Below are 1,153,433 nucleotides of genomic sequence, written 5' to 3'. Positions count from 1 at the left end.
GGTAGGTGCTCAAAACTAGGTGTTCCTTTGAGAATGCTGAAACATAGCCCATAGTGGATCCATCAATAAATAACTCTGAAATATCCTATGCTTAATGGTCCTTGGTGCTCTTATTCATTCGGTCTCTGTGCTGTGCACTTTAACTCTCTTTTTGTTGCTCTGAAGTTAATTGAATATTAGAAACAATAAAATACGATATGATATGCTTTCCTACATTTATAGATATTTTTCTGTATTAATTATAGAGATCAGAATTGTGCTACTTTTGCAATTGCTATTGCTGTTTAGGATTTTTTTTTTCTTTTGCTTTTAAACATAGATTATGAGGGATTTCCATTCTACTAGCTACTGATGGTTTTAGAAGTAATTCTGTCAATATGAAGTCATTTCTGGAGGTTTGTAAGGGCTTTTCAGCAGGAGATCAAGTTGCTATATATAACCTCATAGAAACGATGAATCATTGTTATCCTGATGACAGTCCTGCTTTAGTGCTGAGATATCAACTTTATGTTGGGATAATAACAAAGGCTTGACAAGATTAACAGGAAGCTGGCAAGGATCCAATTATTTGGTTTTAGAGCTGGACTCAGAGACTTAAAGGCAACTGAACTCTGTTATTACTATGGTAAAGTAAAACTCAGTTTTGTGGTCTAAGCTATTCTATACTCCAGATCAGAGCAAAAAGCTTATACTAATTCAAGGTTAAATTGTTACACCACTATTCAAGAACTAGCTGGAGTTGCCACGTCAGAGTTTTCCAAAGTGTGTGTATGTGTGTGTGTGTGGGGGGGCTTGTTGGGGAGAGGGGAACATGTTTTCTGTCTTAAGGAGTTAAGAACATAAGAATAGCCTTATTGGGTCAGACCAATGGTCCATCAAGCCCAGTAGCCCGTTCTCACGGTGGCCAATCCAGGTCACTAGTACCTGGCCAAAACCCAAGGAATGGTAATAGCGAGATGACTTGATAATTGAAGCCCAGGATATCAGATTATGGATGGGATGGTTTACAGCAAATACTGAAAAATCTGTAGACATCCATAGACTTTGTAAGAAAGACCCGGAGATTGTGTTTTTTTTTAAATTTATTTATAAATTTCAAATTAACAAATCAAGATAAATCTTGTACAGAAAGTGATTACAACAAGAGAACAAGAAAAAAAAACCCTCATAATTTTACATAGAAACTGAATATTGTGTAATCTCTCAAGTCCACCTTATGATCCATGATGTAGAATAAATGGATTACTAACAAAGAAATATTTATTAAAGATAATTGGTACGTGGTTAACTGATATTCAGGCATCTAAAATCTTGAAGCTCTCATTCTTTCCCTTTCTCCAGGTGGGACAAGGAGAGAAGGGCCGTCAACTTGTTTGGCTCAAAGAAAACATATTTCTGAGAATTATATTGAACTATACATTTGCAAGGATGACGAAGATAAAAAGTTCCCCCAAGAGCCAAAACTACAGGTTTTAATAATAGAAACTCCTTTCTGCGTCTTTGTGTGTCTCTTGCCAAATCTGGGAACATTTGTATCTTTAAATCAAGAAACTTTTTCTCTTTATTTTTGAAGAATAGTCTCAAGAGCCAATTTTTATCCAATGTAATAGCCAAGGTCACAATCAATGTAGCAGGTCTTGCGACTTCTTTATCAGATAGTTCAAGTAAAGCAGATACATCAATTGGTCCCTGAGTTTTTTCTTGAAGATCCTGATTTTTATTAGGTAGATAATAGACCTGGGTGAAAGAAGGTAATGAGTCCCTGCGCTAATATCCGCTATTGTGGTTTAGTAAAAGGGTGGAGGGGATGTTTCTGATATTTTAACTCACTCCAGTTATTTCCAGCCATTTGAAAATCAACTGTGTTTCAATTAATTGAAGGACTTTTTGTAATCAATCCAAGCTACATTCAAGGTTTGTTTGGGGTTTTTTTTTTTTTTTTTTCATTGCTTGAAGTTTCCCAGGGATCATTTTATCAACAGAAGCTGGTCTTTCATGTCTCTTATTTTCAAGAGTTTCCTTTTTGTTCCACGTGAAACCAACTATTTCTTTCCAAGTGGTCCTGGACTCTTTCTTCTGTTATTCCTACCAGCAACTTGAACATTGTTAGCAAACATGTTATCGGCCTGTAGTTGTTTGGAATTTCCCCTTTTGCTGTGTCTTTTTTACAAGTGGTTGGTCTTCCCAGTTGTCAACCAGTCTTCAATATGCCTTTCCTGCAGTATGCTAGTATTATTTTATTATCATTACAGTGTTTTGTTGCCATTTAGCTGAATGCCCAGAAGGGTGCATGCTTTGCTTATTAACTAGAGTTAGAGAAATGTTTTTTGTTATTTTTTTTTTTAGAATATGTATTAAAATGGACAGCATGGAAGTGTTTAATTCCCTCAATAGATCCTCCCCTGTCGGTGCAATCAAATATCAAGGGAGTACTTAGTCCATTGATTTATACTGTACAGCTAAGAAAAGAAAATCTAATTTTAACTCATTTGTAGGAAGTTATCAAAACACTAACAGCAAGTGATTGAGTCATATACTAATTCCAGTGTACAAGACAAACTGAATGTCAAGAGGTGAAATGAAAAGCAAATTAAGGAATATTGCTACAAATAACACAGCAATTACAATGCAATCAAATGCAGAGGGTACAGATCTGATTTGAAGCTGGACTAACAGATGCAAGCTTGTAAAGAAATTAGTTTGAATTATTCCTAGCAAAAATCATATTTGCACAGAAGATGAAGATTAGCCCTCAAGAAGCAATTAATAGGTTTGTCAACACATCACTATTTTCTCTGAAAATGGAATTCCTAATGCATTTCCATTTCTTGGCACAAAGTGAAAACAAAACAAACACAAAGAAACCTATGAATATACATACACACAATCTGGCAAATTCTATGTAGACCACCTAAAGGGTGCAGCCTATATTGGTGTGCCTAGCCAATGTAGGCTCCTAACTTAAATGATTAATAAGCTTAATTAGTGCTGATAATTGGCACTTAATACTTTATAATTGCCTGTAATTAAGGGCCAGATTCTTTAAAGAACGACCAATCTCAGAAGCCGCCTAAGCGACTTTTGAGAATCGCACCCAGGCATCCTATATAACATAAGAACATAAGCAGTGCCTCTGCTGGGTCAGACCAGAGGTCCATCACACCCAGCAGCCCGCTCACATGGCAGCCCATCAGGTCCAGGACCTGTATAGTAATCCTCTATCTATACTCTTCTATCCCCTTTTCCTTCAGGAAATTATCTAATCCCTTCTTGAACCCCAAAATTGTACTCTGACCTATCACACCCTCTGGAAGCGCATTCCAGGTGTCCACCACCCTTTGGGTGAAGAAGAACTTCTTAGCATTGGTTCTGAATCCATCCCCTCTTAATTTTTCTGAATGCCCTCACGTTCTTGTAGTTTTTGAACGTTTGAAGAATCTGTCCCTCTCCACTTTCTCCATGCCCTTCATGATCTTGTAAGTCTCTATCATGTCCCCTCTAAGTCTCCGCTTCTTCAGGGAAAAGAGCCCCAGTTTCTGTAATCTTTCAGCATATGAAAGGTTTTCCATACCTTTTATCAATTGTGTCGCTCTTTTCTGAACCCTCTCGAGTATTGCCATATCCTTCTTAAGGTACGACGAACAATATTGGACACAGTATTACAGATGCGGGCGCTCCATCACCCGATACAACAGCAGGATAACTTTTTCGTTCTGGTTGTAATACCTTTCTTGATAATACCTAGCATCCTGTTTGCCTTCTTAGAGGCCGCTGCACACTGTGCCGACGGCTTCATTGTGATGTCCACTATTACCCTCAAGTCCTTTTCTTGGGTACTTTCACCCATTACCAGCCCTCCCATCATATAGCTGTACTTTGGGTTTTTGTTTCCTACGTGCAAGACTTTACATTTCTCTACATTAAACTTCATCTGCCATCTCGTCGCCCACTCTTCTAGTTTGTTCAGGTCCCTTTGTAAATCTTCACAGTCCTCTTTAGTCCCAACTGCACTAAATAGTTTGGTGTCATCTGCGAATTTTATTACTTCACACTTCGTTCCTGTTTCTAGATCATTTATAAATACATTGAAGAGCAGCGGTCTGAGTACCGACCCCTGCGGAACACCACTCGTGACCCTCCTCCAGTCCGAGTAGTGGCCCTTCACTCCCACCCTTTGCTTTCTACCCACCAACCAATTTCTGATCCATCTATGTACGTCTCCTTCCACCCCATGGTTCTTCAGTTTCTGTAGTAGGCGTTCATGGGGTACCTTGTCAAAGGCTTTTTGGAAATCTAAGTATACAATGTCTATGGGGTCCCCTTTGTCCATCCATTTGCTAATTCCTTCGAAGAAGTGCAATAATTTCGTTAGGCACGATCTTCCCTTGCAGAAGCCATTTTGGCTTGTTTTCATCAGTTATATAGAATCATGTCTGTCCTGATGGGCAGATGCCTAACCACCCCAATTCTCTAAATGGCGTTCATGTCACAGGTGCCAGCTAGAGAATCATGTTGCCACTGAGCTGATCGCAGCTAGGTAATCTCCGTGCCACGATCAGTTTAGCGGCCACAACAGGGAGCCCATCCGTTCCCCTCCCACAAAGATGACCGGCAGAAGGGATGCCCATTGTGGTTATCCTGAAAACTTGATCTGCTTGTGGACCTTGAGGACTAGAATTGAGTAGCCCTGCTCTACACTGATGTTTTCCATTTAACAGTCATTATTTCCTGCTATGAGTAGAACCCTCTTTTAATAAATATGACTCAATGCTTAATAAAACATATAATTTTATCCATACTTTTCCTTCTACTGAGGACTAATTTATAACTTGAATCTTGATAGTACCTGTCAATTCCTTTGTCACAGCAGCCCCACTTGTGTCTTGTATATCTGTTCACCTCTTCCCCTCCTATCATTATCCTAGTATTAAAATTTGTATTCTCTACTTTAATGTTAATCCTATCCTATATTTTATGTACAATACATGTTTTATATATGTTATGTCTTATATTTTGGAATTGTGCATTTGATGTAAACCGCTTAGATTTAGGCAGTCTATAAATTTTTAAAATAAATAAATAAACTTGCTTATAATGCTTGGATACAGCAGGATATAAATTGTTTAAATAAATGCAAACATATATTGTAGCATACATATGAAAAGAACTGTATAAAATTATCCCAATGCAGGGAAATTAAGTGTATACTAAGAGGGGACATTATCAGTATAGGTTACCATTAAGATGTGTTATTTTACTATTAACCTGCCCACGTTTGTGGTAAAATAACAAATTAACAGTAGTTTACTTAGATAACTACGCCCCTAACAGTTATGTACCTATAGGCTATGGGGCTCATAATCGAAAGAGAAAAACGTCCAAAAACCGGCCTAAGTCGGCACTTGGACGATCATAAACGAAAGACGTCCAAGTGCCGATATTCAAACCGGGTTTTAGACGTATTTCTAAATGACCTAGGTCTTTATAGTGCCACTGAACGACTATAGCTAAATGGGGTTTGTCAGGAGGAATGTCGAGGACGGGATTTGGGTGGGAGGTGGGCAGGCTTAGACTTAGTCATACTGCATGTATAACCGAAAGTTATACAGCACACGATCGACGGAACTTGGACGTTGTGATTTACACCATTTGAAACATGGTCTAAGTCACAAAAACCCACCAGATAAGCACTGCAAACACATAATACAGACCTCTACACACTACCCCAGTGATCACTGACCCCCCACCCCCATAAAAATATTAATCACAACTTGAAAATTGTGCCTCCAGAACATCATCACCTGGCAGCCTGGCATAGGAAAGCCTAGTCATGCTGTACAGAGGCTTCTTAAACCATCTTGGTGGTGGGTTATGGACCCATAGAGAGGTGGACCCATGCCCATAAGCCCCTGTAATCACTGCATTGATATTGAAACATGTGCACTCCCCTATACACCCCCAAAACTCTTTTTTACTAGCATATAAGTGACTCCTGCAGCCATAAGGGCTATTGGGGTGGTAGATAAGTAGGTTTAGGGGATTCTGGAGGTGGTTTGGGGGGCTCACCATGCCCTATAAGGGAGCTGTAGTGAGATAAAGACATGGCACCCTTTTTGTGAAGTTCACAGCAGTGCCCTGTAAGGTACCCCACTATTTAGGTGCCATTTCTGGGCGTTCAGTCTATCACTTTGCAGACCCCTCCCACATCCAACAGGGCTTGTTCGGTTTCACCTTCAGATTGGGCCCGCCATTCTTACCCTCCCTCCATCCCGGCTTCCTGGTCTCCTCTTCAAAGCAGCCTGCTGAAGATCGCTGGCCAGCTGTAGTGAACCTCGCAGGCCACCGTCGACCTCAGTAGCACGTTCCCTCTGCCGCGGTCCCGCCCCTCATCTGACGTACGGGATCGCATCAGAGGGAACATGCTACCAAGGTTGACAGTGGCCTGCGAGGTTCGCTACACCAGCCAGCGATCCTCAGCAGGCTGCTTTGAAGATGAAGAGGAGACCAGGCAAAGGCAGACACTCGTAAAGAGCAGCAGTAGCGGTTTGTGCCGGTGAGCCTGATTAAAGTAAAAATGGTAAATGTCTGGCGGGCCAACTTTTAATGTACTGCGGGCCAGAGTTTGACATGTATGCAGTAGGACAAGAAATGTTGATGCCTCCAAACTTTGCCCAAGTGTCCTGTATTTTGATTGTTTTCAAGATCTTTTAAACATATCTTTAATATACCTTTCTTTAATTAAATATAATGACATCGAAATGTATATGTTGTTATATTAATGCACATTCATTCTGTATTATGATTTAGTAAAGGATTTAATAGCAGAAAAGGATCTGGGCTTTGCTATCTTTACAGAGATGGTTTGAAAAGGAAGATATTGTGATCCAGAACTTGATCTATCTCCCTGGATTTGATATATTCTCCTTTGTTAGAGAAAGTAAATGTGGAGGGGGTATATCAATAGTTTATAAAACAGTCCTGTAGATAGAATTGGAACATCAATATCACTTACCCAATTTTGAATCATTTGAACAAATCCAGATCCTATTCCAAACCAATCCATTGCTTGGTACATAAAAATCCATTCTACTCGATCAAAGGCCTTTTCTGTATCCAAGGATTCCAAGAAGGCCAGATCCTTTAAGCATATGAAGTGCCAATCTAGTGTTATTTGCAGAATGTATTTGAGCAACAAACCCCATTTGGTGCATTCCAATTATATAAGGGAGAACCTTAGCTAATCTCAGAGCCAATAGTTTGGCCAGAATTTTTCCATCTACATTCATTAAAGAAATCGGCCTATAGTTTGAAACCAACATGGGATCTTTGTTTGGCTTTGGCAAAACAATAGTAAGCACTTCTGCCATAGTACCTGATATTTGACCCTTGATATAATTGAAAAAGATGAGGTAACAGTATATTTTGAAATTCCTCCAGTCTTTTTCTTCCTCATAAATAAATGGTAGATGCTAGATGTTAGAGGAAATATTTCAGCGCAGGCAGCATTTCTTCTGAAGATGGTTTGCACTGCTGAGATTTTGCATAACTGTTTGTGATGGTCTCTATGGAATCCAATTGAGCTGTGATCATTATATTTATACCAAACAGCATGATATAAGCAATGCTCAGACTGAGGAGTAGATATTCAGGTACCGCAAGGGTCCAGTACTTTTAAGGCCAGTATTTAAGTCCAAGGAGTGCAGTCAAGGCTCAGGGACATACACCCATGTCAGGTAAAGAATAAAACCAAACTGGGAACTTAGTCTTAATAATCTGAAATGTCACTTGCTGCCTGAATGTGACTTTACAAAAATATTTAATGTATTCCTGAAGTTTGATCCTCTGCAAACAGTTTATTCACCTCTTTATATAGACACATATCTTCAGACTTATGCTTGCATGCTGCTACACAAATAATGTACAAGCTTCTGAAATGTTGAGAATCTGCAGAGGTCACTGATTGCCTGGTTCAAGAGATTTACTCTTTCCCCACCAATAACACCGGAACATTTTGGCTCTATTCACTGCCACTGCAACAGCATTGTCTCTGATGCCCACACAACTCCAGCAGGATAGCACCCATTACAAATAAACTGAAAGTTCACCTGCTTCATGGAAACACCACTCAGAATATGTGAGTTGAAGCTGAAAGAACAGGCAATCCTAGGAGATTGACATATGCAGTTCGCTGTTGTTATAACAGCAAAAGCACCTTGAAATTTCACCCCTTCATTTACTATCTGTAATCCATTAGCTCTATGAAAACCTATTACAAGTTTACCAACAACTCTTTCATTAGAAAAAATAAAACTAAGTTCTAAGAAATTACAACTAATACCTTGTCCTGACCTTTATATGATCTTCCATTAAAAATCCAAATTAAAAAAAAAGATTTATCACTTTTAAAAAATAAATTGAGTCTTTCTTTGTGACTCTCTATGTCATAGGCTCCAAATGCAGCTTAGTCAGATCCTCATAGTGATCTTCATAACAGCTGGATACAAAAGCCCATACTTAGCCCCCAACTGTTGCAGCTGAGGTCTGAGGAACAGAAACTGCTTTCTCAAGCCAGCAGTAACTTTAGCAAAATCCAGCAGAAGATGGATTTTTGTTTCCTGCCATTTCATTGACATCATTTGTTTTGCGGTACATAAAATTTCTATAGCCTGTTGAAAATGCAGTACACTGAACATCAAAGGCATGGACCATTTTGACTGTTAGAAGCCCTTGATTGAATATGGTGTGCTCTTTCAATTTCTAATGGATATTTCAAATTGAGGGAGAGCAGTTTTGGTAAGAAATCTTCAAGAAAAGAAATGGCATTTGTGCCCTCTAGCCTTTCTGGGAGCCCTAATAGTCTGATATTGTTTCTTCTACTTCTGTTGTTAGTATCCTCCAATTCCTTAGTTAGATGTGCCACAGCTTTATAATCAGTTTGAATTTTAATCAAACTGCCTTCCACCTCAGAAAGCCGGTGTTCTAACTGTCCTGTCCTGGCATCACATACCTTTAACTGCTGTGAGAGATTGTGAATGTCTTCTTTTACTGTCTTTAGTTCAGTTGTATTATCTTGAAGCATATCTCTAATAGATTTCAGCTCCACTAACACTTGTTCAACCATTTCTGAAGTATCTTTAGGAAGTGGCACTTTAGATGGGGTTGGTGGGTCTTATTTATCCCACTTAGCTGAGGCCCCCACAGCAAATGCTGTCTGTAATCTGGACTGTCTTTCTGAAGCCATATCTGCTGTAGAAGATTTCACAAATCAAAATATTTACTTTTTGAGAGTAAATTTGACCTCTTGTGCTTACAAATTAGTTGAGTAGTGCTGCTGAGGGAAGAGCTGTAGAATCATCTTGTATTGCAGCTGAGCCATGTTTCCTTAACAAGATATATTACATTCCTAGTTCGGTTACCAAGGCTGCTGAGGAAGGAAATCTGGTAATTGAGAAAGATTTATCCGCTATGTTGTAAAGGAAGTAAAGGAAAGGGGGAGACTCCTTGTCTCCTTTGTATTTGAACAGAACTTGAATTTGGAAAGGAAACTTTACTTCTGAAATTCCCATTAAATGTTTTCTGGGCAAAGAATCTGGATCTAACCAGATATATCAAAGATTACACAAGACCAAAGAAAAGAATTCTTATCTATGCGTGATGAAACTAAAAAGTTGGGGGCTTCCTATTTATTAGCATATCCCTGTAAATGTTTGATTTGCTACTTGGGGGTTAAGTATATCTTTTTCTACTATTACAATTGAGAGCCTTTCTAGATCTTAAAAATATTTCTATAGATTTATAGATTTAACTGGATAATATGAACGATTGGGTTTGTTGATCGTAGTTAGCTTTCTTTATAAATAATTTCTTTGTTGTATTCCTCTCCATGGGTTTAATTGATCTCCCCTTTCTTTAAATGGTGGTCTAAGAAAGGAAAATATTTGAATTCTACTGTTAATAATTTTTTTATTTTGACAAGTATACTTTTCTGTATTTCTGTAACAAGTGTTTTACTTGTGTTGTATTGCAAATTAATAAAATAAAAAAAAGAGAAAGTTAGAGATAAAAAGGAAGTATGGTTTACTTCTGAATTAATCAGACTCAAACATAAAGTCAGACAGCTGGAAAGACGAAGTATTAAAATAAAGGAAAAAGAAGACCTTACCACTTGGAAAACTTGTCTATATCATTATAAACAAGAAAATAAAGTTGGCAAAAAAGCACTTTATTTCAGAGAATATTTGTCAGAGTTCAAATCCTGGTAAAGAGCTTTTTAGATTTGTGAGGTACTTCATACAGCCCCTGATTCAAAACTGTCCCATGCCATGTACTTCTTAAGATCTTGCAGAGTTCTATGAGCATCGGGAGCAGTGAAGAACATTCAGCGCGCCGGCCTGCATTAAAATCCACTTTTGTGGTTTTGTAAAAAAAAAAAAAAAAGGGGGGGGGGGTTAGTAAATTGGTGCTCTTTAGGATGAAATTTAGTTTAAATTATGGTTTCCCAGAGTCTAAGAAAGAGACACCAAAAGAGATTGTTGATGTTTGACAAGAAAGAAAATAAAGTTATATTAAAGTCAGGTGAGATAACATATCTCCATGTGAGCTCTTCCCTCATCTTCTCATGAGACCCCCCTCCCTATGTGTGTGAGTGGCTTCCTATTTCAGAATCATTTAAAAAAAAACGAGTTTGCCTATACTGTTCCTTTTTTTGTAGACAATATCTCTTATGTCCAAAAGAAAGGCAAATCATAAATATCAAAACAACCAATCTACCTTTTAGTCTTCTTTTTGAAAGAGATGATTATTATCAAAGGAAAAAAAGAGGAAGTTTTATATGATTTTAAAAAGTTATTTAATAGCAATGGACAGGGCATTAAAGTCCACTGCATCCCATAAAATACCATTCATATGATATGTCAAACCTAAGGTCAGCATACATTGATTTATGGAGGATAATTTCTGCAAATCTGTAACAATGTCTTTTTAGATAACTCTCCAAATGATGTAAAATCAATAGGCAAGACCAATTTCTCTGAAGGCCTAGATTTTTTTTAGCTTATACTCTGCCAGCATTGATCTACTCATATTCAACATCTTCAGACTTATGCCTCTTAATATGATCTCCACAGTGTTTCTTTCATTTCACTGTTTTTGTGTCTTTCAAGTAACCTCAGAGCTATATAGTCATACATAGACAATGTTGTATAACCAAAAAGAATTATACAAAATTTTTTATCCTAGGGTAAAAAACTTGGAAGTGGATCTATACCTTTTGTGTGGCCATATTTCTCTATCATATTAAACAAAAGTGTGATCATGCTCACTAACGGCTCCTTTTACAAAGCCGCGGTAGCAGTTTAACGCAGTGTAATAGTGTGCACTAAATTGCCGGCCGCGCTAGCTGCTACCGCCTCTTCTTGAGCAGGCGGTAGTTTTTCGGCCAGGGCGGGGGTTAGCACATGATGAAAAGTCGTGCGCATTAAACCCGCTAACGCGGCTTTGTAAAAGGAGCCGTATATATAATTGAGATTCACAAGTACTGTATATATCCAAATAATTTAAATCACCCATTTATAAGTTTGACATGCATGATTAAAGTTATATTGCTTCCACTACTCAATGTATGAAGTGAACATTGAACAATGATAAGTGTGTTGGATCACATTAGATAAATATTTCTTATAATAAACTAAGCCAAACCTATTCTGCTGTGTTCCTACTGGAGAATCAACAAGCTTGGAGCATTTTCTTTTTCTTTTTTTTGGGGGGGAGGTTGTCCATTCTATTCCACCTATGATTTTGAAAATGTCTTTCCATTCCTTCCTCAAGCTGAAGAAATCTAACCTGTTTATAATTTTTTTTAAAAAAATAGGACAGCCATTCCTTCTAGTTATATCAATTTGGTTGTCCATCTCTAGTTCCTCCTTGGATCTATACAGAGATAATTTATTCTTCATTTCATTTCTAATCATTTCTAATATTTTATTTTATTTTGGCTGACCCTCATACTGAGCTGAGGAATTCAATTAATTATACACATTGGGCCATATGATATATATGGTGACCAAAAAATTGGCACCAACTAAAATATTACTTAGCATGATTCTATAAATGGTATGAATACCTTACAGAATTACGCTAAGTGCCAGTGCCAGTAACAGAGTGGACACCCTGGAGGGAGTGGAAAACATGAAAAAGGACCTGCAAAAGTTAGAATGGTCTAACATCTGGCAATTAAAATTCAATGCGAAGAAGTACAGTGATGCATTTGGGGGGTAGAAATCTGAGGTGCTGGGAGGTGAGAGGCTGATAAGCACTGACGGAGAGAGGGACCTTGGGGTAATTGTGTATGAGGATCTAAAAGCATCTAAACAGTGTGATAAGGTGGTGGCTATAGGCACTGGAAGGACACCACTTAACATCGGGTCCTGAGCCCAGGAGATAAGACATAAACACTCCTGTGGCACGCGGCCATAGAGCGGGCAGGTCATGCTCCTTGAGAGCCCCTTTAGAGCCACGAAGAGACAAGAAGAGCATTGAGTATTGCCGCTTAATAAAAAATCTGTTAAAATATTTCCAAATATGGTGAAGCGAAAGGGTAAATTTAGGGTCTCAACCCTGGTAATTTCAGGTCCAATGGATAGACACTTGACTTTCTCAACAATGCCAATAGATATGTCCGATAGAAGTGGGTCAATATCTGGGGCCTCATCAAGCTCCCTAGACCATAACCCTCCCCCCTGATCTTTCGGGAGCCTTAGAGCTAGAGTGTGGCTCAAAGGCAACTTCTGTGGAAGCTTCTGAACCCCAACTGGCTTCGGAAATAGTTTTTCAAAAAATGCCACAAGTGTTTCCTGATCTGGTTAGTTCGGATGAAAACCCAAAAGAAATCACCTTATAATATATATGGAATTTAAATATGAGGATGGAGGGAATGTTGAAAAATATTACAAATCAGGTCTCAGTTTTTTTCTGGAGAAGTAGTTAATAAATTGATGAACGTGGACTTAAATATTGGGAAACTGGATAAACGTTTAATGGTGGTTGAGAAGCAGGCAGTGAATTTACAATATGTTTTAGTAACTACAGCTAAAGATTCACTAAATCTGTATTATAATTTGGAAATGATGGAAAATCAATTAAGGGCAAAAAAATTTAATTTTCCCTCACTCCACACACTCCACTCACTTAATATCTCCTGAGATACCTCTTAGGAAGCATCTCAAGGAGATACTAGGGGTGGTGAATGCTGATACTATGATATTCTCCAATCATTATTATATTTCTCAAAAAAAGAAGCTCCATGGGGAGAAAGGAATTGATCAATTAGTGAAAACGGATTTGGATTTAACAAAATTCCTTGAAGATTCTCAAGATATGATCTAAACACGAGTACTCTCTTAATTACCTGTTTAAATGAAGTAGATAAAGTTCTTATCATGAAACTATTTTAGGAATAGAGAGAGGAAATTTTGTGAAGATAATATTTTGATCTTCCCTGACGTATCGAAAGCTACGCAGCTTAGGAAAAAGGCCTTCTTGGCCTTAAAACCTAAAGCAGTGGAATTGGGAGCAACATATTTTTTTAAAATTTCCTTGTAAGTGTTTGCAACATATCTATGACCCATTGCAATTAGAATTATTTCTTCAGGGTAATAAAACTTAGTTGGTTTATATTATTATATTCAGATTAAGGGGTATTTAGTATAAATGATACCACTCTTAGAGTAAAGAAAATATTTATTTTTTGATTACCTTAGTTATATTTGCCTATTTTAATTGAAGGTTTCCTCCCATTTTGTGGGCTAGATGGACTTCTTTTATTTCTCAATTTGAGATACATATTAACTTTTTCTGTTTTTACATGTCCATATCTTTGTTTTGTATTTTGTAACATTGTAAGAAATATTTTCAATTAAAAAAAAAAAAGGTGGTGGCTGTAGCCAGAAGGATGCTAGGCTGTACAGTATAGAAAGAGGAATAACCAGCAGAAGAAATGAGGTGTTGATGCCCTATATAGGTCATTGGTGAGGCCGCACTTGGAGTATTGTGTTCAGTTTTGAAGGCCGTATCTGGTGAAGGATATAAAAAGACTTGAAGCAGTCCAGAGGAAGGTGCCAAAAATGATAAGGGGTTTGAACCAAAAGAAGTATGAGAAGGGGATTGGAAGACCTAAATAGATATACTCTGGAGGAGAAGAGAGACAGGGGGAGATATGATACACACATTTAAATAGTTGAAATGTATTAATATAGAACCAAATCTATTTCAGAGAAGAGAAAATGGTAAAACTAGAGGGTATAATTTGAGGTTGCAGGGAGGAAGATTCAGGAGGAACGTTAGGAAATTATTTTTGACGGAGAGGGTGGTAGATGTCTGGAATGCCATCCCAAGGGAAGTGGTGGAGAGGAAAACAGTGTTGGAATTCAAAAGAGCATGGGATAAACATAGAGGATCTCTAATTAGAAAACAAAGGATATAAATTAAAGAACTAAGGCTGGTACTAGAGAGACTTGCACAATCTGAGTCCCATGTGTGTTGATTTGGTGTAGGATGGGCTAGGGAGAGCATCAATGGGAACTCCAGTAACTTGGAACATGAGGATGTTACTGGCCAGAATTTATGGTAGATATCCTGCAAACATAATGGTTGGATAGGCTGGAGTGAGCTTGGACGGCAACTTCAGCATCTGGAACTTAAGATATTACCAGGTGGACTTTACAGTCTATGACCCAGAAATATCAAGAGAAGTCAAGTTAATTTAATCATGTATTCATAATGGGTATAACTAATGGGCAAATTGGATGGACCATTCAAGTCTTTATCTGCTGTCATTTATTATGTTACAATTTACTTAGCATTTGGCATGGATAATTTGCAATCTATAAAATCAGCCTGCTCTGTATTTAAGGAAGCCTGGTCTACTGTGGCCTGTATTGCAACCTCACTATCAGGATGCTCTGTTTTCCCTTTTATGATGATATCTTTTAAAGATACCTTGTCCTGAACCATGCTCTTTTGAGCAACTGTCAGCCTTACCCCAGTTTCTAGTTTAAAAGCTATACTATCTCATTTTTACAAGTTTACACCAACAGCCTGGTTCTACCCTGGTTAAGATGGAGCCCATATTTGCAGAATAGGCTCACCCTTCTCCAGTATGTCACTCAGTTCCTAATAAATCTAAAACCCTCCTCCCTGCACAATCGTCTCATCCACACATTGATACTCCGGAGCTCTGCCTGTCTTTTGGGACCTGCGCGTGGAACAAGGAGAACTTCCAAAAATGCTACCCTGGAGGTTCTGGATTTTAATTTCCTACCTAAAAGCCTACATTTGGCTTCCAAAACCTCTCTACTACATTTTCCTATGCCATTGGTACCCACATGTACCAAGACAGCAGGTTCCTCCCCAACTCCAGCCCAGCTGCTTCAGCGGGGGAAGGGGTGGAGGAAGGGTGTGGGCAACCCTCCTGCCTGGCTGCTTCAGGAGTGGTTTGGATGTTCAGCGGCAGGAAAAAGTGGGCATCCCCCCTGCTAGGGTACTTTGGGGGAGGGTGTTCCCTGCTGCAGCCGCACAGATGTTCATGGCAGGGGAATTCCCTTGCTGCGATTAGCTCAGCAGCTACATCTATTTGAAATGTAGCTATATTTTAAGTGTTTGTTGCAGCCCTAGGGAGACACCTAGGGCCACTTAAGCTCTCCCAAGGCCACTTACGGCATGCCCATCATCCACAACAGACACCTACAGTGTAGGTGGACTGCCTCTGTTTTGTTTTGGTTTTTTTTTTTTTAAATGTGCATCCCAATTGGCTGCTAGACAGCGGTAGGTCACCTATCGCTGCCTGCAATCAGAATGCCTATTTATAGAATTTGCGCTTAAAGGCTATGCTATAGACAAAACTAACTTTACTTTAAAAGCAGAGTACTAAACTAAACAAGAGAAGGACAATGAAATAACATACTGAAGCCCAAGTTTTACCTTTTTCCAATTTTAAATGCTAGCAGGTAAGATAGTCCAATGGAATTTTTCTTCCCCTTAGCAGATTCTCTCTCAGCACGTCTTCAGGACAAAAGCAGTAGAGGTTTTTTGCTATTTATATATTAGCTCTGCTTCAAAAGTGAAAATGATGTCAACAACATCTTCTGATTGAGTCACCCTTTAATCAGGCACTATTGTTAACTGAAAGGCAAACAAAAGAACAGTTTCTAACTGCCTAACTGAAAGACCTTTCTACAAGATATGTTCTGTAGGGCTACTTTTTTCTAGCTGTATTTTAAACTAATGTTAAACACTAAAGAATACTTTACTCAATAGCTATCTTTGCCCTTATCTGATCTTATGCTCTCAAATGCATCCTAAAATACTAGTTTAGACTATAACCCTTTTTATATAAAAACCCTAACTGAGACACTAAAGGAAACACTATTGCCTAAACTGACTTTGCTGTAAAAGCAGAGTACTGAATTAAAAAAGACAACAATGAAATAACCTACTGAGACCCAAGTTTTACCTTTTCCCAAGTTTGAATGCTAGCAGGTAAGATATCTTCGCTTTTGTGTATCATGAGAAAATTTGAAGCTTGAGCTCTAAAAACAGTTTGGGCCTAATTATGTAAAGGACATCTAAAAGTTAAGCATCGTTTAGGTGTCAAGGAGCACAATGCTGAGCATAAGAGCATAAGAATTGCTGCTGCTGAGTCAGACCAGTGGTCCATAGTGCCCAGAAGTCCGCTCACGCGGCGGCCCTTAGGTCAAAGACCAGTGCCCTAACTGAGATTAGCCTTACCTGTGTATGTTTTAGTTCAGCTAGAATTTGTCTAATTTTGTCTTGAATCCCTGGAGGGTGTATTCCCCTATAACAGCCTCCAGAAGAGTGTTCCAGTTTTCTACCATCTCTGGATGAAGAAGAACTTCCTTACGTTTGTACAGAATCTATCTCCTTTTTGCTTTAGAGAGTGCCCTCTCGTTTTCTCTACCTTGGAAAGGGTGAACAACCTGTCTTTGTCTATTCCCTTCATTATCTTGAATGTTTCGATCATGTCCCCTCGCATGAATCTATAATGCATAGACACACTATAGAGAATCAAGCAGTGCTGAGCGAATCTAAGTGTACCTACATTGTTATATGTCCTATACAGAATCACCTTTTAGGTGTTGCATAGATGTCCTAATTTCATGCTGTTTTTTTACATTAAAATTGTATCCAGTAAAATGCTGGCACCAGTATTATATTTTATTTATTTATCTTTTAATTATTTATATACCGTTTATATCCTAGGTAACATAGTAACATAGAAACGTGGATGGACATAATTTTTTTAAAAAAAGTCTAAGTCCACTTTTGGCCTAGGCCCTATACTTTGAAAGTAGAAGCAGGGAAAATGTCCGTTCTCAAAAAAAATCCAAAAGGAGTTTTTTTTTAAATAATGGCCTGCCTCTACGTTCAGCTGTTTAAATGTCCAGACCACCACAATGTCTACCATATATAATCAATGAAAAAAAAGCCTAAGTCCCAAATGCCCAACACAAGAGCTTTTAGGCGAAGGAGGAGCCGCCCACATGACCCACCCACAGGAGGGGCTTAAGGCAACAAGTCTATTTCAGTTGGCCCAGGTGCCTCAGGCCACACCTGTGGGTGGGGCTTGAGGTGCCTGGGCCAATCAGGCCCTAAGGCCCGCCATTCTGAGGATGGCAGGCCTGCCGGATAGATGGGCTTGGGACCTATCTGTTTGTCCAACCTTCTTAAGGTACTTGGCGCAAGGTGGGGAGATCCATGGGGTTCTAGGGGTCTGAGCGGGGGTTCAGGGGGATGATCATGGGGGGGGTGATGAGGGCAAGAAGGCCTGTGATCCCTCCTGCCCATATCTTAGAGAGGGTGGAGGTAGGGGGTTTTGCTGGGGCAGAAGGGCCTGGGCTCCCTCCTGCCTGATCCGATCAAGGGGATGTGGATCGCGGCAGGAGAGATTGGCTATCTCTCCTGCCGCGATAGCGATCCCAAGTGCCACGGTTGGTGGCACTTCGGGATCGTTATTGTGACAGGGGAGATGAGCCATCTCTCCTGCTACAATGGTTGCGGTGGAGGGTGGGCAGGTTTCTGGGGCCGCTGAGCTGATCGCGGTTGCCGCGATCAGCTCAGCAGCCCTTTTTTTTGGCACTTATATCTGTTTTGATGGTCTAAGTCAAAATATATAAGTGCCGACTAGGCAACCTGTCAAATGTTTTGGTTATACCTGATGTACGACTATGTCTAGGTTGTCCCACCTCCCGCCCTTTCCTCTTCTCTAAAAATGCCTCTTTTCGCTCTATGCGTTTAGAGACAGGGGGAAGGCCTAAACTGGTTTTAGATACATCTAAACCAGATTTGATTATGGGTACTTGGACGATCAGGCTTTTTGATCATCCAAGTACCCATTTAGGCCACTTTGTAGATGTTTTTTTTATTATTATTATGAGCCCTATAGTCTGCCCAACCTGATTCAATCTAAAAATTTGTTGGGTTTTTTTTTTTTTCTTCCTCTCTGCCAGTAAGAGAGAGATTCACCTTTGCTCCAGAACATAAGAATATAAGAACATAAGAACTGCCATCTCCGGATCAGACCTTCGGTCCATCAAGTCCGGCGATCCGCACACGCGGAGGCCCCGCCAGGTGTACACCTGGCGTAATTTATAGTCCACCATATCTTTATTTGCCTCTCTTAAGGAGATATGCATCTAGAAACCAGCAGTCAGATCTCCTGACTATGACATCACTGTTTTGGAACTTTTCAGAACAGTACAGTACATGATAAGAAGCCCTCCTATGAAGTACTAGTGAAGGATAGTTTAACTCGGGAAGATGGGGGGGCTTGCTTTCTGAAGTTATTAGCCTTAGTATTGGGAATGCATTTGTCAGGGAAATATAGAACGGTCAGTTTTGGCACAGGTGACGTCATACTTCAGTATGGCTCCATGATAAGTGTATACATCATATAGCAAATAAAAACGATGAATGTGATGTAATCTGTAACTAGGTGTTACCCTAGTATTATGCTGACGGGTATAACAGAGAGAGAAGAGACTGGAGTCAGACCCAAAAGAACATCAAATTGCTATTTCGTATATATGTTATCCTTATAGCCAATATGCTGTACTTTGCTATTTCATGTCAGTTGCCTTTTGCTAATAAACCTATCTTATTATAACTGTCACTGTCACAAGGTCTTTATTATGGGCTGATGATAAGATCTGCAGCCAGTCTTATCAGACTGCTTCAAGCCTTTTTGTGTCCTTTGCCAGATACAGTCTCCAAAACTGAACACAATACTCTAAGTAGGGTCTCACCAACGACCTGTACAGGGTCCTCAACACCTTCGTTCTTCTACTGGTTAAGCCTCTCTTTATACAGCCCAGAATCCTTTTGGCATCAGCCACCACCTTGTCGCACTGTTTTTTTGCCTTTAGATCGTCGGACACTATCATCCTAAGGTCCCTCTCCCCATCCATGCATATCAGCCTCTCATCTCCCAGGATATACGGCTCCTTCTGATTATTAATCCCCAAATGCATTACTCTCCATTTCTTTGCATTGAATTTTAGTTGGCAGATATTAGACCATTCCTCTAACTTTTATAGATCCTTTATCATGTTTTCCACTCCCTCCTCGGTGTCTACTCTGTTACAAATCTTGGTATCATCAGCAAATAGGCAAACCTTTCCTTCTAAACCTTCAGCAATATCACTCACAAACATATTGAACAGGATTGGCCCCAGCACCGAACCCTGAGGGACTCCACTACTCATATTTCCTTCCTCTGACCAAATTCCATTAACCACCACCCTCTAGCATCTGTTCATCAACCAGTTTCTAATCCAGTTCTCCACTTTGGGTCCTAACTTCAGCCCTTCAAGTTTGTTCAAGAGTCTCCTTTCCTGAAATCTAAGTAAATTACATCTAGCATATGTCCTTGATCCAGCTCTTTGGTCACCCAATCAAAAATTCAATCAAGCTAATGGTTTAGACGAACCAGCTACGGTAGTATGTGGCAGCTGGTTCATCTAAACAGTTAGCCTGATTTGCTGGTGTAAGGCCCTGAATCAGTGGTTTTGTACCACGAAACGATCGTCGGCCTTTTCCCTGCTTGTGATTTTTTCACAGCATGTACCTGTTTTGGCTATGCTTTTGCTCCCACCTGCCACCAGTAATTAATTATTGCAAAAGTTTTTTTTTCCTATGATGCTAGGGCGGTAGAGAGTGGGTTCACCTTTATGCATGTCTGAGGTTTATCTTTCACTTTAAAAATTATAATTTTTGGCTATTAGTGTGATGATTTTTGACACTGGAGTGTTGATTTATTCTTTTGTTATATGATATTCCCTTCAGTCCTCTTGATTTTCTATTGTTAATTCTATAAAGTTAGGCACACTTTGTAGAATCATACCTAGTGTCTTCTAAGAATCCTTAGGAATCACTAGGCAGCCTAACAGGCACCCATGATCCACCCCCTAACCACACCTACTTTGTGGTTACCTTAGAATAGGCGTTTAACACAAAGTAGTAAGCACCTACCAAATTTGGTACCTAACATCCAATTAAGTGCAATTTATATCAGTTATGAGGTGCTAATTATCAATTATTGGTGCCATTTAAGTCTATTAAACAAGTTAGGTGAATACATTGGCTAGGTGTGCTGATGTAGGTGCCTAACTTTGGGCGGACTTTATAGAATTTTCCAGTAATTTACCTTTATAGAACTGGTGTTTAGTATGGATCTTAGCAGTGTCTAATTTTGGGTGCCATTTGATGAATCTGCCCCCCCCCCGCAATATAATTGAGACACTACGGAATGATTAATATGCATACTGTATATTGATGATCACCAGTTTTACGGATAGCATTGCTAAACATATGGGACATATTTAAATGCTTTAGCTAGTAAAAAAAAACATAAATAAAAGAAACCACTTGCCCTGGGGTTTAAGTATTGACCCATTTGTTTCATGGAGAACTTTTATTCTACTTGGCTCTATGCCATCCTTAATATACTGTGCTACTCCTTAATCAGTTTGATGTGCCCTATTAATTTAGCTTAAGTAAAGGGCTCTCACAGAGAGATTTCAATTTGTAATACCAATTGGGACAATCAGTCCCCAGTGTAAAGTACATTGTTTAACTAATTAGCCATATGGAATGCACAGTTGATTAAAGAATCCCTTTGAACCTCTTGCCTATGGTGAGGTACTTTATATTGACAATCAACCCAACAACATCCAGGAAATATGCAACAGTTTTATCTTTCTGCCCAGTCCTCCAACTCTTAGTAGGTCACTCAGTTAGGTTTAGATTCTCAAACCTTTGTGTTAAAAACCGATGGGCCACTGTCACAGCTGTTATTGTAGTGATTTTAAAAAAGCGAGCCATTCTCCTCAAAAATGCTCATGGAAATGAGGCTAGAAAAGTAGCATAGATTCACGAAATTTGCATGTGCTCATCACTGGTGATAGTGATGGGCATGTGCGCAGAATACATGCAAAATCCCAACAACAATAAATCGAGCTGCCAAAGTCAAGCAACCCCCAACCTGACACCCTCTGGCAGCGGGATAGATGCCCACTCCCTCCCACTGCCAAGCAACACCCCTCACCCCAGCAGTGGGAGAGATGCTCATTCTCTCATGCTGCATCACACAATCACCTGACACTGATACCCCCTGTAGCGGGAGAGATTGCCACTCCCTCTTGTTGCCAAGCAACCCCTAACACCCACCCATGACGCCCTCCCCTTACCTTGCTTACAATGGCTGGGCAGAGGCCAGCAGGCCCGCCTCTTCAAAATGGCAGGCCTTCCCCTCCTCGGTGCATCCTGGAAGGGGCCTAAGTCTCTGATTGGCCCTGTTTAAAGCCTATCCATTCACAGCCCCACCCCAGAAGGACAGACCTCATTACTTTAGGGTTTATCCTGAATGGAGTGGTACTGGCTGCTGAACCAGTGAACGCTCTAGTGCTAACAGGCCTGTTGCCTCTTCTTTTTCCTGATTTTAAAATAAACATAAGATTCCCCCCAAATCTAAAGTGCTTACACACTATCATCTATCTTTTAATCTTTTAGAACAATTTATTAGCATTCCACACAGCTCTGTAAAATTGTCCACTAATAAATGTTTTACATTTGTTTTTATTTATTTAATTTGTTTTATATCTCATCCTCCCCAGAGAGCTCAGAATGGGTTACAAGGTAACATACATAATAATTAAACGAACGAGTTGCAGAAAGCCAAGGTAATTTTCTTGGATACTAAAAACTCTTTGACAGATTTTAATGGGCTAGTTGCATATGAGCTAGATAAATCAACAGCAACCAAATTTCTTATCTCCTGTCATTGTTTCTCTGCTAATTGGTGAATTGACACTGTTATGTTTCAAGCTCCAAACAATTAATAACTGATGAAACAGACCGTAGCATAACCACTGGGCAAGAAAAGCATTCTCAGTGTTTGAAGATCTAACTTCATTTTAACATATTACTATTTAGATTTTGTTCAGACCTATTCACTGGTTGGTCAAGGTAAGTTGAATTTCAGATACAGTAAGTCTCCAGAAAGTTCATACTCTGATGATGTCCAGTTCTTCTTTAAAATTCAGAGATGGAGAAGGGATGGACAGGGGCATGGCAAGATGGCGGCGGTGTGAGAACCGCTAGTGAGAGGCTGATTCAGAACCCGATGAAGCTGGTGCTTCCTTTGCAGATATCTTACCTCTTATACCTATTTTGTTATGCCGCATTCAAAAAGGAAGGGGGTGATAAGGGCCGTTCCCTCACCGGCTCTATCTTCAACACCCATCCAGCAGACCGTCGATCGCTTCTTTGCGGTTCAGTCCCCGGTTGCTCCACAAGCCGGAGGAAGCATCCTGGTATCGGGGGAAGACGAGGGAGAACCTCTTCCCCTTTCGGGGCTTGAAACATCCTTATCCCCTCCGGTTCCATCAAAACCTGCATGTCCAGCTTGTGTCGGGGCTCAGTTGCAGGAGGACTATGATCCCGGAAGGGATTCTACGGGGCTTACTGGCGAGGGCAACGAGCTGGTAACGGCAGGGCAGCTGAAGATTTTAACATCTATAGAGAGCGAGAGGATTCACTCCTCTCCCATGGAAGTTTCCTTGGGAGACATTTGGTCACTCCTTCAGCGGCTGGAGACTTCATTGAGCAAAACAACTGAGGAGGTAATTAACATCAATACCAAGATGGACAATCTTACTAAAACTGTTGACTCAATGAAATTGGAATTTTCAACCTAAACTGAATGGACAATGCAGGACAATATAAAACAATTGCAAACATTTAAGAACGCAGCTATTAAAGATAACTCCTTCATTCATAGGAAATTAGAACAAATTGAAAACTATAACTGGAGATTGAATCTTCGTATTTTGAATTTTCCATTCTCCCCTGGAACTTCTCCTATAGTCTTTTTGAATAGATATTTAATTGATAATTTGAATATTCCCTCTGACAAAATTCCTCCATTAAATAAGATATATTATCTTCCAAATAAAAAGAGTTGGATAGACAAAATGAAGGTGAAAACCAGTTTGATTTTGGGACTGTGACTGCATTTTTGGAACAAACTTTGAATGCAGAGACAGAGAGAGCTACTCTTCTAATTTCCTTCATTTTTGAGTAAGACTTAAACATGGTATTAAGATTATATTTTAAGAATTCTCATAAATTATATGGAGAACAACGGATTTGGATGTACCCAGATGTCTCTAAAGTCACACAAGAATGAAGAAAGGATTTCCTCTCTCTGCGTAAAGAAACTCTTAAATTGGGGGCTATGTTTCTATTAGCTTAGCCCTGCAAATGTTTGGTGAGGTATTTGGGAATTAAGTATACTTTTTTTTCTCCAGACCATTTGAGGGATTTCCTGAAAGTCAAAAAGATCAAGGACTGATTATATGATGGATTATTAGTAAGATAGAAACTGGTTTCACATTAAGCTTTTTCTTTAGAATTTAATACCACTTTAAATATCTCCAGTTTAAAAGATTTCTACAGCCCCTATAATTGAGATCTAAGAAAGGGATAATTAATATTTCTGTATTTGATTTTTGGTTTGATTGGTAAAAATTGTTTCTTTCCTGTGTTACATGGAACAAGATTATTCTTGTGAATTGATGTGAAAGTTTAATAAAAATATTAATAAAATTCAGAGATGGGGAGACGAGTTAGTTCATGTATTGAATGGTTACATGGATAGGATTAATGAATGGATGAATGGTAGTGGTCTCATGTTGGACTTAGCTAAAACTGAAATAATGGTGGTGGGGGATGTAAATGAACACCTATGGCTTAGAGAAGTTTATTTACATGATCATTTGATCATAATTTATGAAGAGATAAGGGTCTTAGGTTTGGTTGGTTTATTTATAATCTGCCTTATACAAGGTGAAGTACAACACATTCATAAATACTGTAGACATAAATAACATTTGAATTATTTTATAAAGATAAAAATGACAACATCAAATTACATAATCAGACTGACATATTCTTGATGCTAAATTATTTTTAAAAGCTCAAGTTTCAAAGGTGGTACAACTTGTATATTACGCTATGCAAAAATTATCTCTTCTGAAAAATGTTCTATCAAATTGGGATTTCCGACAAGTAGTGCAAACGATGATTTTGTCAAAGCTCAATTATTGTAATGGGGACTATCATCTGCCCGTATTAAAGCATTACAAACTGTTCAGAACTCAGCAATTCAGATATTGATGGGAGTAACCCATTATGAGCATACTTCTCTGATTTTGAAAAAATTACACTGGTTGCCCGTACATTTTCATATACAATTTAAAATCTTGAAACTTGTTCAGCAGGGAATTTTTGATACCTTGTCAGATTACCGTATTTGGCTAAGTCTTTGACTGTGTACAGACTGGCTAGAGCTCTGAGATCTGAGAACCGTTTGTTGCTTGACACATATAAAAGGAAACCAGTAAGTACAAGGAAATCTTGTTTCTCCATTGCTGGGCATGATTTATGGAATGCCCTTTCAGGAATTTTGAGATTATGTGGAAATTTATTGCAATTCAGAAAATTACTGAAAATGCATCTTTTTTGAATAAGCTTTTTTCTTGGTATGAAAATTTTAGAATAATTGCCGATGATGTATCTTTTTTTTATTAAAAAAAAAATCTTTATTAAGTTTTCAAAGCTAACAAAAACTGTAAAACAACACACATATATATATTAATAATCATAATAAGCACTTATAATTAATCAGTAACAATACAGAAAGAATAAAGCCCCCCTCTCCCTTCCAGCATTTTCAATCAGGGAATAAAACCAAACAAAAGAGATATCCCCCCTCCCACCCTACCCTGGTTGTGTGTGCTAAAACAGCAGAAAACAAAGATAAAAGACAACTATAACAAAGCCACAAAAGTCGTTAATGGACCCCAAATTAAATTGAATAACTTATTATGCCCCAGCATGTCAGCGTTCATCTTCTCATACTTATAACATTAGCATAAATTTGCCCACCAAAAAGTACAAAAAAGTACCAAAAAGTATCTTGACAACTTCCTCATACTTGTAAAGATGTCATGATTAATATTATTATTCACCTTCAATGTTTTTATTGGTTCAGTTTTTTTATTGTTTAAGATTATTGTGGAAATGTGATGTACTGTATTTTCACGCATATAACGTGCGCGTTATATATGATTTTACAAACCGAGCATAACCATGCGTGTTATATGCGTGAGCGCGTTTTACAAATTTTTTTTTACATTGCTGGTTCCCCCCCCCGACGTCCGATTCAGCCCTGAAAGCCTGATGCCCCACCCTGAAGGACAACTGGCCCCCCCCCACCCTGAAGGACCGCTCTCACACACCCCGACGTCCGATTCATCCCCCAGCCCCTCCCCCGCACCGTTTGCGGTGGAAAAGCAGCCTACTGTGGGTTTGCGATGCCAGTGAGCCCTGCTGCTTCCTCTGACAGCGGTCCCGCCCCTTCTCTGGGCCCTGCGCTGCTTCCTCTGCCGCGGTCCAGCCCCTTCTCTGATGTCAGAGAAAGGGCGGGACCACGGCAGAGGAAGCAGCGCAGGGCTCAGACAAGGGGCGAGACCGCCGGCAAAGGAAGCAGCAGGGCTCACTGGCATCGCGAACCCACGGTAGGCTGCTTCTCCACCGCAAACGGTGCGGGGGGGGGCTGGGGGATGAATCAGACGTCGGGGGAAGCGAGCGGTCCTTCAGGGTGGAGGTACGAGTGGTCCTTCAGGGTGGGGGGGCCAGCGGTAATTCGGGGTGGGGCATCAGGCTTTCAGGGTGGGGACAGGACTTCAAGGGGGGACAGGCAGACCTTTAAGGGAGGACAAGACTTCAAGGGGGGACAGGACTTCAAGGGGGGACAGGCAGACCTTTAAGGGGGGACAGGACTTCAAGGGGGGCAGAAAGAGGTTTTAATTCAATGAGCAGCATGCATGGTATACGCGTGTGCGCGCTATATATTAATTTATTTACATAAATTTCTTTTTCCCGCGCGCTATACCCGTGTGCGCGTTTTACATGGATGCGCGATATATACGTGAAAATACGGTATTTCCTATTGTGTATGTTTATTGTGAGACGCTTTGGTTTAAAGCGGATTATAAATGTTTTTTAAAAAAAATAATGGCTTAAACAAACCAAGCCTTTAAAGGAAGAAGCAACTACAGTAACTATTCACACAATCAAGGACTAACACCAGCTGCATATATGTACTGTAGCATGACTTGCTTATCCATCCTTCCCAAGATGAGATCATATCCATGCATCTTTCTGACTTCAAATGCAACTTTCTTTTAGTCCCTTTATCTATATATATGTTTAAAACGATTTTATTAGGTTTTGTACATAAACAGAACAATATCAGCCAGGTCATCAAGCAAGTTACCTAAACATCACTACAATACTCAATGTCCCCCCTCCAACCCCCATCCCCTCCCGCCCACCCATGGGAACAGCCTCTAGGAAAGTTAGGTCAATTCAACAATCTACTACGTACAACCGGTGTTAGCGTAGAACAGAAAGGCACCCAGCAGCGTAGGTACATTAAACCAGCCTTAGAGTTCATATCAGCAATGGCTAATCTTTCATAACCTGCCAACTGGATCATTTGTGTGCGCCACTGGGAAACCGTTGGCGTGTGGGGAGACAACCAGCATTGGAGAATAGTTTTAAGTCCGATGAAGATGGTCTTTCTAGCAAACGCCGCGGCACCTGGGCGAATGGGCTGCATGGTAAGTTTTAGCGTGAAGAGGTATGTATTAGTAGGTATCCAAACACATTTCCAGATAGATTGTACATGCAAGCAGATACGTTTCCAGTACGCTTGTATGCCCGGACAGTGCCAAAACACATGACCCAAGGAAGCTCTCGGGGCTGTACATTTCAAGCAACAATCGGTAGGACTGACATGAGCCCGAAACGCCCGGACAGGAGCAAAATAGGCCCGGACCAGGAACTTGTAGTAACGTTCCTTTTCTGCTACTGATAGTTGTAGTTTCATTCCCATAGAAAAGCTCCTTTTTAGCATGTCCTCCGAAATAGTAATCTGTAAGTCTTGTGTCCATTGAGAGGCCAAAAAAGCATAGTCCAAGTCCCCAGCCAATTCTTGCAGAAATCTGTGGTGGTAACGTAGTGGTATGGGTTCCTGAGCCGAGAGGCAAAAGGCTTCCGACAATCTATCTCGAATAGGTCCAGTCAAGGCCATGTCTGACAAGGTACTGACATAATGATGTAGCTGTTTATATTGGAACCAGTCTACAGGCTTCATTACAGAAGAATCACATAACATTTGGAAAGATTGTAATTGTCCGTTGGATTGCAATACATGAAACAAATAAAATAGACCCCTCCCATTCCACCAGGCCTGGGCTCCCAGATCCATACCCGGGGGAAAGTCCCCATTACCCGCTACCGGGAGATAAGGTGTCATATCAGGTCTAACAGTTAAACGCTTGCAAAGAGTCCTCCATAGCCTACGTAGGGGAAGTAGGAACACATCACCATAGGTATTGACTCGTTTAGGAAGGCACTTAACATGCAACATATAACTGAAATGATATGGTACATGTGCCAAACACTCCACTTCTGTAGCCGTAAAATGGGATGTTTCACAGAACCAATCATTTAAGTGCCGTAACAAACAAGCCTCATTAAACCGTCCTAAGTGTAAAAGACCTAGACCACCCTGAGAGATTGGTAGAGATAAATTGCGTAGGGTGATCCGGGATTTCCTGCCCCCCCATAAAAATCGAGATAGTGCACGATGATGAAGCCGGATGTGTTTGCTCAACAAAAAAAGTGGCAATGTTTGTAGGACATATAGCCATTGCGGAATCATCATCATGTTGTATAGAGCAATCCTGCCCATTAGTGTCAAGGGATAGGATCTCCAGGCCTGCAACCGTTTTTTAGTTTGGATAAGCAGGGGTGTAACATTAAGTGAATACAGCATGTTTAAGTCTCTCGGTATGTGGATACCTAAGTATCTAATAGACGACGGGGCCCAAACTAGAGGAAAGGGTCCGGGCCACGTGTCGCAAAGCGAGGATTGTAAAGAAAGTACTAGTGATTTTTGTTTGTTTAATGTCAGCCCAGAATATAAATGGAATTCATCCAAAATCTCCAATGCCCTTTTCAGGGAACTATGCGGTTGAGCTAGTGTAAGTAATATGTCATCTGCAAATGCCAGCACTCGTATTTGAGAGGAGCCCTCCGGCAGCCCTACCAAAACATCGTCTTTCAATATGGTTCTTATTAGTGGGTCCAGATAAAGAAGGAACAGTAGTGGGGATAACGGACAACCCTGACGGGTGCCCCTGCCAATGTTAAAGGGTTGTGTCAAAACACCATTAATCAGAAGGGAAGCTTGGGGGGAAGAGTATAACGCCCTTAAGGAAGACCCAAACCAACCCCCCACTCCCATGTAGTCTAATACTTCAAATAAGTATGTCCAATTCACCTGGTCGAAAGCCTTTGCAGCATCTAAACTTACCAGTATGCCCGGGTTTGCCGCGTGTTGAGCTCTGGACATTGCCAACAACACCCTTCTGACATTCACTACCGAATGACGGCCCTGGACAAATCCAGCCTGGGCCTGGGATATCACTTGCGGTAAGAGAGGGGTCAGTCGATTAGCCAGCAGACGAGCCAATATTTTTATATCGACATTCAGGAGGGATATCGGTCGGTAGGAGTCAACTTCGTCATTGGGTTTGCCCGGTTTAGGGATTAAAGTTATGGTTGCCGTGTTAGAATGGGATGGAAAGTATCCTTTCTCCAATGCCACTACATAATATCCCAGTAGGGACTCACACACCTGCACTGACATCAATTTGTAGAATTCCGTGGAAAACCCATCTGGCCCCGGGGCAGTGTGAGATCTTAACTGTTTAATTGCTTTTTGTATCTCTATGCCTTGAAACGGTCTATTCAATATTGATCTCTGCAGGTCCGTGAATCTAGGCATACCCGCATCTTCCAAATAATCTAGGGCATCAGGACCCAGAGATGCAGGAGGGCTAGCATAGAAGTTAGAGAAATGTTGATAAAACGTCTCAGCTATGTCAGTTGGTTTAGTATGGTAAGTGTGTGTCCCTGTTTTTACTCGGGAAATATAGCGATCTTCCTGCCAATTCTTTGTCAACGTGGCTAACAACCTGCCGGTTTTATTTCCATAACGGTAAAACCTATATTTTCTGTAAAACAACGAGCGTTTGACCCTTTCATGTAGCAATGCATTCAAAGCTACCTGTGCTGAGTGCAGGTCCTCACGTAACAGACGAGACGGATTTTGAATATATTGGGCTTTCAATTTAGTATATCGCTTCTCTAGCCGAAGAATACCTTGAGCGATTCTTTTGCGGCGGGCTGATACAAAAGAGATTATCCCCCCTCTAAGTACTGCCTTAGCCGTGTCCCAAAATAGATCTGGGGTGTGTATGTGTTGCCCATTGGTTTTCAAAAAATCTTCCCAGCAAGAGTGTAAATATGTTTGGAAAGAAGGATCTTCTGCCAGGTAAGAGGGAAATCTCCACCGGAAGCTCCCCAAGGGGGGAGCAGTCCAGGATAAATCTAACCAAATAGGACAATGATCGGATATAGCCAATGGTCCAATCGTCGCCTCTATTACTCGAGAGAACAAGGACTCAGTTATCAATATATAGTCTAAACGCGAAAAGGTTCCATGAGCACGGGATTGATGTGTGTAGTCTCGTTCAAACGGGTGAAGCAGACGCCAAGGGTCTACCACACCCAGTGATTTACACAGGAAGGGCAGTCCCCTGGTGTCGGTTGCAGCTGGAGATCCAGACACTCTAGTGCGATCAAGGGAGGCATCCAGGACTTGATTGAAGTCCCCAACCAGCAAAAGGGGAACTGAAGTATCTCTAAGTCCTAGTGTAATCAATGAATTAATATACGTAGTAGAGTAATCGTTCGGCCCATATGTGATCAGGAGTCGGAAGTCAGTACCTTGCACGGAAATGTGTAATAGTAGCGACCTACCCTCAGCGTCCTTGTGACAGGAGGTGACTACACATTTTAAACCTTTTCGAATCAGCAAGCAAACTCCTGCCCTTTTGCCTGTTGAGGAAGCATGAAAAACAGATCCTACCCATCCCCGCTTCAGCTTTTCATGTTCTCCAGCAGTTAATTTAGTCTCCTGCAAACAGGCCAAGTCCACCTTGAGGCGTTTTAAATGTTGTAAGATTTTGGACCTCTTTACAGGAGATGTTATACCGGCCACATTCCAAGAGATAATTCGGAGTGTATTATCTCCTATGTATACCCCCTACAAATTGTATGGTGACAGTAAGATTCCAAATCCACGCCCGGGAGCCCAGCCTCCCCCAAGCGTACATCACAAAGAACCAAGCAGCTTGCATCAAAAGCAATAGTAAACATATCATAGAAATATTGAAACTGACCCCTGAAAAACACAGAACTGAAACATGTTCTCCCCACCTAGGCTGTTCCCATCCCCTCCCCACTAATCCAACCCCTCCCCCCACATCCCCAATTTTCCCAAGTAGCATATCCCGAAGGTATATGCAAGAGGTCCGAGGAGACACCTACGGGACCCCAATCCATCAAACAAACTAGAATAATGTCACAGAAATGAAAGCCTCAACATAACATTTTTCAACCTAGAATCCTTAAAGTTCGTTCTAGCTTTAACCCAATACAGTTACGTGTCAGGTTCGTCAAGGTGGGTCGCCCGAAGTACCCAGCCGGGTGTTGATGAAGTCAGCCGCGTCTGGAGCCTCTGTAAAGGAATGCCAAGTACTTGCGTGCAGTATTTTCAGGGTAGCTGGATAGAGAAATAGAAAACGCTGTTTAAGTTCCTCCAGGCGTTTACAAAGTGGATAAAATCCTTTTCTCTTTTCAGTAAGGGTCGCCGAGTAATCTTGGCTTATGCGAATAGTTGATCCTCGCATCTTTAAGGCATCCTTTTTCACCCGGTATTGGTGTAAGATTGCTGTCTTGTGTCTGTAGTTCAGGAATTTTGCTATCACCACTCTCGGTCTGTCATCCTGAGCAGGCCTCCTCCCCAGACGGTGGGCCCTTTCCAGGCACAAAGTGCCGGATTCAGCAGCCTCCGGGAATTCCAGCTCAAGCCAGCCCTCCAGTTCCGCCGGCAAGTCTGCATCAGAAATCAGTTCAGGGATCCCCAAAAACCTCAAATTGCTTCTTCTGGACCTATTTTCCAGGTCATCAAGTTTTTCAGCCTGTTTATGCACCGTTTCTTGCAGAGTGGCTATATCCATTTCATGAGAGTTCAAGGTATCCTCCGATGCAGACACCCGGTGCTCCAGTTCAGCTGTGCGGGCTGTGGTGTCTGTTAAAAGTTGCTCCATTCGGGTCATTTTGGCCGTCAGCGCCTCCAGTTGCGGTCCCAGCGCTTGGGCCACCACCGCTTTGAGTTCAGACAGCGCCGTGTCCGTGAACTCCGATACGGCCGTCCCCGATGCGGCCGCCATTTTGAGCGCGCCTGGAGGTATTTTTTGTTTTCCGGTTTTTGTTGTTTTAGATCGCAAAATCGGATGTATGTATGTATGTGCCGCGATCACGCAAAAACGACTTGACCGATTTGAACGAAACTTGGTATGCAGATCCCTCACTACCCGGGATGATATGTTCTGGGGGTCTCGCGGCCCACCTGCACACGTGGGCGGAGCTACAAACAGATAATCGTATTTCACCCATTCATGTCAATGGAAAAAATGTAAAGAGCTGCCAACGCAAAAACGGCTTGCCCGATTTGAACGAAACTTGGTATGCCGATCCCTCACTACCTGGGGTGATATGTTCTGGGGGTCTCATGGCCCACCTGCACATGTGGGCGGAGCTACAAACATAAAATCAGATTTCACCCATTCATGTCAATGGAAAAAATGTAAAACAGCTGCCAACGCAAAAACGGCTTGCCCGATTTGAACGAAACTTGGTATGCAGATCCCTCACTACCTGGGGTGATATGTTCTGGGGGTATCGCAGCCAACCTGCACACCTGGGTGGAGCTACAAACAGAAAATCAGATTTCACCCATTCATGTAAATGGAAAAATGTAAAAACTGCCTCCGCAAAACCGGCTTGCCCGATTTGAACGAAACTTGGTATGCGGATCCCTCACTACCTGGGGTGATATGTTCCGGGGGTCTCACGGCCCACCTGCACATGTGGGCGGAGCTACAAACATAAAATCAGATTTCACCCATTCATGTCAATGGAAAAAATGTAAAACAGCTGCCAACGCAAAAACGGCTTGCCCAATTTGAACGAAACTTGGTATGCAGATCCCTCACTACCTGGGGTGATATGTTCTGGGGGTCTCGCGGCCCACCTGCACACCTGGGCGGAGCTACAAACAGAAAATCAGATTTCACCCATTCATGTCAATGGAAAAAATGTAAAAACTGCCTCTGCAAAACTGGCTTGCCCGATTTGAACGAAACTTGGTATGCGGATCCCTCACTACCCGGGATGATATGTTCTGGGGATCTCGCGGCCCAACTGCACACGTGGGAGGAGCTACAAACATAACTTCAGATTTCACCCATTCAAGTCAATGGGAAAAATGTAAAAAGCTGTGGGACCGATTTGAACTAAACTTGGTATGCTAATCCCTCACGACCTGGGGTGATATGTTCTTGGGGTCTCGTGACTCCCCTGCACACGTGGGCGGAGCTACAAACAGAAAATCTGATTTCACCCATTCATGTCAATGGAAAAAATGTAAAAAGCTGCCATTCTCACAGTAATTCACAAACGGCTTGACCGATTTGAACGAAACTTGGTATGCAGATCCCTCACTACCTGGGGTGATATGTTCTGGGGGTCTCGCGGCCCTCCTGCACATGTGGGCGGAGCTACAAACAGAAAATCAGATTTCACCCATTCATGTCAATGGAAAAAATGTAAAAAGCTGCCATTCTCACTGTGACCAATTTGGACGAAACTTGGTATGCAGATCCCTCACTACCTGGGGTGATATGTTCTGGGGGTCTCGCGGCCCACCTGCATACGTGGGCGGAGCTACAAACAGAAAATCAGATTTCACCCATTCAAGCCAATGGAAAAAATGTAAAAACCTGTGGGACCGATTTGAACGAAACTTGGTATGCAGATCCTCACTACCTGAGGTGATATGTTCTGGGGGTCTCGCGGCCCACCTGCACACGTGAGCGGAGCTACAAACAGAAAATCTGATTTCACCCATTCAAGTCAATGGGAAAAATGTAAAAAGCTGTGGGACCGATTTGAACGAAACTTGATATGCAGATCCCTCACTACCTGGGGTGATATGTTCTGGGGGTCTCGCTGCCCACCTGCACACATGGGTGGAGCTACAAACAGAAAATCTGATTTCACCCATTCATGTCAATGGAAAAAATGTAAAGAGCTGCCATTCTCACAGTAATTCAAAAACGGCTTGACCGATTTGACCGAAACTTGGTATGCAGATCCCTCACTACCTGGGGTGATATGTTCTGGGGGTCTTGCGGCCCACCTGCACATGTGGGCGGAGCTACAAACAGAAAATCAGATTTCACCCATTCATGTCAATGGAAAAAATGTAAAAAGCTGCCATTCTCACAGTAATTTCAACTACCTGGGGTGATATGTTCTGGGGGTCTCGCGGCCCACCTGCACACGTGGGCGGAGCTACAAACAGAACATCAGATTTCACCCATTCATGTCAATGGAAAAAATGTAAAACGCTGCCATTCTCACAGTAATTCAAAAATGGCTTGACCGATTTGAACGAAACTTGGTATGCAGATCCCTCACTACCTGGGGTGATATGTTCTGGGGGTCTCGCGGCCCACCTGCACATGTGGGCGGAGCTACAAACAGAAAATCAGATTTCACCCATTCATGTCAATGGAAAAAATGTAAAAAGCTGCCATTCTCACTGTGACCAATTTGGACGAAACTTGGTATGCAGATCCCTCACTACCTGGGGTGATATGTTCTGGGGGTCTCGCGGCCCACCTGCATACGTGGGCGGAGCTACAAACAGAAAATCAGATTTCACCCATTCAAGCCAATGTAAAAACCTGTGGGACCGATTTGAACGAAACTTGGTATGCAGATCCTCACTACCTGAGGTGATATGTTCTGGGGGTCTCGCGGCCCACCTGCACACGTGAGCGGAGCTACAAACAGAAAATCTGATTTCACCCATTCAAGTCAATGGGAAAAATGTAAAAAGCTGTGGGACCGATTTGAACGAAACTTGATATGCAGATCCATCACTACCTGGGGTGATATGTTCTGGGGGTCTCGCTGCCCACCTGCACACATGGGTGGAGCTACAAACAGAAAATCTGATTTCACCCATTCATGTCAATGGAAAAAATGTAAAGAGCTGCCATTCTCACAGTAATTCAAAAACGGCTTGACCGATTTGACCGAAACTTGGTATGCAGATCCCTCACTACCTGGGGTGATATGTTCTGGGGGTCTTGCGGCCCACCTGCACATGTGGGCGGAGCTACAAACAGAAAATCAGATTTCACCCATTCATGTCAATGGAAAAAATGTAAAAAGCTGCCATTCTCACAGTAATTTCAACTACCTGGGGTGATATGTTCTGGGGGTCTCGCGGCCCACCTGCACACGTGGGCGGAGCTACAAACAGAACATCAGATTTCACCCATTCATGTCAATGGAAAAAATGTAAAACGCTGCCATTCTCACAGTAATTCAAAAATGGCTTGACCGATTTGAACGAAACTTGGTATGCAGATCCCTCACTACCTGGGGTGATATGTTCTGGGGGTCTCGCGGCCCACCTGCACATGTGGGCGGAGCTACAAACAGAAAATCAGATTTCACCCATTCATGTCAATGGAAAAAATGTAAAAAGCTGCCATTCTCACAGTAATTCCAACTACCTGGGGTGATATGTCCTGGGGGTCTCGCGGCCCACCTGCACACGTGGCGGAGCTACAAACAGAACATCAGATTTCACCCATTCATGTCAATGGAAAAAATGTAAACAGCTGCCATTCTCACAGTAAATCTAAAACGGCTTGACCCCACCGATTTGACCGAAACTTGGTATGCAGATCCCTCACTAACTGGGGTGATATGTTCTTGGGGTCTCTTCACCCAAGAATTTATATGTTCTTGCTCCTGGAGGTGAAACTAAAAATGTTGTTTATAATCAAGTTTTGTGTTAGTTGTATTGTATTCATTTTGTCAAATATTTCACATTATAATTTGAATATTGTACTTTTTATAAAGCTGTATAATTTCATTCACCACTATAAAGTATCTTTATTTGAATCCATTTACAGTGTTATTGCTATAATTAAATACCCGTGCAACGCCGGGCCATCAGCTAGTTGTCTATGTAACTCCTGCTTCAGTGGCATACATTCAGGGCCTTCAGCAAATACCTAGCCTGTTTTTTTTGTTTGGTTTACTTTTTGCTGGATGCAATTTGATTATTTGAACAGGCTGCCAATCAAACTGCATCAGCAAAAATAACCCCCCTTCCCCAATAAAAAAGCATGGCTGGTCAGGGATTCACACAGCCCCCTGAAGGCTCTGATGGCACTACTCTGAATTTAATTGATTGAACATGCAGCCTCTCCTGCTGCCTCCTCAATCAAATTTCATCAAGCAAAATTTGCCTCAGGGGATTCATGGGGAAGCTCTGAATCCTCTGAAGGCTCTGACAGTTAGCTTTGATTGGAGCAGAGAGGACAGAGTTTAGTTTTCCTTAACCAGTCCAAGTCTGACTGTGGCAGGACAAGATGTTCCCTCTCCTTACAGTTCTGGAGTCCAAGCCCTCCTGCCCCGCGGCCCCCCCCCCCGATTACATTCGGGAAAGCAGGGTGCCCAAGCCCTCCTGCCCCACGATCTCTAACCCCCCCCCCCCCCGAGTCTGATGGGGCCAGGAGGGAGCCCAAGCCCTCCTGGCCACGCGACCCCCACCCTCTACAAGATCGGGCAGGAGTGAGCCCAACCCCTCCTTCCCAGGTGGACCCCCTACCCCTCACCCCCACTAAAATACGGGCAGGAAGCATCCCAGGCCCTCCTGCCCTCGAATCACCCCCCCTATGACCGCACCCCCCCGCCAACCCGTGACCCCCCCGCCAACCCCCCTACCCCCAATACTACCTTCCACACCTTGTCAACGTTGGCCGGATGGATGGATGCCAAGCCCGCCCGTCCGGCAGGCCAACCGGCTTCGGAATGGGGCCAGATTGGCCCAGGCGGCTTAAACCCCAAACACAGGTGGGGCCTTAGGCGCCTGGGCCAACCAGAATAGGCCCAGGAGCCTTAGGTTCCTCCTGTGAGTGGGGCCTTAGGCACATGGGTTTAAGCCGCCTGGGCCAATCCGGCCCCCTTCCGGAGCCGGCTGGCCTGCCGGACGGGCAGGTTTGGCACCCGGCCGGCCGGCCGATGTTGATAAGGTATGGAGGGTGGGGTCGTGGGATTGGTAGGGAGGTTGCGGGTTGGCGGGGGGGGGGTGATCGGGGGTTCTGGGTGGCAGTCGTGGGGGGGGGGCGATTCGAGGGCAGGAGGGCCTGGAATCCCTCCTGCCTGTATTTTAGTGGGGGTGGGGGGTAGGGGGTCCACCTGGGCAGGAGGGTTTGGGCTCCCTCCTGCCTGATCTTGTAGGGGGTGGGGGTTGCGTGGCCAGGAGGGCTTGGGCTCCTCCTGGCCCCATCGGACGGGGGGGATTAGAGATCGTGGGGCAGGAGGGCTTGGGCTCCCTCCTGCCCCGAATGTAATCAGGGGGGCCGCGGGGCAGGAGGGCTTGAACTCCCTCCTGCCCTGAACGTAATTGGGGGTTCGGGGATGGGCTGTGGGGCAGGAGGGCTTGGGCTCCCTCTTGGTCCCATCGGACTCAGCAGGGGGGGGAGTTGGGGATCATGGGGCAAGAGGGCTTGGGCTCCCTCTTGCCCCAATCTTCATTGGGGGTTCGGGTGTGCTGCGGGGCAAGAGGGCTTGGACTCCCTCTTGCCCCGATGTCGTGGTGGGGGGGTGGATTCTTTAACCGGTGTTGTTTTTGACAGACACCAGTTACAGAATCCAGCTTTTAGGCGAAGGACTGGCTGCTCCTTCGCCTAAAAGCTCTTGTTTTGGACATTTGGGCCCTGATTCTCCAAAGTGCATCCCGATTTTAGGCGTCCTACAGCTGTCTAATCAGCCAATCGGGATGCATGTTTTTTTTAAAAAAATGCTCCCCAGGCAAGCCTGAAGGCACCTCCGGGAGCCTAGGGAGACCCGCAAGATGCCTAAGCTCGTCTAAGGGCCTTAGGCGGGCCTTAGGCTGAACCTAGGCGGCCCTACGCGTCTCCCTAGTAGAGGAGAAGCTTAAAATGTAGGCTAGCAAAATGCTGGCCTACATTGTAAGTAGACGCGGCCGCTATACTTATTGCGGCAAGGGATCTCTCTGCCGCTATAAATATAGCGGGCCGCAGCCCCCTGACCAGGAGGGTGCCCAAACCCTCTGCCTGAAGACGCACCCCCCCCGACACTACCGACCGCCCCCCCGACACTACCGACCGCCCCCCTGACATTACCGATCCCCCCCCGATAATATCGATAGCTGGCAGGAGGGTGCCCAATCCCTCCTTCCTGAAGACGCATCCCCCCTGGCGCTAAACACCCCAAAACTCCACTCCACCAAACCTGTTCTTAGATGGGTCTTGCACGTCTTGAGCCGGCAGGCACGCCTCGTCGAAATGAAGCGGGCCCGCCCCTTCCCGGCCCATCCCGCCGAAGCCTAAGGCCTGATTGGCCCAGGCTCTAGAAGCCTGGACCAATCAGGCCTTAGGCATAGCGGGTCCGCCCATCCCCACTTAATCTAAGGCCTGATTGGCCAAACAGACCTTAGACTTAGTGGGGATGGGCGGACCCGCTATGCCTAAGGCCTGATTGGTCCAGGCTTCTAGAGCCTGGGCCAATCAGGCCTTAGGCTTCGGTGGGATGGGCCGGGAAGGGGCGGGCCCGCTTTATTTCGACGAGGCGTGCCTGCCGGCTCAAGACATGCAAGACCCATCTAAGAACAGGTTTGGTGGAGTGGAGGTTAGGGGGTTGTTAGCGCCGGGGAGGGGGGGTGTCTTCGGGCAGGAGGGATTGGGCACCCTCTTGCCAGCTATCGATATTGTCGGGGGGAGGGGGGAGATCGGTAATGTCGGGGGGGCGGTCGGTAGTGTGTGTGGGGGGTGCGTCTTCGGGCAGAGGGTTTGGGCACCCTCCTGGTCAGGGGGCCGCGGCCCGCTATACTTATAGCGGCAGAGAGATCCCTTGCTGCGATTAGTGTAGCGGGCCGTGTCTAATCTAACCCGTTTCTCTAACCCGCGTCTGTAACATGGACGCCGGTTACAGAATCGGGGTTTAGTTTAGGCCGATTCTGAATAGGACGCCTCTCCCGGGAGTCCTATTCAGAATCAGGGCCTAGGTGTCTTGCGGGCCTCGCCTTCAATATAAGCGGCCTGCCTGGGGAGCATTTTTTTAAAAAAACGTGCATCCCGATTGGCTGATTAGACAGCTGTAGGACGCCTTCAGCTGCCTAAAATCGGGACGCACTTTTAGAGAATCAGGCCCTTGGAGCTTAGGCTTTTTTTAGTTGATTATAGGGTATAAGTTTAGACGTAGTGGTGGTCTGGGCGTTTAAACAGCTGAACGTAGAGGCAGGTCATTATAAAAAAAACCCTCCTTTTGGAATTTTTTTTGATAATGGACATTTTCCCTGCTTCTACTCTCAACGTTTAAGGCCTTAGGCCAAAAGGGGACTTAGATGTTTTTTTTTATTATGCCCTTTTGAAGCTTTTGGCCACTGCTCTACCATACACAGAAGCAGTGACCAAAAGTCCTTTGCTAATGAGTTTACTAGATTTAAAATGAGCTCATCAGTGACTCCGTGTAATGCTCAGAACAATGATGTAATGCCCTATAGTCTAAAACCTACCGCCAACTCCAGAGCTGTCAGTAGGTTTTAGTTGTTAGGACAGGGTGACTTCTACAGCCACAAAAGCCTCCTAGCACAGGACAAAAGGGAGCATGGCCACAGGGCACACCTCCCTGCACAATTTCTGCTGCCTGAACATGCTCCAGTGGTTCCTTTTCCCCCTCCCCCTCCCCCATTCACTTGACATGCGCACCAGAGCTGTGCCTTCTGTACAGCTCTTGTGGGCATGATCTAGGAATGTTTTGAGCCCTTTATCAACCAATGTTCAACACTATCAGCATACATATAATTTGCCTTCTATTAGTGTTGAACATTACTAAAAAAAACAATTGTTCTTTCACCTGGTATATACGGGCAGCGCTAATGTTTTGTGCATGTGCTTCCTCATTGGCTCAAGTTCTTCATGAATTAGTTATCATAAATTTTGTTACTGACATCTTTCTGTGGTCTCCCACACATTTTGTCATTAAAATTAATAATGGCATATTAATAATACATAAAACAAACATTCCCTAAAATGTCCTCTAAGTTGCCAAAAAGTTTCTTTAAAATGATAAATAAAAAAGAAAAAAAAAAAAAAAATATTTCAAGTTGATGTTTATGTTTATGCGATGAAGAAAATAAGCTGCTTTAATTTTCATAATCTAATACATTTTTATTTCTCTGACTGCAAGTTGGACACTCTTACGTTAGACCACAAATAATTGCTCAAAACATTTCTCTACCTTTATTGCATTCTGCTAGGTGTTCATAAACCGTTTAGCACTAGCATACTTTTCTAGCGGAGGCATATTTTAATAATATATCAACTATGCTTAATCCATTTGCACACACATTAGAGTTAAACAAAAGTAATACATATTTAAATGGTTAGGTAGCACAGTGCACATTCTTATTACAGTAATCTTCATGAATATAAATCAAGGACGGTGTTCTAATGCTTCTGTCAAACCTCCATGGAATATCATGAACAAATCCATTTGTTCTGAGTAGCTTCGGGGATCAAGAAGCATGTTGTGTTCCTGCCCTACCACCCCCCCCCCACACACACACACACAACAGAGGCCATTAAACAATTCAATGAAGACACTGCTATTACTGTTATCGGGAGGGTTGTAGAATGAGCACACTGATTTTTTTAACAAGCAACTATTATATTTTTCTTTTCTTTCATTCCAATAATTTCTAGAAGTAAGTAACCCCTCAAAATGGTGCTCTTGAAAATGTTTTCCTTCAAAATACTCTGAAAACACAGAACCTGCCATTATGAATACAATAAATTGGATCGCTTCAGTACTGATCTTATCTGAACTCAACGCAGGTCTCAGTGAGAAATGATATCTATGCAAGCAGCATATAAAACTAAATTATTAGCTCTGAGAAAAGGCATTCAGGCATTCAGGTCTGGACTTAGACATAGGAAACATAGACAGCTCTGTTCAGTACCTTATTTTATTGGGGGGGTTTCTTTCACTAAAGGGTGCTAAGCCCTAACATACGCTTAACATGTGAGAAAACGCTTATCGCAAAATGTGTTAAAGTGTACTAGTAATTTCCTCTTTTCTGTGCCCTAACCACGTTTAAAAAAAAATAGTTTTGAAAGGTGTATGTCATAGGCAGGGAATAGGCGTGGAAGCATTGGTAAGTAACTTCATTTATGGGAGCTTCCCATGTGGTGCCTTGTCCTTGGCAGGTTAACGAATGAGGAGGAGAATGTGGCGCAGTGGTTAAAGCTACAGCCTCAGCACCCTGAAGTTGTGGGTTCAAACTCATGTTACTCTTTATGACCCTGGGCAAGTCACTTAATCCCCCCCATTGCCCCAGATACATTAGATAGATTGTGAGCTCACCAGAACAGACAGGGAAAAATGCTTGTGTACCTGAATAAACTCATGTAAACCGTTCTGAGCTCTCCTGGGAGAATGGCATAGAAAACTGAATAAATAAATAAATAGAAAGATAGCCAGTCATCTCTGCTGAATATTTGAAGTTAGCCTCTAGCCAGCTATGCTACATGACTTAGCCAGCTAGCCATGAAGTGTTGACTGGCTAAATGGAAATCAGACCACATAAATAGTAACCCTATCTTTGCTTGCTAATAACTTAACTGGCATGCACTGAATATTCAGTTACAAAGGCAATTTATCGCAGCAGGCCATGGTAATCATTGACGCCCATAGGGATTCAATGGGTATCAGAGTGTTTGCCACATGGCAGCCACTGTTGCACATTTATAAAAGAGGAGGTGGCATGCATGCAAATCTGCTTTTTTGCATATTCATTAGGGATATCTTGAAAACCCAACTGTCTGGGAGTCCCCCAGGACAGGTTTAAGAACCACTGATAGCACACAGTAATGCAGGTGCACTAATTGATTAGTACACAATAGCGCACAAGTAGCACACAGTTTTGGAACTTCCTGCAATCCTGTGTCCCATGGTAAATGCACACTAGTGCTTATGGCAGTTTAATAAAAATAACTCTACTACCATTACTACTACTATTTATCATTGCTATAGCTCTGAAAGATGGACACAGCACTGTACAGTTTGACATTTAATAGATGGGCCCTGATCAGAAGAGCTTACAGTCTAACTTGTACAGACAGACGTGACATATAGGGTTGGGGATACAGAGCCCAAGATGAGAGGAGTTAGTTGAAGGCAGTCTCGAAAAGGTGGCCTTTTAACTTGAACCTGAACACTGCCAAAGACGGAGCCTGCCATAGGGATTTGGGCAGTTTGTTCCAGGTATATGGCACAGAAAGACAGAAGGGATGGAATCTAGAGTTGACAGTGGAGGAGGACACAGAGAGGAGGGACCTACTGGCTGAGAGAAGCTCATGGGGGGGAGGGGGAGAGAGGAAAATAAGTGAAGAGAGATAATGATGGACTGCTGAGTGAATGCATTTGTAGGTCAATAAGAGGAATTTGGACTGTATTTAGAAATGGATAAGGAGCCAATGAAGTGACATTAGGAGAGGGGTAATGTGAGAATAACAGCTTTTGTGGAACTTGAGTCATGCAGCTGAATTTTTAAAGGATTGAAGAGGGAAAAGATGGTTGAGTGGAAGATCTGAGAATAGTGAGTTGCAGTAATCTAAGCACGAGATGATGAGGGCGTATTGGTAGTGTGCTCGGAGAGGAGGGGATGTATTTTGGTAATATTATAGAGGAAGAAGTAGCAGGCTTTAGTGGTATATTATTTATCCCAGGACAAGCAGGCAGCATATTCTTAACGTATGGGTGACGTCACCGACGGAGCCCCGGTACGGACCTTTTTAACTAGAAAGTTCTAGTTGGCCGCACCGCGCATGCGCGGGTGCCTTCCCGCCCGACGGAGGAGTGCGTGGTCTCCAGTTTCTTCGTTTCCGCGGAGCGAAGAAGACGCATGTGCTTTTCAACGGCCGTTGAAAACTCTCAATTTGCCTTCCCGCTCGCGATTTTTGATCCAATTTTGGTTCTATTTTTGTCTTTCGACTTCATTCTTCTAAAAAAAAAAAAAAAAAAATTCTTTTCGTGTCTTTTTCCTTATTTTTGCAGCCGGCCCCGGCGGGGCCTGTTGTAATCATCCAAGCCTCCGGGTTTGATTTCGCGGAGGCCGTGTTTCCCTTCATGCCCCCTCAACCGGGCTTCAAGAAGTGCCAGCGGTGTGCACGCCCGATCTCTTTAACTGACCCACACAACTGGTGCCTTCAGTGTTTGGGTCCAGAGCATCGGGCTGACACCTGCACCCGCTGTGCTACTCTCAAGAAACGCACTCTTAAGAACCGGCAAATACAACAAAATATTCTTTTCGGTACCGGTTCTACCATGGATCAGGCCCCGACGTCGACGGCACCACCTAAATCGGCACCGACCACATCGACACCGCCTGATCCTCCTTCGGGGTCGATAGCGCAAGGTAAGCCGGCTAAGAAGCCTTCCACTTCCCTTGAGAGACCTCCAGCTACAGCGGTGACCCCGGTTCTTCCGACGTCCCGCCGCTCCCGTAAACGCTCCGCTCCGATCACGGTGAGTGCCTCGTCATCGGCCTCCTCATCGCCGGAGCGTCGAGCAGCACCTATGGTACCGAAGAAATCTAAAGCGGTACCGGTGCCCCCATTGGAGGACCGAATCTCGGCCATCCTCCAGGACAAGCTTCAGGAGCAGCTACAGAAGCAACTCCAACAGCTCCTTCCAACCTTACTGGCACCGCTCCTTCCGGTACCGGTCCAGCCCGAGCTTCGCACCGCTCCACCGGTATCCACCCCCTCGGTACCGTTGAACACATCCATGCCGGTCTTATCTGCTCAGCCTGCACTTCAGACTTGCTCGGCAGAGGACCCTTCCCAGGCCCCAGATCAACGCCGGTCGTCTCGGGATCGGGATCGGCACCATTCCTCCAGGGACAGAGATCGACGCCGGTCTTCATCCCCCGGCACCGTATCCATGCGATCTGGCAAGTCCCTTTCTAAAACCCGCCATACTGAACCGGCTATCAGGGACCCAGACCTATGGGAACAATCCCCACTCGGTACCGAGGAGGATGCCTCTTCTACAGATGAGGAACCCTCCATGGCTGAAACCACTTCTAAGCCTGAGCAATCCTCCTTCACGAAGTTCCTTCGGGAGATGTCAGCGGCTCTCTCCATCCCCCTTGAGTCCGACTCTAAGAAGTCCCAGGCCTTTTTAGAAGCTTTGGACTTCGACCAACCTCCCAAGAAGTTTCTTAAACTTCCTGTACATGATATCCTCCGGGAAACATTTTATAAAAATTTGGAGACTCCATTGACTGTTCCAGGTGCCCCTAAAAAACTGGACAGCTTATACCGGGTCATCCCTATTCCGGGATTTGACAAACCCCAATTGCCCCATGAGAGCCTCCTTGTAGAGTCCACTCTCAAAAAATCTCAGGGCTCCAGCGTTTATGCCTCCACCCCTCCTGGCAGAGAGGGAAAGACAATGGACAAATTTGGAAAGCGCCTGTACCAGAATGCCATGCTGGCTAACAGAGCCAACAATTACACCTTTCATTTTTCATTTTATATGAAACACCTGGTCCAACAACTTTCTGCTCTAGAGAAATATATACCTGAGCGTAAGGTCCCACTCTTCCAACAGCAGATTTCCAACCTCCTTCAGCTCAGAAAGTTCATGGTGCGCTCGATTTACGACTCCTTCGAGCTTACTTCACGAGCCTCCGCACTGGCTGTGGCCATGCGACGCCTAGCCTGGCTGCGGGTGTCTGACCTCGATGTAAACCACCAGGACCGTCTCGCCAACGCGCCCTGTCTTGGTGACGAACTTTTTGGGGAGTCTCTTGATACCACAACACAAAAACTTTCGGCCCATGAGACCAGATGGGACACCCTCATTAAACCCAAAAAGAAAACTCCACCGGCACGACCATACAGGCCTCAGTCCTCTTATCAACGTCGATTCTCTGCCAGGCCGCTGAATCCTCCTCAGCAGCAATCTCGCCGTCCTCGCCAACAACAGCACACTCAGCCTCGCTCTCAGTCTCACCAGGCGACCAAGCCTCTCCCTCAGACTAAACCTCCTCAGCCCTTTTGACTCCTTTCTCCAGGGCATAGCCAGTCTCCACCCTTCGATGCCTCTTCCTCAACCTATCGGAGGCCGCCTCACCATCTTCCTCCAACGCTGGGAGGCCATCACATCAGACCTGTGGGTTCTCAACATCATCCGCCACGGATACTCACTAAGGTTCCAGACTCTTCCCATAGATCATCCTCCCGTAGAGTCTGCTTCTCACTCCTCCCAAACTCCTCTCCTCCTCAGGGAGGTCCAATCCCTCCTCCTCCTCAATGCCATCGAAGAAGTTCCTCCAGACCAAAGGGGTCAGGGATTTTACTCCCGATACTTCCTGGTACCCAAGAAAACGGGAGATCTTCGGCCCATCTTGGACCTCAGGAACCTCAACAAGTGTTTGGTCAAAGAAAAGTTCAGAATGCTCTCCCTGGCCACGCTTTATCCTCTTCTATCTCAACACGACTGGCTATGTTCCCTGGACCTCAAGGAGGCCTACACTCACATCCCAATCCATCAGGCTTCGCGTCGCTACCTCCGATTCCAGATACAAAATCACCACTATCAGTACAAGGTGCTGCCCTTTGGTCTCGCATCATCACCCAGGGTGTTCACCAAGTGCCTGATTGTGGTAGCGGCTTTTCTCAGGTCCCACAACCTACAAGTGTTCCCATACTTGGACGATTGGTTGGTGAAAGCACCTACATCTCCGCTTGTGCTGCAAGCCACTCATCAAACCATCTCTTTCCTCCATCTCTTGGGGTTCGAGATCAATTATCCCAAGTCACATCTGCTTCCTACGCAGCGCCTGCAGTTCATCGGAGCAGTTCTCGATACCAATCAGATGAGGGCGTTCCTTCCTGCCGACCGGCACCGGACGCTACTTCACCTTTGCCGGCAGGTGCTCCTTCATCCATCCATCCCTGCTCGCCAGATGATGGTCCTTCTAGGCCACATGGCCTCAACAGTCCATGTGACTCCTCTGGCACGACTCCACCTCAGGATACCTCAATGGACCCTTGCCAACCAATGGTCACAGACCACGAATCTTCTTTCTCATCCCATCTCTGTGACATCGTCTCTTCAGCAATCTCTTCAATGGTGGTTGAACTCCTCAAATCTCTCCAGGGGACTTCTCTTCCATCCGCCTCCTCATTCCATGGTCATAACCACGGATGCTTCCCCCTATGCCTGGGGGGCCCACTTGGGCGATCTCCGCACCCAGGGACTTTGGACCCCTCAGGAGCGTCAACATCACATCAACTTCCTGGAGCTCAGAGCCATGTTTTATGCTCTCAAGGCTTTCCAGCATCTCCTCTACCCTCAGGTTCTTCTCCTGTGCACGGACAACCAAGTCGCCATGTACTACATCAACAAGCAAGGCGGCACCGGATCTCGTCCCCTTTGTCAGGAGGCCCTCCGAATCTGGACCTGGGCCATAGCCCACAATCTGTCCCTCAGGGCTGTCTATATCCAGGGCGAACAGAACTCCCTGGCCGACCAGCTCAGCCGCATCCTGCAACCTCACGAGTGGACCCTGGACCCTCCTACTCTCCACTCCATTTTTGCTCGCTGGGGCACCCCGCAAGTGAACCTATTTGCAGCTCCTCACAACCATCAGCTGCCCCAGTTCTGCTCCAGACTCTTCTCTCCGCATCGTCTGACCCCAGATGCATTCCTACTCGACTGGACGGATCGGTTCCTCTATGCCTTTCCTCCACTCCCTCTGATGTCGCGGACCTTGTTCAAGCTCCGCAAGGACAGGGCCACCATGATTCTCATCGCCCCCCGGTGGCCCCGACAGCACTGGTTCTCCCTCCTGCTTCAGCTCAGCTCCAGGGAGCCCATTCCTCTTCCTGTGTTTCCTACTCTGCTTACACAGCAGCATCAGTCTCTACTGCACCCCAATCTGTCTTCCCTCCACCTGACTGCTTGGTTTCTCTCGGGCTGACCTCTCCAGATACCCTGTCTCAGCCTGTCCGTCGCATTCTGGATGCCTCCAGGAAACCCTCCACGCTCCAATGTTACCATCAGAAGTGGACCCGGTTTTCCTCTTGGTGCCTCCTGCATCATCACAATCCCACCTCATTGGCGGTAGAGACCATTCTGGACTATCTGCTCTCTCTGTCCGAGGCTGGTCTCAAGTCTACCTCAATCAGAGTCCACCTCAGTGCCATCACTGCGTTTCATGAGCCTATCCTCGGAAAACCTCTCACGGCTCACCCTCTGGTTTCCCGCTTCATGAGAGGCCTCTTCAACATCAAACCACCTCTACAGCCTCCTCCTGTCGTCTGGGACCTAAATGTGGTTTTGTCAGCCCTCATGAAACCTCCTTTTGAGCCTCTTGCTACTACTTCGCTCAAACTTCTCACATGGAAGGTGCTTTTCCTCATTGCCATCACCTCTGCCAGGAGGGTCAGTGAGCTGCATGCGCTGGTCGCCGATCCACCGTTCACTGTTTTTCACCATGACAAGGTGGTTCTGCGTACCCACCCTAAATTCCTTCCCAAGGTGGTTTCGGCTTTTCACCTCAACCAATCTATTGTTTTGCCTGTCTTCTTTCCAAAACCCCATTCTCATCCTGGGGAACAGGCGTTACACACGCTGGATTGTAAACGTGCCCTTGCATACTACCTTGACCGTACCAGGGCTCACCGATCCTCTCCTCAACTTTTTCTGACCTTCGATCCCAACCGTCTGGGTCGTCCTGTCTCTAAACGAACGCTGTCCAATTGGCTTGCTGCCTGTATTGCGTTCTGCTATGCTCGGGCCGGCCTGTCACTGGAAGGAGCTGTCACGGCCCACAGGGTCAGAGCTATGGCTGCTTCTGTGGCTTTCCTCCGTTCCACGCCTATTGAGGAAATCTGCAAGGCGGCCACTTGGTCTTCAGTTCACACGTTCACTACTCACTACTGTCTGGATACCTTCTCCAGACGGGATGGACACTTCGGCCAATCTGTGTTACAAAATTTATTTTCCTAATGGCCAACCATCCCCCCTCCCTCTCTGTTAGCTTGGAGGTCACCCATACGTTAAGAATATGCTGCCTGCTTGTCCTGGGATAAAGCACAGTTACTTACCGTAACAGGTGTTATCCAGGGACAGCAGGCAGATATTCTTACGACCCACCCACCTCCCCGGGTTGGCTTCTTAGCTGGCTTATCTTAACTGGAGACCACGCACTCCTCCGTCGGGCGGGAAGGCACCCGCGCATGCGCGGTGCGGCCAACTAGAACTTTCTAGTTAAAAAGGTCCGTACCGGGGCTCCGTCGGTGACGTCACCCATACGTTAAGAATATCTGCCTGCTGTCCCTGGATAACACCTGTTACGGTAAGTAACTGTGCTATCTGGTTGGAGAAGGAGAGAGAAGAGTCAAAGATGACCCCGAGATTATGAGCAGACAAGACAGGGAGGATGAGAATGTTGTCCACAGATACAGAGAATGGGGGAAGTGGGGAGGTGGGTTTAGATGGGAAGATGAGCACCTCCATTTTAGTCATATTCAGTTTTAGATGGTGATGAGACATCCAGGATGCAGTGTTAGACAGGCAAGCTGAGACTCAGGTCTGGGTTTTAGTAGAGATATCCGGTATGGAGAAGTAGATCTGGTAGTTATCAGCATACAGGTGATACTGTAAACCAGGGATCTCAAAGTCCCTCCTTGAGGGCCGCAATCCAGTCTGGTTTTCAGGATTTCCCCAATGAATGTGCATTGAAAGCACTGCATGCACATAGATCTCATGCATATTCATTGGGGAAATCCTGAAACCCCGACTGGATTGTGGTCCTCAAGGAGGGACTTTGAGACCCCTGCTGTAAACCATGTGAAAAGATCAGCACTCAAAGTGAGCAGGTTAAATAGAAAAAAGGAGTGGTCCCAGGATAGAGCCTTTAGGTACACCAACTGATAATGGGATGGCTATATAAGAGGAACCACCATTGCATACACTGAAGGTATGATGGGAGAGATAGGAAGAAAAACCAGGAGAGAGCACTGGAATCCCAGTGAGGACAGCGTATCAAGGAGTAGGTGGTGATCAACACTATCAAAGGCAGCAAATAGATCACAAAAGATGAGGATAGAGTAAAGGCCTTTGGATCTGGCCAGGAACAGGCCATTAGAAACTTTAGTTAGGGCAGTTTCCATGGAATGTAGTGGGTGAAAGCCTGATTGAAGCAGATCAAGAATAGCTTGGGATAAGAGGAAGTACAGGCAATGGTGGTCAACAGCACGTTCAAGTAACTTGGATAAGAAGGGGATGAGGGGGATGGGGTGATAGATGGAGGGGCACGTGGGATCTAGTGAGGGTTTTTTGAGGAGCGGTGACTACTGCATGTTTGAAGGCATCAGGGACAGTTGCAGTGGAGAGTGAAAGGTTGAGGATGTGACTGATAGGAAGGATGACAGCGAGAGAGATAGCACTGAGTAGGTGAGTGGGAACTGGATTAGGGGAGCAGGTAGTAGATTTCGATGATGAGAGAAGATGTGTTATATCTTTTTTACTAACTATTGGAGACTAAAACCTACCTCCTTGATCAGAATAATGGCAGCATAGTGTCCTAACCTGAAGAAGGAGGTTTTCGCCTCTGAAATATAATTTAAAAATGTATTTAGTCCAATAAAATGGTATGACCATATTTCCCATTTTTTTGCTAATTTCAAATGTTAGTTTTTGAAATTTACATTTGCTTTGCATAGTACAGGAGTTGTACTGTGACTTTTTGGTGGTTCAGTTTCATTATTGTCTACATTTTTCTGTTTTTAATTTGTAGTTATTTATTCTATATTAAGTGACAATCTATTTGTGTTCTGTGCATGACAAAGGTACATGGCTTTCTGTTAGCATTGATCATGCAGGATTGATCTGTACTAATAGATTTATTAATGATGGTATAAGCTAATACAAGATTATTCACCCAAAAAACCTAAAACAGGATTACAAGATATTTGGGGCCTAGCAATACATCACAGTATCTTTGCAGCACAATGGCCTCATCTTTGGATGGGGAGAGTAAATTGCACTGCTTCGAATTCTATGAAGCAAACCTTATATTTCTTAATGTATAGAGTCTTTAGGACTCCGGTGAGATTACATAAATTAGATAAGTCTAGATCCAGTAAATGTTGGCACTGTCATTTGGAGGTGGGAACATTAGATCATCTTATATTCCAATGCCCTTTAATTTTAGATTTTTGGAAGTCTATTTGGAGCAAGATAATTCTTATTTTTGAAGTTCCCATACCATTGTCTTATGGATTAATATTGTTTGGAACTTCAATAATGAATAAGAATCCACTTTAAAAAACAAATGGATAAACTCCTCCTGATTATGACTGGAGTCGTGTTACAAAATGATAATAAGGAATTGGAAGCAATGGGATAAATTAAATGTACTATTCTGGTGGGAAACCCTATGGGATTAATAATAATAATTAAAAAAAAACAACATCTAAAAAGTGTCCTAAATGGCTACTTTGACGATCAAAAAGCCTGACCGTCTAAGTACCCATAACCAAAGCGGCAGTTCGGGTAGAGGAATGATGGCATCGCGGTAGGGGAGATGAGGCATCTCGCCTGCCGCGATGCATCACCCCCCACACACACATACAACATCGGGGCAAGAGGGAGCCCAAGCCCTTTTGCCCCGGCGATCGTGCCTCCCCGACTCAATCTGGCCAGGAGGGAGCCCAAGCCCTCCTGGCCCCGGCGACCCCCTCCCTCCGATTTAACGGGCCAGGAGAGAGCCCAAGCTCTCCTGGCCCCGGCAACCCCCCCTCCGATTTAACAGGCCAGGAGAGAGCCCAAGCTCTCCTGGCCCGGCGACCCCCCCCTCTGGGTCAGCGGGGGGGTCCGATCGGGGGTTCTGGGGGGGGCAGTCGTTGTGGTGAGGGGGGTTGTGTCGAGGGCAGGAGGGCCTGGGATCCCTCCTGCCCGTATTGTAGTGGGGGGTAGGGGGTCGCCAGGGCCAGTGGGGGCTTGGGCTCCCTCCTGGACCAATCCAGTAGGGGGGTCGCCGAGGCTAGGAGAACTTGGGCTCCCTCCTGTCCAGATCGAGTCGGGGGGCACGATCGCCGGGCCAAGAGGGCTTGGGCTCCCTCTTGGCCCGATATCATCGGGGTGCCGCGGGGCAAGAGGGCTTGGGCTCCCTCTTGCCCCGATGTTGTCGGGGGGGGGGGGGGTTGCGGTTGGACGGGGCAAGAGGGCTTGAGCTCCCTCTTGCCTCGATGTTGTCGGGAGGGGGGTTGCGGTTCGATATGGCAGGAGGGCTTGGGAACCCTCCTGCCTGGATCGTTGTGGGGGGGGTTTCTGTAACCGGTGTTGTTTTTGAAAGACACCAGTTACAAAATCCAGCTTTTAGGCAAAGGACTGGCTCCTCCTTTGCCTAAAAGCCCTTCTGTTGGATGTTTGGGGCTTAGGCGTTTTTTTGGTTCATTATGTCCAAAAAGTGTAGACGTCGTGGGGGTATATTTTTAGATGTAGTGGTGATCTGGGTGTTTAGTAGAGGCAGGCCATAATCAAAACAAGGACGTTTGTTTTGGTTATGGACAGTTTCCCTGCTTCTGCTTTGAACGTTTAAGGACTTAGGCCAAAAGGGGACTTAGACTTTTTTTTTTATTATGCCCCTCCACATATATACTATAAATATGAGAAAATATTAGCAGAACAAAAGAGTAAAATCCGAAAATTCAAGGAAATTTGGGGTCCATTAGATGCTTTTGTAAAACATTTTTAAATTTGAAAGTATGATGTTTATTAATTCTTACCACACTTCATTTCTTATACACTTCCAGTTAGCTTTGTTTGTACTTATATAGTATAAAAGTGCTTAGGTGATAAAAAATGAAAAAGATTTATTGATGTTCTAGTGCCCAATGCGTTGTTTGTGGTGCTGTCTTTTCCTAGATAGGCCCTTGTTGTCTGACTCATGGATGTAACTGCTATTATGGTATGATAGAATTATTCTGTAGGTTTCAAGTGACATTTGTGTTGTTTTGTATTACTTCACATTTTGCCTGATATTGAATTTTGGATTTTGATTTAGATCATGTCTTTCTCAGTAATATCTCAAGGCAACATTTAGATATAGTAGGTATTTTCCTGACCCTGGGTGACTTACAATTTATATTTTTGTACCTGAAGAAATGGAGGGTTAAATGACTTGTCCAAGATCTCAAGAAGCAACAGTTAGATTTTATCCCTGGCTTCCCTGGTTCTTAGTCTGAGGGGGGAGGTAGGGAAGGAGAGAAGTACTACAGACTATGAGGGAGAAGAGGAGAAAAGAGAAATGCTAGGCACCACAGAGGGTGGGAGGGATTTAGAGATAGGAAAAGAAAGAAATGCTAGACACTACAAGGGAAGGGGTACAGTTTGCAGGGATCTCAAAGTCCCTCCTTGAGGGTCGCAATCCAGTTGGGTTTTCAGGATTTCCCCAATGAATATGCATTGAAAGCAGTGCATGCACATAGATCTCATGCATATTCATTGAGGAAATCTTGAAAACCTGACTGGATTGCAGCCCTCAAAGAGGGACTTTGAGACCCCTGAGTTAGAGGAAGAGAAGGAGAGAAATGTTGGTCGCTATGGTGAAGGGTTCAGAGGTAATGAAGGATGCTAGACATCATGGGGAAGAGGAGATGCTAGAGCTGGGCATGGCACTTAGTTGGGGTTGGGGATGTAGTGTGCCCCTCCCCCCCAACAAAAAGGTGTTCCATTGTCAATGGCTACTTTTTAGCGCAACTTAGTAAAAGAGCCCCTGAATGTGTACCAATGAATGTACATTCCTAACAGCAACTACTGTTAAGTCTGTGAATAGCTTGTGTGCTGCAGTTAAAAAAAAAAAAAAGATCTTTCTACAAAAATTACTGAAATCTTCAAGGTTTTCTAAGGTTCCCCAGTTTATGTTGTCTAAGGGAAAGCAAACGGCTGACAGAGTTGTATTATTTGAATTACTTTCAGTTGCTATTAATGACAGGGTTAAATCTAGCATCATTATTAGTCATTTCAAATGCCAGAACTGTTTAGTCTACATGAACATGTTGGAACTTAAGGAATTTATACAGTCAATTACCTTGAAGAAATTACATTTGGAACACCTCACAAATTGTTTGCCTACAATTGATGTGCATATTAATAATTGTTCATTAGACAAATTAGCTGTGGGCTGAAATAAGGCTGGATATTCAGTGTTGGTGCTTATCTGGGAACCAGATCTGAGTATCTGGGTATTTAATAGTGCCTGGAAGTTATCTGGGTATGGCTGATATTCAGTGCTGTACGCAATAGCTATTCAGGCATAGATAGGACAACTCGCATATAGTCCAGTATACCCAGTTAGATGTCTGAGCAGCAGCACTGAATATTTGATGTGCCACCACTGTGACTTAGGATGGAAAAAAAGAGTAGAACCCAAATCAGATAAAATCTAGCTTTATTACGTAAAAGATGCTCACTGTGGGTCACGTTTCACCCCAAACAAGGGCTGCATCAGGGGTTTATATAAACAAAATTAAAAACACAAATAAGTGATCCATTCATACAAAAAAATTGTACATTGATGCAAAATTTTTGGGTAAAGTGATATGAGGTCTGTTTAAAAAGTTCCAGGATTGATTTTATAAAAATGTATTAAACAATCTTACAACTTATTTCATTGGGTCCCCTTCAAAGTACTCCCCTTTCTTATGTATACACTTTTCACAACATCATTTCTACTTCTGGAAACAGTCCTTAAACACATCTTCAGGAATTTCCAAAAGTTGCTGTGTCAAATTATGCTTTTTGTTTTCATTGGTGTTGAATCACTTTCCTTTCAGCATGGATTTAAGTTTAGGAAACAAGAAGAAGTCAGCAGGAGATGTCAGGTGAGTAAAGTGGCTAGGGAACAACTGTCATCATGTTTTTTACAGTTGTTTTTATGATCGTCGGTCATCAACCATGGAACAAACTTTGCAGCAATGCGAGACATCCCCAACTTCTCTAGTAGAATGTTGTGGCATGAACCAATGGAGATGTTGCATTCCTCTGCCAAGTCTCTAACAGTTAATCACAAATTAGAGCACACAAGAACTCTCACTTGATCAACATGATCATAATCAGTTGATGTTGATGGTCTTCCAGTTCGTGAATCATCTTCCACTGATTCACAACCACTTTTGAAGCGTGAATACCATCCAAAACACCTTCCATGACTCATGGCATGTTTCCCATAAGCCACTTTCAACATTTTATAAGTTTCTGTAGCAGTCTTACCCAATTTAAAATATAACTTCCCGCTGTAGCACTTCTCATTGTGGTCATACATGATGAAAATAGCCGATCATGAAAACACACTTTCACAAAAACGGAGATGAAAACAGATATCAACAAACGGAGAAAATTAGGTTACTCATGAGGTTTCAAGCTACTCAATGCCACCTAGTGCATATCAAAAGAACTTCCCATTGGTGTGTAATTCAAACTGTCCTGGAACTTTTTGAACAAAAGGTGAGCAATCCAAAGTGTGATATGCCTTAGGTGGATAATCAAATAATCACATACCAATAGTGTTAAGAGCTTACATGCTAACATATACTTGGAATAAATCAGAAACACTTTAAAACCAATGGATAGAGTTTCAGAAGCACTTTAAAACAAATGTTTGAACATATATATTATAAAGGCTGATGGCCAAATAATACAGAATCACCCCCAACTTGCACTTTATCAACAAAAATGGCTCCAACCAAAACATGTCCGGACCACACTCCCCTGCCATAAGGACATATTGCAGTTTTAGATGCCCTTATATTGGGTTCAGTAAAATCAGGATGTGGATGTCCATTTTAAATGGCAGTTTTCTGATGTTTAAAACATGACTAGAACTTCTAAAATAAGGGCCATAATAATTCATGAAAATAATAGGTACAACAAATATCATGTATACATGTGTGCATATTCTCCCTAAGGTATTTTCTAAATGAAAATATGACCATAATGTAACTTTCACAATCCAGAAAAGTCTGCATAGTAAAAAGTATGTATGCACATTTTCCTAAAGTAGAAGTTATACAAATGCTGCCTGATATTAAGCAGATGGCGGGCAGCACTTTGACTGCCCACTACCAGTATGCAACCCAGATTTTCAATGCTGGGCTATTTCCATTGACTAGCATTGAATATCCAGGTTTTTCAACATTGGTTAGCCCATGGTTGGTATAAGGTGCTATTCAGACTCAACTGGCCATGGCTTAGTGGGCAAAGATACAGTAGGCCTTGCTTTTTATTCAGCCTTATTGGCCCTCAAGCCTGGCCACATATGTTCTGAATATTGTGACTTAAGCGATCATGCCCCTAGAACTCCCCCAACATCGCTAACCAGGGATTTTCAGCTGTGATAACCAGCTACATGCTGATCAAAATTATCTGCTGCTAAAAATGATTGGCTAGCCTCCAAGATGTGCGTTATCTGGCCTGCAGCACACAACAGAAACCTAATAATTCCACAGTAAAAAAGGAGAATACCAAAAGTATCAGGAGCAGTACAAAGATTTCAGCGCGCCAGCTTGCGCTAAAAACCACTATTACGGTTTGGTAAAAGTGTGGGTAAGTGTGGTAATAACACCTAACATTCAGTACCATACAAAGAAATCCCCTGTTAACTTCTAAATGTAGGCCTATCATGAAACAATTTTTCCTAAATCTATGTTTTGAATATTCCCATAATGGTTTAAGAGTGAAAAAATGGAGAGCCAGTTTTGGGAAAAGATTTTATCCAGGTATATAAACAGTTAACAAGCAGTTACCTGGGTAAAACAGACTGAAAATCGAGTTTTCCTCTGTAGATAACAGTAGTTGTTTTGCTTCACACAATGGTTATTTTTACTGGTGTCATGAAAGGAGTATAGTGAAAGGCACCTGAATACAGAACCATAAAGCACTATGTGGTAATTTTATTTTGAAATCGCTGTGTGTGACTTATTGTGCTGGTCAAAGAATTTACAGTACTGGTCATCCCCAAATTTCCAAAATGAAATTCCAGTGGCAGGCTCTCATTAAAATGCTTATCTGTATCTGAGACTAGAAATCGCAGGTTATGCTATCAAAATGATTCCAAAGTGAAAAATTTCAATGTGCTATTTGAAATTCACAAAGAGTTCACTAGCAAGAACAATGCAGTTGCTTTATGAATTATTGGATCCTTTATTAAGTATGAATAGCTTTGTCTTTATCAATTTGCCATCTTTGTATTTCCTGCCACTTTGTATTTTTCCTGAGATGCTACAGCTAATTAATCACCCTTTTCACTCCAAGCTAATGTGTGTGTCTCTCCACCCCTCCCCCCTCCACTTTCTGGGCAGCTGATTTCCCCGTGGTTTGATGAAATATCTCGGTAAGCAAATGCCATTACATGTCGAAGCTTCTGTTACACAACAAAATGATAGAGTTTAAATTGGAATATCTGTTTCAATTTTGTTCTATAAGGGTTATATTGTGTTCCCACCATGGAAAAATAAAACACCGGAGTCATGCCATCTATCCTTATTACTTAAACAACTTCTATTATTTTTCCCTTCATTGTAAGATTGAGAACCACATCAATATGCAGATTTTATGTTTTCAGCAGTGCTATTGGTGACTTTTCTTGGATTAAAAACAAAACAAAAATGAACCATGCCATGCCCATCCTAAATATAAATGGAAGCTCTCCAAGTTTCTTTTCAGTCCTTGGCCAGGTCACTGAATATCATCTGGAATCTGCTACAGCTTTTGACAGCTGTTCCTGGCAAAAATTACACTGTGTATATAGAGATTGCTCCTCTGCTTTGATTCCAAACTGCTGAGCAGCAGGGCATTCATGACAATTAACACACTGACAGCCAGCCAGATATGCACATGTCTTCCAGTCAAAAAAAGAAAAAAAATCCTTCTAGGTTAAGCTTTAGGTACTGTCATCTAAAGTTTACACTAAAAACCTAGCCAACTGCTTCTCATGTCCATCTGTGCTATATTAGACATCTGGACAAACTTGGCCCTTGTACTTATGTCAGTGTACTTGCATTGCAGGTTGGTTTTGTCAACTGTTCACAGTCCATTAGTTTAAGAAATAGGTTCCTGAGAGAGGTTATATTGTGCCCTCATTGGAAGCAAATAGCCCCATAATAAATAGCATGCTGATATTGTCCCCTTTCTCAAGAGGATTAGCCATCAGACTCAGGACAAACTTTCCTAAAATGATGTTTTAACCCCATAAAATCTTAGTTTGACCACAGCAAAATCAGTCAGTGTTTACAAAGTGAGGAAATGTGGAAGCAAGTGAAGCAGTAGAACTGATACCCCTGACGCAGCAAGACAAAGCGAAACGGAGGGTTCCCCGTCGGGTTTATCGGCTGCAGGGTCCAAGAGTTAAAGTTTGGACTGAGACGTTCCTGGATGCCATTAGCAGCTAAGTTGTTTCTATTTTTTTGACTGCCTCCTGTGCAATACTGAGGTCCGTAGTGTTGAAGAACTCATGTATCCACAATATCACGAATTGGGGGCTGGGTGCCCTGGCATGCTGTTTGACATCACTCTGCAGGCTACTTTAGTGCCTTTTTTCTATTTTTGTTCACATGTACGAGTGGTTATCTTTATGAAGTGGAGATTTTTTGCCAGATGAAATAGAACTGAGGCATTCTCTCCACTTCTTTTCTTTTTCTTGCTTTCTCATTTGGTGTGTGAACGATTGATGTGTTTGATTGAGGCCTAGTAGTGTTATAGAGTGTGTGTCTGTTTCCATATAGGGTTTTGACTTGAGTGATATATTGGTATTTACAGACCCTGATCCCGAGATAAATTGTTTAATGAAATGTGGAAGCCCCATTTTTGTAAAATAATCAGTATAGATTTGAGACTGATCATATGATGCCATTAGAATGTTTCCTGTCATTGACGTTCAAGACAGATTTTTCTTGATATCTTAAAGTCACATGATCATTTTAAAGTTTTTACCTCATGCATTGCCACAAATTGTCCTGTACAGCATTGGAGTCGCTGAAATCTCATGTCCTAATAATATCCAGCATACAGGCAGCTATGTAGAAAATGTCTCCTGTCCAAATAAAGTGGTTCATTGGAGATTACTTGACTAATGAACGGAATCTCAGAAACTGAATAAATGAGTTATGAAACATCATAAAAAATAATGCATCGCATAATCACTATTAATAGTGGTTATGCAGTGTATTATTTTAGAAGACATTTCATTGCCAGCATGGATCCAGTGCTACAACATTGTCCTTATTTGAGGTTTTTTCATAACTCGTTGATTTGATTTCTGAGGTTCCATTCATTGGTCAAGTATGTACTCTCCAAACAACCATGGTTTCCAATTAAAGCAGAGATTCCTGATGCAGGTCGAGAAGCCGAAATACGATCTTGTTGAGTCCTGTATTCACTTTCTGAATAAAAATGCATAGTATATGCTTGATACATTCTGTGGAGTTTGTTCCTCTGTTTGAATTTCCTGTCCAAATAAGAAATGGAAGTGTTGCTAATTGTTCCAGCATGTTCATGGCCAAGATATGAGTTGGTTTTCTAAAAATACAAAGTAAAATAAGCATCTGGTTTGAATTATTTTTATTTACTCTAGAATAGTTAGTAAACAGCTAGTATTTAAATGCCTTTCTTTGGCATGTAATGTAATGTATAGACATTCAGCCTTACAGCTAATGTGAAGGCTGCTATTGTGCATTAAAAGAGTAACGCTTTCTTTCCTTTTTGTAACTTTTAAAACACTTAATAAAATGTTTTGAACTGAAAAAAAAAGAGTAACGCTGTAATAGGACACACACATTTATACATTGCTTCAGTATTAAAATATACAAAATACTATTAATTTTAAGAGTAAGGATACACTTAGAAATACAGAAACATAGAAACATGTTGACAGATAAAGGTCAAATGGCCCATCCTGTCTGCCCATCCACAGCATCCACTATCTCCTCTTCTCCCTAAGAGATCCCATGTGCCTGTCCCATGTTTTCTTGAATTCAGACACAGTCTTTGTCTCCACCACCTCTACCGGGAGACTATTCTAAGCATCTACCACCCTCTCTGTAAAAAAACATATTTCCTTGCATTACTCCTGAGTCTATCACCTCTTAACTTCAACCTATGCCCTCTCATCCTGGATCTTCATTTCAAATGAGACTCCCCTCTCTCGTCTTTCCTCCAAATACATATTGAGTTCTTTACGTTTGTCCCCATAGGCCTTATGACAAAGACCACCGACCATTTAAGTAGCCTTCCGCTGGACCGACTTCATCCTGATTATATCTTTTTGAAGAAGTGGACTCTAGAATTGTACAAAATATTCTAAATGAGGTCTCACCAGAGTCTTATAGAGGGATATCAATACTTTCCTTTTCCTGCTGGCCATACCTCTCTCTATGCATCCTTCCAGCTTTCATCATCAACTTTTCAACCTCTCTGACCACTTTAAGATCATCACACACCCAAGTCCTGCTCCTCTTTTCATGCATAAAAGTTCTTCACCCCTTAAACTGTACCATTCCCTTGGGTTTTTGCAGTCCAAATGCATGACATAGACCTGACTCTTTCTCTATACATGGCAGCTCTCCCAAAATACTAGGAATGTCCCCAGCAGTTAATGCAGAAATTTGGCAGTTACTGTTCTTTAATTTTGGCAATTACTGTGTGGTAACTGCAATATTTTACAGTACTTTGGTAAATAGAAGTCATAATATTTGATCTAGCAGACAAACTTTGTCATAAAAGTCATCCTGTATCCAGAAGTGTAGTTGCCATGCTAGTCCACTTTATAATTTATTAAACTTTATATACTGGCTTGCTTGTGATATATAATAAGATGGTTCACTGTCAAATTAATCAAAAGTAAAGGAAAATAATGTAATTAATAGATAAAAAGAAGGAGAGAGATTAGGAATGCTTATGTCCCAGGGCTTTGACGGAGACTTCAGTAGTTGGAACCTAAGAACAGTACTTGGCAGAGCTTTGGATTCTTGCCCAGAAATAGCTAAGAAGAAGAAAAAACAACAACAACAACAACAAATTTTTAGATTGAATCAGATTGGGCAGACTGGATGGACCATTCAGGTCTTTATCTGCCATCATCTACTATGTTACTATAATCCACTTGCTAAGCACCACCATATGTCTTTTCAAAAAGGTAGTTTCTTAGTGCTGCTTTAAATTTTGGAAAGAATGACTCTTTTTGTAATAATGGAGGCACGGAATTCCACAAAAATGGAGCCATATAGAAAAACACATCATTGCAAGTGGAAAATGAGAGGTACATAATCAAAATGAAAATACATCTAAAAGCCCGCCAAAACAGTGCATGGATGACCTAAAAAGACAGGTTGTCTAAGTGCTGATAATCGAAACAGGTTTTAGATGTATCTAGAGGCAGCTTAGGCCTTTTGAGTACTGCTGTGTGCCCAGAGTGAAAAGGGGCATTTTTGAGGACTGGTTAGGGCAGGAGGTGGGTGGGATATGGTCTGACCAAATTTAGTCATCCTGCAGTGATAATCGAAAGTTTTGCTAGACAGCCTAGACGGAACTTATACATTGTGACTTAGGCGATCTAAAAACAGGTCTAAGTGCCCAGAAGGTATCCAAGGTGACCAGATAACCACTTCAGGGTCAAAGTACAGAACCCCCCCACACACACACACACACTCCCCAGTGATCACTGACCACCCCCCCCCCCCACACACACACACAACACACCACCATAAAAATTGGAATAAAAACGTACATACCTGCCTCCAGAACATCAGCACCTGGCAAGGGAAAGCCTAGTAGAGCTGCACAGAGGTGGCTTAAGTAGTCTGGGGGTGGGATAGTGAACCATAGAGAGGAAGACCCAAGCCCATAAGCCACTCTAACCACTAAATTTATGGTGGAACATGTGCACCCCCAAACCCCCCCAATCCTACTGTACTGCCATATAGGTGCTACCTGCAGCCATATTGGGGTGGTAGATAGGTGGGTATAGTAGGTTTTAGGGGTGTTGGGGGGGCTCACCATGACCTACAAGGGAGTTGTGGTGAGAAGTTTATGTGGCACTATTTTTTGTGAAGTTCACAGCAGTGCCCTGTAAGGTATGTCACTTCTCTGTTGTCATGTCTGGGTAGCCAGGCCATCACTTTGTTGGCCCTTCCCATGTCCAAAAGGCTCTTTTGATGTTTTAGGTATTGACAGATCTAAAAAGTCTTCTTCTGCCACACATAGCCAGTAAATACATGTGTATTCCTGTATATATTTTGGAAAAGGCTATACAAGAGTGGATCCTTTCCTAAAATCACAACTTGAACATCTAAAAACATGTCTTACCTCGCTGAAATGTGCATCAAATGCACTCTATTTGACACTTCCCAAAGTGTTCCTATTGCACTTCTGCCACATCCATTTCCATGATTTAAGCCAAAGAAGCCAATGGATGGAGTGCAGTTTTGGAACCCTGGCTTCTCATGTGCTTTGTACTGCTGCACATAGATAGCTATGGTCCTGACGTGCATTAATGGTTAATGTGGAGCCCAAAAAGCATTAATATGCTGTGTTAAGATAGTGCACATCTTCTGCTGTGTTGATGCACCTAATATAAAATGTCATGTTGGGGGTGGGGAAGGGGCAAGGAATGGTCCTTGCAGTTAATATGGCTGTCATTAGCAAACCTAGAAATAAACTTCATCACATATCCCTTACAACCCAACCTAAAACTGCTGGGAATAATGATAGACAAAGGCTGCACCATGCAACTTCAAATCAGCAAAATGGTTTGGAAGGCATTCGTAACCATGCACAACTTAAGACAAGTCTGAAAATACTTCAACAATGAACAATTCAAACTCATAGTACAAGCGCTAATCCTAGGAGTCCTGGACTACTGTAACATACTTTACCTGTCATGCCCAGCCAACATGCTAAAACAATTACAGTCCAAAATACAGCCCTAAGACTAATGACCACATTACCTCAGCTTTCCAGGACTCACACTGGCTCCCAGTACAAGCGCACATACAACACAAATTCTACTGCACCCTATTCAAAGCCCGAAAAGGACCAAGCTATCTGAACAACTGCCTAATCAGGAAAAACACATCCAGACCAAGGAGAACTCAAGCACACTTTACCTACTCCCCAATCAAAGGCATGCAAAGCAAAAAAATATATGATGGTCTACTAGCCACCAGAGCAGCAAAAATAGACCACCACCTCTCAGATCTGCTCACCACGACACCCAAATACAAAACATTCATGAAAGAACTGAAAACCATACTTTTCAATAAATTTGTCAAATGATCTAACCAAACCGTATCGACCATTCTCAGATCCCGACTTGCTATCACATTTGGTTCAAAGCTATAGTTACAGTACTTTTTCTCTCTAAAACTGACTATAGCCAAGCCATTGCTTTCTTTCTGTTGGTGGTAATAGCCTTTGACACAAAACCTTTCCGCTGTTTCTTAATGAAGGGTATGACAAAAAAAAAAAAAAAAGAAAACCACCAGATCTCAACAACATTTGAGTGGCAGGGGAAATGATTTGTAGACAAGACAGAATAACACATTAACTTATATAACTATGTTTTGATATTCCACAGCAGAAACTTTACACTGTTAAACTGACAGCTGGGAAATTGTCTGCCACATTCTTTAACTAAAGATAACAAGGGTCAAAACACATTTTTGGACTTTAAGACAAGCTTGTAAAGCACCATGGACTCAATTCACCTATACTTTATTGGGTCTATAGAGGCAGAATAGAGCTAAAACCTATCTATACTGCTGCTGTTAAAAGGAAATTCAGCATTTTATTTTTTAACACATACATTTATATATCATTTAGACAGTGTTGGGCAAGTAACATATTACAAAGTAATATCTTATGGTTTATTGTAATTTAATATACCGTCCTCCTTTCCTGAGGAGATAGCAAAGAAATGAATAATAGACAATACAGTCAAACCTTGGACAGCAAGTAACATGGTTTACGAGTGTTTTGCAAGACGAGCAAAACATTTTCTTACATTTTAACTCTTGCAGTACAAGAACATATACATGTGTCATGTCAAATACGCACAATAGATGCATGTCGCATTACTGATCACGTCTGAACGTAATTACGCATGCATCCGCAGTTCAAGCGCGCACAACATATGCACATCTCATGCTGAGCACGGCTGAACGTAATAAAAGCATCACGTAATAAAAGTCACAAGTAGTGACTGTTCGAAACGAGCAAGGTCTTGCAATACAATTGCGTACACTACTGTATTTTCTATTAAAGTTTTTGGGATGTGGAATGAATCGTCCGAGTTTCCATTATTTCCTATGGGAAAATTTGGTTTGATATATGAGCGCTTTGGATTACAGGCATGCTTCTGGAACGAATTATGCTTGTAAACCAAGGTACCACTAATACCGTATTTTCACGCATATAACGCGCACCCGTGTAAAATGCGCACACGGGTATAGCGCGCGGGGAACACAAATTTATGTTTAAAAAATTTAATATAGCGCGCACACGCGTATACCGCGCATGCTAAAACCTCCTCCCGCTTACTCCGAACCGGCATCCTCCCCCCCCCCGCTCGCTTACCCGCGTTTTACAACTTTTTTTTTCAATCCGATCCGGCATCCCCCCTGCGAACCGGCATCCTCCCCCCTCGCTCGCGTCACCCCCCCTCCCCCGCGATCCTACATCCCCCCAGCACCAAACATCTCTTACCCGATTGGGCACCGGCACCAGCACCAATGCACAGGACGTGCCAGTGCCCGAAGATCCTCCCTCGTTGGTTTGGGCTGGGCTGGGCTGGGCTGGGCGGTGCGATGCAGGAGAGATAATCCTTCTTCCTGCGCTGGGCTGGAATCTCGGAGAGAGCGAGACCAGAAGGCTTTGAGCATGCGCAAATGCTCAAAGCCTAGTCCAGCCCGGCGCAGGAAGAAGGATTATCTCTCCTGCATCGCACCGCCCAGCCCAGCCCAGCCCAGCCCAAACCAACGAGGGAGGATCTTCGGGCACTGGCACGTCCTGTGCATTGGTGCTGGTGCCGGTGCCCAATCGGGTAAGAGATGTTTGGTGCTGGGGGGATGTAGGATAGCGGGGGAGGGGGGTTGACGCGAGCGGGGGGGGGGAGGATGCCGATTCGCAGGGGGGATGCCGATCGGATTGGAAAAAAAAAGTTGTAAAACGCGCTCACGCGTATAACGCGCAAGGTTATGCACGGTTTGTAAAATCGTGTATAACGCGCGCATTATATGCGTGAAAATACGGTAATCTACATCCGAGATGAAAAACTACTAATGGTCAAAGACAAGGAAAGAAATTGAAAGGAAGGGTAAGAAAAGTGATAGTACCAGTAATATTACCTATGGCATATTACCGGCAACATATTACTGGTAATATACGGGAGCCCTCCATCCCCAAGTTTTGACTGCCATGAACTGAGGCGTGGCCTAATGTCACCATATTGATTGATGTTGTTAAAATATTTGGCAACCAACTGTGAGCTAGTTTCAACACTGAAAGCACTGTGAGTGGGATGAAAGAAACACTGGAGCTCATCCAATATATTCTGAGTGCAGTTGTAAGTTATAATTTCAGTAAATTAATGGATGATTGAACATAAAGCTGAAGCCAAATTTGTTTTTAATTTGAGATGCTCTATGTTGTTATTTAAGGTTATATAGGGCTTGCTGCATTGCATTCCGGAGACCCTTAAATAATATTGAATTGGATACGGTTGCGTGTATATTGAATTTTGAATGTGTTATTTAAGGCAACAAATCACAGAGTCACAGCAGTCTAAATCAACTACTCATGAAGTATGTCATTATTGAGGACCGTATGGGGTATCAGACAACCCAACAAACAACTTAGTTTGAAGGGAGAACTTCCTCATTTGCCCCATGGAACCTCCTCCTCCGTTTTTTTCTTTTTTTTACTTCTTTACTGCATTCATTATAAATTATTTTTCTTTCAATATTAATTATTTTATTGTTTTATCGGTTTATCATTTCATATCCACTGAACATGTAAAAAGTTACTTAGCTTTCAGCATTTTAGCTGTAAGTTCAATCCCCTGAACGCCAACGCGTTTCGGATGTCTTTGTCAAGGCGACATGGGTAAGCTGGAAAACCAAGAAACAAAACATTTGGGGTTAAGGCCTCCAACTAAACTATACACATTTTTTAAAAACATTTTATTAGGACGACCTAAACCCTCCCTCAATTCCGTATTACTTACATTTTTAATAAACATACACAGCGTACCGCCAACCGGCTTAGAAAGGCAAGCCGCGGCGTATTGACTCTGGGATTTAAATACCCCTCCCAAATGACGACATATCCAGGGAACAAGCTACATTACCTCTGCAAATTTAAAGGGAAACAACCCCTAATTTCAACAAAGAGATCTAGAAGCCCCACTTAAAGATCGTCTTGGGCTAGCCAGTCCGATGCTTCATTTAACCCTTTAGGGGACATCGAATCTAATATGAACATCCACCTGAGCTCACAACGGTTAAGCCTCCGGACAGTGTTCCCTCCCTCCCACCCTACATTAATGCGGTCCATAACACGCCATTTAAGATCTTTAAGAGTGTGACCGCAACTGATCCAATGACGGACCAGCGGAGAAGATTCTGTATGAGTGTGCACTCTAGATTTATGCTCGGTCAAACTGTCCGGAGGCTTTGTTCCAATTGCGTGTAATCATCCGCATTGCTATTCCCATCATTATTAAGAAAAGTCAGCTTTTATAACGATCCAAAGAAGGTTTAACATGTAATACAGTACAATAAATTATGGTTTCATAAGTCAATGGTATTGATGACCCAAGTACAACATTAATTTGGCCCCATATCGACTTCCAATGTTATAGCGGTTATTAGCGCAGGGAGCCGTGCTGGATGCTCCGCGCGGCTCCTGATGCTCATAGAGTTCCTATGAGTATCGGGAGCAGCATGGAACATTCAGCGCGGCTCCCTGCGCTAATAACCGCTATAACAGTTTAGTTAAAGGACGGTAGGGATAATTAGTTATCCAGGTTCCAATCTGAATATTGTCAATACCTGGATAAATATTGTTAGTCTAATCTAATCTAATCTTCTATTTGTGTGTCGCTCATAACTATTTAGGCTCTAGGCAACTTATAGAGAGGGTTAAAGGAGCTAGGAGGGGGGGGGACTTAGAAGGGAGGCCTTATTTGAGGGGAAGGAAAAGAAGGGAGCGGGAAGATTTTTACCCCCTATATTCAGCATCATTGTCCAGATGTAATTAGAACTGAGCATCCAGGAATAACAATCTGTGATAGTGGGTAAAAGAGAGTACCCAAAAATGAAGCATTTCTTGAAATACAACAAATAAATGGAAATGCTACAGAAAAAAAAAAAATCCCAGTGTAATTGTATAAAAGCATCTGGTTGAGCACATAAAATCTTGCAATACATGTACATTATTTACAAAAACCAGCCCCTTAGTTAATAGGAATGAAAGGATCCTGAAGGGTATAATTTTATAACTGCTTACATAGTGAAAGTGCTCATGTAGTTTTCAATATTCAGACTGTCAGATGTTCAAAGCATTTGTTCACTTTGAAAATTATACCATGGCATCTCAAAAAAAAAAAATAATATATATATATATATATATATATATATATATATATATATATATATATAGTAGAATTAGAAAAGGTATAGAGAAGGGTAACCAAAATGATAAAGGGGATGGGATGTCATCCCTATGAGGAAATACTAAACAGGACTAGGGCTTTTCAGCTTAGAGGAAAAACGGCTATGGGGAGATATGATAGAGATCTATAAAACCCTCAGTGGAGTGGAATGACCAGATGTAAATTGCTTGTTTACTCTTTCCTAAAAATACAAAGGCTCGGGAGCATGCAACGAAGCTACTAAGTAGTGCATTTGAACAAATCAGAGAATATATTTCTTCACTCAACATGTAATTAAGCTCTGCAATGAGTTGCCAGAGAATGTGATAAAAATAGTTAGAAAATAAAGATTTTAAAAAGGGTTTTATAAGTGTCTAAAAGAAAAGTAAAATAAATAAAAAATAGGCCGGGAAGCCGTGTTTGGCTTTTTTATCGCCGGCCGTGGGGGTATTAAATCCGACGCTCATAGAACATCTATGAGCGTTGGAGCTTTAACTGTGCATCTGGCAATAAAAAATCCTAAAGCGGCTTCATAAAAGGAGGGGGGGTGATAATGATATAAATTTTATATTAATATGGTGTTGGGAAAATTCATTTATTCTTGGAATAAGCAGCATAAAAGCTATTTTACTCTTTTGGGTTCTTGCTAGGTACCTGTGTCCTGGATTGACTACTGCTAGAAACAGAATGCTGAGCTTGATGAACCTTTGGTCAGTCCCATTATGGTGAGGCTTATGTACTTATGTTAATATTGTATCCATTTTTTAAAGAAATTAGCTCAGACAGATATACTGGGGCTGAATTAGTTTAGGTGATAGATACAGTAGATCAGTGTTTCTCAACTCAATCCTGGAGTACCCCCTTGCCCACTATGTACAAGCTTGATTTGTACACACTGATTCCATTAGATGCAAATTTCTTTCATGCATATTCATTGTGGCTATCCTAAAAACCTGACTGGCAAGGGGGTATGCCAGGACCATGTTGAGAAACACTGCAGCAGATCATTCCCCGCAGGAATGGCATTAATTCTACAATAATAATAATAAAATTGTATTTATAACCCGCTACACCTTGACAGTTTAGAATGGTTGACATCAAGAAGATCTGCCAGATGCAGAACATACAGAACTATATCCGTCATATAACTAAAAATTCTTAAACAAATTTATCATATAAATAAGCCTTCACAGATCTTCTAAACATTTGGTAAGAGATTGAATTAAAAAATAAACCACTTATAGTTTTACTCCAAACACCAGCCTGATATGATAAAGCTTTGCCCAAAAATCTTTTTGAAATGCATCCTTTTAATGTTGAAAATGAAAATAGACAGATTCCCTGCTTAGGAAACACAAAATGATTAGAGAGATAATTAGGAAACAATCTCTTAATCTATTTATTTTTAGTATTTATATACCACTTATAGCCTAAGGGGCTCATAATCGAAAGAGAAAAACGTCCAAAAACCAGCCTAAGTCGGCACTTGGACGAACATTGTTAAAATACGTCCAAGTACCGATGATAAAAATGGATTTTGGACGTATTTCTAAATGACCTAAGCATTCATAGTTTCAGGAGGAGTGTCAAGGGCAGGATTTGGGCGGGACGTGGGCAGGCTTAGACTGCATATATAACCAAAAAAACAAAAATATAAATACCAATACTCTGAAAACTTCTACTAAAAAATTGGTACAACTCTCCCTTTAAAACCAGTACAAGGATGACAGCTGCCCAGGGTTTATTTAGACCTTTTGGTCTGGTGCTAGTCACCTATAAATTCCTGCCCGGGGCTTTTGGTCATTCATAGGGATAACTGAACCCGTACTGAAACCCCTTTATTTAATCTTGAAATTTTAGTGCAGCTGTCATCCTTGTACTGGTTTTAAAGGGAGAGTTTAACCGAAAGCTATGCAGCACAGGATTGACGGAACTTGGACGTTGTGACTTAGACCAGTGTTCTTCAACCACCGGTCCATGGACCAGTGCCGGTCCACAGAAATTTCCTGCCGGTCCACAGGGCCAGCACGTGCATCGGGCCCAAAACAGTGTTCTTCAACCACCGGTCCACGGTGTGATCGATGCGGCATTATCTTCAAGCCAGCTCCCTCTTCCTAACTGATTCAGTGCACAAAGCCACAGGCAGTAGCTCCTACGGGCGTCCTGCGCCTGAACCAGAAGCCTTCTCTCTGATGTTGTAACGTCAGAGGGAAGGCTTCCAGATGAGGCACAGGACGTGCAAGGTGCAATTGGTACTATTATGGGGGCGGGGTCTGGGGTGGAGATTGGATAGAGATGGGCGGGGACTGGCCCACGACTTAGCCCCATGTTCTTCAACCGCCTGTCCACGGACCGATGTCAGTCCACAGAATAATTCTTTTATTTCTGCCGGTCCATAGGTGCAAAAAGTTTGAAAAACACTGACTTAGACCATTTAAAACAGGGTCTAAGTCACAAAAACCCACCCCCCTCGGTAGATCTTCAGTAGGAGGGATGCCCAGTCCCTCCCGCCCAGCACCCCCCCAAACGAATGTGCTAGGAGGGATGCCCAGTCCCTCCTGCCTGGCAACCCTTCCCTAGTCTTAGGTTGGCCCATGTGCCTCTGGGCAGAGCCAACCTAAGATTCTGGTTGGCCCAGGTGCCTAAGGCCCCTCCATTGCACCTAGCAGTTGATTTACAGCCATGACAAACAGCACCTAGGATTTAGATACCATTTATAGAATCAGAGACAATGTGTTCACAAACCTTACCCCCTATTTTACTATGGCGTGCTATGCGTTTTAGCACGCATTTAGCGTGCAGTAAATATACACACATGCGAACCGCTAACATGTCCATAGACTAGCATGCACGCATTAGCGTTTAGCACGTGGTTAGCGCATGCTAAAACTCTTAGCGCACCTTTGTAAAAGGATCCCTTAGTCTCTCATATCAAAAGATAAAAAGGACATTAAATAAATAATTAAGAGATAATGAAATTATAAGCACAAAAATTATTGATTAGAAAAGAAAATGTGTGCTTACAATCAGTCAATCCAACAGAATTCTTCTATACCATTCAAAACTGTATTAAGACAGAAAATGTTTACTAGAAGGAAGGAACGAAAATTAAATAAAGGTATCTAATACTGCAGACTGTATGATAAAGGTAACCAAATGTATGAAAGTAAGCAGGGTTAAAAACCTATCTAAAACTCTATAAGCAAAACCAAATGTTTCAACCAGAACTATCCAGATAGTGCCAGGCTAACGTTTGAGCAGAGGAGGAGTGGCCCAGTGAATTTTCTGGAAAGCAGCATTATTCCCTTCACTTTCTGGATAAAGCTATACGGATTTCCTAACTCTGGATAGACAACTGAATATCACCATTATACTATATGTCAACACTTGCAGACAGCACTCTGTCTAGATTTTCTGCCCTATTCAATAATCAGATAGTGGCGCTGAATATTCTGGATTTTATTATAACTGTCATGGCTATCATTTAAAAATAACTGGCTGTTGAGGCTGAATATTGACCCAATAGTACAGTGGTGCCTCGCATAACGGCCGCCTCGCACAGCGAACGCTGCGCACAACGAACTTCTTGTCTTGATTCGTACAACGGACTTCGTTTCACACAACGAAGTCGCCCGAGCTGCATCGCAAACCTCCCCCCGCCGCCACCGCATATTGTTAAACCTCCCCCCGCCGCCACCGCATATTGTTAAACCTCCCCCCGCCGCCACCGCATATTTTTAAACCTCCCCCCGCCGCCTGGGCCTGCGCTGATCTCTGAATGGCTGCAGTCAGCTCTCGCGGGACTCACAAGAACTAACTGCAGCCATTCGGAGATCGGCATGGGCCCACACAGGCGTGCAGAGGAATTGCTCCTGATCTCTGCGCTTCTGGCCTGTACGCCACTGGCTGGGAAAGATGGGAGGAATTAAAAAAGGTACTGGGGAGTATGTGGGGGGTGATTATAATACACAGCAAGGATCAACAAAACCCCTGTCTCCCCTCCCCTTCACATATATCCCCTCTATATCATGCTAACAGCTCTAACAAGATAAATTTATCTTTTTTTATGTCATCTTAGCATATTTTATGCTACAGAACGAATTATTTTTTTTTACATGTATTGTTATGGGAAAACGCGTTTCACATAACGAACTTTTCGCATAACAAACTTGCTCCTGGAACGAATTAAGTTCGTTGTGTGAGGCACCACTGTATATGGCACCCTATGAAAGACTGTCCCTGTGATAGCCACGGTATGGAAGACACATTTTCCAATGAGGACATTTGCCTTTCAGAACCTTCTCCATAGTTGCTGAATACTTGGAGATCTACCTGGAAACTAATTTACAGGTATTAAGGAAAGAACAAGCTCCGATCCCATATAGGGATGAGCGCGGCCAAATCGGCCGAAGCCAGAGCGGAGAATATGTGAGGGGGGAGGGGGAAAGGAGGAGAAGGAAAGGCCAATCAGCAAGGGGAGTGGGGTAGGGGAGGGGGGTATAGAAGAAGAGTGGGACACGGAAGGGAGGTCGCCCTTTCCAGACTGGGATCCGGGGAGAGAGACGCGGCTTCCCTCCCGCCCGCCCTTCACTACTGTCGCAGCCAGTCTGGCAGGTAAGCACAGCATAGGGGTAGAAGGCATACATCTTTACTGTGGTGAAGACATGGGGCACGTCGCCTTGCTTGGACGGCAGGGAGGCCAGGCCATGATCTTCACAGCAACGTACCGATAACGAGGGGACACCTCCTTGAATGGGAAGGGTCCGGTGAGCTGGGGAAGCTTGTACGGCGCCCCACATTGTGCGAGGACAGAGAGGCATATGCTGTGCGCCTGATCATCATTTGGTTATATGTTGCCTGGTGATGTACATTGCATGTTATGCCATCATCAGAAGTGCGATTACAGTGTACAGTTCATCACCGTTCATGCTTGATTATTATGTTCTGTTGACAACAGTTGTTGTAATTCTGCTGTTATGGCTGCAGCCAAATAAATTCCACATGAGTTGATAAACGCCTGAGTGTCATCTTTCTGACACGCTAGACAATGAGGGGTAAGAGCTACAGTGCTGAGTGCACGATTTGGAAGAATGCAAATATTCTCTCCCCCCCCCCCTTTCTTCTGCAACATTCCCCTCACACATTTGTAATTCGCTGAATGTCCAGCCTTCTTTCGATGTGAACCGCCTAGAAGTCGTCTGACTATGGCGGTATAGAAAAATAAAGTTATTATTATTATTATTATTAAAGGCACCTAGGTTGTTATTCTTATGTTAGGGATGGGAATGAGGGGGGGGGGGGGCGAGGGACAGTTTTCTTTCGCAAGAAGCACAATCCCAAGAAGCCAAAAGTCAGAGACAAAGGACCAAGGTTCCACAACACAACCACAACACAAAGAGTGTCCAAAAACGCACAAAGTGGAACCAGAACTTGGAGCCAGGAAGTTTTGTCATAATTTTCAATAAAGCATTGTAAATTTTATTTCCTGGCTCCAAGTTCTGGCTCCACTTTGTGTGTTTTGGGGACAATTTTCTTTTGCATTGGTTAAATTCAGTATGGTTTTCTGTAGTGTATTCTATTTTAATTGTTTGATATCATAAATTGACTTTGCTTGGGAAAGCATTTTATATGTTTTGATATAAATAAAAGCAAAGAATTTATTCAGGAAAAAAGATCTCTGACAAATGATTGCCTGGTGCTTCTATCCCTTCCCCGTCAAAATGCAGCAAATTTCAACTGGTCTGCGTGATGAAATGTGAGAGGAAAGTCAGGGGAAAAATAATAGTACGCATTGCAGCACTCTTTATATTCATAATTGAGCTGTGAAACAGACCAAGATGTTCACAAAGTACTGAACGCTTCTATAGAAATAGACCGAGTCAGCATTGTTCATGAAAAAGGAAAGCACAATGTTATAATGAGCTTTTTTTTAACCAGTGAAATAAAGTGTAAGGGAATGGACTTCAGGAAATTCACTGGAACAAAAAGCTTGATATGAAAGAGGGTTCCACTGTCTGGATAGAAGTCACACATGGTGAAATATCAAAGAAGTGTGATATTATAATAAATGTGCTTATGAAAATTCATATATATTAATGATGAATTAAAATGTGAGATTGCAAATTAGTATTGATAATAACAATCTCACACCTATGTCACCCTTGCTAGCAAAATACTAATAAGACGCTGGCAAAATAAACCCATTTCTGCATTAATAGTCACAATCATTTTCTGAACTTCATGTCTGTATGATGGAATATGCTCACCATGTCTATGGAAATTGTTTGGCATTTTCCATCTTTTTTCATATTACTGCTATTCTTGTGACTTTTGTTGCCTACTGCAAAGTCCTTTAGAAATATTTTCCCCAAATTACTCTGTTTAATATACTGTATAGTATATGTAAGGGAGTGTTGATAAGTTCTCAACTCAACTAACCAACTTCCTAAATTCTGAGCGCTATTTTGCCACTATAACTGAAAAGAGTGTTATCTTCTTTCATTAAGTGGCAATTTGCAGAAACAAAATTCTATGTTTTGACATTGTTTCAGATCATTGATTGAACCATATCTACGTCATTCTCTTCTTGGCTGGGCTGAGAACTTTTCAGCACCCCTTCATACGTAATAAAAGTGAGCCAAGTATAGGACAATCAAGCTATAGTGACATCACTGATGAGGTTGGCTCTGATTGGTGGAATGAGGCATTATGGCATCACAATCTCAGCTCTGGTTACCAGAGACTGAAAGTCTTCACACTATGAGGGGATGCTGAAAAGTTCTCAGCCCGACCAAGAGAATGACGTGGATATGATTCAATCAATGATTTGAAACCATGTCAAAACAGAATTTTTTTTCTGCAAATTAGTGCTTAACGAAATAAGATAACACTCTTTTCAGCTACAGTGGCAAAATATCGCTCAGAATTTTAGGAAGCTGGGCTGAGAACTTTTCAGCACTCCCTCATATTTTAATGTAATTCTAAAACGATCATCACTTACACTGCATATACACATTTTGGTGTGTATGAATCCTGTACTGTATATGCTGTCAAATAATAATTAGTTCTGTAGATATTATGCAAATTAACATGATTTGAACTTTACTATCAATTATTCTTTGTTTAAACCAAAATATTGATTTTAAGTACCTCTCTTGGATCATCAATGGATGTTAGATTAAGATAGTCAATACTAATGCAACCATCCTCCATACTCACTAAAATGAAAATTGCAATGTTTTCTGTTTTTGTTTTTTTTTGGGGGGGGGCCAAAGGCCAATATAGAAAAATTCTCTAAAATGTGCAAAAATGGCTAAAGCTCACATTCTGTAAATTTCACATGCATTGTCCCCATCCCCATTTTTTTGCAAATATAATTACAAGTTTTTGCTTTTTAACAGTTAAATTTCACACATAATACAGTGTGGAAAATGTTATTTCACTTCAAAATTAATGAGTTGCTGTGATGCAAATCATGCAAATAAGGTATAATTGTGCATTTTTCTCTGTCCCTAAGCAAATTTTCACATATACGTATGATTATATGCATAGACAGCAAATCTGCATGCCAATGAGATAGCTAATCTGCAGGAAATCCTATGAGTTAGTACAGTACATTGACCTCTAGCACTTTCACTATTTTCAAGAAAATAATTCCATCTTGACAGATTCAAACTCAGTAGATTAGATGGGACATTTTGCTCTATATTTCATAATATTTTGCTTTGTGGGCCTCCTAGAATTTGGTAGCATGTACCTGCATAAATGTTGGTATTCTAGTCATTTAAGCAAATATGTAAAAATATACATACATAAATGGCAATATTCTGGTTATACACTATTCTGTAAATATGCACCAAGCTTTGATGACTCACACTTTGCAGGTCCTAAAAAAAAAAAAAGTAGGTAAGTGGCTGCTAATTCCTGAAGGAGAGAAATTGTGGAAGCAGAAACAGCCAATAGGAGGTAAAAAGCAGATAAACTTTATTAGGAGGTTGAATTAAAATACATTTTATCTACATTTTTACCTATTATTAACCTTGGCTGCTTCCACAATTTCATACTTTGTAGGACAATGTTCACATAGGAAGAGGTTGGGCAGAATGTCAGTGGGGTGCTCAATTATACATATAAATTGTAGAATAATATGATTTGCATGTATTCTTCAACAATTTAGGGTACGATACTTTACATCTGCACTATGTCTGGTGTTAAGTGCTTACGCCTGAAAATAAATGAACACATCGGATCTGTATATCCTACAAGGAAAAGTAGGTGCCTACTTTTCTTTATACAGTAGAAGAGGCTCTCATTTGGTGTCTAAAACTAGATGCCTTTTTACAAAATTACCCTCTGCATTTCTATCGACTTTTGCCTTTTACTTTAGTCCAAGTCCAAGGGCTACAAAATGTTCAAGTTTTTGGAATAATAGGGTTTAACACAAACAGAGCTATTTTATAAAGTACACACAAATAGCTATGTGCCGATTATGCAAATAATTTGTTAGATTAATGGCGGATACACATGCAAATGCCAAATTATATGTTATGTATTTTCAGGTAGGTGTACTCATGAGTAGTGGCCTTCACATTCCTTAATGTTATCATGGTAGCAGCGTTATTCAGTTGCTTATATAAGAGCTGATATCAACATCCTCCCAATTTAAAAACAGGCAGAACCACACCCTTAAATCAACATCATTCAATCTAAATCATCATTAAACTTATGGGGAACAGATATTGTAATTGAAAAATCTAACAATGTTCTAAATAATGTAATCTTTGTTCTATATCACCACCCTCCTACCCTATTACAGTATATAACAATCACCAAACATCAACCAAGTCAAATAGAGTACACATATTGGAGAGACCCCTTGAGGGGTTCCAAATTTCCAAGTTTATTTCAAATTTGTTATTCCGCTTAGTCAAGCTTCTAAGCGGAGTACATAAAAGTTAAAAATGGGTTTTACATAAAAATTCATACACACATGTTACGACTAATAGCAAATACGATAGACATACTTGAACAATGGGAATTGGTGAGAAACTAAATCAGTTAGAGTATAGCAAGATAAAAAAAAGTAAACACATAGAGGAAGGGGGAACATAAGAACATAAGCAATGCCTCTGCTGGGTCAGACCTGAGGTCCATCATGCCCAGCAGTCCGCTCACGCGGCGGCCCAACAGGTCCAGGACCTGTGCAGTAATCCTCTATTTATACCCCTCTATCCCCTTTTCCAGCAGGAAATTGTCCAATCCTTTCTTATTCCCCTGTACTGTACTCTGCCCTATTACTCCCTCTGGAAGCGCATTCCAGGTGTCCACCACTCGTTGGGTAAAGAAGAACTTCCTAGCATTCGTTTTAAATCTGTCCCCTTTCAACTTTTCCAAGTGTCCTCTTGTTCTTTTATTTTTCGAAAGTTTGAAGAATCTGTCCTTCTCTACTCTCTCTATGCCCTTCATGATCTTATAAGTCTCTATCATATCCCCTCTAAGTCTCCTCTTCTCCAGGGAAAAGAGACCCAGTTTCTCCAATCTCTCAGCGTATGAGAGGTTTTCCATCCCTTTTATCAAGCGTGTCGCTCTCCTCTGAACCCTCTCGAGTAACGCCAATCTGAACCAATCTGAAATTTAAACAAAGCAATAAATACTGAGCGTCCTTAATAGGACTTTCTCCAATCTGAAGGTCAGGGATTGGTCCATAATTGGGTCTCGGGCCCTATTTAAATCCTATCCTATTATTAAGGAACTATACTGATAGTGCAGAAAGAGCTGAGTCACTGTTTTGTAAAACATTTTGTCTTACTGATTTGGAGCATATATAGTATGCAACACCACCCACTGCACTATCAATGCATGCTACAAGTACCTGTCACCTTAGTCTACTGTGAGAACTTTGAGCTCATCGGCCACTTCCATTTGAAAGAGAATATCCACTCCTCTCTTCTTCCCTTGTGCCTCTAAAGTGACACAGTCCTTGACCCACCACCTCTTTAATTTGGTGTGTTCAATATAATTAAGATAAGTGTCCTGATGCATCATCACATCTACTTTGTGTCGCTGCAGTTGCTATAAACTTTGTGAACATTTTATTGGTGAGTTAAGGCTCACCACATTCCGCGTAAACTCCTGCACCTTAAATGATATCTAAAATCTGTACAATTCATTGCGTAATATTGCTAAAATCCTTAGAGGAAGACTGTCTCAGTTCTCCACTTTATCCATTTTATCCATCCCTCCTCTGGACTACCACCAAAACCCCTAAACCAGACATAGTTGAAGAGAGATTTGACAAAAATCAAAAATTGCAATGTTATAGCATATCAGATAATGGCACAAAAATAACCCCTTCCTCACCTTACCCTTACCAACCTTACCCTTCCTTATTGACTCATCCCTCTCCTCTTATCCTCCCGAAGCCCTCTGAAACTCCACCTTACTAGTCCTTACTACCGGACTCATTATATTTACTGCCTACTCCTTTCATGTGCCCTTACTATATCCCTTCCCCCCACAATACAAGTACCCAATACTAACAATGACAAATTTCCCCAACAAATCGGTGAGCAATAGCACCCAATTCCAACACTAAGATTGTGCATCATATATAAAGGAAGCTAACAGACATACTTAGATTTAATGAATTAACAAGTTGACAGAGGAGACAAGACCAATACTAACAAAAAAATCAACACACACTGTGTCCATATCCATCTCTTGAAAGCAGAAAGTCACACTGCAATAAACTCAAGAGAGAACATCCTCTTCCAAACAGGAATCATTAAAAAAAATAAAATCTGTGTGTAGTAGTGCTATAAGAACCTATGAATAGCCTTATTGGGTCAGACCAATTATCCATCAAGCCCAGAAGCCCGTTCTCATGGTGGCCAATTCAGGTCACTAGTACCTGGCCAAAACCCAAGGAGTAACAATATTCCATGCTACCAATACAGGGCAAGCAGTGGCTTCCCCCATGTCTTTCTCAATAACAGACTATGGACTTGGAAAGATAGAAGACAAGTACCAAATGTCTCCAGTAGTAGTTATGTGTTAAAATGTTATCTAGCTGAAGTCGTGCTGGTTTTAATCATACAAGTTGCAACACCGAGGAAAACAATTTTTTCAAAACTTTTTAAACATTTGTTTTAACATTCCATGGTAGCTCTGTTGCAGCCATTTTGCTGCTTAGTTCTAATCTTGCAGATTAGTACTATGCTGTCCTGGGGCTGGCATACAAGATTAAAAATTGGGAAATTTCAGTTCCATTATTTTACAGATATAAGTTGCTTTTAATGTCTGCCATTGCCCCTATTGATGACAATCAATCTGCAAGAAACTATGAAAAAGTATTGATTGTTGTATACTTCAGTTGATTTATTTTCTTGCATTTGAAAAGTTGAATAATTGAACCTAAATTACCCCTACCTTTGTCAGAGAATCTTTGGTGTGAAGTGTTTTCCAGTAATTGGGGGAGAAAATCACAGGTTTAATTTTGCTCTTAAGTTGTTTAACAAATTAAGGATAGACTAAAGTGGAATGGTTTTTATTTTGAAGTTGTTGGGTTGAAGTATATTGTACATCGGTCTTGACCATCCTTAAAGGACTGTGTAAGGAATTTATATTGCGGGTTGCCTTTTTAATGTGGGCATGTAAACCTAGAACTAGGCTTTGTGCAAAGCTGGTAACATCTAAACCTTGCACTTTTGAGTTTGATACAGTAATATCTTAAACCAAATCTCCACCTCAAGACACAGAAGAACCTCGAACCCTTTCGCCTTCCCCCCACTCAAAGGCACACAACGCAAGAAAATGTTTGACAACCTTCTAGCAACACAAGCAGCAAAAATCAACCATTCCATCTCCAATCTTATGACAATATCAGACAACTTCAAAACATTCAGAAAAGAAATCAAAACCCTGCTTTTCAAAAAATTCATCCAAATATCTTAACCCCTCCTCTTTTACCTCCAGAAGATTCACCTACCTTCAGATAACCTTCCCCCAAATTACCCACCTTAACACCTTCCAATTAAACAAATACCATAAATAGATTGTAACCTACCCTCTCTAACTGAATTCCATATGTATTTTTCATACAGTTCTTCACTGTCAGTTTAATTTCCATCCTATAAATTCACATAGAATTTTTCTTTTTTCAACCATCTTTATTTTCTCTTCTTTATTAATTTCCAGGTACTTTAGTTAGATTGTGAGCCTTCGGGACAGTAAGGGAATTTTTTAAGTACCTTCTTACTTCTCATTTATAATCTTAATGTATATTTTCTTCAAACCGCTTAGAACCTAACGGATGTAGCGGTATATAAGAAATAAATTACATTACCTTACATTACTTTCCTCCAGGAAATTGTACAAACCTTTCTTAAAACAAGCTACACTATCCGCTTTTACCACAACCTCTTGCAATGCATTCCAGAACTTAACTATTCTCTGAGTGAAAAAATATTTCCTCCTATTGGTTTTAAAAGTATTTCCCTATAACTTCATTGAGTGTCCCCTAGACTTTGCGATTTTTGACGGAGTGAAAAATCGATCCACTTCTACCCATTCTACTCCACTCAGGATTTTGTAGACTTCAATCATATCTCCCCTCAGCTGTCTCTTTTCCAAGCTGAAGAGCCCTAACCTTTTTAGTCTTTTCTCAAATGAGAGGAGTTCAATACCCTTTATCATCTTGGTCGCTTTTCTTTGAACCTTTTCTAGCACCACTATATCTTTCTTGAGATAAGGAGACCAGAATTGAATGCAATACTCCAGATGAGGTCGCACCATGGAATGATACAGGAACATTATAACATTCTTAGTCTTGTTAACCATTCTTTTTAAAATAATTCCTAGCATCCTGTTTGCTTTTTTTGGCCACCGCTACACATTGGGTGGACGGTTTCATCATATTGTCTACGATGACACCCAGATCCTTTTCTTGGGCAATAACCCGCAAGGTGGACCCTAGTATCCGGTAACTGTGATTTGGGTTACTCTTCCCAATGTGCATCACTTTGCATTTGTACACATTAAATTTCATCTGCCACTTGGACACTCACGCCCTCTTTTACTAAAGTGCACTATGCTTTGTAGTGCACGGTAAATATTAGTGTGTGCTAAACATGCGCTAAATGCTAACACGTGCATGTTGTCCTATGGACGCATTAGCGGTTAGTGCACACGCATGTGCTAAATGCGTGTTAAAATGCGTTAGTGCACCTTAGTAAAAGTGGGCCTCAGTCTTCCAATTTCCTAAGGTCTGCCTGCAATTTTTCACAATCCACATGGGTTTTAACAATTTTGAACAGTTTAGTGTCATCTGCAAATTTAATCATTTCACTCATCATTCCAGTTTCAAGATCATTTATAAATATGTTAAATTCCAGCGGTCCCAATACAGACCCCTGCGGCACTCCACTGTTTACTCTCCTCCATTGAGAAAAATGACCATTTAACCCTACCCTCTGTTTTCTATTTGATAACCAATTCCTAATCCACCACTGAACTTTGCCACCTATCCCATGACTCTTTAATTTTCTCAGGAGCCTCTCATGAGGAACTTTATCAAAAGCTTTCTGAAAATCTAGATACACTACATCAACCAGCTCACCTTTAGCCACATGTTTATTCACACCTTCAAAGAAGTCAAGCAAATTGGTGAGGCAAGATCTTCCTCGGCTGAACCCATGCTGACTCCATCTCATAAAATCATGTTTGTCTTCGTCAGGGCTGCCCACATCCGGTCCTCGAGATGCACTGAAGTTAGGCTTACCGGTCTGTAATTTCCCGGATCTCCAGGACTGGGTTCTTACGAGAGCCTCCTATGTTTTTAGGAGACATACACCATTTTCAATAGTGTCCATCTGGGCAGTATAGGAATCTTAAAAAAAAAAAAAAAGAGAATTGCAGCCTCATGTCACTGTTTCATTGCTAATACTTAAATGCAAAGGGAGAAAAATCCCTTGTTGCCAAAAGCAACCATTCAGAAGTCACATTCAAAGTCTTGGGTAATGCCACTCAACATCCTGAGCTAGAAGAATGCCTTCCAATATCAGTGCCTGTATCCTCAGAACCTCCAACAAACCACAATAAATACTTATGGGCTTCCTCAAAAATTTCAAACAATTGGTTTTGATCTTGATGTGCTACACGAAGGCAAGCTGGATATAGCAGATCAGATTTAATATTTTTACTTGCAATTGGAAGAATTGGTATCACCTTAGTTTTCCTTTTTGGTGGGCGAGCTTATGTTTAATTTATAAATATGAGAAAATGAATGCTGACATGCTGGGGCATAATAGGATATTCAAATTAATTTGGGATCCATTGACGTCTTTTGTAGATTTGCTATAGTTGTCCTTTATCTTTATTTTCTGTTGTTTTTAACCCACACATCCATGGGGAGTGGGAGGGGGAGGGGTATATCTTTTGTTTTGATATTATTCCTGATGGTAATGATGGATGGGGGAGGGAATTTTTATGTTTTGTATAGATACTGATTGATTATAAGTGTTTGGTTGATTATCATTATTTGTATATAAATTGTATTGCACTTTTTGTTGGCACCGTTTTCCTGCTTGGAGAACCCTGTGGAAGTCCTGAGAGCATATAATTTTTCTGTTTTCATCGGTAAGTGATTTTCCACTTTGCAGCACCTGCAGAATCACAACTTTGTGAGCGAAGTTTAAGATTTTAAAATTCACCACTCATGGTCTCATAGTAGTAGATTACTCAGATCTCAGTCTATGCCCCCCCCCCCATTCTCTATCCAAAATGGACATAGGTTCTCTGGCAGGCTTAACTCTCAGTGGAACCAGGCCTCCAAGAACCCCAACAGTTTTTTTTCAAGAATGGTCTCAATTAACCCTACCAGCCTACAATGCCTTCTGGAACGATTCTCTGGATCCTCAAGATAGTCTTGACAAGCCTCTAGCTTTTTTTTTCAGTGTGGTCTGAATGTCTTCAACCACCATCACATGGTCTTTCATTTCACTAGTTTGTTGCTTAAAAAAAACAACAAAACTATTGACTCAACTCTTCCAGTGTACTCTGGACATTCCACAACTTCTGATCATGTAAATCACATCAGCTTCCACTTCCACTATCCATTTGGAGGGGCATTAGGCAACTGGCCCAATTTCAGTTGGCCCAGGTGCTAAGGTCCCTCCTATGAGCAGGGCCTTATGTACCTGGGCCAATCAGACCCTAGGCCCCTCCCCGGTACATCCCACAATGCACTGGGAAGGGGCAGGCCTGCCATTCAGAGGAAGGTGGGCCTACTAGCCGGCCGGAGGGAGAACCCGGCCATCTATTAAGGTTAGAGCGGGGTCTGAGGGGTTGGGGATCTTGGGGTGTGTGGAGGGAGAGCATGGTCGGGGGAAGGGGGCTGAGGGGCAGGGGGTTCATGGGGGTTGTCTGGCAGGAGAGATTGGGCATCTCTCCTGCTGATAATCACAGTGGTGGGGGGGGGTTGTGTCCGGCAGAAGAGATTGGGCATCACTCCTTCATTGCTGGGGGAGTGGGGAGAGCAGTTCCAGAATTCTGTAACCGGCATTGTTTATAACAGGCAGCGGTTAGAGACTCATGCTTCGCCTAAAAGTTCTTGTTTTGGGCGTTTTGGACTTGGGGGATTTTTTGGTCAGGAATGTGTTTTAAGGATAGATGTATTAGCAGTCTGGACGATTAAATTGCTAAACATAGAGGTAGACCATTAAAAAAAAACCCTCAGTTTGGATATTTTTTTTTAGACTGGACATTTCCCTGCTGCTCACTTTCTGTGCCTAGGGGCTTATGCCTAAAGGGGACTTAGATGTTTCTTTTGATTATGCCCCTCCACGTATCCAACATCTGGAATTCCATGTAGAACATTTTTCTGTCCTGGAACCAAATTCTTACAAACTGGCCAGTTCTTTTGGAATATAATGCAACAGTACAACAGCACAACAGTACTTGGTATATCCAAGCTGAATTCCAAGTAGCAGAGCTACTACTTTAAGATCACCACAGATGTTCCAGTTGTACTTTATGCATTGGATATGCTTTAACAGCAGTTTCATATTTTCATATGCTTTTATATAGCCTTTTCAGGCACATCCATCAAGCCCATATGCAAGCATGCTCAGGCATGCCCAGCCTAAATCATTTCCATGGACATTATGCAAACTGTCCTGAATGTACACCTGACAAGGCCCACACTATATCCAGCATTGTATAACATGAGCAATAGCCTATATTAAGAATTAGGCTACAAATTAATTGTATTAGCCTGAAAGTATAACAATAAATTGTAAAAATGTACTGTTTTGTTAAACGGTACATGATATGTAATTTTAAATGTGATTTTCATGATCAGCAGCCAAAAATCTGTAAGATATACCTTAAAGTGTTGAAGAAGCAAAAACTTAGTTGTCCAGTGTAGTCCAACATTTCTCTCCTTCCTTTTCTCCCTTCTTGTGGTCTGGTATCTCCTTTTGTCTCCTCCCCTTTTCTTCCTCCCTACCATGGTCTGGCATCTCTGTCCTCTCCTTCTCTTTCCCTACCCTCAGTCAAACCTATCTATTCCCCTCCATGCAGCATCTCTCCCTTCCACCTCTCCATTATCATATGCAACATTTATTTTTCTCCCCCATGCACCATCTCTCCATGCCCTCCATCCTTTCTCTTCTCCATGCATGTATACCTCCCATTCACCATATGCAGAATTTCTCCCTCTCACCCCTTACTACCTCTTTTTTGCATTTCTCCCTTCCTCTCCTCCACCACATTCAACAATTCTTATTCTCTTATCTCTCCCCCATGTGCAGAAGCTTTCCATCTTTCCAATCCCTCTCTGTAGCAGTTTTTCCATCTCTTCCTCCCATACCCCTGTGTAGCTGTTTTCCATCTCTCCTATCCCCTTGTGTGGCACTTCCCAACCAACCCAACCCTCACACCACTATGACATCTGACATATCTTCAGGACTCCCAAAGCAGCAGCAGTGGTAGCGGTAGCTGGCCAGCAGAAGCAGTGCTGTGAACAGGCTGCTTTTGGCCTGACCTGCCAGGACTTCCCTCTGCTGCATCATCAGTCACATGCTCACATTCGTCACATGCTCACAGACGTGAGCATGTGGCGGAATATTTTCTAAAGTTGTATTGATTGAAAGTTAGGGATAAGATATGTTACAAGCTATTGGTAAATGTTTTCAAGTGCTTACAGAAGTTGGGCTCCAAATACCTGGTCCAGAGCATAATGCCACGTGAGCCGGCTCGACTGCTTTGCTCAGTTGAGTATTGTGATCTGTCTGTTCCATCCGTGCAGGACTTAAGGCTTTCCTCTTCCAGAAACAGTGTTTTTCACTGTATCGGTCCTAGGGAGTGGAACAACCTTCCAGGATATATTCGCCAATAGCAAAATTTACAGAACATTAGGAAAATGGTGAAAAGATACTTGTTCTGTAAGATTAAATATATGGTCTGAGTTTGGCTGAGGGGGAAGGAGTGATGATTGTTGAGTGATGAGTGCTGGTCAAGGAAGTTTTCGATGGTCTGGTCTGCTTTATTTAGTATAATGATGTTAGTCATTGAGACATCCTGTATGCCTTATGCAATTTTACATTTTGATGTATCACAGGGTTGGCCGGTATTCTGGCCTTAAATGACATTCGTCGTGGATGCGGCGTATATGTCATATACAATTTGATTTTTGTATGTATTTATGTAGTTTGTTATATCGTTTTCTTGATGTGACTTGTATGATAAATGTTATGTTTTATTTCATATGTTAACATGTAACTCGTCCTGGATAAGGGCGGGCGATAAACAAGCAAACATCATCAGTGATGTCATCAATGATGCGGCAAAGGGAAGGCTCCAGCGAAGCAGGTGGCACCAGCCTGTTCAGAGCGTTGCCTCTGCTGGCCAGCTACAGCTCGTGCTAGTGCTGCTTTAGGAGACCCGGAGGTATGTCAGGTCTCACAGGGGAGGGGATGTTGGTCACTGAATCAGTGAGTCCGATTTTTTGGGAGAACAAATCAATTTGAATTGATTCACTGAAGTGAATCAGTGAGTTGATTTTAATCAGGCAGCACTACTGTGGTCACATGAGGTCCCAAAAATATTGGGAGGGTGCTTGGGCATACACAGCACCCACAGAGTTGGCACCTATTCTCACAGGAAAAACGGGTACTAGTGTCTGCGGGTATTTTTTCCTTAAGCAATTTTCAAAATGAAAGCACTTTCACTTTTAAAAATGCAAACTCTGTGGGTAAAAATCACCCCGAGATGTTGCAGCTGGACTGAAAATTGTCCCATAAAGCAGACTATTTCAGCAGCGCACAATGAACAGCAGTGGCCACTGTTTGAACAGGAAACCACCAAATACCCTCAGTTTAATTGCTGCCCTGGAAACAACCATAGGCATTTCTCTGTTAGCCTCCACAGAGCGATTTACAACTCTGGCAGGAAAAAAGTTATCAGGCATTGTCTCTATCTGAGAGCAGTACAAGCGATCAAAGGATGAAAGTTCTGCTAATAGGAAGTATCACTAGGAAATGACAGTCTAGTCAGACACCTTACAGTTTTTCATATGCCATAGCCCCAGGGAAACTGTCACAGATTCCAGCAAAGTCTCTAATTTAAAAATGTTTCTTACCAATCCCATAATGTTTGTCATATTGCTATAGCTGTCATTGCAGTTTTCTCCTGTATTACAATTCATTGGTCTTCCAGCTGCCTAAAAGAATACTGGGATCGCATTTCACTACCGATATCACTTTACAAATGTTTATGCATAATAGATAATGTATGTTATTGATCTGTAATGTATTCTGTGCTTACAGTAACAACATATTATAAAGACAATGTGTCCATGTCTCCACGGTAACTTTGTGATATCACATCACAAACATGATGCAAGACAGTAATTAAACGACAGCGGGCCTCATAAGTTCAGCGACCTCAATGATGCCATTTATCAGGGATGCATTACTGTCAGAATAGGAGGTCTGCATTGTTTCCGCCATGGAATAAATGCAGGGATACAAACTGAAAGCCAGTCAGCTACACTTAAGAGAAGACTCACTCGTCTTGAATACGAAACCAGCCGATAACCACACTGCATAGAAGTGTTGTGCATTTGTTAGTGCACATTCAGGGTCAATGCAGAAAGCTACAGCCAGTAGCAGTACAAGGTTAATGAGAGGTATATGCAAATATTGATAGGAGGGCAATGCAGAAATGGGCTCAGCATAGGACTTAGACTATGAAGTAAACAGCAAGGCACTTCATATTGAAATAGTTTACTATTGTGACAGACATGGGGGAAGTCACGACTTGCCCTGAGATAGGTAGCATGAAATGTTGCTACTATTTGGGTTTCTGCCAGGTACTTGTGACCTGGATTGGCCACTGTTGGAAAAAGGATACTGGGCTAAATGGACCATTGGTCTGACCCAGTTGAGTTGTTCTTATGTTTTTATTATTCTAAACAGACTATTAACTAATCCATTCCAATGCAATGAAGTTTTTAAGGGAACACAATGAAAAATAAAAATACTGCCAGGGGCACAGAAAGGTTAGATCACCTTCTGCATCAGGGCAGAAAATCTAATAAGCCTCAAAGATGACTCCCAATCATCTGACCACTCACTCCTTGATCACAACCCAGCTTTCTGAACCAGCCCTTGTAATCCCTGGTAGTCTAAAGATCTCCTCTCTCATTTCCGGACTGACCTCTACCTGAACATTAAAATAATAATCTCTGGAAGTCTAGTGGACCTCTCCCTCCCACTGCCCTAACCACTTCACCCCCTGATTTAAAAAAAAAAAAATCCCTGATATTTAGCATCACCCTTGTCTCTGATCCCTCCCAAATTCCTTCAACTAGAAAACCTTTAAGAGGCAGGATTAATGCCCAATTCTGAGGTGCATCAAGCAGGGTCAGTCTGCCAAATAAGTGAATTTTTCGTCCATTTAGTAGTCTTGCTCAGACTGTTTTATTTAATGAAACACGCACATTTAAAAAGCCCAGATCCAGAAATATTGGCATTCGAATGAGGTGGATCATCTAAACTAAACTAAAACTTAACCTTATATACCGGGTCTTCAACCAAAGGAAGCTCAACACAATTAACAAATAAAAAAAAAATAAAGTAAACTGAAATACAAGAGTTAGTTTTCAAAATGTTTAGTGAATAAAAAAGTTTTTAGAAGTTTACGGAAGAGTTGGAAGGAACTGGGACACCTCAAAATTAGGGGAAGTTCATTCCATAATTGGGGAAATTTAAACGCCAGACAGCTGCTAAAATTCTTAACTCCTTGAATTCCTTTTTTGGAAGGAAGAGAAAGTTTAAATCGAAGAATGCCTCTCGCATATGAAAATCTATAAACATTCCATAGCAGAGGAACAAGAGGAGCACAGATACCTGGATCCTGACCTGATCAACTTTTCTGCCACCTCATTTATTCCTTCTGCATAGTACCCAAAAACAACTTCTGCTGGCACTGAATGGATCTTTGCAAAATTGAATACCCGTGTCCTCATGCTTATCTTACAGACTCAGCCTCATGAGATTGGCACAACAATATGGTTCACACTCACAGTGATCCTTGCTAAGTTGAGAACAGCTGTTCTGAGAACTGAGCAAGAAAACATAAACGAGACATTAGAAAATTGGGTGGCATAATCCATTCCAGTGCCAATAATTAACATAGAGGTGGTGCATTCAGGTGTCCCAAGAGATAACTGTAACTCACTGAAAACTTAGAGCAGTGGTTCTTAACCCAATACGATTGTGATTAAACTACTTTGAATTGGTTTTGGATCATCTACAAATGTGATCACTGCACCTTTTGTTCCTATTTCTACATTACTTATAAATTTGTTAAAATTGAAAGTTCAAGCAAAAAATCCCTGGTCACTTCACTAATGGAAGTAAGATTTCAAGCAAATACTCAGCTAGGACTGGAGTACCACAGGGCTCGGCACTCTCTGACCTATTATTTAACATTTATATGGCTGCCATAGGCAAACCTTTTGAATCCCTAGGAGTTGAATATCGAATATAAGCAGATGATATCATTTTTTTCTTTCCAGTGGGTAGATTTGATAAAAATTTTGAAAAATCTTTGAGTCAATATATGTGCAAAATTGAGGAGTGGATGGGAGATCAAGGTTTGACATTAAACGTAGATATAACCGAAATAATGTTTGTAGGAAAACAGGATCAACAGTGGCCTAAAGAAGTGAAAGTCATTGACGATTTTCTTCCTGTACATGAGTTTATGACTGTCTTAAGTATTAGGCTTGATTCCGGCCTCACAATGAAGTTGCAAGTAATCAAGACTTTACAAGTTAGTTTTGCACAAATGCATTTGTTACATCAATTGAAACCAATGCTTGCACCATATGATTTTCGCACTGTAGTTCAGGCTATGGTTCTGTCAAGACTTGATTATTGTAATGCCCTGTACCTTGGAATAACAAAAGCAAGGAGTAGGGCACTGCAGGTTATACAAAACGCAGCAGCAAGACTGATTATGGGACTGTCTAAATATGATCACATTTCGCCATATCTACAGCAATTGCATTGGCTACCAGTCGCCTTCAGAATACAATATAAAACAGTAATGATCAATTCTTGTATAGAAACATTCTAGAATTGTTTAAAACTAACCTGTTAAGTTATACACCAAACAGAACATAAGAAGTTGCCTCCGCTGGGTCAGACCAGAGGTCCATCCCGCCCAGCGGTCCGCTCCCACGGCGGCCCATCAGGCCTATCACCTGTGCAGTGGTCCCTGACTATTCCTATAGCCTACCTCTACTCCTATCTGTACCCCTCAATTTCCTTATCTTCTAGGAACCTATCCAAACCTTCTGAAAATCTAGCTTTACTGAAGACGAATGTGAACCCAAGGCTTGTTGAGACTGGTAAAATGACTTTCTGTTGCGCAGGAGTTAAAATATGGAACTCTCTTGTGGGCCAAATATGAAATTGTCGTGAAAAGGGCACGTTTAGGAAACTACTCAAGAAGCAACTATCTGTAGATGCTTTTTTTCTAGTCAATAATGCCCTCCCTGGCAAAGCTGATGAACTGTTCACAACTTTTTTTAAACATGGTTTTAGTTTGTAGATATGATTTTTGAAGATTATTTGTATATCTATGTTATGATTAGTTTGTTTTTAAATTATGTATGTAATTCTGTAAACCATTTAATTTTAAACAGTATAGAAATTTTTTAAATAAATAAATATCTGAGAAATCTGCCCTTTTTTTCCTACTCTTTGGGCTCTTTTACTAAGGTGCGCTAGCGTTTATTTAGCACGAACTGAAGATTAGCGCGCGCAAACCACCCGCTAAATGAAAAAATACTAACGCAAGCTCTATGGAGGCGTTAACGTCTAGCACGTGCAGCATTGTTGCGCTCGCTAAGCGCGCGCTAAAACCTCTAGCGCACTTTAGTAAAAGGAGCCCTTTGTTTTCTAGCTTTGAATCAGTTCCCAAATACACAAGTCATGCAGAAGAGTAGCCTAATGGTGGGTGCAGTGGGCTAAAAAGAAAAAAAGACAAAAGGTAGGTTAAAAACTCGTATCTGGATGAATTATCACAAATTTATTGAGAACACTTGGTTGTAGCTGTCCAACTGTACTCAGTTGTTGAAGATATGAGTTAATGTTCAATTCTGTTGCTGACGTGCACATAAAATCTCCTGGTTTGGTTATAGATGTATCCCAGGACAACTTTGCTGTCAGTATAGAAGTTGATTGCATGTCTGCTATTTCTACTGCTAGTATTGCTCCACACAGTGCCAAGCATGGAATGGTATCATTAGGCTGAAGTGATAACTTGGCTTTGTCAAAGATGAATCTTACTTGGGATACTCCATCTGCATCTGTAGCTTTCAAATAGGCCACAGCTGCTATGGATTTTTTTAGAAGTGTCTTAGAAGATACAGATTTCCCTGTGACAGATGGTACTAAGTGCTACAGGAACATGGGATATACCGTGCATGGGATATACGTACAGTTGTTCAAGAGTCTTAAGAGGAACTTTTCATTTCTCCCATTCTTGTCGCATTTCTAATGGCAATGGAACATCCCACTCATCAGTACTTTGAGGAAACTTTTTTAGTAGGGATCTCGGTTGAATGATTACTGGAGCCACAAACCCAGTAGACTGTACAGACTATTAACTGTTGATAAGACACATGTGTGTATGGTTTTTCTTGTGTAGAGACTTGAAATGTGAAAATGTCCCTCCCTAGTTCCCAATGCAGACCAAGACTTTTCTGAAGTAGTAGGGTGTCTACTCAGAGATCTAGATATTTTAAATCCTTGGCATGATCCTCTGCAAGAAATGCTACCATTACTTCTTGGCTATTAGAAGCAATTTTGTGAAGTCTGAAATTGGTTTCTGTTAACATTGCCTATGCTTTTTTTTTTTTTTTTAGCAGATCAATTGCCTCTCCAACTGTAGGCAAAGATCTCAAGCCATCATCTACATAAAAGTCATATTCAATGAAATATCTGGCATCTGTGTCATTCTCTTTCTCGGGTTGTCCTCCTAAGCCCATATGTTGCTATTACAGGTGATGGACTATTGCCAAAGACATGAACTTTCATTCTGTATTCCACAATCTCGTTTTTATGTCATGACATCTCTATGCTTATACATGCGGTTTTTTTAAGTGGCTCGTTAGCGGCATTTTTTTGTCAGTTGTACCCAGGACACTATCATGCAAGGACTGATCAGTTTAAACTGGGTATGTATGAGTTTTTCTCCTGTATTTGCCTGCAAAGTATGCTATACTGGTGTTGCAGTGTGATTAGAAAGTAATCACAATGTGTACACTTTGCTTTACCTACAGATATGATTGCAGAATTAGAATAAGCCCTCTCAAGGCACGAGTCAACATTTTTTCACCCAACGAGTTGGAAGTTACATCTTTCATTGAATGAACTGAAAGTGACTAGTCGGGTCTCCTGATTCCGACACGTTGAAACCCCTGAATTTTGTATCAGCTAAGTGATGGCTTCTTCAGATCTGTGATTTCCTTATTTGAATTTTTCAGTCAGTTCAATAGTTATAAGTACAAGACAAAAAATGTAAAACATAAAAAGTAAAACACTATTATTATGTCTCAGAGATTAAAAATAATGAACACAATGACTGCATGGTGAACTCCGCGAGGCGGGTTAATACCCAAATTAGAGTTCCATTTCTCTGAGTGGACAAAAATATCTTTGTTCATTCCACTGAGACATGTGGTATATCTAAATGACACAGGAGTAAGTTATGTGCATATATTTATTCAGTATACATTCACAGTATACTTTACTTATTTTATTTCAACTCTGCGCTACAATACCCTGTGTTGCTATAGTCGATTGGCTATAGATCCATTTTTAACTTTATAACATTTTTCTGCTTTCTTCTCTAAATCTATCAACTTTTCCATGTCTTCACTTCCCAACTATTCATGTGTACCATCTCTTCCCTCTGTCTTCTCCCCTATTCCCATCTACCCATAAGAAGCATTTCTTCTTATCTCTTCCCTGCCATATCCATTGTTGTGCACCATCTCCTCGCTCTATCTCCCCTTCCCCTTCATCCCTGTGCACCATCTCATCCATCTCACATGGTCAAACAACTCTGTCTTCCCCTCATATGGCCTGGAATCTCTCTCCTCTCCCATGTTCTGGCATCTCTCTCTTCTCCCCTCCCTCTTCCCGAAGTCTAATATCTCTCTCCTTCTCTCCTCTCCTTTCTGCAGTATGGTATCTCTCCTCCCTGCAGTCTGGTATCTCTTTCTCCCTTCCTTCCCTTCCATTATGTGATCTGACATCTCTCTCACTTCCCCATGCATCTCTACCTCACCCCTTTCCCACCACCATGTCCAATAATTATCTCTCCCTCCCTCTATCTGCCCAACAATTCTCCTCTTTCTTCATCTCCCCATGTGCACCATCTCTCTTTCCCTCTCTGACACCCAATTTTTCCTTTCTATTCCCTCCTTCACCTCAGCATCTCTTTCCCTTACTCTTTCCATTTTTCCATCTTATGGCACATGCTCTTCCCTCCTTCCTTCCCTTCATTCAGTGTCCCAAGTTCATGCCCCTTCCTTCCATCATTTGTCCGAAGTTTGTGCTCCCTCCTTCTTGAGTCCCAACATGCCCCTCTCCCTCCCACCCTCCAATCAGTGCTTCAAGTACTTGCCTCCCTCTGGCGGGTGTTTACCTTCTGACTGGTTCCCTCTTCCTCACTGCCGCAGTTGTTTCTGTGCACAAAGCCACAAGCGGCGGCTCTTACATGCATCCTGTGCCTGAGCCAGAAGACTTCTCTCTGACGTCAGAGGGAAGGCTTCTGGGTGAGCTGTGGGACGAGCAAGGAGTCGCAACCCATGGCTTTGTGCACAGAAGTGGCTGTGACAGTGAGGAGAGAGCCAGCTAGAAGGTAAACACCCGGGGCCAACAATTAGCAAAATGCTGCTTTGCCCTCTGCAGCCCATGGGGTTGAACACCCCTGGTTTAGTGTAAGGCGCACAGTGACCGCGGGCCACATAAACTAGCCAGGTGGGCCGGATTCGGCCCGCAGGCCTTGTGTTTGACACATGTGGTCTAGATACACCAGAAAGCAGTAGAACATTTGCTGGACGTCTGTTGTTATGGTGATAGGTTTTTCCTGAAGTGAATCAGGACTTCTAGGAAGCTATTGATCATGTCAGACCCAGAAAGCAGCAAATTGTTACGGGAGACTACTTGGAATTGAGCACTAGAGTCAAACACAATCCTGATCTGGCCTGACCGTTGTGGATGATACACGCCAAAGATAGGTAAATACCAGCATTCTTTATTATCTTTCAGTGGTGGAGCTGATGCTGAATAATCATTATCCAGCTTGTTTTGTATAAATGTTATGAAGTGCTGTTTTGTCTCTGGTTTCTTTTGCAGGGTCTTCTACAGTGAAGTAAAATGAGATAGAGTTTGTTCCCTGTTGTTAGAAAGTCATGATCTGGGGGCCGGATTTTGTAAAGGACGCCCAGTCTCAGAAGCCGTCTAAGCAACTTTTAAGAATCCCACATGGGCATCCTATATACTGTAGAATTGTGTCTGTCCTCACAGATAGATGCCCAAGCCCACCTAACACCATGATTCTCTAACTGGCATCCATGTCACAGGTGCCGGTTAGAGAATCGGATTGATGTCTTGTATTTGATTGAATTCAGAGTTGGTAGCTCTGTCTTGATACTGCCATCTATTACTTCTATCATGTAACCACTCACTTTTCTCCCTGTCTTCCATGTCCTCCCTGAACATATTTTTATATATTTATTAATTTAAAATATGTATTAACTGCCAAATACCTAGTGGTTTGCAATATAGCATTAAAAAGCACAACAATAAGAATACACACATGCATCAAATAAAATAATCTGGGGTGGAAGGTGTGGCAGTTTCCCTGGATGTTAAATAAGTCAAAGAACTCTGGCCAGGATTCTCAAAAACCCACGTTAAAAAGTGAGACATTGTCAAAAAATCATACTTGCAAATGAGGTTAGTGGACAGCAGCGAAGATTCGCTAAATTTGCATATGCCCATCGCTTGTGATAGCGATGGGCACATGCACAGAAAAAATGCTGTAAAGAAAAAAAAAAATACAACAACAGTGGGAGAGATGCCCACACTCTCCCGCTGCCCTAAAACCCCCACTATGCTGTGACCCAACCTGACCCCCTCCACCTGCAGTGGGAGAGATGCCCATACAATCCCGCTTCCATAAAACCCCCACAGCAAAGTGATCCGACCCCCTCTTCCTGCAGTGGGAGAGATGCCCACTCTCCCCTGCTAGCAAGTCCGCTTCCCCATCTCTGCCACCCCTCCCCCTTACCTCAAATAGATGACCCAGAGAGACAGAGAATCCTCTTCCCAGTTGCCTGCATCATCTAAAATGGGCCTTCCCCTCCCGGGTGCATCTTGGGATGCACTGAGAAGGGGCCTGAGGCTCTGATTGGCTCAGGTTGTATAAGGCCCCCATGTGCCTAAGGCCCTGCCCACAGGAGGGTCCTAAGGCAACTGGGCAAATTTCAGTTGGACCAGATGCATAAGGCCCCTCCTATGGGCGGGGACTTAGGCACCTGGCCCAATCAGGCCCTAGGCCCTCCATTCAGAGGTAGGCGAGCCTGCCGGGTGGATGGGCTTGGGACCTGTCCATCCATCCAACTTAATGTAAGTTCAGGGGGGTGTTGGGGTGGGGTGGTGTAGGGGGGGTCACAGGGTTAGGGGGATTCAGGGGCAGTCACAGGGGGGGTGCCATGGGCAGGAGGACCTTGGATCCCTCCTGCCTGTATTTGAGGGGGTGGGGAGTTCACTTCGACAGGAGGGGTTGGGCTCCCTCCTGCCGGTATTGTCTGGGGTGGGGAAATCATAGGGTGGGGGTCACCTCGGCAGTTGGGGTTATGCTCCCTCCTGCCGATATTTGAGAGAGTTTGGGGGATCGCGCCTCAGCAGGAGGGGTTGGGCTCCCTCCTGCCAATATTGTTGGGGGTGGGGGTTAATCACATCTCTCCTGCCGCGATCACGACCCCCCCACACCGAACTGCCGTGAACCGCAGCAGGAGAGATTAGGCATCTCTGCTGCTGCGATTGTTGCAAGGGGGAAGGGGATTCTGTAACTAATGTTATTTTTGACAGACACTGGTTACAAAATCCAGCTTTTAGGTGAAGGACTAGCCCCTCCTTCGCCTAAAAGGTCTTGTTTTGGGCATTTGGGACTTGGGCAATTTTTTGGTTGATAATGTGTTCTAAGGTTAGACATTGTGGTGGTCGGGCGATTAAACTGCTGAACATAGAGATAGGCCATTCTCAAAAACACCCTCATTTTTGACGTTTTTTCCCTGCTGCTACTTTTAGCGTTTAGGGCCTTAGGACAAAAGGGGACTTAAACTTCTTTTTGATTATGCCCCTCTATGCCTCTTATGTATTTATAAGCAAGACTGCATTATTTTTCCACTCAGACAATATAGAGCATATAGAAATGGCCCTAAGTAAATCAAATAATAGCCTGTTTCTTAATAAACCCCCTTTTACAAAGCCACACTAGCGTTTTTAGCGCCAGTTGCAGTGGTAATAGCTCAGACGCTTATAGGAATTCTATGAGTGTCAGAGCTGTTACCGCGGTGGTCGGCACTAAAAACGTTAGTGCAGTTTTGTAATGGAGGGGGTAAATGAGATAAAGGTCAAATGGAAGAATAATTTTTGGTATTGGGTATAAATTATATATAATAAATAAATAAAAACTTTTGGAAAATATACAATGATCAATGATTGCATGCTTTGAAAATTCTTGTTTATCAGTAATGAATTTATATCATCTCTGTCTAGTGGTTATTCTGGATGTAACACTTTGTGCCACCTGTGCCATATTCATCATCTTTATAGTGAAATAAATGTGCCAAATATATCTGTTTCCCCCTAGAAATATGTTCCTGCTTCCCCTAGCAACACCCTTCTTGTTTCTGGAGTATGTGGACTCCCAGTTTCACTGACATTCTACTTCACAGTTGTGTTGCCAATTTCCTTGACAACAGAAAAGGCATGCAGTGTCTTGTTAACTTGTATCTTGTTAGAAGGAACTCACAACAATTGGATCATATTTGGAAGCCTGAGAATAAGGCACTAGGAAAGAAGAAGAAAACCTCCCCCCCCTCCCGCCCCGACAACAAACAACATACAGCAATTTGAAGCTACTGTGGCTTTATAAAAGGAGCTCTAGGGGGGCATGTAGCTCTTCCCCATGTAGACCACCAGACCACCAATGTACTCAGGATGCCCTGGAAGTTCCAAAGGTCCTCCGATGAAAACAAAAACAAAAAACTGTTGATACAGATGTTCTGGAGATGATTTATTATATACTGACTTATAAAAACATGAAAATATAATGAAAAAAGTACAATGATAACAAATACAGTGGTAAAAATCCAACCGGACCCTACACGGTCCATGTTTCAGCGAACACGCCTTCCTCAGGGGTCCAATTGTTCCACAGTGAAAACAATCCAAAGGCCCTGGCACTGACTGCATGCTCTGTGGGATTAGCAGGGCTGCAGGAGCTAGAGGTCTAGCCACTTCTGCTGCAGTACCTCTTCATCCTCTACCCTCTCTGGTACACCAACTTCCTCTTTCATCAACTCTTCCTATGTCTCCTTTTCCTCAACTTCTTTGAATCTGCCACATTCTTTTTCTTCCTGTCTCTGCCGGTTCCATAACTAAAGTGCACCGGACATTGGCACGCTGACAAAGATGCACGGACAATTGCACGCAGGATATATGTGTGCTGCCGGGCATGCAACTTTAAAGCATTACCATTAGCGCTGTGAGGGAGTAAGGGGGGAAGCCCCCCAGTACATGTAGAAGTCCTTGCGCTCCTGTTGGGGGGAACCCCCCCAAAAACACTGAAAACTTCCATTTTCCATTCAGTTTTCGGTGGTCGGGAGTTTTCCAGTGTAGTGGGTGGTTCCCCCCCCCCACACACACACATCCCCAATGGGAGAACAAGGACTTGTACATGTAGTGGGGGATTCCCCCCACAGCCCCTCACAGTGTTAACACTATGGGTTTAAAGCGGCAGGACCAGCAGCACGCATTCGTCCTGCGCACAATTGTCAGAGTGCAATTGTCGGAGTGCTTTTATCTTGCGCTCAATTGACGGGTCACCATCTCTGCCCCTGCCCTGGTCTTAGTATCAGCTGGTCAGCAGAGTCATGGCCAGGGCTTGCTACAAAAGAAGCCGTGGAAGTAGAAACACTTCTGTACCAACATAAAGCTCTTGCTCATAAGTTGAGTAGGCCATTCAGACAAGCCATTATAGATATGAGCCACTAAAACAGCCATATGTGGCTACCACACAGAGCTCAAAGGCCACTCTGGAGGGAATTCCATAAATGGTGTTGAGCTTTAGGTGCCAAAAATTCAGTGCTAAGCACTATTTTATAAAAGGCACATACCTTATATAGAATAACATTTAGTGCAGATCCAATATCTAACTTTTGGGATGCTGGGCTTACGCCTTCTAAAACCTGATGTAAATGCCAGTGCCCAAATTAGGCGTAGTTAGGCAGTGTTCGATAATTCCATGCACAACTTTTCATGGCTAAGCCCCCTTTTGAGATACATGCTAGAGAATGACACTGGGAAAAAAATTTGTCTCCATCACCGCCTCGTCCCCGTGACCACATCCTTGTCACATCCCCTTCCCCATGACCACCATCCCTGTCACCACCCCGTCCCCACAACTACCATCCCCATTCCTGCCCCATTCCTGCGACCACTGTTTCCATCCCCGTGACCATCATCCCCTGCAGCATACAATAAGTCCCAACAGCATACAAATGTCAAACAAAGTTACACTTGACTCAAGGAAAATACAACTGTATGCATATGCTCTAATGTGGGAATAAGAAAAGATATGGCATGGATGGGCGGACAATATAGTCCTGCCTTCGTTCTTCTTTTTCTATAAATTGAAATACACAGGTATACAACTCCACCCAAATGCAGACCTCAGAAATACCTACAAGCAGACCTCTTAAAAAATGACAAATGTTCTTTTTGGCACATGTACATACTGTATGTCCATCCACACAATTTTATAAAAGCCATTTCCACATGCAGACATGCCTCCCACACAGAAAATGCTTTATGAAATTATATGAAAAGTGGTTAAAAGGGAAAAATTTCTCTTCGAAATCACAACTGGAAAATAAAGCAAGAGGCATGAAAAGGTCATCTATTTAGATTCAAAAGTATTACGTGTGGGAAGTTAATGTACAGTGCATATGCAAGTCCCTACATGCGTACACAAACTTGAGTGTGATTGCAGGAGCCTAGAAGAGGCAGCCTCACACCATCAGTCACCAAGGGCAGTAAGAGGCAAACCAGAGGCAGCGGTAACCATCCTTACCCACCACCAGTCCTACCTTCAAATTTATCTTCGAGGTCAGCAGCGGCTGTCAGGCCGGAAAAAGGAAGTCAGATCAGGAGGGGTGCAGGATGTGGCAGAGGGAGCCTCATTCTTCGCTGGCGATTCACCAAGCTACCCAAGTCGCGTGCGGCTACCCAAAACCTCTCCTCTGACACAACTTCCAGTTTCCGGTTGCATCGGAGGAGAAGTTTTAAGCAGCCGCCAAGTGACATGTTTAAAGGCTTGGGCAGCTCAGAGAATTGACTGCTAAGGTGAGGGAGGGGGGGCTGCTGCTGCTGGACTGCACGGTCACCGCGCATGTTCCCTCGCTTATCTGCGGAGCCAAGGCCATTCACCGCTCCACAGGGCAGTGAATGGCTTTGTCCCCATAACCGCAGCAACCAATTTTTTTTCTCCATTTTGGCGGGTTACCCGCGGCTACCCATTCTCTAATACATGACATGGGAGTCAGGCACCGTGCCATATAAAATAGTATCCTGAAATTAGATCTTGACTTCCAGACGGAGAACAGGTTTCCATTGTCTTTGTCACACCAAGCTATTTTAGCAGCTGCACAAATGTAGCTCAGAGCTGACTAATTATAAAACTTGTTGAAGTATAATTTGGAAAATTAATAATACCATTTAAATATGCAAACTATTTACATTTGTCATTGCTAAAACTGGTTTGAACCTTAGTCAAACAAAACGTAACATGACAAGTTATTTTATTGGCTGTTGTGATACCTAGTGCATTACACTGAAATGAGCGCTATCTCTGCTAGCCACACACTATTGCCCCCTTTTCTCTCCACAACCTGCCTCTACCTCCTCTAAGCAACAAGTTTGTTTTTTGTACTAGCTAATAAATGCAGTCTAATAAAAGGCCCCCTTTTTCTTCATTTGGATTTGTTTTCCATGTTTTGAAAGATGTCTTTTACTTCAGCATTTAACCATTTGAGGGGGGAATTCATCAGCAGGTGCTAAGCAATTTAAGGGTCATTTTACTAAGGCGTACTAGCCGATTTAGGGCTGATTCTGTAAAGGACGTCTAACTTTTGGCATCCACAATGTGGATGTCTATCGACTTAGGCATCCAAATAAGGTGGATAATAAGCCCAATTAACGACTTTAATAAAATAGGCATCCAGACTTTCAAGGAAGCCCATCGTAAAAAGCTGCATCTAACAGGATAGGCATGGGCGTGGGTGCAGCTTCAGTATAGACGTCCATTTACAGAATTGCATGCCGCACAGCAACTTAGGCGTCACATAGATGTGCTGGAAGTATCCGCATATAGGTGAATGGGGCTTTATTTTGGAGGGTATAGAGGACTCCAGTTTAATATTAAGATCAAAAGATGTTTAATAATGCATTACATAATCAAAGCACATGCAAATATATATATATATATTGCTAAGCTTATATCCTCTTGATTTACAAGCAGTGTACCTTCAACACTTGTCCAGTTCCTCTTTTCCTCAATCAAAGCACATGAAAAAAAAATTATATATATATTGTATATTAAATCCTCTATTTTTTTGCTGGAAACAGGACTCCTTGAAAAATCAGGTCTACTTTTCAGTGTGAGTTGAGCGCTAAATAAGCTTGTGTTAAGTGGACGCAACTTAAGCGTCACTTAGGCGTGCTTGAGGTATCCACATATAGAGGAATGAGGCTTTATTTTTGGGGGATAAAGAGGACTTCAAATTGTTATTAAGGTCAAAAGATGTTTAATAATAAATTACTCATATAAAGCACATGAAATATATATAGCATACTAAACCTAATTTTTTATTTTTTTTGGGGGGGGTAAGAAGGACTCTGATAAAAGAAAAAAGATGTTTAATAATGCATTACTCAAGTAAAGTACATGAAAAATATATAGCATACTAAAACTCATTCCCAAATGGCTAAGAAAATAATAAGATAATCCCTACTCACAAAGGCTGTGGGTTCAGAGCAAGTGGACAGGTTTGATGCACAATCTTTGCACCAACAAACCTGAGAGAGAAAGATAAATAGATAAAGTATGTAGATGATGTCATAATGATGTCAAGATTGTGCATCAGACATGTCCACTTGCTCTGATCCACAGCCATTGTGAGTAGGGTTTCTCTTCTTATGCAATAAATAAATAAATATATATTTCATATGCTTTGCTTGAGTAATGTATTTAAACATCTTTTTCTATTATTATCAATTAGGAGCCATCTTTATCCCCAAATCTAGAAGGTTTAGTATGCAATTCTAGCCACAATTCTGTACATGGCACCTAAGTGTGATTGACACACTGCCGGTGCCATTTTTCTAGGTGCCTGCCAATTTAGATACCATTTATAGAATCAGCCCCTTAAAGCCCATTGATGAAGTCTCCTTTGGCTTTCCTTTAACCCTTTTAATTGCATAGAATAAATTTGATCTTGGTTTCCAAAATGGTATTTATTTTTTATACATTTCCTATTCCTTTAAGCAACCTTTTATCCTTTATTCACAGGTATAAATAGGGTCACTGTCATCTGTGGGCTCAAATACACTTTGACAGATGTTTTGAGAATATTATATTCTGCTATGAGTCATGGATGCTTAATATCTCCATTTATGAGGAGCTTATCAAACATACAGAAAGAGTGATTTAATGCATTCTGTTTCACAAGTATTGTATAGGAGCCTCTTACAGAATACTACTTTTTATTTAACCTCTGAGTTTTAAGCTTGTCTATTTTCACTGTTCTATAAAAATGTGTGACAACTGCTTCCACCCTAACTCATTTATCTCACACATGGGAGAAAAACATAAAACAAAAAACAAGTCTTAAAAAAAATAGAAGACTTCCAATTTTTCTTCAGAACTAAAAAATAATTCCAAATCAAATTAAAGGGTTAATCAGGCTGGGCACAATATTTAAAATAAACCCAAAATAGAGAAAATGAATGCCAAAGTATGGTGAATGAGTCACTGTTTCATTATATATTCATGCTGTAATGCCTAGAGACCTCATCATAAGTGAAAAAAAAAGATCTGAAGCGTATATACAGATTGAGACACTCAGTTTAAATTAGTCTCATGAGTCTATCTTGCTCCTCTTCTCACAGCAACACACTCTCACTATTGCTCTCTTTAAACAAGCATCTGTTAAAGAGGAAACATGATATTTGCCAGATTTTGCTGTATTTTTTTATGTTTGCGGAAAATTAATTTTATTTCCTTTAGAAAATATTCACATTTTGTGAGAAATTGACTTTTCACATATCCATAGATGCTTTGGATGCAAAATGACAGCTATTCTGATGCCATAGATACCACATCAAATGTTGATTGATTGATTGATATAATGCACTTAGAAAAAAACTACAAAATAATAAAATATATAAATACACTAGCTTTTACAAAGCTAACTTTATTTTAAAGTCTCCTTTTACTAAATCACAGTGAAGGTTGGAGAGGTAAATGCCCCAATGCTCATAGAATTCCTATGAGCATCAGAACATTTACTACACTGGCCCGGGGTAGAAACCTCTACTGTCGCTTTGTAAAATAAGCCCTTAGAATAAAAATCAGCTGAACCAAAACCACATAAACTTAATGAAGTTGTACACCAGGACAGGGCTCCAGTATCCAAGGCTGTTTTGACACACATTGAATGGAAATGATCACAATAGATGACACCATGACCTCTGACATTCCTGCTGTGGCACAGTCTGAAGCACAATGTAGACTGACCTAGAGAGAAATAACAGATAAATATCTGAAGAATCCTATTCTGTTAGGCCAATATAATAATACTAAGCCTTACACAAGTAATAGCACACATCTGTGTACACATTTTCCTGTGTACTGCCCAGCATCCCATACAGAAGACTTTTATGTGCAAATAAAGTGTAATGCCTTGGGACTGGCCGGCGATGTGCGCTTAAACGGAGTACCACTTTTTATTCATGAAAAATCACAGTACGCTGTAGTCAAATGCAACCACACTTTTATTTAGCATAAAACAACAAAATAATTTTTAGAAACAGCACTGTAAACCTTTTTTTAAAACTAACATTCTACTGAAATAATCAGTCATTGTTTTCTGAACGCAGATTGCACGATTCATGCTGTGTATCTGACTACTGATGCTGTAAAACTGGCCATAGTCGTGACATCCATTTATTTCCAGATAAGCAAGCAGCGTGTGCTGGGACTTCAGCGCATCTGAGAAGGAAACAATCTCTGCAGGTGTTTCATTAGTCGTGATGACCGCAGAAGTATCTCCATCCTCATCAGACTCTTGGTTGTCTGCTGTTTCCTTTATGACTGTACAGATATTGGAATTAGTGCTGTCAGATGATGTGGGCACATTGTTGTCAACGGCGACATACAGCTCAAACTCTTATGGCGAAAGTCCAACTGGGAGTTCTTCAGATAGCTGTGATGCTTTCTCCATCAGCAAAGGCCCACTGATAGGCAGTTGATGACTTCTAGCTTCAGCAAACCATCGCAGCAACGCCTGTTCAACGTCTCCAGCCTTCCCAATTCTTTTCCATTTCCTGGTCGGATTGATGCTGTTTTGCCAGTCTTTCAGTATGGCTTGCTTTTTTTTTGAGAATCTGAGAAATCTGGCTAGGATGGACGCTGTACAGTTTTGCAATGGTGACCTGACTTTCCTTTTGGTCAAGTCTCTTTAAAATATTAACACATTCAGCCAAAGACAATGACTTATTTCCAACCTGGTGAACATGTTCAGCCAAGGACAATAACTTTTGATCAACGTGTTGGACAAGTTCAGACAAGGGTTTATCTCCTCGAGACACCATGATTAGTTTTGGAAATTCGAACACCTGGCCAGGCCTAGACTGCTGATCTGAAACACGTGAATCATCAAGGTGAGAATGTGTTTGCTTTTAACCAAAGTGAACGTAACGTGAGTTAACAGACATAGGACCTATAACATCAGTGCTGATAAGCGGATTGTGTGCTTATCTGATTTGCGATTATCCGGAGTTTGCGTCCATTGACTTTAATGTAAAAAAAAGGGGCCATGGAGGTAGGCTTCTGATTAATTAGGAGCTATACACAGATCAGGCCTACACCTTATCAACGTGCAATTAGGTGAAGTCGATTGTATCTGCATTTCCACATCTAAATACCATTATTTGGGTGCAAGAATTTATACCAGCCTTTGGCAAGTGTAAATGGCGATGCCAAAGATAAGGCACAAAAGTCCTGATTCTATAAAAGATGCCTAAATTAAGAAGCCTAGATTGGCGCACCTAGCTGATCTAGGTGCCTAACTTATCCCCTTTTTACAAAAGCACGGAAGAGTTTTTTTAACACCAACCAGCACGCTGAATGCTCTAGCTGCTCCGACACTCATAGGAACTCTATAAATGTTGAGGCAGCTCAGAGCTTTCAGCATGTTGGCTGGCACTATAAACTCCTTCTGCAGTTTTGTAAAAGGGGAGTTAATTTGTTTAATTGACTTTTAATCAGTGCTGATAATTGAAAGCACCATTAACAAACAACTTTAAAACATTTTTTTTAAAATTAGTTAGCTGATACGTGTCTTTATCAAGGCACCTACCGGCAAGTAGGCATAGTTAGGGGCAGATTCAGGGTAGATTTGGGGACTGGTTTCACTTAGGCACTCTCATTGAGATCAAGAAAACCCTGGCCTACATGGCAGTCTGCCTAAGTTTATAATGCCTACTGGTGGCTAAAAATACCCAGGCGCCACTAGGTGTGATTCTATAAATGGTGCCTAGTGGATGATTGACAACCATGCTCAATGGCGCCTAGGAGCTTGGTACAATTTATAGAGTCAGGGCCAAAATGTGCAATAACCCCCAAATTCTATAAAATGCACTAAAACTGTGTATACAAATTTGGGCAGAAGCTCAATTTGCATGCAGAATTTAATTGAATAACGAGCCAATTAGCACTGATAAGAATATTAATGAGCAATTTTTTGTGCTGTTGGTTTTAATTCAAATATATGTGTGTAAATTTAGGCATAGACTCAATGCCTAAATTTTTTGCACTGGTCCAAAATGAGGAAGTCAAAATGGGCGGATTGGGGGCATTCCTTGAATTTATGTGCTTATTTATAGAAAAAAAGGGATCCATGTCTAATTTAGGTACAAGGACTTTGAGAGCTATTTATAGAATAGCGAAGGGTGCTATTTTTAGATGTCATTTGTAGAATTCAGTCCTAAGCTCGTATTTCATAAAGATGATCGCACTGAGTATCCTTTACAGAATGCTAGCTAAGTGTGGATCATCCTGGCACCTAACTTTGGATGACATTTATTGAAACTATCCTTAACTCATAATCTAAGGTAGAATAAAAAAAAAGTTAGCTCACATTTCTGGGGTTGATATTAGTGGAGTTTTTTTGTTCCAGCTTCTCTGTTGTACCTGCATATTTACCTGCGATTCATTTTCATTGCATCTCTCTCCTGGGTGAGAGGTAGAATTAAAAGGAAGAAAAAGAAAGAAGGGTTTTTAGGGTAATCCCAGACTCCTGGAATAATTCAGAGCTTACCTATTGCTGGTCAGTCTATAAACTTCACCCCTGTGAATCCCCCTGTGAATCCTGGACTCTGGTCCAAAAGATTAATGGAAGCAGGACAGAATAGTAGGAGAACTAGTGTTACCAGATTTTATATTTGTAAAATCTGGACCCCCTAGACCCGCCCATCCATGCCCCATTATGCCTCAGTCCTGCCCCTAATCCTGCCCTAGCCCCGCTCCCATTGCTTACTCTGATTGGGCAAGAGTTTCCCGCTTGCCTCACACAATTTTGGGGGAAGCTTTTCAAAACCCGAACAAAGTGCTGGGTTTTGAAAAGCCGTCTGGACCCTCGAACAGGTCATCAAAAGAAAGAGACCATTTCTCTTTGCATTGATGCTTAGAAATTTTCAGGCACACAAAACATACACACACATGCACAAGCGAGCACATACACACGTAGTCTCTGAAGAAAAATAAATAATAATAATAATAATAACAGTTTATATACCGCAGGACCGTGAAGTTCTATGCGGTTTACAATGAATTAGAAAGATTCTACAAATTGAATGGGACATTCATAGTTAGAGATTAGTGGTTAACAGTTTACGGGATCAGATTTGGGGGGGGTGCGATTGTGATGGGGTCGATTATACGGATTCGTTACCTAGGTACTTCAAGAACAGGTATGTTTTTAGATGTTTCCTAAATTCACGATAGTTATTTGCGTATATAATTAGTTTTTCGAGGTCTTTGCCACATAAGGCTGCTTGATAGAAGAGAGATGTTAGTTGCTTATTCCTGGAAAAAAAACAGAAAGCTTTTTATAAAGTTCCTCTTGAGAGGCTCCTGAGAAAATTAAAGAGTCAGGGGATAGTGGCAAAGTTTAGTTGAGGATTAGGAATTGGTTATCAGATAGAAAACAGAGTGTGGGGTTAAATGGTCGTTTTTTTCAATGGAAGTGAGTAAACAGTGGAGTGCCACAGGGATCTGAATTAGGACCGGTGCTATTTAACTTATTTATAAATGATCTGGAAATTGGAATGAGTGAGGAGATTAAATTTGCAGATGACACTAAACTGTTCAAAGTTCTTAAAACACATGCAGATTGTGAAAAATTGCGGGCAGGCCTTAGGAAATTGTGGCAGATGAAATTGAGGCCCTCTTTTATAAGGGCAAGCTAAGCGTTTTAGCACGTGCTAAAAAGCTTTTTAACACGTGCTAAAGAAAGAAGTTCCTTCTTTCTTTTTTTGCTACTTCAGCTTGTCTGCGGTGTTCTCTGCTCACATGTTTAAAGACAATAGACTGTTTTCAGTCCAATTCTTTATATGTGAGGTTGCAAACCATTGAACCCCTGAGGAAGGCGTGTTCGCCGAAACATGGACCCTGTAGGGTCCGGTTGGATTTTTATCACAGTATTTTTTATCATTGTACTTTTTAAATTGAATTTTCATGGTTTTATATGTCAGTGTTTAATAAATTATCTCCAGAACATCTGTATCCACAGTTTTTGTTTTTGTTTTCATCGGTGGATTGTTTTCACTGTGGATCATTGGGTCTCCCCATTTTTCTTTGTTGTGCTGCAAACGGGTGGTAAAAAGATAGATCCCAGTGCGGTAAGGGGACATGAACGTTGCCAATCCTGCCAATGGTGTGATCTCACGTTGGAGGGGTCTCAGTGGATGGACCCGCAGTCGGGATATATAGTCCAATCCAGGGTGAACACTAATTGTAAGACCATGCGGGTTATATATATCATTATATGCCCCTGTAACTTAGTGTATGTGGGACGCACTAAGAGGGCGATAAACATCCGCCTTAATGAGCACAAATCGCGGATCAATACGGCTGCCGTTCAGGCCCCCATTGTTCAACATTGTTTGGATAAAAGCCATAGTGTCCAACAATTACGGTGGAGGGTTATTGATAGTATGGATGTTACCCAACAGGAGGGGGATTGGGAAAGGAGATTGAATATGTTAGAGCAACGGTGGATTTATCGTCTAAACACCGTTGTTCCCACTGGGTTAAACATGGAGCTGGAATGGTCATCGCTGCTTTGAGGGTTGAATGTATACATGGGGGTGGTCTTCTTGCCACCTTTTAGGGTTACCTATATCCTTAAGTGTTGATAACTATAGCATCGTTCCCAGCGCCTGACGTCATCCACCCGTAATGACAGGGAGTTTACGTCGGGGGCGGGCACGTATAAAACACGTGACATTAAGCCGGGCCGCCATTCCACAATTGTGCAATGGTGGCTGCAGGTTTATCTAAAGGTGAGAGTGGGAGTTATAGAGGTTTTTTTATATGACTCAGATGTATTAAGGTGGCACTATTTATATGTCAGTATGGGTACTAAGGTTTCTTGTTTTCTATTTTTAGGGAGTATACATCTTGATGAAGCCCAATGAATTTAACGGGCGAAACATGTTGATTCTTAGACACAATCTCCCTGCACAACATTCTACTAGAAGCTAAGTACTTTTAGTATATTTATATATTACCACTATTAATGCAAGTTATAATTTAAAATCCATAATAAGGTCGGGCTGGTTCCTATGAGGAGTGGGAGCGTAAAGCCATTCACTATGAATGTATTTGAGTGTATGGTGGCCCGCTGAGGACCAGTGAATATACAGGAAAAAAGTTTATTTAAATGAAGTTGATTAAAGCTGCTAGATAACTTCTTCCAGCTGAATTCCTATATTAGTTCATATCTTCATTTTCCAGTGGATTAATCGAGTGCCAGAGTTCACGCAAATCCATCTCATACATATTCATTGTGGATATCCTGAAAACCTGACCTAGCTCTGGCTCTCAAGAACTGGAATTGCCTACCCCTGGCCTAGAGTACTGGTGGAAGTGTGGAGAGAACAGTGTGGCTTGCGGTCTGGAAAGTGCGAGGGGTGTGGCCAGATGCTGGTGTGAGTGTTAGTCCTGCTCCCTTACGGCTATGCTGCAAGAAGAAAACACACAGGATTTATAGCAAGATCCTTTGGAAGTGGAGTGAGAGTAGATTATTGGGTCTTGAATTGTGGAAACCACCATTGCAAGAGAGCTCATCGACAGTCTTTCCCAAAGGGCGCCCCAATTGTGAGCAGCTAAGTACTGGGCTTATTTTTGTATTTTTTTGTGGGTTTTTTGTTTTGTATTGTTTTTTTTTGTATGACCATGTTTTTACACACTCTTTTGTGCTAGTGCACTGTGATATTTATGCTCTACAGCTGGGAGCAGCATAGGTTTTTCTCAGATTTTGAGTTTTTCACTATGTCAGCTCCCGATTGTAAGAGGAGCCTATGATTGATGTGCTTCAGCATGTGTGGCTGAGAAAGGCTTGGTTAAGGCTGGATGTGCCTGGTCTATGCTTCTGAGGCTCATTTTCTGTAAATTGCTGTATGCTGTCAGTAGCTTTAGACAACACAGTGTATGGAATTTTGTCAGATATATAAAGTTACCACTAACCAGTGGTATTGTTTTTGACAAATTAACCTTGATAGAAATTTTTTGCAAGCTTTGGGAAATATACATTTCTAATATCCTGTATTTTAGTTTGTATTTCTCTAGTGTTGCCATTGGGATGTGTAGTATTGCTATATATGCAGATTCTCACTTCTATAGTTCTCCAGTTCAGTTTATTTGCTTTCATATATCTGTTAGTGATCTATAGTCCCTTGTTTCATATTTACTCCCACCCACCCCCACCCCATTTTATCAAGATGCACTAGTGGTTTTTAGAGCGGGCCAGCGAGATAAGTGTTACGACGCTCATAATAATTCTATGAGTATTGGAGCATTTACCGCACCAACCTGCACTTAAAACCTCTAGAGCAACTTGATAAAAAGGGGGTGGGGGAGTTTTTGAGGGTCAGTCTATGTTTTGTGCATGTGATCAAGGTGCTGTATTGTGCCAGAATTTACAGCAGTTTCAGTATAGAGATTTTTGCAGATCCTTTTGTTCTGTTTTCTAATTAGGTGGTGTGCTGGTGTTCTAGAGCCTGGTGTAATATTTACTGTGCTACCTTTTTCACATAAGGTTATTGCTCTTTGAGTCCTGGGAGATAGTGTTGTTATGGTATGGAAAGATTCCAAGTGTGGTTTGCAAAGTGTTTTATAGTGTGTTGGTCTTACTGAGGGGACATCAAAACTTTAATATAATTTTAGTTTGTCATAGTTTTGGACAGGTTTTTTTTTGTTTTTTTTTAGAACATTTTGCAGACTCAGATGTCTGTTGAAATGGTTGCATTGTGTCTGATCAAGTTTAAGGGTTCCGTTTACAAAGGTGTGCTAGCATCTTTAACGCACCGGATTAGCGCGTGCTATAGCGCGCAAGCTGAAAATCTACTGCCTGCTCAAAAGGAGGCGATAGCGGCTAGCGCGTACGGCACTTTAGCACGCGCTATTCTGCGCATTAAGGCCCTAGCACAGCTTTGTAAAAGGAGCCCTAAGTTATGAGGCACTGGAAATCAAAACGCTTCTTTTGAAGCGAGCCCTACCTAAATGTACTTCACTTTTCCACTTACCTCCTTTTAGTTTTATTTTCTATTTCAATATATTTAATAACTTCCCTCTCCCCATTTCCCTCTCATTTAATGTACGTCAGTGCGTAAATGCTTCCCTCTTTTTAGCCTAGTTAGGATTTTACTTTTTAATTATATTTTATTGTTAACCGTTTAGATACCTGTATGATAAATGGTATATCAAAAATAAAAAAACTTGGAAACTTGGATTTTTAAATACAGTTAAATTGTTAGTAAGTGATCTAGTGTTAGTAAGTACTTAAAATAAATGAGTTTAAAGTATGTAATCATATCACTCATAATGCAAAAATGTACTTTTGAGTGCACATGAAGGTATTACTGTCATTTAAATAAATAACTACCGTATTTTTTGCTCCATTAGACGCACTTTTTCCCCAAAAAAGTGGGTAGAAATAAGGGTGCGTCTTATGGAGCAAATACCCAAAGTGCCTCCCCCCAGTTACCTTATTTTAATGCTGCCACCCTCCCTCACTGAAAGTGGCGCACAAGGCTGGCTGGCTGCCATGGTCCCCGCCGCTTCCCCTTGAGAAATGACGGGTGATGGGGCTGCCTCCTCTTCTGTTCTCTTGTGGCATAGCGGCAGACCAGGCTGCTTGCCTGGTCCTGCGCTGCTTCCTGAGAGAACTCAGGACCAGGCAGCAGACTGGTGTGCCGCTATGCTGCATGAGAACAGAAGAGGAGGCAGCTGCATCAGCTGCCAGTTCTCAGGGGAAGCAGCAGGGACTAGGCAGACAGCCAGCTTTGTACACCGCTCTCAGCGAGGGTAGGTGCCGCATCCAGCGAGGGAAGGCTCTGTGTCCAGCGAAGGAGGGTGCCAGAAGTAAAAAAAAGGTACACATGCTGGAGGCAGGGAGATAGGACCAGGGCCTGCCCTGCCAAATTAAAAATAGGGAGGAAGTAGGGAGAGGCCGGGGCCTGCCTGATGCCTGCCTGGGGGGTAGGGAGGAAGGAGGGAGAGTCTGGGGCAGTCTGCCCTGCCGAATTAAAAATAGGGAGGGAGGAGGGAGAGAGGGGCCAAGGCCTGCCTGCTGCCTGCCTGGGGGGGGAGAGGCCTGCCTGTACCTATCTACCCGCCCGCTCTGTCCCTGCCTGCCTGCCTGCCCTACCACTAGACCACCAGAGGGGGTACAGGGTACAGAGCCTGGCAGGGAGGGGGAACAGGGTGCAGAGCTTGGCAAGGAGTATGGGGTTGGGTGCAGAGCCTGGCAGGGAGAATTTGGTTCAGAATTTTTTTTTTTTCTTTTCCTCCTCTAAATCTAGGGTATGTCTTATGGTCAGGTACGTCTAATGGAGCAAAAAATATGGAAGTCATACCAAAATTATACTTTGAATGCCAGTGAGAAGAATCTCAGACATTTGCCTTCAGTCTTACTCACTGGGGAGATACATCTCACTCTTGGGGATGGGCCACCATTGGCATCTCTAGTCTAGCAGCTTCCAGCCCAACTGCTTCCAGAAAAAACAAACAAACAAGTATTAACAGCACAAGGGTGCGGAGTTGTTTTCTAGGTTATGCTGCAAATGACTCTGCAAGTCCATCCCCTTTTTACACGGACCTCTTGTATCTGAGGCGCAGTCACTTACGACACTAGCTAGACAGCAGAAATGCATAGAGTTCTTTAGATAGAGGGACAGAAGTCATAAAAGAGACTGCGAAGTGAGGAAGAGGAAAGGGAGGGTTTGTTACTGAGAGGTAAAAAACACCACCAGAGGTTCTACAGTTGTCTTAGTACATCTATTGTAAGCAGCAATTATGGATTGATTACATATGTAAAAATTATGTATCACAATAAAAATACTAGTTATCTATTATTCATTGTTTTATTTCAAATATTTGTTTTCTCTAATGTGATGCATTATTTTGGTGCATAATTCCTTGGAGTGTACTTATATCATCATCGGTGACAGAGACAACCTGGGGAAGGCAGCTAGAGCAGATGCACTAGATTCACTCAGTAAAGGGGTTTCTGCTGTGTCCAAAAGCGACCCCACTGTCCCTTCAGTAATCACATAGATGTTGACCATTAAAAAAAAATGACTTGTAGTTCTCCCTAACTTCTTTCTCCTCTCTGTAATTCATCTCCAGCTAACAGAAGACTGGTACCACAAACTGCTACTTCTTTTACCCAAGCCTTATGCCCTCGTCTTCTGCCTCTCCCCTGCATGAATCAGATAATCAGGAAATTGATCTACGTGGGCAAGTGGTAGAGAGGGGCAGATAGTCTGAGGACAGCTGGGAGGTGAGAGAAATAGAGGCAGATGGACTGAGGGCTGTGGGGCAAAGAACCACTTCAATATCTAGTGCAGTTTGCACTGTTTAATTTTCTTGTCACTTTATTCGTTGGTATTTGATACATATATAATATCTAAATTTAATATAAGGTAATATCAGTAACTATTTTGCTGACCCTTTTTTTTCTAATGTTGTCAGACAATTATGGTTTCAGGCCCTGCCCGAGCCCTACTTTAGCCTCCCCAAACGTAGAGTCACCAAATATCTATGAACTCTATGTATGTGCCCACATCCTCTATAATAAAACCCTGAGCATGCATGCACACTTACAACTCCGTATTCCCTGACAGTGTGATGTGTGCCTCTATGCCGAATTAGATTTCAGACGCATGGGGCGGTTTGCAGAGCATGGGGCGGCTTGCGATGGCTTGCGGCATGTGCAGCGATTTGAGCGTTGGTGGCGGTTTGACTCCTGCGCTGCTGCTGCCAGGATGCCTCTTCTCACCCCTGGACCAGCAAATGCAGCCGCTGAGGGGCATTTGCTAGGCCGGCCCACTACAATAATACGAGGTGGGCCGGCCAAGCAAAAGCCCCAAGGCTGCCTGGGCTAGCGGATACTGTACAGGGGGAACAGGGAAAAGAGAAGGCCTACTGCTGGACAGGGGGATCAGGTAAGAGGTGCTGCTGAACAGGGAGGGAGGTAAATCAAAGGGAGAAGGGCTGCTGCTGGACAGGGGGAGCAGGAAAGAGGTGCTGCTGGACAGGGGGGGAGGTAAAAGGAAGGAAGAAGGCCTACCGCTGGACAGGGGGAGCAGGGAAGAGGTGCTGCTGGACAGGGGGAGGATAAACAAAGGGAGAAGGGCTGCTGCTGGACAGGGGGAGCAGGCAAGGGGTGGTAATAGACAGCCAAGGAAAGAGAGAGACAGAAAGAAAGAAAGAAAGACAGACACACACATCTGTTCTAGCACCTGTTAATGTAAAGGGCTTAAAGACTAGTGTTTCATAAACTACATATGTACATTAGAATTCTCTTCTCATATTTAACTGGTGAAAATCAAAAAATTTTTCTAAATGATTGCTGTCACCAGCTAAATTAACATTCAATATTTAGTCCAGGCACTGTAAGTAGACTGGACACCGAAGCTTATGAGGGCCTGGCCAGTATTCAACAGATTTAGTCAGAATAAAGTTAAATACTTGCAAAGCCTTTCAGGTGTGATCACTTTAAGAACAGATGATCCTTCTGCTCCTTCAATTTCAATCCCAGAAATGCTTTTGGTCAATGCTTGCCCCCCGCTATCAATGCTCACAGTATTGCTGATTCTGACACCTGGGTCCCAGCAATTTGCACTGCAGATGCCACCAGATGTGGTGGTGGTGTGAGCTTGAGGGGAGATAAGTGACATTGTGCCCTAAAGAGATAGACATTCTTTCATCTTGCCCCATAGCTGGGCCTTCATCTCTGGGCTTATCATTTGGGGGTCTTGATTACAAACTGATCATTCCTCTGGTGTATGGGAGAAGTTTGGTCTGATGAGAGAATGGCCTTCACAATTTCTTCCTCTTTGTATGGGACAAAGTGGTAAAGAGGTAATCCAGAGAGGAAAAGAGCAGACGAGGTGCTAAATAACCTCGCCGCGATCTTGGCTGCCCCCCAGCATTTTCCCATATTTGCATGTTTTCTCCTTTTTTCCAGCATTTATATATGCTCTGAGCATTTTCTTAGCCTAACCTTCAAGTTGGAATTTGTAGTTATTTGATATATGATGTGAAATTCATTTTTCTGTATCAACTGCTGTTATTTTCTTTGACACATCTTTGATCCACACTGAAGCCAAGATTGTCAGATGTTTGTCATCTTTATTACTGCCACTCATCTTGTTTCATGTTGCTGGCTTATTCAGAATATTTGTTATGGAGCTGACTTCTCTGGCTCGGTCTTTCATCTGTAGACTATGAGTACTTTATATGTTTTTAAAAATAGTAGATATGAATTGAGTTGTTTCCATTTGTTTTTTTCATTTATTCTACAGGAGACAATTTGCCTTTCTTATCTTTACTTGGTGTCCTATTTTTTACAGCCTTTTCTTTTCCCTGTCTGAAAATGTGTTCAACTACGATTGGAAGAAATTCCGATTTTGCGTTTTCCCACAAATTTTCTATATGGCGCTTTGAGTGGCATGCGCCCAATTTGTATGCACACCGTATTTGAGCAGCAAGCCAATCAATGCATATAATTGGCTTCTTATCAAGCAATTATCAGCTTAAATTGGATTTGATTTACATTTATTCATGGCTGTTGCTGTTTTCTGGGTCTCGTCACGTTAGGGTAGGTTCTACTTGCCCAGACGTGGCAACACCCAAAAAACAGCAACGATCATGATGCCAGCCACAGAAGCTTCAGAGAACATAAATGTATTCATGTAAATTATGGTGCCGGATCTATGCCTAAATTTTATGCATGGCATGGAAAAGGGAGGCAACAAAAAAAATATAAATAACCACATTGTTCAAAGTATCATATACTACATCATAACATAACCCGCTGGTGAAAGAAATAAAGATGTAAGATTTTTATTAATATTTTCTCTTTAGGGGATAGAGAGCCTCAGAATATGGAGCTTGTATACCCAGTTCGGGTTGTATCGTGAACAAATTCACTGGCTCCTGCTCACGTCACAGGGTGAAACCCCTTTAATTTCTAAATTTTTACTTTTATTTTATTAAATTGTTTTATTCATTCCATAAAATTTATATCTTCTTTTTAAAAAGGGCCTCTTATATGGTCTTATTTCTTTTACCAATGGGTTGTGTTTTGATGTAGTATGGAAAAGGGAGGGTCATGGGCGGATCAGGAGCGTTTTTCACTCTTGTGCATGTAATTATAGAATAGGGGTCGTCCATGCCTAACTTCAGGCATGAGGATCTGCACTACATTTCCATTATTGCAAGTGGCCATCTCTAAAGTTAGGTATGCTCCCAGGAGTAAACACTATTCGAAGTTGTTCAGAGTAGTGAAGACACCAGAGGATTGCGAACATCTGCAACATGACATAAACACGCTCGAGAAATGGGCCGTGACATGACAGATGAGGTTCAACGTGGATAAGTGTAAGGTGATGCATGTCGGTAACAAAAATCATATACACTAATACAGGATGTCCGGGGCGGAACTTGGAGAGACCCCCAGGAAAGAGACTTGGGAGTACTGGTCGACAAATCAATGAAGCCATCCGCGCAATGTGCGATGATGGCGAAAAGGGCGAAGAGAATGCTAGGAATGATTAAGAAGGGGATCACAAACAGATCGTAGAAGGTTATCATGCTGCTGTACCAGGCCATGGTAAGCCTTCACCTGGAATACTTTGTCCAGCACTGGTCACCGTACATGAAGAAAGACATGGTACTACTTGAAAGGGTCCAGAGAATAGCGACTGAAATGGTAAAGGGGCTAGAGGAGTTGCAGTACAGTGAAAGATTAGAGAAACTGGGCCTCTTCTCCCTTGAAAAAAGGAGACTGAGAGGAGATATGATAGAAAAATTCAAGATAATAAAGGGAATAGACTTAGTAGATAAAGATAAGTTGGTCATCCTCTCCAAGGTAGGGAGAACGAGAGGGCACTCTCTAAAGTTAAAAGGGGACAGATTCCGTACAAACGTAAGGAAGTTCTTCACCCAGAGAGTGGTGGAAAACTGGAATACTCTTCCAGAGACTGTTATAGGGGAAAACACCATCCAGGGATTCAAGACAAACTTAGTTCCTGCTGAACCTGAACGTATGCAGGTAGGGCTGGTCTCAGGGCATTGGTCTTTGACCTGGGTGCCGCCGCGGGAGCGGACTGCTGGGCACGATGGACCACTGGTCTGACTCAGCAGCGACAATTTAGGCATGATTTATAGAATAATTTAAGGGTTTATTTTCTACTGAGTTTTTAAGTGGCTATATATAGAATTCAGTCCTATATTCCTATTTATATATACACTGCATTCTTTTGTATCTTTTCTCATTGAATTTTGCAGTTTGCATAGCAAAGAAACGTATGCTTCATCAGAGCAACATGCGGTATGTGGATTTTTGTGAGCTCTCCTTGACCATTAGGAGTAGCCTAATGGGTAGCGTAGCTAACTGCAAACCTGGGGACCCGGGTTCAATTCCTAATGCAACCCTACGGTTAGTGCAATGGGCTGAGCACCTTGAGAACTGAGTTCAATTCCCACTGCAGCTCCCTGGGCAAGTCACTTAACCCTCCATTGCTCCAGGTACAGAACTAGATTGTGAGCCCAGCAGGGACAGAAAAAAAGTGCTTGCATATAGAATATAATGTAGACTGCTTGATTGTCACCACAGAACGCGGGCATATCAAATCCATTACCACTGGTTTTATTTTTAGGCACATCTTGGCTTAAGCAACAGTGCCTTTGGATTAAGGATCATCCACATATCCGTCTTTCCATCCATCCACCCACATTTTGTTTCTTTGTTCAAGCATCAGTAAATAGATACATAGAGCTTTGGAGGGTAGAGCTGAGGGAAACACTGATGAGCTGGCTGGAGTCTCCAGGTCTCATCAATATACAGGGTGGAGTGCTGGCACAGAAAATGTAAAGCCATGGTGAACAGCCAGCAGGAATCCCCAGATCCTACTGGCCTAGAGGAGGCAGAGCATTGGTGAAGAGTCAGTGGAAGTGCTGAGGTTCCATTAGCAAAGAAGAGGCAAAACTGTGGTAAAGAGCTTGTAGAAGTCCCCAATTTCAAGTGGTATAGATGGAAAGTAGTGGTGGCAGCCAATCGGACTCCCCATGTCCCCCTGTCTAGAGGAGACAGAACAGTAGCAATGAGTTGATGGAAATCTCCAGATCCTGCCAGTATAGAGGAAACAGAGCATCAACAAATAGCCAGCAGACAATCCCAGGTCCTGCCACAAAAGCCTCAACAAGCTTCAGAAAAGGGAAAGAGCAGGGTGAGGGACTAGGGCATAATGAAAGGAGTCAGGCTTAGATAAGAGAAGGTTAATGTGTTCAAAGCATAAAGGAAGGATGAAAGAAGGATGAAAGAAGAGAGGGATAGAGAAGGAGTGGAATACAAGGGAATAAACAGACAGGGAAGAAGAAAGGAGAAAAAGGGCAGTGAAAGGCAGAGCAAAATAGAAAGGACAAGGTTAGAGAAAAAAAAAAAGGAAAGGCAAAATGCAAGAAGAGAAGCATGGGGAGAAGAGTGGAACCAGGAGAGTGCAAGGGGGAATTAAAAATGAGAAGAGCACAATATAGAAGAGGGATGAGGTGGGGGGGGGAATAGAACAGATGGCCAGCAAAGAAAAAAGCATACATCTTGTGGCAGGCAAGGTGAGGGAGAGGCAAAGGATAGAAAGGAGGGAGTAGTGCAAGAAGGTGGGAGGAACAGGCAGTATTTGTAAAAGGACAGGGGACAGTACAAAAGAATCCAAATTGGCTTTAGTCCTTTTCCTTAACATACCCCCCTCCTCCAATCCACCTACACACCCTCACCTACACACAGATCCCCCCGAGACACACTGCTGACACTAACAGATCCCCAACACACATACAGTACATATACACACAGCTCCTGACACACACTGTCAACATGCACAAAATACCAACATATGCACACAGACACATATATCCCCATCCCTCTGATGTCATCTACTGTATATATTCCCACAGATAAAATCTGCTAAACTCTACTACTATTCGTCCGTGCGGCACTGTGGTTTATCACCTGTTGCTGATTTTTCTCTGCCGGCGTTTGTGATCTTTCCTGCAGGCCCTGAACGATGCTGTGGGACCAGGTGCGGAACGAGACCCGGATATGGGGAAGAGGAAGGGAGCAACCCAGCCGACTCCTCCGGTGGCGGGGACCTCAAAGATCTTAGTGCAGACGATGCTAGATGGAAGGATTACCTGCCAGTTGAGGGAGATGCCCCCAACTCTGGGAGGAATGCTGAGTCTAGTGAACCTCAGTGATCGGGTTTCCCTTAGCCTGATTCAAGGGCAAAGTCCTGTCGAACCCAGAAGAAGCCCTGCAGAGAGTGGCTAACCAGCTTACCCAGGAAAGTAGATTGCTGTGTAGCCCCAGAGGAGCAGTGGGAGAAGAAGTAATGGAGGAAGAACTCCCTACTGGAGCCCAGACATTGGCTTTCAAAGCAGAGGCGGAAAAAAACTCAACTTCTGTGAGTAGTAATATTCAATTTGGACAACTGACTAAGCCAGGAGTAGTAAATTTGAGGAACTGTGGAGGGCTATTGAAATCATGGACTCTAACCTCCAAAAGGCAATGAATAAAGTACTGGTGGATTGTGTCTCTGTCAGCTCTCAGGTAGGGCCCATGAGAAAATGTTAGAAGAACAGGGAGATAAAATAAAAAGACATGAAGAACAGATCACTCAAAGGAAAAAAGTAGAAGCGGAGATTATTAAAGAAAGATCTTTTATTCAAAAAAAGCTTGAATATATGAAAAATAAACAGAGAAGAAACAACCTAAGATTGCTAAATTTTCCTAAATCTCCAGTATTATCTCCACTTGAGATGGTGCGTAAATATCTGAAGGAAATTTTAATGATTCCACAAGAAAATTTACCACCTATTACCGGGGCTCAATATATTTCTCCAGGGAAGAAACAGGATAGTTTAACCCCTGTTGAAATTGGAGAAATGGAAAAGGGAGGAATGAACTTAACAGATTTTTGGGAGAAGTCCCTAGAAGTAGTCACGGAAAGATCTACTTTCTTTGCGATGTTTGCCTTAGAGCATGACAGAGATCTAGTTTTTAGACTTTACTTCAGGCATATGAATGATAAGTCCATTGGTTCAACAATTTGGGTTTTTCCAGACATCGCTCAAGTGACACAGAAGAGGAGGAAATAGTTTCTGCTTTATAAACCCAGGGCTTTGGCCCTGGGTGCATCCTTTATCTTGAAATTTCCGGCAAAGTGCTGTGTTTCACTATAAGGAAAAAAATATATTTTTTGAACCAAAGCAATTGTTGGAATTTATTTTGGCCAAGGAATGGGGGGAGTGATTGGTCCAATAGCTCTTCCTGCAGTTTAATGTACAGGCTGTTGGGGGTTTTCTATCATTGTCTCCCGGGCTGTTCTTAAAATTGATAAATATACCTTTATATTTCAATCCTAACTCTTGGATCCTTATTTTTGTGGACTAAATAATGAATTATTATTTCCTTTCCTTGCATTACTGGTGTAAGTGGTGTTAGGTTTATATTTTCTCTGCAATTGTTATTACAAATCTGTATTCAAGTATTGATTTGCTTGTTTAAAATTTGAAAATTTGAATAAATAAATAATAATAATAATTTAAAAAAACTCTACTACTACTACTGTCTGCTACTAGGGATAGATATACACATCATGCCACTGATTCACACACACGCACACAATTCATATACATCAGACATTGCTACACTGTGCCCACTTCACCTAGACACCTACTCACAGATCCCCTACTAATACATAGATGTACCACAGCTGTTTCAACCAAATTCCCCTTACAGATATGCTTAAGATTGCAATAAGATGAAAGGTGAAACTGTCTTTGTATCACACCACAAATATTTCTACTGCCTCATTATTTTTTACTGTCATTGGCTTCAGCTTCTCCTTCCTACCCCAGTGATGCTTAAGGATATTCATGTTCATTTGTGTTCTAAAAGATGTACATTAGTTTAGCCTAATAAATACCAAGTCAGAATCTGACAAAAATCAGCTGTGCCACTTTCCAGATTGATGGACCTTTTCCAGCAGGCCTAAATGTGTAGATAAAATGTCAATTCCCTGAAATAATTTGCAGAAGATTAGCTCCATGGTGATTCTATTTGATAAGAATGGGTATTAACACTACCTCAGTGGGCCTATTTGTACCCTGTCTGACTTATTGGTCATTTCCATAAAGATCATTGGAGTGTGAATGATAAACTAGCAGGAGGATGGGCTCTTTTTCTAATACCAGCTGTGCTTGAATTCTGGATTTGAATGTGTTCTGGTGGCTTAATTTATTTCCCCATTATATTTACGACCTAGGACCTGGCTTCGCAGCTATCATTGTAGACGCTTTGACCCTCAAATTATGCAAACTGTAGCACATGCATACTAATAACAATTGCCTTATTTCAAATCTGTGAGCAAGAAAAAATGCTGATGGAGCCCAGTTGCAGGGTTTGTAGATAAGGCAAAAGATATCTAGTGAAATAACAGTTTTAGTGTAGTGTAACATAAAATATGCCCGAGAAAACAAGAAGATGGAAACTATTTTCCTTCTTCGATACAGAAATTTACACTTGGGATTATGACAAAGTTGATTATGTGACATTCTGTTGTGCTAAGAGTTCTGTATACAAATAATGTTCCTCTCTGAGTGTCTGTGAATGTGCACTCATGAGTTACTGGTAAAAGAAGATAGAGGGGAGAGAAAGGGCAGTGAGAAAGAATGAAACAAAAGTGAAAGATCAAGAGTGGATACAGCAAGACAAGAATGTTCTAGAATGTTGCCCGAGTAAGACCTGGGCTTCAGTGTCTCTCTCTTATATTTTTAAGTTTATAGTTCTATTTAGTTGAATTTTGTTGGTTTTAATTTTATTGGTTTTGCTCATCTGCCTTATTCATAGTTTTACAGGGTTCTGTACTTTTTTCTTTTAATTTTTGCTCAGGATGAGACAAAAAGCATCTTGGGGAGGAGGAGTTTGACAGTTATAGAATCATAGCATAACGGTCCTTTAACCTAGAGGCCTGGAATGGTTGATTTTTAACAGAGGCCCTTCCTACCTGTGTCTGCTGACTGGAGATCGCTGCAGGGAGATCGTTGCTGGAGGCGGGACCAGTGGAGGCATGGTTGATCGCTGCCAGTTGTTGCCTAGGATTGGGCGGTGTCTGCTCTCTCATCGGGGAGGAGCTGGAGCTGTCTCTTGATCCGCGGAGTGGGGCTGTGCCGAGGACTCCTCCTCCCGATTGTCCACCAATGAAGTCGGGTGTGGTGAGCTCGGAGGCGGTAATCCCAGCGTTTTCCCCAGCTTTCAACTTGTGCCTCTCAGGTGTGCAGCAGTCGGTTGGGAACCCAGCTGAGAGCTGCCTATGGAGGAGAGAGCTGCCTGTGGGGAGTCTGTGGAGGGAGAACCTGCAAATGTTATCGTGCTATCTTCAGCTGTTGGCACTCGCCCATGTTTGGGATCCAGTGATCACCTTTGGCCAGATATTGGAAACTAATGGACTTCTATTCTGTATTGGGACTCTGAGATTTTTTTTATTTATCTATTTTAATTTTATTCTTTTAATTTTTCTTTTGTTTAATGTGAATTGCACCCTTCCCTCATCATTCTAGGACTTTTGTGATGTCTTGACTATTTCAATGGTTATTGCTCAGGTACTGGATTGTGAGTCTTTGGGACAGATAGTACCTAATTTTGTTTGTAACCGCTTAGAACTGTAATATGCTGGAGCGGGATATCAAATATTAATAAACTAAACAATAAGAAGGAGAAGCAGAGGAAGGAGAGAAGAGAGGGTAGAAAAAGCAAGCAAAAGATGTAGAGCAGGGGTGTCAAAGTCCCTCCTCGAGGGCTGCAATCCAGTTGGGTTTTCAGGATTTCCCCAATGAATATGCATAAGATCTATTTGCATGCACTGCTTTCATTGTATACTAATAGATCTCATGCATATTCATTGGGGAAATCCTGAAAACCCGACTGGATTGCGGTCCTTGAGGAGGGACTTTGACACCCCTGATGTAGAGGAAGGGGAGAGGCAGAGGGTGTAATGTCCACATTGAAAGAGGAAGTAAAGGAGAGAGGGTGCACGACTATGGTAAAACAAGAGCAAGGAGAATGGGAAGAATAAGGGATAACATGCGAGAGAGTGCTGAAAAGTTCTCAGCCCAACGAAGAAGAGAATGACCTGGATATAGTTCAATTAATGACCTGAAACACCGCATTTCATTTCTGCAAATTGGCACTTAACAAAATAAGATAACCCTCTTTTCAGCAACAGTGGCAACATAACGCTCAGAATTTAGGAGTTGGTTGGTTGGTTGGACTGAGAACTTTCAGCACCCCCTCGTAACAAGCAAGAGGGAGCAAAAAGAGGAGAGAAAGCCAAACAGTTACCTCCTTCTCCTGCCTGTCATTCTACATTAAACTTAAGATGAGCAGAATTAAAATATAACAGTTATGTGAGCCTGAGAAGTCCTGAAAATTTGAGGTTAGATAGAACATCAAAAGTTGTTAAGGAGACACACACAGGAGCATAATATCATAAGCCTTAATTTTCTTAAAAAATTAGGGAACCTTGGAAAATGCAGGATGACATGCCGGTATGCTCTGACCTCCCTGAAATTTCCAGTAAACTGAATTTACTCATGTCTCAATAGAAAATTAAAAAGAAAAACAAATTTAAAGTATTGACAAGGTACAGAAAAAGACGGATCGATTTTAGAAAAAATTAGCAGAGAACTGAATTTTTGAATCTCTATAGGAAAATGAGGAAAAGACCGGTGGGATTCTGGGTAGAGCTGGCAATTTATCATCTATACTTCCATTTCTGACTATTAAAATTAGAATAAGAACAGTAATTAGGTACAGCACATTTAAAATTCATATCAACAGAAATCCCTGCTGAATGGCAATGCATGCAGGGAGAGGCACTAAGAACCATTCTGATTCGGATGAAATATTGATCTCTATGGGGAAAACCAGGATTCAGACTGAAAGGTGGCAAAATAGATTATTTGTCAAATTGGGTAACATTATTAAAAAAAATCAAGATTTTGCTCCTTTAACGATCCATCCCCCCTTTTACTAAGTAGTCCTTTTACTAAGGTGCGGTAGCCGATTGAGCGTGCGCTAAAAATTAGCACATGCTAAACTCTAATGCACGCCAATGCATCCACAGGATATAATGGATGTGTTAACACATGTTAGCATCTAGAGCTATCATTAGCGTGCTAAATGCTAATGCACAGCAATGCATCCATAGGATATAATTGAGGCGTTAGCACGCATTAGCATTTAGTATGCGCTAAGACGCACTAGCGCGCCTTAGTAAAAGGACCCCAATATAACATAACATAAAACTTAATTTCTAGACCGCATAACCATAAAGTTCTATGCGGTTAACAAAAGATTAAGAACTAAGCTACAACTGAATATAGAAATAAAGAATAACGAATATGGAATGCTGATTACCAAAGAACCTACAGAACAGACAAGTTTTCAATTGTCTTCTAAAATGGAAGTCAATAGTAAATGCTTAAAATCCGTGTCCCAAGTTGCTGCCTGAAAGGAAAATACACGTTCATGATACTTTTTGAATTTACAGCCCCTGGCGGGCGGAAAGACAAAAAGAGCACGAGATCACCAAGAATGTTTTTGAGTTGAAACAAGGAAGGAATCAACTAAATAAGATGATGCTTGACCTGTAGAAACCTGATAATAAACACAACCCAACTTAAAAATAAAACGTGCCTCATTAAGCAACCAGTGCATTTCTCGATACAAAGGAATAATGTGGTCAAACTTCATTAGGCCAACTATGAGTCTAACGACAGCATTTTGAATAATCTGAAATCCAGAATTTATTTATTTTTTTAAACTCTCTTAGTGGTGCTGGAAAATGCTCTTTTCCTTTGTGTATGGGAATAATTTTCTTAGTAAAAAAAACCAATGTAAATTGTCTGTATTTTGGAAAATCAAATATTACATTTTAAAAAAGAAAGCAATACACAAAAGCATATCTCATCTATCTTCATTGTGTAAAGACTAAGGGGTTCTTTTACTAAGGCGCGCTAGTGTGTTTTAGTGCGCGCTAAATGCTAACACGTGCTAAAGCGTCCATTATAGCCTATGGGACGTGTTGGCATGTGTTACCATTTAACATGCGCTAAGACGCACTAGCGCGTCTTATAAAAGGACCGCTAAAACTTGACTGACTTTGGGGCCAAATGGACAGGTGTTTTTCTCTGTATTTTACAACTCTAATACTTTCTCTAGGTTTTAGAAATCTAACTAAAGACTCTCATCTTGTGCCTGTGAGGCAAGATATTTAGAGTATTTGCCCTTTAGAGCCCTTTGAAACAATACAACTGCTACCAGCTGAAGTGTCGCATTGTCAAATTCTTTAAAATGTGGCACTTCTGGCTAGGCTTCTAGGCACTAGGAAGCCAGCCACATTGTTCTGAAACTCCATTCCAGCAAGCATTCTCTCTCTCTCTCTCTGCATTCTTGTTTTGTCTGTTTTAAGAATCATGAGAAACAAGTGCCATTATTAAAAGTGACTGCACAGAAAGTTTATTTATAGTTACCAGCACAATCTATGGACCTATAAATTCTACCAGATCAAGACAAAACTCAAAGACAACAAACCATTACATGGGAATAGAGACATTTCTTCTTCTATCCCTCATCAGTAACAAATAAACACTTCAGCTTTATGCAGCCATTTCATTTATAAAGCACAGTTACTTTTTCTAGCAATTAATAGCTCTCATCTTACTGCAGCACTGCTATGATTTAAGTTTCATAGCATACCCAATGAGTTTGATAAGCAGCTAATGAGGGTACATAAGAACATAAGAAGTTGCCTCCACTGAGTCAGACCAGAGGTCCATCTCGCCTAGCGGTCCGCTCCCGCAGTGGCCCACCAGGTCCGTGACCTGAGAAGTGGTTTTTGTCCACTTTTATAACCTACCTCTAGTTCTATCTGTTCCCTTCAATCCCCCTATCCAAACCTTCCTTGGAACCTATCCAAACCTTCCTTGAACCCCTGTAAAGTGCTCTGGCCTATCACCTCCTCCGGAAGCGTGTTCCATGTGTCCACCATCCTTTGGGTAAAAAAGAACTTCCTAGCATTTGTTCTAAATGGTCGTGGGTCCCCACAGTTTGAAGAATCTGTCCTTATTCACTTTCTCTATGCCCTTTAGGATTTTGAAGGTTTCTATCATGTCCCCTCTAAGTCTCCTCTTTTCCAGGGAGAACAGCCCCAGCATTTTTAACCTGTCAGCGTATGCAAAATTTAGTAAAATTAGTCGCTCTTCTCTGGGCTCCCTCGAGTACCGCCATGTCCTTCTTGAGGTACGGCAACCAGTACTGGACACAGTACTCCAGGTGCGGGCGCACCATTGCGCGATACAGCGGCATGATGACTTCCTTCGTCTTGGTTGTGATACCCTTTTTGATGATGCCCAGCATTCTGTTTGCTTTCTTTGAGGCTGTCACACACTGCGCTGATGGTTTCAATGTTGTGTCCACCATCACCCCCAGGTCTCTTTCAAGGTTGCTCACCCCTAGCAATATTCCCCCCATTTTGTAGCTGAACATTGGGTTCTTTTTCCCTACATGCATAACCTTGCATTTCTCTACGTTAAAACTCATTTGCCACTTTTTTGCCCATTTTTCCAGTCTCGTTAGGTCCCTTTGCAGGTCTTCACAGTCTTCTGTGCTTCTAACCCTGCTGCAGAGTTTGGTGTCATCAGCAAATTTGATAACCTCACATTTCGTCCCCGTCTCCAGGTCGTCAATAAATATATTGAACAGGAGAGGTCCCAGCACCGACCCCTGTGGAACTCTGCTTGTGACCCATTGCCAGTCTGAGTATTGGCCCTTTACTCCAACCCTCTGTTTCCTGCCTGCCAACCAGTGTTTGATCCATCGGTAGATATCCCCTTGCACCCCGTGGTTCCACAGCTTTTTAAGTAGCCGTTCGTGAGGTACCTTGTCGAAGGCTTTTTGGAAGTCAAGGTAGATGATGTCTATGGATTCCCCCTTATCCATCTGGCTGTTTATTCCCTCAAAGAAGTACAGCAAGTTCGTGAGGCACGACCTTCCCTTGCAGAAGCCATGCTGGCTCGCCTTCAGTTGTCTATTGTTTTCTATGTGTTCGCAGATTGTGTCCTTAACCAGTGCTTCCATCATCTTTCCCGGAACCGAGGTCAAGCTCACAGGCCTGTAGTTTCCTGGGTCACCCCTTGATCCCTTCTTAAAGATGGGCGTGACATTTGCTATTTTCCAGTCCTCTGGGATCTCCCCAGTTTTTAAGGAGAGGTTACATATTTGGCAAAGTGTTTCTGCTATTTCGTTTCTCAGTTCTTTTAGTACCCTTGGGTGGATGCCGTCCGGGCCCGGTGATTTGTCGCTCTTCAGTCTGTCTATCTGTTTGAGGACATCCTCTTTGCTTACCTCTAGTTGTACCAGCCTTTCATCATGGTCTCCGGTTATAATTTCCTCGGGTTCTGGGATATTAGTTGTGTCCTCCCTGGTGAAGACTGACGAGAAGAATTTGTTTAATCTGTCAGCTCTTTTTCCTCCTTTATCACTCCTTTCCTGTCTCCGTCATCCAGTGGTCCCACTTCCTCTCTGGCTGGTTGTTTCCCTTTCACATACCTGAAGAAGGGTTTGAAGTTTCTTGCTTCTCCTGCCAGTCTTTCCTCATATTCTCTCTTCACTTTCTTGACCTCTCGATGGCATTCTTTCTGGTGTCTTTTGTGCTCTTTCTGGTTTTCCTTTGTTGGTTCCTTTTTCCATTTTCTGAAGGATGATTTCTTGTCACTTATCGCCTTTTTAACTGCATTTGTTATCCACGCTGGGTTTCTAGCTCGATTTTTTTTGCACCCTTTCCTAAACCTTGGGACGCACAGGTCTTGTGCCTCGAGCACTGTGCCTTTAAGCAGTGTCCAGGCTTCCTCTACGGTCTTCATCTTCCCTGAGCTTTTGCTGAGCTATTTTCCCACCATTTTCCTCATGTCCTCGTAGTTTCCTTTTCTGAAGTTGAGTGCTGTCGTTGTGGTTCTTTTCACCTTTGATGTTCCTATGTTCAATTTGTACTGGATCATGTTGTGGTCGCTGTTTCCTAGTGGTGCTAGTACCACCACTTCCTTTGCGGGTCCCTCAAGCCCGTTGAGGATTAGGTCCAGAGTGGCATCCCCTCGCATTGGTTCCGTGACCAGCTGTTCCATGAAACAGTCTCTCATCGCCTCTAGGAATTTAGTTTCTCTCGTGCAGTTTGAGTGTCCAATGTTCCAGTCTATTCCCGGGTAGTTGAAATCCCCCATAACCACCACCTTTCCACTTTTGCACACCTGCCTCAGTTCGGCCTCCAGGTCCAGGTCGTTTGCTTCTGGCTGTCCTGGTGGGCGATAGTACAGTCCCAATTTGATGTCAGCTCTTTCCCCTCCTATTAGCTTAACCCATAGTGACTCCAGACTGAAGTTTGAAAGGTTTGATAAAAAAGCAAATGAAACAATGTAGTCTCCATCAAGGCCCGGATTTTATAAACTGTGCCTAACTTAAATTAAAAATGCCATTTAAGGATCTGCCAGAGAGGGAACCAAGATGGCGGCGGACTAGCAGCCGGTGAAAGCGTTCTGTCCGTCCCTCGATTTTTACCTCTTCCAGAAATGCCTGGGTTCTATATTGACGAGATCATAATAATGCCGCATACCAAATGGTCGACCACGATATCATGCTACGCTGCCTTGACTCCATCGGCATTTCTGGTCAAGTACTAAACTGGTTCTCAAGCTTCCTAAACAACCATACTTATCAGGTCCACAGCAACGGAACCTTCTCCCATCAATGGCGTAATTCCTGCAGAGTCCCACAAGGCTCCCCACTATCCCCCTCCCTTTTCAACATCTACTTGGCCCTTCTGGCATGGACACTAGCTGACCTAAACCTTAAATCATTCATATACGCAGATAACATCACCATTATCATCCCCCTAACTTCATTCACTCAACAGATGGAACAACTTACCTCTTCTATCCTCACCAAGTTAGAACTATGGATCTCACAATTTAAATTAAAATTGAACACCGAAAAAACAAAATTCTTCCTGGCAAGCCCTACCCATAAAATAACAAACACTTCCCTGAAACTGAACGGCCTAGATTATCCTATCAATCCCACCATAAAAATACTTGGAGTCATCCTAGATAGATGCTTGACCTTCGAAGACCATACCAATGCCCAGGTCAAAAAATGCTTCTGCACCCTCTGGAAACTTCGCACCATCAAATGCCACTTCGACCACCTTGCCTTCCGTTTACTAGTCCAATCATTAATCTTAAGCATACTGGACTACTGTAATATCATATACCTAGGAGCCTACAAAAACACCATCAAACGTTTAAGAATAGTACAAAATGCAGCTGTCCGCCTCATTTTCGGCCTGAAAAAATATGACCACGTTAGTCCCTACTACACTAAACTCCACTGGCTGCCGGTGGAGGCAAGAATCATCTTTAAATTTGCTTGCCTCTGCTTCAAAACCTTAGCTGGCTCTTCACCAATTTATCTATCTGAGCACCTTGATATTGCTGGCCCCTCTCGTACTCGAAATACCTGCCTGTTTTCCTTTCCCTCCCTGAAGGGCTGCCTTTACAAAAAATTCCTTGACCGATCTCTAGCATTCCAAGCGGGCAAATGGAACAAATGCCTCTCTACTCTCATCTCCAATTCCCCCCCCCCCCTATCAAACATTCAGGAAACTAATCAAAACCTACCTTTTTGACAAATTCCTCTGATCTACCCTCCCTCCTCCTTCCTCCTCCTTTGACCTCGACTCACCCCAGACTTTTTACCCCCGTATGTAACACTGCCATTTGTAACACCGCTGTATGTAACTTATAGCGAATGTAACTACTCCGAATTTACAACCTAGCTGTAAAAATAACTTCACCGTAAAGTTATCGTTTAAAATGTAAATGTAACATGACTGAAAATGTATAGTCTATTATATAAATGTAACATTAACGAAATTGTAACTTCGCTGTAAATGTACAGTCTCTTCATCTGTTAACCGCATAGAACTTACATGGTAATGCGGTATACAAGAATAAAGTTATTATTATTATTATTATTATTAAATTACCCATGCAAATGTTTTGTTAAATATGCTGGGACTAAATATACCTTTTTTGCCCCAATCAGCTTAAAACCTAGACGCCAAAAAACTGCTCCAATAGATATAGGGATAATTAAGTTAATTTACAGATGTTGTTATAATCCGCTAAGCATTTACTTTGATTGTTTCATATGTGATTCTAGTTGATCTCCTTGTCTTTTTAGTTCCTCCCTCTCAGTTTTTAGTGGTCTGAGGAAGAGAAATTCTATGACCTGGAAATTGTTAATTTTCTTTTTATTTGTTAATTCCTTTTCTCTGTATTGCCAGAACAAGTGATTACTTGTAATTATATTGTTAAAAATAAATTTTCTTAAAAAAAGCCATTTAAAACCGATTTAAAGCGGTTAAAAAAATATAGGCACCTACCAGTGCCTAAAAAAAAGCACTACCAGAATTGCATCTACGAAGGCATTTTACAATGCTTAACCCCACTGTAGGTGTGGCTAACACATTGTAAAGTGCTTCTGTAGGCACAATTCACTTGAAAGGTAGGCGCTGGAAATGTAGGTCTTGAAAACCCTAACCTACATTTCCAGGGCCTACCTTTCCTGACAGTGCAATTCTATAAAGGGTGCCATCATGTGGTTGACACATGATCAGCGGCCATTTTTAAGGCCTTAGGGACAGCTGCAAATTATGGGGTCCTTTTATCAAGCTGCGGTAGGGATTAAACGTGCGTTAAACTGCTTGCCGCACTAGCTGCTAACACCTGCATTGAGCAGGCGTTAGTTTTTTAGCCAGACGCGCGGGTTAGCGCGTGATGAAATGTCCGACGTGCTAACCCTGCTAGCGCGGCTTGATAAAAGGACCCCTATGTTTCAATCATGCAATGGTTTTGTTAGTAAACTGTTTAGAGAATTTGCCCCTAAGTGGCAATAATTAATAAGCAATGATCAATGTTAATTGGAATTAATAAAATTTACAAATGTGAATTTAGGTACTAGATCCACATCTAAATTTTACTTGCAGTTTGAATTTACACCACATTTCAGTTAAAGTTAGGCACAGCTCCAACACTAAGGTCTAGATTCTGTAAGGGATGTCTAACTATTTAGATGCATCTAGACTCGCTGAGTGGAGCTGAGCACGATTCTCTATAGTGTGTCTATGCATTATAGAATTGCGCTCAGGTGGACATCTAAACCATGCCTAAAGTTAGATGTCCTTTTCAGAATCTAGGCCATAGTGTTCTTCTATAACCTATGCCTAACTTTGAGAATCATTTATAGAATAACACTCAGCCCTGGGGGGTTTTTTGGGTGCTGATTTTTTTTAGAATCCATTCATACAGTTAGGATTAGATCATATAATCTGTGTGGCAAATGCAGGAAAGAAGCAGAGTATGCACCCTAGATTTACCACACATTAATTTGTGCTATTAACATGGAGTAAGTGCAAATTCTACCACATTTTATGAAATGAGACCCTAAAGGCCTGATTCTATAAATGTCGCTATAACTTAGACAATAAGGTAGTAACATGTTTTTCATGTTTTACAGTCTAAAAAATTTGGGTTTCTAAAGTAAAGTATGTGATTTCTGGGCTTAATTACTTTTTTAGTTGATAAACATTTCTCATTTTTTAACGATGTAATTAGTCAATAAAGCTGAAATTTGGCAAGGTTATGCATGTGATATCCCTTTATCCTGTGGTATAAATAAGTCACATACCTCAATTTTTGGTACCTTTTCACTCAGCGAGTCATAAATATTTCAGAGTACATTTTGTTTCCTATAGAACTTCTATCCTGTTTGACTTAATGCCATTGTTCACATATTTGAAACCCTTCACTAATTTGATCCAATGTATCATTCTGATATAATTTGTATACTGATATCACAGTGTCACATTGGTTAACCTTTTTCTATCAAGTTTCTGAGATGCTATTTTTGGTGCTCTATATTCTACATCTCCCATGTTCATTTACAGCTATAGTTGTCATTAAGATATGTTATGATATTTTCCATTTAGTTTCAGTTATCTCAGACTTGCACCTGTGTACAAAATGACTCTGAAAAAATAGAGAGGCAGACTCAGACTTGCTTCTTAAAATTGAATACTCCCATACTAGCATTCTCTGATTCAATATCGCCAGTGAAACATTCCAACCTACTATTTCATTAAACTCTGGAGTGATGTCGCCAGTGTAAAGAAATACCTCAGGTTTTACAGATTCAACACTATTGAAGAACCTTAATTAAATAACGTACCCCCCCCTTTTTTTTTTTTTTTTAACTAAACCGCAATAGTGGTTATTAGCGCAGGGAGCTGTGCAGAATGCTCCGCTCTGCTCCCAACCCTCATAGGAACTCTTTCAGCGCTGGGAGCAGTGCAAAACATTCATCATGGTTCCCTGCACTAATAACCAATATTGCAGTTTAGTAAAATGGGGGGCGGGGATAATTTAGGGAAGTCTTTTTGGGCCTAATTCTATAAATGGTATCTAAATTGGTAGATGCCTATAAAAATAGTGCCTACCATATGTTAGTCAAATTTAGATACCTAACGTGACTTAGGCTTCAGTAGGCATCCTAATGTTAGGTGCTGGTACTGTATATTAGGCCAGGGCTTTCTTGGTTTAATTTATTGACTCCTAAGGCAATCCATGGCCAAACTCTGCCTCTCACCATGTACACTTTTTGGGTAGGCACTGGTAGGTGCCTCAGTGTAGATGCCTACATGGCGCCTACCAAGTTACGTGTCTAAATGAAATTTAATTGATTTTTATTGCCACTTTCAATTACTGCATCAATTGAACCTAGTAATAAAAATTAAGTTAGGTACCTAACTTGGTAGATGTACTGATCTAGCAGGTCTATTAAGAACTGTGGAAGTGGTTTAAATATGAATACATAAATAGAAATGCTCCACTTTTAAAACTCAATAGCACTGTTCCACCGGAAGAAAAGGCCTCAGGTATTATTACGGCAGATCTTTTAAGCTCAAACCTCCTCCACCCACATCATCGGCCAAAAAACACCCGGGAAGAATGTGCTACTGTCACTACTCTAGCAGGATTGAACTCAATAGCAGCTTTACATATTATGTAGGTAACAGTGATACAATGTAATGGCCAACGTTTCACGGTATACAACCTTTTCTTCAGGGCCTTGTCCACTCACTTCCCCATATATGTTGCGTTGCTTGCTTTACTGCTCATACCAATGTCCTGTCCATGATATGGATATGGATGGTATGAGCAATAAAGCAAGCAACGCAACATATATGGGGAAGTGAGAGTGGACAAGGCCCTAAAGAAACGGTTGTATACTGTGAAACGTTGGCCATCACATTGCATCACTATTACTTTGGGTGGCTGCGGGTGGCTTAAGACTTCTGGTAGCTATGGGCAGCTTTGGGCGGCGGCTGCAGGCTTCCCAGCACCAGACGCACCAGACCACCAGAGGCACCTATATGTAGAGGAGGAAAAACCAAGAAGAAAATTCTGAACCAAATTTTTTTTTCTTGTTTTTTTCTCCTCTACAGGTGGGTGAATCTTATGGTCTTATGGTCTGAAAAATACGGTAGCTTATGCTGGATTAGGGCACTCCTTTTACTAAGGTGTGCCATGCTTTTTAGTGTGTGCTAAATATTCGTGCACACTAATCACATGCAAAATGCTAATGCATTCATGTTAGCCTATGGACGCGTTAGCGTGCACTAAACGCGCACTAAAATGCATAGCGTACTTTAGTAAAACAGGGGGTAAGTGTGTAGCCCTTGATGGAGACTATGCTGTTTAACTTGCTTTTTTACTAAACTTTTCAAACCATCCTCAAATATAATAAAATGTCCACATAGACATGTAGTGTGGCGCAGTGGTTGGATCTACAGCCTCAGCACCCTGGGGTTGTGGGTTCAAACCCCGCGCTGCTCCTTGTGACCCTGGGCAAGTCACTCAGTCCTCCATAGCCCCAGGTACGTTAGATAGATTATGAGCCCACCGGGACAGAGAAGGAAAATGCTTGAGTACCTGATTGTAAAAACAGCTTAGATAACCTTGATAAGCGGTATATCAAATCCTAATAAACTTGTAAACTTGAAACTTGATGTAGAGGATTAGCCTAATGGATAGAGCACCAGGTAGACAACCAGAAGTTGCTAGTTCAAACCCCCATAGGAGTTTATAATTTACTTTTTTTTAATGAGACCTCTCCCCCAACCATGAACAGAAAAACACCTATTTGTAATCATGTGACCGGGCAGAGTGGTATACCCATCAGATACCCACACACCCAGGCACCTTAGTTCTCTATAAAAACAAAACATACAGGTTTAGACACAGTTATTAAAACATGTGACTAGGTCTTCCTGACCTCCTGAGGTGCTCCCTGGCCTTCTCATTTTTCTGGTTCCTCCCTGGACTCTCTTCCTCCAGGTCTCCCCCGAGTCCTTCCTCCAACTTTGTATTGGCCCTCCAGGTCTTTGGCAGCTTCTGGTGCCATTCACTGTTCACTCCACTGTTTGCCACTGTCCCAGCCGGTCATTCTGCTGGACCCTCCTTAGATATTGGCCAATGCTCCCAGGGTCTCTCGGGTTGCTTCATCTGGGGTCCTCTCTGACATCTTTTGGTACCATCACCCATCTCTTCGCCAGTCACCACTGATCAACTGCCTGATCCCCCCTCAGCCTTGGACTCTGCCAGCTCTTCCTGCTGCCTCTTAAAGGGCCACCATCACTCCCTCATTCCCTTATCTCTTGGGTCCCCACAACCTGGATCTTTCTTCACCAGTCCCTCTGCCAATCATCAAACCTGAGTCCCTTCCTCACCTACAGATTTTAGTGGGTCATCTGGCTACTTTTAGATCTTTCCTGCTGGTGTATTGGTCCCTGCAGACCTTCCCCCCACTGAACTTCACTCCAGGGCCAGATCTCTCCACTAGTATATAGGTCCCCACAGACTCTCCAACTACCGGGTTTTCTACTGCTGCACCAAACCAAAATCACTCCCCCAAACCAATGAAATATCACTCAGTGCTTCTCCAGCACACCCTCAAACCAAAGCAAGATCACTCCCTGACCCCAACAAAACACACCCCTCCCCCCAAAGCAAACCAAGATCACTCCCTGCCCCGAGCACACACCTCCCCCCAAAGCAAAGCAAGTTTACTCCCTGCCCCCCAGCACACACCCCTTCCTCCAAACCAAAATTGCTCCCAGCACATACCCCTTCCCCAAACCAAACAAAAATCGCTTCCTGCCCCCCAGCACACAGGTTTTGGCTTATCTGAAGTCTCCTGGTTTTTGTGGTGGTCTGCAATGGTTCCGGGCTCGCAGCTTTGCAGAAGGAAGCCAATATTTAAACCATCGCAGGCTCAAGAAACTGCCACACGCTCTACTGTGCATGCGGAAACCGCCAAACTCTCCTTCTTCTGCCTCCTTCTTCTGTGCATGCGGTGGCACAAAGCACAGATGCACGCAGGTTGAAGTGCGCATGCGCGCCAAGGATTTTATTATAGCAGATGAGGAGTGAAAGGTTTAAGATACAGATAAAAATCTTTTGCTTGACTCCTTATTCTCTTGCCTTTACATCCTTTCTTAGGGATATATTTTATTTGATTTTCTAGAAGTAGACAAAAAGATGGGGTTATTATATTATATTATATATAATATATTATATTATATTATATATTTTTTTTAAAAACTGTATTTGACAAACACTAATGAAATATTTCTACAGTATCAAAGGCAGCTGGGTCTTTCCTATTTTAATGCTGTAGGATCTTGTCTCTATTAACCAGTACTATTCATTTTCCTTGCCACTTTTGATTTCTATCATGTTTTTCCCCAGGGCTTCCATGAAACATAGCGTTGAATAGATTTGTTTATAATTCCTAAATATTATATTTATCATTTTCTGTCTGGCTGTCTAACAAATCTTGTTAGATTTATATTATCGGTATATGAAAATCAGCTTTTACTTATGAAAAACTGAATCTGAAATACTGAAATTAATGCAAATATTTCTTCACTTAGGGCCTGATTATATAGCGCTGAAAAATCAGCACCAACTAGAACAGTGCTTAGCACAATTCTACAAGATGTGCATACCTTTTATAGAATTGCTCTATGTGCTATTGCATTACATAAATTTTACTCCTTGAAACAGCACCTAGCGAAACGTGGATCTATATTGGAACTCCATTCAGCTATGCATTCATTAATATTAAAAGTTGAATTGAATCTAAAAATATTGACATTAATATAATGGTGGTTGGAGTGAGACCGATGAGGCTAGCTACACTGAAATCTATACCGTAATTGACTTCAGCTGGTATAGATGTAGCCGCTGAGATTAGATTTTTGGATGACATTTTCTTTTTGTGGAGAGGTACAAGGGAGGAGTTAGATTTGTTGATAGAATTGATGAATGGACTTGACCCTCATTTGCAGTTTACCATGAAATGCCATCAACAGCATGTTGAATTTTTGGATATTTGGATACAGAAAATGCCCGCTGGTTTTTCCACCACATTATTTAGGAAAGAAGTTACACAAAACACTTTGCTACATTATGGAAGTTTCCACCCTTACAAATTGAGATATAATCTCCCATTTGGACAATTTTAACATCTCCGTCACATTTGTTCAACGGAAGAGGAATTTAGGATACAATCAATTTCTCTGGAGAGAAGATTCTTAGTCCTAAAAGTGCGGTGAGAAAGGCATTTTTAAGGGCCCGTTTTTTACAATGGGAACTGATGTTGACACAAACACACAGTTCAGATCAATATTTTGGACAACTGACATGTATACTACTGTTCTCTAGAGCGACTGAACATTTGATTCAAATAATGCAAACCCATTGGCTAGTTTTACAACTTTACCAGACTCCGGGAAGTTTCCCTAGAATAGCTTATACTAGAGGGAGAACGTTAGGCCAAATGTTTGATTTTCAAAAATTGGGGGCAAGGAGACAAACCCATGGTAAAGGTTCTCATAAACAATGCTATAGGTGCCAAAGGTGCTCTCTCACTATAGAGCAGGGGTCTCAAAGTCCCTCCTTGAGGGCCGCAATCCAGTCGGGTTTTCAGGATTTCTCCAATGAATATGCATGAGATCTATGTGTATGCACTGCTTTCAATGCATATTCATTGGGGCAATCCTGAAAACCCGACTGGATTGCAGCCCTCAAGGAGGGACTTTGAGATCCCTGCTATAGAGGGTGAATCATGGAAAGTCCCAGGTAGAGATTTAACTCTCTTCTCAAACAAATGCATGGATTGTAATAGCAAGAATGTTATCAACGCTATTGTCTGCCCCTGTGCTTTAATATCTAATCTAATATTTGGTTTTGTATACCAAGACTTCAATCTAAGAGAGCTTGACTCGGTTTCCAATAGTTAGATTAACTGAAAGAAAACATATTGAATGGATCTAAAAAAAAATGAATTACCAAAGTGTTTAGTAAACAAAATAGGGGAAGGGGTAAAATGCGGACCTCACGGACCTGACGAACCTCGTGGATCTAAAACTGCACATCCTTAAAAATCTGAAGTCCGTGCCACTTGTAGTTTCTGGCTCTGACAGACCTCTATGACAATTTAGCTCTGACGGATCCGTCTCAGCATAGGGAGGGAAAAGTATTAGGATCCGTCAGCGCTAAAAAGTCATAGAGGTCTGTCAGAGCCAGAGACTAAAAGTGGTGCGGACCTCAGATTTTTAAATTTACTGAAAACAAACAATGTATATACTCTTTAAAAAGAGCACAGAAAATCTTATACATGCTAATCTGTGAATGCAAATTTTGTGCTACTTTGCTGGCAATAACTGAATGCTTATGGAGCCCGGATGGTTGGGCTGGGTCCCCACCACTGATATCTTTTGCAGGAGAGATTTTCAGCAAAAAGTTCATTAAGGGGAATAGTTTTAGTAGAGCCTCCTCTCCTGCAAATAACGAAGGAAACTGAGTGGAGTAGCCTTTAAGCAAAAATCACTGTATTGTTCAAAAAGTATTCAAAGGGGTATTATGAGTGTTGCCATGCTGATCCATGAGTAGTGCTTCCGGATGGTTTGCAGACCTTGAATTCATCAAATTACAAAAATATCATCAACACGAGGATTTGTTTTAGAGCGGCTTCAGCACTAGTCTCTGGCTCTGACAGACCTCTATGACATTTTAGTGCTGACGGATCCTAATAATTTTCCCTCCCTATGCTAAGATGGATCCGTCAGCGCTAAATTGTTATAGAGGTCTGTCAGAGCTAGAAACTACAAGTGGCACGGACCTCAGATTTTTAAAGACGTGCGGTTTTAGATCCGCGAGGTCCGTCAGGTCCTTGAGGTCCACGTTTTACCCCTTCCCACAAAATAGTTTTCAAAGTCTTACAAAAAGAAGAAAGGGAACCAGAACTTCTCAGGAAAAGTGGAAGATCATTCCAAAGTTGTGTGAACTTGAAGGACAGAGAGAGGCCAAAAATCTTGGTTCTTTTGATACCTTTACTAGATGGGCAGGAAAGCTTTAAGTTGTTGATCGCCTTTTGCAAATATATATTGGATAGACAAGTAGATCCATGAAACGTAGTTTTTGGTTTTATAAATCTTTATTCATTTTCTTATGTTACAACAAGTGTTTTAAATAAATTCATTATAAACTTGAATAATCACACTTGATTAACTTACAGATTAATATCAAATTTAAAATTTCTTTAGAAAATCAATATTTTATAAAGTTATAATATTATGTAAGAAATTTAAATTAATATAATTATTATTGAATATAATAATCTCCCCTCCCTCCCTCCCTCCCTATCAATACTGAATGAGAAATCTTTATTCATTTTCATATGTTACATCAAAAATATAAATTCATACTAATATTTCAGAACACTAAATTTATATAATTCTTAGTTAATATAATAATATCCCATTCCCTCCCCCCTCCCTTCTATTCAGTAATACATGAATAAAATTTTTATATATGTTATTCTTTACATATTTCATATTATAAATCAAGTATTAATATATTATATAATATTTAGAGATATGATCTCTTCCATTTTCTTCTAACCAAATTCTATACATGGGAAAATTAATCATTCTTTACAATATTCAGTTAATGGTCTCCATATTTTTTGAAATTTACCTATATGTCCTTTTTGTGTTGCTATAGTGAGCTCCATTTTGTATATATGACATACAGAATTCCACCAGAATGTATAATTTAATCTGTCATATTTTTTCCAATTGAATGTGATTTGTTGTATTGCTATTCCAGTTAAAATAAAAAGAAGTTTGTTATTATTTGATGATATTTGACTTCTTGCTCTCATAGTTGTTCCAAATAATATGGTATCATATGTCAAGGCTACCGGATTTTCTAACATCCTATTTATTTGGGGCCAGATTGATTTCCAGAATGTTAAGATGAATGGACAATAGAATAAAAGATGATCTAATGTCCCAATTTCAACATGACAGTGCCAGCATCTATTTGACCTAGAGCTATCTATTTTTTGTAATCGAACAGGGGTCCAGAAAGCTCTATGTAAAAGAAAAAACCAAGTTTGTCTCATAGATGCTGATACCGTACATTTTAGCCTCCAAGACCAAAGTCGTGGCCATTGAGATGCACTAATTTGGTGCTTTATCTCAATGCTCCAAATGTCTCTAAGACCATTTTTTGGTTTTTTATTTATATAATCGGATATTAATTTATACCACTGTGCAGCTTCATGACCTGTTGAATTAATCCATGAAACTTAGGCTGACAGAGCATAAGTCCCGGATTGCTACGGAGTCTTTACAAGTTCCATTGGTCCTGCATTGGATAAATAAGAATCATACATTTGGGAACTTAAGGTGGCATATTATAGATCAAATTGAAGGGAGAGAGGATGGTAATGATGAATGGTTTTTAAATTATCTTGAGTAAAAATGGATTTATAAAATTAATTCTGTAGTGCCCGGAGGGTTGAATTTAGCTTTAGAATGGGCTTCTTTATTTTGATCTGGATGTCTGATAATGATGACATCAAGGGTCAGCTGATTTGAAGGGAGTTTAAAGAGGCAGCAAAAAAAGACGCCGCCATCTTGACACATTGTAAATGAATGGTCGGGTGAGTGCTAGGATAATTTTTTATATATGACTTTTATATATGATTTTTTATTTATGACTTATCTTAGTTTTTATGATCGAGGAAACTCGGATCTGATATGTTTTGCATATTCAATGCTTTATCAAGGATCATTTCCCTAGAAAAGTAAAAAAACCTAGATTATATATATATACATATATATATATATATATATATATATACTAGCTGATGCCCCGGCGTTGCACGGGTATTTAATTATAGCAATAACACTGTAAATGGATTCAAATAAAGATACTTTATAGTGGTGAATGAAATTATTTTTTTACAGCTTAATAAAAAGTACAATATTCAAATTATAATGTGAAATATTTGACAAAATGAATACAATACAACTAACGCAAAACGTGATTATAAACAACATTTTTAGTTTCACCTCCTGGAGCAAGAACATATAAATTCTTGGGTGAACCCACCCTTGAGCAAGCAACATAGAGTTGTGGGCCGCGAGACCCCCAGAACATAATTATACAGATAGAATCTGGCTATTCAAATAGATATTTGGCCTGATACAAGGAACCTAATTAAACATTTACCAGCAACAATGGGGGAATTCTATATAAAGTAGAGAAGATGTTCCTGAACCAGTTCTTATTAAGTCAAACAATTGCAGTAATACATCCACAGGCAGATTCTACATATGTATAAGACAGTGAGGACCCAACATAGCTATTATGGCTGCCTGAGGCTCGTCTCCTGTGTTGCTTTCAATGCTGTTAATTTTATTAACCCAGGCAATATTCACAATAGCTCATATTCTCGGAGCTCCGAGGAAGGCTGGTCTAGCGTGCCTTAGTAAAAGGAACCCTATGTTAAGAACATTATTTTTTTTATTTATTCAATTTTCTACTGTATACCATTCTTCCAGGGGAGCTCAGAACTGTTTACTTGAATTTATTCAGCTACTAAAGCATTTTTCCCTGTCTCTCCTAGTGGGCTCACAATCTATCTAATGTACAATACCTGGGGCAATGGGGGGATTAAGTGACCTGATCAGGTTCACAAGGAACAGCGTGAATTTGAAACCACAACCTCAGGGTGCTGAGGCTGTAGCTTTAACCACTGCACCACACACTAGTATTCTGAAACAGATTTGGCATGCAAATGTGCCATGCAGAATATTAGCTAAGCACCCACATTTTAGGTCTAAGTGTTAGCACTCTTTATTGAATTCACCCCCAAATGTACCTACAACAAAAATTACAGGCAAATGTCACTCTTAAGAGATGCAGCTTCAAAGTTTGTCTTCTAGTTTGTCAAAGTTAGTCCACTAGCTTCTTGTACATATTTTTTTTGAAACAATATTAATATTTCCATTTATATTACATAGTATTAGTAACTGCATTCCATTTCTTCATTTCAGGCTGGTTATATTTATGATTTATTTTGCTAAATATTTTTGGCAATTTGAATGGACTTGATAAATTAAGCAACTGGTGGGATTATCGAAGTGCTGGACATACATGTCATTCTCTGGAAGTCAGGAAAAACAGACACTCTCTTCTCAAACAAATGCACGGATTGGAATAGCAACAGAAACAATGATTTATCCTGTATTATTGGATGCATTATAGGTCAGACTATGGCCCTCTTTCACAAAGGCGTGCTAGCGTTTTAGTGCGGATTTAGCACGCGCTAAATTGACGTGTGCGCTAACTGCTAACGCATCCATAGGATAACATGCACGCATTAACCTTTTTTGCACGTATTTAGCGCACCTTTGAAAAAGAGGGGCTATGTATCATTCTGCATTCAGACTGATTAAAAATATTTTATCTGAGAAATATATGATCCCGCCATGAGCATTTCAGTTATTACATATTTCAGAACCTTTTGTCATGCGCCTCTGTAATACAGTCTTTCTAATTTTCAAGCTTGAATTGTTCAGAAACACAGCTTGATTGAAATGCTACTTTAATAATTACTGTTGTCTGGTTTTTCAGTTAGTTAACAAGTGAAAAAGCTGAAGAAACTCAGGAGAAACTTCTAAAAATTATTCAAACATCTGCAGGAACAAAAAGAAACACCAAACACTATTATTTGCGATCTTGGAATTCAAGTCTTTGATTATATATTGCAGTTTCATGAAAGGGAAAAAAAACAAAACAATTTGGGTTTGTCAAGCTTCCTTTCTTCATTCTAGTGAGTGAGCATCTAGCAAATGAGTTGAATTTTACTAAAGTTTTATCCCCAGAGGTACTGTATAATTATTACTGTTACATGTCAACAAGCTTTGTTTCTTTTTTTTTTTTAATTCTCTATCACATCAGAAAAATCTTCATCCAAGAAAGTATAAACTTCATTGAATTTATTATACGATTTCCAGCACAAATTCAATTTAGTCAGTATAAGGCTAGGTTATGGTGCTCATTTTCTAATCAGGTGGACATCTCATAATAGCAAAAAAAAAAAAAAAAAGAGTCTATCTGCTGAAAACATCCTCTTTGTAATTTTCAAAAGACAGAATTTAGATGTTTTATACTGCAGTTCATCTAAACAGTAAGGGGTCATGTTGGAGGCATTTTCTGGTTGACACTAGAGTGGGTCCAAAATTAAGATGTATTTAATTGATAATGGAACAAGAAGAAATGTTACAAAACATAAGCTGTACTATATACTGTATATATTTTTTATATAGTATAGAATATATTTCATTAAACATTATTTTATTTAAATTTCAATGTGCAACCTAATGGGCTCCTTTTACAAAGATGCGCTAGCGGTTTTAGCGCACGCTAGCTGCTACCGCCTCCTTTTAAGCAGGCGGTAATTTTTCAGCTAGTGCACGCTATAGTGCACGCTAATCTTGTGCGTGCGCTAAAAACACTAGTGCACCTTAGTAAAAGGAGCCCTATGTTTCTAAACATATGGAGTGTTCAGTACCATTCCAGCTGCATACGGGTTTTAAGCAGGGGTTTAAGGCAGCATGTTTATTACACAAGCAACACAGGGTGATTCACAAGGATTTGTCCACCTGCAGAGCTGCTGAAAAATTATACAAGATCTAAAAGGTCCGGCTGGAGTGCTGTAGTGCCTGCAACTAAGTAGATAAGTGCATTGCTCTGGTCAAATGTTATGCTCACTGTTTATGAGGGGGTAAGGGGACTTGGAATTGGCTCCCGGTTTATTTTAGAGTTCAATTTAGATGTGCTTGTGTTGTTTTTAAAATCCTATGGTATCTTTCCTCCTCTCCTTCCTTTATTTTGGAATGCTTACGGACTTTTTTTTGCAAGAGGTAACAAACAATTTAAATTATCTCTTCCTTCCTAAAAAGGGATTAAAGGAGTCAAGATTTTTAGTCAATCTCTGATCTTTAAGTTTTCTCAACTTTGGAATGATCTTCCATTTCTTTTAAGGAGTTCCGGCTCACTTCAAATTTTTTTTGCAAATCTTTAAAAACTACTTTATTTGCTAAACACTTTGAAAAGTAATTTCCCAAAATTTAGTCTTATTTTTTATGGTTTTTATTTGTTAAGTTAATTATTGTAAACCGAATCGAGCTTTCTTAAACTATAAAGCCAAGCCTTAGATTAGATTAGATGATAGGCCCCAGTAACAACTAGCAGTGGCTCACATGCAGTTGGAATCTGAGTGAGAGTATAGGATTCATTGAAATTGGACTCCTATTGTTTGGAATAGAAATGAAAACATAAGAACAGCCTTACTGGGTCAGACCAATGGCCCATCTAGCCCAATAGCTCATCTTCATGGTGGCCAATCCAGTTTACAAGTACCTGGCAAACTCCCAGATAGTACCATCATTCCATGCTACCGATCTCAAGGCAAGCAGTTGCTTCCCCGTGTCTGTATCACTAACAGACTAAGAATGTTTCCTCCAGAAACTTGTCTAAACCTTTCTTAAAACCAAAAGGATGTTTTTTTCTCTAGACCTGATTCAATCACATCCAAGGTACAAAAAGTTGCCCTGATTGAGCAGCTGATCACTGGAGAGATGAAAGCATGATCTCTCCTTCATATCTCAGTGACTACAACTCTCCTTCCCACCCCCTAAGAAGTAAAAGTGAGAGTGGATACCAGATTCTTATGACAGCTTCAGTGGCCATTTCTAATAGAGCAGCAAGCAAGTGTAAGCAGTAGCCTAGTGATCAGTGCAGTGGACTCTGAACAAGATCCAGGTATAATTCCCACTTTAATAATAATAATAATTTATTTCTTATATACCGCTATACCGTGAAGTTCTTATTTTGTACAAGTATAGTGAGTCCTCATGGAATATAGAAATATCTACTGTACCTGAATTTATAAGACACTTGCAAGTGTGATAGCTATTGTAGTGGAGCTACTTTTAGGCACAGTAGGCTTTTATCTGTTCCTGGAAGGCTCACAATATCACTGGCATTCGCATGAACTTCATATCGCCCTCAACTCAAATGTCTAGTGCAGTGTTCGTCAACCGCCGGTCCGTGGACCGGTGCTCGTCCGCAAAAATTTCCTGCTGGTCCGTGAAGAATTTGTGCCCTCTGCAAGCACATGTCCGTCTTCCTTCTGGCTTGGCTGCTCCTTATCTTCAGTGCCAGCTGCACTTGTTTGCTGGGAGAGCACACAGCGGCTCTTGCACACTGCACATGGCTGACCTGGAACTGGAACCAGATCAGCAGCATGCAAGAGCCGCTATGCGCTGTCCCGGCAAACAAGTGTAGCTGGCACTGAAGATAAGGAGCAGCCAAGCTGGAAGGAAGACGGTGTCTGACGGTCGAGGCAACTGCCTAGGATCCCAGCCTGACCAGAAAGGCTTCCTTCTGACGTCAGCTCTGACATCGGAAGGAAGCCCTTCAGTTGGCTTCGGTGGAGGGGGACCTGGTGCGAGGGTGGGACTGCTGGACTTGCAGGCGATAGGGAAGGAGGGTGCCTGCTGGACTCATGGGCAGCTGCAAGCGTGAGGGGAGCTGCCAGTGCTGATCTGGCTTCAGCAGAGGGGGGCATGCCCAACTGGACGGCCCTGAACAAGTAAGGGAGAGAAGGGAAAATGTGGGACAAAGGGAGAAAAGGGGGGGGGAGGAGCGCATTGGGACATGGAAGGGGCATGAATTTGGGACAAAGGTTGGAAGGCAGGGAGGGGGACATGAACTCGGGACACAGAAGGAAGGAAGGAGGCATGAACTTGGGACACAAGGGAGGGGATAGAAAGGGAGAATTATTGGGGATGAGTGTCTGAGAGGGAAAGATGATGCACATGGGGAAAAGAAGAAAGAGGAAAATTGTTGGGCATACAGAAAGAGGAGTAAGGAGATACATGGGGAAGAGAAGGATGAAAGGGACATAGCGGTTGGACATAGTGATGAAGGGAAAGGTGTGGCATGGTGCTGGAAAGGGTTGATAGAAGGAGAAATGTTGGGCATGGGGCTGATGGGCAATGGTGAAAAATGCTGCACATGATCTGGGGGTTGAGAGAGGGAAAAATGTTGGATATGGCAGTAGAGGGAGTGGGAGAGATGCACCATGGATCTCTCTCTCTCTTTCCCCACTCCCTGTACACAGGATGGAGATGCGGACCGAGTTCATGGGGATGGGACGGGGACTGAGCTGCAGGTATGGGGCAGAGACAGGGTTTTTTTTATTACAGTCTTAGTAGTTTTCCGGTCCACAAAATAATTATTTTCTTTCTGCTGGTCCATAGGTGTAAAAAGGTTGAAGAACACTGGTCTAGTGGACATACATGGGCCACAGCTTTAACCACAACTTCAAACTGAACATCCATTCATTTCAATTTTTTTTTTACAATATCAACAATTCAGTGTAGCTCAATTAGTACAATATGGAGCTATATGATGTCAAACTAGCCCCATCCCAAACTTTCCAGATGCATAATCACTCCCACTCTCAGCAGGACCCGCGGTATCACAGGGGACCACCTCTACCCGTGGAGGTGCTGCACATGAGCATACATGTAGCATCCAAATGTCATCCACCCTGAGACAAAAGTTTCACATTGGAAGAGAATTTTCCGAACCATTGAATTAGACACTATCCTGAATGAGGAGAATCTACGCAACCCCCACCAACACGGTTTCACCAAGGGTAGGTCATGCCAATCCAATCTTATCAGCTTCTTTGACTGGGTAACTAGAAAGCTGGACCAGGGAGAGTCCCTGGACGTCGTGTATTTGGACTTCAGTAAAGCTTTCGACAGCGTCCCCCACCGTAGATTATTGAACAAAATGAAATCGATGGGATTAGGTGCAACACTAACTCAATGGGTCACTGACTGGCTAAGTGGTAGACTTCAGAGAGTGTTGGTTAACGGTGCCCTCTCCAAAACGTCGAGGGTGTCCAGTGGAGTGCCGCAGGGTTCGGTCCTGGGACCGATCCTTTTCAATATATTCATAGGAGACCTGACCCAGGGTCTTCAAGGCAAGATAGCATTGTTTGCAGACGACGCCAAACTATGTAACACTGTAAGTAAAAATGATTTGTCCGACAGCATGAAGCAAGACCTGCTTTTATTGGAACATTGGTTCAAGACCTGGCAGCTGGGCTTCAACGCGAAAAAATGCAAGATCATGCACCTTGGCAACAATAATCCGTGCAGAACATACACACTGAACGGTGAGACCTTGGCTAGGACGGCAGCAGAGCGGGACTTAGGGGTGGTCATTAGTAAAGGCAAGAAAACAGCCATCCAAGTGGAAAAGGCTACATCCAAGGCTAGACAAATGCTGGGTTGTATCCGTAGAAGCTTTGTTAGCCGGAAGCCGGAGGTCATAATGCAATTGTACAGAGCCATGGTGAGACCTCATCTGGAATACTGTGTGCAATTCTGGAGGCCTCACTACCGTAAGGACGTACTGAGAGTTGAGTCGGTTCAGCGCATGGCCACTAGGATGATCTTGGGGCTTAAGGATTTCTCATACGAGGACAGGCTGCACAGATTGTGGCTATACTCTCTCGAAGAGCGTAGGGAGAGGGGAGACATGATTGAGACATTTAAGTACATCACTGGCCGCATAGAGGTGGAAGACAACATTTTCTCTTTCAAGGGTCCGTCAGCCACAAAAGGACATCCGCTGAGAATCAAGGGCGGGAAATTTCATGGGTTACCAGGAAGTACTTCTTCACAGAACGAGTGGTAGACCATTGGAACAAACTCCCAGAGCAGGTGATCGCGGCCAGCAGCATACAAGATTTTAAGAATAAATGGGATACCCACGTCGGATCTTTACGAGGGCAGTATAGAGGTGATACCACCTGTGAGCGACCCCTTAGGAGTGGTTAGGGGAGGGTTAATGGAGTGGGCAGACTTGATGGGCTATGGCCCTTTTCTGCCGTCATCTTCTATGTTTCTATGTTTCATACCCCTCCTAAACTTGATCCCAACCATTCCCCGCAACCCCTACGAAAACCTAGCCATGGGTGAGAAGGGTGGGAAAGTTGTCACAAATTCTCATAACCAACCTTCCCTCCCACTCGCCCTATATCACACAAATGATTAATCTTACTAAAATCCCTTCACCAAGCATCCTACCCTGACTCCCTAAACCCACCAATCCCAGCTCTCAGACCTCACACTTGCCCTTATCCACTAAACACCTCCCATTACTACCCCAGCCCAATATCACACAAGCCAATCATATCACCTCCCTCCCTTTATGCCATAAGAACATAAGAATAGCCTTACTGGGTCAGACCAATGGTCCATCAAGCCTAGTAGCTCATTCTCACGTTGCCACTCCAGGTCCCTAGTACTTGGCCAAAACCCAAGGAGCACTATCATTCCATGCTACCAATCCAGGGCAAGCAGTGGCTTCCCCATGTCTTTCTCAATAACAGACTATGGACTTTTCCTCCAGGAATTTGTCCAGACTTTTTTTAAAACCAGCTATGCTATTCGCTCTTACCACGACCTTTGGAAATGTGTTCCAGAGCTTAACTATTCTCAGAGTGAAAAAATATTTTCTGCTATTGCTTTTAAAAGTATTTCCCTGTAACTTCATTGAGTGTCCCCCTAGCCTTTGTAATTTTTGACGGAGGGCCCGATTCATATATAGTCTGCCTATAAAATTATGAGAATCTACAAAAGGTGCACTGTAAAGAATCATGCTTAGCACCCCCTAAGCAGGCTTAGACATCACTAGGCATCCTAACTGTAAGTACACACAATTCACAAAGAGGCACTTAACTCAAAAACACATCCACAACCCATTCCTAACCATGCCCACTTTGGACTAGGGGCTCCTTTTATCAAGCCGGGTTAACGCACGCGACGTTTCATCACACGTTAACACCCACGCTGACCTAAAAACTACCACCTGCTCAAGGGAGGCGGTAGTGACTAGCGTGGCTAGCAGTTTAGCGCACGGTATTACACACGTTAAACCGCTAGCAGGGCTTGATAAATGGAGCCCTAGGTGCCTGCTTTTTACAGACTCCACCAATTAAATAATTTCCACAAAAGCGCTGAAAATACTTAAACGTTATAAATTACTATTTCTAAAGTACTCTGTGGGAGTTCAGACTTCCACCCGGCGTTTCGCATGACTTTATCAAGGTCGGGGGAATTTAAAATTAAACCAGCCACCAGCGATCCATAAGAGTCCTTAGTGTGAAAACAGTAAAGATATTATATCAGTGTGTTTCCTGCCACAGAAACACCACATAAATTAGAAAATATTATTCAAAACAGCCTCAAAGGCTCAACAAGCATAGAAAGCAGCCATAGTTGTCCAGAGAAACTATGCTACACTGGAGCTCAGAATCATATCATTTGCTGATATTACCAGGAAAAAGAACTCTTAAAAAACAAAAAATATATACCTCAAAGTGCTCCAAAAAATCTAGTAATATAGAAAATCAAACAAATTTTTTTTCCCTTAGCAGGAAATGGAACTAGAACATAAGAATTGCTGCTTCTGGGTCAGACCAGTGGTCCATCGTGCCAAGCAGTCCGCTCCTCATGCAGCAGCCCTTAGATCAAAGACCAGTGCCCTAAGTCTAGCCTTATCTACTTACACATTCTGGTTCAGCAGGAACTTGTCTAACTTTGTCTTGAATCCCCGGAGGGTGTTTTCTCCTATAACAGCCTCTGGAAGAGCGTTCCAGTTTTCCAGCACTCTCTGGGTGAAGAAGAACTTCCTTACGTTTGCACGGAATCGATCCCCTTTTAACTTTAGAGAGTGCCCTCTCATTCTCTCTACCTTGGAGAGAGTGAACAACCTGTCTTTCTGTATCGCAAAAGAGAAAAAGAAAGCATAACAAAAATGTATCTGAAATTTTCAGCTGCGGCCAGTCCATTCTGTGATTTATTGTAGAAAATCCTTGTCATAGAGTTCCTATGAGTGTCGAGCAGCGCAAAGTATTCAGCGCGCTGGCCTGCACTAAAAAATGCTTCCAAGGTTTTGTAAAAGGGGGTGTGTGTATAAATTTTTGATAATTGATTCAGGAATAATCAGTCATCATTACTGAAGAAAATATTTATTGATTTTTCAAGGTTAGGACTTGTAACAATTTGCCTCAAAATAATTAAGTGCTTGTGAGTACAAATCAAAACAATAAAGTTACTAAACATCTCTAGCAGTCATTTAGAGTGTAGTAATCAAAACCAAAATGTATGCTTCCGCTCCGCTGATTAGTCTTATGGTCCCACTGGAAAGAAAAAAAAGATCTTTATGTTTGTGATTAATATGGTTTATGTACATGATTAATTAAGCAAGCAGCATGTTATAATGTGATGTGAAGACCTTTCTTATTTTCATACAAATTGCTTTCATCCATTTTAATGATAAATTTCTAGCTGATGAATATCTTGGTATCCCACTGTTGAATAGATTCGTTTATAATTTTTCAAGCTGGTGATGTCAAATGCCATCCTGATCCTTGTTGGCACTGAAGCTTTTTCTTATATATATATATAGAGAGAGCTTAGGCATTTCTGTCATCAAGATGTGCTAGTGTTAAGCTGTAATTGTTTTATTTGTATACTAATGCATGTTAATTTACTGCACAGGACTACTTTCATCTTTCATTTCTTTTTTTGGAAATGTTTCTCTGTAATGCAAAGTATTTCAAATTTTTTTAAAACAAAAGACAGTGCAAATCAGTTTCAATTTCCACTTATGTGGAAGTTTCTGGTTCTCTGCCACAATACATCTATATTGTTAGATGTCCTTTGTAGAATCACCTAATAACATCTATAACATTATCGTGTATTAGCATGATGCTGTCATTAAAACGGCGATTTTATGCTATTTTTTACATTAAAATTGTATGCAGCAAAATGCTGGCACCACTATTATATTCTTTTAAATTTATCTTTAAATTATTTAAATACCACTTATATCCTATGTAGTATTTATATTTGGCTCCTTTATCATATTTCTCTTCTGTTCTGGTTGCCCAGGGTCACAAGGAGCAATGGTAAGACTGTAGCTCTAACCACTGTGCCATACACTCAGCCTTTAAGCCACATGTAAATTCCAAAGCCAAGCTTACAGTATATCCTCTTGATTCACAAACAGTCATTCCTTTAGGATAAATATCAAACATGTACCTTTAACATTTGTCCAGTTCCTCTTCTGTTTTCTTAAAGAACTCTTTTGGCCTATGTGTTCCTCAATCAAAGCACATGAACATACAGTATATATATCTTCTATTTTTTGGTGTAAAGAGGACTCCTTTGCAAAACCATGTCTACTTTTGGGTGTAAGCTGGACGTGAGTTAAGTAGGTTTCAATTGTGTTCTTGTCCATACCATATAATAACACTGTAAAGTACCTAAGAACAGAGTGTAACCATGTTCATGATTAATTTGACTTAACTTTAATCATCAATTGAAATGAGACTCAACTCAAAAAACTAACAAAATAAATTAATATAAATTAGCCTAAAAAGGTGAGTATACATAGTGTATCTGTTACTCAGATCATAGGATCTCTTATAACATACTGTTATTCCAGATCCTGGGATCTCAGCTAACATAGTAACATAGTAGATGATGGCAGATAAAGACCCGAATGGTCCATCCAGTCTGCCCAACCTGATTCAATTTTTATTTTTTTTATTTTTTTCTTCTTAGCTATTTTGGGGCAAGAATCCAAAGCTCTACCCGGTACTGTGCTTGGGTTCCAACTGCCAAAATCTTTGTTAAAACCTACTCTAGCCATTGAAGCCCTCTCCAGCCCATCCTCCCCCAAATGGTTATATACAGACACAGACCGTGCAAGTCTGCCCAGTACTGGCCTTAGTTCAATATTTAATATTATTTTCTGATTCTAGATCCTCTGTGTTCATCCCACGTTTCTTTGAGCTCAGTCACCGTTTTCCTCTCCACCACCTCTCTCGGGAGGGCATTCCAGGCATCCACCACCCTCTCTGTAAAGTAGAATTTCCTAACATTGAAGGGCGTGGCTTGGCAGTGCAACAGAATGACTGGCTGATTGAATAATTGAGCAATTAATTTTTAAAATATAAAAGGAAAAGAGGTGAAATGGCTTCTTTAAAGCAAACAAAGCTAGAAAATGCTGTCTCTACGGGAGTAAAAGCAAAGAGATTAAAGGCAGAATCGGTCACAGCTGCTAAAATTCCCTTACCGAAAGAAGGTGCAGAATCTGTGTCTGTGGATATTCTGGAGGAGCTTCAGGTTATCAGAATGATGTTAAAAGAAAATGCTGAAAATATAACAGCTATGAGAGAAGAGATCTCTAGCCTTACCAAGTAGTTAGAGATGTCTAATCGGTGTGTGGATCAGTTAGAGTCCCGCATTGAGGAAACAGAAGTGGATCAGAGGCAGTGCAAGAAAGATCATGCTGAGTTTAAGGATCTGCAAAAACGTATGGAGGCTTATGAAAATCATTCTCGTAGTTGTAATGTTAGGATCCTTGGGATGGCTGAAGGATCAGAAGGGAAAGATTGTGTCACCTTTCTAGAAAATTTGCTGCCAAAATTATTTCCTATTTCAATGAAGTATACATTTGAAATAGAACGAGCACACAGGATTCCTGTGAGGCAGTTTAAAGGACAGCCCAAACCAAGACCTATTATATTTAAAGTACTCAGATTTCAGCATGCATTAGAAATATTGTGGCTTGCTAAAGAAAAGAAGAAATTGGAGTATAAAGACTCTAATCTTATGTTTGTGCCTGATTTTGCCCCAAAAACGGCAGAGAAAAGAAAGCAGTTTTTATTGCTCTTGAATCTACCATCCCTCAACCTCAAATTATGTCCTCTGGTTTTACTATTTTCCTTTCTCTGGAAAAGATTTTGTTCTACGTTAATACCCTTCAAGTATTTGAACGTCTGAATCATATCTCCCCTGTCCCTCCTTTCCTCTAGGGTATACATATTCAGGGCTTCCAGTCTCTCCTCATACATCTTCTGGTGCAAGCCTCCTATTATTTTTGTTGCTCTCCTCTCGACCGCTTCAAGTCTTCTTACGTCCTTCGCCAGATACGGTCTCCAAAACTGAACACAATACTCCAAGTGGGGCCTCACCAATGACATGTACAGGGGCATCAACACCTTCTTCCTTCTACTGGCTACGCCTCTCTTTATACAGCCCAGCATCCTTCTGGCAGCAGCCACCGCCTTGTCAATCCAGCTTCAATCATACATTCCCCACCTTCTATCTTTAATCTCAAAAATCTAAACTACTATGAATTAATAAATACGTTTTGTGTCTCTTGTTTTCTGTGAATAATAATAATTTCAAAATTGTGATCTTCAAAGAACCACAAATGTGTCCACAGGTGACAACACTTATCTTGAATGAACTGAACCAATTCCAGCACTGGCAGAGCTTCAAAAACTCCCAACACTCACAATCATGCAAGCGTTTCAGTCCAAATGATCTTCTTCAAAGGGAACATCTGCCATCATTGCCACAAAAACATTTTAACTGGTATGCTGCAACAACAGCCTCTAGTGCAGTAAAGTCAAATTAATCATGAACATGGTTACACTCTGCTCTTAGGTACTTTACAGGAAGACAATGTTCTGCCAGTAATAGTGGGGTCACATGATCTTATTTGTGTGTGTGTCTGTGTGTGGTAGGGGTTTCTAAAGCAACTTATATACATTTTGAGAAAGTTGGAACTCTAATGAAGATGGATTCAAGACCATTGTAAAACAAGTGGCAATAGTCTATGGAATCCTTTTACTAAAATGTGTTAACAGATTTAGCACACAGTAACAAATTAGTGTGTGTTAAGTGCCACAAAGTTAATTTTATTTCTATGGGATTCTTAGCATTTAGGCACGGATTCTGTATAGGATGCATGGTCTTAGAAGCCGTCTAAGTGGCTTTTAAGAATTGCACATGGGCGTCCTATACAAAATTGTGCCTAAGCTCACCTAAGAGCCCAATTCTCTAACTGACGTTCATGTCACAGGTGCCGGTTAGAGAATCAGGTTGCCACTGAGCTTATTACAGCAAGAGATCTCCCTGCCGCGATAGGTTAGCAGCAACCCATCCCCCCCTCCCCCTCACGAAGACTACCAGCAGGAGGGATGCCCATTCCCTCCTCCTGGAACCTCTTGAATATTGCATGACAGGAGGAATGCCCAGTCCCTCCTGCCCGGCACCCAGGAACCCTCCTCTGAACAATGCGAAGCAAGAAGGATGACCAATCCCTCATGCCCAGCACCTGCAAAACCTCCCCTGAACATTGCATGGCAGGAGGGATGCCCAGCACCCGCAAACCCTCCCCCGTACATCTATGGCAGGAGGGATCCCAATCTCTCCTTCCAGAACCCTTCCCCACCCCCTGTACATCGCCGGCAGGAGGGATGCCCAATCCCTCCTGGCAGAACCTCTCAGTATATCGTTAGCAAGAGGAATGCCCAATCCCTTCTGCCAACACCCCCTTAAGCACCTGGGCCAACTGGAATATTAGGCCCATCTCCCAGTACATTCTGGGATGCACTGGGAGTGGCCTAAGATTCTGATTGGCCAGATCCCCTAGGCTACTTCCCATGGGGTTGGGGGTATCAGCAGAAAGGATTAGGCATCCCTCCTACCAGCAATGTACAGGGGCTTCCGGAAGGAGAGATAGGGCATCCCTCCTGTAAGCGATGAATGGGGATGTGAGGTAGGGGGCTCCGGCAGAACAGATTGAGCATCCCTCTTGCCGGTGATATATGGGGGTGGGCTTGGGGGGGTTCCCACAGGAGGGGTGTGGGTGGTTCCTGCAATAGGGATTGGGCATCCCTCTTGCTGGTGATAAACAGGGGGGATGTGTGGCCGCTAAACTTATCACAGCAGGGAGATCCCTTGCTGCGATAAGCTCAGCGGCTGCGGCTGCTTACAATGTAGGCCAGCATTTTGCTGATCTACATTGTACACAACTACTGTGGGCCTACAGAGATGCATACAGCCACCTTGGTCCGCCTAAGGTTACTTCTGGGCCAAGCCACACCCACTCCTAGCCTTAGGCAAGCTTAGATGGGGTTGTGTGCCTACCTAGGCTCCCTGAGGTGCCTCCAATGTAGGCGGCCTGCCTCGGGAGATTTTTTTTAGAAAACATGCATCCCGATTGCCTGGTTAGACAGCAGTTGGTTGCTTATAATCGGGATGCCATTTATAGAATCCGGGCCTTAGTGCACTCTTTATACCATAATACTAAAGCATGAATATGAGTCACAAATCCTTAAGACCTAGAAATGCCCACATGCTAGGTATCTGATGCAGACATAATAACTAACTTATATGACTGATGATACTTGTAAATCAAAATTAAATTCCAGAATAAATTGTCAGCCTAAACTAGCCAAACATATTTGTAATGACATTGAATGGCCTAACAATTTTGACATATCGTTTTTATGAGCATGCATTTTTGAAACTATATTACTTATATTTGTTAGCATACTATTATCTTTAGATAAAATTAGCTCTAATTTTTCTGATGTTTTATTTAAATGGGATCAGTCATATCCTGGTTTTGGCTATAATAACATGGTTTCACAAAACACAAAGAAATCAAAGACATTGCAGGATTCCAGTTGAGCATCTGTACTGATCTTAGAAAGTCAGCTTAAAAGTAGTAACATGAGAGGAATGTCTTGACCATAAAATTATTTGTTCACCATCAGTTAATCTGAAATTGTTCATGGCTGCAACTCTAACATAAAGTGAAAAGCTGTGCTAGATACAGATAACTGTACATCCATCAGCAGTATGACACATTATTGATCATAGATGCTAAAAATTGAATTTCAAAAGGGTTGTTCTTACCATTTGAGGATAAAAATGTTATGAAATGCCATGGGAAAGGTCATTGACTTTTTTCATGTTGTTTCAAACAAGAATACATCCCTACCTTGTAATCTAATCTAATCTAATCTAATCTAAACCTTAAGTTTTTATACCGCATCATCTCCATGAGTATGGAGCTCGACACGGTTTACAAGAACTTAAAAATAGTGGGTAGAGAAGAAGAAAAAGGATTACATGAACTTATGTGTAGAAGGGGGGAGAGAAAGGGGGGGAAGGATAGAGTTACAATTTGCTGAAAAGCCAGGTTTTCAGTTGTTTGCGGAGTAACTGAAGGGAGCTCAGGTTCCGCAACGGGGTGGTGAGGTTGTTCCAGAGACCTGTGATTTTGAAGATAAGGGATTTTCCCAGTTTGCCTGTATAGTGGATGCCGCGTGGAGAGGGGAAGTCTAGTTTATGCCTTTGGGCAGTTCTGGAGGAGTCGGGACTGGAGGAGTTGAAAGACAGTGGGATAAGAGGAGGGAGGATTCCGTGAATGATGTTGAAAGCCAGGCAGGAACATTTGAAATGGATTCTGAAGATTATTGGGAGCCAGTGAAGTTTGGCAAGGAGTGGGGAGACATGGTCAGATTTGCGTTTTGAGAAGATCAGTTTGGCTGCAGTATTCTGGATTAGCTGGAGTCTTAGAATACTTTTTTTGATAGATTTAAGTAGATGGCGTTGTACTCCATTTTCGATTTTTTGGCTTTTTCTATTTTGGGTGTTTCTTTCGAGATATGAAGCATTCCTTTCCATTTCTACTACTCCTATTAATTTAGAAAATTCTGAAAACACAATTATTTGTTGCTGCTGAAGCCTTACCGTCCCGGAAATGTTTTTATGGGATTTTGTCTTTCCATCTTGGATGGATTTCAAAAAAAGGTTTTAATAATGATACTGTTAGTTAATGTTTTATTGTGTTTGTTCTGTCAAAACATGTTTTAGTATTTTTAATATGTATGATGTAATTTTGTAAACCGCATAGTTTTTATGTGGTATATACATTTTAAATAAATTTAAATAAATAAATAAATAAATAATTTCTATAGTGCTACCAGACATTCACAGTGCTTTATAGAGTCATGAAGGAGACATTCCCTGCTCAAAGGAGCTTACAATCTAATCAAACAAGACAGACAAACAGGATGTCATGAATAGAGTTAGGAGGAATAATTAATCTGCTGTCTATGGTGGTGGGTAGTGGGGAGTAGGGTTATAGATTGAAGGCTACATTAATAAGGTTGGTTTTCAGTCTGCTTTAAACACAGTAAGGGAAGGGTCGTGGTGGACAAACTCAGGTAGTTTATTCCAGGCACAGAGGGCAATTAGATGAAAGGAACGAAGTCTAGAATTGGCAGTGGAGGAGAAGGGTACAGCTAAGAACAGATGATCTGAGGAATGGAGGTCTCAGGCAGTTATTTAAGGAGAGAGGGGAAGAGGAAAGATATTGCTCATACTTGCTCCAAACCTATTATCTCAGTATATCTTCTTAAGTGAAAAGCAATAAATTATACATGCATATTAGTAAATTAGATGTGTTTGCATTTGGAATGACTATTTTCTTTTCTGTCATAGAGTGTAGCTCTCTTCTTCTAAATCATTTTTTATAATTTTATTATTGTTAACCTCACAGACCTACATTGCAAATGAGGTGGTATATCAAATTCCGATAAACAATAAATGATTAATAAATTGGAATAATAAGCACTGCATAATGATATGCAAAGTTCACTATTCTATGGTTGGTTTAAAGTTTAAGCAATATAAAATCACAATGGAAAATAATTTTTTTATTATAAAATCAGGGGCCAATATTCAACCAGCGGCGATCAATGGTTTAAAAGCTACTAACCACTGTAGGCTAAATCTAACCTAGATTTTCAATGATTGGCCATGTCTGGGCACCAGCATTGAATATTGAGGTCAGCTGCCTACCTGGATGTTTTCTGGTTGTCAGCTGATATTCAGTGCCAGTACTCACATAGCTAAGCATGAAAATATAGGACTGGAGAAGTCCTATTGCACGTTATCTATGTGACTATTGGTACTGAATATGGCTTTTGCCTGGATAATTGCTGGCTCCCCCTGGCTCCGCCCACAGAATGCCCTGGTACTAAGGCCCTGATTTTATAAAAGATGCCTAAAATCGGGTGGTTAGATTGGCGTGCCTAGCTGATCTAGGAACCTTTTTTTTTAAATTGGCTTAATCAATGTTGATGATTGAAAGTGCCATTAAAAAACACTTAAAAATGATTATAAAAATAATTAGCCCATAGCCACCCAACTCGGTATGTGCCTAACACTTTGAAGTAGGCCTCTACACCAATGCATCTACTAGCAAGTAGGAGTGGTTAGGGGTGGACTCAGGAAGGAGTCTGGGTGTTGATTGACTTAGGTGTACTCATTTAGGTCAAGAAAACCCTGGCCTAAATGGTAGGATGTAATGCTTAGTGGCACTTAAGAAGGCTTAGCCACCGCTAGGTACTATTCTGTAAACAGCAACTAGTGAATAACTGACAATCATGCCTAATGGCACCTACAACTTAGGCACCGTTCTAGAGTCAGGGCTAACTGACCAGTGTTGCATCAATGAGAGGGGATATTCAGCAGCATTGTGCAATTAAATATTACTGAATATCCAGGGATGGCTCAAGCTGGGAGTGCCCACCTTGTGGAGATGACATCGTTCTCCAGATTTAGAAATAAACCTAAGCTGTGTTAGATCGTTAGAACTAGAGGGTAAAAAATACTAGACTCAGGTTCTCATCTAGCCATGTGCTCTGCAATAAGGCCACTGCACTCTCCCAGACTGGAGAAGAAGGCGAGTTTATGCTCTGTGGAAGCAGCCTAGCTCTGAGGGAAAGCAAAGCCCTCTGGGAATTTAAGTCTGCAGAGCACACATTACTTATACATCTATTACAAACACTTAACTAGTTCTTATACAAAAAACTGAGCAAATGACCACACAACATGGGGGCAGAACAAGGGGGCTACTGCACTGGCTCACGCAAAAAAGCTGATAAAAGGGGCCCTAAAATAAGTTTTAAGTAATAACTTTTTTGCCCATCCTCCTGCTAATGTTATTAATTCCATCACTGAAAAACTAGACTCTTGAGAGGAATCTAGCATCTGTCTTGTAAAACATGTTTCAAAAAATGCCTTAATACATCATCTAAAAAGAGCTCATTCTTTGTAGTGACACTTTTATGATAGAACAATCTACATTCTGGATTTTATAGTTGAGTTTCAAATCTATAAAGTTTTCTTGTGATCAATATTTTCTGTTCAATATAAATGGCAATGTGTATACTAATAGGGGATGTCCCAGAGGGCTCTAAAACTTATTGTGACATGAAATAAAGTGTCTTTTTCACAACTGCTCAGAATACATATTAGAAATTTCAATTATACGATTTGTTTTTCATTATGAACATAGCTAATGGTAATGAGAAAGCTTTAAAATATATACCTGCCTAAAAAGTACACATGGTGCTAGTGATCACAAGTTGTATAACATGGACGTAGCACTAGACAACTATCCAATCACCTTTCACTCTCTTCTCCTTTGTGACATAAGCACAGATGGCTACTTGACAGGGGAAATGAGAAAGGAAACACAATGGGTCCTAACCAATAAGATTCTTAGGAGGGCAAAGGGCAGTAAAGATACCACTAAAAATAAATAGTAAAGTAATTAATAAACCCCGTCTTTTACAAAACCGTGGAAGCAGTTTTTAGCACAGGCCAGTGCACTTAATGCTCTGCGCTGCTCCCGACACTCATAGAGTATTCTGGGTGCTGGCCTGCGCTAAAAAACGCTTTTGCAGTTTTGTAAAAGGGGGTAGAGTTCTATGAACGTCAGGAGCGGCACAGAGCATTCAGCATGCTGACCAACACTAAAAAACACTTTCTCAGTTTTTTTTTTTTTAAAAAGGGGGGGGGGGGGAGAATGCAGTTTAATAAGAACAGTATGATAACAACATAAAAACTAAGAGGAGGGGTTGGAGTCGGCCACAGATATCCCATGTTATTGTGCAGATAGCTAACCAGACAGGTTAGACTATATATAATGCTGACCTAACTATGGCTGGTGAGTTGACTGGCTATGACAATAATCACTGTTGTGCAAATATTGCCTTTTTTTTTTTTTTGAAAGTGCACTTCTCCCTCCGTATTCGTGGTGGTTAGGGGCAGAGCTGGCCCACGAATATTAAAAAACCGCAAATAATATTTGGGCTGGTTCTGCCCCTAACCCCTGCTTCCCCCCAGCTATTTTAAGCCCTATAAGCCTTACCTGGTAGTCTAGCAGGTTTTCAGGCAGGAGCGATCTGCCCACGCTCCTGCCCCGTGCAGATCGCTCACAAGAAATGGCTGGCTGGAGCTCCCGTTGTCTTTCGAAACTACGACGGGTTGGTTGAAGCACTGATTAAAGATAGCATAGTCCGGCACTTGGATACACATGACCTGATGAAAGCCAGTTAATATGGCTTCAGGAAAGGGAAATCATGTTTAACGAATTTACTTAAATTTTTTGAGACCTTGAATGAACAAATTGATAGTGGAGAACCGGTGGACATAATATACTTAGACTTCCAGAAAGCGTTCGACAAAGTTCCACAAGAAAGACTTCTCAGGAAACTACAAAGCCATGGAATAGAGGGGGATATACAAAGATGGATAGGCAAATAGCTGGAGAACAGAAAACAGAGAGTGGGCATAAATGGGAAGTTCTCCGACTGGGAGAAAGTGATTAGTGGTGTACCCTAGGGCTCGGTACTTGGGCCGATCTTATTTATATCAATGACCTAGAAGAAAGAACATCCAGTGAGATCATCAATTTTGCAGACGACACAATGCTGGGCAATCAGATTGCAGAAGGATAGCGAGGAACTCCAGTGCGACTTGTGTCAGTTAGAGAAATGGGCGGAGAAATGGCAGATGAAGTTTAATGTGGAGAAATGCAAAGTAATGCATTTAGGCAGTAAGAATAAGGAACACGAGTATAGAATGCCAGGTGCAACTCTGGGTAAGAGCGAACAAGAAAAGGACCTGGGTGTACTGATAGATAGGATCCTGAAACTGTCAGCACAATGTGTGGCGGAAGCAAAGAAAGCAAATAGAATGTTGGGCATGATAAAGAAGGGAATCACGAGTAGGTTGGAGAGGGTCATAATGCCGCTTTATAGAGCAATGGTCAGACCCCACTTGGAATACTGTGTCCAACATTGGTCTCCCAACCTAAAGAAGGATATAAAACTGCTGGAGAGGGTGCAGAGACGAGCAATGAAACTAGTAAAAGGTATGGAGAAACTGGAATACGAGATCGACTTAAGAGACTGGGATTGTTCTCCTTTCAGAAAAGGAGACTGCAAGGGGATATGATCGAGACCTTCAAAATACTGAAAGGAATCAACAAAATAGAGCAGAAAAAATTATTTACATTGTCCAACTTGACAAGGACAAGAGGACACGGAAAGAAGCTAAGGGGGGACAAGTTCAGGACAAATATCAGGAAGTTCTGCTTGACACCTGGAATGCTCTCCCAGAGGAGGTTATTGCGGAATCGACCATCCAAGGATTCAAAAGCAAACTAGATGCATATCTCCTTACGAGAGGCATAGAAGGATATGGGTGACTAAAAATTACAAAAAAATTACTCACCAGAGATGGGTTACACTCCCCCGATAACCATTTCACAAACCAGTGGAGAAAAAGCCTCAATGCAGCAGTAAACAACTTCAATACTGTTTTAAGTCCAAGCTGCTTATGTACTATCACTATCACTGGCAAAAAAAACTCCACCGCCACTCAAATGTAATTATCAAAAGGGTAATATACCCATCACTGTGCACAGGAAAAGCAAAAAAAGTTTTACTTAGCTTGGGACCATGGTCTGAAATGCCGTGCTGTACTGGTAGAAAATGTCTGGCCAGATTGTAGATGAAAACATCAAAGCACCATTCAGATATACAATTCAGAATCCATGCCCAATCCTCCAAGTGCCTTGTTTCACCTCTCAAAGGGTTCCTCAGGGAATGCATCAGTATTGAAGTTGTTTACTGCTGCATTGAAATTTTTGAGGCTTTTTCTCCACTGGTTTGTGAAATGGTTATCGGGGGAGTGTAACCCATCTCTGGTGAGTAATATTTTGTAGTTACATTTTGGGATTTTTTCTATTACTCTTTGATTTTTTCTTGTGACTAAAAATTACGCCAGGTGTACACCTGGCAGGTCCTCTGCGTATGTGGATCGCCGGACTTGATGGACCAAAGGTCTGATCCGGAGATGGCGCTTCTTATGTTCTTATGGTGGTGGGGGGAAGGCTCACAGGGCTTAAAATAGCCAGAAAAATGAAAATGATTTTTTAAAGCAGAAAATCATGAATAATCGAAACCGTAGATACAGAAACAAAGAATACGGAGGGGGAAGTGTAATTCCCAATGGGGCTGATATTCAGAACTCGGGAGTTAGCTGGACTGACTCCTGCGGTGAGTGCCAAACCTTGAAACTTAATGTCAAACTGTATCTGGTGGCTGGCATTGAATTTCCAGTGTATTTTAAGCCATTTTTAATATAGCAGATTAAGCTGATATTCATCAACTAACCTAGTAAGTTATAGCAGCCAAAGGTAGATCTGCTATTTATGCGGGTCTATCTGGTCACTCAGCCGGTCAGCCAATGAATATCGGTGCTAATTGACTATGTTGTGCAGCATAGCTAGTGACCAGTCAAGCCACTAATCACTAATATTCAGTGGCCATTTTGTATATTAATGCATAACTGGCTAAGTGCTATTTAACCATCCAAGAGACATCCCTGGCCTATTAAATAGCTCTGAATATCGGGTGGAATTTGGCTATATCTTTGGCTTAAGTCTGTATCAAGCGTAAACATAAAACAAAATGCAATCATTAATCTCTAAAACATAAACAAATAGATGAATCGGTTAATATTGTAACATTCTGACAAATAGTAATATGTCAAATACCATAAAATTAGTTAAAAAATTTTATAACTACAACAACAGAAAAAATGCTCCACTTAATAGCCAAGGGTAATGTCTTTTAAACAGAAGAAAAAGCCTCAGGTTTGTCTAGGCAGAGCTATACGTGCTCAAACCTCCTCCACCCACATCATCTATATATATAAAATCGGAGGTATGTATGTGTGTGTGTATGTGTGTATGTGCCGCAATCACACAAAAACGGCTTGACCGATTTGAACGAAACTTGGTATGCAGATTCCTCACTACCTGGGATGATATGTTCTGGGGGTCTCGCGGCCCACCTGCACACGTGGGCGGAGCTACAAACATAAAATCAGATTTCACCCATTCATGTCAATGGAAAAAATGTAAAAAGCTGCCATTCTCACAGTAATTCAAAAACGGCTTGACCGATTTGAACGAAACTTGGTATGCAGATCCCTCACTACCTGGGGTGATATGTTCTGGGGGTCTCGTGGCCCACTTGCACACGTGGGCGGAGCTACAAACAGAAAATCAGATTTCACCCATTCATGTCAATGGAAAAAATGTAAAAAGCTGCCATTCTCACAGTAATTCAAAAACGGCTTGACCGATTTGAACGAAACTTGGTATGCAGATCCCTCACTATGTTCTGGGGTTCTCGCGGCCCACCTACACACGTGGGCGGAGCTACAAACAGTAAATCAGATTTCACCCATTCATGTCAATGGAAAAAATGTAAGAAGCTGCCATTCTCACTGTAATTCAAAATCGGCTTGACCGATTTGGACGAAACTTGGTATGCAGATCCCTCACTACCTGGGGTGATATGTTCTGGGGGTCTCGCGGCCCTTCTGCACACGTGGCCGGAGCTACAAACAGAAAATCAGATTTCACCCATTCATGTCAATGGAAAAAATGTAAGAAGCTGCCATTCTCACAGTAATTCAAAAACGGCTTGACCGATTTGAACGAAACTTGGTATGCAGATCCCTCACTACCTGGGGTGATATGTTCTGGGGGTCTCGCGGCCCTCCTGCACACGTGGGCGGAGCTACAAACTGAAAATCAGATTTCACCCATTCATGTCAATGGAAAAAATGTAAAAAGCTGCCATTCTCACTGTAATTCAAAAACGGCTTGACCGATTTGGACGAAACTTGGTATGCAGATCCCTCACTACCTGGGGTGATATGTTCTGGGGGTCTCGCGGCCCACCTGCACACGTGGGCGGAGCTACAAACAGAAAATCATATTTCACCCATTCATGTCAATTTCATCCATTCATGTTTGGTGATTTCATGAGTCTCTGGTTGCACTTCCTTCTGACTGTACAGGAAGTTACATTAGATGGAAGGACTCTGGTAGAGGGAAAGCCCAAACGGGTTTGCAAAAATATATCGGCAGCAAGGGGTCCAACATGAATCAGTGTGAGTTTCTTGGGGTTTTTTTTTGTTTTTTTTTAATGAATCGATTCACCCTTAAGTGAATTGAATTGATTTTGAATCGGGCCGCACTACTGTCCACTTCTTCCTCCTAGCGTTGTGGTGTGAGCTTGCAGTCTGCTGCCTTTCTCTGGCACCCTGTTATTAGCATGCTGGTCTCAGAGCAGTATGACTCTTTGAAAGGTGCCACATTTTGGATTTGTGGTACTTGGAGGGCCGCAGAAAAGAAAAAATAGTTGATGTCATAAAATAAATGCAATTTTAACTGTTAAAGGAAAGATTTATAAACTATAAAGAGTTTTACCTCATGCAAAATTGTCATTTCTTTAATAAGATATTAACTATTTTTTCTGCGGCTCTCCAGTACCCTTTTTTTTCTGCAGCCCTCACAGTTAAAATTTAACATCTTTTCTTTCTCAAAACTGACGCATTTCAATCACTATATTGAAAATAAAATCATTTTCCCTACCTTTGTAGTTTGGTGACTTTATTTCTCTATGCTTTTAACTGTTTCCATGGCCTTTTTGTCTATTGATTGGTTTTCTCTCCGTCTTCAGTTTCTGCCTTGCAGCTATCTTTGGCATTAACTTAGCATTCAATTTTTCTACTTTCTTCTCAAATTTCCATGTCTTCCCTTCCCTGCCTATCTCTCTCTCCTTCCCTCCCTATTTCCATGGTCTGACATCTCTCTCCTCCCCCTCCCCAGTGTAACATTTCTCTTTCTCTTTCTCCTTTCTGGCCCCCCTCCCAGTCCAACATTTCTCCCTCCTTTCCACCAGTTCAACATTTTTTTCTCTCTTCCTCCTGCATGCTTCTCCTCTGGTCCTCCTTCCTTCCCCCAACCAACTATTCTCGCCCCCTTCCTCCATGAATTCAACTTTTCACTCTCTGCCCTCTCTCCCTTCCCCAGTGTAACATTTCTCCTTCCCTCCTTTCTGTCCTCCCCATCTATCTCGCCCTCTCCATGAGTTCAACATTTTCTGCCTCCTGCACGCTTTCTCTCTGTCCTTGCCTCTTCCCTCGAGTGGCATCCCTCTTTCACACCCCTCAACTCAACTTGCTCTCTCCCCATGCACCATCTCACCCTCCCTTCCAGTCCCTTTCTGCCAGGTCCAGCAGTACCCCTTCTCCCTTCCCTTTTCCCCTGTCCATCAGCACCTCTTCTCCCTTCCTTTTACCTCCCATGTCCAGCAGTACCCCTTCCCTGTTCCCCCTGTCCAGCAGTACCCCTTCTCCCTTCCCTTTTCCCCTGTCCAGCAGCACCTCTTCTCCCTTCTTTTTACCTCCCATGTCAAGCAGTACCCCTTCCCTGTTCCCCCTGTCCAGCAGTACCCCTTCTCCCTTCCTTCCTCCCCTATCCAGCAATACCTCTCCTTTCTGTAATCTAGCATAACTTAGTTACACAGCTGCCACTACCATTAGTTTAACTTTAGCCATGGTTTCATCAGGAAGCCTCGGGGCTTTTACTAGGCCAGCACGCCTTGTGTGATTAAGTTAAAATCACACAGAGCTGCCACTGCTGGTCTGGAAGTGAGAAGAAGAGGAGTCCCGGCAGCGTATCGCTGGCAGAAGGCAATTAGTCAGCTGACGCTGGCGCCGGCAGTCAGGACAGAAGGCAGGAATTCAGCTGACGCCGGCACTGGCGATCAGCAGCAGAAGGCAGGAAGAGAAAGCAAATGTTGCATATCCATGGAGAAGGCAGGAAGTCAGCTGATGCTGACACAGGTGATCTGTGGCAGAAGGCGCTTCTGAGATCGCATATAGACCGCGGGCCACAAAATAGTACCTGGAGGGCCGCATATGGCCCGTGGGCTGCGAGTTTGAGACCGTTGATGTTAAATGTAAAGCACGAACTATAAAGAAAAATGGGAAAACAACTACAAAAACATTTATTTTAGATCCACTGCATATGCCTATCAGCACTATAGGCATGATAAATAGTAGTAGTAGCAGTAGTGACCTCACTCAATGACCTCTAGTCCCCCACATGCTGCAACTACCCTCTCTCTCCCACCACTATCAACACCAACTACTATCACCACCTTGTACTATTTCTCTTCCCCCCTAGACACTAGCTTAAGGGCTCTTGCCTAAAGTTAGGCTCTTAATTTCAGACTTACACAAGCATTCTGTAATAGCAATTACATGTGTGATTGCTGATATAGAATTTATTTATTTATTTAATTCATTTTCTATCCCATTCTCCCCAATGAGCTCTTAATGGGTTACAGGTTAAAATGCATAATATATAGTTAACAGGTTAATATTTGACATTGTTACAATACAAGTTTATATCCTAACTTAACATATACTAGGGATCTAATACCAATATACATAATATACAGTTTACAGGTTACCATTCGCCATTTTTACAGTGTAAGATTTTTCAATACAAGTTTTTATCCCAACGTGACACGTACCGAGGATCTAATAGGAATATATATTTCTTCGTAATCCACCGGTCATGGGCAGGGGAGTTAGGTGAAGAGGTATGCTTTTTTTAAATTACTTTCCTAAAGTTCAGGAGTCTTTCAACGGATCTGGATCTGTGGGGACAGTTGATTCCAGTGGCTCAGTATCCAAAGAGTTCTGTTTTGGAGGCGTTTAGCTGTAATTTATTGAGGGAGTTTTAGATTTCCAAGAGGCAGTTTACGAGTTTCATGATCTGGGAGTCAAGAATTTCTCCTGGTGGTAAATACATATAGGGCTCCTTTTACAAAGATGTGCTAGCGTTTTTAGCGCACGCACCGGATTAGGGCACGCTATAGCACGTGCTAGCCAAAAAAACTACCGCCTGCTCAAGAGGAGGCGGTAGCGTCTAGCGCGCGCTATTCCGCACTTTTGTGAAAGCAGCCCATAGTTGGATGTCCTCTGCAAAGGAGTGAATCTGTATTTGGTATTTGTGGGCTATGTCAATGAAAGATCTAATTTGCACTTAACATGCATTTTCCTGGCACCTAGCTTTAGGTGACTTGTAGAGAATTACCCTTATTGATATCACTAGTACAATCCTTTCACTTTAAGTGACAGGTTTAAGCTACACATGTAGAATTTATTCCTATAGCAATTGAATGTCACCCTATACAGATAATATTTGGTTGCAACCCTCTTGGTGATCAGATATACCATATTTTCACGCATATAACGCGCGCGTAATACACGATTTTACAAACCATGCATAACCGTGCGCGTTATACGTGTGAGCGCGTTTTACAACTTTTTTTTTTCATTCCGATCCAGCATCCCCCCTGCGAACCGGTATCCTCCCCCCCAGGCTTTGAGCATGTGTAAATGCTCAAAGCCCAGTCCAGCCCAGCACAGGGAAGAATGAGGATCTCCCTGCACCGCACAGCCCAGCCCAGCCCAGCCCAACGAGGGAGGATCTTCGGGCACTGGCACTGGCACGTCCTGTGCATTGGTGCTGGTGCCGGTGCCCAATCGGGTAAGAGATGTTTTGCGGTGCTGGGGGGGTTGTAGGATCGCGGGGGAGGGGGATGATGCAAGCGGGGGGGAGGATGCCGGTTCGCAGGCCAGAAGAGTAAGCGGGAGTGGGAGGAGGTTATAGCAGCATGCGCGGTATACACGTGTGCGTGCTATATATAAAAATTTTTACAGACATGCTTTGGACCCGCGCGCTATACACGTATGTGTGTTATACACGCATGCACGTTATATGCGTGATAATACGGTACTTTAAGCACAATATTATCCATACTGTCACTGAAAATACACAGAAAGGAAAGTTATTTGTTTACCAGCTTCCTGTAAATGTATAGCTTCTTCTGAAAATGTACCACAATATGGCTCATTTACCCTTCTAATCAGGAAATATCCAATAATATCCAGTCTTAGCTGGAAAATGGAGTGGACAAACTGATTGAGGAGATTTAACTAGAAATATTCATTAGGCAGTGCAGTAAAGTGGGGGGCAAATAGTTCAGTTCCCAGTTGGAAAGGAGATGTGCCTATGTGAGGGCAATCTTAAAAACAAAATAGAGTAGCACTCCAAATCAGTTTTCCTGCTTCTTCCAATTAAATTCCAGTAAGTGCATCAGCACATTTTGTCTTTATAATAGCTGTAGCTTTGTTTTTCTGAAATAATAGATCTACAAAATAGATTTTATTTATGGAGTACATGCGAGAAGAAGACTAATTTGATTGGATTTTTCTTTTTTTATTGGTGTAAAAGGGCTCCATTAGTTTTCTGTAGCCACAAAAGTCGATATATATGAATTATTTTTTTTAAAAAACAAGGTAGTTTCATTAAAGCAGCATTTTTTGCTGTTTTGAGTGCATAACATTAAAGGTTGCTGAACTGATAAGTGACTTCATAACTAATCTATAATTCTGTGGTGCACTGGAAGTTTCTTTGCAAAGCTGAAAAGTATCATGAAACAACACCGATATCTACAAAACTTGTTTTCTGTATTAACTATTTCATACTTGTGCACCTCATATATATTTGTATCTTCGTTTTCATTTCTTATACTTCTCCTTCTTGTCTTATTTCATTTTGTTTAAAGACCCCTGAAGAAAGCAAAGTTTCACCAAAACACGGCCCGTGTAGGGTTTAGTTTTAACTACCATTCTTGGGAGCAATTAAGGGCAAATTCTATAAGAAGCGCGCAAAAGTTAGTCACCTACTTAGGTACTGTTCAGCGCGATTCAAGTAAAATTGGGTGCTGTTTAATGAATCACGCTGAGCGGAACCTATTTTGGAGGCACCCAAGAAATAGGCCAGCTCTAGGCACAACTAAAACTTAGGCGCCTAGCTGAGCGCTTAAGCACGCTTTAAGAGCAGCGAATCTGCAACAACGGGCCTAACATGTAGACACGCCCAACATGCATAGCGCCTATTTTTTGAAGGCCGCCTAAATTTTTAGAGGCGCCTTGTTGCAGAATCGCGCTTTCTTGATAGGCGCCTATGTTTCAATCAATGCTGATTAAAAAGCTAAACTGAGCTTATTGTTCAATTTAGATAGGCGCCTATCTAGTTGGGTGCCTCTGAAATAGGCGCCTAACTTTAGGTGCTAGTTACAGAATTTGGGCCTTAGTGTATTGTGATATTGTTTTGCATATGTTTTTTTTTCTGTATATACGGTCTTTTCATTCGGATGTTTTTATATGATATTTGATCTCCAATAAATGTTTAAATCTGATGACTCCTGCTACATCCAGGGATTATTGTTCTACTTTTGTTGTTTTGGATTCACCAGTGTTATTGTGGAGCATAGGTCTCCTCCTTCTTTGCTTTGTGTTTGTTCTCCAAGGATTTTAGTCATTCTGTATGATTTGAAGACTGCAGTGTTGTTTTTATTTTTCCCCCAAATATCAAAGGAACAATTTTTCTTTGAGTTTTGTCAGTCATTCTTTTCGGACTAGGGTTTGAAATGAGGGTCTGCAGTTTAGAGTGAAAGTGCATAGTTAGTGGTGACCTAGTAGACCATTGAAGTTATCCATTTGATGAAGGATAGTATGAACGTAAGAATAGCCTTACTGGATCAGACCAATGGTCCATCTAGCCCAGGATTCCATCTCCACAGAGGCCAATCCAAGTCACAAGTAGCAGGCAAAAACCCAAATAGTAACAGCATTCCATGCTACCGATCCAAGGCAATATGTTCTTTTGCTATGATCATGTCCAATGTGTGGCAATCTCATGGGTCGGACTTGCTGTTGTGTGTGAAAAGGAGAAATTATCAAGGAATTGCCTGAGGTTGCATGCGTTTTTGTGTACGTTGTTTTCCAGTGGTAGATTGAAGCCATCTAGTGTTAATCAGGGAGGAATATGATCGTATGACATTGGACATAAATTCATATAATTTTGGGGCAGAATTGGTCCAAGAGCCAAGGGGGCTGCAACAGAGCGTCGTGCTTATCAGTTGTTGTGAGAAGTCACGTTTTAGTCGGCAGAGGAAGATTTCTATGTCTGGATCCGATAGGGAGTTGATTGTCTTTATTTCCAGGAAGGTTTTTTTATATTAAAGCTAGGCCCCCTCCTCTTTTCTTTTGTCTATTCATTTGTATGATTTTATAGCCTGCATGGCATATTTCCAAGATAAGGGAGTTGGACTTTTTTTAAAAATCCATGTTTCAGCAAGAAAAATAATTGCAAGTTCCTTCAGACTTCACTGTCATGTCTCAGATCAGTGTGTTTTTATTATATATTGACCTCACGCTCACATAGCAGCATGGTATTGGTAATGGTGGGGAGTGTTATTGAGAACTTTCGTATTGGATGGGTTTCAAAATTTTGTGTGTGCTGTGGTTTCTTACAGAAATTCTCCAGAGGTAGGGCAACTCCAAAACCTCTGGTAGTGACTTCTCTCAATTGGATAGGCCGGCTCTGGCCCTACTCCAAGCACTGCTTGGGTCCAGGGTCTCAATTAACCTGGACTGGATTTCTGGGGGAATTTGGCAAGACTTCTCATACCTCGCCCTCCCTTATATCCATGTCTTCCCCGGGCTCACTCTCCTCAGGAAGACTGTGCATCTCCCAGTCATTGGACTCATAGCCTAGGCTGCCTCTCCACCCAGTATCCGTCAGTGGCTCTTCCCAACCCCTCCTTACCTGTGGGTATGCTCCTTGCTACCTGTCCCTTCCAAAGCCAATCTTTTGGTCCACCCTCCCAGGGTTTGTCTGGCAAGGCAAGCTAGTGTCCAGGGATTTCAATCTCCCGCCTGCTGGGCTGTCTCCTGGATAGCATACGGGGCTGGGGAACAGGAACTCCTTGGAAGTTGCACTCCCCGCTGGTGGCTGGCTGATTGTGATTAGCACCAGCTGAGCTCCCCTGCTGACTCTCCCTATTTCGTATTTGAAGCTGTCTGACCTGCACACCCCGAGTGCTAACTCCACCCACTCCTGGGTGGGTTCTAGGTTTCAGAGCTGGAGGAAAGGAGTAATAGGGGGAAGAATTAGGTTCTAGTGCCCTCCCCCTCTGGCTCTTGGGCTGGGCTATGACCTGCCTTTTCCTTTCCCTTCCTAGCTGGGCCAGCTGCCCGGGCTCCAGGCCAGGTTTTCCAGGGACCTGGGCTGGGTGCATGCTGGGTTTCGTAGTTCTCTTGGCTGGGACAGGGTCTTCGCTGTCACAGTATATGTCTGAGATGATTTTGGAAGGTGAATAAGTCTTCTACTGTATGTAGGTGAATGAATATGAATTAAAGAAGATTAATAGATGAAGAGAAACCCAATGATGGAAATATGTGGGCCAGCATTTAGTGGTGGCAGCAACCATAAAAATGTAAATGCCAGTGCGGGGTTAGCGCGTCGGACATTTCATCATGCGCTAACCCCCGCGGCTGGCTAAAAAACTAACGCCTGCTCAATGCAGGCGTTAGCGGCTAGCGCGGCAGGCATTTTAACGCGTGGTATTACGCGCGTTAAACCCCTACAGCGGCTTGATAAAAGGACCCCTAAATCAACGTGCATATTCAGTGTCTTAAAAATGATACTGATTGTACTTTTTACTAAGTGACCATACTGCTGTTTAGGCCCTTCAGACTCATTCTCAGCTTGATATGACCCATAAAATGGCCCAAATTCCATGGATAGAGAAATTGTACATTGGTGGGAAATTCTAGAAAAGGGCATCTATTTTTAGATGCCTGGATGGCTCCTATTTAGAGCGTACTCTACAAAAGAAAGTAGGTGCCAATATTTCTTTATACAATATTAGCGCAGCAGGTAAAACATGTGCCTATACTTTATGTGTGGCCAATTACATCAGCCCAGACTCCGCCCATGTATACACCTACTTTCAAACTACGCAAATTAGAATTAGGTGCCATGTTGTAGACTAGCACGCAGCTATAATATTTGCATCTATTTGCTAATCTGCTGATATTATGGTCGTTTCCATGCATTCTTGGTGCTTAAGGGGGGAGGGGGGATTCATGAAGCAGCATTAGGGCCTTAAGTCACATTGTTTGGGCCTTAACCTAAAATATCATGGTGATATTTAAGTCGCTGCGAGTTAGGTAACAATGAAATTTGAAAATATACAAATCAATGTTTTGCATCTCATTACTATGCAAATGCTCTAACATGACTTGTGGGCATATACCACAAATTGCAATAGAGCCCAAAAAACACGGTAAAATAGCCCCAGGTGGTAAAATAATGCTGGGTTTATTTTACCACTTGAAAGCAATGGGCTGTAAGGAGAGGGTCCCCCTGTCCTGTCTGTACTCTAACTTTCCCCATACAAGTCCTGCCCACCCCTCCAGGGACTACCTGGTAAAGAGCATTGGTGGTCCGGGGAAGGGGGGGGATCTAGGGGGCCAGAGGGGTCATCAGGGGGTATATCACTTCTCCCAGTCCAGCACCATCTTGAAAATGGTCCCCCTAGTGGTCATGCCTAAACTCCTTATAAATAAACATGACTTCTAGTAGTAGTTACATAAGACTACTGCTAAGAGAGTCATTTTCATGAAGGCAACAGGCTGGACAGGAGTGACTGGGTCTCATCCTGCCTGAAGAACTTCAGACCTCCTGAACCCTTGGACACCCCCCCCTGAAACCCTCTCCCTGAACCCCCAATGCTTTTTAACAGGTAGATTATGGAGGTATGCAGGATGTGCAGGGGATTTTAGTTGTAAGAGATGCAGGGGGACTAGAGGGACACTCCTGGAACATCAGGTCACAATTTTTCTGGGCCATGGCAATAATGTTGCTTGTGAGCTGTCCCTCAAGCAATGCTACTCTTATAAGGCAGGATTCAGTAACCTACAGTCCTAAGATCCAACCGTTTTTGAATGCCATAAGGGCATAGAGAGAGTGGAGAGGGACAGATTCTTTAAACTTTCGAAAAATAAAAGAACAAGAAGGCATTCGGAAAAGTTGAAAGAGGACAGATTCAAAACGAATGCTAGGAGGTTCTTCTTTACCCAACGTGTGATGGACACCTGGAATGCGCTTCCAGAAGGCATAATAGGGCAGAGTACAGTACAGGGGTTCAAGAAAGGATTGGCCAATTTCCTGATGGAAAAGGGGATAGAGGGATATAGATAGAGGATTGCTGCGCAGGTCCTGGACCTATTGGGCTGCTGCATGAGCGGACTGCTGGGCACGATGTACCTCAGGTCTGACCCAGCGGAGGCATTGCTTATGTTCTTATGTATTAAGTTGCAGTTAAAGATGATCTGTGATTATACCTTGATGAATTTCCCCCTCTCATCCCTCCCCCTCTCCCAAAATGCTGGCACTCTTCTTACAGAATTACCCCTAATGGCCACTGATGAATATGTAACTTCATTTTGAACATCGGCCTGGCAGTATATTTATAGGCTCCAACTTGTGGCTACTCTAAATATTTTCACTCATACCCTTTATAATACATTTTGGATTGCCTGCAAAAGAATAAAGGATAAACATTTAGGGCTCCTTTTATGAAGGTGTGCTAAGCGTTTTAGCGCACGTACCGGATTAGCGCGTGCTATAGCGTGCGCTAGCCAAAAATCTACTGCCTGCTCAAAAGGAGGCGGTAGTGGCTAGCGCGCGCTATTCTGCGCATTAAGGCCCTAACATGCCTTCGTAAAAGGAGCCCCTAGTTTTATAACAAGAAAACCCAATGTTTTGCTGCTATTTACCTAGATCCGAAAAGTGCCAGGGAGAAATCAAACCTCTTGGTCCTGATTCTATAAAAGATGTCTAAAGTTAGGTATCTAGATTGGTGCACGTAGCTGATCTAAATGGCTAACTTAGTTATTCATTTAGGCTTAATTGGCACTGTTAATTGGAAATCACAATTAAAGAGTGATTTAAAAAATTAATTAGATGGTAGGCGCCTACAACTTCCAGATAGACATCTAGACCAAGGTGCCTACCAGAAAGTAGGCATGGTTAGGGTCAGATCATGGGCGGATCGTGGGAGTGTTTTGCATGTATGTGTCTAAATAAGACTTAGGAGCCAGTATTTAGGCCAAGTAAATCCTGGCATAAATAAGGGGTGCCTAAGGTTTTGATGCTGACCGGCTCCTAAGTTCAATTTAGATGCCACTAGGCATGAGCCTATAAGCAGCACCTAACTCAAGATTGACAGTCGTTCTGCGCTGCATTGCTCGGCATCTTTTAGGCCCTTGTGCTTCAGAACACATGGAATACATGATATTAGCTCTCGCAGACATAGCAGCGACCATCAGGCTTTTGCTTTTTTTTTAGTTTACAACATAAAACCCCGAGTGCAAGAGTTATTCAAAGCTTTTTTGTTTTATTTTTTGAAAAAATATAAAATTTCATATCTTACACTACAAAAACATTGTACACAACCAAAATGCACATATAGCATGAAAATTAAAAAATAAAGGAATAAATACAACAATACGCAGGTTTCTAGAACTCTCTGATGCCGGGCAGGTGGACTGCCCCTGGAGGAGAATGCAAGGGTAGAAACCTCTCTGCCCCCCAGCATCAGAGGGCCAAGACTAACATATAATCAAGGACTGGAACTAAACATTACTTTTAGACTGCTATATAGATGCCTTTTCACTCTTGTACTTCCAAATTGCTATTTTATTTTCAAACTACAGCAGTCTAAAGCTTTACATAGTTTTGACCAAGGACTAGGACATCTACATTTTCTATTCAACACTGAATTGACACTACTTTGCACCTTTTTATGCTATGTTAATATGCAGAAGAAATAAATACAATGTTTAACTCCTGATTCTTGTCTACAGCATCGTTTCCAGACGGTGAATGGTGGCCCTCCTAAAATTCTTGCTTATTGTAGAAAAGTGTCCTCCTTCAGAGAGCAAAAAATAGGACATAGCAAAAAATTGTTTTTGACCCTTTGAAATGTTACATTATGATTAGCAGCAAGTTCATTGGAAAAAAAAAGCTATGTAACTATCTGGACTGTGCTATAGAGTTCAAAACAAAAGTGAAACATAGCTTGAATGATGGGAATACACTTAGAGAAATAAACATTTCCAGTATTATTTACCAGCATACGTTTTTCCTGTTTCTAATCTTTCAACATTATTTTTGTTCTATTTTAACACCTCTTAGTCCACCACAACGAATATAAGTTTTAACCTCTCCTTTACAAAGCTGCGCTAGCATTTTTAGCACTAAGCCACTGCGGTAACAGCTCCGATCCTCATAGAATCCCTACGAGCGTCTGAGATGTTACCGCGGCGGCCGGCGTTAAAAAAGCAAGCACAGCTTTGTAAAAGAGGGGGTTAATTTTCTCTGTTTTAATATGAAACCAGAAATCATATTGCTTCCTGCATAAAGAGATCTTCCTTTTTTTTTTTTTTTTTTTGCATTCATCGTGCCTGCAAACGTTCCAACCATTTAACTGATTTCTATATAGCAGCAACAAAAACTGATTGATAAAGACAAATCCTTATGCTTGTGCTTTGACAGAGAGGCAATAAGGAGAATTAGTGTTCCTTCCTCTCGGTTAATGTGTAGAAAGCAGTGCTGTGAATTATAGGGCTAAGAAAGCAGAAAGCAATCATTTCAATTATCATTTTTGTTTGCTTCATTCCATTTTTTAATTCCTTTCATTTTCTTTTAGTTCCTGTTACTCTTGCGCAGTGCACACAACGGGACCCGTTTACTAAGCTGTGTGAAGGAGCTAGCACAGCTAGCCAATTTGAGTGTCTAGGGTTGTCCCAGGACAGGTTCGGGAATTGCCGCCTTAGTCCGTTGAGCCATATTTTTGAAAGAAAGATCTAATGCAATGGCAGTAAGACAGTAGCTCATAATAAGTGAAAACATTTTTAACAATCATGAATGCTCACATAAATTTGAAAACATTAACAACCCTTCCCAGACTACCTTTTTTAGGATTCTAGAATAGGAAAGAGGTTGGGGTCCTTTTAGTAAGCTGTGGGGTCCTTTAAGTAAGGTGTGCTAACTGATTTAGCGCATGTTAAGGCATCTAGCACAGTTTTTACTGTGTGGTAGCTGTTAGCATAGCCCCATACTAATGGCTGCTGTGGTGTTAAAACTAGCCAGTGTGGCAAAAAAAAAAAAAAAATTATAAATAAATAAAACGGTGCTCAAAAAGAACAAACAACAAGGCCCAATCTAAGGACCAAAGTACTAGTACAAAGGAAGAGTAAATCGCTGGTAAATACAAAACCGTACAACAGGAGAGGTGCATACGAAACAATCGCTTGGGATGAATCCAAAATCCGCAATTACAAAAAAAAACAAACAAAACAAAAAAAAACGGTGCTATCTTCTTAATGCAGATAGGGTGAGTTGTGGGCATGGCGGGCAGCAGACATGGCTGACTATGCCAGTTAACATAACAACTAGCACTGTTTGTCACAACTGTTGAGCGCATGGCTGCACTTAATGGCAATCTGGAAGCACAGTCACTGCCCAAACTAACAGCACATTACCCTCAAAGATCTGATCTCCTCATGGGCTTTTTGCTTACTGCACCTTACCCCCTCTTTTACTAAGGTGCGCTAATCGAATTAGCGTGCGCTAAACGCTAAAGTGTCCACAGACTAACATGCACGCGTTAGCGTTTAGCATGCACTAATTCAATTAATTGGTTAGCACACCTTAATGTTTGCAGTCAAGGCGTGGTAAATGCAGAAACGTATGGCATTTGTACAATGGCCCTCTTAGAGGGTCTTTTACTAAATAGGTTGGCCTAGGAAAAGAGGGTGAGCAGTTACCTATTTCAAGCCTTTTCTACAAAGAAAAGTACGGGGCCTACTTTACAGAATTCTAGCACAAGTGACATAAAATGACTATATTTACTGTATTTACGATGTGATTCCCTATACCAGTCGTATAGTTAGAGTAAATGCTTATAGTTGGATGTTGTCCAGCATGTGTATCAATTATTGAAAACCATAATTTACGTGCCAATTTGAGTGTTCTGCCCATGCATACATCTGCTGGCAAAGTACATGCCATCAACGGATGGTATATACATTTCCACTAGCTAATATTCTACAAGGCGCCACTTTCACGCATACAGTATGGGGGTACTTCTATACAGTGCACCAAAAGTCAGGCATAAATTTGACATGGCAACAGGATTTAATGGTAGTTAGGTACCAAAATGGCAGTTAATCCCACAGCACTCTGTAGATGCTATTCTAAAACTCTGATGCCGAAGCGTTCTATTATGCAACTGCAAAGTAGATTTTGCCACGGGAGATGAATGGCTGGGACACGGGTGTTCCGACTATTTCAGCACACGCATTTATGCACCCAACTGCTGATTTTAGGCACCAGCATTTACACCAGCCATAGACTGGTGGTTGTGCCTAGTTTGGCACATAATTATGGACTTATGTTAGTATTCTGTAACAGATTTGGTACCCATCTCTGCTGTCATAGAATACTAGCTTGGCACCAAGGTTTTTAAATAGAATTCCCCCTCAAAATGACTAGAATAATGACATTTGCACACACTCCTGCTGCCTAAAAATAGGTGGCCCCTTGTAGAATTACCCCTAAGAGGGTAATTTTATAACCATGAACCTACATTAATAGGGCAGGACGACACCTATTTTATAAAATACTAGCACACATCCTGCAGAAATTGTGTCTAGATTAAAGAACCAGACATTAAGCCAGTTCAAAAGAAATATTACACACATGATTGTATATGAGTTATATATATGTATAGAAATCATGACTTCACCCACGACCTATCCAAATTCCACCTCTGAGAATGCTTATTGTACAAGTGTGTGCTGGCTTGTACCACCTAGGCATGACCTAATTATATCAGCCCATTTAAACAGGTAAATCAGCGTTTTACATGTGAAAATGATTTATATAATTACCCTCTAAAAAGAAATTAAATCAAATGAAAATGCACATCCTCAGAGAATTTGCATTTCAAGAGTGCAGAACAAGAGAAAATACTTAAACAAGGCTTTTAGATGTAAAATGCACAAGGATATCCTTAGTCCAGAGGTTCTCAAACCTGTCCTGGGGGAACCCCAGCCAGTCAGGAATTCAGGATATCCACAATGAATATGAATGAGATAGAAGTACACACTCAGGAGACAGTGTATGAAAATCAATCTAACAAATATTAATTGTGAATATCCTGAAAACTTGTCTGTCCAGGGTTGTCCCGGGACAGGTTCGGGAATTGCTGCCTTAGTCTGTTGAGCCATATTTGAAAGAAAGATCTAATGCAACGGCAGTAAGACAGTAGCTCATAATAAGTGAAAACATTTTTAACAATCATGAACGCTCACATAAATTTGAAAACATTAACGACCCTTCCCAGACTTCCTTTTTTAGGATTCTACAGTAACAGAGAGGCTGGGGTCCTTTTAGTAAGCTGTGGGGTCCTTTTCTTAAGGTGTGCTAACCGATTTAGCGCACGTTAAATGCTAAGGCATCCATTATATTCTATGGACTCCTTAGCATTTAGCACGTGCTAATCTTTAGTGTGCACTAAATCAGTTAGCACACCTTAATAAAAGGTTAAGTGCTATCGTGTGCCTACTGCAACTAAAAATCAAATACCATAGGACACACTCGGATGTCCTGCAGTATCTTCAAAATGTGGGTGTGCAAACTGAACGCTGTAAAGCTTTTTTCATTTTTTTTGAGGGAGCCATGTCAGTGGCAGAGATTCGGCATTGCTGGACTAACCACTTAGCGCTTCTACATCATCACATGCTAACTGGTTAGGGTAGGGATACTGAATTTCTAGCCTTTCCATGTACAAAATGGGTAGTGGTAAGTGCTCAGGTGATAATTTAAAAAAAAAATAATAAAAAAAGCTGCACATGACATTAGCGTATGTCATTAATTTAAAAAAAAAAAAAAAAATGGCCTTAGTGAGCAGGAAAGACCCACAAAAGGATGTGCTAAAGTAATTTTATACCACACCTTTGCAAAAGACACTCTAATTTCCAATGAAGTTATTCACAGAGAATTGGACTTCTATTATTGCTCATTCATTGTGTGGGAAAATATATTGACACATATTTTCGTATATGAATCAAGAGGCTATTCTTAGTGGTGCAGGGAATTTGGGGAAGTAAGCATACAGGCAGTTCCCTTTGAAAAATAAGGGCCCTTTTACTAAACTGCATTAAGCACCTAGGCCCAGATTCTGTATTGTGCAACCCAAATTTGTGCGAGCAAGTTAATTGTTTAACAAACTAAGGGCTAGATTCACTAAACCCCCGATTCCGTGTCCGATCCGTGCCCGATTGCACGCAGGCCGACAAATTCACAAAAGCTCTCCATGCACATGGGGATGATCGTTGACACACCCTAAGCAGCACCGATAATTCATTATTAACACCTAATAATTGATGCTAATTGGTACTAATTAGAAGTTAAACATTCAACTTTCTGAGCACAGCCTATAAAATAGTATTCATTTCTACTGTGTGAATATCATAAGGGAATGTGGTCAGGGGAGGAGCATGAGTGGATCATGGGCATACCAAAAAGTTAGATGCACTGTGCCCAAACTGCACACAACGTAGGCATGGGTATCTGGGCCTGGTTTTCATTGGCCTAAATGGCTGCTCGTGTGCGGGCACTAGGCATGATTCTATATATAGTGAGTGCCCTTTATAGAATTGCATTAACTGTTGTCCTGGTTGGCTCCAAATTTGTTAGGCATCATATATGAATGTTGGGGTTAATATACAATTTACTGTGTGGTACTTGTTAGTGTACAACTGTGTTAAGGGACTGAGTGGTAATTAATCATTGACACTTAATAAATTGCATGTTACATTATTTTTGTGAGGAGGCATGGCATGAATGACGAGCGGACGTGGAAAATGTTTGGCAGTCAGCATGTTACACTTCCTGCAAGCTACTAACCCAATGTGGCACCACTTAATGCTTAGAGCTTCTACAGTAACTGCACATTGATCGCTACATGCTGTTGGGGAGTTTTATGTGCAACCTGTATAGGGCATTCACCAAATTTAAAAAAAAAAATCAATGGAGAAACTGGAGTATAAATACCTTAACAAACAACAACTAACCTCTAGTGTTATATACCGAGTATATAACACTGGAAGTTACCTGTATAGAGCATGGCACATTCAATTTGTAGCTACTGCAGGGTAAGGTGTTTCATATTGAGCTGTGGTAATTGCAAATTTTATCATGACTTAGCAAAATGGTCCCTAAGCTTGCAAGCTGGAGCCTGCAAGCCAGGGGCCTGCAAGCTTGACATCCTGACTCCATTTTCTTTCACACACGTAATTATCCTCTCCGAATGTGTTTACCCTCTGTGTCTTCCTGTCCTATTCAATATTATATTTCTCCCCTTCTCCCTTCTGTAATTTAAGTCAGTTTATAATGTCTAAATATATACTTATACCGTCTTGTAATGACTATTTTTCGTTTATCTCTCCATTTTTATAAATTTTATTACTGTAAGCCGCTTAGAAATCTGATATGTTGAATAATAAATTTTAATAAAATTTGGAAACTAAAAACTACCACTATTAAAAGTACCTATAGTGTTATGTACACCTCACTCATTGCTAATTATTCTTATTAGCCTCTTCAGTAAATACAGTATATCACCTTGCTACTTTAGTGATTGAATAAATTATTCTCTCTGTAACACTCGTACAAGGGAATGGATTTATATTGTGCTAATATCATGCCTTGGGTCGTTTTTGCTGACAAAATCATCACAAAATCCTTCAACTGCTGGCCAAATCTAGATTACAGGACACAGCTCTGCCATTTCTTATAGCACATACAGTATTATATAAAACATTAAATTGCCAAAGCAAATACATATATATATATACTTTTAAAATGAAACTTGGTATTAGTTATGCTCATTATCTTCCTTAATGTTCATCTTAATGTAATACAATAATAGATGATGCATCTTAAGCTCTGCTGGCAGAAGAACTAATTGTGGCATTAGACAACTGTTGTTCATATTTCTCCAGCTACTTTGCAACATCTTGTGTTCATTCATTGTAAAAATGTGAATGCACCAAACTTTTGCAAATATCGAAATAAAATCTGCTACTGCTCAAGATCTTTCCTCTTTGATTTTAGAAACACTAAGGGCTCCTTTTACAAAGGTGCGCTACGGGTTTTACCGCACGCACCAGATTAGCGCGCACTAGCCAAAAATCTACCGCCTGCTCAAAAGGAGGCAGTAGTGGCTAGCGCGCGTGGCATTTTAGCGCACATTATTCCGCGCGTTAAGGCCCTAGCGTGCCTTTGCAAAAAGAGCCCTAAATTCAGCAATAAAATCATACGATTTATGATAATTCATCCATTATGTGGTTCATATTTGAGATGTAATCTAGAATGAGTTTATCCCGATGTCTAAGTAAATGTAATAAACCAATTCAGTCTTCTTCTTTTTTTCAAACAGCAAACTGAAATGTTTCATCGGGCACAGACTTCATGTATCTACAAGTACAATCAACCATCCAGATTGACCAATTAGATTTTTTTTTTCAAACCACCAAAGTCTCAGTAAGTGACACGTTGCATGGTATTGCCATAAGGCTTCAATCTAATTCTACAATTTTTAAAATCTGTAATAGATAAATATAAATTTATAAGCATATTGAGGGCAATTTTCAAAGCCATTTCTAGGGTGAAAAAAGAAGGAATTTTGCTTGTGAAAATGGGGACTTGGGAACTTTTCCCACCAGCATGGCAGGCAAAATCACTTGCATTGGTTGAATTCCTACATACAATATGCATTCTATTGTACAATCAAATCGAAATGCACAGTTTCAAAGAGAAAAACTTCCTGAAGAAAAAGTAGAATCAGATGTCCATGGGTAAATTTTTTTTCCTGGCCCCCCAAAATCAAGACACCACCAACCAATCGGATTTGCTTTCATGACTGGTGCAAACTGTATAAATAAAAATGTCAGGCAGCATTTGTACCAACACATGCAGTTTGGTTGTTCCTCCTAATATGGATAGGGGGGTGGGGGCAGAAAGTTTTGACCTCTTTTTTTATGCAGGCAAAATGGAGATCGTGCAGTTGCCCACTCCCCTCTTTATGCTCCTAGTTTCCACCCTTGACACTGCCTCTTAGACTTCCCCTCATTCCTAACTGCAGCTACCCATCCCCCTCTAATACCCTTAGCTACCTCCCATTTTCTTATTCCTGTTTTAACCTTTTAGACCTACCCAGCACCTTCTTTCCTACCTACCTCAAAACTGTAACCCCAGCTAAGTGCCTGGCTGATACCAGTTTGTGTTTCTGACTTTCCTATGCAACAAGGTCAGCTTCTTATTGCTCCTAATATGGATATTGGATGCAGAAAGTTTTGGCCTATTTTTTATTTCATCTGGGCTTTGTTTTTTTAAGATTGTTGGACTGTTTTAAAAATTTTTGGAGTATTATGCATTGTAGAACTTTGTAACATGACTTAACGTATTCTAAATTAATTTGTTCAATACGGAGTCCTTGCAAATTAAGCCTGTGCCATTACCATGGTGACACTTAACTGCTTGCTGTATTAAGGGGCAGGAATTGGGCAAAGAAAGGGTATGGACTGCATACCGCAGCCACCATTGCTTAGACAGTTATCATGGGTGCAGTTATCTCATCCTCAATAAAAGTGCGTCCACACTAATTGCAAACTCATAGCAAGGTAAAGAGCATTTCAGTGTAGAAAATGCACAGGATATGGTAACCACGCCACACAGAATTTCTTATTACAACATTTATCCCTCCCCCCCTTTTTTACAAAACCATAGCATGGCGTTTAGTGCTGGCTGCAGTGGTAATAGCTCTGCTGTTACTGCTGTGGCCCACACTAAAAACCATACTACGGTTTTGTAAAAGGTGGATATTTTTTTATTGTTAAAGTGCAGAAAATGCAAAAAAGAATTACTGCACTTTAGTAAAAAGGCTCCCAAATTTTTAAGGTATGCTAATGACCCAAATGCAAACTAATGAGTGTGCATTCCTAGCCCTCATTATGAACTTTAGATGCATCTTTACTTCTGTTTTCAGGCTTAGTTGATGTGTTTAGGGTGTACACACCAACCATAGATCAGATTTTATTACTCCAAGGGGAATGTTATCAACATGGGTTATTTTACCACAGGGTCTTGTTACATATAATAGGTCTAGGAGCTAAAATAATATGACTTGTGACAAACTAAACTATCTTAATGGCAGCTCACATTGATAAATTCCCTCTGATACTTATGGTTCAAAACAAGTTTTTTAAAAGAAATTAGCAATCTTCTAAAGACAACTGCATATAAACTAAGGGGGAATTCTATAAGAGGCACCTAAAGATAGGTACCTAAATTACTAAGCACCTAACGTTAGGTGCTTAACTTGCCTTCTCCCCACCACCACACTTTTTACAAAACCGCAGAAGCGTTTGTTTTTTTAGCAAAGACTGATGCGCTGAATGCTCTACGCTGCTCCCAACATTCATAGGAACTCTGAGTGTCGGGAGATGCGAAGAGAATGCAACGTGCCAGCCAGTGCTAAAAAACACTTTCACAATTTTGTAAAAAAGGGGGAGGGGGTTTAAGTAGTAAATTGGCTTCAATTAAGAGCTTTAACAAGCTCATAATTGGAAAAAAAAATAATTGGGTGATAGGCACCTGTCTTCTTAGGCATGATTCTACAAAAGATAGGACTTTAACACCTTGGCCTACATTACAGGCGCCTAAGGCCCTCTTTTACTAAAGTGCGCTAACTGATTAGCGTGGACTAATTGATTTAGCGCACGCTAAATGCTAACACGTGCATGTTAGTCTATGGACGCGTTAGTATTTAGTGCGCGCTAATCGGTTAGCGCACCTTAGTAAAAGCGGGGGTAAGTTTTAAGTTAGGTGTGGTTCTATAATAGGCGCCTAAGTGCGATTAACAAGAGATATGTGCCCATATTATAGGTGCCTATCTTTTTTTAGATGCCATTTACAGAATTTTCCCCTAAGTTCCTACAGTTAAAAGGTATCATTAACATGTTCTTTTACCAACCACATTTTCCATTAAAGTAAGCTTTGATAAATAGAAGGAACCAAATTTCCTGAGGCTGCACCCATCATTCCAGCGTTATGTTTGTGGTAATTATGCTGTAAATCTACTGGTTCCTGCGGGTCAGATCCATGGCTCCACAGCTATTACAAATCTCCTAGCAAATCAAAGAAGTATTAACCTTATACAAATATTCTGTTAGTAGGTAGATATTTGTGGTATAGTTAAATCATATGGAGCAGGGAGAGGGAATGTACTGTATATTAGGACACATGTTCTGTATTTTACTGCAATCTACAAGGCTTAGGATCCAATACGCAAAAAGCAAACAAAAAAATCAGTACCTGTGTGTAGCAAACTGTATAGTATGTACAAATAAAACAATTCTATATTCAGTGGCATAGTAAGGCTGAGCGATACCTGGGGCGGTGGCGCCCCTCCCCTGCCATCTTCCCCGACCCCTCCCTTGCTGCTTGCACGACCCCTTCCCTTTCCCCATACCTTTTTTTAACTTCTCCAGCGTAAGCAGCATGCCCACTCACCCTTTGACGTTACTTCCTAGGCGCGAGTCCCGGAAGTAACGTCAGAGAAAGCGCCGATGTTGACACGGGCAGCAACCTCACGCCGGGGAAGGCAAGGGGCGCGTGCAGCAAGGAGAGGATCAGAGGGGGCGGAGGGGAGGTGGGCCCTTAGGAAGACCGCGCCCGGGGTGGACTGCTCTTCCCCTCGCACCCTCCCTTACTAGGCCACTGTACGTATTAATCTCACAGAACAGCAAACCAATAACAATTTTAACACAAAAAATAGATATTTGCAGTTTGTCAAGCAACATGTTTATACACTAGTTTCTATAACTTAGCGCTGTGTAACAGCATTTTAAATTTATAAAACAAGGTATCTATTAAGAAATAATCTAATCATATTGCTCTTCAATACACTTCTGTAGACAATTAAGACTAGAAGTAAACTTCGGTAAACTTCAGATTTTGTTAGCTCACTCATGGCTACAAAATCTTCCTATTTAGTGAAGTCCTTGGAAGAATTAGCATTGTGTGCTGCCATAATTCAGTATGTCAAGGTGCTATTTACATTTCCTGTATAAAGTATCATGGGAAGGCCTTTGTTTCAGAAGCAGATGAAAATGGTTAACCTTGGTTAGCAGTAGATCCATTTTCCATGTTCCATGCACGTTACATCATGAAAATGAAGACAGAAATAGAAAGGAAGAAAGTCTAGAGGTTAAATGGCTGAAGCCAACGATGTCCCCTTCTGTGTTAAAAATTATAAAAGTCTCTTTTGTGTACAACAAATCTCCTCAGGATTAAGTAACAAAGTGCAGTGTTGATCACGTCAAGAAATGATGTTAAGGTGGCGTTACAATGGCACCATTCCATTGACCAGCTGGACCCTGATTTCTTGAATACTGTTCATTATCTTCTTCTGGTGACCAGCAAGTGTCACACCAAGTCGCCTCAAATCCCTGCAGAAAAAAAAAAAAAAATGAAAATCAGTCTCTGCTAGGAAAAGGTTTGGGAACAATTTGTATCTTGCTTGGGTAAGACTTGGGGCTCCTTTTACGAAGCTGCGTTAGCGGTTTAATGCGCGTAATAGCAAGCGCTAATTTGCTGGCCGTGCTAGCTGCTACCGCCTCCTCTTGTGCAGGCGGTAGTTTTTCGGCTAGCGCGGGGGGTTAGCGCTCGCTAAAAAGGTACCTGCGATAAAGCCGCTAACGCGGCTTCGTAAAAGGAGCCCTTGATATTCACCAGGATAGTATTATGACACAAAAGTTACAGAAAGAACCTTTTCTCTTGGGTAGTTACAGAGTTGGTAGAAACTTAAAAAAGACAATTTTGTTAACGTGGTGCGTAATGTTTGGAAATTATTAATACAGAATTTATGCTTTGTACTCATAATTATGATGCCTAACTTTAGGCAGCCTGTTAAGAATTATTCCCCTTAGGGCTAAATTCTATATATGGCACCCCAAAATAATTGCTATTCTCTATGCTGCGCTTAAAGTTAGGTGCAGTTTACAGAATAGCGCTTACACATGGGAAACCCAACTAAATTTAGGTGCCGCCATTTGCATTAAGCAAAATAGTGAAGTTGGATAACAAAGACGACTCGGGGAAGTATACTTGAGAAAGCTTATGACGAAAGATGTTGGATACCACTTTCCTGGGGAACTGGATGGCAAAAAGGTCTTAAGTGATTCATTTATTTAAATGCTGAAATTAAATGGAACATTGGGGGGTCACGTGATGAGGCTTAGCTGAGCGGAGGCTTCCAGCCCGAGCTCCGTTCCTTTCCAGTCCTTTGAGCTTTTCCCGCAGTGCTCACCTCGTGGCTGGGTCTGTTTTTGGTACTCCAAGGTACGCGGAGACCTCGTAGCACAGGGTGGTGGCGCGAATTCGCCTCGGGGGTAGTGTCGGGTCCCGGGTCATGCCCTCGAAGACTCCGTGGCCCGTCAAACTGAGACAGACCATGCTCCCCTCAAATATGGCGGCCGCCAGCGCTTCTCCTAAAACCACCGTCGCGCTGCAGGAAGAGACCATCAGGGAGCTGACTCGGCATCTGTCGGCCCTGATTGATGATAAATTTGCCAGATTTCAGGCGGCGGTCGACGAGATGAAGGACTGTGTCGAGTGCCAGGGGTCTCAAATTACCCAACTGGAACAGCGGGTTTCGGCCCGGGAGGACGCAGCCGGGCTAACTGAGACGCGAGTCCGGGAATTGGAAGCCACCTGCAAGTTACTCCACTCCCGCCTGGAAGATCAGGAGAACCGGGGGAGGCGAAATAATTTGAGGCTGATTGGTCTCCCTGAGCGGATCAAAGATCCTGAGTTGAAAGACCTAATGGAAAAATGGCTGCCAGAACATGTGGGCTTGCACCTTGAAGCAGGAGGCTGTGCGGTTGAGCGGGTGCATCGCATTGGGGCACAGAGAGGGGATGAGGCGCGCCCCAGACCGGTGATTGCCCGATATCTAAATGCAGCTGTTAAGGATCGCATTCTAGCGCTGTTTCGCAGATCTGGGACTTTGGCCTACGAAGGGGCGAAGCTCCTGCTTTTCAACGATTACTCGGCGGACGTTGCGGGGAGACAGAAGGCCTTGGCTCCCTACTGCACAGAGCTCCGGAACCGTGGCTTGAAATTTGCAGTTCTCTATCCAGCCAGAGTCCGGATTCATACCACAGCAGGGGCTCGTCTGTGTGAGAACAAGGAGGAGCTGCAGGCCTTTTTGGCGTAGCGCCGTGAGGAGGCTGCGTCCTAGGCTGCCTGGTCCTGCCCTACAAGGACTTTGTTTCATTGACTCCTCCAGGCTCGTGTGAGATCTTTATGTGGGCCGGGGGAGCGAAGTGGAGCCGTTGGTGACTTTTGTGCCGGGCGGTTGCCCTTAAGGGGGCTTCCCCTTCACATGGCTGCCCCTGTCCCTGTTGATTCTGGGCCTTCTGTTTCCTGGCGCCTGGACTGTGTTCCCCCTCGGGATGGCTGGCGGACTCTTCCTTGTTTGGGACGCTGGCTTCTACTGTTCCCCGGGGGGGGGGGGGGATTTGCCTATTTGCTTGTTTGCCTGTTTCCCCGTATAGGTTGGGGGTACTATTGGTTTCTATATGTCTGCTAGATTCCGAGGTGGCGGCACCTCTTTCAGGGGTTGCTCACCTTCCGGGGATTAATGGAGTCCTGATCTGATCTGGGCTGCTGATATTCTTTGTGGTTTCTGGTATTTGCATTGTATTTCCTAAGTTTTTGCACTGTTTTTTGATTCTTTGTTCTTTTGTGGCTGAGCTGGAGGGGGGCGGGGAGGGTTGTATGGGGATGTTTTTTACCTTTTGGTTTTGAGGGTTGGGAGTGCTGGGGGGGTATGTAGGCCTGCCTGGTGGCAGGGGATGGGACGTGCATACCTTTGCAGTGAGGGGGGAGGGGAGTAGGGTGCGGGGTGTGTGGCTGGGGGGGTTTGTGTGGGGGCTGTCTGTGTGTTGGATCTGGAGTATGTCTGTGGGGTGTGGTCGGCGGGGTGGGGGGAGGGGGGTGCGGGGTTGTGGGTATTCCTTTTTCCATGGGACCCTCCAGATTTGGCAGGGGAGGGATGCTGTGAAACGATGGGGGGGTCTGGGGTGGTTCCTTGCTGTTCTCCCCGGGTTTCTGTATGGTGGGGAGGAGGGGGGTGGGTAGAGGTGGCTGGGTGGGTGTTGTACCTTGGGGGGGTTGGGGGTTGGGTTGGCCTTGGAGGGTGGAGGGATGGGTTAGGGGGTGGGTACCCCTTGGCGACGGGGAGTTTTTCTCTTCTTTCCTTTTTCTCAGAGGGCTTTGCTGGGAGGCTCTTTGGGACTCTGACGCCCTGTGCTTCTCTTTCCTGTTTCTTTGCAGCTCACATGGTTATGGCTGATCTGACTTATATAACTCTTAATGTGGATGGTCTCCACTCTCCCATCAAACGAAAGAAGGTGTTATCTTTCCTGAAGAGGGAGAAGGTGTCAGTGGCTTTCCTCCAAGAGACCCACCTTACATCTAGTGAACACTCCAAATTGGTCAGGGATTGGGTGGGGAGGCTGTGTACTCTTCCTATAATTCCAGACAGCGCAGTGTCGCTATTCTTATTAATAAAGCGGTGGTGGCAGTTACGCATAAGACCATTGTGGATCCCCAGGGCCGTTTTGTCCTTTGGGCTGGCACCCTTCAAGATCGTTCGGTGCTCTTGTGCAATATTTATGGCCCTAATGTTTATGCTCACTCTTTCTTTTCCGCTGTGCTGGCTCATATTTTGGCCTTGCCTAACTATGAGCCCATTCTGGCAGGGGATTTCAACATCACTAGTGATCCCACCCTAGATTGCAAGCCTCCGAGGGCGGTGCGGGGAGATAATGAGCGTATTGGCGTGAATTTTTTGATGAGCGAACTGGGACTGGTTGATGTGTGGAGGGCTCACCATCCTGGGGAAGTGGATTTTACGTTCTACTCTGCAGTGCATCACACCCACTCCCGGTTGGATTACATCTTGATGCCGTCACAGGCCATCGGCAGGGTGGTGCGTACTCATATCCTTGATGTTCCCTTTAGCGACCACGCTGCAGTCTCCCTCACCTTGCATTGGCAGGGCCTTGTCCATGATCGTATCTGGCGTTTGAATCCTTCCCTCTATTAGGTAAAACCTTTCATGCATATCTTGAAACGGAATGGGACTTTTACTGTCAAACTAATGGGGGGGGGAGGTGTCTGATACCATTTTCTGGGAAGCTGCTAAGGCCTTTCTTCGGGGGCGAATTATCGCCTATACGGTGACGCAACGCCGGAAACGTGATGCGGCTTTGGTGTCTCTCACTCGTCAATTGCGTTTGTGTAGGAGTGCCTTGCATGCCGCACCCTCGGAGGCCTGTCGGGCGGAATATTTGAGCCTGCGTAAATAAATCGATGTTATTTGTACTGAGAGAGCTATGTCTCACATTGACATTTACAAGTTTTGGCTGTATCAATGGGGTAATAAGGCGGGTAAATTATTGGCTAATCTGGTGCGCCCATTTCGTAAGGCCACTCGTATTTCTCGCATCCGGGCGAGCGTTAATACTGTTTACACAGGGGAGGCTGAGATTCAAGATCAATTCGTTCGTTTTTACCAGGATCTTTATGGAGCGGGCCCTTATGATTTGGAGGCGCGTGACACTTTCTTTCGGGATCTTGTATTACCCCGAGTATCAGACCAGCAGTTAAGCCTGTTGAATGCCCCGATTTCGTGTGATGAGATTACCGCAGCGGTGGGGGCGTTGAAATTGGCGAAGGCTCCTGGACCGGATGGTATGGGGCCAGAATTCTATAAAATATTGAAATTTAAAGTGGGACCGGCGTTGGCGGCCATGTACGCCGACATGCAGAGTACGGGACGTGTTCTCCCTGCTCAGAGCCATGCCCATGTAGTGATCTTACCGAAGCCTGGAAAGGATCCGGAGCTGGTGGGCTCCTACCGGCCGATATCCCTTTTGAACCAGGACATGAAACTCCTTACAGCGTTTCTGGCGCGCCGATTGGCTCAAGTGATTCCTCACCTAGTTCATGCTGATCAGGTTGGCTTTGTCCCGGGCCTTTTTGCCTCTGCCAATATTTTGCGGGCGATGATGGCCCTTGGGGAGGGTAGAACTCGAACAGGGGATGATCTATTGGCTAGCTTGGATGCGGAGAAGGCTTTCGATAAGGTGACTTGGCCTTATCTTTTCTGGGTCGTGCAGCAATTCGGTATCTCTGGGCCTTTCCATCAGTGGATCACTCATCTCTACACATTTCCTACGGCCCAGCTACTTATTAATAAGTGTCGTACGCAATCCTTCTCGTTGTATAGGGGTACGCGGCAGGGTTGCCCATTGTCTCCGCTTTTGTTTATCTTATCTCTAGAGCCTCTTGCCCAAAAGATCAGGACTTGTTCGGATATCTCGGGAATCTGGGTGGGTGCTGAGAAGTGTAAGATCTCTCTTTTTGCGGACGATATGTTGCTATTTGTGAGTAGAGCGCGGGAATCGATTCCCTGTTTGACTGCCCTTATTGGGCAGTTTGGGGCATTTTCGGGACTTTGTATTAATTTCAGTAAGTCAGAAGCCCTACCTGTTTCTTCCCCGTGTGCCTCGCGATCTGATCTTAGTTTTCCATTCCGTTGGGCTGTTGGGGACCTCAAATATCTGGGTATTATCCTTAGTGCGGACTAGTCCACTGTGTATCGTCGGAACATCTCTGATCGCTTGAAAACTTTGCAGGACTCTTGTGTGCGATGGGGCGAGCTGCCTCTTTCCTTGTGTGGCAGAATTGCTCTGGTGAAGATGGTGCTGCTCCCCAAACTCCTATATCCTCTGCAGATGCTCCCTATTTGGATTAAGGCGGTGGATGAACGTTTTTATCGATCTACTATTGGCTCCTTTATTTGGCACAATCGGAGGGCAAGAATTTGTTGGCGGACGCTTACTCAGAGTCGGGAAGGGGGGGGGCTGGCTTTGCCTGATCTGCGCTTGTACAATGTCGCTGCCCTGCTGAGATGGGTTCATGAGCTTTATACTGCTGCTCCTCGTTTTGCCCCAGGGGGGCTGTTTGATTCTTGGACAGTGCCCCATAGAGCTTTTGCTTGTTTGACATGCCCCCGGTGGAGGCTCCCTCGATTGGGTCTTGCCTCGGTTTGGTTCCTTCCCCTCTGTAGGGCACTGCGGTGGTGGAGACATCGGATTGGTCGGGGACAGGGCAATTGGGCTCTTCAAATGATCAGTCACAGTCCTGACTTTCCCCCGGGGGTGGGATCCCCGGGGGGAGTGGGGACGCGTTTCGGCTCCTGTTTCTGCTTGGGTCATGTGTCTGTGCTGAGCTCTGATCCTTTTGTTTTTCCCTCCTATGACACCATCCGTGTTCAGTGGGCCCTGACGTGTATGCCCTTTTTTGCTTACCTCAAGTTGCGGCATTTTTACATGGCTAGCCTTCGTTGTACTCCAGGGGGCGGCTCCTTTCTACGGGTGGACCAGATATTCTTGTCCCTTCCTCCGGCTCTTAATTCCTTATCTTTCTGGTATCGGACGGCAAGGGCGGAGAGGGCAGATACTTTGTTGCCTGGACTGGCAGCTCGATGGTCTGGTGACTTGGGGGAGGAGGTCACTTCGGGGGAGCTTCAAGCATGTTTCTCCAGCGTCACCTCGGGGGCTCGCAGTGCACAGCTCTAGGAACTTCTCCGGGGTCTACAGGCGGGTCTGTGGGATTCGGCGGATTGCACGAAATGTGCGCGTGCGTCGGGGACTCTATTGCACATGATCATTGAATGTCCGTCCCTGAGTGCTTTCTGGAATGGGGTATTGGATTTTCTTGTCCGGATCTTGGGGGTGCCAGTCCAGTGGTCTTATCGGATTTTGGTTTTGAGCCATGAGGTGGAGTTTTTGGATCAGGGTTTCACTGCTGCTCAGTGGCGCTTTGTGTATGTTGCTCTCCTGGTCGCCAAGTGAGGGATCCTGCGAAAATGGATTGATGTGGAACCACCGGTATTAGTGGGGTGGCACCAGGCACTGAGAGAGATGGCCCATTGGGAGTTGAGGGGTGTGCGGGGACAGCCGGGGGGGGGGGCAGACCCTGCTGTATAAGTCTCTCTGGGAGCGGGCTCTTGCTGAGCTTGCTGCGCTTGCTGCTCCCCTTTGAGGCTGCTCTCCTCTTCCTTTTCTTTTCTCTTCTCGTTCCTTTCTTCTCCCTTTTCCTTCTCGCTTTCTCATTCTTCTTTCTGTCTTTTCTTTATACCTTTATTTCTTTTTCTTTTCTCCTGTCGCTGAGGGGGGGGGGTAGTAGGGAGGTTTTTGTCTGGTGTGGGTGGGGTGTGTGTGTGGGGGGGGGGGTTTCTTCTCTGAGAAAAAAGAAGGAGGTATGCGGCCAGACTGGTTCTTCTCCATGGTTGTTCTGTGGGTTCTGGGCCTTGTGGGTATTGGCTGATATTGAGGGGTTTGAGGGGGGGGGGACTTGTCGTTCATTCTGAGTGCCTGGATGTTTCAATTCCTCTCTCCTCTACACAACCCTTCCTTTCTGGCCTTTATGCCTTGCATTATGTACCGTTTTTGCTTTGTACTTGATTATTGTTCGGTTGTATTTCCATTGTCTGTCTGTGTGCTTCTTAATAAAAACATTTTAAACAAAAAAAAAAAAATGGAACATTGCCAGAAGCACCTACGAGAAGAATTTATATTTCAAACATAGCATTACATAAATTTAAAGGACCTATGATGAGAAGACACGTAAAGCGCATCACTATGAGAATGTTTTGAGCTCTAGAGCAAATTGGATGAACCTCTTATGCAGCATTGTCTCGCATTTGACCACACTTTGATAGCTTGAGATGTATATCTATTAATCACATTCAGTTGCACATGCGCCCTGGAGATGTCCTGAAGAAGCTTCAACAACAGTATTGGGTGTATAAATTGAACACAGTATCATGGAACCTGCAGTATCATGGGCGAGGCCTTAGGTTGGTCCATGTGCCTAAGTCCCCGCCTATAGGAGGGACTTTAGGCGCTTGGGCCATTCAGGCCCTAGCCTCCTACGGGATGGGCCAGAAAGGGGTGGGCCTGCCTCATTTCAACAGAGATGGGCCTGCCGGCCGGCCGGTTGAAAGACCCGTCCATCCAACTTTTCAAGGTTAGTGGGGGAGGAGTGTTAGCCGGGAAGGTGGGGGTCTGCTACGTGTGTGGGTCTTCAGGCAGGAGGGGTTCAATCGTTCAGGGGTGCGGACTGGCAGCCGCAGTCATGGCCATTATACTTATCGTGGCAGGTTCTGTAACCGGTTCTGTAACATGGATATCGGTTACAGAATTGGGTTTATTTTGGGTGGTCATAGGCCCGATTCTGTATAGTACTCCCGTCCGGGGCATCCTATACAGAATCCAGGCCTAAGTATCTGGCGGTCACGTCTGCAACTGCCTTCAGCTCTCTTCTAGCACCGGATACATGCACAAGCTGCACTGCCCCCAATGGTTATCTTACGTTCTGGAATGTTGCCCGCCTCACTGCTAAAACCTCACGCAAGAGCTTTCCTGCATCTGCATGCGATTGGACTCCACCTCACAATCGCATACAGACGCAGGAAAGCTTGCATGAGGTTACAGCGACTGCTGGATGCAACCGCTGGACACCTAAGGCACATGTTTTCCATAAAGAATCATTCTTTATAATACCAAGGGCCTCAAAATAGTACCTGGCTGGCCGCAAGTTTGAGACCACTGCTTTAAATGGAGGGAGTTACCATTTAAACATGTACGCTGTGGTGGAGTTTCAGGTGATGCTTGGATACATTTAGTCACGCTCCTGAAGCAGCTCTTGCAAAACCAGAGGGCTTTGTTGAGTGAAGTGCACACCAATTTAGGATTTTTGGCTCATATAAGCCAACTCATGTTTTGATATTGAAAATATGATTTTGGTGTACATAGACTTAAGTGACTACTGTTTTTTCTCATTCGTTCATCTAGTGCTGTCATTGTGTCTTGAACAATGGAGATTTTTTTTTATGGGTGAAGAACAAATGATTAGGCAGCTGATGCCCCAGTGAGATGATCTTGTATCTGTGCAGGGCATTTAGCACTGAGGTCTTCCCCACAGCACATTTTTTTTGTTTGTGTTAACATTTACATTATCTATCTAGAGTCCAGCATTGGATGTTCTATAGAAGAATATTTTTTTTCCTAGTATTTAATGGGGACCCAGAAAACCCAGACTAGGCTTAGAATTCTCAGTACTAGCCCCTTTCTGAAGGAAATTTCCAGAGAGAATCAGGCCACATACTGATACACCGGTGCTCCTGAGCAAGCGCTATGTTCTTGGGTATGAAAAATAATGCTAACTTTGAGCTGGCATTCTTCTTCCTGGAAGAATGCAGCTTGTGAAGGTCAACACAAAGTATGTTGATTTACATGATAATGAGGTGTTTTGCATGCTGCGTAGCTTAAGCTGACTTCAACTAGGAGGTGTGCTTTAGCTTCTTGGGCCCCTCACTGTGGAAAATGCTTCCGGACACCATAAGCAATATCAAAGTTACTTAGGTTTTTGCAAAGCCTTGAAGACATGGTTGTTTAGTATCTGTTTTTCTTCTTAGTTTCAATACTGGGAAGTTAGCTCATATTTGTATTACTGTTTGATTTGTGTGGGGGGTTTTTTCCCCCCCTTTGGGGTTATATCAGTTTATTATAATCTGTACTGAAACAGATAGTTTATTCTTATTGTTGGATTTGTGTAATTATTCTTTTTAATGTAAATCACTGTAATACATTGTGATAAGTGGTATATAAAATAACTAATCCAATTCAATTACTATTATAACATGACAAAATAATGCACAATTTTGCCACTTAACATGCATTAAAAAGATATATATTGGGCTAGATTCAGAAAATGGTGCTTAAAATACGGCACTGGCAAAAATTACCACTAAGCAGAATGCGTGCCACACTAGAGAATGACACGGGGACAAATTTGTCCCCATGGGATCTCAATAACCCTGTCCCATCCCTGTGAGTTCTGTCCCTGTTCCATCCCTGAAAGCTCTGCCTCAACCGTACAAGCCTCGAGCACTTATGATTATAAAGTGTTCGAGGCTTGTGCAGATGAGGACAGAGCTTTACAAGAATGGGGCAGGAACAGAGACAGATCTCGCGGGGATGGGTTCATGCACCCTTTATAGAATTGTGCTTAGTGCTGATTTCCACACCAGACTTATACCTGCTGAAACCTGGTGTAAATCCAAGTTAGGCACGCCAAAGCTGTATTCTATAATTACGCACACAACTTTTTAGAACGCCCCTGACATGCCCATTTCAACACCCGCTTCTGATTTGCACGCTAGTACAGGTAGGCGACATTCCTCATAGAATATCTCGCAGCCAGAGGCACCCATAAATTTTAATGTGTGGCAATTATCAATAATTGCTTGTTAGTGCCCGATTATTGATAGTTAAGGGCTCGCTACTCAATGAATCTGCACACATATCTAGGGCGCATGCACCAATATAGGCCCCATATATAGAATCCAGGGAACAGTGTGTTATTCCTTTAATGCATGTTAGTAACTATCTCCCTTAAAGTAGAAATCTTCAGAGTTTTTCTGCTTCGTATAATTAAAAGAACAAGGAATAAAATGAGCCAAGTAGGTCAAGCCATGGCAGAAAAGAATAAAACTCTTTTGAAGCAGAACCTGACGAATACAATATAATCTAGTTGCAAATACACATATAATGAGATAGAGAAGTGTGTGCAACATATAGGACTGCGTACCTCTGTCTGGTGTGGGCAAATTCTGTTCTCTGCCAGTAGGTGTCAACATATGAGCATGATAAACAGCTCTAAAGAAGAAAAATATGCCTCTGACCTACATTTCAACCTTAATTAAATGAAATCTATTTTGCAATTTAGCATAGGAGCATTTGCATTTTCATTTCAAGGAGCTATATAGTAAATATGTCTGTAGAGTGGGATTATTAGGATATGTTATACTGTAAGTTGGTACATCTAAGCATGCCCATTTCTGGATGCCATGGGCTTGACCTAAACAGGCACATTTTCTTTTTGGCATACCAGTGAGGAATCAGGGCGCCCTGATGCTATTATGGAATTGAGGCTCCTCACATTGCATAAAGGAGGTGTCAATGTATACTTTAGAGTTACTCTCTTAGGAATTAACTTACTGTTATAAACTGGGTGAAGTAACCCAGCAGCAGATATTACTGTAAAATAAATCTCCTTGGTTATTTATTCAATTTTCTAAACTCTTCTTCCAAGGGAGCTCAGAATGGTTTGCATGAATCTGTTCAGGTACTCAAGCATTTTTCCCTGTCTGTCCTGATGGGCTCACAATCTATCTAATGTAACTGGGGCAATGGGGGGATTAGGTGACTTGCCTAGGGTCACAAGGAGTAGTGTGGGTTTGAACCCACAACCTCAAGGTGCTGAGGCTGTAGCTTCAACCACTCTCTCATCCCCAATCGTCCTCCTCCTTTCTGTGGGAAAGATCGTGGAAGCCCTTCTGAAAGAAAGAATAGTAGACTACCTGGAATCAAATGGGTTACAAGATCTGAGACAACTTAGTTTCTCCAAGGGGAAACCGTGCTAAATGAATCAGATTGATTTCTTTGACTGGGTGGTCAGAAATTTGTATAGAAGATGTGTGCTAGATATCTGGATTTCAGTGAAGCCTTTGACACAATTCCTCATAGGAAGTTCATCAACAAATTCACTGGATTGAATTTAGGACCCAAGGTGGTAACCTGGAATAGAAATTGGCTGACTGACAGACAAGGATTGGTACTGGGGCCTGTTTAGTTCAATATATTTGTGAGTGACATTTCTGAAGGGTTATAAAAATTGTGTCTCTTTGCAGATGACATGAAGATTTTCAACAAAGTGGATACCCAGGAGGGAACAGAAAACATGAGAAGAGATTTGTAAAATCTAGAAGACTGGTCTAAGGTTTGGCAGGTAAATGTAATGTGAAGAAGTGCAAAGTGATGCACTCGAGGAGTAAAAATCCAAAAGAGGGGGTGAGAAGCTGACTTGCACTGACTGAGAGAGGGACCTTGGCAAGATAGTGTCTGAAGACCTCAAGGCAACAAAACAATGTGACAAAGTGGAGATTGCATAGAGAGGAATCACCAGCAGAAAAAGGTGCTAGTGCCCCTGTACAAGTCTCTGTTGAGTCCCCACTTGGAATATTGTGTTCAGTTCTGGAGGACGGATCTTGCTAAGGATGTGAGAAGATTTGAAGCGGTCCAGAGGAAGATGACAAAAATGATATTGGGGTTGTGCTGAGAGACATATGAGAAGAGGCTTGAATACCTGAATATGTGTACCCTAGAAGAAAGAAGGGATAGAGGAGATATGATATAGATGTTTAAATATTTGAATGGTATTAATCTACAAACAAATCTTTTCCGGAGACAGAGAATTGATAAAACGAAAGGACATAATATGAAGTTGCAGGGTGGTACACTTAGGAGTAATGCCAAGACATACTTTTTCACGGAGAGGGTGGTGGATGCTTGGAATGTCCTCCCTGCGGCGGTGATGAAGGCAAAACAGTGACCAGGTTCAAAACTGCATGGGATAGACACAAAGGATCCCTAAATAGAAAGAGGATAGTATTGATACAAACTCCAAAGATCACCAGATCAACAACTGTAATTTTGTTCATGATGTGCAGCAATGACACTAAAATGCAGCCCCAGTAGTGGGCTAGTGAAGCTGATGCCAGACAGACTTCTATAGTCTTGGCAAGACAGGATGGACTGGATTTAGCTTTGATGGTGACTCCAGCACTAGGGCAATGTAGCCGAGGCCAGACTGACTTCCAAGGTCTGTGTCCTGTATATGGCAAGATGGATCAGGAGCAAGTAGGCCTAGTTCGGGGGTCGGCAACCTGCGGCTCCAGAGCCGCATGCGGCTCTTTTCCACCTTTGCTGCGGCTCCGGTAGTGTGTCACGCAGGCACTTACAAGTCCGGCGTCGCGGCGGGAAATAGCCATGCTGAGCAGTGAGCTCAGCACACACAGATGAAAGCCTTGCTTGCTGATTGGTCCGGCGGCCCCGCCCCGCCGTGCCGCCGGACCAATCTGCAAGCAAGGCTTTCATCTGTGTAGTGCTGAGCTCACTGCTCAGCATGGCTATTTCCTCCGCGACGCTGGACTTGTAAGGTGCCTGAAAAAGAAATCATCCTGGCCGGGGTCGGTGTCATGCTCCGGAGATCTACAGCCTTCCTATCTCCCTCTCCCTTCTACCTGCTTCAGGCCACATCCCCTGCTCCGCGGCTCTCTTCGGCAACTCAGCAGCAGCGATCGACACAAGCTTCTGACGTCGGGGCCTACCCTCTGCGAGTCCCGCTTGTTTCAACTTCCTTTTTCCACAAAGGCGGGACTCGTAGAGGGAAGGCCTCGATGTCGGCAGCTTGTCTTGATCACCGCTGCTGACGAGTTGCTGAAGAGAGCCGCGGAGCAGGGGGGTGTTGCCAGGTGCAGGTAGAAGGGAGAGGGCCAGATGCAGGACTCGTGGGTGAGGGAGCAGAAGAGAGAGAGAAAGAGAGAGGGGAGGGAAACAAAAGGAAATATTTCATACTGGGCTGGGCCGGAGTGGAGGGAGGGTGGAAAGATTCTGGCTACTGGGTGCAGTAACAAAGGAAAAGGGGGGAAAGCTGAAAATGGAGATAGTGACACAAAGAAGAGAAAGGGTAAGCAGGACCTACTGAATAAGGATAGAGATACAGAGGGGACATGAAGAGGAGGTGAAATAGAGACATAGAAGTAATGCTGAAAAAGTGTTTGGGGGGAGATAAAGACATTGAAAGGGCAAATGGTGAACATGGCGTAAAGATAAGGACAGAGACAAATGAAGATTCTGAAAAAGTGGTGAGATAGGGATATAGGTGAGATGGACACAAAGAAGGGTGATGCTGGAAAATAGGTGGAATGGTAATTCTGACAGACACAGAAGGGAAATGCTGGATCAAGGAGAGACATGGAAAGACAAGGACAGAGACTGTGAAGATTCTGAAAAAGTGGTGAGATAGGGATATAGTGAGATGGACACAAAGAAGAGTGATGCTGGAAAATAGGTGGAATGGTAATTCTGACAGACACAGAAGGGAAATGCTGGATCAAGGAGAGATGGGGCTCAGGCTGGATGGAATGAGGAGAAATGCCTTGTTGGCCCGGAACTTCCTCTCCTACGTCAGAATTGACGTCAGGGAGCGGAATGCTGGTCAGCGCAACACTTCTGCAGGGAAAGCTTGGGACGGCGGTGGTTTGGGGGCTGTTCCCCGATTGCGGTGGCAACAAACCGAGTGGCTTGGGGGACGGCACGGAGACAGAAAGAAGGGGGAACAGGGAGACAGAAAGAAAAAGTTGGGGGAGAGAATGAGGTCTGGAGGAGAGGAAACATACAGGAGGCTGAAAGAAAGGAAGAAAGATTGGATGCACAGTCAGAAGAAGAAAGTGCAACCAGAGACTCATAGAAATCACCAAATAGCAAAGGTAGGAAAAATGATTTTATTTTCAATTTAGTGATCCTGTATATAGCATTAAGATAAGAAACAATATATGCAGTGTTAGATTTGTTTTATAATGGTTTTGCGGCTCCAAGTTTTTTTTTCTTTTCGAAAACGGGTCCAAGTGGCTCTTTATGTCTTAAAGGTTGCAGACCCCTGGCCTAGTTTATACCACATTCATATCATCAGAGTACAAGTCTTGCTTATTGTGGGGGGAGGGAAGGATATTTTATGGAAGAGCTTAGAAAATAAAATGAATAATTACTAGATGACGAGTGTGAGACTGCTGGGCAGACTGGATGCAGTGGCATAGTATTGGGGGGAAGACTGCCCTGGGCACCATCTTGGAGGGGGCTGCGGTACTTCTCCTCTCTAACCCCACAGTTTTTTTTTGTTAAATAGCCTATGCTGTGACAAATTGCTTTCTCACAAATGTTTCTTTCCCATTCTGATTCAATAATCTCAAATTCACATTATTATATACAAAGAAGCAATTGTGAGGAATTGCTTTCAGAACTGGGATGATAAAATAATAAAACATTTATGTATAAATGCATCTATACGAGGGGTCGTTGAAAAGTTCTCTGCCCAACCAGGAAGAGAATGATGTGGAGCCATGAAACTTACAAGCTATTTCACACTTTTGACACTTTTCGTTTCAATGAGATGAAATTAAATGAAACAAAAAGTGTCAAGAAAAGTGTGGAATAACTTGTAAATTTCATGACTCCATATCATTCTCTTCTTGGCTGGGCTGAGAACTTTTCAGTAGCCCATTGTATGCAGCCTCAGGATATCCTTACAGATTGCCTTCATGCTTTCATTTTACACTACAGTGGTCCTAAGGTAACATTCATACTGCATACTATGGGGGTAATAATAATAATTTAAAAAAAACGTCTAAAAAGTGTCCTAAGTGGCTACTTGGACGATCAAAAAGCCTGATCGTCAAAGTACCCATAACCAAAGCTGGTTTTTAGACGTATCTAAAAACAGCTTAGGCCTTTCCCCTGCCTCTAGATGCACAGAGAGAAAAGAGGTGTGTTTAGAGGAGGGGAAAGGGCGGGCAGTGGGCGGTAGATGGGCCAACCTACACCTAGGCGTACAACACCTATAACCAAAACAGTTTAGTCGGCACTTAGACCTGTTTGACTTAGACGAAAGAAAACCAGATCTAAGTGCCGAAAAAGGGGCCGCTAAGTTGATGGCCGCTGGCGCCATCAGTTCAGCGGCCCGGCAACCTAACCCGCGGCAGTTCCGGTAGAGGAACGATGGCATCGCGGTAGGGGAGAAAAGGCATCTCTCCTGCCGCGATGGATCACTCCCCCCCTCACAAACAACATCGGGGCAAGAGGGAGCCCAAGCTCTCATGCCCTGCTGAAGCCGCGACCCCCCCCGACTCGATCGGGGCAAGAGGGAGCCCAAGCCCTCTTGCCCTGCTGAAGCTGTGACCCCCCGACTCGATCAGAGCAAGAGGGAGCCCAAGCCCTCTTGCCCCGCGGCAGCCGCAAACCCCCCCCGACTCGATCGGGCCAGGAGGGAGCCCAAGCCCTCCTGGCCCAGGCGACCCCCCTACTCGATCGGGCCAGGAGGGAGCCCAAGCCCTCCTGGCCCAGGGGATCCCCTACCCCCACCCCCCACTACATTATGGGCAGGAGAAATCCCAGGCCCTCCTGCCCTCAACGAACCCCTCTCCCCCAACGTCTGCCCCCCCCAGGACACCTGATCGGACCCCCCAGCCAACCCGTGACCTCCCCGCCTGACCCCACGACCCCCTCACCCCCACCCCCCTTCCCCGTACCTTTTTTTCATTGGCTGGACAGATGGGTGCCAAACCCGTCCGTCTGTCCGGCAGCCCACAAAAGAATGGGGCTGGATGGCCCAGTCGTAACAAAGCCCCGCCTACTGGTGGGGCATAAGGCACCTGGGCCAATCAGAATAGGCCCAGGAGCCTTAGGCCCCTCCTGTGGGTGGGGCCTTAGGCACATGGGTCCAACCCAGGGGGTGGGGTTGAGGGGGTCGTGGGGTCGGCCGGGGGCTTGGGCTCCCTCTTGCCCCAATGTTGTCGGGGGGGGTTTGGTGGTTTGACATGGCAGGAGGGCTTGGGCACCCTCCTGCCTGGATGGTTGTGGGGGGGGGGGGATTCTGTAACCGGTGTTGTTTTTGACAGACACCGGTTACAGAATCCAGCTTTTAGGCGAAGGACTGGCTCCTCCTTCGCCTAAAAGCTCTTCTGTTGGATGTTTGGGGCTTAGGCGTTTTTTTCTTTCATTATGGCTAAAAAGTGTAGATGTGCTGTGGGTGTACTTTTAGACGCAGTGGAGATTGGGCGTTTAGGCAAAGGAAGGCCATAATCAAAACATGGACGTTTGTTTTGGTTATGGACACTTTCCCTGCTTCTGGGTTGAACGTTTAGGGACTTAGGCCAAAAGGGGACCTAGACGCTTTTTTTGATTATGCCCCTCCACGTGTGTAAATTTAGGCATGAGATCTGGACCTAAATTTTACATGCAAGTCAAAAAAAGGGTTGCGGAAATGGGCAGATTGGGGGCATTCCTTTAAACTATGTGCATGATTATAGAAATAGGGCCTCCACATCTAAATTTAAATGGGCATTTGTACCACATTTTCATTGATACAAATGGTTGCACTTAAATTTAGTTGTGTTTCCTGGGTATAAGCTCTATTTTGTAAACCGTGCTGAACTCTAAGCACAGCTTATTGAAAAGCACTTATTTTCAGTGTCAAATTTAGCTCTAAGAGGCCATTTGACTAAATCTTAACTTGCACTAATGGGTATTGGTGCATGCTAAATGCTGTGCATCCTGTTTTATACCAATGGGCCATAAGGCACTTAGCATACACTAATATCCATTAGAACACAGTAAGTTGTAGTAAAATGGTTAAGGTTATGTAATGGTTCACGGATTTGATATACAACCTTTCTGTGGGTACAACCAAAGTGGTTTATATGTATTACAAGGGTCATACTGAAATTAATGAGCAAGTTTTTAAAAATCAGAATTTATTTTGAAAAACAAGTATATCACCTTAATGTACATACTTTACACTATGCATGGAGGTATTGTGATGCCATTAGCGTCTATCACGTGACTGGAGGAGGTAGATGCAAAATGGCCGACATTGATGTTTCATTTCATCAACATACTGTCATTGAATTCCTTGTTAAAGAGGAAATTCCCACTGCAAAAATTCTTCACAGACTTCAGCGTGCATATGGAGATGTGTGCATGGGTGCTAGCAGTGTTAGAAGATGGGTGAAACATTTCAAAGATGGAAACACGAGCATCCAAGATCAGCCTCGTAGTGCTTGCCCTCACACTGTCTGCACTGAACGTAACAAGGAAAAGGTTAACAAGATCATTAATGAAGACAGACGTATCACTGTGAATGAAATTTCAGCAAAACTTGGAATAGGACACAGTGCAGTTCAGGAAATGATAGAAAGTTTGTGTCCACTGGGTCCCATGTTTGTTGACCGAAAACCACAAAGTTCAGAGAAAAACCATCACTCAAGACCTTCTTCAGAGATATCAAAATTAAGGAGATGATTATCTGCACCCTGCCTACAGTCCCAACCTGGCATCCTCTGACTACCATCTTTTCGGTTTTGTGAAGGGACAGATGTGAGGCCAACACTACGAGATAGTGGAGCATGTTCAGAAAGTGTGTCTCTGTGTTCAGGCAGCTGGAACAGAGTTCTACCGCAAGGGAATTTTCAAGCTTGCAGAACGATGGAGAAAAAGTGTGCAGAGGAATGGTGACTATGTTGAAAAGTGAAGAAAAGTCTGTACATTAACATGATGTATTTGTTTTTCCTACGTCAATAAATTCTGATTTTTTTTAAAAAAATTGTTGCTCATTAATTTCAGTATGAACTTCATATATGCAGGTACTTTTTCGATCCCTAGTAGGCTCACAATCTAAGTTCTGTACCTAGGTGGAAATTCTATAAGTGAATGCCTCAGTTTAAGGGACTCAGTGCAGCAGAGTAAGAGACCATTGTATAATGGATTCTGGGCACCCAGATTCTGTTCTAGAATACTTGTGCAAAGAGTAGCTGCCTGGTAAAAACACCAAAAGCACTGTTGGACTTCTCTCATTGAGTTGTATCTGGATAGTGTCGGTTGATATGCAGGAAGAGCGAAGGTGGAGCAGTGAGTTATCTAGAAAGTAGTGATATTCAGATCACCTCTTAAATAACCAGCCAGAAAAATCCAGGAAAGAAAAATGACTCCCAACGCTTTATCTTGAGAGCTATCCAGATAGGGGTTTGAATATCACAGCTTTCTAGATAGCAGTGTCATTATTCATTCTGCACAGATATTCTCTGCTGTTCATTATCTGGATAGTGGAGCTGATAGGATTTTAGATAGTGCTGGGGAGGAGCCAGCTGTCATGGTACATGTAGATACCAATGACATAGGAAAATGTGGGAGGGAGGTCCTGGAAGCCAAATTTAGGCTCTTAGGTAGAAAGCTGAAATCCAGATCCTCCAGGGTAGCATTTTCAGAAATGCTCCCAGTTCCATGCGCAGGACCTAAGAGTCAGACAGAGCTCCAAAGTATCAATGTGTGGTTGAGATGATGGGGCAGGGATGAGGGATTTAGATTTGTTAGGAACTGGGAAACCTTCTGGGAAAGGAAGAGCTTGTTCCAAAAGGATGAACTCCATCTTAAATGGGATGGAACCAGGCTGCTGGCACTATCATTCAGAAAGGAGATAGAGCAATTTTTAAACTTAGATGTGGGGGGAAAGCAAACAGTCGCCCAGGAGCGGATGGTTCGGTGTAAGGTATCCTTGGAAGATACTATTGAAACAGGATGTTTAGGTATCCTTGGAAGATACTATTGAAACAGGATGTTTAGGGAATCCCGGTAGAGAGGTTCCAATAATGGTGAAAGAAAGCCAGGAAGGTTTAAGACGAAGGCAGAGTAAAAGACTCAAATTTTCCCTGTCTTCTTAGCAGACTGTAGTTGTAAGGAAAAAACACAATTTGAATTATCTGCATACAAATGCTAGAAGCCTAAAAAATTAAATAGGAGAGTTAGAGTATATAGCACTGAATGTTGAGATAGCTTTAATAGGCATCTTGGAAACCTGGTGGAAGGAGGACAATCAATGGTACACTATGTTACCTGGGTACAAATTATATTGCAAGGATAGAGTAGATCAAATTGGAGGGGGGAGGGGGGGTTTCACTATATGTTAAAGAGAGAATTGAATCAAATCAAATAAACATTCTGCATGACATAGATAGCAGTGTGGAATCCATATGGATAGAAATTCTATGTGTAAAGGGAAGGAATATAAAGGTAGGGTTATACTACCATCCCCCGGGGCAAAATGAGAAGACATATGAAGAAATGTTTTCAGAGATTAGGAAAGCTGGAAAATTGGGTGACAGTATAATATTGGGTGATTTCAATTACCAAAAACTTCCAGTGAGTGATTTCAATTATCCCAATATTGACTGGTTAGATGTTACATTGGGGAGTGCTAAGGAGGTAAAATTCCTAGATGTCATAAATGACTGCTTCTTGGAGCAACTGGTCCGGGAACAGACAAGAAGGGGAGCTATTTTAGATTAGTCCTTAGTGGAATGCAAGGCATAGTACAGGAGTTAACTGTGTTGAGTCTGCTGGGAAACAGTGATCATAACGTGATCAAATTTGAGCTGATACTGGGAGTGACGTCACAAAAGAAATCTACTGTAGAGGCATTTAATTTTCGAAAGGGCGACTATGATAAAATGAGGAAAATTGTTAAAAAGAAGCTAAAAGGATCAGTTTCAAAGGTTAGGACTGTAAACAAGGCATGGATGTTATTTTAAAATACCAGAGTGGAAGTCCAGACTAGATGTATTCCACGTATCAGCAAAGAAGAGGAAACGAGAGCCAGCGTGGTTATAAGGTGAAGTGAAAGAAGCTATTAGAGCCTCAAAAAAGCTGTAAATAATGGAAAAAGGACCTGAATTTAAAAAATAAGAAGAAACACAAGCACTGGCAAGTTAGATGCAAAGCATTGATAAAGACAACTAAGAAAGAATATGAAGAGAAACTTGCAAAAGAGACAAAAACTCACAACAATTTTTTTAGGTACATCAGAAGCAGAAAACCTATGAGGGAATAGTGAAGAGACTGAATGAATTCTTTGCTTTGTTCTTTATGGAAGAAGATATAAGAGATCTACCTGATCCAGAAATGGTTTTCAAGGGTGATAATGCGGAAGAACTGAAAGAAATATTAGTGAATCTTGAAGATGTACTAAGCCAAATTGATAAGTTAAAAAGTGATAAATCACCTGGACTGGATGGTATATATCCCAGGGTATTAAAAGAAGTCAAACATGAAATTGCTGACCTGCTGTCAGTGATCTGTAACCTGTCACTAAAATCGTTTGTAGTACCTGAAGATTGGAGGGTGGCCAATGTTATGCTGATTTTTTAAAAGGAATCCAGGGGAGATCCAGAATATTATAGACTGATGAGCCTCAGTTCAGTGCCGGGGAAAAATAGTGGAAACAATTATAAAAAATAAAATTGTGGAACATGTAAACAAACATGATTTAATGAGACTGAGTCAGCATGGGTTCAGCTGAGTGAGATCTTGCCTCACCAATATGCTTGACTTCTTTGAAGGTGTGAATAAACATGTGGATAAAGGTGAGTCAGTTGATATAGTGTACCTAGATTTTTAGAAAGCTTTTGATAAAGTTCTTCATGAGAGGCTTCTGAGAAAATTAAAGAATCATGGAATAGGTGGCACAGTTCAGTTGTGGATTAGGAATTGGTTATCGGATAGAAAACAGAGGGTAGAGTTAAATGGTCATTTTTCTCAATGGAGGAGAGTAAACAGTGGAGTGCTCCAGAGGTCTGTACTAGGATCGGTGCTATTTAACTTATTTATAATTAATCTAGAAATTGGATCGACGAGTGAGGTTGTTAAAACGCATGTGGATTGTGAAAAATTGCAAGCAGACTTTAGGAGATTGGAAGACCAAGTCCAAGTGGCAGATTGGGAAGAATAACCTGAAGCATAGTTACCGGATGCTAGGGTCCACCTTGGGGGTTAGTGCCTAAAAAAAGGTTCTGGGTGTCATTGTAGACAATACTATGAAACCTTCCACCCAATGTGTGGCAATGGCCAAAAAAACAAACAGGTTGCTGGGAGTTATTAAAAAAGGGATGGTTAATAAGACCAAGAATGTTGTAATGCCCCTGTATCGCTCCATGGAGCAACCTCATCTGGAGTATTGCATTCAATTCTGGTCTCCTTATCTCAAGAAAGATATAGTGGTGCTAGAAAAGGTTCAAAGAAGAACAACCAAGATGATAAAGGGGATGGAACTCCTCTCGTATGAGGAAAGATTAAAAAAGTTAGGGCTCTGCAGCTTGGAAAAGAGACAGCTGAGGAGAGATATGATTGAAGTATATAAAATCCTGAATGGAGTAGAACGGGTACAAGTGGATCGATTTTTCACTCTGTCAAAAATTACAAAGACTAGGGGACACTCGATGAAGTTACAGGGAAATACTTTTAAAACCAATAGGAGGAATTTATTTTTTACTCAGAGAATAGTTAAGCTCTAGAAAGCATTGCCAGAGGTTGTGGTAAGAATGGATAGCATAGCTGGTTTTAAGAAAGGTTTGGACAATTTCCTGGAGGAAAAGTCCATGGTCTGTTATTGAGAAAGACATGGGGGAAGCCACTGCTTGCCCTGGATCGGTAGCATGGAATATTGTGACTCCTTGGGTTTTGGCCAGGTACTAGTGACCTGGATTGGCTACTTTGAGAACGGGCTACTGGGCTTGATGGACCATTGATCTGACCCAGTAAGGTTATTCTTATGTTCTTATGAATAATTTAAACACTGTGGCTTAAAACATATGCCAGCTGTGGAGTTTAAACACTGATATTATGAATTTTGAATGCATGTTGTGTATAATGTAGATAGGTGTCAAATAATTATTCTGTAAGCTCACAGTGGCATAGCATGTGTGAACTAGTGTGCATGTGGGAGGTACATGGGCAGAGTAACGGTAAGTCAAACATTAATGCATACAGCTTATATAATAATATAAGTTATTGCATCTAGGTATGCTCACTTGTGGTTGCCATTGACTTGGCCTAAACAGGTGCATGTTCTTTTTGGCATGCCAGTGGGGATTTGCACTACTATTCTATAATTGAATCAGTGTACCCTGACGCCGTTATAGAATTGAGGCTCCTCACGCTGCATAAAGGATGTGCCAATTTATAGAATTATCCTCTTAGGAATTCAGCTCTGTGCTAGACATCTAAATGCCACTCGAGTTTCATTTTCAACACAGATGTATGTGGAAAACTAAGTGCAGTTCTGCCAATGCCTGGTTTTATATATGATCATGGAGGAGGCAGTTCTAGGGGTTGGGATCAATAGATACTTATATAAGATGTTTAGGTACAGATACTTAATGCTACTACATATACACTTCCTCCCTCTGTATTCACGGGGGTTAGGGGCAGAGCCAGCCTGCAAATATGGAAAATTTGCAAATAACTTTTGGACCGATTCTGAACCACCCCCACCTCCTTCCTGCGTCCCGGACCTTACCTGGTGGTCAAGCAGTGACGCGGGACAGGAGCGATCTTCCTACACTCCTGCCCCGTGCAGAGCCGTCATCAAAAATGGCTGCCGTGAGTTCCCGTTTTACTCTCGTGAGACCAAAGGGAACTCACAGCAGCCATTTTTGATGACAGCTCTGCATGGGGCAGGAGTGTAGGAAGATCGCTCTTGCTCTGCCTCACTGCTAGACCACCAGGTAAGGTCCGTGCACGGTGAGGACGACTCAGGGGAGAATCAGGAATAAGACCTGCATGAAAATGTAGGCGGAAGAAGACGCAAGCATAAGACCTGCATATATTGTAGGCGAAGATCCCTGAGAACCCCAAATAGTTATATTTCTAAGAGAGACATTTTGCATATGAATTCAAACTTCTAAGCAATCATTTTCCTCTCTGCTAGTAAGAGAGAGATTCACCTTTGCTCCAGAAACTAACAGTCAGATCTCCTGATTGTGACATCACTGTTTTAGGACTTTTCAGAACAGTACAATAAGTACATGATAAGAAGTCTTCCTAAGAAGTACTAGTGAAGGACAGTGTAACTTAGGAAGGTGGGGGCTTGTCCTCTGAATTTATTAACCTTAGTATTGGGAATGCATTTATCAGGGACATATAGAAAGGTCATTTTTGGCACCAGGTGACGTCACGCTTCAGTATGGCTCCATGATAAGTGTATACACCATATAGCCAATAAAAATGATGAATGTGATGTAATCTGTAACTAGGTGGTATCCTAGGCTACTATAAATATTATGCTGACGGGAGTCAGACCGAAAAGAACATCAAATTGCTATTTCGTATGTATGTTATCCTTATAGCCAATATGCTGTACTTTGCTATTTCATGTGAGTTGCCTTTTGCTTATTGCTAATAAACCTATCTTATTGTAACTATCCCTGTCACGAGGTCTTTATTATGGGCCGATGATAAGATCTGCAGCCAATCTTATCAACGGCCAGGCAGTCGGCCTGCAGCATGATGTGGCGAGTGACATTGAAGACCTTCACCTGCACGTTCAGCTCACCCCAGACGCTGAAGTTGCCCAGGAAGGCGGTGACAAGCAGGTTGTAGTGCAGGGACTTGAGGTGCGGAGGAAAACCGGAGCTGCATCTGCCGGTCCGCAGGCTCTCTTAGGGCTGGCTCGCTTTGGGCTTAAGGTGCGGAGTCATGGCAGAAGAGTGCTGGCCAGGGCCGTGGGAAGATCGCTCCCGTCCCTGCTAGACCACCAGGTAAGGTTTGGGGTGGTCGGTGATGGAGCAATTCACTAGGGGGGATCCTGGGCCATAAAACCAAAAATAATCAAAATTTCGAGTGCTAAAACATGGATATGAAGGGAGAAGTGTAGCATATATGTTTGCCCTAGAAATGCCTAAACAAGGTATAATATGAAACATATCCTAGACCAGGGATCTCAAAGTCCCTCCTTGAGGGCCGCAATCCAATCGGGTTTTCAGGATTTCCCCAATGAATATGCATTGAAAGCAGTGCATGCACAGAGATCTCATGCATATTCATTGGGGAAATCCTGAAAACCCGATTGGATTGCGGCCCTCAAGGAGGGACTTTGAGACCCCTGTCCTAGACCTATGTGCCCAATATCTGCTCCTATAAGCCTAGAATAAGCAATTTTTAGTAGCACACATTATCTAGGAAATGCTATATATGGTGCCTAACATGCGCAATTAATGCATTAAAAAGCATTATAATTCAAGCAAGGTGCCACAATAGGTCAAAAATGGCAGATCCACACGGAACCTCACTTACATGTCCAGTTATAGAATAGCGCCAGAGTATTTCTCTGTAAATATGAAATAGGGGACTAAGAATAGGAGGGACATGGGCGGGTCAGGAGCATTCCCATAAAATGTGCAGAGTATTCTAGAATTAGGGGATCCACACCTAATTTGCATGCTGGGATTTACACCTAGGCCCTCTTTTACTAAGGTGCGCTAACCGATAAGCATGCTAATCAATTTAGCGCACGCTAAACGCTAACGCGTGTATGTTAGTTTACGGACATGTTAGCGTTTAGCGCGTGCTAATTCGATTAATGCATGCTAATCGGTTAGCGCACCTTAGTAAAAGAGGGGCTGGTTTCATGCCCAAATTTGGCCATGGATTCTGGCACTCTTCACTATTCTGTAACGGGCGCCTATCCTCATGTGTCCCTTATAAAATACCATTTGGTGCCAATATTTTTCCCACTAATTTTTTTTGTGTCATATACTGAATCTAGCCCTGTACTACAGGCAAATCTAATCTACAAGCAAATTAGCAGATGTCACTGAAACCATCAAACGACTGAGAATCATTCAGAATACTGCCGTCCGCCTCATCTATGGTATCAAAAAATCCTATCATGTAAGCCCGTATTACAGAAAACTACACTGGTTGCCGATGGAGGCAAGGGCCATCTTCAAGTTTGCCTGCCTCTGCTTCAAAACCATAACAGGTTCATCCCCAATCTACCTGTCGCACCATTTTGAATTTCCAGGCACCACTTGCACACGTAATGCCTATCTGTTTGCCTTCCTCCCCCTGAAGGGCTGTATGTACAAGAGATTAGAGGTCTGCATGGGAACAGGGATCGCGGGAATCCCGCAGGTCCCGCGGGGGTCCCGAGGGAATCCCCCCCTAACCCACGGGACTCCCACAGGGACCCCTCTCTGGCCCACGGGACTCCCACAGGGACCCCCCTCTAGCCAACAGGACTCCCACGGGAATGGAAGGCTTTGGAAGCAGGGTTCATCCATATAATATAATGGACACGTCAGCCTTAGTAAAAGATGGGGTTTATAAGTTAATTACCTGAACAGAAAACAAAGAAAAGGTTCCACCAAAGAGATTCCACAAGGAAAACAGCAGCGCAAACACAAAAGAAACTGTAGAATTGATGATCTGTCAGAAGTAATTGCTGCTTTTTATGGGGATGGGCGGGGTTGGAGGTAATTCCTTGCGGGGATGGGTGGGGACGGAGAGGATCCTGACGGGAACGGGTGGGGATGGAGAGGATCCTGGTGGGGACGGGCGGGGATGGGTGGGATTTCTGTCCCCGTGTAACTTTCTACAAGAGATTCCTTGATAGATCACTGTCATTCCAAGCAGGCAAAGGGAATAAATGTCTAACCACCCTCATTTCCAATTCTCCCTCCTACCAATCCTTCAGGAAATCAATTAAAACCTATTTCTTTGATAAATTTCTCTGACTCCTTCCTACCTCGTTGTATCTCTGAAATTCTTCCAGATATACCTAACTACTCTCGGCTTACTAATGTAATTTGAAACTTTCCTCTGTAACATCGTTGTCTGTGTACAGTCTCTTCCTCTGTAAACATAAGAACATAAGAACATAAGCAGTGCCTCTGCCGGGTCAGACCATAGGTCCATCCCGCCCAGCAGTCCGCTCCCGTGGCGGCCCGAACAGGTCACGGCCTGTCTGAGTCACCAGAAGGGGCCCCCTTGCCACCTTGGTTTCCCATTGAGTCCTATCTTCCCATCGAAGTCCTAACCTCTCTGAACTGCTTGTGGCATTGCGGTACACAAAAATAAAGTTATTATTATTTTGTTTGAAAATTGACCCGCAAAATATACATAAGTGCACTTTGTCTACATGTGTTCAACTTGCATAATTACTAGTCTCTGTAGGCTGTAATATTTTAAGGCTGAGTGAAACTAAAAGATGATTTGCTTACCTCTTCCTTCCTTGTCACATTAAATAAATAAATATTTATTCTTTAAAATATGAGCTTTATCAGAAAGCTATACTTACTCCAAGGTCACCTGAGTCACAGTATCCATTGAGCTGTATCCGTTCTCTACAAATGCCTCTGTATACCGTCCCATTTTGATGGCTTCCAGCCACTCACTCACTGATCTGTAGGCTCCAGTGCCAAGACAGTTGTGTTCTACTAATAAATTTGACACCCTGAAATGAAAATAATTCTAATTAAAAAAAATAAAGGAAAAAGGAGAGAAAGTGAAAGAGTACACAAAGGCAGAAAGTCTGTCAAAGCCTTTCTTGCCTTTGGGTTCCATTGTTCCATTTTTTTAAAAAAAAGAAGGCAAGCAAAGGAAAGAGGTAACATTTGAATTGACAAATCTACATTCTGCATACATGGAATGTGTCCCCCATGTATATTTATGTACTACATCCCAGCCTTTGTTTCTTTTCTTCCCACCATCATTCCTTTGAGGATGGAGAAAGAGCCGCTTCTCAAGATAAATACAGCAGCTCTGGTAACAGGAGAATATGCCCTGCAACAAAAACTCAGGAATTTTCAGGGCTGAGAAACAATGCACCCGTTCCAGATTCAAAGAAGCAGAAGGACACAAAGGATGGCATTATTTTCCCATTGTTCTAAGAATGTTAACTAGTATCATGATAAATGAAAAGATAAGTTATTGCTATCATCTAACTTTCAAGGGCATAACACTTGAGTGCAAATAGAATGAACAAGCAGTGATCTTCCTTAAGAGTCTGCAAACGATGAAACTGTATGAAACCTATAAAAAGCCTTGTCTGCAAAATGTTAATATGATTATTTCTTAACCTGTTTTAGCTTGCTTTCTGGAGGCCTGAAAACATTGTGCAGTCTTAAATGCTTCTCTGAGTCTGGGGCAGGCCGAGTCAACTCCATTTCAAAAAATGTTTATAAATGTATTAATTTATTGCACTCATTATTAAATTTGTCTACCAGGAAAGAATATTTTTGCAATATTCATTGGGCATTCAGAATTCTACTGGTGACGTATAACCCCATTTGTTCTTTGCTAGCATGAGATGAAAATCCTATTTGTTGCAGCTAAATTGCATTAGAAGGCAAAGTGCTATTCAGAAACAATATGAAAATGAGCTTTCTAACTGTGGAAGTATGCAACTTAGAACTTTGTTATTGTGCTGTGTTAGCATATCAAAGGAGCACAAAATCTGGTTGCAAGACGGGAGGCTCTCTGCCCCAGTTCTGTATTCCTTCCTACACTGGGCTGAATCAATGGGACCGTAAGGAAAATGCAATCTTATCCACTGGAAATCAGCTGTCTTGGGTGCAGAATATGATAGCAGATCAATTGAGCTGTTAACAGCCTGAAATACTCAGGATGGCATTTAAATGGCAGAAGTAATAGCAGCGGAACTCATTTACATATGTTAAAATGCATATAAAAATGCTAAACAAGAAATGTTGATTGTGGAAAATCATTTTCCTGATACAGATCAATGGAGACATTGTGACATGATGCTATCTCAAAACAGAAAATGCTATTTATAAATACATAATAAAAGCATTATGAAAGGATAAATGTTTCAAGATCCACTTAAATTCATGCACATTTTAAGTCTGGAATTCTGAGTCCTCTTTCCAGGGCTGTATTTCAAATACAATAAGTCCCTGCCTGAGAGAGCTTACAATTTAACAGCTGGAGATACTAATCTTCACTCTCCTTACATTATCTAGGTATATGCATGTGCACATTCCTTATGCATGTGCTATGCATAAATGCTATAGCGCTTAACTGTTAGACATATATACCTATTCAAAGCGTGGGGGAGCATGGGCGTGTCTCCAACTACTGGACAAGAAGGTGCATCTATACACAGTGCTCGGGGGGGAGGGGAATTACATAGGGAATGATAAGACAGATATTGGTGCTTAGCAGGTGGGTTGGTGTTTGGAATTGAAAGCAGATTCAAAGAAGTGGGCTTTGAGTCTGGATTGGAATACAGTCAGAGATGGAGCTTGACATACTAAATGAGGCAGTTTGTTCCAGGCATACAGTGAAGCAAAATAGAAGGGACGGAGTCTGGAGTTAGCAGTAGAAGAGAAGGGTACAGATAAGAGAGGCTTATCCAATGAGCGGAATGCCTGGGGGGGGGGGGAGTGGAGAGAGATGCAAGAGGAGAGATACTGAGGAGTTGCGGAGCAAATACATTTGTAGGTCAGTAAGAGGAATTTGAACTGTATGTGGAAATGGATAGGGAGCCAATGAAGTTATTCGAGGAGAGGGGTAATGTGGGCATACTGGGGGAACATGAGGCATCCAGCAGAGTTCTGAATAGATTGAAGAGGAGAAATGGTTTAGCAGAAGACCAGTGATAAACAGGTTGCAGTAGTCTAGGCGAGAGATGATGAGGGCATGAATGAGGGTCTTAGCAATGCACTCAGAAAATAAGGGTCTGATTTTAGCGATATTGCAGGAGATGCTGCTCGTTGCTGGCAAAGTTTTGAAGAACATGGGTAGGTGAGGAGGAGAGGTGATGTGCTCAGGGCAGTCTGCATCCCTTGAACCCCCCTTCCTATGCCGCTGTCTCTACCCTTTCCTTCCAACCCCAGCATCAGATCCATATGCAAGCCCCTTTTCTCACCTGCTTGAAGTTGTGACTGCCATTTTTTGTCCACTGCTGGCATAGGCAAGGACAAATGGGTTTCACTCCTGCCTGACCTACCCCTCTAAACCACAATGAATCCTAAGGTAGGTCCAGGAATACCTAAAGACGGGGGTGAAGGAGGGGGGATTAAGTAAAATTTTGTGGGCAGAGGTTTGGAAGGGGGCAAGATTTCAGGAAGTGGCCTGATCCTAGAGGAATGGTCTTGGGGGAGCTCGGATGGGAATAATGCTCTTGGGGGGTACAGGAGGCACATCGTCTGACGGAAAACCTGATATTCAGCCTCTTACCCACTTAGCTGGCTGAGTTGTGGGCTGATATCAGACTTACCTGGCTGCATTTCGGACATGGCCAGAAATTGGCTAGAACCTTTAAATTTAGTGCCAGTACCCAGATAGGTGCCAACACTAAATACTGGGACTTAATTCACTCTCTGGTAGTCAGAATTTAAAAATCTAGGGCTCGATATTCAAAGCGATTTAACCAGTTAAATTACACATAACCAGCTATCTGCAAATATTCAGTGGGAGATAACCAGTTAGCCCCACAGAATATTTGTGGTTAACAAATAATCTCCAGCGGCTATCTTTTGGGCATTCCTGGGGTGTTTGGGAGTGGGTCATACATAGGACATAATATTCAATACTAACCACCCCTCCTTCCCTCCTTTTATCAACCTGCACTAGAGGTTTTTAGCAAGGGCCACCTAGATAAGTGCTCTGATGAACAAGAATATTCTATGAGCATCAGAGCATTTACTGCATTAGCCCACACTAAAAACCTCGAGCACAGCTTGATAAAAAGGGGCCCCATATAAAGTTTCTGCATAAATAGGATTGCATAAATAGCTGTTCTATCTTTATGTGCAGGCTGATATCCAGTTTCAAGTAGCACTGAATATTGGCTTAACCAGTTATCGGCTAGTAGCCAAAAATAAAAACAGATATTTACCGCTGGTCACTGGAAACGGCCCAGCATTGAATATCCGAGTTCATCACTGGCAATGGGCAGTGGGGTTAAAGCCTGCCACTGGCCGAAAATCTGACTGTCACTGGCTGAATATTGACCCATATATTTTATTAGTTGGCTAAGTTTCATATTTTTATATCAAAAGTATCTATTTTGAATTAACTCAGTATCTTGTACAAGGGAATATCCGGTCATCGAGGAAAAAAAATATTAAGGTTACGAGCAGTGATATATCTTTCAATTTATTTTAAAGACAGAAATATTTTCATTTCATGCTTACTAGGTTCTTTCTTTCCTATTCTTACACTTATAATCCTCAAAATGGAGAACTAATGCATTTATATCAAAAATATAATATTTCTATATAGCATAGCACAAATATAATGACAGTCCCAAATGCAGAAATTATATTATGTGAACTGTGATTTGCTATCGATAGCCAAACCCAATATAAAATAAAAGCTCTTTTCCCCAGACCTCCATGAAAAGTTCCTTTATATTTCCTTATCTCTATGTGGCAAAAGCCACCTTCTATTATGCTCTTGAATATTGAATTTAGAGATTACTTGTGTATAAACTGCTTGCTATATGAGCAATAGGACACAATATCTGTGAGAGCCAAACTAGCTATGACTTGCTTCAAAATACAGTTCATTGTACAGTACAGATTAAACACAGAGACTCCAAGACATTTTCCGGTGCTTTTTCTATCCCTTGGCAATTTCTAGGAGATGCATTCAGCAAAACTGGCACAAATCCAAAGTGACATTCTGGTGCATCTTGCGATGAACGGATATCAGTTTTTCATATCTACATAGAACGCTGCAAAGAAAGCCATTTACATTTTTAAGACGGTGTTAATTAAATATCATCCTTATTTCTTGGAAGATCATAAGCGTTTCTCCCTTGGGGAGGCAATGTTCAAACAGCTTGTCTAAGTACAAAAGTCTGTGGTATTTTGCCAAAGAAAAACTATGCCTGAAGTCCCCCTTTGTACCTGCTTTTGTTGCAGGCAGATTTATTGTCTAGAAATCAGCACATACTGGTTTGAAAATTCAATCTGTGTTCACTGTTTTACATCCTTGCCCTAAAAATGCCTGTGGGAATGTCTCCCCTCCACCATTCAATCTGGCTTCAAGTATACAGTACATACCAGGGAAAGTGTGTCATCTGTCCCATTTAAGTGAGAGTAATCTTATCCATCTAACTAGCTTTGAAATGTGCTCTTCTAAACCAAATTTATTGTCCATATGCTCTGCCTGTGCCAGTCAGATTCACTGATGCCAGAAGAATTGTTATTTCTAAACAAGTGGTGGTATAATAGGAATAGTGTGATTTTGCCTTTTTATATAATTTTCAATGAAATATCCAGATTTGCAAACTCTTCACAGTTGCTAAAAACACTAAGGGCTTCTTTTACGTGTGCCAGCCGCTACCGCCTCCTCTTGAGCAGGTGGTAGTTTTTCGGCTAGCGTGCGCTATTCCGATGCGTACGCTAAAAAAAGCTAGCGCACCTTCGTAAAAGGAGCCCTAAGGGGGCTTTTAAGAAAGTGTGATAAAGCTCCACACTTACTACGCTTTAACGAGGCACTATCAATATACTAGGCACTATCATTGACACATATATAGGGGGATGTTCAAAACTGGTGGAACAAAAATGGCCATTTTCTAATGGCAAACTGCTGGACATGCAAATTCATCTTCTACTTAGATGTCTTGGCCACCAGGAAATCTAACTTTATACCCCATTTTTGATCAGAAAAATATCCAGGTTGAAAATGTCCAAATGCAGACCATTTGGACATGGAAAGGGCCAGGATAGTAATGGACACTGCTGTGAACTTCACATAAAGGGTGCAAGATGTATATTATATTAGTGTCTTCTATTCCGCCAATACCTTTTGGTTATAGGCGGATTACAAAAGAATTTGTCTGGGCATACCCAGTGACATTACAAGATAAATAATTAGAAGAAGCATTAGGGTCCGGGGATATATTGAGAAGGTTAGTTTGACTTGACAGAATTCCTGACAGATTTCCTGAATAACCCCCTTAAAATTTATGGTGAGCCTCTCAACCTCCTCTGCTGGGTACGATGGACCACTGGTCTGACCCAGCAGCGGCAATTCTTATGTTCCTTTGGAGGGAGCCTAAGGAAGTTCCTAATTGGACAAAATAAATGGCCAATCAGGGAATTTCTTAGGATCCTTCCTTGTCAACACTGGACCTTAAGCCTCTCCCTGATGCCTAAGGAAGTCCTTTATTGGCCAATCAGACCTCAATCAGGGACTTACCTAGGCTTCTTCTGAGCAAATCAGGGCTTTAGGCCCCTCCCCGTGTATCACATGCATATGCAGGAGCAGGAGGTGTTTTCAGTACCTCTTGCTCTGAACTTTAAGGTATGTACAAGGGGGCATGGAGGGGGAAGGGGCCTCCGGTGACAGGAGAGTGTGGACATTCCTCCTGCCTTTTTCTTCGGGGGAGGAGGGGGAGAGATCTTTCCAGGCAGGAGGGAGTTGGCATCCCTCCTGCCATCTTTTTGGGGTTCAGGGGGGGGGACGGTGGCTCAGGGGTGCTAGTGCCGGGGGGGGGGAGCTTTTTTAATGGGACAGATGATGCATGTTTAAGTTGCACAGAACATGTGTTCCATTAAAAAAAAAGCAGAAGCCCTGACAGCAGTGACAGGAGGCTTCTTCCCCTGTCACTACTGTTAGGGCGCTGCGCAGGTGTCAATCGCTCACTGAGTGTTTGAGTCGGTGGGTTTGCATGCAAACAGAATAGTGATTCAATCGCTGCTGGAAAGTTAGCTGGAGAATTGACCAACGATTGAGTCACTATCCTTAGTGAATCTAGCCCTAAAAGATTTGGACTAATCTGGTCACTTAAGGGGAATTTAACAAAGGGTGCTAAGTGCATTAGCACATACAATCGCTTTAGTGTGCGCTAACTGTTGAAGAGCCTATTATGTTCCTATGGGCATCTTTAGCAGTTAGCATGTGGCAATGCACTTAGCACCCTTTGTTGAATCCCTCCTTAGCAACTTTAACACTGACACATCTGATAGGAACTGATCTAGTGGATCAGCAATTATTAAGAACATAAGAATTGCCGCTGCTGGGTCAGACCAGTGGTCCATCATGCCCAGCAGTCCGCTCACACGGCGGCCCTCTGGTCAAAGACCAGCGCCCTAACTGAGACTAGCCCTATCAGCTTACTTCCTTGTTCAGCAGGTACTTGTCTAACTTTGTCTTGAATCCCTGGAGGGTGTTTTCCCCTATGACAGACTCCGGAAGAGCGTTCCAGTTTTCTACCACTCTCTGGGTGAAGAAGAACTTCCTTATGTTCATACAGAACCTATCCCCATCTATTGTTTTAAATGGTTAAAAGTTGTTTAACTAAAGATGCCACTAGAGTACATACTCTGCCTATACCAAAGACTGATGAATTAGCAGTTTATTTCAAAAGAAAGACTGATATCATGGTTCATAGACAAAATTGCGGAAGACAAAGGCGCGCACAGACAACTGAGTGCAAGACGGAGGCGCGCGCCGAAGAAAATGACAGTTTTTAGGGGCTCCGATGGGGGGTTTTGTTGGGGAGCCCCCCCACTTTACTTAATACAGATCGCGGTGGTGTTGTGGGTGGTTTGGGGGTTGTAACCCCCCCTCATTATACTGTAAACTTAACTTTTTCCCTGTTTTTAGGGAAAAAGTGAAGTTTTCAGTAAAATGTGGGGGGTTACAACCCCCCAAGCCCTCCACAACGCCCCCACAACGCGGCGCGATCTGTATAAAGTAAAGTGGGTCCCCCCCACACACCCCGTCGGAGCCCCTAAAAACAGTTATTTTCTTTGGCGTGCGCCTCCGCGCTGCACTCAGTTGTCGGCGTGCGCCTTTGTCTTCCGCGGTTTTGACCTGACACCGATATCATTGGACACCAAATTTGTTGAACTGGTAATAAGAACATAAGAATAGCCTTACTGGATCAGACCAATGGTACATCTAACCCAGTGTCCCATCTTCACGGAGGCCAATCCAGCTCACAAGTACCTGGTAAAAAATCAAAGAGTAGCAGCATTCCTTGCCACCAATCCAGGGCAAGCAGTGGCTTCTCCCACGTCTGTCTCAACAGCAGTTTATGGACTTTTCCTCCTGGAACTTGTCCAAATCTTTTTTTAAAACCAGCTACATTAACTGCTCTTATTACATCCTCTGGCAATGCATTCCAGAGTTTAACTATTCTCTGAGTGAAAAAATATTTCCTCCTATTGGTTTTAAAAGTATTATTCTGTAACTTTGAGTGTCCCCTAGTCTTTGTAAATCTTGATGCAGTAAAAAATCGATCCCTCTGTACCCCATTTTATACCACTAAGGATTTTGTAGATTTCGATCATATCAAAATTCTGAGTGGTGTAGAACGGGTTCAAGTGGGTCGATTTTCTACTCCATAATGGTAATGGTGAATGGTCTACTAGGGATGTGAATCCAGAAGATACATCTGAAATTGCAATTCCAGCTGGCAGAATAAAGGGATATTTTTTCCATTCCAAGAAAACAAGTTTCTGTCATTATTAAATAAATGTACTAAACCACATTGTGGTTTGGACACTTTTGCCCAGATTCTATAAACTGTGCTTAATTGATCTAGGCACCTAAATTACCGCCCACCCACCCCCATCCCTTTTATCAAGCTGCATAAACTAAATGCTGAGCCACTAATTGGAAAAGAATGGGCGGTTTGACATTTAGCTTACACTGCTCAGCTGTGCAGCTTGATAAAAGGGGGAGGTGGATAATTTTTAAATTGGCTTAATCAGTATTATTAAATGAGCAATAATGAGCTCATAATTGATAAAAATAAAACATGGATGACAGGCATCTAACTTGGTAGCGTGAAGCACCTACTGGAAAGTGGGCGTGGTTGGGGGCGGATCTTAGGTGTGTTTTGTGACAAGACGCATAAATTGGACTTAGGCAAGAGAACCCTGGCATAAATAAGGGGCACCTAAAATTCTTACGACTACCAGCGCCTGTCCAACTGAGGTACCACTAGGCATGATTCTATAAATGGCGCCTAACTGAAGATCGGCAGGCACTATGTCCCACATTCCTCAGTGCCTATTTTTTAGCTGCCATTTATAAAATCAGGGTCTTTCTTATAAATACTGCCCTTTCCTTTGTAATTTGCTTAATAACCACACTGTACGTATAATCTACTGTCATTAGAGCAATTTCCAGATATTCTCTTGCTAATATTATACCCCTTTACCCACAAAATCAAATCGACTACAATGTTCTACCCAACTACTGACTAAATGCAAATATTCCTTTTGTTACCAAATTACTGGAAGGCTATGTAGCAAAACAGCTTCCAGCCAATATTCAAAAAGATTGAACTGGCCGGAAACAACAGCTGACTGGTTAAATCGCTTGTTCGTGGCTATTTGTACATTTTCAGTGGCACTTAACCAGTTATCTCCAGTGAACATTACCAGTCAGCATTTAATTCAAAAGCAGCTCATCTGGGGTGTTTCAGCTTCGGAGCTGGGTTACATGTCGATGCAAGTAAACCACTTAAACCAAACCACATAAATAGCAGTCTTTTAAGTGGTTTGGCTCATGTGGTTATGAGCTGAATATTGACTTAACTGACTATGTGTTAGCCGGTTAAAAATAAAACCCCAGATATTCAATGCTGAAACCCGGACAAAGCCTGGCATTTAACATCTGGGAAAACATTAGTGGCAGACAGCAAAACGCTCACTGCTGCTGGCTGAATATTGGCCTGCTTATTTCTTACTAAGAGAAACAAGATATCCTGGACCCTACTCAATCAGGCTTTCAAAGCCACTTTCGTACTGAAGCACTGCTTGCAGCTCGTATTAGCTCAAAGCAGGACACTTTTAGCAATAGAATGTCATTCTATCATTCTACAGTTTGATCTAACATCAGCATTTGATCTTGCAGACCATTCTCTATTACTAAATGAGTTAAGGCCCGGATTCTTGAACCGGTAGAGATTTTCTAGGCACTGGTAGACGCCCATATCTCCATTAAAAAATGCCATCCAAACAGCATTTTTTTTTTACTTCAGAAAATTATTTTATTAACAAATATAGAAATGCAGCCAAGAAATGCATACAACAGTATCAAATTCACCGAACAGCAATCAAAAAAGATGTAATATTCACAATGCATCCCTCCCAAACACCTGAACTAATAATTGCGTAGAAGATCCCACCCATCCCACCTACCCCTCCAAATTAACAAACCAAATTATGTTTTCTCCCAGAAACAACACGAATCACAATCAGAGCAGAAAATAGCACAGAGACATACCCTTCTCCTCATCAAGACTGATCCCATAAGTCAAACCAAATGCAGTCAGATTTATGCATAGTTCCACACTTAAGGGCTATGAGTTTATACCAGTGCTCTTTTACTAAGCTGCGCTAGCAGTTTTAGCATGCGCCAGCACTGAGCTGGCGTTAGTTCTTGGCACGTAGCACGGGGTTAGCACGCGCGGTAAAAACATTAGCACACCTTAGTAAAAGGAGCCCATAGTGCACCAATGATGCATTTTGTCCACTACTAAATGCCAATTAGGTGTATCTGGCCTCTTCCAACCAGCGGCCAGAACAAGTCTTTCAGCTGTAAATAACAATTTGCAAAAACTAATTTCCCCATCAGTCATAGTGGGATCAAATCTACAGAGCAGGACCATGTTCCACTCCGCTGGAACTTATCCCCCCCCCCACCCTCCCAAATTCTACACAGTAACGCAAAACATAAAGTCCAGTAACCTTGAACTCAGGGAGAGTCCCACCACATATGGAGATAGGTCCTCAACAAGCCACAACCCCTCCTGCACACCCCACCCCTTCCCATCTTAGCAAACAGCACAGGCGTATAGTACCAACGCAAAAGTACCTCATAGCCATGTTCAGTAAGAGGAACTGCCATACCCATAGATACCACCTGAGACCATATCCCTTCCAAATCAGGATCAGTGAGCCCTCAACTCAAATCCTGCTCCCAGGCTTTTACATTTGACAGAAGGGCCCCACACCTAACATTAAGACATCGATACAGGGATTAAATATCCCCCTTCTGAAGTGCAGGGTCCACAAGCTGTTCAAACTGTGTCTTACCCCCTCTTGTCCCATAAGAGGACAGAGGAATGAATATAATGTTTAACCTGTAAATACAGAAATAAGTCCCGAGAGAGCAACTGATATTTATCCTGGAGTTCTGGAAATGGCCTAATCAACCCCCTACAAACAAACCAACAACAGTGGAGATACGCAATAAAGTTGGTGTGCAAATTTATTCCAAAACTACAGAGACTTGTGCGATGGCTTGACACGCACATGTTTTAGCTAGTATAGCCTCCCTCAGGAGCCTTATAATTAGTATACTATTTCTTGCGTAGATTTCTTATGGAACTTCTACACTCACGAGCACCTTAGATTCAGATATAAGGTGACTAGTATCTTTCTTTCAGTTTCACTTCTTGATCATCTCAATGGTATATAAGAGAACCTCATTCAAAAGTGGCTCTCAAATGGTTACTTTTGATATGCGACACTCTGTATGATAAAGAAAGCTCATTACAAGTGTATTGATTTTTTTTGCAAAATACTGCATGTGTGTTCTACATAGTATTGAAAGAGGCCGAAACACATGCGTGACAAGCCATCACACACTTAGGCAGATTTGGAAATAAAGTTGTACATCAGGAACTTTTCAACATCAACTGTTGCTTTGTTTAGCTTAGAGAACTCTTTTGCCATCTGCAATAGACCTAATTTATGGAATATAAGTTAATTTTACTATATTATATTGCATTCCATTTGCTTACTGGAGCACACAAAATACTATTATATGTGCTCACCCCCATATGAAATGATCTTCATGATACCCTCTATGCATCCTGCAATGATGCATCCTATCACATTCAAACAAAGTCCTGTCAATATTAAGAGAGGTGGGCCCAGAGAGACCTTAGGGTGATTGTGTTTGAGGATTTGAAGGCAACAAAACAGTATGGCAAGATGGCTGTAGCCAGAAGGATGCTGGGCTGTATATTGAGAGGCATAATCAGCATAAGAAAGGAAGTGTTGATATCTCTGCACAGGTCATTGGTGAGGCCTTACTTGGAGTACTGTGTTCAGTTTTGGAAGCCATATCTGGCTAAGGATATAAAAAGGCTTGAAGCGGTCCAGAGGAAAGCAACAAAAATTATATTGGGCTTGTGCCAAAAGACTTACAAGAAGAGATTGAAAGACATGAATATCTATATTAAAGAGGAGAAGAGGGACAGGGGTGATATGATACAGACATTTAAAAAGTTGAAAGGTAATAATATGGAAACAAATCTTTTCCAGAGAAGGGAAATTGATAAAACTAGAGGGCATAAATTCAGGTTGCAGGGTTGTAGACTTATGAATAATACAGTGGAACCTTGGTTTACGAGCATAATTCGTTCCAGAATGCTCGTAAACCAAAATACTCGTATATCAAAGCGAGTTTCTCCATAGGAAATAATGGAAACTCGCTTTGATACGTTCCCACCCACCCCCGAGGCCAGCGGCGCTGCTCCCCCCCACTCGCAAAGACCCTCCTTCGCGTGAACCGGCACACTCCCCCCGCGTGAACCGGCACCCCCCACCCGAACAACTTAAACTTACTTCCCCCCCCGGTCTGGCACCGGCACGCAACCCACAGGACGTGCCGGTGCCGCTAGAGAGGGAGAATTAGAAGTCCTTGAGCATGCGCAGATGCATGCTCAAGGCCGGCAGAAGCAGGAAGATCTTCTAGCGGCACCAGCCCATCCTATGGGCTGCGTGCCGGTGTCAGACGGGGGGGGTAAGTTTAAGTTGTTCGTGCGGGGGGTGCCAGTTCGAGCGGGGGGGCCTTTGCGAGCGGGGGGGGGAGCGATGCTGGTTATCGGGGGGGGGTACTCGCAAATCGAGTCGGTTTGCGAGACACATTTTGCGAGAATGTTTTGCTCGTCTTGCAAAACACTCGCAAACCGGGTTACTCGCAAACCGAGGTTTGACTGTAGTAAAAATTATTTTTCATGGAGAGGGTGGTGGATGCCTGGAATGCCCTCCCAAGGGAGGTGGTGGAGCTGAACGCTGCGATGGAATTAAATAAAAGTGTGGGATGAATACAGAGGATCTTTAATTAGAAAATGAATGACATAAAATAAACTAAGGCTGGTACTTATATGGTGATTTGGTTTAGGAAGGGCTTCAACGGAAGCTCCATTGATTTGGAATGTGAAGACAATACTGTGCAAAAACCCTTACCACCATCTATTTACTGGGCAGAAAGGGCTCCTGCACTAACCACACACTAATCGGTTAGTGTGCAGCGATGTGGCTGTGGTAGCAGATTAACACTGGGCACAGCTAGGTCTATGCCCTCAAACCCCCCCCCCAACACTAAGAAATATTTTCTATTTTTTAGCATGTTGGCAGTGTGCTCTGAACACAATACCACGGGTCTCCTGAGCACGCCCCATGGTAGTGGATTTTAACCTGCAGTAAGCACACATTAGTGCTCACCACACACACTCTCAGTCTCTCTCTCTCTCTCTCTCTCTCTGCATACTTTCCTTCTATGATATCTGTCAATTTTCCCCCTTAGGTACCCTCTCAAATCATTCTCCACTTCCCAACTTTAATACTTGCAGAAGTCCTATGTCTCTTGAAGGATCTACCCTCATACAAAACTTGGAGAATTTAAGTCTAGAGGCATTCTAAAGTTATTGAAAGTTAGTACAGTATTGTGCTTTCCAACCCAGTCTTCAGGCCAACCCTCAGCCTTTTTGGTTTTCAGGATATCGGCAATGGAGATGCATGAGAGAGATCTTCATACCACACTTGGTATAAGCAAATTTCTTTCATGATTATTCATTGTGGGTATGCTGAAAACCCAAACAGCTCAGAGTGCCTTAAGTTCGAGAAGCACTGGGTTTGGGGACACTCAAAAACAAAACTGCAGCAGACATGCACGTTCAGTATGATTTCATAACCTAGTTCTATTGAACTGAGGGTAATAAGAAAAACAGCTTCAAGATGACTGCATACATTCCATTATTTCAGCTAAAACCAACATTTGCAAATGCCACAGTGCTGTAATTTGCATGCTCCAGAAGGAACCACTTTTAAACTAATCAAGCTGTTCATTTATCTGCCAAAGTACATCATAAAAAGCACATTTTGGAAAAACTGCAAGGGTGTGTTAGACCAGAATACGTATAAGCTAAAAAACAGATTTTTTTTTTCATTTTTCTTTTGAGGGTCATGTGCATAATGCCATCTATGGAAAATGATTTCTGTAAGAAGTTGTACCTGTTCGATGCATTAACCAAAGTTTTCAAGCTGCTAGGATTACGGATAAGCTTGTCCAACATGCTGACAATTTCCTCAAACTTGGGCCTGCTGTTCCTGTCCTTTCGCCAGCAATCCAACATGAGCTGATACAGAGCAGCAGGGCAATCCATAGGACTTGGCAAACGATAACCTTCTTCGACGGCTTTAATCACCTACCAGAGATGGAGCAGATTTAAAATAGAAATGGTAATATTTAGCTATACCAGTTCAATGTTATCAAACCCTATTACAGAACTGATTTGGAATGAGCATTGGTCAGTGGTATTTGGATACTTAAATCATCTTAGAAAAGTATACTCAGAATTATTTCAAAGTGCATTATACGGTCAATCTGTGCACATTAAAAAGTTCTAATATGCATTTACAATGTGAACATAAATGAGTGAAATGAACCAAGAAAACATGTGTGAACAAATCTCCAAGTGAACTGAAAATAATAATAATAATAATAATAACTTTATTCTTGTATACCGCATTACCATGGAAGTTCTATGCGGTTAACAGATGAAGAGACTGTACATTTACAGCGAAGTTACATTTTCGGCGACGCTGCATTTACAGTGAGGTTAATTATTACAGCTAGGCTACATTTGCAATGAAATTACATTTGCTGTAAGTTACATACAGCGATATTACATACAGCGGAGAAGTTACATACAGCGATAAATATGAGAAAATCCTTCTACCATACACATCCCTGAGAGTTCTACAATTTCTTGGCATATGGAACAGAAGAACTGTAAGCATTCATATTCTATTCTGTTTCTATAAGCTTGCAATAATTTTGAATGTGCTTTTAGTAAAATTACATGCAAAAGAGAAAAGCAGAACCTCTCAAAAATACCTTTCAAAGCAACATTACTAAATACATTCATGTCAATACTCAGCCAGCACAGCGAATGGCTGGCCATGACTCTTCATAAAGCCATATATATTCAGTAATACTGTCTGGATACTCAGCAATGCTCAATATATATATGGACTGCTGGTCACTACCAGCTCTACATATTGCAAAGAACTCAGTAGCTGGCTGCAGAGCTATGTGGTCTAATTTAGTACAGTCTTTTTGCTGTCCTAGATTAGAATACATAGCAATATGTCTAGAGTTAGGTGAACTGACCTCATTCCACTGTGCTCTACCCTAGCACCCTAGTCCCAGGAGGTATGCTGTCTACCTGGTGCTAAAATCCAAGATGTTACAGAGAGATTGCAAAGACTCATCAAGCCTGATGACTATTATCCGATGCTGCTCATCCACATTGGCACAAATGATACTGCTAGGTATCCCTGCAAATGTATCAAAAAGTGATTTGTGGCTCTGGGAGAGAAGGTGAAGCAGTCAGTTGCGCAGGTGGTATTCTCGTCCATCCTCCCTGTCGAGAGTAAGGGCCAATTTAGAGAAGCAAGCAATCTGGAGATGAATTCATGGCTACGTGGATGGTGTCAAGCGCATTTTGGCTTCCTGGACCATGGGATGATTTTCAAGGGCTGCTGAGGAGGGATTGTATATATCTATCAAAGAAGGGAAGAAGTGTCTTCGGCAGTAGGCTGGCTAATCTACTGAAGAGGGCTTTAAACTAGAAGTGATGGGGAAGGGTGAGCAAAGCCACCGGGTAAGTATAAGCCCTCAGGTAAGTAAATCATGGAATACTTCTACATGGATGAGAAAAGGGGACAATGGCTGTAAAGCAGTATATGCTCGAAGTATGGGAAACAAAATTCTGGATCTAGAAGCAGTGATGGAAAAAGATGAGTTGGATATAGTGGTGATCACAGAGACTTAGTTCATGGAGAGCCAAGACTGGGATGTAGTTATACAGGGCTATAATCTATTCAGGAAAGACAGGGTGGGAAGAAAAAGAGGGGGAATAGCGTTATATGTTAAAGATCATATTAAAGCCACACAATTGCAGGATCTGCAGGACAAGGAAGAGACACTGTGAATCAATTTAGAAAGAGGGAATGGTAAATATATTTACATTGGTATGATATACAGGCCTCCTTCACAGGTGGCAGAAGTGGACAGAATTTTAATAGTAGACATTCAGAATATATCTAAAAAAAGGGGGGAAGTTTTCTAATAGGTTCTAATAGATTTTAACATGCCGGATGTTGATTGGGATATCCCTATTGCAGGGTCTTCTAGAAGTAGGGAGATCCTTGATTCTCTACAAGGAGACCTGTTCTAGCAGTTGGTAATGGAACCCACGCAGAATGGGGTCATACTAGACTTAGTGCTTACAAACAGAGAAAGTGTTTCTTATGTTACAGTGGGTGATCATCTGGCATCCAGTGATCACTTTTTGGTATTGTTTAATATTATGACAGGTATAGAGAGGGCTCATTCAAAAGTAAAGGTTCTAGACTTAAAAAAAACCCACTAACTTTGTTCAGATGGGAGATTACATCAAGGAATTGTCTGGATGGGAACGTCTGGAAGGAATAGAAATGCAGTGGGCAAAACTGAAAAGAGTTATTGTAAGGGCGACAAATCTTTTTGTGAGGCAAGTAAGTAAAAGTAAGAGGAAAAGAAGGCCACTTTGGTTCTCAAAAGTAGTAGCGGAGAAAATAATGAATAACAGGTTTTATTTATTTATTTTTCTCCCAGGAGAGCTCAAAACGGTTTACATGAGTTTATTTAGGTACACAAGCATTTTTCCCTGTCTGTTCTGGTGAACTCACAATCTATCTAATGTGCCTAGGGCAATGGGGGGATTAAGTGACTTGCCCGGGGTCATAAGGAGTAACATGAGTTTGAACCCACAACTCCAGGGTGCTGAGGCTGTAGCTTTAACCACTGCACCACACTTCTGCTGAATATTAATGGTTAGCCAGTCAAATTCTATGTAACCAGTCAGGAGCCATGACATTGAATTTTGAGGGGGTCTGTGTATTGCTTAAATCCCCAAACTTGATTTATTTATTTCAAAAATTTATATACCATTTTAAACCAAAATGGTTTACAAAAATGTTACATGTCTGATGCACCTTGAGCACTAATCAAATTGCCCAATCTCCACCATATGTACTGACTTCACCTGCTCCTCACACTTGTTCAGCTTATAACCAAGGAGTGCCCATTGACCAGTAGAATCCCCAAGGTTTATCTGTCAATTTTCTTGGCTACTAGAATCCTAAACCTGTCAACTTTTATAATAGATCTCCAGTTGTAATGCCTTCAGGGCTGGATTTGAATGAAAGATGCCCATAGGTAATTGCGGTAGGAATTAGTTCTCTTCCCCAATTCACCAGAATGGTGGATCTCTTTCCCCCTTCCTGATCACTGCTGCCCAAATCTATCCTTCTTCTATGTCCCCCCTCCCCCTGCACTGAAGATTGCCCAGCCATAACTCTTCTTTAGTATTTATTTATTTAATTTTCTATTCCATTCTCCCAGGGGAGCTCAGAACGGTTTACATGCATTTATTCAGGTACTCAAGCATTTTTCCTTGTCTATCCTGGTGGGCTCACAATCTATCTAATGTACCTGGGGCAATGGGGGGAATTAAGTGAATTGCCCAGGGTCAGAATGAGCAGCGTGGGTTTGAACCCACAACCTCAGGTTGCTGAGGCTGTAGCTTTAACCACTGCACCACACTCTACAAAAGATCACAGAAAGAGGAAGACAGACAAAAATATCAGGAAAAATTAAGAGAGGCTGGTCAAGAAGTCAGGAAAGCAAAGACACAAATGGAAGAAAAAAATAGCTGACACGGTAAAATGGGGAGACAAAACATTTTTTAGATATATCAGTGATAGGAAGAAGTATAAAAGTGGCATTGTGAGACTCAAATGTGAAGGGGAGGAATATATAGAAGGTGATAAAGAAAAGGCTGAATTGCTTAACAACTATTTCTGTTCTGTGTTCATTGGCTGAAGATCCGGGAGCAGGACCGCAGAAGACAAATGTGAAAAGCAATCTCAATATGTATACTTTAGAGGAAAGGCGAGAAAGGGGAGATAAAGACTTTTAAATATATATATATTACTCACCAGATATGGCTAAACACCCCCGATAAACATTTCAGCAGCCAAACATTTCAGCAGCCAACAATCAAAAATTATATACATTCAAATCTGCTTCATTTACTATCATAGGCAAAAAAACTCCACCACCACTGAAATGTATTTATCAAAAGGGTGAAAAATCCATCACTGTGCACATAGCCAAACCTAATAATAAAATTTTACTCATACTACAACATTTACTCTACTCCAAATAAATAAATAAATATGCAGTGTTCCCCCACGAATTCGCAGTTTGCAAATCGTGCACTCCAGTGGCGTATCTAGCATATGTGACACCCGGAGCCCATAATTTTTTGACACCCCCCCATCTGTATGAAAAACATGATTTTTAGTAACAATCCACAGGTCACACAAGAGATAAAAGCAGCATCTTACATACTGCAATGAGAAGTACATCAATATACCCATTGTAAAACTAAACAAGCCAGACTAGTACAGATCAATCCTACACAGTCAAACCTAACAGAAAACCATGTCTTTTCAAAAACACAGAACACAGAAAACACCTTCATCTAGTATGTAATCACAAACTAACCCCCCTCCCCTTTTTACAAAACTGTAGTGTGTTTTTAAGCCATGGTGGTAACAGCTCAGATGCCAACACTAAAAAACGCTCTACAGTTTTGTAAATGGGGAGACAGAATAAAAATACGTAGACAAAGGTTAAACTGAAGCACCATGCAACACCACAGAAACAGCAATGCATTTCCCCTAAAGCAAAAAAAATAAATATAATTGTTTTCTACCTTGTCTTCTCTGGTTTCTGCTTTCCTCATCTTATTGTCACTCTCTTCCTTTCATCCAATGTCTACCCTCTCTCTGCCCCTTCTATATGGCATCTTCTCTCCTTCTATTCCCCTTCCAGAAACTTTATGCCTCCCCTTTCCATCTCTTCCTTCACCTCCATTGGTCTGGCATCCATCTTCGTCCCTTCCCTCCTCCAATGGTCTGGCATCTCTCTCCTCTCTTTCTCTCTCCCACACCCCCATGGGCTGGCATTTCACTCTCTCCTCTCCCTTCCCCCCACTTCCATCAGCATCTGTCCCCTTTCTCTCCCTCCAACCCAATTCCATGCAGTATCCTTCCCCCTTATGTCTCTTTCCCCTTTCCCTGCAATTCCATCAGCATCTGCCCCCTTTCTCTCCCTCCATCACACTTCCATACCACCCTGACCCCCTTTCTCACCCTTCACGCTTCCATACCACCCTGACCCCCTTTTTCTCCTTCCACCACCTTGCTAAGGTCCTGTGATGACTGCGGCTGCTGGTCCTCCCCCTCCCCCCCCCCCCCCGACGTCACTTACCTCTTCTGGAGCAGAGGCAGCAGAAGTAGTCATCGCAGGACCTTCCTGCACTTCAGCATTGCACTGCCTGGAATAAGTACGGCAGCTGCGCTGAGGTGCCGTTTTGAGCAGCGCAGGAAGTTCCGGACCCGGCCGGTTGTGCACCCCCTTTGAAGCGTGCACCAGGGGCGGACCGTCCACCCCCCCTTGGTACGCCACTGGTGTACTCGCACATTCGCGGACTTCTCTGACCACCTCTTCCTGTAGTAAAGTAGGGCCTACACCAATCAGGAGCTGCATGTCAAAGCAGCTCCTGATTGGTTTAGCTCAACCTTACTACAGGAAGAGGTGGTCGGAACAGACTGCGAGTGATTTTCTTCACCCGCCGGTGCTCCTGCTGCCCTCTCCTGCCTCCCCTGCCTTTTGACAGGTGAAAAGCTGCATTTGCAGTTTTTTTTAAATTTGCGGGGGTTCTTGGAATGGAACGCCCGTGGATTTCGGGGGAGTACTGTATTTGACTGCTAACTGGATAATCTCTGCTTCTGCCCAAGGACCACTCCAATACTGTCCGGATAGTTCCAATTTGGTCAGAGGACATATTTAGCTGGCTGCCCCTGGAAGCACGAGTTTTGTTTAAATTTTTTTACCTCTGTTTTAAATCAATATTTGGCCTGGCCCCCACATACTTGGTGTCTCAATTTAATCTGGTTAGTTCTATTAGGCCCACACATAAAATTCATCTGTTCACCTATCCGACAATAAAGGACTGTCACTACAAAAGATTTCTGGATAGAACTCTCGCCTTCCAGGCAGGTAAATGGAACGATTGGCTGGGTAACATCATCCCACATTCCTCATCCTACTTTAATTTTAGAAAATCAGCAAAAACAAATTTGTTTAACCGATTTGCATCCTAAGAAATTTGTTAGTTTTCACTTCTTCCATTCTGTAAGCTTGTTGTCCGATGTCTTTGTATGGTGCTGATTTCCAGCTCCTCTTGTTGTTAACTGCCTCGAACTATCATGGCTTGTATTTGATGACTTTATACTGTGACCACTTCGCTGATTGTCCAGCACTTCTTGTTGTAAACCTCCTCATGCTTTCATGGCTTTGGTGGCATATAAGAATAAAATTATTATTATTATTATTACCATCTAGTTAGTGTTGATGATTACTTTATCTCTCTCATTGGCAATTATCCATTAATTAAGCGGATAATGGTCTTTGAACATTGGCCCCTAAAATTTTTATACATTTAAAAACCATAGACAGTAAAGCTCAAGAGCAGTATGATTTTTTTCCTTCCTTTAAAAAGATATGATTAATGTTTATCAAGTAAGGATTACAATTAGCAGCTGCAGCCTATAACGGTGCTTAGCTGATCACTTTTTTTTTTTTCGTTTGGGCTAATTGTAGGTGGGTGAAAGCTGAGAGAGAAATGAAGGAGAGGGAATAGATACCATCTTGAGACATTCACATATCACAGTAGGAAACACCATTAAGTTCAATTTCCTTGCTTTCCATAATTCATGCAGTCACCAAGTGTGGAAGATAGTCATTTAAGCAGTCAGGCATAATAAGTCAAAAAACCAAAAGACAAAAATAGTATACGTGGGAAAGTGATAAAATGACAAGCAGAAAATGAGCCAGAGCCAACATTTTAGTGATCATACAGACTAATTTCAATTATTTATGTTCTATTTTGTTCATTGTAGAACCAGTTCCATCTTTGTACACTTGATGGGGCTATTTTCACTGGTCCATCTTGTAGCAAAATACACAGACACCTTTTTTCCCCAAGGACCTGGTAAGCAGTTTTCAAAGGGAAACAACTAGGGTAGTTTACAAGATAGTCTGACATAAATGTGCCCATCTATTTTGCACTGAAGATACCCCGGGGCAGATTCTGTATGGACACAGGTCTCAGCAGTTGCCTAAGAAGTGGCTGAGAATCGCATACTGACATAATATACAGAATTGGGTAGCCCTAATGGACAGATGCCTAACCCCATCTAATCCCCCAATTTTCTATCTGGTGCCCATATCACCAGTGCCAATTAGAGAATCATGCCTACCTGATTGAGGGATCCCTTGCCATCAACTGATCACGGCAATGGAATCCCCAATCAGCTGAGCCAGCAGGCCTCCCCGAAGATGCAGCTTTGGGGAGGCCTGCCGGCTCAGCTGATAGGGTAAAAATACTTCTGCCACAATCAGCTGAGCAGCTACGGCAGTGGACCCCCATAAAATATGCCACAAAATTAGGAGGGATGCCCACTTCCTCCTTCCACCACCCCCCTGGAACCCCTGCCCCCCTGTTGAATACTGGCAGGACGAATGCCCATTCCCTTCTGCTGCAAACCCCCGAACACCCCCAGAAACCCTGACACCCTGTGAACCTTAACCCCCTGACACCTTCTCAAACCTGCAGATCCCCCACCTTGCACCCTTAAGTCAACCCCAACACCCCCTACCCCATACCTCTTAGAAGAATGTCTGGCCGCAGGGATGCTTCCTCCCTCCAGCTGGCATGCCCACCACTCCAAAATAGTGGGCCTTCCCCTTCCTGGTGAATTCTGGAATGCACTGTAGAGGAGCCTAAGACCCTGATTGGTTCATATGCCTAAAGCCCCACCATAGGAAGGGTCATTGGCACCTAGGCCAATCAGAGTCTAAGGCCACCTTCCGGGTGCATCCTAGGACTACATGATATATGAGGCAATTCTCATATACGGTCTGGTGCTGGTCACCTTTGAGATATCGCCTGAGCCAGAAGTTTACGTTGATTCATCAAGGGCTCATACTGATGTCCATTACTTAAAAGCCTTTTTCACTTTAACAGACTTCTTATCCAAAGGACCAGGTGTGTTAGCCAATTCCTTAGTGGTGTTACTCTTACTGCTAAACATGTTCCTGGTTTATTTAACGAGATTGCTCATGCTTTATCTCAATTTCAGTGGACTCGTTTTCGTGTATTGGCTCCCACGGCAGACAAGGAACCCACTGTTATGCCTGCAGAACTTTGGACCAGTCTACTGGATCCCTGGGTGTGTTCTTGAAGAATTCTATGGCAGAGAATACTTGGAATTCATACCGTTCAGGTTGGCGACATTTTTTGCAATTTTGGGATGCCAAGGATGTGCATTGTGATATGCCGTTTTCGGTGCCTCTTATTGTGCAATTTTTTCTTTTTGCTCGACAGCGCCAGTGGTCAGCGGGTGTGGTTCATGCATCATTGACTATTGTGGCTTTTCTGTCTCAGCTCTTTGGATATCAGAATCCTTGTTCATTGTTGTTTAATTAGAAAATTATTTGTGGGTTATCAGTGCTTTGCGGGTCTCCGATCTGTTAGGCCTAAGCGTTTGTCCAATACTTCAGAGCTATTGTGCAAGATTTGGAATGTGTTGCCTACAGTTTGTGTTGATGTGTTTGAACATCTAGCATTTCTGGAGTCGAGATGCTGCCCATTTTTTTGCTAGTTTCATTGTTGGGGAGTACAGCAACCACATACGGAGCATGTGTGTGTGTGTGTGTGTGGTGATGGTGGTGGTGCTGGGGAAGGGCGGGTTAACTCCCAAATCTTTTGAGTATAATGTTGCTCTATTCAAGCACCTTTCCATGATTTGAATGTTCAGGAAGCAAGTTTGAATACTACCATCTGTTTGTTGACATGAACATTCTTTCCCCTTCTGAAATGGGCAATAGCTGGGACATGGATGAAAGCCACTCTCCAATTTTCCCCAAATACGCCTAGAACATGCCCCCTTGCAATACAGATACTCCATGGGTTTGGATGGTCATAGCTCAGCATTGTAGAACAGGCCTTTCCATGTCTCTATATTGTCTAATGCCAATTTAGAAATACCTAAAATGCAAATATAACTTTTACAATGAGAACTATAGTATAATAGATTTTTGTATGGACCATATCAGCATTCTGAGTGCAGCAAAGTTCCTACTCTCATATTGTCTAATCCTTTTCTGTTTTCTATGTATTGCAGACCATAAGCTCAGACTCTACTGACATCAGAAGCCAATGAGCACAGACACTGAGACTGCTAATGCTCCTGCATTCAAAAGTAGTGCCTATAAACAATGGATTGTTTGTTGTCTTAGTCCTTTACTCATTGTCTCATGGTGACAGTAGAGTCAAAGCTCGGAGATACATAGGAACAACTAAGAAGCACAGCTCAGTGGTCTGGGTAGAGGTTGAGGTAGAATTTAAAGCAAAGGTCTATAGGAAGTAGGAAGAAAGGAAATTGGAGGTCTACTGAGTTGTGAAAAAGGTCCTGGGGATGTCTATAGGAGGCTAAATCTGAACTCCAGAATTTGAATATTGCTCTCTTTAGTGAGTCAATAAAAATGTAGGCTACATTAAATCAGAAAGTACATTACAGACAGCCTATTCTTGTTAGAGCTGAGCTTGCAAAATGTGGCTACCAACATAAGTACAGCAAAAGAGAAGGTTAAAATTAAATCCCCAACTATGTCTGGAATTTGAAAATGTAGGAACTAGGGAGGGAGATCCTACATTTCAATCCCTAGAGTTGTTCAGCAAGAGGACAGTCACATGCAAACTAGCACAGGGTAAATGCAAGAGCAGCAGCAATAATGGATGGTTGTAACCAGAAAAGCAGGAAACAATATGTACCCATTTTACTAAGGCGTGCTAGCCATTTTGGTGTGCACTAAATGCTAACATGTCCATTATAGTCTATGGACGCTTTAGCATTTAGTGTGTGCTCAAACGGCTAATGCACTTAGTAAAAGGACCCCTATGAAAGTTGTTGAAGGTGTGGGGGAGGGGTAGCATGAAATGGGAGACATGTGGCAGAAAAAGGACTTTAACCTGGTTGCTCAGGGTTCATTAGACAGGGGGAACCTGGTCTTGTTTGTCAATGCTACTGACTGCAGCAGGGGCTTTGGGAAATAAGGACCCTAGGGACAGGTGCATAGGCTATGGCATGTTCATGCTAGGCTAACAATACCTTAGCTCGCTGTGACCAATGTCTATGTTTAAAGTAGGCACTATTTTAAAAAAACTCAAAGACAGAATGTCCTCTTCCAATGTGGATCTGTGGACCAGGTAGGAGGGAAATCTATCAAATCTAAATAGAAATAGTTTTACCCTTCTGATTCTTAGATATTTTGTCATCCAGTATTTTTCTGGCAACCACTTACATCTTGATTGGTCATCTCCCAGTATGGTCTCTCCCCATAAGATATGACTTCCCACATCACTATCCCATAGCTCCAAACATCACTGGCTGAGGTGAATTTTCGGAATGCAATAGCCTCAGGCGCAGTCCACCGGATAGGAATCTTTCCACCCTAGAATGAGGAAATTAGAATTCTACTATTTTTGTGCTGGAATGTACTGTTTCCTGCCCTAAAAAAGATGCTAAGAAGAGATGTTGACTTTACATTCCTCTTTGACTTCAAATGACCCATTTCAATATATCTCAGTAAACAAGTACTTGTGGACTGACTGCTATACAGGCTCACTATTTCATTTATGTTTTTTTCTGGATAGTATAGGCAAATGTACGAACTATCAGAAATCAGATAGTCAATCTGGTATCTTCTTATAGATTCTGGCAGCCAGGAAAAGTAAATGGAATATCCATGCAAACTTCCTTTTAGGCACTAAACCGCATATGCACTAAGGAGAAAATTATATAAATGGTGCTTAGGTTACATGTCGCCAGGCGCTCTGATCGAGGATGCCTGGTGACACCTAACTAAAATCTGCATGGAACTTATTTTTTTTAAATTAGTTAATTGGTGTTGTACTTAACCACGCCATTAAAAAATGATTTAAAAAAATTTAAAAACCATTAACGTTACGCAAAGATATCCACGCAGCACCTATAGTGAGGTGCCCTCTGATGTCTAATGATACCTAACTGAAAAGTAGGCATAACTAGGGGTGGAGAATATGTGTGGTTGACTTAGACATTGCTATGCGTCTGAGTTAGCAGCTGGTAAATTAGGCTAGGTAAAATATATATTTAAAAAATATGCTGGCGTCTATTTCTAAGATGCATGGAGGACCATTTTTGATAGGACATCTAAGTCTGACTTTGGACATTTCCCACAAAACATCCAAAGTTGGAGGCGGAGAATCAACCATTTTCAAATGGGTATCCAAATATATATATATCCAAATATATATATATATATATATATTTTTTTTTTAAATTCCCTACTTATACGTCTTGGCCGTCAAAACGTCTAAGCCACCAGGGCATCTAACTTTATTCATCATTTTTGACCAAAAAAAGTCCAAATGTCCAAATAAGCACCATTTAGATGTGGAAGGAGTCATCATTGTAATGGACTGGCCACATAGACATCCCAATAAAGCAGTGGGGCACCTTAGAAGGCACTGCTGTGAACTTCATATAAAGGGTGCCAGATATACATCTCACTATAACCCCCTTATAATGTATGGTGATCCCTCTAAATCTCCCTCAAAACCTACCTGTCTACCACCCCAATAGCCCTTATGTGGCTGCAGGTGGTACTTATATGGCAGTATAGTAGAATTTTAGTGGGTTATGGACGACTTACTCCCCTTCCCCAAATATGAATAAAACACTGCATGCTGTACATACTGCTGTTGAACAGTAACATCTGGTGTAGGAAAGGTTAGACGATCAATACATTTTAATAATCAATTTTAATAAACTTGGAACTTGATCACACCAGTGTCTTAAGTAGCCTGGTGGATGGGATAATGAGCCACAGAGAGGAGGGCCCACACCCATAAGATACTCTAACCACTACATTTATGGTAGAAAGTGTGAGGCCACCAAAGTATAGTATAGTATAGTATAGTATAGTATACTGCCAAGTAAGTGCCCCCTGCAGCCATAAGGGCTATTGGGGAGGGAGATAGGTAGGTATAGTAGCTTTTGGGTGAGATATGGAGGGATCCCCATAAATAATATGGGGTTATGGTGAGAAGTGTATCTGGCACTCTTTATGTGCAGTTCACAGCAGTGCCCGCTAAGGTGCCCCACTGTTCTATTAGGATGTCAATGTGGCCAGTCCATTATAATGCAGGCTCCTCCCATGTCCAAATGGTCTAGATTTGGACATTTTCAACTTGGATGTTTCTGTGGTCGCAAACTTTCCACCATAAATGTAGCGGTTAGAGTGCCTTATGGGCCTTATGACTTATTTATTAGGACAAAACGTAGAAAAGAAGAAGGATTCAAAGTATGAACTGCAGCGGAACACAAGAAAAGCACAAAGGTGTTGATTCTGGAAGCAATGCCTCAGTGACAGGTGCCTTCATAATGGGTGCCTGCCGTGTGTCAATCACAGACAGGCGCTATTTCCAGGGACCCTAGGCCCTGGAAATAGCCGTAGATCAACAATATTCTCAGTTACTGCACCTACACTTTGGAATGCGTTACCTACTCATCTTCGGGCAGAGCAAAATTTAGTCAAATTTAAAGGAGCTTTAAAAAGCTTTTGACTAATAAACCCGTTATTCTTTTCTCATTGACCCCCTTAGTCCTTTTGTTTTTCTCCCATATACGTTCTCTTTCCTGTATTTATTGTAGTTCTCTCCCCTCTCCTGCTCATTCTTAGTACGTTTATTTTGTGTTTTGTGCTTGTCCGAGTAAAAATTTGTTTGTTTTATTGTTGATGTTTTTTAATTTGTTCTTACCCTTATTTTACTGTTGTAAAACGCTTGTATTTGATAAGCGTTCAATCAAATTTACAATAAACTTGGAAATGTAGGCCAAGGTATAACGGGGCTACATTTCCGGCGCCTAGCGACCTGTCAGAATCACAGCCAGTGGTGCATAGTGAAGCCGAAGTCTGTCATTGCCCCTACAGATGCCCACTTCTGGGATTTGTTGTCAGTATGTGCCGCTAGCCATCAGGTACCTAGGTGCTGGTCCTGGAGGACGCATAGTGGCAGCTTTTTTTTTTATGAGGGTATAATTGGGTTTTAATGGCACAACCAATTATCGTGCCACTTAAACCCAATTAAACTACTTATGTTAGATGCTGGCGCCCAACGCAAGGCGACTTGTTTGTGAATCCGGGCCAAAGGGTCTTCAAATTCTGGGCAATTCTGCTGTAATGATGGGCCCGACACGGGCCGTGTTTCAGTGTCTCCATCTGCGTCAGGGGTCAGAAAGTTTTGCAGTTCAGAATAGAAGATCAAAATATTGAAGTCTCGATGAAAAAAATATTGCCCAAACTGGTGGAAAAAGATACGCTCAGTCTAATAGTTAAACTACACCATATGCTCTGCTGTAGACCCTTTGCGCTTTTTTTATGTTCCTTTATTTATTTATTAGGACGAATATTTTTCGTGTGCATACCCTTGTTGTGTATGCCGCCTCAGGATCATCTTCCAGAATTCGGGAAAGTCCAAAGTCTGACACTTTGCAGACAAGGTTACTGTTGATAAGGATATTTCTAGCAGCAAGATCTCTGTGCACGTAGCCCATGTCAGAAAGATACTTCATTCCTGAAGCAATTCCCCTCAGCATGCCGACAAGCTGGATCACAGTGAACTGGCCATCATTTTTCTGGAAAGGAAATGGAAAAAAAAAAAATTAGCTCTGCCTGAAAATTCAGCCTTAACTAGAAAGAAGCTGGCAAAGATTGTACACATTGGGCAGTGATGAAAGCCGAAGACAGTGACAGAAGCTGAGCACTTGCAGAGTGGATCTGCACCCTCCTACTTAAACTACCACTTATTTCCATAGTGCTAGACGCACACAATGCTGTACACTATGAGACAGTCCCTGCTCGATGGAGTTTACCACTTATTCAAAAAAGGAAGACAGGACAAATAAGGGATTAGGGAATTACTTATGATGTGTATGATTAAACAGATATGGTCGAACAGGAATTATGTTTAAGTTAATTAAAATTTGATATACCGCCACATCTTAAACATAGTTACATCAGTAAAAAAAAATTTAAAAAAAAGGAGGTCAATATGGGGTAGGATTAATAACATATTGGAATCATCAATTCCGCTGACATATGAGGCGGTCATATGTGGAACGTTATTACATGTTAAAGCCGTCTTTTTCTTGTCATGACCGGGATAGCCATGCAGATGGTAACCCGAAATTGGGACAACTACGACCACCTAAATTTTCCTTTCTGGTGGGCAAATTTGTGCTCCAGCTATAGATATGAAAAAATGAATGCTGATAGTTTGGGGCACAGTAATTTATTTAAGCTGGTTTGGGGGCCGTTGACATCATATATTACTTCACTATAGTAGGTCTTTGATTATGAGTTAGTTTTTGTTTGTTTTCATACATATCCAGGAAAGGGTGGGTAGGGGGGAGGCTATTTCTGTCCTAATTTGACTTTTGAGTATGTCCACCAGGGGTGGGAGGAGGGTAGAAGGCTATTTTTAATCTGAATAGGGTAAGGTTATTGGGATAGTCTATGTTTCTGTGTTTTATTGAATAATCATTGGGCTAGGGGGGGGGGGGAGAAAATGGTTGGTTATGCATATTTGTAAGTTGAATCTGCTTTTATTAACTTATTATATGATATATATTTGTGTATTGCATTTTTGAAGTTTAGAAAATCAATAAAGAATAAAAAAAAAAGAACACTATTAAAAATAGGATAGCACAGAGAAAATATAGCAGTCTCAAAGAGGTGGGCTATTATTCTAGATTTAAATATGGCCAGAGATGGAGCTTGACATACTGACTTGAGAAGTCTATTCAAGACATATTGTACAGCAAGGATAAAAGGAACAGAGTCCTGCACTAAAGCTACGTTTGCAATCTCCCCACAGTGAAATGTATCTTATACTGCATTGCATACACTCATAGTGCTATGCACAAAATATATTTTGTTGCAATAATTTGTATTTGAAATAACTTTGTGAACAATAAAAATGGGCTGTGCCACGCAACAGGTAGGGAGCCTGGGTTTTGTATGATCAAGCAGGCATGGTGATGGAGTGCTCCAAAGAATAAAGGACACTTTAGGACCCAGAATCCTGCCTACTGAAGGAGAGGTTGCTCAGGGTAGTGTGCAGAGACCAGATCACACCCATTTTACTAAGGGATGCGGTAGCTTATGGATGTGGCACAAGGAGATGGAAAGAAAGATCAGAAAAAAGGAGCAATGAAATGATTGGAGGAAGATGCTGTGAAGTAGGGAAGGATGCCACAGCTAGGACTGGAGTTAGGACTGGAGTAGTGAATTTGAGAAAGAAAAGATCACATGCACTTCACCCAATTGTGCACAAACACCACTCAGTCATATACATATAAAGCAAAAATACACATACCCTTCATGTACTGCATCCATACAGTCACAGATTCAAACACATCATGCCCACTCAGTCTCCCATGTGCACAAACACTTCCATCCACCCCACTTACATAAGAACATAAGACTGCCGCTTCTGGGTCAGACCAGTGGTCCATTGTGCCCAGCAGACCGCTCCCGCGGCAGCAGCCATTATGTCAAAGACTAGTGCCCTAATTGAGTCTAGCCTTACCTGCATATGTTCTAGTTCAACAGGAATTAGTTTAACTTTGTCTTGAATCCCTGGAAGGTGTTTTCCCCTATAGCAGCCTCCGGAAGAGCGTTCCAAATTTCCACCACTCTCTTGGTGAAGAAGAACTTCCTTACATTTGTATGGAATCTATCCCCTTTTAACTTTAGAGAGTGCCCTCTCATTCTCTCTACCCTTTCTACTCAGCCACATATAAGCTTATACCCCATCCACTCGGAGTCTGTCTGTCTGTCTCTTATACACACATTTTGAAGACAGGTGGGATAGGAGAGATATTTAAAGTTGTTTAAATACCTCCATAGCATAAATGCAGAAGGCGAGTCTTTTTCAATTAAAAGGAAACTCTGGAATGAGGGGGCATAGGATGAAAGTGAGAGGGGATGGCCTTAGGAGAAACCTGAGAAATACTTCTACACAAAACGGTGGCAAATTTATGGAATGACCTCACTATGGAGGTGGTGGAGGTGAAAACTGTATCTGAATTAAAGAAAGCTTGGGACAAGTACCTTGGAAATTAAAGAGTAGATGGTATGAACAGTGGCGTAGTAAAAGGGAGGAGGGAGGCGGACCACCCCGGGCATGATCTTCATGGGGGGGGGGCACCATTGCCTCTCCTCCTCACCACACCCCCTGTGTACCTCTTTAAATGTTTCACCAGCATAAGCGGCATCTTCCGCTTGCTGCTCGTGCTGGCCTTGACTCCCTTCTGATGTCACTTCCTGGTCATGGGACCAGGACGTGACGTCAGCAGGGAGCTGAGGATAGCGTGACAAACTAAACTAAACTATAGCTCAGCTTTATATACCAGGTCATGAACCTAAAGAAACTTGACTCAGTTTACAACAATTAAATAAGAACTGAAAAAGATAAAAAATAGCAAATAGGAAAGTTTTTAGAAATTTACGAAAAGATTGGAAAGGACTAGGGCTCCTCAGAGTCAAGGGGAGTTCATTCCATAGTTTTGAAAGTTTAAAGACTAAAGATTGACTAAAGATCTTAACTCCTTTAATTCCTTTTCTGGAAGGAAGGGAGAGTTTACATTGTTGGATGCCTCTTGCATAGGAGAATCTGTAAACGTTCCATAATAAAGAAACGAGGGGATTAAAAATACCATATAAAATTTTAAAAGAGATGCAAGCACATTTGAATTGAATTCTAAGATAAACCAGGAGCCAATGAAGATTCAGGAGCAAAGGGGTCACATGTTCAAATTTACTTTTTCCAAAAATCAACTTTGCAGTGGTATTCTGGATTAATTGTAATCTTTGGAAACAGATCTTTGTAATGCCAAAATAAATAGCATTACAATAATCTAGTCGGGATAATATGATTGATTGGACCAAAACAGAGAAGTATTGATGATGATAAAAAGATGTCTAACCTTCCTCAACATTCGTAAACTAAAAAAGCACTTCTTGACCAAGGAATTTATTTGATCTTAGAAGGTAAGAGAGGAATCAAAAAGGACTCCCAATATCTTAGAAGAGAACTCGATCTGCAAAGAGGCCCCAGAGAAGCAGGTGGAAGATGCTGCTCTCTCTGGTGAACATTTCAAGAGGTACGCGGAGGACATTCAAGCTGTGGGGAAGAGTTGGCGCCACCACCACTGGCACCAACCTTCCTCCCTATGTCACTGGGCATGAATGTGCAGACTGGATAGGCCACATGGTCTTCATCTGCCTTCATTTTGCTACATTTCTACATTTGTGCACACACACACACCTCAAACACATCCCCTTATAAATATCCAACTACTCACATGCCCACCAAGAACATAAAATATCTACTTTGCCTGAATGTTCACCATTCAGATATTTTAAAGATTCAGATGTAGTAAGTAGTTTTCTGTTCCTGGAAGGCTTCCAATTAAAAATAAATGAATAAGTACATAAAAAATAGTTGTCTAACCATTAGGCTACTCCTCAGATCTGTATGCTGCTCTGTTAAGAATGTCCATAATATCTGAAGCTGTCAAAGATCACGACATCTTATGCTGGTTTCATATTCAGGGAAGAGAATGGGGAGGTGAGTCTTAATCTCTCTTATTGACAGAGCACCCTTCTGTAACCTGGATATGACAAGTACCAGGTGTAAATATAAATGCCCATCTTTCTGGACGTCCTTTCCTCTTCGGTGATGAAAGCTGGAAATCCATATCTTGTGCCCTCCCCCCAAAATGTGCCCAGACTACACCCCTTAATATATGGACATTTTACAGTAATAAATGTTCATATCCTGCCTTTGTAAAATTGGGATTTGGATATCCGTGCAGTATGGACATCCAAATGCCAGTTTTCAGACTTTCAAAACAAGAATAGAACGTCTAGAATAAGCACCATACTCCCACTATTTGCTCTTACACATAGAGACCACCCGACACCTCACTCATGCATAATCATTTCCATTCCTGACACAGATCTTCAATCTGGAACCTTGCTCACAAGGATACACTATTGAGACAAAGATCCCTTACAGTCATGCAGGGCCTGAATCTGCAAAGGTTGCTGAAAGGCACTGACAGGTGCCTAGATTGCACCTACTAGCACCTAACTTAAGTGTTTTAAATAAAGTGGTCACACCATTAAAACACATTTTTAAAAATTAAGTGCCGCTAGACACCCTCTAGGAGTAGTGCCTGAGTCCATGGTGTCTAGTGACACCAATGTTTGGAAGTGGGCTCATTTAGAGGCGACACCGGACTTTGGTGTTACTAGGCATTGCTGGCCGTGATTCTACAAGGACCCTAGGTGCCATAAATGTAAGCTTGTAAAACCCTGGTGGTACAGTGGTTAAAACTACAGCCTCAGCACCCTACAGTTGTGGGTTCAAACTTACACTGCTCCTTGTGACCCTGAGAAAGTCTTTTAATCCAACCCCCATTGCCCAAGGTACATTAGAAAGATTGTGAGCCAGGACAGATGGGGAAAATTGCTTGAGTGCCTGAATAAATTCATGTAAACTGTTCTGAGCTCCATTGGAAGAAAAATACTGAAAACTGAATAAATAAATTTCAGTCACCTAGGGTCTTTGCTAGCAGTGATTCTGTAAGCATTACCTGTCTATGATTGACAGGTGGCAGGCACTCATTTTCCAGGTACCTACCACATCAGGCACCTCTTATAGAATCAGGACCTCAGTGACTTGCATTCACAACTGCCCCCCCCCCCTGAAACTCACAGACATCCCTTCGGTGACTCACATACTTTTAGAATCCTTCAAGCTGCTAAATTATACACACCACTACCAGCTCACTAGGGTGGTCCAAAAATATTAATTAACCCATTTTGTTGTTCCTAATTTTATTCATTTATATATATATGAAAAACACACAAAATTTTACTTAAAACAAACAAGGTGTAGGGGTTGCCCCACCTCACTGATTTTTTTTTAAACTACTGCAAAGGGGGGGGGGTAGTTAGGTGTTGCTAGGCAGAATCAATGAAGGTACCTAGTGGCACCCAATTAAAGCACCATTTATAGAATCTAGCATGTACACATGCCTAAACTTTTTTTTTTTTTTTTTGCTGCACATTAAGCGTACATTACTGCTTAGTGCAGCTTTGTAAAAGGATGGCAAAGTGATTTAAGAGTTCAATTTATTTCAATTTTCATAGTAATTTCATAAAGGCTTCTTACTGCTGAATAACCGAGGAAATCTCACCACAGCCAGTGCAGCAAGGGCTGCTCTTTTTCCTACATACAAAAATAAGTCTATAAGAATAAAACATAGAAGGAAAACGTACCTTTAGAAAGGAATCAAGAGAACCATTCTCCATGTATTCTGTCACTATCATCACTGGCTTGCCTGAAGAAAAAAAGTACAGAACAGATTTTATAAAATTCAGGAACTTTAGCTGTCTGGAAAAATCAATTTCCTGCAGATTTTAAAACCGATTGCTTTAATGTATTCATGTATAACAGATGACATTTGATAGAAAAGTGCAGTCAGCACACTTATTAAAATCTGAAAGATCAGATTCAATTTGTGTTATTAAACTTGTCAGGATAGAAAATTTGCAAGTATTTTTAACTATATTTGAAGAAAAGTACTGAATCTAAGTATTAGTACTGAACAATCTAACGTGCACAATTGTGTTTCGCCTCTTTTAACTGTCCTGGCGAGATTCAATAACTATAACAATAATTATGATGTCATTAATATTGTGGCCTCCAAAAAACAAACAAACAAATTTGCCAAAAATACTTCAAGTGTCTACAAAAAATAATAATAATTGGCAGATCCCTTCCAATCTGCTCAAAGGACCAACGCTGGAAGCTGACAAATTTTAAATGAAAAGACATGTCAGTACAGGCCAAAAAAATTGAATTATAAAAATGAATTTATAATTATTTAATAATTTAAGCCCCAGGCAGGAAACTTATAGGGGACCAGCACCTATAAGTCCTGTCCCGTACATCATGTAGTCTTTCGATCAAATATCAAAGAGAAATCAATAAACACTCAGCAAAAGTACTAAGAGGGGAAAGATGGAACAAAAAAGCGTTTCAAAAACCCATCCCCTTGTAGTGAATTCAAAACTATTCAAAAGATTTTTTTGTCTTTTTCAAATTTTAGGACAATCAGAAAATCATTCAAAAAACTTACCTGAATCATAGCAGGTTTATTGTCAGACAATAAGCTATGAAAATACACCTGCTGTGATTCAGATAAGTTTTTTGAATGATTTTTTTATTATTCTAAAATTTGAAAAAGGCAAAAAATATTTTGAATAGTTTTGAATTCATTACAAGGGGATGGGGTTTCGAAACACTTTTTTGTTCCAGAAAATGCAAGAGGCGGAGTCCTTTCAGCCAAAACAATCTTTATTCAAGAATGTCCCAACAAGAATCCTAGTTTCAGCTTCAGATTCAAATACCGTGTCCCTTGAGGAAGGTATTGTTCTTGTTGGGACGTTCTTGAATAAAGATTGCTTTGGATGAAAGGAATCCACCCCTTGCCTTTTCTGTTGTTCTGCTGTTTCTCAAGGCAAGGTTTTTCTTGTTTGTAATTAATATTGTGGAAATATTTTAACTAATGTGCTAACCTAAATAACAAGCTTTTGGTCTGTGGAATTGTATAAGAAATATATTTTTAAAGGCAAGATTCAGGATCCATGATTGCAAGTTTCCGTGAGGGGCCCAGGCTTCCAGCTAAAGAACTCTTCAATGATTAAACTCGGTTTATAGGGTGAGAACACACGATAGGGGGGAGGGGAGCTCCCTCCATGCATGTAAATAAAGGAAAGTTCAAATGCACAAGAGTCTTTAACATGTTCATGGTATGCTGTCCTCTCACACTACCGTCAACTTGTTAATCTAAAAATGGAAATGTTGTCTTGATTTAGGTCAGGGGTCTGCAACCTTTAAGACATAAAGAGCCACTTGGACCCGTTTTCGAAAAGAAAAAAAAAACTTGGAGCCGCAAAACCATTATAAAACAAATCTAACACTGCATATATTGTTTCTTATCTTAATGCTATATACAGGATCACTAAATTGAAAATAAAATCATTTTTCCTACCTTTGCTATTTGGTGATTTCATGAGTCTCTGGTTGCACTTTCTTCTTCTGACTGTGCATCCAATCTTTCTTCCTTTCTTCCAGCCTCCTGTATGTTTCCTCTCCTCCAGACCTCATTCTCTCCCCCAACTTTTTCTTTGTCTCCCTGTTCCCCCTTCTTTCTGTCTCCGTGCCGTCCCCCAAGCCACTCGGTTTGCTGCCACCGCAATCGGGGAACAGCCCCCAAGCCACCACCGTCCCAAGCTTTCCCTGCAGAAGTGTTGCGCTGACCAGCATTCCGCTCCCTGACGTCAATTCTGACGTAGGAGAGGAAGTTCCGGGCCAACAAGGCATTTCTCCTCATTCCATCCAGCCTGAGCCCCATCTCTCCTTGATCCAGCATTTCCCTTCTGTGTCTGTCAGAATTACCATTCCACCTATTTTCCAGCATCACCCTTCTTTGTGTCCATCTCACCTATATCCCTATCTCATCATTTTTTCAGAATCTTCATTTGTCTCTGTCCTTGTCTTTACCCCATGTTCACCATTTGCCCTTTCAATGTCTTTATCTCCCCCCCCCCCATTTTTTCAGCATTACTTCTATGTCTCTATTTCACCTCCTCTTCATGTCCCCTCTGTATCTCTATCCTTATTCAGTAGGTCCTGCTTACTCTTTCTCTTCTTTGTGTCACTATCTCCATTTTCAGCTTTCCCCCCTTTTCCTTTGTTACTGCACCCTGTAGCCAGAATCTTTCCACCCTCCCTCCACTCCGGCCCAGCCCAGTATGAAATATTTCATTTTGTTTCCTCCCCTCTCTCTTTCTCTCTCTCTTCTCCTCCCTCACCCACGAGTCCTGCATCTGGCCCTCTCCCTTCTACCTGCACCTGGCAACACCCCCCTGCTCCGCGGCTCTCTTCAGCAACTCGTCAGCAGCGGTGATCAAGACAAGCTGCTGACATCGAGGCCTTCCCTCTACGAGTCCCGCCTTTGTGAAAAAAGGAAGTTGAAACAAGCGGGACTCGCAGAGGGTAGGCCCCGACGTCAGAAGCTGCTGCTGAGTTGCCGAAGAGAGCCGCGGAGCAGGGGATGTGGCCGGAAGCAGGTAGAAGGGAGAGGGAGATAGGAAGGCTGTAGATCTCCGGAGCATGACACCGACCCCGGCCAGGATGATTTCTTTTTCAGGCGTCGCGGCGGGAAATAGCCATGCTGAGCAGTGAGCTCAGCACTACACAGATGAAAGCCTTGCTTGCTGATTGGTACGGCGGGGCGGGGCCGCCGGACCAATCAGCAAGCAAGGCTTTCATCTGTGTATGTGCTGAGCTCACTGCTCAGCATGGCTATTTCCCGCCGCGACGCCGGACTTGTAACTGCATGCCTGCGTGACACACTACCGGAGCCGCAGCAAAGGTGGAAAAGAGCCGCATGCGGCTCTGGAGCCGCAGGTTGCCGACCCCCGATTTAGGTGTTACCATAAACACTGCCTCACACAATCACCCATGTTAACTAGCCTGAATTAAAACATAAGAACATAGGAAAAACCATTTTAAGGTCAATCAAGCCCAGCACCCTATTTCCAACAATAGCCAATCTGAGTCACGAGTTCTCAGCAATAAATCTATTTATCATAGCACATTTTTAAGAATCAGCAATGCCTCTCCCGTTTATGGATTTTTTTTTTCCAGGAACTTGTTCAAGCCAATTTTGAACCCTGCTATGGAGCCAATGCAGAAAACTACCATGGACAGTACCACATGGTTAACAAGTGGTCTGCATTCACATTGTTGTCTAAATTCAAGAAATCCTGGAATAGGCATGTGGGATCTTCCAGAGAGGAAGAACATAAGAATTTGCCGCTGCTGGGTCAGACCAGTGGTCCATCGTGCCCAGCTGTCCGCTCCCGCGGTGACCCCCAGGTCAAGACCAGTGCCCTGAGACCAGCCCTACCTGCTTACGTTTTGGTTCAACAGGAACCCGTCCAACTTTGTCTTAAATCCCTGTTGGGTGTTTTCCCCTATAACAGCCTCTAGAAGAGCGTTCCAGTTTTCCACCACTCTCTGGATGAAGAAGAACTTCCTTACGTTTGTACGGAATCTATCCTCTTTCAACTTTAGAGAGTGCCCTCTCGTTCTCCCTACCTTGGAGAGGGTGAGCAACTTGTTTTTATCTACTAAGTCTATTCCCTTCATAACATTAGCATTCGCATTCCCATCACCTGCAACTGAAAGCTAATCACCATCAATCAATAATCACACAACTCAGTTTTATTGGAATAAATATTTGGCCGCAGCTTTATTATCTATCTGAATATTATCTTCACTTACAATACAATCTGTGTCCAAAAACCAACAAACCCCCAATGCATATTTCACACATCCCCAGGGAGCTATTCGGTGTCGAAACTAGCTCCCGTTAAGTCTTTAAATTTATAACATTCCCCCAAATATGGCCCACGGTGATGCAAGGCCATGCTTCCCCTCCCCTCCCCTCAAACATGACCCACGGTGATGCCAGGTCATGCTTCCCCTCCCCCCAAACATGACCCACGGTGACGCCAGGTCATGCTTCCCCTCCCCCCAAACATGACCCACGGTGACGCAAGGTCATGCTTCCCCTCCCCCCAAACATGATCCACGGTGACGCAAGGCCATGCTTCCCCTCGCAGCGGTATCGCATACGAATGTTACATTTATTTATTTATTAACTGCTCATCTCCCAGATCCAACTGGGCCAAACCCCATTTTCCGCCCCACCCAAAGCTGCGACCACCTCCCCCCAACCCCATAAGCTCCACCAAATCCACCCAAGTCGACATATAACATGTACATCCCCCACCCCACCCCACAACACTAACACAAAACATAACACCAGCACAAATGGGAGGGAGGGAGGGATAATCTTTTCCTGAAGAGACTACTCTACTGTTCCCCTTTCCTCACAGAGTTCACTCCAGCCTACCACAACATCCAACCAATCACGTGACTGCTCCACCCCATCACCTTAGCAACCTCCCTAATCATTTTTCTTTCTTACAAGCTCTGTCTATTAACCCTTTCTTACTTCATCTTATAAAATTGTCAATCCTTATTCTACAGACCCTTGATAACACCTCATATATTCCCCTTACCCTCTGTTCCCCCTCCCCCCATCATTCAATAAATATTACCAGCCGGTGACATCAGCTCAGCTAATGTTATATCACACCAGATGAATCTGGTGTTCTTCTTTATCTTGAATGTTTTTTATCATGTCCCCTCTCAGTCTCCTCTTTTCAAGGGAGAAGAGGCCCAGTTTCTCTAATCTCTCACTGTACGGCAACTCCTTCAGCCCCTTTACCATTTTAGTCACTCTTCTCTGGACCCTTTCGAGTAGTAACGTGTCCTTCTTCATGTACGGTGACCAGTGCTGGACAAAGTACTCCAGGTGAGGGCGCACCATGGCCCAGTACAGCGGCATGATAACCCTCTCTGATCTGTTTGTGATCCCCTTCTTAATAATTCCCAGCATTCTGTTTGCCCTTTTCGCCACCACTGCACATTGCGCGGACGGCTTCATCGTCTTGTCGACCAGTACTCTCAAGTCTCTTTCCTGGGGGGTCTCTCCAAGTACCACCCCAGACATCCTGTATTCGTGCATAAGATTTTTGTTACCGACATGCATCACCTTACACTTATCCACGTTGAACCTAATTTGCCATGTCACGGCCCATTTCTCGAGCGTGTTTATGTCATGTTACAGATATTTGCAATCCTCCTGCATCTTCACTACTCTGAATAACTTCGTATCAACCGCAAATTTAATCACCTCACTTGTCGTACCAATTTCCAGATCATTTATAAATATATTGAAGAGCACGAGTCCAAGCATTGAACGCTGCGGCACTCCACTGGTGATGCTTTTCCAGTCCGAGTATTGTCCATTTACTCCCACTCTCTGTTTCCTATCCACCAGCCAATTTTTATTCCACGTGAGTATTTCACGCTCGATTCCATGACTCGCAATTTTTCAAAGTAGTTGTTCATGTGGAACCTTGTCGAAAGCCTTCTGAAAATCCAGATATACAATGTCGACTGGGTTACCCTTGTCTATCTGTCTGTTTACTCCCTCGAAGAAGTCAAACAAGCTCTTCCTCTGCTGAAGAGATAATGGTTATTGCGGATGGGCAGACTGGATGGGCCATTTGGCCTTTATCTGCCCTCATGTTTCTATGTTTTTATGTTGTAAGAAGGAGTTTACTGTAACAGTTAATCTCATGCAGGCCACATGGGCTCTCAGTATATTAAAATGAATGTTAATGGTGCCATCAGGTATTTCTCCACAACAGACAGAAGTAAACAGGGGACTTTAATGTGTGCACAGTGCATGAAATTAACCACCAGGTCCTTGGCAGTAATAGAAAGATTAGTCAAGAGGATTTAATGTCAAATTTTGGGGATTTACTGCCATTTTTTTTCTTTTTCTTCTGAGACAAAGTATTGAGTACTTGCAACTTCAAAAGACAGAATGGGAGTAACAGCTGTGTGTGGAGTTATCAGTCGCTGCTTCTCTATACGAATGAAAGTACCAACGCACATCTGCACAGGTTATCCTGTGCATAAATTTTAGACTCCTAAAACATTTATGTGCAGATATGCGCTGGCACTTTTGTTTTCTTTGGACATGAAAACAGTAAAGCTGTCCTTGTGTCCGACAGGCTTTCTTTGATTAGTGTACATGCTCTGCACATTTTGAATTAGCATCTCATTAAGAAAACCACATTGTTGTGGAATTTTTTTAAAAATTTTATTCAAGATTTTAAATATATAACATAGCACTGTCCACCTGCGACATAATAGAAATATTTCCAAAACATGAACAGGAAAAATAATACAATCCATAGAAATAAATCAATTCAAATACAGTCCTCAAAAAATATGAAATATATATTAAAGAATCAGGAAAAAAAAGGGGAAAACAACAATCTGAGGACACAATCCCATCCTTCCTTTCTAGCCAACCTTAAGCAGTGAACATAAGGGTTATACAATAATATTCACAGACAACACGTAGAGCTTTCCTGTCTCTTCAGACCAGGGTTATATCCATAAGTGCTAATTTCATTCTCAGATTTCCTTGTGTATGCTTTATAATCTTTGAGGGTAAACTATTTCAATTTTATGAGCTTAAGCAGTTGGAAGAATTTCTTAAAGCTAAGGAAGATGTGAATATTTTTCTTTCTAATCTCATGGTAGAAACTGTACCATCAGCTTTCAGTATGAGGTTGCACTGTGTGACTTTCTGCATCAATCCCTATGTTAGTCAATGGCCACATTTCTCTAGTAACAGAGACCACACCTTGATTATGCACTGAATGAATACGTTTCTAATAAAGTTTCATGCACTGCATGAAAAAATTTCAATCTGGTAGTCATCAACTTAATAGAGTGTCCACTTGTTTTTGTGCAGTTTGAAAGGGTAAAGAACTGTCCTTTATTTCACCATTCTACCCCATTCATGATTTCATAAATATCTATCACATCTCCCTCAGAGGTAAAGCTCTCAGTATGCTCTATAGTTAAAACATAAAGGGTGGGGGTAATTTATCAAGGTGGGGTAAACGTTCGCCCTTTACCACACCTTCATATCCCAAGGGTTTCGCAACCTGTGGCATCTCAGGACTGCAGGTTGTTGAATCTCATCTTATAGGAATTATTCTTGTGACCCAGGATCAATGGGTCACGCAAAACCATAGCTTACTGGCTCTGGTTTGTGGCACTGAGTTTTCCCCTCCCACCTCCCCCTTGTACAGACCCCCAACCACCTAGGTATTTTTAGACAGAGTATACATTTTTAAATAAATAAATAAAAATTAGTCCTACTCTGTTTTATATCTTGTAGCCACTTTACAATCCACAAAAGAACATTGTCTCCTTTCATATAAAACTTAATCTTCTCAAGGAGTCTCCCATTTTACCCATATAACTATCCATCAAGACTAGATTTTATACTCTCCCCATAACATCCTCCTCTAACCATCACATACCCTCCCCCTGCATTAATACTCCCAGAGGAGCCATCATTAACACACCTATCAAACTATCACCTCTTCCTTACCTCATGAAACCCTTTCCCTGAACCATCAACAACTCTGTTTCCACCACATGCCACATATCCCTCTTCAAATAACACCCCAAAGACTCCATAGTCTCCAACCTCCTCTTATGGTTCTCCAGAATTAATCTCACCAATCCAGTGAGCCCCCTGTCTTCAATTGCATGAAGTATGACAGCTTTTCTACCTTTGCAACCGCAACTGTTCAATGATGCTGCTAGGGGCAGCTCTCCATTAGCACATTTCATTAAGAAGGTGTTCACAGTGGACAACAGGAACCCTACAGGTTCATTATGGAAAAGTGGTTGGGGAACTACAACTATACAATAAACTGTGCCTTGAAAGAGAATCTTGATACTTTGGAAATCCAAGTAACTAATGATGCAGAGCGACTCAGTTGAGGAGGTTTAATGACCTACCAGGAAGGAGCTGAGATGGTTTAAGGTAAAGGGTTGATAATGGGAGGGAAGGGGATGGGTGATGATGTGGGATGAGGGACAATGCTGATCTTTATATAGGCTGAAAGGGATCAAATGGCCCTGCTAAATCAGACCTTTCACTTTTGGCTGGTTACCATAAGGTACTTCCCAGCAGTCAGCAACAATACTGAAGCCATGCTAATGAAAGTAAACTTTATCATGTCTTCTATAAAATTTATTTCATGCCATATTATGCTTCATTTTAATGTGCCCATAAAATTTTATTAAGCTTTACACTAAAACATGTTGACAAGGAGTTTTATTATACAGGTCCTTAATCCCCCTATTTACAAAACTGCAGTAGCGGCTACGGCGTGGCAAATGTTCCGACACCCATTTAATCTCTATGGGCGTTGGAGTGATTACTGCAGCAGTCTGTTTCCTACCGTTTACCAAGTTACCAGTCCACAAGAGGAGATTGACTTCCATCCTAAGACTTATTTTACTCAGAATTCTAATAAGAGGAGCGTTATCGAATGATTTCAGAATATCCACTTACATTGTGTCAAGCTGCTCATCCTTTTTCACCTGCTAGTTTAAGCCTTCCAAAAACTCTGGTAGATTAACAAGCATGACTTCTCGTGAACCCCCTCTTTTACAAAGGTGTGCTAAGCTTTTTAGCGCAAGCTAAACGCTAATGTGTGCATGTTATCCTATGAACGCGTTAGCACACGTGTTGATTTAGCACGCGCTAAACGGGTGCTAAAACGCTTAGCGCACCTTTGTAAAAGAGGGCCTAAGTTCTCTTTAGTCAAATCAAGTAATTCTATCCATTTGGTTCTTCCCATGTTCCAGCCTATTACAATTAAAAGCAGGACTGGGGAAAGGTTAAAAGAGGATGCTTAGAATATCTGACTTATGAAGAAACTATGATGTAGTTTGTCTCTAAATTGTTTTCTATTGAACATATTCCCAAATCGATCAAGGAAAAAAAATCCATGTTCAATCTGACTGACCTATCTCAGCACATTTTTCAAGAGCCATCAAAATTAATGTCTCTGCCACATAAATCCATGAGCATGTAAGCCTTCCTTTGTCGGAAAGAAAAAGACATTTGTTCAGCCCTCGTTTACCCCTTTTACAAAGCTGCGCTAGCAGCTGCTGCGTGACAATGGACCCCCAAACCCTTTAAATCCCTATGGGCTTCGGGGCAGTTGCCACAGCTAAACAGCTTTGTAAACGAGGTCCTTCATTACTTATTTTTATGCCCTTTTACAAATCCACGCAAGAGGTTTTTAGCACTGACCAGCGCGCTGAATGCTCTGCGCTGCTACGACGGTCATAGAGTTCCTATGAATGTCGGAGCAGCGCAGAGCACTCAGCGTGCTGACCAGTGCTAAAATCTCTTGCACAGTTTTGTAAAAAGGGGTAGCTTTTGCTTGTTTGTTTCTTTTTAAAATCTTGTTCCTCACTAGCTTGCACTGATGACACAACCATAATTAATTTGTTTTTCTCTGGCACTTGTAATTGTGCTGAAATCTTATAAAAACAGGTGATCTCCTTTTTTTTTTTTTTAAATCAATTTCCATTTGCTATAAAGCAGCATGAGCAAATGCAAACCTGTCAATCATTTGAAAAGAAATGCCTGTACATCTTAGGGAGAAAAAAGATCAATTATAAGTTATGTTTGAGCATTATGAAAATTACAGATGACATTCAACAAAGGTAAATTGGGTTTCACTATTTGAATGTAATTGTTCTTTCTCTTTTAAAATATACCTCATCTAATGCTGTGTTTTAATTGCTAACAAGGCTACCCCCTATTGATATTTATGTTATTAAATGAACATTTCTCTTTTCCTTTTTCAGTGTAAAGCAGAAACAATAAATAGTACAATTCTCAGAACTAATTATATGGCAGCTGAAAAATCTGCTTGCATTTCTGTTCTCCTATAATCACAATGGGAATGACTGGAAATATTTCAGAAAGCCAAATGTACTTTTGAAAAGGTCAAGAAGCATAGCAAATGAGCAACAGCCTTCTCTTAAGAGGTGGAACTTTCTGATGTCACAGATTGCAAAGCAAAGAAACCAAACAGAGTATTTCTCACCCATGCATATGTCTATACAAGACTTACGAGTGTCATTTGATAAACGTTTCCAGCCTGACCTAGAGTATGATTAGCAATACAATTCTAAAGCTGTCCAGCAGATAGCACTGACAAATGTCTACAGCTAGATATTCAAGTCATTCTAACGCAGTGCATGCAAATAGATCTCATGCATATTCATTGGGGAAATCCTGAAAACCCGGCTGGAATACGGCTCTCAAGGATCGGAGTTCCCTACCCCTGTTCTAACGTCTAGTTTCATTATGTTAGCCTTTTAAAGTGAATAATTGATTCACTTTATAATAATAATTTTTAAAAAGGACAAAATTGAGTATTGTGCCGTGATAACATTCCTGTCTACCAAAATTAAATCTGAGTTAGATGCAGTGTATGTTGATGTGTCCTCAATTTTCAACACTGAAAGTATGAGCTGCTGAGTTTAAACATGGATGGACAAGCATTGTTGATGAAAAATGCTCCAGATGTCCAAAATGGTGATTTTGAGCCAATCAAGACTTTCAGCCCCTCCCACTGCATCCCAAGATGCATTGGGAGTGGGAAACCCTGTCATTTGCAGCACGCAGCCCTGTAGGCAGGAGGGAGGAAGCTTCCCTCCTGCCGTTTTCTCATCCAAAGATACAGGGAGATCTGGGGATGTGGGAGAGGGCCCAGGAATATTGGGGGGATGTGGTGAGGGGGCAGAGATGTCAGGGGTGGTCCAGGATGAGAGCAGGATGTCGGGAATTTCAAGGGGATGTCGGGGAGGTCTGGGATGGCAGGGGGGGATGTCGGGGATTTCATGGGGATTTGGGGGATGTCAGGGGGATGTTGGGGGAGGTCCGAGGATGTCAGGGGGAGGAATGTAGGGCTCCGCGGCTCAGCTGATCCTGGCAGAGGGAATCCACATTAGCTGAGCCACTAGGAATCCTCGAAACCGGCTCAGCTGATTGGGATTCTTCTGCCGTGATCAGACAAGGTAGTTGGTGGGTACATCTACTAAACTTGCTTTTGTATGTTTTTCACGTGGGCGTTTTTATTTTTGAAAATGGGCAAAAAAGGTAGACGTCCAAAGGACAAAAACTTACACCTAGCTCATTTTCAAAAATAAAAGATAAACATTTGGCAGCTTTGAAAAAGGAAATATTTTCTACTGGGGTTGTGGACATCTTGCATAAAATGTCCAACCTCTAACTTACTACAGCAAAAATCCCAAGACAAAAATCCTTAAAAGACACCAAAATATAAGTTGGGCGTGCCCTAGGGCATTGCAGGAAGAAGAACTTAAAAGTGAATATAATCTTTCTGGAGAAGGGTTAGTAAGTGGGCTGAGGAAAATGAGTGGAGTGGCAAGATTCCAGAGATATTTTTTTTTTTCTTTTCCCCATTTTGAATTGTCCTGTATCATTATTATTGTGAACTGTTCAGAGATATTTTTTTCCTTTTCTTTATTAATTATTAATAATTTTGTCTGTTTGCTGAGATTTCTTAATCAAGGATGTATTCAAGTGATTGTAAAATTGCATTAATAGAAAAATTAAAGTTAAAAAAAAAGGTAATGGCAATATATACAAGTGTGAAATAATAAACATAGAAACATGATGGCAAATAAAGGCCAGATAGCCCATTTTGTCTGCCCATTCACAGTAACCATTATCTTTTCTTCTCTCATGAAAGGTAATGGTAGACATAGTCTCAGTCTCTACCACTTCTTCTGAGAGACTGTTCCACACATCTACCGCCGTTTCAGTACAAAAGTATTTCCATAGATTACTCCTGAGCCTATCACCTCTTAACTTCATCCTATGCTGTCTTATTCCTGAGCTTCCTTTCAAAAGAAAGACTCGACTCATTCGCATTTATGCCACATAGGCATTTAAACATCTCTATCAATCTCCCCTCTCCTGCCTTTCCTCTAAAATATACTTAATGAGATCTTTAAGTCTGTTCCCAAACACCTTATGACGAAGATCGTGTACAATTTTAGTAGCCTTCCTCTAGACCAAGGGTGTCAAAGTCCCTCTTCAAGGGCCGCAATACAGTCGGGTTTTCAGGATTTCCCCAATGAATATGCATGAGATCTATTTGCATGCACTGCTAATAGATCTCATGCATATCATTGGGGAAATCCTGAAAACCCAACTGGATTGCGGCCCTAGAGGAGGGACTTTGACACCCTTGCTCTAGACTGACTCGGACATCCTTTTTATATCTTTTCGATGGTGCGGTTTCCAGAATTGTACACAATATTCTAAATGAGGCCTCACCGGATTCTTATACAGGGGCATCAATACCTCCTTTCTCCTACTGGTCATACCTCTTCCTATGCACCCTAGCATCCTTATAGCTTTTGCCGTCACCTTTTCAACCTGCTTGGCCTCCTTAAGATCATCACTTACAATCACACCCAAGTCCTGCACATAAGTTTTTCACCCCCTAAACTGTACTGTTCCTTTGGGATTTTACAGCCCAAATGCACCTTGCATTTTAGGTTTAATTTGGGACACTGTATTCAAAGAAAAAGAGAAACTGGAATTGTGGGCATAAAGAATTTCTTAGCATTAAATTTTAGCTGCCAAATTTCAGACCATTCTTAAAGCTTAAGGATAAAATATACAGATTTCAATGCTAGACATGGGCAAGGAAAGAGGATGGACACAGATGGGGAATATATACATGAGGAGGACAGGAAACAGCTAAACACATGTCTGTTTTCCCACTGCGGTAACCTGTCAAGCACAAGCCAGCAGGTGTGCTTAGCCAGTGGAGAGACCAAACTTTACTCTATACTCATAGGACTAGAGTGAAGGGGAATAGAGTGGGGAGTATACAAGATGTGCCTCCAGCATGGGGAGAGAGTGGGTGGTCATCTGTGAGCATCTCAAACCAGTCCACCATAACAACCAGGACATCAAAGACTGCAAGAGCAAATGGAAGCTAAGAAAAGATGAAGAGGAAAAAACTCCCTCAGAGATGGCCAAGAGAAGAAAACAGGTTACCTAACCTAGGGCACTAAAGATCCCAAAGCATATGCTGGACCAGGAACTGTGGTACGGGTTAGCCATTCCCAGAGCACGGAGGTCCCTGAAACTGGTGTCTGGAAAAAACAACAACAGGAATTTGGCCAAGTGCAAGACTGAGAGAGAGAGAGATAGAGAGAGAGAGAGCGAGAGAGCCCTGATCTGGAATGGAGACACAATTCTTTGACTGAATTAAGGTGCTGTCTATGAGCTGTCAGGTTTAATTTGGGACACTATATTAAAAGAAAAAGAGAAACTGGAATTGTGGGCATAAAGAAGGTATGGGATGGTTCCTGAACATCAAAGGGAATAGGGTGAAGACTTTCGCTCTGCTTCTGTACTGTAAAGGCCCCTCAGGAGCAGAGGTGTGCAAAGACCCTTGGTGGCTATTCAGAGAAGGAAAACTTAGAGATGAGAACCTATTTGCTATGTTATGATGTCTACAAGGAAAAAGAATTGACCCGTGGTTTCGAAGAAGATTATACCATGCCTGATAGCATAAGAGTGTCAGGAAAAAGACTCACAAGGACTGAGTCATAAGGATACTGCAGGGTCAACTCAACTGCCCAAGGTAAGACTGTTTAATGTTTGCAGGAGCATAACAAAACTTATGTTGTTCACTGATTTGCAATTGCTCTATAGACAAATCAGCACCAAAGCTGACCTGCCCTTGACAATACATAAGTAGAACACTGGTATTTATGCACATTTTGCCCCCTAAATTCTTATAGAATTTCCTCTCAAATCTATTACTAGAAATTGTGCCTGCATAGTAGCTGAGCTATGACTATGGAATTCTCTATTGCTTGAGCTTAGATCAAAAGGGGACCTAATGAGTTTGTACAAGAAACTTAAAACCCTTTATTTTTCAAGAGGCATATATAATGTAGAGAGATAGCAGAACTGTATAAATACAGTGACAAGTATTATATAGCTAGTTTTAATATCCATATATATTGCCCACTTCTGAAAATTTATGCAAAATGTGTTCATTGCTGCCACTGATATATGAGAAAAAGTATATAATTGTAGCAGTCTGCCCTTGTGCTGCTCTCCTTCTGCCCTTTACTATATGGAGAGGATCATGTTGACTACCCACAAGTTAAACATTGACCAGCTTGTTGTGAATGCATATAACTTGTATGTAATGGTAATGATACTTATTTCCAACAATGGGTTCACTGCAGATAACAAAATTAATATAATAATGTGCAAAAAGTTAGAGGTTTGTTTTTTTTAACACAAATAAGTGAAAGGAAAAGGAATTGGGACTTCTATACTGCTTTTTTTGTAGTTTTATAACCACACTCAAAGCTGCTTACATACAGGTACTCCAAAGCATATGTTTTTTAAAACCTTTCAAAATGACAAGTAAGATGGTATGGTTCTTACTTCAATTGGTAATGAACGCAAAGCTGTAACTGCCTGATAAGGAAAAGGCATTATCATAGTCATAGAATATTTTATATTTTTTTACTTTATCAAAAGATGGAAAATAAAACAGGATTCACTGGCTTGAGAAAACAGAGGAGATAAAGGCAAAGAACAGAGAAATTAAATAATCAGGACATAATCCAGCAAAATATATACTGTACATCCAACATAACAGTTTAAATGTAAATTGGATCCACATTGGCAGCCAGTGAAGCTTCATCAAGACAGGTGTGATATGATTCAATCTTTATAGTTTAAAAACCATCCTAGCAGTGGTATTTTTAATAATTTGTAATCTAGCGATCAGAGTAGCAGAAAGAAGACATAAAGACCATTACAGTAATCTAACTTAGAAAGGACTAATTCTTGTAGCAATATCAAGAAGTGTTTTTCTTCAAACAATGAACGCACCCTCCTAAGACAACATAAGTTTAAAAAGATAGCCTTAACCAATGCATCTATATAAGGCTTCTTAGACAATGAAGTATCCAAATAGACACAAGACCATTAACTTATCCACCTTTAATATAAGGCCATCAGAAAGACAAATTTCATCAGGGATATTCAGCTCTATCAAACCATAGCAATTTGGATTTATCTTTACTCAGTTTAAAACCATGTGCTAAACTTAATAATTTGAATAATCTTATACAAGATGAGATACACTGAATTGGTAATAGATATATCTTGAAATGATACCAGTAAAAATATATCATCCACATTAAAAAAAAAAAATGTTCCCAAAGCTACAAAGTTGTTGAAGAAAGATGTCATATATATATATTAAACAAGATAGGAGATAATGGAGATCCTTTCAGGATGTCACATGGAAGGATCCAGCTAGATGAGATTTTGGTCCTCATTTTTAGTTTATAATGTCTGCAAGTAAGATACTCCGTAATCCAAGACAGGACATTATGTTTATATTTATGTTTATTAAAATTTGAGGGAGTTTGGGAGAAAATTCTACAGCCACAGGCTGGGCCTTTATCCATTCCTGACATCAGAGAGAGTTCCTAGGAGACTGAGATATTGGGTATGACTGCTCCGTGGTACGCAACCTCTTGCCTAAAGGGGTGCGTGCCTGAAGGGGCTTGACCAAAGGGGCACGCCCCCTTTGGAGCCCCTCAGAGCCACTTTGGAGTGTAGTGCATGAGATTCTGCTCCACTTGGTAAATGAGGAAAAGGAAAGGAGGTTCTAAAGGGAAAATGACTCAGATGTCAGTAAAGGGTCTTATGGACAAATATTTTTCCTTTATAGTTATTGCCACTATATCTGTGTCTCTCCTGTCTCCTCCTGAACTTTCTCTATCATCAGGGGGACCTACCCCACTCCTGCAACAGGAAAAACTGGATCAATCTAGTACAAGGTTTGAGAAGGATCTTCCTATTCAAGAATTAGTGAAGGATCAGAATTCTGTTGGTTTATCTCAGCATTTGGAATCTCCTAGAATTGAGGCAGTTAAGGCGTCAATGTCTTGTTTACTCTTCATTGAATGATTCCTCTTTAAGTGAACAAGAGATTTCTTTAAAAGATATCATGCTTGCTATAATTAAATTAAATTAGTCATTACAAGATAACTTGTCATCTTATAGCAAATTTACTGAAGAAGCCTCTAGCAAATTTGCTGAACAAGATTTGAAAATTAATAATTTGGAAAAGAATTATGATAAAATAGAGACTCAAATTAAGTCTTGTCAATCAGCACAGGTATCATCTATTAAAGATAACCTGATGATTCATCTTCAATTAGAAACATTTGAGAATACCTCAAGAGCAATTAACTTGAGACTACTAAATTTTCCTGTTACTCATTTTCTCTCTCCTAGGGAATTTAAAATTTATTTAAAGGATATTTTACATAATGGCTATGAATGACAGAGATGTGGTTAAGGCATATTATATTCCTTGTTGTGTTAAGGAATTTGCCCAAGAGGGTGAGATAGATAATATAAATACACCAGATAGTCTTGACCTTACAAAATTTTTAGAATCATCTCATGATCCTATACTAAAAAGATCAACCTTGGTGGTTTCTATGTCTTCAGTAGAGAAAAAGATGATGGTCACAAAGTCATATTTTAAAAAGAAGTCGGTGGTTTTCTATGGGCAAACAATTTTTATGTTCCCAGATGTATCGAGACTAACTCAGATTCGATGAAAGGCTTTCCTCATGCTTAGACTTAGGCCCTGTTTTACTAAGGTGCGCTAATCAAATTAGCGCACGCTAAACGCTAACACGTGCATGTTAGTCTATGGATGCGTTAGTGTTTAGCATGCTGTGATACGTATGGGACATACCTGTAGTCTGAGAGTTTGTTTTTTTTTTGTAACAATGGCTGTTTAAGAAACCATCTGCCATGCAAAAAAGGATCCTAATACCAAATAACAACTTTCTTTTTTTAAAAGGGGAACTAGAGTTCAGAAAGATAACTTGCACCTGGCAAGACAGGATATGGATGATTCAATCGAGAGAAGGGGGGGGAAAGACAGGATGTGCATAAATGGTTAGTGAACTTGTCTGTGATATGTTCATGTTTGAACACATAGATAAACCGGATCCTGACCATAATACTTTGAGTATATGTTCATGTTTGAACACATAGACAAACCGGACCCTGACCATAACTTGTCTGTGAACACGTAGACAAACCGGATCCTGACCATAATTTGGGCATAAAAGGACAGGCAGAACTCAGTGGAATCGGGACTTCTCCACTGCTGACAAGCCGTGTGATGCTGAGATGAAATGAATGCGCTGCCTCTGATGGTCGCTTGTCCTCCGATATCAGGGTGATGATGCAATATATGGTAACAAATTATTGATTCCTTACTGCATGATTTCATTATTATAAAATTGTATGAATAAACCTATATTATGCTTTCAGTCATCTGTGTATGCTATTAATTTTCCCAGTCAGGGAGCTGGTGAGGGGAAGGGAAAGTGGGATATAGCATTACCCTTAGAAAAATAGCAATACATTAATTGGCGTAGTCGGCAGGATCTCCCTAAATAAGACCGAACAATGTTCCGGCAAAAGGAGAAATCTAAAAAAGAACCTGCAGGGATACCTGGCTGGACCGGGGACCCGTATGAAATAATAGCAGCAGAAATGGCCAATCATGGATTGGCGGAATCATGGGATAAGGAATTAAGGGAATTTGAACCAAAGAATGTGGTACAAGTACTTGAAACAATCCCTGTAAAAACAGGTGAAGCAGTTACCCTGGCTCGAAGGAGTTGGGTGTTGGCCTCTGCATACCGTGGGGTGCACAAGCGGTTGCAGATGGCACTTAATGTGGTACAAGTACTTGAAACAATCCCTGTGAAAACAGGTGAAGCAGTTACCCTGGCTCGAAGGAGTTGGGTGTTGGCCTCTGCATACCGTGGGGTGCACAAGCGGTTGCAGACGGCACTTAATGAGAAAGGGAGAGTAGAACAGAGTAGGTTAGAATTAGAGGGACGGTGTCTGGTGCTGGAATGTAATAGTAAATTATTAAAGGATAAACTGGAACATTATCAGGATGTAGCAGAAAGAGCAGCTGTAAAAGTGGCACAATATAAGTATAAAAAAAAAAGGCTTCTGTACGCTAAGATCAGCGTAGTGAGAGATCAGAGTTTGCATAGCTAAGGGATTCTTGCTGTGTTGAGAACAATAGAGATAACTTTTTTTTTAGTGTTTAGACGACCATGTGGGTTTGCATCCCAGTAAGAATAAAGAGTGAATTTTTCAAACACAGGTATCGATTTATGCTGTTGTAAATATTAGCTAGCAGAGGGATTTCAAATGTAGTAACTTGCAATTACCTTGTTAGCAGCAGGAGGATTTTTAGATTTTTAGAATGAAAACTTTACGAGCACACATAGGGAAGAGTTTTTGCAGTGTAGATCTGTGCTGTTAAGAACAATTAAGGTATTTTAGTAGTTTAGGAGCTGTTTGTCTGAAAGTTCTGTACGAGAATGTAGCCTGAATTTTTCCCTTGTTTATTAGAATGTTGAAAGAAAGGTAATGCAGGGTCAGAAGGAATAAGGAATGTGATTTGAGACAAATAATTTTGTCAAGCCAGATAGTTACGTGTTCTGGCAGTCGTAAGAGTGCCTGCTGGTTTATACAGCACATTTGTTTGAAGATAAGGTATGTGAAAGCCGGATCTCAGGCATGTTACAGTAAAAGAATACTTTTCTGAAAAGAAGAAAGATTTATTCTAGCAATAGATGCCATGCTTAAAAGAAATATTGTGTTTGTGACGGTGTGCAAAAGAAAAAAAGTTTCTTTGCCTTTATCTCAGTGTTTCAAATTAGTTTTGAATATGAATTTTTGTGCCCCTGCATGGTTTATAAAGTATTTTTTGAAAGTATGCATTGCCCGAAATGTATGATTAGGGAGTAATTAAATTTAAATGCATTTTAAAATTAAATTGGGAAGTTTAAAATAAAAAGATTAAGAAAAATAGAGGTTAAGTACCTATATATATATTTTTTTTTTTTTTGAAAATCGAAATAAATGTGAAACAAAGGGCTTGCTAACTTGGTTAACGGAAAAGAACAATTATAATAAACTTTTATGTAAGTGGATGAATTCGGAATTGACATTTTGCTTACTTTTTACAAGTAAGCTCTTCAGGGTAGGAACCTAATAAAGAATATGGATTGAGAATAATTTTACCATGTAGAGAATGTGTCTGCCTGTTTAAATTTTCCTGTGGCCATATTTGGTGCCACAGGACCCTGAAATAAGTCTATTTAATCTGTGTGTTTTGTGTTTCAGGAAAAAAAAACCTTTTTTGAATCTTTTCAACAATTCAACACAGAGACGGTGACTCTGCGATACAAGAACTAGTCATGTTTAACAGAGGGGAAAATGTTTCATGTGTTTCTTTTCTTTGTTCTTTTTGTTAATGACCATGTGCTTTCCTTCCAGGATTTACACTGACCCGCAGTACCACATTCCACCACTAGAGCTGTGGAGAACACAGAGAAAAATTCCGAAAGAACATTATGGGCAATTGGTAACCAGATCCAGTTATGCCTCAAAAGGAATAACTGTCTTGGGAGGGGTGATTGATGCTGACTATCAAGGGGAGAGTAGGGTAATACTAATTAACTTAGGTGCGGAGGATGTAATAATAGCACAGGGAGAAAGAATTGCACAACTGTTGCTAATTCCTATATATATAGCTCCGGTAAGAGAAACCATAGCCCCTACAGAATTGACGGTTAGGGGGGCAAAAGGGTTTGGATCCACAAATACTGTAAATGTTGGGGCCAAAATATGGATTAGCAACCGAAATGGTCCCCCTCTCCTGCTGAAGTGATAGCAGTGGGACAAGACCGTACGCTCTTGATAATGAGGCCCGGTGTAGAAAAATGGGAATATGTCCCACAGGAGAAATGTTACTTACGGGAGTAATACTGTGTTTAATTTTACAGGAAACCCTAATCGTCCTATGCGTATTCACAGTCCTTGGTATCGTATCTTTGGGTCACGTAGAAGGATGGACTCCGGCTAGGCGTCTGGTTTTGGATGACAATGCTCGATTTCAATGGGGATGGAGAAGTGCTACCAGCAGACGACAACAGGAAAAGTTTAGTTGTGAAAAAAGGACAGAGATGTACAATAGCTAACATCACAACTAATGTGGATATATGGAAAGGCCCTCACAATGACAGAAGAGGCAGCAACAACAGAAAAATGTCTTTCAAACACAACTTTTGACAGCAAATGAACAAGTGTGGAGGACCGTCTTTTCTGATATAATCCGTGCAGGCCATTGGCTACAAATACCTAGTTCGGGGATAAGGTGTGAGGAAACCCTATGTCAGGGATATTTTACCATTTACAATGTAACCAAACAGAGTATAATGTGTAAATACATAGTGATGCCTTTACTAATTGGGTCAGCTCCTAATCAACACTTTTGGACCCCCACCTTTTATGGACAGGTGATAGATATGCATAATCGTACTCATGATTTAACTTTTTGTGATAACACTTTAAGTGGAAAAGTTTGTAAATTACAATCTGCTGTATATGAACCATGTTTATTGCAAAATACTGTAAACAAATGTGAATGGACTATTATGCCAATAACCTATAGGTATATGGTCGAAATAGCACCACAAGTAGTATGTGTAGTAACTGATCAACCAGTGATACCAGGAATGGCAGTGCCTTTTTCGGGATGTATTCATAACATTTCAGTATTACACTGGGAAAATGACACATTCATATTAACATCCGATGTAGATAAGGATGTAGCTATCATTTGGAATAGCACTAAATGGGATGTTCCAAATTGGGATGTAAATTTGACCAGATTTAAGAACATATTAACTCAATCAACCAAAATACAGAGTGCCATCCAATACCTAAATCAAAGTATTATGGCTCATCAGCTTACTACCACTATTGCAGCAGACTCGATAGTGACAATAGGGTCAGGAATAGCTGATGCTACTTCACATCATTGGTGGGATATATTTTTAGGATACTCACCTTCAGCCAAAACGACTCTGGATTGGATCATCCATCCTCTGTTAATAGTTGTTATTCTGGTAATAATTTTATCTATCTGGAATTGTTATGTGGCATATGGCATTTGTTGTAAACAACAAAAAGTGATGATGGTTACATACAACACTCATTGTTAAGGACCGAATGTGATACGTATGGGACATACCTGTAGTCTGAGAGTTTGTTTTTTTTTTGTAACAATGGCTGTTTAAGAAACCATCTGCCATGCAAAAAAGGATCCTAATACCAAATAACAACTTTCTTTTTTTAAAAGGGGAACTAGAGTTCAGAAAGATAACTTGCACCTGGCAAGACAGGATATGGATGATTCAATCGAGAGAAGGGGGGGGAAAGACAGGATGTGCATAAATGGTTAGTGAACTTGTCTGTGATATGTTCATGTTTGAACACATAGATAAACCGGATCCTGACCATAATACTTTGAGTATATGTTCATGTTTGAACACATAGACAAACCGGACCCTGACCATAACTTGTCTGTGATATGTTCATGTTACAAACCGGATCCTGACCATAATTTGGGCATAAAAGGACAGGCAGAACTCAGTGGAATCGGGACTTCTCCACTGCTGACAAGCCGTGTGATGCTGAGATGAAATGAATGCGCTGCCTCTGATGGTCGCTTGTCCTCCGATATCAGGGTGATGATGCAATATATGGTAACAAATTATTGATTCCTTACTGCATGATTTCATTATTATAAAATTGTATGAATAAACCTATATTATGCTTTCAGTCATCTGTGTATGCTATTAATTTTCCCAGTCAGGGAGCTGGTGAGGGGAAGGGAAAGTGGGATATAGCATTACCCTTAGAAAAATAGCAATACACATGCGCTAATCGGTTAGCGCACCTTAGTAAAATAGGGGAGCTAGGGTCTTGGCAGGGGGAGGCACTTTTTTCCTAAAATTTCCCTGTAAATGTCTGATTACATGGGGAACAGATTTTTTTGTTTTCTTGGATCCTGCTCATTTGGAAACATTTCTTTTAAATAAGGCTGAGCATGTTGATAATGCTGAGAGGGCTGTGAAATAATTTCTTAGAATTATATACAGATATTTGGGTATTGTAATGAATATAATTGCCTGTTTAAATAAATATCTATGCTCCTTTTTTTCCTTGATTCTCCTTAACTCATCTTGATGTGGGCTTGATAGGAAGAAATATACTAAATTTGGTATACTTTTTGTTGTTTCCTTTTTTACTTTATGTTGAGGGAGAGTGTAGCATAGTGGTTAAAGCTACAGCCTCAGCACCCTGAGGTTGTGGGTTCAAACCAACACTGCTCCTTGTGACCCTGGGCAAGTCACTTAATCCCACTATTGCCCCAGATACATTAGATAGAATGTGAGCCCGCCGAGACAGACAAGGAAAAGTACTTGAGTACCTGACTAAATTCATGTACACCGTTCTGAGCTATCTTGGGAGAACAGTATAGAAAATTGAATAAATAAATAAAAATAAACATGAGAAAAAATTATAATAAAAAAAAAAATTATGCATAACCAAAGCTTACAACAGATGAATAACTCCATAAAAATATGATGAAGAACTCCATAAAAATATAGGACAGACCTAACCACAACCAAAGAAACACATACAAACCAACCAAACAAGCAATATGTTGTGTCATGGAGAGCCTTTTGTCTCCACCTAACAAAGATCAATATATAAAGTATGAGCATTTTCCTTCTCCAAAAGCTAATTTTGAAAGAAAAAAGGGATTTCAGTAATGTTTTAGAAGGTTTGAGATGCAGACGACTAGAAAGAAAATGGAGAAAAAGTAATCAAGAACACACAAGAGCAGCATGGAAAAAAACTAAACCAACATTACAAACTAAAACTAAAAGAAAAAAGAAAGACATACTACACAAATCAAATAGACATAGAAGCCCAAGACACACACAAAAAAAAACTATTCCAATTACAAAAAGAACTTGCAGACACCAAACCCTACCTAGCCAAAATCGATAACCCTCCCTCTTCAGCCACCCTTTTAGCTGAGTACTTTAAAAGCAAAATTACAACTGCCAGGACAAACTTCGCAGGAACTCCAACCCACCTAGAAGAGATCACAATGCCCCTCACAGAAAAAGAATCATAATACAATGGTCCGACCTTAACAAACTCTATAAAAAAATACAGCCAAGCAGCTTGCAACCTCAACCAATGCCCTCCATACCTATTAAAAACCTCCAGCCTAAAATTAACATAAGAACATAAGAAGTGCCTCTGCTGGGTCAGACCAGATGTCCATCGTGCCCAGCAGTCCACTCACGCGGCAGCCCATCAGGTCGAGGACCAGTATAGTAACCCTTCTATCCCCTTTTCCTTCAGGAAATCATCCAACCCCTTCTTCAACCCCAATACCATACTCTGTCCTATCACACCCTCTGGAAGCGCATTCAGGTGTCCACCATCCTCTGGGTGAAGAAGAACTTCCTAGCATTGGTACTGAATCTGTCCCCACTTAATTTTTCCGAATGCCCTCTCATTCTTGTAGTTTTCGAAAGTTTGAAGAATCTGTCCCTTTCCACTTTATCTATGCCCTTCATGATCTTGTAAGTCTCTATCATTTCCCCTCTTCCAGTGAAAAGAGCCCCAGTTTCTCTAATCTTTCAGCATATGTAAGGTTTTCCATACCTTTTATCAATCGTGTCGCCCTTTTCTGAACCCTCTCGAGTAAAGCCATATCCTTCTTAAGGTACGGCAACCAATATTGGACTACTCCAGATATAGGTGCACCATCGCCTGATACAAGGGCAGGATAACCTCTTTCGTTCTGGCTGTAATACCTTTCTTGATAATACCTAGCATTCTATTTGCCTTCTTAGAGGCCGCTGCGCACTGTGCCGACAGCTTCATTGTCTTGTCCACTATTACCTCCAAGTCTTTTTCTAGGGTACTTTCACCTATTACCAGCCCTCCCATCGTATAGCTGTACTTCGGGTTTCTGTTTCCTACATGCAAGACTTTACATTTGTCTACATTAAACTTCATCTGCCATCTCGTCGCCCACTCTTCTAGTTTGTTCAGGTCCCTTTGTAAGTCTTCACAGTCCTCTTTTGTCCCTACTCCACTAAATAGTTTGGCGTCGTCTGCAAATTTTATTATTTTGCACTTCGTCCCTGTTTCTAGCTCATTTATAAATACATTGAACAGCAGCGGTCCAAGTACCAACCCCTGTGGAACACCACTAGTGACCCTCCTCCAGTCCGAGTAATGGCCCTTCACTCCCACCCTTTGCTTTCTACCCGCCCACAAATTTTTGATCCATCTATGTACGTCTCCTTCTACCCCATGGTTCTTCAATTTCCATAGTAGGCGTTCATGGGGTACCTTGTCAAAAGCTTTTTGGAAATCTAAGTATACAATGTCTATGGGGTCCCCTTTGTCCATTTGTTTGTTAATTCCTTCGAAGAAGTGCAATAAGTTCGTTAGGCACGATCTTCCTTTGCAGAATCCATGTTGGCTTGTTTTCATCAGTTTATTCCTTTCTAGATGCTCATCAATGCTGTCTTTTATCAGCGCTTCCGCCATCTTCCCTAGAACCGAAGTCAAACTTACCAGTCTGTAGTTTCCCAGGTCACTTCGCGATCCTTTTTTAAAGATGGGCGTAACATTAGCTATCTTCCAATCTTCCGGGATCACAACTGTTTTCAGGGTTAGATTACAAACCTGCTGTAGTAGTTCCACCATTTCCTCCTTTAGTTCTTTCAATACCCTAGGGTGGATTCCGTCTGGGCATGGAGATTTGTCAGTTTTTAATCTATCTATCTGTTTGTGTATGTCTTCAAGGCTTACCTCCATGGATGTTAATTTTACCGCTTGTTCTCCTTTGAAGATTTTTTCAGGTTCTGGCACATTGGATGTGTCCTCTTTTGTAAATACTGACGAAAAGAAGATGTTTAGTCTATCCACCACTTCTTTTTCCTCCTTCACCACTCCTTTCCTATCTCCGTCATCCAGCGGCCCCACCTCCTCCCTTCCTGGCTGCTTTCCTTTAACATATCTGAAGAACGGTTTAAAATTTCATGCTTCCCTGGCTAGCCTCTCTTAATACTCTCTTTTTGCTCTTCTAACCACGTGGTGACATTCTTTTTGATGCTTCCTATGCTCTTTCCAGTTCTCCCCGGTTTTGTCCTTTTTCCATTTCCGGAATGAATGTTTCTTGTCTCCTATTGTTTTCTTCACTTCTTTAGTTATCCAAGCCGGTTCTTTTGTTCGGTTCTTTTACATCCTTTTCTAAATCTGGGGATATACAGATTTTGCGCTTCGCTCACCGTGTCCTTAAATAAGGACCAGGCTTACTCTACAGTCTGCAATTTCTTTGAGCTGTTCCTAAGTTTCTTTCACTCTCCTCATGCAATGGATACAAACCATGCTCATAGATGGCCTTTTCCCACAAGACCTCTCCAAAATCATCGTCACACCGATCTTAAAAGACCCAAAAGGAGCAACAGATCAACCATCCAACTACAAACCCATAGCCTCAATTCTACTATATGTCAAGCTAATAGAAGGCCTCATAGCTAAACTCCTCACCAACTACCTAGAAAACCACAATTTGCTCCACCCTATACAGTCTGGATTCAGAACCAACTTAAGCACTGAGACACTACTAGGCTCCCTTCTGGACACAGCTAGACAATACCTCTGCACAGGCAAAAAAATGCTGATTATTCAACTAGCTCTCGCCACAGCATTTGACAGGAATCACAGGCAAAGTACACACATGGTTTCAAGGATTCCTACAATCCAGGACCTACAGAGTAAAGACAAAGAAAAATCTGAACCATGGTTCAAACCCCTGTGGCATACCCCAAAGATCGTCAATATACCCACTACTCTTCAATCTCTACATTGCATTCCTCGGCACCTGTATAGACAAAATAGGCTTAACCTCCTATAGCTATGCAGACGACATCACCATCCTCCTTCCTTTTGTTCAGCCAATGCCCACCATGACAGACACACTACAAAAGAAACAGTGGCAACATGGATAAAAGACCACAAACTAAAACTGAACCCAGACAAAACAAAATTCATACTTCTCGAAAAAATAAAACCCCCAACCATAACAAACCTAGTAATAAATTCAATCAAATACCCCATTCAACCCATTCTAAAACTTCTGGGAATGACGATAGACAGATGCTGTACCTTGCAACTACAAATCAACAAAACAATAAAGAAATCATTTTTGGTCATGAGAAACCTAAGGCAAGTTCGAAAATTCTTCGACAGAAAACAATTCCAGCTCACAGTCCAGTCCCTAGTCCTAGGTCTCCTCGACTACTGCAACATCCTATATCTCCCCGGCCTTGCAACAATTATAAAACAACTACAAACAGTACAAAACACAGCCTTGAGACTAATCTATTCACTAAGAAAACACGAGCACATCATCGAGGCATACCTCGACTCACACTGGCTCCCAATTCAAGCAAGAATACTATTTAAATTCTACTGTCTATTATTTAAATAAATGGTGGCAACCCAGCCTACTTGAACAACCGCCTAATCCAAACTACCACAACCAGACACAGGAGAACCCAGACACCATTCACATACCCTCCAATCAGAGACATCAAACAGAAAAAAAACCTGTACGATGGCCTTCCAGCCACACAGGCAGTAAAACTAGACCACCAACTCTCCAATCTACTAATCGTGACCCCAGACTACAAAACTTTCAGAAAAGAAATAAAAACCCTGCTATTCAAGAAATCCATGAAGACTAACTAACACCATATGAAACATTTCAATCCTCTGAAGCAACCCGCTTAAATCTGTAACACCTCTGGACATGTCCACAAATCCTCTTCTGTAATCAGCCTTGAACCGCAAGATAATGGTGGAATAAAAATCACTAATGTAATAAAATGTAATATAATTTGCAGGTGCTAAGTAGAAGAAGGCCTTTGTGTTATTTTCCATTTGGCCCTTTTTAATTGATGCTATGAGCTGCCTGTTATGTTGCAACAATCTGAGAGCATGTGAAGCTGTGTATGGAATAGTTAAGGAATTTAGATATCTGGGTCCAAAACAAATTGTCTCAGGTGCAAAACTCCCCTCTGTGGTACGCCGGAAATGCAAAAAAGAAGCTGTGCTTCTTTATGACGACACAATGAGGTCATTGGGGTTGGGGGCTCTGTCAAATATGCAGGATGGTCGGATTAGCATAGGTCGAATAATCATGACAGTACTGCGTTTCCTGTGTTAAACCATGAGATATACAAGACACAATTATATATTAATTTTATTGTTTGTTTGTTTTTTAAACAAGTTTTAGTTTCAAGTTTACTATAGCTTGATATACTGCTTTAAATACTAAAGCAGTTTGCATAGTGCAACTCTTCCGAAAACATTTGAAAACTTGGCTTTTCTCTAAAATGCAATGACCCCTCCCTCATCGATATACAAAGTCCCTCTAAACTTCTCTTTCTAAGTCCTTTTACTTTTCATTGTAGTTCCTTTCTATACCAACTCCTGTATACCGTGCCGAGCTCTACTTCTGTGGAGATGATGCAGTATAGAAACTTAAGGTTTAGTTTAGTTTAGTTAGTTTAGTTTAAAAACCAAAAAAGAAATAGTTAAACACAGAAGAAAGGATGTATAGATGCAATAATTCAGTTGACAAGACACGCTCAAAAGGGAAATGGGAGGGGTTACAATTTTCAAAATAAAATAAAGAGGTAATGGACAGAACGATATGGCAAAGGAAAGGCATAAGTGAACCCTTTTATCTACATCTCAAACACATCCCTAAAGAGAAAGGTTTTAAGGTGAGATTTGAAATGATTTGACTTACCCCCTCTTTTACTAAGGTGCGCTAACCGATTAGCGCACGCTAATCAAATTAGCATGCGCTAAACGCTAATGTGTCCATAGACTAACATGCACGCGTTAGTGTTTAGCATACGCTAAATCGATTAGCGTGCACTAATTGGTTAGCGCACTTAGTAAAAGAGGGTCTTAGACTTTTGTCTTGGAGTTATTGGGATAGAGCTCCAGAGGGTGCAACTACAGAATAAATGGTTTTATGTGTTGAGTCATAAAATAATTGATGAATGGGTGGAACTGCAAGAAGGTGTTGTTGAGATGATTTAAGCCAGTGATTCCCAAACCTGTCCTGGAGGACCCCCAGGCCAGTCGGGTTTTCAGGATAGCCCTAATGAATATGCATGGAGCAGATTTGCATGCCTGGCACCTCCATTATATGCAGATCGCTCTCATGCATATTCATTAGGGTTATCCTGAAAACCCGACTGGCCTGGGGGTCCTCCAGGATAGGTTTGGGAACCACTGATCTAAGCAAGCATGAAGTTTCGTATGGAATCAAAAATTTATCAATGAACATGGGTGAGTGATTGACCTGAACATTGAAAGCGAGAGAAATAATTTTGTAACCAATGGGCCTTTTTTTAGCAGAGGGGTTACATGGTCAAATTTCTCAGCCTCAAAGATCATTTTGACGGCAGTATTTTGGAATAATATTTTAAAGTTGATCTTTTAAAGTTAGGGAGCTAGTGAAGATTTTCAAAGCCAGCACTGCACCTTTTACTGATCTTTTGATTCGCATAAGGCAGTGTTATTCGCTTATAGTCCTCAATGACCGCAAACGTCAGATTTTCAGGATATTCCTAATGGATATTCATGAGATAGATTTGCATTTAATGAAGTTAGTGTGCATGCAAATCATTTCATGCATATTCATTGAAGATGTTCTGACAGCTCAAGTAACTTATAGCTATTAGAATCCCTTAGTAAATATTTCTGGCCTATAGCATGAGCAACTTAAATAGAAGGTAGTTGTTAGATTTTAGTCACGTGCAATGAAACCTATAGACTAGATTACTATTTACAGAATCACTGATTCAATGAAAGATTAAACAATGGCTGTAAAGTGAGTTCTTTGTTCATAACATTGGAAAGTAATGCTGCAGAGAGGGTAACTTCTTGTTGTAGCTCTAAAAGCCTCAAAGAATACCACAGGGCTCCTCTCCAGCTCAGCTTCAATCCCATCAAAAACTAGACGGGAAGATTTAGCTGCACTTAGGTTTCATTATCTCTGTGCTGCTGGTTGGAAGTAATTGTTGAATAAATTAGCATCAGATCAAAAAGCATGAAATTAAGGACACAAATAAAGTGAGTTTCAACATGGTAAATTAAAAGCAAGTAACCGCCTAAGTAAACTGAATGGTGACAGTTACCTTTCCCAACGCAAAATTACATTTTCAATTTGCACAGCTGTAACCACATACAATGATTCAAGACAACATTAGAGAACTATTTTTATCTTTTAAGTTCACAAAATCAAGCAAAGTGGCAATCAAAGACAATAAAGAAAATGTCTATAATATGCAATAAAAACACCTTTCTATGTGCAGTGGAATGTGCAGAGGTTGTTGCTATGACACTGAAAATAACATGACTTATCGGTAGCAGGTGTTTTCCCAGGACAAAATGCTTACAGCCTCACCTATGGGTGAAGACATCAAGGATGTTTGACGTATGAAAGCAGTGCCCTGACAACTCTTTCTCAAAGCTCTTGGCTAGGCTCATCACGCACACGTGTCTGATCCCACCTTACACTGTCACGTGGGACCTCCTCAGCCTGCTATTAGCTAGAGGAATACAGCTCTTTGGGGAGGTGAAGATTTAAGTCCTGCCATCCTCTAAGAACATTTGATATGGGTAAGTAACTTGTTTCCTTTAATGTCAAACTGGACAATAAGGCCCGGATTCTTTAAACAGTGCTGATTATATAGGCACCGGTAGGCATCAAAGCTCATTTAAAAAAACAAAACAAAACACTGTTTAAATGATGTTTTTAACTGAGTTTCAAGGCATATAGCAGTGACTAAAAAATTTACACTGGAATCACGTCTCTAGGCACTTTAGGCTGCCTAATGCCTCTGTGGGAGTGGCTAATGCCAGAAGTCTACTAACTATAATTGACTCTCTACTTTAAGTAAAGTATATAAGGATACCAGTCACAGCTTCCACTCAGTGCAAACAATTCTTATCCAATGGGAATTCTGATTCCACCTACTCAAACAGAGTCAGTGGTAATGGAATTCTTCATTATTCCCCACTATTGGATAGATACTATTTTTATATTATTATTTATTTTAAGCAATTATAACTTATTTTATGACTTATTTATAATTTATTAAATAGATTTAAAAGTGCATCACTTATCTTTAAATCCTTATCGGTTCCCCTTCCCGACGCGTTTCAAATCTCTTTTTCAAGGTCGGGGGAACAAAAGATAAAGGTAATCTTAATCCATTTTCTACTGCCGCTGGCTATCTTTTTTGATAATGAGACTTGCATAGTTTTTCCTCACATGCTAAGGCCATTTTTACTACTGCTATAAAATGACCCTTTTTAAATTTGTATTAATGGCCATGCACTAATATTGTAGTTAGTGTAAGGCCATTAAAAAAAAAAAAAGAGTGCTTACAGTCCGCATGCCATTCATATAATAGTCAATTAACACATGATAATCTAGCTGCACTAGTGCCCACACACTGCCCAGACAACACCTCCTCAAAAACAAAAATAAAATAATGTGGTTAGCATGCACACATTTGGAATTTACTGCAAAATGCCTGGGTGCATCCCATGATTTGGCATTTTAAGCCCTATTAAGGCCCTATAAATGGCACCTTACTCCTGGGCGCCCTTGAGCGCAATTTTCAATCATCCTCTAGACACCATTTATAGAATTGCACTTAGCAGCACCTAAGCTGTCTAAAGCACCGGTAGGCGCCTTGATGTAGATGCCTACCTTGAAGTGGTAAGCGCCTATCGAGTTAGGTACCTACCAGCTAACTAATTTTTAATGGTTTTTAAAGGCACTTTTAATTATCAGTGCAGATTAAGCCAGTTAAGACCCTCTTTTACAAAGGCACGCAGCCAAGTGCTGCGCAGCAAATGCTCTAACACCCATTCAATTTCTACGGAGCATTTACCGCGTTGGCCCACGCTGCGAGCTTTAGTAAAAGAGGGGGATAAGTTAGGTGCCTCGATCGGCTAGGCACACCAATCTAGGTGTCTAATTTTAAGTGTCATTTATAGAATCTGGGCCTAGGTACGCATTAGCAAATAGCATAGCTTTGTAAAAGGGTCCCTTAAACGTTTAAAGGTATGCTAGTGGCCCAAATGTGCACTAAAGAACGCCACTTCCCTGTAGATTCTACTTGTAATTCATGCCATATTGGCCTGAAACCAAGTAACAAAATTACACTTGCTTTCAATTTTAAAGAAAGTAGCCAGCCATGATATACAGATTTCTTGTTGATCTGGTAAAACCATACTGCCTGGTACCTACTTTTTGTGACAACACCTTCTAAGTGAATGATGTTGGGATGATCAAATTGTCCCATGATACTTGCTTCTCCCAGGAAATCTCTTCTCTGTTTTTCAGTGTAGCCCACTTTAAGAGTCTTGATCGCCACTGCAAATTCTCTCTTACCGGGCAATTTTAAACGCCCACTGCAAACTTCACCAAATTCTCCTTTGAAAGACAAGATAAGGAATAGTAACAATAAAAAAAAAACAACAAAGGAAATTAATATGGAACATATCCCATTGTTTTAAAGATTACAAATGGTTTTCCAATAATAAATTAATTTTTCAGACACATGCATTCATAAATACATTTCAATGTATCTGTATAGAGAGATTATTTCAGATCATAGGGATGGACAATCAAAGTTTCCATATTGTTGCATTGTCTTTGCCTTTATCAAGAATGTTTGCTTTATTCTTTTTTTGATTGGCTTTTCTTGTTGCAAAAGGAGCAAATTCATTGAGTGTGCATTCTTTCTGAAAGAGTGTGCTCGCTTTTCACAACAGGGTACACATAAGTAGTGGTTTACGCGTGTGCCATGGTTCGTGCATATGCAGTAGTTAGAATGGACACACTTTCAAAAATGAATGCACCCTTTTGGCAAATAGTGTACACTCTTTTGAATGAACGAACACTGATTGGTAAATGAAAAAAAAGAACCCTAATAAAATGCCATTTTTTGTTTTCATTTGTTAATAACATGCAACAACATGAAATGTATTGTGATAGTCTATCCCTAATAAATAGATAACTATAGGCTCCTTTCATTAAGCAGTGGTAGAGCTCTTTATCGTGGTCTGGTGAGGTAAATGCTCTGGCAATCATATGAATTGAATGAACATCAGAGTATTTACCTCACCAGCCCTCGATAAAGAGCTCTACCACTGCTTGATAAAAGGAGCCCTATATATCCGTCTGTATAACTGCATACCTACATATACATATGTAAATTAATATACGACGGTCATTTCATAAATAATGCACAGGTTGGCAAAATTGGGGAGTGGATGATACAATTGCAGTAAACCCAGTTTCACTTTCACTTCAGTGCTTGAAGTAGCAGGACATGTGCTTAGGAGCTCTGTAGTGTGGCTGTGACAAGTGTGGGAAATGGAGGCTGCAGGTGTCTCTGGTACTGTGTCAATTGACGATCAGAGGTCGTACATTAAGACTGAAACTCTACGTGGCAAATACTCAACAGAAATCCTTTACGTGAAGTTTGTGGTGAGTTAACAGTGGATCGTAGTACAGTTTCTCAGTGGGAAACTCATTTTCGGAGTGGTCGTGTGAGCATAGATGATGATGCAAGACCAGGAAGGCCGAAATCAACAACTGATGAACGATGTGTGAAACTCATGGCTGATGCTCTTGAACAGACAAAGTTCCACGTGAAAGTGTCACAGCAGTGTATTATCGTGATTTTTTGAAAAAAATGCACAGAAAAATGCACAAAACCCAACCTCAGTTGCTCTTGGCTAGGCCACTCATTCTTCACGACAAAGCTCGCCCGCACATAGGGAATGTCATCATTGAAAAACTATGTGAATACAGCTGGGAAGTGTTACCTCATGCTCCCTAGAGTCCAGACATGAGTCCACCAGACTTCAACCTCTTTCCAAAGTTGAAACAACCTATGCGTGGACATCGTTTTGCATCTCTGGAAGAGCTTTCTTTCGCCGTTACCTGAGCCATTCGGCAACTAAACATAAACTGTATCTTGAATGGAATAATGAAGCTTCCCGGATGTTGGGACTCGGTCATTGCAAAGCAGGGAGACTATATTGAAGGATTGTAAAGAAATACTTGAAAAAAAATAAAATATGTAAATTAAAAAAAATAGTGTGCATTATTTATAAAATAAATAGATATAGAGAGGGAGATCTCTTTCTATCTTTCTCCATATATTTATATTGATCAATATCTATTTATACATCTATCTATTTATAGATAGATTATACAGAGAGAGAAAGATCTCCACCTTTCCATACATATTTAGCTACCTATATGAATGTACAGGGTGAGGCTATAAAAGTAACCCCCTAGAGTTTTATGCTGGGTTTTTTTTTTCAGTAACCGCTTTGAAGTACAGATAGAAGTTTTACATATTTAGGGCTCCTTTTCTAAACGGTAATGGAGGTTTCTACCATGGTTGATGAGATAAATGCCTCAACGTTCATAAGAATTCCATGACCGTCGGAGCACTTGCCTCGTTGGCCCACAGTGGAAACCTCTACCGCCATTTAGTACAACCCAGTGTTAATTAGTCATCATACTTATTACATTTACCCCACTTTTGCTAAGCCTCAGTAGAGGTTTCTACCATGGCCTGGGGTGGTAAATGTTCCAAGCATTTGGTGCCCCGGGCCACAGTGGAAACCTCTACTGTGGCTTAGTAAAAGAGGGCCTTAAGTATCTTTAAATATCTTGATGTTACCGACACTGATTTTTCCATGTTAAAAATGTTCAAGTTAATATTATTTTTCTCTTTGTACATACATGTCCAGGGTGGGGGGGGGGAGGGGGAGATACTTTATGTTTTCTTATGCTTAAGAACAATTGTTGGGTACAAGGGGGGAGGGATATTTGATGTGAATTAGACTTTGATGGAAAATTAAGTGATGTTAAAGTATAAAGTGATTGTATATTATGTTGCACTTATTGAAAGTTTTAAAAATGAATAAAGAATTAAAAAAAAAAATGTTCAAAGCTAATAAAATAATGTAATTCAAATGATACAATCAACAATGTGTCAGAATTTCATAATTACTATGAACAGAGAATGACACAGGGACAAATTTGTCTCCGTCCATACGGGAATTAAATTTCTCCGTCCCATCCCCGTGGGTTTTATCGCTGTCCCTGTCCCATTCTTGTAAGCTCTGCCTTAATCATAGATGCCTGAACACTTATGACATTAAAGTGTTTGAGGCTTGTGCAGATGAAGATGGAGCTTGCAGGATTGGAGCAGGGACAGAAAAAGAACTCACGGGGACGGGACGGGAAAATGAGTCCACGCAGGGATGGGGGAAAAAATTTGTCGCCATGTCATTCTCTAACTATGAATGCTCAAAAAGTATCCACCCCCAGCTTTAATACAGACCTTCAATTACTTTGGGAAGTTCTTAGTGACCTGGTTGACCTGTCCCTGTGGTGGGCTGTCCTAGATCATCTGCAGAGCTTTTTTAAGTTCAGTAATTGTTTGCAGATTTGGGCGGAGCTTATGATAAGTCTCCAACATTGCTCCCCAGACAAAAGTTTACATTGCTGTGAAGTCATTAACAATAAGCTAGTACCCTTTTTTTTGTTTTTTTTTTCAAATACTGGTAGTTTTACAGTGCACCAAAAAAAACAAAAAAATGAAAGTGACACAATTTGTTTTAAAGCAAAGGTGATTCAAAACTGCAACTCATATACATATCTTTTTAAGTGCTCAGAGAATTGTACTTAAAGAGGTATGTATATGAGTTGCAGTTTTGAATCACCTTTGCTTTAAAACAAGTAGTTTTTTTTGTTTTTTGGTATTCGCTCCTTTTGTGAGTTTTGTTTTCCCGATTCTTTTGAGTTTTACAGTGCAAACATTTTTTGAGTGCATGAAAATCACTGGGTGGTCATGATAAAAAGTCTGTAACTTTGCCATGTGTAAATATAAAAGAGTCTCATTCTACTCAGCACATAAACATAGATAGCAATAGCAAATGAAGTATAAAATTTCACATTGAAATTTCAAGTGGTTGCTGAGAAAACATTACAAAAAAATTGTAGGGGGTTACTTTTTTTTTGCCTCACCCTATATGTGTAGACACAGATAAATAGGTATATATAGGTATAAATAGGTATATAGGAACAGATAAATAGTATATATATATATATGTGTATATGTAGACACAGATAATAAATAGGTATCTATATCTATATATTTAGATATACATCGAAAAAGAAAAATTGAAGAATATAGCAAGCAGAAAGAGGGTCTTTTTCCAAGTCAAGTATAACTGATCCACGTACCTGCTCCAATAACTCTCTCGATCGTTATACATGAGGCATCTATCTCTTTCGCAAACTCATGGACAGCTTGATTGGGGTCCTCATACGTATGTGGGTCAATATAAGTTTTTACTCCTGGCAGTTTAACTGTGAAGATATATCAAAGCTTCAGTGGTATGCAGTGACAGATTAATGCACTAGCAAGCATATCCTGAAACAAGGCTTTTGCCTTAACCTGAGTTTTCCATTTATAAATGCGACGATAAGATGCTGTTACCACAAGGACTGCATTTCAATTAAATTTTTAATTGCCTAATAAAAGCATTTTCATTGTGATTAATCACACCATTATAGGTATTTTTTTTATTTTTCACCGTAGCTCTCTGGGCAAGTCATTTAGGTCTCCATTTTCTAATATGTAAACTGCTTTGAATGGAACCACAGAAAGGCAGTATATCAAATCCCATCCCCTTTCCCTTTTTAATGCAGATCAGGACAGTTTATTATTTAGCTGTGAGTAGTTTTGATTTTCTGACCATGCTTTTTTTGCCCATTGCCTCTAAATTGCAGGGAAGAAATTGTTTGCTAAATTTTGTTTGCATGCCCTGTACTCTGAAACACCTTGTTTTCAATTATCAAAATGCATTTCTAGTGACAAATTGCCTTTTTGTACAGGGTCGTGATGTTAGTATTCAAATCATTATAAAGTGTTACCTGCATGGAATGGCAGGTGTGGTTCTGGAGACTGGATAGACCATTCAGGTCTTTATCTGTCATCATTTAGGCCTAGATTCTCAAACTGGCGCTGATATCGGCAGCCACCTTAAAAGCAGCCGCCGATTGCATGTCAATCATAAATCGGTACCAGTTTTAGAATAGAGCCGAAATATAGGCACCGGAAATGTAGGCCAGGGTTTTCTGGGCCTACATTTCGGGCACCTATCTTTGTGTGAATAGCATCTACACAAGCACTTTAGGTCACCTAACTCCACTTCCAGCTTTGGCCATGCCTACTTTGGCTTTAGGCGACCTGAAGCACCTACACAGGCATGATTCTGGTGCCGATTTTCTAGGCATGCGCCTCAAATCTCAGTTAAAAATGTCCTTTGGATAGCTTTTTTAACGGAGGTATGGGCTCCTACCAGCACCTAGAAAATTGGCACCGGTTCAAGAATTTGGGCCTGTTTTACTGTGGTACATTCTCTAATACATTATTGCTAAATTTAACACCTTTTATTGGTCAATTTATAAATCAGCCTTTTGTGACTCACTATTAAAAGCCGCCAATTATGTGTTCACTGGCAGCCAGTGAACACGGAAATTGGGTTATACATAGATATTTACAGATTTTGCAGACTATATTGGGTAGTTAAGGGTACGGTAGACAGACCAAAAACTATTCGCTCTTACCACATCCTCTGGCAACGTGTTTCAGAGCTTAACTATTCTCTGAGTGAAAAAAAAAATTCCTCTTGAAAACTTATCTTTTTCAAAATACTTGATTAAATAATTTCTTTCTGTCATTCTTATATTATCTTTAGTTTATAATCTTTTGTAAACCACATAGAACTTATGGTCACACGGTTAAGAAGCACGATGTTATGTTATGTTATATTATTGGGTTTAAAATTAATTTCCTGTAACTTCATTGAGTGTCTCCTAGTCTTTGTAATTTTTGACAAAGTGAAAAATAGATCCACTTGTACCCGTTCTACTCCACTCAAGATTTTGTAGACTTCAATCATATCTCCCCTTAGCCATCTCTTTTCCAAGCTGAAGAGCCCTAACCATTTTAGTCTTTCCTCATACGAGAGGAGTTCCATCCCCTTTACCTTTTAATGATGTTTTACAAACATTTTAAACCTGCATTACTGCAGGTTATTATGTTTTTCTTCCCTACTTCCTCCTTTCTCTATAAATATTGTAGTTCTTGCCCTTATCCTTTCATTTAAGTCTTGTCTTTGGATTACTATGTTCTATTACTATTTGTGTCTTGTCCAATTGATTATGTATACTTCTATGTTTCCCTTCTCTTTTTTAAATCTCTGTAAACCGCCTTGAAATCTGATTAGGCGGAATAAAAATTTTTAATAAACTTGAAACTTGCAGCAGACAGAAATTTATATAAAATTTGGAGCATATCATGAAAGGTTTAAGCTTTTTCTCATAGACAGTCAATGAAAAACTCTTTGCTGCGAAAATCTAAGTGAAAAAATTGATATCACTAGTACTGACCAGTGCCCAACAGGCCATTTGCACTTTTTAAGAGGAATATTTAGAATCTAGGACATATCTATTATGTCTATTATTTTTTTGGAACTTCAATTAAGAACATAAGAACATAAGAATTTGCCTCCGCTGGGTCAGACCAGAGGTCCATCCCGCCCAGCGGTCCGCTCCCGCGGCGGCCCTCCAGGCCCATCACCTGTGCAATGGTCCCTGACTATTCCTATAACCTACCTCAACTCCTATCTGTACCCCTCAATCCCCTTATCCTTTAGGTACCTAGTTTTTAATGCCAACAAAAAGTGCAATACAATTTATATACAAATAATGATAATCAACCAAGCACTTATAATCAATCAGTATCTATACAAAAGATAAAAATGTCCTCCCCATCCATCATTACCATAAGGAATAATACCAAAACAAAAGATATACTCCCCCACCTCACGCTCCCACTCCTCCTGGATGTGTGGGTGAAAAACAATGGAAAATAAAAATAAAGATAAAGGACAACTATAGCAAATCTACAAAAGACGTCAATGGATCCCAACCTAATTTGAATATCTTATTATACCCCAGCAAGTCAGCATTCATGTTCTCATATTTATATGTTAAACATAAGCTCGCCCACCAAAAAGGAAAACTAAGGTGATCCCATTTCTTCAAATTGCAAGTAATCATTTGTATGGCTATCCCGGTCATAATAAGGAAAAGCTGGCATTTACAATGGTCCGGTGGGAGGGGGCTTAATATGCAATAACATTCTGCATATAACTACCTCATACGTCAATGGAATTGATGCCTCCAGTATGATATTAATCTGTCCCCATATTGACTTCAAAAAGTTAAGTATTAAAAGACAATAGAACAGCAGCTGATCCAGTGTCCCTACATCAAGATGACAGTGCCAGCATCTATTAGATTTAGAACTGTCTAATTTTTGTAAACGAAAAATGTTATTATTTTAAAAACAGTAATTCATGTATTATGGTTAAGGTGACCATACGTCCCGTTTTGAACGGGACCGTCCCATTTTGTGATCCCCTGTCCTGTTGTCCCCACACACAGCTTTGGGACGCCAAAATGTCCCGTTTTTAGGGACAGCATCCTGAAGCTGTGCGCGGGGACAACGGGACAGGCAATCGCTTCCTGTCCCTCCCTGCCGTGCAAAAAAAAAAGCCTCCCAGCTTCCTTTCCCCCCAAGGTCCGCCGCCGCTGCTGCTCTCCTTACCTCCCTGCGGCTTATAGCCACCCAGAAGCCTTCTTCTCGACCTCAATTCTGATGTCAGAGAGGACGTTCCGGGCCAGCTAAGCAGCGATTTTCTGGCCCGGAACGTTCTCTCCGACATCAGAATTGATGTCGGGAAGAACGCTTCTGGGCGACGATTAGCAGCAGGGAGGTAAGGAGAGCAGCAGTGGCGGCAGACTGGGGGGGGAAGGAAGTAGGGAGGCTTTTTTTTGGTGCGACAGGGAGGGAAGGAGGTAGGGAGGCAGGAAAGGGGGTGCAGGGCTCCCCTATGTCTCAGAGGGAACACAGCCCTTACCGCGACCTCTCTATTCATCAGCCCTGTCTGTCTAGTGGATGGAAGAACCCACCCCCAGGGAAGGGCAATGAGCTAACGCAGACTAACCAGAGGGCTTCCTAATAGGGATCAGTGGAAAACTGGTGCCATGAAGAACTTACTAGCATCTAAACCCCATCTCTGGACCTGCAGAGGGCCTTGAGCCAGAGCACTGGGCAGACTTTACACTATAGCTGCTGCAGAAGCACCAAAGGCTGAACAGATCATGTTGGGATTTGAACTCGCAGGTAGGTAGGCTTCGGGGGTGGGGGTGGGACAAAGTATGGAAGGCAGTGAACAGGACATGGGAAGGAGGCACTGGGGGCACTAAGGACATAGGAAGGAGGCACTAGGGACACTAAGGACATGGGAAGGGGCACTAAGGACATGGGAAGAAGGCGCTGGGGGCAGTTAGGACATGGGAAGGAGGCACTAAGGGCACTAAGGACATGGGAAGGGGCACTAAGGACATAGGAAGGAAGGAGAGAGGAAATAGAAAAGGATAATTGTTGGGCCTGAGTTCAGAAAGAAAGAAATGAAAGAAAGGATTCACAGTCAGAAGGAAAAGCAAACAGAGACTCATGAAATCACCAGACAGCAAATGTAGGAAAAATGATTTTATTTTCAATTTAGTGATCAAAATGTGTCAGTTTTGAGAATTTATATCTGTTGTCTATATTTTGCACTCTATTTTTCTATTTTTCTATAGTTACTGATGTGACATTGCATGTTTTAAAGTCATCTGCCTTGACATATTTGAAACCCCCACAAATATAAATGATAATTAACATTTTCTCTGCGTATAGTGTGCTTTGTAGTTTTAAAAAATTTTATGGTTACCATTATGAATTAATAAGATATGTGTACATGAAAAATGAATGGAATACATTGGGGGCAGGGCTAGGGTGGGATAGGGGCGGGGGCGGGACTGACAATTAATAGATGTCCCCTTTTGATGAAAAAAAATAAATGGTCACGTTAATTATGGCCCTTTGTGTAAACTTCTCCCAAGACAATGGGCTCTGAGTTCTGCTTTGGGGATTCATAGTTTATACTGTATATACTGCAACGCTATTATGCTCTAGTTTCAGGAGGAGAAAAAAATCAAAGAGAAGCAGAATGATGTCTCAGAAACATAACTGCAACAGCAAAGATCTCTGTTCTGTACACCGTATCTCTATTGTGACCTGAAAGTAAAGATTTCCAAAACATTTTGCCTGGCACTTACTGTGACCATTGTGGAAGTGCATCTTCTCTTCCTCTGGATCTTGTTTAGCTTTGCTGTAGCCGCAGCGCCTGGAACAAAGTAAGATTCATCCATCAAATTATCTGAACCCTTTAATTAGTTCAGCCGTACAGCGGCGGGAGCCAGAGAAAAAAACAAGTCTGTTGGAACTTATAGGAAGAAAATAACACATCTGTGATCTGTGTTTTGTTAGATCTGCATTCCCTTAAAGCAAGAAATGTAAAAAAGCATAATTTTGCCAATATGTGGTTGGTTAGGTGAAAAGTGGAAAACTGGGCCCAATCTGCTGATTAACTGACAGGTGTGGTACATGTCCAACATTTAAATTCTTTCTTAGTTTTCAGTATTTCAACATTCAAAAATGCTTGCCATCTATACCCAGAGATTCCTGTGCCATGAGCTAATAATATCTGACCCCCAATTTCCCTTCTAGTGAGCCACTAATATAATTTCTAGTAATATGAATGAACTTTGCAGTACATGAGAAATGACATAACTGACTCTTCCAGTAAAGTTTGAATTCTACTCATTACAACAAATTTGGATAGTTGAGAGGAGCATAAATAACAATCACAGGTACTCATATTAACCAGAACAGCACCCAGAATGCTTAACATTGTAACAGTGCTTGCATGAGTGGACATGAAAGTCCTAAATTGGTGATGAATAGTATTTTACAACATCTTTACATTAAAACTAAACTAAACTAAACCTTGGGTTTGCATACCGCATCTTCTCCACAGTCGTAAAGCTCGGCACGGTTTACAGGAGTTGGGATAGAAAGGAACTCCAATGGGATTATAGGAATAAGTAAGAAGAGAGTTTAGAGGGGCTTAGTGTACCAGAGAGGGAAGGAAAAGTTACATTTTTGAGAATAGCCAAGTTTTCAGATGCTTACGGAATAGTTGGAATAGCTAGACTAATAAAAACTATTTAAGAACATAAGATTAGCCTTACTGGGTCAGACCAATGGTCCATCAAGCCTAGTAGCCCGTTCTCACAGTGGCCAATCCAGGTCACTAGTACCTGGCCAAAACCCAAGATGTACCAATATTCCATGCTACCAATACAGGGCAAGCAGAGGCTTCCCCCATGTGTTAATAACAGAATATGGACTTTTCCTCCAGGAATTTGTCCAAACCTTTCTTGAAACCAGCTATGCTATCCATTTTTACCATAACCTCTGGCAATGCGTTCCAGATATTAACTATTCTCTGAGTGAAAAAATATTTCCTCCTATTGGTGTTAAAAGTATTTCCCTGCAGTTTCATCGAGTGTCCACTAGTCTGTAATTTTTGATGGAGTGAAAATCGATCCACTTGTACCAGTTCTATTTCACTCAGGATTTTATAGACTTCAATCATATCTCCCCTCAGCCATCTCTTTTACAAGCTGAAGAGCCCTAACCTTTTTAGTTTTTCCTCATAAAGAGAGGAGTTCCATCCCCTTTATCATCTTGGTCGCTCTTTTTTGAGCCTTTTTTAGTGCCGCTATATCTTGAGATAAGGAGACCAGAATAGAACGCAATACACCAGGTGAGTTTGAACCATGGAGCGATACAGAGGCATTATAACATCTTTAGTCTTGTTAACCATCCCTTTTTAAATAATTCCTAGCATCTTGTTTGCATTTTTGGCCGCTGCCACACATTGGGCGGAAGGTTTCATCATATTGTCTACAATGATACCCAGATGCTTTTCTTGGGCACTAACTTCTAAGAGGGACCCTATCATCTGGTAACTGTGATTTGGGTTATTTTTCCCAATATGCATCACTTTTCATTTGAAATACCACACAAGCCAGGAAAGCTAGCTTATTACTTAAACGAAAGAAAAGCCTCAGACAAACGGAGAGGTGTACCCACACTCTTCCACCCAAGCATCATAGGCAAAAAACTTTCGCAAAAGTTTAAAGTTAGCAGGTGGGAGCAAAAAATAGCCGAGAATGATTAATGGTAAAAACCACTGAACATAAACACGCCAGGCCGACGATCGTTTCGTGGCCTGTAACCACTGCTTCAGGGCCTTAGCGCCAAATCCAGGCTATCCTATAACACAATGCAGCCCCATGGATTAAATACAAGCATCGATTGGTTCTATTTTTACTGAATCCCGACAGCATTTCTATAGTTAATCATGTCATCATATTAGTTTTAGCTTGTCTGCAGTATTTCTCTAGTATGCCTTCTTTGTGTATCAGCTGTTTTTAGCTCATGTGATTTCAATCATTCTGTTTTGTGAATGAGCAGACATGGTCTGCCCGGATTAGCTGGTTCGTGTTCAGTTGACCTGTCACGTGATCTTTCTCTTGACAGGGCTGGACATGGTTATAAGCCCCACAACAGTGCATTGAAAGTTGTGGTTGAAAGCAGCAGTTAGGATCTGCATACTGTAAGTAGTTGAATGAGCTTTTGCTCTTTTTCAACTTTCAGCAGGTGAGTAATTTCATTTCCCTTTTGGGTTTGTGTTTCCTTATAGGATAGCCTGGATTGGCGCTAAGGCCTTGAAGCAGTGGTTAACCGGCCACGAAACGATCGTCGGCCTGGCCTGTTTGTGTTCAGTGGTTTTTACCATTAATCATTCTCGGCTATTTTTTGCTCCCACCTGCTAACTTTAAACTTGTGCAAAAGTTTTTTTGCCTATGATGCTTGAGTGGAAGAGTGTGGGTACACCTCTCCGTTTGTCTGAGGCTTTTCTTTTGCTTAAGTAATAAGCTAGCTTTCTTAACTTGTGTGGTGCTTTTGTTTTGGAGTGATATTTTGAATCTTTGTACTATACTTCCCTCCATTCCACCCTGTTTTTGTGGTTGTATAGTCACTTTTCATTTGTCCACATTAAATTTCATCTGCCACTTAGACGCCCAGTCTTCCATAAGAACATAAGAACATAAGCAATGCCTCTGCTGGGTCAGACCTGAGGTCCATCATGCCCAGCAGTCCGCTCACGCGGCGGCCCAACAGGTCCAGGACCTGTGCAGTAATCCTCTATTTATACCCCTCTATCCCCTTTTCCAGCAGGAAATTGTCCAATCCTTTCTTAAACCCCTGTACTGTACTCTGCCCTATTACTCCCTCTGGAAGCGCATTCCAGGTGTCCACCACTCGTTGGGTAAAGAAGAACTTCCTAGCATTCGTTTTAAATCTGTCCCCTTTCACTTTTCCAAGTGTCCTCTTGTTCTTTTATTTTTCGAAAGTTTGAAGAATCTGTCCTTCTCTACTCTCTCTATGCCCTTCATGATCTTATAAGTCTCTATCATATCCCCTCTAAGTCTCCTCTTCTCCAGGGAAAAGAGACCCAGTTTCTCCAATCTCTCAGCGTATGAGAGGTTTTCCATCCCTTTTATCAAGCGTGTCGCTCTCCTCTGAACCCTCTCGAGTAACGCCATATCCTTCCTAAGGTACGGAGACCAATATTGGACGCAGTATTCCAGATGCGGGCGCACCATCGCCCGATACAATGGCAGGATAACTTCTTTTGTCCTTGTTGTAATACCCTTCTTGATTATGCCTAGCATTCTATTTGTTTTCTTAGCGGCTGTTGCGCACTGTGCCGTCGGCTTCATTGTCATGTCCACCATTACCCCCAAGTCCCTTTCTTGGTTGCTCTCATTCAATAATATCCCTCCCATCGTATAGTTGTACCTCGGGTTTCTGTTTCCAACATGCAATACTTTACATTTCTCAACGTTGAACTTCATCTGCCATCTCGCCGCCCATTCCCCCAATTTGTTCAAGTCCCTTTGCAATTCTTCGCATTCCTCTTTAGTCCCAGCTCCACTAAATAGTTTTGTATCGTCCACAAATTTTATTATCTCACACTTCGTGCCTGTTTCTAGATCATTTATGAATATATTAAATAGCAGCGGCCCGAGCACTGAGCCCTGCGGAACACCACTCGTGACCCCCATCCAGTCCGAGTAGTGGCCCTTCACCCCTACCCTCTGTTTCCTACCCGTCAACCAGTTTCTGATCCATCTATGTACGTCTCCGTCCACTCCAATTTCCTAAGGACTTTCCATACTACTACTACTACTTCTTATCATTTCTATAGCTAGATGTACATAGTGCTATATATTAGAACATTCAAGACACAGTTCCTACTCAGAAGAACTTACACAATCTACTCAACAGGCAAACATGACAAGTAGGGGGGTTGGAGAGTTCATCAGGCAGGAATGCCTGATTAATATGATTAAAATATCTACTGAATAGAGAAAATGCAAAATTCCTAACATTGACCTTCATATACCACCATCCACTCAGCAACCATAAATTATAGCGCAGACATAAGACTTGTGGCAATAAACAGACTGCAGCTTTATTAAGAGAACCATTAGCATATACTTGCAACTTTAAATAACAACCATCCTCAATTCTTAAATTGCCCTCATCATCACATATATTACTGTAGGTTAATCAGTCACAACCTAACCCATGTCCAATTCATAGGACTTTTGGTATCACCAAATCATGCTACTTCAACCCAGGCCCATGGTGGTAACAAACATGGACCTTCTATCCCTGGCACTGATTCCATATCCCAAAGGATCATTTTCAGTTGAGAATGGTAAAAATCCATTATGCTGTGACACCTCCTCACCACCCTCCACCCTCCAAACCACAAAATGCACCTACTATCCACATACCTAAATATTGCCTTAAACCCCCCTCCTCAGTTATGTGGAGCAATGTTGCAACAGTTTTTATCGCAAGCTAAGAGCGCATTTTCAATAGGACACTTATGTCCGAGTTTGGACATTTTGGGATGTGCGTCTAAAAATCAGATAGATAAAATGATCATTTTCAAAAACCATAATGTTTATCTTGTTTGTTTGTTTTCGAAAACGACCATTTCTAGATGTGTGCACCCTTAGGGTCAGATTCTATAAACGGCGCCTAAATCGGCAGCTGCCTATAAAAATGGTGCTGGCCATGTGTCGATCATGCCTAGGTGCCATTTAAAGAATCACATCTAATGGCACCTACCAGAAAACTTAGGTATAGACCAGGGTTTTACCGGCTTACATTGCAGACACCTAAGTTCTTTTGAGAATCACATCTAACGGCGTCTAAGGTCATCTCCACTCATAACCATGACTACTTTGACCTTAGGCGCCGTTAGATTTAATTATTTATTTAATTTATATACCATTTTATTCCCAAAATGGTTTCAAAATAGTTACATACATAAAATATTATAAAATTCAGAACAAGGTTAAAACAAGACAAACAGATTCAATCCTTACATAAAAACAATTTCTCAAAGAAATGCATCTACATATAATTGTGTTTTTAGCATTTTTCTAAATGAGCTCTTATCTCTACATTTTCGGATTTGATCAACCAGGCTATTCCACAACTTAACCCCTGCGCATGTAAAAGTCATGGCATCCGTTTCCACATATTTAGGGTTAGCCTTTGTTCTCAGCAATGCTGAACTTTCAGAGCGCAATGATCTTAATGGTTTATACTCTGACATCAAGCCTTTAAAAAATTCAGGGATCGTACCATATAAAAATAGGTAATATATCATAATTGCTTTGTACTGAATTCTGAATGCAACTGGCAACCAATGCAATTGTCGAAGATATGGAGTAATATGATGTTCCAGTTATCTCGATGTTTTGTACCACCTGCAAAGCCCTCTACCTCAGGGCTTCTTAGAAGCAATTATGACACCAACCTTCACAGGCTCTAGTGGTGCATATTTTCTTTTACTGTTTTTAATCAGTTTTTAACTGCGCGGTCAATTACCACACCAACTAAAATCAATTAAAGCAATTAAGTCATGCGGTGGCGGTATGGTGCCTACTGTTGTCTAACTTACGGTGCCGCTTATAGAATCTTGCCCTTAGTGTTTCTAGCTATTTGACCATTAAAAAAAAAACCATACAAATGAAAAACACACAAAACAAGCCATTTGGATGTAGCCAGACTACCATTTTTGGTAGACTGGCCACACAGACATGCCTGAAGAGCAATGAGGCACCCTAGGGGACACCGCAGTGAACTTCACATAAGGGGGTCTCAGATACACATATCACCATAACCCCTTATAGTATATGGTAAGCCCTCTAAACTTCCCCACCTGTCTACCACTGGACCCACCTGTCTACCACTCTAGTAGCCCTTATGGCTGCTGGTGTCGCCTATAAGTATAGTAGGGCTTTGGTGAGTTTTGATGGGCTCCCACTTTCCACAGCAAGTGTAATAGTTAGAGTAGGAAATGGGCCAGGGTCCCTTTCTTGGAGTCCACTGCACTGACCTACCAGGCTAAACCAGACGCCTGCTTGCTACTTTAATAGGATTGGCTATAACATCTGCAGCTGTCATGCAAGCATGTATGCACTGTTTCCTTCACATCTTTGGGAGGTGGGAGGGGATCAGTAACCACTGTGGGAGTGTAAGATGGGTCAAGCTTACATATCACAGTGGTCATCTGGTCAGCTTGGGAACCCTTTAGGAACATTCATTTTTAAGACAGGTCCAGCCTCAAATGTCCAAACAGTGGTCTGGATGTTTTATAAAATGTTTGATTGTCTCTACAAAATGTGCAGGCCCTAAGCCTACCCTAGCCCTACCCAAACCATGCTTCTAACACGCCCCCTCGGAGTTTAGGTGAATAGAAGATGACCAGCAAAGAAAACCATCTAGAAAACAAGTTTCATAAAAGATGATTTGAATGTTTTGGCAATATAGTCATCCAAGTGCCACTTTATGAGGTTTTCTGGATATTAATGGTTTTGAAAATAAGAACATAAGGATAGCCTTACTGGGTCAGACCAATGGTCCATCAAGCCCAGTAGCCCGTTCTCACGTTGGCCAATTCAGTTCACTAATACCTGGCCAAAACCCAAGGAGTAGCAATATTCCATGCTACTGATTCAGGGCAAGCAGTGGTTTTACTCATGTCTTTCTCAATAACAGACTATGGACTTTTCCTCCAGGAACTTGTCCAAACCTTTCTTAAAACCAGCTATGCTATCTGCTCTTACCACATCCTGTGGCAATGTGTTCCAGAACTTAACTATTCTCTGAAAATATTTTTCCTCCTATTGGTTTTAAAAGTGTAATTTAGGCAGACGTTTACAAAGCTGCTCTGCCAAACAGGGCATGCTGAATGCCAAGCTACCCATAGGAATAGAACAGGCAGCTTGGAATTTAGCATGTGCTGCTTGGCAGCACAGCCTTGTAAAAGGACCCATTAGTGTGAATTCCGTGCAAATACTTCTCATGTTTGGTGTTTGTAGCAAAATTTCCCAAAGTATTTTTCCCTTTTCATATATTTGGAATTTTGCTCCTATTATATATTGGCAAGAGAAGGTGATAGCCCAGGAAAAAATTCAGATTTCTGGAAGCAAAGAAGCTAAACTAATATGCAGATATCCTATGTCACGTGTATTTGGCATGTAACATTCACATTTGAGTATCTTCTCCAACTTACACACACAACACTCCTTTTCTCATACATTGGTAGCTGGTTGCTACCCACTGTGGCAGGCTAGGTATGCTTCTTTTAATTATGTCCTGTCTCAGCAAGGCATCTCCTGCCCGGCGGCACCCTCCCCCCCCACTGGCCAATTCCGATGGGGCCAGGAGGGAGCCCAAGTCCTCCTGGCCCGGTGACACCCCTTACCCCACACTCCCACTAAAATATGACACACACCCCCCGCCGACCCCATGACCCCCCACCCCCCTACCTTTAAATCGTTGGTCGGACGGACGGGTGCCAAGCCCATCCGTCCGACAGGCAATCCATCCGTTGAATGGCTGGCCTTAGGGCCTGATTGGCCCAGGCGGCTCAAATTCCGACCACAGGTGGGGCCTGAGATGCCTGGGTCAACTGGAATAGGCCCAGTAGTCTTAGGCCCCTCCTGTGGGCAGAGCCTTAGGCACATGGGCCCAACCTGCTTGGCACCCGTCCATCCGACCAATGATTTAAAGGTAGGGGGGTTGAGGGGGCTATGGGGTTGGCAGGGTTGTATTTTAGTGGGGGTGGGGGTAGGAGGTGTCACCGGGCCAGGAGGGCTTGGGCTCCCTTCTGGCCCTGATCGTGTTGGGCAGGTGGGGGGTAAGGGTGCCGCCGGGCCAGGAGGGTTTAGGCTCCCTCCTGCCCGGATCATTGGTGGGGGGGATTCTGTGTTGTTTTTGACAGACACCGGTTACAGAATCCAGCTTTTAGGCGAAGGACTGGCTCCTCCTTCACCTAAAAGCTCTTGTTTTGGGCGTTTGGGAGCTAGGCTTTTTTTAGGTTGATTATATGGTGTTAGTGTGGACGTAGTGGTGGTCTGGGCATTTAAACAGCTGAACGTAGAGGCAGGCCATTATAAAAAAAAAACCCTCCTTTTGGACGTTTTTTTGATAATGGACATTTTCCCTGCTTCTACTTTCAACGTTTAAGGCCTTAGGCCAAAAGGTGACTTAGATGTTTTTTTTTAATTATGCCCCTCCACATGTGTTGTGATTTGTTTTATTCTATTTTATTTAATAATAATAATAATAATAACTTTATTTTTGTATACCGCAGTACCAGAATAGTTCAGAGCGGTTTACATGACAAGAGACTGTACATCTACAGCAAAATTACAAATAAGTCAATCAATCAATATAATTTAGCAAGTCGGGAGCAGGCAAGAAGGAGATAGAGAGGTTATAAATAAGTCAATCGGTGTGGCTTAGGAAGTCGGGTGCAGGTTGGTAGGAGGTGCAGGTAGGTAGGAGGTAGGTAGGTGCAGGAAGATGGGAGGTACAAAGCATCAAGGCATAGTTAAAAGTAGAGTTACAAGGAGGGCGGGAGTCAGAGATATTTGTCAAAGAGATAAGTTTTGATTGACCCTGAAAGTTTGGTAGGAGGGAGAATTAGAGATGAGAGTGGATTTATCTCTCTCTCTCTATATATATATATATCTTTTTTTTTTTTTTTTTTTGGGGGGGGGTTATTACATGTGTTATTTTGTTCCTCGCCTAGTTAATAGGCAGATTATAAATGAAATAAATTAATAAGGATTTCCTCTACTAAATGCCTCACCAAAATTGAACACATTTTTAGCTTTTTTCCATTTGTTTTTCTATCTCAGATTGCAGTACAGATTTCATTCTTTTTTTTTTGGGGGGGGCAGTTATCAAGACAGGTTATTTTACACAACTTGTGCTGTATTACTACAGATTCCATTTTATGAAAACTAGTTACTAATAACCTGGGTTAACAGTAAAATTATATGTTTTAATGGTAGCACATTCCTAGCATTCAGTTTTACAGCATCTACCTATATCTTTCAATCTCTTTCCTTTACCCCAGCTATCCCATCCCCCTTTCTCATATTCCCTAATCTTTTACTTACCCTATCCTCCTCCTCCTTCCATTTCTCCTCTTCTTTGTTCCTCCCCCTTCCATTCAATATCCCCTCTCTCCATGAATCTGTCCTCTCCTGCTTTGCCTTCTACCTCTGCCAGTGCATACCTTTAATGTATGCACTAGTGGATCCTCCCCTGCTGCTATCCTACTAGAAGCTGGTGTACTTCAGGGTTCTGTTTTTGGACTGCTTCTCTTCTTCCTTTAAATCTCTCCCCTTGGTGCCCTGATTTCATCCCTATCCCTTGTATGCTGATGATTCCTAGATTTACTTCTCCACAACTCAAATTTCACAAAAAAATACAATAAAAACTTTCCGCCTGTTTGTCCAACATTGCTGCCTGGATGTCCAGCTGCCACCTGAAACTAAACATGTCCAAGAATGAACTGCTTCTGTTTCCTCCTAACCCTCTGCTCTGCCCCCTCCAATCTCCAACTCTGTAAATAATACTGTTATTGTTCCTGTCTCCTCTGCCCGCAACCTTGGTGTCATCTTTGACTCCAACTTCTCATTTTCTACACACATCCAATAGACTACTAAAGCCTGTCACTTCTATCTCTATGACATTACCAAAATTCATTCTTTCCTCTCTGAGCACACTACCCGGACCCTTGTCCATACCCTCATAACCTCAGACTTAGACTACTTCAATTTACTGTCATGAACTGTGTTTCCCTTCTGCAATCTGTGCCAAACTCTGCTACATGGTTCATCTTCTACCGACATAGCTACACTTATGCTACCCTTCTCCTTAAATCACTTCACTGTCTCTCTATCTGCCTTCGCATACGGTTCAAACTCCTATTAGTAACATGCAAGTATGTTCATTCTGCAGCCCCTCAGTATCTCTCTTCTCTTGTCTCTCATTATACACCTCCCCAAGAACTCTGTTCCTCAGATAAGTTAGATTTAATGATGACTGTTCTACACCTTACTCTTCTACCTATGGGATACCCCAAGGGTCTATTCTGTCACCTCTCTTATTTAACATTTTTCTCTCTCCACTTCTTACCATTTCGCAATCACTAGGTTTTACATCATTCTCCTATGCAGATGATATTCAACTTCTGCACCCTTTTGACCCGGAAAATGATGAAGAAATAACGGCTATCAATAAAAAATTAGACTTGATAAAAAACTGGCTAAGTTCTAATAAATTAGCATTAAACATTCAAAAATCTAAAACCATGTTCTTCACCTGGAAAAGAGACTTAATGCCAATATCTCCATTCATCCTAGATAATATTCAATTAGAGTCAGTACCTACGCTAAAAATTCTAGGAGTGGTGGTTGATGTCGACTTATCATTTCATAATCACATCAGTCAAATAGTTAAATCTTGTTTTCATAAATTACGTCTGATTCGTTCAATCTCTACATTTCTAGACCCTAAATCTGTTAATATATTAATTCATTCTATGATCATATCTAAAATAGATTATTGTAACCCCCTTCTAATCAACATAACACAAAAAGAAAAAAGACGGCTTCAGATAATCCAAAATACGGCAATAAACCTTATTCATAAAGCGAAAAAATATGATCATGTTACACCACTAATGATTAAATCACACTGGCTTCCTATTTCCCACCGTATTAACTTTAAGATACTATTTTTAGTATTCAAAGTTCTAACCTTCAACGAACCACAATTTATGACAAGAATGATTATTCCATACAATGCCCCTCGCTCTCTTCGATCATCTTCTTTAAATTTACTAACGGTTCCCTCTTTGAAAATCATTGGCACAAGAAGAAGTGATATGTTTTCTGTTATGGCTCCTAAATTGTGGAATTCACTGCCACATTATATCAGAAATGAAAAAGATCTTACCTCTTTTAAAAAATTTCTGAAAACTTTTTTGTTTCAAGACACTTTTGATATTTAATATGTCTTAATCTTTTCCAGAGAAAGGAAAATGGTAAAACCAGAGGACATAATTTGAGGTTGAGGGGTGGTAGATTCAGGGGCAATGTTAGGAAATTCTACTTTACGGAGAGGGTAGTGGATGCCTGGAATGCGCTCCCCAGAGAGGTGGTGGAGAGTTCAAACCTGTGACTGAGTTCAAAGAAGCGTGGGATGAACACAGAAGATTTAGAATCAGAAAATAATATTAAATATTGAACTAAGGCCAGTTACTGGGCAGACTTGCACGGTCTGTGTCTGTGTATGGCCGTTTGGTGGAGGATGGGCAGGGGAGGGCTTCAATGGCTGGGAGGGTGTAGATGGGCTGGAGTAAGTCTTAACAGAGATTTCGGCAGTTGGAACACAAGCACAGTACGGGTAAAGCTTTGGATTCTTGCCCAGAAATAGCTAAGAAGAAAAAAAAAAAAAAAAAAAATTTAAATTGAATCAGGTTGGGCAGACTGGATGGACCATTCGGGTTTTTATCTGCCGTCATCTACTATGTTACTATGTTACTATGTTATTTTAGACCCTTCATATTTTGTTATAGATATTAACCCCCTTCCCTTCCTCTCGTTTTTTCCTTTTTATGTAATTTCCAATATAAAATGAATTTGTAACTTTTCCCCCCTTTCCCCCTTTAATCATGTCTGTCTTTAACCTGACTGCAAAAATATTAGTCGGTTTAACTAATTTGTATGTTGTCTTTTATATCCAAGTATCTGTGAGACCACTAACTAGTGGCTTTTTAAATTTGTTCATCGCTTAGAAAATTTGTATAAGCGATTCACCAAACGGTAATAAAATTTGAAACTTTTATCTGAATCCTTCTTATCCATTGTCAGTTCCAGACTTTGTTCCTTTCATCTCACTGCCCCATATTCCTGGAATAGAATACTTGAGTCTGTATGTTAAAACAAACAAACAAAAAAAACACCTGAAAGCCCACCTTTTTGAGATTGTCTTCAATGCATAACCCACTCCCTCTACTCATCACCTTAGCCAGCAGTTTAACCATCCTCCTATTTGTCTGTCTTGATTTATTAGATTGTGAGCTCTTTTGAGTAGGGATTATCTCCTTCTTGACTATGTACATAGTATCTCCTTCTTGACCTATGTCTGGTAGTGCTCTAGAAATAATTAATAGTACTAGTAGTTTATCTCCCCTTTTTCCATCCAGCATCTCATCTCCCCTTTCCATCAGGCCATCTGTCCTCTCTTTCCTCTCTTCCTTCTGGCCATCTCTCTTTTCTTTCCAACATCTCCTCTCCCCCTTCCATCCATCCATCTCACTCCTTTTCCCCTCTTTCATCCAACATTTCCTTTCCCACTTTTATCTAGCCATCTCTTCTCCCTGTCCTCTTTTCCATCTAAAATCTCCACTCACTTCTGTCCTGCCAGCGCTCCTCATCCATCCAGTCTCTCTTCTTTCCCTTCCATCCTGTCCTCTCAGTAGCATAGCTGAGGAGGTTGGCACCCAGGATGGTAGTGCCCGGCATCACTGCACTCTATGACCCCTGCTCTTCCCCGCCGTTTGAGCACCCCATCCCTCACCACTTAAGTGCATCTCTCTGTCCCCCTCCCCCTCCCCCCGCATACCTCTTGTAACATTTGCTGTCATGAGCAGCAGCATCCACCTGCTGCTCATGTCAACCTTGTCTCCCTTCTGACATCATATCCTGGTTCTGTGACCAGGAAGTGACATCAAAAGGGAGCTGAGGATGTTCAAGAAGATGTTGCTCGTGCCAGTGAACATTCAAAGAGTTATGCGGTGGGACGGATGGAGAGGAGGATAGGAGCTGTTGCTAGTGCCCCTGCAAAGATAGCGCCTGGGAAGGTCCACCTTCACTATGCTACTGTGCTCTCTCGCTCTCTCTTTTCCCTCTTTCCCCCATAACCTTCTCTTCCATCTAACCATCTCTTCTCTCTATATATCCCCCTCTTCTATCCAGCATCTCCTCTCCCCCTTCCATATAGCCAATTCCCCTCCCATCAAAACAGGATGTGGTGAAGTCTTCAGTCTCTATGTGTGCAATTGTCGCTCTGCTCTAATCATCGCCTTCCAAACAGGAAGTCAACATCTGGAGTCAGCAGCCGCACACAGAGATGCTTCAGCCTCATAAATGTTTTCTATTGTTTTATTGCTAAGATTAGCAGCATCAGTGGGAAGGGGATGAGAAATGTCTTGACTGGGGCTACTAAGCACATCTAAAACTGTGCCACCCTAGTCACCTTTCTATTTTGTTTAAACTGAGGGACAGCTATCCACTTACTCAGGTAACTGTGGGCACATAAATGTTATAGGGCTCATAATCGAAAGAGAAAAACATCCAAAAACTGGCCTAAGTCGGCACTTGGATGAACATTGTCCAAATACGTCCAAGTGCCAATAATAAAAACAGGTTTTGGACGTATTTCGAAACGACCTAGGCCTTCATAGTGCCGCTGAATGACCAAAGCTAAATGGGAAGTTTCAGGGTGAGAGTTTGGTGGGACGTGGGCCGGCTTAGACTTAGTCGTACAGCATGTATAACTGAAAGTTATACAGCCCAGAATCGACAGAACTTGGACGTTTTGACTTAGACCATGTAAAACATGGTCTAAGTCACAAAAACCTACCTACAGTCACCAGATAAGCACTGCAAACACATAAAACAGACCCCCCACACACTACCCCAGTGATCACCGACCCCCCCACCTCCATAAAAATATTAATCACACCTTTAAATTTCAGCTTCCAGACCATCATTACCTGGCAGCCTGGCATAGGAAAGCCTAGTCGTCCAGCCCAGAGGCAGCTTAAGGCATCTTGGGGGTGGGTTAGTGACTTATGGAAAGGAGGACCCCTGCCCATAAGCCCCTGTAATCACTGCATTGATACTGAAACATGTGCACTTCCCTATACACCTCCAAAACCCTTTTGTACTGGCATATAAGTGGCTTCTGCAGCCATAAGGGCTATTGGAGTGGGAGATAGGTGGGTCCAGGGGATTTTGGAGGTGGTTTGGGGGGCTCACCATGACCTATAAGGGAGCTGTAGTGAGGAGAAGACATGGCACCCTTTTTGTGAAGTTCTCAGCAGTGACCTGTAAGGTACCCCACTATTTAGGTACCATGTCTGGGTGTTCAGTCCATCACTTTGCAGACCCCTCCCACGTCCAACAGGGCTTGTTCTAGGCATTTTTGACTTGGATGAAAAATTGGATGAAAATGTGGTATAAAGATGGACGATTTAGCTACTTGGACGATCAGATCGGCAGGACGTATACTTAGACGATTTTCGAAACAAAAACATTTTTGACATATTGTTCGAAAATTTGTCCTAGGCTATTTTTTTACTTTGAACGACTTGTGACTTAGATGAAAACGGACTTAGACGTCCCTTTCGATTATGCCCCTCCACGTGTATAGATACCAGGTTATGGCAAGTTTCAAGTTTTTATTAGTATTTGATGGATCGCTTATTCGGATTGCTAAGCGATTTACAATTACATAAAATAATGTTATTTACTTTAAACAAGATAGCTTCGGATTTATAAATCAAAGACAGACATGAAACAAGACGGATAGAGGGGCAAAATTACATGTTCGTGGTTTAAGAAAAGTAAGGTTAAAGCTAGGAAAACACAATAGGCTGGGTAAAAGACTGAACAAAAAAAATCTTCGTCTAAAATTAGATATTAAATGCGTCTTTAAAAAGATAACTTTTAAGTAGTTTTTTTAAATGGTTAAGGTCTTTTTGCTCTCTAATATACTGGGGAAGGGAGTTCCACAACTGGGGGGCCTTAACTGAGAACATATCCTGTCTTCTAATACCTATGATTTTCAATGAAGGGACCGTTAAGAAATTTTGTGATGATGAACGAAGGGACAGGGTGGTATTGTGGGGAATTAGCATTCTGTTGATGAATTGCGGTTCTTTGAAGACTAAAGTTTTAAATACCAAAAGTAATATTTTAAAAGTAATGCGGTGACTAATTGGGAGCCAATGGGAGTTGATTAATAAAGGGGTGACATGTCTATAAGTGAACCTTGGCACCTAGATTCCATTATAAGCGACTTAATATGTGGCCTTGGCATTGCCTCAAAGGAGGTGCCAACGGAAAGAATTGTTTCATATATGTTTAGCAAGTCTAAATATATAATCAATCTATCTATAATTCTGATATATCCTTCTGTCTGTTCATCAGTTTTCCATCAATTTGTCACATGAAATGTCCAGACCATCTGGCCAAAAAGCAGTGAAACATATTTTTAATAAATGCCTAGGAGGCTGATTAATGATGCCATGATACTATTTTAACGTCAAAAATATGTGCTGTTGAATATATTGCATTGGCGTAATGGGGCCTGTGGTAAACAGCATATGCTTTTTTTGTGTTAAAATACTGTGCTGTAGTACTCAGTGTTGAGAAGCAGTTTGTAAGTTCACTTAATGTTGTTTTTTATTTATATACAGCTATTAAGTATTCCCAGTATAAGCTATGCATGGTTGTATAAATAAAGTGACAGAATAAAAATTGACAAACCAAAAGGAATAATAGGTTTATGTCCTTGGTATACTTATTACCCTATACTGACAAAACAAGATCAGTCTATATCATTTATAGCCTCAAGTCTGCATTTTATTTAATCTCTGGAAACTCATCCCAGTCTTTAAAATGGCCAGTGAGTAGAATTGCCTCAGCTGCAGAGTTTGAGTCAGCATAAAAAAAAAATCATTTTCCTTTCAAGAAGATTGATCCCTATTTCTTTCTTATCTTAATGGATAACCTCTCTAAGTCTTATTGTTTTCTTCAAGGATAAGCACTCTATTAGCATATGATTCCTACAAAATGATCACAACATCTCTGCTGATTTTGGAAGACTATTTAGCAAATATTTACATATTTTTTCATGACTTTGAAAATATAGAAAATAGTTTTGGAACTGGTGATAGAAGTTTAGACCCCTAGATAATACTAAATTCAATAGGCACCAAAAAAGTAAGATTTAAAACATTGGAGAATTTTCCCTTCACTATAAAAATAATTGGTCTGAGATATTAAGGTTTTAAAAATACATAAAAATGCTAATGAGGGGCTGCTAAAAAGTTCTCAGCCCAACCAAGAGAAGAATGATGTGGAGCCATAAAACTTAGAAGTTATTTCACACTTTTCTTGGCATTTTCTTTGCACTCTGTAAATAATACTGTTATTGTTCCTGTCTCCTCTGCTCGCAACCTTGGAATCATCTTTGACTCTGACTTCTCATTTTCTATGCGCATCCATGCAGATGATAGAAAGATGTGGATGGAATCAGAATATCTTCAAAGTGTCACAGATTCCATGTATGGAAAGGGTGTTGAATTCATGGCACAGCCCCCTGGTGGAAGCGAGGTCATAACAAAGGGGGAGGGGTGGTATAGGTACGGACAGCAGCTCCCGAAAGGAATCATTTAAATTTGTGCAGGCAGAATGGAACAGAACACACTTTGCAGCCAGACTATGGAACAGAACACACAGGTTAAAACCACGGGCTCGCATTGCACTTTTTGCACAATACATAAAAAGGGGGGAGTATGCATATGTACAGCTTTACTTTTTTTATGTTGATAGTTGTTTTCAGGGCGGCAGAGAACATGGAGATTTCAGGGTTCATAGACAGTAACGCGGAAGACAAAGGCGCGCGCCGACAACTGAGCGCAAGACAGAGGCGCGCGCTGAAGAAAAAGACTGTTTTTAGGGGCTGCGACGGGGGTTTTTGTTGGGGAGCCCCCCACTTTACTTAATACAGATCGTGGCGGTGTTATGGGGGACTTGGGGGGGTTGTAACCCCCCACATTTTAATGAAAACGTAACTTTTTCCCTAAAACCAGGGAAAAAGTTGTTTTCAGTAAAATGTGGGGGGTTACAACCCCCCAAACTCCCCACAACGCCCCCACAATGCGGCGCGATCTGTATAAAGTAAAGTGGGGGGTTCCCCCCCACACCCCCTGTCGTAGCCCCTAAAAACAGTGTTTTTCTTTGGCGCGCGCCTCCGCGCTGCGCTCAGTTGTCTGCTCGCGCCTTTGTCCCAACGCACTTTTGACCTGATACCAGATTTCAGGGTGGCAGAGAGCAGGAGAGTCGGCAAGGACAGTAGCGACTGGTCCTCAGCAGTCACTTCATTTAAGATCGGCAAACCCAATTGGTATTCCTTCTTCTGTTTAGTGCGGGGGTCGGCAACCTGCGGCTCCAGAGCCGCATGCGGCTCTTTTCCACCTTTGCTGCGGCTCCGGTAGTGTGTCACGCAGGCATGCAGTTACAAGTCCGGCGTCGCGGCGGGAAATAGCCATGCTGAGCAGTGAGCTCAGCACATACACAGATGAAAGCCTTGCTTGCTGATTGGTCCGGCGGCCCCGCCCCGCCGGACCAATCATCAAGCAAGGCTTTCATCTGTGTAGTGCTGAGCTCACTCAGCATGGCTATTTCCCGCCGCGACGCCTGAAAAAGAAATCATCCTGGCCGGGGTCGGTGTCATGCTCCGGAGATCTACAGCCTTCCTATCTCCCTCTCCCTTCTACCTGCTTCCGGCCACATCCCCTGCTCCGCGGCTCTCTTCGGCAACTCAGCAGCAGCTTCTGACGTCGGGGCCTACCCTCTGCGAGTCCCGCTTGTTTCAACTTCCTTTTTTCACAAAGGCGGGACTCGTAGAGGGAAGGCCTCGATGTCAGCAGCTTGTCTTGATCACCGCTGCTGACGAGTTGCTGAAGAGAGCCGCGGAGCAGGGGGGGTGTTGCCAGGTGCAGGTAGAAGGGAGAGGGCCAGATGCAGGACTCGTGGGTGAGGGAGCAGAAGAGAGAGAGAGAAAGAGAGAGGGGAGGGAAACAAAAGGAAATATTTCATACTGGGCTGGGCCGGAGTGGAGGGAGGGTGGAAAGATTCTAGCTACAGGGTGCAGTAACAAAGGAAAAGGGGGGAAAGCTGAAAATGGAGATAGTAACACAAAGAAGAGAAAGGGTAAGCAGGACCTACTGAATAAGGATAGAGATACAGAGGGGACATGAAGAGGAGGTGAAATAGAGACATAGAAGTAATGCTGAAAAAATGGGGGGGGGGGGAGATAAAGACATTGAAAGGGCAAATGGTGAACATGGGGTAAAGACAAGGACAGAGACAAATGAAGATTCTGAAAAAATGATGAGATAGGGATATAGGTGAGATGGACACAAAGAAGGGTGATGCTGGAAAATAGGTGGAATGGTAATTCTGACAGACACAGAAGGGAAATGCTGGATCAAGGAGAGATGGGGCTCAGGCTGGATGGAATGAGGAGAAATGCCTTGTTGGCCCGGAACTTCCTCTCCTACGTCAGAATTGACGTCAGGGAGCGGAATGCTGGTCAGCGCAACACTTCTGCAGGGAAAGCTTGGGACGGTGGTGGCTTGGGGGCTGTTCCCCGATTGCGGTGGCAGCAAACCGAGTGGCTTGGGGGACGGCACGGAGACAGAAAGAAGGGGGAACAGGGAGACAAAGAAAAAGTTGGGGGAGAGAATGAGGTCTGGAGGAGAGGAAACATACAGGAGGCTGGAAGAAAGGAAGAAAGATTGGATGCACAGTCAGAAGAAGAAAGTGCAACCAGAGACTCATGAAATCACCAAATAGCAAAGGTAGGAAAAATGATTTTATTTTCAATTTAGTGATCCTGTATATAGCATTAAGATAAGAAACAATATATGCAGTGTTAGATTTGTTTTATAATGGTTTTGCGGCTCCAAGTTTTTTTTTTCTTTTCGAAAACGGGTCCAAGTGGCTCTTTATGTCTTAAAGGTTGCAGACCCCTGGTTTAGTGAATCGATGGCTTCCTACTTATGCGTGGCATTTCCTCTCATTTGCATGTGCGGATCAGATACTGATCACACAGCTGTTTAGTGAATCGGGTCGGGAAATGATCGCACAACCATTGGTACACGATCGGTAAGTTTTGTGAATCCAGCCCTATATCTGGATTCAAGAGAGCTTTTGAGCGAAGTGCATAGGATCAGCAAAGAAGGTACCACGAACACTGTGAACTCCTCTTTTTCTAATGGGCAACTACCAACAGTATTAAAAAAGGCTGCTTTCTCAATAAAAATTATTACCAAAAAAAAAAAAGGGCAGTGGTGCATGCTTTGAGAGAAAAGAACAACTTTGACCAGGAGAAACTTGAACATTACCGGCCAACATCTAACATCCCATTTGTAGGAAAAGGTATAGACCAGTTTGTTTTCAACTCAATTAGCTAGAAGAGGGAAACTGGCTAGATCCTTGCCAATCTAAGTTCAGACCCAGTGATGGAACAGAAATGTCCCTTGTATCCCTACTAGATGATCTTCATGGAAACCAAGACAGGGAATTTGTCTCAGTATTATTGTATTATTGCTGGATTTCTCAGCAGCTTTTGACACTGCGGATCATGATATCATGCTAACACAATTGGCAGAAACAGGTATTGCTTGGATTGGATCCTATCTATCAGATAAGCAATAATCCATACTGTTCAGCAGCACTTCATCACCATCATGGGCACTGACCTGCAGGGTACCACAGGTCTCCTACTGTATTCTGTTCAATATCTACCTCTTCAGTAGCAGAGCTGAATACAATGCATAACCACAGGTCTCCTACTGTATTCTGTTCAATATCTACCTCTTCAGTAGCTGAGCTGAATACTGAATACAATGCATAATTTTACAATGCATAATTGTACAATAACATAAGAAGCAATATCTCTGGATCAGATCGTTTATAAAGATATTGAAGAGCACGGGTCCAAGCACCGAGCCCTGCGGCACTCCACTGGTGACACTCCTCCAGTCCGAGTATTGTCCATTTACCCCCACTCTCTGTGTCCTATGCTTCAGCCAGTTTTTAATCCACGTGAGTATTTCACCCTCGATTCCTTGGCTCGCAATTTTCCGAAGTAGTCGATCATGTGAAACCTTGTCGAACGCCTTCTGAAAGTCCAGATATACATTGTCGACTGGACGCCCTTGTCTATCTGCCTGTTTACTCCCTCGAAGAAGTGCAGCAAGTTTGTCAGACAAGATCTGCCTTTGCTGAACGTGCTGGCTGGTCCTCATCAGACCGTGTCTGTCAAGGTGATCAATGATGCTGTCCTTTATCAGCACCTCTACCATCTTTCCCGGTACCGAGGTCATATTTTGGGTAATCTAACAGAAAGCTAGCAGCTGTAGAGTCTTCTATTCTGGCATTAATTAAGGGTAACATTTTGTTTCAGAGTAAGAAAATTTTGTTCCATAATAGTTTGTTTATGTTAATTTTTTTCTTTCTCTAAATTGATTGGCACTGGAGAAATGCATACAATATATTTCTGATTTTATTTTGATTATTTCTTGAGTTTGTCATATTCCTGTTAGAGAAGGACTATTTAACACACCTATTAGAGGCATTAGCAGAAGAGCTCAATACCAGACAGTCCTTGGTTGCAAGCTGAATATTGCTATCTGGGCATCAATTAAAATTCAATTAGCCACAATCAAAATTTTTGATTTAACAACAAATATACTGCCTAATGATGTTTGGATGAAGCAGTTGGATATATTTGCAGTCACTACAGTATAAAGGTTGGAAAGTATAGATAGACAAATGGCATATCTAGGTAGTTTCATGAGGGAAAATTTTATAACTGAGCCTTTCTGTAAGTTACACATTATATAACATGAACTGAAGTGAATTTTCAAAACAAATGTGTGCATATTTCTCTTCTACAAAAATATCCTAGGAATTGATTTACTTACAATTACCCCTGCTCTTTGGCTCATATGGATTTTCTGGGCTAATATACAGTGCTGGGTGGTTTGAAATATTACCCTGTACCTGTGCAAACATCATACAATTCCTTGTGGATGTGTTCTATACCCCAACTGGTGAGTTAGATTGAAGAAGATGTAATTTTTTCTCAGTTCCACCCCCTTGTCTCCCTGGGCAATGCCCTCTGTCTTCAGTCTTAACTTCTGCAATCTTTTTAGTGTTTTTTATTGCAATACTTGGACATTTGGATTGACACATCTTTGGTTTTATCATTCAACACCAAGACTCCTGTGGCAGGCCTTCTTGGGCCGAAACACGATTGTTTCGAGTCTGTTTTATAATAAAAAGGATTGAGCACCATCTGGTCTCCTTCGTTGTTGTTTTTGTGCTAATATACATGTTTACATACATACTTTCAAATTCATATCCATAAGACAAATCTCTCCTTAGCTTTACCCTTTGGGAACCCTTCCAAGTTTGGATAAAAGCACATATGCACAGGTTTAATGCTAGTTACGTTGTGTGCTATGGGCCTGATTCTCTATAGGAGGCAAATTTCTGCGGCCGCCTAAGAAGCGGCCACCAATCACATGTCAATCATGCATTGGCATCCTTTGGAGAATCATGGCTAGTTTTCCTGATAGACATCAGCATTTTACAAACCTACATTTAAGGTGTCTGCCTCGTGCCTACAGAGATGCTTAGGGATGCTTACAGATGCCCAAGACCACTTCCAGGGGAACCACACCCACACCATGCCTTGGGCATCTATAAGCATTTTCGTAGATGTATGACAGATACCTACAATATAGGCATCCTTCCTCGCCTGAGTATTATTTAGAAAACGTGCATCCTGATTGGCTGCAAGATGATAGTAGGATGCCTACCACTGCCTATAATTGGGATGCACGGTTATAGAATCAGGCCTTATATGTGCATAGATTATTTTTTAAATTGGCATCAATAGTGTTACTTGTGCTTATAAATGATGTGTTAGCTAGCAGAATATTTGTACTTCCTCTCTGGTGAAATGTTTAAAGATTTTATCTTTAGAGAGATCAATTTATAGTGCCTCCAGTCTAACCTTTTGGTTTCTTGGCATGCTTAATATGTTTATTGACTTCCATATCTTTAGACAGTGTAATCAAATCAAAAGGATTATAGAACATAGGAATCTTCTGTTCACATTTTGTTTCTACAAAATGCACCTCAGAAATACCTGTTGGAGCAAAGACTAATAAGATTTTTAAACATTGAACATGACTCAATCCAGCCAATCTGCCAGTTCATACACTGTTTACAATCCCTTCCTCTTCCTCAGAAAACTTCTGTGTTTGTCCCATGCTCTCTTGAATATTACTAATATTGAATTTTCTCTACTCCCTCCACTGGAAGAGTGTTCCACGTGTCAACCAATGTATATGGGGGAAAAACTTTTCCTTAGATTATTTCTGAGTTTTCCCACCTATACCTTCATTCCATCACCTCTGTCAAACAAAACTTCAGAAAACCAGAACACTGCATCAATGATTTTATGGTGAGAATTCTAAAAACAAAATTTAAGACAATCCAGAAATGTAAGACCTTTGAAGTCAAAATGATAAAATATTTTGACACCTACCAGACAGGACTTAACAAAAGGCTAGATTCACTAAGCAAACCGATTGTGTACCGATTGGTATGCGACCTGATTTTCCTCCGACCCGATTCACTAACCTCTATGCTGATCCGATTCTGATCCGTGTATGCAAATGAGGGGAAATGGCATGCAAAATAGGAAGGATGTGATTCACTAACAGAATGCAGGCACACCGACTGGGCTGGCCGATCCAAAACCAAGTGACTGCTGAGGACCAGTTTTGCTTGTGCAAAAACCCTGCTCTCAGCCCCGATTCTCCTGCCTTTTTGCTGCCCTGCTCAGCCCCAACTCTCCTGCTCTGCCTCCCTTCCTTGCAGCACGAGCCCATGGTTTCAACCCACGGGTTAAAACCACGGGCTTGCAAGTAAAAGTAAAATTAAAAAGTTAAAAAGCACGGACAGCAAATGCATGCACAGACAATCTACAGGCAAAGAAGATGGTCTGCGCATACGTCGGGATCGGTCAGTAGTAATCCCTGCAGTCGGTGGGGGGGCGTTACTCCAATCGCTCCCATTTGAATATTGTCCCATCGTGAATTGGTCGGCCGGACACGGATCGGTCACGATTGGGCAGGTTAGTGAATCGGGCCCTAAGACCTTGGTTTTCTGTTGCATTACAAACCATAAAATGATAATATTTTGTCACCTTCTTATCATCCATTCATATATCTATATCTCATCCACCCACCCCTTCCTGTTTCTCACCTTGCCCACCCCTTTCCGCTTCCTATAAGACTGCCATTGGAATACTTTTATGTTTCACTTATATAAACTGATATTTCTCATTTGGTATTTTTTTTTTTCTGATCTGAAGAAAAAGGGATACCTTCAAAAGCTAATTTTTAAAAAATCCATTGTTAGTCTAATAAAAGAGGTATTACTTTATTTCCTTTATGTTTTGTTTAATTTCTATATATTACCCTTAAATGACAAGTAAATCCTTGTCATTTAAGAAAGCATGGGTATTAAAATGGGTAGAACTGAATTAGATGGAGGCCTGTGTCAAATGTAATTTTTAAAACAATTTGAAAGAGAACTTGCAGTATTAATAATATGTATTCTAAACAGAATCTCTACTCAACATTATTGTAATAAGTTGGACTTCTCTTTCTTAAAGAGGCACAGATACTCTTTATTTTAGGAAAAGAAAAAAAGGTTTCAGTTTTGGACCTTAAAAAGAAGCATTTGTACCTAGAATGATGTTTATTCTCTATTCTCTAGTTTGATTGATTAAAACTGTGCGATTGGAAGAGTTGCAGTAGATAATGTGTAATGAACAGGGTTCCTGCCATGCTTTGCCAGTGAAGCTGAACCATTGATTGAGTGCCAGTCGATGCCAGCTGCAGTTTAACTTGGTGCATCTTGTAGAAGCATGTTTTTTTTTCTTTATAGAGCTTTGGGGGTTCCAGAGACTAGTTTTATATGCTAATATGACACGTTGCTGTATGTGTGATGGAACTCCAGAGATGTCCACAATCAGTTAACGTGTTTGTTTTGCACTATTGAATTTCACCCCAGATAATAAAACACCAATCAATTTGCAACAAGGATTCTCAAATCACCCCTTCACAAGGGTTTTAAGATGTTATATCTGTTTAACGGTAGAAACATCTGTGTATTCTCAGCCTATGTGGGTTTGTCAAATAATATATGCAGTATTAAAAAAGAGCTCATTGATAAAGATTTACAGAAAATATGTATGTTACGATACGAGGTAATTTGAGGGAATATTTGCAAGTATATTATTTGCATTTGAGAGTATATTTTATTTTAGGCCTTCTTCAGGTTCCAGTCCCTCTTTCTGTTTATCACATGTTGTTTGCTCACTTCTCTGCCTTTTCTGTTTTTTCTTCTGCTGAAAAATTGTTTTTGAGCAAATGTTATATTTTAGGGAAGAAGTGTATCTTGAATCATTGGCTGGCCGACGTTCCTCCCTCCTTTTGGTATTGGAGAAACAAACTACATGAGTTGCTGAGTTGGGAGGCCCGGCTGGCTTGTTCCTCTCGTCGTAGGAGCAGTGACTTTATTCACACTTGGTCTCCTTACTTGGACAGTTTGCCGCCGCGAAGTCGTAGTCAAATTGTGAATAGATTGCAATTGTATTCTGCACCACCTGTCTGACCTGGGATGCTTTTCTGTTGGGGTAGGGGGGAGGAGGGGTTTGGGGGGGAGCAGGGGTTATACGGGCCTGTTGGGGGGTATTTGGGTCTCTTCGTTCCCTGAGAGGACATCAGAGTCCAGTCCTCTTTGTGGGGGGAGGTGGCCTCCTTTGACTGTTTTGGGATGTGTTACAATCCTTTTCTGCATTCTGTAGCTGTGAGTTGTTATTCTATATACCAATAAAAAAAGTTTCATAATAATAATAAATTATAAGTAACTCACATGGAGCTATCTTAATTATAATTATTTCAGTTTGGTTGCATTCAGGATATCTGCATATTAGTTTAGCTTCTTTGCTTCCAGAAATCTGAATTTTTTCCTGGGCTATCACCTTCTCTTGCCAATATATAATTCCATTCTTTAGACTTTAAAACCAGATAAGTAACATTCTTTAAACTCTTTTATAAACTTCTGCTTCTGTTGTAAGCAAAAGGTGAGTGACTATATGAATTTATTTTCTTATAAAAAAATGATAGTCAAAGTTGGGCCAGTCTTCATTGAGGTTTATACACTTACCCCCTCTTCTATTAAACTACACTGGCAGTTTGTAGCGCAGAGAGCCGCGCTGAGTGGTCCACACTGTTCCCGAAGCAGTTTCCTAGAAGAGGGGGTTAATCCAGCGATTTTCCACTTTTTTTGCTCCATATTTTACTAAGGTGCACTAACCGATTTAGCGCGCACTAAACACTAATGTGTGCATGCTAGTCTATGGACGCGTTCGCGTTTAGCGCGCGCTAATCGGTTAGCGCACCTTGCTAAAAGAGGGGGTAAGTGTATGGCCCTCGATGGAGACTGCCCCAACTTTGTTGGTTGGGCTGAGAACTTTCCAGCAGCTCCACGTAAACAAAACAATGAGAGAATGTAACCATGGATAGCGGCAAGAAAAAGGTAGTGTAAAGCAATGGGGTGGAGAAGACCGGTTGTTGGTTTAGAAATGAAAGAACATATGATCCTCTACTTGGAAAACAAAAGATACATTAGGGATAAAGGCAGTTGATTTGTATAGATCAGTGGTATGGCCAAGGCCCTCTTTTACTAAGGTGCGCTAATCGATTTAGCGCGCTCTAAACGCTAACATGTGCATTTTAGTCTATGGACACATTCGCGTTTAGCTCGTGCTAAAACGGTGAGCGCACCTTAGTCAAAGAGGGGGTAAGTCACATTCTAAGAGCAGTGGCAAAGTCATTCAGCATGCGACGACGAAAGGGTTTCGATACACTTTCAGGAATAAATGTAAGTCTTTTCTTGTCGGGCGTCAAAGCATTTTATCATCTCAGTTTTTAAGTTTCCAGATTGTTTTTTAAATTTCCACATAGCATTTTGACCATAAGGCCATTGATACAGTGTTCTGGTCCTGAAAAATGCCCACCCACAACAGTGTTGTCTTGGTCTGCATTGCGATATCTGATATGGTGAATGTGTAAGTTGTTTTCAGCCTAAAACCCCTTTTCACTCGTACTCTGCACTGAATAATATTGCCACGTTTAAATAACATCATAAGTGGGATCCTTTGTGTTGAATGTTTTTCCTATGTGGCTAACTGCAGGGTACAGTGATAAGCGCTGGCAAAATCTGCAACTTGATATAACAGAGGGTTTTGTGCATTCACTTCTTCTGAAACTTCTTTTGAGCACTTGATTTTCACTAATTTTTACTTCAGATTTCTTGGCTGTTGGAAGGCACCGCCTCAGGAACCATAAAGCAAACCAAACTGACACCTCTGTGAGTGAGCACTGAATGAATGACCTTATGATCAGAATGCACAAAAGGAAATTTTAAAACAACTCTAGAAAATAAGAATTTCAAAGTTAAAATGATAAGATATTTGACACCATTAAGAAGAGGCTTAACAACAACAAAAAATAATCCAGGTTTCCTATCACATCATAAATCATAAAATTATACTGCTTTATCTCCTACTGATCATCCATCCACCTTTCCCTGTTTCTTACCCTTCAATCCCCCCCCCCCCACACACACACACACTCCATCCCTGGAGTCTGTACCTGGAATGTGTCTATCATTTATATTCTAATATCATTATCTTTTGCTCATACGTTCCAGACATGTTTTGTTTTATTTCTATTTATTAACCTTTAAAGTAGACTAGCATAAAGCAATCTCACTACTTTATCCATGAATTAAAAAAAATGTAGGCCTATCTCTTGAAACAGTTTTTCTCTTTTATTGTTCAGTAACACATTTATTTTAATACTTCTTTCTCCAAAGCCATTATTCACTGAATATATTGGCATTTACAGATCCTAGACTAATCTTACATGTATCCGTCTTAGAATCCTTCCCTTTAATCTGCTTTATCTGGTTTTTTTTTTTCCATTTCAAAAGAGAGAAAATGTAATAGCCCTAGAAAGGGGATTTACAATGAGTGCATACTTTTTTTTCTTTCTAGAATGTTTCTTTCTTTCAACATTCTCTTTGGACAGTGGTCAACACTGTCACTCATCCTGCTAAGAATGGGCTTCCAAACAGTCAGACCATTAACAGGTGACCCACAGACATGGGGATGAAAACAGCGTTATTCACAGTAGACTGAGCAATCAGTCCACGTGTCACTCATTTATTACAGGGTCACATTTCCCACAGCATGGGGAACATGGAAACTGTGTGAAGATGGCTTTTCAAGTTGGAAAGAAGCAGCCTGTGGTCAACCTATCACTGCACTGACAGCCTAGTCCAGGTCTTCTCAGCAATAACCCTGGAGAGGCTGCAGACAGGTCTGGAATTCTGAATATCCACAATGAATATGCATCAGAGACGACAATTGTTTCGTCTTTAGAACTTTTCACCCTGTCAGAAGACTCACTCAAAAACTTATTCAGAAAGTACAGGAAACAGAACTGAAATGGTGGCAAAGAGAAATATGTGATACATAGCATGCGAACACTCACCACAACTCATGACCTGAGAAGAAAGAGCAACGCAGCTTGCAGCAGATTTAGATTCATTAACTCGCTCCTTCTCTCTGTTATTTAATACTAGTGTTTAAGCCCGTTACATTAATGGGTGCTAGAAAGCAGCCCCCCCCTTCTGTCTTCCCTCCCTAAGCAAAACGATCTGCCTCCCAGCACACCCCTCCCCCCAAAGCAGCCCCCTTTCCCTATACCCCTCCAATTCCTCCCTGACAGTGTCTCCGTGGCCCCCCTTCTGTCTCCCATCCCAAGCAAAGCTGTCTGCCTCCCAGCACACCCCTCCCCCAAAGCAGACCCCTTTCCCTCTACCCCTCCAATTCCTCCCTGACTGTCTCTCCGTGGCCCCCCATTTTGTCTCCCCCCCAAGCAAAGCTGTCTGCCTCCCAGCACACGCCTCCCCCAAAGCAGACCCCTTTCCCTCTACCTCTCCAATTCCTCCCTGACTGTCTCTCCGTGGCCCCCCATTTTGTCTCCCACCCCAAGCAAAGCTATCTACCTCCCAGCACACCCCTCCCCCCGAAGCAGCCTCCTTTCCCCTCCTGTGAGAATGTTTACCTGCATGGGCCACCTGCAGCACCCTCCAACCATTCCTGAGCTGAAACTTCTTCAGTCGCCTCCCGCCTACACTTTTTTGAAGATGCGCGCCATCCCCGCGGTCTGGCCAGCTCCCCTAGTTCCTTGCCGCCGCCACCACCTTCCCTTCCCACGGTCAACAAACCTCTTGGCTCCAGCAGCGGCCGCAGCACTGTAAACACATTGTTTCGCGGCCTCTACTGCCCCGATTTGCTCTGCTGTGTCTCTGATGATGTCATCAGGGACACGGAAGAGCAAATCAAGGCAGTAGAGGCCGCCAAGCAGCGTGTTTACAGTGCTGTGGCCGCTGCTGGAGCCAAGAGGTTTGTCGACCATGGGAAGGGAAGGGAAGGGGGTGGCAGCGGCGGCAAGGGACTAAGGGAGCCGGCCAGACCGCGAGAAGAGAAAATCGGGTGGGAGGCTCAACGGGGATTGGGGGGAGGGGCGAAGACGACGACGAAGAAAGAACCCTAGGCGCGCATGCGCACTCCTGCAATGCCACGGACCTACATCTCACAGATCAGGGATTACAGATCACGCAGGTCTGAGTGCGCATGCGCGGCTAGTGTTTTATTATATAGGATTGTCATAAGGCAAAACAAATAACATAGGGCTGCTTTTACAAAGCTCCATTTTTTAATGGATTTTTATTATTGTAAACCGCATCAACCCATTTAATGGAATTTTGCGGTATATCAAGCACAAATAAACCACAATCCACTAATGCAACTGAAAAGGGCTTATTGTGGGATCCCACGGTAATTTAGCAATCTGCAGACACATAGGAGCTGATTCTATAGAAGGCACCTAACTTAATTGGCAAAATACCCTTAACAGCCTCAATAATTGGTTTAAAAAAATTGAGAGGTAGGCGCCAATAAGTGCATTGCGGTACGTGCCTAAGTGGACATTTCTATGGGTGGAGTGTGAGTTAAGCACCGCTAAGTGTGAATTCTACAAAAACTTAGGCACCTGAAATCTAGGCTTTTAAAACCCTCACTTATATTTACATAGGTGCAGCTAGCCGCAATTCTGTAAATAGCGCCTAAGTATGATTGACACGCGGCCAGCACCATTTTTTTAGGTGCCGGCCGATTTAGGAGCCGTTTATAGAATCAGCCCCAAACTGTGTGCTAAAAATAAATTTTATTTTCCCACTGAAGGGGGACTTGTCTGGGGCAAAGAGTAGGCGTTTTTGCCTTAATCAATTGGTGCAGTCAGATTGTCGCATGCTAGCTGATTAGCGCGTGAGCCTTCATTTTTGGTAATGACTATGGTAGAAATGGCCTTAGTACACGGGAAAGACTCTTGTAAGGGTGCACTAAGGCCACTTTATAATACAGCATTGGAAAAGGAGCACTTACTTGTTTCATAATTATTTGGCACATCATTTTACTCCCCACCCCTCCCCTCCCCTCCCCCGTTTTACAAAGCCACGGTAACAGCTGCCATGCGTCAAATGCTCCAATTCCCATTAAATCCCTAGGGGCGTCAGAACGATAAGTGAAGCAGCAGCCAGTACCACAGTTTTGTACAAGGAGCCCTTAGGGCTCCTTTTACAAAGGTGCATTAGGGCCTTAAAGCGCGGAATAGCACGCGCTAAAATGCCACGCGTGCTAAATGCTACAGCCTCCTTTTAAGCAGGCGGTAGATTTTCAGCTAGCGCGCGCTAATCCGGTGCGTGCGCTATAAACGCTAGCGCACCTTTGTAAAAGGAGCCCTTAGTTTGCTATTTGTAACTATTGTAACTTTATTTTTCAATACTCATTGTAAACCACTTCGGACCAACAATGGGATAAAGCGATCTATAAATATTTCGATTTGATCAAATTAGGACACAATTTGATGCACATGGAGCTTAAATAATACTTTTCTTATGTAAAAAGGACTAAGAAGATATATATTTCTCACAAATATCAGTTACTATAATTTCCTTGATGCACCTGGCTCATTATCAACTTCTCAAATTTTCCACAGTTCCATTTTCAAAAGCGATACTGATATTTACCAAAGTGGGCTAATCCAAGCTAGTTGGAGTATACTTAACTAGTTTTCACACAATTATTGTACCAACTAAGAAAAATATCAGTCACGGTTGAAACCCTACAAGAAATAAACTTACAAATGTAGTGGTTTGATAGCCTGATAGAAAACAACAGACTCCAAGATCTATAGAGAATCTCAGTCATTGATGATCTTTGCCTGAACAATGGATTGTACCAGCATGGTGACAATCTGTATATTCAATGCTGCTAGCTAACTCATTCTGCTCTCTGCACCGGCTGAAAATTGGGCCCACAGCATTTACACAGGGATGCATTAATGCTCTAGTTATCTGGTTTGCAGTAAAAATTATCATTTGAGTAAATGTTGTCTTCCATGAGAAACCCTCAGGGCAGTTTGAAATGTTGATACTTCAGAGATGGTTCAAAAAGTGTTATCCCGCCCTTTCAGTCTATGGACCGTAGAAGGCAGATCACAATCATTAATCATAACCAGAGCTTTCTTAATAAATCAGAGGTTTATTGGATAAATGCCAAAACTACCAAATCCCCTACCATTCTTTCACCTCTCCCCTGCCTTGTCTGGTATCCATCACTCAGTTTTTATGCCTGGTGATTTTGTCAATGGTCCATGGACATGGTACGGTAACCATATTTGTGAGGACAAAAAAGAAGACACATGACCCTGCCCCCTAGTCCCACCTATACCCAACCTCAGCCCCACCCATATCCTACCCCCTCACACACCCCTACACTGCCCTCTCCCACCGGCCCCAGTCCAAGTCCCACTCCGCCCCATTACCCTTTACCTTTCATCAATTTCCTTAGTCCCCTTTCCATCCTCTGTACCCTTTTAGCCCTCATCTAGATTCCACTGCATCTCATCGCCCACTCAGCTCCATTCTTAGCTCTTCTTCCTTCCCTTACCTCCAAGGCCATTCTTCTATCACTGTCCCTATATTCTGCCCCATCCAGCTTCTTTTCCTTTGGTACCCTTTTTCCTGTACCCACAGCCCAGGACCAGTATCTCTCTCTCTCTCTTCTCTTCTCTGCTGCCTCCCCATGGTACTGCATCTCTCTCTCCCCTCCCTGGATCCACCATCTTTCTCAATACCCCCCACCTCATCCCAGCATCTGGCTCTCTCTCCATCTTTACCATCTATTCCCCTGGATGTTGCCCAGTTCCTAAGAAATCTAAATTCCTCATCACTGAACCATTTAATTGAAAATTTGCATCCTCATTGATTTTGCTGACAATACCCCAGAGATTTCTTTCTTCTAAGTTGTGTCCATTTAGAAACATACTACTATTACTTATCTCTTCTATAGCCCTGAAGGGCATGCACAGTGCTGTACATTTTTACATTAGACAGTCCCTGCTCAGAAGAGCTTATAATCTAACTTGGAAAGACAGATATAACATAGAGGGATGGGGATGCAGAACAAAGGAGGAGAGTTAGGAGTTGAAAGTAGTCTGAAAGAGGTCAGCTTTTAACTTGGACTTGAACACTGCCAGAGAAGGAGCCTGCAATAGGGATTCAGGCAGTTTGTTCCAGGTATACTGCACAGCAAGACAGAAAGGAAGGGGTCTGGAGTTGGCAGAGGAAGAGAAGGGTGCAGATAGGAGGGGGGGGGGAACCTAGGAGGAGAGAAGTGAAGAGAGATAATTAGGGACAGCTGAGTAAATGCATTTGTAGTACAGTAAGAGAAGTTTGAGTTGTATTCGGGAAAAGTTGTTTTCTGTGTTATTATGCTGTTCTGTTGTATTTGGACTAGATCTCAAATTATGACAGGCAAAAAGATTCCTGCCATGACATCAGAAATGTTATTTCCATTTTCACAGTTACCGTAGAATTAGCTACAAACATATTAAAACATGTTGATTAATAAAGGAGGACTGAATTCTAAAAGACACTATTTTCAAATCGCTGCTTCTTAACAGAATAGTTTACAAGGTCGTTTCAAGTAATATTAACAAAAGAATACCCAGAACTTCTCTTTGAGGATTTCATTGGGAAGATCAAATAGCTGCTAGCTTCGTTTCAGCAAAAAGAACAGTGCAGAGAAGCAGTAGTAATACTTGTAGATTATCTGAAGCTAAGGAAGGAAGGAAGCAAAGTCCTATTAAAATGCAAAGCTTAGAAGTTCAAGGGATATGGGAGAGAATTACAGAAGGGAATAAGTACAAGATTTTGACCTCTTCTGCTAAGGCAGAGAGATGGAATATGTCAGTGATAGGCTCCCAGCAAGAAGTAAACTGGCAAAGGATCTAACACATTCTAGCAATCTTCTAATAAGAGATACAAAATTGTTGCATGGCTTTCATGACTTTTTGAATTTATTTATTATGATTCATCCACCCTAATTTTCAATAAAATAATCCAACTAAGGCAATATAAAGCAAGCAAAACCGGAATTGTAACAGTATGGCAGGTCTCATTGCAAAAATGACTAGAGATGAGGTTCAGTGTTATATAAATCTTTATTAAGTTTCCAAAGCTAACAAAAGTGCAAAACAATATACATATAGATATGAATAATCATAATAAGCCCTTATAGTCAATCAGTATCAATACAAAAAATAAAAACCTCTCTCCCATCCAACATTTTCCATCAGGGAATAATACCAAACAAAAGATAATCCCACCACCCTCCCCTGGATGTGTGAGTGCTAAAACAACAGAAAATAAAGATAAAAGACAACTATAACAAATCCACAAAAGACGTCAATGGACCCCAAACTAATTTGAATATATTAGTATGCCCTAGCATGTCAGCATTCATTTTCTCATACTTATAACTTAAGCATAAATTCGCCCACCAAAAAGTAAAACTAAGGCAATCCCAATTTTTCCAATTACAAGTAATCATTTGCATGGCTATCCTGGTCATAATAAGGAAAATCAAATAAGATTGAAGAAAATAGAAATTTGTTCAAAACAAAAAACTGATATGAACCAGAGAATAAATTCATATCAAGTTTATATTGAATTACCAGACCTCAAATACCCAAGGCACTACTTAAAGAATTTTTCATGGTGGTAAATTCATCACTGGTCTTGGTAAAGTGACTTGTGCTGTAAATATTTTTAAATATTTTTAATATCAGCTTCAATAAATATAAAGTGCATAAGGTGCTAGAGGAAGGAAAGCACTTATCTTTTGTGCCCGATGGCTGCCCAACTGTTTCACACTCGGTTTCATCAGGGGCTATGCCTCCTTCTATTATTGCACCAAACTTGCTTCGTAAACTTTAACGGAGCCACAATACCCAGCACCCACACAGACAACATTTATATCTATCCAATGAGGTTTTAAGATGCAATATCATCCCACATATGACAATATCATATGTCAATGGAATCGATGACTCCAGTATGGTATTAATCTGTCCCCATATTGATTTCCAAAAGTTGAGTATCAAAGGACAATAGAATAGCAGATGATCCAGTGTCCCCATATCAAGATGACAGTGCCAGCAAGATTTTGAACTATCTAATTTCTGCAAATGAACAGGGGTCCAGAAACTTCTATGTAATAAAAAAAAAAGAAAAAAAAGAAAACATGTTTATCTCATAGATGCTGACTCCGTACATCTCATCCTCCAAGTCCAAATTCGTGGCCATTGAGACACAGAAATCTCCTGCCTACTTTAAATGCCGTTTCCCTCATCTGCATGCACAGATTAGATTCAGATTGGCAGAAAAGATAAGTGAATCGGGCTGGAGAGAAATCTAGTCGCAAAGGGGTCGCAAATCGATCGGTACATGATCAGTTTGCTTTGTGAATCTAGCCCAATGTAGAAATTGTTCATATCCACATGAATTTGCCTTGTAAATGGGAGTACAGTACCCTGGTATGCAAGACCTGCCTAAACCACTCCCTTCCCTTGCCTTAACTACTCCCCCTTGCCATGCAGATTTTATATGGATAACCACATGTACTTATTGGCTTTAACTATGTAGGGCATATCGCGACTCATAAATTCTAGATTAGATTAGGAAGAGAACAATTTTGGACCAAGGGCCATATAAGGCATGTGTATACTCATATGTCTTTGTGTGTGTCAGAGCAATTTCTCCAAATGGATTAGTTCTGCATATACCATGACATGAATGAACATCACTCCTAAGCCAGGGTACAAGGAGTAAGATCTCAATCTCTCGTATTCACTGCTAATGCTCACCACAGTAATTGCTTTATGCCAAAGAGAATTTCTTTCCGAAATTCATATGATGTAACATGTATAAGCAACTTATCCAAATAGGATTGGAGATTCTTTTTGATCAAGCCTATGGAACATAAAACAATGGGAAATATTTATGTATCTTTCTGCCAATTTTCTTAGTCTTGGACTGCATTTCTTGGTACTTCGTCATCCCTCTCTCCATGTGATTCACCGAGTAATCGCTTGGGACCAGCTTATCTATATATATAAAATCGGATGTATGTATGTATGTGCCGCGATCACGCAAAAAAGGCTTGACCGATTTGAACGAAACTTGGTATGCAGATCGCTCACTACCCAGGATGATATGTTCTGGGGGTCTCGCGGCCCACCTGCACACGTGGGCGGAGCTACAAACAGATAATCGTATTTCACCCATTCATGTCAATGGAAAAAATGTAAAGAGCTGCCAACGCAAAAACGGCTTGCCCGATTTGAACGAAACTTGGTATGCCGATCCCTCACTACCTGGGGTGATATGTTCTGGGGGTCTCACGGCCCACCTGCACATGTGGGCGGAGCTACAAACATAAAATCAGATTTCACCCATTCATGTCAATGGAAAAAATGTAAAACAGCTGCCAACGCAAAAACGGCTTGCCCGATTTGAACGAAACTTGGTATGCAGATCCCTCACTATCTGGGGTGATATGTTCTGAGGGTATCGCGGCCAACCTGCACACCTGGGCGGAGCTACAAACAGAAAATCAGATTTCACCCATTCATGTCAATGGAAAAAATGTAAAAACTGCCTCCGCAAAACCGGCTTGCCCAATTTGAACGAAACTTGGTATGCGGATCCCTCACTACCTGGGGTGATATGTTCTGGGGGTCTCACGGCCCACCTGCACATGTGGGCGGAGCTAAAAATATAAAATCAGATTTCACCCATTCATGTCAATGGAAAAAATGTAAAACAGCTGCCAACGCAAAAACGGCTTGCCCGATTTGAACGAAACTTGGTATGCAGATCCCTCACTATCTGGGGTGATATGTTCTGGGGGTATCGCGGCCAACCTGCACACCTGGGCGGAGCTACAAACAGAAAATCAGATTTCACCCATTCATGTCAATGGGAAAAATGTAAAAACTGCCTCTGCAAAACCGGCTTGCCCGATTTGAACGAAACTTGGTATGCGGATCCCTCACTACCCGGGATGATATGTTTTGGGGGTCTCGCGGCCCAACTGCACACGTGGGCAGAGCTACAAACATAACTTCAGATTTCACCCATTCAAGTCAATGGGAAAAATGTAAAAAGCTGTGGGACCGATTTGAACTAAACTTGGTATGCTGATCCCTCACAACCTGGGGTGATATGTTCTGGGGGTCTCGCGGCCCACCTGCACACATGGGCGGAGCTACAAACAGAAAATCAGATTTCACCCATTCATGTCAATGGAAAAAATGTAAAAAGCTGCCATTCTCACAGTAATTCACAAACGGCTTGACCCATTTGAACGAAACTTGGTATACAGATCCCTCACTACCTGGGGTGATATGTTCTGGGGGTCTCGTGGCCCTCCTGTACACGTGGGCGGAGCTACAAACAGAAAATCACATTTCACCCATTCATGTCAATGGAAAAAATGTAAAAAGCTGCCATTCTCACAGTAATTCAAAAACGTCTTGACCAATTTGAACGAAACTTGGTATGCAGATCCCTCACTACCTGGGGTGATATGTTCTTGGGGTCTCGCGACCCCCCTGCACACATGGGCGGAGCTACAAACAGAAAATCTGATTTCACCCATTCATGTCAATTGAAAAAATGTAAAAAGCTGCCATTCTCACAGTAATTCACAAACGGCTTGACCGATTTGAACGAAACTTGGTATGCAGATCCCTCACTACCTGGGATGATATGTTTTGGGGGTCTCGCGGCCCACCTGCACATGTGGGCGGAGCTACAAACAGAAAATCAGATTTCACCCATTCATGTCAATGGAAAAAATGTAAAAAGCTGCCATTCTCACAGTAATTCACAAATGGCTTGACCGATTTGAACGAAACTTGGTATGCGGATCCCTCACTACCCGGGATGATATGTTTTGGGGGTCTCGCGGCCCAACTGCACACGTGGGCAGAGCTACAAACATAACTTCAGATTTCACCCATTCAAGTCAATGGGAAAAATGTAAAAAGCTGTGGGACCGATTTGAACTAAACTTGGTATGCTGATCCCTCACAACCTGGGGTGATATGTTCTGGGGGTCTCGCGGCCCACCTGCACACATGGGCGGAGCTACAAACAGAAAATCAGATTTCACCCATTCATGTCAATGGAAAAAATGTAAAAAGCTGCCATTCTCACAGTAATTCACAAACGGCTTGACCCATTTGAACGAAACTTGGTATACAGATCCCTCACTACCTGGGGTGATATGTTCTGGGGGTCTCGTGGCCCTCCTGTACACGTGGGCGGAGCTACAAACAGAAAATCACATTTCACCCATTCATGTCAATGGAAAAAATGTAAAAAGCTGCCATTCTCACAGTAATTCAAAAACGTCTTGACCAATTTGAACGAAACTTGGTATGCAGATCCCTCACTACCTGGGGTGATATGTTCTTGGGGTCTCGCGACCCCCCTGCACACATGGGCGGAGCTACAAACAGAAAATCTGATTTCACCCATTCATGTCAATTGAAAAAATGTAAAAAGCTGCCATTCTCACAGTAATTCACAAACGGCTTGACCGATTTGAACGAAACTTGGTATGCAGATCCCTCACTACCTGGGATGATATGTTTTGGGGGTCTCGCGGCCCACCTGCACATGTGGGCGGAGCTACAAACAGAAAATCAGATTTCACCCATTCATGTCAATGGAAAAAATGTAAAAAGCTGCCATTCTCACAGTAATTCACAAACGGCTTGACCGATTTGAACGAAACTTGGTATGCAGATCCTTCACTACCTGGGGTGATATGTTCTGGGGGTCTCGCGGCCCACCTGCACACGTGGGCGGAGCTACAAACAGAAAATCTGATTTCACCCATTCAAATCAATGGAAAAAATGTAAAAACCTGTGGGACCGATTTGAACGAAACTTGGTATGCAGATCCTCACTACCTGGGGTGATATGTTCTGGGGGTCTCGCGGCCCACCTGCACACGTGAGCGGAGCTACAAACAGAAAATCTGATTTCACCCATTCAAGTCAATGGGAAAAATGTAAAAAGCTGTGGGACCGATTTGAACGAAACTTGATATGCAGATCCATCACTACCTGGGGTGATATGTTCTGAGGGTCTCGCTGCCCACCTGCACACGTGGGTGGAGCTACAAACAGAAAATCTGATTTCACCCATTCATGAAAATGGAAAAAATGTAAAGAGCTGCCATTCTCACAGTAATTCAAAAACGGCTTGACCGATTTGACCGAAACTTGGTATGCAGATCCCTCACTACCTGGGGTGATATGTTCTGGGGGTCTCGCGGCCCACCTGCACACGTGGGCGGAGCTACAAACAGAAAATCAGATTTCACCCATTCATGTCAATGGAAAAAATGTAAAAAGCTGCCATTCTCACAGTAATTCCAACTACCTGGGGTGATATGTTCTGGGGGTCTCGCGGCCCACCTGCACACGTGGGCGGAGCTACAAACAGAACATCAGATTTCACCCATTCATGTCAATGGAAAAAATGTAAAACGCTGCCATTCTCACAGTAATTCAAAAATGGCTTGACCGATTTGAACGAAACTTGGTATGCAGATCCCTCACTACCTGGGGTGATATGTTCTGGGGGTCTCGCGGCCCACCTGCACATGTGGGCGGAGCTACAAACAGAAAATCAGATTTCACCCATTCATGTCAATGGAAAAAATGTAAAAAGCTGCCATTCTCACAGTAATTCCAACTACCTGGGGTGATATGTCCTGGGGGTCTCGCGGCCCACCTGCACACGTGGGCGGAGCTACAAACAGAACATCAGATTTCACCCATTCATGTCAATGGAAAAAATGTAAACAGCTGCCATTCTCACAGTAAATCTAAAACGGCTTGACCGATTTGAACGAAACTTGGTATGCAGATCCCTCACTAACTGGGGTGATATGTTCTGGGGGTCTTTTCACCCAAGAATTTATATGTTCTTGCTCCTTGAGGTGAAACTAAAAATGTTGTTTATAATCAAGTTTTGTGTTAGTTGTATTGTATTCATTTTGTCAAATATTTCACATTATAATTTGAATATTGTACTTTTTATAAAGCTGTATAATTTCATTCACCATTATAAAGTATCTTTATTTGAATCCATTTACAGTGTTATTGCTATAATTAAATACCCGTGCAACGCCGGGCCATCAGCTAGTAATATATAATAATAATAATTTTATTTTTTTATATACCGCCAAAGCCAAAGTAGTTCGAGGCGGTTTACAATAAGAAGAGCTGGACAGTCAACGAAGACATAACAATGAAGTCTTTGAATACAATGAATATTTAGAATAACAGTGATGTCTTTGAATACATGCATATTTGTGGGGAGGAAGAGAAACAGATTGAAAGTCACATTGTAGGGATGTCAAGTACAAGTAAGTAGGAATACGGGGAGGTGGGGGGGGAAGTCATTGAGAGTTTTTGGTTACAAATTGGTTAAATAGGTTGGTTTTGACTAGTTTTCTGAAGTTAAGGTAGGATGAAGAGTGATTGATAAGATTACCTAGCCAGCCGTTCTGTTGATATGCTTAGAACGCAAGAGTTCTGTCAAGGAATCTTTTGTATCGGCAATTTTTTATTATTGGGTGGCTGAATATTTGTAATCTGCATTTTGGTCTGGTGGAATAGTCCAATTTAAAATGGGCGACTACGTATGGGGGGGGGCCAAACCATTATGGTATTTTTCCCTTTTATCACTATATCTGGTTTTCTGGCATTCAGCTTTTTATCAGTCGGGATGGAGATGTCCCAAGTCATCATAACCACTTTGTTTTCTACAGTTCTCTTAAGGTTATGGTCCTAATGCTTTTCTGGTACACTGAAGTTGTAATGCTCCAGACACCACACATTAGAAGCACTGGTGGACCCTGCCCAAAGGGCAAACTTACCAGATTGGGTCCCAAACCTCAGGGACACTCGCATAGAGGTATTACACTTATGATGGAAAACCTAATAAATTTTCATATGACAGTTAAAGTCAATACTGAACAAGAAACATCTATACATCTAGCTCCCTTGTGTTAATTTCTTTTCACTTGAACACTTAGGTCATGATTCTAAAAATGGTGCTGAGGAATATGGTGCACAACGCCTATCAATCCTCATTTAGACGTCATTTGTAGATTCACTTAAAGTGGAATTAAGTGCACCCTATTTATGCCAGGGTTTTTTTGGACTTAATATTGGCACCTATGTCAATTTTAGGAACCTACGTGCAAAACATGCCCAAGATCCGCCCACGATCTGCTAGGCATGTACCCAAAAATGGTAGGCACCTACCAAGTAAGGGCTAGATCCACAAAGCAAACCAATCCTGTATCGATCGTTTGAGAGCCCTTTGTGATCAGATTTCCCTCCAACCCCATTCACTAACACCTGTAGCGATCCGATCCTGATCCTCCCATGCAAATTGTCAAAACCCCATGCAAAATAGCCATGCGATTGATTCACTAACAATTGCTTGGCTATTTTGAATCGGGTTTTACTATTGGCAAACCTGACTACTGCAGACCTGTAGGTAATTGAGTTACTGACAGGTCTGCTTAATTTTTCCTGCTCCAATGCCTCCCTACCCACCCAAAAACAAACGGCAGGAGGGATGTCAAATCCCTCCTGCCATCACCACCTTGAACGCCCCTTCCCCCATCCCATATCTTTAACGAAGCAGGAATAGTGCTCAATCCCTCCTGCTCCAATGCCTCCCGCGATGAGTCTGAGGCCATAGGCCCCGCTCCGATGCATCATGTGATGCATAAGGCGGGGCCTAAGGCCCTGATTGGCTCTTAGTGAGTACCTAAGAAAGTCCCAGATTGAGCATCCTTCATGCTCCATTAACGGTACGGGGGAGCAGGGAGGACCGGAGACGGGGGCGTCTATTGGGAGGTAGGAGGGAATTGGCATCCCTCCCACAGTTTGTTTTGGGGGGGCATCGGCACGGGAGGGCGGGTTAAAACTACACGCTGGCAGTGTTTTACAGAATATATAAAAAGGAAGAATTTATTTTTTATGTATTCTGCAAAAGCGCATTGCCAGCCCGTGGTTTTAAAGGGCAGGAGAGTCTGTAAGTAGTGAAGACACTGGTTCTCAGCAATTGCTTCACTTCAGATCGACAAGCCCAATTGGTCTTCCATCTTCTGTTTAGTGAATCGCATCCCTGCCTACTTTGCATGCCATTTTCTCTCATTTGCATGCACGGATCAGAAACGGATCGCAGGAGAGGTTAGTGAATCGGGTCGGGTCAAATCGGGTTGGAGGGAAATCGGGTCGCAAACCCATCAGTACACGATCGGTTTGCTTAGTGAATCTAGCCCATAGTAACGTAGTAAATGACAGCAGATAAAGACCTGAACGGTCAATTCAGTCTGCCCTATAATTACATGCTTTACAATTTCATGATTAAATTAAAATGCCTTTGTTTTCTTTGTTATTTCTGGGCCATAGACATTAGAAATCCACCTGATATTTTATTAATAAAATATTTGAATTAAAAAAACAAAAAAAGAAATATATATAATAATGCACATGGTCTTCAATTAAATAAGGAAAAGACTAAAGAAAATAAAATAAATCTACCTGATACTGTTCTTAGGTTCCAGCTACTAGAGTCGACGTTGCCCATCCAAACCATCTCATATGCCGGATTCAGACCGTGAAAGTCTGCCCATTCATATCCTTATTAGAGATACTTTGGACTCCTTTTACGAAGGCACGTTAGGGCCCTGACGTGCGGATTAGCGTGCGCTAAAATGCCCCGCGCGCTAGCCACTACCGCCTCCTATTGAGCAGGTGGTAAGTTTTTCTGCTAGCACGTGCTATAGCGTGCGCTAATCCGGTGTGTGCGCTAAAACCGCTAGTGCACCTTCGTAAAAGGAGCCCTTCGTGTTCATCCCATGCTTTTTCGAATGCCATCACCATTTTCCTCTCACTATTTTCCTCAGAAGGGCGTTCCAGACATTCATCAACCTTTCCATGAAAAATAATTTCCTAACATTACTCTTAAGTCCACCTCAACCTCAGTTTATGGCCTCTATTTTTTACCAAATTTCCAGATTTGGTTTTGTATTAATACTTTTCAAATATTTAAATGTCAGTAGCATCAAAGTTTATATTTTTAATATTCTACAAAATTCAAAAAAGCAATAAATGTAGAGATTTTTTTTTGATACTTCCTTTTACGAAGACACATTAGGCTTTTTTTTTTAATCGCTGGCCGCAGCGGTATTAGCCCCAATGCCTACATGAATTCTATGGGCTCCTTTTACGAAGCCGCGTTAGTGGTTTAACGCGCGTAATAGCGCGCTCTAATTTGCCGGCTACGCTAGCCGCTACCGCCTCCTCTTGAGCAGGTGGTAGTTTTTTTTGGCTAGCGCGGAGGTTAGCGCATGCTAAAAATGTGCGTGCGATAAAGCCGCTAACGCGGCTTCGTAAAAGGAGCCCTATGAGCGTCAGAGCTAATTTTGCCATGGCTGGCAATATAAAAGCTTAATATGGCTTTGTAAAAAGGAGGTGTATTCTTTGAGTAGGTAATTTTAACTAAAATGGGCAGAGCACCAGGACTGCAACTGGCTTAATAACATGAGATTAATTAACGTGACCACAAATTCTATGGCGAGTCAGAACACAGTATTCAAAAATCACAAAACATGATGAAACTGAATAATTTATAGTATACGACAGCAATCCTTGTTCTGTACTACCACTGTAACTTTGTGAGTATAAAATGAGGAAAGATATTCCTTAAGTTGCTTGGCGATTATATCAAGGCATGTTTTGTTTTGTATTTTGCTGAATTTGCAAACATTCAATAAATAGTGCTGGTCATTTGCTTACCTTCCACTAAGAAAGAAGCCAACGACAACGGCCAGCAGAATGACTCCCACTGTGACAGACACAGCAATTATAGGAATCTGGCTCTGATCACTGGATGCAGCTACTGCTGAAGGAAAAAAAAAAAAAAAAGAACCATGATATGGAAATTGAAATGAAATGACATTCAGTTCACACAGGAGTCTTTATTTTGCCAGTCTCAGGTTTGCATCTATGATAAAATGGTTCTAGCTGATGCATTCAGAAGAAGCCATCACAGATCTAGTTATCTGGTGTCCTTCTGCAATGAAAATAATTTCTTATTTCAGACTCCTCTTTGACATGTTTGTGACAAATTGCCCAAGCCCTACATTTTCAAGTCCATCCATACTTGTCGGAAAGCTACCATGAGAGAAACATGAGAGGAATATGCTTGAAAGAACTTCACTCCTTAAAATACATGTACAATCTTTCTTGGTGTGAAGGAAACTTTGTCAATAGCCACCAGGCCACAGAGCAGGTAATTCTATAACTATTTACCTATATTTTGGTAACTAGAGACCGCCTTTATTCTATCCTTTAAAAGCATATAAAGGGATGTAGGTGTTTTGAACTACATTTCTTTATACAGTAGAATACAGGCAGTCCCCGAGTTACAAACACCCAACTTCAGTACAACTCGTACTTAAGAATGCAGTCGCAGCTTCATTTGATTTCACTGAGCAGTATTTCCAGTGGCAAAGACGCCTACATTTCTTCTGCAGCAGATTAAGGAATGATGCATGGCCACATTAAGAACAGTATGTGGTTGTGCATGCTGTACCTTAGAGGGAACACTGGTAGGGATAGTTGGCCCTTTTGTCAACTGGGAGAATCTGAAAATCTGCAAGTTCTGAGTAACACACCAATCTGACTTAAGAACAGATTTAAAAGTGCAACTTGTTCTTAACCCGGGGACTGCCTGTACTAGCAGAACAAGTGAAATATATATCTATATTTTAGGTGAGAGAACTTACACCAGCCATGGAGCTATGCAAATCCTGCTCATGTTCTGCACACACTCTACCTATGAACAGACATATCTGTAGAATATGCACTAGGTGAAAATATGAGCATATTTATAGAAAAGCACTTAGGTGGAATTTGGACATTTACACACATACAGTATGCACACACATATATTTACATATATATGACATTATTCTAATGATTGGCACATAAATATAAGCACTAGCATTACAGAATAACCACCAAGATAAATTGCATTGGATTGCAACATAGAAGAGAGAACTACAGATTGAGATTTATACTTAGACAGCAGCTGAATATCTGTTAGGGAAAAATTAGAGGCTATACAGTATACCTAATCAATCCTACAGGATATCTTGAGTTATCGTTGGTACCAGATACATTCTGCCTGATAGTCAGCACTATTTAGTCAACTGGGAATGGCTCCTGGCCAGTTAATAGCACTAAAGGTTTATTATTATTAAGGTTCAAGGTTTATTAACATTTGATTTATCGCTAAATCTGATTACAAAGCGATGTACAAAATAAAACATAAAATATCGAGATACAAAATTAAAACTCAATGACATAAGTTTGAGACAGGACAGACTTGAGGTGGAGGGGGAGAAAGGGAAAAGATTACATCTGTCTTAGTTAAGAAAACAAATAGGGCAAAAAACATCATAAGGGAAGGGTTAGATTAAAATTTAAAATGCTAAGAAATACGAGACTTTTAATTTGCCTGAATTGTAATTTCATTGAAGCATTTTAACATTTAAAGGAAGAGTCCTGAAGAAAGACTTTTTACAAAGTAATTTTTTGAGCATTTTTTCTGTTGTCTTTCCTGTGGTTTTAACAAGACTGACTTTCCTGGGGATATAACAAGTCTTTGAGGTCGACTGGTTCTGTGGTTTTGCAACTTCTTATGAAACCTAATATTGATTTGACAAGCTTGTCCTGGAAATTTTGTTCTGGTCATCAATTTTTTGAAATCTAATTCTATTTTTTCTGATGTTATGGATTAACAGATGATAGATGTTTATTTGATTTATTAATTATAATTTATATATCTTTTTTAATATTATGGCAGATACTTCCATAATAACATAAATAATATAGAGATATGAGTTTTATTTTTATTTTATTTTTTTTATCCTCTAGCTGTAACATTAGTGTTTAGTAAAGATGATTTGAATCTTTTATAAGTTGAGAAATGGATTACTTTTATCTTTAGATATGATTTTCTTCTAGTGTGATAAGTATTTAGTATTTATATATATATATATATTCTTATATGTTCTTTATTTGCTGATTTTAGGTTTTTATTTTATTATAAAATTTATAATGAGGGAATGAATGGAGATGAATTTTAAAGGTTGGGAAGATTTGGAATTTTTATTATTTTAATGTTCATTAATATTCTGGATATCTAGTAATAATCATTTTATTTAATCATTTAGTCTTCATTTTTAATATTTATTAATTGTTCTAAATTTGTTACATGTTTTGTTTGAATAGGATGATAATTTTATATAATAATTTCTATTGTCTCTAATTTTAGATAATATAAATTATATAATTTAATATATTAATTTTAACATTTCATATTTCAATATTTATTATTTTAATATTTTATTGGGTATCTATTAATCATAAACATTAATTTATTTATTCATTTAGTTTTTTATATTTGGTATTTATTAATTTTTGTGATTTTTGTTTTGTTTGGATAAGTTGGAAATTTTATATAATAAGTTTTAATGTCTATAATGAAAAATGATATTAGTTATATAATATAATTTATTATTTTCAAGATTTCATTTTATGGTAATTTTAAGTAATGATTTTAATTTAATTCATTATTTTAAGATTTTATTATAGTATGAATTGATAGTTTGCTGGTTGGGGATTTCTTTCGATTTCCTGGTCTTTATGTGTGCTGTCATTCACTTATATTTGTTATGGGGGATGGGTGTGGGAGGGTATATAGGGGTTTTAAGGGAGGGTAATTGGATGTGTAATTGGGATAATTTATATATAAGAATTAAAATTTTTTCAGGTCATTTTCTTTGGTTCCTTAAAATAAATATAAATATAAATGTATTTTAAAATGTATTCGTTGAATGTTAATGGACTCAATCACCCTATAAAGAAAAAGAAAGCCTTATCTTTTCTTAAAAGACAGGGGGCAGATATTTATTTCCTGCAAGAAACTCATTTATCTGCATTAGAATCAAGTAAGCTGGAAGGGGGTTGGGTTAAACAGTGTTTTTTTTGCCCCTGCTGTAGGCAAAAAAGCTGGTGTGGCTATCTTGATACATAAAAAATGTATGGCTACTTTTACTATGCTATCTATGGATCCTTTCGGAAGATGGGTCCAAGTAAAAATGAGCTCAGGGAAAGATACCTTGATACTGTTCAATATCTATGCACCTAATTTGAATCAATCTGAGTTTTTTAAAAACCTTCAACAAATAATTTTACCATCATCTTCCTCCAATTTAATTTTGGCAGGGGACTTTAATGCAGTAATGGACCCTATTTTAGATAAAAAGCCTAGTAAAATTTTAAAATCTTTAGAATTAGATAATTTGATAAATTCTTGTGGTTTAAAAGATATTTGGAGGATTTTTCATTTCAATGATAAGGAATTTTCATTTTATTCCCATGTTCACAAATCATTTTCTAGAATTGATTATTTTTTCGTTTCAGATAATTTAGTACAGAAGGTTAAGAAGGCGAATATAGATTCAATTATACTTTCAGATCATGGGGGTATTTGGATTGATTTTGAGATAGATGAACAAGAAAATAATAGACCTGTTTGGAAGTTTAATAATACATTGCTAGCAGATTCCAATTTTATAGAAAAATTTAAGTTAAAAATAAGTGAATTTTTTCAGTTTAATGAATCAGAAGAAATGTCTCAGGAAATTTTATGGGATGCCTTTAAAGCTACCTTGAGAGGACACATAATTTCGTACTCAGCATATGTTAGAAAACAACTAAATAAAGATTTTTAAATTTTAGAACAAAATATTAGAGAATTGGAAATTAAATTAAAGGAAAAATGGGAACAAAGTATTTATCAGAATTTGCTAAAAGTAAAATTTAGATACAATGAGATATCATCACAATTGGCTAGAAAGGAGTTTGTGTCCTATAAGGCATTGTATTATGGAACCTCAAATAAGGCGGGAAGATTACTAGCTAACTATTTAAAAGCAAAAAAAAGGAAAGCTAATATAATGGCTATTTCAGATGATAATGGAATAATTCATTCTCAAATTAAAAATATTTTACAACAATTTTTGAAATTTTATGAAAGCTTGTATTCTTCTGAGCATTATTTTAATAAAGAGAAAGATGGTTTTGAATTTTTAAAGTTGATTAATGGGCCTAAAGTTCCTGATCATATGAAAGAAAATCTCGAAGCACCTATAACACAAAAAGAAATTCAGAGGACTTTAAAGTCCCTTAGAGTTGGATCCGCTCCAGGAAGTGATGGATATACGGTAGAATTTTTTAACTCTTTTCAAACTATTTTGTTACTCCATCTTTTCAAATTATATCAGTTTCAACTAAATAAAGGTTGTATTTCAGGTACTATGGCAGAAGCTTTAACAATAGTTTTGCCTAAGCCAAACAGAGATCCCATGTTGGTTTCAAACTATAGGCCTATTTCTTTGATTAATGTTGATGGGAAATTGTTAGCTAAAATATTGGCTTTGCGTTTGAATAAGGCTCTCCCTTATATTATTGGTATGCATCAAACAGGTTTTGTTGCTCAAAGACATTCTTCAAATAACACCAGATTAGCTTTTCATATTTTACAATTAACAAAGGATATGAAAGATCCGGCTTTCTCTGTTTCTTTAGATGCAGAGAAAGCATTTGATCGGGTAGAATGGACTTTTATGTATCAAGCAATGGATTGGTTTGGTATTGGTTCTCGATTTATACAAATGATTCAATCCCTGTATAGCTCCCCATCTGCTAGATTATATATAAATAATACTTTTTCAGAAAGGTTCTTTTTAGAAAGGGGAGTTAGACAGGGTTGTCCATTATCTCCTTTGTTATTTGATATTGTTTTGGAACCTCTACTTTTAGCTATTCAACAATCAAAGGAGATAGAAGGTATTCCTTATGCAGGTCGGGAATATAAAATTTCTGCTTATGCAGATGATATTTTGATTCATTTGAGAAATCCGGAGTCAACCATTCCACATTTATTGGATTTGATTGATAAATTTGGAAAATTTTCAGGTTATAAAATAAATTGGAATAAATCAGAAATTCTTCCACTAAATGTACATTGTATAAAAGGCTTATTTGATTTGTTTCAGTTTAGTTGGAAGAAAGATGGAATAAAATATTTAGGAATTTGGATAAAAAGTACATTGGAAGAAACAATGAAGGTAAATGAAAAATCCTTATTACTAAAAGTTACAGAATTGTGTGAGCAATGGAATCCTTTGCATAATTCTTGGTGGGGGAGAGTGCAAACAGTAAAGATGATGATTTTGCCTATAGTTTGTTTCCAAATGAGTATGTTACCAGTTTATTTTCAAGAGTCCTTTTACAAAAAATTAAATAATATTTTGACAAAATTTGTTTGGCTTGGGAAAAAACCAAGAATTGCTTTAGTATCGTTGCAAAAATCAATTGTGGAGGGTGGGGTAAATTTTCCAAACTTTTATAGGTACCATCAAGCCTATATATTGCATCAAGGTATGTATTGGATCCTCCCTGAGCTTATTGATCATCAACCAGATTGGTTATATTTGGAACGGAATTTGGTGTCCCCTATGAGACTTCCACATGTATTAAGTATCAGATTTCATAAATATGCTAAGGACAATATAATTTTATTGGATACTTGGAAAACTATTAAATTTATTGATAAACTAACAGAGGTACCAATAATGAAATCTACTTTACAGTCCTTATGGTTAAACTCCAAGATTCAAATAGGCGGTGCTGGAATCGCTTGGAAGAATTGGATGCAGGCAAATATTAGGACATTAGATGATCTTATTTCTAATGGTAATCTGCTTGAGTTTTCACAACTGCAGCATTCATTTGGTATTTCAAACACTCAACAATATAGGTGCTTGCAGTTGAAGCAGGCTATTCAGATGGGGTTCCCTGAATGGAAAAATTTGAAAACTTATTTTAGCTTGCAAATCCTTTGCTACCAAACAGATTTAATAGGACATCAGGCTGCCCAGTGGTATAAATTGATTTCTGGATTTTTAAATAAAAAAACAAAAAATAGTCTTAGAGATATTTGGAGTATCGAGTTACAACAGCATATTTCTGTTTCTCGTTGGCCACAAATCTGGACTTGGAGATTAAGATGTACAATGTCAGCATCTATGAGACAAACATGGTTGTTTTTATTACATAGAATTTTTTAGACTCCAGTTCGGTTGAATAAAGTAGATAGTTCTAAATCTAATAGATGTTGGCATTGTCATATTGATATTGGGACTTTGGATCATCTTTTATTTTTTTGTCCATTGATACTTGGCTTTTGGAAGTCGATTTGGGGGCAAATTAATAATATTCTTCAATCCTCTATTCCTTTGACATATGAAGCAATAATTTTTGGAACGATTCTGCATGATAAACCCACTTTGGATAGAAATAATAGTCGCCTTTTCATGATCTTATCAGGAATAGGGGTTCAAATGATCACATATAATTGGAAAAATCATGATAGGATTAATTTTAGTTTTTGGTGGGCAACTGTATGTGCAACATATAAATATGAAAAGATTATGGCAGAGCGTTTAGGGTTTGTTAAATCCTTTAAGGGGATTTGGGGTCCATTAACTAATTTTGTCACATTATAATTAAAGTGATTCCTTTTTCTTTATGTTAGATTCCTTTGCACATCCAGGGTGGGTGGGGGGGGTGGAGGGTGTATTATTTATTTAGATGTATAAATTTTATAATATTCTATAATATTGATGAGTATAATATAATATCATTACTGTTATAGGTTAAGAAGGGATTTAAAATTTTTATTGTAATATTTCTGATGTTAATAGTATATTTTCATATAGTTGGGTTTTTTCGATTTTTCAAATGTATACATTGTCAAGTTCAAAATATCAATAAAGAAATTAAAAAAATAAAATAAAATAAAATGCTAAGAAAAGATTAAATAATACTAGGAATTAAAAGCGTCTTTAAAAAGGTGTGTTTCCATGGAAGCCATCTTTTTGGACTCTTTTGAAGCGGTAGTTTTCGCTCTCTTAAGACTGATCGGTCGGGTCACACCCTGATGCAGCTTGTCGGTGAAACGCTGGCCTCTGTCGGTGTGCCGATCAGTTGAAGATAAGTGGTTTTTCCTCTATCTATAAATTTATACATGTGAAGCACAAGTTTTTTGCTTAAATAACTCATATCAATGAAGGTTTTGCCTGTGAGGTTACCGTCTAACCACCCTGATATCCACCTTTGTGGCGGTGGGAGGGCCTTTTTCTGAGGCTTTTTCCTTCTTTTTGAGTAAATTTAGAGTTGACACTTGTCTCACATATATTTTCTGCAAAACTTTACTACTACTTTGTCCTACAACTATAGTAGTCATCAATTGAAAGTGTTGGTTTACATACATTGGTTTTCAATATATCTGTGTTTTTATAGCTAGTTCCTAGCATATGTGACACCTGGGGCCCATCATTTTTTGGCACCCCCCCCCAATCTGTACAAAAAACATGATTTTTAGTAACAAGCCACACGTCACACAAGAGTACCTAGAAAAAGGCAGCATCTTACATATTGCAGTGATTAGTACATCAATACACCCATTGTAAAACTAAACAAGCCAGACTAGTACAGATCAATCCTACACCGTAAATCCTAACAGAAAACCATGTCTTTCGAACACACAGAACACAGAAAATACCTTCGCCTAGTATGGAATATGTCATCACAAACTAACCCCTCCCTCTTTTACAAAACTGTAGTGTGGATTTTAGCCACGGTGGTAACAGCTCTGATGCTCATAGAATTCTGAGTATCAGAGCTGCTACCACCACGGCTGTCGCTAAAAAACGCTCCACAGTTTTGTAAAAGGGGGGATAAAATAGAAATACATAGACAAAGGTTAAATTGAACCAGCAAGAAGCTGGACTCTGCATACAATGCAACACCACAGAAACAGTGACACATATCTCCTAAAGCAACAAATAAATAGAAAATTTTGGTTCTACCTTTGTCTTCTCTGGTTTCTGCTTTCCTCATCTTATTACTCTCTTCCTTCCATCCACTGTCTGCCATCCCTCTGCCCCTATATGGCATCTTCTCTCCTTCTATGCCCCTTCCAGAAACTGTATGCCTCCCCCTTCCATCTCTCCTTTCACCCCATTGGTCTGGCATCTCTCTCCTCTCCTTCCCTCTCCCACACCTCTCTTCTGCAATCCCTTTCTTCCCTTATTTTTCTTTTCAATTTATTTTCTGCATCCATCTAGATTACATTCTTACTACCCTCTCATCAATTTCCTTTTTTACTGTCTACCTACAGCTGTAGGTAGACAGTAAAAAAGGAAATTGATGAGAGGGTAGTAAGAGGCCACCTCTTTCCCTCACCCCCTCCAGTATTTCCCTAACTCAATCCTTTTCCCCCATCATTTGGCCTCCTTTTATTTATCCCCTCCTTCCATCCACTGCCCTCTTCTCTCTCTCCCTTCTCTCCACTTCCATCATCTGCCCCGTCTCTCTTTCCCCCACTTCTATCATCTGCCCATTTCTCTCTCCCCACTTCCATCAAATGCCCCTTCTCTCTCTTTCCCCCACTTCCATCATCTGCCCCTTCTCTCTCTTCCCCCACTTCCATCATCTGCCCTCTTCTCTCTCCCCCTTCTCTTCACTTTCATCATCTGCCCCTTCTCTCTCTTTTCCCCTTCCTTCCATCATCTGCCCTCTTCTCTCTCTCCATTTCCATCATCTGCCCCTTCTCTCTCTTTCCCCCACTTCCATCATCTGCCCTCTTCTCTATCCCCTTATCTCCACTTCCATCTTCTGCACCTTCTCTCTCTTTCCACCCTCTTTCCATCATCTGCCCCTTCTCTCTCTTTCCCCCACTTCCATCATTTGCCCTCTTCTCTCTCCCTCTTCTCTCCACTTCCATCATCTGCCCCTTCTCTCTCTTTACCCCCTCCTTCTATCATCTGCCCTCTTCTCTCTCCCCACTTCCATCATCTGCCCGTTCTCCCCACTTCCATCATCTGCTCCTTCTCTCTCTTTCCCCCACTTCCATCATCTGTCCCCTTCTCTCATTCTCTCCATCCACCACAGGCCCATCTTTCTCCCTCACCTTTCCGATTTTGGCAAGGAGATCGGCAAGGCCTCCCCCGCAACGGCACTGAGCGGCATCAGCACCCCTCCCCCCCCCGCGATGGCACTGAGATGCATCGGCGCCCCCCCTGCCCCGCGACAGCACTCAAGTTCGGTCTCCTTCTCCCGGCATCAGCAGAACTTCAGATCGGCAACAGGTGCTCAGTCAAAAGCTTCCCCTGACTCAGTTTCCTATTTCCGCCCAGGCAGTTCAATCAGGGGAAGCTTTTGACTGAGCACCCATTGCCGATCTGAAGTTCTGCTGATGCCGGGAGAAGGAGGCCGAACTTGAGTGCTGTCGCGGGGCAGGGGAGGCACCGATGCGGCTGAGTGCCGTCGCAGGCCAGGAATTTTCCGGACTTGTCCGGCTGTGCACCCTCCCTAAGGCTGCACCCGGGGCAGACCTCCCCCCCACGCCCCCCACACCCTCCTTGGTATGCCACTGATTTTACCTAAGAATCGAATATAAACACATCCCTTTACTGATGGAAAGTCAAAGACTCGTACTTTGCATAAATGTTTTCTGTTTACGAATTTGAAATGGTCAAAAAGAGAACTGGGTAAAAGTCTATTTAAAGCTTTAAAACATATACAATCAAACTTGAAAATTCCTCTAGCTTCCATTGTCAGCCAGCGTAATCTATGATAATACTGCAATATGTGATGGTTCATTTCAATCCGAAGATTATAGTATTTTGCAGCCACAATTTAGTGTTTTGTTTTGACTGAAACTAATGCTATGTTCTTTTCTGACAGAAACTGGATCCTCCTGGGCCATCCATATCCCTCTGACCACATGCTTTACCTTCCCACAACTTGCATGCCCTCCCTGGGCTGATATTCAGAAACCCTGATGGTCTAGTGGTCTTTTTGGGACAGGATCAATCCCTAGTCCTTGCCCATGCTGACTCCATGGTCAAAATGGCTACCATACTTCTCACAGAAACCTTGTGAGGCTGCCAGGAGGTTGCAGCAGCCATTTTGAGATTGAAACTAGCATATACTATATACTATAAGTAGGATTAATCCCCAGTTGCCGAGCCTGTGGGTAGTGGTATGGCAGGCAGAGAGTGTTGTGTTGTGGTCAAGGACAGGGATAATTTTAGTTTCAGACTATCCTTGCAGATCGTAGGCAAAGTATCCACAATATTTATGAGATAGTAGGACAGTCATACAGGATAGTTCAATGAATTTTGTCGGACAAATTGAACATGAGACACATTTCTGCAAAATTTGTGCCAAGACTGCTGACCGGTGAACAGAAAGCCGCTCACACATCACTCATTCGACAATTCCTGACTTCCAGAAACATTACAGTGATTAATAATAATAATGATAATAATAAAAATTTATTCTTATATACCGCCAAACCTTCAGTTCAAGGTGGTTCACAGCAAATAGAGATGAATGAACAATAAATTACCAGCATAAGCATCACAATGTTCCTTGGAAGATAGAATTACAATTAAGTCAAGTATTTCTCAAACAAATAAGTTTTAAATTTTTGTTTCAAAACAAATAGTAAGTCTGAGCTTGAGAAATTAGAGCATTCTACCCTCCCTATTTGCCTGACCTTGCCCCTTGTGATTTTTTTTTCCTATTCCCCAAAATGAAATTACGATTGAAAGGGTGCCATTTTAACAAAATTGAAGAGATATAAACAGAATCGCAGGAGGTCCTCAAGGCACTCACCCAAGATGACTTCCATAGATGCAGGGACTCATGGGAAAAATGCTAGGATCGCTGTATACATTCTCAAAGGGACTACTTCAAGGGAGACAGTGGAAACTAGGAGTTTCAGTAAGCAATTTTTTTTTTTTTTTACAATTGAATTCCCCAAACTTTTGGGTAACACCTTGTATAATATGTAAAACACTTTGGTAGTAACCACAGAAAAGCGGTATATCAAAAATATACTTTAAATGTTGGAAAAAAAATAGAAATACAATATAATATGAAGAATATAGTAAATTTAAAGCTAAAAAAATAAAGTTCCATTCATTTTAAAGCTTGAACAGGAACTTGGGCTATTTGGAAAGCATGAGCAGGTTGATTGGTGAGGATGATGGGGCCAAACATAGCGCCATAAATGCCATTTTGTTTCATTATATCTGTACTGAAATGTGATTACTGAACTAGAGCACTGTACATTAGGACTTTTAAGACTCCAGCAAGGACTTTTCTGTCATACTTTAGAGTTATTTACCACCCTAATAGAGCTTTTATTTTTGTACTAATAGACTATAATAAAAAGGTAATGTAATAATAAATGCACTTATACCATAGCAGTTCTCTTTTTTTTGTGCAATGTTTACATCATTATACAAGTAAAATAATATTAAGGAAATGACAAACAGTTTTCTGTTGACACATCTGCCTCTGCTGGAAGGATGATTTCAGAAAGTCCAAAGGAAAATCAGGGGAGAAACACAAATGTGTGGTGCAATGGTTAGAGCTACAGCCTTGACACCCTCAGGTTGTAGGTTCAAATCCTGCACTGCTCCTTGTGACCCTGGGCAAGTCACAATCCCCATTGCCCCAGGTACATTAGATAGAGTGGGAGCCCGCCGGGAAAGCTAGGGAAAAATACTTGAGTACCTGAAAAATTTGTAAGCTGCATAGAACTGTAGAATACATGGAATATAAATTATAAAAAAGAAAAATACATCACAAGTGGGAGGGTCAGAAAAAGACATCAAACATGGAAATGAATTTAAACAAATAAAGAACATAAGAACTGCCGCTGCTGGGTCAGACCAGTGGTCCATCGTGCTCAGCAGTCCGCTCCCGCGGTGGCCCCCAGGTCAAAGACCAGCACCCTAACCGAGACCAGCCCTACCTGCGTACGTTCTAGTTCCACAGGAACTTGTCTAACTTTGTCTTGAATCCCTGGATGATGTTTTCCCCTACGACAGCCTCCAGAAGAGCGTTCCAGTTTTCCACCACTCTCTGGGTGAAAAAGAACTTCCTTTCGTTTGTACGGAATCTATCCCCTTTTAACTTTAGAGAGTGCCCTCTTGTTCTTCCTACCTGTCTTTATCTACTAAGTCTATTCCCTTCATTATCTTGAAGGTTTCGGTCATGTCCCCTCTCAGTCTCCTCTTTTTAAGGGAGAATAGGCCCAGTTTCTCTAATCTCTCACCTTATGACAACTCCTCCAGCCCCTTAACCATTTTAGTCGCTCTTTTCTTCTAATGACTCCGTACTGATCAGCAAAATTGAGGGGGCCATTTTAGAAACACCTACATTGGCAATAACATTTGCACATATACCTTCTGATATTCAGATGTCAATGATCTCCAGTGGTTCAACCCAGAAATTCAATGCCAGAACCATATGCAGCGACCAGCATTGAATTTTCGGTCTAATTTTGGCCAGCTGAGACATAGCTGGCTATGCCAATATTTAGCGGCTTTTTGGCTAAGTCTCAATGGCCAAAGATAGACCATCCTTGTAGGCAGCTCTGTCTGGTTAGCAAACTTGCCACACCCCTTTTTCTAAGCTGCGGTAGAGGTTTCTATCATGGCCTGGAGCGCTAAATGCTCTGACACTGCTCCAATGCTCACAGAATTCCTCATAGTCATCTAATATAATAAAACGGTAAGCCGCGCATGCGCACTTCCTATGCGTGCGTTTGTTTTCCGTGAGCTGTAGCACACATAGGAAGTGCGCATGCGCGGCTTACGGTCTGGCCTCACGCGAGGCAAGACAAGTGGCATGCGTGCCTTTCCCTGCTCTCCACCGCTGCCGGCCGCTAGCACCCCCTGCCCTCTCCGTCGCCTCCCGGCTCCAGCGGTGTAGGCAGCACTATAAACACGCTGTTTCGCACCCTTCTCTGCCGATTTTCTCTGCCGTGTCTCTGATGACATCATCGGAGACAGACGCGGCAGAGGAAATCGCCAGTAGAAGGCCGCGAAGCAGCGTGTTTAAAGTGCTGCCTAAGCAGCTGGAGTCCCGAGGTTTGTCGGCGGTGGGAGGGTCAGGAGCAGGCCGGATCGACAACGGCAGTAAAAGAAGGGGGAGGGGCTGAACGGAGCAGGGAAGATAAGGTAAGAAAAGGGAAAGGGGGAGTGGGGGAAAATGCTGCTACTGCTTCTACACAGGAAAGGGGGGGATAGGAGGGAAATGCTGTTGCTGCTGCATTGGGAAGTGGGATGGAAATGCTGCTGCACAGGGAAATGGGGAAAAATGACAGACAGACAGCGGGAGGGAGGGAGACAGAAAGAAAGAAAGACACAGGGGCAGGGAGAGGGACAGAAAGACAAACAGAGAAAGGGGCGCCAGAGAGAGAGTCAGCGGAAGAGGGAAAGGGGGCTGCTTTGGGGGGAGGGGTGTGCTTGGGGCAAACAGCTTTGCTCTGGGGGGAAGACAGAAGAGGCCATGGAGAGACAGGGAGAGGGATAGGGGGCTGCTTTGGGGGGAGGGGTGTGCTGGGGGGAGACAGAAGGGGCCATGGAGAGATAGGGAAAGGGGACAGAAAGGTTTGCTCTGGGGGGGAAGACAGAAGAGGGCCATGGAGAGACATTTGGGGGGGAGGTGGGTGCTGGGGGCAGACAGCTTTGCTCGGGGGGGGGAGGGGGAGACAGAAGGATACAGACAGCGGCCAAGGAGAGAAAGATAAAGAAACACAGACAGACAGACACATCTATTCTAGCACCTGTTAATGTAACGGGCTTAAAGACTAGTAAAATATATTCTGACTCCATATGTTCTGCAGTGAGGTTCTACTGAGTATCATAGAGCTTCTCGTTTGACAAAATAAAATTACTTAGAGCTCCTTTTACTAAGGTATGTAAGGGCCTTAATGCGCGGAATAGCGCGCGCTAAATTGTCACGCGTGCTAGACCTTAACGCCAGCATTGAGATGGCATTATTCTAGAAGCATACCGCGCGGTTTAGCGCACGGTAATTTTGTGCATGAGCTAAAAACACTAGCGCACCTTAGTAAAAGGAGCCCTTAGTTGCAACAATTACATTACATTACAGATTTCTATTCCGCCATTACCTTTCGGTTCAAAGCGGATTACAAAAAGAGTTATGGAAGAAGGTTTACAACGTTCATTTCTTTTCTCGAGTTCAAGTCATGGAATGTACTTTAGCCATCAATAGGATGTAGCCTTGGGAAGTTTTTCTTTCAATATGGTTTCAAAAAAATTAAAATGGTTGATGAGATACCTAAACCTCAAAAAAACAAACTGAAATTGCAGTTCCATTATCATCAACTATAGCTAATTGGGAGACAAAGACCCCAGAAGCCTTTGCAGAGAAGAATATCTCAGCAGAATAGGCTCAGCAGATTAGGCTGAATGTTTCTTTCTTTGGTCATCCAGCTATATGTTTTTTTTGTTATTAAATCTTTATTGATTTTCAAATATTGACAGTTCAATACACATGTAACTGAACATATAACAATCAAGAAAAGCACTTTGAACTTACAAATATTCAAAAGCAATCAATTTCCCCCCTCCTTAATTAAACAAAAATACCAATGCATATAATCTTCCAATAACCTAGTTTTAATTAAAATAGTAATGCATGCCTACCCCCCTCCCTCCCTCCTACCCTGGATGTGTATGGAAATCAAACAAAAATTAAAAGCTATATATTGATTATAAAGCAACTGCAATGTTAGATGGTTTTTGGTTTGTTTTTTTGGTTTTAGTTTTCTTATTTTTCAAGCTGATTGCCTTCTGATTTTCAGTAGCTGATGAGATGCCTCCCAGTCAGCGGCAGTTGAAGTAGGATAAATGCCAAACCATTTATCACACTTCAAAAGGGAAACCTCTTTCTTGATCCAAGTTGTGAAAGTTTGAAAGTTAAAATGTGATAAGTAGTGATTAATAAGTAGTAACCATTCAAGGAGAAGAAGGTCAGAAGCAAAAGAAATTCTTGAAGATGAGGCTTGATTTACTAAAGGGCATGAATATTAGTTATTAATGTAATAGGTCTTAATGCACAAAATAATGCACATTACTGTGTTAACATATGGTAAAGTAGTAACACGTTTTAGGAAAACTAGCCCAAGCTTGGAAAACGTCTTAGCTTTCAGAATATCCTGATGGTTTATGTCCCACTGGACCGTAAGGTGAGAAAGTAAACACAGATTTGTTAACATACCCAGCTTAATTACAAGAGAAAAGCTTTCTTCACCACAGAAATATCTCCAGGAAGAAGAAGAAAACCAATATGACAGACAGAGTTTCCCCACCTAGCTGCTGATCTGCTGACTTCCTTCTGACAGTTACTAAAGGTCATGAGTGGAATGGTAATTAAAAGAACTTACAGACAGGGCTGGTTTCAAACTCAAATCTTCTACTGAAACTGCCATATCCTGCTGCCGTGCGTGCTCGGATCTGGAAGATATAGGGTGATGATGGTTTCAGTCCATCAGCTGTGATTTCGGTCTCTCTTGATTTGATGATTGTGTAGCTGGTTTCCTGGTCCTTGTCCATCAAAAAGTAACAAGCATGACATACATGACTTAACCAGTATACATGAAATAAGATATATGTATCTATTTTGTGTTCTAACAGAAATTTTTTAAAAATAAAACTAAGAACAGGATTACGGGTTCTCTAATATAAACACAAGCCCCCTCTTCTATTAAACTGCGCTAACAGTTTTCTAGAGCGGGGAGCCGCGCTGAACGGCCTGTGCTGGCTTCTGACGCTCATAGGAACTCTATGAGCTTCGGGAGCAGCGGGGGCCATTCAGCGCGGCTCCCCGCTCTAGAAAACTGCTAGCGCAGTTTAATAGAAGAGGCCCCAAATCTTAAAAATCAGGTTTGCACATCTTAGTAGGACCTCTGTGGGAAACAAAACTGATAAAATCTTTAAACAATTTACAAACTGAAACCGCAAAAGCTTTACAGGTGCACAACCCCCCCCCCCCAAAAAAAAAAATAAAAAACTATTACGCCCACTTTATCATAAGTTTCCAACATATAGAGAAAAAAGGTACACAAGCAAAAATTCCTCTGTCACAGGGAGAAAATCATCTGTAAAAAAAACTCCAAAAAAGCTATACACTGTACATCAGATAGTTTACCCACAAAAAGCTCCTTACAAGCATCAGTTCTAAAAAATGTATCTCATATTTTCACCAGCACATCAAAAAACAATCAATAATAAAACTGATTATAGAACATAAGAATAGCCTTACTGGGTCAGACCAATGGTCCATCAAGCCCAGTAGCCCATTCTCATGGTGGCCAATCCAGGTCACTAATACCTGGCCAAAACCTAATGAATAGCAATATTCCATACTGTCTTTGTCAACAACAGACTATGGACTTTTCCTCCAGGAACTTGTCCAAACCTTTCTTAAAACTAGCTACTCTATCCGCTCTTACCACAACCTCTGGCAATGCGTTCCAGAGTTTAACTAGGCCCTGTTACATGCCCTGGCAGATAGCTCGGTGTTGTCCACCAAGGCTTGTAATGCAGTCCTGGTGGAATGCACAGGACACACTCTTCTGTGATTGTCCTTGTTTATTTATTTATTTATTTTAAGATTTTCTTTTCTGCTTAATAACAGTAAAAGATACATATTTAAATACATACAAACATAGCAAAAACAGTATCATAAGAACCCTTTTCCTCGAAAGAATATGCTTACAAAGCTCTAAAATAGCTTTCACAATAGTAAGCTAATAAAAAGCCTTAACAAATAAAAACGTGTTTAATTACTTTTTTAAAAAGACATTGTGTCCCTACATAATCTCAGATATCCTGGCAGTGCGTTCCACAAATTCCCAGCAGTAGTACTGCAAGTCCCGCTAGGGATCACAGGTACAATTTTTAACCCAAAGCAGGGCTGGGGCTGGAATAAACGGTTTTTGCTTCTACTCCGAGTCATAAGACTACAAAGGAAACTTCTGAGTATGCCTTATGGGAAGGTGGGGCTGTGGAGAAAGGTTATTAGTATGGTGTTGGGGAATACCAGTTGGAGGAAAGTGAACTTGGAGGGGAATTTGGATTGGATGACAGCATCTGTCAAATTCCATAAATTGATTCCACTTTAGCACTGAAGTTATACTCTTATACTCTTAATACATCATACTCGGTTTTTATGGATCATTAGAACGTCACCCAAGTAATGTAACCCGGTGTGGAGAAACTCTTCATTGATCCCATACATCCGTGTGATGTTTAAACTTTCTTTAAATCTTATTTTATTAATTGATTTGTTGTTCCAATTTTCTAAGAGTCTTCAAAACTCGCCTCACACCAGGTTACATTACTTGGTTGGTGTTCTGAAGATCCATAATAAACGAGTGTGATGTATTAAGATGTATTAAGAGTGTAAGAGTGAGGTTATTAAATTTGTGAGGTTATTAAATTTGCAGATGACACCAAACTATATCGCAAGGTCAATAACATGGAGGACTGCGAAGATCTCCAAAAAGATCTGACAACACTAGAAAAATGGGCCAAAAAGTGGCAAATGAGTTTCAACATAGGGAAATGCAAGGTCATGCATATAGGGGGAAAAAACCCGATGTTCACTTACAAAATGGGGGTATCAGCGCTAGGGGTGAGCGACCTTGAAAGAGACCTGGGAGTGATGGTAGACACAACATTGAAGGCGTCGGCGCAGTGTGCCACGGCCTCAAGGAAAGCAAACAGAATGTTGGGTATCATTAAGAAGGGTATCACGACCAGGACAAAGGAAGTCATCCTGCCACTGTATCGTGCTATGGTGCGCCCGCACCTGGAGTACTGTGTTCAGTTCTGGTCGCCATACCTCAAGAAGGACATGGAGGTACTTGAGAGGGTCCAGAGAAGAGCAACTAAGCTAATAAAGGGCATGGAGGACCTCTCATATACTGACAGACTGAAAAAGCTAGGGCTTTTCTCCCTGGAAAAGCGGAGACTTAGAGGAGACATGATAGAAACCTTCAAGATCATGAAGGGCATAGAAAAAATAGACAGGGACAGATTTTTTCAAATTAAGGGGATCAATAAGTACAAGGGGGCACTCAGAGAAATTGAAAGGGGAGAGGTTTAGAACAAACGCCAGGAAGTTCTTTTTCACACAGAGGGTGGTGGATACATGGAATGTGCTACCAGAGGATGTGATAAACAGGAGCACGCTACAGGGGTTCAAAGAAGCTTTGGATAGGTACTCGGAAGACAAAGGGATTGAGGGGTACAGATAAGAGTAAAGGTAGATTATAGGGATGGGATTAGAGGTAAGTTACAAAATTAATCAGGGACCACTGTTCAGGCACTAGGCCTGATGGGCCACCGCGGGAGCGGACCGTTGAGCAAGATGGACCTCTGGTCTGACTCAGCGGGGGCAACTTCTTATGTTCTTATGTAAGAGCATAGCTTCAGTGCTAAAGTGGAATCAATTTGTGGAATGCTACAGTGAAGATTGGTGCCAGTGTGTATTTGCGACAGTATCTGTCAAGGACATCTGGAACAGGGGGTTACAGTCAGAAGGGTTCTTTTTGAGAAGAAGCTTCTGGGGGTTCTGTTCAGGGAGAATGCTCCTTGGGGCAAATGGATGGGGGGAGTAGGCATGCCTGTTATGGATCGGAGGACTGCTGTGTTTAGTGCAGTGGCTGCCCTGCCACACAGCCAATGGCGCAACTGAACTTAATGTCACATTGTCAGACGTCACAGAAGCCAATGTACAGGACCATCCTGCCTGCTAGCTGTTGGTTTCTTGCCCTTAGCCCGTCCCCTACCAACCACCCCCATAAACACCCCTACCAGTAAGCATCTGGTGTGAGATGTTTACCACGCTAGCTGCTTTTAGTGAATGGCAACCATTAGCATTGGTCCGTGATAAAGATTACCCCATGCAGGCTGTTTACTTCAGCCTAGCAAGTATCCCCCCTCCCCCCTTAATGAGTGGTACACAAAATATAGGATATGAAGCTTCTTGTATGAAAAATATAAGTTAAATTCTAGTTTGGAAATTCTCTTTTGCTTACAAATTAGTGAAATGGTGTGGTAGCCGTGTTAGTCCACTGTTTGAGATAATACATAGTAATAAATAGAAATAAAACAAAAAGGAATAAAGGTAATACCATTTTTATTGGACTAACAGTGCATTGTTTGATTAGCTTTCTAAGGTAACCCTTCAAATGTTGGCAACTGCCAGTATATTAAACTTGTTATTAGAAGTGTGTTAGTTTAATGGAATAATACTGCCAGTGACGTTCCTTATGCCGTTTTAATATAGCTACTGAATGGAAGTGGTTGTGCTACAAGCACAAAAAACACATTTCCAGTCTTCCAAATCATTTTGTGAAGAAACAATCAATTCATTTTGGTTTTATGCATGTAACTGTTGTATTCCCTTCTGAGAATTAGATAATTAAAGTTGGAAAGTAACAATCAAAACATATTCAAGATACGTTACACTCTGTCACACCTTTTCAAAGTATTTGATCTCATATTCCAAGATGATGCCATTGGGGCGATCTGGTTCCTGCCACGACAGAGAGATGCTGTTTTTGGCAATCTTGCCCTTCTTCACAATACTGATCGGGGAAGGTGCTGAAGGTGAAAGAGCAGATACACAATATGGTTGTTAATGCAACTTCTAGGACTTTGCTAATTTTTTTTTTAAGCATAGACACAGGATGGTAAAGAGGCCTTTCTAAATAATATTCATATTTGCTGTTCAGAAATGTGTCGCTTCAAGATGGTAACAATTCTTGCAGAAATCAGTAAGGCACATCAGAGTACTTAGCCTTAAGTAAGATCGATGAAAGTGACTTACCAGGACCTCAGCGATACCATGCAGGGCTCGAATACTCTCATAGCCCTAGAGCTTAACGTATCAAATCATCACTGGTCCAATACTTATTTTAAATACTTATTATAAATTATTTTTAAATTATATTAAAGGTAACTTCTCCCCATATTAGAAATTTCTAAATTGTAAACATTTCACATGTATTTAAGAATATATAAAGCACTTAGCTTTATCAGTTTAGAACACTTGGTCAGGGGCGGTCATCCGACATGTTTTGCCATGCGCTGTATCAAGGATGCCCCTGCGAAAGAATGCGAAGAATATATACTTTTATCTCCCTCACTTAACTCCTCTTTCTTCCACCCCTCCACCAATCAGGGAAAATGGATTTATTTATTAAAAACTGTAGCCCCTTCTGGTTTAAATTTAGAAATCGAATGGGCTAGCCTTTTCTAACTAGTGAGTTCCCTGATTGGTGAAGGGGAGGAAGAAGAAGGAGTTAAGTGAGGGATTTAAGTCCTATCCTGAGACGTGGCCGCCATCTTGGTCTTGGAAAGTGCTGGAATGAATGGTGGTAACGCTTAGGGTAGTTGATGAGTTAATAACTTGTATATTTAGATACATGGTTTTTAGTAAAGGCTGTGGAGATAAAAGTATATATTCTTTGCATTCTTTCGCAGGGGCATCCTTGATACAGTGCACGGCAAAAATATGTTGGATGACCACCCCTGACCAAGCGTTCTAAATTGATAAAGCTAAGAGCTTTATATATTCTTAAATACATGTGAAATGTGTACAATTTAGAAATTTTTTATATGGGGAGAAGTTACTTTTAATATAATTTTAAATAATTTATAATAAGTATTTAAAATAAGTATTGGACTAGAGAGTTGCACGGGGACAGAAATCCCACCCATCCCCACCCGTCCCCGCCAGGATCCTCTCCGTCCCCACCCATCCCCATCAGGATCCTCTCCGTCCCCACCCGTCCCCGTCAGGATCCTCTTCGTCCCCACCCATCCCTGCAAGAAATTATCTCCATCCCCGCCTGTCCCCATAAAAAGCAGCAATTAATTCTGACAGGATCATCAATTCCACAGTTTCTTTTCTGTTTGCGCTGCTGTTTTCCTTGTGGAATCTCTTTGGTGGAACCCTTTTTCTGTTTTCTGTTTAGGTAATTAACTTATAAACCCCCTCTTTTACTAAGGCTGACGTGTCCATTATATTATATGGACGAACCCTGCTTCCAAAGCCTTCCATCCCTGTGGGAGTCCCGTTGGCTAGAGGGGGGTCCCCGTGGGAGTCCCGTTGGCCAGAGGGGGTCCCCATGGGAGTCCCATGGGTTAGGGGGGATTTCCACGGGAACCCCGCGGGACCTGCGGGATTCCCGCGATCCCCGTTCCTGCACAGACCTTTATATTGGACCAGTGACAATTTGATATGTTAAGCTCTAGGGCTATGAGAGTAATCAAGCCCTGAGTGGTATCACTGAGGTCCTGGTAAGTCCTTGCTGTATGAGCTCTTCATTACATGATTTGAATAAGACTATTGAAGGACTCTTAAGATTGATTGCCTGACTGATAGTAAAGTATATATATAGTATGCAGCACAGAAACACAGCAGATGGTGGCAGATGAGGACTTCAATGTCCATGTATTCTACACACAGTTCAATAGTACACATTTTCAATAGTGAGAGACAGGCAAGCTCTGTAGAACCTGCCTGTCACTAGTTATGGAAGACACAGTACTGTAGCACTGCCCTCTATTGGCAGCAATGCAGTTGGAGGACTCCCACCCAGCTTAGAGGGAACAGTGAGTTTCTTTCCACTTTATCCATGCTACAAAAGCCTCTGGTTGATCTTTGCTGTTCCCCTCTCTTCCTTATTCCCAGAAATCCTCTGTGCTTATTCCATGCTTTCTTGAATGTTGTTATTGTTTTGTCTCTACTAGAGTTACCAGATTTTCCCAAAGGAAAATATGGACCCATGGTCACGCCCCCAGGCCCGCCAAGTTCCGCCCCGTTCTGCTTGTGTCACGCCCCGTTCCACCCCCATCCCCGCTCCCAGATGGCATCTGCGCATGCGCGGACGTGACACAATGATGTCACATGCACGTGTGCGTGATATCTCCGCATTGCATCCGTATACGCACAGATGCCCCTTCCTGACGCGATTTTGACAGGAAGCTTTTCAAAACCCAAAGTGTCGGGTTTTGAAAAGCCGTCCGGAACCCTGGATATGTCCTCGAAAAGGAGGAAAAGTCCGGGGAAATCTGGACGTCTGTTAACCCTAATCTCTACCATCTCATTAAACTGCTTTAATTTTATGGATATATTACTAAATACTATTGAAAAAGGTGAAAGCTAGTGGCTGTCTATACTTTCACTGCTGCTGGCACCTATACTGGTAGGCACCTAAGGATATGGCATCTTCTGCGTGCCATTAAAAGTTAGGTGCTATATGTAGAATCAAACCTAGTAACACCTAACTCGAGTTAAGCATCATATGCTTGCTTATGTGCTGGTATTTAAAACCTCAGTTTTCTTTGCCCAAAATGCTGGCACTTAACTCAATCCACAGCAAACTCTGCCCCTACTCATGCATACTAATTGTTAGGCACCTACCTAACAATTAACTTTTTTACCTAGTTTTTAATTGCGTTTTAACGGTGCTGTTCAATTAAAATGGTACATAGACTAAACCGCGTGAGACAATCACGCGTGGACCATTGCGGGCATACAATCGAGCACAGGACGTCGGCACGCTGGATTCAAACACTATTTTTAAGTGCTCCAAGGGTGTGTGTGTGTGGGGGGAAACACCCCACTTTACTTAGAACTGTTGGCACTCCCGTTGTGGGGGTGTTGGGGTGGAAAACCCCCATTATAGAGGAAACAGCCTTTTCCCCTCTTTTTTAGGGAAAAAATTGCAGTTTTCTCTGTAATGGGTTCCCCCCACCCCTCCCAACGGGAGCACCAACAGCTGTGTTAACTGATATGATCACCTTCTGGCATCAAATTCCATAGCATGTTTGAATGTTGAATGAAGAAATATATTCTTCAAATTTTTTTTATAACATACTGTTAATTTTATGGCTTGCCACCCCAACTTATTTCTGTTTGAAGGGGACCCTTTCTATCAAGATTTTTTAAAATGTGTTTGCTTTCATTTCAATCATCTCTTCTTCAAGTTGAAGAGACCTAACCTTCTTGGTAGATTGGGCATCGATTAAAAATGTTAAGTATGTGATTGATTGCAATTGAGTATCCCTGTAGGTAGTTTTATGCAAATTGTTTTCTTATTGAGAGGGTGCTTTAAATCACAGTTTTGTACACCATTCAACCTAACAACACATACTGTTAAACAAGGAAGAATCCTGCAAGCACAGGCTTAGATAAGACATACCATTGTATACCTAGCCATGACTGACTAGACTGAAACGAGACTTATGAACATTAGGTTCAGATTCATCAACTCGTATCTAGACAACTTATCTACGGTACAAGGTCAGAAACTTTAATACAGGTTATTCTCATTAAATGATCCATTTTACTCCTAAAAATGTTCAATGATGCTATTGTGTGTGTATATATATATACACACACAACATTAGTTGGAAGACAGTTCCACAACTGGATCACAATAACCATAATTGAGATTGTGTTTAATATCAAGCTGAATTATTGATTTTTATTGCTTCAAGGTATGTGAAGTCATGTTGCCACACTGTAAGAAAGTGAACCCGCTGAGGACAATTCAGAAATAAAAATGAGAGAGCTGAAAAGGTGTGCAGACATGCAGAAGGAACTATTTTGCTATTAAGTTAAAAAGCTTATGGGGAGCAAAAGAAAAATCGTGCTGAGCCTTTGTTTCTAAAAGCAATGAGGAGCCTGTAAGAACCCTGTGATTTAAAGGTCCATTGTTGCTAAGCAGCCCCATGATGGACAGTGTGGCTGGCATAAACCAGCACAGTACCATGAAAGAAAAAGCTGAAAAAAAAGTTTTAAAAAGAAAACATTTTCAGGAAATATCACACCAACTTTGATTTCTCTGCACTGGCTACCTCTAGAACACTGCATCCGATACAAAACTGTGATGCTAATTTCAAAGCATTAACAGACATGCTATCTCCAGTACTAACAGCACACCACAGATCCACCAACCTACTAGACTCCTAAGGTCCTCAAAACCAAACCTCCTGGACGTACCCTCCACCTGAGCAATCCGACTTGAAGAGCACAGGAACTCTATTTTCTACATTAAAGGACCCCAGTGGTGGAAACAAATCCCTGACCAAATCCGGTTGACAACTGACATTAAAATATTCAAATCCATACTAAAAACACATTAGTTCAAAGATACCTATCCCACCTGTTAATCCAATCTGGAAGCCCAATAGGCAGAATTGAACGGACAGACTAAAGAACCAGGTTTTTGAACCATATGCTTAAATACACCTTAGTTATGTCATGTTTTGGATTATGTCTATATGCAATTCTGTAATCTGCCTAAAATGATAGCGCAGAATATAAATCCTTCAAATAAATAAATAACAACAACATTTTTTTGATACAGTCTTCACAACTAAAAAGTGTTTGGCCTTTACTTTACATGGTTTCAAATAGTAGAACAACTTTTTTGTTAAGTTAAGATGTTATCCAAACACTTAAGGGGTCCTTTTAATAACCTTTGTTAAAAAGTGGCTTTAGTGTGCCCTTATGTGTATCTTTCCCACTCACTAAGGCCATTTTTACTGCAGCCATAAAATGGCCATTTCCCCCCCCCCCCCTTTTATGACCATATTAACAATAGCATGCAGCCATTAAAAAAAAAAAATTACCTTGGGAGCACTATTCCCTCTCATCCGGCACATGAAGCAAGACATTTTGTCCACCAGTTTTTATTTCCCTGCCACCTGTTTGGTTTGGTCTTATATCATTCCTCGGTTGGTGTGGAGGGTATCAAGCGTTTACGCAGACATGTGAATTCTGAAGTTTCTCGCTTTATAGGTATTTGGGGGGTTTGGTTTTGGGTCATGATTTAATTTCTGTTGACTACCCAGGACTGTATTGGGCAGATGGGGTTTATTTGTCAGATATTGGGCTTGATATATTTTTCAGGGGAGTTCCTGGAAACTACAGACCTGTGAGTCTGACCTCGGTACCGGGAAAGATGGTAGAGTCACTGATAAAGGACAGCAACATTGATCACCTTGACGGACATGGGCTGATGAGGACCAGTCAGCACGGTTTTAGCACAGGCAGATCGTATTTGATGAACTTGCTTCACTTCTTTGAGGGAGTAAACAGACAGATAGACAAGGGCGATCCGGTCGACATTGTATATCTGGATTTTCAGAAGGCATTTGACAAGGTTCTGCATGAACGACTACTTCGGAAAATTGCGAGCCATGGAATTGAGGGTGAAATACTCACGTGGATTAAAAACTTGCTGGAGCATAGGAAACAGAGAGTGAGGGTAAATGGACAATACTCGGACTGGAAGAGCGTCACCAGTGGGGTGCCCCAGGGCTCAGTGCTTGGACCCGTGCTCTTTAATATCTTTATAAATGATCTGGACATAGGTACGACGAGCAAGGTGATTAAATTTGCAGACGATACGAAGTTATTCAGAGTAGTGAAGACGCAGGGTGATTGCGAAGATCTGCAATGTGACATAATCAGGCTCAAGAAATGGGCATTGACATGGTAGATGAGGTTCAACGTGGATAAGTGTAAAGTGATGCATGTCAGTAACAAAAATCTCATGCACGAATACAGGATGTCTGGGGCGGTACTTGGAGCGACCTCCCAGGAAAGGGACTTGGGAGTTCTGATCAAAAAGTCTATAAAGCCGTCCATGCAATGTGCAGCGGCAGCAAAAAGGGCAAACAGAATGCTAGGATTTATAAAGAAGTGGATCACGAACAGATCAGAGAAGGTTATCATGCCGCTGTACTGTGCCATGATGCGCCCTTACCTGGAGTACTGCGTCCAGCACTGGTACATGAAGAAGGACACTGTACTATTCGAAAGAGTCCAGAGAAGAGCGACTAAGATGGTTAAGGGGTTGGAGGATTCTCTAGCCGACGTCCATGTCACAGGCGCTGGTTAAAGAATTGTGTTGCCGTTGAGCTGATCACAGCAAGGGAATCTCTCTGTGGAAATCAGTTTAACATCTGCAACAGGGAACCCATCTCCCCCTGCGAAGTTGGCCAGCAGGAGGGATGCCCACTCCCTCCTGCTGCCACCCCTCGAGCAGGAGTTAGCAAATGCATATTTAGCAATTGCCAAAGGATACCGGAGTGCGTCTCATGGTACACCATTTTAAGCTGCATTAGGTGTGTGCTTGCATCTAATGCAGCTTAGTAAAAAAAATTCCCTTAGATGGTTCAACTGAAAAAATGTTCAAAATCTGTCTTTTGCTTTACAGAAATATTCTGCTAAAGCTCAATATATCAATAAAATCAAGTGAATCATTCATTAAGCCACAGATGCTGACGTTCTATGATGCAATAAAATGGGTCATTATTGCACATTAGCAGCCCACTTTATTTAGTTTATTTATTTACATGAATTCATAGAAATGAGCATATTAATTAAAATGTGATAATGACCTATATAAATCAAATGAAAATGAGTTTGAAGATAAATAGTACACATTATATTTTGCATGATAATGCAAGCACGATCACTATAAACCTCACTGAGTTTCATTTTAATGGCTGTCTACTGACGCTTGCATGGTTTTAGCATGTGCAATCTAGCTATATGTAATTACAGTAGGTAATTAGCTTACTTACATAGCTTTTAACCTATTTTAGCATAGAATTTGCTGCAAGATTAAAAACAGCTAAATAAGATGTGCAAAATCAGCATGAAATTTTGCACAATTTCATAAACAGACTACTACTACTTATCACTTATATAGCGTTGAAAAGCGTATGCAGCGCTGTACATTTTGACATCTATAAACAGTCCCTTCTTGGAAGAGCTTACAATCTAACTAGCACAAATAAGTCAGTTTAGAAGGGTTAGATGACATTTATACAATACAATATAATATAAGACCTTATATTCCGCTACCTTGTGAAAAGACGTTAGTGCAGATTACGAGTACAATAAAACAGAAAAAGGGAGCAAACCTTCCTAACCTACATACATAGATCCCAAGGACATCGTAACAATAATCAGGCAGTAATAACTATTAGTACAATCCCTTAAAAATATGTAAAATTACATCTTTAAAAAGTTATGTGTTTTTAACAGTTTACAAAACCTTATGTAAGATGATTCCATTCTTAAGGCCAATGGAAGAGCATTCCAAAGCTTTACAGCTTAGTATGAGAAGGATGCCACCAAATACTGTAGAGCTTAAAGTGAAATTTATGAGTTGATGGAAACAAGAGTAGTAATTCTTTTAAAAGAAGATTACTCCTTAACAGTTATAAGACAGGTGATAAGGATGATGACATCCCATGAAGAACTCATAAAATAACTGTACACATCTTAAACGTAGGAATGAAACAGGGGAAATAAATCCACAAACTCAAATACATAAAGTAAGGAGTGGAATTGTCCTTAAAAGATTGGATGACCACAAATTATTGAAAAAAACGTCCTTTTACTCATCCAATGGTTCAAATGATGTTATTCATCCAATAGCTCAATTACTTGACATGTACAGTACATGTTTCGGCCAACAGGCCTGCTTCAGGAATCTTTTTTTTTTTTTATCTTTATTTAGTTTTCAAAGCCAACAAAAAGTGTAATACAATATACTTACAAATAATAATAATCAAATAAGCACTTACACTGCACAACAAAGTTTTTGCTTCCTGAACACTGCTGGGTGTTTCTTATAGAATTTTGGGTGCTGATCATGAATATTACATCAAAAATTACCCATCACGTACCATTTCAGAGAAATCTTCAATTTTGTCGTGATTTTTTCTTATATTTGGATGCAAACAATTTTTTCTCCCATAAGTGTCTTATCAACAACGGTTTGTGCCGCCTGGGTATGTCCATGCATAAAATCTAGCCAGGTTGGAAGCTGTTTTATGGAAGATGACATCCTGGGCATGTCTGGGCAGGTCTGAACGAGCTTGCGCTGTCTCACCATGCTATAATGGTGGCTTCCATACACCGATCCTGCTCATTTGGTTAATATAGATAGTCCGTGTGTGTATATAGTATCAGTATAGTAAAGTATAGTAGTATAGTAGCTGTAGCAATATAACAGTAAGTAAGCTTGATGCTATAGACGTTTTGGTGTCGGGCAATATGTCTCGTCGGTGTCGTAACAGCCGCGACACATTCTGCTATATCTGTGGGGAATATACACTTACGCCTCAGAGACGTTCGATGACTGCCCTTGTAAAGAAAGCCTATCATCTGTATTTTGGCTGCAAAATAGGTGATCAAGACAAGCAATGGGCGCCTCACATTTGCTGTGCGACATGTGCTGTTAGTCTGAGAGCCTGGCTCAGAGGTACTCGAAAGACGATGCCATTTGCTGTTCCGATGATATGGCGAGAACAGAAAGACCATGTGACGGACTGTTATTTCTGTTTGACTAATGTGTCTGGTTTCTCTGCCAAAAACAAGAAGTCAATTGAATATCCTAATCTGCCTTCAGCAATGAGACCCATGCCACATGATGACAGTCTTCCAGTTCCGAAACCACCAGAGGATTGGACCTTAGACGAACCAGATGAAGAAACTGCAGTGCAGGGTTCTAACAGTGACATTGACCCGGATTTTGAACCATCCTCATCAGGCGATCCACATCTGATAACACAGTCCGAATTGAACGATTTGGTCAGAGATTTGGGTCTGTCAAAAGCAAAAGCTGAGCTGCTAGGTTCGAGACTGCAGGAATGGTGTTTGCTATCACCAGGTACGAAAATTTCTGTGTTTCGAGACCGGCATCATGATATAACCAAATTTTTTGCACAAGTCGACAGTCTCTGTTTCTGTTGTGACATTGAAGGATTGTTCTCGGTCTTTGGTTGTGATCACAACCCGGAAGAGTGGCGTCTTTTCATTGATTCGTCAATGTTAAGCCTGAAAGCTGTTCTGTTGCACAATGGCAACGTTTATCCTTCAGTACCTGTTGGCTATGCAGCACATATGAAAGAAACATATGAGAATATGGAAATGTTACTAAAGTATGTCCAGTATACCAGGTATAACTGGAATATCTGTGGAGACCTCAAAGTCGTTGCTCTGTTACTAGGACTGCAGCTTGGCTATACAAAGTACTGCTGTTTCATCTGCGAATGGGACAGCCGAGACAGAGAGTCGCACTATTCTAGAAAGAACTGGCCACTCCGTAAAAAGTTAGTTCCAGGACAGAAAAATGTAGCACATGAATCGCTTGTTGACCCGACAAAGATATTTTTGCCTCCTCTTCACATTAAACTGGGACTCATGAAGAATTTTGTGAAAGCAATGAACAAGGAAGGGGAAGGTTTTCGTTATTTAAGACAGATGTTCCCAAGAATAACTGATGCCAAGATCAAAGAGGGTATTTTTGTTGGCCCCCAGATCAGACATGTTATGAGTGACAAGCGATTTGAAGATCTGTTAGTTGGGCCGGAAAAAATTGGCTGGAAAGCCTTGAAAGACGTTGTTGACAATTTTCTGGGCAATTACAGAGCCCCAAACTACATTCAGCTGGTAGACAAACTTCTCAAAGCATACAAGAGAATGAAGTGCAATATGTCACTCAAGATTCATTTCCTCCATTCACACTTGGACTTCTTCCCCGCAAATCTTGGTGCTGTGAGTGACGAGCACGGTGAAAGGTTTCATCAAGACATAGCTACGATGGAGAAACGATACCAGGGCAATTGGAATCCGTCAATGCTTGCCGACTATTGTTGGATGCTACAACGTGATGCACCAGACACTGAATATAAAAGAAACTCGGGAGCAAAACACTTTTAATTCTGTTTCATTTAGTCGCTTGTGCGAAACGTAAACTTGACTATATATTTTATTGTCAGTAAACATAAAAATGTCTATTTCTCATAGTTCTTACGTGATGCAGTAAAACCAAAACCATATTTGAGCATACCAAGTTGGTACCTGTCATAATCACCAAAAACTTTTCAGGAATCAAGACTTAACCAAAAAATTGTTGTGCAGTGTTATCAGTATCAATACAAAAATAAAACTCCCTCTCCCATCTAACATTTTCCAACAGGGAATAATACCAAACAGAAGATATAACCCCCCCTTCCCTGGGTGCTAAAACAATGGAAAATAAAGATAAAGGACAACTATAACAAATGCACAAAAGATGTCAATGGACCCCAAACTAATTTGAATATCTTAGTATGCCCTAGAACAGGGGTGCCCACACTTTTTGGGCTTGCGAGCTACTTTTTAAATGACCAAGTCACAATGATCTACCAACAATAAAATTTTAAAAAAACACAACGCACACTGTAACGCATAGAAAATGTTAATCATCATTCCTATTCCAGGGTTTTCAAAGAGGTCAAAGCAGATGACTCTATGCACTATCACTTCAGTAACAACCATACAAAAATAGACAAATATACTCCCTCCCTTTTTACTAAACCACGTTAGCAGTTTTTAATGCAGGGAGCTGCGCTGAATGCCCAGCGCTGCTCTCGACACTCCTAGGCTTCCTGCGCTAAAAACCTCTATTGCGGTTTAGTAAAAGGGGACCTTAGTGTAAAATATAGACAGCAGATATAAATTCAGACACATTTTGATCACTAAATTTAAAATAAAATCATTTTCCCTACCTTGTCTGGTGATTTCATGAGTCTCTGGTTGCACTTTCTTCTTCTGACTGTGCATACAATCTTTCTTCCCTTCTTTTAGCCTGTATGCTTCCTCTCCTCCAGACCTCATTCCTTCCCCCAACTTTTCCTTCCTCTTCCCTGCCCTTTCTTTCTCTCTGCCTCCCTTTCTTTTTTTTCTGTTTCTCTTCTTTCCTTCTGTCTCCCTGCCTGCCCTTTTTCTTTCTTTCTCCCTGCCCTCCCTCAAGCCACTGCCATCGGGGACCAGGACCCAAACGCCACCAATAACAGGCCCCAAGCTCTCCCTGCTTCGGCCAAACAGCATTCCTCTCCCTGACGTCAATTCTGCCATCGGGAAGAGGAAGGCTGATCAGCCCAAGATCGCGATCGACCTATTAGGGGAAATGCTGCCGGGTCCTGCCTTCGCGGAAACAGAAAGTAGGCAGGACCCGGCAGGAAGAAGAACAAATGCTTGTCTCCCGCATTAGCCCATAGCGAACGCTTGCTTCAGGGATCTCAACATGTGCGCGCTGGCTTCCCTTCTCCCCTCCCCCACGGACATAACTTCCGGTTTCGGAGGGAAGAGAAGAGAAGCCGGCACGCACACGTTAGAGCCCGGAGCATAAGTTCGCTACGGGCTGAAATCTCCAAGCCGGTTTTTTGTTCAGCAGCGGCAGATGACAGCTGGGCGGATCGCCCAGCTAAAAGGCCCTAGGGAGAAAGAACACTGGAGAGGAAGGCTGATCGGCCCGTAGATCAGGACGGCAACACGAGTCTATCACAGAGCCCGGGATAGGCTCCGCGATCGACTCGCGTTGCCTTCCTGAGCTACTGGTCGATCGCGATCGACGCGTTGGGCACCCCTGCCCTAGAATGTCAGCATTCATTTTCTCATATTTATAACTTAAGCATAAATTCACCCACCAAAAAGTAAAACTAAGGCAATCCCAATTTTTCCAATTGCGAGTAACCATTTGCATGGCTATTCCGGTCATAATAAGGAAAAGCCAACATTTAAACCTATCCAATCAGAGTTTAAGATGCTATATCATCCCACATATGACAACCTCATAAAGTCAATGGACTCGATGACTCCAGTTTGGTATTCAGGAGTCTTGAGAGTCTTCTACATTATATCAGGTGTTGTTTGAGAAACTGTATAGGTTCTCAAGTTGACACTACTGTGTGATCTTCCGTGATGGTAATCAGAGCCCAAAAAGTATCGGATTTTCTAAACGTATGCATAAAAATAGATTGATTTACACAAACAAATGGGCACACGTGTAAGCAGTGATTTTAGAGTAGCCCTAATGGGAACTGGGTTTGATTCCCACTGCAGCTCTGTGGGACTCTAGGCAAGTCAATTAACCCTCCATTGACCCAAGTACAAAATAAGTACCTATATATAATATGTAAATTGATTTGATTGTGACTACAGAAAAGTGGTAAATCAAATCCCACCTCTTTCCCTTTTATACCGCCTAGAACTGAGAGGTATTGGCGGGATAGAAGACACTAATGTAATGTAATAAATGCATGTGTATATATGTGACATAGAGAGATTTCAAGGAGGGGGAGGTGTTTTGGACAAGAAGGGTATTTACAAACGATTTTTGCATGAGGTTTTTTTTTCACATATAGGATCAGATTCAGGAAATGATACTCGATGTTAAGTGCTGTTATAATCCGTGCTCAGCATGAATTCTAAAACAGAAACACTGAGTGGTGTTGTCATTTTACCATATGCACTAAGTGTGGATTTCAGTGACCAAGGTTAGGCACAAACATCTATGCCAGCTACAAGCTGCTGTAAATGCTGGCAACTAAGTCACGGAAGTTGTGTGCAGAATAGCAAGTATTCTATAACCCCATGCCTTACTTCCAGACAGGCCCCTGACCCTCTCATGCGCCTCCAGTGACCACATTCATGTTGGAATTGTGAGCCCTGGGGTGTGCACTAGTAGGATCGGTTGCCCTGGGTTGGCTTCCTGTTTGGAAACACCTGTCCCTCCCCACCCGGCATTGGGATGCCGGGTGTGGGATGCCGCACTGAAAGCAAGCATGTCGGAATTTGCAGTTTTGCCAGGTGCACTGCGCATTATTAAACTGCCTACAAATTCTTTTGCTCTGTGTAGGGACTGTCCTTTGTGTAAAAATGGGTAACTGTGACTGGCCGATCGGGAAATTGACATTGCGTTCCGAGCTATAATTGTTAGCAAAGGTTGGCCCACCATCTGGATCATAAGGCCTACCCAGCGTCATCTCATCCAGCCACAAATCCACCGCCCGGTGCTCCCAAGTAATAGTTGGGTTCTCAGACATACATTTCCTGAATTTCATATCATAGTTCAACCACGCCCACCCAGGATACTTCTTGTGTGCTCTAGTGATTGTGTCTAGATATTTTATTAAGTATGTGCTCATCCCTGGCTCCTTTTCAATAACCACACTCATGAATATATGAAAAGCTGCCACCCAATTCGCAAGAGACCAGCTAATCTTGCGCTTTCTTTCCCGTTCTTGGCAACAATGTAATCTGTTGTCCCCATTAGCCCCCGTCTTAATTGTCTCTAATCAGCAAGGAAAATATGTCTATGAATTCCCTGTTCCATATTTTTTTGCTTAATTTTTTGAGGCACACCCCCAACGAGTGTATGCACCCCACAAACTACATCCACCTTCCTAACCACTCGTTGAGATGCAGTGTCTATAGGCTGCAATGAGGGGTTGGGCACCGGTTCCAGGAGCAGGGATGCCGCCTGTTCAACCTGCAGATGCACCCTCAGGTGCATACTCAGCACAACTACAGGATGCACTAAGCTCCCCCCTGGTGAATCCCAAACACGGTGTGGCCCCACCTCCCTGGCCAAGCGCCCTTGCCTAAATGATTCAATAGCATTTTGAATCACTGCTGCCAGGACCAGCTCCCTGTCCGCATCGTCTGATATCCTAACTGATGCGCCCGCCTGCTGCTGACTTGAACCTAGCACAGCAGGAGTGCTGGGACCAGCAGACCCCGGTACAGCAAAAGAGCTTGCCTCATCCGAACTTGGCACTGGCAGCGTGCTTGGCTCACCCAAACTGGGCACTGGCAAAGTTATTGATGCAATGGATTGCTGGCAGCAGCTTCTGCATCAAGAGGATGTCCTGGTATCCCAGTAATATGTGCCATTTATCTTAACCCCAGGATCGATTGAGACCATGACTGAAGGTTGGGTGGGCCCATAGTAGGCGTTTGGCATTAACTTCACACTTCAATGTTGTTGAAGGCATGTACAGGCAATCATTCTGTGTGTTAATTGGTGGAGTTATTATAAATATATTTACATCTGTAAACCAGATGAAGCTGACGCTGTGCTCCGGGTTCTTGGTCAAAAGCTGCTTGCATTGTTTCAGTCATGTGTCTGTTGTGTAAAGTTAACTCTTGGGCACAATGCTTTTTAAGACACTGTAATTTCAGACTGTCATGAATTATCCTAACCTCTTGCTATTTAGCGAGTTGTTCAGTGTGTTTGCAGTGCATCCTCCTAGATCAGTACAAGATTGCGTACAACATCAATATGCTCTTGAGTGTGAATCAAGCATGATCATCTGCTGCCTGGCTTACAATCCACAGTGCCCGTTGCTCGGATCATGCAGAGTAGCACATAAAGGCCATTTTTGTTCCAACCCTTCTATGGGAATTCTTTCAACAATCGTCAACTGCTGTAACCTTTTAGCAGTACCAAGTTCTTTATCAGAATTCGGTCTTCTGCAGCGAAAACCATTTTGATACAGAGACTCTTTACAAACTATTGCCTGCTTCTGCACGTATCCCACAGCGACAATTCATTTTCACAAGGTAATGTTGTGGTACGGTGGAAATATTTACAACATTTTACATCAACTTCATTCATGACATGACACACTAAATTTCATAAGAATTGGCCGAGTTCTGTGGAAGATATGGCAAAAAAAACATTTTGGTTGGATTTCTCGTTGTTGTTGTTGGGTTCGCAGTATAATTTGCAAGCAAATGTATGCTTGATCCTGAGCAAGTGTAAATGTCCCTGTTTTCAATAAGGCATATTTTCTGCTGGATTTTGTGCAGGTATTTTAAAAAGAAACGTTAAGTGCCCACATGTCTTTAGAAGTTAGCTTTTCTGCCCAGTTTATCTGGGTGCCCTGCTGTAAAACTACCATCTACTATTGAAGAATGTGTACTTTGCCTATTTACAATGGCAATACATAAACATGTCAAAAACCATTTCCCTGTCTGCATTCATCTCTTGTGAGTCATATAAGTGTCAACCATAAGTAGAAGGCAGCTGATTAGTTCACAAGTTCCCATTGTTGATGCTGCCATACATACATACTCCAATTTGAACACAACAGCAGATTCAATTGGTAAAATAGTGACGGGTATGAATATTTCATGTTCTGAATGGAAGACTCTAAAGATGATAAATTATTTCAGAAAATAGTCCTATTGGATGTTGATGCCACGAGCAGGCAAGCACTCAATTGACCGATCAAATAGATGCGGCTTGAAACGCCACATCCATACTGAATTGAATGAAGTAAAAGTAAAATGGTAAGAAGCCTTCATCCTATGTGAAAAATGAGTTGTGTAGCTCTGGTGATATATTTAACAATGTGTATTGAAACAAATAGTTCATATCAAGTTTCAAGTTTCAAGTTTTATTAACATTTGATGAATCGTTTATACAAATTTTCTAAGCGATGTACAGTTTAAAAAAGCCACTAGATAGTGGTCTCACATATAGTTGGACAAACCAATCAAAAACAAACTACATGGAACAATTGACATTTTAGCAATCTAATTAGAGACAAACATGATTGAAGAGGAAAGGAGGGAAAAGTTACAACTTTGTTCTCTATTGGAATTTACATAAAAGGAAAGATACAATGGGAAAGGAAGGGGATTAGTGAAGTTGATATTCGTAACAGAATGTAAGGGGTCCAAGATATGCAATATTACTCATCAAAAGCGTCTTGAAACAAAAAAGTTTTTAAAAGTTTTTTAAAAGATAAAAGATCTTTTTCATTTCTAATATAACTTGGCAGAGAATTCCACAATTTAGGGGCCACAACAGAAAATATATCATTTCTTCTTGTGCCAATGATTTTCAAGGAAGGAATTGTTAGTAAATTTGAAGAAGATGATCGTAGAGAGCGTGGAGCATTGTATGGGATAATCATTCTTAACATAAATTGTGGTTCGTTGAAGATTAGTACTTTAAATACTAAAAATAGAATTTTGAAGTTAATTCGGTGGGAGATGGGAAGCCAATGTGATTTAATCATTAGTGGTGTGACATGATCATATTTTTTCGCTTTGTGAATAAGTTTTATTGCCGTATTTTGAATTATCTGAAGCCGTCTTTTTTCTTTCTGTGTTATATTGATTAGAAGAGAGTTACAGTAATCGATTTTAGATATGATCAAGGAATGGATTAATATATTGACGGATTTAGGATCTAGGAATGTGGAAATTGAACGGATAAGATGTAAGAAGCAAGATTTAACTGTTTGACTGATGTGACTATGAAATGATAAGTCAACGTCAACCACAACTCCAAGAATTTTCAGCTTAGGTACAGACTCTAGAGGGTTACTATCTAGGATGAACGGTGATATTGGCGTTAAGTTTCCTTTCCAGGTAAAAAACAATATATAAATGAATATAATAAAGGTATAATAAATGAATTAAGAACACTAATTTGAGTTTTTATTGTTACAGTTGTGCTTAAGGCAACACAGCAACTCAACCCTGATGAAGTGGGTGAAACATGAATTTATGTCGAGCTGAGCTGAATTTGGGAGTAATTTACATAAGAATATAAGAAGTTGCCTCCGCTGAGTCAGACCAGAGGTCCATCTCTCCCAGCGGTCCGCTCTCGCGGAGGCCCATCAGGCCCACTGCCTGAACAGTGGTCTCTGACTAATTTTATAAATTACATCTAATCCTATCCCTATAACCTTATCTCTACTCTTATCTGTACCCCTCAATCCCTATGTCCTCCAGGTACCTGTCCAGACCTTCTTTGAAGCCCTGTAGCGTGCTTCTGCTTATCACATCCTCCGGTAGCGTGTTCCATGTATCCACCACCCTCTGGGTGAAAAAGAACTTCCTGGCATTTGTTCTAAACCTTTCCCCTCTCAATTTCTCCGAGTGCCCCCTTGTATTTGTGGTTCCCCATAGTTTGAAAAATCTGTCCCTGTCCACTTTTTCTATGCCCTTCATGATCTTGAAGGTTTCTATCATGTCTCCTCTAAGTCGTCGCTTTTCCAGCGAGAAAAGCCCTAGCTTTTTCAGTCTGTCAGTATATGAGAGGTCCCCCATACCCTTTATTAGCTTAGTTACTCTTCTCTGGACTCTCTCAAGTACTCCACAGCCATCTGAAGATCCCTCCCCCCCAAAAAAAATAAAAAATAAAATAAATAACGGTGATATTTTCTATGAGCTTTATAGTTTGGTTTATAAAATTTTATGATAGTCTATCAATGCCAGCCACCAAAGCACATGTTGACTTCTTGCTGCTCAGGCAGTGCAGACTAGGCTCCAGTAGAAAACTTTTCGGCTGGCAGGGATTGTGCACCCCTACCGGCCACGTAATGGATGTTATAATGTTGGAGGGAGCCTGAGCCCAACTTGAGAGGGTCCAGGCCCCCAAGGCCTCCCATGGCTATGCCATTAGTTCAATTATTGTGTCTTCCATCACTAGGGATAGACAGAATCCCTGGAGTCTTGCAGAGCTTGCCTGTCTCTCACCATCGAAAATGTGAGAGTGGACTATAGGTTGGACTATAGGTGAAGGATTCTCACACACCTTAGAGGTTACAGTGGCCCAGCTGCAACTAAATTTCACAGTCATGATTCCTCCATATCTTATCCAAGCAGGGCGTTGTTTTTTTGAATGTTCACCTGTTTACATGCTACAGGAGTGCAGCAAAAATTAAAATATAAAATCTTACAAATTAACTTGGCAAACAGGGCATGTACATTAGTGAAGAAAAATGGGGGAAAATAATATATTCCCTGATGAACAGCTAGAGAACAGTTATGTGACACTCATCATATTCATATAGAAGACAGAGCTAAAGTGGAAACTGTCCACCAGTAGAGTGACTTGGTTTCAAGAGCAGAACATGGAACATTGACAAAAAAAAAAATGGAATAGTTTCACAATGCAGCTGAACTGATTATTCATCTGATAAAATGCCATTTTCTTTACATTTTCTTAAATCCCCAAGCTTTTCTCTTGCTTGCACAACCAACTGCTACATAGTTCAGAAAGAAAATATATAATAAGATCCACAATGAAACCTAATTAATTTTTTCCATCCTGATTATCCACAAAATGAACTGCAGATAGAAAAGTATTAAAGTAAAATATTTCTCGAGATTGTCTAACAATTCTTTCGTAGGAGAAGATAACCTGGCTAATACACTGTGCAGATATAACTGATTTAATTTTCATTGGATGCTTATCTATCATTAAGCATTCCACTGCCAAAAACTGTATTAATCTCTTTTCATAATGAGTCATTCAGCTCAAAGCTAAAAAAAAAAATCCAGATTTCATTTCAAATAATACTGCCTACTACAATGTTTTAACTAGGCAGATATGAATCCTTCCCCCCACCCTCCTCCTTTCAGTGTAGCAACATATTACACTTAGAAATCGTTATAATAAAACGCAGCCAAAAACAAATTGGCAACATAGACTTGTTGATTAACAAAAGAACATAGGAATAGCCTTACTGGGTAAGACCAATGGTCCATCAAGCCCAGTAGCCCGTTTCCATGGTGGCCAAAACAGTTCCCTAATACTTGGCCAAAACCCAAGGAATAACAACATTCCATGCTACCAATCCAGAGCAAGCAGTGGCTTCCCCCATGTCTTTCTCAATAACAGACTATGAACTTTTCCTTCAGGAAATTGTCCAAAACTTTCACAAAACCAGCTTCGCTATCCGCTCTTACCATAACCCCTGGCAATGCGTTCCAGAGCTTAACTATTCTCTGAGTGAAAAAAAAAACAACATTTCCCCCTATTGGTTTTAAAAGTATTTCCCTGTAACTTCATCGAGTGTCCCCCAGTATTTGTAATTTTTGGCAGAGTGAAAAATCGATCCACTTGTACCCATTCTACTCCACTGAGGATTTTGTAGGTAATGACATTTAGGGGGTACTATTTTTGACACATGAGTTTCCTTCATAACGTGGCCACTTGCTAATGGCTATGTGCTAATCATCAGTGTACACCATTGCCCACACGTTAAGACCAAATATTCTATAAATGCCGCATTAACATAAGCACCGGTAGGTGTCTTACCAAAGCCTAAGTTAAGAAGAAAACATCATTTAAAAGTGTTTTTAAAAGAAATTTCAATGCATCTACCAGTGCCTAACAAAACGGCGCCAGAATCTCACCTACGGAGGCGCTATACGACATCTAACGCCACTGTAGGTGTGGCTAACACCAGAAATGGTGTTAGGCATCATAAAGCGCCTCCATAGGCATAATTCACATCAAAGGTAGGCGCCGGAAATATAGGCCTTGAAAACCTCGGTCTACACTTCTGATGCCTTCCTTTCCCGAAGGCGCAATTCTCTAAATGGTGTTGTGGCTTGACGGCCACCGGCAATGGTGCCGTTTAGAGAATCCGAGCTTAACTTATTAGAGCAGAGCACACCTACTCTTTGCCCCCAAACACACCCTAGTGCTAAAGAATTATTTTTTAGTATGCAGTTGGTACACACCGAACCTGAAATTAGCACATGGTGAATGAGCATACCCCGCAGCTGCTGGATGTTAGTGCTAATTTCAGGTTCGGTGTGTACCAACTGCATACTAAAAAATAATTCTTTAGCACTAGGGTGTGTTTGGGGGCAAAGAGTAGGTGTGCTCTGCTCTAATAAGTTAAGTTAAGCTCGGATTCTCTAAACGGCACCGTTGCCGGTGGCCGTCAAGCCACAACACCATTTAGAGAATTGCGCCTCGTTAGTGCTTACTGCCTCTTGGTAAAAGAGCCCCTAAATCTGGTTTGGTCTGACTCTACTAATTATTAATACAAATGTGGCCCGCTTGTTATTCTATATATGTTGCCTAATCTGTGTAAGTTAGGCGTGCTGTATAGAATCATGCTTAGTGCTGCCTAAGTAGTGTTATCGACTTTTATGTGCAGTCTGGATATTGTGTTTAAAGAAAAAGCTCTTATTCTTGTGTTTAAGACGCCTCAGCCCCACCACTCCACCGCAGAAAATAATTTTTATCACGCGGGAAGCATAGTGTGGTGCTTCATCATTGGCTGTCTACAATTGTTTGTTGTTTATATTATCTATCGTGTGCTATTTGCTTATAAATCTAATAATGTTAATCCGCAATGCTTCACTACAAGTGATAAAAATTATTTTCTGCGGTGGAGTGGTGGGGCTGAGGCGTCTTAAACACAAGAATAAGAGCTTTTTCTTTAAACACAATATCCAGACTGCACATAAAAGTCGATAACATTGGTTATTTTAGAGGCTGGATTACTATAAACAAATATTAGTGGCCATTATAACAGGTGCCTAAGTAGTGTTAGGCATTGCTAGGCATCACAACTTTTAGGCACATTGCATTTATGCCAGGGTTTTCTTGGCCTAAATGCCTGTGCCTAAGTTAAGTACATAATGGTGCCTAAGTTGATAACAGGCGCCTAAGTCAAAAACACACCTGCAATCTGACTCTAACCACACCTACTTTTTACTATGTGCTTTGGACAAGGCACATAACTTTTATATAATCATGCCTACCAAGTTAGGTGCCTAAGTTTCAATTACTGTATGTACTCAAATATAAACCTAGATTTTTGGGCCCAAAAGAATGGCCCCAAAATGGGTATCTCAGTATATATTTGAGTCCTCCCCTTTTTAGACCCATCACAGGCCTCTCTTGAGGCTACTTTAAGCCCTGCTGGTTCAGTGGTGAGTCAGGGCAAGAGCGACCCTCCTATGTTCCTGCCCCATGCAGTCACTCCCAAAATGGCTGAAATACAAGTTCTCACAGTAACCTTGCAAGACTATCACAAGTTCAGTTTATATTCAAGTCAACCTTTTATTCTTCCATTTTTCTGAGGAAAAAGTTTACCTTGGGTTATATTTGGATGGGTTTATATTTGAGTTTATACAATAACGCCACTTAATGACAATTATAAGGAGTTAATTGCCAATTATTGGTACAGATTTAGCCTATCAATCAATTAAGTTAGGTGAATTTATAGAATTTGGGGGGAAATGCACAATAAACCTGAGTTAACTGATTAGCATAGAAATGTCCACTCTCTGCTCCCAGACATGTTTCCTCCACTCAAAATAAAAATAAATAAATTAACTGGCCATGAGGAGGCTGCCTCCCAGGCTGCAATGAAACCACGTTGGACTCCTACATCCTCTCTTCCTTTCCTGTATTTAGGGCTATTTTTTTCCTTCATCTAAAAGTGATAAAGGAGATATCCCTTGACCAGTGCTGAGCAAGATAGCGAAACCTCCATTACTCTGCAGTACAGATAGATCGGATTAAGAACAGGGACTCTGAAGTATTCCTCTCTCTGAAAATAGAGGTCACATTGTGGTGGTCCTGCTACACAAACATAAATAGCAGAGTTATTAGCTACTTTAATTTCGACATAGTTGCTCGGTGCCCTTAATCCTGAAGAGAAATTGAAAAATAAATTAAACATTCCTAGCCCTCATGAAAAATTGCAGAGATGAAAATATTGAGTTCCATAAGATCGTTAAATTTGCACAAACAAGAGAATGTATGAAAGTGTTTACAGTAATTGTACTTTGAAATATATATTTTTTCAAGCATATTATGCTCTCCACATTTCAATGCATGAGAATCACAGTGTGCCAAATGAGGGACTGCTACAGAGAAACCTTTGACGTATAAAGAATTCAAAGACAGTATAAAAAAATAATAACTAGAATATGTTTGGGCAAGAATAGGCAAAAACAAGCAAAGAATGGAACAATGGGAGTAAAATCTATTCAAACTAGAAACAGACTCTTTACCAACAGCCACAGGATGCTGTGAAAAAAGATGTTTATTCATTAAACTTTAGCATGTACAGAGGCCTGGCCTCAGCATGTGCAGAGCCCTGTACGGGCAAGTTTGGTGGGCACCACACCCCAGGGTCCAGCTTCTGCCCCTCTCGCCAAGCCCCATCCTACTCATGTTCTGGCATAGCCCCCTCTCTCTGCCCCCCTCCCCCCACCGATGTTGTATTTTATTTATTTATTTATTTAAAACATTTGTATTCCAATTTTAGCCAAAGCGGTTCACAATTCAACATATGTGGAAGGGCATAATCGAAAGGGACGTCTAAGTCCGTTTACGTCCATCTCACAAGTCGTCCAAAGTAAAAAAAAAACAGCTTAATACACACTTTCGAAAGATATGTCCAACATTTTTTTCATTTCGAAAATCGTCTAATTATACGTCCTGCTGATCTGATCGTCCAAGCCACTAAATTGTCTATCTTTATACCACATTTTCGTCCAACTTTCCGTCCAAGTCAAAAACGCCTAGAACAATCCCTGTTGGACGTGGGAGGGGTCTGCAAAGTGATGGATTGCACACCCAGACATGCCACCTAAATAGTGGGGTACCTTACAGGGCACTGCTGTGAACTTCACAAAAAGGGTGCCATGTCTTCTCCTCCCTACAGTTCCCTTATAGGTTATGGTGAGCCCCCCCCCCCCCACCTCCAGAATCCCCTAGACCCACTTATCTACCACCCCAATAGCCCTTATGGCTGCAGGAGCCACTTATATGCCAGTACCAAATGGTTTTGGGGGTGTATAGGGGAGTGCAAATGTTTAAGAATCAATGCAGTGATTACAGGGGCTTATGGGCATGGGCCCTTCTCTCCATGGGTCCTTAACCCACCCTCAAGATGACTTACGCTGCCTCTGGACTGGACAACTAGGCTTTCCTATGCCAGGCGGCCATGTGATGATGATTTGGAGGTTGAATTTTAAAGTTATGATTAAAATTGTTATGGGGTAGTATGTGGGGGTCTGTTTTATGTGTTTGCAGTGCTTATCTGGTGACTTTAGGTGGGTTTTTATGACTTAGACCATGTTTTACATGATCTAAGTCACAACGTCCAAGTTTCGTCTAGGCTCTGTTGTAAAACCTTCAGTTATACATGCTATATGACTAAGTCTAAGCCAGCCCACGTCCTGCCCAACTCCCGCCCTCGACACGCCTCCTGAAACGCCCCGTTTAGCTTTGGTTGTTCAGCGGCACTATGAAGGCCTAGGTCGTTTAGAAATACATCCAAAACCCGGTTTTATTATCGGCACTTGGACGTTTTTGAGAAATGTTCGTCCAAGTGCCGACTTAGGCCGGTTTTTGGACGTTTTTCTCTTTCGATTATGAGCCCCATAATCTTTAAAACACACAAGTCTCATAGTTCTTCCAGAAAACAAGAATAAAACAATAAGAGAGGTAACTTACTAGCTATTTTATCATATACTGTCTCAACAAAATCATATATTTTGCTCAATGTAGGGAACAATTATTTCAATAATTTTCAAAAATGTAGCTGGTTGCCTCAGAATCTTAATGTGCCTGTTAAGGTATTCCAGAGAACGGGACCAGCAATAGAAAAACATGATTTCTTTTTTCTGCTCATAATGATTCATTCTGCCCATGTCAAATTTCTGACGGTTCTCTGACCTCAGTGCTCTGGACGGTTTATACAATGAGAAGCATTTTGTCAAATAGTCAGGCAAGGAACCGTGGATTCCCTGCTGGACAATTTTCAAGATTTTAAACTGAATCTGAAAATGGATTGGTAACCAGTGTAATCTTTTCAGAATTGGGGAAATATGTTCATAACCGGATGTTCCTATCAACATCAGTGCCACTGAATTTTGGACCGTTTGTAGAGCCTTGACATGGACAGATGGTATTCCTAAATATATCCCATTACAAAAGTCTAATTGGGATAATACCATTGTTTGTCAACCCATTCTGTGCCAGTTGTCTCATAGCAACGTATGCATGTTGCACTACTCTGGATATTTGTGATTAAATGTCAGTTTCACATCTAAGAGAATACCAAGTACCCTTATCTGTTCACTAATCATTATCACATGATCGTGCAAATTTATTTCCCTAGGCCAATGATCTTCTTCTACCTCTCCAACAATCATAATTTCAGTTTTATTCTAAATTAAATGTTTGTACCTTAAATGTATCCCTCCCTGAGTCTACAGCTTGTCAGAGGTGACAACGATTCATATGCACTGCCGGAATCCAGTTCTGGAACCTTCCTTCTCGCCTAAGGAAACAGGAAGTTGCATCATATGGGATGGCACATCACAGAGAGAAGGTTGCAGGACTTGCCCCTAGCAGTGCAAGTGAATTGCTGCTGCGATTGAGGATCTGAAAACTCAAACAGAGATATTATTTAAGGTATAACATTGGAGGGGGGGGGGGGGGCAGAGAGAACAGCAGACACTAGACCATGGGATATAGAGGTTGAGGCAAGGGTGAAATGGCAGATTCAGGTGCAAAGGGAAGGGGAACAGAAGAGCTAACTTGGTTAAGCATGGGGCCCCTAACAGTGTGGGGCCCTGTGTGGCTGCCCCAGTCAACCCTGCTTAAGGCCACCCCTGCATATATATATTAAAGGCCACTTATTCCTATGAAATACTTCATTATGCTCAGGCAGCAATAATAATTGCTTATATAGGTGTCAAACATGGTCATTTTTGAACCCCCCAAAATGTCTAATTGGTTCAATTGCCCTTTTTAGAAGGTTTTATACTCAGACCATCTTTTTTAAGGGCCATTTTCAAACAAAAAATGTCCAAGGAAAAAGTATACATAAACCACTGGAATGTCTGGGGCCAGCAGACTTACTAGAATAGCCACATAGACATTCCAGCAGAGGGGTGCCTAGAGGGCACTACAGTGAACTTCACATGAAAGTTTCCAGGTGTACATCATATCATAACTCTCCTGCATTGTATGGTGAGCTCTTCAGGAACAGCAAAAAAATATACTATATCCAGTTGTACACCACCCTTATGCCTCCAGGTATCACCTATATGTAGATATTTTGGGGCATTGAACCTGCAATTACTACGCCGGTGGGGGGGGGTGCTGGAGAAGGAGAGGTGCCAGTGAGGCGGAGAGGCGCTGGCACCGGCTGACTTCCTACAGGACATGCCTCTCGCTGCTAGAGGCACTCCTGTAAGCAACAAGCTGGTGCCAGTGCCTCTCCTTGCCAGCGTCTCATGAAACACATTGAATCTCACCACAGTACACCGGTGTGTCACAGCATACAGTTTGCAATATACTGGTCTAACCTCTCCTTTTTCTTTGGGCTGGTTAACGCAGGGAATTTGAGAAAGAGAGAGCTGTTATACTTTTATGTGGGGTTGTTCTGTATGCTACTGCCATCCACACGCTGCTAGGGCTTTATTGATTGATTGACTGATCACATATGCTAAAATTGTACTACATAACCCAGTAAAGTGGTACTTGAGTGTATGTATTAACATTTACCACAAGTATATGAAAACAAAACAAAACAAAACATGTTCAACCTTTTACTGCATTAGTCCTCCTAGAGGATAAATCAATGAAATGTAAATGAGATGATCATACTCCTGTCAAGTTATCTTAAGGCCATTATTTTATTTCTCTGTGCCTCAGTTTATATAATTGTTAGTAATCATAATACTAGTAAGAAATCAAAACTACAAAACAGACATTTTCCCATTCTGACAATTATATGTTGTTTTTCTAGTTCAGGCTGAATTTGGCTTTAAGAAAGTGGGTCAGAAGAGGGACGAGATCAGCATTGAAGACCAGAAAGATATAGGTGGATGTTTCTGAGGATAGGCAGTAGTAATCACACTGACTGCTGGCTTTATAAAAATAATGATTGGTCTAACAATATCACTATTAAGAGATGAGGGTTTTTATTCTCTTAAGTAAATGCTAGTTACCTGGAAGAAAATAATCAACCATCAAGAAAGAAAAAGGAGAAACACATGCAAATAGACTAGTGAGGAAAGTACAACCAGAAATAATGGTAAGAAAGGGAGGAAATTGCAGGCAATCATAGAGTTCTGCAGGTTGGCATGTGCTAGAACAGTGGTTCCCAATCCTGTCCTGGAGGACCACCAGGCCAGTTGGGTTTTCAGGATAGCCCTAATGAATATGCATGAGAGAGATTTGCATATTCATTATATTGCATATAATGGAGGTGTCAGGCATGCAAATCTGCTCCATACATATTCATTAGGGCTATCCTGAAAACCCGACTGGCGTAGTAGTCCTCCAGGACAGGGATGGGAACCACTGTGCTAGAAGAATACTGAATAGAACTGACAGGAGAATTATTCAATGAATGGGGGGAGAGGAATGGGGGGTTCCATCAGGATCAATGCTATTTTGAAGCATGGGGAGCTGTAGATGCAAATGGTGTCACATAAACTTCTTAGGAGAAACAAAAGCATACAAGAACTACAGAAGGAAGATTGCAGAGCAGGAAAACAAAATAAAAATGCAGACCTGTGATGGTCCCTCTTTCCCATGTTGGTTCCCTATTTAATTATCAAGATGAATTTATTTCTTAAAAAATTAAATAAATAAATACACCCAATTTTGGATCCAAGAGGTCAGTAATATACTTGTTAACTGCCATTTTTTTGATCTCTCAGGAAAAGAGAGAGAGCTAAGAACATTTATAACTAAGCACCGATAGCAAATTGTACAGGTAGTAACTATGGGCTCCTTTTACAAAGGTGCGTTAGGGCCTTAACGCACGGAATAGAACGCGCTAAAATGCCGCGCACGCTAGCCGCTACTGCCTCCTCTTGAGCAGGCGGTAGTTTTTCGGTTAGCGCACGCTATAGCACGCGCTAATCCAGTGCGTGCGCTAAAAAGGCTAACGCACCTTTGTAAATGGAGCCCTATATCTCTTCTGAATCTTTTTCAATAGAAGCGTTAAAGTGTAACCATGGGATAAATACCAATTATGGATATCCAACTGATTTCAGTGATGATAGCAGGATAGCAGCTTTGCATCCCAAACACCATGTGTTAACAATGCACTGCCTAAAAGAAGGAAGGTTTACACATTTTAAGAGTTTTGATAGGTCAGACCAAATGTAATTCAATCTCCGCAACCTGACAAAAGCCTGCAATCATTCCATCTTAAAAGCTTGCAACGGGATCCAGGGCTATACGATACCAGAAAATAAAAGCACTGGTACAGTGGATCCTGCTTTTTTAAAGGTCATTAGTTCCGGAAGGACAGTGATTACATAACAAAAGCTATCCCGTCCACCCCAAGCACAAGGAAGTAAAAACACCTTAGGAAGCAATAAACACCTAAGGAAGCAATAAAATCAATTCCCTTCCCCCAAGAATATCTGACTCCTGTTCTCAGACGAACTGCACCCTTCAACTCACCGATACATTCTAGATTTCATTTCAAAGGCTACTGCCTTATTTTCATGTTATATTAGAAGTCACCGTGCTCTTTTTCGGAGTAGCAACATATTGCACTTAGATATAGTTATAATAAAACACAATCGACAAGAAGTCAGCGAAATAGAATAAATCGCTGATTAAGTAATGACATTATAGCTTGGTTTAGAGTTAGACCAACTGTAATGATAACTTATGCAAATGTAGCCCACTCCTTGCTGCGGGCTAGGGCTAGGGGTAGGCAATTCCAGTCCTCGAGAGCCAGAGCCAGGTCAGGTTTTCAGGGATATATATGAGATGAATTTTCATGCACTGCCTCCTTGAGATGCAAACCTATCTCATGCATGTTTATTGTGGATATCCTGAAAACCTGACCTGGCTCTGGCTCTCGAGGACCGGAATTGCCTACCCCTGGGCTAGGGTAACTGGAGGAACTTCACAAAACAAACAGCAATAGACATACACACACACACATAAGAACATAAGAACTGCCATCTCCGGATCAGACCTTCGGTCCATCAAGTCCGGCGATCCGCACACGCGGAGGCCCTGCCAGGTGTACACCTGGCGTAATTTATAGTCCACCATATCCTTATATGCCTCTCTTAAGGAGATATGCATCTAGTTTGCTCTTGAAGCCTAGGACGGTCGATTCCGCAATAATCTCCTCTGGGAGGGCATTCCAGGTGTCAACCACTCTCTGAGTGAAGCAGAACTTCCTGACATTAGTCCTGAACCTGTCCCCCCTTAGCTTCATTACATGTCCTCTAGTCCGTGTCAAATTGGACAATGTAAATAATCTTCTCTGCTCTATTTTGTCGATTCCTTTCAATATTTTGAAGGTCTCACAAAAAAATAAAAAACACCACAAGGTGAAAAACTGTTGTAAAATGTTTAATGCATAGAAACAATAGGATCCTGGAGAGATGAGGGGAAAAAAACATCAGGACTTAAGCTGAACTTAAAAGCATAGAAGCACATGTTGACGACATAAATGTAATGAAAACTATTTCCTTAGCATAATCATGCGTTTCTGAAAACATAAACCTTATACGACCTCACTAGTGCTAATGCTTGTTACCCCAAGGCACAATTGTGCATGCTTTGGAAGCAAATTTGGAAATGTAACAAATAAAATTACTGTTTCCCGGAGACTGTTAATTAGTCATAAACCACTTAAAAAGCTCGGGAACTCCCTGATTCATTGTATAAGTTGCTCACAACTGAAAGGGTGCAGTTCGTCTGAGAACAGGAGTCAGATATTCTTGGAGTGCTGAAAGTAAGCACTGAGAATGTGGATGACTGAGCATCACACACTCATGCCTACTGTACACTGGCCTTACTAAACTCTGAAGCTCTCTGTGAAATGCTGAAAGATTACATCCGCCTTTAAATTTTGGCAATGCTAATTGCACAATATTAATCAGCTACACATGCAGCACACGTGCTTCATCATCCATGGATGCTGAACTCACAAGTTGGGGTTGGGGTGGGGGTGGGGGTGGGAGGATGATAGAGAGAGGAAGAGAGTGACCCAGATCAAGAAGGGTAGCAATGTCAAACAAGCAGCTTGAAACACAGGACTGAATGTCTGTCAAGATTTCAGGTGTAGACAGATAGATCTGTGAGTCATCGGCATAGAGGTGTTACAGAAAACCATGGGAAGAAATTAGAATACCAAAGGAAGAAGTGTAGACAGAAAAAAAAAGAAGTGGTACAGGACAGAGACCTGAGGTACACTGACCATGTGATGCTGGCGGGGGAGGATCCACCATAGCATATGCTAAAGGTGTGATGGGAAAGATAGGAAGAAAACCATGTGGTGAGACCCCCCAAATCCAAGTAAGGATGGCATATTGATGAGTAGGTGGTGATTTATTGTGTCAAAATCTGCAGATAAATCAAGAAGGTTGATGACAAAGTAGAGGCCTTTGGATTTGGCCAGGAGCAGGTCACTGGAGACTTTCGTAAGGGCAGTTTCTGTAGAATAAAGAGGGCAAAAGACCGATTGAAGTGGCTTGAGATAGCTGGAGATGAAAGAAAGTCAAGACAATGGCGGTAAATAGCACATTCAAGTAGCTTTGATAGGAAGGGGAGGAGGGAGACAGGAAAATAGTTGGAAGGGCAGGTAGGGTCCAGTGAGGGTTCTTTTTAGGAGTGGTGTAACAACAGCATGTTTGAAGGTGTCGTGCACAGTTGCACTGGCTAGTAATAGGTTGAGGATATAGCAGATAGAGGGGATGATAGGAGATACAGTGGTAAATAGATGGGTGGGGATGGGATCAGAGGAACAGGTGGTAAGTTTGGAGGAGGAAAGAAGATGTGCAGTTTTCTGCTTAGTAATTTCAAGAAAGGAAGATAAGATAGCAAGGGATTTGGGGTGGGGTGAGGGGAGGGTTGGTAGAGCAGGCTGGGAGAGGTATTTTGGTTTAAAACTCAAGGTTAATATTATGTGAACCTTGTTGTAGAAGCACTCAGTCATAGTCTGGGGGAAAACAGTATATTATATATAAAAATATATATATAAAAATAAAACACATTACAAGTATAGATGTTTTGTGATTTGTTTTGTTTTATATATTACATTATAAGCCATTTTTCATCCAATAAAATATTCTTTTTGTGCGCAGCATGAATAGACTTTTTAGGTACACTGTCTTTTAACAGATTTTCTATTTTAGTGCATGTGTATCATCAACATGCTATCAAAAGCAAATTTGCTCAAAATTGGCACTCGGCACTTGTTGCCTCCTACCCAACTCTTAATACCTTGCAAGTACTACCCAGACACGCTGTTCTTCGACAATATGTGGATTTATTAATGGCCGCAGCTGTAAATGCCCTACTACAACATCATCTACAAACAGCAAATATCAACATACCAAAACTTTCACCATGCACAATTTAGATATCAATGTATAATATCATCATATTGATTCGCCTGAACATTTTACATATATACCATAGGCATAACGTCATATTGCTGCATGTCAGTTCTTACACCCATAAACTGATCCATGTCCTGCCCAGCCTCTCATACGTCTAAGTCCGATTTGGGTGTATGACACCAGACACCCAAAGTCGGCAGTGAGAAAATGGCCATTTTTGAAAAATACATCTAGAATTATTTTTTTTTTCAAAAAATCATCTATCTGGATGTTATAGACCAGGGGTAGGCAATTCCGGTCCTCGAGAGCCGGAGCCAGGTCAGGTTTTCAGGATATCCATAATGAATATGTATGAGATGGATTTGCATGCTCTGCCTCCTTGAGATACAAATCTATCTCATGCATATTTATTGTGGATATCCTGAAAACCTGACCTGGCTCCAGCTCTCGAGGACCAGAATTGCCTACCCCTGGTCTAGACCAGTGTTCTTCAACCTTGTTACACCTGTGAACCGGCGGAAATAAAAGAATTATTTTGTGGATCAGCACCGGTCTGTGGACCGGCGGATGAAGAACACTAGGCTAAGTCGTGGGCCAGACCCCGCCCCAGACCTCACCCCCATAATAGTACTAATTGTAACACTATTTTTTTCCTTTCATTTTTCATATATACACACAATATAATGTTATTAACAACACATAATGGTTAACCACAAAATTAAACTACACAAAGCACACTGTATGCTTCAACATTCATTCCTACCAGATCACAGAAAACCCCTTTGCAAATACGGGACCAAAAACTAAAAGTACTAATATATACAAAGGAAACCCTAAGATTCAGTACAACCCCAGAGAAAAAGAAACAAATGCATTTCTTCCTGAACAGTGCAAAATATAGACAGCAGATATAAATTCTCAACATTGACACAATTCAATCACTAAATTCAAAAATAAAATCATTCCCCCTACCTTTGTTCTGTTTAAATTGTAGATATATTTATTTTGAATGTTTTACTCCGACTATGCTGTACTCTAAGGAAGGGAACTTTAGATGCAACTCTGTAAAAAGTATGTATTCATCTCATGCCATAAATTATTTACCAGCTTTGCAGGTAGTATCAGATATTAGTCTACTAATCTAAAGATATTGGCTTGCATTTATTTAATTTTTGTATATGCACTATATGATGGAACATCTACCTTAACTCACAGAGACCCAGTGTTGTAATATTACAACATCACATTTAAGGCTACAAAATAAACCCTCCCCCATTTTTTTTCTTTTTAAAACTTCATGTACATTACTAATAGAACCTATTGTTCAGTTCTGCAACACCATTGGATGGTTGAATGTGTAAATAGGTCTGTTTATCTGGCCATGAAGTCATACAACCCTGTTGCCTGCTTTGGAGTATATCATCTTGTTGTTTTGGACGGGATACATCAGGACTAAAGTAAGTAAAAAGCTTGAAATATTTTTTTATGTGATCATTAATATGTGTAGATCATGCAGATTTTATGACATCATTGAATATACTGATTTTAAGAGATTTAGAGCTGGTTATTTCTATGTTGTAATTTTACAACAGTGGGTCAAAGTGATAGCAAGGTTTTGTCTGCACTCCCCTGAGACCCAGTGTTGTAATATTACAACATCACATTTAAGGCTACAAAATAAACCCTCCCCCATTTTTTTTCTTTTTAAAACTTCATGTACATTACTAATAGAACCTATTGTTCAGTTCTGCAACACCATTGGATGGTTGAATGTGTAAATAGGTCTGTTTATCTGGCCATGAAGTCATACAACCCTGTTGCCTGCTTTGGAGTAATGATGTCCATTCCCTCTGCACACCACTGGAGTACTTTCAGAAGTTTGTGACAGAAGATATGATCAACGCTCTGGCAGATAACACAAATCAGTACAGTTTTCAGAAGAAAGGATCATCTATAAACACAAACACAAAGGAAATAGAGCAGATGATTGGCATGTATCTGAAGATGGGTCTTGTCCAAATGCCTGGAGACCGTATGTACTGGGAAGCAGACACAAGATACAGTCCTGTCGCTGATGTAATGTCACGAAACAGATTCCAGTCTCTGTTGACATCATTACATTTTGTGAACAATCTAACCGTGTCTGAGATGGAACAAAAAAGTGACAAACTCTGGAAACTCAGACCATGGCTTGATGCTTTCAGAGAGAAATGCCTAAAAGTGGTCCCTGAAGAACATAACTCTGTTGATGAAATGATGATCCCTTTCAGGGGGAAATTCAGCAGCATCAAACAGTACATGCGTGGCAAGCCAAACCCATGGGGGTTCAAGCTGTGGGCAAGGACTGGAATCTCTGGTATACTTTGTGATTTTGATGTGTACCAAGGCAGTGTGAATGGAATACGGGCAAGATCTGAACTTGGACTATCAGGGGATGTTGTGATGAAACTTGCTTCCACACTTCCACATAGTCACAACTACAAGATCTATGCAGACAACTTTTTCACCAGCATCCCATTGATAGTTAGGCTGCTGGATTGTGGAATTCATTACACAGGAACAGCCAGACAAGTGCGCCTTCCAAACTGTAATCTTGAGGATGAGAAAAGCTTGAAGAAAAAGGGAAGAGGAAGCTTTGATGTCAGAGTGGAGTCAAATCACAACATTTGTGCTGTGAAATGGTTTGACAACAGACAGGTTACACTTGTGTCTTCCTTTGCTGGCCCACAACCAGTGGAGAAGATTCAACGCTGGGACAAAACTGCCAAAAGATTTGTTGAAGTTGAGAGGCCTTATATCGTGGCTGCCTATAACAAATTCATGGGCGGAGTGGATTTGTTAGACTCATTTGCAGCAAAATACAAGTTTCCACTGAAGTCCTACCGCTGGTACCTTTACATCTTCTGGCACACCATTAACCTAGCTGTGATCAATGCTTGGCTCCTGTACAAAAGGGACTGCAAAGCTTTGGATATCCCAAAGAAACAGATGCTAAACAGGAGAATGTTTCAGGCCCAGTTGGCATCTTCTCTTATCCTGATCGGAACGGCTGGGTCAGTGTCAAAGCGAGGGCGACCATCTGCAAGCCCAGTTTCATCAAGAGGGGGCACCTTGACTTCCCAAAAGAGGCAGTTTACAGATGATGGAGGTTCTTCAGCTGCCATGACAGCCAAAAAGTCAAATGCACACCCTCCAAAGGAAGTTTGCAAGGACATGATTGGACATTTTCCCATCAAAGCCGATAGAGGACGGTGCCGACACTGTGCAAAAGGCTATACCAACACACTTTGCAGGAAGTGCAATGTTCGCCTGTGCTTTTCAGAGCAAAATAACTGTTTTTGGAACTACCATAACTGAATAAATGAACAAATAAAACATGCACATATAGGGCTCGATTCACAAAACCGTGCTATGAAGATAACACAAGTGCTATTTCATAGCGTGGCCATTTTTACCCGTATTTGCGCTAACATGAAATTTTTTGTGCAAAAACACGAAATTTCTTGATTACCGCTGATAGAAGTCAATGGGCGCTTCACAGGGAAAAATTTGCGTTTTTATATGATACTCATTTTTTGTATTAAATTGATAATAAAAATTACTTTTTTCTTTATTATACTATTGTTGTTGTGTATATACATAAACTTAGGTGGGTCTTTATAAGCTGTAAAGTACAAATAAACTTTTAATTATTCCTTACATGTGTTCAGAGAGAGAGTGACACTATTGAAATTCTGCTACCTTACAGGCCCAGCGTTGCAATTTTACAACATCCTCCCCAAAAGTTACTAAAATGTCAAAATAAAAAAAAAAAACACTGATTTAGGGATCACAAGCCTCCTATAACAACATGTGAACGTTCGAAAACATTTTTTTACGTTTTTTTCTATATTTGGGTCTCTGGGGGTATCTAAAATTTGACATAGCTATTAGATTATGCTTCCTTACCTTCTGGCTTCCTCCCGCCTGGCCGTTTTATGCTGCCCCGGTGTTATCTTCAGGCCAGCTCCCTCTTCCTCATTGCCGCAGTACAGAAATCCGCGGGCAGTGGCTCCTCGCGCATTCCGCACCTCATCTGGAAGCCTTCCCTCTGATGTTGCAACATCAGAGAGAAGGCTTTTGGTTCAGGCACAGGACGCACCAGGAGCCGCTGCCCATGACTTTCTGCACTGCAGCAGTGAGGAAGAGGGAGCCGACCAAAGATAATGCTGCATTGATCGCACCGCGGACTGGAGGTTGAAGAACACTGTCTTGGGCCCAATGCACGTGCCAGCCCTGTGGACCGGCAAGAAATTTCTGCAGACCGGCACCAGTCCACGGACCGGTGGTTGAAGAACACTGGTCTAGACCAACAGGATGTCTATCTTTATACCACATTTTTGACCAAAATTTGGTCCAAGTCCCAAAATCCCAGAATAAGACTATTTGGACATGAGAGGGGCCAATCTTGTAGTGGACTGGCCACCCAGACATGGCATCAGAGCAGTGCGGCACCTTAAAGGGCACTGCTGTGAACTTCACAAAAAGGGTGCCAGATAAACATTTCATCAGAACTCCCTTATAGGATATAGTGAACCCCCCCCCCAAAAAAAAACTAACACCCCCAAAACCCACCTCTCTATAGCCCCAATAGCCTTTATGACTGCAGATGGCACCTATATGGCAGTAGAGCAAGGTTTGGGGGGTTTTAGTGGGCGCACATGTTCCACCATAAATGAAGTGGTTAGAGTGGCTTATGGGCTTGGGCCCTACTCTCTATGGTTCACTAACCCACCCCCATCCCCAGACTATTTAAGACACCTCTATGCAGCTCTACTAGGCTTTCCTATACCAGGTGTTGATGTTCTGGAGACAGGTATGTACTTTTTTATTCTGATCTTTGAGGGGGTGTGAGGTCAGAGAACACTGGGGGAATGTGTGTAGGTCTTTACTTTGTCTCTGCAGTGGTTATCTGGTAACTTTGGATAGCTTTTTGGCATTTATACCTGTTTTTGCATTGTCTAACTCACAACTTTTAAGTTTCATCCAGGATGTCTAGTAGAAGATTTGATTATCTCTCCAGGATGACTAAGTCTAGGTCAGCCCCCATCCCACCCACATACTGCCCTAACCACTCCTCCAGATATGCCCCTTTTAGCTCTGGGCGCACAGCATCATTCAGAGGCCTAAAAAGTCCCACGAGACGTCCAGAAAGTTGGTTTGATTATCGGCACTTGAACGACCTGTCTTTTAGGTCATCCAAGTGCTGACTAATTAAATCTAAACTTCCAATATATTTACAGTAAAACCTTGGTTTGCGAGTAACTTGGTGTGCAAGTGTTTTGCAAGACAAGCAAAATGTTTTATTAAATTCTAACTTGATAAAGAAGCGAGGTCTTGCAATACGAGTACGTACAGTATACGCGCATGACAACTGAGCTGATGGTTCTTCTCTCTCTGATGCTGCGGGAGTGTACTGACTGTTCTAAATGAACGAGGTCTTACGATACACGTATCACGTCATAGTGAAAGTCATCCTACACAATAACCCTCATCCTGTCCTCTTTCTCGTCTTCCTCACACCAGCCACGATTCTTTTCAAAAGTAAAGTACAGGTTAATATATTTTTTATTTTATACAGTACAGTATTTTGTATTAAAGTTTTTGGGTTGTGGAACAAATCGTTTGAGTTTCCATTATTTCTTATGGGAAATTCGCTTTGGATTACAAGCATGTTTCCGGAACAAATTATGCTCACAAACCAAGGTTTTACTGTACTTACTTTTCAACATCTACTTAGTGATATTATTGTATAAGTGTGATATTATGCTTAATCAAGCATAATCTTATCAATAATAATAAAATACTAGAGGCGCATGCGCTCTTGAAAATTCGTGAGCGCTGGCGCCCTGAGGTGTGCTTCTGTGGCAACATTCTAAACCTCAGGGCGCATGCGGGGGCTGGAGGCGCGCGACTGTGGAGCATTTGGTGGTTTGCAGTCTGCCGCTGATTTGGAGGGGGAGGGGGGCACAGGCGCACCTGCCAGGATCTTCTCACCCTCCTCACCCACCCGCCGCGGCTCCTCTCTCGAACCGCACCAGGCGGGGATCGAGAGAGGAGCTGCGGCGCGGGCGGCCGGCCCGCAGACAGGAGGCTGCCAAAGCCGGAAATGAAGCTTCCCGGGGGGCGGGGGGGATGGACGGACGGCGAGGAAGGAGTGGGAGCAGGCTGCAGAGGCTGTCGGTGTCTTCAGGCCGCAGCGGCTTTAGGCAGATGTCGGTGGAGGTAAGGGTTGCTGCTGGACATGGGAAGAGGTGCTGATGGACGGGGGGAAAGGAAGGGAGGCTTACTGCTGGACATGGGGAACAGAAAAGAGGTACTGCTGGACAGGGGAAGATGTGCTGATGGACGGGGGGAAGGAAGGGAGGTCTACTGCTGGACAGGGGGAACATAAAAAGAAGTACTGCTGGACAGGGGAAGAGGTGCTGATGGACTGGGGAGGGACGGGGGGGGGGCAAAAAAAGGAAGGGAGGCCTACTGCTGGACAGAGGGAACAGAAAAGAGGTACTGCTGGACAGGGGAAGAGGTGCTGCTGGACAGGGGGGAGATAAAACAAAGGGAGAAGGGATGCTGCTGGATAAGGGGACCAGTGAAGGGGTGGTGGTGGACACAGGGGAAGAAAAAGGAAGGGAGAATGGACGGGGGAGCAGGCAAGGGGTGGTGGTGGACCGCCGAGGAAAAAGAAAGGCAGAAAGAAAGAATTAAAGAAACAGGCTAAGGAGAGAGAGAGAGAAAGAAAGAAATACACACACACATACATATTCTAGCACCCGTTAATGTAACGAGCTTAAAGACTAGTAATTAATACCCTACCATCAACCCCTTCCCTCACAATCAAGTTTGTCTAGTCTATGTTTTAATATACACTGTCTGTCCTCTAAATATTGAATATATTAACTCCTCTTCCTTTTTTATATTTTATTGTAATGTACACCGGCCAGATATTTATTTGATGGTCGGTATATTAAAACCTAATAAACTTGAAACTTGAAACTTGAATATTTTATCTGAAAACCTCTGAACTAGCTGCAGGGGATCATTCAATGGCATCCAGTCATTCAGTGTTATCATTGAATCTGATCACATTTTGCCTTTTAGTCTTGTACCAATTTCACCATGTCACATATACCTATTCACAGCAAAGCGTATTATGAATGTTACAAATCTACTGGCAGTTCTCTAAATTATATTAGACTTCTGTTTGTAAACACGCTGGGACCTCAGGTTTTCAGCATTAGTGCCTTGGCATGCTCTTGTAATGTCTGTGCCAATCATGCCACTCAGAGCTGTGCCAAAGGAAACAAAAGTCAGATACAAGTCTGGGAATGCAGTTTTGCCGATGCAGACAAGCTAGCGGGTGAAATTAAATTTATGAACCATGGTGATAGAACCGAGGAACCCTAGTGTTTTTGAAATGGATAAAATAAAAAAATGCATGCTAATTGTTGATATTTTACTGCAGACAGGGGAGGGACAGCTTCTTGCTAATTGTTGTTGAGTTTTGCTAAGTAGCATTGGAGTATTTACAAAAATCTAAAGCTACCCTTAAATCTTGTTCCTAATTAGTGATGTAGCAAAACAATGTTATAGCATTTTTTTTTTTAATTTAAATCCTTTGATTACAGCAATGCTGTTCAATGAAATCACAACAATGGTAGATTCATAGTCCTGCTTGTGGCATTGTTAATGAGATATCTCAAAATAATTCAATAAAGTGAAAAATGGAAAAGACGAGTACCATATTTTTAATGAATGAGCAATAAAGAAAAAAAAAAAAAATAAATGCAAATATAAACCTTGCGCTGTGGCATATTTTGAGTCACACAAAACTGATTTTTTTTAAAATGTTCAAATCTGTTTTATCGTGAACATGAAAAGAACAAAGAACAAGAAAGACAACAAGATCAAAGGAATCAACATCCAACAATACATCATTTTCAGAAACAAGCAAAGGAGCAAACCCAGCCCCCCCCCACCTCCCCCACCCCACTCAGCCACCATAAAAACCCCAGTGCAACCTCCCCCCCGGGACCCCCCTCCAGAAACATACAAAAGACGACCAAAAGGTCTCCCGAATGCCAAAGGCTATGTCAGGAAACAGATTTTTTTTAAAGAGGAACACAAGAAATAGGGTTTGTGTTTTTCAACGGTGATTGCGCGAACACATCTTTGGGGAGCAGTTTTAATAATTTGCCTTAAGTGCTTTACAGCTATCTGAAATTCCTGAATATAATATTAAAATGCTTTCATTCATATTGCACTCTGGAATTAGCAGTTGCTCGCTAATCTGACAGTATGACATATTTTTCATTATAGATAAGAAAGATTTTCCAACATAAGAACATAAGAATTGCCACTGCTGGGTCAGACCAGTGGTCCATCGTGCCCAGCAGTCCGCTCATGCGGCGGCCCCCAGGTCGAAGACCTGTGCCCTAACCGAGACCAGCCCTACCTGCATTCGTTCTGGTTCAGCAAGAACCTGTCCAACCTTGTTTTGAATCCCTGGAGCGTGTTTTCCCTTATAACAGACTCCGGGAGAGCATTCCAGTTCTCCACCACTCTCTGGGTGAAGAAGAACTTCCTTACGTTCGTACGGAATCTATCCCCTTTTAACTTCAGAGAGTGCCCTCTCGTTCACTCTACCTTGGAGAGGGTGAACAATCTGTCTTTATCCACTAAGTCTATTCCCTTCATTATCTTGAATGTTTCGATCATGTCTCCTCTCAGTCTCCTCTTTTCAAGGGAGAACAGGCCCAGCTTCTCTAATCTCTCGCTGTACGGCACCTCCCCCAACCCCTTAACCATTTTAGTCACTCTTCTCTGGACCCTTTCGAGTAGTAACATGTCCTTCCTCATGTACGGCGACCAGTGCTGGACACAGTATTCCAGGTGAGGGCGTACCATAGCCCGGTACAGTGGCATGATAACCCTCTCCGATCTGTTCGTGATCCCCTTCTTAATCATTCCTAGCATTCTGTTTGCCATTTTCGCTGCCGCTGCACATTGTGCAGACAGCTTCATTGACTTGTCGACCAGTACTCCCAGGTCTCTTTCCTGGGGGGTCTCTCCCAGTACCGTCCCGGACATCTTGTATTCGTTTGTGGGATTTTTGATACCAACATGCATTGCCTTACACTTATCCACGTTGAACCTCATTTGCCATGTCGCTGCCCATTTCTCAAGCGTGGTTATGTCACGTTGCAGATCACATCTAACAAATGTTAAATAAAAGTAGCAATGGTGACTTATTTTTTTATTTATTTATATTTTTTCTCATTAATCAAAATGAGGGCTCTGCTTTGCTATGTTTTGTATCGAAAAATTTGGTAGCACATCTGCACAGAGGAAAAAAAAAAAGCTGAGTGAAACAAGGGACTTAAATTCTTGGGACAAACAAAGCACAGTAGAAGGTACTTATCCAAAATCTGCCAGTGTACACACACAGATCAGCAAGAGGTACGTCCTCAAAAGCCACAAGCTTGGTGATCAAGTTATTTACCTGTAGTGAGAAACTAAGACAGCATGTACCGATGCCATTTTACCGTGGGAAAATTTACCTTGGGCTTCACTATCCCGTGTCATAAGAACATAAGAATTGCCGCTGCTGGGTCAGACCAGTGGTCCATCATGCCCAGCAGTCCACTCACGTGGCATCCCTCTGGTCAAAGACCAGCACCTTAACTGAGACTAGCCTTACCTGCGTACGTTCCGGTTAAGCAGGAACTTGTCTAACTTTGTCTTGAGTCCCTGGAGTGTGTTTTCCCCTATGACAGACTCCGGAAGAGCGTTCCAGTTTTCTACCTCTCTCTGGGTGAAGAAGAACTTCCTTACGTTCGTCCGGAATCTATCCCCTTTCAACTTTAAAGAGTGCCCTCTCGTTCTCCCTACCTTGGAGAGGATGAACAATCTGTCTTTATCTACTAAGTCTATTCCCTTCATTATCTTGAATGTTTCAATCATGTCCCTTCTCAATCTCCTCTGCTCGAGTGTCCCATGGGTTCATGAATCCTATAGTAAATTAATTTTGTATTGCCTGATCATTGGCCTTATCAAGTTTAACCCACTGTCTTTTAAAGTGCCAGATCACCAAAGAAAAATGACTCGTTCTCACCCACAATCAGTGGCGTACCTAGGGTATGTGGCACCCGGGGCCCATCATTTTTTGACACCCCCCCCCCCCATGTAAAAAATTTTTTTTTTTTTTTTTTTTGCAATAACCATGAAATGGAATAAATGGTCAGAATAGAAACAGGCAGTGAAAATTTTCTTTTATTGAACCTCATATATGTAACCATTATTCCAAACATAACATAACATAAATTATGTCTAAATTGTCATGACATTAGAAGTACATATGGAGTAGTTGCAGGTGATGCTTGGGACAGTTCTGATTGTGTTAGTTCGGTTTTATGTGTTTTTTGAATAGAAGGGTTTTTATTTCTTTTTGAAGGTTTTGCAGTCTGTGGTTGATATCAATTGGTTGTAGAGTTGGGGGTCGAGTGTTGCAGCTCGAATGGCTAGGAGGTTGTCGAACAGTTTTTTTCTTTTGACGTTTTTGGTTGGAGGGTGTGTGAATGGTGCACAAGTTCTCCTATGTCTGTTTGAAGTGGATTGAATTATTTAGCTGAAGAAATTAGTTACCCCCCATTCCACACACATTAATTCTCTTCCATTTTTGTTCCCATTATAAAAAACACTGATAAGTTCCCAGAAAAAAAATACATTAAAATAAGAAGTGAAAACAAAGGCCCCTACAGATGAGAACATAACATAAGAATAGCCTAACTGGGTCAGACCAATGGTCCATCATGCCCAGTAGCCCATTCTCATGGTAGCCAATCCAGGACACTAATACCTGGTCAAAACCCAAAGAGTAGCAACATTCCATGCTACCGATCCAGGGCAAGCAGACACTTCCCCCATGTCTTAATAACAGATTATGGACTTTTCCTCCAGGAATTTGTCCAAATCTTTCTTAAAACCAGCTACACTATCTGCTTTTACCATAACTTCTGGCCACTTCATTTTTAAGTTTAGATCTTTCCTTTCAAACAGAGACCTTGCTAGATGTCAAATACAGCACAAGGTAACTTCACATGGACTTAGCTGTGCAGGAAATGTGAATCTCCTCATACACCCACCATATAGTGCAAAAATGTGCAAAGGTCTGTTTTTTTCTTTCGATCACTACATAGCCTAATGCCACACAAACAGCGCTGTTACAAACATATTCTGTAGGTCAATGCTAAGGATAACAAAGTTTCCTTCCTTGGACCAGAAGGAGATAAACCACTGGAAGAGATCCCAAAACAACACCCAAAGACCCACTCAGTGTGTGAATCAGTTGAGTGGAGTGGACTAACTGGGGGGTGGAAATGGGCCCGGAGTTTGCTCAGCAGAATTTCCCAGACCACCTCTTCCTCTCAACACATTGACACGCTGCCACCATCACCACTAGGAACACCTCACTGGGTAGGCCAGCTATGCTATAAACTTTATAAAACACATTATTATATTTTCTTATAAAGCACATATTTTAACTGACCTCTCTGACATCCTCAGCCTTTCCATTCACAAAAATAGAAGGAAGAAAAGTTCCCATTTCCTGCTGTCTCATGTCCCCGGCCTATACAATATTTTTTTTCTGCAGACCCTTCAAAAGTCTGACCAAATCCTCATTTCACTTGCAATATAAAGTACTGAGGATGCCATCTCTCCCCAATCCCAGGTCCTAAAGTCTAAGACAGTAGCGCAAACTAATGCTGCCAGATACAGGAAAAAAAAATTTTGATTCGATTCAGCCCTATTGAATTGGTTTTTCAATTCGATTTTCCTGCCCAGTTGGGTGATTTTTTCCAAAACTCCTGGTGGGTTTTATAGCTTTTTCACCCCCTTTGGCTTCTCCTAACCACACTGGCGCTGTGGTGTAAATAAAATAAAGAAACAAAAAGGACTTTTCCTCTTTCTGTTAAATCCTAGCTCACGTTTGCAGTCCAACACCAGCTCTGGCAGGATACACATTTCAAATCTGACATGTTATAATCACAAAACAGAAAATAAAATTAATTTTTCTACCTTTTGTTGTCTGGTTATATTTCAAATCTTGTTGGTCCAAGGCTCTGGTTTTCTTCTGATAACTTGCTTGCCAGGGTCTCCTTCTTTCTGCATGCTAACCATCCATCTGCCAACTCTGTCCTCCCTTTCCATTTCCCTTCCCTTCCCAGGAAGTCTGGTATCTTTCCTTTTTTTCATCTCCCTCCACAGATCCACCTTTTCTTAAATACCCTTTCATCCGGCATCTCTCCCTCCTTCCCCACCATCCCAGAGTCCACCATCTCTCCGTTTCTTTTCCTAATTACCCTCCTATCCAGTATCTCTATCCCTCCTCCACACCATCCCTTGTGTCCAATTTCTCTCCCTTTCTGTTCCTTCCCTCCCTAAATCCCATGGTCCATCATCTCTCTCCCTCTCCTCTATTTTCAGACCCATTATTTCTTCCGCCCCCCAAAGTTTGGCATATGCATGTCTCTTTGAACACCCCCTTCCCTCCGTGTACTTCTAAATCATGGTCCCCCCCCAAAGGCCTGTCCCCCCTTAAAGGTCTGCCTGTCCCACCTTGAAGGCCTGCACCCCCCTTGAAGGCCTGTCCCTTCCCCTTGTAGGCCTGTCCCCCCCTTGAAGGCCTGCCTGCCTGTCCCCCCCTTGAAGGTCTGCACCCCCCGAAGGCCTGCACCCCCCGAAGGCCTGTCCCCCACTTGAAGGCCTGTCCCACCCCCTTGTAGCTTCTCCCCCCCCCTTGTAGGCCTGTCCCCCCTTGAAGGCCTGCCTGCCTGCCTTTCCCCCCTTGAAGGCCTGTCCCCCCTTGAAGGCCTGCACCCCCTTGAAGGCCTGCACCACCCCCCTCGAAGGCCTGCACTCCCTTGAAGGTCTGCACCCCCCCCCGAAGGCCTGTCCCCCACTTGAAGGCTTGTACCGCCCCCTTGTAGCTTCTCCCCCCCTTGTAGGCCTGTCCCCCCCTTGAAGGCCTGCCTGTCTGCCTTTCCCCCCCTTGAAGGCCTGCACCCTCTTGAAGGACTGCACCCCCCCCCGAAGGCCTGCACTCCCTTGAAGGTCTGCACCCCCCCGAAGGCCTGTCCCCCCCTTGAAGGCCTGTCCCACCCCCTTGTAGGCCTGTCCCCCCCTTGTAGGCCTGTCCCCCCTTTAAGGCCTGCCTGCCTGCCTTTCCCCCCCTTGAAGGCCTGTCTCCCCCTTGAAGGCCTGCACCCCCCTTGAAGGCCTGTCCCCCCCTTGTAGGCCTGTCCCCCCCTTGTAGGCCTGTCCCCCCCCCTTGTAGGCCTGTCCCCCCCTTGAAGGCCTGCCTGCCTTTCCCCCCTTGAAGGCCTGTTCCCCCCCTTGAAGGCCTGCACCCCCTTGAAGGTCTGCACCCCCCCAAAGGCCTACACCCCCCCCAAAGGCCTACACCCCCCCCGAAGGCCTGCACCCCCCCTGAAGGCCTGCCTGCCCCCCTTGAAGGCCTGCACCCCTTGAAGGTCTGCACCCCCCCCCCGAAGGCCTGTCCCCCCTTGAAGGCCTGCCTGCCTGCCTGTCACCCCCTCCCCCTTGAAAGCCTGCTTGCCTGCCCGCCCGCCCCCCCCCGAAGGCCTGATGCCCCGACCCACCCCGAAGGACCGCTCGCCCCCCTGGCCTCCCCGCACCACCTATGAAGCAGCCGCAGCAGGATCGCGAAGTCAGCGTCAGCGATCCCTGCGCTGCTTCCTGCGCCACGGTCACGCCCCTCCTCTGACGTCAGAGGAGGGGCGGGATCACAGCGCAGGGATGCTGACGCTGACTTCGCGATCCTGCTGCGGGCTGCTTCACAGGTGGTGCAGGAAGGTCAGTGGGGCGAGCGGTCCTTCGGGGGTGGCGGGGGACTGAACGGCAAGGCCGGGAACACCCCCTTAGGGCTGGTACCCGGGGCGGCCCGCCCCCCCCCCGCTCCCCCCTAGGTACGCCACTGCCCACAATCTATAATATTTGAAAACCTGTGTTCCAGCAGTGTCTCCCCAATGCTCCGCCTGCTCTGTATGCTTTAAAATGAGAAAAAAAGTGGTCTCTATAGCTGGCAAGTTAAGTTAAACCGGGATACCATCTTGAAAAAGCTCTGGCGAAACATATCGGTGGCCTGATTATCCCAATGGTTAAGACCATATGAATAAGCTAAATACTTGTAAAAAAAAAAATTAAGTACTAACAGCCTTTAAGATATAATGAAGATATTTAAGTTTACACTTTAAATTATAAAGTATTTATTAAGATTAAATTAAATCATTAAATTGGATAGTAAAATAATTGAACTTGTAACAAATCTGCACGTCAAGCTTAAGGCAATGACTGCATGGAGCCTGCAGTGGTGTTCTGAGGTTCTTAAATCAAATATAAGGGCTTGAGTGTACTACAAGTATCGCTAAGGTGTGTTACTTGAGGTATATATTAAAATGTAGTGAAACACTGGTGCTTTGTAATCCCTGTTTTTCCATAGTATAGAGCCATCATTCCCCCGCAATCCTTATTTTTCAAAAAGAAAGGGGGATTCCATGTCCTCCTTCTCCCAACCCCACACAACCATCCCCAACCAGAAGTTACTAGGTGATCCCAGGATCTAGTAAGGGGCAAAAAGGATCCCCAGTTCTTCTTTCCCTGGTAGTTCCCTTTCAAAATGTCACCTGGCAGACTCCTAGCAGTGGTCCCATGATGCTTCCTCCAGGGCCTTGAAGGATGTCATTTTAAATAAGGCAATCACTACAGTAGGCATGACCAGGGTTTATTTCTGCTCCCCCCCTAGACTTTAGATTTGCTAAGGGCTGGAGGGTGGGGAGGTTAGGGGACTGCATGTCACAAAAGGCATTCAACTTTTTGAAAAGTAGGTATTGCTGGTTCCTTGATCAGTTAGGGCTAAAAGTGCCCCCAGGGGCAAGTAGATACATTCATTTTTCAGTGTAGTTAAAAATTCTCAAAATCTCCACCATTCTCTCAACACACACACAGAATAAAGCAAAAAAGGTTCCAATAGGCTGTCTGCATATTCCCAGGTTATCTGAGCTGGTAAATACAACTCACCATAGAAAAATCTGGTAAAGGATTTGTGCAAAAATATCCATTTATTGGGCCCTTCCCTGGCACAAAAAGCAGAACAATTAAAAAATAAGGATGTAACCAGAGTTACCTGGTGGAAATTAACATTAACTGAGCCAGTCAACAAATTTCAGGAATTTATTTGGGATTATTGGGGGGTGGGGTTAAGGGGGAGGGGTTAAGTGTGTGTGAGAATAGTGTGAATGATGAGGTGAGAGGCTTGTAGGTGAAGTTTAAGGAGGGTTGTGATTCTTGCCTTCCCATGTCAAAATTACATCAATACATCTCTGACTATACTGTAGACCAGTGATTCCCAACCCTGTCCTGGAGGAACACCAGGCCAATCGGGTTTTCAGGCTAGCCCTAATGAATATGCATGAGAGAGATTTGCATATGATGGAAGTGATAGGGTTGCAAATTTGCTTCATGCATATTCATTAGGGCTAGCCTGAAAACCCAATTGGCCTGGTGTTCCTCCAGGACAGGGTTGGGGACCACTGCTGTAGACAATATGACATATCCATCTGACTCAACCATTAAGATCTTGGATGTAATCTTGGACCAGAATCTGACCATGAAGAATCAGGTGGATGCTTTGGTAAGGAAGGGTTTTCACACTCTATGGAAGCTCAGCTCAATCAGAGCATACTTTGATGTCACCTTATTCAGACTCTTGGTTCAGTCCCTGACACTGAGTCAATTGTACTACTGTAATATTGTTTACTTGGCAGGAACATTGAAAAACTTGCAGAGTTAGTGAGACTAATTTTCAAGCTAAAGAAGTCATGTCACTGCCTTCTTTCGCAAATTGCACTGGTTGCCAGTGGAGGCTCGAATTAAGTTCAAATTTGGGTGTTTTTGCTATAAAACTCTTTTTGGTCTTATCCCGAATTACCTCACAAGTTCATTTTCACTCACAACTAGTAAACATACCAGACGTTCACATGCCATTTTTATTTTTCTATAAGTAAAAGGATGTAAATTTTAAAAAAATTCCGTCTCTTATCCTATAAGGCAGCATCCTGGGACAAAGACTTAGAGTACTTCTCTTAATCATGACTTCCAACACATATTTAGATTTTAGGAGGCATTTGAAAACATATGAAAACATATTTGTTCACCAAGTATATAGGAAACTAAGTTATTCTATTCAATTATAACAATTTTTTCTTTTATAAACCACATAGAACTTCACAGTCCTGCGGTATATAAGCAGAATGTTATGTTATATCCTTTCTCCTATGGACAGTGTTTACACCTTTTCTGCTCCTTTGTAAATTCTTGTGGGGAGCCACAAGTACAAGGGGGCACTCGGAGAAATTGAAAAAGGACAGGCTTAGAACAAATGCTAGGAAGTTCTTTTTCACTCAGAGGGTGGTGGACACATGGAACGCGCTCCCGGAGGCTGTGATAGGTCAGAGCACGCTACAGGGGTTCAAGGAGGGTCTAGATAGGTTCCTAAAAGAAAAGGGGATTGAGGGGTACAGATAGAAGCAGAGGTAGGTTATAGGATTAGTCAGAAACCACTTCACAGGTCATGGACCTGATGGGCCGCCGCGGGAGCGGACCGCTGGGCGCGATGGACCTCTGGTCTGACCCAGTGGAGGCAACTTCTTATGTTCTTATGTTCTAACTCAAGGTACTTTGAGCAGCTCAAATCTTCTCCATCTCAGATACTTTCAGTGTGTTTTATCTTTCATACCACAGCCTATGCTCTCACTTCCTTTAACACTCTGTCTCTTGTCAGTCTGTGCAGTCACGCTCACCTGATTATATATGCAAGTATGGCTGAAATTTGGGCGTGTGTGTGTGCAACTTAGGGCTCCTTTTACGAAGGTGCGCTAGTGTTTTTAGCGCACGCACACGATGAGCGTGCGCTAGCCGAAAAACTACTGCCTGTTTAAAAGGAGGCGGTAGTGGCTAGCGCGTGTGGCATTTTAGCGCGAGCTAAGCGCGCGCTAAAACCGCTAGCGCACCTTTGTAAAAGGAGCCCTAATTGATTAATGAGCCTTTAACTAGCAATACTTGGGTACTAAAACCCAATTATTTATGTTAATTGACATCAATTGGGGTTAGCACGCACAACTAGCTGCACGCTATTCTATAAGGCTCGGCACCAAACTGTTATACTGTGTATCCGATTAGGAGGTGTGGCTAGGGGCATTCCAAACATCTGCCATTAAATTACAGAATACTGCTTTACCATACCTAATCTGGGCACAGCATTTATACCAGTTTTAACAGGTGTAAGTCTGGTGCCCAGAAGTTAGGTGAGGGATCTGTGCTAAACACTAGTCTATATAAGGCATACATACCCTTTATAGAACAGCATGTAGCACTGAATTTTTTCCTTCCTCTGTGTTTAGGCAAGTCCCTTCTCTTTTAGAGTTTAATTCTTCTATCTTCTGACCAGTGATATAGCCAGATCTGAATTTTTGGAAGGGCCCAAGTTTAATCGGGAGGGGGTGGGGGAGAAGATACAAGGCATATAAATCTGAACCTTGCTAGTTATAAACAGACTTTTAAATAATTGAAAGGTATTAAAGAACAAACAACCCTTTTTCAAATAGAACTAAAGAACATGAAATTAAATTGCATGGAGATAAACTTTTAAGCTTTCCTAGAGGAGGTGGCTGGGATAAAAAAACAAAAAAACAGTCACAAATTCAGAAAGGACTCTAATAAGTCGATGGTCTCAAAGCAAAACAAACGGCAGGGGAGTAACCTTTACATGGAGCAGCAGGTGTAATCTTAAAAGTATAAAGGAGGTAACGTGTATGTTCTGTGTAGAGTGGCAGATATAACTCTAGCCCCCCCTGATTGACAGACTAGATGGCACATGCTGGTCTTTATCTGCCATCTCTTATTATGTTACTATACTCTTATCGATTAAAAAAAATTGCATTTAAGTACATCTGACAAGCTAATTCTAAATAGTTATAACAGCTGTCATGCATTTTGGATATCAATTAAACTCAAATATTTCAAGAGTTTATCAATGCTTTTGCCAGATCTGGTGCTACTTTTTTTTTTTTTGCAGACTTGTATAGGGTTACCATATGGCTCCAGAAAAAAAAAAAAAGAGGACAAATTGAGACATCCGAGTTTTACTTCCATTGAAAGCAATGGAAGTAAACAGGACAGATTGTGATTGAAAGCAATGGAAGTAAAACCTGGATGTCTCAATCTGTCCTTTTTCTGGAGCCATATGGTAACTCTAGCCCTGTGTGAATGATTACTGTGCTGTCCTTCTCACTCAGATGGATTCCAATGGAGCATTCTTTTGTCTTTCTCTTTTGTTGCTTTACATGCAGCGGGGTTGGAGTACGGCTACCAGATTTTTACATGACTTCCCTTCAGTGCTACATGCCACATACAGTATGAAATACAACAAAACCCTTATAGCACACCCGCCGTACCAAAACAGCACTGCCAGAACTCACACACAGCATCAGCGCTACCTATGAAAAGACAGAACTAGAGATGGATCAATACACCTTCTATTAGGAAAACAAAACAAGCAGGACTGCTAGAGATCCCTATGCAGAAAGTTAACACTTGCAGAATATTGCATCTCAATCACACGGGCAAAATACAAGGCACATGGATACCTGATAAAGAACAAGGGGCCACAAATTAGAACTAGAAATATGCATACAAAATCTTAACGGCAACCCCCCAAAAGTCAGACTCTGCAAACAGTGCAGCACTGGAGAAATAGATACAACTTGTATTTCCTCTTGCACTGTGCAAAATACAAAGATCAGAAAGGCACATTTCTAAAAACTGACATATTCCAAATAAACTGATATATTCCAATAAATTTACTTGTACAGTCATGTTGGTCTCATTCACTCAGTTTTCTGCTTTCCTCTGTTTTCACCTAATTCTTTCCAGGGTTTGATGTTCATTTACCATTTCTCCTCTCTCCTCGTGCCTTTATAATTTTCTCCCCTACATTTCTCTTTGGCACTGATCTTTCCTTTCAGTTCTTTGTTGCCACTTCTTTCTTTACTGTCTAGCCACATCCTGTCAAATTATCCTTCCTATGGCCTCTCCTGCAGAGTTGCAACTGCCCAGCATCTCCTCTACCTTTTTTTCTCTTCCCCAATACCATCCCTGTAGTCAACATCTCCTTTCCAACAGTCTACTGTCTCCTCTATTCCCTTCCCCCACTAACAGAACATCATCTTCTCGCTCATCATTTCCAGTCCAGTTCTTCTCCACTTCCATCCCCACCTTGAGTCCAATCCACTTTCTACCTCCTTTCCATCCCCTCCCTGAGACCCATCCAGTTTTGACAGTGTTCCACATAGGCATCTAATACATAAACTGAGTGCCCTTAGGATGGGCCCCAAAATGACAAATTGGGTCAGGAACTGGTTGAGTGGAAGGCAACAGAAGGTAGTGGTCAATGGAGATCTCTCTGAGGAAAAGGATGAAACCAAGTGATGTGCCTCAAGGTTTGGTTCTTTAGCATGTTCTTTTTAACATTTTTGTAAGCGATATTGCTGAAAGGCTGTCAAGTAAGATTTGCCTATTTGCGGATAATACCAAAATCTGCAATAGAGTAGACACCCCTAATGATGTGAACAACTTGAAGAAGGACGTAGTATGGCTTGGAAGCTTGAAGAATGGTCTGAAATTTGGTAGCTAAGATTTAATGCTAAGAAATGCAAGGTCATGCATTTGGGCTGGAAAAATCTGAAGGAACGGTACAGTTTAGGGGGTGATGACCTTTTGTGCACAAAAGAGGAGTGGGACTTGGGTGTGATAGCATGTGATGATATTAAGTTAGTCAAACAAGTTGAAAAGGTGACGGCAAAATCGAGAGGTATAGCCAGTAGTACAGTATGGCCAGTTGATTTCCCTCTAAGACTGGTGAGACCTCATTTTGAATATTGTGTACAATTATGGAGACCACACCTTAAAAAAGATATAAAGAGGATGGAGTCAGTCCAGAAGAAGGCCATTAAAATGGTCGGTGGTCTTTGTCATAAGGTGTATGGGGACAGACTAAAAAATCTCAATATGTATAAGAGGACGAAAGGCAGGAGAAGGGAGAGATGATAGAGATGTTTAAATATCAACTTAGAATAAATTTACATGAGGCAAATCTTTTTCATTTGATAGGAAGCTCTGGAATGAGAGGGCATAGGATGAAGTTAAAAGGTGATAGGCTCAGAAGTGATCTAAATAAATACTATTTTATAAACAGGGTGATAGCTGTGTGGAATAGTCTCATAATATACTGTAGGTGGAGGAGACAAAAACTGTGTCTGAATGCAAGAAAGCTTGGGACAGACAGAATGGATGGGCCATTTGGCCTTTATCTGCCATCATGTTTCTTTGTTCCCCTTCTCCTCTTTGAGTCATATTTCTTTCCTCTTGCCCTCCCCTATACACCCCCCTTAAAAAAAATCAACACACCAAAAACAACATCCTCACAACTGGACAAATGTTAAAAAAAAGACTAGCAAAAAAATAAAAATAGTATCCTATATAATAAAAGGCTAGACGTGCATGCGCACTACTATTTGCATGCTTCCGTGATCAGTAGGTCTGTGGTCGCAGGAGTGCGCAAGTGCGCTTATACGTCACCAGCCCCGATCGCCTCCACAAGCCGGGACCGCAGCTATCTGCCGATCTCCGTTCCTCCAGCGGGGGGAGGGGGGATCTGGGAGGAGAGGGATCGCGGCCACTCAGCGCCCCCATCGAGGAGCCCAGCAACTTTCTGCTGCCCGGGACCTGAGTACTTTGCCGCCCCCCCCCCCCCTTCCCTTCCCGCAGGCCCGACTGGTGATTTAAGCAGTGTGTGCAGCAGTCTTCACATGCTGCTTCGGGCCCTTCTACTGCCCTGATTTGCTCTGCTGCGTCTCTGAAGATGTCATCAGGGACGTGCCAGAGTAAATCAGGGCAGTAGAAGGACCTGAAGCAGCGTGTGAAGATTGCTGCACACGCTGCTTGAATTGCCATGTGTAGTCGGGCCCGCGGGAAGGGAAGGGGGGGCGGCAAAGGACTCGGGACCGCGTTTGTAGTCGGGACCACGGGAAGGGAAAAGGGGGTAGAGGAAACGCTAATGCTGCTGCACAGGGAACTGGTGTGGGGGAGGGAAATGGAGGAGGAGGGAATGCTGCTTTGGACAGACAGACAGAGGGAGGAAGAGAGACAGAAAGAAAAGAAGAAAGACACAGGGGCAGGTGCACAGGGAACTGGTGTGGGGGAAGGGAAATGGAGGGGGAGGGAATGCTGCTTCGGACAGACAGGGGGGGGTGAAGAAAAAGGAACGGAGGCCTAATGTTGGACAGGGGGAGAAGGAAAGAGGTGCTGCTGGACAGGGGGGGAGGTAAAACAAAGGGAGAAGGGCTGCTGCTGCATAAGGAGAGCAGTGAAGGGGTTGTGGTGGACACAGGGGACGTAAAAGGAAGGGACAATGGACAGGGGGAGCAGGCAAGGGGTGGATAGCCAAGGAAAAAGAAAGACAGAAAGAAAGAAAGGGGCTAAGGAGAGAGAGAGAGAAAGAAATAAAGACAGACAGACACACACATATTCTAGCACCCGTTAATGTAACGGGTTATAAGACTAGTGTAATATATAAATAATGAATGGAGCCTTCAGATTAATTTTTCACCTAGGTCACATGTCTACTGAAAGGAGACATTTTTAAGGTTGTTTATTTAATGACTTATTTTTCTTTGGACTTCTTTCAAGTACCATAATAATAAAGTGCCTGCTGGGCTAACTTGTGTTCATCAAAAATTCCCAAAGTATCCACAAACTTAAATAATTGTCATTGTCATAACAAAGATACCTGATTCATAATAAAACAGCGGTGTTACATGGTAATAATTTTATAATGAATAGAAGGAAATATTTTTCACTCAACAAATAGTTAGCCTCCAGAAATTGTTGTCACTAGTTAGCATATCTGGGTTTAAAAAGGTTTGGACAAGTTCCTGGAATAAAAGTCCATAGTCTGCTATTGAGACAGAAATTAAGAAAGCCAATCCTGAAGAGGTTCTGAGTGAGGATCTGCAAAGGGGAAAAAAACTCCAGTCTGGAATATCTTACCTGCTGGTATTCAAACTTGGGAAAAGGTAAACTTGGGGCTCCTTTTACGAAGGTGCGCTAGGGTTTTTAGCGCACGCACAAAATTACCGCAAGCTATAGCGTGTGGTAGCTGAAAATCTACCGCCTCCTAAAAAGGAGGAGGTAGTGGCTAGCGCGCTCGGGAATTTAACGCATGCTATTGCGCACGTTAAGGCCCTAGCGCACCTTTGTAAAAAGAGCCCTTGGACTTCATTGTCGTCCTCGTTCACTCTGCTTTTTTTTCAGCAAAGTCAGTTTAGACAGTAGTGTACCCTTCAGAGTCTCTGTCAGGGTTTTGTATAAAAAGTGTTAGTTTAGATTAATATTTTAGGCTGCATTTCAGAGAATAAAATAAAATTAGATTAATTCCCTCTCACCCTCCCTAGCTCCCACCTATCCCAAGGCTGATCATTTCATTTATGGGCTCTTTGACCAATTAGGAACATGGCATTACTTAGGTAGGATTTTTTTCAGTTTTTCCTTCTCTCTCTCTTTTTTTTTTTTCATCAGATGCAAGTACTTCTGCAACCACAGTACTGCTGAGAAACATTATGTCACCATAGCTGTTGCTCAGGTCTGTGTTACCCAAGCAGAGGGAGTGGTTCCAAGTGAAAGTTATCTTCAGTTTGAAACCTTCAAGATGGAAGTAATGGAACTGAGAGAGATGGTAGCAAGACTGAGAAGTATCCGTGAGAATGAGGAATCAAACATTTCCACCAGTGGGGAAGAAAAGGCCGTGCTGAGGGAGGACAGCTGGACTCAGATCATGGGACCCTGTAGGATTGATACTGTGACTCCACCTGCCCTTGAAATGGAGAACCGATATGCAACCCTGGAAGTCAAGGAGATGAGAGCATCCCAGGGAGAGGAAAGATCAAAGCTCAAAATCCCCAATGTTGCTGGAACCATGAACACTAAGAGGCATAAAGTAGTGGTGGTTGGTGATACCCTTCTGAGGGGTACAAAGCATCTTTCTGTAAACCATACATGATGCCTTGGGAGGTATGCTGTCTGCCTGATGCCAAAATCCAAGATGTTATGCAGAGATTGCCAAGACTCATCAAGCCTAATTACTATGATCCAATGCTACTCATATATATATTGCACTAATGATACTGTTAGGTAATCCCTTCAAATGTATCAAAAGTGACTGTGGCTCTAGGAGAGAGGGTGAAGCAGTCAGGTACACAGGTGGTATTCTCATTGATCCTCTCTGTTGAGGGTAAAGACCAGGGTAGAGAAACTTGCATCCTGGAGATTAATATGTGACAGCATGTATGGTGTTGTCAAGGGCATTTTGGCTTCCTGAACCATGGGATGGTTTTCTAAGGGCTGCTGAGCAGGGCTGGGATGTATCTATCAAAGAAGTGAAGAAATGTCTTCAGCATCAGACTAGCCATGAGGGCTTCAAACTAGAATCATTGGTGCAGGGTGATCAAAGCCCCCAGGTGAGTATAAGCCCTCAGTCTCAGCATTGTACAGTCAACATGTTTTCAATGACTTACATTGTTTGGTCATTGGGGTAGTTCACAAAAATTTGCATGGAGGAGATTGGGGTTTGGCACTTAGACGCAGAATCTTTTGGGATTTTCACCTTGCAAACATAAAATTGATTGTGGTGCCTTCTATTGAGTCAACAATTTATGCATTTTTTACATTCTTTGAATTCTGCATTTTTTTCAATCTGGTTTTTGAATAAAGTTTTGTGCATTCTTATTGGATGATAAAACAATGACGTGGTGCGACAGGATTGGTTAAATTGTTTTTCAGTGTTCCAGCACATGGGCACCATTTTTAAAAATGAATTTCACAACTAAGTAGTCTTCCATTTGCTGCTTTCTCTAAAGAAGCATTTAAAGATTTCAAAATTTTGCTTTGACACTGAGTTTGTCATACTTATATTTTATCTTGAAGGTACCACAGCACTTTCCCTGATGAAGCCTCATTTGTGAAGGTGAAACGGAAGCCCTGTAACTGCTATTTAAATGTGGGCACTAACTATAATGTAAAATAATTTATTATATAAAAACATATAATAACTTATTATACTTAGTCACTCTGCACCAGGAAGTTTTTTGACCAGTGAACGAGAAATTACCTATCACATCTGCTAATCTGAAGCAGTGTTGTTGCTTTAAAAGTCTCTGAGGTCTTTTTTCTCCCTATGTTGCACATTCTTCTTAGCTTTGTTATTTAAATGAATGTTTGGTTTACGCATCCCAGAATGCACCAGGAAAGGCACACCATTGTGAAGAGGCAAGCCTGCCGGCTGGAGGCTGGAGGAATTCCTCTGGGTGGCCTTATAGCAAAAGATACCGGGGAGGGGTGTCAGGAGTGTTGGCATTTGGGGGGGGGTCATGGGTTCAGGGGATTGGGGTTTGGGAGATGTTGGGGTGGAGGTTCAGGGGTATCAGAGTTTGGAGTGGGTCATGGGTTTGGGGATCCTGCAAGCAGGAAAGTTGGAGTGGGCATCCATCCTGCCTATCGTGGTTGGGAAGGATGCTTCTGGAGTTCTGGCAGAAGGGAATGGGCATCCCTCCTGCTATGGGACTTCAAAGGTGGGTTTAAGGGTTCCAGCAGGAGGGAGTGGGAATTCTTCCTACTGATGCTGGGGTTCCCCTGCCACAGCCGCTAAGCTGATTGTGGCGGGGGTATTCCCCCAATAAGCTGAGCCGGTTGAAAAGGCAACAGTGAAAGCTAGGAGGATGCTTGAGTGCTTAGGAAGAGGAATGGCCAGTAGGAAAAAGTAGGTATCAATATCCCTTTATAAGACGCTGGTGACACTTCATTTAGAATATTGTGTACGATTCTGGAGGCTGCACTTTCAAAAAGATATAAACAGGATGGCGTCAGTCCAGATTAAGACTACTAAAATTGTTGGTGGTCTATATCATTGTTCTTCAACCGCTGGTCCGTGGATTGGTGCCGGTCCACAGAAATTTCCTGCCGGTCCACAGGGCCAGCACGTGCATCGAGCCCGAGACAGTGTTCTTCAACAACCAGTCTGCAGTGCGATCGATGCGGCGTTATCTTCGGGCCGACTCCCTCTTCCTCACTTCCGCACTGCACAAAGCTATGGGCAGCGGCTCCTTCACGTGTCCTGCGCCTGAACCTGAAGCTTTCTATCTGATGTCGCAACGACAGAGGGAAGGCTTCCAGATGAGGCACGGGACGCACAAGGAGCCACTGCCCACAGCTTTGTGCATTGTGTCAGTGAGGAAGAGGGAGCCTGCCCACAGATTGTAACACTGGGGACAGCATAAAACGGTCAGGTGGGAGCAGGCCAGAAGGTAAGGCACACCATGGAGGGAGGGAGACAACAAAGGTAGGGGAAATGATTTTATTTTTGAATTTAGTGATAGAATTGTGTTAATTTTGAGAATTTACATCAACTGTCTGTATTTTGCACTGTTCAGGAAAAAATGCATTTGCTTCTTTTTCTCAGGGGTTGTACTGCATGGAGAGCCTTGCATCTTAGGGTTTGTTTGTATATATTAGTACTTTCAGTTTGTGGTCCCATATTTGCATAGGGGTTATCTGTGTTCTGGTAAGAATGAATGTTGAGAAGCATACAGTGTGCTTTGTGTAGTTTAATTTTGTGGTTAATCATTATGTGTTGTTAATAAGATTATATTGTGTGTGTATATATGAAAATGAATGGAAAAAATAGTGTTACAATTAGTACTATTATGGGAGCGTGGTCTGGGGCGGAGATTGGACAGAGATGGGCAGGGTCTGGCCCAGTGTTCTTCAACTGCCGGTCCACAAAATAATTATTTTACTTCCGCTGGTCCATAGGTGTAAAAAGGTTGAAGAACACTGATCTATATTACAAGGTGTACGGAAATAGACTTTAAAGATGTCAATATGCATACTTTGGAGGAAAGGCAGGAGAGGGGAGATATGATAGAAATGTTTAAATAATAATTACAGAAAATGTCACTCACCAGCAGTAGGCTACCTTTCTAAGATCTAACATTGAAATCAAAACAGGTGGAAAAAAAGCCTCAAAAACTGAATATTAGCGGCTATCCCCGGCTAAGTGATATAACTGGTCAGTGGCTGGCTAAATCGCTTTAAATATCGGACCCATTATTACCAGTCTGTCAACTATTTTACTGGACACATGCATTTTACCAGTTTGGCACAACACCCTGACATCAAGCACGTGGTGGTGTGCACGCTTTCAGTCTAACAGAAGCCGTTTCTAGTTTTGCACGCTGCAGAGTACTTACTTTGAAGTTTAAATGCACAATAACCTCATTTATAAAAAGGCTCGTCCTTTCCAAAGCTGTTCCTGCACAATATCTCTTCTAGCAGTCAAATTCATCTATAACAAATTCACTGAGGCCTGTTTGTTATAAAGATGAATCACTGTAAATATTGATGTGGCATATCGACCCATAAGGCTTTGGGGCCAAATCTGTTTCAGACATGATGTCTATCAGCAGAAGGTGAAATGGATCAAATAGCTACAATGCATAATAAGTCTTGTGCCATTTAAATGGAATGCAAACCAAGTATTAGACTTTCCTGCACTATGTAGGAAACTTTTACATAAGAACATAAGAACATAAGAAGTTGCCTCCGCTGAGGCAGACCATAGGTCCATCCTGCTCAGCGGTCCGCTCCCGCGGCGGCCCATCAGGCCCATTGCCTGAGCAATGGTCTATACCTATCTATACCCCCCAATCCCTATCTATACCCCCCAATCCCTTTTTCTTCTAGGAATCTATCCAAACCTTCTTTGAAACCATTTAATGTTTTCTTGTCTACAACAGCCTCTGGAAGCGCGTTCCATGTATCCACCACCCTCTGAGTGAAAAAGAACTTCCTAGCGTTTGTTCTAAACCTGTCCCCTTTCAATTTCTCCCAATGCCCCCTTGTGCTTGTGGTGCCCCTTAATTTAAAAAATCTGTCCCTGTCTACTTTTTCTATGCCCTTCAGGATCTTGAAGGTTTCTATCATGTCTCCTCTAAGTCTTCGCTTTTCCAGGGAGAAAAGTCCCAACTGCTTCAATCTGTCGGTATATGGGAGATTTTCCTTTCCCTTTATCAGTTTAGTTGCTCTTCTTTGTACTCCCTCAAGTACCGCCATGTCTTTCTTGAGGTACGGCGACCAGTACTGGACACAGTACTCCAGATGCGGCCGTACCATTGCACGATACAGCGGCATGATGACTTCCTTTGTCCTGGTCGTAATACCCTTCTTAATGATACCCAGCATTCTGTTTGCTTTCCTGGAGGCTGTGGCGCATTGCGCCGATGCCTTCAGTGTTGCGTCTACCATCACTCCCAGGTCTCTCTCCAGGTTACTAACCCCTAGTGATAACCCCTTTTATCTGTCTTCTGATAAATTCTTTAATACCAAAACCAATACAGTAAAGTCCTGATTCTAGTAATGGCACCTACGGTCGGCCAGTGCTTTCAAAACCAGCACTGGCCACGTGTCAATCACGCATGGGGGCCATTAAGAAAATCACTACTTACGTCTAACATAGGCGCCAGTAATGTAGGCCAGGGTTTTACGGGTCTATATTACCGATGCCTATGTTTGATGAGAATCGCATCTACAGAGGCGCCTAGCACCACCTAGGGTCATTTCTGGCATAAATCATGCCTTCTTTTACCTTAGACGCCTCTGAAACACGATTGTGGCATCATTTTTTATATGCGTCTATGGGTGCCTACATTTTTTTATAATGACTTTTTAATTGGTTTTAAACAATGCAGTCAATTACTGCACCAATTAACACCAATTAAAACAATACTGACTAAAGGTTAGGCAACAGTAGGGAGCATGCTGCCACCTAACCACCATTACCACAATAAAGACCTAAGTAACTACTAGGCAAAAAAAAAGGTTCAGGATAAGTAATGAGTAAAAGTGTTTTTTATTAATTGATAAATCCATGGATTTATTTTAACTTACAACAGTTCTTTGCCCCTCCAAAATGTTTAAGACAAGTTACAATTATTATTATTATTTTTAAACACATCTAATTATGACTCCTTACCTCCCCCCTCTACCAATTTCTCCAAAAGCACAATATCCGTTCCCAATGGGTGGAGCCAGTGGGTTGAAGTGGGGTGCAATTGCACCCCCTAACTGACCAAAAATGAATTAAATGCTAAATGCTTGCAGCCAGCCCTGCCAAGGCCTTTCCTCTGCCACATTACTTCCGATGCAGCAGAGAAAAGGTCCTGGCAAGGCTGGCCACAAGTAGCCTGTTTGCAGCATTTCTTCTGCTGGAGAGCCATCACTGCTGCTTTGGAAGGGCTTGTGGGTAAAAAATACTGGCTCCATACAGGGAAGGGGGGTTGACTGGAGGCCATACCTACACAGGAAGGGATGAGGTTGTCGGGTCAGGAGCAGGATGGCAGGGAGATGCCACAGGGGATGGTCAGAGAGTGAGAGAGGGCAGACTTGCAGAAGGAAGAGGGGAGGGAAGAGATGGGGGAAGGAAAGTAAATCATGGTGGACTCACAATTTGGGGGGAGAGGAGGGAAAATGGATGATGGACTCATAGGGTAAATGGGAGGGGAGGGGAACGGAGATAGATGTTGAACCTATAAGTGAGGTGGAAGAAAATGATCCAGGCCAGAAAGGAGGGTGGGAAGGGAGGAACAGATGCAAGTGGGAGAATTGGTAGTATGGGGTGAGAGTTAGGAGGCGTAAGAGAATATACACCCTTCCAATCTGAAGTTTGGGTTATACTCTCACAGAAAATTTAACTTGAACTATTGTGCTGTTTGGTCATTTGGAAGGGTGCTACACATGATTTTATAAACTGCACTTAACTCTGGAGGTGGATTATAGAATTGGTCTAAATGCCAACCTTTTTAGTGATGATTTTTTAGGCGATAGATATATATAGAGATAATTTATCCCATACTGTGTATACCATGTTCTATAGTAAGTCTGGAAAAATGTTTCTAAGAAATTGAGATATTACTGCCTTTGCGTATATAATGAAGGAATATCATATGTAATTGAGGTTGTAATGTGTACCTGGGAAATGCAATGACATTGTCTGAAAAACATTGTTCCATTTTTGTGATGTACACACCACGGCCATAACTACTTCCAATCTTCTGATGGGCACAAACATTATTTACTTAAAATAAAATATATGGTACACAATTCATAGTTCTAGGGGGCTTACAAAATAAACATACATAATCCCAAACTACATCAAAGAATAAAACCTAGCAATAAAAGCCAGCTTCAAATAAATCCCCATATGTTTAATCACCTAAAACCAACTACTGGCAAATTAACCATAAATTACTCAGTACAGCACAATTCACCAATGCATTGCAGAATGAAAATGTTTTCAGATGTCTTCTAAAAGATAGCAATGTATTCATCTGATGTAATTGAACTTGTAAAGCTTTCCACAACTTAGGACCGGGTATTTGAAAGATAGACAAAGGGAGACCTAAGCAACTTACAGTCCAAAAAGTTGGCATATTCAATCTTTTTTTTTTCAGCATATCTCAAAGATAGAGTAGGCTTACACATTTTAAGAGTAGATGACAATATACTACAGATGGAGCTTTAAAAATCAGTGTTTAAACTTTGAATTCTATCCTTTCTGAAATTGAAAGCCAATGAAGCAATGCAAAAATTGGTATAATATGTTCAGTTTTTGGTATGCAAGTTAATAATAATTTATTTTCTTATATACCGCCCAACCGGAAGTTCTGGCCGGTTCATTCACAGCAAGAGAACTGAGACATATCAGCGAAGACACAAAATTCACTAGAATTCAGTGGAATACAATACAGTGAAATACAATATGATGCAGTACAATGTAATATAATGTGAAATCATTGCATAAATGTACCAAACAAATAGGTTTTTATCGATTTTTTGAACTCAAGGTAAGATTGGGATTGGGCAATTAGAGGACATAGCCAAGAGTTCATTTTCCCCACTTGCAAAGCCAGAGTTTTGAATAAGAAACTTTTAAAACAACAGGCTTTCAGAGCAGGATACATAAACATAACCGAGTTTCTTGTGTTTTTATTTGATGAGATTAATTTTAGTTGGGTGGATAAGTATGATGGTAGTAGTCCGAAGAGTGCTTTATAACAAATGCAGCCGAATTTAAAAATAACTCTAGTTTCAAAAGGGAGCCAATGAAATGCACGTAAAAAGGGCTTACACGGTCAAACTTTTTAAATCCAAAGATCAGACGAACAGTCGCATTTTGAACCAGGCGAAGTCTTAGCAATATTTTCTTGGTTGACCCTAGGTACGTGATATTACAATAGTCTAAGGTAGACAGGAAGGTGTATTGAACTAGTAACCTACTCAGGGAAGTTCTGAGCAATCTGAAGAGTTTGAAGACCCTATGCTGGCAGGCCAAGTGAAAAAGCTGTTTTGGGTCCAAAAGGGGTGAAGGAAAGACAACAAATATGTTCCTATTTTGGGCCATGACGACAACAACCTTTCTTGACATTCATTTCTATCAGAACACCCATGGCCTTGATCACACATGTAGAACACTGATAAACCCTATGCAAATACAGGACCACAAATTAAAAGTACTAATATATACAAATGAAACCCTAAGATGCCAGACTCTGCATGCAGTACAGCACCAGAGAAATAGAAACAAATGCATTTCTTCCCGAACAGTGCAAAATATAGCAGCAGATGTAAGTTCTTAAAACTGACATATTTCAATCACTAAGTTAAAAATAAAATCATTTTTCCTACCTTTGTTATCTGGTGATTTTATTGTTCTAATCATCTTTTCCTAGTTGCTTGTTGCACCTCCTTCTGTCTGTGCTCTTAACTCTATTTCCAGGGCCTTCTTATCCATTTGTTGTTTTTCTTCACTTTCTGTTCTACATCCAACTTTGGCATTAACTTTTAAAATTTAACTTTCTTCAATTTTCCTGCTTCCTTCTCAAATCTATTATTCCATGTCTTCCCTTCCCTACCTATCTATCCATGTGTACCATCTCCTCCCTCTTTCTTCTCCCCTTTTCCCATATTTACTTAAACAACATTTTCCATCTCTTTTCCCTTCCCTACTCCTCTCATCCATGTGCACCATCTCCTCCATCTCTTCCCTCTTCCTCTCTATTCCTGTGCAGCATCTCCTTCTTCTCTCTCTACTCCCCCCCCCTTGGTGGTCTGACATATTTCTCCCCTCCTTCCCTTCCCTCTTTCCTAGGGTTACCATCTTATTTCCTTTAGCAGAGGATAATTTGATTTCACATGGTTTCTCAGATCACAATGAAAAATTTGCATATATGTTATGGATTTGAATTTAATGTTTTGGTACCATATTCTAACCGAAACAAAAAAAAACCAATATCCTACCAATCTGCAGCACAAAATCGAAAGACCATAACAAAGGAAAAACTGCAGATGCGATGTACAAGATGCAAAAACTAATCTTTATTAAAGAAAATACAATGTAGCATTCAAAAATGAGTAAAAGTAAATTAAAAAATTAAAATTTTTGTTCTCTAGTGTGAGGCTTGAGGACCCGACACGGTCTGTGTTTTGGAAACACTCCTTCCTCAAGGGTCTGAAATTTGCATATTCAAAGATGAAGAGAACCTGACAAACCAAGTAAAGCCTTATAGGCTACGTGAATTCTCCTATCCGACAACAGCACAGTTTTTCCTTTGTTTTGGTACCATATTCTATACATTATGCCAAGAAAATCAGCACCAAAAAGGACAGCGCTTAGTGTGATTCTATAAAACACCTCTGTAGTTAGTTACATTAGAATCACGTGTAGTGCCCATACATATGACTAACATTTAGATGTACCCTGTTAGGCTAATGAAATTGGGACTGAATACCCATGCCTAAGTTGTGTGTGGACTGGGCATATTCCATAACAGTGTGCCTAATTTTTAGGAAAGCCCATAATCTTCCCATACTCCTTTCTTGACATAAAGAGAGAATCCCAAATAGATGTTTGAGGAGGGGTGGGACCGTGGCAGAGGAAAAGTGCAGTGGAGGCCGCGGGCAGCCTCTTAGAATTGCTGAGGCAACAGCGATCCTCTGCGGACTGAAATGCTTTTTAAAGTTAGACAAGAAAGTCCAGGGGGACACCAGCTGAAGGGGGAAACAAGGGGAAGCATGCTGGTCTTCGAGAGGCCCCCTAAAACCACAGAGCTGAGGGCAGCTAGTGCATCTGCGGTCTTATGAGGTCCCCAAAATATTGGGGTTGCTTGGTCACCCACAGCATTCACAAAGTGGCAGCTATGAGTATATATATCTTAGCCTTTCTATATTGGCAACATTGGATCACAATCTCTAACTTCATCAAAGTGAAGGAAAAGGAGTTATGAAAAGATGTACTTCTGGCACTGTTTATGTGAAGTTCATAGCAGTGCCGTCTAATATGTCCCAATGTTTTGTTGGCATGTCTGTGGGGCTAATCCATTAGTGAGCTGGCCCTTCCCATGTCCAAATGGACTTCATTTGGATGTTTCAAACTAGACGGTATTGTGGTCAAAAATAGGGAGTAAAGTTAGATGTACTGAGGTTGGACATCTAGCTGGACATCCTGATGACTAAGATGTCCAACTAGACGATTTTTTTTTTTTTAAAGGGTATCTACCATTTTCAAAAATTGACCCTTCTGGAAGTCTAATTTTGGACATTTTGTGGGAAAAGTCCAAAGTCAATCTTAGACATCCTATCAAAAATGCTCCTCCATGTTTGAACATTCTTTTCCATATTTAGGAGCTAAAATTTGGAATAATCTTCCAATTAAGATAAGAGCAGTTCAACATCATTTGAAGTTTAGAAAAGTATTAAAGACATATCTTTTTTTTTTTTTCTAAATGAGGTTGTTGCAATTCAGGATTAAGATCTCCCTAATATCTATATTGCTAGATTTTGTATTTCTGTATATGTACTTTCTAAAAATGAGTCACTATAGGATCCTTTTACTAAGGCATGCCAACTGGTTTAGTGCACGCTAAATATTAGTGCACACTAAATGCTAAGGCACCCGTAGAATATAATGGGTGCTTAGAGGATGAGATGTACAGCGTCAACATCTATGAGGCAAACATGTATTTTTTTTTTGTTACATAGAAGTTTATGGACCCCATTTCATTTGCAGAAATTAGATAGTTCTAAGTCTAATAGATGCTGGCACTGTAATCTAGACATAGGGACACTGGATCATTTGTTGTTCTATTGTCCTTTCATACTCAACTTTTGGAGGTCAATATGGGGACAGATTAATACCATACTGGAGTCATCGATTCCATTGACATATGATGTAGTCATATGTGGGATGATATTACATATTAAACCCCCTTTGGACCGATATAAATGTCGGCTTTTCCTTTCTATGACTGGGATAGCCATGGAAATGGTTACTCGCAATTAGAAAAATTACGATCGTCTTAGTTTTACTTTTTGGTGGGCAAATATATGCTTATGTTATAAGTATGAAAAGATGAACTGGGGCACAATAAGTTATTTAAATTAATTTGGGGCCCATTGACATCTTTTGTGGCTTCATTATAGTTGTTTTTATTTTTAATTGTTTAGTTCAAACACATACAGGGGAGGGGGAGGGAGGGTTTGATTTTATTCTCTAATGGAAGAATTGGATGTGAGTGGGGGTTCATTTTTCTGTATTGTTATTGATTGATTATAAGTGCTTATTATGATTATTATTATTATTATTATTATATGTATATATATTGTTTTGCACTTTTGTTGGCTTTGAAAAATTAATAAAGATTAATTTTTTAAAAAAATTTAATGGATGCCTTAGCATTTAGTGCACGTTAATCTTTAGCGCGTGCTATATCAGTTTGTGCCTTAGTAAAAGGACCCCTTTATGTACTTCTCCTAATTTGTAGGTTCTTATTATAAATTGCTTTAATTCATTATAGAAGACAAAGCATATAATAAATACCAGAACAGAACAGTATACTGGGTTGTGCTGATATTGGTTGCCTGGATGCCACTATAGAATAGATTCCCATTACACATCCAAATGGAAGCACACTACCAAAACCCTTATCCACCCACTTATCACCTCTCACCTAGATTACTGCAACTTGCTTCTCATAGGTCTTCCACTAAACCGTCCCTCTCCCCTTCAATCCATTCAAAATTCTGCTGCACAACTTATATTTCACCAGTGTTGCTATGCCCACATTACCCCTCTCCTCAAGCCACTTCATTGGCTCCCTATTCATTTCTGCATACAGTTCAAACTCCTCTTATTGAATTGCAAGTAGATTGGTTCTGCAGCTCCTCGGTATCTCTCCCCTCCAATCTCTCCCTTTACTCCTCCCCAGGAACTCCATTCACTGGGTAGAGAGTGTGGCACAGTGGTTAAAGCTAAAGCTTCAGACATTGGGGTTATGGGCTCAAACCCAAGCTGCTCCTTGTGACCCTGAGCAAGTCACTTAATCCCCCCCTCCAACTGGCCCAGGTGCATTAGATAGATTGTGAGCCCACTAGGACAAACAGGGAAAAATGCTTGAGTATCTAAATAAACTCTATAAAACCATTCTGAGCTCTCCTGAGAGGATGGTATGGAAAATTGAATAAGTAAATAAGTGTCTCTTATTTGTACCCTTCTCATCTACTGCAAACTCCAGACTCCATCCCTTCTATCTTGCTGCACTGTATACATGGAACAGACTGCCTGAAACAGTACATCAAGCTCCGTCTCTAGCAGTATTCAAATCTAAGTTAAAAACCCACTTTTTTTTAGCCTGCTTTTAAATCTTAACTCTTATCAATGTATGTTCCATCATTCCCTTAATTAGAAATTGCCTAACCCTATTTGTCCTGTTGTTTGTTTTAATTAGATTGTAAGCTCTATTAAGCAGAGGTTGTCTCTTACATGTTTAACGTACATCATTGCATACTTCTAGCAATGCTATAGAAATAAGTAGTACAGCAGTGGCAATTATATAATTACTCCCTTTCTGTGCACATTTGTATACATGATAAGAGGTAAAACTGGCATTACACTGAAAAGTTTAAGATTAAGGGCCTCTTCTATTAAACTGCGCTAGCAATTTTGTAGCGCAGGGAGCTGCGCTGAATGGCCCGCGCTGCTCCCGATGCTCATAGAGTTCCTATGAGCGTCGGGAGCAGCGAGGGCCATTCAGCGCGGCTCACTGCGCTAAAAACTGCTAGCGCAGTTTAATAGAAAAGGGGATAAGTTATTTTTCACATTCATGTTTTTTCTTGGGTTTTTTTTTTTTTTCAGAAATAAAATGTCCTAATGTGGGGCAGTGACTTAAGGAACGTTGACCCGGGACATCATTCACCATCCCATCATAATGACAGGGTGCACTGATTGTTGAAGAAAAGTCAGCCAGATATTTTATCAAGGGAGCAGCTATGTGATCTTTCCTGCAACTCGGTGCTGCAAATATTTCTGCTTTTTCAAATTCCATTTTGAGCAATATGGTTTCTGTAACTGTTCTGTGCATATACGTCCAGTGAGATGTTGCACAATTTTATATAATGGTGCTTAAGCATCCCTATATATATATGGTAAAAAAAGTAATATTTTATAAAGGCAATATTTGAGGCTTATGTGCATTCATAAAACAGACTCATTCAATGACCATCTGTAATGCATAAAGGTTCTTACATAAATTTACAACTGTTCCATAGAAGGTGTACATGAGTGTATTTTCTCTCTTCATGAACAGATAGTTCAACTATATTCAAAATATTGCTCCTGGAAACACCAAACCAGAGACATGCTTTACCCACAAGCAATTTTACAGCAGTATTTTCACATGTACAAAAAGAAATACTAGTTATTTTTGTAAACGTGGAGGGGCATAATCGAAAGGGACGTCTAAGTCCATTTACGTCCAAAGTCGTCCAAAGTAAAAAACAGCTTAAGTCAAATTTTCGAAAGAAACGTCCAACTTTTTTTTCATTTCGAAAATCGTCTAATTATACGTCCTGCCGATCTGATTGTCCAAGCCACTAAATTGTCTATCTTTATACCACATTTTTGTCCAACTTTCCATCCAAGTCCAAAATGCCTAGAACAAGCCTGTTGGATGTGGGAGGGGCCTGCAAAGTGATGAACTGCACACCCAGACATGCCACCTAAATATGCCATGCCATGTCTTCTCCTCCCTACAGCTCCCTTATAGGTTACGGTGAGCCCCCCAAACCACCTCCAGAATCCCCTAGACTCACTTATCTACCACCCCGATAGCCCTTATGGCTGTAGGAGCCACTTATATGCCAGTACAAAAGGGTTTTGGGGGTGTATAGGGTAGTGCATATGTTTAAGGATCAATGCAGTGATTACAGGGGCTTATGGGCAGGGGTCCTCCTTTCCATAAATCCCTAACCCACCCCCAAGACGACTTAAGCTGCCTCTGGGCTGGGCGACTAGGCTTTCCTATGCCAGGCAGCCAGGTGATGATGGTCTGGAGGCTGAATTTTAAAGTTATGATTAAAATTATTTGGGGGGGAGGATGGTGAACACTGGGGAAGTGTGTGTGGGTCTGTTTTATGTGTTTGCAGTGCTTATCTGGAGACTTTAGGTGTTTTTTTATGACTTAGACCATATTTTACATGGTCTAAGTCACAACGTCCAAGTTCCGTCTAGGCTCTGCTGTAAAACTTTTTGTTATACATGCTGTACGACTAAGTCTAAGCCGGCCCACATCAGGAACTTGTCTAACTTTGTCTTAAATCCTTGGAGGGTGTTTTCCTTTATAACAGCCTCCGGAAGAGCGTTCCAGCATTCCACCACTCTGGGTGAAGAAGAACTTCCTTATGTTTGTACAGAATCTATCCCCTTTTAACTTTAGAGAGTGCCCTCTCGTTCTCTCTACCTTGTAGAGGGTGAACAACCTGTCTTTATCTACTAAGTCTAGTCCCTTCATTATCTTGAATGTTTTGATCATGTCCCCTCTCAGTCTCCTCTTTTCAAGGGAGAAGAGTCCCGGTTTCTCTAATCTTTCACTGTACGACAACTCCTCCAGCCCCTTAACCAATTTAGTCGCTCTTCTCTTGACCTTCTTCTGTGTCCTTCTTCATGTACGGCGACCAGTGCTGGACGCAGTATTCCAGGTGAGGGCGTACCATGCCCAGTACAGTGGCATGATTACCTTCTTAAACATTCCTAGCATTCTGTTCGCCCTTTTCGTCGACGCCACGCATTGCATGGACGGCTTCATTGACTTGTCGATCAGTACTCCCAAATCTCTTTTGTTAGGGGGGTCTCTCCAAGTACTGCACCGGACATCCTGATAATCATGTTGTGCAGTATGCATAGTTCTAATATCATTCTCAGGAGAAGTGTCATCATTACAACAAAGAACATGTTTGCAAGCTTGTTCCTATCTAGGCCCTCTTTTACAAAGGTGCGCTAAGCATTTTAGCGTATGATTAGTGCGCTAAATCAACTGCACGCTAAACGCTAACACATCCATAGGATAACATGCACGTGTTAGCATTTAGTGCGCTAATATTTAACGCACGTTAAAAAGCATAGCGCACCTTTGTAAAAGAGGGGGATAGATACATAGAAACATAGAAAATGACGGCAAAAAAGGGCTTTAGCCCATCAAGTCTGCCCATTCCAAATACCCGCCCCCCTGACTTTACTTCCTTAGAGATCCCATGTGAATATCCCATTTTCTCTTAAAATCTGACACGCTGCTGGCCTCAATCATCTGCAGTGGGAGTTTGTTCCAAAGATCCACCACTCTTTCGGTGAAGAAGTACTTTCTGGAGTCGCTATGAAACTTCCCTCCCCTGATTTTCAGCGGATGCACTCTGGTGGTCGAGAGTCCCATGAGACAGAATATACCATCTTCCGACTCGATACGGCCCGTGATGTACTTAAACGTTTCAATCATGTCTCCCCTCTCTCTTCATTCCTCAAGTGAGTACAGCTGCAATTTATTCAGCCTTTCTTCATACGTGAGATCCTTGAGCCCCAAGACCATCCTAGTGGCCATTCGCTGAACCGACTCAATTCTCAGCACATCCTTCCGTTAGTGTGGTCTCCAGAATTGAACACAATACTCCAAATGAGGTCTTACCATGGACCTGTATAGCGGCTTCATGACTTCAGGTCTCCTGCTGACAAAACCTTTACGGATACAACCCATCATTTGCCTTGCCCTGGAGGTAGCCTTCTCCACTTGGTTGGCAGCCTTCATGTCATCACTAATGATCACCCCTAGATCACGTTCCGTCGTGGTCCTGGCCAAGGTCTCACCATTTAGTATGTAAGTTCTGCATGGGTTTCTCTTACCCAGGTGCATTACCTTACACTTTTTAGCATTGAAGCTTAGCTGCCAAATGTCTGAAGTTTAGTTTTCTTGTGACATATTAGGATGAATTTTCAGCTGAAAAGTTATGCTCTTAAGTCTGGCTGAAAATAGATCACACACTAACTTACGAGCATAAATTTAGGAGTTCAACATTGTGTGAATATTGGACCCTCTGGGCCTGATTCTGCAAATGTGCGTCCTGATGGTAGGCAATGTTAGGCATCCTACCACCATCTCTTAGCCAATTGGGAGGCACGTAAAAAAAATAAAATAAAAATGATGTGTAGGAATGTTTTAGCATGCCCAATGTGGGGCTTGGGTGTGGTTTTGCCAGAAAGTGACCTTGGGCGTGTTTAAGCATCCCTATACATCATAGGCATGAGACAGACACCTTAAATGTAGGTCTGCAAAATGCTGGCCTGCATTTAAGGCATCTGTTCAACAATGTACTGTAGACGTGATTCTCTTTAGGATGCAAATTTGTGATTGACATGCAATTGGTGACCGCCTCTTAGGCGTCCACTGAGAGTGGCATCCTAAAGAGAATCAGGCCCTCTGTCTTTTCAACAGATAACACAAAGACAACACTGCTAAGGAGACAGCCTATTACCGTATTTTCACGCATATAACGCGCGCGTTATATGTGTTTTTACAAACCGTGCATAACCTTGCGCGGTATACGCGTGAGCGCGGTATATAAAATTTTTTTAATATAGTTCCCACCCCGCCCGACGCCCGATTCATCATCCGGAAGGACCGCTCGCACCCCCACAGCTCGCACTCCCACCCCGATGGACCGCTCGCACTCCCACCCGAAGAACCGCTCGCATCCCCACAGTCTCCCCCCCTCCCCCATGGAGAAGCTGTTTACCTTGTTTCCGGATGCCAGTGAGCCCAGCTGTTTCCTCTGCCGGCGGTCCTGCCCCTTCTCTGAGCCCTGCTGTGCTGCTTCCTCTTCCGGCAGTCCCGCCCTTTCTCTGACATCAGAGAAAGGGCGGGACCGCCGGAAGAGGAAGCATCGTAGCACAGGGCTCAGAGAAGGGGCAGGACCGCCAGCAGAGGAAACAGCTGGGCTCACTGGCATCCGAAAACAAAGTAGACAGCTTCTCCATGGGGGAGGGGGGGAGGCTGTGGGGGTGCGAGCAGTCCATCGGGGTGGGAGTGCGAGCGGTGGGGGTGCGAGCGGTCCTTCCGGATGATGAATTGGGCGTCGGGGGGGGGGCATCAGGCTTTCAGGATGGGGACAAGACTTCAAGGGGGGACAGGCAGACCTTCAAGGGGGGACAGGACTTCAAGGGGGGACAGGCAGACCTTCAAGGGGGGACAGGATTTCAAGGGGGGACAGGACTTCAAGGGGGGACAGACAGGACTTCAAGGGGGGACAGGACTTCAAGGGGGGACAGGCAGACCTTCAAGGGGGACAGGCTAACCTTCAATGGGGGACAGGCAGACCTTCAAGGGGGGCAGGACTTCAAGGGGGGGACAGGCAGACCGAAGGGAGTGAAAAAGCTATAAAATAAACCCACCAGCGTGTCAATGTGTTGAGAGGATGAGATGTTCTGGGAAATTCTGCTGAGAAAACTCCGGGTCCATTTCCACCCCCCAGTTACCGTAGTCCACTCCACTGAACTGGTTCACACACTGAGTGGTGTTGTGCCTGCGTAGTTGTTTTGGGATCTCTTCTAGTGGTTTGTCAGTATCTCCTTGTGGTCCAAGGAAGGAAACTTTGTTAACCTTAGCATTGACCTTCAGAATATATTTGTGTGGCATTAGGCTATGTAGTGATCGAAAGAAAAAAACAAACCTTTGCACATTTTTGCACTATATGGTGGGTGTATGAGGAGATTCACATTTCCTGCACAGCTAAGTCCTTGTGAAGTTACCTTGTTCTTTCTGTATTTGACATCTAGCAAGGTCTCTGTTTGGAAGGAAAGATTTAAGCTATGGTAAAAGCAGATAGCGTTGTTGGTTTTAAAAAGGTTTGGACAAATTCCTGGAGGAAAAGTCCATAGTCTGTTATTAAGACATGGGGGAAGCGTCTTCTTGCCCTGGATCCGTAGCATGGAATGTTTGCTATTCTTTGGGTTTTGACCAGGTATTAGTGACCTGGATTGGCTACCATGAGAATGGGCTACTGGGCATGATGGACCATTGGACTGACCCAGTTAGGCTATTCTTATGTTATGTTCTCATCTGTAGGGGCCTTTGTTTTCACTTCTTATTTTAATGTATTTTTTTCTGGAAACTTATCAGTGTTTTTTTATAATGGGAACAAAAATGGAAGAGAATTACCGTAATGTGCGTGGAATGGGGGGGGGGTGTTTAACTACCATAATTTCTTCAGCTAAATACCGGTAATTCAATCCACCTCAACCAGACATAGGAGAACTCACGCACCATTCACACACCCTCCAACCAAACACGTGAAAAGAAAAAAACTGTTCATTTTTATAAACAACCGTATAACTTTTAATCTAGAGTTAGTGAGTATGAATTCAGCAACAAGAACAGAAATTACATGTTCATTCTTATAAACTATAACATTAACCGGTAGATCAAATGAAGTATCGAGGACAAAATAATCTAAATACAGTTACCGTAGTTACGGTAAAGTTGTAAATAAACAAAGTTTACAGGTTTATTCAGTCATCATCATCACAGTCATCTGAATCCTTGAATCCATCAAAATCTGAATTGTCATCATCGTCATTAAATAAAGTGAACACGGCCTGCAGACGATCCTCGTTTATTTCCGAAGTGATATCGTCATCATCGTCATCATCATCGCTGATATCCATGTTGTTGCCTCCTTCCGCTGCACTGGTAGTACCCGTAGTGTCATTGGTTTCATAAACAATGCCCGCTTTTCTAAATCCGTTTCGAAAGGTATCTGGTGTTATTTTGTCCCATGCTGAAGTCACCCACTTGCAGACTCCTGTGAAAGTTGCCCGCTTCAGCCGCCCCGCGGGTGTGTACTCGTGCATGCCGCTCTGCATCCACTCCTCCCACTCCTTTCTAATAAAAGTCTTGAATGGATGATTCACTGCGATGTCAAGTGGTTGCAGCTTACACGTCAGGCCTCCAGGTATCACAGCGATGTGGGCACGAGTAGAATTAATGTAGGCCTGAACATTTTTTTCTTTGTGGGCAGCCATGGCATCAAAAATTAACAAGGATTTTTTTGCAAAGAATCCACCCTGTCTTGCCCTAAAGCATTTATCTACCCACAATCTCATTACGTCGCAGTCCATCCATCCCTTTTTGTTGCAGTGCACAACCACACTGGTGGGCAGCTTTTCACGGGGCATAGTGACCCTTTTGAAAATGAGCATGGGCTTTAACTTAACCCCGCTAGCTGAGCAACCAAGAACGACTGTAAAACACGTTCTTTCATGCCCAGTTGTGGTGATGGCAACAGATTTAGTACCTGTGGGGGCTATGGTTCTTGTCGCTGGAATGTCGAATGACATTGGAATTTCATCCATGTTGATGACGTCCTTTGCAGTGATGCCAAGTTCAGATATTTCTTTGGCGACAAAAGTCACGGAAATCAATCAATTTTTGCTGCCAGTCATCTGGAAGTCGCTGGCCAACAGTTGTTCTCATTCTAACTGATAGTCCGTTCCTTTTCATAAATTTTGAGATCCATGTGAAGCCAGCTTTGAAGTCGGGTATTCCTCTTCCATTGGCAAGTAGTTTTGCCTTCATCTGAATCGCAACAGTAGAGACTGATTGATTTTGCTCCCTTCTCACCAGAATCCACTGCTTCAAGTCATCCTCCAGCTGAGGCCATTTTGGTTTGGCCCCACGATGTACCCGTTTTCGCGGATTGCATTTCTCCAGTTTCTTCTTATCTTTTCTCCATTCACGCACCGATGTTTCTCCAACGTCGAACTTTCTCGCTGCGGCCCGGTTGCCTATTTCCTCAGCTTTCGCAACGACTTGAAGCTTAAAGTCCGCTGTATATGACTTTCGTCTCATTCCTGCCATTATGGCGGTAAATTTAAATTTAATTGATAAACTCTACTACCGGGTAGATAAATGCAGAATACCAATCTGAAGAGATCAAATTAAAATGTGGGCTCTACATGCAGCATTAATCTTTTATAGGCTTACCCAAAGGCTGAGATGCTGTTGTATAGTCAAAATAGTATTCACTGGGCAAATTACAAGGCCAGATAGAGGGGGGCCACAGCCACGTGGTGAAAAGCACACCGCCAGAAAAACCGCCTTGGTGACAGGTCAAAAGCGCGCCCCCACAACCCGGCGCAGAAAACTAAGCGGCAAGCATGCTCAGACCATTGCGCATGCTTACAGAGCTGGGAACAGGGCAGGGCGGGCGAAAGGAGAGTCGGGGCAGCGCACGGAGTCGGGGCAGCGAACGGAAAGTCGGGGCAGCCAGAGGAGAGTCGGGGCAGCCAGAGGAGAGTCGGGGCAGCGAACGGAGAGTCGGGGCAGCCAGAGAGAAGTCGGGGCAGCGAACGGAGAGTCGGGGCAGCGAACGGAAAGTCAGGGCAGCCAGAAGAGAGTCGGGGCAGTGAACGGAAAGTCGGGGCGGGTGAACGGAGAGTCGGGGCAACCAGAGGAGAGTCGGGGCAGCGAACGGAAAGTCAGGGCAGGTGAACGGACAGTCGGGGCAGCCAGAGGAGAGTCGGGGCAGCGAACGGAAAGTCGGGACGGGTGAAAGGAGAGTCGGGGCAGCCAGAGGAGAGTCGGGGCAGCCAGAGGAGAATCAGGGCAGCCAAAGGAGAGTCGGGGCAGCGAACGGATAGTCGGGGCAGCCAGAGGAGAGTCGGGGCGGCATGCGCGGTATACCCGTGAACGCGGTATATAAAAATTTCTTTACATAAATTCGTGTTTTCCGCGCGCTATACCCGTGTGCGTGTTTTACACGGGTGCGCGTTATCTGCGTGAAAATACGGTATTTATAATCACTCAACATCTACAAAAGAATGGAGGAAAATACCTCAGACACCTCCCAAACAGTAACTCCAAGGTCCAAATATAAATAACACAGCATAAATTGTCTGCTTCCAAATGGGTTAAGTGTAATCACAGTTCAAAACCCTCCATAATAATAAAGTGTGTGGAAAAAGTTCAAATTAATATTATAGAGCAGGGTAAAAACACTATGGGTTTCTTTTACGAAGCCGTGTTAGCGGTTTTAGCACACCCAGCTTTTTAGCGCGTGCTAAACCCACGCTATGTGGCTAGAACTAACGCCAGCTCAATGCTGGTGTTAGCGTCTAGCGCGGCCAGCAGTTTAGCGCGCACTATTATGCGCATTAAACCGCTAACACAGCTTCATAAAAGGAGCCCTATTTCTCTTTGAAAGATCACAATGGGAACCTGTTTCACTGTAGGCTTGGTCAGAGGATCATAATATTGCAGTGCTTCATACAGACATCAAGAACTCATCATGCTCACATTGAAGGTTTTATGTCCTGGTATTCACACTTGGATATTGAAGTTACTGTTTGGGCTACTAAGATCTTTTCCTCCATATTTCTATTGTTTGGAGCATGCTCATTTGTTTTCCTATTTTTTTAATTTATTAAAAAAAATATTATACAACTAGTATTTTAGCCCGTTACATTAACAGGTGCTAGAATATATGTCTGTGTATCTTTATTTCTGTCTCTCTCCCTGGCCCCCTTTGTCTGTCTGTCTTTCTGTGTCTCTCCCTGCCCCTTTTCTATTGCCCTGTGTCTCTCCCTGCTCCTGTTCTGTCTTTCTTCTTTTCTTTCTATCTGTTTCTCTCCCTGCCTCCTATGCAGCAACATTTCTCTACCACCACTTCCCTGTGCAGCAGCTAAAGCAGCATTCCCTCCCCCACACCACTTCCCTGTGCAGCAGCAGCGTTTTCCCTACCTCCCCTTTCCCTTCCCGCAATCTGGCCAGCTCCCTTAGTCCCTTACGCCCCCCCTTCCCTTCCCACAGTCCCGACAAACCTTCCGATTCCAGCAGCGTCTGCAGCACTCTATACACTGCTGCTTCGGGGCCTTCTACTGCCCAGCAAATCAGGGCAGTACAAGGCCCCGAAGCAGCATGTGTAGAGTGCTGTAGACGCTGCTTGAATCGGAAGGTTTCAGGACCCGCAGCCCTTACAAGACCCGAAGCGAGCTCTGGGGTTTTTTGTTTTTTTTACGCGGGCCCAGCCGGAGCAGGAGGAGAAGCCTGGGAGGCAGGAATTAAAGTCTGTTCCGGCTCCCGTTGACGTAGCCCTGGCCAGTTCACATCCTTCAGACGGCAAGAGCCGCCGCGGCCGACAGGCTCTGTGCCGCCGCGCGCATGCGCACTCCTACCTGCAGGTCCCTACAGCACACGGAAAACGGGAGCACGCAGGTGGGAGTGCACATGCGCGCTTAGGGCTTTATTATATTAGATTACCCCCCTAGTAGAAATCTCATAAGACATGTATGCAGTCACACATAACAGCTATGATATGATTGTGGCTATACAGATACAAAATGTAAGCACATGGTATAACTGCACCTATCTATAGAATAATGAAGATCCATGCATAATTTAGGTATGAGAGTTTGAAGTAGTAAGTGGCTCTTATTGCTCAATGACTGCATCAACACGATTTTTCAATATTTTACATTTCTGCTATCCTTTCCCATGCCATTCCCCTATCCTTAATTTAAAAAAATACAATCCTGCTGGGTATAGCATATACAGTGCCAGTAGTAAACTGTGCAATCCCAGAAATCATGCAAGTACAATTGATATAGCTTTATTGATCAGGTAACATATTTCTAGTTCTGTAAGGCAGGAAGTTCCAGTAATCTCATCATACCATTTTAAAGGACTGCCAGATATATCAGTAACTTTTTTCCTCTCCATTAGCACCTTATTGATTAGTAATCCTTTCCACAGCTGAAGTGACAGTGGAGTTCACAATTTTCATTGCAGCAGTATACTCTTATGAGCAAGGAGGAATGTATTTTGCCCCCCCAAAAAAAAAAAAAAAAAAAAAAAAGCATGTTCACAAGCAAATTCCCTGCAAAATCATTAAACAGTGCCAGTGCAGGTGTTAGACTCATCCATTTATAATCAATTTAAAATAAAACTATTACCCCAAATCTGCCTGCCACACTCATAAGAACATACAGTAAGATGTGAATCACATGTTTCATCTTTCCAAAAATACTAGGACTAGGGGGCATGCGATGAAGCTACTATGTAGTAGATTTTTAAAAAACTGGAGAGAATATCTTTTCACACAATGTGTAATTAAACTCTGGAATTTGTTGCTGGAGAATGTGGTGAAATCAGTTAGCTTAGCAGGGTTAAAAAAAATGTTTGGATAATTACCTAAAAGAGAAGCTCATAGGCCATTATTGAAATGACTTGGGGAAATCCACTGCTTATTCCTAGGTAAGCAGGATAAAATTGGTTTTACTACTTGGGATTTAACTAGGTACTTGGGACCTGGGTTGGCCACTGTTAGAAACAGGATACTGGGCTTGATAGACCTTCGGTCTGTCCTGGCATGGCACTTCTTATGTTCTAATGTAAGAGCCATTTTGGGTAAGACCAATATTTCATCTAGCCCAGTATCCTGTTTCCACAGTGGCCCACCCAAGACACAGTACCTGGTAAAACCCCATATTTTATCAAAATCTTAATTTGACTTCTGTTAAGATTACCAATTATAATGATCTGACAGGTGGAGTCTTTTAGTAAGACCAGTATGCTTGCTCCCAGACATCTTTGTCAATTTCATCTACCTTTCCAAATGGGTTTTGAAGTTACAGCAGGCCTTTTCCATCAAATTTTTATCCCATTCCTGAACTCTACCAACACTAAACCTTAACATACCTCATTCAAAGTTTCCAAAACACTTTCAGTAATATTTTACTATTTCAGTCACTACCCTTGCCACCAAGAGTTTTAGAACGAAGCCATGTTAAAACAAATATTTTCTTCCAGGACCATTCACATCCACTTACACACTCCAAACATGTTCCAACAAACTATTTTACTCTCCTTAATAACTCCCCAACCCAGGACTCCAGTGTTCTTATAGATGTGTCCCTTTAAGGCTCCAAACTCTGTCACTTCTGAGGCTCCTTTTAGGCTCTACTGTATTAACTTTTACTCAAAATAGCTCTTTTAGAGGCCATTTACTAAAACTTAGCATGCACTAATGGACATTAGTCTGCACTAAGTGCAATATGTCCTATAGGTATAAAATAGGTGCCAGGTTTTGAAAAGCCATCTGCATGCCCGGGTAAATCCTGACGTCTGGTAAGCCTAGCCAGGACTGTCCACCATTTTATGGGCTTTGGAAAGGCAGCGGTCGCTGTGTTCATGGTCTCAGTCTGTCAAGAAGCTTATTTTGCTTCAGACCTTGGTTGCCATTCTTCCTCATTTCCCTCTATGACCATTCAATTTTGTTTGGATGTTGAGGGTATAAGCCACAAGCTGGCAGTGAAATAGCAACCAATTGCTTGGGGGAGCAGCAGTATGTCAGCAAATTTGCAGCATAAGTAGTATTGTGGTGTTTTGAAGGGGCTTAGTCATGCTGGCTACTCTGTGAGTTGACTTTTTTTTTTCCCAGAAGTCACTTTCAAACTTTCTGTTTCAAGCCTGCCATTGGCTCTATAAGGGAGAGGAGGGGATAATAGATGGAATGGTTAGGCAGACTAGATAGGCTTTATGGACTTTATCTGCCTTCATTTTTCTTTGTTTTCTTATGTTTCTAGCAGTTTTAATCTATAGTGGTGTGGTTTCTCGGTTTGGCTTAGGTTTCTCTGTTTTGCTTCACAGGATTTTGAAGGGGTGCTGAGTCAGGGGCAGCCTGTGTTCAGTGTAGGGTGGGCTGTCACCATCTCTATTTAGTGCAAGGGGGCTTGTGAGGTTGGGGAGCAGGTTGGCAGAAGTAGAAATTCTAGGGAAAGATATATTTTTCTCCTATCACTGGTTTCAAAATTTGGGTAAGCAGGGTACATATTAATGATATATTATGCAGTAACCTCTATTTGTTTATTCAATTTTCTATACCGCTTTCCCAGGGGAGCTCAGAAAGGTTTACATGAAATAAACATATTCATCAAATGAAAACGGATGACCTATTAATGTGCTGTTATTGGCCTTATGTGAGGATTTTATGAACTCTGGACCAGATTCTAAAAATGGTACCATTAGGAAGGTGCTGGTAGGCCCTCTGTCGGCCCCTAAGTTAATTGTTTTAATTGGCTGTTAACGGTGTGGTAATTGACCATACCATTAAAACAATTAAAAACAAATTAAAAATAAAAACAAATAAGTGCCATGAGGTGCCTACAAAACATGGTGCCAGAATCACATCTACACAGATGCCTAGCTGCGCCAACCATCAAAAGAGGTGTGGTTTGGGGCAGGATTGACGTTTGGAGCTGCTAAGTGTAATTCTAAACTAAACTAAGGGCTCCTTTTACTAAGGTGCGCTAGCATTTTTAGCGCATGCTGACCCCACGCCACATGAAAAATACTAATGCCAGCTTTATGGAGGCGTTAGCGTGTAGCGCATGCGCTAAAACTGCAAGCGCACCTTAGTAAAAGGAGCCCTAAACTAAAACTTAGGGCTCCTTTTACAAAGCCGCGTTAGAGGCTTCAGCACGCGCGAATTTTAATCGTGCACTAACCCCCGTGCTAGCCGAAAAACTACTGCCTGCTCATGAGGAGGCAGTAGCGGCTAGCGTGGCCAGCGATTTAGTGCACGCTATTACGCATGTTAAACTGCTAATGCACCTTCGTAAAAGGAGCCCTCAGTTTTATAGACCGAGTCATCAACCAAGAGGAGCTCAACTCTGTTAACAATAATGTAATACATAATATATAAATTTGATAAGGAAAAGTATACTGAAATAGTTAATTTCCAAACTGTTTAGCAAACAAAAAAGTTTTCAGAACTTTCTGGAATAAAGCAAAAGAACCTAAACTTCTTTAATGTAAGCAGTAAAGTATTCCAGAATTCGGTTAATTTAAAAGCAAAAGAATGACTATGTTGAAGGTAGGTGCCAGAAATGTAGGCCTTTAAAACCATGGCGGCCTGCATTTTTGGCACCTATCTTCATCACAGGCCACGATTCTAAAAATGGTGCCATAATTTGAGTGACTTGCGACGGACACTGTTTTTTCAGGTGCCTGACGATTATGGTGTTGCCTTTAGAATTGGGCCTCAGTGTCCAGAAGGGTATGGCATGACGCCAGGAATAATTTAAACATCTGACATCATTTGAAGCTGAGTTAATGGTGAAATTTTCAAATTTTTACTGTTATGTGGCGGGGTGGGGGTGGGTTTGTTACTAATGTTCTCTTAAGCATTCATGGCTGGTGTTTATTGCTGCTGTCTGTGTTGTGCTGTCTGTGTTGTGCTGCCTTCAGGTATACGAAAATGATGTTTCAGTCATCACCCTGTGCCTTTCTTCAAGCTGGTGTGCAGTCTGCAAGGTTGTCTTTATATAGTGGGTCCTCAAACCTGAGTGGCTGAACGTTTGAGGCGGGCAGTTTCATTGAAACAGTTATGGTTCTGGAGGCTGGAAAAATGCATTCCTATACAATTTAAACTCTGGAAGGTGGGACATTTTGGAAGGAATGTTGGTTGGACAAAAATTCATATTTTTAGGGTAAAAGGTTATTGGTCACAAGTTTAAATTTTGGCAGGAATATGAAGTTGAAAAATTTCTTGGAGCAATTGAAATCTCTGAACGGAGGGAAATTCTGTTGGTCACATTCTTAAAACTCTGAGGGGAGGAGAAATTTTTCTTTGGTGCCAGGCCTTTTTGTGTTAAACTTTTTATCACTAAGGGATTATTTAAGAATCTTTTGTCTCCTCTTTTGAGTTTGTGTGGGTATATTGCTATCTCTGCTACCTCTTTGATATTTCATGGCTACAAAAAAGTATTTCTATTTCAGTGATTTTTGTGTCATCAAATCTAATTTATGGCCTCTATGCTTGTCTCATCCTTTTCTGAATTCAGATACAGTCCCCATCTCCACTAGCTCTGCTGGAAAACCATTCCACCACTCCTTCCATACAAATATTTCTTTAGATTACACCTCAGTTTATCCTATTTCACCTCCATCTTTTTATTCAAGAGCTTCTTTTCAGCTGAAAGAGACCTCCATTTATGTGCATTTATGTCGTAGAACTATTTAAATGTTTCTATCATATCCCCCCCTCTCCCCTTTCTTCCAAAGTATGCCTATTAACAGAACCAAACTAAGGCATAGGCCAGGGGTGCCCACACTTTTTTGGCTTGCGAGCTACTTTTAAAATGACCAAGTCAAAATGATCTACCAACAATAAAAATACTAAACATATACCCCCTCTTTTACTATGGTGCTCTAGCCGATTTAGCGCGTGCTAAGTGCTAATGTGCCCATTATATTCTATGGACGCGTTAGCATTTAGTGCGTGCTAAATCAGCTAGCGCACCTTAGTAAAAGACCTCCATATTTATTTATATATACATACCGAGTGCACCTCTTCTGTCCTCCAGACCTCGTTCCATTCCCCAACCAACATCTCTCTCTGTCCTTCCAGGAGTCCAGCTTTTCTTCCTCTCTCCTCCACCCCTATTGGCAACATGTCTCCCTCCTCTGTTCTGATCTTGCATCTCTGTTTTGATCTTTCTCAGGGTCTCTCCCCCTCTGTCTCTTCTGTCTGCACCTCCCATAGTCCAACATCTGCCCCACTCTCTTCTGCCTCCCCTTTGTTTCAGGTTTCTCCCTCTCTCTATCTTCCTTCTGCTAACATTTTGAGTCCTCCCACCTTTATTCCAGGCCTTTGTCTCTCTCACTCTCTTTGTCTCCCCCCTCCCCAAAGCCTGGCATCTCTCTCTCCTCGGTTCAGAGTGTTTCAACCTCTCTATCCCCTCTACTAGTCTAGGATCTGCCTTATCTGCCTTGTCTTCCCACTCCCTTTTGGTTCAAGGCTGCTTTCCCACCCCTCCTCAAGGTCCTTTTGTTTCTTCTCTCCCCCCCCCCCCCACACACACTCTCCGATCCAGCATCTCTAAGGCAATCCACTTCCTGCCGGGGCTCTCGCGATGGGCACAATTTTACCCCGATGTGCAGGGCCTTATCTCCGCTGCTTCCCTCAGACTGGATCATCGAGCTGCTTCCCTTAGACTGGATCCCTCACCTCCGTTCTTCCCTCTGGGCCTACCACAGTTGAAAGTTCATTACAGCAGCCTGCAGAGCGAACGTAGCAGGCTGCCGTCTGTTTCTATAGCATGTTCCCTCTGCCGTGGTCCCGCACCTCCTCTGATGTCGGGGGCGGGACAGCGGCAGAGGGAACGTGCTACAGAGGCTGACGGCAGTCTGCTACGTTCGCTCTGCTGTAATTCCACTACTTTAGAGGTGAGACAGTGACCGGGGGAATGCTAGGGAGAACATTGGCTCTGCGATCTACCTGCGTTGCCTTTGCGATCGACCGGTAGATCGCGATCGACGTTTTGGCCACCCCTGGCATAGGCAAATTAGACATGTGCTTAGATCTCTATGGTTGGATTTATTTATTCATGATATATTTCTTTGTAAATACTATGGAAGGCCATACCTGTATGTTCTATTTTCAAAAATGTATTCCGTCTTCCATGCCTAACCAAGTGAAAAACAGGTCTTTGCACAGATCGGGTATAATCTTTCACCAGCACTGACCTTTCATGTTATGCTTGTGTTGCAGTACAAGCTCAGCAAAAATGTAGTCTCCGCTACTGTTATTTCGGACTCATGCCATGATTTTTTTATTGAAAACTATTTTCAATCTAGTACTTCAAAAAAGAAACACAGTGTCTGCTCCGCACTCTTATTAGGGCAATAACCTGCTCTTCACTCCTGAAGTCACAATTCAAGTCTTTAGGTTTTATTGACAGCATGTTGCTCTTAAGCTTTTTCTATACTGTATTGACAGTCAGCAGTGACTTAGGAGAGTTCATGCTGCTGTATTTATAATTTAGCCCCAGGATGGACAAGTTTAGCGCCCGAGGACTACAGAGAGTTCTGGCTTACATCCTATCTGTGATGAATATTCATTCATGCAGCTGTATAATGACTTCAGTTCAAATGTGAGCTGCTGTCAGTTATCAAAGCAATGAAACATGTTGGAAATCCACAAGGACCACTGAAATCATCCCTAGCCTTAACTGTATCCCAAGTTGCTGGTGACAGGCTGCGCTATAACACTCTTATTGCATATCAGTCATAGCAAAAGAAGAACCAAACTGAAGAAGGTTTCTTCATGCAACTACTTGCTTTTCAAATCAAATGCTACATCTGTATATTTTAATGCATTGTTTTTGAATGAAAAATTAATAAAGAGTTAAAAAAAAAAAACGGTCAGAGACAAATACAAGCAATTCCATAGCCATACCATAATATGGTAATTTTAAAAGCCTTATTTCCAATTTGTATTTATTTATTTGAAATATTTATAAATCACATATCACAAATATCTATGCGGGTTAAGATACACACACAGATACAATAGTAGACAAACAACCAGAAATAAAACCATTATAAAAAGGGCCAGTTTAAAACTGAGTGGCCAATAACAGTAGGTAAGTGAAGCCTGACTAAAGAGGAAAGCAGGGTATGGTGAAGGGGGGGAGGAGGAGTAAAGGGGAAGGGGTGAGAAAGTTAAGGGAAAAAGGGTAAGGAGTAGGTTGGCAACAAAGAAAGAGAATCTGAATTGGTTGGGAGAAAAGCATGGATTGGATAAAAGTATTGGATTGGATAAAATGATTGGATAAAAGTAAGGGAGGAGTGTGGGGCTTTAGAAGGATGTAGGTTTTGGCAGGCAAATGATTTTGTTGTGAGGCGATAGAAGAGGAGAGAAGTCAGGAGGGATCTGTGTCCCCACCCGCCCGTCCCTGTTGGATTTGAGGGAGTATTTGATGTTTGCCTTGAGAGATGGGGCTTGTTTGGTGGGGGGGGAGGGGGCGGTCGCAGCTGACTAGGGGGGAGGCTTAGAGGAGAGCAATTATCAGAGGCAGAATTGAAATTTAAAAACACATGATATATAAGTTTGAAATATGGCTCGTGGGTGGCACCGCCATGGGTTAGGTGGCTTGACAACACCGTAAGTAACCGGGGTCATAAGAAAAGTTCTATGTGAATAATGGAGCTAGTTTCGACATTGAATAGATCTGCCAAAAAGTTTGAAACTTGTAGGGATTGTTTGTGTTTATAAGAATGTTTTTGGAAAAGTAATATTAAAATAAAATTCAATAAAGCTGCGGTCAGTGATTTGCCAAAATAGATGTTGTAGAGTCATTATTTGAAACAGATGAGAAAAGCAAGAGAATGGCTGAAATATGAATCCCAATGTTATAAAAATCAATTTAGAAAACATCATCAATAAAATTCTGAATACAACAATCAGTATTTCTACCCTTCATAAATGACAGAGAGCTTCCTGAAAAAAAATATGCTTTCAAAGACTTACGGAAAGATAAAAGCAAGGAAATCTGTCAAATATTCTCAGGAAATGCTTTCCACAACTGTAAGCCCGCTACAGCTCAACCTTTTTACACCTATGAACCGGTGGAAACATAAGAATTATTTTGTGGACCGGTACCGGTCCGCCAATTGGCGGTTGAAGAACACGGGGCCAAGTCATGGGCCAGACCCCATCCATCTCCACCCCAGACCCTGCCCCATAATAATACTAATTATAACACAATTTTTTCCATTTATTTTTCATATATACACACAATGTAATGTAATGTAATGTAATTTATTTCTTATATACCGCTACATCCGTTAGGTTCTAAGCGGTTTACAGAAAATATACATTAAGATTAGAAATAAGAAAGGTACTTGAAAAATTCCCTTACTGTCCCGAAGGCTCACAATCTAACTAAAGTACCTGGAGGGTAATAGAGAAGTGAAAAGTAGAGTTAGAGGAAAAATAAAAATAAAATAAACATTTTAACAAGACAGCATTGATCTAAATACTTTGGAAGGTAGAAGAGAGGAGAGAAAGGAATAGAAGCAGAAGGGGGAGCCGTTGAACAGTAGAATTCTGGAGAAATTTAAATGATAGAAATAGAACAAAACAAAGACAAAAGGCAAAACAATAGATAAGATTAAAGATAAATCATAAGCTGGAAAGAAAAATAAAATAAAACTTTGTCTTCAATCCACGGTTTCAGCGTCAGTGATGAAGTGGAGCAAGTAAGTTTAGGAGGAGCGATTGACGTTTCCAGAAAGGGATATAATATATATAATATAATTATACAATATAATCTTATTAACACATAATGGTTAACCACAAAATTAAACTACACAAAGCTATATTCCTAAATTTGCCATTGGTGATTATATTTGTTTTGCGCATCAATAAAAAATGTGTTTGATCGTAAACTACACAAAGCACACTATATGCTTCTCAACATTCATTCCTACCAGAAAACAGATAAACCTCTTTGCAAATACGGGACCAAAAACTAAAAGTACTAATATATACAAACAAAACCCTAAGATGCAAGACTCTGCATGCAGTACAACCCCAGAGAAAAAGAAACAAATGAATTTCTTCCTGAACAGTGCAAAATAGAGACAGCAGATGCACGTGCCGGCCATGTGGACCGGCAGCAAATTTCTATGGACCGGTGGTTGAAGAACACTGTGCTAAACTACAAACCTTAGAACGAATTGTGGCTGCAGAAATATGTATTAATACCAGCATTTACAAGTGCATATCACATACTTGTGTAAAAACACATTTCAGAAAGCCAGTGGTGCCTCGCATAACGAACGCCTCGCACAGCGAACGCTGCGCACAACGAACTTCAGGTCTTGCTTCCTACAACGAACTTCGTTTCACACAATGAAGTCGCCCGAGCTGCATCCTTCCGCGCAGGCACTGCGCTTAACTGCCCTCTCTCCGCCTGGCTCCCTGTGCAGTGGCGGACCGTCGGCTCGCAGGGGCCCGGCGCCTACTGCTGATGTGTTGGGGGGGGCGGAGCTACTCTCGCCGCTTCCCCGATGCTAGAAAAATAACAGCTTTATTCTCTCTCACCATTGGCATTCTGTTTACATATTGAAAGAAACAGGAAAAAAAAAGCTTATCCATTAAGACCATTTTGTAATAAGTATAAACTAGTATTATAGACAGAATGATCTGCCCAAGGAAATGGACAACATTTTCAACCATGCAGGCATTTAAAAAATGAACAGTTAAGTCCCAGTTTTTGCCCTCTCTCACTGTAAAATTAGACTCTACTTAGTCTGTCTTTAAATTTAAAAAATGTGTGTTGTTTTAAAAAACAATTATGTTTTTAGATGTATCTAAATAAAAATAATAACAAAAAATTTATCTTTTTTTATGTCATCTTAGCATATTTTATGCTACAGAACGAATTATTTTTTTTAACATGTATTGTTATGGGAAAACGCGTTTCACATAACGAACTTTTCGCATAACAAACTTGCTCCTGGAACGAATTAAGTTCGTTGTGTGAGGCACCACTGTATTTAAATCTGTAGCATGAAGATATTTCAAGTGGTTGTGATTTTGGTGCAATTTGGGTGGAGCTCAGGCGGGACTAAAATCTGTACATGCAATTCCTATTTCTTAACAGGAATACACATATATAGGGAAAAATTGCATAACCTGCTCTAAACAAGGATAGGTTTTTAATTTTCCCTTTCAAATAGTTAAAAAAAAGCACTAACATTTTAAGGTGAGCAAACAAACCAAATACACACAGTTATGCATACACATAGGGTTACCATATAGCTCCAGAAACAGGAGGATGGATCGAGACATTTAGGTTTTACTTCCATTGTTTTCAATGAAAGTAAAACCCAGATGTCTCAGTCTTTCCTCTTTACTTCCATTGCTTTCAGTGGAAGTAAAACCCGGATGTCTGGAGCCATATGGTAACCCTACGATACACATCCATAATGTTTATTAACACACATGAATATGTTCACACACATTAGTAAATTTAGCCCATATACTGTATTTTCAAATCCACATCATTTTACATATACACTTTCCCTTTGACATCTGGTAGAAAGGCAGCAGGTTAAAAATACGCAAAGACTTTGTAGCAAAGCTGTCATTTTGGAAAATTGCCCCCAATTAAGGCTCATTCATTTGCACATAGGGCACTCGGCTGTATGAACCTCAATAGCTGCATCTGCCTAAGTGAAGCAGACTTCAAAGCAAAAAGAACTGTAGAGTAGGATAATCGTTTGTGCCCCTGACAATCTCATTGAAACATAGAAAAGAGAGCAAATAGAGACCATACAGCCTACCCAGTCTGGCCATTTGCGACTGCATTCTACAGCCCCTTCTTCTCAGGTCATCTGTGCTGGTCCTATGCTTCTTTGAATTCAGATACTGTTCCTATCCCCACCACCTCCCCACTGGGAGACTGTTCCATGCATTCACCACCCTAAAACCATCTGACAACTTGGGAAGCAATGGTGTATCCTGTAAAGCTATCAGTTCTATGAGAAAACAATGGGGGGTTTCATCTAGAACAGTGACAAATCGTGCACTCAGCACTTGTTGCTCTACCCCGTCAAAATCTGTCCTGAAAACAAAGATGATACACAAGCATTTTCAACTAGTGTGGAATTTTATTTGGCCGCGGCCATAACAGCACTATTACATCACAACTGCCATGTATAACACTTATTAGGTATAACCACCACATGGTCAGGTGCACAGCATATGCCTCTCCATCCTCTCCCAACGTGGGGGGGCCGTATTAGCTTCCCCTGCTCGCTGGATCTATCCCGTTCAAGGATCTGTCCTCTCATCAGCAGTCCGTTGCTGTGAAGATCATGGCCTGGCCTCCCTGCCGTCCAAGCAAGGTGACATGCCCCATTTCATAAGCAATGTAAAGGTGTATATCGTTGACTCATATGCTGTGCTTACCCTCCACTACCCGGGATAGCGCTTCTAGCTCCGCGGGAGCGCTCCAGTAAGGCGAGAGGCAAACAAATTGTTTCTGTAGTGGGGTGCGGAAGGGAAGCCGCGTCCGCCTCGTGTGATGCTGGATCGAGAGGGGCGACCTCCCTTCCGCTCACCCCTAATCTATCCTGCCCCCTCCCCTTCCCCCGACCCACACTCCTAGCCGATTTGTCTTCGCTCCTCCCTATGTGGCTCGGAGCTTGTTTTTTCTTAACCTTTTTTTTTTAAATCACGGACCCCTTTTAAGAATCTGATGAAAGCTATGGACTCCCCTTCCCCTTTTACTAAGGCATGCTAGCCGTTTTAGCGTACGCTAAACGCTAATGTGCACATTATAGTCTACGGTCGCGTTAGCTTTTAGCACGCGCTAATATTGAGTGTGTGCTAAAATGGCTGGTGTCCCTTAATGCATTATTAAACTTTAAAGTAAACAATCTAAAAAAAAAAACCCACTCCTTTTTTATGCAAAAAGAAATGGCCACTCATTATAATTATGAAATACAATCCTCTTGTGCAAATTAAAACACATCTACTACTACTATGTTTTCTAATACTACTACTGCATCTACTCTCTCGTTATCTGCAAGAAAAATCAACATTACTGGGCTGTATAATGTTTATAAATGTTCATTTTTATCTGACCCTCATGGACCCCGTGAAACCCATCCATGGACCCCAGGTTAAGAACCCCTGCTCTAGAGCATGGCGATTAAAACCCTAAAGAACTACACTAGTTTGAAAGGTCAGATTGGGATATGGTGGGGGAGGGGGGAAGGGGAGGAAAGTAGATTTTGGGTTCCCTGTAGGAATTTGTATGTGCCTCTATCAAAAGTGGACCTATCACTTGTAAGCAAATTTAATTTGTCACTTCAGTCTTTATCTGGCATTAATATGTTAGAATGTACTGTATAAAGACAACTACCAGAATTCTAGAAAATTATACTGAATACTTTCAGTTAACTATATAAGTACATACTTACCATTGAACTGTATATCAATCTACAGTAGGGATGGACACCAAGAAATTTTGCTTTATGTCATTTAGGGGAAAGATCATTTTGTTTATGGATTCCCCCTTTCTCTTTATCAAGGGAGATAACACAAAACAAACATTTCCTTTGATCCTTCCCGCGCTACTCCCCACCCATGTCAAGCCTCCTTTCTGTTTCCCCTTACCAGGAACAAACTCACTTCCACACCTTAGCCTCCCCCCCTAAGGTCTACCTGAATTCACGGGGGTCCACTGAGGCAGGAGTAATGCCATTCACTCCTGTCCATGGCCATGGCCATGTCCAATATGGCAACCATTACATTTCACCCTAGTTTCATGCTCACCATAGTGGATGTGGCTCAACGGTGGGCAAGAACAAAGGGGCATTTTCTCCTGTTTCAACAGACTCCCACTGGACAATCAGGGATTCACATCGGCCCAGGGACCTATGAGGCATCGGGGGGGGGGGTGGGGGGTGGGATTGTGGGCCTGAAGTAGGGACCTTGGATTACAGGGTGACAGGATTGCTAGGGGTGGGGGTGAGGGTAGGGAGAGGATGGACATGCCACTGCCAAAGAAAACCTGACTGATTTTGTTTGCCAATGACAGAGATAATGTCATTAGCATTTCCTTTGTCACTGTTAATTACTGCCCATCCATAATATTTAATTCTGCTGCTTCTGCACATAGTTGTTCCCAAATATAAGTAATCTAAATGCCATAACACTGACTGAAGCTTCTGAATCAATATTGGAATATGAATTTCATTGTATTTATTAGGGTGTATATCGATTAAATTTTTTAATCGCATGATTAAAAACGTGCCTCTCCCCACCACACACACACATACTTTAATTACTAAATTGAAAATGAAATAAATGTGTCTTACCTTTGTTGTCTGAAAGATTTTATTTTTCTAATCACTTGTTTCTTGCTTCCTATCTCCAAGTCATCCTATCCAGTCATTATTTATTTTCTTTCCTCCTTCATTTTCTACCCTATATCCATCTTTCAAATTCAGCTTCCATTTTTCTTTCCTCTTGAAATCTGCCTAGTTTCTATCTCATCTCATTGCATCTCTTCTCTTCCCCTTCCTTTCCATTGGGTATAATCTCCTTTCTTCTTTTCCTCACCATGGGCACTATTTCAACTCCTCTTCCTCCCCCTCCCCCCCCCTCCAAGGACAGATCTCATCCTTTTCATCTCATCTAATCTCATCTCTTCCCTTCCCATCCTCTTCCCTGCATGGACATCATCTCATCTCCTCTTTAATCTAAGGGCACCATCTCCTTTCTTCTTTTCCATTCCATGGGCACCATTTCATCAACTCTTCATACTCTTCTATCTCATCTCCTTTCCATCTCATCTCTTCTCCTCCCCTTCCTTACATGGACACCACCTCATCTCCTCTTTACTCTATGGGCTTCCTTTCCTTTCCAAGAGCACAATCTCCTTTCTTCTTTTCTCCTCCATGGATACCATTTCATATCCTCTCCCTTCCCCTCCATATACACAACTCTTTTATCTCCTCTCCTCCCCATCCCTTCCATTCATGGACACTCCCTCCTCTCCTGTTCCCTCTATAAATACCCCCTCCCCTCCAAGGGTACCAAATCCTCCCTTCCATTTACCAGCACTATGGCATCTCTCAGTTTACTCCCCACTCCCATAGTCTGGATCTCTCCTGCGGGTCCTGGATGTTTGTATGCCTCTCTTCTCCCTCTACTCTCAGGCATCTGACTCTGACTCACCCCAGCTTTACCTGCTTGCCATTATAGTCTACTGCTGCAGCCACATCCCCTTCCCCTTCCATGCATACACAAACACGCTCACTGCCCATCTCTGTCCCCTTGCCAGCCCTCCATGCTTGCTTTTACAGTCTGTGGTGCCAAATACACACTGCTTCTCTATAGCCACAAGCTCTCCCTCTGTAGATCCAACCTCCTCTGAACAGAGTTTCCAGTTTCCTGCAGGCAGAACACTACAAAGGGAAAATTCATGGCTTTAGAGAAGCAGGGATGCTGCAGATTATAAAAGTAAGATGGGAGGGCTGGCAAGGATAGGAGAGGTTAAGCATGTGCACATGCACGTATGTGTACACAGGGGGATGGAGGAAGGAGAGAGAAGTTGAAAAGAGGTACAAGTAGGGAGGCATGGAACGTGTTGTGATTAAAGCATTAAAATTATTTATTTATTTAATTTGATTTCTATCCCACTATCCCCAAGGAGCTTAGAACGGGTTAATGCAAGTTAAAATTTTAACATGTTAACCATATTAAAAAAATACGTTAAATGTTATATTATTGGTTAATGAGGACCAAGAGTCCAATAACTTCTCATAACAACAAATTACTTTTCATCATGACGGGAGTTGCTATACAACTTATTCTGAAAAAAACTGAAAAAATCGGGATAGATTAAACTATAATTTTTGGTGGGAATCCTTGTGCCAAACTTATAAATTTAACATATGAGAGCAATACAATTGGGACATTATAAAAAATTTAAGGATGTTTGGGACCCATTGACAAAATTTTGTAAAGATTGATTATTGGATTTAGCCCTTTCATTAATTTATCATTGGTTTGCAAGTTTGTTTATCTTGTTCATTTGCATTATATTAAATGTTTTTTACACTTTTAGGAAGGCTGGGTGGGGATGGGGAGGGGGTTATGTATTTATTGTATCATTAGAAGGAATTAAGTGCTGTCTATTGAGTTAATTGATTGATATGTTTCACTTTATGCTGGTTTTAAAATGAATAAAGGTTTAAAAAAAAAACCAAATGTTACATGTGAAGCCCTAGTATTTATATATTTATTACTTTCTTTAAAAAAAATTGTAATCATTAGAACAGAATGAGAATAACCCTTTGGAAAACATCTTCAAGAAATTACCATACCCAGAAATGAATGAAATGCATTAGACTATATGCAGCCTTCTATAATTTGAAAAATGCTATACAGTATATCACTAAATTTAAATAGCACACTGAAGCTAACATTAAATGAGATAATGAACACATTATTTAATGGATCAGCCCATATAAAATAATGGAGTCTATATCAAACAACATGCACGTGAGCCTACGTTATTGGTATCATGATTTACCTCGCTATAGTGAGTCGGTTAACATGAATAGTGTTTGTTCCTTGGTTTCTAGAATCCTTCAGAATCAGGATCAGTTAAAATAAATAATGGTCATACAGCTCTTTGGACAGTAGAGCATGTATTATCCTATCTAAGTTGAACAATTTGGTAATTCCTTTCAATGCTAGAAGCATAGACTGTTAAGGAAATAACAGTGAAAAGCAAATCAAATCACTGCTGCGGTGAGTGACAATATTTTAGCTGTTTTCAGTTTTATGGCCATCTGTAGCAAGAAATAAAAAGAGCATTTACCTTACTTAGCAATAACGTTGCGAGCAAAACCTGTGTCTGCACATTGACCTACTATTTTTTCAGACACAGTAAAATGTCATGTTTCCTTAGAAGAATGACCTGAAAATGACCTATAGAGGACTGAAATATTTCACAACTAGAAAAAAAAAAAAAAAAAAAAAAAAAATATATATATATATATATAACGTCACGGAAGAGTTTAAAGATGCTAAGTACCTCCTTACCTATTCTTCTTTCCTCCTCCAAGTTTGACTGGATTACATCCTTCTGTAAATCTGATCATTGTGGAAGGACTAATAACAAGCTGAGAGAGAGCAGCAATTACTAACTGGGGAGTTATAAATACAGCTATAAAATATTCAGCTGATCCATAATTCATCTATTAGCAGACATTCTGCCATCTGTGCTGGGAAAGGATAGTTTGTGAGGGAGATTTCTTAACCATGATTAGTTCCAGTTGCTATAGTCAATTTCATCCGATGTTTCTATTCAGCCATTCACAATGTTTTGTTTTGTTATAATTTACCAGTTCACATCTTCCCCAGTCTCTCTTTCTTTTCTGTACTTTATTATTTCAGGGTCTGACTATTGCCCTCCCGTTGCAATGTCTGCCCCATCTCCTTCCTCAGCCTTGGCTCTGAGAGAACTTGTGGCCATACTTGTTTATATATCAGTCAATGTCAGGGCTTGAAAATGGTATGATTTGGTATTTATTAGCTGTATGACCCATTGCAGAAATAAAGGAAACAAAACAATTACCAATAAAAATGTCAATAAAGATGATTGAACTAAAAAAAAAAAAAAAAAAAATAGGCCAAACCATACATTTCCCAAATGCCCACTTGTTTTCATTATTTTAGGCCCCCTGCTATCGAGCTGAGGTAGAACATTTTAGTGTGGGCCATTGAGGTAAATGCTCCGACATTCATTCAATTCCTATGAGCATCGGAGCATTTACCTCGCCGGTCCGCGCTACAACACTCTGCGGCAGCTTGATAAACGGGGGCCTTAGTTATCTGCAGCTCTAAAGCTCTAGAGATATTTGGGGGATGGATTTTACCATTTTGAGCCCATAGAGAAGCATTGTAGAATAAGGGTGCTAACCCCGAATTCTAGAAAAGGCGCTAAAAATTGTGCACATAAGTTTGGTCACGTACCCAATTTGTATGTACAATTTAATTGGCTGACAAGCTTCCTAACAAGCTTAGTGGTGCTAATTAAAATCAATTACAAGTTACATGTATAAATTTAGGCACAGGTTTTGTGCCTAAATTTTACGTACACGACAAAAAAAGGGGGGGGGGATGCAGAAATGGGTGGATTGGGGGTATTACAGTTGCATGTGTAATTATAGTATACAGGCACACATTCCTAATTAAGGTGCAACCTAAATTCATCTACCCTCTGATTTGAGAGACATATCACAACTGCTATGAAAATATAAACTAAACTAAACTAAACTAAACCTTAGGTTTGTATACCGCATCATCTCCGCAAGCGCAGAGCTCGGCACGGTTTACAGAGGTTGAGAGGAAAGGAACTACAAAGATGGATATAGGAGAGGGACTGAGAAGATAAGGAGGGAACAGGGTACTAGAGAACGGGGGGGTGATTAGATTTTTGAAAAGAGACAAGTTTTCAGGTGTTTACGGAAGGATTGGAAGGAGCTAACATTTCTGAGCGGGGATGAGAGGTTGTTCCAGAGTTCTGTGGCTCTAAAGGGTAGGGATGTTCCAAGTTTTCCTGCGCGGGATATACCTTTTGTAGATGGGAAAGATAGTTTCAGTTTTTGGGAGAATCTAGAGGAGAGTGGGTTAGAGGAATTCCAAAGGAGTGGGATAACGGGGGAAGGATGCCACACTGAGCTAACACTCATAATATTTATTATATAGATAATTAGTGAAAGTGAGCCCTCAGATATTAGTACTAAAGACCACCCTTCAGTGGTACAGCATCAATCAGCAGTATGCTTATAGCTATACCCAATAGTTATACAGGGTTTCAAAGCTTCAGCCTAATAACATCCCTGGACATCCCTTATTTATCCTATAAAGAGAGAAATAATTGTACGCTTGTATGTTTGTTGGAAATTTTATCTTGAAAACGGCTCTGATTTTGATGAAATGGAGAGAGGTTACTTTTTAGGGTACCAGAAAGCAATTTAGCTAGGTGCTAAGTTTGGGAAAATTCATTGGAGTGGAGGGTCTTTGGGGGGTTTGAAAAGATGTTTGGTGCAGCATCAGAATGAGGCGTGGAACGCACTGAGAACATTTCAATACAACCAATTTAGGGGCTTAACTCTAAAATTTAGGAGCATAAATCCTTTGAATAGCAGGCCCTATGAATTTAGCAAAAACTAACATGGGGGGAATTTTTATTTTACTGCCTTTAGGGCCCTTTTACAAAGCCACGGTAGCAAGTACTGGCACAGCAAATGCAATACATGCAGCCCATAGGAACTGAATAGGCTGCAGCATTTGCCATGTGGGAATTACTACTGTGGCACTGAAAAAAGGGGTCCTTGGTGAGATATAGTTATCTTTCGGCTGGATTTCTCTTTGCAAGATTTTTTGCAAAAATGTAATCCACAGCATATCTACAGCAAACTTTTACACAAAAATTAGTGAAGCATGCGGAAAATTGCACAGGTTAGTATATCGTCCCTGGTACTCAGATCACTGCAGCAATAGCTGGGGTCCAGGCACTAGAATCTCAAAATCAGCTCTTTCAGTGTATATAGCCTGGTTTATATGAAGAAAAGGGCTTTCAGAAATTGTGGGGCTTCTTGCATGTGTGAAAAGCAGACACATCTAAAGATTGTCAAAATAGCAGGAGATGGAGGGAAAATAATCCAAAATTAAGTCAAACACACTCCATAAATACTTAGTAGTGCATCAAAGCAACAATTAACCAGTGAAAGAAAAAGCCTCTAAGCGTTGGAGGTGTGAGCCCACACTCACCCATCCTTACATCATCGGCAAAAAAACTTTCGCATAAAGGTTAAATAAGCCTTGAGGTAAGCATAAAAAAGTATGAAGCAAACAGTTTAAACAAAGATAGCAGTGATAAGGATCGACAATTGTTTTGTGGCAAGATCACCACTGTCTGTGATAACAAGTAAGCAGATAAGCACATCTTTTGTATTTTAGATCAGTGGTTCCCAACCCTGTCCTGGAGGACCACCAGGCCAATCAGGTTTTCAGGCTAGCCCTAATGAATGAGAGAGATTTTCATATAATGGAAGTGATAGGCATGCAAATCTGCTCCATGCATATTCATTAGGGCTAGCCTGAAAACCCGATTGGCCTGGTGGTCCCCCAGGACAGGGTTGGGAACCACTGTTTTAGATAATATGTTGTATTGGATTTTATGTGTTGGAAAGGCACTCTCATCTACAGCTATTTATGAGAACACCTAACAACAAAAATATGTGTGCAGTCTGTTGAAAACAAGCCAATTTTAATTAATTTTAAAAAAAATCTATTCCACCAGGCTACAAAACATTAGAAATTATGATGGCGTCAAGACATAATAACACAGGGGCTTCTGGTTTGTCTTTGATCCAAGATGTCTGCCTAGAGACACCAACTCTCATGTTGATCAAGTTTCTTACCATCCATATTTAGTTGTTAATAACATTTTTACTGTAACAATGAAAATCAACGTGTGATGATGTCAGAAGCCAAGCAGAATAAAACTGATTTTTTTTCCTCCAGCAAGGGGTAAAAAGCAGCCTAAACAGGATTTGCCAACTCCCATCAAGATGACAACTCCATGAGAGGTTTCAGAGATATTAGAACCCATAATGTTAAGAGCTTAGTCAAATTAAAGCAATGATTTGTGAAAGTACCCAAAGCATAACAGATAGAAACATAGAAACATGATCCAAGTTTCCAAGTTAATTAAAATTTTGATATACCGCTTTATCAGAATTCAAACCGGTTTTTACAAAAGTTAAAATTATATTTAAAAAAATACAGGACAAGGCCATTAAACGAAGACAAATGAATATACCTGACATACTGGAATGAGAGGAGATGGGGAGGAACTACAATGTTGGCAGATAATGGCCCATCCAGTCTGCTCATCCGCAGTAACCATTATGTTTATGTTTATTATCATTTGTTATACTGCATTGCCATATTACAGACCTCAGCAGTTTACATTCTGAATTATATTATCTCTTCTTCCCTCTAAGATATCCCACAAGTCTATCCCACTCTTTCTTGAATTCAGACACAGTCTGTCTCCACCACTTCTTCTGGGAGACTGTCCCACATATCTAGAAACATAGAAACATAGAAAATGGTGGCAGAAAAGGGCTATAGCCCACCAAGTCTGCCCATTCCAAGTATCCGCCCCCCTGAATTCACTCTCTTAAAGATCCCACGTGAGTATCCCATTTTCTCTTAAAATCCGTCACGATGCTGGCCTCAATCACCTGCGGTGAGAGTCTGTTCCAGTGATCCACCACTCTTTCGGTGAAGAAGTACTTTCTGGAGTCGCTATGAAACTTCCCTCCCCTGATTTTCAGCGGGTGCCCTCTGGTGGTCGAGGGTCCCATGAGACAGAAGATATCATCTTCCGACGCGATACGATCCGTGATGTACTTATATATTTCAATCATGTCTCCCCTCTCTCTTCTTTCCTCAAGTGAGTACAGCCGCAATTTTTTTAGTCTTTCTTCATACGTGAGATCTTTGAGCCCTAAGATCATCCTGGTGGCCAATCGCTGAACCGACTCGATCCTCAGCATGTCCTTACGGTAGTGTGGTCTCCAGAACTGAACACAGTACTCCAAGTGAGGCCTCACCATAGATCTGTATAACGGCATCATGACTTCAGGTCTCCTGCTGACAAAACCTCTACGGATACAACCCATCATTTGTCTTGCCCTGGAGGAAGCCTTCTCCACTTGATTGGCAGCCTTCATGTCATCACTAATGATCACCCCTAGATCGCGTTCTGCCGTGGTCCTAACCAAGGTCTCACCATTTAGTACATAAGTTCTGCGCGGGTTTCTCTTACCCGGGTGCATTATCTTGCATTTTTTAGCATTGAAGCCTAGCTGCCAAGTAGTTGACCATCGTTCCAGCAGCAGTAGGTCCTGTGTCATATTATCAGGTAACAAGCTTTTGCCTACTATGTTGCAAAGTTTGGCGTCGTCGGCGAACAGTGATACCCTTCCTTTAAGTCCTTGCGTCATATCTCTTATGAATAAGTTGAATAGAATCGGGCCCAGGACTGAGCCCTGCGGCACTCCACTGATCACGTCCGACGCTTCAGATGGGGTACCATTCACCACCACCCTCTGAAGTCTACCGCTCAGCCAATCCACAACCCATGTGGTTAGAGTGTCTCCTAATCCTATAGATTTCAGCTTGTTCAATAACCTTCGGTGTGGGACACTATCAAATGCTTTACTGAAGTCCAAATATACCACGTCCAGTGACTCTCCGGAATCCAGGTGTCTAGTAACCCAGTCAAAAAAGCTAATTAAATTAGATTGGCAGGATCTACCCTGGGTGAACCCATGTTGGTGGGGATCACGTAGGTTTTCTTCATCTAGGATTGTGACAAGATTCCGTTTGATCAGTGTTTCCATGAGCTTACACACTATAGACGTGAGACTCACTGGTCTGTAGTTTGCTGTCTCTGTCCTGCAGCCCTTTTTGTGGAGTGGGATTACGTTGGCGGTTTTCCAGTCCAAGGGGACTCTTCCTGTGCGTAGGGAAAGACTGAAAAGCACAGATAATGGTTCTGCCAGGACTTCACTTAACTCCCTGAGCACCCTGGGGTGTAGGTTGTCCGGTCCCATGGCTTTGTTTACTTTGAGTCTTGATAGTTCATTGTAGACGCTACTGGGCGTAAATTCGAAATCTTTAAACGGGTCTTTCTTGTTATCTCCCGTCTGAAGCTGTGGACCAGCTCCCGGCGCTTCACGAGTGAAGACTGAGCAGAAGTATTTGTTTAGGAGTTCTGTCAAAAAAAGTATTTCATTAGATTATTCCTGAGCCTATCTTAACTTCATCCTATGCCCTCTCATTCTAGAACTTCCTTTCAAATGAAAAACTCGACTCATGCACATTTACACAACGTAGATATTTAAACATCTCTATCATATCTCCCTTCTCCCGACCTTCATCCAAAGTATTGAGATCTTGAAGTCTGTTCCCATACGCCTTATGATGAAGATGTAAGAGAGGACATCGACAATACTAAAGAACAATTAAATTCTTTAGGGGGAAAAAACATAAGTTACTTGAAGATTGTACTATGCAAGCTAAAACAGAGATCCAAGCGCTGAACCAACAAAGTAAGCATATTACATAAGAACATAAGAACATAAAATAGCCTTTCTGGGTCGGACCAATGGTCCATCAAGCCCAGTAGCCCATTCTAACGGTGGCCAATCCTGATCAGTACCTGGCCAAAACCCAAGGAGCAGCAATATTCCATGCTACTGATCCAGGGCAAGCAGTGGCTTCCCCCATGTCTTTCTCAATAACAGACTATGGACTTTTCCTCCAGGAACATGTACAAACCTTTCTTAAAATCAGCTACGTTAATTGCTCTTACCACCTCCTCTAGCAATGCGTTCCAGAGCGTAACTATTCTCTGAGTGAAAAAAAATTTCCTCCTATTGGTTTTAAAAGTATTTCCCTGTAACTTCATTGAGTGTGCTCTAGTCATTGTAAATTTTGATGGAGTGAAAAATTGATCCACTTGTACCCAGGGGCTTCTGAATGATTGTGTTACCCCGTATTCGGCAACAATACCTGTGGATACACATTTTTTCAGCTAAGTGTAGGGTCAATTGGGGGAGTTGGCTGGGGGGTTCTCAGAGTGGTTCTGTTGATTGACTTAACCTGTGTGATTATTAGTTCTCACTGAGCTTTCACTGAGGTATTTTCACTATTTTTGTTAGCACACGGGAGGTATCCTATGATGGTGTGCAGGCAGAGGTTTGTTTAACCTTGCCCAGCTGTGCAAAGCACTGGAGATTTTCTCCTTTCGCTGACCTCTCACGCTGAGGCTACCCCTTTCACTTATAAAATTAAGTAATCTTAATAATTCACATTTGTGTTAAACCTCACAGGTTGTCTATTTTCAGTGAACCACTCTCAGAACCCTTGACTTTTTTTCTGCCTTTTTGGTCTGTGTCTTTTAAGTTTCATTGGCAGTTTTTGTTGGAGATTGTGATCTTCAAGATCCCAAATGTCATACTTTTTTAAGAGATTCTGTGAAGGAATATCATTGAAACGAAAAGTGCCAAGAAAAGTGTAGAATAACTTGTAAGGTTCATGGTTCCACGTCATTCTCTTTTTGGTTAGACTGAGAACTTTTCGGCGGACCCTCATATACACTTTCCTCTTTGTTATTTATCATCTACTTGGCCCCATTCTGAGTGCTTAGGTTTTAAGACTGACTTATTTGTTGAAGGCCTACAATTTATTTTTCCAATTGCTAGGCCACCTACTGGTGCAATAGGTTTTCTGATGCTGGGTTTAAAATCCAACATCAAAGTGAAGTCTTTGTTAACTGAAAATAGGTTTTGTTTAAATGTCATCAAAACAAGTTCTTTTTCCATCTGGTTCTAAGTCATCTGATTTTTCTTTTTTTTTTGTTTGAAGATAATGTAATACCAGTGGCAAAATAGATGCAATATTTAGGTGTTACTTTACACTCCTTGTGTCTTTGAAACCATATCTCAAGAATGTTTTCCAAGGATTTCTTTTAACAGTTTAAAACCCTTCATCATCTGATTTTTTTTTAGTCTAGCCAATTTCTACAGTCACGCAGCCTCATGTTATACCTTTATTTAATTGTTATAATGCTCTTTTTCTTTGATGATTGAAACAATCACTTTGTGTGATGCAGGTTGTGTAGAACACTACAGCATCAATAATAATAAAACCCTTAGTGTGCATGCGTACTTCAAACTCCATGCCTCCATGCGTCGAGCTTCTGTGCCGCTGCATGCACAGTAGAATAATTCACCTGCTGCCCATCACCCGTGCCTGTGTCAGCTGATTTCCTGCCTTCTGCTACAATCGCAGACGCCGGCTGACTTCCTGCCTTCTGCCAGGTATATGCTGCTGGGACTCCTCTTCTTCTCACCCCTGGACCAGCAGCGGCAGCTCAGTGTGATTTTAACTTAGTCACAGAGCTGCTGCTAGCTTTAGTTGCGGTTTCAATCAGGCAGCCTCGGGGCCTTTGCTAGGTCGGCCCACTTCGATGATGCAAGGCGGGTCAGCCTAGCAAAAGCCCCGAGGCTGCCTGATGAAACTGCGGCTAAAGCTAAACTAAAGCTAGCAGATGCTGGACAGGGGGAGCAGGGAAGAGAGAAGGGGTACTACTGGACAGGGGGAGGTAAAAGAAAGGGTGCTGCTGGACAGGGGGAGCAGGGAAGGGGTACTGCTGGACAGGGGTGAGGTAAAAGGAAGGGAGAAGAGGTGCTGCTGGACAGGGGGAGGTAAAAGGAAGGGAGAAGATGGGGGGAGGGAAGGAGGACCAGAGGAGAAGCATGAAAGCATAGTTAAAAGCACAGAAAAATAAAGTCACCAGACAACAAAGGTAGGGAAAATGTTTTTATCAATAATAATAAAACCCTTAGCGTGCATGCACACTTGAAACTCCGTGCCTCCACATGCACAGTACACCACCGTACCTTCTGAGAGGGAAGGGAGAGGGTGAAGGAAGGGAGAGACGGCCATGGTCGGAAGGTGGGCGTGACTGTCTGGAAGGAGAACCGGACATGTTCTGAAGGAACAGACCACCTCCGTTTGGGAGTGACAGAGGGGGGTCGGAACGGTCCAGTAGCAGAAGCAAATGAGACCGGCCTGGTGAGGGCAAGGTTGACAGAAATTGTCACAGTTTGAGTGAGAGAGTGCGCAAGAGGGGGGGGGAAGAGAATCCCAGTGTGAAGGAGCGGAGAGACAGAGGGGGTCAGAACGGGCGTTGTGACTGTGTTCTCTTGCCTGGGAAGCCAAGGAGCCAGAGGTAAAAGGGAGGACAGCTGCGATAAGACATCTTGCCTGCATCTCAGGGACGCATCCTATCTACCTCCACAATTGCCCCAGCAGGAAAACGCAAAAAAAAGCCAAATCCTTCCTCCCAGCTGACTGAAAAGGAAATTAAATTGTTGCAGAGTAGGGGAGACAGAAAGAAAGAAAGACAGACAGGGGGCCAGGGAGAGTGACAGAAAAAAGACAGACAGACAGAAAGGGGGGCAGGGAGAGAGAAAAAAAGAAATGCCTCAGCACCCCATTTTGTTAAAAATCTACACATCTATTCTAGCACCCGTTAATGTAACGGACTTAAACACTAGTTAATTTATAATTCTAGATGAAGTTCTTCCTTGCAGAATAATTTTAGCACAGAAACATTCAGAAGTCTTCTAGCATGCACTGCATGTTTGAAAGTTTCCTTCTGATAATTCTACCATGCAGATCACTATTGTGTAAGAAACACTGTATCATGGACATGTGGACAACTATTCTAGTGTCAGCTAATCTTTCAAAAGGTCTTTGTAGTGATAAGTGGGTTCTGTTTTGCAGATCTGACTTTTTGTAGGAAAAAAGGTACTGGTACTCATATAGGGCCAACCTAATGGGCTGGGCTTCTTTCTGTGGCTCCACCCCCACAGCACCCACACCTATTTAACCAGCCATAGATCATATAAAAAGGCATCACTGAAAACAGTACATCAGTCCCTAGGTCCAACAAAACTTAAATAGAACCATTTGGTCTGAATCAAGAAACACTAACACTCACACTGGCAGATCATAGACAGATGCTTAAATTTAGCAGCTACATGAATGGTGCATCTAGGGATGCTATCTTTTTGAAAAATGGAAACCTGTCACTACCCTGCTCCTCCACAGTTCTGTTACTTATTGATGTAGAGCAGAGCTAGGACATTTTCCTACAAAACATATACAAAAACAAATTGTTTCTAATAAATTTTACCTCGGGACCAGCATTCAATCCCTCCACTGCCAGACATTTCTTTAAAGAGACAGATTTTTCTTTGCATCATGATTCTACATACGAGATGTGAAGACCACTGGTGTTGAGTCAGATAGTTTATGAAATAGCACAAAGCCTTGCAAAAAGACACTCAAAACCTGTAAACTTAACACACCATAACAATCCTGAAATCTATGGAAGATGCTACACTAGGCCCTAGAGCACACATATACCTGCTACCGGGAAACTAAAACAAGCTATAAATAAATATATACCCCCTCCCCTCCCTTTTACAAAATTGCACAAGAGGTTTTTTAGCGCTGGCTGGTGTGCTGAATGCTCTGTACTGCTCCGACAATCATAGAGTTCCTATGAACATCAGTGTAGCCTAGAGCATTCAGCGTGTCGGCTAGCACTAAAAACCTCTTGTGTGGTTTTGTAAAAAGGGGGGGGTTAAATAAATAAGCTAGACAGTTACACATTACTGCACAGACACTACATACCAGTAGAATCCTTTATCTCGGTCACCGCCCCTTTAATTTGGAACTCTCTCCCTCTATATCTTAGAGCTGAACAAAACTTTCAGAAATTTAAAAGCAGCCTAAAATGCTTGCTTTTTAAAGATGCTTACAACTGATTTTTACACATGTATTTACTTCCACACTTTTTAACTTTTTTCCCTCTCCTGTTGTATTTTCCTTTTATGTATTCTTTCTAAGAAATTGTAGTTCTTCCCTTTTTTCCCCCAATGTTTTCAGGTCAAAAGCATGTTTGTTTAGTTGGTGTATGTCTAATAATTTAAAAATGTTTGTCTCCCAGCTATTTTAAATAACTATGTACAACGCTTTCTACCTGTGGATAAACGTTTAATCAAAAATTTAAATAAATTATGAAACTATATATGCAGAACATGGACAGATCCCCATGTGAAACAAAGCAGAAAACTACAACAAACATGCAGATTAAAATGCAGAACCTCCAAGAAAGCCAGGCTTTATAAGCATTACAAATACCGGTAAAAGAGAAACGGAAATTTATTTTCTCCTGTATTCTCAAAATACAGAAAATAATTCACATTTCATAAAGCAGACACATCTCAGTCCTTTAAAAGTATAAATAAAAATTATTTTGTTCTTGTCTACCTTTGTTATCTGAGCATTTTATCTTTCTGATTGAGCTAGTCTAAGTCTATCTTCCACATTCCACATGTCAGGTTGGCTTTTCTATTTCATCTCTCACTTCTTGTCTTCTTCATTTCCTTCTTTATATCTGTCTGGCACTAATTTTTTTTAATTTTTTTTTTCTACTTTTCTCTTCTCTGCATTTATCTCTCTTCCTCTCACCCTCTAGTCCTTAGTCTCTGTTTCATTTCTCATCTACCTACTGGCTTTTACTATCTTCCTCTCATTTGCCCTGCAACATTCTCATTGTTCTCTCTGTCTCTCCCTTCCCCAATCTTTCATCCATTTCCTTAGTCCTCATTCCCATCCTCTATACTCACCCTTTTAGCCCTCATCTATCCTCCACTGCATTTCATCACCTCTATCAGTCCCAACTTCATCCCTGTCTCTCCTTCCTTTCCTTGCCTCCAAGACCATTCTTTTATCTCTTACTTTATACCCCTTGTTTGATTGTCTTTTTTACTCTCATTCAACCCATTCAAAAGCCCCCCCCCCCCCCAGTATTCCATCCTTTTTCAATGTCACTAATTCTCTCTCCTGTCTTCCAGGTCATTCACATTATATTTTGATCTTTCCCTACATCATAGCCTTTTTTTGCCCTTCTTCTCTTATTCCTCATTTCACACCCTCACTCACTCAACCCGACAATATACCCTCAATCATACATAAAACTGCCAATTATTTACTAGCCCTTCAAAGTTCCAATTACATCCTATCCATAATTCTGTATTCTGCTCCCCAACACTCTCCCATTCAGTCAAGTCCTAGTCATCTTCTGCTTTGTTCCCCTTTTCACTCACCCCAGCACACACCTTAGTGATATCCATCTTCTGATAGTTGACCCTCCCCTTAGTTATCTTCTGCTCTATTCACCTTCACTCCCTCAACCATAATTCCATCCAACTTCAGCTCCTTCCCCCTCCCCCCACACAATCCCCATACACACTCAACTTTACTCACACCCAATCCCCCTTCTTTGTCCTTGTCCCTATTCCTCCATATTCAGTATCTGTCCTATGTGTCCCCATCCCTCCCCTATCCCCATGTTCCTCCACCTTTCCCCCCCCCCTTTCTCCTGTACTCCCACCTTAGGAGTACAGCATCTCTTCCTTCCCCATCAGTACTGCTTCTTTCTCCTCCACTCCAGAATTTTTCCTCAATCTACCTTCCCCATGGCACCACTGTGGTCTTGCATTTTTTCCTATCTTCCCTAGTGTTCTTTCTTTCTTTCTTTCCATACACCCACAGGGGTAATTGGTATTGCCCTCCTTCCTCTCTCTCCACAATCTCCTGCACCACTGCAGCCCTCCAAACTTGCAGGTCACTGGCACTATCAACGATGTAAGGGCTGCCATCAGCCTGCCCTGGAAGCATCCCATCAATGCGGGAACAGGAAGTGGTTGTACAGAGAAGGCTTCTGGGGCAGGCCGAAAGCAACTCTTACAATGCTAATGCTGCCAACGGCCTCTGGTTTTGGAGGACTAGAGCACTTGGGAGAGGGTGTAGAGAGAGGAGGGGGAGCGACGAGTGAAGTGCTGCACCACTCAAGGGGGGGGGGGGGTGCCATCTGCCATCTGTCGCTCAGTGGGAGACAGCCAGGTCTGGGGAAAAAAGGTGACAGTACGCCATACTGGTGCGTACCAGCACAATAAAAGCCCAGGACTAATTCCCAGGCAATTCTATCAGAGGTTTTTTTTTGTCTTCAAGATCTTTCATTGACTTCAACATTTTCCTGTAACTTCCATTTCCTGGTAATTCTAAAAGTTAAAATTTCAAGCTGGAAGCACTTACAGATTTTTAAATAGCTTTCTTCTGCATTAAACAATAAATTATCTTGTTTTTCAAATGCACAAACAGCTGCTTAAAGAAAGCCACGATTGTTGAACATCGTTAGGACAACAATCACAAGCTAAGACGTTAGAAGGGTCAAAATATATGTTTAACTGGGAAGTTGTCATTACTTGACTAACCAAAGGTTTAATTAGACACAAAACATTCTATAAAGAGGTGCCTAATTTTAGGCATGAAGAATGTGCCTATTTGGAGCCTAAGCTTCTACTTTTCTCTATAGAATACTAGTGTGTCTATATTTTATATGCTTACTTAACATAGAAACATAGAAATAGACGGCAGATAAGGGCCACGGCCCATCCAGTCTGCCCACCGCAATGACCCTTCCCCACCTAACTCAGTGAATAGATCCCACGTATCTATCCCATTTGGCCTTAAAATCAGGCACGCTGCTGGCCTCAGTGACCTGAAGTGGAAGATTATTCCAGCGGTCAACCACTCTCTCAGTGAAAAAAGAATTTCCTGGTGTCACTGTGCAGTTTCCCTCCCCTGATTTTCCACGGGTGCCCCCTGGTTGCCGTGGGACCCATGAGAAGGAAGATATCTTCTTCCACTTCGATGCGACCCGTGAGATACTTGAACGTCTCTATCATGTCTCCCCTCTCTCTGCGTTCCTCGAGTGAGTAGAGCTGTAACTTATCCAGCCTTTCCTCGTAAGGGAGATCCTTGAGCCCAGCGATCATCCGGGTTGCCATTCTCTGCACCGACTCTAGTCTCAGCACATCTTTTCGGTAATGCGGCCTCCAAAATTGCACACAGTACTCCAGGTGTGGTCTCACCATGGATCTATACAATGGCATAATGACTTCAGGCTTACGGCTGACGAAACTCCTGCGTATGCAACCTATGATTTGCCTTGCTTTGGAGGAAGCTTGCTCCACTTGATTGGCAGCCTTCATGTCCTCACTGACGATCACCCCTAGGTCACGCTCTGCATTAGTTCTTGTTAGGATCTCGCCATTTAGGGTGTAAGTCTTGCATGGATTATGGCTGCCCAGGTGCATGACTTTGCATTTTTTGGCATTGAAGCTGAGTTGCCAGGACCTAGACCAGCGCTCCAGTAGTAGTAGGTCGTGCATCATGTTGTCGGGCATTGAGTTTTTGTCTGTTGTACTCTTGGCCACTACATTGCTTACATCAATCATAGAGCTAGAATCCAAAATATTAAAGAACACATGTACAACACATTATTTTATAATGCATGCACATAAACGTGTCTTGCCAAGATTCTACTTGTTGAATAACAGAGTGTTCTTCCATGGAAAATGGTCCTTTACTGTCATCCCAGCCAGAGTTAGGTGCCTGCAGTTACACCACCAGGTCTATAGCGCAGCGCAGTGATACTGGGTTATGCTAGTATGGAACCTGGGACTCAGGTACTGTTATAGAATGAGCTCCTAAATAGAGGTACCAACTTGTAGAACCAGCCTAAATCTTGTCAGCTCCTTAAATAATTTCCCTAACTACTATATATACAAAATAACAGTGCACCTAAGTTAATGGAGCGAGAAGGCACCTATTTTCCACCTATTTAATAAAGCTGGGTGCATATTTCTTTATAAAATACTTGCACGAATCCAAGTGAAATCATGCCTAGATTAAAGGTGAGAGTATTATTCTGTTCAAGAGCAGGTATAAATGTAGGCATGTAAAAAACATGCAATTGCACCTATTTCATAATATGTACAAATAAATCATAACTCTGCCCTCATGCTAACCAAACTTTGCCACCAGGCAAATCTACTGTACAAGTCTGTGCCAGTTTGTACTGTGCATTTTTTTAGGATATGAACTGAGTTTATATGAGTCTGTTGATGGTCATAAATAGTCTGTAAAATTATCCTCTTAGTGGAACAATGTCCATACATTTACATCTGTCTTTATCCCTTTTTATTATTTACAGCCTGTTAAAATCAGTATATACATAATAGCTATGGATTACAATGTACAGATGGATGGTATAATTAATGTTGCGAGGTATCATTGCAGATACCTCCAATGACAACACAAAGGCCCTATCTGCTGTATACTATTTTACATTCCTCCTGGATAGTGGCTAGAAGCATTAAAAAAAACGTTTTCATATATTAAATCATGAACTATGGTTCACTACGACACTACCTCTATCTAGAGAGACCTAAACATATACCTAGGTTTGACATCAAATACACAGACCATGAAACTATATAATAATAATAATACTAACTTTATTTTTCTATACCGCCATAGTCGAAAGACTTCTAGGCGGTTTACATTGAAGAAGGCTGGACAATCAGCGAATTACATAGTGCAAGAAGTGAAAGGTTGCCAACCTGCTGACTTCATCCACAGACTATAAAACTTTCAAAAAAGAAACTAAAACCTTACTCTTCAAAAAACACATAAAACCAATTATCACTCTACCAACAAATTTCCAAACTCCACCAACACCTACTTCACTCACCTCAGCAAATTAGAAAACCTTACCATATAAGCTTATGTATTAAGATCATAACAATTCTTATGTAATCCGCCTTGAACCGCAAGGTAAAGGCAGAATAGAAATCACTAATGTAATGTAATGTAATGTAAAGGACAGCAAATTACATCAAGTTTGGCAAGGGGAAAATATCATTGAGAGTGAGGGGCATCTGTTTAGGAGATGAATTTGTCAAAAAGAATGGTTTTTATTGATTTTCGGAATGTGCCATAGATCTGCCTGGCTCTATTAATGTAGTTTCCCAGCCAGGATTGCTGTCTGCTTGCTTGGAAACTGAGGGTCCTGTCCAAAAAGGATTTGTATTTGCAGTCTGTAATCTTTGGGTATGCAAAGATGTTTTGGTTTCTGGTTGTTCATGTGGGGTTGTATAATGTGAAGTGGGGTAGCAGGTAGGAAGGCGCTAGTCCCCAGACCTGTTTGAAACAGGTACATGCGAACTTGAATAGTATTTGCGCCTCCAATCTGTAATCAAGTGAAAACACCGTGAAATTTCCTGATTAATATCTTGTAATATTATATTATCCAGTTGGAACAAGATTGTAATATCGTGATCATAACCTGCTGATAAAAGTAATACAGCGAATAAAATAAGAAATAAAGGAGAGCCTTCTCTGACAAAACTTCTTGCATCTTGACTCTATAGGATCTGAATGACAGAAACCCTTAAAACCAAGTCAATACATTCCAACTATCCCTGTTATTTAATGACTTCTTATGCAAATTAGACCTCAGACCCTCATTTCATCAACCCACACCTGAAAAGGGTTATCAATTAGATCTGATCAACTCCTCTACTTCGTCAAGGGACACCAGCTATCTAGAATTCAATTCATCACCCAGGGTACCAACTTTAAATGGATTAACATATAACTTAGAAAAATGGGGAGACCCAATGATCCACAGTAAAAACAATCCACCAATGAAAACAAAAACAAAAAACTGAAATTAGGGTCTGGTTGGATTTTTACCACTCTATTTTTTATCATTGTACTTTTTTCATTGAATTTTCATTTAAAGTTGGTACCCTGGGTGATGAATTGAATTCTAGATAGCTGGTGTCCCTCGACAAAGTAGAGGAGGTGATCAGATCTAATTGATAACCCTTTTCAGGTGAGGGTTGATGAAATAAGGGTCTGAAGTCTAATTTGCATAAGAAGTCATAAATAAAATTTCATGGTTTTATATGTCAGTGTATAATAAATTATCTCCAGAACATCTTTTTTGTTTTTGTTTTCATCGGTGGATTATTAACATATAACTTACACATTAATTTTCAGTGGCACCACTTATACATATAACATTAGCTTTTTTTCCCCATATTTTTATAATTCTTTATTAATTTTCAGGCTTAATCGGACTATAGAATTCAAAGTAAGATAAAAGATAGAATGAAGATAATTCCGATAACAATTTATAGCAAGTGCAAGTGAATTTTAAAAGTATTCTAGATTCTGTTGGTAACCAGTGCAGTTGCCGGTAATAAGGGCTAACATGTTCCTTTTTTTTCATCCCAAAGATTAAACGGACAACTGTATTTTGAATTAACCTTAATCCTCAATGATTCTTTTATAGGACCCAGATAGATTATATTGCAGTAATCGAGAATGGACAAGATTAAAGCCTGTACTAGCAATTTCCATAGTGCGAAAAAACATTTCTTAACAAGTATATCAGTATATTTCACCAAGATTAAACGACGATCTAGCCCTGGTGGAACATACTGATATACTTTTTTTTTTTTTTTTACTTTATTTAGTTTTTAATGCCAACAAAAAGTGCAATACAATTTACATACAAATAATAATAATCAAATAAGCACTTATAAACAATCATAATCTATACAAAAGATAAAAATTTCCTCCCCCATCCATCATTACCATCAGGAATAATACCAAAACAAAATAAATACCCTCCTCCCTCTCCAACCCCCCTGGATGTGTGGGTGCAATACAATGGAAAATAAAGATAAAGGGTAACTATAACAAATCTACAAAAGACGTCAATGGACCCCAATCCAATTTGAATATCTTATTATGCCCCAGCAAGTCAGCATTCATTTTCTCATACTTATAAGTTAAGCATAAGCTCGCCCCTCCAGAAAGAAAAACTCAGGCGATCCCAATTCTTCCAATTGCGAGTAATCATTTGCATGGCTATCCCGGTCACAATTAGGAAAAGCCAGCATTTATAGCGGTCCATGGGGGGCTTAATATGCAATAACGTTCCACATATAACTACCTCATACGTCAATGGAATTGATGGCTCCAGTATGGTATTAATCTGTCTCCATATTGACTTCCAAAAGTTAAGTATCAAAGGACAAAAGAACAGCAGATGATCAAGTGTCCCTACATCAAGATGACTGATATACTTGTTAAGAAATGTTTTTTCGCACTATGGAAATTGTGAACCATTAAAAAATATTTTGACCCTATCTCTTTCAGATTACTAATACAGGCTTTAATCTTGTCCATTCTCTATAGCTTTAAGCAGATACATTTTCTTTTGCAATTTGTGCAGATGACCCATGGCTCAGTATTTATCTTTTGTTAAATACTGTTATTGTACACAAGGAGCTGACACAAGGGTTAAACTAAGGCACCAAAGAGTAACACTACTTGATCTGCTCTGCATCAAACCTGCTCAATTACTATGATATAGTTGACTTAACATCTTGATACAAATGAGCTTTAAACTCTATTAATGCTAAATGCGTGTGTATATTTGTTGTATTAATTTATATTCATGGAAGGGCATAATCAAAAGAAATGTCTAAGTCCGTTTTGGGCCTAAGTCGCAAGTCGCCCAAAGTCAGACATGGGAAAAGGTCACTTTTCGAAAAATATGTCCAACATATTTTTTCTCAAAAATCATCTAACTGTACGTCCAGCCGCTAAATCGTCCATCTTTATACTCCATTTTCGTCCAAAAATTTGTCCAAGTTACAAACGCCCTAGAAAAAGATCTTTTGGGCACAGGAGGGGCCAGAAAAGTGATGGATTGGACACCCAGATATGGCACCAGAGTAGTGGGGTACCTTAAAGGGCACTGCTGTGAACTTTACAAAAAGGGTCCCACATAAACATCTCACTACAGCTCCCTTATAGGTCATGGTGAGTCCCCCAGAACACCCCCAGAATCTACTAGACCCACCTATCTACCACCCCAAAAGCCCTTTTGGCTGCAGGAGCCACTTATATGGCAGTACAAGAGGGTTAGGGATTTTTTGGGGGGTGCACATTTTTTACCATGAATGAACATAAGAATATAAGAAATGCCGCTGCTGGATCAGACCATTAGTCCATTGTGCTCAGCAGTCCACTCACGTGGCAGACCTCTGGTCAAAGACCAGCGCTCTAACTGAGACCAGCCCTACCCGCGTACGTTCCGGTTTAGCAGGAACTTGTCTAACTTTGTCTTGAATCCCTGGAGGGTGTTTTCCCCTATGACAGACTCCAGAAGAGTGTTCCAGTTTTCTACCACTCTCTGGGTGAAGAACTTCCTTATGTTTGTACGGAATCTATCCCCTTTCAATTTTAGAGAGTATCCTCTCGGTCTCCCTACCTTGTAGAGGATGTACAACCTATGATTAGAGTGGTTTATGGGCCTGGGTCCTCCTTTCCATGGTTCACTAACCCACTCCCAAGACCACTTAAGCCACCTCTGTGCAGCTCTACTAGGCTTTCCTATGCCAGGCTGCCAGGTGCTGATGTTTTGGAGGCAGATATATAAAGTTGTTATTATGATTTTTATGGGTGGGAGGTCAGTGATGACTGGGGCAGTGTGTGGAGGTCTGTACTTTATGTTTACAGTGCTTATCTGGTCACTTTGGATATCTTCTTGTGACTTACGGCCTCTTTTATAAAGCCGCGCTAGTTGCTACCGTGTGGCAACAGCCCCAAAGCCCTTTAAATCTCTCTGGGCTTCAGGGCCATTAGCGCAGCGCAGCCGTTAGCGCGGCTTTGTAAAAGAGGTCGATAGACCTGGTATTAGATGGCCTAAGTCACAACTTTCGGTTATACATGCAATACGACTAAGTCTAGGACGGCCCACGTCCTGCCCAAATCCCACCCTCAGCACTCCTCCTGACACGCCCCTTTTAGCTCTGGTCATTCAGCAGCACTGTGAATGCCTTGGTAGTTTTTAAATACATCTAAAACCCGGTTCGATTATCGGCACTTGGACGACCTGTCTCACTGATCGTCTAAGTGCCGATGTAGGCCGGTTTTTAGACGTATTTTCATTTCTATTATGAGCCCTATGGTTAATGGAAACAGTGAATCATATGAGGACAGCATGGTTGCAACATGGATAAATATGCCTCTTTTTATAAATGAATCCTTATGTTATTCAACACTGGAAAACATTCTAAATTGTTAAATAGTAGTAAGCTAGCCAGGTATGGAAAACAGAATAGTTTTTTTTAAACTCCAGATTCAAGTATATTAGTTTTCATCATAAGCATGGAAGACATTTTTGTTGTTTCTATATTCTGGAGTCAAAGGCAGTTAGGTATAAACATAGAAACACGATGGCAGATAAAGGCCAAATGGCCTATCCAGTCTGTCGATCCACAGTAACCATTATCTCTTCCTCTCTCTAAGAGATCCCACATGCCTATCCCAGGCTTTCTTGAATTCAGATACACCTCGTCTGAGTTTCCATTAATTCCTATGGGGAAATTTGCTTTGATATACGAGTGCTTTGCATTACAAGCATGCTTCTGGAACGAATTATGCTCGCAAACCAAGGTTTTACTGTGGTGCCCACAAAAACACTCCTCGATTTTAAATAGTTACAAAATCAAAACTTATTGGAATATGTATAGAAATAAGATGACAGCAAATACAAGTCCCAAAAAGCATGGTTAGCAAGATCTTATACAATCACTTTCACTTTCACCCTTATAAGCTGCAATTGGTGCAGAAGTTACAACCTTCAGACAATGCAACGTGACAAAATGACCAGGTGTTCCTCAAGTGGCCCCCGAGATCATCGGACATTACTCTTTGTGACTTTTTCCTCTGGGGGTATGTGAAAGACAGAGGGCTCCTTTTATGAAGGTGCGCTAGCAGTTTTAGCACGCGCTACAATGCTGCACACGCTAGACGTCAATGCCTCCATAGAGCTAGCGTTAGTATTTTCCGTGTAGCGTGGGATTAGCGCGCGCTATAAACGCTAGCGCACCTTCGTAAAAGGAGCCCATAGTGTACGTACCTCCACTACCCTAAACGTATCTTTATTGTAAACCGTTTCTATCCCATGTACTGTCAAATGTATCTTTATTGTAAACCGCTTCGAACTTCACGGTATAGCGGTATATAAGAAATAAATGATTATTATTATTATTACCCGCAACTATGGATGATCTGCAGGAATGCATCACTGAAGCTATAAATGCAATCATGCCAGATATGCTTCGGAGAGTCTGGCCCGAGCTCGATTATCACATCGATGTTTGCCGAGTAACAGGTGGGGCGCACCTCGAGTGTATGTAATCAACAGATACCATATGAAACTTTATGAGTTGATGAAACTGTAGCCTCAAAGGTGAAATAATATTCCAATAAATTTTGGTTTTGTAACCATTTAAAATCAAGGAGTGTTTTTTGTGGGCATCCAGTAAATATATATATATATATATTTTTTTTTAATAATAAAGGAAATGTTCAGGAAACGTTGAAAAAGATGTGCTTTGCTGTGAACCTTCTTTTGGATATATGAATCATCCGTGCTGGCTGGATCTTGCTGGTTGTGCATTTTTGATAGGCCTAAAATTAGCCAGTCTTCTACAGAATGATACCCACTGTATAAAATGCATAAATATTCCCGGGCACATCAAATTCAAGTCAGGAGTTTATATTTAATCTCAACCAGCCGGATCATCTCTAGCAGACAAATCTTTTCCCACACCGCACTGCATTACCCCCAACTCCCTAACTAATGAGGCTGCTGAAATCATTTTGGGATAATAAGGCAAACAGAATGATGTTTCCCCAATTTAAAATGAATTAAAATAAAGGTCAAAATAATTACAATATTCACAAAAATCCCAAGATGCATAAGAACCTCTCGCAGCACTTGATGCTTTGCAGATCAGCCTAATACAGCATACGGGCTCCCTGGGCAGCTACTCATTTTTAGAGTTCAGAATTTATTAAAATGCTGTGCTCTGAGTTTATTAACACGCTATGCTCAAGTGGCTGGTGCTTATCATGTTCTTGTACTGCATGATATTGAAATATATACTTGACGTACAAATGAAAGAATTTAAAAGCAGCAACTACTAATGAAAGCAATTGATCTTGCCCTTACCTGCCTGATTAGTGGTTACATTTACAGCCACATATCGTCTGGCACTGGGGCTCAGGTCTGAGACTCCGTTCTCTGCTTCAATCTCAAAGGTGTAGTTGGTGTGGGCCAGCAAGTCCACCACCATCACAGAGGTGTTTCTTAAGCTGTTTTGCTGGGGAAGGTACCGCACGTGACTGCCGCATTCCTCACAGAGGCTGGAGTGGGAATTACACTTTTTGCACACAATGTCATATGACACGTCTTTCCTTCCACCACTGTCTGCTGGAGGGGTCCATTCCAGAAAGACACTTGTTTCATTGATGTTAGAGATAGCGTTTCGTGGGGCAGAGGGTGGCCCTAGTTCAAAGAGGAAATCGAGAAAAACACAGCTTAATTATTGTAGAGAGAAGTATAAATACAAAACACTAAGTACATTATTAGCACAGAAATAAGCATTTCAGGGTCAACATTCAAAAGGACTGAAGTGTTTAACATTGGGTGTAAAACAGATAAGTTCTTAGTGTATGATATTCAAACTCATTTAGTGTGATAAATAGCTTATGCCACCACTATCCCTGGATATTCAGCAGTCCTAACAAGGCAAATAAGAGGCAAGAACCTGCCACAAATCAAAGGCAAAAGCAGACCAGTTCAAATAAAAGAAGTAAATCTGTCCAAATAACAAAAAATCCAATTTATTAATATCAATGACCCAAATGGCTACTGCAGGCTGCGATAGGGGTAGTGACTGCCAGGGAAAGCAACGCGAAATAAACCCCTGCTGATCAGCACTTCTGTATCACAGAGCAAATCAAAACTTCTTTTTTTTTAAACATATTTTTATTGAAAGTGGAAAGGGTACAAAAATCTCAAGTTGCACAGAACATGACAGGGAGAAATACAAGATAGGGCTATACAACGAAGGCTAACAAGATCAAGTGCAATGGTGATAAACGAAATGAACAAGTTCCTTTGCAGGAAAGGAACCAGCAGTCCTTAACTAGGGACACCACAGAACTGTCCACTCAATGACAGCAGTTCTTCCTCAAAGGGGAAATAAATCGGACTTCTTGTTATTTTAGACAGATTTACTTCTTGTATTTGGACTGATATGATTTTTGGTTTCGTGTATTCAGCAGCCCTATCTAGACAGTGCTGTTGAATATATTTTTTTTCCAATTCTTTATTCATTTTTTAAAAAATTTTCAATAAGTGTAACAGCATTTATAACATTTTCAACTCAAATATAACACTTAATATTCTGTTCAAATCCATATCAGAATTTATCCCCCTTCCTCCTAATCAATAACATTCTTTAAAACCTACCATAAACCCCATTCCTATATACCTTATTTAATATTCAAATCAAAAAACACTTCCCCCCCTCCCCCCATCCTGGATGTGCATTTTTAAGGGGAAAAATAATATTCATCATTACAATATTTTGTTAATGGCTCCCAAATCTCCTGAAATTTTCTAAATTGCCCAATCCGGCCCATGTGCCTAAGGCCCCGCCCACAGGAGGGGCCTAAGGCTACTGGGCCGATTCCGGTTGGCCCAGGCGCCTCAAGCCCCACCTGTGGGCAGGATTTGAGCCGTTTGGGCCAATCAGGCCCTAAGGTCAGCCATTCAATGGATGGCTGGCCTGCCGGACGGACGGGCTTGGCACCCGTCCATCTGACCAATGATTTAAAGGTAGGAGGGGGGATTGGGGATGGGGGGATCGAGGGGTCAGTGGGGGGGTGCGTCGAGGGCAGGAGGCCTGGGATCCTTCCTGCCCGTATTTTAGGGGGTGTTTAGGGGGTGTCACCAGGCCAGGAGGGCTTGGGCTCCCTCCTGGCCCTATCGTAATGGGAGGGGAGGGGGTTGGGGAATCACCAGGGCAAGAGGGCTTGGACTCCCTCTTGCCCCGATCTTAGTTGGAGGTTCGGGGTGCCACGGAGCAGGAGGGCTTGGGCTCCCTCCTGCCCTGATCATTGTGTGTGGGGTGGATTCTGTAACCGGTGTTCTTTTTGACAGACACCGATTACAGAATCCAGCTTTTAGGCAAAGGACTGGCTCCTCCTTCGCCTAAAAGCCCTTGTTTTGGACGTTTGGGACTTAGGCTTTTTTTAGGTTGATTATATGGTATAAGTTTTGTCACAACCCCAGCCTTAGAGCTAAGCTTGTGCCAGATAGATCTCCTCAAGACCCAGGCCTTACCCTTAAAAGGGCTGACCAATGTAGCAGCTCCAGCTCAGACAGATAGGTAGGCTCTGAGTTCAGATTGAACAACCAAGATCCAGAACCCTGGGGGGGAGGAGGAATATTGGGAGAACAGCCAGGAGCAACGGGAGGTGCTTTGCAGAAAGGGACAGCCTAAGAGGCAGGCTCCTGGCTCAGGGAGCTCACAGCTGTTGAGTCTAATTAAGTTCCAAAGGAAAACTCAGCAGAAGCAGCAGGTTGCCCTTCCCCCTCACAGGTTAGGGCGTGGCCAGCTCAGTGCTTTAGAAGCTGAGCTGAGGAAGACCAAATCAGTCTACCCTGGGCCAGCCCAGGAAGGAGTCTCGAGGGACTGGGCTCCTGAATTTCAACAGAGCAATGAAATTGACATGGTGGATGCAACAACTGTCCCTGAGGCAGATCAGCAAGCCAGCACTGATCCCATAGAGGCTATGGACCAGGGCCGCCATAAGGGCAGTACTACCAGTCCTGCATTCAGCGGCCCGGAGCTGACAGGGGGCCCGAGCCAGTAGCGTACCTAGGGGGGAGGTGCGCCCCGGGTGCACACCCCAAGGAGGTGCGCCCCGGGTGCACACCCCAAGGGGGTGCACAGGAGAGAGAGCTGAACGGGGACAATGGGGGACCCGCGGGGTTAAATATAACTCGAGCCGCGAGGCTCGTCTTCTACTCCGACTGCCCTGCCACTCACACAGCCGATCAGAAGTCTTCCCCGACGTCAGCACTGACGTTAAGCAAAGCCCGCCCTCCGACTTCAGCGCTGAAGTCGGGGAAGACTTCTGGTCGGCTATGTGTGCGCGGCGGGACAGGCAGGAAATAGAAGACAAGCCTATGCGGCTCGAGCTACATTTTGCTGAGAAAGTTGCTAAGATGGGCTGGGAGGCAAACGGGGAACACAAAAGGGAGAGGGAGTGCGTTTTGGATACAAGGCATGAACTTGGGAGAGAGGAAGGGAGGGAAAGAGATGCTGAGGTGGGGGATGGAAAGGGTTTTTGGACACAGAAGGCATGGACTTGGGAGAGAGGAAGGGAGGGAAAGAGATGCTGAGGTGGGGGAGGGAATGGGTTTTTGGACACAGAAGGCATGGACTTGGGAGAGAGGAAGGGAGGGAAAGAAATGCTGAGGTGGGGGAGGGAATGTGTTTTTGGACACAGAAGGCAAGGACTTGGGAGAGAGGAAGAGAGGGAAAGACATGGTTGTGTACATGGGGAATAGAAGAAAGGAGAATTTTTGGTCATAGGGAGGGAGTGAGGTACAGACAGTGGCATACCAAGGTGGGGGTGGGGGCGGTCTGCCCCGGGTTTACGCCCCAAGGGGGTGCACAGCTGGCCACCCTCCAGTGTTCTCCCTAGGCTGGCAAACTGCGTCTCTTTAGCCACTTGAGTGCCACCGCCGCCATTGGGAACAGGCCAGTGCCAAGTTCTCCCTGTTTTTCCCTGTGGGGCCGACCAACTCTCGCCACCCGCGTCAATTCTGACGTCGAAGAGGACATTCTGGGCCAGCCAATCGCTGCCTGGCTGGCCCAGAACGTCCTCTCCGACGTTATAATTGACGTCGAGTGGCGAGACTTGGTCGGCTCCGCAGGGAAGAGAAGCAGAGCGAACTCGGCGCCGGCCTGTTCCGATAGTGGCAGTGGCAGCCTATTACCCATTACCCTATTACCCATTACCCCTATTACCCATTACCCTATTACCCTATTACCCACTGCCCGATAGTGGCGGTGGCAGCATTTTCCCAATGGTGGTGGCATAGGGGATGGCAAGGAGAAAGAAAGAAAGGGGGGGACAGGGAGCCAGAAAAAAAAAATAAAGAAAGGGGGCTGGGTGAAACAAAGAAAAATGGGGCACTGAGAGAGAGAGAAAGACAGACATACAGAATGAAAGGGGGTATGGAGAGAGAGAAAAAGAAAGAAGGGGGCAGGGTGAAACAAAGAAAAAGTTTCGGGAGGGAATGAGGTCTGGAGGAGAGGAAGCATACAGGAGACTGAAAGAAGGGAAGAAATATTGGATGCACAGTCAGAAGAATAAAGTGCAACCAGAGACTGATGAAATTACCAAAGGTAGGAAAATGATTTTATTTTCAATTTAGTGGTCAAAATGTGTCCGTTTTGAGAATTTATATATGCTGTCTATATTTTGCACTATGGCCCCCTTTTACTAAACCGCAATAGCGTTTTTTAGCGCAGGGAGCCTATGAGCTTCAAGAGCAGCATGGGGCATTCAGCGCAGGTCCCTGCGCTAAAAACCGCTATCGCGGTTTAGTAAAAAGGGAGGGGGAATATTTGTCTATTTTTGTATAGTTGTTACTGAGGTGGCATTGCATAAAGTCATCTGCCTTGACCTCTTTGAAAACCCGCGGAATATAAATGATAATTAACATTTTCTCTGCGTACAGCGTGCTTTGTGTTTTTAAAATTTTATTGTTGGTAGATCATTTTGACTTGGCCACAAAGGTAAGGGGGAGGGAGGGGAGCTGCTGAAAGAGTCTACCTTGACGTGGTTGCAGGCTTACAAATCTTTTGGTCAAAGAGTGCGGCGACAGAGAAAAGTATGTGTGTATTCGGCCCATGGAAGAAGGGGGGGTCAGGGTGGGGAAGGGGTGCGTAGGGGCCCCTATAGGATTGCTCAGTAAGGGGCCCAGAAATTTCTGATGGCGGCCCTGCTATGGACACTTCCATGGAATCAGAGGAAATCTACATGGATCAAAGCTAAGTTGGATTTCTTTGCTGTTTTGTTTGTTTTTGAATCTTGTTTTCTTTTGGGCTGTCTGGAAGCACAAGTCCAGTGCAGACAGTGTGAGCAGCGCTAGGCTCACTGCTGAACTTGGCGCCTTATTTGTGGGTCACTGAAGGAAGTGTGTTTTTGCATTCTCTTTTCTTTTGGACTGTTGGAATGAGACTCTGTTGCTGAAGTATGAAAGGGGTAGTATTGGGGAGAATCCACTGAAGATCCTCGGGTTGGGTTTGTGGGGCCAGTTTTGGCAAGTTTGTGATAGTGGATTCGACTACTCCCCTCCCCCACCAGCTTGTTAAGTTGGCTGGAGAAGGCCTGTTAAAAGCCAGGCCTAATCAACAAGTGCTAAGAGAACTGAAGAGATATAGTGAAGAACCAGTATAAAGGCTGGGCCGTTTTTGTAGCTCTTATTTTTCCCTTTTTGAATGGTGGGGACTGTAAGAAAGAGCTGCAACAGAACTGTGGACACTTACCTGCAAGAAAGGTGTGGGCTGTCTTTTCGTAGCCCAAATTGTGGCAGTTTGCTATTTGGGGAAATAAAGTTGGACTCAGTTTTGTTGAAAAGCTTTATTGTTCCTGACATCTTTATTGTTTTACTCATAAGAACCAACAGGACCTTCAACCTCTTTTGAAGGCACTTTATGGACGGTGTTTGCTGAGCCCTGGTCGGGAGCCAGTTTCAAAACCCGGCACCGGCAAGCTCACAGTTTATACATACTGGTGGTCTAGGCGTTTAAACAGCTGAAAGTAGAGGCAGGCCATTATTTTTTTTTAAAAAAAACTTCCTTTTTGATGTTTTTTTGATAATGGACATTTTCCCTGCTTCTACTTTCAACGTTTAAGGCCCAAGGCCAAAAGGGGACAGACTTTTTTTTGATTATGCCCCTCTAAGCATTCTTAGGAGCCAGTAGGCTTTGAATTCATAGATGCGCCACCATTTAGGCCAGGGTTTTATTGGTCTAAATGAAAGTGCCTAAGTTTGCCGTCCTCCTACAATTCGACCTTTTCACCGCTTTCGACGTTGTCAACCACGATATTCTCGTTTACCAACTCTCTGAGATAGGCATTAACTCCACAGTCCTAGACTGGTTCTCAAAATTCCTACGTTCTAGTTCTTACGCTGTCAACATGAATGGCACCTCATCCTCCCCATGGAAGCCGATATGTGGAGTCCCGCAAGGTTCACTTCTATCCCCCATCCTCTTTAACATTTATATGACCTCCCTAAAACTCCTCCACCTATCCCCCCTTGAAATAATTTACACTTACGCTGACGACATCCTCGTCCTCATCGAGATTGATTTGAACCTCACCAACCTTCCTGAGAACATAGCCTCCTGTATAATGAACTTCCAATCCTGGGCCCGCACCGTTCATATGAAACTAAACGAGTCCAAAACAAGACTCCTTTGGCTTGGTCCAAAACTTGACCAACTACCTTCCCCTCCATCTCTCTGCCCTCTGGCTCCTCTCTACAGCTTGAGTTCTCAAGCAATGTTCTGGGCATCATTATTGATTCTTCATTGTCCTTCAACGACCACCTCAATTCCTTGGTAAAAAAATGCTTCTTTAACCTTCATATGCTGAGGAAAGTCAGATCCTGTTTCCATCAAAATCATTTTACCATCCTTGTCCAATCCATCATACTCTCCAGATTAGACTATTGCAACTCTATTTACTTAAGCCTAACTAAGAAAAACCTTCACAGACTCCAGCGGATGCAAAATGCCGCGGTCAAGCTGATTTTCGCAAAAAGTAAATTTGACCATGTCTCCCCACTTCTTTCCAAGCTTCACTGGCTACCGATAATTGCCAGAGTCCACTTCAAATGCGCCTGTCTAGCTTTCAAAATCCTACATGGGATCCTGCCCCCACGTATCCCTCTTTCTTGGAACTCCTCAAACCCTAATTCCACCAGATCCACCAACAAATTAAAACTATCCTTCCCTTCACTAAGAGGCATTTCCCATAAAGGAAAACTAGGGACATCCCTTTCCTTCAGAATCACGGAGCTCTGGAACAACCTTTCCTCCTCTCTTGAGAACCTGAGCTCTCTCCAACTTTTCCGCAAATATCTGAAGACCTGGCTATTCTCAAAAATCTGATACTTACTCCATCCCCGACATTCTAAGCCCTCTAAAACTCTTCATACCTGGACCTCTAACCCTTCATTGTAGTTCCTTTCTATCCCATCCCCTGTAAACCTCTAGCTTTCATTGTAGTTTCTTTCTATCCCTTCTCCTGTAAACCGTGCCGAGCTCTACAAATGTGGAGATGATGCGGTATACAAACCTAAGATTTAGTTTAGTTTAGTGGTAGGTACCAACTGGCACCTATGTCAATCCACACTCAAACTTCACCTTGAATTTGATCCCAACCATGCCTACTTGCTGGATGGCGCCTCAGTCTATAAGCCTACCTCAAAGTGGTAGGCACCAATCAAGTTAGGCTCCTACTGGCAAATTAACTTTTAAAAATAATGTTTAAACTGGTTTTTAAAGGTGCTTTTAATTATTAGTGCTGATTAAGCCAATTAAAAAATTTAAGTTAAGCAGCTAGATCGACTAGTTGTGCTGATCTAGGTGCCTAAATGTAGGTGTCTTATATAGAATCAGGCCTTTCTGGCTAGCTTATATTAAGAGCATAAGAACATAAGAAATGCCTGCACCGGATCAGACCTGGGGTCCATCCAGTCCGGTGATCCACACACGCAGAGGCTCAGCCAGGCGTAGTGCATACATTAGTCACTCGTATCACTCAATGTGCATACATTAGTCACTCGTATCACTCAATGTGTCCTGCAAGAAGATGTGTGTCCACTTTTCCCTTAAATCCTAGAATGGTAGTTTCCTCCACCATCTCTTTCGGGAGAGAGTTCCAGGCGTTCACCACTCGCTGTGTGAAGCAGAACTTTCTGACATTTGTCCTGGCCGTGTCCCCTCTCAGCTTCAGGCCATGACCTCTGGTCCGAGTCTGGGTCACTTTCGCCAATGTGAATAACGCTGTTTCGTGCTCTCCATCCTTTCCCCCTGCTGGTGAGTGAGCTTGCTCCATTTTGTCGATTCCTTTTAGCAATTTAAAAGTCTCTATCAGATCCCTTCTCAGTCTTCTCTTCTCAAGGGTGAATAATCCCAGTTTTCTGACGAGATCTTTGTACTCAAGTTCTCCATACCTTTTACTAGCTTCGTCGCTCGCCTCTGCACCTTCTCCAACAGTGTTATATCCTTCTTCAGCTATGGAGACCAGTGTTGGACACAGTATTCTAAGTATGGTCTGATCATTGCTCTATAAAGCGGCATTATGACCTCCCTTGATCTACTCGTGATTTTTATCATGCCTAACATCCTGTTAGCTTTCTTTGTCGCCGCTGTGCATTGAGCTGACGGCTTCAGGGTCCTGTCTATCAGTACCCCTAGGTCTTTTTCTTGTTCGCTCTTCCCCAATGTTATACCTAACAGTTTATACTCATGCTCCTTGTTTTTTCTGCCCAGGTGCATCACTTTGCATTTTTCTACATTAAAACTCATCTGCCAATTTTCTGCCCATCTCTCAAGTTGCTTCAAATCAATAAAAACATGCCACCTACACTCCTTATAAATAGACCCTCTCAAGTGTTCTCTACGCTGCAGCACAAAGCCTGTTCACTGTTTCTTTCCCTGCTCACTCATACAAAGTGGTAGCAAACAGAGCTTCAGAAGACTAAAGATGTCCACAGGAGCAAAATATGAACCATCAGAATTCACAGCAAAATAATTTTCTTTTTTGGGGGGTTAAAAAAAAGATGAACTGCACACTTACTTGTACATGCCATGGTAGGCGGATCAGATTCCCTCCTATAAAAATGTTCTTCGCAAATGCAGGAAGCTGATGCCTTTTCATGGCTGTAGCTGTGAGGGGGACATTTACTGCAAGTCTGACTTTGTGGCGAGGCCTTGAAGAATCCTGGTCTACACCCTGCATAGAAAAAGAGTAAAACACAAATTAATTCCTTCCAGCGAAATTGGTTAACCTTTCTTAAGGGGAAAAAAAAAGGAGTATATTTATCTATACATTTTACTACCATGGAAACGAAACTAAGGAGGCCATTTGATATTCCATCTAGAATCATCAGAAAAATGCCAGAGGGGAAGGGAGAGAGGCAAGTCATGTTAATAAGATACAATATCCATTTCTGCAGAGGAGATTGAGGTTATAATGGCCATTGAGTCCCCTGGCAGCTGTCGTGGTTTGATTTTTTTTATTTTCTCACTGAAGGAGTTTCAGCTAAAGGTCTTCAGGGTTCCATGCTTTAAAGAACATAAAGGTTCAGTGCGGCCTTTTTAGCCAGTCAGAGACATATCTCAGAAATGCATTACGAACAGCTTAATGGTTCCTCTTTTATGAGGTCCCAAAGCCCTCCGAAATATTGTTTCGACAGCGCTGAAAATGCAAAAGATATGCTATATGTTAAGTCACAGTAAGGTTTAGCAGATTCAAATAATGACACTGCAAATCTGTAAAGAAATTTCTAAGGCATAATAGAACCAATCAAACCTTTCTCTTAGGATTACTGCAGAAAAGCTGTGATAAATTATAAACTATCTGACAGATAATTTCATGCAGATTTTGAACCGGCCATGCCATGTTTTCTGCAGCTACAATTTATATGTATGATGTTTCTGACAGAATTTAACAGAGATGGGTGCATATTTTTTTTCTTTGGGTTATGTCTTACAGCACTTTTTCTCAATTATTTCCTTAAAAGCACATCTTGCAGGATTATCACAATGAATACATAAGAGATAAATTTACGTATTTTGAAAACCCAGAATATGCAAATTCATCTCATACATATTGTGACAGGGATCTGGCTAGTCCTGCTGAATCCAAGGAGAAAGTCCCTGTAAGCCCCAGTAAAAACCCGGTGACCAGGTCTAGGAAACATCCTGAGCGAGGTGAAAATCCTGTGAACAGCTTTAGGAAGGTGCCTGCCCCTTTAAGAGTATCCAAAGCTCAAGCTGTTACTGAAAGGACAGGGCCCTTTAAGAATTTGGCTAACTCTGCTAGGAAGGGGCGTGACTTGTTGCCGAGACTCCCTTTTACAGAGCTTTCCTCGTCAGATAGAGAGGAGAGGCAGCTGGGACAGGAAGCTGAAGAGAAGCTGGGAAGGAAGCCAGACCTTCTATTGAACCATGGCCAGCACAAGAAAGTTTCCCTGCAGACTGGGAAATGGAGGAACCAGAAGTCCAGCCTGAGGAACAAGACATGGAATGCCAGGTGGACTATGACCTGCCTAACTGGGAGGAACACTTAATGGAGTGTGAGTAGGCTATTAAGCCCAGACGTTTTCCTTGGTTTTTTTTGAACTTTTGAATTTGTGTTTTGGAGCAGCTTGTGCGCTGCTCTGACTTGTGCTGGGAGTGCAAAAGTTACACCAGAGTTTGTCTATTGGGAGGGCGGCAACACCTGTGGTGAACAGGCTCCTCTTCTCCCAACCTGTTGGGGATTTGGCTCTACCCAACAGGGACACAGTCAGAGCCAGAGCCAGAGAGAACATTTTCAAAGAAAGTGGTGCTTAGTGCTTGGACTGTTTTGTTAAGCCATGAGTTTGGCCAGAAAACTAAATTAAGGATTTTTGTATTGATAGCCACGACTAACTCTGAAAGCACGGTTTGTGCTGGAGCGGGACTTATTTGATTCCTTAAGAAGAGTGAAGGAAATTTTTGAAAGTTTGTTTTTCCACTCGTGCCAAAATTCTGACATTTTTGTTGTTTGAAACTTTTGGATATTTCATTAAAGTGGTTTTGTTTGAACAACATGGACCTTTTTGTGTACAATTTCTGGGAGACAATAAGAAACCTGTGTTCCACTATCTTTATTTGTTCCACTATCTTTATTTTAAACTCAGGACTAGGATTCAGCAAAACCATTTTGCCTAGCCAGGATCCTTGTCCCACAATATTCATGGCGATCATCCTATAAACTCAACTGGCTGTGCCTCAAGGTGAGAGTTGAGCATGCATAAAGTATCTTAGATAAATGATTTTGCAATCTGAAAAAAAAAAAAAGGGATTGATTTTTGGTATGGTTTAATTGAGAAGCAGAGTCTCCTGCCCAGTTAACCTAGGCCAGGGGTAGGCAATTCCGGACCTCGAGAGCTGGAACCAGGTCAGGTTTTCAGTATATCCACAATGAATATGTATGAGATGGATTTGCATGCACTGCCTCCTTGAGATGCAAATCTATCTCATGCATATTTATTGTGGATATCCTGAAAACCTGACCTGGCTCCGGCTCTCGAGGACCGGAATTACCTACCCCTGATCTAGGCTGACCAGGACAGGGACAGATATTTGGCATTGCTTAACCAGACAGTGCCGCTGAATATCTGTTCTGATTGCCACAGCACTCTCTGGTTAGTGCCAAGGTTGTCCAGGAGTAGCCAGTAATGCTGGTAACCAGATAAAGAAACGCTCATGGGCTCGACAATGGGACGCATTAAGTTGGCTGAACATGCATGAGTGAGGGAGAATGGCTAGGAGGCAGTGGGAAGGGGTTAATTGTGCATGGTAGCCAGGGAATGGGAGGACTTGGGGAAGGTGTGATTGGAGGATAAAAGGGAAGGGAGGAGTTTGGTGTGGGTGTAGGGTGTGAGGATTTTGGTGGGGTTTTGTTGTGAGGGAAAGCTAGGGAGGAAGGGTGTTTGTGGGTAGGGTAACCGGAGAAAAGGTCCTGCCCATCCTTCTTTGCATTGGGGGTGACAGTAGAGTTGGGGTTTGGAGGCTGTACTTTCTGGAGTCACAGCTTTGGCAGAAATGGAAGGAGTGTGAGGTTGATGAGGGTCAGTAAATTGGCGAAAAGCTTATGGTTGCTTGAGTGCATCACCACCTTGAGCGATTTGGGTTTTGGGCTCTGTGGTACCGCATGCCTGTGGGGAAGAGAGGACCAGAACAGCTAGTACAACATCGTCTAGTTGGTGAATGGCAAAGGGAAATGACATTATTTGCAGTATGTTAATTGAAATGAATTTGATGTATTTTGACATGTTCCTTGTTATGTTAATTTATTAATAAAGCTGCGGATATGTTCTTGCTACCATATATATTTTGTATTAGGGCTTTAATGTGGAACAGTATGTAACAGGGATTACAGACAAGTGTGTGTGAGTGCCTAAGTTACCAGGCAATGAGACTGCATAAACAGCTGTCCTCAACTAGCCTAATTAAAAAAAAGATCCTATCAAGTCATCAGTGAACAAAACTACATGGATCAACCCCTGTGGCGTCCCTCAAGGCTCCCCCCTATCCCCCACCCTATTCACCCTATACATGTCCTCCCTAGACCAAGAACTATCCAAGCTGAACCTCCAATCTTACATCTATGCAGATGATGACATCACAATCATAGTCCCCATCTCCACCCTATCAACCGAAACGAGACATTTTGTCTCTTCAATCATCGACCAAGTAGAACAATGGTCCACAAACTCCAAACTAAAACAAAACCCAGAAGAAAACATAATATTTATGGCCTCCCCTCCGAACAATCCCGCAGAACCTTCCATCAACCTAAATGGAAGACGTTTCCCAATTGATACTACCATTAAAATCCTAGGAGTCACCTTAGATCAACAACTGACATTTGAAGCCCATACCAACATCCTAATCAAAAAATGCTTCCACTTACTATGGAAACTGTGTACACTAAAACCATTCTTTGATTTCGCATCATTTAGTCACTGATCCTGAGTTCACTGGATTACTGCAAATAATCTACCTAGGGTCGCACAAAAAAATCCATCAAGAAACCGAGACTAATCTAGAACACGGTCATTTGACTAATCTTTGGCCTGAAAAAATCCAAACCCATCACCCCATATTACACGAAACTTCACTGGCTACCCATCGAGGCCAGAATAATCTTAAAATCTGGCTGCCTCTGGTACAAGACACTCCTCGGCACCGCTCCCACCTACCTCCTGAAACACTTCATCTACAGGACATACTCCTCTTCCCACACAGAATACTCCTGTTTACATTCCCCTCCCCCAAAGGATGCCGATTCAAAAGATTCCTCAGCAGGATTCTCACTTTCCAAGCAGGGATATGGAACAACACCCTAAGCGACCTAATCCTGAATTCACTAATAATATAAATAATAATTTATTTTCTTATTACCACCTCACCTACATTTCTAGGTGGTTCACAACAAAGGAACTGAAACATTTCAGTTAAAAAATACAATTTCAAAAAACACAGCTACAATGAATACAACATCCATTAAAAATACATAGCCTAATAAAAACCACCATCTTGAAAATCAACATTCTTATTTATCAAATATGTAATTTTTCAGTAATTTCCTAAATGTAAATTAAGAATAGGCTTGGGCAATCAGTGGACTCATCCAGGAAGTCATCTTCCCCGCCTGATATTCCAATGTCCTGTCCAAAAAAACGTCTTGTAATGACAGGCTCTTGGGGCAGGGAAGAGGAACATACCTAAATTTCTGGTACACTTTATTGAATTAGACAATTTCAGGTAAGATACCAAATAAGATGGCAATAAACCGAAAAGAGCCTTATAACAAACATACCCAAACTTAAAAAATACTCTGGCCTCAAAGGGCAACCAATGCAGTCTGGCATAAAAAGGACTGACATGATCATATTTCTTAAGACCAAAGATCAAACGGACTACTGCATTCTGAACTAGTCAAAGTCTTAATAAAATCTTTTTTGGTAGCCCCAAATAAACATACCACATATTAAGAAAATCACTAAAAACACACTTATTCGACAAATTTGTCTGAACCTCCAAAATAGCTCAACACCTACCTCTTTGTACACATTCCCCCTCCCACCTCCTATACTAATCAACCACATAACCGCCCACTTATCCCTTCCCAATTCCAACCGATGTTAACTCACTGTTATCAGCACCTCTTATTGTACACTGTCTTGAACTGAAAGGTATGACAGAATATAAATAAAGCTATTATTATTATTAATAGTTACAGAACCTGAGTCCCAGCATTGAATATAAGCTAAGCCTAGATAGCTACTGTGGCTACAAATGTCACCGATAGAAATGTCCCAGAAAGAACTATGGATACAAATGTCCCAGAAAGAAACAGAGGCCATTACTGAATATCCAGGACTAATTCAGCCTGTGGTGGTCAGTGCTGAATAAAGATTACCATAGCCTATTGTCCCCAGTGAGTTTATTTTGAATCAGAACTAATCTCCAGTGGACTATTTTCAGTATTCAATGATTACTGGGTGTTCTACGATTCAAAGATTGTGCATGTACAATTAACTCAGATCACAAGGGTACTATTTGAATGAAATTGTGGTGCAACATTTTCTTACAGGAAGTTCTGTATCTTAGCATGCACAATTAACATAAGCATGACCATTTGGTAACCTCCTTTCAAAGCACTTTTCAGACACTTTATATTGCAGCTGGACCAAAACCCCCCACAAATAAATAGCTACTTCACTAGTATTGATCATGCTCTATAAATGTCTGTTGTTCTTGCCAAGTGTTTAATCATATTGAGTTTTACCACATATCAGGCAATTTGTTTCAATTTTATTCAGCATCTAGTCTCACCCATCAACCTCTCAAAATCGACAGGCCTCAACATTCAACCAGCTCACAAATACAGGGTATAAGTGTGGCCTATTCTCATATAGAATTTCCTGGATAATCCTTTAGACCCATCAGTGTCTGCAATTATTGGCCAATGTCTCACACCATTTGTTTCAAGAATATTTGAAAAAGTTGTACTCTTGCACTCAGGTCTATCCTTAACAAAATGAATCCTCTCTATCCACAATAGTTCCGCCATATGAAGTCATGTTTAGTTTCTCTTATTTACACCGCTTTTACTAAACTCCAGTAGAGCTTTATAGTGTGGGCCAGCAAGGTACAGTTCTCCCTCCATATTCATGGGGGTTAGGTGTAAAGCCGGCCCGCGAATAGGGAAAAATTGTGAATAATTATTTGGGCCGGCTCTGACCCACCCCTGCTTCCCTCCTGCATTCCTGGACCTTACCTGGTGGTCTAGTCGTGTCATGGGGCAGGAGCGATCTTCCTATGCTCCTGCCCCATGCAAAGCCGTCATCAAAATGGCTGCCATGAGTTCCCATTGTAGTCTCGAGACTAGTCACTGCTAGACCACCAGGTAAGGTCCTTGGAGGTTCAGGCAGCCTGCAAAAATAAGAAAAAAAATTGTGAATAATTGAATTTGCGAGTAGGGAAACCATGAACCCAGAGGGAGAGCTGTGCCTTGCTGGCCCACACTATAAAATTAAAAAAGGAAAGAAATGCCCTCGGTTGCCAAAATGACCAAAAGTTGAGAGTGAGGAGTCAACTAGAAGAAGAACTTACGAAGCTCGTACACAGTTTAAAGGAGAAACAAAGGCTTTCAAAAGAACTGGAAATTAAGATTACTGTATTATATTAGGATCTGGTTTAAAGGCAGCTGAGAAACTTCAGAGAAAGAGTGTTCAGGAGCAACTGATACAGACAGATGTTCAGCGAGTGGAAGATGAATCGTCCCAGGCTTCAGGGAAGTGGCTTCACAATGCCCTGGTAGGGTTAAGAGGCAAGCCGGAATAACCCACAGAAAGGGAGCTTGGCCACAGAAAGGGAGCTTGGTGACCTCCACAGGATATTGGAAGGAATTACTGCAAGCATGCATGCAGGGCGATGGAAAGATGGTAAAGAATACCACAGTGGAGTTTTCCAAAGGGGGCTATCCACTGGGGTTTACAGTCCAATTCTATCCTACACCTAGAAGCCTTGATGCCAGTAAAATAACCACAGATGAGAAAGAGTCTCAATCGGTGGCACCTGACAAAACTCCCTGGATGGAGTTCCGGGAAGCTCCCCTAAAAAGAATAAATTCCTTGGAGTAAAGTGGAGTAAATCCAAAGAGGAGACTGCAGCCCAAATCTGAGGAAAGAAGAACACTTGCTAGGTCTGCTTTGAGGAAAGCAAAACCTACAGAGTCGGAGGAAAAGAGCCGAGAGAAGGCTAAACCTAAAGCAGGAAAGGACTCTAATTTGGTTGTAGGAGATAACCATAGTCCTAAACCAAACCCCAAGTCTATGGGCACAAGTGATAAAATGGCCAGGGGTCGAATGTAGCGGAAGCCAAAGAAAGCGTTGGTTCGAGACTCTCCGGCAAGAGAAGAAAACCAGGAAGTGATGACCTGTAGCCCGATGACTACTTGGATCTACAGGAAGAAGAAAAGATGGGTTCAGCAGGAGCTGTGATGGTACAGGTGGGGATGCCTAAAGAAAAGACAGAAGATTTTGCAACTAGGATAGCCTGAAATTCAAGAAGGTGTGCCCATAGGTCCATGAAGAAGAGTTCCAGGAAGAGTGTGGACAGTCTGGTTTTCAAATTGCAAGGCCATTGGCGTGATGGGGCCCAATGGCTGCTGAGCTTAATGTGCCCTAATCATATGTGTGTTTGTGAAGAATGGAGTGTGATAGAAGGGGTTGTGGCCCTGGGGCGGTCCTGGACATTACTAATAATGATTAGAGTTCTAGATGCCTTGAGTGTATTCTACCCTTTTCCTATTTGGAAGGGATCCCTAATGGAAGCAGTTGCTCCCCCTATTAGAGATGAGCTAAGAAGGGGGGGGGGTATGTGAGGGAGTCAGGGATTCTCCCTCATGAGTGATGTTGTAATATTAGTGGGCAGTAGAGGGCGCTGGCCAATTAGTGGGTAAACTACAGGGTCCAGAATGCGTTGAGCTCTGTAGTTCAGAGTTCAATCCTCATTTAGCAGGTGACACTGAACTACAGGGTCCAAGAAGCATTGAGCTTTGTAGCTCAGAACTCAACCCTTATCCAGCAGGTGGAACTGAACTTCTTGAACAGGCTACCCTCATGAGTCATGGATGGAACCCAGGCAGGAAGAGTTTCATATGCCCAGTCTGGGATTCATTCTGAGAGGTCCCCATGAGAGGGTACCTGTAGGAAAGTGAGAGCCTCCACAAAGAGACTTCCCTTAGCAGAGAAGGCTCAGAAGCCTTGGGCTAAATCCTTGGGGAAGCTGAGAAGACTGATAAGGATTTCTTGGAAGAACTGGTATGGTGAGTGGTGTTGTGCTTGGCTGGATAAGAAGCCTGCTGAATATATTGGAAGCTTGGACAGTAAAAGTGTGGCTAAGGTAGGCCAGTGTTTATTTGGTTGAGGCTGTCTGGTGAGCCTAACACTGCTGTGAAAGGAACAGCTAATATCTGGTGTGGCAGAGGTAAGCCACGCAGGTTTTGAAATTGCTGAGAGTTGATTACCTGACTAAACACTGAATGGGAATTGATACTGTCTATAGAACAAACTGTTACACTGGACTAAGTGACTGAAAAGTATAGTTTTGGTTTCTCTGAGCTTGTGAAGGAACAGACTCAGGTCCTGTACACCAATAAAAGTGTTCATTATACCTTCAAGAGTGTCTAGAAGTGAATATGTGTGTGAATACAGAAAGGGTTGTTAGAAAACCTGGCCCGGAGCACTGCAGGTCCTAGCAATGTGATAGGGAAATGACCGCACGGCCCGTCACACTACCATAATTTTCATTTTTCTCCCCCTTTCCCCCATCCCATTCCTATGGCTGCTGCATGAGACATAAAAGAAGATATGGTCAACACAAATTTAATTCAACAATGGCGAATGCGTAGCCCAAATTCTCTCCCCAGTCCTTTGAAAAGCAATTCCCTTTGAGGAAGTCATGTCTGTAACATCCAGTTGCTCCAAAGAAAGTAAAGTTATTATTTGTATCCTCCAGGTCACCAATGATGGAACTGCAACCTCCAACCAATACCACAAAATTGACTTCTTTGCTAACAAAATCACTCTCTGTAAAAAACAAAACAAAACATTATGCCACAACGTACAAGAGATGACAGTGGCAAGATATCAAACAAAAGCATGGGAGTGTGTCCAAACTTCTGGGATCATCGAGCTGAAATATTTTCAAAGACTTATTGCTGTAATTTTCAAAGACAAAATTACTGTATCTTGGGACACCGCCAAAACAAATGTTCCAAAGTGGCTGGATGAAAGTTGCATTTAGTGAGTCATATTGCTAATTGTAGCCCTGTGCACTCCAGTTGGAGAAATAGGCGCAAAATAAATTTATATTACAAGCTCCCATGAAAGTGCTGAACCAGGAGGACCGATCCAAGATGGCGACGGTATAGGGACGCTGTGCGGAAGCTCCCGATAATTTTCTCAAATTGGACATTTTTCCGGTATACAATAACGATTTCCTACCTTCGACATGCCCAAACGGAGAGGGAAAAGCGCCGCTGGGGCCTCGCGGCGCTCAGAGACCTCCGTGTTCGGCAATATTGAAGAAATTATCAGGCGCATGCAGGGAACGTCGGCAGGATCAGGGCTACCCCCGCTGGAGACACTGCAGGAGAACGGCGTGCAGCAGTCCTCCTTGGGGCTTGAAACCACCTTTAGCCCTGACAACCGAGCACCTCCCCCGCATCCACGAACAGCTAGTTCCCCGAGGGAGGGGGAACTTCCGGGAATCGGAGTGTTTCCTCCTCTAGAGGCAGCGGAGATCAGTCCGGGGGACAGAGATTCGGTTTCCCAGATTTCTCTGGGAAACATGAATAAGAAATTCGAGGACAGGACATCTGCGGGGGAAGGATTAGCCCAGTCTCGACAGACATTGGAAGACTTGCCAGTGGGTGAGCATAAGACTTTACATTTTCAATTTCCTCAGATAACTAAACCCCAGGAGGTAACACTGGACGCTCTGTGGGATCTGGTAGTTACTATTCCTAAAACTATAGCGTCTCAATTAAATCAAGTGGAAGAACGGTTTAAATTGTATGATAAAGACATCCTAGAAATACGGAAAATTACCACTGAAAATAAATTACAGATAGAAAACCAACAACAGAATACTAATTCCCAAAAAGTAATACAGGAGGCTTTAATCAAAGATAACACAAATTTAAGAAGGAAACTTGAGTCACTTGAAAACTCTATGAGAAGTAATAATCTTAGATTAATTAATTTTCCTAAGATTATAACAGTGACTCCTAGAGAAATGATTACTCGCTATATGACGGAAATATTGGGAATTTCTGAATCTTCTATACCACCTCTAACTCAGGTGTACTACCTTCCTGTTAAGGATGTTAAAGAAGTAAATCAAGAGCCTTTGGATGTTACAGCTTTATTAGAATCCTCAGATAGGGAAGTAGCTACGCCGGCAACATTGCTTCTTTCAGTAGCTCTCACAATGGATAAGATATGGTTACTGAAACTATATTTCAAAAATAAATATAAAGAATTTTTGGGACTAAAAGTTCAAATGTTTCCTGATTTGACCAGAGACACACAGAAGCGGAGAAAAGAATTTCTTCTAATGAGACCAGCAGTAATAGCCCTGGGAGCTACTTTTTTTCTTCGATATCCTTGCAAATGTATAGTCCATTATAAATTGCATAAATTTGTTTTCTTTGAACCATCTCAACTGACAACATTCCTATCACTGTCAAGACTGGAGAAAGAGACAGCTCAAGATGGATAAAGATAGACGACTGTTAGCACAGTATTAACTACAACTGTCTTTCTTCTTTAATTGATTACTTAAATTCCGTTTATTTTTAATCTTGGATCCTAAATAGAGGACTTGAGTGAGATTAAAGATACAATTATTTCTTGTTTTATATTATGTTTGGGAAAATCTTTTTGCTTCTTCAATTTTGCTTTTCTGTACAAGTTTATACTTGATTGTTATATTGAAAATCTATAAATAAAAAAAAAAAAAAAAAAAAAAGAAAGTGCTGAACCAGACAGGTTTTTCATGTTCCGTAAGCACTCCTCCAGGTGAAATGCTGTGAGAACAAGAGAAAAGTCTCAATTCCAAGCAGTGCTAAATGTGCGTAATCCAGTTCAGCAATCATTTCTTGCAAGAACCTGTGATGATATGCCAATGGGACTCACTGCCGAGATACAAGTGTATATGCAGTACTGTGTGTCCTGGACATCGTCATATAAATGTTTCCACTCAAGACTGTTAACATATTGACGAAGTTGGAGATGAGTATAATCAGATGCAAGCAGGGAGTAAGTGTTCTGTAATTCCTGAAAAGATTTTAATCTACCATCAACAGTTATTACATGATATAAGAAACAAAGACTTTGGACTCCCCAGTGCCGAAGCACTAGTTACTCCATATCAGTGTCCAATCAGGATTGTGCTCTATAGTAAGGAAGGTTGTAGCCTCTACCAAGAAGTGCCTTCTACATAACCGGCGGTCCGGCTGATTTTTGGGTTGAAGAAGTTCAATCATGTAACGCCTTCCTACCGACTCCTGCATTGGTTGCCGATGAAGGCACGTATGAAGTTTAAGCTTGGATGTTTTTGCTTTAAGGAACTATTTGGTTTAGCCCCTAAATATATAACTGACCTCTTCTCTTTCTCAACCAATAGACATAAGAGAAGCTCATACTTGAATTTTGTTTCTCCACCGGTTAGAGGATGTAAATTTAAAAGACATCATCGATATCTTTTCTCACATCAGGCAGCATTATGGGGTAAAGATCTGGAACAATTACTTATGCTTACTAATACTTATGGGGAATTTAGGAGGCACCTAAAAACATATCTGTTCCTGAAGTACTTAGGTAGCTGATCTGTACAATCTTTCTAAAAATAACTGATCTCTCGAGCTATTAGTCACTAGTTTTCAACTTTGTTAGTTCTACTCAATTTGTCGCATATTTAAATAATTGTAAATCGCATAGAACTTCACAGTCCTGCGGTATTTAAACTGTTATTATTATTATTATAACCAGCACCACACAGCCCTAGCTGCTCACAGGAAAATGGGTAATCTTACAAGAGTATGTAGTGCCCAGCTATTATGAATTGTAGATCTCTTCAAGCCCTCCACTGATAGATACATTAAAGGAAAATTATTACAATCTTCTATTTTTGATAATGGTGGTAAATTCCAAGTGAGATAAAAGATATTTTGGGCAATTGCTAAGTAGAACTTTGTATAAGATGCAAAATAATTTAAATAAGATCTTCATCATAGGTAAGCAATGAAGCTCTGTATAGAATTGAGTGATTTTATCATATTTACCTAAAGAAAACATTAATCTAAGAAGCTTTATTTTGAATCGTTTGTAGTTTTAAAAGAGTTTGCTTCAAAGCTCCTAAGTAGATGATATTACAGTAATCGAGTTTGGATAAAAGAAGAACCTGTAATAACAATCAGAATTGGTAAATCTTAAAATATATTCTAATACACCTCAATTTCCTCATCAGAAAAAAAAAGAGCTTTTAACCAATACTTTAGTCTGATGTTCCAGTAATAAAAGAATATAAATTGAATTTTGTGCTTATATACAATCTTGCAGAGAGGTGTAAAACATCTGCATCTCTCCAAAAGAGCTGGTGAATAATCCTGAAATGTATGTATGCACTAGTTCCCCATCATGTTTTAAAGAGTCTCTTTTCTGCTTGTATAGATGCAACAATTCTCCTTAATTATGAATTCTCACAATGACCACTTGAGGACGAAGCTCCTCATCACGCTTGTGGTCTAAGTGGTGCAAGCACTCATGACACAAGGACCCCTTATTTAACAAGGAAGGACATTCCTTCGAGATCTAACTTTCCAGAATGTGATGCAGCTGCTTCTTGGGAATCATCTCAGGTAAGCCACAAAACACATATTATTGCTCCACAAGTGTTTTGTTTTTAAAGTTGGTTTTAATTCATGCACACACAAAATAATCATAGACCAAATTATATACAATGTTCCCCCGGTCATTCACGGTCAGCGGTTCGCAGTCCCGGTCATTCGCGGTATTTTCTGACCGTGAACCGCCGTCCAGGAGAGGACAGCTGGAGAGGCAGAAGAGAGCAGCCGGAGCGCCGGCAAGTGAAGGAAATCAGTCACTGTATGCTCCAACCGCCTCTTCCTGCACTAAAGTTGGGCCTTACCAATCAGGAGCTGCTTTGACACGCAGCTCCTGATTGGTAAGGCCCAACTTTGGTGCAAGAAGAGGCGGTCGGAGCATACAGCAAGTGATTTCCTTCACTCGCCGGCGCTCCGGCTGCTCTCTCCTGCCTCTCCCACTGCCCTCTCCAGTCTCCCCCATGAAAAACTGCATTTGCGGTTTTTCAAGATTTGCGGGGGGGGTTCCTGGAACAGAACCCCCACAATATCGAGGGAGTACTATATATAATATATCTAGTGCTCAGACCCACAACCTATAAAGTTCACGTGAAAGGGAACCAAACATAGGCTACCCAATCAGACTATCATGGCACATAGTCTAACCACCACTAAGAATATCATACACACAGATACTGAAAATACTTATCTACATGCTTGTGGCTGGATTGGTGCAGACCACAAGACATGGGCAGACACATGTTTGTAAGTGCTGGTGCATAACCTTTTATAAAAAGACTCCTGAAGCCATGAAACACAAGACTTCCCCTTGACTCGAGTTTCATGGCCTGCTTTTTCATTTGGGCCTGCAAGGTGCTCAGTTGCATGTACGTGGCTGCAGTCGAGTCTTCTATGGAAGAAATGTGCAGCTCCAACTCACCAGTTCAGCATGTGGTCTCTGAAAGCAAGGACTCCACGTTAGACATCTGCCCTGAAAGCTGCTTAAGATGCAACTCCATTGCCCATGTCACAGCCTCATTAAGCTGCTCTAATTGAAGTGCAGAGAACAGCACAGCAGTCAATGTGCTCATCTCCTCTATCTTGTCATCTCCACAGCGGGGGTTTATCTTTAACCTTTTTAGATGATTTATGGGGGAATTCATGAAAGGGGGTTAAGTGCATTAGCGTGTGCTAACCACAAAAGATGCTCATTATATTTTTATGGGTATATTTAGCAGTTACGGGGCCTTTTATTAAAGCGCACTAATCAATTTAGCACAGTGTTCTTCAACCTTTTTACACCGGTGAACTGGCAGAAATAAAAGAATTATTTTGTGGATCGGCAAACTATTAAGACTGAAATTTAAAAAAAACATTTCCGCCCTGTCTCCGCGAGCTCAGTTTCCACAAACCATCTGATCCCATCTGCACAAGCCGCAGTTATGATTTTATATTGAACGTATTTTGTTAAAGTATAAAAAGAAACAATATTCTGAACAATTGTGATTTTATAAATACAAATATACAGAGTACAGACCAACAAAACCCCTGTTTCCCCTGCCCTTCACATATATCCCCTCTACTATCAAGAAAACTGAACAAGCCAAGTTATTATAGAATGCTACACAGATATATCATGTTAACAGAATACTGCAGTCCCCAGTTATGTCTCTAGCAGGATATATATTTCAAATCTGATATATTCTAATGACAAAATAGAAATAAAATTATTTTTTTCTACCTTTTGTTGTCTTTGGTTTCTGCTTTCATCTTCTTTTCACTCTTTTCCTTCCAGTGTCTGCCCTGTCTCTTCAATCCAGCATCTGCCCGTTCCATCCACTGTCTGCCCTCTTCCCTTCCATATGTATCTGACTTCTTTCTATGCCCTTCTCCCATGTCCATCGAGCCTGTGCCTTCTCTCTCCTTTTTACATCATTCATTCCAGCTTCACTGCTTTCTTCATTTTTATCTCTCCTACACCAGATCTAGCATCTTTATCCCTCTCTCATTTCTCTGCTAACCCCCTTTCCAGCATCAATCTCTCTCTACTTTCTCATTCCTCTCTCTCCCCTTTCCCTCATCTGATCTCTCCATTCCACCCTGACCCCCTTCCCCTCCAGTAATCTCCCTGCCAGCTGTTTCCTTCCTTTTTTCCTTCTCCCTTCCCTCCTTCCTTTTTCCTTCTCCCTTCCCTCCTCCCCCTATCCAACATTAACTCTCTTCCCATCCCTTTCCCTTCTCCCCTCCCAGCAGCATCTTTCCTTCTACCTCCCTCCAGGTCCAGTAGCAGCTCTCCCTTTATCCAGCAGCTTCCCAGCCTCCTACAGTGGCTTCCTCCCCTTCCAATAGTTCTCAGTACTTGCCTGCAGCAGTGATTTGGGTCCATTGCCGCCTCTGAGAAAAGAGAAGGTTGCTAGTGAATCACTGCCCTGACAAGTAGGAGAGATGCTGGGAGGGGAGACAGCCACTGTCGAAGGCTCCCCAGGATATTGCTCGCACACACTGACCATCTCCCTGGTACCTGCAGCTCTCTCCCTTCTACTTGCACCTTCCCCGCGGCCCTCTTCAGCAACTCGGCAGGGGCGTCGATCAAGACAGGCACGTCGGGACCTTCACTCTCTGAGTCCCGCCTATTTTGTTTCAACTTCCTGTTTCTGAACAGGCGAGACTCACAGAGGGAAGGCCCCGACGTCGGCAGCCTGTCTTGATCGCCTGAGGCTGGGAGGAACAGCAGTCGGCAGGAACCGCAGTTGGCAGGAAATTTAACTGCCGACTCGATCTTGACGGCCCTGTGTGGACTGGCAGAAATTTTCTGTGGACCGGCACCAGTCCACGGACCGGCAGTTGAAGAACAGTGACTTAGCACACGCTAAACATTAGCATGCACTAAATGCTAAGGCATCAATTATAATCTATGGGCACCTTAGCATTTAGCGTGCACTAAATTGGTTAGTGTACCTTAATAAAAGGACCCCTTAGTGCACAATAATGCACCCATAGAAATATAAAGGGCATCCTTAGCGGTTATGTGCGCTAACACAAATAGTGCACTAACACTCTTAACGCCCTTCATGAATTCCCCCCTAAGTTTTCATTCCATCTCCAGACTTCTTAACAAACTTGTCCATATACTAAGCAGAAGTTCTGAGCAGGTTATACATGGCCAGCTCAGAAATTAAAAACAAAAATAAAGTACAAAAACAGGGGGCCCCAGACCACCTCAGCCACATGTCTGAATTGCTCAAAACATCACATGATCTCTAAAACTGAGGTTTTGAAAAAATATATCCTTGAAGTACCCAGTCTTACCAACAGATCAAGATGATTTACAAAATTAGTAATGTACGTAAGCTTGAAATATTTTGGTGGCTCACAGAGCTCTCTTATATTCACACTACATCTCTCTACATGAAAATGGTTGGAGACCACTAAAGTATTTGAATTTGAAGTAACATTCTGCAATGAAGCTACTAAGTAGTAGCTTTAAAACAAAACAAATACAATATTTCTTCATACACCATGTAACTAAAATTTGTTGCCGGAGAATATGGTGAAATCAGTTAGCTTAGCGGGATTTAAAAAAGAGAAGTCCATAGGCCATTATTGAGATGGCTTGGGGAAATCCACTGCTTATTCCTAGAATCTGTTTTTCTACTTGGGTTCTAGCTAGGTGCTTGGGAACTGGGTTAGCCACTGTTGGAAACAGGATACTGGACTTGATGGACCTTCGGTCTGTCCCAGTATGGCAATTCTTATGTTTGCTTAAGATCACACTTTTAGAATCCATGTCAACTCCTTACTGTTTTCTCTCCATTACATTTCAAAATGCACTACTCAAGGTTCAGTGTTAGCACTGTTCTTTTTCAATGTTTCTTAGCCCATTTTCTACCTTAGTTCAAAACATTACGGGCAAGATCACTGTCGACAACAAGCAGCTCCTCTGCTGTGTTGGCGCTGTTTCCCTTGCCCTGACTTCACTCATTGGTTATCTCGCATTCCACAGTGGCTGACTTCCAGTCATCTTATACTCAACCATAAGAAAGATCAAGCAATGTGGATCATGGGTTGCAATGTTGTTCTAGCTATGAAGACTTCTCTGAAATGGAAAGAAAATATTGCATAGATTACGTACTGGAATTATATCATTGAAAATTTAACTTATTTTTGAGTGGCATATTGCTTCAATTATTATCAAATCTTATTTCTTCTCTAAGTTTTGTACTGGATAAAAATGCCGTTCATACTCTGATCCAAGTCCTAATCACCAGCCACCTAGATTACTGTAATTACCTTTATAATTGGATGCGCCAGCTTCCACTCAAAAAATTGCAAGTTGTTCAAAACATTGCTATTAAACTTTTTCTTTTTACTGTGCTCAAACAATAGCCATGCCTCTCCCTGTTTAACGATCATGGTCTTAGCATACAAAGCAATGAATTTTGGCCAACCAGCCTATCTCTAACGTCCTGTTTCCAAAAGCCCCTATTAATGATAAACTCTTGGTTAATTTACCTCCCTCTCCTGCAAATCTTGAATCGACTCACGATTCATCATTTTATATTCTTGCGCTGCTACTATGGAACTCAATTCCAAAATACCTTCATCTTTAAACAGCCTTGTTGAGATTCAAAGCAGGCCTGAAGGCCTGCTTTTCTCTTGAGCCAGAGGTTGCTAGTCTTGGCTGCAGCACATCTCACCCTCTTTCTGATTTCTTTACTCTGGCTCTGCTACTTTTGCTCCCCTACCTTATTCAGTACCTTTATTTATTTATAGTACTTACTAGTATTTTAGCCCGTTACATTAATGGGTGCTAGAATATATGTCTGTCTGTCTTTATTTATGTCTCTCTCCCTGCTCCTGTCTCTTTCTTCCTGTCTCTCTCCCTCCTGCAATTTCTCTCTCTCTCTCTCTCTCCTGTCTCTGTCTGTCTTTCTTTCTGACTCTCTCTGGTCCCCTGTCTGTCTTTATTTATGTCTGTCTCTCTCCCTAGCCTCCTTTGTCTGTCTGTATTTATTTCTGTCTCCCCCCCCCCACACACACACTTTCCTTTGCAGAAGCAGCAGTGATATTTCTCTTCCCCCCCCCACCACTTTCCTTTGCAGAAGCAGCAGTGATATTTCCCTTCCCCTCCAGGTCCCTGCTGAAGCAGTAGAAGCATTTTCCCCCACCCCCCATTCCCTTCTCTTACCGTGAGCTGCCCTGCTCTGTTCGGCCCCTCCCCTTCCCTTCTCGCGTGCTGAAGGTTCTCTCCTGGGGCTGAAGGTTTTTTTTTTCGGCGGCTCTTCTCACAATCCCCGTGGTGGCTGATCCTCCTGTTCAAAGCGGCCTGCTGAGGTTCGCGGCCGGCTGTAACGAACCTCGCAGGCCGCTCTCCAACTCGGTAGCATGTTCCCTCTGACGCAATCACGTCAGAGGGAACGTGCTACCATGTGGAGAGCGGCCTGCGAGGTTCGTTACAGCCGGCCGCGAACCTCAGCAGGCCGCTTTGAACAAGAGCGGTAGCGGTTGTAGCGGGAAGGGGGGGGAGTCGGCAATGTGCAGGCCGCTGGACACAGCACACAGGAGATCCCCACAGGAGATGAGGCGCCGCTGCTGACAGCCAAGGTAGGTGCTGGGAAGAAGGCTGGGGACTCACGCATGCGCACTCCTGCGACCACAGACCTACAGCGCACGGAACACGCAAATATGAGTGCGCATGCGCGAGTTAGCCTTTTATTATATAGGATATACCACTTATAGCCTAAGTAGTTTACATTCAAGCATTTTTCCCTATCTGTCCTGGTGGACTCACACTCTACCTAACATACCTGGGGCAATGGGGGATTAAGTGACTTACCCGGGGTTACAAGGAGCAGCATGGGATTTAAACACACAACCTCATGGTGCTGAGGCTGTAGCTCTAACCACTGTGCCACACGTGCCCCCTTTAGTTATTATGATTGTAAACCACTATGATATTGTTGTGAATGGTTGTACAGTATATTATGACTGTTAATGATAAGAATATTATCACAGCAAAAAGGGGGTTTCTTTGGATCATAAGAAAATACTGTATATTTAAACATTTTTTAAAATACACACCAATGTGGCATCTTAAGTGTATATTAATGCAATGTAAATAACATCCTGCTCAAGCCATTAATACAGCACCCTACCTTTAGAAAAACTCTCCCAAGTGATAGGTTCACTAGGAGGTTGAAGTATCATATAGAGGCGAAAAGAACAGTGCTTAGAACCTCCGTCCCACCCTTAAATATGAACTTTATTTATATCTGACTGGAATTCTAATTTTATTTGCGTTTATAAAAAAAAAACAGAAAACAACTTCAAACTTCAAAAAAGAAAACAAGAAAATATATATAAGACACAGCAACACTTATCTAGATGGCTGTTATTTCATTGTGGGTTGGATACTGTTTGAAGTGATCCGTGTTCTTCTAATGATAAGAATATTGTCAGCATTTCAGTTACAATCATGGCCTAAAAGAAAACTGAAAAAAATCTTCCTTAATGCAAGTATATCAGTGACATAATGGGCAGACTCTGTTGTCCAAAGCACTTTTATGTTGGCACAGAACAGTTGAAAACTGCTGTAAATGGGGTCAAGCATGTGCATTAAATTATTGCAGCTGGAACTTGCCCTTACGACATACATGCTGTGCTAAAGAACATGTTTTCTTTGATTGATGGTTTCCTTCTCAGCTGCAAACTATTTGTTAGAAACCTGCATGAGATGTTACTAGTAGAGAATTTGAAAACATCTCGTAGCTTTTCTCATTCTGCTTCATGGGCAAATGATTAAGGGGCTTTTTGTTAATTGCATAGATATTTTTGTATGCACATCTACAATGCTATTTCTGTTTGTTTTATCTCTTGTCTTATCATGTCTTCCTAATAGTTGCTAAAAAAAATAAAATAAAAATTACTGGGTGAGGAAACGTGTCTTTAACAATAGCAAAACAAAACTTAAGCCAGTGTCATTGTTTTGAGGTAAGTCAGTTAATCTTCCATAAGAAGTAGGTCAAGTATTATAATATGCAACTCATTCAAGAATAAACTCAACAGAAAGGAAACATGTCAGTATTAACTACTGAGGATTTCAACATTTAGATATAGATTGCCATAAGCCAATAGAATATGTGTTGTTTAGTTTACAGATGTTCACGTGTTTGTTATCGTAATTTAACTAGAGTTACTGTTTTCTGCGTATGTTCTATTTTTAAAGTTCAAATCTCAATTTTTTTTCTAAGAACGAACCAGAATCAACAACAAACAATGAGACAAGAAAACAATTCCAAGAGAATTCACATATGAAGAACAAAATCATCCAACTCGGTCCAATAATTTTCAAAGACACATTCACCTCCCTGTGTTTCAAGCGTCTACAAAATTATGGAATCTTCTACCCACAGAGATTTAGGGGTCCTTTTATCAAGCTGCGGTAGGGGTGTAACGCGCGTTAAACCGCCTGCAACGCTAGCCGCTAACACCTGCATTGAGCAGGCATTAGTTTTTTAGCTGGCCGCGGGGGTTTAGCACGTGATGAAATGTCCGACGTGCTAACCCCGCTAGCGCGGCTTGATAAAAGGACCCCTTAAACTCCCACTGTGTATGCTCTATTTATAAAACTGTGTTAGATTATTCTATTATAATAATAATCTAAATTTGTGATTGAAATGAGACAATAAAACTATCAAAGTGGAGGAGGTGTATACCATTCCATACTTTTCATCATTTTTGTAAGGGATGATTAGTCAGTGACAGTATTTTTTTGGAAGTAACAAGTTATTTATAAAACAACTAGCTGATGCCCCGGCGTTGCACGGGTATTTAATTATAGCAATAACACTGTAAATGGATTCAAATAAAGATACTTTATAGTGGTGAATGAAATTATTTTTTTACAGCTTAATAAAAAGTACAATATTCAAATTATATTGTGAAATATTTGATAAAATGAATACAATACAACTAACGCAAAACGTGATTATAAACAACAATTTTAGTTTCACCTCCTGGAGCAAGAACATATAAAATCTTGGGTGAACCCACCCTTGAGCAAGCAACATAGAGTTGTGGGCCGCGAGACCCCCAGAACATATCACCCCAGGTAGTGAGGGATCTGCATACCAAGTTTCGTTCAAATCGGTCAAGCCGTTTTTGAATTACTGTGAGAATGGCAGCTTTTCACATATTTTCCATTGACATGAATGGGTGAAATCTGAAGTTCTGTTTGTAGCTCCGCCCACGTGTGCAGTTGGGCCGCGAGATCCCCAGAACATATCATCCCGGGTAGTGAGGGATCCGCATACCAAGTTTCGTTCAAATCGGGCAAGCCGGTTTTGCGGAGGCAGGTTTTACATTTTTTCCATTGACATGAATGGGTGAAATCTGATTTTCTGTTTGTAGCTCCGCCCATGTGTGCAGGTGGGCCGCGAGACCCCCAGAACATATCACCCCAGGTAGTGAGGGATCAGCATACCAAGTTTAGTTCAAATCGGTCCCACAGCTTTTTACATTTTTCCCATTGACTTGAATGGGTGAAATCTGAAGTTCTGTTTGTAGCTCCGCCCACGTGTGCAGTTGGGCCGCGAGACCCCCAGAACATATTATCCCGGGTAGTGAGGGATCTGCATACCAAGTTTCTTTCAAATCGGTCAAGCCGTTTTTGCGTGATCGCGGCACATACATACATACATCCGATTTTATATATATAGATAAACAAACCCAAGAACATGACTGTTTTATAAATTCTGGTTAAGGTACTAATGTGACGCTGACTTTGCACTGTATGACTGCCTCTGTGATATGAAAAATGCTATATATAACAACTATGTTAGAAGTTTAACCAATTTTTTTAAACCTTACACCTCATATGTTTAATCTTATCTAACAAATGTTGATGTAACCCACCTCATACTCTGGAGGATTTGGGGGAATATAAAATCCCATATAACAACTATTCTGATGGATTATGTGGCTTAATTATCCCCTCCCCCTCCCTTTATGAAGCCACATTAGGCTTTTTATCACCGGTTACAGCGGTAAAAACTCTGACACTCATAGAATTCCTATGAGCGTCGGAGTTAATACCGCCGTTGCTGGTGATAAAAAAGCCTAATGCAGTTTTATAAAAGGGGACCTATGTGCAGAATGAAAACATACTTGCCACAATTTGTTTTCAGTTGGCCGATTGTTAAGTTTCCTTTTTATGGAACTTTTCACATTTGTACAACAGACAAAATTTAAAGAAAAAAAAGACACACTTTAAACATAAGCAAGAAACCCTTTAAAGCAGTGCTGCCCAAGTCCGGTCCTCGAGATCTACTGGCAGGCCAGGTTTTCTGGATATCCACAATGAACATGCATGAGAGAGATTTGCATACCAAGAAGGCAGTGCAGGCAAATCTCTCTCATGCATATTCATTGTGGATATCCAGAAAACCAGGCATGCTAGTAGATCTCGAGGACCGGACTTGGGCAGACCTGCTTTTTTTCATTTTTTTTTTAGTTCAAGAAAATTTTATTGGTTTTAGAAAGCATAAACAAAAAAGAAGAGCTTCCAAGGAAGCATAGTTCTTGTAGCCCACAAAAGAACATGGGGTTGGAGTCCATTTAAATAAAACATAAGACAAATAACAGAAAAAAACTATAGGAAAAATAAAAAACATCATAATACAGCATTTGCTGCTACCTCAATCATACTATACACCCCATACCTGATTGCTATTTTTTATGACATGTCCGCTTGTTATAGTGTTTTAAATGCTTAAAACCTGTCCCTTTTTTAAATAATTTCACCTCATTAATGATTTTGTAATCTCCATATCATATCTCCTCTCAGTTGTCTCTTTTCAAAGCTGAGGACCTAACCTGTTTAATCTCTTTACTAAAAGATGTGTTGCATCCCTGTTATGATTTTCATTCCTCTTTGAACATTTTGTAGATTGCTATAAACTTTTAGGGATAGAGTAGCCAATGTTATATATTTAGGGCCTGCTATTCAGCCTCTTGCAATCAGTATTTTCCTGACTGCCACAAGCATTATCCCTAGAAATTTAGGTCCTTGTTCTATATACGGTGCCTTAAGTTAGGCCCCCAACTTAAGTGGAAAGTGCCATTTAAAAAGTCCTATTGAAAATGCCCCTCCACACTGAAATATTTTGCCCAGTGTGCAGCGGCACCCAAGAAAGCAAACAGGATGCTAGAAATGATTAGGAAAGGGATGCTAAATCATTTTATGATGCCTATGTATTGCTCCATGGTGCAACCTTACCTTGAGCATTGCGTTTAGTTCTGATCGCTGTATCTCAAAAATGATGGGTGAAATAAGAAAAGGTTTAAAGAAAAGCTCCTCTTGCTTGAGGAAATGCTAAAAAAGTTAGGGCTCATCAGCTTGGAAAAGAAATGGCCGAGAGGTGATATGACCGAGGTCTACAAAATCCTGAGTACTGTAGAATGGGTAAAAGTTAATTGATTTTTCAAAACGTACAAAGACCAAGGGACACTCAATGAAATTGCATGGAAATGCTTTTAAAACAAATAGAAAGTAATATTTTTTTCACTCAAAGAATAGTTAAGATCTGAGAATCATTGCCAGGGAATTTGATAGCAGTGGTTAGTGTAGCTGGTTTAAAAAAAAGGTTTGGACAAGTTCCTGAATGAAAAGTCTGTTATCGAGAGAGACATGGGGGAAACCGCTGCTTGCCCTGGGATCGGTAGCATGGAATGTTGCGACTATTTGGGTGTCTGCCAGATACTTGTGACCTGGATTGACTAGTGCTGGAAATAGGAGACTGGGCTAGAGGGACCATCGGTCTCACCCAGTATGACTATTCTTATGCTCTTATACTTTTATCCCAACAACTTTATTTCACTACAATTCAATATACTTTGCTTTTCTGAATAAAGCTCAGAAGAATATAAAGCTTTATAAAAGTTCAAAAATTGTTTTAAAACAGATCCAATTTGAGAATGAGTATCATCTATAGTAGCCACAATTTTTACTTTTCTTTTTTTTGCTTTGAGGTAATTAGCTAATAATCTTCCCGCTTGGTTCAAAGACTAAAGCGCGCGACAACAAAGGCGCAGCGACAACCCAGCGCAGACAACTGAGCGCAAGGCGGAAGCGCACCGAAGAAAAACAGTATTTTAAGGGGCTCCGACAGGGGGTGTTGGTGGGGAACCCCCCACTTTACTTAATAGAGATTGCGCCGGCATTGTGGGGGGTTTGGGGGGTTGTAACCCCCCTCATTTACTGGAAACTTAACTTTTTCCCTCTTTTTTAGGAAAAAAGTGAAGTTTTCAGTATAATGTGGGGGGTTACAACCCCACAAACCCCCCACAACGCCAGCATGATCTCTGTTAAGTAAAGTGTGGGGGGGGTTCCCCCCACACCCCCCGTCAGAGCCCTTTAAAATACTGTTTTTCTTCGGCACGCTTCCATCTTGCGCTCAGTTGTCTGCGCTGGGTTGTCGGCGCGCTTTTGTCTTTGCGCACTTTTGACCTGGCACCTCCCGCTTTATTCGAGTTTCCATAAGACAGAGCCTGTTGAGAAAACAAATCTTTCCTAGCCAGTTGAGAGGAAATCTCATTGTATTTATGTTTAGCTTTTAAGAGGGCCTGTAAAGTAATTTGTTCCCATTTCGAGGTCAATTGTGACTCCAAGGGCTACTTTTACTAAGCTACGTTAGCGTTTTTAGCGCACGCAGCATTTTAGCATGCGCTGAACCCGTGCTATGCGGCTAGAACTAATGCCAGCTCAATGCTGGCGTTAAGGTCTAGTGCGCACAGCAATTTAGCGGGCGCTATTCCGCGCATTAAAGCCCTAACGCAAAAGGAGCCCCAAAATCTTTAATATTTTGTTCCAAATTAGAAAATTCCATTTTAAGTTGTTTCCTAACGTAGGCTTTGCTTTTAATAAAACTTTATTTTGAAAATGACTGTCACTCATGTGAGTGTGCTTCAGAGTCATTATTAAAACCAGCACCGCTTAAAAGGGTTTTCAACAAGTGTACTAGCAGGATGTGGATTGTTCAGGCTGATAAAAAAGTTTCTTTGCATCAGGCCAGGCTGCAGTATTACTGATGTCTTTTGGCTGGGTCTGCAAGTTTGTGTCACACTTGATTTCCATATAACAAAGAGTACTTTATCATCAGCGAAGACTTAGAGGAGACATGATAGAAACCTTCAAGATCCTGAAGGGCATAGAGAAAGTAGACAGGGACAGATTTTTCAAATTAAGGGGCACCACAAGCACAAGGGGGCATTGGGAGAAATTGAAGGGGGACAGGTTCAGAACAAACGCTAGGAAGTTCTTTTTCACTCAGAGGGTGGTGGATACATGGAACGCGCTTCCAGAGGCTGTTGTAGACAAGAAAACATTAAATGGTTTCAAAGAAGGTTTGGATAGATTCCTAGAAGAAAAAGGGATTGGGGGGTATAGATAGGTATAGACCATTGCTCAGGCAATGGGCCTGATGGGCCGCCGCGGGAGCGGACCGCTGAGCAGGATGGACCTATGGTCTGCCTCAGCGGAGGCAACTTCTTATGTTCTTATGTTCTTATCACTGTTGTCATTGAAAGCAGTGCTGTATAATTTATCACTTGCGTCTTCATCTTCATTATCATTGTCAAGTTGTCCAATTACAGAGAGGGTTTCTCATAAAGTTGAAATCATTGTCTGTTGTTTTAACCATTTTTCATTTATGGTAAACTATGTTTGGATATCTTCAAGAACAGATGCAAGAATGTCAAAAGTGTGAGAACCCTTCAGTCTTAAGGCCAGATAAGCAGACTTCCTTTCCAAAGACTGCCAATACAATGGATAGTCACCCCCGAGGTAAAATTCTCCATGGGATGACCAACAGTCTATTGCGGTAGAGACGTGCAATCAGCTTCAGCTTCATTTCCACTTCAAAGTGACCTAACTCATCACTTTCCTGTTTTGGCTGGAGACCTGTAACCACTTCACCAAACGTAAGGGTTCTTTTACTAAGACACGCTAACCAATTTAGCTCGCACTAATCAATTTAGCGTGTGCTAAAGATAAGCACGTGCTAAATGCTAAGGCTTACATTATATTCTGTGGGTGCCTTAGCATTTAGCACGCACTACATCAATTAGTGTGCACTAAATTGGTTACCACGCCTTAGTTAAAAGGACCCCCATAGGCAACTTTATTGCTCTTATAGGCTATATTAACTGAACAGTAAAATTTAAGATGAGACGATCCATTGTTTGCGTGACGAGGTTTGCAATAACAAAATCCTGTTCCCGGTTACATCTCACTTCTACTTTTACTTTTAATTGAAAGCATCAGCTGTGACAAAGGCTCTCTTTTACAAAGGTGTGCTAAGCATTTTAGCGCATGCGCTAACTGCTAACACGTCCAAAGGATAACATGCACGTGTTAACATTCAGCGTGTGATTAGCTTGTGCTAATATTTACCGCGTGCTTAAAAGCATAGCGCATCTTTGTAAAATACTAGTTCGAAAGGAATCAATACAAAACAACTATTCAACTTGGTTACAAATTTATTTGACACCACACGCCACACTCAACTCATGCATAATATTATGCTACCTTCGGCAAATGATCTAGCACAGTATTTTGATTCAAAAATTAAAAACTTAAGAATTAACTGTTCGATGAATGACATATATAAACATCAAACAGTTAATATACAAGTAAATGAAACACCAGCGGATATGATCTGGAACTCCTTCCAAAATTTAGAATGGAACAATTTCAGCAAATTATACAACAAATACACTAAATCATACTGCATTTTGGACTCCTGTCCCCCAGAAATTATGAAAGCAGCTCCATTAGAATTTAAACTAACTTTGTTGAATTATTTGGTCGACATGTTAAAAACTGGGAAATTCCTTACTAATAATGGTCACATTATAATAACCCCAATTCCAAAAAATCGTAAAGAATCATTAACATCAGTAACCAACTATAGACCAGTAGTATCCATTCTATTTTCTGTAAAAATCATGGAAGGATTGGTACATACCCAATTAATGGAATATCTTTGACCAGTTCTCTCTTCTACACAAAACTCAATCCGGATTCAGACCTATGTTTAGCACTGAGACAGTAATTGCAGCCACCTTAGATAATTTATGTTTCTTGTTCAGTAGGGGCCTTAATGCCTTGATTATGCAATTTGATATGAGCTCTGCCTTTGACTTAGTGGACCATGGAAAATTGTTACAATGCCTAGATCAGTGGTTCCCAACCCTGTCCTGGAGGAACACCAGGCCAATTGGGTTTTCAGGCTAGCCCTAATGAATATGCATGAAGCAAATTTGCATGCCTATCACTTCCATCATATGCAAATCTCTCTCATGCATATTCATTAGGGCTAGCCTGAAAACCCGATTGGCCTGGTATTCCTCCAGGACAGGGTTGGGAATCACTGGCCTAGATAGATAGAATTGGTATCAGAGGAGAGGTGCTAGACTGGTTCTGAGGTTTCCTTATGTCCCGCACCTATCAAGTTCATTTTAATTACAATATCTCCAATATCTGGAGTAATCCATCTGGCGTTCCGCAGAGGTCTCCACTATCCCCATTGCTTTTCAATGTTTACATGTCATCATTAGGTGCACAACTGACCCAACTGGGGATAAAAGTATTCAGCTACATAGATGACTTCACGATCATTATCCCATTCGCTACCTTTCTCTCTGAAGCTACTCCTATGGCAACAGATGTACTGAACTTGATGGCACAATGGATGACTGAATTCAGATGGAAAAAAACAAAATTATTTGTAACTTCATCACAACCACTTGATACAAAAACTCCATTGTGCATCTATAATCTCAGTTACTCTATTCAACATACTATGAAGGTTCTGGGTGTAATACTGGACCAGGGCCTAACCATGAAAGGCCAGGTGGACTCTCTGGTTAAAAACGTTTTCTTCACTCTACTATTTTTAATCATTGTAAACCGCATAGAACTTCATGGCCCTGCAGAATATAAACTATTATTATTAAAAATAGCAAAAATTGGCAAAACTATTACTTCTGAAAAGTAAAGGTAACAAATGTTATCCTGTACTTCTTTACAAGTAAAGTGACAATTTTTTTTTTTTTAAATTGAAGTACAGTAACTAGCTACATTTACTTAGCTACCATACAATACTGGTTATCGGTAGGAATACCTCTCTGCTCCCATCCAGTGAGCTATCTTTACACCTCAATCAATTCTCCTCCATCCCCCTTCCCCCAAGTGTTTTCCCTCTTTTCTTCTGTATCCTTGCTCCCAACACAGAAAAGAAATATGCATACTCTCACACAGTGGCGTACCAAGGGGGGGGGGCGGGAGGAGCGGTCTGCCCCGGGTGCCAGCCCTGAAGGGGTGCTCCCGGCCTTGCCGTTCAGTCCCCCCACACTCCCAAAAGACCGCTCGCCCCACTGACCTTCCTGCACCACCTGTGAAGCAGCAAGCAGCAGGATCGCGAGGTCAGCTATCCCTGAGCTGCTTGGGCACTGCTTCCTGCGCCGCAGTCCCGCCCCTCCTCTGATGTCAGAGGAGGGGCGGGAACGCGGCGCAGGAAGCAGCGCCTAAGCAGCGCAGGGATAGCTGACGTCGCGATCCTGCTGCGGCTGCTTCATAGGTGGTGCAGGAAGGTCAGTGGGGCGAGCGGTCCTTCGGGGGTGGTGGTGGTGGTGGTGGTGGGGACTGAACGGCAAGGCCGGGAGCATAGGTAGTGCTGCTTCATAGGTGGTGCGGGGAGGCCAGGGGGGCGAGCGGTCCTTCGGGGTGGGGCGGGTGGGCAGGCAGGCAGGCATTCAAGGGGGAGGGGGGTGACAGGCAGGCAGGCCTTCAAGGGGGGGCAGGCAGGCCTTCAAGGGGGGACAGGTCTACAAGGGGGGACAGGTCTACAAGGGGGTGGGCAGGCCTACAAGGGGGTGGGACAGGCCTTCAGGGGGGTGCAGGCCTTCAGGGGGGGTGCAGGACTTCGGGGGGGGTGCAGGCCTTCAAGGGGGGGACAGGCCTACAAGGGGGGGACAGGCCTACAAGGGGGTGGGACAGGCCTTCAAGGGGGGGACAGGCCTTCAAGGGGGGGGACAGGCCTTCGGAGGGGGGTGCAGACCTTCAAGGGGGAGGGACAGGCCTTCAAGGGGGGGCAGGCAGGCCTTCAAGGGGGGACAGGTCTACAAGGGGGGACAGGTCTACAAGGGGGTGGGCAGGCCTACAAGGGGGTGGGACAGGCCTTCAGGGGGGGTGCAGGCCTTCAGGGGGGGTGCAGGACTTCGGGGGGGTGCAGGCCTTCAAGGGGGGGACAGGCAGGCAGGCCTTCAAGGGGGGGACAGGCCTACAAGGGGGGGACAGGCCTACAAGGGGGTGGGACAGGCCTTCAAGGGGGGGACAGGCCTTCAAGGGGGGGACAGGCCTTCAGGGGGAGTGCAGACCTTCAAGGGGGGGGACAGGCCTTCAAGGGGGGGACAGGCAGGCAAGTCTTCAAGGTGGGGGGGACAGGCCTACAAGGGGGAGGGACAGGCCTACAAGGGGGTGGGACAGGCCTACAAGGGGGTGGGACAGGCCTACAAGGGGGTGGGACAGGCCTTCAAGGGGGGTGCAGGCCTTCAAGGGGGGACAGGCAGACCTGTAAGGGGGGACAGGCCTTTGGGGGGGACCCTGGTTTAGAAGTACACGGAGGGAAGGGGGTGCTCAAAGAGACGTGCATATGCCAAACTTTGGGGGGGGGGATGAAGAAATAATGGGTCTGAAAATAGAGGAGAGGGAGAGAAATGATGGACCATGAGATTTAGGGAGGGAAGGAACTGAAAGGGAGAAAAATTAGACACAAGGGATGGTGTGGAGGAGGGATAGAGATACTGGATAGGAGGGTAATTGGGAAAAGAAAGGGAGAAATGGTGGACTCTGGGGTGGTGGGGAAGGAGGGAGAGATGCCGGATGAAAGGGTAGTTAAGAAAAGGTGGATCTGTGGAGGGAGATGAAAAAAAGGAAAGATACCAGACTTCCTGGGGAGGGAAGGGAAATGGAAAGGGAGGACAGAGTTGGCAGATGGATGGTTAGCACGCAGAAAGAAGAAAGAAGGAGACCCTAGCAAGCAAGTTATCAGAAGAAAACCAGAGCCTTGGACCAACAAGATTTGAAATATAACCAGACAACAAAAGGTAGAAAAATTAATTTTATTTTCTGTTTTGTGATTATAATATGTCAGATTTGAAATGTGTATCCTGACAGAGCTGGTGTTGGACTGCAAACGTAAGCTAGGATTTAACAGAGAGAAGAAAAGTCCTTTTTGTTTCTTTATTTTATTTACACCACAGCGCCAGTGTGGTTAGGAGAAGCCAAAGGTGGTGAAAAAGCTATAAAACCCACCAGGAGTTTTGAAAAAAATCACCCAACTGGGCAGGAAAATCAAATCGAAATTTTTTTTCCTGAATCTGGCAGCATTAGTTTGCGCTACTGTCTTAGACTTTAGGACCTGGGATTGGGGAGAGATGGCATCCTCAGTACTTTATAATGCAAGTGAAATGAGGATTTGGTCAGACTTTTGAAGGGTCTGCAGAAAAAAAATATTGTATAGGCCGGGGACATGAAACAGCAGGAAATGGGAACTTTTCTTCCTTCTATTTTTGTGAATGGAAAGGCTGAGGATGTCAGAGAGTTCAGTTAAAATATGGTCTTTATAAGAAAATATAATAATGTGTTTTATAAAGTTTATAACATTTTTTTTTTTTATTTTTTTTTTATTAGGATTTTTTTATATACCGCCTATCAAAGTTTTCTAAGCGGTTTTACAATCAGGTACTCAAGCATTTTCCCTATCTGTCCCGGTGGGCTCACAATCTATCTAACATAGCTGGCCTACCCAGTGAGGTGTTTCTAGTGGTGGTGGTGGCAGCGTGTCAATGTGTTGAGAGGAAGAGGTGGTCTGGGAAATTCTGCTGAGCAAACTCCGGGCCCATTTCCACCCCCCAGTTAGTCCACTCCACTCAACTGGTTCACACACTGAGTGGGTCTTTGGGTGTTGTGTTGGGATCTCTTCCAGTGGTTTATCAGTATCTCCTTCTGGTCCAAGGAAGGAAACTTTGTTATCCTTAGCATTGACCTACAGAATATGTTTGTACAGCACTGCTTGTGTGGCATTAGGCTATGTAGTGATCGAAAGAAAAAAACAGACCTTTGCACATTTTTGCACTATATGGTGGGTGTATGAGGAGATTCACATTTCCTGCACAGCTAAGTCCATGTGAAGTTACCTTTTGCTGTATTTGACATCTAGCAAGGTCTCTGTTTGAAAGGAAAGATCTAAACTTAAAAATGAAGTGGCCAGAAGTTATGGTAAAAGCAGATAGTGTAGCTAGTTTTAAGAAAGATTTGGACAAATTCCTGGAGGAAAAGTCCATAATCTGTTATTAAAGACATGGGGGAAGTGTCTGCTTGCCCTGGATCGGTAGCATGGAATGTTGCTACTCTTTGGGTTTTGACCAGGTACTAGTGACCTGGATTGGCTTCCATGAGAATGGGTTACTGGGCATGATGGACCATTGGTCTGACCCAGTTAGGCTATTCTTATGTTATGTTCTCATCTGTAGGGGCCTTTGTTTTCACTTCTTATTTTAATGTATTTTTTTTCTGGGAACTTATCAGTGTTTTTTATAATGGGAACAAAAATGGAAGAGAATTAATGTGTGTGGGATGAGGGGGTAACTAATTTCTTCAGCTAAATAATTCAATCCACTTCAAACAGACATAGGAGAACTCACGCACCATTCACACACCCTCCAACCAAAAACGTCAAAAGAAAAAAACAGTTCGACAACCTCCTAGCCATTCGAGCTGCAACACTCGACTCCCAACCCTACAACCAATTGACATCGACCACATACTGCAAAACCTTCAAAAAGAAATAAAAACCCTTCTATTCAAAAAACACATAAAACCGAACTAACACAATCAGAACTGTCCCAAGCATCACCTGCAACTACTCCATATGTACTTCTGATGTCATGACAATTCAGACATAATTTATGTTATGTTATGTTTGGAATATAAGAAAATTTTTACTGCCTGTTTCTATTCTGACCATTTATTCCTTTTCTTGGTCATTACAAAAAATATTTTTTTACATCGGGGGGGGGGTGTCAAAAAATGATGGGCCCCGGGTGCCACATACCCTAGGTACGCCACTGCTCTCACATATTTTTGCCATCCACTCCACCTTACTCCCTAGTTATACATTACATTACTGACTTTTATTCTGCTATTACCTTGCGGTTCTAGGCGGATTACTAAAAAGGTATTCTGAACATATCCGTGCAAATTACAGAATTAGGAAAAATAACAAGGGCCAATTACATGTTAGCTATTTATCTGGAAAGTTGTAGGTCTGGGAATAGATTGAAATGATCAGATACGGCTTTAGTTTGTCCTGATAAAGTTCTTGAATAACAAGAGGATCCTTTAACTAAGACGCGCTAGCGTTTTCAGGGCACACAGGAAATTACCATGCGCTATGCCTTTAGAACTAACGCCAGCTCAATGCTGGCGTTAAGGTCTCGCGCGCAGGGCAATGTAGCGCGCTATTCCACGCGTTAAAACCTTAGCACACCTTAGTAAAAGGAGCCCAAGGTCATTATTTCTCCTCTGAGGGTTTTGTACTCTGGTGCCAATGCATCAGGCAAATACAAGTCCCAAAATATCACAGGCATCAACAAATCATGTCTAATCAACCAATCGGGATGCACATTTTTTAAAAAAAGTGCTCCCCAGACAGGCTGTCTATATTGAAGTTTATAGTTTATAGTTTATAGTTTATTCAATTTTTGATTAAACTCCTTTTCGATACTTCAAAGCGTTGTACAGAGTAAAAAGTATTAACATTTCACAAAAATGACGATTAAACATACTTTCCTATAGTTACTACAGGAATACAGACCGTACAAACTGGGTAAATGTTGACCTATTTGCCATAGAAACATAAGGATAAGTGGGAAGAAATACACTTGTAATAGAAAAGTGAAGAACATTTAAGGGAAAAACACTTAGGACCAGGGGAACAGTAAAAAATTAATAGTTGAGGAGAAGTGGTTCAATTAAAAGCGTCGTTAAAAAGAAAGCACTTTAAATTGCTTTTAAAAGTTTTTAAGTTTTTTTCCATTTTTATATACAAAGGCAGAGTGTTCCAGATTGTAGGGGCTGTAACAGAAAACGTAGTGGTGCGACGTGTACCAATGATTTTTAAAGAGGGAATATGAAGGTTATATTGAGAGATGGATCTTAGAGTTCTTGGGGGGTCGTATGGGATCAGAAGTCTATCTATGAAAGCTGGTGAGTTGGTCTGCATTGTTTTAAATGCCAAAAGAGCGATTTTGTAAGTTACCCTGTGTGAGACTGGTAACCAGTGGGCCTTTTGGAGCAAAGGGGTAACATGATCATATTTTTTTGCTCCCGAGATTATTTTAATGGCCGTATTTTGAACAAGCTGAAAGCGTTTTAAATCTTTGTGATAGATACCGTTTAGTAGAGAGTTACAATAATCCATTTTTGAAATTACTAGTGAATGAATCAAAATGTTAAGGGAATTAGTATCTAAAAGAGGAGCCAGTGATCTTATCATTCTCAATTTATAATAACAACTTTTTACTATTGCACTTATTTGAGGACGGAATGTTAGCTTATTGTCAATTAAAACACCTAATATTTTTGAAGTTGAGATTAATGGAAGAGGAATATTTTCAATCATGACTGGAGTTATTAATTGATCTCCCTCTTTTCCGACGAACAGAAGAGTATTTGTTTTTAGAATGTTTAAAGAAAGTTTGTTTGTGTTTAACCATTCGTGGACTTTACTTAATTTTTGGTTAATTGCCTGAATCTCGGTTTTATTATTCGGATTAACGGGGTGCAGTAATTGTAAGTCGTCAGCATAAGCGTACACCGTAAATCCTATTGATTGACAGAGAGTCAAAAGCGGGGCTAAATAGATATTAAATAGTAAGGGAGATAAAATAGAGCCTTGTGGTATGCCAAATTTTGAATGATAGGATTTAGATTCTAAATTCTTATAATGTACTGATGAAGTTCTATCAGAAAAGTAAGAACGAAACCACTCATGAGCTTGATCTACTACTCCGATAGAAAAAAGACGTTCCAGTAAGAGATGATGATCAATGGTATCGAATGCTGCAGCAAGATCTAAAGAAATTAATAAAACGGATTTGTGATGATCCAAATAGTAGTTTATAGATGTTGTGAGACCGAGTAGCGAATATTCTGTAGAATGATTTGTACGAAACCCTGTTTGGTTGGGGTGAAGAGTGTGCGTTTTTTCGACGAAATCTGCCAGTTGTTGAAACACAATTTTTTCCGTTATTTTTGATAAAAATGGTAAATTAGCAATTGGGCGATAGTTGGAGCAATTGTCTATCTTGTTTTTTGGATCCTTAATGATTGGGGATATTATGGAATGTTTCCAGTCTGATGGAATATTAGCAGAAGACAAACAGTTATGAATAATTGAGAGAATGTATGGACCGAAGACTGTAAAATGTTGTTTGAAAAAAAAAGGAGGAATAGGTTCTATTTTTGAGCCTTTAATGTTGATACAGTGTAATATATTTTCAATAGTTTTTAATGATGGAAGGATAAAATTAGATAGAGTAGTGTGAAATTTCTGAGACTTAGTTGTTGAATTATCAATTTCAGCAAGATAAGATAAGTTATTAACGTTAGTAAGATTAGTTAAATTAGAAACATTAGTTGTTTTAGCAATGATTTTTGATCTAATTGAAGTAATTTTTTCTTGAAAATAATTTGCTAATGCTTGAGCTGTTGGAGATTCGTCAGTTGAGCTTATTTTATCATTTTTGAAAACTGTTAATTGTTTGAGAATTCTGAACAGAGTAGATGAGTTATTAGTCTGAGAAATTTTTGTAGTGTAAAATTTTTTCTTAGTGCTATTAATAGATTGTCGATAATGATGTGAGTAGTTTTTATAATTGTTTAGGTTTTCCTGGGTAGGATTTGAACGCCATTTGCGTTCCAAAGAACGCAGTTGTTGTTTGAGTAAAGCAAGAGAAGCGTTAAACCAAGGGTTTCTTAATTTTTTTGAAGAAATTTTCCTTGTTACTAATGGAGCTATTTCGTCTATTAAAGATTTACAGGCCTTGTTCCACATGGGAATTTGTTTTGCCAGAGATTCAGTACTAAATTTTTCTAAATCAATTTTAAATGCTGATGGAATTCGTGCATGATCTATGTGTTGAAAATCTCTTACTTTAATAATTTTCGGGGCTGTAACAGTAGACGTTAAAGATGGTAGTGAAACTTTGGTTTGAATCAAGAAGTGATCAGACCATGGGACTTGGCTTGAAATTGGTTGAGAAAAATTGGAACTTAATCTAGTGGGAACAAGGATCGCGTCCAGTGTATGACCATAGGTGTGAGTTGGGCCCGAGTTTAAAATTATTAAACTGAGGTCATTAATATGTGTTAACAAATCTGATGTAATTGGATTAGAGATATCGTCAAAGTGAACATTAAAGTCACCTAATAGAAGTGGAATTTGTGAAGTGGTCGAGAAATCGGAAATTATGGATAACAGATTAGTTAACACTGACTGATTAATTGGCGGAGGGATATATAATAATAATAAATCTATTTTTGGCCTCGTGTTAATTTTGACTTGTATCGATTCAATTATATTGTTGGTTTGTGGTAATTCAACTACAGCAGATAAACATGATTTAAAAATTATTGCTAATCCTCCACCTTTTTTTCCTACACGATGGTTAAATTTGTAGTTGTAACCTTGAGGGGTAGCATAGGAGAGATAAGCCTCATCTCCCTCTGAGAGCCATGTCTCTGTAATACATAGAATATCTAAAGCATGTTCTGTTATTAGGTCCTTTAACAGGTGATGCTTACTGCGCAACGAACGAACATTAATCATAGCAATGTTAAGCGAATTGGGTGAAAGAACAGCTTGAATAGTTAAAGTGTGCTTGTTTTCTACTATAATCTGGTTCCGAGAGTTGTGGTTCGTTCTAGAAGCTATTATAGGGGGTCTATGGCCCCAATGAACCGGGATAGAGGTAGACTTTAGATCCATTGAAGTTTTTAAGTCAGCTAATTTGTAAAATATGATAAATAAAACAAAGACTTTAAAAAGATTTTTTGCGTAGAGAAGTTTAAAAACGATTTTTGTGAATATTATTACAAAAAGATAAAAGTTATAAGAATATAACCAGTAATGCCCCCAACTTTGCGCCCAAAGTTGCGCACAAAGGAGCGCAACAAGGAGCAAGATTTGCTCCTTATTCGCGCGCCTTTGGCGCGCGCCGAAGGAGCGCACCTTTGCGGCGTGCGCCGCAAGTGGGGAAGAATTTATATTCATGTACCGGCTGGCAGGTGGGCGTGTCCAGCGGGCCGCCGCTGTGCGGCGGCAATTCAAGATGGTGGGGGAAGAGCTAACAAAAAGCAAAGGAAAGAAAGTAAAAACACTAAACAACTTAACCCAAACCAAACAGAAAAACATAAGTTAAACCGAGCAACCACTCTAAGTGTTATGAGACAGCAATAACTTAAGTAGAATTAAAAATACATATAGAACAATTCTAAAACTTTCAAGTTAGATAAAATATTCAGATTAAGTAATTACCAAAAAAATAAAAACAAGCAGGCAATTCTCAGTTGTTATGTTTCCTAGTTACCATTAACTTACAGTTACAGCGTAGTGGTTCAAAATAGAGAACTTTGAGGCATGCAGAAGAGGTTCTTTGCTAATGTCTAAAATAAGTGCTTGTAATGTATAATATAAATATTTCCTTAAGCAGGGTGAGCGTGCGCCGCAAGTGGGGAAGAATTTATATTCATGTACCGGCTGGCAGGTGGGCGTGTCCAGCGGGCCGCCGCTGTGCGGCGGCAATTCAAGATGGTGGGGGAAGAGAGTTACAGCGTAGTGGTTCAAAATAGAGAACTTTGAGGCATGCAGAAGAGGTTCTTTGCTAATGTCTAAAATAAGTGCTTGTAATGTATAATATAAATATTTCCTTAAGCAGGGTCTCCGGAAGTCTAGGGAGACCCGCAAGCCCCCCTAAGCTCGCCTAAGGCTAGGCGGTAGTCTTAGGCGAACTTAGGCAGCTCTATGCGTCTCCCTAGGGAGGTGCTTACAATGTAGGACAGCAAAATGCTGGCCTACATTGTAAGTAGATGCAGCCGCCGTATTTATCGCAGCAAGGAATCTCCCTGTCATGATTATTATAGCAGCCACAGCTGCAGCTGCCAGTCTTCCCTCCGAATGAACAAGGCAGGAGGGTGCCTTCTGGGAGAGCCCCCACCCCGCCTCCACTATGATTGCCGTAGGATCTTGTGAGATGGGCCGGAAAGGTGTGGGCCCGCCTCATTTTGATGGAAGCGGGCCTGCTGGACGGACAGTGGGAAGACCTGGTCAGCCTACATTTCATGGTTAGTGGGGGGTTTAGTACGGGGGGGGGCCCGGGGGGTTGTGCTTTGGGGGGGTCCACACATGGGGGGCTCTTCTGGCAGGAGGGGTTGGGCACCCTTCTGCCGGCGATCATAGTGGGGGGTGGGGGCTCTCCCGACATGAGGGGTTGGGCATCCTCCTGCTGGAAATCGTAGTAGGGGGTGGGCGCTCTCCCGGAAGGAGAGTTTGGGCACCCTCCTGCTGCTGTGATCTTCGGGGGGGGGGGGAACTGGCAGCCATGGCCACTATACTTATTGTGGCAGGGAGATCTCTTGTCGCGATAAGTATAGCAGCCTTGTCCACAGTAACCCGGTTCTGTAACTGGTGTCTATAACATGGACGTTGGTTACAGAATTAGGTTTATTTTAGGCGGGTGTAGGCCCGATTCAGTATAGGATACCCATCCCGGGTATCCTATACAGAATCCGGGCATTAGTGTCTTAGTTCTAGCACCATGCACATAGATTATACTTATGATCAAAGAGTGTCATAAGACTCACAACCAAACACCTGAAGTAAATTTCAGCTTTTGTATTCATGAAATAGAGCCAGTTATGTCTTATCTGATGGATAATGGTGCATTTTATGTTACACTGCAATATCTACAAAGAGTTGAAAGAGCGGCTGTATCCCCAATTTGTATTTCAAAGCAGAACTAGAATTCACTTGTACAATCATGAAAGTACAGAGCTGAGGAAATGAAAGTGAAATGCATAAGATATTGCAAGGGCAGCCTATGTGTGGAGTGCACAAGATGTAATTAGCCTTCAAAAAGGTCTTGAATTTATCTCATCATGTCTCATCAAGGCAGACAGAAAATCATTGCAGCACAAGAGCTTGTTGTGTTCTCCTTTGTCCGAGGAAGCGAAATGCAAGTCAGCTCTTTCGGCAGGTTCTTAGCTAGCCACTATATCTGGGTGCCATTGTGCTTACAACTCTATCTCCAGGAATGCCATTAGGTCTGTTGTCACAGAAGTACACTTTAAAAATGTTTATGTAGTTCCTTTGTTCACAGAGAATGCTTGTTAGGTTTTATTGTGGTTTTCTAGTCTAGATATCAATATTATACGTAGAATGTGGTATTTTGCCATTGATATATTGCACATCTACAGGTTAAACCACATTGACACTAACAATTAGTGGAAGTACACTGTGATATCACACTAAGAATTCAACAAAAAAATGTACCATAAATTTTTAACAAAGAAGGAAAGACCTCAAAGACCCCAGTGTCAAAAAAAAAAATCAAAGTTTTTGAAAAGACAACAGAGTGGGGCAAGGGTAATATCATAGGTCAAAAAACCTAATTGTAGCATAAACCTATGATTTTTTTTTAGTTCCAGCTATTTTTATCTGCTGGAAACACCAAATTTTGAATCACAGTTTGAAAAAAAATTCAAAACAAACTGCTGCAACACTGCACAATGGCAGAAGCCCAAGTGGCAACGCTGAGACCAAAAAAGACTTATTATTACACCAAAAATGGGTATAATTGAAGTCCCAGGGCAAATGTCAAAAAAGTACGAACAAGGCAAAAACGTGAACGGCAAGCTTGGAAAAATGCAAAACAAACAACGCTTATCTTAGATCTCCCGACGGTGGCCTGACCATTTTACTTACCCCCTCTTTTACTAATCGAATTAGTGCATGCTAAACGCTAACGTGCCTATAGACTAACATGCACGCATTAGAGGTTAGCACACCTTAGCAAAAGAGGGCCTTAGTTGCTTCTTCAGGGGATATCAATATGATGCCTGGCTTTATAATCAGTAGGAAAAAAAAATATCCTCATATAACCATTCTTGTAAATGTTAGTAGAAATCGCTGTTCAATTGCTTTTCTGCACACGGCCTCACCGTCAGCGCTGTCTGCTGTGTTGCTTTGTAAAGGAGGGGGTATATGAGCATCAAAGCAGTTACTATGATGACCAGCGCTAAAAACGCTAGCGTGGCTTTGTAAAGGAGGCGGTAAGTTAGGCGCCTAGGTCATCTTGACATGGCCATCTAGGTGCCTAACTTCAGGTGCCATTTATAGAATCCGGGCCTTGATGCCCAGCATTTTGGTACCTATCTTTTGGTGCACTTTATATACTTATCTTGCCTAGCAGTAATTTATCTGCAAGAATACAGTACATGAGACTGCTGAATAAAAGATATAATACAAACAACATAGGTTAGAACAAACAGAAACAAAACAAGCAACAAGGCATAATACAACCCTCCCAAATTCTCCCCCCACCAACACCCCCTCCCATCAAAACAAAACAACCCCCCCCATGAGAGCAGAAGTGATGGCTACCTGTAGGTGACAAAAACGCCAGAGGCCCGAACTCTTGTGGCCCCTGGACGACCAAAAAAAGTGGCTCACGGGAAAGGGAAGAAAAAAGAAATCAACTGTGTCTGGTCCCGAACTAGAGCTCAATAACCAGCAGACCACCTATGAAATAGTATTCAAAATGAGGCTACGCCCTCTCGGGGACAAAGAAGCTAGATAAGCTCCCCAAATGAGTAAAAAACGACTCCGCCGGCGTGGGCGGCCCGTCCTATCGCGGGCCTCCCACAAGGCCAGGTTGTGCACCAGAGATCTTCAGCCCCCCAAAAGGAGGGCGGCTCGGACATCGTCCGGGACTGTAATATACACTTACAAGCAAGGAGACACACCTTACGACACCAGGAGGAACCCCCTTTAGGCAACCACTGAAAGATCCTGTGAAGTCTAGGACCAACTGCTCCACGGAACCCAAGAGGGCGCAGGCATAAAGGCGGTGTATATAAAGCTTAATGGTCCCCCAAAAGGAACAAATAGTTCAGCAATCCCAGAAAGAATGAACAAAAGTGTTGGGATCCCTGCCACATTTCAAACAAAGAGGAGAGGAGATACCTCCTATTTTATGCAATTGCACCTGAATATAATAAGCCCTATAAAGCACCCTAGCATAACACTCCCAAAATATTGCTCCTGTAATCAACCTAGGGATTACGCTCAAGGCACCCAAGATGTTCCACTGACTGAGGTCCTTATGAAGTTCCAGGCCCCACATTGCTTGGAGTCATTGGAAGTCTTTAGGACATTCAAAGTGATAGAGGGCCCTATGTAGCGCCGACACCGAGGAAAAAGGCTTGAAGACTTTTCCCAATAGGTTGCGCTATTGATATTCTATTTAACATTGGAATCACCAATTTTCTTTCTGTTCCATAAATGAAAGCAATTGGGGGGGGAGGAGGGGAAATAACTATTGCAAAGTATTGCTATCTTTAGACAGCTGAGCTGTAAGATCAGGAAAAACAATCTTCTCAGAAAGATATTAAAATGCTATTTGGAGACACAAGGTGTCACCTCTATTAGCATGTAGATTTATAACAAGTTTGACTTTTCTAGCATAAGGATATATTAAGCATCTAGCACATTTTTACAGTGCATGATTGGACTAGTATTAAGTCAACAGTGATGTAAAAGAGAGAAAATAAGACATCAGAAACAAATACACTTCCCCCTCCGTATTCGCAAATTCCGTATCTACGGATTCGCTTATTCGCGGTTTTAAACCAAAAAATGCATTTTCATTTTTCATGCTATTTTAAGCCCTGTAAGCCCCCCAACCCCTTAAGCCTTACCTGGTGGTCTAGCGGGTTTTCGGGGCAGGAGCGATCTTCCCACGCTCATGCCCCGTGCAGATCACTCACAGGAAATGGCTCGAGAGACTACGGGAGCTCAAGGCAGCCATTTCCTGTGAGCGATCTGCACGGGGCAGGAGCGTGGGAAGACCGCTTCTGCCTGAAAACCGCTTGACCACCAGGTAAGTCTTAAGGGGGGGGGGCTTACAGGGCTTAAAATAGCCGGGGGAAGCAGGGGTTAGGGGCAGTACAGGCCCGAATATTATTCACGGTTTTTTAATATTTGCGGGCCGGCTCTGCCCCTAACCACCGTGAACATGGAGGGGGAAGTGTAATCTAATGACAAGAAGGAAGAAAAATGGTGCTAAGTTACACCCTTCCTTCTTTTTTGAGATACACTGATTCTAGAAAGACTACACCAACTTGAATGTTGTTTTTTTTCTAATTATTATTATTATTATTTTAATGTTTCATTGTGTCAGCATGTCAGGTTTACTGAATTTCTCCTGATTTATTCCAGACCAGTACAATAGTTTCCTGTGAGATACCCATCAGTTTGTTAAATTGCTTTACTGTTGTGTTCAAACGTCATGTACATCTGCCTTTCAAACACTGAAATACAGTTTCTTCCTATAATTGAAAAAAAAAAAAAAAAAGAGGTACAAGTAGGGGATTTTAGCGTCTGGGAACACGCCATCTCAGATTGTCTCCATTCAGCTAAAAAGTATGTTTGCAATAAGCTTAGCTTACAACATAAACCAATTCCATATCTTTTATCTGGAGCAATTTAACCTCTGGCTCCAAGTCAGTAGGATTTTACACACTTGAGTTCCAAAAGAGGAAAGGTGTGATTTGCAACTGAGATTGATTTATCCAATAAAAATTTCTTTACGAATATAATCCTCCCAAGCTATAATTATTTAACCTCCCTTTTATGAAGCCGCGTTAGGCTTTTTTATCGCCGGTCGAGGCTCTGACGTTCCTAGAATTCTTAAGAGCATCGGCGCTCATACCACCACAGCCAGTGATAAAAAAAGCCTAACACGGCTTCATAAAGGGTGTGTGTGTGTGTTAAATTTTCCCTGTTCCCAATGCTTCACATCAGACATGTACTGTACATTAAACAAATTGCATTGAAATCTATGCTGGTGCAACATATATTGGATATGGTATGGATAGATATATTGTAAGTATCGTATTTTGAGATATTTAAGAATCTGATACAGATAGGAATATGAAAAATATCTGTATTTTATATTTGTTACCAAAATACAGTGTTGCATGCTATCAAAATACAGTGTTTGTTATCCATATTGCATCACCTTTAATAAGACCAATTTTGAATGATAAATGCATAAAGATGTATAGTAGAGCTGCCCATATGTATAGCTTAGGGTTAGGGCTAATTTGCAAATCCCACTCATAGCACTTCTTAGCAAATTTACATAAAACATTTCAAAAATAAAACATTCTCTGTAAAACAAAACCTTAAACCACAAATGGATGCCTCGATATCTCACAGCAGAAACAAAATTTACCTATGTACCCTCAAATACAATCCCATTTTCAAAATGGTATTTAAAAGAAAAATCCAACTACATATAACAAATTGCATCTCGAATAACTGATAGCATTATTTAAATAGCCACACTAAAAAAAACAACCAAATTGAATCTCTTGGAAGGTCATACATAGCTTCAGTGCAAAAAGATAAAAATAATCACAAATACAAGTCCTGCATAAGCAAACACAACTCATGAAAGAGTTAAAAATTCAAAGATTGGACCAGGTGATAATTTTGGGCCCCTTTTACAAAGCCATGGTAGCAATTCCTGCGTGGCACATGCAATGCAGCCCATAAGAGCTAAATGGGTTGTGTCACATTTGTTGCATGGGAATTGTTACCACAGATTTGTAAAAGGGGCCCTATATACCGCAAGTTGTCTCATAAATATTCTGAATTCTTCTTTCCTTCTTTTTTATTTTATTTATATTCCGCATATCCTACAATTCTATGCGGATTACAAATCATTCAAGTACTCAAGCATTTTTCCCTATCTGTCCTGGCGGGCTCACACTCTTATCTAATGTACCTGGGGCATTGAGGGATTAAGTGACTTGCCTGGGGTCACAAGGAGCAGTGTAAGGAGCAGTGAGGCCATACAACCTTGTAATGCCTCAGACGTTAATTTGAAACTAAGGGCCGATACAAACTAAAGAGCATTGAAATAATATGATCTCCTTTAACTCCCATTTGATTGATGTACAAGGTATCTATTGGAACCTTGACGCTCTCTCTGAGGCAGGTCTACATAAAATGGATTGCAGTATGCTAGTCTATTTTGGAATTAGTAAATCAATTGCTGTATAGACAAGGTTATATGTGATTTCCCAGAACCAATACAGGCTTAGTAAAAGATCCCTTTAGTCTGCTCTCCTGTAACCATTAGGTTGCCTTTTTCAACCCATCAATAAACAAATCGATGAAATTCCGTTGGTCCTGATAGCCAACAAAAAAAGGTGAGCTCCAAAATCTCAGATCATTAGGGTTCCCTCTATTAAACCACTTTAAATTTTGCAGTTGCTGCAGCTTAACATGAGATTTTACCGCATGGATGCTGCAAGTTTAATGAAGCACCTAGTAGGTCAATACTCGTATGTTTTATTTCAGGTTGTGTGTTAATATTCAGATTAGTAGGAGTTCTTGCTCACAGCTAACATGGAAGCACTTAGGCCCTGATTCTATGAATGGCAAATAACTCCTAGGTGCTGTTAAGCGCTATTTGTTACTCATCCACTAGGCACCATTTAAAGAATCGCACCTAGCAGCACCTAAATGGTCTTAGGTTTAATCATTTAGGTTAAGAAAATCCTGGTCTAAATAGTAGTTTACCTAAGGATTCAATGCCTACTGGCACCTAAGTCAAACCACACCCAAATTGCACCCCAAATCCACCCCTACCCACACCTACTTGCTGATACTTTCAATTATCAGTGCCAACTAGTCCAATTAAGAAAATTAAGTTAGGTACATCTAATTGTAGGCAGTATACAAGAAGAACCTGGGCCTTAGTGAGTCCTAATATTTTTTTTAACAATATTGCTGCAGGGCTATCGGGTAAGATTTGCTCTTTGCAGATGATACCAAAATCTGCAATAGAGCAGACACCCAGGATGGTGTGAATAACATGAAAAAAGACCTGGCGAAGCTTGAAGAATAGTCTAAAATTTGGCAGTAATGTTTAATGCTAAGAAATGCAAAGTCATGCAATTGGGCTGCAAAAACCCGAGGGAACAGTACAGTTTAGGGGGGTAAAGAACTTATGTGCACGACAGAAGAGCTGTTCTTGGGTGTGATTGAATGTGATGATCTTAAGGTGGCCAAACAGGATGAAAAGTTGATGGGGAAAGCTAGAAGGATGCTAGGTTGCACAGGAAGAGGTATGGCCAGTAGGAAAAAGGAGATATTGATGCCCCTGTATAAGACTTTGGTGAGCCATCTTTTAGAATATTGTGTACAATTCTGGAGGCCGCACCTTCAAAAATATATAAAAAGGATGGAGTTGGTCCAGAAGAAGGCTACTAACATGGTATATGGTCATCATAAGGCGTATGGGGACAGGCTTAAAGATCTCAATCTGTATACTTTGGAGAAAAGGCGGGAGAGGGGAGATATGATAGAGATGTTTAAATACCTATGTAATGTAAATGCACATAAGCCGAGTCTCTTTCATTTGAAAGGAAACTGCAATGAGAGGGCATAGGATGAAGTTAAGAAGTGATAGGCTCCGGAGTAATATAAGGAAATACTTTTTTTTATAGAAAGGGCGGTAGATGCATGGAACAGTCTCCCAGAAGAGGTGGTGGAAACAGAGACTGTGTCTGAATTCAAAGGGCCTGGGATAGGCACGTGGGGATCTATCGGAGAGAGAAAAAGATAATGGTTACTGCAGATGGGCAGACTAGATGGGCCATTTGGCCTTTATCTGCCATCATGTTTCTATGTTTATATGTGTTAAGCCTGTGTTATCTCAGCTTAGTAAAAGGGCCCCTTAAATGGTTAAAGGCACTTTTTTCATCTTCCCAAGCTTGTGAGTTCAAACCCCCAGGATGGTCAGGTATCTCAGCACATACTCCTATTTTTGTAGTGACAATCTACAACAATGATGTCACGATTGTGTGTCAAACATGTCCACATGCTCTGAGCCACAGCCACTGTGCCACTTTGAATAGGGTTTCTCTTCTTATTTTCTTAAACTTTGTGAATGAGGTTTAGTATGCAATATAAATTTTTAAATGTGCTTTGATTGAGTAATGCATTTTTTAAACATCTTTTTCCATTATTATCAAAGAGAAATACTCTTTACCCTTCATACACCTATATGTGGACACCTTCAGCAAGCTTAACTCATGCCTAATTCGCTCCCAATGCATGCTCAAAAGTAGACCTGGTTTTTCAATGCCTACATTTTAGGTGAAAATATAGATGTCTTAGAACACTTAAGAATACTGAGCGCCATTCAGTTCTGGATATAGATGTCCATATTAAAACTATGCCCATGCCTATTCCATTAGGCACGGTTTTTTCAAATATGTGTCTATTAAAATATAGATGCCTATTCTGTGAATTGCGCACAACCTTTGGACATCTAACTTCTAATTATTGCTTGTTAAAGTCATTAATTGTGCTTATTATTCAAATCTATTTGGATGCATAAGTTGCTGGACGTCTACATTGTGGGCACCTAACTTTAGGAGTCCTTTAAATAATTTGCCTCTTTATGTCTCCCTTTTAGTATGCATTATCTCTCTTATTTGAATTTCATAAAGGTGACTGATAAATAAATAAATATCAGCCTCAGAAAATTGGAAAGTTCTGCTGTATGCCCAGATGGAAGCAGGATTCCGCATAATAATGAGTGCATTTCCATATTAGCAAGCAAGCTGCAGTTAGGCCATGCGAATGCTAAAAGTTGAATTTACTAAGCCAGGTCAGTGCTATTAAAACTTGCTAATGAGTTAAAGCCTGCAGCAGTACTAAGTGAAATTGATTCCCAAAATCAGGTAACCCTATCCCCTTCATTTATTCACTTGTATAATTGCAAAGCACTGTAACACTCAAAACGATCTTTGTATTCAAGCTTCCTTTCCTAGTGCCATTCAAAAGCCTGTTAGATGGGTTTGGTGTCAAGCAAGCTAATCACACGGAATACGTGGCAGGTAGAATTGCACCTGACAACATTCCAGTGCCATAGAAGTTGAAACTGTTAAAGGCTATGTGAAATAGCAAAGTAAAAATAAACCCCAAACTGCTGGGGTTTTTTTTGGTTTTTTTTAAAAAAAGGAATAGGATACAATAAGCAGAGATTGGGTTGGGGAAAACAATGGCAAAAAAAAAAAGAGGAAACTAGTTTTCTAGAATAGAAAGGCAGGATGAAGGGATTTACTGCAACTTCTCCCATAACATGAATGACAAAAGAGTGAAATGTGTTCATTTTTATACCACTAAGTGGTTTACATTCAGGTACACAAGCATTTTTCCCTGTCTGACGTGGTGGGCTCACACTCTGCATAGTGTACCTGGAGCAATGGGGATTAAGTGACTTGCCCGGGGTGACAAGGAGCAGCATGGGATTTGAACCCACAGCCTCAAGGTAATAAGATTGTGTCTCTAACCACTGCACCTCACACTTTTATTGCTAGGTGCTGTTGTTCAATTTTAAAAAAGCACCACATGTATACACTGGGCTCCTTTTACTAAGGTGTGCTAGCGTTTTTAGCACGTGCTAAAGGAAAAATACTAACGTAAGCTCTATGGAGGCATTAGCATTTAGCACGCACGCTAAAACTGCTAGCACACCTTAGTAAAAGAAGCCCACTGTGTCTGTCCATCCGTCTGTGCCTTCCTATCACCACAAAACCCGCAGTTGCCTTCTTTGTAACATTCAAGGACAGTAAAGGCAGACTGTAAAATCCTGAGTTTTGACATTTGTGGACGGGGTGAATACAGAGCAGGATGTCTGGTGAGCTGGGAGCTACATAATCGCACTGCTGGCTATTCCTTCCATTTCAGGAGACATTCTGTTCTGGAAAGTTCATGCCACTTGGATAAGGGCAGAAGAATACCACTGCCACTTACATACCCCTCACACATACATCTTCAGTGGAAGTAAACCTTTCATTCCTGGGGTGTAAAATATACTTCATATAAATTCCATTCTTGACTCTTCAGGCTTGCTTACATCTCTGATACAGCAACGCAACATGCTTCAGATTAACAGTTCCAGTTGTACTTTGAATGATCATTTTTATGGCCAAAAGTCTGTATATATTGAGGGAAAAAGGTTTACTTTCACTGGGTCTCGTAGAGGTTGTGATAGCATTCCGCACTCTCAAATCAACCCCTTAAAACCTATGTTCCATCTAAGGATTAGCCGGGTATGTGCAAGTGTTTTCTTGTGTGAGCGACAAGTTCTAAAAAATTTTTTTCACGTGAACAGCAAGTTCCAAAAATCAACAATTTTCCAGATTTGTAAGTATTTTTGTGAGCGACGCTCCTAGAATGTAGCTCAAACCCTAAAGCTCCTTGGTCATTTCTGCACTGTTTCTGCCTCTGATCTTACAGACAGCTACATTTTCAAGACGCAAATGGAGGCAACATAGTTTGGGCCCAATAGTCAAAGGATTAAAAAAAAAATCAGTAGATCAGGGGCTGTAAAAACCAAAATGTGTTTCACCACAGTTGCGGTTTGCAAGGGAGAGGAGAGAAGCGATTGCCAATAGGTGATACCTGTTGAATAACAGTTTTTGGTTTATACAGCCCCTGATGCAGCCCTTATGAGGGTGAAACATGGCCATGTTGGGCTTTTAATAACTTAATTGTTATTTTATTTGGTGAATACATTTTGCATGGAGTTTTGGACCTTCATTGTGATCTACAGGGTGGGATTTGTTTGTTTTTTTGTATCCTGGATCTTGTGGATTGGCTGCCCATTTGTTCTCTTGGACCAACAGTCAAAGGCACATCCATATAAAGGCAGCCACTATGATACAGTGCAATTCTATACAACAAGCATTAATATTTAACATCAGCATATACATGTAAATGTGCTAACATGCCACTGAGTGCATGTACCTACTTAAATTACATAGAAGCCGGCCAATGTTATTGTAACAAACAATAGACCAAGAGCGGCTCATTTGACGTCCATTTCAAACAAATGCTCAAAAGAGGACTTGTGTTTCAGTGAGATTGCCTGCATCAAGAGTCAATCGTTTGCAAGGGAGTGGGGCCCAAAGTTACATGGGCATCCGTGACACTTAGGTACTAACAAATGGCTGGCGTAGGCACTTATGCCGAAAGATTGAGGGACAGATTGTGATAATGACGCCTGCATTTGTAGGTAATTGCAGTATAGGCATCTAGGGCCCTGATTCTGTAAACAGCGCCTAAAAGATAGGTGCTGAGGATCGCAATTGTAAATCTTTTGCTAGGCGCAGTTTATAGAATGATGCCTCCCAATGCCTGAGTGGTCTTCGGCGCTGGCAGGCATTGAAGCCTAAGTCATACTCCCATTTGTACCAGGGTTTCTTGGCCTATTAGTGCACCTAAGTCAGTCGCTTACTAGCGCCTAAGTCAAACCATGTCCCTAATCCACCTCAAATCCACCCTAAGCCACACCTACTTTCTGGTAGATGCCTCAGAGTAGACGCTTGCCTCGACATGGTAGGCACGTCCCAAGTTAGGTGCCTACTAGCTCCTTATTTTTTCCAATTGTTTTTTAATGGCATTTTCTAATGCTAGGAAGTTCTTCTTTACCCAATGTGTGGTGGACACCTGGAATGCGCTTCCAGAGGACGTTATAGGGCAGCGAACGGTACTGGGGTTTAAGAAAGGATTGGACAATTTCCTGCTGGAAAAGGGGATAGAGGGGTATAGATAAAATATTACTGCACAGGTCCTGGACCTGATGGGCCGCCGCGTGAGTGGACTGCTGGGCGCGATGGACCTCAGGTCTGACCCAGCGGAGGCATTTCTTATGTTCTTAAAGGTACCGATTGAGTCAACTTGATTAATTACACTCCCCCCCTCCCTTTTATGAAGCCATGTTAGGGTTTTCTATTGCCGGTATGGTGGTAAATATTCTGATACCCATAGGAATTCTATGAGCGTCGGAGCTTTTACCGCCATGGCCGGCGATAAAAACCCTAATGCGGCTTCATAAAGGGTGGGGGGTAAGTTAGGCACCTAGATCACCTAGGCACACTGATGTGGGCGCTTAATAACAGGCACCATTTAGAGAATCTGGGCTTAGATGTGTCAATCACACACATTAGGAATCTCTAACAGAGCCTCCCCAAATTAGAGACATTTAGAGCATTGAGATTAAGCATCAAATTACTGCGTCTCAATGGCCACGAATTTGGTCTTGGAGGATGAGATGTACAATGTCTGCATCTATGAGACAAACATGTTTTTTTCTGTTGCATAGAGCAATCTGGACCCCTGTTTGTTTACAAAAATTAGATTGCTCTAAGTCTGATAGATGTTGCTATTGTCATCTTGAAGCAGGGACTTTAGACCATTTATTGTTCTATTGTCCATTTATTATGGATTTTTGGAAACAATTTGGGACCAAATTAATAGTTTATTAGAAAATCATGTGGCATTATCATATACTATTTGGAATGTCTATGAGGGCTAAGAGCCAAATATCTTCCAACAATAATAAACTCTTACTTATTTTAACAGGAGTTGCCATACAACAAATAACATGCAATTGGAAAAATTGGAATAGATTAAACTACAGTTTTTGGTGGAATTCAGTGTGTCATATTTATAAAATGAAAAGAACATTAGCTATTCAGAAAGGAAATTTTAATAACTTTCAAGATGTGTGGGGGCCATTAACAAATTATTGCAATGAATAAGTATTATTTTCCCTGATTTGTACAAATGTAAGAATGGGGTGGGGGGAGGGGGATTCTATTATATGGTAGAAGCGTTATGAGATGTTGAAAGGATGGGAGGGGAAGGGATAAATCTATTTAATATGAAGAATTGTAGAATTTCAAGTGATATATTTAAGTTTAAATGGTTTATACCTTTTGATGCACTTGATGTAAGTTATAAAAATGAATAAAGAATTACAAAAAAAAAAGGAATCTCTAACAGAATTGTGCCTATATTGTAAGTGTTCCTAATATAGGACAGGGTTTACCATACCTACAATGTAGGCATGATTCTATTAGAGATGCCTACTAATGACTAACTTTAAAAAAAAACCAACAATAAAAACCCACATCCCCGATCCACCCCTAACCGTGCCTACAGGATGTTATGTACTTGGGTATAAGGCACCTACTTCCCAATTAAACTTTTATTTTTTTGTCTTTATAAGCTTGTTAAAGCTAATTATTAATGATCTCAGCTCTAATTTTGAAATTGATTTTTATTGATGTAGGTGTCTATGCTTTAGGTACCACTTATAGATTTTTCCCTAAGTGTGTATATATTCCAGTTATAGTGGTATTCTATGAAGAAAAGTAAGCACCTACTTTCCTTTTTATTTTTTTATAGAATAAGCTCCCACCATGCACCTAATTGTAGCCACCTTATTCTAGAATCGCTCTCACCCCCTTTAATTCTTAAAAATTGCACACCCAAATTTGTGACTATTATAAGTATATAAGTATTTATAAGTGGTAGTAGTAGAAAGCAGTTAGGTGTTTAAGTGGTAAGAGCGGATAGCGTATCTGGTTTTAAGAAAGGTTTGGACAAGTTCCTGGAGGAAAAGTCCATAGTTTGTTATTGAGAATGACATGGGGGGAAGCAACTGCTTGACCTGGATCGGTAGCATGGAATATTGCTACTCCTTCGGTTTTGGCCAGGTACTAGTGACCTGAATTGGCCACCATGAGAACGGGCTACTGGGCTTGATGGACCATTGCTCTGACCCAATAAGGGCTATTCTTATGTTCTTATGCTCAGTCTTGGCCATGTTTAGCTTTAAATAGTGATGAGATATCCAAGCAGCAATATAAGACAGACAGGCTGAGACTACGGACTGGATTTCTGAGGAAATTTCTGTGTAACACAGAGGTGATATTGAAAATCACAGGAAGAAATCAGAGCATTGAGGGAATGAATAAAGATGGGGAAAAAAGATAAGTTCAACATTGTCTTTTGTTCTTTTTCTCTATTCTCCTGTGCACAGTGGTGGGAGTATGTCCCATTTTTAAAATTGCATTTTGATAGTTGTGGATTTTTTTTTTGCCTATGCTACATGTGTTGAATGGCTGGAAATCCAGTGGGTTGCCATCTAAATATTAAATGATTGAGACTTTTTCTCCACTTTAAATAAATGTTTTTTTCAGTGGGTGTCACCATCACTTGGCTAACATATTTTCATATTTAGCAGTTAAATTTTGTTATTATTTATTTTTTCTTGTGTGAATAAAAAGAGGTCCCAATATAAAGCTTTGACGTACACCGATTGATAGTGGGATAGCAGTGGAGGAGGATCCACCACTACATACAATAAGGGCTCCTTTTACTAAGCTGCGTTAGGGCTTTAATGCATGGAATAGCACGTGCTACAATGATCTTCAACATCTTTATAAATGATTTGGACATAGGTACGACGAGTGAGGTGATTAAATTTGTGGACGATACAAAGTTATTTAGAGCAGTGAAGACACAGGGGGATTGCGAAGATCTGCAATGTGACATAATCAGGCTCGAGGAATGGGCATCGACATGGCAGATGAGGTTCTACGTGGATAAGTGTAAAGTGATGCATGTCGGTAACAAAAATCTCATGCACTAATACAGGATGTCCGGGCGGTACTTGGAGAGACTTCCAGGAAAGAGACTTGGGAGTTCTGATCGATAAGTCGATGAAGCCGTCCACGCAAAGTGCGGAGGTGGCGAAAAGGGCGAACAGAATGCTAGGAATGATAAAGAAGGGGATCACGAACAGATCAGAGAAGGTTATCATGCTGCTGTATCGGGCCATGGTGCGCCCTCACCTGGAGTACTGCGTCCAGCACTGGTCGCCGTACATGAAGAAGGACACATAACTATTTGAAAGGGTCCAGAGAAGAGCGACTAAAATGATTAAGGGGATGGAGGAGTTGCCAAACAGCGAAAGATTAGAGAAACTGGGCCTCTTCTTCCTCGAGGAGATTGAGAAGGGACATGACAGAAACATTCAAGGTACTGAAGGGAATAGACTTAGTAGATAAGGACAGGTTATCCAACCTCTCCAAGGTAGGGAGAACAAGAGGGCACTCTCTAAAGTTGAAAGGAGATAGATTCCGTACAAACGTAAGGAAGTTCTTCTTCACCCAGAGAGTGGTAGAAAGCTGGAACGCTCTTCCAGAGGCTTTTATAGGGGAAAACACCCTCCAAGGATTCAAGACAAAGTTAGACAAGTTTCTGATGAACAGGAACGTGCGCTGGTGGGGCTAGTCTCAGTTAGGGCATTGGTCTTTGACCAGAGGGCCACCACGTGAGCGGACTGCTGGGCACGATGAACCACTGGTCTGACCCAGCAGCGGCAATTCTTATGTTCTAGACGCTAATGCCAGCATTGAGCTGGTGTTAGTTCTAGCTGCATAGTATGGGGTTAGCACGCACTAATCTGCTGCGTGCGCTAAAAATGCTAACGCACCTTAGTAAAAGGAGCCCTAAAAATGTGATAGGAGAGATTTTTTTTAAAAAACAACCCTGTTTATTTCTGTGCATAGCGGATGAATATTATGATTCATTTCAATATACTGGGCACCCATGTGTACCTCAAAAGTTAACTTCTGTGCTAAACACCTATGTGCATTGTGCACCTAGTTGTGAACACCTACACAACCACACACTTCTGCCTGTGGTGACTTTCTGTATTGGCCCTAAAGGGCCTTCCTCATAAAGGGCTCTGAAGATTAATGAGGGTAATTGCTAAGCTGCAGTAAATTACCACCACTTAATTTACCATAGGAGTCACTAATCTGAAGTAACTCTGTACCAGAAGTCAGTATCCTCTGCAATAAGCTGTGGTAATTTACCGTAGCAAAATTCATAATGGAGTCACTAGCCTGCTCCCACAATAAATTTCACCTTTTGTTGCTGCAGCCTGGAATATTGTACATTCCTAGCCACAGCAACCAAAGACAGTAAACCTCAAGTTGGTCTTGTTATCTTTAAAAGGGGCTAGAGCCAGTTCAAGTGTCAGTCCACCCCCCACACTCCTAATCACACTACCTCATCTCCAACAACATTGTTCATTCCCCAGCCCTGACCTCCCCATCAAATCCGTCCACCCTCTCAGAGCACATTTTCTTCAACCTGAGAGACCTCCATGCCCTCTAAAACATACTCACAATCATTTCCCTCCTTCCTAATTGAGGCAGGCTTCACCCACTTCCCTCTCTGGGACCTACCATGGCTTTTCCTAATGTTTATAGTTTATTCAAACTTTTTATACTGCATATACCAAAGTGTACAGTCACTTATGGTTAAAAAGAATGCCATATAAAAAAGGAGAGTAGCAATGAAACAGAGCAAGCATACAGATCCTTGGTGTCACAAGTCGGCCCAATCGCCAGGAGGGGGTCGTCTATTGTATCCGAAAAGCTAATTGAAAGAAATGAGCCTTAAGATGGGTTTTAAACTTAGTAAAAGAGTGTTCATTACGGATCTAATTGGATAGTTTGCTCCACAATTTAGGTGATAAAAAGTAAAATGCTAAATGCCTCGGGCAGGGAAGTTCTTTTCAGTTAGCGTTCAAAGACCACAAGTTATGAGAAGGTGTGTGTGTAGGGAATAGTTAAGTCTGAAAGATAAGAAGGAATACCCAAGTAATATGCTTTATGTGTCAGCAGTAGAACCTTGAAGGGGGTTCTGAAGCTGTATAGGAAGCCAATCAAGATGGACAAAAAGGGGAGAGGTATGATGTTTTCTGGTCTTACAAAGGAGCCTGGCTGCACAGTTCTGAAGAGACTGGAGACAATTTGTGAGAAGGGAAGGCCTGCATAGACAATATTGCAATAATTAAGACTAGGCATTCTAAAAGCATGCACTGCGGTATGTAATGATGCAAAATCAAGTAAATTATGCAAATAACAATGTGTATGTAGTGTAGCAAAAGCCTGACTTAAGAACCCCTGATTTTTTTTAATATATATTTTTAAGAGAGCTATGAATCACACCAAACTCCTAAATGCTAAAAGGGGATTGGGATTTGATACACTGCTTGAACAAAGCGTATTGTTTGGTTTCATAATCAGGTACTCAAACATTTTCCTTATCTGTCCCGTGGGCTCACAGTTTAACTAATGTACCTGGGGTAGTGAAGGATTAAGTGCCCAGGATCGCAAGCAGCAGAACACGGTTTGAACCCACGAGCTCAGGGGGTTGAGGCTGTAGCTCTAACCACTATGCCACACCCTCCTCTGAAAAGCTGAGACAGGAGTTATAGGAAGACCAAAAAGAAGGAGAGAGTTCAGTTGAGGTCAGGACTTAACATTAACTTATTTAAGGCAAGCCAAAGATATTAAAAAGAAGAGAAAAGAGTATAGAGCCCTGAGGGTCTCCAGAGTGCAGTGAATAAGATGAGGAGTCAGACTGACCTATATGAACTGTAAAAGAATGATTAGATAAGAAAGGAGAAAACCAATTGTGAACAGTACCCCTGGAGCCCTATTTGCAAAAGCCGAGAAAGTAAAAGATGTTCAACTAAGTCAAAAACTGAAGACAGATCTAGTGAGGCAATAAGAACAATGTCACCCTCTGTCAAGAAAGTGATGTAGATCAATGAGTAAAAAAGTTATAGTTTCTGTACTATGGTGTTGGCGGAAGCCTACTTGATGTGGGTGGAGAACTTGAGTTTGCTCAACATGGGAAAGAAGCTGAGTGTGGACCACTTTTTTGCCACTTTCAATTAAAAGCAGGGCAAACGTAGGAATAGGACGGTCTAGGAATGGTTTCTTTACAGTAGGGAGCTGCCTTTTTCCAATTTGAAGGGACCATTCCAATAGATAGATTGTACAGAACAATTGTATGTTCAAGGGCAAGAAGACCCTTCCTAGGGGAATTAAGCCAAGAAGAGGGTTTTGGATCAAGAACACAGGTAGTCAGATGCCTAAAATATAATAGATTAGTTAAAGCAATGATGGAATGGGGGGGGGGAGGGTGAGGATCAGGAAAAGGATAGTTTAGATGAGCTAGGAAAGTTTGTTTGATAAGATCTCATTGCAAATCCCAGATGTAGGAGAAGTAGAAATATCTAACGAGAGGCATAGAACCGATCCCCAGTTGTTCCTGCCCCATCAGAGGCTGAGTTCAAAATGGCACAGTTTGAACCCTCATTATAACAGCTGGGTTCACAATGGCAGCAGTTAGCAATGTTGTGACATAGTATTTAAGATTATAATCTGCCAAATTTAAGAACATAAGAACCTACAAATCGCCATACTATGTCAGACTGATATTCCATCCACCTAAACTCACCAGATAAGCACTTCAAACACATAACACAGACCGCAGTGATCACCAACCCCACCCCACCCCCATAAACCTTTTATTCACAACTTTAAATTTCAGCCTCCAGACCATCATCGCCTGGCCGCCTGGCATAGGAAAGCCTAGTCGTCCAGCCCAGAGGCAGCTTAAGTCGTCTTGGGGGTGAGTTAGGGTCCCATAAAGAGGAAGACCCATGCCCATAAGCCCCTGTAATCACTGCATTGATACTTAAACATGTGCACTCTCCCCTATACACCCCCAAACCCTTTTCGACTGGCATATAAGTGGCTCCTGCAGTCATAAGGGCTATTGGGGTGGTAGATAAGTGGGTCTAGGGGATTCTTGAGATGGTTTGGGGGACTCACCATCACCTATAAGGGAGCTGCAGTGAGACGAAGCCATGGCACCCTTTTTGCAAAGTTCACAGCAGTGCCCTGTAAGGTACCCCATTACCCACTGCATATCTGGGTGTGCAGTCCATCACTTTGCAGACCCCTTCCACGTCCAACAGGGCTTGTTCTAGGCGTTTTGGACTTGAACGGAAAGTTGGACGGAAATGTGGTATAAATATGGACGATTTAGCGGCTTGGACGATCAAATTGGCAGGATGTATAATTAGACGATTTTCGAAAGTAGAAAAAAGTTGGACGCATCTTTCAAAAATGTGTCTTAGGCTCTTTTTTAACTTTGGACGACTTGCAAGATGGACGTAAATGGACTTAGACGTCCCTTTCGATTATGCCCCTCCAAGTGCTTTGAAATTTAGGCTGGTATTTACAAAATAGCTCTTAGGTGGAATTTTGGCAGTTATGTGAATATGTGCACACATGTATAGTATATAAATACAATGATTTTAAATATTTACAAACATATTCATCATTTAACAGTTAAGTATTATGGTCTAGTGCTGTCATGTTAAATGCACAGTACGTGTGGACACTAGTGCAAAAGCTGGTAGGGGGCCAGCGAGTTAATGGAAATTCTTTTGAATGAACCGCATTAGGTCGTCTGCCATTCGTCCTAGCACGGATATGAGCTGAGGGAAATTCTGCACAATTTCCTACAGCATAGCCTTAATACTGAGATGACTATATCCTGTGTATTTTGATATATGAAATATCTAAACCTGAGCATGGAAAAATGCCCATGAGTTCTTGAAATCACCCTTTAAGACCCCAAGTTACCCCACAGCCAGATGCTTGTGTTTAAGCAAATCCACTATGAAATGTGGTTCCAAGGCCAAAATGAAAATTGAAGTTCTGTAATTATACTGTGGTTTGGGCAGCTGTATCAAATTACGGTTATTAAATGACATTAGAGAGGGCTTGTTTTGATGATTCATGTTATCAGTTTACATTACCAGCTTTTTAAGAGCCCACTCTATACCAATTTTGTCAAATAAATATAACTAAATTCCATGTGCCTAGAGCAGTGTGTCACAAACTTTTTAAGCTGCTGGCGCACCAACCTCAGGGCTGCAGCTGGAGGGCACCTAGAAATGCACAGACATCAACGCAGTGACATCACATGCATGCGTGATGTCATCATGTCGACGTCCGTGCATGTGCCGATGTCATTCCAGCTGCAGCCCTGAGCCTCCTAATACCGCAGGTGTGTGTGGGTGCGTGTGTATGCTGCAGAAGGAGAGGGGAGGAGAAGGAGCAGCAACGCTGTTGAGGAAGAGAGGCGCAGGCACTGTCTGACTGACCACAGGACATGCCTTTTGCCATGAGAGGCAAGTCCTATAAGCAGTCAGCCGGTGTTTCTCTTCCTCGCCGGCATCTCGGGGCACACCTGGAATTCTCCAGTGCGGACTAGTTTGTCGCGGAATACAGTTTGCGATACACTGGCCTAGAGGATGAGGGCAAAAGATAAGAGTAGACAATTTTTTTCTGTGAACTCCCTCACTCCAACTTTGCTAATCTCTATGAATATATATGAAAAACATTTATATAAACTCCGTCTATCTCCTATCTTGTCAACCATTGACAGACAATCAATAGGACTGAAGCATCCAACAATAGAGGAAGAACAACTTGTAAGCATGCAGTCACTTATCTGGCCTCCCACCCTTATTGCATCTCTTCATCAGAGCTGTGAGGAACAGGATGACACAGGAGCGTGTTTAGAAACTTTTATTTCACGCTGCTACCCTCCCAGTACTATCTGATTCTAAATTTACCACTCAAGCCTTGAGGTCATGCATAAGCACTTAGAGGGTAATTTTATCAAAGATTTTTCTTGCTTAAAAGGACTTAAATAAAATTACTCCAGGGGTTCCACACATGAAAGTACACACAGGAGAGAATTGTATAAATGGCGCTCAAAAATGAGCACCAAAAAGAAAATGGGTACTAGGTACCAGATTCTATAAAGGACTTTGAGTGGCACCTACATTATAAGTGCTGCTTGGAACAATTGTCAATCAATAAACAGTGCAGTTTATAGAATCACACTTAGCGGGGGCCTACAAGAACTTACCTTATATACTCAAATATAAGATGATTTTTGGGCCCCAAAATGCTGGTCTTGGCCTATATTCTGGCCATCGCCTACCTGCCCCCCTCCCAGACCTGTTGCAGGCCTCCACAGGGCCTGCTGTAAGAACCGTCTCCTGCCCCGGGGCTGAATCCAAAACCCACCCACCTCCCCTGCACACCCCCTAACTCCTTGGTAGCCTCGCAGTGGGTGGGACAGGAGGAATCCCTTCTGCCTTCTGTGCCTGCTGAAACTGGACATCCACACCTCTCTCCCACGTAACTTTTGGGTCCCATGTGGCCAGCCGATGAATGGAACAGGAGTGATCTTCCTGCCCTCCTGCTCCGTTCGAGGCTGCTGAATGATTCCACCTTCCCTGTGTTTCTTTCAGGTCCCTTGTAGCCAGCCGGTGCACGAAGCCGGTGCGATCTTCCAGCTCTCCCGCTCCGTTCGAGGCTGCTGACTGAATGGTTGCTGCGAGTCCTTGATCTTAAGATCAAAGTGGAATCCTAGGAAAGTCCCAACCAGGATCCAGGTTTCAGCAACTAGTGTCGCCTTTCTCAGGGGACAATAAGCAAACGATGTGAATCAAAGCGTGTTGGCATCTCTGGACGCTTTTTTCACACAGAGACTCATATCATTTGCTTACTGTCCCCTGAGGAAGTCTATGCTAGTTGCCGAACCCTGGATCCTGGATGGGACTTTACTAGGATTCCACTTTTGGGACCTCATTTAATATCTTTAAGATCAAGAACTTTTAATGGATTATTTGTGTTGCTTTGAATAAATGTAACTGTTGGGTGGTATTGACATCTCTCTGCCTCTTTTGTTGTACTGTTCTATTTCCGAGGCCATCTCCCTTCTTGTATTGTCCCTCCCGTGTGAATGCCTTGCTTGCAGTTATGTATTTGGACACTTGGGCACCGAGTTGTAAAATAGTGCCTAAGTTCACTCGCGTGCATACCTGCTGTTTCACGTTCATTTTGATGCTAGAGAATGCAAGTTTTGTGCCAAATTTACAGCTAGCTGTTAGTGCCCTATATAGAATAACACATTAATATATTACTAGAGTAAGTTTCAAAATAACTGTGATGGTTTTTCCGATCATTAATGGTCAAATGATTGACAGTTGTTTTTTTACAAAACTGTACTGTTATCACCAACTTCATTTCTTTCTTAGTATAGATTTGTAAAACAAACCAACTGGCAATCATGAATATGCATTTTCAGTACCACAGATGTTGTCAGTACACATGGATCTCTTCAAATGGCATGTATCAAAATCAAATTGACTAGGACAGAGATGAAAATCTTCAGTTTTGACTTCAAGGACTAAACCAGGAGCTGATTGTGGAAGCGACCTTGAACTTTTGACATGCAAGATCAAGGTAAAGACTTGCAAGAAGATGATCATTTGAGACCTCCCAAAATGCAACATTGAAAACATTCCATCGTACTACTGGATAAAACTAAACAACAGGTTTGCCTTGCTTCATACCGGAGATAGAGATCCCGAAGAGTTGTGGAATGACATCAAAACTGTAATTAGAAGAAGAAAAAGAAAGCCAAGAAATCACCTTGGATCTCAGAAGAAACCAGAAAAGTACCAGAATAAAAAAGACAAGTAAAATTATCCAGTGATAGAAAAGAAGTATCACAATTGAGCCAAATGTTTCAACATCAAGTTTGACAAGACAAAGAATGATATCTCAAGGATATTTGTCAGAAGAGTGAATAAGAACATGTAAATTAGAGAATGACACGGTGAAAAAATTGGTCCCCGTCACCGCCCCGTCCCCGTCTCACCATCCCCGTCACCGCCCCGTCCCCGTCTCACCATCCCCGTCACCGCCCCGTCCCCGTCTCACCATCCTCTTCACCGCCCCGTCACCGCCACTGCCACCCCATTCACCGCCCCGTCACCGCCACTGCAATCCCATTCACTTTTCTTTATTTACGTATAAAGGAAACATTCTTTAAAACTTTAAAACTTAGTTAAATATTAGTTAATAACTATACAAAAACAAAACACGCAGAGAAAAAATTAATTAATATAAATTCTCAAAACTGACACATTTTGATCACTAAATTTAAAATAGTTATTTTTCTTACAGTTTTTCAATCACTAATCTTCCACCACCCCTGGGGCTAGCAATGCAAAAACAAACACGACATGTACTTTAAATGCTTACAATGTTAGCCTATATGGTAATTAGACGCGGCCGCTGTACCTAATCGCGGCAAAGATCTCCCTGCCGTGATTAGCATAGTGACCGCGGCTACGGCTGCAAGTCTCCCCTCCCCCCAGCGATCACGGCAGGAGGGCACCCAACCCCTCCTGTAGACCCCCCCAACGGCCCTCCCGACAATCACAGCAGAAGGGTACCCAACCCCTCCTGCCGGTCCTCCCAATGGCCTCCCCTAAGATCGCCGGCAGGAGGGTACCCAACCCCTCCTGTAGACCCCCCCAACGGCCCTCCCGACAATCGCAGCAGAAGGGTACCCAACCCCTCCTGCCGGTCCTCCCAATGGCCTCCCCTAAGATCGCCGGCAGGAGGGTACCCAACCCCTCCTGCTGGACCCCCCCCCCAACGAACCCTCCCACCCCGGAACCCCCTTAGTCTTACTTTCCAAGTTGGACCGGACGGCTCCTCACACGTATGGCTTGCCTCCGTCCAAATGAGGCGGGCCCGCCCCTACCCTGCCCAACCCACAGGATCCTAGGGCCTGATTGGTCTAGGCACCTAAAGCCACTCCCGCTATAGGAGGGGCCTTAGGTGCTTGGGCCAATCAGGCCCTAGGATCCTGTGGGTTAGGCAGGGGAGGGGAGGGGCGGGCCCGCCTCATTTGGACGGAGGCAGGCCTGCTGGCCAGACGAGCGAGGAGCTGTCCGGTCCAACTTGGAAAGTAAGACTAAGGGGGTTCCGGGGTGGGAGGGTTCGTTGGGGGGGGGGGTCCAGCAGGAGGGGTTGGGTACCCTCCTGCCGGCGATCTTAGGGGAGGCCATTGGGAGGACCGGCAGGAGGGGTTGGGTACCCTTCTGCTGCGATTGGCAGGAAGGGTTGATCTGACAAATGAGGAGCACGGTGAAACACAGGTAAATAGCGGTTCCTAGAAGGGGGTACATTGGCCCGCGGGGACAAACCTGTTCACCGTTTCCGCGGTCGGTGAATGGCCTTGTCCCCGTCACCGCAGCGACTGCTAGTTTTCTTCCCTGTTTTCGGCGGTGACCCGCGGCTTAAATGCGGTGGCCGCGGGTAAACCGTCACCGTGTCATTCTCTAATGTAAATGGAAAAACCAGGTTAGCGTATCAGGAGATAAAGAAATTGCAGCAGAAATTCCATCCTCGACTGGGGATGCTTAAAGACGCCAATGGAATGATATTGAATGATCCAGAAAGCATTACAAAGAGATGGAAAGAATATACAGAAAATTTATATAAACAAGGCAATGAGGATAACATTGGGAAAATTGACCTGGAAACTGAAGCCGAACAAGAACCAGGTATTTTAAGAGAAGAAGTCATAACAGCAATTAAAGCTTTATCGAAAAACAAGCCACCTGGTATCAATGGTATTCCAATTGAATTAATAAAAGGCTCAGAAGGTGCTATCATGGCCCTCACTTGACTGTGTCAACCAATTTGGAAGGAAAAAAACCATGGCCAACCAATTGGAGAAGATCACTGTTCATAAGAAAGGTGACGCCAAGGACTGTAACAACTACATAATGCATTAATTCCACACACCAGCAAAATGTTGCTGAAAATAATACAACAAAGTCTCCAATCATATGTTGAACAAGAACTACCCGAAGTTCAGGCTGGTTTAAGAAAAGGTCAAAGAATAAGAAACATTATTGCCAATGTTAGATGGATATTGGAGAAGAGCAAAAAAATGCCTCAATCCCCCATACCTTTGCTTCATTGATTAGAGCAAAGCTTTTCACTGTGGTTTACATTAAACTATGGAAAACTCTAGTGCAAATAGGAATACCCAAACACATAACTCCAAATCAAAAAGTTGCAGTGAGAACTGAATGCGGCAATACTGATTGGTTTCCAATAAAATGTGGCGTCAAGCAAGGATGCATCTTGTTACCTTACCTGTTCAACCTATAAAGTGAAACCATCTTCAGAAAAGCAAATTTGGAAGAAGAGAGTGTCGGTTTCAAAGCTGGTGGCCGAAATATAAACAACCTGCACTATGCATATGATACAACACTCATCACTAGCAGCAAAGAAGACATGCTGTATTTACTGAGAAAAGTCAAAGCCAAAAGTCATAATATAGGATTAGAGCTGAACATAAACAAGACGAAGATATGAACACGGAAAATGATGCAGATTTTGAGCTTGAAGGAAATAGAATAGAAGTTGTAAAGGATTTCAATCTCCAGGGCTCTTTTCTTTTTTTATAAATCTTTATTAATTTTCAAATGTTAACAGTGCCATACAATGAATTTAAACATAAACACTACACAGAAGGCACTTTAAATACACAAATAATTCAAAAAACAATCATTTTCTCCCCCCTCCTCCCCATAATTAATAGAGGAAGAAGTACATATTTAATTTCAATAATATGGATAATTATGTATAGCAAACAATAATATATTCCCCCTCCCCTCACCCACCCTGGATGTGCAAGGAAGTCAAATAAAAAGAAAGGTACATGACAGTTACAGTGACTCAATAAATGGGCTCACACCATTTTGAATGTGTTACTATATCCCAAACGTTCCATGTTCATTCTTTCATACTTGTAACTGGAACATAGGTTTGCCCACCAGAAAGTGTAATTCAGTTGATCATAACTCTTCCAGTTACGTGCAACCATCCTGGGCTCTTTTCTAAACAAAGAACAGAGCAGATAGGAAATACTCTGCAGAATAACACTTGGTTGCTCTTTAATGAAGGCTCTCAACAAAGTATTCAAAGGCAAAGATGTAACACTCCAGGACCACAAAAAGGCAATATACAAGTCCCATTCCCCGTCCCTTTAAGTCTATAGACACCAGTCAAAAGTGATACATCTTTAATGGACTAACTTAAGATAGTCCATTAAAGAGGTATCACTTTTGACTGGTGTCTAAGATGGAACGATGAGTGAGGTGATTAAATCTGTAGATGACACTAAACTGTTCAAAGTGGTTAAAATGCATAGAGACTGTGAAAACTTGCAGGCAGACCTTAGGAAGACTGGGCATCCAAATGGCAGATTAAATTTAATGTGGACAAATGTGAAGAATAACCCAAATCATAGTTACAAGATGTTAGAGTCTACCTCGGGTGCCAGCACCCAAGAAAAGGATCTGGGTGTCATTGTAGACAACACACTGAAACCTTTCACCTGTGTGGCAGCAGCCAAAAAAGCAAATAGAAAAGAGATGGTAAACAAGACTAAGAATGTTCTAATACCTCTGTATTGTTCTATGGTGCAACCTCACCTTGAGTATTGAATTCAATTCTGGTTGTCTTATCTCAAAAAAGATATAGTGGAACTAGAAAAGGTTCAAAGAAGAGTGACCAGGATGATAAAGGGGATGGAATCCCTCTCATATGAGGAAAGAGGTTAGGGCTCTTCAGCTTGGAAAAAAAGATGGCTGAGGGGAAATATGATTGAAGTCTACAAAATTCTAAGTGGTTTAGAACCGGTACAAGTGGACTGATATTTTACTCCATCAAAAATTACAAAGATTAGGGAGCACTCAATGAAGTTACAGGGAAATACAGTAAAACCTTGATTTGCAAGTAACTTGGTTTGCAAGTGTTTTGCAAGACAAGCAAAACATTTTATTAAATTTTAACTTAATATACAAGCAATGTCTTGCAATACAAGTACTTACAGTATACACAACTGAGCCGATGGCTCTTCTCTCTCTGACACTACAAGAGTGTAGTGACTGTTCTAGGTACATTAGATAGATTGTGAGCCCGCCGGGACAGACAGGGAAAAATGCTTGAGTACCTGAATAATCTCATGTAAACCATTCTGAGCTCTCTTGGGAGAATGGTATAGAAAATTGAATAAATAAAAAATAAAAATAAAATAAACAAGCAAAGTCTTGTAATATGAATACATACGGTATACACGTGTCACATCATCACAACTGAGCCAATGGTTCTTTTCTCTGATGCTGCAGGACTATAGTGACTGCTCTAAATGCGCGAGGTCTTGCAATAAAAGTGCATATAGTATTTTGTATTAAAGTTTTGGGTTGTGGAACAAATCATCTGAGTTTACATTAATTCTTATGGGGAAATTTGCTTTGATATATGAGTGCTTTGGATTACAAGCATGCTTCTAGAATGAATTATGTAATGTAATGTAATTTATTTCTTATATACCGCTACATCCGTTAGGTTCTAAGCGGTTTACAGAAAATATACATTAAGATTAGAAATAAGAAAGGTACTTGAAAAATTCCCTTACTGTCCCGAAGGCTCACAATCTAACTAAAGTACCTGGAGGGTAATAGAGAAGTGAAAAGTAGAGTTAGAGGAAAAATAAAAATAAAATAAACATTTTAACAAGACAGCATTGATCTAAATACTTTGGAAGGTAGAAGAGAGGAGAGAAAGGAATAGAAGCAGAAGGGGGAGCCGTTGAACAGTAGAATTCTGGAGAAATTTAAATGATAGAAATAGAACAAAACAAAGACAAAAGGCAAAACAATAGATAAGATTAAAGATAAATCATAAGCTGGAAAGAAAAATAAAATAAAACTTTGTCTTCAATCCACGGTTTCAGCGTCAGTGATGAAGTGGAGCAAGTAAGTTTAGGAGGAGCGATTGACGTTTCCAGAAAGGGCTTCTTCAGGGAAGAGACTTGGCCGACAGTCGCAAAGCAAGGTTTTACTGTACTTTTAAAACAAATAGGAGGAAATATTTTTTTCACTCAGAGAATAGTTAAGCTCTGGAATGCATCGCCAGAGGATGAGGTAAGAGTGGTTAATGCAGCTGGTTTTAAAAAGGTTTTGACAAGTTCCTGGAGAAAAAGTCTATTGTCTGCTATTGAGACAGGCATGGGGGAAGCCACTGCTTGCCCTGGATCAGTGCATGGATTTGCTACTATTTGGGTTTTTGCTAGGTACTGGTGACCTGGATTGGCCTCCATGAAGACTGGATACTGGGCTAGATAGACTAGTGGACTGACCCAGTAATGCTATTCTAATGTTCTTATGTCTATGCTTTCAAGAGCTAGGCTTTATTTTTTCAAATCACTCCAAACTGAGCAAATAATGTTTGTTCAACATTATTTTCATATATGGAAGTGAACTGTTATGCTCTAAGTCTAATGTTACTCTTATGGGCATTTTCAAAACACTAAGATGTAAAAAAAAAAAAAAAAAGGTATAAATCAGCAATAGGACATTTTTCTCACCAAAAACATCTAAGTGCTGATTTTCGAAGCTGACTTTCTGGACATTTTGTTAGGCTTCTTAGCTGCTGTGTGTCCAAAGTTTCAGGGGGTATTTTATGGGTGGGCTTTGGGTAGGCTTAGCACTTAGATGTCTTGCAGTGATAATTGAACCTTTCCTAATGGAACTTAGCTGTCTGAATCTAGACCTGTTTTAAAAGCGTTCAAGTGCCACAAAGGTACACAAATTGACCAATTGACCTCAGGAGAGATTAAGTAATGACCCCACATACTCCACCAGTGGTAACTAAACCCCTCCCACCCCACAAAGGTCTAAATGTAACAGTACATACCTGTCTCTACAACAACAGCATCTGGTATGGGAAAGCCTAGTAGAGCTGCACACAGGTGTTTTTAGTAGCCTGGGCTAGTTAACCCTAGAGAGGAGGACACAGGCCCATAATCCACTTTAAATGTTGGAAAGTGTGAGCCCATGAAACCCCACAAAATCCTTACTAGGAATGCTAGGAATGATAAAGAAGGGGATCACGAACAGATCGGAGAGGGTTATCATGCCGCTGTACCGGGCCATGGTGTGCCCTTTACCTGGAGTACTTCGTCCAGCACTGGTCGCTGTATATGAATAAGGACACGGTACTACTCAAAAGGGTCCAGAGTAGAGTGACTAGGATGGTTAAGGGGCTGAAAGAGTTGCCGTACAGCAAAAGATTAGAGAAACTGGGCCTCTTCTCCCTTGAACAGAGGGAGACTGAGAGGGGACATGATCAAACCTTCAAGGTACTGAAGGGAATAGACTTAGTAGATAAGGGCAGGTTGTTCACCCTCTCCAAGGTAGGGAGAATGAGAGGGCACTCTCTAAAAATTGAAAAAGGATAGATTCCGTACGAACACATGGAAGTTCTTCTTCACCCAGAGAGTGGTAGAAAACTGAAACGCTCTTCTGGAGTCTGTCATAGGGGAAAACACCCCCCAGGGATTCAAGACAAAGTTAGACAAGTTCCTGCTGAACCAGAACGTACGCAGGTAGGGCTAGTCTCAGTTAGGACGCTGGTCTTTGACCAGAGACCCGCCGCATGAGTGGACTGTTGGGCATTATGGACCACGGGTCTGACCCAGCAGCAGCAATTCTTATGTTCTTACTGCCTTATAGTTGCCACCTGCAGCCATAAGGTCTATTAGGGTGAGAGACAGATGGGTATAGTAGGTTTTGGGGGAATTTTGTAGGCTCATAATAAAATATAAGGGGGATATGGTGAGATTTTTATCAGGCACCCTTTATGTGAAGTTCATAACAGTGCCCTCTAAGGTGCTCCATTGCTCTGTTGGCATGTCTGTGTAGCCAGCATATGCAAATGCTGGCCCCTCCCATGTTCAAATGGTTTGGATTTGGACATTTTGAACTTGGATGTTTTGGTGATTGAAAATGGTCAAAAAAGTTAAATGTCCTAATGTTGAAAGTCATGACAGCCAAGATATCTAAATGGATGATTTTCACATACACAAATGGATGTCTAGTGGTTTTGCCGGTTTAGAAAATGAATGTTTTTCCATCCCTGATTTTAGACATCTTGTAAACATCAAATGTTGGACTTAAACATCCAATCAAAAATGCCTCTCTATGTCTACTATAGTTGGCCTGTATAGGATTAATGATGAAGAAGCAAACACCGTGAAGGGTTATCAAAAAGCTGTTATTGTAGAATAAACAATGAAGAGGCACTTCACTAAATGTAAAACTGGAACAATTAAAAAGGCAAACAGAGCCTCCAGACACACTAGTCTTGTTCATACTTGGTGAAGTGACAGTATTATACCATAAGGTATGAGCATTGCCCCCGAAGCAGCCCTACTGGGCAAAACATGTCTCTGTTGGGTGCCTTTTATTTGATTATTCTACAATAAATGTTTTATAATATCCCTTCACATGTCTGTTTCTTCATCATCATCAATCCTATTGGGACTAGTGAACCACTTGCCCATCTATTTTCTGGGACTATATAGCCCAAGGATGTATATAAAGGTTATTCTGTGTGTATGTGTCTTTCTGTTATTTTGTTTCTGTTTAGGGCTGGGGGTTAATAACTTGAAACTACGGTTCTCTTTGGGACAAATCAGTATACTCTACAGTCTGACTTCAACATGTCATAAAGTAGTATCCTAAAGCAAATTTAGTAGCAGATGCTCCTTGCTCTCTGCGTTCCCAAGATTTAGAGCTGTCAGACTTTGATTTATGATGCTTGACTTCTGAAACTATTAAGTAACACTAGTTTGGCTCAGCTTTAAAATTTAAGAATTCGTCAAATACGCTAAAGAAGAATTTGTCATTGTCAAAATGAACATCTTTATATGCAGCTACCAAATGCTTTATTAGCACCAATCTGCTATTCCATGGACCATTTGCAGTTATAATACCCCTTGTATACTTATATCACTTTTATAGTATCTTCTATAAAAAATGTATCTTGTTCAATCAAACTGTACGGCACTATACAGGTTAACTGGCACAGGACTTACTCACGGTTGAGACACACAATACAATGCTTCTTAAACACAAATACCAGCAAATCAGTTTACTTTTGACATATGCTTTAGCTCAGAGGTTTTTAACCCAGTCCTCAGGGAATAGCCTGAAAACTCCAACTAAGCTGGGTGTGTCTCGAAGACCGGGTTGAAAACCTTTGCCTTACTTGTACATGTGTTCACTGCCAGGGTGACGGGATAATCGCGCGCCAGACACCAGCGTGTCGACAAGCCAGCGCTGACAATTCAGCGCAAGAAAGGAGCGCGCCGCGGGAAAACTTCATTTTACAGAGCTCAGACGGACTTTACTGCATTGTGTTTGTGCTGCCATTGGGGGGTGGGGGTGCAACCCCCCACATTATAGAGAAAACGGAACTTTTCCTGAAAAATTTGAAAAAAGTTCCTTTTCTCTATAATGCAGGGTTCCAACCCCACAACCCCCCCCCCCCCAACAGCAGCGTGAACACTATGCAGTAAAGTGTGTGTGTGGTGGTTTCCTCACTCACACCCCGCTTCGGAGCTCTTTAAAATTAAGTTTTTCCGCGGCGCGCTTCTTTCTTGTGCCAAATTGTCAGCGCTGGATTGTCAGCGCGCTGGTGTCTCGCGCGAGACAGACTATGAACCGCTGCCGGCACTAAAACCCGCGGTATGAATTCGTAAAAGAGGGGGAATGTTATTTTAAAATGCTAAAATATAGCCACAGTACAGTAGAAGCCTACACAGCTACCTTCATTTCTGTGTGTTTAACAAGACAGTAAATCATGCACAGATTTTGATTAGCTAAAAATATTGTAAACATTCTGTTTGGGAACATAAGAGGACCCAAGCTAAAGCAACAGCCATTAAACTTTAATCTGCTTTTCTTGAAATTCGAGCTCTAAAGAGCAGGGGAAAAGACACATTTGCAATCTACTGTGTTTAAAAAGAGTAGCATGAACACAGTAAATACTTCTAAATTAGCAGCAGGTGCATTGGGCCTAGAATGAGAACATGGGTTGGACATAATCTAATGAATCATATCTCTGACATTAAGAAACAGAAGTAACACAAGAGAGGAACAAAATTTTATTATAATGTGTTCATTCTCTCTTAAATTACTAGAACATTACGAGTTAAACCATGAAACGATGCATGATGTCTCTAGTCTCAGACTACTTAAGAGATAATACACTATCTAACCCTAATCTTCAAAATTGTATATTACAAAAGGAGAAAAAAAAGGCATAAAAGAAAGCAAATTATATTTTAAGTATTCACCTTACTGAATGACCCACTGGGGAATGAAACAGACCCTGAGCCAATAATGAGAAGACCTTGTTGCCGGAATGTCACAGAAAAGTAGGTATGACTGAATGCTTTAATTGTAGAGTAAGCCACAGGGAATGCTGAGTGGAAATGTTTGGGTCAGAGAGGTCTTGATGTGGGATGTCACAAAATTACTGAAGAATAACATGTGAATAGGACTCAGTTTTTTCCCCAAACTCACATAAGGCCAAGCAGTAAGAAGATCTTGACTATGGTGCATCTTTTTTGTTGTTGTACAGGGCTTTCTTCCATCATTGCCAACTCAAAAATGCCACTCCTGAATGTGTGTTTTATGCAGACAGCCTCACTTTTTGGCCCGCATTTTAGCCCCACTGGCTTACACAAATAAGGCCATGCAATGAGTTTCTGTACATAGCCACTCCTAAAACCATTTTAGAATCTATGATGCTTATGTTGATAATAATGCAGAAACTTTGATAAAGTTGCATATTAGTGCAATAATTTCCAAAAATCTGGAAATGTTTATCTGTCAAATGAAACAAAGTAATAGTCCTACATTCAAACCAAGGTTTATCTGTATAAAAATGGACTATTTAAATTGCTGAATGGATGGATTTTACACTCATAATAAGCACCAGTTAAGGGGAGAAAAGGAGGCAGCACAAGAAATTTTAATTAGTGGCGATATTCAGCTGCAACACCGATGTTATCTTTTGTCAATAAGGTCCCGATTCTATAAACAGTGTCTAAAACATAAATGCTGAGGAATGTAGCACATAGCGCATACCAATCATGAGTTAGGCACCATTTATAGTAATGCCTAAATTGAATTTAAGCATTGGTAGGAGTCAAAACATTAAGCACCTTCTATTTATGACAGGTTTTTCTTGGCCTAAATACTAGTGCATAAGTCTAGTTGAGGAGCCCGCAAACAAAACATGCCCATGATCCACATACAATTCATCCTTAACCATGCCTTTAGGCAACTAGCTGAAAGTGGTAGGCACCTAGAAATCAATTAATTTTAATTTAAGTTAATTATTAAGCCAATAAAGTTTGTTATTGGGACTGATTAAGCTTTCTAAATAAATACATTAGGTGCCCAGATCGGCTAGGTGCATTTTATAGAATCTTTAGGTGTCTTTTATAAAATCTGGGCCTAAGTGTATAAGTCCAATGTCACCACTGCTTAATAGATATATTCAGAATGGATAAATAATAAGAAAATGTATACTCTGTGTCATTTCCTATATCGTTTATGGGGATATTTGTTTTGATCATTGACGTTAACCAATTTTTAATCATAGGAGCAATATCGTTGAGCGTTGCTCTTTTGATAGTGTGCACACTATTTGGAAAATGGATGAACTCATTTGGAAATAGAGGGTACATTTCAGGGCCAGATTCTATAAGAGGCACCTAAAGTTTGGCACCTACCTTAATTGCCCAAACCACCATAATTGTTTCAATTATGAACTTTAAGAAGCTCATAATTGAGAAAAAAAAAAAAAATGGTTTTAATTGGCCAATAGGCACCTACCCAATTTTTTTTTTTTTCTTTGAGGCTCATTTTACTAAATGGCGCAAGAGGTTTTTACCATGGGCTGGCGAGATTAAATGATCTGACACTCATAGAATTCCTATGAGTATCAGAACATTTACCTTGCCAGCCTGTGCTTGCAGGCAAGACCCGGAGCAAAGAAAGACAAGTGACGGGTGTTCTTGGTAACAGGAACTCTTAAGAGTGACCCTTGGGGAAGGAATGCATGTTGGCACCCGCCTAACCCCTAGTACGGTAAGCTCAAACCTAAATTGACTGGTTACCAGAGGGTCCACATGGAGCAAGGTACTGGGAGACCAGAACTGACAGATGACCTGAGGGTCCTGAAGAGACCTGGGTGACCAGAAGTGAACAGTGGTGACTGGAAAGGACATAGAGAGAAAGAAAGAGACCAGAGATGCCAGAGTGACCAATCAGCATTTTCTGCCAATAGCAACGAGGTGGCTGCTCAACATAATTTGTGGCAGTGGTGAGATCTAAAATGCTAGCAAGAGGACCAGGAAGATGGCCTTGGAAGCAGGAGTAACGTGGTTAGTAAAGCAATTGCAGGCCCAGCAGGAGAGCATGGAGCGCTATTTTGCACAGACTCTTGAGCAGCAATGGCAATGACATCAGCCCATGCTACCATTGTTAGACATATAAACTAAATAACTGAGGTGTCTAGCAGATTGGGCTCAAATCCTTTCCACTCATTCGGACCAAAATCCTGAAGATATTTTATTATTTTATTACTTATATACCACTTATATATATGTCCTGGTGGGCTTGAACTCTTATCTAGTGTACCTGAGGCATTGAGGGGATTAAGTGACTTGCCCAGGGTCACAAGGAGCAGTGAGGGATTTGAACCCACAGCCTCAGGGTGCTGAGGTTATATCTCTAACCCCTGCGCCACACACTCTACATATAGTCCCTAAATAGAGCCGAGGATTGGACTAAGCAGTTAACACTAATGAAACTGGGCCTGAAAGATGACCCAGAGGCATTTTTAGCTACTTTGAAAGCTACTTATTCAAGATCGACTAGGCATTTTTAGCTACTTTGAGAGCTACTTATTCAAGATCGACTAGGCCTCTCCGCAGAGTGCAATCAGAAGAGGTTCTGAAGCAAATGTTTTCAAAAAGGTGATGAACCAAAAGCCATAGCTCTAAAACTAATGAACTGGGCTACCCACTGCCTGCAGCTGGGAATTAGAAGTATCCAAGAAATTATGGACATGATAATTCTGGAACAATTCCTAATGATTTTACTACCAGACATGAAGGTATGTGTGTCTTGCCTAGCTCCCTTCTAAGTATAAGAAGCCTCCAACCTGGCAGAACACTTCTTGGAGATGGCAGGACAAACCCATGACACCCCTAGAACTACTTGGATCACCAAAGACTGGCAGGATGCTAAGCATTGGGAGCCCAGATGACACATTGAAGAGTCCTGAGAAAAGTTCTATGAACCCAAATTCAACCAGACCCAAATTCGTATGCTAAAGAAATGGCTGGGAACCAACATGACCGACTGGGATAAGGTCATCCCTTACATATTATTCACCTATCGTGTGGCTCTTTAAGCCTCCAAAGGAGTCTCCCCATTTGAATTAATATTGGAATGATGACTGTGAGATATTTTGGATATGGTTACAGAGAGCTGGATGGAGCCTGAAGAAACTCCCATACCGATTCCAGAATATGTAGAGACCCTGAGGGAAATCCTGGAGAAAATTAGAGTGAGAGGTCACAAATACTTAGGAACAACTCAACAATGACAGAAAGCACAGTATGATACAACATTTCAACCAAACAACAAAGTCCTCATGATGGTACCCACTTTCAATAATAAATTGTAAGCCCAGTGGAAAGGGCCCTTCCTAGTGGAAAAGAAAATAGAACCTACAAAATAAACCTGGGAAAAGTAAGGAGCCAGATCTACTATGTTAACTTGTTGAAAGCATAGATCAACCAAGAGAGCCTCAATATTGTCTGGGAAGGCACAAGGAGGAGATAAAACTTGGCCCTATTGTAAAAACCAGTAAAAATTGAAGAGACTCTTACCCAACAACAACATATTCAATTGCAATTCCTAGTACTACACTTCCAGGATGTTTTTTCACATATTCTGGGATGATCCTGAGTAGGAGTGCACCACATTGAGACGACCCCAGGAAAAATCATCCAGAAAAATACACATAGGCTGAGAGAGACAAAAATGAAAAGAAATAGAAAAAGAAGTCACCAATATGCTCCAATTAAGGTCATTGAAGAATCTAAAGGGGAATGGGTGAGTCCAGTGGTCTTGGTCCCAAATCCAGATGGAATCACACATTTCTATATAGACTTTCGATCTGTGAATGCCATATCACACTTCGACACATACCCAATTCCTCAGGTTGAAGAACTAATCAAAGAATTAGGGAAAGCCTAATTCTTGGCCACACTGACCTGACAAAGGGATACTGGTAAATCCAATTGGGTGAGTTCTGTGATGGGGTCCTTTCCCCTCATCACATGCACAAAGTCCAGCTCCACAGAGAGCCAATAAGGAAGTAGAAGCATTTCCTATGCAAACAGTTTTGAGCCATAATCATTTTCCAAGCACAGAAAGAGTTTATTTCATATAGTCCCATGCACCAAAGTAAAGTACTATCAAACAGGTCTCTCTTCACCATCTCATGGCCAATAATACCAAACAATCCAAGGAATTAAGGAGTTCAGTCTTTTCTTGCTTAGAAAAATAAAACAGAAAAACCCCTCTGCCAACAGTTATGGGTTTATGGGCTGCTGCCACTGCTTCATAAGTCCAGGCAGCCTTCTTTAACCAGGGAATGAGTCTACTGCTCCATGCCCCTAAGCAGTCCCAAGCAAAATCTCCTGCCTGCATGTTTCTCCCGGTGCTTTCTTAGACACAATACAACACTGGTCACATTTCAAACAAACTTGCTCTTATTTTCCAATTGCGTAGCACATAACTGCCCTGCCTCTCTTAGTTGGGACAGATATGTGGGGAACACTAACCACCCTTACGATCACAATGACCCTGTTCCCTGTTTATTGCTCAAGGTTTGGCCAAACTTAGGAACTTTTAAAAACACCCTCAAAAGACTCAGCTTTTTCCACACAGCTTCCTGCTTCAGCTGTGCTGGGGTTTCAGACACAGACACTCCCCCTCCCCCCAAGTTTGACACACTTCTCATTCAAACTTTTCTTTTATGGGGAAAAAAGTCTTTCCCTTATTTAACAGGATTATTTCATATATATTTCTAACTTTTATTGGATCATTCAAACTTCTCTTTATCTGGCATAACTTGCTCTGGTTCAAAATCACATTCCATACCTCACTCACTTCATTAACTAGCTCCTCTATTTCCATGGGATATTCTTCAACATTTCTCAACCCCCCACCTTCTACCTGTGGGTGAGTCACTTTATTTCTGCCAACTTTACTATTATTTCTCTGCTAACCTTCTCCTCTCTAGAGAAACTTTTCTGCAGGAAGCTCTGGAGGGAGGAATTTCAGCATCAAGGAAAGACAAGAATCCAGATCAGGCCTTTACTAAAGGAAATAATTTTTCCAAACTATTCTAAACCAACTTCCTTAACGTTGCTCCAGTATTGATTAACAAATATCACTTTATCAAATCTAGAGCTGCAATCATTGAGATGTTATATTAGAAAAGTTTAAGGAAACTATGATCTTATATCAAAAATATTTTCTTCTTTTAAAAAAAATTTTGCAAGCTCAAACGCAGAGGAAAAAGAGTGCATAAAAGTTTATGCAGGATCATTGAATAAACTGTGAAATTAAATATGAGAATCATTTGACCCTGAAGCAATCTTCCTGGAATAATATGCTCATTTGGCCTTACTGATCAACAACTTGTAGTCAGATTTAAAGCCTTTCCATCCAATCCTATCTATATCTGATCTAGAATTCTGCCAAATCTTTTCCAACTGCCTGCTTCACATTTCTTTATTTTATCTCAGTAGAATACTATGGGGATTTCTCACATTTTACATTAATCTTTTTATAAGGAGCAATAGTGTATGCAGTAGATGACAGATGTTCCCATCATCTGTCATCAAATCAGCCTCATCACTCTTCATAATAGTGAATATTGGTTTAGCATAGTGTTTCTCAAGCCAACCCTGCTCATGTGCCTCAGGCCCCGCCCACAGGAGGGGCCTAAGGCTTGGCCTCCATCCTGGCACCATCATAATCGGTGGGGGGGGGGGGTTGGGATCGCCGGGGCAAGAGGGCTTGGGCTCCCTCTTGCCCCGATCGTAGTTGGAGGTTGGGGAGTTGCTGGGGCAAGAGGGCTTGGGCTTCCTCCTGCCCAGATCGCTGTAGTGGGGGTGGATTCTGTAACCGGTGCTCTTTTTGACAGACACTGGTTACAGAATCCAGCTTTTAGGCGAAGGACTAGCTCCTCCTTCGCCTAAAAGTCCTTGTTTTGGGCGTTTGGGAATTAGGCTTTTTTAGGTTGATTATATAGTGTAAGTTTATACATAGTGGTGGTCTGGGCATTTAAACAGCTGAACATTGTGGCAGGCCATTATCAAAAAAACCTCCTTTTGGATGTTTCTTTTTTGATAATGGACATTTTCCCTGCTTGTACTTTCAACGTTTAAGGCCTTAGGCGAGGCGAGGAGGATGGCACTTTGAGTGCAGAGCTCCTCTCCCTGGACAATCTGCCTGCATTTAAATATCAGTAGCAGTGGGAGATCAATTGCTTTTACACCTAAGCAGCAACGGGACCAACCCACCAAAAACCCACAGTCCCGGTCCTGCAAAAATATGAGCTCCACTCTCCCTGCAGTTCGCTAGGAAAATCAACTGCTTTTACACCTAAGCAGCAGCAGGACCAGCCACCACTACCAAGAGCCCTTTGCCCCGATCCAGCCAGGCATGTGAGCTCCTCCCTCTGCAGTCCATTGGAGAGATCAATCTACCTGCTTTTAAATATCAGCAACAGTGGGAAATCAACTGCTTTTACACCTCAGCAGCAGCGGAACTATCCGCAACTACTAAGAGCCCACAGACCCGATCCAGCCAAGAGTGTGAGCTCCACCTCCCCCTGCAGTCCACTAGGAAGATCAACTGTTTTTTACACCTAAGCAGCAACAGGACCAGCCACCACTACCGAGAGCCCTTTGCCCTGATCCAGCCAAACAAGTAAGCTCTTCCCCCAGCATTCCGTTGGAAAAATCAATATGCTTGCTTTTAAATGTTATCAGAAGTAGGAGATCAACTGCTTTTACACCTAAGCAGCCTATAATAGGAGCCCTTGCCCCGATCCAACCAGGCATGTGAGCTCCTCCTCCTATATCCCGTTTAAGAGATCAATCTACCTGCTTTAAATATCAGCAGCAGTAGAAAAACAACTGCTTTTACATACAAGCAGCAGCGAGACCTACCGCAACCACCAAGAGCCCACAGACCCGATTCTGCCAGGAGTGTGAACTCCTCCCCCTGCAGTCCATTGGAGAGATCAATCTGCCTGCTTTTAAATATCAGCAGCAGTGGAGATCAACTGCTTTTACACCTAAGCAGCAACGAGACCAGCCACAACCACCGAGAGCACACAGACCTGATCCTACCAAGAGTGTGAACTCTTCCCCCATGCAATCCGCTAAGAAGATCGACTGTCGGCTCCGGGCGGCTTTCCCGCAGAGGAGAGAATCCTGCATTCACCGTGGGCCTCATCTGGGGCAGCCTCCTTGGAGCGGCTGGGGCACGGGCAGTGTGTCTGGGAGGAAATGCATGGATGGGAGAACATCGCAGGGGAGGAGACATAGGCATCCTGGGACTGTCTGCCAAGTCTCTTCCCTGAAGAAGCCCTTTCTGGAAACGTCAATCGCTCCTCCTAAACTTACTTGCTCCACTTCATCACTGACGCTGAAACCGTGGATTGAAGACAAAGTTTTATTTTATTTTTCTTTCCAGCTTATGATTTATCTTTAATCTTATCTATTGTTTTGCCTTTTGTCTTTGTTTTGTTCTATTTCTATCATTTAAATTTCTCCAGAATTCTACTGTTCAACCGGCTCCCCCTTCTGCTTCTATTCCTTTCTCTCCTCTCTTCTACCTTCCAAAGTATTTAGATCAATGCTGTCTTGTTAAAATGTTTATTTTATTTTTATTTTTCCTCTAACTCTACTTTTCACTTCTCTATTACCCTCCAGGTACTTTAGTTAGATTGTGAGCCTTCGGGACAGTAAGGGAATTTTTCAAGTACCTTTCTTATTTCTAATCTTAATGTATATTTTCTGTAAACCGCTTAGAACCTAACGGATGTAGCGGTATATAAGAAATAAATTACATTACATTACATTACATTATACTTTTTAAATAATGCCCCTCTTTGTGTTTTATACTCCCTTCCAAAAACTACTTTCCATTGGTCTACTTTCTCACAACAGACCACCCCTATTTAGATTTGATTGACAGTAATTTTGAGGAAGACTATATGGGAAGACTAACTCATAGAATTAACCCTAGATATCTTAGGAACCATTTTGAGAGATGATTGTGGCAGAAGTGAGCCAGCATCATTCTTACCCCACTAGACCCAAAGAACCCCCAGTAAGCCTTGAGATTGGATGGGGATTGTAGTGGATTGAATATGTTGGGGGCAAATTTTTACTGGGGGAAGGTTGTGAGCTTGGAGGAGGACTCCACATGATGGGTGGTAATCCATATGTGGAAAAATTAATGTGTAAGAGTTTGCATTGGGGCTGTTTGATGTGGGGAAGACTGCCATCAGGGGTCTGTTGACAAAGGGCAGCACTGAGGAAATTGACATAGGGGGCTGTCATTGCAGTAGTTGTGGCTGCAAGGTGGTTGCAATCATGAAGTGGAGACATGACACCTTGGAGGGCAGGGGGTTTGAACATCAGGGGGTGATCATAGAAGGAAAAAATGTCAGGATGTGTTTGGGAAGCCCAGAAGTTGATATTTACAGCAGGTATTATATGTGTCTTGGAGCAGCTGTAAATACCAATGTCCACTGTGAATTGCTTATATGAAATGTGTAATCAACATCAGCAGTGTAGGCTTTAACCAGGTCACTCTTTCTCCCAGGCCTACCCTACCCATGATCCCTTGACAACTAAACCTAAGTAGCTTCCCTAGGTGGGAATGGCCCCTGTTCTGAATGGCATTCATACATCTGGACCCCTCTAGATGTTTAAATGCTGCCATTTACAGGTGAGGATGTTTCTAAAATAAGGGCCTAGGCCAGCTAACTGAATGGCATAGACAAATTTCTGTTGCGTATATTGTTTCAAGCAATGTGAATGTTTATTTATAGCCTCTAGAAAAGCTTGTGCTTTCTGCTCAACTTAATAAAACCTGTTGGGAATTAGTTTAGACTCTCATTCATTACAAAAAGCCTTTAATGTTGAAGCCCACAATTCCTTCAGGGGAAACAAATATTTTTGAATAATTAGTAATTTACATATAGAGTTGTCAACAGAAACACAGCAAGTGAAAAAAAATTAGAGCCTCAGGTTCCCTTTTATTGGTTATGATTTTTTCCCCTTGATATATTACTAACTTTAATTCTCTAGATCGCTTTGTTGCTATGAAAAGGCCCCTTTTGCAGTAGCAAAAGGAAACAAGAAACTGAGCACTTAAATTACTTCATCCTCAGCACTATGGCAGATTTAAAGAGTGGCATGATCCTAATACTTTAAAGTAATACACTAGTGAACCTGACATGACAGACTCTGCTTCAAATCACAAGCTAGTCCAAGTGATGTTGCAATTACAATTAACCTAAATTTGGTGAGAACTTATTTAAATGATGAGCTCAAAAGTCCCAAGTTAATTGACAAAAAAAAATAAAAATTGTGGTCCTATGTACTAACCCCCTCTTCTACGAAACAGCGCCAGCAGTTTCTAGCGCGGGGAGCCGTGCTGAATGGCCCACATAGAGCGTCAGGAGCAGCACAGGTCATTCAGCGCGGCTGTCTGCGCTAGAAACTGCTGGCACAGTTTCGTAGAAGAGGGGGTAAATGTATTTCCTAAACCACCTTACAGTCAATGTTCACCTTGCAGCAGTCATCGCTTTCAAATGCCAATCACTACAGGCAGAATTAGCCACAGATATTCAATATTAGGCCATGTCCAGGCACCAGCATTGAATATTCAGTGCTAATTATAGTTGTTCTGGAACATTTTCAGGTCCCAGACGATATTCGGCTGGGACCTACATAAGGATGCATACTGCTAGTGGCATAGTACGGGGAGACGGGGGGGGGGGGGAGGAAGTCCAACCCGGGTGCTGTCTTTTTGAGGACACAGGAACCCATCCTCCTCTCTGCCCCCCCCCCCCACACTCACTGCTGCACATGAACGCCACTTCCTTTTCTCCATATCTCTATAATGTTCCCCAACCTACTGTCGCGCCAGTGAGCTCTTCCTCTGATGTCACTTCCTGGACCCGCACCTAGGAAATGATGTCAGGGGAAGAGCTGATATTGGCACAACACCAACTTGGGGGGTGCGGCTCATGACAGGAACATTACAGAGGTTTTGGGGGAAGGGAAGCGGCGCACATGTGGCAGGAGGGGCGGGAAGGAGTATGTGGAGGTGGGGGGCAGAGATGATGGCAGGATAGTGGCACTATGGCCCCGGGTGCCTCTCACCCTTGCTATGCCACTGTCATCTGCTCCTTCAATTTCCCTTTCCTCCCCCATGATCCCAATCTCCCCTCCCTCCCAAACCTGATGTAAAGAAAAGGCACACATCTCTCCCTCCCATAAGCTCCCCCTCAGGTCTACCTAGTAGAGTCTTGGTGGTCTAGTGAGAACATAGTGGGATGCCCACTCACTCCTGCATATTGTGGTTTCTTTTAAAAAAATGGCCACCACAACCTCTAGCAGCAGCTTCACAGCAAGTCTCAGTTCCCCAGGCTCTGCCTCTCCTGCCTGGTTAAATAACTTTGAAAATTGTGTGGCATAAGTCTCATTTTACATAAAATGTTGAGAGTGCAATTGAATTGTGCCAAAAGCCCTTATAGTACTTACTGCTAGAGGTTGTGGCCACCATTTTGAACCCAGGAAATGGAGGAGCAGAATTGGGGGATCAGTTGTGAAAGCATAGGCTTCTGCCCAGGGGCAAGCCTGGAGGTTATTCAATGCTGACATTTTCAGTGCTTCTCTAGAGTCAGGATTGGTACCAGAGGGCTGGAGAAAGGTGGATGTTTTTCCTTTCCACAAAAATGGAAATAAGGAAGAAGTAGGGAACCATAGGCTGGTAAATCTGACTCCTGTGGTAAGTAATTTAATGGAAATGCTTTTAAAACAGAGACTGGTGAAGTTTTTTGGATCTTGTGGATTACAGGACTGAAGGAAACATGGATTCACTAGAGGCAGGTCTTGTTAGACAAATCTGATCAATTTAGTTGACTGGGTGACCAGAGAATTGGATAGAGGGAGAATGCTTTTGACAGTGTTCCACACAGGCTTCTAATAAATAAACTGAGTGCCCTCAGTACGGGCCCCAATGTGACAGAATGGGTCATGAACCAGTTGAGTGGAAGGCATCAGAGGATAATTGTCAATGGTCTGAGGAAAGGGATGTTATCACTAGTGTGCCTCAAGGTTTGGTTTTTGGACCTGTCCTTTTTAACATTTTTGTAAGCGATGTGCTGAAGGGCTGACTGGTAAGATTTGCCTCTTTACAGATGATACCAAAATCTGCAAAAGAGTAGACACCTTTGATGGTTTGTAAAACATGAAGATGGACCTAGTGAAGCTTGAGAAATGGTTTGAAATTTGGCTGCTACGATTTAATGCTATGAAATGCAAAGTCATGAGGGTGAAGAATTTTTGTGCACGAAGGAGCAGGACTTAGGTGTGATAGTATGTGATGATCTTAAGGTGGCCAAACAGGTTGAAAAGGCAATGGCGAAAGCTAGGAGGATGCTTGGGTACCTTAGGAGAGGAATGGTCAGTAGAAAAAAGGAGATATTGATGCCCCTGTATAAGACTCTAGTGAGACTTCATTTAGAATATTGTATGCAATTCTGGAGACCGCACTTTCAAAAACAGGATGGAGTCAGTCCAGAGGAAGGCAACTCAAATGGTTGATGGTTTACATCATAAAGCATACGAAGACAGACTTACAAATCTCAATATGTATACTTTGGAAGAAAAGCAGAAGAGAGATATGATAGAAACATTTAAATACCTATGTGGCACAAATACACTTGAAGTGAGTCTCAACTGAAAGGAAACTCTAGAGTGAGAGGGCATAAAACAGTGGTCTCAAACTGGCGGCCAGGAGCCTTATGCAGCCTGCCAGGTACTATTTTGAGGCTCGCGGCATGTTTATCATAATCACAAAAGTAAAATAAAACAGGGTTGGGTTTTTTTGTAAATCTTTATTAATTTTCAATTTGAGAAGTGCATTAAATATATACATACAATTAACGTCATAGATAGCACTTACAAACGATCAATGAATACAACAAAATATATTACTCCCCCTCCCTCCCACCTCCCTGGATGTACAAATAAAGGCATAAACTAACTAATCAGAGTTAACAAAATTCGTAAATGAACCCCATGTTAATTAAAATAGTTTATTATGACACAATATTTCTGAATTCATTTTTTCAGATTTATAATATAAACATAAAGTTTCCCACCAAAAGGAAAAATTAAGTCTGTTACAATTTTTGAGTTCTTGGTAATCATTTGCATGGCTATCCCAGTCATAATGATAAAGAGTCTGCTTTTATACCTTTCTAACGGAGGTTTAGTTGATAACAATGTCCCACAGATTACCACCTCATAGGACAACAGAATTGAAGATTCCAGTATCAAATTAATTTGTCCCCATATTGATTTCCAAAAATTGAGTATCAAGAGACAATAGAACAATAGATGATCCAGTATCCCTATTTCAAGATGACAGTTCTAGTGTCTATTAGACTTTGAACTGTCCAACTTTTGTAAATGAACAGGGGTACCAAAAATTATATGTAACAAAAAGAACCAGGTTTGTCTCATAGATGCTGACGCTGTAGATCTCATCCTCCAAGTCCAAATCCGTGGCCATTGAGTAGCATAAATCTGCTGCTTTATCTCAGTGCTTCGAATGTCTTTTAAGCTTGTTTGGGTTTTTTTTATTTAAATATTCAGATATTAATTTGTACCACTTAGCGGCCTGATACCCTTGGAAATCTATCTGGAAACATAGGCCCGGCAAACTATACTGATTTTTTTAAACTTCGCCAATCAGGGAACCCTTTCTGAATGGCCTGTTTCAACTGTAACCATTTAAAAGCTTGAGACTTTGAGATGCCGAATGATTGTTGCAGTTGTAATAAATTTAGCATTTTCTTGATCATATGTCTCTTTTGCTATAAATTACAATATTATTATTATGACTTAGCCAAAAGGAAAGATTTATAAACTATAAAGAATTTTACCTCATGCAAAATTGTCATTTCTTTAATAAGACATTAACTATTTTTTTAGGCCCTCCAAGTACCTACAAATCCAAAATGTGGCCCTGCAAAGGGTTTGAATTTGTGACTACTGGCATAGAATAAGGTTAAAAGGTGATGGGCTCAGGAGTAATCTAAGGAAATACTTTTTTTTTACAGAAAGGGTGGTAGTTGCATGGAATAGTCTCCCAGTAGAGGTGGTGGAGATTAAGCCTGTGTCTGAATTCAAGAAAGCATGGAATAGGTATGTGAGATCTCTTAGGGAGAGGAAGAGATTGTGGATGGGCAAATTGGATGGTCAATTTGGCCTTTATTTGTTATTATGTTTCTATGTTTCTAGACTAGAAGAGTGTCAACAAATAGACCTGCTCCAAGTTTCCAATATTGCACACAGGACCTCATTCTTTAAGTTTTTTTCTTATTTAAAGGTGAATAATCAGTTTCTGGGAAACAACCTCTACAATCACTTGTAGGTTTTCACCCAGGTATAGCCCACAGAAAGCGTGCACCATAAAGCGCACTGTGGATATTACCCAAAAACATCATGTATATTCACCCGCTATTTTTTCACTTATTTAAAATTTTCAAAAAAGTGCTGCGTGCACTGCAAAAACTTAAAAACATTCAGGACGGAGGAATTCAAGATGGCGACAGGAGATTACTTGCACTCCTGAACCGATCTGAGAGCGTTTTATTCAAAGTTTCTTATCGGTAACCAGATGCCGCATACTAAGCGTAAGGGGATAGTTCGGGTGGATTCCTTGACACCTCGAACTTCCTCCCTGATGCAGCGATCAATTCGGGAGTTTGCGACTATGCAGAATCCCGTGGAGTTACCTGGGGTGTTGGTGGCATTATCCCCCACATGAGAAGAAGTGGAGGACTTTGCCTTGGATACATCATTATCTCCCCCAGTAGCTGTTCCTCCACCGCGACCTGCTCCAACCATGGCACTGACTGAGGAGCCCTGCTGAATGGGCGTTGCAGGGGGAACCCCAGATCGAGGGACAGAGGCCGTGAGAGGAATGAAGGAGCAGGGGAACCTGGGAGCTGTAGGAAAATCCAGCTCTAAGTTGATCAAGCCACCGGTGGTTACACTAGAGAGCATTTGGGATGCTCTCACTAGCCTGAATATATCAGTGGCCAAGTCTTCCCAAGAAATGGCAGCTTTAGCAAGTACTGTTGACTCTTTGGGACTTAAATTAGAAGGGACTAAAGAAGATTTTACTAAAGAATTAAAACAAGTTAATGATAAAGTAAAAAAAACTCCAAAATTTGTCTTCTGGTTTAATAAAGGATAACTACTAAATTCCACAGTATTAGGTTTTTTATGTTCATCTATATTTTTTATCCTTATCTTAGATGTATATCTAAAATATTTATGGTGATGTGCTCAGACCTGTAACCCAATAAATAGTGAAGCCACTATCATGAGTTTAACAAGGGGACCATCATTGCAACCACCTGTCCCCGACCCTCCCTAAATAGTCTTGTTACTTTTCAAATACTGTGATATTACTTATCTGAATGGAGAGGTTTTGGTTGTTGATCTTGGTCTTATTAAATCTCACTGGTGGCTGTGTTATAACTAATAAAGTGAAGATTAAAATTCAAGGACGATTGTGTTTATCCTCATCAATTCTTAACAATTCCCGTCCCCCCGACTCGAGTTTCGTCCACTTCGTCGGGGAGGGACACTAGAAATCTAAATCAAAATATATTCATTAATCTTGTTATTCTTATAAATCTTTCAAATTATTATAAAATACAATCCAAGCTACATCTCTTCAAAGTGCTTTTTATATTCTTAACTATTAAAGTTATCATAATTTGTTACCTAATATCGGCTTGCTGAGACCTGATTCTTTCAAAATCCTCGGGCCATCTGAATAACTCTGCTCTGCCTTTATAACACAGCCATCTGAATAACTCTGCTCTGCCTTTATAACACAGCCACCAGTGAGATTTAACAAGACCAAGATCAACAACCAAAACCTCTCCATTCAGATAAGTAATATCACAGTATTTGAAAAGTAACAAGACTATTTAGGGAGGGTCGGGGACAGGTGGTTGCAATGATGGTCCCCTTGTTAAACTCATGATAGTGGCTTCACTATTTATTGGGTTACAGGTCTGAGCACATCACCATAAATATTTTAGATATACATCTAAGATAAGGATAAAAAATATAGATGAACATAAAAAGCCTAATACTGTGGAATTTAGTAGTAAACTAATTGATAGTAGTTCACAGAATATTATTGTATATCTTCCTATTATTGTTCAATATAGAGTCAGGTACTTTAGGGAAGTCATGGCTACTCTGAGCAGAACTTCAAAATCAGGTCTATCTGAAGAACGGATTTCCTCTCTCTTGGGCAGTCCCCGATTATTTGAAGAAGGCACAATAGATCAAAGCATAACATGGGACGATATTCAATATACTCATAAATCATTAATTAGGTCCCAATTACACTCAGCAGCATTAGTGGAATACTGCCATTATATGAGGGTACCAAGAGGTTTAAGACTTTATAAAGAGCCAAGGTTCCAAGAAAATTCTGAATATATTAAGAATTGGAATGAAACTCTGACTCGTTGCTCAATAGATCTAATGTTGCTGACTATTGATGCATTGGCACCAGTAATTGAACAGCAACAGAAAGAATTAGGAACAAAATTGGAAACGATTAAACAACAATTACCTGATGAAGGATTCATAATGAGCTATCAGGAACATCTAGCTCAAATGGATAAATATCAAAAAGAACAACGACAATTGAAAATAAAGAAATTTCGACGTGATGAAGCAGATTTCACCAAGGGTTATGTATACCCCTGGATGAACCGCAATGTAAAAACCAGAAGACAAAAAACTAATTACAATAAAAACAAAAAGATCACGTTCAATTTATCCACAAGCAATTCATCATCTTCAGAAGATAATCTATCTGTTCCTCAACAATGCAATGAGTCGGTATATAAAGATCCAAATGCTTTACCGGAATCTTTTTTAAGAATACAACCCAGAGAAGGAATATCAACCACAACAAAAAAAGTAGAAACACGCAGTACGAACAAACACAAGAAATAAATACACCAAAAATTACAGGGATTTTTAATCTCTCTTCGAGAAGATTGAATAACCAGGAGGAGGAAGTTCTCATGAAAGGTCTTTCATTTGTTCCGAGCATCAAACATGACAGTTTTGAAGCTAGAGTGCATCTTCAAAGATTTTTTCGATCTATTAAATTAAAACATTTTTTTCAGGATAAACAAGCTTATGCACCTTCCTTACCAGAGGGGCTGAAACTTAAATCCACTTGGATGCCACCAGGACAACCGGATCCCTTAATAACAACTTTTGAAAAATTAGTCATAAGGGATGTCCAGTATTTGGAATCACAAGGCAGATCCATTAACCATTCCAATTTAACTCACTCACAGAGGAATATCATACAAGACCTTCAAGCAGATCAATCAATAATAATATCCAGGGCCGACAAAGGAGGTGGAATTGTCATCCAGGACTATAAAGACTACAAGGAAGAAGCTTTGCTCAATTAGAAGACACCACATATTATACAAAGTTACAGCAAGATCCTACTGTGCAGATTAAATCAAGAATAGATGAAATGATAAACACCGCCAGGGACCAACAAATATTGACAAATAAAGAAATTAAATTTTTAACTAGTGATTTTCCCAGGATACCCAAAATTAATTTCATACACAAAATACACAAATCAGATACAAAACCACCGGGACGTCCAATAGTCGTTGGAATAGGCTCAGTCTTAGAGCCTATATCTCAATATCTTGACAGTCAATTAAAACATCTGGTTCCTCGGGCTGAATCATATATTAAAGATTCATCACATTTTTTACAAGTTATAGAACAATACTCCCGAAGTTCAATATCAGAAGACTCAATATTGGTCACCGCTGACGTAGTGGCATTATATACTAATGTTCCACAGAAAGAAGCAATAAATTTAGTTAAAACTCAATTATGTAAACTTAAATTAACAGACCAGAAAACATCTTTATTGACAAAATTAGCATAATTAGTTATACATAATAATTACTTTAAATTTGAAAATGATATTTTCCTTCAAACAAAGGGGGTAGCAATGGGGGCCACAGTGGCCCCGACACTTGCTTGTCTTTATATGACTCAGTTCGAGGAAAAACATGTCTATACATCACCACATTTCCAGCACGTTGTCTGCTGGAAACGTTTCATAGATGATATCTTTTTTGTGTGGAGTGGTGGAGATGAAAATTTAAATATATTTTTAGAAGAACTTAATCTAAAAGATGAAAATATAACTTTCACCCACACAATAAATAAAGATCAAATTACATTTTTAGACATTAAAATTATCAAACAGAATCAATATATCTCCACCACTCTACACAAAAAGATATCTGACAGAAACACTTTACTACAGTATCAGAGTTTTCACCCACGGGCCTTAAAAAACAGCATTCCTACTGGGCAGTTCCTCCGCTTACGGAGAATCTGCTCAGAGGAAACCGATTTTCAGAAAGAGGCGAATGATATGTATAACAAATTCATTCATAGAGGGTATCCTGCGAAAACAGTGAAGAAAGCATGGAAAAGGGCAAAAAACTGTCATCGGTCTTGGTTAATCCACGACAAGCAAAACAAGAAAGAAGAACAAAACTTAGTTTGCGTCATGCCTTATACAAATAAAAGCAATGCCATAAAACAGATTATAATGAAGCATTGGAAAATACTGCAATATTATCCATCTTTATATGACCAACCTAAATTTGCATTTTCCAGAGCTAAAAACTTAGGTGAACAGTTAAAACACAATTTAAACCACTATAACACCAGGAATAAGTTGCCCCACAAGCCTTGTGGTAAGTGCAGGGTCTGCCATTATACATTAGATATGGACAGCATTGAAATACCGGGGGAGGAAGGACGTCGCTTTAAATTAAATACAGGAACAGATTGTGAATCAAAAAAAGTAATATACTGCATAATATGTCCCTGCAAAAAACTATACATTGGCCAAACGGTTCGTATGATTAAAACACGAATCATAGAACACCTGAGCAACATAAGAAAAAATCGAGTCTCCGCCCCCCTGGTATCTCATTGGATGGAAAAATCACATGCACTAGAGGATCTCAAATACACAGTGCTAATACAAATTCACAATACAGAGGGAGATATCTCGAAAATGTTAATCCAGAAAGAACAGCGGTTTATATACAACTGGCAGACCCTGCACCCACAAGGTTTAAATGTGGACATTGAATGGTTAGCTATATAATAAAATATGTAATTTCCCTGGCGGCGTTTACATCCAGGGATTTAATAAGACCAGCCCCTTCCGTTCAGTTTCATATATAAATACAAAGGCAGAGCAGAGTTATTCAGATGGCCCGAGGATTTTGAAAGAATCAGGTCTCAGCAAGCCGATATTAGGTAACAAATTATGATAACTTTAATAGTTAAGAATATAAAAAGCACTTTGAAGAGATGTAGCTTGGATTGTATTTTATAATAATTTGAAAGATTTATAAGAATAACAGGATTAATGAATATATTTTGATTTAGATTTCTAGTGTCCCTCCCCGACGAAGTGGACGAAACTCGAGTCGGGGGGACGGGAATTGTTAAGAATTGATGAGGATAAACACAATCGTCCTTGAATTTTAATCTTCACTTTATTAGTTATAACACAGCCACCAGTGAGATTTAATAAGACCAAGATCAACAACCAAAACCTCTCCATTCAGATAAGTAATATCACAGTATTTGAAAAGTAACAAGACTATTTAGGGAGGGTCGGGGACAGGTGGTTGCAATGATGGTCCCCTTGTTAAACTCATGATAGTGGCTTCACTATTTATTGGGTTACAGGTCTGAGCACATCACCATAAATATTTTAGATATACATCTAAGATAAGGATAAAAAATATAGATGAACATAAAAAGCCTAATACTGTGGAATTTAGTAGTAAACTAATTGATAGTAGTTCACAGAATATTATTGTATATCTTCCTATTATTGTTTAATAAAGGATAAAACACAATTGAACAGCTAGAAAACTTTAAACGTCGATTGAACATCCATCTTTTGAACTGTCTTAAGACGCTTGGAGTATCTCCTATTGAGATGTTTAAAAAATATCTAGTTGAAATTTTGAAATTTTCCCCTGATTGCATAAGGTTTATTATCTGCCTTTGAGAAAAAAATGACAAGGGGTGGACTCAGAATTTGAATAAGTTAATTTGAACAATGATGGAGTCCTGAATGTATCTGACCTTTTGGAATCAACAATATCTGAACTATTTCAAAGAACTAAACTAAACCTTAGGTTTATATACCGCATCCTCTCCACAATCGTAGAGCTCGGCACGGTTTACAAGAGTTGAGAGAGAAAGGAACTCCAATGAAGGTTAAAGGGTATAGTGAGAAGGATATTTGGGGGGCTTAGGATGCCAAAGATGGGGTAAGTATTACATTTTTGAAAACAGCCAGGTTTTCAGAACTTATTCAAAAACTAATGAGACCTTATTGGTCTCATTAGTTTTTGAATAAGATGTTAATGCAATTTACCGTTTATACTTTCATTCTTCACAAATGCTGTTCTATGGGAAAAAAGTTTTCATATACCCTGATGTAGCTAGACAAACACAGGACCGTAGGAAATTATTTTTGGTAATGAGATCGGAAATAGTTTTTTTTGGGTGGTACATTTCTTTTGGCCTACCCCTGCAAATGCCTAGTTAAATATTTAGGGGTTAAATATGTATTTTATTCTCCTGAACAGCTTTGAACTTTCTTGGATTTGAAGAAGTTGGCCACGGGAAATGTTTAAGCTAGAAAATGAGAACAGCAGTTTGTAAAAAGGGATTCTTAAGAATGCTGTTAAGCCTTTCCTGATTGATTAATTATAATGATTAATTATATGTATAATAAGTTTCTCTTCACTTATTGGAATTCCTCCCTTATAATTTGAAGTCTAAGGAGCTATTGATTGTTTCTTTATTGTACAAAGATTTTTATTCTTTTTTTCTTTTATCTAAATTTAAGCTGTATTGCTGTCACAAGAATTAATTCTCGTAAATTATTTTGAAAACTGATAAATAAATAAATTTTAAGAAACCCAAAACATTCAGGGCTCCTTTTACTAAGCTGCGATAGCGGTTTTAGCCCTTAGCGCACGCCGCTGAATTGCCACACGAGCTGGCGTTAGTTCTAGCCACGTAGCAAGGGTTTAGCACATGTGGCAATTCAGCGTGCGCTAAAAACGCTATCGCAGCTTAGTAAAAGGAGCCCTCAATATTAATGAGGAAATGGCTGCTGTGAGTTCCCGTAGTCTCTCGAGACTACGACAGGAACTCCCTACAGCTATTTCCTCATGGCGATCTGCACGGGGCAGGAGCGTAGGAAGATCGCTCCTGCCCCATAAGCCCGCTAGACCACCAGGTAAGGCTGGGAAGGCGGCAGAGAGGTAAAAAAATATGTTTTTTTTTTATTTTCCCCCTCCCCAGAAAAAAAATCGCGATTATGTGAAATCGCGAGTACAGAAACCGCGAATGGGGAGGGGGAAGTGTACATGTTTTTTGGTAAAACCCACAGTGCGCTTTATGGTGCACACTTTCTGTGGGATATACCCGAGTGAAAACCTACAAATGATTACAGAGGTTGTTCCCCAGAAACTGATTATTCACCTTTAAATACATAAAAAAACTTAAATAGAGTGAGATCCTGTGTGCAATATTGGAGCAGGTCTATTTGTTGACACCTACAATTTTTTTTATCTCCTCAAGCATTTGTTTAAGGCTTTTTGATATCTAGGCTAGAAGAGCCAGGGGGATCAGAGGTTGGGCCTGTGGATTTCTGGTCAGAACTGTGTTATGGGGATCAGAGGTGACAGCACAGATTTTGCCAGGGGCAAGTGTGGAGGAGACTAGACGCTGAAAGGCTAGAAGAGTCAGGGGGATCAGATGTTAAGGGTGGGACAAGGAGGAGATTGGATGCCAGGGAGTTATTTTGGAGGGGCATCAGATGTTGGGGAGGAGTTGATCAGGGGTGATCAGGTGTGCATGAAGAACAGGCTCAGCAGTTGTAAAAAGCTGTTCCCATACAGATGTGGGATATTGGAGCATGAATTTTATCCCCATGTATAGATTTTTTAAATTGCTGATCCTGCTAGATGTGGGGAGATAGGGATATGCAGTCCTGCACATCCTGACGAATTAGGGAATGGAGAGAAAACACAAAAAATAGAAAAGAAAACTCCCCTCATTCCATTAATGAAAACCGCTATGCAACAAAACAATGCTAACCAGCAAAAGAAAAAGCCTCAGACAATAGGAGAGGTGAACCCACACTCTACCACCCAAGCATCATAGGCAAAAAAACATTCGCTTCTGGTTAATTGTAGAAGGTAAGAACTATACAGAAAAGTAGCCAGCAAGAAATATCAATGCGGAAACCCACTAATTGCAGTGAAGTATACTGAAAAAATCAAAAGGCCGGCAATTGTTTCAAGTCTGGGACGCCACTGCCTCAGCGCCTCTAATGATATCCAGGCTTACTGTTTGAAGATAACTCCCTCTGCATACTGTGTACTTCTCCTATTGCTTGAGGCCTTTTCTTTCGCTGGTTAAAATTGTTTTGATGCATAGCGGTTTTCATTAATGAAGTGATGTGTTTTGGGTTTTTTTTGCATTTTTTTGTCCTGCACATCCTTATATATGTTTTACAAAAAGCTCTGCATTTGGCAGAGCCTTTGTAAAATAAAGGGAACAATATGCACATCCCATTTCAGTTCCCATCTCAATGTCCTTTCTAAAATCAGGATCCACATTTCTGACCCAAAAATAATCTAAAATAATACTCTGTTACACAATATCTATTGAGAAGATGAGCTAATAAGTAAACAAGCCTCTTAGAGAAAGCACTGGTATAAATAACCCCAACCCCTCCCCCCTTTTACAAAGATATGCTTTGGGGCAGTTATCGCAATAGCCCGCACTAAATGGCTTCGTAAAAGAAGCCCAAAGTTATTAAAAAGTTTGTAGCTAGAGTATGCACAGATATCAAACGTTTGTTTCCTTGTAAGCACAGAGGAAAGAAATCTTTAGGACCCTGAGATATATTCATAATCATTTTTATATATCATGACCAGGTTATCAATCAAGCAAGTGGCTTTATTACTTTTTATGTAAGACAATTGTGTATTCAATAGGGCACCTCATACATAAAGTTAGTTATCACCATTACCAAAGGGGAATTATGTGGATTTGAAAAACACTAGTTATACATCCAAATGTTGAAGCAGACTGAGCACACACACACATAAAATGGAAAGTCTATTAGTCACAGGGTTCTGGATCAACAGCTTCATCTTTATTTGCTGTATGAGCATACACAAAATCTTGAAGGTTTACTACTTTAAGCTCGCCAAACCTTATAATACCTCTATTCATCTGGCATCCATCCTAGGACTTGGACATTTTAGAATACAAAGTCACCAGGGAGTTCTCCATGACAGCTCATAAGAATGTGGGCTAAGTTTTAGGTACATTGTACAGTATGTTCAGTGGCAAACTTAACCAGTTGTAGTCCTTTAGATTGCTGGTGCAGTCCTTGCTTCTTAGTTCTTTTGACTATTATAATATCATTTATTATGCTGGCCTTAACAGTAATCTACGCAGATTGCGATTGATTCGGAATACAGCTGTCAGGTTAATTTTTAACCTGAAAAAAAATCAGATCACATAACTCCTTTTTATAGGAAACTGCACTGGCTTCCAATAGAAGCCAGGATTATATTCAAGTTTGGATTACTATGTTATAAGGTGCTGTATGGTCTTAAGGCACATTATTTGAAGGATAACTTTGAATTCGTAATATCAAAACGGTCCCAATGCTTTCTATCTTGTTTCATGTACCCTTCAGTTAATGAACGTCGATACAAAATGTTTTTTGATAGGTTACTCTCGTATCAGGCTTTAATCAGAGAGCAAATAATTTAATTGGCTAATAGCTAATACTGCATCATATAAACATTTCAGAAAACTTTTGAAAACCTATTTATTTGATAAATTTCTGTAACACATAATTAGGAAATGATAATTTGTCATTTTGTAGTTTCTGAGATTGTCTCAGATTCTTAAAGTTGTGAACCTCATTGAACTAAATCAGGTTATGCGGTATTTAAATGATAATGTAATGTAAATGCTTCAATATGGTTATCTCTTTGTGAGTTATATCTCAATTCCTTTCCTGTACAATGAAAAGCCTAGTGAGATGTCCTATTGTTGACTATCATTCAGGATTTCCATTGAAAACCTTCTTACTTTATATAGCAAGTATCCCTTTTCTTCTAAGAGTATAAGACACAGCCATACCATAACTATTGCAAAAGACTGCTTAGGTATTTCATTCAAACAAAGGGGTCAGTTCACTAAAATATAGTACCAGTTTTGCATTTACCATTCATTAGTTGAAAAAATTAATTCACAATAGCTGCAATAATGTTGTGATTTCAGTTACCGGTATCCCAGGTATGGGCTGAATAAATGTCATGTCAGGAAATGCTAGGGAAATAAAGTTCCCAGATGAAATAAACAACTGCTTCACAAGACAGCTTGTTCAGGAACCAACATGGGACGGAGCTATTTTAGATCAAGTCCTTAGTGGAATGCAGGACTTGGTGAGAGTGGTAATGGGTATTAGGTCCACTTGGCAACAGAGATTATAACATGATCAAATCTGATTTAATTACTGGAGTGAATATACTAAGGAAATCTACTGCATCAGAATTCCAAAAAAGCAACTAGGATAAACTGAGGAAAGTGTTAAAAAAAAAAACAAACAAACTAAAAGAAGCAACTGCAAGGGTTAAAAAGCTTAAATCAAGCAGTGAGAGAATTCAGAAATACATGGGATAAACACAGGGGTTGCCTAAAGAGAAAGAAACACAATATGGCTGTTGAGGTGTTACGTTGGGCAAGAGTAGTGGGAACTAAGGCTAATGCCGGACAAACTTCTATGGTTTGTGTCCTGCAAACTCCTTGTCATTTTAGAAGCCAGTAAAAGGCAAGCTCCGATCCCATATAGGGAGGAGCGAGGCCAAATCGGCCGAAGCCGGAGCGAGAAGATGGGAGGGGAGAGGGGGAAGGGAGGAGGAGAATGAAACACCAATCAGCAAGGTAAGCTGGGGGGAGGGGGTAGGAGAAGAAGGGGAAGCGGAAGGGAGGTCGCCCCTTTTCCCGACGGCGATCCAGGGAGACCGACGCGACTTCCCTCCCGCATACCCTTCACTACTGTCGCAGCCAGTCTGGCAGGTAAGCACAGCATAGCATAGGGGTAGAAGGCTGACATCTTTACAGTGTTTAAGACATGGGGCACATCGCCTTGCTTGGACGGCAGGGGGCCAGGCCATGATCTTCACAACAACGTACCGCTGACGAGGGGACACCTTCTTGAACGGGAAGGGTCCGGTGAGCTGGAGAAGCTTGTACGGCGCCCCACATTGTGCGGGATAGAGAGCCAGATGCTGTGCGCCTGACCATCAGTTCCTTACATGTTGCCTGGTGATGTACATTGTGTGTTATGCCATTTTCCGAAGTGCGGTTACAGTGTACAGTTCATCACCGTTCATGCTTGATTACTATGTTCAGTTGATAAAAGTTTGATTACAGTTTGATGTAATTGTGCTGTCATGGCTGCGGCCAAATAAATTCCACTTGAGTTGATAAATGCCTAAGTGTCATCATTGTGCCACGCTAGACCATGAAAGGTATGAGCAACAGTGCTGAGTGCACGATTTGGTGCATTCATGTTATCTGCATCAGTGACAATGCACAATGTGCTAACTTCAAGATGGTGTATAGGGGTTGCCATACAACTGATTCTGAGGAATTGGAAAAACTGGGATCGGTTAAATTTTACTTTCTGGTGGGAATCTCTATGCCACATTTTTAAAATGGAGCGTATGATGGCCATACAACAGGGACATTATAAGAAATTTATGGATGTTTGGGAGCCATTGTCAGAATTCTGTAAGGAGTGATTGTTGATTTTGCCCTTTGATCATACACATCCAGGGTGGGTTGGTGGGAGGGAGATGGGGAGATACTTTTAAATAGAGTGTAATTGTTGGATATGTAAAAAGGGGGGGATGATATATGTATTTGTCATAAATATAATTTGATAGGATTTAAGTGTTGTTAAAGTATAAAATGGCTGTAAAATATGTTGCACTTATTTTTTACTTTAAAATGAATAAAGATATACACCATCTTTATATATATATATATATATATATATATATATATATATAAAGATGGTGTATACACCCATAACAAGCACATTCCACATTAACAACTTAGCATGTGAATTAGCATGTACTCAGGGCAGTAATTGTTACCATGTCCATGCACTAATTTATGTGCTAACCCCAATATGCATATATGTTAATTTGCCATTTGTGTCGCAATCTAAGAAAAGGTACCAAGTCTTAGTGCACACTTACTTGAGAAATGAGACACCAATGCCAGTTGGGTTCTATTTATTAGATACAACAATTTGTTAATTGAAACGGCATATCTCTGGCAAATGAAACGATAGAAAGATGTGGTTTGTTGCATTTGAATCAGCATCTTCTTGATTACTTAGCCAACTGAATAACTCAGTTTCTAAGACTTGGTCCCTTTTCTTGGATTATGGCACATTCATGCAACACCTGAAAGGAGTTAGCCATGGAAGAAATTACAAACAGATTGCAATTTAGTCATAAGAACATAAGAAGCATGCACGTGAGCAATGCGACCTAGGTGGAAGTTTTCAAATTCATAGTAAATATCTGAGTTAGAAATAGGATTTGAATTTATGTCTCCAGGTTCCCATCTTATCACTTTAACCACTTGACCACTTTCTTCTAGAGCAGGGGTATCCAATGTCGGTCCTCGAGGGCCGCAGTCCAGTCGGGTTTTCAGGATTTCCCCAATGAATATACCTGAGGTCTATTTGCATGCACTGCTTTCATTGTATGCTAATAGATCTCATGCATATTCATTGGGGAAATCCTGAAAACCTGACTGGATTGCGGCCCTCGAGGACCGACATTGGACACCCCTGTCCTAGAGCCTTGTATCTTCAATAGAGGACAAGTGAAACCAATATTTTTTGGTTTCAGACAAATCCAAATCTGCAGTCAAAATTTGCCACTCAAAACTTAACATTGGCCCAGCCTGAACAGGAATAGCCCCTTCCATCCATTCCTCTTTTCATCAGTCCTTCTACTACCCCCGCCATATCCCCTCTCTGAACACAAGGACCCCCTTCTATCTCTCTGTTGGCTCCAGTGGCGTAGTAAAGGGGGGGGGGAGGCAAGGGGGGGAAGCACCATGTTGGTGGGGGTGCCAGTATCCCTCCTCCTCTCTGCCTCTTCCCATTCCTCCTCTCCATATGCACAACCCCTTCCTTTCCCCCATACCTCTAGTTGAAGTTGTTTGCGGCAGTCATATCTAGACTCTTAATACCTTACAATTCCCAACGCTCACTTCGTTCTGCTGGCCAGAACCTTATTTCAGTCCCCTCCCTGAAAATCATTGGTACAAGAAGAGCAGACATATTCTCCGTGACGGGTCCCCTATGGTGGAATGCCCTTCCACAATACATTCGTAACGAAAAAGATGTTTTAACATTTAAAAAACTTTTAAAATCCTATTTATTTAAAGACGCTTTCAATATTTAAATGCAGAGTTAGATTCCTAAGAATGCTGTGGCTTACTTCCCTTTTCCTTTTGTTTTTTCCCTTCTTCTACCCCAATTGAAAATTGTAACTTTTATCCTTTCCTTCCCAATCTCATGTTTGTTTATGACATAAGAATATTGTTAAATGTGTACCTCTTTTATCTTACTATATTTTTGATTTATACATCGCTTAGTGATTCTAATAGGCGATTTATCAAATTTTATTAATAAACTTGAAACTTGAAACAACGTGTTAATTTGACATGCCCCTTCCCCAAAAGGGAATCACATCATGTTGACAGTGTTCATCAACATGCTGAGGGTATACATTTCAACTTTAGAGATCTGCATAACACTTTTGAGGGGGCCGCTGAAAAGTTCTCAGTCCAACCATGAAGAAAATGATGAGGAGCCATAAAACTTACAAGTTACTCCACACTTTTTGTTTCATTGAGGCAAATGCATCTAGTAAATGGGCCCAAGTATAGGGGAAACCAAGCCACTGTGACATCACTGACAAGGCTGGCTCTTAAGCATTGGTGGAATGAGGCATACAATACGAGGGGCTGCTGAAAAATTCTCAGCCCAGCCAAAAAGAGAATGACGTGGAGCCATGAAACTTACAAGTTAGTCCACACTTTTCTTGGCACTTTTTGTTTAAATGATATGAAATGAAAAGTGGCAAGAAAAGTGTGGAATAACTTGTAATTTTCATGGCTCCACATCATTCTCTTCTTGGTTGGGCTGAGAACTTTTCAGCGGCCCCTCGTACTGTGCACTTCGCAAGTACAGAGCATAGTACAGTATCCCACACCGCAGGCTGCTAAGCAAGATGGAATCGATGGGGTTAGGAGAGACACTAACTGCATGGGTCAATGATTGGCTGAGTGGCAAACTTCAGAGGGTGGTGGTTAATGGTACCCTCTCTAAAACATCGGAGGTGACCAGTGGAGTGCCGCAGGGTTCGGTCCTGGGTCCACTCCTTTTCAACATATTCATAGGGGATCAGACTCAAGGGCTTCAAGGTAAAATAACACTATTCGCCGATGACGCCAAACTATGTAATATAGTAAGTGAATGCAGTTTACAGAATTATATGGCGCAGGACCTGCTTACATTGGAAAGTTGGTCCTCAACCTGGCAGCTAGGCTTCAATGCTAAGAAATGTAAGGTCATGCACCTCGGAAGCGGGAATCCATGCAGGACGTACTTCTTGAACGGAAAAACTTTAACTAGGACTTTAGCAGAACGAGATTTAGGAGTAATCATCAGTGCAGGCAAGAAAACTGCCAATCAAGTGGAGAAGGCTTCATCTAAGGCAAGGCAGATATTGGGTTGTATCAATAGAAGTTTCGTCAGCCGAAAGCCTGAAGTCATAATGCCGTTGTACAGGGCCATGGTGAGACCTCATCTGGAGTACTGTGTGCAATTCTGGAGGCCACATTACAGTAAAGATGTGCGCAGAATTGAATCGGTTCAACGGACGGCCACCAGGATGATCTCGGGGCTCAAGGGTCTCTCGTACGAAGAGAGACTGAACAAATTGCAGCTCTACACTCTTGAGGAACGTAGGGAGAGGGGAGACATGATCGAAACATTTAAGTACCTCACGGGACTTGTCGAAGTGGAAGATGATATTTTCTTTCTCAAGGGACCCTCGGCCACAAGAGGGCACCCGCTCAAACTCAGGAGCGGAAAATTTCATGGCGACACCAGAAAGTATTTCTTCACAGAGAGAGTGGTTGATCATTGGAACAAGCTTCCAGTGCAGGTGATCGAGGCAGACAGCGTGCCAGACTTTACGAATAAATGGGATACCCATGTGGGATCCCTACGAGGGTCAAGATAAGGAAATTGGGTCATTAGGGCATAGACAGGGGGTGGGTAAGCAGAGTGGGCAGACTTGATGGGCTGTAGCCCTTTTCTGCAATCATCTTCTATGTTTCTATGTTTCTATTTCATACATTAATATTTCAAGAAAATTGCACTGGATACATTTTGAAAGATTAATTTAGCAGAATATTAAAATGTTGTGGCAAATTCTGTGGAACCTAATATGGGCTCCTCTTGGGGCTGCCAATGAATTTGCATTTGGCAATGAAGAGGTTCAATTGGCAATTAGCTCATCCTTGAGTCTACCAACCAGAAAGTGGGAAGATCAACTGCTAATTCCAAATCCACAAGAGACAAGACTGATCCTGGGATTCCATCTGTACATTCCCTTTAGTGCCAAAAATCTGAGATAGGATAGGGGCCAGGAAAAAATGTTGCTGGATCCATTGTAGTGAAGTACTTGAGGAGAAGACACAATACCCTAACCAGACACCTTGTAAGTGGAATGTTGTAATACGCAGGTGAAAGCAACAATGGATGATGTACTGGCTATCCAGCGGAGTCCAGACAGTTAAACTTACAGTCCTGTAGATCTAAGGATTTCTACTCTCTTCTAAATCCATACTTCAACAGCATATCCCAAGGGCTGGGGAACTGGGAGTGTATTTTCACTACTTTTTCTGAGAAATTGGTGATACTGTACTTTAAACTTAATAACACCAGATTACTTAGAAGCTGGTAAATTCAATGTATAATATCAGAAGAGGACACAGTGCTGCTCTGTAAAAAGAAGTGACAGCAGAGTCATTACTAGGGGAAGAGAGAGGGAGAAAAGGGGAGAGTGTAGAGAAGTCAGGTAGCAGTTGCTTCAACCCATATGCAACATAAAAGAAGCCAGAAATTGGCCACAAAAAAGCAATATGTTGTCTCTACTCAGAGAGGAAGCGAGAGGGTATATTGAGTTTAACTTACAAGATATACTAGAGCAGGCCATGTTAAAAGCATATAGACTGTCTAGAAAACATTTGATGTGACAGAAGAGTTTAGTAGTTAAGGAAGGAAAAACAGTGGTCTTACAGCCAGGGTAATGAGAGCATTCATAGAATTTGAGAAGATCTTAGGATGACAGAAACTCCTAGTACAAACACTTGGGGAGTCCTAGAAGATCTGCACACTGTAACATCTAGGAATAATAGATCCAATGTGCAAGGTCAGCCAGCTTATCTTTAAAACAATAACTGGTCAAATCTTGGCAGTATTCTACAGAAAATTGATCTCAGTGAGTCATATGTCCAGGAAAAGGCATTCGTAATGTTGAATTTTTACATATCAGAGAGGGATGGTTCAGAAACATCGTCAGTTGTGGTTCCCATAGCAAAGTTTTTGCTCCACTATCTTCTGAAGTAAAGAGCTTGGATAAAGAGCTTATATAAGTACAGTAGTTGAAAAGTAAGGAAGTAAATCTAACTAGCTACTGTATTTAAGCAAAACTGGGATAGGATTTTGCTATTGTAAACCTCGTCTTGCAAACAGTGGATTTTCTCATCTTAAATTTTGCTGATCAGTGAATATAGTCTACAAGAACAGTGGAGTTGCCTGTGTTTGTTGCAGGGGCTTAGCCACGGGTAGGCCTGGACAGGTCTTGCTCACCCATTTTTGACTCAGGCCAATCAACCCAGTAGCCACAGGTGGTTCTCTCTGTCATGTCTCTTTCCTAGCATCTACTTCTTTTGTCCTCCTGGACCAGGATTTCTTTTACCCCCCAGCGCATCTACCTTAAATTAGCTGTAAAAGTTGGTGGGTGGCAGCAGCAATTCACAGCACTGTACTGCCACCAACCCCAGCACCTTCTCTCCACTGCAGTCTGCCCCAGTGGAAACAGAAAGTTGTCAGAGAGGGTGGGCTGCAATGGAGAGAAGGCACCAGGGTCAGCGGCAGGACAGGACAGGGTCAGCGGCAGGACAGTGCTGTGAATCATTGCCATCACCTGGGAACTTTTACAACAAATTTAAGGTGGATGTGCTGGGCGGGATATAAGGAAATGCTGGTCAGGGGGGGAGGAGTAGATGAAGGGAAAGGGATGTGGCAGAGAGAACCGACCAGCAGGTTGGCAGCAAGATGCCATTTCCACCTGAGTGCTGCCTAGAAATAAGGTCCCCTCCAGAGACATGTCAGATTTGGGGAGGGCCAGAAGGTAGAGAGGGAGCAATATTGGACTTGGTGAAGGGAGAGGGGGAAGGGAGAGATTTGGACTCAAATGAGGGATGGATATATTACATTTTGCTCTATGTATTTGGTTTTTTATGTTTCCCTGGTTCTTATATATTATGTCATTCTGTTTTTATGCTTTCATTGGCTTAAAGTCTTTGATCTATTTTGGTGTCATATTTTACATGTTTTTGGCTATTTTTTTGTTTGAAATGTATACCCTCAGCATGTTGATGAACACTGTCAACATGAGGTGATTCCCTTTTGGGGATGGTGTATTTAGGGGGCATGTCAAATGTTTGATTGTTGTTTGATTGCATTTGTTCATTTTAATAAAGATATTAGTATAGGCCCATGCTAATGTCCTCTGCATTAAAAAAGGAACCAGTGTGGTAAAATTCCCACATAACTGCCTAATATGGAAATGAATAGGAGCTGAGCATGACATGGGTGGTCATAGAAATGTTCAGCTGTGACAGCACGTGCGCAGATTTGTACCACATGTTAGCTGTCATAACTGCTGATAGTATAGCCATAGTTACTGACACCTCAAGAGGAGGCAGTAATGCAGTTGTGCTCTTGGCAATCCATTAGCACCGATACAGTAATGCTAGGTGTGGCAATGGCCCCAGTGTCCCATAATCTCAGTTCCACTGTCCAATACAGCATCCCCTGCATTCAACCTACTCCTGAAGATGCCCCCTCCACACTTCTAATCCCACCAGAATCCCCACCATGCATCTAACTCTGCTTCCGAGGTCCCTGCCTTGAAGATACAATACCCTTGTATAAAACACCACTCCCTTTCATAAACCGTGCCTTCAAAGAAAATATCCACCATCTAGACCACTCTCCAGACCTACCCAATGGTCAGCATCGGTAGTTTAGTGCTCTTTTGGAGTCATCAACCCTCCTCTGTCACTATCCAGTTTGGTGTCTGGATCCAAAATGATGCAAATGTCCCCCTTTCAGTAGTACTTTGAGACTTCCATAGGGGAAGGTCATTGGCATCATTTGGGATCCCAGTGTTGACTCAAGTGGCAAATGAAATAGGTCACCAATGCTGGGGACCAATGAACCACCAGTGCTGAACCCAAGGAAGTAAGGGTTAGGGCTCTAGGGGGCGAATACTTTCTTTGGGGGTGAGGTTTATGGAAAGAAGCAGAATGTGTGCAATGGGGGATTGGCTTTAGTTGGAGGATCAGATATGTAGGTGCGGTCAGGGAAGATCAGATGTACATGGAATATCAGATGGGGGTTTGAAGCATATAATTTGGGGATTTGGGGGATTGACAAGGGGGCCAGGGATGGACTGTGACACTTCAGTCAACTGTCATTTTGACAAGTAGTGCTTGGCAAAATTGCATGCAAGGACCAATAGCACAGATGGTCTAGAACAGTGGTCTTCACTAATTTTTCAGTTGGGGCCATTTTGAGTCAGAAAAAGCTGAAGGAGAGCCAACAAATATTTTCCTACTTGGGGCCACGACACCAACTAAATTTCTGGACTTGTATCCCCACCAGAACACCTGTCCTCAGTCACACATGCAGAAAACAAACATTAAAAAAGCCCTTTTCAAATGCAAACCCACAAACTAAAAGTACTGTTGTACAGAAACGAAACCCTAATATACCAGACTCTACACACAGTACACCACAAGAGAAATAGAAAGAAATTCTTCCTGAACAGTCCAAAATATAAAAAAACTACAGATGTTTTATTTTTCAAAATTGGCATATTTCAATCACAAAACTGAAAATAAAAACATTTCTCCTACCTTTGTTACCTGGCAATTTTATTTTTCTAATCAACTTGTTCTTTCTGTGCTCTTAACTCTGTTTCCAAGGCCCCCTTATGCACTTGCTGTTTCTTTCCTCTCCTTCATTTTTGCACTACAGCCATCTTTGACACTGATTTTCATATTCAGTTTTCTTCAATTTTTCTGCCTCCATCTCAAATCTATCTTTCCATCTCTTCCCCTCTTCTCCATCCATGTGCATCATTTTTCCCTCTCTTCTCTCCCACTTCCCTCTGTCCATGTGCACCATCTTCCCCTCCTCTCTTCTCTTCTTTCCCATTTCGTTCTATCCATATGCAACATCTCTTCTCTTTTCTCCCACTTCCCTCCATCCATGTATATTATTTCCTTCCCCTCCCATCTTGCCTTCCCCTCACCTCCACCCATGTGCTCCCATTCCTCTATTCTCTTCCCCTTCCATTCAGCATCTCTCTCTTCTCCCTCCCTCCCCACCCCCCTGGTTCCACCAAATGTTCTTCCTACCACTGTTACGAAGCTCCCCTCACCATGAAAACTACAAGGAGGTCACGGGCATGGCAGCAATTCTCTAGTACGGCCTGTGGTTTCCTCTGCATGGTTCCTTTGCTGCAGCCCGCCCAAGCAGAAACAGGAAGTTTCTTAGGGGGAGGGGGAGGGGTGGACCACAGCAGAAGAACAGTGCAGAGGAGGCCACTGGCAGCACTGTAGAATTGTCACTGCGCCTGCACCCTCTTTGTAGTTTTTGAGGTGAAGGTGGTTTTGAAACCTAGTGGGGAGCTGTGAGCCACACAAGAGATCCCCGTGGGCCGCCATTGTCTCACAGACCTTGCAATGAAGAACAGTGATATTCAAGGTCTATACGATCAGCCCAGGTAATGCAGTGCCAGTGTACTACTTCTACCCTATGCAGTAAATATAGGACCCAAGTAGGCCATGCCCCCTGCATTTACCACACAGGCTTTTCATTTACCACAAGTTGATCTGTGCTGTTAATGTGGAGTATGATCAAAACCTATCACTTTAGTCAAAAGGCCCCTAAGAGCCTAACTTAGAATCCTAACTTTGATGTTTACATTCCAGCACTGATCCTTCTTTTAATATCAAACTGTAATGAAATTGTAAGAAAAGCTGAATCCTAATCCTTGACTTTGAAGTTACAGTTTTCTATGTGAACTATTTCAACCATCTTTCAGTGTGCTCCTTGTAACCCATAAATACTATCTATATTATTGTACTGCAGTTTTGAAAAGTGGACTTTTATTCAGTAAGGACATTTCATACTGTTTGTTTCCCAGAATTCAGACAAGCATTAAATATTTAAAAATCTACAATATTTTGTAGCCTCCTTATTACACATACCTTTATATACTTCCTATTACAGTATGAAAGTAGATGTACACCTGCTCCCCACAGCTTCAGGCAGACAATTGCCCTGTCCTAACCCCTTCTGAAACAAACATGCTAAGCAATTTATCACTGTCATCTCACTGCATTCACTTTCCCGCTGAGTGACAGCCATCAAAAGTCTCTCGTTATTGGCCTGTTACTGGGTGGCAAGGCAATCAGAGTATCTAACAAGGTCTTATAGAGGAAAGAAAATCTCTATTATATAAAATAGATATCCTTTCCTGAGTCAGAGGAAATGGCAACTGAAAGCCATTATTTTGGTCAACTTGCTCTGACCTTTTGCAATATATATATATATATTTATTTTTTTATTATTTTAAAACCACAGAAACTGGACTAGTGTACTTGGATTCACTGTTTCAGGAGCCCATTTCATTCATACATAATGCAGTAGTCAATGTCCCTGAATTTATAGAGAGACATTCCCTGACATATGTCCCTGCTAGGCCTCTCTCTCTCAGCATTCTGGTCTAGTTGGGTTCTTCCTCATTGCTATAACTTCTCTAGTTAAAAGTTCAGTGTTGTAAATTTGCTGCAGACTTTATTCTACCATTTCCTGTTACTGTAGTCACTTCATCAGACATAGGGCTCCTTTTATCAAGATGTGGTGCGCGGAATACCGCATGTTCAACCGTCTGCCGCGCTAGTCGCTAACGCCTCCATTGATGAGGCGTTAGTTTTTTGGCTTGCCACAGGGGTTAGTGCGTGATGAAATGTCCGACGTGCTAATCCCCATAGCACACCTTGATAAAAGGAGCCCATAATGTTTTTATTATCCTAAATGTACATCATTCCTACAAGCATGCCACATGCAGACAATATTAATAACTGCCCAAAACTCCCTCTTACTACATTTGTATCCAGATGTCCATATACTGTTGTATCATTCCTTTTAGACAAAAAGCTCCTGGGAATATCATCCCCAGTAGGGAGTTTACCACCCAATCATTGCATATGAAATATTATGAAAATAGTATGAATATGCAACATATTATAAGCCAAAGAAATAAAGAGTCCCACTTTATCTCTTATAGATCTTGGGGGGTCCCGACGTGGATCACGTTTCAAAATTTTCTTCAGGGGAACCCAAAATGGTATCTTGATTGTTAATGACTTCAGATATCAACAAAACTATGGTTCAATTAAAGTTGTGAAAATTTCACCTAGTGATTTAATATGATGAATTAATGCAGTGCTCGGTTTTGTCTCTGTCAGTAAACGATAGACTTAAAGTTTCAAATCCTCATCCACGGCACACATCTGTCAACGCTGTGTCCTTCATTTACTACCCTCCGTTGTTCAACAATAATCCCTGACTTTCTTATTGTGACTGAAGACATACAGACAATGTGGCATAAAAGAACTTTGCTCGTTTTGCTTTGAGGACCAGCAGAAGTAACATCAGAATTAATGTTATTATTAATGTGCTTGGTTTGAAAGATAATATTGACCTGTTACGTGCTCAGAATATATGAGCAATTTAAAGAGAAGCATGGCCCAGGCAAATTTCAACCTTCTTCGAGTTTGTAAAATGTTCATTTTTTTTCCACAAATCCACTGGAGGTTTTGCTAAGATGATCTGGAGACATTATGATCTACCAATTTGTGGAATTCCTTAAATCCTCCTCAGATTTCTTGTGAAGTCAAAACAGAATTTGCCACCGCAATGGATTTTATTTTTTGGGGAAAAAAGTATCTTGAATGTATTCAGCAAACCTGCAGCAGGTTAGTAAAGCATAGAAAGGCTTTGGACCTTTTTGAGGTCTGTGCTCTTCCAAGTGGAAGGTGCATTGAGATTTTCAGAGTAGAGTGGTCTAAACCATTTTGATATGATACACCCCTTCAGGAGTAACTATAATGTATAGTCCAAGACGTGAGCCAGTGAGTCCCTAGAAGACTCTACTATGATTGTATTTGAGCAGGGAAGAAATATAGTCTCATTTTCCTAAGTGTAATTGGGAACTGCTGGAGAGTGAACAGCCCACTGTCCTGATTCCAGGATCAACAGCAGAAAGAAAAGGAAGTTATAGAGAGTGTTTTCTGCTCTGAGAGTATACATTTATCACTCTGGGTCTGCTTCCTATGAGGGAAGAAATTCCTGATCTGGATTCTAGGAGTGAACCAAGAGATCTAGAAATGACTAGTGAGGCATGTGTCAGGTGGCTATCCATATACCCAGCTGTTTAGAAAAAGAAGAGAGCTGTCCAGGCATGGTACAAAGGCTTCTCGTGCCACTGCGGCTTGCGTGCATCTGAGAAGCTGAAAACTATGTCATCAGTAGTTTCACTAACAGCAGGACATCCCAAGGCAGGCAGATTTCAGCAGAGATGTCAGACTAACAATGTACTACCATCTGCACAGCAGCAGATGGGCAGTGTTGGAAGTAGAGAATTGTGTTTGATGCAACAACATCAAATTTATACTGCGCAGAAGAAAGGCCCGGCAATCTACTGCCATGAAAACTTGATGATGTTCATAAAGTTGTTAGGACTCAAACACGAGTCAATTACACCTAACAGAGTAGGGATGTGTATTCCCTTTGTTATTTCTAGTCTAAAACATCAGGAACCCCCCCCCCCCCCCAGTGTTGATTCCTCTCCACCCCCAAGCATTAACTGCTATCAGGTACAAGTGAGCCTTGAACCTTCCAAAATGAGCTGTACTGGCCCTTGAGAATAGCTACATCGAGCTCATTCCTAGCTGTGTCTTATTATTCTGGTACTCTTAGTTCATGTTTCCTGACCCAGCAGGTACCAGTTCTGGGTTGTTTTCTGTTGCTTCAGTGTTATCTTTTCCAGACGTCTATTCAGTTCCTGATTTTGCCTTACTTCCTGAAGGCTCAGAATTCCAAATCTTTGCTTTTAGAAATCCGTGTTTTCAATTTTGTGTTGTATAGTTGATCATGGAGCTACAGTGACATTAATTCTTAACTGAACAATCCTAGTTTTTGTTCTAGTTTAGTATTGAAATCTCAGTAATCCCTGCTAAGGGCTTTGGACAGAATGAACCTGTCAAGTAAAGGTTCTGAAAGATAAACTCAGTCACCTAGATTAAAATAATAATAATAATCTGAAGAATTAATTTAAATTTGAGCACTCAGAACAGCAGATCTGCCAGCAGGTTAAAAAAATAAATAAATTTTAGACTAATCCTAGCTTTCTGACAACCCATGTAACATTATTAGATCTGCAATATGGATTTCTATGAATTGAATCAGAGGCTCTAAATCGCACTGCTTTGAGATGTAAGCTCAAAACCAGGATTGCTTAAAAGTCTCCCTTCTGGAGGTAGGAAACGTCCCTCATTATTCCACTGAAAATAGGCAACTTCCTGTTTGTCTTGATTCGATTTTAAGCGCTGTCGAGTAGCGACTGTCTCTTATGTGCTTAATGTACAGCGCTGTAATACATCTAAGTGCTACAGAAATGATAATTAGTAGTAGTAATAACCTAGGCAACCTCATATAATTAACCCTTAGATGAATAAGGGGAGGGGGGACTGATTTGTTTCGGAAATTGTGCCTAGTGGCAAGGAAATACTATATAGTTACAATCCTGGATTGCCGATGAACCCCTAACCTATTGGCAGAATCAAATCCATCCGTTGTTTACTTGGTAGTTACGAGAGGCATATGGAGCTCTTCAACATAAACTTTGGGAGTGTTATAAACAACATTTGACTCCAATTGCATGAAGATTATTTTTGAATAAGATATGACCCCCCCACCCCCCGGGTGTTACTTTTGGTTATTTATCAGAACCTCTCTCAGTGGTGTTTTATTAGGCACATAGAGGGCCAGAGTGATGATTACATAAGTTTGTCTGACTTGTGGGGTTATAAGAAGAAATCCCTAGCCTGCTTCTATAATGTAGGCGGGGAGGGGTGTATTTATGGGTGGGGTGGATGAGGAATTAAGTGTAATATGTACTGAACTTTTTTACTTTATATTTGCCCGAACTGCAAAACTCCCAGATGTAACAATAAAAATTCTCTATTTGTGTTTGCTTAGTCACATCTAGAAACATTCTGATATTAGCATTCAAAAATATATAGATCACCACAATATCTGAGGAACATTTTCAAAAATTGAATTTGTAATTAATTAGTGACTGAATTCTCATCTGTAAGATTCGGAGTTTCAGAAGAAGCTTCGCTCTCAGAATATGTTTCATATTCTTCTTTGAAAATAATAAGTCATAGAGATTGAAGGAATTACATTTTTTTTAACCTTACAAATTTATTTTACCTTACTAAATATTTTTGGAACATTTTTCATGGGGGATCTCAGAAGGAACCTCTACTTTCAAATATACAACCATATTATCTTTAATCAGATCAGACTCTAAAAAGCCTACATAGTAGAGATCTTCACCTCAGATTCTCCAATAGAACATTTAAGTTCTAAAACATCCTTTCCCAAGAGAATAATTTACAATCTTAATGGTCATAGTATTAATTTGTGACATAATATCTTGATCATAATCAACTGCCAAATAGTTTCTAAGTTGAAATGCTCAGGATGCCACTAGGCAAGGGAGATAACTGATAACTGACCTAAGTTGCAGGGAAGGATTCAGTCCCAAGAAAAAAAAAGATAAATTTGACTCTTCTCCAGCAGAAGAACAGAATAGTGAGGAGATGTAGTTTAAAAAAAAAATGTCAAAGAAACATATTTATTTATTTATTCAATTTTCTAACCCATCCTCCCAAAAGAGCCCAAAATGGGTTGGAAGTTTACATACATAAAAGTTAGTGATAAGATAGTTGGAGTAAGGTCTTCAAACAAGGCTAAGACATACGTATTTTGAGTTAGCAATAAAATAGCCAGTGTAAGGGCTTTAAATGAAGATAAAGCAATTTTAACAAAATGGGCACATTCATATGTCCTCAAAGTGTTTAAAGTGTCAATGAGAAAGACAAGAAATTTCCACTTCACTACAAATGTTTATGACATAAAGAATCAGACAGAAAAAAAGACTCAACACGGCCGTTTTGGCAATGATGCTTGCATCAGGAATCAATCAGTCCAAAGTTATTGTCAAATGGTGAAATGTAGTAAGTCTCTACTGTAATTGAAGCTGCTACACAAAGACAATAAGCTTCATATCAGTATCAATGCTGGCAGCACTTTGTAGAAGCAAACACATTCAGCAAAGAAACATTTACCTTCCCCAAGATTTTTTCTCTAACATCTTTTGTCAATATTTCCACTACTGACTGCAAAGCCGCTTCTACTTTGCAGCCTGCTCAAATCTCACCACCTTGTACTGAAGTTATGTCCTCATCTTCCATTGGCTGTGGTAATTAATTACTGGTGACCCGCCAGGTTAGGCTGAAAGTGTGTGCTGGTCCATAAAGGTCAAAGTTTCAAATTTCAAGTTTATCAAATTTTTTTATTAATCACCTATCACGATTTCTAGGTGATATACAGTTGTGCTTCCCCATCAGGGCACAGTTTCAAGCAGAAATCTGGAGTTTGAGTAAGCATGGCTTCCTCGATGTCACTATCTTGGATCTATCTCAGGATGTCCCGATGTATAACTGTTTGACAATCAAAAAGATTGTCTTTTCTAGGTAAATAGATGCCCAATAGAAATAAGAGGTCTTATGTTAAATTGCACAAACACCAGTTAATAAATTAAGCCTTATATTTTGTACATGAAAGCATGAAGGATTATGCAGCTTGTCCAAGGAATGTTTGTAAGAGAAGCTGGCTTCCATGTTTCTTAGTCCTCTATTCTAAGTGCTAGGCTATTCCTCCATGTGCATAAATGTAAGATGCTGATCCCAAGGGTCTAATCCAAACCTTCACTGAGATGTTTTGCAAAACCACAAATGAATATATGTAATATCCCATCCTAGCAGACACATTATCAAATATTCAACAACATGACACAGGAGGTTTTCCTCTTGCAACATGGTTTGTGTTGAAGCGCTAGCCACCACAGAAAATAAATTGAGGCCGCGATTGAATATTTGATTCAGGGGCAGTGCTGCTCATGAAAAGATGACTGTGGTGATTCTTTATTCATGGGTCATATCAAAAGTAAAGTACACCTGACTGGAAGTGCTATGTGACTTTCAAAATGCAAAGTCAAAATGCTTGCCTATGGTTAGAACATCATGAATCATTGGAAAAAAAAAATAGCTTCACACAACATATTTGTTTTTGTCAGCAGAACAAAAAAAAAAAATGAGAGAGGGGAGGGGGGAGAGCCAGGCTACTCTACTATTAAAACAAAATCATTTCCCTTTGATAAATCATGTTATCTGGATGGGTCCTGTAAATGGTTTTCTCATTCTCTCGAAACACCTCAGAGTTCACAATGACTCATTTGAGGTTGCTCAGAAAAAAAGGCAATGATGTATTTTCAGGAGAAATGGCTTGTGCAGGAACAAAACCAATGACAAGGGAGTGTAGGAGTGCACTAGCAGATCTGTTCAGCAGTGAAAGCTTAATCAAACCTAAGGATACTTAAGACTGCAATAATCCAATCAGCCACATACTTATTGCTGACAGAGCTCAATGCAGGTATTAAGCCTTGCCTTCCATACTTGCAAGATTACCGTAATCACAGTGTTACATATATATGAATGAATGTTTTCCAGGAAAATTTTCTATAACATCGATTATTATTTTCTGGACATCTGTACGAGGGGACACTGAAAAGTTCTCAGCCCAATCAACAAAATTGGGGCAGTATCCAACGAGGGCTATACACATAGAGATTGATTCTATATAGGAGTCCTACCATTGTCTGGAAGTCAAATGGGACACATGTATTTAGAAAAAAAAATCCCTGAGGTAGGATGCCTACACTGGAGGTGTTTGTCATGGGTCTAAGAAGATGCCCAAGGCTGGGCGTGGGTGTGGTTTCACCCGGAAGTGGCCTTGGATGAGTTTAAGCAGCCCTAGGCATCTCCCTAGAGCTGTGATAGATGCCTGAAATGTAGGCCAGCAAAATGCTGACCTACATTTTAAAAGGTAAAAGTAGACGCGGCTGGATTCGGAGAGTCCTGCCAGCTGAGCTGATTGGGGGAACATATCCCTGACATGATCAGCTGAGCTGGCTGCGGCAGAGGTCACCTGACACATAACCCCAAAATCAGCAGAAGGGATGCCCATTTCCTCCTGCTACTGACCCCCAAATCCCTGCCACCACCCCCCCCCAATGAAATATCGCAGGAAGGATGCCCACTCCATCCTGCTGCCGACCACCTGAAACCCTCACACCTCAATAAAGAGTGGCAGGAGTGATGCCCACTCCCTCCTGCCACCGGTCCCTTTGATCACCCAAACCCCCCAACCATTGACACCCCTTTACCCAAACATCAAGACTCTACTCCAGCACCCCTATGCCTACCCCAACATCCTCTACCCCCACATATTTTTGAAGAAATGCTGGCCAGAAGGATGCCTACCCTAGACGGCCGGCCTGCTTCTTCAAAATGGTAGGCCTTCCACTTCCCAGTGCATCCTGGGATACATTGGGGAGGGTCCTAAGGCCCTGATTGGCCTTTGTATGAGTGCATTAAGGATGCCTTAAAATTTATATGGGTCAATATTAAGCCATATCCATCAATGTTTTTATTAAATATTTGCTGCATTGGTTATAAAAATAATTGGATATTCAACACCACTAGGTAGATAATAGCCAATAAAACTGGATAAAAGCCAACAATATTCAGTCTGCAATGTGGAACAATTTAACCATATAAAACATTATAATCCAAAGCATAAAATCTTTAAACTCTAGTCATAAGCACAGTTTTAATAGTCAACTACTCAAGAACTAAATTTAAAAAAAGCAAATTACTTTTTATATATTTTATTTTTAGTTTTACTGTTAATCTACACCGTAAGTAAAATATAAAAATATATCTTAAGAAACCATCTTGTTAACAAGTATACATTATTTCTAATCCTGTCATGTTAAAGTGAAAAAAAAAATAAAAATCTCATCCTCGTATTTCACTTACTAATTGCATAATCAGTTTTGTATGAAGCACTGCTGACTTTTTCTTTAAGATTACCCTAGGGATCATATTAAAATGTTCTCACAAGTAGAATGATCTTATAACAGAGATTAGTTACATAAGAAGGAATACTGAATATTTTATGTGGAAATCTCTTATATGTGAAAGTCAATGTAGTGGATGACAAATTGTTCTCTCTCGTTAAATACATACACACACATATCATGTGATATGTCATCACCCTGTTCCATTTCCTCTTTTCTCCCATTCACTATTTTCCCTCTTGCCATTCAGGTTCCTCTCAGTTTACCCTAGTGGTCTCAAACTCAAACCCTTTACAGGACCACATTTTGGATTTGTAGATACTTGGAGGGCCTCAGAAAAAATAGTTAATGCCTTATTAAAGAAATGACAATTTTGCATGAGGGAAAACTCTTTATAGTTTATAAATCTTTCCTTTTAGCTAAATCTTAATAATAATATTGTAAATTATAGCTCAAGAGACATAAGATCAAGAAACTGTTTTATTTTACTTTTGTGATTATGATAAACATACCGAGGGCCTCAAAATAGAACCTGGCGGACCGCATGTGGCTCCCGGGCCACGAGTTTGAGACCACTGGTCTACCCATTCTATTTTTCTTTGTCTCCCTCAGGATCTTCTCCATTTTTTACCCCCTTTTTTACCTACTGATTCATTTTGGCCCTTAGGTTTAATTTCCTCATGTACCCAGATGTTCCTCACCATTGTTTCTAAGCCCACAATGGTTCTTTCCATTTATGCTTATCCTTACATTTCATCTCTCCTCATGCTCTCTCCAATTAATTCTCTAGCTCTCACCTTTATCTTCTCAGACCAAATTTATTTCTATCATTCCATTTCTAAGTTTGCCTTTATCTCATGAACTTCACTTTCAAGTTCAAGTATGCCTTATCCCTTCAGCCACTTTTTCCCCCATGGTGGAATTGGAATTTAGGTTTAATTGCTCATCTTTCCAAATTCAAGATCAAGGTGCATTTACAGTATTTTTCTGCCCAGATTGCTTACAAGTGTTGGGTCTGAGGCAATGGAGGGTGAAGTTACTTGCCCAAGATCACAATAATCATTAGTGGTAGAAGCAGAGATTGGACTCTAGTCTTCTCTAGATCTCAGCCCACTACTCTAATCATAAGCAACTCTTCCACTCTCTTCCTTTGCAATCAGTAGACCAGGGGTGTCCAACCTGCGGCCCAAGGGCTGCGTGCGGCCCCGTGAAGTATTTTCTGCAGCCCTGGTCGAGAGCGATGCAGTGTTTACCTCTGCTGCCCATGGCTGTTTACCATCTTGCCGGCTCCCTCCTCTGTCTTGCTGCAGCATTTGCGTGTTTGTGCTGCTCCAGAAACATTTTTTGTGGCCAATGCGTCCCAGGGAAGCCAAAAGGTTGGACACCCCTGCAGTAGACGATGGAGGATAATAGCCGTGGAACATGGAAATCAATTTGTATTGTGCTCCTAGGCTGCCATTACTTCTACTAATTAGACTTCCAGGGAGGAGGGAATGCAAAGGAAGATTAATCTTCATATTATAACAGTCGCTATTCAACTACTGATGATGAGCATTTATTTTAAAGCTATTAATAGATAGATTAGCTCCAGATATTCATTGCCAGGACATGACTGGGCACCGACACTGAATATTTAGGGCTAATTTGGCTGATGCCGACTGTCTGGGTTTAAGCCGGTTCCGGACGATATTAATCTCCCTTATCCCCTTCCCTAGCCTGCTGCCATAAGGAAGTCCCAAACCATCCTGAACTCCCCTGTCTCTAATCCCCTTGTTATCTAGGTAGGCCTCTGAACCTCAGTGATCCCTAATGACCATCAGGGACAGCAGGTGGAGGGGGATTGGGTGGGGGGAACATCTTCATGGTTGCTGGCTAGGGAAGGATCACTCTTCTGGAGTCTGTCATAGGGAAAAACACCCTCCAGGGATTCAAGACAAAGTTAGACAAGTTCCTGCTGAACCGGAACGTATGCAGGTAGGGCTGGTGTCAGGGCACTGGTCTTTGACCAGAGGGCCGCTGCGTGAGCAAACTGCTGGGCATAATGGACCACTGGTCTGACCCAGCATCAGCAATTCTTATGTTCTTAAGTTATGTTTTTATGTTCTTAAGGGAAGGAGGGAGCTTTGTTGAGAGGCTGGGAGGAGGGTTGAGGGTGCTTTTGAGCTATCCTAAATAAACCCACTTAGCTATGCGGGTGCCAGCATTGAATATTGATGGCTCCCACATAACCCTGGGCTCTTCCCTAATGCCTTTCCCTGTAACACCCCTGACCTGCCCATTTTTTAATGGGTGATAACATAACATAAAATTGAATTTCTAGACTGCATACCCATTAAGTTCAATGTGGTTTACAAAATTAAATAATAACAAAGGAAGAGGACTGTGAAGGTCTAATCAATTTTGAAAAAAGGTAAGTTTTCAATTGTTTTCTGAAATGTACATAAGAATGAGATGAAAACAATAAGAGGCTCATCGAAAGAGAAAAACATCCAAAAACCGACCTAAGTCGGCACTTGAACGAACATTTCCCAAATACGTCCAAGTGCCGATAATAAAAACGGGTTTTGGATGTATTTCTAAACGACCTAGGCCTTCATAGTGTCACTGAACGACCAAAGCTTAAACGGGGCATTTGGAGAGGAGTGTTGAGGGCGGGAGTTGGGTGGGATGTGGGCCAGCTTAGACTTAGTCGTACAGCATGTATAATCGAAAGTTATACAACCCAGGATCAACGGAACTTGGAGTTATAGGGACACAACTTTTTTTTTTCTCTTTAATCACAAGATTCAGTTCTCTAATCTAATTGCCAGAGATTCTTCAAGTTTGTCTACACTAGTCTTCATACTTAGCAACTGTGAATTGTTTAAACTTATATCTTTCAACACCAGTAGTACTCTGTTAATAGCACTTATGTTAGAATTGTGTCTTAGTAACAGCTTTAAATTTCACTTTTGGCACTTCCCAGAATAAGCTTGGCCTTGAAATAAGAAAATCAGATTGTTTTCTAGTTAGCTTTCTCCTTTTTTTCACAGAGTGAGATTAGAGTTTCTCACGCTTGACTGACAAACTTCATTTGAGATTGTGAAAGTCTTGACCTCCTTAAGAAGTAGGAAGAGAGATATCTGTAAAGTAATGATGCAAAAGAACCACTTTTGTTACTACAGTACAAAGGGACAATTACCCTATAAACAACATGAAATTATTTACCCTATAAACAACATGAAATGCAGGTGTCTTTCTGAAGAGAGATGTGGAGGCAGAATGAGGATGTCCAAGTCAGTACATCACATGTGGACGTTCATGAACATGATCTGATGTAAGGTTACCAGACGGCCGGATTTTCCTGACTATGTCTTCCTTTTGAGGACATGTTCGGTGGTCCGGATGACTTTTCAAAACCCGGCACTTTGAAAAGCATCCTCAAATCGCATCGGGCAGGGAGGAAGTCCACTCATGCACGGACTTCCTCCTTGCCCGACATGATTTGCGGACAAGAGTGGTCAGTGGGGAGTGGCAGACAAGAGCAGGCAGTGGGGGTACTGGGCGGGATTAGGGTAGAACTGGGGGGGATTAGGGTAGAACTGGGCGGGTCTGTGGAGCGTGTCTAGGGAACTGGATTTTCCAATTGGAAAATCTGGCAACCCTAATCTGATGAGATATAGCTGGTTCTAAAATACATAAAGAATGGATGTCCATGGGGAGTCAAGATGGTGTCAGGGAGAGACGTGTTGTAAGAGGCTCCCCCATTCGCGGCGTTTTTTCTCTTTGTGAAGACTTTTTTACCTGCTTTAAGTAGGGGAGTTTGTTTTGCTGAAATGCTGAAACGTAGGGGGAAACGGAGGAGAGATCTCCCGGCCTCCTCTGCCTCTTCGGTTACACATCAGATAGCTATTACTTTTTGGATCGGGCAGATCTGCTCTCTGAGGGGGGCAGACCTCGGAGTTAGACTGTGATTTTTCACTGAGCCAGTTTGGGCCTGTAATGCCCCCCCCTCCCCCGTCCCGGGATGATGTCGGGCAGTCCCTCGACCCAGCGGGAAGCGTCGGGGAGTGAGTCTCCGTCGGAGTCGATGGTGTTGCCTTTGACCCCGGAGGTGGTTCGATCTATGCCGGGTTGCCAGCAAGCAGCAGGGGGAAGAGGAGGCACTCAGGGAGCGATGAGTGCAGAAAACGGAGTAGTTTCTCCAATTCGGCCTCTGAAACCCTTGATTAAGCAAGTAGTGGTGGATATGGAGGCGTTGTGGGGAGCCATGGAGAGCCTTCATCAGGTATGCTCCCAATTTATTACTTCAACTCAACAAATTGCAATGCAAATTAAAAACTGTAAAGAAAAAATTCAACTACAATCGGGTAGACTGGATCAAGTAGAGAAAACAGTCTCAGAATTAAAAACTGCATCTAATCTTCAGATGAAAGATAAAAATCTATTAATCAGCTCAATTTTCCTGTATCTAGAATACAATCTCCTAGAGAACTTTTCCATTTTTTCCTGACATTGGTATTAAAATTTTCAGAGACTGATATGCCTCCACTGCAGAAATTGTATTATCTTAATATCCCGAAAGAGGAAAAAGATAAGACATCTATGCATCCTGGAGAATTGGATCTTACCGGGATGTTGGAATCCTCACAGATTGAAATTTCTACGAGAGCTACTCTGCTTGTGACCTTTGTTTTCTTGCAAGACAAAGAAGCTGTTCTTCGTCTTTTTTATAAAACTGAAAATGTTGAATTTTATGATCACAAGATTACTATTTTTCCTGATGTTTCAAAGTGGACGCAAGCTAGACGCAATAAATTTCTGATGTTTCGTCAGTCATTTTTGGATTTGGAAGCAACCTATCAGCTTAGATTTCCTTGTAAATGTTGTATTACTTATCAGGCGAACAAATATATCTTCTATGAACAAGAACAATTGCAATTTTTTTTGGAAGGAAAGGCTGCCATTAAGGTTCCAGACCCCTCTGTAATTTCCGCTACTCAGACCTAAATGTAAATAACCAAAAGAACTCTGTATTTCTGAAGGACATGTGTTAATATGACCGTGAATGATTTCTTAAAGTCAACTTCCCTTGACTGGGTATGGCTTCACCTCACTCTAATGTGGACTATGATCATGGTATTAGTAATAGGAGTGAAGGTTTCACCCCTTTTCTTGTGTTTTGATAATAATTTCTTCAATGTATATTTAATTTCTTTTATCAAAGTGTTTTTGTTCTTTGATGTTAAAATGAATAAATAATAATTTTTAAAAAAGAATGGATGTCCAGGTGGTGGCTATATCCAATATGAGCATCCATTTTGCAAACTGAAATGCTATGAACAGAGCAAAACAAAGGGCATAGGTGTCATTGTAGCAGCATAGGAACGTCAATAGAGTTATTACTGGAGGAATGTATCCCTGAGTAGAGAATGACACGGTGGCAAAATTCATCACCGTTCCCGTCCCCGTGGATAACCGCGGGAAATAGTCCCATGTAATTTTGTAGTGTCTATTTCAACCTCAGTCCTTCTACCGCAGCATTCTTCAACGCAAAGCTTGAGGGTCAGTGGTTGTGGCCATTCATACTCTGATTCTTCCCTCTCTCCTTAAATAATGACTTGAAGATAGTTTCCCGCGGTTATCCGTGGGGACAGGAACGGTGATGAATTTTGTCACCGTGTCATTCTCTATCCCTGAGCCATTAAGAATCTTGATGTGGTTAATTCCTGCCAATATAGTCACACATTTGCATGACATTTATTATAATATCACTGAATGTCAAAGGTTTTAATAATAGTATTAAAAGGAAGAAAATTTTATGCTACTTAAGCTCCTCACAACCGGACATTATACTTCTACAGGAAACCCTCTTAAGTGCAGTTGAGGCTAACAAAGTATGATTACCCTGGGCTCATCAGCCTTCCTTTTTCCCTGCGTCAGGAATAAGAAATGGTGTCCTCATACTAATTAGAAATAGGCCGAATATTAAAATCTTCTCATTATCTCATGACACTAATTGAAGATGGGTCCAGGTTAACCTGTGTGTTGATAAACGCCCAATATTACATTACATTACATTACGGATTTCTATTCCGCCTGTGCCTTGCGGTTCTAGGCGGATTACAATATAGAAAATATCTGGGACATTCCAGTAGAATTACATTTCAGGATAGGAGTAAGTTACAGGAACAGTGAAGAGTTATGATATTACAATTTCACAGAAGATATTACTTATTACAGAAGATAATACATATAGCAGAAGATAATACATTTTGCAGAGGTAATACATGTCAACTCGATCAGTTAAGTCGGGTGTAGTGTAGAAGAGTTACAGTACATTCTTGATCACATTCTTGTAGTGTAGAAGAGTTACAGTACATTCTTGATCACAGACAAAGAGATGATATGGATGAGTGATTCCGAAGTCGTTGAATGGGAACTCATTGGGCGGTGGTTAGAGTGATGGGAGATATTTTTTGAACAGTAGTGTTTTTATTTCTTTGCGGAACTCTTTTATGTCTGTTGTTTTGGTCAGTAATTTAGAGATGTCAGAGTCTATTTTGGCTGCCTGTGTCCCCAGGAGGTTGTCATAGAGTTTCTTACGACAGGTACCGTTGAGTGGTGGATAAGTGAAGAGGTTCTGTGTTCTCCTTTTTCTTGGTGGGTGGTAGTAGTGAAAACGGTTATTTAGGTAACTGGGTGCCGTGCCATGGGTTACTTTGAAAATGAGACAGTAGAGTTTGAATTGTGTTCTTGCTTTTATTGGTAGCCAGTGGGATTCTAGGTATGCATTGGTAATGTGGTCGTATTTGCTGAGTGAATATATGAGTCTGAGGGCTGTGTTCTGGATGGTCTGTAGTTTTTTTATTGTGTTGGTCGGGCAGGGTAAGTAGAGGCTAATATCTATTACTAATCTTTATGCACCAACATTGGACTGACCTGAGTTCTTCAAGGAAACTGCAAATCAAGTTGTGAATTCTAATATTATTCATCATATAATTGCTGGTGACTTTAACCTAATTTTGAATCCATATCTAGATAACCACACTCTTCTTACGTTGCTAAACTAAACCTTAAGTTTATGTGCCACATCCTCTCCATAAGATAGAGCTCAGCATGGTTTACAGGAAAAACATAATAAGAATTAGTGGTTATGTCCAAACTATGTGGTAACTTCTTTGGTAGATGCTGGGTATGCTCCCAACAGATACCACATAGGCTCTATAGTTACCAAACATTAATTTGTACAACTAATGCACGGTAACTTCACTGCACTTAAATTGTCTGAGTAGAGAATGTGGCGTAATGGTTAGAACTACAGTCTCAGCACCCTGAAGTTAAGGGTTCCACCTTGTGCCGCTCCTCGTGACCTTGGACAAGTCACTTAATTCTCCACTGTCCCAGGTACATTAGATAGACTGTACCCTGCTGGGATAGATATATGGTTGAGTACCTGATTTGTAACCTGTTCTGAGCTTGTTTGGGAGGACAGGCTACAAAATAAAATATAGGTGCCTACTAAACTGCAGCAAGCACTAACATACACTTATTGGGGGGAAACTGGCTCACTGCAAAATATCTTAAAACATTTTATGGTAATTTGCCTGTCAGCACATTAAAATCTCGCTACTGAATTAAAAAAAAAAAAAATGGGGGAAGAGGTAAATCATAGGCAGGGAATAAGCAAGGAAGCATTATCCACCTAGCATGCTAACGTTACTGTATGCTAACTGGATAATACTGACTTCATGTGGGAGTACTTAGAACTTCCTAAATATGAGGCAGCAAGTACTCTCACATTATTATTATGATGATTATTATTATTATGTTTTTGCAAGTCCTGCATGCTGCTAGGAAAACTATTGTGGCATGGGACCTGCAAACATATATATCCTCTATAATAAAACCCTAAGCGTGCATGCGCATTTACAACGGCATGAACCCTGGTTCTGTGATTTGTGCCTCCGTGGCCGTGTTCGATTTGCATCGCGTGCGGTGGTTTGCAGCGTGTGCGGCGCTTTGAGCGGTGATTTATCTCCTGCGGTGTGGCGGCAGTGATAGGTGGCGGCGAGAGCAACGGCAGGAGGGTGTCCTTCGGCCTGGACGAGGCGGACAGGGTGTGGGTGCTGCAAGGCACCCGGCTGCTACTGCTGCACAGGGAAGTGGAAGGGGAGAGGGAAAGGGGGCTGCTTTGGAGGGAGGTGTGTGCTGGGGTGTAGGCAGCAATTTTGGTTTGCTCTGGGGGGGGAGAGACAGAAGGAGGCCACGGAGAGACAGGTGGGCAAGGCGCAACAGAGAGAGACAAGCAGGCAGGGGGCCAGGGAGAGAGACAGACAGACAGACAGCGGCCAAGAAGAGAGAGAAAGAAAGAAAGAAAGACAGACAGGGGGCCAGAGGGACAGACAGAAAGAAAGAAAGACAGACTCCTTGCGCGTCCCGTGCCTCATCTGGAAGATTTACCTCTGACGTTGCAACGTCAGAGAGAAGGCTTCCGGTTCAGGCGCAGGACGCGCATAGGAGCCTTTGCCCGAGGCTTTGTGCACTGAATCAGTGAGAAAGAGGGAGCTGGCTAAAAGATATCGCCACATCGATCACACCATGGACTGTCGGTTGAAGAACACTGTTTTGGGCCTGATGCACGTGCTGTCCCTGTGGACCGGCAGGAAATTTCTGTCGACCAGCACCGGTCCAGGAACCGGTGGTTAAAGAACAGTGGTCTAAGTCCCAAAAACCCAACTAAAGTCAACAGATAAGCACTGCAAACACATAAAACAGACCCCCAAACACTACCCCAGTGATCACCGATTCCCCCCCCCACCGCCCCATAAAAATATTAATCATACCTTTAAAACTCAGCCTCCAGACCATCATCACCTGGTAGCCTGGCATAGGAAAGCCTAGTCGTCCAGCACAGAGGGTGGGTTAGGGACTCATGGAGAGGAGGACCCATGCCCATAAGCCCCTGTAATCACTGCATTGATACTTAAACATGTGCACTCCCCTATACACACCAAAACCCTTTTTTACTGGCATATAAGTGGCTCCTGCAGCCATAATGGCTATTAAGGTTGTAGATAAGTAGATCTAGGGGATTCTGGAGGTGGTTTGGGGGGCTCATCATGACCTATAAGGGAGCTGTAGTGAGGAGAAGACATGGTACCCTTTTTGTGAAGTTCACAGCAGTGCCCTGTAACGTACTCCACTATTTAGGTGCTATGTCTGGATGTTCAGTCCATCACTTTGCAGACCCCTCCCACGTCCAACATGGCTTGTTCTAGGCATTTTTGACTTGGATGAAAATGTGGTATAAAGATGGACAATTTAGCGACTTGGACGATCAGATCGGCAGGACGTATACTTAGACGATTTTCGAAAGAAAAAAAATTTTGGACGTATTTTTCGAAAATATGTCCTAGGCTGTTTTTTTTTTTTTTTTACTTTGGACGACTTGTGACTTAGACGAAAACAGACTTAGACATCCCTTTCGATTATGCCCCTCTAAGCATTTTAGTGCGGATTTAGCGTGTGCTAAATCAACACGTCCATAGGATAACATGCACACATTAGTGTTTATCACATGCTAAAAAGCTTAGCACACCTTTGTAAAAGAAGGGGTTAATTTCCAACTACTGGAGTTGCCATTGAAGCTCGCCCCAGCCTTTGCAGGATTCTGACCTTGAAAGTTAGCCCCTTCATATTCTAATTAGTGATCCTCTGCGTTCTTCCCATGCTCTTTTGAATTCCATCACAGTTTTCCTCTCCACCACCTCCCTTGGGAAGGCATTGCAGCCAGGCATCCAGTACCCTCTCAGTGAAAAAGAATTTCCTAACATTACTCTTAAGTCTACCACCCCTCAACTTCAATTTATGACCTCTAGTTTTACCAATTTATCTTCTCTGGAAAAGATTTGGAAACAATTAAAAAAAATAAAATTGTGGAATACGTAGACTTAATAAAACAAATACGTAGACAAACATGATTTAATGGGACAGAGTCAGCAGAGGGAGATCTGTAGGGGTGTTTCCGTATTTCCATTGCTACAGATCTTGCCTCACCAATTTGCTTGACTTCATTGAAGGTGTGAATACGTATGTGGATAAAGGTGAGACAGTTGATATAATGTATCTATATTTTCAGAAAGCTTTTGACAAAGCTCCTCATGAGACGCTCATAAGAAAATTAAAAGTGTCATAGTAAAGGTGGCAAAGTTCTGTTGTGGATTAGGAACTGGTTCTCGGATAGAAAACAGAGAAAAGGGTTAAATGGTCATTTTTCCCAATGGAGGAGAGCAAACAGTGGAGTGCACAAGGATCTGTAGTGGGATCGATGCTATTTAACTTATTTATAAATGATCTGGAAATTGGAACAATGAGTGAGGTGATTAAATTTGCTGATGACACTAAACTGTTCAAAGTTGTTAAAATGCATGCAGATTGGAAATTGGAAGACTGGGCATCCAAGTGGCAGATTAAATTTAATGTGGATAAATGCAAAGTGATGCACATTGGGAAGACTAACCCAAATCACAGTTACCAGATGTTAGGGTCCACCTTGGGGGTTAGTGCCCAAGAAACGGATATGGGTGTCATTGTAGACAATTCAATGAAACCTTCCGTCCAATGTATGGTGGTGGCCAAAAAAGCAAACAAAATGCTAGGAATTATTAAAAAAGGGATAATTAACAAGACTAATAATGTTATAATGCCTCTGTATCACTTCACGGTGTGACCTCACCTGGAGTATTGTTTTCAGTTCTGGTCTCTTTATATCAAGAAAGATATAGCGGCACTAGAAAAGGTTTAAAGAAGAGCAACCAAGATGATAAAAGGGATGGAACTCCTCTCGTATGAGGAAAGACTAAAAAAGTTAGGGCTCTTCAGCTTGGAAAAGAGATGGCTGAGGGGAGATATGATTGAAGTCTACAAAATCCTGAGTGGAGTAGAACGAGTACAAGTGGATTGATTTTTCACTCATTCAAAAATTACAAAGACTAGGGGCACTCGACAAAGTTACAGAGAAATACTTTTAAAACCAATAGGAGGAAATATTTTTTTCACTCTGAGATAGTTAAGCTCTGGAACGCATTGCCGGAAGGTTGTGATAAGAGCAGATAGCATAGCTAGTTTTAAGAAAGGTTTGGACAATTTCCTGGAGGAATAGTCCATAGTCTGTTATTGAGAAAGACATGGGGGAAGCCGCTGCTTGCCCTGGATTGGTAGCATGGCATGTTGCTATTCTTTGGGTTTTGGCCAGGTGCTAGTTACCTGGATTGGCCACCATGATAATGGGCTACTGGGATTGATGGGTTATTAGTCTGACCCAGTAAGGATATTCTTATGTTCTTATTTATACTTTTCAAATATTTAAATGTCTGCATCATATCACCCCTGTCCCTCCTGACCTCCAGAGTATACATGTTGAGATCTTCTAGTTTATTTTTATGTTTGTTAATATTTTACATCCCGTTCCAGCTTATCACAGGTCTTAGCGGTTACAAACAAAATTAGGTACTATAATTTTATTTCTTATATACCGCTGTACCGTGAAGTTCTAAGTGGTTTACAGTAGAAACAGAAGAAATGCAATAAGTAAGATTAATTAAGATGAAGAGAGAGTACTTAGAGTTCCCTGACTGTCCCAAAGGCTCACATTCTTGCTAAAGTACTATCTGTCTCGAAGGCTCACAATCCAGTACCTCTTCTCATACCTTTTTTGGCGCAATCCTCTTAAAGTGGAACCCTGCTTCACATAGCTATAGTTTGGGTTCCTCTCTCCCACAAGCATTTGTTCACATTAAATGTCGTCATGCTATTTTGATACTCAGTCTCCCAGTCTCATAAGGTCCTCTTGCAATTTTTCACAATCCTCTTACGACTTAACTACTTTGAACAACTTTGTGTCATCAGCAAATTTAACCCCTTTTTTAACAAGCTGTGTTAAAGGTTTTTAGCCTGGGCTGACGAGGTAAGTGCTCTGACACTCATTGGAATTACCACACCAGCCTGCAATAAAAAGCTCTAGCACAGCTTGATAAAAGAGGACCATTAATTATCTAATTATTCCCATCTCTAAATCATTGATAAATATATTAAAATATTGATAAATATGTTAAAAAGCAGCAGTCCCTGCACAGACTCCTGGGGAACCCCACCATTTACCCTTCTCCATTTAGAATATTGACCATTTAACCCTACTCTCTATTTTCTATCTTTCAACCAGCCCTTAACCAGCCATGGTAACTGCATAAATGGGACCACATAAAAGCCAATCCTATTTTTATGCGATTCACCATAACTGATTAGGGCATTAACACACGGAATAGCGCGCGCTGAATTGCCGCGCGCGATAGACCTTAACGCCAGCATTGAGCTGGCGTTAATTCTAGCCACGTAGCGTGCGGTGTAGCACGCGGTAATATCCTGCGTGTGCTAAAAACGCTAGCACACCTTCCTAAAAGGAGCCCTAAGTGCTGAATATCGCATTTAACAGGCTACGGTTTTGCTAGTTCTGTAAACCTGTAAATCAATGCTATAACCCAGACATGGACTGCTAACCTAGAAGTCATCTGATTATGGCGGTATAGAAGAATAAAGTTATGTTATGTTATGGTATTGAATTTCTGGGTAAAACAACGGTGGCAGCACAAAGCTGAGTGCTGCCGGCTGAATATTGACTCTCCCTTTTTTTTTTTTTTTTTTAGAATATCATTACTTAACCAATTATTTTATTATCTTTATTTAAATATATCTTATAGATGGAAAAAAAAATGTTTTGAATATGGTGAAAGCTTCAGTGAATAGTCAGTGTCTGGAAAAAGATCTATATCATAAGATACAGAATAGGTATTTTGCTTTAATTTTCTCAAAAGTATGCTGCTTAGATCATACAATGTTCAGACTGAAATGTCATTGTTCCATTGAAAAGTGATGTAGCTATCTCAGTAATCATATTTGACTTCTAATCTCCTAAGCACATCCTTCCAATGTTATTTTAAATATTTTGAAATACAATAAAAGATCATTGCAATATGATTTTTAAAAATATCTTCATATAATGCATCTTTTCAGAGGCTAAAGATGAAGGGATACTAGAAAAATGCATATGAATCTGAGTCTTCCTGTGCCAGTATATTAATCCATAGAAGCGAACTGTTCTGTGGTAGAAAATTTTCTTTCACTATAATACATTTTATGAAGGAATGATAAAACAGACAAAGGAAAATTTACAGCAAGGAATTTATTTTAATATATATTTCCACTTACTTGCAAATACTGTATCCTTTTTCTCCCCTGGGAAGGGGACCTTTTTCTAAATGTAGGCCATCCAGATCCTTTATCCATCCATGCAGCTGCATTAATTGTTTTATGTTCACTAAAACGTATTATGCTGAAACCTCTCATTCAAGCATCTAGAAATTTGAGTCCAGTATTAACACAACCACACCTTTAGTTCACAGAGATGTTCCTTTGCCTCGGTAATCAAATCTCCTTTTGGAACTCAGGCTCTTCTGAGGCAATGAATACTTCAAACTAACGTCCTACTAATACTATATTCTGAAAGAAACAATAAGCGCCTTGTGGTTCTGTACACCCAAGGGTAACTGAGAGCTCATATGTGATGAATTTCTTCCGGTGGGGGAAAAGCTTTCATGCGGTAAGAACACTCCTTATTTTGCCAGGATCTGGTTTTATACAGAAGTGTTGCTTTACTGTTTCCAACAGTAGCCGATCCAGGTCACAAGAACCTGGCAAGATTTCAAAGAGTAAAACAGATTTTATGTTGCTTATCCTAGAAATAAGCAGTGGATTGCCATTTGTTGAAATATGGTTCTTGGATTTTTATGTTTAAAAGATCTTCATTGAGCGTTCCTTTTATGTGACAACTTACTGGATCAGACCAATGGTCCATCTGGTCCAGTGTCCCATCTTCATGGGGGCCAATCCAAGTCACAAGTAACTGGCAAAAACTCAAAAAGTAGCAATATTCCATGCTACCAATCCAGGGCAAGCAGCGGCTTCCCCCATGTCTGTCTCAATAGCAGATTATTGTTTTTTCCTCCAGAAACTTGTCCAAAACTTTTATTTTTAAGTAGCTATGCTAACTGCTCTTACCACATCCTGTGTAAAAAGAATATTTTCTCCTATTGGTTTTAAAAGTATCTCCCTGTAACTTCATCAAGTGTCCCCTCCATCTATTTTATTCTTATCAATTATTTTGCAACTACTTGAAGACTTCATGTTCTCAGAAATCTTTTGAGGCTGGATTGGCCACTGTGAAAACAGGATACTGGGCTAGATGGACCATTGGTCTGATCCAGTATTGCTATTCTTACGTTCAGTGAGACTAGTATTCCTTAAAGGAATGTAGGTACCTCATATAATCACACTGCACTAGAATTCCCTTCTATGAGTCATAGAGGTGGAATGAACGTCTAAGTACCAGTGATGTGCATGTGACCCTGGGCAAGTCACTTCATCCCCCTATTGCCCCAGGTACATTAGACAGATTGTGAGCCCACCGGGACAGACATGGAAAAATGCTTGAGTACCTGAATAAATTCATGTAAACCGTTCGGAGCTCCCTTTGGAGAACGGTATAGAAATTTGAATAAATAACACATTATTCTAAAATGTATGAACATAAATGTGTGCCCCCCCCCCCTCCTACTGGAGTCAGCCCAGGAATATACCTGCAAATTTTGCGGTATTTGAGCTATATAGCATTTAGGTGTACAGTATATTCTGCATGTGTGTGCTCACAATGAAAAAGCATTTATAAATAACAGAATAGTAATTTAAGGGCTCCTTTTACAAAGCTGCGCTAGCGGTTTTATCGCACGCACCGGATTAGCACGTGCTATAGCACGCGCTAGCCGGAAATCTACCGCCTGCTCAAAAGGAGGCAGTAGTGGCTAGCGCACGCGGCAATTTAGCGCACGCTATTCTGCGCGTTAAGGCCCTAGCGCGGCTTTGTAAAAGGAGCCCCAAGTGTTAATATAAGTTTAAATTTAAATTTTGTGACGGGTCCTCAGTTACACAGCTTGATTATCAGGCCCAGCCTCCAACATTGAGTTGAGAGTTGTATTAACCCAAACGGGTTATTCAAGCATAAAACATTCCTGGACCCCAGTAGAGCTTCAATATTGCAGCAAGAACGATGATCTTATGAACTGTTTCATTTATCAACTTTGGATACTAGAGGACAATATATTTGGAAGTTGAACCTCAAATTGACTTTTGGACTTTCGTAGCAATAATATATTGCACATTAGTATATTAGTGAGATGAACGGTGATGGTTAATGGAAGGGTGGTGGTTAATGGAAGTCGCTCGGAGGAAGGAAAGGTGAGTAGTGGAGTTATAAGAACATAAGAAATGCCTGCACCGGTCCGGATCAGACCTTGGGTCCATCTAGTCCGGCGATCCGCACACGCGGAGGCCCAGCCAGGCCTACCCTGGCGAATACCTTAGTTATTCGTATCCCTCAATGTGGCTTTCAAGAAGATGTGCATCCAACTTGCCCTTAAAACCTTGAATGGTGGTTTTCTCCACAACCTCTTCCAGGAGAACGTTCCAGGCGTTCAGTGCTGGGGCTGATTCTGTTCAATATGTTTGTGAGTGACATTGCTGAAGGGTTAGAGGGTATATTTGTCTTTTTGCAGATAATATCAAGAATTGTAACAGAGTAGACACCGAAGAGGGAGTGGAAAATATGAAAAAGGATCTGCAAAAGTTAGAGGAATGGTCTAATGCCTGGCAACTAAAATTCAATGAAAAGAAATGCAGAGTAATGCATTTGGGGATTAATAATTGGAAGGAACCGTATTTGCTGAGAGGTGACAGGCTGATATACACGGACGGGGAGAGGGACCTTGGGGTGATAGTGTCCGAAGATCTAAAGGCGAAAAAACAGTGTGACAAGGTGGTGGCTGCTGCCAAAAGGATGCTGGGCTGTATAAAGAGAGGCGTAGCCAGTAGAAAGAAGAAGGTGTTGATGCCCCTGGTCAGGTCGTTGGTGAGGCCCCACTTGGAGTATTGTGTTCAGTTTTGGCGAAGGACGTAAGAAGACTTGAAGCGGTCCAGAGGAGGGCGACAAAAATGATAGGAGGCTTGCGCCAGAAGACATATGAGGAGAGACTGGAAGCCTTGAATATGTGTACCCTAGAGGAAAGGAGGGACAGGGGAGATATGATTCAGACGTTCAAATACTTGAAGGGTATTAACGTAGAACAAAATATTTTCCAGAGAAAGGAAAATGACAAAAACATAGGACATAATTTGGGGTTGAGGGGTGGTAGATTCAAAAGCAATGTTAGGAAATTCTACTTTACGGAGAGGGTGGTGGATGCCTGGAATGCGCTCCTGAGAGAGGTGAAGAGGAAAACGGTGACTGAGTTCAAAGAAGCATGGGATGAACACAGAGGATCTAGAATCAGAAAATAATATTAAACATTGAACTAGGGCCAGTACTAGGCAGACTTGCATGGTCTGTATTCGTATGTGGCCATTTGGGGGAGGATAGGCTGGGGAGGGCTTCAATGGCTGGGAGGGTGTAGATGGGCTGGAGTAGGTTTTGATGGAAATTTTGGCAGTTGGAACCCAAGCACAGTACTGGGTAAAGCTTTGGATTCTTGCTCAGAAATAGCTAAGAAAAAAATTTAAAAAAACTTAAATTGAATTATGTTGGGCAGATTGGATGGACCATTTGGATCTTTATCTGCCTTCATCTACTATGTTGCTATGTATGTTACTATGATTTATTTTTGGTTGTGTGCATTTTCACATTATTCATTATTTAAATTGGGTCCAGGGATGTTCCATGCTTGAATAACCCATTTGAGTTAAAACAGCTCTCAACTCGATGTTACAGGCTTGGCCTGATAATTGAGCTGTGTAAACTGAGGACCTATCACAAATTTAATTTTAAACTTATATTTACACTTAATACTATTCTGTTATTTATAAATGTATTTCCAGTAATCTCCTAATATACTACACAACGTAGGAAAAAAATTTTCAATGTAGCATTTTTGTTATTCTTTCTTATTTGGGTTTTTGAGATTCACAAACAATTTGTGTGTTCTCACAGGCATATACAGTATGCTTGTCTTCTAAACTTTTATGTACCTAAATAGCATGTTAGTGCCTGCATTATAGTTATATCCTCATCACCATTACTGGATGACAATGAAATTGTCATGGCTATCTGATTAATTTTAAGAGCCCCCCTCCCCCCAATGAACCTTTCCACTCCCATAGTTAGGAGTATATTCATCAACATTGAGACCTATTGCTATTTTAACACAGGTCTTATTTTATGTAATGCGATCTAATTACTAATAACTATGTTTAACAATAAAAATAACATGTGCTAACTATAGTCCACATTGATAACTCCCCTCCCCCATTAACCTCAAAACTTTTAGTTCAACATCAAGTTGTCCAGTCAAAATTTATCCAGTCTGTGTGCTGGGGAGGGACAACAGATTGCCCTAGTAACTTCCAAGGTGTCCAGGACAAATAGCTTTGCATATCTACCCAAAGAAGATTTTGGACGCCTCTAAATACAGGCAGTCTCCGGGTAACAAGCGTCCGACTTATGTCCGACTCGTACTTGTGAACAGGGCAATGGCAGATCAGCTGACGGTGGCTTTTCATCCCAGCAGAGCAGTGGATGTCAGCTTTCATTCACTGGCATGAGCTGCACCCACAACTCGCGACAATGTTGACTCCCCTCTGATGTCACTTCACAGTCCCACAACCAGGAAGTGATGTCAGAAGGGAGCCAACACCAGTGCGAGCAGTGTGCGGAAGACACTGCTCATACTGGAAAACACCCAAAGAGGTACCTTGGAGGGGGGACGGGGGACTGAGAGGAGTAAAGGCAACAGCACCATCACTCTCCACGAAGAGGCCACTGCAGCTGATGTCAACTTTCCTTCCCCACAGCAGCAAAGCCTGATGTTGGTTACTTCCGGTGTACTCCGGAAATGAAGACACATCTGGGGTCAGTGCATACTGGAACTATGTCTGCAGCTATGTGGTGTGGATACGCAGGGGAACAGTGGAGGAGGAGATAAAAGAGTGGGAATGAGAGTGTGAGTCCACAGGGACAGATAGGGAAAAATGCTTGCACACCTGAATGTAAAACCACTTAGGCTATAAATGGTATATAAATACTAAAAATAAATAAATAAAAGGCTTGGTCCTGGTGTGGAGGCACGGGTGCAGTGGAGGAGGAGGAGGAGAGAAACAGCCTGCTAGCCCCAAACAGAAACATGATAATAATAATAATAATAATAATAATAATTTTATTCTTATATACCGCCATACCCGGAGAGTTCTAGGCGGTTTACATCAGTTACAGTAGTATCTGCGTTGACACGCAGATTTACAAACAGTTTGAACAATTTTAAACAATTTATCAGCAGTACACAATTTATCAGGTAGAAACAAATGTAAGAGAGGGGTTTACAGCATTTTATCATGTAAAGACAATTTATCCGATGTAAATAGTTTATTGGATATAAGCAGTGTTAATCGAACTTAACAGAGGATGGTAGATAAAGGCCAAATGGCCCATCTAGTCTGCCCATCCGCAGTAACCATTATTTCTTTCTCTCTCTGGGAGATCCCCCGTGCCTATCCCAGGCCCTTTTGAATTCAGACACAGTCTCTGTCTCCACCACCTCGTCTAGGAGGCTGTTCCACGCATCTACCACCCTTTCCATAAAAAAGTATTTCTCAGATTACTCCGGAGCCTTCTTAACTTCATCCTATGTCCTCTCATTGCAGTTTCCTTTCAAATGAAAGGGACTTGACTAATGCTGCTGGTGAAGAGGCATAGGAGCAGTGGTGTACCAAGGGGGGGGCGGGAGGGGCGGTCCGCCCCAGGTGCCAGCCCTGAGGGGGTGCTCCCGGCCTTGCCGTTCATTCCCCCCACCCCCGAAGGACCGCTCGCCCCACTGACCTTCCTGCACCACCTGTGAAGCAGCCCGCAACAGGATCGCGATGTCAGCGATCCCTGAGCTGCTTGGGCGCTGCTTCCTGCGCCGCAGTCCCGCCCCTCCTCTGATGTCAGAGGAGGGGCGGGACCGCGGCGCAGGAAGCAGCGCAGGGATCGCTGATGTCGCGATTCTGCTGCAGCTGCTTCATAGGTGGTGCAGGAAGGTCAGTGGGGCGAGCGGTCCTTCGGGGGTGGTGGGGGGGAATGAATGGCAAGGTCGGGAGCATAGATAGTGTTGCTTCATAGGTGGTGCGGGGAGGCCAGGGGGGCGAGCGGTCCTTCTGGGTGGGGCGGGCGGGCAGGCAGGCAGGCTTTCAAGGGGGAGGGGGGTGACAGGCAGGCAGGCAGGCCTTCAAGGGGGGACAGGCCTTCAAGGGGGGGGACACAGGCAGGCCTTCAAGGGGGGAGGCAGGCCTTCAAGGGGGTGACAGGCCTTCGGGGGTGTGTGCAGACCTTCAAGTGGGAGGGACAGGCCTTCAAGGGGGGCAGGCAGGCCTTCAAGGGGGGCAGGCAGGCCTTCAAGGGGGAACAGGTCTACAAGGGGGTAGGACAGGCCTACAAGGGGGTGGGACAGGCCTACAAGGGGGTGGGACAGGCCTTCAAGGGGGGGACAGGCCTTCAAGGGGGGGACAGGCCTTCAGGGGGGTGCAAGCCTTCAGGGGGGGTGCAGGCCTTCGGGGGGTGCAGGACTTCAGGGGGGGGGGTGCAGACCTTCAAGGGGGTGCAGGCCTTCAAGGGGGGGACAGGCCTTCAAGGGGGGGGACAGGCCTTCAAGGGGGGGACAGGCCTACAAGAGGGGAACAGGTCTACAAGGGGGTGGGACAGGCCTTCAAGGGGGGGACAGGCCTTCGGGGGGGGTGCAGGCCTTCAGGGGGGTGCAGGCCTTCGGGGGGGGTGCAGGCCTTCAGGGGGGTGCAGACCTTCAAGGGGGTGCAGGCCTTCAAGTGGGGGACAGGCCTTCAAGGGGGGGACAGGCAGGCAGGCCTACAAAGGGGAGACAGGCCTACAAGGGGGTGGGACAGGCCTTTAAGGGGGGGGACAGGCCTTCAGGGGGGTGCAGGCCTTCAAGGGGGGACAGGCCTACAAGGGGGTGGGACAGGCCTTCAAGGGGGGTGCAGGCCTTCAAGGGGGGACAGGCAGACATAAGAACATAAGAACATAAGCAGTGCCTCTGTCGGGTCAGACCACAGGTCCATCCTGCCCAGCAGTCCGCTCCCGCGGCGGCCCAAAAACAGGTCAAGACCTGTCTGAATCATCAGAAGGGGCTCCCCTGCCACCTTGGTTTCCCATCTAAGTCCTGCCTTCCTATCAAAGTCCTAGCCCTCCGGTCTACCCATGCACGACCAGGTTGGTTTACTCATTTCCTGGCTAACTTCCTACACCCGTGTTACATCCCAGGTCCTCCCTCAGTATCCCACGATCCCTCTATCTCTCAGGAATCCATCCAATCCCTGCTTGAATCCCTGTACCGTGCTCTGCCTGATCACCTCCTCCGGTAGCGCATTCCAAGTGTCCACGACTCTTTGGGTGAAAAAGCATTCCTTCCTTTAAGGGGGGACAGGCCTTTGGGGGGACCCTGGTTTAGAAGTACACGGAGGGAAGGGGGGTGTTCAAAGAAACGTGCATATGCCAAACTTTGGGGGGGGAGGAAGAAATAATGGGTCTGAAAATAGAGGAGAGGGAGAGAGATGATAGGCCATGGGATTTAGGGAGTTAAGGAACAGAAAGGGAGAGAAATTGGACACAAGGGATGGTGTGGAGGAGGGATAGAGATACTGGATAGGAGGGTAATTGGGAAAAGAAAGGGAGAGATGGTGGACTCTGGGGTGGTGGGGAAGGAGGGAGAGATGCCGGATGAAAGGGTAGTTAAGAAAAGGTGGATCTGTGGAGGGAGATGAAAAAAAGGAAAGATACCAGACTTCCTGGGGAGGGAAGGGAAATGGAAAGGGAGGACAGAGTTGGCAGATGGATGGTTAGCATGCAGAAAGAAGAAAGAAGGAGACCCTGGCAAGCAAGTTATCAGAAGAAAACCAGAGCCTTGGACCAACAAGATTTGAAATATAACCAGACAACAAAAGGTAGAAAAATTAATTTTATTTTCTGTTTTGTGATTATAATATGTCAGATTTGAAATGTGTATCCTGCCAGAGCTGGTGTTGGACTGCTGGGAGCTAGGATTTAACAGAGAGAGGAAAAGTCCTTTTTGTTTCTTTATTTTATTTACACCACAGCGCCAGTGTGGTTAGGAGAAGCCAAAGGGGGTGAAAAAGCTATAAAACCCACCAGGAGTTTTGAAAAAAATCACCCAACTGGGCAGGAAAATCGAATTGAAAAAACAATTCAATAGGCTGAATCGAATCGAAATTTTTTTTCCTGAATCTGGCAGCATTAGTTTGCGCTACTGTCTTAGACTTTAGGACCTGGGATTGGGGAGAGATGGCATCCTCAGTACTTTATAATGCAAGTGAAATGAGGATTTGGTCAGACTTTTGAAGGGTCTGCAGAAAAAAAATATTGTATAGGCCGGGGACATGAGACAGCAGGAAATGGGAACTTTTCTTCCTTCTATTTTTGTGAATGGAAAGGCTGAGGATGTCAGAGAGTTCAGTTAAAATATGTGCTTTATAAGAAAATATAATAATGTGTTTTTTAAAGTTTATAGCATAGCTGGCCTACCCAGTGAGGTGTTCCTAGTGGTGGTGGTGGCAGCGTGTCAATGTGTTGAGAGGAAGAGGTGGTCTGGGAAATTCTGCTGAGCAAACTCCGGGCCCATTTCCACCCCCCAGTTAGTCCACTCCACTCAACTGGTTCACACACTGAGTGGGTCTTTGGGTGTTGTTTTAGGATCTCTTCCAGTGGTTTATCAGTATCTCTTCTGGTCCAAGGAAGGAAACTTTGTTATCCTTAGCATTGACCTACAGAATATGTTTGTAACAGCGCTGCTTGTGTTGCATTAGGCTATGTAGTGATCGAAAGAAAAAAATAGACCTTTGCACATTTTTGCATTATATGGTGGGTGTATGAGGAAATTCACATTTCCTGCACAGCTAAGTCCATGCGAAGTTACCTTGTGCTGTATTTGACATCTAGCAAGGTCTCTGTTTGAAAGGAAAGATCTAAACTTAAAAATGAAGTGGCCAGAAGTTATGGTAAAAGCAGATAGTGTAACTGGTTTTAAGAAAGATTTGGACAAATTCCTGGAGGAAAAGTCCATAATCTGTTATTAAGACATGGGGGAAGTGTCTGCTTGCCCTGGATCGGTAGCATGGAATGTTGCTACTCTTTGGGTTTTGACCAGGTATTAGTGTCCTGGATTGGCTACCATGAGAATGGGCTACTGGGCATGATGGACCATTGGTCTGACCCAGTTAGGCTATTCTTATGTTATGTTCTCTATGTTCTCATCTGTAGGGGCCTTTGTTTTCACTTCTTATTTTAATGTATTTTTTTTCTGGGAACTTATCAGTGTTTTTTATAATGGGAACAAAAATGGAAGAGAATTAATGTGTGTGGGATGAGGGGGTAACTAATTTCTTCAGCTAAATAATTCAATCCACTTCAAACAGACATAGGAGAACTCACGCACCATTCACACACCCTCCAACCAAAAACGTCAAACGAAAAAAACTGTTCGACAACCTCCTAGCCATTCGAGCTGCAACACTCGACCCCCAACTCTACAACCAATTGACATCGACCACAGACTGCAAATCCTTCAAAAAGAAATAAAAACCCTTCTATTCAAAAAAACACATAAAACCGAACTAACACAATCAGAACTGTCCCAAGCATCACCTGCAACTACTCCATATGTACTTCTGATGTCATGACAATTCAGACATAATTTATGTTATGTTATGTTTGGAATATAAGAAAATTTTCACTGCCTGTTTCTATTCTGACCATTTATTCCGTTTCATGGTCATTACAAAAAATATTTTTTTACATGGGGGGGGTGTCAAAAAATGATGGGCCCCGGGTGCCACATACCCTAGGTACGCCACTGCATAGGGGAACAGTGGAGAAGAAGAAAGGCCTGGTCTGGAGGCACAGAGCTGCGGGGGAAGCGAAGGAAGGCAGAGTTCAGGATCGGGGTAAATAAAATGGTGACAACTTTCTTCAGTGCATTCCCCAGCGCTGCACCCTCCTCCGCTTCCCCCTTTACCCAGGTCAGGCATCTCACTTTCAGTCTAACGTCAATCTCTTTTTCTCTCTCCCCTTCCCAGTAGCAGCAAGAACTGCTATGTGGCATTAAATCTGTTCCCATCTGTAGTCATCTCTTCATCATCATCCAATTAATGTTACGTCATGCACTTCCCTTCCAGTATGCAGTACGGTGAAGAAGAAACGTAAGCATAAACCTCCTATCTTTTCTTTCTATTTAAACTACATTACTTTATTTTGAGGACTGTTTCTTTAATGTTTAATGTGTTTACAGACTGTGTACTATACAGGAGAACATACATACATATAGATTCTCACATGATCAGAGTTGCATACAAAGTCAACTTAACAGTTTTAAAAACAGAACTCATTCTTAACCCGGGGACTGCTTGTATATATATAAACCTAGATTTTAGGGCACAAAAATGGGGGCCTTGGTTTATATTCAAGCCCCCCCCCCTCAGACCCATCACAGGCCTCTCTCGAGGCTTACTTTAAGCCCTTCTGGTCCAGTGGTGAGCCAGGGCAAGAGTGATCCTCCTATGCTCCTGCCTATGGTTAACATATGACTCCAGAAAATGGAGGACGGATTGAGACATCTGGGCTTTACTTCTATTGAAAGCAATGGAAGTAAAACCCGGATGTCTCAATCCGTCCTCCTTTTTCTGGAGCCATATGGTAACCCTAACTCCTGCCCTGTGCAAAGTAACTACTCAAAATGGTTGATATGAGTTCCCACAATGGTTGCTATGTTTATTTACTGTCTTTTCATGAAGCGATTCAGTCAAAGAGGTTACAATACATTGAATAGTAATCAGGCATTCTTAAGTGTTTTCCCTATCTGTCCCTGAAGGCTTACAACCTGGGGCAATGAAGTGGTTAAGTGACTTGCCCAAAGTCACAAGGAGCAGGCTGGGATTTAACTCACAGCTTCATGGTGCAGAGGCAGCAGCTCTAACCACTCACTCACATGGTAACTTTGAAGACTGATGTGAGATCGGTTTACTGTATATTCAAGTCAACCTTTCTTTCCCCTTTTTGGAGGAAAAAAGGTTACCTTTACTTATATTTGGATGGATTTATATTCAAGTATACTGCATATGGTATATAGGCATCGGTTATCACACCAATTAAATGATTCAGGCGAATGCATGGGAGTCAGAGAGAAAAAGAAAATATGATAATACTGCACAGATTGTTCCAGATATACAGGTAGAACAAGATTTGAAGGAAAACTGAAAATGAGTCATACAAATTCAATTGACACTCAGATGAACTCAATCTACAATGGACAAATGACTTTATTCAGGCTGAAAAATGCATGTCACTGTGTGACACATAAGACAGAATGAGATTTATTGCCTTGAACAGCTGCATCTCTGGTCATTATTCAGCCAATATTTGAACTCCTCATTTAGCCTTTCTATAAAATGCTGGCCAAGACATTTGAATTATTCTTGGATATTCAGCTCCATTATCTAGAAAGTGGGTGGCACTAAATATTTGTATTCCTAGTGTGGGGAGTGCCACAGTTATCGGATGGGTGGCGATATGCCCTAGGACAGCTTTTGAAACAGTAGATACCTTCTAGAAGTTTGAGATCTCAATCCACAATGAAGTTGTCAATTGATGCACTAGGTGAAACACATTATACGAGAACACAAACAACAGCTATTTTGGCTGTTGGTCCACATTTGCCAGGATGCTTAAGTTTATGCAAAGAGAATGTTATTTAAGAAGCAATTGAAAACCTTTTTATGTGGTAAAGCTTTTTGCTAGTTTAAGGTATTATATGTGAAGAATAGGATGAGATGCTTACGAGGTATGTTGTGATATGTTTGAGTATGTCCTGAATAAGTGTGTTTTCTATTGTAACCTGTTTAGGTGTTAAGCGGGGAAGAAATTTTTAAAATAAATACATAATTAGCTAACCACATAAAGTTAGGACAATAATTTTTCTAAGAACATAAGACTAGCCATACTGGGTCAGACCAATGATCCATCTAGACCAGTATCCTATTTTCATAGTGGTCAATTCAGGTCATACGTACTTGAGAGAAACCCAAATTATAGCAACACCCCATGCTACCAATCCCACAGCAAGAAATGGTTTCCCCCATATCTATCTCAGAAGCAGACTATGAACTCTTTCTCTAAGAACTTATCCAAACCTACATTGGGATGGTGGTCTGGGTATCTCTGATTTCTGGCTAACCCTCAGTGGAGTGGAGAAGTGGCCTAGTGGTTAGGACTACAGCTTCAGCACCCTGAGGTTGCAGGTTCAAGCCCAGTGCTGCTCCTTGTGGCCCTAGGCAAGTCATTTAATACTCCATTGTCCCAGATATATTAGTCAGATTGTGAGCCCCGCCGAGGTGTAGGGGTGTTTCCTTATTCACACCTGAAGGTTAGGCCTCTCTGACATCATCAAGCCTGAACCATTGTTTGCAAGACATCATTCCAGCCTAAACCTTGCAAGAAGAGAAAGAAGAATACATCTTTGCTGTTTCTGCCTGATGCATTCTGGGTATGTACCAGAACTGTATTCTAGTCAAGGACATCCAGCTATGCCTACATGCTATACCTATGTGAATCTTGGGGGAGTTATGGCTCATCTGTTGGTCTTATCTAACAAAGGCGCCTCTGTTTCATGGCCTGAGCGAGACTCTATACAGAAAGGGTATTCATCTAAGTTATGTTTCTGGATTGGTCCGGAGAGGTCATCTGACGAGATCCAAGTGAAATGTGAGTCTATGCTGGGATGTGAGTGAACTTGCATCTTATCATAGGTTTCTCTGCACTTCTTCTATAATAATTAAGACCTGGAAAGTTACCTCATGTGACTCTCTGCCTGAGAGAGAGAGAACCAGACTTTAAACAGATCTGGATTCCATCACATAAAGGAAACCTAATTTACAGCTGTTACCAATGGCTGATGAACTCTTGTTCCTGTACCAAGGGGATTCATATCTTTTGTGCTGAGAAGAATAATTCTGTCTCCCGGGCTAAGGCCTAATTGGATGGTGAGAGTAAGGAACTTATCTATCTTTTCAGCTGGGTTAGAGAGGGAATCCTATTGTCTATAGGATAAGGATTTGTAAAGCTACTCTTGGTGATAACTGTAATAGTTTGCTGCTAATCAGGAATTATTATTATAAGGAATTATTTAGAGTGTAAGAATTAGTTTTACTTATTTATTTAACAAGTGTGGTGTGATAATTATGTACCGAGTTTCATACATGTATTCGGATATTTTGTGAACAATAATTAGTTATTGCTGCTGGCTTATCTATAATAATAAAATGCTAGCCGCGCATGCGCACTAAAAAAAACGTGTTCCCTGATCCGTCCCGAAAACACAAGTGCGCATGCGCACGTTTTACGTCATCACCTACTCTCCACCTCGCGCCACCTATTCATCACCTGCTCTCCACCGATCACTGTTCCTCCTGCACCATGCCACGCCAGGCATGTCCGCAGCCGGCCTCGAGCTCCTGGGGGCCGGCGGCGCTGTGCTGAGGTCCCGCCTCCCGCTTCTGCACTATACGGCGCCGCCAGACCCGGCCCTACACTGAGATCCGTGATCGGGTTGCCATGGAAACCCCGCCGCAGCCTCGCAGCTAGGTAGGGGGACAACAATCGCGCTTATGTTCAAGCCGCCGCCACGACTCCCCTCTCGAACCGCACCAGGATCGAGAGAGGAGCTGCGGCGGGGGCTTGAGCATAAGCGCCATTGTTGTTCCCCTACCTAGCCGCGAGGCTGCGGCGGCCTTCCTCACCCGGCTCACATTGAATCCAAGTAAATAACTGGGGCTGCCTAAAGAAACAAAGTTTCACGGTGCTTGGCCCGTAAAACAATTCCTGCCGTTGCCAAAATTTGACCCACCGTTCCTTCCCTTCCTCCATCAGGTACAGTTTACCTCCGCCTATGTTAAAAGGAGTTGCTTTGAAATTGGAGCCCTGCCCCCACCGTAACACATTCCCTCTGCCGCTGTCCCATATGTCAGAGAAGGGGCGGGACCAAGGCAGAGTGGAACGTGCTACAGCAGTGGCAGGCCTCCGATTTCGACGCGGCTCCTTTTAACATTGGTGGATTCACTGCACCTGATGGAGGGAGGGAAGGAAAGGTGGTTGGACGCTGTTGAGCCCCTCTTTAGCCTTAGACCCTCTCCTAACTGCTCCCTCCTGTCTCAGACCACTGGAGCACCTGATGGAGGGAGGGAAGGAAAGGTGGTTGTGTGCTGTTGAGCCCCTCTTTGCCCTCAGACCCTCTCCTAACTGCTCCCTCCTGTCTCAGACCACTGGGGGGAGGTGCCTGTCTTCAGCTGCAGGGATGGAGGGAGGGAGGGAAGAAGAAAGAAGGGGCCCTGGCAAGCGAGTTATCAAAAGCCAACCATAGCCTGGGACCCCTACATGATATGAATAATGACCAGACAACAAAAGGTAAGAAAAATAATTTTATTTTCTGTTTTGTGATTACAATATGTCAGATTTGAAATGTGTCTTGAGGGAGGCTTCCGCCGCGGCTTTGGACAGAGGGGTACCATTTTCGTGGGAGCCGGCCTTCGGAGAGGCTTGGGACACGGGGACGGATGCGGGAGGGGCTGCCGCTGCGAAGGGCTTTGGTGGGGGAGCCAGCCAGACCACAAGTGTGGGGACGTTGTAAGCGCGGATTGGTCAAGGAGCCGCCGATGCTGAAGCTTTGAAATTGCTCTCCCACCGTCACTCCCTCCCGCCCCGGCTCTGCCTCTGCCCCTGCCCAGGTTCAAAAGCAGGAGACATCTAGCACCCGTTAATCTAACGGGCTTAAACACTAGTGAATTATATTTTTCTATTTTCATAATAAAGTATTTCTCTTAGTCTCTATTCTTAGTATAAACTGGCAAAATAACGAACCTTGGGTAAGGAGATTATGGTTTTCCCTAGCATCTGACTAAAACAGGCACGTATTTGTTTATGTAACTGATTAGTCATCCATAAATCTTTCTACAGAGGGTGCGTGTTTTGTAGCAGGAGAGAATGGGCTCCTCCTGCTGCCGAGGGGGTGTTACTTGGCAGCGGGAGAGAGTGGGCATCTCCCACTGTCAGGTGGAGGGTTGCATGACATCGGCAGCTTGATTTCTTGGGGTTTTTTTGCATTGATTCTGCGCATGTGCCCATCGCTATCACCAGCGATGGGTACATGCAAATTTAGTGAATCTTCACTACTCTCCGCCAACCTCATTTGCATGAGCATTTTTTGGAGACTGATGCAATTTTTTTAAATCACTACTGTAATGGCTTCGACAGCGGCCCGTCTGTTTTTAACACAAATTTTTGAGAATCTAGGCCTAAGTTAGGCACTTACATTGGCTAGAAGCACTGGTCTAGGCATCTTTTATAGAATCTTGGACTTAATATGTAAATTTAGGTACCATTTTGTAGGATGAGAGGGTGAATTTCTAATTCTATATAATATAGGTAAGAGTCAATGAGCAAATATGAACTATTAGTCTTAGCATAACAAGATAGATTTAACCCAAAGTTCTAATTTTTACAAAACAGATTTTACTAACATGGCTAAAAGGGTTGTGATGCCTTAAGTCAAGTTTTGCATTTGTGTGGCGCTAATTTGCAAGTGTTTCACCACGAGGAAGTCGATGTTTTGTTAAATGTCACTTAATTGTTGACACCTCTGAGCTTCAGCAATCTAGGCTTCAGCGACACAGTAATGGGGGGGGGAGGGAGAACTGCCCCAGGTGCCAGTGGGCACCTCTCTGTCCCCATGCCACTCTCATGCCTTCCCTTCCCTGCCCCCCAAAACTATTTAAAATCTTCACCAGCATGAGCAACTACTGTAGCCTGCTGCTCGTGCAAGCCTGACTCCCTCTGAAATCACTTCCAGGTCACGGGGCCAGGAAGTGACGGGGGTGGAAAGGGAGGGCACGAGTGTGGTGTGGGGATGCGGAAGGAGTGGGGAGGGCAGAGTAAGGTGTGGGGAGGTTAGGATGGAAGGAGCGGTGGGTGCAGAGAGAAGGGCACAGGGGGTGCCACCGGCCCAGGTGCCTCCTACCCTTGCTAGGCTCATACCATACGGGTTTGACCTTAAGCCAACTCTGGATTTTTATCATCTTGATATTTTTCTCTAAATACATTTTTCAGTGTAGACTTTTCTGCCTGCCTGTTTAAGCTCTGTTTCTTTCCTTTTTCTTTTTCATAAATCCAGATTTAGGATTATACCCAATAAAGTGATCAATAAATCCTTGGTAATATAACTTTATATCATGTACAGTCATATATAATGGCGCAGCCATGCTATGTGAACTATGGCCACTCCCTCCCTGTCTGTAGCACAGTTAAGTCCCATTGTAGAAGGAAGCATTTAACTTGTCAGTGTCATGCTGTTGTAACACGCACGGTGAGAACAGCAGATCTGCTGTGCGGATAGCTCCGAGGGCATGCTCCACAAGTGAGTCAGCTGAACTTTGAGAGCAAATCATCTCTTACAAGTGTTTCAGTGATATTGCGTTCCCTGTAGCAGCCTCTGGGTCTCCCTCGAGTCCCTTCACAATAGTGTCTTCAAAGACAATTTGAATGCTGTCTATTTTCAAGAACTATTAACTCTCTCGTGTATGTTTTTGTAGTGGGGGGGGGGGGGGGGGGGAAAGCCCTAATAATTTCAACAGATTACTGATTCCATATATTTATCCCTTACAGCAACCAAATACTAATTATGAAGGGAGGTTTGAACTGCTGACATCTTAAATGCTACCTTGCAGCACAAGCTTAAGCAACCTTGAGATAAATTTCTCATATGAAGGATAAAATCCAAGTTTATTTTTGTATTTAAAATTTGATACAATCGCTCTGCTTAATCTGGCCTATTCTATGCATAACACAGTATACTGAAATGCTTTATTCTTCTTGATTTCATTTTTTTTTCTCAATCTAATGCAAGAGTTTTCAACCCACTTTTCAGGACACACACAGCCAGTCAGTCAATGTATATGCATGAGATTCATTTGCATATGAAGGAGGTAGTACATGCAAATTTATCTCATGCATATTCATTATGGATATCTTGGAAACCTGACTGACTTGTGTGTTTCGAAGACTGGATTGAGAACCACAGATCTAATGTATACTCTGAGACCTGGATTCTGTGTATTAGGGCAACTTAATTGTTTAACAAGACAATCAAATATAACTGCTAAATGAACAAGCAATTGACACTTATTAGAATTTATGCACACAACTTTCTAAGCGCATTCTATAAAATGGTACGGGTGAATTCTAGTGTGTGGATCTCAAAAGGGATCGTGGCCAGGGGAAGGAGAATGAGAGGATCATTGGCATTCCTAAAAGTCAGGCACACTGTTACAGATCTGTGCACAATGCCCGATTCGTGCACAACCTAGGCGCAGGGAATTAGGCCTGCACCTGCAGTACATGTTAGTCACATGGATAGGTGCTACGTGTGATTATATAAACTGCACCTAACTCCGGAGGCAGTTTATAGAAATGCGCTAAACAAAGACCTTTTCGGCACTGATTTTTTTTAGGCAACATATATAGCATTTACCCCTGAATGTCTGACCTTTAACGCAGTGTTCACCAAATTAGTCCTGGAGAACCCCTTGCCAGTCAGGTTTTCATGATACCCACAATAAATAGCCATGAAAGATTTGCATACAATGGAGGCAGTGTATATAAATCTCTCTCATGCATATTCATTGCGGATATCCTGAAAACCTTTTTGAGAAGGGAGTACTCCAGGACTGACTTAGGAAACACTGCTTTAACTGAACAGAAAAAAGCCTCACAATAAGAATAAGGCATACTTGATTCTGATCTGTCTTAGCCATTTGCAGAACAGACCAGAGGTTTGCCCAGCGCTGACCTTAAGTGACCTTAATTCTCACCTACTGGAGTTGCCGTCATGGCACTCTCTAGGCCAGTGGGTCAAACTCAAACCCTTTGCAGGGCCACATTTTGGATTTGTAGGTACTTGGAGGGCCTCAGAAAAAAATAGTTAATGTCTTATTAAAGAAATGACAATTTTTCATGAGGTAAAACTCTTTATACTTTATAAATATTTCCTTTTAGCTAAGTCTTATTAATAATATTGTCATTTATAGCTAAAGAGACATATTATCAAGAAACTGTTTTATTTTACTTTGGTGATTATAATAAACATATCGAGGGTTTCAAAATAGTACCTGGCGGGCCGCGAGTTTGAGACCACTGCACTAGGCCATCCAGGTCTTTCTTACTGACCATAGAAGTCTATCCAACAATGTCCTTATTTCCCAGTTACTGGAATTGCTTTTTAAGCAGCAGTCCTGCCCATCATAACACCATGAAATGATTTAAGGTTTTTTTGTTATTTTTTACATAACATAACATAGTAAATGACGGCAGATAAAGAGACCTGTGTGGTCTACCCAATCCGCCCAACAGTCACATTCATTCTCAAGGCAATGTTGAAGCAACAAACCAGTAATGACTCAATTTACTTGCTAAGTTCCAGTATGAAACATAGAAACATGATGGCAGATAAAGGCCAAATGGTCCATCCAGTCTGCCCATCCACAGTAACCATTATTTCTTCCTCTCTCTTAGAAATTCCACGTGCCTATCCCAGGCTTTTTTAAATTCAGACACAGTCTCAGTATCCACCACTACCTCCAGGAGACTGTTCCATGCATCTACCATCCTTTCTCTAAAAAAAATATTTCCTTAACTTCATCCTATGCCCTCTCATCCCAGAGCTTCTTTTCAAATATGCATGTGCATTTACGCTACGTAGGATTTAAATATTTTTATCATGTCTCCCCTCTCCTGCCTTTCCTCCAAAGTATACATATTGAGATCTTTAAGTCTGTCCCTATACATGTTATGACGAAGACCATGCATCATTTTAGCAGCCTTCCTCTGGACCAATGCCATCCTTTTGATATCGTTTTGAAGATGCGGCCTCCAGAATTGCACACAATATTCTAAATGATGTCTCAGAGTCTTATACAGGGGCATCAATGCCTCCTTTTTTCTACTGGTCATACCCCTCCCTAACATCCTATTAGCTTTCGCCATCATCTTTTCAACCTATTTGGCCACCTTAAGATCATCACATACAATCACACCCAAATCCCACTTTTCTGTCATGCACATAGGTTGTTCACCCCCTGAACTGTAATGTTCTCTAAGGTTTTTGCAGCCCAAATGCTTTACCTAGCATTAAATTTTAGCTCCCCCCCACCCCCAAGATGGGAAAGACCTGTACTCAGACAACTGAATGTGGTATAAAATACGCATAATTGCTCCTGACCCGTCTTGCCACTTATGGGACGGAGACCGTAGAAATCTGTCCAGCATTGGCTATACCACCCCACACTGCCCCACTGCTGGAGTCGTCGGCAAAGCGAACTCCAGCTCCTCCTGATCCGTCTATATACGAAACACAGACCGTAGAAGTGTGTCCATTTTGTACCTATTCTCTTTCTATAAAGCGATCCTCTGTGTTTATCACACACATTTTTGAACCCCGTAAATGTTTTTGTGATAGTAATTTCTATAAGATGTAATTTATGTGCATAATTCTGATTTATATATCCTTTCTAAACTCCCCATCTATACTATACTTATATGGATAGTGTCTGCATATTTGCTGCTATCCATTTAAATTTTGGCCCATTAAAATTTGGCTATCCATTTAAATGAGGCCAAATTTAAGCATTTTAAATGCTTAAATTTGGCCTCATACCCCTGGATACTATAAAGATTGTTGAAATTTGAGTGCCAAACTTTAGGTACAATCCTGAGATATGCAGAAAATATAATTACTTAGCAAGTCAATTGACCACAATTATTGGCATTAATTGACAATTATTTGGATTTGTCTGTGCTTCTGCCCAATGGCATAGTAGGGGGGGGGGCGGTCCACCCCAGGCGCTGTCTTTGTGGGGGCTCCAGCACTTCTTCTCTATGCCCCCTGCTCCTTCCCACTCCTCCTCCGCTGCACGCACGCCTTCAATTCACCCCTAGCTTTTTGCTCCAACCTGCTCCTCACACCGGCCTCGGTGCTCCCCTCAGACTAGGAAGTGAGTGATGTCAGAAGGAGAGCCAACACTGGTGTGGGCAGCAAGTTAGAGATGCTGCCCATGCTGGGGAAGCTAAATAGGTATGGGGGAAGGGAAGAGGAACATGCACGGCAGGGGAAGGGGGCTGAGAAGAGGATAAGGAGAACTGTGATATTGTGGGTAAATGAGCACTTCTGCCAGAAGTGTGATTTGGAAAGTGGAATGGGAGCCTGATTTGCGCGGTGGGGCCTGATATATTGCTGGCGATTCAGTGGAACTGATACCCCTGATGCAGCGAGACAAAGCGAAACAGAGAGTTCCCCATCGGGTCAACTAGTTGCAGGGTCCAGGAGTGAGAGCTAGGATTGAAGAGAACCTGGACGTTACTGGCAGCTAAGTTTTTCTGTTTTACTCTGCCTCCTATGAATATCAGTGACTGTAGTGCGGAAGTACTCATTTACCCACAATATCACGGTTTGGGCGCTCGAGGAGCGCAGAGAGAGGGGGGACATGATCGAGACGTTCAAGTATCTTACGGGCCGCATCGAGGCGGAGGAAGATATCTTCTTTTTCAAGGGTCCCACGACAACAAGAGGGCATCCGTTAAAAATCAGGGGCGGGAAACAACGAGGTGACACCAGGAAATTCTTTTTCACTGAAAGAGTGGTTGATCGCTGGAATAGTCTTCCACTACAGGTGATTTGGGCCAGCAGCGTGCCTGATTTTAAGGCCAAATGGGATCGGCACATGGGATCTCTTCACAGGGCAAAGGTAGGGGAGGGACATTAAGGTGGGCAGACTAGATGGGCCGTGAGCCCTTATCTGCCGTCTATTTCTATGTTTCTATGTTTCTATGTTTGTTCTCCGGCGTGCTGTACAACATTACTCTACAGTCTATTACAGTGCCTTTTTCACATTTTTTTGTTCACATGTGCAAGTGGTTATTTTATGAAGTGGAGTTTTTTGCCAGATGAAGCAGAACTGAGGCTTTTTCTCCACTTCTTTCTTTTTTTTTTCTTTTTCTACTTGTGGTTGTGTGAATGGATGTTGTGTATGATTGAGGCCCTTGAGTGTTGTAGGGTCTTTTGTCAGTTCCATATAGGGTATTGATTTGAGTATATATGTAGAATTCACAGACCCTGATCCTGATCCTGAGTGTGTAGGGTCAGAGGCATCCCATAATTTAATTGCGATGTTCCAGAATTTCAAGGTTGAGCGCTGAACTTGTGTGCCAGGATTTACATCAGGTTTCACTTGGTGTAAGTCTGTGCACCCAAAGATGGTCCCAAGAATTGGTGCAGAAATCTATGGTAGGTGCTAGTCAACGAAGGACACTCATTCCATTGAGCAAGGACTTTTCCTAGTGCCTAAATTCCGGTGCCATTTATAGAATCTTTCCTAGGTTGCATAACAATAAGCACACTCTCTCTCCACCTGCTTTTCATATGTATATATCCATGCAGATTTTTATGAGTTCTGTTCAGTGTATAAAACATGCCTTACACAAAGAAAATACAAGGGTAAATAAAAAAAATTAAAGGCAATTGTTAAATTACACGATAACTGGAACAGATCTAGCAAAATGCAACATACTGTATGTACTCGTACATTGCCTGTTGGATAGTTCGTCCATATACAGTGCAGTGTTCGGCCTTTAGTAGTGTGGCAGCCATGAGGTCAGAAACATGGATGCTCCATTGCAAAGAGAATGAAACCTGTGGAAATTCACCGTTGGATTTTGACTCAGTATGGACGTAGCACCATGAATCAACAAAAGGTTTATGAGCACACTGACAGGGCGGATGCCTTGATTAGAGAACACCAATGAGTAATGGTGTCTCAATTGGCTGCAAATTTGAATATCAGCTATGGATCTGCATTTGCCATAATGCATGATGGCTCGGGATACAGGAAAGTCTGCGCATGAAGGGTTCCCAAATAGGTTACTAATCTGCACAAGCAACAGCATATGGAGGTCGTGACCCAGTTCCTGAGACGGTATGAAGAAGATCCGAGAATTCTGGAGAGAATTGTCACTGGTGATGAGACATGGGTGCATCACTGCGACCTGGAGAGAAAAGACTACGCATAATGAAGTAAAGGAAGTGGTGTTCAACTGGCTTCAGGAACAGCCAAAAAACTACTTCTCTGCAGGAATGCAGAATCTAATTGAACGATATAACAAATGTGTTGTCTTGCATGGGGACTATGTGGAAAAGTGATATGTTCAGTTGCTCGCAGTTACTTCTATTAAAGCCGTTAAATGTATTTTACATTTACTTTTGATTTACCCTACTTTATAATGCAGTATAATCCCTATATTAGATAGCCCTTCTCTTTGAAACATACAGTCGGGACACACAAGACAAAAAACAAATAAACCTCTGCGTGAAGTCAGCAAGGTTGTAAATTGAGAACACACACGTGAGATTAATTATGAGAGGGGCAGCTTTAATTGAAAAAAGCTGCAGCATATTATTGCTTAATCTAATCAGGAAGAAGAATCATTGATTGTTGCACCATCAATCTGGAAAATATGTTGGGTTTTAGAGGAAATATAAAAAGTGAAGACATTTTGACCACATCTTATCCCTCTTCAAGTTCTGTGTTAAAAAGGTCTGCAAGAAGTTTTGCTGCTTTTCTCTAATATCAGGAAGTTCTGTTTCACGCAGCGAGTGGTGGACACCTGGAATGCTCTCCCAGATGAAGTAATTGCAGAATCCACCGTTCTAGGATTTAAGGGTAAACTAGATGCACATCTCCCTTGAGAAGCATAGAGTAATATGGGGACTAAAACTATGCCAGGGTACACCTGGCGGGGCCTCCGCATGTGCGGATCACCGGACTTGATGGACCCAGGGTCTGATCCAGAGATGGCAATTCTTATGTTCTTATGTTCTAAATGTTTTGTACAAGGGTGAGAATTGGATGGGTTTGGACACAGAGGAATCTGTTTCTAGTCTGAATCTGACTGATTTTCTTGAATCTTCTATGGACGAGATACCCCACTACTGTAAATCTGCTCTCCTGGTCTCACTTGTCCGGGAGGAGGGGTCGCAACTACATTGGCAGTGATGATTTGTCATCAATTTTTGGACGGTGTTATACCTGAACTATTTAAGAGCAACATGACTAATTATCTGCCAATAGATCACTGCGCTCTGAAAACTCAGCCCTTTTGTAAACCCCAAATATGTTGAGACCAGCGCTATGACTTTCTGTTGTGCAGGGGTAAATTGTGGAACTCACTTGTGAGTCAATTACGGAAATGTGGTGAAAGAGGCAAATTTAGGAAACTACTTAAAATACAATTGTTTGTAGATGCCTTCTTCTAGATATTGACTCTTTATGACAGTTGACTTTTGGGAACTTTTCCTTATTGTTTGTATAAGCCTCTTTTGGCTATTGTCTTCCTATTGCTGATTTACCTGAGGATTGTTTGTTTTTGTTTCTCTGTTTTATTATGTTTTATAAACTAATGTGTGTAACAGTATGTAAACTGTTTAGGTTTTAAACGGTATAGAAAATGTTAAAATTAATAATAAGATTAGGATCCTAAAGGTTTATTTTTAGCAAAACAAGGTTACTTAATTATAGCATAGATTCTCAGTGGACAGCAGGATAAATCAGCCACTATTTTGTGGCTAAAAAATTACTGATTTCCCCTCCTGATTTGATGGTTGTTGCACCTTTAAATTTTAAATTGAAATTATTTGAATGGATTACTGACTTTCTGGACGCAGAAAAATTTCCCTCAGACGATGACAAAGCACAGTTACTTACCGTAACAGGTGTTATCCAGGGACAGCAGGCAGATATTCTCACATGTGGGTGACGTCATCTACGGAGCCCCAGCGCGGACAGCTTTTCAAGCAAACTTGATTGAAGTTTCAAGTTTGCTACACTGCACCACGCATGTGCATGCCTTCTTGCCCACTAGAGGGCGCATCCCACCTCGTGGTCCTCAGTTCCATAACTAGCAAAGAAGCCACCCTCGGGGAGGCGAGCGGGTTGTGAGAATATCTGCCTGCTGTCCCTGGATAACACCTGTTATTGTAAGTAACTGTGCTTTATCCCAGGACAAGCAGGCAGCATATTCTCACATGTGGGTGACCTCCAAGCCAACCAAAAAAGGGCAGGTGGGAGGATGGCAATCTAAGAAAACAGATTACGTAACACCGACTGGCCAAACCGGCCGTCGCTTCTGGACAAAGTGTCCAGACAGTAGTGGGAGGTGAACGTATGAACCGAAGACCAAGTGGCAGCTTTACATATGTCCTCCATAGGAGTGGAACGGAGGAAAGCAACCGAAGCTGCCATCGCCCGGACCTTATGCCCCGTGACTCGACCCGGGGGCGGAAGACCAGCCTGAGCGTAGCAAAAAGAAATACAAGCAGCTAACCAGTTGGACAAGGTGCGCTTGGAAACAGGGTGTCCCAAACGATTAGGATCAAAGGACATAAACAATTGAGGAACCTTCCTATGAGACCTGGTACGTTGGAGATAGAAAGCCAACGCCCTCTTACAGTCAAGCGTGTGGAGCGCCGTCTCGCCAGGATGGGAGTGGGGCTTAGGAAAGAACACAGGAAGGACAATGGACTGATTGAGGTGGAAATCAGACACAACCTTATGTAAAAATTTTGGATGGGTGCGGAGAACCACCTTGTCATGATGGAACACAGTGAAAGGCGGATCCGCAACCAAAGCTTGCAACTCACTAATCCGTCGAGCAGATGTGAGAGCAATCAGAAATACCAGCTTCCAAGTAAGGAATTTCAGGAGAGACTTGTCGATAGGCTCAAAAGGAGGTTTCATCAGTTGAGCTAAGACCACATTCAAATCCCAAACGACAGGAGGGGGCTTCAGAGGGGGACAAACATTGATTAGACCCTTCATGAAACGCGTCACCAGAGGATGAAGCGAAAGAGAACGACCATCCAAGTGCCGATGAAAAGCCGAAATGGCACTGAGATGTACCCGGACAGATGTGGTCTTCAGGCCGGAATTAGACAAATGTAACAAATAGTCCAGAACCGAAGACACCGGGACCGAATCCGGATCCAGATGACGCGAGGAACACCAGGAAGAAAACCTGGTCCACTTCTGGGAATAACAAAGCCTGGTCGAGACCTTGCGCGAGGCTTCCAAAACATCCCGCACCGACCGTGACACCTGGACCGAAGTCAAGGGGAAAGGAACCAAGCGGTCAGGTGTAACGACTGAAGATTGGGATGTAACAGCGAACCCCGACTCTGAGATAGCAGAGAGGGAAACACAGGCAGAAGTAGAGGCTCCCTGACACTGAGTTGAAGAAGCAGGGAGAACCAGTGTTGACGAGGCCACCGAGGTGCAATGAGAATCACAGTGGCCCTGGAGGATTTGAGACGAACCAACGTCCTCAAGATCAGGGGAAAAGGAGGAAACGCATAGAGGAACCTCCCTCCCCAGTCGAGAAGGAAGGCGTCCGCTTCCAGACGGTCCGGGGAGTACATCCGAGAACAATACAGAGGTAGTTTGCGAGTGTCCGGGGAGGCAAACAGGTCCACTTGCGGAGTCCCCCATCGGTCGAAGACCTCGCGCAGGACTCTGGAGTTGAGAGACCACTCGTGCGGCTGGAGAAGCCGACTGAGTTTGTCTGCCAAGCAGTTCTGTTCCCCCTGTATATAGACCGCCTGTAGGAAGATGTTCTGGGAGATCGCCCATTCCCAAAGGCGCAGAGCTTCCCGGCAAAGGGACCAAGAGCCTGTTCCACCTTGCTTGTTCACATAATACATGGCCACCTGATTGTCCGTTCGCACGAGGACAACCTGGTCGCGGAGCAGGTGGCAGAAAGCACGAGCCGCCAGAAAGATGGCGCGAAGCTCCAACACATTGATGTGACAGCGTCGGTCCTCCACCGACCACAGGCCTTGGGTCCGCAGACCATCGAGATGGGCACCCCACGCGTACTCCGAGGAGTCCGTGGTCAGAACCTTGCGAGGGGGAGGGACGAGAAAGAGCAAACCCCCGGAAAGATTCGAAGAGTCGGTCCACCAACGGAGCGAGCGTCTCAAAGAAGGAGTCACCGTTATGCGAGAAGACACCGGATCGCACTCCTGGCGCCACTGCGAGGCCAGAGTCCATTGAGGAATTCTCATGTGCAGCCTGGCGAACGGCGTGACGTGGACCGTCGAAGCCATGTGGCCCAGCAGCATCATCATGCGCTGAGCCGACACCATCGGTAGGTGAAGGATCAGCTGACCCAACCGAACCAAGGCCTCCAACCGCGGAGGAGGGAGGAATGAACGGAGGCGAACAGTGTCCAGCACTGCGCCAATAAACTGAAGTGATTGGGTCGGGCATAATTGGGACTTGGGAAAGTTCACCTCGAACCCCAGTCGTTGAAGGAAGGCGATAGACTGTAGGGTCGCTGAGATAACCCCTTCCCTGGTCGGGGCCTTGATCAGCCAATCGTCCAGGTAAGGGAAGACCTGAAACCCCCGAGACCTGAGTGCGGCAGCAACCACCACCATACACTTCGTGAAGACTCGAGGGGACGAGGCCAGGCCGAAGGGGAGGACTCTGTACTGTAGGTGCAGCTCGCCCACCTGGAACCGTAAGAATTTGCGGAAAGCGGGATGCACCGGAACATGGGTGTACGCTTCCTTCAGGTCCAGGGAGCACATCCAGTCCCCTTCCTCCAAGAGAGGATATAATACCGGAAGTGACAGCATCCGGAACTTCTCCCGTACCAGGAATTTGTTGAGCTTCCTGAGGTCTAGAATGGGGCGCAAGTCCCCGGTCTTCTTTGGGACCAGAAAGTAACGGGAGTAAAACCCCCTCCCCCGCTGGTCGGAGGGTACAGGTTCCACCACCCGAAGTCTCAACAAGGCCCTGGCCTCGGCCAAGAGGACGGGGAGCTGGGTCCGGTTGTATGGACAAGACCCCGGTGAATGTTCCGGCGGTGTAGCGCAAAAGTTGAGCGAGTAGCCCTCTGAGACGGTCTGGAGCACCCAAGCGTCTGATGTTATCCCGGTCCAGGCCGTGTAAAAGGACCGGAGGCGCCCCCAATGGAAAGGGGGTCCGGCGTGACGGCGGAGGGGGGCCGGCCCCATCCGCCCATCCCGTCAAAAGGACGGCGCGGGCTTGGCAGGACCCTGCGGTGGAGTTTTGGTTTGTCCCCCTCTGCCCTGCCTAGGGGGACGCCGAGGTGGTGGCCTAGAAAAAGCCGGAGTCGACTTTTGAGGGTACCTCCTCGGGGGAGGCCGGAAGGGTTTCTGAGGCGTGGCTCGAGATTTCGGACGGACCAAGGAGGCTAACGAGCGCTCCTGTTCTGAGAGCCGTTTGGTCGCCGCCTCCAGGGATTCATCGAATAATTCGGACCCCACGCAAGGTCCGCAAGGCGTTCTTGCAGGTTTGGGTCCATATCGAGGGTGCGTAGCCACGCCAACCGGCGCATGGCTACCGCAAAAGCCGACACCCTCGATACCAATACAAAGGTGTCATATACCGAATGAAAGAGGTACAACCTCAGCTGAGACAGGTTGGACACAAACTTGTCGAACCCTTCCTTGCGGGAGTCCGGCAGGGCCTCACGATATTGGGGCAAATCCTTTATCATGCCACGTAAATAAGAGGAATAGGTAAAGGCATAATTTAACGCCCTGGATGCCATGAAGGAATTGGCATAGAGGCGGCGACCAAACTTGTCAAGGGTCCGACCCTCCCTGCCGGGCGGAACCGCCGCAGAAACCCGGGAGGGCTGTGTCTTTTTGAGGGCAGACTCCACCAGCAGAGACTGGTGGGAAAGTTGAGCCTTCTCAAACCCCTTGGGTGGTATCGACCTGTACTTGGACTCCATCTTAGACGGCACCGCTGCGACTGTAAGAGGGGAAGTCAAGTTCCGAAGCAAGGTTTGATGAAGGACCTTATTTAGGGGAAGCCGAGGGGATTCCCTTGGGGGAGCAGGGAGGTCCTGCTCCTCGAGGTACTCCTTGGTATATTGCGACCCCGCCATGAGGTCAAGTCCCAAGGCACGCGCCATGTCCTGCACAAAGCCAGAGAAGGAGGACTGTCTGGCCGGCGGGGAGGGGGTTCTCGACCTCTCCGCCGAACAAAAGGGGGAGGGCTCGTGAGAATACCGTGGCTCCCTCCCGGAACCCGAGCCCCATGAAGCCAAATCCAAGGGTCTCGAGGGGGTCGGGGAACGTCTCCGCCTCGAAGAGCCCCTAGGAGACGTCCCAGGCGTCCGAGGGACCGAGGTACGCCCCCTTTTCCTCGGCGAAGAGTCCCGAGAACCCCCTTTCGCAGGAGAGCGGAGAAGCCTCGGGTTGTCGAGACGAAGCTCCGAAACCCTCAAGGCCTCGCCCCCGAGCGGCGAGGAGCGACCACGTCGCCGAGGAGAGCCTCGCGAACGCTTCGGCTTCCTCGGGTGACGCCTCGCCCGAGGCCGGTCCGAGGGCGAGGAACCTCGGGAGGACCTCGAGGAGGAGGAGGAGGAGGAGGAAATCCGTCTCACCCTGCGCACCTTGTCCCGGGGCCGAACGCTGCTCTCAGGCGGGGCCCCCGAGGTCGAGGTCGAGGGCAAGGTCGAAGCCGAGGTCGGCGGTGCCCCGGTCGCCGAGACCGAGGGAGTCAAGACCGAGGTCGCCGAGGTCGGAGCCCCCGAGGCCAAAGCAGTCGAGGTCGCAGCCCGCTGCAGTTGTTCGAGGGCGCCAGACAGCTCCGAGGAAATCAATGCTCGGAGCAGGTCCTGGAACGCCGGGATCCCCACCATGGTAGGCAGGTCCGAGGCCGGGGGATGCTCCCTGGAGGGCGACCTCGGTCTCGAGTATTCCCTCGGGGCATGAATGGCCGGAGTCCTGGGCGGGGCCGAGGACGACCCACCCGCCGCAGCGGAACTCGAGGATGGCTTCTTTGACGACCCTGGAGTCGGGGATGGAAAAGAGGACTTACCCGAGGCAGGTTTCGTCGGGGGCGTCGGCTTCGAAGTCGAGGTCGAGGCACGCAGCGACGCCGAAGGCGCCGAGGCTGAGGTCAAGGCCGGGGCCGAAGCCGAGGCCGACGTCGAGGCCTTTCCGGACGCGGAGTCAACTGAAAAAAGCTCCGCCATCCTGGCACGGCGTTGACGAAGCGCTCTTGCCTGAAGGGTGGAACACCTATCGCAGGAATTAGTCGGGTGTTCGGGTCCAAGGCAGAACAAGCACCACCGGTGGGGGTCAGTGATAGAAAGCAACCGCTCACACCGGGTGCATTTCTTAAAGCCCGTCGAGGGACGGGACATGAAAAAGAAGTGGCTGGGAACGATTGAGGTCCCGCGGCCGCGGCTCCCGGGAGCCCCCGGAGCCGAACGGATGGAAACAAACTTTTTATTTTTTTTTTTTTTCGACGAAAAAACGACGGACTAACCGAAAAAACAACAAATAAAGCACAGCGACCGAGCTAACAAACCCAGACGCGGTGTCAGAAGGCTGAAAATCAAGAGCACAATTTCCACAGGGCTTCTGGCTCCGCGGAAGAAATTGAACTGAGGACCACGAGGTGGGATGCGCCCTCTAGTGGGCAAGAAGGCATGCACATGCGTGGTGCAGTGTAGCAAACTTGAAACTTCAATCAAGTTTGCTTGAAAAGCTGTCCGCGCTGGGGCTCCGTAGATGACGTCACCCACATGTGAGAATATGCTGCCTGCTTGTCCTGGGATAATATAATTATTACCCCGATAATTAAAAAATACTAAGGAATCTACTTCTCTGCTCTCTAATTATAGACCAATAGCATCGATCCCCTTTGTTAAAATTATGGAAGGTTTGGTTCATATCCAACTGACTAAACATCTTGAGCAACACTCTTTTACTCCACAATTCACAATCAGGATTCAGATCTTACTTTAGTACTGAAACGGTGATAGCTGCACTATTGGACTATTTAACAAGCTTACTGAGTAAAGGTAGAAGCGCATTGGTGCTCCAATTCGATCTTAGTAGTACCTTTGATCTTGTGGATCATTCTACTTATTGATCTGTTTGGATGCCCTGGGCCTCCAAGGAAGTGTTTACTCATGGTTTAAAGGTTTTCTGGAGTCTAGATTGTACCCACCTTTCTTCTACCTGGAAAAACCCATGTGGTGTTCCCCAGGAATCTCCATTTTCACCAACATTATTCAATGTTTATCTTTCACCATTGGGCTCATGTTTGAACAGTCTGGATGTAGGACTGTTTACTTATGCTGATGACATTACTATTATTATACATTTCACTTCAGTTTTATCTCAGATTACTTCTAAAGTTGAAATCGTGATGAAACAGATGGATTCTTGGATGCAAAAATTTAAACTTAAACTTAACTCTGCTAAAACAAAGTTTTTTGTGGCCACCTCTAGTAAAATTCCTTTTGAACCTTCCATCAGTATAAATTCAATTTTGTACACAATTTATCCAACGATTAAAATTCTGGGAGTAATTTTAGACCAGCACCTTACAATGAAAGCTCAGATAGATGCTGTAGTACATAAATATTGCTTCACATTATGGAAATTACGAACAATCAGAACTTATTTTGAACCTACTGCTTTTAGATTACTGGTTCACTCGTTACTACTGAGTCTCCTCGACTATTGTAATATCATCTATCTGACAGTCACTAAGAAAGAATTAGCAAGACTTACAATAATACAGAGCACGGCGGTCAGAATGATTTATGGCTTGAAAAAATATGACCATGTTACACCCTTTTACTGTGAGTTGCATTGGTTGCCTATGGAGGCTCGGGTTTTGTTTAAGTTAGGCTGTTTCTGTAGTTGGGGTGGGAGGTAGGGGGGGTTTCACCGGAGCAGGAAGGCTTGGGCTCCCTTCTGCCCTGATCATTGTCGAGGTGGCGGTTTAGGTAGTCGCCGGGGCAGGAGGGCTTTGGCTCCCTCCTGCCCCGATCGTTGCTGGGGGGGGGGGGGGGATTCTGTAACCGATGTTCTTTTTGACAGACACCAGTTACAGAATCCAGCTTTTAGGTGGACTGGCCCCTCCTTCGCCTAAATGCCCTTGTTTTGGGCGTTTGGGATTTAGGCTTTTTTTTTGTTTGATTATATGGTGTAAGCTTAGACGTAGTGGTGCTCTGGGCATTTAAACAGCTAAACGTAGAGGCAGGCCATTATGAAAAAAAAACTCCTTTTGGACTTTTTTTTTTGAGAATGGACATTTTCCCTGTTTCTACTACATTCAACGTTTAGGGCCTTAGGCCAAAAGAGGACTTAGACGTTTTTTTTATTATGCCCCTCAGTGCATTTACTTAAGCACAAAGACATTTTTTTGTTTGTTTGGGGTTTTCTTTTCACAACTAAAGCCCTGGGTTTCATCAGCCAGGGCCATGTTTTCTTTCTTTCTTTTTTGTATAACATTATTTGTCAACAAAAGCAAATAATTACATTTCAAAGTAAGGTTTACTTCCTTATCAACATTCTAGATATTTTTTTCTATCCTTTACAATTAGATAATTTTTTTCAATATATGCCAGCTCTGTGATCATACTCCTGCTGTGCTTTTTGGTTTGTGTTTTTAGGAATTAGTGTCAGTGGCATAGCTACAGGTGGGCCAGTGGGCACAGGCCCATCCAAATATTGGCTCAGGTCCACCCAAGATAAATCAGCAGTGGCCACCTTTCTTCCCTTTCTCCTATCTGCAATAGATCCAGCATTTGCCCTGCTTGCTGGCCTACAGCCTGGCAACTCATCTGTCTCTCCCCCTTCCCGGTATACCTCATCATCCTTGCAGGCGGGGGACAATAATGCATATCCACTGCCTGCACCAGCCCTGCAGACTTCCCTCTGCTGATCCCTACTCTCTTTAACCTTTTCCTATCGTGTGTCTCGGATGATGGGACATTCCAAAAAATGTCGTTGCCATCGTATGTCCCATGGCATGGGACCTACAGTACACCTTCTACCTATCATTTGTCCCATCTATTGGGCCATTGTGTTTACAATAGCCGTAAATGATAACGGTGAATAATACAAAACTTTGCTAAAATAATTACGATTGGAACCAGCGTAACGTAAAATTTATTACGATAGGAAAAGGTTAATGTTAATTTTCTTTCTGTCAAGATGTGTCAGAGGGAAGCCTGTAGGGCCAGTGCAACTAGCAGATGCATGTCACTGCTGCCACCCAGGAGAGAGAGTAGCTGGGCCATGAGAAGGAGGTGGTGGAAGCAAATACCAGATCCAGGAGAAAGAAAAATGCACGATAAAGGGTGTGTTGTGGCAGTGGCGGCGTCAGCAGTGGTAGCGATAGTTTGGGAAGGTCCACCCAATATAACTGTGGGCCCACTTAAAATAACATCAGCCGGCATTGTAGTAAGAAATTGGAAATAAAAGTTGATAAAGCAGATTAATTCTTTGGGAAGCCTAGTGTTCAAAAAGGGATCAGCTCATATTCAGGGGGGGGAGGGGGCGGAAAGGATACTAGGGAGTTCTTTAACTACGCCGCACTAACGGATTTAACGCACACTAAGGGCTCCTTTTACTAAGCTGTGTTAGGGCATTAACGCGTGCTACAATACTGTGCGTGCTTGACGCTAATGCCAGCATTGAGCTGGCGTTAGTTCTAGCCATGTAGCGCGGGGTTAGCGTGCGCTAATCTGCTGCGTGCGCTAAAAACGCTAGCGCACCTTAGTAAAAGGAGCCCTAAATGCCATGCAACCCATTATATTCCTATGGGCTGTATGGCATTTAGCGTGCACTAATCATTCGCACACCCTAAATCCGTTAGCGTGTTAGTTAAAGGAACCCTACAGTTCCCAGCTGACCTCTTGCACAATGCAATAAAAGCAAAATAAAAATTCATGTTGCCTGCCTTTTGTCCATTGCTTTTCCTAAGCACAGATATTCAAGGGAAAGGGAATGTATTTATTTATTTATTTAAAAAATTTCTATACTGTTTAAAACTAAACAGTTTACATAGTTTACATACATAATTTTAAAACAAAAGCATGATAAAATAAACATTCAAACGAACCTTAAAAATCATGAGGTCAAAATAATACATAACTTTGCATAATAACAATCCTGAGTAGTTCATCTTGTCTACCAGAGAAGAAAATTATTTCTAGAGGAAGGCGTCCACAAATAACCGCGTCTTAAGTAATTTTCTAAACATGTCCCTTTCACGACCATTTCGTATCTGACCTACCAGAGACTTCCATATCTTAACTCCTGCACAACAAAAAGTCATTTTACCAGTCTCAACAAGCCTTGGATTCACAGTAGATGTTCCATCTCAATTCCTAGCTCATTCAGCTGGCACAGCATCCTGAAGAGTGCCCTCCATCGGTACTCAGTATGGTACACTTCCTCATACATGGTTAACCAGTGGCATAGTAAAGGGGGAGGGTCGGACCTCCCCGGGCACCATTGTGATGAGGGCGCCGGCACCCCTTCTCCTTTACGCCACCCCTCCTCTTCCCACTCCTCCCATTGTCGCATGTGTTTCCCTTCCCCCACACCTCCAGTTGTTCACTGCCACGAGCCACAACTTCAATGTACTCCTTGCAACCGCATCATCTCTCCCGCTGACGTCACTTCTAGGCGCCGCTCATAGGAAGTGACATTAGAGAGAGTGCCGACGGGATTGCGAGGAGCATTTTGAAGTTCTTGTTGCTCACAACGGTGAACAACTAGAGGTACGGGAAAAAGGATGGGGGCCACATGCACGGCAGGGGGGAGCAGGGAAGGAACGGGGGTGGGTGGGGATGAGGGGAAAGAAGGGCACCACCGCCCCAAGTGCCTCTCACCCTTGCTATGCTTCTTTGGTTGACTAACCCAAGAAACTCTCAAGGTGTTCCTTTGTCAATACGACAATGACAAAAATCCACAAAGCATTGCTCTAGTTCAACTCTTACCATCTATGATATACAATAAGAGGGCTCCATAGGAAAGAGGAAAATAAACAATGATCGCGTTGTTGCCCAATACAAGGTTCTGAAGCTGAATATTATGCACAAACTAATGCATGCTATTACTGGATGACTAATATGCTCGGTTGTCTCTGCCTCAAGGAGAACCACTATAATCATCTCCATAGCCAACATGACTCTATAATTAGAGAGTGATAGGTTGCTTGTTTTCTCCCACTCATGTGGGGTTGTACCAGGAAAGTACAAATCTACAAGAAGCACTTTGGGTTTTCAGCAGCAGGCCATCCATTCATTGCAAGGAAAGAAGCAATACAGCATCAAGCCGTATTTTGATTTACCTTGAGTGCATTTGTGTGAACATTTTAGTTCACAGCTATTCAGATGATACTGGTTCAGATTATTGGCTATTATACCATTTCTTTTTGATGTACTCTTTGGGGGGGAGGGGTAGTAGATTCCTTATTCTTTTGATTTTGGCTTCTTTTGGCTCTATTGTGGTTCTTTTGTCTTTTGACTGCACATACTGTAGTCTTTACACCATTACTGTGTTCTTTGATGGTGCGGTTGATTATGTTGTATTGCACTGTTCACAGTCCCTTTGGCTTGCCTCTGTATTTCTTGTATGCCCTTTATTACTCTGGTCGACCTCAATAAACATGATTTTAAAAAAAAAAAAACCCCATAAAGTGCCACATATTAAACAGTTAACAAAATAGACAGCACTCAATTCCATCAATTAATATAAGTATATATCCCTCCCCCCACCCACCCTTTCATACAGTATAAAAACAAATGATCAAGGTAAATACATTGCAATTCAAAAATAAATTAAATACATATCCCCCCCCCCACTCACACTTCCTGGATGTGAATAATCAATGGGCAAAACTAATAATCAATCTTTACAAAATTTTGATAATGGGTCCCAAATTGCTTTGAATTTCTTACAGTGTCCCAACTGTAGTGCACTCATACATTCAAATTTATAAGTTTGGCACAAAGATTCCCACCAAAAACTATAGTTTAACCTGTCCATGATAAGTCTATTGTTATGTGATGTTATTGGACTCTTGGTAACTTGATACTTAAAACATGACACAAACACAATGGAGACAGGAGTTGCCATTCTAAATAAAGCCATTCCAGGAGATGTTCCAAGACTTCAGGAAGGATCCAATACATACCCTGCGGCATAATAAAAGCTTGAGGGTATCTGTAAAAATTTGGAAAATTTACTCCACCCACCACAATTGGTTTTTACAAGGATGCTAAAGCAATTCTGGCAGTTTTACCCAGTCAAATAAATTTAGTGAGAATGCCATTCAATTTCTTATAGAAAGACCCCTGAAAATAAACTGGCAACATACTCATTTGGTAGCAAACTACAGGCAGAATCATTATCTTGACAGTTTGGACTTCCCCACCAAGAAAGATGTAAAGGGTTCCAATGCTCACACATTTCTTTGACTTTCAGCAATAAGGATTTTTCATTTACTGTCATTGTATCTTCCACTGTTTTCTGAATCATAATGCCTAAATATTTTATCCCCTCTAACTTTCAAAGGAATGGGAATGAATCAAATAATCCTTTCGTACAATGCACATTTAGCAGAAGAACCTCAGATTTGCTCCAATTTATTTTGTATCTAGAGAATTTATCAAATCGATCTATCAGTTCCAGTAAATGCGGAATGGTAGAATCAGGATTCTTCAAATGAAGCAAAATATCATCTGTACACGCAGAGACCTTATATTCCCGATCTACCATATTTACACTCATATACCGCGCACCCGGGTATAGCGCGCGGGGAACTGTAATTTATGTAAATAAATTTTTATATACCGCACACACCTGTATACCGCGCATGCCGCCCCGACTCTCCCGTCGCTGCCCGACTCTCCTTTCGCCCGCCCCGACTCTCCTCTAGCCAGCCCGACTCTCCTTTCGCCCGCCCCGACTCTCCACTGGCCAGTCCACTCTCCTTTAGCCCACCCCGACTCTCCTCTCCCCCTTGAAGTCCTGTCCCCACCCTGAAAGCCTGATGCCCCCCCCCGACGTCCGATTCACCCCCCCCGCAGGACCACTCGCACCCGCACCCCGAAGGACCGCTCGCGCTCGAACACGCACCCGCACCCCCACCCCGAAGGACCGCTCGCACCCCCACAGCCTCCCCCCCATCATGTAGAAGTTTCCTAACGTCGTCCTGCTGCTTCCTCTGCCGGCGGTCCTGCCCCTTCTCTTAGCCCTGCGTCTACGCTGCTTCCTTTTCTGGGGGTCCCGCCCTTTCTCTGACGTCTCTGTAAAGCGGCTCTGTAAAGCGGCATTATGACGTCCGCCGATCTGCTCGTGATTCCCTTCTTTATCATGCCCAACATACTGTTTGCTTTCTTAGCCACCGCTGCGCATTGAACCGATGGCTTCAGGGTCTTGTCTATCAGTACCCCCAGATCCCTTTTTTGATCGCTCTTTCCCAATGCTGTACCTAACATTTTGTATTCATGTTTCTTGTTCTTCTTACCCAGGTGCATCACTTTGCATTTTTCTATATTAAACTTCATCTGCCACTTTTCCGCCCATTTCTCTAACCGGTTCAAGTCTTTAATGTATTGAAAGCCTTTCTAAAGTGAGTCCCACTGTATAACGAATTGTGGATGTTAATTGTACTGTCAGCTACAATTTATTTTCGCCTCTCAGGGCTCTTTTTACGAAGGTGCGCTAGCGGTTTTAGCGCAAGCGCAAAATTATTACCGCCTGCTTAAAAGGAGGCGGTAGCAGCTAGCGCGCACAGCAATTTAGGACGCGCTATTCCGTGCATTAAAGCCCTAGCGCACCTTTGTAAAAAGAGTCCTCTTTGTTATAGGTAAGTAAAAAAAAAAAAAAAAAAAAAGTTTTAAATATTAAGGGACTCTTTTACCAAACTGTGCTGACTCTAGTGTGTGCTTACATGGGTCATTCCCATGTGTTAAGGACATTTTGTCTGCTTGGGTACAATGGCTGAGTTTTGGGTTGTTTTTTTTTTTAAATTATTAATGGACATGTACTAATTTTCCCATTAGCATGTAGCCAATAGCACATCAATCCCTACTACTACCTACTGTGTAGGTGGTAAGGGCTCATATGCTAACCAACCACTAATCAGCATGCGACAATGTGGCTGCAGTGGCCAATTAGTGCAATATGGGGTCCTATTATTAAAGTGTGCTAACTGATTTAGCGCATGCTAAAGATTAGCGTGCGCTAAATGCTAAGGTGCCCATAGAACACAATGGATGCCTTGGCATTTAGCATGTGTTAATCTTTAGCATGCGCTAAATCAGTTAGCGCACCTTAATAAAAGGACCCCTATATGCCTACTTTCCACCCCACCCACCCCCAGTGCTAAAAAAAAATAAAATCTCTTTATTTAGTGCACGGAAAGAGCACAAAGATGCCAACATTACCGCGGGATGTCTAAGGGCTCCTTTTACTAGATCAAAGCGCTACCACCCAGTGGTGCAACTAGTCATGAATACAAACTAGGTTTTTTTTCCCAAGGTGGAAGGGCCAAACAGAAGCAGGATTATAAATCCAGGCTTGAAATGCAATAAAAGCAGAACTGGCCCTTGCTGTCCTGAAGAAAATTGCACCGAAATAGCCTAAATGCAACTATGGAGCAGCTCAAAACAGTGCAAATGCCCAGCAGTTTATAGTCCATAGCTGCGTTGATTTCAAAAACACTACAGTCTTTAAGGCATCATCCCGTATTGATATAATCAGCTGAAAATAAAAATTGCCAAAATTTGCAGACTAACACCCTCTGGGACAGGAAAATCCTTTGGCTCCAATCAGTATTTCAAAGCTGTTGCATTCACACTGTACAGTATTGTCTTTGAGGCTGTAAGAGCCTGACAAAATTAATGGCTTTCGGAGAACTTATCTAGCATATAAATTAGCCAAGTTCAAAGCATTATCATCTCTTTAAAACTCATTAGTAACCTATAGACTTAGCTCAGAATCACTGCAAGTAAAAGAGATTTCTGTTCAGCAGCCTGGCATGGGACGCTAGTGTTACTGATAAGCAATGAACATTGATTCTGTCCCTACCCCTCCCAAAACATTTTAGGTTTGCTATACTATGCAACACTCTTGTGCATCCATGTGGCATGAATACATTACCAATCAGATGCTCCAGTCCATAACAGAAAGTCCTATCAATTTCACTGCATTTTCTGCCTTCTAATTGTGCACAGTATTGTCCAATATCCTAGTTCGATTCCATCCATCACTGTTCTCTCTCTTTGCATTATCTTTATTTTTGATAGGTGCCCTCAGGGCTTTCAAAACAGAGTCTAAAGCTGTCAGTAATACTTGGCAATTTAAGTTGGCTAGATGGATGATTTAATCCTTCTTGAGTGTGGAAGAATATCACAGAAATTTGGAACAAAATTAATTTGCTCTTCTAAGGATAGGCAAATGGATTTTGAACATCATCAACACAATGCACCATGGGTGTAATCACTCAGCAGCTTTGCCTTTCTGAATGTTTTGCCCTCCTAACAAAACAATTTGGATCAATACACTGGCAGTGGCTATCCTCTTCCCAGGCAAGTAGCTAGGCATACAGATAACATTAGCAAGTTGAAGTCACTTAAACAGATTACATAGTTACAAGGTCCTGACAACAAAGAAGGAGTTCTAGTTTGGGAAATTTTCTCACATGTAAACAGTGGCATCTACATGTGTAGATAATATCTTTGTGTAGGTACAGTGTTTCCCCAAAAATAAGACACTGTCTTATTTTAATTTTGGGCCCATAAAAAAACACTAGGTCTTATTTTCAGGTAAGGCTTATTTTTTTCATGTACGTGATCCTCTCTCCCTTCCTCGCCTTCACCCCAATTCTTCCTCTTTACTATCTCTCCCCCACATATGCAACATCTTTCCTCCCTTCTCACCCATCCCCTTGTGCCTTTCCTCTGCAGCATCTTTCTATCCCTCCATCCCTCCCATCCCCCTGTGCAGCAGAACCCTTGCCCAGCTTCTATCCTCTCATCCCTCGTGCAGCAGAACCCTTTGCCCAGCTTCCATCCTTCCCTCCCTCCCATTCCTCGTGCAGCAGAACCCTTGAGCACCCGCCACCGCCGACCCTCCATCCTTCCCTCCCAACCAAATCCTGCCAACTGCGACCATAAATACCTTCCAGCAGAGCAGCGTCGGGCCAGCATTCTAAACAGGCTGCTTTGCGGCCTTCTTACCGGGGTCTTCTGTATGCCACATTACTGATGACATCATCAGTGATGTGGCAGAGGGAATTCCCCAGCAAGAAGGCCACAAAGCAGCCTGTTTAGAGTGCTGCTAGCCTGACACTGCTTTGCCGGAAGGTATTTATGGTCGTGGTCGGCAGGGTTCAGTTGGGAGGGAAGGATGGAGGGTCAATGAGGGTTCAGCGGTTTAGATGCGCAGCAGGGGCAGAGCAGGGGGAAGTGCAGCTGCCGATGACTAGGGCTTATTTTCGGGGGTAGGATTTATATTAAGATCTACCTCAAAAATCATACTAGGGCTTATTTCAGGGTAGGTCTTATTTTCAGGGAAACACGGTAGCAGCTTTTAAAAATTTATATTTGTATGTGTAGTCCAGCACTACTACAGATTCCAAGGGGATATGGCTTGGGTGTGCTGAAAATATTGAGCTGTATTCCCCATTTTAACTCCACCACTGCTGGTTATAATATTAGATCAGCGTTTCCCAAGTCTGTCCTGGAGTACCCCCTTGTCAGGATATCCACAATGACTATGCTAGAAAAAGATTTGCATACATTGGAGGCAGAATATGCAAATCAATCTCATGCATATTCACTGTGGAAATCCTGAAAACCTGACTGGCAAGAGGGTATTCCAGGACTGACTTGGGAAACACTGTGTTAGATGATGCCAGTGCCAAGACTCATAAAGAAGGAGAGTCAGGATAGGCTTTACCCATCCCTGTAAAAACTGAAAATACTGCAGAAACAGATGATGTGGCAAAACAATTTATTAGTTGAGAAAACCAACTATAAAAAGACACCAGACTTGATATATGATGGACACCAGACAAAAGCTGAAAGGACAACTTTATGTAGAATTCAGTACTCATGGTAAAATCCATCACCAAGACTGAATGCTGGAATGCATGGACACCAATGGAAACAACAAAATGTGTGCAACTGATTAAGAAAATGAAATAGTATCACTTTGACATCTTGGGTGTAAATGAAATAAGATGGATAGATGTCAACAAAAGGACTTCCAGAGGAATAACAATAATACAATCTGGATGAAAAGATGAGCTACACACCCAAAATGTTGTAATTTTCATGTCATCAGCTGCAATTAAGACAACGATAGAAAGGAAACCAATTACTGAGAGACTAACTACAACAAGATATATCATTCGGTATGTTAAAGTCACAACTGTATAGTGCTATACACCCACAGAAGCCACCGAAGATGCGGCAAAGTCAATTTCTACTGCATGTTACAAGACCCCCATCAATTAAGGCTGGAAATATGTGATTCATATTACAAGGGGCCGCTGAAAAGTTCTCAACCCAACCAATAACGTTGGGGCAGTCTCTACTGAGGGCTATACATTTAAGGGGAAATTCTATAAATGGTGCCTTAACTTAGGTACCAGTAGGAGCCCAACAGTCACCTAAGTTAATAGAGAAATGCCATTTAAAACAGATCTTAAACAACAATTCAAAACACCTACCAGAACCTAGACAAACAGCGCCAGAATCACATCTCTGGAGGTATCTACCAGTGCTTAATGCCACTATAGGCATAGCTGATGCTGGAGGTAGTGTTAGGTGCCGTAAAGCACCTTCCTAGGCACGATTCACATCAAAGATAGGCACTAGAAAGGTAGGCCTTGAAAACCCTGGCCTACATTTCTGGCGCCTATCTTTGCTGGAGGTGTGATTCTCTAAATGGCGCTGTCAGGTGATTGACACACGATCGTCGGCCGCTTTTAAGGCATTGTTTAGAGCAGGGGTAGGGAACTCCGGTGCTCGAGAGCCGTATTCCAGTCGGGTTTTCAGGATTTCCCCAATGAATATGCAGTGCATGCAAATAGATCTCATGCATATTCATTGGGAAATCCTGAAAACCCGACTGGAATACGGCTCTCGAGGACAGGAGTTCCCTACCCCTGGTTTAGAGAATCTGGCCCTTACTCACTTTTTGGGTTCTACACACTTTTTTTTGTTCTGTATTTTTCCCTTGATGGAGACTGCCCCAACTTTGTTGGGTGGACTGAACATATTTTAGCGGTCCCTCGTACTGGGTAAACTGCCAGAGCTGGAAAAGACAAAAGCGGATGGCAAAGGACAATAGAAAAACTTTTTATGTTGAAATCTATTTTATTAAGCAATAGTAAATATGACCACATAACTAATGCCTACCTAGACTCACATTGGCTACCGATTAGAGCCAGAATCCAATTCAAACTATACTGTCTAATCTTCAAAGTACTCAACGGTACAGCACCTGCCTATCTAATCGATCGCCTACACCGTAACCTTCCACCCAGAATAAGAAGAACACTGACACCATTCTCATACCCACCACTCAACGGCACTCATCGTAAAAAGCTTTACGATAACCTCATAGCAACGCATGCAGCAAAACTCGAACCCTCCATAACCAGATTGTTAACCTCAACATCTGACTTCAAAGCATTCCGCAAAGAAATCAAAACGCTACTTTTCAAAAAGCATATTCAAAACACCTAATCTCCTCTTCCACATACACCGACCAGGTTACCCACTCCCTGACACCATATCCTCAACCGACCAAAAGAAAACAAAAAAACTAATTCATCCTTCCAATTCATATTACCTACCAACGCCTGGAAAAAGATTTGATATGTAATGTAATATAACTGCTTTCATCCAATGATACCAATGTTACCAAGTCTATTCTCATTCTGTAACTATGTCTTACCCTAAATGTCACGTACCCTCCTGGAAATGTCCAGCTTCTTCTTATGTAATCCGCTTTGAACCGCAAGGTACAAGCGGAATAGAAATCACTAATGTAATGTAATGTAATGTAAATACAACAGCAATAGCAACCATGGTATACATTTTCATCAGACAACCGCGGAGGACTGGACTCTGATGTCCTCCCCGGACCCACCGCCCCCCACCCCACAGCAAGGAATCCCCAACCCCCCACCCTCCCCTCCCCATCCCCCCACAGATACATAAAACTCTTAAGCAGGAAACAGCAAGGGCAAATAGAAGCACAGATTCAGAGGTGGAGTCTATTCAAAACACGGCTACGACTCTCAGGAGTCAAAATGTTCAAGTACGGAGTCCAAGTGTGAACAAAGTCTCTGCTCCGGCGACGAGAAACAATAGAAAAACTTTGATGCTATGATGCAAAATAATAACAGCAAATGATTTGTTCAGTAGAGGCAGTGCATGTAAATCTATCTTAGCACCTTCATTTTGGATATCCTGAAAACCTGACTGGCTGGGTATGTCCCATGGACAAGGTTGACAAACTTTGATCTAATGGTTGCAAAATCCAGGTCAAGCTTAAAAGTGCAAAAATCAAAGGACATTATCAAGTACAACATTAGGAAGCTGATGGACCTGCAGAATGCAAAGACATTTCAAATGCTCATGTCAGATCAATCTGAAGCTTTAGTAGACAAATATGCAGTGAGCCATATTTTGAAAATATGTGGAAATTGTTCAAAGACATGACATGACATGGGCAAGAAAGAAAAAAAGATGAGTGGATAAGTGAAGAAACTTAGAAATGTATAAGGAAACATAGACCAATTCAGTCACGAACAGCTTCATAAGAAGATACTGAAAAGAAACAAATTACGTTACAGTAGTACAGTCAGCAAGATAAAGATGTTAAAAAATGGGGTAAAATGAGATAGAAAAGCCGAAGAAAAAGTTCAAAGAGTAGAAAAAGCAGCACTAAAAGGAGACATGATTTGGTACTGGCCTATATGGCTAAAATCTACTACCCTACACCCTGAATCAACCACTATGCTCACAATAATTTATTTATTTATGTATTTAGTTAGTTATTCTTTTATCTTGTCCTCCCAGAAGCTCAGAACAGGTTACAATAAGACATTCATAATGAAGTTAAGGACATGAGTGGATGCAAACAGGAGTATAGAAAGGGAGAAGAAACAGATTACATGTGCCTTCAGGACACACCTTCCATCTTGAGACTGCACGAAAAAGATCATACTCCCTCTACCTACCATGGCTCTAGAACAAACTACCTACCCATATAAGATCATTAAATGGTCTGCTGAACTTCAGGAAGGCAATAAAACCCCTTGTCTTCCCTTGACCCTCTGAGAGTGCACCTACCCAAATCCCCAAACCTTACAAAGAAGAGCACCAACTCTCTTCTGTCACGAATCTCAAATGCTGATCCACTTCGCCCACCATACCATGAACAGTCACACTTTATATTGTCCATCATATAATGGTCTACCCTACCAAGTCACCATGTTTTTGCCATATAATGCTCTGCCACATTTTGTCATACATTGTATCTTTCTTAGTATATATGCTATACCATGTTTACCATGTTACAAATTCTCATGCTATGTCCACTATACATTACATTGGTCAAGAAGCATTTTGCTACTGGAGTTCTGTCACCTGAACCTTAACAAGGGCCACATGTTGACTCTAAATCTGAAAACAGTTTTCATCTATTTCATCCTGTTTTTAAGTTATGTGTCAGTTTGTGTTTATATCATTTTCGTCAATAACGCTACCATGAACCATTAGTATTTTATTGTTTCTGTAACACAATATTGCATTTTAGGACAGCTCATCGATCACATATACCAGTAATTTGGAAAGTTTATACTAAAAAGTGATTGTGCTGCTTTTTCTACCTGTGAATTTTTATATATATATTTTTTGGGGGAGGGAGGTTTGTCTAAGATATTATAATTATGAACAGACAAGGTTATGTTAACAATCCTGATAATTTCCGTTATGTCTGTGGACAATTTACTGCAAAAAATCAGAAAAATAATCTGTCCAGCAGATTTCAAAGTACATACAAGCATTATTTTATCTGTAAAGTTGGTGACCAAGATAAAGTGCGGACACCTCATGTCTCACCTCATGCACTGTCTGCTATTACGGATTAACACAGTGGCGATAGACAGAAATGGTGATGCATTTCAGCACCCAAGAAGTACGTTTGGTTTTGAGAAAAGTGAAGCCAAAATCAAAGAAAGTGTTTTTGTTGGACCCAAAATATGTGAACTCATCCTTGATTATGCGTTCAAACAAAAGTTGAACCCAGCTGAATCAGCAGCATGGGAAGCATTCGTGCTGGTTGTTCAGAATTTTCTTGGTAATCACAGATCAGAGAATTATGCTGAGCTTATGAAGAACATGATGACAGCATATCAGCTAATGGGTGCCAGAATGTCACTTAAAATGCACTTCTTACATTCTCACCTCAACTTCTTCCCACCCAATCTTGGTGATGTCAGTAATGAGCATGTGGAAAGATTTTAGCAAGATATCAAGGTGATGGAATGCAGATATTAGGAAAATTTAATTCCCCATATGATGTGAGAGTATTGTTGGCTCTTGCAAAGAGAGACAAATGTACAGTACAAGCATAAAAGCAAGTTTCTCAAACATTTCTGAACATGCTGACATTACTTTACTTTTCTGTGAGTTAAGAGAGGCGCAAATATATGCTGTAACATATCTCCTTATTGTCTTCATGTTTGTTTTCAGAATAAACTCCTTAACACAAGTTAGGTGGGACACAGTTCATACTTGCAATATTCTGCTGATATGGCAAACTGTCTAAAAAATCAGTAACGTGTATCGCAGAAACCTGATGTGCTAGCTGAATTTCAATTACAGATCTGAAATCAGTGTAATTAAATTAACTAAACCACTTTTTAAGATCTCAGTAGAAAAGAAAATTCTTATTTTGTTGACTAGTGATTTGCCATCCCATGTCCACATCCTATGTCATACTAGGTTAGCCACCTTTTATACTATATTTCCCCTATACATGGGTTTTACAATCTGATGTAGTAAGTGCAGCTTCCTTATATGAGGCGGCCTATCTAAAGACATTGTAGATAAGTTGCCCCATTAGTAGAACTGCCGCGGAGCTAGTGGAGTTCCCCATATCTTTTAAAATACCGTAACTCCCTCACTGGATGGCTGCCGGCTGCCTCCTGCAATGTCGAGGCCAGTGGAGAAGGGCAGGAATGATCTTATCAGCATCCAGCCTGGCCCCGCACTATTTTCTTAATGCCTGCTGTCAGTTCTTGTGGAACTATAGAGTCCCGTGAGAACTGACGGCAGGCATTGAGGAAGTAGCGCGGGGCCAGGCTGGATGCTGAAAAGATCTCTCCTGCCCTGCACCGCTGGCTGCAACATTGGAGGAGGCAGCCGGAAGCCATCCAGGAGGTATTTACCACCGAGAGAGGTATTTAAAGAGAGGGGGGGGGAGGAGGATATAATGGTCACCCCATTGTATAGGCCAATGTAGGTTTTAAAACTCTTAGATAAGCCGTGGCTAGTAACATGGGGCGGCTTATCTAAGAGTTTTAAAACCTACATTGGCATTTCCTGCGGCCTATACAAAGGGGCGGCCTATACCTGGGGAAATACAGTACAATCAAACCTCGGTTTACGAGTAACCCGGTTTGCGAGTGTTTTGCAAGACAAGCAAAACACTCAGCAAACTTTTGACTCGTAAACCGAGCATTGACTCAATTTGCGAGCCCCCACCCGACCCGACCGCAGGAACCAACAGTATTGCTCCCCCCGAGGCCACCGGCGCTTCTATCGCCTCTTCCCCCCCCCCCACCCCCCTGACTGGCCCTGTCCTTACCCCTGCACTGCCGGTGATAAAAGTATGGTATGGTATGAGACGCACCCCGACTCCCATGCTCCACCCGAGGCCACCGGCGCTTCTATTGCCTCTTCCCCTCCCCTCCCCGACTGGCCCTGTCCTTACCCCTGCACCGCCAGTGATAAAAGTGCCTGCCGCCGGTCTGCTGCTGAGCCTTGAGCATCTGCGCATGCTCAGGCCTTCTGGATCTAACCCTCTCCGAAATTCTCATGAGAATCTCGGTGAGGATGAGATCCAGAAGGCCTTGAGCATGCGCAGATGCTCAAGGCTCAGCTGCAGACCGGCAGCAGGCACTTTTATCACCGGCGGTGCAGGGGTAAGGACAGGGCCAGTCGGGGAGGGGAGGGGAAGAGGCAATAGAAGCGCCGGTGGCCTCGGGTGGAGCATGGGAGTCGGGGTGCGTCTGGCAGGAGTGAGCCAGCACTTCAGAGTCCCAGCAGAGGGGGTAGTGGCATCCGGGGGTGGGGTGGGGGGTGCAGCGTCCAGGAGCGGCAGAGCCAACAGTGTCCAGTCGGGCTCTGTGGCGGCGGTGGCGGTGTTTGTTTAGCCAGCACCACTCGCAGTGAGAGGCAGCGAACAGCAGCAGAGGAGAAGAATTGGAGGAGCCGTGTGGATGGGTCTGTGGCAGAGGCAGCGGTGGAGGCGTCCCTAATGGTAATTAAATATTTTGGGGATGTGGAACGAATTGTTCAAGTTTACATTAATTCTTATAGGAAAAGTTGCTTTGATATACGAGTGTTTTGGTTTAAGAGCATGCTTCTGGAACGAATTATGCTCGTAAACCAAGGTACCACTGTATACTCTTTTGCCATGCTACATTTGTGTATATATAATACCAGGTTTATCTTGCTATGTTTGTATATATAATACTATATCTACCATACTATGCTAGCCACACTTGTAATTCGAGTGTTTATTAAGCTATGCTAAGCTTTGTATATGTAAGACTGTTTGCCATGCTAAGCTGCCATCCTATGTTTTGTCACACAGTGCTATGTCACATTAAGGTTGTCATGTTATATTTTATCATGCTTTGCTATATATGTAAACTTGTAACCATTCTGAGCTCTCCTGGAAGGATGGGATATAGTAAAACCAAAGAAATAAATAATCAATGAGTTAACAGACACAGAAGGAGGAAAAGTACCACCCATTAAAGACAAAGGTGGCAAAGCTATTCCAAACAAAAGGAGGAAAAAGACCAGTTTGATGAAGAACATCTTATGGAAATACTAAATAACCAAAAGCCTGAAACAGCATTAGACTATCCAATGGTTGAACCATCAACCAAACTGCAGATAAGACACTACATTGAAATAATCAAAATTCTTACAGAATTAAGGAATGGAAAAAATCAAAAGGGTTTAAAACAACATCTGTGCAGAACATGAAGAAAGGATCACATCAAATGATAGAATAGCTACTATGACAGTGTAATGTGGCATGGGAAAGGAAAACGGTACGTGCCCCTTCCCCCTTTTAGAAAACTGTAGCACCTTTTCTAGCAGCGGCCACAGCGGTGAAAGCTCCGACGCTCGTAGAATTTTACTACTGTGGCCAGCGCTAAAAACTGCGCTATGGTTTTCAAAAAGAGGGGGGCAGGGATGGATAGGTTAGTTTAGTTATCATTTGTAGCTCGCCTTTATCCAAGGTGGGTTACAAAATGTACATACAGTATTCCCCCAAAATTTGTGGGGTTCCATTCCAGGAACCCCCCGTGAATATCAAAAAACTGCAAATGTGGTTTTTCGCCTGTCAAAAGGCAGGAGAGGGCAGCTGGAGCAGAAAATCCCTCGCGGTCTGCTCCGACCGTCTCTTCCTGAAATAAAGTTGGGCTACACCAATCAGGAGCCGCTTTGACAAGCAACTCCTGATTGGTGTAACCCAACTTTGCTACAGGAATAGGTGATCGGATCAGACCGCGAATGAGCGAGTCCGTGAACCTCAAATTTGCATGGGAACCATGTACATAATAAACAAATAAACATAAATACACAACAATTAACAAAACAACTTGCCCATAACAATCAGACTTATCACCAAATGATATGACAAGATATTTTAAAGGTAAAACAAAACAAAACAAAAAAACCAGAACAAGAGCCCTACTTGTATCCACAATCAAAAAAGGTGAGAGCAGGGTTAAAAAAAAAAGATGACTCTTCCTGGATTAATATATTTGAAATTAAATTTCTTGTATCATTTCATGTGGTTACAGAACCTAATCATTGGAGAGAGATTGTTCTCTTATCAGATTTTGTCTGAAAAAGTTTGCAGTCAAATGATTCTTAGCCGTCTTAAGGCTCAAGTGGACAAATTATTATGAAATGAAAAAGTAGGCTTCAGGCCCAGCAATCCTGTGATCAAATTTTCACATTGTGTAGTATATAGGGCTGCACATTAATCACAGTTAATTATTAATCACAATTAATTATTAATTATTTGCATCCTTTTGCCTGCCTTCCTCCGCTCCCCTCCTGTACACGATCGCAACTCACTGCCCCTGTACCAGCACTCAGCTTCGTTTTGTAAGCTACTCTTCAGCCCTGCAGCCAGCAGAAGTCCTACCGAAAGGTTGTCTGTGGCCTGCATCAAAACTTTTCCTCTGACCCAGCCTGCCTTTCTGAAAACAGGAGGGGAGGGAGAGGTGCCAGCGGTCGGTGGTTTGGTCCAGGTCTGGATTTGGATCTGGGTGGGACAGATGCTGGACCATGCAGAGAGAAGAGACAGACAGACAGACAGACGGAGAGAGGGAATTGAGAGTTGGACCTGGGGCTGGGGTAAGGAGAGAGCGAGATAGAGTTGGACCTGGGTGGAGGGGAGAGGGAGGGAGAAAAAGATAGAATTGCCTGAGGGCATGGGGAGAGGGGGGAGAGAGATAGAGAGTGAGGCAGGAAAAAGGAAGATATTGGACCCCCCCTTCCTCCCTTCCTAGCTGTAGTACATGTTCAATGTTTTAAATTTTGTGGATTTTGCAAATAAAAAACCATTCAGCAGCATCAACAAAGAAAGCTTATGGAGTATTATGAATTCAAATAGGATAGCTGCCAAGTTAATCAGAGTTATTGAAAACTTGTACGAAAACAGTGAATGTTATTCTAGAACTGACTACAATATTTACAATGCTGCCTTTTTCTAGGAATGTGTTTTGCAAATTACTGATGTAATGCACAGATTTGCTGTAGGTCCTGAGCAAGTTAGTATTTTGCGTAGGTTTGTATTATTTCATAACGGGGTCCTTTTACTAAGGCATGCTAGCCACTTTAGCGCATGCTAAATGCTAACACATCCATCATATTTTATGACCACATTAGCATTTAGCGAGCACTAATATGTAGCGCGCACTAAATTGGCAAGCGCCTTAGTAAAAGAGGGGGAGTGTTTGGTACTGAGAGGGTTTATGTTGCTGTTATTGAGATGACCCTAGAATCAGACATTTATTAATGTTAAGTTTTATAGGGAAATGAAATCTTATTAGCATTTTAACAGTTCTTTATGTTGATCTGCTTGGGCAACTACTCCAGCGTGCCTCCAACAGATATTGCACCAGAAATCTTTTCCACTTAAAATTTTCATGGGCTGTGTCGACACCCAATATTGTTTCACTTGTCATACGGTGGTAAATTCTTACTTTCATGGCCTTTGGAGTTGTGAAAGTGTTCAGGGCTTTTGGGGGGATTTGGCTTCCTTTCTTCGGGGCCTGTAGCGTGTTCCTGTCCCTCTCTCCGTATTTCATATGCTGTTTGCTTATTTCTCTGTGTTTTCTGTTTATACCTCTGCTAAGAAATTGTTTTTGATCAAATGTTATATTCTGGGGAAAAAGCGTATTTTGAATTACTGGCTGGCTGATGTTCCTCCCTCCTTCTGGTATTGGAGGAATAAATTATACAAACTTTTGGGCTGGGAGGCCGCCATGGCTTACTCCTCTCGCCGCAGAAACAGAGACTTTGTCCGTATTTGGTCTCCTTATTTGGACATTTTGCCTCCCTGGAGTCGGAGTCGCATTTTGAACAGACTGCAGTTGTATCCTACCCCGCCTGTCTAACCTTGATTCTTGGATTTGTGGGGAGGGGAAATTGGGGGGGATGCAGGGGGGGGTCCGTTGGGGAGGGGGGTTTGAGAGTAGGAGTGCCTTTATATCCTAGGAGGACATCAGAGTCCAGTCCTCTTGGCATTTGGACAATCAAAAAGACAGGTCGTCCAAGTGCTGATAATCAAAATGGGTTTTAGATGTATCTAAAAAAAGCTTATGCCTTTTCAGTGCGCTGTATGCCCAGAGCTGAAAGGGGCATTTTAGGAGGAGTGATGAGGGTGGGATTTTGGCGGGATGTGAGCTGACCTAGACTTAGTCGTACTGCGAATATAACTGAAAGTTTAACGAGACTGCCTAGACCAGTGGTCTCAAACTTAAACCTTTTGCAGGGCCACATTTTGGATTTGTAGGTACTTGGAGGGCCTCAGAAAAAAATAGTGAATATCTTATTAAAGAAATGACAACCTTGCATGAGGTAAAACTCTTTATAGTTTATAAATCTTTCCTTTTGGCTAAGTCTTAATAATAATATTGTCATTTACAGCTAAAGAAACATATGATCAAGAAAGTGTTTTATTTTACTTTTGTGATTATGATAAACATACCGAGGGCCTCAAAATAGTACCTGGTGGGCAGCATGTGGCTCCCGGGCCACGAGTTTGAGACCATTGGCCTAGACAGAACTTGTACGTAGTGACTTAGATGATCTAAAAACAGGTCTAAATGCCCAGAAAGTATCCAAAGTGAGCAGATAACCACTGAAAACACAAAGTACAGACCCCCCCACACTGCCCCCCCCCACAATACCATAAAAATGGGAATAAAACCATACATAACTGCGTCCAGAACATCAGCACCTGGCATAGGAAAGCCTAGTAGAGCTGCACAGAGGTGGCTTAAGTAGTGTGTGTGTGTGTGTGGGGGGGGGGGGGGTTAATGAACTATAGAGAGGAGGACCCAGGACCATAAGCTACTCTAACCACTGCATTCATGGTGAATCGTGCACCCCCCAAAACCCTATTGTACTGCCATTTAGGTGACACTTGCAACCATAAGGGCTATTGGGGTGGCAGACATGTGGATCCAGTAGGCTTTGGGGGTGTTTTGGGGGCTCATCATGACCTATAAGGGAGTTGTGGTGATATGTTTATGTGGCACCCTTTTTGTAAAATTTGCAGCAGTTCCCTGTAAGGTGCCCCACTACTCTGTTGCCATATCTGTGTGTCTGGTCCATCACTTTGCTGACCCCACCCACGTCCAAAAGGTCTTGTTCTAGGCATTTTTGGATGAGAATGGGGTATAAAGATAGACAACTTAGCGGTCTGGACTATCAAACAGCTAGACGTAGAAGTAGACAAATCTCGAAAAAAGAAATATTTTGGACGTATTTTTCAAGAATGGACTTTTTACATGTCCGACTTTGGGCAACTAGCGACTTAGCCCCAAAACAGACTTAGATGTATTTTTTGATTATGCCCCCTAACTGTATTAATAACTGTACTAGCAATTCTATTGAATGTCTATGTCAAACTATCCATTGTAACTTCCTACGTAACTGACCCAACCTCTTGTAATGTAATTCGACCTTGACCTGAATAGGTAAAGGCAGAATAGAAAACCTGATTAACATAACGTAACATTCTAAAATGTTCTACTATCCTACCATATATAAGACAAATCTCATTGGAGTCACCCTTCCTGTTATCACTGTCTCCACAGAAAGAAGCTTTGCTGAGTTATACAAAAAATTTTCCCTCCCCACTTTCCTTAGGAAAAATTATTCTATACAGCTTTCAGGGAACATACAGTATCATATGTAGATGGATTCCAGGCATAAAAGAGAAAAGCACTTAGCTCATATTCAGTCGATTTTTTTGAAACATGCATACAAAACACTTTCAAGAACTTCTAAATCTCTGGCAGAAATAAAACTAAACAAATTGTCTGAACAATTCACTCTACATGTATCAGCTCTGGATCACAGTGGTATTGGTAAAGTCTATATAAAAAGAGAAAATGATGCTTTCCGTGATGGCTGCTACACTACTTTCACACAATTGTCAAAACGTGCTTCGAGTAAAATCCCGAGAGACAACACAGCAGTGCTCTAATCTAATTCACAGCAGTGGAGCTGGGTGTCTCTGACCTTCTGGTATTGAAGTGGCTGGAAACATCTGCCAGTCAGCACTGTCTGTTCCTGTCATTTCTGCCAACATCATCTTTACAAATATTGCAGAAGAAGAGTAAATTTAGTAGGGAGATGCTACCAGAAATGAAAGCAAACTAATTATTGGAAATGGAAATCTTCTGTACCCAGATTTATTATCTCAATTTCTGGTTCAAGATCTTTCCCATTTTCTTAATAATGGCAGGAATAGCTATTCAGGTGGTTACACGTAACTGGGTGAATTGCGATAGACTTAATTACACATTTTGGTGGGCAAACTTATGTTCAACTTATAAGTATGAGAGAATGAACGCTGAATGTTTAGGACGTAGTAATGCATTCCATAAGGTGTGGAGTCCATTGACTACATATTTAGGGTCACATTAGCTCACATGTACTTTTTCTTATTATATTACTTCCTTGCACATCCAGGGTGGGAGGGAGGATAGTAATATGTATAGTTTATGGAAACTATAGTTATAAGCATATATTTCTAATTGTTGCTAGTTAAGGGAAGGGAGGAGGACTAGCAATAATCTTTAGAGACCAGCTAAATTGCACCGTACTCAATACCAAATCTTTTCCCAACTCAGAAATACTAGCCATCTCTCTAAATTCAAAATCCCTGGCCTCCTCCCTAACAATCACTCTATTCTACATCCCTCCAAAAAAATGGACCCTAGCCAAAGAGGACTTCGCGGAATCCTTATTAACTAACTCTTTAACAAGTCCTTACAACCTACTATGCGGGGACATTAACATCCACCTTGAGCAATCAGACCAACCAGAAATCTCAGACTTTTGGTCACTTCTCGCCCAATTAGGCTACTCCAAATCACCCCAATCAAAACCCACCAAAGAGGTCATCAGTTAGACCTGATGACTTTCTCCTCCAAAGAACAGTCCAACCCCAAATTCTATTGGAAACAAGGCAACTGGACAGACTCTCTTTGGTCTGATCACAGACTTTGTAGCTTCTCTATTGGATGCTAACAAAAACCCTCTAAAAGCAGCAAAACAAGAACCATCAAAACCCACACTACCAGAGGAAAGATAGACCCAGTGGAATTCTGGTCCCGCTATGAAATTAACACTAATCAAATCGAAGAAACAGATCAACTCATGACCTCCTGGATCAAGGACATCACAAACATACTAAATGAAATTGCCCCCATAAAAACCCGCAGAATTAGAACTACAAATCAGGAGGGATGGTTCGACTCAGAACTGCTACTGATAAAGAAGGATCTTAGAAAATCTGAAAGATTATGGCAAAAATCCGGAACCCAAGAACACAGACTGGCCTGGAGACTTAAACTAAAAAATTACAAAAACCTCACTAAGGAAAAACGAAAAAATTTCTACTCCCACAAAATCGGTAACATTAAAATCAACAGTAGCTCTTTAAACTGGTTAATGATCGAGACTATCACAAACATCCATGAAGAATCCACATTAACCGCCAACATCCTAGCAGACTTCTTCAAATCCAAGATTCAAAAATTAAGATCAATATTACCCACCAGGACCAATCCCCTCGAGCTGTTCCCCATTCTCCCAGACTCCGACATATCTAACCCAGACCCAGGGTCCAGAACAGACCTAAGCTGGAAACAATTCACAACAATCAACTGGCAAACCTTTAACACATACTATAACAAATATACCAACTCCTTCTGCAAGCTGGACACCTGCCCCCCAAACGTTATGAAAACTGCCCCGACCCACTTCAAAGCTAACATGTTGACATGGGTTAACTTCCTACTATCCACAGGAAATTTCCCACCAGAGCAAGGTCATATTATGATAACCCCAATCATAAAAAATGCCTGGATTCAGAAAGAAAGAGCTCTAGCAGTTCAGCACACCATAAAAGACAAGCCATTTCATAAGATATTTTTTAAGAACTTGGATGCTTTGGTTTCCACTCTGTCCATTATGAGCAACCCAGTCCAGAAAGAGTTGGGGGATGTACTGTAGACAGAGATGTTCATCTGCTCCACACATCACATGAATTCTCAGTGTTTAACAGTCCATAACATGACATACACATCACCACAGCTAAAGCATATACAGACTGTTCGCCTCCAGAAAACACACATGCTCTGTCTCACATACATACCAATTAGTTCCACTTTAAATCATTTTATACTTGTTTTTAAGGACTCAGCAGAATTATTGGTTCATGAACTGATCTTTCCACAATGCATCTGAAAAGCAAGAAATTTCCATGCTCTGTTTTGCCTCTTGTAAGATATACCTCTTAGCTTCCAACATCTTCTCTAATTACCAGGGCACCTTGTGGTGGACATATATGTTTTGGAAAGTATAACACTCCACAGATGTTTTGCACATTTTGCCTATAGATTAGGGAAGAATAACTCTAGTGTTCTCCAGACAGGGAAAGAGTGTTTCAGAAACCTGGTGACAATAATCTTCTGAGCCTGAAGATATTTGCAGGTACAGAATTAACAGCCTGGATAACCACACAAGAAGAAGTTCATTTTAGAAACAGAAACATGATGGCAGATAAAGGCCAAATGGCCCATCCAGTCTGCCCATCCGCAGTAACCATTAACTCTTCCTCTCTCTAAGAGATCCCACATGTCTATTCCAGGCATTCTTGAAATCAGACACAGTCTCTGTCTCAACCACCTCTACTGGGAGACTATTCCACGCATCTACCACACTTCCTGTAAAAAATATATCCTTAAATTACTCCTGAGCCTATCACCTCTTAATTTCATCTTATGCCCTCATCCCAGAGCTTCCTTTCAAATGAAAGAGACTCGACTCATGCACATTTATGCCACATAGGTATTTAAAGGTCTTTATCATATCTTCGACTCATTTACATTTACACAACGTAGGTATTTAAACGTCTCTATTAGAGAATGACACGGTGACAAAATTCATCACCGTTCCTGTCCCCGCGGATAACTGCGGGAAACCATCTTCATGTCATTCTTTAAGGCGAGAGGAAAGAATCAGAGTATATTTGGGCACAACCACTGACCCGCAAGCTTTGCTTTGAAGAATGCTGGTGTAGAAGGACTGAGGTTGAAATAGACACTAGAAAATGACATGGGATTATTTCCCGTGGTTATCTGCGGAGACAGGAACGGTGATGAATTTTGCAAGTTATTGGGGGTATAGAAGTCCTATATGCCAAAAATACTCACAAAGAGAAGTCCTATGCTGTGTCAGCTGGATTGAAACAGAAGGACCAACATAGCCACAGTGACAGGTCCTGCTTCATCTTGAGCTTGCCGTCACTAGCTCCATCCCTGGCTCCACTCTCTTTCCCACACTAACAAAAAAATGCCCACATTCTTCAGTGCGCGTACCTTACCCTGGAAGGGAGAGGGCACACTTTTAAAAGGAGGGTAGGCTTTTGTGAGGTAAAATTGCTTTCTAAATTGCCCTCATAAGATATAGTATAATCTAGGCTTTTCAAAAGTTAAGTTCTTGAGGGCTACAAACAGGTCGACGCTTCAGAATATCCCTAATGACAGTCCATGTATAGGATCCAGCTAAACCCAATGAAAATTAACCATCTTTAGACACAGTCGAAGAGTTTGCTCAATATTGGGGGTGCTCAAACACCCACTGCACCCACAGAGCTGACTCCTGTGAGTGCATGAGACATCCATGCTTTCAATGGAGGCAGTAGGCATGAAAATATCTTTCGTGCACAGTTATTTGGGATATCCTGAACATCTGGATTGAAATTAGACAAGTCCCTTTTAAAAACACATCTTTTTACATATGGTATTTTGGTGGTATTTTTCACATATTCACTTTGCTCCAACTCTTCTAAGAAAAATATAGAACTGTCCTCATTTTACTTTCTCCAAACAGGGTTGAAATGTAAACCATACCAGCTTGGAAGAGATTTATTCATTCCAAACTCGTTTGGCAAAACGCATAATGGGGACTGTGCGGTATACATACAGCTTTGATTTAACAGACAACAGCAGACACATCTCACCATCAGAATCATGCATTAGTGTCACTTAAATGTAATAAGAACTCCCACCCCTCATACTCTGCACCACAACCAAGCATGGCTTCAACGAGATGCTTGCCTCATTTGAAGCCTGATTATTTTTCTCCAGCAGATCTGATGCAGCTGATGGTGTTTATTTTTTTTTTTTAATGCACCAGATCAGATCATCTCTGTTAACTCTTATTTACTCTGGCTGCCTCTAAAGGGTCATGTGTCACTGCCTGGCAGATTTATTTGAATAAGGTGTAGTGTTTAATAACTCAGCACCTTAAAGACTGAAAGGGAAAGGACTCCTGAGCCCCATGTGTGGTAAAAAATCTGCATATTCAAACACCTCCTTTGGTTATTTTTAGATGTAATGTCATGTGTGAAGCATAGCTCCCTGAATGTTTACTCCAAGCAGGTGACAGGCAAAAATGTATTTATAAGCAGATATGATTATTTGTTTTTGTATTATAAAGGTCTGATTTACTAAGGCTGGTTTTTTTTAACCTCTTTTTGGTCTATAGGGGGAAAAAAAAGCTTACTAAATCAGCTTCTTAATATTTATTGCCTGCACGACCTTGGGTTATTTGCAGTGTTCCTTTCATAGAGAAAAATGCAATTTAAGAAATAGATGAAGATAAAAATAAACTCATATCATTAAGAAGTAAAATATACAGCTGACAACAAATTAGTGCACAAAGAGGAAGAATGGGGTAGCCTTTCACTAATGTTTATTTTCTTTAAATAACCTGCCGCTCCCCCCCCCCCCACACACACACCTTTTATCAAGCTGCGCTGCCAAGCAGCACAAGCTGAATGCCGAGCTGCCCATAGGAATAGAATGAGCGGCTCGGCATTTAGTTTGCGCTGCTCAGCAGCGCAGCTTGACAAAAGAAGAGGATAGTCCCTTATCTCACAATTCAGGCATTTGGGATTTTGCTAAATTATATCTAAGAGAGACTGGTTGATATCCATGAATAAAAATAAGAAAGTCCTATATTCAAGAGAAGGGTCTCAGAGCCTCTGCACGTATTTGAAAAGCCCAGTGTAAACCCTTTTCTGAATTGCCTTAGTCAGTTCCATTCCTCGATGCACAACCTTAATTATTCCTTTCCTGTAATGCCAAGTCGATCTCCTGATGTCATCCACATCTGGAGCTGGGTAGAAGTATGCAATAAGCATTCTCCCGTCATGAAGTCACCACAAAAGAAAGCACAGGAAACCAACGGCAATCACTCTAGCAGATCCTTTAAACATTTTCAAACACATGCAGTGAATGGAAAAATGTACATTTTGAACATTTATGCAAGAAAGTTACAGACTCTTCCACGTGTGTTTGAAAAAGCCAGTTTGTGATTTTAAAAAATAGAAAGAGATGCTGTCTTATCTCCATTACATACTTCATGTCACCTTCACATTTGCATAGCCAAAATAAAATAAGGGTAAACAATTTTTTATCTCTTATTCCACTGCCTCCCTCTACCGTTAAGCATCTTCCATTCTCTTGACTTTACCAGGCCCTAACTCTTTACTTCCCCCTTAATCATGTTCCTCAACTTCAACTTTCTTATTTGTCCACCTTCCTGTCTCCTACCTACTGCAACCATCCACCTGCCACATCTGCCTATTGCTTTACAAGGGGCCGAAGAAAAGTTCTCAGCCCAACTAACAAAGTTGAGGCAGTCTCCATCAAGGTTATACACTTAGGCCAGCGATTTTCCACTTTTTTTGTTCCATATTTTCCCATCAGAATGAAAAAAGTGGAAAATCACTGGATGATATCTTCTGTCTCAGGGGACCCTCGACCACCAGAGGACATCCGCTGAAAATCAGGGGAGGGAAGTTTCATGGAGACTTCAGAAAGTACTTCTTCACCGAAAGAGTGGTGGATCAGTGGTGATTGAGGCCAGAGGTGATTGAGGCCAGCAGCATGATGGATTTTAAAAGCAAATGGGATGCTCACGTGGAATCTTTAAGGGAGTGAATTCAGGGGGGCAGATACTTGGAATGGGCAGACTTGATGGGCTATAGCCCTTTTCTGCCATCATTTTCTATGTTTCTATGTTTCTAGGTGTATAGTCCTCAATGGAGACTGCCCCAAATTTGTTGGTTGGGCTGAGAACGTTCAGCGGCCCCTCATACATCCACCTTACCTTCTAGGTTCACATCACAGAGTTTTAATTTTACAGTGCAAGACTCATTGATAAAAAATAGCTTAGAAATAATTTTCTACACTCTTAATCGAACAGATTTATTAGATTCTCTAAACTGTATTTTGTTCTATTTGCCTCCTGGATCTTGGTCCCAGGCCAAACAGCACTTTTATGAATTCATTCTTAATAACTCACTTACAGCTCCTCACTGCCTGCTGTTAGGCGATATTAATCTCCATTTGGAAGTAGAATCTAACCAAATTGTGGTTGATCTTACTACTTTTTTAGCTTCTTTAGCTTTTACTGTTTTACAACCCTCACAAACTCACAAGGGGGGGGGGGGGGGGGGTCACCATCTTGATTTGGTATCCTTAACCACCAAATCAGATTTTCCATCCAAAACTGAGCTGCAGGGAGGTAGATGGTCACAAATTCCTTGGTCAGACCATTACATTTACTATTTCTTTTTAGAATGGCCCAAGCAATTAAATTTAAATTTGATACAGCAAAAACAAGAAATTCTAGTTAGGAAATCACCTAACCCTATTGAATTTTGGAAACTGGTCGACTCATTCACAGATGGTAATATTTTTGATTTTCCACTCAATTGGAAAACAACTGTAATCCAATTTTAGACAAAATTGCTCCCAAACATGCCATAAAAAGGCGATTAGACGATTCTAAAAAGTGGTATGATACTGAACTGCTTAGGATGAACCGATCAGTGTGCCGCCTTGAAAAAAAATGGCTGAAATCAAAATTAGCTAAAGATAAAGTAAAATGGAGGCATGAAGTCAGAACTTGTAAATTAATGTTAAGGGATAAATGAAAAACTTACTATTCAGCCAAAGTAGGGATTACAAGTACTAATGTTAAAAAACTATTGTTAAAAAACTACAAGTACTAATGTTAAAAAACTAATTTCAACTAGTCAACACCACATTTAATGTGACTAAAAAGACGCAATCTTCCTGGTTAGCCCTTCCATCTTCGGATGATCTAGCTAACTTTTTTAGTTCTAAGGTATCATCTCTGAGATCTTCCTGTCTACCTTGCTCTTTGAATACATATTCTTATCTTAATTCAAAATAAGAAGAGGCCCATGCAGACTTTTGCTGGTCTACATTTGAAAAGCCAGAATGGCATGATTTTTTCAAATTATTTCAAAGATATGCGCAATCATATTGCTGGCTCGATCCCTGTCCTCCTGATTTGATGGCTGTTACACTTTTAAACTTTAAATTGAAATTATTTGAGTGGATAACTGACTCTTTAGATGTAGGAAAATTTCCATTAGAGGATGGCAACATAATTATCACTCCAGTAATTAAAAACACTAAAGAATCTATCTCATTGCCATCTAATTACAGACCAATTGTATCAATCCCCTTCTTTGTAAAAATCATGGAAGGTCTGGTTCACATTCAACTGACTAAGTATCTTGAGCAACACTCATTACTCTATGATTCACAATTGGGATTTAGATCCCACTTTAGTATTGAAACAGTAATAGCTACATTGTTGGATTATTTAAATAGTCTATTAAGCAAGGTGGTACCCCAAATCGATCTTAGTAGTGCCTTCGATCTGGTAGACCATACTAATCTACTAATTTGCTTGGATGCTCTGGGTATACAAGGTAATGTTTATTCATGGTTTAAAGGATTTTTGGAAACCAGACTCTACCAAGCTAGGTTTAGGACTCAGCTTTCTTCTACCCATGCAGTGTTCCTCGGGGATCTCCACTTTTACCCACATTATTTAATGTTTACCTTTCATCATTAGGCTTGTGTTTGAGTAATTTGGATATAAGATTGTTCATCTAAGCTGATGATATTACAATTGTCATACCCTGTAACTCAGCTATGTCTCAGATTACCATCAAAATTGAGACTGTAATGAAACAGATGAATTTTTAGATGCAGAAATTCAAAGTTAACTCAACTCTGATAAAACAAAGTTTTTTGTGGCGTCACCCAATAAAATTTCTCACAAACCCTCCATTAGTATAAATTCAAAATTGTATATAATCCACCCAATGATTACAATATTAGGAGTCATTTTGGATCAGCATCTCACTATGAAAACTCAGATAGATGTATTGGTACATAAAAGCTACTTTACCTTATGGAGACTACAAACAATCAGACCTTACTTTGAATTTGCTGCCTTTAGACTATTGGTTCAATCATTATTATTGAGCCTTCTTGACTACTGTAACATTGTCTATCTGACAATCACCAAGAAAGAAATGTCGAAATGATTATTGATACAAGATACAGCAGTTAGATTGATCTACGGTTTGAAGAAGTATGATCATGCCATGTTGTTTTATTGTGAGTTGTACTGGCTGCCTATGGAAGCTCGAGTATTGTTTAAGCTGGGTTGCTTCTATTATAAGGCTTTATATGGTATACCCCCCCTCCACGCCCTCTATTTGGTTAATAGACTTTCCATAGCTTCCATAGCAGAAAAACCTGTGCTCTGTTTACCTTCTCTTCCGTACAGGGTTGCAAAAGCATGAAATTTCTTAATCACACTTCTTAATCACACTGGTTACCTGTCCAGGCAAAGGACTCGAGACTGTGTTTCCAACAATACTGCTTGGTGCATTTGATATGAAAGGAACAGCAGTCAAAATTGTCTCTATTCTGGAATGATCTTATTTAGTTTATAGATATGTTCAAAATAATTTAGATGTAACTCCCAATGCAGGTGTTTATGCCCAAAACACAGCTTTATGTTGAGTCCTTTGTTTGGATTTTTTTTTTCTATTTGGGGGCCTATAATAGGCCCTCATACGTCTATTTCAGTGGTTCTTAAATCTATCCTAGGGAACTTCCAGCCAGTCAGGTTTTCAAGATATCTCTAATGAATATGGATGGCAAATAGTACTTGGGTCAAACTGAAAGAAAAATTAAGTTACATATTGTTCAGCACCTGAGTAATTTAAGATTGGGTAAGGAAGAGACACTGTTAGTGACCCATTGGAGATTGTGTGGTCATAGGGTAGAGGAGATTCATTTCATTGTTTTGATCCATGTTGAGTTAGCCCAAGGGGGATATGTGTCGGAGGTATTACTTAGAAAGGAGCAAAGATTAATTTACCAGTGGAGCACGATCGAACCTTGGGGTCTTAACAAAGATGTGGAGTGGAATATGCTTTAAGTTACTGAATGGGATGCCTTTTAGGTAATTTTGAGGGTAATATGACAAGGGATTGGTATTTAAGTGAGGAAGTTAGATAGTGAGATGATCCAACTAATTCTGGTGTGGAGCAGCGTGGGTCTAGTTCATCTGATGCCTGGTTTGTTACAAACCCCGGGTTTCTGCCCAATTTTATAAAATTGCAGCTTGGAATGGTATTACATTACATTAGTGACTTTTATTCCGCCATTACCTTGCAGTTCAAGGCAGATTACAAAAGATGTTATCTGGACAATTCCAGCAGAGTTACATAGTAGAGCGAGTTATTTGGGGGTGATTGAAATGTTTCCTGTGGAGTTAGTTTGTCTTGATGGATTTCTTGAATAGCAGGGTTTTTATTACTTTTCTGAAAGTTTTGTAGTCTGGTGTTCTGATCAGTAGATTGGATAGTTGGTGGTCAGGTTTCGCTGCCTGCGTGACCAGTAGGCCATCGTACATTTTTTTTGCGTTTGACGTCTCTGGAGGGGGGCGCGTAAATGGTGTCTGGGCTCTCCTTAGCCTTGTTGTGGCAGTTTGGATAAGGCGGTTGTTCAAATAGGCTGGGCTGGGACGTAAAATTTGAATTGTATTCTTGCTTGTATTGGGAGCCAGTGTGAGTTGAAGTATGCGGCGGTGATGTGATCATATGTGGAATATTTTATATGTAGTATGGTAGGGATGTTATTTGGTTAGGTTGTTATGTTATTTATTTGTTTTGTGTGAAGGAATGGTGAAGATGCGAGCCTTATTCAACTTCAGCTCCTGAGGATGCTAGAGGGCGAAACACAGTTATGTGTCAGGATGTTTGCTTTTCCTGAGTCATGAAATGTGGAGGAGTGTGAAGCACAGTGCTGCGATTCAGTTGGTAATGGAGCCCACGTGGGATGGACTTAGTGCTTATAAATGGGGTTTCTGATGTTACAGTGGGTGATCATTGCATGATACGATTTAATATTAAGGTGGGTATAGAGCGGGCTCATTCAAAAGCATAGGTTCTAGACTTTTAAAAAACTAACTTTGTTCGGATGGGGGACTACATCAAGGAATTGTCTGGATGGGAATGTCTGGAAGGAGTGAAAATGCAGTGGGCAAACTGAAAGGAGTAATTGTAAGTGCAACAAACCTTTTGTGAGGCAAGTACGTAAAAGTAAGAGGAAAAGAAGGCCACTTTGATTTTCAAAAGCAGTAGCTGAGAAGGTAAGGAATAAGAGGTTAGCTTTCATAAACTTAGGGTTACCATATTTGTGAAGCCAAAAAATAGGACATATGGCCACACCCCCGGCCCCACCCCTGACCCCATCCCTTGCCCCTCCCCTAGGCGGTTGCCTGTTGTGTACAGTCAGGATCGCAGCAAGCTATAATTTTACTCCATGGGACTTGCCCTCCATGGCACCCCCATCCTTTCTTGTGCTGCGCCCATGATATATCTGACTTTCGGTTGTTAGTCTATAAACCAACCCTTTAGTTGATAACCATGTGAAAACAACATTAAACAGCCCTCCAGCTGTAACAGATCCGAAGCGTCAAGGGCAATTGCAAACACTAACCAAACACCAAAATAGCCGACTCTGTGGGCTTTATTTCAAAGCATAGCCAGAGAAACTAGCTCTTCTTCCTGACCATAGTCAGGTTTAGTACCTCTCCCTCCCAACCTTTTAAAAACATTCAGCAAGTGGTCATGTATAACAAACAGCCCCAGAGATCTCAGCAACACATGAAGAACACAAGTTACAGATTGTAAAACCTCCCCCCCCCCTTATAAAACCAAAACAAAAAAACGCAGCATCGGGTCTGGAATGACAAGTCCAGCTGGCAGTGGCGTACCTAGCATATTTGACACCCCAGGACAATCATTTTTTTTAACACCCTCTCCTCTGTATGAAAAAAATATATATTTTTAGTAATAATCCAGGAGTCATGCCTAGAAAAAGGCAGTATTTAACCACTGCAGTGATCACTAGAACATCAATACATCCACTGTAAAATTAAACAAGCCAGATTAGTACAGATTGATCCTTCACAGTCAATTCCAACAGAAAAGCATGTCTTTTTTTCACACACACAGAATACAAATGCTTATTCTATACTGGGTGAGAGTGTAACTGCAAACTAAAAATAGAATATGTAGACAACAATGAAACTGCACCCTAAGAAACCAGATTATGCATAGAATGCAGCACCACAGCTGCTCCTTGTGACCCTGGGCAAGTCACATATCCACCCCCCCCCCCCCCCTCATTGCCTCAGGTACATTAGATAGATTGTGAGCCCAATAGGACAGACAGGGAAAAAATGTTTGTGTACCTGAATACATTTATGTAAACCATTATGAACTCCCTTGGGAGAACGGTATCGAAAACTGAATAAATAGATAAACAGTAATGTCCCCTAGTAATATAAATGCAAATTTGAGAAAAGACTGAAATATCAATCACCACATAGAAATAAAACAAAAAAAAGGAAAATAAAATACCATGTTATAGGCCAAATCCATTTTTCAATTAGCTTTCAGAGGCTAAAATCTCCTTTCGCAGGTCAGTACTACTGCTATGGTATCCTTGCCTGACCTGAGGAAGGAGGTTTGATCTCTTAAAGCTAGGCAAAAAATGTCCTAAAATTAGTCTAATAAAGATCACCCTATTTCCATTTTCAAATTATAAACATTTATTAACACAGCTATAATACTACTTTATCCTAAAAAAAAAAAAAACCCAACAATCACAAACCTTTTATCTACCTTGGTTGACTCTGGGTTTCTGCTTTCCTCATTGTCTCTCTCTCATTCTTTCCAATGTCTGTCCTCTTTCTGTACCTCTTCCATATGACTTGGCCCTCTTTCTCCCCATTCCATCCAGCCTGAGGGCCCCCCCCCCCATCTCTCCTTGATCCAGCATTTCCCTTCTGTGTCCATCAGTGTCACTATTCCATCTCTTTTCCAACATCACCCTTCTGTGTGCCCACCTCACCTATATGCCTATCTCACCTCTTTTCCAGAATTGTCATTAGAAACATAGAAACATAGAAACATAGAAAGATGACGGCAGATAAGGGCCATAGCCCATCAAGTCTGCCTACACTATTTACCCACCCTCTTAAGTCTACTGACCCCCTAAAGAATAATTGTAATTATACTGTCACTCTACTGACCCGCTCATTCAGTCCTAGTGACCCTATCCCTTGGCATGACCTCGTAGGGATCCCACATAGGTATCCCATTTATTATTGAAGTCTGAGATGCTGCGTGCCTCGACCACCTGCACTGGAAGCTCGTTCCAATGCTCAATCACTCTCTCCGTGAAGAAGTATTTCCTGGTGTCTCCACGAAACTTCCCTCCCCTGAGCTTGAGCGGATGTCCTCTTGTGGTCGAGGGTCCCCTGAGAAGAAAGATATCATCTTCCACCTCTACCCGTCCCGTGATGTACTTAAATGTCTCAATCATGTCTCCCCTCTCCCTACGCTCCTCGAGAGTGTAGAGCTGCAATTTGCTCAGTCTTTCTTCGTACGGGAGACCCTTTAGCCCCGAGACCATCCTGGTGGCCATCCGCTGAACCGATTCAACTCTGAGCACATCCTTACGGTAATGTGGCCTCCAGAATTGAACACAGTATTCCAGATGCGGTCTCACCATGGCTCTGTACAGTGGCATCATGACTTCAGGTTTCCTGTTGACGAAGCTTCTCTTGATACAACCTATCATTTGCCGTGCTTTAGATGAAGCCTTCTCCACTTGAGTGGCTGCATTGTGTCCCTGTCCTTACCCCCCCCCATGTTCACCATCTACCCTCTCAATGTCCTTATCTTCCCCCCTTTTTTCAGCTTTGCTTCTCTATATCTCTATTTCACCACCCCCTTTTCAGCATTATTCCCTTTTCAGCATTGCCCCATCTGTATCCCCATTAACCCTCCATTTCAGTATTATCACCCTCTGTTTGCCCATTTAGCCTCTTTCAGATTTGCCTCCCTCTGTAAACCTTTGTTCCCTTTGCGTTCCTATCTTTTCCCTCTGTATCCCTATGCTTATAATTCCCGTTTGCTCCTTCTCTGTGTCACTACAGTACTCCCCCAAAATTTGCAGGTGTTCCATTCCAGGAACACCTGCAAATTTCAAAAACCCACAAATGGTGTTTTGCATCTGTCAAAAGGCAGGAGAGGCAGGGGAGGGCAGCTGGGGCTCCGACGGATACAGAAAATCATTTGTGGTATGCTCCGACCGCCTCTTCCTGTTACTAACGTCAGGCTACACCAATCAGGAGCTGCTTTGCCATGCAGCTCCTGATTGGTGTAGCCTGATGTTAGTACAGGAAGAGGAGTCGGAGCATACAGCAAATTACTGAGTCCGTGATTCGCGAACCGTGAATTCACGGGGAAACACTGTATTTGTCTCCATTTTCAGTGTTGCCTCTCTTCCCTTGTTCCCGCACCCTGTAGCCAGCATCTTTCCACCCTCCCTCCAGCCCGTTGACATTTTTCTTTTCCCTCCCCTATCTCTCCCTTTCTCCCCCCTCACCTATGAGTCCTGCATCTGGCCCTCTTCCTTCCACCTGCATCCGCACCCCCTTCCCCACAGCCCTCTGCAGTGGCGGTGATCAAGACAGGCCAACGTCGGGCCCTTCCCTCTGTGAGTCCTGCTTGTGTGGAAACAGGAAGTTGAAATAAATAGGCAAGACTCGCAAAGGGAAGGCCTCGAAGTCAGAAGCCACAGGGAAGGGGGGGGGGGTGCAGGAGCAGATGGATGGGAAAGGGACAGATGGGAAGGCTGCCAGATGAGAAAGGAGCTCTGGAGCATAATGCCAACCGCGGTTGGATTGATTTCTTTTTTAGGATTCTGCTGTGCTGGGAGCAGACTCGCAGAAGCAAACATGAATAGGCATGGAGGAGTGGTAGACCCTGATCGATTTTCAGAAGTTTGTGTTCGTGAGGAGCTAGCTAAAATAAAGGTAGACAAAGCGATGGGGCTAGATGGTGTACATCCAAGGGTGCTGAAGGAACTTAGTGAAGTTCTGGTGGCTCCACTGACTGACCTTTCAATGAGCCTCTAGAATCGGGAGTGGTACCGAAGGACTGGAGAAAGGTGGATGTGGTCCCTCTCCACAAAAGTGGAAGTATGAAAGATGTAGGGAATTACAAGCTGATAAGTCTGACTCAATTAATGGAAACATTTTTAAAAGAAAGAATGGTGAAGTTTCTGGAATCCTGTGGCTTACAGGACTGGATATGGATCTTGTTAGATAAATCTGATCAATTTTTTTGACTGGGTGCCCAGTGAATTGGATAGAGAGACTGCGCTGGATATGATGTATTTACAGTAGATTTTAGCAAAGCCTTTGACAATGTTCCACACAAACGTCTAATAAATAAACTGAGTGCCCTCGGGATGGGTCCCAATGTGATGGGATGGGTCAAGAACTAGTTGAGTGGAAGGTGACTGAAGGTAGTGATCAATGGAGATCACTCTGAGGAAAGGGATGCTATCAGTGATGTGCCTCAAGGTTCTGTTCTTGAGCCTGTTCTTTTTAACATTTTTGTAAATGATATTGCTGAAGGGCTGTCAGGTAAGATTTCCCTCTTTGTGGATGGTACCAAAATCTGCAATAGAGTATACACCCCGGAAGGTGTGAATAACATGAAGAAAGACCTGGCAAAACTTGAAGAACGGTCTGAAATTTGGCAGATAAGAAATGTAAGGTCATGCATTTGGGCTGCAAAAATCCATGGGAATGGTACTGTTTAGTGGGTGAAGAACTTATGTGCACAACAGAAGAGCGGGACTTGGGTGTGATTGTATGTGATGATCTTAAGGTGGCCAAACAGATTGAAAAGGTGATGGTGCATGGTAGACGGATGCTAGGGAGAGGTATGACCAGTAGGAAAAAGGAGGTATTAATGCCCCTGTATAAAACTTTGGTGAGATCTCATTTAGAATATTGTGTACAATTCTGGATGCCGCACCTTCAAAAAGATATAAAAAAAGATAGAGTCAGTCCAGAGGAAGGCTACTAAAATGATGTGTGGTCTTTGTCATAAGGTGTATAGGGACAGACTTAAAGATATCAATCTGTATACTCTGGAGGAAAGCCGGGAAAGGAGAGATATGATAGAGACGTTTTAATACCTACGTGATGTAAATGTGCATGAGTCAAGCCTATGTTTCTATGTAATACTCAAGAAAGCTCTGGGAAGAGGAAAAAGCTAAATGACTGAGATCAATATTTTTAAAAGTGTGCACACTGACCCAGGTCACAGATTTTTAATAAAATTTGGGTTTGAAGAAACTTTAGAAAGCAAATAATTGCTGAATTGCTTCTTTGAAATCTGTTAGTATTCTCAGGATGTAAAATGAGTTCCTGTTAGAGAAATGCAAGCTTATTTTAATTGAAATTGTTTTGTAACTACATCAATGGAGCCAGGTTGACCTATAGCGCATTTCAGAAAGAAATTAAGACCGTATTGTTTGACAGATCTATTTCCTAAACAGAAGTCATACTAAATTTAATAATTTTATTCTGACTATTCTTGAGAAATATGTTATATTTTTACCATTTGTATTTTGTAATTCGCTGATTGTCCAGCTCTCTTCAGTGTAAACCACCTAGAAATCATCTGATTGTGGCGGTATAGAAGAATAAAGTTATGTGATGTATGATAATTAATTTTGTGCATGTGTGTATTATTTTGAAATCCTAACAACTAGTAAAAATAAATATATTTTTCTTGTGCAACAAGCTAGTTGGTGAAATTTTAACTGGGAAATCCTAAAACTTGTGACAAAATTAATTTTAAATGCACCAACTGTAGTACTATCTTTCACCACCAAGAGGTTGACACCCCCCCTTTCCAACTCCCCCCAAACCTTCAAGTTTTCAAGTTTTATTTAAAATTTGATATATCGCTTTAAAAATTGTCTAAGCGGTGTACAATGTCATAACAAATAAAATCAAGGGGGAACACAATTAGACAACAACAGACGTAAGTGATGTAATGAAACAAGGGCGAAGGGGGGAGTACAATTTGCAATAGGAGAGAGAGACAATAAAGATCAATACAGAAGGAGGTGGATATGTTCTTCCTTCTTTCTAAAGCCTGGAGAATCCCCCTGGAAATGTTCGCTCCAATACCACGTGATGTATAGGTAGCACCTCCCCCCCTCTCCCAGGTCTACCTTTATATCTGGTAGTCCAGCAAGGGTTGATTGGGGCAGGAATTCAGTCTCCTAGCTCCTGCTCTTTGCAGCGGTTCTTTAAAATGGATGCTGTGACCAGTTCAAGGAGACATGCTCAGGGGAGTTGGGAGTGAGAAGAGCAAAGGGGGTCATGAGTTTTTCTTTTTTAAGTTAAAAAACAAAACAAAAGTTTTATGCGGACAGCCTGATATTCAGCCAGGGCTGCATAAACTCCAGGTGGCCAGGCTACCAAACATTATACAAGAATATTTAGTGCCCAGACGTGGCCTTTTTAGCCTTTCCTCTTTTGAGAGTCATTCTTTCCCCTTAGGGAACATGTACTACCAAAAGTCATGCTATTTTAGAATAGGGGCCCATTGTATGCAATGAGACGTTGTGCTAAAATAGTACAATTTGTGGAAAAATAAACCGTCTTAACATTAGAATACATTGATATATTCCCCTTTAATCGCTTTGGTTGCCCTTCTCTGGACTTTTTCTAATTTCACCATATGGTCTCACTATGGAAAGATTCAGAAGCATTACAATAGTCTTTGTTTTATTCTCTATTCTTTTCCTAATAATTCCTAACATTCTACATAGTAACATAGTAGATGACGGCAGATAAAGAACCGAATGGTCCATCCAGTCTGCCCAACCTGATTCAATAAAATTTTTTTAAAAAATTTTATTTTTTTAAATTTTTCTTCTTAGCTATTTCTGGGCAAGAATCCAAAGCTTTACCCGGCACTGTGCTTGGGTTCCAACTGCCAAAATCTCTGTTAAGACTTACTCCAGCCCATCTACACCCTCCCAGCCATTGAAGCCCTCCCCTGCCCATCCTCCACCGAACGGCCATACACAGACACAGACCGTGCAAGTCTGCCCAGTAACTGGCCTAGTTCAATATTTAATATTATTTTCTGATACTAAATCTTCTGTGTTCATCCTACTGTTGGCTTTGTGGCTGCTGCCACACTCTAAACAGATGTCAATGTATTGTCCATGATGAAACTTAAATCATTTTCCTTTGTGGTAACTCCTAAAATGAAACCTAGCATCATGTAGGGTTTTCTTCCTAATGTGCATCACTTTACGCTTGTCTGCTTCATGGCTTTGGTGGTCTGAGAAGCTATTGAAAGCATTCTTGTTTGCTCTGGCATATTTTGAGACTTAGCTAGTGGTTTTATCACAAAGCAATTATATTTTTATGTGTTCTGTTTTATTGATTGTCTATGAAACAGACTTATTGATACTTATGTACCGTACATACTCAAATATAAACTAAGATTTTTGAGCAAAAAAATGGCCCAAAAAATGGGGGTCTTTGTTTATATTCATGTTCTCAAAACTGCGCACTCCTCCATCCCCCATTCAGATCTATTGTAGGCTTCCCACAGGCCTCCCTTAAGCCCTGGTGGTCCAGGGGTGAGCCAGGACAGAAGTGATCCTTCCCACATCCTGTCTTGGCCAACTGTTAAACACCCCGCTACCCTCCCACCTCCTGGACCCCTCTCCAGCACATCTTTTGACCCCTAGTGGTGAAGCAGGGCAGGAACAATTTTTATTTGCTCTTGTCCCATGCGGAGTTGCGATCAGAAGTGGTTGTGCAAATTCCTGGAGAAGTCTCATGAGACTTCCCTGGGAACTTGCACAGTCATTTCTGATTGCGGCTCCGCACGGGGAAGGAGTGAAGAAAAATCAAACAAAACAAAAAGATAAGTTTTTAGCTCTTGGAGCTTCTAATAAGTAATTAAACTATTGAATTCAGCACTTTAACAAAAGAAGCACTTTTTTTTTTTTTTTGCAAACAAAGCACTTTACGGAAAAGTAGAAAAATATACTAAAAAAATTAACTGCAGGTCTAATGAGGAGGCCAGTGCCAAAAGTACTGTAGCCATTGAAAACACTTGGTTAATACTGGCACTTCTGAGAACTTTGCTCCAATGAATTATTATTTATATGATACTATTGTGGCTTGAATAATTGATTTAAATATGGCTGCATGATTGCACTGTGGTTTCTGTAATTATGTGCCTATCTTCAAGAGCACATAGTTTGCAGGTGAGCCTACACATGAGCAGCATCTGAGTGGAGCATATAATCATGCATGCAACTTACAGATTATTATAAATTATGGACATATCACTATAACTTGTGCAACTATATGTCTAAAAAAAGAATAATAAGAGAAAAAACAGGTGACCAAACCGTATGCAGTATGATAAACCAAAGTCCTGCAAAATAGGGATGAACTGCAAGCTTTTCACAAAGTAGAGAGGTCACTCAAAGAAATCACTTAAAATTCTAATAAAAAGTTTTTATTTAAAGACAACTTCATCAAAATCCAACAAAAAAAACCCCCAAAGTTGAGGACCAAGGCCTGACCGCAGGATTCATGTTTCAGCACTAAGCCTGCTTCAGGGGTCCCATAAGTGCAGTGCTAAAGTGAATGTCCACATAATATAAATATTCATAAGCATATTTCACTGGTTCCAAAAGTGCATAATCAAAGTTGAGAATAGTGATGCCTCTTCAAATTAGGGTTACCATATGGCTCCAGAAAAAGGAGGATGGATTGAGACATCTGGGTTTTACTCCTACTGAAAGCAATGGAAGTAAAATCTGGATGTCTCAATCTGTCCTCCTTTTTCTGGAGCCATATGGTAACCCAGGGGTGGGTAACTCCAGTCTTTGAGGGCCGGAATCCAGTTGGGTTTTCAGCATTTCCCCAATGAATATGCATTGAAAGCAGTGCATGCAAATGGATCATATGCATATTCATTGGGGAAATCCTGAAAACCCGACTGAATTACAGCCCTCGACGAACGGAGTTTCCCACCCCTGTGGTAACCCCTATTCTTCATGCTGCTCTGTCTTATTCCAAACAACTCCTTGTAATCAAACAAAGCAGAAAGCAGCACACAGGAGGTATATCCAGCAGCCACCTGAGGGTAGAAGCAAAGAGCAAAGCCTCTTACAATAGGTAGTCATAATTTAGACATATGCATGCATGTTCCTGGTTATACTAGTAGGGTCCTATTTTCCTTTATAAATTATGCCTCAATAAAGTGACCTCAACAGTAGCGTAGCGAGGGTGGCCGGCGCCCGGGGCAGTGGTGCCCCCTCTCCCCACTCCTCTCCCTGCTGCGCCCTCATGACCGTGTCCCTTCCCCATGCTTTGAAGCAAGCAGCGAAGAACTTGCTGCCCACATCGGCTTTGGGCTCTCTCTAACGCAGGGGTAGAGAACTCCGGTCCTCGAGAGCCCTATTCCAGTCAGGTTTTCAGGATTTCCCCAATGAATATGCATGAGATCTATTTGCATGCACTGCTTTCAATGCATATTCAATGGGGAAATCCTGAAAACCCGACTGGAATACGGCTCTCGAGGACCGGAGTTCCCTACCCCTGCTCTAACGTCACTTCCTTCTGGAACCAACTCCCGGAAGAAGTGGTGGAGACAGAGACTGTCTGAATTCAAGAAAGCCTGGGATAGGCGTTTGGGATCTCTTAGAGAGAGAGATAAAGGTTACTGCAGATGGGCAGACTGCATGGGCCATTTGATTTTATCTGCTATCACAGGGGTAGGGAACTCCGGTCCTCGAGAGCCGTATTCCAGTCGAGTTTTCAGGATTTCTCCAATGAATATGCATTGAAAGAAGTGTATGCAAATAGATCTTATGCAGATTCATTGGGGAAATCCTGAAAACCTGACTGGAATACGGCTCTCGAGGACTGGAGTTCCCTACCCCTGTTCTATCATGTTTCTATGATTCAACTAACTGCAATGTATTACCTCATGACTCACGTTAGTCTTACCCTACAATGTCAAAGTCATTTTGTACGTCAACACCTGCTATTTGTTTGTATAGTTTTATTACATTGTACATCGCTTAGTAATTTAAATAAGCGATTCATTAAATACGAATAAAAACTTGAAACTTGATTAAAGTAAATGCATTCCTCTGCTCTAACTATGGGAAGATTGTAGGAACACCCCAACAGTTAACACAAATTATTTTTGCAGTTTACATCAAGGGCCCCTTTTAGAAAGCCATGGTAGCAATTCCAGTGCAGCAAATGCAACGCAGCCCTTTCAGTTCCTACCATGGCTTTGTAAAAGTGGCTCTTATTTTAGCAATGAAAATTCAGCAACTGCAAAACCTTGCCGCACATTAGTAAAAATGTCCTTATATACATTTTTAGTAGGTACTAGTAACATTGTTAGGTTATTTAGCACCATACGACAGGAGTCAATGGTATGACAGGATGGACTCTGCTGAGTTTCAGCTCATTTTCCTCATCTTTGTGGTGTCCTGCTTAGACTTTTTTTTTTTTTTTAATCTCCCAAAGCTTACTGTAATTACTGTGGCTACCATCTCCTCACGTCTCTGGTGGGTTTAACATCATTCTGACAAAATGTTAATGTTTCAAATGTTCTGATTTGACATCCATTAAATATCATAAACATTTGCCAAGGTTAGGAAAGTGAATTAAGGGAAAGGCATGATTCTTATAAGAAAAAAAACCCAAGAGAAAAAGAAGCTTTAATCAGCACAGGCTTAAAATGATATATCTATTGTTCAACATTAAATGTCCTGTTATTCAAATTCATAAATAAATTGTATTAAAAAAAAAAAAACTTTCCAGAACTTTCTTTAATTCAGGAAACAAAAATCAGGACAAAACCCCTCCAAGTCGTCATTCCTTCCAACAGCACTCTGAAGTTTTCTTCCAACAGCACAAAACTGGGCAAAAAAACTGGATTTTTGCAAAAGTGTTTGCTTACTTCTGTGGCTTTTTTGTTCTCCTTCTGAAGTTACAAGTAATTACATTCTTGCCAAAACATGTCTTCAGTTCATGAAAATCAAAACAAAATGGAACTTTTAATATAAAACTTAATAAATCATTATTTTATCCAACATACTAATCCATACAAGGTTAGATAATCTATGGCAGAGAGGAAAAACCTCAGACTATAGTTTTCAGTAAAATGTGGGGGGTTACAACCCCGCACAACACCCCCACAACGCGGTGCGATGTCTATTAAGTAAAGTGGGGGGGTTTCCCCCCACGCCCCCCCGTCAGAGCACTAAAAACAGTAATTTAGAGCGGTGTGGCGGCGCGCACTGCGCTCAATTGTCTGGGCGTGTCTTTGTCCCGGCGCGCTTTTGACCTGACACCACGTGTCACATACCAGCCTCACAACCATTCAGCCAATGCGGACAAAAGTTTCAATCACTGGCCTTCCTCCTACCACCTCCTGTGCAAAATCACGCTTATATTATATAAATATTACAAAATATGAAAATCCACTTACCTCAGACGCCATTACACAGAAATTTCAACAGGCTGATATGGGCTGAGTGAGCCTTTGAGACGCAGTTTTTATTGTTGTATGTACTTTGTTCTGATTCTCTGAAGAAGATATAGTGAAACGAGCTCGTCAAAATCAGAAACAATCAGAATTAGTTTTTAGGATGATTCAACTGACGCCACTGAGATAAGTGGTTTTTCATATTTTGTAGTATTTATATAAAATAAGAGTGATTTTGCACATTTCATAGTATGATTTTGAACAGGAAGTGGTAGGAGGAAGGCCAGTAATTGAAACCCTTTGTCCACATTGGCTGAATGGCCATGAGGCTGGTATGTGACACGGACATATAATCTGAGGCCTTTTTTATCTGGTCGCCAAAACACTGGCAGCGTTGGGTGCCTTTGGGCTTTCTCTAGCCCTCTATGAATAAAAGTTGAATGTTACACCTTATCTCCAGAACTGAAGCATCTTTGCATCCCTTCTTTATTTTTTGTTCTACTGAACTTCTCATTAGAACTATTTCCTGTTTTGTTTTTTCCCATGGATCACAGAACCTTAACCACTGGTAGGCTATCAATCTTTCTCTAAGTCACTTTTTTGTAGTTTTTCAGTCTGGTTTTCAACCACATTGGTCAGATAAGCATGCAACTTTCCAGACAGTCCAGTTCTCACCGTTGCCCCTTCCAAGTCTGATAATAACATAACATAGTAAATGACTGATTGGTCTATCCAGTCTGTCCAATTGAGATGCTTCTTCTGATTTTCTATCATCTTGGACAGCTGAACACATGAAGGACAATTTTATAACCTAGACAACTATATTTATACATATGTTCTGTGCATGTTTAAAATATTAACACTTACATAGATATGTATGCACAAGTGGCGTGTGGTGAAAGCTTTCATGGAATTCAGTGAATCACCAGCTCTACATTCTTGCGTTTTGCTTTTCGGGGTGGGGAGATTATGGTAGAGGAAGTGATACAGTGTGTATAAGTATCTGACTGTAGTGAGGGGGAGTTAGGAGTTGAAAACAGATTTTTAAAAAGTGGGCTTTTAGCTTAGATTTGAACGCTGCTAGGGAAGGAGCACAACGTATTGATTCAGGTATCCTGTTTCAGGCATACAGCACTGCAAGAAAGAAGGGACGAAGACTGGAGTTAGCAGTGGAAGAGAAGGGTACAGATAAGAGGGGCTTGCCTGACGAACAGAGATCACGGGGGAGGAGCATAGGGGAGATAAGTGAAGAGAGATATGGGAGGGGGCTTCAGAGTGAACACACTTGTAAGTCAGCAAGAGGAGATGGATGGGGAGCCAATGAAGCGATTTGAGGAGAGGGGTAATGTGAGAATAACAGCTCTCATGGAATATGAGTCATGCAGCAGCATTTTGAATGGATTGATGAGGCGAGAGGTGGGCACGCGGGAGGCCCGAGAGAAGTGCGTTGCAGTAGTCTAAGCGCGAGGTGAAGAGAGCATGGACAAGGGTTTTGGTAGTGTGTTCAGAGAGAAGAGGACGGATTTTGGTAATATTATAAAGGAGGAAGCGACAGGATTTTGCCGTCTGTTGGATCTGAGCAGAGAAGGAGAGAGAGGATTCAAAGATCACTCCAAGGTTGTGAGCCGAGACAGAGAGGAGGATAGCGTTATCCACCGAAATAGAGAATGGCGGGCGGGGGGAAGCGAGTTTAGGCGGAAAGATAAGGAGTTCAGTTTTAGCCATATTCAGTTTTAGCCATATTTGTTCTACTGAACTTCTCATTAGAACTATTTCCTGTTTTGTTTTTTCTATTTCCTGGAAATACAGTTTGAGATGGATGCGAGACATCCAAGCGGCAATATCAGACAGACAGGCTGAAATTTGGGCCTGAACTCCTGCAGAGATATCCAGCGTGGAGAGGTAGATCTTTGGAAGTCATAAGCATAGAGGTGATATTGAAAACCATGATCAGCAAACCAAGAGATTGGGTACTGTATTTGGCTGCAGCGGGACTTGCGAGAACTGACTGCAGCCATTCAGAGATCGGCCCAGGCCCAGGCGGGAGCGCAGAGTGTTTGCTCCTGATCTCTGCGCTTCTGGCCTGTGGTGCAGCTGGCTGGGAAATACGCTGGACCACCAGATCTGATGGTGGCGGGCGGGTGGGTTTTAAGGATTCAGCGGTGACGGGTTTTTTTAATATGTGACGGTAGGGGGGGGGGTTAAAAATATGCTTCTGATCTCTGCGCTTTGGCCTGTGGCGCTGCTGGCTGGGAAAGATAAGAGCCGTCTAAGGAGGGAGGTATTTAAAAAGGTACCGAGGGGGTATGATTAAAGGTACGGGGGGATAATTAAAAAAGGCACTGGGGGTATGTGGGGGATAGGGGGATGATTTAAGGAACTGGGGGGGCATGTAGCGGTATGGGGGGATGATTTAAGGTACATGGGGGTATGGGGATGATTTAAGGTACTAGGGAGCATGTAGGGGATGGGGGGATGATTTAAGGTACTGGGGGGGTATGGGGCCTGCCTGCCACTAGGCCTTCCTGCTCTGTGCCCTGTCCCAGCCTACCACTAGACCACCAGAGGGGGGGGACAGGGTACAGAGCCTGGCAGAGAGGGGGGACTGGGTGCAGAGCCTGGCAGGGAGAATTTGGTTCAGAATTTTTTTTTTCTTGTTTTCCTCCTCTAAATCTAGGGTGTGGCTTATGGAGCAAAAAATACGGTATATATGGAAAAGAGGAAAGGGCCCAGGACTGAGCCTTGGGGTAAGCCAATAGAGAGCGGGATGGCAGCAGAGGAAGATCCACCATAACACACGCTGAATGTACGACAAGAGAGACAGAAAGAAAACCAGACAAGAGCAGAACCCCGGAATCCCAGTGAGGCCAACACGTTGAGGAGGAGGCGGTAATCAACAATGTCAAAGGCAGCAGACAGATCGAGAAGAATGAGGATAGAGTATAGTCCATTGGATTTGGCCATGTGCAGGTCATTAGAGACTTTAGCAAGGGCACTTTCAGTAGAGTGAAGAGGGTGAAAGCCTGATTGAAGCGGGTCAAGAATATTATGAGAGTCAAGAATGTCCAGGAAATGGTGGTGAACAGCGTTTTTGAGTAGTTTGGATAGGAAGGGGAGGAGGGAGATAGGGCGATAGTTGGAGGGCTTTTTAAGTAGGGGCATAACTACAGCATATTTAAAGACATTTAGGAACCATAGCAATGGAGAGTAAAAGGTTGAGGATGTGATAGATGGGCGGGATCACAGTGGGAGCGATGGATCCGAGCAGGCAGGTAGGAATAGGATCAGACGAACAGGTGGTGGGTTTGGAGGAGGAGAGAAGATGAGCAGTTTCCTCTTTCATAATTTCAGAAAAGGAAGAAAGGGTTGTAAGGGTTGTCAAAGGGAGCTCAGCAGAGCGGACAGTCGGAAGGGGCAGTGGGGGAGGTGACATAGATGAGAATTCAAGGTGGATCTTGTGAATGTTGTCATAGAAGAACTATGCCATCGTCTGGGGAAGAGTGAAGAGGGGATAGGAGGCGGGGAACTTTGAGTAGAGAGTCAAGCGTGACAAAGAGACGGCGAAGATTGGCACTAAGAGAGTTGGTTAAATGGTTGTAGTAGTCCTGTTTGGCAAGTGAGAGGGTAGATTGGAAGGATGTCAATATAAATTTGAAATGAACGAAGTCGGCTAGCGTGCAGGATTTAAGCCAAAGACGTTCAGCAGCTCGAGCACAGGAACGCAGGTAACGTATTTTGGGAGTCAGCCAAGGCTGGGGTTTGGCACGTCGTATAGGACAGTAAATGGAAAGGGTAAGAGTATCAATAAAAGATGAGAGAATGGAGTTATAGGAGAGAACAGCTTTGTCGGTAGACTTCTTTGACATAGTAGTAGAAAGGAGAGGTGAGACAGCGGTAGAGAGCATGTCAGCAAAGCCTGAATGTTTCTAAACATATGGGTACTGATAGGTCGGGTTTGGGCAGGAGGGTTTCAAGTTTAATGGAGATTTGATTAATCGCTTAATCGTAATTCTAAGCGATGTACATAATAATAAAATTACAAAATGTGGGGAACAATACAATAAATAACAAAAATCAGGTCTGACAAGACTATTGACAAACGTAACAAAACTAACATAAGGGAAGAGAGGGATAAGAACTACAAATTATTTAAAAGTTAAAGAGACATATAAGGGAGATACAGAAGGAAAGGGAAGTTAAAAATTACTTCAATAAAATTAGAGAGAAAAAGTAAAATTGGTTGGAAGACTAAATGGCTAATTTTCAAAGGCATCTTTAAAAAGAAAGCTCTTTAGTTTACTTTTGAATTTTTCTAAGTTGTGTTCTTCCCTCAAATGAATAGGAAGTGAGCTCCAAGTTTGGGGGGCTGTAACAGAAAAAATCAATTGTCGTCTAGTATTAATAATTCTAAGAGAGGGAATCGTCAGCAAGTGCTGTTCAGTAGATCTTAATGTTCTATTGGAAGTATATGGAATTAATAACTTATAAATGAAAGCTGGAGTTTTGTAAAGAAGGGATTTGAATGTGAGCAAACATAGTTTATATATTATCCGGTGAGGGTGATGAGTTGTGAAGGTTAACAGCTGATGGTTGGAGATGGTAAGATTTGCGGTACAGAATTCGGTAATAGAGCAGTTGGAGGAGAGGACGAGGTCAAGGCAGCGGTCTTTCTGGTCAGTAGGGGTGATGGAGCACAGCTACAGGTCGTATGAGGATGGTAGACTGAGAAACCTGGATGTATAAGAGTCAGAAGGGTCATCGGCATGGACATTGAAGTCACCGAGGATAAGGGAGGGAGATGAGGGTTCAAGAAAGGAGAGCCAGGAGTCGAACTCATTGTGGAAGGAGGAGAATGATTTGTCAGGGGGTCAGTAAATGACCACTACTCTGAGAGACAGGGGACGAATAGATATATGGAGTGAACTTCAAAGGAAGGAGAACAATGAGATTGAGGCAGAAGGGATTGATATTTGCAAGATGGTGAGAGTAAGAGTCCAACACCGCCTCCATGACCATCCAGGCGAGGTGTGTGTGAGAAAAGGTACCCTCCATGACACAGGGCAGCATCTGAAGCAGTCTTCAGGGCAGATCCAGTTTCAGTTAGTGCTAGCAGGTGGAGCTTTCTAGAGATAAAGAGGTTATGGATGAAGATAAGTTTGTTGGATATGGAGTGGGCGTTCCACGGGGCACATGAGAAGGGCAGGGAGGAACGAGGGAGGAGAGGAACAGAAATAAGATTTGTTAGATTGTGGTATGATCCCCACGAGTAGGCTGTGAGATCATTGGGAGGACCGGGACTAGGATCAACATCCCCAGCAAAGAGCAAGAGAAGGAGTAGGATACGAGTTTGTGGTGGAGATGCATGTAAGGACAGAGTGGGGATCTCTGTATGAAAGGGAGAAAGTGTAGTAGCTGTAAGGCTAAGAAAAGGGTGGGGGAGAAGAGAGAGGGTGAGGTGGTAAAGCTGGAATGTGACTGGTATTGTGTTTGGAAGTTAAGTGGTTTAGGATAGGGGGAAGGGATGGGAAAGGTCAGTAGCAGTAGGAAGAATTGGTAAACAGGAGTCATTGGGGAGGGGAGGGAGTGAGAATTATCCTGGATATGATGAAAGATGAGAGTTGCTTTTATTCTATATTGGTTGGATTTGGTTGGGCAACAGGTGGAGGGAGATTGGTAGGTGGGACTATATATCTAATGTGAGCCTAGTGATGGGTGGGTTGAAGGCTGTGGAGACTATCTCCTAGAGGGAACGTATACTTTAATGAAAGTGAATGAATGTCTTGGATTAATCAATTAGCAAAAAAGCTAAGGTGAAGATCAAAGAGATCACAGGAAAGAAGAGAGTTTCATATGCATTTAAAAATACAGCATTAAGATAAATAGTCAAAATTTGAAAAGTGCAGGTGCACTTTTACAAGAAAGAGAGAAATAAAATACAGTTAGGTACAGAGTAAGTTACCAGACAAGGTGTGTATATTAGATCCATTGAAAGCCCTATTGGAACAGAATGAATGAATGGGGTTATATAAACCTTGAAAGGTACTGCTCCACTATTTGAAACGTCAGTTAACTGTCAGTTCAAAGTGTATACCTAAACAAAAGATGCTGGAATTGTGCCTCTGGAGGCACCTGGTGGCACCTAACGCCACTATAGGCGTGACTAGCCCTGGAAATGGCATTAGGTGCTGTAAAGTGCTTATGTAGGCACGATTCACATCAAAGAGAGGTGCCATAAAATCCTGGGCTACATTTCTTGTGCCTATCTTTCCCAAATGCGTGATTCTCTAAACGGCGCCATTGCATGACTGACACAAAATCAGCGACCGCCGACATCAGGGCTGTTTAGAGAATCTGTCAGTTTGTGTTTTTTTGGAGTGCTCCCACTTTAGAACATTGAAAACATAAGAATTGCCTTACTGGGTCAGACCAATGGTCTATCAAGTTCAGTAGCCCATTCTCACTGTGGCCAATCCAGGTCCCTAGTACCCAGCCAAAACCCAAGGAGTAGCAACATTCCATGCTATTGATCCAGGGTAAGCAGTGGCTTCACGTCATGTCTTTCTCAATAAGACAATGGACTTTTCCCCCAGGAAATTGGCCAAACCTTTCTTAAAACCAGCTACGCTCTCGCAATGCGTTCCAGAGCTTAACTATTCTCTGAGTGAAAAAATATTTCCTCCTATTGGTTTTAAAAGTATTTCCCTGTAACTTCTTTGAGTGTCTCCTAGTCTTTGTACTTTTTGATGGAGTGAAAAATCGATCCACTTGTACCCGTTCTATTCCACTTAGGATTTTGTAGACTTTCCACCACAACTATATCAATTAGAGTGGGATATAGGCCCGGGTCCCTTTCTCTACAGTCTACTGCAGCAATTACTAGGCTGCTCCAGGTACCTGCCTGCTGTCCTATGAGGAATGGCCATTGTATCTGCAGCTGTCATAAAGTCTGGTATGTACTGTCACTTTCACCTCTTAGGGGGTGAGAGGGGGGCATTGACCACTAGGGTATTAAGCGAGGTCATGCTTTTATCCTTCCAGGGGTCATCTGGTCAATTTGAGCACTTTTTAGGCACTTGGGGTCTGATATTCAAAGTGATTTAGCCAGTTACTGATTGGCTAAGTGCTGCTGAGTATCGCAGTGAGTGTCTAAATCAAAGCCGGCTATGTTTTTTATGCTATAACCCAAGACTACTTAAGTGTCTATGTGTTAGTTGGATTAAAAAAACCCAAAAGATATTCAAAGCTGAAGCCCGCACAGATCCCGGCTTTGAATGTCCAGGAATGATGCTGTTGGCAGTGAGCAAAATGTTCACTGCCCGATGGTTGAATATTGACACCTTAGTCATTATTGAGACAGATCTAGCCTAAAACATCCTATTTTCTGTCCTGGACATTTTTACAATGATCCATTATCGCAGAAAAACATCCAAATCGTAAGCCCACCGTAGTCCCAGCCCAAAACACCCCTCCAAAATGCCCCCTTGAGATTTAAACGAACTGCATAGTAAAATATCTTAAAAATTAGTTTTGAAAATAGCAGTTTGGATTTTTTTTTGGGGGGGGGCGGAAATGAATTTGCTACTGTGTGCTGGTTTTCGGAGATTTTCTCTTTCAACAATGAGCCCCATAAGCATTTATATATCTCCAGTTATAGCAGTATTCTGTTAGGAAAAGTAGCATCCACTTTCCTTTATAGAATAGTTTCCAAATATATATGCTCTACCATTTTAGTGTGTATATGACAGAATACACTTATAAAGTACTACTTCTTATTATTAACCCATACATATAAATATTTACAACTACAAGAATACAGATACTTTTAACATGGCAAAGGTATAGGTAGGTGTAACTGTTCATGTATGCATTCCTAAACTGTAACACCACCCCATTTCTATCCAAGTTGTGTAGAAGTGAATGCTCACATGTTGTTATGCATTCTTGTTTGAATGAGGTCTTTTCTATAACTATACTGCCTTTATAGTCAAAAATATCTATATATGCTTCACAGGTATATTCAGCGTCATTGCCTTTGCATGCAGCATTGATGAATATACTGTGCATATTTATATATATATATTTAACTTTCCTCGATTAGTATTTAAAAAATACAGTGACAGGTTGAAATATTGGTCCAGTTATTTAGATTTTTCAAAAGACAGACCAGGGCTTTCATTGATTTATGGATTTTCCATGTTTGAATGCCACGGGGCTCCATTTCAAGATGGTTGACACAAGATGAGGCGTCATGTGCCTAATACAACATGTATTAACTACAGCCAAACTAATTCCACTCAGTAATAGTAAGGCAAATACATCTATGAAAATGATCTCCAACTACCATGATATCCAGAGCACATTGAGTAAACATAGCAAGCATAAAATTTGCATAATAAGCATAGACTGAAGAAAACAGGAGGCATTTTTGTGGCATCTAGATTAACAGTGGTAAATATGTCCCTCTTGGGTCTCAAAAGAAGTTGCTTTAAATTAGCAGTTCTCAAACCTGTTCTGGGGGATCAGCAGTCAGTCAGGTTTTCAGGGTATCCCTAATGAATATGCATAAGACAGATTTGCATGTTTGTCACCATATTATATGTATTTTTTCTCATGTATATTCATTAGGAATATCCTGAAAACCCAACTAGCTGATGGATCCCCCAAGACAGCTTTAAAAACCACTACTGTAAACAACCCTACAAGTCAGCTTGGCTTTATAATGCACACCCATCACATTCTTCTTCCCTTTCTCTCTTGAGCACTGTCCTCACCAGCTCATATAAATCTTGAGATTAAGAAACAGATGAACTGATGAAAATATTAATGCACTGCATATAATCTCTCCAAAGTCACATGGAATGAGTGATAGTTTCCTACTTAGCATACAGTATACAGTGGAGAGAGAGAGAGTGCAAACAGTGGCATAGTAAGGAGGGGCGGGAGGGGGGATCATCCCGAGCCCTGTCTTGGTGAGGGCGCCAGCACATCTCTGCCTCCCGCCATGCTTGCGCCTTCCCTTCCCCGTCCCCCCATATTTCTTTAAAATATTTGCCAGTGTGAGCAACTACCATAGCCTGCTGCTCGCACCGGCCTGACACCCTTTGAAATCACTTCCGGGTCAAGGGGCCAAGAAGTAACATCCGAGGGAAAACCAGTGTGAGCAACAGGCTGGCGAATCTGCTTGCGCTGGTGAAGATTCCAAAAAGTACGGGGCTGGGAAGGGAGGGTGTGAGTGTGGTGTGGGTGCAAGGAGGAGCGTGGTGGGGGTGGGGGTGGGGGGTGGGAGGGGAGTTGGCGCCACTGCCCCAGGTGTCTCCTACCCTCGCTACACCATTGAGTTTACACGAGAGTAAGAAAGAGAGAGTATGTGTGTGTGTGTATATATATGTATGTGCATGAACAAGTGTGTCAACGCACAAGATAGAACGTGTGTGTGTGCACATGAGACAGTGTATTTGTGTACACATGAGAGAGAGAGAGAATGTGTGTGCACGCACATGCATGATGGAGAAAGAGTATGTGTGTATGTGCATAAGTGTGTGAGCACACAACAGAGAATGTGTGTGTATGTACATGAGAGAGAATGTTTGTGTATGCACAGATTGAGAAAGAAAGCGTGTGTGCTTATGAGATAGAGAGAATATATGTGTGTGGTGCTTTAATCTACTCCCATGGCTTTCAGTATCACTTCAATGTTGATGACTCGGAGATCTATCTCTCTGCACCTGAAATCTCAACAGACATCCAGTCCCGGGTTACAACATGCTTTTCTGACATCACTACCTGCATGGCTCACTGCCATCTAAAATTAAACATGTCCAAAACTGAGCTCCTTATCTTTCCACTTAAACCTGTCTCTCCTCTTCCCCTGTTCTCTATTTCTTTGAATAATACCTCATCCTTCCTGTCTTGTTGGGGCGCAGCCTTGGGGTAATCTTTGACTCATCGCTCTCCTTCTCGTCACATATCCAACAGACTGCCAAAATCTATCATTTCTTTCTCTACAATATCGATAAAATCATACCCTTTTTTCTGAGAACACTGCTAAGACCCTCATCACCTCTTGCCTAGACTGCTGCAACCTGCTTTTCACTGGCCTTCCACTAAACCATCTCTCTCCCCTTCAATCTGTTCAGAACTCTGCTGCACGCCCCATATTCTGTCAATGTCGCTATACCCTCATTACCCCTTTCTTCAAGTCATTTCATTGGCTCCCTATCCATTTCCACATACAGTTCAAACTCCTCTTACTAACCTACTGTACAAGTGTATTTGCTCTGCAGCAACTCAGTATCTCTTCTCTCTCCTCCTCCTCCCATCCACTCCACTCATCGGATAAGTCTCTCTTATCTGTACCCTTCTCCTCTACAGCCAACTCTAGACTTTGTCCCTTCTACCTTGCTGCACCGTATGCCTGGAACAAACTGCCTGATTTGGAATGTCATGCTCTCTCTTGCAGTATTCAAATCCAGACTAAAAACGCTGCACCTTCAAGGCCCTGCTCCTCGCTTTCAAAACCTTCCATGAAACAATTCCGTACTACATGAAAACTAAACTACAAATCTACTTCCCAAAACGACCACTGAGGTCCCAAGGAGAAAAACGACTGAACATACCTTCTGGTCGTTCCCTCAAAACTGAAACTGCCCGCAAACGCTCCTACTCACATTTCATACCCAAACTTTGGCACACAATCCCTCCATCTGTCAGATCACTAGATGGACTCTGGAACTTCAGGAAGGCCATGAAAACCTTCCTCTTTACTAACCCAGCGCCTTAAAGTCATTCACCCTGAAATGCCACCCAGCCAACTCACCTTTGTCACTTAATTTCACCAGATGCTACTTAGTACATATGTTTTATTGTCATGTCTATATTGTAATTTATGTAAACTGTCATCTATATTGTAATTTATGTAAAATGTCATCTCTGCTCTGTCTGGATTATTATGGATGTTCTTTGTAACCCGTTCTGGGCTCTTTTGGGAGGACGGGCTAAAAATCGAATAAATAAATAAATAAATAAAAGCCCATTTCTTTGAAGATGCTTTCAGCTCTAAATTCCAGCCCACCTTCTAAGCACCAATATATGTCTTATCATTCCCTCTGTAATTCCCCCACCAGGGCACTGTGTATTGATGTACCTTCTTGTCCAGTTTGACTGTCTTGACTAGGTTTTAAGCTTTTTTTGAGCAGGGACTGTCTTCTGTGCTTTGATGTACAGCGCTGTGTTTGTCTAGTAGCACTACAGAAATGATTAGTAGTAGTACCGTGTTTCCCCGAAAATAAGCCCTAGTTGAAGCGCTTATTTTGGGGGTAGGGGAAAGCAAAATAAAAGTCCACTGTTGGTACCGGGATCTTCCTAAATGCCGCAGCAGACCCTTCCATCTCTCCCTCCCCACGCCAACCACGAGACTGACATATCATTACCTACTTCCAAAAGGCAGCGTCGTGGCAGCAATCTAAACGGGCTGCTTCGGGCCTTCTCACGTTGGGACGTTCCACTGCCATGTTGCTGATGACATCGTCCGTGATGTGGCAGAGGAACGCCCCAATGTGAGAAGGCCCGAAGCAGCCCATTTAGATTGCTGCCGTGACGCTGCCTTTTGGAAGTAGGTAATGATATGTCAGTCTCGCAGTCGGCGTGGGGAGGGAGAAATGTAAGGGTCGGTGGGGGTTCAGCTGCGTGGCAGTGGGTAAAAGAAAGATGCTGTAGGATTGTGATTAGGCAGTTTCCCCGAAAATAAGACCTAGTGCATTTTTGGGGCCCAAAAATAATAGAAGACAGTGTCTTATTTTCAGGGAAACACGGTAGTAGTAGTAGTAGTAGTAGTAGTAGAGAGAGAGAGTGTATGTGTATGCATGTAATCTTCTCATTGCAAAACAATTAATCTAAATGTGTTAGTCATTTAAATGACTTCTTGCCAGTTTTGCTACTTTAGCAAATTCACTGCAATCAGTTAAAAAGAAGCTGTCTGATGTTTACTAAAAAAAAATAAAATAACAAATTAGAAATTCTGAATCTATTAAGGAAAAACAAATGCCCATTGTGCACAGATTATGTGTTATGAAAACATTATCTTTATAAAGTCAAAGTTGAATCCTCCTTCTTTGGCAATGGCTGTTATAGCATGAAGTCTTATGTTGGAGGACAAAGCATTAACCTTCAAACACTGAATGGGCTAGCAATCTCAGCTACAAGGCCAAGAGACTGTCATCAGCTCAGCCGAGCACTTGACTGCATATGATCTCTTAAAGGTCAATAAGCTGTTTGATGAGTGTACTGCACATAACGTGATTTTCCTTTTTAAATGATAGTCTAGGACAGGACTGCCCAATTCAGGTCCTCGAGATCTACTGGCAGGCCAGGTTTTCATGATTTCCACAATGAATATTCATGAGAGAGATTTGCATACCAAGAAGGCATTGCAGGCAAATCTCCCTCATGCATATTCATTGTGGATATCCTGAAAACCTGGCCTGCCAGTAGATCTCGAGGACCGGATTTGGGCAGCCCTGGTCTAGGATTTTAGTACTGGTCGTGTGGACCAGTAAATTATTTATGGCTTGTGATACTTTTCCTTAAGGAAAAATATATATTATCCCAAAACTGCATTGCATGTGAGCTCCTGAGACCATACATGGGTCCCTTTTTTCTTTATTGAAAATTTTTAAGCATTGCGAAGTCATAAAACATTGAAAAATATCAATCAAGAATATCTCAAAATAAGACAAAACACAGAAATTCTCGTCAGGTCATATGAATAGTTTTAGTTAACATTAAGAATAGGTATATCATCATTTTAACTGGTTAATCTGTAAATATATATCAATGGGAGACTACAGTGCTTTCTGAATAGATGAAGAGAGAGGAGTATGTTTTCCTTTTTTCAGTTCAGAATAAGCTACAAAATGTTTCATTGAGCAACATAAGACGTTTCACAGCTTCTCCAGCTTCTTTATTCTGGCTACATATGTTCTCAGCAGTGGATTATCAACTGCATTAAAGTATTATTATTATTTTTTCATTTTAGAAGGAAGTACCTAGTTGCAGACTACAACGGAGATACACACATCTTTGATATATAGAGTCATTCAAACAAGATTATTTATCATGTTCCTTTTATAAAAAGAAAAAAAATGTATATAGAGTATTTATGCAATTATTCAAATAATAAATCAAGCAAAACAACTTGTTCAGAAAATCTGAAAATAATAATGAGAGAAAAAAAATGAAATATGTAATATAATCCTGTTCGCCTGTAGTCCTCAAGTTATGGGAAATCCAATTCCATTGAGGAGAAAAAGGAAATTCACAACAACAAAGGGACACAACACACACACACAGGAAGGGTTATTTTTAAAGTGCTTTAACAGTCCAGAAATGGTTCCTGGTCAAATAACTCACTTGTTTGAGGCCAACCGGTCACAGATTTATCGCACGCACCTTTTTAGCGTGCGCTAACCCCCGCGCTAGCCGAAAAACTACCTCCTGCACAAGAGGAGGCAGTAGCGGCTAGCGTGGCCGGCAAATTAGCGCACGCTATTACGCGCGTTAAACCGCTAATGCGGCTTCGTAAAAGGAGCTCTCGGTGTCACAGTAATTTATTAGTGCTGATGAATTTTTTTTTTTTTTTGGGGGGGGGGGTAGGGGGACATTCTGGAGGTGGAGTCAGCACTTTACCAGCTTAAGTAACTACATAAACAGGAATGCACAAACAGGCTTATCTTTTTCCTGTTACATTGTTGTTAATTTGTTTGTAAATCTGCGTGCAAACGTAGATCCTAATCTAACTGATGTAAACCGCCTAGAACTCACCGGGTATGGCGGTATATAAAAAATAAAATTATTATTATTATTATTATCCAGTGCACCACAGTCAGTTAAGTGCTAAATATCACACTTAACCCTTTCAGGACCAAGGGACATATTTGTCCCATAACTTTAAAATCCTATCAATTTTGATTGGGATAGTCTACAGTTCTAAATTTGATATGTACGGATTCCATATGATACTACCTTTATGTAAACAAACTGGTTCCGACATTCATTCATTAGCGTCGTTGCCAGATTGACAAGAAGATTCACTTGCCACACTGTCCATAAGCCAGAAGTGTGATTTTTTTAAATAAAAATAATGATATTTCACAAAAAAAATCAATTTTTTGGCATCTGCAAGCCCTTTTTACCATAAAAATGTCGTCAAAACCACAAAAATTGGCCTACGATCCTTATGGTCCTGAAAGGGTTAACCGGCTATGGTTTTGCCAGCTCCAGAAACCTGGAGATTCCAGAGCCCACACATGGTCCAGCATTCAGTTTCCAGGTGTAATACTTGCGGAAAACAGCAAAACACTGAGCACCACCAGCTGTGTCAACCCCAGGTATATCCGCTGGTAGGGTTAGTCTCAGTTAGGGCACTAGTCTTTGACCAGAGGGTCACCGCGTGAGCGGACTGCTGGGCAGGATGGACCACTGGTCTGACCCAGCAGCGGCAATGCTTATGTTATGTATGCAGATTTCTCATGCATATTCATTAGGGATATCCTGAAAACCCGACTGTCTGCTGGTCTCCCAGGACAGGGTTGGGAACCACTGCTTTAAATCATCTAAAGCAGTGGTCCCCATACCTGTCCTAGAGGACCACCAGGCCAATCAGGTTTTCAGGATTTCCCTAATGAATATGCATGGAGAAGATTTGCATGCCTGTCACTTCCATTATATGCAAATCTCTCTCATGCATATTCATTATGGCTAGCCTGAAAACCCAATTGGCCTGGTGGTCCTCCAGGACAGGGTTGGGGACCACTGATCTAACGAGCCCATCTAACTCCTCCTCTGGTGTATCTGAAATATGTTCCATGTAGAAAAATCCTCCTATACAGCTTCTAAGGCAGGTCCATTCTAACAAGATTGTAGTAAGATAATTCTCATCCAGGATATTTACTGGTAGTTCTCTTTAGATAAGTATCCTTACAAGGCCATAAAGAGAGTTTTCCTCTTCAGCTCCAAAGGGCTTCATGATAACTACACAGATCAAATGCTGACAAAAATGATGTCGTTTAATAAATGGCCTTTAGAAAAGTCACAATGTTCCAGAACTGAAAATGTGCATAACTTGATTTAGGTCTAATTTAGTTTACTTCTCTCTTTCTTGCCTTTAATCATCTTTTTTTTTTTTTAAACAAATATCATCGCATACTGTTACACTTTAATTTGAAACAGATTCAGTTGTACTGTATGCAGTTTCTGTTTACTATTTATAGTGGTACACTGGTTACCACTATTAAAAATCATTCCACACAGAAATGGTGATCCTATAATCTAAGAGCTCACATTTGTGTGTGCAACATGCTTGTAAATATTAAAAGCTACGTACAATCAATAATAAAACAAATCTTTCCTTGTGATGAGAAAGCTAAGATCCATCAGAAAATACTTCAAAATAGAGGCTTTCCAATTTTAGTGCAATTCCTAATCCTACCTTGACTAGACTACTGCAATATAATACTAGTTCTTTACTTTAAAATGTTGCTATTGCATCTACAACTAACTCAAAATGCAGCAATAAGACTCATATGTAGACTATGGAAATTGGAATTCCTATAGCCCTACTATATGAAACTACATCAGCTGTCCATAACTACAAGGATTAATTAGACATCGCTGCCTTTAAAATCCTGAGAGGGAATGCCCCTGACTACCTAAAGAAACCTGATGGTCCTACTCCAGGGTGCCTCAATTAAAATTCTCAGCATGCAAGAATTTAAAGTCTACCATGAAAATTACCTTACCCATCAAATATCAATTAGCAAAATGCTGGAACAAAATACAATTTACACTACGATCTTGTGACCACTATCTTATTGAATAAGCCAAAATAGAGAGAAATATAATACAAAACACTCTGTGTAAAGAAATATACTTCTCTAACAATTTATCACAGAGTAGATCCAAGATGGTCACTGCAGCCTGTTAGTTGTTTAGATGCCACAGAACTTTGCTCTATAATTTTGATCTATTGGAGTACTTAATATGCCGAAAAGAAGAGGAAAAAGTGTCGGTGGAGCCTACCAAAGGTCAAAAGCTCCTTCTCTCGGCACTATCGATGAAATTCTGAGGCGCCTACAGAGAAAGTCTAGCTTGTTGGGGAATGCCGGCGGGGAGTGATGCCGCGGCGGAAGTCCTTGGGCTGGATGCCACTCTGAACCCCGACACCAGAGACCCACCTCCACATCCTCATGGGAGCAAGCTCTCCACGAGAGATGAACACGTCCGAAGAGACAGTGTTCTCACCACGTGAGGCCAGCACATCATAGGGCTTGCTGTTGAATTTTGTTCAGGACTCTAATTCCAAGAAGCTACCTGATGCAGGAGCATCTCTTAAGAAGACGGAGCAAGGCCAACGTGAGGTAAAACTAATGACAGAGAAATCTAAAGAGGCACTAGGAGCTTTTTTTTCAATAGACAAACCTCCTGAGGTCACTTTGGATGCCCTATGGGACCTTGTTGTTAATTTAGGAAAATAATTTACTCCATAAGTAAATTAACTGGGAAAAAAGATAAACGAGCAGAAAGAGGAAATTTCTTCTTTAAAACAAGATATGACTACATTTAAAAATGAAGCTCTAAAAATGGCAACAGATGTAATAACAATTAAGAAAACTCAAGGAGCACTGATTAAATATAATACCAGTTTAAGGAGAAAACTGGAAACTAGAAAATCATAATCATAATTTACACCTTTTGAAAATCATAATTTATGCCTGTTAAATTTTTCAAAAATTCCTATGGTAACTCCTATGGATATGTTAAAGAGGTATTTTTTGGGAATACTAAGGGCCTGTTTTACAAAGCTGTGCTAGTGGCTGCTGCGTGGTAACAGCCCCGAAGCCAATAGAGATTTAAAGGGCTTTGGGGCTGTTGCCGCGCGTCAGCTGCTAGTAAAACAGGCTGTAAATGTTCCTGAACAGTCGATTCCTTCATTTGTTTGAGTATACTATTTACCTAAAAAGCAAGAGCAACAGAAAGAAGTTGAAATGCAACAAGAAACTCCATTGGACGTTACAAATTTGTTAGAAGTCTCTGATGAAACTGTTGCTAGCCCAGTAACACTCTTACTAATGGTAGCGTTGCTACCAGATGAAGAGTGGATTATGAGATTATACTTAAAAAATAGATTTAAAGAGTTCCTGGGACAAAAAATACAGATATTTCTTGATGCTTCTAAGGAAAGATAAAGAAGGAGGCGTCAATTTTTGATTCGGAAACCTGCAGTAACCTCAATTGGTAGAATTTTCTTCCTTAGATTCCATGCAAGTGCATAATAAGATACCAGTCTATTAAATATATTTTCCTAGATCCACCAACCTCAATTCTGAGCTCCCTGGCATCTCTTTCAGACAGAACATGGATCTCAAGCATTAGCTGGATTGCCTCTGCCCTTGAAATCAATGAGATATACTGTAAGTTGCAGCATCACATTGAGTGGTGGAGCAACTGGGCTTATGGAGACTGATTTTGCTGATGCTGATGAACCAGTCTTATCACCAAAAAGCCTCTCGCTTTGCGTTTCTTTACCACAAATCAGTCTCTTTGACATGGATCCATCTCGTTTTGTATCTCTAAAATGCCTTGGTAAAGAAGAAATAATAACAACTTCTAAAGAATAGAAATGAACTCTTATCCAGCTACAGTCCACAGGTATCTTTAAAGTTAATGCTTTTTTGTCCTTAAATTCACTCATATTTAATCTTAGATCACCCTTTTGAGTTATTTTCTTTACAACTCTATCTGTTTGGATTTGAAAATTATTTTGTCTTAATCTAACTTTCTGTTCAAGATGTTTAATGCTCGGATGTATTTTTTTGAAATTATGAAAAAAAAAAAAAAGACAAAAAAATCACAGAGTATGCATTACAAAACATAATCAATCATACTTTTTTTAATGTGAAGTGCTCAGACCAATCATCTAGGTGCTCAATGGGTTCAAGCAACCATGGCTTATGGGACCATCAAAGCACTCAAAAAAGTCTGATACCGCCCAAAACCTTCACATAAAGCCAAGATATTGGCCATGTTATTCCATTTCAGCCACTACTTGCTACCCCTTGTATGCTGTTACACCATGCTACACTCCCATGTGAAGTGACCTCCCCCTTACCCCGATCCAAGTGCTGTTATGGTCCCATGAGCCACTGTTGTTTGAACCCATTGAACACATAGGTGATTGGTCTTAGCACTTCATATGAAAAATTTTATTTTTATATGTTTTGTAATGTATACTCTGATAAATTGTTAGAGAAGTATTGTTATTATTGCACATAAATTGTTTTGGGGGTGGCAATCAAACCAAATGCACACTCTTACCCCTTATAATTTCTGAGGCTGCTCCTAGATCTATCAAGCTTGGCATAACACTAAGTCAGTGCAGAGCCATGAACTATTTTAGATTTAAACTTACAGAGTGTTGGTTGTAGGAGGCAAGGTGGTGAGAGTAACATATGTGGTATTTGTCATAGGAAACACATTGAGATTGACTTTAATTGAGGCTAGCTAGAATGTTACTCTTCTACTTGATTTCACCTTTATCATCTAGCTGGAGAGTTTATTCTGTTTTACTGCTCACATTGAATATGTTCACTAGCAGATGGCACCTAAAGGAAAGCCATTAATGACCTGCCAAGATCCAGAAAGCAAACAGACCACATACAGTAGGTGCTATACAAAGGTAAATCAAAAAGTAAAGGCAAAATATATTTAAGGATTTTAATAGAAGTAACTGTGAACAATTGAACATATCACTTTTCCACATACTGTATATACTCAAATATATGTTGATCCAAGTATAAGATTAGGTACTCTTTTCCTCCACAAAAAAGTTGACTCAAATATAAGATCGGGGGGGGGGGGGTGTTAATATTAATGTGCCCTACCAGGATCTGTGTCCTGCTTCCCCTCCCTTCCTCCCCTGCCAGGTTCTGCACTTAGCCCCCCTCACTCCCTGACAAGCTCTCCATCCTGTCCCTCCTCCCTCCAAGACAGGCTCTGCCCCCCTCCCCTCCCTGTACCCCTCTCTCCTACTGTCCTACAGACCTCCATTGGGCCTGCCATATGACATGGTGGGCCGGAACAGGAAGGATCCTTCCTGTCTCCTGTCCCGACTGACTCTGCCAAATTTTTTTACCTCCCTCCTGCCTCCCCCTGCAAACCTTTTTGAATCTCTGGTGATCCAGTGATGTATCGGGCATGAGTGAGCTTTTCTCGCTCCTGCCCGGCACTGAGCTACTCACTTAATGGCTGCCGCCAGTTCTCAGGAGTCTCAGGAGTCTCATTTAGTGAGCAGCTCAATGCCAGGCAGGAGTGAGGAAAGCTCTCTCATGCCTGGCACACCACTGGACCACCAGGGATTCAAAAAGGTATGCGTGGAGAGGCATAAGGAAATTTTTTTTTTTAAATGGTAGAGTTGGCAGGGACAGGAGATGGCAGGGATTCCTCCTGTCTCAGCCAATCCCACTAGGCCATAAGGCAGGCCCAGTAGAGGCCTGCAACAAGTCTGGAAGGGGATGGGTGGGCGATGCCCCGAATATAAGTCAAGACCCCCATTTTTGGCCCCAAAATCTCGGTGTATATTTGAGTAGATAAGGTAGTTCCTATGTAAGATAATGCATTTGTTGTATCGTTCAACTAGCTTCTACATTCCTGCAGAGAAGAAGTTTTGGGGCTGCTTCCGAATCCAGGTAAGCACCGTTTCCTTTACTTCATCATGGTTTGTCGTTTGCTCTATGGGTTGCAGTAATACACCCATGTCTCCTCGCTGGTGACAATTTTCTCCAAATATTCAGATCTTTTTCATATTGTCTCAGGAACTGGGTCACAGCCTCCACATACTGTTGCTTGTGCAGATCAGTAAGCTGTTTGGGAACTCATCGTACGCAAACTTTCCTGTATCCCAAGTCATCATGCATTATAGAAAATGCAGATCCATAGCTGATATTCAAATTTGCAGCCAATAGACACACCGTTATCTGTCGGTCTTATCTAATCAAGGCATCTGCCCTGTCAATGTGCTATTGTGTGTGCAATGTTGATGGGCAACCAGAATGACCTTTGTCAGTTACACCTGTTCTTCTTACTTTAAACCTTTTTACCCACTCATAAATCTTTCATTGATTCATGGTGCTATGTCCATAATGAGTCAATATCCAATGGTGAATTTCCATAGGTTTCACTCCCTCTGCCCAAAGAAAGTGCAAAAAGAGATAAAAAGTGCATAAAGAGGTAAAAAGAATAATTTAGACATTAAACAAGTCTACATGTTCACTTGATCTATGTCCAATTGGTGTACTTTCCAATATGGTGGATTCACTAGCACCTTCAGTTTTGTCAGTAGTTTCACATTCGATGTTGATCAGCTGTTTTCCAAATGGGCTGAAGAAAGCTATTACTCGCTCTTTATTAAAAATTTGTATGGATGGGACTTTGATGGAACATTTTTGCCATGGTATCGAGCTTTGACTGTAACTCCAATAGTTCCATGTGGACTTTTACAATCTAGCAGTCAGTAATACCAAAGAAAAAAGATGATTCAATTTAAGCATGAATTTATAATGACTAACTTTTGGGCAGACTAGATGGTCCATTCGGTCTTTATCTGCCATCATTTATTATGTTACTATGAGGTTCATAATCCAAACAAAAATACATCTAAAAACCCGCCTAAATCGGCACTTGGACAACCTAAAAGTCAGGTCGTCCAAGTGCCAATATTCAAAATGTGTTTTAGACATATCTAGAGGAATTTTAGGCCTATTGACTGCTGCTGTACGCCCAGAGTGAAAAAGGGCATTTTTCAAGGAGTGGTTAGGGCAGGAGGTGGGCGGGAAGTGGGCTGACCTAGACTTAGTCATACTGCAGCGATAATCAAAAGTTTAACAAGAGTGCCTAGACGGAAATTATACGTTGTGACGTAGGCAATCTAAAAACAGGACTAAGTGCCCATAAGGTATCCAAAGTGACCATACAACCACTGCAGGGACAGACCCCCACACACTCCCCCAGTGATCACTGACCCCTCCATACCGCCATAATCTGAATAAAAACATACATACTTGCCTCCAGAACATCAGCGCCTGATAGAAAAGCATAGAAAAGCCTAGTAGAGCTGCACAGAGGTGGCTTAAGTAGTCTGAGGGGTGGGCTAGTGAACCATAGAGAGAAGGACCCAGGCTCATGAGCTACTCTAACCACTGCATTTATGGTGGAACATGTGCACCCACCAAAACCCCCTAAAACCCTACTCTCCTGCCATATAGGTGCCACCATTAGCCAAAAGAGCTATTGGAGTGGTAGACAAGTGGTCATAGCAGGTTTTGGGGGGCTCACCATAACCTGTAAGGGAGTTGTGAGATATTTATGTGGCATCCTTTATGTGAAGTTCACAGCAGTGCCCCGTAAGGTGCCCCACTACTCTGTTGCCATGTCTGGGTGGCCAGTCCATCACTTTGCTGGCCCCTCCCACATCCAAAAGGTATTTTTTTAGATGTTTTTGACTTGGATGATTTTTTTGGATGAGAATGCAGTATAAAGATATACAACTTGATGGCCTGTACTATCAAACGACTGGATAATTAGACGATTCCTCCCCCCAAAATATTTTGGACGTATTTTTCAAGAACAAACTTTGGATGCTGATGACTTTGGGCGACTAGCGCCCTAGGCCCAAAATGGACTTAGACATTTTTTTTATTATGCCGCTCCATGTTTTCTTTTTTTTCTGTTTTTGGGGTGGGGGGGGTTCACTTTCTTGACATGGCTGGCCTTTACTATTTATTTATCCTTAAATACTTTTTAGAACTGTGTCTACATTGTGCTTTGTTCTTGGGGTTCAAGTCTGATTTACTTTGTCAAAACTACTATGCTAACCAGGCTTGATTGTATATGCTCACTAAAGCAGGACTGTCCTCCTTTCAAGCATAGAGCTTTCCAAAGAAATGAAGTGTCACAACAAGGGGGGTCTTATCTTTGTATCTCACACTGTGTCAGTAGTAACTTCCTCTGACAAAGCCAGAAGCAGGGAATTCAGACACTGAGAATGCCAACAGACAGTTTAATCCAGTTGTTAAGGCCCACACACAGACAGACACACAGATCATACTTACTAAAACTGGAGTTAACAGTAAAATAACACAAAAAAATCACATTGATACTACAACTATTGTATGCAATATCTGGGACACATACATGTGCTTAAAAAATACAACAGGCTAGCCCACTAGCTCATCTGCTTTGCTGTATACTGTTGTAGAGAGAATATAAGTTTGATTCCTAAATCAGGATTTATTTCCTTGACCAACTGTAAGGCAGGATGTCTGTTTCTTGTTCTAATCACAGCCAGCCAAGGTCATGGCGACATCCATCATATCTCTGGAAGCAGAGAGAGTCATCATTTAATAATAATAGCTTTATTTAAATCCCGTCATACCTTTTCAGTTCTAGATTGTATACAGTACAATAGTTACAAAGTGGGATTGTGGGAACAGGCATCAATATAAGTAAGGGGGTAGAGAGTAGAGGGAAAGGGAGAGAAAGGTGGATGCGAAGGGAAGAGGAAAGGGGAAGAGAACTTGGAAGTGAGGGGTGGAGGGGTGTTAAGAATGAGTCAGGGGCTTGGAGGATCAGACAAACTTGTCAAATAAGTGGGTTTTCAGTGCTTTTCTGAGAATTTGGTATGTAGGGGAATTCAAGAGGCGGTCGCTTAGGGTGTTATTCCAGATGCCTGCTTGAAATGATAATGTTCTGTCAAGAAATGTTTTGTAGTGGCAGTTCTTGGGAGTTGGGAATGAGAATATCAACGTTTTATGGGAGGGGCGGGGTTTGCCCTGTAGGATGAAGTGATTCAGGAGGTAGGTGGGTGAGGTGCCAAATAGTGTCTTGTAGCAAAGGCAACCAAATTTAAAGATGATTCTTGCCTCGATCGGTAACTAAAAGTTTTCTGTAATATGGGGTTATGTGATCAAATTTTTTTTAGGCTGAAGATCAGTCACAGCACTGTGTTTTGGATCATTCTTAGTCTTTTAATAGTTTTCTTATGAGATCCTAGATATACAATGTTGCAGTAATCCAGTGAATTTAGGATTAGAGATTGAACTAGTAGTCTGAATGAGGCAAAAATCGAAGAACGGTTTTAGTGTGCGTAGTATCCATAGAAGGCTAAAGCATTTTTTGATTAGGATATTGGTATGGGCGTCAAATGTGAGTTGTTGGTCGATGGTAATGCCTAAGATTTTTAGCGTGGGGGTTGATTGGGAAGTTTCTTCCATTTATGTCAAGTGAGGATGCAATGTTTTTGGTGGTCGGGGAGGCCATGAAGAATTTGGTTATTTCTGGGTTTAATTTAAGTTTAAAATTGTTTATCCATTGAGCTACCTGGTTGATGACTGATGCAATGAAGTCTCTAGTTTCAGACTTAAGGATAGAGATGGGGATGATGATTGTGATGTCATCCGCATATATGTATGATTTGAGGTAGAGAATGACACGGGGAAAAAAATCTGTCCCCGTCACTGCACCGTCCCCGGCCCACCATCCTCTGCACCGCCCCGTCACCACCGTTCCCTTCACCGCCCCGTCACCGTCACCGCCATCCCTTTTACCGCCCCGTCACCACCACTGCCATCCCATTCACCGCCCCGTCACCATCCCCGCAGCATCCATATAAGCCTTAGTACTGCAATATTTAGCTTATTCCTTTCTTATAAATCAAAGTTCTGGCTGCTGAACTAGAGAAAGAGTTGTTCAGCTGGCAGGGCTTTGTTTATAAATTTTTATCAACACAACTAATATACTACTTTATCCTAAAGCAAAAAATAAATAAAAAATAGAATTTTATTTTCTACCTTTGTTGTCTGGTTTCTGCTTTCCACATCTTCTCATTCAATTCCTTCCATCCACTGTGTGTCTTCTCTCTGCATCTTCCATTTGCTGTTACTGTGCCTCTCCCTTCACCCCCTCCCACAATTGGTCTAGCACCCATCTTCTTCCCTCCGCTCCCCCATAGTCTGGCATCTGTCTTCTTCTTCCCTTCCAGCGTCTTCTCCCCACTCTGCCTTCCACATTTCCAAGGAAGAGAAACTTTTCCCTTTCACCTCCTCCTTCCTTGTGTGAGCCGGAACACGCGATCCCCGCAGCCCCCACCCGCACGCCGGCTCGATCGTTTAACCAGCTTCCTCTCTCCAGCTCTCCTTAGTTTGCCGGCTTTCTTTTTCAACGACTGGCACGCTTTCAAAGAGCCGCGCACGCGCGGCTGCTCAAAGTTCAATCTTCTGCTCTGCTGCAACTTCCTGTTTCCGGTTGGGTCAGAGCAGAAGATTGAATACTGAGCAGCCGCGCATGCACGGCTCTTTTGAAAGCGTTCCGGTCGCCGAAAAAGAAAGCCGGCAAACTAAGGTGAGGTGGAGAGAGGAAGCTGGTTAAACGATCGAGCCGGCGTGCGGGTGGGGGCTTCGGGGACCGCACGATCCTTTATGCCTCACTGCGGTGACAAGACCATTCACCACTCCACGGGGCGGTGATGGCCTTGTCCCCATCCCCGCAGAGGCTGCTAATTTTCATTCCCCCTTTTTTGGCGGGTTACCCGCGGCTAAAAGCGGTAGCCGCGGGTAAACCGCCACCGTGTCATTCTCTAATTTGAGGTTCAGTTTTGATAGAGTGTAGCCAAGTGAGGCTATGTATGGAGAGATTGAAAAGGGAGGGAGAAAGAGGTGAACCTTGCGGGACGCCGCAGGGGTTGGTTCATGGTTGTGAGTTGACTTATTCATTGACAACTTGGTAGGATCAGAATTTCAGGAAGCTTTTGAACCAGTTTAGTACTTGGCCCGTAATACCGACAGCATCCAGGCAGCTGAGTAAGATATTGTGACCACCAGGTCGAAAGCACTGCTCAGATCGAATTGAAGTAGTAGTGCTTGTTTCCTGGTATTAAGTGTATGGGAGATGTGATCCACAATGGAGGCTATGGTGGTTTCAGTGCTGTGGTGTGTGCAGAAGCCTGATTAGTATTTGTATAGTGTTGAGAATTTATCCAGGTAGTTTGTCAGGGCAGTGTTGATCAGTCCTTTCATCATTTGGTGAAGAAGGGGATGTTGGCTACTGGTCTGTAGTTGGAGGGTAGGGATATTGGATCTTTATGATTTTTGATGATGGGAGTGATGAGTATGTGGCTGAAAACAGTTGAGAATTTACCATTCATCAATTGTTGTGATATCCAGTCATAGAGCAGTGCTTTGAAGGGTGCGGGAGATGATTTCATGATGCTAATCGGGCAGCTGTCTAGGAGACAATAGGAGTTGGCATATTTGTTGTAGAGTTGGAGAAATTGGAACCAGTTGGGGGTTTCAATGTGGTCCCAGTACTTGTCAGCTGGGACTGAGTCAGGTCGGGGGTACGCAGTGTTGAGTGGGTGATTGGGGGGAGTTTTGGAACTTGTTGCATGTCAATCATGTTACAGCCATTACAGCACCATTTGCAGAATCACAGCTAATGTCAAAGGCAGGTACTAGAAATGTAGATCAGGGTTTCAAATGGCATCTACAGAGACATCTAATGGCACCTAACATAACAACAAATTTCTAGACTGCATAACCATAAGTTCTATGCGGTTTACAAAAGATTATACTAATGAAGAGAAAAATTTTTTTTATGAAGAATACAGAAAGAACTAATTTTGTCAGAAATTAAGAAAAGAGAAAAGTTTTCAACAACTTTCTAAAGTGCTCATATGAAATGGAATTGGCTAAGAGTAATTGGAAATCTTTGGCATGATAAGCGAGAGTATGTTTATGATATTTCTTACTTTTGGAGCCCTTAACTGAAGGAACACAATCAGAGCATGTGATTTTCTATTATTCTTCTGTGATACACTATTAAATCTGTCAACAAGATATCTTGGAGCAAGTCCGAAGGCTACCTTATAATACAAACATCCCAATTTAAAAATTACTCAAGCCTCAACCGGAAGCCAGTGCAGTAAGGTAGTAAGGTGTCACGTGATCAAACTTTTACAGACCATAGATCAGTCTTACCGCCATATTCGTTACCAAAATCAATCTGGTTATTTTGAGCACAAACCATGACCTACTTTGGCTTTAGGCGCTGCTAGGTACCTCTGTAGACGTGACACTAGCGCCATTTTGTAGATGCCTCTAGACGTCTATATTTTTTAAAATAAGTTTTAAATTGGCTTTTAATCAGCATACTTGCCGACTGAACCAATTAAAACAATTAACCCCCTCTTTTACTAAGCTGCAGTACAGGTTTCCACTGTAACTGGGGAGCTAAATGCTCCAATGCTCATAGAATTCCTATGAGCATCAGAGCATTTAGCGCCCTGGGCTGCATTAGAAACCTATACTGCAACTTACGATAGCAGTTTCTAGCGTGGGGATCCGCGCTGCTCCTGATACTCATTGAGTTCAGCACTGCTCTCCGCGCTAGAAACTGCTACCTCATTTTTGTAAAAGGAGGCCTTAGTAAGAGAGGCCTAAGTTAGGCGGTGGTAGGATACCTACCACCGCCTAACTTACAGAGCCGTTTAGCCCTACAGAAGATAGTTCTGGTTGAGTTGGAAGCCTAAAGGAGCAAAATTAAACTGCCAGACCATAAAACATAAGTACAAAGATGTTTTTTTATTATTATTATATCAGATTAAAATATGAATATGGGATAAACAGTTTTGTCTATCAAAGTCAAAAACATATGCTCAAAAGGTGAGAACCTGAAACACCACAGGGAAAAAGAGTGGGATCACATTTAAATTAGCTTTACTGTTCCATCGTATCCTTCTGGAGCATAAGGTTAATTAATACCATAGGCAGTATGCATTATTCATCACCATAATCAAGCGTTTATTCTGTTCAGTCTCTCTCTCCTTCAGGTTTTTCCATTTCCAATAACAAATCTTTAAAAAATGTATTGCATTCTGCTTAGTCATTCTTAAGAAAATATCATCTCTATTATAATCTTTAAAATCTACTAAACACAGCCTTATTATAACAGTTCAATTGAGGGGAAAACAGGGACACATTTCAGCAAATCATGGATCTATTTTCCTGTAGCTATGCCCTATTGCAGATTTTTTTTTTTCCTGAGGAAGGTACAACTCGGTATTTCTACCATAACCTTATTCATTGTCTTTTTTAACCTTTTCTAGCCCACATTGTATTTTCATCACTGAAGAAAGTGTCATGTTGGCTGTACATTGCCTCACATGACAGAATAAAGATGTTAAGTTCTGTTCACTTTTAAAAGGTCACGTTTTCAGGACAAGCTCATGTAACATTGATTAGATTTATTTCATATGACAGCTCTGGGGTTGATATTTAAAGTGATTTATCCAGCCAAAAATGGCTCCTGGCCAGTTAAATCACTTGCATAGGACTATCCACTCATATTCAGTGGCACTTAACTGGTTAGTGTTACTGAATATCACATGGGTTCAAATGGAGCCAATCATACATCAAATAGCTAAAAAGAGCCAGATTCTATAAGGGGTCCTTTTATTAAGGTGCGCTAACTAATTTAGCACACGCTAAATGCTAAGGCATCCATTATATTCTATGGGCGCCTTAGCATTCAGCATGCACTAATCTTTAGTGCACGCTAAATCGGTTTGCGCACCTTAATAAAAGGACCCCTTAATAGATGTCTAGCAAAGCGACACCTATCACTTGTCAATCAAAGTTAGGCGTTGTTTTTTAGAATCATACCTAACAGTGCCTAACTCAACTTAAATGTTTAATATAGGAATGCCCACTCTCTACACCTGGCAGGACAAAGAGCAGACCAATCAGTTAGCACATCTACATTGGAAGGAGGGGCCTAGTGGTCAGAGCAAATGCAAGCAGTGTCTCACTTCTGGCTCACCACATATTATCTTTCCCACGTATTCACCATTATAGGACCCCCAGGAACTCCTGAAGAAGACTTTTTGTTGAAACGCGGACCGTGTTGGGTCCTGCATCCCTAGCGGACTAGGTCCTTTAAGGCTTTTATGTGGATGATTTTATTTTATGTGGATGATTTTAGTGTACCTTTGGAACTTTGACATTTTCAAATAAAGTCCATTAAGGAACATAATCATTCCACAGAGTTTCTTTTGGTTTCTTCTAGTGGTTAGAGCTACAGCCTCAGCACCCAGAAGTTGTGGATTCAAGCCCACGCTGCTCCTTGTGACCCTGGGCAAGTCACTTAATACCCTCAATGCCCCAGGTACATTAGATAGATTGTGAGCCCACCAGGACAGACAGGGAAAATGCATGAGAACCTGAATGTAAACTGCTTAGACGACCTCCATTAAGAGGCGGTAAATAAACAAATAAAATAGCATGCACTAACTGGATAGCGCATAGATACCATTACAGCTACAACATAGGTGGTAGTAAATTCTGCCGCAGTAATTTTTTTAAATTAACATACACTAATGGCAACATTAGTGCATGACCATTAATGAAGGAAAAAAAATGAAGAAAATCGGGAATATATATGTGTCTGACAAAAATGACCTTAGCGCATGGGAATGAGATCATTAAGGCCACTTTTTACATTATGAGCCCCTCCAGAGACAGGGAAATATGTGGAGGAGCATTTTCAATAATACTGTTGGAGAGTTAATATTCATTGTATTGTTGTTGTTTTTTTAACTGTTAACCGCTTAGGTTTAAGTGGGGTATAAGTTTTTAAATAAATAAATATGACATCTAAATCCAATTTTGGACATTCTGGGAAAAATGTCCAAAAGTCCAGTAGAGAAATGGCCATTTTCAAAATAGAAAAACGTCCAACCTTTTTAAAAAATAATAATAATAAATAACCATTTCCTAGATGTGTTTGTCCTCAGTGTGTCTATCTTTTTGAACCATTTCTAGAGAAAAAAAAATCAAATGAAAAACATACAGAAATCAGTCATTGGGATGTAGGAGGGACCAGCAACCTTAGCAAATTGGCCACACAGATATCCCGGTAGAGCAGCAGGGCACCATAATGTTAGGCCCACTGGCACCTAAGTCAATCTATGACCAAACTCCTACCCTAAGTATGCCTACTTTTCCTGTAGATGCCAGTAGGCACTTCAGTGTAGATGCCTACCTCAAGGTGGTAAGTACCTACCAAATTAAGTGCCTAACAGCTAATTACCCCCCTTTATGAAGCCTTGTTAGGCTTTTTTATCACCATAGAATTCCTATGAACATCAGAACTTTTACTTCAGCGACCCGCAATAAAAAACCTCAGCGAGCCTTCTATTTGTACCCACGAGGAGTGGCGCCCATGCTCTGGAATTTACTCCAAGAGGAGCTTCATCTAACTCTAGATACTTCTACTTCAGGAACCAGGTGAAAGCCTAGTTCTTCACCCAAGCCTTTAATAATAACGTAACATAACTTTATTCTTCTATACCGCCACAATCAAATGACTTCTCGGCGGTTTACATCGAAGAGAGATGGACAATCAGCGAAGTACAAAATACAAATAGCAAAAGTACAATATATTTCTTAAGTATAATCAGAGTAGAATTTTTCCAATTAGTATAGGACTGATGTTTATTTGCTTGAAACATAAAAGTCCTATCCAAGAATGACCTATATCTACAACCAGTAATCTTTGGGTAGGCAAATAAATTACAGTTTCTGGTTCTCCTCATGGGGTTGTATAGCACAAAATGAGACAAAAGATAGGTAGGGGCCAGTCCCCAAATCAACTTTAAACAAATGCAAGAGAATTTAAATATTACTCGTGCCTCCACTGGTACCAGTGCAGCAATCTATAGTAGGGACTAACGTAATCTCTTTTCTTCAGCCCGAATATCAAATGGACAGCCGTGTTCTATACTATTCTCAATATATAGGGCGATTGTATACTCATTCTGCACCAGGACTAGCTCGCCACACATACTAACTAAATCAGTTCCATATATCTTGTTTAACTGTATAAAGAACTTGCCTTGAATTTAGCATCTCTAACCACTCATCTTGTCTCCTTCTAATATCTGCATTTGACCCCTCAACTATAGGATAAGCTGTATTATAGAAAAGCATTAGCATCATATCTGTTATTTGAATGTTCAGATTTGTGCTTATCAGATGCTTTATAAGTACAGGCAGTCCCCGAGTTACAGACACCTGACTTAAATATGACTCGTACTTAAGAATGCGGTTGTGGCTTTGTTTGATTTCACTGAGCAGTATTTCCAGTGGCATAGCCTCCTACACTTCTCCTGCACCTTAGAGGGAACACCGATAGGAGCAGTTGGCCCTTTTGTCAGCTGGGAGCAGCAAGAATCTTAAAATCTACAAGTTCTGAGTTACATACAAATCCGACTTTTAAGAACAGCTTTAAAAACTCAACATGTTCTTAACCCGGGGACTGCCTGCATTAGGCCTCCCTTTTAGTATGTCTTATATTTCTCTTATTTGAATTTCAGAGGTGTTAATAAGTATACTTTTGAAACCACGTCATTTATTTATTTAATTCATTTTCCATCCCGTTGTCTCCAAAGAGCTCAGGACGGGTTTCGGGTTAAACATACATAGGGCTCCTTTTACTAAGGTGCGCTAGCGTTTTTAGCGCACGCACAAGATTAGCGCGTGCTATAGCGTGCGCTAGCTGAAAAATTACTGCCCGCTTAAAAGGAGGCAGTAGTGGATAGCACATGCTAAAACCGCTAGCGCACCTTTGTAAAAGGTGCACCTAATTTCAGTACAAGTTTATGATACAAATTTTTATCCTAACCGGATACATACTAGGGTCTCATATTAATGTACATAATATACAGTTTTCTGGTTACTGGTTACAATATGTCATAGAGCACAGTTACTTACCGTAACAGGTGTTATCCAGGGACAGCAGGCAGATATTCTTGACTGATGGGTGACGGCACCGACGGAGCCCCGGTATGGACAATTTTAGAGTGATTGCACTCTAAGAACTTGGAAAGTTCTGGTAGCCGCACCGCGCACGCGCGAGTGCCTTCCTGCCCGACAGAGGCGCGCGGTCACCAGTTAGGATAATCCAGCTAAGAAGCCAACCCGGGGAGGTGGGTGGGACGCAAGAATATCTGCCTGCTGTCCCTGGATAACACCTGTTACGGTAAGTAACTGTGCTTTATCCCAGGACAAGCAGGTAGCATATTCTTGACTGATGGGTGACCTCCAAGCTAACAAAAAGAGGGATGGAGGGAAGGTTGGCCATTAGGAAAACAAATTTTGCAAAACAGATTGGCCGAAGTGTCCATCCCATCTGGAGAAAGCATCCAGACAATAATGAGATGTAAAAGTATGAACTGAGGACCAAGTAGCAGCCTTGCAGATTTCCTCAATAGGAGTGGAACGGAGGAAAGCTACAGATGCTGCCATCGCTCGGACTCTATGGGCCGTGACAGAACCTTCCAGTGTCAGTCCGGTCTGAGCATAACAGAAGGAAATGCACGCTGCCAGCCAATTAGACAACGTACGTTTAGAAACAGGACGTCCCAAGTTATTCGGATCAAAGGACAGAAAGAGTTGGGGGGCTGATCTGTGGGGTTTAGTATGCTCTAGATAGTAAGCTAGAGCCCTCTTACAATCCAAAGTATGTAGAGCCTGTTCCCCAGAATGAGAATGAGGTTTCGGAAAAAAGACAGGCAGAACAATGGATTGGTTGAGATGGAATTCAGAGACAACCTTAGGAAGAAACTTTGGATGTGTACGCAGAACCACCTTGTCATGATGAAAGACCGTAAAAGGTGGGTCTGCAACTAGTGCATGTAGCTCACTGACCCTCCTGGCAGAGGTAAGGGCAATAAGGAAAAGTACCTTCCAAGTGAGAAATTTGAAAGGAGAGGTAGCCATAGGTTCAAAAGGAGGCTTCATTAAGGCGGAAAGAACCACATTGAGATCCCAGATAACAGGAGGGGCTTTAAGAAGTGGTTTCACATTGAAAAGATCCCGCATGAACCTGGATACCAGGGGATGAGCTGAGAGAAGTTTTCCATGGACTGGCTCATGAAAAGCCGCAATAGCACTGAGGTGGACTCTGATTGAAGTGGACTTGAGGCCAGAGTCGGACAAAGAAAGAAGATAATCCAACAAGGTCTCCACTGCAAGAGAAGTGGGATTATGATGATGGAGAAGACACCAGGAAGAAAATCGTGTCCACTTTTGACGATAACATTGCAAAGTGGCCGGTTTCCTGGAGGCATCCAGAATTGAACGAACAGGCTGAGACAAAAGTGTATCATGAGAAATCAGCCCGAGAGATACCAAGCTGTCAGGTGCAGAGACTGGAGGTTGGGATGCAGAAGGGTCTCCTGATGCTGTGTAAGTAGAGAAGGATACAGAGGAAGAAGAAAAGGTTCCCTGGAACTGAGTTGAAGTAGAAGGGAGAACCAATGTTGCCTGGGCCACCTCGGAGCAATCAGTATCATGGTGGCTCGTTCCCTCTTGAGCTTGAACAAGGTTCTCAACATGAGAGGCAGAGGAGGAAAGGCATACAGGAACAGACCTGACCAGTCGAGGAGAAACGCATCCGCTGCTAGACGGTGAGGAGAGTAGAGTCTGGAGCAGAATAGGGGCAGCTGGTGATTGTGAGGAGCTGCAAAGAGGTCTATTTGAGGAGTGCCCCATTGAGCGAAGATGGATTGTAGAATGAAAGGATCGATTTTCCACTCGTGAGGCTGGAGAATTCTGCTGAGCTTGTCCGCTAAGGAATTCTTTTCTCCCTGAATGTAAATAGCTTTCAGGAATAACTGGTGACTTATGGCCCAAGACCAAATCTTCTGGGCTTCCTGGCACAAGAGACGAGAGCCCGTTCCACCCTGCTTGTTGATGTAGTACATCGCAACTTGATTGTCTGTGCACAGTAGAAGAACTTGAGGGAAGAGAAGATGTTGGAAAGCCTTGAGGGCATAAAACATCGCTCTGAGTTCCAGGAAATTGATGTGATGCTTCTTTTCCTGGGCTGTCCAAAGGCCTTGAGTTTGGAACTCGTTCAAATGAGCTCCCCATGCATAAGGAGAGGCGTCGGTGGTGATGACTAGTTGATGAGGAGGTAGATGGAACAGAAGACCTCTGGATAGATTTGAGGATACCAACCACCATTGTAGAGACTGACGAAGAGATGATGTCACAGATGTATTGTGAGCATGGATCCGTCGCTTGGGACCACTGAGTAGCAAGGGTCCATTGAGGAGTGCACAGGTGAAGACGTGCGAGGGGTGTGACATGGACTGTGGATGCCATGTGACCCAAGAGTATCATCATTTGCTTGGCAGAGATGGAACGTTGTGGAAGCACCTGCTGACATAGAGACTGAAGAGTCTGAAGACGGTTGGATGGCAGGAATGCTCTCATGAGGAGTGTGTCCAGTATCGCTCCAATGAATTGAAGTCTCTGAGTGGGGATGAGATGAGACTTGGGTAGATTGATCTCGAACCCCAGTATTTGCAGAAACAGGATGGTTTGGTTGGTGGCCAGGAGTACTGCTTGAGCGGAAGTGGCCTTGATTAACCAGTCGTCCAGGTAAGGAAATACCTGAAGGTGGTGAGAGCATAGAAATGCAGCCACTACAATGAGACATTTGGTGAACACCCTTGGAGAGGAAGCAAGACCGAAGGGCAGCACCTTGTATTGGTAATGACAATGATTGATCATGAAGCGGAGATACCGTCTGGAGGTTATATTGATCGGTATGTGAGTGTATGCCTCTTTGAGATCGAGGGAGCACAGCCAGTCGTCTTGATTGAGAAGAGGATAAAGAATGGCTAGAGAAAGCATCTTGAATTTTTCCTTTACCAAACATTTGTTGAGATCGCGAAGATCCAGGATTGGTGTGAGATCTCCCGTTTTTTTGGGGACTAGAAAATAACGGGAGTAGAATCCTTGCCCCTGTTGATCTAGAGGAACTTCCTCTATAGCGTTCAGAAGGAGGAGGGATTGAACTTCTTGAATAAGGAGGGCAGATTGAGGACTGTTCAAAGCAGACTCTTTTGGCAGGTTTTGGGGCGGAAGAGTCTGAAAGTTGAGAGAGTAGCCGTGGCGGATGATGTTGAGGACCCATTGGTCCGAAGTAATAACTTCCCACCGGCTGAGGAACAGAGAAAGACGACCTCCTATAGGTTGCGGCAGGAGAGCAGATATAGGAGTACTGGCTATACTTTGGAGAATTAAGTCAAAAGGGCTGTGTCTTCTGCTGTGGAGGTGGCTTCACAGGTTGCTGCTGTTGTTGTTGTCTGGGAGGCTGACGTTGCTGTTGCCGTTGACGCCTGGGTGGCTGAGAAGCTGCTGGTAATGGGCGAGCTGTGAAGCGGCGTTGATAGGCCGATTGCTGCCTGAAAGGTCTTGTTGGAGGAGGCTTTTTCTTATTTTTAAGCAGGGTATCCCAGCATGTCTCATGGGCAGAGAGCTTTTGAGTGGTCGAGTCCATGGATTCCCCAAAGAGCTCATCCCCTAGGCACGGGGCATTGGCTAACCGATCTTGATGGTTAACATCAAGTTCGGATACCCGAAGCCAGGCCAGGCGACGCATTGCCACAGACATTGCTGTCGCTCTGGAGGTAAGTTCGAAGATGTCGTAAATGGACCTAACCATGAACTTACGAAGTTGAAACAGAGACGACAAGCAATGGTGAAAAGATTGTTGTTTACGTTGAGGAAGGTACTTCTCAAATGAAGCCATGGTGGTAAGGAGATGTTTAAGATAGAAAGAAAAATGAAAAGCATAATTACCAGCTCTGTTAGCCAACATTGCATTTTGGTAGAGCCTCTTACCAAATTTATCCATGGCTTTACCCTCTCTGCCAGGAGGTACAGAAGCATATACACTAGCTCCTGAAGATTTTTTAAGGGTAGATTCCACAAGTAGAGACTCGTGTGGAAGCTGAGGCTTGTCGAATCCAGGAATGGGAATTACTTTGTATAAAGAATCTAATTTTCGTGGAGCACCTGGGATCGTTAAGGGAGTCTCTAGATTCTTGTAGAAAGTCTCCCTCAAGATGTCGTGAAGAGGGAGCTTCAAAAATTCCTTTGGGGGTTGGTCAAAGTCAAGGGCATCTAAAAAGGCTTTAGACTTTTTGGACTCAGCCTCCAAAGGAATAGACAGAGAGTCACACATGTCTTTCAAAAAAGATGAGAAAGATATAGTGTAATGCCTAGAGGATGGGTCAGGTACAGCAGAATCATCATCATCTGAGGAACATTCACCCTCAGAGAGAAAGGGTTCCTCTGAATCTCCCCACAGATCAGGATCCCTGACATGGGAAGTACGGTCCCGAGACTCTGGGGTAGATGGTTCTAAGTGTCGGGATTTGCGCACCGACTTACCCGACCTCATCGATATGGAACCAGGGGATGTAATCGGTGGCACCGGTGCCGAAGTCTGTACCGACTGATGTTGAGCTCTCGGCTCCGGTGCGAGGACTGGCATTGATACCGATGAGGTCGAGTGAAGCGGTACCGAAACAGTGGATGCAGACAACACAGGTTGTTCCACTATCGGTACCGGCGGCTCAGTGCGGACCGGCACCGGAAGGTTCGGTGCCAAGATAGCTGGAAGGAGATGTTGTAATTGCTCCTTGAGCTGCACTTGGAGGATGGCCGCAATGCGATCATCCAGGAATGGCACCGGTACCGCCTTTTTCTTTTGCGGTACCTGCGGTGCCGCTCGACGCCCCGGAGATGAGGAGCCCGATGTCGAGGGACTCACCTCAATAGGGGCGGAGCGTTTCCGCTGGCGCCTCACAGTCGGCAGGATTGGGCTCGCTGCACTCGAGACCGGAGGACGCTCTAGCGGGGAAGGCTTCTTAGCCGGCTTACCTGAGTGCTGGGATGCCGGTGCGGTGTCGCGCGGTGTCGAAGAGGAAGGTGCCGACTGAGCAGGTGCCGAAGCCGGTGTCGATGGAACGGGGTCGGACATCTCGGCACCGAACAGTAATCGCTGTTGTATCTGGCGATTTTTTAGAGTACGTTTTTTTAAGGTAGCACAGCGGGTGCAGGTGGAAGCCTGATGCTCAGGACCCAAACACTGTAGGCACCAGTTGTGTGGGTCCGTGAGAGATATAGGCCGAGCACACCGCTGGCACTTTTTAAACCCTGGCTGAGGGGGCATGAAAGTAAAAACGGCTTCAGCCAAATCGAAGGCCGAGGCCTCGATGGTGGCAGAAGGCCCCGCCGGGGAAAAACTAAAAATGAAGAAAAAAATAAAAGTTTTTTTTTTTTTTTTTTTCAAAAATGAATCAAAAGAAAAAAGGCAATAGAGCCAAAAAGGTTTACGCGAGCTGGAAGGCAAGTAGAAAAAAATTTCAACAGCCGTTGAAAAACGCGTCTTCTTAGCTCAGCGGAAACTAAGAAACTGGGGACCGCGCGCCTCTGTCGGGCGGGAAGGCACTCGCGCGTGCGCGGTGCGGCCTACCAGAACTTTCCAAGTTCTTAGAGTGCAATCACTCTAAAATTGTCCGTACCGGGTCTCCGTCGGTGCCGTCACCCATCCAGTCAAGAATATGCTGCCTGCTTGTCCTGGGATAATTATCTTTATAGTGTAAGGTTTTCAGTACAAGTTTTATCCTAATTTGACACACAGATAGGTTAGATTAGCCATATTTTTACAATACAAGATTTTTTTACTTGACGTATACTGGTTCTCTGCGTTCTGAAAACTTAGGGTTCCTTTTAACAAGGTGCGCTACGGAGGTTAGCACGTCGGACATTTCATCACGCGGTAAGCCAAAAAACTAACGCCTCGTCAATGAAGGCATTAGTGACTAGCGCGGCAGGCGGTTGAACGTGCGGTATTCCGCGAGTTAACCGCCTACCGCACCTTGATAAAAGGAGCCCTTCGGTCTCCTTTTACTAAGGTGTGCTAGCGTTTTTAGCACGTGCTAGCTGAAAAATTACCGCCTGCTTAAAAGGAGGCGGTAGCGGCTAGCGCGCGCAGCATTTTAGCTCACCTCTGTAAAAGGAGCCCTTAGCACTATTAAAAACAAATGTTAATCCAAAATATGTTGAGACTAGTAAAATGACCTGTTGTACAGGGGATAAACTGTGGAACTCACTTGTCAGCCAATTACAAAAATGTTGTGAAAAGGGCAGTTTTAGAAAATTATTTAAAACGCAGTTATTTGCAAATGCCTTTTTCTAGATACTGTTCCTTTGGGCTCCTTTCACTAAGCTGCTTTAGGGCATTAACACTTGGAATAGTGCGCGCTACAATGCCGCACGCGCTAGATGGTAACACCAGCATTGAGCTGGCATTAGTCCTAGCTGCGTAGCGTGGGGTTAGCGTGCACTAATCTGCTGCGTGCACTAAAAATGCTAGCGCACCTTATTAAAAGGAGCCCTTTATGATTGCTGCTTTGAAAATGGCAATCTGGACCTTTTAGCAAACGCAACATCCAAATGCCACTTTATGCTATTTAGGGGGCATGTTTTTCTCTTTTGAGCCCCATAGTGTACCTGAATGAAGCTCATCTTGACCTATTACTGAATAAGGTGTGAGCTAAATCAAATAAATAGAACGGGGCTGGGGGGGAAGGACTACGTAACTCGCTATTCAACCTCTGAGTACAAAATGATATTGACCATTGCCACAACAGGAGCATTAAGGGCTCCTTTTACAAAAGCGCGTTAGAGCCTTAACACGCGGAATAGCGCCCGCTAAAATACCGCATGCGCTAGCTGTTACCGCCTCCTTTTGAGCAGGCGGTAGTGTTTTGGCTAGCGCGTGCTAATCTGGTACGTGCGTTAAAAACGCTAGCGCAGCTTCGTAAAAGGAGCCCTAAATCTCCTGTAAAATAAATAAATGTTTATGTTTATAGTTGGATCATTCTAAATGGTTGTATTAATTTGAAACCCATTCAAAAAAAAAAAAAAAAAACACATTATTTAAGCATATTTCATTATCAAATGAATGCAGCTATTTGTTTTTGCCATGTCTATTCATCTGTTTCTTTCTGCACATGTATCAAGCGCACGCCATGTGAGCAAGCCTAATTTTGCAATGTTGTCAGCCTGCAACTCCCCCACTTGTTTGCATATTCTGTCTCAGGAGTGCCAAAAGCACCTGTCTTCAGCTCAGAAAATGATCATTAGTCTATTCCGAGTTGACATGAGTCAAGCTTGATGATAGGTAGCTGTAGAGTCTGTGACATAGTGGAAACATTGCGGTCTCCCAAAGGCCGGGCATGTTGCTTTTGTTGAATTATGCCACCCTCTGAAGCCTGGAGCCAAGGGACCTGAGAAATCCATTCTCCAGCCTTGCATCTGCAGCTCAATGTAGCACAGCACCGTCTGCAATATCACATGGCTGCTCTAAAAATAGACATCTTATTCCTTTAGAGATTAAGAGCTGACAGGTCTTTGGGTGAGAATTTTCATTGTTATTTATTTCTCTTTTTTTTGTGACATTTTCTGTTTCGTTCTGAAATTATCTGTGGAGGAAAGGGGGATGGATGGGGACTAAGTGAAATGCAGAAAAGAGTCATTTAATAAAAGTGATCAAATTAATAACAATATTTACTGTAACCCTGACTGCATAGCATGTGCAGAGACTTTCGAAAGTGAATCTGGACATATTTCCTCTCAAACCAGCAGAAAAAAAAGTTCCCTTTTTTAGCGCCGGCCGGCACACATAGGAACTCTATGACCATTGGAGCAGCGCAGAGTATTCAGCGCACTGGCCAGCACTAAAAACCTTTTGCGCGGTTTTGTAAAAGGGGGGAGGGTTGTTTTGGAGTACCTTCACCATCCTACTTTTCTAACACCATTAGAGCATGCAATTGGTTCCTCCAGTGCCAGTATGATGAGGCTTCATCCTGAAGAACCAAAAATTATAGAGACCGCAGACTATGTAAAGCAGAAAATCAACAATTATTAGAGGGATGTTGAACATTATCTGATGTAGCTGGACATTGAAACCGGGTGTCCCTGTTAGGGAACATGGATGAAGATTGAGTACTCTTCTTCTACAACACTTTTGAAAGAGTTTCTGTATAAATAATGTTTTATGGTGGATATTTTGGACACTCTTATTTTTTTCATTTAATTGAAAAAAGGAAAGCATTTTGAATATCCTACTTGAGCAAAAAGGTTTTAAAGGTTATATATAAAATTAAAACAAAACAGAACATAAAGAAGATAAGGTGATACCTTTTTTTTTATTGGAGCACCTTAATGCTTTTTTTTTTTTTTATTTAGCTTTCAAAGGTAACCTTCTTCAGATCAGAAATAAGCAAATATTAACAGACATCAATATATATAGGTGAAACATGAAAGTATTCCAATGACAGTCTCACAGGAAGAGGGAGGGGTGAGAAATGGCCGGGAGACAGAGAGATGGGAAGGGGACAATGGAGTTTAAATTCTTGTACAGTAGCTGGTTTTTAGAAAGGTTTGGACAAGTTCCTGGAGGAAAAGTCCATAGTTTTTTAATTGAGATAGACATGAGGAAGTCACTGCTTGCCCTGGATTGGTAGCATGGAATGCTGCTACTATTTGGGGCTTTGCCAAGTACTAGTGACCTGGATTAGCCACTATAAAGAAAGGCTACTAGGCTAGATGGACCATTGGTCTGACCCCTTAAGGCTATTCTTATGGTTTATAATGTGAAAGAAAACCAAGGTCTTTGTTAAGTCCTGTCTAATAGGTGTCAAAATATTTTATCATTTTGATTTCAAAGGTCTTACATTCCTGGATTGTCTTAAAATTTCCTTTTAGTATTTTCACCTGGCCTAATATACCAGCGCCTAGCTCAAAGACGCCTAAGCGTGATGGTATAAATGACTCCTTGCGGTTGATTTACAACTATGCAGAGCAGTGTCGTCTATGTAGGCATAGTTAGGCACTGTTTATAGAATCCAGCCCTAAGGATTTAAAATCCTGCTTGAATTTGACAATATTATGGGTTTTATATGAGCATTTTAGACATTTTTATGCAAGTGGAGGAACAATTTTGAAAGAACATCCAAGTCAGAATTGGGATGTCCTGCTCATAACATCCAAAGAAAACCTGTCCATCTAATAGCCTTTTCTGAACAGGAAAAATGTCAAAGATTTCCTGTTCAAAAAATATGTGATAAGGACCTTCTTGCAATAAAAAGGTCCAGAGGAAGGCAATGAAAATGGTATGGAGCTTGAGCCAAAAGATGTATGAGAAGAAACTGGAAGACCTGAATATGAATACTCTAGAGGAATGGAGGAACAAGGGAGGTACGATAGACATTTAAATAATGTCCCACTGTCACTTAAAACTGAATATGACCAAGACTGAGCTATTTACCTTTTCACCTAAACCTATCTCTCCCCCTTTTCCCACACAACACACACTCTTTAGTTGAATGGATAATACTTTTTTCCCTCAGCTTGCAACCTCAGAGTCATCTTTGACTCCTCTTTCTCTGCACAAATCCAACAGACCACCCAAACCTGTTGTTTCTTTCTCTAAAATATCTCCAAAATCTGATCTTTCCTCTCTGAGCACACTACTAAAACCTTTAGCCACACCCTTATCACCTCTTGCCTAGACTACTGCAAATTGCTTCTCACAGGTCTTCCATGTAACCATCTCTCTCCCCTTCAATCCATTCACAATTCTGCTGCATGACTTATATTCCGCCAGAGTCGTTATACTCGCATCACCCCTCTCCTCAAGTCACATCGTTGGCTTCCTATCCATTTCCACATACAGTTCAAACTCCTCTTATTGACTTACAAGTGCATTTACTATGCAGCTCCTCAATATCTCTCCCTTCTTATCTCTTCTTATTTTCCTCCCTAGGAACTCCCTTCATTTGTCAAGTCTCTCTTATCTGTACCCTTTTCCTCTATTGCCAACTTCAGACTACGTTCCTTCTCTCTTGTTGCACAATATGCCTGGAACAGTCTGATTCACTTTCCCCCTGTTTTACTAAGGTGCGCTAACCGATTAGTGCACGCTAATCAAATTAGCACACAATAAACGCTAACGTGTCCATAGACTAACATGCACTTGTTAGCGTTTAGCATGTGCTAAATCGATTAGCGCACCTTAGTAAAACAAGGCCTTAGAAATATAGAAACATAGAATATGACGGCAGAAAAGGGCCGTCGGCCCAAAACGTCTGCCCACTCAAAAGAACCCTCCCCTTAAAAGAACACTCCCCTAAGCAATTCCCTAAGCCTTTGTCAAGCTCTGTTCTTAGAAGTATTAAAATCCAGCTTAAAAGCCAATTTTTTAGGTTGCTTTTAACTCCGAAACCCTACTTGCTTGTAAAACACCCATGCCTGAGAAACTCCCTAACCCCCTACTTGTCTTGTTTGTCTGTTTGATTAGATTATAAGCTCTATTGAGCAGGGACTGTCTCGTCAATGTTTTAATGTACAGTGCTGCATGTGTCTGGCAGCCCTATAGAAATCATAAGTAGTAGTAGAAAGATATTAATATAGAAACAAATGTCTTCCAGAGAAGGGAAAATGGTAAAACTAGAGGACATGAATTGAGGTTGCAGGGTGGTAGACTTAGGAGTAATATCAGGAAATTATTTTTCACAGAAAAGGTGGTTGCTGCCCAGAATGCCCTCCCGATGGATGTGGTAGAGACAAAAATGATGATAGAATTCAACAAAGCATGAGATGAACTCAAAGTTTGTAATTAGAAAATGAATGGTAAAATTAAAAAAAAAACTTAAATGGTTGCATATGGGTTTGGTGAGTCGAATGGTGCTTAGATGGCAGTTATGGCTGTGAAGAACTGATGCTGGTACTGGGAAGACTTATAGAGTATGTGTACTGTATATGGCAATTCGGTTTACGATGGGGCTGGAGAGGGGTTTGATGGAAACTCCAGTAATTTGGAACGCGAGGACAGTGCCAGGCAGATTTTCATGCTCTGTGTCCCGCAAATGACAAGATGGTTTGGATAAGCTGGAGTGGGCTTTGATGGCAACTCCAATAGTTGGAACCTAAGACAGTACTGGGCAGACTTCTATGGCCTATGTCTCCAAAATATAAAAAAAAAAGACAATTTAATCATTAATTATTATTAATACAAGTGACTGTCAAGCAGACTGGATGAACTATTCAGGTCTTTATCTGCTATAGTAATAGTAGACATTTACTATGTTACAATGTCAATGTACAACTTCTTAATATCTATTGTTAGTTGAATCCCTACATACTGAAGTGAGTCAGTCACCCAGAGCAAAGGGAATGGTACACCTCAATTCATTTGCAAATCTGCATTAACAGTAAAAGTTTCAGATTTGAATAAGTTCAATCTGAAGTTAGAAAAGAAGGCAAAATGTCCACCGCGATCCATTAGGGTTGTTAAGGACTCTTTTAAAGGTCTGGTAAATGAACAAGCAGATCAGCTGAAAAAGCAGCAATAGTAAACCCATGCTGACCAATCTGTACATCAGAAATATTGTTGGATTATTCTCAGAAAGGGATCTAAAGAAAAAAAAAAAATGACAAGGGCGAGTGGTGGACAACCTCAAGGGGGGGTCCCTCATCTCATCTTAAAATTTCCCAACAAGCAATTATTAGTCAAGATTGCCATTTGCAAGTCTGCATAAAGGACTCCTTTTACTAAGCTGCGATAGTGGTTTTAGCATGCGCTAAATTGCCGCGGGCGCTAGACGCTAACGCCAGCATTGAACTGGCGTTAGTTCTAGCCGCGTAGCGTGGGTTTAGCTTACACTAAAATTCTGCACGCGCTAAAAACGCTATTGCAGCTTAGTAAAAGGAGCCAACAGTGATTGCACAATGCCCTGAAAAGTCCCTGTTATCTCCAGTTGACCCTTTCAGATAGATTTTATCATATGTGCAATTTTCTAAGAGCCATTTTCCACTTGTAAAGGATGCTTTGTACATGGAAAACACATTATAAAATTATAAAACAGTCTTAGAGACATCTGGAGCATCGAGATAACAGTATATTTATTTGTCTCGGCCACGAATTTGGACTTGGAGATTGAAATGTACAGCATGTACAGACATCTCAAACTCTCAGTCTCTCAGACACCCTTATCTTTCAAGCACTAGATACCCCAATCTTCCAACTCTCAGACACCCTAACTTTCAAAATCTCACACCTGCTCACAAACAGATTTTTCTAATTTTCCTAATTCTCTTCCTTTCTGACAGGCAGACCTCAATTACAACTCAGCAATGGCAGGGAGGACAAGAAGCGCGAAGTCTACAATCAAGACCAGTATTCCAGTCGCTATGGGGATCCAGGAAGCGACCACGGACTGCATGCAGAAGGAGGAAGACCCAGGACGGTGGACAGAGGTCTCTGTGCAGACCGAGACCATCCCCCAGCGCTACACTACAGTCTCTACACAGACAGAGGAGGCTACGCAGCTGGATGGAGATCTCATGCAGGAACTAAGGAGCCTCAGGGAGGAGGTAATACGCCTGAGAAGCATCCGAGAGGACGAGGCCTACATCGACGGAGTCGTCTAGGAGCTGTCCCAAATCACCGAGCAGGCCCATGACAAGTCCATCCTCGAGACACCCAAATCATCAGCTTTGAAACCAACAATTGGGATACAGGAAATGGCTAGCGGCACTGACTCCTGGCAGCTGGTGACCTCCTCCACGGGCAAACATAGGAGACCCGCCCCCCTTTTTTCAATCTCTTCATCTTCTCCTTCTTCTTACAAACAGGGCAGCTATACATCAACCCCTCAACTCGCCCTGCGGAACAGATTCCAGATTCTTCAGGAAGGAACTGCCGATGAGGAACAGGAGCAGGCCCAACACACAGCTCCATCTCCAGGGACAACTGACCGGCTCCCCCCAAAGAAGCGCAGAGTAATAGTCATCGGGGATTCCATGCTGAGGGGCACCGAGGGACCAATTTGCAGACCGGATATGCAATCTAGGGAGGTCTTCTGTCTGCCTGGAGCCAGGATACGAGATGTCACCGCCAGTCTGGATAGACTACTCACGCCCCGAGACCACTTTCCTATGCTTCTTGTCCACATAGGAACCAACGACACTGCCAGGAACACACCGGAGACCATCACCAGAGACTTTGGAGCACTGGGTGAGAGGCTGAAGCAGACAAGAGCGCAGGTGGTTTTCTCATCGATCCTCCCAGTTAGAGGCAAGGGAAGAGCCAGAGATGAACGTATCCTGAGGACGAACGAGTGGCTACAGGGATGGTGCCGGGATATGAACTTCGGATTCCTAAACCATGGGGAAGCGCTACAAGGACTTCAGGGACCAGATGGACTCCATCTGACCAGTAGGGGTAAGAACGTCTTCAGACACCGACTAGCCCGCCTGCTTCACAGGGCTTTAAACTAGGTAAGTCGGGGGAGGGTACCCATTCACATATTAGTGCAGAAAGGAATTATCCTGATGAGGTGAGTCGAAACTCCGCTTCCATGTCCAAGGAAAGTACCCACATTGCAAACAGTTCTTTGGGAGTCACACCGACTCGGGTAGGATACGCCTCACAGGGACTTAGCAAACACAAGATATGGAGGGCCATGTATGTCAATGCACACAGTTTAGGTAACAAAATTCTAGAATTGGAGGCTGAAATAAGGAATGCCGACCTAGATGTGGTGGCAATATCTGAAACTTGGTTCACGGACTCACATGGGTGGGATAAGGCTATACCGGGCTACAATCTACTTTGTCAGGACAGAGAAGGCAGGTTAGGAGTGGGGGGTAGCTCTATACATTAAAGAGGACATCAAAACCACCAGGATCACAGATGTCAAGTACACCGGGGAGTCCCTCTGGGTAAACCTGGCAAGAGGCAGAGAAAAATGCCTGTATCTAGGTGTGGTATACAGACCCCCAAGACAACTGGAAGACATGGACGCAGAATTAATTGAAGACATAGAGAATATCACTCTACGAGGAGAAGCTGTACTGCTAGGGGACTTCAATATGCCTGATGCAGACTGGAACTCATTTTCAGCAACAACCAGCGGTAGCAGGAGGCTCTTAACCTCCATAAAGGGAGCACGTCTCAAACAAATGGTAACGGAGCCCACTAGGGCCCAGGCGATCCTCGACCTGGTACTCACCAACGGGGAAAGCGTCTCAGAGGTCTCAGTAGGAGATACGCTAGCCTCCAGCGACCACAACATAGTATGGTTCAACCTTAGGAAAGGCTTCCCTAGATCAAACATGAAAACAAAGGTACTCGATTTCTGGGGCACAGACTTCGCACGCATGGGAGATTTCCATCAGACGCTGCAGGACCAAGCGGAGATCGATGATGTAGAAGCTAAGTGGTTAACACTGAAATCAACCATACATGAAGCAACTAGCCGCTTCATAAAATCAGTAAATAAACGACAAAGAAACAATAAACCCCAATGGTTCACCGCAGAGATCTCGCACCTCATTAAGGAGAAGAAAAAAGCGTTTCTCTCCTACAAGTGCACGGAGAAAAGAGAGGCAAAAGTAGAATATAGGACCAGGTCTACAGCGGTCAAAATGGCAGTTAGGGAAGCAAAACTTCGAGTAGAAGAAATTCTGGCAAAAAACATTAAAAAGGGGGACAAATCCTTCTTCAGGTATATTAGTGACAGAAAAAGGAACACAGGCGGGATAGTACGCCTTAGAAGACCGGACGGAAGTTACGTGGAAGCAGATTCCGATAAAGCCGAACTACTGAATGAATACTTCTGCTCAGTCTTCACCTGTGAGGCACCGGGACATGGTCTGCAGTTGAAGGCAACACAAAGCACAGAAGACCCGTTTCAGAATTTTGAGTTCACACCAGGTGAAGTTTACAGTGAACTGGCAAGACTCAAGGTGAACAAAGCCATGGGACCAGACAATTTGCACCCAAGAGTGCTCAGAGAATTGAGCAATGTCCTGGCGAAACCGATGGCTGAGCTATTCAATCTCTCCCTAAGTAAGGGGAAAGTTCCCCTGGACTGGAAATTAGCTAATGTCGTTCCTCTGCATAAAAAGGGTTGCAGGGCAGAGGCTGCGAATTATAGACCGGTGAGTCTCACATCAATAGTGTGCAAACTCATGGAAACACTAATTAAAAGCAAATTGGACACGATCTTGAATGAAGGGAATCTTCGGGATCCCAGTCAGCATGGATTCACCAAGGGTAGGTCCTGCCAATGCAATCTCATCAGCTTCTTTGACTGGGTAACAAGAAAGTTGGACTTGGGAGAGTCTTTGGACGTCGTGTACCTGGACTTCAGTAAAGCTTTTGACAGTGTCCCACACCGCAGACTGCTAAGCAAGATGGAATTGATGGGGTTAGGAGAGACACTAACTGCATGGGTCAATGATTGGCTGAGTGGCAGACTTCAGAGGGTGGTGGTTAATGGTACCCTCTCTAAAACATCGGAGGTGACCAGTGGAGTGCCGCAGGGCTCGGTCCTGGGTCCACTCCTTTTCAACATATTCATAGGGGATCTGACTCAAGGGCTTCAAGGTAAAATAACACTTTCGCCGATGACGCCAAACTATGTAATATAGTAAGTGAATGCAGTTTACAGAATTATATGGCGCAGGACCTGCTTACATTGGAAAGTTGGTCCTCAACCTGGCAGCTAGGCTTCAATGCTAAGAAATGTAAGGTCATGCACCTCGGAAGCGGAAATCCATGCAGGACGCACTTCTAGAACGGAGAAACTTTAACTAGGACTTCAGCAGAACGAGATTTAGGAGTAATCATCAGTGCAGGCAAGAAAACTGCCAATCAAGTGGAGAAGGCTTCATCTAAGGCAAGGCAGATATTGGGTTGTATCAATAGAAGTTTCGTCAGCCGAAAGCCTGAAGTCATAATGCCGTTGTACAGGGCCATGGTGAGACCTCATCTGGAGTACTGTGTGCAATTCTGGAGGCCACATTACAGTAAAGATGTGCGCAGAATTGAATCGGTTCAACGGACGGCCACCAAGATGATCTCGGGGCTCAAGGGTCTCTCGTACGAAGAGAGACTGAACAAATTGCAGCTCTACACTCTTGAGGAACGTAGGGAGAGGGGAGACATGATCGAAACATTTAAGTACCTCACGGGACGTGTCGAAGTGGAAGATGATATTTTCTTTCTCAAGGGACCCTCGGCCACAAGAGGGCACCCGCTCAAACTCAGGGGCGGAAAATTTCATGGCGACACCAGAAAGTATTTCTTCACAGAGAGAGTGGTTGATCATTGGAACAAACTTCCAGTGCAGGTGACTTGATGGGCTGTAGCCCTTTTCTGCCGTCATCTTCTAGGTTTCTATGTATAAGACAAACATGGCTATTTTTGTTGCATAGGATTTTTTGGACCCCAGTTCATTTAAATAAAATGGATAGCTCTAAGTCTAATAGATGTTGGCATTGTCATATTGATGTAGGGACTCTGGATCATCTGTTGTATTATTGTCCTTTGATATTTATATTCTGAAAGTCCATATGGGGGCAAATTAATCTTATTCTTGAATCAAATGTTCAACTAACATATGAAGCCATAATTTGTGGAACGATGCTATATGTTAAACCCACTTTAGACAAATATAAGAGCCGTCATTTTATGATTTTAATAAGCATAGCTATTCAATTGATCACAAGTAATTGGAAAAACCATAATAGAATAAATTACACTTTTTGGTGGGTGAATGTGTGTACTATATACAAATATGAAAGAATAAACGCAGAATGTAGGGGTATAAGTGGTACATTTAATAAAGTGTGGAGCCCATTGACTAACGTTGTGAAAATATAATAATGTTTATTTATTTTTTCTTTTGTTCATTTACTTATACACATCCAGGGTGGGGGGTTGAGGGGAGGGAAATAATCGTGATGGTTACTTGGGTAATTTAAGTTATCATTACATATTATATCCTATGTTATAATACTGATAAAAGTAGGAAAAATGGAAGAACTTTGAATGATATACATATTACTGGTATAGTTAATAATGTATGTAGTAATTTTTATTCTCTTATTAGTATTGCATTGTTTTAGTTTGAAATTCAATAAAAATTAAAAAAAAAAGTATGTGCCGCAGAGGGGCTGTATTTGAAAATATGGCCTTCCTTTTTAATTCTCAAAAGTATGTTCATGTATGAGTGAAAGAACTGCCTGAAGAAACTAGCAGGTAAACTTGTGTACCAGTGTGGCATTTGTTAAGTAACTCTCAAAGTGAAATTTGTGCACGTTTTTAATTTGAAAATCAGTATAAAGCAGACAGATAAAAAGTACTCACAGATCTGTACATATTTAAGCAGTCAAGAGCTGAAAAGTAATATTATACAATCAGGTATACAGAACTAGCATGAAGATAGGGGAGGAAAAATAGTAATTAAAAAAGCGATCTGATTAATATAAATATTTAACCTTGGTTGCAGGACATGTAAAGGGAATCTGGTTTCGCTTAGATTAATGTTTCTCAGCCTTTGAGGTCAGAGTTCAAAAGCTAGCACAAAGAGATGTACCAGCTGATTGTAAGAGGGAATTGGAAAGCAAAACCCCAGAGCAGTCATTCTGCCTTGTGTGAGTGTATTTTTCATTCTGATTTGTGTTTTCGCTTAACTTACTGACTAAGAAAGCCTTGCCTAATTTTAGGTGCCCTGAAATCCCTTGGCAGTAGTCAACAACAGAGGTTAAATGATAATAGCTTATTTAAATATTTTTATACCACCCAGCAATAACAATAATAGCAATCAGCTGATTATTTAACTACAATTGAGAAATCCTCTCAAAGAATAAAGCATGACAAGTCATTTACGAGAAAGAATTTTGGTAAACAAATACTTCATTTGGACTTTCATTTGCTTTCTTCATGGAGATCTGTATGGCATTCTGCATAGCTGAATATGATGTTTGTCATGCTATATTTGTCATACAATGCTCATCATGCTATGTTATATTATATTTTACCATGCTTTGTTAACTGTTTTACCATCTCTTTCACACGATGTCCTACCATGCCATGTTTGCCAACACCTGGTATAAAAACACTTTAATATGCATGTAAACTTGTAGCCCATTCTGAGCTCCCCTGGGAGGATGGAATCTAAAACCAAAAAAAAAAATAATAAATAAATGATATCCATACTGTTCTTTATCACATAAAGGAATGCCTCCACTACAATACAATAAATATCAAGGTTAGAATGTGTTTGCAGACTAGGTTTCTGAAATCCCACAAAAGTCTCCTTTAAAAATATGGTCTCCTACTATGATGGAAACATTCATTTTTGTGTGTTATTTATTGACAGAATGAATCAAAGAATGCATCAACATATGAGGGGCCACTGGAAAGTTCTCATCCCAGCCATTAGGCAACTCCAGAGACCTGCTTGCTGCTCTAATAGGACTGGCCATAATATCTGAGGTTGTCATACAGGCCGGTGTGTACTGTTTCATTCATATCTTTGGGGGTGGGAGAAGTTCATTGGCCACTGGGAGAGTAAGGGGACCATATCTTCATGCTTCCAGTGGTCATCCAGTCAGTTTGGACACCTTTTGGGGACTTATTTGTTATTGAAACAGATCTAGCCTCAGATGTTCAAGTTTTGCACTGGATGTTTTCTGCAGCATTCTATTATTGCAGAAAAAAACGTCCATATCATAAGTCCATCCTAATCCTGTCCCCATCATGACCCTTTTTGATTTAGACACGCAGAAGACAAAGAAAACCATCTAAAAATGTGTTACAAAAATGGCAATTTGGATATTTTAGCAAACAAAACATCCAGATGCCACTTTATGCCATTTTGGGGGGGGGGGGGAGGAATTTTTCTGTTTTGAAAATGAGCCCCATGATTAGCTCAGCTAGCCTTATTCACAGCTCAGCTGATTGGAAATATTCACCCTTTTAGTATGTTGTACTTAGTATAAATGAGACAATGATTGACCTGTAAAGAATTATTTTCCCTCTGGAAGTTGAAGGGGTGACCATCTGTGTTTATTTTGGCTAGACAGTAGAGATGTGCATTCATTTAAAATTGCTTGGGAAATGTTATGTTTTGTTATGTTAATCAGGTTTTCTATTCCGCCTTTACCTACTCAGTTCAAGGTCGGACCACAAAACAAATGATTGGGTCAGTTACCCAGGGAGTTACAATGGACAGCTTGGCACAGCCATTCGACAGTTGCATATAAAGACAATTTAGGAACCTACAGTATATACTAATCCCCCCTTTTACTGAGCTGCGGTAAAGGTTTCTACTGCGGCCCAGATCACTATGTGCTCCGATGCTGCTCCAACACTCATAGGAATGAGCGTCGTAGCGGCACTGGAGCATTTAGCACTCCAGGCCACAGTAGAAACTTCTAACGCAGCTTAGTATAAGAGGGCCATAGTAAATACTGTATATTCCTAAATTGACTTTGAATGCAAAACTAATGTGTACAAAATCAATTCATGTGCAATAAAGCATTTTTACAGGATCTAGAGTGGAATTGTGCTACTCAGAATGATGTCCACACAGAAAAATGTCCTTTAGCTCATCTGATGGTCCAAACAACTTTATTCATCCAGTAACTCAATGACTTGACATGTACATGTTTCGGCCAAATAGGCCTGCTTCAGGAGTCTACAAATATACACATATGCACATAAATAGGTTAAAAACTCGAGAATGCATCAGATCAGAAAAACCAAATACCTATATGAAACTGAATGCACAAAAAAACATACAAACATTATACCAACTTATCAATTAATGATAACGAAAAACAAACAAGATTTTAAAATTTCACTTTTATTTATTGTCACTGTTATTAATGTATTTATATTGCTCTATATGTATATGAGATATACATATTTTTGTGTTGTAATGTTATTTTTGGGTTTTATTCATATATATTTTTTGTGTGTATTCAGTTTCATATGTTTGGTTTTTCTGATCTGATTTATTCTCGAGTTTTTAACCTATTTATGTGTATATTTGTAGAGTCCTGAAGCAGGCCTGTTTGGCCGAAACATGTACATGTCGAGTCATTGAGTTACTGGATTAATAAAGTTGTTTGGACCATCAGATGAGCTAAAGGACATTTTTCTGTGTGGACATCATTCTGATTAGTACAATTCCACTCTAGATCCTGTACATTTGAGCTTGTGGTTTTGCTTCCCCTGTTTTATTCCAATAAAGCATTTTTACACATAAAAAGTCAACCCCCTCCCCTTTTTTTAAAACCATAGCGCGGTTTTTAGCAACAACCGGGGTGGCAACAGTTCCATTGCTCAAAGAATTCCTATGAGTGTTGGAGCTGTTACCGCCATGGCTGACGCTATAAAACCGCGCTACGATTTTGTAAATTTTGGGGGGGGGAGGGGGAGGGAGGAATTTGCAAGCTTTAATTTCTAGAAATGAAATAAACGTCTGAAAATTGACCACAAAGATTTAAAAACGATCTAGAAAACAAACCAACTTTTTTTTTCTGTGCATATTCCTACTGGCTGCTCAAGTAAACCATTAATAAATACTTAAGTGGAAAAGGACAAGTTAAAAGCACAGTGAGAGAAAATGAGAGTATTTTCAAATCATGGGGGCACATGCATGATCAAGTTTCAATTAAAAGAAATTCAAATAACCCAGGCAAGTATAAATTACATGAAAATGACCTTTTTGTCTCTGTGCGATCTCCAATAGTTATTTTTTTTTTCTACTACGCTGCCTTTTATGCATTTTAAATTGAAGTGTTCATTTAAAAGCACTTCAGCGCTAACAATTACAATAAAGTAACAGCAAAGCACACTCTAACAGCTAATAAAAAATTCCAGTGACTTATTTAGAAGTCTCACTTAGCCTTAGTATAAGTAAGTGCATGTTATATTTAAAACATGTGAGCATCAAGAAAGACGCTTTGTACACCAGGTTATTTTGTTGGTTCATGTGTACAGTTCTTGTGTTAATAACATTTAGTCCCTGATTCTCAAAACCACACCATAAGTTAAGCGGCAGTGCCCTACCGCCGCTTAGATTAATTGATTTAATTGGCGATAAACAGCACGGCCATTGACCATGTCATTTAAACCCAATTGAAAAGTAATTTTTTAAAAAGGTAGGTGCCTGCAGGTGCTTATAAAGAACACTGTCCAGGTCCTATCTATAGAGGCACCTACCAGCACTTGCGTCAAAAGTAGGCATGGTTTACGCCGGAAGTGTGCGCCTCTGTAGATGCAATTTTCATCCCAGGTAGGTGCCAGAAATGGAGGCCTATAAAATTCTGGTGTCTACTTTTGACATGGTTGCGATTCTGCAAATGCTGCTGTAGCGTGATTGACACCCAAACAGTGCCACTTTTGCAAGCGACAGCCGATAACGGCACCATTTGCAGAATCCGGCCCTTAAAGTCAGCTTTTGGAGGAAAAAAAAAAAGATATGCAAATGAAGCTTTTGCCATTTGTTCTACTAAAAGTATAAATAGATTAAACTGATTATGTCAATTTCACAGCCTTTTACATGGAAATTTCAAAGGCCCTTGCTTGCTCTTCAACAACATATGAGTAAAGTGTCAAGCAACAGTCCATGTAGAGCAGGGATCTCAAAGTCCCTTCTTGAGGGCCAATCCAGTTGGGTTTTCAGGATTTCACCAATAAATATGCATTGAAAGCAGTGCATGCACATAGATCTCATGCAAATTCATTGGGGAAATCCTGAAAACCTGACTGGATTGCGGCACTCAAGGAGGGACTTTTAGACCCTTGATGTAGAGCAGGGGTCTCAAAGTCCCTCCTTGAGGGCTTCAATCCAGTCGGGTTTTCAGGATTTCCCCAATGACTATGCATGAGATCTATGTGCATACAATGCTTTCAATGCATAGTCATTGGGGAAATCCTGAAAACTCAACTGGACTGCGGCCCTCAAGGAGGGACTTTGAGATCCCTGATGTAGAGGGTAATTCTATAATAGTGTACCAGTTTGGACATTGGCGCAACCAAGACCCAAGCCAGAGGGGTGCAAATAAGGAGGTCAGGGAGGCCGCATGATCGTCCAGACCACTAAGTTGTCTATCTTTATACCCCATTCCCGTCCAAAAATTTGTCCAAGTCATAAACGCCTAGAACAAGACCTATTGGATGTGGGAGAGGTCAGCAAAGTGATGGACAGGCCACCCAGACTTGGCAACAGAGTAATGGAACACCTTACAGAGTACTACTGTGAACTTCACAAAAAGGGTGCCACATAAACATCTCACCACATCATCCTTGCAGGTCATGGTGAGCCCTCCCAAAACCTACTAGACCTACCTGTCTACCACCCCAATAGCCCTTATGGATGCGGGTACAACCTATATGACAGTACAATAGGGTTTTGGGGGTTTTGGTGGGTGCACGTTTCACCATGAATGCAGTGGTTAGAGTGGCTTATGGGCCTGGGTCCTCCTCTCTATGGTTCATTATCCCTTCCCCCCCACTACTTAAGCCACCTCTTTGCAGCTCTACTAGGTTTTCATATGCCAGGTGCTGATGTTCTGGAGGCAGGTATGTACGTTTTTATTCCAATTTTTATGGCGGGGGAGGGGGGTCAGTGATCACTGGGAGAGTGTGAGGGGGTCTGTACTTTGTGTCTGCAGTGGTTATCTGGTCACTTTGGATACCTTCTTGGCACCTAGACCTGTTTTTAGATCGCCTAAGTCACTACGTATAAGTTCCATCTAGAGACAGTCTCATTAAACTTTTGTTTATACTTGCAGTATGACTAATTCTTGGTCAGCCCACATCCTGCCCAAATTCTGTCCTCACCATTCCTCCTAAAACGCCCCTTCAGCTCTGGGTGTTCAGCAGCACTTAAAAGGCCTAAGCTGTTTTTAGATACGTCTAAAACCCATTTGATTATCGATACTTGGACGACCTGTCTTTAAAGTTATCAAAGTGCCGATTTGGGCGGGATTTTAGACATATTTCTGCTTCGATTCTGAGCCCCTTAGTTATTATTTTTTGTTTCATTTCCCATAGTACATATTTTGACTCCTTTCTGTTTGATTACAGTGTGTTCAAACTTCTTATCTAATAACATAAATGAATCTTACATATGTGAAAGCAGTTTTGAAAGACCATCCAAAAAGCTTGAATACATTTCTACTAAATTAATAATTAATCATGCATCTCTTAGATAGAACTCCTACCTTGACAAGTGTTATTCTTTTCTTCATAACCCTCCTTGCACATGCATTTGCCAATAGGTACCAGCCACTCCCCTTCAGCACTGCAGTGCATTTTTGGAGTCTCCTCTGTCATTGAATGGTTTACACAGGACCCAGACACTTCCAGCAGTTGTGAAGAATCAGCTCCAGTGATAGTGTCAGGAAAGATGACTAAGTTCCGAACAACAGAAGGGCACTTCTTGTAGTACACACGAACGGAAACCAAAGCGATACAGGCACCAACATCCTGGAAGGCTAGGTAAAATCCTTTCCTCATTAGAGGCCCTACATCTCGCACTTCAGTATTCAGTTTCATGACCCGATCTCCTAGGTCCAGTTCTGTAAAACTCTCATCTGCAGCAATCGTATCAATCTTGATGTATTGGTTTTCTCGGATATTCCTTCCATCTTCATCGTCCGATTCAAAATAATACATGTTGAAGGTTTCCTTGCAAGTCCCAAGTCCCCCTGGAAGGCTGTTGCAATCCCGGAGAGTAAATTTGAGTTCTATGAAGATCCTGGAAGCCCCTTCATTGGAGATCCAACTGGTCAGAAGCCAGTTGTTCTGATTTTGTTCCATCACTTTGCATACTTGATATGTGTGAATTGGAGCATAGTTTTCGTCAACCTCACCAATTTCTTCCCACTGTGTAGTTAAAAAAAAAAAAAGTGATACAGCATTATTTTAACAGAAGAGTGCATATCAAGATCGAAACCAACTTCATAAAATAAAAAAGTGTTCATGCTGGACATGACTACTCATTATACAGTATAGTAACACCAACCAAATACAACTTTAAAAAGGTATGGTTCAATTCATACCTTTTAACTACCTGAGTCGCTGAAATTTTAATAACTAATAGTAGTCACAATTGAAGTTACAAAGAACGATGCCACTGAAATACAGGAGAATAAATACAGTAGGTCAGGAGTAAAAATATACTGGCCTGTTTACTAGCATAGGTTAATATAGACTAATTAACATGTTAATTGTTTTCCTTTTCAAGGGGTAGAAACTAAGCAGAAAATGGGCATTAGCTACACAGAGCACAGAAGTCTTTATTCTACAGCAACAGGGCAGGATTAATTCTTTAAGGGCTCCTAGGCACACAAGTACAGTGGGCCTCCTAGCCCTGCCCCACTCCAATTTATTTACCTGTTTTCTTATTTACTTCTTTATTTCTACTTGTATTTCTTTTTCTTTCTTATAAAATTCTAAACAAAAAGCAAAGAGGTTTGTTGGGAGGGTCGGCGGGGTTCAGATGGGAGGGAGAGCTGGAAAGATGGGAGGGTCAGCGGGGGTTCGACTGCGTGGCGGGAGGGAGGGAGGAGCACTGCTGTTGCTGCTGCTGGCGAATTCAGCGATGGTGACCGCGAAGGTGAGGGAGATGGGCCAGTTAGGGGGAGAAATGCCCGGACCCCGAGGACCCAAACAGCCTTAAGGCACCGCACTGGTGGGCCCCCATGACATTTTCGGGCTCTAGGCATGCCCTGTACAGTGATACTGTGTGGCGGTTGCATGGCAGCTGCTTGCAGATTTAAAATTACAGTGGCCAGGTGGAGGTAGGTGGAGAAATAGAGCCATAAATGATTCTTCTGACTACCAGTTTTTGGGGAGACCAAGGCCCTTGTGGCTTCCCCTGTTCCAACACCTATGAAATGTACAGTACCTTTCAATCAGATTTGTCTCCTGGTGACGTCCCCTTCCTGTGGCTTTCACTAGGCATAATCCAGGAGTGGTTTGCCATTGCTTTTTCCTGAGGCAAAGTGGGCTAATTGACTTGCACAAGGGATTTGAACTTAGGCCTTTCAGGCTTCCAGCCTATTGCTCTAACTATTTGTCTATCCTCTGTACTATAGGCTATGCAAGTGCAATAAAAGTTCTTTCATAAGGTGCCATGTTATAAACTTGACTTCAGACCATGCTTTTAATTTATTATATAATGTGAATCTCAGCACCTAGTTTTCTTATATGGAGACTATACGCATAATCAGTCCATCCCTGCAAGAAGTTATCTTACAAGTCTACCAGACTCCATTTTAACATCCTTTGTTCAATGTTTTTATAGTTTAAAGATCCTCAGAGGGCCACCTCGCATTCAAATATATTTCATGGTGCGGGGCTTTATGCACCCTTTCGTCACTGGACCTGTCTTTTAAAGTGTGTATAACATACGTTTTTCAATTATGATTAAAGTATAAAGTATACCAAAAGTGTACCAAAAGTACTTAGCTTTTTAATTGACGCTAGTCGGGAGGGTGGAATCATAAATGTCCAACATGTTTCGCCCGTCTGTCTGCCAGGGCTTTGTCAAGGCTCCCACTCCCTGACACTGCGGTCAAAGGGTTCAGAGGTTTGAGGACAATGGACATTTCTTTCTCCAGAAAGCCTTTCACTTGCAACTCTTTGGCTGCTTTGCTCAGCTCCTCTTGCTCCGTCTTCAGCACGCTCCTCTGCTTTTCATATACCTGCACAGCCTTCAGCTGCAGGGCAATCTCCTTCTTCTGGTGCAAAATGTATTCCAGGATTACTTCCTTCTCATCAGGGCTAAGGAAAGGAAGATAAGAGAATGTTCCAACAGGCATCACACAAGCCTAACAAAACAGGAGATAAGTCCACTTGATTGTCCATTTGAAGCACTTTTGTCCATTTGAAGCACCTTGATTGTCCATTTGGTGCTTCAAATGGACAATCAAGTGGACTTATCTCCTGTTTTGTTAGGCTTGTGTGATGCCTGTTGGAACATTCTCTTATCTTCCTTTCCTTAGCCCTGATGAGAAGGAAGTAATCCTGGAATACATTTTGCACCAGAAGAAGGAGATTGCCCTGCAGCTGAAGGCTGTGCAGGTATATGAAAAGCAGAGGAGCGTGCTGAAGACGGAGCAAGAGGAGCTGAGCAAAGCAGCCAAAGAGTTGCAAGTGAAAGGCTTTCTGGAGAAAGAAATGTCCATTGTCCTCAAACCTCTGAACCCTTTGACCGCAGTGTCAGGGAGTGGGAGCCTTGACAAAGCCCTGGCAGACAGACGGGCGAAACATGTTGGACATTTATGATTCCACCCTCCCGACTAGCGTCAATTAAAAAGCTAAGTACTTTTGGTACACTTTTGGTATACTTTATACTTTAATCATAATTGAAAAACGTATGTTATACACACTTTAAAAGACAGGTCCAGTGACGAAAGGGTGCATAAAGCCCCGCACCATGAAATATATTTGAGTGCGAGGTGGCCCTCTGAGGATCTTTAAACTATAAAAACATTGAACAAAGGATGTTAAAATGGAGTCTGGTAGACTTGTAAGATAACTTCTTGCAGGAATGGACTGTTTAATTTATTATATGCACAGTAAAGTAGACATAAAGCACTAAATTAGGTAAAACTTGCTCAACAAAGTAGTGAGGTTTGCAAATTATGTAGTCCACCTGTATGAGAAGGGCGAGCTAGTTTGGACTAACTTAATAGTTGTGATTAGCTTTCAAGAGTCTTCCTCCAAATCAAGGGATCACAACTTCCAAAGTCTAATTACAGTGGGTTTTCCAGCTTCCGTCTGGCTCCAGATTTTCACATCCAACCGATCTGGTCTTGATCTTACCCCGCTGCCTTCATGGACATGTGGGGCTCCTTTTACTAAGGTGTGTTAGGGCCTTAACGTGCAGAATAGCGTGTGCTAAATTGCCGTGTGCTAAACCTTAACGCCAGCATTGAGCTGGCATTATTTTAGAAGCTTACCGTGCGGTTTAGCGTGTGGTAATTTCGTGAATGTGCTAAAAACGCTAGCGTACCTTAGTAAAAGGAGCCCATAGTCTTTGATTTACTTACAGAACTCAATAGGAACACCAGATCTACAGGTAGGGTTACCGTATGGCTCTAGAAAAGGGAGGACGGATTGAGATATCCGAGTTTTACTTCCATTGCTTTCAATGGAAGTAAAACCCAGGTGTCTCTATCCATTCTCCTTATTTACATTGATTTCAATGGAAGTAAAACCGAATATCTCAATATGTCCTCTTTTTTTCCGGAGCCATATGTTAACCCTAGCTACAGGCAGCGCAGCAAAATCAGAATTGGTTTAATTTCTCCTAAAAATCTGTAGCCAGTAAGCATCCCTAAATCACAGATGTATTTACTCCAATAAAAAGGCAACTTGCAACTTTTTTTTTTTAAATCAATAAATGTTTATTGAAAAGTTTTGGAAATATACAAACCATACCATGAATATCATGGACAACAGAACATACAGCCATCAATCAGAGAGCACAGCAATAGATCTACAAATCACAGAATTACCCCCAACTATACAGTCAAGCCCCTGATACCCATCAGCAACCAGAACTCCACAAATCTCTACCCCCCACCCCCAAGCTCCACCTCCAACAAAGAGGGCCCCCCAGTTGGTTCTTCAGGAGAGCCCCCTCAGTCCTCAACCCCCCCCTCCCCCCCACAGAAATAAGCTCAAGATAAAGATGCAATTTTATCAAGTATTCGTGTCCAAGTCCGGGTATAAGTATAATAATAGCCATGACGCTTTGCTATAGACAGTTCCATACGCACTGGACTGACAGTCAGGGAAGCCAGGATTAAATCCCGCAATTGCTGTTTGTGATCTTGGGCAAGTCATTTAAGACTCCTTTTACTAAGCTATGGTAAACTTATTGCAGCTTGAAAGAGCTTACCATGGGATGCAACGAGACATCCTGTGATAAAAGCCTAATGGGAGCAGTGGGTGTGTGTGACTACATGAACCAGTTAGTGCAGCCACTTTACTGCATACTGATTAGCATCAGATTAGTGCATGACCTTCACTACCTACAATATAGAAGAACACCAGATCCATCTGGTGTGATATAACATTAGCTGAGCTGATATCACCTGCTGGTAATATTTATTGCATGGTGGTGTGGGTGAAAGGGGGGAGAGGGCAGAGGGTGAGGGGACTATATGAGGTGATGCCAAGGGTCTGTAGAATAAGGATTGACAAGTTTATATGAAGAGGTAAGAAAGGGTTAATAGACAGAGCTTGTAAGAAAGAAAAAGGATTGGGGAGATCTCTAAAGTGATGGGGTGAAGCAGTCATGAGATTGGTTGAATGTTGTAGCAGGTTGGAGGGAGTTCTATGAGGAAAGCTGAACAGTAGAGTAGTCTCTTCAGGAAAAAAATTATCCCTTCCTCCCATGTGTGCTGGTGATATGTTTTGTGTCAGTGCTGGGGGGGGGGGACGTTTACAGGTTATATGTGGACTTGGGTGGGTTTGCTTGAGTTTATGGGGTTGGGGGAGGTGGTCACAACTTTGGGCAGGGTAGAAAATGGGGTTTGGCCCAGTTGGATCTGGGAGATGAGCAGTTAATAAATAAATAAATGTAACACTCGTAGGTGACACCGCTGCGAGGGGAAGCATGGCCTGGCATCACCGTGGGTCATGTTTGGGGAAATGTTATAAGTTTAAAGACTTAACAGGAGCTAATTTTTACACCGAATAGCTCCCTGGGGGGGGGGGGGGGGGGTGAAATATGTATTTGGGGTTTGTTGATTTTGGACATGGAATGTATTGTAACTGGAGATAATATTCAGATAGATAATAAAGCTACGGCCAAATATTTATTCCAATAAAATTGAGTTGTGTGATTATTGATTGATGGTGATTAGCTTTCAGTTGCAGGTGACGGGAATGCAAATGCTAATGTTAAGGTGGTATTAAGGGCTTATGTGTTATTCAGAGTAGTGAGGACACAGAGGGATTGCGAAGACCTACAAAGAAACATAAATACGCTTGCGGAATGGGCTGCGGAATGGCAAATTATTATATGTTTTATATGATAATGGAATATATGGGTGGGAGGGATGGAAAAGGAGAAGGGATAAGAATTTATGATTGTTTGTAAGTGATGTATTTATTGTTAATGTGAATGAATATATTTAACATTTAATGTAATTTTGAAAATGAATAAAGAATTAAAAAAAAAAAGAAATGGCAAATGAGGTTCAACGTGGATAAGTGCAAGGTGATGCATGTCGGTAACAAAAATTGTATGCACAAATACAGGATGTCCGGAGCTATACTCGGAGAGAGCCCCTAGGAAAGAGACTTGGGAGTACTTGTAGACAAGTCAATGAAACTGTCCACGCCATGTACGGCGATGGCGAAAAGGGCTAACAGAATGCTAGGAATGATTAAGAAGGGGATCACAAACAGATCTGATAAGGTTATCATGCCTTTATACTGGGCCGTGGTGCGCCCCCCCCACCTGGAATACTGTGTCAAACACTGGTCGCCGTACATGAAAAAGGAGATAGTATTACTGGAAAGGGTCCAGAGAAGAGCGACAAAAATGGTTAAGGGACTGCAGGAGTTACCGTACAATGAGAGGCTAGAGAAAATGGGCCTCTTCTCCCTTGAGAAGAGAAGACTGAGAGGGGACATAATCGAAACATTCAAGATATTGAAGGGAATTTACTTAGTAGAGAAAGAGAGACTATTTACCCTCTCCAAGGTGAAGAGAACAAGAGGGCACTCACTGAAGTTAGAATGGAAAAGATTCCGTACAAACGTAAGGAAGTTTTTCTTCCCCCAGAGAGTGGTAGAAACCTGGAATGCTCTTCCGGAGGCTGTTATAGGGGAAAACACCCTTCAGGGATTCAAGGCAAGGTTGGATAAGTTTCTACTATTGTAACATCATTTATCTAGGGTCTCTCAAGAAAACCATTTAAGGACTCCGAATCATATAAAATTCGGCAGTGTGACCGATTTTCGGTAAAGAAAAATGGTATTACATAACCCCCTACTACCAAAAACTTCATTGGCTGCCCCTAGAAGCAAGAGTGTTGTTCAAATTTGCCTGCCTTTGTTTCAAATCTATACTTGGTTTGGCCCCCACATTATAAATTGGATAGTTCCACCAGACCTATACGCAGAAAACATATGTTTAGCCACCCTATAATAAAAACCTGCTGATACAAAAGATTCTTTGACAAAACTCTTGCTTTCCAAGCAAGTCAACAGAACAGCTGGCTAGCCAATATCACAAGCACTCCTCATCCTATCTTAACTTCAGAAAACTAGTTAAAACCAACCTGTTCAATTGATTTGTAACCAAGAACTCTTAAAGCCTCACCACTGTATTCTACTTATATGTACTTGATGTTCCTACGTTGTAACTTTTTTACTCTGTCTCACTCCCTCCCTACAAATATTCATGTATTCATAGACTTCATTGCTATTTAACAGAAAAAACCAAGTTTGTCTCATAGATGCAGACACTGTACATCTCATCCTCCAAGCATTTTGGACCCCGGGCGTTTACAAAAATTAGATTGCTCTACGTCTAATAGATGTTGGAACTGTCATCTTGAAGCTGGAACATTGGATCATTTATTGTTTTACTGTCTGCTAATACATAGTTTTTGGAAATCTATTTGCGGTCAAGTTAATAATTTGCTAGAGAATCCGGTAGCACTTTCATATGATACAATATTATTTGGTACATCAACAAGGGCAAAGAGCCAAATATCTTCTAAAACAATAAACTTTTACTCATAATGACATGAGTTGCCATTCAACATATTACAAGAAATTGGAAAAATTATGATAGACTAAATTATAGTTTTTGGTGGAATTCATTGTGCTATATTTTTAAAATGGAAAGAATACTGGCCATTCAGCAAGGACATTTTAAAAAGTTTAATGATGTTTGGGAGTGATTATAACTAATATTTATTTTTTCCCCTTTTTGTTTATTAAAGTACAGGGGGAGGGGGAGGGTGGGTTTATTGATTAGTGTTATTGATATTTATAATGGAGGGAAGGAGGGTATTTGTTATGAATTAGTATTTGCTGGATTAGTAAGTGATATTAAAGTGTATATGACTGTATTTTGTTACACTTGTTGAAAGTTTAAAAATGAATAAAGAATTAAAAAAAAAAAAAAAGACTTCATTGTTATTTTTTTTCACTGACTGTTCAGCTCTTCTTATTGTAAACCGCTTCGAACTACTATGGCTTTGGTGGTATATAAAAATAAAATTATTATTATTACTGAAACAGATCATATGCAAGTAAGGCTAGACTCTAATAGGGCACTGGTCTTTGACCTAAAGGTCGCCGCGTGAGCAGACTGCTGGGCACGATGGACCACTGGTCTGACCTTGCAGCGGCAATTCTTATGTTAAAAATTTATAGTCCGCATATCCAACAATTCTATGCGGATAACATCGTAACACACATAATAAAATCACAATAAACATAAAAACATACAATCAGACCAATACAACATAAATTCAAAGGGCCTGATTTTCTATAGCGCGAGCTTAAGTTCGGTAGTGGTAGGCACACTACCGCCACCTAACTAGCCAATGGCACAGCACGTTTAAAAAAAAAAACATTAGGTACCTGCCTTGGGCGTAAGAAGTTGCATAGCGATGCCTAAGCACATGTGAGGCGGGCGGAGGCATGGTTTGTGCCGGAAGTTGCCTTACACATGCTTAGACCGCGCTATGTGCCTCTGAACGTGCATGGTAGGCTTCTGAAATGTAGACCTGCAAAATGCTGGCCTACATTTCACGCACCTAAACAAAACTGTAGTCACGATTCTACTATGCATGCCTAGCGGTTGATTGACAACCGTGCACCTGCATGCCTACAATGTAGGCACGCTAAGACACGCTAAAGAGAATCAGGTCCAAATAGTCTACATATAAAATCCCATAGAATTAATTTTCTAAAAATGTCTTATGAATTCAAATAGAAGGAATTGGTCATTAAACTGTATATCCACTGAGCTTTTCACATCCTACAGCACGACTCATAGCTCCATGTGAATCTACAAAGTTACCTTAGGCCCTCTTTTACAAAGGTGATTATCATGGCAGGCCGCAGTAATCACTGTGACGCCCTTAGGGATTCAATGAGCATCAGAGCATTTGCTGCATGGCAGCTACTACCATGTCTTTGTAAAAAGAAGGTTAATTTGATGCTGCTTCCTCTAATTCTGCATTACTTTTCAGAAAGGAAACATAAATGCATTGAAGTGCCTAATATTAAATCATTCACTAAAAACATCTTTGGATTTGAAAACCACCAGCTTTATGCTGCTTATCAGAACCTTAATGTCTCTGTAGAGTATGACAGACATGAAATTTGCTATGAAGCATAAAAGGATGAAAAAATGTGAATGCACATTTTTTTAAAATGCAGATTAGATCAAATTTGGGAGGAAAGCTCATAAATCAAGCAGTATAATGGTCTATTTGTTTTAAAACAGGATGCTCCCAGCAATGGTGATATGTGAGACCTTCTGTGATTTCATCAAGGGCTCAAGGGAGGTGTAGAACAGGTTCAAGTGATTTGATTTTTTTACTTTCAAAAATGACAAAGACTAGGAGACACTCAAAGAATCTACAGGGAAATACTTTTGAAACCAATAGGAGGAAATATTTTTTTCACTCAAAGAATAGTTAATCTGCCAGAGGATGTGGAGATGGGTTTAAAAAAGGTTTGGACATGTTCCTGGAGGAAAATTCCATAGGCAGTTATTGAGACAGACATAGAGGAAGCTACTACTTGCTCTGGTTCGATAGCATGGAATATTGTTACTATTTGGGTTTCTATCAGGTACTTGTGACCTGGATTGTCCAGTGTGGAAACAGGATACTGGGCTAGACGAACCATTGGTCTGACCCAGTATGGCTATTCTTATGTTCTTATATAGCCAAGATACAAAACAATGACTTACGGCCCAGTTTCCAATACTTTCTCTTTTCTGTCTATTTTGGGGTGGGGGAGCTTAGTAACCAGGTTCTTAATGACCTGTTTTATCAGGAAAAAAAAAATATGACTGCATAGATCATATATACAATAGATTGTTCAGTTCCCATAAATCAGTGTTTCACCGAGTTGGTCCTGGAGTACCCCTTTGCCAGTCAGGAAGGATGAGGGTGTTTAAAGAAATAAAGAATATCCTGAAAACCTGTCTTGTCGTTTGCAACCTTGGTGTAATCTTTTACTCATCTCTCCACTTCTCTTCACATATCCAACAGACTATGTCATTTTTTTTTTCTACAATATCGCTAAAATCAGACCCTTCCTTTCTAAGCACACCGTCAAGACCCTCAACTATACCCTCATCACCTCTCACATAGACTACTGCAACCTGCTTTTCACTGGCCTTATGCTAAATCATCTCTCTCCTCTTCAATCTGTTCAGAACTCTGTTGCATTTCTCATATTCCATCAAGCCCATAGTCACTTCATTGGCTCCTTATCCATTTCTGCATAAAGTTCAAACTCCTCTTACTGACCTACAAGTATATTCTCTCCGCAGCTCCTCATTATCTGTCCTCGTTCATCTCGCCTCACACTCCTCCATTGGATAAGTCTCTCTTATCTGTACCCTTCTCCTTTACAGTCAACTCCAGACTTCGTCCCTTCTACTTTAATGCACCATATGCCTAGAACAAGCTGCCTGACTTGATATTTCAGGCTCTGTCTCTGGTAGTGTTCAAATCCAGACTAAAAGCCATTTCTTTGAAGATGCTTTCAATTCCAAACTCCAACCCACCTTCTAAGCACCAATATCTGTCTTATCATTCCATCTGTAATTCCCCCACTTGAGTACAGTGGACTGATGCACCTTTTTGTCCACTTTGTCTTGACTAGATTGTAAGCTCTTTTAAGAAGGGACTGTCTCTTCTGTGTCTAATAGCGCTATAGAAATGATTAGTCAACGTCATCATAGTATATCCACAATGAATATGCATAAAATAAATTTGCAAACAATGGAAGCAGTGTATATAAATCAATCTCATGCATATTCTTTGTGGATATCCTGAAAATCTGACTGGCAAAGGGGTACTCCAGGACCAACTTGGGAAACCCTGCATCGTAAACTATGTCCATGCATTGATAACCCCTGAACCAGAGGTCTTCAGGTAAAGGATTGGGTGGCCATGTGTTTATTATGTGTACATACTCTACAGATTCACAGCAGATGCATATAGACAATGTTCCCCAAATTCTATAAACACCCAAATTTGGAGACATAAATGGGCATATATGGTTATTACGGACGTAAAGTAATTGGCAAAAATGATCAATCACAGGCACTGTTTGGCACAAGTGTAACTGATCTATCCCCTATTGTTTAAACTGTGTAACCTAATTTTTTTTTTAGTGTTTTAACTTCAAATGGGGTGTGGTCAGGGGAGGGGCATGGGCTGGCCAAGGATGTGCCCAGCATTTAAGTTTCAAGTTTCAATTAAAATGTGATATATCGCTTTAAATAAATTGTCAAAGCGGTGTACAATGTTAAGACTATTAAAATCCGGGGGAAGACATCAAATAACAAGACTTTACTGACATTTATAATAGGAAAAAAGAACACAAAAAGTCAACACATTGGGAAGGGGATATGCTCTTCCTTCTATAGGCGATCTAGCATGGTTTTATAGAATTCTTACATTTAGGCGCCTAAATGCCAGTAGTTAGGTTCAAGCATTTACAAAAGCTTTTTGCTGGCATAACTGCTCATGCCTAAGGTTAGGTGCAAAAATGCAGACTTTGGCTACAGTAGTATTCTATAATAGCAGTTTCATGCACAATCACAGTTACAGAATTCACGCTTAGCATCTTGTATCCCAGCATATAACTTTAGGTGTCATTTACTGAATCTACTCCTGTGTCATTAGCACAGCTGACTTTATATCTCCATTACACTCTAACTATATGTGTATTCATTATCTGTAAAGAAACACAACAAGGAGCAGAGAAATGTTCCACGAGAAAAGCAGCAAAGATAAAGTGGAACTGAAATCTGGACGAGAATTTAATTTAATAAGCAATATATGTGTGCAATAAAAGTGAAAAGCCCTTTAACACGTGTCAGGCTTTCTATTCTTCTCGACATGGCCGTGTTTCGGCATGTATGCCTTCCTCAGTAGAAGAGATAAACCTGATTCATCAAGTGATTGTGAATGACAATTCGAGAAAGCTTTTTCCAAACTAAAACTTGATGATTCCGGTTTATCCTGCTGAGGAAGGCATGTCGAGAAGAATAGAAAGTTTGGCGTGTGTTAAAGGGCTCTTATCTTTTATTGTACATCTATATAGGTTTTTATATAGTGCATTGCTTATTAAAATAAATCCTAGTCCAGAAATCAGTTCCACTTTGTTACAGTATCTTTACATTATCTGTAAAACAACCCAGTTTTCAATTTCAGTGTATAGATGTGCCTTGTGCTTGAAAGTCTCGCTGTTCTGTTTCCAGTTTACAACTACTTGTGAAACTTTATAATTAGGTCCCTTCTTGAAAATATATCTATAAATGTGCATTAATGCATCCTTATTACATAAATATCAAATTTATAATAAATTAAACTGTAACAATGTTTAAATGTCATGTCAGTATCCTACTCCCACTCTCATACATGTGTATATCAAGATCATTGGTAGAGGACACACAGTAGGGGAAGGTAGAAATACTCTAGTCAAAGGGAAGCATGACTACCATATATGAAAAATAAATACTACCGTATTTTCGCGGATATAACGCGCACCTGTGTAAAACGTGCACAGGGGTATAGCGCGCAGAAATCACGATGATATGTACCAAAACTTTTCTATACCGCGCTCAGGCATATAACGCGCATGATGCCCGACGCTCCTTTCGCCCGCCCTGACTTTCCGTGCGCTGTCCCGACTCTCCGTTCACCCCCCTGACTTCCGTGCACTGTCCCCCCTTGAAGTCCTGTCCCCCCTTGAAGGTCTGTCCCCATCCTGAAAGCCTGATGCCCCCCCCGACGTCCGATACATCCCCCCCCCCCCCCGGCAGCACCACTCGCACCCTCACCCCGAAGGACCGCCGACTCCCCAACAATATCGGGCCAGGAGGGAGCCCAAACCCTCCTGGCCACGGCGACCCCCTAACCCCACCCCGCACTACATTACGGGCAGGAGGGATCCCAGGCCCTCCTGCCCTCGACGCAAACCCCCTCCCCCCAACGACCGCCCCCCCCAAGAACCTCCGCCCGTCCCCCAGCCGACCCGCGACCCCCCTGGCCGACCCCCACGACACCCCCACCCGCCTTCCCCGTACCTTTGTGTAGTTGGGCCAGAAGGGAGCCCAAACCCTCCTGGCCACGGCGACCCCCTAACCCCACCCCGCACTACATTACGGGCAGGAGGGATCCCAGGCCCTCCTGCCCTCGACGCAAACCCCCCTCCCCCCCAACGACCGCCCCCCCCCAAGAACCTCCGCCCGTCCCCCAGCCGACCCGCGACCCCCCTGGCCGACCCCCACGACCCCCCCACCCCCCTTCCCCGTACCTTTGGAAGTTGGCCGGACAGACGGGAGCCAAACCCGCCTGTCCGGCAGGCAGCCAACGAAGGAATGAGGCCGGATTGGCCCATCCGTCCTAAAGCTCCGCCTACTGGTGGGGCCTAAGGCGCGTGGGCCAATCAGAATAGGCCCTGGAGCCTTAGGTCCCACCTGGGGGCGCGGCCTGAGGCACATGGGCCAAACCCGACCATGTGTCTCAGGCCGCGCCCCCAGGTGGGACCTAAGGCTCCAGGGCCTATTCTGATTGGCCCACGCGCCTTAGGCCCCACCAGTAGGCGGAGCTTTAGGACGGATGGGCCAATCCGGCCTCATTCCTTCGTTGGCTGCCTGCCGGACAGGCGGGTTTGGCTCCCGTCTGTCCGGCCAACTTCCAAAGGTACGGGGAAGGGGGGTGGGGGGGTCGTGGGGGTCGGCCAGGGGGGTCGCGGGTCGGCTGGGGGGGCGGTCGGAGGTTCTTGGAGGGGGGCGGTCGTTGGAGGGAGGGGGGTTTGCGTCGAGGGCAGGAGGGCCTGGGATCCCTCCTGCCCGTAATGTAGTGCGGGGTGGGGTTAGGGGGTTGCCGTGGCCAGGAGGGTTTGGGCTCCCTTCTGGCCCAACTACACAAAGGTACGGGGAAGGCGGGTGGGGGTGTCGTGGGGGTCGGCCAGGGGGGTCGCGGGTCGGCTGGGGGACGGGCGGAGGTTCTTGGGGGGGGCGGTCGTTGGGGGGAGGGGGTTTGCGTCGAGGGCAGGAGGGCCTGGGATCCCTCCTGCCCGTAATGTAGTGCGGGGTGGGGGTAGGGGGTCGCCGTGGCCAGGAGGGTTTGGGCTCCCTCCTGGCCCGATATTGTCGGGAAGTCGGCGGTCCTTCGGGGGGGGGGGATGTATCGGACGTCGGGGAGTCGGCCGGGCAAGAGGGCTTGGGCTCCCTCTTGCTCCGATCGTGGATGCGGATGCGGGTGGGAGCGCGTGCGAGCGGTCGTTCGGGGTGGGGGTGCGAGCGGTCCTGCTGGGGGGGTGAATCGGGCGTCGGGCGGGGTGGGAACTATGTTTAAAAACTTTTCTATACCGCGCTCAGGCATATAACGCGCGAGGGGTATGCGCGGTAGGTAAAATCGCGTATAACGCGCGCGTTATATCCGCGAAAATACGGTAAAAGGGAAGGTATTCCAGTATACAGCATTTAGTGCACTCAAAGACAGCAGAGTTTGGGATTTAGCTTTTTAGAATGGCAATTAAATATGAATCTCAAACAAGTGTCTGAGAAAAGGTTACATTGCTAGAAAGTCAACGTGCATTAAGGATCTTTGAAAACCTGTGCTCTAAATGTTATTTGAAGAATATGACAAAATAAAATTAATTACATCCGAGGTTAAAAATAACAGATGCATAAGCTCTGCTTATAGATAGATTTAGATTCATTGCCATTTATAACCGGCCTTTATCCAAGGTGGGGAACAAGCTATACATAATAACTCAAAAAAACCCCAAAATAAACCATCGACTGAAAAAAACAAAAAACAAAACTGAAAGCAACGCAATTAAGACCCATTTTAACTGGAGCAACATCAAGGTGATGCAAAAGCCTTCTGGAGAAGGTTATGCTCTAACAACTACTTGATACAATAAGTTGTGGCAAATTGTTCTACTCCACTGAGAAACTCGGCAATGAGTCATTTCAAGTTTTAGGTTATGACAATCCGGCACTTAAGAACATAAAAATGGCCTTACTGGGTCAGGCCAATTATCCATCTAGCCCAGTATCCCATCTTCATGGTGGCCAATCCAGGACACAAGTACCTGGCAAAACCCCAAACAGTAGCAACATTCCATGCTACCCATCCAGGTTTTGAAAAGCTTCCCATCAAAATCACGTTGGGAAGGGGCATCCGTGCCTGCGTGGGTGCAATGCGGTGATGTCACACGTGTGTGTGACATCATTGCATCATGTCCGTACATGTGCAGATGCCATCTGTGGGCGTGGCTGGGGATGGAATGGGGCGTGAAAGGGCGGAACGGGGCGGAACTGAGCAGATCTGGGGGGCATGGCCATGGGTCCGGATTTTCCTTTGGGAAAATCTGGTAACCCTAGCCATAAAGCGACTTCATAGGCACGATCCATGTCAAAGGTAGGTGCCGGAAATGTAGGCCTTGAAACTTTGGCCTACATTTCCAGTGCCTACCTTTCCCAAGGCATGATTCTATAAATGGTACTGTTGTGTTATTGACATATGGTTGGTGGCCACTGACAATGGTGTCATTTATAGAATCTGGGCCTAAGGGCTCCCATGTTAACTCTATGCAGGTACATTAGCATATGATCTGCAATTAGGCTTACCAGATTTTCCTTCGGAAAAATGCAAACCCATGGCCATGCCCTCTGCCTTGCCCTGTTCCGCCCCAGCCCCGCCCCCGATGGCATTCTCGCATGCTCAGACGCAACGCAATAATACCACGTACTTGCACGTGACATCACTGTGTTGCACCTGCATAGGCGCAGATGCCCCTTCCTGATGCAATTATGTCGGGAAGCTTTTCAAAACCCGGACAAAGTGGCGGGTTTTGAAAAGCCATCCGGACCCCTGGACATGTCCTCAAAAGGAGGACATGTCCGGGGAAATCCGGATGTCTGGTAATCCTATCTGCAATAAAATATATATTTAAAACCTCTCATAAGTACTGTATTAAATCTGGCCTTAGCACACAAGGTAATCCCACATTACCTTGCATTAAGCCCAGATTCTAGTGCATTTTAATTTAAAAAACAAACAAACCCTAAATACATATAAACAAACATTCCAACATGTACAAATAAACTCAAAATCAGTCTGTCAATGGAAAAACTTGACCAAAAGTGCGCTTGGAACTGTTTCTCAAAAATTACGAGTGTCCGTAAACATCTGAAGACAATGTGGTAAATGGGTTCCATGTGTCTGGGCTGGCAACAGAAAATATGCCTGCTCTTATTTTATGAAAATGAATCGTTTACAGGAGGGAATGAATCAATTGTCCATCAGATCTTTCAAAATCTCGAGAAGGGGTTACTAGTGTTTCCGCAGCTGATTTAGCTGATTCTGCAAAATTCACCTCAAATAAATGCATTCTTCCAGAGACTTTCTATAGCTGCTGTGGCACTTTTATAAGAGAGAGAATGATGTAAACGCAACTAACAGGCACGACTGCAAACCAACCATGAAGCAATGCAAATTTTGATCAGGACATCAATATCCTTCTTGGAATGAACAAGCTGCATTTTAATGAGACACCTAACCTGTACAGAATGTGTGTATGTGTGCTGCCAATTGATTTCTGCTGTTAGGCTGGTAACGTGGAAGACCACATGGTAAAAAATCTTGAATTTTCAGTGTTGTTAAAAAGCAGGAGACATTTTATCCCAAAGAAATCCTTTCTTTCTTTTCAGAGCTGTAATACGCCAGTTGAGCATATTACAGCTATATAAATATCATAGAAATGATGGATGTTAATAAAATAAAAACAAACCATTAAAAAAAAGAATGTAAAGTTTTGCCTTTTTTATTGGACTAAATGCATTTCTTAACTAGTTATTAGAGAATCTGGCACCAAAATGAGCAAAAGACAACATAACCTGAAAAGGTAAATGAATCATGAAAGTATTCCAATGATAGTTGAAAGGGAAAGGTTGGAGAGGCAGGTTGATGGCTGATAAGGCAGTGGCAATGACAAACAAAAGGATTTGATGGCATTTACCCCCTTTTAGAAAATCGTAGCATGGTTTTTAGTGCTGGGCATGGTGGTAACAGCTCGACGCTCACAAGAATTCTATGAGCGTCGGAGCTGTTACCGCCATGGCCGGTGCAAAAAAAATGTACTGCGGTTTTATAACAGGGCGGGAGGAGGTATATACAAAAAGTATAAACAATCTACCTAATCGCCCTCTCCTCTTCCCCAAGAAATCAAAACACTGCTGTTCAAAAAGTATAAACAATCTACCTAATCTCCCTCTCCTCTTCCCCACTTACTCCGACCAGGCTCTGCTCACTCCCTGGCACCATACCCTCAATCGACCAATAAAAAACGAAAAAACAAAACAAAACAACAACAACAACAAAAAAAAAACAACGAAATGCCAAGAAAGCTACCTGAAACCTAAATCATCCTACCGAAACCGACTATCTACCAACGTATGGAAACAGACTACTTGCTATGTAATGTAATGTAACCTGATTTATCTTCCAATGTTATTAAGTCTATACACTCATTCTGTTATTAAGTCTATACCCTCAATATGTATTCTCCAAAGTCATGTACCCTCCTGGAAATGTCCAGTTCTCTTCTTATGTAATCCGCTTTGAACCGCAAGGTACAAGCGGAATAAAAATCACTAATGTAATGTTAATTAGTTAGAAAGCACAGATCTGTGTTTAGGTGTTCCTTATCAAGTCCTAAGGGCTCCTTTTACTAAGGTGTGCTAGCCTTTTTTAGCGCACGAAGCAGATTAGCACACGCTAACCCCACGCTACGCGGCTAGAACTAACGCCAGCTCAATGCTGGCATTAGCGTCTAGTACGCGCGGCACTGTAGCACGCGTTAATGCCCTAACGTAGCTTAGTAAAAAGAGCCCTAAGTGTTAGTTCATTTTAAATGTCTTCCAGTCCTAGAAACTCTCTGATATTGCCAGCATTGAAATATTAGGTATATGACAGCTTCATGAAAGCTATAGACTCGCTGCGCTGTCCAACTAATTCCTGAATGACAACAGATACAGTAGATAGGCACGAGCACTTATGCTAGTCTTTGAGCTGACTTACGTATTTGTGCTTAAATTTAGGTGTGTTAATGTGGACATTAGCTAGTATTCTACAGTATAATGACAGCTCAGCACAGAGCTGACAGAGAACTGATGCATGTTGTCCAAATGTTTGGCACTTAACACGTGGTAACCCTTCTTGAATCTACCCCTACATGAATAATATCAGCGTAGTTAGAAGGATTTCATTTGCACAATGGACATCAGTTATTCATTGCAGAACTGATTGACTTCTTATGTGCAGTTGTGCTATGAATAACTGGGTACCCCTTTCTGCTCCACAATCACGTTTCGTCAAATCAGAGCCACTGCAGTAAATCTGTCTCACTGGATACCAGCAGCAAAGGAGTTACTTGGTCCTCTCTTCATACTTTCGATGCACATTTATTTCATGTATATTCATTGTGGAAGATACTATTGGGATTGAAGCTTGTTTACCGCCTTTATGTAGTTTTACAGCCACGTTCAAAGTGGTTTACATACAGGTACTTCAAGCATTTTTCCTATCTTTCCTGGTGGGTTCACAGTCTATCTAACTACCTGGGGCACTGGAGGATTAAGTGACTTGCCCAGGGTCACTAGGAGCAGCATGGGGTTTGAACCCACAGGGCACTGAGACTGTAGCTCCAACTACTATGCCACACTGGCTGGGTGTTCTTCCAGGAGATGGAAGAAGTCTAGAGGGCTTTTCACCCTTACTCGAGCAAGGAAGTAGAGGAATTTCTTTCGAGAAACTCAGTTGTGGCAGGAACAAACCGCCTGATATTCAGTGCTATTTAGCCAGCCAGGAACAGTTCCTGGCCGGCTAAATGGCACTAAGCTAGCTAACTTCTAATATTCAGCGGGAGATAGTTGGCTAACTCCCGCTGAATATCTTAATCAGTGGCCCGGTCATGCAACATAGGGCTCCTTTTATTAAGCTGCGCTAGCGTTTTTAGTGCATGTAGGATTTTAGCGTCTGCTAAACCCGCGCTACACAGCTAGAATTAACGCCAGCTCAATGCTGGCGTTAAGGTCTAGCGCACACGGCAATTCAGCGCACGCTAAGCGCGTGTTAAAACCGCTATCGCAGCTTAGTAAAAGGAGCCTATAGTTGGTCAGCACCAATATTTAGTGGCTGACCAGCTAAGTTGAGCGATCAGATAGACCCATATAGCGGGTCTATATTTGGCCGCTATGAGTCAGCCTATGAATATCTGTTTGGCAGGCCAAGTCAAATGCAGCTAAAAATAGACTGAAAATTCTTTTTTTATTTAAATCTTTATTTAGTTTTCAAAGCCAACAAAAAGTGCAATACACTATACAATAGACCGGAAATTCAATGCTGGTTGCCGAATACTGCCCTGGCATTGAATTTCCAGATTCACAGCTGACTACAATAGATAGCAAGGCTGCCTCCCACAAACTGAAAATTGTCTCCAATATATCTTTAATCCTTGCCGTTACTACTATTAATTATTTCTATGGCGCTACCAGACATATGCAGTGCTGTACAGTCACATAGAGTAAGAAAACAGTCCCTGTTCGAAAGAGCTTACAATCTAAACAGGCAAGACAGACAGGATGTCATGGAGACAGTTAAGGGGAACGGTTAATCAGCTGGCTGGATTGGAGGGCAGAAGGGAGTATAGGACAATCAAGCCATTGTGACATCACTGATGAGGTTGGCTCTTATTGGTGGAATGAGGCATTATGATATCACAATCTCAGCTCTGCTTCCCAAATACTAAAACTCTTCAAACTACTACTTCTACGAATTATTTCTATAGTGCTACCAGACGCAAGCAGCGCTTTACAGAGTCCCAAAGAAGACAGCCCTGCTCAAAAGAACTTACAATCTTAACAGTCTAGAGTACAGGATGTCATGGACACAATTAAGGGGAACGGTTAATCAGCAGGTTGGATTGGAGGGCAGAGTAGTAGGGTTAAAGATTGAAAGCTATATCAAAAAGGTGGGTTTTCAGTCTGATTTTAAACAAGGGAAGGGAAGGGGCTTGATGGACAAACTCGGGTAATTTATTCCAGGCATAGAGGGCAGCTAGATGAAAGGCACGAAGTCTGGAATTGGCAGTGGAGGAGAAGGGTAACTTTAAGAGTGACTTATCTGTTACCAAAGACTTTTTTTTCCCCTTTACGCAGAGATAAATAAACTATACTTACAGTATTTATAAAAGAACAGGCAGTCCTCTTAGATCCAATACATTAGTTGGCTTTATTCAACCATTTGACCTTTCCTCATGGACCTCTGCATTGGAGAAGCAAACATGTAGCATAATCTTACATATTTGTTGGAACTTCAACTCCAAATCAATAGGAACTGTTCTCACAGTTGGGAAGAAGAACCCCCAGTTATGTGTAGCTTTAGAGATAATGCTTAATGATTTGTCCGTAAATGGCCACCACATAAGGGTTTCTAATTCCTTTCTCAGAGCAATGGAGGATCAGGGGGCGTTATTTTCCCAAAGGATTCTACAGATTTTACACCACCCAGGTGGTTTAAGATTTTATTGACTTTAATTCCTCGACACAGCTGCCACAGCTCCATCTCTTCCGGCATCAAAAGCTTGTTCTTATTATTCTCTCTTATCCTGGTGAACAAAACACCCAGTGGACTCCTCAGAGTTTTTATATACACTTCTTCCTCTGTATTCACGGGGGATAGGGGCAGAACAGACCCGCGAATATGGAAAAACCGCGAATAACTTTTTATATGTTATTTGTGTTTGTTTGTTTTTATAAAAACCATCATTAAAATAATGAAGTTGCGAATAAACCCGAGTGTCCATCTTCTTACTACAACCGCGTAGAGCCTGCAAACCCACACCTTTCTACCCCCTCGTTCTCTATGCAGAAACTTACTCTGGTTGCCACATTGTCCCAGCTGCAGGATGATGATTTCCCAAAGCATTGCACTGCTTGAGTCTCAGCACAACGCAAACCAAATTCTCCTCACACTCACTAACAGCACAGAAAAGCTCTTGTCCGGTTCTGGAAGGCGCTCAATTTTCAACACTCTTCAGAGCATGCACAATCATCATCTTGAAGCCTCACACTGGCACCCTCTGCAGATCTCCGAGATGTGATGATAGCGGAGGAGCAGTAAGAAAAGGGAAGGTAGGCGAAAAACGATATGAGAGGGGGAAGGGGTGATTGTGTTCCTTCTGGGGTTTATTTTTTTTTTAATCTGTTGCTGGGCTGCAGGTTGTAAATAACCCATAACTGGTAAGGGAGTGGTGCGGAGCCTTATCCCGTAGATTTTGGGCTTAAAGCGTTTTCTTTTATATTGTTGCAACGCCTTGAAGGGGGAGACTTAAGGGATTAGCTCGTGCTGGTGAAGATTTTCTAGCTGTACCAGGGAAAAAAGCGCCAAACTTTGTACCGGCACTCTGGGATGATGTAATTTGGGGGGGAGGAGCCAGCATGCCAAAAATCACTAATAAGCAAAATCGCAAATGCTGAAACCATGAATACGGAGGGAGAAGTGTACTCCCTTTTGGAATAGATCACATGGGCCAACTGATGTCCTAAGCACAGCCCAACGATGGTGCCCCTCAACCCTGAAAAGGCATTATAACTCAATAAGTACTGAGAAATATCACTATTGTATGAAACAAAATATCATATGCTGTATATTTATTAATGATTAGAAAAACACTGAAATTCAGGTTGGATAATGGGTGTGGCAAATAGCAGTGAAAGATTTAAGGGAATGATAGCTAGGGGGGAAAAATTCTATAGTTCTTCCCCCTTTCTCTTCGTGCCCTAAGTATGTGTCTTTTTTGATTAAGTGTTAATCCAGAGCTGAGCTCAAATTTTTAAAAAATTAGAGTGGATACTGTGGCTATAAGAGTATTTGTGTGGGGCTATGTTTGGATGGAATTATTTTTTAAGTAAGTGTTATTTTGTTTTATTTTAATTATATATGTGCTCTGTGAGCCACTTTGATAAAAGCGCATATAGATATGGTAAATAAATAAATAATAATAGAGAGGAGCACTGAAAGGCATACTCCACCTTTTTCTTTTTTAAATATGAAGGAATGAATTGTTTGGAGTATAACCTCTTCTCCACCTTTTACTAAGCCTGACATTGCAGGCCGTTGCAGTAAATGCTCCAATGCCCTTAGGAATTGAGTGGGCGTCAGAGGATTTGCCGCATGGCACTTGGCTGTGCAGATTAGTAAAAGGCCCTGTAAGTTTTAATCATTTGATATATTTTCTCTTATTCAAAAACATATAGGCAGTTCACAATCCAAACATTTGCATAATATAAGTCAAAGGGGCATTACAATGTGGAGTCGCATTTTAGCTAGAATTGACAGATCCAGGTCAGTATGTACACAATTCTAGTAGTATTAACCCGACACTTTGTCTGGGTTTAGCTTGGGACCTCATCAGGAGGGCATTTGTGCATTTGCGGATGCAACATGGTGATGTCACACATAAGAATAGCCTTACTGGGTCAGACCAATGGTCCATGAAGCTCAGTAGCCCATTCTCACAGTGGCCAATCCAAGTCACTAGTACCTGGCCAAAACCCAAAGAGTAGCAACATTCCATTGTGTTGCATCTGCGCATGTGCATATGCCCTCCTGATACAGCTGTGAGCAAGAGAAGGGGTTGGAGTGGGTGGGGCTGGAGCAGAACATGATGTGACTAGGGTGGAGCAGGGCGGGGCTAGGTAGAACTTGGCGGGCCAGAGTGTGGGGCCATGGGTCTGGATTTCATGATAGTAAAATCTGGTAACCCTACCTATAGACTCTCTCACAACATGTTTGAGCCGACATCTGTATATATCAGCATTTGGTTTTTTTTAATTAAGTACAATAGGTATTTCCCTGTTCCTAGAAGGCTTTACACAGTTTAAGTTTAAGGCAACAGACAGTTGAATGACTTATCCATGACCACAAGTAGTCAAAAAAGAGGACACATGACCCCACCCCTTCCTTATTCACACCCCACACCTTGATCCCACCCCACCCACAGTGCCCTGGCCCGCCGCCTACCTGTATCCTGCCCTACCCCCACCTTTCACCTATTTCCTTAGTCCCACTTCCCATCTTCTTTACATTTTTAGCCCTTTTAGTGCTTCTCTCTATCTCCCTCCCTCCAACCCCCTCCTCCATGGGTGCCTTTCTCTCTCTCTTTCTACTTCCAATCCCCCCCCCCCCAAACACACACACACACACACAGGTACTTCTTTCTTTCTTTTTCTCTCTCTACTTCCAACCCCCTACTAATGTTTCTCTCTCTCGCTCCCTCTAACCCCCTCCGCTGCTTCTCTCTTTCTCTCTCTCCCTCTCTGTTTATCCCTCTCCTTCCAACCTCCATCCCTGCAGGTGCTTCTCTCTCTCTCCCCCTCCCTCCCTCCAACTCTCCTCCTTCTCCCACAAGTGCTTTATCTCAACATCCCCTCCTCCATCTAGATCCAGTGGTGCGGACTCTCTCTCTCTCTCCAACACACTTAACTGGCTATTTCCACTGAAACTGACCAAGTTTGTGCTAAATTCAAAAGCGACTAACTCATGGGTATCCTGGGACAGAGTCAGGTTAAGAGCCAATATTTGGTCCTTCATCACATAAGTAATCTGCTTAAATCGAACCACATAAATAGCAATCCTGTCTTTAAATGTAGGGACACCAGATGTCTGTGAAAACCCAAACATGGCCTCTTTTTAGAGGACTGTATGGGTGCCCAGGCTTATTTTCTAGCCCTCCATATGTGGCCCAAATCTTGGGGAAAAAGAGTTGAAGTTTGTTCAGGGGTAGGGCAGAATAGGGTGGGGTCATGTGTCTTTTTTTTTTTTTAACAGACAAAATCTGGTACCCCTATTTAAGTAGCTTGGCTTATAGCATGCAGTCAAGGGCTGAATACTGACCTAACAGGCTAAAAAAAAAAAAAAAAAAGCAGGTAGTTAGATAGGGCCTGGCATTGAATATCTGGGAATAACACCAGTAGTGGGCAGTAAATTGGTCCCCACCACCAGCTGAATATCCGGGGGGTGGGGTAGGGGAGTAGATATTACATCGACCCAAACTCTCCCCAAATCACACCCCTGGCAATCTATACATACTGCAGATATACATGTGTAAATACCAGCTTTCTAACATTGGGTTTGACAGAGGTATGCGATATACACATGCAAACAGTGGCATAGTAATAGGGGTGGAGGGAGAGGTCTGGCCCAGGTGCCATCTTCCTGAGGGTGCAGGCACCCGTCCTCCTCTTCACCTTTCCTCCTACCCCCCTCCCCAACTGCCATGTGTGCACGCCACTTCCCTTCTCCCGTACCTCTGAAAAGTTCCTGGCCCAAGCAGCAACCCCCAAGCTGCTGTCACACCAGCGTCGGCCCTTCCTCTGACATCACTTCCTGGACCCGCACCTAGGAGGTGAAATCAGAGGGAGAACCGACGCTGGCGCTCCAGCAGCTTGGGGTTTGCTGCTTGCGGCAGGAACGTTGCAGAGGTACGGGGGAAGGGACGCGGCGCACACGTGGCAGGAAGGGATGGGGAAGGAGCATGTGGGGGAGGGGTGCCACCCCCCCCACAGGAGCCTCTCCCCTCATTATGCAACTGCATGCAGACATAGGTATTTTCTGTCTGGCTTATGGTGTCTGATGCTGGCTGGAGCAGTTAGGGGCAGAGGATATTCCCTATAAACGCTTTTAGCCTGAAGCGCTTAAGGCCGGAGCAAGTGGATATTGCTTTCCTATTATGTTAATGGAGTTCTTGCTTCCTCTTTGTATTTGTTCTTTAGATTGTAAACTGCTTGTTAGTTAAAGGCCAGTATAGGAAGCCCCTGATAAATAAATCTCAAAGTGGGATCCTAAAATAAGCACCATAGCATGTTGAGACTGGGGGTTGACTTAAAACCTTGAATCAGAGTGCTAGAAGATTTGTTTCTGAGATGCAAGAAGCCACATTTATGACATGAATAAATGCATTTGCCCGATGTCATGTATAGGTTTAGGAAAAAAGAGTAGGGGGGTAAACTGACAGATCTTTTTCTAACTGCAGCATTTTCTTGTACAACTGGAATACCAGTGACAGGTTCTCGTTGATCTCATATGAGAGGAAAAGAAAAGAATGAATTTATACAATTGTTTGCTTACTTATTTTAGACTTGATATACCGCCTTGATGAAAATAAATGACATTTGCAAACACTGGATGCTTCTTTTTTTTTTTTAATTATTTTTATTTTAACTTTCTCTAAAAGCCTAACTGCAACATATACATGGTGCACAATGGTAAACAAATGCTAAAAGCATATGTTCCATTGGCAGGCAGCCATGATACAGAGAGATGAATGGAACATTCTTATTGATAAGAGGATGCTCAGAATTCAGCATGAAAAGAGGGTACTTTAGTAAGAAATATAGAAAAAAAAAATTAAATATTCTCTCCAGTAAATGAAAAGAAATAGAGGAGGTAAACAAGAGTGTTGCAAGAAACCACCCTGTGCTTGGGAAAGGAAGAAAATGTTCAAAATCACCCCCTAAAGATTTATCAGTTGCACTTGGCAGAGAGCAGATGGCACAGAGGGGATGGCACAGTGCCCATCTGAGTCTTAAGGGAGAGCAAGGATAAAGGACAGCAGAATGTGCCAGTGGCAGCTTCATTGGCAGGTTGCCTGACACTGCCAGCACTCTTGATATGTTTATCTTTTGGAGGTCAAAATCTGAGTGGCCACTCCCTGGAGGACTAGGTGACAGGCAACTTCCGACATTGATTGGTTGTGTTTATTGTTGTGTGATGGCATTTGTGGCTCCATCGTCACTATAGATTGAAAGGATCCAGGATAGGTGAGATTAAATTTTGACATTACTGTGAGCTGCTGCCTTTAGGTTGAAAAGGAAACGGAGGGGAGCTGCCTGAGGATATTTTGACACAGCAGCTTAAAAAAAAAAAAAAGAAAAGAAAAAGAATGGGGTGCATATATTTAAATAAAATCACATTAAAAGGCCCAAACACTTGCAACACAAATCAAGGACAAAAACCAGTGGTGAATAACTGCCAGAAAATGATTAAGAATATCTTTAATTTAATCCAGAGTGCTTAGTCACATTTGATTTGCACTTTTTCTAAGTATACCATAATAATGAGGTGGTTTTCATGTTTGTTTTAAGTTGAAGCTATTCCCTTCCCAATGAATACTCTCATTGAAAACTATAGGAAAGGACATCTAAAAGCCGAAGATGGTCAAGATGTGTTTTGTGGTGGTGGACTATTCAAAAGATGGGTAGAGGAATAAAAAAAAGCACACAGTTGTTTCCCCCCCCCCCCAGTAGAAAATACAACAAATATCACCATTATTAAATAAATCAATTGTGCTGTGAGGCAGCTTGTCAACCAAAGGGCTCTTTCACTAAACCATGTTAAGCAGTAACATACGCTTAATGTGGGAAAAAGGCTTACGGCAAAATACATTAAAGATTTTTTTGCAGTAATTTGCCTGTCAGCACACACTAAGGGCCGGATTCTATAAATAGCACCTAGCAGCACCTAAACTAGATGCCTCTCAGCGCAGTTATCAATCAACTTCCAGGCGCCGCTTATAGAATCCCACCAGGCATCGCTAGGCATCCTGCAGGCTGGTGCTGGTATCTTAGGCCAGGTTTTACTAGGCCTAATTTAACAGTGCCTAACTCGGACACCTAGCAATGCCTAAGTCAGCCACACCTATTCTTCAACACTAACCATGCCTACTTTTCAGGTAGTAATAATAATAATAGCTTTATTTTTATATACCGCAATACCACAAACAGTTCAGAGCGCTTTACAGAGGAAGAGACTGTATACAGATAGCGATATTACAAAAAACTTTCAAAATTGCATTAGTATGGTAAGATTAATTAAATTATTCCTGGAAGTGTTTTAGAAGTACATCAAGGCAGAAATGGAGTCCGAGAAATTTATTAAAGAGGTAGGTGTTTGTAGGTATCGGAAAGTGCCTTCACTTAGGCTTCACCAGGCACCATGCAGAATTCCATGCCTAACTTTTAATTGTAATTTTTTTAATTGGTTATTCAATTAACTTTAATGACATACTAATTAACACATTATTTGAACTAATTGATTTTATTTTAGGTTAGGCACGGAATTTAGATAGGCGTAGATGTCAATGTTTGCAAAATGGATGCTGTCGCCACACATAGTTGGGACATACAGGTTCATTCCTTTATGCAGTTTAGAAAAGGTTCTCCAATTGATAGATCTTTTTCTAACCTTCTAGAAGAATTTGAGACATCTTGACTTGAACATCTCAATTCCAACATCTGCATGCTTTCTAAAAATCTACCTTTACATCTGATACTTTTACTATCTCTGCCTAGTGTAAAGATGTGGCCATCTGATGGGGTGAAATAGATTTTTGGTTACATGGGCGTCAGAATGGGCATGGCCGCAGGGGCCATGGTCCACCCCCCAAAATTGACGGTGGGAGATCAGAAGAGATGGCTCAAACATTCCCAGAGTTATCATCGGAATTCTACAGAAAAACACTGCACACATGCAATGTTCCCCTTGATATTATCAAAATGAGCTTAATCATACCACTATATTTTAATAGTATTTGTTTTTCTTGGTGGTGGTGTTTTATTTTCATTTTGTGTAGTATATTGAAAATCGTAGAGGCAAATAAAATATGAATAAATTGTAACAAAAAATATACCCCCTCTTTTACAAAAGTCAGCAGCGCGGACCAGCAATTGAATGGGCGTCGGAGGATTTGCCACACGACACTCGGCTTTGCGGTTTTGTAAAAGGCCATAGCTGCATAAATATACATAATTCAGCATACATATAAATTGGCTTAGGAAAGAACATTGATATTCCTATAACTATCTTTAAACATCTGTTAAATTCCACAAAGGTGTATAAACCAATAGAATATGATAATGGCAGAAAATCAAATCAAATTATAATGAATAAGAGAGCTCACCACCAGTATTATTGGACGTTTGTAGGCTGCAGGACAGTGTGTTAGCCCTAGATGCAGCTATTAAAGTCTGTTGCATAGATTGGAAAAGATGGAAAGAAGAATAACAGAGGCCCCTTTTATCAAGAATTCCCATGAACGCTGGAGTTTTTACTTCAGCGGCTGCCAATAATAAAACCCTAATGCAGCTTGATAAAAGGGGGCCAGAGTGAAGATTGTTTGACTACACACTCCTGCATCAGATAATTAGAACAGCTATTATTATTGATACAACATTTTGGCATTAGTGAATGTTGCGGGTGTTTTTGATATTGTTATATGAAGTGTGACGGTTAAATAACATTTGTTGGGGATTTTTTTACCCTAGGTTCTTTGAGATCTCACTTTTTTTTCTCCATATATTTTTGGGCAGTAAACAGTGGTGATGTGCTCTCTCATTATAATTTTTAATTTAATTTTTTTTTTTTTTTGATTAAGCTTCTAAAAGCACCATCTCTATTCAGCAACTTTGCTGATATTTTTTAACTAGGCATTTTTATTTCTGTAACTAGGCCCCAATACAAAGGCACCTAGGCCCTAATTCTATAAAGAGTACCTAAAATCTAGGCACCATTGAGCACAAATATCGGTCACTCGCTAGGTGCCATTTACAGAATTGCACCCTGTGTAAGCCATCTTAGGTGCTAGTAGGCGTTGAAAACCTTAGGCGTACACCAATGCATGCTAGGATTTTCTTGGCCTAAATGACTTCACCTAAGTCAAGCCATGCCAAAAATCTACCCAGAATCCATCCCTAACCATGCCTACCGAGTTAAGCGCTTACCAGCTAATTTGTTAATTGTTTTTAATGGCGCTTTTCAATTGACAGTACTGATTAAGCTAAATTCAATAATTAAGTTAAGCACCTAGATCAGCTATTTGCACCAATCTAGGTGCCTAACTCTAGGCACCTTTTAAATAATCTGGGCAATAGAGGCCATTTATGAGAATCCTGGTCCATAAAGTAAAGAAGGCATAGAATACTAAACAGATATATATGTGCATCTGTGGTTAAATATGAGCACTCAGCCAGCCATGGAGCTGATGTAAGTTCTTGGGGCTAAATGCTGAAGCTATCAGGCTCATAATAAAAAAAGCATCCTAAATCAACACTTGGACATCCTAATTGCCAGGTCGTCCAAGTGGCAATAATCAAAACTGTCTTTCTCTGTGTCTGTATGTCCAGAATACGAGATGAGCATGGTGGAGGTATATTATGAGTGGGCTTTAGGTGGTCTCAAGGACAGGTTAGACTTCGACATCTTGCAGCAATAATCAAACATTTTATAAGACATCCTGGATGGAACTTATACGTTTGGAACTAGGTCTATGTGCCACAAAGACACCCAAACTGACCAGATGACCATTTCATGCATCAAGGTAAGACTCCCCCACACTCTCCCAGTTCTCACTGACCCCCTTTCACCACACAAAAATGAGAACAAAAATACATGATTCTAAAACAGCAGCATTTGGTATTGGAAAACCTAGTAGAGCTGCACACAGGTGTCTTAAGTAGCCTGATAGGCGGACTAATGAACCATAGAGAGGAGGACCCAGAGCCATAAGCCACTTTAATCACTACATTTATGGTAGAATGTGTAAGCCTACCCAAACCCTACTATACCGCCATATAGATGACACCTGCAGCCATAAGTGTTATTGGAGTGATATGCAGGAGGGTATAGTAGGTTTTAGGGGACTGGGGGGCTCACCATAAATTATAAGGGGGTTATGGTGAGATATATAGCTGGCACCCTTTCTGTGAAGTTCACAGCAATGCCCTCTAAGATGTCCCATGTCTCTTTTGGGATCTCTATGTTGCCAGTCCATTAGGTTTGCTGGCCCCACCCATATCCAAACAGTCAGGATTAGGACGTTTTCTACCTGAATTTTTTTCTAATTGAACATAGTGTATAAAGTTAGATATACTGGTGGCCTAGACATCTCAATGGCCAAAACATCTAAGTAGACTATTTTCAAACGATATATGGAAATGATTGTGGGGTGGGATGGATTGATGGATGAACATGATCTGAAATTAAATGTTAACAAAACAGAGGTGATGGTGGTGAAAAGCCAAAGGGCTAACTTTGCCTTAGAAAGTGTTGATGTGATAGATGAGAAACTGTTAGTCAAAAATGAGATGACGGTATTGGGAGTATGTTTGGATAGCTGTTTGACCATGGAAAAACAAATATCGAAAATGATTTGGATGGATTATATGCAACTGCAATTTTTATATGCATTAAAACCTATTATACCAGCATATGATTTCCATAGTATAGTGCAAGCATTAATACTGAGTAGAGTGGATTATTGTAATTCTCTTTAGTTGGGAGTTACTAAAGTGACGATAAAGGTACTTCAGATGTTAATTAACTCTGCTGCAAGATTGATTACCGTGATTTCAAGATTGACTCATATAATCCCTGTGCTGAAACAATTGCAGCAGAGAGTACAGTTTAAGATTTTTTCAATCATACAGAAAATTTTGTATCACGTTTCTCCAATGGAAATCTATCAACCCAGAAAATGTTTGAAATCTGAAAATAGTATGAAACTGAGTTTGGAAGGTAAGATGTTAGTCTCTCATGTTAAGATAGGGCAACAATGCTGTCTGTGGCTGGCGCCAAGCTCTGGAATGTGCTGCCTGGTATTCTGTGATTCTGTAATGGGAGATTGAACATAAGAACAGCCTTACTGGGTCAGACCAATGGTCCATCAAGTCTAGTAGCCCGTTCTCATGGTGGCCAATCCAGGTCACTAGGTACCTGGCCAAAACCCATGGTGTAGCAATATTCCATGCTACCATTACAGGGCAAGCAGTGGCTTTCCCATGTCTTTCTCAATAATAGACTATGGACTTTTCCTCCAGGAACTTGTCCAAACCTTTCTTAAAACCAGCTATGCTATCTGCTCTTACCACATCCTCTGGCAACGTGTTCCAGAGCTTAACTATTCTCTGAGTGAAAAAAAAATGTCCACCTATTGGTTTTAAAAGTATTTCCCTGTAACTTCATTGAGTGTCCCCTAGTCTTTGTAATTTTTGACTGAGTGAAAAATTGATCCACTTGTACCCGTTGTACTCTACTCAGGATTTTGTAGACTTCAATCATATCTCCCACTCAGCCGTCTCTTTTCCAAGCTGAAGAGCCATAACTGTTTTAGTCTTTCCTCATACGAGAGGAGTTCCATTCCCTTTACCATCTTGGTCGTTCTTCTTTGAACCTTTTCTAGCGCCACTATATCTTTCTTGAGATAAGGTGACCAGAATTGAATGCAATACTCCAAATGATATCGCACCATGGAGCGATACCGGGGCATTATGACATTTTTAGTTTTGTTAACCATCCCTTTTGTAATAATTCCCAGAATCCTGTTTGCTTTTTTGGTCACTGCTGCACATTGGGCGGAAGGTTTCATCATATTGTCTACAATGATACCCAGATCCTTTTCTTGGGCGCTAACTGTGATTCAGATTATTCTTCCCAATGTGCATCACTTTGCATTTGTCCACATTAAATTTCATCTTCTACTTGGATGCCCAGTCTTCCAATTTCCTAAGATCCACCTGCAATTTTTCATACTCAGTATGCATTTTAACAACTTTGAACAGTTTAGTGTCATCTGCAAATTTAAATCACCTCACTCGTTGTTCCAATTTCCAGTATCTAATCCGGCCCAAGTCCCGCCCAACTCCCGCCATCGACACGCCTCCCAAAACGCCCCGTTTAGCTTTGGACGTTGAGCGGCACTATGAAGGCCTAGGTCATTTAGAAATACGTCCAAAACCCGGTTTTATCATCGGCACTTGGACGTTTTTGAGAAATGTTCGTCCAAGTGCCGACTTAGGCCAGTTTTTTGACATTTTTCTGCTTTGATTATGAGCCCCTAAGTATTTCAATATGTTAAAACAGATTAACAATAAATATATTACTTAATAATCATCAATAGTACAAATGATACACTCTTATCTCCCACCCTTCCCACCCATTCCTATTATATAATCAAATACCTTATACAATATGTAATAATATAATTACTCCCCCTCCCCCCTCATAATTGAACCTTAAAATTTAAGGGAAAAAAAATGTAATTTATTCAATACAATATTTTGTTAATGGCTCTCACACATCTTGAAATTTCCTAAAACATCCTCGCTGTGAACATTTTTATATTTAAGAATGGCTAAAAAAATAGATATACTAAGGACCAAAACGTCTACATAGGTCATTCTCAAAAATAAAAGATAGATGTCTGGCTGTTTTGAGAATGGACATTTTCTCTACTGGATTTCTGACCTTTTTTTTCCAAAACATCCAAATTAGACTTGGATGTCCTATCAAAAATGCCCTTCCACGCACATAAGTATGAGTCCCACCCATGCTCTACCCGGACTCTGCCAATGTGTACATCTCTGTCAAATATGCACCAAGTAAAATATACGATTAATTACCGCATAGCGCTCAAGTGGATTTTCAGCATTTATGCACCTACAAGCATATTCCTATTTAATTCCTTAGTCATCTTCTCTCTTGAACAGCTTTGCAGAATCCGCTGGCAAAACTGATGATAAAGGAAGACATTATCAATGTGGGCTTCTGCTAAAATGGGTTATTTTGCTTTTATCTTGGGTTATTAGTAATTAGGTCTCATTGCTTAAAATGGAAACAGTGCTAACACAGCACACATTCATGGTGACATAGCACATCCTAATGGTAGCCCACATTGATAAGTTTCCCCCTAAGTTACTTTGGAGATCGGACTTTTCCATTTGTCCTAATTGGGTGATGTATCTGTCATTAGGTTGTTGTAGTTGCTTTGTCAAATTACCACATTATTGTTTTCTTGGGACAGAGATATACCTCCATACCAGAACCTAATTTGATTGAACTTAGGGAAAAGGCATGAGCTATGTCCTAAACGATTATAGAAACAATGTGATAATTTAGCATCTTATTAATTTAGTACACAGTGTGACAGTAAAGTGATGGCATTTATGTACTGATAGACATTTTGCAAAAAATGATTCATGAAAAAAGAAAATCAACATACTTTATGAACCAAACTGAACAGAATTTTCTACAAGTTTTGCAAGTTTACCTTCCTAAGAATATAAGAACAGCCAAACTGGGTCAGACCAGTGGTCCATCTAGTCCACCAGTATCTTATTTCTAACAGTAGCCAATCCAGACACCCAAATAGTGATAACATCCGATGCAATTGATCCAGGGCAAGCAGTGGTTTCCCCCAAGTCTGTCTCAATAGCAGGCTACAGATTTTTCCTTCAGGAATTTATCCAAATTTTTTTTTAAACCCAGCTACACTAACCACTGTTACCACATCATCTGGCAATGAGTTCCAAAGCTTCCCCTCTCCCCTACAAAAAGCATTCTTGAAAATTGCATTGGTCTACTAGTAACTCTGGAAAGAGGTATTATTTTAGATACTGTACATTCATAAACGGCTGATTTGTCTAACATAAAAATCATGACAATTTCCCCACATCTTTGAAACAGCAGAGAAGCAGAAACTAGACATGGCTTGTGGATCAAAAAAATAAAAAATAAATCACCTGACTTAAAGCCACACTTGGCTAGAAAAACATTTTGTCATCCAAGAGTCCCAGAACCAGCTTATAAAATATTAAACCAAATAGCAGATGGCATATTTAATTAAAGTAAATAAAAGAATAGCAAAAGCCAGCCAATAGATAGATAGATAGATTAGGATGGTCCAAAAAAATTAGCACATTTTGTTTGTCCACAAGATTAATTTTATTCCTTTATATAAATATGAAAACCATACAAAATGTGACTTAAAACAAAGATTAGGGTTTGCCCCACCTCACAGGGTTTTTTTTAAAACTACAACTAAGCTTAACAGTATATTGTAATTCTTGTGCACTCGACAAATAATCGACGATCTATGACATAAGAGCTGCCTTTGATGCAGAAGGAAACTTCTTTCAGTGACTGGCATCTAGCTGAAGAGCAAATTGCTTCTGTTCTTCTTTTGTCAAAGTATTGTATTTTTCAATGAGGCATATCCCTCTTTCTGCATTCTTTTGCAGTTGTTTGAAGGTCAACTCCACTCATACAGCAAGAAAACACGTTCTGCCTTTGTTTCTGTAGGAATTCTTGATCTTCTTCATGTTTAAGTTCTGTCATAACATCTTTTTTTGAACTATCAAACAATTGTTTGAGTGGTCTAAATTGGATATATATTCTTACATGCAGTTGAGGTATTTTGTGAATTCCTTACCTTCATTGTCACTAAATGCTAAAGTATATGATGCTCTTTCAGAATTATTTTGGTTAGATGCCCAGCTCATTGTGCCCCTTAAATATTTTAGACATTCATTAGTAAATCTTTCTTCTAATTTAGATTACAATAAAATAGTTCAAGCTTGGAATGAAGAGTTGTGGATTCACCTTCAGGGATTCCATATCCAAAGATTTTATATGGTCTTCTTTCTGATATTACCTATTATGAAATGGGTTATACATCTATTTGTAGAATATATATTGCTCCCTATCGTGCTTATAGGGTAACTTTTGCAACATTAGGCTCTTGTTTGAAATTTAGTCACCCTAAAGCTAATTTATCTCACATGTTTTTGACATGTCCTTTGATATGCCAATTTTGGAATGTTGTTTTTTCTAAAGTTGATCAAATGTGGGAAATTGTTTGGCATTGCAATAGTTATAACATTTTGGATTTTTAATGTTAGACATCCTATTCCAAGATACCTAATAGGCTTTCTTCAAAGAACAATTTTATCAGGTTTGAAAGTCATACTTTATCTTTGGATGGGACCTTTAAGATCAACAATATAGGGCTCCTTTTATGAAAGTGCGCTAGCATTTTTAGCGCACACACTGGATTAGCGTGCGCTAGCTGAAAAACTACCGCCTGCTCAAGAGGAAGCGGTAGCAGCTAGCACGCGGGGCATTTTAGCGCATGCTATTACACGTGTTAAGAAAGGAGCCCATAGTCATTGGCATTCTAGGAAGTAAGCAATCACGGGTGAAGAGTGAGGAAGGAATCAAATTTGAAGTTATAACCAGCACGAGGGGGTTCTCTGAAGAAGCCTATTGGCAAAACGCGTTAGAACCCGCCAGCATACGCTGTATTGAAACTTCTTCCTAATCACCCTAAGTTATGTGGCCTTTTGCACATAAGTTTATTATTTAGAAGAACACAGTTTTTATATAACATTGGATATTTACAAGGATACTACAAATAACACAATGATGTAGTGAACAAATATTAAATCGCCTTTCTACCTTCTGAGGATGGTTCAATGATAGACTCTGTGAAAGTCCCTACAGGGGTTTGTCCTCGGTTCAGAGATTTTCTTTCCATCTATTGGATCTGAGCACCTTCTTGGTTTAAAGGTATTTTATATGTTTGGTTCCTTTTTTTGTTTTTGATTCTAGAATGTTATACATTTTAACAATAGAAAGTATGCAATTATCAGAATGGGACACTAGACAGGGAAGACAATTTTTTACTATTTGGCAACCTTATTTAGATACATTAACACCACATACTCGCAGCCGTATATTATTTAATATGTAATTACAGTTCTAAAATGGGGAAAAAAGGGGAGGGAATTGAGTATATTTGTTTTTAATGATAATGTTTATTGTATATTAACTCTGTAAATTTTGTTTTTCTTCTTGTTGTATTTGAAATGATTTTTTTACTCTTTGGTTTATATTTGAAATTTAATAAATATGATTTGCATTAAAGATTTCTTCATTCTGTCTATCACCTTCTCGTTGACAAGTTCTGTGTTTCATTAGGGACAAATACTCTTTGTGCAGTTTCTTGAACTTCCCGACGCAAGAGTCTATGCATTATGCCAGTATCCTGGCTCGATCCCACACTGCTATCGCTGACTCAAATACTAACTTATAGCTTTCTGTTATAGGTTTTTCTTCATCACACTGATGCAAATTGACTAGTCGAAGAACATTCAGTCCACGTGGCAGTCTAGCAGTTGACACCTGACAGACTGACTTCCCAAGGAGCCAGTTTTTGGGTTCAGATTGCTACTAGTCGGTACCACACAAACTAATTACAGAAGTCAAAAAATCACTCAATAGGTGTAATAGTGAAATTAATACTTCTAGAACACACAGAATTCAAAAATATGCTCAGAGACACAAAGGCAACAACATGGAACCGCAGCCCCAAGAGAAAATTGCCTCATCACCCAATCATTGCATATTGCAAATTCCAGTGGAAAACAAAATTCTTTGCTGCAAACTAGCAGAGAAAAAGTTTGTATACTTTGAACAGTCACAAGCAATCACTTAGCTTGATCAAAGGTTCCGACGGGGCCCATTTCGATCCTGCATCAGGGAACCAAATGAAGCACTCAGCAAAGCTCTCAAAAAGTGGTGATGTCTCAAAAATTCAAGTTTCAGTCATATATATAAGCCTCCTCCACTGATTTCTCCAAGCTTGAAGCCAATCGCTGCCTGGCTGGCCCAGAACTTCCTCTCCGACGTCAGAATTGATGTCAGGAAGAAGATTTGTGGGCCGGTGCCTGGACTTTCCTTTGCTTTAGTTGCGGTGGGCAGTGGGCGGCAGCGGACCGTGTGTGTGTGTGTGTGTGTGTTTGAAGCAGCAGCGGGGGCCGGTCTAGGGGGGGGGGCAGGCTTTGGCACTGGAGGGAGGGAGGCCGGCAGGCCGGCTTTAGTACGGCAGGGAGGGTGGGAGGTAGGCTGGCTAGCTTTGGGTGAGGGGGTGGGGCAAAGGCTGGAAGGCAGTGAGGGGGACATAGGAAGGAGACACTGGGGGCACTAAGGACATGGGAAGGAGGTACTGGGGGCACTATGGACATGGGAAGGAGGCACAAAGGACATGGGACGGAGCACTAAGGAAATGGGAAGGAGGCACTGAGGGCACTAAGGGCATGGGAAGGGGCACTAAGGAAATGGGAAGGAGGCACTGAGGGCACTAAGGACATAGGAAGGAAGGAAGGAAGGAGGGAATAAAAAGGGACAATTGTTGGGCCTGAGTGCAGAAAGAAAGAAAAGAAAAGATGCACATTCAGAAGGAAACACAACTAGAGACTCATGAAATCACCAGACAGTAAAGGTAGGAAAAATGATTTTATTTTCAATTTAGTGATCAAAATGTGTCAGTTTTGAGAATTTATATCTGCTGTCTATATTTTGCACTATATTTGTCTATTTTTTCTATAGTTATTGAGGTGACATTGCATATTTTAAAGTCATCTGCCTTGACATCTTTGAAACCCCCCCAAATATAAATGATAATTAACATTTTCTCTGCGTATAGTGTGCTTTGTAGTTTTTTAAATTTTATGGTTACCATTATGAATTAATAAGATATTATGTGTACATGAAAAATGAATGGAAGAAATTGGGGGTGGAATTGGGAGAGGGATGGGGGTGGGGCTAAGGCGGGATGGGGGCTTGACTGACAATTAATAGATGAAAAAAATAAATGGTCACGTTATGTATTATGCAAAAAACCTCTGTGGAGTGACGATGTTCCTAAATGGACTTTATTTGAAAGTATCAAAGTTCCAAAGGTACACTAAAATCATTCACATAAAATAATTCCATCCACATAAAAGTAAATCATCCACATAAGAGCCTTAAAGGACCTAGTCCGCTAGGGATACAGGACCCAACACTGTCCGCGTTTCGACAAAAAGTCTTCTTCAGGGGGACCTATAAAAGGTAAGTATGTGGGAATCAATTGTGTGGTGAGCCGGAAGTGAGACACTGCTTGCATTTGCATTTGATACTTTCAAATAAAGGCCATTTAGGAACATCGTCACTCCAAAGTTTTTTTGGTTTTCTCACGTTATGTATTATGTTAAGCATAGGGTTACCATATAGCTCCAGAAAAAGGAGGATGGATTGAGACATCCGGGTTTTACTTCTATTGAAAACAATTGAAGTAAAACATGGATGAATTGAAGTAAAACAAGTAAAACAAGATGGCACCAGGGTGCAAACAGAAGGCAATAAGGCGGAGCCACAGGGCAAAGGGGAGACACAAGGCAAGGGGGAACAAACCAAGGCCCAGGGGACGATAGCACAGGAGTGGGCTGGTACTCCCCGAGGAAAAGCGGGGAGGTGAGGTGGAGGGGACATGGGGAGGAAGAGAGTTGCGAGGGTAAAGGCGGAGGGCACAGCAGAGGCACCGGGAGTGGGAAAACGGCCCGAGACCCAAGGGAAGGCGGCCCAGGTAAAGGCAGAGGTGGAGGACAAACACCGGGACCTACAGTGCTTATACGCAAATGCAAGAAGCCTCATGGCTAAGATGGGTGAACTGGAAGTCATGGCCAAGGGGGAGGACCTGGATATAATAGGAATTACAGAAACCTGATGGACAGAGGAAAATCAATGGGATGTGGCGCTGCCAGGGTACAAGCTCTACAGGAGGGACAGGACCCACAAGAAGGGGGGAGGCATAGCGCTGTATATAAAGGACTATATCTACTCGATTGGGATCGATACGGCAACAAAGGCAGAGGAGCTAGAATCGCTATGGGTCAAATTGCCGGGAAAGAAGAGTGCAGACATAAAGCTGGGGCTGTATTATCACCCGCCTGGTGCGTCAGAAACAATAGGACAAGACTTGGAAGCAGAACTGAGACAGGAATGCAGGACTGGAAGTGTAACAGTGATGGGGGACTTCAACTACCCGGGGATAGACTGGAGTACGGGACACTCCAACTCCACGAGGGAAGCAGGATTCGTAGAAGCTGTGAGGGACTGCTTCATGGAGCAACTAGTCAAGGAACCGACGCGAGGGGATGCTACTCTTGACCTCATCCTTAATGGATTAGGGGGGCCTGCAAGAGGGGTAGAAGTGGGAGGAACACTAGGCAACAGTGATCACAACGTGATCAGATTCACATTAGAAAGGGGGTCACCCATAGTGGGGAGGACCGCAACGACTGCGCTCAACTTCAGGAAAGGGAACTATGTTGCTATGAGGAAAATGGTGGGGAGGAAGCTCAGGAACGGCTTTAGGATGGAGACTGTAGGGAGCGCCTGGACCCTTCTCAGGGACACACTGCAGGAAGCGCAAAAACTGTACATCCCCAGTTTCAGGAAAGGCCGCAAGAACAAGCGGTCAAAAGACCCGGTTTGGATGACACATGAAGTAAAGAAGGTAATCAGTGACAAGAAAGTGTCCTTCCGGAAATGGAAAAGGGATCCAACGGAGGAAAATCACCAGGAGCACAGGAAATGCCAAAAGGAATGCCACCGAGAGATTAGAAAAGCAAAAGGGAAATACGAGGAGGGGCTGGCCAGGGAGGCGAAAAACTTCAAGGTATTCTTCAGTTACGTAAAGGGGAAGCAACCAGTGAGAGAGGAGGTTGGGCCATTGGACGATGGGGATAGGAAGGGAGTGATTAAGGAGAATAAAGAGGTAGCTGAGAGGTTGAACACGTTCTTCTCGTCGGTCTTCACGAGCGAGGACACGTCCAATATACCGGACTCAGAGGAGCTCATGAGTGGGGAGCAGGCCAAAAGATTGGGGCATATAGAGGTAAGTCGGGAGGATGTCCTCAAGCAGATTGACAGACTGAAAAGCGGCAAATCACCGGGACCAGACGGGATCCACCCAAGGGTTCTAAAGGAACTAAGTCAGGAAATAGCGGGCGCAATCCAGCATGTTTGCAACCTATCCTTGAAAACTGGAGAGGTACCAGAGGACTGGAAACTGGCGAATGTCACACCTATCTTTAAGAAGGGATCGAGAGGTGACCCCGGGAACTACAGACCGGTGAGCCTGACTTCAGTTATAGGGAAGATGGTGGAAGCAATGATCAAGGACAGCATTTGTGAGCACATCGAGAAAAATGGCCTACTGCGGACAAGCCAGCACGGATTCTGTAAGGGAAGGTCATGCCTGACAAACCTTCTGTACTTCTTTGAGGGAATAAGCAGTCAGGTGGACAAAGGGGAACCCATAGACATCATTTACCTCGATTTTCAAAAGGCCTTTGACAAGGTGCCACATGAAAGGCTGCTTAGGAAGCTGTGGAACCACGGGGTGGGCGGGGATGTACACAGATGGATCAAGCACTGGCTGTCAGGTAGACTACAGAGGGTCGGAGTAAAGGGCCAATATTCTGACTGGCGGGGAGTCACGAGCGGTGTGCCGCAGGGATCGGTGCTGGGGCCGCTATTCTTCAACATATTTATCAATGACCTGGAAACGGAGGCAAAGTGTGAGGTTATAAAATTTGCAGACGATATCAAGCTCTGCGCCAGAGTTAGGACCAGGGAGGAGTGTGAGGAACTGCAAAGGGACCTCGATAAGCTGGAGGACTGGGCAAACAAATGGCAAATGCGCTTTAACGTAGATAAATGCAAGGTCATGCACATAGGGAAAAAGAACCCGTTGTTCGAGTATAAAATGGGGGGGAGATTGCTGGAAGACACCGGACTTGAGAGAGACTTGGGTGTGCTAGTGGATCCATCCATGAAACCATCCGCACAGTGTGCAGCAGCCTCGAAGAAAGCCAACAGGATGCTGGGCATCATCAAGAGGGGCATATCAACCAGGACGCGGGAAGTCATCATGCCGCTGTATCGAGCGATGGTGCGCCCACATCTGGAATACTGCGTTCAATATTGGTCGCCGCACCTCAAGAAGGACATGGCAGTTCTTGAGAGAGTCCAAAGGAGGGCAACGAAACTGGTAAGAGGGCTGGAAAACTGCCCATATGCTGAGAGGCTGGATAAACTGGGGCTCTTCTCTCTGGAAAAGAGGAGGCTCAGGGGGGATATGATAGAGACCTTCAAAATACTTAGGGGCATAGAGAGGGTGGACAGGGACAGGTTCTTCAGACTAAAAGGAACGACAGGTACGAGGGGGCACTCAGAGAAACTGAAGGGAGATAGGTTCAAATCAAATGCAAGGAAGTTTTTCTTCACCCAAAGGGTCGTGGACAAATGGAATGCGCTCCCGGAGGAAGTGATCCGGCAGAGTACAGTACAGGGATTCAAACAGGGATTGGACAGATTCCTGAGGGAAAAGGGGATTGTGGGGTACTGAGGGAGGTGCTGGGGTGTTGCATAAGTATAGACAGCTCACCAGGTCGTGCAGGTGCAAGGCCGGAGGGTTAGGACATTGATGGGAAGATAGGACTTCGATGAGAAACCTAGGGGGCAAGGGGGCCCGTTCTGGTGATTAAGGCAGGTCATGACCTGTTGGGCCGCCGCAGGGGCGGACTGCTGGGCGGGATGGACCTCTGGTCTGACCGGGCAGAGGCACTGCTTATGTTCTTATGTCTCAATCCATCCTCCTTCTTCTGGAGTTATATGTAAATCCTAGTCAAGCAGGAGCAGACATTTTAGATATATACACATGGAAAATCTACGCAGCTTCCACATGTGGGTGCTGGCGCTTTCATGTGGAGACAATAACTTTGCTTTTGCCAAGCATAAGTGGCACCACTTCCAGGTATAGGCTGCCCATTTTACAAACCTACATGTGCAAGTGCTGCCAATCATGGATTAATTTGTAGGGGGATGGCCTGGAATACAGTTCTACCATTTATTTTCAATCTGCAGAGCATCAGGGGCATTCTGCAGCATGAAAGAAGGGGAAGGGAGGTGGGGAGCCTGGAGCAGAGCACAGAACAGTCACTATACTCTCTAATTCAGCCCCTCTTTTGTTGCCCCTGCTCTTCCAACCCAAGCTCCCCACCCCAACCCCCGTCCACAATTCTATTTTATGTTTATCTGCAAATTAAGCCCCATCATTGAGGCTGCAATTTCTATTGTTTGTTTGTTTTTCTCATTTTAGAAGCAGATAAAACAATGGGGGATTAAGAAATCTGTGCTTACCTCTGAGCAGGTGCAAAACTCGACAGGGTTTGTAAAATGGATAAAACATATGTAGGTTTTTGTCTCATCCAAGCCATGTCTTAACTCTAAACCATCTACCCTTGAAGCCTCCACATGATGTTAATCTTAGCATATAAACAGCAGCTTTCTGAAATCATCTTTTACACAGGTGTGCACCATACATGCATACTTGCCGCTATTTATATGCAGGCATGTTTCTAAAATAAAGTTTGCATTATGTGTATTGCACCTTTATCATTATGGCCCACACATCCTCCCTCCCGTATTTCCCTGTAGCTTCTTCCTTAAAGGAAAATGATGGCTATGTAATATCACTATATTATAATACCTACTCTATATAATAGACATATGCACAACTCGTATATACATGTATTGTATATAATATATATACATATATATTTATATGTACACATACATATATAATATACATGTGCTGTTTATAATAGACACTATATACAGTATAATACCCACTCTATTTAATAGACATATTATTTAATTGACCACTTGGTCAGACACATTCTATTTATTGGTAGTGTAACATGCTCAGTCCAGATATTGCTCCGCTCTGTGCTTTAGCATCCATTCCAACTGGAAAGACATTTTCTCTGTTACACCCAAGGCGTTATTTATTTATTATTATTATTTTGTCTCGATCTGCATTGTAATGCAGAAAGAAGCCTCACAAAAGCAAAGTGCTTCTTTAATCTTCAAACAGAAGAGAAAAGACAGTTTTTCAGTCACCCAGAGCAGGAATGCCTTCCCTGAAATGCTGGATTGTTCTGTTTTCAAACCAATCTGTACTGCTTTATACTTTTAAAAGGAGCTGATGTCTTCAAACTGCCATCCTCAGATAAATGCCTTCATCTTTATTGTTTTTGATTTTTGTTTTTTTTATGATATCTTTTAAATGTTGGCTCAACCATATGTAGTTCAACTCATGTGTACAGTTTGGGTGAGGGTATAGGGTAGGGGAGGGCAATTCCAGTCCTTGAGGGCTGGAATCCAGTTGGGTTTTCAGGATTTCCCCAATTAATATGCAAATAGATCTCATGCATATTCATTGAGGAAATCCTGAAATTCCGACTGGATTCCGGCCCTCGAGAACCAGAGTTGCCCACCCCTGGTTCTTTATTTTTGCATCAGATATGGAACACATAGCACGATGAGGTAGGTCTGTATGAGGTTTTAAGGTTGGTAACAGGCAATTAAAAGTAATAAATTAATTGACAGACTAGAAAAATGAAATCTTGTATGTATCTCTACCAACTGATGCATCCAGACTTTAAATTATTATAATGGTAAAATGGGAAGCAGGGCTTCATTGATTTGCTATGAATTTCTCATCAGTAGGGCTCTTGCCAGTTAGGTAGGTAGATATATTTTTTTTCTATTTTAAAGAAATAATATTTCCTTATTATGACCGGGATATTCATGCAAATTATTACTCGCAATTGGAAAAATTGGGATCACCTTGGTTTTCCTTTTGGAGGACGAGCTTATGTTTAACTTATAAATATGAGAAAATGAATGCTGACAAGCTGGGGCATAATAAGATATTCAAATGAGTTTGGGGTCCATTGACTTCTTTTGTAGATTTGCTATAGTTGTCCTTTATCTTTATTTTCCATTGTTTTTCACCCACACATCCAGGGGGTGGTAGGAGCGGGAGGGGGGTATATCTTGTTTTGGTATTATTCCTGATGGTAATGATGGATGGGGGAGATAATTTTTATCTTTTGTATAGATGCTGATTGTTTATAAGTGCTTATTTGATTATTACTATTTGTATATAAATTGTATTGCACTTTTTGTTGGCATTAAAAACTAAATAAAGTTAAAAAAAAATGAAATAATATAATAAGTGACTGGTTAGAGCCCCTGAGGAGTCATCTTTGGCTCATCACTGCAAGGGTCAAGATACAAAGACGTTCACCACAATAAAGGGATCACTGATGGGTATCTCCCTCACCTATTGCAATGTTTAATCTTCCTCATCTTATGTGGCATGCTCATGCAGGTATCCTGACTGGCTCTGAGGGCGCCTCCAAGATAATTCTTTAGTAGTGTTCTTCGTGTTTGACAAGGTCTGTACCCATCATCAATTTAACTGAGTCTTATCCCTTTCAAACAGAAAGAGAGGAGACAAGACACAAAATATTTACCAGAATTAGCAGGAGGATCAGACAAGGATAGTTTTCTTGATACCAAAGGTGCTTCTACAACACCAGCTGAAGCAGGGTCAGGTGGCAGCTGCATAATAGTCATTAATGATTCTCAGTCAAGCAATGAACAAGAGTACATGATGTCTCCATATGTTTATTCACATCACTATTTAAACCCAGAAGAAAGATGATAGAGGCGCTGATAAAGGACCGCATCATTGATCACCTTGACGGACACATTCTGATGAGAACCAGCCAGCACGGCTTCAGCAAAGAAAGATCTTGCTTGACGAACTTGCTGCACTTCTTCAAGGGAGTAAACAGGCAGATAGACAAAGGTGACCTGACTGACATTATATATCTGGATTTTCAGAAGGCGTTCGACAAGGTTCTGCATGAACAATTACTTCGAAAAATTGCGACCCATAGAATTGAGGGTGAAATACTCACGTGGATTAAAAACTGGCTGGCGGATAGGAAACAGAGAGTGGGGGTAAATGGACAATACTCTGACTGGAAAAGCATCACAAATGGAGTGCCGCAGAATTCGGTGCTTGGACCCGTGCTCTTCAACATATTTATAAACAATCTGGAAATTGGTACGGTGAGTGAGGTGATTAAATTTGCAGACGATATAAAGTTATTCAAAGTAGTGAAGACGCAGGAGGATTGCGAAGACCTGCAACGTGACATAAACACGCTCGAGAACTGGGTCGCAACATGGCAAATGAGGTTTAATGTGGATTAAGTGTAAGGTGATGCTTGTCGGTAAAAAAATCTTATATACGAATACAGGATGTCCGGTGCAGTACTTGGAAAGACCCTCCAGGAAAGAAACTTGGGAGTACCGGTCGACAAGTCAATGAAGCCATCCACACAATGTGCGTCAGTGACGAAAAGGGTGAACAGAATACCAGGAATGATTAAAAAGAGGGTCATGAACAGATTGGAGAAGATTATCATGCCACTGTACCGGGCCATGGTATGCCCTCACCTGGAATACTGCCTCCAGCATTGGTCGCCGTACATGAAGAAGGACACAGTACTACTCGAAAGGATCCAGAAAAGAGCGATTAAAATGGTTAAGGGGCTGGAGAAGTTGCCGTTGTGACAAACCAACTGCATCCCCAAGGTTTATCACAGGGAAATATAGTAAATCATACAAACCCCGGTGCAGAAGGGCTGACCAGGTCAGTGCCCAAGAGAGCAATTCAGCTGACTACCCTGTAAGCAGTGAGGAAGCTATGGAGTCAGAACAAGAAAGCTTTACTTTACCTAAGGTAGTGGCTAAGCAAAAGCAGAAATCTCTGCTCTCTCATTATCCAGGGCCTGGGAGTCAGAAGGCAGGCAAGCAGTTTTCCCTGAGAGAAATGTTACAAGCAGAGGGAAAGAAAGCCCTTCCCCCACCCAGTCAGGAGGGGAGTGGTTTCTTCCCTCAGCTTAAAACGAGGCACTGTAGAGAGCTAGAGAGAACAGGGGAAGAGTTAGGCTAAAGAGTCCCGGAGAGACAAGCAGTACAGAAGCAGAGGGCCCAGCGTGAGATAATCCTTCCTGGGAAACAGACAGACCAGTGGTTGAAGTCTGACTGGGAGATGAAAGAGAAGCCAGTGGTGAACTCTGCTGTGGAGCCCAGTGATACTGAGCCTATGTTAATTGAGGGAAGTAATGCCCCAGTTGAATACCAGCCTGAACCAATGGAGACATCATAAAAACCTGCGAGTTCAAAGGAAAGGATTTTTCTTACCTTGGTGTTTCTCTGTGGTTCCACTAGGGAATGAGGGCATGTTATGGCAAAGGCTAATATTGGAGAGGGCAAAGTTTAATCTTAAACCCCTGGCTGGGGTAAAGCACAAGTGCCTGTACGAACCTTAGCTTAGCTAACAAACGCTGGGCAGGAAGACAGCTGAAGAACTATGGTATCAGGTTACCAAACCTCCGTGGCTGTTCACAGCTGCAATGTGTGAAATGCAATTAAGTCTGCCTGTCTTTGCAGTCTTGGGGAAAACGCTGAACCGAGAACTGCTCCGTTTTGCTGGATAAACACAGGTCAGCCTTATTGAATATGTTCAGTTAGCCAGCTTTACTGGACAGTAATAAAACTAAAGTACTGTTGCTCTGATAGCAGATTACTTGAACCAATATACAACTCTGGTGAAGAGGACTATTGAGACTGTGTTTCATGTGTGATAAAGTCCAGAGCAAAGTGATTTATATTTTGTTTGAGGAAGTTCTTCTGGATTCTTTTGACTGTAAATTTCATGCCACCGGGAGTACCTGGGCCTGGGATTGCTGTGAGCTAGGCTTTAATAAAGCTCATTATTACACACTGGAACCCTCCTGACTGATGGATTTCTCTAAGAGCCCGCACAGGGGCTGTGCTAAGGAGCAAATTCAGGTATCCTAGTTGAAATGTTTCCCTTACTTCAAAGGGGGCTCACGCCAGTAGTTAAGTGTATCTTACTGCCTGGCTACCTAAAACCGCTAGGCCAAAGCATAGGTGGTGACACCATACAGTGAGAGATTAGAGAAACTGGGCCTCTTCTCCATTGAAAAGAGGAGACTGAGAGGGGACACGATCAAAACAGTCAAGATAATGAAGGGAATAGACTTAGTAGATAAAGAAAAGATAATGAAGGGAATAGACTTAGTAGACAAAGACAGGTTGTTCACCCTCTCCAAGGTAGAGAGAATGAGAGGGCACTCTCTAAAGTTAAAAGGGGATGGATTCCGTACAAACGTATGGAGGTTCTTCTTCACCCAGAGAGTGGTAGAAAACTGGAACGCTCTTCCGGAGTATGTTATAGGGGAAAACATCCTCCAGGGTTTCAAGACAAAGTTAGACAAGTTCCTGCTGAACCAGAACGTACGCAGGTAAGGCTAGTCTCAGTTAGGGCACTGGTCTGTGACCTAAGGGCAGCCGCATGAGCGGACTGCTGGGTTTGATGAACCACTGGTCTGACCCAGGAGCAGCAATTCTTATGTTCACCATATATTTTTATACTCCAATTATGGTGCCTACAAAAAAAATATATATATGTGACATCACTACAGAGTGGAAAATGGTGGCTACCAGTAAATATGTATATAGCAGAAATATTTAGCTGCCACAGATATACCCTTGGATCTGTGGCATATCTAGGCTCAGTATTTTGGATGGACCCATAGTTCACTTGAATGGGCCCCTTCCACACACATCCCCACTTGGGGTATACAAATTTTTTTTTTTTTTTTATATCCATTCAATATCTCTCCCCTCTCTCCTCCACAGCATCCTACCATCTGCCCTCCGATCTCTCATCCCCATTCCTCCATGGTATACCAGCATTCACACATCCCTGGTGCCTGCAATGTTTCATTTTCGCTGCTGATGCCAGCCCCAAAGCCTTTCCTCTACTGCATTCAGCTCTCACTGATATCATTTCCTGTTTGGCAGGACACAGCAGATGGATGCCTTCAGGGCCGGCACTTAGTGCCTAAAATTGGACACCCAAATTAATTAATGAGCCAATTAACATCAGTAATTGGATGCCAGCAACCAATTACTGAAGTTTTAATTGTCACTCGTGAAAATGTGTGCATGCATCAAGCTACACATTATTCTATATTGTTTGGTGGTAAGAAGCTAAGGTATTTTGTGTGTCTAAGTCCATTGAAAATGAGTCCCTTTGTCTATTATCATATAACTGAAAAGGGGCGTGACCAGGGGTGTTCCAATAAGTTGTACACAGGTTTTTTGAAATACGGCATCAGTGCCCCTAAGTTGGGCACCGGAATTTACCATACACCAGGTTTCAGGAGCCTAAAGTTAGGCACAGGAATCTATTATTTATTTACCCCTACCCACTTTTTACAAAACCGCAAAAGCGGTTCCCTCTATGAGTGTCGGGAACAGCGCAGAGCATTCAGCACGCAGGCCTATGCTAAAAAAATGTTTTTGCCATTTTGTAAAAAGGAGGATTATTTATTTAACAAATGTATATCCTACTAAAAACCTAAGCGGGTTGCAAGAATATATACAAAAAAATACAAAGAAAATCAAATGCCAACATCCTATATAATAAAAAGCTAGCCGCGCATGCGCACTCCTATTTGCGTGTTCCGTGCGCTGTAGGTCTGTGATCGCAGGAGTGCGCATGCGCGAGTCCCCAGCCTTCTTCCCAGAACCTACCTTGGCCGCCAGCAGCGCGGATCCTCTCATGGGGCCCACACCAAGCCATCCGACATTACCATTTAATCTTCAGGCGCGAGCGGCGGCTTGCCGCACACGCCCCAACGCCAAGCGCTCTTTTAAAATCTTCAGGCGCGAGCGGCAGCTTGCCGCACGCGCCCTGACCTCCAAACCCCCCTGCCAGCATCTATTATTCCTCCTCCTCCTTCTCGCCTGCTCACAGCGTTTAACTGAAAAGCGCTGCGCTGTGCTGCCACTGGCCTCACAATCTTCTCTCCACTGCGGCCCGCCCTCTCACAACTTCCTGTTTCCGCTAGGGTTGGCCGCAGTGTAGAGAAGACACCGAGGCCAGCAACAGCGCGGTGCAGCGCTTTTCTGTGAGGCAAGTAGATTTCTGTGGGTCATATGCACAGGGGGAGCAGGAAAGGAATGCTGCTGGATGGGGGGAGGGAAAATGAAGGGAACAGGGGGAGCAGGCAAGGGGTGGGTGCATAGGGAAGGGGGGAATGCTGCTGCTGCACAGGAAAGTGTGGGGGGGAATGCTGCTGTACAGGGAAGGGAGGAATGCTGTTGCTGCTACACAGAGAAGGGGGGAATGCTGCTGTTGCTGCACAGGGAAGTGGAGGAGGGGGGAAAAGGGGCCAGGGAGCAATCTTGGTTTGCTTTGGGGGGGGGAGACAAAAGGGGGCCATGGAGAGAGACAGAAAGATAGGCAGGCAGCGCACGAGAATGAAAAACAGACACACAGAAAGACATCAGGCAGGAAGAGAGACAGAAAGAAAGAAACACAGACAGACAAAGGGGGCCAGGGAGAGAGACAGACAGAAAGAAAGACAGACAGTGGGAGGGAGAGAGACGAAGAAAGAGACAGGGGCAGGGAGAGACACAGAAAGAAAGAAAGACAGATAGACATATTCTAGCACCCGTTAATGTAACGGGCTTAATGACTAGTAAGTAATAATATCATATAAATTAACTGCATTTTCTGCTCCTTATCAGATAGTGCTGAATAGTGCAAAATACTGTTGCAAAACCAGAAAGGGGGATATTATGCAGGTTTTATTTCAATTGCACTGGTTTCCCATTGTGTTTTAAATTTAATATAATGTTTTAATGCTGTTTTTGAAGGTTCTATGTGGCCATGCACTGGGTTATTTATCATCTTGATAGAGCCCTTATGTACCAGATAAGATTTTTTGATCACAGAAGGAAGGATTTTCAGGTTTGTCAAATGTTAATCATATCAGAGTGTCTCTTCATTGAGACCGGTCTTTTTTCAATTCAGACCTCGATATGGTAGAATGCACTCCCTGCTGCAGAGAGGACTGAGGGCTTGAGCACATTTGAGCATGGTTTAAAGATTTATTTTTTTTCAGCAGGCATATGAGGGGGATTGGTGATGAGGGTTATAATTTCTTGTTCTGTTTGCCTTGTTGTTATATTTATATTTACAATTATGGATTAAGAACTGGTTGAAAGACAGAGAGTAGGATTAAATAATAATAATAATAATAATTTTATTCTTATATACCGCCAAAGCCACAAAAGTTTGAGGCGGTTTACAGCAAGAAGCGCTGGACAATCAGCGAAGAGGTTACAGTCAAAGTCAGCGAAGAGGTTACATGCAAAGACAGCAAAACAATCTTACATAATGAAGGATTTCTCAATATTCTCAATATTCTCAATGGTGAAGGATAATTAGTGGGGTTCTCCAGGGGTCTGTGCTGGAACCGCTGCTTTTTAACATAATTTACCAATGATCTAGAGATGAGAATAACTAGAGAGATAATTAAAGTTGTTCAAAGTTGTTAAATTGCAAGTAGATAGTGAAAAATTGGAAGAAGCCTGGCACCTGGCAGGGCCTCCGCGTGTGCGGATCGCCGGACTTGATGGACCGAAGGTCTGATCCGGAGATGGCAGTTCTTAAGTTCTTATGAAGCCCTTGTGAAACTGGGAGACTGGCCGTCAAAACGGCAGATGACATTTAGGGCTCCTTTTATCAAGCCGCGCTAGCGGGGTTAGTGCGTGCGACTTTTAATCATGTGCTAACCCCCGCGCTGGCCAAACAAACTACCGCCTGCTCAAGGCAGGCATTGGAGGCTAGCGCGGCCGGCGGTTTAATGCACGCTATTACGTGCGTTAAACCGCTAGCGCGGCTTGATAAAAGGAGCCCTTAATGTAAGCAAGTGCAAAGTGATGCATGTGGAAAAGAAGAACTATAGTTATGTGATGCAGGATTCCACGTTAGGAGTCACTGCCAAGGAAAAAGATCTAGGTGTCATTGTTGAAGATGCATTGAAACCCTCAGGTCAGTGTGTGGCAACAGCAACGGCTAAGAAAGCAAATAGAATGTTAAGAATTATCAGGAAAGGAATGGAAAACAACAATGAAAATGTTATAATGCCCTTCTATGGCTCTAAGGTGCAACCGCACCTCGAATACTGTGTACAATTGTGGTCGCCATATCTTAGGGGTAGGTAATTCTGGTCCTCAAGAGCCGGAGTCAGGTCAGGTTTTCAGGATATCCACAATGAATATGTATGAGATGGATTTGCATGCACTGCCTCTTTGAAATGCAAATCTATCTCATGCATGTTTATTGTGGATATCCTGAAAACCTGACCTGGCTCTGGCTCTTGAGGACCGGAATTGCCTACCCCTAATCGCTTGATTACTTTTTTCAAAAATACTAGGACTCAGAGGTATGCAATGAAGCTATTAGGTATTAGATTTAAAACAAACTGAAGAAAATATTTCTTCACACAACATGTAATTTAATTCTGGAATTCGTTGCGGTTAGCTTAGCAGGATTTTAAAAAGGTTTGGATAATTTCCTAAAAGAGAAGTCCCTAGGCCATTATTGAGATGGCTTGGGAAAATCATAAGAACATAAGAAGTTGCCTCCGCTGGGTCAGACCAGAGGTCCATCGCGCCCAGCAGTCCGCTCCTGCGGCAGCCCATCAGGTCCATGGCCTGTAAGGTGATCCTTTGTCTAAAACCCTTCAATCTCCTTTATCCTCCTATTTATACCCTTTCATAATCCTATCTCTACCTCTATCTGTATCCCTCAATCCCCGTATCCTTCAGGAATTTATCCAATCCTTCTTTGAAACCTCGTAATGTACTCTATCCTATCACAACCTCCGGAAGTGCATTTCAGGTGCCCACCACCCTCTGAGTGAAAAAGAATTTTCTAGCATTGGTTCTAAACCTGTCCCCTTTCAATTTCTCCGAGTGCCTCCTTGTTCTTGTGGTTCCCAATAGGCTGAAGAATCTGTCCCTCTCCACCTTCTCTATGCCCTTCATGATCTTGTAAGTCTCTATCATGTCTCCTCTGAGTCTCCGCTTCTCCAGGGAGAAGAGCCCCAGCCTTTCTAACCTGTCTGCGTATGAAAGGTTTTCCATACCTTTTATTATTCTTGTCGCTCTTCTCGGAACCCTCTCAAGTATCGCCATGTCCTGCTTAAGGTAAGGTGACCAATATTGCTTATTCCTAGGATAAGCAGCATAAAATTTGTTTTACTACTTGGGATCTAGCTAGGTACTCGGGACCTGGGTTAGTCACTGTTGGAAACAGGATACTGGGCTCGATGGACCTTTAGTCTTTCCCAGTATGGCAATTCTAATGTTCTCATGTATTGCATATCAGGGAAAATCAGAATGAGTTACAAAAATCCAGGATGGCTTAACCACTGGGCCAGGTGAGGTTCTGGCCCAGTGTACCAGCAATTAAGGGTGCCAAAATACCCACTGTCTGACCTCACTGAACTTGAACCTGGTTTGCAAGTTAAGCCTTATCTTCCCCTTCCAATCTCTCCCATTTTCTCTCTCTTACCCCTCCCTGTTGGTCTGGCAATGCTCCCTCAACTGTCTTGTAAACTTTACGTCAGTCACTGATAGCAGTGGCAACAATAGTAGCATGACAGGCTGCCTTCGGCCAGCCCCTGGGTCTTCCCTCTGCCCCCTTTGATGCAATTCCTGTAGGTGGGACACAGCAGAAGCAAGACCCAGAGGATGCCAAAGGCAGCCTGTCATGCTGCTGTTTCTGCCACCAATGACAGATATAAACTTTACAGGACAGAGGAGGAGGAAAAAGAGAATTAATGGTGGGGGGAGGGATGCTGGCCCAAGGAGGGAAGAGATGCTGAACCCCAGGTGGGGGGGGGGGAGGGGGAAGAGGCTGTCTGAAGTGATGCAATGGAGGACAGGCTCCATCAAAGCAGCACAAAAAAGTACAATAAATAAAGCAAAAAACAAAACAAAAGGGAAAGAGTTCACAATTCAACAGTGGAACAAAGAAAAGACAAAGCAAAAAAAGCATTGATCCATGTCTGCAGCAGCACCACCACTAAATGAATTCAATCATAGATCATCATAAGCCAAGTAATAAAATCTTCAATCCAATTTTAACCCCTCTTTTGGAAAAGCCTTCAGTGAGGGCCAGCATGGTAAATGTTCCGATGCCCTTTGGAATTGAATGGGCATCGGAGCATTTGTTGAGTGGCACTCGGCTGTGCAGCTTTGTAAAAGGGGCCCTAAATGTTTTAAGGCTAGTTTTGGTCCTAAGATATTGGGCACTACAAAAAAATATAAAAAATACCGCTTCACATGTGCAATATTTTGCCTGAGGAATGAGTATGGAGAGCACTTTTTTTGTTGTTTTGTTAGATATTTCTTCAGCATTTGCCTTCTCCTTTATACAACCACGCTAGCGACTGCCACCGCAGTAACCCTGAAGCCCATAGAGATTTAAAGGGCTTTGGGACTTTTGCAGTACAGCTTTGAAAAAGAGGGGGTTGATTCTTTAAGTCATGAGATTTTAGTTCCTAGCAGGGTGATATGCAGCAGGTTCTAAACTTTGTTTTCTAAACTACATAGAGCATCTTTGGGAATACGGTCTATAAATATAATTAATTTAATTCATTCATTCATTGTAGCTCCATCTATCACAGTCTTAATTTGGCACAAGTTAGCTGCATCCAATACAGTGATTAACTATTGCACAGTGTTAAAAATTCGGATTGTGTCACCCCTCTACTTAGAGAACAGCTGTGGCTGCCTATTTCACTCCGATGTCAATGTAAGGTTTTAATAAGTATCATAGGATCGATTACTCAGCACTGTCAGGTTTTATAACTGACATGACGCTACCTTGGTGTTGAGATCATCCGAGATTTGTTTTCTTCACACACACCCTCCCCCACCTCCCAATACTGAGCTAGGTTAGGCAATTTGTTTGCACTGTTGCGTTCGTATATATGTTTTAGAAAATTATTAAAATCAACTTTATTTGTGAGGTTTTTAGGAAATTAATAGCAAGTCAGTCAGTGGGGTTGTAAAGTCTCTTGGCTTTGTAAACCGCATTGATCTGAGAGGTTTTGCGGTATAGAATTTAAATGTAATTTAACATCAGAAGAAGGACGGACTCCTTTTTTAGTGCTCCCTCACTCTGGAATGTTTTGCAGCTTTATTTAAGGCTTGAAGAGTCTTAACTCCACTCCATAGCTGGCTTGAAAACATGGCTTGATTTCAAAGAGCGAAACTAAAGCAGAAATGAACTTTGGGGCTAGCTGGTCAGAAGCTAGGGGGAGTGGTGTGATCCTGTTTAAACGTCTCGATTTTTATGCAAACCACTTAAATACATTGTGATAAGTGATATATAAAATGATTAATCCAATCTAATCCAATCCCTTTTCCCAAATTAGCAGTGTTCTTTATGCAAAGGCTATTTTTCCTTAGAACATAAGTACATAAAAATAGCCTTACTGGGTCAGACCAATAGTCCATCATGCCCAGTAGCCCATTCTCACGGTGGCCAATCCAGGTCACTAGTACCTACCCAAAACCCAAGGAGTAGCAATATTCCATGCTACCGATACAGGGCAAGTAGTGACTTTCCCTGTGTCTCTCAATAACAGACTATAGACTTTTCCTCCAGGAACTTGTCTAAACCTTTCTTAAAACCAGCTATGCTACTGGCTCTTACCACATCCTCTGGCAACGTGTTCCAGAGCTTAACTATTCTCCGAGTGAAAATTTTTTTCCTCCTATTGGTTTTAAAAGTATTTCCCTGTAACTTCATTGAGTGTCCCCCTAGTCTTTGTAATTTTTGACGGAGTGAAAAATCGATCCACTTGTACCCGTTGTACTCTATTCAGGATTTTGTAGACTTCAATCATATCTCCCCTCAGCCGTCTTTTTTCCAAGCTGAAGAGCCCTAACCGTTTTAGTCTTTCCTCATATGAGAGGAGTTCCATCCCCTTTACCATCTTGGTCGCTCTTCTTTGAATCTATTCTAGCACGGCCCCGAAGCCCTTTAAATCTCTATGGGCTTTGGGGCCGTTAGCACAGCTCAGCCACTAGCGTGGCTTTGTATAAGAGGCCGTATATCTTTCTTGAGATAAGGAGACCAGAGTTGAACGCAATACTCCAGTTGAGGTCACATCATGGAGCGATACAGGGGCCTTATAACATTAAGCTTGTTAACCATCCCTTTTAAAATAATTTCTAGCATCCTGTTTGCTTTTTTGGCCACCGCCACACATTTTGTCATTGACTTGTAAACTGCTTTGATATATCCAATGTAGGCAGCATGATTGTGGAGTTGGAGTCAGAGCTGGAAACAATTTTGGTTAGAGCCAGAATCAGAGTCAATAAAAGTGTACTCCAAAGTTTAAATGTGATGTTTTATATATATGCAGATGATATTATCATATTATTACCTTGCAAAGCTTTCTTGAGTGATTTGATTCTCAGATTTCAAATGTCTTGGAAAAGGAAGAACTGTGGATGTTGCAGTTCAAGTTGAAACTTAATTCTGAAAAAACTAAGATTTTTTTTTAGCTAGCCCTAACGATAAAATCCAAGAAACAACTATCCAAATGAATGGTCAATGTTTTGAGATAGTACCTAATTTGAAAATTTTGGGAATAACTTTAGACCGTAGTTTAACTTTTAGGAAGCATACAGATCTGTTAATTAAAAAATGTTATGCAATACTATGGAAATTGAGGACCATTAAGAAATATTTCAATACAGAATCCTTTTGGCTATTAGTTCAGTCTACCATACTGTCTACCTTGGATTATTGTAACATCATTTATTTAGGGTTAACAAAAAAGACTTCAATTGGTTCAAAATGTCGCTGTCCGTCTGATTTTCGGTCTAAAGAAATATGACCACGTAAGTTCTTTTTATACTAGATTGCATTGCCTTCCATTTGAGACTAGAGTGATTTTTAAATTTGGGTGTATTTGTTACAATGCATTCTTTGGTTTATTGCCTTCTTATCTGGTATCTTATCTGAAATTATTCAAGACAAATAAATGCACAAGAAACTCCGGTATGTTCATCTTCCCTGCTCTAAAGGCCTATCGTTATCAAACCTTTCTGGACAGGACATTAGCATATCAAGCGGGGAAGATGAACTCCTGGATGTGCCCTTTGATTGTCCAATCTTACCCTTATCTCAAATTTAGGAAATTATTGAAAACTTATCTATTCTATAAGCATGAATGTTAATTTTTTACAATATAATAACGATGGTGTATTTTAATTAGGTATTCGCATTTTAACTGAATTGTATTTTTTTATTGATATATTTAAATTAGGCACTCACACTAAAGATGGCACTATTTAAATCTGTTTCATTTATGGTTGGGAATCATATAACACAACTCTCCAATACTTTATCCAATCTCCAAAATATCCAGCATTCCCCTCCGTAGAATTACAATATACTCTCATATATTTCAAATGTAACAAAATGTGGCCTCAGGTATACCTCCTCTACCCTTAGTAGTGGGAATACCGGTGTTTTCATTCTTCATTGGCTCACATTCTTTTTTTGCAATTATTTAAGTAAACTTTTTTAAAACTTTAAAACTTTTTTATCCACCATGCTCTTTTTAGAAGTTTCCTTGAGATTATTCTATTTAAAATAGTTCAAATAAGTTGTATACTTAGCTTATCATGCTACTGGGTTACATGATCCGACATGTTTCACAACAATTTGCTTTATCAAGGATCCCCCAGAGCCATTGTGTCCACCATCTTACTTAAAGTTTTTTGCAAAACATACCAGTGCTAAAGTTAGGCACACTGAGGCCATACTCTACAATTCTGCATGCAACTTTTCCAAACACGCCTGATACATCCATGGCATGCCTCCTTTTAAGTTACACGCTAGTAGATTAAGCACCTTGCCCTACAGAGTAGCATACAGCCAGATGTGTGCACACATTTTAAGGAATGCCAGCCATCAAATTCTTGATGTTAATTTATTTGTGTACACATCTTGGGCTCAAGCACAAATTTGGGTGTGCAGTTCTGGTCACCATATATAAGATCTGGGGAATAGTTTGGTGTTATTGTTCCTAGTGGGACAATGGAGGGTTAGGTGACTTGCTCAAAGTAACAAGGAGCTGCAGTGGGAATCGAGACCAGTTTGTCAGGATCAAAACCCACTACAGTAGCCATGAGGCTACTTCTCCACTCCTGTACTAAATCCTGTGCTGATTGGTCAGTGCATGCCATGTCTTGTATTTGTTTTTATTAACCCCCCTCCCCCTTTTACTAAGATGCAGTAGAGGTTTCTACCGCAGCCTGGAGACATAAATGCTGACGCTCATAGAATTCCTATGAGCACTGGAGCAGCGTTGGAGCATTTAGCGCTCTGGGCCATGGTAGAAACCTCTACCATAGCTTAGTAAAAGAGGGCCTAAATGTTTTATTGCTATTCGCCCAGTACGTAGGATAGTATGGGATAGAAATGTTTCTAATAAATAAATAACTTTAAAAAAAAGCTGCCTCACTCAAGGTTCACCTTAAATCCCAATATTATATCTGGTCTGGATATTATCTCTATCTTTGCAATAAATATAGTGTTTATCAAGACGCCTCAGCCCCACCACTCCACCGCAGAAAATTTCATCTAAATCGTGGGAAGTATCATGTGGTGCTTCATCATTGGCTGTCTTTGATTTGATACAAAAATATTTTTTTAAACTTTTTTTTTCTATTTTACTTTTTTGATTAATCCTTTACATTAATGTTGAATTTCTCAGTTGCATTTGAATTAAAAGGTGAAATCCTCAAAGGATAATACTTATCTCAGCCAACCAAGGGAGCCAGACCCGACATGTTTCGCATGTGTATCGTGCTTTTTCAAGGGTCTCCCTGTAAAAATATAGAGACGGAGCCGTAACATATATTTATGAACCGCCCCCTCCCTTACCCACAATAATTCCACCTCTACATCAATGAAATAATAATACATAAACCTTACCAAGGTACGCCGCCGTCATCCGACTCCAAAAGATTAAAGAGCAAAAGATGGCGGCGGCGTCCTGGGACATCCATTAAATACTGTTCAGCTGTTAAAGAGTACCCGCCCCCCCTCCCTGCCCATTGGCCCAACCTATTCTAGGGGGAGATCATTAGGTCAACGCTGTTGTTTCCAACGTTATGGGAAAAGAGAGAAAACTGTGGGGGGACACCATGGCTGTTGTGGGAAATGCCAATGGTGTCCGCTCACTATTCAGGGGGTTGACTGGTTGGTACCAGGGAGGGATCTGTTTTTAACATCTAGGAGGGTTACAAATTGCAACAACTCTCAGGGAGTTGTTTACATAATAGTCTGTCCGTGTGACCTTGTTTACATTGGTCGCACGAGCCGTAAGATTAAGCTTCGTTTAACCGAACACAAGTCCCGAATATTAAATGGGGTTATCCAGGCTCCCTTAGTGGAGCACTGGATTAAGTACAAACATACAGTTCAACAGTTGAGATGGCGAATAATCTATAAGATGGCTGATGAGGAGGGGGAGGAGGATCCGAGACGTCTGAATGAACAAGAGCAAAGATTTATTTTCTGGCTTAATACAGTAGAACCCCATGGGTTGAACAATATGATAGAGTGGAGTTCCCTGATATGAGTGGTTTTCCGGGTCGGGCCAATGGGCAGGGAGGGGGGGGCGGGTACTCTTTAACAGCTGAACAGTATTTAATGGATGTCCCAGGACGCCGCCACCATCTTTTGCTCTTTAATCTTTTGGAGTCGGATGACGGCGGCGTACCTTGGTAAGGTTTATGTATTATTATTTCATTGATGTAGAGGTGGAATTATTGTGGGTAAGGGAGGGGGCGGTTCATAAATATATGTTACGGCTCCGTCTCTATATTTTTACAGGGAGACCCTTGAAAAAGCACGATACACGTGCAAAACATGTCGGGTCTGGCTCCCTTGGTTGGCTGAGATAAGTATTATCCTTTGAGGATTTCACCTTTTAATTCAAATGCAACTGAGAAATTCAACATTAATGTAAAGGATTAATCAAAAAAGTAAAATAGAAAAAAAAGTTAAAAAAAATATTTTTGTATCAAATCAAAGACAGCCAATGATGAAGCACCACATGATACTTCCCGCGATTTAGATGAAATTTTCTGCGGTGGAGTGGTGGGGCTGAGGCGTCTTGATAAACACTATATTTATTGCAAAGATAGAGATAATATCCAGACCAGATATAATATTGGGATTTAAGGTTTATCGGTGTTGGCTGGATAAAGATAATTATTAAGGCCACTATTAATAGATGCACTCAAGGTTCACAACATATAAATTCCAGCAGTTACATATGTAAGATTATGAGCCCACAAGAGACAGAAAAAATATCTGCATATAAAATAAATAAATATATATATATGATAGCATATAAAATATATATATATATATATATATATATATATATATATATATATATATATATATAAACCACAGAAAGGCAGTACATCAAATCCATAGAATTCCTATGAGCATCTGAGCTTTTACCGCAGCGGCCGGCGATAAATAAAACCCTAACACAGCTTGGTAAAAGGGGGTCAATGATAACACTCTTTTCAGCTACAGTGGCAAAACAACGCTCAGAATTTAGGAAGTTGTTTGTTTGGGCTGAGAACTTTTCAGCACCTCCTCGTATTTAAATTGTTATTGAGGTAACGATTATTATTCTCCTTTCAATAAAGTACAGTAGAAAAGTTGTCCAAATATGAATGATTAACCCAATGTATCGCAAACTGTGTGCCATGGTGAGATTCCAGGTGTGCCGCGAGATGTCGGCGAGGAGGAGAGGCGCTGGTGCCAGCTGACTGCTTATAGGATGTGCCTCTCGCAGTTAGAGGCACGTCCTGTAGTCAGTGAGCTGGCGCCGGGGCCTCTCCTCCTCGCCTGCACCTTCCCCCCCTCCCCCTCCCCCCGCTGGCGTAGTGATAGTAGGCTCAGGGCCGTTGCTGCAGGGCCTCCGCACATGCGTGAACATTGACGTGATGACATCACTTATGCGCGTGATGGCATCACACTGAGGTCCGCACATTTCCAGATGCCCTGCCGCTGCGGCACTAAGTTTAGTGTGCCGTGACTACAAGAAGTTTGCGGGACACTGGATTAACCTATTTAGCTGGAGAGAGTTCAATTCCATTGCTTTCCATGGAAGTAAAACCCAGATGTCTCAATCCATTTTCCTTTATTCCTGGAGCCATATGGTTACCCTAACTTAGGGTTCCCAATAGCCCTGTGTAACAGCCGTGTGTGTAACTCTGGTTTTTACAAATGTAAATAGTGACTAACCTTTCTATAATGTTATAAAGCATTTAACTAACTGCTTATTTTGTGATCGCAGAGTCTGAGCTGGTCCATGAAATAACCACAGTCCAAGCCATTCAGGGTCTTGAAAGTTAGACATAACCTTTAATTTGGCTGGACTGGCAACTGGCAGCCTATGCATCCAGTCTCTCTTGCTACATCCAGTTAACACATGTTCCATTATGTTCCAAACCAGCTGCAACAGCCTCCGAATCTTAATGGGAATCCCTACAAATAAAGCACTGGAGTAGTCCGGGTGTGTACGACAAAGAATAGCCAACTCTGAAACCTTATAATAAGGCTTTAGCTTTACCCTGAAGATGTGTGACTGCAAGTCTTTTAGATGAATGGCTAATTTCTGAATTCTTATTCAGTAGTATCTGCCCTTCAAATGCTGGCATAATTATATCATTGATAAAGTGCATTTCAAGGCATCTGAGTTTTAATTTTAAGTGATTATCTAATGCCTCCCTCTAAGCTGAGCAGGAGTCCTCCACCCACAGTCTCACCAATAGAGGGTGCTGTTTTACTGTCACATTTTTCAATTGTGAGGGACAGGCAAGTTCTGCAGGACTCCAGGGAACATACCTGTCCTTAGCGACTGAAAATATTCCACCCCCTAGTGGTAGCAATGCAGCTGGAGGACACCTGCTCAGCTTAGAGGGAACAGTGCTGGCACCAAGCATCCCCCAAACATGTGGATACTCTGTAAAGAGTCCTTGTATTAGTAACCAACAAACAGTAAAAGCTGATCATCATTGACATGGATAAGAGTTCCTCAAGAGCCCCAATCAAGTCAGGTTTCAGGATATCTCCAATGAATATACAATACAATAATATAATACAATTTTTATTTGTATACCTCCAATACCTCTTTGAAGTTCACAGCGGTTCCCAAACAATAAAATATGTATTATTAGGTGCTGTCACCAACCGGCTCAGGACAATGGGCCCTGAGCGGCTGGGACAAGAAAATTGTGCTCTTGTGAACCGCGATGAGCTGCACAAGGGAAAAGGGCGGAAGAGAAATACTGTCATACCAAGTAAGTACAGGTTTTAAACAAAAACTCAGGATTTATTCTTGCACTTGCAATAAACATTAAAGTTTTGTCCGGATGATTTCTGCATTTGCAAATAGTTTCAAAACAACAATAAAAAGGAAAAAACCCAAAACAGCAAACTGCTCCAAAGTGGAAATGTCTTAAAGTTCAAGTCTTTCTCCAAAACTTAGGCTATTGGTTTCAGCCCAAACTTATTTCCATGCAATAAAAAAAACAACATTCAAAACAAAGTCTTTGAATTTGACTATTGCAGCATTAGTCAGAGCTACGGCTATGACTATTCCAGTAGCTTGAATACTGGTCAGGCAGTGCGCTTCACATGGTGACAAACTGTCGAAAAGGCCCACTATCCCACCACTAAATTACATGAGGCGATCCCCCATTACCCGGGCTGGCTACAGTCCTTTTCTCTCAAAAGAGAAACACAAAAAAAAACACCTTCAAATAAGTCCTTTAAATCTTCTGGAGCTCTTAGTTTCCTAAAGCTCCTACAGGGCTTAACATAAACTTGGAAGTCCTTCATACAGTAAGGTCACAGCTATTCACTCAGATTCCATGAGCGGCTTGCCTTCCATGAAGCAAATTTCCACGGGAAGAATCTCATTCACTGGTGTAGCAGTTGGATCCAGGTCAATTTCCATAACCAGAGGTTCCTCATTCACACTGAAAGGTACTTCTTCTCCAGCTTCCACCAGCTCCATACATTCCAGTGGTTTACCGCTATCAGGATCTCCCAACCCTGGGCACTGCTGCCTGTTCTGTGCCTCTCCTCCTTTTAACTGACTCTTCAGGAGCTTTGTTCTCTGAGCAGTTTGCAGCCCCGCCCCCAACCCTCAGGTGAGAAGGATTTCCTGTCAGCAACCCTAGAGATGAGAGGGGGATGGGCGCCCTGCACCTGTGCTCTCTGACTCCCTCTAGAGTTCAAGGAAGAAACAGCACCAGCACAGAAAAAGAGGTTTACATGAATCACTATGGGAAGGGTTTACCTTTAAACTAGGCTCTGTTCTGGGGACACACCTAGCAGGCATAGGCTGCGTACCACAGTGCTTGGAAACTTCCCTATCCATCCAACAGGCTCACAATCTAGCTAAAGCACCTGTATAAACAATTACTTTCAATACTGATAACAAAAGGGAAAGAAGAGATCAATAAATTTAAACCAAAACCCCAGAAAGAATAAAACAAAATAGCAAAATTAGACCAAAACAATTAATACTAAATAAAATGAAAAATAATACCCTGTTAGATAAAATTACTGCTAGAATCAGTTCTAAGTCTCTCAACAAGCCATCGACTTTTCCATGACAGAGAGCAGGATATCAATTGAATATATGGACAAAATAGAAACTTTCCATGCCAGATCTAGACAGCACACCAGCGCTCTTCTAGGTACCCCCATGGACTCTCCACTGGAGCAAGCAGCCGCAATGGCAATGCAGAGGATCAGCAACATAAAGCAGAGTTGGGCCCATTCACCGCCACAATCCTGAAATCCTCAGCCACAGCGTCAGAAGTGACATCACCGAGCCTCCATCATCCATCGAAACAGCACCAGCATCAGGCAAAAGGGACTGAAGCGACCCAAACTCGGCCCCAGTCCAGGCGATTGGAGACGACAGACTGCATGGCAGGACCGACAATGATAACAGACTCTCCAACAAATTAATCCAAAGCATACGTTCAACTTCAGTGTCGTCAACTCCAACACTGACCCTCGGTTGGCAGAATAGGAGACAAACAGCCGCAACTCCCTCCATGTCTCACCCTCACAGGCAGAAGGGCCTAAGCTGAGAAAACACCAATTGTCATCAACAAACAAAATATGAATGACCAAAATAATAGTAGTATTTTCTCAGAATGTTAAAAACTGAAAATTATATCAGTAAAGCAAAAGTAAAAAATAAAACAAATTTGCAAAACTTAAGTAAAAAATTAAGTAGAAAATCATAACAAAAAACAAAAATAGAAAAAGAAATAACAGAGATAATGTAGATGTATGAAATAGATCTGAATGCACTGCTTCCTTGGTATATACAATACATCTTCATATCTCCTGTATATGCATTATGGAAATATTGAAAGCCTGGAGCTCTCAAGGACCAGAATTGCCTACCCCTGCTATGAGGGGCTGATGAAAAGTTCTCAGCACAACCAACAAAGTTGGGGCAGTCTCCATTGAGGGCTATACATTTAGTCCAATGATTTTCCACTTTTTTTGCTCCGTCTGAACAAAAAAAAGTGGAAAATAGCTGGACTCACGAGTATAGCCCTCGATGGAGACTGCTCCAACTTTGTTGGTTGAGCTGAGAACTCTTCAATGGCCCCTCGTATATATTTTGTCCATACTGAGAACACAAGTATGAGTTAAGAATGGAATAATGGAGACTGTGTAAATTAGAAACCTGTTTTGCCACATATGGATACATGCTGGTCTTGCATGTTAGCAGTTCCTCATTTCTTGTGGCTAACTATAGCATTGATTAATTTTTATAATTATTATGAATATGTATATTGGGTTTTGTGTTTATGTGTGTTGGCGCTTTCCCCATTGAACTCTGTAGACCAGATGAACATGTGTTTCAGTTTCAGAAAGCATGCAGATGATGTGATGGGGGATTAAAACTGTGAATAGATGATATTTGGCTTCTTGTCTTTAGTTTGTGTTGATGTCATGAGCCATTCATGTTCAGTGCAGTTTCTCTGGCATTTTTTAGAGAGGACTAATGTCATCTGGAAGAGTTTGCAAGGAATGTTCAGCTTCAAACAGTGTTTTCAAGCAACTAATCCATTCTTCCCCGTTTTTACAAGGCTGTCCTATGGGCTTTGGGGCAGTTACCGCAGAGGGCAGCCTCTAGTGTGGCTTTGTAAAAGAGGGGGTCTGTGAATTGCAGTAAGGTTGTGTGGCTTTGTAAAAGAGGAGGTCTGTGAATTGCAGTAAGGTGGGCCTCAAATTCTTTATTCAAAATTCATTGTCACTCCATTTGCTATACTTACACAGCCTCTACTCCAGTTTTGATTAGCAGTTGCTCTTTATTTGCTAGCCTTCTTGAATAAGCTGCTTGTTGAGATCCATTTTCTAGCCTCAAATTGTTAAAAATCAAGCCCTCCATGTTTTGTAATCTCTTTTTGAAGTCTCCAAAACAAATGTGTATACGGCATTTTCAGAAATATAATGCCCATGTAGAAAGCCAAAGTATTGACTCTATGCAAGAAAAAAAAAATTCTGAAGGATTGTGTTTACATGTCTTGCAAGCAACTGCAAAAATCTCAAATATGCTACCAAAAGAAACAATCAGAATTCCTTGCAAGACAAGTCAGGCCAACATGAAGATTTATTAAAACAGACCTTATCACACAACATAATGTATGTAGGATATCGCAGGACATGATATTTCTTGTACATAACTTCCTGTAGAGCCTGTAATCTGAGTTAAGCCTTTCATCAAAGCAGCAAGAGATAAATTGGGAGAAAAGCAATGTTCTTATTCTTCAAATTTTAGACATTATTGCAAAAAGAATCAAACAACACAAAGAAGCAGGGCAGCAGTGAAATGCATAAAGTGTACAGAAGGTTTCTTAGCACTGTGTAGAATAAATACTGGCTCTTGATATTATTGTGAGCTTAGCTTCTAATATACTACTATGTACAGTGAGTTCAATATTCCTGAGGTTAATGGCTGGGATACGGCAGCTATTCAGCAATGGAAGTTGGGGGGAGGGGGTTTATCAGATTGCTACAAGTGAAACTTGGCTTTTTTGAGAACAAGAATAGACAATACGAGGGAATTTAATTCTCTTTCATAATTTTCTTAAAAGGAAAGCTATTTTTAATGGCATGACTAAAAGCTGAGAAGCCTTTAGTACACCGACAAGAGCAATCATCATAAAGGTCAATATTTGGACCCAGTAATTTGCATAATTTTTTAAACCCCAGGAGGCCCACTTTAAAATGTACATATTCTGTGCAGGTCCATAAACCTGGCATTAACAACTATGGGGTCCTTTTAATAAGGCACGCAAACCGATTTAGCGCACGCTAAAGATGGGCACTACAGATGGACGCCTTAGCATTTAGCATGCGCTAATGTTTAGCACGTGCTAAATCAGTTAGCATGCACTAAATCAGTTAACACCCCTTAGTAAAAGGACCCCATGTGTGCCCATTGTGAATGTAAATGTTTAGAATACTAGCATATAGAAGCAATGAACTTGCTGGTCTCACATACCCACAAGGACTAACACAAACTGCACATAAAGGCTTGAGGTGGCAGGACTTGATTATCCACTTCTACTCTACCTGGTATTATATTCAAACATATTCAATTTTCCTTAAATTGGCCATCCTTGTTTCTGACTCCTGTTACTCTGTCTTATCTATCCATAGGTTTCTTCCACTTATACCCTAAGGGGCTCAAAATCAAAACATCCAGATGTCCAAAAACCTGCCTAAGTTGGCACTTGGACATGGGAGGAGCCAGTCTTGTAATGGAGTGGCCACTCAGACATAGCAACAAAGCAGTAGGGCACCTTAGAGGGCATAGCTGTGCACTTCTCATAAAGGGTGTCAGATAAACATCTCACCAGAACCCCTTTATAGGTTATGGTAAGCCTCCCCAAAACACACTATACTCACCTGGCTATCACCCCAATTGCCCTTATGCAGGTGGCACCTATATGGCAGAAAAGTAGGTTTTTTTGGTGGACTAATGTATTACTTTTTTTTGTTTTTATTAAGTTAAAGCTTACAATCCTGACATAATAAAGAAAAAGAATATTACAGGGCAGTAAGGTCAAGCTTGTGTTGTCTCCTGGCATCTATCCTAGCAGAATTAACTGCCTATATGGAACAGTATAATAAGACCAGAACTGATATTATTGTATGGCTCGTTTTCTAGCACAGTGGATTAGAATGAAGGTTAGCGTGTTAGCATGTCACATTTTTTCAAGATTCACTCTGATGTTCCCAGTTCAAGTCCCAATGAAAATAATATATTATAAATATCCTTTTAAAGATGGTATACTGTGTTTTTATTATCCTTTTAAAGATGGTATACTGTGTTTATATTATGTTAAAGCTTACAATCCTGAAATAATGGAACAGAATCGGTAAAAAACACATTTTTACATACAACTAAATACATTGTAGGGACATCCACCTGGCGCCTACAAGTGAAAAAATATATATTATTGGAGCCATGTATCTGACTCCTATCTAACGTCTAAGTAACACAGAGTGCGAGTTACGCTCCATGGACGTCTAAACCACGCCTAAAGTTAGGTGTAGTTTGCAGAATCGGGGCCCTAGTGCCATGCGTCCAAAGTCGGACTTAGCTGCACTATTGAAAATGTCCCTCTAGGTTATCTATGAGATGTTTTAATGTGTACCCTTCTGACATTGTAATGAAGAATACGATACCTAGTAGTGTTATAGAAGTGATAAGTAGTAGTAGTAGTAGTAGTAGTAGTAAACTGTTTTGTTATTTGCTGCTGTAATTGTCTATTGCTTATGTTTGACTTTGGCCCTCTTTTACTAAGGTGTGCTAATCAATTAGCACACGCTAATTGATTTAGTGCATGTTAAACGCTAATGCATACATGTTAGTCTATGGACGCGTTAGCATTTAGAGCGCGCTAATCAGTTAGCGTACCTTAGTAAAAGAGGGGGTTATTCTTGCTGTATACCACCTTGGGCAATTTTTTTCATAAAGGTGCTATAAATCCTATTATATAAATCCTGTAAATATACAAATTTGCACACATAAATGTATATGTCTGCATGTTTGCTTTCACACTATTCAGCAAATATGCAACTATCTTGCATAGCACTTTGTTGCAAGGGGAACAAACATATGCAAGGGTGGGACATAGGCAGGAATCCCAAATTATTGTGCATCCCTGCCACATTTAGGTACCTGCTAGTTGTATGGCTAGTATAAGTCTGGCACCTAGAAGCATACTGTAGGTTCTGTTATAGAATAGGCTCCTCCCATCCACCTATACAGGCACCTCGCAAACAAGGTGTAAAGTGGCCCAAGTGGTTCAGCATCCCACAGTGCATATAATCAATGGTTTACATTCTTTTGATTGTGGCTTTGTTTGAATGAAGGCTCTTCATTGGCTTTCTGTTCTTCTACAGAGTACATTTTTAAGTTGCTGGCCTGGTACTTATTTTTAAGACCCTGAGTGGATTGGTCCCTGATTATTTCACTTGAGCATTAAACATTTATGTCCCACAACATTCTTTGAGGTTGGAAATTGTATGACAACTTGTGGTGCTTTCATTGACAGAGTTACAATATAAAGTCACTGCACAAATTGTATTATCTTTTATAGGACCTCTGCTCTGGAATACAATACCATTGAGACTGTGATTATTGAAAGAGTTGGTTGTGTTAAAAAAAAAAAGACACCTTAAAGCATATTTGTTTGTTCAAGCCTATTTTGGTGTTGATTGAAGGAAGAGACTTTGAGGGGCATTTTCTACAGAATGTCCAAGTCAGAATTGGGATGTCCTGCTCATAACATTCATAACAGCCATTTTTGAACAAGAAAAATGCTATTCCATTTGAGAATATCTGCTACAAACAGAGAAGTCATGATAAAGATTGCATGACTCCTCAGGTAGGTGTTTTCTGAAACAAGGTTCTGTGTAAGGTCGTTTAGTTGGTTTCTGACATTTGGTGCCTCAAACAACTTTTGCATCCTTGATTTTCACCTCTTCAGTTGGCTTTATTTGAGCAGAAAGGGCCCTCCATTTGTTTCTACAATTTGTTTGTGTTTGACTCTTCACAAGAGATTTGTTTCATTTCTGTTTGGTATACAGTGACATATCCCATGCCATTGCATGTTGTTTTTAATAAAAAAAAAAAATGAGCAGACAAGAACATGAAAAATAATGCTTTATTGGTTGACAATAATAACACATACTTTTTCAAGAGTGTACACTAGTTGCAGATAGGCACAAGCTATTGCACATACAGAATCCACTACCCCTTCATGCACTGTGCGCAATCTTTCAAAAAAAAGTGCTCCTTTTACACACCCCCTAGATTCTAAGTATGGTGCCGAGATTTGGGCACCCAAATCAGGACACACTGCCAAGATGTGCATGCAACTTAATTGTCTAATGAGTTGCAGTAGTGATTTATTCCAGGTTTCAGCAGGCATAAGTCTGGCGCCCAGAGTTGTACATAGAAACTGGCACCAAGCACTATTCTGTAAAGGGCATGTACCTTTTACAGCAGGGTTGTCTAATGTTGGCCCTCGATGGCTGCAATCCAGTCAGATTTTCAGGATTTCCTCAATGAATCTGTATGAGATCTATTTGCATGAACTGCTTCCACTGTATGCCAATAGAACTCATGCTAATTCATTTGGGAAATCCTCAAAACCCATCTGGTGAGCGCCGAGGTTGGACACCTCTGTTTTAGAGAATAGTGCTTAGCATGAAACTGTTCCATTGCTGAGCACCATTTATAGAATTCCTCCCATAGTGTGCCCTCTTTCAACAACTTTGATCCCGTGATGAAAAAATGGTCAAAAGAAAAGAAATAACATGAACATTCTCAGAAATGACATTGGAAGTGATGCTCAGTGCTAATGTGTATTACCTACTATACATGAAGGCACTAAAAAGTTCTCAGCCCGACCAAGAAAAGAATGATGTGGAGCCATGAAATTTACAAGTTATTCCACACTTTTCTTGACATTTTTCATTTCAATTCATATCATGGAAATGAAGTGTCAAGAAAAATGTAGAATAACTTGTTAGTGTCATGGCTCCACATCATTCTCTTCTTGGTTGGGCTTTGAACTTTTCGGCGGCCCCTCGTAAGTTACGCATGTAATTCCACCCAAGTCCTATCCATGTTCCTCACTTTTGTACACCCTCTTACAAATGTCACTCAAGTACAGATTGGATTAAGGACTAGACTTTAAAGTTTGGATTATAAAGATATTTTGAAAGATCATATCAAGAATTAAACCTTACAGATTGGACCAAAAAATATTGGATTAATCAATTGATCAAAGGACTAAATTGGCCCAAAAGGATCGGATCAACAGATTGATTGAAGGACTATACAGCTGATCTTTATAAGGACTACTTTGGGTTTCTTTGCATCATTCCAAAATAAAATTAATTGCCTTTTGGAACATTATGAATATGTGGATGTATGTTTTAAAATTTTAGTGAAGTTTTTCACTTGATATTTTTGCACACAATGAATTTAGTTGTTAATTTATTTTTAAAAAGATTTAAATAATGTAAAAAATAAATAATAAATTCGGTTTTCAAGACTAAGGATCTTTTATTCCTTGAAACTACACTATTAACATATTAACTTTCTCTCTTTGTTTGAGTGACATTACACATTTGTGAGAGAGTTTTTTTCTCTTTTTTTGACACCACCCTCTTAGAAATACATGTTATGCCAAATTTTCAGGATATGTGCAATGAATATGGAAAGGTTAAGAAAGGTTTGAACAATTTCATGGAGGAAAAGTTCATAGTCTGCTATTGAGAAAGACATGGAGGAAGCCTCTGCTTGCCCTGGATTGGTAGCATGGAATATTGCTACTCTTTGGGTTTTGGCCAGGTACTAGTAACCTGGATTGGCCACCGTGAGAACGGGCTTGATGGACCACTGGTCTGACCCAGTAAGGCTGTTCTTATGGTATAGATTTGCAAAAATTGCAGGCAGTTCATTTGTATCTGCCATATTGCTTGGCTGTGTTGTAAGAACTAGGTTGAAAACTGTTGCATTACACTGAACCAGCCATTCTTATTTCTAGCAGACATGCAGAATGAATGCTTGGATAATGAGCATTGGGACAATCTCATTGCCACCAAAATGAAATTGTAATTAATAAACCAATAATTGTAATTCGCTAAACTATCATGGGTAATTTTGTTATCGCAGAGAAAAAAAAATGCATTTTATTTTCAAGGTTAGAAAATCCATTACATGCTTTCTCTAGTTACAACACAGCAGAAGATTATCAAAGACAAAATAACTATCATAATATTTAAGGGAATGGGAGGAAACTAGGCATGGGATAAACACAATGAAAGGTACATCTAGTTTAAAAATCAAACAGACTGGGACTTCCAGGGAAATAAGCTCTCACAACCATCTAAAAGTTCCAACTTCTGTAAGCACAGAAACTTATATAAAGCAAAACATAGCAGTCAAAGAATTCCTCCTTTTAAACTCTCTCCTCATTCCAGGAAAGGGAATGGGATTTGATACAACAGCTTTCTGTTGCTACAGTCAAAATGATTTACATATTATAGACAGGTATTTATTTTGTATCTGGGGCAATGAAGGGTTGAGTAACTTGCCCAGAATCACAAGGAGGTAGTGGGTAGTGGGATGAACTGAACCCAGTTCCCCTTGCTCACAGGGTACTGCACTAACCAGTAAACTACTCCTCTACTCCTTGAGCTATTCCTACACCCAAAAACTAGTCCCCCAACTGCCCTGCCACCCCAAACTGCTTCCCCTCAACTACTGGCAAACTTCCCTACTCTATCCAAAACTACCACATTAACTTCACCACTATACAAACTTCTTCGCCTCTAAACATTTTTAACTGCTCCCCTCCCCCCCCAAAAAAAAACCTGCCCCATCCACCCCAAATATCACTACCAGAACTGCCCCACCTTCTAAATTGCCCCTTTCTTCCCAAAACAACCCACCTGCAGCTGACCACCACCCCAATCTAGCATATCCTAAAATCTACCCTCTGCAGCTCCCCCACCATGCCCAAACTGCCCCTACTCAGCTGCCTCACTAACTCTAGCCTGCCTCCATAAACTATACCTGCAACTGCCCCATCTCCAAATTACCCCATGCAAAAAGCATACCCCCTAGTGCCTCACTACCCACAACTTGTCTTATCTCCAAAAGCTTTTCCTTGCAACTTCCCCGGTAGCTCCATTCTGCTGCCATTCCTAAACATTACCTCTTGCAACTGTCTCCATCTTCCAAAACCATCTTCCTGCACAGGATGAAGTGATAGTGAATGACAGCTCTGGCTGAAAAGACTACACTTCTCCCTCTGCATTCACGGTTTCAGCAATTGCGGTTTTAACTATTCACGGTTTTTAGCTTGCTGGCTCCTCCTCCCCAAATTGCATCAGCTTGCATAGAGAAATTGCTGATTCAGGAACAGACCAGGTCTCCCACCTTGTTGTTCGTGGTTTCACTATATTCACGATGGGTTTTCCAGTTCAAAGATGTTTATTGATTTTAATAAAATACAAATGTAATACAAATATAAATGTTAACAAGGCAAGATACAGACAAGTTGTACAAAGCAAAGAATCATAAAATATTATCTATGTAATACAAGCTGACCCCTGCCTATCTAAAAAGAGAGTGTCAGCACAACCTGCAGCCATAACCATATACAATATCCAAAGCACAGAGGAACACCGGAGTTATATCCCCATATAAATATGAATAGCGAGCCATGATATAATGCATAAGTTCTGTTGTAGATATCTATATCCTAGCACAATAATTAAATGCCATCAGTCTGTATTGCAATAAGAGTTGACCGGACTCCAGATTTTGATAAATGAGCTCATAGACTTGTGCCTTTCCGCTATGACACTTTCATATTTTAATGTAAGGCATAACGTATTCCACCAATTAATATAATTCACCTTATATAGGTCTTTCCAACAATGTAAGATATTTTTAAGGGCCAAAAATAGCAAGACATTAAGCATCCTCGCATTATGATCAATTCACGATGATTTTTAAGAGAAAACAGCAAACATATGAAAAAGTTATTTGCGGTTTTTCTATATTCACGGGTCTGTTAATCTCCTATCACAGTGAATACGGAGGGAGAAGTGTATAGCTAGGAGCCTGTGAATACCAAACCCCTTAAAGTCACTCTAGTCAGAAGGGTGGAGGTGAGCTGAGAGAAACTCTTATGCTATATAAATGAAACTTCTGAATGTGATAGGGGTGTAATAGAGAAATGAAATTCCCCTCACCCAATAAATGCCTCAGTGCCTTTCTGTGTCAAAAAGAGCTTCAGTTGCTGCTGCATACAATCACTGATTCATTGTAATATAGAAATGAACATATTGCACCTTTCAAACAAACAGTCATCCCCTCATTTCCTCTTCTGATCACAGACAGGCAGAGAACAAAGATGAGAACTGGCGCTCTGGGTCTCAGAGATATAAGACATGCCCGTTCTTGAATTTTAAACCCTCCCGTGGAGTCAGCAGAGCCAGATGAAAATATGCAGAGCAGGGAGAGCAAAAAACACAAGCTCCTGCCACTATAAAATGTGTCAAATTCCTTGGATAGATGAGGGGGGGGGGGGCTGAAAGAAAGAAAGAGGGACAAAGAGGGGACTCTATGGTGATGCTGGAGCTGGAAGAACAGGGTGAGCGATGAATCCGATGCTGGTTCTAGAAGAATGGGGGGAAATGACTGAAGCTGACGCTGGAGGTGGAAGAATGGGGGTGAGGGATGAAGAAGATGCTGAAGCTGGAAGAATAAAGAGGATGGATGAAGTAGTAGCAGTCACTAATCTGCAGTATTTGAGAACCGCAAATTAGCGACACTCATGAACAGTGCAATTTGGGATAAACCTTGCAAGCTCTGTTAGTCATGCGCCCAGGAAGCCTTCCTAAAGGGGCTAAAGTTTTACAAAGATGAGTTCCTGCCTACTAAAAACACTCCCTGAAAAGACCTTCCCATAAAGCCTCTAGGCTCCTTGGGACTACATCTTAAAACCCATTGAGGTCCAGGGAATGAGTGATCTCTAGGTACTTCTGACAAGAAGGCCTGGGGTCACTTGGTGCAAGAAGAAGGTCTTCAAGTGTGTGTATGAGGTGCTCTCTATAAGGAGGCTTTTCAAGGGGATCTCTCAATGCATGTCTTTTAGGGGGATCTCTATGGGAGGTGTCTTTTGAAGATGGAGGTGAAAATACTCTATTTTTGAGTGGTTCTGACACCTTTAAGATAGCACTCAGGAGCATCGGGTCCCAGACTAGTGCAGGGGTGGGCAACTCTGGTCCTCGAGGGCCAGAATCCAGTTGGGTTTTCAGGATTTCCCCAATGAATCTGCATGAGATCTATTTGCATGCACTGCTTTCAATGCAGATTCATTGGGGAAATCGTGAAAACCCAACTGGATTCCGGCCCTCGAGGATTGGAGTTGCCCACCCCTGGGCTAGTGGCTTGATGCTCCCAAGCTGAAGAAATAACTTTTTTCTGGAATAATGAAGTTTGCGGTGTTCACTAAAAGCTACATTATTCAAATGTACATATTAATGAGGTGTATTACAATCATCTGCATGCTTTGTCTCATTGATTCCCTCAATGATGCAAGAAATTGCCTTTTAACATGTGTTAAGGGGAAAATATTGTGCATTATTCTTTGAATGCACATTAGTAATCATCCTCTTTATTCTTTATTAGACGATGGTCTGTGGTTTGCCTAGGTAATCAAGGCAAGGGATTCTCTTAACATGTAGGTTCTCTTTAGGAATTTGTAGCAGTCCAGTTTGTTCTCTTTTCCCTACTGGAACTGTACTGGTGTTCCAGAATATTTGCAGTGTTTACTTTCATAGGTAGGGATGGTAAAGTTTGAATTCCCGGTGTTGTTATAATAGTATGGAAAGTGTCAGAGTATCACAACAATATGTGTTGCTGTCACTGATGTAACACCAGAATTTGAACAGAATCTTTTTGTACATTGCATTATAATATAAAACTTCTCACTTCTGCTCTGTAGCCATTACTGGGGTAAATTATTGTCCAGCAATGTCTCATGCAAATGAATAATTATCAAACTCCTAATTACCCATCAATGCATTTTCCCCAAAAAATATGGATAACACTGGAATGTTTCTGTTGTTAATGGCCATATATTACTTGTCTATTTGCAGGCTGGGTTAGTGGAGGAGCAAGAACGGGCTAACAAATTATCCAGACAGCAGTAGTTTCAGCTGCCCAAATGGCAGACCTAACTAAATAGGAGGAGACCAATTCTATAACACAGTCAGGGCTAGTGTTAGACATGCTAGGGCCCCTAATTCCTCTCTTCCCTGCCCCTCTTATCCAGCATCTCTCCCTCCTTCCTCTCCTCCCTCCCTCTTCCCTGCCCCTCCCATCCAGCATCTCTCTCTCCTTCCTTCCCTCTCTCCACCTCAACCCCAGCCCTAGGTCCACTAAATGCTCTCCCGTCCAGCATCCCTACCTTCATTTAAAAATCAGCTGCTCCTGGGTGTCCCCATGAGGTCCTTCTCTTCTCCCCACCCTGTTCCAAAGTCCCCCTCATGTTTTAAAATGCAAATGGATCACTGAAGCAGCAGTGATTCTCTAGCACTGCTCATGGTTTCCTTGCCATTGTTCCCCTGCCGTGGTTTGCAACTTTTTGTTCCTGCATGGGTAAACCATGCCAGGGGAACAGTGCTGAGGAAGCCACAACAGCACTAGAGAATTGGTTGTGCCGGTGACCTCTTTGCATTTTAGTAGGTGAGGGAAGCTTTGGAACTGGGAGTGGAGAAGGGAAGGGACATCCCATGGGCTTGCTGGAGCTGTGGGACCCAGGGCAGTTGCCCTGTGCCCCTCCCCCTCCCCCAGCACCAGCTCTGAACACAGTGCATATATTTAGGTACCTATAGGGACAAATTCTTCAAACTTTAAAATAATAAAAGAACAAGAGGGCACTCGAAAAAGTTGAAAGGGGACAGATTCAAAACGAATGCTAAGAAGTTCTTCTTTACCCAACGTGTGGTGGACACCTCGAATGCACTTCCAGAGGGCGTAATAGGGCAGAGTACGTTACTGGGGTTCAAGAAAGGATTGAACAATTTCCTGCTGGAAAAGGGGATAGAGGGGTATAGATAGAGGATTACTGCACAGGTCCTGGACCTGTTGGGCCGCTGCGTAAGCGGACTGCTGGGCACAATGGACCTCAGGTCTGACCCAGCAGAGGCATTGCTTATGGCATCCTTCCTGCCGTTATCCCTCTATCCTGGAACTCCCCAACCCCTACTTCCTCCAGATCCTCCCAAATTTTTAAACTATCCTTCCCTTCCATAAAAGGTATTTCCCATGTAGGCAAACTTGGGTCATCCCTCCTCTTTAGAATCACTGAGATCTGGAATAACCTCACCTCCCCTCTCCGAACCTCAAGCTCCCTCCAACTCTTCCGCAAACACCTAAAAACCTGGCTATTCTCAAAACTGTAACACTTCCCCCCTCTTAGGCCTCTCACCTTCCCCCTTTACACCTAACTCTTTAATCTCTCCACTGTAGTTCCTCTCTCATCTTTCTTCCTGTAAACCGTGCCGAGCTCCGCATTCGTGGAGATGGTGCGGTATATAAACCCAAGGTTTAGTTTAGTTTAGTTTAATTCTTATGTTCTTATACTTTCATTTAAAGGTTCCATTTACAGGTTTTCTTTACCTGTTGAACTGAGGACAATTTCTTCTTACCAGCTAATTTGAAAATATTTGAAAGCCTATCTTTTATGTCAGGAGTGTCCAAACTGCGGCCCCATGAAGTATTTTGTGCGACCCCGGTTGAGGGTGATGCAGTGTTTCCCTCTGTTGCCCCCGGGCGTTTACTGTCTTGCCGGCTCCCTCCTCTGCTGCAACGTTTGCGCGGCCCCAGAAACATTTTTTTCGGCCAATGTGGCCCAGGGAAGCCAAAAGGTTGGACACCCCTGTTTTATGTTCAAATCTTTTTTATTGTGAATGCTAAGCCTAAGTTTAAGTGGACTATACTGTATAGAATTTGCCACTGTACGGATTGCTAGTATAGTGTTGATGAAACTGGTTAAGCTGTTTGTACAAGAACTAAATAAAAAAATAAAGAGAGAGAGAGAGAGAAAAAAAAAAGAAGACCGATTGTGGCAGTCTCTTCTGAGCCATCAGTTGGTAAATGCTCCATCTATCAGGGATAATAATTAACTGCTTATGCTGATATATTTGGCCTTCGTTTGACTATAGTACAACCGATGAAAGGAGAAATGAGATGGTTTTATTTTCAGATGGGAGGAGGGAGGCATTGATCCAAGAACAACTGTTGACTGCCTATCCAACTCTCCTTTTCATCGTGGCTCTCCCACCAATTTGTCAACAAATCACCAGCAGAAGCAGCCAAGAGCTGTTGCTGGGTGAGTATTGATAAGCAAACAAAAATGTCTCAGTTTGGTACTCCTAAATCCCCCAATTAGGTTATTATTTTGAGAATATACAAAGGACTGGTTTGGACCAGATAGTAAATTATATAATTGTTATGAGACTAAACACAAAAAATAATGGCTAGATTTTCATAATTGGTAACATCATAGGGATCAACTCCTCCTTTATGAAGGTTAAGATGTGGTTAAAAAGTATCCTTAGTGTACTTTTACACAGGTTTTTCCCCACTCACTAGGGCTATCTTTACCACAGTTGGAAAATGGCTGATCTTCCATTTTTTCGGGAGCATGTTTTGTGCTAGTTTTTACAACATGGCCTGCAACACTGAGTTTATTTTTTGCTATCAAGCCATTTTGATTGCAATAGAAAAAATGTATTTGAAATAAATTTGCCACAAACACAAGATATTTTTTTTTTTTTGACTGTTGAGGATATTCATAGCCCCTTTTAACTCTTAAATGGGTAGATGGTGGAACAGCTGCTTTATGTAACTTGATGTTGAATGAAAGCAACAGTGCCAAGTAAACAGGCATTTGGAGATGCAGATTTTCCCATAACAGCCATGGAAAACACATGTTGCTTCTGAGCAACAATGCCAAATAAAGGGTTAAAGTGCCAAGTGATTGACACTAGGATGTTTGAAGTCTTTTTTCTTTTTCTTGTTTTCTTGAATTTCACCATTTGTTATGTTACACCGTGTTTGCTTTTAGCTGTCATTTGTATGTTTTCATGAACACTGGTGTATTTCCACTTTGATGTATGAATTATCAGGTGCCAATGTTGTCATTAGCATATGGCCATTAAGCAAAATTACCATGTGAGCAATAAAGGCCCCAATTCTATAAATGGCACCCAAAGTTAGGCACCTAGGCCTAGATTCACTAACCCTCCAAACCGTGTGCGATCCGTTTCCGTTTGCATGCAGGCTGACAAATTCACTAAAGGCCTGCATATACGTAAATGGGGACGATCGTTAACACACTCAGGATCACTAGAGAGCAATCCCCGCTCATGCGCACACCCTGACAGTAGTGACAGGAGAAGAAGCCTCCTGTTACTGCTGTCAGGGCTCAGCCCCAATCTCTCCTGCCTGCCCTGCTCTGCCCCAATCTCTCCCTTGCCCTCCCTCGGCACGGCATGGCACGGCCCTCGCCCCTCTCCCAGCACGGCCCCTCCCAGCACGGCCCTCGCCACCTCCTGGCACGGCCTACCCACCCCCGGCACCAAAAAGTTGAGAGTAGGAGGGGTGCTCAGTCCTTCCTGCTCTAGGCCTCCCACCCCGGTACCTTTAAAGTAGTTGGGAGCAGGAGGGGTGCCCGGACCCTCCTGCTCCTATGCCAATCTTCGGGAGCAAGAGAAAAGTCCTCTCACTCCTGCTCCTCCTTCCGGCCACTGCCCAATAGCAACCTTAGGCCCCGCCCCAGCACATCATCTGATGCACAGGGAGGGGCTTAAGACATTGACTGGCTAATTTTGTTCTTTGGGTATTTACACTTGGGGGTGGGTGGATGGATGGGAGGATATTAATTGGATTAGGGTAAGGTTTTTGCAATAATATATGTTTTTGTGTTTTATTGAATAATCATTGGGTGGGTGGATGGGAGTAAATGGTTAGTTATGAATAAGTGTAAGCTGAATGTGCTTTATTGTATTATTATATGTTACATTTTATGTATTGCACTATTGAAGTTTGGAAAATCAATGAAGAATTTAAAAAACAAAAACAACTCACAACCATAACAGTTGAAAAAAAAAAGCAAAGTCCAGCTGTATTCTTTATCTCAAATTCACAAAAAAGCACAACAGTGGCCCTGTTTTGCCTCCAGCTTTATCAAGGGCTGCGACATTAATTTGCCATCAGCAGCCTTCGCCAAACACAAAATTCTTCACCTTCACTAAGGGATTGCACCAAACGACTCAAAACCAGAAAAAAAATCTTAATGGTTAGTGTTGATTAATGGATAAACCTTTAGGCAACACTAGGTGGTTGTCTAGTTGCATTCTTTACTATAAGAGAGAGGCCATGAATTTCTTTAAACACTTAACCCATGTGGAATTTGATATGGTTTTCCAGGTATGTAGATGATGAAGTCTTCTGCATGCTATGAAAAAAAATTCAGTCCTTGTTGCCATGGGTGTCTCAAGTAGGATTTTTTTTTGCCTTTGAAGCCATGATTTATGATGCATCACATGTAATTAGGCTAGCTGCTGTGAAAGTGAAAAGATGAGCTGAGCCTTTATATGGGCAATTTTTCAATAAGTACTTTGTATGTAAAAGGTGCATTCTGTACTTTTCAGGTGGTGTTTCATGACACTACCAGGGTGAAATATACAGATCCTTTAATGTTATATACTGTGTCACAGAAAGGAAGAAAATAATGTGATGCCATCCTGAAAGACAAAAAACAAACAAAAAAAACCCCAGCCAAGGCTAAAACATATCTTGTAGAATGTAGAAGATTTCTACCCTCCCAGAAAAAGTCTCACACTGTGTGACATGATTTTTTTCTATGTGAATAGTGTTACAGCTAAAAAAAAAAAAAACAACAACATAAACCTTAATCTATAGTAGGTAGGAGTAAAAAGGTATATCTTTTCAATTATACTAATTGGGGGGGGGGATATTGTAAAGGCCTGAAAAATAAATTAAAAATAAATAACTCCCTCTTTTACAAAACTGCAGTGTGGTTTTTAGCACTGTGGTGGTAACAGCTCCGACGCTCAAAGAATTCCTATGAGCGTCAGAGCTGTTACTGCCACGGCTGGCACTAAAAAAATGCGATATGGTTTTGTAAAGGGGGGGAAGGGTAAGCTTTTAATTTATTTTTCAGGCCTTTACAATATTCCAAGCCAAATTCTTGTAGAAAAAATAGCATCATAATATATATATAAATAGTAAATTTTAAGAAATAGGTGGTTATACATGTGCTATCTCCAGTCCACAAATTATGAGAGAAACAAAGCAATATTCTAGGAAGTAAAAAAATAATGATATTGCAAGAAACTGAGAGAGCTATTGGGTGTATTACTTGCTTATTGCGGAGCTAAAGTATCTGAAACTCTTGGAAGCAGAGGCGGTGTAAACTTCTAATTGTGAAATTTAGATTTTTTTCTTGTATAACAACAGGAATCATGAAATATACTGGAAAACGTATCTTTAAAATAGAAGAAAAACAGGACCTCTTCTACCCCTTGGAAGAGAGTAATAGTTCAATTGGTGGAGCAGCAAGCTAAAAACATGGGGATCCCAGTTCAATTTCTACTGCTGCTCCATATGATCTTGGACAAGTTACATGCCCCCAAGTTCTATAAATGGCATATGTGACACCCGGGGCCCACCATTTTTTGAGACCCCCCCCCATCTCTATGAAAAATATGATTTTTTGTAACAATCCACATATCGCACAACAAGAGTGTACCTAGGAAAAGGCAGCATCTTAAACACTGCAGTGAGCACTAGAACACCAACACATACATTATAAAACTAAACAAGATCCCACACAGTCAATTGATCCTGCAGTCAATGCCAACTGAAAACTATGTTCTTTTCAGAGATACACCCTCGCCCACTATGGAATAATCACAAACTAAAAATAGAAATATGTAGACAAAAGTTAAACTAAACCGCCAAGAAACCAGAATCTGCAACAGCACAACACCACAAAAACAGTAACACATGTCCTCTAATACTGTGCAAAATATAAAGAAAGTAGATGTAAATTTGAAAAAAACTGATACATAACAATCACCACTTTACAAATTAACAAATAAAAATAAAATACAAATAATGAGAAATAAGAAAATACTGTTTTTATTGGACTAATCCCCGTAAGCTTGGTCCCCATCCCCGCAAACCACCTGATTCCATCCACACAAGTCTTGAATTGTTTTATATTGAACTTATTATATTAAAGAATAAAAAGAAACAATATTCTGTACAATTGTCAATTTATAAATCAGCGTCCTCAGCCCACTCTCTCTCCACTTTCCTTCAGTGCATGCACATAAAAACAAGCAAGTAATTTTATATCATTTTCATTCTATTCATTCATAGAAATTAAAGTCTAAATAATGCCAGTCACATAACAAAACATGATTTTACAAAAATATCTGCAAGGATTACTAGATGTCTTTCAGCAGCTCCCCTCCCCCTTACCTTCGTGGCCAAGTCAAAATGATCTACCAACAATAAAATTTTAAAAACACAAAGCACATTGTACGCAGAGAAAATGTTAATTATCATTTATATTCCGCGGGTTTTCAAATAGATCAAGCCAGATGACTTTATGCAATGTCACCTCAGTAACAACTATACAAAAATAGACAAGTTTACCCCCTCCCTTTTTACTAAACCGCAATAGCGGTTTTTAGCACAGGGAGCTGCGCTGAATGCCCCATGCTGCTCTCGACGCTCATAGGCTCCCTGCACTAAAAACCGCTATTGCAGTTTAATAAAAGGGGCCATAGTGCAAAATATAGACAGCATATATAAATTGTCAAAACGGACACATTTTGATCACTAAATTGAAAATAAAATCATTTTTCCTACCTTTGTTTGGTAATTTCATCAGTCTCTGGTTGCACTTTATTCTTCCGACTGTGCATCCAATATTTCTTCCCTTCTTTCAGCCTCCTGTATGCTTCCTTTCTTCCAGACCTCATTCCTTCCAACTTTTTCTTTGTTTCATCCTGCCCCTTCTTTCTTTCTCTCTCCATGCCCCCTTTCTTTCTATATGTCTGTCTTTCTCTCTCTCCGTGCCTCATTTTTTTCTTTCTTTCTTTGTTTCACTCTGCCCCCTTTCTTTCTGGCTCCCTGTCCCCCCCTTCTTTCTTTCTCCCTGCCCTCCCCTATGCCACCGCCATTGGAAAACATGCTGCTGCCACCTCCGTCGGGGAAAGGCTGCCACTGCAGCCATCGGAACAGGCCAGCGCCAAGTTCTCCCTCCCTGCTTTTCTTCTCCCCGGGGCTGACCAACTCTCACCGCCCGACATCAATTCTAACGTCAGAGAGGACGTTCTGGGCCAGCCAGGCAGCGATTGGCTGGCCCAGAACGTCCTCTTCGACGTCAGAATTGACATTGGGCGGCGAGAGTTGGTCAGCCCCGCAGGGAAGAGCAGGGTTGAATTCAGCGCCGGCTTGTTCCCAATGGCAGCAGTGGTAGCCTATTCCCCAGCGGCAGATTATTCCCCGGTGGGTGGCCAGCTGTACATCCCCTTGGGGCCTGCACCCGGGGCGGACTGCCCTTCCACCCTCCTCTTGGTTCGCCACTGATAAATGGTGCTTAAAATTTGAGCATACAAATGTGCACCCAGTTCTAGAATATGGTCAGCTATTCTATGCACATAATTAGCCAATTGATGATAAGTACCAATAATTGGCCTTAACAAGCACCAACTGGCACTAATTAGCAGTGAAGAACATAAAACAGCCATACTGAGTCAGATCAATGGTCCATATAGCCCAGTATCCTGTCTTCACAGAGGCCAATCCAAGTCACAAGTACCTGGCAAAAAACTCAAACAGTAGCAGCATTCTATGCCACCGATCCAGGGCAAGCAGTGGCTTCTCCCATGGCTGTCTCAACAGCAGACTATGGACTTTTCCTCCAGGAACTTGTCCAAACCTTTTTTTTAAACCAGCTACATTAATCTCTCTTAACACATCCTGGCAACACATTCCAGAGCTGAATTATTCTCTGAATGAAAAGATATTTTCTCCTTTTGGTTATAAAAGTTGCATGTGTAATTTTCTTGTGTCCTGAGGGCCAAATTCTACATATGTCACCTAAAAAATCAACACACCCTTCTTTGAAATTTCAGGCCTCAGGGGGTCCAGCCCCCCCCCCCCCCACCACCACCACCACACACACACACCTTTTTTCTTCTCCTGTCTTCAAATTGGTGACAATAACCTAGCTTCAAATTGGTGACAATAACCCCTAGCAGTTCTCTTGCAGTATTACTGCTAAGGATCAGCTTCCTTATATAAGTCATTGCCACCATTTTGGATCCAATCCAGGATGGAGTAGAAGCAGAGGGGAACTACTAGCACAGGTGGACACTGGACCACCAGGAACCACTTCTGGGTAGATCCCAGGGTAGGTGGGAGGGATGGGATGGGATGGATTTTGATCTAGGGGAAGGGATTTGGAGGGGACTTAGGGGATCAAATCTGGGAAAGTATGGAGGTTTGGAGAAAGGATTCCCAAATATTCATAGGGAGCCCACAGAAAAATGTCTCTACTGAAAAAAAAATCCAATATGAACATTAACTTTTTAAATCATTTTAGGAAAGTGGATAATATAGGTACCCATTTTGTCGGTAAAAAAAAACAATGTTCTAGGTTAGCATTTACAAAACCAAATTACAGTACAGTAAGCTTTAAAAAGCAGCAAAACTGATGGAGAATACAGTGTTTTATGAGAGCTCCCAGGGCTCTAATCTTTCTAAAGCCCTCTATGTGGATTATGTTTCATTAAAGGCTCAGGTCTTGACAAATGCTCTCATAAATCAATCTCCAATCTTGCATTAATCATTGTTCTTCAATCAGTGACTATTCACCACAATGTTTGCATCTCATTTCTGTTGGCCCAACAGCCACATTAGGGCTTTGAAGCGTATTCAGGCTTAAATGATTATATTCCCCTAATAAACGCTACATCTTTTCAGTCTAGTTGCCAGACGCTAAACTAAGGCAACGCTGCAGAAGGAGAGGTCATCCCAAGTCAGGTCTGTTTGTCAGCAGTGGAAGAGCCCCCATGGTGAGCCACTGTATTGCTATTTTGATGTCTCCCTACTTGAAAGGGGAGGCAGGCAATGGAATGCCAGATAGTTTTAGCACTTTTCTAAAGGAAATAATCCCTCAAAGAGATCTACTTCCTGTTCTTTCCTGGACCTACGATTCTTACAAAGGAAGCCACTTTGCCGTGCAGATTGTTGTTCTAGAATAGGCAAAAAAATTATGAACCAAAGAGTGAAGCTTTTAAGCTTTTAAGATGCACCCTCTACTTGTGCAATGCTCTTTCATAGATGTAGAGCTTTAGGTTGACAGCGCCTAGTGACGGTATTTCAGTATGAAGTTGTTATTACTGAAACAAAAGGGGCCCTAAGTCAGAAACTGTGGTTGCCTTTTCAGAAATGAGGTCCAATCAGTGCTAAAATACATCTGAAGAACTCATAATTCTTGCACTTCCAGAGAGATTGCCATGTTAGTCTGAAGCAGTGATACTGACAAAAAAAGGCACCTCATAGATGAATCAATTTATTGAGACCTGAGGTTTCAAATAGACTCCACTTCATCATACTGTACTATCTGAAGAAGCAGACTCAAAAGCTCATGCCTCAATAGATTGGTTAGCTTGTAAAGTGCCACCAGCCTCATTTTTCAAGATGACTAAAGAAAGCCTTCCCTGCCCTCATCCTGATTACCCTCGAGTCAATCAGATTACAAGAATATCTATTGTGAATATCTATGATATAGCTTTGCATAGAATACTGTGTCTCTAATGCAAGCAAATAGCTTATGAAGATTCATGGTGGATATTATGAAAATATGACTGGACAGAACCAACAAGATGAATTTCGGAAACTTTTGGGTAAAGACAAATAAGCATAAGCATGCAAATTTTAGGATGGTGATTTTCAACCCTGTGTTCAGAGCACACCTAGCTAGCCTGGGTTTCAGGATATCCACAATGAATATTTATCATGTAAATCTGCATGGACTGCCTCCAGTCCATGCAAATCTGTCTCATAAATATCTGATTGGCTGGGTGCATCTCATGGACTTGCTTAAAAACCACCGATTCTGGTGTAAATTCCAGAGATGAGCAACAATAACCAAAAGGGTCTAATCTCAGCCTCATCGCTAAGGGGGAAGTGGGGTGGGGGATGTCGGGTTCTATTGTTTATTACTAGGTTTAAGGCCATTTGGTCTGGCTTCCTGCTGAACTGTTTTAAAGTGGAACATCACAGAGCAGGTGGCCCAGCTCTGCTCTCCCAGTGTTCTCTGCAGCTCGAAGCTGTGGGGAGGAGGTGTTTGGCAAATCTAGCAGTGAGGATAGCAGATTCTTCCTGGTGATTCCTTTAGTCACACTGTGAATCAACTCATGACTAACTTTAGAGTTACTAGTAATGGAGCCATTAATTGGTCTTTATGAGCTCTACAGGTTCCTTATTGACAAGGGAAGGGTACGGGTCAAATACACTATTTAGATCCCAGAAATCTGACAAAGAAGAAGAGGCTTAGGGACCTGGTACTTTGGACCTGGGTTGGCCACAGTTGAGAACTGGGCTTGATGGACCCTTGGTCCGTCCTAGTATGCCAATTCTTATGTTCTTATGATGTTCCCCACTCTAGGCACCAGGAACATTCCAGGTGGGAGCCAGAGGGGTGTGTGTATGTTTGTATGTGTTACTGTGTTTGATGGGGGTGGGGGTGGCTATCAGGGGAAGTAAGTTGAGATATCAGGAGGTATCCAGCTTGGGTTGGGGGCAGGGTGGCATGAACTTGATCCTACCACTTAGACCCTATGCTAAATAGCAGACCCCAGTTGGACCTTCTATTTGTATTAATGTAGCTAGGAACCTTCAGTGTTCCTGGTCATAGCAATGCAAATGTACGAGAGGTGGGCGCTCTCTTTTTCAGCATCTTCATTTCTTCAATCACTGCTCGCAGGTTATGTGCCAGCAAATACTGTATATGTGCAATCCGCTATGGCAGGGGTAGGGAACTCCAGTCCTCGAGAGTCGTATTCCAGTCGGGTTTTCAGGATTTTCCCAATGAATATGCATTGAAAGCAGTGCATACAAATAGATCTCATGCATATTCATTGGGGAAATCCTGAAAACCCGACTGGAATATGGCTCTCGAGGTTCGCTAAAGCCGGACATCATCGCAGGCTGCTCTTTACAGGAGGATCAGCCACCACAGGGATCATGAGAAGAGCCGCCGGTATTTTGAAACTTGAAAAAAGCAGCAGGCCAGCCCGCGGGAAGGGAAGGGGGAGGGGCCGAACGGAGCAGGACAGCTCATGGTAAGAGAAGGGAATGGGGAGCAGGGACCTGGAGGGGAAGGGAAATACCGCTGCTGCTTCTGCAAAGGAAAGTGGGGAGGGGGGGAGAAACAGAAAGAAATACAGACAGACAAAAGAGGCCAGGGAGAGAGACAGACAGGGGACCAGAGAGACAGACAGAAAGAAAGACAGACAGACAAAGGGTGCCAGGAAGAGAGAGAAAAATAGCAGGAGGGAGAGAGACAGACAGAAAGAAAGGAAGAAAGAGACAGGAGCAGGGAGAAAGACATAAAGAAAGAAAGACAGACAGGCATATATTCTAGCACCCGTTAATGTAACGGGCTTAAACACTAGTGTCTTTATAAAATACTACTCGTTTTGCAAAATAACAAGCACTAATGACATTGACACTATTAACTGTTAATGCCTGCTATTATCCCAGGACAAGCAGGCATGATATTCTCACATGTGGGTGACGTCATCTACGGAGCCCCAGCGCGGACAGCTTTTCAAGCAAACTTGCTAGAAGTTTCAAGTTTGCACACTGCACCACGCATGTGCATGCCTTCTGCCCACTAGAGGGCGCATCCCACCTCGTGGTCCTCAGTTCAATTTTTTCCGCGGAGCCAGAAAGCCCTGTGGATCTGAGCTCCAGTGTTTTGCCTTCTAGCTGCCGCGTTTAGTTTGTTCTTTCATCGAATTAGTTCGCGGTGCTGCTTTCTTTTCTGTTCTTTTCTTTAAAAAAAAAAAAAAAAAATATTTTGTTTTTCGTTGGGCTCCGGGGGCTCCCGGAAGCCGTGGCCGCGAGACGTCGGTCGTTCCCGGCCTTCTTCTTTTTCTTCGTTGATGTCCCGTCCTGTTACAGGATTCAAAAAGTGCAGCCGGTGTGAGAGGTTACTTTCCATCACTGACCCTCACCGGTGGTGCATTGTCTGTCTTGGGCCCGAACATCCGACAGCGTCGTGTGATCGCTGTGCAACTTTCCAAAACAGGGCCCTCCGTCGCCGTAAGGCCAGAATGGCTGAATTGTTCGCCGTCGACGCGCCGCCTAAGGCCTCGACGTCGGCCTCGGCTTCGGCCCCGGCCTTGACCTCGGCCTCGGCGTCCTCGGGGGCCTCGGCTTCGCCTCGGCCCTCGTCTTCGAAGGCGTCGTCAGCGAAGCCAGCTTCGGGTAAGTCCTCTGTTCCATCCCCTTCAGCAAAGAAGCCATCCTCGACTCAGGCTAAGGCGGGTGGGTCGACCCCGGCCCCGCATCGGACCTCGACTTCGCACACCCCGAGGGAATACTCGAGACCGAGGTCGCCCTCCAGGGAGTGTGCCCCGGACTCGGAACTCCCCACCTTCGTGGGGATTCCGGCCTTCCAGGATCTCCTTCGAGCCCTGATCTCATCGGAGCTGTCGGGAGCCCTGGAAGTGTTGCAGCGTGCTGCGGTTCCGGCGGCCTCGACCTCGGCCGGGGCGCCTTCGGTCTCGGAGGCCCCGGCCTCGGCTCCCTCGACCTCGGGAGCCCCGGCCTCGGCGACCTCGGTCTCGGGTACTGTGGCCCCGTTCACCTCGGTCTCGGCCCCGCCCCTGACCTCGACCTCGGGGGAGCCTCCTGAGCGGAGTGTGAGGCCCAAAGAAAAGTTGCGCAGAGTGCGCCGTCTTTCCTCCTCTTCCTCCGGGTCTTCCCGGGACGCCTCGCCCTCGACGCGACCTCGGACGAGGCGCCGATCGAGGAAGTCTAAGCGGCCCCGGCGCGATCGTTCCTCGTCGTTCGGGGGCGAGGCGCTGCAGGTGTCGGAGTTGCGCCTCGACAACCCGAGGCTCCTCCGCTCACCTCGTGGGAAGTCTTCGCGTGCCGCCTCGCCGAGGAAATGGGAGAGTGTTCCACGGACCCCGGGGTCCTCGCCCAAGGGTTCTGCGAGGAGGATAATTTCCCCTTCCCCCTCGAGGGCCTTGGAGCGGGGATCCTGGGATTCGGGATCTGTTAGGGATCCTCATTATTCTCATGAGGCCTCCCCCCTCTCCTCGGTGGGGTGGTCGAGAACCCCGTCTCCCCAGGCTAGGCCGTCCTCATTTTCATCCTTTGTTCAGGACATGGCCCGAGCCCTGGGGATTGACCTGATGGTAGGTTCTCAGTATTCCAAAGAATTTTTGGAGGAACAGGACCTTCCCACTCCTCCTAGAGAGGTGCCTAGACTCCCTCTCAACAGTGTCCTTCTGCAGACCTGGCTGAAGAACTTGTCAAACCCTCTTACAGTCACGTCTGTGCCTTCAAAAATGGAATCGAAGTATAGGACGATTCCCCCTAAAGGGTTCGATAAGGCGCAGCTCTCCCACCAGTCTCTTCTGGTGGAGTCTGCCCTTAAAAAATCACAGCCCTCACGGGTTTCTGCGGCGGTTCCACCCGGCAGGGAGGGGCGGACCCTGGACAAGTTTGGCCGTCGCCTCTATTCAAATTCTCTGATGGCCACCAGGGTTCTAAATTACGCCTTCACCTTTTCCTCCTATTTGCGTGGTATGGTGAAGGACCTTCCTCAATATCGAAACTCGTTACCGGACTCCCAAAGAGCAGGATTCGAGAAGTTTATGTCCGACCTGTCTCAATTGCGGTTGTACCTATTCCATGCAGTGTACGACGCCTTTGAGCTGGTTTCGAGGGTGTCGGCCTTCGCGGTGGCCATGCGCCGCTTGGCCTGGCTTCGCACCCTCGACATGGACCCAAACCTGCAGGAACGTCTTGCAGACTTGCCTTGTGTGGGGTCCGAGTTATTTGACGAGTCATTGGATGCGGCGACCAAGCGGTTGTCGGAGCAGGAGCGCTCTTTAGCATCCCTGGTCCGCCCCAAACCTAGGCCCCCGCCGCAGAAACCTTTCCGGCCTCCGCCGCGCCGATACCCTCAGAAGTCGACCCCGGCTTTCTCGAGACCGCCTCCGAGACGTCCGTCTCAGCGAGGCAGAGGGGGACAAACCCAAGCCCCGGCGCAGGGCCCTTCTAAGCCCGCGCCCTCCTTTTGACGGGCTGAGCGGACGGGGCGGGTTCCCCTCCGCGCTTTCACAGGAACCCCTTCCTATCGGGGGGCATCTTCGGTCCTTCCAGGAGGCATGGACCGGGATTACCTCAGACGCTTGGGTGCTCCGGATCATCTCCGAGGGCTACTCGCTCAACTTTGTGTCCTCGCCGCCGGACAGTCCCCCAAGTTTAGTCTCTTGCAACTGTTCGCAGCTACCGACCCTTCTGGCCGAAGCCAAAGCCCTCTTGAAGCTTCGGGCGGTCGAGCCGGTCCCCAAGGACCAGTGGGGTACGGGGTTTTACTCCCGTTACTTTTTGGTCCCAAAAAAGACCGGGGACCTGCGCCCCATACTGGACCTCAGGAAGCTCAACAAATTCCTGGTCCGGGAGAAGTTTTGAATGCTATCTCTCCCGGTTTTGTATCCTCTCTTGGAGGAAGGAGACTGGATGTGCTCCCTCGACTTGAAGGAAGCATATACCCATGTTCCGGTGCACCCCGCCTGCCGAAGATTTTTACGATTCCAGGTGGGGGACCTCCACCTCCAGTACAGGGTACTGCCCTTCGGCCTGGCCGCGTCCCCACGAGTATTCACGAAGTGCATGGTGGTGGTTGCGGCAGCCCTGAGGTCTCGTGGGCTCCATGTGTTCCCTTACCTGGACGATTGGCTCATCAAAGCCCCGACCAGGGAGGGGGTTATCTCAGCGACCCGACAGTCTATTGCCTTCCTGCAAACTCTGGGGTTCGAGATAAACTTTCCAAAGTCTCAGTTGAGGCCGGCTCAGTCTCTTCAATTCATAGGTGCGGTGCTGGACACGGTGCACCTGCGCTCCTACCTTCCGACCCAGCGGTTGGAAGCCTTGGTACGGATGGGCCGCCAGGTCTCTCAACTATCGATGGTGTCGGCCAAGCGCATGATGATGCTACTCGGTCATATGGCCTCGACGGTACACGTCACGCCGTTTGCGAGGCTGCATCTGAGGATCCCTCAGTGGACCCTCGCGTCCCAGTGGCGTCAGGAGTGCGATCCGGTGTCTCGCCTCATTTCGGTGACTCCGCTTTTGCGGAAATCGCTGCGTTGGTGGACAGACTCTTCAAATCTGTCCATGGGGCTACTGTTTCGCACTCCTCCTTTTCGCAAGGTCCTGACCACGGACTCCTCGGAGTACGCGTGGGGAGCCCACCTCGACGGTCTTCGCACGCAGGGCCTGTGGTCGGCAGAAGACCGTCGGTGTCATATCAACGTGCTAGAGCTTCGGGCCATCTTCCTAGCACTTCGAGCCTTCGTTCACATATTGCAGGACCAGGTGGTCCTCGTCCGCACGGACAATCAGGTGGCAATGTACTATGTGAACAAGCAGGGGGGAACGGGGTCTTGGCCCCTCTGTTCCGAGGCTCTTCGCCTTTGGGAGTGGGCGGTCTCCCGGAACATCTTCCTCCGGGCGGTCTACATCCAGGGAGAACTGAATTGTCTGGCGGACAAACTCAGTCGACTTCTGCAACCGCACGAGTGGACTCTACACTCAGCAGTTCTGCGCGAGGTTTTCGCTCGCTGGGGAACGCCACAGGTGGATCTGTTTGCCTCTCCGGAGACACACAAACTACCACTGTATTGTTCTCGGATGTACTCGCGGGATCGTCTGGAGGCGGATGCCTTCCTTCTCGATTGGGAAGGGAGGTTCCTGTATGCATTCCCTCCTTTCCCTCTGATCATGCGAACGTTAGTACATCTAAAATCGTCCACGGCCACGATGATTCTCATAGCACCTCGGTGGCCGCGTCAGCACTGGTTCTCCCTGCTGCTTCAGCTCAGTGCCAGGGAGCCTCTTCTTCTGCCTGTCTTTCCTTCTCTGCTGTCTCAGAGTCAAGGATCCATGTTACATCCCAATCTGCAGTCATTGCACCTGACAGCTTGGTTTCTTGTTCCCTGACTCCTCCGGATCTGTCTCAATCGGTGAGGGAGGTGTTGGAAGCATCCCGCAAGATCTCGACGAGGCTTTGCTATTCGCAGAAATGGACCAGGTTTTCCACCTGGTGTTTGTCTTTTCACCTGGATCCGGTATCGGTTCCGGTATCCTCGGTTTTGGACTATTTATTCCATTTGTCGCGCTCTGGCTTGAAAACCACTTCGGTGCGTGTTCATCTTAGTGCGATTTCTGCTTTCCACCAACATCTGGAGGGACGCCCTCTGTCACTCCATCCCTTGGTGACACGCTTCATGAAAGGGTTACTCAGGGTTTGTCCCCCTCTTAAGCCTCCTCCTGTCGTGTGGAATTTGAATGTGGTTTTAGCTCAACTGATGAAACCCCCTTTTGAGCCACTCAACAAGTCCCTCTTGAAATTTCTGACTTGGAAGGTGGTGTTTCTGATTGCCCTCACCTCCGCTAGGCGGATTGGGGAGTTGCAAGCCTTGGTTGCGGACCCCCCTTTCACCGTCTTCCATCATGACAAGGTGGTTCTCCGCACCCATCCTAAGTTTGTCCCTAAGGTTGTTTCTGATTTCCACCTCAATCAGTCCATTGTCCTTCCTGTGTTCTTTCCTAAGCCCCACTCCCATCCTGGCGAGGCGGCGCTTCACACGCTTGACTGTAAGAGGGCGTTGGCGTATTACCTTCAACGCACCAGGTCTCATCGGAAGGTCCCTCAATTGTTTTTGTCCTTCGATCCCAATCGATTAGGGCATCCAGTTTCCAAGCGCACTCTGTCTAACTGGTTGGCTGCTTGCATTTCCTTTTGCTATGCTCAGGCTGGCCTTCCTCCCCCGGGTCGAGTCACGGGGCACAAGGTCCGAGCGATGGCAGCTTCGATAGCTTTCCTCCGATCCACTCCGATGGAGGACATATGTAAGGCTGCCACTTGGTCTTCGGTTCATACATTCACCTCTCATTACTGTCTGGACACTTTATCCAGGAGTGACGGCCGGTTTGGCCAGTCAGTTTTGCAAAATCTGTTTTCCTAAATTGCCATCCTCCCACCTGCCCTTTTTTGGTTGGCTTGGAGGTCACCCACATGTGAGAATATCATGCCTGCTTGTCCTGGGATAAAGCACAGTTACTTACCGTAACAGGTGTTATCCAGGGACAGCAGGCATATATTCTCACAACCCGCCCGCCTCCCCGGGGATGGTTTCTATGCTAGTTATGGAACTGAGGACCACGAGGTGGGATGCGCCCTCTAGTGGGCAGAAGGCATGCACATGCGTGGTGCAGTGTGCAAACTTGAAACTTCTAGCAAGTTTGCTTGAAAAGCTGTCCGCGCTGGGGCTCCGTAGATGACGTCACCCACATGTGAGAATATATGCCTGCTGTCCCTGGATAACACCTGTTACGGTAAGTAACTGTGCTATATCTGTGCTAAATATGTATAGGAAATACAATAAAATAAATCAATGCCTAGACCGCATAACCAAATAGTTCTATGTGGTTCAGAAAAGAGTAATAAGGTTACAGAAATAATCCAAATGAAGAGATCTAATTGCCTATGAATTTGTTAAAGAGATGGGTCTTCCATTGCCTTCTAAACTGAAGGTAAGAGTGAGACAAGGAGCACAAATGTCTGAAAACACTATCGTGCATAGCAGCTTGAAAAGAGAGTTGTCGCTCGTGAAATTTTTTATATTTATAGCCATTAAGGCAAATGAATCTGTCAGGTATTGTGGGGCCTGACCAGTGATGACTTTATAGTACAAACAACCTAGTTTGAAAACAATGTGCGCTTCCACAGTGAGCCAATGTAACTCGCAATACAAGCAATATTTTATTAAAGGCTCATACAAAAGAATAAGTCATTTTATGGAAACACATTTAAAATAAAAAAAGCAGTATTTCTCAAGGGTTTTGCACATGTAGCTAGTGCCCTATATATATGTATAAGTGATAATTTTGCTACTTATACATGCAAGTGGTGCTTACACATGTATAAGTAATAGATTGTGCAAAAGTATACATCAGGGGAACCAACTATGAGACTAAGCTCTGAAATGCAAATTTAGGGGGTATATTCTATAAATGACATCCTGATTGTAGGCAACGGTAGCATCCTGCCGCTGTCTAACCAGCAATCGGGATGCACATTTTCTTTGAAAAAAACAACCCGAGGCAGGCTGCGTACACTGTAGGCATCTGTCGCAGATGCAGAGAGGTGCCTAGGGACGTTAAAACTCACCCAAGGCTGGGCATGGGTGTGGTTTCGCACATAAGTGGCCTTAGGTGGCATCTCCCTAGGGCCGCGATAGGCAGCTGAAATATAGGCCAACAAAATGCTAGCCTACATTTCAAATAGATGTGGCTGCTAAACTGATCATGGCAAGGAAATCTCCCTGCCATGATAAGCTGAGTGGCAGTGGCAGGGAATCCCTGAACCTCACCGCAAGTCAGCCAACAGGAGGGATGCCAACTCCCTCCTGATGCCAGCCCCAAACCCCCCTACACTGTCTGCGACATGAGGGATACCCACTCCCTTCTGCCATAACTCTGAAATAACCCCTGGCAGGAGGGATACCAAATGGGAATGACTTTACGTATCTGGCCAATCAGAGTCCTAGGCCACTCCAAGTGCATCCCAGAATGCACTTGGAAGGAGGCCTATGACTCCAGTTGGCCCAGGCACCTAAAGCCCCTCCTATGAATGGGGCCTTAGGTGCCTGTGCCAATCAGGGTCTTAGGTCCTTCCCCAGTGCATTCCAGATATGCACCAGGAAGGGAAAAGCCCACCATTCTGAAGAGGCAGGCCTGCCGGTTGAAGGGAGTAGACATCCCTCCAGCTGGCCTTGCAGATAAAGGTACAAGGGGTCCGGGTGGGTTTCGGGGAATCATGTGTTTGGGTTGATGCTGGCAGGAGGGTTTGGGCATCCCTCCTGCCGGAGATTATTTTGGGGGGGGGGGGGGGTGGGGGTGGCAGGAGGGAGTGGACATCCCTTCTGCTGGCCAACTTGTGGTGGGGTTCATGGTTCCCTGCTACTGCTGCTCAGCTGATCATGGCAGTGAGATTCCTTTGCCACGATCAGCTCAGTAGCAATGTGATTCTCTAAATGGTATTCGTGACATGGATGTCGGTTAGAGAATCGGGATAGTTAGCGATTCTGTATAAGACACCTATGTGTGATTCTCAAAAGCCGCTTAGGCAACTACTGAGACTGGGCGTCCTATAAAGAATCAGGCCCTTGGTGTATATTGAAGGGGTTTTGTATGCTAGACAGGGAACAAAATTCCCCTATCAGTCATTCCTGCAAACCCACATTACACAGAAGTTCTGGAAGAATGGGCTAAGGGTTAGTGCAGGGGACTGAGTGGAGTGATATCCTAGGGAACTGGATTCAAGTCCCACTGTTGCCCCTTGTGACCCTGGGCAAGTCACTTAACTCCCCATTACCCCTGTTACAAAATCTTAGATTGTGAGCCCACTAGGGACAGAGACAGTACCTGTAAATTATGTGTACACAGTGGCGTACCAAGGGTGTGGGGGGGCAGACTGCCCAGGGTGCACACCCTAGGGGGTGCACAGTCGGCAAGGTCCAGAAACTCACCCTACTCCAACAGGACCTGTACCTCAGCACGATGCCGGTCCACCCCCTCCAACATACTTGTTCCGGTGCAGAAAGGTCCCGCAATGACTGCGTCTGCTGGCACTGCTCTGGAACAATTGACATCAGAAGGGGGTAGACCGGCAGCTGTGTTGAGGTGCAGGAAGGTCCCACAATGACTACATCTGCTGGTTTTGCTGGAAAGAAGTAAGTGACGTTGGAGGGAGATGGACCGGCAAACGTGAGGAGTTGCTGCAAAGTCCCGCGATGACTGCGTCTGCCGGTCCACCCCCTACAGAGCTAGCAGACATAGTCATCACAGGACTTTGCATAGCATTGATTTGGAGGGAGAGAGAAAGCATGGAAGGGTGGTGGAAGGAGAGAAAGGGGGGCAGGGTGATATGGAAGGGTGATGGAGGGAGAGAAACGGGGCTGATGCTGATGGAATTGGTGTGCAGGGAAGATGCTGATGGAATTGGTGTGCAGGGAAAGGAGAGAGAGACATAAAGGGGAAGGATATTGGATAGAATTGGGTGGGAGAGAAAGAAAGGGGGCAGATGCTGATGGAAGTGGGGAAGGGAGAGAGTGAAATGCCAGACCATGGGGGTTTGGGAGAGGGAAGGGAAGGAGAAGAAAGGAGAGGAAAGAGATACCAGACCATAGAGAAGGAAAGGGAAGAAGATAGATGCCAGACCAATGGGGTTGAAGGGAGAGATGGAAGGGGGAGGCAAACAGTTTCTGGAAGTGGCATAGAAGGAGAGAAGTGCCATATAGAAGGGGCAGACAGTGGATGAAAGGAAGAGAGTGACAAGAAGATGAGGAAAGCAGAAACCAGAGAAGACAAAGGTAGAAAAAAATGTTCTTTTTTTTTGCTTTAGGGGACATGTGTCACTGTTTCTGTGGTTTTGCACTGTATGCAGAGTCCAGCTTCTTGGTGGTTCAGTTTAACCTTTGTCTACATATTTCTATTTTATCCCCCCTTTTACAAAACCGTAGTGTTTTTTTAGTAACAGCTCCAACGCTCAGAATTCTATGAGCATCTGAGCTATTACCACCGTGGCAAAAAACCACACTACAGTTTTGTAGTGGGAGAGGTTAGTTTGTGATTACATATTCCATACTAGGTGAAGGTGTCTTTTCTGTGTTCGAAAGACATGGTTTTCTGCTAGGATTGACTGTGCAATATTGATCTGTACTAGTCTGGCTTGTTTAGTTTTACAATGGGTGTATTGATGTCTGCTCACTGCAGTTTGTAAGATGCTGCCTTTTCCTAGGTACTCATGTGTGACATATGGCTTGTTACTAAAAATCCTGTTTTTCATACAGTTTGGGGGGTGTCAAAAAATGATGGGCCCGAGTGTCACATATGCTAGGTACGCCACTGTGTTTACAGCACTATATTTGTCAGGTAGAACTACAGAAATTAGTAATAGTAATAACATGGAACAGGAGTAAATCCTGAAATTTCAGAATACAGTACATACACTTTGTCTACCCAAACTACTTACAGAATATGACACCTTCACTTCTGCACACAAAAAAATTCACAATTCTGCACAGTTTGTGTAAAGTGCCATCAACTCATGTTTTTTGCCTCCTCAGGCTCCAATTTCCCTGGTTCCCTCTTTCACTCCAATTGCAGTTCTCTCTCATTTTAACTCCCAGCAAGACTTCTAATTCTGTCTGTCCCCCCTTCCCCAAGTCTTCTACCCCAGACATAACAAACCCACCACTAATTTTTTTTTTCTCTTCTACTCTTCATTATTGTACCTCTCCTCTACCATCCCCCATTATTGTACCTCTCCCCCACCATATGGCACACCCTCACACCAGTTTCACCAGCATAACTTTAGTTAGGAGGGGGGATGGCATAAAATTATATTGAAGGTTTAATCATTAGATAAGAATGCAATATATATGATATTTTTGATTGAAATTTTTGTAGGAAGGGTGGGTGGGGAGGGAATAAATTTATGTACTTACGATGACAATAGAAATTTTAAATGATATAATATTGTGTACTTGTTGTAAGATAAAAAATGAATAAAAAATTTGGAAAAAAAAAAATTGCACAATTAATCACAATTACAACTTTTAATCAACATGCAAACCTAAAAACTAAAGAATAAAAAGTAAAGATAAGACAAGAAATACAAAATAGACATTAAAAATTTAAAACATAAAGAATCTAAAACATCACGCAGAATAGCTATAAACAGCCTTACAGTTTTCACAGCCTACTTCAGAGAAGCAAGCTTAGTTTGAATATGAAACACTTTTTAAAAGTCCTAATATTATTGTAAATTACTTGTGGGCAAAACTGACTGTATTCTTTCAATTCTTCTTCTTCAGAGCACCTACATTGCGCTTCTAGGGGACAGGTGAGCCACTTCACTATTCCCGTTACATTTCACAGCACACAGAGCAATCATTTCCCCCTCCTGCAAGTTCTTCGTCTAATCATTTCTTACCTTTGGCCTTTATTTTTGTTTTAAGGCAGTGGTTGCACATCCGTAATGGAATCTATTAATTCTCAATCACATTTCGAGTGGCAGCGTTGCATATTCTTTACAAAATTTAACTTTGTAGCAATCGTGGACCTAAAGGGGGTCGTTTTCAAGGCCACTATTGTGGATAATTCAGTGCTTTACCCATGGAGATGGACTTTTTTTTTTTTTCAAAATTGTCCTGCAGACAGGTGGGTAAAATAATCACAAAGGGGGGCAATCCTGTTACTAGGCAGCTTCATTTAGGGGCTGTGCAGACTAACAGTGGCATCTGGGCACTCAGATTATGTTATGGAGTGCTAGCATAAATCAGAATCGGTGTGCCCAACATTTAAGCAACTGCAGTCACACCAGCCAGAGACCTGGCTTAACCAAGGGTGGGTAAATGCAACAAAGACACGTGCAACTTATAGTATTCTGTAACTGGGAGCCCCATACAGGTCCTGCCTATGCTCCCCCTTGTATACGCTCTTTTGCATTTACATACTCTCCCCTGGATTCTATATATAGCACCCAGATTGGTATGTGCTCCCGAGATGCCCATGCAAATTCATTGATTAATGAGCTCTTTACCATCAGTCATTGGGTGGCACACCCAATAATTGATGTCAATTGACACCCATTAAAATTTGCACGCAAATCTGGATGCTCACTATTTCGAAAGGCTATGTGTGTCTCAAAAGGGGGCGTGGCCATGGACATGTAAGCGGCATTCCAAAAGTCTGCACACACATTATAGAATAAAGACTCTGCACTCAACTTGGGCGCCAGCATTTACTCCAGGTTTCAGCAGACATAAGTCTAGTGCTTAAAGTTTGGGCACAGGGATCGACACTAAGCACAATTCTATAAAGGTGCACACCCTTTTACAGAATTGCTTTTTAAACCAATCTTGTCTGGCACCATTTATAAACATGATTTATAGAATCCAGCCCTAGGCCACAAATGTGGGCTATTAGAGAACAGCACTTATGTACGCACTGTAGATGTATTCTGTACGTTTACATTAATAAAAGTGGACACCTATAGGCAAATTCTATATATCTAATCTAATCTTCAGTTTATATACCGGATAATTTCCCGAAGAACTCGATTCGGTTTACAGTTCATTAAAAAATAGATAACATACAAATATGCCATATAGAAAGAATACTATTAGTTAAGATTAGATAGATATTAAAAGGGTTAAAAAGTAGAATATACTTAGTTACTGTTTGACAGCTAATAATCTTGGATAACTTTTGTGTAAACAGCCAAGTTTTAAAATTTTTTTGAAATTGATGTAGCTGACCCAACAGTCTTAAAGAATCTGGAAGTCTATTCCAAATTTCCACCAATTTAAATGTCATAGATTTACTGAGTTTCCCGGAACATTTAAGTCCTTTAGAGGATGGAAATGATAATTAATTTAGAGATTGTTGTAATCCTTGAGTGTTTGTTGGATCTAATAGGGTGGGGTGGGGTGGGGGGGGGGGGGGGGTTGTCAGATATGCCACATGATCAGATTAGCAAAGGTTGGATAATCGAAACTGTACTGTATACAGAATAAAGATGAACTTGAAATGATTGTTTCAGGACAATGGGGCTGATTCTATAAAGGATTACAACAATCTTTAATAATAATAATAATGATATTAACTTTATTCTTCTATACCACCATAGTCAGATGACTTCTAGGCGGTTCACATCAAAGAGGGCTGGACAATCAGCGAATTACAGAAAGTAAATAGTGAAGGTACAACATATTACACAAGGAATAGACAGAAGAAAAATATAAATTTAGTGAAGCTTCTGATTAGGACAGGGGTGTCCAATGTCGGTCCTCGAGGGCCGCAATCCAGTCGGGTTTTCAGGATTTCCCCAATCTAATCTAATCTAATCTAAACCTTAAGTTTATATACCACATCATCTCCATGAGAATGGAGCTCGACACGGTTTACAAGAACTTAAAATAGTGGGTAGAGAAGAAGAAAAAGGATTACATGAACTTATGTGTAGAAGGGGGGAGAGAAAGGGGGGAAGGATAGAGCTACAATTTGCTGAAAAGCCAGGTTTTCAGTTGTTTGCGGAATAACTGAAGGGAGCTCAGGTTCCGCAGCGGGGTGGTGAGGTCGTTCCAAAGACCTGTGATTTTGAAGAGAAGGGATTTTCCCAGTTTGCCTGAATAGTGGATGCCGCGTGGAGAGGGGAAGGCTAGTTTAAGCCTTTGGGCAGTTCTGGAGGAGTCGGGACTGGAGGAGTTGAAAGACAGTGGGATAAGAGGAGGCAGGATTCCGTGAATGATCTTGAAAGCCAGGCAGGAACATTTGAAATGGATTCTGGAGATTATTGGGAGCCAATGAAGTTTGGCAAGGAGTGGGGAGGCATGGTCAGACTTGCGTTTTGAGAAGATCAGTTTGGCTGCAGTATTCTGGATTAGCTGGAGTCTTAGAATACTTTTTTTTGATAGATTTAAGTAGATGGCGTTGCAGTAATCTAGTTTGGAGAGGATGATGGATTGGACAAGTATGGCAAAGTGTTGTTGGTTGAAGTAGGATCTAGCTTTCCTCAGCATGTGAAGGCTGAAAAAGCATGATTTTGCCAAGGAGTTGAGGTGGTCATTGAGGGAGAGAAAGGAATCGATAGTGATACCAAGGACCTTGCATGAGAACTCGAGCTGTAGTGTATCGCCTGTGGGTAGTGTGAAAAGTGTGGGCAGGTGTTTTCAATGCATATTCATTGGAGAAATCCTGAAAACCCGACTGGATTGCGGCCCTCGAGGACCGACATTGGACACCCCTGGATTAGGAGATGAATCGGTCAAACAGTACGGTTTTAATTACTTTCCAAAAGGCAAGGTAGGTCAGCCTGGCTCCATTGATGTAGTTACCCAGCTAGGACTGCTGTTTGCTTGCTTGGAACATGAAATATCTGTCCAAAAAGGATTTGTATTTACAACCGGTGATCCTTGGGTATGAAAATGTGTTACATTTTCTGGTTAACCGTGTGGGGTTGTGTAGTATGAAATGTGGTAGAAGATAGGAAGGCTCTAGTCCCCAGGCCTACTTGAAACAAATACATGCAAATTTGAACATTATTTGCACCTCCATTGGCAACCAGTGCAATAGTCTATAGAAGGGGCTAATGTGATCACTTTTCTTCAATCCGAATATCAAGCGAACTGCCGTGTACTGTACTATTCTGAATTTTCATACTGTTTTCTTTGAGTGTTTGTTGGAATGCTATTAGATCCTTGAGCGCCTAACTTAATAGGTAAAATAATTGTAATAGGCTCAATAATTGTAAAAATAAAAATTGTGCAATAGGCGCCTGTCTGATTCTATAAAAGATAGGCACCTATTGCATGGCATTTAGCAGTGCCTAACACCTAAGTGGGTGTTTTTATGGGCGGAGCCTGACTTAGGCACCGCTAAGCACGATTCTCCAAAATCTTAGATGCCTGAAAGGAAGGCCTTTAAAATCCTCACCTACATTTTAGGCACCTAAGTTTTTACACAGGTGCCGCTAGCTGCGATTCTGTAAATGGCGCCCATGTGTGGTTGACACGTGTCCAGTGCCTATTTTTTAGGTACTGTTCAATTTTAGGCACAGTTTTTGAATCACCCCTATGATATTTTTTTTTCCTATTATTTCTTTGGGTCAGGATTGATTGTGCAATATTGAAAAATTCTTAAATATTTTAAAAAAACTTTTATATATATATATATATATATATATATATATATTCTTAAATATTTTTAAAAAACTTTTATATATATATAAAAGTTTTTTAAAAATATTTAAGAATTTTTCAATATTGCACAATCAATCCTGACCCAAAGAAATAATAGGAAAAAAAAATATCATAGGGTGTGATTTATATATACATATATATATATAAATCAGGCTTCCCACAAGGCTTTTCTAAATTAAATTAACTTCTAACTTCTAATATGAGTAGAGAATGGACCTTATACATAGTTAATCCACAGTTTCTACCATTCTCTACACATTTTCTATGGGTCTGATTTTATACCAAGATAACTTGTGAGAAGTTTAAAGAGATATCCACATTAAGCCTATTTTCTAAAAGCAATACAAGCACCTATGGTCTTTTAAAAAAAATAGGGTTCTCTATCCAAGTCCAGTTGCATAGATGTGCCACCACACAAAATTACACCTGCTCTGAAGGTATAAATATGTAAATGTGACTTGTCCGTGAAGTTAACCAGGCAAGAGTGGCTCCTGCATAATTAGCCCCACTTACTGGCTTTCATCAGCTCTTATTGCAGGTGTCTGCCGTAGCACTTTTGTAGCATTATCTGGTTAGTGCCCAGGCAAAGCTGGAAGTTATCCGAGCACCACCATGTTCAGTGCTGGTGCCTGGATAACAATTCAGGGCAGTAATACCGTAGACACAGGAAGACCTAACTTGCTGATTGCATTTATTTTGTAACCTGGCTTTTCTCCAAAACGTAAAGCTATCTATTTAAAATGTAAAGCTGGCTATCCTCTTCATAACCTCTAATTTCTTATTATGTCCTTCCCTCATTTTTTGAATTTACCTGTAAACCGTGCCGAGCTCTATTTATGGAGATGATGCGGTATACAAACTTAAGGTTTAGTTTAGTTTAGGACTAACACTTGAGGAGGTGAATTTCCTTGCAACCAGAATATGGCTTTTTTCTTTTCTTTTTGTCCAACCCAGGAACAGGCACGACTGCATTAATGTGCACTAACACACATTAAGGTGAGAGCATGGTGCAGTGGTTAAAAGCTACAGCCTTAGCATCCTGGGATTGTGGATTCAAACCCACGCTGATCCTTGTGACCCTCGGCAAGTCACTTAATTCCCCATTGCCCCAGGTACATTAGAAAGATTGTGAGCCCGCCAGGACAGACAGGGAAAAATGCTCGAGTACCTAAATAAATTCATGTAAACCAGTCTGAGCTCCTCTGGGAGAACAGTGTAGAAAATTGAATGAATAAATAAATTATCAACCGCAGATCCCATTGGAATATAAAACTACATTTTAATGCAGGACAATTCTAGATGCAGTATGCTGAGTGCAAATTCTATAATGGCAAATGGGTGCCAAAATTCCAGTTCAGAACACTAGCTTACATACATTGGCATCTATATGCCCAGAATTACCCATTTATGCATGCCCAGTTATGACCTGTCAATGTTATGTTATATTATAGGGCGTTTGTATTCTGCCAACTCCCTAATAAAAGGTTCAAAGCAGATCATAAAATAAAAGGAAAAGAAGAAAATAAAATCAACATTGCATATATCATTAACTTGTACTCTTTAGATTTCTTCTAGTCCTCTTGTAACCTACTTTTTTAATCTGTTTGAATATGCTGCCAGTTTGTCTATTTTTAAAATGGATGTTTCCAGGAGGCGGTGGCGCGTGGGTATTATCATCAGACTCGCATTTCTGCAGTTAAGTGATATGGACTGAAGTGCAAAACCATGTTTATGCAAAAGTTAGCAATCTTCCTTTGAAAGTGCAGCTGCAAGAAGAATGCAACAAAAATAGTAAACTTAATTAAAGAGAATTGAGCATAATTTTGTGGACCACTTTCAAACAATATACATGAATGAGCTGAATGCTGACTATTGAAAGACCAGCAAATCTGTGAAGCATGTATGTGAGAGAGAGGAAGAGAGGGCAGAAAGCAAGCATGGGAAATGCATACAGTATGAGGTTAATTTTAAAACAGGGTGCCTATGTGAAAAATCCAAGAGACTCGATTTTCATAAAGGCAACATGGGTGTCTGTGTGTCTTTCCAAAATAGGCCTGTACAGTAACCTTCATAAGAACATAAGAACATAAGAAGTTGCCCCCGCTGAGTCAGACCAGAGGTCCATCCTGCCCAGCGGTCCGCTCCCGCGGCGGCCCATCAGTCCTAGTGCCTGAACAGTGGTCTCTGACTGATTTTATAACTTACCTCTAATCCCATCCCTATAATTTACTTCTACTCTTTATCTGTACCCCTCAATCCCTTTGTCCTCCAAGTACCTATCCAAAGCTTCTTTGAAGCCCTGTAGCGTGCTCCTGTTTATCACATCCTCCGGCAGCTCGTTCCATGTATCCACCACCCTCTGTGTGAAAAAGAACTTCCTGGCGTTTGTTCTAAACCTTCCCCCTTTCAATTTCTCTGAGTGCCCCCTTGTACTTGTGGTTCCCCTTAATTTGAAAAATCTGTCCCTGTCTACTTTTTCTATGCCCTTCATGATCTTGAAGGTTTCTATCATGTCTCCTCTAAGTCTCCGCTTTTCCAGGGAGAAAAGCCCCAGCTTTTTTAGTCTGTCAGTATATGAGAGGTCCTCCATGCCCTTTATTAGCTTAGTTGCTTTTCTCTGGACTTTCTCAAGTACCACCATGTCCTTCTTGAGGTACGGCGACCAGGGCATAAAAATTATCTCACTTATTTACTCTCACTATAAAGATGTAAATATGTATATACAGTATACCCTAGAGCAGTGGTTCCCAACCCTGTCTTGGAGGACCACCAGCCAGTCAGGTTTTTGGAATAGCTCTAATGAATATGAATGAGAGAGATTTGCATCTAATGGAAGTTTCAGTCATGCAATCTGCCCCATGCATATTCATTAGGGCTATCCTGAAAACCTGACTGGCTGGTGGTTCTCCAAGACAGGATTAAGAACCACTGTCCTAGAGCAAGGGTGGGCAACTTTGGTCCCTGAGGACTGCAACCTAGTTAGGTGTTTGGGATTTCCCCAATGAATATGCATGAAATATATTTGCATGCACTGCCTCCACTGTATGCCAATAGATCTCATGCATATTTGTTGGGGAAATCCTGAAAACTCGACTAGGCTGCGGCCCTGAAGGACCAGGATTACCTCCCTCTATTCTAGAGTCTAGGGGCTTGATATTGTGGCAGGATGTCAAATTTGGATGCATTTAACTAATTAGGCTTCTACACGTTATAACTCTTTCAGAATGATGCTGATTCAATACACAGCATAAAAATTAATGACAGGCACCAAGATATACAATCATGTCATGCCTTTATTAAAGGAAGCTTATTTTATACTTAGAACTCTGCTCAGAGACATGAAGGCTGATTACTCCACCTCACCCACCAATCATTGCAGTGTTCGAAAAATAATTTTTGTAAGATTTTCAATAAATAAAGTGCTAGCCTTAACAGCTATGCTAACACTACAAACACTTCCATAATTTTAGTATTTATAAAGTATAACTTAACTTTGAATAGTGACTGGTTCTGACGTGCACGTTTCGTTGCTGCGTCAGGGAACCGACAGTACAGCTAGATTTAAAGCTGGAGGTGAAGTCACATGAGATAGAAAAAATGGTTCACTCAACAATACGTTTCTTCTGAAATGTCTCGAACCCCTCCCTTTTTACTAAACCACGATAGTAGGTTTTAGTACAGGGAGTTACGCTGAATGCCTCGCGCTGCTCTCAATGCTCATAGGCTCCCTGCGCTAAAAAAACATTATTGCGGTTTAGTAAAAGGGAGCCATAGTGCAAAATATAGACAGCAGATATAAATTCTCAAAACAGACACATTTTGATCACTAAATTGAAAATAAAATCATTTTTCCTACCTTTGTTGTTTGGTGATTTCATGAGTCTCTGGTTGCACTTTCTTCTTCTGACTGCGCATCCAATCTTTCTTCCTGTCTTTCAGCCTCCTGTATGTTTCCTCTCCTCCAGACCTCATTCTCTCCCCCAACTTTTCTTTCTATCTCCATGTTCCCCCTTCTTTCTGTCTCCCTGTCTGCCCCCTTTCTTTCTTTCTCCGTGCCCTCCCCCAAGCCACTCGGTTTGCTGCCACCGCCATCGGGGAACAGCCCCCAAGCCACCGCCGTCCCAAGCTTTCCCTGCAGAAGAGTCACGCTGACCAGCATTCCGCTCCCTGACGTCAACAAGGCATTTCTCCCCATTCCATCCAGTCTGAGCCCCATCTCTCCTTGATCCAGCATTTCCCTTCTGTGTCTGTCAGAATTACCATTCCACCTATTTTCCAGCATCCCCCTTCTTTGTGTCCAATGTCCATCTCACCTATATCCTTATCTCACTACTTTTTCAGAATCTTCATTTGTCTTTTTCCTTGTCTTTACCCCATGTTCACCATTTGCCCTTTCAATGTCTTTATATCCCCCCCACACACACTTTTTCAGCATTACTTCTATGTCTCTATTTCACCTCCTCTTCATGTCCCCTCTGTATCTCTATCCTTATTCAGTAGGTCCTGCTTACCCTTTGTGTCACTATCTCAATTTTCAGCTTTCCCCCCTTTTCCTTTGTTAATGCACCCTGTAGCCAGAATCTTTCCACCCTCCCTCCACTCCGGCCCAGCCCAGTATGAAATATTTCCTTTTGTTTCCCTCCCCTCTCTCTTTCTCTCTCTCTTCTGCTCCCTCACCCACGAGTCCTGCATCTGGCCCTCTCCCTTCTACACCCGGCAACACCCCCTGCTCCGCGGCTCTCTTCAGCAACTCGTCAGCAGCGGTGATCAAGACAGGATGCCGACATCGAGGCCTTCCCTCTACGAGTCCCGCCTTTGTGGAAAAAGGAAGTTGAAACAAGCGGGACTTGCAGAGGGTAGGCCCCGACGTCAGAAGCTTGTGTCGATCACTGCTGCTGAGTTGCCGAAGAGAGCCGCGGAGCAGGAGGTGTGGCCGGAAGCAGGTAGAAGGGAGAGGGCTGCTGGAAGAGGTAGAAGTTCTGAAGTATGATACCGACCCGGGCCAGGATGATTTCTTTTTGAGGCTGCTGCTGCTGCCGCCGCCACGCCACCACACCCCCCCCCCCCCAAATTACAAAAACAGCCTAAAGTGGATGCCCGGCGTCGGCGTCTTTGACATCGGGGAGAGGAAGATTGATAGGTTCGGTAGATCGGGACGGCAACATGAGTCTATCACGGAGCCCGGGATGGGCTCTGCGATCGACTTACGTTGCGTTCCTGAGGTACCGGTCGATCGCGATTGACATATTGGGCACCCGTGGCGTAGCTGGTTTTAAGAAAGGTTTGGACAATTTCCTGGAGGAAAAGTCAATGGTCTGTTATTGAGAAAGACAATTCTATCTTATGGTGCCTAACGGCATCTAACTCCAAAGTAGGCGTGTTTAGAGGCGGAGAAGAACTTAGGCGCCATTAAGCATGATTCTCCAAAGTACTTAGGCACCTATAATGTGTAGACCTACATTGTAGGTGCCTAAATAGGTGCCTATATAAGTGCCTAATCTGTGAGCAAAAATAAGTGTTTAAATATTTTTTAGAAAATGCAGAATATAAAAAGCAAGTTGTTCTTTACAAGAAGAGTATATGAAATGATGAATTTATGGCGTTAGGTAACAAAAGTATACAGTACAGTAAATAGTGTCACACAGGAACTTAACCCCCTTTTTCCCATAGGATCAATGATTCCATATTTACATTTCAGTATTCACTGGGTTTCCTAGGAATCAAACCCCAGCAAATAGCAAGAACGCACTGTAAAAAGTTGATTCCTCGTTGATTCCTATTTACATAAGTAGGCCTAGAAATACTAATCTATCATTGTTCATTATCCGGAGATATCGTTTTAAGGACATAAGGTATTGTAAGTGAAGCTAAATAACAGTGTACCAGCACAGCAGGCTTTGCAATGCATGTCGGGGTCAATACCTTAAATTTAATTCTATATTCTTCTGTGGTAAGCAGTGGAACAGCTTAAAAAGGGGAGTTCTATGGTCCCTAAGAGAGGCTCAACATAGAACATACATGACAGAATGTGTGAACACTGACAAAAAACAATCCAAAATCTCAGGGACAAACCTGAGTGAACTAAAAATGAACCAAAATATTGGTCCTTTTTGCATCCTTAAGAGATACAGATAAAAACAAGCTTTGGCTACAGTAACCAACATGAATAAGGATGAAACGTCAAAATCACTGCCTTTGATTTTAACAGGAAATAGCAGGGCTATAAAAAAAAGGTCCTTTGGGAGACATTCCAGCCTGAGGAAGGAATAAATATATTTCAGTTTGATGTGTATTTAAAGACACGTATGTGTGAAGGTGAAGAGTTCTTTTTCAGATGATTCATATAAGCACTAATGGATGGTCAGTGACACCTTCTCTTTCTACAGGCTCCAAATACTTTTCTGAGCCAAAGCAAAACATATTTTGGATCACCATGAATATCTATCAAATATGCCCTTTTATATCTGTTGCTCTCTGGTAAAACCCAAGTAACTGGAGACATTTGCCTTCCAGGGGGTGAATTTAAGCCATTAGCTTGAATCTATAAATTGTTTTTTTCAAGCTCTCTGGGGAAACAAATTTACCTCAATGACTTCCATACAACATGGAGAGGAAAAATGATCTCAGAAACCTGCTCAGAAACTGATGAAAATAAATTTAGTCTGAGACTTATCAGTTCCAGATTTCATAGAAACATAGAAAGATGACGGCAGAAAAGGGCTATAGCCCATCAAGTCTGCCCACTCTACTGACCCACCCCATTAAGTCTGAGTACTAATGACCTATTTCCTAAACTCGACCCTCGTAAGGATCCTACTAGGGCATCCCATTTATTCTTAAAGTCAAGCACGCTGGTGGCCTTGATCACCTGCTCTGGAAGCTTGTTCCAGTGATCTACAACTCTTTCTGTGAAGAAATACTTCCTTACGTCACTATCGAATTTCCCTCCTCTGAGTTTGAGCGAATGCCCCCTTGTGACCGAGAGTCCTTTGAGAAAGAAGATGTCTTCTTCCACCTCGACACGTCCCGTGATGTATTTAAATGTCTCAATCATGTCCCCCCTCTCCCTGCATTCCTCCAGAGTGTAGAGCTGCAGTTTGTTTAGTCTTTCTTCGTACGAGAGACCCTTGAGCCCCGAGATCATCCTAGTGGCCATCCGCTGAACCGACTCAACTCTAAGCACGTCTTTACGGTAATGTGGCCTCCAGAATTGCACACAGTACTCCAGATGAGGTCTCACCATGTTCCTGTACAGTGGCATTATGACTTCAGATTTGCGGCTAACGAAGCTTCTATTGATACATCCCATAAGTTGCCTTGCTTTGGATGAGGCCTTCTCCACTTGTTTGGCGGCCTTCATGTCTGCACTGATGATTACTCCCAAGTCTCTTTCTTCTGAAGTCCTAGCTAGTGTTTCTCCATTTAAGGTGTAAGGTTTGCATGGATTTCTGCTACCGAGATGCATAACCTTACATTTCTTAGTGTTGAAGCCCAGCTGCCATGTCGAGGACCAGTTTTCCAACGTAAGCAGATCCTGCGTCATACTATCCTGCAGATTGCTTTCACTTACTATATTACATAGTTTGGCGTCATCAGCGAATAGAGTTACCTTACCCTGAAGCCCTCGGGTCAAGTCCCTTATGAATATGTTAAAAAGGAGTGGACCCAGGACCGAGCCCTGTGGCACTCCACTGGTCACCTCAGATGTCTCAGAGAGGGTGCCGTTGACCACCACCCTCTGACGTCTTCCACTCAGCCAATCATTGACCCATGCAATTAGTGTCTCACCTAACCCCATCGATTTCATCTTGTTTAATAGTCTACAGTGTGGGACGCTGTCGAAAGCCTTACTGAAATCCAAGTACACTATGTCCAGAGACTCTTCCGAGTCTAGCTTTCCTGTTACCCAATCAAAGAAGCTGATAAGATTGGATTGGCATGACCTACCCCTAGTGAATCCATGTTGACTAGGATCCCTTAGATTCCCCTCATCCAAAATCGTGTCTAATTTACCTTTAAGTAGTGTTTCCATGAGTTTACACACTATTGATGTGAGACTCACTGGTCTGTAATTCGCAGCCTCCGCTCTGCAGCCCTTTTTGTGCAGAGGAACGTTAGCTGTTTTCCAGTCCAGGGGGACTTCCAGAAAGCATTCGACAAAGTTCCACATGAAAGGCTTCTCAGGAAACTACAAAGCCATGGAATAGAGGGAGATATACAAAGGTGGATAGGCAAATGGTTGGAAAACAGAAAGCAGAGAGTAGGCATAAATGGAAAGTTCTCAGACTGGGAGAAAGTGACTAGTGGTGTCCCCCAGGGCTCCGTGCTTGGGCCGATCCTATTTAATATTTATATCAATGACCTGGAAGACGGAATATCCAGTGAGATCATTAAGTTTGCAGACGACACAAAGCTATGCCGGGCAATCAGATCGCAGGAGGATAGCGAGGAACTCCAGAGCGACTTGTATCAGTTAGAGAAATGGGCAGATCAATGGCAGATGAAGTTCAACGTGGAGAAATGCAAAGTAATGCATTTAGGTAGTAAGAATAAGGAATACGAGTATAGAATGTCAGGCGCAACTCTGGGTAAGAGCGAACAAGAAAAGGACCTGGGTGTACTGATAGATAGGACCCTGAAGCCGTCGGCACAATGCGCGGCAGCGGCAAAGAAAGCAAACAGAATGTTAGGCATGATAAAGAAAGGAATCACGAGTAGATCGGAGAAAGTCATAATACCGCTTTATAGAGCAATGGTCAGACCACACTTGGAATACTGTGTCCAACATTGGTCTCCCAACCTAAAGAAGGATATAAAACTGCTAGAGAGGGTGCAGAGACGAGCAACGAAGTTAATAAGAGGTATGGAGAACTTGGAATATGAGGAACGACTCAAGAAACTAGGACTGTTCTCCCTTGAGAAGAGAAGGCTGCGAGGGGACATGATCGAGACGTTCAAAATGCTGAAAGGCATCGATAAAATAGAGCAGGAAAATAAATTATTTACATTGTCCAACACGACACGGACAAGAGGACATGGTTTGAAGCTAAGGGGGGACAAGTCCAGGACAAATGTCAGGAAGTTCTGTTTTACGCAGCGAGTGGTAGACGCCTGGAATGCTCTCCCAAAGGAGGTTATCAAGGAATCCACTGTGCTGGGATTCAAAGGCAAATTAGATGCACATCTCCTTATGAGAGGCATAGAGGGATATGGGTGACTAAAACTACATCAGGTGTATACCTGACTGGGCCTCCGCGTGTGCGGATCGCCGGACTTGATGGACCATGGGTCTGATCCGGAGATGGCAGTTCTTATGTTCTTATGTTCTTATGACTCTCCCCGTACTTAGGGAGAGATTGAAGAGCATGGCTAACGGTTCCGCCAGGACATCGCACAGCTCTCTGAGCACTCTTGGGTGCAATTTGTCTGGTCCCATGCAAAAAAAAAACAAACCCTCATATTTTTCAAACTTATCTTAAGTATCAGTCCAGTCTCGGTGCTCAGAACAGAGAATTGTTGGTGGAACGGCAGAATTACCTTAGCCAGACCGGTATGAATCAGTACGCTATATATTCTCTTGAAGCAGCCGACTTGTTTGGTGAAACGGGCACCGTTGGGTCTGGACTGATACTTAAGATAAGTTTTGAGGCACTTGTTCTGCTTATTTAAAGCTGCTGTTAATTATGCACTAGCTTTGTTGCAAGTTTAGTACATGGTCCTGGTTATATATGTTTCAGATTTTCTGTCTGTGTGGACACATGGGTTCACCGAAACAGATAAAATTATTATGGTTGACACATGTTCATTGGTGTATGTAGATATATATTTCTAAAACAATTTGTATAAAAATGTACATGAAAAAATAGATCTCGTATAACAGAATTGAAGACAGAGAAGTAGAAATCAGAATACATTTAATATGGTGTTTGAAAATTATGTGTTTTTTTTTACAGGATCAGTGATTGAAATTTGGAACTGATAAGTCTTAGACTAAATTTATTTTCATCAGTTTCTGAGCTCCTTTTTCCTCTCATGTATAGACTAACTAACACTTATTACATGTTGCAGGGAAGCCATTGAGGTGTTTGAGCTTTAGCTATTTTTGGCTTTCCATTCCTTCTCTTGTGTTGGCTCGTTGTTTGAAGCAAATTTACCCCCTTTTACAAAAGTGCAGAAGAGGTTTTTAGTGCCTGTTGGCGTGCTGAATGTTCTGCGCTGTTCCGAAGGTCATAGGGCGGGCTGGGGTCGATGGGGTTTGTGACTGAAGTTCTTTCACCTTATTTCAAAGATTTTGATGACATTTATAACTTTGGTCAGAAAATTGTATTCCACCAGTCTCTCCCAATTAGTCCTCTAGACCTCACTATCCTGAAACAAGATTCAGGATTTTTTATTTTTTTTCCTAAAGGAGGGAAATACATGTTTAAGAACATAAGATTTGCCACTGCTGGGTCAGACCAGTGGTCCATCGTGCCCAGCAGTCTGCTCACGCGGCGGCCCTCTGGTCGAAGACCAGTGCCCTAACTGAGACTAGCCCTACCTGTGTATGTTCTGGTTCAGCAGGAACTTGTCTAACTTTATCTTGAATCCCTGGAGGGTGTTTTCCCCTAAGATAGACTCCAGAAGAGCGTTCCAGTTTTCTATCGCTCTCTGGGTGAAAAAGAACTTCCTTACATTCGAACAGAATCTATCCCCTTTCAATTTTAGAGAGTGCCCTCTCATTCTCCCTACCTTGGAGAGGAATAACAACCTGTCCTTATCTACTAAGTCTATTCCCTTCAGTACCTTGAATGTTTCGATCATGTCCCCTCTCAATCTCCTCTGTTTGAGCAATTTCTCTAATCTTTCACTGTACGGCAGCTCTTCCAGCCCCTTAACCATCTTAAAGACTCTATAGGCAGAGAAGACTCTATAGGCAGGGAAAACTCCAATTTCACTCTGGAACGCAAAAACTAGTTCACACACAGGCTCTCCAAATGTTTCTTTGCTTCTAAAATGAAAGAAGAGGATCACAAACTATAAAAAAAAAATCAGTCTTTTTACACTACATCATAATGCAACAATTTACTATTTAACGATGACTGAAAGTGAGCAGCATTAGAATTGTGATCAATGGCCTCTGCCCTAGTATGCTATACAAGTTTGATACAGTATAGAGATCTTCCACCAGTACTGAGCGATTTCAATATCCTTCCGAAACAAGATGTCAGTTCAACAATGAGAGCCTCGATTCTGAATGAGCATAACTGGACAATCAGATTTTCTATATTCAAATGATAATTAAGAGAAATAAAGCAAAACAAGGAGTGGAGGTGTGGCCTAATGGTTAGAGCCGCTGCCTTAGCACCCTGAGGTTGCGAGTTTGATCCTAGCCTGCTCCTTGTGATTCTGGGCAAGTTATTTAGCAATCTGTTTCTCCAGGTACCACAGTTGCTATTAGCATATGACTATGAGCCTGCTAGGAAAACTAGGGAAAAATACTTAAGAGTACCTGGTTACTATTCAATATATTGTAACACACTTAGGGTGAATTTCTTTATGAAAAGGCAGTTAATAAATCCAAATAAAGAAATAAAAGAAAATAAGATAACTTATTTTTTTTATTGGACCAGCATGTGGTGAATAAAACTTTTTTTGTGAAGTATTGATTTCTATTGATCTGTTTAGGGGCAGAGATTTTGTATTCCTGTGTTAACCAGTTGACATATCTATATTACTGCATGCAAACTGGTTAGTGCACAGAAAACACAAGAGCCGTCCAGCCGGCAGGCCTGCCTCGTCGAAATGATGGGATGTGGCTTTCTGGCAGGAGGGGTTTGGCACCCTCCTGCCGGCGATTGGGAGTTTCGGGTGGGGGGGGCAGCATTCCGGCAGGAGGGGTTGGGCTCCCTTCTGCTGGCGATCGGGTGTTTCGGGGGGGGCCCTTCCGGCAGGAGGGGTTGGGCACTCTCCTGCCAGCGATTGGATAGGTGGCCGCAGCCGCTATACTTATCGCGGCAGGGAGATCCCTTGCCACGATAAGTATAGCGGCCACGTCTACTTACAATGTAGGCCAGCATTTTGCTGGCCTACATTGTAAGCATCTCTTTCTCTACTAGGGCTGCCTAAGTTCCCCTAAGGCCCTTAGGTGACCTTAGGCGGTCTTGCGGGCCTCCATAGGCTCCCGGACGCGCCTTCAATATAGGCAGCCTGCCTGGGAGCATTTTTTTAAAATACGTGCATCCTGATTGGCTGATTAGACAGCTGTAGGACGCCTACAGCTGCCTAAAATCGGGACACACTTTGCAGAATCAGGGCCTGAGTGTGCTAAGGTTAATTATTGCTACAGCCTCGTAAAAGGACCCCAAAATTAGGCAGCCAGTTCTTTCAGTTTTTCCTTTTAATTCTTTATTCAGTGTTTGAAGTTCCTGAAAATGCTTCCTACTGAGCTATTTCACCAAGTCGAATCTATGAAATGAGGGGCTCTGCTGCACTGACCCTAATTTAAGTCCACGCAGCATCTCACTGCTACATGCAATATTCATGCAGAATGAATAGCTAAAGGGAAGACTCAGAGCAGAAATATTTGAACAAAGAAAATGCTATTGCATGTAGCCCTGGTTGCTCATCTCAATAAAGGATACAGCAGAAGCAAAAAGGTATAGAGAAGGACAACAACCATGAGAAAAGATAAGGGATGGCTTCCATATTAAGAGAGACTTGAAAAGTTAGGACTCTTTTTATGCTTTGAGATGACTGAGGGAGGATACAACAGAGGCTTATAAAATCATGAATGGTGTGCAACACAATAGATTTCCAAATAGTAATTTAAAGTCTCGTTATTACCAAATTGGACTTTTGCAATGCTCTATTTTTTGTTGTTGTTGCAAATTTCCAAAAGAAAAAGCACAAGTATATTCCTGATTTATAAGACAATTACATCAATAATAACTTTAACAGGAAAATAATCATATCGGCAATTAAATATCAATGATTGTCTGAGTCTACAATAAGGGAGCAAAATGTTAGAAATGAAAAGAACAAAGAAGATAATCTTTTCAAAAAGGAAATAATACAAAGTAAAGGGAGGAATAGATGGTAATTCAATGCAGTGCTCTATTTCTGGGTGTAACAAACATGTTTTACAAGTTGTGCAAAATACAGCAGCAAGGATGATCACAGGGGTGTCTCGTTATAAACACATATCTTCAGTACTGAAACAATTGCATTGGTTGCCTACTGAATACCGTACTGAATACAAAATCTTGACCGTGATACATCACGTACTCTACAGGAAGGCACCACAGTATCCGATTCAGGACAAAATGCAAATTGCGTTCACAAATGGCAATGAGATTGTTCCTTGAATATATTCATGAGGTGCATTACAAAAAGCCCTGGATGTCTGCAATCTCGGCAGCCGGCCCAAGACTATGGAATGCAATGAATGGGTCATTAAGATTATGCTTTGTCTTTGGATAATTTAAAAAAAAACTGTTGAAAATTCACCTATTTGTCAAAGCTTTTCTTTTCTTTTTTTTAATTCATTTTTATACTTCCAACAAGTGTTTCATAATATAATACAATCATACAAACTTTAATATCACTTTTTATCACACATATATTGAAACATAATATATAAATCCTCCCACCTTCCCTTCATTATAACTTAATAATTTCATATAATTTGAAAAAATAAACCCATCCTCCCCCCACCCTATACCTCAATAAATAAAAGGGGAAAAAACCAAATATAATCAATCCTTACAATAATTTGCTAATGGCTCCCAAACATCAACAAATTGTCAAAGCTTTTTATAAGTAAGGAGATGTTGGTAGTTCTCTCACAAAGACTAATTTAAAATGAAGCTTTGGTGTGTTATTTTAAAATTATTCTTATCTGGAATACTGTGTCCAGCACTGGTCGCCATACATGAAGAAAGACACGGTACTACTCGAAAAGGTCCAGAGAAGAGCGACTAAAATGGTTAAGGGGCTGGAGGAGTTGTCGTACAATGAGAGATTAGAGAAACTGGGCCTCTTCTCCCTTGAAAAGGGGAGACTGAGAGGGGACATGATCGAGACATTCAAGATAATGAAGGGAATAGACTTAATAGAAAAGGACAGGTTGTTCACCCTTTCCAAGGTGGGGAGAACGAGAGGGCACTCTCTAAAGTTAAAAGGGGATACATTCCGTACAAACATAAGGAAGTTCTTCTTCACCCAGAGTGGTGGAAAACTGGTATGCTCTTCCGGAGTCTGTTATAGGGGAAAACACTCTCCAGGGATTCAAGACAAGGCTAGACAAGTTTCTGCTGAACTGGAATGTACGCAAGTGAGGCTGGTCTCGGTTAGGGCATTGGTCTTTGACCTGGGGGCCGCTGCGTGAGCAGACTGTTGGGCGCGATGGACCACTGGTCTGACCCAGCAGCAGCAATTCTTATGTTCTTATGTATGTGAATTTATAATCCGTCTAGTTGATAGGTGGAATAGAACATTTTAAAATAAATAAATAAATATATATTTTCTTGCCAACAGGGGGCACTTCATGAAAGAAATTAGTTGCAAATTTCAAACAAATTTAAGCAAACACTTTTTCGGTGTACACAAAATTAAGAGTAGCTAATAGCAAAGGCACAATTAAGTGCTTGCTGGAAGATGCACTCAGAGCTAGTACTACAGCTGAATTTTATAAAAGAAGGAAGGTGCATTAACAATTAGACTTGGGGATTGCCTTTCTTACTTCTTACTGCATCTCACTGGATCACCACATACTTCTAAGTAACCCAGACTGGCCACTACTAGAGAATGAATGCTGATGGACCACTAGTCTGACCCTGTGTGACACTTTGGGGCAATTCTACAAAGTGACATTTAATTATGGGCACAACAAAGAAGCATACTCGTAGCTCCAACTCTATAACAGTATTACAGAACAGTAGCACAAAACCAGTTGGACATACCGAAACTTAGGTGTGACCAGGGCAGGATTAATTCTTCGAGGGCCCCTAGGCACACAAGTACACTGGGCCCCCTGCCCCACCCCACCCCACCATGCGCCCAGGCAGAAACAAGAAGCTGCGTTAGAGGGAAGCTTTGGGCAAGCAGCACCGCTTGCACAATTACAGTTCCCATTGCCTTTCTTACCTGTGTTGCTTGCTTGTCTTACTTTCCATTGATGGGGGGGGGAGGCTGCATTGCCTATTGGGGTGGGGCCCGCGTTGCCGATCGATGCTGGAGGGGCCCATCGCCGTTTGGAAAAAACAATATTGATGCCCTCTTTCATCGGGCCCCTCTGACCATTTTGGCCCTAGGCACGTGCCTACTTGGCCTATTGGTTAATCTTGCCCTGGGTGTGACAGCTTACACCAGGTAATGGTGGCCATATGTTAGCACAGAACAGTACAAACATGGGGAAAAGAAAGAGAGCCAATGAAGTCTTCCAGTCAATGGTGTTTATTTCTTGTCTCAGCTCCTGGTCTTTACCAGGACCCTGAAAACCTGACTCCCTGGGTTTCAAATCAAGCTCTGACCATTAAGGAAGAACCTGAAGAAATGAGACCCAGGTTTTCACCTTACGGACTAAATAATGCAGTTACTATAATAAAACGCTAAGCGCACATGCGCACTCTTACCTGCGTGATCCCTGATCCATGATCAGTAGGTCCGTGGCCGGCAGGAGTGCGCATGCACGCATACAACGGTCCCTGCAGTCTTGCCGGCTCCCTTACACTTCACACTTGGCACGGCTTCCCCCTCACTCACTGTAAGGAAGTTCTTCTTTGAGGCACTCCCCCACCCCTCCTCGGCACATCCGAACCCCCTGGTAGGCACCTAGTCCAAGGTGCCTACCAGAAGGCAGGCATAGCTAGGGGAAGGATCGTGGGTGTGTTTTCATTAAGGTTCATGTTTTGAACTTTGTCACTAGTGGGCACCTAACTTAGGCGCCGGTATTTAGACCAAGATAACTCTGGCATAAATAGGGTGCACCTAAGATTCGGGCGCCTACCGGCACCTAAGTCCAGTTTAGGCACCGCTAGGCATGATTCTATAAAAAACACATAATTTAAGATTGACATGTGCTATGCACTGCTTTCCTTGGCACCTATATTTTAGGCACTGTTTATAGAATCATGACCAAAACGTGTGCTGGGCTGGTTGTCTATAAAGTACGATCCTTGCAGAGTACCTTGGCTCCAAACTTTAGGCACCATTTATTGAATCTACCAGCATGCCAATTTTACAGAATAGTGCATTGCACATATGTGTCGAAATGCCGGTTTGTGATGTCATTCATGCACATAAGTATGCATGCGCTACAAATTAGTGTGCACAATTGACGCCTATATGTAGGCACCGTTTATAGAATTGCCCTTTTTGAATTTTAGTTGCCATACTTATAAACACACTGCCTGATATTCAGCGCTATTTAACTAGCCAGAAACGATTCCTGGCCAGCTAAATAGCATATATCCACCAAAGCACTAATATTCAGCGTGAGATGGCTCCTGAATGTTAACAGCTAGCTAGCTATGTCTCACGATTTAGCTGGCTATCTGCAAAATTCAGACCACTGGCCAGCTAAGCTGAGCAGTCAAATCAGGCCGCTTAAAAAGCTGGTCTATCTTTGGCTGCTATAAACTTAGTCTGCCAGTGCTGAGTATCGACATGGCTGGCTACGTTTTAGCAGTCAATATTAGACCAGATATTCAGGCCTGGCTGCCCTAAGTAGGCCCACTCTTAATATCAGAAGCTAAGTAGAATCAGGCCTGTCTAGTACCTGGTTAGGAGACTGCCCGGGAATACCAGGTGCTGTAGGCACTATGTTGGGCAGAGCACCATAGTGGAGCCACACACTCAGGGTCACCATATTTTGGGCTGCAAAATCCCGGACACATGGCCCCACCCCACCAAGTTCCATCTCTGGCCCTGCCCTGTTTCACCCCCTAGCCCCGCCCCAACAAAGCCTCCTTTCTTTTTCTCCCAACAAGCTCCGACTGCATCTGGAGGGCCTGGAACATATGCAGATGTGTGTGACATCATCCACACATCCTCAGAGGCCCTCCAGATGCAGCCATAGCTCATCAGGGTTTTTCAAAACCTGGACAAACTGCAGGGTTTTAGAAAGTCTGTCTGGGCACCTGGACGGTCCTCTAAAAAGAGGACATGTCCAGGTTTTCCTGGATGTATGGTAACCTTAAACACACTGCATGGGAGAAGACAATGGCAAACCACTCCTGTACTCTGCCATGAAATATCACCGATTGTGTTGCCATGAGTCAGTGGCCGACTCAGTGGCATGATCCATCCATTCAATGCCATTCACCAGAAACAGCCCAATATTGAATACCTGAGCTCAGCACCAACTGTGGGGATCAGTCTGACTAACTCCCGTGGTCTGAATATAAGCTCCATAATACATAAATAAGGAAGAACAGACTTGGCAGGAAATAATTGAAAATGAGGAGTGTATTCCTGATAAAAATAAAAAGAATAACCTCTTATGAGCAAAGAAAAAGAGAACATTGTCTAGGAATAAGACATATTGGCATTTTAAAGAAACTAGATAGCACTTTTACATCCAGTTCAGCATAAAAACTGAACCATGTATTGAATGACACGGTTACAACAGCATGGCTGGAAGGAGAAAGTGACTTACCCCATTTTTTGGGAAGGCTATCCATCCTAGATCACCCATAACAGTCCGAGAGTCCAATAAATTCACTGAAAGAGAATGATACCAAGATCAGAAAAAATCCCAAAGATGTTAATATAAATTTATTTCTCATGCATCGAACATCATGTTGCATAGTTCATTTTGAGGTATTGGCAAATCAGTGTTAGATCATTGAACGTAAGCCAGTGTGTTAATAAAAAGAAAGATCATACGATGTTGTACTCTGTTGTGTCCAGCTTTCTGTTCTTTCCGTACTGGGGAGCCGGTACTAACATGAGATTCTATACTTGTTCTTACACAGTCCTTCCCTGAAGAAGGAAGTCATTTGAAACTCGAGTCGGAGGGACAAGCATATAGTATGAAGGAATTGCAACGATTGTTTTTAACATGTCACAAGCACTAGAATCATTCAATCACCGATGAGGCTCAATATTGATATCATACCATCCTATCCACAGATAAGTTTTGTTTAATTTGTTTGTTTATTCTGTTTTTCACATAATTCTTACTTGGATGGTTGTGGGGACGGTGAAAATCTATGATGGTCCCCCAATTGAACCTCATTATGGTGACATCACCATTCACGGGTTTTTGGGTCTGAGATTTCCACAATATATAACAACATATTATTATACTTATAAAGAGTAACTGTGATTATAGAAGGTATTGTCCAAACATTTTATCACAGGATATTTTATAGATTTCTCTCCATATTAAAAGTGTCTATTTGAGTACTCTGTTTTGTACATTTCTAGTTAAAACAATAAAACTTATTGAACTTAAAAAAAAATAAGAAGGATCATTTTCACAGTATATATGAACTGCTCATGGTATTATATATTTTTTAAGATAGGAGATGTTAATAAAGTTGTGTGACTTTACTACAGAACCTCCCTTTTACAAAACCGTGTTAGGCTTTTTATAACCAGCAGCAATGGTTCTAGCTCTGACGCTCATAGGAATTCTACAAAGCCTAATAAGCTAATAAGGCTTTGTAAAAGAGGGGTGGGGTGGGGGTTAAATTCATTTAACAACCATTAATTTGCAATTTATTTATTTATTTAGAAACAGGTATGTGAGGTAAACCCTTTCAGCATAGCTATTGCTAGCAATCAGCATTTTCAGTTGGCATAACTAATGTTAGCAAAGGCCTATGGGAAATTATATCAATCTGACTCTGGGATGTTGATGCAGATAGATCACATACAGTAAGCATCCAGGCAGACTGTTTCAAATAACCCTAATTCAATCAGTGCTTAGAGGACCTGGCAGTGAAAAGGTGTTAAGAAGATGTGTTAATGTCTGATGCTTAGGATGGACAGCTTAGGATATACAATGGGTCCAGGTGCACAGATAACTAAGGTTAATCAGAAACTATTGTCAGAGGCATACTGGAAATTACATTTGACTTCCGTCTATTCTTTTCCTGTCTAGCACAAGTTTACTAGCTTAACTTCTATTGAAGCTCAATAGATTCTATATTTAGAATAAGTTTCCAAACTATAAAAGCCCCCTCACAACATCACCCCCTTTTCTTGCTCCTCTTGTTCTTCTTGCTCTTCTTGCTCTCTACCGCTGGAACCTGAAGCTTGGGGCATCACCCTCCCCACCCCCCTATTTCTCTCTCTCTCTCTCCTTCTTTGTGTGCTCTCTCTCATTCACAAGAACACAGAAGCAGTCTCTGTAATTGTAAAACTTATATCTCATTAATTTTAATACTTAATTGTAACTTTTATGAATCTTACTTTTCTGTAAGCCTATTTCTATAATATATTCTTTATGCCAGTGATTCCCAACCCTGTCCTGGAGGAACACCAGGCCAATCGGGTTTTCAGGCTTGCCCTAATGAATATGCATGAGAGAGATTTGCATATGATGGAAGTGATATGCATGCAAATTTGCTTCATGCATATTCATTAGGGCTAGCCTGAAAACCCAATTGGCCTGGTGTTCCTCCAGGACAGGGTTGGGAACCACCTCTGGCTGTGCTTCTTATTTGAGTCTATTTCCTGGTGAATCTTCAGTGACGGTATTGAACTCGGGACCTGGCGTTTTGTAAGGACGCCTAACATAACCCCAACTAACATTGTGGAGCCACATCAATCCTTACAAACCCCACCCAAAAAAACATCCACAGATAGGGAAAAGCCTAAAAATGGTTCAAAACATTTCCCATGCATTATCTCCAGGTGTTAAAATGATCTTGGTTCCCTGTTCAGCTTAAAGAGCAACCTAAAGTGGGAGGTTTCCCATCACAATCGCATGTAATCCAAGTCTGTAACTAAAAATGGGCTGTACCTGCAGCATGTACCAATCGGTTTCCTAGAGGTAGGGAGAGAAAACTATGGGCTCATTTTACTAAGGTGCGCTAGCGTTTTAAGCACACGCAAAAGATTAGCACGTGCAAACCACGCGCTAAATGAAAAATACTAATGCAAGCTCTATGAAAGCGTTAGCGTTTAGTGTGCGCATGCTAAAACTTTTTACTAAGGTGCGCTAGCATTTTTAGCATGCACAAACCACCCGCTAAACGAAAAATACTAACGCAAGCTCTATGGAGGCGTTAGCGTTTAGTGCGTGCATGCTAAAACCTTTTACTAAGGAAAGCTAGCGTTATTAGCGTGCACAAACCACACGCTAAATGAAAAATACTAACATAAGCTCTATGGAGGCGTTAGCGTTTAGTGCACGCATGTTAAAACCTTTTACTAAGGTGCGCTAGCATTTTTAACGTGCACAAACCACACGCTGAATGAAAAATACTAACGCAAGCTCTATGGAGGCGCTAGCATTTAGCACATGCGGCATTGTAGCGCGCGCTAAAACCACTAGCGCACCTTAGTAAAAGGGGCCCTATGTGGCAAAGATTTTATAATCTATTACAATAAGAAAAACGCTGAAACAATGTTTATAGTCATCATATTTTGAATTGAAAAACCACAAGCACTGCACATAAAATATATGCACTTTTCAGGATTGCTTCACTTGGGTGGTCTTGTGAAACAGAGGAGGTTATTTGTTTTTTTCCTTTCTATTTACACATAAAAGGCTCACTATTCAAAGTTAGTTATCGGGATAGCAACACCTGGGGCCAGTCAATGATTTTCTGAGGCATTGTTTTCCCTATCCTTTCCTGATTTGGTTGATTGTAAACAGCCATTATGCCAATTGGCCAATTGGCCATGATGTCAAATGTCACAAATAAATAAATCCCTCCCTTTTGCTAAGCCATGGTGGAACTTTCTAACTTGGCCCACAGTGCTAATGCTCCAATGCTGCTCCGACACTCATAGTGAGTTTCGGAGTAGCATTGGATCATTTAGCGCCCTGGGCTGCAGTAGAAACCTTTACTGCAGGCTAGTAAAAGAGGACCAAAATCAATCAATCTCTGACTGTTTTAGCACCAGAAGGGTAAAGATGAGGCATCCGGGGCACAGCTGAAGGGGAACTGGACATGCATGGTGTATGCCAATGTTCAGCTGTCCTAGATAGTTATGTGGCTACTGGTGTTGAAATATCAATGGTACCTGGATAACTTCCCACAGTACTGGTATCCAGTAGCTTACCTAGGGGGGGGCGGGCGGTCCGCCACTGGTATCCAGTAGCGTACCTAGGGGGGGGGGGGCGGTCCGCCCCGGGTGCACGCCCCAAGGGGGTGCACAGAAGAGAGCTGGACAGGGGACCCGCGGGGTTAAATATAACTCGAGCCGCAAGGCTCTTCTTCTGCTCCTACTACCCTGCCGCTCACATATAGCTGATCGGAAGTCTTTCCCGATGTCAGCGCTGACATCGGAGGGAGGGCTTAAGCAAAGCCTGCCCTCCGACGTCAGCGCTGACATCGGGAAAGACTTCCGGTCGGCTTTGTGTGCGCGGCAGGACAGGCAGGAAATAGAAGACAAGCCTCGCGGCTCGAGCTCTATTTTGCTAAGATGGGCTGGGAGGCAGACGCAGAACACAAAAGGGGAGAGGGAGTGCGTTTTGGACACAAGGCATGAACTTGGGAGAGAAGAAGGGAGGGAAAGAGATGCTGAAGTGGGGGAGAGAATGTGTTTTTGGACACAGAAGGCATGGACTTGGGAGAGAGGAAGGGAAGGAAAGAGATGCTGAAGTGGGGGAGGGAATGTGTTTTTGGACACAGAAGGCATGGACTTGGGAGCGAAGGGAGGGAAAGAGATGCTGAGGTGGGGGATGGAATGGGTTTTTGGACACAGAAGGCATGAACTTTGGAGAGAGGAAGGGAGGGAAAGAGATGCTGAGGTGGGGGAGGGAATGCATTTTTTGGACACAGAAGGCATGGACGGGAGAGAGGAAGGGAGGGAAAGAGATGCTGAGGTGGGGGAGGGAATGCATTTTTGGACACAGAAGGCATGGACTTGGGAGAGAAGAAGGGAGGAAAAGAGATGGTTGTGTACACGGGGAATAGAAGAAAGGAGAATTTTTGATCATAGAGAGGGAGTGAGGTACAGACAGTGGCATACCAGGGTGGAGTGGGGTGGTCTGCCCCGGGTTTACACCCCAAGGGGGTGCACAGCTGGCCACCCTCCAGTGTTCTCCCTAGGCCATCAAACTGCGTCTCTTTAGCCACTTGAGTGCCACCACCGCTATCGGAAACAGGCCAGCGCCGACTTATCCCTACTATTCCCTGTGGGGCCGACCAACTCTTGCCACACGCGTCAATTCTGACGTCGGAGAGAACGTTCTGGGCCAGCCAATCGCTGCCTGGCTGGCCCAGAACGTCCTCTCGGACGTTAGAATTGACGTCGGGTGGCAAGAGTTGGTTGGACCCACGGGGAAGAGAAGCAGGGCGAACTCGGCGCCGGCCTGTTCCCGATGGCGGCAGTGGCAGCCTATTCCCCAGTGGTGGTGGCAGCATTTTCCCAATGGTGGTGGCACAGGGGAGGGCAGAGAGAAAGAAAGAAAGGGGAGGACAGGGTGAAACAAAGAAAGAAATGGGGCACAGAGAGAGAGAGAAAGAAAGGGGGTATGGAGAGAGAGAGAAAAAGAAAGAAGGGGGCATGGTGAAACAAAGAAAAAGTTTGGGGAGGGAATGAGGTCTGGAAGAGAGGAAGCATACAGGAGGCTGAAAGAAGGGAAGAAATATTGGATGCACAGTCAGAAGAATAAAGTGCAACCAGAGACTGATGAAATTACCATAGGTAGGAAAAATTATTTTATTTTCAATTTAGTGATCAAAATGTGTCCGTTTTGAGAATTTATATATGCTGTCTACATTTTGCACTATGGCCCCCTTTTACTAAACCGCAATAGCGTTTTTTAGTGCAGGGAGCCTATGAGCATTGAGAGCAGCGTGGGGCATTCAGCGCAGCTCCCTGCGTTAAAAACCGCTATTGCGGTTTAGTAAAAAGGGAGGGGGAATATTTGTCTATTTTTGTATAGTTGTTACTGAGGTGACATTGCATAAAGTCATCTGCCTTGACCTCTTTGAAAACCCGTGGAATATAAATGATAATTAACATTTTCTCTGCATAGAGGGTGCTTTGTGTTTTTAAAATTTTATTGTTGGTAGATCATTTTGACTTGGTCACAAAGGTAAGGGGGAAGGAGAGGAGCTGCTGAAAGACATCTAGTAATCCTTGCAGGCTTGACTGCAGGAAATTATTTTTGTAAAATCATGTTTTGTTATGTGACTGGCATTATTTAGACTTTAATTTCTATGAATGAATAGAATGAAAATGATAAAAAATTACTTGCTTGTTTTTCTGTGTGTGCGCTGAAGGAAAGTGGAAAGAGAATGGGCTGAGGACGCTGAAGGGAAATGGGGAAGAGAGAGTGGGGAGAAGACGCTGATTTATAAATTGACAATTGTACAGAATATTGTTTCTTTTTATACTTTAATATAAACAATTCAAGGCTTGTGTGGATGGAATCAGGTGGTTTGCGGGTGTTCCCTCTAAGCTGAGCAGGTGTCCTCCAGCTGCATTGCTACCACTAGGGGGTGGAATATTTTCAGTCGCTAAGGACAGGTATGTTCCCTGGAGTCCTGCAGAACTTGCCTGTCCCTCACAATTGAAAAATGTGACAGTAAAACAGCACCCTCTATTGGTGAGACTGTGGGTGGAGGACTCCTGCTCAGCTTAGAGGGAACAGTGACTGCTTATGGGGATTAGTCCAATAAAATGGTATTCTTTTATTTCTCATTATTTGTTTATTTTTAATTGTTAATTTGTAAAGCGGTGATTGTTATGTATCAGTTTTTTCAAATTTACATCTACTGTCTTTATATTTTGCACTGTATTAGAGGACATGTGTTACTGTTTTTGTGGTGTTGCATTGTATCCAAGGTCTGGTTTCTTGGCGGTTCAGTTTAACTTTTGTCTACATATTTCTATTTTTAGTTGTGATTATTTCATATTGGGTGAGGGTGTATCTCTGTTCTGTGTGTATGAAAAGAAAATAGTTTTCAGTTGGCATTGACTGCAGGATCAACTGACTGCGGGATCTGGCTTGTTTAGTTTTACAATGTATGTGTTGGTGTTCTAGTGCTTACTACAGTGTTTAAGATGCTTCCTTTTCCTAGGTACACTCTTGTGCGATATATGGATTGTTACTAAAAATCATATTTTTCATATAGATGGGGGGGTGTCAAAAAATGATGGGCCCCGGGTGCCACATACCCTAGGTACGCCACTGCTGGTACCAGAGCATAGATTGGCAGTGAATATCCAGGTACAGATATAAACATTACAGTCAGTGTTTGAATTCAGTCCCGACAGCAGTGTTTAAATATCAGGGGAGGAGAAAGTTAGGAAGGTCAAGTTTTAAACATCTAAAAACATTTTTTGTCTCTCTTTCTCTTTAAGATTACTACAACAAAACAGGTAAAAAATTTATTTCATTCATTTCCCTCTTGCAAACATTTCCTCTTTCTTATAGAATCACTACAATACTGCCAGCCAAGTTAGGTATTTTACTGCATAGAGCAGTGATTCTTAAACCTATCCTGGGGGACTCCCAATCCGTCAGGTTTTCAAGATATCCCTAATGAATATGCATGAGGCAGATTTGCATATAATAGAGGTGATAGAGGGATATCTTGAAAACCCGGTCAGTTTTAAGAATCACTGGCATAGAGCCTTATGTGGTTTGTGACCCGCTAAGCAAAAAGGTATCAAAATGGGGTATGTGGCTTATTTATAACACATGATAGATGGATTCCAACTGCATAATCCTGCCAATTTTCAACCTCAGAAATGGACTAGCTACATCTTTAAAAATATATATATATATATATTTATCAACAAAAAAGTAATTAACCCTAAAAATCACATAACCCTCCTTGGGTAGGGTTACCAAATGGCTCCAGAAAAAGGAGGACGGATTAAGACATCCTGGTTTTACTTTCATTGCTTTCAATGTAAGTAAAGCCCAGATGTCTCAATTCATCCTCCTTTTTCTGGAGCCATATGGTAACCCTAACCTTAGGTATCTGAATTTTTATACTGTAAAAACATTTTTTTAAAAACCCCAAAGTTGTGGAAAAAATTGCATAGTCCCATTCTGCTGACCCTATAGAACACAAAACTTTCAAAAATAAAACTTGCCCTCTCCCCAAACTTTCATACCCTTTCCCCCCTGATATTCAAAACTCCTGGCTGGTTAAATAGTATATTGGTGTCTAACCATGGATATTCAGCAGGAGAAAGCCAGTTATCTTCCACTGAATATTTGCATTTAGTGGCTAGCTGCTAATTGGTTCTATCACATGACATAACTAGCTAGACATGAATATTCAGCACCTGGCTGTTGGCTGCAATAGGCTACATAAATAGCATATATGTCCCCCTCCCCTCCACCTATGGCATCAATGGACACTTATGACATGCGCCCATGATATGCCACAATAAGGCACACCTATGATTGATGCTCATACAAGTCTAAGATGAAGCATTTCCTGGCGCATGTACATATTTATGCCTCCTTCCATGGACTATTCTGCACATGTCAGTTGCTTTCTCCAAAGACTGATCTGATGGAATTTTCCTGGACATTATTGCTCATCTTTTTGAAATCAGCACTACAACGAGCCACAGGATTTTAACAGTATGTTTAGAACATCGAGGTCTCAGACTGCTGCAGTAACTATTAGGCGACTCCTCCACTCCACTTTGCTGATACTGTGGACTTAGGGCTAGATTCACTAAAAATAGTGACTCAATCGTTGTTGGCCGATTCTCTGACTGATTTTCAAACAGTGATTGATTCACTATCAAGTTTGCATGCAAATAATTTGCATGCCAACTCACCGACTCAATTGCTCAGTGAGCAATTGAGTCGGTACAGAGCTCTGACAGTAGTGACAGTAGAAGCAGCCTCCTGCCAAGACGACTCCAGCCTGCCCATCCACCTGCTCCCCTGAAAAAAACTGGCAGGAGGGATGCCCACTCCCTCCTGCCACCACAGTGTCCACTCCTCACCCCTTCCTCCTCCCCTACCCCGTGCCTGTACCTTTCTGTTGGGAGCAAGAGGTACCAAAAACACCTCCTCCTGCTGCTGCTCCTCCTCTGGTCTGTTACATCACTGGGTCTTAGGCCCCTGCCTGGTATATCATGTGATGCACGTGGAGGGGCCTAAGGCCCTGATTGGCTCAGAAGCCTCGTGCTCCTCTCTTGACAATAGTGACAGTAGAAGCAGCCTCCTGCCATGAAGACTCCCGTCCGCCCACCCATTCCCCTGAAGAAACCGGCAGGAGGGATGCCCACTTCCTCATGCCACTGCAGTGCCCACTTCCCGTCCCGTGCCTATACCTTTCTGTTGTGAGCAGGAGGTATCAAAAACACTTCCTGCTCTTATTCCTCCTCTGATCTGCTACGCCACTGGGCCTTAGGTCTCTCCCTGGTGCTCAGATACCTCGTGCTTCTCCCTTGGAAGAGGCCTGATGTGTCTGAGCCAATCAGGGACTTCCTTAGGCACGCGATTGTTAGGGGTTGTTGGGGAGGGCTATTGCCAGCAGTGGGGGATTTTTTTTTTTTTCCTTTGGCAGATATTTTGCATGTGTAATACATGCAAAATATCTGTGCCATGAAAAAAAAAAGAAAAAAAAACAGGCAGACCTGTCGGTAACACAATTACCAACAGGTCTACAGCAGTCGGGCTTTAGGATCGTAAAACCTGATGCAAAATAGCCAAGCAATGTAAATGAATCATTTGCTTGGCTATTTTGCATAGAGTTTTATTAATCTGCATGGCCTGATCGGAAAATGGGCGATCAAGGGAAAAACACACGGTGGGCCATTTTGTGAATCAGGTTGGTTAGCGGTGATCATTGCTAAACCTGTGAAAACAGGTTTAGCAACGATCGCCGACTTTAGTGAATCGGAGCCTTATTGAAGAACCTTGATGTTAAAAGTTGAGGCGCTTCACAGCATTGGTGGGAGGTCTATTCTGCACTCTGCAGTTAATGAAGAAAGAAAGTTGTTACCACAAATTAGCTGTACGGAACATAGCAAGAGATGTAATTAACTACCTTCTTGAGATGGTTTACTGCATTGTGTTATCTGCTATGTAAACAGCTAATGGCATAGGCAGCAGAATGGGGTGGTCCAGAGAGGCCTTAACCTCACCAATACTTTATCCAATACAGCATCAGCAATTAGAGAACTTGGGTGCGCAGGGTTGAAGACTCATTTTTGTGGCCCTTTTAAGAAAAAGGATATTCCACTGCCCCTGGCTAAAGGTCAGTAATGACCTTCATAATAAATATAAATATAAGGAGCCCTTTTACTAAAGGACATTAATCCCCTAATTCTATATAATTGGCACTCAGCTTTCTGCTTAGCATGCAAAGTAGAATACCCGATTCATAGAATAAGGTTAGTTGTGAGTGCAACTTAATTTAATAATTACCTGTTTATTGGAATGAACAGCCAATTATTGGCTTAAATCAGTGTTAATTAGCATTAAAGGGAGAATTCATCATGGGGCATTAACTGATTTTGCATGCGGTAACGATTAGTGTGTGCCAAATCGTATACCAATTGGTTTGCGACCCCCTTTGCGATCCGATTTTACTCCGGCCCAATTCACTTACCTCTCTGCCGATCCGATTCCGATCCGCGCATGCAAATGAGGGGAACGGCATGTAAAGTAGGCAGGAATGCGATTCACAAAACAAATTTTGTGAACCGACTGGGCTGGCCGATCAACCCAAGAAGCGACTGCTGGGGACCAGTCGCAAACGTCCTTTCAGACTCTCAAGCTCCATTGCCACCCTGCTCTCTGCCCTGCTCTCTGCACGCCCTGCTCTTTGCTTCTCTGTCTCAAATCTCTCCTGCCTGCAACCCTGAATTGCTGCCCTGCTCTTCCCCGAATCTCTCCTGCCCTTCCCCGCACAGTGAGCCTCTGGTTTTAACCCGTGGGTTTAAGCGGGTTAAAACCACGGGATCGCAAAGAAGTTGAGAGGTTTAAAAAAAAGTTTTTAAAAAAGAGGTTGCTTTTGCCGCCGGGGATCGAGTTGGGCCCCCCCCAAAAAAAAAAAAATGCAGCAAACAAACACGAATGCATGCACAGAAAGCAGATCCGTGTCAGCGCATGAAGGCGTTCCTCCAATTTCCCCATTAGAATATTGTTGCTTGAAGAATCCTTCGGACCTGCCCGGATCGGACACGGATCGGCCATGATCGGGCAGGTTAGTGAATCTAGCCTTTAGTGTTTAGCACATACTAATTGTTCATCAAAGGGCACTAACCAATTTAGTGTACACTAATTGTTAGCACATGTTAAGTTGGTTAGTGCGCTTTGATTAATTCCCCTACCCCTCTAATTGGCACCAATTGACAGTTGCATATGCAACTAACCTTAATCTTTTTCTAGGAGCTGTGTGCACAATATCAGGTGCAACTTCTAGGGAGCATGACCAAGGGAAGGATATGGGCAGGTCAGAGGCTTGCCTAGGAGCTAAGCACACAGATTATAGACTACTAAGGGTTATGGGCCTGATTCTCAAAACAGCATTCCGATTGTAGGCAGCGGTAGGCATCCTACTGTAATTTAATGGACTAATAAGGTCAAACTTTTTTTTTTTTTTAAATTGATGCGGTGAATGACGCCTACAGATTTGTTCATGCAAAGAAGAGGACAGGTGGCACTGCCCCATTCTATCCCTAGCCCTATCTCGTTCTACTCCCAGCCTTGCCCCCACACAAATATTGTCTCTTGTTCCCTGGCCACATCTGGAGGGCTGTCTTCCCAGGTCATGTCTGCAGGGCTTTCAAGCATGTGTAGATGTGATGCAATGATGTCAGACACATGCGCACAAGCATGTGAAGTCATTTTTGTGAACGCTCAGTGGCTCTCCAAGCGCAGCCCCAGGCTCAAGGCCTTCCAAAACCCAGACAAACTGTAGGTTTTGGAAATCCATCTGGGCACCTGGACGGTCCTCTAAAAAAAAAAAAAAAAGACATGTCTGGGTTCTCCCAGACAACTGGTAACGCTACTCCAGCCTAGAAAGAGGTGGAGCTGCCCAGCTGCACCTTGGGCTGCCTCTATCTTCTCTACCACCTCGTTCCCCTGTGGTTCTTTTAAGCCTGGAGACTCATATGGCTCAAAGGAACTGTCAGGCCCAGGATAGCAGAGAATGAAAAAGCAGCCGGAGAGAGGCAGGGAGATGCCTGGAAAGTAGATGGAGTGTTTAGGGAGATGAGGGGGGGGGATGAAAAAAGATAGACGAAGTGTGTATGGGAGGGCAGGAAAAAGGTGGATGGAGTGTGGGGGGAGGGGGGCTAGAAAAAGATGGATGAGGTATGTGTGCATGTGTGTCTTCATGCGTAGGTTTGTTTGGGTTCTGCGTACAGACGGATGGATAGACAAACGTAACGGCATTCTTTAGCAAGCGCTATATCATACGGGGAAAATGGAAATAAGTATATGGCACTGTGAAAACCCTACCTCTTTAAATTCATTGTGTTATTCCTGGCAAGCTGCTATAAAAGCAATTAGGAAACCATTTCCATTAAACAGCAGTAAACTTTTCCCAAGCTTACAACAATTTTTGCCTGGTGCTATTAAAATACACAGTTCAAACAGTAGATGTAATTAAGATGTAAATCTGCATACATGTAGGCTTATTGAGAAGACAACAGTAAACTCTATTAAAGGCTCTTCATCTCCAAGGCCTTTTTTACCCTCTGCCCCTCTCCCCAGGTTCTAGATAGCTTTTTGTTATATTAGTGCATTCTCTCCAAACACCTGGCCGGCTTTTGTTCCTACCTTGCAAGGAAGATTTCCCCCAGTCACACTTTCTGGAGAGAAATACACTGGACAGAATCCGATTCATTTCTAACTCTCAGTAACAGCTTTTCTCTATGTCAGCATGACAGGGTGGTGAATCCCTGTGGTATACAATAGATTTTAAAGTTAAATTTTCTTCCATAATTGCAAATCCCAATTATTTCATATTAGGTCTATTTGTTTTCCAACAATTCTAGTATCTCCTGCTACTGCCACATCTGCATTTTTATTTTCAATAGCTGTACTATCTGATGTATTACGTTCAAGATGTATCTCTGTGTCTTAAAATCCTACATTACTCTGCTCTGCTCATTTTCTAAGATACTGTATTTTCTGTTTGAATTGTTTATTAATTTTATAAAAACACATCTTACAGTAAGTGTAAGATTATTCATCAATAACATTCTTGAAAAACACTAATACATGAATACACTATACATGAATAACACTATACATGAATACAAAATAAACAATCCCCTCCCCTCTCTCTGGATTTGTATGTAGAATATGAAATCTTTAATATGGTAGGTATACAATATTATTAAAGTTGTTTAACATAAGAATCTAATGGACCCCCAGATTCCTATAAATCTTTGTGACAAATGTATTTTTTCTGTAAGCATTTTCTCATATCGGTAATACAGACATAGGGTCTCCCACCAAAATGGCATATTTAACTTATCCCATTGTTTCCAGTTCCTTGTAATCATTTGCAAAACCACACCTGTCATAATGAGAAGAAGTTTATCTTTGAAACTATTTAGCAGGCTATTTTTCATAACTGAAGTACAAACATTATAATTCCATATGATAACAGAAATGGGACTTCAAGAATCAAAATTATTTTGCTCCATTTGGACTTCCAGAATCTTAATATTAAAAGGCAGTAAAATTAAAGATGATCTAACGTTCCAATTTCTAACTGGCAATGCCAGCACCTATTAGATCATGTCGAGTCTGATTTTGTAAACTCACTGGAGTCCAAAATACTTTATACATTAAATAGTATAAAGTTTGAACATAAGAACATAAGCCGTGCCTCTGCTGGGTCAGACCTGAGGTCCATCATGCCCAGCAGTCCTCTCACACGGTGGCCCATCAGGTCCAGGACCTGTATACTAGCCCTCTATCTATACCCTTCTGTCCCCTTTTCCTTCAGAAAATTGTCTAATCCCTTCTTGAAATCCAATACCGTACCCTGTCCTATCACTCCCTCTGGAAGCGAGTTCCAGTGTCCACCACCCGTTGTGTGAAGAAGAACTTCCTAGGATTGGTTCTGAATCTGTCTCCTTTTAATTTTTCGGAATGCCCTCTCATTCTTGTAGTTGTTGAAAGTTTGAAGAATCTGTCCCTCTCCACTTTCTCTATGCGCTTCGTGATCTTATAAGTCTCTATCATATCCCCTCTAAGTCTCCGCTTCTCCAGCGAAAAAAGCCCCAGTCTCTCTAATCTTTCAGCGTATGAAAAGTTTTCCATACCTTTTATCAAACGTGTCACTCTCTTCTGAACCCTCTCGAGTGTCGCCATATCCTTCTTTAGATACGGCGACCAATATTGGATGCAGTACTCCAGATGCGGGCGCACCATCTCCCGATACAACAGCAGGATAACTTCTTTCGTTCTGCTTGTAATACCCTTCTTGATTATTTCTAGTATTCTATTTGCTTTCTTAGCAGCTGCTGCGCATTGTTTCCGATGGCTTCATTGTCATGTCCACTATTACCCCCAAGTCCCTTTCATGGGAACTCTCACTCAATAACAGCCCTCCCATTGTGTAACTATACCTCGGGTTACTGTTTCCTATGTGTAAGACTTTGCATTTCTCTACATTGAACTTCATCTGCCATATCGTCGCCCACTCACCTAGTTTGTTTAGGTCCCTTTGTAAATCTTTGCAGTTATCTTTAGTCCTAGCCCCATTGAATAACTTGGTGTCATCTGCGAATTTTATTACTTCGCTCTTCGTCCTCGTTTCTAGATCATTTATAAATGCATTGAATAGCAGCGGTCCAAGCACCGATCCCTGTGGAACACCACTCGTGACCTTCCTCTAGTCCGAGTAGTGGCCCTTCACTCCTACCCTCTGCTTTCTGCCCGCCAACCAATTCCTGATCCATCTGTGTACGTCCCCTTCCACCCCATGGTTCTTTAGTTTCCAAAGTAGGCGTTCATGGGGTACCTTGTCAAAGGCTTTTTGGAAGTCTAAGTATACAATATCTATGGGTTCCCCTTTGTCCATCTGCTGTACATCTCACTCTATGATTCCATAGCCTAGGCCATTTAGTTATGAACTATTAATTTGTAACTCTAAACTCCAAATATCTTGCAGGCCTATTTTGGACTTTTTAGGTTCATATTGCCATATTACTCTGCTGACCATCTAAAGAATGCCATTCAGAAATCCCTTTTTGGATAGCTTGTTTTAATTGTATCCATTTAAAGTTTTGCTTCCCCGATAAACCAAATGTCTGCTTTAACTGAAAAAAGGATGCAAATTTATTATTGGGACATATATCTTCTAATGCAGGCATCACGTGACTTAAAAACGGTCAAATAACTGTCATTTTATTAAAGCTAAAGTTATTTAAAATCAAATTAGACATAATCAAATAAACTTGCAGTTTTCTCCATCTCAAATCCACTAAACTTATACATATTGTAAGCTGATTTAAGCAGATTTGTTTACCATGTGATCCTCCTCCTGCTGCAATAAAAATTTCTTTAGAGCCTCTGGATCTTCATAATTAGTTGTTTTGTGTGACTTGCATGATCGCTAGATAAAATAAACCATATTTCGCTCCCAGTTGTTTAAGTTGGGACGAAGCTGAATAAATTGTTTCCTTAGGGCTGCTGTGTGCATTGCAAAATCTGGCAGCAATAAGATTTTGTTCCATTGCCATTTCAGTTTTTAGTTTGCCTTGCCAGAGTAGTTTGCCTTACCAGAGCAGTGAAAACGCGGGAGGATTGCGAAGACCCGCAACGTGAAATAGACACTCTCAATAAATGGGCCATGACATGGCAAATGAGGTTTAACGTGGATAAGTGTAAGGTGATGCATGTCAGTAACAAAAATCTTATACATAAATACAGGATGTCTGGTGCGGTACTTGGAGAGACCCCCCAGGAAAGAGACTTGGGAGTACTGGTCGACAAGTCGATGAAGCCATCCGCGCAATGTGTGGCGGCGGCGAAAAGGGTGAACAGAATGCTAGGAATGATTAAGAAGGGGATCACTAACAGATCAGAGAGGGTAATCATGCCGCTATACCAGGCCATGGTATGCCCTCACCTGGAGTACTGTGTCCAGTACTGGTCGCTGTACATGAAAATGGACACAGTGCTACTCGAAAGGGTCTAGAGAATAGCGACCAAAATGGTTAAGGGGCTGGAGGAGTTGCCATACAGTGAGAGCTTAGAGAAACTGGGCCTCTTCTCCATTGAATAGAGGAGACAGAGAGTACATGATCGAAACGTTCAAGATAATGAAGGGAATAGACTTAGTAGACAAAGAAAGGTTGTTCACTTTCTCCAAGGTGGAGAGAACGAGAGGGCACTCTCTAAAGTTAAAAGGGGATCGATTCCTTACAAACATAAGGAATTTCTTCTTCACTCAGAGAGTGGTAGAAAACTGTAATGCTCTTCCGGAGGCTGTTATAGGGGAAAACACCCTCCATGGATTTTAGACAAAGTTAGACAAGTTCCTGCTGAACCAGAACGTACACAGGTAAGGCTAGTCTCAGTTAGGTCTTTGCCTAAGGGCCGCCGCGTGAGTGGACTGCTGGGTATGATGGATCACTGGTCTGACCCAGCAGCGGCAATTCTAAGGTAGAATTGAAAATGTAGATGATGCCTTCTGCATATCTCACAGGTGAAAATGAACTACTCTCAGGTTCAGGACGTGCACTTTTATACTGGAAAGAAGACTATCAAAGGACCCAATAGCCTGTTAAAAAATCCCAATCAAAGTAATAAATACAATTCAAGAAGATTAATTACTAGTGGCAAATAATGGAAAAGTTTGCCACCTTCAGTTATCTCAGAGTAATTTTAAATGTTTTTGAAAAGCTTTAAAGACATTTATTTTAAAATATATATTCTTAGGATAAAATTGTATAGCTTTCTTATAATCATTGTTATTCCTGTAAATTGTTTTTATTTCTTTTGTGAACCATTCTGAACTTGTTATAGGTATTTGCGGTATACAAATAAAGTTTGTATTGCCACAGACAGAATCTCTAACACTTGCTGATAATGTAATAATTTAAAAATAAAAGGTCTTGGCCCCAATTGCTTATTTGTTATACGGTTAGGAATAAGGTGAGCTCTCTCAACTTCCAACTGACAGGCAAATTTGTTTGAAAGAAGGTTTGGAATGAAGTCCTCTATAAACTGGATCGGATTAACTCCTTCCAACCCCCTCTAGGAGACCAAGAAGTTTTATATTATTTTTCCTGCTTCTATTATTTGCTTCTTCTAATTCCTTTACTAATCTGCTAATAACTTTGCGATCTGTTTGACATTTAGTCAAATCATTCTCCACATCTGACACCAGCTTCTCCAGCTGATCCATTCTTGTGCTGCAAACTGACAGTTTCTGTGAGAGATTCAGCATTTTATTTTGAATTGATGTAAGCTTCTCCGTATTTCCCTGTATTAACTCTTGTATCTTTTTCAGTTCAGCCAAGATTGGTTCATTAACCTCCATTGTTTCTTGTGCTTAAGGTACCTTGGAAGGAGTTGGGGGATCTGGCTTAAGCCTCTTTGCCCCTCCTGAAGCAGCAAAAGCAGTTTCTAATTTTGTTTGTTTCCTTGACGCCATAAGATTCACTGTTAAAAATCACAGTTAAACACAGGAAACTTCGCTCTGAACATCAAATAAAGGTTCCTGAAGTGCAGGGAAGGGAAGAGCAAGTGAATCACATGACCATCTTGATGTGCAGACAAGCTCCACCCCAAGATACTTTTTTTTCAATCACGTAATCCCAGTAGTGTTTACGGACAGCAAAGTCATATTTTTCTATATAAATTCCAATGTTTGATGTTTTCAACTCTATAAAACAGTTGCTTGACTTTTGTTAGGTTGATTTTACTATGGCCACTAATCAGATGATCTACAGTTTCATCCTTGATTTTACCTAAGTGGCATTTGCTGTTTTCTGAAATTTGTTCAATTTTAGCTTTCAATTGTTAGTCGGGTCTGTTCTTGAGTCACAATGATTGTTCCCACTGTTGCTCTTTTAAGCATTCCGGATTTCAACCACTGCCATGTCAAATTCTAATCTGATGTTCCCTGAATATTAAAAAAGCATTGATCATGGAGTGGTTTGTTTTTCCAGGTATTGATCTGCCTTTGACTTGTTTCTTTCTTGCGTTCTACTTTAGTTTTTTATTGTTATTATCATCATGATTTTGCAAAACTTGCCAAATACTCTTGGCTGGGTTTGGCACTCTCAGATATCAAATCCTTCCCAAGAACCTGGCATATTTAGTTGGATTTAGCTCACAATCTTCTCAGTACTAGATCAAGATGAGTTGCGTTCAAGTACAGGAGGTATTTTTCTATTCCGAGAGGACTTATAATCTAAATCTGTACCTGAGAAACAAAAAGTGTCAAGAAAAATGTGGAATAACTTGTAAGTTTTATGGCTCCACATCATTCTCTTCTTGGTTGGACTAAGAATTTTTCAGCAGCCCCTTGTATTGTGATATCATAATGCCTCATTCCCCCAATAATTAAGAGCCAGCTTCATCGGTGATGTCACAATGGCTTGGTTTCCCTATACTTGTGCCCATTTACCAGATACATTTGCCTCATTGAAATGAAAAGTGTCAAGAAAAGTGGTAAATAACTTGAAAGTTTCATGGCTCCACATCATTCTCTTCTTGGTTGGGATAAGAACTTTTCAGCAGCCCCTCGTAAGCTTCTTCATTGTCCAGTCCCTTGATGCTCTTATCATGGAGAATTTCTAGCATCCAAAGTCAATTATTTGTCTAATTCATATTCCACTGTACTATCATCACTGAATATTCAAACCATATTTAGCAGCGGTGGTAATGCCACAAGACTACTGCTAGGAGTTGCCAGCACCATTTTGAATCTGGTGTCTGGGAATCACATCTTCCCTTACCCTTCTAGACACCAAGGATTATGCTAGATAGACCTGGGGTGGGGGAGGGGGGAAGCTACAGGACAGTGGAGAACATTTGCTGATGGGAGGCTTTCAAGCAGGGGGTCCTGAATTGGTGGGGTTCATCTGAAGAAGAGTCTCGGTAGGGGGGCTTTGGGGAGTTTATAAATGGGGTTTGTGATTACCTGGTAACAGGGGAAGCTCACATAAAGTGGCCTGCCAAAGTTAATGAAGCACACATGAGCATTAGGCTGCAGTTTTGCAGCCTAATGATTCCAGGAATGTGAATAATGTTGCTTGCGAGGTTGGTCACAAGCAATGTTGTTCATATACTACAGCAATGACTAACTTGCTAGTCACTCTCGTGGTAAATTAAAGTGAAGTGAAAACCTAACTTTGACCATGCCTTAACTACTTCCAAATTAGTGACCCCAAATTTTTATCTAAAAAATCCATTTTAATTTAGTAAACTAAATTTTATGCTTATAAATGTCAACTTGCCATTCATTTACCTAGATTTGTGATCCCTAATTTATGAGTTCAGTGCTGAAAAGCAGTATTAAGTGTCTAATTTTTTTTCCTCACTCCTCTAGTATATGAAGGGCAGGGTGGTGGGGGGTGATCTGCCCAGGTGCAAGGAGTTCATGGGGCCATAGTCCACATGTGCACGGCTGGTGGCTCTGGTGGCCCCCATCTCTTCTGACATCAATTTCCTGTTCCAGGGTGGAGGGTCAGCAGAGCTAGCGGCTGCGCACATGCGAATCACAGCCCTGAAACTGCTCTATGCACCCCCCCTACTGCATTGAGAAGGGGGGGTGCTCCATTCCCAGGTAGCCACCACTGCCTCACCCTAAATACGCACCAGTTGTCACTCGCTTTTTATGCTCCCAAATTTAGGAGTTTACTGAAATTTTGCATAACTCACCTCTTGTAAGTTAAAAAAAAAAAAGAAGAAGCAGCCAATTTAGGACCATAACTCTCAAAGTTGGAGCATAATTGTTTAAAATATTGGGGCCCCTAAATAATAAAAATGTACAATAGGCCAAAAAGTATACATATATGGTCCTAATCACCTTTAAATGCATTGTCTATTTCCATCAGGACATTCCAGCAGCAGTGTGGCACAGTCACATAGAATCCTCTGTGATACAATTACAGTAATTAAATTGCTCAGAACAGTACAGTATAAGCTTGTTGTAAATTGTAACGGATGCACAATGAGTATTGATCTAAATTGTACAACTTAATTAAAACATGTCTTGCAGACACCACAAATGAATGTAATTAGGAGAAGTGTTTGATACCACAAAGTTGATACATAAGATATTAATTGAATATAAAACATTTGAAAAAAAAATACACAGCCCATTTAGAACTGTCATTTTGCATCCTTTTTCCATTCCTTCATTGTTCATTATTTTCCTTCAAGCATGTGTCTATGAGTATGGCATCCATGTCGCTTAGAATTCATGTGTATTGAAAAATGAGGCAAGGAATAGATTATTGCTTCAGAAGAGAATGAGTACATTTCAATGGATCATAATCATGTTTTCAGGTAACCGCGCTATAAAATAAGTAATAATGTCAAATGCTAAACAGAAAAAAAAATGATGAAATGTACTGTCAACAGAATTAAAACCTAAAAAAAAAAAAATAGATGTCACAAGGCAGAAACCACTTGGTCCACCTGGGGGCTAGAATTAAGTCAGTTTAAAAAGGTATCTTTTGTGAAGAAAAAAAAACCCATAACACCCACAAATGTGAAGGAATGCCAAAATGTTGCCATTTAATTGTTGGGGTTTTTTTTTTTAATGAACCAAAAATCCTTTTCTGAAATGAATTTGTACCAATGGTTTTTGCAATAGGGTTTTTGCAATGGGTTCAGCACAAGGGAGTATATAAAAACAGTTCTTGGGTCCAATTTTTGGAAAACATTAAGTACACGTCAATGAAGGTTAGCTATTTTCTCTTTTAAGCTTCTAGAGCTCCCCTTTCATGTAGTGCTACCAATATTCTGAAGGGGACATAAGGCCCGTGCCAAACCTACATCACTTGCACTCCATTTTAGCCATTTCCCAATTAAAAAATTGTACCCGAAACCCTGGGTACCCCTTCCCAACACACACATATATACAAATTACCTCAGTGTGAAAAAATCTACGGAAGGGGCAAGAGTGATCATTGCTCACTCTTGTCTCTTGCACATTGTGGAAGCCATCTTCAAAAATTGGCTTGGTGGCCCTTAGCAGCAAAATACCACTACAAGTCAGCCAGCACCTTTTAAAATGGCAACAATGGAGCAATAATAGCAAGGGACAGGCATTCATTTGAAATAACATGAGCAATGTCAACAAAATTTTCCCTTGTCATTTCATATCACCTGAAATAACAGCAATGAGCTCTGAAAATCACAGGTTTCTTTCCAATGTCATTAAATTTAAACATTTTTCCCTAGTGTTAACAGCTATCTGGGCACTGAAGGGAGGGAATAGAGGTGTTAGATCCCATGGGAAGGGGGTTAGAGGGAAGGGAAAAAGGTGCAAGACCTGCAGGGAGGAAGAGAGAGAAGGAAAGGGAAAGAGAAAAGCTGAACCAAGGGATGAAAAAAAGAGTGAGTGAAATATTGAACATAGCAGAGGGAGGAAAGAGAGTGTGTGAGAGACGCATTGGTGTAAGGGAGAAAGACAGGGAAAGATATACAAAAAGAGGGGAGATGATGGGCATGGATAGGAGCATAGGAACAGGGATAAAAAGAAGACTACTGCATCTGCATGGGGATGGTATATGGACACATAGGGGCAATGCTAGACACAGGAGGGTATATGGACACAGAGAGAAGATGGTTAGACATGGGGGAGATTAAGAATGCAGAAGGAAGATGCTGGACAGGATATAAGATGTAAATTTAAAAAAACACCATCAACATCTTCTCTCACATCAAGCGGCATTATGGGGCAAATATCTGGAACAATTGCTCACGCCTACTACTTATGGGGAATTTAGGAAACACCTAAAAACATACCTGTTCCTGAAGTATTTAAGCAACTAACCTGTACAATCCTACTCCACAATAACTGATCTCTAGCGATGTTAATAACTAGCTTCTAATCTTGTTAATTCTAATTAATTTGTAACATCTTTTAATCATTTTTAAACCACATAGAACTTCACGGTCCTGCGGTATATAAACTGTTGTTATTATTATTATTATTATATAGGGATATAGAGGAGTGATACTATACACAGGAGTAGGGGATCATAGAATGGTAAGATGATGAAGTCAGGGAGATGGGCACAGGTGAAATACTAGAAAGGGATGTATAGGAGACATAGAGAAGAGAGATGCTGAACATGGATATCAATGCATACACAGAGATAAAAGATGGATGGTGAGCATGGAGAAAGAAGAAATGTCAAATGGTCAGGAGACCCTGGCAAGTGAGTTAAGAGAAGACAAAAGAAAACAGACCAGCGCCTGAGACCAACATGATTTGAAGAATAAAATGATGAGACAACAAAAGGTAGAAAAAAATAATTTTATTTTCTATTTTGTGATTAGAATATATCGGGTTTGAAATATGTATTCTGCTAGAGCTGGTGTTAGACATAACTGGGGACCGCAAAGCCCAGGCCGTGCTTCTTTAGCTTTCAGCTGATTAGGGGACAATTGCCATAGCTGCACACTCCTAACACTATTCCTGTCATGTGTGATTGTGGTATTCTGTTAGCATGATTTTTCTGTGTAGCATTCTGCAATATTTTGGCTTATTCAGCTTTCTCAATAGTGGAGGGGATATTTGTGTAGAGGAGGGAAGGGAGACAGGGTTGATCCTTGCTCTGTATTATTTGTATTTATAAAATGGCAATTGTACAGAATATTGTTTCTTTTTATACTTCAATAAAATAAGTTCAGTATAAAATCATAACTATTTGATGCTTATGCAAATAGGATCAGATGGCTTGTGGGGATAGGGCAGGGATGGAGACCGAGCTCATGGAGACAGGGTGGGGACAAAATCTTTCCCTGTGTCATTCTCTGATCGAGGGGATAAACACACGCTGAGCTGTTTTGTACACCAGGTCGGTAATAGCAATCTTCGCTAAAGCTGTGAAAGCAGGTTTAGCAACAATTGCTGATTTTAGTGCATCTAGTCCTTATTCTATAATTATATGCATAAGTTTGAGGAATATCCTGATCTTCCCAAGATCCTCCCATTCTGCACCTTTTTGGTGCTGCATGTCAATTTTAGGTGTGAATCCAATGCCTAAAACCAATTAATGCTAATAATTGTTTGTTAAGCCAATCAATGCTAATTGACTCATTATTCAATTAGGCTGAGTGTGCAAATCGAGAATGGACTCAAATTTGCACATGCAGTTCAAAGCACCATACATAGAATTTGATGGATAATGGCTGAACATTGTCACTATACACCAGTATTGGTTACTGGTAAAATATATTATTTAGTGCTACTTTATGTATAGCAGTGCTGAATATACAGTACAAGGGGTGTTCAATAATTTATCTACAATAGTGTTTTATTTTTCATTATAGTCCCCTTATAGCTCCATACACTTCATCCACTTTTCCTGCAATGACTTGAAACCCTTTGAAAAGAATTCTTCTGCTTGACCTTCAAATTAGGTTGACACAGCTTCCTTTAGGATGATGAGGCAGACTCACCATAAACTGCAGTCTAGTTCTTCCTGATTCAGGAAAAAAAAAATTTTTTGATTCGATTCAGCCTATTGAATTGATTTTTCGATTAGATTTTCCTGGTGGGTTTTATAGCTTCTTCACCCCCCTTTGCCCTCTCCTACCCACACTGGTGCTGTGGTGTAAACAAAATAAACAAACAAAAAAGACTTTTCCTCTCTCTTTTAGGTCTTAGTTCATGCCTGCTGTCTAACATCAGCTCTGGCAGGATACACATTTCAAATCTGACATATTGTAATCACAAAACAGAAAATAAAATTATTTTTTCTACCTTTTGTTGTCTGGTCATTATTCAAATCATGTTGATCCCAGGCTCTGGTTGTCTTCTGACAACTCGCTTGCCAGGGTCTCCTTCCCATTTGTCGTTTCCTTCTTTCTCTGTGCTAACCATCCATCTTCCATCTCTGTCCTCCCCTTCCCTCCCCCAGAGGACTGGCATCTTTCCTTTTTTTGTCTCCATCCTCGCAGCTGCAGCAATGGACCCCACCATTCCCAAATCCACCATCTCTCCTTTTCTTAACTACCCTTTCATCCAGCTTCTTTCCCTCTTTCCACACCACCCCAGGGTTCACCATCTTTCCCATTCTCTTCACAACTACCCTCCTAGCCAGAAACTCTATCCTCCCCCCCTACACATACACACCATCACTTGTGTCCAACTTCTCTCTCTTTCAGTTCCTTCCCTCCCTAAATCCCATTGTCCAACATCTCTCTCCCTCTCCTCTGTTTTTAGACCCATTATTTACCCCCTCCTACAGTTCAGCATATGCACATCTATTTGAACCCCCTTTCCTCCCTCCCTCCCTCCTTGTACTTCTACAACAGGGACCCTCTCCCCCAAAGGCCTTTCCCCCCCTGAATGTCTGGCCTGTCCTCCCCTGAAGGACTGTACTCCCTGAAGGCCTGCCCCCCCCGAAGGCCTGCATGTTCCCCCTATCCTCCCACTCTTACCTTTTCTTAATTACAGCAGCGGAGCAGCCTACAGAGAGGATCGCCAGTGCTTTAGCGATCCTTGCAGGTTGCCGTCGCCTTCAGGAGCACGTTCACTCTGCCCCTCCTCCAACTTCATGGGTAGGATCGCGGCAGATTGAATGTGCTACTGAGGACGACGGCAGCCTGCAAGGATCGCTAAAACACTGGTGACCCTCTCTGTAGGCTGCTTCGCTGCTGTAATTAAGAAAAGGTAAGAGCGGGAGGCCAGGGGGGAAGCCGGAGAACACCATCATTTCCCGACTGACCCTCCCCACTAGCTCCCTAAAGCAAAAGCGGCAGCGGCAGTGGACGGCCAGCAAGAGGCAGTGCTGTTGCTCCTGCTTTAGGAGACTGAAGGTACAGGGAGGAGGGTTGGAACCCAAATCATTGAGGCCGATTTTTTAGAAATACAAATCAATTCAAATCGATTCACCCAAAGTGAATCGTAAATCGGACAGCACTGGATCTTCTTATGGCTTTTTCCCTACTTTTGTGAGAAATTTTATAATGAATGGTGCCCCAAATCTATGTTTCTTACTTGATTCGCATGAGAACTCTCCTGACAGTTAGACTCACACTGAGCTGCAACTGTGCATGAGTAAACTTGAGACATGTACAGACTTGTTCCAACATGCTTGCTACTTTCTTTCATAGTCAGGTAGATAAATTATTGAATACCCTCACATGTGTTCTTTTAGGATCCTTAACCAATTTAAAAAAAAAAAAAAATATGCTGACCACTCCTTTTTGAAAATAGACCAGAATGTGTTTACTCCATAGCTACTTATGCCCTTCCTTTTTGTCCTTGGTCCATCACACTCTCTCTGTTTTGTATGAATGCAATGCAAAATATATTTCTTTATGATGTCTTGTTTCTTATGATCCCACTTTAATTCTCTATATTCTCCATTAAGTCTCCCTCTTTTAACTTATAAAATCAAGTTTGAAATCTTTTCAACTTTAAAACATTCGTAAGATGTCTGGTTCGTCAACTAAAATATTCCACAGGTGGAAAATAATCTCACTTTTTTTCATTTGAGCCAGAAGCAAAACAATGTGTTAACAGCTCCCTTTGAAATGTTGCATGACATTCTTTTAAGACACACATTTCAAAGATTTCTGAAGCTAACTGCACTGCTAACAGCATTCATTTTCTCTGATATTTTTTGTGCTATTAAATGGTTCCACTAAACGTGCTAAAATTAACATAAGGCTTAATTCTACTTCCCTAGTGACTTAAAAAAAATAAAAAGTAAAAGAGAAGACCACCTCAAAGACCTGTAGCCTAGGCTTGGAAAGAGTTGCTAAGAGGCCCCACACATTTTAGAGAAGTCAAATAAACCCACTTTACACATTCTTTTAGACCAGGTCTCCTGTCTATGCCAACATTACAATGTTCCCCCTATGCCTGGAATAAATTACTCGAGTTTGTCTGTCAAGCCCCTTCCCTTCCCTTTTTAAAAGCAGAATGAAAACCCAACCTTTTTGATATAGCTTTTAATCCTTAACCCTACTCCTCTGCCCTCCAACCCAGCCGATTAACCATTCCCCTTAACTGTATCCATGATATCCTGTTTGCCTGTCTTGGCAGTTTAGATTGTAAGCTCTTTAGAGCAGGGACTGTCTTCCTTGTGACATTCCGGCTGGCCAGAATATCCTCTCCAACATCAGAATTGATGTCGGAAAGACTTCTTATCGGTGGGGGGGGGGGGGGGGAAGAGGTAGGATCGTAGCGGCACGGCCAGGGGAAAAGAAGGGCAGGAAGACCCGGATCTGGCTGGCTGTACACCCCCCAAGCCATGCACCCAGGGCGGATCGCCCCCCCCCCCCCTGCTTCCCCCCTTGGTACGCCACTGCCCCTAACCTTGTCGATTAAGGAATGGCTCGTTAGTGGAAATATTCAGCAGCCTCTCCTGGCCATATAAATTGTTTTGAATATCTACCTCAAAAGGTTTAAATTGTGAGGGACATATGTTTGCAACTGTTTCATTAATGGATCAACTCTCACCCAATATGAAATCCTGTTCAATACCATGACACTTCTTGAATCAATGCAGCCACCTTTTGCTCACCTGGAATAAGTCCTCAGCATCGAGCCTATTGTATTTCTTAGCTTGGGCCTGAAAGATCAGTCCACTTAAAGACATTCGTTCAGACCTTTCTTGGGCAAACCCCATGGACATCACTGCATCTAATGTTGTATTTGCAGAATATCTGACCTGTTTTTGTGCAAGTCCTACATCAGAATAAAAAGTCTACAAAATCCTAAAGGTTTTTTTTTGTTTGTTTTGTTTTTTAACCATCTTTGCAATATTGATGTAGATATTTTGAGGTTCTATAGTACCATAATTTGAGTAGCTCCATTGATGGCTGCTAGCTTTTCTTCCACCATATACAATTGTTGATGTTTTTTCTCATTCATATTAACAAAATATAGGAAATCCCCATCTTGACCTCTCAAACGTACTAATCTCAACTGCATGTGTTTCTTCCTTTTAAAAATAAGTAGTCATATGCATCAAAAAAACATTGATGTCGGGGAGCAGAATGCTGGTCAGCGCGATGCTTCTACAGGGAAAGCTTGGGGTGGTGGTGGCTTGAGGGCCTGTTCCCCGATTGCAGCGGTGGCTCTCTTTTACTAAACCGCAATAGCGGTTTTTAGCGCAGTGAGCCTATAAGCATCGAGAGCAGCGCAGGGCATTCAGCACAGATCTCTGCGCTAAAAATTGCTATCGCGGTTTAGTAAAATGGAAGGGGGTATATTTGTCTATTTTTGTATGGTTGTTACTGAAGTGACATTGCATAGAGTTATCTGCCTTGACCTCTTGTAAAAAAAAAAAAAAAAAACAGAATATAAATGATAATTAACATTTTCTCTGAGTACAGTATGCTTTGTTTTGGTTTATTTTTTAATTTTATTGTTAGTAGATCATTTTGACTTGGTCATTTTAAAAGTAGCTCGCAAGCCCAAAACGTGTGGGCACCCCTGTACTACACCATAAGAAGAGGCACATGATCAGTTCAATAATTTTCTTTAAAGAAAGAGCTGCCTTCTTTGTCAGTGCTACACAAACATCCATTTCACACTGTGACAGCTAATGAACCCTACCTTTAGCCACAGAATCAATCAGATTTGACGACCATCTATAATATTTCACATTTCAAGGGATGCCGAAAACTAATCGTATGGCCTTGTAATTTTTCAGAATTCTGAGAGGATGCAAAAAAACTGACCCAACATAAATCTCCAGAAATCAAGGCTAAAATCTTGCTAAGCTTGACCCAGGTTTATTTTAAGCATGAAGAAAAAAAAATGTAGTACAGTCAAACCTTGGTTTGTGAGCATAATTCATTCCGGAAGCATGCTTGTAATCCAAAGTTTATCAAAGTAAATTTCCTTATAGGAAATAATGGAAACTCAGATGATTCATTCCACAACCCAAAATACTGTACTGTACAAAATAAAATGCAAAAGATATGCGCGCTTGAACTGTGGGTGAATTGGGCATGATGCTTTTAGTACATTTAGCTGCACTCAACGTGAGATGTGTAAGCTCTTCTGAGCAGGGACTGTCTATTGTATGTTAAAATGTTCAGCGCTATAGAAACAATAAATAGTAGTAGTAGTAATGTGTGTATGTTGTGCGCGCTTGAATTCTATCGCGAGAGGGGAACCCTCTTGTGTGCACTTTACCATATTTGGTCAACAGTGTGTGAGATTGTCAAAAAGTATTGGCCTACTTTACAAGAGCATCCCAATTTAAGGGGTTTACCCAAGTTTGCGTTCAGCTGTGCTCAGCAATGCGATGCGTGTATATTGTGCATTCTTGATGTGACGCGCATATACGTGTTCGTACTGCAAGACACTTCTTTATCGAGTTAAAATTTAATAAAATGTTTTACTTGTCTTGCAAAACACTCGCACACCACATTACTCGCTATCCAAGGTTTGACTATACATTGAATATGTGGAAAAGTGGTCATTTCTGTAACTCAGGAATCTCCTAGATAGATGAAAGGCTATAAAACCTATTTAATCCATGTCAGAACCTGTGATCGGACTGGCTATTGACGCTGAAAAAGCATTCGACCGAGTGGAATGGCCTTTCCTGTTGTGAGTCCTGCAATGGTATAACTTCGGTGAGTATTTCATTAATTGGATTAAAACACTCTATTGGCAGCCCTTCTCACGTATTCTGATTAACAACACCCTTTCGAATAAATTTTCCTTACATCGAGGCTCTCGACAAGGGTGCCCGCTCTCTCCCCTGCTCTTTGACTTAGCCCTCGAACCCCTCCTTTCCACCATACGTCAATCAGACCCCATTGAGGGCATCCCAGTAATTCACAGACAACTCAAACTAGCTGCATACGCCGATGACATCCTTCTATTTATCCGTAATCCCCTCACATCTCTTCCAGCTCTCTCTCAACTCATTCATGACTATTCCTCCATATCGGGGTATTCTGTAAATTGGGACAAGTCTGAGATTTTCCCCTTAAATGACTTGATTTCACAAACAGACCTCTCCCATTTTCCCTTTCATTGGTCCACACAAGGACCCATCTCATATCATGTCTCTCAACATATCTAAGATCAAAACACTCATTCAACAGACCTTTAACAAATGGTCACTCTTATTTTTGTCCTGGTGGGGTCATCTCGCCTCGATAAAAATGAACCTGACTCCCAGAATTTCCTACATTCTATCAATGTTACCAGCTCCTTGTAAACCCTCAATATTCTCATGGATTGATAAGACACTGACATGCTTCCTTTGGGTTAACAAAAAGCCTCGTATCGCCCTAACCAAATTAAGAGCCTCAAAAGTCAATGGTGGCTTGAACCTTCCAAATTTTTATTTATATTACTTATCTTCTTTACTCAAATACGGGGCTTATTGGTCCCAGATCCCACACTCTTCAGATCCACCCCCATGGTTAGAAATGGAATCATTGATAATGCATCCATATCCTCTTCAGACCTGTTCCATGACTATACCAACACACTTGCGGAGCCATGAACTCCTCAGTGCGACGCAGCTTGCAATACGACATCTGGATGTATTATCGGAATACCCATTGAATAGGAGTGTTCGAATGTGTATCTGGAATAACCTGAAACTAAAACATAATGGTAAGTAAATGTATCCTCTTGTTATGGAGGCAGGCTGAGGTGCCTACCCTCACAATGTGGAAAAATGAACTGTTTACTTTGCTGAAGTATGAATATTTGGATACTAAGAAAAGTGGCCCTGGTCAATGGAGGAAATTCCGAGCGATTTGGGCTCCGGTCTGGGACAATTTGTCTCCGGGTGCCCGAAGTGCTCTTCTGAATTTCTGACACTGGAGTGCTTGGGGGGGTGAGGGGTGGGGGGGGGTTTGGAGGGTGGGTTGTTCTTGGCTTTTGATGAGTATCATATAGTAACATAGTAACATAGTAACATAGTAACATAGTAGATGACGGCAGATAAAGACCCGAATGGTCCATCCAGTCTGCCCAACCTGATTCAATTTAAAAATTTTTTTTTTTTTTTTTTCTTCTTAGCTATTTCTGGGCGAGAATCCAAAGCTTTACCCGGTACTGTGCTTGGGTTCCAACTGCCGAAATCTCTGTTAAGACTTACTCTAGCCCATCTACACCCTCCCAGCCATTGAAGCCCTCCCCTGCCCATCCTCCTCCAAACGGCCATACACAGACACAGACCGTACAAGTCTGCCCAGTAACTGGTCTAGTTCAATCTTTAATATTATTTTCTGATTCAAAATCTTCTGTGTTCATCCCACGCTTCTTTGAACTCAGTATCTTTTGTCTCCGCGCAGAAACAACGCGGTAGACCCTTTTTGTCTTGGGTTTTGCTTTGTTTCTGGTTCTTTGTATTCCGATTGTGGTTTACTTCTTTGTATTCTTCTTTTCTTAATAAAAGAAAAATTAAAAATAAAAAAAAAACATAATGGTAAAATGTTTTTCTGGAAAAAATGGCAAGCAGCTGGGATTTGGTATGTTGATAAACTTCTCAGCAGTAATAAGATTATTTCTTTTGGTACCCTTTGCTCTCGATTCCCTTCCTTGGTGAATTCACAATCTCAATGGGCGAATCTATCATCATCCATCAACTCCTTAATAACCTCTTTAGCTCCCTCAACTCAGCAAGTATCTTTCTTTTATTGGAGTGACTTGGTCTGCCAACAAGGAAGAGCGGTGTCAACTTTCTACAAGATCCTGCGAGACTTCAAACACACGTTTTCGCCCCACGACATGACACAATGGTCTTCCATGCTGTCATCTCCCATCTCTGGTATCAACTGGAATCTTTATTGGACAAAGACCAATTGCCCTCTCTTATCAGCTAGAGTGGCTCAATCTTTATACTTTGTTATGTGGCAAGCAATATGGACTCCTCATCGCATGTGGAAAGCAGGCTTGCGTCCGGACTCCTCCTGTTGGCATTGCCGACTCGCTGAAGGCACTTTAGATCACATGCTATTTCATTGTGCATGCATACGCCCTTTTTGGAATGCTATCTGGAAAACTATCCAATCCATCACAGATACCCAAGAAGCCATTACCTTTGACATTATTGTGCTTCGTTCACAACATCCTTGCTTTGCTTCCACGCTCTGTCCGTCTAAACTCATAGATGCAATGTTGGCTACTGCAATTATGCATATCTTAAAGAATTGGAAATCAGCCTCCCACCTGAATTATACCTTTTGGTGGAACACTGTATGCTTGTATAATAGACATGAACAATATGCTGCTGAAAAACGCTCTGTAACTCTATTGCCCTCTGTGCCTCCTCCATCTCCTTGGACGTTTCTTGATAGGTACCTTGCTTCTCACTCCCTGACCATTCCTTAGCTTATACTTAGATTATACTGAGTACTTTTTCTCTTTTTTAGTTCTCCCCATTCTTATCTTTTCCTTTTCATTATCATTATCTCGTCATTATTGTTCCATATTACAAGATAATGTTGTTTGACATTTTGATTGTTTTCACTTGCCTATTTCTCAAGTGCTATGTATTTTGGATTTAATTTTGTTATGCCCTCATTTCAAAAAATTTTTCAATAAAAAATTTGAACTAAAAAAAACAAACAAACCTATTTAATACAAACCTGCCTAGTAAGTAGCACTTTTTATTTGTACAATGTTACACCTGTTTGTGGTAAACTCATACAGAAACAGTGCATATATTTTCTGCAGAACGTAAAGAGTAGAGACTGACACAGGGACAAATTTTTTCCGTCCCCACAGGAACTCAATTTCCCCATCTCGTCCCCATGGGTTTTATCACTGTCCCTGTCCCTGTCCCATTCCTGTAAGCTCTGCCTTAACTGCACAAGCTTCGAACACAAAGGCAAAGCTAGTGAATTCAGCCGAGAGTCCACCACCCTGACGCAGCCGTTGTAGCGAAACGTTAACGTTGGCGGGACTGGGCAAGCGAGGACAGCGTTTAAAGAGACTTGATGATTTTTTGAATGAAACCCTGCCTGAGCTAAGTTCTTCTATTTTTTCATCTGAACATTCATTGTTATATATCACCAGGCAGGAGGGGGAGGGAGGCCAATGAGGTAGTTTCCCTTTCTAGTGTGGCTGATAAGCAGACTGCTGGCAGCACACGGGGATCTGAGGCCCCCTCCTCTTAGCATAAGAACTGTATCACATTTAAGTTGGGATTGGGCTAGTGTGTAGAACATTGAACACTGGTCTATAGTATAAGTTATAAAGTGTGCACAGAGAGGTATTAGTTTTAATTACAAGATTATTTCTCTCTAGATCCTATATATTTATTATTGACCAAGTCACTTAATGCCCCAGGTACATGAGATAGAGTGTGAGCCCACCAGAACAGATAGGGGAAAATGCTTGAGTACTGAATAATTTGCAATCCACACAGAATTGTAGGATATGTGGAATATAAATAATAATATAAATAAATCAGAGCCAACTCAACTGATCGCAACTCTGCTCTCGCCCTGCCACTTCAGCTGATCACACTTGCTTTTTTAAAAAATAAAATAAAAAAAACCCTGGATATGGGCGCAGCCGTTGTGCAAGTGTTGCGTGCATGTGTGTCCCATGCATAGACCTGCCAGTACATTTTTCTCACTAAAAGGTGGGTGTTCCCATTTGAGCATTATAAAGAGTGCACATTTAAATACTAATGAGCTCCTTTGCATTTGCATAGGGCATTTGCATAGGGTTCTTGGTGGCTACTACGGCAATTGGTAAAAGCCTCTGAGAACCATTTTGAGCCTCAGAGGCAGAGCTGCCATGCAAGAAAGACTGGTTACCACCAGTCTTATGTGCATGGCAAACTTTTGTGCATCAGGGCCTAAGTTTGAATCTAAGGGCTCCTTTTACTAAGCTGCAGTTAGGGCTTTAACGCGCGGAATAGCGCACGCTACATTGCCGCCTGCGCTAGACCTTAATGCCAGCATTGAGCTGGAGTTAGTTCTAGCTGCATAGCATGGGTTTAGTGTGCGCTATAATGCTAACACAGCTTAGTAAAATGAGTGGATGGGAAAGAGTATGGAGGAAGGGATGGAAAGAGATGCTGAGGTGGGGAGGGAGTGCATTTTTGGACACAGAAGGCATGAACTTGGGAGAGAGGATGGAGGAAGGGAGGGAAAGAGATGGGGGAGGGAGTGCATTTTTGGACACAAGGCATGAACTTGGGAGAGAGGATGGAGGAAGGGAGGGAAAGAGGTGGGGTAGGGAGTGCGTTTTTGGACACAGAAGGCATGAACTTGGGAGAGAGGATGGAGGAAGGGAAGGGAAGAGGTGGGGGAGGGAGTATGTTTTTGGAAACAGAAGGCATGAACTTGGGAGAGAGGAAGGGAAGAAAAGAGATGCTGAGGTGGGGGAGCAAATGTGTTTTTGGACACAGAAGGCATGGACTTGGGAGAGAGGAAGGGAGGGAAAGAGATGGTTATGTATACGGGGAATGGAAGAAAGGAGAAATTTTGGTCATAGGGAGTGAGTGAGGTACAGATGAGAGGGAGAAATATTGTGGTGGAACGGACAGATTGAAATGGATGCAAGAGGGAAGAATGTTGGACATAGTGGTGAAGGGAATGGAGGGAGAGATGTGGCATGGTGCTGGAAAGGGGTGATAGAAGGAGAAATGTTGGGCATGGGGCTGGTGGGCAGGGACGAAAGATGAGAAAGGGATAAATGCTGGACCATGGTAGGAAGAACCAATGGACAGCAGCAGAAGAATATACAGAAGATGGGAAAGCGGAAAAAAGAAACTGGGAACAACTTTATGGAAAAATAAGTCTCCAGACAACAAAGGTAAAAAAACGGAATTTATTGACTAAAATATGTTAGCTTTGGGAAATGTATATAGCAGATGTCTTTGTATTGTGTTCAAAAGAAAAGGAAATGCATTTCTGGTTTTATTTCTACAGTGGTGGGATTCCTCACAGGGACGGGTGGGATTTTTGTCCCCGCGCAACTCTCTACTGCAAAAATTGATGGGCCCCGGGTGTCACATATGCTAGGTACGCCACTGACTCATGCCTCTCTCTCATTCATCCCCATTTCAGACAACAAAGGTCAAAAACGGAATTTATTGACTAAAATATGTTAGCTTTGGGAAATGTATATGGCAGATGTCTTTGTTTTGTGTTCAAAAGAAAAGGAAATGCATTTCTGGTTTTATTTCTACAGTGTTGAAGTACTTGCTGACCCTTGCTGTGACTGGTGGGGATCTTCAAGCACCGCCAGCAGAGGACCTCCTCTAGAGATGGCCAGAACTCCCCTCCACCAAGCGCAGCAGTCGCTGGCAGCATCCATGAGCCACTGAGGTGCCATCTGTGACTCAGGGACGCTACTGCTGCCTGCCAAGCTTGGCAAAAGGGACCCCCAGACAACTGCAAAGGAAGTCCTCAGCTGACAGCTTGTGGGTTCTTCTCATCAGCTGAGCATTTATATTTTATATTTACATTAGAGGTTCTGGTAGAAACCCATTTACAAAATATGTATTCTTCCCAATTAATATTTCCAAATTAATAAAGTCTCTTTGCTTATTTGTAAATGGGTCTCTACCAGAGCCTTTAATTCAGTAGCATAATTAAATAAAATAACTATTTCTGAAGTTTATAGGGAAGGGTGGGGACGGAGGGGATTCCTCGCGGGGACGGAGGGGATTCCTCGCGGGGATGGGTGGGATTTCTATCCCCCTGCAACTCTCTACTGCAAAGCTCTAAAACACCTAAAGTGTGTCAACCCAATGGGAAGATAGAATCTCAGTTAGGCACGGCCCCTCCCATGCTGAGTATCCAAACCCTTCTCCAGTAGCAAACACGTTTCTTCAGGCTTCAGTTTGATCACTTTGGCCATAGCTAAAGCCTAGTTTGGTACAGACCAGGACTCCAAACTGGCAGGAACCCTCAAATCTTGGCCACTCACCCAAAGTTAAAGGCAACCAGCACTTCCTTAGCCAAGCACTCAAGCTTCTTTCATAAGGCCAGATTAAAAAATAAACTCCAAACAAAACACCTTTCAAAGCATGGGTTTCAGTCCTGGGAATGCAAAACCCACAATAGTCAGTTTGTGCTCAAAATCCTTAAATATTCTAAAAGACAAAAATAAAGCTTTTATTGTCCTAAGGCATTACTCACAGTCCTTGAACTCCTTAGGCAAGTCTAGTGGACTAGAACCCAATGCTCAAACCATTTCATTCTCTTCACACAGTTCCTCCATGACACAACTTTCTTTCTTGGATTCAGGATCACTAATTTCCCAATCCTGGGGCTCTGCTTTTACCTTTTCTTCCTCAGGCAGCTCATCCAAAGGTAAAGACAATTTCCTTATGGGGCGTTACACCTGGCCATTGCTCAGCTGCCCTGTCTAAGGAGGAAGGCTTCTCAAAAGTGTATCAGGCTACAAGGCTCCTCCCCCCCCCCTTCTAGCTGAAACAGCTCTATTCTTAAAGGGACCAGCCCTGCTAAATTAGGTCTGAATTCTGGTACACTTCAAAGGAACTGCTTCACTACTGGGGGGTTTTAATAAGACCTTTCCCAGCCTCTGGAGGTCTTTCAGTTTTAAATCCTCCAGTAGCTCTGAATCTTGGCTAGTGGGATCCCTGTCACAATATATATTCATAAAGCATACATATACAGATTATATACCTTCAATTAAAATCAGAAGCTTTCTTTTATATAGGTAAATGACCTTCTGACCTTAGCAAATAGCCATCTCCTAAAGGAGCATATCAACTTCTTCATTAAATCGATATTTACTTTGACTAGTTTTCTTTTTGTAAAACAAAACCTGAATTTAAATAAACTTATCTTTTTCTTTTACCCTTGATTATTTCAGATTTTAGTTGGAGACATTTTCATCCGACATGAATTCACGTTTCACTGATATAACTGAATCATGAGGATCTCCTTTAATGAAATTAAAAATGTTTCTTTTGTGGTTCAATTTTAAAATGGCTGTAGCGTCTTCTTAAGTCTTCACATATTTGGAGTATTTTATAATGATACATACGTGTCTATGGGTCTTTATAAAATAGGTTCCTATTTTAAACCTATGTTGTCTCCTACTATAGGCAACCTGTATAAGAGTTGCTGTTTTATAAGGACAAGATGCCTACTTGTCTTTATAAAATAGTGGCAAGCTTAGTGTAAAGCACAGTTTAGAATACATGCATGGTCACCCACGCCTGCTCAGCAGCTGGTATAAATGAAACAACACGGGAGTAGTTTGTTATGATTCTGTGTTGTTTTCATGTGATTCTTGTCTGGTATAATTTGTTTTGATTTTAAAGTAATATTGTATAAACCATCTTGAATGATATCACCAAGGTGACGATATATCAAATCTTTTATAAACAAATACCTTATGGCAGGGGTGTCCAATGTCGGTCCTCGAGGGCCGCAATCCAGTCGGGTTTTCAGGATTTCCCCAATGAATATGCATGAGATCTGTGTGCATGCACTGCTTTCAATGCATATTCATTGGGGAAATCCTGAAAACCCGACTGGATTGCGGCCCTCGAGGACCGACATTGGACACCCCTGCCTTATGGACACATAGATTAAGGGCTCCTTTTACAAAGCCGCGCTAGGGCCTTAATGCGTGGAATAGCGCGCACTAAACTGCCCCCATGCGCTAGCCGCTACTGCCTCCTTGTGAGCAGGCGGTAGATTTTCGGCTCACGTGCGCTATAGCACGCACTAATCCGGTGCGTGTGCTAAAACCGCTAGCGCACCCTCACAAAAGGAGCCCTAGGTTATTTTTTATTTGATGTGCATATGTGTGAAATGTTCCCGTGTACTGCCCAGCCTCCACCACTATGTATACCCACTGGTAAGGCATGTACCATCATGCCAAAGAACATATTTTTTTACACTGCCAGTGTTTTAGTTTATAAGAGGTTATCTACACTGGCAAGCAGTCACATACAAACAGGAATGACTTTATAAAATTACCTCTGTACAATAGAACTATATCCAGGGCCATCCTAGACATCCAGGGACATCCTAGAAACATAGAAACATAGAAATATAGAAACATAGAAAGTGACGGCAGATAAGGGCCAAGGCCCATCGAGTCTGCCCACACCAATGACCCTCCCCTACCTCCCTTTGCGAAGAGATCCCACCTTTCGATCCCATTTAGCTTTAAAATCAGGCACACTGCTGGCCTCAATCACCTGCATCGGAAGACCATTCCATCGATCCACTACCCTCTCGGTGAAGAAGTACTTCCTGGTGTCGCCATGCAATGTCCCTCCCCTGATTTTCCATGGATGCCCTCGTGTTGACGTGGGTTCCTTGAAGAAGAAGATATCCTCCCCCACCTCGATACGGCTAGAACATCATCTCTCCTTCTCTAACCCTGCCCCCATCCCCACCCCCCACCCTTTTCCATATCCCACATCTCTTCCCTACCTACACCATCACTATCCTAATTCTTCCCAGTCCTGAGCTGAAGTTGAAATCAAACTCATTAAACATGGCCCAAGCTCAAGAGCTATGGCATGATGACTTCCCTGACAGAAACTCCTATGTTGGAGGACAGTGGGATATGGAGATACTGTAGAGGTGATTCTGGCTTTATCTGTTGGAAACCTGCAGGCCTGAAACTTAGGCCAAGAACCATCTTTGCTGTCCTGAAGCATTCTAGATGTGTTTACAAGCTCTGTGTGTGCACAGTCAAGGACATCTACCATCACCGGAACTCCACTGCCATGTGAACATGGAGGAGAGGTAGCTTCCCATCTTTTCCAATGAACCTTTCCTTATGCTGATATCATTTTGGCACATCTGGCTATCTCCCGAGGGCCTTTCGCAAGAACACTCTTCATTATTCTTCTGTGTGACCAAAAAGCCCCTGCTAGACTGGTGCTGATTGGTCCTCTATTGGTCACCTGTGCATGCCCTAAGAATCTGCATGCTATCCTGAGTTAGACAATTTTAGGTTGGGGGGAGCTCAGACCTATAGTTGTGTAGCTCCTTTGTACTGGGGACAATAAGAACTGATAAGAAAGAATTTCCCTTGTGTGTGTGTGCTCTCAGCTGAGAGCTAGGGAATCGGACACTGTTCATTTTTGGGACACTGCTGAACTTTATCATTCTGGCAATAATTTGCATTGGTTGTTATGAGATAAGTGACCTTGTGCTGACTGAATGAGGATTCGCCAGCTGCATGACTTTTCTTAAGGCTCGCTATAAGCTTGTAGCCTAAAAAAAGATAATTCCATCACCAGGGAAGCTGACATCTGTTGGACCCAAGAGTGAGGCAAGAATTTTCTCTTAGTCTTGCTGGGCTAGAATAGAGTCTTGTTGGTAAGACAAAGGTTGTTCGGGACTCTTGGTGATTGTGCCAAGCTAATCATATCAGATTTGCTGCTATATTCTTATCTGGAATCATTTTGTAAGGAAATATACTGTATACTGTGTGATAAAAACATAAGAATAGCCTTACTGGGTCAGACCAAAGGTCCATCAAGCCCAATAGCCCGTTCTCACGGTAGCCAATCCAGGTCACTAATATCTGGCCAAAACCCAAAGAGTAGCAACATTACATGTGATAATTAGTCATATTTTCTAATTATTAATGATTACATATGTACTAGTTGTGTGCTGACATATCTACAGAGATATTTGTGAATAAGTATTAGTTGTTATTATTTACATCTTGCTATATACAGTACTCCCCCAAAATTCATGGGGTTCCATTCCAGGAACCCCCGCGAATCTTGAAAAACCGCGAATACGGTTTTTCGTGGGGGAGACTGGAGAGGGCAGAGGGAGAGGCAGGAGAGAGCAGCCGGAGCACCGGCGAATGAAGGAAATCACTCGCTGTATGCACCCACCGCCTCTTCCTGCACTAAAGTCGGGCCTCACCAATCAGGAGCTGCTTTGACACACAGCTCCCGATTGGTAAGGCCCGACTTTAGTGCAGGAAGAGGCGGTCGAAGCATACAGTGAGTTATTTCCTTCACTCGCCGGTGCTCCGGCTACTCTCTCCTGCCTCTCCAGCTGTCCTCTTCTGGTCGGCGGTCGCGGTTGGAAAATACCGCAAATGACTAGGACCGCGAACCGCCAACCATGAATGACCGGGGGAATACTGTATCTATATCTATATAATTAATCAGTTTCAGATATTCTGGTCTCATCATTCTAATAAGATTGCATAAATCTGAGCCTGGTTGGTAGCAGTGGGTGTACCTGACCCTAAGCTTATCTGTCTACCTGACAGTTTTATTACACCCTAATTAGGGCTATAGTACTCAAGTGCAAATTTTTATCTAAAGGCCCCATGATAGCACTTCCAACTTCAGCCAGGAACTAAGTATAGATAAGGCAGCTGCAGCAATGGCATGGGTGGACAAGAGAGCAAACATGCTGAACATGGGATGGGGTAGGAGAGATACTGCTGAATGTGTGTGTGTGGGGGGGGTTGATAGTAGAGTTGCTGGCCACCTGGAGGTGTAGTGTAGGGAGGGAAAATGGGATGCTGGAGGATGGGGAGAGAGATATTAGAGAAGGGAAGGGGAGATGTTGGATTATGGAGAAGAGGAAGAAAAAAAAGAAAAGAAGATGGATTTCAGAGGTAGTAGAGCCTTGAGCCCCCTTGGGGGAATGGGAGCAAGACTGAATGTTCACCTAGGTCAGTGTTCTTAAATGCAAGGCCTAAGGGCAATAGTTGCCCATGAAGGCCTCTGTGGCAGCCCTTATCATTCTGGCTTTTTTTCTGCTATTCTTTGCCTCGCTACCCATGCTAATGGAAGAAAAAGCTGCCTGCTTGAAGGAGAAGGCATTTCTCAATAGATGAAGAGAATGCATTTTAAAATGTGACCTCCTTGAGAATACCCTCAATAAAAAGTTTGAAGATGGGCTGTTGGGACAGATGTCCTTGACACACACTGGTCAGCAGTGTCCCAGCCTTGCATGGGAAGATATTTGGCAGATCTCCTTCAGCTCAATTGGGTCCAAAGTGGCCCTGACTTAGGGTGTCATATACCCTTGGTCCAACCTTGAATACATCATAATAAGAAATATGGGCTCATGGAGATGTTTAAACATAGGGTGTATAGTTACAGTATTAAATGTGCATCAAGGGACAAGAGAAGAAAGCTAGAGTCAAGGCAAAAGCATGCTGCGATTCTGAACAGCAGGACTGACACAGCTGCCTTTAGCTTGGAACGAAGGAAATCAAGTGAAAAGTTTAGCCCTAAGCAGGGATGAATGCCTGACATGATGAACTGTCACAATTGCAACTTGTTCGTCTTTGTGAGCTCTCTCCCAAATGCTTGTTTTCACAAAATGAACAAAGTCTCACCAAGCTCCAAGAACAGTTCAGAAAAAGAAAAACAGGATGAGGGAAGTTTCTCAGGATTCACGGGACACCCCAGTCTGAACACTTGGGAGAGACACAAATATCTGCTTGCCTAGAAATCACAGGCAAGTGAGGCCTTGGCAACCCGCTGGGGGAAATCAGAGCTAGGGAATTCAGTGGCAAGCCCGCAGTGAAGGCAGCATGTGCGCTCCTTATTTCTGACTTGCTCCCTATGTTCTCATTCCAAAATGAGCAACTGAAAACCTCCACTGAGCTCAAAATGAATTCAAGAAAAGTACTGCTCCCATTACAACAGCAGTGTCATAAGAACATAAGAGTAGCCTTACTGGGTCTGACCGATGCTCCATCATCCCATCTTCACAGAGGCCAATCCAAGTCACAAGTATCTGGCAAGAGCCCAAACAGTAGCAGTATGTTGTTATAAAAGATTTCTTGAGAGAACCCTCTCTTTTCAGGCTGCTAAATTGAATGTTTGGTTTGGAAAAATTATGCTAGGAGCTTCTTCCTATCTCGATTTTAGAAAATTATTGAAGACACAATTATTTGATAAATTTGTATCCTAATGCATTCTGTTGTCTTTTAAATTTCATGCATTTCTTATGCTTTCCTATCTGATGTATTTCCACTTTCAAATTGTATTTTTCGCTGCATGTTCAGTCTTACTTGTTGTGAACCGCCTAGAACCACTCCTGGTCAGGCGGTATATAAAAATAAAATTATTATTATTATATATGCTTCATTCCCCAGTACCAAAGCCATGTAACAGGCCGAATGCAACTGCTTTTTTTGGATTCAGCCAAAACCGACACTGCCAATGAAACTGTTTGCCAAAATGTATCACCTGATTTTGAATAAAGTCAAAACAAAAACTTCAAGTTTAGTTGTGTGATTATCAACCAGTGAGGGCCTCTAGACACCGTCAGAGATGAAAGTCTGCATTCCTCTGTTAAACCCACAGAATCTAGGCCAGAATATAATAAATTAAATAACGAAAGACCACATTTTATCTCCACATACATGGACGGCAGCTAATAAAACTGAAACTAAAAGCCACGGTGCTTTTACAATGGCTGACTTTGTGCCACACTCAGAGTGACAGCTGATGCCATAACTCCACAGAAAGGCAAATTCCTAAGGAACTTATTATCCCAAATTTATAGACTTAAATTCCTGGTAAAATGTTGTATCAAAAACATTTATTTGGAACACTTTATTTACCATATAAATAATTATGCAAGATCATAATTGCATGACTAGCAATCTCAGTAAAATATCTATCTATCTATCTATATTATTTATTTATTTATTTAATCAAATTTCTATTCCGTTCCCCCAGGAGAGCTCAGAACATGAATTTATTTGAGTACTCAAGCATAATGCCCTGTTTGTCCTGGTGGGCTCACAATCTATCGAAACTATCCAAAGAGTAGTTGCTCCTCCCTAGGGCAGGAGCAATCCCCCTGCCACGGCAACCATTTAGGGAGCAGAGCTGGAATGGACAGGAACAACTAGAGACCGCTCCTGCCCCAACCTCACTCCTAGATCACCATGGATTGTAAAAGAGGCCCAGGTGGGTCTATGGGTGGGGGAGGGTATTCAGGTGAAGAGACAACTCCTGTTCAATGGAGGGAGGAAGTGAGACAAATGAGACAAAGCACAAATTTTCAGCTTCTACTGAAAACACATGGTGGTCCTTTAACTAAGGTGTGCTAGCCATTTTAGCACGCAATATTATTGTGCGCTAAACATGAATGCGTCCATTATGGACCATTTGGGTCTTTATCTGCCGTCATCTATGCTACTATATTATAGTCTATGGATGCATTCACGTTAACCGTGTGCTAAATCAGTTAACGTACCTTAGTGAAAGGATCCCTAGGAGGGGCATTTTTGATAGGACATCTAAGTCTAACTTTCGACGTTTCACACAAGTCAGCCAAAGGTCGGGGTGGGGAAACACCCATTTTTGAAACCGCTAAATGTCCATATTCTTTTTTCAAAAATGACCTACTTGAATGTCTTAGCCATCAAGATGTTCAATCTTAGGTCGCCTAACTTCATTTGCCATTTTCAACAACAAAACCATTGAAGTTCAAAACATCCAAATCCAGACCATTTGGACATGGGAGGGCCAGCATTCTAATAGACTGGCCCACAGACATGCCAACAGAGCAGTGGGGTATTTAGAGGGTACTGCTGTGAACTTCACATAAAGGGTGCCAGATGTACATCTCACCATAACCCCTTTATAATTTATGGTGAGTCCTCCGAAACTGCGACAGCTTGCAGAGGATAGATGGTGTTGTAGTGATCCTAGCAGGCTGCCGTCGGCCTCCGCAGCATGTTCCCTCTACCGTGGTCCCGTCCCTCCTCTGACTTCAGGGGTGGGATCATAGCAGAGGGAACATGGAAGAGTACAATAAGACAAGTTAATTCATCAAGAAATGATTTACAAAAAACAAACAGCATTGCAAACATGATTGCTATATAATCCATAGTGGCAACACCGTCACCATTTTGGAGTGAAAGGAGGAGTATGTGATACAGCGAGATAATTAAGGACCAACATATCAACACTTTTTCACATTTGCAATGATTAGTTTGTATTTTGTAAAATCATTGATTGATGTCTCATACTTGTGGTATTGCACTTTTCTTGTAGATTAGTTCCCTGAAGAACAGTTCCCATGTCGGCAGTGGGTCAAGTTGCTACACTGAAGATTTAAGTTAAGTGATTTGAGGTCAAGTAATGTTTGGATACATGGAAAAAGAAATGTATGTAAATGTTAAAAAATTGGATTAAAAAATGTAGAATAATGAGCCGATGACGATTCAGGTCAGCAACAAGCAATAATACTGTCTGCCTGAAAGACGCCGCCTCTGATGGCCCTTTTGAAATCTTATGTTGAAATGACTGGTTCTAATTTATTGATCCTACAGCTAAATGAGGAGTGTACGGGGATACGGAAAATGTCTGCAACACATTACAAGGCCACCTTCTTAGTGTGCCAGCTGTCAAATTATACCTTTTCTAACTTTTGCCAGACTCCAGCAATTTACCAGCTCACCTCTCTGTGTTAATCTGTTTCACTTTCTACTAACAGGCCTGCTGAGACTCACTCGTAAACTAGAAATCTAAATGCAAGAGGCGTTCTATTCAGCCAAGCTATGTGAAGGGCAACTATCAATTTCAACAGATTGGCAATAAACCACAATCAATTTTTGACCCCTAGGCATTAAGGCAGGGGAGGTCACAAATAATTTGCAGGTTCAATGACGCCCCTTCCCACCTTCACTGACCCTGCCTAAAATGATTACTGTATTAGACAGTAGAACTCTTTTTCTTAAGGAGAATATTCTGAATTATTTATAGAAGCCTACCATATATTGTCTGACTCAGTTATGTACGATTAATACCCATTTCACCGCACTGCTGATTTGTCTGGACTTTGCATTTCCTGCTCAATTTATTGCTTCATATTACATGGTACATTTTCAGTTCTGGATCTTTTCTTAATTATAAAAATAAGTGCAGACATGCACTACTTAATATGAAACTTTTGTTATGATTTCTGTACTGCACAAGGGGCTCTGTGAACATGTATATGGCACAGCAGTATCATTTGTCATATTTGATAAATGGGACATTGGACGGGGAGCCCAAAACAGAGGTTCTCCATAACATTACCACCCAACTAAAGAGACATTCTGTATGTCATAACTGTTTCCTGAGGCCCAAATCCTTTTAACACATATTCTATATTCGGCACTAGAAAAATTGGTGCGGAATAAAAACGCACTTAACGATATTCTAGAGTTAGGCAAGGTTTCTAAAATACGCATATGGCTGGCCCCATACCTAAAATTTAGGCATGGCTATTTATGCCAACTAAAATCTGGCTTAAATGCCCTTGCCTAATTCTGTGCAGATCAGGCTTATTCTGTAATAGTGTGTGTAATTTAGATGGACACCCATGGCCTACCCCTACCCCTGCCATGGCCATGACTCCTTTGCAGAACCACATGCACCACTTTATAGAATGCGCTTAGAAAGCTGGGCGTGTCAATTCTAATGAGTGCCGGTTAGTGCCAATAGCTGCTCGTTAGTGGCCAATAATCAACACTGATTGGTTTGTTAAGGAAAGAATTCATCAACGGGTGCTACCTTGTTAGTACACACTAATGATTAGTGCGAGCTAAATGCTAATAACGCCCATAGGAATATAATGAGCATTGTTAGCATTTACTATGCGCTAATGTAGTACACTTCCCCCTCCCCATTCGCGGTTTCCCTACTCGCGATTTCACATAATTGCAATTTTTTTTGGGGGGGTAGAAGAGGGAAAAAACCCCCCCATATTTTTGTCTTCCCCCCGGCATCCTGGCCTTACCTGGTGGTCTAGCTGGTTTTCGGGGCAGGAGCGATCTTCTTACGCTCCTGCCCTGTGCAGATAGCCATTAGGAAATGGCTGTGGGGAGTTCCCGTAGTCTCGAGAGACTACGGGAACTCCCCACAGCCATTTCCTAATGGCTATCTGCATGGGGCAGGAGCGTAGGAAGATCGCTCCTGCCCTGAAAACCAGCTAGACTACCAGGTAAGGTCGGGATGCCAGGGGAAGGTGGAAGGGAGGCGGGGGTGGGTCAGAGCCGGATATTCACGGTTTTTCGCCATTCGCGGTCCAGCTCTGCCCCTATCCCCCGCGAATAACGAGGGAGAAGTGTAGCACCTTTTGATGAATTCCCCCCTGAACAAGTTGAGTGCACAATTTGGCCATGTGGCCAAATTTGTATGCACAATGCTGGTGCCCATATAGAATCCAGGGGTCACTCCTTAGTTCTTTAACACACACAAACTACATGTGCAATTGTGTGTGCAATTATAGAACAGTTATAACTGAATTAGTGTTTACATGGGGTTCATAGTTATTCGCGCGCTAGACACCAGCGCGCCAACAATCGAGCGCAGACAATTTGGCGCAAGACACCAGCGTGCCGCGGGAATACTTATTTTTAAAGAGCTCCGAAGCGGGGTGTGAGTGAGGAACCCCCCCCACACTTTACTTCATACTGTTCGTGCTGCCGTTGGGGGGGGAGGGTTGGGGAGTTGGAACCCTCCATTATAGAGAAAACTGAACTTTTGCTGATTTTTGGGAGAAAAGTTGAATTTTCTCTATAATGTGGGGTGTTGCACCCCCCACACCCTCCCCAACGGCAGCGTGAACAGTATGAAGTAAAATGTGGGGTTTTCCCCCCATGCTCCCCATCGGAGCTCTTTAAAAGTAAGTTTTCCCACGGCGTGCTGGTGTCTTGCGCTGAATTGTCTGCGCTCGATTGTCGGCGTACTGGTGTCTCGCGCGCTTTAGTCCCGTCACCTTTACATGGTGCTATTATTTGTTTTAACTAGCATTAATTCTCTCTAATTAGCAGTTATATGCCTAAGTTATGACCCTGTTTTTTACAATGTGAAATTGTCTGGTGTGCACACACAAAGGGGGCATACCAGACAATTTGTGGGGGGGGGGGACATGGGTGTTCACACTATTCTGGCACTCATTTTATAGAACACTAGCAGTTTTACGTGCAAGGTGCATCATTTAGTTGCACAAATTTACACCTGCTGTACCCGTGGAGGAAAATTTATAAAGTTCAGTAAATACCTAGTTAGGCAGGATTTTAGAAAGCTACATAGAAGCCTTTGGGCTCCTTTTATGAAGCCTCTTGAGCAGGCGGTAGTTTTTCGGCTAGCACGCACTAATCCAGTGCGTGCGCTAAAAACGCTAGCGCACCTTCATAAAAGGAGCCCAATGTGTGTATAAAATACTAGCATGCTTGGTAGACTCACACCTTGAATACAGGCGTGGTCACTTACACCTGCTCAAGAGCAGGAGTAAATGTTCACATGTAATGTTTGATTGAACACACATTGATTAACGTATTTAATGATAAGCATCTGTACATGTCATCTGTCTACCCATGCTCCATCCAAACGATTACCATCACCCCATATACCTACTGGCAAATTACATGCCATTTTCACAAGACATACATTTTTAAAAGTTCCTTGATGTGGTCATATACATAGAAAAATAATAAGAACATAAGAATTGTCATACTGGGACAGACCAAAGGTCCATCAAGCCCAGTATCCTACTTCCAACAGTAGCCAGCCCCGGTCCCAAGTACCTAGCTAGATCCCAAGTAGTAAAACAGATTTTGTGCTGCTTATCCTAGAAATAAGCAGTGAATTTCCCCAAGTCATCTCAATATTGGCCTATGGACTTCTCTTTTAGGAAATTATCCAAATGTTTTTTAAACCCTACTAAGCTAATTGATTTCACCACATTCTCCAGCAATGAATTCCAAAGTTTAATCACACATTGTGTGAAGAAATATTTCCTCAGTTTTGTTTTAAATCTATTACTTAGTAGATTCATCTCATGCCCCCTAGTCCTAGTATAAGTGATTCACATCTACCCTTTCCAGCATTTTATAACCTATATCATATCACCCCTGAGCTATCTCTTTTCCAAATTGAAAAGCCCTAGACACTTTAGCCTTTCCTCATAGGGAAGTTGTTCCAAACCTTTTATCATTTCCATTGCTCTTCTAGGTACCTTTTCTAATTCCGCTATATCTTTTATGAGATATGGCGACCAGAATTGCAAACAAGTATTCAAGGTGTGGCCTTATCATAGAGTGATACAAGGGCATTATAACATTTTCATCTTTGTTTTCCATTCCTTTCTTGATAATTCCTAACATTCTATTTGCTTTCTTAGCCACCGCTGCACATTGAGCTGAAGGTATCAATATATCCTCAACAATGACACCTAGATCCTTTTCCTGGGCAGTGACTCATAATGTGGAACCCTGCATCAAGTAACTATAGTTCAGATTCCTCTTTCCTACATGCATCACTTTGCACTTGCTCTCATTAAACATCATCTGCCATTTTGATGCCCAGTCTACCCAGTCTCTTGCAATTTTTCACAATCTTCTTATGATTTAACAACTTTGTGTCATCCGCAAATTTAATTATCTCTGTAGTTATTCCCATCTCTAGATCATTGATAAATATATTACAAAGCAGTGGTCCCAGCACAGAACCCTTGGGAACCCCACTATTTACTCTTCTCCATTGAGAATATTGACCATTTAAACCCACTCTCTGTTTTCTGTCTTTCAACCAGTTCTTAATCCGTAATAGGACATTACCTCCTATCCCATGACTCTAATTTCCTCAGAAGTCTTTCATGAGGTACTTTGTCAAATGCCTTTTGAATATCCAAATACACAATATCATCCGGCTCATCTATATCCATATGTTCATTCACCCCTTCAAATAAATGCAGTAGATTGATGAGGCAAGATTTCTCTTGACTAAATCCATGTTGGCTTTCTCTCATTAATCCATGCTTATGCATATGTTCTGTTATTTTGTTCTTTATAATAGTCTCTACCATTTTTCCTGGATTACCTCTGCAACCCTTTTAAAAAATCGGCATCACATTGGCCACCCTCCAGTCTTCTAGTACTATGTCCTGAAATAGTTTTCTAAATTACCCCTTTAGGGGCTTATTTACTAAGTTGCTTTCACTATTGATATGGTGTAGTCACGAGGAAGCCTTGGAAGCTTGCGCCCCTCCAACTTGGACTTAGTCTACCTCCAAAACTTCAGTACCCTTAAATAGTTGGTGACTCCACTAGTCACAGAGATCCACTTCCTAAACTCCCCCACCCTGCCCCACTCAGAGCTGCCTCAGCAGCAAATAAGTCAGCAACCTGTTCTCCAGCCTGTTTGCGCACTCAGTTCATGCATATTTTATTTTTTTTAAAAAAATATATATACTTTATTTTTTCATTTCTGGCTATATACTATGGAGGAAAGTATGGCACAGTGGTTACAGCTACAGCCTCAGTACCCTGAGGTTGTGGGTTCAAACCCTGCTCCTTGTGCTCCTGGGCAAGTCACTTAGTCCTCCACTGCCCCAGGTGCATTAGACAGACCAGGGGTCTCCAAAATCCCTCCTTGAGGGCTGAATCCAGTCGGGTTTTCAGGATTTCCCCAATGAATATGCATTGAAAGCAGTGCATGCACATAAATCTCATGCATATTCATTGGGGAAATCCTGAAAACCCAACTGGATTCGGCCCTCAAGGAGGGACTTTGGCGACCCCTGAGATAGACTGTGAGCCCCCTGGGACAGATAGGGAAATGTTTGAGTACCTATATGCAAAACCGCTTTGAGTATGCTTATATAACTACAGAATGGAAGTATACAAGTCACAATCCCTTTCAATTAGTGCACAGCCATTTTTTTTAAAATTATCATGGCAGTGTTTACCTGCACCTAATTTGTAGGCAGTCAGGGCTCCCGCATTATCCATACCCTAACAAGATAGCACATAGTAATGTAGATGCAGGAACTGGTTAGTGCAGGAATGTCCACACTAACCTGGCACGCCTTCTCAGGAAAATATTAAGCACATGGTTAGTGTACACATGTGGCAAAAAACCATGTCTCAGATTAGACCGTATTTACTGCATTAGATGGGCATTTCAAAGGCGCGCTAGCCGCTACCGCCTCCTTTTAAGCAGGTGGTAATTTTTGGGCTAGCACGTGCTATAGCGCGCACTAATCTTGAGCGTGCGCTAAAAACGCTAGCGCACCTTAGTAAAAGGCCTCTAAATTTGGACAGAAGTCGATTTACCTGTCTAAAACCCATTTTCTTTGTTTGCAGATTTGTCCGTTGGCACAAAATATTGTACACATCTGGGATCAATTTAAATTTCACTCTTTAAGGGGAACAAATTTGGACCTGGGATGTTTTTCCTATCTAAAACCCAATGTCAGCTGGGTAAATGTTTGCAATATAAAGCTCCCATTTTGTACCTACCACAGAAAACCCTGTTATAGTTTGCAAAACAGCACTGCTTTCGTTTGTCATTCGATTTTCTCTCTCATTCTAATTTTGGAGTCTTCAACACGAGGGGTCGCTGAAAAGTTCTCAGCCCAGCCAAGAAGAGAAGGGCATGGAGCCATGAAACTTACAAGTTATTCCACACTTTTCTTGACACTTTTTGTTTCATTTCATATCGTTGAAACAAAAAGTGTCAAGAAAAGTGTGAAATCACTTGTAAGCTTCATGGCTCCACATCATTCTCTTCTTGGTTGGACTGAGAATTTTTCAGCAGCCCCTCACGTGTGTCTATGTGTGTGCATACCTGGCAAGATCCCAAAAGAGTGAAACAGGTTTTAGACTGTTTATCCTAAAAAAATAAGCAGTGGATTTTCCCAAGTCCATCGTAATAATGGCTTAGGGTCTTTTCTTTTGAGGAAATTATCCAAACTCTTTGAAACTTTGCTAAGCTAACTACTTTCACCACATTTTCTGGCAAATGAATTCCAGAGTTTAATTACCGTATTTTCACGCATATAACGCGCGCGCTATACACGATTTTACAAACCGAGCATAACCATTCACGTTATATGCGTGAGCGCGTTATACAATTTGTTTTTTACATTGCTGGTTCCCCCCCCCGACGTCCGATTCATCCCCCAGCCCCCCCCCCGCGCCGTTTGCGGTGGAGAAGCAGCCTACCGTGGGTTCGCGATGCCAGTGAGCCCTGCGCTGCTTCCTCTGCCGTGGTCCCGCCCCTTCTCTGCGCTGCTTCCTCTGCCACGGTCCCGCCCCTTCTTTGACATCAGAGAAGGGGCGGGACCGCGGCAGAGGAAGCAGCGCAGGGCTCACTGGCATCGCGAACCCACGGTAGGCTGCTTCTCCACCGCAAACGGTGCGGGGGGGGGGCTGGGGGATGAAACGGACGTCGGGGGGAGTGAGCAGTCCTTCAGGGTGGGGGGGCCAGCGGTCCTTCGGGGTGGGGCATCAGGCTTTCAGGGTGGGGTGCGCCTTCAAGGGGGGGGAACAGGACTTCAGGGGGCATAGGACTTCAAGAGCAGGGCGGCGAGAGGAGAGTCGGGGCGGCAAGCAGCATGTGCGGTATACGCGTGTGCGCGCTATATGTCAATTTATTTACATATATGTTGTTTTCCCGTGCGCTATACCCATGTGCGCATTTTACATGGGTGCGCGTTATATGCGTGAAAATACGGTACATGATGAGTGAATAAATATTTTCTCTAGTTTGTTATACATCTACTACTTAGTAGCTTAATTGTTTCCCCCTCTAGTCCTAGTATTTCTGGAAAAATTATTTTATAGACCTATATATTCCTAAAGTTTATCTCTGGATTTTTATAGTAACATAGTAAATGATAACAGATAAACCAGTATGGACTATATTTTATGAAATAAAAAGTATGTTTATTATGGTCCCATTCTATCTTAATAAGTTTCTTCCTTAACCCACTGTCTAGCGATTGGCCCATATATTATGCTTTTCCTGCATCCATTTGGGATTCTAAGAAAGATTCATTATGGTGGCATTGGACAGTCCAGAAACACTTTCAAACATACTAACACCTCTCCTCCCCCTTTTGCAAAACTGTTGCAAGAGGTTTTTTTTAGCACGGCCGGCATGCTGAATGCCCTGCTCTGCTCCAAAACTCATAAGCACTCTATGACCATCAGAGTAGAACAGAGCATTCAGCCTACCAGCTGGCACTAAAAACCTCTTGTCAATATATTTTTTCTGTAGGAAGAGCAAAAATTGGCAGTCTAAGTAGGACTGGTTAGTTTAACTTCCACTTTTCTCCTTCTTTATTGGCTCTTTAAAGTAAACAAAAAATTAACGCTTATTAGGCAGTCAGAAATATTTGAGAGCAAAATACATTTTTTTTATTAGTTTCTGAATTAGGATTAAACTATTTATTTGAGGGGGAAGGGTCATTTACTAAAGCCACTGCATGTGAACCCCATTATCATGCATTGTGCTGCCAGAGGTCCCATTTTATGCAACAGGCCTGGTAGCAAAAAAAAAAGACAAGACACAAGAATGACATCAGCCTATGCTAACCCTTAGTAAATTGTCCCCCTGCAGGTTTTCTCCCTGCTGTGTATATCTATGTGAAAAATGTTTAGCAAATAGGGCCGTTAGGTTTTGGTCATATTTTTCAGAATGTGGTAATAGAAAATAATTCCAAGTAAACTCTTTTTGATATGCAATAATAACTGTGATGGAGGGCATTAACAAAGACTGTTAATGTCCTCAATGCAGTTATTATTGCATATCAGAAAGAGTTTACTGGGAATTATTTCCCTCCTTCAACATTGTTGTAATCTGATGATTCACAGTGAAATGAGTTTTCTTGTTGGATAGTATTAATATAATATTGCACATTCTGTAATAGGTTCCAGGAATGATCTCATGGATGAAAATGAACAGATTGAGGTCTGTTTTATCCATTTAGTAGGCAGTTACAAATAAGCAATAAATACATTTTGCAAAGCTGCGCTTACAATTTCCAGGCTGTCTTTTCTCTAAAACTGGATGGTATCCTATTACATAGTAACATATAGTAACATAGTAGATGACGGCAGATAAAGACCCGAATGGTCCATCCAGTCTGCCCAACCTGATTCAATTTAAATTATTATTATTTTTTTTTTTCTTCTTAGCTATTTCTGGGCGAGAATCCAAAGCTTTACCCGGTACTGTGCTTGGGTTCCAACTGCCGAAATCTCTGTTAAGACTTACTCCAGCCCATCTACACCCTCCCAGCCACTGAAGCCCTCCCCTGCCCATCCTCCACCAAACGGCCATACACAGACACAGACCGTGCAAGTCTGCCCAGTAACTGGCCTAGTTCAATCTTTAATATTATTTTCTGATTCTAAATCTTCTGTGTTCATCCCACGCTTCTTTGAACTCAGTCACAGTTTTACTCTCCACCACCTCTCTCGGGAGCGCATTCCAGGCATCCACCACCCTCTCCGTAAAGTAGAATTTCCTAACATTGCCCCTGAATCTACCACCCCTCAACCTCAAACTATTGAGAAAACAAGAAGCCCAGTCTCTACAGACTTAAAGACAAAAAAACTTTCAGCTCTGAATACTAAAGACCCATAATGAGCTGAAATCAATGTATTTTTTTTGTGGTTAAAACCAACTCCTGTCTGGTTAATCAACAGGGGAGCGAGGACTCTTAGCATTAAGTGAAGCCTTTAATGCCATATTTTAGGGATGAAAGGGGACACTAGAGAATTTGAGTATGTCACAGTATTAGTCCAGTGTCTCTGATATATGTAACTGCATAACTCCCCAGGCTCCATAAAACACAGCCAGTCTGTTTAGTGAAATCTGGCTAAAGGTTGGGAGAGTGAAAGGAGAGAGAGAGAGAGAAAAACCTCTTTCTATGTGAAAATATCAAGCAACATCAGGCTCTAAAGCAGGGGTGTCAAAGTCCCTCCTCGAGGGCCGCAATCCAGTCGGGTTTTCAGGATTTCTCCAATGAATATGCATGAGATCTATTTGCAAGCACTGCTTTCGTTGTATGCTAACAGATCTCATTCTAGGATTTAAGGGAAAATTGGACGCACATCTTCTTGCAGGACACATTGAGGGATACGAGCGACTAATGTATTCGCCAGGGTACGCCTGGCTGAGCATCCAAATGTGCGGATCACCGGACTGGATGGACCCCAGGTCTGATCCGGTGCAGGGGAAATCCTGAAAACCCGACTGGATTGCGGCCCTCGAGGAGGGACTTTGACACCCCTGCTCTAAAGTCTAGTATAAATTAAGCTATTCTGAAGAGTGTTGATTGTAGTACATCCGTAACTATTTCTTCAATTTCAAGAAGTTTGTCACATTTAGCAGGGACATTCCAGCTCAGCACACCACCTCTGCCAATCACCCATTGCTCGTCAGCAGCCTGTTCATATTAACAAAAGCAGTAGTGCACACACACACACACACACACACACACACACACACACACCAACGAGCTTCCTTTCTGGGACTGAACAACGAACATGTTCTCGTAACTTCGTCCCGTTGCAAAGAACAGGTTTTTCCCAGCTGTGGACGAAACCTTTCGTACTGAAGAGATCGTGCGTGCAGATGTTTTTATCTGTAATGTGCGCACAGATACTAGTGTGCACAACCGTTTTAATGACCAATTTAATGTTAGCATGGTTATAAATCAATTCAGACTGCCATAAACTTGCTTATAATGACATGCCTCTATATTCAAAGTTTCCCTGATACCCAATTATAATTAGATAAAGATTGCTATGCTGAACACAGTACAGTGAGCAGATACGGACTTAGATATGTGTCGTGATTTTTTAAAATTTTTTATCCACAGTAAAAAAAAAAAAAACAAGAAACCCTGCGCTCAAATATTATCTATTCATATGACTTTTTAAAAAAACTTATTTTTTATTTGCATGCATTTCACTTTGAATGCTCAGAGGAGAAAATGGGCAGTTAAAACCCTAAATGCTAACCAGCTGTGAAAAGAACATAAAACCGTGTAGATAAATATATTCTCTAGGGCAGGCGTGTCAAAGTCCCTCCTCAAGGGCCGTAATCCAGTCGGGTTTTCAGGATTTCCCCAATGAATATGCATGAGATCTATTTGCATGCACTGCTTTCCTTGTATCTAATAGATCTCATGCATATTCATGGGGGGAAATCCTGAAAACCCGACCGGATTGCGGCCCGCGAGGAGGGACTTTGACACCCCTGCTCTAGGGGGTGAATCCTTTTCAGTTGGATTTGGCCAAGTGCATTTACCGTGAAAATGTCGAAAAAGCCCCTCATCGGATAAACACCGACTGTTGTTTAATAACTGATACTTCACGGAATAATTTCTATTTGTAGAGTATTTTTTTTTTGGGGGGGGGGGGAAAGAAAATCAAAATTAAGAAGTTGGAAGTTTGCAGAAGGTGTCAAATTTGCAAGCCCATCACTTCACTCCTTTGCCAGTCTCTGCATCATCCAATCTGTTCCCTTTTTCTCCCCCAGTGCTAATCATTTGGACTTTTTTTTTTTTCCTTTCATTGCTCCCACTCATTTATATTTGAACGGATGAAAACAATTGCTATGATTTCTCAGTCCCAGTACAAAGATCCACTGACTAATTTTAAGAAGCACGTTTAGGGAAACCTGTTTTTTTTGTTTGTTTGTTTTTTGGGGGGGGGGGGTTAGTTCAATCAGTTTTATTGATTTTATAAGAAAATAAAATTCCAACAATAAGTGCTCTCAAAAGGAGAGCACATAAGAACAAGTATTAACACTTGCCAAGTACATTACATTGCAGAGAATGGGAAATTATATATGTGCAATACGAGTAAAATAGAAATACCAATAAAAAAAAGCCCATTTCAATTCATCTCCCCGTGTACTTTAAGGGAATGCAGAAGAGATGCCCCCTTCCCGGCGAACCGCTGCAGTGGGGACCCTGCACGGCCACACCGACAGCCAGGGAGCCCAGAAGCTGCCCCCACCTCCCTCCCTCCTTGCTTCCTGCAGCCCCTGCGCCAAAAGAAAGTTACAATAAGACAAGGGGAGGAGGGAGGAAGCTGTAACCACACGCAAGCGACCCCTTTGCAGGAGCTGAGTCCCAGGCTCGGGAACCGAACCGATCCGATCCAGGGTGAAAGCAAGCACCCCTCCCCCCCCCCCAACACACACCTCGACAGCCCCTCTTCCCCCTCGACACTGCAGAACGGGAGCCGGAATCCAGGCGCTCCTCCTCCTCCTTACCTTCGTTGCTGGGGATGCAGAGAAGATGCAGGGTGCTGCTCAGCCAGATCCAAATCCACAGGGGTCCCCGGACCCAAGAGCTGCCCCACAGCCCGGGCCGGTCCCAGAGCATGGTGCGCCGCCGCTGTCTCCTCTCCCCTTGCCGGCTCCCGCGCTGCCCGCTCCTCCGCCTCACCGAGAGATGCCCGAGTCCCTTTTAAGATTTGTCTTCCTGGAAGGAAGGAGGACGATTATGTATCCTTCTTGCCCCCTCCTCCTTGCAGATTTAAAAGGAAATCTTTTCCTTCCCTCTTTTGCCCCTTCCACGGTGTTTTTTGCCCTTGGAAGTGCCTGGGAACCGAAGAAAAAGCCAAAACACTTTCCAAAAGTCAGGAGAAATCAAGCAAATGAGGAGGAGGAGGAGGAGGGGTGGCAAGAGGTAAGACGGAGGGGAGGGGGAGAGACATCAAGGGATGAGAGGGGGAGGAGAAGCCAAAATAAAGGAAACGACTGAAAAAAAAGAAGAAGAAAAGAATGAAATAAATGAAACCCCTTCCTCCGGGGAAGCTGCGGCTTGAGCAGTCAGTGTTGGGGAAGGGGTGGGGGGAGCTAAGCAGGCGGAGGGAGGGACAGGGACGGAGAGCGCACGGTGCCCCCTCCCCCTTTCTCCGGGTGCCTGGCAGGGTTAATGGGAGCAGAGCCAGCGCTGGCAGCCCAGGCTGCAGCTTCACCCAGGCAGGTGGGGAGAGGGAGGGAGCACCTAGAGCCTGCTCCTGTGCTCCCTCCCCCGCTCCCCCCCCCCACCCCCCGCGCGCGCTCCTCTCTCCAGGGCTGTGCCGTTCTGGCTATACACTGTAATTTTATTTTACTGTCGTCACTATTACTTCCTTAATTATCTCTCTCTCTCTCTCTCTTTCTAACCTTATCTGCTAATATGACTGGCAGCACATGCAAAATTGTCACTTTATAAAGGAATTTGAATGTAGGGGAAGGTGATTCTGGATAGACATGGGAACCCGACACTGTCTTAGGAGACAGGACGGCATTTCAGCGCCCTCTCCTCTCCTAAAACGTGCACTAACAAACTAAAGAGCACATCACTTCCACCTCTAGTTGATTATTCTTGCTCATGGAGTCGGGATTACTTTTGCCTGAAGACAGTAACCCGTTGTAAAGGGAAGATGCTCTGAAACTTCTACAGGCCACAGGGCAACCTCCCCCCCCCCCCCCCCCAGCACTTGCACTTGGCACCCATCCTCCAGTCTCAGCCCTGTCAATCTTCAGTCAGAAATCTTCTAGGAAGAGTTTCAAGAGGTTGCCTGCTATTGCACTAGGCAGGAAATCAAAGGAGCACTGCAGCAAAAAAAAAAAAAAGGCTTTACCATATAGTATACTCAGGTGTCCCAGGGTAATTTTATGATTGCCACGTTTTCCCCACAAGCTAAAAAAAAAGTAGATTTTATATTTTAATAATAATTTTATTCTTATATACCGCCATACTGAAAAAGTTCTAGGCGCTTCACAACAAGGTGAGCTAATACATGGGATACAGATAAAATACAAACTAGAATAATGGACTTAAAAACAAATAAAGACAGAAAGCATTTACTATATAATGCAGAAAATACCGGCATGGCAGGGAAAGAAGTAATACATAGAACAGATAAAATACATCAAGTTGAATATAAGGAACTTGACTGAAAAAAAAATGAAGCAGAATGCATTAAGATACCAGCCTATCAAAGAGTTGAGTCTTTAACAATTTTCTAAAATCAAGATAGGAAGAGACCTCTAACATAATTTTTCCAAGCCATACATTCAATTTAGCCCGCGGCTTGAAATGAGAGGGTTCTCTCAAGGAACTTCTTACAACGACAGGATTTTATGGAGGGATATGAAAGTGCACTCTATGTGTGCACTCTACATGTGGACTCTACGTGTGGTCTTTTTGGCGTGACTCAAAGAAAAATGAGACACAAGATAACCTGGTAACAAACTCGAAAGTGATTTATAACAAATATGAAAGTGCACTCTACGTGTGGACTCTACGTGTGGTCTTTATGGCGTGACTCAAAGAAAAATGAGACACAAGATAACCTGGTAACAAACTCGAAAGTGATTTATAACAAATATGAAAGTGCACTCTACGTGTGGACTCTACGTGTGGTCTTTATGGCGTGACTCAAAGAAAAATGAGACACAAGATAACCTGGTAACAAACTCGAAAGTGATTTATAACAAATATGAAAGTGCACTCTACGTGTGGACTCTACGTGTAGTCTTTATGGCGTGACTCAAAGAAAAATGAGACACAAGATAACCTGGTAACAAACTCGAAAGTGATTTATAACAAATATGAAAGTGCACTCTACGTGTGGACTCTACGTGTAGTCTTTATGGCGTGACTCAAAGAAAAATGAGACACAAGATAACCTGGCAACAAACCCGAAACCGATTTATACCAAATACAAGAAAATTTGAACAGAATTCTCGACTCTATCGGCAACCAGTGGAGTTTCAAATAAAAAGGAGTGATATGCTCCCATTTCTGTAAACCAAAAATGAGGCGAACGGCAGTATTCTGAATCACTCTCAATTTTTTGAAAATTTTCTTGTAAGCACCTAGATATATAATGTTACTGTAATCGAGAATACTTAAGATAAAAGACTGTGTGGGGGGGGGAGGGGAGGAGGCAGAGAGTAGACATGCTTAGCACTACGACTACTACCACAATGTATTATTTCTATAGCACTAATGGGTTAACACAGATACATTGCTGTGCGCTAACCAATTAGCATGTGATTCCTTACAAAACAGGTGGGAAAATTAGTGCATGGCCATTCATTAAAAAAAAGGGACATTATATGCATGATTTAAAAATAGCCTTTTTTTCCTGTAGATAACCAGTGTAAGGACATGCTAAGGGCCATTTTTTATTGTGTCTCGGTAAAAGGGCTCCTTTATTTGTTCACCACCATGATGGACCCTGGCAGTGGTATATTAAATAGAACTGCCAACCGTTGCATTACTGCCCCAGAGGAAAGGAGGTGTGTTTGGGTGGGGGTGTGGGGTGGAAGGAGAGATGGATGAAGAGGTAATTTGAAGACCAAATACCTACTTGATGCTGGCTTCCTAAATTGTGCCACCCTAGGTGACTGGCTAGTCCACCTAGAAGACAGGCTGACATAGGACTTCATAGGCCAGGGGCCACAAGGCATCAGCACAGTTTGCAGGCTTCATTGAGCCAATTCTGATAAGATTTGTAGTTAGTGTTGCTTTGGTGTAGAGAATAACACAGGAACAAATTTCCCCCGTCCCCGCGGGAACACATTTTCCCATCTCATCCCCGCAATTTTTTTTTTCTGTCCCTGCCCCATTCCTGCAAGCTCTGTCCAAATCTGCACAAGCCTCAAACACTTGAAAATCATGTGTTTGAGGCTAGTGTGGTTAAGGCAGAGCTTACAGGAATGGGGCAGGGACAGCGACAAAACTCGCAGGGATGGGACGGTGAAATTGAGTTCCTGCGGGGATGGGAACAGATTTGTCCCCACGTCATTCTCTTCTTTGGTGTTCTACTTTAAAATAAATACACAGGCAGAAGATCTGGGTGAATGTTGGGGGAATCCCTGATCAGTGTGGCCTGCAGCAGGGTAAAAGTTTAAGGTTCCACTGTGACTGGCTGCAGATAGTAAAAAAAAACAAAAAACAACAGTGCCTCAGTGCAGGTTTAGCTGATGGCAAGAGATGGAGCTGTAAAAGCACCCCTATCCAAGAGAGGGCGCCAGAGGTTGTCTTACATCTAGTCAGGGACTGGAAAAACAATTGTGCATCCCCTATGCATCTTTGTTTCTTATCTGAGGAGAGGGATCTCCACCAACATGAATGACTGCTCCCAGCTCCTCCTTCACAAATCACATAAGCAGCAGCTATGTAAGGATATTTCTTTTTGCTACCTACTTTAAAATGAAAGTTGCTGGAGAGATTTTCAGTGGACTGTAATTTATACTAGTGGCCAAAATTGTGGAACCACCTAAAAAAAAAACCAAACAACCCAAAACAAAACATGGTTATAACGGCATAATTGTATTGAATGCATACATTTTTGACTAATAACAGAAACTCACTTAACAAGACCAGCATAATATTTAGCAAATTTCACAAAAATAATGCTGTTCAAAAGCTACCCAAGCCAATAATGATGATTTGTCAAGTTATCCAATGACTTCATTAGTCTCACTAGTAGCGCATTTGATATCCCCTAGCCTTGATTACTGCCTTACATCTTCATGGCATGCTGTCCACAAAGTCTTTGGAGATCAATAGGTGTTATTATGTGGAAGCAGGTGTTGATTATTGCTGCTATCAACTCATGTTTGTTGGATGGTAGCTTTGCCACTCTTGCGCTCTTTTTTCTTGCCCAGAGGTTTCAATAGGGTTGAGATCTGGGCTGCTTCCAGGCAGTCCAGCAACTCAACCTTGTTCTCTTTGAACCAAGAGAGGCAATTCTTGGTTGTGTGGCATGGGGCACCATCCCGTTGAAAAATGAAAGGTCGGCTGGCACCAATGATATCTCTGGCTAAGGGCAGGACATTGGGCTGAAAGACCTCCTTTATGTATTTTTGTCATAATTTATCACTCCATCAAGCACCTGCAGTCGACAACATCTGTGGGCGTGCGGCCCCCACACCATCATACTCAGAGGATGCTTCATGGTGGCAGTAGCACACTCTGGCAAGCAGTCCTCGCCTGGTCGCCAATGAACATAGCGGACACCATCACTGCCAAATATGGATATTCAGGTCTCATTGCTCCACGACACCTTCTTCCACTGCTCTGTGGTCCAGCTGGCATGCTCTTTAGCCCAGTTCAAACGTTTATGATGCTGAACTGTGTTGAGGAAGGGTTTTATTTCCTGGGAATTCTTGCTCACAGGTCTGTTTTCACCAGTCTCTGGCGAACTATCCGGCCTGACACCAACACCTCTGTTTTAGCCAGTGACTTATTGATATCAGTAGCAGTTAATTTCCGATGCTGTAGAGCCATTCTTGCTATCCTTCATCAGTCTGAGGTGTTGTCACCTTTTACCAGTCCCTTCCAGCCTAGTTTTTGATGCTTCTAGTCTCTTCAAAGTGCTTGCAAAGTTTCAGTACCCTGGCCAGTGACACACCTTGACCAGTTTTGACTGCAATCTCTCCATAACTAGCCTTCTTTTCTTAAGGTTGTGGCTGTTGCTCTCTATTTAGGTGAACAGTCAGATCTCTTCTGCAAAATTTAGCATACAGCTGTAATTGTAGTGTATTTAGAAAATTAATATTCATTTAATTCAATTAAATCATAATTAATGAAAAATAGCAATTCTTTTTTTCCATATTGCATAACGGGCCTTTAAACAAGACCCACAAGCTGTGGCAACAGCATCAGAGCATCAAAACACATAAACAACCTACTGTACTGTATGTGCTCAAAATCTAAGCAATTCATATCAAAAGAAACACGGCCGATTGCTTACCTTCTTGATGTCAAATCACTAAGGGCTCCTTTTATCAAGCCGCGCTAGCAGGGTTAAAGCACACGACGTTTCATCAGGCGTTGAGCCCCGCGCTGGCCAAAAAATTACCGCCTGCTCAAGGGAGGCATTAGCGGCTAGCATGGCCGGCGGTCTATCTCATGCATATTTATTGTGGATATCCTGAAAACCTGACCTGTCTCTGGCTCTTGAGGACCGTAATTGCCTACCCCCTGGTCTAGGGTATAAAACTGGAAAGTTTTAAATGTCATCCATGCTGCTTTGCAAATGGAAAATAAAGCAACATAAAATGGGATTTGCTTTTCTTTGGCGTTTCTGAGTGGTGGCAATATGGGCAAATTCTCCAGGTTGAACATTGCCCTCAGCGGCTAAAAATGTGTGCATGGGTTTTTTCAGCTCAGTTACTCATAGATGTAGGAAAATGGTGAAGATGTGAGCAGATTTCTGCCTACTGTGAGGGCATCTGGCCTTTCTCCTCCTAGGCCTGCTTCTCATGAAAGCAGCGATCAGATGCGGTGTTCTGGCTCTGAGGCGCAAAGAGTGTGACACATTCATAGAAATAGAAACAGAGAAAAATGAAGGCAGATAGAAACCCTATGGCCTATCCAATCTGCCTAACCTAGGGTTCCCAGATTTTATCCTCAAAAACAGAGGATGTGTAGCCCTGCCCTGTTCTATCCCCGTTCTCACCCAATTCTGCCCATGGCCCTGCCTCGTTCCACCCCCCACCCCCAACCCCGGCCTCACACAAACCCCATCTCTTTAGGGCTGCATTTAGAGCAGTGGTCTCAAATTCACGGCCCAGGGGCCACATGCAGCCCGCCAGGTACTATTTTGAGGCCCTCGGTCTGTTTATCATAATCACAAAAGTAAAATTAAACAGTTTATTGATCATATGACTCTTTAGCTATAAATTACAATATTATGATTAAGACTTAGCCAAAAGGAAAGATTTATAAATTATAAAGAGTTTTATCTCATGCAAAATTGTCATTTCTTTAATAAGACATTAACTGAGGCCCTCCAAGTACCTACAAATCCAAAATGTGGCCCTGCAAGGGCTTTGAGTTGGAGACCACTGATTTAGAGGGCAACTGTGCATGTGCAGATGGAGTATTTTTTAGTGTTTCTATAACAGAGCACACAAGTGCCTCAACACATAACTTTAAAGGGGTGTATGCACCGATAGAGCGCAGAAGAGACATGAGTGTGTCCCCAATTTGCCTGCATAATGCACAGAATACTATGAGTCTGATATTCAGCACTATTTAGCTGGCCAGGAATGGCTCTTGGCTGCCAAAATAGCACATAGCCAGCTTTCCACCAATAATCAGTGAGAAATTGCTGGCAATGAACTGCTGAATATCCTGCTCAGTGGATAAGCTGATGACCGACTATGTTGCATGATCTAAAACGCAGGTCTATCTTTAGCCGCTATGACTTAGCCAACCAGCCCATGAATATCGGCTTAGCCAGCTATGACTCAACCAGCCACACACCTCCCCCCCCCTCCCCAAAATTCAATGCCAGTCTTGGTGTTCCCTCTAAGCTGAGCAGGTGTCCTCCAGCTGCATTGCTACCACTAGGGGGTGGAATATTTTCAGTCGCTAAGGACAGGTATGTTCCCTGGAGTCCTGCAGAACTTGCCTGTCCCTCACAATTGAAAAATGTGACAGTAAAACAGCACCCTCTATTGGTGAGACTGTGAGTGGAGGACTCCTGCTCAGCTTAGAGGGAACAGTGCGCCGGTGCTGGGACTGAATTTCTTGGTTTGCCGTGGACCGCGGGAGACAGCTGGCTGTCTCCCACAGGCAGAATATCAGGCAGTATAAGTTACATTGCTGACATGGATCGCTTGGGCATGTCAATTTATATCCGCCATCAACCTGGTTTGAATGGCCATGACTAAATGTAGGCACACCGATTCAGGTTTCCGCTAGGGTACTATTCAGGCACCGATGCTGTTATAGAACTGACTCAGCACACGACATATTCGTGATTGACTGGAGGCACTAAGGTCATTGAATTGCCTCCAATGTGGGGATTCACAGACCCGAGTCCTATTTTTTGAGAAATGATTTTGCTCCTATATATTGTTTATTTCTGAATATATTTAGAGCTGAGGTGTGCCACCTGAAATGCAGCATGATGTTATGGCGTTTTACATTTAAAATCTGTCCCTTAATTTTCCTATAATATTGTATAATTCAATTTCAACTAATTGTGTTTTTCTTCCTGTTCTTATACTTACCGTATTTGCCGGCGTATAAGACGACTTTTTAGTACCTTAAAATCCTCCCCAAAGTCGGGGGTCGTCTTATACGCCGGGTACAGTTTACATGCCCTTACTTGCGGGGCTGGATGTACTCAGTCGCGCGGCTCTTCTTCTCCCTACCTTCTCTGCTTGCAGCACAGAGCCGAACGGAAGTCTTCCCGACGTCAGCGCTGACGTCGGAGGGGAGGGAGGGCTTAAACAAAGCTTAAACAAAGCCCTCCCTCCCTCCGACGTCAGCGCTGACGTCGGGAAGACTTCCGTTCGGCTCTGTGCTGCAGGCAGGGCAGGTAAGGAGAAGGAGAGTAGCCTCGCGGTACCAAGAGAGAGGGGCGGCCGCCCCGCCCCGGTTGCAGCACAGCCGGCCAGGTTCCCTTACTTTTGTGGCACTTCCCCGACCGACCGATAACAGCCCGGGTCCGACAATCCTCCCTGCCCTGTAGCCGCGAATCTAAATTACCTTCTTACAGCAGCTGTAAGAAGGTAATTTAGATTCGCGGTTAAGGGCAGGGAGGTTTGTCGGACCGGGGCTGTTGTCGGTCGGTCGGGGAAGTGCCACAAAAGTAAGGGAACCTGGCCGGCTGTACTGCACCCGGGGCGGTAGAGAAGGTGTGCGGAAGAAGGGGTCGTCTTATACGGCGAGTATAACACAAAACTCTATTTTTTAACTAAAAGTTGGGGGGTCGTCTTATACGCCCAGTCGTCCTATACGCCGGCAAATACGGTATTTGATTATATTTCAATGCTATTGTACACCAATTTGATGTTATTATGATAGGCAGTATCTAAATAAACTTGAAACTTGCCTTATGTAGCCTGCACCCACCCCGGTCAACTTAGCTAACTTCCCCACTATCCTAATCTAGAATGAGATGCACACATAGTGGAGAAGAGTGCTAGTGTGGGAACTTTTGTGAGGCTCTCTGGTCCTATGGCAAAGTTTCCCTTCCTCAGGGGTCCTGGAGCAAACTCTCCTTGCCTTGGGAGTCCACAATTAAGTTCAAGTTCAAGTTCATTTTTATTTGATAAATCGCCTATTTAAACATTCTAAGCGATGAACAATATTAAAAAAACAGTGTAGGGAAACATACAAGTTTTAAGACAATTTTTAAAACAACATTTTAAGAGACAAAATTTGTTAGGACAATTAAAATAAAAACAACATTTTAAGAATCAAATATTAGGACAAAACATTAAAAAGTCAAAATTTATGAAGGGTATTTTAAAATGTTGAGACTTAGTGACAGACATGATATAGAGGGAAAAAAGGGTAAAAAGTTACAATAGACTAACTAGGAAAAAAAAAAACATAAAATGGGTAAAAAACACAGGGAAGGGGAAGGAGAAGAGAAAAAAAATAAAATAATAATAATAAAAATAAAATAGGAATGGTTTAGACGATTAATCATTAAAAGCATCATTGAATAAAAAAGTTTTTAAGAGTTTTTTAAAAGAGATAAGGTCTTTTTCTTTTCTAACAAAAAGTGGCAAAGCATTCCAGGTTTGAGGGGCTATAACAGAAAACATTTCATTTCTCCTAGTTCCTACAATTTTTAAAGATGGAATTGATAGTAAATCTTGGGAGGACGAACGAAGAGAACGGAATGAGTGATATGGTATGATCATTCTGGATATAAACTGCGGTTCATTAGATAATAATATTTTAAATACCAGGAAAGCTACTTTAAAAGTAATTCGGTGATTAATAGGTAGCCAATGTGATTTGATTAAAAAAGGTGTAACGTGATCATATTTTTGGGCTTTATAAATGAGTTTTACTGCTGTGTTTTGTATTATTTGAAGTCTCTTCTTTTCTTTTTGTGTTACATTAAATAACAGAGAATTGCAGTAATCTAATCTAGACATAATCATAGAATGAATAAGTATATTGATAGATTTTGGTTCTAGAAAAGCCGAAACGGAGCGTATCAGTCGAAGTTTATAAAAACTAGATTTAACAATTTGACTGATATGATTATGAAAAGTAAAGTTGGTGTCAATGATAACACCTAAAATTTTTAGCTCAGATACTAAATTAATTGGGGTGTTGTCAATTACAAATGAAGATCTTAGGGTAATGTCTTTTCTCCAAGTGAAGAGCATAGTTTTGGTTTTCTGTATGTTTAAAGACAGTTTATTAAGGCTAAGCCAGTTTTTTATTGTGTCCAATTTGAAATTAATTGTTTTGATTTCTTCTTCATTTTCGGGATCCAGTGGATGAAGAAGTTGAATGTCATCAGCATAAGAGAATGAAATAAAGCCCAGTGATTGACAAATAGTAAGCAAAGGAGAAAGGAAAATGTTAAACAAAAGAGGAGAGAGAATAGAACCCTGTGGTATACCAAAAGATGAGGAATAAGATGTAGAATAATCGTCTTTAACTTTAACCTTAGAAGATCGATTAGAAAGAAAAGATACAAACCAGGATAAAACATTTCCACTGATGCCAAAAGATTCCAGACGATTAAGTAAAAGAACGCGATCGATAGTATCAAAAGCCGCAGATAAGTCTAAGGAAAAAAGGGAAACCGATTTGTGATGATCTAGATGGTAATGGATATTATTTATGAGGCCTAACAATGAATGAGTTCCTCTGCATCGGGTGTTCTCTGGGCAGAGTTCCCCCATCTCGGAGATCCCGGGGCATTCTGACGTGAACCAGAGAGAATCCTATTCAATCATTAGAAGTGTGAGTTAAATTGAACAATGAAGTTAAAATGTAATAAGTAATAACTCTTAAGAACATAAGAACATAAGAACATAAGCAGTGCCTCCGCCGGGTCAGACCACAGGTCCATCCTGCCCAGCAGTCCGCTCCCGCGGCGGCCCAAACAGGTCACGACCTGTCAGAATCATCAGAAGGGGCTCCATTGCCACCTTGGCTTCCCATTTAGTCCTGCCTTCCTATCGAAGCCCTAGCCCTCCGGTCTTTCACATGCACGACCTGGTTGGTTTTTACTCATTACCTGGTTAACTTTCTATACTTGTGTTACATCCCAGCTCCTCCTTCAGTATCCCATGATCCCTTTATCCCTCAGGAATCCGTCCATCCCTGTTTGAATCCCTGGACCGTACTCTGCCTGATCACTTCCTCCGGTAATGCATTCCAAGTGTCCACGACCCTCTGGGTGAAAAAAAACTTCCTTGCGTTTGTTTTGAACCTATCTCCCTTCAGTTTCTCAGAATGCCCCCTCGTATTAGCTGTCCCCTTCAGTCTGAAGAATCTGTCCCTATCCACCCTCTCTATGCCCCTCATGATCTTGAAGGTTTCTATCATATCTCCCCTGAGCCTCCTTTTCTCCAGAGAGAAGAGCCCCAGCCTATCCAGCCTCTCGGCGTATGGGCAGTGTTCCAGCCCTCTTACCATTCTCGTTGCTCTCCTTTGGACTCTTTCAAGTACCGCCATGTCCTTCTTGAGGTGCGGCGACCAATACTGAACGCAGTATTCCAGATGTGGGCGCACCATCGCTCGATACAGTGGCATGATGACTTCCTGTGTTCTGGTTGTTATGCCCTTCTTTATGATGCCCAGCATCCTGTTGGCTTTTTTGCAATGCAGACTGATGGCATTCAGTTGTTGTGCTAGGATATAGATTTCTACATCAGAACTTATGTATTATATCATGGCTCACTATTCATATTTATATGGGGGTATAACTCCGGTGTTCCTCTGTGCTTTAGATATTGTATATGGTTATGGCTGCAGGTTGTGCTGACACTCTCTTTTCAGATAGGCAGGGGTCAGCTTGTATTGCATAGATAATATTTTATGATTCTTTGCTTTGTACAACTTGTCTGTATCTTGCCTTGTTAACATTTATATTACATTTGTATTTTATTAAATCAATAAAAATCTTTGAACTGGAAAAAAAATGTAATAAGTAAAGCTTTCTTCAAACCAGGGTGAAAACGTGATTCTTTAAAGAGACCTTCCTAAGCTATCTGGACGGGCCGGAGGTGATCACAAGATCTGGAAAAATGTGTTTCTTGTTCATTGATTATATTGTTATGTGTATGACTGAAAGTCTTTCTGCCCCTGTGTAATTTTGTCCTGCACTTTACCTGATACATGGAGGGGCATAATAAAAAGAAACGTCTAAGTCCGATTTGGACATAGGGTGCTAGTCGCCCAAAATCGGCAGTGGCAAAATGTCCATTTTCGAAAAGTATGTCCAAAATAGGGTTTTTTTTTTCAAAACTTGTCTCTCTCTACGTTCAGGCTTTTCATCGTCCAGACCTCCACTATATTTATCTTTATACCACATTCTCGACCAAAAATTTGTCCATGTCCCAAACGCCCAGAACAAGACCTTTTGGATGTGGGAGGGTCCAACATTATGATGGCAACAGAGCAGTGGGGCACCTTTCAGGGCACTGTTGTGAACTTCACAAAAAGGATGCCACATAAACATCTCACCAGAACTCCTTTATAGGTTATGGTGAGCCTTCCCAAACCCACTATACCCATCTGTCTACTACCCCAATAGCTCTTATTGCTGCAGGTGACATCTATATGGCAGTACTATAGAGTTTTGGGGGGGCTCACATTTTCCACCATTAATGAGTGGCTTATGGGCCTGGGTCCTCCTCTCTATGGTTCACTAGCACACCCCCCCCAGGCTACTTAAGATACCTCAGTGCAACTCTTTTGAGCTTTCCTATAGCATGTGCTAATGTTTTGGAGGCAGGTATGTATATTTTTATTCTGAACTTTAAGGGGGTGCAACGGGTCAGTGAACATGGGGGGAATGTGTGTGGGTCTTTACTTTTTCCCTGCAGTGGTTATCTGGTCACTTTGGATACCTTTTTGGCACTTATACCTGTCTTTATGTCATCCAACTCACAATGTATAAGTTTCGCCTAGCAAGTCTCATCAAACATTCGATTATCCCTGCAGGACGACTAAGTCTAGGTCGGCCCACATCCCACCCTAACCACTCCTTCATAAATGCTCCTTTCAGATCTGGGTGCACAGCAGGATTCAGAGGCCTAAAAAGTCCCTGGATATGTCCAAAAAGCCGTTTCGATTATCAGCACTTGGACGACCTATCTTATAGGACGACCAAATGCCGATTTCGGCGGGTTTTTAGACGTTTAAGTTTCGATTATGAGCCCCTTAATGTTTTGTCGTTCAGTCAAGCAAGTTCTTCTTTGATAAATTAACATACACTTTCTCTGGACTTGGTGCGTATTTCTTAACTATTGTGTGCTATGTGTCTCAGCACTTTAAATATGATGTAAAGCAAAAAATTAAAATTAACAAGTAAGAAAAAAAATCTGCAGTAAAATTTAAACACAGACTTTCAGTGCACTCATAAACAGGTACATCTCACAAATTATTTTAATTTCTTAAAAAGTGGCTACTAATTTCATATGCATCGTTCTACATAATTTTATTTCATTGTTTTTGAATAGCAGCACAGAATTTGACTCTACTGCTCTCAGTGGAACAGCCCAGCTGTCATCCATCTAGGCAGCCAGGTTACGTGGTAGGGGACGTGTCATTAATCCAACATTGTGAAATAAACACACCCTGGTGCTGTACAATCAATTCCAGATTGTTCTACCTGTAGTATAATGCTTGGGAATCCACTGTAAAAAAAGATGTTATCTTCTGGAGATACCTATTTATTGACTGAGGAGCAGGTTCTATAGACGGTGTCCCAATTATAGGCAGTGGTAGGCGTCCTACCGCTGTCTAACCAGCCAATTGGCATACACATAAAAAAAAAAAAACCCCGAGGCAGGCCACCTACACTATAGGTGTCTGCCATAAGTGCAGGTAGGTGCCTACGGATGTTTAAGCTCGCCTATGGCTGGGCATGGGCTGGTTTTGTCCAGAAGTTGCCTTAGGCGAGTTTAAGCAGCCCTGGGCATCGCAATCAGCTGAGAACCCACAAACTCCACCGCAAGTCAGCCGACAGGAGTGATGTCCACTCCCTGACACTGTCCGTGGCAGGAGGGATGCCAACTCCCTCCTGCTGGAACTCTTGAAACAGCCCATGGCAGAACTAATGCCCAAACCCTCCTGCTACCACCCCCAAAACAATCCCTGGCAGGAGGGATGCCCACTCCCTCCTGCTGATACTTCCCCTCTGAACATATGACCCCCTATCCCCCAAAGCCCACACGGACATCCCCGGACCTTTATCAGCAAGGCCAGCCAGAGGGATGCCTACTCTCTCTGTCTCAGTCAAATAAATTGATAAAGGGGACCACAAACTCGGTAGTTTATATTATGTGAGTGATTAAAGAGAATATGGCAAATCTAATACAAAATCACCCTTCCGTACTCAGATGTTACTTATTTGAAATCATATCAACTTGTGATGAAACATATGCTCAGAGACATAGAGGCAAAAATAAGGGGTGAACCCCAAGAATATTGCTTCACCACCCAATCATCGCATGTTCAATGTACTTCAGTTAATATAAAAAACTAGCTGATGGCCCGGCGTTGCACGGGTATTTAATTATAGCAATAACACTGTAAATGGATTCAAATAAAGATACTTTATAATGGTGAATGAAAATATTTTTTTACTTTATAAAAAGTACAATATTCAAATTATAATGTGAAATATTTGACAAAATGAATACAATACAACTAACACAAAACTTGATTATAAATAACATTTTTAGTTTCACCTCCAGGAGCAAGAACATATACATTATTGGGTGAACCCACCCTTCCCACGTGTGCAGGTGGGCCGCGAGACCCCCAGAACATATCACCCCAGGTAGTGAGGGATCTGCATACCAAGTTTCGTTCAAATCGGTCCCATAGCTTTTTACATTTTTTCCATTGACATGAATGGGTGAAATCTGATTTTCTGTTTGTAGCTCCGCCCACGTGTGCAGGTGGGCCGCGAGACCCCCAGAACATATCACCCCAGGTAGTGAGGGATCTGCATACCAAGTTTCGTTCAAATCGGTCAAGCCGTTTTTGAATTACTGTGAGAATGGCAGCTTTTTACATTTTTTCCATTGCCATGAATGGGTGAAATCTGATTTTCTGTTTGTAGCTCCGCCCACGTGTGCAGGTGGGCCGCGAGACCCCCAGAACATAACAACCCAGGTAGTGAGGGATCTGCATACCAAGTTTCGTCCAAATTGGTCACAGTGAGAATGGCAGCTTTTTACATTTTTTCCATTGACATGAATGGGTGAAATTTGATGTTCTGTTTGTAGCTCCGCCCACGTGTGCAGGTGGGCCGCGAGACCCCCAGAACATATCACCCCAGGTAGTTGGAATTACTGTGAGAATGGCAGTTTTTTACATTTTTTCCATTGATATGAATGGGTGAAATCTGATTTTCTGTTTGTAGCTCCGCCCATGTGTGCAGGTGGGCCGCGAGACCCCCAGAACATATCACCCCAGGTAGTGAGGGATCAGCATACCAAGTTTAGTTCAAATCGGTCCCACAGCTTTTTACATTTTTCCCATTGACTTGAATGGGTGAAATCTGAAGTTATGTTTGTAGCTCCGCCCACATGTGAAGTTGGGCCGCAAGACCCCCAGAACATATCATCCCGGGTAGTGAGGGATCTGCATACCAAGTTTCGTTCAAATCGGGCAAGCCGGTTTTGCGGAGGCAGTTGTTTTACATTTTTTCCATTGACATGAATGGGTGAAATCTGATTTTATGTTTGTAGCTCCGCCCACATGTGCAGGTGGGCCATGAGACCCCCAGAACATATCACCCCAGGTAGTGAGGGATCGGCATACCAAGTTTCGTTCAAATCGGGCAAGCCGTTTTTGCGTTGGCAGCTCTTTACATTTTTTCCATTGACATGAATGGGTGAAATCCGATTATCTGTTTGTAGCTCCGCCCACGTGTGCAGGTGGGCCGCGAGACCCCCAGAACATATCATCCTGGGTAGTGAGGGATATGCATACCAAGTTTCGTTCAAATCGGTCAAGCCGTTTTTGCGTGATCGCGGCACATACATACATACATCCGATTTTATATATACAGTGGTGCCTCGCATAACGGACGCCTCGCACAGCGAACGCTGCGCACAACGAACTTTATGTCTTGATCCGTACAACGAACTTCGTTTCACACAACGAAGTCGCCCGAGCTGCATCCTTCCGCGCAGGCACTGCGCTTAACTGCCCTCTCTCCGCCTGGTTCCCTCTTGCCCCCCCCGACTCCCCGACACGATCGGGGCAAGAGGGAGCTCAAGCCCTCTTGCCCCCCCCGACTCCCCGACACGATCGGGGCAAGAGGGAGCTCAAGCCCTCTTGCCCCCCCGACTCCCCGACACGATCGGGGCAAAAGGGAGCTCAAGCCCTCTTGCCCCCCCGACTCCCCGACACGATCGGGGCAAAAGGGAGCCCAAGCCCTCTTGCCCCGCCGATTCCCCAACTCCCCGACAATATCGGGCCAGGAGGGAGCCCAAGTCCTCCTGGCCACGGCGACCCCCTAACCCCACCCTGCACTACATTACGGGCAGGAGGGATCCCAGGCCCTCCTGCCCTCGACGCAAACCCCCCCTCCCCCCAACGACCGCCCCCCCCAAGAACCTCCGACCGCCCCCCCAGCCGACCCGCGACCCCCCTGGCCGACCCCCACGACACCCCCAACCCCCTTCCCCGTACCTTTCTGTAGTTGGCCGGACAGACGGGAGCCAAACCCGCCTGTCCGGCAGGCAGCCATCGACGGAATGAGGCCGGATTGGCCCATCCGTCCCAAAGCTCCGCCTACTGGTGGGGCCTAAGGCACCTGGGCCAATCAGAATAGGCCTGGGAGCCTTAGGTCCCTCCTGGGGGCGGGGCCTGAGGCACATGGGCCCAACCCGACCATGTGCCTCAGGCCCTGCCCCCAGGAGGGACCTAAGGCTCCCGGGCCTATTCTGATTGGCCCAGGCGCCTTAGGCCCCACCAGTAGGCGGAGCTTTGGGACGGATGGGCCAATCCGGCCTCATTCTGTCGATGGCTGCCTGCCGGACAGGCGGGTTTGGCTCCCGTCTGTCCGGCCAACTACAGAAAGGTACGGGGAAGGGGGTTGGGGGTGTCGTGGGGGTCGGCCAGGGGGGTCGCGGGTCGGCTGGGGGGGCGGTCGGAGGTTCTTGGGGGGGGCGGTCGTTGGGGGGAGGGGGGGTTTGCGTCGAGGGCAGGAGGGCCTGGGATCCCTCCTGCCCGTAATGTAGTGCAGGGTGGGGTTAGGGGGTCGCCGTGGCCAGGAGGACTTGGGCTCCCTCCTGGCCCGATATTGTCGGGGAGTTGGGGAATCGGCGGGGCAAGAGGGCTTGGGCTCCCTTTTGCCCCGATCGTGTCGGGGAGTCGGGGGGGCAAGAGGGCTTGAGCTCCCTTTTGCCCCGATCGTGTCGGGGAGTCGGGGGGGCAAGAGGGCTTGAGCTCCCTCTTGCCCCGATCGTGTCGGGGAGTCGGGGGGGCAAGAGGGCTTGAGCTCCCTCTTGCCCCGATCGTGTCGGGGAGTCGGGGGGGGGGGCAAGAGGGCTTGAGCTCCCTCTTGCCCCGATCGTGTCGGGGAGTCGGGGGGGCAAGAGGGCTTGAGCTCCCTCTTGCCCCGATCGTGTCGGGGAGTCGGGGGGGGCAAGAGGGCTTGAGCTCCCTCTTGCCCCGATCGTGGCGGGGAGTCGGGGGGGGCAAGAGGGCTTGAGCTCCCTCTTGCCCCGATCGTGTCGGGGGTGCCAGGGACCACACGGAGTCACCCACCGTACCACCCGATTCGGGTAAGCGCAGGTATCGGTGGGTGGCTTATTTGCGGGGGGGTGCCTTATTTTACATTTTTTTCTAAAAAGGGGGGGCTGTCTTATTTGATGGCCCTGCCTTATCATCGGGGAAACACGGTAGAAAAAAAAAAAAAATGAACAGTTAAGTCCCAGTTTTTGCCGCTGAGACTCTGCCCTCTCACTGTAAAATTAGACTCTACTTAGTCTGTCTTTAAATTTAAAAAATGTGTGTTGTTTTAAAAAACAATTATGTTTTTAGATGTATCTAAATAAAAATAATAACCAAAAATTTATCTTTTTTTATGTCATCTTAGCATATTTTATGCTACAGAACGAATTATTTTTTTTAACATGTAATGTTATGGGAAAACGCGTTTCACACAACGAACGTTTCACATAACAAACTTGCTCCTGGAACGGATTAAGTTCGTTGTGTGAGGCACCACTGTATAGATATTCAATATGCTGTGTGCCCACAGTCAATTACGTTCACATAAAGTTAGAAGTTCCAAAATAACAAACTTATCTTAAATTGCAGGTTCTGATGTGGCCGGTTTCGATCCTGTGTCAGGGAATCAAATACTTGATTCAAAAAGTTATAACTGAGGTGGGGATTGTCTGAAAAACATTGAAAGTCATTTAAAGACGTCACCAACAGTTTTACTTCTTCCACCCACCGTTAAAGCGGATGGTTTGTGCTGCCCTCTGACCAGATCCTCATTTTAAATATGGGGGGGGGGGGGGTTGGGGGAAGGTATTCCTGTTGGGAGCATGTTGGATAAGGTCTCCAGGTGGGTGGGGACCCCCTGCTTCATGAGGGGTAGCAGCAGGAGGAATTGGGTACTCCTATTGCAGTTGTGGGAGGAGGGAGTTCGGGGGTTCCAGCAGGAGGGACTGGGCATCCCTCCTGTTGGCCAACTTGCATGGGGTGGGGGGTGGGTTTATGGGTTCCCTGATGATGCCGCTCAGCTGATCGTAGCAGGGAGATTCCCTTACCGCGATCAGCTCAGCAGAAACGCGATTCTCTAAACGGTGCCTGTGACATGGACACAGGTTAGAGAATCGGGGTGGTTACGTGGGATTAGGCAGGCACGATTCCATATAGGACGCCCATGTACGATTCTCATTGTGTACTCACACAATATTCGTGTGAAATTAACTCAGAGACTGTATAAGGAGGGTAAAGGGGAATGGAACTTTTATACTTTTTTTTTTTCCTGTATGGTTACAAGCAAAGTAATTTACTTTTTTTTTTGTACCTGGAGCAATGAAGTGTTAATTGAATCAAACTCATAACCTCACAGTGCTAAGGCAGCTGCTCTAACCACTAGGCCAATTACCTACCATTTTTTGTGTTCTCTTCAGGAACATCACAACATTTTGGTGTCACCAGGAGGTTGGGATACAAATATTTTCTAATAAAAATGTTTGATAATTACATTTTATTATCAGCACTAAGGGGCCTATTTACTACTGCAACTTGCTTCTCACAGGTCTTCCACATCTTGCTCCCCTTCTATCCATTCAAAATTCTGCTGCACAGCTTATATTTTGGCAGAGTCGGAAAGCTCATATCACCCCTCTCCTCAGATCACTTTAGTCGCTCCCTATCCGTTTCTGCACACAGTTCAAACTTAACAACTGCACTCACTTTGTTGCTCAGTGGAATAGTAAGGGGGGAAGTGTGGTCCACCCCGGGTGTGGTGGCACCCATCCTCCTCTCCACCCACCCCCACCCGCTCACTCGCTCGCTCCCTACTCTTCTTTTTGCCCCATGCTCCCCTTGCCTTCCCCCGTACCTTTTAGGTGTGCTCTCTGAAGTCACTTCCGGGACTCGCACCTAGGAAGTGATGTCAAAGGGGAGCCGACAACAACGTAGGCAGCATGCTGCTCATGCCGGAGAAGTTTAAGAGGTACAGGGAAAGGAAAGGGTGTATGTGCGCGGGGGGTCAGGGGAGGGGCATCACCACCCCGGATGCCTCTCACCCTTACTAGGCCACTGCTGTTACTCCTCAATATCTCTCCCTAAAGTGCCCCCCAGGAATTCCATTCATCAGACAAGTCTCTCTTATCTCTACCCTTCTCCTCTACTGCCAACTCCAAGCTACATTATTTCTCTTTTGCTGCACCATATAGCCAACCAGACTGCTTGAGTCGGGATGTCAAGCTCCTCCCCTGGCTGTGTTCAAATCCAGGCTAAAAGCCCACTTTTTGAGGTTGCTTTTAACTCCTAACTCCCTACTTATCCTGTTTGTTTGTTTGATTAGATTGTAAGCTCCACTGAGTAGGGACTGCCTACTTTTAACAGCGCTACAGAAATTAGCACTATGAAATGAATACATAGGGGTCAGAACAGGGAAGGCCACAGGGGCCATGGCCTCCCCAAAAATTAGCACTGAGAAGAGTCAGTTATAGTTCTACTCCCACACCCACTTCCTCCCGGTCACTGTAATTTTAATTTTGTAGGCAGCCACCGTGCAGCAACGCTGTACAATAAAGACTTCCGGGGCAGGCCTGCTCATTGACGCTGCATGGCGACTGCCCAAAGATTTCAAATTACAGTGACTGGGGAAGATAAGTAGGGGGTCATTGTGTCACAAGATCCTTCTGGGGCTAGGGCAGAGCTTTTGGGGGTCCCCCAAACAAAAAAGTGTTCCCCTGCCTACGAATGAATATTAACATGGTCTATCTGCTACCGCACACATAAAAAAATGTGGGCATAGTGGTAGGTAGCTAATGCCTATTAGCATGTGCTGACATTTAGTAATCAGGCCTCTAAGTCAATCCAGTTCACTCTCTAGTCTTGAGAAATGATTGTTTTAGCTGTTTATTTATTATGCAACTTATGTAACATAATGCATAAATTGTGACTAGGAAAAACTAGTGGCACTAACTCAGGGGAACAAACGGGAGTGGGAGACATTATGGATTTTATTTTTAGTTCCACAATTTTTTCCTCTAGGCTTTCAACTCAGTTAGAATCAACATCTATTAGGTGACAGTGCCATGAACTTGTAGGCACCTGAGGTCTTTACCTCTGTTTTATAACGTCCCCCTTCTAGTCATTTCAGTTAATGTTCCTCCTGTGTTTAGCCAGTATGTGTCACCCTAGAGCAGGGGATCTTAACCTGGAGTCCATGAATGGGTTTCAGGGGTCAGATAAAAATTGACATTTATATTCTCTTTACAGCCCGGTAATATTGATTTTTCTCACAGATAATGAGAGAGTAGATGTAGTGTAATGATAGTAGAAAATGTAGTAGATCTGTTTTAATTTGCACAAGAGGATTGTATTTCATAATTATAATGAGTGGCCATTACTTTTTGCATAAAAAAGGAGTGCTTTTTAGATTGTTTACTTTAAAGTTTAATAATACTTTGTGTACGTCATATATATATGAGTAGGGTTACCAGATTTTACTTTAGTAAAATATGGATCCCTAGGTCTGCCCAGTTCCACCCATCCCTACCCTGTTACGACCCATTCCTGCTGTAGCCCCACCGAGCGCTGCCTACATGCCCATCTAAGCATGTGTGAATGCCCTCCTGCCTGACATGATTTCGAGGAAGCTTTTCAAAACCTGGACAAAGTGACGGGTCTTGAAAAGCTCTCTAGACCCTCGAACATGTCCTCAAAACGGATGTCTGGTAACCCTGTGTATGAGACAATCAAATCTCGATAAATAAAGTACATTATATCTATTGCATGCAAAGTTGTGTTTATGTGAATACCGTATTTTTCACTCCATAAGATGCACCTCACCATAAGACACACCCCAGATTTAGAGAAGGAAAACAAGAAAAAAAAAACCATTCTGAACCAAATTGTATACCAGTCTATACCCGACACCTTTAAATTCCATCCCAGTCCCCGGCACCTTTAAATTCCATCCCAGCCCCCCCATCAATCATTACTTTTATATGTCCCCCAGTACCTTTAAATTCCATCCCAGATCCCCAGCAGTACCTTTAAATTTTGGAGATCGGTGGACCGCTGCCTGCTGCTTGTCGGGGCCCGTGGCGCACAAGCACACTAATTCCTGGGCATGTGACACTCCGTAATTGTGCTAGTCACTGGTTCTTCACAGGGCAGCTGCCTGCTGATTACCGGAACATCAGGGCCAGTGGCGCACAAGTGCGCTGCTGCATGGGTGCGTGCCACTTCTGAATGGCTGCCTCAGTTCTCGCCTCACGAGAACTGAGGCAGCCATTCAGAAGTGGCGCATGCCCACGCAGCAGTGTGCTTGTGCGCCACTGGCCTCGACGTGCCAGGCAGCCGCCGTGCAAAACACCAGCAAACGGCAGAATTACAGAGTGTTGCGGTCCCAGGCATTAATGCACTTGTCCGCCGCGGGCCCCGACATGCAGCAGGCAGCCGTCTACCGACCTCCAAAATTTAAAGGTAATGCTGGGGGGGGGGGTGTATATTCGCTTCATAAAATGCACCCTTATTTGTACCCACTTATTTGGGGGGAAAAAAGTGTGTGTTATGGAGCGAAAAATACGGTATATTTGGGGAAGGGGATCCATAGCTTTCATCAGATTCTTAAAGTGGTCCGTGACTCAAAAAAAGGTTAAGAATCACTCCCTAGACTAGAGCAATGTCTCAGAATACCACAGCATCCCCAGTTCAAATCAGCCAAGGGAGCAGACTGTTGGCCCAAAAGGAATCCAACTTGGATCTTTGCCACAGCAGTGCTGCTCAGCGCTATCACTGAGCCACCTGGCTAACTAGGCAAGTAGGCTTTAGGCCCATGTTCAGCTCTCATTTACTATACCCTAGCAGCAGCCTAAAACTTCATCTGTCTTTGAAACTTTTGGTTTACCTGTGTTTGACCACTTAATGATTTCCAGTTTATATGACTACTTAAAATCAGTTTTTACAATTAAAGCACAAATAAAAAGATGAAGCACAAGTTAATATCTCCCCTGCTATATTCCGTATATTTTTGTGTACCTTACGTTGCATTTGATTGATTTACCTTCCGTTTTTCTCAGAACAGCTGTGAGTGCATTTACGTTTCCACCTTGTGCGCATACTTCATGGCAGGAGTACTGTTTCTGAGACCTGCAATTGTCGTGAGAGCCCAAGGGCCTCTGCTTGCCTCACGTATACTTTTCCAGCTGCTTTTGTTTATTTCCCTGAATGCCCAGAGCTCTCTCTGCTACAATAACTCTCGTCTCAGCTACGTAGCTAGCGCAGTGCAGGCTGTGAGGAGGGTCCTGGCCTTTTCCCTAATTAAGCTGCAGTGTGGCATTTCTGCTGCTTGCATAAATGTTCTCTTTGAACCAAATTTACCTGCAGAACTATTAAGGCACAGTCTGATTTAGACTTTAATATGCAGTGAAATGTGCAGAGAAAACTCCAGGAACTATTTTTGCAGGTAATAACCTTCCATCTCACTAATTCTCATTGTCTCTGATCCTTAGGAGATTGCTGGATTGCCTTCTTTGAAGAAGGGGGGGGGGGAGAGACTTCCACAAACATTATAGTCTCACTCTAAGCACTGCTTGTTGTCTGCAGGTTATCCTTATACCAGTTTAATATATTAGCTTGTTCAATATTTGCTTGTAACTACTGTCCTGTTCCATTTTGTTGCAATAAAATATTCTACCTAGCGTTGAAGAAACAGAGAAATCAGATTTCCGTTACCTAATGATTTGGGCATTTCCAACTTATGAAAATAATTAGCTCTACAACACCTGAGTGAGTACGAAGACTCCAGCTATATCTGTGCATGCAAGATAGCAAAGAGTGCTTAATTAAGCCCCTATGGAATAGCATTCTTAGTTCCTGCTCTTTAGTAATGCTGGCTACATGAAAATAGTAGGTGAAGGAGCTGAGTTCATCATGCAGAAGAGGGAGATGGTGATCAGGGTTACCTAGGGTTACCAGATTTCCCCGGACTTGCCTTCCTTTTGAGGGCATGTCCGGGAGTACGAACGGCTTTTGAAAAGCTGGCACTTTGTCTAGGTTTTGAAAGTCTTCCAACATTGGGACGGCGTCCACAAACAGATGCAACTTGGTGACGTCACATGCACACGTGCGATGTCATCGCATTGCATGCGTGGATGCCATCCTGACAAACAAACAGGTTAAGGTGGATGGGGCTGGGGTGGGACTGGGGGTAAGAGGGTCCTGATGGGCATGCCTAAGCAGGCCTGGGGATGTGACCCATGGGTCTGGATTTCCCAGGCCTGCCCACTTCCACCCAAGTAATGCCCCGTTCCGCAACTCAGCCCCACCCACTTCCACCTGTTCACTGCTGGGAGGGCATTTGCTCATTTGCTGGTGTGACATGCATGCACACATGCACGTGATGTCACTGCTTTGCATCTGTGCAGGTGCCATCCCGATGTCGCTGCTAGCTGGAAGGTTTTCAAAACCCGGACAAAGTGCCGGGTTTTGAAAAACTGTTCGGACGCCCGGACATGTCCTCAAAAGGAGGAAATATCCAGGGAAATCCAGATGTCTGGTAACCCTATTGGTGATAGGTAGTTCTAGAAAATGGCTAAGAAAAGGAGTGGTATTGACTGAACTCACTAAAGGAGAGGCTAAAAGAACATTGGTGTAACTCTGCAGAATCTAAACCCCAACTAGTATGCTCCTCCAAGTTTCCAAGTTTATTTACAATTTGATATATCGACAATGAAACAAATATCTGGACGGTTTACAATTGCTAAAGTTAGAGTTTTTTAAAAAAATGCAATAATCAAAATAATAAATAGGGGAACATAAAAACCAGACACAGACAAAGGAGGTACAATAGGCACTAGGGGAGGGGAAGATTCAAAATTACAGCAAAATAAAAATAAAGGAGAGGTAGGAAAGGGAAGGGAGAGAACAAAAAGGAGGGGGGGGTCGCTTCTTAAAAACAGTTGTTTTATAACGCTTGGTGGAATATGGTGTGTCTGTTTTCCAAATATGAAAAGATAGCTGCAGATAAAACTAACTCTAACCACACATATCATAGAGTGTGGTCTCCTGTCATGGACTATTGTTCCTCAGAATAGTGCTATATCTGTATATCTCACAGTGGTTTTTGACTTATTTTTGTTATCTGATATGAAACGGTAATACGATGTTCATTATATTTTATTCTGATTTCTATAGCCATTGTATTTCTCATCTGTGCGATCCATTGATCACTGATTGTTATACTGCAATGACAGACCTGTTGTCTTTTGTTATCTGTTTTGTTATGTTTAACAAAAACTTCAATAAAAATGATTGAACTTAAAAAAAAAAAATTGGAAGAAAAAGGATCTTATCCAGAATTTTGGTATGCATCTTGAAATAAAAAATGACATGTATGTTATGATGCACTTTTTGTAAGATCTGAAAATTTAATAAAGATTTATAAAAAAAAAAAAAGATAAAGTTTTGAGTGTAGAAAAGATCCTTGAGAGATGGAACAGCCAGCAGGTTAAGATCAGCGGATCTCAGAGTCCGAGGAGAAGCAAAAAGAATAAGATATTTATCAAGAAAAGATGGGAAGTGGGTGAGTTTGATCTTAAATAACAAGAGGAGAATTTTGGAAGTAATTTGATGCGATACAGGGAGCCAATATGCCTCATGTAGCAATGGAGTGAGGTGATTGTATTTTTTTTGCGTTGTGGATAAGTTTTAATGGCAGTATTTTGAATCAACTGCAATCGACGGATTTATTTTTGCGTGATGCCATGGTATAAGGAGTTGCAGTAATCTACAGTATGTGGGAAATAATCAGGGAGTGAACTAGGGTTTGGATAGAAGCTGGTTCAAGAATAGAGGAAATAGAGCAAATTATATGGAGTTTATAGAAGCATTTTTGGGTAACTGAACTGATCTGGTCATGATAGGTGAGGTCTTTATCTAGGATGATTCCTAATAATTTAGCTTTAAGTTCAATTTGAATTTGGTTAGCATCTATACAAATTGGTCCTTTTAAAGATTCATTATTTTTAGCTGGAAAGAGAATACCACAGGATTTGTCTATATTGAGAGATAAACGGTTAGATCGAAGCCAGTGACTGATTTGGTCAAGTTTGGTATTTATTTCTTGGATGTCACTTGTGTCAGGAGGGTTGATGTGGTGCAAAAGTTGGATGTCATCGGCATAGGCAAAAGTAGTAAATCCTATAGATTGAGCTAAGGTTAGAAATGGAGCTAGAAAGATATAGAAAAGCAGGGGAGCGAGAATAGAACCCTGTGGGACACCATAGGTTTGGGTGATTGGAGAAGAAGAAGAACCATTAGAGTGAACTTTGAAGTTCTGATTTGTAAAATAGGACAAAAACAAGAAGAGGGCATGACCTGAGATTCCACTGTTTTTGAGACAATGGAGGAGGTGGGTGTGATCGATTGTGTAGAAGGCTGCTGAGAGGTCAAGGGATTTGAGTAGAACAGATTTATAGTGATCATGGTAGTAATAAATGGTAGTGGTGAGAGATAATTCCATGGAATGGTTAATACCTGTTTGGTTGGGGTGGAGTGCACTAGTTTTTTTTTTTTAAAGTCAGAGAGTTACTTGAACACTATTTTTTTCCATTAGTTTGGCAATGAAAGGAAGGTTAGCTATGGGACAGAAGTCGCAGTTTGTTTCATCTAAGTGTCGTTTTTTTAATATTGGAAAAGCTAAGGCAGATTTCCAGGATTTAGGAACAGCGTCAGTGGATAGACTTTTGGTAACCATTTCAAGAAGAAAGGGACCAAATATCATAAAAAAAATTTTAGAATGGATGGTGGAATATTCTCAAAAGGGTTGTTAGAAGTGTTCATAGATTGGATAGTCCTTAGATGATCACCAAAAGATGGGAGTTTGAATTTTGAGAAGGTACTGAATGAAAGATGGATATCCTGACTGAGAAGATCAGGAGGGTCTACTGATGGAGTATGCCCGAGGCGATTTCTGATATTTTTTATTTTCAGGTCAAAATGGTTAGCCAAATCAATTGCTGATCATTGGTTGAGTTGGGAGGTAGATATTTTTTGTGTGTATTGGGAGAGGTAACAGACTATGGCAAAGAGTGTTGATGAATAACTAACAGTCAAGATATATTTGGAATAATATTCCTTCTTAGCTAGTTGAATTGTGATTTTGTATTGTGTTGCTAAATCTTTGAAATGTCTAAAAGTGATGGCTGTTCGATAATGACGCCATGTATGTGCGGAGGAGCAGAGTTGACATCGAAGAAGTACGAGATTTCCTTTGAACCAGGGTTTTTTTTTGGAAGTAGGTAAGTGGGGTTTTTTTTGTTGTTGAGAAGGGGCTAAAGAGTTAATGAGAGTGCACGTTGTATCATCCCAGAGGACAGTTTGTTCTATATCAAACTGAGGTTTACGGAGTTCTGAATGGAGGTTGCAGAAATTTTACTGTAATCTCTAAAATTATTGGTACGGATAGGAGTAGGAGAATAGTCAGTCTGAAAAAAGGAATGAAAGAGATTAGAAAATGATCTGACCATGGTAGGGAATGGGTTGTTTGATTTTTAAATAAATGTAACTTTTAGCCCTCATGTTCATTCCATATGTGTCATAGTATGTTTATATTGTTTTGTGTGTCCAATTCCCTTTCTGTTAAAGTAGTACTAAGATATTGTTATTTTACCCTTTTAATGTTCAATAATATATAATTTAACAATGTTTGTTATATTTTGTTAATCGCTTAGTTTGTAATAAGCGATACATCAAATAAATTAAAACTTGAAACTTGAAATGGGCGAGGGCTATAGGCCCAAAAATCATATCAATAGTATGGCCCGCGTGATATGTGGGAGATGACAGCAGCGGCATTAGAGAGATATCTGAAATCAGAGTTAATAGTTCAGAGGTGTTAAAATGGTTAGGCCATTAAGGAACACATGAAGTTTCCATTTATTTGCCTTTCCTAAGCCAAATGGTGTTCATTATAAGACCTTCTTTGATTGGACCTTAGCGTTTTAAGCAGGTAAACTGCAATTTTGGTTTGGTGAATGTATTCATCAAGCCACATCTTACTGTTCTTTTTGAAAATTAGTTGTCTTCTCTGTTTGACAAATTTATTACTTAACATGGTATTCTTAAGATTGTAACCATATTTTAACTTTTTATTGTATGATTTTATTTTTATGGTATGAACGTATTTCACTGACTGTCCAGTTTCTCTTAGTGTAAACTGCCTAGAACTCCTGGCAATGGCAGTATAAAAGAATAAAATTATTATTATTATTATAAAGTCCATAATAACAGATGAGAGAGAGGAAAGCGAAGCTTTAGTGACTGGGGTGGAAGATAGAGAAGGAAGCTTATGGATGGGTTGCTGAGAAGTGAGAATTGTAAGGTTTCAACTGGGAAAGTGCTGAATGATGGGGAGGTTTCCATTTTAAGAGGAAGGGAGGAGTGGAAAATTACAGCGACGCCTCCACCTTTTTTATTTGGGCAGCAGTGCATTTTAAATTTATAGTTGGTGGGACATGCTTGATTGATGTAGGCCTCTTCACCCTCAGATAACCAAATCTCTGTTAGACAGAGTATTTGAAAATTGTGTTGAAGAATAAGATCATGTACTAAATTAAATTTGTTTTTAATTGAACGGACATTTAAGAGGCCAATTTTAGGATTAATGAGGTTGTTAGATTTTTTTTTGGGGGGGAGGCTGGTGGAAAGAGGCAAAATGAACGGGTTTCAGATAAATAGGCCGGGGGCCAGGGCTGGTTCGTTGAAGGGGTCGATTGCCCCAAAAGACAGGAATGGGAAAAGTCATAGCGTTGGAGGAAATAAGGGAGGCAGTAAGTTTTTTGTATACAATTTTTGGTGCAAGAGTAGAAGGAAGAATTGCCCCTGACAAAACCGAATGTGAAATGGTTGGGCAGCCGTCGGGCACAAAAGATAAGTGCCTTCCTTTCTGTAGCACCTTAAGCACTAAATGCACTTTATATTTATTGATTGCTATGAAATTAAGATTATAAAAAATATTTATAGCACATGTCACTTTACCAAGACCAATGATGAATTTACCACCCCAATAAGGGCATGAAAAATCATTCAAGTAGTGCCTTGGGTATTTGAGGTCTGGTAATTCAATTAAACTTGATATTAATTTGTTCTCTGGCTCGTACAACTGTTATTTGTTTGAACAATTTTTTGTTTTCTTCAGTTCAAGTTGATCTACCTGTAACTATGCCATTAGTGTAAGTGCTAGTGCTTAGCTCGGTGTGTGGCAGTGGCTAAGAAAGCAAATATAATGTTAGGAATTATCAGGAAAGTAATGGAAAACAAATATGAAAATGAGGAGGAGGGAGATGAAAATGAGGGGGAGTGGCATTATATGTTAAAAATCATATTAAAGCCACACAATTACAGGACCTATAGGGTAAAGAAGAGGCACTTTGGGTCAGTCTGGAAAGAGGGAATGGAAAATGTATTTAAATTTATGCGATATACAGGCCTCCTTCACAGACAGAAGAAATAGACAGAAATTTAATAATAGACATTCAGAATATAGCTGTAAATGGGGAAGTATTACTAATTGATGATTTTAACATGCCTGATGTTGACTGGGGTATCCCTTTTGAGGGGCCTTCTAGAAGTAGGGAGATCCTGTATAATTTTGGTGCTCGGAGTGCTACTGTGGAATTGTTTGGCAGGACCACTTAAGCTACTTTCAGATATTCAGAAATTTAAGAAGGTATTGAAGACAACTTTGTTTGAAGAGGCCTTTTTTTGAAAGGTTAATTATTTATTTTGGAAAACTTAAAGATAAATGTAATTTATTTGTTGTTGTTTGTTGATGATTATGTATGTATTTTTGTGAACCGTGTCCTGGATTCTCTACAAGGAGAACTGTTCTAGTAGGTGGTAAAGGAACCCATGAGGGATGGGGGCCATAGTGGACTTAGTGCTTACAAATGGGGAAAATAACCAGTGTAACTCTCCATAATAAAAGGTTATGTGATCTGTCTTTCATGGTCTAAAAATGAGATGAACTGCAATCTTTTGTATTTTGTATCAGTCTGAGTCGGTAAAAATAGACCAGTATTCCCAATATAGCTGACTGAACTAACAATTGAAATGCACTATCATTATAAGGCCCGATTGAGAGAGATTGAGATTGAGATTGAGAGAGTATGATGTGTACAAACCGAGAGAAAGACCTCAAGGTGATAGTGTCTAAAGATCTCAAGAAGGTTAAACAAAGTCATAAATCAATGGCCAAAAGCAGAAGGATGCTAGGCTGCACAAAAAGAGGCGTGACTAGCAGAAAGGAAGTGGTGATAATGCTCCAGTACAAATAGTTGATGAGGTCCCACTTGGAATACTGTGTTCAGTTTTGGAGGCCATATTTTGCTAAGGATGAAGTAATACAAAGGATGGCAAACAAATGGTATGGGGGTCTGTGCTGAAGACATATGAGAAAAGACTTGAATATCTAAATATGTATACCCTTGTGGAGAGGACAAAGAAAGAGGGATGATATGATGGAGAGGTTTAAATACTTTTGAAGATATTAATGAACAAGCAAATATTTGTCAAGGATGGGTAAGCTATAAAACTAGAGGTAAGCGTCAAAGTACCAGGAAGTACATTTCTCCGAAATGATGGTAGATGTAAGGAACACCCTCCCAATGGAATATTGGGGACAAAACAGTAATACCACAAAAAGCGGCACAAAGTCCTCAAGTCAGGATAAATCAGAGGACACAAGGTAGGAAAAGTGAGATGCCTCCGACTTTCTCCGAAATGATGGTAGATGTAAGGAACACCCTCCCAATGGAATATTGGAGACAAAACAGTAATACTACAAAAAGCGGCACAAAGTCCTCACGTCAGGATAAATCAGAGGACACAAAGTAGGAAAAGTGAGATGCCTCCGACTGGGATCTTTATTACAAAGATGTTTATGTTATGTTTATTATCATTTGTCACCATATTACAGACCTCAGCGGTTTACATTCTAAATTATATTAAATAATCTCAGTATACCGCAGTATAAGCAAATATTCAAAGTTGCAGGCACTTCAGTACTATAGCAGTACCTTCTTTAGGAATCTTCAAATGTGCCGAGAATAGCATCAATTGTCCAAGGACAGCTATTCCGCAATGCATATCGGTAGAAACGTTTGTGCAAATGACAAGCTGCTGGAACTGTCAAATGCAGGACATTCACATTCAGTCAAAAGCATTGCGGAATAGCTGTCTTTGGACAATTGATGTTCTTATTTTCAGCATATTTGCAGACTCCCGAAGAAGGTACTACAGTACCAAAATGCCTGCAACGTTGTATTTGCTTATATTGTACTGAGTTCATGTTTGTAATAAGGATCCCGGTTGGAAACATCTCACTCTTCCCGCTTTTTTTGGTTCGGGGACAAAACTGTGACACAATTCATAAAAGCACAGGATAAACACATAGTATAGCAAGAGGATGGGATTAAAGCAAAATAAATTTGCCGTCACACTTCAAAAAAGACAGAAGGGTGGAACAGCTGGTGCAATCCTAAGCAAAAACATAAAGGAGGTGGTCTGCATGTTCTGCAGAGTAGCAGGCATTACTCTAGCCACCTTAGTGGGCAGACTAGATGGACCATGCTAATTTTTACCTGCCATCTATTACTATGCTACTCTGTTAGATATTAGCCCAATTGCATTTGCTTTCACAATCGATTAAAAAGAACTTTCAGAAGGAAATTTGCTGGCACAGTACCAGGTCCATATTAAGGAAAGCTCCAGCAGTGTTTTGGAGATATTTACATCATATCCAACATATCCTAGCTTAATGGTGATGATAAAAACAAAAGAAATCCATTTGGAAACACTATCCCAAAAAGAAATGATATATTCAGCAAACAACAAATAGATCTAACAACCTTATTACAAACTCTAATCATTTTGGCAGTTTCTTCACTATGTAAGCCTCGAGCTAATCAGCAGAGTTGAAATTCCCTGTCTTCTATGCAGATTCATTCCTGAACAGCAGCATGCTCCCAGTTCCTCACTGTGGTCCTTCCTTATAATTGATCCATTTAGTTGAGGAAAGTGACTCCAAAAGCCCTTTCGGTCATTGGTTGGGTCCCTGGGTACAATCTACCCTGATTCCAAGGTCTAAAACCTCCAATAGGATATAAAATCCCTCATAGATGTCAACAAGTGTTTTATCCCTCATATCAATATTCATTTTCCATCAGGGATGGAAGCACAAAATTCTTGAAGCTTGGGAAGGGATAGATAATTCATATGAAGTTACAAGAGTCTCATACCACTACATATGCATACATTGAGAGAAGTGTTTTTTTGAAGTTTTACTTGGAAAATGTAGTGTGTGTGTATTTTTAAAATCTGCTATAATATTTTTAGTTAAATGTATGACAACTCAAAAACAAAATTGATATGCGGTAGAAGAAGTAACACTAGTAGTCGTAATGTGATTAACAGATTCCAACTTAAACAGTCAACAGTAAAATATATTAGTAATTTTTAAAGGTTTATGGACATTAATTAAGAATGGCAGCTGGTTATAAGGTACAGTGGTAGAAATTGTAACCACAAAAAGGATCTGTCCTTAAAGGAAGGACTAGCTCTCTGCAGAGCAGTCTGAGGTTTCTATATCTCCCTCCCTTGTTGGAGTCAATGTTAACGAGTATTCTCTAGAGTCTAACTAGTTCAAGAGCTCATTATTCAGATATCTGATGTTATAAGTTACAGAGCAAGAGGAAGAGAGGACAAATCAGAAGAGCAGGAGATCAAAAGATTATGATGCCAGAGGCTTTTCCGGTGGGCTGGAGCTCATATTCTGCTGCCTCTGACTCTGAGGTCCAGCAAAGAGGAGATAGAATGCACAGTCTAGTCTCAGTGAGCCTGAAAGCGACATTTGGAAGCAAAGCTGTTACAATACAGAAAAAGTGTGAGCTAAATTTAAAAAACCAAACAAACAATATTAAGAAATAAACATAGAAATGTAACATATCAAGTGGATAGTTACTAATGAACATACTGGGTCTCTTTTACTAAACAGTGCTAAAACGTGACCTGCACTATCCCCAGCGTGGGTCTTTCCCACATGCTGAAGCCATTTTTAGCATGGTGATTAAATAGCCCTATTTTCTATTATTCCAATTAATGGTTGGACACTCCTGTGCTAAACATTAGTACAATGCGTACCTATTTGTGCTGAATCATGCCATGTCTTGGTTTCTTTCAGAGAGTAATGCATAAGGTGACCATACGTCTCATTTTCGATGGGATCGTCCCATTATTGGACCGGCCGTCTCATTGTCCCGATCCACGGCTTCGGGACACCAAAATGTCCTGTTTTCAGGGACAGCGTCCTGAAGCTGTAAGCGGGACAACTGTGCGCATCCCGAAGCTGTGTGCGTGATCGCTTCTCCTCCCTCTTTCCCTCCCTCCAGCGCCAATTCAAACCCCCTGTCCGCCCACCACCTCTGTACCTTCTTCTTGCCGCCCAGAAGCCTTCTTCCCAACATCAATTCTGATGTTGGAGAGGAAGTTCCAGGCCAGCCAGGCAGCAATTGGCTGGCCTGGAACGCACTCTCCGACGTCTGAATTGACATCGGGAAGAAGACTTCTGGAAGGCAAGAAGAAGGTACAGTGGTGGTGGGCGGACAGGAGGTTTGAATCGGCACTGGAGGGAGGGAAGGAGAGAGGCTGGCAAGCAGTGCTGGTAGTCTTGTGGGGGGGTGAATCGGGCGCTGGAGGGAGGGAGGGAGGGAGGCAGGCGCGGCAGGGAGGGAGGGAGGCAGGCAGGCTAGCTTTGAGGGAAGGGTGGGACAAAGGCTGTAAGGCAGTGAGGGGGACATAGGAAGGAGGCACTGAGGACACTAAGAATATAGGAAGGAGGCACTGGGCGCACTAAGGATATGTGAAGGAGGCACTGAGGGCACTAAGAACATAGGAAGGGGCTCTAAGGACATAGGAAGGAGGCACTGGGGGCACCAAGGACATAGGAAGGAAGGAGGGAGGGAATAGAAAGGGACAATCGTTTGGCCTGAGTGCAGAAAGAAAAGAAAGAAAGGATGCATAGTCAGAAGGAAATGCAACCATAGACTCATGAAATCATCAGACAGCAAAGGTAGGAAAAATGATTTTAATTTCTTTTAATTTCTTTTTTTTATAATTCTTTATTCATTTTCAAACTTACAATAAGTTTATCAATATGTTAAAACAAATTATCCATAAATATATCACTTAATAATCATCAAGAGTACAAATAATATGATTTTATTTTCAATTTAGTGATCAAAATGTGTCAGTTTTGAGAATTTATATCTGCTGTCTATATTTTGCACTATATTTATCTATTTTTCTATAGTTACTGAGGTGACATTGCATATTTTAAAGTCATCTCCCTTGACATCTTTGAAAACCCCCAAATATAAATGATAATTAACATTTTATCTGCGTATAGTGTGCTTTGTGTTTTTTTTAATTTTATGGTTACCATTATGAACTAATAAGATATTATGTGTACATGAAAAATAAATGGAAGAAATTGGGGGGGCGGGGCTAATGTGGGATTTGGGGCGGGACTGATAATTAATAGATGTCCCGTTTTGATGAAAAAAATAAATGGTCACGTTAGTCATGCATAACATTTTCTACTTCTTCTTTTGACTTATGTATCGCTATCACCTTCCAACTCTATCCTTCAGAGTTATACACAAATTGGCATTATGTGAACTGCAGATTCTCCAACAGAAAGGAAAATACAACGTATGATAGACTAGAACGGGACTATACTCATCAGCCTTCTGAACAATTATGAATTTATTAAAATTAAATGATTAAAACATATACCATATTTTTTGCACTATAAGACGCACCTGACCATAAGGTTTAGAGGAGGAAAACAAGAAAAAAATATTCTAAACAAAATGGTGTAATAATATATACCAGGCTCTGCATCCTGTCCCCCCCCTCCCTGCCAGGCTCTGTACCCAGTCCCTTACCTGCCAGGCTCTGAATCCAACCTCTTTCCCTCCCTGCCCCATCAGGCTATGCAGCCAGCCCCTCTCCCTGCCAGGCTCTGCACCCTGTTCCCCCTGCCCTGTCCCCTTCTGGTGGTCTAGTGGTAGGCCAGGACAAGGTACAGGGCAAGTCTAGTGGTAGGGCAGGTCTAAGTGGTAGGTAGTCCCAGCACATCACCCTCCCCTGCTACCTTTAAATTCTGGTGGTCCAGTGGTGTATTGGCAGAAGCAAACTTTCCACGCTCCTGCCCCTCCTTCCCTGGACAGCTGGAGGGCCATAGTTTAGACAAGCCTGGTCTAAACTAACTGAACTTCTAAACACACGTCATAAGTCATATCTCACTCCCTCCCATCGACTGCCTCCCTATCCCCCTACGGATCTCTCTGAGCGACACACCGCTAAGCAGACCATACAGACAGCCAAACCCGATTGAGTATGTGACAGCATGTGACTGGAAGTTCACTATTGGTGGGCCCTTTGCGGGTTCTTGCCGCCTGTTCTGCGGAATCTGTGAGTGGTAAGGAAATGGTCCGTGTACTGAGCAAGGGAAAGGGACCGGATGTTTTCGGTCCAGTTATGGCCAGTGTCCACGAAAGCTTGTACTTTAACCCAATGATGACTAACGGAGTGGTGCACGCCAACGTGGTCGGCATTAAGGACTGGGTTATGCCTTGCAAGATTGCGGTGCTGGTGCTGCTCAGTAACATGACCAAATGCATACAGATCAGCCTGATAGAGAAAAGGCAATTGAAAAGGTACTGGGGGGGGGTAAAAAATGATTATATTCGCTCCATAAGACACACATACATTTCCACCCACTTGGGGGGAGGGGGAGAAGTGCATCTTATGGAGTGAAAAATACGGTATATAAATCAGTCAAGCCTAATAAACAGTCCTTAGTCCTTTTTAACTGGACCCCCTGTGTTTAATGATGTAGATCCGTCCTGTGCCTGGATGGATGAAATGATCAATGACCATGGAATGTTTGCATACACTACATCTTCCACAGATCCGATGTCCCATATGTGTTTGTATATCTTCTGATCTTATAGGTTTTTAAAAAAAGATGGTACTAATTTCTCTTTCAAATTCTTATTTCTCAAAAATGCTATCATCAAACTAAACTAAACTAAACTAAACCTTAAGTTTATATACCGCATCATCTCCACAGATGTTGTGGAGCTCGGCACGGTTTACAAGAACTTAAAATATAGGAAGAGAAGGAAAAAAAAGGTTTACATGAACTTATATATAGAAGAGAAGAGTAAGGGGGGGATAGAATTACATTTTAGTGAAAATCCAGGTTTTCAGTTGCTTGCGGAATAATTGGAGGGAGCCCAGGTTCCGCAGCGGGGTAGTAAGGTCGTTCCAAAGAGCTGTGATTCTGAAGAGAAGGGATTTTCTCAGTTTGCCTGCATAGCGAATACCGTATAGAGAGGGGAAGGATAATTTATACCTTTGGGTGGGTCTGGTAGAATCAGGACTCGAGGAGCTATAAGATAGTGGGATTAAGGGAGGAAGGATGCTGTGAATGATCTTAAAAGCCAGGCAGGAGCATTTGAAATAGATTCTGGAAATCACTGGGAGCCAGTGAAGTTTGGCTAGGAGTGGGGAGATATGGTCAGACTTGCGTTTTGCAAAGATCAACTTGGCTGCAGTATTCTGGATTAGCTGGAGTATTTGAAGACTTTTTTTGATAGGCTTAAGTAGATAGCATTGCAGTAGTCTAATTTGGAGAGGATGATGGATTGGACAAGGACGGTGAAATGTTGTTGGCGAAAATAGGATCTTACTTTCCTCTGCATGTGAAGGCTGAAAAAGCATGATTTAGCCAAGGAGTTGAGGTGGTCATTGAGGGAGAGAGAAGAATCAATAATGATGCCAAGACCTTGCTTGAGAACTCAAGCTGCAGTGCAGCGCCTGAGGGTAGTGCGAAGAGGGTGGGCAGGTGTTCTAATTTTGGGCCGAGCCAGAGTAATTTTTATTTTTAGAACAAGGATGCTTTTCCAAGATATGCCAATGTTTACGAATTATTCTTTGTATGTTGTGGCCCATATATGAATATCTACGAGTGCAAACTAATTCTGGGGGACATCTCTGTGTTCTTTTTTGAAGTACAAACACATATGGGGCATCACCATGGTCGTTGATCATTACATTGTTCAGAAGACTCGTGTCCCTTCCCCACTTTTTCTTGTGCTCTAGAACTGCAGATTCTCTGGAGAGAAACACCTGCCAAGCAAGCTAGTCCAGGTGTGGAGTGAATGGAGAGTCAGTTGCCAAAGGACTGAAATCAGCACAATAAACCAGTGCTTTGGCCTGTTCATTGCTCCCTTCTTGGCCAGAAACAGTGCTGGGATTATGTGCCATGAGCCTTCATCCACACCTTCTCTTTCTCTCGGAGTCCCAAGATAACATCAAAACAAGTACTATATTATTAGCCTCATTCTCTACAGAGGGTGAGAAAATTCACCTTTTGGAGGCTTATTCTAAGCTGAGGAATGTACTTTTATTTTAAATTATGGAACCTATAATAAATTTGTTCCTTTTGATGTAATGGCTACTTCTTCAAGTCAGTTATACTTTTATATTTGTTTTGCAGGCACTTCTGCACCAAATCAGGCCCTAATATCTGGTCAGAGAATATCTTAGAAACATAGAAACATAGAAAGTGACGGCAGATAAGGGCCCACACCAATGACCATCCCTCAATTACCTGTATCGAAAGACCATTCCATCAATCCACCACCCTCTCGGTGAAGAAGTATTTCCTGGTGTCGCTATGCGATGTCCCTCCCCTGATTTTCCACGGATGCCCTCGTGTTGACGTGGGTTCCTTGAAGAAGAAGATATCCTCCCCCACCTCGATACGGCGCGTGAGGTATTTGAATGTTTCGATCATGTCTCCCCTCTCCCTGCGTTCCTCTAGTGAGTAGAGCTGCAATTTATTCAGTCGTTCCTCATACGGGAGATCCCTGAGCCCTGTGACCATCCGTGTGGCCATTCGCTGGACTGATTCAAGTCTCAGCACATCTTTGCAGTAATGTGGTCTCCAGAATTGTATACAGTATTCCAGATGGGGTCTCACCATGGACCTATATAATGGCATTATGACTCCGGGCTTATGGCTAACGAAACTCCTGCGTATGCAACCTATGATTTGTCTGGCCTTAGATGAAGCTTTCTCCACTTGAGTAGCAGTCTTCATGTCCTCACTGATGGTTACCCCTAAGTCTCGTTCCGCTACAGTTCTCTCTAGGATCAAACCATTAAGAGTGTAAGTCTTGCATGGATTTTTGTTGCCAAGATGCATGACCTTGCATTTTTTGGCATTGAAACTTAGTTGCCAGGTCCTGGACCAATGCTCCAGTAGGAAGAGGTCATGCGTCATACTGTCGTCTTGGATTTAATGTCAGGCCCTGTTGTGTTCTTGCCTACTATATTGCATAGTTTGGCGTCATCGGCGAATAACGTTAATTTACCCTGAAGCCCCTCAGCCAAGTCCCTTATGAAGATGTTGAATAAGATTGGGCCGAAGACCGAGCCCTGCGGTACTCCACTGATCACCTCTGTCGTTTCGGAGGGGGAGCCATTCACCACCACCCTCTGAAGTCTACCTCCTAGCCAGTCCCCCACCCATGTAGTCAAGGTATCACCCAAACCTATAGAGCTCATCTTGCTCAACAACCTGCGGTGTGGTACGCTATCGAATGCTTTGCTGAAATCAAAGTACACGATGTCCAGCTTCCTCGTCACCCAGTCAAAGAAGCTGATCAGGTTGGATCGACAAGACCTCCCCTTTGTGAACCCATGTTGACGGGGATCTTGCAGATTCCCCTCGTTCAGAATCGTATCCAATTGGTGTTTGATTAGAGTTTCCATTAGTTTGCTCACTATTGATGTGAGACTCACTGGTCTGTAGTTCGTAGTTCCATCCTGCATCCTTTTTTGTGGAGTGGAATGACATTAGCCATTTTCCAGAGTCTAGCGGGACTCTTCTTGTGCTAAGGGAGAGATTGAATTGGAACACACTTTCCTCTGCGACCGGCAGCAGCAGAAGGCTATTAAACTCTATAAAGGAGCAAGACTCAAACAAATGGTTTTGGAGCCAACTAGGGATCAGGCGATTCTAGACCTAATACTTACCAACGGAGAAAGTGTCACAGAGGTCTCGGTGGGAGACACGCTGGCATCTAGTGACCACAACATGGTGTGGTTCAACCTCAGAAAAGGTTTCACCAAATCTAACACATTAACTAAGGTCCTCAGCTTCAAGGATACCAACTTCGAGAACATGGGGGATTTCATCCATCAGTCGCTGCAAAACCAAGCAGAGACAGATAATGTAGAGGAAATGTAATGTAAAGTTACTGCTTTTTCTGAAGCTTAGGAAGCAGATCATTTAGAAACATTAATGTTCAAACAAAGCAGTATGAAGAGACATGTAGGAAACCATGCTGCCATACTGCCACAGAATTATAAAAATAAATCCACTGTAAAATTCCCTACCTTTGTCATACAGTCTAATTGTGAGAATCTCAATAAAACTTGAGGGCCTGCGTATCATGAGTTTGACTTTGCTGCAACCATATAGTTTCAACAGATTTGTAAACATAGGCAAAGTATTCAAGGTAACCAAATAGCAGCGTACATTGCAAATGAAAGAAAAAAAATATATATTTTATGTGCCTGTACAGATAGGACTTAAGCCAAAAAGAGGAGCAGCCTCTAGACCAGGGTTCTTCAATGCAAGCCCCGGGAGCCAATGACGTCCCCTGAAGTCCTCTGGGGCAGCCTCCTCATCATTCTAGCTGTTTTTCTGCAAGCTCATGACACAAAGATGAAAGTGGATAGGAGGAAAAGCCACATGCCTGAAGGAGAAGGCATTTCTCAGTAGATAAGGAAAATGCATTTGGAAATGTCTACCTTCTTTGGCATACACCCAATAAAAAGTCAGAAGACAGTCTGGTGAGGTAGATGCCACTGACACACAATGGCCAGCAGTGTCACAGCCTTGCATGGGAACATAGTTAGTGGCTTTCCTTCAGCTCAGTTGAATCCAAATTGGCTCCAACTTAAAAATTAATGAAGACTACTATATGTTTCTGTACAAGTGCCCTCTTAAGGTTTTAACTGGGAATTTCCTTGGTAATTCATGTGGATTTATCATACCCTAACTGGCAACCGGTAATTAACTTAAATGCTATTTCTATTTGTTTTTCTGTGCATAAAGTAGGAAAATAGGGTGTTGTTAAATAAATTGGTTATGTCCCAATTTGTACTTATTATCATCGGTCCTTATATCTTGTATATTCAATTTAAAGTATATGTCTTATTTATTATCCTTAATTAAATTAATGCTTCCTTATTTTAATTCTATGATTAATTCTTCCTTATTTCAATTTTATAATCCGATATGAATATAACGATACTTAGCTCGCGATGATAGCTCACGAAATAGTCACACGCCAAGATTAGTTCTGTTAGCTGGTGACAGCGAGCGCTTGAGATCCTATTTCGAAATATATTCAATTTGAATCAAAACAAGTTTATGGGCAAGTTTCTTTAGGTCTAACATCAGTCTACTTTGGAAGGGAATAGTGTGTTTCACAAGTGATATAGAAGTGATGGTTTCAATACAGACATTATTAAAAAAATAGTGTTTAAGCCTGTTAGATTAACGGGTGCTAAAATAGACGTGTAGACTTAACAGTTAAAAAAGTGTACTGAAAACTGTGGCACCGCCGGTGCCGGCTTGAATAATGGCCCCGGTCAGCGCCCAGAATAGCCTGTGAGACGCTGGAGGTCCTGCTGGTTTTTAATCAATAAAATAAAACAAATCAGGAACAATAAAGTTCTTATATAAGTGAGTCTCAATTTATTGAGTGCCTTGTCCCCTAAAGCTGGGGTTTAGATCATTTGCTTCATGAACAAAAAAAAACATGAAAAAAGAAAACATCCGGGCTGTAAAACCACCAAGCCCTCACCTTCCTTGCAGGTATCAACAGGTAAGTCCTGCAACAGTCTCTGATAGTCCAGTCCCAAGAATTCTGCGATTCTAAGCATGACAAGAATTAGACTATTATACCTTCCAAATTGTATGCAAGAGTTCAATTAGGCCTGGCTTGCAACAGGCCTGCTCCAACCAACTTAATAAGCAGTTGGTGGGGGAGGGGAGTAGCCGAATCCACTTCTCTAATATACTTGCCACAAACAGCCCCACAATCCCACCCAAGGATCTTGTGTGGATTCTCCCCAACTACTATCCCTTCACACAGTTCATAACATAGTCCACAATCAGCCACCAAAAAGGCAAAAAAGGTAAAAATGTTATAAACAAACTGAACCTGGGTTTTAATGTTACCAGATTCTGGCACCTTTGTAGCCTTGAGCCTAGCACTGCTCAGCAGGCTTCCCACAGGTGCATATAGGTTTTCAAAAGAAAACAAAACCAACAAAACAAAGTTCATCAAGTTAAGCACAGCCAAAAAAGATAAAGTTACTGTACTTAACTCATATCCATTGCTATGGCATCTGGCTTCATGGAAGCGTCCAAAAACTCCATGGGCTCCAGGTTGGCTAGCTGGCTGGCTTCAGGAACAGGGGCTGCATCTACCATTTCAACATCCTGGTTCCTTTGCGCCTCAGGAGACTGGTCCTGAGCACCTTCTTCCTGGGCTGTCCCAGGGTGGACTCCCCTGTTCCTTCTCAGTGCTGCCTCTAAAGCACTGAGGTGACCACGCCCTGTTCTGTGAGGGGGAAGGGCAGCCTGTAGCTGTTGCTGGGATTTTCCTGGGACTCTAATTAGGCCCAGTTGCTGCAAATTACCTAAGCTTGTGTTCTGACTCTTAGGCAGTTGCTTTGTATGAGGCACCTCCCTCTGCCTCAGGCTGTTCTCCCTATATCCCTCTCCTCCCCAGGGTTTTGTAACCTGAGTTTTAAATGGGAAATCAGATCTTTCTGTTTTCTTCCTGTCTAACCCATCACATTGGTTAGCCCGGGTCAAAGCCACGCCAGGGCTAGGAGTAGCCTTCCCTAGCACAAGCCGAGCCTTAGTGCTAGGGTTGTGACAAAACTTACTGTGTTGTTGGATGCTGCGTGCCTCAAAAGTTGTTTTCCATTTTTCCTGCAGACCCCTGTCTTTTTTTGCTGTCTGTCTCTTTGGCTGCTGTATGTCTGTCTGTTTTTGTTTTTGCTGTCTGTCTTCTTGGCCACTGTATGTCTGTCTGATTTTTTTTGTTTTTTTGCTGTCTGTCTCCTTGACCACTGTCTGTCTCCTTGGCTGCTGTATGTCTGTTTTTTTTTCTGTGTGTCTCATTGGCCGCTGTCTTTCTGTCTGTCTTTTTTTCTGTGTGTCTCCTTGGCCGTTGTCTGTTTGTCTGTCTTTTTTTGCTGTCTGTCTCCTTGGCTGCTATCTGTCTGTCTGTCTCCTTGGCCACTGTCTGTCTTTTTTTTGTCTTTCAATCTCTCTCCCTGGCCTCCTGTCTTTCACTGCCACCTTTTCTGTCAGTCTGTCAATGTCTCGTCTTTTTGGCCCCCTGTCCTGTGTGTGTGTGGAGATGTCACAGGGATGTTGGGGAAGGTCCGGGATGTTGGGGGAATATTGGGGATGTTAGAGGGGATGTCAATTATTGTGCCCCTTCTCCCACCTACATTTTTTTATTTTTTATCAATCAGCAAACGGCAACCCGCACAGAATAGCTGCTGCTGAGTAAAGTAAACCACCACTCGCAGCAAATCGAATGTATGCGCTGCACACATGCCGAACACGTCGCACGTGCAAATGCCGCATGCTTTACCAACTTCTCTTACAGTACAATTTATTTGCCGACCACGGAGTTATGGACGCATAGAGCCACCAGGTTTGAAGTGCGCATGCGCGCTAAGGGAATTATTATAGCAGATAGTCAATATATTAATAATAATAATAATAATAATTTTATTTTTATATGCTGCCATACCGGGAGGGTTTTAGGCGGCTCACAACAAAGGCAATACATACAGTGCATAAAAATACAACAGATAAAATAATAACACCAAGCAAATTAATACAGCAGGTTAAAATAAGAAGAACATGTTAAAATAACAACATACATTAAGATACCAGCCAATCGAATAATTGTATCTTTAACAATTTTCTAAAATCCAAATAAGAAGAAGCTTCTAGTGTTATTTTTCCTAGCCATGAATTTAATTTAGCGGCCTGAAATGAGAAAGTTCTCTCAAGGAACTTTTTGTAATGACAGGATTTAATGGAAGGATAAGAGAACAGATGCACTCTTATTAGAGTGCCTCTTTTCCCCATTCATGCAGAGGTATTTAGTATTGATTTAAGCAGATTTTAGGACATTTTATTTTTTTGATTATGAGCCCCTTTAAGACTCTGCTCAAAGGCATACCAAGGGCGGGCTAGTGGGTGAAGTCTGCACTGGGTGCAGGCTGTAAGGGGGTTACATGGAGCAATTTTGGGGCTGCAGTCCACATATATACAACCGTCGGCTCTACCTTTCCCTCCCGCTCTGATGTCAGCTTCCTGTTCCAGGGCAGGGGTCCGGTAGAGCTGACAACTGCAGCCATGCAATAATAATAATAATAATAACTTTATTTTTGTATACCGCCATACCCAAGGAGTTCTAGGTGGTTCACATTTGTTTATCAAAAAAATTACAAGTGGTTCACAACAATTGAACAAAGTTAGAAGCAACGAAGTAGTTGAGGTTAGAGAGAGAAGGGAATGCAAGTCTGGGGACCCACAACTGCTCCCCACCCCCACTTCCTCGATGGAGGCTGCCTTAACCATTTTGCGGAGAACTTTTCATCGGCCCCTCATATGTAAGTATGTGCCACCTGAACTAGAACATAAGGACATAAGATACTGGGTCAGACCAGTGGTCCATCTAGCTCAGTATCTTGTTTACACAGTGACCAATTGAGGTCACAGTACCTGGGAGAAACCCAAATAGTAGCTACATTCCATGCTACCGATCTAGGGCAAGCAGTGGCTCCCCCCTTTATCTGTCCCCCATTATCCCCATTTCTCCAGGAATTTGTCCAAACCTTTTTTAAACCCATCTATGTTAACTGATTTTACTACATCCTATAGCAACAAGTTCCAGAGCTAACAACTTTCTTCCTTTTGGTTTTAAGAGTGTTTCCCTGTAACTTTATTGAGTGTTCCCCAGTCTTTGTAATTTTTGATGATGTAAAATAATAGATTCATTTGTGCGTGTTCTACACCACTTAGGACTTTGTAGACTTCAGTCATTCCTCCCCTCAGCTGTCTCTTTTCCAAGCTGAATACCCACCTGTAAAATACATATGTCCCACCGAAGATTGGTGAATATTTCTAGAATAGCACCTAGCCAGATTATTGTTATTAGCCTACATGGCCCCATATGTGTGCATATGACTACAAGACCAGCTTTAAGTGCATGTTTGCTGCCTAAATTTAGATGTCTCTTTAAGAACTTAGCCTGAGTGCTAATATTTGCATGCTGATTACACATATAAATGGTGAGAATAATGCATACATGTGCATTTGTATATACATATGCATGTACTCATAGATGCCAAAACTCCTACTATTCACCACACATGTATATTCACGGTAAGCATATTGCATGCATAGGTAAAGTCTGGAAATAGTGTGGGTGGGACTAACACCTAAATAACTTATTGTTATGTATATATTCTCATTTAGATGAGAGAACTCTATAGCTGGCATAAGTGCTCATGGCTAAATCGTAGGTACATATTTCACCCCTCATATTATTATATAAAGAAAGTATAAGCCTTATAGAATTGACACCATATAGTTGCCCTTTAAGCATCTATATACAGGTACCGTCTTACCTACCTACTAACTTTTCTTCTTCCAGATTTTTTCCTCCCAAGGCAACCTAGTCCTTCATCTGTCTATCATTCCTTCCCTAACTTTCTATTCTCTTTATGTTTTTCTCTCAGTCCCTAGAATCTCAGCTCTCATATACATTATTCTGTCTCTTGTTCCTTTACCAGTTCCAGCATCTTTCCTATCTTTTATCTCTTTTCCATGACCCCCAGTTCTTTCTTCTGTATCATATCCCTTACCATATATACTCAAATATAAACTCATCCAAATACAACTGAGATACCAAGGGTTTATATTCCACCAATCCTCCCCTACCACTACCACCCTCCCTCAAAGTAGTTTACCTCATCTGCCACTGCTGTCACAATCATTCACCCCTACCCCCCACTGGCAGAGTCCCACCAGCAGCATAAGCACTACCCCCTCCTAACATCATTGTGCATGTCCCCAAAACACTACTACTACCATCCCCCTGAACCAGCAACATTTCCCTCCATCTTCCCCCCAGAACAGGCATGACCATCCTCCTGGACAAAGCAGAAGGACCTCAGGCCTCACAATGCTTCCTTGGTGGTTTAACAGTGCATTGGGACAGGAACAATTCCTACTCATTTCTGTCCAAGCACTCTCAGCAGTAAAAATAACTTCCAAGGCTGCTGCCAGAATCTCTCAAGGCTGCTGCTGAACGTCTCTGCAGCCGTTTTAACCGCTGAAAGAGCCTGGGGAGGAGAGAGTGGAAATCACTCCTGCCCTAATACACCGCTAGACCACCAGGGAGCACAGTGAGGCCTTGGGTCCTTCTGCTATGTCTGGGAGGGGAGTCATTCCTGCTTGGGAGGAGGAGGAAGAGGAAAAAGAATAATGCCAGGTTGGGGTGGTGTTGGTGGTGCTCGTGGGGTGGAGATGGTGAGAGGTCAACTGTTTTATGAGTGGTGGTGATGGTACTGCTGCTGCTGGTTCGGGGGGGGGATGATGGCAACAGATGGTGGTAGTGGTGGTGGTGATGAAAGATGAGGAAGAGAAGCAATATTACTGGGAGGAAGGGGACATCAGTGGGAGGGAAGACTCAAATATAAACCAAGACCCCCCATTTTGGGCCCAAAAACTTCAGTTTATATTTGAGTATATGCAGTAGATTCCTGTACCCATTTTTACCTTCTCTCTGGCTCTTCTATCTCCACTCCACTTTCTACCATGTCTTCAAAGACTCATCCCTTTCCTCTATCTTACCCTTTTTTCCATGCCTTCATAACTTTCACAGCTTCACACATCTCTCTATCCCACTCTGCCTTTCTATTCTTTGTCTCAAATACTCCAACTCATCTAATACATCCTTATCTATATTACTACCCAGCTGTCTTTCCCTTATTGCTGTATAATGCCTGAATCCCTACTCAATCCTTCTATCACCTCTCCCAGAATTCCCAAGTTACCATTCAGTCACAAATTCCCTATACTCCCAACTTGTTCCCTGAGTCCCCATCTAATCAGTGAGTCCCTGTTCTCTTTCATCATGAAGTTATAAGAATATAAGAAAAACCTTGCTGGGTCAACCATAGAGCTTAGTGGGCCAGTCCAGATCACAAGCAAATACCAAAACAAAGGTCTATTTTTCATAGTTTATTTGCAGAGATAAGTTATAGCTAATCATTTTTATAGACTTTTCCTCCAGATATTTTGTAAAACTTCTTTTGAATCCTGTTATGTTGGTAACTTGACTATGTTCTCCAGCAACAAATTCCACATCCTTATCAGAGAATGACACAGTGACAGAATTTGTTACTGTATCCGTCCCTGAGGATTACCATGGGAAACCATCCCCATGTCATTGTTTAAGAAGAGAGGGAAGAATCAGAGCCACTAACCCTCAAGCCTTGGTGTAGAAGGACTGAGGTTAAGATAGACACTAAAGAATAACATGGAATGATTTCCCCATGGTTATCCACGGAGACAATTATACGCTGCATGAACAAGAGCTTTCTATGATTTCTTTTCAATCTGTTGGTCATTAGTTTCATGTAATATCTTCTTGGGTTGTTTTTTTTTGTGTGTGAGTGTGCATTTTACAGGTTAAGCAATCATGCCTTATTTAACCACTGCACACCATTCATGACTTTATAAACTGTTGTGGGGAGCTTGAGGAACTTACAGGGAAGCAGGAGGAGACTTTCTGGGCAGCCCCTGAACCCACTGCAGCAGCGGCTCCTCTTCTTATCGGCCCTTCGGTCAGGCACTGACTGAGACGGACCCCTGACGTCATCGGGTCCATCTCCAACTCTTTAAAGCAAAGCCGCTGCCACAGTTGCGGCCGCAGGGCGTGGCCAAAGGGGCATGCCCTATGGGGCACGTTAGGCCCCTTGGGAGCCCCTTGGAGCTGGGGAGCCGGAACTTAAGTTAGTAATTAATTATATATATTTTTAGTGGATTACTTTGATTATGGGAAGAAGGAAAATTAAACCCAAGAGCTCAACTCCAGCTGTATCTTGGCCCATGGATAGACATTTAACTCTATTAACCGAAAATCCTTCTGTGGTACCACTAAATATGAATTCCTCCTTGTCGGGTGCTTCATTGAGTCCCCTCGAACAGACCCCTCCCCTTCATCCAGTATCAAGTGATAGTAGGAATATAAACCCTGCTATTTCCAACAAATAAGTGGTATCCTCCACTCAGATTAATAAGTTAGATTTTACTGAAATACCTAAATCACTGAATATTTCAGGTGGAGTGGAGGAGAATCCACTAATGGAGGAAACACAGGATATTACCCTTAAAGACTTGTGGTTAAGTATTTCTAGAGTTGAAGGGTTTCTCAGGTCAACGATGAAACAAACGGTGGAATTTTCACAGTCTATTTCTCATAAATTAGAAAATGTGGATTCCAATTTGAGCTGTTTAGATAATTGACTAAACGTAGTGGAAACTCAATGTAATACACTTCAAGCTGTCTCGGTATCTGCTGTTAAAGATTCTACAATGATACATTCTAAAATGGAATTTATGGAAAATATGTATAGAGCGAGAAACCTCCGCTTGGTCAATTTCCCAGTAACTCATTTATTATCACCTGAAATTTTGTTAAGGAAATTTTTTAAAGAAATACTGGAATTGGCCAATGCGGAGAATTTTCCAATTAATAATTATTATCATGTTCCTCAAAAAAAAAATAGAATCTGCCCAGGAGATGGACCATTTAGTCACTACCAAAATTAATTTGACAGAATTTTTGGAAGATACCCAGGATGTGATTCAGAGTCGGTCTAACCTGGTGATAACATGCATGAGTGAGATAGATAAGATGTTGATAATGAAAATTTATTTCAAAAATAGATTAACAAAATTTTGTGGGGATTTGGTTAGGATTTTTCCGGATGTCTCTAGAGCTTCGCAATTTAGGAGGAAAGAGTTTTTGAAATTAAAAGTTAGAGTTTTGGCTCTAGAGGCATCCTTTTATTTGAAATTCCCATGCAAATGTTTAGTCAAGATACAAGATATTGAATATGTTTTTTGGGACCCCATACAACTACAACAGTTTTTAGTTGCTAGAGAACAGAAATGAGCTTAAATTTTCATATAAGTTTCATTCCTGAGGAAAATTAAGAGGAGTAAATAAGATTCCCTATTAGTAAGAAATGATTTAAGGTTCGCTAAGGTGAATTGAGAATTATTTATTTTATCTTTTCCTGAATTTTTTGATGAAATAGTATCATGTCTCCCCATTAATGTGGGCTTGAAAAGGATTTGTGTATGTATGGTTGATTATGTTTTGTTTATGAGATTTCCTTTTTTCTCCTTTTATTTTATTGGATATTGTAAGTTTTCAAAGTATAATAATAATAATAAACTGTTGTGTAGTCTTAGTTGTTTTTCTTCTAGCTGAAGAGCTCTAACCTGCTGATTCTTGCTTCATAAGAGAGGTGTTATATCCCCTTTATCACATTTTTCTCCCTTCTCTGAATTTTTTCTAGTTCTATATATTTTTGAGATGGGATGACCGGAACTAGACAGCATATTCTAGGTGTGATTGCACTAGAGACTTATATGGAGGCATAATAATATTCTCAGTTTTATCAATCCCCTTTTTGGATCAGCTGTAACATTCGGTTTGCTTTTTTTTTCTTTAACAGCTGTGGCACACTGGGCTGAAAATGCCAATGCATTTGTCTGTAATGAGTCCAAGATCTTATGATTCCTAAGTTAGAATCCAGGATTTTGCACCTGTAGTTGGGATTATTTTTCTCTTTGCATGTCTACATTAAATTTCATCTGCAATTTAGATGCCAAGTCTCTTAGTCTCAGAAGTTCCTTCTTCAAATCCTCACAGCCTTATGACATTTAAATGGCTTTGAATGGTTAACATAGTAACAGAGTAAACAACAACAGATAAAGACCTGAATGGTCCATCCAGTCTTCCCAATATTCATTATACATTCACATTGTCTTTTCTGTAATATTTCTGGGCAATAGACCTTAGAAGTCTGCTCGGTACTGTCTTTAGGTTCCCACTGCTGGATTTGCTGGATTGAAGCTCACTCCAACCCATCCTAACTATCCTGTCACTGGAGTTCCTATCAAAGCCCTCCCCAGCTCACCCTAAACCAAATCACCATATACAGGAAGCCGGGTACCAGCATTTGTTTGTTTTATGCCATTTACTTTCTAATTAGAGATCCTCTGTGTTCGTCCCAAGCTTTTTTGAATTCCGTCATCGTTTTCATATCCACCACCTCCATCAGGAGCGCATTCCAGGCATCCAGCACCCTCCCTGTGATTTCTATTATAGCAAGAAAGAGTCAGTTGGAGTTGGCTCCAGGGAGAGGCCTAGGACTATCAGCTCCAGAGTCTCATGAGTCCAGTTGCAAAATTTAAACTTTCACTGAGCTCAAATCCAAGGAGCAGATATTTGCCAGCAACTACATGAAAGCAGAAAGCTCAGCTTCCCAACATAAAAACAAAAGGAATCTTGGACAGACTTTGCAAAGAGCTTCTTCTCAGCAACACCAGAGTAACAGAGAGCTGAATAAACTGGGTTTTCCTAACCCAAAATAAACTCCTTTCCAAAAAAGCCTGGGTTAATACTAAAATACTTCAGGAACTTCCCAAAAGAAAGCTGAACCTTCATTATAGCAGTTGGGTTCAAATTGAACAGTTCACACGTACCAACAAGGGTTTTATTCATTTTCCTATTCATTTCCTCCCCTCTCCCCTGTCAGCTCCTTTGGCTACCAGGTTTACAATTTGGTGTGTTATCTATAGGAATCACAAATACAAGCAGAATCAAAATTCAAACTACGTATGTATTAAAAGGAAGGACTCTCTTAGAAAAGAAAAGCCTGATGTGGCCATGTTTCACTGACTACAGGACTGCGTCAGGGATATTTTTTAAATAAATACCCTTTTCAAGAACTTTTTTTCCCTTCATTTGTCTTTCTCCCTCTATATCCTCTGCCTCATTCGCCCCCTTTCCAGCATTCATTGCCTCTACTTCATTACATCAAGCATGTCTACCTCATTCTCATATTCATTCACCTTGCTTTATGTCCTCCTTGCCCCTACATCTACCTCTTTACCTTTACGTTCCCCTCCATATGCCTTTATTTCTCCCCTTCAATACACTACTTGCCCTTCTCTTCCTTCTCACTCCCCTAGCGTTGGTTCCTTTATCCAAACCCCACTGCTAGCATCTACCTCTGCTAGCATCTACCTCTGCTTCCACCTGCACTTGCTCCTTTTACCAAGCCCTAACATTGGGATCTTCTCCTAGTCTTCAGCTCTCTTTCCCTACCTGCCCTCATGTCAGCCCCTTACCTCCTTCTTCTAGTCTGAGCATTAGATTTCCTATGTTCCATTCCTCCAGTTCTTTCTTCCATGCTCAACACATTTAAACCCTTTGCAGAGTTGCAGGTGCTCTTCCTTTGCTCTCACCTCGGTTCCTGTGCTCCTGTTTATGTGTTTCAGTTTTTTGTGATGCTTTGGCAGAACTATACTATTTTTAACTATATGTTACTTTTATATATTGTAACTCGCTTAGAAAAAAATTTTAATTAAGCGATTAATCAAATATAAATAAAACTTGAAATTTTGGCAGAACTGGTGCTGACAGTCCATGCCAGATACTAAAGTTCATCATAGCCCTTACCTTTTTTTTGCCACTGAGAACTTCTAGAACTCTGATCGCGACAGCCAGCCCCAGCCAGTTTGCATCAGTTTGAGGCCTTAGTCAGGATGCTCTACAAAAACAGTCCTACAAGATGGCTTGTTCCTATCAGTCCTGGGTAATATTGATTGTACATGCATAGCAATGAGAAGGATGCCATTTTCAACTATGTTACTTAAATTAGTAAGCAAGCTTCTGAAGCAGGATGGCCTTTAATTCCCTCAACATGCAGGTGGTCTGAAATGCTCAAGGTCTCATTGTTTTTATGAGTTTTCCTGGCAACTATCAGAATGCCTGTCTTCTAGAAAGGGCCTCTGAAAAGTTCTCAGCCCAACCAAGAAGAGAATGATGTGGAGCCATGAAACCTACAAATTATTCTACACTTTTCTTGACACTTTTCGTTTCAATGATATGGAATGAAACAAAAAGTGTCAAGAAAGTGTGGAATGACTTGCAAATGTCATGGTTCCACATCATTCTGTTCTTGGTTGGGCTGAGAACTTTTCAGCAGCCTCTCGTATTTCAATCAGGAATTCATGTCACATTTCAGACAAATGGACAGAGAAAACCTCACCTTGTAATGACAACACTACAGAAGAAAAAGCAAGGGAAATGTCCTTCCAACTGAAAACAAGCCTTTATTCTTTTATAAACATGGTCCCAACAAGGATCTTAGTTTTGGCATACCTAAACGCCTTCTTCAGATAAAATTTTAGCATATCGCTGAAAAACTGTACAGCTGCTTGTCTAGCAACAGCATCCACAAGATAGTGTTGCTTACTGTCTTATGAAAAATTGGGATTGTTCACCCTCCAGAAGAGAAGGCTGCGAGGGGATATGATAGAGACTTTTAAAATACTAAAAGGTTTCGACAAAGTAGAGCAAGGAACTTCGTTATTCACATTGTCAATAGTGACTCGAACAAGATGTCATGGACTAAAACTGAGGGGCGGCAGACTCAGGACTAATGTCAGGAAGTTCTGCTTCACACAGCGAGTGGTGGATGCTTGGAATGCTCTCCCGGAGGAGGTTGTGGAAGAGACCACCATTCTGGGATTCAAGGGCAAGTTGGATGCACACCTTCTTGCAAATCACATTGAGGGATATGGGTGAACAAGGTGTCCATTAGGGATCACATAGCTTGGCCTCCGCGTGTGCGGATCACCGGACAAGATGGACCTGGGGTCTGATCCGGTGAAGGCATTTCTTATGTTCTTATGTCTGTATTGTAAACAGTTACCTGTATTAAATAAACTCTTACTTATCTTGGGTTGATGTGTACAGTTCCTTCCCCACTTTCTTTCTGATATTTATACTTCAGGATGTTATTGCTTCCTCCAAGGGGTCCTGATTCCCCTTTCAAAGAGATATTTCCTCCATATGCAAATTAGCTTCTTCAATGATATCTGTTCCCGGGTTTCAAACCAATGCTGTCTTGATAGCAGCTTCCTAGCACAGATCCCTTCTTCCGGTCTGAGGATTCTGATGACGAAAGTTATATTCTGTCACAAATGCATTGAATAAAAATCTGGAAGGAGATCAGGCTCATATTGACATGACAAACTGATGAATAAGTACTGAGTGACCATAAAGCATTTTAAAATTCATTGTGACAGCAGTAGGTACAATCAGCCTAACCACTATTTATAGGAGAAAAACACGAACTGCTCCATTATTTTTTAGGGATGACAGGAAAAACTGTATTTTCAGATAGAACAAGCAAACAATTTATGGCCTAATACAAACTTTTTCAAAGATAGCAGTGTTTCCCATTGTGTTTCTTGCCTTCTATTGCTATTATGGAGTTCTGGGTACACCTGAAGATTTATAACATTCTGTTACGAAAATGAAAAAAAGAAAAAAAAAATCATGGCTTTACAGCATATGTGATTTATGAAGCTGAAGAAATCATATAACCTGTGCTAGGATAAAATAGAAGGATGATCAAATATTAAAGCAATTTAATAACTGCTATTAATTATATTTTAATGCTAGTAAAACAAAAATAGCATAGAAAATTATGTGTTGCACCCAGGGGCCTAGGGTGCTTATGTGCACAGCCTTTCCATAGTGAACTCATTTGTGAAAGCTTTCAGACTGTGATCATTCCCAGCTGTAATCAGTATAGCTCTAGCTCTGGCTATCAAGAGACCAACCCTGATGTATGGAGATACTTATTTTTCCAGCTCCTGTCATGGCTTTGCTCATTAAGTAGTTCAGAAAAACATCTTGGTCTATTCCTGCATCTGTACTGTTCCTGCTACTTCCATGTTCATGGTTTAAGATGACTCATGTTCTTGTTTCCAGCCTGCTCTTCCTTCCACATCTGCCAAACTTAGGGCCCCTTTTATCAAGCTGTGTTAGAGGTTTTTAGTGTGAGCTGGTGCAGTAAATACTCTGACGCTCACACAATTCCTATGAGTATCAGAGCATTTGCCTCATCGGCTCAATCTAAAAATCTCTACTGCAGTTTGATAAAAAAGGGGGGGGAGGATTACTTATCTGCTCAAACAAATCTAAAAATGGATAGCATAGTTGGTTTTAAGAAAGATTTGGACAAATTCCTGGAGGAAAAATCCATAGTCTGTTATTAAGACATGGAAGAAGACTCTGCTTGCCGTGGATTGGTAGCATGGAATGTTACTTCTCTTTGGTTTTGGGCCAGGTACTAGTGACCTGGATTGGCCACCGTGAGAACAGGCTACTGGGCTTGATGGACCATTGGTCTGACACCCCTCCCCCCCTGTACATCACAGCAGGAAGGGGGTTCCAGCAGGAGGGATTGGGCATCCCTCCTGCCGCGATCTACGGGGGTGAGTGGGTGGGGGATTCCAGCATCTTCAGGCCCCTCCCCAGATGCACCGGGAAGGGGCCTAAGGCTCTGATTGGCATAGGAGGCATCCCTCCTGCCAGAATGCCCAATCCCTCCTGCCAGAACCCCCCCCCATAGATCATGCAACCGCCCCCCACCCGTACCTCCTTGACCGTCCTCTAACCTTTTAGGAAGGCCAATTAGCTCAGGTACCTAAGGCCCCTCCTATGGGCAGGGCCTTTGGTACCTGAGCCAATCAGGTCTTAGGCCTTAGGCCCCTCCCCGGTGTATCCCATAATGGTCTGGGAAGGGGCAGGCCCACTTTACTCAGATTGAGGCAGACCTGCTGGCCAGCCGGAGGAAAAATCTGTCTGTCCAGCCTTCCTAAAATGTTAGAGGAGGGGCCAGGGGGAGGGGGCGGCAAGATCTATTGGGAGGGGTTCCAGCAGGAGGGTTTGGCATCCCTCCTGCCAAGATCTATTGAGGGGGGTTCTGGCAGGAGGGATTGCCATCCCTCCTGCCAGTGATCATTCGGGGGGGGGATGGGTAGCCGCTGATGTGGCCACTAAACTTATCGCGGCAGGGAGATCCCTTGCCGCAATAAGCTCAACAGCTGCATCTACTATAATATAAGCCAGCATTTTGCCAGCCTACATTGTACGTATCTCCCACTGGCCTAGGAAGATGCATACGGTCATCTAGGTCCACCAAGGGCTACTTCCGGGATAAACCATGCCTTAGGCAAGCTTAGGTGGGCTTGCGTGCCTCCCTAGGCTCCCGGAAGTGCCTCCAATGTAGGCAGCCTGCCTCATGAGCTTTTTAAAAAAAAACCACAAAAAAACATGCCTCCTGATTGGCTGGTTAGACAGTGGTAGGATGCCTACCACTGTCTACAATCGGGACGCCATTTATAGAATCCGGGCCTATTAGTACCTCTGCAGGCTCTTTTCTTCTGCCATAAGCTGCATCCAAGAGATGCTGCTTCTCCTCTTCCTTTTACCCTAAGCTGCTCCCAAAGGCCTCTTGTCTTGAGCTTAGTTCCCAAAGGCTACTTCTTTTATTTTATTTCAGTAGAGCTTCTAGGGATACATCTCTACTAGCACTCAGAATACCAGCTCACATAAGAGCTCTGTAGTAACCAGTGACAGGGTTTCCCCTTTAGAGGGTCATTTTCCAAATGAATATAATGTTCAGATATAATCCTGCAATGCCAAACTCATTTCTGCCTTCTTTTTTCTCTGAATTCAAGGTGTTTTGCCTAACCATTTCTTCTCTCTCTTAAACTCATGGGGAATGGATTTCTACTTCCCCTTTTCTAATCAAACACTTTTTAATTTATATCGCCACATTCATTTGGGCCCACCAGCTTCATTCACTTTCATGAAATGATCCCTTAAAAAGAATAACATTCCTCCCAAATGTCTGTGTATTCATCCCTCAGTGTATGATTTCCATAAGGTGTTATCCAACCCCTCTGCCGCATAATCTTTGTGAACTTGATGCAATTGTGCAGCACAAATATACTGTATAAGTCAAAACTCTTCTCGTTCAGATTCAATGCTGATTTTAACCCCACTGTAAACAAAGACTTCTTTTCAAGTTATTGTCAGAAACCTATCCACACGGGGAGTTTCACATGCATTGCACAACATCTGGCCTATCAGAAATCTACTTGATGATAAGATCCTACAAGTTCTGATGCTTGCATTAGTTTTATACTTCATTACATTGTTTAACAGGATTAAACTCAAAGAGATTTCTGTTAATTCACAATACAGCTATTAAGATTCTTTAATATTCTCAAATATGATTCTGATGGACCAGCATTGGCTCCCAATTATTTATAAATACAAATTTAATATACTACTGTTAACCTATCAAGTCCTTGATACTGGCAATCCAAATATATAGCAGACACTAAACTAAACTAAACTAAACCTTAGGTTTGTATACCGCACCATCTCCGCGTGCGCAGAGCTCGGCACGGTTTACAGAGGTTGAGAGAAAAGGAACTACAAAGAAAAGGGTATAGGAGAGGGACTGAGAAGATGGAGAGGGGCAGGGTACTAGAGAACGGGAGGTGATTAGATTTTTGAGAAGAGCCAAGTTTTCAAGCGTTTACGGAAGGATTGGAAGGAGCTAGAATTTCTGAGCGGGGATGAGAGGTTGTTCCAGAGTTCCGTAGTTCTAAAGGGGAGGGATGTTCCGAGTTTTCCTGCGCGGGATATACCTTTTATAGATGGGAAAGATAGTTTCAGTTTTTGGGAGGGTCTAGAAGAGAGCGGGTTTGAGGAATTCCAGAAGAGTGGGATAACGGGAGGAAGGACGCCATGTAGAATCTTGAAGGCTAAGCAGGCACATTTATAGAGGACTCTGGAGTATACTGGGAGCCAGTGGAGCTTGGAGAGGAGTGGGGAAACGTGATCGAACTTGCCTTTTGCGAAAATAAGCTTGGCCGCGGCGTTCTGAATTTATATCCTATACCCTGAATTTTCCACTGTGCTCCTTTCTTAATAATTGGCTGATTTTTCCATCACTATCCAAGATTCAATTGGAGGTTACACATTATTTTTTCTTTCTACGAGCCTGGTGCTCCTTTGTGGAACATGAGTCCTTATGATCTCAAAGTAGAATTCTCATATCAGAAATGTAAAGCAGGTGCGTGGTGTAAAAATATAGAAAAAAAATATTTCACCTGCCTTAGTGGTGGTAGAGAGCAACTGACATAACATAATCTTTGAAGACGGACCAGGTTCAGGCTGTGCTGATTATGTCAAGGAGGATGAGTCCTGCTGGTGAAATCCAAGTTGTAGTGTCACCAATAGTAAATATGAGTCCCTGGGAATCTTGAGTAAAGTAGTGGCTTATGTACAGCACTAGATTCAACCGAGGGGCAGGCCTACAGTGGCCTGGCGAGCAGAGGATTGTGTTTCAGACTAGAAAAATAAGATTGGTGTTAGATATGCTGGGGGTCAAAGCAGAAATTAAAGGAGGGTCCCCAATTCCTCTTCTCTCTGCCCCTTCCCCTAATTTCTCTAACTACCAAATGCCCTCCTATCTAGCATCCCTCCTTTTATTTTAAAAATCAGCGGCTCCAGGAGGCCCCTGTGAGCTGATATGCACTTCCCTTCTCACCTGTAAAAATGCAAAGAGGCCACCAGTGCAGCAGCGATTCATTAGCACTGCCTGTAGTCTCCTTGGTGCTGTTCCTCTATTGCATTCCATACCCCTTCTGATGCAACTTCCTGTTTCTGTTTGGGTAGACCAAGGCAAAAGAACAATGCTGAGGAGGCCATGGGCAGAACTAAAGACTCTTTGCTACGCCGGCAATCTCCTTGCATTTTTATAGGTGAGGGGGCTTTGGAACTGGTGGGAGAAAGGAAGACATCCTGGCCTATAGGAGCCCCCTGGAGCTGTGGGGCCCAGGGCAGCTGCCTAATGCCGATCCTGCAAGAAAATAAAACTGAGCAGATATAGTGCCAATGGCAGTAGCCATTGGCAAGAACTGATTAACAATGCTTAGTATAAAACTTATCAGTAGAGGTGCTCGATGGCAATCATGGGGACTGGCCATAATATTGATATTCCAAATTCAATTCAACAGTTACAATATAAATCAGCAGGACCTGCCCACGTGTATTTGATGCCCTAGTAAGCCATGAGTCATGTGCCCCCCTATTCCCTCTCTAAATTCCAGCATCTCCCCTTCTATATAATTTACCTCATATATCAAGCAGCTATTTATTTATTTATTCGATTTTTTAGCCCGTCCTCCCAAAAGAGCCCAGAACGGGTTACAAAAATTATATTGGTGCATTAAAATTATAAGTAAGATAGGTACTTAGAAATTCCCCTACTGTCCCGAAGGCTCACAATCTAACTAAAGTACCAGGAAAAATGACAATTATAAGAGTAATAAAGAATATCTTATCCCTTCCTACCTCAAATATCAAGCATCTCTCTCCTTCACCTTGCCACCCGTGCTACTGCTACAACCACCTTCCCTCTATGTAACTGCATACCTTTGAGATCCATGTGTGCTTAAGGCCTGATGAATTCCACTCCTTTAGATTCCTGTCAGAGGAAGGGGTATGTCAAACCTTGAGAATCCATCATGCATGGATGCTCTAAGACCCACTACTAACAAAAGGTTTAAAGGGCTGCTCTGCCACTGCCTTTCCTAGCTGTGCTAGTGCTGTAACATAGAAACATAGAAATAGACGGCAGATAAGGGCCCACAGCCCATCTAGTCTGCCCACCTTAATGTCCCTCCCCTACCTTTGCCCTGTGAATAGATCCCATGTGCCGATCCCATTTGGCCTTAAAATCAGGCACGCTGCTGGCCTCAATCACCTGTAGTGGAAGACTATTCCAGCGATCAACCACTCTTTCAGTGAAAAAGAATTTCCTGGTGTCACCTTGTAGTTTCCCGCCCCTGATTTTCAACGGATGCCCTCTTGTTGTCGTGGGACCCTTGAAAAAGAAGATATCTTCCTCCACCTCGATGCGGCCCGTAAGATACTTGAACGTCTCGATCATGTCCCCCCTGTACTGCTGCATCCTGAAGCTAGGCTTCCTAAGCAGACACGTAGTCTGCCTTGTGATAGAGCCAGCGCTGTAGATCAGAAAGGCTAATATACTGAGATGCATATAATGATCTTGTGGTGGTTTCTAAATAAATAAAGCTGATATACATCATAATAACTGAAGGAAGTAGTAGTGACCCTGGATTATATGAATATAAAAACATACCAATAGCCATACTGGGTCAGACCAATGGTCCATCTAGCCCAGTATCCTGTTTCTACAGTGGCCCAATCCAGATCACAAATATCTGGCAGAAACCCAAATAGTAGTAACATTCCATGCTTTTGATCCCAAGGCACACAGTGGATTCCTTCATGTCTATCTCAATAGCAGACTATGGAATTTTTTTCAAATCCATCTACTGTATGTTAACCATTGTTACTGCATTCTCTAGCAATGAGATACAGAGCTTAACTATTCTTTGAGCGCAAAAATATATCCTCCTATTGGTTTTCAAGGTATTTCCCTGTAACTTGATTGAGTGTCCCCTAGCCTTTATAATTTTTGATAGAGTAAAAAAATCAATTTACTTTTATCCATTCCACACCACTCCAAATTTTGTAGACATATCATATCTCCCCTCAGCTGTCTCTTTTCCAAGCTGAAGAGCCCTAACATCTTAAGTCTTTCCTCAAATGAGAGGAATTCCATCCTTTTTATCATTTTGGTCACTCTTCTTTGAACCTTTTCTAATTCTGTTATATATAGTTATATATATTTTTTGAGATACAGAGACCAGAAATGACCCCAATACTCAAGGTGAGGCCATACGATTGAATGATAAAGAGGCATAATATTCTTAGTTTTAATTACCATTCCTTTTCTAATAAGAACATAAGAATAGCCTTACTGGGTCAGACCAATGGTCCATCAAGTCCAGTAGCCTGTTCTCACGGTGGCCAATCCAGGTCACTAGTTCCTGGCCCAAACCCAAGATGTAGCAATATTCTATGCTACTGATACAGGACAAGCAGTGGCTTCCCATGTGTCTTTCTATGGACTTTTCCTCCAGGAACTTGTCCAAAACTTTCTTAAAATTCCTAGCATCCTGTTTGCTTTTTTGGCTGACTACCACACATTGGGCAGAAGGTTTCAGCATACTGTCTACAAAGACACCTAAATTTTTTTGGGTGTGGACCCTAGCAGCTGATAACTATCCCCCTCTTTTACAAATGCATAGTGTGGGTTTTAGTGCCGGCAGCGGCGGTAACTGCTCCTACACTCATTGAATAAAACCCACGCTATGCGTTTGTAAAAGAGGGGGTATTAGTTGGAGTATTCTTCCCAATGTGCATCATTTTGCATTTGTCCACATTAAGGGCTCCTTTTACGAAGGTGCACTAGCGTTTTTAGCGTACACACTGGTAGCTGAAAAACTACTGCCTCCTCAAGAGGAGGAGGTAACGGCTAGCGCGTGCGGCATTTTAGCACAAGCTATTCCGCGCTTTAAGGCCCTAGTGCGCCTTCGTAAAAGGAGCCCTAAATGTCATCTGTAAATTTGGATGCCCCAGTTTTCCAATTACTTAATGTCTTTCTGCAATTTTTCACAATCTGCATCTGTTTAAACGGTTTAGTGTCATGTGTAAACTTAATCACCACATTTGTTGTTCCAATTTCCAGATAATTTATAAATATGTTAAACAGCACTGGTCCCAGGACAGATCATTGCAGCTCTTCACTATTCACCCTCCTCCATTAATAAAAATGGTCATTTAACTCTACCCTCTGTTTTCTGTCCAATAACCAGTTCCTAATCCACAACAGAACATTGCCTTCTATCCTATGACTCTAATTTTCTCAGCAGTCTCTCATGAAAAACTTTGTTGAAAGTTTTCTGACAGCCTAGATGCAGTACACTACTTCAACCAGCTCTCCTTTATTCATATGTTTATTCACACTTTCAAGACCTTCCTTGACCTGGTCCCATTAAACCATGTTTCTCTATGTGTTCTGTAATTTTATTTTTATATACCGTATTTTCACGCATATAACGCGCGCGTTATACGCGTTTTTACCTACCGCGCATACCCCTCGCGCGTTATATGCGTGAGCGCGGTATACCAAAGTTTTAAAACATAGTTCCCACCCCGCCCGACGCCCGATTCACCCCCCCAGCAGGACCGCTCGCACCCCCACCCCGAACGACCGCTCGCACGCGCTCCCACCCGCACCCGCATCCACGATCGGAGCAAGAGGGAGCCCAAGCCCTCTTGCCCGGCCGACTCCCCGACGTCCGATACATCCCCCCCCCCGGCAGGACCACTCGCACCCCCACCCCGAACGACCGCTCGCACGCGCTCCCACCCACACCCGCATCCACGATCGGAGCAAGAGGGAGCCCAAGCCCTCTTGCCCGGCCGACTCCCCGACGTCCGATACATCCCCCCCCCCCGGCAGGACCACTCGCACCCCCACCCCGAACGACCGCCGACTTCCCGACAATATCGGGCCAGAAGGGAGCCCAAACCCTCCTGGCCACGGCGACCCCCTAACCCCACCCCGCACTACATTACGGGCAGGAGGGATCCCAGGCCCTCCTGCCCCCGACGCAAACCCCCCTCCCCCCCCAGAACCTCCGACCGCCCCCCAGCCGACCCGCGATCCCCCTGGCGACCCCCACGACCCCCCCACCCCCCTTCCCCGTACCTTTGGTAGTTGGGCCAGAAGGGAGCCCAAACCCTCCTGGCCACGGCGACCCCCTAACCCCACCCCGCACTACATTACGGGCAGGAGGGATCCCAGGCCCTCCTGCCCTCGACGCAAACCCCCCTCCCCCCCAAGAACCTCTGACCGCCCCCCAGCCGACCCGCGATCCCCCTGGCGACCCCCCCTTCCCCGTACCTTTAGTAGTTGGCCGGACAGACGGGAGCCAAACCCGCCTGTCAGGCAGGCAGCCAACGAAGGAATGAGGCCGGATTGGCCCATCCATCCTAAAGCTCCGCCTACTGGTGGGGCCTAAGGCGCGTGGGCCAATCAGAATAGGCCCTGGAGCCTTAGGTCCCACCTGGGGGCGCGGCCTGAGGCACATGGGCCCAACCCGACCATGTGCCTCAGGCCGCGCCCCCAGGTGGGACCTAAGGCTCCAGGGCCTATTCTGATTGGCCCACGCGCCTTAGGCCCCACCAGTAGGCGGAGCTTTAGGATGGATGGGCCAATCCGGCCTCATTCCTTCGTTGGCTGCCTGCCGGACAGGCGGGTTTGGCTCCCGTCTGTCCGGCCAACTACTAAAGGTACGGGGAAGGGGGGTGGGGGGGTCGTGGGGGTCGCCAGGGGGATCGCGGGTCGGCTGGGGGGCGGTCGGAGGTTCTTGGGGGGGAGGGGGGTTTGCGTCGAGGGCAGGAGGGCCTGGGATCCCTCCTGCCCGTAATGTAGTGCGGGGTGGGGTTAGGGGGTCGCCGTGGCCAGGAGGATTTGGGCTCCCTCCTGGCCCGATATTGTTGGGGAGTCGGCGGTCCTTCGGGGGGGGGGGAGGGATGTATCGGCCGTCGGGGGGGGCATCAGGCTTTCAGGATGGGGACAGACCTTCAAGGGGGGACAGTGCACGGAAGTCAGGGGGGGTGAACGGAGAGTCGGGACAGCGCACGGAAAGTCAGGGCGGGCGAAAGGAGCGTCGGGCAGCATGCGCGGTATACCCGTGAGCGCGGTATATCAAAGTTTTTGTGCAAATCATCGTGATTTCTGCGCGCTATATTCGTGTGCGCGTTTTATACGGGTGCGTGTTATTTGCGTGAAAATACGGTAATAGTTTCCACTATTTTGCCTGGCCCTCAAGTCAGGCTTACCAGTCTAATTTCCTGGAACACCCCTTTAACCTTTTTTTTTAGAAATCTGTGGATGGATTTTAATGATAGGCTACAGATCACTAACAGCAGATCAACCATTTTATGTTTCAGTTCTTTCAATACCTTGGGATATATACCATCAAGTCCAGATGATTTATCACTCTTTAACTTGACAGTTTGACTCAGTACTTCTTCCAGGTTCACTGAGATTTCTTTCAGTTGTTCCACGTTGTCACCCTCGTAAACAATTGTAACCATATCCCTCAGAGTGGTAGTCCAACCTTTACCGCTATTCTATACTCATTTACTAGGCTAACACCTCAGAGAGTACTTCACTCTGAAGAATGTGGCACAATAAAATAAGGAAGGGAAATAGAGAACACAGCAAACTACTTCTTTTTTTCATCGAAGCTCTTCTTCTAAATATTTGAAGCTTGATTGCCTACTTCCTATTATTTAAAATATATTTAAAAAAATAGCAATCTCTCTCACTATTACTCAGTTCCCTAACTATAAAAAAGATAAAGCCCCTGTTAACAAACACTCACATAAAGATTAACAAAATTACATTAAATCTCTAGTCTATCCTTGAATTCCTAAATCAAATAATTTAGAAAATCAAATAAGCGATCATTCTTCTAAGTGATCTATCACAACAGAACTCCAAGGGGCTCATAATAATAATAATAATAAAAGTCTAAAAAGTAGTCTAAATGGGTACTTGGATGGGAGTTCATTAGGGGGCGTGTGCTGGACAATATGGCCGCGAGTAGCTGGCGTTGAGCACTCACGAAGGCTCTGTGCTGTTAGTTTTTACCTGATGGTTAAACGAAAGTCTAAGCTCCGGGTTTTCCTGGAGGAATCTTCGGTGGCAGCTGCGGGCCCGATGGATGCTTTCCTACAGTGTGGGGCTGGAACGAGTCATCCGGAGTTTTCTTCGGCAGGGAGAGACGCGCAGGCAGAGGCGTCAGTTCTCTCCCTCGAAGCAACATCGTTGTCTCCGGAAGAGCGGAGTCGTCCGAGTCGCCTGGGGGCATTAGACCAGCAGATGGAGGTCGGAGCGCCCCAGGGTTTTCCCTCACCAGCGCAACCGAGATCGGGGAACGTCTCGGTGGGTGGAGAAGGGAAGCCAAGTGGGACATCTGAGCACTTGGAGAAATTGGAACTGCAAATTCCTCAGGATTTCTTGAAATTGAATGTATCACCAGCTGAGGCTTCAGGTAACTTATTTGCAACAGATTCCTATTCATAGGCCCAAAGTTTTCACTATGGAAACATTATGGGAAGCAATATCTACTTTACAACTCTCTTTAGGATCTCAAATGCAGCAACTTACCACAAGATATACAACTGTTGTTTCTGAAAATATGGAACTGAAAAATAGACTATCTAGTGTGGAAACAAAAGTGGATGGACATGAGACCAGAATAAAATTTGTGGAGTCCCAGGCAGTGTTCCCTCTAAGCGGGCGGGTGTTGTGAGCAAACTTTTTTCACTGTGAGCTAAAAATATCGGGCGCCAGCAAGTTATGAGCCAAATAAATATGTTGCTTTCTACCACAGAACTTCCTTACGTTTGTATGGAATCTATCCCCTTTCAACTTTAGAGAGTGCCCTCTCGTTCTCCCTGCCTTAGCTACTAAGTCTATTCCCTTCAGTACCTTGAATGTTTCTATCATGTCCCCTCTCAATCTCCTCTGCTCAAGGGAGAAGAGGCCCAGTTTCTCTAATCTTTCGCTGTACGGCAACTCCTCCAGCCCCTTAACCATTTTAGTTGCTCTTCTCTGGATCCTTTCGAGTAGTACCGTGTCCTTCTTAAAGTACCAGTGCTGGACGCAGTACTCCAGGTGAGGGCGTACCATGGCCCGGTACAGCAGCATGATAACCTTCTCTGTCTCTTCAGTCCAGCATCTGCCCCTTCCATTCACTGTCTGTCTTTCCCTGCCATCTCTCCTCCTGCCCCCCCCCCCCCCCCCCCCAATTTGGTCTAGCATCCATCATCTTCCTTCTGTTCCCCTCATGGTCTGGCATCTCTATCCTTCCCTCCCCCCTGTGGTTTTTAGCATATCTCTCTTCTCATTTCCTCCACTCAGATCTGATCATTCTCTGCTCTCTCTTCCCTTTTCTTCTCTGGTCTTCCTTCTCTATTTTCTGCCTCCATCTAAATTAAATTCTTTCTTACTATTTAGTCCCGTTTCCCTCTTTTCACTGTGTCTACACACAGCTTGTCACCCCTTTCCCTCACCCCTCCATTAGCTTACTATTTTCTTCCCCCTTTATTTATCTCCTCCTTCCATCCAGTATGTGTTCTTTCCCCACTTCCATTCAGCATCTGCTCTCCCTTCTCAACTGACATCCATCTGCCTTCTGCTCTCTCTCCCTTCTTCTCACTTCCATCATCTGTCCCCTTCTCTCTCTCTCTCATCTCCTCCATTCCATCATCTGCCCCTTCTCTCTCTCTCCCCCCCCCCCCCCAACTTCCATCATCTGCCCCCCTTCCCCTCACCTTTGTGGGTCACTTTCTTTCCCCTGAGGGTGGCTCATGTCACAGGGGAAGCTTTGGCCGAGCAGAACCGCTTGATTGACAGTGGAACTTACTTGATTGATGTCGATGCTGGGGCCCGTTGCCGTTTGAAGGAAAAAAAAAAAGGTGGAAAAAAGGAACCTGTAAAGGCGAGAGGAAGGGAAACCTCCAGGATAGCTGCTTTTTGCCCTCCTTCAGCGGCCCAAGAGTTCAGACCAGCAGCGGCAGCTCTGTATGCTTTTAACTTCGGCACAGAGCTGCCCCTAATCAATAGTTTAGCGCGGTTTCATGAGGCAGCCTCGGGGCCTTTGATAGCCGGCCCGCTTCGATGATGCGATGTGGGCCGGCCTAGCAAAGGCCCCGAGGCTGCCTTATGAAACCGCGCTAAACTATTGATTAGGGGCAGCTCTGTGCCGAAGTTAAAAGCATACACAGCTGCCGCTGCTGGTCTGGAGATGCGGAGACAAGGCAGGAGGCAAACGCGGTGGAAGGCAGGAGTCCCGGCGAAGGCAGGAGTCCCGGCACAGCGACTGCAACAGGAAGTTGCAAGTCAGCTGACGCCGGCCTTTCGTTGCGGCGGGGACCGAATCCTTCGCGGACCGGCAAGATTTTGTTTGCGGACCGGCGGTTGAAGAACTGTGCTCTACACTGTGTGCGCTGTGACGAGAAACTTGTGCGCTGCGAGGTAATATTTTGAGCGCCAGCGCACCCCAGCGCAGCTTAGCGGGAACACCAGGCCTCGGTGTGGGTCAGGGATAGTGGAAATCTTAATTTTAAAGTTGAAATGCTGGAAAACATGACCAGAAGATGTAATCTTCGGATTATAAATTTTCCAAAACTTTCAACTATTTCTCCACAAGATATGTTTAAGAAATACCTGAAAGAGATTTTGAAAGTGCCCGAAACTTCTTATCCACCCCTCACTAAAATATATTATTTGCCAACTAGGACTCTTGGTCAGGAACCAGGCCAGCAGAATTTGTCTGCTGATAGTTTGGACCTAACAAATTTCCTTGAGAGGTCGGATAATGAGCCACCGGCAACTGCGACGCTGCTAGTACAGTTTGCTATAGACTCTGACAGAGAATGGATGCTTAAGATGTTTTTTAAGTTTAAGGACATACCATTTATGAGAATGTATCCTGATGTGTCAAGGTTGACCCAAAAGAGAAGAAAACAGTTTCTCATTTTAAGACCGAGGGTCATACAGTTGGTTGCTACGTTCGTATTCAGATACCCCTGTAAATGTGTGATGGTCTATCCCCCTGATAGTTTATTTTGAACCTCAGCAGTTGATAAAATTTATTTCTGCAAAAGAGCAAATTTAATATTCTTGAGAAAATTGTAGTTACAACCCGCTTAGCTTAATTAGGTTCCTTGCCTCTACTCAATACCATCTGTATTTTCTTAGTAATGTTTGATTGAAAATTCAGCGAAAGAAGCTTTCTCCCTCTTTATTGAGGTCTAATTTTTTCCAATCCAGTATACTTAGAATTTTAAAGGAAAAATTTTTTCCTATTGCACTGTACTATTGTTTTGATTATCTTTTTCTTTCCATTTTAATTTACCTTTTTGATTATTATGTTAACAATGGTTGAGACTGGTATTGGAATATTTCTTTGAATTGACTGTTTATTATGTCAAACTATAAAATTAAATAAAGAATCAAAAAAAATAAATGGGTACTTGGACGATCAAAAAGCCTGATCATCCAATTACCCATAATCAAAGCTGGTTTTAGACGTATCTAAAACTAGCTTAGGCCTTTCCCCTGCCTATACATGCATAGAGCAAAAAGAGGCATTTTTGGAGGAGGGGAAAGGGCGGGCGGTAGGCCAACCTAGATCTAGGCGTACAGCAGGTATAACCAAAACTTTAGGCAGGTTGCCTGGTCAACACTTATACGTTTTGACTTAGACCAAGTCAAAACAGGTATAAGTGCCGAAAAGGGGCCGCTGAGCTGATCGCTGCAGCTCAGCAGCCCCAGCAACCTGCCTACCCCCTACTGCAACGTTCACTGTAGGAGAGATGGCTCATCTCTCCTGCCGTGAGGGTGATCACCCACTCACCCCTCCGAACCACAGCACTTTGGGGCCGGCGAACCTCACCCCGAAATGCTGGGGTTCAGAGGGGTTCAGAGGGGGTTGGGCAATCACCATTGCTGGCAGGAGAGATGAGCCATCTCTCCTGCAGCGATTAGCCCTCCCCTGGCTATTACGATCGGGCAAGAGGGGGCCCAAGCCCTCCTGCCCAGCAATACCACGAACCCCCGACAGCATCAGGGCAAGAGGGAGCCCAAGCCCTCTTGCCCCACGATCCCCAACCCCCCCTTGCCGAGTCCGATCTCCCCACACACACACGATCTGGCCAGGAGGGAGCCCAAGCCCTCCTGGCCCAGTGACACACCCTAACCCCCACCCCCCACTAAAATGCGGGCAGGAGGGATCCAGGTCTTCCTGCCCTCGACGTAACCCCCATGACCACCCCCCCCGAACCCCCGATTCCCCCCGCCAACCTGCGACCCTCCCCGCTGACCCCACGACCCTCCCACATCCCCTCCCCGTACTTTAAAAATTGTTGGTCGGACAGACGGGTGACTAGCCCATCCGTCCGATAGGCCTGCCATCTCTGGAATGACTGGCCTTAGGGCCTGATTGGCCCAGGTGGCTCAAACCCCGCCTACAGGTGGGACTTGAGGCGCCTGGGCCAACCGGAATCAGCCCAGTTGTCTTAGGTCCCTCCTGTGGGCGGGGCCTTAGGTACATGGGCCGATTCTGGTTGGCCCAGGCACCTCAAGCCCCACCTGCGGGCGAGGTTTGAGCCACCTGGGCCAATCAGGCCCTAAGGCCAGCCATTCCGGAGATGGCTGGCCTGTCGGATGGACGGGCTTGGCATCTGTCTGTCTGACCAACAATTTTTAAGGTATTGGGGGGTCATGGGGTCGGCGGGGGGGTCACGGGTCAGCAGGGGTGGCAATCGGGAGTTTGGGGGGCGGTCGTGGGGGAGTTGCATTGAGGGCAGGAGGGTCTGGGATCCCTCCTGTCCGAATTTTAGTGGGGGTGGGGATTAGGGGGTGTTGCCGGGCCAGGAGGGCTTGGGCTCCCTCCTGGCTGGATCATGGGGGGAGGGGGTTTGGAGATTGCTGGGCCAGGAGGGCTTGGGCTTCCTCTTGTCCCCGATGCTGTCGGGGAGTCGGCGGGGCAAGAGGGCTTGGGCTCCCTCTTGCCCCGATGCTGTCGGGAAGTCAGTATGACAAGAGGGCTTGGGCTCCTGCTTGCTCCAATGCTGTCGGGGGTTCAGGGTGCCAGAGGTCAGGAGGGCTTGGGCTCACTCCTGCCCAGATCGTTGTAGGGGGGGGGGGGGTGTATTCTGTAACCGGTGTTGTTTTTGACAGACACCAGTTACAGAATCCAGCTTTTAGGCAAAAGGCTGGCTCCTCCTTCGCCTAAAAGCCCTTGTTTTGGGTGTTTTGGACTTAGGCTTTTTATAGGTTAATTATATGGTGTAAGTTTAGACATAGTGGTGGTCTGGGCATTTAAACAGCTGAGCGTAGAGGCAGGCCAATATTTAAAAAAACCTCATTTTGGACGTTTTTTTTGATAATGGACATTTTCCCTGCTTCTACTTTCAACGTTTAAGACCTTAAGCCAAAAGGGGACTTAGACTTTTTTTTTGATTATGCCCCTCCAACTATATAAATAAAATTACAATTTTCCTTTTAAGGTTCAGATATTGCAGATACATTTGGGAAGTAAGGAAAATTTTAAACTCAGTTGCTTAACCAACTAGTTCCCAATCAACCCAAACATGGAGCCAAAAGACCCCCAGGTTTCACAAAGTTAGCTAACTCAATGAGTTTCACTCACCCTTTGCTAAAATAAACCAACCCTCACCTGTCACAAAATACACAGTAGGTCCTGGTTTCTCAAAAGAAACCAGATAACTAACTGAACCCCAAGACGTCACCTTGGCTATGGACAGTCAGCTGCTATTACCTGACCCTCTGTAGCCAATCAAGAAGAACAAAACAAAAGTTACAGTTAGCTTCTGGGATATGGAACCCAAATTTTATGGTTCCAGGCTCCATCTTGTCCATAAACTTTAATTGGAAAGAAACATTTTAGGAACAACTTTGGCCTAAGGTCCACTGCATTAGCGGCCTGCAGGGCACAATGTACCGCTGGTCTGACCCAGCAGCGGCAATTCTTATGTTCTTATGTTCTTATGTTCTTAACACTTCCCATTTACTGTTCTGCTTAAGCATATCTATTCTGAGGTCCCTGCACTTTAAAAATATAAGATCACACGTATTTGTGAGCGCCACATATTTTCCTAAAAAAAACAACTATCCCCAAAAATACATCAAAATATTACACAGAATATCTCCATTAAATGTTTATCATATAGGGGTCCTTTTATCAAGGCGCGGTAGGGGTTTAACACGCGAAATACCGCACATTAAACAGCCTGCCATGCTAGTCGCTAACGCCTCCATTGACCAGGCATTAGTTTTTTTGCTTGCCGCAGGAGTTATCGCGTGATGAAATGTCTGACGCGCTAACCCCTCTAGCGCAGCTTGATAAAAGGACCTCATAGTAAACCTTTCAAAATCACCAAACGTGCACTCCAAAACTCACTAGGCCTCTGCATGGTAACTATTCAACTAATGGGCAAATGTATACTTTTTGTAAGCTATCAGACACTCATAGCTCACCATAAGGGACCCTCTAGAGAGTCTAGAGACCCCATCAAAAATTAGCACTTTAAACCTTTTCCCCGCAGCACCATGAAACAGGGCAAAAAATAAATAAATAAATACATTAAAAAAAATTAAACAAACACAATAGTGGCCCAAAATAAACATCTTACTTGGATCTCAAATGACTCTTCAGGTGACCCCTGTCACCAAAATGGATCTGGTGTGACCCCCGATGACCCCCCCCCCACCCCCCATGCTACTGACTCCCGATTTGATTCCTCTGGAAGCTGGGCCCAATTTGTCAGCTTTCCTAATCTTTGTAAACATTTCCTCATCTGTCTGCTCATTACATCCTAGGTGGTACAGCCCTACCTGTATATTCCTTCCCTAAACACATGGAATTTCTATCCAAATGGATTCCACACTGCTATCTATATCATGCAAAATGCTTTTTTTGTTTTGTTTTTTAATTTGATTCAATTCTCTTTTCAACATATAGCATAACCACCCCCCCACCAATTTGATCTTCTCTATTTTTGCAATACAATTTATACCCTGGTAACACAGTAGCCCATTGATTGTCCTCTTCCACCAGGTTTTTGAGATGCCTATTATATCTTTCTCTTCATTTAGTGCTATATACTTAACATGACCATTTATTTTTTTCATCAAAAGGGGACATCTATTAATTGTCAGTCCCGCCCCCAATTCTGCCCTAGCCCCGCCCCCAATTTCTTCCATTAATTTTTCATGTACACATAATATCTTATTAAGTCATAATGGCAACCATAAAATTTAAAAAACTACAAAGTACACTATATGCAGAGAAAATGTTAATTATCATTTATATTTGGGGGGTTTCAAAGATGTCAAGGCAGATGACTTTAAAATATGCAATGTCACCTCAGTAACTATAGAAAAATAGACAAATATAGTGCGAAATATAGACAGCAGATATAAATTCTCAAAACTGACACATTTTGATCACTAAATTGAAAATAAAATAATTTTTCCTACCTTTGCTGTCTGGTGATTTCATGAGTCTCTGGTTGCATTTCCTCCTGTCTGTGTACCCTTTCTTTCATTTCTTTCTTTCTGCACTCAGGCCCAACAATTGTCCCTTTCTATTCCCTCCCTCCTTCCTTCCTATGTCCTTAGTGCTTCCAGTGCCTCCTTCCTATATCCCGAGTGGCCCATCCTATGTCCTTAGTGCCCTCAGTGCCTCCTTCCTATGTCCTCAGTGCTCCCAATGCTTCCTTCCTATGTCCTTAGTGCCCCTTCTTATGTCCTTAGTGCCCCCAGTGCCTCCTTCCTATGTCCCCCTCACTGCCTTCCAGATTTTATCCCACCCACACCCCCGAAGCCAGCCTGCCTACCTCCCTCCCATCCTCCTCTGTGCAGTAGAACCCTTGAGCAGCATCTTTCCATTTCTACCCCTAATCCCCCTGTACAGTAGAATCTGGCATTTTTCTATTCCCTCCCTCCCATCCCCCTGTGCAGTAGAACCCTTGTGCAGCATCTTTCCATCTTCCCTCCCCCGCCACTACCGCCGCCGTGCAGCCGATCCCACTGACCCTCCCATCCAACCCTCCCACCGCGAGACGACTGACAAACCTCCTGGCTCAAGCAGCATCGGAAGCCGCAGCACTCTAAACACGCTGCTTCGCGGCCTTCTACTGCCTGTGATGCCCTCTGCCGCATCCCTGATGATGTCATCAGGGACGCAGCAGGGGAAATCAGTGCGGTAGAAGGTCGCGAAGCAGCGAATTTAGAGTGCTGCGGACGCTGCTAGAGCCAGTAAGTTTGTGGTCATCTCGCGGTGGGAGGGTCGGATGGGAGGATCAACAGGGATTGGGGTGTGCTGGGGGGGGTGCGCCGATGATTAACATGATGCTGCTGCCTAAAGCACCACACCGGTGGGCCAAGGGAGGCTTTTTTTTTTTTGCGCGGCAGAGAGGGACAGGAAGCGATCGCCTGTCCCATTGTCCCCGCGCACAGCTTCGGGACGCTGTCTCTGAAAACGGGACATTTCGGTGTTCCAAAGCTGTGTGTGTGGACAACAGGACAGGGGACCTAAAAACAGGATGGTCCCATTCAAAGCGGGACGTATGGTCACTTATATATACTCTAATTCTCCTATCTTAATTTTTTGTCTTCTAACTTTTGTATGCAGATACTTCAAATTGTGTTTTTTCATTGCATTTGCAGGCTGCATAGAAGTTGATCAGGATAATTTGAATCCTTTTCTCTTAAACACTCCTGGCTTTCTATCACTAGTACTGAATCCTCTCTATTGGGATTCCTTAAAATGTTCTGTTACAGTAGTATCCTTCAAGGATACTCCACACTGAACCATCCATTCCTAGCCAGCTGTCAGTTTCCCCCCATCTTATTTTAAAAGTTGCTCTATCTTCTTTTTAAATATTAGTGCCAGCAACCTGGTTCCATCTAAGTTAAAGTGGAGTCCTTCCTTGTGGAATAGGCTCCTCATTTCCCAGAAAGGTTGCACAGTTCCTAACAAATCTAAATCCCTCATCCCTGTATCATTGTCTCAAAAACACATTGAGAATTTGGAGATCTGCCTGCCTCTAGGATCCTGCCAATAGAATGGGGAGCTTGTCTGAAAATGCTACCCTGGAGGATCTAGATTTCAGTTTTATAAGAGCCTAAATTTGGCTTCCAGAACTTCCTTCCCACATTTCCAATGTCTTTGGTACCTCCATGTAGCAAGACATCTGGCTCCTACATCTACAATCCTATCTAGGAATTAATGGAGTAAAAATAGAGGAAGTGATATGAAAATGAGAGTTCGGAATAAATAACATTGAGTTTATGTTTTGATAATTTTGTAATATATTTTATTTATGGAGAAATCTTGAAATGAAAACAAAAATATCTACTATGCCTGAATGTAAATCCCTAGAGCTGCTAGTGAAAAGTTGAGAGCTAAATCCAAAATAAATAAATTTATTTGCCTAATACATCTATCTAGGTTGCCAATATTTGAAAGAAACACTACTATCAGTTTGAATACATTAGAACAGGTAGTACGAGTACCCCAGGGGGTTCGCAAACAACTAGCAGCACATCTGATTCAAGTGCTGCCCTCCTTCCTGCCATCCTTCCTTCTCCTCCTGATCCAGCACTACTTTTCCCATTCTGTCCTTCCCCCAGCCATACAGCAGGCTAGGCTGTGCCCTGCCTCTTTGATGCAACTTCCTGTTTCCTTGGAGTTGGGGCAAAGCATTACAAAGTTCCCGAGACTTCTTGAATGAGTTGCTGGGCTGTTGCCGCTATCAGCAGTGATCTAAGTAAATGAGACCAGACTGTGGGGTGGGGGATACAAATGGATGCTGCAGAACTGGGGATCTGTGAGATAGGGGGTACTGCCGATCCTGGGGACAGGAGAGGGATTGGTGCTGCTGTACCTGAGGACAGGAGAGGGAGGGGTATTGTTGGACCACGGAGGGTAGGTGTTGCTGGATCAGAGAGGAGGGTGCTGATAATCTGGTAATATGAGAGACAAGGGTGCTGCTGAATTTGGAGTGGGATAGGGAGAGGTGCTGTATTACTGGCCTTATGGCCAGGAGAAGAGGCTGGCCCTGGGGTAGGAAGGGAGGCTGCTGGATTTGGAGAAGAGAGTGAGAGATTCTATTAACGTGACAGAGGGAGGGATGCTGCTAGACCTGGGAGGGGAGAGGAAAGGGAAAAGTCCTGGTGATCTGGGGGGAGGATAAGAAGAAGGTGTGCTGCTGGACTTAGGAGGGGAGGGGGAGAAGTGTCTCTGGATCTGGAAGGGGTGAGAAGGAGTGTTGCTGAACCTGGGGAGGAGAATGAGAGGTGCTATTAGACTTGAAATGGAAGAAGAGCAGCTGGGCTGAGGGAGGGGGAGGGAGAGGGAGAGGTGCTGATGGACCTGTAGGGGGGAGAGGTGCTGGACCTGGGGGTTGGAGAAGAAAAGGAGAGAGAAAGAGAGAGAGAGAGAGAGAGAGAAACAGGAGAGAGAAAGAGAGAGAGAGAGAGAGAGAGAGAGAGACTAGATTGAGGGGCATTTGAGAAAGAGATAGAAACTGGTTTGGGAGAAAACAGAAGGAGAGACACTGGATTGTAGAGGAGAGCTTTTGGGCAGTCCAATTATTTGAGAAACTGGTTTGTAGTAAAAGAAGCAGTAAATGTTAGAAGTAATTAACAGTTGTCAATATTTGCCAGAAATGATTTTTTTTTTAGTTAGGAAAATTTTAGTGTGTGACTGAACATGTGAGTAGTTTTGGGATTAAAATAAATGTGGAAAAAAATTAAGAAGTGTGAAAATGATACATTTTAAAACAAATAGTCATGATAGTATTCTGCTCTAACCTGACAGACTGAGAGAGAGAAAAAAAGAACAAATATTTATAATGATCCGAACTCTTATTTTAGATTTTTTAAAAATTATTAATCCACTGCTTTGAAGTTTGGTTGAACAGCCTGTTAACAAAATAAACAGGCTTGAGACTACAGGAAAAATTAGAAAATTTTGGCAGACTATCATTTCTGAGCAAAGTAATAAGATCTGCAATAGGGGAAAAAAAACCAACAAAAAAGCAAGTGATGATAAATCAGTTTCAGATCAAAAACATTTTACAATGTTCTATGACCCCCATGGCAGTTAAGCACATAAACGACCCTGCTCTATAATATCACACCTAATTTCTGAGAACACCCTTGACTCACCTATGCCTTTCTCATGGCCAATGCCCCCTTTTTGAGTTATGAACTAGAGAATAACATGGGGACAATTTTTTTCCCCATCCCCACAGGAACTCAAGTTCCCCATCCCATCCCTGTGAGTTTTGTCACTGTTCCTGTCTCTGCCCCATTCCTGTAAGCTCTGCCTTAACCACACAAGCCTCGAACACTTGTGATTTTAAAGTGTTTCAGGCTTGTGCAGATGAGGACGGAGCTTGCAGGAATGGGGCAGAGACAGGAAAAGAACTTGTGGGGACAAGAAAGGAAAATGAGTTCCTGCGGGAATGGGGAAAAATTAGTCCCCATGTCATTCTCTATTATGAAATATAAAATTTAAGTGGGCATTTTATAGTCTAGGGCACAGGGCCGGTCTGTGCATAAACCCAAATGATATCCAATTAAAATCAATTGATTGTTAATAGCTTATTAACTAATTAAAGTGTGGTTCCCAGGATCTGCGCCCAACTTTGGACAACTTACTATATATAGAATCCAGTTCATGAAGAAGGTTATCGCTAACAGAAAAAAATATTTATATAAGGCATTGCTTGCTCTAAAGCAACACAATCATCAAAATATCCATGTTAGGCTATGCATAACACTTTTGAAAAAATATACTAATGGTTAATATTCAGCGGGACTGATTTGGGAAGTAGTGGCTCAAACTCACATAAGTCCTGCTCAGCAGGCCATACCTGGATTTTCAATGACGTTATCTGTCGGCAGTCTGGGGTCAGATTCTAGATGGAGTTTCAGATTACTCAGCTTTCAATGACATTCAGGGCAGGATACACAAAGCTCCGGCAGCCCAGTAAAAAAAATATAGGGTTGTGAGCGATTTTTATTTTCTGGAGCATGCTCAGCACAAATAGCATGCAAATAATATACACACTATTTGTTCTGAGTATCCTGGAGAAAGGAGAAAGGGGGAAGGAACTGCGCCTGGCACCTGCACACAAAAGCCAAGCAGTAGGCACAGCTTGTCTGTGCAGGCCCAGTACAGTTCTCGATCGCTGGAGCTTGCAAGGAATTTATTTATTTTTTGTTTTGTATGTTTCAGCTGCAATATGGATGCAGCGTTGTGCATGTGTTGTGACAGTGTATATCCCGTGCCTAACAGCTGCGTTCTGACCATTGGTGGGGGACATACACTCAGACAGCACCAGGATGCTCCAGACCTGCTGAATAATTTAGCCTGGTAAGAGGTGGGCGTTCCTTTCTTTGCTCATTTTAATACTAATGGGCTCCTTGCAATACATTTGCATAGGGTTCTCGGTGGCTGCTACCATGATTGGTGGAAGCCCCCGAGAACCCTTTTGAGCATCAGAGGCTGAGCTGCCTTGCAAGTAAGAGTGGCTACAACCAGCCTTACTTCCACAGCAAGCTTTTGAGCATCTCCCCTCAGTCTGCTAACTAGATAACTATCTGGATAAAATTAGATTACAGAAAGGCTGGCCTAATTTAGGGCTCAGTTTACTAAGCTGCGCTAGCGGTTTTAGCACACGCTGCATTGCCGCGCGCGCTAGATGCTAACGCCACCATTGAGCTGACGTTAGTTCTTGGCACGTAGCGCGGGGTTAGTGTGCGCGGCAATGCTTATATAAAAACTTATATAAACTTATATAAAAACTTATATAAAAACTTATATAAAAACGCTAGCGCACCTTAGTAAAAGGAGCCCTTAATCTGACTAATTATCTAGATTTTGGCTTGAATGGCAATGCCGGATAACTGATGGCATTCAAATTGCACTCAGATATTCAGCCCTACATAGTATCCAGATACTGGAGCTAAATATCCAGGTATAAAATACGAGATATGAGAGATCAGAATTTAAATTCCTCAAGAAAAAAAATGGTTATCAATAAATAACTTCTGCAAAGGATACAGTACGTGATATACCGTAAAGGAAAGAAGGGAGAGAAAATACAATACAAGTTGTATTCAAGTTTACGAGTTGAACAGAAATATGAAAACTGCAAAAGGTACTAAAAAAATTGATGTGGAGGGGCATGTTCGATATGTTGTTCAAATCCGAGTTTGGATGTTTTGCAGAAAACACACAAACATCCAGTAGTGAACATGACCCTTTTCGAACCAGAAAAAAATGTCTTATATTTTTGTTTTGAAAATGGTCATTTATTATTTGGCCAGCTATGTAGCTTAACCAGCTATGTGCTGACTCTACCCTCAGACCACTCGCTGAATAAGCAAGTTGTAGTTTAGGCAGTTAGGCCCTGGTTCTATACTGTATACGGTGACTAACTCCTAAGCACTGTTGAGCGCAATTGTCAATCATCTACTAGGCACCCTTTATAGAATTGTGCCTAAGTGGTCTTAGGTTTCAGTAGGTGTTGAAAACTATGGTGCACTCCTATTTAGAATGTATACCAAACAAATTGAATATAAGTTTCAGTAGCTGGACCTTGTTCACACCACATTTAACTGAAGACCTTCAAGCTACACACTCTCAATAACATCACACATGAAAAATAATATAGACATAAAACAACGGAGAAAAATGAACCTCAATTGTGAGAGGCCAGGACTACACAAGTGCCTGAACCAACTCACATCATCACGGGTTCATAAAAAAACTCCGTGTACATTTAAATAATTTTCATTCATACGTTTTATCAAAAACTCTTTTTTCTTTTTCAAACTTTTTCGTGTGAGCTTAGTCAGTAATATTACTAATCTGTCTTTAAGTGTGAACCGGAACCAAGCTAACCAAAAATTCTTTCTTATGAGGGCAACAGCTCAACTTCACAGGTGCAAGCAATTGTAGAAGCCTGAAAATACTGCCAATAATAAGAGCAAAAAACATTCACTCATCTGAAAAAAAGATGGTTCTGACGATTCTTCAGATCGTGTCCCAACAGAAAAGTCCTTCTGTTTCTCCTACAAGGCTACTTCAGGGGAGTATTGCATTATCCAGAATTTTCACCTCTACCAATATAGTCCATATAAAGCTGGCTCCTCTCCAAAATGGTTCTGGGACTGTGAGACGCGCCCGGTCTGAAGAATCGTCAGAACCATCTTTTTTTCAGATGAGTGAATGTTTTTTGCTCTTATTATTGGCAGTATTTTCAGGCTTCTACAATTGCTTGCACCTGTGAAGTTGAGCTGTTGCCCTCATAAGAAAGAATTTTTGGTTAGCTTGGTTCCGGTTCACACTTAAAGATAGATTAGTAATATTACTGACTAAGCTCACACGAAAAAGTTTGAAAAAGAAAAAAGAGTTTTTGATAAAACGTATGAATGAAAATTATTTAAATGTACACGGAGTTTTTTTATGAACCCGTGATGATGTGAGTTGGTTCAGGCACTTGTGTAGTCCTGGCCTCTCACAATTGAGGTTCATTTTTCTCCGTTGTTTTATGTCTATATTATTTTTCATGTGTGATGTTATTGAGAGTGTGTAGCTTGAAGGTCTTCAGTTAAATGTGGTGTGAACAAGGTCCAGCTACTGAAACTTATATTCAATTTGTTTGGTATACATTCTGATTTATTTAATTGAATCTCCTGTTACATTTAGTTGCACTCCTATTTAGGCCAGGGTTTTCTTGGTCTGATTGAGTGCACCTAATTTAGGCGCCTATTGGCAGCTAAGGTAAAGCATACCCAAAATCTGCCCAGAATCCAACACTAACCATGCCTATTTCTGGTAGGCACCTCAGACGCTTACCTGAAATTTGTAGGTGCCTACTAGATAATTTTTTGAATCTTTTTTTTTTAATGGTGCTAATTGAGTTCATTAAGAAAAATAAGTTAGACTCTATAGAATCTGGGTCTTAGTGCTGATATTCAGTGGCACTATCTGGTTAAGTGCCACTGAATATCTGTTGATAGCTCTGCATAGGTAATCTAACCGGGCAGAATCTTCTGCCCAGTTAAATCACTTTGAATGTTGATCCCCTAGTTTATACCTTGCTTTTAATGACACAAATTAAGTGCCCAGATATCAGCTTAATTTTAAGTACCAATGATTTTGCTTTGAATTTCTTTTAGAAAATTGTGCCCTTAAGAAGAAAACTAAATGATGATTTACCTATGCATTCCTTATTTTATCTCATTCTTGAGGATTCACTTAGGCCTGGATTCTATAAATGATGCCTTAAGTTAGGCACGGTAGACACCCTACTGGTGCCTAACTTAAGTTGAAAATGCCTTTAAAAAAAAGAAAGCAAAATCTTTAAAAGAGAAAATGTACATGCCCAATGGCGCCTAAAAAAACATTATCAAAAAGCGTGATGCTCGTGATTTGGGCATCAAAAATGTAGGCCTTGAAAATCTTGGCCTACATTTTTGGCACCTACCTTTCCCAAAGGTGCAGTTCTATAATTGGTGCCTTTCTGATTGACACACAATTGGTGGCTGTTTTTAAGATGGCTGTCACCGACGATGCTGTATATAGAATCCAAGCCTGAGGCCCGGGTTCTATAAACAGCGCCCTGCCAGTGCCTAACTTAAGTTGAAAATGCTGTTTAGAAAAAGAAAAAAAAAATCTTTAAAATAGAAAATGTATTACTAGAATCACGCCTTCAAAGGTGCTTTACAACGCCTAATGCCACTGAGGCGTGGCTAATATCAGAAGTGGCATTAGGTGTCATAAAGCGCCTCCGGAGACATGATTCACAAAAAAGATAGGCACCAGAAATACAGGCCTTGAAAACCTTGGCCTACATTTCTGACGCCTACCTTTCCTAAAGGCGCAATTCGATAAACAGTGATTGAGTGATTGACATGCGATCAGAAACTGTTTTTAAGGTGGCCACCGTCCATGGCACCATATATAGAATCTGGGCCATAGTGTTTTTTGAACAGCTTCAAGCATGTGCATGCTAGAGGAAATTTATTTAGAGAGTTCAATTTATGAACCATCTCTATAAACCACTCAAGGCAATTTTTAACAAATTAAAACATCATAGCTCATTAGCACAGTTAATCCACATTCAGAAAAAGCCAATAAAACTATGCAATTAATACTAACAGTAATATCCCTTAATACCAATCCCCACATCTGTTGATATCCCTCTCATCAGCCCCTATCAATCTCATATGTAGGTTTACTCTGCCTCAGCTTTCTCCCTAATTATTCAGGATTATCTATACAAACATCTTGTCTTCAGTCTGCAAAAGCTTGGAGAAAAGTTACCGTATGCTTTTTTTTCACATTATTTCTAGAGCCTTGACCTTCACTCCCAGTCCTCAAAGTCAGCTGCATAGACATTTGTGTGCCTACTGTTCCCCCTATTTGAAAATTTCTCTTATGCACATTCATTAGGGATATCCTAAAAACCTGACTTGTTGGTAGCCTTCAAAGCTTAGAAGTGAAGATCAAGGCCCTAGAGCAGTGGTCGTCATTAATTTTTAAACTGGGACAACCTTGAATCCAAATAAGCTGACAGAGAGCCACCAAATATTTTCCCATGTGGTGAGTCACAACACTGCTGACTAGCGTGTGTCAGTGACATCTATTCTCACTAGTCTGTGTCTCTCTCAAAAGCTCACTTTTACCTACAAGTAATGTAATATGAAAACAGTCTTCAATTGAATTTGCTTCAATAACCAAATAGTAAGAACACATTTTTTTACTTTTACCTCTGCACTAATTGAGACCGATATAAATAGTGTAACACCAGAGACATACAAAGAGAAACACAATTCCTCTTGTACTGACACATTCGCAAAGCTGCTTTCTCTATTAATCCTTCCTGTTCTCTCCATCAATTTTCCAATCTTCATTTACCTCTTCATTCAGTCTTCAAAATGCTTTTTCTTAAATCCCCCTTCCAAAAGTCCTGCTCTCCTTTCCTTTCCATATCTGCCTACAAACCTAAATCCTGCTCACTTTGGCATATTTCTCCTAATTAGACATCCAGGATCACCCAGACATGTCCTCTTTTACGAGGACTGTCCGGGTGTCCAGATGGTTTTTTTAAAATATGGGGGAGTCTGTCTGGGATAAGCCATCTCGTCCAACTCCCCTACCTACCTCTTCTCCAGGCTGGCTGCAGTAATTGAATCTTTGGGAAGCTGGCAGTAATCACGAGGAGAGCCTGCTGCTGGCAGTCTGTCCTGGAAGACACCTCTCTGCAAATCCCGCCTACATGGGAACAGGAAATCACTGCAGAGAGATGGCTTCCAGGGCAGGCCGGTGGCAGCAGGCTCTCCTCACTGCTACTGCCAGATGCCCGAAGATTCAATTACAGTGACTGGCCCGGGGAAGAGGTAGATGGGGGAGTCAGGAGTTAGAGAGCAGCGTTGGAGAGGTGAGGGGGCTAGAAAAATGGTTGGAGGGTGGCTTTATAGACAGCATGAAGGGAGGGAAGGGGCTGGAGAAATAGCATAGAGGGAGGGAGGGTCTAGAAAATCAGCATGAAGGGAGGTAGGAGAGCTGGAGAAACAGCATGGAGGGAGGGAGGGCTGGAAAAACATTAAAGAAAGGATAAAGTGCTAGAGAAAAGAGTTTGGAGTAGGGTAGTGCTGGGCGGGAGGAGAGAGACAGAAACAACAGGACAGGAGGTTGGAAGGAGAGAGAGGAGGGCACCTACAGGAAGGGGGGTTGGGGGTTGAAAGGACAGAAAGAGAGAGAGAAGCATCCATGAGGGAGGAGATTTGGAGGAAGGGAGAGAGAGAGAAGTACTAAAAGGATGGGAAGGGGACCAAGGAAATGGGTGAAGGGTGGGTGGGGAAGGGGACCAAGGAAATGGGTGAAGTGTGGGTGGGGCTTCAGGCGGGGTTGGACTTGCAGCCAGCACCATTTTTCTAGGAGCCATTTATACAATCAGCCACTCATTGACACTAATTAGTAGTTGCATGTGTAACTGACTAATATCTTAATTCTGTAAACTGAGCACCTAAATTCTATACTGCACAATTGCAATGGGGCATTAATGTGGGAGGACATGGTATCACCACGGGGGAGTCAAAGACTGCATGGCAGGGACCCTGCCTGGTGACAAATAATAGTGTGGCACACTTCCCAATAGGGGGAAACCCTACATGTAACTTTATCAGGATACACATACCAAACCCAGGTAAGAAGGCTATTTTCCAATTAAACAGTCCTGCAGTTCATGTCATGCTGTCTTTATTTCACCCAACAAAACAGGCATGGGCAATATTACAGTTAGTTCAAGAAAATATATAATATTTCTCAAAGGCAAAAATAGACCCAAAACACTGTTCATTGAAAATCAGCTTCTTAGGCAGGAAGACACACCCAAGCCAACTCTTGGGTCTAGGCTTTTCCACAAACACAAAGAAATGTCCTTGTTTCCACTCTCCAATGGACAACAGTTTTTAACAACATAGTTCATTGAACTTGTCTCACAACGTCTGTTCAAATGACTCCAGTTTTAAAATAGCTGAAGCCTCCAACTCCTAAGAGCTGGGCAAGGAGGATTACTGAGTCTTCTTTCTATGGCTACATACAGCTTTCAAAAATCCCTTCTCAAGGTATCTTAGCAGACTTCTCCACAAGTTAAACCTCAGCTTTTTGCTGAGCCAAAGCAACATATCAAAAATAAAGAAAGTTTAGGACTTTAGCAACACAAACAGTCCTATCTTCATCACAACATGGTGCCCCTCCTTCACTAAGGGTAACAAACATTGCAACCATATGCTCTTCACTTTTCTCAGTTCAAAGTCACTGGCTCCAGTGAAGGAAAAAGAAAAACCTTCCATCAAAACAGTCCAGACATTCCAAGCACACATAAAAAAAGAGTTAATTTTAAGACTTTCAAGTAGAATTCCTTGTGCAGGCTCAAAATAGTAAGTTGTCACACTTTAACTTACTTCCATAGCTTCCAAACCTTTGCCTTCTGTAACAAACTGGTCAGCTAACTCCATAGGCTCTTCTAGGTTTAAAGCTTCCGCTTCAGAGCATTGAGGAATTTAATTACACATTATGTGAATAAAAATGGGCGATCTAAGGGGGAGAGGGGTTTCCTGCAGGAGGGACTGGGCATCCCTCCTGCCACGATCGTTAGGGGAGACGGGCGGCCGCAGGATCCTATACAGAATCCAGGCCTAAGTGCCTTGACTCCAGCTCGTCCAAAATACTACAAGAACCAGTCCTTAGGTCTCCCTTTATTCCTCTCCAACTTTCTTGTTCCTTATTCTCTTCAAAGTCCACTGTTCAACTAAGCAACATCTACTATTCCTTCTTTCAGACAAATATTTTTAGACATTCCCAAGGACTCTTGTTTCTCTGTAATAGCACCTACTCTGTGGAACTCTCTTCCATTGTACCTTAGGACTGAACAATCATTCAAAAAACTTTAAATCTCAATTAAAAGCCAATCTTTCTATTTTGGCATTCAGATCCTCAGCATCGTGAACTTCATGGCGTATTTTAATTTGTTCTAGAACTTTAGATTGTAGAACAGACATTATTTCTAAAAAAAAATTTTCTTTTGCTATCTTTTTCATGCTGTCCCTTCCCTTTTTGACTTTGATAAATATTGTAATCGTTCCATACCTACTAGCCCTTTTGTATTTCGTGTGTCATGCTGTGTCATTTGTTTTTGTAACTTGTTTTTATTATTTTATAATATCATTTTTTCTCCTCTGATTTTATTGTAAATTGCTTAGACTAAACTTCAGTTTATATGTGTGGTATAGCAAATAAATTGAACTTGAATTAGGTTGACACCACAGTGAAATGAACCCCGAAAAAAAACCCCACTACATTGGGGGACTACAGTTTAATCTCGTTATAACGGACTCGCTTATAACGGAACCTCGTCTATAGCGGATGAGGTCCACTGCTTCCGGCCGTGCGCCATTATAAACATACAGAAAATCATCGCATATAGCGGACTCGCATATAACAGACTTTCGGATATAATGGACAACCAATTTGGTCCCCAGAGCCGCTTTTAACTGTAGTTTTCTTCGGCTATAATGGACATGCAGGCTCCGCCTACAAGGCGCATGGCATGTCGGTGATATAGTATCAAAATGCAGCCCAGAAGAAAATGACAGAGTATTTTTCTTTCCAGTACAGTACGACATAATGCTTTTAGAATATCTTTTAGTGTTCTGGTTTTGCAATCATTTTGTGCCATACCGATGTTTTGCTGAGTTTTGTTCTTGATGTTGCTGATATGCTTGTGCAGTGACTGTTGTTCATTGATTGAACATTGTTTCAAGTTGACCTAAATAAAGTGTTGAAAAAATGCAACTCTGGATATGACGGACTCTGAATATAACGGACCATTTTCCAGGTCCCTTGACGTCTGTTATAATGAGATTATACTGTACTGTATTAATATGTCCTTTAGTTAGGTGCAAAGAGTTTTTGTTCTTTCTTTTTTTTACTTTATTTTTAGCATATTCATATTTGTATGCATATCCTTTCACCGCTACATTTCTCCATAACCGTTTGGAACAGCAGTTTTTAATTCTGAATACTCGGCATGTCATTGTTTGCCTTTGATCCAAATACATCACACATGCCCCCTACTGATTTGTTAAAAAAGAAACCTGCAGAAAAAAATGCAGAATGCCATTTTAATTCATTTTTAATGAATAATGCCTGAAGGTGTCTGCCTTGATAGTAACAGCTGCTTGCCCGAGCAGAGCATACATCTCTATTAGCTGACTCCAGTTCTTTCCAAACTTGCATAAACCTTCAGGTGATATGAAAAATCATTCATTTGGCCTGTTTAAATCACTCTGAATATTGACTTCTTAGTGTCTAGGAAAAGAAGAAAGGATCTAAGGATCTCTTCCATAATCTACTGAGACCGGCTTGGTGACTTGAGAAGTGAGATCGTATTTACAGTTTATTGTGTATATTTTCTGCTTAGTTAATTTTTCTCTATATATTGGATTTAATCAAATTTGTGAATGTATTGATGGATATGTTTCCATTTGTTTTCTTATTGATATTGCTTTTGTCACAACTGGTTTGTGACTTTATAATAAGATATATTTTAAATTTAAAAAAATGGTCTGATACAAACTAATGGGTCAGTATTCAAAAGCACTTATTGGGACAGCAGTGCCTGCTATCCGGATAAGTACTGTTGATTGGGATATTCAGAGGCACTTCAGAATATCCTTCCCGATAATGCTAGGGAGCTTATGGGCAGAGCTAAAGAGAACATATTGAATAGTGGTAATATTCTGTCCACTATCCAGGTAACTTATCCAGATAACATAGGTCACAAAAAAAGGCTGTCTTAAGATAGGGTGGGCCAAAAGTAGGTATATAGTATTTCTTCATTATTATTTTTTTTATTGTACAGGTATTGAATAGGTATAATACACTAATGAACGATAATCAAGTAAAACAATGTAAATGATACAAAAATTTCACTTGAATGTTATACATGACACCTCAGGAGTGTGTGGTGCAGTGGTTAAAGCTACAGCCTCAGAACCCTGAGGTTGTGGGTTCAAACCCACGCTGCACCTTGTGACCCTGGGCAGATCACTGAGGGATCATGTACCGATCGGTTTGCGACCCCTTTGTGATCAGATTTCCCCTGAGCCCCATTCACTAACCTTTCCTGTGATCTGCTTCGAATCCGTGCATGCAAATGAGGTGAAACACATGCAAAGTAGGCAGGGACGCGATTCACAACACAAAATTTCACATCCGACTGAGCTGGCCGATCAATGGTAGAAGTGACTGTTGGGGACCAGTCGAAAACTTCTTTCCGACTCTGGAAGACCTGCTTGCCGTCCGCTCCTGCATGCTCGCTCTGAATAACCGCATCGCCACTCCAGTTTTCTACTGCCCTTCTTCCCCGAATCTCTCCTGCCCTTCCCCGCCCTGCAAGCCCGTGGTTTTAACCCATGGGTTTAAAGCGAGTTAAAACCACGGGTTCGCAGGTCTAAAAACTAATAATAAAAGTAAAAGTTTAAAGAAAAAAAAAAAGATTGTGGCTCCGATGGGCATGCGCAGACCATCTACAGATGGTCTACACATGCGTGGGGATCGCAGAAAAGCAATCCATGCCGGCAGATGGGGATGTTCCTCCAATCACCCCCATCTGCATATTTTAGTTTGCTGAATTCGTCAGACATGCCCGGATTGGGCAGGTTGGTGAATCTGGCCCTTAATCTCCCCATTGCCACAGGTACATTAGATAGATTGTGAGCCCACCAGGACAGACAGGGAAAAATACCTGTGTACCCGAATAAATTAATGTAAACTGTTCTGAGCTCCTTTGGGAGAATGGTGTATAAAATTGAATGAATTAATTAAAAAAAATAATAAATATTGTATATCTACATTTGGCCCACTCTGTGTGTGTGTGTGTGTGTATATATATATATATATATATTTTATTTTTTTTTTTAATCTTCATAGCCTTCATAACCTATAAATTTTTAAGGAGCAGCAAAGTACTTATGGGCACATTTAATATTAAAATGTGATAAGTTTGTGCACTTGCCACTCCCTAAGTGCAACAGTTAAGGTGCAGTAAGTGCAAAGTCTTTGAGTAAATATGGAGAGTGAGGCCATCACCTGCCCTACATTTATCACATAGGTCTAAATTGCATGCAATAGCAGACAGCATAGGTACCCCTGTGAAACCAGACAAGGCATAAGAGACTAAGGGAGGAATTCGTCAAGGTGTGGTAACAGTTCACCCTTTACTTAGCTTGATGCCCCGCAGGATTCAGCAACATGTGGGATCCCAGCCCAAGAGAATAACGCTGCTTGTGAGCCATCTTTCAAGCAGAAACATTCCCTTGGGCCCAGAACATCAGGCTATATAAAACCATGGCCTGATACTCCCAACCTGCAGCTCTGAGGAGTCGTCCCCTCCCCAGACACATACACAGGATCTGGGGTGATGATCTGTGGGTCCCGAAAATCTTCGGGTAGGAGCTATGCCTGATTGCTGCTGCTGCCCACTTTGGGTGCTGTCCTCCAAATTGTGCCCCTAACGATAGTCTCACACAATTATCACTAGAGGGTCAGATTTCCATATATGGAATATTTTTAGAAAGTGGTGTTAGGGCTTTTTAAGTCGCATTAAGGGCTAATTAACTTATATGTCCAATGCCACTTGATGATTACCCCCTAAATTCGGTAAATTGGGTACCAAAATAGGACACACTGAGTGCTATTCTAGAAATGAGCTGGGTGCCATTTATAAACCAGCTCACAGTGTTGGGATCCACTCCCAACTTTTAGGCATGGGGATTTACACCAACTGAACCCTGGTGTAAATCCTATATTAGGCACAAATTCCCCCAATTCTATGCTAGCGCACACATCTTTAGTGAAAATCCATGACCTGCCCATGCCCCTCTCATGGCCACACCTTCTTTTCCATTGTACACTAAAAGATTGTGTGCACATCTTTTTTATTTATACATTTCAATATACACTCACAAGAATCCACTTGTTACAGCAATTCAGAGCATAGATATATGCATACTTTTTTTTTTTTAAAAGAAGAAAACTATTGATATACTAAACAAGAAGAAACAAAATATAAAGAAAACATAGTAATCATTTGACAATATCTTTTCAAACTCTTCCTTAGACCTCAATTACAACTCCTCTTTATGAAACAAGAAAATTATAGAGACAAGGAAGACTCAATTTACCAATATAGTAAAGGCATAACATGAAAAATTCCGGCCAAACCGCCTCATGCAGCCCTTTCTCATGCTTTAATGAATTTTTATGTGTCAAAGAAACTTCAAAGCTGTGTGCACATCTTATAGATTAGCACTTACCAAGATGTACACGTGAATCGAAATTGTTGCCAAATATTGGTACTCTTTTAGGGCTCCTTTTACTAAGCTGTGTTAGGGCTTTAACGCGTGGAACAGCGCGCGCTACAATGCTGCGCGCGCTAGACGCTAATGCCAGCATTGAGCTGGCATTAGTTCGAACCGCGTAGCGCGGGGTGAGCATGCACTAATCTGCTGTGTGCGCTAAAAACGCTAGCGCACCTTAGTAAAAGGAGCCCTTAGGTCTTGCTACTCAAATTGCGTGCACACCCAAATTTGTACATGCAATTTTAAGCATCATTTTTAGAATTCCCCTGTATATGCGAGTCCTGGCACCGACAAAACATTTTCAGCGGCCCATTTACAGTGGCCCAACCCAACCCTCCGGTAGACATCATTTCTCCGAACCGCATTCTACTGCAATAATAAACCTCCCTCAAAAGCATTCCTCCTGTAGAGAAAACTTCCAAACAGTACACCCCCCAAATGAACCTCCTCCTAACCAAGCAGAAGTAGATCGGCGGACGTCATAATGCCGCTTTATAGAGCAATAGTCAGACCACACTTGGAATACTGTGTCCAACACTGGTCTCCCTACCTAAAGAAGGATATAACCCTGCTGGAGAGGGTGCAGAAACTAATAAAAGGTATGGAGAATTTGAGCTACAAAGACCGCCTCGAAAAATTGGGATTGTTCACCCTCCAGAAGAGAAGGCTGCGAGGGGATATGATAGAGACTTTTAAAATACTAAAAGGTTTCGACAAAATAGAGCAAGAAACTTCATTATTCACATTGTCAAAAGTGACTCGAACAAGAGGTCATGGACTAAAACTGAGGGGCGGCAGACTCAGGACTAATGTCCGGAAGTTCTGCTTCACACAGCGAGTGGTGGACGCTTGGAATGCACTCCCGGAGGAGGTTGTGGCAGAGACCACCATTCTGGGATTCAAGGGCAAGTTGGATGCACACCTTCTTGCAAATCACATTGAGGGATACGGGTGAACAAGGTGTCCATTAGGGAACACCTAGCTTGGCCTCCGCGTGTGCGGGTCGCCGGACAGGATGGACCTACGGTCTGATCCGGTGAAGGCATTTCTTATGTTCTTAAGTGTTCCCCATGTATGAGTTCTCCTCAGCAATCCCTGTTAATTTTTATTTCCAACTTTAAATGCTCTAATTAATTTTTATTAAACCAACACTTCAGTTCCATCCATTTTAGCCTTTTGAAGTTTCATCTGCTCAATTCTCTGGGTGTGAATCTTTTTCTAGTATTATACTCATTAGTGTCAGTATAGTAACATATTGGTAAACTGCATTTGAGTATCCATAGTAAAACCTATTAGATCTTGAAGCTTTACTTATCTCAAATGAAATGTGCTATTATGATAGTCTGAAGTATAATACCACAAGCCATTATAGCAGCACATTTCATTTGAGATAAATAACGTTTTAAGGCATTATGATGGAGTTTCTCAGACCGACGATGGAGAAATAATTTAGCCCTGAAACATTTAGAAGGCAGATATTCTCTGATGTTTTTTTCTTCATATGCGTATCCATATCCATATCCATTCAAATAACATTCAACAAAACATTCAGGCATTTTGTTTTTGGATTTTGAGTCCAGTCTCCTTGCAGCTGTACACATGAAACGTGTATACGTGAAACTAGCCCTTTTGGAAACACTGCCCTCAACTTGACATTGGCTTATATTCTTTTTACATTTGCATTCTATTATATGTAGAATGTTTTCTTATTCCTTACCAGCCAAGTCATTCTTAAGATCCTCAAAAACTCAGAGCCTCTTCAAGGGCAGAGGGTGCTCCAGTAAACCTTCAGCCTTACACCCCCCTCAATTAACATATAGGCCCCTATCATGCAGTCCCCTTCTCAAAATTTTGGTAATTAAATTAAACAATTTTGATCCTCATATACACATGCTATGAAAATGTAGGTTCAGGTAAGATTTGAAGCCATCCACTGCGATATTGAGGTTGTCCCCCAAGCCTGGAACAAACAGCCTGAATCTCTACAGTGGGCTCCATCTCAGGCAGCGTTTAAGTCCAAGTTAATCAGACAGCATTGACCCATCCTGAGGACCCTGAGAGGCCTGCAAGACTTCCCTTTGATAGCTTATACTAAGGGTACCACGATAGGTCAGATGCTTAACCGTCAGGCCCGCCCCATTGTGAACCAGGCAGCCCATACTAAATTCTCCCATTGCCAATGGTGTGACAAAACTGTGGAGGGCAGTACCTGGCAGGACCCCCTCACCGGGCGCACCATTTGGGCAAGGACTCATACCACATGTAGATCCACTTGGGTTGTATATATTATCATCTGCCCGTGCCCTCTAGTTTATGTGGGACGTACAAAACGGGCCATCCAAGTTAGACTTAATGAACACAAGTCGAGGATCTCTACTGAAACCCTGACAGCCCCTCTTGTGACTCATTGGTTGTCTAAAAAACATACCATCGACCATATTAAATGGCGTGTCATCGATGCCATTGATTTTCAGGGAGTAGAAGGTAATTTGGAGGCGAAGCTTAATTTCCTTGAACAGAGGTGGATATATCAGCTTAATTCAGTCACTCCTAACGGGCTTAATTTAGAACTAGAATGGCAGTCCCTCTGGTGAGGTTTCACTGCAGCTCTCTGTCTTTATACTTAGTATTGAACTTATTTCTAAACTGAGGAGTGGGTAGAACCATTTGAAACTTTCCCCGCGGGGTTCCTCCGGGATCGCGGTTAGTTCCGCGCTTCCGGGTTTACCCAGTGACGTCAGTCTTAGCTGGGAGTTAGAATATTTAAGAAGCTACAGTACACGCCGCGGCCATCTTTGATCACGTTACAGGTGGCCACGTCGTGATGAGTGTATAGTTGTGAGGTAAAAGAACGTTACTGTTAATATCTTTAGGCATGTTTTGCGATTTTATTAGGTACTAAAGCTGGTTTTTTGTCACAGGGATTGTGCCCTGAGGAAACCTTAACGGGGCGAAACATGTTGGTGACTCTGTCCCTCTAGGCTAACCACCCAAGCTAAGTGCACAGTACTATTTAAGTATTTAAAGTATTTATTCAAAAAATACACATACAAAAAAATCATATTTCTAAAACACCAGGTACTCGATGACGATCAGGGGCATAAATCCAATGGTTATGAAAGCATATTGAACTATTGGTGGCACCTCTGAGGGCCTGGGAAACAAATTGACAAACCACATTGGAATAGGAGGTATTCAAGGGAAGTTTGAACTACAACTGCCCTTCTTCTTACATGTATTATTTACCCTTCTATAGAGACTTTATATTTTGAAGGCTTCAATACAAGAACTCTTAAGGAGATGTGCATCTAGTTTACCCTTAAATCCTAGAACGGTGGATTCTGCAATTACTTCCTCTGGGAGAGCATTCCAGGTGTCCACCACTCGCTGTGTGAAACAGAATTCCTGATATTCGTCCTGGAGCTATCCCCCGTCAGCTTCAGTCTATGTCCCCTTGTCCGCGTCACACTGGACATTGTAAATAATTGCTTTCCCTGCTCCATTTTGTCAAATCCTTTCAGTATTTTGAAAGTCTCGATCAGGTCCCCTCGCAGTCTCCTCTTCTCAAGGGAGAACAACCCCAGTCTCCTAAGTCGTTCCTCATTTTGCCATGATTGTTCAGTTGACTGTATTAGCTCAGTTGTAACTCAGTGTATTGTAGTATTAGTAAAGGTAATTTAAAATGTCTACAACTGATAAAAATTAGCCGAGCTGCAGAATTCTATAACAAAAATAAATTCAACATGTCACGCCCCACTTGAGATCACCACATTGTCTTCCTATTCAGTCAAGAATCAGGATCATATGTACCTGTCTAGTTTTTAAAAAATATTTTATGGACAATTAGGTAACATAGTCGTACCATTGCCTTTAGGTCTGCCACAACAAAATGACCATAGATCTTCTACTGCTTATAAGCTATATTTTCTATCGTTTAAAGTGTTCAGTCAAGAAGTCAAGTCTTCCGCTCTTGCTCTTTTCTATTTACTGCTTTATGGAATGAATTACCTATCAGTGTGTGGTCATGCACTACCTATCAAATCTTTCAAAAAGGATTAAAGACTTTCTTGTTTTCTGCTATTTCAGATTATGGGTTAAAAAAATGAATATAGGGGTCCATTTACTAAGGTGCGCTAGCCAATTTAGCATGCGCTAAATGCGAATGTGTCCATAGATTATAATGGATGTGTTAGTGTTTAGCGTGCACTAAATCGTCTAGCGAGCCTTAGTAAAAGGACCCCATACTTTGCAAAGTCTTAATGTAAAACCACATCAAGCCCTCTTTTGCAGGGATGATGTGGTATATAAAACAGAGGATTAGATTAGATGACTATTAATGCAATCAAAAGAAAACCAGCCATTTTACTGCTGTAGCATCGCCAAGAAAAACTGTGTAAGGGCACACTCGGGCCACTTTAGACAGTAGCATAAATCTTGGCTTAGCACATGGCAAAATCATGTATAAAAACATGTTAAACCCAAGTTTTAGTAGACTTCAGTAAAAGCGTCCGTACGTAAATAAATTTGTTGACATTCCATCGCTTTTATCAGAACTGCTAGACGTGGAGGGGCATAATCAAAAGACACGTCTATGTCCGTTTTGGGCTTAAGTCGCAAGTCGCCCAAAGTCGGACAAAAGTCAGACATGGGAAAAGGTCCATTTTTGAAAATTACATCCAACTTAAAAAAAAAAAAGAAGTCTAACTGTACTTCCAGCCGTCTGATCGTCCAGACTTCTAGGTAGTCCATCTTTATACCCCATTTTCGTTCATAAATTGGTCCAAGTCACAAACGCCTAGAAAAAAACCTTTTTGGGTGTAGAAGTGATGGACTGGACACCCAGACAAAGCACCAGAGTAGTGGGGTACCTGTAAAGGGCACTGCTATAAACTTTACAAAAAGGGTCCCACATAAACATCTCACTACAGCTCCCTTATAGATCATGGTGAGCCCCCCAAAACACCCCCATAATCTACTAGACCTACCTATTTACCACCCCAATAGTTCTTATGGCTGCAGGAGCCACTTATATGGTTTTTAGGGGCTGCAAATTTTTTTTACCATGAATGCAGTGATTAGAGTGGCTTATGGGCTTGGGTCTTCCTCTCCATGGTTCACTAACTCACCTCCAAGACCACTTAAGCCACCTCTGTGCAGCTCTACTAGGTTTTCCTATGCTAGGCTGCCAGGTGCTGATGTTCTGGAGGCAGACATGTAAAGTTGTTATTACAATTTTTATGGGGGTGGGGGGGGTGTGTCAGTGATCACTTTGGATACCTTCTTGTGACTTAGACCTGGTTTTGGATGGTCTAAGTCACAACGTCCAAGTTCCGTTTAGGTAGTGTTGTAAAACTTTCAGTTATACATGCAGTACAACTAAGTTTAGGAAGGCTCACGGCCCACCAAATCCTGCCCTCGACACTCCTCCTGACACGCCCCTTTTAACTTTGGTCATTCAGCAGCACTGTGAAGGCCTACGTCATTTTTAAATACGTCTAAAACCCGGTTCGATTATTGGCACTTGGACGACTTGTCTTTTAGATCGTCCAGGTGCCGATTTAGGCCAGGTTTTAGACGTTTTTCTGTTTCAATTATGAGCCCCTTGTTCATCAAGAATGATCATGATGAATATAACAGTGATTAAACAAACTGTGATTATAAGTCTTATGAAAGATCTGTTATAAAAGAGTGATATCATTATAACATTAATGAAATACATGTCCATATAGATTTAGCAGTCTGGGTACACTGATCTAATTGAGTTAGAGGATATAATTATTTGGATTCATCCATCACCTTTTTTTTATATTTGATGAAACATAATCTTCATCTTCCTTCTGCAGTGTATTGGTTAATATTTTTAACAGATTGTTGTTGTTTTCACTAGTTATATTACTTGTCTCAAAAGTGGAATTGATTAATAGCCGTACATGAAAATAAAGCTTGGGAAAACAGCTTCTAATGGGCTGATGGAACTGAACTATATTCTTTCTATGTGGAATCATTAAACTATAGCAGTACAATTGTGAGATTTCTCCTTTCATCTAAATCTTGACATTTCTGTATTGCAGTTTTAGCTTTTAATATTCTCAGGCAGGAGCAAATAGAAAAGGCAAAGAGGGAATGACAATGACTAATAGTTTTTGATAACTATGTTAAATACTAACCCTTGTTTCATGTAATTTATTTATTTAACACTATTTCATATATGCTAATTCAACAACAAAATTTTTTCTTGGCAAGTTCCAACAAAACATATATAATCACAAAAATACACAAATAGATTGCAACATATAACAAAACAAAACAATGAGGGGCTGATTCTATAAAGGACTGTAAGAATGGGGGAGAGAAGGGACTCAGAACTGCTGTATCATATGAGAAGTGGAAGAGTACAAGAGTTGCTCAGTCATAGGGGTGGTTGGATGAGAGTGGGCATAAAGCAGCTGGAATACAAGGGGGGGGGAGAGGGAAAGGAAGCTGCAGAACCATAGGGGAAAAGGGACACAAAGCTTCTATAACAAAGAAGTGGTGGAGGGAGAGGGGATATGGAGCTGCTGGATAATAGGGCTGGTGGAATGAGAGGGAACCCAGAGCTGCTTAATCATGGGGAGAAAGAGGAGATGCCGAACCATAGGAGTGTTGGAGAAATAGGATGATGCTGGATTATAGAGGTGGAGGGGAAGGGAAAAGGCATGGGCAATGCTGGACAATAAAGATGGAGGGGAAGGGAGAGAATGGAAGAAGAAAGGCAGAAGTTGAGAAAAGCATAAATGGACAGCCACACTGGAAAGAGAGCAGTAGGTAGGAAAGCAGAAAAAAGAAATTGGGACCAACATGCTTGGGAAAAATAAAATCACCATACAGCAAAGGTAGAAATAGTGCTTTCTTTTTAATTTATGGAATATATTAACTTTGGGATATATGCATCCCAGATATCTTTGTAATTTGTTCATTAAAAAGGGAATGCATTTGGTTTTTATTTCTCCCATGTTGTGGTTCAAGACTAGTTTGACTTACTGAGATTCCCAATTTAGTCTTTTTTATTTCTAATCTAATCTAATCTTCTATTTGTGCGTCACTCATACATATACAGGCTTAAGGCAACTGTAAAGAGAGGTAAGAGGGGAGAGAAAGAGGAGGGAGAGAGAGGAGGTGGATAGGTAAGAGGGAGAGGAAGGGGAGGGAAAAAGAGGAGAGAGTAAGGAAGGGAGGAAGGGAAAGGGAGAGAAGAGAGGGTAAAGGAGATTAAGTATCGAACAGATGGGTTTTCAGTTTTCTTCGGAAGATGATGTGGCAAGGAGTTCTGGTCTTTTCTGTAAGGCCATTCCAAGTTTTGATTCCTAGGAAGGTAAGCATGGAGTGGAAAACTTGTTTATAGTGAAGATCTTTAGTGGATGGGAGACTTAGTAGCATCCGGTTGAGGGGTTCTGCAGGAAGTAGGCCATGCTATTGAGAAGAGTTGGATGAGTGGTGCCACAGAGTTTCCATAAAGTATACGGTGAATGATGCAAGATATTTTGAATGTTATTTGTTATGGAATGGGTAGCCAGTGCATTGGTTTGATGAAGGTTGTGACTGAGTCATATTTTCTCAGGTTGAAGATAATTCTTACAGCAGTGTTTTGGATGAGTTGCAGTTTGTGAATTGGAGCAGTGTTGATTCCCATGTAGATGGAGTTACAGTAGTCTACTTGTGGTAGGATCATCAGTTGTATGATTAAGGCAAAGTAGTATTTGTGAAAGTAAGGTCTGATTAGTCTTAATTGTCTCAGGGTTTAGAGGGACTTCTTTCAGAGACTAGATATTTGGGGTTCCATGGTTAGAGTGGAGTCCAGTATGCATCTTCTTGTCACTCTCTTCCTTTCATCCACTGTCTACCCTCTCTCTGCCCCTTCTATATGGCATCTTCTCTCCTTCTATTCACCTTCCATAAACTTTATGCCTCCCCCTTCTATCTCTCCCACACCCCCATGGTCTGGCATTTCACTCTCTCCTCTCCCTTCCCCCACTTCCATCAGCATCTGCCCCCTTTCTCACCCTTCACCACGCTTCCATACCACGCTGACCCCCTTTCTCACCCTTCACCACACTTCCATACCACCCTGATCCCCTTTCTCACCCTTCACCACGCTTCCATACCACCCTGACCCCCTTTCTCTCCCTTCACCACGCTTACATATCACCCTGACCCCTTTTCTCACCCTCCACACCCTTCCATACCACCCTGACATCCTTTCTTACCCTTCACCATGACCCCCTTTCTCACCCTTCAACTCACTTCTATACCACCCTGACCCCCTTTATCTCCTTCCACCACCCTACTAAGATTCTTTCTCTCTCCATCGAAATCAGCAAGGTCCCGCGATGACGACTACTGCTGCCTCTGCTCCGGAATAGGTAAGTGATGTCAGAGGGGTCTGGACCGGCAGATGCAGGGAGTTGCGTCAAGGTCCCACGATGACTGTGGCTGCCGGTCCACCTCCTCCGATGTCACTTATCTCTTCTGAAGCAGCGGCAGCAGTAGTCATCATCGCGGGACCTTTGTGCACTTCAGCGCGGCTGCCGTATTTATGCTCTGAAATAAATACAGCAGTCGCGCTGAGGTGTCGTTTTCAGCAGTGAGCTTCTGGACCCGGCCGGCTGTGCACCCCCTTGGAGCATGTACCCTGGGCGGACCACATCCCCCCACCCCCCCTTGGTACGCCACCGGTCCCAAGTCAGGTGAAGGGAAAAAAACTTTATTAGGAATTTAATTTCATTATGCTTTTTTTATGCATCCCTCTGGCTGGCCTTCCAGAAAAGGTAAGGGGGGTCCAGATGAGTTTGGGGGGGTGTTTGTGGGGCACTGGCAGGAAGAAGTGGGCATCCCTCCTACTATGGATAGTGTGTGGGGGTTCATGGTGGTGGCAGGAGGAAATGGGCTTCCTTCCTGCTGACCGGCTCGTGGTGGGGTTCTGGGGTTCCCTGAGGAGGCCACTCAGCTGCTCATGGCAAGAAGATTTCCTTGCCGCAATCAGTTTAGCAGTCATGTCTATTTGAAATATAGACAGATATGAATTAATGTGCACATAGGTGATTATAAAACACTCTAACACTTCTCAGTGCCCAGAGAACTGTTTTTAGCTTATGAGACCACTGGGTAAGCAAAATTTTGTAGCCCACTACTGATACGGCTCAATTCTCAATCATTGCACTGGTCCCTATAGTATCTATAAGTATAATACGCTCTCACTTTTTTTGATCTTTTTTAAAATACTTTTTGTCTTTTTTAAATGCTCAACTTCAAAACAGACTTAGCTTTTAATGCAGGGGTTCAACGGGTTCTGATGCGTTTCGCCATGCAGCCTCAGAGAACCCACATCAACACGAACTTAATTCTGCCCCCACCATGTCTGTTTTTACTTCAACCGCTCTTGAGTTCTCTGAGGCTGCATGGCGAAACGCATCAGAACACGTTGAACCCCTGCATTAAAAGCTAAGTCTGTTTTGAAGTTGCATTTAAAAAGACAAAAAGTATTTTTAAAAGATCAAAAAAAGTGAGAGCGTGTTATACTTGTAGGTACTACAGGGACCAGTGCAATGATTGAGAATTGAGCCGTATCAATAGTGGGCTAAAAAATTTTGCTTACCCAGCGGTCTCATAAGCTACAAACAGTTCACTGAGCACTGAGCAGTGTTAGAAAGTGTGCGTTATAATCACCTGTGTGCACATTAGTTCATATCTGTTTGCTGTTTAGTGCATTTGGGGCAATTACCGTAATTATTCCTGAATATATATTTGGGTATTTGAAATGTAGGCCAGCATATCAAAGGCCTACATTTCAGGTGCTTATTACAGCCCTAGGGAGAGCCTAGGGCTGCTTAAGCTCATCTAAGACCATTTCCGGGCAAAACCATACCCATGTCCAGTCTTGGGCTAACTTAAGCATCCCTAGGTGCCTCCCTGCACCCACAACAGATGCCTATAGTATAGGTGACCTGTTTTTAGAAAACATGCATTCCAATTGGCTGGTTAGACAGCGGTAGGACGCCTACCACCGCCTAAATCAAGGTGCTGTTTATAGAATTTGGCCCTAAATGCTTAGCAAAATAGATGGGCCTTTATAGGTGATCTAAATGTTGTAAGTGCCTTGGATCTCTCTCTCTCTCTCTCTCTCGCTCTCCACTCCCTTTACTGCAAGGGAGGGATTGAGAGAGAGATGGTAGACTGTGAGAGAGGGAGGCATGTTGTACTTGGGGGTGGAGGAGAATGAGGACGAAATGCTGTGCGGGAGTGGGGAAAGGAAAAAAGAGGGAGATGGATCCAGGGGAAAAAAGGGAGTAAGCATGATGTTCAATGGGAGGGAGAAATGCAGGACCATGGTAGAAGGAGCAGAAGAAAAAACAAAGGGGCAGGAGAATGCTGGTTAGGGGTACAGTGGAAGGGACAGGGAGATTTCAGGTTTTGAGGGTAGAGAGTAGTGCTGCCCGATTCATGATTCAAATCGGTTCACCGATTCACTTCTGGTGAATCGATTCGAATCGATTTAAAACAAAATAAAAAAATTGGCTTCCAGATTCAGTAACTGACCCTCCTCCCTCGCCCCCTAAAGCAGGAGCAGCAGCGCTGCCTCTTGCTGGCCGGCCACTGTTGCACCTGCTTTAGAGGGTGAGGGTGAGGGTCAGTCAGGAAGTGCTGATATCTTGCTTCCCCTCTGGCCTCCTGCTGGTGTCCGGCTTCCCCCCTGGCCTCCCGCGCACCATTTACCTACTAGTAGCAGCCTGCAGAGAAGATCGCTGGTACTAGCAATCGCTGCAAGATGCTATAGGTCTTTGGAGCTGTTTCCTCTGCCGCGATCCTGCCCCTCCTCTGACATCAGAGGCAGGATCGCGGCAGAGAAAACAGCTCCGAAGACCTATAGCAGCTTGCAGAGATCACTAGCACCAGCGATCTCCTTTGCAGGCTGCTAGTAGGTAAATGGTGCACGGGAGGCCAGGGGGAATACGCAGGCCTTCTGGGGGGTGCACAGTCCTTCGGGGGGGGGGCACAGTTCTTTGGGGGGGTTCAGTCCATTGGGGGGGTACAGGCCTTCAGGGGGGACAGGCAGGCTTTCAGGGGTGGAATGCAGGGCTTCAGGGGTATGGTGCAGGCCTTCAGGGGTGGGATGCAGGGCTTCGGGGATGCATGCCTTCAGGGGGGGACAGACCTTCAGGGGAGGGGGTCCCTGGTGTAGAAGTACATGGAGAGAGGGAGGAAGGAGAGGTTTCAAAGAGACATGCATATGCTGGACTTTGGGGAGGAAGAAATAATGGGTCTAAAAACAGAGGAGAGGGAGAGAGATGGTGGACAATGGGATTTAGGGAGGGAAGGAACAGAAAGGGAGAGAAGTTGGACACAAGGGATGGTGTGGCGTAGAGAATGACACAGTGACAAAATTCATCACCGTTCCCGTCCTCACAGATAACCGCGGGAAATAATCCCATGTCATTTTTTAGTGTCTATTTCAGCCTCAGTCCTTCTACACCAGCATTCTTCAAAGCAAAGTTTGAGGGTCAGTGGTTGTGGCCATTCATACTCTGATTCTTCCCTCTCTCCTTAAAGAATGACATGAAGATGCTTTCCCACGGTTATCCACGGGGGCGGGGGCGGTGATGAATTTTGTCACTGTGTCATTCTCTAGTGTGGAGGAGGGGATAGAGATACTGGATAGGAGGGTAGTTGGGAAAAGAAAAGGGAGATATGGTGGACCCTGTGGTGGTGGGGAAGGAGGGAGAGATGCTGGATGAAAGGGTAGTTGAGAAAAGGTGGATCTGTGGATGGAGACGAAATAAAGGAAAGATACCAGACTTCTGGGGGAGGGAAGGGAAACGGAAGGGGAGGACAGAGATAGAAGATGGATGGTTATTACGGAGAAAGAAGAAAGAAGGAGACCCTGGCAAGCAAGTTATCAGAAGACAACTAAAACCGGGGACCAACAAGATTTGAATAATGACCAGACAACAAAAGATAGAAAAAATAATTTTATTTTCTGTTTTGTGAATACAATATGTCAGATTTGAAATGTGTATCCTGCCAGAGCTGGTGTTAGACCGCAAACATGAGCTAGGATTTAACAGAGAGAGGAAAAGTCTTTTTTGTTTGTTTATTTTGTTTACACCACAGTGCCAGTGTTTTTAGGAAAAGGCAAAGGGGATGAAGAGGTTATAAAAGGGGTGAACAGGCTATAAAATAAACCTACCAGGATGTTTGAAAAAAACACCCAATTGGGCAGGAAAATCGAATCGAATCAAAAAATCAATTCAATAGGCTGAATCAAATCAAAATTTTTTTCCCTGAATCGGGCAGCAACAGTAGGGAGGGAAGCAAGAAAGAACAGATGCTGGGCAGGAACGGTGAAGGGAGGGAGAAGCTGGAAATGTGGGAAGGGAAGGGAAGGGATTGGCAGGGAAATAAGCAGAGGATAGTGATTTCAGAGGATAGTGATTTCAGATGTTAATGGGGAGTAGACTGAAGATGGAAGGAAGAGTGGGTGAGAGAAGAAGGAAATTTGATAGTTGAAAAGTAAAAAGGAGAATGGAGAAAGGGGTAAAATTTGAGTGGACTTAGAAAAAGAAAAAAAAATAGCTGAATGGAAAAGTTAATATGTTAGAGGCAATTGTAGTGAAGAGTGGAACAAAACATGAGAGAGAAGAAAAGACCCAAGGACAGCAACTACTTGAAGGAGAAAAAAGCAGAAAAAAATAGAAACTGGAACCAACTTCATGGAAAAATAAATCACTAGACAACAAAGGTAAAATTAAAAAAAAAAAAAAAAAATCATTTATTTTTAATTTATTGACTGAAATACATTAGCTTAGGACAAGGGTAGGCAATTCCGATCCTTGAGAGCCGGAGCCGGGCCAGGTCAGGTTTTCAGGATATCCACAATGAATATATATGAGATGGATTTGCATGCACTGCCTCCTTGAGATGCAAATCTATCTCATGCATATTTATTGTGGATATCCTGAAAACCTGATCTGGCTCTGGCTCTCGAGGACTGGAACTGCCTACCCCTGGCTTAGGGAAAAGTATCTGACTACGCTACTGGTCCTGAATTTAAAAAAATAATAATTAAAATTGAGAATCACTGAGCTAGATTAATATTATTTTCATACATATGTGTGCACATATACATGTAACTTCCAAAATTCTGCCTAAATAGTATTCTGTAACATATGTCATAACTTACACCGATGGCCATTTTAAAAGGGCTATTTGCATTTTAGATGTGTATACACTGGCACTTAAACTGTTATCTTGCTTAAATGTTTAAGTTCCCTACATGTGTATATTCCTAAAATGGCAAACAAAAATAAGCGTGTATATGTTGATTTCCAATCCATTGAAATATTTTTTTTTAATTCTAAAATGGATATTTATGGTATTTACAGTACACTCAGCACATAAACACCCATTTCTCCTGTATTTTAGAACAGCTTCTATTCAACAGAGTCCGTTCTAAAATACTAGTTAGACTTCTGACCTGGACGTCTAAATTCTGACTTTGACATCCTGTTTTAGTGTGTATTTGCAAAAGGGGTGTACATATGGGTAGAGTTTCAACAAAGCTCCCACTTATGCATGCAAGTTATAGAATACTGTAAGTTCTGGAATACACATGGATATGCAGCATTTAGGCAACAACATATACACCAGCTCTATGGATGGTGTAAGTGCTCATTCCTGAAAGGGTACATGTGAATCGCTTGTTTACTCTTTCAAAAAATACTAGGACTAGGGGGCATGCAATGAAGCTAGTAAGTAGTAAATTTCTAACAAAATTGAGAAAATATTTCTTCATAAAATGTATAATTAAATTCTGGAATTCATTGCTAGAGAATGTGGTGAAATCAGTTAGCTTATCAGAGTTTAAAAAAGGTTTGGATAATTTCCTAAAAGAAGTCCATAGACCATTATTGAGATGGCTGTTGTTCCTAGACTAAGCAGCATAAAATCTGTTTTACTACTTGGGATCTAGCTCAGTACTTGGGACCTGGGTTGGCCACTGTTGGAAACAGGATACCTTCGGTCTGTCCCAGTATGGCAATTCTTATGTTCTTATATACCAGATACACTAGCATTTTATAAAGGAAAGTTGATGCCTATGTTTTGCTAATGCATAGACTCTTACCAGTTGCCTTGTCACAGAATTTCCCTCCACATGATTCAATACAGATTTTCAGAATCTGGAAACCCCTCAAATCTTGAAACTTCATTTAAAACAGCTTGACTAATTTTTTTTTCAAAAAATGCACAGTGCCCCTTTTACTAAGCGATGTTAAAAAGTGGTCCGCCCTGTTGTTAGCACTTGGGTTACACAAATGCTGAGACTGCTTTTTTAGCATGAATGTAAAATGGCCGCAATTTGTCTCTCCTTATTAATGGCTAGGCACTAATTTTGAAATTAGCACATGACCATTAGTTCATGAGTCCCTATTGTCACCTATTTTGTAGGCAGTAAGGGCTCTCGCATTCTTTCTGTGCTAATCAGTCAGCATGCGCCAATGCATATGGGCTAACCAATTAGCTCGGCACACATACTCACCCGCCAAAATGTTTCTACGCTAAAAAATAAAATGCATTTTTTATCGCATGGGTAGTGAGCACTAAGCCCTCAGTTAGTGCATGGCTCATGAACGCAGCTTGCTAATGCTGTTTTTAGACAGTGGTAAGCATGCATTAGTGCTTATCGCCTCTTAGCAAATGGGCTCCATTGTAAATTTGCAGGTGTGCCGCAAGATGCCAGGAAGGAGGAGAGGCACCGGCACTGGCTGACTACCTACAGGACGTGCCTCTTGTGGCGAGAGGTTCCACCATATCTTGTAGGCAGTCAGCCGGTGCCAGTGCCTCTTCTCTCTGTACCTCTTCCCTTCCAGCACTCCCCACTGGCAGCACATGGCCCCATATGGAGGGCCTTCACGCATACATGGACGGCAACATGATGTCACATATGCACATGATGTCATTGCATCGACATCCGCGCTCTTCTGGATGCCTTGAGCCACAGCCACCACATTTGGAGCTCCGTTTACTGAGCTGTGCTAGCGTTTTTAGCGCGCGCTAAAGATTAGGGCATACTAATCCCACGCTACACAAAAAATACTAATGACAGCTCTATGGAGGCGTTAGCATGTAGCGCATGCTAAAACCGCTAGCAAAGTTTAGTAAAAAGAGCCCTTAGTGTGCTGCAGCTTTGCAAAGTTTGCGAAACACTGCACTATAAGAATAGCTTCTGTTCAAAATCTGAACATTCCCATGTACTTTATTTCTATAATGATGCTCAGCAAGTCTGTCATCATTTCAGATACAGTTGATTTCATCAGGGAATTGAGATGTCTCTGTCAAACATTTTGGACTTATAGAGGTGTCGTTACTAATATACATTCAGGGCATAATATATTTGCCTCAACATGTGTTAAAACAGTAATATCATGCATTATACTTCTGAAATGCATGTTAAAGTTTCTGTGAGATGCACCTCATTAATTATGTAAATTGAATAATACAGCCTGCATTGAAACTGCAAGCTGTTTTATTTTTCCTGCCAGGAGCATCAGATCACTAACATATTTATCTGTACTTTGGAGCACCAGTTTAAAAATGCTAGAACGTATATAATGGTTGCCCCTCCCCCCCAAAAAAAATCCAACCCCCTTCAGTACCAGTTAATGTCCCCCAACCTGCCTGAAAATGCCCTTCTATGTTGTGCTCCTTTCATAGACCTATCCCTGGATCTACCTGAAACAATCCCTGGTAGTACTGTGGAACAGGATAGAAGCCAAGGGTGGACTGAAAATTGGGGCAATAGGCCAGTACTTGTGGGCCCACAACAGAAGGGGATCCACTCTTCTCTAGCTTCCATCTAGTTTAATCATTTTTGATAGGTTCCTGAGGGGCCATCACTAACAGCGCATCGCTGATAGAAGCGATCCTATGCCTTGCGGTGCAGGGTTCAGATTTATGCTCATGACTAACCGCAGTCTCACAGTACTGTTGCTAGGGGCCAAGCTGTCATTAAAGGACAAGAGATATTACTAGAAGTAAAATAACATAGAAACATTAAATTTCATCTGCCATTTGGACACCCAGTCCTCTAATTTCTTAATATCTGCCTGCAATTTTTCACAAACGCATGCAGATTGTGATAAATTGCAGGCAGACCTTAGGAAATTGGAAGACTGGGTGTCCAAGTGGCAGATGAAATTTAATGTAGACAAATGTAAACTGATGCACATTGGGAAGAATAACCCAAATCACAGTTACCGGATGCTAGGGTCCACCTTGGGAGTTAGCGCCCAAGAAAAGGATCTGGGTGTCATTGTAGACAATACGGTGAAACCTTCTACCCAATGTATGGCGGCGGCCAAAAAAGCAAAGAGAATGCTAGGAATTATTTAAAAAGAGATGGTTAACAAGACTGAGACTGTTATAATGCCTCTGTATCGCTCCATGGTACAACCTCGTCTGGAGTATTGCATTCAGTTCTGGTCTCCTTATCTCTAGAAAAGGCACTAGAAAAGGTTTAAAGAAGAGCGACCAAGATGATGAAGGGGACGGAACACCTTTCATATGAGGAAATATTAAAAAGGTTAGGGCTCTTCAGCTTGGAAAATAGATGGCTGAGGGAAGATATGATTGAAGTCTACAAAATCCTGAGTGGAGTAGAACGGGTAAACTAAACTAAACCTTAAGCTAATATACTGCATCCTCTCTATAAAGATAGAGCTCGGTACGGTTTACATGAACATTAAAATAAGAGAAAATACATAATAAGAATTAGTGAATATGAAGAGAGCAGGAAAATTTACATTTTTGAGAATAGCCGAGTTTTCAGATGTTTTCGGTACAAGTGGATCATTTTTTTACTGCATGATTTCAAAGACTAGAGGACACTCGATGAAGTTACAGGGAAATACTTTTAAAACCAATAGGAGGAAATATTTTTTCATTCAGAGATTAGTTAAGTTCTAGAAAGCATTGCCAGAAGTTGTGGTAAGAGTGGATAGCGTAGCTGGTTTTAAGAAAGGTTTAGACAATTTCCTGGAGAAGTCCAAAGTCTGTTGTTGAGATAGACATGGGGAAGGCCACACTTGCCCTGGATCGGTAGCATGGAATTTTGCTACTCTTTGGGTTTTGGCCAGGTACTAATGACCTGGATTAGTTACCGTGAGGACGGGCTATTGGGCTTGATGTATAGTTTATCCAGTCTGCTATTTAGATCAGTACCTTGGTCTTTAAAACCCCTTGTTCTTCACGACAAATATTTTGAAATGCTGAATATCTATCTATTTCTCTTTTACCCCCTTCCCCTCCAAAACCTACATCTTTCTAACACAAGCTGCTTTCCCTCTTAAGTACAAGACAGATATATGGTGCTGGTCTCAGATAGATTTTTGATAACATCATCAGATATGGGTTTTGGAAGTGAGATTGGAACAGGTATGTCAAAAAGTCATAATATGGTAGGCCAAGTAGTTTCTGTTTCTTTCTTATACTTTCTCAAGGTGTCTTTGTGCTTTCTCTTTATCAGATTCACTAGGAATAGATTTTACGCTAGTCAGAGAGTAGAAACTGGAGACATATAGTTGTACCCCCAACAAAAGTGGGCTGGAAGTGATAGATGTCATTGATACATGCTAATATGTAGTGTAATGGGCCACACTAGAAGATATTTTAATTCTCTCCTTCAACTCATTTGGATCTAAAGTGGCCCTGACTTAAAAATTAGTGAAAACCACCAGATTTAGGACTTAGGCATGATTAAATTTAAAGGTTAATAGAACAGTAGTTACAATGTTCGGGTTAGTGTGCTAAATATCTCATAATCAAAAAGATTTATTAAACTGTAAAATGAATTCTTTTATGTGTGTGTTCATATTCTATGCTGCTTAGTTGTAGGCAGGTTATAAATGTGAAAAAGAAATAAATAAATCCCTAGGACTAGATTTAAGATTCTATTACTGACCTTTCAGACTTGCTATACTGGTGCTTTCATATAGTCCGTTAAAGGTTTTAAGACCTTCACAGGATAAGTTGCTTGTATCACCCTCAACCAAGAAGGTAAAATATGAAGCTAGACTAGGAAAAGTATGTGTTGTTTTTTTAATTATTATTATTGTATACTTCAACATAGGGATTCTCAAACCAATCTTCAGGACACACCAAGGCAGCCAGGTTTCAGGATATCCATAAAGAATAGGCATGAGAGAGATTTGAGTACAATGCAAATTCATCTTATGAATATTCATTATGGATATATTGATAACCAGACTGGCTTAGTGTGTCACAAAACCTGGGTTGAGAACCTTTGCTTTCCCATATAAAATGAGAGTAATTTGGACAACTTGGGGGCCAATATTAAGGGAAGGGAATGGGGACTCGTATACTGCCTTTTTGTGGCTTTTAGCATTTCAAGGCAGTGGGCACAGGAGGATTAAGGCCCAGATTCACTAAAGGCATGGATCTGATCCGATCTGTATCCAGGGGGCTGATTCACGAATTGCCCTCATGCAAATGAGGGCAATCGGAATCATGCCCCCAGCTGACCTCCCGGATTGCTCTGTAGCAATCCCAATGCATGTAGATGGTCTGCGCATGCTTAAAGAGCACCGGAAATGTAGGTAGGCCTTGAAAACCATGGCCTACATTTCTGGCGCCTACCTTTCCCGAAGGTACAACTCTATAAATGGCGCTATAGTGTGATTGACATGCGATCAGCGGCCAATTTTAAGACGGCCGCTTCTGATGGTGCTGTTTATAGAATCTGGGCCTTAGTGCCACTGAATATTTGCTAGCCAGCATTCATCTGGTTAAGCGGCACCTGTTAACTAGATAAGCGTCTTTGAATATTGGCCAATTGGTTGTTCATGACGGCTTTTGGCTAAAGCAGGGAGTCTCAACCCAGTTCTTGGGATACACCTAGCCAGTCAGGTTTTCAGGATATCCACAATGAATATCTATGAGATAAATTTGCAAACTACCTCCATTCTGTGCGAATCTATATCAAGCATATTCATTCTGAGTATCCTAAAAACTTGATTGGCTACATGTATCCCGAGGATTGGGGTTTAGAATTCCTAGGCTAAATTGAGAGGTAGCTTGACAAATGTGACCTGCAAATATCTTTTCTTGTGTTTCACACTTTGTTAAACAACTTGTAACTTTAAAACTCATTTATACTTTGTCCATATGGTATCATGAGTTTGTCTATCGTATCCTTTATTTGGTTAATTGTTGACCATTTACTATAGATGTCTAGTGCTGAGTTGAATAACAACATGTTTAAATAAATAAATCTGTGGATCTGTATGTTTTTTTTTCTTTGCAAATGTAAGAAAATGACCAGAAATAGTGTGTACCTCAGGAAGGAGGGCTCATACTTCCCACTGGTGCTGACATTTTGAAAACTATCTTTCCTTCTGGTCATGTTGTGACTATGCTGAATGTTTCAACATTTGGAACACAATATTTTTGAAAAAAACATTTTAAGACATCCATCTTGGATGTAACTACAAAACTAGGAATAGAAGGTAAGCTGAAAACAGATGGTTTCATTAAATTAAAAAAAACCAAATACCTCATGTTTGTAATTGCAAGGCAAAAAAAAAAAAGTAGCATGTGGAACTCTGAAATCTGGTAATTACATGAATAAAGCCAAATGGTGTAAAGTGCTCTGCTTGGAACAGAACATTTTAACATTCTGTTATTTACATATACTAATTAACCTTCTTTCATGGTTCCAGAAAAATCATCTGGGTCATGATCATAGCTTATTTTGCAAGCAAGTGCTAATTGTATATTTGCAACACAACTAGTTCTAAGATAAAGAAAGGGCTGATGGAAGCCTTATTCATTTTTGATAAAGGTAATGGGGCTTTTCTGTGGTTATGATCAAAGAAGTGTACATATTATATTTTATTATTGGGATTTTTTTTATATACATGTTCAGGTAGGGTTACCAGATTTTCCTTTTCAGAAAATCCGGACCTATGGCCATGCTTCCAGGACTGCCCAGTTCTGCCTCTTTCCTGCCATGTTCGTCCCCCAGCCCCGCCCCCCCCAGACAGCATCTGCGCATGCGCAGACACAATTCAATGTCACGTGCACGCATGCGTGATGTCACCGGATTGCATCTGCGCATACACAGAAGCCCCTTCCCGATACGATTATGTTGGGAAGCTTTTCAAAAGTGTCGAGTTTTGAAAAGCCATCTGGATCTCCGGACATGTCCTCGACATGTCCGGGGAAATTCAGACGTCTAGTAACCCTATGTACAAATACTTTTAAAATATATTATATACAGGTACTTATTTTATATCTTGGAGAATGAAGGGTTAAGTGACATGCCGAGAGTCACAAGGAGCTGCAGTGGGAATCAAACCCATTTCCCCAGGTTCTCAGGCACTAACTACTCAGCTACTTCTGATAATCTCTCCCTGTCAAGGGTACACTGTTTTAGAAAAGGATTCTTGAAAATGGTATAAAAAAACCAAATGCCTGATTTCGTTTGTTTTTTTCATACACTTCAGTCTTTAGTGTGACTTTGGGGGGTAATTTTCAACAGCAGCTGTCACGGTACTAATTTAAATGCTGGTTGCAGTGCGTTTAAATTAATACACATTCAGCCCCGTTATATATCTAGTCAGTGGTGCTGAATATGTGCGTAGTGTGGTGATGGCCTGCCACGGCTGTACATTTAGTTTAGGCCTCCTATTTGTATAGTGACTATTATTTATTTTATTATGTTATAATTTTGCTTTGTATACTCCTTTAATATTTACTTTTTGGAAGGCGGTAAGGTAAATGTGACCCTGGGCAAGTCACCCAATCTCCCTATTGCCCCATGTACATTAGACAGGTTGTGAGCCCACCAGGACAGACAGGGAAAAATGCTTGAGTACCTAAATAAATTCATGTAAACTGTTCTGAGCTCCCTGGGGAGAAAGGTAGAGAAAACGGAATAAATAAATGACACAAATGAAATAAAGTCATCTAAAGTCAGGTGCTGGGATGATGCATGCTAAGCACAAGTTTTATATTGGCAATTACTTACTTTGGCCGGGTACGGCTCTGCCAGCTGGACAAAGCCTCACCTGGGCCCCCAGGTAAAGAATTTTGTGCCTTTTTGGGGGGTTAGGCTGGAAATAAGGAAAACCAGGATACTGTAATACTTCTTTACAAGGATCTTAGAATTTATTAAACTTTCAGAAAGACAAAAACCATATGCTGTTTTTTTAAAAATTTCTTTATTCATTTTAAAGCCATAAGTAAGTGCAAAATATAATACAATCATATAACTCTATAAAAGCACTTAAATACAATTACAATCTCTGACAAATAGATATATCAACCCCTCCCCCCCATAATTATATTCAAAAAGTACACTCAAATTGAGAAATTGAAAAATACATTCCAACCCGCCCTCCCACCCACCCTGGACGTGTATGACCAAAGGGCATAATCACCAATAACTCTTTGCAAAATTTTGTCAATGGCTCCCAAATCTTCAGAAACTTCTTATAATGTCCCTGAAGTATGGTCATATTGCATTCCATCTTAAAAACGTGATAGAGAGACTCCCACCAAAAGGAATAGTTCAGTCTATCCCAGTTTTTCCAATTCCTTAGAATAAGCTATATGGCAACCCCTGTCATAATAAATAGAAGTTTATTATTATGGGATGATATTTGGCTTTTAGCTCTCATCATAGTGCCAAATAGCACAGTGTCATATGTTAGTGCCACTGGATTTTCCATTACTTTATTTACCTGATCCCAAATGGATCTCCAAAATTGATGTATAAAGGGACAATAAAATAATAAATGATCTAATGTCCCAGGATCGAGATGACAGTGCCAACACCTATTAGACTTGGAACTATCTAATTTCTGTAACCGAACTGGGGTCCAAACTGCTCTATATAACCAAAAAAAACCCAAGTTTGTCTCATAGATGCAGACACCGCACATCTCATCCTCCAAGTCCAGATTCGTGGCCATAGAAACGCAGTAATCTGATGCTCTATCTCAATGCTCCAAATGTCACGAAGACCAGTTTTTGGTTTCTTATTCAAAATCCAGATATTAATTTATACCACTGAGCAGTCAGCTGACCCAGGAAATCTGCCTGGAAGCACAGGAACGGCAAACTATACTGAATTTTAAGGGAACCCCTCCTGAATGGCCTGCTTCAACTGCAACCACATATAACTTTGAGAATTAGCAATGTCAAATTTTTGTTCCAGTCGTGAAAACTCAAGCAGCTTTCCATCCGATACTATATCATCTAAAGTACATATACCCGCCTTCATCAAGTGTTTCTAGATGATATTAAACCCACCAATCTGTCCCAGGGCTCCAGGAGGTGCTTTGTTCCCACTGATGCCATTGCCATTCTCCAGCCCTAAGAGACCGCAGAGGGGCTAAATCCAAAGCTCCCACCCCTCCATTCTGCGCCTCATGGAACATGTTGCAAGATCACTCCTCAGCCAGCCAGCCCGCACAAATAAAGCATGATATAGGGGTATTAGAGCCTGAGGACTCCATCCCTATCAGTTTTGAGGCAAAATGAAGTGTTTTGGATAAGATGGGGAACTTAGGAAAAAAATGGGAAATCCAAGATGGCTGCCACGGCAGTGTTTTAGCACTTAAAAATGGCTTCAATATACCTCAGGGATGACCAAAAAATTCAAGATGTAGGATTTTAGAGGAGGGGGACCAAAGATCTAACTGCAGAAATAGTAAAAAAAAAACCAAAAAAACCCCACCACTTTTAAAGACTTCCCCCACCCCGATTTTCTAGGTTGTCACAGCCTGTACTCACAGACCATGTGCTGGAGAAATGCTGCTTCAGCTCCCTTAAGGAGCTCCCTTAAGGATCTGGAGGGTTTATCTGCCTCATACCACATGTCAGCTGCCATGACGAGATCTTCATGCTGCCATTCAGACCTTAGTCGGACTGATCCTCTATCCCTTCAAAACGCAACTGGATACAGAAAAAAGAAGGGGGAGGTAAAGTTGCAGCTGGCACTGTGAGCGCCCTGAAGGAATGCTATTGATGCCTAACAGCCTGCACGCCAGCTCTTGACCAAGTCAAGGAAGCGAACAAGTGCCTGGAACTCTGATCTTCAGGCTGCCTATACAAGTCCCCAAAGGATACACCTGCCAGCTGCAAACTGAAACATCTGCTCCTTTCCAAGCAGGCAGAGCAGTCCCTTCAAACTAGGATCTTGACACTGCAAACAAACCGAAAAAGCAATCCCCCCTCCCCGCAACAAGGAAATAACAGAGCATAGCAGAGAAACACCTTCATGTTCGGTTGTAGAAGAAAGAACTGGAAGAGGCAGAAGAGACTATGGAGAAGGAGGAGGAGTTGAAAAGCTGTGATTGACATCTGCAATATGCTCACAAGCATAAATGGACAAACCTTATGGTTCTATTGCACTGGAATAGCCTTTTAAATAAAACCCATGTTGACATAATTTGTAACATAGTGACATAGTAGATATTGAAAATATCACATACACATGCAGCTGCCTTTCAGTAACTAGAAATCTAAATTCCCTCTTGGAGTTCTTTAGTTTGGACTTAATGCTTGGCTATTCCCTCATATCTGATGGGAAGTGCTGGTAACTTTTCTTTCAGGCAGTAGCCGTTCATGGCCGGCTAAATAACATATTGGGCAGATTTAATATAAGCAATATGAAACAATACAATAAATATCAAATACAAGAGGAATGCACATTGCCACTTTTCCCTTGTCTTCAACTCATCTAACTCCAACCTACCTTCTAAGCACCAATATCTGTCTTATCATTCCATCTGTAATTCCCCCACCCGAGCATTGTCTATAGATGCATCCAGTAGTGTAGTAAAGGGGGGGGGGGGTTTCCACCCCATGCGGACTGGTATATTCAATATACCAAAGGGACTGAGAAGTGGATTTATGAATTGGAATATCTGTTAAATTGGTAATAAATTTTAAAGTCTTCCAAGTGTCCATTAAAATTCTATTGTCCTTATACAACCTAGGCATCTCGATACTCAAAACATGACACAATCTCAATGGAGACAGGAGTTGCCATTCCAACCTTAACCAGTCTGGAAGATTTTCCATGAGCTCAGGGAGGATCCGATACATACCCTGACACATTATATAGGCTTGATGGTACCTATAAAAATTTGGGAAATTTACCCCACCCTCCACAATTGGCTTTTGTAAGGATACTAAAGCAATTCTTGCTGCTTTCCCCAGCCAAATAAATTTTGTAAGAATACTATTTAATTTTTTGTAAAATGACTCCTGAAAAAACATTGGTAACATACCCATTTGGTAACAAACCACAGGCAAAATCATCATTTTAAGGGTCTGAACGCTCCCCCACCAAGACAGATGTAATGGGTTCCATTGTTCACACATTTCTGTAACCTTTAGCAATAAGGATTTCTCATTTACTTTCATCGTTTCTTCCAGCATTTTGTAAATCCAAATTCCTAAATACGTTATACCCTCTTCCTTCCAAAGAAAGGGGAATAAATCAAACAAGTCTTTTTGACAATGTACATTAAGCGGAAGAATCTCTGATTTACTCCAATTTATTTTATAGCCTGAAAATTTTCCAAATCTTTCAATCAATTCTAGTAAATGTGGAATGGTTGTTTCAGGATTCCTCAAATGAAGCAATATGTCATCTGCATAAGCAGAGACCTTGTATTCCCAACCTGCGTAAGGAATACCCTGTATCTCCTTTGCCTGTTGAGTAGCTAATAACAAGAGTTCCAAAACAATATCAAACAGCAAAGGAGATAATGGACATCCTTGTCTAACTCCCCTCTCCAGACAGAAACACTCCGAAAAAGTATTATTTTTATATAATCTGGTAGAAAGGGAACTATACAAGGTTTGAATCATTTGTATAAATCCTGAACCAATACCAAACCAATCCATTGCTTGATACATAAAGGTCCATTCCACCCAATCAAAGGCCTTCTCTGCATCCAGGCATACAGAGAAGGCTGGATCATATGCTGTTTAACTGTTGCTTGGCAGCAATTATTCCAAAGCAGCATTTTACATCTCCATGACACAGTGCCAGGCTGCCCTCTCAACTAACAGTTCATTTCTCAAAAACAAAAATACATTTCAGTTCAAACCATAAAAATGCCAAACTTTAGTATGTGATTAGGTACTTCAGCAAAAGACTCCTAGTCCTCAGGCCCTCAGCCTGCTGGCAGAGGCAGTCCATAGCTCGTGCCAGCCATGTTTTCACTGGTCTCTCCAGGAAAAATGGGAAAACTTCATCATGTCAAAACTTTTACATTTGGTCCTTTTTCTTTTCCCCTTTTGACACCCACAACAATAGCCTGTGTGGAAACATGCCTTCCCCATATTTAGTTGATCCTGACCTGCCCAACTGTTTCCCAAGTGTCATAGAGTTTCTATCTCCAGAAAGGCAGCATACAGGGCTTTTGCTGCCCTGATCAACAGGACAAAATCATTGTGGTAAAGGGAAAGCCTGCACACAAACACTCTCTGGCCCTTCCCCGCTTTCAACACTGCTGTGAAACACACACACACGCCCCTTCTCATGTATTATTACAGTGAAGTTCACAATATGTTGAAGGTTGGCCTTTGCCTGACCTGAAACAGTTTAGCAAAGTCCATTCTTATCCAGTTAGTTTGAATTTGTTGACTAGGGTTAAAAATAATAAACTTATTTATGATTTCCCATGATTCTCATTTCTTGATGTAGAGAATACACTTCCCCACAGGAGGGTGGCCAATGTGATGCTAATTTTTAAAAAGGGCTCTGGGGTGATCCGGGAAATTATGGACTAGTGAGTCTGACATTGGTGCCAGGCAAAATGGTGGCGAGTATTATAAAGAACAAAATGACAGAACATATAAATTAAGCATCGATTAATGAGAGAAAGCCAGCATAGATTTAGTCAAGGGAAATCTTGCCTCACCAATCCACTGCATTTCTTTGAAGGGGTGAATGAACATGTGGATAAAGGAGAGCTGGTTGTTATTGTATGCAGGCAGTCCCTGAGTTACAGACACCCAACTTAAGTACGACTCGTACTTAAGAATGTGGTTGCAGCTTCATTTGATTTCACTGAGCAGTATTTCCAGTGACATAAACTCCTATACTTCTCCTGTAGCAGATTCAGAAATGATGCATGGTCACATTAATAATAATAATAATAATAAGTTTATTTTTCTATACCGCCAATACCAAAAAAGTTCTAGGTGGTTCACAGAATGAAGAGGACTGGACATTCCAGTGATGATACAAAGCACACAGAAAAGCAGTACAATATTTCAATAGTGAAAAATACATTAAGAAACTATGGGCTCCTTTTAAGAAGGCGCGCTAGCGGTTTTATCGCACGCACTGGATTAGCACACACTATAGTGTGCGCTAGCCGAAAATCTACCGCCTGCTCAAAAGGAGGCAGTAGCGGCTAGCGCACGTGGCAATTTAAAGCGCGCTATTCTGCCCTAGCGCACCTTCGTAAAAGGAGCCCTATGGCAGTCATCAATCAAGTAACAAATTTTTTGAACAAATAGGTCTTAACCAATTTTCTAAAGGTGCAATAAGATGCAGATTGTTGAATCAGGTCATCTAACCATACTTGAACTTTACCTGCTTAATAAGCCAAAGATCAATCAAAATATTTTTTATAACAGCAATTTTTGGGATTAGGAAAAGTAAATAAACTAGTACGCCGAGTAGGCCTAGTTGAATGAGAACAGTGTGTGGTTGTGTATGCTGTACCTTAAAGGGAACACTGGTGGGGCAGTTGGCCCATTTGTCAACTGGGAGCAGCAAGAATCTTAAAATCTAAGGGGTTCATAATCAAATAAATAAAAACGTCTAAAAAGTGTCCTAAATGGCTACTTGGACGATCAAAAAGCCTGATCGTCCAAGTACCCATAACCAAAGCTGGTTTTTAGACGTATCTAAAACCAGCTTAGGCCTTTCCCCTGCCTCTAGATGCACAGAGAGAAAAGAGGCGTGTTTAGAGGAGGGGAAAGGGCGGGCGGTGGGCAGGAGGTGGGCCGACCTACACCTAGGCGTACAACAGGTATAACCAAAACCGTAGGCAGGTTGCCTAGTCGGCACTTATACCTTTTTGACTTAGACGAAGTCAAACCAGGTCTAAGTGCCGAAAAAGGGGCCGCTGAGCTGATGGCCGCTAGCGCGATCAGTTCAGCGGCCTGGCAACCTACCCACCGCAACCTTCGCAGCAGGAGAGATGCCTCATCTCTCCTACCGCGATGCGATCACCCCTCTACCCGAACTGCCGTGACCCGCGGCAGGAGAGATGCCCAATTTCTCCTGCCGCGGGTTGTAGCAGTTCAGGTACAGGAGTGATCGCATCATGGCAGGGGAGATGGCCAATCTCTCCTGCCATGATACATCACCCCCCCCAACGATATCGGAACAAGAGGGAGCCAAAGCCCTCTTGCCCCGGCGATCATGCCCCCTCCCCCCCGAGTCGATATGGCCAGGAGGGAGCCCAAGCCCTCCTGACCCCGGCAACCCCCCTCCGACACGAACGGGCCAGGAGAGAGCCCAAGCTCTCCTGGCCCCGGCGACCTCCCTGACTGGATTGGGCCAGGAGGGAGCCCAAGCCCTCCTGGCCCCAGTGACCCCCTACCCCCCACCCCCCACTACAATACGGGCAGGAGGGAACCCAGGCCCACCTGCCCTCGACACAACCCCCCTCCCCCCAACGGGGGTTGTGTCGAGGGCAGGAGTGCTTGGGATCCCTCCTGTCCATATTATAGTGAGGGGAGGGGGGTAGGGGGTCGCCGGGGCCAGGAGGGCTTGGGCTCTCTCCTGGCCCGTTCGTGTCAGAGGGGGGGTTTCCGGGGCCAGGAGGGCTTGGACTCCCTCCTGGCCATATCGAGTTTGGGGGGGGGGCACGATCGCCGGGGCAAGAGGGCTTGGGCTCCTTCTTGCCCTGATGCCATCGGGGGGGTTGCGGTTCGACGGAGCAAGAGGGCTTGGGCTCCCTCTTGCTCCGATGTTGTCGGTGGGGGGGGGGGGGTCGCGGTTTGACATGGCAGGAGGGCTTGGGCACCCTCCTGCCTGGATCGTTTTGGGGGGTATTCTGTAACCGGTGTTGTTTTTGACAGACACCGGTTACAGAATCCAGCTTTTAGGCGAAGGACTGGCTCCTCCTTCGCCTAAAAGCCCTTCTGTTGGATGTTTGGGGTTTAGGCGTTTTTTTGGTTCATTATGGCCAAAAAGTGTAGACGTCGTGGGGGTGTACTTGTAGACGTAGTGGTGATCTGGGCGTTTAGTAGAGGCAGGCCATAATCAAAACAAGGACGTTTTCTTTTGGACACTTTCCCTGCTTCTGCTTTGAACGTTTAAGGACTTAGGCCAAAAGGGGACTTAGACGGTTTTTTTGATTATGCCCCTCTACAAGTTCTGAGTTACATACAAATCCAACAAGAGCAGCTTTAAAAATGTAACTTGTTCTTAACCCAGGGACTGCCCGAATTTGGATTTTCAAAAAGCATTTGACGAAGTACCTCATGAAAGACTTCTGAGGAAGTTAGAAAGTCATGGGATAGGAGGCAAGATGCTATTATGGAATAAGAACTGGTTGAAAGACAGCAAACAATATTCTCAATGGAGAAGGATAAATAGTAGTGTTCTCCAGGGGTCTGCGCTGTAATCACTGTTTTTTTTTAAACATATTTATCAATGATCTAGAGATTGGAATAACCAGTGAGATAATTCTATTTGCTGATGACCCAAAGTTAAATTGCAAGAGGATTGTGAAAAATTGCTTTGTTAGACTGGGAGACTGGGTGTCAAAATGGCAGATGACGTTTAATGTGAGCAACTATAAAGTGATGCATGTGAGTAAGAAGAACTCAAACTATAGCTATAGCTAGGTTCTATGTTAGGAGTCACTGCCAGGAAAAGGATCTAGGTTTCATAGTTGAGGATATGTTGAAACCCTCAGCTCAATGTATGGTGGCGGCTAAGAAAACAAATCGAATGTCAATCGCACTGTATGCCATATTATTATGGTATGGCAGTGTCCCATTGGTTATCTTCCTTCTACCAGGTCTCAGAGATGCCTATTGTATCTATCTTTTTATTTAGTACAATATATTCTAACTTTTCCATCTTGTTTATTAGGCTTCAGGCATACAGACATTTAACAGTGAAGTGCTTCACTACTGCACTGTTAAATACAGTGGAAGGGAGGGTGAGTGAATTGGGGGAGGGAATCTGAGGGGGTTTGAGAAATGAGAGAGCACAGGCGTGGGGAGGGGGTGTTGGGAAGCAGCAGGTGGGAATGAATATAATGCCCCGGGTGAATCTCTTTACAAAGGCGTTTAATAAATCCCAATAAATAAATATGTGCAGTGTTGGGAGAAAGACTGTGAGATTTGGTGGAGTGGAAAGGGTACAAGAGAGTGTTTGACCTCCACTCACATTCCCCCCCTAATGCACACAAATCCATTCTATCCATTGGTACCACAGCCATGTGTACCAATACCCTCTTATATGCACACATGTATGTGCGCTTGTGCACACAAACATACACTTTCACCCCTACGCCTAAATTTTACCCATGTCCACAGACCCCTCACAGTTTAGGTTGTTTTTTTTAATATGCCTTCAGTTTCACTTTTCAACTATAAACAGCAAAGTGGTTTACAATAACTCATAAAAGACAGCTTTCAGAGAGAGAAAGGATGAGCTATTGTACTGCCAAAAACCCCAGGCATCATCCCTCAAGCACATCAAAGCTTGTCCTCATATGCCAGCACATAAAAAAGATTTTAAACTTTAAAGAAAAAGATTGAATTCTATGAACACAAGGGATATTGTCCCAAAGAGAAAAGCAAGGTAAAAAAAAAAGAAAAGCAGTTTGTCAAATAGAGTCAAAACACACCAAAGTGGGGGGGATGGAAGAAACAAAACATTGTCAGCTTGGAATCATGGACATCAATGAGGATGATAAAGGTTAAATGAGTTAACAAGATAGATCATTTTTCCATGGTAACCATATTATCTGTACATAAGGATTACAATTATACATTTAACCCAAAATAAACATTGGGAACCAATGTTGATTGATAAAAAGTGTGTGTGGAGGGGGAATTAAAATTTGATTGCATTTGCTATAAGGTATTGTTCATTCAGCCTTGCGCATAATTATCCTGTGACTTCGTTCACATTTGTTAATTCAAAGCACTCTCGGCGCGCGCATGCGCAATTTCCTTAAGTCAAAGGTTGTCAATATAAAAAATATCAACATCTCCTGTCGTTTCAAGCTGCAATATGGGATAAAGATCTGAATTCTCTAATAGCGACCTCTTGCTCATATCAGCATTTTAGGAGACAATTGAAAGCACATTTCATTACAAGGAGGTCCTTTTACTAAGGCGCGTTAGCTGTTTACCCCGCGCTAAACGCTAACGCATCCCATAGACTATAATGGACGTATTAGCACGCACTAATATTTAGCGTGTAGTAAAAAGACCCCAAGATTCTTAGGAAATTAATGTATTAAATTCAAGTGTATATGTGATGTTTTTTAAATTCTATTTTGTAAACCGTATAGAACTTAATGGTATACTGCAGCCAAGTTGATCTTTGCAAAATGCAAATCTGACCATGTCTCCCCACTCCTGTCCAATCTTCACTGGCTCCCAGTGATTTCCAGAATCTATTTCAAATGCTCCTGCCTGGCTTTTAAGATCATTCACGGCATCCTTCCTCCCCTAATCCCACTATCCTTTAACTCCTCGAGTCCTGACTCCACCAGACCCGCCCAAAGATATAAACTATCCTTCTCCTCTCTACGAGGTATTCTCTATGCAGGTAAACTGGGAAAAATCTCTTCTCTTCAAAATCACAGGTCTCTGGAACGACCTTACTATGCCTGGGATCTCTCCAACTATTCCGCAAGCAACTGAAAACTTGGCTCTTCTCTAACATGTAATTCAATTTTCCCCTTTACTCTTCTATTCTATATATAAGCTCATGTAAACCTTTTTCTTTCTCTTCTTATATTTTAAGTTCTTGTAAACCGTGCCGAGCTCCACTTCCGTGGAGAGGATGCGGTATATAAACTTAAGGTTTAGTTTAGTTTAGTATTGCGGCATAGAAATACATTTTTATGCTTATGTTTAATGTAGTCAGATTTTCCTAATATGACAATTTGACAACAGAATTCTGAGCGATTTGGAAAGGCTTCTAAACAGTGAGTTTAACTGTGTTAAAATAGTACATTGCATTAGTTGACTCTCTAAAATATCTATGTATGGACTATTACTTAAAATCTTTAAAGTCCAAGAAATGATCAAATAACCTGGATATCTCTGAGATCTCCAAAACAGGTTCAAACAACAGTATTAGTCTGTTTCTAAACGGTCACTTTTTGAATGAAAACATAAACTATGGAGAAGGAGAGAATCATGTAGAGTGATCAGTGTTCGTAGGTTGGAATGTGAAAGCGTAGAGCAGCAGCCCATAGCCTCGGATTTGGTGACGTCCACTGGCAACAAGCCAAGTGACCACCACGTTTAAACACAATGGCCTATGGATCTACCCAGTATAAAAGCTGAATATCAACACTGTCGAAGAGGCTGTGTATCCTGTTACACTGTACAAGAGATGCCAGAGTACTGATTTAGTTTAACAGTATAAAACTAGAACTGAGCCCTGTTTACTCTCCAAGACTAGGAGTGCTGCACAGAGGGGACTCTGAACTAACTCTAAATGAAAGCGAGTCCAGAAATGACACAAATCATTTCAGAACAATACCACCCAAACCAAGTCCCAATAGTCAATGGATCAAGAACTGGCAACTGACCAGGCCAAAGGCCACAGAGAAATTGTGAGAAACCAAAATAACAAACTTCCCTCCATTAAGAAAACAGCATATATCACTTAACAAGGCAGTGAGGATGATTTCAGCTCAATGACCCTGAAAAAAGCTTGTCTGGCTTGGGGGTAGAACATTGGTAGCATAATTGAAAGATGTGCGAAAATAAGGAATGTGGGTGGAGGGAAGAGATAAAAATGGAGTAATACAGCAGAAAGCAGAACAAAGAAATGCCACTCTACTGCCTAATCCAGTGCTTCCCCTCTTCTCATTTGTATGTCCAAAACTATTCATGGTTGTTTCAGTTGAGAAAAGTAAGTGCAAGGATCTGCAAATCCTTTTTCACATTTTACAAAGTGAAAGTAGGTATGTACCTAATAGGGGTGGGCTATCATTGCAATGACATAAGAAATGTTAACATATCTTATGTCATTATATATTGTTAGAGTGAAGCAAAGAAGAAACAACTTGACTCAAGACCATGAACAGTGCAACAAAAGAGGCAAGGGAGGAAACCAAACAACCAAGGGTAACTGTCTTTGGCCTAGAAGATTCACTAACCCTCCCCCCCCCCTTTACCTTTCCGATCTGTTGCCAAGTCTTCCCAGGCGACCGATGCACAAAGCGTCCTCATGCAAATTATGCCAATCGGGGTTTAAAGCGGGGCTGCACTGTGGCGTGTTCTGGAACAGAACACGCTGTAGTGCAGCCCTGCTTTAAATCCGCATGAGCTCGCACTACAAGGAAGGGCAGCAGAGAGCAGGAGAGTCGGCAGGGACGTGAACGACTGGTCTTCAGCAGTCGCTTGTTTTTGGATCAGCCAGCCCAATCGGTGTTCCTTCGTTGGGTTAGTAAATTGTTGTCTTCCTACTTATGCATGTGTTTCCCCTCATTTGCATGTGCAGATCGGATCGACCAGAAGGTTAGTGAATTGGGTCGGGGGTCGCAAAGTAGTCGCAAACTGGTTGGGACATGATTGGTGGGCTTAGTGAATCTAGCCCTTTTTTCAGAAAATACAAGTCCCAATAAGGATCCTAGTTTTGGTGTCCAAACAACACCTTCCTTAGGGGACAATGAACTGACACTGGACCTTGTAATACATACTCGGAAGTATGATGTGAAATGCTCTTTGGACACCGAAACTAGGATTCTTGTTGGGACTTGCATTTTCTGAACAAAGACAGTTACCCTTGGTTGTTTGGACTCTTCCCTTGCCTCTTTTGTTGCATTATATGTTGTTACCAAACAAAAATGAGCAAAAAAACATAGCATTTTGTGCTTTGTCATTTGTTGATAATAGTGTATACTTTGGGCCTGATTCCATAAACGGAACCTAATGGCAGTTAACTTTCAGGCGCTGCTCAGGGCTGTTATCGATCAACTGCTAGGTGCTGTTTAGAAAATCACACCTAGCGGTGAGTAACTTGACTTAGGCCTTGCTAGGCATCCTAGTGGTAGGTACCGGTTCATTAGGCCAGGGTTTTCCTGGCCTAATATACCAGTGTCTACCACAGATGCCTAGCGATGTCCAAGTCATACCACGCCTTTTCTCTACCCCTAACCATGCCTACTTTTCAGATAGGAGTCGTTAAGTGCGGTAGGTGCCTCAACTTAGGCATTGCTAGGCGCCATGTGGAATTCTGTGTACAACTCTAATTAATTTTTGTTTGTTTTTAATGGTGTATTCAATTACCATACCAATTCAACTAATTAAGAAAAATTAAGTTTCATGTGGATTTTGACTAGGCATCGCTTGGCATCCCTGATTGGGGCTCCGTAAGCGCCATTTATGGAACTCTCCCCTCTTTCTAAAGCGTGTGCACTATTTTAAAAAGATGATAATATGTGGAATATCTTTTGTTCTTTCATTTGTACGACACTGTTTTTGATTAAAAATCAATAAAGAATTAAAAAAAAGAAAAGAAATAAAAATGATATACCGTTTCAGAAAGTGTGTACTCTTTCCTGATGCTGGAACCACCACAGATGCACGAACCATTGCACATGCACAAACCCCTTTTTCTGAAATAGTGAGGCCTCTTTCCACACACACACCCTACAAGTCTATAAATGACACTCAAAATTGCATGTGGAAAGTTGGGCATGTGTCCAATTTAATTGAATAGCAAGCCAATTAGCGCTGAATTAGATGCTAATAATCAATCAGTGCTAATTGGCTTTAAACTTTACATTTCAAGTTTCATTAAGGATTGTTGTACACGCAATGTCAAATACTTCAATGCGTAGAACATATTAAAAATAGGGGACAAAACAGAACAGGTTTTACCATTATGTTCAAATCTATTTTATTAAGCAACAGTAAATACAACAGCAATAACAAAACATGGTATGCATTTTCATCAAACACCCGCGGAGGATGGACTCTTATGTCCTCCCCGGACCCACCATACCCCCACCCCCCTACCAAGAAGCCCCTACCCCCCCACCCCACCCCATCCCCCCACGGACACCAAAAAACTCGTAAGCAGGGAACAGCAGAGACACATAGAAGCACAGGTTCAGAGGTGGAGTCTATTCAAGACCCGGCTACGACTCTCAGGAGCCAAAATGTTCAAATATGGAGTCCAAGTGCGAACAAAGTCTCTGCTCCGGCGTCGGTTTTACCATTAAATACAAAATATATACATACTAATAAATAACTGGTACAAAAGGTGAGGGGGATGAACTAAAATCTTTAAAGAAAGAGAAGAAACATTTAGGGGGGATAAAAAACAACATATGGTGGATTTTAGATGTTGTGATCTGCACATAAAACATACGTGTGGGTCCAAAAAACAAGCTGCAGGAGGCTCATGGGAGGATCAGGGGTATTCCTGTAATTTATGTCACACTTATAGAAGAAGGGGAATCCATGCCTAATTTAGACATAAGGATTTACACCAGATGTATCCTGGTGCTCAGCACTATTCTTTAAACAGCACCTAACTTTGAGCACTGTTTATAGAATAGCGCTTAGCATGCTTTTTTTGTCAGTATTGATTTTTTAGCACCATTTATAGAACTGGGTTCATAATGCCTACTATTTCCAAAGAATATGCACTATCATCAGAACCTTACAAAGCAACTAGAGAATGACGTGGGGACAGATTTTGCACCGTCCCCGCAGGAACTCATTTTCCTGTCCCATCCTGGTGAGTTCTTTTCCTGTCCCTGCCCCATCCCTGTAAACTCTGTCCTCATCTGCACAAGCCTCAAACACTTTAAAATCATAAAGATTCAAGGCTTGTGCAGTTAAGGCTGACCTTATAAGAGTGAAGCAGGGACAAAACTTGCAGGGATGGGATGAGGAAATTGAGTTCCTATGGAGATGGGGAAAAAATTGTCCTTGTGTCATTCTCTAAATCAGTGGTTCCCAACCCTGTCCTGGAGGAACACCAGGCCAATCGGGTTTTCAGGCTAGCCCTAATGAATATGCATGAAGCAAATTTGCATGCCTATCACTTCCATCATATGCAAATATCTCTCATGCATATTCATTAGGGCTAGCCTGAAAACCCGATTGGCCTGGTGTTCCTCCAGGACAGGGTTGGGAATCACTGCTCTAAAAGCAACTAAAGGCTCCTTTTACTAAGTTGCGATAGCGGTTTTTAGCACATGCAGAATTTTAGCAAGCGCTAAACCCGTGCTACATGGCTAGAACTAACGCCAGCTCAATGCTGGCATTAGTGTCTAGCGCGTGTGGCAATTTAGTACACGCTAAGCGCACGCTAAAACTGCTAGTGCAGCTTAGTAAAAGGAGCCCTAAATGTCCCCAAAAACCTGAATATTCAAGTTTTCAAGTTTCAAGTTTTTATTAGTATTTGATGGATCACTTATTTAATTTACTAAGCGATGTACAATTTTATAAAAACAGGGTTGTGAATATAGAAAAAGTAACTTCAGACTTACAAAATAAGACTAACGTGAATCGTAGAGGATAGGAGGGAAAAGTTACAATTCCTTGTTAGAGCGAAAAAAACAGGAAGGGAGTAAACGAGAGGGAGGGTAAAAAAATGACACAGGAAGCAACACGAGGCAAACATTTTCTGATTTTCCAACACTTGTACATAAGTTCACAAGCATTGTCGTATTGGGACAGACCAAAGATGCATCAAATCACAAATACTTGGTGATCCCAAAATAATAAAATAGATTTCATGCTGCTTATCCCCAAGACCATCTCAATATTAGTTTATGGACTTTTAGGAACTTATCCAAATATTTTTTTAACCCTATTATGCTAACCAGTTTTACCACATTCTCTGGCAATGAAATGAAGAAATATTTTCTCTTTCATTTGTTTTAAATTTACTATTTTTAGCTTCATTGCACGCCCCCTAGTATTTATATTTTTTAAAGGGGTAAACAAGTTATTTATGTCTATCTTTTCACTTCATTCAGTACTTTATAGATCTTTATCATATCTCCCCTCAGCTGTTGTTTCTATAAGATGAAGAACCCTATCATCTTTAGCCTTACCTCATAGGAGAGTCATTGCCCTTCTCATAGTAGCTTTTTCAATTCCTTTATTTATTTATTTAGAGACGTGGTGACCATAATTGAACTAATTAAATTTCATCCTTTTTTCTCCAGTGTTAGTAGAACCCTATGATTTTCAGCATAAAAAACAGTTGCCTTCTAGGAATTGATATTCTACTTTGAATGGTAAAAGACACCTGTGACCTTTCCAACAGTCTGAGTAGTGTAAAAATTGCATCTAAAACTGGGGTAGGCAATTCTGTTCCTCGAGTGCAGGAGCCAGGTCAGGTTTTCAGGATATCCACAATGAATATGTATGAGATGGATTTGCATGCACTGCCTCCTTGAGATGCAAATCTATCTCATGCATATTTATTGTGGAGATCCTGAAAACCTGACCTGGCTCCGGCTCTCGAGGACCGGAATTGCCTACCCCTGCTCTAAAAGTACATTTCAAAATTGCCTGTAAAAGTACATTTCATAAAATACAGTTCTGCAATTAATCAATGGCTTTGAAAATTCTTCTCCAATACCTTAAAAGTATAGACATAAATAGCTAGAATGAGCAGTCACGATTGTGAGAATTAGAGGTGAACACTTGTAAAAGAGCAAGAAAAAAATTATTCACAGATGATGGATATATGAAAGTATCTACTAGAAAAAGCCATAAAACAGAAGCCAAGGCATAGAATAGGCCAGTGGTCTTCATTATTTTTTAAGCTGGGGCCATTTTGGAGTCTAATGAGTTGGAGAACCACCAATTATCTTCCCGTGAGGGGTCACAACACTACTGACTAGTGTGTATCAGTGACATCCATCAATACCAGCCTACCTTTTAACTTCATGTGAGTGAACAAATATTTCCTCCTATTGGTTTTAAAAGTATTACTCTGTAATTTCATTGAGTGTCCCCTAGTCTTGGTAAATCTTGATGTAGTAAAAATTGATCCACCTGTACCTGTTCACCACCACTCAGGATTTTGTAGACTTCAATCATATCTCTCCTCAGCTGTCTCTTTTCCAAGCTGAAGAGCTCTAACCTCTTTTGTCTTTCCTCATACGAGAGGATTTCCATCCCCTTTATCATCTTGGTCTCTCTTCTTTGAACCTTTTTAGTGCGCCTGCTATGTTGGACTATAAATGGGACAAGTAACACTGGTAATCACAATTGGGAAGGGTAAATAAGCAATTTTGAAAAAATAGTTTTCTTTAGGTTAAAGGTTTCATTAAGAACATTTAAAAATTTGAAAATTGAAAATTTAATAAATTAAAAATTGATTTAAAAAGTAGAGGTAAATACAGTGGAACCTTGGTTTGCAAGCATAATTCATTCCAGAAACATGCTCATAAACCAAAGTGCTTGTATATCAAAGCAAGTTTCCTCAATAGAAAGTAAGGGAAACTCAGATGATTCGTTCCACATCCCCAAAAGACCCACCCCCCCCCCCCCCCGAGGTCACTGGCATGCTTCCATCCCACCACATTCCCAAAAGACCCCCAACCTGAGGCCACTGGCATGTTTCTACCCCACCCACGGGAACTGTCAATGCCCCCGAGAACTGGCATCACCGCCGCCCGTCTGCCTAAACCCTTACCGCGATCAGACACCAGCACGCAGCACCAACCCACAGGACGTGCCAGTGCCGAAAGAGCCTGCCTTCCGCTGATATCTACAGGGCCTTGAGCATCTGTGTATGCTCAAGGCCTTCAGGCTCCCACTGTCTCTGTGATTCTAATGAGATTCTCAGTTTCTCTGCGAATCTCATTAGAATCTCGGAGAGAGTGGGAGCCAGAAGACCTTGAGCATGCACAGATGCTCAAGGCCCAGCAGAGATCAGCGGCAGGTGGCAGGCTCTTTGGCACCGATACATCCTGTGGGTTGGTGCTGCATGCCGGTGCCCAATCGCAGTAAGGGTTTGGATGGGTGGATGGGCGGGGGGGGGAGGGGGTCAATGCCTGTTATTGGGGGTGGGAGCTTGCATATCAAGTCAACGCTACACTCGGTTTGTGAGGCAAGGTTTCACTCACAAACCGCGTTACTTGCAAACCGAGGTTTGACTGTTTTTTAAACTGTGAATATACAGTATATAGTCTACAAATAGTGAAGATTTTGGATCGATGAAAGATACCCTCCACCACGATAAACCTAAGGAGAAATCAATGAATCTTGGTGTGGTGCTTTGAGATCTTTTCCTTCATTTAGGCATGATTAAAGCATTCTTAACCTTTATGAGTATCTGTAGAAGAATTTGACCATAGTCTTGGGGGAAAAGTGAAGAAGGGACTGGAGGTGAGAACACTTTAAGTAGAGAGTTTAGTGTAACAAAGAAACAGCAAGGGTTAGAACTAAGAGATTTATTTCAATGGGCATAGTATTCTTGTTTAGAGGGCAGACTGTGAGAGGGCAGACTGGAAGGATGTCAGCAGGAATTTGAAGTGTATGAAGTAGTGCTGCCCGATTCCCGATTCAAATCGATTCACCAATTCACTTCAGGTGAATCGATTTGAATCAATTTGTTTTTAAAAAAAATTGCCCTCCCGATTTGGTGACTGACCCTCCCGCTCATCCCCTAAAGCAGGAAAGGGTAGTTGAGAAAAGGAGAGATGGTAGATCTGGGGATGGTGAACTCTATCGCTGCAGCTACAGGGACGGAGATGAAAAAAAGGAAAGATGCCAGACCTCTGGGAGAGGGAAGGGAAACAGAAGGGGAGGACAGAAATGGAAGATGGATGGTTAGCACAGATAAAGAAGAAATAAGACCCTGGCAAGCGAGTTATCAGAAGACAACCAGAGCCTGGGACCAACGTGATTTGAATAATGACTAGACAACAAAAGGTAGAAAAAATAATTTTATTTTCTGTTTTGTGATTACAATATGTCAGATTTGAAATGTGTATCCTGCCAGAGACCGTGAATGTGAGCTAGGATTTAACAGAGAGAGGAAAAATCTTTTTTGTTTGTTTATTTTGTTTACACCACAGCGCCAGTGTGGGTAGGAGAGGGCAAAGGGGGTGAAGAGGCTATAAAATAAAACCACCAGGATGTTTGAAAGAAACACCCAATTGGGAAGGAAAATCGAATCAAAAAATCGATTCAATAGGCTGAATCGAATCAAATCAAAATTTTTTCCCTGAATCTGGCAGCACTAGTAAGAAGTTAGCATGTGTGTGGGATTTAAGCCAAAGAAGTTAAGCAAATTTGGCACAGGACTGCAGGTAGTGGATGTTGGAAGTCAGCCAGGGTTGGGGTTTGGTGTGCTTTACAGGACATGAATTGGGAAGAGTGAGGATATCTAGAGCAGAGGAGAGAATGATGTTATAAGAAAAGACGGCCTCATTTACAGACTTGAAAGACATAGCAGTTAAAAGGAGAGTTCATACAGTAGTGTAGACTAGAGAGTGCCAAGGCCAGTAGCCTGAAGGTTACTCAACATATTGGTAGTGATTGACCGGGTCTGGGGGGAAGGTAATGAACCATGAATGTTAACAGATGATGGTCAGAGACTGGTGCAGAAACTGGTGGTAGAACAGTTGGAGGAGAAGAAAAGGTCAAGGCAGGTAGGAGTGATGGAGCACAGCTAGAGATTGAATGAGGATGTCAGGGCGAGAAACCTGGAAGTGTAGGAGTCAGAGGGAGCATGAATGTTGAAGTCACCAGAGATGATAGAAGGAGATGAGGGTTTGAGAAAAAAGGAGAGCTAGGAGTCAAAGTCAGTGAAGAAGGAAGATAGGGATTTATCAGGGGGTGGGGGGGTCAGTAAACGATCTAGGCACCATTTATAGAATCAGGGCCTAAGTGCCCAGTTTTTTGGCACCTAACTTTTTGCAACCTTTATAGAATTTACCCCATGTGTTTTTTATCTGTCATTATTTTCAGTTTGATTTTTTTTTTTTAGATGAAAAGAAGAACTCTGAAAATATAAATAAACATGAAGAATGTTTTTCATGACTCAAATTCCCGTGCAATGTCCAAGCACAAGCTGCTGCAGGTTAGTGTTTCTCTTCCTTTTCCCAGGAAGACAGTCTTGAAGATTTTGTTTGGGAAGGCATCAGATATATTTCTGTAGGGAGTTCTATCAGACAGTTTTCCATTTTGGCTTCTAGAAAGAGTTTTGGAAAAATCTGATAACCTTGGCTCCCTAGATAATGCTTTATGCTGTTTTAGTGTTTACAGGTGGGAAAAACAGGTGGAAGTTTATAGAGCAGGATTAAAAAGGGATTAAAAAAAATCTCATTAAGAATATACTGGTAGAAAAAAATTATATTTTCCCCATACTTTAAACTTTCTCAGTTGTACATCTGTTATTGAATTGAATGTTAATACACAATAGTATATTTGATTAATCATTCAGCTATTCAAATATTTAATATGATAGCCAAGATGTATCTTTAACCACATCCTTCACAAAGAGCATCACACAATGTGACACTGGCCAATGTAGCCCTGCACTCAGGAAATCACTCTCTCAAAGGCTTTACTAAATGCAGTACTATCTCTACTTCAAGAAGCAGGTAAAAAACTCAGATCTTCTTCCAAGCCTTTAATGGAAAAAAGAACAACTAACTAACTAGTCACATATATACACAAGGCTAAAACCAGCTGCATCTACGAATGTAGAAGGACTTGCTAGTCCACTTCTACCCTAGCTGAGATTATATTCATGCACTTTTCTGACTTCATGAGTCGAATCACCACATTTGACCAACCATTACACGGCCAAACGTGGTATCCTCCAGAGGGACTTCCCCCAAGGTCAGAGGGAAGGCTTTTGGCTCAGCCATGTGTAACATGCAGGACCTGCTGACCACAGTTTTTGTTAAAGGGAAATAAGTGTGGCTCAAGTAAGGAGGAAGAGGGAGACAACCAGAACAGAATTACACCCATGGAAGGGGGGCACAAACTCAGGACACATAATGGAAGGAGGGAGGGAAGAAGAGGGGCATGTTGGAACACGGGAGGGAGGAGGGACACAGAAGGAAGGCAGGGAGCACAAACTAGGGAGGAAGGGAGGGTGAAGGGGACATCATATTTGGTTGCCAACATTAAGTTATGGTCAACCATTACAAGGCCAAAAGCTCTTATGGTCAGCTGTTACATGGTCAACAATTACCAGCCAAATAAGGTGTCCTCTTCATGAGTACCGTATATACTCAAATATAAACTGATCCAAATATAAACTGAGGTAACCTTTTTTTTTTCCTAAAAAGGAGGGAAAAAGGTGAATTCAAATATAAACCAAAAGTTTATATTCAAGTGCCCTGCCCTGATAGGCTCTGCACCTAGCTCCCTTCCCTCCTTCCCTCCCCTGCTAGGCTATGCACCCTGTCCCCCCTTCTTCTCTCCACTGAGGCCCTGCAGGCCTCTCTTCAGGCCCTGGTGGTCCAATGCTGAGACAGGATAGGAAGTATTCTTCCCTCCTCCTGCACTAGCCGAATCTGAAACATTCCACCTACTTCCCAAGTCCCAGACCTCTAAAAAGCTTACCTGGAAAGCCCTGATGGTCCAATAGTGAACCAGGGCAGTGCAGTGATGGAAGGGAGCCGGGTAAAGAGCCTGGCAGGGCAAGGCACTTGAACATTTTTTGAGGTGCTTTTCAAATGTCTTTTGAAAATACAAATACACATTATCAACCAGTTCATCTCTATCCACATGTTTATTTACCTCTTTAAAGAAATGCAGTATATTGGTGAGGCAAGATTTCCCTTGACTAAATCCATGTTGACTTTCTCTCATTAATTCATGCTTATATTGTCATTTTGTTCTTTATAATAATTTCTACCATTTTGCCCAACACTGGCATCAGACTCACCAGTCTATAATTTCCTGGATCTCCTCTGGAACCCATTTAACAAATTGTGTCACATATGCCACCCTCCAATCTTCTAGTACTATGCTGAATTATAAATTACTAATAGCTCTGCAAGTTGATTTTTCAATTCTATAAGCACTCTGGAATGTATACTATCAGGTCCAGGTGATTTGCTACTGTTCAGTTTATAAAATTGACCAATTACATCTTCAACTGTTTACAGAGATTTGTTTGAGTTTCTCTGATTCATCAGAATTGAATACTAGTAAACTCTCCCCCCAATCCTCCTCGATGAAGACCGAAGCAAATAATTAATTTAATCTTTCCTCTATGGCCTTTTCTTCCTTGAGAGACCCTTTTACCTCTTGGTCATCTAGTGGTTCAACTGATTCTCTTCCTGGATTCTTGCTTCTAATATACCTTAAAAAGTTTTTACTTTGTGATTTTGCTTCCAGCACAATCTTCCTTTTTAGGTCTCTCTTTGTCTTCCTTGTTAGCACCTTGCATTTGATTTGACATTCCTAGTGCTGTTTATAATTATTTTCAGTTGTATCCTTCTTCCATTTTCTGAAGGATTCTCTTTTAGCTCTAATAGTTTCCTTCACTTCACTCATTAAGTTTCAAGTTTATTTAAAATTTCTTATACCACCTAATCAAACTTCTAAGTGGTATACAATAATAAAAGATTATATAGAGTACAAATACTATAAAACATGATTAAAAATTAACAATGTAAGACATCACTAGGGATTGTTAGTACAACATAAAACTTAAACCTTGGACGAACTAAAACAGAAAGGAAAGGGTAAGAACTACAATATTTCTTCCTCCTTTTTTAGTACATGGAATATATCTAGTCTGGGCTTCCTCTTTTTATTCTTCCTCCTTTTTTAGTACATGGAATATATCTAGTCTGGGCTTCCAGGATGGTATTTTTGAATAACATCCACATCTGATAATATATCTAGTCTGGGCTTCCAGGATGGTATTTTTGAATAACATCCACATCTGATATAAATTGTTGACCTTTGCAGTTTCTTTTTACCATTCTCCTCATGTTATCAAATCTTCTTTTTCTTTTTTTTTCCTTTTTGGACTGTATTTAGTTTTCTTAAATTCCATGCTGCACTTTTCTTTTTTCAAAATAAATATACAAAGTATACAAATAATTATTATAAATATGCAAATATACATATATGCAAATATACAAAAGATAACTTAAACATGAAACAGAATAGTTGTACATATCACAGTTAATAAGCGGGAAGATAGTATTAATTATAAGTCAATACAACCAGTGTCTCATGTCAACCAAATTCAGCAGGGCCAGTACATATAATTTCAGCTGAGAGTATACGTGTAAAGCATAGAAGAGAGTTCCCAATGAGCATCATACTGAGCATCCCAAGTGACTTAATTAACTGACAAGAAGTGACTCTCTATATTTTATAAATATTAAAATGATATTTCATTGAGATAATTTATGTCAACGGTCCAAGTCACAATAGAGTTGAATAGGTCTCCATACTTTGAGAAAAGAACTAATAGAATGATGTTTTTCAGCTATTACACTTTCAAATTTGTTGGTTATGCATACAGTGTTCCACCATACAAAGTATTCTACCTTAGATAAGTCCTTCCAACAGTACAAGATGTTTTTAATAGCCAAGAATTATAAGATGCTAAGTAAACGAGCATTGGGTTCGGGCATAGAATAAGTGAGACCATGTTGTCCAAGAATAATAATTTTAAGATGTAAGGGTTCATTAATATTTAGAATGGTGGATATAGTGCTCCAGACTTTATCCCAATACAATTTAATATGTGAGCATTGGTATAACATGTGCGGCAGTGTACCTTTGAATTTTCCACAGGACCAGCATAGATTGGAGCTTTCTTTGGAAAATTTAGCAAGTTTATGTGGCGTCAAATGGGATTGATGTAGTAGAAAGTATATTGATTGAAGGACTGTAGCCAATCTAATAGATTTGGTCCACACTTTCTGCCACAGCACATCATCAGCAGAAATGTCTAAATCCAGATGCCATGCAATCATCATTAGTGATAAAGACACAGGTAAAGTTTGCTTCAATAAAGTGTACCATTTAGAGGCAACACCTTTAAGAGGAGCTATAGTAATAATATTTTGAAGGAGATCAGGTATTGGTTTCAATTTTAGAAGTTCTGGAATTGAAGTATACACCACAAGTTTTAATTGAAGCCAATTAATATATTGATTGACTGGTAAATTAAATTTATCACGCACTTCTTCAAAAGCCAACCATCAATTATTACATAAAAGATCTTGCAGTGTCCAGATATCATATTTTTGCCAAATAGGCCCATTCAAGGCGATGTTATTGGTTTTAAAGGTGTTATTGTTCCATAATGAAATCAATGTGGTATCCTTCCATTTGATTTTCATAATGCTATCAAAATGTAAGAGAACCTTTTATGTTGAATGGAAAATACAATTATATTTTTTCAGAGAGGAGGATAGTGACAAGATGCAAGTAAGATTATTGATACCATATAAGATTTTTTCCAGAGACAGCCAAGAGGCGGGGTCAGATATAGTTTTATTAAGGAGCCATAATGAGCCCTGATGCATTATGAAGGCTTGATGATATTTTAAAAAGTCTGGAAAGTTGACTCCACCGTTCGATTTATCATTTTTAAGTTTGTGCAACGCTATCCGTGGCTGGCTATTTTTCCACAAGAATTTGCTCAACATTTTTTCAATAACATGGTATACAGTCTTATGTAATAAGAAGGGCAACATACTTAATACATAGTTAATTTTGGGTTGAATCATCATTTTGATCATGGCCAAGCGCCCCCACCAGATAATTTTTAATGATGACCATTTATGTGTTAAGTTCTTTATTATGGATAGCATGTATTCCTCATTTAGTTTTCCTGTATCCTCCAAAGTTGGACCTATGAAAAATCCTAAATACTTCAATTTGAATGCATTCCAAACAAAACCAAAGGAGTTAATATTTTGTTTATCTTCATTGCAGTTCAGAGGCATTAATTCAGACTTAGTCATATTTAATTTATAGCCAGAGACCTGCGCATAGGACTAAATTACCTTGATGACGTGTGGGATAGAGTCTGGTGTTATGCACAGCATAACCTCATTTGCATACGCAGCAAGTTTGATTTCATAACCACAGTATTTAAATCCTTGAATATCTGATTTTGCTCTTATAGCCACCAATAGCGGTTCCAGCGATAAATTAAAGAGCAATGGGGACAACGGGCATCCTTGACGGGTGCCTCTAGAGCAGTGGTCTCAAACTCGAACCCTTAGTGGGGACACATTTTGGATTTGTAGTACTTGGAGAGCCGCAGAAAAAAATAGTTAATGTCTTATTAAAGAAATGACAACTTTGCATGAGGTAGAACTCTTTATAGTTTATAAATCTTTCCTTTAACAGTTAAAGGAAAGATTTATAAACTATAAAGAGTTTTACTTTATGCAAAATTGTCATTAACTATTTTTTCTGCGGCCCTCCAAGTACCCTATTTTTTCTGCAGCCCTCACATTTAAAGTTTAATATCTTTCCTTTCTCAAAACTGACACATTTCAATCACTATATTGAAAATAAAACATTTTCCCTACCTTTGTTGTCTGGTGACTTTATTTTTCTGTGCATTTAACTATGTTTCCAGGGTTTTCTTGTCCTTTGACTGGTTTTCTCTCCATCTTCACTTTCTGCCTTGCATCCATCTTTGGCATTAACTGCTTTCTTTTCAAAATCTACGTTTTCATGTCTTCCCTTCCCTTTGTATCTCTCTTCTTCTGTCCCAATTTCCATGGTCTGACATCTCTTTCTTTCCTTTCTCTCCCTACTTCCTTCCTTCCTTTCCCCTGGTCTGGCATCTGTCTCCTTCCCTCCCCCAACTTTTTATTTATTTCACCCTGCCCCCTTCGTTCTTTCTCTCTCTCTCCGTACCCCCTTTCTTTCTGTCTTTTTCTCTCCATGCCCTTTCTGTCTGTGTCCCGTCTCCCTTCTTTCTTTCTTCTCCCTGCCCTCCCCCAAGCCACTACCATCGGGGAACAGGCCTCCACCACCGCAATCGGGGAACAGGCCAGCGCCCAAGGTCTTACTTCTCCCTGCCCTCCCCCAAGCCACTACCATCGGGGAACAGGCCGCCACCGCCGCAATCGGGGAACAGGCCGCGCCGAGGTCTTAACTCTCCCTGTTTATCTTCCCCAGCGCAGGGCCGACCAATTCTCGCCATCCGACTTCAATTCTAACGTTGGGAGGGACTTCCGGGCCAGCCAGCCAGCCGCGTGTTTGAAACCGCTGCTCTAGAAGGTTTGAAGAAATCAGAGAGGTGACTATTAATGGAAGCTCTTGTTCTGGGATTTGAGTATAACACCATTATCATGTTCATAAAATGATCAGGAATACCAAATTTACATAATGTAGCATAAATAAAAGGCCATTCCACTCTATCAAATGCCTTTTCAGCGTCAAGCCCTATTAATGTAAATTTTTGAGTAGAGGATTGAGATGCTGCAATAACATTCAATAACATACGGAAGTTGTTAAAATAGTGTCTACCATTGATAAATCCAGTTTGGTCTGTGGTAACCAGGAGTGGTATTACTTGTTGTAATCTAGTTGACAGTATCTTGGCGTAGATTTTAACATCCACATTAATCATGGAAAGCGGTCTGTAATTGATTACAAGCTGGGGATCCTTTCCCGGTTTAGGGATAACTATAATGGTTGCTTCTGTAAAAGTACCTGAAGCAGCTCCTTGTGATATCAAATATGTAATAATAAATTGTTGCATATATGAGACAAGTATATGTTTAAAAGATGAGTAAAATTCAGTAGTAAACCCATCAGGGCCTGGAGATTTATTCTTGGCTATATCATCAATTGTGTCAGCTATCTCACTTTGTGTGATTGGCAAAGATAGATGCTCTTGGGCTGAAGTAGGTAAAGATGGTAAGTCAATTCCATCTAAGAAAATGTGTGAGATTTTTTTATTAGCTAGTTCAGAGGAATAAAATTTTTTATAGTATCTTTTAAATTCCAGAAGAATCTCAGGTGTTGTGGATATATTATCGCCATTTTTCAACACTAGTTTATTAATTGGTTTCTTTTCACTTTTCTTTTGCAAGTATGTTGCTAGAAGATGACCTGATTTATTATTGTCAGAATAATAATTAGCCTCAGTGAGCCGCATATTCCCGTAGTGAGCCGCATTTTCCCCGTAGAATATAATTGTATTGGAAGCAAAGTTTTTGAAGGTCAAGAAGGATGTTAATGTTGTTAATATCCAATTGGTGATCATGTTCCTTTTTTTAATGTCGCATTCTAGAGCACTGTTCTTCAACCGCCGGTCCGTGGACTGGTGCTGGTCCGCAGAAAATTTCTGCCAGTCTGCGCAGGGCCAGCGAGATCGAGTCAGCAGTTAAATTTCCTGCCAACTGCAGTTCCTCCTGGACTGCGGTTCTTGCCGACTGCTGTTCCTCCCAGCCTCAGGCGATCAAGACAGGCTGCCGACGTTGGGGCTTCCCTCTGTGAGTCTCGCCTGTTCGGAAACAGGAAGTTGAAACAAAATAGGCGGGACTCAGAGAGCGAAGGTCCCGACATCGGCAGCCTGTCTTGATCACCGCCCCTGCCGAGATGCTGAAGAGGGCCGCAGGGAAGGTGCAAGTAGAAGGGAGAGAGCTGCAGGTACAAGGGAGATGGTCAGCGTGTGCGAGCAAGATCCTGGGGAGCCTTTGAGAGTGGCTATCTCCCCTCCCAGCAGCTCTCCTACTTGCCAGGGCAGTGATTCACCGGCAACTTCCTCTTTCCTCAGAGGCGGCAACGGACCCAAGGCTCCATTGTATAGGAACAGACACTTGGGTAAAATGTTCTAAAGTATGAATTATAGCAGCATGATCCGATATTGAGATTTCTTCAATGGTGGCATCTTTTATGAAGTGACAAATAGAATGGCTCATGAGAAACATATCTATGCGTGAGTATGAACAATGAGATGGTGAATAAAAAGTGAAGTCTTGGTTGGGTGAAGGTCTCTCCAAATATCAATCAGGTTCATGTGTGACATTAGGTCCATAAGAATAGATTTGGCGTTAGGTGTTCTATAAGACGCTTTTGATATTCTATCAATGAGGGGGTTCATGATTATATTGTAATCACCAGCCACAATATGTTGCATCACATTAGTTGCAGTTAACAGATTAGCAATTTCTTCAAAGAACTCAGTGGAGTCAGTTGTGGGAGCGTAGATGTTAGTTAGAGTCATAGTGGAGTAATTTGTACCCACCTACCATGATCATCATTAGTTGTAGATGGTATTCTGGTATCAGGTTGATTTTTAACTAAAATGATTACTCCATTTTTAATCCCAACTGCAGGAGAGAAAAAAGGCTGATGAGCCCATTTGACTTTTACTTTAGCAGCCTCAAAAGCATTGAAATGAATTTCTTGTAACAGAATTATGTCTGTATGTTTGGAATTTAAGTATGACAATATTTTTTTTCCATTTAATGACATTATTTAGACCTTGACATTCAGTGAAATTAATTTAAGGAACATGTGAACAATAATATATGAGAGTCGTCATCAGTATTGTAAGTAAAAAACAGACAAAAAAATTGATGCTCATTGGGAAAATGGTTACAGATGAGAGGTACAAATAAGAAGTAGCGTATCACTTTATATGTACTGGAAGTGTAGACACCTGTGGTGCTAAACAGGTGATGCTACATTTTAGGTGAGAGAAAAGAAGGGAGTAAGCAAGCCACAAAAAGCAGGCTCCCTCACAGCATATTACAGACAGTTTTTGTAGTAATAGAGAAGTAAATATATTAAATAAAGATCCTTATATTTTTGACACGTTAGAAATTTCCAAGGGATCGAAATTCACAAACTGAGTCAAATATACCTAAACTAATAAATCATGTTATAAAGACTCATTAACATTATATCGGTTCATTTTTCCTAAATACTTTTGAATCTATATATACATATATATATAGAGAGAGAGAGAGAGAGAGAGAGTGACAGGGAAGCTCCTGTCACTGGTTTAAAACCTGTTTTAAACCCTGCCACTAAAACAAATGGGACTATTCCTAAGCCCAGGAAGCTGCCCACTAACTCTGTACTAAGAGCTTACAGGCAGGGCAGAACAAAGAAGGAATGGCAGAGGAGAACAGAATACCTGTTCCAAGTAACTATAGTCCCTTTTATGAGTCATCTGTTAATTCTGCAGCTAAACCTCTGGTCAGGAAATCTGACCCAGTAAGGACTAAGGAAAGGGGTGGAGCTGACAGGCAGAAAGTGACTAGAGCAGGAGTGAAAGTTACCCAGCTGAATAAATCAAGGCCGGCTGAGAACCCAAAGCAGGGAAGGGAAGGCTAAGAAACTCCCTGACACACAGCACTGGCAGACTAACCAAACCTTGCTTTCCAAGCAGAAGCTAAGTGAAAGGGGAAGACTCCAGGAGCAGGGCTTGCCAAAGGCTGCTTCAGAGAATAGCCTGTATCCAGCCTCAGAGAGCTAGGAATCTCTCATGGAGGTAGAGGGAGGTATCTCTGAGAGAAATGACATGGACTGCAGCACTGAAGCCTTAGACTATAGGTCTGAATGCAGCATGAGTCTGTAAGGTACTATGTGGGGGAGGGGAATGAAAGTTTGTGCTGTAACAATGGTCTAAGGCAGTGGTTCTTAACCTTGTTGGAGGTACTGAACCCTACCAGTTTCATATGCGTGTTCACCGAAACCTTCTTTATTGGAAAAATAAAATATGATTTTTACAAATTCAAAACATAGGTATACAGTGAGGGAAAAAATAATATCAATTTTGAAAACAAAAAAGTTCTCCTATATTTCAAATAATAATAACATAATAATGAAATTTACTGCAAATCAGTGTGACTTCTGCTGTTGCCTCTCAGAGACCAGTTCAGAAATGCGCAGCTTTACCTTGGCAAGTGCCACTCTCGTCATTTTCGCAACAAAGTCTGTTCCTTTTCTTCGTTTTTATGTCCAGCATCCTCGAAAAGGATTGCTCGCAAAGATATGTTGTAACAAACGGTATGAAAATTTCCAGAGCTTTCTTAGCAATAACAGGGTACGTTACTAATTGTTGACACCAAAACGTTGAGCGTTGTTGTTCTGAAGAGTTGCTGTTGAACCTGGCTCTGCTGAATTTCAATTATTTCATCAAGGTATTCATCATTGACATCTGTTGTCTCAACACTAAACGTGAACGGCTGACTCACCCATGCTGGATATGACTCTCTTGTAGGGAAGTATCCGTCGAGAGACTTTGCAAGCTCATCTAAGTGCGTGGCAATAGTTTGCTTCAGTTCCGCGGGTACAGAAATGTCTACATCTTCGATCTTACTTACACAGTTGTCTAGCAGGGGAAAGTTTGCGAAGTTATCGTTTTCTGTTCGTTGTTTCCATAATGGTAGCTTTTTTTGAAAAGCTTTCAGGTTTTCTTCCGCTTCGATGATGTTGACTCCACCACCCTGCATCTGCTTATTGAGATGATTGAGAGCTGCAAAGATATCAGCCATGTACGCTAAAATGAGAATGAACTCAGAATTTTTGAAGCAATCTGCATGACAATGTTGCTGCTCTTGCAAAAACAGAACTAATTCCACACGCATGGCAAAAACACGATTCAGCACCTGTCCCCGGGATAACCACCGAACGTTAGAATGGTACAGAAGTACCTCGAATTCAGATCCCATTTCTTTACACAGCTCCTTGAAGATGCGGTGCTTCAGAGCATTATTTCGCACATAGTTCACGCATTCCACAACAATTTTTAAAACTTCTGCCAGTTTTGGAGGCAAGGTTTTTGTTGCCAACGCATGCCTGTGCAGAATGCAATGCGTAACAATGATGTATGGTGCATCGGCATTCACTAGCGCACCAAAACCGGACTTTCTTCCGAGCACGGCTGGAGCTCCGTCCGAACAAACTGCAGAAACCATATCCCACGAAAGATTGTTGTCTTTGAAGAAGTCATCCACAAGTTTCTTCACATCAGTTGCTTTAGTTGTTGTTGTAAGAGGCTTACAAAATAAAAAAATCTTCCTTTATCACGTCGTCTTTCACATAGCACACGAATACTGCAAGCTGGCTTAGATTGGAAACGTCTGTGGTCTCGTCAAGTTGAAGGCTGAATTTTGCCGGGCTTGAAATCAGATCTGCAACTACTTGAGCCAAGATGTCTTTGCTCAAGTCCTCTATTCTGTTGCTGATGATGTCATTTGAAAGAGGAATTTCAGATAACTGAACTTCAGCCGCTTTTCCCAGCATGATATTCGCCATCTTCAACACAGCTGGTTTTATGAGTGTTTCACCAATGGTGTGTGGTTTGCCCTGCTTTGCGATCAGGTAAGCAACTTCGTACGATGCTGTGAGGATCGGTTTGTTGATGGGTACAAAGCCGAGAACAGGCAGAGTAGCCTTTTCATCGAATCTTGCTCTCTTCACCTTGAATTCAGCGAGCATTGTGTTTTTGTATTTTCCATCTCCATGCAGCTTAAGGAAGTGTTCCCTTAGTTTTGCCGGAGCTAGACTAGAATTACTCAACTTGGCATTGCAAATCATGCAATTAGGACGCTGACTCCCATCACGTTTCGTTATACATGTGAATCCATATTGTACATATTCGTCCGACCACTTTCGGTATTTTGCTCGACATAGTTAGTAAGGGATTAAAATATTAAGATAGGTATCACACGACATACTATCACAACAGTTACAATTCGACTACTGTGTGCATCAAATTCCCTGCAGCACAGATAGGCCAAGCGATGTTGCGTGATCACCTGCAGCCAATTATGGACAAGCGGGGCGTATCATCACGAATCATAAGTGCTTCGGTCACATTCAATCATCTATCAGTTAAATCACAAATTTTGATCAGGAATTGATTGATGTATATAAGGCGTTAGTTACAGATTGATAGATCAAGAAACCGAGTACACGATCAGTCTTGATCAAAATCACTGAATAACTGATAGATGATTGAACGTGACTGATGCGCTATATGAGTCGGAGGTGTGTTTTGACCTCCACCGAACCCACGAGACTGACTCACCAAACCCCTGGGGTTCGGTCGAACCCAGGTTAAGAACCACTGGTCTAAGGTATTTATAAGAAACAGTTCTGTCCTTAGGAAGGACTGTATAATAAATGAGTGTTGGAGGTGTGAATGTGAAGTTTGGCTAGTAGCAGAAATTAAACCAGAATCCCTGTATGCAAGCCAAGCATAATGAGTGGGGAGAAGTAAAGCCCGGAGTGGATTCTATGACCTGACATTGCATAACCCTGATAGTGGGAACATTGGAGAGGAATCTTAGACCATTAAAACAAAGGGTGGATGGTTCCCAGCCCCTGCCCAGAACTAAAGTGGTGGGGGTATTTAGAACTCAGTAGGTCAGAAGGCGTAATACAATAGTTGTTCCAAGTCCAAGGAGGGGACAGCTGAACTTTGATTTGGGGTTCTTGAAACCCAAAGGCTGCCCAGAACTGTGAAATCCTGGCAGCAGCACTAGAGAAAGAGAAATCCTGTTTAAAAAAAGGAAATAGTTTTGTTTGTTTTTTCTCTCCTGAAAGAAGCATGGACTTGCTATAAAAGAGAACTTTTGTTTATGATAAATCTTTTCCAAGCCTCATCAACTGGTGGGGCTGCCTTAGAACCAGTGCCTTTGAACTGGGTAATAAAACTTGGAACTGGCAATTATTTGTTGAGGTTTTTTTTTCTGCTGTGTTTATCCCAGAGTGGCCCTCCAAAGAGCGCTAATACTTGAGCCTGTGGCAGGAGCCAGGTTGCCAGCACTAGGCTTACCCCTAGTCTCATCACAATATATATATATATATATATATATATATATATGTGAAACCTTAAAGTAATTTAGATGGTTAATTATCAAATTGTTATGTAAAGTATACATTATGTATTATAAATTATGTATTGTAATGGTTAAATCAATTAATTATTAAGTATGCATTATATTATATATTGCAAAATTTGGCATAGTAATAAAATTTCTTATAACCAGTTTAGTTCAATTATTGAAAAGAGATATCATTGAATATTATAAATGTTATGTTTTATTAGAGTTTATAAATTAGTTATACTAATGACATTACAACAATATTATATATTAATTACTATATTATATTATGTAATTATTTAGTATTTGTGAATGTATTTAGTATTGTAATAGAGTTTATTATAACCAGCTTGGATTTAATTTATTTATGTTTTAATTTATTTAATTTATTTTTTATTCAAATCTTTTTTAACGTTAAATGCTATTGTGTTGGATTTCCTTTGTGAACTTACTCCTTGGATTACATCAAATTTGACCATGTTATGATTACCGTTATCAAGCAGTCCCTGCATCATTACTTCCCACACCAATTAATGTGCTCCATACAGAGCTAGAATTGCCTTGCCTCTTGTCGATTCTTGAACCATCTGCTCCATAAAGCAGTCCTTGATTTAATCAAGGAATTTATCTCAGTAGCAAGTCCTGACATTAAATACACTCAGTCAATACCGGGCTAGTTGAAATCAGCCATTATTGTGTTAGTTTTTTGGCTTCCCTAATTCTTATGTTCTATGTTATATAATGTAGACTCCATGCCTAAGCAAAGACCTCCAGTTGCACAAAAGAACTTCAAAGAGAGTACATAAAAGTCTATCTGAACAAATGAGTCTTAAATGCAGGCTTAAATGCCTGATGTGATGTTATTTTAAACAATTCAGCTGGAAGGGCATTCTACAAAATCGGACAACATTAAATATAGCTGTCTAGAACAGTGGCATACCTAGGGTATGTGGCACCCGGGGCCCATCATTTTTTGACACCCCCCATGTAAAAAATATTTTTTGTAATAACCATGAAACGGTATAAATGGTCAGAATAGAAACAGGGAGTGAAAATATTCTTTTATTGAACCTCATATATGTAACCATTATTCCAAACATAACATAACCTAAATTATGTCTGAATTGTCATGACATGAGAAGTACATATGGAGTACCGGTAGTTGCAGGTGATGCTTGGGACAGTTCTGATTGTGTTAGTTCGGTTTTATGTGTTTTTTTTAATAGAAGGGTTTTTATTTCTTTTTTGAAGGTTTTGTAGTCTGTGGTCGAGGTCAATAGGTTGTAGAGTTGGGGGTCGAGTGTTAGGAGGTTGTCAAACTGTTTTTTTCTTTTGACGTTTTTGGTTGGAGGGTGTGTGAATGGTGTGCGAGTTCTCCTATGTCTGGTTGAGGTGGGTTTAATTATTTAGCTGAAGAAATTAGTTACCCCCTCATCCCACACACATTAATTCTCTTCCATTTTTGTTCCCATTATAAAAAACACTGATAAGTTCCCAGAAAAAAAATACATTAAAATAAGAAGTGAAAACAAAGGCCCCTACAGATGAGAACATAACATAAGAATAGCCTAACTGGGTCAAACCAATGGTCCATCATGCTCAGTAGTCCATTCTCATGGTAGCCAATCCAGGTCACTAGTACCTGGTCAAAACTCAAAGAGTAGCAACCATGCTACCGATCCAGGGCAAGCAGACACTTCCCCCATGTCTTAATAACAGACTATGGACTTTTCCTCCAGGAATTTGTCCAAATCTTTCTTAAAACCAGCTAAGCTATCTGCTTTTACCATAACTTCTGGCCACTTCATTTTTAAGCTTAGATCTTTCCTTCCAGAGACCTTGCTAGATGTCAAATACAGCACAAGGGAACTTCACACGGACTTAGCTGTACAGGAAATGTGAATCTCCTCATACACCCACCTATAGTGCAAAAAGGTGCAAAGGTCTGTTTTTTTTCTTTCGATCACTACATAGCCTAATGCCACACAAGCAGCACTGTTACAAAAGGTCAATGCTAAGGTTAACAAAGTTTCCTTCCTTGGACCACAAGGAGATACTGACAAACCACTGGAAGAGATCCCAAAACAACTACCTAGGCACAATACCCAAAGACCCACTCAGTGTGTGAACCAGTTGAGTGGAGTGGACTAACTGGGGGGTGGAAATGGGCCCGGAATTTGCTCAGGAGAATTTCCCAGACCACCTCTTCCTCTCAACACATTGACAAACTGTCATTACCACCACCACCACCACTAGGAACACCTCACCGAGTAGGCCAGCAATGCTTATAAACTTTATAAAACACATTATTATAATTTTTTATAAAGCACATATTTTAACTGAACTCTCTGACATCCTCAGCCTTTCCATTCACAAAAATAGAAGAAAGAAAAGTTCCCATTTCCTGCTGTCTCATGTCCCCGGTCTATACAATATTTTTCTTCTGTAGACCCTTCAAAAGTCTGACCAAATCCTCGTTTCACTTGCATTATAAAGTACCGAGGATGCTATCTCTCCCCAATCCCAGGTCCTAAAGTCTGAGACAGTAGCGCAAACTGCCCGATTAAGGAAGAAAAATTTCGATTCAGCCTATTTAATTGGTTTTTCGATTCGATTTTCCTGCCCAGTTGAGTGATTTTTTCCAAAACTCCTGGTGGGTTTTATAGCTTTTTAACCCCCTTTGGCTTCTCCTAACCACACTGGCGTTGTGGTGTAAATAAAATAAAGAAACAAAAAGGACTTTTCCTCTCTCTGTTAAATCCTAGCTCACGTTTGCGGTCTAACACCAGCTCTGGCAGGATACACATTTCAAATCTGACATATTATAATCACAAAACAGAAAATAAAATACATTTTTCTACCTTTTGTTGTCTGGTTATTTTTCAAATCTGGTTGGTCCCAGGCTCTGGTTGTCTTCTGATAACTTGCTTGCCAGGGTCTCCTTCTTTCTTCATGCTAACCATCCATCTGCCATCTCTGTCCTCCCTTTCCATTTCCCTTCCCTCCCCAGGAAGTCTGGTATCTTTCCTTTTTTTCATCTCCCTCCACAGATCCACCTTTTCTTAACTACCCTTTCATCCGGCATCTCTCCCTCCTTCCCCACCACCCCAGGGCCCACCATCTCTCTCTTTCTTTTCCCAATTACCCTCCTATCCAGTATCTCTATCCCTCCTCAATCCCTTGTGTCCAATTTCTCTCCCTTTCTGTTCCTTCCCTCCCTAAATCCCATGGTCCATCATCTCTCTCCCTCTCCTCTATTTTCAGACCCATTATTTCTTCCCCCCCAAAGGCTGGCATATGCATGTCTCTTTGAACACCCCCTTCCCTCTGTGTACTTCTACACCAGGGTCCCCCTCAAAGGCCTGTCCCCCCCTTAAAGGCCTGTAACCCCCTTGTAGGCCTGTCCCCCCCTTAAAGGCCTGCCTTCCTGTTTCCCCCCTTGAAGGCCTGCATCCCCCTGATGGCCTGCACCCCCCTGAAGGCCTGTCCCCCCCTTGAAGGCCTGTCCCACCCCCTTGTAGGCCTGCACCCCCTTGAAGACCTGCACCCCCCTGAAAGCCTGCATCCCCTTGAAGACCTGCACTCCCGAAGGCCTGCACCCCCCGAAGGCCTGTCCCCCCCTTGAAGGCCTGTCCCACCCCCTTGTAGGCCTATCCCCCCCTTAAAGGCCTGCATGCCTATCCCCCCCTGAAGGCCTGTACCCCCCAAAGACCTGCACCCCCCGAAGGCCTGCAACCCCTTGTAGGCCTGTCCCCCCCTTAAAGGCCTGCCTGCCTGTCCCCCTTTGAAGGCCTGCCTGCCTGTCCCCCCCCCCGAAAGCCTGTCTCCCCCCATGAAGGCTTGTCCCCCCCCTTAAAGGCCTGCATCTCCCCCTGAAGGCCTGCCTGCCTGCCCCACCCCGAAGGACCGCTCGCCCCCCTCCCAACTCTCACCCCCCACCCCGACGTCCGGTTCTTCCTCTCTGACCTCCTCGCACCATTTAGAATAGGGAAGCAGCCTGCAGCAAGATCGTGATGTCAGCGATCTTGAGCTGCTTGTGCTGTCCTCCGCCGTGGACCCGCCTCCCTTCTCTGAAGTCAGTGGAGGGGGCGGGACCGCGGCGGAGGACAGCACGAAGCAGTGTAAGATCGCTGACATCGCATTCTTGCAGGCTGCTTCGCTACTCTAAATGGTGCGGGGAAGAATCAGACATCGGGGGGGGGGGAACGGACGCCGGAGCACCCCCTCAGGGCTTGCACCCAGGGTGGACCTCCCCCACGCCCCCCCTTAGTATGCCACTGGTCTAGAAACCAGTTAAATAGATTTGATGGAATATAGGGATGTCAATAGTTTTGGTGGGTAGAGCAACACCCCGTTTCCATCTAAGCCTCTCCTAGTTACACCTTGTAACTGAAGATGTCATTAAAATGCAACTTGCCAATCACTGTTAGCATGATCAGGCATTAGATGTTACTGCATGCTAGTTTGCCTATTAACAACTTAATATAGGCTAGCTTTTACAAAGCTGCAGTAGAGATTTCTACTGTGGGCCGGTGAGGTAAATGCTTTAAAAGAAGCCCATATACTTTTGATTGCTAACTTCCATATTATATTTTTAATAAATAACACTGAAACCTTTGCTATAGAAAAATTTTGAAACTTTAGCAAATTGAATTCTGACAAAACAGCAATTAACAAATTAAGAAATAATAATCTCTTTAATATCAATGTTTAAATCCGCAACAAAGTAAGGAAAAGGCAACAGAAAATGAGAGATTTCTTTCTTTTTTTAATCCATTTTTAGTTTTCCAAACTTACCAAGTGCATACATATAAGCATATAGATATAAACAATTAACAGCACTTATATTTGCACAAATATTAAAAATGAAATACTCTACATCCTCAGCAAAAACAAAAAACAAACTGCAGACTCTACATCCTCCCCATCCCTTACCCTCCCTCCCTATCTGGATGTGTATGGAAAATTAAGGAATTCTGAGAATTAAGGATCTTATCAATTAATCACTCTACAATTTAACAAATGTTTCTAACGAACCCCAGACTTCTTTAAACTTTTTATTGTTTCCCACCTGTTCTGCATTCATTCTCTCATACCTGTAATATAAGCACAATGTTTCCCACCACAAGGAAAGGTTTAACCTGTCATACTTTTTCCATTTCCTGGTTATCATTTGCATAGCAATCCCCGTCATAACCAAAAGAAGTCTGCTTTTATGTTTGTCAATTGGATTCTTAGGTCTCAATAATGTTCCAAATAAAACCACCTCGTATGTCAATGGCATAGAAACACCGAGTATCATATTAACCTTTCCCCATATTGATTTCCAAAAATTGTGTATCAAGGGACAGTAAAACAAGTGTCCTTATTTCAAGATGACAATGCCAGCATCTATTAGACTTTGAATTATCCAACTTTTGTAAACAAACTGGGTGGTCCAAAAAATTCTATTTAACAAAAAAACCCATGTTTGTCTCATGGATGCTGACGCTGTACACCTCATCCTCCAAGTCCAAATTTGTGGCCATTGTGTAGCAAAAATATGCTGCTTTTTTTCTATACTCCAAATGTCTTTTAAGCAGGTTTTAGATTTTTTTTCCCCAAATATTCAGATATTAATTTGTATCACTTGGCGGCTTGATGTCCTTGAAAATCTACCTGGAAACATAGGCCCGGCAAGCTATACTGATTTTTTTAATTTCGCCAGTCAGGGTTTCCCTTCTGAATGGCCTGCTTCAACTGCAACCATTTACCGTATTTTCGCGGATATAACGCGCGCGTTATACGTGATTTTACGTACCGCACATACCCCTCGCGCGTTATATGCCTGAGCGCGGTATACAAAAGTTTTTAAACATAGTTCCCACCCCGCCCGACGCCCGATTCACCCCCCCAGCAGGACCGCTCGCACCCCCACCCCGAACGACCGCTCGCACGCGCTCCCACCCGCACCCGCATCCACGATCGGAGCAAGAGGGAGCCCAAGCCCTCTTGCCCGGCCGACTCCCCGACGTTCGATACATCCCCCCCCCGGCAGGACTACTCGCACCCTCACCCCGAAGGACCGCCGACTCCCCAACAATATCGGGCCAGGAGGGAGCCCAAACCCTCCTGGCCACGGCGACCCCCTAACCCCACCCCGCACTACATTACGGGCAGGAGGGATCCCAGGCCCTCCTGCCCTCGACGCAAACCCCCCTCCCTCCAACGACCGCCCCCCCCAAGAACCTCCGCCCGTCCCCCAGCCGACCCGCGACCCCCCTGGCCGACCCCCACGACACCCCCACCCGCCTTCCCCGTACCTTTGTGTAGTTGGGCCAGAAGGGAGCCCAAACCCTCCTGGCCACGGCGACCCCCTAACCCCACCCCGCACTACATTACGGGCAGGAGGGATCCCAGGCCCTCCTGCCCTCGACGCAAACCCCCCTCCCCCCCAGCCGACCCGCGACCCCCCTGGCCGACCCCCACGACCCCCCCCCCCCCCTTCCCCGTACCTTTGGAAGTTGGCCGGACAGACGGGAGCCAAACCCGCCTGTCCGGCAGTCAGCCAACGAAGGAATGAGGCCGGATTGGCCCATCCGTCCTAAAGCTCCGCCTACTGGTGGGGCCTAAGGCGCGTGGGCCAATCAGAATAGGCCCTGGAGCCTTAGGTCCCACCTGGGGGCGCGGCCTGAGGCACATGGGCCAAACCCGACCATGTGTCTCAGGCCGCGCCCCCAGGTGGGACCTAAGGCTCCAGGGCCTATTCTGATTGGCCCACGCGCCTTAGGCCCCACCAGTAGGCGGAGCTTTAGGACGGATGGGCCAATCCGGCCTCATTCCTTCGTTGGCTGCCTGCCGGACAGGCGGGTTTGGCTCCCGTCTGTCCGGCCAACTTCCAAAGGTACGGGGAAGGGGGTGGGGGGGTCGTGGGGGTCGGCCAGGGGGGTCGCGGGTCGGCTGGGGAGGAGGGGGGTTTGCGTCGAGGGCAGGAGGGCCTGGGATCCCTCCTGCCCGTAATGTAGTGCGGGGTGGGGTTAGGGGGTCGCCGTGGCCAGGAGGGTTTGGGCTCCCTTCTGGCCCAACTACACAAAGGTACGGGGAAGGCGGGTGGGGGTGTCGTGGGGGTCGGCCAGGGGGGTCGCGGGTCGGCTGGGGGACGGGCGGAGGTTCTTGGGGGGGGGCGGTCGTTGGGGGGAGGGGGTTTGCGTCGAGGGCAGGAGGGCCTGGGATCCCTCCTGCCCGTAATGTAGTGCGGGGTGGGGTTAGGGGGTCGCCGTGGCCAGGAGGGTTTGGGCTCCCTCCTGGCCCGATATTGTTGGGGAGTCGGCGGTCCTTCGGGGTGAGGGTGCGAGTGGTCCTGCCGGGGGGGGGATGTATCGGACGTCGGGGGGGGCATCAGGCTTTCAGGATGGGGACAGACCTTCAAGGGGGAACAGGACTTCAAGGGAGGACAGTGCACGGAAAGTCAGGGCGGGCGAAAGGAGAGTCGGGCAGCATGCGCGTTATATGCCTGAGCGCGGTATAGAAAAGTTTTTGTACATATCATCGTGATTTCTGCGCGCTATACCCCTGTGCGCGTTTTACAATGGTGCGCGTTATATCCGCGAAAATACGGTATATCCTTGAGATTTTGATATGCCAAATGATTGTTGCAGTTGTAATAAATTTACCATTTTCCCATTTGAAATCACATCACCTAAAGCAGTGTTTTTCAACCACTGTTCCGCGGCACACTAGTGTGCCGCGAGATGTTACCTGGTGTGCTGTACGGTCAGGGCCGCCATCAGGGCAGTACCACCAGTCCTGCATTCAGGGGCCCGGAGCTGACAGGGGGCCCGGGCTCCCCCAGGGTCCTAGGCCACAGTCTAGGGAGAGGGGCGGTCCGCCCCACGTGGACAGGAGAGAGCTGGACGGGGGACCCGCGGAGTTCAATACATCTCGAGCCGCGAGGCTCGTCTTTTGTTCCTGCCTGCCCTGCAGCTAACATATAGCCGATCGCAAGCGTTCCCCGATGTCAGCGCTGACGTCGGAGGGAGGGCTTAAGCAAAGCCTGCCCTCCGATGTCAGCGCTGACGTCGGAGAATACTTCCGTTCGGCTATTTGTGCGCGGCAGGGCAGGCAAGAAGCAGAAGACAAGCCTCGCGGCTTGAGCTTCGTTTTGCTGAGAAAGTTGCAAAGATGGGCTGGGAGGCAAACACGAAACACAAAAGGGGGGAGGGAGTGCGTTTTGGACACAAGGCATGAACTTGGGAGAGAGGAAGGGAGGGAAAGAGATGCTGAGGTGGGGGAGGGAATGTGTGTTTGGACACAGAAGGCATGGACTTTGGAGAGAGGAAGGGAGGGAAAGAGATGGTTGTGTACACGGGGAATAGAAGAAAGGAGAATTTTTGGTCATAGGGAGGGAGTGAGGTACAGATAGTGGCATACCAGGGTGGGGGGGGGCGGTCTGCCCCACCCCGGGTTTACGTCCCAAGGGGGTGCACAGCTGGCCACCCTCCAGTGTTGTCCCTAGGCCAGCAAACTGCGGCTCTTTAGCCACTTGAGTGCCACCACCGCCATCGGGAACAGGCCGGCGCCAAGTTCTCCCTGCTTTTCCCTCTGGGGCCGGCCAACTCTCGCCACTCGCGTCAATTCTGACGTCGGAGAGGACGTTCTGGGCCAGCCAATCGCTGCCTGGCTGGCCTAGAACGTCCTCTCCGACGTTAGAATTGACGACGGGTGGCGAGAGTTGGTCGGCCCCGTGGGGAAGAGAAGCAGGGAGAACTTGGCGCCGGCCTGTTCCCGATGGCGGCGGTGGCACTCAAGTGAATTACTTTATATATAGTCAATATAGGCACAGAGTTAAATTTTTTAAACATTTTCTAATGGTGGTGTGCCTCGGGATTTTTTTCATGAAACAAGTGTGCCTTTGCCCAAAAAAGGTTGAAAAACACTGACCTAAAGTACGTATGCCTGCCTGCAACCAATGTTTCCAGAGGATTTTAGACTCGCTGATTTGTATCTTGGATTTTAACCATAGGGATTGACATGTAGATTGTTGTACTGGATCAGGAGTTAAGGTATTAATAAATTTTAATGTGTTCCAGGTGGAATGAAGAATAATATTGTCCTTGTATATTCGAGGAAGTTTGATACTCAAAATATGGTTAAGACGTAATAGAGCCAAAAGATGACTTTCCAATATCAGCCAAACCGGCAGATTCTCCAAGAGTTCAGGAAGTATTCAATACAAACCCTGATGCAAAATAAAAGCTTGGTGATACCTGTAGAAATTTGAAAAATTTACCCCCTCCCCCGCCGATTGTGATTTTTGCAAAGATACTAAGGCAATTCTAGAAGTTTTACCAAGCCAGAGGAATTTTGTAAGAATCCCATTCAGTTTTTTATAAAAGGAACTTAGAAAATAAACTAGCAACATACTCATTTGGTAACAAACTAAAGGCAAGATCATCATTTTGATGATTTGGACTCTCCCCCACCATGAAAGATGTAATGGATTCCAATGCTCACACATTTCTTTAACCTTCAACAATAAAGATTTTTCATTTACTGTCATTGTGTCTTCTAATGTTCTTTGAATCATTATACCCATATATTTTATTCCCTCTTCCGTCCAAAGGAATGAGAGATAATTTCAATTGACAATCATAAAGAAAAGTATATTGAAAATATTATTTGGTGAAGTTTACTAAGTAGGATACATTATAATTAAGCCTGTCAACTAGATCTATTAACAATAACTCAAAGAGTCCATCACCAGGAGGCTTTGTAATACCGTAACTGTGATTGCCATCTTAATATTTTTACTGTTGCCATTTTTCACTTCTGGTTGATGCCAGGTAGGATTATAATTTTAACTCTTCAGGCTGAAAAAGCTGGCAATATAGATTTCCTATGTCTGTATATTTGTGTTTGAGGTGGTTGCTATTGAATTGAATTACATGTTCCCTGCAGATTGTAAATATAATTGACTACAGCACTTAACAGTGCACAAATTTAAAAGAAATGGAAAAGCTTTTTCTGTAAACTACAAAGCTAAGGGATACAGGAAAGACTCTTCCTATAACCATCTATCAAGGGAATTATGCACCATATCATTTAGTAGGTCTATATTTTATCGATGTCTCTGCATTCTAAATGTGAAGGTGTAGCTGAAAATGAGTGTCCACCACTCATCACCTCTCAAAAAATGCTTACTGTAGGAATTCCAAGTTCTGAATCATGTGAATGTGCTCTGTAACACTGCACTAGCTGTCAGAAGATTAATTGTATACTTCAAATATGTCATTAAATTAGGATATAAATTGAATGCTTACATACACTGTAGCATTACTTGCAGAACCTCATAAAATATTGACTGTTTATATCACCTGATCCATATTCCTTGTAGGCTCTCTTTTCATCTCCCATGTTCTTCTAACATTTCTCAATAACAAAAAAATCATTTCCATTGAAAATAGGCTGGATAAATGCTTCATTAGGGAGTGCTAGGAAGGTAAAATTCCTTGATGTCATAAATTACTGCTTCTTGAAGAAACTGGTCCGGGAACCAACAATAGGGGGAACTATTTTAGATTTGGTCCTTAGTGGAATGCAAGACATAGTATGGGAGGTAACTATGTTGGGCCCACTGGGAAACAATGATTATAACATGAACACATTTGAGCTGATAACTGGAGTGATGTCATTAAAGAAATCTATACTGTAGCAGCATTTAATTTTTGCAAGGGTGATTATGATAAAATGAGGAAAATGGTTAAAAAGAAGATAAAAGGGCCTGTGGCAAAGGTCAGACATGTGTATTCTACATCTTAACAAAGGTGAAAAGAAGAGAAAAAGTGAGCCAGCATGATTTAAAGAAAACATCCTTTAAAGAATGGAAAAAGAGATTATAATGAAGAAAATAAGAAGAGACATAAGCACTTGCAAGTTAAATGCAAAGCATTGATAAAGAAAGCTAAACAAGAATATCAAGAACAACAATTTTTTTTTTAGGTACATCAAAACCAGAAAACCTGCAAGAGAATCTGTGGGACCTCTGGATGATCAAGGAGTAAAAAGTGTGTTCAGGGTGGATAAAGCAATAGCGGAGAGACTGAATTAATTCTTTGCTTTGGTCTTTATGGAAGAAGATGTATGAAATCTACCTGAACCAGAAATGGTTTTCAAGGGTGATGAGGTGGTGGAATTAAAAGAATCTTGGTGAACCTGGAAGACGTATTAAGCCAAATTGACAAGTTAAAGAGTGACAAATCACCTGGACCAGATGGTATACATCCCAAGGTACAGAAAGAACTCAAACATAAAATTTCTGATATGCTATTAGTGATCTGCAACCTTTTGTTAAAATCATCTGTAATACTTGAAAATTGGAGGGCAGTCAATGTTACGCTGATTTTAAAAAAGGGTTCTAGGGGAGATTCAGGAAATTACATACCAGTAAACATGACTTCGGTGCTGGGCAAAATAGTGGAAATAATTGTAAAAAATAAAATTGTGGAACATGTGGACAAACATGATTTAATAAGACAGAGTCAGCATGGATTCAGTTGAGGGAGATCTTGCCTCACCAATTTGCTTGACTTCTTTGAAGATGTGAATAAACATGTGGATAAAGGTTAGCCAGTTGATGTAGTATATCTAGATTTCCAGAAGGCTTTTGACAAAGTTTCTCATGAGAGGCTTCTGAGAAAATTAAAGAGTCATGGGATAGGAGGCAAAGTTCAATCGGACATTAAGAACTGATTATTTGACAGAAAACAGAAGGTAGGGTTGAATGGCCATTTTTTTCAGTGGAGGAGGGTAAATAGTGGTGTGCCACAGGGATCTGTGCTGGGACTGGTGCCATTTAACTTATTTAGAAATGATTTAGAAATTGAACCTATGAGCTAGGTGATTAAATTTGAAGAATGACACTAAACTGTGCAAAGTTGTTAAAACACATGCAGACTGTGAAAAACTGCAGGATGACCTTGCGAAATTGAAAGACTGGGCATCGAAATGGCAGATGAAATTTAATGTGGACATATGCAAAGTGATGCACATTGGGAAGAATAATCCAAATCATAGTTATCAGATGCTATGGACCACCTTGGGGGTCAGCGCTCAAGAAAGGATCTGGGTGTCATCATAAATGATACACTGAAGCCTTCTACCCAATGTGCAATGGTGGCCAAGAAGGCAAACATGATGTTAGGAACTATTAGAAAAGTAATGGTTAACAGGACTGAGAATGTTATAATGCCTCTGTTTCACTCAGTGGTGCGTCCTTACCTTGAGTATTGGTTCCGTTCTAGTCTCCTCATCTCAAATAAGATATTGTGGCACTAGATAAAGTTCAAAGAAGAGCAACCAAGATGATAAAGGGGATGGAACATTTCTCGTATTAGGAAAGACTAGAGAGGTTAGGGCTCTTCAACTTGGAAAAGAGACGGATGAGGGGAGTTATCATTGAAGTCTATAAAATCCTAAATGGTGTAGAATAGGTACAAGTGGATCAATTTTTTACTACATCAGGATTTACAAAGACTAGGGGACTAGGGGACACTCAATAAAGTTACAAAGAATTACTTTTAAAACCAATATGAGGAAATATATTTTCACTCAGAGAATAGTTCAGCTCTGGAATGCATTGCCAGAGGATGTGGTAAGAGCGGTTAATGTAGCTGGTTTTAAAAAAGGTATGGACAAGTTCCTGGAGGAAAAGTCCATAGTCTGCTGTTGAGACAGACATGGGATGGTAGCATGGAATGCTGCTACTATTTAGGTTTTTTACAGGTACTTGTGACTTGGATTGGCCTCCGCAAAGACAGGATACTGGGCTAGATGGACCATTGGTCTGACCCAGTAAGGCTCTTTTTATGTGACCCTTCTAAAAGGCCCTTTTACTAAAGCATAGCATGTAATAACAGAATTAGCATGTGCTAAATGCTGTAGATTCTATTGTATAGTTATAGGTCATGTGGAATTTAGCACACATTAATGTCCATTAATGCATGCTGTAAGGGTACCCCCTCGAGATATTATGACTGTCCCAGGAAATTTCATGGTCCTTGGGGAAATCAACAATTTTGGATAAGGCATCTGTGTTGCCATGTCTCCTTCCCTCTCTGTGTTGTACTTGAAATGTGAAAGCCTGCAGGGCTAAATACCTCTGGGCAAGATGGGATTGCTGTTTTGCATCTGTTGTAACTATTTCAGTAGGGCATGGTTGGTTATTAAGGTGAAAACCCTATCCTGTAGGTAATAGCTAGAATGCTTCAATGGCCCATTTGACAGCTAAACACTCTTTCTCTATGGCCACATAATGTTGCTCCCTTGGCACTAATTTCTGGCTGAGATAAAGAATTGTTTGTTCTGTTCTCTCAAACTCTTGGGATAGGACTACCGCTAATCCTTTATCTGAAGCACAAGTTTGGAATATAAAAGGTCTTTTGAAATATACTCCTCTCAGTACTGGTTATTGGTATAAGCTATTCTGCAGTCTTCTGAAAACTGCTATCTCTTTATACCCCCATAACAATTGGTTGGGTTCATTTTTCTTTAGCATATCTGTGAGATTACCGTACTGGATTCTTCCATGAATATGGGAATGAACCCACAATATTTCCATATCAACCCTAAGAAACTTCTCAGTTGCTTCTTATTTTGAGAGAGGGGGTAATGCCCTAATGTTTGCCATTTTATCTACTAAAGGGTGTATTTCCCTCCCCCCCCCACACGGTAGCCTAGATAATTTACTTTATTTTTAGTGAAGGTGCATTTTTGTGGATTAAAGGTAAGCCCTGTATGGCATAAAGCCTTCAAGACAGATATTACTTTTGGAATATATGATTCCCAATATGAGCTAAAGATGATGATGTCATCTATGTATGCAGCTGCATATTCTTGATGACCCCAAATAACTTGGTCCAGAAGTATTTGCAAGGATGCTTCAGCACCTTTCAGTCCAAAGGGAATTACCTTGAGCTGGAATAAACCTAATGGGGGCTAAGGGCAGTCTTTGGCCTGTCTTTTCTAGTCAAGGGAATTTGCAAGTAGCCTTTGGTGAGATCTTGTTTATCTAATAATTAATCTTCCTGTGGCACTGGCTAGGTGTCGAAGCACATGATGGCATTGACCTGACAGAAATCTATGCAAAATTTCTTTATGTCATCAGGCTTTGGTACCAGCACCACTGGACTCGACCAAGGCTACAGGATTCCTCGATAACCACTGCATTAAGGAGAGTAGGTATATTTTTTTCACATCTCAATCAACAATGTTACATACCCACACTGATAGATTAAACTGCTCATCCTGCTTGCCAAAAAGAAAAAAACAAAACAGTACAAAATAATAAAGGAAAAAATATCTCAGTTACACTTCATGGGTCTAAAAAAAACCCTCCCATTAATATCTGAAAAAAACATTCTCATATTTTTCCTGCAGTGACCCACTCTTAACTTTAGTGTGTCCAGCAATTAACAATTCCAATTTCAATAAACAAATCCAAACTGGTTTCAAATATGTCTTGAGTCAGTCACATCATGCACTTTAAAATGAAATAACAACTTAGCTTGCAGTGCAGACATCCTTCCACCCGATACTAGCATCCGAAAGCCCACAGGAAGCTGCAGAGCTTCCTCCTTCTCCTGATCCCTCTGGAGGCTATATGGAGAATTCCTTCCCCTGGTGGGTAAAAAGAGAGGAATCCCCTGGACGTGCCCCCTACTTTTGCATTTCCTCCCTCCCCCTCTATTCCTTGAGGATTAGCCTGGGAGTTGGAGTTTCATTTTCACCTTACCCATGACCACTCCAGGTGTGGAGGCCTCCCTCACAATGCCAAGCTTTTGTAAAAAGACCCCTAAGGGCTCCTTTTACTAAGGTGCACTAGGGCTTTAACGTGTGGAATACAGTGTGTGGAAACAGTGCCGCGTGCGCTAGACATTAACGCCAGCATTGAGCTGGCGTTAGTTTTAGAAGCATAGCGCGCGGTAATTTCCTGCATGCGCTAAAAACGCTAGCACACCTTAGTAAAAGGAGCCCTAAGTGTCTTTGAGCTGAAACTTTTCAGGAGAATCAGAACATGTGTAGTATCTATTCTATACAATTATAAGACAGCATTTGGAGCAAATAAGACCTGATTCTTTAAGTGGTGCTTAGGTTCCTAGATTGAGGATGCCTAGCTGAGTTCCACGCAAAACTTAAAATTGCTTAATGAGCTTAATTGCCGTAATTAACATAGTAACATAGTAACATAGTAGATGACGGCAGATAAAGACCCGAATGGTCCATCCAGTCTGCCCAACCTGATTCAATTTAATTTTTTAATTTTTATTTTTTTTTAATTTTTTTTCTTCTTAGCTATTTCTGGGCAAGAATCCAAAGCTTTACCCGGTACTGTGCTTGGGTTCTAACTGCCAAAATCTCTGTTAAGACTTACTCCAGCCCATCTACACCCTCCCAGCCACTGAAGCCCTCTCCTGCCCATCCTCCACCAAACGGCCATACACAGACACAGACCGTGCAAGTCTGCCCAGTAACTGGCCTAGTTCAATATTTAATATTATTTTCTGATTCTAAAGTGACGTTTGACACTTGATGTGCGAGACACAACACTTTCATTACACATAATACACAATGCTTTCAATCACTCCATATGTCTCTGTCCAGGCCTCTTGGAATGGTCTTCCACTATCTGTTTTTGCGTATTTTGCTGTACTCATTTTCTTTGTTCAAGACTTCAAGTCTACAAAAAGATAAAATTTGTATAATAAAAAAAATCTAATGAAGTGCTGTATACAAATCCATCCCCATTAAAAAATATGTGATTGGGGAATTTTACTAATTGTAGACATCCGTTTTGGTCAAAAAATATACTGTCCGGGTGAAAACCGGACTTGTGCAACCCTAACCTGGACACCTAGACAAATAGCCAGATAATTTAATAGGTTTTTAAAAAGAAGCCCAGGTAAGTTTATAATTAACATTAGTATTATTGGTCCAATTAAACTTAGGCAGCACAGGTAGGGCAAAGTAGAAGTTTACCTAATAATAAATGATGTAGAATGCAGATTGCGTCTCCTGTAAGGAGTGCAACAGCCAACACACAAGAAGATGTGACATGGGGGAGGGGAGAGAGAGAAGATGGGACATGGAGGGGGGGAGAGAAGATCCATAAAGACTACGACTAAAACATCTCTTCTTAATCCTCTGCTGTCACACAAAACTCCCAAAGGAATGCTGAACACCCAAAGATCCTCCAGAAAACAATGTAATTTAAAGGAAGATGCACAGGAAAGATAATCATGCGATATGTTCAAACTTTAATGTTCTATAAAAGCAATGACAGACTCTCACCTTTGAAACAAAAATGACAAGTGCTTATCAATAAAACCAAACCACGGGGTCCGCGCTTTTTACAATGAAAAATCCGGATAACAAGAGGCAGCTCAGCAATGTCCAACCTTAGTGAGCTGGAGGTTTATGTGACAGCAGAGGACTAAGAAGAGATGTTTTATTTGTAGTCTTGATGTATTGGAGAAGTGACTGCGATTCCCCAAATAAAATGACCTGCAAACTGGATTAATCGCATTAATGACTGTACAACATTGGATTCATCACAATAACAACTAATTAAGAGGTGACCTGAGTGTATGGGAAAAGGACTTTTATTTTTCATTATTGGAGCCTTTGTTATTTTATTATGATGTTTACAAAAGCACTGTGAAGGGCCACATATACACTTTACTGTTTTTTGCTATATTGAGTTTTCCATAAGGTACAGTGCAGAGGATTAGTGTGTTGGTTGTTCACAGAGAGCCCAATCCTCCTCTCAGCTTACTGAACTTCTCTATGCAATCATCATAAGCAGCTTTTTTATTTCCTTGAATTTAGCATGTCCCCCATGGAAGATACAGAGGTTTTTACAGAGGAGCACATTATTAGACACATTAACATCCCCCCATCTCCTCACCTCTCTAGCATGGGAGCACTAGGAACTGTTCCTGATTACAGATGTCACATGTGGAGTCACACTACAGCCTCACTGAGTTCCTGTGACAGACTCAGTGTGAAGCTTCTCTTCCTCCCCCCACTTCCCCCTCATACACTGCCTGGCTCATAGGATACTAAGGGGAAGACAGGCAGGCTAAACATCCACTCACAGGACTGCAGCCAGCACAGGAGGATGGGCCGCGGCCCACCGGGACAATGCCCGGTCCTCCCAATGGCCAGTCCGGCCCTGTTGCCAGGTGAGCTGCAAAGCAGACACCGGCACACTCGCCTCCCGCCGCGCCGCATATCTTAATTGCGGACCTTCCCGCGTGCCAGCTGCAAGGCCTTCGCGTGCCACAGCTGGCACACGTGCCATAGGTTCGCCATCGCTGCTCTAGGGTATACATATTCAGGGATTCCAGTCTCTCCTCATACGTCTTTTGGCGCAAGCCTCCTATCATTTTCGTCGCCCTCCTCTGGACCGCCTCAAGTCTTCTTACATCTTTCACCAGATACGGTAACCCCCCCCCAAGAATTCTGTTTAGAACTCGGCATGGCTCTTACCGATTCCTACAATGAGTTATCTACCTGTACCACCTTCAAAGTAGACATGGTTTGGAGTGGAGTGGTGGTAAGAATGAGGCATTGGTGGGCATCCATGTTAGGCACTGGTAAATTAGGCCAAGAAAACCCTGGCCTAATATATTGGTACCTAACATTATGACACCTTCTAAGTGCCTAAGTTGAGTTGGGTATTGCTAGGTGCAATTCTATAAATGGCATCTATCTGTTGATTGACAAACTGCCAAAGAGTGCTTAGGAGTTTGGCGTCACTAGACACTATTTATGGAATCTGGCCCACAGAACTTCTGTGTGTTTTTGTTTGTTTTTAAATAAGGAAAATAATTAATAGCACAGAACACTTTAACAAATAAATAAATAGGGGGAATAGCAACATGGAGGAAACAGCAGGATACTACCCACTTGGAACATGAAAAGGTAAATACACGAATAATACAAAGAAAGATGAATATATAGCATATAGAAACTATAATATTATTTGTACATAGATGGTATATATAGGTAAGATATACATATATTTAACTCATGTATTGTAACACAATTACTAATGCTTATGCAAATCGCTCTGAATTGGCTCCCCAGTCATTAGCAGCGGTATAGAAGCATCCAATAAATATGAACATATAGAAACTGTATAATATAATATAGTTCCTTCAGATTATTCATTAAGGAAAGCATCAATTATCTTCCTAGAAAGAACAGAAAATTGGTCATCTAAAATTTTGGTGCCTGCATTTTACTTATGTCAAATTATACAGAGCAAAAAAAATGTTCTCCTAAGTCAAGGTTGTCTTTTTTTGAATTGGGTTGCTGATAATTTGAAATAGCAGCAAAGTGCCTGAAGCTAGTTGAGATTAAAATGTATATTGTAATGGCTACATCAGTGGTTTCTGCTTTTTTTTTCAGTCTTCTCCTGAAGTGAACAGAGGGTGAGCCATAGCAGATTCCCTGATTGAGATGGGAACCTCAATGGATTCTGGTTTCAAAGCAATATTTCAGGTGAAAGAAGTGTTTTAGGAACGGAAAAGCTATGCTGAAAGGAAGATGTGCCATTGAAACAGACAGCATGAAAGGACAATTTATTGCAGAATCCATAAGACCCAAGAACCAGCACATCAAAGGAGTAACATCCCCCCCACATTTTTTTTTTGTCTAGCTCAAAGTTGAGTAAAATCAACATCCACTTGTGTTTCAGACATGAGAATAAATGACCAAGTTCATAACTTGACTCTGCCTCTCAAAATGCACTTGAACATCAAGAGATTTGTGATAGTGAACAGATGCTACATGTTTCGATGTGTTTGAGTACATCTTGCAGATGACAAAATGGATTGCCTTTAACATATTTATTTAAAAACATTTTTATACTGCCAAAAAAATCTCAGCGGTTTCCAAAATAACATACATAGAGGCATAAAAATACACACAAACTGGTTCACAGTAATCCCAAATCATCAGCAATTACTCATCAACTACAGTAAAGGGAAAACAGCACAATTTCAGAGGAATAGTTGTCATACCATATCATAAATAAGCATTGACACATAGATTAGTTTTAAGCAATTTTTTTAAAAGATAAGATTATGTATGGAACATTCTATTTGACCTGATAAGTTCTTCCACAAAAACATCCCAGCAATCGTAAACATTTTCGGTTTTGGAGACACATATCTTATATTTGTAGTTGATTGACATACTAACTTCATACTACCAACCAGGTCTGTAAATCTTCCAGAGACACTGGAACCAATGTGGCACTGTTCGATGTAGAATTTGGTGCACCAAAGATAATACTTTAAAATGAATCCTCTGTTCGATCAGTAACCATATAATTAGGGATGTGCATTCATTTTAAGTCACATGGAAAATGACAGGAAAAATTACATCCAAAATTAAGGTTTTTTCTGTTTCAACAATGCAGAACAAAGTAGCCTAATAATGCTATGGGCTGAGAATGAGTGAAGGACTGGGTTCAATTCCCACTGCAGCTGCTTATAATCCTACAGCTGCATTTAATGTTGTATTGCCCCAGGTCTAAATCTTAAACTTTGAGCCCACCAAGGAAAGAAGAATTACCTATATATAATATATTTAAATTGCTTTGCTTAGACCATAGAAAAGCAGTATATCAAGAATCTAATAAACACACACATGAACTATTTTGGAATAGTGTACAATATTTGAGCACAGATTGCATTCTTTCAGACCTCAAGAAGCTGAGGGCAACAGAAAAATATATAAAGGAGACCATCAGGAAGATAGCAATTCCCCTTCCCGTATGGCATATTATATTCTGTTTTGGAAAGAAGAGGTTACATAGAAAGGAGAGTGTTACCTTTGTATGGCAGGAAGTGATCATGTAGAGGGCCATTTTTGATAGGATGTCTAAGTCTGACTTTGAACCTAAAAGATTTCTTTTTTTGAAAATGATTTCCTAGACATGTTAGTCATAAGAACATAAGCAATGCCTCCACTGGGTCAGACCTGAGGTCCATCGTGCTCAGCAGTATGCTCACGCGGCGGTCCAACAGGTCTAGGACCTGTGCAGTAATCCTCTATCTATACCCCTCTATCCCCTTTTCCAGCAGGAAATTGTCCAATCCTTTCTTAAACCCCAGTACTGTACTCTGCCCTATTACATCCTCTGGAAGTGCATTCCAGGTGTACACCACACGTTGGGTAAAGAAGAACTTCCTAGCATTCGTTTTGAATCTGTCCCCTTTCAACTTTTCTGAATGCCCTCTTGTTCTTTTATTTTTTGAAAGTTTGAAGAATCTGTCCCTCTCTACTCTCTCTAAGCCCTTCATGATCTTGTAAGTCTCTATCATATCCCCTCTAAATCTCCTCTTCTCCAGGGAAAAGAGATCCAGTTTCTCCAATCTCTCAGCATATGAAAGGTTTTCCATCCCTTTTATCAGACGTGTCGCTCTCCTCTGAACCCTCTCGAGTAACGCCATATCCTTCTTAAGGTACGGCGGCCAATATTGGATGCAGTACTTCAGATGCGGACGCACCATCACCCAATACAACGGCAGGATAACTTCTTTCGTTCTGGTTGTAATACCCTTCTTGATTATACCTAGCATTCTATTCACTCTCTTAGCGGCTGCTGCGCACTGTGCCGTCGGCTTCATTGTCATGTCCACCATTACCCCCAAGTCCCTTTCTTGGGTACTCTCATTTAATAACATCCCTCCCTTCGTATAGTTGTACCTCAGGTTTCTGCTTCCCACATGTAATACTTTACATTTCTCAACGTTGAACTTTATCTGTCATCTCGTCGCCCATTCCCCTAGTTTGTTCAAGACCCTTTGTAATTCTTCATAGTCCTGTTTAGTCCGAGCTCCACCAAATAGTTTGGTGTCGTCCGCAAATTTTATTATCTCACACTTCGTCCCTGTTTCTAGATCATTTATGAATATATTAAATAGCAGCGGCCTGAGCACCGAGCCCTGCGGAACACCACTCGTGACCCTCCTCCAGTCCAAGTAGTAGCCCTTCACTCCTACCCTCTGTTTCCTACCCGCCAACCAGTTTCTGATCCATCTATGTACGTCTCCTTCCACCCCATGCTTCTTCAGTTTCCGGATTAGACGCTCATAAGGCACCTTGTCAAAGGCTTTTTGGAAATCTAGGTATATGATGTCTATGGGGTCTCCTCTGTCCATCCGTTTGTTAATTCATCCAACAAATGCAATAAGTTAGTTAGGCACGATCTCCCCTTGCAGAAACCATGTTGGCTGGTTATCAGAAGTTCGTTTCTTTCAAAATGTTCATCGATGTTTTCTTTTATCAGTGCTTCCGCCATTTTCCCCGGAACCGAGGTCAGTAGTTTCCCGGGTCACCTCTTGATCCCTTTTTAAAGATGGGCGTAACTTTGGCTATCTTCCAATCCTCCGGGATCACACCTGTTTTCAGGGATAGGTTGCAAATTTGCTGCAGTAGTTCCGCTATCTCCTCCTTTAATTCCTTCAGAACCCTTGGATGGATTCTGTCCGGACCTGGGGATTTGTCAGTTTTTAGTTTTTCTATCTGCCTGCACACATCTTCAAGGCTCACTTCCATGGATGTTAATTTTTCTGCTTGATTTCCATTGAAGAATTGCTCAGGTTCCAGTACGTTGGTTGTGTCTTCGTTTGTAAATATAGACGAAAAGAACATATTAAGTCTTTCCGTGACTTCTTTCTCCTCCTTCACCACTCCCTTCCTGTCTCCGTCGTCCAGCAGTCCCACCTCCTCCCTAGCCGGCTGCTTCCCTTTAACATATCTAAAGAACCGTTTGAAATTTCATGCTTCCCTGGCTAGCCACTCATCATACTCTCTTTTGGCTTTTCGAACCACACGGTGACATTCTTTTTGATACTTCCTGTGCTCTTTCCAGTTCCCCTCAGTTTTGTCCTTTTTCCATTTCCTGAATGAATTTTTCTTATTGCCTATCGGTTCCTTCACTATTTTAGTTATCCATGCCGGGTCTTTTATTTGACTCTTTTTGCACCCCTTTCTGAATCTGGGATATATAGATTTTCTGCCTCGCTCACCGTGTCCTTGAAAAAAGACCAGGCATGTTCTACCGTTTGCCATTTTTTGGAAGTGTTCCTAAGTTTCTTCCTTACCATTTCCCTCATTGCTTCATAGTTTTCTTTCCTGAAGTTAAAGGTTGTCGCTATGGTTCTCTTTCCTTTCGGTATTCCTACCTCAACATTGAACTTGATAATATTATGATCGCTGTTTCCCAACAGCTCCACTACTTCCACTTCCTTTGCAGGTCCCCTTAACCCATTTAGCATTAGATCCAGAGTGGCATTTCCTCTCGTTGGTTCTCTAACAAGCTGCTCCATGAAGCAATCTTGTGTAGCCTCCAGGAATTCTGTCTCCTTAGCGCATCTTGAGTGTCCAAGACGCCAGTCTATCCCGGGGTAGTTGAAGTCTCCCATAATAACCATGTTATCGCTTTTGCATTCTCACTTCATCTCTGCTTTCATTTCTTCAGCGATATCTCCGGTTTGCCCGGGTGGATGATAGTATAGGCCCATCTTTATTTCAGGCCCTTTCCTTCCTGGTATTTTAACCCATAGTGATTCCAGCTTGTTGGTTGTCTCTGCTGTGTCCATTCTTGTTGACTGTATGCTTTCTTTTATGTATAGGGCTATTCCACCTCCTTTCTGTCCTGACCTAACCTGGCGATAGAGCTTGTACCCTGGCAGTGCTGTATCCCATTTGCTTTCCTCATTCCACCATGTTTCAGAGATTCCAATTATTTCTATGTCTTCTGCATTGGCCATGGCTTCTAATTCCCCCATTTTGTTTCTTAGGTTCCTTGCATTAGTATATATGCAATTTAGATCCTGGTATTTTCTTGTCTTCATTTCCTTTCCCTGTGCTTCGGTCTTTAGTTTCTTCTCTTTTGCTGCAATCTTTCTAACCTCCTCTTCTGGGTTAGTTGACTCCTGTAATTTGTCCCTTGTTTCTTCCCAGCCTTTTTTCCCCTTAGTATCTTCACAGGATACCATCTTCCGAATCGTCGACGCTTGGTCGACTTTCAGCTTTCCCCTTCCTCTTAGTTTAAATCCTATTCTATTATTTTCTTGACGTTGTTTGCTAGAAGTCTAGTTCCCGCCGCGCTCAGGTGCAGTCCATCTCTCCTGTAGAGCTTGCTCTTGCCCCAGAACGTTGTCCAGTTCCTCACGAAGTGGAATCGTTCTTCCTCACACCATTTCCTTATCCACACATTTATTGATTGTAGTTCCTCCTGCTTTTTCACATCTGCCCTCGGTACCGGTACGATCTCTGAGAACACTATCTTCTGAGTCCTCATCTTCAGCTTCCTTCCCAGAATCTTGAACTGTTCTATCAGTGTGCTTCTTCTGTAGTCTCTCATGCTGACATCATTCGTCCCGATGTGGATCATTACTGTGGTCTCTTCCGTCTCCGCTCCTTCTAGGATCCTTCCAATTTTGTCCACAATGTCCTTGGTTCTTGCTCCTGGGAGGCAGGTCACCAGTTGATACTTTCTCCCTCCTGCTATGTGGCTGTCCTCTAGCAAGATGTTTATCTTTTTTGGCCATTTTCGAAAAATAGGACATCCAGATGAACCACATCCAAAACAAATCATTTGTTTGTAGAATGGGCCAACATTTTTAATGGACTGGTTACACAAGCACACCAGCTGAGCAGTGGGGCACCTTAGAGGGCACTGCTGTGAACTTCACATAAAGTGTGCCAGGTATACATCTCACCATAACTCCCTTATAATGTATGGTGAACCGTCTCAGACTCCCCCAAAACTTGCTATACCCATCTGTCTACCACCTCAATAGCTCTTATGGCCAGGGCCGCCATCAGAAATTTCTGGGCCCCTTACTGAGCAATCCTATTGGGCCCCCCACGCACCCCTTCCCCTCCTAACCCCCCCTTCTTCCATGGGCCGAATACACACATACTTTTCTCTGTCGCTGCACTCTTTGACCAAAAGATTTGTAAGCCTGCAACCACGTCAAGGTAGACTCTTTCAGCAGCTCCCCTCCCTCCCCCTTACCTTTGTGGCCAAGTCAAAATGATCTACCAACAATAAAATTTTAAAAACACAAAGCACGCTGTACGCAGAGAAAATGTTAATTATCATTTATATTCCGCGGATTTTCAAAGAGATCAAGGCAGATGACTCTATGCAATGTCACCTCAGTAACAACTATACAAAAATAGACAAATATTCCCCCTCTCTTTTTACTAAACCGCGATAGCGGTTTTTAGCACAGGGACCTGCGCTGAATGCCCCACACTGCTCTTGAAGCTCATAGGCTCCCTGCACTAAAAAACGCTATTGCAGTTTAGTAAAAGGGGGTCATAGTGCAAAATATAGACAGCATATATAAATTCTCAAAACAGACACATTTTGATCACTAAATTGAAAATAAAATTATTTTTCTACCTTTGGTAATTTCATCAGTCTCTGGTTGCACTTTATTCTTCTGACTGTGCATCCAATATTTCTTCCCTTCTTTCAGCCTCCTGTATGCTTCCTCTCCTCCAGACCTCATTCCCTCCCCAAACTTTTTCTTTGTTTCACCCTGCCCCCTTCTTTCTTTTTCTCTCTCTCCATACCCCCTTTCATTCTGTATGTCTGTCCTTCTCTCTCTCTCCGTGCCCCATTTTTCTTTGTTTCACCCAGCCCCCTTTCTTTTTTTTTTCTGGCTCCCTGTCCCCCCCTTTCTTTCTTTCTCCTTGCCCTCCCCTATGTCACCACCATTGGGAAAATGCTGCCACCGCTACTGGGGAATAGGCTGCCACTGCCGCTATCGGGAACAGGCCGGCGCCGAGTTCGCCCTGCTTCTCTTCCCCGCGGGGCTGACCAACTCTTGCCACTCGACGTCAATTCTAACGTCGGAGAGGACGTTCTGGGCCAGCCAGGCAGCGATTGGCTGGCCCAGAACGTCCTCTCTGACGTCAGAATTGATGCGGGTGGCGAGAGTTGGTCGGCCCCACAGGAAAAAGCAGGGAGAACTTGGCACCGGCCTGTTCCCAATGGCGGCGGTGGCACTCAAGTGGCTAAAGAGATGCAGTTTGCCAGCCTAGGGAGAACACTGGAGGGTGGCCAGCTGTGCACCCCCTTGGGGCGTAAACCCGGGGCAGACCGCCCCCACCCCCACCTTGGTATGCCACTGTCTATACCTCACTCCTCCCTATGACCAAAAATTCTCCTTTCTTCTATTGCCCGTGTACACAACCATCTCTTTCCCTCCCTTCCTCTCTCGCAAGTCCTTGCCTTCTGTGTCCAAAAACATATTCCCTCCCCCACCTCAGCATCTCTTTCCCTCCCTTCCTCTCTCCCAAGTCCATGCCTTCTATGTCCAAAAACCCATTCCATCCCCCACCTCAGCATCTCTTTCCCTCCCTTCCTCTCTCCCAAGTTCATGCCTTCTGTGTCCAAAAATGCATTCCCTCCCCCACCTCAGCATCTCTTTCCCTCCCTTCCTCTCTCCCAAGTTCATGCCTTGTGTCCAAAATGCACTCCCTTCCCCTTTTGTGTTCCCCGTTTGCCTCCCAGCCCATCTTAGCAACTTTCTCAGCAAAATGTAGCTCGAGCCACGTAGGCTTGTCTTCTATTTCCTGCCTGTCCCGCCGCGCACACATAGCCGACCAGAAGTCTTCCCTGACATCAGCGCTGACGTCGGAGGGCGGGCTTTGCTTAAGCCCTCCCTCCGACGTCAGCGCTGACGTCGGGGAAGACTTCCGATCTGCTGTGTGAGCGGCAGGGCAGTCGAAGTAGAAGACGAGCCTCGCAGCTCGAGTTATATTTAACCCCGCGGGTCCCCCATCGTCCCCGTTCAGCTCTTTCTCCTGTGCACCCCCTTGGGGCGTGCACCCGGGGCGCACCGCCCCCCTAGGTACGCTTCTGGCCCGGGCCTCCTGTCAGCTCCGGGCCCCTGAATGCAGGACTGGTAGTACTGCCATGATGGCGGCACTGCTTATGGCAGCAGGTGTTACCTATATGGCAGTACAGTAGGATTTTGGTGGGTTCATACTTTCTACCATAAATGTAATGGTTAGTGTGTCCTTTTCTCTGCCATCTGCACATAGATGTGACAGTATTTTTACGTATGATGCATGGGAATTCAGCTAGTTACTATATGTCCGGATTTACCCAGACATGTCCTCTTTTTAGAGGACTGTCAGGGTGTCTGGACAGTTTTCTAAAACCCTACAGTTTATCCAGGTTTTGGACAGTCTAATATTTTTTTTCTTCAGGTGGGCAGTGGGGGGGTTACGTGCGGATGAGATTTGTATGAATCACAGTTCTTCCGTGGGTACCTGTGGTCCGGGACAAGAGCTCTTGTTGTGAGCCACTGTAGGCTCTTTTGGCGCTAGCTGAAAGTGTCAGGAAAGGCCCTGTCTCTACCTGAGCTTGGGGCTGCATCTGGAGGGCCTCTGTACATGTGCAGACATGACAGAAACATAGAAACATGAAGGCAGATAAATGCCAAATGGCCTATCTAGTCTGCTCATCCGCAGTAACCATTATCTCTTTCTCTCTCTGAGAGATCTCAAGTGCCTATCCTCTTGAATTCAGACATAGTCTCTGTTTCCACCACCTCTTCTGAGAGAGACTGTTCCATGCATCTACCACCCTTTCCGTAAAAATGTATTTCCTCAGATTACTCTTAACTTCATCCTATGCCCTCTCATTGCAGAGTTTCCTTTCAAATGAAAGAGACTCGACTCATGCATATTTATGTTATGTAGGTATTTAAACGACTTTATCATATTTCCCCTCTACCGCCTTTCCTCCAAGGTATACAGATTGAGATCTTTAAGTCTGTCCCCATACACCTTATCACGAAGACCACATACCATTTTCGTAGCCTTTCTCTGGACCGACTCCATCCTTTTTATATCATTTTGAAGGTGCGGCCTCCAGAATTATATACAATATTCTAAATGAGGTCTCACCAGAGTCTTATACAGAGGCATCAATACCTCCTTTTTCTACTGGCTACACCTCACCCTATGTAACCTATCATTCTTCTAGCTTTTGCCGTCAACTTTTCAACCTGTTTGGCCACCTTAAGATCATCACATACAATCACACCCAAGTCCCGTTCTTCTGTCGTGCACATAAGTTCTTTACCCCCCAAACCGTACCATCCCTTCTGGTTTTTGCAGCCCAAATGCATGACCTTGCATTTCTTAGCATTAAATTTTAGCTGCCAAATTTCAGACCATTCTTCAAGCTTCACCAGGTATTTCTTCATGTTATTCACACCATTCGGCGTGTCTACTCTATTGCAGATTTTGGTATCATCCACAAAGAGGCAAATCTTACCAGCCACATGAAGAAGTACTGGGTGGATCTGCTCTGCTGAGAGAAAAAAAAAAACATCCATTAGAACATCTTGTCTGGTGGTATTCAAAGTTGGGAAAGATAAACTTCATGTGTATGTGTAGACACCTTCCAGACGTGACATGATGACTTCATGTATATGTGTGGACACCCTCTAGACATGGCCCCAAGCTCCGGCAGAGCCACTGCCACTGCCAGCCAGTGCTAAACAAGCCTACAGCTGCTCGTAATAGGAGTTCCTACACCTGGACCACAGGTACCCGCAGTGGGACTGCGATTGACAGGGCTCCCATCTATGGATGACCCCCCCCTTGCCATCAGAGAGGTATAATCCTGCAGGGGGAAGAAGGGAAGGAGAGGAGATGAGGTTTGTGTTGTGCCGAGGCTAGGGTCAAATGGATGTGACTGGAGGTGGGGCCATATGTCTTTTTTTTTGTTACTTACAAAATATGGTAACCAATCAGCACATGAAAGTAGGTTCATTATTGGACATGTCCACTTGTATCATCTACATGCCTTCTTTTTAAAATTTACTTATCTATTTATGGGGTTGGAGATTAGTCTATTTTACTTCATATCTCACTTCTTCTACCTAGTTCTTCCTTCTTATGTTCCTAGAGTTGTATCTCCTTTGACTTGTATGTCACCTTGAACCTAATCAGGTATAGAGCGACTCATAAATACTAGATTAGATTAGATATTTACCTGATCTTCTAAAATATTGTCATCTGTCTTCACATTTATATTTTCATGTTTTTTTCCTTACATATACAAATGACTTAAAGCTTGTCTTCCCATGTGGAAACAATCTCCACACTAACTGTTAGGGTTACCATATTTTAAAAAATGGACACATAACCCCACCCTGCCCAGTTCTGCCTCTAGCCCTGCCCCATTACGCCCTCCAGCCACACCCCCAGAAATCCTCCTCTCTTTGCAATGAGCTCTGGCTACGTCCGGAGGACCTGGAGCATGCACAGTTGTGTGTAACATCATCTGCACATGCTCAGAAGCACTCCAGATATGGCCGTAGCTTGTAGGGGCTTTACAAAACCCAGACAAATGCTGGGTTTTGGAATGTCCATCCAGGATCCCAGACAGTCTCTAAAAAAGAAGACATATCCAGGTTTTCCCAGATATCTAGTAACCCTAGTCCTTGCCTTTCCCTCACCACAAAATGGCACTTTCCATGTTAGCTCCCTGGCTCATTCATGCCACTTCAAGGTCCACTCCCCCCCCCCCCCCCCCGTTGCAGTACGCATTATGGATTTCGCATCCACAATTTGTAGAATCCTAACAAATGACAGTTATGCATGTGATGGCTATTCATTCCATTTAGCATCGATTATAGCCAATAATTGATTGTTAACCCCAATCAGAAACTCATATTTTAATAATTAGGTGCATGAATGATACTGTTCTATAACTTGTGTGCCCAACTTTGCAAGCTAAGGGGGGATTTCAAAAAAAGGATGCTAAGCGTGTTAGCATGCACTAACACATTGGTGCACACTAACCACGAAAGATGGTCATAGGAATATAATAAGCATCTTTAGTAGTTAGCATGCACTAACACGATTGCATGTCCTAACGTATTAGTGGCATTTCTTGAATCCCCCCCCCCTCAGTGTAATCTTGTGTAGGGGGTTAGAAGCTTAGGCTTGTGCATTACCGTAGAACAGTGGCTATCCCTTTCCTTAGTTGTAGCTTGGAACCGAAATGTCTCCAGACCCTATGTATAGTCTTTCTTTCCAACAGACATAGTTCTGTCAATCAAATGATACGTCAGTGTCCCTGTTAAGACAAGAGATCTACCAGATGCAATGTTTGATTTAGGAGGTATGCCCTCCAGCTTCCAGAGCTGACCCTTACCACCATCATGTGAACTGGGTCATTCCTTGGGTGCTGTTGCATGGCAATCATTGGTTCTCCAAAACATATATCAGTTAACATTCTATGGCTTGATTGTGCTTTAGAGGCCCTATGCTGCTTACTGTACATACTGAGCTCTACCTCAGACCCTTGTCTCCCCATTATAGTTGGGCATGGATGAACAACCTTGCTGCCTAGGGAAGAATACATTCATATCTGTCATATCTGCGTCACATGCATGACTTCAGATGTCTGAGGACTGTAGCAAAATTCATATTGAACACAGCTATACCATTCAAAACCATAGCTTAACAATTGGTATACCCAGAGGTGTAGTAAGGAGGGTGCAGAGTGCCCCAGGTGCCAAGTTAGTGAGGATGCTGGCACCTCTCCGCCCCATCCTGTCACACCATACCACCCTCGCACCATCCCTCCCCCCACCTCGTATCTTCATGTTATCTTCGCTAGCGTGAGCAACTTCTGGCTGTTGCTCGCACCAGCCTGGTCCCTCCCTGAATCACGTCCGGGTCACGGGGGATGTCAGAAGGAATCCAACATTGGCGTGAGGAGCATGCTTGTAGAAGTACTCACGCTGGCAAAGATTAAGAGGTACGGGGGAGGGAGAGTGCAAGTGTGGAATGAGGGGTGGTAAGGAGCAGGAAAGACATGGATGGAGTGGGATCGTGGAGAGGAGGGCACAGGAGATGAAGCAGGGGGCACCACAACCCCAGGTGCCTCCTACCCTTACTATACCACTGGATATACCTGACTTGTAGCCATACTGTATAAGAATTCTTCACGTTGAAATATTAGCCCACAGATAGATGAGACTTGACACAATATAATCCATGCTTCCTAATTCACATATACTGGCTATACTTCAGTGAAGGAAAGAGTCTGTAAGAGAGTAAAAGTGCAGATGAGTCCATGGATTTGGTTGGGGAAGAAGATGGGTGTAGCCAGACCCAAAGAGATGGCAATAAGACTACAAAGGAGCTATGCAGTGAGGGTGCAGCAGAGAAATAATTTTTATGTTTATTTTTAATAAACTAATTATACTTTTAATTAAGACTTTCATTAGATTTTGTTCTTTGGTTATGGTGTTGTTCCCCTTTCCCTGGGGTTCTTTTTATTTTATTTTTTCCATATGGTGTCTTGATGGGAAACAAAATAGCAGGATTGTCTTGAGGAATTATTTTATCAGTTTACGAATCAGGACACAAAGTTATATCCTGCTGTAAAAGTGTTAGATTCACACCGTGAATATGAAAGACCTCATAGATCAAGAAAACTGCTTATATAAAAAAAAATCTATTTGCAGGTGTTGAATATTTAGATATGATGGGAATGAAAATGGGTTACCACTGGCATGTTATAATTGCCAATTAGCTGCGCTGTCTCATCTCACCCTGGGGAGATTTAATAATAATATTTTTTGTTCTCCTGAATATCTTTTAAAATAGTAGATTTGTGCTCTTTTTTTCTACATCATTCCTGAAAAATCAAAGAGTCATCAAAGACAAATGTCCTACACATGACACTGTATGGTCCCAGAAGAATTCCAGCTCTGTGAAAACCAGCAGCAATCCAATTTAATGATAATTTCTATGACTGATGTTATTTTCCCTTGACCTTCCACACATGGCTTCTGCAAGTGCATCTTCCAACAAGATTTATTTCAACCTCTCCCCAGGCAATAGAGGAAGGGATGGAAATCATGTATCATAGGTCAGAAACTAAAGGACACAACAGGGTACCTAGCTCAAAATATTGTTTCCCTATAGAACTGGTTTATCAACAATGTTCGCCAAGTGTGTGTTTGAAACAGAATTGTAGTTATATGGAATGCAGAGCTGGGGTAAATGTAGGCACTTGGCTTTCTGTCTGGTCTGATATACCAGTATACTGTATATTGTTTACTTAGAATTCTCACATATAAAATACATGGTGTTTTGGGGGCACTTGGAGTTTTGTTTTATAGGTAAGTTTATAGCAGAAGTGGCATAGCCTTGTCTAATACTTGTTGAATCCAAAATTCAGATTTTCACACACTTGAATACTTAGACCTAGATTAATATCTTTGATTTCACAAAAATTCTCTTGAATGCCTTTAAGACACAACAATTAAATGAAATTTCCATCCACAGACATCCATAGTCAATTGTACCACTATCAGTATTCTATGATCAGAGCCAGTGAAGCATAAGAACATAAGACTAGCCAAGCTGGGTCAGACCAATGGTCCATCTAGTCCAATATCCTGTTCCCACAGTGGTCAATCCAGGTCACAAATACCTGGAAAAAACCCAAATAGTAGCAGCATTCCATGCTACCCATCCCAGGGAAGCAGTGGCTTCCTCTATGCCTGTCTCATAGGGATGGTAAATTATGGAAAGGTATGGAGATGGTAAACTATGAAGAATCATATATTTTTAGGTTCCAAGAAGGCACCTATTTGGAGCTTATTCTTTAAAAGAAGGTCAGTGGAAATACAGTACTCCCCCAGTCATTCGTGGTCGGCGATTTGCGATCCCGGTCATTCGTGGTATTTTCTGACCGTGAATGATCAGGACTGCAAGAGGCTGCGACCATGAATGACCGGGCAGGAGAGAGCAACCGGAGTACCTGCGAGTGAAGGAAATCACTCACGGTATGCTCCGACCGCCTCTTCCTGCACTAAAGTTGGGCCTTACCAATCAGGAGCTGCTGTGATTAATATTTTTAGGGGGGGGGTCGGTGATCACTGGGGTAGTGTGGGGGGGGGATCTGTTTTATGTGTTTGCAGTGCTTATCTGGTGACATTAGGTGGGTTTTTGTGACTTTGGTCTAAATCACAACATTCAAGTTCCATCAATCCTGGGCTGTACGACTAAGTCTAAGCCGGCCCACATCCCGCCCAACCCCTGCCATTGACACTCCTCCCGAAACGCCCCATTTAGGTTTGGTCATTCAGCAGCATTATGAAGGCCTAGGTCGTTTAGAAAACGTCCAAAACCCGTTTTTATTATTGGCACTTGGACGTATTTGGGAAATGTTTGTCCAAGTGCCGACTTAGGCCAGTTTTTGGACATTTTTTCTCTTTTGATTATGAGCCCCTGAGGTCTTTTCTCCAATTTTTTTTTTGCCATTTGGATGTAGTACATAGTGCTGTGAGTAATATTGGATGTTTTTTGTTATTGAATGACTTTCTATAATTTGTATAAATATCTGCCCCCCACCTAGGCTGTACCCAGGCTCTGCCTATATATATGCCTACCTTCAAACTTATTTAGATGCCATTTTATAGAATAGCATGTAGCCAGAATATTGGCATTTATGCATATAAGTGCATACCTATATGCATATATTACAGTGTTCAGTTAATTGGTGCCAGGTATTGATACCCTCATTACAGAATTACCCCCTTGATTCCTTAAGAAACCCTCAGCCTCGCATCCTCTCAAGTAGTTTTCTGGCCCTTTATTCCAACCTCTAGGAGAAGGTCAACTAGTTTTTGTTGAAAAACATTGGTGTCTTGCCTGCAACAGTCCACTTGTATCTATCTGATCAATGATGCTGTGGCATTCAATAATTTTTCAGACCTGCCGAGTGTGCAGTACTCTATTGCAGATTTTGGTATCATCTGCAAAAAGGTAAACCTTGCCAGACAGCCCTTCCACAAGGTATCTTACAAAAATGTTAAAGAACCAGCCCCAAAACCAAACCATGTGCCATGCCACAGATCACATCTCTTTCTTCAGAGTGAGCTCCATCTTCCACCTTCTACTCAACCTTTTTCTAAGTCAGTCACTTTAGAGACCATACCAAGGGCACTCAGTTTATTTTTATTATTATTTTTTTAAAATCTTTATTCCTTTTTATTTCTTTTATTTTAGTAAAAGGGGGCCATAGTGCAAAATATAGACAGCAGATATAAATTCAGACACATTTTGATCACTAAATTTAAAATAAAATCATTTTTCCTACCTTGTCTGGTGATTTCATGAGTCTCTGGTTGCACTTTCATCTTCTGACTGTGCATCCAATCTTTCTTCCCTTCTTTCAGCCTGTATGCTTCCTTTCCTCCAGACCTCATTTCCTCCCCCAACTTTTTCTTCCTCTCTCCCTGAACTTTCTTTTTTTTCTCTCTCTTGATGCCCCCTTTCTTTTTTTCTGTTTCCCTTCTGTCTCCCTGCCTGCCCCCTTTCTTTCTCCCTACCCTCCACAAAGCTGCTACTGCTGCCACCATCGGGGGAAACAGGCCCCAAAGCCACCGCCGCAACCATCGGGGAAAACAGGCCCCAAACCACCACTGCAACCATCGGGGGAAACAGGCCCCAAAGCCACTGCCGCGGCTGCCCCAAGCTCTCTTTGCTTCCCCCGACATCAATTCTGCCGTCGGAGTGGAAGTTCCGCCCAGCCAGGCAGCGATTGGCTGGCCCGAACTTCCTCTCCGACTGCAGCCTTAGGGCGGGTGCACAGCCAGGGCGGGCGTACCGCCCCCCCCCCTTCTCGGTATGACACTGAAGACATGGCAGCGGCTCCTCTCACGAATCCCCACCTGCGTCGGAAGTCCGATGCAGTCGGGGATCTTGAGAGGAGCCGCCGCTGGATATTTCAACTTTAAAATAATGCCGCCGCCGCTTCTTCTCACCTCACCCTCGAGTGAGCGGCAGGAGAAAGCGCATGAGCGACGCCACTGAAAATAGTGAGCAATCGCTCATGTGCTCACCTTAGAGGGAACACTGCCCCCCCCCCAGGATATTTATGTTTACTTGTCTATAAAATTAAATTAATTATTCCTCTTTACAGTATTTAGCCAATTGCTCCCAAAAATCCATAAAATTCTTACAGTGTCCTTGTTATATGGCCATGCAACGCTCATTTTTATAAGTATAACACAGGGATTCCCACCAGAATGTGTAGTTCAACCTATCACAGTTTTTCCAATTTCTCAAAATAAGCTGCATGGCAATCCCTGTCATTACAAAAAGTAGTTTGTTATTTCTCACAGATAATTGACTTTTAGCTCTCATAAGAGTACCAAATAAAATAGTATCATAAGATAAAGCCACTGGATTCTCTAATAAGTTATTTACTTGATCCCAAATAGACCTCCAAAACTGCAGTATCAAGGGACAATAATAAAGTAAATGATCTAAAGTCCCGGCTTCAAGATGACAATGCCAGCATCTATTAGACTTGGAACTGTCTAATTTATGTAAAAGAACAGGGGTCCAGAAAGCTCTATGTAATAAGAAAAAACAAGTTTGCCTCATAGATGCTGACACCATACATCTCATCCTCCACATACAAATTTGTGGCCATTAAGACGCAGTAATCTGATGCTTTATCTCAATTATCCAAATGTCACGAAGACCAGTTTTTGGTTTCTTTATTCAAAAATTCAGATATTAATTTATACCACTGAGCGGCCTGGTGTCCCAGGAAGTCCACCTGAAAACATAATATCTGCAAACTATATTGATTTGTAAGATTTTTCAATTCTACAGGTAAGCTGTACCATAATATTTGAACTACATAAAAGAATGCACGATTTCTAGTCGAGGCAAGATGATCCTTTGAAATATGGGTAAAACTACTCTGTTATTGTTCAAAAATCTTAATAAATGCCTAGGCACATAGAATAACACTAAGGGGTCCTTTTACTAAGGCACGCTAACTGTAAAAGGGGCCCTAAATGACAATTATGCTTGATTGGTTTATAGTCTAATACAAAGATCTTTCCAACTCAATTCTAGACAGTACAGGAGCTGAATGGACCTAAAGTTAGCTACTGAACAATAGAAGCAAAAACATTATTACAAAATATAGTGACATATCACATTTAAAATGAATATACATTTGGTAAAGTACATCCATGCTGTAAGTTTTCTTACGTTTAGGTATGTTTAGTCTTAGGGGTCCTTTTACAAAGGCACGGTAGCGATTTAACGCACGGAATATCGCGCATTAAACCGCCTGCCGCGCTAGCACCTAGCGCCTCCATTGACGAGGCGTTAGGATTTTAGGCTGCCGCGGGGGGTTAGCGCGTAATGAAATGTCTGACGCGCTAACCCCCTTAGCACGCCTTGTTAAAAGGAGCCCTTAATGTCAACATTATTTGTATACCGATTATTGTAATTAATCTGTTTTGCCAATCATTTCTGTGAATTGTTTGAGTTATGACTTGTTCATACTTGAAATTATTAATAAAATATATTGAACTTAAAAAATAAATGTTATAAATTGTGATGGGCAGGTCCTCAGTTTTTACAGCTGCCTGGGGAGCCCTCCCTCAAAGCACTGCTTCCACAATAGTACACCCAAAGGGGTATCCCAGGACCTTGCCCAGTGTGATAAATCAGTATGAAATTTAAAGTGCACAACAATAAACGTGCTGGGAAAAGTTTGTTCCGCTGCTCCCATCATAGAAGGATAATACAGCAACCAGAGTTCTTGTCTATGCTGAAGATGGCAACAAAATTTTTTTTTAAAAAATCACAATTTTGCTGGATTTTGAATGAAATAGAGCATAGTACTTATCTGCTGGAATACAATCAAGGAGATGCCGAAAATCAGTTTGCATACTGTAAAGATCCAAATAATCTGCATGATATTTATGTTCAATGGGGCTCCGTTTCAAAGATTAAACCCCCTTCATCAGGAACTTTGCACTGCTAGTCTCTGCTCAATATAGATTGAAAACCGCCCAGCAATCTGTGAACATAGGCAGATTTAGAAATGGCGCTGAGGGAGTGAGAACACCTCCATGCATTTAACTGCAGATTGTAACTAAGGGCTCCAAGTTTATTATAAATTTGATAAAACGCTTATCAAAATACTCATGCGTGTTACAGCAATAACATAGGGATAAGAGCAGATATAAAAACAGAATTAAAAACAACAATATTAAACAGACGAAATATACTAAGACAAACAAGACACAAAATAAGGTGCATTAGGGCCTTAACACGCGAAATAGCGTGTGATAAATTGCCGCACATGCTAGACCTTAACGCCAGCAGTGAGCTGGCATTAGTTCTAGAAGTGTAGCGCGGGTTTAGTGCATGCTAAAATCCTGCATGCACTAAAAACACTAGCGCACTTTAGAAGCCCTAAATCTAATGACGCAAATGATAGAAAACAGAGACATCAGAATCAATGAACAAGTGACGCAATTTAAATGATACTGTTCCATTTGATGTAATCGTTTAACCCCCGGGGAAAGTGGTCTGGAGCTCAAAAATCCAGTACTGCTCCCAGAGTTGTAAATGTGTCAACCTGTCACCGTTGTAATTGTCAGGTATTTTTTTCCATGATAAACCACTTCAATTCAGAAAATCCATAATTATGATCCAGGCAATGAGGAACCATTGGAGATGTTAAAGATTGTGTATTGATTCTACTCATGTTCTGTAAGTCTGGTGCATACAGATCTTTTGGTATGCCCAACATAAATCAAATTGCAGGGACATACAATAACATATCAGGGGTCCCCAAAGTCCCTCCTTGAGGGCCGAATCCAGTCGGGTTTTCAGGATTTCCCCAATGAATATGTAGAGATCTATGTGTATGCACTGCTTTCAATGCATATTCATTGGGGAAATCCTGAAAACCTGACTGGATTTGGCCCTCAAGTAGGGACTTTAGGGACCCCTGACATATATCATCACCCAATGAGTAACTGTTTTTAAAGAGTAAATTTTTTGAGTGTGAGGGTGAATCCAGAATGTCCAAGGAATAGTAGTTAAACATATGTCACAATGTTCACATGACTTATGCTCCCCTGTATGATTAGACTCAAAGGCACCCAACTCATATAACTTCTTAAAGAAAAAGGCAATAGTAATTCACAGCCTCAATATATAAGGGATTACAAACTTTATATACTTAAACCTTTTTCAATTGCAAAATCTCTCAAATGATCCTCAGCGAGGCCACCTCCCCACTCAATAAATCTTCATAGTAGGTGGCTTTACATCTCCTCTCATCTCGTCATCAGATCCTTATATTTTCTTAATTTTCTTAAACTTTTTTTGTGCTTGTATTCTTTATAATTTTTTTTATATAATTTAATGTTTAAATACTTAAATAGTTCATAAATAGTGGCTAAAATAAATTTACTTAGCTTTAGATCAGCTCAATTTCTGGTCTCAGTTCATAGTACGGGGGGATAACAGACATGTTTCACCCATGTGTTCTGATACGGTTTTTTCAAGGTTATCTCTCCCAATAAATATCACTCCATTCTGAACAGAGCATTCTCCTCTCCAGAAGCTAAGTAAATTTATTTTAGCCACTATTTATGAACTATTTAAGTATTTAAACATTAAATTATATAAAAAAAATTATAAAGAATACAAGCACAAAAAAAGTTTAAGAAAATTAAGAAAATATAAGGATCCGATGACGAGAGGAGGTGTAAAGCCACCTACTATGAAGATTTATTGAGTGGGGAGGTGGCCTCGCTGAGGATCATGTGAGAGATTTTGCAATTGAAAAAGGTTTAAGTATATAAGGTTTATAACCCCTGTATGATTAAACACACGGGGGTTAGATGAAAAGCCAGAATGTACGATATGGTCAGCCACATTTTTTGTGCAAGAATACGCTATGCATGGAAGATCCTGAAATTTCTCATGCAATTGCAAGATATGCCAGTGTTGTTTAATACTTCTGGCTATATCAGTGGATCGATCAGAAAAGGTCAACACACATACCATTTTGGCTTCACTTGAGGTGTTATTAGATTGAAGTAAAAGTTCTCTATTAGCATACAGTGCTTTGAGAAAAGCGCTTTGAAGGACCCCGTGAGGCTATCCACATTTGACAAAACGGTCATACATGACCCGAGCTTGAGTCTTGTATTCCTCAGTACTGGAGCACAATTTTCTAATCCTGAGGAACTGACTTATAAGAAGGGATTGCTTCAGACATGTGGGATGACAACTACACTTCTCCCTCCGTATTCGCGGTTTCAGCATTCGTGGTTTCGATTATTCACGGGTTTTAGCTTGCTGGCTCTTCCCCTCAACTTACATCAGCTTGCATAGAGAAATCACGGATTTCAAGCGTTTACAGAGAAAATCGCAGATTCCCAGCACTTTGTTCACTGTGTTTTGCCTCTCCTTCAGAAACAGGCCAGGTCTCCCATCATGTTATTTTCAGTTTCACCATATACACGATGGTTTTTAATAGAAAACAGCAAACAACATAAAAAAGTTTTTTGCGTTTTTTCAGTATTTGCAGTTCTGTTAATCCCCTATCACAACGAATACGGAGGGAGAAGTGTATTGTACTTCAGATAATTATTGGTATCTAAAAGTTTTCTGTAAACTGTTGTTTCTAAAATGGGAGTATTTTTCTTTATTAGAACATCCAAAAAGGGTATCTGAAAATGATCTGAAACCAAAGTAAATTTAAGATGTTTATCTTGTTGGTTGATCCAATCCAAAAAAGGTTGTAATAGATTCTCAGGTACAGACCAAATACAAAACACATCATCAATGAAGCATAACCAGATCTTAATATATTAAAACCACTGAGATGGATAAAGATGTTCCTCTTCAAACTTGGAGATGTAAAGATTGGCTATGCTGGGTGCAGCCGCAGTCCCCATAGCTATTCCCTGTACTAGTAAGAAGAATTTTTCATCAAACATAAAATAATTGTGTTGAAGAACCAACTCAGCTAGAGTTATAAGAAAGTCAGCTCTGATCCATGGATGTTAAATCTGTTGCATGGCTGAGGAGATGGTGTGAAGGGGAAGGCTTCCACTTTGTGAAGAACTGGATGACTTTTTTGGGGAAGAACAAGCTCTACAGGAGGGATGAACTGCACCTGAGCGCAGCAGGAACAAGACTCCTGGCAAACAACGTCAAGAGAGAAATAGAGAAGGCTTTAAACTGAGAAGAAAGGGAAAGCCGACAGTTGACCTGACATCGACGCTTTGGACAAGAGTATCCACTGAAGATACTGAGAGGGAAATATGCTGGGAAGAAACAAATGATAAACTACAGGGGTCCAGGGTCAAGTGGAACTAGAGACCAATAAGGGGAGCAAACCGCAGGAGATAGAGAAACAGGTGGAAATGAGGAAACAGGCTGAGGACGAAGAAGACGCACTGCAGGATGAGGAAGAACAAAATGAAATTCAGGAGCTGACAGCCCATGAGGGGGACAGCAAGAAGAACAATTCAGAAGGAAGAACAGCAGGGAAGAGAAAAAATCAGGACTTAAACTGCTTATACGCAAATGCAAGGAGCCTAAGGACCAAAATGGGAGAACTGGAAGTCACGGCCAAAAACGAGGACATAGACATTATTGGAATCACTGAAACATGGTAGACTGAGGACAAGAAATGGGACGTAGTACTGCCAGGGTACAAACTCTACAGGAGAGACAGGACTTACAAGAAGGGTGGAGGAATAGCACTGTACATAAAGGACACCATTCATTCGACCAGAATGGATACGATAGCAAGGGCAGAAGGACTGGAATCATTATGGGTTAAATTACTAGGAGGAAATGGAGCTGACATAAAATTGGGACTGTACTATCGCCCTCCTGGACAAACGGAAGCGAACGACAAAGAGCTGGAAGCAGAATTGAGGTGGGAATGCAAAAGCGGAAGGGTGATGGTGATGGGGGATTTCAACTACCCCGGGATAGACTGGAGCCTTGGAAACTCAAACTGTGCGAGGGAAACAGAATTCCTGGAGGCTGTGGGAGACTACTTCATGGAACAGCTTGTCAAGGAATCAACGCGAGGGGATGCCACTCTTGACTTAATCCTCAACGGGCTAGGGGGACCTGCAAAGGAAGTGGTGGTAGGAGGACCACTAGGAAACAGCGACCACGACATGATCCGGTACAAATTAGAGGTAGGAACATCCAAAGTGAAGAGAACCACATCGACAGCGCTCAACTTCAGGAAAGGGAACTACGATGATATGAGGAAAATGGTGAGAAAGAAACTCAGAAACAGCTCTAGAATGATGGGGACCATATAGAAAGCCTGGTCCCTACTCAGGGACACGGTGCAAGAAGCACAAAACCTGTACATCCCCAGGTTTAGGAAAGGATGCAGAAAAAAAAATCGAACAAAAGACCCGGTATGGATAACAAATGAAGTGAAGAAGGCGATAGGTGACAAGAAGAAATCTTTCCGAAAATGGAAAAAGGACCAAACTGAGGAAAATCGGAAGGAACATAAAACACACCAGAAAAACTGTCACCGAGTGATTAGGAAAGCAAAAAGAGAATACGAAGAGAGGCTGGCTGTGGAAGCAAAAAACTTCAAAACGTTCTTCAGATACGTTAAAGGGAGGCAACCGGCGAGGGAGGAAGTAGGACCGTTGGATGATGGAGACAGAAAGGGAGTGGTAAAGGAGGAAAAAGAGGTAGCTGACAGGTTGAACAAATTCTTCTCGTCGGTCTTCACAAGCGAGGACACATCCTATGTACCAGAACCCGAAGAGATCATAAGTGGAGATCGAGAAGAAAAACTGGCGCATATAGAGATAAGCCTTGAGGATGTCCTCCAACAGATAGATAGACTGAAAAGCGACAAATCGCCGGGCCCGGATGGAATCCAACCAAGGGTTCTAAAAGAGCTAAGAAATGATGAAATAGCGGAAACACTCCGACAAATTTGTGACCTATCCTTGAAAACTGGGGAGATCCCAGAGGACTGGAAAATAGCTAACGTCACACCTATTTTTAAAAAGAGATCAAGGGGTGACCCCGGGAACTACAGGCCGGTAAGCTTGACTTCAGTTCCAGGCAAGATGATGGAAGCACTGATAAAGGACAGCATCTGTGAGCACATAGAAACAAATGGACAACTGAAAGCGAGCCATCATGGCTTCTGCAAGGGAAGGTCGTGCTAAACAAACTTACTGCACTTCTTTGAAGGAATAAACAGCCAGATGGACAAAGGGGAACCCATAGACATCATTTACCTCGACTTCCAAAAAGCCTTTGACAAGGTACCCCATGAGCGACTACTTAGGAAGCTGCGTAACTACAGGGTGGAAGGGGACATATACAGATGGATTAAACACTGGTTCGCAGGCAGAAAACAAAGGGTTGGGGTGAAGGGCCAATACTCTGACTGGCAGAGGGTCACGAGCGGTGTTCCGCAGGGGTTGGTGCTCGGACCACTGCTGTTCAATGTATTTATAAACAATCTGGAAACGGGGATGAAGTGTGAAGTTATAAAATTTGCGGATGACACCAAACTCTGCAGCAGGGTTAGAACCGCGGTGGAATGCGAAGACCTACAAAGGGACCTAAACAAACTGGAAGAGTGGGCAAATAAATGGCAAATGCGATTTAATATAGAGAAATGCAAGGTCATGTATATAGGGAAAAAGAACCCGATGTTCAGCTACAAAATGGGGGGATCAGTGCTAGAGTAAAGCAACCTTGAAAAGGACTTGGGTATGCTAGTGGATACAACAATGAAATCAACGGCACAATGTGCAGCAGCATCAAAGAAAGCAAATAGAATGTATTATTAAGAAGGATGAAGGAAGTCATCATGCCGCTGTATCGGGTGATGGTGCACCCACACCTGGAGTACTGTGTCCAGTATTGGTCGCCGTACCTCTAGAACGACATGGTGATGCTTGAGAGGGTCCAGAGAAGAGTGACAAAAATGATAAAAGGTATGGTAAACCTTCCATACGCAGACAGGTTAGAAAGGCTGGAGCTCTTCTCTCTGGAAAAGCGGAGACTCAGAGGAGACATGATAGTGACTTTCAAGATCATGAAAGGCATCGAGAAGGTAGACAGGGACAGATTCTTCAGACTACTGGGGACAACAAGTACAAGGGGCCACTCGGAGAAGCTGAAAGGGGACAGGTTTAGAACCAATGCTAGGAAGTTATTTTTCACTTAGAGGGTAGTGGACACCTGAAACGCGCTGCCGGAGATTGTGATAGGACAGAGTACACTACGGGGTTTTAAAGAAGGATTGGATAAATTCCTGAAAGATAGGGGGATTGAGGGATACAGATAGAGGTAGAGATGGGATATAGAGAGAGTATAGATAGAGACCAAGGGGGATTTAAGGGTTCAGACAAAGATCATCGTACAGGTCATGGGCCTGATGGGCCGCCGCGGGCACAGACTGCTGGGCGCGATGGACCTCTGGTCTGACCCAGAAGAGGCAACTTCTTATGTTCTTATAACGCAAAATTGGAAGAATTACGATCGTCTAAATTTCCATTTCTGGTGGGTAAATCTGTAGCTCTAGCTATCGATATGAAAAAATGAATGCCGATAGTCTGGGGCACAGTAATTTATTTAAATTGATTTGGGGCCCATTGACATCTTATATTACTTCATTATAGTAGGTCTTTGATTATGAGTCAATTTTTGTTTGTTTATTTTGTTTATTTATTGTCATTCACATCCAGGGAAGGATGGGAAGGGGGGGGGCTATTTTTGTCCTAATTTGACCTTTGAGTATATACACTTGGGGTAAGTGGGAGGATGGGAGGGTATTATTAATTTGAAAAGGGTAAGATTATTGTGAAAATCTATGTTTCTGTGTTTTATTGAATAATCATTGAGTGGGTGGGAGAAAATGGTTGGTTATATATATTTGTAAGTTGAATGTGCTTCTATTGACTTATTATATGTTATATAACTGTATATTGCACTATTGAAGTTTGGAAAATCAATAAAGAATTTTTTTTAAAAAAAGAGATCAAATAGAGAGCAGCATCTTGAGGGATATTGGAATATAAAGATCCCAAATCCATTGTAATAAGTATGTAAGTATCTTGAAGAAACTAAATTAAACTAAACTAAACCTTAAGTTTGTATACCGCATCATCTCAAATGTTGTAAGATTGACAAAAAGTGTGTAGTATCTTTGACAAAGAAATCTGGCTTTTCCGACTATAGGTTTGAGAAACCAATCAATAAATTTAGACAAGGGTTCAAGCACCATTTATACTGTAGGTTATTTAATATATTTAATAGATGTTTTGTCAATATAATGAATACAGAAACATAAAACATGATAGCAGATAAAGGCCAAATGGCCCATCTAGTCTGCCCATCTGCAGTAACCATTATTTCTTTCTCTGAGAGATCCCACAAGCCTATCCCAGGCTTTCTTGAATTCAGACACAGTCTCTGTTTCTACCTCCTTTTCCAGGAGACTGTTCCACGCATCTACCACCCTTCATCCTATATATAGGCGTTATGTTAAATATAGAGAAGTTACGTTAAAAATTCCTTTTCAATGAGCTCTTTATGGGGCTTGTCTGTAAAATGATACCAGGGGTTCATAGACAACCCCGCGAAAGACAAAGGCGCGCGCCGACAACTGAGCGCAAGATGGAGGCGCGCGCCGAAGAAAATTACAGTTTTTAAGGGCTCCGACGGGGGGTTTTGTTGGGGAGCCCCCCCAGTTTACTTAATAGAGATCACGCCGGCGTTATGGGGGGTTTGGGGGGTTGTAACCCTCCACATTTTACTGTAAACTTAACTTTTTCCCTAAAAACAGGGAAAAAGTGAAGTTTTCAGTAAAATGTGGGGGATTACAACCCCCCAAACCCCCACAACGCCCCCACAACGCGGCGCAATCTCTATTAAGTAAAGTGTGGGGGGTTCCCCCCCACACACCCCCATCAGAGCCCTAAAAATAGTAATTGTCTGCGCGTGCCTTTGTCCCGGCACGCTTTTGACCTGACACCGATAGCAGGATATGTTTATCCCCTCCCCCCTCCTTTTTACAAAAGTGTTGCATGTTTTTTAGTGCCAGCTACAGAATTCTACGAGCATCGGAGCTGTTACTGGCGGGCTGGCGCTAAAAATCATACTACACTTTTGTAAGTTAGAGTGATCAGAAAATAGCAAATTTGCAACCAGTGATATAAAATAAGCTAGTAAAATATTGTATATGAGAGCAGAAGAGTATGAATGAGTTGTAATATAAGCCACAACAAATGGGTTGAGAAAAGGTTGATGGGTTTCTTTTCCATGCATACATCACTTCATTCACTGGAAAATTACCCTGGAAACAAACATACACTCACACCTTTTGCCAACTCTGCAAGAAGCCAAACATATTTTGTTTTCTTTTTCCTTTAATGCTGTCCTTCAGCTTGCTGCAGATAAAGTATTTTATAACTCATATGAGCAATCAACATCATGCAAAGCTAACATCCACACTAATCATTTTCTCTTGACCCCTTGCAGCTTACATTTCACTCTTTAAATATATTTGCGGAATAACTCATGTGACTTGTTATACTATATAATAATTCATACTAAGACTACATCAGGCACTTCTTTCTAACTCAAACAAAGCCTTCATCTACATCAATCTGTAATCATACTCCTACTCTACAAATGGAGGTCAATGATATATGAGGTTAATTTAGGAGTTAACCACGTAAATTGATTATGCCAAAAATTCAGGGCTCGTTTTCTTATGAGATAGGTTCAAAACGAATGCAAGGAAGTTTTTTTTCACCCAGAGGGTCGTGGACACTTGGAATGCGCTACCGGAGGAAGTGATCAGGCAGAGTACGGTACAGGAACAAACAGAGACTGGATGGATTCCTGAGGGATAAAGGGATCATGGGATACTGAGAAAGCTAACCGGAAAATAAATGTAGAAACCCAACCAGGTCGTGCAGGTGCAAGACCGGAGGGCTAGGACTTTGATAGGAAGATAGGACTCAATTAGGAAACCAAGGAGGCATGGGGGCCCCTTCTGGTGATTTAGACAGGTCGTGAACTGTTTGGGCCGCTGCGGGAGCGGACTGCTGGGCAGGATGGACCTATGGTCTGACCCGGCGGAGGCACTGCTTATGTTCTTATGTTCTTAAAGTCAGGGTTAAAAATGTCAAAACAAAAAAGAAATCAGAAAAAAGCTTTAAATACACCAACAAACTGGCTTCAGTGAAAACTAGTCTATAAAGTATGACCTAAGTGACTATATAAAAAAGCTCAGAGATATGAAATTCTGAAGGGAAGGCTACTAAACCCCCCCTGGCGGTTGGCATTCTTCAGAATTACTTTTTAGAAGCAACATCTAGATCCAGCAGTGACGAGACTGAACATCACAAAGTTTATAAACGTTCAAGTAGTGATTTGATTGAACACCAAGAAGTGTAGAAATTCATTACAGCTCTAAGGTTTCAGAACTTTTGGCATCGGGTCTCCTGAAGCAGAGATCGAAACAGGGCCACGTTGGGACCCCTTAAGCCGCTTTGAAAGATAAGTGAACACAGTGATGGCAGTGTTTTTGCTAAGTAAGAGAAGATACAAATTCCCCACATGTGGAAGCATTCTGTGAACTTTAACCTTCATTTTTAAACTACTTAGAGTCTTAAAGTGTGACCTGGTCTTATGAAGTTGCAATGACTGGAAGGTGAACTCTTTTTAGGGAGGTTTAGTAGCCTTCCCTTCAGAGTTTCATATCTCTGAGCTTTTTTTATATAGTCACTTAGGTCATATTTTATAGACTAGTTTTCATTGAAGCCAGTTTGTTGGTGTATTTAAAAATTCAGGGCTAGCTGCTGGATAACATTTGAATTAATATTTTAATATTAGGTCAAAAATTATTAGGCTGATATTCAAATACACTTAGGGGGAAATTCATCAATGTGTGCTAATGTTAAGACTTTTTTTTTATTTTTTTACCACAAGTCATGCTATTGTAGCACAGGGTCCAATTTTATCCAATGAGAATCAGTTGGACCGTTAGATGATCGAGGGATGCAAGGGGCTTTCAGGGAAGACAAGGCCATAACAGAGAGATTATTTGTTTCGGTCTTCACCGAGGAAGATGTGGGGGCATTACTGGTGCCAGAAATGATATTCAAGCTCTGAGGAAATAGAGAAACTCAAACTAATCTCTGTAACACTGGAAGATGTGATAGGTCAATTTAACAAACTGAACAGTAGAAAATTGCCTAGACTGGATGGTACACGACGTCTGTTCAAAAACTTCAAGGACTGATTTTTAAAAATTTATTAAACAATCTTACAAATTATTCCATTGGGTTCCCTTCAAAGTACTCCCTTCTCCTACATATACACTTTTCCCCAATGTCATTTCCACATCTGGAATTGACAAAGTTTCCGTGTCAAATTTTGCTTTATGTGTTCAATAGAGTTGAATCGCTTTCCTTTCAGTGCGGATTTAAGTTTAGGAAACAAGAAGTCAGCAGGGGCCAAGTCAGGAGAGAAAGGTGGCTGGGGAAGAACTATCATCGCATTTTTGGTCAAAATTCACAAATATTGATGCATTCAAAACACCTTCCATAATTCATGATGTTCCCCATAAGCCACTTTCAACTTTTCGTAAGTTTTTGTAGCAGTATTACCCAATTTAAAACAGAACTTTACGCTGTAGCAATGCTCATTGAGGTCACACATGATGAAAAATAGCCGATCACGAAAACACACTTTCACAAAAACTGCTGTACTTTGGAAACAAAAACAGATATCAACAAATGGAAAAAGAAGATTACTCATGAAATGTCAAGCTACAAAGATGAAAATGATATAATGCCCTTGTATCACTCTATGGTACTTCCGCACCTTGAATACTGTGTGCAATTCTGATCGCCGTATCTCAAAAAAGATATAGCGAAATTAGAAAAGGTACAGAAAATGGTGTCAAAAATTATAAAAGGGATGGGACGACTTCCCTATGAAGAAAGGCTAAAGTGGCTAGGGCTCTTCAGCTTGGAGAAGAGATGGCTCAGGGATATGATAGATATTTATAAAATTCTGAGTGGAGTGGAAAGGATAGATGTGAATCACTTGTTTACGCTTTCAAAAAAATATTAGGATTAGGGAGCATGTGATAAAGCTACTAAGTAGCGGATTTAAAACAGACTGGAGAAAGAAAAGGAGGTGGGGTTGCAACTATCGCAAAATCCAAACTCAACCCAAGACACATAAACCCCATCTCACTAGAAGGCCTGGATGGCCTAATTTTTTCTATAGGCCATTATAGAAAAACCATATTCATATTAATCTACAGAGCCCCCTCCTCCCCTATGTCTGTACTTGACAAAATAATAAGCATTATAAGTGACCTCTCAATCAACCACAAACAAATTATCATCTTAGGAGACTTAAACTTTGCAGAATACCCAGACATCACCAGTGCACCAAGGGAATTCATAAAACACCGTCTGACCTAGGTTTCATTCAACAAGTCCACTCCTCCACCATTGTTCCCTCTAAGGATTGATGAGGTGTGTGCAAAAAAAAATATGCATGAGCGACAAGTTACATACTCCACAAATTTATGAGCAGGTGCGGAGGATGAGTGCCCGTGAGATTGTGGGAAGGTTAAATACTCAAAACTTAGAAGACTAACAATTTACTTAAAGTTTTTGCTTCGCCAGCTTTCTGGTATCTTTAAATAAAGTGGCGTACCTAGCATATGTAACACCCGGGGCCCATCATTTTTTGGCACCCCCCCATCTGTACGAAAAACATGAGTACAGTGGTGCCTCGCATAACGGACGCCTCGCACAGCGAACGCTGCGCATAACGAACTTTTTGTCTTGCTCCCTATAACGAACTTCGTTTCACACAACGAAGTCGCCCGAGGGGCCCGGGGGGGGGGCGGAACTACTCTCGCCGCTTCCTAATGTGAGCCGGGAACAGCAGCACCCTCCTGTCTGAATGCAGTGTTCCATCATCTCCCTCCACCTTACCTTAGATGCCGAGTTTTCCGGCTTTCTTTTTCGGCCAGCCACACACTTTCAAAGAGCAGCACATGCGCGCATGCTCTGTTGTTCAATCTTCTCCTCTGACGCAACCGGAAACCGGAAGTTGCAGGAGAGGAGAACATTGATCAACTCCAGCAGCTGCGCGTGCACAGCTTTTTGAAAGCGTGCGGCTGGGTGAAAAAGAAAGCTGGCAAACTCTGCATATAAGGTGAGGTGGAGGGAGGGAAATGTAGGGCTGCAGAACGAATTATTTTGTTTTACATGTATTCTTATGGGAAAACGCGTTTCACACAACGAACTTTTCGCATAACAAACTTGCTCCTGGAACGAATTAAGTTCGTTGTGTGAGGCACCACTGTACCTAGGAAAAGGCAGCATCTTACATATTGCAGTGAGCAGTACATTAATACACCCATTGTAAAACTAAACAAGCCAGACTAGTATAGATCAATCCTACACCGTCAATCCTAACAGAAAACCATGTCTTTCGAACACACAGAACACAGAAAACACCTTCGCCTAGTATGGAATATGTAATCACAAACTAACCCTTCCCCCTTTTACAAAACTGTAGTGTGGATTTTAGCCACGGTGGTAACAGCTCTGACGCTCATAGAATTCTGAACATCAGAGCTGCTACCACCACGGATGGCGCTAAAAAAACACTCCACAGTTTTGTAAAAGGGGGGATAAAATAGAAATACACAGACAATGGGTAATTGAACCAGCAAGAAGCTGGACTCTGCATAAAATGCAACACCACAGAAACAGTGACATATGTCTCCTAAGCAATAAATAAATAGAAACTTTTGGGGCTTGCGAGCTACTTTAAAATGACCAAGTCAAAATGATCTACCAACAATAAAATTAAAATACACAAAGCACACTATACGCTGAGAAAAAGTTAATTATCATTCCTATTCTGGGTTTTTTCAAAGAGGTCAAGGCAGATGACTCTATGCATTGTCACCTCAGTAACAACCATACAAAAATAGACAAATATACCCCCCTTCCTTTTTATTAAACCACAATAGCAGTTTTTAGCGCAGGGAACTGCGCTAAATGCCCAGCGCTGCTCTCGACGCTCATAGGCTCCCTGCGCTGAAAAACACTATTGCGGTTTAGTAAAAGGGGGCCATAGCGCAAAATATAGACAGCATATATAAATTCAGACACATTTTGATCACTAAATTTAAAATAAAATCATTTTTCCTACCTTGTCTGGTGATTTCATGAGTCTCTGGTTGCACTTTCATCTTCTGACTGTGCATCCAATCTTTCTTCTCTTCTTTCAGCCTGTATGCTTCCTCTCCTCCAGACCTCATTCCCTCCCCTAACTTTTTCTTCCTCTCTCCCTGCCCTTTCTTTCTTTTTTCTCTCTTGATGCCCCCTTTCTTTTTTCTGTTTCCCTTCTGTCTCCCTGCCTGCCCCCTTTCTTTCTTTCTTTCTCCCTCCCTACCCTCCACAAAGCCACTGCTGCCACCATCGGGGGAAACAGGCCCCAAAGCCACTGCCGTGGCTGCCCCAAGCTCTCTCTGCTTCCCACCGTCGGACCGCCCCACCCCCCTTGGTACGCCACATTTCAGGCGGCGGTGCGGAGTTGCGGATGATAAAAAACAAGGCTCCAAGGAGGACGCGCAGGCACGGCGTTGCCCGAGGAGAATGACAAGCGCCAGACTCACGACGCTTCCGTCCCCTTTAGCGGTGCCGCGCCGGCGCTTGGCCTGAGCCGCAGCCGCTGCTTCCTCTCACCTCCACCCACGCTTGATTCCAGTCGCACCCACTGCGTATTTTAGTGAGCAACACGAGAAAAATTATGAGCGACGCCAATGAAAATAGTGAACGATCGCTCATGCGCTCAGCTTAGAGGGAACATTGTCTCCCACCCACTCCTCTGGGAACACTCTAGATCTGATCCTTATCTCCAAAGGCTCGCTACTCGACAACAAACCAACCCTGCTGACAAACACTCAGGTCCCCAGAACTGACCACCATGTAATCTCGTTCAACCTACACATCAAGACCAAAGGGCCCATAGAAAATCCAGCATCACAAAAAGCAACCACACTCAACCCAAAGTTGGTCAACCTTCATTATTTTTCCATTGGCATCTCCAAAATAGACCTATTCACAAGTTACATGACCAACTCACTAAAGGCACAGGCATGGCATTCTGGTATAAAGTCACTGTATGAGAAATTAGCAAGAGTCAAAAAAAGTCAAAACATACACAAGATCCTTCTCATCACCCTGGTTCACAGAAAGCCTGAGAGAACAGAAAAGGAAAGTCAGGAAAGTGGGAAAAACCTGGTGTAAAACACACAATGCCGAAGACAAATCCACCTGGAAAAGTCTCTTGAAAGAATACAAACTAGCGACACTCAAAACAAAAAAGGTATATTTCACAAACCTAATATCCAAAATCCCCAACAGATCAAAGGCCATCTTCTCACTGTTGAAAAACCTTTTCACCTCCTCCCAAGGACCACATCACCTCCAACAATCAAACTTAGACAGTGAATCCCTCTCATATTTCTTCCATAACAAGATTTCAAAGATACGAGAATCCTTAGACTTAGAAGCTATGGGGCTCATTATTGAAAGAGCAAAACGTCCAAAAACCAACCTAAGTCGGCACTTGGACGATCATAAATGAAAGATGTCCAAGTGTAGATAATCAAACCGGATTTTGGATGTATTTCTAAACGACCTAGGCCACGGGTGTCCAACCTGCGGCCCGAGGGCTGCATGCAGCCCCATGAAGTATTTTGTGTGGCCCCAGTCAAGGGCGATGCAATGTTTTCCTCTTCTGCCCCTGGGTGTTTACCATCTTGCCGGCTCCCTCCTCTGTCTTGCTGCAGCCCCAGAAATTTTTTTTTTTGGCCAATGTGGCCTAGGGAAGCCAAAAGGTTGGACACCCCTGACCTAGGCCTTCATAGTGCTGCTGAATGACCATTGCTAAATGGGGTGTGTCAGGAGGAGTGTCGAGGGCGGGATTTGGGTGGGACGTGGGCAGGCTTAGACTTAGTTGTATTGTATGTATAACATCCATGCATTGGCTGCCTATCCAAAAACGATTTGCCTTTAAACTTAAAGCCCTAGTGCTAGCATTCACAAAATGATACCAAACTACATAGCATCAAAACTACAAATTTATGTCCCCAACCAAGCACTGAGATCCCAAACAGAAAAATAGCTGGTCCTGCCACCAGGCCGCTCACTCACGTCTGACACAGCCCAAAGACGCTCATATTCTCATTACATATCCAGAATGTGACACATCATCCCTCCATCCATTAGATCACTAGACAGTCTTTGGAACTTCAGAAAAGCAATGAAAACCTTCCTCTTTACAAACCCAGATCCTTGAAGACACAAGTCTACACCCTGGACGGATGGAATCCCAAAGACACCACCTAATAAACCAAACGGAATCTTGCTAAAACTCGCATGCCATTGCAAATAGAACCTAAATTACTACCACATTCTCTGACAACAAAGATGCACCCTCCTGCAAAAGAGAGCTATTTCACTTCCAAGTATATCTACACTGAAAATGCTACAATTTAAACCACCCTATGTCCACTAAGTCTGTATTTGTAAGTTTGCATGTTATGTCTATACTGTAATTGCTGTAATCTAAACCCTTTTGTACATGCTGTAAAGTCTGTATGTCTCACCAAAATTTGTCCCACCCATACTATGAATGTACTCCTGTAACCCGTTCTGGACACCTTTGGCTAAATAAATGACTAAATAAATAACTAAATAAAAATAAATTTCTTCACACAACATATAATTAAAATCTGGAATTTGTTGCTAGAAAATGCGCTGAAATCAATTAGCTTAGCAGGGTTTAAAAAAGGTTTGGATAATTTCCTAAAAGAGAAGTCCATAGGCCATTATTGAGATGGCTTGGGGAATTTCACTGCTTATTTCTAGGATATCACAATCCTATTAGGCACTCTATGATATCAAAGGTTTTTGAAAATATAGTTTAAATTTATATCATGCCTTATGAAGCAGCTTATAATACTTTTAAAAGACACAAGGGGAATCTCAGAATGCCACTTGTCCGCTGTTGATTCCTGCAGTACAGTGTGGCAGCACTCGTCACTGGCTCACCCAAATGTGTCCTCTATTCTATTCTAATCTCTTTTTTTCTCTTTTTTTGTATTCTTCACACTGTTTGTACTTCTAATTTTTCATGCTGTTTCTGTGCTCTTTAATAAATAAATAAATATACTAATAGCATCTTCAAAGTCATTTCCAGGATCTCAATTCATTGGATTTTTTAATCTCTTCCATATGTTTTCTTAGTCATTTCATTCATTTCAATACATTATCATTCTTTCTAATTCATTTTCAAGTAGTATACTGAAAATTTCTTATCCCCTAGATAACTTAGCTTGTTAGTGCAATGTTGCTGTTACACTATGCCCCACCTATCTTCCTCAGGACGGGGGAAGTGCCTTAACTACAACAAAACAAACACAGAAACATAAGATTTAATAGAAGGGGAATATCAATGAATTAATTATCAGCATTACATCATTCCCTTTAATTATTCACCAACTACATTTCATTCATTCGCTTTCTCGCGCTACTTACGTCATCCAAATATGGCCGCGGCATTCAGTTACTGCATGATATACACCCCCCTGATGACATCATCCACAGGATACCCAATCACGCACTACTCTTCAGGCAAAGTCTTCAAAGAACTTTATCAGTCATCACAATCCACATATCAGGTAGCTTCTTCAAAAAACTTTATCAACCATCACAATCCACAATCCAAACCTACCATATCCTCCTATATTTATTCAGCTAGAGTTAACCAATCACTGGTTTCATTCAGTCCTGAAGGCTGCATAATTTGTAATTCATGCATCCAAAGGAGCTCTTTTAAATTTAGCATCCGAATGAGGTTTCCTCCTTCCCATCCTACCTCCGCCATGTCTAACACCCACCATTTAAGATATTTCATTGAATGTTTAAATAACTTCCAATGGCATACTAGAGGGGCAGTCTCATTCTGGGTATGGACCCGTGACTTATGTTCTGTTAATCTCACTTTTACAGGGCGAATGGTCCGCCCCACATACAATTTAGGACAGGGACATTGGATGACATATTATATGAGATGAACCACATGTTGTCACATGTTTTGCTCTATATAGTTCACCTGTCTCTGGATGGGTCCAACTCTCCCCTTCCATGGTATAGGGGCACTATTGACAGTTATTATATGCCCTGTGATAATATGGCTGGGGCGCCCCTCTTTCTTTTCTGTTTAGGAATTCTCCCAAATTTCTAGTTCTTCTATACGCACATATAGGAGCCTCACCTATCGCGGGGTTGATCAATTGGACTACATGCCAATGATTACTTATTATGTGGTTAATTCTGGTGGCAAGGAGGGAGTAAGGTTGTACAAATATCAACTGTTGGTCCTCCTCTTGCTCTTGTTGATATTGTAACAGCAAAGAGCGCTGTGCAAACTTAGCTCTTAAATATGCATGATGGACCACTGTTCTGGGATATCCTCTCTGATAGAAAAGTTGCTTCATTGACCGAGCTTGATGTTTAAACTCAGTCAATGAACTACAAATCTGGTGAAGCCATAAAAATTGACTGATAGGCAAACTCTCCTTAAGTTATGAGGATGGAAGCTATGATACCTCAGTAAACTATTGCGATCTGTCAGTTTATGGAGAATGGTAGTAGTGAATTGATTTTGAGATTTAATTATTTTAATATCTAAAAATGCTATTTCTTTCTCATGTATTGTGGCAGTGAATTGAATATTATTGTCCATTTGATTGAGCCATATTATAAAATCATTCAGGCTCTCTTTAGTAGATGTCCAGATACAAAGTATATCATCAAGGAAACATTTCCACAGCTTAATATTTATAAAATGTGAGGATGTATATAAAAATTTTTCTTCTAACTGGGCCATATATAAAGTGGCCAGTGAGGGTGTCAATGATGCCCCATTGCAATACCATGCACTTGTTGGTAAAATACACCCTGGTGCCAAAAGTAGTTTTGAGTTAATACTATTCTGGCTAGGTCCATAAGAAACTGAATCAATATTCGCTTACAGTATTGTTGTTCAAAAATGTTGTGTAACAGTTCTAGTGCTCCTTGTATCGGTATCATTGTATAGAGTGCCGTAACATCTAAAGTTACTAACAACCAATCTTCCTGGACCTCCTGAATTTCTGATAAAACTTGCAGCACATGTGTTGCATCCTTCACATAAGATTTTACTTTAACCACTTCCTTGCGTAAAAAGATATCCAAAAATTTTGATAAAGCTCTAATACCGAGTGCTTCATGGACACTATGGGACGTCCAGGGGAAGCTGTCAATCTCTTATGAATTTTAGGTAGAAAATAGATTTTCAGGATTACATAAAAAGATGGGTGTAAGTATGCTGCCTCTTTGGTAGTTAACATTTTCTTCTTGCATGCTACAGAGACCAATTGTGAAATACCTTGTTGCAAGGACATTACTGGATCAACAGATAATCTTCTTTAAAATTTGGGATCATCTATCTGTCGATGGGCTTCCTGCAGATAATCAGTCTTAGTTTGAATCACAATTGCTCCTCCCTTATCTGCTCTGAATTTTATTAAGGACTCATCCTTTTTTAATTCTGAGAGAGCATTTCTTTCATTCTTTGATACATTATCAGGTTGATTCAAGGGGAGCTGTTCCAGCGATTCAATATCATGAAGCATTAGATCTCTAAATGTGCTTAAATTGAGATATAGCGGGGTAGGAGGTATCCATCCACACTTAAGCCCAATTCTCCCTTTCTATTCCCTCCCCCACCTCAGCATCACTTTTCTTCCCTTCCTCTGTCCTCTCTCCCAAGTTTATGCCATTCAACAAGTTATGGATGTCAAAACTAGCTAACTAGCTTGCTATAAAAAGCAAAGGCCTATAGACAGTTTCCCTTCCTTCCCTACCTCGTTGTACAATGTACAGGAACACCACCCCCCCCAAAAAAAATCCAAAAAACAACTCAAGAAGCCAATCTGTCCTCTTTCCATTAATGCTGCTCCTCTCTTCTTTTCACTACCTTCTGTGTTCAAAAATGCACTCCCTCCTGTGTCCCGCATTTGGGCCCCTCTCACGTCCCAACTGCTTCCTCCTAATTACAACGCATGTGTGCCTGCTTGCTTGCTCCCTCTCTTTCTGCCCCCCTCTCGCAAGACTCGCTGCTTCATTCTTTTCACTTCTTTGTGGCATGTGAGGCACGGGAGCTATACACGTGCAACAGCTGAGAGTGCGCACGACAGAACCATCTCACAACCTCTCCCGACGTCAGACTCAGAGCAGCACTTCTGCACAATCACAGGGCAGTGGGCCTTGTACACTGCACATAGCTGAGAAGAAGCCTTCATCCGACATCATCTCTGACGTCGGGGAAGACTTCCGGGTCAGCTACATGTGGAGTGGTGGGAGCGCTGTACACTGCAGGACAGCAGGAAAAGAAGATGAGCCACTCAGCTCAAACTGCCTCCAATCCCTCAGGATCCCCGAGCCCACGAGGGGCGTCCCCACAGGATCCCCGTGACCCGAAAGGGTGTCCCCACAGGATCTCCATGACCCGAAGGGGGAACCCGCGGGATCCCTGTGGGTTCTGCGGGATTCCCGCCGTCCCCATTCCCGTGCAGCTCTCTAGTTCAAACCCATGCTGCTCCTTGTGACCCTGGGCAAGTCACTTAATCCCCCCATTGCCCCAGGTACATTAGATAGATTGTGAGCCTGACAGGGACAGACAGGGAAAATTGCTTGAGTATCTGAATAAATGCATGTAAACCATTCTGAGATCCCCTGGGAGAACGGTATAGAAAACTGAATAAATAAATAAACAGTGTAAAGCTAAGTGTGATCCTCTAAAAGTTAGGTGTAGTGTACAGAATCACACTTAATACCACCTGTGTGGTTAGCCATTGCTTTTAGCTTTACCCTATTTATGCCAGCTTTTTTTTTATCCTAAATACCTGCACCTAAATTAGGCTCCTACCTAACGTGACCATTTATTTTTTTCATCAAAATGGGACATCTATTAACATTCAGTCCCGCCCCCAATCCCGCCCTAGTCCCACCCCCAATCCTACCCTAGCCCCGCCCCTAATTTCTTCCATTCATTTTTCATGTACACACAATATCTTATTTCATAATGGTAACTATAAAATTAAAAAAACACAAAGAATTAAAAACAAACAAACCACAAAGCACCCTATACACAGAGAAAATATTAATTATCATTTATATTTGGGGGGTTTTCAAAGAAGTAACTATAGAAAAATATAGTGCAAAATATAGACAGCAGATATAAATTCTCAAAACTGACACATTTTGATCACTAAATTGAAAATAAAATCATTTTTCCTACCTTTGCTGTCTGGTGATTTCATGAGTCTCTGGTTGCATTTCCTTTTGACTGTGCATCCTTTCTTTCATTTTTTTCTGCACTCAGGCCCAACAATTGTCACTTTCTATTCCCTCCCTCCTTCCTTCCTATGTCCTTAGTGCTCCCAGTGCCTCCTTCCTATGTCCTTAGTGCCCCCAATGCCTCCTTCCTATGTCCTTAGTGCCTCTTTCTATGTCTTTAGTGCCCCAGTGCCTCCTTCCTATGTCCTTAGTGTCCCCAGCGCCTCCTTCCTATGTCCTTAGTGCCCACAGTGCCTCCTTCCTATGTCCTTAGTACCCCTTTCTAGGTCCTTAGTGCCCCCAGTGCCTCCTTCCTATGTCCTTAGTGTCCCCAAGATCCAGTGTCAGTTCTCCTTTGTACCTTTGTTTCAGGTCTCCATCTCTCCTCTGTTATGATCTTGCCTTTCTTTGCTCTTCCTCAGGGGCTCTGCCCTTCTGTCTGCACCTCCCAAACTCCTGCTTCTGCATCCTGTCTTTCCCTTTTGGTCCAGGCCTTTATCTCTCTAGTCTTTCTTCTACTTACAACCCCCCCCCCCCTCTGCCTCTTTCTCTCCTTCCTTCATCCCTCCTTCCTATGTCCTCCTCACTGTCTTCCAGCCTTTGTCCCACCCCCTCCCAAAAATCCTGCCGGCCTACCTCCCCCAGAGCCTGCCTGCCTACCTCCCCCAGAGCCTGCCTGCCTACCTCCCCAAGAGCCAGCCTGCCTACCTACCTACCTCTCTGCCACGCAAAAGCCAGCCAGCTTGCCTGCCTACTTCCTTCCCCCCACTGTGGAAAAAAAGCCTACCTCCAGGCCCGATTTAAACTTTCCCCCGGTCCACCGCCGCTGCTCCTCTGCTTACCTCCCTGCCGCTAATTGCGCCCGGAAGCCTTCTTCCTGACGTCAATTCTGACGTTGGAGAGGATGTTCCAGGTCAGCCAGGCAGCGATTGGGAAGAAGGCTTCTGGGCGCGACTAGCAGCAGGGAGGTAAGCAGAGGAGCAGCGGCGGCAGACCTGGAGGGAGGCCTTTTTTTTTGTGCGGCAGAGAGGGACAGGAAGCGATCGCCTGTCCCGTTGTCTCCGCGCACAGCTTCGGGATGCTGTCCCTGAAAATGGAACATTTTGTCGTCCCAAAGCTGTGGGTGGGGACAACGGGACAGGGGATCCAAAAATGGGACTGTCCCGTTCAAAACGGGACGTATGGTCACCTTACTCCTACCTGTTCCTAAGTCCAAAACAGGCACCTACTTGCAAAATAAAGCCACGAACTGCATAGTGGCAGAGCCATCCCTCAGCAGCTGGCAGGCTCTGAGATCATTTTTTATCCTTGATTTATTAATTTACAGAGGTCATTTTTGTTCCCAGTATTTATTAGATTAGGTGCAAAGAACAGGACCTAGATGTGAAAGGGGAAAGGGAATGGAGAGAGAGAGACAGAGACAGACAAAGAGAGAAAGAGAGAGAGGAAATATGAGAGGAAAAAGTGGCAGGTGATGGAGTAAAAATATAACTCAGTAATATAAATTACATATTGGACTCTGTTAATTGAACAACTGTCTTATGAAGAAAGCAGATCACCCTCCATTTGAACACATGTAGGCCTCAGTTAGGAGTTGTGCTCTATTACTTGTGCAGCAAGATAAAGAGGAGGGAGTTAGCAGCAGCAATAGCTGTGACTTTGAAGGTCAGTCTGCTTTCCTATAATACCGAGGCTCCCAAGATTTCCCTTGGTGCATGTTTCTAAAATCTATGAATAATATTAGATCATTTTAGGAAATAAATCGGTTAAGGGCACAGAGGTTAGCTTAAATGTCTGGAGGAAGGAGAATGAATATCAGTAAATATTTGGAAATATCATTTTGCAAGAGACTGAATTTCACCTGTTAGTCACACACTTAAAGGCTCTATGTGAATCGTTGCCCTCTAATTTCTGACATAATCTAAAGCATCTTATCACAGATAATTCCCAGGTAATATATTTTAAGTATTTTCAGACCCGACATGTAGGGTTGATGAGCTACGGTACCTGCACAGATGCGGTAATGATCACAGCTGCCAGTAAAGCCGACACTAATGTGTCCTGGAAGAGTGATTAATGGGTTTTGACAATATGATTGCATTGCATAGTTAATCAGATTATACATCTGTTAGAAACGGTGTGCTTTTCACATCTGCAGTCAAAATCCAGATTCTGCATTCATACCATCATTTCAACACAATTGTGTGACATAATATCTGTCAGTCTTTAATTGATAATGTTGATGTGCCAGGCGAGCATGAATAATATTTGGGTGTGTGTTTATGAGTTTCTTCTTCATTTATTTGTAGTATCTATAAAATCCAAGCAGGGAAATAGATTTCTCTGTTTAGTATATTGTGAAATATTTATCATATCTTCAGCAGATATGATAATTTGAGCGCTCTTTTACTTTTGTCCTTCCTGAATTGGGATAGCTCCTATGATGAAGGAACTGCTTGCTATATTGTACAGTATATACTCCCTCCCCCCCCCCCTTTTTATCAAATTGCACTAGAGGTTTTTAGCATGGGCTGGTGAGGTAAGTGCTCTGATGCTCATAGGAATTCTATGAGCATTGGAACATTTACCGTACCAGCTCACGCTAAAAATCTCTAATACAGCTTAATAAAAGGGGCCCTATTTTCCTTAGCTCTCTTTCTTCTTTTCTTCTTAAGCTCTTACATTACCTCTATAAGTAGGGTCACCATACACTCCTCCATCTCTAGGGAAAGACTAGTTTTCCACTCATCACATGCCTGGACTTGTAGTTCCTGTTTCTTGAGAAATTGGTACTATAAATTTTGCAAGCAATGAGAATACAATTGAGACAGTTTCATTCTATACATGCACAGTTATTTATACATTCCATTACAAGGGATGCACCGCCAAAACACAAACAGGTCTTTTGTCAGCATTTCCATAACGACTTTTCATCAGATGTATTTGCGTATCTAGAATGCTAGCTTACATAGCATGGTTATCTTGATGCCAGATCTACTGTAGGAGCCCAATATGCAGAACGCGGTCAGTGGTGAATTTTTGGAAATTCAATGAAGGGGTCGTATCCGGCCACAGGCATAGCCTGTTTTGACATAGCCGGTCAAGCCAATATTCATTAGATGGCTGGCTAAATCATAGCAGCCATAAATGGACCTGTTTTTTTGGTGGATCTATCTGGCCTCTAGACTTAGCTGGCTGGCCAATAAAGATTGGTGCTGATCAGCTATGTCACGCAACATAGCCAGTGACCGGGCTAGTTGCTGACCAGGATATTCAGTGGGAGATAATCGGTTATCTCCTGCTAAATATTGGTGGTTAGCTGGCTTAGCACTATTTAGCCAGCCAGAAGCTATTCCCAGCCAGCTAAATACCACTGAATATTGGATGGTAGATTCTTCTTTGGCTTTATAATATAGAATCAGTACCACTTGTATACAGATCCTCATGTACATATTCACACCTACTATATAATTCTACAATATATCAAAGTGCATATTTTATAAAATACATAGGAACTTTGCAACTCTGCTCCTGCTCACACAAAAGTTCCCCTTGGGAATGGCATATGGACATGCAAGGGATATTTAATAATTTATCTACCTAAATAGGAAAGAAAAGAGTTTTCAAAAAGTGTTTGTTTTATTTTTCAGTATAGTCCCCTGATAGTTCCATATACTTCATCCACTTTCCCTGCAACGACTTTAACCCCTTTGAAAAGAATTGTGTTTGACCATCAAACCAGGATATCTCAGCTTCCTTGATGTCTTTATCACTTGTAAACCGGTCTCCACAGAGAGATTTCTTCAAAACTCGAAACAGGAAATAATCCAAGGGAGACAGGTCAGGACTGTAGGGTGAATTGTTCAGCTGCTGAAACTGACATTTTCAAATGGCAGCCAGTCATTGTCATGACATGTGCACTGGCGCATTGTCGTGAAGAAGCAGCACACCTGCTATGTGTTTTCCTCATCTTTTCTCCTTGATTGACTCCCACAAAGCGATCATTGTGTTTGCATAACTCTCCCCGGTTATGGTTGTCTTGAATAACATGAACTCCAAAAGCAAAAGTCCTTTATCATCTTAGAAGGCAGTTGTTATGACTTTGTTTGTAGATTTTTTTGTCTTGAACATTTTTGGGGTAGGGGATGACTTGTGCTTCTACTGCATTGATTCCATTTTGGACTCAGGATTTCTGTGATAGATCCATGTCTCATCACAAGTCACCAAACAATGAAAAGAAAAATCACTTGGTCTTCACGGAACATCTCTAAGTTCTCCTGACAGTACTGGAGTCTAGTGACCTTCAGAAAAGGCATCAGCATTCTTGGAACCCATCTTGCACTAACCTTTGATACGCCCAACTTTTCATGAATTATTTTCCAAACTGTACCTACTGAGATGCTCATTTCTTTAGCTATTCAGGAAACCTTAATTTGTCTGTCTAACAAAATTAAATCCTCGACTTTCTTGCACATTTCTGTGCAAGTTGCATCTTCAATGGATTCTATACACGACTTAAACTGCTTGCTCCAAAATTTTACTTTGTAAGATTATCGGGCAGACTCACCATAAACTGCAGTCATGCATTCATATTTCTCCTTTGGCTTTCCCTTATTTTGTGAGAAATTTTATCAATAAACAGTGCTCTAAATCTAGCAGGTTCTTACTTGATTTGCACGAGGACTCCCCTGCCATCCTGTCTCTTGGAATGTTAGGCTCACACTGAACATAACAAAATCGGCAAAAAATATGGGAAGAGGAGGACACCTTTTACCATATACTCAAGAAAGAGGGAATGAATGAATGAAAATGTCTAAAAATAACCCTATACCACTCAGTAAACCTATAAGTGAAAGAGACTTCAGTATCAGGGAACTGTAATGCACTTGTAAAACCTTAATCAGTATCCCCTGGGCTGACAACTCTCATAAGGACTATTTAAAGCCCGAGTGAGTTTGCCCAATACATCACAATGTCTCTGCTGTGTTAAATTCAAATAAAAAACTAAGTCAAAAATAGTGAAAAAAAGTTGAAAAAAATGTGAATAAAATTCATTTTTTCATTCATCTCCCTCTTTCACAAATGAATCCTCAAAATTCAATAACATATGTCCAATGAAGATGTTCCAGCACAATGTATAAGTATAAATATATATGAAAGTTCAAAACATGAAAATCCAACTTATCTGTGTTGAAAAAGTCCGTAATTTCTCTAAGGAAAGTCCTTGGTATGCCCGACAGAGCTCTGTTTCTCTGTCTTCTTCAGGAGCTGAACCCCCGCCGATGGAAGTCTTTCAAAACATCGTACGCTCTTGGCAGTGGAAAAAATCTATTCAAAATAAGATATGAGGTGAGTACTCAATGAGATTTTACTCTCTCTGCAGCCCACATATTAAGTAACATTCCAGGACTAACACTGAGCCACAACTGTGCATAAGTAACCTTGAGACATGTCACAACATGCACAGACTTGTTTCAACACATATGATACTTTCTTTATATTCAGGTAGATAAATTATTGAACACCCCTTGTACGTGTGATCTTTCTGATGTTCTTCATTGTACATGCATAATCAGCCATACTCAGCTTGGGCAGGCAAGCAGGAGAAAGGAAGCAGCAGGAGAGAGAGAAAGAGTTAGAGAGAAGCAATGCAATAACAGAAAAGCGCACAAGGGGAAGAAGAGGCAGGAGACTACAGGGGGGAATTGACGCGAGTTAGCTCCACCCACCCCCGACGTCGACCACCGAAGCTCACTGAGAAGGGACACTAAAGGAGAGCAGAAGGACACCACAGCAGGCACAGAGGACACAGCCAGGCAGACATAGAGAACAGCCACAGAAGACCAGCAAGCAGGCAGCAATGGAAGCAGAAGACAGAAGCAAGATGTTGAGCTATCCAGTTTTCTGCACCGTCTGCCATATGTATGACTATCTCCCCTCTGGGAGGCGGTCTTACGTATGCACTTGATGTGGATAACTGGACAGCCTGAAGAAACAAGTCAGACTCCTGGAGGGTAGAATACTGGAATTGGAGGCACTTCAAGCAATGGAGGAGGAAGACAGAGACACAGCGAACATTGAGACCGAGGACACAATGAACACCAAGACAGAGGACACCATCGAGGAAGAAGTCCGAGAGCTGGAGAAATTCATAGAGAAGGCATACAGGGAGGCCGTGGAAAATCACCAGCAACAGTGGAACTGCCGAAAGACACCTACAGAGAGTGTGGACCATCTGACAGACAACCACCACGAAGAAATGGATGATACAGCAGCGAGAACGAAGGATATGGACCTGTGGACAGACAACCACCATGAAGAAATGGATGACATAGCAGCGAGAACAAAGGATACGGATCTGCGGCAGGAGAGATGGACATACACCAGGGACACGGACCTGTGTCTGGAGAATCAAGAGAAGATAGAGAGGACAGCAATCGTCGTGGGGGACTCCATCATCAGACAAGTTGAAAGCCACATAGCGGGAGGAAGACTGGATCAGCTGGTGACCTGCCTACTGTGAGCCGCATCGACAGGATCATCGACAGCGTGGAAGAAGATACGGCGGTGGTGATCCATGTGGGGATGAACAACGTGAGCAACAGGAACTACAATAGGGAAGTACAGAAGGACCAGTTCTGGATGCTAGGAAGGAAGCTGAAGACCAAAATGCAGAGGATAGCATTCTCGGAGATCCTGCCAGTACCCAGGGCAGATGAGAAGAGACAGTTGGAGCTGCAAGCAATCAACGTGTGGATGCGGTGCTGGTGTGAGGAAGAAGGATTCCACTTCGTGCGCAACTGGACGGCGTTCTGGGGGAAGAGCAAGCTATACAGGAAAGGCGGACTCCACCTCAGCAGAGTCAGAACGAGCCTACTTGCAAGCAACATCAAGAGAGAAGTTGAGAAGTTTTTAAACTAGGAAGAAAGGGAAAGCCGACAGTCGACCGAGAAAGAGAGTCGATGGTTCGGGAACCGGTATACCCGGATACCGTGCAGGAAGATAGAGGGGAATACTCACCGGATTACAAGCAAGACAGATTGAAAGGGACACAAGAGGGAAGGAAATGCAAGAAAGGAACGGGTCGTAAACTCAAGTGTATGTACACGAACGCAAGGAGCCTAAGGAATAAGATGGTTGAATTAGAAGCTATGGCACAAAAAGATAACGTTGACATCATCGACATCTCAGAAACATGGTGGACTGAGGAAAACGTCTGGGACACTGTGCTACCAGGATACAAACTATACTGCAAAAACAGAGTGGCTCAAAAAGGTGGGGCATTGCCATATATGTCAAAGAGGGAATTGAATCTACTGGAGAGAACACAATACAATTGACAGATAAGTTAGAGTCTCTATGGATCAAAATTCCAGGAACAAATGTACTGGAAATGAAGATTGGCATCTACTACTGACCCCCAGGGCAGTCCAAAGAAATTGATGGGGAAATGACAGACAAGATTAAGCGCAACTGCAAGGGAGGCAACGTAGTTATCATGGGTGACTTCAACTATCCGTGGATAGACTGGAACCAAGGCACCTCCGGCTGCACTAGGGAGACCAAGTTCCTGGATACTGTAGGCGATTGCTTCCTGGAACAACTCGTCAAGGAAAATACGAGAGGAAATGCAATTCTGGACTTAATTCTAAATGGACTACGAGGACTGGCACAACATGTAGAAGTAGAAGGGATGCTGGGAAGCAGCGATCACAATATGATCTGCTTCGACCTAGATGCAGGTGAGAAACATCGGCCATGGCGTGGAACTTCCTAAAAGGGAATTACGAAGGGATGAGACTCATGGTGGGGAAGAATATAAGCACTGTAAAAACGCTAGAGCAAGCTTGGTCCCTTTTTAAGGACACAGTCACCGAGGCACAAAATCTATATATACCAAGGATCCAAGAGAAAAAAGAACAAAGAACCAGCATGGCTCACTGTAGAGGTGAAGGAAGCGATCAGAGACAAGAAAACTTTGTTTAAAGAATGGAAAAGGTCAAAAACGAATGAAAACTGGAATTAGCACAAACAACATCAACACAAGTGCCATAAGGCGGTAAAAGGGACCAAAAGAGACTAAGAGGAAAAAATAGCCAAGGAGGCAAAAAACTTCAAGCCGTTCTTTCGATATATTAAGGGGAAACGACCCGAGAGGGAAGCTGTGGGGCCTTTGGATGACCGTGGCATAAAGGGAGTGCTAAAGGAGGACAAAGAAATCGCCGACAAAAGAACACATTTTTTGCATCTGTATTTCCCGAAGAGGATATACACAGCATACTGGAACCCATCAGGCTATATGCTGGAAAAGAAGACGGAAAACTGACACGGTTGACGGTCAGTCTAGAAGAGGTATGCAAGCAGATTGATTGGCTTAAGAGCGACAAATCCCCAGGACCTGATGGCATCCATCCGAGGGTCATCAAGGAACTGAAAGGGATTATAGCTGAACTGCTTCAGCTAATAGCCAATCTGTCGAACAAATTGGGAAAGATTCCAGAAGACTGGAAGGTGGCGAATGTTATGCTGATCTTAAAAAAAGGCTTGAGGGGAGATTCCAGAAACTACAGACCGGTGAGTTTGACCTCGGTACTGGGAAAGATGGTAGAGGTGCTGATAAAGGACCACATCATTGATCACCTTGACGGACACGATCTGATGAGGACCAGCCAGCAAGGCAGTAAAGGCAGATCTTGCCTGACGAACTTGATACACTTCTTCGAGGGAGTAAACAGGCAGATAGACAAGGGCGTGGAGCAAGTGCGAGGAACTGGATGGAGCATAGGAAACAGAGAGTGGGGGTTAATGGATAATTCTCAGACTGGAAGAGTGTCACCAGCGGGGTTCTGCAGGGCTCAGTGCTTGGACCTGCGCTCTTCAACATCTTTATAAATGATCTGGACATTGATACGACGAGCGAGGTGATTAAATTTGCGGACGATATAAAGTTATACAGAATAGTGAAGACACAGGGGGATTGCGAAGATCTGCAACGTGACATAATCAAGCTCGAGAAATGGGCATCGACATGGCAAATGAGGTTCAATGTGGATAATTGCAAAGTGATGCATGTCGGGAACAAAAATTTCATGCACGAGTACAGGATGTCCGGGGCAGTACTTGGAGAGACCTCCCAGGAAAGGGACTTGGGAGTTCTGATCGACAAGTCCATGAAGCCATCTGCACAATGTGCTACGGCGGCGAAAAGAGAGAACAGAATGCTAGGAATGATAAAGAAGGGATTCACGAACAGATCCGAGAAGGTTATCATCCGTTATACTGGGCCATGGTGCGCCCTCACCTGGAGTGCTGTGTTGAGCACTGGTCGCCGTACATGAAAAAGGATACGGTACTACTCGAAAGGGTCCAGAGAAGGGCGACTAAAATGGTTAAGGGGCTGGAGGAGTTGCCGTACAGCGAGAGATTAGAGAAACTGGGCCTCTTCTCCCTTGAAAAGAGAAGACTGCTAGGGGACATGATCAAAACATTCAAAATACTGAAGGGAATAGACTTAGTAGAGAAAGACAGACTGTTCACCCTCTACAAGGTAGGAAGAATAAGAGGACACTCTCTAAAGTTGAAAGGGGATAGATTCCGTACAAACGTAAGGAAATTCTTCTTCATCCAGAGAGTGGTAGAAAACTGGAACGCTCTTCCGGAGTATGTTATAGGGGAAAACATCCTCCAGGGTTTCAAGACAAAGTTGACAAGTTCATGCTAAACTGGTGAGACTGGACTCATTTGGAGCACTGGTCTTGACCTTGGGGCCGCCGCCCGAGTGGACTGCTGGACAGGATGGACCATTGGTCTGACCCAGCAGCGGCAATTCTTACGTTCTTATACAGTTTTACTAGTCCTTTATGCAATTACCCATTGAAAAGACTTTTTCCACAGGTAATGTGCATAAAACTATGTGTGACATCAAGAATGTACATAGTTTTGTGCAATCTACATGTAGGCGTGTTCTGGGAGGTGCATGGTTTGAAGTCACGATCTACAACTCTTGGTGTGGCTGAATTTTGGGGATGGCAGCATGGCTCTTGTGTGGCAGGAGAGTAACATTTCAGTGCTAATCAGTGGTAGGTGATGTACAAATACAAAGTGACAAAGGTTCTTTAATATGGACCAACAAGGCCTCAGAATGGATAAGAAGGCAAAGAGAATGTTTCAGTACTGGAAGGTGGGAAAAGTAAAAGCAATAGCCCCCTCGCCAATGATCTGACCAAACCTTAGGGAGAACAAAATACTTGGGGAATCACTTGATGCAAGACTACTAATTTACCTGTTTCAGAAAGGTTTCAATAGAACAGAAATAGGAAGGTCAGGATAAATGATAAAGCTATGAATAAGTATGGTCGTGTTCCTCTGAGAATGAACATTAAGTAGACCCAGCTTGCAAGCTGCTATCACAGGTGTGGAAGAGAGCCTAATAGTGCAGCCACATAGGGAACTGAGTTCAATTCCCACTGCAGCTACTTGTGACTCTTGACAAATCACTTAACTTTCCATTGCCCCAGGTACAAAATAAGTACCTGCATATAAATTGTGAACTGCTTTGTAAACCTGGTAATCTGGTAAAGTGCATGTTAGGCAATGATATATTGGAAAATAATGAAGAGCCATAGAGTACATGAATGGAAAGATACAACATAGCAACAGGCTAAGGACAAATACTACATACTGTTATTAAATTGGATACAAGATAAATACATGCAATACATATATGCCCTGATTCTGCAAAGTGCGTCTAAAGTTAGGCGCAGTTTAGACATCCAAGATAGGCATCCTTTGTAGAATCGCGCTCAGCGATGCTCAGCACTGTTTAGATGCCCAAATATTTAGACATCCTTTAGAGAATCGGGATTTAGGTGAGAGTTAGACGTCCAAACAATGCCCTTAATGTTATAATACTTTATTATTACGATGTTAACAGAATGGCAATTTTATGGTGTTTTCATTATAATTTTGATACTGAGAGTTGGATTTGTTTAATGCTTTTATTTATTTTTCTTCCATCAGAGAGGGTGACTGAGATTTGAATCAGCAACATTAGGGTTAGAAGGTTGTAGGTTTAACCATTGTGCTACACAATGAGCTAGCAAGTTGCATAGCAATTGTAAAACTTAGGTCATATAGGCATTGTAAAGGAGGTCTACTTTTGAGCATAGTTTAGACTTCAGATAGACATGAGTTCTATGGACGGAACTTAGGCCAGTTTGGACATCCTTAATGCGATCTGCTAAATAGTTTCTGGGTTTTTATTTTTGCTTTATTAAGCTCAAAAGACATTTAATAAGGCACCACACATAAATAGGGCACATCAAAACAGATATATTGCATGCAAAACCTTCTATTTTTCTGGACAAACAGCAATGTTATTTGCTAATTAGAGGAAAAAAAATCTGTTAACTGAAGCAGAGCATATGATAAAAACACAGCTTTAAGTTTCTTGCTAAAAAGCTACCCTTTTTTTCTGACTAAACAGTGCTCCAATCCATGGCGTACTAAGGAGGGGAGATCTGCCCCGGGTGCACGCCCCAAGGGGGTGCACAGCCGGCCACCTTCCCTATTCTGCCGCTGATCTGTCTCACCACCGCATCCCTGCACCGGCTCCCCCGCGGAGTCATTCCTTAACCCGGCCAGCCGGTAACTGGTAGATGGAGACAAAAGGTGAGGCGGGCTGGTGGGCGGGGAAAAAGCGTCGGGCCCACAAGGCTTCACCTCCGGCGTCAATTCTAACATCAGAGGGTAAGTTCTGGGCAAGCCAATTGCTGTCTGGCTGGCCGGCAACTTCTTCCCCGTTAGAACTGACGCCGGAAGTGAAATCTTGTGGGCCCGATGCTTGTACGCGTCGGGCCTGGCTCGGGGAAGGAGCAGGGAGAAATTGGCTGCTGTCTTGGGGGTGGGGGTAAGGAAAGAATCGTGGCAGTGGAGAAATCGGCACGATGGCTTTGTGGGGGCTAGGTGGAGAGAGAAAGAAAGGCAAAAATAAAGAGGGGGGCCAGGGGGAGAGAGAAAGAAAGGCAAAAATAAAGAGGGGGACCAGGGGGAGAGAGAAAGAAAGGCAGAAATAAAGAGGGGGCTGGGAGAGAGAGAAAGAAAGGCAGAAATAATGCGGGGGGCCAAGGGAAGAGAGAAAGAAAGAGGGGGAGCCAGGAGGAGAAAGAAGAAGGACCAGAGGCTTATGAAATCACCAGACAAAAAGGTAGGAAAAATGATTTTATTTTCAATTTAGTGATCAAAATGTGTCCGTTTTGAGAATTTATATCTGCTGTCTATATTTTGCACTATGGCCCCCTTTTACTAAACCGCAATAGCGGTTTTTAGCGCAGGGAGCCTATGAGCGTCGAGAGCAGCGCGGGGCATTCAGCACAGCGCCCTGCACTAAAATCCACTATCGCGGTTTAGTAAAAAGGATGGTGGTATTTGTCTATTTTTGTATAGTTGTTACTGAAGTGACATTGCATAGAGTCATCTGCCTTGACCTGTTTGAAAAAACCCCCGAATATAAATGATAATTAACATTTTCTCTGCGTACAGTGTGCTTTGTGTTTTTTTAAAATTTTATTATTGGTAGATCATTTTGACTTGGTCATTTTAAAAGTAACTCGCAAACCCAAAAAGTGTGGGCATCCCTTCTGTAAACAGTGGTGTCCATCTCAGCTTGTGCTCCCTCCAGTGGTTGTTTCACTTCTGGCTGGCTCCCCTGCTCAAAGCCGCAGATATCGGCTCCTCACGCAATCCGCGGCTGCATCAGAAGTGTTCCCTCTGACGTCACGATGTCAGAGAGAAGGCTTCCAATGCAGCCGCGGATCGTGTGAGGTGTAGACGCCTGCTGCTTTGAGCAGGGGAACTGGTCAGACATTCTGGGTAGGGAAGAAATGTTCCTGCTGCACAGGGAAGGGGGGGAAAGAAATGTTGCACAGGGAAGGGGGGAGAAATGCTGCTGCTGCACAGGGAAGGGGGGAGAAATGATACTGTTGCACAGGGAAGGGGGTGAGAAAAATGCTGCTGCTGCACCCAATTGGGGAGAGAGAGGGAAGAAGGGAGAAGGAAGACAACGGAGAGGAACCAGAGATGCCAAGTCCATGGGAGGGATGGAAAGGAAAGGAGATACCAGACCATGGAGAGGGAGTGGGGGGAGGGAAGGGAAGGAGATAGAGATAGAGATACCACACCATGGTGTGGAGTGGGAAGGAAGGAAGGAAAGGAGAAGAGAAAGAGAGAGATGCCAAAGCATAGGGGAGAGGGTGGAGACAGAAAAATGGAGAGGGGGTGAAGCTGAAATGAATCATGTGCAAAGGAGAGAAGGGACCCCGGATATACAGTTTATTGAAGGGACATAGAAAGATGGAAGATGCCATATGGAAGAGAGAGAGGGTAGACGGTAGATGGAAGGGGCAGAGGAAGTGTGGGTAGTAGATGGAAGGGGTAGAGAGAGAGGGCAGAAGCTGGGTGGAAGGGGCAAAGAGAGGGCAGATGTTTCATGGAAGGGAGAGAGGACAAGCACTGTATAGAAAGAAGAGAGAGAAGATGATTAAAGCAGAAATGACAAAAGGTAGAAAGATTTTTTTTGTTGCTTTACTTAGAATCAAGTAGTATTGTAACTGTATTGATAAAAGTGTATAAATAGGAAATGGAAATAAGGCAATTTATTGGACTACACCCCTTTCCTTAGGACAGAATAGCATAACAGCAGTATACTGTACTGTTCTGAAGAAAGATTTGGCCTCTGAAAACTAATTGAAAAATGGATTAGTCCAATAAAATGGTATTTTCTTATTTCTCATTATTTGGTTTATTTTTATTTGTTAATTTGTAAAGTGGTGATTGTTATGTATCAGTTTTTTCAAATTTACATCTACTGTCTTTATATTTTGCACAGTATTAGGGGACATGTGTCATTGTTTTTGTGGTGTTGTGGTGTTGCATTAGAAACATAGAACATAGAAAGATGACGGCAGAAAAGGGCCACAGCCCATCAAGCCTGCCCACTCTATTGACCCACCCCATTGAGTCTGAGTGCTAGTGACCTAGTTCCTTAACTTGACCCTCGTAGGGATCCTACGTGGATGTCCCATTTATTCTTAAAATTGAGCACGCTGGTGCCCTTGATCACCTGCACCGGAAGTCTGTTCCAGTGATCCACCACCCTTTCCATGAAGAAATACTTCCTGGTGTCACCACTAAATTTCCCCCCTCTAGGTTTGAGCGGATGCCCCCTTGTGACAGAGGGTCCCTTGGGAAAGAATATATTGTTTTCCACCTCGACACGACCTGTGGCATATTTAAATGTCTCAATCATGTCACCCCTTTCTCTGCGCTCCTCCAGGGTATAGAGCTGCAGTTTGCCCAGTCTTTCTTCGTATGAGAGACCCTTGTGTCCGGCGACCATCCTAGTGGCCATCCACTGGACTGACTCAGCTCGAAGCACATCTTTCCGGTAATGTGGCCTCCAGAATTGCACACAGTATTCCAGATGAGGTCTCACCATGGTTCTGTAGAGTGGCATTATGACTTCAGGTTTGCGGCTGACGAAGCTTCTATTGATACATCCCATCATTTGCCTTGCCTTAGATGAGGCCTTCTCTACTTGTTTGGCAGCCTTCATGTCTGCACTGATGATTACCCCCAAGTCCCGTTCCTCTGAAGTCCTAGCTAGCGTTTCTCCATTCAAGGAGTATGTTCTGCATGGATTTCCGCTGCCGAGATGCATGACCTTACATTTTTTAGCGTTGAAGCCCAGCTGCCATGTCGAGGACCAGTTTTCCAACGTGATCAGATCCTGCGTCATACTGTCCTTGAGGTTGCTTTCACTTACTATGTTACACAGTTTGGCGTCGTCGGCAAACAGTGATACTTTACCCTGAAGCCCCCGGGTCAAGTCCCTTATGAATATGTTGAAAAGGGATGGTCCCAGGACTGAGCCCTGCGGCACTCCGCTAGTCACCTCCGAAGTCTCAGAGAGGGTGCCGTTGACCACCACCCTCTGAAGTCTTCCACTCAGCCTATCATTGACCCATGCAGTTAGTTTCTCACCCAACCCCATCGATTTCATCTTGTTTAATAGTCTACGGTGCGGGACACTGTCGAAAGCTTTACTGAAATCTAGGTATACTATGTCCAGAGCCTCTCCTGAGTCTAGCTTTCCTGTCACTCAATCAAAGAAGCTTATAAGATTGGATTGGCAGGACCTGCCTCTGGTGAACCCATGTTGACAGGGGTCCCTTAGATTCCCTTCATCCAATATCGAGTCTAATTTACCTTTAAGTAGAGTTTCCATTGTATGCAGAGTCTGGTTTCTTGGCGGTTCAGTTTAACTTTTGTCTACATATTTCTATTTTTAGTTTGTGATTATTCCATATTGGGCGAGGGTGTATCTCTGTTCTGTGTGTATGAAAAGGACATAGTTTTCAGTTGGCATTGACTGCAGGATCAATTCACTATGCGGGATCTGGCTTGTTTAGTTTTATAATGTATGTGTTGGTGTTCTAGTGCTCACTGCAGTGCTTAAGATGCTGCCTTTTCCTAGGTACACTCTTGTGCGATATGTGGATTGTTATTAAAAATATATATTTTTCATATAGATGGGGGGGTGTCAAAAAATGATGGGCCCCGGGTGTCACATATGCTAGGTACGCCACTGCTCCAATCAGCTCATTACTGAAAGCATGGAAAGCACTTGAAAAAAATATATAGATTGCATACATAACTTAATTTGCAAAAGGTTAAAAACAGAAAAACAAACAAACATATACAGTGGTACCTCGGTTTACGAGTGCACCGGTTTGCGAGTGTTTTACAAGACGAGCAAAACATTTGCAAAATCGGCACCTCAGAAACCGAGCGTGGCTCGATTTACAAGCGCCCCCCCGTGATCCGGCACCCTTCCCCCGTGATCCGGCACCCCCCCCCCGCCGCGATTGGGCACTCACCCCCGCCGCTTCTTACCGTCATCTGGGCACCGGCACCGGAATGTCCTGTGCGTTGGTGCCAGTGCCCGAAGATCGGCACATGCTCAAGGCCTGCGAGTTCACGTTCTATCTCAGGGTTCAAATCCCTGCACATATTTTAATTGTGGCATTCTACCTTGCAGGTCATCCAAGTGCCAATAATCAAAAACAGGTTTTAGACATATTGAAAAATACCTTAGGCCTTTTCAGTGCCACTGTACACCTAGAGCTGAAAGGGGAATTTTAGGAGGAGTGGTGAGGGCAGGATTTAGACGGGACGTAGGCTGACCTAGACTTAGTCATACTGTAAGTATAACCGAAAGTTTAATGAGACTGCCTAGACGGAACTTATACATAGTGACTTAGGTGATCTAAAAACAGGTCTAAATGCCCAAAATGACCCGATAACCACTGCAGACACAAAGTACACCCCCCCATGCACTCTCCCAGTGATCACTGATCCCCACCACCACTATAAAAATCCGAACAAAAACGTACATACCTGCCTCCTGAACATGAGCACCTGGCATAGGAAAGCCTAGTAGAGGTGGCTTAAGTAGTCTGGGGGATGGGCTAGTGCAGTGATTCCCAACCCTGTCCTGGAGGAACACCAGGCCAATAAGGTTTTCAGGCTAGCCCTAATGAATATGCATGAGAGAGATTTGCATATGATGGAAGTGATAGGCATGCAAATTTGCTTCATGCATATTCATTAGGGCTAGCCTGAAAACCCAATTGGCCTGGTGTTCCTCCAGGACAGGGTTGGGAACCACTGCCTTTTTTTTTAAGTTCAATCGTTTTTATTAATATTTTAATGTATACATCCAAAAGCATGAATGACAGTATCTTTGACAGTGACAACAAAAAGCAAGGGGCAGACAGTTATCACCATTGAGAAAGTGGTCAAACAGCATACTGATAAAGTCAGCAGTTGGATCCTGAGAAAGCTTTTCAAAATGGTGACCACTTCTGGGGGGTTTTCTTACAGACATAATAGTGCAGGTAAAAATTAAAGGAAATGTATGAGTATGTCATGCTACTGCATTTATTTGAGCAAGAAAGACTGTGAAAAGGAATGTTTCTGACAAATGATTATAGTGCTAAAGCCAGTGAGGTGAGTGTTGAGCTTCTGAGCCAAATGTGAGACCTTTTCTTCCATTTATGGCACACAGTGGAATTTGCACTGTACAATGAGTCAAAGTTTCATTTGTAGGAGTTTTTGTTATTTCTTGGGTTTTTTTTTTTCACTCCCACATTCTATGTGATACTGTTAAATTATAATTGCCATAAACAGTAAGTGACATTTTAGGATGGTTATCAAAACTGAGTGCAATAGTTCAGAAATACAGGATGCATTGGAGAGAATCTGTACACTTTTGTATTATCAAGTATAATTTGGTAAAATGGGGAGTAATTTTCACAGAAAACTAATATGTGAAAGACTTCTATGGTACAATGTGACCCAAAGACCATGGCTTCTGTAATAAAAGGAAGGGGCAGAAGTGGCAGAGGAACAGAAATGAGTTGTTTGCATGATTATGACTGGACAAAATGTTTGTTTTACGTTATAAACTACTCTAAATCTGGAAGAAAAACCAACACTGGCCCATTAAAGCATCTCTTCAACATCTTTATAAATGATCTGGACATTGATACGATGAGTGAAGTGATTAAATTTACGGACGATATGAAGTTATTCAGAGTAGTGAAGACACAGGGGGATTGTGAAGATCTGCAATGTGACATAATCAAGCTCAGGAAATGGGCAGCGACATGGCAAATGAGGTTCAACGTGGATAAGTGTAAAGTGATGCATGTCGGTATCCAAAATCTCAAGCACGAGTACAGGATGTTTGGGGCGATACTTGGAGAGACCTCCCAGGAAAGGGACTTGGAAGTTCTGATCGACAAGTTGATGATGCCGTTCACGCAATGTGCGGCAGCGGCAAAAAGGGCAAACAGAATGCTAGGAATGATAAAGAAGGGGATCACAAACAGATCAAAGAAGGTTATCATGCCGCTGTAGTGGGCCATGGTGTGCCTTCACCTGGAGTACTGCTTCCAGCACTGGTCGCCGTACATGAAGAAGGACACTCGAAAGGGTCCAGAGAAGAGCGACTAAAATGGTTAAGAGGCTGGAGGAGTTGCCATACAGCGAGAGATTAGAGAAACCGGGCCTCTTCTCCTTTGAAAAGAGGAGACTGAGAGGGGACATGATCGACACATTCAATATACTGAAGGGAATAGACTTAGTAGATAAAGATAGGTTGTTCACCCTCTCCAAGGAAGGGAGAATGAGAGGGCACTCTCTAAAGTTGAAAGGGGATAGATTCCGTACAAACATAAAGAAGTTCTTCTTCACCCAGAGAGTGGTAGAAAACTGGAACGTGCTTCCGGAGGCTGTTATAGGGGAAAACACTCTCCAGGGATTCAAGACAAAGTTGGACAAGTTCCTGCTAAACTGGAACGTACACAAGTGAGGCTGGACTCATTTAGAGCACTGGTTTTTGACCTAAGGGCCGCTGTGTGAGCAGACTGCTGGGCAAGATGGACCACTGGTCTGACCCAGCAGTGGCAATTCTTATGTTCTTATGTTCAATGAAGCAGATAGAAAGGAAGACTTATAATCAAGGCTCCCTTTAAGGAGTGGCTGGGTATGTGCACATTTTTTTTTCATGTGAACAACAAGTTCTAAACACCAACAATTTTTGAACTCAGTTTTAGCAATGCATTTCTGTATATCCGCTATAATAAAACCCTAAGCATGCATGCGCACTTTCCATGCCAGTAGAATGAGCCTGTGGCGTTTTGTGTGCAATGGTTTTCTGGCTCCTACTGTGCATGCAAAGGCATGCAGTTTGAAATGGTGACCACCATGGCGGCGACTCCCCCCTCTTACCCTCACTCCACTCCCCCCTTAACTCCGTCTAAGAGGACCACAGAAGCAAGGAAGTGGAGAACACGCCGGCGACTCCCCCCTCCCACCCTAACTCAGTCTAAGAGGACCATGGAGTCAAGGAGGTGGAGAACACGCCGGCTACTCCCCCCTCCCGCCCTCACTCAGTATAAGAGGACCACGGACGCAAGGACTTAGAGAAGGTAAGAGAAAAGGGGTACTTCCACAAATGTCCAGGCCTCAGCATGAGGCTGGATCTGCAACGGAAGCAGCTGCAGTTTGGGAGCATGTAATGATGGATAGGGGGAGCAGGGAAGAGGCGCTGTTGGACAGGGAGGAGGTAAAAGGAAGGGAGAAGGGCTGCTTCTGGACAGGGAAAGCAGGGAATGGGTGCTGCTGGACAGGGGGTGGTAAAAGGAAGGGAGAAATGATGCTGCTGGATGGGGGAGCAGTGAAGGGGTGATGGTAAACAGCTGAGGAAAGAGAGAAACAGAAAGAAAGAAAGATAGACAGACAGCGGCCAAGGAGAGAGAGAGAAAAGAAGAAAGAAAGACAGATAAACACATCTAGTCTAGCACCCGTTAATGTAACAGGCTTAAAGACTAGTAGCATATAAAATCATTACACATACGATAATTGATTTAGACAATACAATGAAACCTTCCGCCCAAATGTGTGGCTGTCGAAAAAGCAAACAAGATACTAGGAATTATTAAAAAAGGGATGGTTAACAAGACTAATTATATTATAATGTCTCTGTATCGCTTCATGATGCAACCTCATCTGGAGTATTGTGTTCATTTCTGGTCTCCTTATCTCAAGAAAGATATAGCAGTACTAGAAAAGGTTCAAAGAAGAGCAACCAAGATGGATGGAACTTCTTTTGTATGATGAAAGTCTAAAAAGGTTAGGGCTCTTCAGCTTGAAAAAGAGATGGTTGAGGGGAGATATGATTAAGGTGACCATACATTCCGTTTTGAATGGGACCGTCCCGTTTTTAGATCCTCTGTCCCGTTGTCCCCACACACAGCTTCGGGACGCCAAAATTTCCCATTTTCAGGGACAGCATCACGAAGCTGTGTGCAGGGCCAACAGGACAGGCGATTGCTTCCCCTCCCTCCCTGCCACGCCAAAGCCAGCCTACCTAGCATGATTTTTGGGGTAGGTCTTAATATAAGCCCTACCCCAAAAGTAAACCCTAGTCCCTGGAAGCCTAACCTGAATGTCCCTGGATTCACCAGCAGCAGCATTTCCCCCTGCCCCCGCCATGCAGCCAAACCCCCGCTCACCCACCAATCTTTCCATCTCTTCTCCCTGTCCGAACCCCACCAACCCTCTTACTGCGAGACCTACAAAGAGCAGTGTCATCAGCACTCTAAACAGGCTGCTTAGTGGCCTTCTTCCACTAGGGCATTTCCTCTGTCGCATCACTGATAATGTCATCAGTAATGCGGCGCATGGAAGGCCATGAAGCAGCTTGTTTAGAGTGCTGCCAACGCTGATCTTTGGAGGGAGGTATGTAAGTCTCCTGGTTGGTGGGGTTCGGGTGGCAGGGAGAGATGGAAGTATGGGAGGATCAGTGGGGGTATGGCTGTGTGGTGAGGAGGCTGCTCAAGGATTCTGCTGCACAGAAGGGAGGGATAGAAGCTGTGCAAGGGTTCTGCTGCATGAGGGTTGAGAGGGACGGATAGAAAGATGCTGTGCACAGTGTAAGGGTTCTGCTGCACAGGGAGATGGGAGGGAGGGAGGGAGGGATAGAAAGATGCTTGAGAGGGAAGGCACAAGGGGATGGGTGAGAGGGGAGGAAAGATGCTGCATATATGGGGGAGAAAAAGGAAAGAAGAAGAATTGGGGTGAAGGAGAGGAAGGGAGAGATTATCATGTACATGAAAAAAATAAGACCTACCCCGAAAATAAGCTCTAGTTCACTTTTTGTGCCCAAAATTCCAAAAATAAGCCCTAGTCACAAACATTTCATTGTACCTACTTCAGAATGACATATGGAGGAGGAAAAAAACCTCAGAATCCCACCTATCTTTTTGTATAAATTCAATGATAGTTTTTTGGGGGTTATAGGGAACCTCACTGGCATTAAAAAAAAAACCTCCTCACTCTCTACTATGTAACCTTGTGCAGTGCAAATGACTCAATTATGAATCTAAAGATAATGAACATTCAGATACTTATCTAAAAATAGGGACCTGCCACATCAACAATGGCCAGCGTTTCGCTATTTTAACTGCTTTAGGATGTGGACTTAAACATCAGATTTCAAGCAGTAATCACGGGAATGAAAGAATCTGATGTTCAAGTCCATATCCTGAAGCAGCAGAAATGGGGAAACGCTGGCTGTTTAGCATGGATAGTGACAGGTCATGGGCATGATAAGACTTGAGGAGTAGCCAGCTGTAACATCTAGCATGCAGGTCTGTCATAACTGATGATAGTGGAGTTGGGGCAGGAAGAGAGAGTGAGAGATGCTGGATTAGTGGTGGGGTGTTGCTGGAGGAAGGAAAGAGAGAAGGGAGGGACAGTTTACAAACTGATGCTGGGCATGGAGTAAGCACAGAGACAGAGACACAAAGGGGAGATGCTGGAAAAGGGATGACATAAGGACATAGAGGGGTGATATTAGACAGTGCAAGATAGAAACACAGAGAGATGCTGAATATGAGGATAGGGACACTAAGAAGGCAGATGCTGAACTTGGGGGAAGTAGAAACATGGTCAAAGCAGAGAGATATTTTCTTCACACTTCTACCTCTAACCCTCTGTTGTAGTTCCTTCCTATTTCTCCTACTGTAAACCGCGTCGAGCTCTACGAACGTGGAGATGATGCGGTATACAAACCTAAGGATTAGATTAGATTAGATTAGATATTGGACAAGACAGTTAGGGATGCAGAGAAGATGGATGCTGGACATGGTGAGTGAAAAAAATGTCTAATGGACAGGAGACTGGAAAGACAGTAGAATAGAGAACAACAGGGAAGACATAGACCAGATTGAATGGAAAAATAAAATACTCAGACTACAAAGGAAGGAGAAAAAAATAATTTTATTTTGAATATATGAATTGGAATATGTCAGCTTTGGGAATGAACAACTCTGATATTTTGCATTTCAGTTTCTGTGCTTCAAGTATTGCTATATATGCAAGTCTGACTTTTTGAGGTTTACTTGTTTTTGCTTTCATATTTGTTACTGATCTGTGGTCCCTTGTATCATATTTGTTAAGGGCCTGTTTGTGTGTTGTATGTGTGACCAAGGTGCAGTATTTTGCTAGTATGTAGTTTCTGTATAGAGATCTGTAGCAGTCCTGTTTGTTCTGTTTCTCACCAGGTGGTGTATTGGTGTTTTTTAGTGTCCAGTGTAATATTTACGATGATGCTTTTTCACAGATAAGATTGTTGCTCTTTGAATCCTGGAAATTAATGTTGATATGATATAGCATGGTTTTGAGAGTGTTTTTGCACAAGTTTGAACAGTGTTTTCCTAATCTAATCTAATTTAATTCTTAGCCTTATATACCGAATCATCTCCTAAAAATAGGAGCTTGTTTCAATTTATATAATTAGATCACAAAGAAATCTTCATTAACATTCATTGTAGCTATTGTCTAAAAAGCAATGAAACATAGTTGTTTTTAAGGTTTTGTGAAAGATCTGAAGAGATAAACACGATCTAATTCGAGGAGGTAGTCCATTCCACATCGCAGTTAGTAAGTATGGAAAGGAGTACAACATTTTACTAATGGAATTGATCCCTTTCAATGATTGAAAGAGAGCTTATTCAAATGAGTTGTTCTCATGCCCAAAAATCTCATGGTGTTTGGAGATAAAGGCATCAGAGGACCAAATAGTCCATGTAAAATTTTAGAGACTATGGGCTAGATTCACTAACCTTACCGAACGTTACCGATTGTGTCCCGACCAGTTTGCGACCCCAACCCGATTCACTAACCTTCCTCGCGATCCGATCCACACCCAATCCGATCTGCGAATGCAAATGAAGAGAAATGGCATGCAAAAGTAGGAAGGTAGCGATTCACTAAACAAATTCAGGAACACCGACTGGGCTGGCTGATCAACAAAGAAGCAAGTGCTGAGGACCAGTCACTCACTTCCTTTCTGACTCTCCTGCTCTCTGCCGCCCCGACCTGTAATGGAGCAGGAGGGGCGCTCAGTCCCTCCTGCTCCAATGCCTCCCGACTCCCCCCCAAAAAACCCCAAAAAATGGCAGGAGGGATGCCGACTCCCTCCTGCCACCCAATGGATGCCCCCTCCCCTTTCCCAGCCTCCCTCACCATACCTGTAACAGAACAGGAGGGGTGCTCAATCCCTCCTGCTCTAATGCCTCTAGTGACACTTCTGAGGCTTTAGGCCCTGCCCCAGTGCATCATGTGATATACAGGGAGGGGCCTAAAGCCCTGATTGGCTCAGGTGCCTCGTGCAAAATATATGCCCAATTAAAAAAAGCCAGCAGAAGCCCTGACAGCAGTGACAGGAGGCTGCTTCTCCTGTCACTACTGTCAGGGCTCTGCCCCGACTCAATCGGTTTTGAGTCGGAGTTTGCATGCAAATGATTTGCACCTCCGTGCAAATCATTTGCATGCAAACAAGATAGTGAATCAATCACTGCTTTAAAATCAGCCAGGAATCGGCAAACAGCAATTGGATTCGCTATCTTTTAGTCAATCTGGGCCTATATAGGCACATTTAAATCGAACTCTCAATTGAAATGGAAGCCAATGTAGGTTCCTCAGCAAAGGCGACACATGATCAAATTTTTTTTTCCCTCCTTCCAAAAAATCAATCTGGCTGCAGCATTTTGAATCAATTGCAGCTGTTTCTTGTTTCCTTTGCTTAATCCCACATAAATGGAATTACAGTAATCCAGATGTGCCAAGATAATGGCTTGAATCAATACTGCAGGGAACAGATGACAAACTTTTCTCAGCATGCGTAGACTAAAGAAACGTTTTTTGGTAAGATTATTTACCTGGCACTGAAAGAGAGAGAAGAATCCAAAACAACCCCCAGTACTCTAGAAGATGATTCTATATGCAAAATATCACTGGAATTAAGGATAACTGAAGATGGCAAATTACCAATTTCTGGGTCAAACCATAATAATTTTGTCTTTGTTGCATTAAGTTTCATATGAGCCTGAAGCAAGAACGATTGCAATTTAGCTATACAAGAGTTTATAATAGCTGTAAAGTTGCTCATATTAGGATCAACTTCTAGCAGGATGAAGATATCAAAAGCATAAGTGAACATCGTCTCGATGGAATTTAATTCCTGTGGAGGAAGTGTGTATTGGTTTACATTACATTACATTTGTGATTTCTATTCTGCCTGTGCCTTGCGGTTCTAAGCGGATTACAGTTAAAAGAGATCAGGACATTACCGAGAGAATTACATTACAACGATTTAAGTAAATTACATGTTGTGGTATAGAAATACAAGTATAAGATATCTGGATTTATCGATAGAATAACTTGACAGGGTTCAAGTAGTTACAAGGTTCAGTGGGGAAAACAATATAGGCAACTGAAGAAAGATACCTAACTTTGAAGGAATCAGTTAAGTGGATACCTAGGGGAGATGCTTATTTAGGAGAAGGTTAAATGGATACCTAAAGGAGATGCTTATTTAGGAGTTTGGATATTTTTGGTAAATGAGGTTCAAGGGGATGACTAGTGTGTTATTTGCTGGGGAGAGTGCATGTGCGATTGGGGGGGGGGGAATATTAAGTAAGGACGTGTTTTTTGAAAAGAAATGTTTTGATTTCTTTCCAAAACACTTTGATGTCTGTTGTTTTGATCATCAGTTTGGGGTTGGTGGGGTCAATTTTCGCTGCCTGAGTTGCTAGAAGGCTGTCGTAAAGTTTCTTACGTCGGGTACTATTATGAGGGGGGAAGGTGAAAAGATTCTGAGTTCTTCTTGATCTGGGTAGTCGGTAGCGGCAAAGACGGTTGTTCAGGTAATTGGGGGCCATACCATGGGTTACTTTGAAAAGTAAGCAGTAGAGTTTGAATTGAGTTCTTGCTTTTATCGGAAGCCAGTGAGAGTCTACATAGGCGGGTGTGACGTGGTCGAATTTGCTGAGTGAGTAGATGAGTCTGATAGCTGTGTTCTGAACGGTCTTTAGTTGTTTTATCATAGTATTTGGGCAAGGTAGGTAGAGGCTGTTGCAGTAATCTAAGGAGCTGAATATGAGGGATTGTACAATGATCTTGAAGTGTTCTTTGGAAAAGAATTTTCTTATTTTTCTTAGGTTTCGCATGGTGAAGAATGCTTTTTTTATGGTTTTGTGTATTTGTGTTTGCATTGTGCAGCCTCTGTCTAGGTGTGCTCCCAGAATTTTGAGAGTATTCTGTATTGGATATTTGATTGTGTTTACATCTAGTTCTGTTAGGGATGGTTTTTGTTCCTTCTCTAGTAGTAGGAATTTGGTTTTCTCCACATTCGGTTTTAACTTGTGGTTCGTCATCCATTTTTCTATAGTTTCCAATGTTGTTTTCAGGCGTCCGTTGGAGGTGGGGTCTTGGATGTCGAAGGGGAGGAGGATGGTTATATCATCCGCGTAGCTGAAGGATGTAATGTTTAGGGCGTCTAGGGCCGTGCCTAGGGATGCTATGAAGAGGTTGGGCGATAGAGGGGATCCTTGTGGAACTCCGCAGGGGTTTGACCATGAGTCGGATAGAAGATCATTTGACTTGACTCTGTATGATCTTTTTTGAGGAATCCTTGGAACCAGTTGAGAACATTACCTGATATTCCTATGGCATCTAGTATCTGGAGTAGTATGGAATGGTCAACTAAGTCGAATGCTGCTGAAAGGGGACATCAAAATTTTAATTTTAGTTTATCATAACATTGGACAGAGTTTGTGAAATAATCATAGAATGTACATACATATATAATTTTTAAAAAATTTTGAGATGACAGTTTCAGTGTTGACAACTGGTATTGAGGGGCAGGGTGGGAAAAAGGAGAAACAGTAGGTTTGATAAGGAAGTTCGAGTGTAGCAAGAGAGGGGCATGGAACAGGTCAGGTGTTGAGGGTTTCCTGTCAAAAAGTTATTAACCCCTGATCACAGCTCTCTGATGATACCCCCAATTCTGATAATTGCCTCCAGTGGCAAGCCCTACCTTTATTGCTCAGCCTGCCCCATAGCCAGATACCCCAGTTCCCCCCTGCATATCCCCCCAACCCCCTGCCCCTTGACTTAGCCATCCACTTACTGAGACACTTTCATAGTTTACAAGCAGGAGTGGTCTCCCCTTGCTCCTGCCTTGACTGAGCATCAAGTTTAAAATGGCAGATCTGACCCCTAGCAATAGTCTTACACCACTACTACTACTATGGATCATCTGCTTATTTGGATCATACTCTAATTACCCTTATATAGAATACTGGCCTCTAGTGGTAGTATTGGAAGACTAAGAGTAGGAACCAGATCTGCTATTTTGAACCCAGAGATCAATTGGGGAAGGCATGAAGGGGGACAGATCTTGCCCCATACACATGGTATCAGGGAAATGTATTGGTAAGTGACTGGGTAGGATAATGAGGCTAGAGTACGTGTGTGTGTGGGTGGGTGGGGGAGTCTCTAGGTCCCTGACTACAAGGGCAGGATATCAACAAGCGCAGGGCTTACTAATAAAAGGGTAGTCCTGTGATCAGAAGCAGTCTTCTGGGTAGGGAGTTTGATTAGGGAGCTCTGATTGGGGTGGGGTATGATTTAAGGGCTAGGGTGCCTATAACTGGGGGAGTTTAGAAGGCTGTGATTGGGGTTGGAGGGGATTTGAGGGTACAGGTGCATCAATATGGTAGATTGTTTCGGGTTGTTTTTTTTTTTTTGACTGGCATTACCTTATACAAATTTGCAGAAAGCATGAGTGTGTCCAAGCTATCTAAAAATGCATGTAATGCAGGGCTGATGCAGGGCACTCCACTTACATGTACTGCACAGGCTTTATATTTCCCGTACCTTTAGATTTGCTCTTAAGTTGAGGTAAGTGCTTCTTAGTCTTCAGCTGATTTTATCTAATTATCCCCCTCCTTAACAAAGCCGCGCTTGCGTTTATAGCGCCGGTAACGGCGGTAACAGCTCAGACGCTCATAGGAATTCTTTGAGCATCGGAGTTGTTACCGCCGCAGCCAGTGCTAAAAACGCTAGCGTGGCTTTGGAAAGGAGGGGTTATGTATCAACTTTGAGACACTCAGACCCTTGTCGGTGTATCAGGATCGATTGTTATGCAAGGTTTAATGGCAAGAGTAGTTTCAAGTTTCAAGTTTTATTAATATTTGATAAATCGCTTATTCAGTTAACTAAGCGATGTACAGCTATATAAAAACATAGGTTGTGGAAAACTAACATGATAATACACCTTTTTTAATCTAGGACAAACATGCAGCGTCGGGATAGTGGGGAGAAGTTAAAAATTTTTTTTTAGTTAAAGAGAGAGAACAAAAAAAGGGAAAAACAAGAGGAAGGGTAACAGAATAAGAATTGAAGTTTCATGTGGTAGGCCTCAATGTTAAATATTAAATGCATCTTTAAAAAGATAGTTTTGGGAGGTGTTAAACAGTGAGAAATATAGTTTAAGAAAAAAAAAACCCTGTCATGGTTCTTTAAATGAGAAGTTGCATGTCACGTGTTCTCTAATTTACACAACTCAACTGCTATGTATAATGGATCTTTGTTATTTTATTTTACTGGACAATTTCCCCGTTTTACTGCTTTTGCTTTGATCTGCATTAGGTAATCATTTAAAAATCACGCTTGCCTTCTGTGTTGTAGAGGAGGAAGCTAATTGGTATTTCAAGCCTTACAGATTTGACCTCAGCCTGGAATACAAATGGCCAAAGCTGTACATTGAAACTGAAGAGAGCAAAATAAATAAATAAATAAATAATTGTGGTTTCGTATTGCACTTTTTAAGCAAACTGTTTTTGATGCGCTCTTGAGGTCAGGACAGAGTTAAAAAAGCTATTAGAAGCACTTAAGAAATTCAACATGGCAGGGTTTTACGCGGCAGTAAACAGTAGCACAGAGCTTCCCATTCGTCCTTAAACCTCACACCAACATAAAAGGGGTGATGTTCACAGGAGATACAGTTCTGAAAGAACCCATTGACCTAATTAACCCCCCTTTTTGCAAAACCATAGAACAGTTTTTAGCCACGGCCACGGCGGTAACAGTTCCGACGCTCATAGAATTCCTAAGAGCATCGGAGCTGTTACCGGCGTGGCCGGGGGTGTGTGTGTGTATGTAAACATTTCAGATATTTTTTAATCCAAAGTGAAAATATTTTATTCATATTTTATTCATGTAAAAAATTGGGGTGAGCATTCATTAGTGTGCATTTGGTCAGTTAGTGTGCCTTAAAATTTTGAATGCATTCTAAATTGATTTAGGGATCCTTTTACGAAGGTGCGTTAGGGTTTTTAGCGCACGCACAAAATTACCACGTGCGTTAGTGCACGGTAGCCGAAAAGCTATCACCTCCTATAAAAGGAGGCGGTAGTGGCTGGCGCGCTCTGGAATTTAACGTGTGCTATTGCGCGCGTTAAGGCCCTAGCATACCTTTGTAAAAGGAGCCCTTAATGTACACTAACCTTTAACTAAGCTGCTTATCCATGCTATAAAAAAGGTTTCCATTAGTGGTGATGCACTAATGTTAATATTAGCTTGAGGTTATTTAAAAAATATATATCATGGGAGCACTTACCACCTCCTATTTAGGTGGTGTTAATGGCTCCAGCATTATGCATGTGTTAACCAGGTAGCACAGCACTAAGTTTAAGTTTAAGTTTAAGTTTATTCAAGTTTTTGATTAAACGCTTATCCAAAGGTACAAAGCGATGTACAGAAAAAATGTAAAAATAACAAGGAGACAAACCTTTAGACCAATTAGACGTACATGGCTGATAATAGGACATTCTTGGGCTGACTGACATACTTAAGCCTCAGAAAACAATGGGAATGGGGGGAGACCTACAATATTTAAAGAAAAGGTACACAGAAGGGAAATACAAAAGGTAGTAGGAAAGGTAAAGAATTGCTGGAAAACTGAAAAAGAGAGAAATTTTGGTCGCTGTTAAAGTAAATATGTATCATATTGTCAGTTAAAGGCATCTTTAACTGACAGTTCTTAGCACATCCATTCTCATTCTTTACTCTTTTTTTAATTTATTTTTTTATTTATAGTTTTACAAATTGTTAAACAACAATGTAATAGAAATAAACATTTAAGAAGAAACAACCTAAATTGTAAATCACAAATTTCACAAATTTAACTAAGTTCATAGTCCACAAACTAGGGAGAGAAATCCTACACCTCCAAGGGAAGTTGGTTATTCAAGAAATATTAATTCAAATTAGATTAGGAGATCAAACAGTTGGATTAAATTAAATTATCATCCTGGTTAATAGAAAAGGCATGGAGGGAATTGGAGCTTAACCAGCTGCCTTACCCTCAAGGAAAAATTTCAACTGATCAGGTTCATAGAATATATATCTGTTATTCTGATGGGTAACACAACATTTACAGGGAAAACGTAACTGAAAAGTTGCTCCTATACTCAAAATTAATTGACGATAACTTAAAAATTTCTTTCGTCTATCTTGAGTCCATTTTGATACATCAGGAAAAATTAAGACTTTTGAACCATGGAATTCTGAATTATCAGTCTTGTAGAATAGACGAAGAACTGCTTCCTTATCTTGATGAAAGACAAAGGTTACCAATAAGGTTGCTCTTCCCATAATTTCTTCTTGTTGAGATGTTTCCAGGATAGCTGTGAGATCTAGGTCTCCTGCTACGGTTCCTTTTCCTTTATCCTCTTTAGGAATGTTTAAATAATATGATTTATGTAACGGTGGTAAATTGTTTTCAGGAAATTTAAGTACTAATCTCAAGAAGGAATGAAACAGTTCTCTTGCCGATTGGAATTTGGAAATAGGAAAATTTAAAAGTCTAAGATTCAAGCTCCTATTAGCATTTTCCAAATTTTCCAATTTTCTAACACTAACAAGTAAATTTTTATCCTTCAGTTGTAAGTTAATTGAAGCTTTCGCTTCAATTAACAAATTTTTCCAATTTGTCTATTCTATCGGATTGTTTTAGAAGTTTCTCTTCAAAAGTCTTAAGCTGTATGTTAGTACTCTGGGCTGAAGTGACGAATTGAGAGCATACCTTATACAATGATTCCAAGCCACTCCAAATAGCCTCCATGTCTATAACATCGGGTCTTATCAAAGGAGGAAGCAAAGTTGTACCAGGAATCAGTCCACTAGATTCCACCTTCTCCTTCTCTGTAACATAACAGGTTTCTGTTCCTCCATTCTCCACTGTCGGCTGCAAACGAGCTGACAAGCTGTGCATCTCATCCGGAGTCAGAGGGGAAATCTGCAGCACCGCCGGAAGAATCAACTCCGGAGCTTCCTGTGCTGCAAACAACGTTCCCGACACCGTCCCGGGGCGAGGAGGAACTCCAGGTCCCATCGGGCTGAGCGAAGTCTCGCCCTCCAAGATCGAGGTCTGCCCCCCTCGGTCTGCGGATGCGCCTGCTTCAACTGGGACGGCAAAGTTTGTAATCGCCGTCTGCGTCGACGGCGAAGAGGCAGAGAAAGTTGGAAGAACTCCCCTCTGTCTTCCCCTGCGCTTCGGCATTGCAAAGATAGGAAGAAAGGCAAGTTAGTAAATATTTTGCCAATTGTGCAGGAGCCTCTCGCCGACGCGACTTACTCCGTCGCCATCTTGGATTCCTCTCTCCTCTCATTCTTTACTCTTGATACATCTCCACAAACACACACACACACACACACACACACACACAAAATAGTGATTACCAAACATTGAGTGCACACAGATGAAAAAACTGATGCAGACTGTTTTACTGCCTTCCTTGTTAGGCCATTTTTCATTTTTTGCTCATTAGTCTTGCATTTCCACCTAACACAGTTTAGCAAAAGGTTGCTGTAGTGCAGTTCAGAAAGCTATAGCATACGTGAAACATTTTCTATTAAAACGATTGTGTGAAATGAACCTACAATAATTCTGAAAACCGTGTGTAAAAAAAATAAATAAATAAAAGCCAAATGAACTGAAAATGTTTGGCCTGGGGAAAAAATTCTGTTGTAATTGGTTTGAAAAAGATTAGAATCAATGTAAGAATCAATATAACAAGAACCACCCCCTAAAAAAGTAAGTATTAGTTGTATATTTCTAAAGGACCCTTTTACTAAGCTACAGGAAGTTCTAGTGCACACTTACTGCAGCTTGAAAGCGTTTAACGCAGGATGTATTAAGATGTCCTATGGTAATTTAGGACTCTGCACACGCACACCATGCACTAAAAAAAAACCTTTATGTTTTTGTGGAGGGAGTATATCTGGGAATGAAGAGTGGGCGTTTCTATAGGAGCTGGTATATTAGGCCAGGTTTTACTTGGCCTAATTTACTGGCGCCTAACTCGGACACCTAGCAATGCCTAAGATAACCATGCCTATTCTCTGCCACTAACCGCGCCTACTTTTCAGGTAGGTGTCATTAGGTTTGGAGGGCGCCTTCACTTAGGCATCACTAGGCATCCTAAGAGTTTGGCACCAAGCTCTTAATTGCTATTTTTTTTTTTTGACTCAAAATTGACATAAGAACATAAGAACATAAGAACATAAGCAGTGCCTCCGCCGGGTCAGACCATAGGTCCATCCTGCCCGGCAGTCCGCTCCCGCGGCGGCCCAAACAGGTCACGACCTGTCTGAATCACCAGAAGGGGCTCCCTTGCCACCTTGGTTTTTCATTGAAGTCCTATCTTCCCATCGAATTCCTAACCCTCTGGTCTTGCGCATGCACGACCTGGTTGGGTTTCTATACTTATTACCTGGTTAGCTTTCTATACTTGTGTTACATCCCAGCTCCTCCCTCAGTATCCCACGATCCCTTTATCCCTCAGGAATCCGTCCAATCCCTGTTTGAATCCCTGTACCGTACTTTGCCTGATCACTTCCTCCGGTAGCGTATTCCAAGTGTCCACGACCCTTTGCGTGAAAAAAAACTTCCTTGCATTTGTTTTGAACCTATCTCCCTTCAGTTTCTCCGAATGCCCCCTCGTACCTGTTGTCCCCTTCAGCCTGAAGAATCTGTCCCTATCCACCCTCTCTATGCCCCTCATGATTTTGAAGGTCTCTATCATATCTCCTCTGAGCCTCCTTTTTTCCAGAGAGAAGAGCCCCAGCCTATCCAACCTCTCAGCGTATGGGCAGTGTTCCAGCCCTCTTACCAGTTTCGTTGCTCTCCTTTGGACTCTCTCAAGTACTGCCATGTCCTTCTTGAGGTACGGCGACCAATATTGAACGCAGTATTCCAGATGTGGACGCACCATCGCTCGATACAATGGCATGATGACTTCCGGTGTCCTGGTTGTTATGCCCCTCTTTATGATGCCCAGCATCCTGTTGGCTTTTTTCGAGGCTGCTGCGCACTGTGCAGATGGCTTCAGTGATTTATCCACCATCACACCCAAGTCTCTCTCAAGACTGCTGTCTCCCAACAATGCCCCCCCCAATTTGTAGTTGAACAATGGGTTCTTTTTCCCTATATGCATGACCTTGCATTTTTCCACGTTAAAGCGCATTTGCCATTTGTTTGCCCAGTCTTCCAGTTTGTCCAGGTCCCTTTGTAGGTCCTCACACTCCTCCCTGGACCTAACTCTGCCGCACAGTTTAGTATCGTCTGCAAATTTTATAACCTCGCACTTTGCCTCCTTTTCCAGGTCATTGATAAATATGTTGAAGAGTAACGGCCCCAGCACCGATCCCTGTGGCACACCGCTCGTGACTCCCCGCCAGTCAGAATATTGTCCCTTTACTCCGACCCTCTGCAGTCTACCCGACAACCAGTGCTCGATCCATCTGTGCACATCCCCTCCCACCCCGTGGTTCCACAGCTTCCTAAGCAGCCTTTCATGTGGCACCTTGTCGAAAGCCTTTTGAAAATCGAGGTAAATGATGTCTATAGGTTCCCCATTGTCCACCCGACTGCTTATTCCCTCAAAGAAGTACAGAAGGTTCGTTAAGCATGACCTTCCCTTACAGAATCCATGCTGGCTTATTCTCAGTAGGCCATTTCCCTCGATGTGCTCGCAAATACTGTCCTTGATCATAGCTTCCACCATCTTCCCTATAATTGAAGTCAGGCTCACCGGCCTGTAGTTCCCGGGGTCACCCCTCGATCCCTTCTTGAAGATAGGTGTGACATTCGCCAATTTCCAGTCCTCTGGTACCTCTCCAGTTTTCAAGGATAGGTTGCAAACATGCTGGATTGTGCCCGCTATTTCTTGTCTTAGTTCCTTTAGAACCCTTGGGTGGATCCCGTCCGGGCCCGGTGATTTGCCGCATTTTAGCCTGTCTATCTGTTTGAGGACATCCTCCTTACTTACCTCTATGTGTTCCAATTTTTCAGCCTGTTCCCCACTCATGAGCTCCTCTGAGTCCGGTATATTAGATGTGTCTTCTCTCGTGAAAACCGACGAGAAGAACGTGTTCAACCTCTCAGCTACCTCTTTATCCTCCTTAATCACTCCCTTCCTATCCCCATCGTCCAACGGCCCCACCTCCTCTCTCGCTGGTCGCTTCCCCTTTACGTAACTGAAGAATTCCTTGAAGTTTTTCGTCTCCCTGGCCAGCCCCTCTTCGTATTTCCCTTTTGCTTTTCTAACCTCTTGGTGGCATTCTTTTTGGCATTTCCTGTGTGCCTGGAGATTTACCTCCGTTGGGTCCTTTTTCCATCTCCGGAAGGATACTTTTTTGTCTTTTATTGCCCTCTTTACTTCTGTTGAGATCCAAACCGGGTCCTTTGACCGATTGTTCTTGCCGCCTTTCCTGAAACTGGGGACGTACATTCTTTGTGCTTCCTGCAGGGTGTCCCTGAATAGGGTCCAGGCGCTTCCTACAGTCTCTATCCTAAGGATGTTTCTGAGCTTCCTCCCCACCATTTCCCTCATAGCAACATAGTTCCCTTTCCTGAAGTTGAGCGCAGTTGTTGCGGTCCTCCTTACTGTGGGTGTCCCCCTTTCTAATGTGAATCTGATCGCGTTGTGGTCACTGTTTCCTAGTGGTCCTCCCACTTCTACCCCTCTTGCAGGCCCCCCTAATCCGTTTAGGATGAGGTCAAGAGTAGCACTCCCTCGTGTTGGTTCCCTGACTAGTTGCTCCATGAAGCAGTCCCTCACAGCTTCTACAAATCCTGTTTCCCTAGTGCAGTTGGAGTGACCCATACTCCAGTCAATCCCCGGGTAGTTGAAATCCCCCATCACTGTTACACTTCCAGTCCTGCATTCTTGTCTCAGTTCAGCTTCCAAGTCGTGTCCGACTCCTTCCGGTGTACCAGGTGGGCGATAGTACAGCCCCAGTTTTATGCCTGCACCCTTGTTTCCCGGCAATTTGACCCATAGCGATTCCAGCCCCTCTGCCTTCTTTGCCATGTCCATCCCGACCGAGTAGATAGATTCCTTTATATATAGTGCTATGCCTCCCCCCTTCTTGTGGGTCCTGTCCCTCCTGTAGAGCTTGTACCCCGGCAGCGCCACATCCCATTGATTCTCCTCTGTCCACCATGTTTCTGTAATTCCAATTATATCCAGGTCTTCCCCCTTGGCCACGACCTCTAGTTCACCCATCTTGGCCATGAGGCTTCTTGCATTTGCGTACAAGCACCGCAGGTCCCGTCGTTTTTCCTCCACCTCTGTATTTACCTGGGCCGCCTCCCCTTGAACTTCGGGCAGTTCTCCTGTTCCCTGTGCTTCTGCTTTGCCCTCAGCCTTTACCTTCGTAGCTTTCGGTTTCCCCACATTCCCGCCACCCCACTTCCCCGCTTTTCCTCTGGGTTTTCTAGCCCTACCGTCCCCCTCCTGGGCTATCATCCCTTGAGCCTCCGTTTGATCCCCCTCGCCTTGTGGCACCCCTATGTTGCCCTCAGCTTTCGCCCTCGTGCCACCCATTCCCCTTGTGTCTCCATGCCCCTTAGTCTCCTCCCAGCAAGCTCCCTTTACCTGATGTTTCCCTCGCTGTCTGATCATAAGATTCATCGGTCTCTCTACTTCCTCCTTGCAGTCAGCCCGTTCAGCATCTGTTCTGGATACTGTTGTCCGAAGCGTCAACATCAGATCAGCTGTCGGCTTTCCCCCTCTCCTCAGTTTAAAGCCCTCTCGATCTCCTTCTTCACATTGGCTGCCAGTAGTCTAGTTCCCGCTGTGCTCAGGTGCAGGCCGTCCCGCCTGTAGAGCTTACTCTTTCTCCAGAAGGACGTCCAGTTCCTCACAAAGTGGAAGCCCTCCTCCTGGCACCATCTCCTCAACCATGCATTCACAGCCTGGAGGTCTGCCTGCCTCTTTGCATCTGCTCTCGGTACAGGCAGGATCTCTGAGAATGCTATCCTCCGGATACTCCTCTTCAGCTTTCGTCCCAGGACCCTGAACTGGTCAGTCAGTGTGGCCATGCTGAAGTTCCTCCGGCTCACATCATTCGTTCCGACGTGGATTATCACCGCAGTCTCTTCCGTCTCTGCTCCGTCCAGGATCCTCTCGATCCTATCGGTGACGTCTCGTGTCTTGGCCCCTGGGAGACAAGTCACCAGCCGGTCCTCCCTTCCTCCAGCTACGTGACTGTCAACCTTTCTCAAGATCGAGTCTCCCACCATAATAGCAGACTTCCCTTTCTTCAGCAACCTCCTCTGTCTCAGGTCCGTGATCAATTACCACATCAATTAAGCCAATTAAAAAAAAAATGTTGCACATGGATTCCAAAGTTAGGTGTCATTAGGTATCCTTGATTAGGGTGCCTAGCAGTACTTAATGTAGACATCCTATACAGAAGCTGGCCCTATGTGCACAACTTTCTAAATACATTCTATTAAGTGGTACAAGTCTCATGAATTCCAAAAGGGGACATGGCCAGGGGAGGAGCATGGGCTTTCCTAAAAAGTTAGGTGCACTGTTATAGAATACACCCGATCCATGCACCTGTTAGTGATATGTATGTCTGCTTTGCATGATTCTATACACTACTCATAGCATTTATAGAATCGTGCTACGAAGCCATCTTTTTCAGCATCAATATTATAGGTAACATACATAGAGGGGCATAATCAAAAAAAAGTCTAAGTCCCCTTTTGGCCTAAGGCCTTAAACGTTGAAAGTAGAAGCAGGGAAAATGTCCATTATCAAAAAAAACTTCCAAAAGGAGTTTTTTTTTTATAATGGCCTGCCTCTATGTTCAGCTCTTAATGCGTTCTATGATCATACTCTGGAAGTCCAACACTTTATCATCTATGAAACAATAGCAAAAAAGAAAGATAGGAAAAGAAAAAAAAAATCCAATCTCGTCTTTGGCATGATTTTGCACTTGCAAGACCAGTCAATGTATATGCTTCATCCTATTAATAGGGGTGGGGGGGGGGGGGGGAAGGTGGAGGTGTGCAGATTTTGTTCATAAATGTTGAACCAGTCTGATGTTCAATATAGTTAGAATAAGCAAGTTAATCTGTTTCTTACTCCAAATGTATCATGTAAATATTCATTGCAGATAAGCTGAAAATCAGGCCAGACTCTGCAATGCAAATGTATTACAACATGGTCATAAATATATAAATGAGCACTCTGGGAGATTCTCTGTTTCACCGGGTGATTCCCTAATCTCACTGTCCTACATTTGCAGGCAAAATTTTCCAGTAGGTCTGAGCTGTTGTAGCGTTACTTTCTGGTCAGTGCCTGAGCGCTGATTGGCCCAGGCATTGACAGGAAAGTAAGGTTTGACTGCTCAAACCTGCCAGAAAATTTTGTCCCTGACAACCCTCAGCAGGAAGGATGCACACTTCCTCCTGCCGCCAGTGATGCCCCCCCCCCTCCAGACACCCCTGTACCTTTCAGTCCAAAGCTGGACAGAGGGATACCTACTCCCTCTGGCCCACCTCTTCAAAATGGTGGACCTTCTCAGTGCATACTGGGATGCACTAGGAGAGGCCTAAGGCTCTGATTGGCCCAGATACCTAAGGCCCGTCCTGCCAAGGGGTTGTTGGGAGGTGGGAATCACCAGTGGGAGGAGGAAGTGGGCATCCCTCCTGCTGGGGGTGTCAGGGGGATGAGGACTCCGGCAGTGGGAAGGAGTGGGCATCCCACCTGCCATCCTTTAAGTCAGGAGTTGTTTTTTAGTTTTTTTTTTAATGTGCGGGTATATTCTGCATGTGTGCTGATCACTATCACCAGTGATTCATTACAACCCTCCACAACTCTCCGCAGGTTTGCATGTGCGGGTTTTTGAGAATGGCTCATCTTGTACAAATCATTATATTTACAGCCGCAACAGCAGCCTGTTGGATTTTACTGGAAAGTTTTGAGAATCTTCCCCTCAATAGGTTTCTCAGATACTAGTCTTGGCTAGTGCAATAAGCTGATTCTTATCAATTTGAAGTTCTGTTATAAGTGCGGAATACATACAGCTATACATGAGGTTCTATGCTAATTGTGGTGTTGAGTATGATGAAAAAGTCATTCTTGGTGCCGAGTGAAAGAAAAATGAAGATATTGATAATGAGGTGCAGAAAATGGCATTGCAATTGATACTGAGGACAGCTGTCAGATACTATTATCCTTTTAATTAAAAATAGCGTAAAGGGTTATGAGCCTTTCTCAACTACTTTCCAGCTAAAATGATACTCTGAAGAAATATGCTAATTTAGAGTCTGCTTAGGAACGATCTTTGTTAACAAACTGCAAAACGTGATGTGATGGCTTAATTATAATACCTGAACAGTCCCTTCTATTTAAGCATCTCAGTGTAACAATTACGCTCACCAAGGAGGTGTCAAATTGTGTTCTTCAAGTGGTTGCTGCAAATGAGTGCCTGAGACTATTTTCAAGCACTCTGCTGCTACAATCCTAATCTTCTAGCAGCTGATACCTTATGCTTCACGATCAATAAATTAAAGGAACAGAATACGTGACTCATCATCCCATGCAGTGTCTAAAATATATGTCTGGCGTGCGAGAATACTCACATGATGTGTCCCGTTGATTTACTCATGCTAACAGAAAGATGAACATCTGTTCTTTTTTCTTTTATTTCTTTGACAAATTTAGCAAATATTTGCCCATTACAGACGCTAACACAAGGCAAGTAGGAAAGCCAGTGTGAAACTGGTGACACAGGTGATGATATTAACAAGACAGGCAAGTTTGTTAATATCATACAGTGGGACCAATTCACTAAAGGTCACTAAGTTATCAAGCAGGCTAAACCAGTTTATTGCACATGGTAATTAAGCTGTTGTTCATTAAAGTCTCAGGATGTATGCCAAAGCACCTGATAATGCTTTAGGAAGCAGAAAGTAGACCAAAACCTTTGGGCAATGAGACTTAGTCTACTGAGATGCAAATGAAAGCTAATACGTGTGTGCCAAGTTTTGCTCAGTTCTATAGCTGAAAACATATCTCTTGCTCTGTACCACATGCTAGGTACTAGATCAATATTCGATAATGAAATCCAGTTAGACAACTGGAAAAATCAACTAGATATTCCCAAAGATGTCCAGTTAAGCTAGCAGCTTGTGTGGGAAACTGATGCATTTAGGCTGCTGCATTAGGAAATTCTGCAAGGAGAAAGAAGAGATTCATAGAGAGGAGATGAACATAAGAAAGACAGGTAGAAAACTTACAGATGGAGAGATAGAGAAAGGGGTGAGTCATAAATAGGCTTCTTCCCCAGAATTTCAAGCCAATATCTACTTGTTGGCAAGAATGCTACCTGTCATGGTTGCATGCCTAAGTAGCTATGGCTCTTTCTAAGTCATTAGGTTGGTGTGGAGTAGAAGAAGGAATTGAGTAATGAATGTCAGAACGAGATCATTATTGGGCTAGAAGAATGGTGTGGGTGAATACAAGATAACATGGGACATGAAGTATGGTGATATGGTATGCAGAAGCTGGTAGGATCCTAAATATCTGAAAACTGGAAGAGATGTGGCATAAGGCCAGTAGAAGAAGAAACAACCCCTTCCCCATGCCCCCAATAAATTCAAAGGTTAAAAGGTGTTAAGAGAAGTAGTGATGTGGAAGGTTTCCTCGTTTAATGCCCCAAAAGGGACATTTTTGATAGAACAATTAAGTTTATTTTTATTTAGATTTGAATTTGAATATTTCCTGTAAGATGTCCAAAGTCAGAAGTGGAGAAACGTTCATTTTCAAATGCCCAATCCCTCCTGCTGGCAGCCCCTCCGAACATCCATGGCTGGAGAGATGCCCAATCCCTCCTGCCAGCACCCTCCATTAACACTCCCATCCCCTGAAACCCACCTGGACCCTTTTCTGTATCTTTTAGAGAAAGGCTGGCCAGAGGAATGCTCACGCCCTTTGGCCAGCAGGCCCGCCTCTTCTGAATGACAGGCCTTCCCCATCCCAGTGCATCCTGGGATGCACTGGAGAGGGACATAAGGCCCTGATTAGGCCAGATCTCTAAGGCCACTCCCATATGAGGGGCTTTAGGCAACTGGGCCAACCGGAGTCTTAGTCCTCTTTCCCAGTGCATTCTGGGATGCACTGAGAGTGGCCTAAGACTCCCATTGGCCGATCCCTATGGCCCCTCCCATGGGAGTAGCCTTAGAGATCTGGCCAATAGGGTTACCCGGGCATACATTTCAGCCACCTATCTTGATTCATGGCTGGGTAGCCACTTTAGATTGCCTAATGCCACTTCAGGTGTTATCCATGCATACTTTTTGTGTTAAGTAATCTAAACTGGCTACCTAGCCGCGATTCCAGCAGTCATTATAGCCACCTTTTATTTATCAATAGGCACTTCAGTTCTGTAGCTTATGACCATTGGCAGGGTGCCTACCGATGCCTAAATTTAGATACTGATTATAGAATTTGCCCCAAAAGTCATCCAAGTCTAGCATGCTCAAAGCCCACCCAAAGCATGTCCATAACATGCCTTGTAACATGCCCCTTTGGACTCTGGTTGCACATTGGAGGAAACATCCCACTGGACACCTAGGAAAATGGTTTTGATTATCAACACTTGGATTTCCTGGCGATTAGGACATCCAAATATTGACTTTGGTATTTTTTGGACAGTTTAGTTTTTTGATTATGCCCCTATATACCTCATAATAAAAACAACATGCAAATTTTATCCCAAACAAGACTTTTGCATTTATAAACCATATAGTCAGAATCCCGTGTTATGGGATAAATACAAGAGATTTGGTATCTGTGTGATGGGATTAATGTAATGTATATTGCTCTGTCCTATTTTAAATGGAGTTCTTTTTCAATATATTGCATATTTGTTAACTGCTTGGACCTTTCCAAGAACAAGTGGTATAACAAGTTTTTATGCAAAAACTTCCATACAAATAGTTTGATAAGATGCATTGATATACCACTAATTGCAATAGGAAAAAAAGCATCTAACTGGAAAGAAGAAAAAAAACAAACAAACATAGGAAATACAACTAGGAGCCAAGGTGAACAATGTATACTAGAAATGTGCAATGTGACATCTGACATAAAAACAAAATAATTGCAATTTAAAAATGAACTAGTGCATCTTTGTTCAAAAGTTGGAAGGCGCCTGGCTTACTTTTGCAGCCAGTTTGTGACATATACCCACTGCTTCAAATATAGAACCAGAAAACAATTTGTCCATTGCTGGCATTCCCTCCCTGCTATCCAGAGTCATCAGTCCCTTTGGGCGCTAATTAAAATGGTATACAAGGGGGAGCTGAAAAGTTCTCAGCCCAACCAAGTAGAGAATGACGTGGATTTGGTTCAATGATCCGAAACAATGTCAAAACAGAGAATTTCATTTCTGCAAATTGGCACTTAACAAAATAAGATAACTCTCTTTTCAGCTACAGCAGCAAAATAATGCTCAGAATTTAGGAAGTTGGTTGGTTGGACTGAGAACGTTTCCGCACCTCCTCATACTAGCTTCACTAATATACAGGTATAAGATGTTTCCAATAAAAAGGCATCACCTACGATGTGCTTGTTGATTTATCAGAGAAAAAAAAAATGTTCACAAAAAGTGGGAAATAAGGAAGACTGTTGCCTCTAATGGTGTCCTTGTCACAAGGGCAATAGTGAAGTGCACAGCAGAATTCACCGAAATAGCAGGGAACTGTGATATGAATGTTTCTGCTTTTGTCTATAGAGCTGTACTAAGGCCATTTTTTTCATTTCACACAAGTTACCTTATCTGGGATTTGAACTGGTGACAAAAGTAAAAATGTTCTATAACAGCAGGTCCATTATCCTAACACACCAAACCTTGGTTTTGATAATGAAGGCCTACAAATTTTTAAATATTCTGCAACAAATGTATGGTTGGAGTTTTTTTTCTTTTTAATGTAGCTGAATCATTTTAAGAAAATCTTTTCCAGTGGTTCTTTCTCTTTCCTTTTGTTATCTGATGAAGTGATAAGGCTGTATTTCTTTCCATGGAACTTTTTATGCTAGTTTCTACAAAGCTGCCTTCCCAACATCCAGACATGCGATTCTGTAATCCTAAAGGTTTCATTTTCAGACCAGGACTGCATTCCTTATTCTGCACTGAATTAATCATGATATATCAACACGGTAGTAATGGAATATGCCATTGCTCTGCCCTGACAAATCAGCACGGACATAATAGTGAAAATAAATGAAATGTAAAAGACTAGAATATTCACATGACAGCTGGACAAATAATGATTTGCCTATTTGGCACTGAAGAATTCAGAAACTCTTCTTCATGTAGGCTTCCGGAGGAGGTGGTAGAGCAGAGTACGATTTTGGGTTTCAAAAAGGGGTTGGACATGTTCTTGAAGGAAAGGGGATTGAGGGGTATAGTTAGAGGGGTACTATAAAGGATAAAATGTCTTAAGTATAGGATCACTACAGGTCACGAACCTTGGGGGGCCGCCGCGAGTGCGGACTGCTGAGCACGATGGACCTATAGTCTGACTCGGCAGAGGCGATGCTTATGTTCTTATGTTTTCAATGGGAGATTAAGATTTCATCCTATTTCCACCCTAAAATCTCCCTCTCAGAAGCATGGAAACACCAATATAAATGCCACTTCAGTGACATTGGGACTCATACATCAGCCCTTCAGAATTACCACACATATTTATAAATAATAATCCAGGACAATCATAAATATTGGGCAAATAATTGGCCACAGCTTTATTTCATATTATCTCAAACATTAATTTTAACAAATTTGTAAACATCAGCAAACTTTACACTTAACCATTATGATTTCTTCAAAGAGCTAATCGGTATCGACAGTAGCTCACTTATCCCCAACTTTCCCTTAACTCCCAGTGACTTACGGTGTCGTAAAACCACCTCACCTCGTGGCGGTGTCGCACACGAGGACATATTACTATTCAAAATTGTTAGTACTTCAAATTCATCTGCCTCTAATAATGGCTCTGCCCTTAGGCCACAAGCAGTGACAGAATTTCTTGTCACTGCTCCCCCCACTACTGCAGCCAATTAGCCCAGTAAACAATTTTGTAACAAATCCTGGATAGAACTAAGAAAGATATTAACCCCAATTGCCGATAAATGTACCCCATCCGGGCGAAAGAGTCCCCGACAATCCACTGAAATAAGGTCATGGATCAAGACCAGACCGCCCATCATAGCAATAAACTTGGACACTTCAGTATTCACTCGCCTGCGAAGACGCTCAATAGCTGCAGGCTTCCGTGCACCCTTCCAGCAACGGCGAGGAAGAATGTGTGACCATATCAAGCGCGCTGCCGGAAAGGAGCATGCAATGGCCAATAAATCTTGTTTAATTTGATGAATTAATGCCACCCCTGTGACAGAGCATAGGTCATTACCCCCCAAATGCACTAGTATAAGTACTGGAGATGAGAAACGATGAGCTTGATGCAAAGTAGGCAACAGCTGCTCCCAAATCATTCTTCGAATACCAAGCCAGCGAATCCGGACTCCAGACTCAGCCAGGCCCAAATTGTGACCCCATGAAGAATCTCTGGCATGCTTATGAGCCCAAAAGATGTGAGAGTGTCCACAGAGCCAGACACATATATCTGGAGACAAAGGTAGCATTGGTCGATGATCTGTAAAAGAAACTAACAACATATCAGTAACTACCAACTCAATTATGCCAATTCCCGTACATAACCCTTATATTGATTGGAACGCCAATGTCCCACTCTCCGAATCAGCGCAGGAGGTGCCCCAGCAGCCGCTGCAGAAGTGGCTGCCCCAATTCTAAAAGAATGGGTTCCAAATTCCCGTGAATCATATCCTAGGGCAGTCAAACTTTTCTTTAAGAGAGCCGCAAATTGATAACGAGTTAAAGGCAATCTATTCAAATGCTTCAACAATACAGGTCCCCAGAAGGTCGAATCTCACTGTAACGGAATGCCAAATGTATCGGGCACACCGCACTATTATCCGACCTCCTCAACACAGACCAGACTCCTCTACCCTCCTGATCCGTTTTGGACCTACGAAAATGGAGCTTCAAATAAGATTCCCCCAGAATAACATCCTGAACCAGCAAACCAGATTCTCCAGCTGCCCTTTGAGAGGTCGCTACTAACTCTCCAACCCTGCATGCTGCAAAGAAGGCTACTACAAATGCTAGTTGAAACAATAAGATTTCATACTCAGACGAGCAAATACTGGACAATTGACCACACAGCAAACCAAGCAAGTCATAAGTAATAGGAAGGCGTCGCAGGCGAGGTCGGTATTCAACTCCCGACCGCGCATAGCCCCTTAACAGTTGTTTAACTAAAAAAGTCCCTGTGACAATTGGCCACTTATATAGACAAGAGACAAATGCTAAACTAGCCATTGACTGCGACACCATCCCAAAGGACCATCCCTGATGAGCACAATATACGAGGAATGCAACGAGTGTCTGTTCCGAAATAGGAAAACCACCACCAACAGACTCCTGGTCTAAAAAGAACATTAAACGCCTCCATCCAGTCGCATAAGATCTCCAAGTGTTAGTAGCTAAGGACCGGTGCAAGAGCTGCTGACCGCCCGCTGGAAGATATCCCATAAGTCCTCCCTCATGGGTGTTGGGAAGCCATCCGCTGCAGGAGCTAGCGCCCTGAATCGGGACCACTGCGAACGAGAAAGGGCATCAGCAATTTCATTGAAAATGCCTGGTACATGCCGTGCCGACAAGCACACATTCAAATGCAAACACGCTAACACAATTAGTCTCAGCAACTCTATGAGTCTAGGACATTTTGCCGATTGTCGATTAAGAGCTGAAACCACAGCAGAGTTGTCAGAAAAGATGACCACTTTCTTGTTAGCCAACCGAGCACCCCAAGTATCCAAAGCTACCCATACCGGAAACAGCTCCAGCAATGCAATATTGGAGCACAGACCAACTGATCGCCACCAATTCGGCCACTGATGAGCACACCACGCCCCGCCAAAAAACACTCCAAATCCCATCCCCCCAGAAGCATCAGTGAACAATTGAAGATCAGAACTAGACACTGCAGCAGATTGCCAAATACATACTCCATTGAAGGACAACAGAAATGAATGCCACAGTCCCAAATCCTGACGAACCTCCTGTGTCAGACGAACCTTATAATGCGGCCGCTTCAAACCCACTGACAATAATGCCAAACGCCGAGAAAAAACTCTCCCCACCCTTCACACTTATCCCGTGCTAACGGGATCCCTAATGCATCTGCAACTGCTTGAAAGGCGGACATCAAATCAGCACATTCCAAGGAATTCGGAGCCCCAACAAACAAGAAATCGTCCAAATAATGGACTATGGAACTGCGCCCACTCACTTGCCGGACCACCCAGTGTACAAAGGTGGAAAATGCCTCAAAATATTTACAAGAAATGGAACATCCCATTGGCATACATTTGTCAAAATAATATTGACCCTCAAATTGGAAACCCAAAAGATGAATCGCAGTGGGATGTACTGGCAATAAACGGAATGCTGATTCAATGTCCGCCTTAGCCATCAATGACCCTTGACCACACATCTGGACCAACGCCACTGCCTCATCAAACGAGGCATATTGTACTCTACATAACTGTGGATCAATAAAGTCATTGACACTACAACCAACCGGGTAAGACAGATTGTGTATGAGCCGAAAACTACCTGGTTCCTTCTTTGGAATAATACCTAACGGGGAGATCACAAAATCACTGAAGGGAATAACCCGAAAAGGCCCAGCAATTCTACCCAAACTACGCTCTTTCTGCAGCTTATTACAGACAATATCTCTATGCAAAGCTACAGACTGAGAATTTCTCGAGCGATGTTGCAAGGGCGGCCCATCAAACGGTATCGGGAAACCCTCCAAAAATCCAAAACCTAAAAGATCAGCATCCTCTCTGTTGGGATATACAATCAACCAAAGATGTAAAATGATAATATTAATGGGGGAAGGAGCTTTGCCCTCCACTCTTTGCGGCAAAGGAGCCTGAATGTCCAGAAAATTGTCCCCGACCGTACTGCATGCCTCCCGTGCAACGAAAGGCTGGGTGACTTCCGGCACACTGGCTACAACAGTGTCGGAAACGACAGGATGTACGAGTACATCGGCTGGCATTGAATTGAAAACATGCTGGCGGGCCAAACCCCCTTTGGGCCCAAGTCCCCTTCCTGTTCCCCCATCAGGCCCGAATCCCAAAGCTGGGGAAGTCCATCGAGCCCCTCCAACGACCGGTCCCCCATGAAATTGTCCACCCCCCCAAATTTCCACCTGTGGCTCCAACAGTCCGAAAGGACGCCCCCTGAGAAGGGGTCATCTCCGCTAACCATAGATCAACATCCCTCACCCCCCAACAATCCGCTTTATCACGCACCAGACTTTTCCTAAACTGCTCATCATAGTTAAGCCAAAACCATCCACCATAAGTTCTATAAGCCCTCAAAATGAGATCTGCATAACGCAATAACCCAGGATATAAATCAAGACGAGCCTCACCTAAAACACTAGCAAACACGTTAAATCCTAATAACCAATTAAATATATTCTTTGCAACTCGGCCACCTTTCTTCTTAGTATCATCCTTATTACCCTCTTTAGACTGAGCTCCCGTATCCTCCCTCGCTAAAAGAGTAAACAAATCAATAAACTTGCCCTGCAAAATCTTTCTCTTCCACTTTGGAGAAATATGGCAATCCAAAGGAGCGATAGCACATAATGTATGCCCCTTTCGAGATAATCCCGGCAAACCACCCTCACTAGGACGGAACCCCTCCCCAGTCGTCCTTAAATGACTAAGCCTCTCCTCCCCTTCTGATGAAGAAGAGGAAGAAGACTGCGAAGATCCCGTCGAGTTAGAAGACTCCCATACTAACAAAGGATCCGTTCCCACTAATCGTCGCTGACGCGTCTCCCGATCCATGCGTTTGACCACATGTCTCAAATGCTTCAAAAACTTTTTATCACGCAAACTTTTTCGCAGCGCCTTTTTGCCAGAACGCTGCAAACCAGACGACTCTCCCGCCAGCGACGACTCCCCCACCTCACCCCCCCGGCCCTCCCCTAAAGCTGTAAGCAAAGACTGAACCAACTCACCCGATGTCCGCGGTATCGCTGGAACACTGGTACTAGGTACTGCATCACTTTCAATCCCAGCACCGACAGTGGAGGGAACAGGAACTGGAACCACCTCACGATCTTGCGATTCATGCGACCCACTGGGAGCCACAGCCGGCTGAATGCGTTGTTTGGCTGCGGGCTTAGCGGGCCGTTTACCTCCACCATCCTTACTCCCTTTCTGCTGCTGCTTATCAGCCCTCCCTGGAACCTTCTTACCAGCCCCAGACTTACCCTTCTGTCCTCCTTTAACTCCCTGGTTACCCCCAGCCCCTGATTTGTGGACCCCACCCATTTCCCTGCAATACAAACCACAAAATAAAACAACTATTAACCACCCAAACCAACCTCCCCACTGGAAATTAACCCCCTCACAACCTGTACCCCAGAAAGTGCACCTCTAGCCCTAAGCCTCAAAGGCACCCAGACAACCACAATCCCTGTAATCTAACCTCACACAATCCTCCCCCCCAAACCAGCAAATATATAGAGCACTGTGTCTATCACACTACAGCAGCGTCGGGAATACAATCCTGTCTGTGCACAGACACCCGACACCGTGCAGGCAGCTCCCAGCGGCCCCACCTACAGCACACACCCGGCAAGCTACAGAGCCCTCCAGCCAGCCGCGAGTGAAGGCACCGAACGCAGCGCTGTCACAGACACACAAGGAAAGCACCGCCCCTCACAAAGCTCCCAGCGCCGTAGTCCCAGCTGCCCGCGGCCGCAACCAGCAGACACAACACTGTATTGGCGTTCGAGCAGGCCGCGGGTGAAGAAAATTAAACAACGCTGTAGCGCGCTACAAAAACCCGACGCCCTGCTCGCAACTGCCCGCAGCCCCGACCGCACTACTCGCTCCACACCGCACAGCGGTTGAAATGAGAAAACAGCTCGAGCAGGCCGCGGGTGAAAGGGACCAAGCACGTAACAGTAACACGCGCCCCCAACAGAAAACTTACCTCGCCGGGCCCACCAAACCATCTCAGCGAAAAATTAGCTAACTCCAACGGCCTGACTCTGACAAGTAAGTCAAACTCAAAACTTTACTCTCCTCCCTTGCTCTTTCACCCTTACTCTCTTCTCTAGCCCGCCAATTTCTTACCTTCTCACCTCATCCTATGCCCAGCCCCTTTTTTCCCTTTCCTCAAATCACCTACTCACAATACCCTCCAATCAAACTTATCCTCCTGTTGCTACCCTTTCCCTCTTCATCCCACCCCCTATTTCACCCCTTTAACTTATCTTCTGGCCTTGATGTCGCCCAATGTTACTGTCCACTCAGATTAACTGTGTGGCCTTTTTTATCGTGGGCATTGTCTGCTATGTAGCAATACTATTCAGCCTCAGTGTAACTATGGATGTTCTCATCCTCTTTCAAATTAGTTTTTATCTGTCATTCTAACTGTCCCTTCAAAGTTCATTGATGCATCAGCTTTTTCAGTAATTCAGTATAGGTCTGTTTTTCTTGTTAGCAGTGAAAACAGGACATATAGGTTTTTCATTTTGATCTGAAGGGAGTTAACCGGGGATTATTTACTAATAGAGAGCATGTGCAACTGCCAACGTCATGCATTGTGCAAGGCCCAAAGGGAATAAAATGGACTTCGGAGTAGATAAGGGGTGATAAGTGTTAGCACACTAGCCATTAGTAACTGCTCCTGTTATTGTTTGTTTTCATGGTTCTTGCATGGAGTATTGACTGTTGAACATCCAGTACGCTGCTATTCTCGTCTCAGCTATAGTTCATTGTAGTAATGAGTGCAATAGAGATCCATCCCTTTTCTCCTTCGGGCTCATTAGAATCTCCAAGATAAACTATTGTACTGCCTCATAGTTATGATTGGTTGAGTAATATATGTAACATGCCAAATCCCAAGGTCACGTGTTCATACAAGAACAAGCAAACAGGCTAAGATATAAGAAGGTCAGATGGGGCAATAGATTTATTTAGGGTTTAAAGAAAAAAAACAACTATGGGCTCCTTTTACTAACTGCCTCTTGTACAAAGCCGCGCTAGCGGCTGCCGTGTGGCAACGGCTCGAAGCCCTTTAAATCTCTATGGGCTTCGGGGCCATTAGCGCAGCACAGCCGCTGGCGCAGCTTCATAAAACAGGCCCTAAGGTGCGCTAACGTTTTTAGCACGCGCTGCAGATTAGCGCGTGCTGCTCCCGCGCTAGGCGGAAAAACTAACACCAGCTCAATGGAGGCGTTAGCGTCTAGTGCAGGTGCCATTGCAGCGTGCACTAAGCGCGCGCTAAAACAGCTAGTACAGCTTAGTAAAAGGAGCCCCATGTGAAAACGATCATATAATTGGTCAAGGGTGATTTTTTTTTTTTTTTTTTGCAGCTTGTGGATTAGACTCGATGAAAGAACCCAAAAGAAATGAGAACTCTGAAGGAGTTGACTTTGAAGGGTTTAAGTATCCCTTTCCAGGTCTTACAATTCCAGTGCAGCTTAATCGATATTCTGTTCCATTTCTAAATAGTCCTGTATTATTTCTGCATGTCTCAATTAATCTAAACATCCTGTAGCAGGTCTTCTCTCTCCTCTGTTCCTTCTTCTCCCATGGTTGTTGTTCTGTCTTTTAAAGTAGGTGTTCAAACTAGACGCCGACCAAATTGTGATTTTGGGTTTGGTTATGGTGCCATAACTGGCTCAAGTTTCAAGTTTATTTATAGCTTGATATACCGACCATCACAAGTATCTGGCCGGTTTACAATAACTAAAAAAATAGAAATTTAAAAAAGTATTTAAAATATTTAAAATTGCATAAGGAAAATAATAAATTGAAATTTTTTTTTTTTTTTAAAAAGGGGGGATTGAGGCCAAGACAAGGACATGATTGAAACGGGTAGGTGACGAGAGGAAGAAGGGGGAAGAGGAAGATTTTTTTTCTGCCAGGTTTTGGTTTCAAACAAAAGGTTACAGTCATGGTTTTGGCTGAAACTGTGTTTTCAGTGGAAGCCAAATATCTATACTTTGTCCTTTTCATAGTCGTTTGATCACTTAGCTCTTTGGGGAGGCTAAAGTGAGCTAGTGGGTCAGATTAAAAACCCTTGGGTAAAAGAATAGCAGAAGCACTTTTAAACACAGTATAAAAGAACCATTAGCAGCTGCCTCCTCCTAGGACTCTGTAGCTGATGGTATCATGCACATTGAGTACACTCCAGGGAATTATGAGTAAAAAAAAAAAATCCAGGAAATTGACGGCAGAGGGAGTGTGACCAGCAGAGCCAGCAGCCACTACATATACCGGTACTTCTTCCAGGCTGACCCCATTTCTTCCAACATAACTTCCTCTTTCAAAGGAAGCATGCTGGCAGAGAAAGCAGCAGCCACAAAATGCAGATGTATCTATCCTAACATCATCACAAATGCTTTACCCTAAGAAGGAACATAATTGGTATCCTAGCATTTAGCACATGCTATTTATTAAATTGTGCTATATTGGTTAGCCCACCTTAGTAAAAGGATCCCTGAGTAAAAGGTGTTCTAGCTGACCATTTGAAGAATGAATAAATGACCCCCTTATGTCCCCCAGTGGTCTCCCCCCTCCCCCAAAGATAAGACAGTGAAGTAGATGGAATAGCCTAATGGTCAGTGCAGTGGACAATAAACAATGGAACCCAGGTTCAATTCCCACTATAACTCATTCATTTCATGTCAGTACAAATATGTCAGCCCTTCTGGAACATAGAAATTCTTCCTGTACCTAAATATATAAGTGACCTACAAGCCTGAGGGCTATTCTTGTGATGGATCTTAAGGTACAGTAGTTTTTTAATCCTTACAATATGAAGGGATTTTGGAATGATTTGTACAAGGGTCTATTTGTGTAAAGTATACCACGCTGACCACTAGGCTGCCCGTCTAAACTGTATGGCTAGTTCACTAGTAAAGCTGCCAGGCAGACATTCATATGGTTTGTTTTTCTACATTTTTCCCTGGGACATTTGTTTTCTGAAAATGGTACTTACAGATAGAAATGCTCAGCCTGATAATGTTAAGCTCAAATATATGAATCCATAATAATAAAACCCTTCAGCGCGCATGCGCACTTCAAACTCCGTGCGTCCGTGCCGCCGCATATGCAGTAGAGTAGGTTTCACCATCGCCCTCCCTCGGCGACGCTGTCACCAGGCCTACCAAGGGGATGGGGGGAGAACAGCAGGCAGGAGGTTGCGGCTCTGCAGCGATGCCTCGGGGGCTCCTGGCAGCGCTGAAGATGAAGCAGAAGGCCAGGAAGAGCAGAAGAGGATCCAGGGAAGTCAGTCGGTCAGTTGTCAACTGCTAGACTGCCACATGGGCTGGATTTTCTTTGCCTGGTCAATTTTCATCACTATGACAAAGGAAAACCTTTATCGGAAAGCTATAAGTTAGCATATGAGCAAGCGATGGCGGTATGGGATCGAGCCAGGATGCTGACACAATGAATAGACTCTTACATTAGGAAGTTGAAGAAACTGCACAGAGAGTATTTGTCCCTAAAGAAACACAGAATTCATCAGCGAGAAGATCATAGACAGAATGAAGAAATCTTTAAAAGTGGACTCAAACAGTTGTTTGATATTTCAAAAAAAAAAAAGATGCTATGGCTGAACTTAAAAATGAAGAAGATTGAGAATTCCTACAGAAGCAAAGGCAAAATGTATTCTCTTGCTGTTTGGGTGGAATTGACCTTCAAACAACTATAAAAGAATGCAGAAAGGCAGCATGAGGAAAAGAAAATCATGACAAAAGTGAGGTATGAAAAAAAGCTGACCAAAGCAGTTACTCATATAACATTTGAATTTTCTTCAACATCATCTGGCAAGTCTGAAAGTGAAGATAAGAACATAAGAAGTTTCCTCCACTGAGGCAGACCAGAGGTCCATCTCGCCCAGCGGTCCGCTCCCGTGGCAGCCCATCAGGCCTATTGCCTGAGCAGTGGTCCCTGACTATTTCTATAACCTACCTCTACTCCTATCCCTATAACCTACCTCTACTCCTATCTGTACCCCTCAATCCCTTTGTCCTCTAGGAACCTATCCAAACCTTCTTTGAAGTCCTGTAACATGCTCCTGCCTACCACAGCCTCCGGAAGCGCATTCCATGTATCCACCACCCTCTGGGTGAAAAAGAACTTCCTAGCATTTGTTCTAAACCTGTCCCCTTTCAATTTCTCCGAGTGCCCCCTTGTACTTGTGGTTCCCCATAATTTGAAAAATCTGTCCCTGTCTACTTTTTCTATGCCCTTCAGGATCTTGAAGGTTTCTATCATGTCTCCTCTAAGTTTCCGCTTCTCCAGGGAGAACAGCCCCAACTTTTTTAGTCTGTCAGTATATGAGAGATTTTCCATACCCTTTATCAGCTTAGTTGCTCTTCTCTGGATTCCCTCAAGTACTGCCATGTTCTTCTTGAGGTACGGCGACCAGTACTGGATGCGGATGCGACCAGTATTCCAGATGCGGGCGCACCATTGCACGATACAGTGGCAGGATGACTTCCTTCGTCCTGGTCGTGATACCCTTTTTAATGATACCCAACATTTTGTTTGCTTTCCTTGAGCTGTGGCACACTGTGCCGACGCCTTCAATGTTGTGTCTACCATCACTCCCAGGTCTCTTTCAAGGTTACTTACCCCTAGCAGTGATCCCCCCATTTTGTAAGTTCTTTTTCCCTACATGCATGACCTTGCATTTCCCTATGTTGAAGCTCATTTGCCACTTTTTGGCCCACTCTTCCAGTGTCGTCAGATCCTTTTGGAGATCTTCGCAGTCTGCCATGGTTTTAACCCTGCTGTATAGTTTGGTGTCATCCGCAAATTTAATGACCTCACATTTTGTTCCCGCCTCCAGGTCGTTAATGAATATATTGAACAGGAGCGGTCCCAGCACCGACCCCTGCGGAACTCCGCTCGTGACCCATTGCCAGTCTGAGTAATGACCCTTTACTCCAACCCTCTGTTTCCTGTCTGCCAGCCAGTTTTTGATCCATCGGTGGACCTCCCCTTGTACCCCCTGGTTCTATAGCTTCTTAAGCAGTCTTTCGTGTGGTACCTTGTCGAAGGCTTTTTGGAAGTCAAGGTAAATGATGTCTATGGATTCCCCTTTATCTACCTGGCTGTTTACCCCCTCAAAGAAGTACAATAAATTTGTGAGGCATGACGTACCCTTGCAGAAGCCATGTTGACTCGACTTTAGCTGTCCATTGTTTTCGATGTGTTCACAGATGCTGTCCTTAATCAGCGCTTCCATCATCTTTCCCGGGACCGAGGTCAAGCTCACCGGCCTGTAGTTTCCTGGGTCACCCCTTGAATCTTTCTTGAAGATGGGCGTGACATTTGCTATTTTCCAGTCCTCCGGGATCTCTCCAGTTTTTAACGATAGGTTGCATATTTGTCGAAGTGGCTCTGCTATTTCGTTCCTTAGTTCCTTGAGTACCCTTGGGTGAATGTCTTCCGGACCTGGTGATTTGTCGCTCTTTAGCCTGTCTATCTGCCTGAGGATATTCTCTTGGCTTACCTCTAGTTGGACCAGCTTATCATCCTGATCTCCATTTACGATCTCTTCGGGTTCCGGAATGTTGGTTGTGTCTTCCCTCGTGAAGACTGACGTGAAGAACTCATTTAACTTGTAAGCTATCTCTTTTTCCTCTTTTACCACTCCCTTTCTGTCTCCATCATCCAAGGGTCCCACTTCCTCCCTTGCTGGTTGTTTCCCCTTAACGTACCTGAAGAATGATTTGAAGTTTGTTGCTTCCCTCGCCAGTCTCTCTTCATATTCTCTTTTTGCTTTCCTAACCACTTGGTGACACTCCCTTTGGTGTTCTTTGTGCTCCTTTTGGTTGTCCTTTGTTTGGTCCTTTTTCCATTTTTTGAACGATGCTTTCTTGTCACTTATCGCCTTTTTCACTGCATTTGTTATCCACACTGGGTTTTTTGTTCTATTTTTTTTGCACCCTTTCCTGAACTTGGGGACGCACAGGTTCTGTGCTTCGTGCACAGTGCCCTTGAGTAGGGTCCAGGCTTTTTCTACGGACTCCATCTTCCTTGTGTTGCCGTTGAGTTTCTTTCCCACCATTTTCCTCATGGCATCATAGTTCCCTTTTTTGAAGTTGAGTGCCGTTGTTGTGGTTTTTTTCACCTTTGATAATCCAATTTCTAGCCTGCACTGGATCGTGTTATGATCACTGTTTCCTAGTGGGGCTAGTACGCCACCTCCTTTGCGGGTCCCCCTAGTCCGTTGAAGATTAGGTCAAGAGTGGCATCTCCCCGTGTTGGTTCCGTGACCAGCTGTTCCATGAAACAGTCCCTCGTGACTTCCAGGAATTTGGTCTCCCTCGTGCAGTTTGAGGTTGCCAGTACTGCATCATTGACAGAAACACCTATGAATGTCTTGACATCTCCTGTGGTTGCTGGTATCTTAGATCATGTCAGTGTTTCAGACCAGAGTGCTATGTTTGTTGCCGGAGCCATTGCTCATGACATTACTGATAACACTCTCCAGAAGTTCAATCAGACAATCTCAAATGCAAGTTAGGAGAAAAATTGCATCAGCAGAAGAAAACAAAATTTCCTTTGAAGGTCCTTTTCTTTTGCACTGGAATGGGAAATGCTACCCTAGCCAGCCACCGAAAGAAGTTTCCTTCTGCATCAAAGGTGGTCTTCCTTTCAGGGAAATAGGAGCCAACATGTTTCACCTACAGAAGGTTTTTTCAAGGTTTATCATCCCTTAGAAAGCTTTACACCGACATATCGGACCACTGAAAGGAAGACCACAATTAAAAGCTAAGTACCCTTAAAATTTGCTATAAGGGTTGTTAAATAAGTAAAAATTAAAGTTTGTAATTAATAAATCGATAGCTGCTTCAGTACATAAAGCCTAGGGCAGTGAAAACTTTTGAACCCAGGTGGTACTTATGAGGATCTGGGGATTATATACTGTAGGTGAGGAGTTTGGGATTTGTACTGAGTATGGTACATATCTTGGTGAGATTTTGATTGGTGATCCTCACATGAACATTCATACAAAAATTAAGTGCCATTTAGTTAATTAATTTTTTGAGCCATCTTATTGGATGATGTAGGCTAAAATATTTTTAAATAAATAAAATAAAGACCTTTGATGTTTGGGAGAGGCCAAGCCCACTGTTTAATTTTGTTGAGTTAGAGAAAGAAAGCCGGGGGGTGGGGGAGGGAGGGGATGGAATGTGCTGGATTGTGTTGCAGTGCATGGGGACTTTTTTTCATTTGGAAGGAAGCTCTGGAATGAGAGGGCATAGGATGAAGTTAAGAGGTGACAGGCTCAGGAGTAATCTAAGGAAATACTTTTTTACAGAAAGGGTGGTAGATGTGTGGAACAGTCTCCCAGAAGATGTGATGGAGACAGAAACTGTCTGAATTCAAGATGACATGGGATAGGCACATGGGATCTCTTAGAGAGAGGAAGAGATAGACATATGGACAGATTGGATGGGCCATTTGGCCTTTATCTGCCATCAAGTTTCTATGGGATGATTAATATTGGGTTGGATACTAGAGATGGATGGTAGGGATTGTTGGCGGTGGAGAGTGATGCTGATTGGTGGAGTAGTTTAGGCGGGAGGTTGTGAGGAGGAGAGCTGTTCTGGGTGCCAAATGTTATGCTTTGCAATCTGCCAGAACATTTACTATTACCACTGCTACTACTTGTCATTTCTGTACACAAACACCTGAGAGACAGTCCCTGCTCAACAGAGCTTTCAGTCTATTCAAGACTCACAAACAGAACAAAGAAGAGAATAGGGAATTTCATTTCTTATGGGAATGATTAAGACAACAAGGGCATTGAATAGGGGCCTGATTCTATATATAGTGCCCCCCAAAATTGGTGCTGACTAGAACTGCGCTTAGTACAATTCTATAAAACATATGCACACCTTATAAAATTGAGCTAAACACAGGTGCATCACATAACTTTTAGGTGCACCCATTTAGGCCAAGGAGAACCCGGCCTAAATCCCTGCTCCTCTCTTGTGCATGCATCGGGTGTATTTTATAACAGTGTGTATAACATCTAGGAAAACCCACGATCCGCCCATGCTCCTACCCTGGCCATGCCCCATTTTCAGATTCACTCACTAGAACTGGCACATCACTTTATAGAATACGTCCACCAAGTTGTACATGTAACGTAAGTTGCCATATAAAGCATTTGGGGTTAGGTGAATAAGGGGTTAGGAATTAAAAGCAACCTCAGAAAGAAGGACTTTACACTAGATTTGAACAGGGCCACATAAGGAACATGACATGCGAGGGCGGTTTGAAAAGTACGACAGAAAAGGCAAGTTAAACAACATAGACTTCTTCGAGGTCTAGATACTTAGTCCAGCGACATTCCAGTTTTTCGTATCATAGGAAAAATAGCTTAAAAAGCAACCTGGAAACTCACTGGACTAAGGGCTCCTTTTACAAAGGTGCGTTAGGGCCTTAACGCACGCTAAATTGCCACGCACGCTAGACCTTAATACCAGCATTGAGCTGGCGTTAGTTCTAGAAGCATAGGCGGGTTTAGCACGCGCTAAAATCCTGCGTGCGCTAAAAACGCTAGCGCACCTTAGTAAAAGGAGCCCTGAGTGTATAGCCCTTGATGGAAACTATGCTGTTTAAATTGCATTTTTACCAAACTTTCCAAACCACCCTTGTATAGCTTCAGGAAGCCTATTCCAGGCACATGGTACAGCAAGAAGGAAAGAATAAAGCTTAGAATTGGCCTTTGCTAAAATTAGCTTACCAGACTGTATTCTTGTGTTTGACTCAAACTACGAAATAACCTTTGCAAACTAACTGGATAATATTCTAGACCAGGGGTAGGGAACTCCGGTCCGCGAGAGCCGTATTCCAGTCGGGTTTTCAGGACTGCCCCAATGAATATGCATTGAAAGCAGTGCATGTAAATAGATCTCATGCAGATTCATTGGGGAAATCCTGAAAACCCAACTGGAGTACGACTCTCAAGGACCGGAGTTCCCTACCCCTGTTCTAGACATTAGTTTTCAGCCTGTATCAGCTACATTTTCAGGCCCTTCAGTACATCTTTGATTGAGTATAATCAACATTAATATGTAAGCTGAATACCAAAGCAGGGCTGGATTCTGCCATAATCTGGTTGAGTGCTCTACAATAGAACAATATAGCATAATGAAGAGCACTTTAATGTTATTAAAATGCTCTAATAAAGTACATACATGTTAATGTAACACCATAGTACCTATGCCATCGAACACATGAATTACTGATAATGTTATGCAGCTGTTCAACACAAATGAAAACCTCTCAGCTCTGTTTTCAAGCAAATGAATAATGCGGCTTTCAAAACAAATTGCCCTGCCAGAACTATTTGTTAATCTAGCCACATTCAAATGCATAAAGGCAAGCCATATGTGCATGACATATATTGCTTTCAATTCAATATTTGTTTCTGTTGTCCTTCTTCCTTGATTACTGAGTCAACAGAACTTTTATGAGCCTGTCAGCAGCTGCGTTCACCTTCAGAAACCTGAAGTGGAGCAAGCAATTGCACTTAAGCCAGACATACTTTCATATTGTGCATCTTAATTTCTAAACGGCATTAGAAATTACAGAACTGAGCAGTTGTTAATTAATTGCAGTGCTATATTTTCCTGTGAAGTTATTTCCTTTCTCTCTCGTGCACTTTTCTCCATTGCTCCTATTCTGATCCATAATATGAGCTTACTGTGATAAATCAGGCTTAAAAATCAGAATGAGGAAATTCTTTTCAGATAAAGACTAAGGACCTGTTTTGCAAAGCTGCGCTAGCAGCTGCTGCGTGGTAACAGCCCCGAAGCCTATAGCGATTCAAAGGGCTTTGGGGCTGTTGCCATGCGGCAGCCGCCAGCACGACTTTATAAAACGGGCAGTAAGAGACCTCAAGTGTTCACAACCACCTGACAATGGAACGGATCCCAACAGATGGACTTTACGTGAACTATCACTGGTCTCAAATGTCGTTTTTTCTTTTGCCTCTCTAATAATGTTTTTAAATAACTATTTTTTTTTAAAATTAAATGGCTTATTTTAGGGCTCCTTTTACATAGCCAAGCTAGGGCCTTAACACGCTAGCCGCTACCGCCTCCTTTTGAGCAGGCAGTAGATTTCCAGCTAGCGGACGCTAATCTTGTGCGTGCGCTAAAAACATTAGCGTACCTTAGTAAAAGAAACCCTTAGTCCTTATCTGAAAAGAATTTCCTCTTATACTCATCTCACTAGTAGGTTTTTCTCATCTTTGGACTTTATATTTTGACGTTTTTTTTTGTTATATATCAGAGTGTCTGCAATTGGGTTGCATCGAAAACCATGGAATTATTTTATACCTTTTACTTGATTCTAGCTCCAGAGTCTATATGTGGGTAGAGCCCCAAAATTGGGCACTGATATTTGGGCATGATCCAAGATGTACGCCCAAGTGAACTGGATAACAAGCCAATAGTGGCAATAAATGGGTACTAACTGACACCAATTTGGATTTGTGCACACATGCACGTGCACATGCGCAGTTGAAACGGCGTGATCCCTGCCGCCAGGATCCAGAGAGTCTTATCATTCCCTACCCCCTACTAATGAGCATTATTTGATCCCAGTTGGACAGGCTTTTTTGGAAATTGGGAGAGCTAGTTTTCAAATTTATACAGATAATATAAATGATTTTATTTTATTTTTTTATTCCATTGGGCGTGGATCAATTGAAAATTTATTTGGATGATGTTAAAGTATGTTATAACTTAATCCAATGACAATTTAGATTTTATTAGTGCATAGGTCTTCTTTATATTGTGATGATCTTTGATCATTTTGCAGGGAGTAAATGTTAAGATTTTAGATCAAGTTATTAAGGGGTCCTTTTACTAAGGCGCGATAACCGATTTATTGTGCGCTAAATGCTAACGTGCCCATAGAATATAATGTAAAGCTAAATAAATCACTCTTAATGATGTTTATAGGCACACTGTGTCAATTGTATATGTATTATTAGTAACTTTTATGCTCAGAATCATGGAGGCGATAACTGGGGAACACCACCGTCTCACCGCCCAATCATCGCATATACAAAAAATAAGCAACTTCAAATTTGTATACTTGTTTAATCATATACCATTGACACAGTGTGCCTATAAACATCATTAAGAGTGATTTATTTAGCTTTACATTATATTCTATGGGCACGTTAGCATTTAGCGCACAATAAATCGGTTATCGCGCCTTAGTAAAAGGACCCCTTAATAACTTGATCTAAAATCTTAACATTTACTCCCTGCAAAATGATCAAAGATCATCACAATATAAAGAAGACCTATGCACTAATAAAATCTAAATTGTCATTGGATTAAGTTATAACATACTTTAACATCATCCAAATAAATTTTCAATTGATCCACGCCCAATGGAATTAAAAAAAAAATAAAATCATTTATATTATCTGTATAAATTTGAAAACTAGCTCTCCCAATTTCCAAAAAAGCCTGTCCAACTGGGATCAAATAATGTTCATTAGTAGGGGGGTAGGGAATGACAGAAACATAATTGCACAATCAACTCTTGCCAACACCATAGCTAAATTAGGGGTCCTTTTATTAAGGTGCATTAACTGATTTAGTGCATGCTAAATGCTAGAATGCCCATTATATTCTATGCACAAAAGAAGGGGATAATGAACTTAAATCGTTCAAAAATAGAGTGATAAAGACGAACATATAAAGCAAAAGAAATCACTCTTAATATAGGCACACTGTGTCAATTGTATATGTATTATTAGTAACTTTTATGCTCAGAATCATGGAGGCGATAACTGGGGAACACCACCGTCTCACCGCCCAATCATCGCATATACAAAAAATAAGCAACTTCAAATTTGTATACTTGTTTAATCATATACCATTGACACAGTGTGCCTATATTAAGAGTGATTTCTTTTGCTTTATATGTTCGTCTTTATCACTCTATTTTTGAATGATTTAAGTTCATTATCCCCTTCTTTTGTGCATAGAATATAATGGGCATTCTAGCATTTAGCATGCACTAAATCAGTTAATGCACCTTAATAAAAGGACCCCTAATTTAGCTATGGTGTTGGCAAGAGTTGATTGTGCAATTATGTTTCTGTCATTCACCACAGTTGAAGTTGCTAAGAGCATATTTTATGGAGAAGGATTTTGTCTAGGTTTTCTACTCTGTTCAAGATTAGATTATTGCAACCTTCTTTATTTGGGATTTCCAAAGTCAAGTGCTAGGCATCTTCAATTGATTCAAAATGCAGTGACTAATATATTAGCAGCGATGAGTATTCTTGAACATAATTTCCCTATTGTAAGGGAATTCCACTTATTGTTGGCAGACTGGATGGCTCATTTGTCCTTTATCTGCCATCATGTTTCTCTGTTTCTATGTTGTGAATTCAATTTGGATAAGCTGTGAATGTGCATATATGCCAATTCGTATTTTGCATTTATATGGAGAAAGTTTGATGAAGGCATCAGGACTGTGGTTGGCACACCACTCAGTGAGAAGAACCTTTTCTTTTCCTGTTGGCATCCTTTCTTCGTGGATAGACTCCTCAACAATTTGAGGCAAATAAGTGAGCTGCTTACATTTTGGAGACTTTGAAGATGCACTTGTTTTGGTCATTAAAGGGGCCCACAGATTAAGCAGTGGGCCAGTAACATTGGCTGCACTACTGAAGAGCGAAGATAGGCAATGATGGGTTTGGGGGGGTGGGGGGTGGAAGAAGAAAAGGTTGAGTGATGAGGTGATATGGTTGGATAGTGAGGGAATGGATGGTTGCTATGGAAAAAGTGGTGAATGATTGGTAGAATGTTGATGGATTGGGATTGGCTGGGATTGGGCAGGAATTTGAGTCTGTGAGAGAATTGGAAGCTATTAGTATTGGGATTCAAGGGAGGAGACGGTGGTTAGGATGCTGGTGAATGGGTATTGTAGGGAGAGGGACGGGAGTGAAGAAAATTGAGGATTTTGCCTGGTCACCCTAACCCATAAGGGGTGGGGTGCTAGGTTTAAAGATAGTCTACGGTGGTGGGGTAGGGGTTTGTCATAGTTTTGGTGGAAAATTGGGTTTTTACAGGCGGTCAATGATTTGTTTATGGGATTGATACAGGGGATTGATGAAAGGACAGATACTTGTGGGTGATACTGCCACAGGTATTGGTGAGGCCGGGTGGCACCGCAGGTCTCATGGGGTAGGGGGGAAAGGTGGGATCAATGTTAAGAAGCAAAACAGTTGGAATTTGTAGGTCATTATCGACTAGCTGACTTGGGTTTGGTTTTTTGTGAAAACCGCATTGGAAAAATTTCATTGATTTTCATTCATGGTTAATGTTATTGCATTGATTGTTAAATAAAGCTGTGTCCAGAATTTATTTATCCAAACTAAGAAGTCTTTTGACTATTAATTTCTAAGTATTATTGGTTAGAGCATTGAAAGTAGTGTGAATGCCAATGTTATAGTCTCTGTGGTGCTAGTATGTGGACTGAGGGGAAATAATTTGAGTACTACTGTAAATGTTGTGATGCAGGGGTGCCCACACTTTTTGGGCTTGCGAGCTATTTTTAAAATGACCAAGTCAAAATGATCTATCAACAATAAAATTTTTTAAAAAACATAAAGCACACTGTACAGAGAGAAAATGTTAATTATCATTTATATATATTTGTTTTTTTCAAAGAAGTCAAGGCGGATGACTTTAAAATATGCAATGTCACCCCAGTAACAACTATACAAAAATAGACAAATATACTCCCTGCCCTTTTACTAAACTGAGATAGCGGCTTTTAGCACAGTGAGCTGTGCTGAATGCTCCGTGCTGCTCTTGACGCTCATAGGCTCCCTGTGCTAAAATCCGCTATTGCGGTTTAGTAAAAGGGGGCCATAGTGCAAAATATAGACAGCAGATATAAATTTGGCCACATTTTGATCATTAAATTTAAAATAAAATCATTTTTCCTACCTTTACTGTCTGGTGATTTCATGAGTCTCTGGTTGCACTTCCTTCTTCTGACTGTAAATCCAATATTTCTTTATTTCTGCCTCCTGCATGCTTCCTCTCCTCCAGACCTCATTCCATTCCCCACCCAACATCTCTCTCTGTCCCTCCATGAGTCCAACTTTTTTCTTCATCTCTCCCTGCCACTCCCCTTCCTTCCTTTCTTTCTTTTTATCCCTGCTCCCTTTCTTTCTTTCTGTCTTTCTTTCTCTCTCCCTGCCCCCCTTTCTTTCTCTCTTCTTGCCCTCCCCCAAAGCCACTGCCGCAGATTTCTCCCTGCTTCCCCAATGCCAGGCCAGGCACGTACAAGTGCTGGGCTCACAAGCCTTTCCACCCCACCCCCCCGGACGTCAATTTTGAAGTCAGAGAGGAAGTTTCGGGTCAGCCAGGCAGCGATTGGATGGCCCGGAAGTTCCTCTCCGACGTCAGAATTGATTGGGGGGGGGGGGAAGACTGTGGGCCTGGCACTTGTACGGGCCTGGCCTGGTGTCGGGGAAGCAAGGAGAATAGAGACTCGTGGAGACTCGCGTTGCCTTTGCAATCTACTGGTCGATCGCGACTGACCTAATGGGCACCCCTGTTCTAATGTCTATGTAGCACTCCAAGGTACGGATGAACCTCAAATATTATGTGCAATTTTAGTTGCCATATCTCAAGAAAGATATACAGTAATGGAAATAGAAAAGGTACAAAGAAAGGCAATAAAAATGATTAAAGGGATGGGATGACTTCCCTATGATGAAAGGCTAAAGTGGCTAGGGCTCTTCAGCTTGGAGAAGAGATGACTCAGAGGAGATATGATAGAGGTCTGTAAAACAGTGCTTGTTCACTCTTTCCAAAAATACTAGGACTAGGGGGGCATATGCTGAAGCTACTAAGTAGTAGATTTTAAAATCAAACCGGAGACAATATTTCTTCACACAATGTGTAATTAAACTCTGGAATTTGTTGCTAAAGAATATCATGAAATATTGAGATGGCTTGGGGAAATCCACTGCTTATTCCTAGGTCCCTTAATTACAGAGCTACCCTATCATAAATTCTGAGTGAAGTCTCAGCAGTCAAAGGAATATACATTGAAAAGCTCAGACAGTGGTGGTCTTTTTCTTCTTAAGTTTCAAGTTTATTAAAATTTTGATTAAACGCAAATCAAGATTTCTAAGCGTTTTACAAGTTATATTAAAAGAAAGGAGACATAATTTGACATATTTCCACTGAACAAACATTTGACTAACAGAAACAAGTAAGGACTAACAGAAACAAGTAGGAAAGATGGGAGAACTACACATTTAAAGAAAAGAATACAAAAAGTGGAGACCAGTATGAATTGCTCCAACATTGTGAATGTGTGAACAGCAAAGCCATCTGCAGACCCTTCTGTGCAATGTAATACTGCTTATTACTTAGAATATATTCCTAAGTGCCTTTTAAAACTTTTTTTTTAGAACTTTTTCTTATGTCTAAATAGAATTTCAATTCATTTAATGTTATTATATGTATGGACCTTCGTACTGCATCCGGGCACTTTGCTACCGGTTGCTATACTCTTCATAAGTCCAATCTTTATTAAATTAGTTTTAAATTCGTTTTAACTCTTAACTCATCATTTATATTATTTTATTTTTCTTTTATTTTTCAAGTACAGTGGTACCTCGGTTTACGAGTGCACCGGTTTGCGAGTGTTTTGCAAGACGAGCAAAACATTCGCAAAATCGGCACCTCGGAAACCGAGCACGCTTCGATTTGCGAGAACCCCCCCTGCGAACAGGCACCCTCCCCCCCGCGATCCGGAACCCCCCGCCACCATCGGGCACCCCCCCCCCGCCGTGACCTGAGGTCTCCCCAACCCACCCGAACCCTCTTCTTATTTTTCTGTAGCCTCCGCAGCGTCATCGGCACCAGCATGTCCTGTGGTGCCGGTGCCTGAAGATCTGCTTCCTGTGCAAGGCCTGAGAGTTCACGCAGGCCCAGCACAGGAAGCAGATCTTCAAGCACCGGCACCACGCACAGGACATGCTGGTGCCGATGACGCTGCGGAGGCTACAGAAAAATAAGAAGAGGGTTCGGGTGGGTTGGGGAGACCTCAGGTCGCGGCGGGGGGAGTGCCCGATGGCGGCAGGGGGGGTGCCCGATGGCAGCGGGGGGTGCCGGGTCGCGGGGGGGAGGGTGCCGGTTTGCGGGGAGGCTTCGGGGGAGCAATGCCGGTTCTCGTGGGGGGGGGAGCAGCACTGCTGGCCTCGGGGGGGGGAAGGTGGGGGGTGGAAACATATAAAAGCAAGTTTCCCTTACTTCCTATGGGGAAACTTGCTTTGATATACGAGCATTTTGGATTACGAGCATGCTCCTGGAACGGATTATGCTCGTAATCCAAGGTACCACTGTATTGTAATTGGAAGAACATCACTTAACTTATCGGTGATCAGTTCTTCTTTCACTCCTCCCGACCTGCATGTTTCAAAGAAACTTTTCTTCAGGGTCGAGGTAAACTATCAAAACATAAAAACAATTAACTCGGCTGTTATATTTGTTTCCAAATTAGAATGTAGGCCTCCATAACAACAAAGCCTCTTTTTATATACATCTGCCATTAAACAAGGAAGCTAAAAAGGCTACAACCATAGCTATACATCTTGAAGATAAACCTGAAACCGCGCTTACCGTTTGTGGGAGCTGCTTTCATCTTGTGTCATGGCCGCGGTTTGGCATTACGACCATTAAATACAGCTGGCCCGACGCACACTAGAGGAGGGTGTGACATCATCACCCACGCCATGCGGGGCTCAGCTAAGTCTAAAGATCCATCTTTGTTCTTTTGTAGCTAACACTTTCTGGATATTGCCACCCTCCCACTTAGGCACTTAGGAATATATCTTGATACTCAAACAACGAGTGACATATCTATATAATTATTACTTAGAATAGACACAATTGTATACAAATGCAGTACTTAGTGATATTTTGTGAGAACCCAAAGGTGCGTACACTGAGACAACTACAACAATAGTTTTAGCTCAGTTTATGTATGGATCATTGCTGCTAGATTAATGTTGTTTACTCCATTATTAGTTACTTTACATTGATTGCCAGTTACCTTGTACACAAAATCCTGTATAGATTGAGTCCAAGTTATGTTGCAAACTTACTCAGCCTTCATGTTAATTATCGATCTAGAAGATGGTTCCAATGTTATAAGATAGATCTGTCATCACGCTTATGTATTTCTTTATCCTCTTCTCGTAAGAAATTGTTCATGGCAGTGGCTATATGCAATTGTGGGATTTTATTCCCGTAGTGGTTAGGCTAGAACCACATTATTGGCCTACAAGGGGATGCTGAAAAGTTCTCACCCTAACCAAGAAGAGAATGGCATGAATACGGTTCAATCAATGATCTGAAACAATGTCAAAACATAGAATTTGTTTCTGCAAATTAGTACTTAATGAAATATGATAACACTCTTTTCAGCTACAGTGACAAAATAACGCTCAGAATTTAGGAAGTTGGTAGATTGGGCTGAAAACTTTTCAGCACCCCCTTGAAATTCTATAAATGACACTAAAATTTGCTTATGGAAATTTGGATGCATGCCTGATTTCCATGTGCAATTTAATTGATTAACAAGCCAATTAGGTGTTATTATTCAATTATTGGCACTAATTGGCATAAATTAAAATTGCATGCACATTTTTTGATGCTAGGATCTGCACATAAATTTTGCACGCAGTTCCAAAATGGGAATACAGCCATAGAAGGGTCATGGGTGGATTGGTGGCACTCCTGCAATTAATGAATGCTGTTATAAATGGGACCCATGCCTAATTTAGGCATAAAGATTTACACCAGGGTTTAGTTAGTATAAATCCTCACACCTAAAATTAGACGTGAATCCTGGTGCTAAGTGCTGCTAGA

General features: G+C 42.3%; 2 protein-coding genes and 1 long non-coding RNA gene across 5 annotated transcripts; 2 read left to right on the top strand and 1 right to left on the bottom strand.

Moving 5' to 3' along the window:
• Positions 1 to 182,363: 182,363 nt before the first annotated feature.
• Positions 182,364 to 872,579, bottom strand: EPHA5 (EPH receptor A5). 3 transcript variants are annotated; one of them, XM_033914879.1, is made up of 18 exons: positions 872,456 to 872,579; positions 837,598 to 837,662; positions 720,002 to 720,665; positions 714,849 to 714,938; positions 467,799 to 467,954; positions 459,070 to 459,405; positions 345,921 to 346,045; positions 341,818 to 341,977; positions 326,202 to 326,307; positions 283,627 to 283,694; positions 278,632 to 278,757; positions 274,606 to 274,791; positions 242,902 to 242,963; positions 236,976 to 237,185; positions 233,809 to 233,958; positions 223,275 to 223,468; positions 209,333 to 209,488; positions 182,364 to 182,898 (listed from the first exon to the last, which is right to left on the bottom strand). In XM_033914879.1, the coding sequence occupies exons 2-18, from the start codon at positions 837,634 to 837,636 to the stop codon at positions 182,793 to 182,795; spliced, it is 2,934 nt and encodes a 977-aa protein (XP_033770770.1). In that variant the 5' UTR covers positions 837,637 to 837,662; positions 872,456 to 872,579; the 3' UTR covers positions 182,364 to 182,792. The 3 variants fall into 3 exon arrangements, with proteins under 3 accessions (XP_033770770.1, XP_033770779.1, XP_033770760.1); XM_033914888.1 differs by lacking the exon at positions 872,456 to 872,579 and adding an exon at positions 872,311 to 872,438; XM_033914869.1 differs by lacking the exon at positions 872,456 to 872,579 and adding an exon at positions 849,841 to 849,964.
• LOC117345770 lies at positions 263,049 to 264,494 on the top strand. The gene is made up of 2 exons (XM_033914901.1): positions 263,049 to 263,294; positions 263,404 to 264,494. The coding sequence occupies exons 1-2, from the start codon at positions 263,272 to 263,274 to the stop codon at positions 264,377 to 264,379; spliced, it is 999 nt and encodes a 332-aa protein (XP_033770792.1). The 5' UTR covers positions 263,049 to 263,271; the 3' UTR covers positions 264,380 to 264,494.
• LOC117345780 lies at positions 469,580 to 488,052 on the top strand. The gene is made up of 3 exons (XR_004536507.1): positions 469,580 to 469,983; positions 480,502 to 480,689; positions 487,904 to 488,052. It is a non-coding gene; the product is annotated as an uncharacterized LOC117345780 (long non-coding RNA).
• Positions 872,580 to 1,153,433: the final 280,854 nt, after the last annotated feature.

The sequence above is a fragment of the Geotrypetes seraphini genome, chromosome 1, assembly GCF_902459505.1.
Source record: "Geotrypetes seraphini chromosome 1, aGeoSer1.1, whole genome shotgun sequence".
NCBI lineage: Eukaryota > Metazoa > Chordata > Amphibia > Gymnophiona > Dermophiidae > Geotrypetes > Geotrypetes seraphini.
Note: the sequence above shows the minus strand (reverse complement) of the source record. Positions and strands in the feature narration are given on the sequence as shown.

Excerpts from the sequence above, each read along its gene's own strand:
- LOC117345770 (XM_033914901.1), top strand. The coding sequence starts at position 263,272 with ATGGGGATGGAGAAGTGCTACCA. Across the intron at positions 263,295-263,403 it reads GGGATGGAGAAGTGCTACCA|GCAGCAACAACAGAAAAATG; the intron begins GCAGACGACAAC and ends ATGACAGAAGAG.
- EPHA5 (XM_033914869.1), bottom strand. The coding sequence starts at position 849,907 with ATGAATCGGATTCTGTCCAGTGTATTTCTCTCCAGAAAGTGTGACTGG. Across the intron at positions 346,046-459,069 it reads TGTAACCACTAATCAGGCAG|CACCTTCCCCGATCAGTATT; the intron begins GTAAGGGCAAGA and ends TTTCACCTTCAG. Across the intron at positions 223,469-233,808 it reads GGGAGATGACCAATCAAGAT|GTGATTAAAGCCGTCGAAGA; the intron begins GTAAGTGGTTGC and ends CATCTCTGGTAG.